At 39.7% G+C, this 1,153,433-nt stretch overlaps 25 protein-coding genes and 8 long non-coding RNA genes across 45 annotated transcripts; 11 read left to right on the top strand and 22 right to left on the bottom strand.

The window, feature by feature from the left end:
- Window positions 1-41,218: 41,218 nt before the first annotated feature.
- On the top strand, window positions 41,219-48,626 carry LOC311081962 (uncharacterized protein; the record flags this gene model as incomplete). The annotated part of the gene is made up of 10 exons (XM_084112691.1): window positions 41,219-41,234; window positions 41,474-41,563; window positions 41,903-41,959; window positions 44,369-44,458; window positions 44,883-44,954; window positions 46,157-46,219; window positions 46,646-46,732; window positions 46,963-46,991; window positions 48,271-48,339; window positions 48,513-48,626. 10 exons carry the CDS (start codon window positions 41,219-41,221, stop codon window positions 48,624-48,626), a joined length of 687 nt encoding a protein of 228 aa, XP_083968817.1.
- A 586-nt stretch (window positions 48,627-49,212) lies between these two features.
- LOC311081957 (piggyBac transposable element-derived protein 4-like) lies at window positions 49,213-50,625 on the bottom strand (the record flags this gene model as incomplete). Its single annotated transcript, XM_084112683.1, has 1 exon — window positions 49,213-50,625. The coding sequence occupies one exon, from the start codon at window positions 50,623-50,625 to the stop codon at window positions 49,213-49,215; it is 1,413 nt and encodes a 470-aa protein (XP_083968809.1).
- A 15,347-nt stretch (window positions 50,626-65,972) lies between these two features.
- Window positions 65,973-73,359, top strand: LOC311081954 (uncharacterized protein; the record flags this gene model as incomplete). Its single annotated transcript, XM_084112673.1, has 3 exons — window positions 65,973-66,067; window positions 68,854-69,594; window positions 73,226-73,359. Exons 1-3 carry the CDS (start codon window positions 66,010-66,012, stop codon window positions 73,357-73,359), a joined length of 933 nt encoding a protein of 310 aa, XP_083968799.1. The 5' UTR covers window positions 65,973-66,009.
- A 6,089-nt stretch (window positions 73,360-79,448) lies between these two features.
- LOC311078308 (uncharacterized protein) lies at window positions 79,449-111,281 on the bottom strand. 2 transcript variants are annotated; one of them, XR_014605126.1, is made up of 5 exons: window positions 111,219-111,281; window positions 109,871-110,077; window positions 94,224-95,430; window positions 81,384-81,568; window positions 79,449-81,249 (listed from the first exon to the last, which is right to left on the bottom strand). XR_014605126.1 is itself a non-coding variant. In XM_084107048.1 (4 exons), exons 2-4 carry the CDS (start codon window positions 109,926-109,928, stop codon window positions 81,556-81,558), a joined length of 1,278 nt encoding a protein of 425 aa, XP_083963174.1. In that variant the 5' UTR covers window positions 109,929-110,077; window positions 111,219-111,281; the 3' UTR covers window positions 79,449-81,555. The 2 variants fall into 2 exon arrangements, 1 of the variants encoding a protein (XP_083963174.1); XM_084107048.1 differs by having other exon boundaries at window positions 79,449-81,568.
- An 8,350-nt stretch (window positions 111,282-119,631) lies between these two features.
- LOC311077907 (uncharacterized protein) lies at window positions 119,632-142,616 on the top strand. Its single transcript, XM_084106555.1, has 4 exons — window positions 119,632-120,147; window positions 122,341-122,537; window positions 130,826-131,740; window positions 137,795-142,616. Exons 2-4 carry the CDS (start codon window positions 122,480-122,482, stop codon window positions 138,613-138,615), a joined length of 1,794 nt encoding a protein of 597 aa, XP_083962681.1. The 5' UTR covers window positions 119,632-120,147; window positions 122,341-122,479; the 3' UTR covers window positions 138,616-142,616.
- Window positions 142,617-142,980: 364 nt separating this feature from the next.
- Window positions 142,981-148,001, top strand: LOC311098288 (E3 SUMO-protein ligase ZBED1-like). The gene is made up of 3 exons (XM_084138420.1): window positions 142,981-146,051; window positions 146,375-146,735; window positions 147,032-148,001. The coding sequence occupies exons 1-3, from the start codon at window positions 144,847-144,849 to the stop codon at window positions 147,356-147,358; spliced, it is 1,893 nt and encodes a 630-aa protein (XP_083994546.1). The 5' UTR covers window positions 142,981-144,846; the 3' UTR covers window positions 147,359-148,001.
- Window positions 148,002-153,017: 5,016 nt separating this feature from the next.
- Window positions 153,018-207,521, bottom strand: LOC311078116 (uncharacterized protein). Of its 5 annotated transcripts, XM_084106801.1 has the most exons (11): window positions 160,417-160,555; window positions 159,862-159,923; window positions 159,336-159,462; window positions 158,603-158,929; window positions 158,169-158,510; window positions 158,030-158,071; window positions 157,872-157,946; window positions 154,659-154,687; window positions 154,493-154,567; window positions 154,272-154,340; window positions 153,018-154,083 (listed from the first exon to the last, which is right to left on the bottom strand). In XM_084106801.1, the coding sequence occupies exons 3-11, from the start codon at window positions 159,394-159,396 to the stop codon at window positions 154,027-154,029; spliced, it is 1,077 nt and encodes a 358-aa protein (XP_083962927.1). In that variant the 5' UTR covers window positions 159,397-159,462; window positions 159,862-159,923; window positions 160,417-160,555; the 3' UTR covers window positions 153,018-154,026. The 5 variants fall into 5 exon arrangements, with proteins under 5 accessions (XP_083962927.1, XP_083962926.1, XP_083962925.1 ...); XM_084106800.1 differs by having other exon boundaries at window positions 159,862-160,559; XM_084106799.1 differs by having other exon boundaries at window positions 159,336-159,923; window positions 160,417-160,554.
- On the top strand, window positions 167,871-180,411 carry LOC311097622 (uncharacterized protein; the record flags this gene model as incomplete). Its single annotated transcript, XM_084137445.1, has 2 exons — window positions 167,871-167,915; window positions 179,417-180,411. The coding sequence occupies exon 2, from the start codon at window positions 179,422-179,424 to the stop codon at window positions 180,409-180,411; it is 990 nt and encodes a 329-aa protein (XP_083993571.1). The 5' UTR covers window positions 167,871-167,915; window positions 179,417-179,421.
- On the bottom strand, window positions 191,738-194,491 carry LOC311096898. The gene is made up of 3 exons (XR_014609159.1): window positions 194,416-194,491; window positions 194,195-194,263; window positions 191,738-194,079 (listed from the first exon to the last, which is right to left on the bottom strand). It is a non-coding gene; the product is annotated as an uncharacterized lncRNA (long non-coding RNA).
- Window positions 207,522-216,950: 9,429 nt separating the features above from the next.
- LOC311067913 (uncharacterized protein) lies at window positions 216,951-233,683 on the bottom strand. The gene is made up of 7 exons (XM_084090056.1): window positions 233,618-233,683; window positions 226,494-226,808; window positions 226,036-226,404; window positions 225,643-225,729; window positions 217,707-217,754; window positions 217,481-217,561; window positions 216,951-217,369 (listed from the first exon to the last, which is right to left on the bottom strand). The coding sequence occupies exons 1-7, from the start codon at window positions 233,676-233,678 to the stop codon at window positions 217,314-217,316; spliced, it is 1,017 nt and encodes a 338-aa protein (XP_083946182.1). The 5' UTR covers window positions 233,679-233,683; the 3' UTR covers window positions 216,951-217,313.
- Window positions 233,684-243,045: 9,362 nt separating this feature from the next.
- LOC311081946 (uncharacterized protein) lies at window positions 243,046-256,859 on the bottom strand (the record flags this gene model as incomplete). The annotated part of the gene is made up of 4 exons (XM_084112654.1): window positions 243,046-243,203; window positions 255,663-255,749; window positions 256,056-256,418; window positions 256,508-256,859. The coding sequence occupies 4 exons, from the start codon at window positions 256,857-256,859 to the stop codon at window positions 243,160-243,162; spliced, it is 846 nt and encodes a 281-aa protein (XP_083968780.1). The 3' UTR covers window positions 243,046-243,159.
- A 5,556-nt stretch (window positions 256,860-262,415) lies between these two features.
- LOC311078292 lies at window positions 262,416-265,069 on the bottom strand. Its single transcript, XR_014605117.1, has 3 exons — window positions 264,625-265,069; window positions 263,726-263,853; window positions 262,416-263,605 (listed from the first exon to the last, which is right to left on the bottom strand). It is a non-coding gene; the product is annotated as an uncharacterized lncRNA (long non-coding RNA).
- Window positions 265,070-268,066: 2,997 nt separating this feature from the next.
- LOC311078296 lies at window positions 268,067-270,720 on the top strand. Its single transcript, XR_014605121.1, has 3 exons — window positions 268,067-268,511; window positions 269,283-269,410; window positions 269,531-270,720. It is a non-coding gene; the product is annotated as an uncharacterized lncRNA (long non-coding RNA).
- A 7,123-nt stretch (window positions 270,721-277,843) lies between these two features.
- LOC311078305 lies at window positions 277,844-278,793 on the top strand. The gene is made up of 3 exons (XR_014605123.1): window positions 277,844-277,903; window positions 278,086-278,549; window positions 278,666-278,793. It is a non-coding gene; the product is annotated as an uncharacterized lncRNA (long non-coding RNA).
- A 5,431-nt stretch (window positions 278,794-284,224) lies between these two features.
- On the bottom strand, window positions 284,225-301,718 carry LOC311078080 (uncharacterized protein). 2 transcript variants are annotated; one of them, XM_084106760.1, is made up of 10 exons: window positions 300,897-301,718; window positions 300,057-300,780; window positions 298,947-299,273; window positions 298,525-298,869; window positions 285,752-285,784; window positions 285,589-285,663; window positions 285,244-285,272; window positions 285,078-285,152; window positions 284,860-284,928; window positions 284,225-284,744 (listed from the first exon to the last, which is right to left on the bottom strand). In XM_084106760.1, exons 2-10 carry the CDS (start codon window positions 300,115-300,117, stop codon window positions 284,634-284,636), a joined length of 1,125 nt encoding a protein of 374 aa, XP_083962886.1. In that variant the 5' UTR covers window positions 300,118-300,780; window positions 300,897-301,718; the 3' UTR covers window positions 284,225-284,633. The 2 variants fall into 2 exon arrangements, with proteins under 2 accessions (XP_083962886.1, XP_083962885.1); XM_084106759.1 differs by having other exon boundaries at window positions 300,057-301,718.
- Window positions 301,719-333,378: 31,660 nt separating this feature from the next.
- Window positions 333,379-335,723, top strand: LOC311094029 (uncharacterized protein). 3 transcript variants are annotated; one of them, XM_084131760.1, is made up of 2 exons: window positions 333,379-335,171; window positions 335,538-335,723. In XM_084131760.1, the coding sequence occupies exon 1, from the start codon at window positions 333,380-333,382 to the stop codon at window positions 334,388-334,390; it is 1,011 nt and encodes a 336-aa protein (XP_083987886.1). In that variant the 5' UTR covers window position 333,379; the 3' UTR covers window positions 334,391-335,171; window positions 335,538-335,723. The 3 variants fall into 3 exon arrangements, with proteins under 3 accessions (XP_083987886.1, XP_083987888.1, XP_083987887.1); XM_084131762.1 differs by having other exon boundaries at window positions 335,640-335,691; XM_084131761.1 differs by lacking the exon at window positions 335,538-335,723 and having other exon boundaries at window positions 333,379-334,917; window positions 335,114-335,521.
- Window positions 335,724-363,088: 27,365 nt separating this feature from the next.
- Window positions 363,089-393,701, bottom strand: LOC311078161 (uncharacterized protein). The gene is made up of 7 exons (XM_084106869.1): window positions 393,177-393,701; window positions 380,149-380,472; window positions 379,707-380,051; window positions 379,314-379,400; window positions 363,840-363,887; window positions 363,614-363,694; window positions 363,089-363,502 (listed from the first exon to the last, which is right to left on the bottom strand). The coding sequence occupies exons 1-7, from the start codon at window positions 393,235-393,237 to the stop codon at window positions 363,447-363,449; spliced, it is 1,002 nt and encodes a 333-aa protein (XP_083962995.1). The 5' UTR covers window positions 393,238-393,701; the 3' UTR covers window positions 363,089-363,446.
- A 62,268-nt stretch (window positions 393,702-455,969) lies between these two features.
- LOC311081940 (uncharacterized protein) lies at window positions 455,970-464,249 on the bottom strand (the record flags this gene model as incomplete). Its single annotated transcript, XM_084112640.1, has 3 exons — window positions 464,055-464,249; window positions 458,599-458,953; window positions 455,970-456,282 (listed from the first exon to the last, which is right to left on the bottom strand). The coding sequence occupies exons 1-3, from the start codon at window positions 464,110-464,112 to the stop codon at window positions 455,970-455,972; spliced, it is 726 nt and encodes a 241-aa protein (XP_083968766.1). The 5' UTR covers window positions 464,113-464,249.
- A 10,174-nt stretch (window positions 464,250-474,423) lies between these two features.
- On the bottom strand, window positions 474,424-846,703 carry LOC311077845 (uncharacterized protein). Of its 2 annotated transcripts, none has more exons than XM_084106487.1 (15): window positions 846,593-846,703; window positions 844,648-844,977; window positions 563,703-564,047; window positions 563,310-563,396; window positions 557,354-557,413; window positions 490,724-490,990; window positions 490,296-490,640; window positions 489,903-489,989; window positions 480,495-480,818; window positions 480,060-480,404; window positions 478,329-478,415; window positions 475,185-475,232; window positions 474,959-475,039; window positions 474,786-474,847; window positions 474,424-474,700 (listed from the first exon to the last, which is right to left on the bottom strand). In XM_084106487.1, exons 1-14 carry the CDS (start codon window positions 846,651-846,653, stop codon window positions 474,792-474,794), a joined length of 2,523 nt encoding a protein of 840 aa, XP_083962613.1. In that variant the 5' UTR covers window positions 846,654-846,703; the 3' UTR covers window positions 474,424-474,700; window positions 474,786-474,791. The 2 variants fall into 2 exon arrangements, with proteins under 2 accessions (XP_083962613.1, XP_083962614.1); XM_084106488.1 differs by lacking the exons at window positions 844,648-844,977; window positions 846,593-846,703 and adding exons at window positions 564,138-564,461; window positions 570,669-570,807.
- Window positions 509,068-515,742, bottom strand: LOC311078287. Its single transcript, XR_014605115.1, has 3 exons — window positions 514,882-515,742; window positions 511,367-511,457; window positions 509,068-509,531 (listed from the first exon to the last, which is right to left on the bottom strand). It is a non-coding gene; the product is annotated as an uncharacterized lncRNA (long non-coding RNA).
- Window positions 517,361-534,117, bottom strand: LOC311078103 (uncharacterized protein). 2 transcript variants are annotated; one of them, XM_084106793.1, is made up of 7 exons: window positions 533,891-534,117; window positions 524,945-525,274; window positions 524,514-524,855; window positions 518,675-518,737; window positions 518,507-518,548; window positions 517,995-518,036; window positions 517,361-517,906 (listed from the first exon to the last, which is right to left on the bottom strand). In XM_084106793.1, exons 1-7 carry the CDS (start codon window positions 533,949-533,951, stop codon window positions 517,797-517,799), a joined length of 990 nt encoding a protein of 329 aa, XP_083962919.1. In that variant the 5' UTR covers window positions 533,952-534,117; the 3' UTR covers window positions 517,361-517,796. The 2 variants fall into 2 exon arrangements, with proteins under 2 accessions (XP_083962919.1, XP_083962918.1); XM_084106792.1 differs by lacking the exon at window positions 533,891-534,117 and adding an exon at window positions 525,867-526,133.
- On the bottom strand, window positions 588,770-590,041 carry LOC311066347. The gene is made up of 2 exons (XR_014603061.1): window positions 589,903-590,041; window positions 588,770-589,128 (listed from the first exon to the last, which is right to left on the bottom strand). It is a non-coding gene; the product is annotated as an uncharacterized lncRNA (long non-coding RNA).
- Window positions 593,799-1,025,814, bottom strand: LOC311077892 (uncharacterized protein). Of its 3 annotated transcripts, XM_084106524.1 has the most exons (13): window positions 1,025,687-1,025,814; window positions 1,020,361-1,020,684; window positions 1,019,933-1,020,277; window positions 1,019,540-1,019,626; window positions 1,010,134-1,010,457; window positions 1,009,699-1,010,043; window positions 838,662-838,724; window positions 837,985-838,017; window positions 837,822-837,896; window positions 594,614-594,642; window positions 594,448-594,522; window positions 594,230-594,298; window positions 593,799-594,097 (listed from the first exon to the last, which is right to left on the bottom strand). In XM_084106524.1, exons 1-13 carry the CDS (start codon window positions 1,025,745-1,025,747, stop codon window positions 593,987-593,989), a joined length of 1,941 nt encoding a protein of 646 aa, XP_083962650.1. In that variant the 5' UTR covers window positions 1,025,748-1,025,814; the 3' UTR covers window positions 593,799-593,986. The 3 variants fall into 3 exon arrangements, with proteins under 3 accessions (XP_083962650.1, XP_083962652.1, XP_083962651.1); XM_084106525.1 differs by lacking the exons at window positions 593,799-594,097; window positions 594,230-594,298; window positions 594,448-594,522; ... (2 more) ...; window positions 837,985-838,017; window positions 838,662-838,724 and adding exons at window positions 1,004,038-1,004,314; window positions 1,004,400-1,004,461; window positions 1,004,573-1,004,653; window positions 1,004,799-1,004,846; window positions 1,007,968-1,008,054; XM_084106526.1 differs by lacking the exons at window positions 593,799-594,097; window positions 594,230-594,298; window positions 594,448-594,522; ... (1 more) ...; window positions 837,822-837,896; window positions 837,985-838,017 and adding an exon at window positions 838,027-838,535.
- LOC311097614 (uncharacterized protein) lies at window positions 622,881-627,720 on the bottom strand (the record flags this gene model as incomplete). Its single annotated transcript, XM_084137434.1, has 3 exons — window positions 627,533-627,720; window positions 625,188-625,517; window positions 622,881-622,885 (listed from the first exon to the last, which is right to left on the bottom strand). The coding sequence occupies exons 1-3, from the start codon at window positions 627,588-627,590 to the stop codon at window positions 622,881-622,883; spliced, it is 393 nt and encodes a 130-aa protein (XP_083993560.1). The 5' UTR covers window positions 627,591-627,720.
- Window positions 639,330-657,323, top strand: LOC311097608 (uncharacterized protein; the record flags this gene model as incomplete). The annotated part of the gene is made up of 4 exons (XM_084137422.1): window positions 639,330-639,691; window positions 643,606-643,832; window positions 649,930-650,778; window positions 657,226-657,323. 4 exons carry the CDS (start codon window positions 639,330-639,332, stop codon window positions 657,321-657,323), a joined length of 1,536 nt encoding a protein of 511 aa, XP_083993548.1.
- LOC311078073 (uncharacterized protein) lies at window positions 786,316-792,741 on the top strand. The gene has a single exon (XM_084106746.1). It carries the CDS (start codon window positions 788,062-788,064, stop codon window positions 789,229-789,231), a length of 1,170 nt encoding a protein of 389 aa, XP_083962872.1. The 5' UTR covers window positions 786,316-788,061; the 3' UTR covers window positions 789,232-792,741.
- LOC311078150 (uncharacterized protein) lies at window positions 812,484-822,634 on the bottom strand. Its single transcript, XM_084106838.1, has 7 exons — window positions 822,297-822,634; window positions 816,405-816,731; window positions 815,943-816,308; window positions 815,550-815,636; window positions 813,088-813,135; window positions 812,862-812,942; window positions 812,484-812,750 (listed from the first exon to the last, which is right to left on the bottom strand). The coding sequence occupies exons 1-7, from the start codon at window positions 822,355-822,357 to the stop codon at window positions 812,695-812,697; spliced, it is 1,026 nt and encodes a 341-aa protein (XP_083962964.1). The 5' UTR covers window positions 822,358-822,634; the 3' UTR covers window positions 812,484-812,694.
- Window positions 898,025-900,547, bottom strand: LOC311097598 (uncharacterized protein; the record flags this gene model as incomplete). The annotated part of the gene is made up of 2 exons (XM_084137408.1): window positions 898,025-898,114; window positions 898,264-900,547. One exon carries the CDS (start codon window positions 900,545-900,547, stop codon window positions 898,577-898,579), a length of 1,971 nt encoding a protein of 656 aa, XP_083993534.1. The 3' UTR covers window positions 898,025-898,114; window positions 898,264-898,576.
- LOC311097591 (uncharacterized protein) lies at window positions 981,367-993,860 on the bottom strand (the record flags this gene model as incomplete). The annotated part of the gene is made up of 3 exons (XM_084137396.1): window positions 993,635-993,860; window positions 984,081-984,405; window positions 981,367-981,679 (listed from the first exon to the last, which is right to left on the bottom strand). The coding sequence occupies exons 1-3, from the start codon at window positions 993,690-993,692 to the stop codon at window positions 981,367-981,369; spliced, it is 696 nt and encodes a 231-aa protein (XP_083993522.1). The 5' UTR covers window positions 993,693-993,860.
- A 7,777-nt stretch (window positions 1,025,815-1,033,591) lies between the features above and the next one.
- Window positions 1,033,592-1,062,506, bottom strand: LOC311081937 (uncharacterized protein; the record flags this gene model as incomplete). Its single annotated transcript, XM_084112625.1, has 11 exons — window positions 1,062,216-1,062,506; window positions 1,061,366-1,061,563; window positions 1,060,735-1,061,046; window positions 1,060,305-1,060,655; window positions 1,040,844-1,040,930; window positions 1,035,073-1,035,114; window positions 1,034,708-1,034,767; window positions 1,034,543-1,034,553; window positions 1,034,037-1,034,111; window positions 1,033,823-1,033,891; window positions 1,033,592-1,033,702 (listed from the first exon to the last, which is right to left on the bottom strand). The coding sequence occupies exons 2-11, from the start codon at window positions 1,061,424-1,061,426 to the stop codon at window positions 1,033,592-1,033,594; spliced, it is 1,179 nt and encodes a 392-aa protein (XP_083968751.1). The 5' UTR covers window positions 1,061,427-1,061,563; window positions 1,062,216-1,062,506.
- Window positions 1,046,179-1,047,254, top strand: LOC311068204. The gene is made up of 3 exons (XR_014603349.1): window positions 1,046,179-1,046,246; window positions 1,046,429-1,046,910; window positions 1,047,010-1,047,254. It is a non-coding gene; the product is annotated as an uncharacterized lncRNA (long non-coding RNA).
- On the bottom strand, window positions 1,055,504-1,056,431 carry LOC311078301. The gene is made up of 2 exons (XR_014605122.1): window positions 1,056,363-1,056,431; window positions 1,055,504-1,056,168 (listed from the first exon to the last, which is right to left on the bottom strand). It is a non-coding gene; the product is annotated as an uncharacterized lncRNA (long non-coding RNA).
- A 49,580-nt stretch (window positions 1,062,507-1,112,086) lies between the features above and the next one.
- LOC311081926 (uncharacterized protein) lies at window positions 1,112,087-1,116,062 on the bottom strand (the record flags this gene model as incomplete). Its single annotated transcript, XM_084112617.1, has 4 exons — window positions 1,115,934-1,116,062; window positions 1,114,524-1,114,824; window positions 1,113,675-1,113,740; window positions 1,112,087-1,112,129 (listed from the first exon to the last, which is right to left on the bottom strand). The coding sequence occupies exons 1-4, from the start codon at window positions 1,115,989-1,115,991 to the stop codon at window positions 1,112,087-1,112,089; spliced, it is 468 nt and encodes a 155-aa protein (XP_083968743.1). The 5' UTR covers window positions 1,115,992-1,116,062.
- Between the last annotated feature and the right edge of the window lie 37,371 nt (window positions 1,116,063-1,153,433).

The following is a 1,153,433-nucleotide window of genomic DNA, read 5'->3' as shown; positions in this document are numbered from 1 at the left end:
GGGTTTAATTCAGTTGTTCTGATGGTATTTAAGAAAAAAAGTCACACTCAAGACCTTTGAAATGAAAATAGTTTTTTATTGATCATTTGTCAACAAAAAAAAAATCTAGAATAAATATGAAAATTTCAATACCTCAATGTCCTAGAGCACAAATGCAATGTGGAGCGAACGTGATCACTTACACACACACGTGCGTGCTGTGATAGAAATATTTTATGTAATGGGTATTTTCAACATTAAATGTACAGAGAAACGCAGACTAAGGATGCTCAGGTCAAAGGACATACTTAACCAAGAAGTGCTTAACACAGTAGAACTAACAGTCATATGACTAGCTCAGATCATTATAAACCAATCACCAGAACAAATCACAGTGAAGAAGACTTGAGTGACATTGATTTTTACTCGACTGTATGATATAAATGTACATGTATCTTTCTATTCAGGAGACTCACTTGGTTGTTGTGGCCAGTGATCTCCCGGCCATGAATAAAACTTCATTTCTACAAAGAGCAGCTTGGGAGTCGTGTCAGGTATTTGCTGCGCAGCTGAGAAACAGATTCTACGCTCAAAAGAAAACAAAAGAACATCTACGTGTGATTGAGGTAGTAGTAGAAGTACTAAAGATTCTATGCTCAATGGTGTTTACTTTTATGTTCTAATAATGTGTTTCTTATTCTTTTAAGTTAATGTTCTTATTCTTATTCTTTTAAGTTAATATTCTATTAAGTTAATGATTTTATACATTTGGATTATTGAAATAAATAATATGTAACTGCATTCAAGTCTTTTCTTTTAGTGTCTTACTGCAAATTCATGTGGCATTATTGAAAAAAAAGGACACTTCAAAAGACACAAAAAAATACTGATTTAATGTATTTTAAAATGTTTAAATATATATATTCATAACAAAAGCTGTTATAAGAGCAGTCAGTCACAAACAAAAAAATTAATGGATCTCTATGGCGCCTCTGCTGGAAGTGTGTGGTAATTACACTTTTTGGCAAAACTATTATCTGCAAAAAAATTCTAACTAGTAAATGGCATAATTATGCATCTCACACCTAGATCAATATCCAGAAACAACTCATATTTCATTTCGATCATCATAAATGTGCCTCTTATTTTTTCATAAAAAGGTAATGTTTCATTTGCATGCTAATGGTGTAGCTGAGGTATTTTGCAGTAAATAGGTACAAAAGTACTTCAAATCTCCCAAAACACAGCATTAATGTATAGATGAGAAGTAAACCAAAAAAATTATATAATATGTGTATTATTAAAAATGTTTTTTTTTTTTTTAAATACAATCACTCTATACATTTTTGGGGTCATATTGCCCTTAGTAAGAGATTATGTATGTATGTGTGCATGAGAGCATATGTGCATGTATGTGTATATGTGTATGTATGTATGTTGTATGTAGGTATGTATGCATGTATGCATGCATGCATGAGCTCATATTGTCAAGTCAAGTCACCTTCATTTCTATAGCGCTTTTAACAATATTGATATCGAGATCATAGTATGAGCACACAGTGAATGCGCTGTGAGTAAAAGAACTACAAATAACCTTTATCTTTTGTTTTGTTTGTTTGTTTTGTTGTACTGGTGGTGTAAAGTAATACAAATATTCTCTTAGCATGTTTAATCAAATTGTATTAAATGATTTGTTAATGCATTATTTTGTCATGACTTTTACTTGAGAGGGCCCTAATCATGATAAAATTCACTGTTAACTACTTCCCAAACTCAGCTCATGACTGATCATAAACTTACTATCAAACACACAACGAGTGTTCAGCTCAGTGAAGTGATGTTGTGTGGTCAGAGAACAGAAGTACAGTATCATCACGACTGTGTCTGGATGGAGACCCAGACAGCAACACAGTGTCGGCTCAGATCCGGGCCGCATCTGGGCTGTGTGAAATCCATGTGTACCGGATGTGGGCCGGATCTGGGCCGACACTATGTTGCTGTTTGGGGAGTGAACTACTGATCCCAGCAAACCTTCCCTGAGTTTTGCTCCTTCCTTTGGGAACTGTTCCACAAATATTCTTTGTCGGTTTTGAATTGTTATTTTGTATTTAGCTGTGCATAAGTCACAGTAGGGTGAGTTTGAAGGAGAGAGAGAAACACAGAACAGATAAAGAGCTTTTAAGGTCAGTTATTAGTGTATTTTCTACGCTTGAAGAGGAGGATCAACTAATCCTGTGCCGTCCAGTAATGTTTATGACAAAGCTGAAATCAAGAGTTCAAGCTATGATGATATTAAATTATTTACATTAGTTTCAAAGTCAGGGTATTTCTTATTCCTTCTTAAAGAGGCGTTTGATTTGGTTTATCCATAAATGTTAATTAATGCATTAACTATCAAACACCGGAAAAAGACTGTATGAGTTAAATCTTCTGCTTTGTATAATGGTATGGTTTATGGTTTCATTAATTAATATCATAATGATCACTGAGATATACTGTGTTTCAGGTATCAGTGGAGTGGATGATCATGTGTTCATCAGTTCTGGTGAAAATGTGCGTCTGTCCTGTAATAATGCTCTTTCTGACTGCAAATCAACTACATGGACCTACTATAACAGATTCAGACATTCAGCAGCAGTTGAACTGATTAAATTAGGGATAAAGAAGAAAGACACAGAGAGACATGAGAGACTGAGTCTGGAGTCTGACTGCTCTCTGAACATCAAGAACATCACAGAAGAAGATTATGGATCTTACAGCTGCAGACAATATGTGAATGGACAGAAACAAGGAACTGATGCAAATGTTTATCTGCATGTTCTTCATGGTAAGTTTATGATTATGTGGTCAATTTAAAAAGATTCTTTATTAAACTCAGATGATGATTGAAGAGTCTGTGATTTGTCTTGTGTTCAGTTTCAGTGTCTCCATCATCATCATCATCTTCATCATCTTCATCCTCACAGACTGAGATCAGTCCAGGCCGCTCTGTGACTCTCTCCTGTCAGTTGTATTTATATTATACTAGATTCCCCTGTGATTATTGGGTTCGTTCTGAGGGATTTGAGCTGTTGTGGGTGAATCAGGCTGGTGTTGATCTGAAGACAGACTCCAGATATCAGATATCATCATCATCAGATCAATATCGCTGTATCATCATCACTCTGACTACAACACTCCTGAATGAAGATGACAACAGAGAGTGGAGATGTCTTCTTGCTCACAGTAATCAACTCAAGACCTCAGTCAGATACACTGTCAAGTATTCAGGTGAGAAAACACTCTTTTCAGACAGATTTGGGAAAACTTTCACACACTGGCTCTACTCTTTCTGATGGCTTCATACGTTTGGCAATTGTAAAATATTAGTGGTCATCAGTAAGTCAAAAACTGCATAAAAATCCTTATAATTCCCAATATTGACCTCCTACATGGGTCATACATGAAATATTGCATAAATCTATTAAAGCCTGGTATGACCCATGTAGGAGGTCAGTTTTAGGAATTCTAAGGCTTAATAATGTCATTGATTCAGGAAAGCTGAAGGTTTATGGGAAGCAGCTCACTGTGTTTCACTCTCATATAAACCAGGAATAAATGATACAGTAACATCTCTCTTCTCAACTACTGCCACTGTAAGCTGTGATGATTGAACACAAACTGCATGTCATGATCAATATGAAAATATGATGTTAATGTCCTGATGCGTCTGAACATTCATCTTCTGCAGCTCCAGTCGCTTCAACAACACTGACTCCAGTCAGAAGCTCAAACTCTGAGAAGACATCAAGCCGAACTACAGCAGCAGCTTCTACACAAGGTTCATGATCACATGATCACTGTCACACATCATCAGTCTCTCGCTTCAGTGGTTTGCACTGGCTCTCACAGACTGCTTTATCATCACACATATTATCATCAAAAAAAGCTCTTTAGTCAGATTTGTCAGTGAGTTTTGATACATATGACCGGTCTTGTACAGTCTGTTGTCTGACGCAAAATAATCATAATATACAACTAGTGTAACTCACGCCACTGCTATGATAAATTAATTAAATCATAGTGAGGGGGCGGAGTTTACAGATAGGGACCAATCGGGCTGCAGCCTCAATAAGGGGGGAATATTGTAGTGAAGTGACCTCAGAGGACCTCAGTATTAAAGGTGCAGTATGTAACTTTTTATACTCTACTAAAGCATAAAATACCATAATATGTTTGCAGATATTTAGGAAACATGCTGAGTTCACATCCTTGTTTCTCTGAAAAACACTTCTACTGCCAGTTATTTTACTTATTATTTATAGTCAGTCTGTTTTTGTTTTGGTCTGTGTGACTCCGCCCACTGCCAGTTCAGCCAATAGTATTTCCACACCCCGGGATGCCAGATAGCAAGAAAACACAGCGTATCGCAGCCATCAAACAAACAGGGTCAGAGATTGCATATTCCACACAACCTAAAAAGCTTCAGTATCCATCTAAACATCTCCATGAACGAGAGCGTATTAAAACACGGATAAATCAACTCATCCTTACTTATGTAAGTCTCCTCAGCTGTCATTGTCATTGCGCTCGTTCGGTTGCGATTTCTCAAACTAGCGACCCGTGTAAGCGTCGAGTCTCCGGCGGGGAAACAACGATCTCTGATATTATGAATTTGGACTGCAGTGCCTATTCCCACCACTAGTTGTCGTTCTTACAGACTGCAACTTTAATATTATTCTGAAATTGTTGCAGTGTTTGTCTTGTTGCTCTGCCAATTGTTTTGTACATTGTAACGGAGTATTTTTAGTGGAAGCTTTAAGATAATAAACACTTTATAGCTGCTGAACTTCTGAATGACAACAGTATCTCAGAGGACCATCACTGTAATAATCTCAGACTGAATTTACTATAAATTCACCACAAGCATCAATTTACTTCATGATAAATAAGGATAATTATGCTATTAAATGTGCCATTCTTATGTATTTGGTTAAACACAGTAATATAGTCCTGCTGAACTTGTCTCTCTATATAGGCTCTCTCTCAGTGACTGAGATTGTGATTGTTGTTGCCGCTTCATTGGCTCTTCTCCTTCTGGCTCTTATTCTCTGGGTGATTCGTAAAAAAAGAGCAGGTGAGTTTTTCATATTTTGTAACAACAGACAAAAACATCTGATGAAATAAATATGTAATTTAGACAAATTTCTTCCTCTAAAAGTGAAGAGAAATCAATGAGTTAAAAATAATGTTTCTATTCTACAGCACTAGATTCTTCTAGACTCTTTTAAAAACTGATTATCATCTGCATTAGAGACTGTGTGTGTGTTTGATCATAAACTTTCCCGTGACATTATGTTTCAGGCAACAGAAGAGGGACTGGTGACTCTGTGGTAAGTATTGCAGGTTGATCCATGAGTTATTAATGTTCATAAGGACTGACCCTGAAATATGACACTCTTATTACTCAGATTATAAAATGTCAGGGTTCTCAGCAGACAGTTCTGTCAGTCTCGTCTTAGTTTAATCTGTCTTTGTGTGTGTTGTGTTTAAGCACATGGCTCTGTCTTTATTTGTGTTGGCCATGTGTTCCTCTTGTCCCGCCTCCTAGTTTCCAGTGACCACGCCCTCTTGTTTAGTCGTTGATGAGTAGATTGGTCTCTAAAGACGTTGATGTAACGTCTCCCGTTCAGGAATGAGGGTTACATACGTAACCGAGACGTTCTTTGTCTGAGTATGCAATACTGCCGAATGCAATGTTAGTTTCACTTCTGTCTGCTGAGATTCCTTCATCTGATTGAGTTTTGAAGGCAACACAGATCTATCCTTCACTGCCTTTGATATCCCACAATCCTGTGCTTTCCACTCTGAGACAGTTGAGCTAGAAAAATAAAGATGGCGTCTGAAAGTTGCGGCTGTTTGCGTGTAAATGTCTATTTTTGATCAACGTTTTCCACTTGTGATGTCATTTATAGCGAGAAATTACGATTGGTGTCATTAAATTTTCTCTTAGTTTTCACCAAAGCTCGCTCTCTTTTCCCTCATGTTTTGCCAGTTCGTTGTAATTGAGGGGCTGTTCACACGACACCGTTTTCAAACAAAAACGTAAAACCTTTTATGCGTTTTGGCCGTTCATTTACACAACGGTGTTTTGGGTCCCTGAAAACGCAAAGTTTTGAAAACGGGTTTAAAAGTGCATGTTTTTGAAAACTCTCTCCGTGTAAATGACAAAAATGTGAATCTGTGAAGACGATGAGGTCATGCACATGCGTATTACGTGTTCAGTCTATAGTGTTTCATCGCCATCTAGTGGCCTGGCAGCAGAATACAGCGTTTTTAGTCATTTTCGTGGATCTGTGTGAATGGGGATCGTTTTGACAATGGTGTCGTCTGTACGCGGGAAACTCAAAGGAAACATTTTTAAGCACAGTTTTCGTGTAAACGTACCCTGAGTGTGTTGTGCTACTGTTACTAATTGCCCATTATTCTGCCTTAACTAGTGTGTGTGTGAACTAGCTTTACAGATAGCTAACAATCTCCAATAAAGAACCAGGAAGCATCTTGCTCTGTTGGTGTGTTTTACTGGAAGTACTGTAAAACCAGGGCTCTCAAGTTTTACCAAAAGCTTGGAGTGAGATCACATGCGGTTAGGGGAGGAGCCCTAATGAAGCCACGCCCCCATATGTCCCCACCCCCCAATTTTACCCATTGTTCATAATTAACCAGCCCAAATTGAAATTATAACAATTGGTAAATCTGATAAATGACAGAGCAATTCATCACATCAAATATACTCTTTAATGTTATATTTCAAAATTACAAATAAGTTACAAAAATTACAAAAATATAACAAATTGCTCCAAACTGTTTGGAAAAACAAATCTTTTTGCATTTTGAATGTCTAGTCAAAATGGTATAATTATTTATTGTGTGGTGCATGGGACATTGTGAACAAATGACATATTAGAGTATTATTAAGGTGTGTGTGTGTGTGTGTGTGTGTGTGTGTGTGTGTGTGTGTGTGTGTGTGTGTGTGTGTGTGTGTGTGTGTGTACACAAGAGTACACACTCCAGCTTATGAAATGTGTTTTGTGTTTGAAAAATACAAATGCAATGGCAATGATTAATGTATGTTTTGACAGGATATAAAATATTACCCAGATCACTCTGCTTTACATAGCCTTAATGTAACTAGAAAGACTATTAATACAGTATAATATAGAATTTAAAATAAAATAAACAAATTTAAATGTATTTAAAATAAAATGAAGAAATACATCTTCATTCCTTCCCATACCCACTAACATTCCCTTAGTTTAAGAAAACGTATGCTAGCCAAACTGAGCCAAAGCTTCTGGCCTGGTTGCAGAGTAGTTGTAGAGTTTTTGACTGCATCAATAATAATGTATACGATGGGTTATATATTAAATGTTCTAGCCTAAAAATGTTAGACGAGCTTTCTTCCAACTTACCTTCTCCATCACGACGTGTGTTCACGCGATGTTGTTGGTTACCTAGTAACGAACGTACGGTGGCCGAGAATGTTCCGTCAACTTCCGTGTGTTCGCGCATCTATGTTGCCTTGTAACGAACGCAATCTGGCCGAGATACGTGCTGGCGGCAGGAAACTTCACTTTGTGTGCCTGCGCCTCGTATACAACGTTATATATAAAGCTCGCAGGACAACTTGGTTGGCATTGCCTTTTCAGCGTGAGAAATACACGGTGTGGCGTGTGAGCGTGTGAACTGGTTGAATTGCGTGTGTCTCACGCCCAATGCGTGAGACTTGAGAGCCCTGGTAAAACTGTAACATACAGAAACAAAGAAAATGCATATTACAATCTCAATAGGGTGAATATACAATGAAAATATAAAATAAGTAGCTTAGAATAAACTAAAACCCTCAAAAACGATCGCATTAGCGAGCGATTAGCACAATGCCAATATACATGGAAATTGCCATAGGGAAGCTAACAGTACTAGCGCCACATATTTCCTTACAAATTACGAATATAAAACATGTTAAAATGACTAAATTCGGTATCTAAAGGAAGCTAAGATCACTATCAAACAAATACTTACAGACAGATCTTTTTTAGGGACCAAAATAATAATTTACAGACTTACATTTACACTCTTAGGAGAATCACTGAACTACGGAAGCTCTGCGTGGACAAAACGCAAGAAACTCAAAACACAAATAACTCTTCCCACAAGGGGGCAGTACACCCATTGTTCTAGTTGTGGATTTCATCATGTGTTGTTCCTGTTGTGTGGGTCAAGTCAAGTCAATCATCCTGTCATGTTACAATAGGATCTGTCATCATAACGTCATGTCTGTATAATAGATTTTCACAAAACATTTATGTGAAATTGCCTGGACACACGTTTTACACATATATTACCTGAACATTTGCAGAACCTGAGGATAATATTATTGATGGATGGCATTTAATAGCTTGATTTGTCCATATTTCCATTGATGTTTAGGAGCAGACAGATGATGTGACTTATACTGAAGTCGCTGCGCACAGTAAAAAACAAGGCAAAAAGAACAAGGTGAGCGAACACTTCCTCAATGTTGTCCAGCTTCTCTCAACATGATTTTTGTATATTTTCCTCTTATAAGCAGTTCTTCATGATTTGTGTGATTATATGCAGTTCTTGATGATTTGTGTGATGATATGCAGTTCTTCATGAATTGAACTCAAACAACATGCTGTAATAATCGAGGGTTGAAACAACTGTGATGTTCATTCAGGTTCGCTGTGATGATAAAGTGACTTATGCTTCCATCAGAGGAGCAAAAGCTGGAGCTCAGGAGAACTGCAGTCAACTTTATGCCTCTGTGAACAAGAACAAATCAGTCAAATAATGATACAAAACCCACATGAGCAGAGGAATATCAATCTAATATAACTCAATCCTAATGGGTTCATTCATTGTTAATACTTTCAATGTCTTTTACATGTTAACAAACAAATTGTAACAGATTGTTGTCTTTTGTCCTCTTTGTGTTCTAGCTTTGAGTTCTAGCGCTTCCAGAACTATTTTAATAACCTTTGGTCTAGTTTTAATTTAGCAATGTTAAACTAGTGTGACTACATACTTTAGGAGTATTTTGAGAGCGGTGAACTCACTGTTGAGGTTTAGGAACATGTTTCTGCTGAGTGTGAGAACTCAGTTAGTTTAACCACACATGTTTTTAGAGAAACATTTAAAGAAAGAAGAGGAACTGACATCTTAACCCACACAGAACTGATCATCTCTGAACCCAGTTTGGACTGAACCTGCTAAAACAAAAATAACGTATTTAATGGATTAATACACGTATTTGTCTGGTACCTTTTATTGGATGCTGAATAATACAAACCATTTTAAAATGTACTTATTTTTCAGTCCCATACGTACATAAAAACTGTTATTTGTACATTATGGCATTAATAACCTTATTAATATTGCAACAGTTGTCATTGCAAGAGTAAGTTGTCATTCCTTAAAGTCATGTTAAGGAATACATAAAGGATCTGCAAAATATCTTCTCTTGTTTTGTATTATTCAGCATCCAATAAAATGTACCAGACAAATACTTGTATTAATCCATTAAATAAGTTATTTTTGTTTCACCAGGTTCAGTCCAAACTGGGTTCAGAGATGACCAGTTCTGTGTGGGTTAAGATGTCAGTTCCTCTTCTTTCTTTCTTCTTCAACCACAAGAGTTTCTCTAATAAATTAATAAACTCTTCCAAACCTCAACAGTGAGTTCATCGCGCTGAAAATACTTCTGGAAATATGTAGTCACACTTTCACATTGCTAAATTAACACTAAAGACCAAAGGTTATTAAAATAGTTCTGGAAGCGCTAGAACCCAAAGCCAGAACACAAGGAGGACAAAAGACAACAATTAGGCAGAAACGCAAGTGTATTATGTTGGAATTCTGTGCACTCCCCTTATGGTCCGGGTCAGATTGACCCGCATTGGATTCAATACAATTCCTCAAAAATCACACTATGAAAAACAACAAAGATTCGGGTACAAACTGTAAACTTTTAATATCAACATTTGTCAAATATTCCCAAAAATATATATCTGAAGATATGATTTAATGAAAATGTTTTTTAACCATTTTTTAAAACTGTTTTGCTTTGACAAAATTTGAATATACATTATATTTATATATATTTGAATATACATTTTTTTTTTACTTTTTTTTTTTTTTTTTTTTGCTTAGAACATCATAACTGAACAATTAATCAATTAATCTGAGCTAAGCTGTCGAAGTCTCAAGATATTTCAGATATCTTGAATATATAAATGAGAGCTTATTTTACTCTCTGCGTCTGTCAAAGATTTTCATTTGTAATTTGAAATTAACTCTGAACACCATGATTTAGCTTTTTCTAGTGTGTTTGGTTTGGGTTAGAGCACTTTTAGATACACTTACACTTTAGAACTGGAGTTGATGCCCTGACATACATAAAATAAATGTTTTTATGTTGTGTCTGTACAGTTGCTTTTGAATACCCTATGGGGGTCAAATTGACCTGCGAACATCACAAACGTAATAGTAATTTTGTTTGTATATGTCCAAAAAAAAAAAAAACAACAGCATGTTGAAACTTTGCATGCATGTTCATGAAGATAAATGCAAAAAAGTCACAAAATATCAAGAAAAAAAAAAGATTTAATATTATTTCAGGTAGCTTGAAAAAAAAAATGATAGGTAATTTTTACCATCTGTGGCTGACAAAATATTTTTATGTATTGAAATAAGTGTGGAAAACCTATTTTTTTTTTGCTTCATAAGGTAGTAAAAAAAAAATATCAAAGTATAACCAAGAAATGTTATTATTTTGGGTCTGTACAGTTGCCTTAGAGCGTTAAAATATGCGGGTCAAATTGACCCGCGAACATTACGAAAGGAACAGTAATTTTGTTTGTATATGTCAAAAAACACCAGCATGTTGAAACTTTGCATGCATGTTCATGATGATAAATGCAAAAAAGTCACAAAATATCAAGAAAAAAAACATAGGTTAACCAGTATTTCCAGCAACTATAAAATCTAAACGGGTCAAATTGACCCGCAACATAACACAAGGGTTAACCATACTGGTTTTAGATCTTCTTTTCGAAGTTTAGAAAATCCCATTTTTAAATTTAGGCTATCTTGTATATCCAGGTTTCCAAGATGGTTTCCAAAACAATTTAAAAAATCGTTGAATTTTGTTGTTTTAGCTTATTTTAATGTTAGTTTTTTTTCTTCATACATAACATTTTGTACCGTTTTGATGCTGGCAATATATGTTTTACATGTCAACGTCTGTGCTTTTGTAATTTGGAAGCCCTAAAGAACCACTGAAAAAGACAATTGAAATGTAAAATATCTATTGAAATGTACAGTAGGTGTAATAACAAAGCCTCTGCCTACTCCTTTTGGGTCACTGCGAGTTGTTTTGATCACATAGATTATATGATTATACATAAGGACACAAAAGTTGATACTGGCAATTGAGTTAGAGCGTAACGTATCATATTACTCTGAGACTATCACACCCGTGGGAGGGGAATGTAATCGGCGACCGGTATAGCTTAGCTTACAGAAATATAATATATAAAACTGATATTTTTTTATTTTATTGATAAGTAACAAAATGTTTACTGCACACATAGTGTATCTTTAGCACATACTGAGTGTCAGGATCCCACAATTAACCCATTCTTCCAGCGGATGCTTCACGTCTTATTGCCAGTATTCACTCTGGCATCATGAGAGGTAGAGGATCACTAAAGTGATTCCAAGTCACTGGTTTCTTTTTAATACAAAACTCCAACACTTTTTAACCAAAACACTTTCCCAGCTTCTCTTTATGCTCTCTATAAAAAAAAACAAAAAAAAAACACAGCCAGTCTCTCTGTCCTCAGCTCATTAACAGCTTTTCTCCTTCACTCACAACAGATGTGTCCCTGGTAACTGTAGTCCGGGACCAGGTGGCCATCTTGGTTTGTAGCCCCCATTGCTGCAACCACCTAGATGGCGCATACCTTGTCTCTATGACATACCCTCTCACGATGCCACACCACCTTTGTCTCCTTAAACGCTCGTTTTTTTGGGCGACACCTTATAAAAACTTATTTCTGTGTTCTTTAGCTTGTTTGCTGTAGACCCTTCAGGGAAAATTAAGGTTATGTCCCTATCAACACATGACCAACATCACCTGACTGTATTTTCTTTCAGCTTTTCTTGACAAATGTGTGTTAAAAATCTAGATCTATTAATAAATAAAGATCTATTACAAATGTACACATAGAGAGTATTTGGGTGACTCCATTCACACAACACATCCAGAACTTTTCTGAGGATTACACCGATCGGCTCTTTGGTGTTAAAAGACATGGGCGTAACATCAGTCCATGAATTTGTCAGGCCTCTTACGACATCCATTTCATTTTTGAGATTTGTTACATGTTTGGTATCCCGAGCACAATCGTTTTTCATATCACATGCAACATCGATGATCCTGTGCATCAAGCCAACCATCTGGCCTCTGAAATGATCTTTAAACATACAATCTATCGTAGCTCTGAAACTACACTCATTGCCCGTGGCGCACTCACACACCTCCGGCTGCTTGTGCCCAGCATCGCCAGAACTCAACGGGCAGTCGCTCTCCATCAGGTTTTGTGTGAATTGTTCGCAATAAGTTCTGTAACAAACATTTAGAAGGGATGGGATGTATTTAATTTTGCGCATGCTTTAAGTTAATTTTACTAAATATTAAGATGTTAAAGTTCAGTTATAGACCTTCAGTGCATTCAAATGTATTGAGTTAAAATTAAAACGTGATATCAATATTGTGTAAAACACGTCATTACCGAATTCAGGAATTCAGGTCAACCCAAGGGCAGGGGGAGGAGCAAGGTCAATACGTCAAACTCATCAATCATCATTCATTAAAATCATAATACTACTGAGGCTCATACGTGCAGTCATCCGTTGCAATCCTAAGAACGTTCTTCAGACCGACATCTTCCACAATACTAATCGGCCTGCAGTTTGTAGCTACCCACTTCGCTATGGCATTTGTTAGCTTGTCTTTCTTTTGTTTATCTATAGTTCTCCCACACGCTGCATCCAGCGTAGTCTGCCGAAGCCTCCCTCCACTGCTTGTTTGGGTGGGTGATTTGCTGGCATCAACGGTGTGCATTGCATTTAAGTGATACTTCAGACTCGAAGTACTCCGGTGAAAATTCAGCTTTGCAGTGATTTACAAATAACTTTGGTTCTATCAACTCTGTTGTGTGGAAGAGATTTAAAATGAAAATGTCCATTTAAGAGTTCGGTAACTTTTTCCATTTTTCTGTCCGCACCAGGTATTTTCTGTTCCGCGCTGCGGCTCACCCCAAATGGTCGGTCGGGAAAATTAACCTAAATGAGCATCCCTAATTGTTTTCTATGGTACATTACTGTTTTAATGGAAAATGGTATGTTACTGTTAGAATTTGGCAGTTTTTTACATCACAGTTTTACAGTGTAGGTCTGAGAATTAAAGATTGATAATTTACTGAGTGAGTTCAACAGTTCAATCACGAGCGTCACTCTTGCACAAACAACAGCTTCTTCTTTGCTGCTTTTTAAGCTAAGTTGAACTGCATTAGACTGTCAAATATTCACATCAACTTTTAAATCTTACTCTACAACAGTTCCTAACACAAATCATCACATCCCGAAGATTTGGATTACAGCACATGAATAAAATATTGTATAATTCATGAAAGCCTATTAATAAAATTATGCCCCATGATAATTTTTTTTTAATGAATTATTGCCTGATTATGGTTAAATCATATAATCAATTCAATATTTTAATCAATATTTTTTAACTAATCTTTGAAATGGCAAGTCATAACAGATAAAACTATCATTTCAAATGAAGTAAATTGTAAATCAGTCAAGTCAACTGCATTATAGTGCAATTGTCCTGATTTGGATCAGATGATCACTGGATTGATCTGAGACACACTCCTCACACCAGCAACCGGCCCTCATGTTGTTTGCCGTGATCATGCTGTGCCATCACTGCCACACACGGCTCAGCTCCGGCTGACAGGAGACCAGCAGAGAGTATTAAACTGGACAAGCTCTCTGTCACACCTGACGAAATTAATCTGACGTTTTTATTAACGTCGACTGTCATTGAGGTTTGAGTAAGTTGCTCAATTTGACCTCTAGATGCCAAAAGAGCCGCTCTGAAGTCTCACTGCTTACAGGGACTGAGGACTGACTTTACATTAGCAAGTGAAGTGTTTTCTTACATACCAATTTGTTACTTTATTTTTAGACTGAAGAATAAATGTGGTCCACACAGGTTTCTACCTTCTTCCACTCTATGACACAACGCTTCAACTGTAGAAACGACAGTAATAATGGCGCATCAGTCCACAGTAAGCAGTTTTTAAACACTATTGCAACTCTAACCAAACCAAACATTTAGTGTTTAACGGCATGAACTACAAACATTAAATGTGTGATTCAGACATTTGTGTTCTATCAATAAAAATAACAATAAATCCATTAGATCTGTTGAGATTTATGCTGTAGATGAAAAACTGTAAGTGTGTGTCTGATCGTCAGCAGCATCTGATCATTTCATTGCCTCTTATAGTCTGTGTATCGGTTTAAAACAGTTTACTCTTACTGTCTGTTTTGTTTGACTTACTAACTACGTTGGCTTGATAAATAATAATAATAATAATAATAATAATAATTATTATTATTATTATTATCTCCACTGTTTTAAGCGTATGAAAGGGTTAGTTCACCCAAAAAATGAAAATTAGCCCATGATTTACTCACCCTCAAATCATCTTAGGTGTGTATGACATTCGTCTTTCAGACGAATACAATCAGAGTTATATTTAAAAAAGGACCTGGCTCTTCCAAGCTTTATAAACATATTATGCTTTTTGTATGCTTTAGTAGAGTAAAAAAGTTACATACAGCACCTTTACACTCAGATCTTGAAGAATTTGCAGTCCTGTGGCTCCCTCTAGTGCACAACATTAGTGAGTTATGAATCGCATTGATATATATGGCTGATTTTTTTAATGATTACGATTTTTTAAATTTTTTTTTTTTTTATTGATTACTTTTTACTGATAATATACCCACATTAAGCTCAAATTCACTAATTAGTGGTACCTTATTTCATGCTTTAACAGTTGAATTATAAACTTGCTATGAACTCTAAACAACCAAGTTTAAAAAAATAAAAAATAAAAAAAACTTTTTGTGTGATCATGTTGATGTTCATAAATGTTTGTCTTTTTTGTACATTTATTATTGCAGACAAAATATGTTTAGAACACAGGCATTTGGTTGTAGATAGTAAAACATTTCTGCAACCTTTATCAAGTTCATGGATTATAGTGCTTGCACGTGTTAACCATTTTGATAGTATATTCATCGCATATATTTCTCACTACAGAAACATGGGATTTGTCTATAATGCATAAAAAAAATATGAATTAATTAAATCACAGTGTGAATTAAATCACAACTGTGAGTGTAAATGCAATTAAGAAAAATAACATTTAAATGATCATTTTGCTACAGTTTTTGCTTGAACAAGTTAAAATATCTTATAATTTCTGTAATACATTTAGTAACACTTTATAATAACTGTACGCTATTAATCATAATACGTTATTAGATAGAACTGTTGTATATAAAAGGAGACAAAAGTAGACAGTAATGAAAAGTTATTAGAAAAGTTATTAGAAAAGTATAAAGAAAAGAAAAGTTATTTTGCAACTTATAAAGTGTTAAAAAAGATTCAATTTACATATTAAAACTAGTGTATGAAATGGCAAATATAAATTATATAATTGAATTATAATTTTTATTTTGCACCAACATTGCACAAATGTAATGGAAAATGTAAATTTAAATACAGAAATGCATTGTCCTTTTACATATTACATTTCAAATTGAAAATTGCTACCCATATGCTATAGTACGCATGCCATCAATGTGGGAAGAGTTTCACAAACAAACAATGTCTTGAGCGTCACATGAGAGTTCACACTGGAGAGAAGCCGTTCTGGTGTGATCAGTGCGCGAAGAGTTTCACATACAAAGGTAATCTTAATGTTCACATGAGGATCCACACTGGAGAGAAGCCGTTCATGTGTGATCAATGCGGCAAAACATTTATCTGTGCATCACACCTGAAGACAAACCTGACAGTTCATACGAAGGAGAAGCCATATTCATGTTCTGTGTGTGGAAAGAGTGTTTCACTTCGGCAAACTTTAAAAGTACATCAGAAAATTCACACTGGTGTAAGAGCTCACATGTGCTTTAAATGTGTGAAGACTTTTACTAGAGCGGACAGTTTAAAACTGCACCAGAGAATTCACACTGGAGAAAAACCTTACAAGTGTTCACACTGTGACAAGAGATTCAGTCAGTCAGGACATCTGAAAACACATGAGAGGATCCACAGCGGAGAGAAACTGCACACGTGTGATCAGTGTGGAACCAGTTTCTATTTTAAAACTCACCTGAAGCGACACATGAAGATCCATACAGTGGAGAAACCACATCACCGCAGTCTGAGATCACGGTAAGTAGTTCATCTTTATGTGCTGAGAAACAAAAGTCTCTTCTGTGTAAGTTAGTTTCCCAACAGCCACGATGAGTGAGAGGACATTATCTACTAACTCATGTTCACACCAACACGAAAGTTCAGTCCGACTTTCACATGTTCAGACCAATACATAAAATAGCAGTAGATGCAAATTCACTCTCTCACTGTAGGTGGCGCTCCTGGAAAAGCAGAAATAAAGCACTATACAACTTTCTGTTTCTGACACCGACTTGTTAAGAAGAAGAATATCAAACAGTATTTGCATGTTTTCAAACAGCCGTTCAGAATTTTGTTTTTGCTATGGTTATTTTTAAGATTGTTATGGTATTAAGAATACAGAGATGAGAGAGACGCTTCCAGATTATTTCTCTGTTAATCAAGTATATATATATTTTTTTTTTATGTGTATGCAAGGCTCCTCATACAGTGGATGTGATACAGATCATCACCAGAATAGTATGTGCACCACCTGATTTAACCTTGCCACGCAGGTCGCACCTGTGCTTTGAATTGCATTGTTTTGCAGTAATCGGTTGTTCCACAAGGTGGCAGCACTGGCCCGGGCTGTTGATTCCCAGTATAAAACCAAGCTAAAGGGACAGAACAAGAGATGCCTGCATTGACAAGCAATTGTGTGAGGGGGTCAAGAGATAGCCGTAACTTTAGTAGATTGTTAGTAGAGTGTTAGTAGAGTATTAGTAGAGTCAGGAGAATGTCTAGAACGTCACTTTGAACTACATGAGTAAGCCATGATTAGCTGGTTGTTTGCATAAAATAGTCCATAGAAACTCACTTGATTTAATTTGTCTTTTAATTTTTAATTTATCTCCTATGACCACTTGCTTCTGACAGCCTTGTTATATTAGGTGATTTTAATATTCATATCTGCTGCCCGGATAGGCCCCTAGTACAATATGTCGTAACTGTTTTTATTTTAACCTTACTCAGTCTGTAGTGGGATCTACTCACTTACAAGGCCACACTTTAGATTTGGTTTTGTCCTGGGGTGTTCCGGTGTGTGAGTTTGTTATAGAAAACATTGAGCTATTAAATCATTATATTATTCATTTGAATGTTTTTTACTAGGCCCACTCGAGGCTGTGAGTCAGTTGGTCGTCGTGTTAGGCCCATTAATAGGGATGGGAACCGAGAACCGGTTCTTCTTCAGAACCGGTGCCCAGTGAATCGATTCCTTGGAACCGTTAGCATGCCTGCTTAACGATTCCGCTTATCGGTCCCGCTCGTTCAAATGTGACACGACGTCACACACGTGCTGCGTTGTTTTGGTTCAGAACGTAGCAAACACTATGAGCAAACATGGCATCGAGGCAGAAGCGCTCCGACCGCGTCCTAACGTTACATGGGACGCGACGGCGCGACACGCGATAAAAAGTATCATTTTCCATGTTAATCAAAGTTTAACCAGCCGCGACACGCGACGATTCTATTTGAAACGAATCCTATTTTACTGCGACGTCGCGCTGGAACAACAATCTCAAAGTGTGGCAATGATAATATCAGGTACTATTTTTGTGCTTTATTTAATGTTAAAAGCGTGTATAATGTGACTGAATATCATTTAGTGCTCCCAGCTTTGTAGCTGTAAAAACAACAATGGATAAGTCACATCAGATCTTGAAATTAAACAAATGGAAACAAAAACGTGAAGAAAACCCGTGTATTATTTGACAAAGATTGTTTTAGTAACTCAATAGCCTAATCCAAATGAGCACTGTTAATATTCCAAAAGACACAAGCTCTTCCTAAACTGTTTTCAGTCTGTGTTTTTAGTTTTTATGGCACATAAATGGCAGTTTTATTTTATTTTTTTGTCCGGACCAATGAATGTGAAAATTGTCAATTTCCTAATCCTAAGGCACTCTTGATAATCTTTCAAGGCACACAGGTTGAGAAACACTGCCCTAGGCTATAGGTCCCTGGACTTTACTTTGAGAAGTAGCTCACCTACTTTTAGGTTTGTTCTGAGGTTGCTACACATAATTTGTGTATACTCTGTGCTGTGTCTTCTGATCAGATATTAAAGCGAGTTAATACAAACAAATTTGTACTTATTCCCTCACCCAATAAGAATCGATAAGAGAATCGATAAGGAATCGGATCGATAAGCAATATCGATAATGGAATCGGAATCGTTAAATTCTTATCAATTCCCATCCCTACCCATTAATGCTTTGACTGCCTCTGAGTTCTCTGAGGCGTTTAAGTCTCATACGCAGCTGTGTGTCATGGATTTGTATCCATCTTGTCAGGGGTCAGATATGTTAGTGGCTAGTTTTAATTCAAAATGCAATGGTATTCTGGATTCCATAGTCCCCTTTAAAAAGGTAAAATCTAAAAAGGTAGCTCAGTCCTGGCTTAATGCGGAGAGTCGATTACTTAGGCAAAAATGGAGACAGGCTGAATGGAGATGAAAAAAAGATAAGCTCCAAGTGTCATATGAGATACTCAGAGACTGTATGAATACTTACCAACAGTTTGTTGAATCTGCTAAGGCACGATATTTTTCAGTTTTAATTCACAGAATCATCATTGTCCAAGAGTGTTATTTCTAGCAATAAATACGGTCCCGAACATTGTAGGCCCAGCTGTTGTTGATAATACTGAGAGAGCCTGTGAAAGTTTTTTAAAATTTTTTGATGATCTGTTGCTGTCTGTAGACTCTGGGTATTGTGCGGTTTTAGTGCTTCTTGACCTTAGCGCGGCTTTTGACACTGTGGATCATGGGGTCCTTCTTGACCGTTTGAAGGAGTGGGGTGGGATTATGGGGCTTGCTTTTAAGTGGTTCTCCTCCTATTTCTATGGAAGATCTTTTGAAGTGGAGCTTGGAAGCTCTATTTCGCAGAGATGGGGGACTTCAGTCACATGACTTGACTCGAGTCAGATTCGAGTCGCAAATTTAAGGACTTGAGACTTGCTTGACTAAATTAAGAAAATGACTCGACTTGACTTTGACTTGAGATCCAATGACTCGAGACTTGACTTGACTTGAACTGTATGACTCGAGAATGACTAGGCCTACATTTTTATATAAATCATCGCAACATCAATTAATGAACAAAATGAAAGCAACGGAACCATTGACGCCAGTCATCAGATTCTGCGCGATTGCGTGACGCTGCACAAGCTCAGAAAAAACACATTGCGGTGAGCGCGGCAGCGCGCTAAATACAAAAACATCTCCCAGCATCGTTTCTTTTTGGATATAAAGACTAAAATTGACCATATTCATACAAGAAGATTTGCTGTACGCATAATAACAGGCAAGGGATATCGGACGACCATCACAACCTCGAACAGTCGAACTTCATTCACCACGTCTAAAAGTAAGCTATGGCTTGTTTAACCTGTTTGTTAATTTGACTTTTTTTAAAACTAAATCTTTAAATCTAGAGAGAATATTGATCAAAACAGCATGCCTCTTTGTACACAATTATTTTTTCAAATGTAGCTTAAAGTTGTCAATATTCAAATGATAATTAATGATGGCATATATTTTGTATAACATTTGCCACATTTATTTCCAATCATGCTTTAAAGCCAAATATGTCGTCCTTTCCAATGACAAAAAACAACATCGGGGTTAGATGTTATCAGGGGGTCGGGGGCAAAATGGCAGCAGAATTAATATGCACCCAAAATTCAAAATGTGGTGGAAAAATTGCCCTAGTATGAGTTATTTTTATAATTAGCCTAGGCGGATCTAACTTCATATTTAAAAATATATAACTTATATAAAGGGGATGCCAGTTTGAAGAATACCATTTGGTGGCATAGGAACCATTATACTTTTTGTTAATTGTTTTAATACCTTTTAATGGTCTTCTGCAATGTTTGAGGCATATTTATTTTTTCATGATTTAATGTTGGCCTAATTTCAGTTACATTTACATTTTAGGCTATGTAGTTTGAAATTTTATTTATTTTTTATTTTTTAGATTTTTATTGTAGTAACCACTCAGCTGTATGTGGAAATGCATATTTAAAAAAAAATGTTGCAAATAAAACCATCGTCCACAACTTCTGTAGTTTTAACTTATTTTAATATATAAATTCAGTGAAATCATCAAACGTTTGTATGACTTGCCAGTGACTTGTGACCCAAGCTACGACTTGACTTGACTTGCTTGACATAAAGCAGTGACTTGACTTGACTTGCTTTTCTCAAAATTTACTTGGACTTGCTTGGGACTTGAAGGTTAAAGACTTGAGACTTGCTTGTGACTTGCACATGTGTGACTTACTCCCACCTCTGCTATTTCGTCTTCTCAGCCTATTTCCTCAGGGGTTCCTCAAGGTCCATGTCTTGGTCCTGTTTTATTTTCCCTATATATGCTCCCTCTGGGATTAATCTGCCAAAAATATAATGTATCTTACCATTGTTATGCTGATGATATCCAGCTATATGTGCCCATGAGATGTAATGATGACTCCAATATTATAACTTTGTTTGAGTGTTTGGATGAAATAAGTGCGTGGTTGGCTGCTAATTTTTTGCAGCTCAATGAGTCAAAAACTGAAGTGGTGATTTTTGGTTCCCCAATGTTAGCCAAACAGCTTTCTGTACATCTTGACCCCTTAGCCACTAATGTCAAAACCTAAGCGAGGAACCTTGGTGTAATTTTTGATTTGGAGCTGACATTTGACAAACAAGTCAATGCCGTGGTTAAAAGTAGTTTCTATCAATTGCGGAGCATCGCCAAATTGAAGAGAATTCTGTCTTTTAAGGACATGGAAACTGTCATTCATGCTTTTATTTCATCCAGATTGGATTATTGCAACTCGTTATATTTGGGATTGTCTAGAAAGTAGCTATCAAGGTTGCAGCTGGTGCAAAATGCAGCAGCCAGACTGTTGACAGGCACAGGGAAATGGTCTAGAATTTCTCCAGTGCTGGCATATTTACTCTGGCTTCCTGTTGATTTTAGAGTCCAATATAAAGTATTGACCATGGTTTTTAAAGGTTTGCATGGTCTTGCTCCAGAGTATTTAGCATGTCTGTTACAGCATCATTATTCCGCTCAACCCCTAAGATCATCCCAGAGTTTGCTCTTACATGTTCCCAAATCACGGTTGAAAACCAAAGGAGATTGTGCATTTTCTGTAGCAGCCCCATGTCTTCCACCGGATATATCAGATCCTGTGACTCGTTAGAATGTTTTAAATCTATGCTGAAAACACGCCTCTACGCTGTGGCCATAGGCAGAATTTGCAGGTGGGACGGGTGGGACATGTCCCCGCCACTTTTTGCTAAGGTCGATATTGTCCCCACCACTCTTGAAACATCTTGTGGCACGAATGTACCAATACAAATAAATAAAACATCTCCAGTTAGCTAGCAGAGCATTAATTTAGTTTGTTTGTTAAATATAAGGCGCTCTAGCGCTGAAATGTGTTGTTTTTGAAATCAAGTGATCAAAGTGCTTGTTGCGATCAGTGGCGCGGATAAATCGATCATGGGCACAGCCCTGGCAAGTGCTCAACCACTGGCTAAAGATGCTCTTCAGAGAGTGATATGCTCAATAATTGTCCCGGATAGCCACAGGGGAGAGACATCTTTTTCAGTTGCAGACCCTTAAGCACTGTGATTGCTCCAGCAGGAGAGTGAGACACGCGGGACATAGGCTGGCATGGGCTCACTTAGCCCCTAGTGGTCTGCGAATGCAGTTAGGCGGAGCTCACGCGCTCCCAGCGAGAGGGCTAGTTGTTGATGAATGTGGCTTGCATGAGCGCAACCCTAGCAATTGACACACACAGAGGTGCGCCACTTTAAGAATAAACAGCGGCAAAAGACGTTCTAACGAGTCTCAACTGATAATCACAGCGAGGAACATCACACTTAGCACTGTGCTCAGCTGAGCGTAGTCAGCGTTGTACTCGCTCTCACTGTTTTTGGAATTTTCCTGTTACAGAGATAGTGAGACGCACGGGAAATAGACCGATGTGAGCTCACTTAGTCCCATTTATTCAGCCCTGTTTCAGTACTGAAGAATGAGGGGAAGAGTTGCTTTCTTTAAAGAAAGTGGTCTGTGAATGCAGCAAGGCGAGACTCACGCTCTCGTAGTGAGATCGTCTGTCTACAATGAATTTGCTTGTGGGGGCGGGCCCAGCAAGCGACTCAATATTGTACTTTATTTGTCTCACCTGAGTCACAGGGGAGAGAGCATCATTGTCAGTGCTGTATACATCTGAGAGTAGTCAGCTCTGTGTTCGCTCTAACTGCAGCCACGTAGTGAGAGCGTCAGTCTATATTGCAGGTGTCTTGCGGGGGCGGGCCCGGCAAGCGACACGATAATATGCTTTATGAGTCTCAGTATCAGCGCTGTCTACATCTGAGAGTAATCACTCAACTGTGCGTTCAGTGCTGGGGAGTCCCTGCGTGGGGAATCCCTAGCCGCTCTCCTAGTGAGAGTGGCAATCTTCATTGAACGGGTCTTGCGGGGGCAGGCCCGGCAAGTGACACGATAATATGCTTATGAGTTTTGCCTGAGTCACAGGGGAGAGTGTCAATGTTAATGCTGTATCCGAGAGTAGACAGCGATGAGCGAGAGTGTCTGTCTCAAATGAACGCAGCTTGCGGGGGCATGCCCAGCAAGGGGCGCACTCAGAGGTGCGGCATTTTGAAAAACTAATGTCGGCGAAAATATGCTCTTTTAGTGAATCCGCTCTTGTTATACTCACCTGATAGTAGCAGGAGAGGAGCATCATTCTCAGTCTCATGAGTCAGGGGAGAACACAGAAAATTGGCATAGTAGTCGCCCGGACTGGCCGCAGGTGAGACGATGCAGTCAGCTGGCCGGAGTCAGCTGTTCTGCTGAATAGATACTCGTTCCGCTGCCTGCTGTTTTCGTCGGCGAGAAGGCTTCTTCGAGGAAATCAGCAGTGTTTTTGTCGCTGAAGGAGATCAAATCTTAATCCTACTGCGAAATGAGCATCTTTTATAGGCAGATGCCCTGCCCCTTCTGGTGGGCATTCCAAAAGGGAACTAGGCCTACACTATTGTCTTCTGCTTATCTGAGTTCAACTCATTTCATAATTAATGAACCTCACAGAGTTATTGAAGCAAATCACCACTAAACTGAATTGATCTGAATAATGACTCTATTGTCTTTACAGGAGTCAGGAGAATCTGTTTGCATCATTGTTTTTCTGTTTATCCCAGTGAAGCTGCTCTGAATCAGTCTGTACTGCATAAAGTACTATTTAAAGTCTCTCTAACACAATTAAACACTCTTAATGAAAGATTTTTTTTATTATTTTTTTATCAGAACAACTTTAAGATATCCTTAGAATTATATTAAAAATGTTGATTAGACTATAAATTAGTTCAGTCATTCAGGTCAATTGATGATTATGTCAAAACATAACCAACACCACCTGATCACATTTTCTCTCGTCTGGTTGTTACAACCCAGTTATGCTTAAAACGGGGAAGTCTTTGAGTTTTCCGCGTACAGACGACACTGTTGTCAAAACAATCCCCATTCACACAGATCCGCGAAAATGACTAAAAACCCTGTATTCTGCTGCCAGGCCATCAGATGGTGATGAAACACTATAGACTGAACACGTAATACGCATGTCGATGACCTCATCATCTTCAGAGATTCACACTTTGATTGTTTACAAGGAGACTTGCACTTTGAAACCCGTTTTCAAACATTTGCGTTATCAGGCACCCAAAACACCATGGTCATGTAAATGTACGTAAAAAGTGTAACGTTGAAAACGGTGTTGTGTAAACAGCCCCTAAGAGAGTTAAAATAACAGTGAAGCAGTGTTAAAGTTATAACTAAGATATAATTAAGTTATAATTAATTATTCAGTGATTAACTGAGTGATAATTGACAATTATTGAAGACACCTGATGTTAACAAGCAGAATCACTGAAGGAGAAAATCATGCCGTTATGGTGACCATTGTTTTCTTTAGTTGGGCCCTTGACTTTTTAATGTACCCTTATTTGAACACTTCTGAGTGTGATCTAAAATAAAGAGTTAGAGTTAATTTAACTCTGGAGTTTTTTCTGTGTATATATAGATGAAGTGTGATCTTGACGCATCTGTCAATGCAACACTTCTGGAGGTTGTGAATTTGTGGTTTCACAAGCACAAACTTAGTAGCCTAATAAAAGCTTCATGGTACACACACATATAGCAAGCGATCTTGGCCCGAATGTGGCCTCACGCAGGCCTGATGTCAGCAATGGCATGAATCCTGTCAGACAGTTATGGCCCATGTGTGGCCCTTGTCTTTAAACCAGATCTAGGCCACTCCAGGACCGTCATTCTTTGCGGCATGAGGACCGAGGGAAAATGGGCTCTGTGGACCGGAGCTGGGCCAGACAAACATTGATATGTGGGAAGGTGTGATGAAGTAAACTTCAGAGCCGATTCTTTCTTTTGGGAGACAATAACTTTATTTATAGTGCACTTTCAAATTTAAAACTTTGCAGAACGTTTACATTCACAAACAGCTACATTACACGCTGCATGAAAGGGAATATTCGAAAAAAACATAAAAGGGGAACTTTAACTCTTTGGGCCCTATTTTAACAGAGGCCAGCTAGTAGTCGCTGGGCAAGTAAACCTCACTCCTCTGATCATTAGCCTCCCTGTTAGAGTGCCTGACGATCTGAAACGCAAGTATCAAACGCGAAATGCAAGTGACTTTGTGGGCGGGTCTTGGGTGCTGTTGCTATTATACCGGTGGGATAAATGACTCTTGCGCCTGACGCAAATCTAAAATGGGTTGGTCTGAAGTAGCTTCATTATTCATAGGTGTGGTTTGGGCGTAACGTGAAATAAACCAATCAGAGCGTCATCTCAAATTCCCTTTAAGAGCAGGCGCGCTTGTTCAATGGGGGATTGCTATTATAACGGTGGATTTGCCAGATGCACGCCAGGAGCGGTTCACAGCCGAGGAGACCGACGTTCTCGTCAGGGCCGTAAAACACAGAGAAGTGACATTGGGAATGGAGAAACACACCCAAATTAGCTTCGGTTAAACAGGCGTATAATAATTTGGGTAAATGTGTAAGCTAGATTTATGCCTATTTTTTCACATCTTCATGGACACCACAATGATTTCCCTCATGTGGAGTATTTTTCCTCGCAATTATGTATGGTTTGCAAAAATGGCAACTGCTGCGTCTGTGTAGATGAGAAAAGCAAAGTGTATGTGCGTTGTGCACACGCTACATTATGGCCGAGCATGCGCCCTTAAAATAGCATCTGAACGTGCCACTGAAAACGCGCCACTGTCTTTAGACTAGGTTTTTCCTGGTCTGTGGCAGAATTGTTTTCTAGAACTGCAAAATAACACCAGAGAAAGTTTGCGCCGGAACACGCCTCCTCTTTGCGCTGAACCGCCCCCGGGAGCACAAGTTCATTTCGTAGTTTACCAACGTGCGTCTGTGGAGGGAAAAGTCTGGTGTGTGTCGGGTGCAAAATAGGAATGATACATGCATCGGTGTACAAAGTCAATTGCGCTGGGTGCAAGATAGGGCCCTCTGACTCATAAGTCAAAAACCACCTCAAGCGAGCGTGAAAACTTTTTTGCAAATTAAGGGATTTTTATTCGAAATTTGACATTTCCATCACTCGTTTCTAATGCGATACTTCAAAATGCACATAAAAACAGGTTGATGGAAACATAGCTAATGAGAGGATCAATATTTCTGGATGCCACTGTACAGTTCAGCTCACTTTCTGATCCAGAGCTTTTCAAAGTCAGCACAGTTTTACACCAGAGATCTTTCTGATCGCTTCTTCAGCTGTGTCATAGAGTCAGGACTAAACACTCAGTTGAAGAGATCAGAGGAAGTTACCAACCAGAGGAGGAGCTGATGATGTTTAAAGGAAGAGCTGTAACTATATATAATGAAGAGAAAGACTGACAGAAACACAAAATGGCTGATAAGTGTGATCTGTGTCTGCTGGGACTGATCATTCTCTCTTCACTTCTCACAGGTAAAGAAATCTGTATTTTCTCTAAAGACATTTAGTGGAATTAGTCTGGAAAGAGTTCATTTGAACATGCTCAGTTTATTCTTGCACACATTCATGTTGTGATCTCAGAGTTGTGTATTGATCCACACATATCATACTGTATTATTCCTGATACTGGACATAGTGTCACTCAAACATCTGAAGATGAAGAATTATCTTCATATTAAGAGTGTAACGCCCGTGTCACACATACTCCGTTTGCAGTGCGTATGCGGTTTGTATTTTTTTTTCTGCAGGTTAGAGCTTTAACAGGTTAGAGCTTTAACAGGTTAGAGCTTTCACACTGCACGCGGATCCGTTCCAGCTGCGGTGCGTATACAGCAGTGCAGCGATCGTTTTTATGAGTCTATTTTTGCTGTGCTGTACGCGCTGAAATAAAGTGACAGCGCATGTTTCGTGGTCAAAATGTACACAGATTGACATGAAAATATAATAATCTCTCCATAAATGCATTTAATTTAATACTACTATTATACACAAGAGTGTATATGTGTACAAAGAGAATCACAATGCTGACAAAACTTTTTTTAAATAAAAGTTGCTGATAACTTCTGGATTTGAAATACAAATAGTGAGTAAGTGTGTTTGTGATTCAGCCGCGGATCAGTTACTGCAAACGCAGCATATGTGAAAGCACTGCGCACTGCAAACGGAGTATGTGTGAAACGGGCGTAAGGGTGGATTTCCTGCAGAGGTTCAAGCTGCAAGACTGCTGAATGACTAAAGAAACATTGTCAGTAAGATGGTAGAAAACTGTACATTTCTTGTCTATTCCACCCACTGCTACTAATACCAACGGCGGAAATAAGCACAGTTACAATAGATTAATATGTGGGAGAGCGTTGCTATAGAGAGTGACGGTATTGTATTGCAATATGAAGCACTTCAAAGTCAATACCAAATCAAAACTATTTAGCACATTATTTGTAATTGAAAAGGTTTAATGACAAAATATGGTTATAGTTATACTTAAAATAGTTACAAAATAGATGAATGAGATAATGATAACTTATACCATTAATCTTAGCCATGTAAATGTTTCTGGAGCGATAGATGGGGAGGGGGGGGGGTAAGAGACAAATAAAAGAGGAAGTAAAGAGAGAGAGAGGGGGGGGGGGCAGAGAGAGAGAGTAAAAGACCAAGAAAAGAGGAAGTAAAGAGAGAGAGAGAGAGAGAGAGAGAGAGAGAGAGTAAGAAACAAAGAAAAGAGTAAGTAAAGAGAGAGAGCCCCAAGAAAGGGACCCAGAGAATCAGAAAGAAAGAGAGCCAGAGCATAAAAAGAGACAGAGCAACAGTTTCAATCTTCTTTTATCCTTTCCTGACCATGTGACTTTAACCCAACTGTGAGACGTTTAAACTGACCAATCAGATAATTCGAACTTCCCCCACCATACTAAAGGTGTGACAATTCATCGACCCCCAAAATACACACATTTTGGCCTACAGGCCTTGATCACTATTTGTGTCTTTGGGAACTCAAAATGGTCCTTGTGGTGGAAAGAAGGGGTAGAAAAACAGTCAAGATTATTTCAATTCTACAAGAGTGTGTCAGTGATTGAACAGCTCTCTGATAAAGACTAATAGTTTATTCTGGAGAGTGTGTTGTTTGCATTAAGTGAGGAAAAAACGGTAACACTTTACAAATATAGCTGCAATTATCGGGGCCAAGCGAAGAAGACGACAAGACATGCCAACATGGCTGAAAGTGTCAGGCCAACTGCAACAATGAGCAATTAAAGACATTTAAAGAGGTTTTTGGGCAAATGCTGAAAAATCATATATACAGTAACTTATAAGATGATTTAATGGACTATCACTTTCGACCAATAGATGGCGCAGTTACTAAATCGATGTGATGTGGCCAGAGTGAAATGACAATGACACATACAAAGTTTGGTGTCAATATGTCAAGGCATTGCAGAAATAAAGCCTGAAAAGTCATTTTGGCATCATGCCTAAAATTTGCTGCTGTGCTATACGAAAACGGTTTTGTCTATCAACATGAAATCCGTAACTTTTAGTCGGCACAGTCTGGAGATGATAGGATTCAATTTTGGTGAAAATTTGATAAACGGTCTAGGTCGGAGGAGTTTGAAAAAGTAGGTTTTGAATGAAAATCAAGATGGCGGACAGGAAGTTTGGACAAATAAGGTAAACTTGGTATCTATGTTCTCGGCGTGACCCAAGGAATTGTTTAAGACCAGTGACATTACGATAGGCAGATTTATTCAAAAGTTATTAGCATTTTGTGAAATTTTGTTATAACTTTTTTTACCACATGGTGGCGCTGCCCTGAAACTTTTTGAGGACCTTCAAGGCATGGTGCCGATGACTCATACCAAGTTTCTTAACGATACGCTAATGCGTTCATAAAGCATAGCATTTTTTTTTTTTTTTTTTTTTTTTTAAATAATAACATTGCAAATGTTGGATGACAGCATGAATACCAATAAAAGAAAAAGACACAAAACACACAAAGGACACACGCAAGGGTAACTTAAAGGGAACATACAAAAAAACCCGACAGCCAATTACAGCACAGAATAATGCATCATCAATTTAAAACAATTCTTTTAGAGCTTGGGCTGTACTACTCCAATAAGTGACCGTTTGTATTCTAGCCCCATTAATCCTTGCAGTGCTGCGTTCTAAACAAGCAATATAATGAAAAGACAGCAGCCAGAATCTTCTAAGATCCATGCCAGGAGTGAACCATTGATGTATAATTGTTTTTTTAGCAGCAGTGAAACCAGACATTAGCAATCTTCTCTGAACTAACCTAAAGTTGTATGAAGAATCATCATTCAACAACATAAGACAAGGGTCGAGGTCAAACTGCAACTTTGTGATATGTTTTAGTACTTGAACTACATGTTTCCAAAAAATTGGATATAACTGAACAGTCCCAAAACATATGCAAAAAAGTACCTTTAGAGTTATTGTTACGCAGACTGCAATTAGGATTTAATGAGAGTTTCATCAAGTATCGCTTGTATGGGGTACAATACATTTTGTGTACAGTTTTGAAATGAATAAGAATGTGCGAGGAGTTTTTGGAGATAAGACAGAGATTTGACCAAACTGTATTCCAGTCAGGACTATAGCCCAACCATGAGAGTTCTCTCTCCCACACAGCTAATACCTTCAGGGTCTTATATGAACATTCAAGTGGTTGTTTATAAATCAAGGAAACTGTGCCCTGAATTTTCCCAGTATTTTTGAACCACTTTAACAATGGGTGATCATCTAGGCTAGAATTCCAAGGTACCCCGTATGCTTTCATTGCAGACCTCAACTTCAAGTACATAAAAAAGGAGGTACCTGGCAAAGAATAATCCGCTTGAATATCTTGGAATGCGCGCAGTCCACTGGCATTCAATATATCACCAAATGTGAACACACCTTTTAAGGACCAGGAAGGGTAAATGTTGATTACCAGATAATAGGCGGGCATTGTTCCAGAGAGGAGACTGACGTGAGATTTTTTAGCATGACCTGTAATCTTTTCTGCATTGAACCAAGCTTTTAAAGTAACTGAAATAATATTTCCGAACTTCTGATGTAAACTTCTTGAGCCTACACCAGTAAAAGGCAGATCTTGAAGTCTAAGGGGAAGAACACGTTCAGACTCAATGCTTCTCCAGGGTACTTTGGAGTGAGTGTCCACCCAGACACGCATGGCCCTAATTTGGAAAGCAAAGTAGTAAAGCATTAAATTAGGAAGTGCAAGACCGCCATGCAGTTTTGCACGCTGTAATACTGAAAGGCTGACTCTAGGACGCTTACCACCCCAGATGAATTTAGAGATTAATGAATTCATTTCTTTGAAAAAATTTGGGGGAGGAAACCACGGGAGCATGAAAAATAAAAAGTTAACTCTGGGTAAAATTTTCATTTTAACCGTGCTAATTCTAGCTTGCATTGGCATTTTTACGTTGTCCCACCTCTGTATGTCCTGCTTAATTTTCTGACTGATTTCAGAAAAATTTGTCTGAGCAATCCTAGACAAAGAATCAGCTATTTTAATACCAAGATAGGTGCATGAATTAGCTAAGACAAGGCCACTAGGTAGAGATGCTGCTTTAGTAATGCTATTAAGTGCCATTAAGGATGACTTATCCCAATTTATTTTATAACTAGACATAGTGCTAAAGGAGTTGAACAAACGCAAAACTTCTGGTAGAGAGGTATTTAAATCTGAAAGATAAAGCATAATGTCATCGGCATATAATGAGATGTGGTGATGTGAGTTGTTAATAGTTATAGGTGCTACTGTTTGGCTTTGTCTAAGAGCTTGTGCGAGAGGTTCTAGTGAGAGTGCAAATAAAATTGGTGACAAGGGACAACCTTGCCGACAACCTCTTTGAAGTAAGAAAGGTTGTGATTGACAGAAACCTGTTGATACGGAAGCAGAAGGACATTTATATAACAATCGTATAATATTTAGGAACTTGGAGCCAAATCCAAAACGCTCCAGAACAGCCCACAGATAATCCCATTCAAGCCTATCAAATGCTTTGAGAGCGTCCAAAGAAAAAATGGCAGAAGTAGCATTAGTGGTCTGAGCGTAATCAATAATGCCAATCTTAAAACCAATGCCTTGGCTAGGATCTTGACCAGAGATTTTCACCAGAGTCAGTTTTAATAACATCAATGCTGGCTTTAGATTCGCACTCTTTGAGTTTCAGTGCAAGCAATCTGCTAGGCCTATCTGCATTAAAATAGTATTTTTGCTTTGTTCTATGAATGATAAACTCAGCTTTGGATATAGATAAAGCTTTCTGCTTTCAATAAAAATAGCTCCTGATTAAGCTTACCGGAAAAAGCACAAGCCTGTTGACGATCTAGAATCTAGATCATTAATCTTTTTTTCTAGCTCCTCAAACCGATTATTCCTAGAGGCAGAATATGAAATGCAATTACCCCTTAAAAAGCATTTTGTAACTTCCCACAACATCTGTGGATTATGGCAGTGGGAATTAATTTCCAAAAAAATAATTAATTCTTGTCTAAGTTGATCTAGGAAGGAGATGTCGTATAATAATGTAGTATTAAAGCGCCATCTATTGACTTTAGAGACTTTTGCACCTATAGTGATATTACAGATAACCGGTGAATGATCCAAAATCAAAATAGGCAAAATATCAATAGTACTGATGTATTGGACTAGAGAAGGATCAACCAGAATATAATCGATCCTAGAAAACGACTTGTGACGGGCAGAATAGAATGTTTAAACTTTAGAATTACCATTTTTAATACGCCATGGGTCTACAAGATTAAGCTCTGCAATTAAGCTATTAAGAGCTACTGACGAGAGTGTTGCAACAGAGTCAGTGGAGGAGCGGTCTTACTCAGGCTGGACACAAGCATTGAAATCCGCGCCTAAAATAATCTGATAATCATTGAAATTAATCAAAGTTCCAGAAATATTATCCATAAATTGGTGGTCACATACGTTCGGTGCATATATAGATGTTAAAAGGACTTTAGTATGATTAATTCTAATGGCTGCATATACGAACCGCCCACAATCATCTTTCCCCATTGAATCCACAGATAAACTTAGTGATCTCTTATATAGGATTAAGACACCTTTAGATTTGTTAAGCGCACATGAACATGCCAACATCTTATAATATTTATTTTGAAAGCGATGAACATCTCCGTCTTTTAAATGGGTTTCTTGGAGTAGCGCAATGGATACATCTTTCCGTCGCAAAAATTCCAAACAATGAGTGCCATTTTTGTTGGTGAGTTTAAACCCCTCACATTCCAACTTAGAATATTAAAAGCAGACATATTGTGTGGAGGTAAAATGACAAGTGAAGTGTAGAAAAGCCCAGGCCTCGAAAACCATTTGGAAAAAATTGTATGTTAAAATTAGTTGTTGCCGTGAACAAAACACAGATGAACATAAACGCAACTATGTACATACACTTTGCAAGCCGCGAGGATATAACGAATCCCCTGGCTAGCATACGGCTACAGTTTACAAGAGCCGTGACTGCACAATTGCGGTGTGATCCCAACCACTACTAAGGAAATATTTTTATAGCTAGAATAGGGAAGGATTCAAGATTGTAATACAAATTGTTTAAAAATAAATCACAAAATAAATTCCTATATGAAATCTCAACCTGCTCAGAGATTTAGAAGCCTAGAAAAATAAAATAAAGGGGGACCTACCTCAGTAACCAATAATGTCCATAACCTATTCTGTGGTGAAAAAAAAAAAACAATAAAAAAAAAATATATATATATATATATATATATATATATATATATATATATATATATATATATATAAATATACATATAAACCAATTAGCAAATAAGAAATGTAAGATAAACGGCTTACAAAAGCATATACAGTATACTCGCTATGTAGTTTTATCTCTACTGAGTTACGGATTGCTCCATATCCATGTCAGCACAGCGGTCCAGTTGAGGCGGCAATCCCGCGGATGCTATAGCGATGTCATTCCCAGGCTGTGAAAACAGAAGATACTGCTCGGCCTCCAACGGCGAACGGAAGAGGTTTTGTCTCCCTGCATGAATGACCTTAAGTGTAGCAGGGAAGAGGAGAAATGATTGAATTCCGAATGTATCCATCTTCTTCCGCACCTCAGTGAAAGCCTTCCTTTTCTTTGTAGTGTCTGCGCTATAATCCGGGAAGAAATGAAGGGGTTCGCTGCCGAACTTGACTGGGTATGCGGCCCTCGCCCCGTTGAGAATGGCTTGTCTATCGGTGTAGTCCAACAGTTAAACAAACAGAATATAACCGTGCGTGGGCGTTTAGACTGCTTGTCTGAGTAGATGCGATGTGCACGTTCGATTTTAATTTCTCTGTTCGCGATGGAAGGTATCCATTTGGGCAGGTTCGCCTTTAAAAAGGCGATGCAGTCATCTCCCTCAGCACCTTCTTTGAGGCCGACTAACCGTACACTGGATCTTCTACTGCGGTCTTCTATGTCAGCGATCTTTATTGTGATGTCATCAAATTTAGATTTCAGATCGCTGATCTGATCCCTGTCTTTACGAACAGCCGCCTGTATAGTGTCGTATTTGGATTGGAGCAGAGATACTGATTTTCCAACTTGCTCGATCTTCCCGGTTACGGTGGTGACTGCTTTATTGGTATTTTCAATTTCACGTTTCAGATCTAGAATCTGAGGCGTCAGCACATCATCTATAGCAGATTTGATAGCGACAGTGACAATTCTGTCTAAATCAGTCTTTTGTTCGCTCAAGGTTTGTTTCACTCCGGCCAAAATGGCGCCATCCTGAACAGCTCGGGAGATAGTGTTGGACGACTCCCTAAATTTCTTCTTAATGGGAGAGGTAGCGTCCACCCGAGTATGAACAAATGTGGCCTGAGTCGACATTTTCGATGGTTTTCCTTCAAAGACCTGAAAAAATGTGAGTGGTGTGGAGAGCGTCTTTTCAAAGCTGCACCGCCATTAACGCGTCACGTGCTTCCGCATAGCATTTTATGTCACAGTACTGTATTGATGTCAATGGGAATTTCATGTTTTGTTCAATTATAGTGCCAGCAAGAGGCTCAGTCCCACCATTTTTTTATGTGTCCTCAGAGTGAGCCCATACATCTGTGTGTCAATTTTGGTGAAAATATCTCAATTCGCTTCAGAGTTATAGACATTTATGTAGCGTCTGGACCAATCAGACACAACCAAATTATTAATTTATTTAATGAATAATCCAGCAAACTCACTCTCCCAAATAAGGCCTGTGAAACTACCCCCAAAAACTAACATACCAAATTAAGTTTTACGACCCAAAGGAATGTCCACTTAAACTCTTGCTGAGGAAGAGAAATAAAAACCCTGTTAATCCTATATATTCTATATATATAACCACTTTATAAATGTGTAAACATGTATCTAATTTTCCCACCTCATGATTTTCCTTTTATGTAGTTGTCTTTTGTATTCTTGTAAACTCTATTGGGTTAATGTTTCAGACTTTGCATATTATGGTTAAACAAATCATTTGTGTGGCATGTTTGGTATCTATAAAATCCAATCTTCGTCTCCGATTTGTAAATGTACATTACATTTTGCTAACTTTGTGACGCATTAGTATTATAAGCATCTTAAAGATTCTAGTGTGAAACATCCAATCAAATTACATGTTCAAAGGAACAATAGGTCGTAAAAATTTCCCTCCAAAGGAAAATCCTCTCATTGGCTCTTGCACCTCCAGAAGGTGTTACTTCTTCACACTTTAAAAACCCAAGATCAGCTTTTAGCTCTCTCTTACTCCTGTACTGGAATGCTGACGTGAAGATGATGCTGAACTAGAAGTTTCTAAGGACCACCAAGCTTGTGCCAGGCTGCGGCCTTGTCTTTCCATTCATCAAAGATACTCTGACTACCACTGGTTCTCTCTCATCAAGACCACATCAGCAGAGATCAACTGGAGCCTCAACAAATTGCATCAGGACAGTTTAATTCAAATGGGCGAGACATGCAAGTATCAAACTTAGTCTCATTATTTGATACATTAACTATCCTTACCCTTTTAAAGAAGGGTGTGTTAGAACTAAACTGATGGTTTGCTCAAGGCTGTTGATCTGCTGAATTTCAAACAATGCTATAACTTCTTGCTTTCCTGTATTCTGCTTCAGCTCTCTTTCCCTTGGTAAACTGTATGCATGTATGTGTGTGTATGTTAGAGTAGTTTAAGTGTTTAGACTAGTTAAAATCTTGTTCATGTCACATGTAAAGTTGTCCATGTCTCAAGCTCATAACTGGAGTCACTAATCATTTAGATTTGTGCTACTGCTCTTAGTAGTACTGTAAATTAAGAAAGACATTTCCCATGCCCCGGAAATGTACATTTCTTAGAGTTAATAAACAATTAATTCTGAGTGTCCACGGGACAAACAGGCTAATTGATTGTAATATTAATTTACGACAGTAAGTTAATTATATTAACTGATCCAAATATTTATAATCAATTATAACCAGTTATTATTGATTATTAATATTTCATAGAGCTAATTTGCTACATTTATATGAAAAAAAAAAACATGTAAAAAATGACTGACACCTGACTTTGATTGAATTTTACTACCCCTTACTATCAATATTTTTGCATTTGGGCATAAACATGTAACAAGGGTAACACGTTACAATAAGGGTATATGAATAATCATGTACTAATACCTGGATTAATACTTAATTCAACATGAACTAATCATGAACGACTGAAGAGTTATCCTGAACTACGACTGGAGTCATTATGGATTCACGCATGAATAACGGCAGCCTGAACTACATGTTAGTACATGTTTGATAGTTGATGCATTCATTAACATTTATGGATAAACCAAATCAAAGTGCAACTCCATATGATCATCAATGTCACAGTGAGCTAAAAGTGTAACTCCACAGTCCACTCACTGTGTGCTCAAACTATGATCACAATATGAGGTCACCCCAGATAGAAATGTTATTGAACATGGACTCCAAAACAGACATCAAATTTTGGCTGAAAATGAAAACTGTGTTGACGTCTAAACATTTTTTTTGATGTCAGGCTCCAACTTCATTAAACAACTCCACAAACAGCATTACCAGCTTCACTTATTACTAAAAAAGATTTACTTCTGTCATATGTGTACAAAAGGCCTTATTGAGATTAACAGAGGTTTAGATGTTGATGATTTATTAATAATAATAGTTTGGTTTGATGTCACCATTATGGTGATCGGTGTTTGTTTTAGTTGGTCAGTTTGACTCTTGATGTTTTAATGTTAGTTTTTCTCTGGCTGCTGGAACTGTGTGTTATGGCAAGAACAGTAAGAGAAAATGTGTTAGTGATGGGTCGGTCATGGAACGATTTGTTTATTTTGAACAAATCTTTAATATGACTCAGGACTACTGAGTTGTCTCAGAGAGTGATTTGTTCATCTTGTGTCGACCGCGCATACGCAAAATCCTATGGGTTCTGTACCGGAAAGAGAAATGATTAGTTCATCTCTTGAGTCTTCGGGTCTGATTCTTCTGAGTCTTTCGTTCTTTTGACACCTGACGTGATGATGACAGCGCTGGACACATAAATGAGTTAATAATTCCCAATCTCAATAACGGTGACGTGCTTCATAAAGAAAACCAGGGATGGGTAAACTCTGTCCTGGAGGGCCACTGTCCTGCAGAATTTATCTCCAACCCTGATAGACTCTCCTGCCTGTAGCTTTCTAGTAATCCTGGAGACATTGATTAGCTGTGTTTGATGAGGGTCCCAGATAGCAAGCAACCATCCAAACAATGTTAAATCAGTGTTAATGTGTCAGTGTTATCTGCATTGAATCAACATCACTTTTACACCCATATTTTTTTTTTTTTTTTGATTTCATCCAAAAATCAATGATAATGGCATTGAATTTATGTTACAATGTGATGATGATGATGATGATTCAACATCATGCTTGCACTCTCAGAAAATAAAACACAACAAATATAACAGTATAACAGTGGCCCTCCAGGACCGAACCCTAATTTGTCCTTTGGGGATTTTGTAACTTTTTTATTAAATTATCTATCTATACACAAACAAAAACTGGGCTTGATTCGGTTGTTCTGAAGGTATTTTTTTTTTTTTTTTTAAAAAGTCACACTCAAGACCTTTGAAATGAACATTGTTTTTTTATTTTTCATTTGTCAAAAAACAAACAAACAATAAATCCAGAATAAATCTGAACATTTCCATACCGCAATGTACTAGAGCACAAATGCAATGTGGAACGAACGTGATCACTTACACACACACATATTTACTTTTATGTACTAAAAATGTCATTCTTATTCTAAAGTTAATAATTTTATACATTTGGATTATTGAAATAAATAATATGTAACTGCATTTAAGTCTTTTCTTTTAGTGTCATTACTGCAAATTTATGTGGCATTATTGCAAAAACAAGACACTTCAAAAGACCTCAAATAACAAAAATAAATAAATAAATAAATACTGATTTAATGTATTTTAAAATGTTTAAATATATATATATATTCATAACAAAAGCTGTTATAAGAGCAGTCAGTCACATCCAAAAAAATGAAAGGATCTCTATGGGGCCTCTGCTGGAAGTGTATGGTAATTACACTTTTTGGCAAAACTATATTATCTGCAAAATAAATTCTAACCAGCAGATGAATAATTATGCATCGCACACCTAGATCAATATCCAGAAACAACTCATATTTCATTTTGATCATCATTAATGTGTTTTTTTTTTCATAAAAAGGTAATATTTCATATGCTAATGGTGTAGCTGAGGTATTTTACAGTAAATAGGTACAAAAGTACTTCAAATCTCCCAAAACATAGCCTTAATGTATTGATGAGAAGTAAACCAAAAAAAATATATATTATGTGTATTATTAAAATGTAAAAAAAAAAAATTAAAAAAAAAAATACAATCACTCTATACATTTTTGTGGTCATATTGAGCCTAAATGCACTGAGTGTAAACAGGGAACTAGAGACATATGAGGAAAAGAGGGTTCAGTCCTGTGTCTGCTGAAACTTCCCGCTAAAACTGTATAGGAATGTTTAGAGAGTGTTATCCTTCCTTTTAGGAGAACATTCTGGTAACAAAAATAAAATTATCTACAGAAAACATTACAAGAACAACATAATGCTCTCAAAACATTCATAGAATAACAACATTTCTATCTGGGATGAGCTCATATTGTTAAGTCAAGTCACCTTCATTTCTATAGCGCTTTTAACAATATTGATATCGAGATCATAGTATGAGCACACAGTGAATGCGCTGTGAGTAAAAGAACTACAAATAACCTTTATCTTTTGTTTTGTTTGTTTGTTTTGTTGTACTGGTGGTGTAAAGGAATACAAATATTCTCCTAGTGCATGTTTAAAGGGGTCATATAATGGTACATGCACTTTTACAAGTTGATTGTACTGAAATGTGTGTTGGCAGTGCCTGTACACAACCATCATAAAATGATAAAAATCCATCCAGTGTTTTTTTTTAAATCTTCATATATGTTTCCCCCTCTCCTGAATCAAGCTGTTCGATTTTGTGAGGTCACAAAATCGACGCCCCTCCCACAATGGTTGATTGACAGCAGCGTTTCAACACAGACCCGCCCTCGTGAGCGAGCTGTCAATCATAGCCCGCGCCAACCGGTGCGTTCATCGCTGATAGCTGGAGCACTGAGTAGAATGGCGTCTAAGCGATTGTGGTGTTCTTGGGTGTAATAACGAACACAGCAGTCATTTTGATGTTCCTAAATCCGAACCGCTGAAGACGCAGCGGCTGAGTTTGTTTTCAAAGAGAATATTCCCCACGATCAACATCAATGCTTTCATGTTTGCGCGAATCATTTCACTAGACTGCTTTACAAACGAGGGTCAGTATAAAGCTGTTTTTGCTAAGAAGCTGCTCCTGAAAAAAGGATCGGTACCAACTATTCGTGTTCCTGCTGCACCTCCAGAAGAACAAGTGAGTGTAACGTTTTAATAACCTTTATATTAATCTTTGCAAATCGCTTGCTGCACGCTTCACAATGAATGCGGCTAAGTTTTACACTCAGGGTACATTACGGCATGTTTTCTATGTACGATGTTATCAATATAATTCATAATCCCACGTTTATAATGAACAACGCGTTATGGTTATTGTGTTATTGTGTTACGGCGTACGCACAGAACAGAGGGGCGGGGTGAGCAAAGCTCATTATCATTTAAAGACGTATGCACTGAAACGGCGTGCTGAAAACAGAGCTGTTTTTGACCAGGTAAAATTAGTGTTTTCTTACAATACTAATGAGAATTTTTAATTAAAGTATATTACAAACTTTTAATTTAGACCCTAAAGAATCATATTAGCTTGTACAAAAATGACATTATATGACTCCTTTAATCATATTTTAATAAATGATTTGTTAATGCATTATGACTTTTACTTGAGAGGGCCCTAATCATGTTTAAATTCACTGTTAATTAACTACTTCCCAAACTCAGCTCATGATTGATCATAAACTTACTATCAAACACACAACGAGTGTTCAGCTCAGTGAAGTGATGTTGTGTGGTCAGAGAACAGAAGTACAGTATCATCACGACTGTGTCTGGATGGAGAGTGAACTACTGATCCCAGCAAACCTTCCCTGAGTTTTGCTCCTTCCTTTGGGAACTGTTCCACAAATATTCTTTGTGGGTTTTGAATTGTTATTTTGTATTTAGCTGTGCATAAGTCACAGTAGGGTGAGTTTGAAGGAAAGAGAGAAACACAGAACAGATAAAGAGCTTTTAAGGTCAGTTATTAGTGTATTTTCTACGGTTGAAGAGGAGGATCAACTAATCCTGTGCCGTCCAGTAATGTTTATGACAAAGCTGAAATCAAGAGTTCAAGATATGATGATATTACATTATTTACATTTGTTTCAAAGTCAGGGTATTTCTTATTCCTTCTTAAAGAGGCGTTTGAATAATTAATGCATTAACTATCAAACACCGGAAAAAGACTGTATGATTTGATTCTTCTGCTTGTTATGCTGGTATGGTTTATGTTTTTTCATTTATTAATATCATAATGATCACTGAGATATACTGTGTTTCAGGTATCAGAGGAGAAGAAGTGACTCATGAGTTCATCAGTTCTGGTGAAAATGTGCGTCTGTCCTGTAATAATGCTCTTTCTGACTGCAAATCAACTACATGGATCTACTATAACAGATTCAGACATTCAGCAGCAGTTGAACTGATTACTGGAGGGAAAAATAATAAAGACACAGAGAGACATGAGAGACTGAGTCTGGAGTCTGACTGCTCTCTGAACATCAAGAACATCACAGAAGAAGATTATGGATTTTACACCTGCAGACAATATGTGAATGGACAGAAACATGGACCTGATGAACGTGTTTTTCTGCATGTTCTTCATGGTAAGTTTATGATTATGTGGTCAATTTAAAAATGATTCTTTATTAAACTCAGATGATGATTGAAGAGTCTGTGATTTGTGTCTTGTGTTCAGTTTCAGTGTCTCCATCATCATCATCATCATCCTCATCATCTTCATCCTCACAGACTGAGATCAGTCCAGGCCGCTCTGTGACTCTCTCCTGTCAGTTGTATTCATATACTGGATCTCCCTGTGATTATTGGGTCAGTTCTGAGGGATTTGAGCTGTTGTGGGTGAATCAGACTGGTGTTGATCTGAAGTCAGACTCCAGATATCAGATATCATCATCAGATCAATATCGCTGTATCATCACTCTGACTACAACACTCCTGAATGAAGATGACAACAGAGAGTGGAGATGTCGGCTTACTCACAGAAATCAAGTCAAGACCTCAGTCAGATACACTGTCAAGTATTCAGGTGAGAAAACAGTGTTAGAAGACAGATTTGTGAAAACTTACACACACTGACTCTTTCTGATGGCTTCATACGTTTGGCCATTGTAAAATATTAGTGGTCAAATGCATAAACTGCATAACAATCCTTATAATTCCCAATATTGACCTCCTACATGGGTCATACATGAAATATTGCATAAATCTATTAAAGCCTAGTATGACCCATGTAGGAGGTCAGTTTTAGGAATTCTAAGGCTTAATAATGTCATTGATTCAGGAAAGCTGAAGGTTTATGGGAAGCAGCTCACTGTGTTTCACTCTCATATAAACCAGGAATAAATGATACAGTAACATCTCTCTTCTCAACTACTGCCACTGTAAGCTGTGATGATTGAACACAAACTGCATGTCATGATCAATATGAAAATATGATGTTAATGTCCTGATGCGTCTGAACATTCATCTTCTGCAGCTCCAGTCGCTTCAACAACACTGACTCCAGTCAGAAGCTCAAACTCTGAGAAGACATCAAGCCGAACTACAGCAGCAGCTTCTACACAAGGTTCATGATCACATGATCACTGTCACACATCATCAGTCTCTCGCTTCAGTGGTTTGCACTGGCTCTCACAGACTGCTTTATCATCACACATATTATCATCAAAAAAAGCTCTTTAGTCAGATTTGTCAGTGAGTCTATGACATTTTGATACATACATATGACTTGTACTTTCTGTTGTCTGATGCAAAATAATTATAAATATTATACAGCTAGTCTCACACCATCCCATGATGAATTAATAAAATCATAGTGAGGATTTATTTTTGTAAAAGAAATGCCTTGACATTGTGTTCATGCATTAAAAATGAAATATTTTTATTTCCATTTTGATTTTAACAGTTGTAACGTCAACTACATCAACTACAGCAAATAACACACCAAACTCTCTGAAAAAAGGTGTGTATGAACATCATCCTCATTTGATCGACTCATGGAGTTTTATAGACTCAGTATCTGAATCCTCTCTGGAGTTGTTCCAACAGCTGATCACAAATTTTGATTGTCACAAGACACTTATCTCACGGGACAAGACACGAGTGTAGCATCTGGACCAATCAGACACACACAAATTATTCATTAAATTTAATGAATAATCCAGCAAACTCACTCTCCCAACAAAGGCCTATGAAACTTCCCCCAAAACTAACATCCCAAATGAAGCTAACACAATGGCAGAACCCGGTGTCCTGTTACAGGACACATTGAGACTGATAAGAGTTGTACGACCCCAAAAGGAATTTCCAGAGAGCTGTGCCTCTCACTTAATTCTTGCTGAGAAGGAGAAATAAACCCTGTTAATCCTATATATTCTATATATAACCACTTGAGAAATGCATAAACATGTTTCTAATTTTCCCATCTCATGATTTTCCTTTGATGTGGTTTGGCCTATGTATTCTTGTAAACTCTATTGGGGTTAATGTTTTGCATACTATGGTTTACCAAAATCATATGTGTGGCATGTTTGGTCTCTATAAACTCCAATCTTCATCCCCCATTTGATAATTTACATTCCATTTTGCTAACTTTGTGACGCATTAGTATAATAAGAATCTGGAAGATTCTTTTCTTAAACACCCAATGGAATTACATATTCAAAGTCTTGCTAGAACAATAGGTCATAAAGAAATTCCCTCTAAAGGGAAATCTTCTTATTGGCTCACACACCTCCAGAGGGTGTGACATCTTCACGCATTAATAATCACTGATCACAAGATCAGCTCTCTTAGCCTCTTACTCTCTTAGTCCTTTCTGAAATGCTGACGTGAAGATGATGCTGAACTAGAAGTTTTCTAAGGACCCCCGAGCTTGTGCCAGGCTGCGGCCTTGTCTTTCCATTTACCAAAGATCTTCTGACTCCATTTTGGCTCTCCTTTATGAGTATGAATTATCATATGCATTGAAAGCCAACAAGCACTGTAAAATGTTTTGTCACAAACTCAACTGACTGGCTTTTCTCCTGTATGATTTAACATAAGTCTCTTCAGACCATACTGTACATTTATGAGCTTCCAGAACTTCTGATTGAGGCTATGTGTGACCTCCTAACTGAACTCCTTTACACAAATTGAACATAGAAATAAAAACAGTATAAATAACAAAAATAAATAACAGTTTTTTCTTAAGTCTTATTAAGTGCAAACAATAGAGCCACAACTACACAGTCCAGAGATAGGTTTGATAGCTCTGTTGCACAACAAATCCTCCGCCATCGTCACGCGATCAGTGAACTGGGATTCCTACTCTGGCCACTCGTGCTGGATGAGCAGAACAGACGTTTACAATAGTCTACAATGGTTTTTATTTTTATAAAAACAGCAAAACGACCTTGGAGGCGGTGGGCACCGTAATGTAATGTGAATGTAGCGGTGGCATTTTCTATGCTAATTCCACCCTCACGCTCCATCATGGCGATATCACGAGACCGCTTCACTCGATGAGAGATCTCGTCACATTTTAGTCTCGCGAGATCTCATCACACCTCTACTAGTGAACATATTTGGTACAGTCTGTTAGTGTGCAGATGGCTTTCAGCATAAATAAATAATCTGCAATACTAGTATTAGTATCAGTATTAATATTTCTCTTATATTGAGTATATATACTCTTAATATATACTCTTATTTACGGATTTTGTTTGTATCGTTGCTGTATTTTTAGTGAAGCTTTAAGATAATAAACACTTTATAGCTGCTGAACTTCTGAGGTGACAACATTATCTCAGATCACTGTAATAATCTCTGACAGAAACTTACTGAACTTTATATAAAATCATCACAGGCATCAATTTACTTCATGATAAATAAGAATAATTATGCTATTAAATGTGCCATTTATCATTTTATTTGTAGTTGCTGTTTTTATGTATTTGGTTAAACACAGTATATGCATGAAAGTGTTAGCTGTCATGAAATCAGTAACACTTTACAATAGGTTTCATTAGTTAAATTTGTTAACATGAACTAATAATGAACTGCACTTCTACAGCATTTATTAATCTTAGTTAATATTAATTTCAGCATTTACAAAAAAAAATATTAAAATCAAAAGTTGATGACTGTAGGAGGTCAGTTTTAGGAATTCTAAGGCTTAATAATGTCATTGATTCAGGAAAGCTGAAGGTTTATGGGAAGCAGCTCACTGTGTTTCACTCTCATATAAACCAGGAATAAATGATACAGTAACATCTCTCTTCTCAACTACTGCCACTGTAAGCTGTGATGATTGAACACAAACTGCATGTCATGATCAATATGAAAATATGATGTTAATGTCCTGATGCGTCTGAACATTCATCTTCTGCAGCTCCAGTCGCTTCAACAACACTGACTCCAGTCAGAAGCTCAAACTCTGAGAAGACATCAAGCCGAACTACAGCAGCAGCTTCTACACAAGGTTCATGATCACATGATCACTGTCACACATCATCAGTCTCTCGCTTCAGTGGTTTGCACTGGCTCTCACAGACTGCTTTATCATCACACATATTATCATCAAAAAAGCTCTTTAGTCAGATTTGTCAGTGAGTTTTGATACATATGACCGGTCTTATACAGTCTGTTGTCTGATGCAAAATAATCATAATATACAGCTAGTGTAACTCACGCCATCCCATACTAAATTAATAAAATCATAGTGAGGATTCATTAAACACAACTCATCCCATGTTAATGTGAGCAGCTCCAGCACCAGAACTGAGCGTCACACTGATGAGCTTCTCTAGACTATAGCAGTTTGTAAGAAATGCCTTGACATTGTGTTCATTCATTAAAATATGAAATAAAATATGAAAAATAACATTTATATTTCCATCTTGTAGTGGCAATAGTTGCAACATCAACTACAGCAACAACACTGATTCCAGATACCACAACAATCTCTCTGAATCCAGGTGTGTATGAACATCATCCTCATTTGACCGACTCATGGAGTTTTCTAGAATCCTCTCTGGATTACACTTTCCATGTTGTCAGTCGGTTTTTGTTTTGGTCTGTGTGACTCCGCCCACTGCCAGTTCAGCCAATAGTATTCCCACACCCCGGGATGCCAGATAGCAGGAAAACACAGCGTATCGCAGCCATCACACAAACTGGGTCAGAGATCGCAGATTCCACACAACCTATAAAGCCTCTGTATCCATCTAAACATCTATGAACAATTGCGCTCATTCTGTTGCGTGTCCTCAAACTGGCAACCCGTGTGAGCGTCGAGTCTGAGGAGGCGGGGAAACAACGATCTCTGATATTTTGAACATAATGCTGGGTACACACCAAAAGATAATCAGGCTGATTTTGGGCCGATTTCCCCCTTCCGACAATCCTAGCTGTGTCCTGATTATCTTGATGGTTCAACAGATTATCTTATCAGATTTTCCCTTGGTGTGAGGTGTGTTAAGAGTGTCTGAACCTGATAGGAAGAACGTCGGAGCCCCGATCTCGAATCGTAAATATTCAACATGTTGAATATATTCGATCAGAAATCCTGATGTGTGGGGGGAACCCCGAGGACAAACGCGTGAATGCTCTGGAGATTATCACGTGAAAGAAACAATATCCAATCAGCAGTCATGGCGCAGCACAAAGTGAAACTGATGTGGACAGCAAAAATGGAGGATCAGCTTGTTGATTTGTGGTAACAGCACAAATGTTTATACACATGTAAACGTGTCGTGTAAAACCTTTCCAAACACTATCAGCGCAATTTCATCCTGCATATCGTCCACCATGCTTATTCTTAAGTCTCGTGAGATTTTGCGAGATTTCCTGTGTTCACAGTCGAGATTCTGGTTGAAAATCTGTTAGTGTGTGGTGTGCTGTCTTTGTCTCATCATGGCACACCACACAATATAGGAGCAAAACGGTTAAATCTAGGATTATTGTCCTCATGTTTGTGGTCTATCACATTTTGAAAATCTTATAAGATGTAAAAAGTCTTTTGGTGTGTACCCAGCATAACTCATCCCATGTTAGTGTGAGCAGCTTTCAGCACTGATACTGTAGCTCTGGACTACAACAGTTTGTAAAATAAATGCCTTGATATTGTGTTCATGCATTCAAATATTATATATTTCTATTTCCATTTTGTTTTTAACAGTTGTAATGTCAACTACAACAAAAGCACTGATTCCAGATATCACAGCAAACTCTCTGAATCCAGGTGTGTGTGAACATCATCCTCATTTGACCGACTCGTTGTTCGAACAGCTGATCACAAATTTTGACTCAAGCCATGTTTAATTTGTAATCTTCATCACTTTCTAATTCCATTCTCTTGTACATCACCAACAATCATAAACATGAAAACTAATATTGTTATTAACTGTCATTAAATGTCAGACACATCATTCTCATCCAGACAATCCTAAACAATCATGTCACATTCATTTAGTGAACATATGAGGTACAGTCTGTTAGTGTACAGATGGCTTTAATACATATCAATTTCTATAAAATCATCATCACAAGCATCAATTTACATGATAAATAAGGATAACTATGCTATTAAATGTGCCATTTTTATGTATTTGGTTAAACACAGTAATATAGTCCTGCTGAATGTGTCTCTCTATACTCTCTCTCTCAGTGACTGTGACTGTGATTGTTGTTGCCGCTTCATTCGCTCTTCTCCTTCTGGCTCTTATTCTCTGGGTGATTCGTAAAAAAAGAGCGGGTGAGTTTTTCATATTTTGTAACAACAGGCAAAAACATCTGATAAAATAAATATGTAATTTAGACAAATTTCTTTCTCTAAAAGTGAAGAGAAATCAATGAGTTAACAAAAATAATGTTTCTATTCTACAGCACTAGATTCTTCTAGACTCTTTTAAAAACTGATTGTCATCTGCATTAGAGACTGTGTGTGTGTTTGATCATAAACTTTCCCGTGACTTTATGTTTCAGGCAACAGAAGAGGGACTGGTGACTCTGTGGTAAGTATTGCAGGTTGATCCATGAGTTATTAATGTTCATAAGGACTGACCCTGAAATATGACACTCTTATTACTCAGATTATAAAATGTCAGGGTTCTCAGCAGACAGTTCTGTCAGTCTTGTCTTAGTTTAATCTGTCTCTGTTTGTGTTGTGTTTGAGCACATGGCTCTGTCTCTATTTGTGTTGGTCATGTGTTCCTCTTGTCCTGCCTCCTAGTGTCCAGTGACCACGCCCTCTCGTTTAGTTGTTAATGAGTTCTCACGACACAGTAAAAAAATGTATGCGTTTTGCCCGTTCGTTTAGACGACAACTGTGTTTTGGGTGCCTGAAAACGCAAAGTTTTGAAAAACACGTCTGAATGCAATGTTAGTTTCACTTCTGTCTCCTGAGAGTCCTTCATCTGATCGAGTTTTAAAGGCAACACAGATCTTTCCTTCACTGCCTTTGATATCCCACAATCCTGTGCTTTCCATTCTGTGACAGTTGAGCTAGAAAAATAAAGATGGCGTCTGCAAGTTGCGGCTGTTTGCGTGTAAATGTACATTTTTTATCAACGTTTTCCACTTGTGATGTCATTTATTTAGTTTTCACCAAAGCTCGCTCTATTTTCCCTCATGTTTTGCCATTTCGTTGTAATTGAGGGGCTGTTCACACCACACCGTTTTCAACCAAAAAACATAAAACCTTTTATGTGTTTTGGCCGTTCATTTACACGACAACGGTGTTTTGGGTGCAAGTTTTTGAAAACGCTCTCCGTGTAAACGACAAAAACGTGAATCTGTAAAGACGATGAGGTCATGCACATGCGTATTACGTGTTCAGTCTATAGTGTTTCATCACCATCTAGTGGCCTGGCAGCAGAATACAGCGTTTTTAGTCGTTTTCGTGGATCTGTGTGAATGGGGATTGTTCTTACAATGGTGTCGTCTGTACGCAGAAAACTTAAAGGAAACATTTTTAAGCATATCGTTTTCGTGTAAACGTGCCCTGAGTGTGTTGTGCTATCTGTGACTAATTGCCCATTGTTCTAGTTGTGGATTTCATCATGTGTTGTTCCTGTTGTGTGTTCAAGTCAAGTCAATCATCCTGTCATGTTACAATAGGATCTGTCATCATAACGTCATGTCTGTATAATAGATTTTCACAAAACATTTATGTGAAATTGACAGGACACGTTTTACACATATATTACCAGAACATTTGCAGAACCTGAGGAAAATATTATTGATGGATGGCATTTAATAGCTTGATTTGTCCATATTTCCATTGATGTTTAGGAGCAGACAGATGATGTGACTTATACTGAAGTCGCTGCGTTCAGTAAAAAACGAGGCAAAAAGAACAAGGTGAGCGAACACTTCCTCGATGTTGTCCAGCTTCTCTCAACATGATTTTTGTATATTTTCCTCTTATATGCAGTTCTTCTTGATTTGTGTGATTATATGCAGTTCTTCATGAATTGAGCTCAAACAACATGCTGTAATAATTGTGGGTTGAAACAACTGTGATGTTCATTCAGGTTCGCTGTGATGATAAAGTGACTTATGCTTCCATCAGAGGAGCAAAAGCTGGAGCTCAGGAGAACTGCAGTCAACTTTATGCCTCTGTGAACAAGAACAAATCAGTCAAATAATTATACAAAACCCACATGAGCAGAGGAATATCAATCTAATATAACTCAATCCGAATGGGTTCATTCATTGTTAATACTTTCAATGTCTTTTACATGTTAACAAACAAATTGTGTAATGAATTGTTGTCTTTTGTCCTCTTTGTGTTCTGGCTTTGAGTTCTAGCGCTTCCAGAACAGTTTTAACCCTTTAGAACCTGAAGCTAAAAAAGGGCGTTTTCACATATTTTGTTTTTTTGACTGTAGAATTATAAGACAATGTGCTATCCTCAAATGCAAGGTGTCCTTTTTTTCAGAAAACATCTGGCTTTCAATAAATTACAGTTATTGCCCCTTACTGTGTGTGGTGAGTTTGAAAATAGAGTTTAAATACACAATTTTTTTAAAAAACGGGAATACATTTTACTGTTTTTTATTTAGGAAAAATCAGAAGAACCCTGAACGAAAGAATCTAACATGTTAAACTTGAAGAATAAACTATAATACATATGTACAAGTTTTTTTGTGACACTGGGTTGCAGAGTTTTCACTCAGGAGCCTTTTTCGTTACCCCAGTTCTCCAGGCGTTTTTGATCCTTCACTCAGGCATTCAAATGTGGTGCTCTCTAAAGCAGTTCCTTTCAAGCTGCAAGCATAGGCCCACATCACACTCCTGGCACTTCCATGGGGTGCTCTTTCTGCATCGTATGCAACGACGCCGACCCATGCTGGCCCTCTGTGATTGGTCCTGAATGTCACGCACAGGAACAGGCAGATGATCGCATCTCTCTTTGGGGCTGCCATCTAGGGGAACGCCTATGAGCTGAGCAGCCAGAAGCTCCTGAAAGTTTTGCCGTGTCATGGGCTTGTCCTGGGAAATGGCACACAGCTCCTTGTGTAAAATGAAGCTGTTGGTCGCTGCAATATCCAGGAAGTGCTGAAAAATTGTCATGTACCACTTCCGTGTTTTACGGTGCACAGACTGTGTTCCCAGCATCTGGTCAGAGGTGTCAACTCCCCCCATGTACTTATTGTACTGTTGAACTGCTGTTGGCCTGGGAACAGGGACCCTCTGTTTTTGCCCATCCTCTGTTGTCTGCCACCTCAGCACTGTCTCCCCACTGTACACTGTGTGGACAGTTGTGCACATGGACACCTCTCTTGTGTCCATCCACTTCACAAACAAAAGGTCATCATCTCTGATCCAGCGAATGCAGCCTTTTGGTGACCTTTTGTTCAAGGCATTTTGTTTGGTGAAAGGAACACCAACTCTTCCTTCTCGATATGTCCCACATGCACCTAATCCCTGCTGGTGCAGGTGTCGAAAGAGGAGAGGGCTTGTGTAGAAATTGTCGCAGTAAACGATATAGCCTGATCCCAGGTAGTCTCGGTTTACCAGTGATGCAACAACATCAAAAGACAGGCCTTTCCCAGATGAAAATTTCGACTTACCGGTGTAAATTTTGAAGTCAATGGTGTAACCGTTGACATCTGCCATCACAAAAAGTTTTATACCCCACTTTGTTGGCTTTGCCTTCATATATTGTTTGAAGGATATCCTGGCTTTAGTGGCAACCATCCTTTCATCAACAGAAATGTGCTGTTTAGGGTGGTAAACAGACATGCACCTGTTCCTCATAATGTCCAAGAGTGGTTGCACTCTGTGGAGACAGTCATACGCCTCTGTGCCCCATTTCTTGTCATTCTCTGCATCTTCCATTGGATCGCTGATATGCAGATTGCAGGAGATTGTTAGAAAACGATCTCTAGACATCACAGTAGCGGGAAAGGGAACATGAAACAAAGTCTTCTTCCTCCAGAAGTCCCTCACTTTGGGCAGATCCAGTACACCCATGTAGAGAAGCAGACCTATGTACTTGTTCATTTCTTCAGGGCATATATCAGTCCATGTGAATTTCCTACCCCTCTCCAGATTTCTCACTGCATTCTTGTTAGTGTTTTCACACAAAATCTTCATGACCTCTTCATCAAAATATTGACTGAAAATGTCAAGTGGAGACATTTTTCCAAATATGAGTGGAGGCTGCACTCCAGGTGTTCTTCTGGGAGTAAACCTTGGGATATTGGGCACTATATCAAGGTCTGCCTCTGTCTTCCATCTTTCACCTTGCATCACTGGTGAGAGGCTACGCGATACCTCACGGCCACGACTGCAACCGCGGCCACGGCTACGACCGCTGCCACGACCACTGCCACGACTACGACCGCTGCCACGAGTACGACCGCTGCCACGACCACTGCCACGACTACGACCGCTGCCACGAGTACGACCGCTGCCACGACCACTGCCACGACTACGACCGCTGCCACAACTACGACCGCTGCCACGACTACAACCACTGCCACGACTACAACCACTGCCACGACTACGACTGCGGCCACGACTACGACTGCGACTGCGACCACGACTACGACTGAGACCACGGCCCCTCTGAGGTGGTGTTGTGAATGGCCCATTTGCTTCCTCAGAAGTAGAAGCCACACTGAAAAAAAAATATACAAATGTAACGAGGTTAGATGTTGTGGGAAGAAGGAGGCGGGAACTGGTGAAGGTTAACACACATTTTAATTCCAAAAATAAAACAAATACGAAACGAAAGTAAAAGACAGCAGCCCCTTATGGATGACTGCTGTCACATATTATAAAACAAAACACAACATAAATCCAGGCGATCTCCACTGTTGTCGATCCTCCTTTTATGCTTTTGCTCGTCCGTGAGAGATACGAGACCGGTCCGTCGTGCAGGTGTCGCTCATCAGTAATCACGCCACCTGCCTAGCGCCGGTCTCTCACGGCCCTCTGCCTCGTCCTGCTCACCACAACAAGCTTGTGTTACAAACTTAGGGTATTTATAAATGTGTTTTCCATTATGAAACGAACATTAGTAAAAGCAAAATTGTAAAAAATAAATAAAAAATAACAATAAATGTTATAAATACAACAACACAATAACAATGAAATAATAATAAAAATAAAACCTGCAGTTACTTACACACAGGTATGCCAGCACATTTATACACATATCACACACATGCATGCAGCCTTCACACATGCATGCATGAATACACATGAATGCACACACACACACACACACACATTCATGCATACATACACAAAGGCATGCAAAAAATTTAACGAACAAGCTTGAGAACACAAACGCAGGCACGCGCGCGCACACACACGCGCAAACACTTGAAAGCACGCACGCGTACACACACACACACACACACACAAACACTTGAAAGCACGCACGCGCGCGCACACACACACACACACACACACACACAAAAACATGAACGCACACACACATGCATGCAAACACATGAACACACACACATACACATGCAACGCACACATATACACACGCACATACCACACACATTCTAAGATGTGTGAAACAGTGGTATTTTGAACTGAAACACTGAATCTATGCCTATTTTACTGACATTTCTCACAGCTTCATCAGAAAAAAGACAAGCTTCACTTACCAATCCATGTCTGGATCAATACCAGCAGCATATGCCTCCTCAGCATCTGAATATGCAGACTCCGGGTCTGAAGAGTCCTGCTCAGCCTCCCGATCGTCATCAAAAATAAACTCAATCGCCTCCTCTCTTGTATACTCTGTCTTCGCCATATTTTTGTCCGTTTTTAATTATGTTTTGTAATCTAAAAATCGTCTAAAACTCCAACTCTCTAAAACTCTCTAACCTGCCGCGCTCCGTATAACCGTTCAAATCCTTCCTTCCCGCTCTCCCCGAAAGCCGCTGTCAGCCTGTCATTTGCTGACGGAAAGCATGACATTACCGTAATAAGCCGTATATTGGCGAAAAGCGCACGATGTCTACTTTCATGAACTATTTTAATTATTTTGATAGTGCAAACAGTTGAAGAGTTACAGTGACATGAATACAGCTTGGTTGGCTGTGTCGTCGACGACACATCCGGTTTTAAAGGGTTAATAACCTTTGGTCTAGTTTTAATTTAGCAATGTGGAACTAGTGTGACTACATATTTTCATTAGTGGCTTTCACAACGGAGGAACCGTGTTCGCACCGCAGGAACTAGTAGGAATGATTTTATTTCTAGGAACTCCTTTTGGAGGAACTAATTTACTCCTACTTCAGAGTCGGTCTAAACCAGCACTATAGGAACTATCATTGACGTTAGTGTTCGCTGACTGGCCGAACGCACTGAAACACCAGGACCAGACATTTTTAAAAAAGCTATGTAAACACAAAGATTATAGCCTAAATATTTACTCCAGAAACTAACTCAACGAATATGGAAAACAGTGATAGATGGACCTCTCAACCTTTACGCTGAGGAGAAAATCCAACGCAACTTTGAGGGGATCAAGCGAAACATGATTATGTATTTCTGCTCAGCAACACTGGACATCAACCACATGGCATACGCTAATAACTTTTCATATACTGTCTACTTTTGTCTCCTTTTATATATAACAGTTCTATCTAATTCTGTATTAGACTAATGATTAATAGCGTGCAGTTATTAAAAAGTGTTACCTATTATGTTTATTAACTGTGTCCAGTCACTCACTGTCAGTCTGTTTGTACTGTGGAAGCTTCTGTCACCAAAACAAATTCCTCGTATGTGCAAACATACGTGGCAATAAATCTCTTTCTGATTCTGAAATATTAGATATAATGGCAGTTTAATTGAGTTTAATGGGCTTCTGTCTGTTTAAATGTGAATTATTGTCATTTGGAGTTTGATCAGTTTTGGCTCATTTGAACATTCCATCAATGACAGTCTGTGGGATTTTTCAGAGTTTTTGATCTTCATTTTTTGGAAAAACGTAAGTCTGATCAGTTATGAAAGATTAAGCAGAAAGAGAGAAGAGAAAGTCCATTGCTCACTGCCTCTGAATACACATACAGACAAATCACAGGAGGGGTGGGATGTTGATCAGTACTGGCTTGGGATGGGCGTCATTAGGCGTCTCAACCAATGAGAGCATTTGGGGTGAGTCGCAGCGCGGAACAGAAAATACCTGGTGCGGACAGAAAAATGGAAAAAGGTACCGAACTCTTAAATGGACATTTTCATTTTAAATCTCTTTCACACGGCGGAGTTGATAGAACCAAAGTTATTTGTAACCACTGCAAAGCTGAATTTTCTTATCACCGGAGTACTTCGAGTCTGAAGTATCACTTAAATGCAATGCACACCGTTGATACCAGCAAATCACCCACCCAAACAAACAGTGGAGGGAGGCTTCGGCAGACTACGCTGGATGCAGCGTGTGGGAGAACTATAGATAAACAAAAGAAAGACAAGCTAACAAATGCCATAGCAAAGTGGGTAGCTACAAACTGCAGGCCGATTAGTATTGTGGAAGATGTCGGTCTGAATAACGTTCTTAGGATCGCAACAGATGACTGCATGTATGAGCCTCAGTAGTATTATGATTCACCTTGAGTTAAAATTATTGATGGCTTTTTAATTAATGATGATTGACGGGTTTGACCTTTTGACCTTGCCCCTCCCCCCTGCCCTTGGGTTGACCTTGACCTGCCCTAGCGGTGACCTTGCCCTAGCAGTGACCTTGCCCTAGCGGTGACCTTGTGTGTAATTGAATAATAGGATAATTGAATAATAGGATAATTGGATAATATGTCTATGACCTCGTGAGTATAAGGGGATTCATTGTTTAATATTTAAACTTTGATATAATGGAAGTTATGAGGGTTATTTTTTAGCTCTGACATCAGGATGTGTGTGATATAATGGAAGTTATGAGGGTTATAGATATCAGTGTGTCGCATGCAAGCATCAGCATCGAGCTCCCTCCCGCCCTCCACATTCCAGAGCGCAGGGGGATTGCTGGGGACAGTGGAAGTGAGAAAAAGAGGTTTTCTAATAATGCTGTTTATATCACACTAACTAAAGATGAAAAACATGCTGTTCTTTAAAAGTATATAAATGAAATGGTTATAAAATAAATATCTTACTAAAAATCTACCGAACCAATTATTTTAGATTTAGATAAACAAAAATAAAAATAAAATCATCTTACATTTTTAGAGAGTTGAAGAAGTAGCTCCTAACATACCATGTATGAATGGGCTCAGAAAAATGCAATGAGTTTAAAGTTGTAAAACAAAAGATCCCAGAGCGTTTACTGAAGCGCCCCTCACACCAGCGTTTGACAGTCTCTGAGCCAGAGGGGTGCATTCAGTGATCAGAATGAGACATTTTGAATGTTGTGGTAGTGCTAAATTTATTTCAGAGTATAATCTTAAAAGTTTAAATTATATCTTTTAAAAATAAAAAAGTCTTAATAAAAACAAATATTCTACAACGATGGTCTGTGGAAAAACTTGACTTGAACTTAAAGTATATTTTTTATTTATCAGGGATATGTAAAGTAATTTGAAATTTGAAGTGTCACAAGTCATCTCACACATGTGGAATGTTCAATGATTCCTTAAAGGGTTAGTTCACCCAAAAATGAAAATTATGTCATTAATGACTCACCCTCATGTCGTTCCAAGCCCGTAAGACCTCCGCTCATCTTCGGAACACAGTTTAAGATATTTTAGATTTAGTCCGAGAGCTTTCTGTTCCTCCATTGAAAGACGGCATACTGTCCATGTCCAGAAAGGCAATACAGACATCATCAAAGTAGTCCAAGTGACATCAGTGGCTCAATCTTAAGTTTATCAAGCGACGAGAATACTTTTTGTGCGCAAAATGTAAACAAAAATAACGACTTTATTCCACTATTCATTTCCTTCTCCCTGGGCCTCAAGTGAGTTCACATAGTGTTTTTGCGTAGCGCGTCTGTGTTGTTCGTCACACGCATCACACATGACCAGCATCGGCCAATAGTGAGCCTACGTGTGACGTACAACACAGACGCGCTGTGCAAAAACACTACGTGAAATAGCTTTTTCAATTACACAAAAACGTCTTTTTTTATTTTTTTACAAAAACATTTATCGCAAAAAGTAAACAAAAATAACAACTTTAATTATATTTAATTAAATATTTAAATTATTTATATTATATAATTTATAATTTATATTTATATTTATATTTATATTTAAGTAATTTATTATTGTAATTATTAACAAAAATAACGACTTTATAAAACAGTTTTTGTGTAATTGCTCTTACACAATATCAATACAAAAATATATCTGTGTATATCATACACAATAAAGTATTGTATATTGTATTGTATACATATATTTATACAAATTATTGTATTATGTATACAGTACTTTTTCAGGTCAGGAACATTTTCCCAAAGTAGAGAAAAATCCTTATCACTGTTCTCAATAACAAATCGGGAAAAAGTCTTTCCATAATAATTTAGAGTAATGGCAAAGCCAAAATAAATGCACTATAGTGTCTGGTGCTGTTTACAAAAAGAACAGTTTGCGTTAAAGGGATAGTTCACTTTGAAATTAAATTTTGGTATGTTTTAGCTTACCTGAAGGGCATCCAAGATGTAGGTGTCTTTTTTTCCGCAGTAGTTTCAATTTTGATATTTTTAGGTCAAACCGTTCTTGTCTGTCAGTCATATAATGCAGGTCTATGGTCACTGTCTCAAAGAGCATGCACAAGTCCAAATTAAAACAATTCCCCATCGTCCAAATGAAACAATTCCCCATCGTAAGTACACTTTGATGGCCTAAGACACGAAACGAGCGGTTTGTGTGAGAAAACGAACCGTATTTATATAGTTTTTGCCTCTTGAACAAAGCCGCGTCCAACTGATCTGACGGCGCGGGCGGGTATAGATATATACACTGATGTCGCCTTGGCTAATGAACTGCAATAGCGAAGGCGACATCTAGTGCTAGTGTTTCTATACCCGCACGCGGGCGGATATAGATATAGAAACACTAGATGTCTGTTCCATATCAAGCAATCTACTCTCTTATAAAAGCCAGACCAACTTTCCAATCCCCGCCGGTAGTGATGGCAAAATGAGGCTTCCTGAACCACTGAGACCTCACAGCCCATTGCTTCAGCCAAAGGTTCATTACTCAAAGCTTCATTCAGCATTGCTCACTAGTGACACCTAGCTACTGTGCAAAGAAATAGCAGACAAATTAATTCATTCTGAACCAGTGTCGCGCCCCACCCTCCCAATGCATATTTTATAAAAATACTTTTATAAATAAAAATATTTAATTGTAATGTAAATATACAAATAAATATTTATATTTATTTGTATATTTATATTTAAATTTATATTTTATAAAAATATTTTTATAAATAAAAATATTTATTTATTTATTTTGTACTCACTGTTGATGTCTGTAACCTTTCATTTGCAATAATAAAAAGACATGATCAGACATTTGTCCATTACTGTGTATAATATAAAATATGTATCTTTCTCTGTCTGAATTTACTTGTGCAGAGTCACACACACAGTTAATTAATTATTCATAAATTGTTTGGATAGTGACAGTATGAACAACAATAGTGACACTGTGTTGAGTGCAGTGCTTATGTTAGAGGGAGTGTAATAAAGTACATTTATTCATTTAGCAGATTATAGATAACAGATTAAAGTAAACTGCATCAGAATAGTCTGGAAGGAAGGATTACAATAGATTTTTTATTGAGAAACAGAATTATTTCAAGTGTGTTGGGGTTTAGACGATTCCTCTTCTTGGACAAAATCTCTCTAGCCTTGGAAAAGATCCTTTCACAAGGAACAGAGGATGCAGGGGAACGTAAAAATGGCAGTGGTACAAATGAGGAAACTGATGCTTCTGTTGAGCCCAGACAGGGCAGGATTCCCTCTTTCTTGCTGGCTCCATTACCAGGAAAAATAAATAGTCACAAAAAGCAAACAATTCCAAAAGGCCAATCCAAATCAAAAAGCAGTCCAGTCCAGATGCAAAAATCCAGAGCAATCCAAATAATCTTATCTAATTAATATAACAAGACTATAATATAGTGAGGCCTACTATAATAATAATATACTACGACTATTCTAACCTGATAATGTAATAATATACAGCCCTCACATATGACACAATAACGACACTGACAATGACAATGATAGTTATCTAACTCTCTGACACTACTACAACTGCTTCTACTACTCCTGACAACACCCACAAGGTGGCGCGAGTTTCGAACCGCCTTTTATCCGGAAGCGACACTCAGACCGAACCGATGACGTATTTACACAAACCGAGGCCTCGTTTGTCATTAGTCACGTGATTTTCACGTTAACAACACAAGCCTCGAATCGCGGCTTCATCTGGCACGCCACTTTTTCTCGACACAAGCTTCGACGCCTCGCTTCAAATGTCACATCACTACCATTCAGTACGAGTACACGTCAGCCGACCTATTTTCTGAAATGTCTGTTTTTGTCATTTGTTGGGGGATTGAGAGCTAATTCGTTTTTCCCTATCTTGATTGCAGAGTTCAAGCCTGAACCTCAGACTCAGATCTCTCACCAGTAGCTCAGGACACCGATCACTGATACTGGACCACCAACCCTCTGTCCTACGAGAACATTCACCTCTCAGCTTACATTACTGTTTACAATTGTGGTTAATAAATTCACCTTTAATTAAACTGACACTCTGGTCTGCATTTGAGTTCTGGTCCCCGGTCCTGACAGATATACACGATGGACAGTTCGAAAGGAAACTTCTCTTATCTTATTGGTAATTAAGTATCTATTCGGAATCAGCCAAACTTTTCTCCAGACTATATCGGGAAGAAAAGCTTTCCAATAAACGGTGACATTTGGAATTGATACTCATTCATTAAGAAATATTAGACGTATCAATCTATTAGAAGAAGTGGATGAAAAGCAATATTTCCCCACCAGTGTAACATTAGGATCTAAAGGAGGTAAAGAAGAGGGATAGGGGATATGTTGAAACAATCCAGTAACTCCAGATGGTATGGCATCAAAAACAATAGCAAATTCTTCAGGGGTAATGGGAATGTTAAAAGGATTAAGAACTTCTTCATAGTTTAATAAATGGCCATTTGCATTAAACAACTGAAGCAAAACATCAGCCTCAAACCAGCGCTGGAAGAAAAGAGATTTGTTTTTATACAGAATATCACGGTTATTCCATATAAAATATTCATGAGGAGAAAAGTTGTGCTTGTATATCCGAGACCAGGCGAGAAGGGTCTGCTTATGAAGTTTAGATAATTTAGCTGGTATGTTTTCAACATTATAATTACAAAGCAATAAAAAAATTTAAACCACCAAATTTGGAGAAAACATAATGTGGAATGAAGTTCCAAACATAAGTTGGATTTGTGAGAAAGTGTTTGGCCCAATTCATTTTAAGAGTATTATTAAATGTACAAATGTCTAACATGTTGAGGGCACCATCTAAATAAGAATTTAAAACAACAGATTTCTTGATATAATGTATGCCATTTTTCCATATGAAATTAAATAACATTTTGTCAATACTTTTGATAGTGTTGTTATCCACATGGAGCGACTGAGCAGCAAATGACAGTCTGGAGATCCTTCCCCTTTGGCAAGTAATATTCTTCCCCTCAGAGATAAGTCTCTCTGCAGCCATAAATAGGGTGGCCATTTCCATAACACCCAAAAGGAGGACATTTAGTGACTCTGGTGTAATCGCAACTACAATACAGTTTTGTCCATCATATCGATGGTATCATGATACAGTGATTCTGAAATAGCCTACTCTCTTCATTGCCAGACAATTTGATCTACGATATATCTTGATGTACAGGTGAAACTCGAAAAATTTGAATATTGTGCAAAAGTTAATTTATTTCAGTAATTCAACTTAAAAGGTGAAACTAATATAGTATATAGACTCATTACACGCAAAGTGAGATATTTCAATCATTTATTTGTTATAATTTTGATGATTATGGCTTACAGCTTATGAAAAGCTCTTCACAATATTCTAATTTTGAATTTGGGGTTTTCATAAGCCATAAACAAAAGCTTGAAATATTTCACTTTGCATCTAATAAGTCTATATAATATAATATAGTTTCACCTTTTAAGTTGAATTACTGAAATAAATTATCTTTTGCACAATATTCAAATTTTTCACCTGTAGACCTATGTGTAACAGGAGAGGCAAAACAGTGTTTGTTCACAGTATTTGTATTTATTCAAGACATTGTGATGTCTTTTTCAAAAACTGACCACTGAGATGAGCCTGTCTTGAACAGTGCACAATACCTGAAAACATAACATTTCTGGACTTCTGGAAATAACAGAAATACATAAATAAACAAATAATGACTGCGAAAAATAAATAAATTCACATTTCAGTTCTTAACAAAGAAGTTCACTCTCTGCTCAGGCGACACAAGCAACTCTAGGGTCATCATGGCCAAATTCAGGCCAAATTCAAATCTTACGGCATTAGACTGGACGATGTGCTGCTGCATCACAATAAAGATTCTAGAGCGGGTTTTTTTTTAGGCCGATTCAGCACAAATCCAAAAAGGAGGACAAATGAGTGTCCGTCTTGAGGCTGTGCCAGACGCCGGACAGGGGGCTTAAAATCCGGACTGTCCGGCCAAAATCCAGATGTATGGCCACCTAAATTTTCTTTGCGTTTTCTCCATAATAGGGGAAAATTACATGCACATCTATCAATTAGATTTTTACATATAGAGATACCTAGATAACATATCTTATCTTTAGTTGGAATATTATTAATTATAGTTAGGTTACAATATTTAATTGAAAGTAGTTCACATTTAGACAATTAAAAAAAAAAAAAAGACCAGAAGCTTTCGAAATTAAATCAACATTTTCCTATTAATCAGATGTCCCTCACACTAATTCAGTAATTGTAAATGCAAAATTTGCATATAATTTTACACTTATGTAAAATTATATTACAATTATATGTTGGGGATATTTTGGGGATATTTAATTTTATTCTATCAATCAATAAATTACACTAGAAACAAACTTTGTTGTATTATTTTATTTTAATTTAATACTGTGAAGCTGCTTTGATACAATCTGTATTGTGAAAAGCGCTATACAAATATACTTGACTTGATTTGATTTGATTATGCTATACTAAAGTCTGAAATGGGCACTTTTTGTGACAGCAACCTCATCATTTTTGGTCAGTATCAGTATTATTATGATTGCTCTGTACATTTCAGACTAAGTTCAACAAACATTACATTACTTCTAAGTGCTGCGTTCGATACTATAGATCATACAATACTCTTAGATCGACTACAAAATTATACTGGTGTTCAAGGACAAGCATTAAGCTGGTTTAGATCATACTTATCTGACCGCTACCATTTTGTCTATTTAAATGGAGAAAAATCGATCATAATTCCAGTAAACTATGGAGTGCCGCAGGGATCTGTGTTAGGCCCTCTGTTATTCTCAATATATATGCTGCCACTTGGAAATATTATAAGGAAACATGGAATTAGTTTCCATTGTTATGCTGATGACACTCAAATATATATTTCATCACGGCCGGATGAAAACGCTAAATTATCCAAATTGACAGAGTGTGTTAAAGATATAAAAGATTGGATGACGCGTAATTTTCTTTTATTAAATCCAGACAAGACAGAGGTAATACTTATCGGTTCAAAAAAACGCCCACAGAACCTCTCACAATACAACTTTGACATCGTAGGATGTCCTGTTACTTTATCCTCTACAGTAAAAGACCTGGGTGTTATACTCGATTGTAACCTGTCTTTTGAAAATCATATTTCGTATATTACAAAAACAGCCTTTTTCCACCTTAGAAACATTGCTAAGCTACGTAATATGCTATCTGTTTCTGATGCAGAAAAGTTAGTTCATGCATTCATGACCTCGAGACTAGATTACTGTAATGCTTTATTAGCCGGTTGTCCTGCATCCTCAATAAACAAGCTACAGTTAGTCCAAAATGCAGCTGCTAGAGTTCTTACTAGATCAAGAAAATATGATCATATAACACCGATTTTATCATCACTACATTGGCTACCTATAAAGTTCCGTATTAATTATAAGGTATTGCTACTGACTTATAAAGCCCTAAACGGCTTAGCTCCCGTCTATTTAACGGATCTTCTATCACCCTATAATCCATCGCGCTCTTTAAGATCAATAAATTCAAGGCTTTTGGTCATACCTAGGATATCCAGATCCACCAAAGGAGGGAGAGCATTTTCATATTTAGCTCCAAAACTCTGGAATAGCCTTCCTGATACTGTTCGTTGCTCGGACTCGCTCTCCCAGTTTAAAACTAGATTAAAGACGCATCTTTTCGGCCAGGCATTCATATAATATTGTTAATCTCACAGTTCAAACTACAATCCGGCCTCTAGTTCATAAATGCCAGAGGAGAACTGGCCCCCGACTGAGCCTGGGTTCTCCCAAGGTTTTTTTTTTCTCCATTAGGTCACCTGATGGAGTTTTATGACACCATTAGGTCACTTGATGGAGTTTTTCGGTTCCTTGCCACTGTTGCCTTTGGCTTGCTCAGTTGGGGATATTTTGGGGATATTTAATTTTATTCTATCAATCAATAAATTCCACTAGAAACAAACTTTGTTGTATTATTTTATTTTAATACTGTGAAGCTGCTTTGATACAATCTGTATTGTGAAAAGCGCTATACAAATATACTTGATTTGATTTGATTTGATTACTTATTCATAAACTTAAAAAAATATTAATAAAAATGTAGGTGTGACGGTGTTGAGACTAGGGTAAAAGGGTTGTAGAGACAAATACAGTTTAACATATAAATAGTTATTTTTTACCCAAATTCACTGTAAGATTTTCTATAAGCACTGTATTTCATTATGTAACCAAGAAAAACAACAGATATAAATTGCAATTGCAACTCAGTTTTATTAACCCGACTGCAGGAAAAACAACAATAACGTAGTAGGCTATACATTGGAACACTATATAAACTGACTGAATAGGTCATCAAAATAAAACATATTACTTTTGTGCTCTTTTTATGTGTGTGAGCATGTGTTTGTGTGTTTCTTTGCATGTTTGCGCGCTTCGTGGCAAAAAAGTAATGGGGTTGAGTGTGACGGGGTTGAGATTTTGTGCTCGAAAATGGCCACTGCTCTACATGTAGTGAATAACAGAAGAGCATGGCATGCATGGTATTAAGAAATCATGTATATTGTTGAAATAACAAAGATCATTTTCACAAGTAATAGAATTCTATCTTTATTTGATGTAACGGGGTTGAGTCGTTGAGCTTGACAACCACAATATCACAATTCTAAATAAGTTATAGTTATAAAAGAAGGTGGTAAGTTGCCTGTGTCTACACACAATGTTGTTCAGAAGACTTGTATGATGTCACTTCCTGTTACTGATGTCACATAAGGATCTGTTCATTATTTTTATGGGGGAGAATGATTTGTGTAACGGGGTTGAGGGATTACTGAGGGACGGAACTAAATAATGTGATTTTGATGAATAATCATGAACTTAATTAGAAAAACAAACCTTACCAGCAAAAAAGCACAGGTAGATATTCATGGGAATGGCAAAATGTATGGACTTTTTTCTATTTTTATCATTCATATCCCAAGTACACTTTCATATAAGGCCATGGCGGACATGACAAACTAGGTGGTGTCAACTGAAAAAAACTAGATCATTTCTAATATAAAGATAATATGTCATTATTTTAAAATTGTATTAAAGGAGACAAAATTGATACAAAAAGCTTTTAAAAATAGATTTTGGTGACCCAATAGGTAAAATACACTTAAAAAGGTCAGAGGGACTCAAATCATACCGGTTTCAAATTTGTTAGTTACTTAAAATGAATTAAACCCCTATTCTTTTTGCAAAGGAACACATATTGATTTGTGCTGCTGTTTATTTCTAAAGGTTTTATGATTATTGTCCATTTTGGTTTAATTTAGTTACAGCAATGAATGTAGTTATTAGAAAATTAAACTGTATTTCAATTCATATGCATATTATGATTGTAAAACATTGAAGGAGAATGAGCAGAATTTAGTTATTTTTCTGACTCCATTAAAATTATTGCTAATCTTTAACCTCTTATTCTTTAAAGGTACAAGTCTTTCTTGGAACTAAAACATAGGATTCAGCCAGAATAATGTAAGTTATACTTTAGCTTTTAACATTATCATTACAGTTTTTCTCGATTGCTTAAACACTATAACCAGGCTTTTGAACTAAAATTTCAAAACCATAATGCCATTTATCAAAAAGCACACCCATTTCCCTAAACTATAAACACTATTCCCTGTTTTGACACATGAGTCAGATTTGTTGAACTGTCACTGCAGAACTCTACACACAAATCCCTTCATTTCTCATTGCCTAGACCATGTTGTCATTTAGAAAGCACTAGCATTCAATATTGTTCACTCAAGTCAGCACAGCTTCAGTTCAGTTAGCACACAATTACTCAAGTGGAAACACTAGGAGTCAAAATTGAACACACATTAATCAGATCCTTCAATAGATAGATAAAAGGGCCCGAATTAGTTCATTGGGTTTTGGAACAATGGATCCAGAAAGACATGAAGGAAGAGATCGAGGAGGGATAAGAAGGAGGAGGAGGAAGGGCAAGGACAAGAAGACAAGCAGTCTCAGATGAAATTCAAGCCACTCTAGTTGCCCATGTCTTTGTCAATGGTATGACTATGAGGGAGGCTGGGCTACGAGTAAGGCCAAATTTGAGTCGCTTTACCGTCGCCTCGAGAACCTTCAGGGAGGTGTGGTGGCAAACAATATTCTATCACTGAATAAGAGACAAACATTTCCAATAGTCTTTGATGAGGTTTATTTTCTTGCAAGAAAAGGCCAGCAGTCGTGCAGTCACACAGAGTGGCTACAGAGTGTGACAGTGAAGGGAGGGCATCCTTTCTCCTTTATAGTCTTGACTCCCAGAATGTTATCGACATAACATTACAAGCGACATAACTGACCAGTTTTGGAAATGTTGTTTTGAATTTATTGCACCAGTGTGTTAGACTATGTTGTCGTGTGTGTGATTTTGAGGGCTTGTGTGTCCTGTCTGAGGGCAAAGTTTGTTTTTTCAGCAAGAGTGAATGGTTTTGAGTGTAGAGCTTCATTTTGACCTGAAAATAGGATGTTTGGGGAATTGGGTAAGACGTTATGGATTTGTGTTTATAGTTTTGAGAATACGAGGCATAGTTTCAAGAAATGTGTTTAAGCAGTCGAGAAAAACTGTAATAAGAGGAAAGATTCTCAAAGCCTTTATAGTAGGCTAAGTTGTTTATTACGACACGTTTAAATATACTGACAGTAGAATGAAACAACATACTGTATAGAAAAACTTTCCTTTTCTTATTATACCCAGAGCAAGGCATTGATAAACATGATTGCAAAATCAACATTGAAACCTAAAGACCATAAACCTGAAGACAAATGATCAAGAGAAGAAGTACATTATCATATTCTCCTCAGTGCATGTTTCAGCAGCAGTGCCTAGACTGTACATTACGACACTTTAATATCTCTATAAGTTCAACACAATTATGTTCAGTTTATAAGCTGTCAGATGAGACCAAACATGTTAGGACACACTAGTAGATCAATAGTTTGTAGTGGGAAGAAGTGTGTTTGTCCTGTGAAGCAAACAGCACAGATGTGTGTTAGAGGTGTAAGAGACACATCAGTCCTCAATCTGCATAACGACGATTCCCTCGCATCTGATTCACAGCATTAGCATATGGTGATGATGAGGCCATTGTCCCTCATTTAATTCACATGAATATTTTTAAAGTGGCAACGGCTGTACTAGGGCAGTAAATAGGCTAGTTATACCCATATTTCACATCAGTTCCTGTTTTCACCTCATTTATTATGCTGATGTCTTCAGATCTCCTGTAAATGGCCACTTAAAGCTCATTTCATTGGTGTCAGCAGACTGAGGGTAATTGTTGGCTACAAATATGTACATTTATTTCTGTTCATGCTTTCAACTATTCTCACCATTGTTATTTATTTTCGAATTGACTTTACATTATTTTTGTTCTTTTCTGGATATCTGCCTATATTTTAATGAAGAAGCAGGATAATGTTCATGTTAGCAATAAAACAAGTTATGTATTAGAATCAGTTACTTTACCATAGACAGAAAAACAAAACTAAAACAAACAATAAAAACAAACTCAGTAACTGATATATTTTTGATTTTGGCAGATCAGCTCCTCCCACATCACAGCAATTACATCATCATTGAAGCTCCTCCCACATCAATTACATCATCAGTGAAGCTCCTCCCACAGTAATTTCCCAATAAATGCTGGTAAATTCCCATCAGCTGCAAGTGAAGACAAGCATCAGAGCATCAGGAAGAGCTGAAATCTGCAAAGACTGAGTTTATTAAAGAGGACAGTGAGAACATGAGTGATCCAGAACCCTGCAGAATGAAACACACTGAAGATCCTGAAGAACAAAGAGGTTGGTGTTTATTCTTCATTCATTCATGATGCTGAAGAACATTCATGTTAGAAACATTCAAGCACTTCATCACATTTAGATATGCAGTTAAACTATGAAATGGGTAAGAATGTTCTTGATTGTTAGTTTTCAACAAATGGTCAGTAATGGGAGGGTTATTAACTTTTATACTGTTTGTCAACATCAGGTCAAACTAAATACTCTAGGTATGTAACATCAATTTATATCTCGTTCACAAATTATTTGCAAATTTATTTGCAATTTTTGACATTTTTCAATATAGTTATAATTATAATTAGCCTATATTAGCAATTAACAGAGTAAACGACAAACTATATCAAGTAAATTAACTTTCCAGAATGGCTGACAGGGTTGTAAGCTTAACTTTCCAGATAAGGTTGTATTTCTTATAAATAATATAAGTTATTCATATTTATTGAGATTATTCTTCATATAATAACTTTGGTAACAGGGTTTATGAATACAGTCAATGCTACAGTTTGTGTAAAAACTGAGACAATGGATTGAGATTATTTTCTTGTCTTCCCATCATGCGATAACTATTCGTGTCTTGGAATAAACACGATGGTATGCCCTTGCCCTAATCCTCCTCCTCATCTTGGGAATTGACTCAGCCATGTTCAATTTCTCTTTTTCGTTGATAGACGCTGGCTAATTCTTCAGCTCAGACTTCGCGTGCAGCTCCGACTTCGCACCCTGCTTATGGGGCGGGCAGCTAGCAGATCGTTAGGAAAGATTAGATGAATGTGATCATTTATGTTTGGGCCTGAAATCGCTGATACAACCTTTAAATTAGGGGCCGCTAAGACGACACCATTCTCTGTACACAGACTTTAAACACGAACGTGTGAGAAACGCTGATGGCGGTCACATGCGCATTAAGAATTGGTTCTATAGTTATGTGCGTTTGAATATGTGTGCGCAGGTTTGTAATTCCCTACAAACCAAGCCTAAACAAAGTACTGGTCTTTTCTTATAAAGAAACAAATTTTCCCGACAATGCTTTATCTGTAGAGTGGGAAAGGGATCCTCCATAGGGAGAGAGTAGACTGGCCGACACAACTGAAACTGGGAAGTTCACTTGAGCTTGTGTTTCTTGTTTTCCACATTCACATGCGTATGAATGGAAGTCGGTGGAACAAAAAAAGTATCTGTGACCGGCCCTCTGTAATTAAAAAGTCTTAAGTAAAATAAATTAAATATCTTAAAGTTGGTGTGAAAATACGGAAGTATTGTATATTTTAATTGTTTCATTGATCAAATGTAATTACAGTTTTTCTCAGTTGCTAAAACACTAAAACCCATTGGCTGAACAAAGTTCTCAGTTGCCTGAACTCATTTAGCTAATTGTGCAGTCTGTTGTCAATACCTTAAACCATTTCACATAGTAAAACACAATTTGCAGATCTCACTTAGACTTTTCAGCAATACTCTAAACACATTGTCATTCTGAAAACACATTCTGCACTCTAATGCACATGTCATCCACACTGGTAAACACAAGAGGCAACAATCAAATTCAAATAGAGAACACACGTCATTGATTGAACACAACCACTCAAAACTGATTTAACCTGTTTCAAAAGATGACACAACCAATATAAGCCAGTTCAGAGAGAAAACAGGTTGTTGAAGGTGGGAAGGAGAAAGTCTGAGAATGGATAGAAGAAACAATGTGAGAGGACGAGGACGAGTGTGTATGCGAGGTGGGCGACGAGGAGGAAGAGGAGGGCAAGAAAGAGGAAGAGGGGGAGGAGAGGAAGAGGGGGAGGAGGGACAATATTGCTTGTGATGTCGATGAAGTGCTCTGGCCTGGCCTGACCCAGCCCAAAGACAAGAAGCACATTGATCACATCTTTACTCCTTTGATTTTTGTCCCTTTTAGTATTGTATACTGTAGTACAGTGCATTGTAAGCTGTATACTGTACAATGAACAAATTGTATGGCCTGAACATTGTGCTTTCCATTTGTTAACAGCACTGACTGCTCAATAGATTTTGACTGGTTGCAGGTTCATATCAACAAAGAACAAGAATTACAGTATCACAGAGACAAAGGACAAGTTTGTGAGATGCAGGGTACAGTACTGTAGAAATAGGAGTACAAGGAGGAGGAAGAACAAAAAAAAATGCAAAGAGCAAAGCAGAGTAGTAATTTCTGATCAATTTTGAGCTACTATGATAGAACATGTTTTCGTTCATCAAAAGACGGAAAAATATGAAATTTGTTTTTAGATTAAAAAAGTACTTCTCTCTGAGAACTATATGTTTTCAATGTGTTTTCTATTTTTTGGTGTATTGTTTACTGACTGCTTAATAGTGTATATCATTTTGATCACTTTGTTTATGATTTGAGAGCAGTGTTTGATTTTGAACACAGGTAAAACTGTTTTGAGGCGAAAGTTTCATTTTGCAAGAGGAGTCAGAGGTTTTGTAAATAGTGCTTGAAGATGAGGTTTTGTGTTTAATGTTTTCAGAAAATGGAGCAAGGTTTTGAAATTGTGTTTTAGCAATTGAGAAAAACTCAATTGCTCAGTAATAGTTCTTCTCACTACAGAAATATGGGATTTGTCTATAATATCTTTTAAATTCTTTTAAAAATCGAAATATTCAAGATCGGTGTACCTCATTCATGATAATATTATGTAGCAGTTGTCTTACACAATTTTTATGTCCTTTTGATGTATTGAAAATAAAATTGTATTTTTTCTCTTTCATTTTAGACCTGATGGAAGTGAAGGAGGAGAGTGAAGAACTGATGGAAGTGAAGGAGGAGAGTGAAGAACTGAGTGAAGTGAAGGAGGAGAGTGAAGAACTGAGTGAAGTGAAGGAGGAGAGAGAAGAACTGAGTGAAGTGAAGGAGAAGAGAGAAGAACTGAGTGAAGTGAAGGAGGAGAGTGAAGAACTGAGTGAAGTGAAGGAGAGTGAAGAACTGAGTGAAGTGAAGGAGGAGAGTGAAGAACTGAGTGAAGTGAAGGAGGAGAGTGAAGAACTGAGTGAAGTGGAGGAGGAGAGTGAAGAACTGATGGAAGTGGAGGAGGAGAGTGAAGAACTGAGTGAAGTGAAGGAGGAGAGTGAAGAACTGAGTGAAGTGAAGGAGGAGAGTGAAGAACTGAGTGAAGTGAAGGAGGAGAGTGAAGAACTGAGTGAAGTGAAGGAGGAGAGTGAAGAACTGAGTGAAGTGAAGGAGGAGAGTGAAGAACTGAGTGAAGTGAAGGAGGAGAGTGAAGAACTGATGGAAGTGAAGGAGGAGAGTGAAGAACTGAGTGAAGTGAAGGAGGAGAGAGAAGAACTGAGTGAAGTGAAGGAGGAGAGTGAAGAACTGAGTGAAGTGGAGGAGGAGAGTGAAGAACTGAGTGAAGTGAAGGAGGAGAGTGAAGAACTGAGTGAAGAACTGAGTGAAGTGAAGGAGGAGAGTGAAGAACTGAGTGAAGTGAAGGAGGAGAGTGAAGAACTGAGTGAAGTGGAGGAGGAACATCATTTCAAACCTGGAGAAAAACCTTTGAGTCGCTCAAAGACTATAAAGACATTTTTAAAGAAAAGAAGAGCCAAGAAATCTTTCACCTGCACTCAGTGTGGAAAGAGTTACACAACCAAACAAAATCTTGATGTTCACATGAGAGTTCACACTGGAGTGAAGCCGTACGCATGTACTCAGTGCGGGAAGTGTTTCACACAATCAGGACACCTTAAAGAACACATGAAGACTCACACTGGAGAGAAGCCGTTCTCCTGCACGCAGTGCGGAAAGAGTGTCATAAACAAACAATGTCTTGAGCGCCACATGAGAGTTCACACTGGAGAGAAGCCGTTCTCGTGTGATCAGTGCGGGACGAGTTTCACATACAAAAGTAATCTTAATGTTCACATGAGGATCCACACCGGAGTGAAGCCGTACACATGTGATCAATGCGGCAAAACCTTTCCTAGGGCATCACACCTGAAGACACACATGACAGTTCATACGAAGGAGAAGCCGCATTCATGTTCTGTGTGTGGAAAGAGTTTTTCACTGCTGCCATATTTACAGAATCATGAGAAAATTCACACAGTTGTGAGAGAGTACATGTGCTTTGAGTGTGAGAAGACTTTTTTTACAGCGGACAAGTTAAAACGGCACCAGAGAATTCACACTGGAGAAAAACCTTACAAGTGTTCACACTGTGACAAGAGATTCAGTCAGTCAACAGATCTGAAAACACACGAGAGGATCCACACTGGAGAGAAACCATACAAGTGTTCACACCAGGGACATGCACAGACATTTTGAGGGGCAGGGGCTCAAGTGAAATAAAGGGCACTTCTCATAATTACGTATTTTTTTTCTTTTTTTAAACAAAAAAGTATATATATTAACACAACTCTGACTTCCTTTTTAAAAAAATAATTTAAAAAGTTAATTAATTTGATCTTCCTCAAACAACTCAAAAGATGTCGAAAAAATAATCAGTTCACACAGAAACCATGGTCTCCTTAGTATTCACTAGGTTTATAGAGCAGCAAATGAAACCATTCCACAATGTGCATGTTTTGAAAACATTTTCTATGCTACTAGTTTCAAGTATATATTTAGAATAACCTAAATAACTGCATCAAGCAGAGGGGCGTGTTTTACTAATAATTTGTTTATTTTTGCACAAGGCACTACATCATTTTAATTATTTTGGTGTTATCAGAATACATAACACTTTAAAATCAACACAAATATTCACTCTAAACTGAAGAGGGCTGTTGCTGCTATTTTGTTAACTTTACTGAAAAAATCACTGCAAAAATGATTGACAAAATACAAAAATACAGCAATTTAATAAAATTATTACAAAAAAAAGGTCTTCTACTTCAAAATAAAATCTGTTACTTCCATTCCCTGGTTGTCTCTCCTTCCTCCCTTACAGCGGCAACCTTCCGGGGGCCCCATCCCTGTAGATGTTTATGCATGTACACACACACACACACACACATACACGATAACTGATGGTGACTGACATGGACTTAGTTTCACATTTGAGGGAGGACTGTATCATCATCATCAAATAAAACCTTCAAAATCCACATTTAGATGGAGTTTGTTTTAAACCTACTACACTTTAAAAAAATATTCTGTGGCTTAGTAAATATTACAGAAATATTTAACTTTATTAATTAAAATCTCTGAAAATCTTACTTGATTGTTTTGAATTAAACTTACCAAAATAATTGAGTAAAAATTCAATAAAAGCCAATGTCATGTATGTGGTTGTATGGAATACTATTTTATAAAGTTTTAGAGGAAATAAAAAAAGTTAAATTACTCATAGATAAAAAGTTAATTTATAATTATTGTTATTTTTAATGTTCAATGTTAACTTATTTCTACTCAGTTTTATGTATTAATGTACCAGATGCAGTTACTCAGATTTACTACATTTTTTAGAGTGTATCCTCCATCTGTTTGCATCTGTAGATTTCTTCTAAATTCACCAATTTAGATTTCTAAATTTCAGGGGGAAAGACTCTTGAAGTCATTAACTGGGGACGTTCTGTATGCAAATTAGGTGTCAACTAGTTAAAGGGATAGTTCACTTTGAAATTAAATTTTGGTATGTTTTAGCTTACCTCAAGGGCATTCAAGATGTAGGTGTATTTTTTTCCGCAGTAGTTTCAATTTTAATATTTTTAGGTCAAACCGTTCTTGTCTGTCAGTCATACAGTATAATGCAGGTCTGTGGTCACGGTCTCAAAGAGCATGCACAGAGTCCAAATTAAAAAAATTCCCCATCGTCCAAATTAAACAATTCCCCATCGTAAGTACACATTGATGGCCTAAGACACGAAACGAGCGGTTTGTGTGAGAAAACGAACAGTATTTATATAGTTTTTAGCTCTTATACACAGCCACGTCCAAGTGATCTGAGGGCGCGTGCGCATCCTGGTGTGTGACGTGTGCGCAGACTGGTGCATAGATATATACACTAGATGTCGCTTTAAAGACATTCGTTCCAATGAACTGCCGTAGACAAGGCGACATCTAGTGTATATATCTATGCACCAGTCTGCGTACACATCACACACCAGGATACGCGCGCGCTCTCAGATCACTTGGACGGACCTTATATTTAGATGTACTATTCTTCAATAAATATATTTGTTTAACAGGGAAGCTGTGCGCAAACAGGAATATATATTATTTTTCAAAAATAGAAAAAAAGCACCCCAGAAAAAAGGGCACTTTCTCTCCAGGAATAAAAAGGGCAGGTGCTCAAGCCCCCTTTGATGTCTACTGTATGTGTGCACGTGCTTGGTTCACACTGTGACAAGAGATTCAGTCAGTCAACAGATCTGAAAACACACGAGAGAATCCACACTGGAGAAAAACCTTACAAGTGTTCACACTGTGACAAGAGATTCAGTCAGTCATCAAATCTGAAAACACATGAGAGGATCCACACTGGAGAGAAGCTGCACACGTGTTTTTCAAACAGCCGTTAATCAAGTATATTTTGGTTTTTATGTGTACGCAAGGCTCCGCAAACAGTGCATGTGATACAGTTCATCACCAGAATAGTATGCGCACCACACGATTTAACCTAGAATGTCTATATAGTAGGGTTCAATATGTAGGGAATAAAGAGGACAGGGTCGGCTTGGGAGACTGTGGGGTTTATTCCAAAAACGAAATAAAAATACAAAGAAAAGGTGCGCACACAACACTGCAACAAAAAAACCTCTCTTCCAGTCCATAAAGGGTTAACTCCCTCAAGCGGTCTCGCACTCTCGCTCTTGCGCTCCCGCTCTCAGCACGCTCTCTCTTTATCTTTCTCTTTCGCTCGCTCTCGTCAGCAGTTCAAAGTCCACGGTCCGTGCTGCGCGCTCACCCACAGGTCTCCCATTTCTCTCACGAACAATGTTTCCCCGTCATTTATATGCAGTCTCTCCACGCCAATAACTGAAACAAGACACAGGTGTTTGTCATTTGCATTTAACCCACTTACGCCGCACCTGTCTCCCGATCCTCTCTCCTGTCACAGACCTCGCTAGACCACGCCCCCCTTGCCACAGTCTAGAACGTCACTTTGAACAACACAAGCAAGCCAAGATCAGCTGGTTGTTTGCATAAAATAGTCCATAGAAACTCACTTGATTTAATGTGTCTTTTAGACCTGATGGACGTGATCAAGAAAGGAAAAACAGAAGCCAATAAATCTGTCTCCTGCCCTAAATCAAGGCTGAAGATTCACATGAGGATCCACAGCGGAGAGAAAGTTTACACATGTGTTCAATGCAGGAGCTGAAGAAGAGGCCATAACACTTTTAAGAGAGACATGAATCATCTAATATTGATTTTGAACTTGTTCCTCATTGTTTTTCATCTAGTTTCTCTTCCACTTTTACTCTCCCATGCAAACGCAATACTTTCCGCCAGTGTTTAATAAGGTACAAAGAGTCGCTGACACGAGAGACTGGTTTAGTCATGCCTTTAAGTGGTAACATTTGTGTAAAGAAGAGGGATTTAAGTTAGTCTTACTTAAAACAGATAAACTAGATTAACATATTTTTAATAAGTTTGGAGAAATAAAACATTTGAGTCAAAAATACTTCATAGATTTAAGTTATATTAACTGAATGGAATTAGTGCTATTAACTTACCCAAGTTATCTTAACAATAAGTTATTAAGTTACATGGACACAAATCAAACATAGTTTTTTATGCTTAAATTGTTTGAGTTAATATACTTAAATGATTTAAGGCAATCGGTTTCATCAAACGGTTTGAGTTGAACTAACTCATCAGGTTTCACAGTGCAGCAAACACTCAGAATAAAGTGAGATGATCTGCTGATGATCCTGAATGGCTTGTTGAATGAGTGTTGATAGTCTGAGGCTCATCAATATTAACAGATCTGCTGAAAACACTCTTTATTTTGTAAGTCTTGGAGGTTTATGGTGCTATCAGAACAAAACGTTTTAGGAAAATGAGCAGAATTTAGTTATTTATCTGACTCCATTAAAATTATTGCAACTCTTTAACCTCTTATTCTTTAAAGGAACAAGTCTTTCTTGGAACTAAAACTTAGGATTCAGCCAGAATAATTTAAGTTATAATTACTTTAGCTTTTAACATTCTCAAAGCCTTCATAGCAGGCTAAGTTGTTTATTACGACACGTTTAAATATACTGACAGTAGAATGAAAAAACATACTGTATAGAAAATCTTTACTTTTCTTCTTATACCCAGAGCAAGGCATTGATAAACATGAGTGCAAGATCAACACCGAAACCTAAAGACCATCAACCTGAAGGCAAATGATCAAGAGAAGAAGTACATTAACATATTCTCCTCAGTGCATGTTTCAGCAGCAGTGCCTAGACTGTACATTACGACACTTTAATATCTCTATAAGTTCAACACAATTCTGTTCAGTTTATAAGCTGTCAGATGAGACAAAACATGTGGACACACACTAGTAGATCAATAGTATGTAGTGGGAAGAAGTGTGTTTGTCCTGTGAAGCAAACAGCACAGATGCGTGTTAGAGGTGTAAGAGACACATCAGTCCTCAATCTGCATAACGACGATTCCCTCGCATCTGATTCACAGCATTAGCATACGGTGATGATGAGGCCATTGTCCCTCATTTAATTCACATGAATACTTTTAAAGTGGCAACGGCTGTACTAGGGCAGTAAATAGGATAGTTATACCCATATTTCACATCAATAGTTCCTGTTTTCACCTCATTTATTATGCTGATGTCTTCAGATCTCCTGTAAATTGACACTTAAAGCTCATTTCATTGGTGTCAACAGTGTTGTTGTTGGCTACAAATATGTACATTTATTTATCAGTTACTTTACCATAGACAAAAAAAAACAAAAATACATGCTTATGTGTGATATTAAGTATAGAAATAACATGTATAGATTCTAAGTAACTGATATATTTTTGTATATTTGTGAAGCTTCTTCTTCTTCTTTTTCGTTTTTATTGGCAGCTCGCTTCTCAGATAGAGCATTACCGCCATCTACTGTGGGCAATGAATCAGAGACTTGTATTTTCCCTCATCCCATACTATTCAGAACCTGGCCTTTCGATGTTGCTGCGTGTTCAGCTCCTCCATCTACAGCCCAGGATCTTCCAGACTAGGGACGAGGGATAATATTTGTGAAGCTCCTCCCACAGCAATTACATCATCAGTGAAACTCCTCCCACAGCAATTACATCATCAGTGAAGCTCCTCCCACTGTAATTCTCCAATAAATGCTGTAAATTCCCATCAGCTGCAAGTGAAGACGAGCATCAGAGCATCAGGAAGAGCTGAAATCTGCAAAGACTGAGTTTATTAAAGAGGACAGTGAGAACATGAGTGATCCAGAACCCTGCAAAATGAAACACACTGAAGATCCTGAAGAACAAAGAGGTTGGTGTTTATTCTTCATTCATTCATGATGCTGAAGAACATTCATGTTAGAAACATTCAAGCACTTCATCACATTTAGATATGCAGTTAAACTATGAAATGGGTAAGAATGTTCTTGATTGTTAGTTTTCAACAAATGGTCAGTAATGGGAGGGTTATTAACTTTTATACTGTTTGTCAACATCAGGTCAAACTAAATACTCTAGGTATGTAACATCAATTTATATCTCGTTCACAAATTATTTGCAACAATGTTGCCAAAATGTTTGACATTTTTCAATAAAGATATCATTATAATTATATTAGCAATTAACAGAGTAAACGACAAACTATATCAAGTAAATTAACTTTCCAGAATGGCTGACAGGGTTGTAAGCATAACATTCCAGATAAGGTTGTATTTCTTATAAATAATATAAGTTATTCATATTTATTGAGATTATTCTTCATATAATAACTTTGGTAACAGGGTTGATGAACACAGTCAATGCTACAGTTTGTGTAAAAACTGGGACAATGGATTGAGATTATTTTCTTGTCTTCCCATCATGCAGTAGAAAGAGCCCAGATGATGTAATTTCCTGTGTGTCACAGGTTTAAGAAATGCTGTTTTAAAAGGAGGAAAATCATGTCAGGAGTAACAGGGTTGAGTGAAACATGTAGGACACAGATAATGCTAATAAAAATAGCTAATTTAAAACTAGTTAAAGCCGCGGCCAGATTTTCTGCATGTGAAATTTCAATGGACACTGTCAACTTAAACTGAAACTGGTTTCCCACATTCACATGCGTATGAATGGAAGTCAGTGGAACAAAAAAGTATCTGTGACCGGCCCTCAGTAATTAAAACTTATTAAGTAAAATAAATTAAATATCTAAAAGTTGGTGTGAAAATATGGAAGTATTGTATATTTTAATTGTTTCATTGATCAAATGTAATTAATAATTCTCACTACAGAAATATGGGATTTGTCTATAATGTTTTAAAAAATAAAATATTCAAGATCGGTGCATCTCATTCATGATAATATTATGTAGCAGATGTCTAACATAATTTTATGTCCTTTTGATGTACTGAAAATAAAAATTCAATTTTTATCTTTCATTTCAGACCTTAGTGAAGTGAAGGAGGAGAGTGAAGAACTGAGTGAAGTGAAGGAGGAGAGTGAAGAACTGATGGAAGTGAAGGAGGAGAGTGAAGAACTGAGTGAAGTGAAGGAGGAGAGTGAAGAACTGAGAGAAGTGAAGGAGGAGAGTGAAGAACTGATGGAAGTGAAGGAGGAGAGTGAAGAACTGAGTGAAGTGAAGGAGGAGAGTGAAGAACTGAGTGAAGTGAAGGAGGAGAGAGAAGAACTGAGTGAAGTGAAGGAGGAGAGTGAAGAACTGAGTGAAGTGAAGGAGGAGAGTGAAGAACTGAGTGAAGTGAAGGAGGAGAGTGAAGAACTGAGTGAAGTGAAGGAGGAGAGAGAAGAACCGAGTGAAGTGAAGGAGGAGAGTGAAGAACCGAGTGAAGTGAAGGAGGAGAGTGAAGAACCGAGTGAAGTGAAGGAGGAGAGAGAAGAACCGAGTGAAGTGAAGGAGGAGAGAGAAGAACCGAGTGAAGTGAAGGAGGAGAGTGAAGAACCGAGTGAAGTGAAGGAGGAACATCATGTCAAACCTGGAGAAAAACCTTTGAGTCACTCAAAGACTAAAAATACATTTATAAAGAAAAGAAGAGCCAAGAAATCTACAACCTGCACTCAGTGTGGAAAGAGTTTATCAAGCAAACAAAGTCTTGATGTTCACATGAGAGTTCACACTGGAGTGAAGCCGTTCACATGTGATCAGTGCGGGACGAGTTTCACACAATCAGGACACCTTAAAGAACACATGAAGACTCACACTGGAGAGAAGTCGTTCACCTGCACTCAGTGCGGGAAGAGTTTCATAAACAAACAAAGTCTTGAGCGTCACATGAGAATTCACACCGGAGAGAAGCCGTTCTCGTGTGATCAATGCGGCAAAACATTTCTCTCTGCATCAGAGCTGAAGAAACACCTGACAGTTCATACGAAGGAGAAGCCACATTCATGTTCTGTGTGTGGAAAGAGTTTTTCACGGCTGCATACTTTACATAAACATCAGAAAATGCATAATGATGTAAGAGAGTACATGTGCTTTGAGTGTGAGAAGACTTTTATTACAGCGTACAGTTTAAAAGAGCACCAGAGAATTCACACTGGAGAAAAACCTTACAAGTGTTCACACTGTGACAAGAGATTCAAATATTTAATAAGTCTGAAAATACATGAGTTGATCCACACTGGAGAGAAGCCGCACACGTGTGATCAGTGTGGAAAGAGTTTCTCCATTAAAAGTCACCTGAAGCAACACATGAAGATCCACACAGTGGAGAAACCTGAGATCATGGTGAGTAGTTCCTCTTTATGTGCTGAGAAACAACACAATGAGCGAGAGGAAACTCTTGTTGGTTGATTGGTATCTACTAACTCATGTTCACACCAACACGAAAGCTCAGTCTGATTTTCACATGCAATTTGTCTGTTCAGACCAATGCATAAAATAGCAGTAGATGCAAATTCACTCTCTCACTGTAGGTGGCGCTCCTGGAAAAGCAGAAATAAAGCACTATAAAGGGCAGCTCAGCACAACTTCAATATCACTTTGAGCTCTCTCTGACGCGCGCTGTCTCTGCTAGACGCACACACATGCACACGCTACTAGGTAACATTTTATTATAGGCCTCAAACATAACTACCACCACCGACAATCATGCCCACAGATATTAATACAGACTGTCCATTACAGAGAAGCATAGGCATGCAGTAGAGAATATTATATAGCCAAATGTGATCCAGCATTAAATAAATATTTATGGCTTACCTGTTTTGATGTTAAGTAACTTTACTGAAGAACAACGTTTCAAAGAACTCTTCGCCAACTGGCTAACATGAAATAATAATGAAAATATAATAAAGAAAATAAAATCCGTTGAACTGAGTATATAGGCGCATTCACTGTTTATTCGCGAGTGTTGTGAAGAAAAAGAATAGCATCCACTGTGGAAGGCTTCAGGCTCATTGTTTGTTGTGGTAATCAAATCAAAACCCTTTCAAAATGCAGCTTTTCCTGAAGTATTGGGAACTTTTAGTAATTCCCCACGCTCCAACTTCTCCCTGATGCTCTGCATGGTCAACGGTCACCTAATGCACTGCACTCGCGTAATCGCATATTGCGTTGCATATTTATAATATTATCAATATAATAATATTTCATACAGTAGCCTGCGCTCTTTACGTATATTATGGTCACAATGAAAGGAGAAAAGCTAAATGAGCCCGAGTCCGACCAAAGCCTGATCTGTAAAAAAAAAAAAAAAGACCCAACTGCTCCCAATAAGTGACAAAATAACGCCAACATTTTCCTATTTAAATGTTGTGACTTGTATAGTCTCAGCGTGTACAAATAACATGGTCACATGAGACAGACATTTTCTAACCGTAGGCCATATTTGCTCTCAGCGCCTGAGAAGCCCCGTGGTGAGGAGCAGAGTTCGCTCAGAGTTGGAGTAAATCACTCTGCAGAAGTAGCTTCGCCTTCTGAGAATATAGTTCCCAGTATGTATACGGTTAGAAGATGGCTATGTCTCATGTGACCTTGTTATTCGTACACGCTGTGACTATACAAATCACAACATGTAAATAGGAAAATGTTGGCGTTATTTTGTCACTTACTGGGAGCAGTATGCTAGCTGGAGCCGTTTACCTCCAGTCTTTGTGCTAAGCTAGGCTAGTGGTGGGTGCGTCAGACAGAGTTACAGCACGCACGGAGATGAGAAGGGTATGTATGGACTTATCTAACTCTGGGTGATACGGTGAATAAGCTAAAGTCCCAAAAAGTCGGCATGTTCCTTTAAAAGATTACAACATCAAATCAAATCAAACTTTATTTCAATAGCACTTTACAGCAGCCACAAGGTGTCCAAAGTGCTTCACATCAGGTACAAATAAACAAACACCACATTAAAAAGATGAAACATGACAGCAATAAATTATATATGATTACTTAAAACCATCAGCAGAAAGAGTAAACACGGTTTCACTTTATTTTGATGGTCCCTTTAACACATTCTGTTGAGTATAAGTAATGTTGCACCTACATGTCTTTATATCTATCTCTATCTTTACTATCTCTCATTAGAGTATTAGTAGAGTATTAGCAGAGTCAGGAGAATGTCTAGAACATCACTTTGAAGTGCATGAGCAAACTATGATCAGCTGGTTGTTTGCATAAAATAGTCCATAGAAACTCACTTGATTTAATGTGTCTTTTAGACCTGATGGACGTGATAATGAAAGGAAAAACGGAAGCCAAAAAATCTGTCTCCTGCCCTAAATCAAGGCTGAAGATTCACATGAGGATCCACAGCAGAGAGAAAGCTTACACGTGTTCAATGCAGGAGCTGAAGAAGAGGCCATAACACTTTTAAGAGAGACATGAAACACCTAATATTAATTTTGAACTTTTAATCAGAACATCTAGTTTCTCTTCCACTTTTACTCTCCCATGCAAACACAATATATACTTTCATGTATCTTTTAAACTGGACACTTCTCTTCTTCTCTTGAGATGCTTTGGCTCTTGTAAGTCAGTAAAGAGAGAGATCTGTCTCATTAGTTTTCACTTTTACTTAATGTCAGTAGCGGCTCATCAGGGGACGCAAAGGAGGCACAGCCTACCCCAAATTTTGAGTTAATAAAATGAATGTTCATAAAATTCTCAGTTATTCATTTTATGTCTCAGAATGTGTTTCTTGTTTGTAATTTCACCGCTGTAATTGAACCACCGTGCGCCTCTTTACTGAATGAGAGTCTGAGGGCATAGAGAAGGAAAGGTGGAAACAAATCTATCGCCGGAGACTTGTGCCTCCATTTTGTAAAAGAATTAGCCAATCACCATTGAGTATTTCACTTTCAGCAATTAGGAGCATTGAGAAAAGTAACATGGCAGAGGAGGCTAGTCTCCACGTCATTTACTAGCATCATGTTAGTTCACAGTGCAGTTAAAAAAAAATGTGTGCAAATAATAGATACAGAGATGTATTTTACAGCTGTAAATTACTTGATTTATTTCTGAATATTCAGCTTCTCTGTCTCAGTCTTTATTCACCTGCTTATCAGGGTTTCTCAATAGAATTGCCCAGTGTTTATATAGTGCTGATAAGACAGCTAGTAAATACATGAACACACTTTAAACTGTGTGTGTGACAACGATTAAGATGTTTACATGAAGGATTTACAGGATTTACAGTCCGATTGAGCCGTCGTCACAGTTGTTGAGTTACTGGATTTAACAGGGGAAACTGAAAACACCGGTAAAAAAACAATTATCAGTTTAAACTAAAGGTTTGACTCAATGTAGTGTTCTTTACAACTTACCAAAGATCCAGTGATTCATGGATATTGACATGGCAGGAATCATGTTTGCTGACATTTAAATGAGCCTGATCCATTTATGATTTATTTGCACTTTATTAAAAATATATTTTAACTGTGTGCTGGAAATGATCATTGTAACGATGCATTGAAAGTATACTTTCAAAATACATTATAGTATACAATAGTATTTTGTACAAAGTATAGCTAAGTATTATTTGTCTGTTAATGTGCATTTAGCCACGATAGCCTCTTGGACAAGTGCAAGTACATGTAGCGCCGCTGTGCTTTAGGAGACCTGAGTTCGAGTCCTGGTTTGAGTCCCATCCTAATAAAAGGCAAAAACGGCAGAAAAAAATATTTTAAACATGTATATATATATATATATATATATATAAATACACTCATAGTATTATAATAAGGTTTGTGTGTGCTCTTTTATTGTCACATGATGACACACACATCTTAAAGATACGTCATCCACAAAAGCAATGCCATCCACAAAAGCAATGCATCAGATCGTGTATGATATTGAGTTTGTTGATGGTGTTCGCTGTAGAATCTGAAGTTCAGCTGGATTCAGTAAAACTGGAGGTAGAATAGCAGAAGAGACGAGAGCAGAGGGAAGCTTTCCTTATACACTCCATCTAAAGAAAAAAAAAAAACAGTAAGGAAATTAGCATTAATTAGTACTACTAAAAAAGTGCATGTTCATTGTTGATAAATTTTATCACACATTTTTAAAAACAAAAACTCTCTGAAAGCATCACATATGAGGTGGTGATCCCAAGATGCATGTACAGAAAGTACAATAGAAATACTTGAATGTTAATCACAGAAAATACTCTCAAGGGAATAAAGTAATGGCTACGCAGAGAAGTTACTATTTTGTACTCTTTGTTTGCATTAAAACCATGTCAATCTGCAAAACAAAGCACGGTTTCTGCATAAAATCCATTTTCAGTTAATTAGGGATGTTTTTAAGGAATAACTACATCCACTTTTAAATCCAATATGGGTTTATATTTTTGTAAAAAAATTATATTGTCTGAGTTGTAAGGTGTCAGGTCTGATGATAAAAGGCAATGCACAGGTGAATTGAAATGTTATGGAAATGTCAGATGAGGGATGAAATAGGGACGTTCGCAAACTGGCACGGACCAACGTTACAAAATGTTAGTGGACGAAAAGAACGAACAACTCAAACCCGAAGTTGAATTAATTATTTGTGTTTCCTGTACAGGCTGGATAGCTCCAGCTCATGGGGATTTGATGTGTTGAACTAACAACTCAGATCTAGAGGTTAAAATGACAACTCAGCAAACAAAAATAAGAGTTACTAATGTTACTAATGGTTGAGGATACGTTAGGATATGTACCAAAAACTTTTAAGCTGGCTATGATTAAGCAGCTTGTTAAAAAACACAACTTGATCCTACAGAATTTGTCAATTACAGGCTGATCTTGAATCTACCTTTTCTGTCAAAGATACTAGAAAAAGCAGTATCTTCACAACTATGTTCCTTTCTAGAAAGAAATGGCATCTGTGAGGATTTTCAGTCAGGATTTAGACCGTACCATAGTACAGAGACAGCTCTCATTAGAGTCACAAATGAATTGCTCTTATTATCCGATCATGGTTGTATCTCTCTATTGGTATTAAATCAAATCAAATCAAGTATATTTGTATAGCGCTTTTCACAATACAGATTGTATCAAAGCAGCTTCACAGTATTAAATTAAAATAAAATAATACAACAAAGTTTGTTTCTAGTGGAATTTATTGATTGATAGAATAAAATTAAATATCCCCAAAATATCCCCAACTGAGCCAAAGGCAACAGTGGCAAGGAACCGAAAAAACTCCATCAAGTGACCTAATGGTGTCCTAAAACTCCATCAGGTGACCTAATGGAGAAAAAAAAAAACTTGGGAGAACCCAGGCTCAGTCGGGGGCCAGTTCTCCTCTGGCATTTATGAACTAGAGGCCGGATTGTAGTTTGAACTGTGAGATTAAACAATATTATATGAATGCCTGGCCGAAAAGATGCGTCTTTAATCTAGTTTTAAACTGGGAGAGCGAGTCCGAGCAACGAACAGTATCAGGAAGACTATTCCAGAGTTTCGGAGCCAAATGTGAAAATGCTCTCCCTCCTTTGGTTGATCTGGATATCCTAGGTATGACCAAAAGCCTCGAATTTATTGATCTTAAAGAGCGCGATGGATTATAGGGTGATAGAAGATCCGTTAAATAGACTGGAGCTAAGCCGTTTAGGGCTTTATAAGTCAGTAGCAATACCTTATAATTAATACGGAACTTTATAGGTAGCCAATGTAGTGATGATAAAATCGGTGTTATATGATCATATTTTCTTGATCTAGTAAGAACTCTAGCAGCTGCATTTTGGACTAACTGTAGCTTGTTTATTGAGGATGCAGGACAACCGGCTAATAAAGCATTACAGTAATCTAGTCTCGAGGTCATGAATGCATGAACTAACTTTTCTGCATCAGAAACTGATAGCATATTACGTAGCTTAGCAATGTTTCTAAGGTGGAAAAAGGCTGTTTTTGTAACATACGAAATATGATTTTCAAAAGACAGGTTACAATCGAGTATAACACCCAGGTCTTTTACTGTAGAGGATAAAGTAACAGGACATCCTACGACGTCAAAGTTGTATTGTGAGAGGTTCTGTGGGCGGTTTTTTGAACCGATAAGTATTACCTCTGTCTTGTCTGGATTTAATAAAAGAAAATTACGTGTCATCCAATCTTTTATATCTTTAACACACTCTGTCAATTTGGATAATTTAGCGTTTTCATCCTGCCGTGATGAAATATATATTTGAGTGTCATCAGCATAACAATGGAAACTAATTCCATGTTTCCTTATAATATTTCCAAGTGGCATCATATATATTGAGAATAATAGAGGGCCTAACACAGATCCCTGCGGCACTCCATAGTTTACTGGAATTATGATCGATTTTTCTCCATTTAAATAGACAAAATGGTAGCGGTCAGATAAGTATGATCTAAACCAGCTTAATGCTTGTCCTTGAACACCAGTATAATTTTGTAGTCGATCTAAGAGTATTGTATGATCTATAGTATCGAACGCAGCACTTAGATCAAGTAAAACTAGTATTGAGATACAGCCTTGGTCAGAAGCTAAAAGTAAATCATTTGTGATTTTAACGAGCGCAGTTTCAGTGCTGTGATGCGGTCTGAATCCTGACTGAAACTTTTCATAGATGTCATTTTCTTGCAAGAAAGAGCCCAGTTGAGCGGACAACTTTTTCTAGTATTTTAGACATAAAAGGTAGATTTGAAATGGGTCTATAATTTGCTAGATTATTATGATCTAATTGTGGTTTCTTAATGAGAGGTTTTATAACTGCCAGTTTAAATGTTCTTGGAACATGACCTAAAGATAAAGATGAGTTAATAATATTGAGGAGAGGCTCTTCCACTACAGGTAACACTTCCTTCAGTAGTTTAGTTGGTATAGGATCTAATAAACATGTTGTTGTTTTAGATGAAGTGATAAGTTTATTTAACTCTTTTTGTTCTATAGTTGTAAAGCACTGTAATTGTTCTTGCGGGGGGATAATTGAGGCTGAATTATAAGGTGCGATTGAGGATTGAACGTTTACAATTGTGGTTCTGATGTTTTCTATTTTCTCAGTGAAGAAGTTAATGAAATCATTACTACTAAACTGTAACAGGATATTTTGTTCGGGTGACGTCTGTTTATTTGTTAGTCTAGCCACGGTGTTAAATAAAAACCTAGGATTGTTTTGGTTGTTTTCTATAAGTTTGCGGAGGTGCTCAGCCCTGGCCGCTTTTAGGGCCTTTTTATAACGTGACATACTGTCTTTCCACGCGATTCTAAAGACCTCTAAATTAGTTTGTTTCCATTTACGCTCTAAATTACGGGTTTCTCTCTTTAGAACATGCGTAGTATTATTGTACCACGGTGCTTTAATTTTCTCTCTGACCTTTTTTAATTTAACGGGTGCAACAACATCCAATGTTCTAGAGAGAATGGTGCTCACAGTGCTAGTTAGTTCTTCTAGTTCATCTGTTTGTTTGGGTTCAGGCAGCAGCTGAGACAGATTAGATAAGCAATTTGAGAAATTATCTATGGTGGATGGAAGGATTGTTCTGCCTGGTCGATAACGCGGCGCCGCATGACATATTACAGCAGTACGTAATATGCAAGTTACCAAGTAATGGTCAGTGACATCATCACTTTGTGGAATGATATCTATATCGGTTGGATCGGTTCCATATGATATAATTAAATCGAGTGTGTTATTAAGACGATGAGTTGGTCTGGTGACGTTTTGCTTGACCCCAAAGGAATTTAATAAATCTATAAACGCAGCCCCTAACGCATCATTTGAATTATCTACGTGTATGTTAAAATCTCCAACAATTAATGCTTTATCTACGTTGACCAATAGATCTGAGAGAAAATCTGCAAACTCTTTTAGGAAATCAGCGTAAGGCCCAGGCGGTCTATATACGGTAGCCAAGGCTAGAGATAATATGGATTTTTTTCTAACATCTAAGAGCGTAACATTTAGTACAAGTACTTCAAACGAAATAAACTTATAACCCGTTTTCTGAGTAACATTGAGAATATCTCTATAGATTGTGGCAACACCGCCGCCACGACCAATCAGACGGGGTTCGTGCTTATAGGAGTATCCAGATGGAGTAGACTCATTTAGACCGAAATAATCATTTGGTTTAAGCCAAGTTTCAGTAAGGCAAAGTACATCGAAGCTATTATCTGTGACTATTTCATTTACAATAACTGCCTTAGGTGTGAGTGATCTAATGTTTAGAAGACCTAGCTTTAAAAATTGTTTTTGTTTACTAATAGCAACATTTTCTGTTTTAATAACAATTAGATTTTTCCTAGATCCTGCAGTAGAATTATTATTTGATCTCACTAAACGAGGAATAGACACAGTTTCTATGCAATGTTCTACACTAGTATTTATATCATTTAAATTGGTGCAGGAGAGACTATGATTTGGACTTTTGGTTACTAGTCATTTAATGGTATTTAACATTTTGGAGATGTTATCCGACAGAAGATCCACTCCGAATCTGCTTGGGTGTAAGCCATCGGCACGGAAAAGCCTAGGACGCTCCCAAAACAGATTCCAATTATTTACAAATAGCAGTTTCTGCTCATTGCACCATGACATTAACCATTCATTTAGCGCGAATAGTCTACTAAACTTTTCATGTCCTAGTCGGTACGTGGGAAGTGGTCCTGACACTATGATCGTTGTTTCAGGCGATGTGCTGCGTACCGTATCGATCAGATTCCTGAAGTCTTTCTTCAGAACCTCTGTCTGGCGCAGCCTGATGTCGTTCACTCCCGCGTGCAAGACCACAGTTCCGACGCGCTCGTCATCGTTCAGAATCTCGGGAACGCGAGCAGCAATTTCAGAAACACGAGCACCAGGAAAGCAGTGACTATGCACCTTACTTTTACCTAACGTAGCGTGTATGTGCCGAACGATGGAATCGCCGATGATCACAGCATCGCGTTCGGTTTCGCGAAGAGGGGAGAAGCGGTTTTGTGTGGATAACTCGAAAACCGGGAGGGGCGGAGAGAGTCTTGGTCTAGACCTGACTCGCGTCTTCCACTGCGGAACCATCCAGGCTTCGTGGTGGCGTGTTGGAGCCGGAGTGAACGAGACCATGGCTGATCGCGACCTCGGCGCTCGGGCTCGGGACCGATGCTGAGTAACGCACGGAGTAGACGAGGTCGGAGTCAGCGGGTTAGTAACGTTAATCACTGATTTGTGTGCATCGGCGCGTGATGTTTCAAGAGCTAACCGCCGGTCTATCAGCTCGGCCTGTCTCACTAAAAGGTCGTGGATCTGTTTCTCAACAGCTTCCAGCTCAGACTGCAACGCGTGCAGCTCAAATGTATCTTCACCTGCACCAAGAGGTAGACTACTTGCATCTGATATATTCGCCATGTTTGTTGAGTGTGGAGAAGACGCGTTCAGCCGTGATCCACGGACGTAACCTATAAGAGTATGCAGCATTGGATCACTAATAGGCTTGAGACGCGTCTGCTCAACAGTCCGCGTTGTAACTATGAGGTTTGAGCAGTAGTGCTTCTCAGTGAGGAAAAGTAGAAAATGTTCGTTGTAAGTGAGTTTAAAGGGAAAAATCAAGAATTATAAATCAAATCGATAGAGCTCCAAAGACAACAATGCGTTCAGACGCAACGCATGCGCATTCGAAATTACTCAATCTTAGTGCTGCATTTGACACTATTGACCACAAAATTCTTTTAAATAGACTCAAAAATTATGTTGGCATTAGTGGAATTGCATTAGCATGGTTTAAATCATAATTATATGACCGTTATCAGTTTGTAGCAGTAAATGAAGAGATATCTTATCGATCACAAGTTCAGTATGGCGTACCACAAGGCTCAGTACAAGGACCGCTGCTGTTCACTCTGTACATGCTACCCTTAGGAGATATCATTAGGAAACATGGCATTAGTTTTCACTGTTATGCTGATGATACTCAGCTCTATATTTCTTCACGCCCTGACGAAACTTACCAATTCACAAAATTAACAGAATGCATAGATGATATAAAAAAACTGTATGACTAGCAATTTCCTACTACTTAACTCTGAAAAATCAGAGATTCTAATTATTGGACAAAAAAAACTTCCTCACGTAATAACCTAGAATACTGTCTAACACTTGATGGCTGCTCTGTTAAGTCTTCGTAGTCGGTTAGGATCCTGGATGTGCTCTTTGATACCAATCTTTCAATTGAAAGTCACGTGTCTGGCATCTGTAAAACGGCATTCTTTCATCTTAAAATATATATCTAAATTACATCATATGCTCTCAATGAAAAATGCAGAACAATTAGTCCATGCGTTCATGACCTCAAGGCTAGATTATTGTAATGCTCTACTGGGTGGTTGCCCTGCACGCTTAATAAACAAACTACAGCTGGTCCAAAACGCAGCAGCTCGAGTTCTTAACAGAACCAGGAAGTATGACCATATTAGCCCTGTTCTGTCGACACTGCATTGGCTCCCTATTGAACATTGTATACATTTTTAAATATTGCTAATTACTTGAAAAGGACTAAATGGTTTAGCTCCGCAGTACTTGAGCGAGCTCTTAACGCATTATAGTCCTTCACAATCTCAAAATTCCAGCCAGTTGATAATACCTAGAATATCAAAATCGTGTGATTTATCACCAAAACTTTGGAACAATCTTCCTAACATTGTCCGGGAAGCAGACACACTCTGTCAGTTCAAATCTAGACTAAAAACACATCTCTTTGGCCTAGCATACACAATACATTATAGACTTCTATAATTCAATGTTAGGCTGCATAGATTAGGCCAGCCAGAACCAGGAACACTTCCCATAAATCCTGATGTACTTGGTACATCATAAGAAGGATGGCGTCTACGCTAATTTTAGTGTCTCTGTTTATCCGAGGTTTACCGCAGTCCGCTGGATCCAGGCCGTATCCAGATCTGATGAAGGACCTGCGCCTGGACACGATGACAATGCAGTCCTGAAGTGTCAACCAGTCCCTCCCTGTTTACTGAATTCAGCGGGATTCCAGACGTAACCAGATCAGACGGTGGACCTGCACCTGGACCCATCCCATGACGCATCCCTGAAGTGCCAGCCTCAACAATATTATTGATCTGCCTTACTTAGGGTGGACGATGATGCAGTTTTCTTCTAGAAACAAACTTTGTTGTATTATTTTCATGTTATCACTGTGGAGCTGCTTTGATGCAATCTGTATTGTAAAAAGCGCTACATAAATAAAGGTGACTTGACTTGAGGAGATTTCCCCCTTCTTTGTAAAGCGCTTTGAGTGCAGAGCAAATTATAGGTATAAATGTAATGAATTATTATTATTATTATTATTATTATTATTATTATTATTATTATTAATGTAGACAAACAGCCATCTCATTCTATTTCAGTCATGTGTGGAGTAAAGTATAGTTTATCATACCATCATGATATTACTGTCATAATATCTGAAAACCATGTAGTATTATGTTTGCTTTTTGGGTTCTCTGTTTTAAATTTCCCAATGCTTTTAATTGCCTAATATTATATTTTGCATCTGGGTTTTCTAAATAAATCATAAATGGAAGAACAATTATCATTTTAAAAACAACAATGAAAAACAAAATAAAAAGTCTCTTACAGTCTCTTCTTCAGCTCCCTGAACAAGAACGCTTAAGCTTTTACTTTCCTTCATGAAAGAGTAAGCAAAATACTGAGATGCATTTGGAATATAAGACAAGTGACCATAATATGAAACTCATAAGCATGCACAATGAAATAATTTATATCATGAAGCAAAATGATATACAAGATTAAACTTTTTGACATTGTTCTTTGGGAAGGAACTTTGAGTTGATCTGAATCCCACAGTTGAATCTGCTGGTTTTAAATATTAACTTTATTCACTGGGAAAACTTCAGATAAAGTTTATTAGTCATATTGGTCGTTTTGGCTGGTTAGGAAAGATTTATCCAGATTGTATTTTATTGCTTGATGCATTATTGTGTCACATTTGGCGAAGACACAGCATCAAACCTGAAAGATCTGGATCTGAAGAAGATCTACTTACAGTGAATGTGTTTTGTATGTTTGAATAGAAAAGATGGATGATTGAAATGCTTCCCACATAGGGGGAAAAAAGGTGGACCTGCACCTGGACCCATCCCATGACGCATCCCTGAAGTGCCAGCCTCATCAGCCATGTGAAGGCCTCATTGACACAATCAATCTGACTTCTGACCTGTAATGCTGCCTGGATCATAATCATACACTGTTCGCTCGTTGACCAGAGGAGAACTGGCCCCCGACTGAGCCTGGGTTCTCCCAAGGTTTTTTTTTTTTTCATTCTGTCACCTGATGACTGTCCCTAATGATTGGCGAAAGGGTGTCATTGTCAAGCATCAACTGGAGAAGCATTACCTTGCTTTCAGTGCCTGGCAAAGTCTTCTGCAGCATCATGCTGCGACGCCTGCGGATGGCTGTTGATCGATAGCTGCGTGACAACCAGGCTGGATTTCATGGAGGACGGTCGTGCAGTGAACAGATATTCACCCTCCGTAATATCATTGAGCAGTCCATCAAGTTCAAGCGGTCCCTTTCCATCAATTTTATTGACTTCAAGAAAGCCTTTGATAGTGTCCATCGGGATTCGCTGTGGCGTATTCTTCACATGTATGGTGTCCCGCCACAATTCATCAGCATTTTCAAGAACCTGTATTTGAAGTCCAATTGCGCGATCAAGACCGAAACTGGGACCATCGACTTCTTTAATATCGTGACCGGCATCCAGCAGGGATGCATTTTATCGCCATTCCTCTTCTTGATCGTGGTCAACTTTGTCATGGCGAAGGCGATGGATGGACCCAGTTATGGGATTCCATGGACTGACCAATCACATCTGACCGACCTGGATTTTGCTGACGATATTTCACTGTTTGCGGAGACAAGGAAATCCCTTGTATGCATGACCTCCTCTTTGGAGAGGGAATCGGGCAAAGTTGGGTTGAGGATCAGCGGAGAAAAGACCAAGGTCATTCAGGTTCACTTACTACCAACACCCGCCTTGATCCCGATCCATCTAGGGCAGCAGCAGCTGGAAGACGTCACCCAGTTCACTTACCTTGGGAGCCTAATTAAAAATGATGGTGACTCGGAGGCGGATGTGCTCTGTTGCATTGGCAAGGCATCAGCAGTGTTCTACCGCCTGCGGTCCATCTGGACAGAGTACCATCAGCATGACCATCAAACTGCGTCTGTACGCAACCATCGTCCTGCCTACTGTCACCTATGGCAGCGAGACGTGGAAGGTCACAGTGGCCGTCACCCATAAGGTTGACGTATTTCATCAGCGGTGTCTACGATCACCAATGTAGAAGTCCTCCGATGGAGTAAAATGAGCAGACCGAGTATCATCATCATCGACGAACAGAGACTACGATTGGCTGGCCATGTTCTGCGAATAGACCGGCACCGGATTACGAGGCGTGCCATGTACTGGGAACCGCAAGATGCGAAGCTTGGACGTGGACGACCCACGTTCAAAGACAACTTGAAGCGACTCAGCATCAGCTGGATGGAAGCCGAGGACCGAGCGTCCGATCTTACGCAGTGGAGACAACTCGTTGCGCTATATGCTAGACAGCATGGGAAGGACTAAGGTCTAAGGTCTGTCACCTGATGGAGTTTTGGTTCCTTACCACTGTTGCCTTGGCTTTTGGCTTGCTTAGTTGGGGGCATTTAATATTCAACAATATTATTGATCTGCCTTACTTAGGGTGGACGATGATGCAGTTTTCTTCTAGAAACAAACTTTGTTGTATTATTTTCATGTTATCACTGTGAAGCTGCTTTGATGCTTTACTTGACTTGAGGAGATTTTCCCCTTCTTTGTAAAGCGCTTTGAGTGCAGAGAGAATTATAATGAAATGAACTGTTATTATTATTATTATTATTAATGTAGACAAACAGCCATCTCATTCTATTTCAGTCATGTGTGGAGTAAAGTATAGTGTATCATACCATCATGATATTACTGTCATAATATCTGAAAACCATGTAGTATTGCTTTTTGGGTTCTCTGTTTTAAATTTCCCAATGCTTTTAATTGCCTAATATTATATTTTGCATCTGGGTTTTCTAAATAAATCATAAATGGAAGAACAATTATCATTTTAAAAACAACAATGAAAAACAAAATAAAAATAAATTATGTGTTACAGCCTCCTCTTCAGCTTCCTGAACAAGAACACTTAAGCTTTTACTTTCCTTCATGAAAGAGTAAGCAAAATACTGAGATGCATTTGGAATATAAGACAAGTGACCATAATATGAAACAATACAAATAATTTATATCATGAAGCAAAATTATATACAAGATTAAACTTTTTGACATTGTTCTTTAGGAAGGAACTTTGAGTTGATCTGAATCCCACAGTTGAATCTGCTGGTTTTAAATATTAACTTTGTTCACTGGGAAAATTTCAGATAAAGTTTCTTAGTCGTGTTGGTTGTTTTGGCTGGTTAGGAAAGATTTATCCAGATTATATTTTATTGCTTGATGCATTATTGTGTCACATTTGGTGAAGACACAGCATCAAACCTGATAGTGCTGGATCCTTGAAAGTCCTTGATTAGTGCTTGAATTTTTACTCTCAAAAGGATGTATGAACCCTGAAATGAATAATGTAAAAACATTTGACTATTTCTGCCACAATACCATGGTTACAGTTAGCATTACTACATTAAATCCACAGGGAATATTGGTGATTTGTGGACTTAAAAGCCTTATTGAAAACGGTTTCAATAAAAACTGCAAACTGCAGTTGTCAAGCCCCTCCTGAAAAAGAGCAATCTGGATAAGACCATATTAAGCAACTATAGGCCGATCTCAAATCTTCCTTTCATAGGCAAGATCATTGAAAAAGTTGTCTTCAATCAGCTGAACAAATTCTTATGCTCGAATGGATACTTTGACAATTTTCAATCTGGTTTCCGACCGCACCACAGCATAGAGACAGCGCTCATAAAGATAATAAACGATATTCGCTTAAATACTGATTCAGGCAAATTATCAGTGCTGGTACTACTCGACCTCGAGCTGCATTTGACACTGTCGATCATAACATACTTTTTGACAGGCTGGAAAACTGGGTGGGGCTTTATGGGATAGTCCTAAAATGGTTCAGGTCATACTTAGATGGGAGAGGTTATTATGTGAGTATAGGAGACCATAAGTCTGAGTGGACATCCATGACATGCAGAGTCCCTCAAGGCTCAATTCTTGCGCCACTCCTGTTCAACCTGTATATGCTCCCAATGAGCCAAATAATGAGAAAGAACCAAATTGCTTACCACAGCTATGCAGACGACACACAGATCTACTTAGCCCTATCGCCTAACGATTACAGCCCTATTGACTCCCTGTGCCAATGCATCGATTAAGTCAACAGTTGGATGTGTCAAAACTTTCTTCAGTTAAACAAAGACAAAACTGAAGTCATTGCGTTTGGAAACAAAGATGAAGTTCTCAAGGTGAATGCATACCTTCAGCAATAACTAAATCAGCATACTATCATCTGAAAAATATTGCAAGAATAAGATGCTTTGTTTCCAGACAAGACTTAGAGAAACTTGTGCATGCTTTCATCACCAGCAGGGTGGATTATTGTAATGCACTCCTCACTGGCCTTCCCTAAAAGACCATAAGACAGTTGCAGCTCATACAGTACGCTGCCGCCAGGATTCTGAGCAGAACCAGAAAATATGAACATATCATACCAGTCCTCAGGTCTTTACACTGGCTCCCAGTTAAATTTAGGATTGATTTTAAAGTATTATTACAGGTATATAAATCATTCAATGGCCTAAGACCTCAATACATTGCAGATATGCTCACTGAATATAAACCCAACAGATCACTCAGATCACTAGGATCATATCAGCTAGAAATACCAAGGGTTCACTCTAAGCATGGCGAGTCCGCTTTTAGCTATTATGCCAGCCGCAGCTGGAACCAGCTTCCAGAGGAGATCAGACGTGCTCCTACTGTAGTCACTTTCAAATCCAGACTCAAAACACATCTGTTTAGCTATGCATTTAATGAATGAGCACTGTGCCAATGTTCGTCCGACTGTTTGTACTGTACTTTATTTTTCTAAACTGTTTTAATTATTCTTATTTCTTTTTATTATTTTAATTTCTTCTATGTAAAGCACTTTGAATTGCCATTGTGTATGAAATGTGCTATATAAATAAACTTGCCTTGCCTTGCCTTGCCTTATAACTTAAAACTTCATGAACTTGTTAGTTCAAGGCATAATGTTTCTCTCCTGGTTTCCAAGTCAGTGCCCATGATTTACTCACCCTCAAGTCATCCTAGGTGTGTATGACATTCTTCTTTTAGACAAATACTATCAGTTCTATAAAAAAAATGTCCTGGCTATTCCAAGCTTTATAATGGATTATAATTAATTTGTGTTGTTTTTTTCTTTGCATTAATCTGAACTGACAAATTAGATATTCCTGTTGGTTGAACACAAGTTAATAGATACCAATAAATCAACAAAATGTCCTGTGCTCACCACACACCGGCTATAGGTGGAGAGGAGAGATTTGGCTATAGGGCGATGTGTGTCTAACTTACAGAGAAGAGACTTTGTTGCTCAGCACATGAAAATAAACTACTTACTGTGATCTCAGACTGTGTTGATGTGGTTTCTCCACTGCATGGATCTTCATGTGTCGCTTCAGGTGAGTTTTAATAGAGAAACTTGTTCCACACTGATCACACTTGTAAGGTTTCTCTCCAGTGTGGACCCTCTCATGTGTTTTCAGATGTTCTGACCGATTTAATCTCTTGTCACAGTGTGAACACTTGTAAAGTTTTTCTCCAGTGTGAATTCTCTGGTGCGGTTTTAACTTGTTTGCTGTTGTTAAAGTCTTCCCACACTCAAAACAAACATACTCTCGTACACCAGTATGACTTTTCTGATGCTCGTGTAAAGTCTGCAGCCGTGAAAAACTCTTTCCACACACAGAACATGAATGCGGCTTCTCCTTCGTATGAACTGTAAGGTGTTTCTTCAGGTTTGATGCACAGAGAAATGTTTTGCTGCATTGATCACATGTGAATGGCTTCTCTCCAGTGTGGGTCCTCTCATGTGTTTTCAGAGATGATGAGTGACTGAATCTCTTGTCACAGTGTGAACACTTGTGAGGTTTTTCTCCAGTGTGAATTCTCTGGTGCAGTTTTAAACTGTCCACTGTAGTAAAAGTCTTCCCACACTCAAAGCACATGTACTCTCTTACACCAGTGTGAGTTTTCTCATGTCTATGTAAAGTGTGCAGCAGTGAAAAACTCTTTCCACACACAGAACATGAATGCGGCTTCTCATTTGTATGAACTATCAGGTGTTTCTTCAGTTGTGAAGCCCTAAGAAATGTTTTGCAGCATTGATCACATGTGAACGGCTTCTCTCCAGTGTGGATCCTCATGTGAATTTTAAGATTTTTTTTGTTTGAGAATCTCTTTTCACACTGATCACACATGAATAGCTTATCTCCGGTGTGGATGCTCATGAGTACTTTAAGGTGGTCTGGTTGACTGAAACTCTTCCAACACTGATGGCATACATGCAGCTTCTCTCCAGTGTGTACTCTAATGTGAATCTCAAGACTACATTTGTTTGTGATACTCTTTCCACACTGAGTGCAGGTATAAGATTTATTGGCTCTTCTTGTCTTTGAGCAACTCAGAGGTTTTTCTCCAGGTTTGACATGATGTTCCTCCTTCACTTCACTCAGTTCTTCACTCTCCTCCTTCACTTCTCTCAGTTCTTCACTCTCCTCCTTCACTTCACTCAGTTCTTCACTCTCCTCCTTCACTTCCATCAGGCCTGACATGAAAGAAAATTATTAAATGTAATTTTCAGTACATCAAAATAATTCAAAGAGAGAAATATAAAGTGAAAGGACATGAAATTGAGCCCTGATGTAATAGTAGAAAGAAGACAACCATTATAAAATATGATAATTTGATGCCTTTTTATAAATTGATTATATGTCCTTGAAACTTTCCATGAATGAGGTAAATGTATCTCCCAATTATTATTTTTAAAACATTATAGGCAAAAATCCCATGTTTCTTTAACCCTCTGGGGTCTAGGGTGTTTTTGGGGCCCTTGGGATGTTCTGACATGCCCTGACATTTGTGCTTTTTTCAGTTATTTATAAACATGTTAATGGCAAAGGTGTAAATTCACTCTATATAGCACAAACAGGCCTACCATAATATGTGATCAACATGCATGTATATGTTTGTATTTTTAAGAGAATAATGTTTATGCGTGGTTATTGAAAAAAATAAAAATGAAAGTTGTTGAAATAAGACCACAAAACTCATACTAAATATGTGTTCACAAGACTTTTGACTAATGGATGTTGTCGCTTCGAGTTCTGGCTTCAAAATTATGTGAAAATAGTCTTGCTTTATCGTTCACAAAAAACAATACATTGATTTAAACTGTGTAAGACAGGTTTTGCTTGGAAAGCCAATATGCGAGGGGGGCGTGAACGAGGAGTGGTTTACACCTGAGAATACAATGTCCCACCCACTCTGAATAATGAGCCATTCATTCAGGTGTGACACTGACTGAGCCACAATGCAAGGACAAAAGATATATTTAGAAGAAGACTTATATTGACCATTTAAGATTTTGCTTACATCTATCTTGTAAATATGTTTTGCTATTTTATTAAAAAGGTTACAATTACAACAATAATTACAATTTCAACAATATTTCAAGTGTACTCTTTCTTTGTAAACAAATGATTATAGGCCTACATTTTATCATATGTATTCATTAGTTTGAATATAGCCAACATTGGAACATCTAACATCTTAGTTTATGACTTTATTTTTGACAAAAATAGTATATATGTATATGTATATATATAACATATGAGCAGAAATTGCTAAACAAAAGCTTATTTGATGTGGCAGTATATTCTACAGTAAAAACTGTACCCAAATCTAGTCAACAAAATGTTGTCTTTCATATTTCGCCTGACTGTAACGTTGTTTTTATGAAATATTAGGGCATATAAATGTTAATTTGCAGTTTAATACGTTGCTTATACAAAGACATTTTATTTCAACATATTTCAGTCGATTTTTTTTACTCATCTCAGTATAGCAAAGCATTTTAGTTGATTAAAGCGGTTTATTCTTTCACACACAGACGCGCGATTCATATTTAGGCTAAACAGTCTTTACAAATGTACCCTTCATTCATCTCACAGAAACGCGATTCATATTATAGAAACGCGATTCATCTTTTTGCGGTTTACATAGGCCTACACTAACGTTATTCCATAACGTTATTCCATTAACACTTGAGAAAAGATAACTTAGCCTACCTCACTCCTCAGCGGGATCTATTGCTCCTCATATCAGCACTGTTCTGAGGAAACTTTTCTCCAGGATTATTAGGTAGGCTATATGCCTCACTCGCGGCACGCTGTGTTTACAGCTGATGTGGGCGTTTCACAGGACTGAAATGGCTCTCAGAATTTGCGTTCACAGGTTTGCGTGGACTGCCTCATTCATTTGCGTTTGAATAGCGCGCGCTCTCCGGGGCGTGGTCACATTACATTTGAATGAGCTCTAATGAGCTCGACTGGAATCGCTCTCTTTTAATACAGATTTCACAAGATGAGAATATTTGTTTTTTATATAAATTACTTAATTTAAAAGAAGAGAATTCAAGCTTCATGCCTGTGTGTCTGTATGCCTGTTTGACTGAGTATTCGCTGAGTTATTGTTCATTTTCGGACACGTTTCAGAATGGACTACACTGACAGAGAGAAGGCAGAACTCGCATCACGTTTATTTTTCTTTATTTGGCAAAAAGCACAACACTTTGTTTTTATTGTGAGTATACACAAAAATAATACACACTTAACAGGATCGATTGATGTATGAAACTTGTTTGTAATAAAGTCAACAGAGCAAAATTAATTTCTTTTGAACTGATAAGAAAAAAAACGAGCTGGTATCGCCGGCGATACCGCCGACCCCAGGGGGTTAACAAGAAATATTAAATATATTTGATCAATGTCACAATTATCTAACATGATATTAACACTAAAATATTCAATACAGCCATTTTTTGACACCAACTTTGAGATTGATATTTATTTTACTAAAAACGTTAAGTAAAAGGTTAATGGCCGTTCACACTAGACTTTTCCTTCCACTGACTTCCATTCATGCGCATGTGAAAGTGGAACACCAGAAACACAAGCTCAAGTGAATTACCCTGTGAAAAATAACACAAACGTTTTGAATTCAAGTCAAGTTAGTGTTGAAGATTTTGTTATTTAGAAAATAAGTAATTTAGCTATAGATTTGTACACTATTATTTCCTTTCTGTGTGTGTGTCTTTGGTTTGACTTTGGAAGCCTGAAAGCCGGGAATGTGATGCAGTAGATAATTCTATTTCAATAATTTCACATGGTACAAACTATTTCTCAGAATATCTATAGAATGTATTCCCATACACAAAATAAATATATTTGAAATATATTTTCAGTATATATTTTGGAATATATGCAAATATTTGAAATTGGCCCAATAAATATATTTCACACTTAACATCATATATTTTTGTTATATTTCAGAATATATTTCAATGTATCTGGAATATATGCAACATATATTTTGACACTTTTGGGGACCCATACAGAAAAAAATACATTGAAATATATTCTGAAATATAACAAAAATATATGATGTTAAGTGTGAAATATATTTATTGGGCCAATTTCAAATATTTGCATATATTCCAAAATATATACAGAAAATATATTTCAAATATATTTATTTTGTGTATGGGCCATCTTTGGAAGGGATGTAGGTATATATGTGAGAAGCTGCCACTGTTTTAGAGCGTCTTTCTGCAGAAGGGCGTTCAGACTTTGGTTCTCTGAGAAGTGATTTCCCAAAAGATTGATGCCACAACATTAGGGCTGTGACGGTGGCAGTTTTTTACCACCACGGTGGTAATGGACCAACTACTGCTGGTGGTGCGATGGTTGGGGGGTTGTTTTGAAATAAAAACAAAAACAAAGAAACAACACAATAAAGCCTATAAGCATTGAAATAAATATAAGTAAATACTGGTAACAAAGTAACAAAATATTACTGTATAATAAAGTTAAATCTATTTAAAAAAAAAAAAAAACTTTTGTGAAACAGGGGTGCTCTGAAAACACCCCATTAGCAATTAGTGCTTTCCACCTGATGAAATGAACGCGGCAAAAATCGACCAATCAGAATTTTGGTCGAGCCAGAACATATCGACCAATAAATCGACTGGGAGATTACAGCCCAAGAAATGGTACAGAATGTTCTGTTTTTTTTTTTTTTTTTTTTTTTTTTCAACAAATGGTCAGTAAAGGGAGGTTTGAGACATTTTTATATTGATTGTCAACATCAGATAAAGCTTAATACTATTTTAACTATTTTTTTTTTTTTACATTTATTTTATATCTGGTTCCCAATTTGCAACAACTTTACCAGAATTTTAGTCATTTTCAACATAGTGTACAATTCTTTTTTTTTTTTTTTTTTTTTTTAGGAATTGTCATTAAACACCAAGTTACTGATAAAGTTGTATTTGTCAAATATCATACAAGTTATTCATAGTTATAGAGATTCTTCTTACAGTAACTTTGGTAACAGGGTTGATGAATGTGATCAACACTGTACAACTCTACAAGTGAGACAATGGATTGAGATTATTTTCTTGTCCTCCCATTATGCTGCAGAAAGAGCCCAGATGATGTCACTTCCTGAGTGTTATAGTTTTAAGAAATGCTCTGTTTTCACTTCTTTTGGATTAGCCCAACCCACTGAAGAAGAGAGAGACAGATTGAAGAAAGTAGGCTACTAGAAGGTTTGCTGAATATTATTTATTTATTTGTGAGAGAGTTTAATTCATAGTCAGTCCTCTTCTACAATTGTTCTTCTATTCTGCTACAAAAAAACAATTGTCTAAATTATGTTGCATATTCCTCAAAAGTTCTTGTGATGATATCACTAGTTGACAACATAGTACTATTTTCATAAATCATAGGCTCTGATATTGCGCAGGTGCACGTGATGCAACGCTGCAGAGCCGACAGACTTGTGTGTCAGACTCATTTCAGTGCAAAATAATTAGGTCAAAAACGATTTAAAATACTGCAAATAGCCTACTATTTTTTATGTTTATTTATAATTTATTTAGGCAGACAACAAGGCTACCAAGTACTGTGCACAGTGCGCAGCTAATACAGTGTATTAACCAACCTGGCCAGATCGGTTGGCAACGATTCTGGTAAAACAATTTTTCCTTTGGATTACTTAATATACGATCACTCTCCAATAAAGGACCTCTGGTGTACGATCTACTGTCTGACCGTGAGTTTGACTTTCTCTGTCTTACTGAGACATGGCAGAAACCAGATGACTTTTTTAATCTAAATCAGTCTGTTCCCCCAGGATATAGTTATGTTTGTAAATCACGTGATACGGGACGGGGAGGGGGGCTAGCAATACTTCATAAAGAGAAATTGAAAGTATCTCAGTTAACTTTGTCTACATATTCGAATGCGAATGCTGCGCCAGACAGAGGTTCTGAAGAAAGACTTCAGGAATCTGATCGATACGGTACGCAGCACATCGCCTGAAACAACGATCATAGTGTCAGGACCGCTTCCCACGTACCGACTAGGACATGAAAAGTTTAGTAGACTATTCGCGCTAAATGAATGGTTAATGTCATGTTGCAACGAGCACAAACTGCTCTTTGTAAATAATTGGAATCTGTTTTACGTTTTTCACGTTATAAAAAGGCCCTAAAAGTGGCCAGGGCTGAGCACCTCCGCAAACTAATAGAAAACAACCAAAACAATCCTAGGTTTTTATTTAACACCGTGGCTAGACTAACAAATAAACAGACGTCACCCGAACAAAATATCCCGTTACAGTTTAGTAGTAATGATTTCATGAACTTCTTCACTGAGAAAATAGAAAACATCAGAACCACAATTGTAAACGTTCAATCCTCAATCGCACCTTATAATTCAGCCTCAATTATCCCCCCGCAAGATCAATTAAAGTGCTTTACAACTATAGAACAAAAAGAGTTAAATAAACTTATCACTTCATCTAAAACAACAACATGTTTATTAGATCCTATACCAACTAAACTACTGAAGGAAGTGTTACCTGTAGTGGAAGAGCCTCTCCTCAATATTATTAACTCATCTTTATCTTTAGGTCATGTTCCAAGAACATTTAAACTGGCAGTGATAAAACCTCTTATTAAGAAACCACAATTAGATCATAATAATCTAGCAAATTATAGACCCATTTCAAATCTACCTTTTATGTCTAAAATACTAGAAAAAGTTGTGTCCGCTCAACTGGGCTCTTTCTTGCAAGAAAATGATATCTATGAAAAGTTTCAGTCAGGATTCAGACCGCATCACAGCACTGAAACTGCGCTCGTTAAAATCACAAATGATTTACTCTTAGCTTCTGACCAAGGCTGTATCTCAATACTAGTTTTACTTGATCTAAGTGCTGCGTTCGATACTATAGATCATACAATACTCTTAGATCGACTACAAAATTATACTGGTGTTCAAGGACAAGCATTAAGCTGGTTTAGATCATACTTATCAGACCGCTACCATTTTGTCTATTTAAATGGAGAAAAATCGATCATAATTCCAGTAAACTATGGAGTGCCGCAGGGATCTGTGTTGGGCCCTCTGTTATTCTCAATATATATGATACCACTTGGAAATATTATAAGGAAACATGGAATTAGTTTCCATTGTTATGCTGATGACACTCAAATATATATTTCATCACGGCCGGATGAAAACGCTAAATTATCCAAATAGACAGAGTGTGTTAAAGATATAAAAGATTGGATGACGCGTAATTTTCTTTTATTAAATCCAGACAAGACAGAGGTAATACTTATCGGTTCAAAAAACCACCCACAAAACCTCTCACAATACAACTTTGACATCGTAGGATGTCCTGTTACTTTATCCTCTACAGTAAAAGACCTGGGTGTTATACTCGACTGTAACCTGTCTTTTGAAAATCATATTTCGTATGTTACAAAAACAGCCTTTTTCCACCTTAGAAACATTGCTAAGCTACGTAATATCCTATCAGTTTCTGATGCAGAAAAGTTAGTTCATGCATTCATGACCTCGAGACTAGATTACTGTAATGCTTTATTAGCCGGTTGTCCTGCATCCTCAATAAACAAGCTACAGTTAGTCCAAAATGCAGCCGCTAGAGTTCTTACTAGATCAAGAAAATATGATCATATAACACCGATTTTATCATCACTACATTGGCTACCTATAAAGTTCCGTATTAATTATAAGGTATTGCTACTGACTTATAAAGCCCTAAACGGCTTAGCTCCAGTCTATTTAATGGATCTTCTATCACCCTATAATCCATCGCGCTCTTTAAGATCAATAAATTCAAGGCTTTTGGTCATACCTAGGATATCCAGATCAACCAAAGGAGGGAGAGCATTTTCACATTTGGCTCCAAAACTCTGGAATAGCCTTGCTGATACTGTTCGTTGCTCGGACTCACTCTCCCAGTTTAAAACTAGATTAAAGACGCATCTTTTCAGCCAGGCATTCATATTATATTTTTAATCTCACAGTTTCAAACTACAATCCGGCCTCTAGTTCATAAATGCCAGAGGAGAACTGGCCCCCGACTGAGCCTGGGTTCTCCCAAGGTTTTTTTTTCTCCATTAGGTCACCTGATGGAGTTTTAGGACACCATTAGGTCACTTGATGGAGTTTTTCGGTTCCTTGCCACTGTTGCCTTTGGCTTGCTCAGTTGGGGATATTTTGGGGATATTTAATTTTATTCTATCAATCAATAAATTCCACTAGAAACAAACTTTGTTGTATTATTTTATTTTAATACTGTGAAGCTGCTTTGATACAATCTGTATTGTGAAAAGCGCTATACAAATATACTTGATTTGATTTGATTTGATTTGTTTTGGGAGCGTCCTAGGCTTTTCCGTGCCGATGGCTTACACCCAAGCAGATTCGGAGTGGATCTTCTGTCGGATAACATCTCCAAAATGTTAAATACCATTAAATGACTAGTAACCAAAAGTCCAAATCATAGTCTCTCCTGCACCAATTTAAATTTAAATGATATAAATACTAGTGTAAAACATTGCATAGAAACTGTGTCTATTCCTCGTTTAGTGAGATCAAATAATAAATCTACTGCAGGATCTAGGAAAAATCTAATTGTTATTAAAACAGAAAATGTTGCTATTAGTAAACAAAAACAATTTTTAAAGCTAGGTCTTCTAAACATTAGATCACTCACACCTAAGGCAGTTATTGTAAATGAAATAGTCACAGATAATAGCTTCGATGTACTTTGCCTTACTGAAACTTGGCTTAAACCAAATGATTATTTCGGTCTAAATGAGTCTACTCCTCCTGGATACTCCTATAAGCACGAACCCCGTCTGATTGGTCGTGGCGGCGGTGTTGCAACAATCTATAGAGATATTCTCAATGTTACTCAGAAAACGGGTTATACGTTTATTTCGTTTGAAATACTTGTACTAAATGTTACACTCTTAGATGTTAGAAAAAAATCCATATTATCTCTAGCCTTGGCTACCGTATATAGACCGCCTGGGCCTTACGCTGATTTCCTAAAAGAGTTTGCAGATTTTCTCTCAGATCTATTGGTCAATGTAGATAAAGCATTAATTGTTGGAGATTTTAACATACACGTAGATAATTCAAATGATGCGTTAGGGGCTGCGTTTATAGATTTATTGAATTCCTTTGGGGTCAAACAAAACGTCACCGGACCAACTCATCGTCTTAATCACACACTCGATTTAATTATATCATATGGAACCGATCCAACCGATATAGATATCATTCCACAAAGTGATGATGTCACTGACCATTACTTGGTAACTTGCATATTACGTACTGCTGTAATATGTCATGCGGCGCCGCGTTATCGACCAGGCAGAACAATCCTTCCATCCACCATAGATAATTTCTCAAATTGCTTATCTAATCTGTCTCAGCTGCTGCCTGAACCCAAACAAACAGATGAACTAGAAGAACTAACTAGCACTATGAGCACCATTCTCTCTAGAACATTGGATGTTGTTGCACCCGTTAAATTAAAGCACCATGGTACAACAATACTACGCGTGTTCTAAAGAGAGAAACCCGTAATTTAGAGCGTAAATGGAAACAAACTAATTTAGAGGTCTTTAGAATCGCGTGGAAAGACAGTATGTCACGTTATAAAAAGGCCCTAAAAGTGGCCAGGACTGAGCACCTCCGCAAACTAATAGAAAACAACCAAAACAATCCTAGGTTTTTATTTAACACCGTGGCTAGACTAACAAATAAACAGACGTCACCCGAACAAAATATCCCGTTACAGTTTAGTAGTAATGATTTCATGAACTTCATCACTGAGAAAATAGAAAGCATCAGAACCACAATTGTAAAGGTTCAATCTTCAATCGCGCCTTATAATTCAGCCTCAATTTTCCCCCCGCAAGAACAATTACAGTGCTTTACAACTATAGAACAAAAAGAGTTAAATAAACTTATCACTTCATCTAAAACAACAACATGTTTATTAGATCCTATACCAACTAAACTACTGAAGGAAGTGTTACCTGTAGTGGAAGAGCCTCTCCTCAATATTATTAACTCGTCTTTATCTTTAGGTCATGTTCCAAGAAGCTGGCAGTTATAAAACCTCTTATTAAGAAACCACAATTAGATCATAATAATCTAGCAAATTATAGACCCATTTCAAATCTACCTTTTATGTCTAAAATACTAGAAAAAGTTGTGTCCGCTCAACTGGGCTCTTTCTTGCAAGAAAATGATATCTATGAAAAGTTTCAGTCAGGATTCAGGCCGCATCATAGCACTGAAACTGCGCTCGTTAAAATCACAAATGATTTACTCTTAGCTTCTGACCAAGGCTGCATCTCAATACTAGTTTTACTCGATCTTAGTGCTGCGTTTGATACTATAGATCATACAATACTCTTAGATCGACTACAAAATTATACTGGTGTTCAAGGACAAGCATTAAGCTGGTTTAGATCATACTTATCTGACCGCTACCATTTTGTCTATTTAAATGGAGAAAAATCGATCATAACTCCAGTAAACTATGGAGTGCCGCAGGGATCTGTGTTAGGCCCTCTATTATTCTCAATATATATGATGCCACTTGGAAATATTATAAGGAAACATGGAATTAGTTTCCATTGTTATGCTGATGACACTCAAATATATATTTCATCACGGCCGGATGAAAACGCTAAATTATCCAAATTGACAGAGTGTGTTAAAGATATAAAAGATTGGATGACGCGTAATTTTCTTTTATTAAATCCAGACAAGACAGAGGTAATACTTATCGGTTCGAAAAACCGCCCACAGAACCTCTCACAATACAACTTTGACGTCGTAGGATGTCCTGTTACTTTATTCTCTACAGTAAAAGACCTGGGTGTTATACTCGATTGTAACCTGTCTTTTGAAAATCATATTTCGTATGTTACAAAAACAGCCTTTTTCCACCTTAGAAACATTGCTAAGCTACGTAATATGCTATCAGTTTCTGATGCAGAAAAGTTAGTTCATGCATTCATGACCTCGAGACTAGATTACTGTAATGCTTTATTAGCCGGTTGTCCTGCATCCTCAATAAACAAGCTACAGTTAGTCCAAAATGCAGCTGCTAGAGTTCTTACTAGATCAAGAAAATATGATCATATAACACCGATTTTATCATCACTACATTGGCTACCTATAAAGTTCCGTATTAATTATAAGGTATTGCTACTGACTTATAAAGCCCTAAACGGCTTAGCTCCAGTCTATTTAATGGATCTTCTATCACCCTATAATCCATCGCGCTCTTTAAGATCAATAAATTCAAGGCTTTTGGTCATACCTAGGATATCCAGATCAACCATAGGAGGGAGAGCATTTTCGCATTTGGCTCCGAAACTCTGGAATAGTCTTCCTGATACTGTTCGTTGCTCGGACTCGCTCTCCCAGTTTAAAACTAGATTAAAGACGCATCTTTTCGGCCAGGCATTCATATAATATTGTTAATCTCACAGTTCAAACTACAATCCGGCCTCTAGTTCATAAATGCCAGAGGAGAACTGGCCCCCGACTGAGCCTGGGTTCTCCCAAGGTTTTTTTTTTCTCCATTAGGTCACCTGATGGAGTTTTAGGACACCATTAGGTCACTTGATGGAGTTTTTTCGGTTCCTTGCCACTGTTGCCTTTGGCTTGCTCAGTTGGGGATATTTTGGGGATATTTAATTTTATTCTATCAATCAATAAATTCCACTAGAAACAAACTTTGTTGTATTATTTTATTTTAATTTAATACTGTGAAGCTGCTTTGATACAACCTGTATTGTGAAAAGCGCTATACAAATATACTTGATTTGATTTGATATTCTTCTTTTGAAACAATTGCCTTAAAAATCAATGGAGCAATTCCTACCATCCTCACAACTATTTACCGTCCTCCCAAGAGCAATAATGCCTTTTTTAACTGAACTATCTGAACTTTTGACTTATCTATCTTCCATGTCTCCAAATGTAATCATTCTGGGAGATTTTAACATTCATATAGATAATGTCAGTAATGCATTTACATGTGAATTTTTATCATGTTTGGATTGCTTTGGTATGCAACAATTTAACACACTGCCCACTCATACTAAGGGGCATACTCTTGATCTTGTTTGTTGTTTTGGTATAACACCTTATAATTGTACCGTATTTTCCGGACTATAAGTCGCTCCGGAGTATAAGTCGCATCAGTCAAAAAATGCGTCATGAAGAGGAAAAAAACATATATAAGTCGCACTGGAGTATAAGTCGCATTTATTTAGAAATTTATTTCACAAAATCCAAGACCAAGAACATACATTTAATCTGGAAAGGCAAGTTATTTAACTACACAGTAGCACACAAAACAACAGGCTGAGTAGGTATCCGGTATGTTAACGCAACACATTAACAGCAGGGCTGCCAACTCTCACGCATTGAGCGTGAGACTCACGCAATTGACACTTTTCACACGCTCTCACGCCACACATCCATTTTCTCACGCACAGAAAAATTGTGGAGCAAAGAGGTACTTTTAATATTAAACTAATTCTCAGCTCTTAGATTCCGTCAATTTCATTACGAAATTCAGACAAAAATACGTTTGGCGCTTGTAAATGTGACGTGACAGATTGCTGAGCGCCTCAGTTCAAGTGCACGTGAACCGATCACCTGTTACTTTTTTTTTTAAAGATGCAGTACAACTTACCGAAAGTATACTTTTTTTTAAAAAGATGCAGTACAACTTACCGAAAGTATACATAATATCGACCAATTAGTGTTTTTCAACCACGGAAAGAGGTCAATATAACAGCAGGAGAACAATTATGTCACATAATGTTACATTTACCTCAGGAAAGCCATTTAACGACCATAGCATGTTAATTGAATAGAGAGCTAGAGAGGAGATTTTGCTGAGCACTATATTATATATTTATTATATTTTTACTTATGTCATTAAATAATTGTTATTATAACAAAAACTGAATTATATTTAATTTAATGTTATTTTTAATAATACCAGCAGATTGGGCCCTCTATGTTTACAGCATTAGGTGAGATTATTTTTTTAAATAAAATTTAAAATAAACATGTATCCAAATGAATCAATATTGAATCAAAATCGTAATCAAATCACAAGAATGGAATTGAAATCTTGAAATTTTTGTCAAGCAATAATAAAAACTGTATCCTATACCAGTCATTGTACAATGTAAACATTGTAACATGTTGTCACTAAACTTCATAAAATTCTATTTAGTTACCAAATGTTTTGACAATTACACTTATTGTGATGCAATATTTGTTTTTACATCCCCCCCCCCCCCCGCCCGCCAAAAAAAATAAAAAAAATCTCACTCCAAGCTAAACTCAAAAGTTGGCAGCCCTGTAACAGTTATTCAGCTACACAATAGCATAAAGAACATATACCTGGGAGGCTGAATAGGCTAAATTAACATAAGCCAGGGAGTCCAACAAGCAAGTTACCAGTAAACAAGTTCACCAAGCTCCCGCGATCTCATTCCACATCACTGAATCCATTGAATTTTCTTCATATGGTGTCGCTTCTGAATAACTCCGCCAACTAGAGCGCCCTCTCGCGGCTGTAGACGGTAATGTTTTATCTTGGTTCATCTCAGTCTGAATTAATTTTGATATATAAGTCGCACCTGAATATAAGTCGCAGGACCAGCCAAACTATGAAAAAAGTGCAACTTATAGTCCGGAAAATACGGTACTGTTTCTGATCTGTCCATATCAGATCACCTGCTGGTGTCTTTTTGTGCCAAGCTGGCAGTTTCTAAAGTAAACCTGTGTCGTCCGATCACATTTCGGAATATTAAGAACATTGATGTGCCTACTCTTGCTGATGAACTTGCCATCTTCTCCAGTAAATCTGATTTCTCTACTGTTGATGAACTGGTTACATATTACAATGATGGACTAAACATGATTTTAGATGAATTTGCACCTGTGAAAACTCGAACTGTTTCATTTGTACATTCAGCTCCTTGGTTTACACCTGAACTGCGTGAACTTAAAACTAAAGGCCGTAGGTTAGAGCGGTTGTACGTCAGGTCTGGCCTTACTGTTCATAAAGAAATGTATGCTGAACATATTCAAAATTATAAGAATGCACTGTCCAAGGCTAAATCTGATTACTACTCCAACATAATTGGAGTTAGCAATGGGAATTCCAGGTCCCTTTTCTTGGTGGTAAACAATATTCTGCAACCACCTGATTCTTTGCCATCTGATATGTATTCCACTGACTTATGTGATCGCTTTTTGACTTTTTTTGCATCTAAGGTTGAAAATGTACATCAGCAATTACGTACTGGTACTCTTCACAATGACTCCTGTCAGTCTATCACTCACACACCTCCCCACTCTGTTTTCTCTAACTTTACAATACCAACTACTTCAGAGATAGTGGGTCTGATAGGTAAATCTAAATCTTCGACTTGTCAGTTAGACCCTCTACCAACTCCTTTAGTGAAAGCTTGTTTACCAGCCCTGTCGCCATTGATTACTAAAATTGTTCATGCTCCACTTGTTTCTGGTTCTGTACCTCCATATCTCAAATCTGCTATTATTACTCCCATACTTAAGAAACCAGGGGGTGATCCATCTAATTTTGATAATTTTCGTCCAATTTCAAATTTACCATTTATCTCTAAGGTAGTGGAAAAGTGTATTGCAATTCAAATTCATGAACATCTTTCCAATAATAACTTGTATGAACAATTTCAATCTGGCTTTCGTCCCCACCATAGCACTGAGACTGCTCTTGTCAGAATAACCAATGATCTACTGTTGGCAGCTGACTCTGGGCTTTTAACCATACTTGTCCTTCTAGACTTGAGCGCTGCCTTTGATACTGTCTCACATAAGATACTTCTTGACAGGTTAGCTTCTATTGGTATTACTGGCACTGCTCTGTCTTGGTTTAGGTCATATCTATCTGGACGCAGTCAGCGTATTCAATTAAAGGGTTTTCGATCAAGAACATCTACAGTCACCACTGGTGTTCCCCAGGGTTCTGTCTTGGGCCCGCTTCTTTTCATTATTTATATGCTCCCTCTTGGTTGTATTTTGAGGAAATATGGTGTTAATTTCCACTGTTATGCGGATGACACCCAACTTTACCTGTCTGCCAAACCCACTGTTTTTTTTCCACCACCATCTTTGTCCAGCTGTTTAGCTGAAATTAAAGATTGGCTTTCAGCTAACTTCTTGAAGGTAAATGGCAACAAAACTGAGGCTTTGCTTGTTGGCACTAGATCTGTTTTGTCTAAATCTAATTGTCTGTCTTTGTACATTGACAATACTGCAATCTGTCCTTCTTCACAGGTTAAAAGTTTAGGTGTCATCATGGATAGCACACTATCCTTTGAAGCTCAAATTAATAATATCACGCGGATTGCATACTTCCACTTGCGTAATATTAGATTTTCTTTGGTTGATTACAGCCCTAACCATTTCAAAGTTTAACTGATTATCTAAATGTGATGAAGTGCTTGAATGTTTCTAACATGAATGTTCTTCAGCATCATGAATGAATGAAGAATAAACACCAACCTCTTTGTTCTTCAGGATCTTCAGTGTGTTTCATTCTGCAGGGTTCTGGATCACTCATGTTCTCACTGTCCTCTTTAATAAACTCAGTCTTTGCAGATTTCAGCTCTTCCTGATGCTCGTCTTCACTTGTAGCCGATGGGAATATTCCAGGATTTATTGGAGAATTGCTGTGGGAGGAGCTTCACTGATGATGAATTCCAGTGTGATCTGCCAAAATCAAAAATTTCAATCTAATTTCAGTCTATCTAATCATATTACAGTAACTGATGCCATTCATTAATTATTTGTATTACTAATCCTAACATTATTCTGCTTCTTCATTAAAATACAGTTATCTAGAACTAAAAGAATGCATATAAATTATTTAAATTATTCCAAGTATAAATAATGGTAAGAAAAACAGTTAAACATCATAAACACAGAAATAGAGTAACCAACAAATCCCCTCAGTCTGCTGACACCAATGAAATGAGCTTTAGTGTCAATTTACAGGAGATTGGAAGACATCAGCATAATAAATGAGGTGAAAACAGGAACTACTGTCATGAAATAAAGAGTGTTTTCAGCAGATCTGTTAATATTGATGAGCTTCAGACTATCAACACTCATTCAACAAGCCATTCAGGATCATCAGCAGATTATCTCACTTTATTCCGAGTGTTTGCTGTTAAAAACACATTATTTGAGTCAGGATAGATGATAAAATCCTGTAAAACTGCCCTATTGAAAAAAAAATACTGTTATTTCTCACCATCTGACAAGGATAAATCATAAAAAATATATAAAAACAAACACAAATGGAATTCATCTTAATAAACCACCTCATAACTACAACAGTATAATGTCAATATCTAAAATATATTTCGATTTTCTAGTAACTAGATTCATTGCACTAATGTTATTCAAAATGATCCTAAAAAAAAAAAACTCATTATAAACTCAATGTGAAGTATTTAGCTGTATCTGTTCCAGTATTTTAACAATGTGAAGTAAGTAAAACATTTGATTTTTTAAAGATAAAATAAAACAGCAGCAGCATCAATTCCCATCACGGATCTCAACCTTTAACTCTTGACTTGACATTCAGTAACAGTTCTCACTCCAAACATCGAGACAATCACACAAACGAACACAAAATCGCTCAGGTCTGAATGAACTCAACATATTCTCCTCATGCTCGCAGCTGCTGCACTAAATGTTTATTTCAGAAGGAAGACGCCAGAAAAGACGCACAAGTATCGCTGTGATCGATGAAAACAATACAGAAATGAGTCTGTCGCTTAATCAAACTGTAAGTGTGTGTGATGTTTGTGTGAATATGAGAAATACCGCGAACTGCTCTCCTCACCTCAGAAGACTCTCCTTCTTCTTCTTCTTCTTCTTCTTCTTCTTCTTCTTCTTCTTCTTCTTCTTCTTCTTCTTCTTCTTCTTCTTTAGCGGCTCGAATTAGCGCCATCTGTTGTGGGTTTTGGATCAGAGACTCATTTTACTCCTTTTATTCATGTGATGCATGATAATGAGGAAGGAAGCAGGTTTTTATTTCAAAAGGTACAGAAATGACATATTTATGATATACAACTTTGTGTACAAAATGTATTAACAATGTGTTCAATGTCATCAGAATACAAATGAGAAAATAAGCGTTAACGGTGATTAGCTGAAAACTGAAAGATAAAAGACAAAAAAAAGAAGATGGAGAGAAAGAACAGAAGAATAAGATATAACTATACATCAATTACATTGTAGGCTACTTCAAGATCGTCCGAAACAACAGTCAACTATGAAATGTAAATATTAAACTTCTGGTATGTCTGAAATAAAAGGCAAAACAAAAGATGAACTTTAATCTTACTGATAATGTCCTCATAGCAATATCAATGACTGAAGCATCAGATCTGCTCTACAATACTTGATTTACACATGCAGCTGTAAACGCACAGACTTTATTATTTTATTTTAGTAGAAGCAACTGTTTCCAGTTCAACTCCTGTTTTAGTTCCAAGAAACACTTTTACTTTTTATTACTTTTATGGTGTCAGATTAATTATTTATTCTGAGTGTTTGCTGTTAGAAACACACCATTTGAGTCAGGATAGATGATAAAAGACTGATAAAAAACTGCTCTACTAAAAAAAGATTATGCTGTTATTTCTCAAATAATATGCATTGATAGGCTAATATGAATTGAAAATAAACAGCAGCACAACACAAAATTTATGTTTTCCTGTGTGAAACTATTCATATCTATAAATATGTTACTTTGCAAAAAGAATGGGGATGTAATTATGGCATCCTGTCCAAATTTACCCACTGGCTTCTGTCCATTATCATGGCCTTCAATATTTGCTGTAGTATATTTTAATAATGTAAAGTTACTAACTCATTTGATCTGGCAAAGATGTGTAAAGAGCAGACATAACATGGCAACAGCAACACTTGAAATCTATTCCCATCAATTCCACTCACAGATCTCAAACTTTGACTTTTGACTTGACATTCAGTAACAGTTCTCACTCCAAACATCAAGACAATCACACAAACGAACCCAAAAATCGGAGAAGCACGGTCACGCCATCTACGCTTGAAAATATATTGCACGTCTTCACAAGGTTGCGTGGTAGGCTAAAGGTGTAGGCGCTTGGTGTCGGCAGACAAAAAATATATAATAAAATAAATTTAAAAAAATTGTTTTCTGCAAACTCCACCAGATTCTTGTTCAGCGTCTCCCCGAGTACCGCTTAGGTGATTTTCATGTTGCTTTACTGTTGTATTCTTTGATAATTGCCTGCCAAAATCATGACCAATACTATTTACATATTTACTATTATACACAAAAACTATCCTGGTTGATTCGTCCACAAGCACCCCATTTTGACATAAGAAAGCCTGCCGTACAAATGCAGCTGTCATCGAGCAGTTGCAGATTTTTTGCATTGGCTTTTGCAACTGTATTATGCGATGGCGTCAAACCAGAGCAGTGCCAGCTTCAAGAAAGAAATATGAGACAAACACTGTACAGAGCTTTGCAGAACAAAAAGGTTCCAGTATTTACTTACAACCAAACACAAGCAAAACCTGAAAGGGCCACGCTTCAAGTGGAGGATCACTGTATCTGCAGGACCTCACACAACAAAGAGGTGAAGGTGCAGTGCAGCAACACAAAGCGTTGGACACCACCGCAGAAGAGTGAAACTGTGAAATCTGCACTAATTATGTGTGAGCTGACATAAATGTTCATAGTACTTTGGAGTATGTTGCAAAATACATACAATGTACAATGAGTAGATTTGCCAGTCATTGAGTCCATTGAGAGATGTGCAGTTACTTTTCCAAGTTGTTATTTTGAGTTGTGTGTTGTATATATAAACATTTTCACAACAACAGAAGGAGAAGACTCATAGTCTAGACCGTGCGCTCATGAGTGAGCTCCGCACCGCAACAGACTTGGCGCTCTGGAGCACAAGCATTGTGGCCTGCGCGATCGGTCTAGCGATGTCCACGTTGGTGGTTCAGGAACGCCACAGTTGGCTCAGCCTGGTTGATATGGCGGAAGCGAACAAGGTTCGACTCCTGGACTCCCCAATTTTCCAGTTTAGGTTGTTTGGCGACGCAGCAGAGAACTGCACCCAACAGTTCTCTGCAGCTCAGTCGCAGTTGGAGGAGGTCCGACACATCCTGCCCTGGGGCCTGCTGAAACTAGCTCCCCGCTGCTGCTGGCAGTTCCTCCACCTGCATGTCGCCGAGGGCGCCCCCCTGCAACTGCTCAGCCCGCTAGGCCTCTGCCGCAGCCCAGGCCTCAGCGAAGAGCAGGCCGCCCAGCCTGTATCAGACACTGTCAAAAAAAGTGGCAAAAAGCGTCCCTGATACAGGCCACCCAGGGTTGGGGGAGGTAGTTCTTCAGATGGGTTCTGTTCCACCGCTGGCTCCCCGGAGTCCAGTGGTTCCCGAATTGTTAGAAGAACAAATTCCTCTAGTCCTGTGTTCCAAGAGAGTCAGATTGATGGGCGACCCTGTAAAGCCTCACATCCGTCAATCCTCTCGTTTCGCTAGCCGGCAGACGGGTACGGTTCAAGGACCCGATTACGCCTTCTCCCGTACCCAATGCCGCCCAGTGGAAACAGGTCAGTGTTGCATTGCACACTCAGACCCCGCTCCGGACCGCCCCCTGGGCCCTCTGAGTACGCTGCCCCACCCTGGGTGCGTCTGTGGTGCCCCTGGTTCCCCTGGCACGGATCTTGGAAGCCTGGAAAGTGCTTTCCAACCCGTCCAGTTGGTTTCTCCGCACCATCAGACTCGAAACAGACTCTGTCTCGGGCCGCCTTCGGGCCCCTCGAGCTGGGTCCCTGTTTTGTTGCCTGAAATCTGTGGTATCCGCGGTTCCGCTGCTTCGTCCGGTTGTAGCACTACACAACCGGACGAAGTGCTCCTGGCTGATCCAGCGTTTCCCCCGTAACTACAGACTTGGCTTCATTAGCTGGCATTGAGTGCATTTGAGGACCTGTTCACGCCTTCTCACGCATTCACTGCCGCTACCTAGAGACAGGTGTTTACAACACAGACCCTGCCTCGGGCCGCCTTCAGGCCTTCCGAGCTGGGTCCCTGTCTCTAACCCGTTGCCTCACTCTGAGTACGTCTCTGATACATTGAGCCCCCTGTGTTGGCCTGCTGTTGCAACGAAAAGTGCTCCCGACTGACTCAGCCGGTTCTTGTGTCATCAGACTCGGCTAAGACGATTCAGTTCGTCCGGCACCCGCCCGTGTGCAGTACTGTTTGCTACACATCTGTGTGCAGATCGTTCTGCCATGTGTGTGGTCATCGCTTCCTACTGGTGAGGGTTGCGATAGAGCCGTTCCTCCAGCCGATATGAAAATAGGCTTCAAAGTGAGGCCTGTTTCTCATTGTACTCAAACTAGTGAGTTATACCATTAGGGATCTGTGTGCTTGATTTGGGCCCTGTTTCTAAGCCCCCGTTCAGGTTACTACACAGTACACATTACTAATAAAGGAGGGAACGGAGACGTAATCCCCTTGCCACTACTACTGGACCAATGCTGACCGGGTTATGCTCAGCTCCTCAGTGAAAAACAACTGATGCGTGCATCCACTTCCTTATTTATACCCGCGCTGTGGGGCGGGTGTGTTATGCAATTTCACGCATGTCCATTGTCTCGTTTGTATACTACTTGAAGATAACTGGTGTGGTGTGATCCCATTCAGTCAACACGTCGACTATGTCTCCATTCCCTCCTTCAGGGAACGAAGGTTACACTAGTAAAGGCCCTTGCACACTGAGTCTGAAATTCGCGTCCGAAATTTTTGCACGTTAAAAAATAAATACGACCTCACGTTATGTCAATCACGCTTGTACACTGCCTCCAAAACTTTCGTCCGTCAAAAAAAAATCGAATCAGGTTCGATTTTCTGCATTTTTCGCATCCGTAGCAAGCTTTTTGAATGGTGTTTTGACAATTCAGAGCCACCGAATCACGAAAGCGAAAAAACGCATGCGATAATTTCGGACTCAGTGTGCAAGGGCCTTAACCGAGACGTTCTCAGAGTAATATGACACATTGCGCTCTGACGCAATTGCCTGTATCCACATTTGTGTCAAAAAACACTTGTTTTTGTGGGCCGACAGCTTTTATGAAAACTTATTTCTGGGTTTTTTAGCTTGTCTGCTGTACACCTTGTCGCATAGCATCTTTTAGACATTGTTTTGTTTTTTGTTATAAGTCATAAACGACAATGAGGCAGTCATTCTCGCAATGCAAAGTCAATGGAGACGGTTGGATTGTCTGCAATTGCAGTTATTTGGGGAATTATCTTTACATGCGTTGTGCATCAGCACGGTGTCACGGTTCATCGATCCGTGTGTTCATTTTGTGTATTTGTTGGTGTGTTTGTAGGTGTGGGGTCTGTGTGTGTAGTGCTTGTTTGTTGCCTAGTAACCAGCTGATCACTTAATCAGCCCTCAGCTGCAGCTAGTTACTACTGCTTGTTAGCTGCCTATATCTAGCGGGAGTGAAGTATGCTTGGTGTTGGTTTATCACTCTTGTTTGTGTTCTCTCACCTTGTTCCTGTGTCTGAGTTTCCTAGCGGAGTTATTTCCTCGATCTCGTCTGTGTATCCAGGCTACTGGAGATCGTCTGGAGTTCTCGTCTACCAGTCATCAGTCTGCATCCGCGCTGTGTTTATTCCTGTCACTCTTTACTCTCCTGTGATTGTGGCATTCAGGTCTCCTGCCTGCTAAACGTGGTGTTTTGAGTGTTGTACCTGTTCTGCCTGTCGCCAATAAACTGCTTACTTGCATTTGGATCTACGACTCTCATTCTGACGCACGGCTCCTCAGCACGGATGAATCATGTCTTAAGGTGTATGTGTGGGCTGTCAGTCAATGCACCAGTGTGGATATTCACTGTACTTCAGAATTACAGATACGACCTCCAGGAATTATTTCCAAAATAAGAAGGAAAATGTCATCTGAACGTAGTAACTTATCAGCCACTTTGTTCTGTTCAACTGGTGATTAAATCTTACGATCTTAAAGTAAGCTCAGATCATGTCAAACCGTGCAAATTATTATAGTTATACTTTGTTCTCAAATTGTTAATGTTATCAACACTACTTGACTATTGCTGAGTCCCAATTCGCCTACTTATACTACGACCTAAAAGTATGTACTTTTTTTGTGAGGAAAAAGTACATACTTTTGAGTGTGTAGCAAAAGAGTATGCACGTTCTGGGACATACTTCGATGACGTCATGCAACGTGAACTTGAACGTGGTTGCCTAGTTACGCACACCTCGACTGTTAACAAAACATTTTACATTTCAGTCATTCTTATATGTCCAATATAATTTTATTTACTATTCCCATCTTTTTTTCCACAATACATTTACAATGTGTTTTACCAAATTGAGGAGTGAAGCAGGGCGTCGTCGTAGATCAACCAGACGCAGGTCGTTTGTGAGGCGGCTGGTTCTGACGTTCATGTGCAAATGTGTGTAACGAAAGCTACTTATTTTCTGAGTTAAAATATTTAAAGTTTAAAATGTAACTATTGTTTAACGTATTTCATACTTAACCTTATACTTGTGTATAATACTTAAAAATACCCCGATGAAAATGAACCATGCTTTTACTATAGTAAAAGTGTAGTTTCTTTGGTTGGACTGATAAAGTTAACATTTGTACAGCCACAGTATTACTACAAAGTCAGACAGAAACATCAAAATAAATACATAAAAAAGACACTTGCATGACACTTTACTAGAGCCTTTTTATTTATTGTTTTGTAGCCTGCAATGAGGCGCTCAGTATCTTCATCGGACCCTACAAGATAAACACGGTACTTTTTTGGCACAACATAAACCCATTAATATTACGAGACAATAAAATATAACTTTTATTAGGGTTAAACATTTGAATTCTTACACTTCAAAACTGAGGGCACATCTCCGCTGCTGCACCCGACTGCCAGGTTTACATCACCACCATCACCGCAAAGCTCCTGCCTCCCGCACGCAATGGGTTGTGGGCAATATTAGCCGTTAGAGTGTGCATTGATCTGCACTTCGAATTCTAACCGGAAATAGTAGACCATCCGGGTATCTTTGGAACACTCATTTCAACATACTACGATTTGGGACGTACTAATTCTAGTTTCGCATACTATTTAGGACGGATAGTATGCGAATTGGGACTCAGCATATATGTATTTAAGGCTATAAATGATCTGCCACCTGCAGCAACTTCACACGCAAAATAGCCTACTAGCCGAGACTTCTTCTTTATGTATACAGACGTGACGTAATGACGCAGAGACGAACCGCGGCAATCTCATATTTCATATAGAACCTATTAAAAGCTTACCGCTGTGAATCAGGCTACGATACGGAGATGAAAATGTTGTAGAGGTGGGTCTAAAAGACAATTTTCACCTGAGATTCAGACCCAGACAGCAACCTAGTGGTACCAGATGTGGGCCGGATCTGGGCCGACACTATGTTGCTGTCTGGGGAGCCAAATTACAAGGGGGACAAAATGATTTTAGAAAGATGGCAGCATCATTATTTATTTTTACACAGAGATTGGTAGGTCTGTTAGTAAAATTTGTTGACTTTAGCGATCTTTGTTGCATAATAAACAAATGGAGACAGTTGTTTCCAAAAAATGGGGAGAAGCACTTTTCATGTTTGTTTTTTTATGTAAGACCGACAAAACGATGAATAAAAATACATTTACAATGTGTAACAGACTTTGTTGGATTATGTTATGATGCATTAATTCTAGATTATGTCGTTGTATGTGTGTATGCAATGTATTTTTTCTCTCGAGCAACAAATGATTTTTCCTCAGCATCCGTCTGTCTGCTAGAGAGTGTTAAATTTGGCAAGTTTAAAAACTACAATATGAAATTAGAAACCATGTGCTTGAGCACTACCTATAAAAACAAAAGGTTAGATTAGGTAACCTAGATCAAACTTTATTACATTCATTAATCAAATATGATCGAGGTGAATTCACCAATCTTAATGCGGTGGGAAACAGAAGTCATGGCTGTTCAGATAGTAGCAAGATCTCACATAGTACACAAAGCCACATGATTTAACACTAGGTTAGGAAATAACTAGGAGTGTGCACGAAGAGTCCAATATTGACTGAGGAGCCAACTTTCACCCGAGCATGTGAATTTTTTTTTTTTTTTCTGAACATAAATATGTGAAACAATATAAACATGATAACCATAGGCTGACTCTAATGAATATACGTTCTGCACAATGACTGGCGCATCTGATTTATTAGTGTGTTACGAAGCTATGGTTTGTGTTTTGTTATTTCTCTGTTGTTTTGTGAGTGTCTGTGTGTGTCTATGTGTGTAAGTCATCTGATTGGTTCCAGCAGGCTGATTGATGCTATGTCCTGATTGGTGCACAATACTTTAAAAAGGCACGTCATAACTTAACAAAGTGTTCATTGCATTCGTTCTGCTTCAGCTTAATTTTTTTGTTTATACACATTTTTTATAGTTTTCAACTAAAAGAAATCTCAAGATATACAGTGTAAGTGTAAGTTTGTTGTGTAGTCTATATTTGCTTATCATTAGCTTGTTCAGAAATGGTGACACAAGTGCAATGACTAAAAATAATGTCTTTCTCGTTAAACTTCATTTAAATAAACGAATATTCGAATACAATATTTTTTTGAAAAATGCCCATCCCTAAAAAATAACCAGAGCAGAAGTGAAATGTAGAAAATAACATTTATCTTGGAAAGTGCCTTGTTTTGTAAGGTTGTGTAGTGATTGCAGAGTCTTCAACTGCTTAACTTGCATTACTTATTTGAAAAAGTAACAAAATGATATTTTGTTGTACATTACAAGTAATGCGTTACTTGTTGTACAAGTAATGCGTTACTTTACAAGTTACTTGAAAAAGTAATCTGATTACATTACTTGTAATAAGTTACCCCGTGTAACTCATATATGTATGAATAGGTATAAGGTAATGTATTTTACATATATCCTGTTGCTTCAGAGAGATGAAACTTATAAAACTGCAGTTAGCTGTTAGTGCATGTAGGTCAAGGGACATATGGAGCAACCAAGACACGTATAACTTCTGCTTTGCCATGACATATTGAAGTAAGTGTGAAGGTATAAACCGTTGCTATGAGACTTGCAGAAGGAAGAGGTCAGCAGAAAAAGTTTAGTTATGGGGAAGCGAGAATTGCAAAAGATCTGTGAAGGGTTCCAGGAAGCCGAGGGGCATAAACTGACTGTTTGCTGTATAACTGTCTTGTCAAATGCTGTATTTCTTTTTATAAATGTATGCAAATGCTTTGTGCTCAGGGGAAAACCCTGTGATCTCTGAAGGGTATAAATTGTGAGACTTTCAACAGTTCGAGTACGAACCTTGTGGTGAAAACTACTCGTATATTTTTTATGTTGATTTTTATTCTGTACTTTGTTATTGACTATGAGACATGCAGAAGGAAGAGCTCAGCAGAAAAAGTTCAGTTATGGGGAAGCGAGAACTGCAAAAGATCTGCGAAGGTTTCCAGGAAGCAGCGGGGCATAAACAATTGAATGTGGGGATTCGTAAACTTCTCTATAACAAGTCTCAGAGTAATTTTCTCCAACAACAACAAAAAAAAAACTATTATCTGAACCTGGACAATAATCCCATCGAGCCTCAAGAGCACCCGAATCCAGACTGAGTTTGGCACGGACTCCACCTGAAATTTCTAGCCAGCGAACAGCACTCAAAACCTGAAGGTAATGCCAAATCTTTTTGATTTGTACAGGTTATGGAGATGTGTGATGGAAATCTTAGTCATTTAGGGGGAATATAAATACAACACTATGAATAAATGTCATTTTTTAAACACCATAGATGGTTTCAAAGTTGTTATTTGGAGCTGAAGAAATGTAAAATCTGGGTACCCCATGAAATCTAGTAAATCTTACATTTAAGATAGAGAAAATGAAGATAGAGGGTTAAGATAGAGAAAATGAAGATACTGGAACAACATATACTTAAGTCAAACTTTCAAGGCAATGATGATTCATCTTTCACAGATAATGAAATAAATTCATTTCTCTTAAAGAATAGTTTGGAAGAAAGAGGAAAGGGAGCTTTGATTAGAGCCAGATACACTCATTAAAATTAAATTGATGCCCTTAAAGCTTTTTTTGAATATATATTTATTTTGAATTAGAAAAAAAAGTTCAGTACTTTTTATTATTTAAAACTTTCCAATGATCAAGAAATAACTGATCAAGAGGAAATTAATGCTGTTGCTTTGTTATTTTATGAAAAAATGTATGTATGAGACAGAGTCATGTGAAGAATCAGCTGTAAATGAGTTGTGTCAGAAAGACTGGTGAACGTTTGCATGGTATTTATTCTGTGAAGTATTAAATGGTACTGGGCTACAATGATTTGTGTTTAGTTGTATAGAAAAGTTCTTTGGCATAGGCCTTTCGTACGAATCCTGTGGGATGCAGATTTGGCTGATCCTGCCTAAAGACGAAAGGTGGAACTAGTGACTAACTTCCAGAAACAATAACATAAACCAAAGTGGTGTGTTCGTTTAATTCACTGGGTTTCTGAAGCAGCTCCGCTATAGTTTTTTCATTCAGTCGTGGTCGCCCCTCGAGGAAACATTATAAAGGCTGGTTATTGTTGCCACAGCTCCACAAACCTTTCCTCCATTGCATAATTCCACCTAGAGGCACCAATAGCATTGTCTCTCTTTTGTTTTTGCATGTTTGAAAGCTATTTGCGGAAGAGCTTCTGCTACTGGTCAATCGGGCTGAAGCCGGCATTCGTCATCTCCCCTTGCCCTGTATTGCTGTTGCCTTTCTGCTGCTACAGCTTCAATATCCTTAACTTGGAATGGTATACAACAAATGTATCATTTACAGTAAAATGTCCTAGAATCCTTAATAAATGTAAAATAATGCAAAATGTTTAAATTGGGAACATAGAGTTGACATTTTTCACCATGTTGTGCTTTAGCTCAAAATGCTAACCTCAAACCACATACAACTTTTTTTCTTTTAAATGGAGTGGGAGATTCACTGCAATATCCTAACCCTAGCATGCAGATAAAGATGTTTTGGAGACAATAAACATGATTGCAACGACATATGATTTATCTGTGTTCTTCGAGCCATGTCAGGTATTTTCATAATAATAGATTATATTTATAATGCAATGCTAATCGATATAGACTTTATCATTATGCAGAATACTGTAATATAATATACTTTCTGTATGTTTTTTTATCCAAAGCCAAATCAAATCACAGAAGATTATTTAAAACACTCAACATGCGTTATAAAGTAAGTTTGGAGCAAACACATGGTTTTAATCTCACAAATTGTCATGTATTGATGGTGTGCTAAGCTAACATGCTAGCGAGCCCTAAGATACACCTGCCACCTAGCTGTTATTTTTATGAAAATTTTTAAATAGGAATGCTTACTGAAATGCTTATTTTTTCAAGAAGGCCATTTGATACAGTTTCAAATGTGAAGTGGAACTTTGATAAAAGAAATAAGGGATTTTAGAGTGGCCTTTTATTGTGGCCAGCCTAAGGCACACCTGTGCAATAATCACGCTGTCTAATCAGCATCTTGATATGCCACACTAGTGAGGTGAATGGATTATCTCGGCAAAGGAGAAGTGCTCACTAACACAGACTTGTGAAGAATATTTGAGAGAAATATGCCTTTTGTGTACATAGAAAAAGTCTTTGCATTTATAATTTTGTTAAGTGTATATTTCTAGATATCTACCTGTATTTTAATGAAGAAGCAGAATAACGTTAGGATTAGCATTAAAAATAATTAATGAATTAGCATCGGTTACTGTACGATAAATAGATAGACAGTCATAAATGCTTAAGCGTCAATTATTATAAAAACAACTCAGTAATTGATATATTTTTTTTATTTTGGCAGATCAGCTCCTCCACACTGAAATTCATCATCAGTGAAGCTCCTCCCACTGTAATCACATCATCAGTGAAGACGAGCATCAAAGCATCAGGAAGAGCTGAAATCTGCAAAGACTGAGTTTATTAAAGAGGACAGTGAGAACATGAGTGATCCAGAACCCTGCAGAATGAAACACACTGAAGATCCTGAAGAACAAAGAGGTTGGTGTTTATTCATGTTAGAAACAGTCAAGCACTATACAGTATATTTTATATCTGGTTCCCAATTTGCAGCAAGTTACCAGAATTTTGTTCATTTTCAATATAGTTTACAATTTTTTTTTTAGGAATAATCAGTAAACACCAAGTTACTGATAAAGTTAGAGATTCTTCTTACAGTAACTTTGGTAACAGGGTTGATGAATACAGTCAATGCTACAGTTTGTGTAAAAACTGAGACAATGGATTGAGATTATTTTCTTGTCTTCCCATCATGCTGCAGACAGACCCCAGATGATGTCACTTCCTGGGTGTCACAGTTTTAAGAAATGCTCTGTTTTTAAAAGGAGGAAAATCATGTCAGGAGTAACAGGGTTGAGTGAAACATGTAGGACACAGATAATGCTAATAAAAATGATTAATTTAAATCTAGTTTAAGCCACGGCAACTCTACACTTTGAACATGTGAAATTTCTACAGACACTGCAACGGTCGTGAAATGACGTCAAACTCTGCAGCAGCTTTTATACACATACATTTAACATGGTGGGCTGTCAGGGCCTTCTTCTCTGCTGGCCCTGTCAAAATCAAAAATATATATTTTTTTAATGTTTAAATTAAATGAATGTGTGTCTGAACATATCTAAATTAAGTTACTGTCTATTTCAGTATGTTACAGTTATTTTTTTGTGAGGCTGAGCTGGATTTTCCATATGTAGCTCCGTGGACAAACACTAGTAGTGTAGTGACAGAACGCCCCTTGGGCCCAGCGATGTGTCGACGCTAGCCCGCGCTGATGTCATCCACAAGGGGGAGGAGGTTGCCATATAATGCTAAATCAGATATGTACAATACATGTGTACAATAACAATGTTCTGGGGAAAAAACAACATTACGATGTCCAGAAATCAATTTAAATTTTTCAAAATCTGTACTCGTATCTGCACTTTTTTTTTTTTTTCTCAATCAAAACCAAATATGTTCATCAGTGGTTGTATATCAAGCAGGGACTAGGGCTGTCACGATTATGAAATTTGGCTGATGATTAATTGTCTAATAAATAATTGCGATTGTCTGTTTTAGGGCTTTGGCGATTAATTGTCATACAAATTTTTGTGATTATTTAATTTAATCCTTTGCAAATTGTCACTTGCAATAACAAATTAATACACTTAACGCCTTTAAATATTAAAGTAATTTATTCAATGAAAAATATGTGTCTTTCAGAAATGTGTACATTTAAAGAACAAATGTAAATACAATTTTGAAAATATAAATAATAGAAACAATCACCATAGTTACCAAGTTACCACAACACAAAAAAAGATATTTCAATATCTCATTCAGATAAAATTTCGAAACACGGACAAGCCCATTTTCCCCCTAAATTACATTTATTGGTCTAAATCCTTAGGCTGGGGCCGTGCAAAATAATTAAAGGGTTTCTCTTGAACAGTACCCTCGCTTCCCTTTTCCTTCTCTTCATTTTCACTAATAGCTCTCTGTCTCTCCCTTCCACCAGGATCATCAGCCTCATACAGTAAGTAAAGTGGAGTACTAGTGTTATTGGAAATTTAAACTAAAACAAGACAAATATATGTGTATTGTGGTAGATTTTTCCCTAAACCTAACTATCTGGGGTGTCTCCAAATTGACACCAATACCTTTATTTGGGGCGTCTACAAATCGACACCCAATTCCTTAAACTGGGGCGTCTACTAATCGACACCCAATACCTTTATACTCTAGCTCTTGCGTCTTCAGTCGACAACTGGCCAAGTCTTACTCTAACTAACTTGCTTCCCTAAACTATCTTACTTCCTGCTCAGGAATAATCGACTAACAGACTTCAGCAAATGTCCTTTAAATGCTTTAATCACGGCCAGGAGATCTTCCCGAGCAGTTCTCAGGGAATCTCTCCCAAGAAGCAAGGCCGGAGGATCTCAGACAAATTCCATTGAGAATCCCACCAGAAAACACGGATACAACAGTTTTTATAGAATCAAGAAAACAAATAAGACTAACATGTCACCTTCAATATGATTGTTTCAATTGGTTCAAAAGCCCCAAACTTTTCCCTCATTCACTGGCACAAGCAAACTCTGATTTTGTGATTACTTATCACAAGGTTTGAGAACTAGTCATCTGTCTAGTTTCACTTCCCCTTTCTGTTATTTATACACACACACACACACACACACACACACACGCACACACACACACACACACACACACACACACACACACACGAAACTCAGTCACAAGTTTTCCCCCAAAGAGTTTGGAAACATTTAAAAGCATATGAATGTCGTTCCTGCAGGAAAAACAAATGTTAGTTGATTAATTAAAGTTGATTAATTAAAAAATCCATCACAGTATGTATGTATAAAGTGTATGTATGTTTCTTGTAACCTGTCTCTTCTTCACCTTCTTCACCTGTCTCTTCTTCACCTGCCACTTCTTCATCTGTCACTTCTGGTCTCATGTTACAAACAGAACTGTCTCCACCTTGGTGCAAAACAACCACCTTATTGTAATTTGTTTGCCCAGAATCTACATTTATTTTAGTAAAAATCAAAGTATTACATTTATGACAAAATGTTGCTGTTTTTATCTTAAAATGACTTGAATAGCCAACATTTAACAGCACTATATTTCATACAATATGTAAAAAAAAAAAAAAAAATGTTTTTCCTATTTTGTTTCTACATGTCATCTCACTCCCTGGCTGAATCTGATGTGTGATAATTGCACCACAGCCAGTGTTGGTTGACTGTCTCCACCTTCATTTGATTAAACATTTTTAAAAAAGGAAAAAAGTTTTAAACCTCACAAATGGGCAGACATAATTTTCTAAATTGTCTAATAAAATGTTATTGTATTATTTTTTGTTGATGTCTGCACTATCACTCCTGTCTCCCTGCTCCCAGTACCTACCAGATGAGACCTGGAGTCCTCCTAAGAATATAAGGAATGTAGCATCACAAAAATTGATTTGCTTACCTGTCTATCAATACACTCGCGAGAGCAGAGTCTCTGTCAAGTCCAAGATTGTCGCGCAGCTCTCTCCATCTCGAAAACGCCTGGCCGATATTTATCCGGGTTTTATTCCTCCGTTTGTCACACAGTCTGCGTGTATGGATGGACGCTTTCGTTTTGCTGGCACTTCAATACTCGCCAAAGAGTAATCGTGATCCATAACAGCTATAACCATACAGTCTATAACGCTATAACCACCACTTCTACATTTGACCATGTGATATTCCGGTGTGGTGGAATATCACATGGTCCACACCGGAAAAAAAAGGATAGTGCGGACATTGCGTCACTGAGAGGCGACATTTCTTTTCCGGGACGGACAGTTATTTAAAATCGGAATTTCTCTGAAATAAAAAATCTTTGGAGACTTTTGAGATATTGTAAGTACACAACTGGAGGAACTATATCACACTGTGCAAGTTATTTTTGGGAAATTTTATTACAAAATTGTTACATATTGGAGCTTTAATATCATGTTAGATAATTGTGTTATTGATCAAATATATTGGTAACACTTTACAATACGGGTGCACTAATATGCATTAATTCATGCTTAACTAATGCACAGATAATCATGTGTTAATGTATGACTCATGAAGAACTAAACCATTATTTAATGATTACTGCATCAGTAACTAATAAAGATTCTATATGGTTAATATATTAAATAATATATGAATTGTTATTAATTAAATGTTTCATAATGTATTCATTTCTTAATAACATATTTTATTAACTAATAGTGTAAATTAATGTGTTAACACAATTGGTCAAAGCAATGTACTTCAACTTCCAGTTGTCTGCTTTAATTAATCATTAACTAATGATTTGCAAATATATCATGTTATGACTTTACTTGTTGAGGCACACGACTATTAAGTAATTGTTAAGTAATATGCCATTTATGGGTTTTGACAGTTTTCACATGCAGTGAATGTAATGTCAGAGAATGTGTTTGAAGGATGGGCTGCACACAAATATCAGCACACCAGAATCTGAACTCCTGACCGCTGTTACACTGTGTTTACACTGGACGAGACCAGCTCTACACTGGATTTGAAACCATTGCAAGTCCATTAGTCCTTCGTAACAGAACTAACACAAGAGCTCTGAGTACGTCAGAAATAGAGTGTGGCATCAGTTTACTGTCCGGGTTTTGTCGTGTAGCGTCGCGCCACATCCAGTGTAGTATCACTGACTATAATGGACGCTCTATTGTCTTTGTCCAGTCCAGACACAGTGTTATGAAATAGCAGAGCTCGACCGCCTGTTTTCAGTGTACCACGACCTCAAGCTTAACCTGACATAGTCCTGTGCATGAACAACATGGTTCATCGGACTCAGTGAAATCTTGATTGTAGTTGGTTGGAAATTGAAATCTATGGCTTAGTGTGGATGTCAAAACCAAAATGGCATATTACTTAACAATTAGTTAATAGTCGTGTGCCTCAACAAGTAAAGTCATAACCTAGTGATACATTTGCAAATCATTAGCTAATGATTAATTAAAGCAGACAATTCAAAGTTGAAGTACATGACTTCAACCCATTGTGATAATTAACGCATTAATTTACACTATTAGTAGGAATGAATACATTATTGTCACCGGGTGAAAACCTGGCAAAACCAAAAAGATTCCTCATTGGTCCTAAATCTGGCTCTGTTGAGTGTTGGCCATAACGAGCGCCAGCTGAAGCAAATCAGCTGCGCTTCATTGAAGCACGTGCTCAGGAAAAGGAGCATAAAAGAAGAGTGTTTGAGCAGTGTGGGAGCATGGGCAGGCAGCAGTGTGTGTTCTGACAGCGGCGGTGAAATAAAAAGGCTGAAGGTTTGATGCCGGATCGGAGTTCTACTGTGAGATTCCCCGAGGCATGCTCATTTAGTGAGTTTTCTGAAGAAACCACGAACAGCAACGCGATGAAGTAAGTGAGAGAGGAAACCACTGCAGGATATTGAGTGACTCACCGATAGTGATGGCAAAATGAGGCTTCCTGAACCACTGAGACCTCGCAGGCCATTGCTTCAGCTAAAGGTTCATTACTCGAAGCTTCATTCAGCATTGCTCACTAGTGACACCTAGCTACTGTGCAAAGAAATAGCAGACAAATTAATTCATTCTGAACCAGTGTCGCGCCCTCCCTCCCTAATTTTATAAAAAATAATGTTTTTTATAAAAAAAAATATATTTTATAAAAATACTTTTATAAATAAAAATATTTATTTGTAATGTAAATATACAAATAAATATTTAAATTTATTTGTATATTTATATTTAAATGTATATATTATAAAAATATTTTTATAAATAAAAATATTTATTTATTTATTTTGTACTCACTGTTGATGTCTGTAACCTTTCATTTGCAATAATAAAAAGACATGATCAGACATTTGTCCATTACTGTGTATAATATAAAAAATTTATCTTTCTCTGTCTGAATTTATTTGTCCAGAGTCTCACACACAGTTAATTAATTATTCATAAATTTTGTTTGGATAGGGACAGTATGAACAACAACAGTAACACTGTTGAGTGCAGTGCTTATGTTAGAGGGAGTGTAATAAAGTACATTTATTAATTTAACAGATTATAGATAACAGATTAAAGTAAACTGCAACAGAATAGTCCGGAAGGAAGGAAAATAAAAATAGATTTTTTATTGAGAAACAGAATTATTTCAAGTGTGTTGGGGTTTAGACGATTCCTCTTCTTGGACAAAATCTCTCTAGCCTGGGAAAAGATCCTTTCACAAGGAACAGAGGGATGAAGGGGAACGTAAAAATGGCAGTGGTACAAATGAGGACACTGATGCTTCTGTTGAGGCCAGACAGGGGAGGATTCCCTCTTTCTTGCCGTCTCCATTACCAGGAAAAAGGAAGAGTCACAAAAAGCAAACAAATCCAAAAGGGCAATCCAAATCAAAAAGCAGTCCAGTCCAGATCCAAAAATCCAGAGCAATCCAAATAATCTTATCTAATTAATATAACAAGACTATAATATAGGCCTACTATGATAATAATATACTATAACTATTCTAACCTGATAATGTAATAATATACAGCCCTCACATATGACACAATAACGACAGTGACAATGATAGTTTTCTAACTCTCTGACTCTCTGACACACACAACAACTGCTTCTACTTCTCCTGCAACACCCACAAGGTGGCGCGAGTTTCGAACCGCCTTTTATCCGGAAGCGACACTCAGACCGAACCGATGACGTATTTACACAAACCGAGGCCTCGTTTGTCATTAGTCACGTGATTTTCACGTTAACAACACAAGCCTCGAATCGCGGCTTCATCTGGCACGCCCACTTTTTCTCGACACACGCTCCGACGCCTCGGTTCAAATGTCACATCACTACTCACCGAGGAAAAGTTAAGTGCACCCTTCATTTGATTACCCGTTGAGAAAACCACATTTGAAGATTGACCATCACCAGTGTGCAACTTTGTTTGCGGGCAGTGTGTGTGATCTTGTTGACAGAACGAAGCGTAGTAACTGGAACAGCTGGGAGGATCGCTGATGTGTTCATGCTGATCTTCTGAAAACATTATTCCTCGAGTCATCCACCCTACAGAGAGAAGAGAAACGAGTCGATTAATCACTGTGGAGATGAAGTGAGTTTTGCAGTGTCTGAAAGAGTGAAGTGCACACGTGTGAAGATTTACAAGAGTGATTTATGCACAAGTGTGGTGAGATCAAACGACTGCGATTCCTCTGAAACTTTGATGGATGAATATTGACTTATGACTGTGAAGATTCCTTCAAATTGATCTGTCTAAAGCTGTGTCCAGGTTCCTACTCGAGTGTACGGTGTGGAGGGAAAGAGCTCAACGCACCCCGAGTACCACACTCCACGAGCACTGTCTCTCACGTCCACGAAAGTCCAGTCTCACGAATTCTCCCAACGACGCCGCTCTGTTACGCACGGAACGAGAGCAAAGGCGGGTAAATTACCACAGTCCTGTCTCACTTGTTATTGCCTGATCCACCGTCAATGTCTGTCCCTCAGAAGAGGTGAGGAAGCTGCTGTCATTCGATCGGCTGTTCCATGAACACGTCCACAAGCCGAGTCTGAGCACCGTCACTGTCTGTCCCTCAGAAGAGAAGAGAGGTGAGGAAGCTGCTGTCATTCGATCGGCTGTTCCATGAACACGTCCACAAGCCGAGTCTGAGCACCGTTACTGTCTGTCCCTCAGAAGAGGTGAGGAAGCTGCTGTCATTCGATCGGCTGTTCCATGAACACGTTCACAAGCCGAGTCTGAGCACCGTCACTGTCTGTCCCTCAGAAGAGGTGAGGAAGCTGCTGTCATTCGATCGGCTGTTCCATGAACACGTTCACAAGCCGAGTCTGAGCACCGTCACCGTCTGTCCCTCAGAAGAGAAGAGGTGGGGAAGCTGATGTTCATTCGATCGGCTGTCCTAAGAACATCTCCACGAGCCGAATACTTACCTGCTCTGTCTGTGGGGGAAAGCTGAAGGCGAGAGGAAGCCTCTGTCCGTCCTACAAGCACATTCTGACGAGTTGAAAAGACGAGAAGAAGCCATTGTCCCACCCACGAGCCAGTAGAGAAGAGGAATATCCCCCCCCCAGCTCCTCTTCCCAAACCGGGTTCCAGCCCCGAACATTCTCAGCACTGTTTTTATTGTTTTAAATTAATAAAAAGAAAAACCTACCTTTAAAAGTCATTCTGTTGTCCGCCTCTTGGTGTCCGCTGGTGTCTGCTCCTCCGGAGTGTGGTAATTGTCCCTCGGCCCTAACATCGGTTACATTATGACACATTTAATTCACATATTATTTAATATATTAACCATATAGAATCTTTATTAGTTACTGATGCATTAATCATTAATTAATGGTTTAGTTCTTCATGAGTCATACACTAACACATGATTATCTGTGCAATAGTTAAGCATGAATTAATGCATATTAGTGCACCCGTATTGTAAAGTGTTACTGATATATTTAATAGTTCTTGCTAAAGAAACATGGGATTTGTGCCTATAATGTTTTTTTTTTTTTTTATAATTGGAAGATACATTTTCATCATTCATGGAAAGTTTCAAGAACATATAATCAATTTTATTAAAAGGCATCAAATTAGCATAATATTTTATAACAGTTCTACTTTCTACATTACATCAGGGCTCAATTTCATGTCCTTTCACTTTATATTTCTCTCTTTGAATTATTTTGATGTACTGAAAATTAAATGTAATAACTTTTTCTTTCATGTCAGACCTGATGGAAGAGAGCGAGGAGAGTGAAGAACTGAGTGAAGTGGAGGAGGAACATCATGTCAAACCTGGAGAAAAACCTTTGAGTCGCTCAAAGACTAAAAATACATTTTTTAAGAAAAGAAGAGTCAAGAAACCTTTCACATGCACTCAGTGTGGAAAGAGCTTTACAGGCAAATGTAGTCTTGAGATTCACATGAGAGTTCATACTGGAGAAAAGCCATTCACCTGCACTCAGTGTGGAACGAGTTTCACATGCAAACAAAATCTTGAGCGACACATGAGGATCCACACTGGAGAGAAGCCGCATGTATGCCATCAATGTGGGAAGAGTTTCACCCAATCAGAAACTATTAAATTACACATGAGGACCCACACTGGAGAGAAACCGTACACATGTGATCAATGTGGCAAAACATTTCTTTGGCCATCAGCCCTGAAGACACACCTGGCAGTTCATACGAAGGAGAAGCCACATTCATGTTCTGTTTGTGGAAAGAGTTTTTCACTGCTGCAAACTTTACATGCACATCAGAGAATTCATACTGGTGTGAGAGAGTACATGTGCTTTGAGTGTGAGAAGACTTTTATTACAGCGGACAAGTTAAAACAGCACCAGAGAATTCACACTGGAGAAAAACCTTACAAGTGTTCACACTGTGACAAGAGATTCAGTCGATCAGAAAGTCTGAAAAAACATGAGAAGATCCACACTGGAGAAAAACCTTACAAGTGTTCACACTGTGACAAGAGATTCAGTCAGTCATCACATCTGAAAACACATGAGAGAATTCACACTGGAGAAAAACCTTACAAGTGTTCACACTGTGACAAGAGATTCAGTCAATCAGGAGATCTGAAAAGACATGAGAGGATCCACACTGGAGAGAAGCCGCACACGTACCCTCGGCAAGCAGGTACAGTAGATTCCGCCAGTCGTTGCCTGGGTTACGGTCGCTTAAGTAAGTGTGGGGCGGAGCTATCAAATTAGGGGCGAGATCATTTTGGGGTGGGGCGTGTTTGTTTTGGTGATTTCAAATATCAACATTGGCCAAAAGTGTTTTTCAAAAACTACTGATCCCACCTTTAATTCAAATGAGTGCTCAATAATTTCTTGAACAAGAACATGTGCACATAAAAACATGCAAACTTAGTGCAAGGGTTTAAAGTTTTGTTTATTTTGAAATCGCGATGAAAAACAATGTGTAACGGTCACCAGCTGGAGTGCCCTTGAGAGCCACCAGAGGGCACTCCACATCAGACACTCACGTTCACTCTCAGACTACAATTCCCATACTCACTGACCGGACTCATTATCTCTGAACACTCATCACATTCACCTGTACCTCATTATCACTGATTGCATTCACCTGTGTCCCATCACCCTGTTAGTCTCAGTCTATTTATACCTTGTTCATTCATTCACTCACCGCGAAGTCTTGTTAAGTGTTACACTGCATTTCTGAGCGTTTCCCTGGTTTTCTTGTTTCTTGGTTTTTGATATCTTGCCCTGTTCCCTGGATTACTCTCTTGCCTCTGGTCCCTGGATTACTCTCTTGCCTCTGGTCCCTGCCTGTTTTGTTTGTTTTGTTTGTTTCTTTGTTTTGACTACCTGCCTGTGTATGACCCTAGCCTGTACTTTGGATTACGCCTCTGGATTGCCCCAGCCAATAAAGCTGCATTTGGATCTCCTACTTTGTGTCTCTGAGCAGTTCGTAACAGAAGACTTCGCCACACAAGGATCCAGCAGCCATGCCAACCATGGACACAGGTGCACAGATCCTGCGTCTCCGTCAGGGGAATCGTTCGATTGAGAGGCATGTCGAAGAGTTTATTGAACTGGCACATCTTACCTCAATGACCACAGAGTGCCTAATGATATTTTTTCGTGGAGGACTATCTGAACCGCTCAGTTCATTCATGCCCTGGCATGATCCTCACGGGACTTTAGAGCAGTATATCAACCTGGCCCTTTTGTTGAGTGGCTCATCGTTTACTGTGGGCGGGGTAGAGGAAGAGCTCCGTGAACCCACAGTATCTCCTGAGCCAGAGCTTCACGTCGCTTCTGCCGATCCAGAGACTGTTCACGTCGCTTCTGCCGATTCAGAGACTGTTCACGTCCCTTCTGCTGATCCAGAGACTGTTCACGTCGCTTCTGCTGATCCAGAGACTGTTCACGTCACTTCTGCTGATCCAGAGACTGTTCACGTCACTTCTGCCGATCCAGAGACGGTTCACGCCGCTTCTGCTGATCCAGAGACTGTTCACGTCGCTTCTGCTGATCCAGAGACTGTTCACATCGCTTCTGCTGATCCAGAGACTGTACACGTCACTTCTGCCGATCCAGAGACTGAGCTTCACGTCACGTCAGCCGATCCAGAGACTGAGCTTCACGTCACGTCAGCCCGTCAAGAGTCTCGTCCCGCCGAGACTGAATCTGTTCCTGAGCCTGAATCTGATCCTGATACTGAGCCTGAATCTGTTCCTCTTCCTCTTTCTGCGCCTGTGTCTTCGGACAAGATGGCCGACTCTACGCCTGTGTCTTCGGACAAGATGGCCGAATCCTCGCCTGTGTCTTCGGACAAGATGGCCGACTCTACGCCTGTGTCTTCGGACAAGATGGCCGACTCTACGCCTGTGTCTTCGGACAAGATGGCCGACTCCACGCCTGTGTCTTCGGACAAGATGGCCGACTCCACGCCTGTGTCTTCGGACAAGATGGCCGACTCCATGCCTGTGTCTTCGGACAGGATGGCCGACTCCACGCCTGTGTCTTCGGACAAGATGGCCGACTCCACGCCTGTGTCTTCGGACAAGATGGCTGAAACCACGCCTGTGTCTTCGGACAAGATGGCCACCGCCGAGCCAGTGTCTCGGGACAAGATGGTCTCCACCGAGCCAGTGTCTTCGGAAAAGATGGCCGCCGCTGAGCCGGTGTCTGTTTCTGTTCCTGAGCCGGTGTCTGTTCCTGAGCCGGTGTCTGTTCCTGTCCCTGAGCCGGTGTCTGTTCCTGTCCCTGAGCCGGTGTCTGTTCCTGTTCTAGAGCCCGTTCATGTTCCTGAACCGTTGGATCCGCCTGAAGGGTCGTCTCCGCCCCGGCCGCCTGAAGGGTCGTCTCCGCCCCGGCCGCCTGCACAGCCTGCTCCGCCCCGGCCGCCTGCTCAACCTGCTCCGCCCCGGCCGCCTGCACTGCCTGCTCCGCCCAGGCCGCCTGCACTGCCTGCTCCGCCCTGGCCGCCTGCACAGCCTGCTCCGCCCTGGCCGCCTGCACAGCCTGCTCCGCCCTGGCCGCCTGCACAGCCTGATCCGCCCTGGTCGCCTGCACAGACTGCTCCGCCCTGGCCTTCCGCCCTGCCGGAGTCTTCAGGTCCTCTTCCGCTGCACGGGCCTGGCCCTCCATCCCGCCCCCGGGTCCGCCTCCGCTCCACCACCCTCCTGGACAATTTAGGAGCGTCTGGAATCCGCTCCTTAAAGGGGGGGCTATGTAACGGTCACCAGCTGGAGTGCCCTTGAGAGCCACCAGAGGGCACTCCACATCAGACACTCACGTTCACTCTCAGACTACAATTCCCATACTCACTGACCGGACTCATTATCTCTGAACACTCATCACATTCACCTGTACCTCATTATCACTGATTGCATTCACCTGTGTCCCATCACCCTGTTAGTCTCAGTCTATTTATACCTTGTTCATTCATTCACTCACCGCGAAGTCTTGTTAAGTGTTACACTGCATTTCTGAGCGTTTCCCTGGTTTTCTTGTTTCTTGGTTTTTGATATCTTGCCCTGTTCCCTGGATTACTCTCTTGCCTCTGGTCCCTGGATTACTCTCTTGCCTCTGGTCCCTGCCTGTTTTGTTTGTTTTGTTTGTTTCTTTGTTTTGACTACCTGCCTGTGTATGACCCTAGCCTGTACTTTGGATTACGCCTCTGGATTGCCCCAGCCAATAAAGCTGCATTTGGATCTCCTACTTTGTGTCTCTGAGCAGTTCGTAACACAATGCATATTTAGAAACATATTTATGCATTCTCGTGTTGGTGTAGATTCACAAATGAGTTGCGTTACAAATCTTGTTAAATGGCGCACACTGTATTCCCAGATGAACAAATAAGCAACCCAAACTCACAGCATGCAGAGATGGAGTTTTAGAAACTTGAGACCTTCACGCATATAAAATGATAACAGTGCAACCAGGCCTGGATTGGCTAATCGGGAGCACAGAGAGAATTCCCGGTGGCCCGTCTGTTTAATTGGCCACGAGGGCCAGTGTTGTCATGGCACCGGGTTGAATGCATTCCCTATAGACTACAGTCACAGCTTATCCCCACTATTTTTTTTTATTGTTTATTTTTAGTCTAAGCAGTCTAAGCGAAGACGCCCAGATTTCCCACTCCTTAGACACTTCCTCCAGCTCTTCCGGAGGGATACCGAGGCATTCCCAAGCCAGCCGGGAGACATAATCCCTCCAGCCTGTCCTAGGTCTTCCCCGGGGTCTCCTCCCGGTGGGACGTGCCCGGAACACCTCCCCGGGATGCTGTCCAGGAGGCATCCGGAACAGATGCCCGAGCCACCTCAGCTGACCCCTCTCGATGTGGTGGAGCAGCGGCTCTACTCTGAGCTCCTCTCGAGTGACTGAGCTCTTCACCCTATCTCTAAGGGAGCGAGATTGACCGGTAAATTACAGTAATTAAAATACTCCTTTACCACGACTGACCGCTACATCTGCCGAAGCTGTCTGTCAATTTCCTGTTCCATCCTTCCCAGTTTGCCAGAATCTCTTCGAGGCCAACCGATAGTCCTTCTCCATGGCCTCACTGAACTCCTCCCGGGCCCGATTTTTTGCCTCCACAACCATCCAGGCTGCAGTCCGCTTGGCCCGTCGGTACCCGTCAGCTGCCTCAGGAGTCCCACAAGCCAGCCAGGCCCGATAGGACTCCTCCTTCAGCTTGACGGCATCCCTTACTTCCGGTGTCCGCCACCGGGTTCGGGGTTTGCTGCCTTGACAGGCACCGGAGACCTTACGGCCACAGCTCCGAGTGGCCACGTTGACAATGGAGGTGGAGAACATGGTCCACTCGGACTCAATATCTCCAGACTCCCTCGGGATCCGGTCGAAGCTCCGCCAGAGGTGGGAGTTGAAGATCTCTCTGACTGGGGACTCGGCCAAACGTTCCCAACAGACCCTCACAGTACATTTGGGTGTGCCGAGTCTGTCCAGCTTCCTCCACCAGGTGGTGATCAGTTGACAGCTCCGCCCCTCTCTTCACCCGAGTGTCTAAGACATTTATCTGAAAAGGCCAGAATAATAAAAAAGTTCTAGAAACTCATGCGGCAAAATGAAGACTATGAAATGGTCAGTAAGCTATTATACTGTTATTAACTGTACAAATAAATCTTCACTGTGTAGTGGTCGTCAACCCGTCGATTGCGATCTTTATCACTGTCTACAGTGCCTACAGAAAAATAAGTAGGCCTTAGACACGTGCCAGTATTCGGTAATGTGATAAATCGTAGTAATGAATATGCACAATATTGTTATCGCGGGCACTTAAAAATACCGTGAAAAATAATAGATCCGAATAAATTTTTTTAGAACGCACATTAGCTTACTTTCCATGAACCGCTTAAAAAAACACTGCGTATGCTGCGCGAAACACGTGCGCACTCTGATGTATGAGCACTGTGTTCATGCAGTGCACACTCTAGTCTAATGTACACAATCCTCACATGGAGAAGAAGCATGGCGGAAGGAGGAACACTGCTGACAATTTATCCCCCTTCTAAAAGCAGGGCTGCCAAGCAAGGTGCATCGTCTTAGGTCGCTGTTGACAAATAATCCTCAGCACCTGTCACTCAACTCCACCCTGCAATCTCTCTCACACACACACACACACACACACACACACACACACACGACTAAACGAAACAGGAACAGTAGGAACCCGGGTCGGAACAATAGCTGTGTTTCCACTGTCGGGCCAGGGCAGTTTCCTACTCAAACCAATCCATTCTCAAACCGTATACGCTAGTTTGCCAATAGTGCTAAGCGGATCATAATCCGCGGGTCGGGCGGGCCAAGTAATAAAAATGTAACATTCAAATTAATCGAGGGTGGACAACAGCATATCCAACAGTGACGTAATGAAACATTGACAATTGTAGTTTGAAGGGAGTAAAGCCTCTGTTTAGGCTATTAAAAAAAAAACGTAATTTTGCCAAAAGAAGAACTTTTATTTTAAATAAATGTTATTTTTAGTGAAGCGCTGTGGAGCTTCCGGCCCGACCGTGGAAACGCAGCAGGTTTTGGGCCCGGTGCTCCAGACCCAAAGCTTTTAGCCCGGCATGGCCCGTTTAAAGCCCTGGCTCGCACTGGTCCAACAGTGGAGACGTGGCTAATGGTATTATTGCAATTGGTAGACGCATTTAAAGGAGCTGTATGTAAGATTGTGGCCAAAACTGGTACTGCAATCACTTTCAAATGACTGTAGAGCGGTGTATCCCCTCCCCCTCCCCCCTGACTCGAGGTTGCCAGATCCAGCAGGAACGTAGGCTGCTACGTAGCTGTGGTAACTAGAGCAGAGCTGGCAACCCGGATGCTGAAACACTACTGACTTCGTGATTGGTAGATAGGTGGAGGGTGGGGCTTCAGGCCAAAACACAACATGACAACATCAACATCAGTTGAGGGCTGCAACTATCACTTTTAAATGACAATATCCTGGCCGGACTACTGTTGTCAGTGATATAAGTATTTGAAATGAACATGATTTCTTAATGTCTAGTGACATATCAGGGCCATTTTATGATTAATTGAAATACATTTCTTACATACAGCTCCTTTAATTTATAAAAAGGCATGAAAGTGACTGTAATATTTATAGCAGCTCACTTTAATTTACTTTCACTTCGTCTTTGAATTATTTTGATGTACTGAAAATGTAATTAATTATTTTTTCCTTTCATGTCAGACCTGATGGAAGTGAAGGAGGAGAGTGAAGAACTGAGTGAAGTGGAGGAGGAACATCATGTCAAACCTGGAGGAAAATCTTTGAGTCACTCAAAGACTAAAAATATTTTTTTAGAGAAAAGAAGAGCCAAGAAAACTTTCACCTGCACTCAGTGTGGAAAGAGTTACACAAGCAAACAAAATCTTGAGATTCACATGAGATTTCATACTGGAGAAAAGCCGTTCACTTGCATTCACTGTGGAAACAGTTTCACAAGAAAATGCAATCTTAATAATCACATGATGTTCCACGCTGGAGAGAAGCCGTTTAATTGTGATCAGTGTGGGAAAGGTTTCCCTTTCTCATCATCCCTTAAATTACACATGATAATCCACACCGGAGAGAAGCCACATGTATGCCATCAATGTGGGAAGAGATTCATTCAATCAACACAACTTAAGGAACACATTAGGATCCACACCGGAGAGAAGCCATTCACATGTGATCACTGCGGCAGAACATTTATTCGCCAAAATTCCCATAAGAGACACCAGAGAGTTCATACAAAGGAGAAACCACATTCATGTTCTGTGTGTGGAAAGAGTTTTTCACTGCGGCAATCTTTACGTGAACATGAGAGAATTCATACTGGTGTGAGAGCTTATATGTGCTTTGAGTGTGAGAAGACTTTTACTACAGCGAGCAGTTTGAAACAGCACGAGAGAATTCACAATGGAGAAAAACCTTACAAGTGTTCACACTGTGACAAGAGATTCAATGCGTCAACAAATCTGAAAACACATGAGAGGATCCACACTGGAGAAAAAGTAGAAAAGAAGTAAAGTAATTTTACCACAGAATGTCTGTAATATTAATAGCCAATTGGCAGAGGATAAGAAATCTCAGTAAAACTAGCAGAAGTGGGAGGGGTAACTCGATTTACGCATTGCCGTCACCTTCCTGTCACCATATGCGTATTACGTTGCTTCCTGATTTAATGTGCGCAAACACATATAACCTATATATATATATATATATATATATATATATATATATATATACAGTGCTGTGCATAAGTTTAAACACCCATGCTAAAGTTGACTAAAAAGAGGAATAAAAAATCATCTTTTGGAAATTGAACTTAAAGGGGGGGGTGAAACACTCATTTTCAGTCAATCTCATGTTAATCTTGAGTACCTATAGAGTAGTATTGCATCCTTCAAATCTTCAAAAAGTCTTTAGTTTTATTATATTTATAAAAGAAAGATAGGCTGTACCGAGTCTTTCTGGAAAAAAAACGAGCGGTGTGGGCGAAGCTAAAGCTGTGCTGACGCGCCGAGCTAACAACACACAGACATTTGAAGCAGTTTTACTCACCGCCTGCGGTTCCAACGTACAACCGCGAACCTTTATCATTGTGACTGCTCGATCCTTAAGCATTAGACGATCTGCAAATCCGTCGATCTGGGCTTTGTTTATAAAACAATCATCGTCGAAATGCAGGGAACAAACAGTCTTACACAACGTTGATGCTCTGGAAAAACAAACTCCATCCACTGGTCCCTTAACGCTGGGTTCTTTGGGAATCTGTGCAGGGTTGTCTTGCCCTGGAAACCAAAAACCCACTTCTTTGGTGAAATTGACTTCCCTAAAGCCGAGCAGAGCGCTTTGATGGGCGAACTGCTTTGGCTCTCTTCTCTCTCTGGTCTACGGATGCGCGCGCGCCCGCGCCTTTCCGGGAGAAGTGCCCTTAGGACCCATATAAGGAAATTCCGCCCCATCTGACGTTACACAGACCCATACTCGAAAAAAACTTTCCGAAACTTGTGACAAACCGGAAGGACAATTTTTGGCACAGAAATACTTCTTCAAACGTACAATTTAATTTTTTAAACTTTGTCCATGTTTAGCATGGGAATCCAACTCTTTAACAGTGTAAAAAAACTCAGTATGCATGAAATAGCATTTCACCCCCCCTTTAATGCCTTAATTAAAAAAATTAGGAAAAATCCAACCTTTAAGGACACTAATTTTCTTTGTGAATGAATAATGTATCGTAAATAAATAAATGTTCTTCCTTAAAATACAGTGCATAAGTTTGGACACCCCTATGTTAAATTCCCATAGAGGCAGGCAGATTTTTATTTTTAAAGGCCAGTTACTTCATGGATCCAGGATACTATGCATCCTGATAAAGTTCCCTTGGCCTTTGGAATTAAAATAGCCCCACATCATCACATAGCCTTCACCATACCTAGAGATTGGCATGGTTTTATTTCAGTTAGCCTAATAGCTGGTTTGATTTGCATTGAGAGATGATCTTATGGAAAGTACTCCATTACACATTGAATGAAGTATCAGTAAAACTTAATTTTGTTTGTACTAGTGACTACTTTGTCTTTACTTTATGCCGGAAGGGAGGGGAGGAGGGAGGAGATGGGATGAGGAGGAGGGAGGGTCTAGCTAGCCTCCGTTTTGTTTGAAAACAATTTGAATGTCAACAAGAAGTTACGACTCCCGGCATCGCTTATAGCACCTTTAAGGAAGAACATTTATTTATTTATGATACATTATTCATTCACAAAGAAAATTGGTGTCCTTAAAGGTTGGATTTTTAAAGTTTAAATTTTTTTAATTAAGGCATTAAGTTCAATTTCCAAAAGATGATTTTTTATTCCTCTTTTTAGTCAACTTTAGCATGGGTGTCTAAACTTATGCATAGCACTGTATATATAAACATTTAGGTCTTGTCGAACGATGTATTAATTAAATGTGCCCCTTGTCTTATGTTGGTAATAGGCACTTACCTAAGGCTAAAAGAAGTTTCATGCCTCTAACAAGTGCTTTCAACCTTCTTTTTGATCTGAATGGTATGCAGAAAACACTTGAGTTTTGCCACAGACTTGACGTCCCACCGCCTAGAACACAACTGAATGCTTTTACAAGCACCTCCATAGTTGAAAAAAATGTGGAAAAACACTTTTAAACAGGAAATTATGGAATATTTATGTACATATTTACAGCGGGTCTATTCGCATGGGATTAGTGCCACCGTAATCTTTAATGAAATTGTGCGTAATGACTGCTGAGATGGCACATTTGGACGGGACTAAAATCACTGAGAAGCTCTGGTAATAATTACTTTACCCCATCTCTCCATGTTAAACTAATCCTGTCCGAATAGAGCTTTAATGTGCTGAGAAACAAAGTCTCTTCTGTGTCAATTAGTTTCTTAACAAACACAATGAGCGGCAGGACAGTTTGTTGGTTGCTATGTATCTGCTTGGAAAGTTTCTCATTATTATTAGAAAGTATCTGTTTATAACGAGAAAGTATCTCATTGTGAGATCTAAGTCATTATATTGAGAAAGTCATTCTCATTATAAAAAGATAGTCATAATTATGGTAAAGTTTCTTATTATTTTCACTTACATATTTACATTTTTGTAACTGCTATGGAAACAGGCTTCCAAATTGTGTCCCGCTGACGTCACATGACTGAAACAGATGAATACAAAACATCGCGTTCACATCATTGTATTTGCTCTGGTGCTTTCCAAGAATACAGAGACGAGAGAGACTCTTCCTCTGTTATTTGCTGTTAGTTAATAACACAGTCTGTTCATGAGCCACCGAGTCATAGTTATATCTAACAGCAGCGGCTCTGGACATGTGACCAAAAAGCACACTTCTGATTGGTTGGTCAGCTTTTTTCACGGTGCAATGAAAAAGAGATTAGAAAACCTCTCTGTAAAAAAAAAAAAAAAAAAAAAAATCATCACATTAGTTACAGTTGCTGTTTTCATAGAAGTATATTTACTTGTTTTACATGTCAAATTTGAAACCTACATTTAAAGCAGGGCTCAGTAGTTTTGGGATTTTTTCGCTGTATTCTCGCTTTTTGCTCGCAGGTTTCTCTCTAGAGCTCCCCCCACAGCTTCGGAATAGATATTTGACAACACTGATTCTCAGACACCAGAGGCTAGTAGATCAACGACATCAAAGCAGATGGGACATTCTTTACAACGTCTTCTTCATTCGGGTTCGATCAGCGTGAGGGAGCGCAATAATGACAGCATATTAGCAGATTTCTTTTGGCCGTAAAGCAATTGTTTACATCGCGAGACCTGATATCACGCGATACTTCCTGACGCGGCGGCCGGCGGCCCGCCGGCTCAAAGTTGCAAGTGCGTATTTTCCGCTCACGGGCACCAGGGGGGTGCGAAACAACCACCATTCAACCCGAAATAAGTAATATAACCATTCCAATGACTCCGAAGCTGTTCAGTTAAGGTAAAAAAGTTACTTAGATCACCTTTAAGGTCAGAATCATTGTGCTTTGCCTGCTTGATGTGCTGGAGCCCGTTCTGTAAAGTTGATGTCACAGTTTTTGGTTTTGAGTTAGTTCATGTCGTGTTTCTGTGCCTTGTCATGTGATTCCCTGTTTGTCATGTGATCCTGCCATGTGTCTTGTTATTGGTTAATTGTCTGATCATTGTTCACAAGTGTCCCTTGTCTTGTCATTAGTCTTGTATATATTTAAGCCCTTATGTTTGACATTAGTTTTGTCTTGTATTTTGCTTGTTGGGTAACCGTTGTCGGTGATTTTTGTTTCTTGTTTAGCCAAGTCATGCCAAGTCTGTATTTTGTTTTGTTTTGGATATTTTGTAGTGGTGGGCAGATCGAGGCCTCGTGAAGCAATGAAACAGTTGAGCCAAATGGGCCATATTGTTTCGAGGCTTCAAATCAATCCGACACCCGTCTCAACGGTGACACCTAGTGGTCAATTGCAGGTGTTGATCTGAAACAACCTTGATGAGCCATTAAAAATGTGTTGTTTTTTTATTATTGTATTTTTCTAATATGTGAAGCTTGTAACCTAAAGGCTCCTCACTGTGCATAATGTTATTTTGGTCCTGCAAAATGAATATTAATAATAAAAGAAATCAAGCCACAATGTCTCACTTTTTTAGAGATTTTTATTTAAAAATATTATTTTTTCTGCTGTGGAAGGACTTAGCCTACTTCTTTTTTTTACAGATAATTAAAAGCCTCTAGCCTTTGAAAAAAATCCTCTCACAAGGGACTGTTAGGGGTTAACAGTTTAGGACCCATGGACCAGATGTTTGAAAGAAGACCCAGAGTCAGAATTATAATAAATTGAAGAAAAGTTTTACTGAAGATAGTTTGCAGTTTCATCAGCAGAAGTTCAGCTTCAAGACTCACACAGGAGTTCGTAGGACGCCCCGCTTACAGTTACACAGATCACAGCAGTTACACACACACACACACACAGCAGATATACCATTTCCAAGGTCTAAGCTACGTCATTGCTTACAGGTTAAATGATTCTCATTGTCTAAGAAATAGATAAACATAGTAATTTTCCACACATATACAGATAGACAGAAGCATATCTCCATCGATTATGCCGCTGACACTCAGACCCTGAAGTTAGGCACGTCGTGACCTTCCAGTTCTCAGATTCGGGTTGCTGGGCGTCTTCTGGTCTCGAACAACAACTCAGTCAATCTCCAACAATGCCAGTGGTTCCTTAACCTGTAAGCAAGAAGACTAACACACACACCCGACACACATCTTTTCCAAGGTTGGATTTGGCCAGGCTCTAACTATAAACAGGAGTCTCCTCTCAAAACATCAAGATAACAAGTTCTTTCTCTCAGGATAGGACACTTTAGGCTAAATGGAAAGTATAGGCTTTAACTGACAAATTGTCCCTTAAACTATAGACTTCAATGACCCCTATATGTTTTAACACGTTAAAGACCTTTCTCAAACACAAAACCAGTCCCTATTTAATTTCTGTAAGATGGGATAAATACGCAAGCACTGTTACTGCATTCAAATATCAAATACTGACATTAAAGAATATATGAAAATAACATTTCAGTAATCACACTGGTAACTTCTATGACAAAGTAAAATCCTCACAGAAGTCATTCAACTCATTAGATATATTTAGAACAAAAAACAAAATATTAATACCTTAATTATAATCACTCATTACATATATAGTACATTAAAGCAGCAGTGGATTCCAATCCACCCCCTTCAGGACACTTGTTGCTGGCAAATATATTTTTTAGCTAGGACATACAAATGAGGAAAGATTATGAATCTATCTATGTATCTATAATCTATGTATCTAGACATGTACCTAGATATGTATCTAGATATAATCTATGTATCTATCTATAATATATCTATGTTATTTATATATGCATCTATAATATATCTATATATGCATCTATATATTAATCTAGCTGTCTATATATATTTATATCTATGTATCTATTAATGTGTCACTATATGTATGCTCTGTCTGTCTCTAGCCTATCAGTCAATGTGTTGTGTAAATTTAAAAGTAAGCCTAAATAGCCATAACTAATCAAATCGCACTATGTCACTATATCACCAAAAATCCACGATCTCAAAATCAAACTCCTCTCACAAAAACCCACGAGGTCAATATGCGTTGATTTCACTTTTATACAGATGTGTGATAGTCTGTTCCCGACCGTGTCAATCAAACGCTGACCACACCTGATGAAACACTTAGTGAAACACTTCGAGGCTTCGTTTGGCCATAGAGTTGTGACGTTCGCGAACGAACCGATTCTTTTGAACGGCTCATAAACATGAACGATGGGAGCCGAGTCGCGGCTGGAGGGGAGCTGTTCTTTCTGTCGTTCTTTTTTCCTATGCGTGTTTCACACAGATGCACACAAATTAGCTCCTCCGCGAGACAGAACAGATATAGGGGGAGGGGCGCACCCAGCGCAGGGGTGCTACTGCCTAACAGCGTGATGATATTAGTTGTGCACGCATCCTTCACGTGAGTACTCCAGTGGAAAAAAACCCTGCGTGCCTCTGTCATTGGGTAGGAGCGGAGCCATGACGTGTGCACGCTGCCGTCACATGCTTACTCCAGTTAAAAAAAACAAAACAAAAAAAAAACACGTGCGAGTGCCTCTCTGTCTCAGTGCCAACGTCAGTAATAGCGGGTCGTTCGAACTTCGAAGGAAGAAGACACACACGTGACACATCTGAAAATGAGCCAGAGGAAAAGGAGCAGCATTTGGGTGCACTTTTCTCGCGAAGAAAACAGTAAGGCTAAATGCAGCATTTGTCAAAAAGTAATTTCATTTAAGTCTGGGTCAACAAATAATTTACACAGGCATTTGAAGACTCAACACCCAACACTGCAGGTCACAGGTTTGAGAGCAGAGCCAGACTCAGACAACAACAGTGACACTGATGTGTCCATTGCCTCCTCTGCCTCCACATCAAGTGCAGCTGCAGCCACAGCAGCCTCTGACCCCACTGGGCCCACATTGCCTGGCCAGGCACGACCAAAAAGAAAGCAGACATCCATCAGTCAATATTTACCTCCTGTCTTGACCCCATTAAGACAGGAGAAGATAGACGAAGAGCTGGCAAAGATGATAGCCACTGTCTTCCAGCCTTTCTCAATAGTGGAGGGCACAGGATTCAAAAAATATTCACAGGCGCTCAACCCCTCCTACATTCCTCCAAGTAGGAAGGCACTAGCCCAGAAGGTCACGGATATGTATGACAGGGAGACAGCATCTTTGAAGAGAAGGGTGTCAAAAGTACCAGCTGTCTGTTTAACCACAGACTGTTGGACTTCAAGAACGACAGCATCATATATGTCTGTAACCTGCCATTTTATCGAGGATTTCCGTGTGGCCTCCTGCCTCCTGGACTGTTTTGAATTCAGTGAGCGGCACACAGCAGACAACCTTGCACAACAGCTGCTTAGTGTTGCAGCAGAGTGGGGGGTGGACAAGAAAGTAGTGTGCTGCCTAACCGATAATGCGGCAAATGTTACTAAGGCTATACAAACCATTGGATGGATGCACCTACCATGCCTGGCCCATACTATTAACCTGGTGGTAAGAGATGCCCTGCAAGCTTCAAAGCCCATCATTGATAAGGTGAAAGAGGCAGTGGAATACTTTCACAGAAGCACCGTGGGAGCACAAAAACTGAAGGAGACTCAACTACAAATGAAGATGGAGGAGCTCCGACCGAAACAGGATTGTCCTACAAGGTGGAATTCCACCTACTACATGTTGAAAAGCTTTATTGCCAGTAAAAATGCCATAATCTCCACCCTGGCCGTCACCAATGCACCTGTCCGCCACCTGTCCCAGGAGGAATGGACCACAGTGCAAGAAATGTGCACAATCTTGCAACCATTTGAGGAAGTCACTGTGGAACTCAGTGCAGAAAGGTATGTAGCTCAGTTGCACAGCAGTATATTTCTTTAGCATGCATGCATAGTACTTGATAGTAAATTATGAATATTTTATACCATATTAGAAATCTGTGTAATACACTGGAGTATATATCATTGTCAGTAGATTTCTGTAGCCTGCATGCCAATTTCCTGATAAAAAATTATGGATATTTGATACCACAATAGATATCTGTTTAATTGTAATTGTAATTACATTGTATATTGTAATATTTTACATATTTTACGATTGTAATATTTATCATTGTTTCAGCTTTAAAATTGTAACATTAAAGTTTTTTTTTCTTTTTTTTCACCAGCTACTTGACAGCCTCGAAGGTCATAGTGCTGGCCAGGGGACCTCAAAGAGCCACAGCTGATTTCCGGCGAAACACTACAACAGCGGTAGCGCAAGGTGTGAGTATGTGTGCGAGTATGTCATCGCGATTCCACAGGATTCATGCCAACCACATACTAGCAGAGGCTGCTGCACTTGACCCGCGTTTTAAGAGGATGGCCTTCCCTGATGGCAGAACAGCAGATGAGACGTTTCAAAGGCTGTCAACTGCAGCAGCAAGAATTAGCAGTGGCACACCCATCCAACAGCAACCAGCTGTGGAAGGACTGGAAGGAGCAGGCAGTGGTGCTGGATCAATAGTTTGGAGCTATTTCCATGAGGAAGTAAGGGTGGCAACAATAAGTCACATTTTTTTCTCAAAAAATCTCTAGAATGAAATCAGTCTGATATCTCAGTCTAAAACTTGCACTAGCTGTAAATCACTGCATTTAATCTGTACATACTGCACATACTGTACATATGCAAATCTACTATTGTCACTTCTAATTAAATGCTAAACTGCATTTCATTACTCTGTTCTCTCACACTGTGTAATGACAAAAGTTGAATCTAATTTAATCTAATCTAATCACATAAAAATGGTATCTCCCATTGTTATATCTCCCACCCCTATGAGCAGGTAGCTGGAACAGTGGAAGCCAGGAATCCAACCGCCGATGCTGTCATGGAGGTGCGAGCCTACCTGGAGGAGCCTCTTCTTCCAACACATGAGGATCCCCTCAAGTGGTGGGAGAGTCGAGCCCCTGTTTACCCCAGGCTTAGCAAGCTGATGGCCAAGAAGCTTTGTGTTGTGGCGACATCAGTTCCCTCTGAGAGAATATTCTCGAAAACTGGACAGATAATCTCAGAGAGGAGAAGTCGCCTTAAGCCCAAAAAGGTCAGAGCTCTTGTCTTCCTTAATGCAAATTCGCCCAAGGACAAAAAAGAGAGGCAGAAAAAGCCATAAAGTAAGGAACTGCTTTGTATTTATTTACATTGCATTTTGTGTTCATTTAAAACTTGTTCTTTTAAAAACATTAAAAATGTTCTTTTGTGATACTGTTCTTGTATATAAATTTTTCACTAAAAGCTGTTTTGCACAGACATTCATTGCAGCCCACTTTGTTATTGTTCATTGACTTGAAGGGGCTGATGTCCTATTTGCAAAGTTTACAGTAGTAATAGTATGTAGTATGTAGTATGTAGACATTTCCATTTTATTTATTCTAATTTTATCTACTTGAAATATTTTTTGTTTTCTATCAAAATGTTCTTGTGTGATAACAATGTTCTTGTGTGGAAGTGTTTGTAGTAAAAGCTGTTTTGCACCGAAATTCATTGCAGCCGGCTTTGTTTTTGATGTTTATTTGTGAGTAGGTATTGTATGATTAACATAAGTCAACGTAGCTTTACACATACACACACTTTGTACTAAAGGTAAATCCAAAATAGTGATGTCACTGTCTAAGCAGAGGGATGTTGTGCAACCCTATGTAATATAATCCACACATGACAAATGAGGTAATAATCAATATTTCTGAATAATTCAAACTCAGATATTGGTGTGTGATATCGGAGTTTTAATTATTTGACTACAAATCTCACCTCATCATTCCTCCCAGTGATTATTTCCAGGATAAACTGAAATGCACCCAAGCTGGCTTCTTAAAACTGACTAAATATTTAAAAAGAGCCAAAAGAGTTCTTTTGAACGGCTCTTTGAAAGGAACGGATCGCGAAGATCCGGATCCCCTCAAAGAGCCATAAATCCCATCACTAATAGTCACGTGACATGGGTGTTTTGAATCACGCTTCGGATCAGTGTTTTGAAACATCTGCGCTTCGGGATCTCGCAAAGCTTCGGAACGACTGTTTCGCGTCAGCCATCCTTAATATTTTAAATAAACTGCACTTGGGTTCAACAAACCTGCGTTCAATGGATCTTTATGTTACAGTTGAACAGAGACTCACTCACTCTCAGGACATGGATTTAAGCACAATGGTAAAACTCGCATGACGTTTAAGATAAGGATTGTGGAAGAAATTTTTAAGATGTGTGACCATGACAGTAAAAGAAAGCTCTCGGAATAAATCTAAAATATCTTAAGATGTCTTCAGAAGAGAAACGGAGGTCTTACGGGTTTGGAGTGACATGAGGGTGAGTCATTTTTGGGTGAACTAACCCTTTAACATGGGTACGGAAAAAAACAAGCACCACAAACGGAGTATGTGTGAAACAGGTGTAACATTAAAACGACAGTAATTTGAACAATACAATCTGGTGCATTTTTTTCTGTGTTTAAATGACTATTGTTAACCCTAACCCTTCAGTGTCGACTAGTACAGACTCTTGCACATCCCTATTGGAAAAACAAAACTGTTGAAAATGTATACCTCATGTATACCCGGTTCTCCCCTATACCTCAGTCTGTTGACACCAGTAAAATGAGCTTTAAGTGTAAAGAGTGTTTTCAGCAGATCTGTTAATATTGATGAGCCTCAGACTATCAACACACATTCAGGATCATCAGCAGATCATCTCACTTTATTCTGAGTGTTTGCTGTTAGAAACACATTATTTGAGTCAGGATACATGATAAAAGCCTGTTAAACTGCTCTATTGAAAGATAATACTGTTATTTCTCACAATATGATGTAAAACATCAATAATACAAAATCATTAATGACACTCAATAAACAACACAATAATATGTCCATATGAATCTAAATATAGTTCTATTTTCTAATAACCATCATTACAATGAAGTAATTAGATCATTAAATATGTTTATCATTAAAAACTTTTAAAAATACAGAGCACCACAAAGTAATATTGTTTAGCATAAAAGGCAATTCTACATTTCTTTATATTAATATAGATTTAAAATGTCTCACGTGGCTTATTATAGGCCGAATGTAAATCTGTTTCAATACATTTTAATAATGTAACTTAACTAACAAATGCGATGTGTCAAAGATAAAAAGGATAGATATAAAGTGGCAGCAGCAATTCCCCTCACAGATCTCAAACTTTGACTCTTGACATGACACTCAGTAACAGTTCTCACACAAACATCGAGACAATCACACAAACGAACACAAAATCGCTCAGGTCTGAATGAACTCAACATATTCTCCTCATGCTCGCTGCTGCACTAAATGTTCATGTATTATTAATCAAACTGTACTAAGTGTGTGTGATGTATGTGTAAATATGAGAAATACCGTGAACTGCTCTCTCCTCTCCTCAGAAGACTCGACGCTGACTCTGAAATGAACACAAGTTCAGGTCGCGCTGCCGCTCAGAGTAATAATGGGCGTGTCGAAGGTTTCTCATTGCTAAAAGTAGTTTCATTCTAGCAACTGCATTGGCCAATCAGAATCAGTTCAATGATAAAATACGATAGCGATGTCACGTGTCAGGAAAAATGACAGGAGCTGCAGAAATGACCAAAACCATTTAAAGAAACTTGTAAGCACAGGGTTTCACTTATTTCAGGTGCTTTGAGGGATGTGCAGCTGTTGAATGAACTTGACCTGTTTTCCCAAGCGTAACACAAAAGCAGGACAATAATTTGGATTAACATTTTTATTAAAATGAAATATTTAGTACGGTGGCCCAGTAGTGCACAATACAACGAAATTTAAAAAGCAAACATAAGTTCACAACACAACGAAATTACACCACAACACAATGAACTGAATCCACAAAACAGAAATTAGACACAACACAACGAAAAATGTACAACACAACGAAATAAACCCGCAACACAACAGAAATGCTCCCGACCACTAGAGGGCTCTCGGAGCGTGATAAAGTTAGTTTTCTCGGTCTATAGAGTCAGCCATTCAGTAAACAATTATTTTTTAGGAAATTTCTGTAATATAATAAAAGTTTTTTTTTCTTTTATCATGTTTCAAAGGTTGTAGTTCCTATTAACCAGACTGACTTACAACAGGTGAAATTGTACTAATGCCTTCCTGTAATTCTGCAATTCACCAAATGGTTTTTATTTTTATTTACCGAATTATATTATAATAATTTATACATTTTAACCACTTGGTAGACTTGCCAAACGTTCCCTTAGGGATCATGCGCTGTGGTAGCGCGTCAAAGCATTCTCCAGTATAAATATGCAGCGATAATTAATGTAGGTGATTTGAAGTATATTTTATGTCGATATACAATGGCTACATAGTCTACTGTTAACATTAACTGTGGTACTGATATATTAAGACTAGTGATGGGTCGTTCGCGAATGAGCCGGATCTAAGAGCCGGCTCTTGTAGGTGAACGACGGGAGCCGGCTCGCATATCTGAAGAGCCGACTCTATTTTTAAAAATATAGCCTATAGAAATTAAATCATTGTGTAGGCTAATAATGAAATAATGAATGATTTTAATTGCATTTAAAATAATTGACTAATTCAAAAACCAACAAAAACATAATTATATAGGCCTAAAGGCGCACACACATTTGTTTCGACTGTCTGATCAGCCTCACATTCTGTTCCTGTCAATCATACACGCGATGTTAACCAATTAAACTGCATGAGGGAGGGCCGAGCAAACTCACACACACACACTAGAGATGCGGATAAACCGCGGATCAGGCGGATGACGTGACGAAAAATAATATTTTAATTAAATTCGGGCGGGTGGCGGTTGAACCAATCAAATGAAAAAAGTTTGCCACTAAGCAAACCTGCAAGCTATGCCCAGCTGTCAGTACTATTGGAGGAGGCCTAAATGTCTCTTAGATGAGACCGCCTGGGCTATTTTGTTATTTTGTTTCGATATTAATTATATTTTAAAACAGCCAATCGTAGCCTACTGTGGAACATGCATTTAAAAGAGAGACAGATTATGGTCTGATATGACTCAGAAATGACATCGGGCAATTGCAGCGCAAGATGTTCAGAAGAACGCAAGAGCTAAACTTCTACAAGCTCAATAATATCCACATCAAAAAGTAAAAAAAGAAGGTAAGAAAAATAGTCAGTCATAACTTTGCCCATTAATTAGATGTGCAAGGCAAGCAGGCTAGTTTTTGGGTTGTGATGGACAATTAAAAATGTGAATATTCACGTTGCACAGTTGTGTGGTGGACTTTCAGCGAGTTAAAACATATATTTTTTAAAGAGCCGTTTGTGAGTCAAAAAGAGCCGGCTCTTTTCAGTGAGCCGAGTCAAACGAGCCGGCTCACGAAAAAGAGCCGGAATGCCCATCACTAATTAAGACTGCCAACTCTATAGAACAATGGCGAGGAAAACTAACTTTATCGCGCTCAGAGAGCCCTCTAGTGGTCGGGAGCATTTCCGTTGTGTTGCGGCTTTATTTCGTTGTGTTGTACATTTTTGGTTGTGTTGTGGCTCATTTCTGTTGTGTTGTGGATTAATTTCATTGTGTTGTGAACTTATGTTTGCTTTTTAAATTTTGTTGTGTTGTGCACTACTGGGCCACCGTAATTTAGGCTATTGTAGGACATCAAATATGAAATATGAATATTGAAATCCTGCTTGTAATACAAATAAGATTTTATGAGAACAGAAATTTAAGAAGTCACATTTCTTGAGGAGACTAAAATGTTGATGAAGAAATAACAGTATTTCCAATAGCATTATACAGTATATATATATATATATATATATATAATTTTTGTGATTAACAACTCACATATGTGTTCTCTTAGTATCATGTGTTATTCGGAACAAATCTAGAATGATTTTAGTAAAATTTGACTTTGAACGGTAGTTGTGCTTTGTTTCACAGGAGTCTTTGCAACACAGGAGTGGGATGGATGAAACATAATGGTTTAAACGGCAACTATTCATCTAATGGTTGTTTTTGTGAACAATACCTGACAAGTAACTTATCTACATATTGTTACAAACATATTTTGTAAATTTATTAAATATAAAACATATTAACCATTTTTGTCACCCAATAAACAATAGGCGATAAGTCTATGCGCATTTTGGAATCTTTCTAATAGGCTATTTTGACGAAGACGGACAAATCCGTTTACAATTAATTATCTTACATTTCTTCCTTGAGTCATATTTAGTGAAGGTAGTTGAATAGCCTGTTATTATAAAGAAAAAGAGGTCAACCAGAAGACGATAAATTAAATTTATTGAAGATTGAAGATTGGACAATTGATGATTATTACAGAGATAACTGGACAACATTGAGGAAGTGTTCGCTCACCTTGTTCTTTTTGCCTCGTTTTTTACTGTACGCAGCGACTTCAGTTTCAGTGTTTCAATCGTCCCGGCTCTCGCCTACTAAATGTCTTGCAGATGGGCCTTGCTGATCATACATTAAATTAATTAAATGTTTTTTGTGAGTTATTCTGAGTTTTTCCTGTTTTTTGTTTTGTTTGTTTTTTGTCACTTCCTGTTGATCTGTTAGCCAATCCATTTGTTAAGTGTTTCCGTAAGGAATGCCGTTTCTGGGTAAAAAGTATTCACTTCAGAATACTATCTCAACAACGCTATTTATTCATTACTTTTGATATATTGATATATATATATATTACTTTTGATATTTAATTTTGTATTAACTAAAAAAAAAAAAATGCCTTTAATAATGGTGAGGCTGAAATGGAGAAACAACCAGTGTCTTTATACGTTTTTATTCTTGCAAGAATGCCGTTTTTGACACACAGAGAGTGTTTTGCAGTCAGAGAAGGAAGTCAAACTCAGACAGTTAACGGTCACACATTTCCCTTCAGTGGATGTGTGAGGACTAACTGTTGATCAGATAACACTAGTACTCCTTACATGCACTCAGATATCTGCAGCTGTCTGAACTTACACACAAAGAAAAGCTGCAGATAGATTGTTCAAGCTGAGCCCCAAATATGTTCCACAAGAAACCAGACAACTAGTTTCATTTCCTTTATGTTGGACAGAAATGGCTTACACAACATATGTTAAAATTAGCCATCACAGCACTTAAAAACTTGTGATGTACACTACAGTCTTTGTGCTCACAGACACGACTATTTTAACAATTTATAAAAGATGAAGCACTATCTGGCCATCTGGGATTTTGGTATGGAGATAAAGATTAGGATTATAATTTTTTGCTAGTATTACATTATACCGTTTGTTGTTTTCTTGGGGTGTCTGGTAGAGAGTTTAGATCCATAAGCAGTGACACGCGACACACGCGGATAGCACTTAAACTTTTATGTAGAACAGGCAGCTTTCGCATCCAATCTTAAAGACCTTTTGATATGTCTATTTCTCTGACCACATTTTTAATTTAAACTGTGGTGAATTTTGAATGTTGTGTTAGAAATTATAATGTTTATGTCTACACAACAGCACGTAATATTTGTAATAAAAACTGAAGTGCAAATGTAGCCCTCAGTGTTTATCGACAGTTTAAAAGATACAGATAAAGATTTCTGTGCTCTGACCAGATGATGATTCACAATAAATCTCATTCATATTCACAGTACATTCAACAAATATCTGCTCGTTCACACACAAATATATAATTCCTCCAAACACCAGAGAGATGAAATCTTCCCGTCTGCTCCTGATATGATGAGCTCATGATCTGTATCATTAATGTTTATTTGTGAAGGTCTTGTTCTTGTTCACAGAGGTGTAAAGTTCATCCTACGGTTGATCTTCTCTTCCTCTGACGGCAGCATAAGTCACTGTATCATCATGATCCTGAAAGAACAGATTCTGTCCATCAATGTTTGAACCCCAGCGATTATTATTATTATTATTAGAGCATGAGCTTCATTTATCTGAAAGTCAAACTTATATAGATGAGAGAAGCTGATGTGATTGTCTCTGAATAGGACTGGTTAGTGGACAGTGATGAAGAACAAGGAAATGTGCTGGTATCTACTCACATTCAATGATTTTACTGGCTTTGTATTGAAAGAAGTGACCTCAGAATAAGTCACATCATCTGTCTGCTCCTAAACATCAATGCAAACGTGCAGAGAGTCAAGTTTAACACACAGAACAGACATATCTCTCACTATCATATGTAGAATAACACAAAAGCCTTTAATAAGTCACATTATTGAACAGACAGTGAACGTAATGTTTGGTGATTTAGTGGACTCACATTGGCTCTTGCAGCGGGAGGAATGGACATGTTGATCGTCTCATTCGTCCTTTTATGATCATTCTCATCTTTGACCTTCAGAACAAACAGTTAAACTGCATGAATGACACTTTATTGAGCTTTAAAGACAGTAATCAAATCTAAATCACTGTATTACTGAACTCACCACAGTGTCGCCAGTCCCTCTTTTATTATCTGAAAACAAGTGCCTCATGAAATATGAGTATTTATGATAAAACACACATGTGCAAAAGACAGAATCTTATCATTAAAGTGAGTGATAAAAACGTCTCAAGTAAAAGAAGAACGGGAACAAGTATTGCGTCTTTGCTAGACGCTGAGGGGGAAACTCCTTTTCTCAGAAATTTGAAGCCTTTAATTCAAAAGCGCAGTGTCACTGCACAGTCATAACAGTGCAGCGATCTGAGCGTGTCTACTGGCTGGTCAGTGGGAACTGCATGAACCTATGGTGAAGCACCGTGTCTCCGCAAGCCAATTGTGGCAGGGGCAGGGCATCCGCTTTTAAAACCAGCTCATTTCGCCAAAGGAATCATATTTAAAGGGTTAGTTCACCCAAAAAGGGAAATTCTGTCAGTAATTACTAACCCTCATGTTGTTCCAACCCCGTAAGACTTTTGTTCATCTTCAGCCATCGTCAGCCAATCGTGAGCCTCCATTCTGACATACAACCCAGAAGCGCTGTGCTGTTATACTACATGAACTCACTCAGAGGCCCACACAGAAGAAAATGAATAGTTGTGTCATGTTTCGCAGGTTTGTCTGTTCTTCTTCTTCTTGCTTTTTTGCCTATCAGCGTCAGCTGCGCTGACAAGCAATCACATCAGCGGCAGGTGCGTCTCGTTTATGAATCCTATATGTAGTCTTGTGTTTGTCATGTTCATTGTCAGATCGTTGTTACTGGTTCTCTGTCTCGCTGTCTACGCAGTTCATCTATCCAGTTCCTGTTCTATCGTACTATCCTGCCTTCAGTGCCTGAGCACAGGACGATTTGCCCGGGTTTGCTTCTTGCCGTTGTTTCCTTCAGTGGTTCCTGTCTTCTAGGATTGTTATCAGCCCACTGCAGTCTCTGCGCTGCCAAGGACCTAACTGCCAACCTGAGACTTCACTCCAACCTGCCTTGTCTTGTTCTCTTGCTGTTTCTAAATAAACCTTATTCTCATTTGGAACCAGTGTTTTTGTGACCTGTTGAATAAAGTTGTTATTTTTGTTTGTTTTTTGGGCACAAAAAGTATTCTTGTCGCTTGATAAACTTATGGTTGAGCCACTGTAGTCACTTGGACTATTTTAAACATTGTCTTTACTAACTTTCTGGGCCGGCAAGTTTCAATAACATAGAAGCCTATGAAGGAGTGAGCCAGCTCTCAGATTTAATCAAAAATATCTTAATTTGTGTTCCAAAGATGAACGAAAATCTTATGGGGTTGGAACAGCATGTGGGCGAGTAATTACTGACAGAATTTAAATTTTTGGGTGAGCTAACCCTTTAATTCGACAAACGGCAGTCGTGCAGTGACATAGCACGGCTGTCTACGCAATACTCGTTCCCGTTATCTCAAGCGGCCACCGCACAGATGTTGCCAATAGACAAACCACTGGACCACGCCCAGGAAGACGCCACACCTCTGGTGGAGTGTGCGCTGACTCCTATGGGGCATTGAAGGCCCACCGAAGCATAAGCCAACGTGATAGTGTCCACTATCTAGCGGGATCACTGATTCGTGACCGGAAACCCACCGAAGCATACAAAGAGCTGCTCTGACTATCTGAAATAGACAGAGCGCTGTATATATACTCCTGCAGAGTAAGAGAAGTTGGTGCTCGTCTTCCGAATCGGGAAAAGTGGACAGCGTAAGAACTTGAGCTCTGAACAGAGTAGAGAGCACTTTGGGCAAGTAGCCATGCCTTGGCTTGAGGATGACCTTCGAGTCGATAGGCCCAAACTCGAGGCAGGAAGCGCTGACGGAGAGAGCTTGCAGGTCACCCACTTACTTGACCAATGCTAATGCTAGCAATAGTGCGGTCTTAAGCGAAAGTGGCCAGAGCTTAGCCGACTGTAGCGGCTTGAACGGGGGGCCTTTGAGGGCCTTTTGGATGAGCCACCTTGGTTTGGTATTCTTCAAGGGGGGGTGGGTGGCTTTCGTATCCTTTTTCCATGGCACCGTCAATGGTAATGAGAATGGTGGATGTAGAAGTGCTTAGGCGCGCCAAGACTTAGTGACTTGCCGTGAACCTCAGGGAAGAACTGTGCTCTTCGCTGGCGAGGGGCCTGCTGGTGCTCCGGCAGGAACCAATCACCCAGGCGGCCGCGAGTGGGCTCCTCAGGAGCTCCTCACCACTCCAGTCCGGTCATCCACTGAGCTCAATCAATCCTCTGCGTTAGAAGCCGCCAATGAGAGACTTTCATCACAAAGATCCAAAGAGACGAGGCCGCTTGCTTCACACGAGGGGCGCTGGTCTGCGTGGATGAAGAGCACTGGCCAAATCTCTCTGGGCGGGGAGAGTGAGGCACGGAGGGGCGGGGCAATCGCTCAGTCCCCTGACCTTGCTGTTTCTTTCTCCGAGGTTCCTGGGAGAAAGGAAACAGGAGAATGCGAGGGGCGGAGCCTCTCTCTGAAAAGAAAGCATTCTGCGAGCGGAGAGAGGAGAGAGACATACTCTAGCTGAGCGAGGCTTCTGTGTGGGTTTTCTCCAGACAGGCAACCACTCACTGTGCTCGTTAGTGGGGTGCTGAGGGGCCGCAATCACTGCGCGCAGTTTGCAATTTTAGGGAAAATTGCAGCAGCAGGGGAGACGGTGAAGTCAACTGACCGTAGCAAGCGCTTATCAAAGTCTGCTGGTCTGCTTGACTGCACCCGTTCCGCTGCTTGGCTTCTTCGATGGCGAGAAGGCTTCTTCGAGAATCAACCAGGTAAGTTTGTCACTGAAGGAGAATACATCTGATTCCTATGGTGAATATGAGCTGCTTTTATAGGAAGATGCCCTACCCCTTTCGGCAAGCTCTGTGCTCTCTCTGCGGGATGCGCTGCGATTGGCTGCCGCAGACATGCTGCTTCGCCTGCACCGTTATAGGTGTGCAGTGGAACTGCGTTTTTTAATTAAAGGCTTCAAAATTCGGAGAAAATAAGTTCTCCCCATAGCGACTAGCAAAGATACAATACGAGTAAACGCTTTGATAGGGATCGATTGTTGTTTGCCTTGAGATCTCTTTGAGATTGACGTTACAGGAATTCTTAGCAGGAATAAACTTCTGTTTGAGAATTTCATATAATCCACGTTTCTATGATACTGAACATGATGTGTTTGTTTGCTCATCTGAACTGTTTTTAATTGCTATAAAGAAGTAAATCTGAAAACTCACCAGCTCTTTTTCTGCAGATCAGCCAGAGAAGAGCAAGAAGGAGAACAGCGACTGCAGCGACAGAAATCACTATGACTGAAGAAGAGATCGAGCACAGAGTCAGAGACGGACAGGGCAGATTGGGGACAATTATAGACAGAGACAAAAGCCATCAGCACCTTGTGTAGAAGAATTCACTGCTGTCGTTGAATCAGCTTGAGCTGTAAAGGATGAATGTTTGTTCACAATATTATCATATTTTAACTAGTTAACACACAGAATAACTTCTAAGACTGGTTCATGAGACTGTTTTCTCACCTGAATACTTGACAGTGTATCTGACTGAGGTCTCGAGTTGATTTCTGTGAGTAAGCTGACATCTCCACTCTCTGTTGTTATCTTCATTCAGGAGTGTTGTAGTCAGAGTGACGATGAAACAGCGATATTGATCTGATGATGATGATATCTGATATCTGGAGTCTGTCTTCAGATCAACACCAGTCTGATTCACCCACAACAGCTCAACTCCCTCAGAACTGACCAAATAATCACAGGGAGATCCAGTATATGAATACAACTGACAGGAGAGAGTCACAGAGCGGCCTGGACTGATCTCAGTCTGTGAGGATGAAGATGATGATGATGATGGAGACACTGAAACTGAACACAAGACACAAATCACAGACTCTTCAATCATCATCTGAGTTTAAAGGGAGAATCTTTTAAAATTGACCACATAATCTTAAACTTACCATGAAGAACATGCAGATAAACACGTGCATCAGATCCTTGTTGTCTGTCATCCACATATTGTTGGCAAGTGTAAAATCCATAATCTTCTTCTGTGATGTTCTTGATGTTCAGAGAGCAGTCAGACTCCAGACTCAGTCTCTCATGTCTCTCTGTGTCGTTCTTCTTTATCCCTAAAGTAATCAGTTCAACTGCTGCTGAATGTCTGAAGCTGTTATAGTAGGTCCATGTAGTTTTAGATTTGCAGTCAGAAAGAGCATTATTACAGGACAGACGCACATTTTCACCAGAACTGATGAACACATGATCATCATCCACTCCACTGATACCTGAAACACAAGTAAAAATCAAAAGATTCAAATACTGTCTTTTCCCTCACTTACTTAAAAACAATGAAACATAAAACATACCAGCATAAAAAGCAGAAGTTTTAAATCATAGTCTTTTTCCTCACTTAAAGCAAACAACACACTCTCCAGAATAAACTATTAGTCTTTATCAGAGAGCTGTTCAAATCACTGACACACTCTTAATATGAAGATAATTCTTCATCATCAGATGTTTGAGTGACACTATGTCCAGTATCAGGAATAATACAGTATGATCTGTGTGTATCAATACACAACTCTGAGATCACAACGTGAATGTGTGCAAGAATAAACTGAGCATGTTCAAATGAACTCTTTCCAGACTAATTCCACTAAATGTCTTTAGAGAAAATACAGATTTCTTTACCTGTGAGAAGTGAAGAGAGAATGATCAGTCCCAGCAGACACAGATCACACTTATCAGCCATTTTGTGTTTCTGTCAGTCTTTCTCTTAGCTCCTCCTCTGGTTGTGAACTTCCTCTCATCTGACAGACTGAGTGATGAAACTCTGAGAAGTGTTGCTTCACTTGAATTTAAGTGGATTTCAGTACAAATGTATTTTTCATTATTGCTTACGGAGCAAGTGGCTCTATTCTTAGCGATATTTTCCACTTAGAAAAGGGAAAGAGGCGTGAGTTCCCGTACAAACAAAATATATTTTATTAAAGTTAAAATAGTTGGCCAACAATCATTTAAAACTGGAAGTGAACAATCAAATCTGTCATTGGTTGACTAAAATGGAAAATGGAAAATTAACAATCGTTGCAGGGTTTGAGGCTTCTTATGTGAGAGTGGGCGAGTTCAACAGCACCAGATACACAAAAAGACCCTGACAATCACAATCACACCCACAAAGTTCACTGCAAATAATGACACAGCAATAATGCCAAACCTTGGTGAAGTAAAGCCCAATGTGCAGCAAAGAACCAGCCAGCTTCAAGAAGTGCTCAGCGCCTACTCACAAAAAAATTTTTTTTTGAAAGAAAATAAATCAAACTAAATAATCAATCAAATGTAACAAAACAAAAACACAAATTACAATATACTCAACATACAAAATAACAAAAAGCATAAAGATCACACCAAACTCTTTTTTTAATATTGCACAATGGCCGAAACACACAGCATGGCATTAATCGATGCAATTGATGGAGACTGTTGCAAAACAGTAAGAATCACTACACAGGGATAGGCGACAGTAGTACAAAACATAAATACACAAACATAAACACACAACAAAATAATATCAACCCGACCAAAGAAAGAAACTTCAAGTCCACGTGGGCATTAGACTGAGACGGGACACAAAGCAGCAGCGTGACTCAAAGAGCGAAGGTTTGGGCGAGAGCTGCTCTCACTCAGCCTGTCTAAACACATGCAAAGAGGACCTTAAAACACAACAGACATCTATTAAAATATATTAAAACACAGAGACCAAACAACGCACCACACACTGCCAGCCTTGGTAGCCCAACATCACACTAAACACGTAAAATCACATAATGTCACTGAATAACACTGAGATCAAACAGCTAGGCATGCTAAAAACAAACACCTCCATAGTACGCAGCCACAAAAGGAAGTGCCACAGCCACCGCCCCCCCCCTGCATTTCCTGCATGCAGTTCAATTCTATAAATAAAATAATTAAATTGTTAGTAATAAAATTGGTTTACTACTGAATTATCCACTATCCATGACTCCTCAATTCTTAAACAGTTTTTAAAGTATTTTAAAGTAATTATTAGCATCAGCTCCAGTTTGGTGAAACAGAAAGTATTTGCACATGAGCGTCACTAGAGCAGATTTCATGTCTTCTGGAAGAGTTTCTACATGGATTATAATGTTCTGCTTTACTCTCTCCAGTCATGAGAAAATATATCAGATCCAGACTCCTTCATTAAAGGTGCTCTAAGTGGAGGCTAGCTAGACCCTCCATCCTCCTCATCCGCACACTAACCCCCCAAATCCTTCTTGTCGGTTATTGGCTGGAACTGTTTGTTGTGTTTCGTGGAGTGGGTCAGCCCAGTTTGTTTTTGTTTTTTACAGTGTGTTCAGGGGACAGTGGCTAGCGGATAGTGAGGAGATGACTGCTGTCAAAAATGTTTGGCCTAAAAAACTTGTGACATCGCTTAGAGCACATTTAACACACAAACACCAGTTCATTACTTGCACTGAGCTTCTTGATACATTTCACATTCAAATAATGTGGCTTGCTAATTTCAATGTGCTGACGTTGTCTATAGTTCCCTAAACTGCACTTAAAATGAGTGTCAGCAAGAAGATCCAGTCCAAGCTGATCTGAGAAAGCACAAGCAACTAAATATATATATATATATATATATATATATATATATATATATATCACAAATAAAACAATGGTCAAACACATATTGTCACACACCTCAGCGACACTACACTTCCAAGCATCCCTCATGTTTCCCACCTGCACACTATCAGCCATCACCTATCACCCTCATGTCATCAATCACTGTGGACACTATTATCATCACAACACTGTCTGTCATTGTCTCGTTATCATCTGTGTATTTAGTTCCTGCTTGTTCCACGCCAATACCTGTTCCTGTTCCCAGGTTCCCCAGAACCTGAGTCTGTTTCTGAACTCCCAGCCAGCCTCCCTCTCCCACCTCCTCCTATCATCCATCTCTCATCCCTGCCTCCACTGCTTCCTGTCAGCCCCTCAGCTCACCCTCAGTCCATCTTCGGTTATGTGGGTTCGCCGCAGGTCTGCCAGTCGCCCACTCCATTAGGGTCGGTGGATCCCCTGGTCTCCAACAAGGACTCCATGTCTCAGGGGAATATGAGGGTGGAAAGCACGGTAATTCGAAAATACTACAGGTTTTCTACTGATACAAAGCTTAATGCTAAATCCTGAAGTATTCCTTTAAAGAAGGACACTGTTCAAGGTAAGTTTATTTCTTTGCTGTTATTCTATTTTGTTGCTCCCAACCTGTAAAATCGCCCTATTCCTTAGCGCCTGTCTCACCAGTACTGCTGTGAAAGACAGGGGTAGGCAGGACGGATCAGTGCTATGTGAGAAAGTCCATCTGAGGATGTAATGGGTGACAAGTGAGATGAACCGAAGGTGTGAGAGGTGTGAAAGGCAGAGGAGGTGCCTTGTCCCGGTGGTGTGGGGATAAGGTGCAGTTGTGTGGGGGGAGGGGTGACTGGCTGATCAAACCTGTTGAAGTGATGGTTCAGATCATTCAGCCACTTAAGGCCCCCCTCGACCTGTGTGGGGGGTGATTTAAAACCTGAGATGGTCTTCAAGCTACTCCACACCCCCCTAATGTCTCTCTGTTCCAGCTGTCTATTTAGCTTCCTCTTGAAGGCCTTCCCCTCTCTGACCTTCCTCCTCCGCCTCTTCTGTACAACCTTCAGCTCAGCTTTGTCCCCCAATCTAAAAACTCTCTTCTTCTCCTTTAAGAGAGCTTTAATATCAGGGGTAATCCACGGCTTGTTGTTTGAGAAACACTGTACCGTCCTAATGGGCACAGTGTTCATGTAATTCCTGCAACATGTGAAAACTCACGTGGCAGATAATATGGCCGCATGCTAACAGCAAACAATTCAATGTCCCGACTACAGAATCGCTCCTTAATCGTGCAATGTTCAGGTTTACACCATCTTTCATTCACATACACAGCCAGACCTCCTCCGCGCTTCTTACCGCTGTCGGCCGTTCTGTCCGCTCGTAGGAGATGAAAATTATCCATGATAACAGCTGAATCCGGGATGTTTGGTGTCAGCCAGCTCTCAGAGAAGATAAGTAAGCAGCTGTCCTTATACTCTCGCTAGTATCGTGTTAGCGCTGAGAGCTCATCTGTTTTATTAGAAATGGACCTGAGGTTACCCATAGTGACAGAGGGTACTGCAGGTCTAAAGCGCCTTTTCTTCTCTCAAATTTTCTTTACAGCACGACATCCTCGGCGAGTCTTGTATAACACCTCTGGGGGTATCACATATCTGTCTCTGAGGATCTTTGATGCGCTCCGCCACGCTACCAGCTGATCCCGTGTGTAAACAATGCATGTCCCAAATCCGACAGTCATAGTTCCATAAACGGGTAAAAAGTGCTATAATCCTAAGAGGGTATGTAAGTCCAGAGAAAATCTCTACGAAAGAATTTACAAAAGAAAACATAAAAGAAAAGAAACGAGAGAAGAGAGGAGGAAGTGTTGCAACCAGCTGCTACTTCCTGCAGCGCCGGACAAAAATCACCCCTGAAATCAAAACTACATCCTGCCTCTGGCCTCCTCACGGGCTGTGAAGACCTCTTTCTTTCTTAAACCATGATAATGGTCAGAGAAGCAGGCATGTTTCTAACACCTGTTGAACCGTTGAGCTTATTCAGAGAGATCAAAGGAAACCACAAACACCCTAGTTGCAAAGCAAGCGTGCATCATTCTTCTAGCGATTCAAGCCTCACAATTAAGACATTTAAAGTGACTCTCTGACATAAACCCCCTCAAATTACTAAGTAATATTTTATGTAATTTGCCTGATGATTCTTATCATCTGCTTGCCCCACCAGATCAGCTCGTCCTGGGGAAGATGGGTCCTTGCCTGTCTTCTTCCTCTTCTCCGTTTTCTACGCTTTATGAAGTTCTCTGGCGTGGTCTTTCATTCAACTAAAAGATCCTCATAAATATTTGTATTTTATCAGTTACCTTTGAGACATGTAAATCATTTAGAAGAGGTTCCAGTTTGAGGGATTTAACAGAAGAATTCTTATTTGGGCCTTCTGGCAACACAACTAGATGTAGGGTGGGCCAAGTGAAATTCCTAGTTTTAATATTATTTTATTTCTTACCTGTAACAAAACTTTATTATATAACAAAAGAGGCAGGTCTTGGTATTTGCAGGGCTCAACACCAATGAGCTTTTCTACACGTTCATTCTGGTTCAGATTTTTACTTGCCCTGCAAAAATCGTCACTGGCCCATCACAAAAAAATATTGTAAGTATTTTAATAAATATAAAGACAAGTAAACAGTGCAAGTAAAAAGAACAAAGATGAGGCCCCCTTTTATTAAAATATAGCCTATCTGATGTTCCTAGAACAATTAATATGCAACATGCCAAGCCTAGTCAAAGTTTAGAGGTAATATTAAATAGTCATTAAAATACAATACATGATGTGATCTATCAGCATAATTGCGTAATCAGTGTTGGGTGCAATGCAGTACTAACTAATTAATTAATTAATTACTGTAATTTAATTACTTTTTATTCTAAAAGTAAAAAAGGAATTACTCTTTAAAAATAGTACAGTAATCTTATTACACTGTTGAAGATGTAATTAGTAGCTTTTAGTAGAATAAAGCAGAAGTTATGAGAATACAGTCTTCTAGTATTTTTATTTCAGTGTTTTTTCTTTAGTAAGGAAATGTCGAACTGCCTCATGGATCTAAACATAATAGTAGTTTTCTACTTTTATCTGGGGTTTCAACAAATGGAAATTCTACAATTGCTAATCTACCAACATGCCTTTACTATTTGTCTTAGGACGCTACAGAATATACTGAGCCGGACTTTACAGGCCAAAACACTTTTCAGACTGGATGTAAAGAGTTTCACAAAAAAAATATAAAATTCACAAATAAAAAGATTAAGATCCACAAATAAATGTAAAGAGTTTCACAAAAAAATATAAAATTCACAAATAAAAAGATTAAGATCCACAAATAAATGTAAAGAGTTTTACAAAAAATGATAAAATTCACAAATAAAAAAAAGATTAAGATCCACAAATAAATGTAAAGAGTTTCACAAAAAATGATAAAATTCACATATAAAAAGATTAAGATCCACAAATAAATGTAAAGAGTTTCACAAAAATGTATAAAATTCACAAATAAAAAGATTAATATCCACAAATAAATGTAAAGAGTTTAATTTTTTTTATAAAATTCACATATAAAAAGATTAATATCCACAAATAAATATAAAGAGTTTCACAAAAAATTATAAAATTCACAAATAAAAAGATTAAGATCCACAAATAAATGTAAAGAGTTCACATTCATTTAATTCTGAATTTTGCACACACAAGTTGAAAGGCATTTGTTCAAATCAAGTTCACAGATAATTGTGCGTGCATTTATTAATCATTATGATACTAAAATCCTAACAAATAGGCTATGCTATGTACAAAAAATCAGATGAGCCCATAATATGAACGCATTTACACGTTAAGCATTTTCCTCCCATAGAAAACCATTATAAGAATGCTTAATGTGGCTTAATGCAGATTAGAATGTCCCCTTATTATGTCGAAATAACTTGATATTATGTCGATACTAGGCTACTGTGTCCACCGTGGTCTCCTTTTTGATCAGCGGAAATGATTTTTGCTTGTTTGGGATCTGACTGTCCAGCGTATTTGAAAAAGTTAAGCAAACTTTCCTGTCTTTTTGACATTTTTCCCCTGAGTGAAACGATCGAGGCTAACAGCAATCTCAACTCGTACAACAAGCGCGCAAGTCATGTGTCACAAACATTGAACACTACACAAACAGTAATTTTATTTTTTTCATTTAGGCAATTCATTTTAGTGACACAGGACGTGCCGGATCCAATAAAAAAGGTTCCGGATCCAATGTCGGAGGTGACGGAACATGTTCTGGCGTGTTCCGGCTCAAATTAAGCCCTGGTCGGGACATATGTCAACTAGGAAACAACCTCAACAACATCGTTCTCAGCCACTCCCTCTGTTCGCTGATTGGACCGCTTAAAAATCGACCGGAGAAAACGCAAAAATACACTGCAATGCCAGCAGAGTTAGTCAAGGAAAATGAAAATTGAGCGGAAGTACGTAGGAGGGCGGAGCCAGGCTAGCGTCGACGTGAAGAGTAGTGGACTCCACCCACCGTTTACTCAAGCCAATCAGATAATGGCCACATTGAGCTGGCCAATCGTAGCACGTTCTCGCTACAACCAATCACGTTTGGCTTTACACTTGGGGCGGGAACTGATTCTTGCACCCTTCAAAGGAGCAGTATTTAATCTTCAAATTGAGCTGAACTGTTTGTGTGGTTAAAAAAACACTCTGTTTTCAAAAGATTGTTGGAGTCTTTATATTTCCATCAGGATAAACTCAGGGAATTATGATCTTTACAGATTCTGAGCATCATGATCCTCTCTACACCGTCACGAGGCGTCACTGCCCCATTACCTTTTCACTGCTGCCGTAGCAGTTTCAAATAATGTAAAACTAGCATGTTTGAAATGTTAACACATTTTGTGACGACTGTTTTCTTAGCTACAGATATGAACTGTCTGCATAATTGTACTTATATTGAAAATGCATATTTCGTGATACTGTCTACACTGGACGCGGCGCAGGCAGCGCGACACGATGATTCACTGATAGTAAACGGATGCCCATTCTTCTTCTGAAGTAGCGGCTACTACACGCAATTACACGAGGACAAACCTTCGCTTTGCCCAGAGACACGATGCAAGAAATTACAGAACATATGCTTTTGCCTTTTAAAGCACAATTGTGGTGACAAATAGCTACAGGACATAAATAAATGTCATGTAGAAAACCAAATATGAGCCCAAATGACCACCCGCGATGTAACAGTATAGCCTCAGCAACAGCGTGTACTGGTTGGATGCTGCAAATAAAAATCTTGCAGTGCTGAAAAATACGTCTGTGCATTTAGCCTACTTTAGATGCTGTAAGTTACTTTTACCATAAAAAATGATTTAGTCTGATTCAACATTTCACTTTTAAATGCATGATATCTCTTGAAATGCAACAACCTGTCACATGTTTAAAAATAATTATCTTCTCTGCAAATAAAGGGAATCGTAATACAGGTATTTAATATTTAAAATTCTATTTATAATGCTGTTATAGATTGTTAGATCCACAGAGCTGATCATATGCAACATTAAAACTCCTTGACTGAAGAAGTGGGAAAAGCTGTTGGCTGTTGTGTGACAGTAATTTCACCTATTACACAAACTCATGTATCACGAGATTGAACCGTTATTCACTTGTCAGCTACTTATTGATGCTTTTCTGTTCTATCTTGAATAACGCGCTTCAATAACGCGTTGTTTCCCATAACAGAGATGTAAAACGCTGTTTCTCTGGCTTTTTCCAAGGCTCATAAATATTGTGGCTTGACTCGATACACAGTCTAATGGTCTAATTCTAACAAAATCCAAATTTTAAACATCTTTTTGCTGTAGCAATTGTATGGGCCAATTGTATTCCTATTTGAGCCAGTGCAGATGGATGATGAATGAGCAAAGTTATTTCAGAGCAAGATCACCCAGAGTGTAAAGCCAGACGTGATTGGTTGTAGCAAGAACGTGCTACAATTGGCCAGCTCAATGTGGCCGTTATCTGATTGGCTTGAGTAAACAGTGGGTGGAGTCCACTTTGTGGATTTCTCTGCATGTCAACGCTAGAAGTGTTTCAAAATCCACAAATGCGTGAGGGGATTTACAAATGCACAGAAAGCAGTTCACAAATAAATGCCAGGCAGAGTTGTGTTTGTTAAATAATAAAACATTTGCAAATATTTTTTTTATTTGCAAATCTCATTTTATTTATTTGTGAATTAGATTTTTTTTTTTGTGAATCTCTTTACATTTATTTGTGAATATTAATCTATTTATCTGGAATAATGCAACAATTCTAACCCCATAATTCTCCTCTGCCTATTCTGCCTATTTTGGGCTTCACTTGATAAAGTTCCTTTCACCTTTAGTAACTGGAGTCACTTCAGTTCTAAAATAATAATAATAATGGAAGGCTACTAGTATCTGCGTGGCCCTGATTGGCTGCGGGGGTGTCCCGTACGCGCGTGCGTTGGAGGCCGATGACGTCACCGCTCGCTCGCGCCGTCTCTTTCGTCATTGAGTTTCAGCGTCGAGTCTTCTGAGGAGAGGAGAGCAGTTCACGGTATTTCTCATATTTACTCAACCATCACACACACTTTATACAGTTTGATTAAGCGACAGACTCATTTCTGTATTGTTTTCATCGATCACAGCGATACTTGTGCGTCTTTTCTGGTGTCTTCCTACTGAAATAAACATTTAGTGCAGCAGCAGCGAGCATGAGGAGAATATGTTGAGTTCATTCAGACCTGAGCGATTTTGTGTTCGTTTGTGCGATTGTTTTACATTATTTTACTTTATTTTTACTTAGCCTAATGAGCAACTTGAGACATTAAATCAATAGCCTACTTATGAATAGCGTTTTACTCTTGGAACAATAGTGCTCTGTGGTGCTCTTTATTTTCAAAAGTTTTATGATAATTTTCATTTTCTGCGCTTATAAAATGTTATTATTATGATCTAACTTATAGTGATTAATGAATCATAAGATCAAACTATATTTTAGAATAGATTAAATTTTAGATTAATTTGGAAATATTATGCCACTGTAGTTCTTTATCTGTAGTAGGGCTGGCTGAAAACTGTATTACGATGTGAGTGTTTCATATCGGTCGATATCGATATGATATTATTTATGACCTATTTAAAGGACCAGGAGAGCAATATATTACATTTAAACTTTTTTTATTTTAAACTGAACCCTCCTCTGATTATAATCCCCTCGGTTATAAAGGCAGAAATGTCAACACAACCATGGAAAACACTCAAATAATTATAATGTAAACATAAGTCTAAAATCACAATGAACACTTATCAATTATCTCTTAACATAAGGTGCAAAATTAATGAATACATAAGAAATGCTTAATAAAGAGTAATAAAATAGTGCAAAGTGTTAAATAAACATAGAGAAATCGACGACGGTCTTGTATAATTTGCAGACGACATTGGTCTAACTACGGTCAGGGGGTCGCACACTGGACGAGAAGCGCAGCGTAGATTGTAGTACAATCAAATACAATCGTTGCTAAGTCTGCAGTCTGAACACTTTACCTCAGAGCGTCCGTTAACTGAATGAATTGAGAATATCACCTGAAAATCCAATAACATCAGCAGTTTTCATCCACGCAAGCTGATTTCTGTAAATTAATGTAAATCTAAATGTATATTGCAGCACAGGGTGAAGTCAGTATACATTAACGACGATTTGAGACAAATAAATGTACATTTAATATAAAACTATGTAAATGGCGCTCTGTGGCGTGGCAGGATTTTGAACAAGGTCCTGAGCCGTTGCAGGGCCCTGCGGACACGGACAGATTCAGAATGTGTACACTCATAAAGAATAATGTGTTTGAATTTTAAAGACGCGGCGCCAGGGCTCCAGACTAACTTTTTTCGACTCCGTCCTGGAACCGTCCTGAAAAACAATTTGAACCATCTTAAAGTGAATGTCAACTGTCCCAAAATAAACATGGTGTTTCTGTACTTTGTTATTATCATAGTTGTTAGTCACATAATAAAAACCATTAAAATGTTTGATATATATTATATTTATTTAGCTCCATTCAAAGTAGTTATCTGTAAACAGGTAAAAAAACAGACTTCTCTTTTTCTTTTGTTGCTTGATCAATATTAAGAACACAGACCGCATTAGGTTTATTACCTACAGTCACTTTAAGACATCGGATCATGTCCAATGACATGCGGATCCAATAGCACTGATGCAATCCGATACACTCAGTCAAAACTGTTTAAGACATAACCAACATAGTTTACATGAATACTCTCCAAAAACGGACATTTCGACATAATGTTGTGTGTATTTGTTCATTCAGACACGAAAGAGAGCTCAATTCCGTACTCGCGCGCTGTATGGGTGTCTGTGCATGGCTGCACGCTTCGGGTCGGGTGTGTGCGCACAGAAAACCATACCGAATAGAGCTCTTTTTTTGCGTCGTCACTCTTATTCAGATCTTCATGTCTGCTCTACTCATTCTCCCAGACGTTTACATTTTTTAACGTTTTATGAGACATGCAGCGCATGCTAACCCGTGTGCCGCTGGGTAGATCAGCACGTTACAGTACAAATGTGCGCATCTACCACAAACGCAGGACATCAGACTGGATCGCCTCCCAAATCGTCACTATCTAACATTTTTGTCTAGTTTTTATTCATTGATGGAAATGTCAATAGATTTTCATCATAGTTTTTGTCATTCAGAACTAGTTTTTATTTAGTTATCGTCTCGTTTTCGTCTGTGAAAATAAGCTATGTGATGTACCGCGAAACAAGTCTCCGGGTGAGAAGTCGGCCAGTGATAGTAACTATAGTAACAGCATGAGAAGACGCGCTCCGTTGTAGTCAGCGCTTGGTCGGTTAATTTTGGCATTTTCTAAGTTACCCTAATAGGCTAGTAATAAATGAACACACATAAAAAAATGTCTTTCGTCCTGTAGGCGTCCTGGAGAATATTTCTGTTCGTCCTAAACACATTTTCTATCGCCCTGCACGGCGCTGAGCTTCATGTAGCATGTCACCCAGTACGTTGCTAGGTTACCAGAGAGTGAGTACATTTGTTCATGCAACCAAACTTGCTTCGCAACCTCTGGTTTCTTCCGGCGAAGGAAAAAAATATTATCGAACGTTTTATCGAACGCATTTTTTATTGATATTGATTACGTGTCTATCGCGATACACATCGTTATCGTTTTATCGCCCAGCCCTTAATCTGTAGTGGTTGATGAAGATGAGTGTCATTTAGGGATGTCAATTTTCATAAATTCCCATTGATAGATTGTCGTTTAAATTAACGATCAATTAATCGATTAATCGTTAGCCTTAAAACTGCAATATGAGTCTGCTGCAGTGGCATATGGCCAACAGCATGACAGGTTGTGCAAATACACAAAACGCTTCCTCACCAAATGAATCAGAGGGTTTTAAATCTAAAGGGCTTGTAGGATTGTAAAATGTTTCGATGAGGTTGATCATTTAAATTTAATTAAATTAATTATTTAATAATCAAATATAATGACTAATGAAAAGTAAGAATATGTGACTGTTGTGGATGTGCTCTTCCTGGAAGAACGTGCTGAAAATGGCAACTAAACCCAATTAATTCACAACGATTTAATACAATAGTGTTCTCATGTAATGTAATATGACAGTCCTAATCATAGTTGTTATTAACCGTGCATTGCTGTTTGAGCTACGTGCTGAAAGGTAAACTGGAGCACATTTGCTAGCGCGTTAACTCAAAGAAACGCATCCTATATGAGATTAATCAGACATATACCAAATAAACATAATATTGCAAATTATAGATCTGCACAAAATGAAGCAAATGCACAAGTGAACTTGAACTAAGTTACGTGCAGTGTTGGGTAAGTTACTTTAAAAAAGTAATTAGTAGGGCTGGGCGATATGGCCTAAAAAAAAAAAATCCCAGATTTTTTCACAAAAAATCCGATTTACGATTTAAATTGATTTTTTTTTTTCCTACTTAAAATCAATCTGCAGATGACAAAGAAATTGTTCAAAACAAGTTTTAACTTTATTTTGTTTTGATTTTCCCTTCTGGGATTTGAGCTGGATTTCCCCCTTGGGGTTAAATTGCAATCAGAAACAACAAGCCAAAAAGACAAGATGGCAGGCTCTGCCTGGGGCGTGAGGGGGGCGTGAGATGCAAGAGTAGTTTGATTTCTAACATTATTCTCTCAACAGACATTTACATCGATAGTCTGGCGTTATTTGATTTTGGTGTACTGTGGAGTGGGTAAAACTATTTTTAATGGCAGGCTAGCAGTTACCGTTGACTCGCACTAGCCTAGCACCACCGAACTATGCAACTGGAAAGACAGTCACTGGATGAAAATTTTTGAAAACTGTCTCCACTGATAAATAACACCCAGGCTAACTTGGAAATGAGGTCCGATGTCCAAAATCCTGAACCACCCCTTTAAGTTTTGATTTGTAGAAAGCCTTTTGTTAAAGTGAATTTCGTTTTGTATAAATTGTAACATAATTTAATCAATGTTTCATCTGGATTTAATAAATAAGAAGCAAATATAGCAGACAATATAATCAGGACGCAGAGGCGCCGGCGCGTGAACTGGAGCTCGCCTATAGAAACTCAGAGTATAGGCTATACTTGCCTCACAGACCTGAGAAATATAGAAAGCTTGAAATGTCTACTTTTAAACAAAACAATTCAAAACGAAAAGAACTGGGCTACTCTCTGCTTATGTAGGCTAGTAATTCGTATGAAGTGTGCATTTCTCTCTATAGGCCCGTTCACTAAGTACTACGAGGATGGCGAGTCAGCATCACCAACTTTGTTTGCAGCCAACACTGACAGAAATCACTAGTTTATTAATAAACAATTAAAATGTCTCATGCATAATCATTACTTTTGCCAGTTCTTTGTGGCAAGCGTTATGCCTGTGCTTGAGATGTGGAATAGGCAATATATTATTTGTGGTTTACAGTAGACAGTAAGCCTCAGTTACCTCAGTATAAAACAGTAGCCATTTAATTTACTTTGTAAATAAGACAACTTGATTGAAGTAGAATTTTCAACATGCTCAATAGGGGTGGGGGAAAAAATCAATTCTTAGATGCATTGCGATGTTGACGATTCTGAATCGAATCACAAATGTCAAAAATCGATTTTCTGAATGTTTAATGATAACGAAATATTGACGGAACTCAAAAGGCAGAGACGCATGATGGTTGAGCGAGAAATCCGACTGGCACCCTCTGCATTACAATCTTCTGTTACATACGAGAAACATCAAATGAAACAGAACAGGTTTATTCATGGGCCGATCTCAATCACACAATACTGTTATTACACAGCGCTGGGAGATCCAGTGAGAAAGCGTTTGAATTCACCGCATAATTAATAACATCGCAGCGAGATCTAATTGGAAGCATTCAAATTCTGTGCATAATTCTTTTATAAACCACAAGTCAGATCAGAAACCAGGACAACCTTAAAAGCTTCCACCCAACTCGGAAAAAGAAAAGCGAAATACAAACTCTATCGCTACATTTATTGCCAAATCACTTCCATTTGTTTAATTAATAAAATATATTGGAAGTAAATTCATTATGGATCATTATACTTTGCTTTAAAAGTACCAAGTAATCACACAGTGGAAAAAAATTAAAACTATATAGAAAAAAGATACATCGATAACTGTTTTATCATCGCATCGCAGCCCTCTGAATCGTAATCAAATCATGAGGTGCCTAGAGATTCCTACCCCTAATGCTCGAATCATCTGCACAATGTAGTTTCTGTTTGTTTTTCAGCAGTATTTTGTTACAAAGAAAACGTCTCAGGTTACGACGTAACCCTAGTTCCCTGAGAAGGGAACGAGATGCTGCGTCGATGATGCTTTGGGAACGCCCCTGCGTGATTACGTCTGAAGCACGTATGTCAAGTAGTCCATTGGAAAGAAGGAACGCCACGGATAAAAGCACATCCTGTGAAACTGGTGCTAGCATCGAGAGCCGAAGCAAAGTCGATCACAGGGATGCAGGAAGTATGTGCAGGGCGACGCATTGTCTCGTTCCATTTTCAGGGAACTTGGGTTACAGTCGTAACCTAAAATTTTCTCTTTCGAGGGAAGTCACGCTGCGTCAATGACGCTTTGGGAACAAGAATACCCAATACGCCATACTTACAATTGCCTGTATGTAAAACTGTCGGCAAGCTACGTCCAGCTTCCAGGTTCAGGCTATAATATCTAGTGGTGGGGGAAAAAATCGATTCTGTTCAGTATCGCGATATTTTGCGCACGCAATTATATCGATACAGTAGCGCAAAGTATCGCAATATTTAATTATAAAATTATCTGTTTTACTTTCGGGTTTTCTCCATTGGTTTTCTGGGAGTTTACTCTGATAATTTGCATTTGCGTATTACATCCACAATGAAGCGCTTGTTGCGGTGCTTTGTTGTCGTGCATTCAACAGGAAATTCAAATGAAAATGTAAAAAATGAGAGCGAAAATGAGAGCGAGAAAGAGTCTTACATTATACCACGCAAAATTGACGTGCTACATGTAAATGATATTCTTGTTTGTATTTTCCTGTCAAAATAACTGAGTTCATCTGGGATTATTCAGCTTTTAAGAACAAGCAGAAGAGATGCCGGTTTCTCCGGTAGTGGGCGAACTAATGCGCAAACGGCAATCTTACTGGATGGCACTCATCCATCCCTGTTTTCAATTTCAGCAAATCAGAGCGAACGAACGCTGTCAAGGTGATTAACATTCATGAACCCAGCAGCTCATGTGTTGTAGGCCTATACTATATATTTGTTTTTATAGACTATGGTTGTATATTGTCATTATTAGTAGTAGAATTAGTAATATGATTATCTTTTAATAATAATTACTATTATTTTTATTGTTTTACAGAAACACTGAATGACCAACAATATCTTAAGCAAGTTCAGTTAAAATGACAAATATGCATTCATGCATGATTATCAAGTTTTAGTTCTAATTACTGAAGTTATATCATTAAATAGGCTAATGCTTGATTATCATAATATAATGCTTGATTTACTGATTTTAAGAGTGCCCATTTAGATATATAAAAACACTTCAGTTAATGTGTAGAAGATAATGTTCACAGAATTAAATGTGACATTTGAAGTGAGTTGAGCAGGATCTGATTTTCTCCACGGGGCAGCCCTGTGGACATAAGTAGCCTATGTCTAGGGACGTATCCCTGCTTAGGGTATAAGAATGCCTTGACCATCCTGGGTGAAAACTCAAGGCAGGTGGGAGAAACAGATAGGGCCTGAAGGTCTCTGACTCTTTTGAGGGACGAAATAGCTAGAAGAAAGATGGTCTTGAAAGTCAGAATTTTTTCTGAGACCGAATCTAGGGGCTTGAATGGAGTCCCTGACAGGCCTTCCAAATCTATTGCCAGGTCCCAAGCCGGCACCCTAGGGCGAGTTGCTGGCCTCAGCCTTAAGGTGCCACGAAGGAAACGTATGAACAGGGGGTCTCTACCCAAAGATGTACCATCCACCGGGGCGTGGAAAGCTGTAATAGCCGTCACGTAGACCTTTAAGGTGGAAGGACATAAACCTGATGCGAAGCGATCTTGCAGAAACTCAAGTACTGTTATAGAACAGTTAACTGGATCCCGCTGATGCTGGTGGCACCAGGAAGTAAAAACGCTCCACTTTAGTGCATATAATTTCCTCGCAGCTGGAGCTCTGGAGCTTAGGATGGTCTCAACAACCTCAGTTGAGAGACAAATCCACTTCTGCTTGGCCGTAAAAATTCCCATATTTGCTCCACCGCCTCGGGGTGAAGTCTCCAGTCCCCTGGCCTCAGCCCCTGCCTCAACAGGGTGTCTGCTCCTATATTCTGCCCCCCTGGGATATACACTGCCCTCAGAGAGAGTATTTTCCCTAATGACCACAGGAGGATCTGGTGCACCAGTTTGCAGAGTGAACGCGAACGCAGACCCCACTGACGATTTATGTAAGAGACCACCAATGTGTTGTCTTTACGGACAAGCACATGATGGCCTCTCAGGTCTGGGAGAAAATGTCTTAACGCATTGAAGACTGCCGTCATTTCCAGGCAGTTTATGTGCCAAAAGAGATGATGACTCCTCCACAGACCCTGAGCTGAGCGGACTTCCATTACCGCTCTCCAGCCGGTGAGGGAAACATCTGTCGAGATAGCAACTCAATGGCAAAGAGCTCCCAACACTGGGCCCTAGGATAGGAACTAATGTTTCCTCCATATAACCAAGGAGCGGAGACACCGCCATGTGATCTTGATCGTACGAAGTGGGTTTCCCCTCAGGGAGAACCCTCTGGTCCTGAGCCACCACTGCAAGGGTCTCATGTACAGTAGGCCCAACAGTCACTCAAACTGTTTCACAGTGCGTGACTGGCCTAGTTAGCAACTTTGTGGCTGTGAGAATAGCAGCTACACGAACGGGCAATAGTGTGGCTCGCATCGTGACTGAATCCCATACCACACCAAGGAAAGTGGTTCTCTGTAGTGGAGAAAGCACACTCTTCTTGAGTCTCAACCCCAATTTCTTCATGTGAGCGCGGACGACATCTCGATGCCATACCGTTAACTGCTCTCTTCTTCTGAGTTAAGCGAGTGTCAGAAGCGTAAAGTTGCGCAGCGCCACCTTGTGTACCGGGGTATTTCTGTTTTACATTAAGCGCCATCTAATGTCAGGGAATGAATTTGCATGTTCACTCGGCTCATCGTCAGCGAAAACCGCTTGGGTGTGAACACAAAAAACGCGTTGAAAAACACTGGCGAATAACGCGCGCTGATATTCGTCCCGGTGTGTACGGCTCTTAAAGGAACGCTCCACCCATTTGCATTAAGCTTTGCAATGTTAGAAACCCAGTCATACTATTGAATGGCCGTGCAACATTTTCTCATTTTCCCCTGAGACGAGAGAAATCTGTATTTACCTCTTTACACTTCCTCCTACAATGACGCAAAAATCGTCATTTTGCGTCATTGTAGGAGGAAGTGTAAGAGGGGGGTATTTCTGTTAAGACTACAAGCACTAGTTCCCACCCTTTCAAACCCGCCCATAGGGTGTTGGACCTAATGCGCTAGCAGACCTATCACAGATCAGTGCCAGTGCGTTTGACTTCACCGGCAGAAATCTGCATGTCCGGCCGCCGGCTGGACGCCACCGGCTTTTGCGTTCTACAGTCGCCATTCATCATGTTTACTGTGGCGAGCAGGACGAGGCTAGGGCCGCGGGAGAAAGACGCGAGGCCGGTGGCGTGATCGGTTGATGTGCGTTTTACCATTGCTAAGAAAATACCTGCTCCTCTGTGAGAGATACAAGACCAGTGGCTCACAGGTGTCGGTCATCAGTAATCACGCCACCGGCCTCACGTCGTTCCCCCACGGCCCTAGTCTCGTCCTGCTCGCCACAGTAAACACAATGAATGGCGACTGTAGAACGCAAAAGCCGAATCCCGGACATTTTGTGCGATGCGATCTCAAAAACCCGGGCAGACTCACGGAGACCAGTAACTTTGCTTAGCTTTGTTTACAACTGCTCTCTAACCGGTAGGCGTGGCTTGGGAGTGGCCTCCTAGAGCAGCGAAGCAAGTGCATTCTGGGAGTTGTTGTCTTTCATCCACATGAGCCAAAAATACATTTTCTGGCTTTTCTCAGTCTAGAAAGCTCAAAATTCTAAAATAATTTCACATTTCTTCTACATAAATGACCCAATTTAAATACACATTCATCTTTCCAGAGGTGGAGTATCCCTTTAACACTAATAGAGAGATACAACCATGATCAGATGATAAGAGCAAATCATTTGTGACTCTAATGAGAGCAGTCTCGGTACTATGGTATCCTAATGACAAAGAGGAATTAATGATATTAAGAAGAGGATCTATGACCTTTGGAAGCATATCTTTCATTAGCTTAGTTGGTATTGGGGACCCAACAATGTACAGTGTTCACTAAGCTAGTCGCATCCAAAGCTGTATCTAAAGCCCTTGCACTCTTACTATCCTCAATTAAAGTTTGGATGCGTGTGTAACGACTGAGACAAGTCAGACACAAGTATTTGTTATAGTTTACTATATAAAGTTATAGTTTACTATCCTTTGATAGATAACTATGTATTTTATTATAGAACCAACAGTCAACGTAACCTCACACACCATGTTTGGTCTCTATAAATTGGTACTTTGAAGATTGAAATGATTGCTTTAAAGCAGTGGTTCCCAACCTTTTATTGTCTGAGACCCCCTTTTTCCCAAGAAAATATTTTAGGGCCCCCCTTCACATTTAATGATATTATCGCTCTTGTTGGCTAGCAGCAAGGATGACAAAATATGTTGTTTTCAAGCAAACGGTAGGCTGTTTATTACTATAACCAGATATGTTTATGCACAAATAATAGCCTATAGCCTAATATTGAAAATACAATAACAAAAACATCAGTGGGCCATTTGTAATTTAAAAACGTAAGCCTAAGAGTAGCCTATAAATTGGCCCTATTTGAATCACAATAAAAAAAATGTCAGTATTCACACTGGTGTGTAGGTTAAAAAAAAAGAATGAATATATAGGCTATTACAAAATTACTGCTGTCTGGGACCTCAATACTTGCATGTTATTTGTGAGGCTTTATCAATAAGTGTGAGGATCTGCTGGTCGTGAGTAATTTGGTCAATGCGTGGAGAGATCTTTAACAGGGTAAGACATCTTTATCATCCTCAAGGGTCAGTCTGGCCCATATGTATTTGGTTTTTAAGGCTGTCCTGGTTAAAATCCCATTTTTGGTCAGCCAGGCCAGGGAATGGATAAAATTAGCTAATGTAATATGATCGTTCTCCTTAAAGCATGCATTCCTTTTTTTGCGCTATAGCGATCGTTAATAAACATGCGTTTGTTAACAGAATAATGTGTCTTTTGGAGCCGAATTTCCTTTCTCTGTGTTTGGCTATGACGAGTCACGCAGGTCCAGTACCACTACTCCGCAGTGGCAGCGATCCGAACCAGTGTTAAATAGTCCCAATATAAACACTTATTATAGGTGTACCATAGTGATTCAGAATAAGAAAAAAACACGGTTTGGAAGATGGATTCATGATGAACTCGCTCATTATATACATTTTGTAAATTTTTAACATAGAAAAAGTTACGGACGACTTTAATGCTTATTACTCAAAACTTTTCAAAATATGACACGACCCCCCAGAGAGCTCGCCGAGACCCCCTTGTGGGCCGCGACCCCCCTGTTGGGAACCACTGCTTTAAAGGGCCTCTTCGCTAGCCCTTCTCTCTCTTCTCTGCTGGCCTCAACTGCTGCTCCTTCAAGTTGATACTGTGGGGGACCATCACTGAATGGGCAACGATCAACTCTTGGCCTTCTTGATACGTTCAGGATGCTGTGCTGTCCAGCGTGGCCTCAGCAGGCCCCCGGGCTGCAGGCTTCAACTCACAACATAAATTTAACATATAACAAATAATAATAATTACAAATTTTAAAATAAACAATCCACTTTACTTGAATGCTAAGTTGGGTAATTCACTCACAGGGTAATTCACTTGAGCTTGTTTCTGGTGTCCCACTTTCATATGCGCATGAATGGAAGTCAGTGCAAGGAAAAGTCTAGTGTGAACGGCCATTAATAATTAACGGTTTTAGTCAAATAAATATCATTCTCAAAGTTGTTGTCAAAACATGGCAGTATTGTATATTTTAATGTTAATATAATGTTAGATAATTGTCATTGATCAAATTAATAGTTCTTACTAAAGAAATATGGGATTTGTGCCTATAATGTTTTAAAGATAATAATTGGAAGATAAATTTACCTCATTCATGGAAAGTTTCAAGGACATATAATCATTTATAAAAAGGCATCAAATTATCATACTATTTTATAACAGTTGTCTACTTTCTACTATTACGTCAGGGCTCACTTTCATGTCCTTTCACTTTATATTTCTCTCTTTGAATTATTTTGATGTACTGAAAATTAAATGTAACATTTGTTTCTTTCCTGTCAGACCTGATGGAAGAGAGCAAGGAGAGTGAAGAACTGAGTGAAGTGAAGGAGGAGAGAGAAGAACTGAGTGAAGTGAAGGAGGAGAGTGAAGAAATGAGTGAAGTGAAGGAGGAGAGTGAAGAAATGAGTGAAGTGAAGGAGGAGAGTGAAGAAATGAGTGAAGTGAAGGAGGAGAGTGAAGAACTGAGTGAAGTGGAGGAGGAGAGAGAAGAACTGAGTGAAGTGGAGGAGAAACATCATGTCCAACCTGGAGGAAAACCTCTGAGTCGATCGAAGACTAAAAAGACATTTTTAAAGAAAAGAAGAGCCAAGAAATCTTTCATCTGCACTCAGTGTGGAAAGAGTTACACAACCAAACAAAGTCTTGAGATTCACATGAGAATCCACACCGGAGAGAAGCCGTTCTCATGTGATCAATGTGGGAAGAGTTTCAGTCAATCATCATCCCTTAAGATTCACATGAGGATCCATAACGGAGAGAAGCCGTTCACATGTGATCAATGTGGCAAAACATTTCTTAGGTCAACAGACCTAAAGAGACACCTGAGAGTTCATATGAAGGAGAAGCCGCATTCATGTTCTGTGTGTAGAAAGAGTTTTTCACTCCTGCAATTTTTACATATACATGACAAAATTCACACTGGTGTGAGAGAGTACATGTGCTTTGAGTGTGAGAAGACTTTTACTACAGCAGAAAATTTAAAACAGCACCAGAGGATTCACACTGGAGAAAAACCTTACAAGTGTTCACACTGTGACAAGAGATTCAGTCACCCATCAAATCTGAAAACACATGAGATGATCCACACTGGAGAAAAACCTTACAAGTGTTCACACTGTGACAAGAGATTCAGTCGATCAGAACATCTGAAAAAACATGAGAAGATCCACACTGGAGAAAAACCTTACAAGTGTGATCAGTGTGCACTGCAAAAAATGCTTTTCTTACTTAGTATTTTTGTGTTGTTTCCAGTCCAAAAATCTAAAAATTCTTAAATCAAGAAGCATTTACTAGAGAAGTAAAACTACATAAGAAATTCTATTTTGTTTTCAGATAAACAGAAAGTATCTTAAGTGATTTTTGCTTAAAACAAGCTAAATTATCTGCCAGTGCAGTAAGGAAAATAATCTTGTTTTAAGATTATGTTTTTATTAAGTTTTTTTGAATTAAGTTTTTTTTTCTTACTGCACTGGCAGATAATTTAGCTTGTTTTAAGCAAAAATTACTTAAGTTACTTACTGTTTATCTGAAAACAAAAAAGAATTTCTTATATAGTTTTACTTCTCTAGTAAATGCTTCTTGATTTAAGAATTTTTAGATTTTTGGACTGGAAACAACACAAAAATACTAAGTAAGAACAGCATTTTTTGCAGTGCAATAAATTAAGTGAACTTCACTTTAGTGCTGAAAAGACAAACACGCATTATTCCTATAGATAGATAGATAGATAGATAGATAGATAAATAGATAGTGGTGGATCTGATCTATTTTCTCTGGGCTGGAGAGAGTAAAGCAGAACATTATAATCCATGTGTAGAAACTCTTCCTGAAGACATTTAATATCTGCTTTACAGACGCGATTCAATCAGTCAGCAAATCTGAGATCACATGAGAGGATCCACACTGGAGAGAAGCCGCACACGTGTGATCAGTGTGGAAAGAATTTTGCTTTTAAAAGTAACCTGAAGCTACACATGAGAGTTCACACCGGAGAGAAGCCATGCTCATGTAATTACTGCGGGAAGAGTTTCAGTCAATCATCATCTCTTAATGTTCACATGATGATCCACACTGGAGAGAAGCCGTTCACATGTGATCAATGCGGCAAAACATTTCTTAGTGCATCAGAGCTGAAGACACACTTGAGAGTTCATACGAAGGAGAAGCCGCATTCATGTCCTGTGTGTGGAAAGAGTTTTTCACTGCTGCAACATTTACACACACATCAGAAAATACACACTGGTGTAAGAGAGTACATGTGCTTTGAGTGTGAGAAGACTTTTACTACAGCGGACGGTTTAAAACAGCACCAGAGAATTCACACTGGAGAAAAACCTTACAAGTGTTCACACTGTGACAAGAGATTCAGTGACTCATCACATCTGCGATCACATGAGAGGATCCACAGCAGAGAGAAGCTGCAGTGTGGGAAGAGTTTTGCTTTTAAAAGTGAAGTGAAGATACACATGAAGATCCATGCAGTGGAGAAACCACTTAAACACAGTCTGAGATCACGGTAAGTAGTTTATTTTCATGTGCTGAGAAACAAAGTCTGTTCTTTGTAAGTTAGACACACATCACCCTAGGCCTAAAAAAAAATTTGTTTGGTTCCGGTTTCCAACCGACCCTGTCAATTTATGTGCGACCCAAATTTATTTTATGAGCTTGGGGAAGAAATTATACAAATTAAATAAATGCACAAATAAAAAACTTTGAGGTGACCTATAATTTAAGTTTTTGTACAGCACAGTTTTTGTATAGCACTCTTGCAATGCAAGATGCCTGTTGTCCTCCAGCAATGAGTCAGCTTACAAAGGCGACACTTTCCGCATCTGCGTGGAGTGTGACGGCCATTTCACAAATACTCCGTTTGCAGTGCATATGCGTTGCAAATTTTTTCCATACCCATGTTAACAGGTTAGAGCTTTCACACTGTAGTACAGGTAGGCTATGTTATGAAAAAATAGAGTATCCATCGGTACTGTAAAGTACAATTAAAAAAATATATATATATTTTCCTACCTAGGGGTGGGCTAACCGTGAGACGTTATAGTTGAACACCGTCATTAGAACTCTATAACTGCCAAAACCGTGTTATTAAAATATTTTTTACAAACATTTTTTATCTTAGAGAATGTTTAAATACTAATTAAAAATAATTAACAGTCTGTGTTATTAATGGTCTACGTCGTTTCCAACTGTATTTGATTCTTTGCCAAGTACCCCCTGACCGACCGCCAATCATTTGAGATAGAAATAAAAGCTATGACTATGATATATTGATGTGCCATCATTGTATATGTATAGATTGTATATCAATACAATAATTACCGATAACTGACCGTTCAGTTTAATTACCCCTTGACTGGCCCCAAACATGTTTGATAAAAGAAACATATACAGTGTGTGTATATAGCCTATATGATGTGTATTACATTTTAGCTCAAAAACAATTGTAATAAAAGATAGGATCATAAGATGTACAATATATCGGGAGACATGTGTACATTTGTAAATCCTCAGACATGATTTTTACCACTTCATTAAGTTTTGCTTTTCAGAAAGCCTTTCTTTAAAGCTAATTTCGTTTTGTACAAATTGTATCTTAATTTTAATAAATGTTTTATCAACCAATTGCATGTATTTAATAAATAAAAAGCAAATATAGCAGACAATATAATAACCGTGACATGGAGGCGCCGGCGCGCCGCGTTCACTTGCATTGTGAACTAGAGCGCATCTCATCGTAAATGAATGAAACTCAGCGTAGGCCTATGCCTCATACATTAGCATTAAACATCTTTGCTGCATCCTTTCTAGAACAGACAAGGGTTTTCTTGCGGCTCGCATCAGCAGAGCATTGCATCATCCATAGACCGCAAAACAATCAGCGGATGGCGGGCGGGTGTGGCTTTGAAATCTGGTCAAAAAACGTTGGTGCGGATGATGAGTTTTGTGATGCGGTTGCGGATGAAATTATACCCCATCCGTGTATCTCTATCAATAACAACATTGAACATGAATAAATTCCCTACCGACCCATGACCTCAACTGACAACCAATCTCTCCTTTCCACCTATAGCCAGTGTGTGGTGAGCACAGGACACTTTGTTGATTGATTGATATCTATTAACTCGTGTTCAACCAACAGGAATGTCTAATTTGTCAGTTCAGACCAATGCAAAAACAAACAAATTCACTCTCTGACAGTAGGTGGCGCTCATGTAAAGCAGAAATACAGCACTATACAGGGCTCTAGACTGCGAGTAAATGGTCACATTTTGCAACCTTTTTTAAGAGAGAGCTGCCATTTCTGCCGCATATGAGAAACATCACACGGCAAACGAAAACAGAGTGAACCCACGCTACTCTTTTGAGCTGTGCAGCGCAAACAGTTTATCAGCTCGGAGCAATACTAGACAGCGGTTTACTCGTGGGACGATCTCGATCATGCAACAACATTACTACACAGAGCTGGCAGATCCATTGAGAAAGGCTTTACAATAAGGTTTCATTAATGTTCCTGGCACCAAGTTTACTCCACAAAAGAAAGTAGTCCTGGAAATATTTGAAAATGAGGATGTTATTTTTTCAATATCCAAAACTGAAGCCTGCAGTTAAAATAGATTTTACATTTTTTTTATGACTATCAGTGTGCATTGAAACAAATCTTTATGTATTTAATTTGCAGGAAGACCTACACTTCGGGTATTTAAGGAGGAACTGGCAGATATTTGACCAGGCGACCCATGGCCTTGGGCCTGGTTTAATGGGAAGCACATTCAAGTTCAATGTCTCCTGTTTAAAAGAAAAAAAATTAAAGCACCTAAAAAACCTCTGAGAATGATTAAATTAACTAGTTAAAAGTACAGCAGTTTAATGATACATCTTTGCTCTGTATTTTTTGTGATATGTTGCTGTTTTATAAATTTAATTCACTGGAAATGTTTTGTAATGGTATAAAAAAGGAAAGTCATAATTACACTTGAATTGATTATTTTATTGTAATATTGGATTAATATTAAAAGATCGTTCAATAAAAGATATATTGTTTGTGAACTGATTATTTAATCAACGTTTGTTCTTTCATGTTCTTTAATACAAAGAATCTCCACAACAGTTATTGAATGAAAAGACCGTAACAGCAAGGTAAAGGTAAGGTTTCATTTCAAAATGCCATACTGTTGTAAGTGTGGATTAGGGTTCAGGATGTAGGACTGCTGAATGACTAAAGAAACACTTCTGTCAGGACCACTGATGCTACGCTTGATTATCAGTAAGATAGTAGTAAACTGTATATTTCTTGTCTATTACCACCCACTTCTACCAAAGACTGAAATAAGCGCAGTTACAGTAGACCCCTTCAATGTTTGTAAACATTCGAATGCTAGGTTAGGTGCGCGCTCAGCATGGGGTCAGAAAATGGCACTCTTAATATACCGGCATATTGTGTCAAGTTATGCACTGTCTTTGCCACCACAGGAACGGGAACAGTACCATAACAAACTTGTTTTAGTTAATGGGAATTGTCTGCCTGATCCCGAGCTCATAACAGAATGGGTAACGTCAGCAAGTGGCCAGATATTCACTGGCCCGCCATATACAGCTATCTGGTGGACAAGCCGAGTGTTTACATGCGAGAAAAACTAAGAGCCTACAAATCGCTAGACGCTTATAATTACGTAGTCTGTGGGCATGTCCAGACGGTTTTATATAGCGATATAGGCGATGACTTTTGCGTGTTGAAAGCAGAGGTTTTACCGAGCCAGCGCCAAGGGAAAAACACCTCTACACTGCAAAAATTAACTGTCTAAATATAAGAAATAAATGCATGATTTAAGAACATACAGACTAAAAACAAGTCAAATTATCTGCCAGTGCAGTAAGATAATTACACTTGGTAAGATTTCTTGAAATAAGAAAGAATATCTAGGCTTCAGGAAAGTGTAAAATCTCTTGAAAGAAGTAGTAAAATACTTATTCAAAGCAGTGCATTTAGTCAAAAATAACTTAAAACTAGCTTGCAAATTATTTTTTTTAAGAAGTGCATTTAGTAAAAAATAACTTAAAACTAGCTTGCAAATTCTTTAAGCGTTTTCTTCTTTCTTAATTTGTGAGAAAAGATCTTAAAACCAGAGCCACTAAACAAGAGAATTCTTCTTAATTTAAGAATTGTCAAAATTAGCTTTTCAGTCTTAAAATGAGAAAGCATTTAAACTTAAAACAAGATTACTTAAGACAACAAAAACTGAAATCAAGACCATGCAGAATTAGTACAGCCAACAATTATGTATTCAATATTTCAAGTTTGTCTTTTAACACCATAGATATCAAAGGAAATACATTACTTGCTCCTTCTCAAAACAGTGATTGCTTAAACTTCACTTAAGTATTGCAAAAATAATAATAATAATAACGTTTTGTTACAATATTTACTGTGTGTTCATTAAACACCGTGGGATAGTTACCCCAAAAATGTAAATGTTGGCATCATTTACTCACCCTAAAGTTGTTCCAAACCTGTGTTTCATTCTTCTGTTAAACACAAAAGAAGATGAATGAAGAATGTTGGCAATCAGAGTTGATGGCACCCATTGTATTTACTATGGAAGTCAATGGGTGCCATCAACTCTATGATCCAGGTTTGGAACAACTTGAGGGTGAGTAAATGATGCCAACATTTTCATTTTTTGGGGGAACTGTCAATTGAAAGAGATTACCTGACACTCAGGAAAAAAGATGATGGTACAGTAGTGCATTGCATTCATGTTTAAGCATAAGGAACTGTCACTGGAACTGAAATAGAACTCCAGAACAATTTGTTGCAAAGAAGGTTGAGAAAAAAAAATACATCAGTAAGTACTTTGTGTTACAGTAGACCCCCCCAAGAAAAAGAAAATAAATAAATAATTAAACTTACGTCTCCATTTGTTTCTTACATTCCATGAACACAGAACTATTATTCACCTTAGATGTTACTGGCAGTGTGAAAATGTTATTCTTAGAACCTCTACTGCCCAATAAAATCCTTCCACTCTGCCATGGCTTTTTTGAATGACGCTGTGGCGTCTTGCTCATGGAGTGTGTCCTGCAATATTTCGGTCTGAATGACAGAAAGGAGGGTCGCCACGCATTTGGGATAGGTAAGATGAAGGGTGTCGTAGTAAGCCATCAGATAAAGGAGAGCTTCACTGAGGTCTTCCTTTGCAAATGTGGTGATGGGAGTGGTTCCAATAGCGAGAAGACAGTTGGAACCATCAAAGATTAAAACAGGGCTGGAGAGTGATCTCTTCTGAAGGTAGATGGTGGGGTCTTCTGTTGGCTGAGGAAAAAAAGAGAAATAAAAAACCTCTAAAGACTAATTTCTTTAGTGAAAGAAAAAAAAAAGTGTTGGATGTGACAAAATGTGATCAAACTCTCACCTGAAGGACATGAAGCAATGCCTCACTGGCATGTCCCATCTTCTTAGGTGGTGCAGCTGGAGAAGGAAAGATTGTGGGGAGTGCCCTGAATAGCGCATATTCCACTGCAACAGAACAAATAAACTTTTACTTAATTATTTTTCTTAAACATTTTCCGATTTACATTTTTTGTAAAATTTTGATTCTCAAAATTTCTTTGATTGTAAAAATTTACTTTTGATTCATGATTCTCCCCCAATTCTGAATAGAAAATAAATACATTTACTAGAGGTTCTGACAAAATAAAAAATGCTGCAGTCTAATTTTTAAATATTCAATTAATTTTAATAGAAATAAATAAAAAATCTGTTTGAATGAACGATTCAATGATTCACTCATAAAGACTTTAGGTGTGTTGGACATCGGCTGCAGCTGGATGTAACCGATCGGCGAGAGTAGCCGCATGCAGGCGGGGAGGAGCTGCAAACGGAGACGTGAAGTCGGACACTTTCTGGTTCCCGTAGTGACTGCTTACGTGGTGTTTGCATACTTTACCACAGCTGAAGTGAAATTAATGCAATATTTGCCAAATAATACACAGATGTTTCAGAGACATTTTCTTTCAATACTTTAACTACTGCTTCATACAGCGTCTGTTTGTACAAGAATAAAGTTCAGCATAAGCTACTATCAATGAAGTGGAGTCTACGTTTTTTAATCAGTTTTAATTTGATAAACATGACACAATATACCATCGCAACTACATGAAAGAGTGTTTACTGTTATAAAAAACTGATTTGTGAGCTTTAGAGGAACTAAAGGTGTTCGATTAAACATGAAACTCACGTGATCGTTGTCATGCGGTGAATCCAGCCAATCATGGAACAGCAGTGTCGTCATCAGCCCACGTGCAGCCGCTCTTGAGAATCTCTTGAGATTTCTCCGGCTACTCTCGAATCGCTCTCAAGTCAAGTCGGCGCTGTATCAAGTCGGACAAAATTTCTAACCGGCATGCACTGCTTCAAATCAGCCGCAGATCGGTCTGCGCAGAGCTGCATGAAGTCGAACAAGCCTATTATCAGTGAAGCTCCTCCCCCTGCAGTCACATCATCAGTGAAGATCCTCCCCCTGCAGTCACATCATCAGTGAAGCTCCTCCCACATCAGTCACATCATCAGTGAAGCTCCCCACTGTAATTCCCCAATAAATGCTGTAAATTCCCATCAGCTACAAGTGAAGACGAGCATCAGAGCATCAGGAAGGGCTGAAATCTGCAAAGACTGAGTTTATTAAAGAGGACAGTGAGAACATGAGTGATCCAGAACCCTGCAGAATGAAACACACTGAAGATCCTGAAGAACAAAGAGGTTGGTGTTTATTCCTCATTCATTCATGATGCTTAAGAACATTCATGTTAGAAACATCACATTAAGATAATCTCAGGAGCTGTGAGAGTTTTATTTACTATAATAAATACAACGTTTTGGTTTATGAAAAATAATATAGCTCTTTTATTTCAAATTTATATCACTATTTTCTGCCACCATGTTACCAAAATGTCAGAGATTTCTCAATATAGTTTATAATATTGTGTTTTTTGATATACATATATATATATGTGTGTATATATATATATATATGTACAGTACTGTGCAAAAGTCATGTTAATACCCCCCCCCCCCCCCCCCCCAAAAAGAAAAAGAAAAATTGGTTTTAAGTCAGTTATTTATATCTTTTGCTGTAGTGTGTCAGTAGGAAATATCAGTTTACATTTCCAAACATTATTTTTTAGATTTACATTTTTTTTATAACTCATCTGTTTACATTAAATTATATTAAGTCTTAAATTTCTGCATAATTAAGGGTGTCCACTTTGAGTGACAGGTGGATTCCCGCTGCTGTGGTCATTAGTAATCATTAGCCGTTTGTTTGCTGTCTGTTACCTGTCACATTACCTCAGCTCATTGCCTGACTGTAAAAATAAATAAATTCGGGAGTGACGCGCTGCCAAGATGGCGACGATCAGCTGCGCCCACTTTAGGCTTCAAAAACGGTCTTCAAAAACCTACGGGTGACGTCACAGACACTACATCCATATTTTTTTACAGTCTGTGGTTTTACTACAGATTTTTAAGGACAGTCGATCACTGTTTCCCCTCTCCCCTCTCCCCTGCTGTGCCACAGCTTTGGGACATACTACTTCGTCATCTTTATTGGACGGATCTGTCGCGTGCATCCTGTCACGTAAACTGCCCTGTCAATCATCTTGTCACAGTTAAAATCCTCTATTAAATCTAATTTAATTTCATCGATCACTCTTAGGGTCATGTGTCGTGAAGTTCAGGGATTAGTGCGATTTCTCTCTACTAGTGATCTTTTAATGATCCCTTGTACATTAAACAGTCTGTATACAAACACATTTTGGTGATATATATATATATATATATATATATATATATATATATATATATATATATATATATATATATATATAAACATATATATATATATATATATATATGTATATGACCAGAGTCCAAAAGTATAGCCGGGAATTTGTCTTTTTAAAAGAGTGCCTGATCCTCACGGTTTTCCTCTGGGATTGGGTCAGGAATTGACTGAATAATCTCATCAACCCTCTGCTGGTAGATGCTGGAACAACACCATCATGGCAGTAACATCATTTATTCATCGACAGCAAATGTGATAAAGGCAATGCTTCATGTAAAATGTTAGTGTTTATGTGTGTTTAAAATCTGCAAAATAAAGAGAATTATATATATATAATCACATATGCAAAACCTCAGATGATCTCTTATAGATCATTTAAAGGGATAGTTCACTTTGAAATTAATTTTTGATATGTTTTAGCTTACCTCAAGGGCATCCAAGATGTAGGTGTCTTTGTTTCCGCAGTAGTTTCAATTTTGATATTTTTAGGTCAAACCGTTCTTGTCTGTCAGTCATATAATGCAGGTCGATGGTCACTGTCTCAAAACACAAGCACAGAGTCCAAATTAAAACAATTCCCCATCGTCCAAATGAAACAATTCCCCATCATAAGTACACATTGATGGCCTAAGACACGAAACGAGCGGTTTGTGTGAGAAAACGAACAGTATTTATATCGTTGTTATCTCTTGAAAACAGCACACGTCCAAATGATCTGACGGCGCGGGCGGGTATAGATATATACATAGATGTCGCCTTGGCTACTGCAGTTCATTGGAACGAAACCGTAGCCAAGCGACATCTAGTGTATATATCTATACCCGCCCGCGTTTCATTTGGACGATGGGGAATTGTTTTAATTTGGACTCTGTGCTTGTGTTTTGAGACAGTGACCATCGACCTGCATTATATGACTGACAGACAAGAACGGTTTGACCTAAAAATATCAAAATTGAAACTACTGCGGAAACAAAGACACCTACATCTTGGATGCCCTTGAGGTAAGCTAAAACATATCAAAAATTAATTTCAAAGTGAACTATCCCTTTAACTGAGAGAGTTACTCAGGAGAATAGAGAAAGCTCAGATATGCAAGACTCTGAAATGGACTTCAAGTGCAGCATTCAGTGTGATTTCCAGATGATGGTGATTTTGCGGGATGCATTTGAACACGTTCAGAGAATAGCTCTGTTCTCAGAACAGGTTAAAGCGCTGATAAAGCTGTGAAGCAGATTTGAGGAAGTGAAACATGGTGTCCAAATGTTCAGCATTTCCTTGTAGCTCAGAGTGTGGTAATGGACTCTCTTGTCTAGTGTTTGCTTATCATCCTAGGTTTTTCTTTTTCTTTCTTTTTTTAAAAATTTAAAATCAATAATATATATTTTTTCTTTTCTTAAAATAGCAGTTACTGCCAAACATACTCCTGTTTTCTGTAATATTGACCAAGACATAGTCCTGTTCTGAATCGTCTGTTTCCACATTGTCTGGTTCAGAGTCATCCTGATAGAAATCACTCTCCGATAAAAAGATATGTACCTTTAAGGCGGCAACCTTCCGGTCTCTCTTGTGAAGCCGATACAGAAGTAACTTAAACTGCAATTCATCGACTGGCCACTAGAGACAGGCTGCAAAAGAGAGTCAATTCCACATTGAGGAAGTGTCTAGAGACTGTGAAACATGGTGTCCAAATGTTCAGCGTTTCCTTGTAGCTCAGAGTGTGATAATGGACTCTCTTGTCTAGTGTTTAGTGCTGTTATCATTCAGAACGTCCTTGGTCAGTCCTTTTTTGTCTTTATTTTTTTAAAATTGAAAATAAGTAATATTTTTTTCCTCAAATAGCTTTGTAGTTACTGCTAAACGTACTTCTGTTTTCCAGTGACGGCTGGTGGGTTTTTAAAATAGAGGAGGCAAACACAATTTTACCATTCGGATGTTTTAACTACTTTAAAATGGCTTTTTTGGTCACTTATATCTGAATATTTATAGAAAACGACACAGACACTCAGCTAGTCCTAAAACTTGAAGCAGAAAATCCATCCTTCTGTCCTTTTAAATGTCCGTGTTAAAAGAGCACTTTCTGTCATTTAGTGAAGCTGATTGCTGTAGCTTATATCCGATGAGGATGAGGAACGATCCCACGGTACACTGTTTCAGGGTAAAAAGCCTTCTCTTCAGAATACTATCTCAACAGCCGTTTATGAGCACTAATTATTCATATTACACATTTAATTTTGTAGAAACAAAAAAAAAAATATGACTTTAATAATGGTGAGGCTGAAATGGAGAAACAACCAGTGTCTTTATACGTTTTTGTTCTTGCAAGAATGTCGTTCTGACACACAGAGTGTTTTGCAGTCAGAGAAGGAAGTCACACTCAGACAGTTAACGGTCACACATCTCCTTCAGTGGATGTGTGAGGAGGACTTACTGGTGATCAGATAAAACTACTCCTTACATGCACTCAGATATCTGCAGCTGTCTGAACTTACACACAAAGAAAAGCTGCAGATAGATTGTTCAAGCTGAGCCCCAAATATGTTCCACAACCAAAACCAGACAACTAGTTTAATTTCCTTTATGTTAGACAAAAAAACGGCTAACACAACTTAGGCATTTAAAAGCTCTATTGAGAAATGAACAACATGGAAAGCTCAAAAAGCAAACATAATGCTTCATGGCTTTCAGAACTAAAATTATTCCTGATTCAAGCAGAATCAGCAGAAAATAAAAATGGGCAAAAACAATGAGATCGATAAAATGAGAAATGAGTTTAATCAATCATTACATGAAGCAAATGGCCTACAAACATTAAGTAAAAGTGAATGAGACAGAACTCTCTCTTTACTGACTTTAATTAACACTGAAATATTTTAATCAATTAAAGACAATCCAAGCCAGCAGAAAATAAAAATGAACAATATTAATAAGCTGTTGATAAAATGTGTAATGAGATCAAAATCATGTCCTGTGAGATGTGAGAGGCTTTCAGTCTACCTGTGGTTGTACAGTGAAACTGAAGTGCAAATGTAGCCCTCAGTAGCTATGTTTCCATCCACACGTTTTTATCCGAATTAAGTGATATCGAATGAAAAATGCCTTATGGAAACAGTAAAATTCGATTGAATTTCATGAATATCGACTCAAATGAAATGCGTTCGGTCTCATCGGATTTTATCTTGATCGATATACGGCTTATGCGATAAACGCTGATGGAAACGTTATTTGCCGAATAAATAATGAATTGCGATTAAGTTTTAGGTCATTTTATGGTTGCAACCCGCCACAAAACATAGAAGAAGAAGTTTTAGTTAATTTTCGCCCAGGCCATCCTTAAAAATATTCTTGTTTGGCGTAACCCGACCGACCCTGTCAATTTAGGACCGATTTAGGACTTTTTTTTTTTTTTCCTTTTAGTCCTACCGACCGATTTTATATTTTATTTTTACTCTTAAAACAACTAATACAAATGCAATAAAATGATATTAATTATCTTCGACATAAAATTTATCTGTAGGCTACTGTAGGCTAATAGGCCTATGTGTTGTGGCCCAGTCATTAAAAAACGATTTAGTTTCATATTCATGTGTAAATAAATTAATATATATTTTTTAAATTTCATGTTGATTATATGAAAAGTGAAAAGCATGAATAAGATAAGATGATCCCGAAAATATCGGGAGACAAATGGAGTGGGCAGACATGATTTTGACCACTTCATTAAGTTTGTTTTTGTAGAAAGCCTACGGCTTCAGGACACGGAGTCGCCGGCGCGTGAACTGGAGCTGGCCTCTTAAATGAACCGAAACTCAGCGTATAAGCTACTTGTCTCACAGACCTGAGACATATAGCCTATATATACTGTATATAGAAAGCATGAAATGTAAACTTTTAAACAAAACCATTCAAAACGAAAGAAAACAGACTGCTCTCTGCTTATGTAATGAAATGTGCATTTCTCTTTGGCGCGTTCACTACTGCGAAGATAGCGAGTCAGCATCGTCAACCTCATCTTTGACACAGAAAACACTTGTTTATTAATAAACAATTGAAATGTGTCCTTGATATATTCGACATACTAATAATCATTACTTTTCCCAGTTCTGACAGCTTTTAGGTGCGTTATTGGCAGCGCACTCTTACATGTTAGGCTACATGAACATGTCACCACCTCTTAAATATTATTCTTATATAGCCTACTGTCTATAGTTTGCACACATGACGGACCCGTGTCAACAAAGACGTAAGTGGACAAACGAGGAGACGAGATACTTTCTGAATTTAATTTACCAGAAAAATATAACGGCTATTTTTAGATAGCAAAAAAATAAGAAATGCCATAATTTATCAGGAACTCGCGAAGGAAATGGCCAACAAAGGTTACGACAAGCCGTGGGACGTCCTCCGGAGTAAATGGAAGGCGCTCAAACAGCGATACATAGCTTGATATGTCGCTATCAGCTGGCACATAAGCACTATTACAACTTGTGCAACAGGACTATGGATCATTTGTTGGTAGATGGTGCGATCCATTTTGTCTAGCAAAACTTTGTTCGCAAATGTTTGCTTGAATGTTGTGCGATTCAGTGCAAAAAATGAATGGAAACACCTAAAATGTCTCAAATCAATTCAATATACCAATTTGTTCGCAAAACAGCATGTGACGTCATTACGCACAGGTTTTTATTCGCTTTAAAGCCGTTGGATGGAAACACACTTTCACCAGCTTTATTCACACAAGTTTTTAAACTGAACTTCAGATAATTCGATTGACAAGTGGATGGAAACTTAGCTAGTGTTAATCGACAGTTTAATACAGATAAATATTGTATTTTTTAAATATTCACAATAAATCTCATTCATATTCACAGGACATTCAACAAATATCTGCTCGTTCACACACAAATATATAATTCCTCCAAACCCCAGAGAGATGAAATCTTCCCGTCTGCTCCTGATATGATGAGCTCATGATCTGTATCATTAATGTTTATGTGTGAAGGTCTTGTTCTTGTTCACAGAGGCGTAAAGTTCATCCTTCGGTTGATCTTCTCTTCCTCTGACGGCAGCATAAGTCACTGTATCATCATGATCCTGAAAGAACAGATTCTGTCCATCAATGTTTGAACCCCAGCGATTATTATTATTATTATTAGAGCATGAGCTTCATTTATCTGAGAGTCAAACTCATGTGCTGGTATCTACTCACATTGAGTGATTTTACTGGCTTTGTATTGGAAGAAGTGACCTCAGAATAAGTCACATCATCTGTCTGCTCCTAAACATCAATGCAAACGTGCAGAGAGTCAAGTTTAACACACAGAACAGACATATCTCTCACTATAATATGTAGAATAACACAAAAGCTTTTAATAAGTCACATTATTGAACAGACAGTGAACGTAATGTTTGGTGATTTAGTGGACTCACATTGGCTCTTGCAGCGGGAGGAATGGACATGTTGATCGTCTCATACGTCCCTTTATGATCATTCTCATCTTTGACCTTCAGAACAAACAGTTAAACTGCATGAATGACACTTTATTGAGCTTTAAAGACAGTAATCAAATCTAAATCACTGCATTACTGAACTCACCGCAGAGTCGCCAGTCCCTCTTTTATTATCTGAAAACAAGTGCATTATCAATTTTTTATGGGTTTTTATGATAAAACACACATGAAAAAAACAATGTTAAGCATTAAGACTTTTCAACAATCAGGTTTTGTTGAAGCATTAAAATGAATAATAAAAATGATTGTTGACTTGATAACTCTGTGATATTGACATTACAGGATTTCTCAGCAGGAATAAACTTCTGTTTGAGAATTTAATATAATTCACATGTTTCTATGATACTTACAGTCTGAACATGATGTGTTTGTTTGCTCATCTGAACTGTTTTTAATTGTTGTAAAGGAGTAAATCTGAAAACTCACCAGCTCTTTTTCTGCAGATCAGCCAGAGAAGAGCAAGAAGGAGAACAGCGACTGCAGCGACAGAAATCACTATGACTGAAGAAGAGATCGAGCACAGAGTCAGAGACGGACAGGGCAGATTGGGGACAATTATAGACAAAGACAAAAGCCATCGGCACCAAATGAGACTTCAAACGATTCTGATCTTCCTCTGACTTTTGATTAATGCCCTGTGATTTATTTTAGGGGTCGACCGATTATCGGCGCCGATATTAAGCATTTTTATTGTTATCGGTATCGGCCATTTTCAAAACCGATTTGCCGATAAAACAATTTTATTTTGAAATGCTCGATCTGGCACTGATCCAGCCACCTCAGTCAGAGCGCACCGCTCTGTGGCCTTGACTAATCCCCGCCCATCGACCATCTGATTTGTTGGGAGTCACGAGTCCGGCCAATCAATACGGCTGACGCGGGTGGAAAATGTTCCGCTCTCACACGGAAAGCACTTGCTAACAGGAGCTGCTTCAGTGATCATCACACATCAGTTATCTCTCGAAGGTAAGAAAGCAGTAAACGTTCCTGAAGTTGCATTAAATCACTACACTGAAGTTGCAAAACACCTAAATATAATCGATTTATGATGACAAGCCCCGTTCACAGTTAATATACTGTGAATTCCTGGTCAATGTCCGTCATTGCAGTGATATGCTTTAAAGTTGCATTATGCAGCTTTGCCGATTTCTTCGCTGTTTTCTCGCTTTTTGCTCGCGGGTTTCTCTATAGAGCTCCCCCTACAGCTTCGGAATAGATATTTGACAACACTGTCGTCAAAACTCTTTGGCTCGTCCCATCTTCTCCCGCTGGTCATGTGCATTTGTTTTCAAAGAACCCGGCAAACGCACGGAGCCATGTCCACTGAGGTATGTATAATACACAGAAGGCTAGCATATAAATGTTTAGATAGTATATGTGTGCAGTGCCGTAAAGCAGTTTGTTACATAGCGAGACCTGATATCACACGATACTTCCTGATGCTGCGTTGCATCCAAAGTTGCAAGGGTGGTTTTTCGTCTCACAGGCGCTCGAGGGGTGCGAGAAGACCACCATTCAACCCGAAAACAGTCATATAACCATTCCAATGACTCCGAAGCTGTTCGGTTAAGATAAAAAAGTGACTTAGTTCACCTTTAACGGAGCTTCACATCAGTGCTAGTGAAACTAAAACCTACTTCTCTCACCATTCGGCCAACTTAACGTTATATTGTGAATAGATTATCAACACGAATGAATTCACTCACGTCTGCTGCGGTTTTTGTGTTGTTCACATAGCTTCACTGAACAGCGTCCGTTCCGTTTTCCGTCATACAGATTCAGAATTACCATTATGCAATTTTGAAGAGCTGAAAGGGCATCAAGCTCTGACAACCTGACACGACGCAAGCTCCCTATTCCTGATTTAGTTATCTCCGACTCCGCGCTCTCTCATTTGACGAATAACGTTAGTTGTCAATCATCTCACATTGCACGTTTCTGGATGACGCTGTCCTGTATACTTCCTAGTTTGTATCGCGGTGATAAACAGTCAAATAAACATTTCACACATCAAAAAAATAAAAAAATAAACACACTATTACAATATGGTTTATGTGTGATTTTAATGCAATTCTGTGTATACTCGTATGAATAATGTTCACATTATGCATGCAAAAGCAGGTGTAGCGATTAGCTGCAAATAAAATGCTAAATATAACATACATACACATATACATACATATATATATACATATATATACACATACATACGTACATATATGTATATGTGTGTGTGTGTGTATGTATAAATGTGTGTGTGCTTTTTTAGTTAATCCATTGATGTGCATTAGACTATTAAAGGGAGACTTCACCCATTTGCATTAAGCTTTGTATTGTTAGAAACCCAGTCATATATTATAATAAAGGTGGATTTTTCATTCATTTTTCCCTGAGATGGGAGAAATAAGGATTTAAGTGTTTTACTTCCTGCTTATTATGACGTAAAAATCATCATTTTGCGTCATAATAAGCAGGAAGTCACATTTCATTGAAAAGTGTAGAGACTACAATAGCTCCTCATTATTCCAGGGGGCGGGACCCGCTCACGCTACAGACCTATTACAGATCAGTGGGTGGGACTTCACTTTCTGAAACTGAAAGCAATATCCTCCATCTTGTGTGAAGCTAAGCTAACAGGCGCTGTGGAGACAGATATAAAGTTATGACAATAGCGGAGGAGAGTGCTCAATATGATATAGAAGAAGAGGATTTCGGAAGTCTGATGCTTGAATCAGGTGTTTGTGGCTACCTTTACAAGCCGCATTATAGCGAAGAGCAGCCGAGGCAGAAGACCTGCCGCGGACGAGGAGCCCGGACTGGCTCGAGTTAGGGCAGACTGGTGGCGCCGGTGATCTCACTATGCAACTACGAACCGCTACGAACACAGAGATAGAGTCCGTCTGCGGCAAAGAATTTCAACGATGACAATTTCTCCTGGACGAAATCTCTGAATCAGACGAGGACACGGACATTTGTGTTGTGAACCATCCTAGTTTCGCACCGCATCTGACTGAACATCCCGGTAACGTTACCATGCAATAATTCACCACTTCGAAAGAAATACAAATGAGGAGTAATTCACTAATGAGTTCGCCAACTAACTAACGTTAGACATTGTGTGTGAAATGAATTTCAAGCTCCGGTGGTAGCTAGGCTTATGGACGGATGAGTGATTCATATGCTGTTCTGGATTAGTGGGAGTGGCTTGCGGAGCTGTGCAATGTGGTGCATTGTGGGAGTTGTTGTCTTTCATACAAATGCGTCCTGAAGTTACTTTCTTTCTTTCCTCGGTCAAGAAGGCACCAAATTCAAAATTTATTTTACATTTCGACTACATATATGACCCACTTTCAATAAAGATCAATGTTCCCATGGGTGAAATGCTCCTTTAATTGAATAGTCACCTCTATTATTTGGATGTTCCCAGCACTTTTTATGTTTTTGTTATTATTAATATTAATGTAGTTATTATGAACAGTTCTCAGAATTAAAGATATGTTAAAATAATTTAAAGAGAGTCTTTGTCAGAGGCAAACTTTTTATTCTTAATTTTGACATTAATTTTCATTTTTACACTAGACATATCGGTTCAAAATATCGGTTATCGGTCTACTTGATCTGTAATAATCGGTATCGGCATCGGCCCTGAAAAATGCATATCGGTCGATCCCTAATTTATTTATTGTTCTTCTTTCAAGAAACAAAAGGAAAAAGTCAACTCAGCTCTAACATACTGATTATTTATAGAAGTGGTAGAGTGTCTATATGGTAATTCATTCATATTTTCTATATAATTATGTTAGACAAAGCTGTTCTTTGAATAACATCATCAATGGCGTAAAAGCATCAGCATCATCATGTACCTTGTGTAGAAGGACTCACTGTTGTTGTTGAAACAGCTGGAGCTGTAATGGATTAATGTTTGTTCAGATTATTCATACTGTACAATATTACCATTATATTTTAACTAGAGATGGACAGAGCAGATTGGGGACAATTGTAGACAAAGACAAAACACTGTGATTATGTACCTTGTGTGTGTGTAATTGAATGATCCTGAGAGTCTGTGCCTGGTGTTGTCGTATCAGCTTGAGCTGAAAAGGATGAATGTTAGTTGAGATGCATCATAATAATATCCAGAATGAGGAGAAGAAGAGGTGAGGCATAGCAAACCTAGCAGCTTAAACTTTATTTTACCAAATTAAAGAGAGCAATCCAACATGAGAACACACACAGCAAAATCCCCAGATTTAATTTAACTCTGCTCAGAGTACATATGGTCCCACTTTTTTAAAGAGTGTTAAAGTAACTCTGGATCAGTGTTAAAGTTAATGAGATGATAAAGTGATTAATTAAGTGATGATTGAGCATTAGTGATGAACACCTGCTGTTAACAAGCAGAATGACTGAAGAAAAGAGTAACACAAGAACTTATGCCGAGTTCACACTGAACGATTTTAGCCCCGATTTTCGCTCGCCGACAAATGCCTGGAATCATAGGAAAACGTGAGTGACAATCACGCAGTGTAAATTATCAAAGACGCGATCTGAGAGAATCATTGAGATGGTAAATATGCTAAATATCTGAACCTGTCGGCGATTCACAATCCTGCTGTGTGAATGTGTTCTGATTGAAAACTACATCGGCGATGACCGACAGCCAATGAGAGAGCAAGATACAGGACAGCGGGATGTTCGGGGAGGAGTTATAGACCAGAATATCAGCATTTTAAGAGACATATTTACAATCATATCAAACAGAAATAAAGCACAAACATTTGCTTGAGCAGCAGCAACAGCAGCACATTGCAGAATTATTTATTTACCCCCAACACTCTTTGCAGAAACACAATCCTTGCTCTCCTCGTCTCCCCGAACATTTCCTCCTGCATAATCTGTTTTCCTTTTTCTCCTTTTCGCTGCAAATCAGCGCACAGACAATTTGGATCGCAATCTTCTTGCAGGCTTAAATTTTTAATAACAATTTCAGTCTCACGCACGCGTGATCTTGCGTTATTTCCTCATTACTTCTCGCGTGTGTTTGGTTGTGAAATGTAGTTTGGGGACCAGACAGAAGTTGTCGGCGATTCTTTGTTCTGTAAAGTCATGCAGTGTGAACACACCAGCAACTGATGTTTACCCCGGATAGTCGTGCAGTGTGAAGAGTGACCCGACTACTGTGTGAACTCTGCATAATGCCAACATCTATGGTTTAGATGTTGATGTTTTATTGAAAATGTTTGGCCACCATTATGGTGACGGTAAAACGGGATGTTTGTTATTAATAACTGGTGGTGGTTGAGGAGATTCCCCCTTCTATGTAAAGCGCTTTGAGTGCTGAGAAAAGCGCTATATACTGTAAATGTAATGAATTATTATTATTATTATATTAATAGACTATATTCACCAACAACACTTTCTTGCAACAGATCAGACATTCTGAATTTAGGTTTTTAAATACATTATGGGATTTTTAGACACACACACAGACATCAAGAATCAACATATGAATCCCAACAATGGTGACAACAATGCTCCAACAGCCCAAGCATACATACAGACCTGCATATGCTAAACTTGTTGCTGAGCATTACAAATGTACGGCTACATGTATGTGTTTTGATAATTTTGTGAGTGGATCCCATATGGAAAAGGTTTGCTAAAAACATCTGTGATTCTTATATGTTCCAACAGAATATTGTAAGGGACATATATGCTGCAAAAACCACATATATAAATTGCATAATATTAATGTATTTTTAATCATATATGTCCTACATACAACTAAAGCCATATAGATTTTCATGATGTAAAAACATAGGAAAATAATGCTAATTTAATATGAATGTCCAGCATGGATGTGTATAAAACACAGTGCACTTTACCAATCAGTATAAGGCTGTACTTCACTCATGCTTGCTCTTATCTTGTCCTAAGTCGAGCCCTATGCCTGTAGTCAATCATACTGTATAATCAGCCTTAGATGAAACGCATTTAAACTACACAAGCACACATTTTAATTACAAAATTATTTATTAGAGTATATTCTAAAAGATACATTTGCATATTTCACATATCAATAGTTTTCATTTTAAATCCTGCATCACCAGATTTCATTTTCATTTGTGACAATTTCTCTAAACTTTATCACAGAACAACTATGGTATACAACAGTTCTATTCTTAACCTACAAACACAAAACTTTCCTAAATGTCGAAGTGATTCTTATGCGTATCACTCTAAAAAATAATTCAGTGGCTTAGTAAATATCACAGTAATAATTAACTTTATTAACTTAATAAAATCTCAGAATATCATTTACTTGATAGTTTGAGTTGAACATACCGAAATAATTGACTAAAACTCCAACAATTAATTTTGTCTGAAATTTACAGTTTGAAGTTTTTCACTAAAATAATTTAGTATTTGACTAAGCAATTATTTATTTAAAATACGCTTAGAGCTAAGAAATTATGGAAATTTCACAAATATATTAGCTCTAATATATTTGTGAAATTTCCATCACATTATTTGCTAATGGATAATTAAACTGATCTGTTTCAAGAACCACAAATAGCCTATTACTTAAAATCAATATTATTAATTTTTAACACGCATAAAATTAAATCAATTAAAACAATGCACCCCTCCCCCACCCTCTGACGACACTCAGCGGTTGAGTGAGCGCGCGCTGTTTGAGCTCTCTCCACTCTTCAGAGAGTTCTCCTCTTCTCTTTGCAGCGTCGTTGAACTGGTGCATTTCCTCTGTGAAATTCAGGTGTGTGTATGTTTTTATTTATCTGTATAATCATTAATGTGCTTTAAATCATTTTATTTAATGCGAAATAACATACAGAGACGCAATGTTACTCACGAGTTAAACGAGTGTCGACTCGCGCATGCCTTTTCCCGTGATTGTAACGCCTTGCATAAAAAACACACGACTATATTCCTAAAGATAATGAATATAACTAATTTGGATGATAAAATGTCCTCAGAACTGTGCACTGTTTGTTTATTGGCAGGTTATGGTGTCAGTCGCGTCGCAGCGTATTTCGGCTGTGAGTGACGCAGGACGGCGGTGTAAAGTTAGAGGTTCCCCCGCAGAGGCGAGTCCGTCTCCGGCACGGCAACCAGCACTGATCCGGTGGATATTGGATAACAGACCGGTTGATTACACTTGAATTACTTGAATGTTTAGGCCTAAATGTTTAATTTTTACTTCGAAAATGTTTGTTACATGAGTTTAAATGTAGGCAATATTGTATACGTGTTAAAAAGATTATAAAATATGCTGTATTGCTGTAGGCTACGCATCGACAATAAAGGCCAATGTCATGTAGTTATACCGGTGGTTGTATGGAATATTTTTACAAAGGTTTAGAGGAAATAAAGTTAATATTACTGGCATATAAACACAGTTAATAGTACTCATAAATATTTGTTTCTAAATGATTATTTGTTAATGTACCAAATGCAGTTACTCTGATCTATTTAATTTGTTTTACTTATATTTACTCAGTTAATACAGTGTATGTAATTGATTTCACTGCTTAATCTAGGCTAATCAGTATTCTAAGTGTAAAAATGTTTCACCAAAAAAATTAGTAAATCATATTAAAAGTTTTTAGAGTGCATAACCACCAGAGTTCATGTCACATATACAAAAACATATTCCAGCCAATTTTCAACATTTTAATCACTGTTCTAGAAACATGTTTGACTCAACTTTGTTCATTTGCAGTAATATGTTATGATTTGTTTTGTTCACAAACAACAGGCCCAGACAGTTCACAATTAATGTAAATACACAGTGTTACAATGTCATTGCTTTTCAACTGCTCTTTCAAATCCTTTAGGAAAATTAACAGTCTTCCTAAAGGTCAGTGATACTCTGACAGTAATCCTCGAACCGGCTTCTGCACTGTACAATTTAAAATTTTTGCCAACTGCATATAAGTGAATCATCAAAAGATGTTGGTCATCAAAACATGAAATCTGTATGAAACACATAAACAAATGACACAAAATGTGTATAAATTTTATATGACTTTAATTTGACTAGCATATGATTCAATATAAGAACTTTAAATGATTTATATATGATTTTTATATGAGTTTTATATATTTCTACTAATACCATACACATTTGCATACTTTTGTCATGTAAAACTCATATAAGTCTTTTAACAGTAGTCATATATAACGCAAAAATCCCCTACAAGTTGTATGTGTGCTATTTAGTATGAAAGTGGCCATAATCGGTCTGATTTTGTATAAGACATGTATGGGCCTTACATGAAACACAGAAGGTAATTCTGGTCGATTTATGTAAGGAAGATATATGGTTGCTGTATATGAACCATGCAGGTTTTTTTCATATGGGATGAGCAGTATTTTATGTCTGTTTGGTGTTTTTCATGGATCTACAGTGAATGCGCTGCATGGATGAGCTCAACATATCGTCTTCATGTGACGCTTTCTGGGAGAATCGAGTGAGAGAACCGGAGTGTTATATGAACACACTACTCTCACTGTTTATACTAAACATGTCCTAGAATATGCATAAGTACACTAATTGGGACACAACATAAAAGTCCATGAAATGAAACTAAAACAGCAACTCAATGTGACAATCATACTGTAGAATATGACAGTCATATTTTGATGAGTTAACACTGAAGATAACTCTAGCATTATGCACTGGAAAGCACTGATGTGAGAAAGACAGTGATGATGTACCTTTAGAAACGTGTGTGTTATAAAATGGCGTGTAAAACTCATTTATAATTTATAATCAGTTCTATATCAGATTACATGTGATCAAGATCTTAGAGCATTTCATTCAAACACATTTCAAGAGTTCACCAGTAGTGGGTACTTATGCAACATAAGCGAGTTATTTATTTTATTGATTATCATCAATAAAAAAAGTGGATGTAAACACAGCCTTAGAGTAAAAAATAAGTGAAGTCGGCCATTTTCTCTTCAGTTTCATCTGAGCTGTTGAGGTGAATGGCAGGACAAACTTTCTCTGGTCAGACAGAAACAAAATGTAGGCAGAGATAACTATTTTTCTTTAAGGTCAAAAATATTCTTTTTAAAAAGATATTTAAATCAGTTTATTTCATATTGGGGTCATAAGACACCCAGACTTGATGAATAACTGAAGTTTAAACTTGTTGCCGAGCATTACGAGTGTACGGCTTATTTTGTGTTTCTCTCTTTCTTTGTATATTTGATTTGTTCACTTTTACATGTATGTTTTTTGATAATTTTGTGAGTGGATGAGCAGTATTTTATGTCTGTTTGGTGGGACATGTTGGTGACGGAAACTAATCGGTACGCCGAACAGACGTGCGGTCAGACCCCCACCAACTCGAAGTGGAACCCTGTCTCCAAAACGGAGATGAAGACATTTGTCGGGCTGTGTCTCGCCTTCGGTATTTTGAAGCAGGGATTTCTGGAGGCAGACAAAATGGTTGTACCAGACCAACGTCCCCAAGGCCATGGCAAGGGACCGCTTCGACATGATCTGGAGGTAATGATTTGTGTTTTTTTTTTTTTTTTTTATAATGAATAAATAGCATAACTAGTTATACAATAATGGCATAATTAATAAATAGCATAATAACTAGTAATATAATAATGGGATAATTAATAAATTGCATAATAAATTATATAATTATGGTGATGATGGTTGATAATGATAATAATAAATACAATAATGTTAATATACTCCGCTCTCTACGCAATAATTGGTATTTATAAAAAACAAACTTGACGGGAAAATGTGCGGTCCTTCACGCAAACTCTGACCCAGGCGTACACACAAAAACGGGTGAAATGAGAAATGGCGACACCGTGGGCAGATGGAAGAAACACGTGAAAGTGTGTGAAACTGTAGACCGTTGTGTAAAAGAAATGGCAATACTGCCTCTCATAAATAACATGAAGACTTCACAAAGCAAGTCTTACAATTAACAGCCTACACGAACACCCGTTTGATCGATCTGCAGTGTAAAACAAACAAAAGCAAACGAAGATTACAACAGAAATGCAAATTAACACATATTTACAAAAAGAAAAGTGAAATATGTTCTGCAATAATATTGGCATGTTATGCAATTCATCCTCATAACACATCTGTAGCTTGTCAGATGCAATCAAATGGATGGTAATAAAATGCCATGATGCCGTCACAATGCGTAATGACGCATAATGGCTGATCTCGCGTTCTTGGTTTTCCTCTCTGTTGTTTGCCATGATTTCGCAATCGATGAATATTAACTTGTGGGCGTTTCACAGACTATTAATGGGCAACTATGGGCGTGACATGAAGCCGCAAAAGCTGCGCTACATTTAGAATTGATTGTGATTTATTAAGGGAAAACTGCGTAGGATGTGCATGCGCACGGTTTTATAAATCCGAATATTTTTGTGCGTACGCACGTCCTATGTTTCATCTGTACGCCACTTATGACGCAAATCCTACACAAAGTTTTATAAATGAGGCCCCTGGTGACCCCTTATTATGGGTCCAACCTGTCCGTATACATGGACAACTTTTACGCCAGTGTGAAGTTGATGGAGGACCTCAAGGTCAGGGGGTGCAAGCTTGTGGAACGGTGCGTGCCAAAAGGAAGGACCTCCCCAAGAATAAGCAGCTCACAAAGAAGGCTGAGATGAACAAGCATGAGTTCAATGTGGCACAGCGGGATGACTTGACCTTCTGTGTCTGGCAAGACACCAAGGCTGTGATGGTCCTCTCCAACTACCATGACCCGACAGCCCATGGGTTAGTGAGGAGGAAGGCCAGTGGTCAACGCCAGACGGAGGATCGGGTGCCAGCATGCCTTGCTGACTATTAGCAACATATGAAAGGAGTCGATCTTCTGGACCAGATGGTGGGCTACTACCAGATCCATCATCGGTCTACGAAGTGGTGGAGGAGGCTGTTCTTTTACTTTGTTACGGTGGCGTGCTGCAAGGCCTTTGTGGCTGCCAAGTCTGCGGGAGGAGCGGAGTGGAAGTACAGGAGGGGCGGCTACAAGGACTGGCTGGAGGATCTGACCCAGGAGCTGATCGTCCCCGTCACTGCGAGAAGTGCTCCTAATGTGCTCCCCACCAGTCCAACTGGAGCTTCTGCTGAGCATGACCTGGTCCAGATCAACAACAAGAGGAAGACCTGCAGGGAGTGTTCTCTGAAGCACTGCGGCGCCGACGTGTCCTGGGTCAACTCTGATGGGGTGCAGGCAGTGTAACCTTCCTCTGCACTGCGAGTGCTTCATGTGCCACGTCGTTCGCCACAAATGATTTGATCTGACTCTGTCTGTCTCTCTTTGTGTGTGTATGTGTGTGTGTGTGTCAGTCAGTGTGTCTGTCTGTCTGTCTGTGTGAGGATAATGCTGTTCAAAAGCCAAAGAGGAGAGATGTGAGCCATGGATCTCAGAGACTGAGACTGTTCCCAGTTCCACCTCAGGACTTTCCCCACCTCTCTCTCATAACAAGATGCCTTGTTCAGTGTGTTGGCATGTTTAAAATGTTATTTGTTATATTTTATATAATTAATTTATATATTTTTTTCTTCCCCATATGATTTTGAGAATTTTTAGAAAAATGTGTTATGTTAGTGCTAAGGGAGCATGTTTTAATAAAACCTGTGATTCTTACCTTTAAAATATATTTTATTTCATGTTTCTAAGTGCTACAGAGGCTTAGATATTAAGGTTTTGGTAGACGTTGACAATTCTTAGTATTTTTCCAGAAAACCCTCAGGAGATAAGGGTATTTATCCTAGAATAACAGGTTTTGATAGGCGTTTTTAGCAGGCGTTTTAGGAGTAAATGGGTTAGTTAACACTGAAGATAACTCTAGCATTATGCACTGAAAAGCACTGATGTGAGAAAGACAGTGATGATGTACCTTTAGAAACGTGTGTGTTTATAGTTGAGGGATCCTGAGAGTGTGTGATGTGGACTGGATTCACTGCTGTCGTTGAATCAGCTTGAGCTGTGAAGATGAATGTTAGTTCAGATCATTAATACTGTACAATATGACCATGATGATGATGATGGAAACTGAACACAAGACACAAATCACAGACTCTTCGATCATCATCTGAGTTTAAAGGGAGAATCTGCCCTTTTCAAACCACATAATCATAAACTTACCATGAAGAACATGCAGATGAACATAAGTATCATTTCCTTGTTTTTGGTCTGTTACATTCACTTTTATCCATTGTTGGCAGATGTATAATCCATAATCTTCTTCTGTGACGTTCTTGATGTTCAGAGAGCAGTCAGACTCCAGACTCAGTCTCTCATGTCTCTTTGTGTCGTTCTTCTTTATCCCTTTAGTAATCAGTTCAACTGCTGAATGTCTGTTAGAGTAGATCCATGTAGTTTTAGATTTGCAGTCAGAAAGAGTTTTATTACAGGGCAGACGCACATTTCCACCAGAACTGATGAACACATGATCATGATCCACTCCACTGATTCCTGAAACACAGTATATCTCAGAGATCATTATGATATATATTAATAAATGAAACATAAAACATACCAGCATAAAAAGTAGAAGTTTTAAATCATAGTCTTTATTCTGACTTAAAGCAAACAACACACTCTCCAGAATAAACTATTAGTCTTTATCAGAGAGCTGTTCAAATCACTGACACACTCTTAATATGAAGATAATTCTTCATCATCAGATGTTTGAGTGACACTATGTCCAGTATCAGGAATAATACAGTATGATCTGTGTGTATCAATACACAACTCTGAGATCACAACATGAATGTGTGCAAGAATAAACTGAGCATGTTCAAATGAAATGTCTTTAGAGAAAATACAGATTTCTTTACCTGTGAGAAGTGAAGAGAGAATGATCAGTCCCAGCAGACACAGATCACACTTATCAGCCATTTTGTGTTTCTGTCAGTCTTTCTCTTCATTATATATAGTTACAGCTCTTCCTTTAAACATCATCAGCTCCTCCTCTGGTTGTGTAATTTACTCTCATCAAATGAGTGTTTAAATTCTGCTAGAGTTGCTGTTTAGTGACACGATGCCACAGTGAAGTGTTGCTTTAAGTGTGTGTGAAACGTGTGAGAAGTGCATATACTGTGAACACACTGTCTCAACACACATCTGCTCTGAACAGTTTATTGGCTACTTTTGCACACGAGAGAATGACTGTTAGTCTCACTTCTTTCTTTTAGCAGTTTCCAGCATGACATTAAAATCTAGAAATAAAATAATTGCATTATTAGTAATAAAATTAGTTTGCTACTGAAAAGGTTTCCACTATCCATGACTAACTTGTAGAAAATTAATTCTAAAACAGTTTTTAAAGTATATTGAAATGATTAACATCAGCTCCAGTTTGGAGAAACAGAAAGTATTTGCACACACTTCATTGTCCGTATCATCGCAGTTCAGAGTTGAAAAGATAATATCTTTTATTTTTTCCTTTTGTAATGAAACGGGCTTGACAGATTTCTTGAGTCACACCGAGAACAATGACACCAATCATGCCGTAGTCGGACCGAACTTGCTGTCCACAGTAATGGTGTCTTTTGTGTCGGTCACAGTCAGGTTTGTTTGGACTCGTTGTGTTTCATCATCGTCTGCCTTAATCACTCTTTTGTTGTCATGGACACTAATGATTTTCAGCTTTACACTCATCAATCACCATCATCATCATCACCTGTATTTGTGTTCAGTTCTGGTTCAGTCAGTGTCTGGTGTCGTCTTCAGTGACGTCTTGCATGTTATTGGCCTTCTTCTTCTTCTTCTTCGCATGTGTTTCTACACCTGCGTGACAGTCTCTTTGTGTTGTGGCTTTGAGCTCTAGTGTTTCCAGAAGCATGTCATCGCTGGCTGTGAGAACTCAGTTAGTTTGACCGCACTGGTTTAACCCACACACAACTGTGATCATCTCTGAACCCAGTTTAGGCGGATGGGTGTGAATTCACACATTCAGAAAACTGTTCCTCTTCTTTCTTGAGAATTTCTTGAGAGCAAGAAACCTCTATATGATATAGCTGACTACGCCACCCTGTTAAACAGGGAAATATAAATATTAATGAATTTAACCCCCTACAAAGGACACACAGGAACGTGGTTATCGAAAGGAGGGCCTGAGACGTGGATACCAAAAGATACAAAAGTTTTATTTCAATCATCAAGCAGTAATCTTAAAACATTAAAAGACTGAAGGAGCAGGTTACACATACACACATTAAAGAAACCACACATGAAGAGGAGGCCGAGGCTTACCAATGGCAGGGAAACTAGTTTAATGAGCACAAGACTCCTATACCACCCTGTGTACAGGTCTCACCACAACACACACACACGCACACCAATAAGAGCATGAACACACAGCACTCCGTGACAGAGGGCCGGTCCACACAGAGACGCGTTTCGCTGTATACGTATAATTTTTTTATCGTATTGGCGTTTCGTCCACACGGATCCGGCGTTTTGGGAGACTGAAACCACTATTTTTTGAAACCGGGTCCCAAAGCGGATAAATCTGAAAACAACACCCTTGCGGTTTCGTGTGTACAGCCAATCCGTATATTTTGTGAAACGATGATGTCATCACATCACGTGTCGGCTGCGTCACACGTAACAGCAACAACAATAATGGCGGACTACATGATTGTGTTCGTGCTGCAGAAGCTACTAAGCCTACTAGCTTTATTACAGCAAAATCTATTGCTTCTATGCAACTGTGGTGAGCAGCAAGCGATAATGGACAACACCATACGCCACATGCTCTTAGATCCACCGCGGAAGACAACCAGGAGAGCAACCAGGAGAACATTTTGGATAAGACCAGGTAGAACTAGCAGTTGGTGGGACAACTTTGTCAATGGCGTTGTTGTGGAAGATGAATGGAGGGAGAATTTCCGCATGTCCAAAGCATCTCTCGTCGCCCTGAGCGAGGAACTCAGTCCGTATATTGAAGGGCAAACAACAAACATGAGGGCACCAATTACTACACTCAAAAGGGTTGCGTTAACTCTGTATTATTTGAGCGACGAGGGACGGCTAAGGAAGACTGCTAACGCCTTCGGCCTTCTGTTGTTGTCAGGCAAACGTGCAAAGCGATCGCTGTCCACCTGAGTCCAAATTACATCAAGCTGCCTTTTACGGAGTCTGAGGCCGAGGATCTGGTTTTGCGTTTCCATCGTGCTCATGGCATGCCTCAGTGTTTGGGAGCGGTCGACGGCACACACATAGAAATCAAGCAGCCGTCTACCAACTCGATGGACTACATCAACAGGAAAGGCAAACATTCTCTCAATGTACAGGCGGTCTGTGATTATAAGTACAGATTCATGGATGTTGTGATAAAGTGGCCCGGGAGTGTACACGATGCCTGCTTTGTTCTCCACAATTTTTGTGAAAACTGTAAGGAGACTTTGGCTGAACACACTGTGTTGGGAACGATGCAAGGTGATAAAGACTTACAGCCTCCTACACAATGCAACAACTACCTCACAGACTGTAATGAAGGAGAGGGAAAGAGAGTGAGGAGAGTACTCAAAAAGTACCTTGACCCTTAAAAATGCTGGCCATCAAGTTTTTTTTCCTATTTTGTTCAGGTTTTTTAAAAGTATTTACACTATTTACCTTTGGAAAATGTTCTACTGATTATTTTGAATGTGTTGTGTTGAATATGTCTAGTAAAAATAAATGACTGCAAAAATTCCGGAACTTTTTTTATTGGAAAATAAATATTTAGATCAAATAACCATTTAAAAAAAAACAGGTAATATTGAACATGTATAAAGTTCAACAGTGCACAAAACACAATAACTATATACAACATATGAACTACAACAGGTAAAATAATTACACAAAACAGGTCAAACTGTATAAAGTGCAACCGTGCACAGAACTGAAGCAGTGCAAACAATATAAAATCAAGAATTATATATACAACAGGACAGTCACTCTGTGTCATCTTGCAGCAGTGCACGTCTGTATGAAAATGATGATTGCCGTTGGAATAACAATTCCCTCATGAAGGAAAAACCCTCCTGAATGGTGCTGGTAATGTTAGCAATGTTTGTATTTATCTGCAGCATGTTGTCGGAGTTGCGTCTAGAAGAGTCCTCCATCAACTCCAACATCCTCCTCTTTATTTTAAGGTCCTCCTCTGCCGGATCGATGGGAACCTTCCTCTTCAGCCTGTCTCCTCTATGGCTGTTCAACTTTGCCTTAAATATAGCAGAGAAAATTTGCATTATTACTACGCAAAATAAGTTCAGAAAGCTATGTGAATAATGCACTAAACCAACACACCTACATAAAGAACATGCATCCATCCTAACTACACTGAAAAAAAAATTAATTCATTGAATTTACTAAATGTTATGGTAAGTGGTTCCACACAAATTATTTTAGCTACATTTAAACAAATGCATTAAACTGAAATAAAATTAAAGGAATAGTTCACCTCAAAGTTGAAAATTGTGTCATCATTTACTCACCCTCAAGTTGTTTCAAACCTGTATGAATTTCTTTCTTCTGCTGAACACAAAGAAAGATATTTTGAAGAATGTCGGTAACCAGACAGTTGTTGGTACCCAATGACTTCCATAACTGTCTGGTTATGTACATGACACCTGCTGGTCAATGCTAATATTGTGCAGAACAAAAATCCTCAGGAGTCTTGACAGCACCAAAATGTGTTACATGGTTCATGATATATTAACATATACATGCATAAACACATGTATAAATAAATAAACAAATTAGTTCTTTGAAGTTTTGTTGTTTCATAATTTTGTAACTGGGCAGTGCTTTTGTTGAACAGAGGGGAATGATGGAGTCATTTAGACTGGATAAAAGAGGGTGAAAGTGATTAATATGGACGGGAAAGAGAGAAGTGGAAGAGGACATTTAAAAACAATATTTCTTCCAGTGTCTTCAGGCCGAGTCCAAACCCTTCTCGAGGCACTGCAATCAAACAAGGCTTTGAATGTCCCTTCACTAAAACAACACAAGCCTGGATACGGAGATCCGACTGGAAGAACCTGACGTTCTCGACTCAAGCTTCAAAGCCTCAGTATCAGGCGCAAACGCACTGAGGAACATACACAATAAATCAACATAATCCATGCGTGAGCCCTTTAATTGTGACACACTGAGCATATTTTAGAAATCATTTGCTATAGTTAGTTTGCTATATTTTCCTGACTTAAAGAATCACAAGGTAAAATGAAGCAACATAGCACAACAACAACTTAAACGTTCCTTCAATGTCTGGCAAATTAATTAAACATGAATTACTGTGTTTATGTGATGTTGGTAATCATTTTGTCCTTTTCTTCTTTTTCACCCTCCATGAAGAACAAAATCGTCTGCAAGGCACACAAATTTCACAAATTTGTTAAAAAATGATTGGTGTTCCTTTAAGTATTCTTACATTTCTCTGAACAGCAAGTGTTGAGGGCGGCACATAAAATAATAGCGGGCGACACACATCCTTTGCACTATGTACCTTTGTGCCTGAAGCTATTTGTTTATGTAATAAATATGAGTGGGTTTTTTACCCTCTTTTATTTTAGTATTTAAATGTATTGTGTTGTCTATGAATGTGATCCACCAATGTAGCTGAAACTAATTTAAATTTAAATAAATAAAACTTTAAACTTGAAGTGAATGGAGAGTTAGATGCAGAAACTCACAGAAGGGACTATGAGCAGAAATGGACAGAGATCTCCACACCTGATCTTGAGGGATGAAACATCCTCATATACCCATACGCTCATGTAATATATGTACATATTATTACATTTCCATGCATGAGAAATAGGAACAATTTCATTTTGTAAATATTTCACATAATGTGAGGGAGAAAAACATGCAGAAAACCCTTTCGCGCCCGACAGAAATCTGCCAGTGAGATATTTAATCCTTTAAAACTATTGTCTGTATCTTTCCACATGTGCAATTCTTCTTCTGTAATTCCTGGAGCAAATATGTGATTCTCTCCATAGGATGACAAGGACTCTTGTGCTCCTGAAAATTATGAAAGAAGAGGAAACATGTGAAACTAATGCCATTCACATCAATTCTGCAGGGATCAGATAAATTCAAAAGTGTTTTCTTACTGATAAATGAGTATTCATGATTACATTATTTACAAAAGGATGTTTGTGCAAAAGTAACCATTCAAAATACACCACATATAAAGTATAACTATACAGGCTTCTGTCTAATATTGTTCACACTGCTCAGTTCACAAACAGGACAGAATGTAATTGACACATTTATGGTATATTTTGTGGGTATATTATCAGTAATAAAATAATCATTAAACAATGTGTAATCATTAAAAATAAAAATCAGCCATTTTAACCGATGCGATTCAGAGATGAAGGCTATAATACTAATGTTGTCCAATAGAGGGAGACACAGGATAAAACATCCTTTAAGATCTCAGTTTAAAGAATGTGGAAATTGCTCAATAAATTGACTTGTAGTAAAAATTTGCATATAAGTTCATTATCGTTTCATGAACTTTAATAACGACCAATATAATAAGTTTGCAAAAACTGTGATCTTCAAAATACTTGCAGACCATTAATTTGTCTTAATTTTAATGATATTGACGACATATTTGTCAAGTTGCCATGACTGAATGAATGTCCAATTGAAGAAGAGACACTATATTATTTGTCTATTTTAATATAATATAATGCATATAATACAATTTAAACTTAAGGACTGTAATAAATGTTGGAAAACAATTGATTATGAATTTTTCTGATAAATCTTCTTCTTCTTCTGAAAATGCTTCTCCTGAAAACTCCCCAGAAATTGAACATGTTGAAGACTGGTTGAATGCATTGAGTGTAACAAATGATGATGAAACAGAAAACAGAAATGTTAATGTGACAAAGTTGAGATTTTTATGGACGATCTTGTAGTTGAACACCTCCAGAGGAACCATGCAAAGAGAGCTCTCAAGACAGAGAAGAAGGAGAGAAAGACGCTGGCGAAGGTCTTCCACTAAGACTCAACCCCCTCGAGAAACTGATTCATCGTGCACAGCAGTTAATAAAGATTATCAGACAAGTTGAAAGATTAAATAAGAAAATACTAGACATTGCATACAGTTTTATGGTTGAAAATAAAATAAAATGTTCAAATGAGGATGTGTTGAATTTGCAGGGCGAGCTCAAACTAAAGCCTAGTTTGAGCTTGGCCTGCGAACTTTAGGGTCATAGGAAGGGAGTGTATGTGTGTAGCTATAGGTACATGACATGTTTAAGGGTGTTAACACCACATGTGTTTTTGAAGAGAACTTGGAGCATCTCTTGAAGCATCTCTTTTGAAGCCTTGTAAGGGGTTTTTTTCGGGTCCGCAATCCGGGTGAAGACACTCACGTGTTTATGTTATTTTTGCCTTTGGAATTTTTGTATTTTTCTGAATCTTTTTAATAAAACAAGGTCATGTTGTGGTGATTCGTAAAACTTGTTAAACAAGTCTCAGAGTATTTTTTCCTATTATTATTTCATGAATTTAGTAATGAAATATTAATGCTAGCGAACGCCCAGTGCATTCAAACTCAAGATTGATCTGGTTAGAGGCTCCGCCGAGGACCCTGAATCGACATCAGACATCCCTAATATGATAGACACTTGCACTTGTAATGACACATCAAGGATGTTAAGAGGCTAAAAGCAGGTTTAAAATGTGTTCACATATTAGATGGGAAAAACTTTACAGAGAGATTTATGGATATCTACTTTTTTTATGCTGTAAATCAGAATATGCTGTCAATAGCCTTAAAAAAAATTATTTTCGCCATGTTTTTTTGGAATAAAATGTAATATAAATCAGGCTGGGAATAATATATTTACAAATCCCTCTGTAAATGTCTTCATAATATAACTAGGTACAAGACTGGGAAGTTTGGTGTATATAATGGTGCTACTGAAGTGGAGATTCCAGACTTGGAGTATGAGAGAAAAGTAATTTAGAGAAAACGGGCTTTAAAGATTTATCATCAGCCAATGAGATTGCGCATTCAGCCCTTTTACTTTCACGATTGGTGGCTGATAAAAAGGAAATGACCATATTTGGATCCGACAGCATTGTACAGGAGAGAGAAAGCTTTCCAGCGGTGTGTGTGATGACAGGGAGCAGAGCGATCGCGGAGCAGCATGTTGACTAAGAACGCCAACTTTTGTTGAATTTATGAGAAATCTACAGACGCTAACAGACAAAGTTTAGTAAAATAAAGACCTAAATGTGTATTTCTGACTTTTTTTTCACCACAAGTCTGAAAGAAGACATGTTATTGAAGACAAATATCCAAAAATCTCAAAATTGACCAGTAAAAAAAAAAAACATTTTTGCCTGCTGTGTCTCGCCTTAATTGCAACAGATTATGATTATGTGATTATCTGACAGATTATGATTATTATATGATTATGACTACCCACAACGCTTCCCTGACAGGGCTTTGCAATAGCAAACAGAGAAAACAAAAGGCATGACTTATATCGCATCCAGCTAATCAACTCCGTTCAGCTCCATGATCCTTGTTTTTTCTTCATTTGAGCGCCTTGAAAAAGGATTTTTTGTAAAGCGACTGTGGTGAAGCAAAGACGGTGAGTCATGTCTTCTCCTGTTATTGTCACTTGCACTGCCTGCTACATGTACAGTATAGACTTCTCTGTCGGCGAAGAAAGCTTCACATGTGATAAATGCAGGGAGATAGTCAGGCTGACAGAGAAGATTTCAGAACTAGAGACACACATCCAAGCTTTAATCGAGGATAGTAAGAGTGCAAGAGCTTTAGATACTGCTTTGGATGCGACTAACTTAGTGAACTCTGTACGTTGTTCGGTTCTGGCTGTAGAGCCCGTGCAGCAGGGCAACTGGGTGACCGTGAGGCGCTGTAGTCGCGGGACAAAACACCGCTCTTCCGTTCCAATCACAACATTAAACAGGTTCTCCCCACTGAGAATCATGCTGAAAGTGCCCTAGTTATTGGCAATTCTATTACACTGAACGTGAAAATAGAGACACAGCCATCAAATTAAAATTAATGTTATAGAGGTGTGTGAACTCGCAAGTACGATGTCAGGCACTGTAATTTGCTCTGGCCCCCTTCCTGTTCACAGGAGTGATGAGACACTTAGTAGACTGTCCTCACTCAACGGCTGGCTGTCTAAGTGGTGTCCGCAAAATAATATAGAATTCATTGACAACTGGAAAAGTTTTTGGGGCAGACCTGTTGACCTATTGAAAGAGATGCTTCCAGAGGTCATAAATCCTCTTCTTAATATCATTAAGGGTGTATTCACACCTGTCTTGTTTGGTTCGATTGAATTGAACTCAAGTTCATTTCGCTCCTTGGTGCGGATCTTTTGGGCAGGTGTGAATACAGCAATCGCACTCGGGTGCGGACCGAACAACCGTACCGAGACCCAGCCGAAGAGGTAGTCTCGGTCCGGATCCAAACAAACTCTGGTACGGTTCGTTTAAGGTGTGAACATGACCCGACCCAATTGCAGAGAGCACTACACCTTTTTGGACAGGCTCAGATTTTTACTATGTAATTTGGGGTGATGAAATGCCTATATATTAGGGGTGCAACAGATCGCAGTTGATCCGTGATCTGTACGGACCAGCTGGCCCACAGTTCAGCACGCATGTGATTCGCGGATTAACTGCTGAATTTAACCATCATAGAGTGAAAGTTTACAATTTGGACATGTTTTGTCTTGCCAATTTACATATTCAAACAATTTTAAACGCAGAAGAAGAGGCGAAGATCGGGACTCGCACCCGAGGCACACGCATATAGAGAGAGAGTGAGAAAGGTGGGTTTCAGATAGCGCTCGAACACCGAAATTGATTCCTCTTTTGCGTTTCCTAAAGCTGATTTATCTAATGTTTGGACCATTATTCATCAGCACAGCCTGTATGTCATTATAACACAAGACAAAGTGGACAGAGCATTAAACATGAAACAAAAACGGATTGTGAAAGTTAACAAACCAGGCACTATGAAAAACAGATGATTCTGATTTGACACAGACTGTGTTTTTGCAAACAGCTGTTAAACATGAAGAATGCCTATTTTCCACATTCCCGACTGGAGGACTCGGGATGACAGACAAAGACTTTGCTGTGAACAGTGTATCTAGCAGGTCAAGACGACTCTGGTTTCAGTCTTCTAGTGTCCGACTGTTGAAGATATATGCATTTCAGGAGTAGCATTTCAGTAACAAACCAATTTTCTCAAACTGCAGAGACTTAAGCCACTTTCAAGAAACGACTGAAACGCTTCTTTTACATCAACACTCGACCCATTAATACTCACACTTACTATTCTATATTACAATACATTACCATCTCATGAGGGGGAATCACCAAATTTGTAACAAACATCTCAGGAAAGGAGACATATTAAACACAATTGCAGAGGTTTTATTAAGAAAATTAGCATTAATCATTCAAAATTTTAAAAAAAGATGCTAAAAACAGGAATGAACAGACAAGATACAAGAATCACCAAATCAGCTCCATCACACAGAACAGAGAGAGAGATTATACAGTCTGAGTCTGTCCATTACTGTATTAATATTATATTTAAAGCAGTTTACATATGAAGCACAAGAAAATTTAATCTAAACTTGGTGTCACTATTTCTTCATTGTGATCAGAGTTTTTTCTCTGTTTTCTGAGAAGAAAATAAAACAATGAACAATCCTCTGTAAGTTTTTGCTAATGTAAATATTGCTGCAGATTTGCTCAAAACTCATCAGTATTTTATTGTAATATTGTCGGCATCTCTATTTCCTCTGGGTGCTTCGAGTCCTTCCTCCCTGCAAAATAAAAGCATTGACTGACCTCTCGTATGTGTTTTTATCATGATTGCAGATTGTTCCAGATCAGATGAGTGTGAATCATCAGATTGTGTGCGGCTCAAAACTCACCAGCTCTTCTTGCACAGATGATCTGAAGAAGAATCACAGTAGGAGCAGCAAACACTGCGATCTCAACAATAATCACAATCACTGCAGGAAACATAAGAGGAAGAAGAGAAACTGTACATGACTGAAGTCAAGGGTATTCAACTATCAACAGTTATTGATGAAGCTTTTACAGACTGACTGATAGTTTAATGTTATAAAGCTGTCAGTATAAATGAACGTGTCGTACCTCTGTATAATGATACAGCATTCACACTGACTTCAGTTTCTCCTGGATCTGTGGATCACGTCTGTTAGTTCAGTTCAACACATAATGCCACATATACACAACACCATCATCACATAATACTCGAGCTTCACACAGGATTTTCATTTTAGCGGGGCTCAGCTCCCAATGAGTGTATGTAGCATGCGCTCTCATAATAGAAACGGCGCCGCTGATGTTGGTCTCGGGTCGGGTCGGGTTCGGTCTAAAAAATTGCAGCCGTTGTCGGGCTGGGGCCGGGTAGGGCTTGAGTTTTTGGCTCTAGACTGAAGCGATCAAGAATTAGTGTACAGTTAATCACATATTTTAGGGGGCTAGGCAGAAGTTTGCCCATACAGAAATGTCATATATTCACATATATGTGGTACACTGATAAATATATTTAAATATATTTTGAAAATATATTTTAAAAATGCTTATAACATAAGCTTAAATTGTTCTTTGTGTAAATATGTGTACATATGTGAAAATATGTTTGTGCCTTATATCATGTCAAGTTTTTAATCAGTGTGTTTTGCAATATTTGTTTCTACTTTTTGTAACCGGGTGTAATGGAGGAAATACACACCTGAAGCAAACTAATCGGGGTTTTATTCTGACTGCTGTTTTAAATAAGTAGGCCAACAGCGGTCGATGGGAGCACAATTAGACAGATAAAAGTCTAATAAAAAGACTTTTCTTGTTTGAAGAGATTTCACAAATTTTTTTTTTTTTTTTTTTTGATTTCACTAGTTAAAAATAAAATAAAAAATACTTAGCAATTGTGGAAAACAATTTACAGTAAATTTGGAGATGCAGTAGAATAAAATGTCACAAAAAGTTTAAAACGTGGATAAATGCCAAATCCACAAAAATACAAGTTTAGACCGTGGATAAATGCCAAATCCACAAAAATACAAGTCATACAGAATGAAATGTGTAAATCACACTGAAATACAGTGGAATGCACCACAATATGTCAGATTTAAATCTATTAGCCTACTCCATAACAAACCAAAATATGGTACAACTAATTGGAATACCTTTACCAATCACCACGAGGTTCACTCGTCACACGTGTGATCCAAATACATCAAGAAAGACGATAGTGTAAAGCAGTGAATCAGATCGATGCACGCACAGCAACATGGAGCTCTTCTGTACAGTGAAAATAGGCTTGTTTGAGATGAGCAAAATCTGCACAGAACCGATCACCGGTGATCAGCGCGAGATGCATGCCGGTTAGAAATGTGTCCGAGTGCGGTCCGCCTTGCTCTGATGTCATGCTGACGTATGTCAAAAGTCTCTCGCGAGGGCAAGGCGCCCGTGTCAGATTCTGCAGTCGAGCGCAGTTGCTCTCCACCGACTGCGCTGATCAAAAGCACGATGGGAAACGACTTGCTGACGACACAGCTTAATGCTCATTGGTTTAAACAACCGTGATGTATTGTTCTCTTTTAAAATGTTTTGATTTTAAAACTCTAATATCATGTTTTATGTGTATATGTTATATGTGAATATTCCCAAACTATCTGACAGTGCGATCTCTTTGGGTTATGCAATTTAATTTTTATAAAATAAATAAAAACACATATGTCTGTAAAGATAAAAAATATTGATAAACATGTATTTGGAATGGAATTAAATAACAAGTACTATGGGTGTCTTGTTCATTTTATTTATTTTCATATAAAAGCAACAGAACTTAAATTACATCCAGTTTATTAGCAACACTGTGCACGAGCGTGAATCCCGCGATATCCATCTTTGATCTCACAGGTGTCAGATCCACTATGAGAAGAGAGAACTGTCCGGCTTGCCTGCGCTTTTTTCACTCCTCCTCTCACTGCAGCCGCTCCTACTCTTGCATACATTTCAGGCGAGGCAAGGCGCATCTCAAACAAGCCTATTGCTTCTCTGGTCGCGCGCACGCATCCAAAACCAGTGAATAGTATCGCGAGAAGAGAGAGATTTTTTAAAGGGGCCACGAACATTTTTAATACAAAATAGAAACAATGTATACTACTTGGCCACATTTTGTTTCTACACCATGTTTAGTCTATTGCAGGGGTCGGCAACCTTTTTGTCATAAAGTGCCATTTTTAAATTTCCGAGTTCATCACTGTGCCACAACACACACATAGCCTATATATATATATATATACATGGGCGTCGGAACCATTGTATATGGGTGGGACAGGACCCACCCACTTTTTAAGATCAATGATATTATACCCACTCACTTTTACCGTCATCTTTTACAGTAGATGGCGGTAATACTCCCAAGGAGTGAGCAGCCAGTAACAAGTAGTAGTAGAAGAAGAACGCCGTAATCTCAGTTCTTGCGCATGCGTCCTGGTGCTCCCGTGAACTCTCGTCAGAGGCCCACATTGAAGAACAATAATAGTTGGATAAAGTCATTATTTTTGTTGTTTTTCCGCACAAAAAGTATTGTCGTCGCATGATAAACTTAAAGGGATACTTCACCTCTGGAAAGATGAATGTGTATTTAAAATAGGTCATTTATGTAGAAGAAATGTGAAGAAATTTTTGAATTTGGAGCTTTCTAGCCTGAGAAAAGCCAGAAAATGTATTTTTGGCTTATGTGGATGAAAGACAACAACTCCCAGAATGCACTTGCTTCACTGCCCTAGGAGGCCACGCCTACCGGTAAGACAGCGCAGTTGAAAACAATGTTAGGCTACCCTATGAGGCTACCAGTGAGTCTCCGTGACGAGTCTGCCTGGGATTTCGGGATCGCTACTCCCAAGCCACGCCTACCGGTTAGAGAGCGCAGTTGAAAACAACAAGAAGGTTAGGCTACTAACTTAGTGAGTCTCCGTGACGAGTTTGCCCGTGATTTCGAGATCGCCCAAAATGTCCGGGATTCGGCTTTTGCGTTCTACAGTCGCCATTCATTATGTTTACTGTGGCGAGCAGGACGAGGCTGACGGCCGCAGGAGAACGGCGCGAGGCCAGTGGCGTCATTACTGAGACGCGCAGGTCTCGCATCTCTCATGGAGGAGTGGGAATTTTCTTAGCAATGGTAAAACGCACATCAACCAATCACTTGTTTAGCGTTCATGTAAACACTACATTCAGATTCACCGATCGGAATGAATTCAGCTAGATTGAAACAAAAGGTGTGCATGTAAACAATGAATGGCGACCGCAGAACGCAAAAGCTGAATCCCGGACATTTTGAACGATCTCGCCCGCCGGACAAGTCCGGGAAAAGGAGGATGGTAACCCCTACTTACTCAGCTTTCTCCTACTATTCAGCTTTCTCCACAGAACAAGAGCCTGCTAGCTTAGCTTCCAAAGAAAGACGGCTGACACTGTGTACATTCTGTGAGTGAGATCCCTCCTCCTATGGGTGGGTTGAGAACATGCGGGACAGCTCCTTCACTGGCTGTCGTCTCTAGCCTCTGGCCAGAAAATCCTCGGATGAAGCAAAATGACGATTTTTGCGTCATCGGAGGATTTTTTCCAGACAAAAAATACATAAATCTCTCGTCTCAGGGGGATATGAGGGTGGAAAGCATGGTAATTCGAAAATACTACAGGTTTTCTACTAATACAAAGCTTAATGCTAAATCCTGAAGTATCCCTTTAATGTAGAGCCACTGTAGTCACTTGGACTATTTTAACGATGTTTTTAATAACTATTCTGGGCCGGCGAGTTTGGGTCCCTCTGAAAGTCTATGGAGGAGTGATAAAGCTGTCAGATTTCATCAAAAATATCTTAATTTGTGATCCAAAGATGAACGAAAGACTTACATGGTTGGAACAACATGAGGGTGAGTAATTACTGACAGAATTTTCATTTTTGGGTGAACTAACCCTTTAAATGGCTTTCCTGAGGTAAATTTGACATAATTGTTCTCCAGCTGTGTTATTGACCTCTTCACGCTGATAAAAAAACACTTATTGATTGATATGAGGAATATACATTTCGGTAAGTTGTAGCCTACTACTGTATCTTTCAACAGTGTTCATGTTTTTTACTATTAGCTAGTAGAGATGATGGGTTCACGTGCGCTAGGGATCTGTCACGTCACATTTACAAGCGCCAAAATGGTATTTATTGTTTGAATTTCGTAATAAAATTGAGAGAATCTGAGAGCTGAGATTTTTTTATATCATAACTAACCTGCTCTGTCTAGTCTGTCGGTCTCCGTGTCCTCTTTGCTTCGCGTTTTTTCTGTGCGTGAGAAAATGGATGTGTGGCGTGAGAGCGTGTGAAAAGTGTCAATTGCGTGAATCTCACGGTGAATGCGTGAGAGTTGACAGCCCTGTACGACTCTTTGTACTTCTGTCCTACTTCCGACTTTTCGGCTATTTTTTGTAGCTGGATATATATCATTTGGTGTGTCTAAATATGAATGAGGATACGGTTATTGATAAATCGAATTGTTATTGTTGTTCTTATTATCATTTAGGAACATTTTGGGGTTGCTTCAGCCCCCCTAAAATAGGCCTAACGACGTCCCTGAGGCCTACTATCCACTTAAAAAAAAAATAAGTTTCAAGTTTTTATCTTTTTTTCTTCTTATAATTCACTTCATCAGTATTTTTTATGTGTTAATTCTAGATGTATATTCATGTAAATTCGGCATAACTTTGACGTGTTTTAATGGGTGAGCGCGCTGAACATTCAAGTAGCCCCCATTTAGCATTTAACCCCCTGGGGTCGGCTATCGCGCCGGCGCGATAGGCTCGTTTTTTTCCTTACGAGTGCAAAAAAAAATAAAATAAAAAATAATTAATTTTTATCTTATATGCTTGTGTTATACATCAATCCATCCTGTTTAGTGTGCATTTTTTTTGTGTATGCTCATAATAAAAACAAAGTGTTGTGCTTTTCGCCAAATAAAGAAAAATAAACATGATGCTACTCTCCGTCAGTGAAGTCAATTCTGAAACGCGTCCGAAAATGAACTGTAACTCAGCGAATACTGAGTCAAACAGGCATACAGACACACAGGCATGAAGCTTGAATTATCTTCTTTTAAATGAAGTAATTTATATAAAAAACAAATATTCTCAGTTCATGTAATCTGTAAGAAAAGAGCGAGATGTCAGTCGTTCTCATCTCATCTAATTACTTGTAATGTGACCCCGCCCACGGAGAGCGCGCGCTATTCAAACGCAAATGACTGAGGCAATCTGTGCAAACTGTGAACGCCCCCATCAGCTCGAGAAAACAAGTTGAATCAGATCATTGTAGCCTACTTGTTTACACCGTCTCGCAGCGCTGTGAGGAATAATAATAATGGAAAATGTACCTCAGAAGTGCGGGTATATCGAGGAGCAAGCTGAGGAATGCTGTAGTAAGTTTTTTTCCTTCTCACGTGAATCGGGTTTCTGTTTGTGAATGAATGAACGGCAGAGATGCGCTGTTTACCACAGCTCGCAAAAAGACAGTTTAAATTTAAATGGCGTGTGTGAATGAATGATGATGTTTTAGCAAACTGTATTGCTATACTGAGATGAGTAAAAATCGACTGAAATATGTTGAAATAAAGTGTCTAGGTTTTGACATAAATGCAAATATAAATGTAATTTGACAAAATATCGATTTTCAAATACTGCTGTATTGAATGAACAGCTTTTAGCAAACTCTATTGCTATACTGAGATGAGGAAAAATATCAAAAATTATCAAAAATAAAGTCATCAAATAATACGTTTTGTATACTTTAGTTTTTAAAAAGAAAGATTGAATTGTTGTTGTAATTGTAACCTTTTTAATAAAAATATATATATTTATAAGGTAGATGTAAACAAGTAAATATAATTTTTTTCTTTAAATAATTTGTATTGTGTTTTATTAGTGACAAATTAATTAACTCACAAAAATGTGTGTATATATATGAAGAGTTCAGCAAAAGCCTCTAAATGCCATCTGAAATTTTCTTCTAGAATGATCATTTTTATGAAGCTTGTATATTTAAGTTAGCTATAGGTGACAAACCTGAATGAATGGCTCATTAAGTATGCAGGGGCATTGTCTCATCAGATGTGAACTACTAAATATGCATGATCGTTTACGCCCCATCCGCATATTGGCTTTCCAAACTAAAAGTGTTTCACAAAACTTAAATCAATGTATCGTTTTATGTGAATGATTAGGCAGGATGATTTTCACATCATTTTGAAGAAAAAACTCTTCACGCGACGACATCCATTAGTCAAAAGTCTTATTGACATATATTTAGTATGTGTTTTGTGGCCTTATTTCAGAAACTTTCATTTTTAGTTTTTTCAATAACCATGCATAAACATTATTCTCTCAAAAATGAAAACATGTACATACATGTGGCTCAAATATTATGGTAGTCCTGTTTGTGCTAAATAGAGTGTAATTTTTTTTTTGCCATTGATATGTTTATAAGCAACTGAAAAAAGCACAAATGTCAGGGCATGTCAGAACATCTCAAGGACCCCAAAAACACCCCAGACCCCAGAGGGTTAAACAGGAGCGGAGGGAGTTACCATGGAAACGGGGCGGAAACTCAACTGACAAGCTGCAAAAACTCTGTCTCACTGTTGTTTTCACGGCTTCCAGGCAAGTTTATTCCCTAGAGTAACACAAATAATACACACAATTGTTCACTTCTGCATGATCTGGCCCACATGCAGTGTGGAATGACAGCCCTTGGGCGGACCGCTCCTGTTTGCCAGATCCGCTCCTGTTTGCCAGATCTGGGCCACAAGCAGGCCATAGAAATGCCACATGTCAGCCAAGAGCAAAGAAATAAACCAGAACTGGACCTTATCTGAGCCACAAAACCTGTGTATATTAAATATGGAGTCACCTCAGCCTTAATAAGCCTGTTAACAAGCAGAATCACTGAAGGAAAGAAGAGAACAGAAAAAGAGACGAGCAGAAACACAAGAACTACAACTGACTTCAGACACAGTCTTAGATGAAATCCAGTGAAGAGAAAAGAAGACATTAAATCTGTGAAGATCTCAGCAGAGGAGGATTAAACAACTCCACAAACAGCATTACCAGCTTCACTTATTACTATTTTGCAAACAGGAGCGGATCTGGCAAACAGGAGCGGTCCGCCCAAAGGCCGTCATTCCTCGCTGCATGAGGGCCAGATCATCTTTCCACATGTGGGCCGGATCTGGGCCGAAACAATGTTGCTATCTACTTTTTCCTCACAAAAAGAGTACATACTTTTAGGGCGTAGTATAAGTAGGCGAACTGAGCATTAGAGTAAAAATAGGTGAAGTCGGCCATTTTCTCTTCAGTTTCATCTGAGCTGTTGAGGTGAATGGCAGGACAAACTTTCTCCGGTCAGACGAAACAAAATGTAGGCAGAGATAACTATTTTTCTTTAGGGTCAAAAATATTCTTTTAAAAAAGATATTTGAATCAGTTTATTTCATATTGGGGTCATAAGACACCCAGACTTGATGAATAACTGAAGTTTTATATGTTAAACTTGTTGCCGAGCATTACGAGTGTACGGCTTATTTTGTGTTTCTCTTTTTTTGTATATTTGTTTTGTTTACTTTTACATGTATGATTTTTGATAATTTTGTGAGTGGATGAGCAGTATTTTATGTCTGTTTGGTGTTTTTCATGGATCTACAGTGAATGCGCTGCATGGATGAGCTCAACATATCGTCTTCATGTGACGCTTTCTGGGAGAATCGAGTGTAAGAACCGGAGTGTTATATGAACACACTACTCTCACTGTTTATACTAAACATGTCCTAGAATATGCATAAGTACGCTAATTGGGACACACCATAAAAGTCCATGAAATGAAACTAAAACAACAACTCAATGTGACAATCATACTGTAGAATATGACAGTCATATTTTGATGAGTTAACACTGAAGATAACTCTAGCATTATGCTCTGAAAAGCACTGATGTGAGAAAGACAGTGATGATGTACCTTTAGAAACGTGTGTGTTTATAGTTGAGGGATCCTGAGAGTGTGTGATGTGGACTGGATTCACTGCTGTCGTTGAATCAGCTTGAGCTGTGAAGATGAATGTTAGTTCAGATCATTAATACTGTACAATATGACCATCATATTTTAACTTTGATCATCACATTACATAAAAAGTTAATATTTTTGCTGTCAAGTTTCAATTCCTTTATTATTTCCAGCATCACGTTTTGGACTGTTACTTCACTGCAGTTCATTAGTTTGAAGCAATGCTTTGAGTTACTCTTCTGTGAGAGTCAAAGAAGCTTTTGTTCCCTCAGTTTGTTCTGGTTCAGTGATACTGATAGACCTTAGTGTTACTGACATTATGAGGGTCTTCTAACACTGTTTTCTCACCTGAATACTTGACAGTGTATCTGACTGAGGTCTTGAGTTGATTTCTCTGAGTAAGCTGACATCTCCACTCTCTGTTGTTATCTTCATTCAGGAGTGTTGTAGTCAGAGTGATGTTACAGGGATATTGATCTGATGATGATAATATCTGATATCTGGAGTCTGTCTTCAGATCAACACCAGTCTGATTCACCCACAACAGCTCAAATCCCTCAGAACTGACCAGATTATCACAGGAGAATCCAGTATATAAATACAACTGACAGGAGAGAGTCACAGAGCGGCCTGGACTGATCTCAGTCTGTGAGGATGAAGATGAGGATGAAGATGATGATGATGATGATGATGATGATGGTGATGGAGACACTGAAACTGAACACAAGACACAAATCACAGACTCTTCAACCATCATCTGAGTTTAAAGGTAGAATTTTAAATTTACCACATAATCATAAACTTACCTTGAAGAACATGCAGAAAAACAGGTGCATCAGGGTCTTGTTGTCTGTCATTCACATATTGTCTGCAGGTGTATAATCCATTATCTTCTTCTGTGACGTTCTTGATGTTCAGAGAGCAGTCAGACTCCAGACTCAGTCTCTCATGTTTCTCTGTGTCTTTCTTCTTTATCCCTAAACCAATCAGTTCAACTGTTGCTGAATGGTTGTTAGAGTAAATCCATGTAGTTGATTTGCAGTCAGAAAGAGCATTATTACAGGACAGATGAGCATTTTCACCAGAACTGATGAACACATGATCCTCCACTCCACTGATACCTGAAACACAGTATATCTCAGTGATCATTATGATATATTTACTTTACTTTACTTTATACTTTATTAGTCCCATCACTGGGAAATTTGTCTTGGACAACGTGCAAAGTCCATGCATACAACAACATACATTAAAAACGAATATAAATAAGTTAAATACATAAAACATAATGGCAATCAATATGTACAATACAACATACATTAAAATAAATAGAAAGTAAGTGAAGTTAGATACATAGAAGACACAGTGGCAATTCATAATATTTTATCTGTTTAACACTTTGATTGCAGTAGGAACAAAGGAATTTTTCAGTCGATTAGACCTGCACATCAAGACCCTATACCTCCTTCCTGATGGTAATAATTTAAAGTTGGCATTCAGGATATGAGTATCGTCTCCAACAATGTTCCTGGCATGGTTTAAAATTGAAGCATCGAACAACTCTTGTGGTGATCGTCTCTCCTCACCCCCTATAATTTTAAAGGCGGTGTGCACCAAACATCCTAATCTTGATTTTAATTGGACAGAGAGATTACCATACCATGCAGTAATACCATATCTAATCAAGCTCTCGAAAATAGACTGGTAAAACAAATACATGATTCTCTGATTCACTCCAAACGCTTTTAACCTGTGTAGAAAGTATAGTCTCTGCTGTAGCCTGGAACAAAGATTGTTGACATGAAAAGACCAGCATAGTGAATTATCTATAAAGACTCCCAAGTACTTATATGAAGGGACCTGTGCAATGATATTACCGTGTATCATTACCGGACTATGGTCCCCTACACTTCTAGGATCGAAAATCATCTCAACCGTCTTAGTTCCATTTAGTATTAAGGAGTTATTGTCACACCAACCTACAAATCTCTTCACCTCAGAGAAATAATGAGAAACATTATCTTTCCTATTTAATAAGCTTAAAATTGCTGTATCATCAGAAAATTTGATAAAAAAAAGTATTGTCTTGACGTGCTACGCAATCATTGGTGTATAGTGTAAATAAAATTGGTGAGCAGACACATCCCTGCGGGGCTCCCGTGTTCGTAATTTTAACCTCAGAATACGAGTTGTTGACTCTCACCTGTTGTGTACGGTTGTTCAGAAAGGAATAGAGCCACTTAATACAGTATGGATTTACCTTAAACTGCACAGCAAAAACTCCAGTGTTAAATGAACTCTCCTGGGAGTTTATATGGCTCCGGACTCAAGAGTGTTAACCCTCTGGGGACCAAGGTGTTTTTGGGGCCCTTGAGATGTTCTGACATGCCTTGACATTTGTGCTTTTTTCAGTTATTTATAAACATGTTAATGGCAAAGGTGTAAATTCACTCTATATAGCACAAACAGGGCTACCATAATATGCGAGCAACTTGTATGTAGATGTTTGTATTTTTAAGAGAATAATGTTTATGCGTGGTTATTGGAAAAAATTAAAATGAAAGTTGCTGAATTAAGACCACAAAACACATATTAAATATGTGTCCACAATACTTTTGACTAATGGATGTTGTCCCTTTGAGTTCTAGCTTCAAAATTATGTGAAAATAGTCTTGCTTTATCGTTCACAAAAAAAAATACATTGATTTAAATGGTGTAAAACAGGTTTTGCTTGGAAAGCCAATATGCGAGGGGGAGGAGTAGTTTACACCCACTCTGCATAATGACTCTGCCTAATGAGCCATTCTTTCAGGTGTGACACTGACTGAGCCACAATGCAAGGACAAAAGATGTATTTAGAAGAAGACTTATATTGACCATTTAAGATTTCGCTTACATCTCTCTTGTAAATATGTTTTGCTATTTTATTAAAAAGGTTACAATTACAACAATAATTACAATTTCAACAATATTTCAAGTGTACTCTTTCTTTGTAAAAAAGAAAAAGAAAAAAGATTATAGGCCTACATTTTATCATATGTATTCATTAGTTTGAATATAGCCAACATTGGAACATCTAACATCTTAGTCTATGACTTTATTTTTGACAAATATATATATATATATATATATATATATATATATATATATATATAACGTTAGATATGAGCAGAAATTGCTAAACAAAAGCTTATTTGATGTGGCAGTATATTCTACAGTAGCCTAAAAACTGTACCCAAATCTAGTCAACAAGTGACTGACTGTAACGTTGTTTTTATGAAATATGAGGGCATATAAATGCTAATTTGCAGTTTAATACGTTGCTTATACAAATACATTTTATTTCAACATATTCCTCATCTCAGTAGGCTATAGCAAAGCAGTTTATTCTTTCACACACAGACGCGCGATTTATATTTAGGCTAAACAGTCTTTACAAATATGTCCCCTTCATTCATCTCACAGAAAGGCGAGTCATATTATAGAAATGCGATTCATCTTTTTGCGGTTTGCATAGGCCTACACTAACGTTATTCCATAACGTTATTCCACACTTGAGAAAAGAAAACAGCCTACCTCACTCCTCAGCGGGATCTGCTCCTCATATCAGGAGATATTGCTCCTCATATCAGCACTGTTCTGAGGAATCTTTTCTCCATAAGGTAGGCTATATTATGCCTCACTCGATCGCGACGCGCTTTGTTTACAGCTGATGTGGGCGTTTAACAGATCTTCAATAGTTCTCAGAATTTGCGTTTGAATAGCACGCGCTCTCCGGGGAGTGGTCACATTACTGTGAATGAGCTCGTAATGAGCTCGACTGGAGTCGCTCTCTTTTTATACAGATTACAGAAGCTGAGAATATTTGTTTTTTATATAAGTTACTTCATTTAACAGATGCGATCTCAAGCTTTATGCCCGTGGGTCTGTTTGCCTGTTTGACTGAATTTTCGCGGAGTTATAGATCATTTTCGAACGCGTTTCAAATGGGAGTTAATTTTTCTTTATTTGTCAAAAAGCAAAACACTTTTTTTTTATTGTGAGTATACAGAAAAAAAATAGAAACTGAACAGGATCGATTGATGTATTACACGAAAATGAAAGATCAAAATTAACAGAGCATTTAGTGTTTATTTTCATTGCTAAAAAAAAAAAAAACGAGCAAAACCCGCGGGCGCGTTTTTGGTCCCCAGAGGGTTAAAGTGTTAAAATACGAGTGTTAAATTAACACTCAAGAGTGTTAAAGTTAATGAGATAATTAAGTGATTAATTGAGTGATGATTGACCATTATTGAAGATACATGATGTTAACAAGCAGAATCACTGAATGAGAAAAAAAGCACAATTTAAGTCACCATTATGGGGATCAGTGTTTGCTTTAGTTGGGCTTGTGACCCTTACATGTTTAACATTAGATTTTGTTTGGCTGTTGTATCTGAGTTATAACATCCAGATGAACAAAGAGGAAAGTTGATCAGGTGGTGTTGGTTATGTTTTGACATCATCATCATTTGACCTGAATCACTGAACTCATTTAGAGTCTAATCTCTGGCTTAAATGTATATTGTTAATTACAGCATCACTGTGATTCTACAGCATAAGATCGAGAATTTTCTAAATAATCCAAAGGATGTTTTAAAAGTTGTTCTGATGAAGATAAAAATCTTTCTTTTAGGCACACACAGACATCAAGAATCAGTGTATGAATCTCAACAATGGTGACAAACAGAATATTCAATTAGGAAAAGGAAATTACTAAGACAATTCAGATCATAATTTATTCATACCGCAACGCATGATGGGAGCCATGAATGAGTTTTGATTGGTGGCACCCAGAATGCACTGCAACATGCTTTATTATTGTCACCATTGTTGAGATTCACAGGCTGATTATTGATGTCAGTGTTTCTACATAAAGTAATTTTCAAAGTCTTTTGATCAGAACAACTTTTGAGGAATATTTTGGATTATATTGAAAATGCTGAAAATTGTTTGTTATAGAATCATAGGGCTGCTGTAATCAACAAGGTAGTCATAACTCTCGAAATGAGATTTGTGATTCAGGTCAATTTATGATTATGTCAAAACATAAACTGATCACCATTTCTCTTTGTTCATCTGGCAGTTATAACTCAGATACAACAGCCAAACAAAATCTAAATTTAATGATTTAAGGGTCAAGAGCCCAACTAAAGCAAACACTGATCTCCATAACGGTGTCTTAAAAAAATGATTTTCTCCTTCAGTGATTCTGCTTGTTAACATCAGGTGTCTTCAATAATGGTCAATCATCACTCAATGAATCACTTAATTAGCTCATTAACTTCAACACTCTTGAGTGTTAATTTAACACTCATGTTTTAACACTTTAACACTCTTGAGCCTGGAGCCATATAAACTCCCAGGAGAGTTCATTTAACACGGGAGTTTTTGCTGTGCTCTTTTAACTTTGTTGTTAGCAACATGGGATTTAAGGTATTAAACGCTGAACTAAAATCAATAAAAAGTAAACGGGCATATGCTTGAATGTCTTCTAAGTGACTGCTGACCAAATGAGAGATGTAGTTAATGGCGTCTTCAGTACCTCACCTCTCCCTATATGTGAATTGAAGCGGGTCGAGTAATGGTTTGACTTGATCCTTTAACCCCATTAAAACAAATCGCTCAAAACACTTCATAACATGAGATGTGAGGGCCACTGGTCTAAAATCACAATTCTCCACTGAGTTCTGTTTCTTAGGAACTGGTATAACAATGGATTTCTTCCATAGAGATGGAATAGTATGTGAGTCCAAAGATTTTTGAAAAATGGGGCAGAATGCCGTGGATAGCTCCATTGCACAAGTTTTTAACAAAAAGGCAGAAATTCTATCCGGACCCATAGATTTTTAAGAGCATACACCTCTAAATAAAGTGCTGACCACCTGTGGGTCAACCACTAACCTCTGACCCGGTTCACATATTACATTGTCCAGAACACGTATAATCAGCTGGTGACTCAAACCTAAGAAAAAAGTCATTTAAATCATTTGCCCTTTGTTCATCATCATTAGTTATAAAAGTTTTGTGAGGTGGTGCCATATTTGTTACAACTTTCATTGCTTCCCAAAGTTTTTTTGAATTCCCTGTAGCAAAATGATCTTCTATTGTATTATATTTTTTCCTTGCCCCCTTCAGTAATATATTCAATTCCTTTTGGACTATTTTTAATTTAATTTTGTCATGATTTATAAATGCCAACTTCTTCCTATTCAAACATTCCTTAACTTCCTTTGTTATAAAACTTTTGTTATTTGGAAATACCGTTACAGTTTTCTTCTCCACAATTGAGTCCACACAAAAATGTATATAGTCCGTTATGGATTCTGTGGCCGTCTCAATGTCCATCTCGTGAAAAAGATCCCAATCCGTGGAATCAAAGCAGCCTTTTAAGGTCTCAATACTATCCTCCGACCAAACCGAGATTGTCTTTGTGTGTGGCTTAGCACTTTTTAATAGAGTTTTATAAGTTGGAATCAAATGAACAGTGTTATGATCACAGTTAGATAGAGGAGGTTTGGCCTTAGCAACATATGCATCCTTAACGTTTCCGTAACATTTGTCCAAAATCTTATTACCTCTAGTGAAGCACTTAATATATTGTTCATATCCCGGTAGCATAAGCTCCAGTCTACACTGATTAAAGTCTCCAAGGATAAAAATTGGAGCCGCTGGAGTGCGCCTTAATTGTTCGTTGACACAGTCACACACCTGGCCGCGTTAGCGGCATTCCCGCTTGGTGGAACGTACACCGCACAAATAATGATGTTTCCAAATTCACGCGGTAGATAAAAAGGCCTTAATGATAAACATAATAATTCCACATCGGGATTGCACACAGTTTCTCTCACCGTATGCTGGCAGCACCATTTGTCCTTGATGTATATACAGACACCGCCGCCTCTTGATTTGCCCGAGTTTCCATCCCTGTCTGCACGAACAAGCGAAAACCCATCCAGTTCGACCAAAGAGCAAGGGATGTCCCGATGAAGCCATGTCTCCGTGAACACCATCAAGCAGGACTCGCAATACTCGTGCCATGTCCTTGTGATCGCGCGTAGCTCCTCAATTTTGTTCTTTAAGGACCGCACATTGCTTAAAATCACAGACGGAAGAGGAGGTTTATTACCACGGTTCCGAAGACGGACTTCTCCTCTCTTCCCTCTTTTCCTGGGTTGCGCCGAAAATGCGCTCTTCCTCCTGAAATCAACAGGTAAATCCGTGGGAGGCAATGTTCTTTCAGGCCTCAGAAGGAGCAATTCTGCTCTGGTATAGCACACAGATGGTACAGCGACAAAGTGTGCAGATGATACACGATTCAGTGCAAGGATCCTTCCTCCAATCAAAGTCAGTAATAGGAATTGTACCAAAAACGTCTTCATTATGATCAATCACTTTAACACATTAAAACCATTTAAAACGTTAAACAATTCAAATCAAACTCGACACGAACAACAAACAGACAGTGCACGTGTCCGTGTCGCCAGCTGAGCAGCGCCACCGGAAGTTCTTTCCCTTTTTCCCTTCTTTTCTTATATATTAATAAATGAACACAATAAAACATACCAGCATAAAAAGCAGAAGTTTTCAATCATATTATTTTTCCTCACTTAAAGCAAACAACACACTGTCCAGAATAAACTATTAGTCTTCATCAGAGAGCTGTTCAAATCACTGACATACTCTTAATATGAAGATAATTCTTCATCATCAGATGTTTGAGTAACACTATGTCCAGTATCAGGAATAATACAGTATGATCTGTGTGTATCAATACACAACTCTGAGATCACAACGTGAATGTGTGCAAGAATAAACTGAGCATGTTCAAATGAACTCTTTCCAGACTAATTCCACTAAATGTCTTTAGAGAAAATACAGATTTCTTTACCTGTGAGAAGTGAAGAGAGAATGATCAGTCCCAGCAGACACAGATCACACTTATCAGCCATTTTGTGTTTCTGACAGTCTTTCTCTTCATTATATATAGTTACAGCTCTTCCTTTAAACATCATCAGCTCCTCCTCTTGTTGTGTAACTTCCTCTCATCTGATCTGATCAAATGAGTGTTGAAAACCTGCTAGAGTTGCTATAGTGACACTAAAGTGTTGCTTTAAGTGTGTGTCTGTTTTGTGTGCTGTGACACAGACGGAGCTGTTTAAAGCGATTCAGAGATGCTTTTAATGCTATTTTGCATTTAATTTGCTGTAAAAATCAATGTTGCAACCCTGGCTCATGTGAAAAACATTCCTGTGGCAACATTTTTGCAAGACAATAAAATACGTTGCGTTGTGCACGTTTCACAACAGTTTCAAAGTGAAATGTCCAGTGAGTGGCGCTAAAAGATTAACCATCACGCTTTAAAATAACGTACACCTACACTATACCCTTAACCAGGGGTCGGCAAGTAACTTTGGCCGCGGGCCAATATTTTTTTAGCCAGTAGATGGCGGGCCAGCTACACGGAGTAAGCCTAAGGTTCCTTTATTAAACATTAGTTAATGTATTAACTAACATGATCTAACAATGAGCAATACATTTATTACTGTTTGTGTTAATCTTTGTTAATTTTAGTTAATAAAAATAAAGCTGTTCATTGTTTGTTCATGTTAGTTCACAGTGCATTAACTAATGTTAACAAGATTTTAATAAAGTATTAGTAAATGTTGAAATTAACATTAACAAAGATGAACAAATGCTGTATAAGTGCAGTTCAATATTAGTTAATGTTAACTAATGTAGTTAACTAATGAACCTTATTGTAAGTGTTACCAATACATTTGTAGCTTACAATATTTTGGCAGTGATCGGCTTCTTTTCAACACGGGGCCTTTAATTCCATGTCACCCACCTCATCACATGATACAATGTTACAATAATATGTGTTGTTACGTAGGCCTACAAATAATTTGCGTGCAGAGTGAATTTAGCTAAGAGGTAGCTGGGATAAAATGTCTTTGTCCAAAGGTCTTAAGAGGAAAGTTGACGACGAAAATAGAGTCTTTAGAGAGGAATGGAAAGAGAGTTTTGCGTTCATTTTACCGGATTTCAAAAATGCAAAGCCGGTGTGTCTGATTTGCAAAGAAGTTGTCGCTGTTTGCAAAGAATATAACATAAGACGGCACCAAGAGACAAAGCATGGCAGCTTATCCATTTCAAACAGAGGCACGAAAGCGCAAAATTGAAGCGCTGGCACAAGGCTATGCTCAGGGTAGCATGATCCTATTGTGAGGTTTCACCTCGCAACAAAAAGCGACAAGTGCGTCTCTAAAAGCGTCTTGGTTGCTCGCACGAAACAACAGGCCTTTCACCGACGCAGAGCTTTTTAAAGAAGTCATGGTTGCAGTGTTGGAGGAATTGGCTGTTGACAAGTCCATGGATGGAATCATTGCCTCTGTCAAACAGGTGCCCCTTTCTGCAAGGTCCGCTACTCGCCGCATAGAGGCGTTGTCTGATGCTGTGCAGGGAGTCGTTATCAGTGATCTCAATAAGGCTAATTACTTCTCCTTAGCGGTAGACGAGAGCACTGACAACACAGATGTTGCCCAGATGTGTGTCTTTGTCAGGTATTTTGATGGGAAGCAGTTTAGGGAAGATTTGCTGTCTCTTATTCCTTTGGAGGGGAACACCACTGGAGATATTATATTCATTGAACTGTCAAAAGTGTTTGAGCGGCATTCATTGTCATTTGAGAAAGTCAACCTACTCGTGACAGATGGGGCCCCTGCAATGGTGGGTAAACACAGAGGTTTGGTGAGCAGGTTGAAGGAGATCGCCCCATCAATTTTGTCAGGGGTACATCAAGCACCCAGCATCGGCTTTTCCGACAGCTTGTGGCAGATTCAGAGGAGGCCACCCACGACGACCTGCTGCTGCACAATGACGTGCGCTGGCTGAGCAAGGGCAAAGCGTTGGACTGCTTCTGTGTGCTACTGGGTGAGGTGAAGGCATTCCTTATATCTAGCAAGAGTAAGGCAGCAGCAGATCACCTTGTCTTTCTGGAGGACGAGAAGTTCATGTCCAATGTTGCATTTTTAGCTGACATATTTGGCCATTTAAACAATCTTAACATGCAGCTACAGGGAAAAGACAAAACCATCGTGGACATGGTTGAAAAGCTCCAAGCATTCACTGTCAAGCTGGGGTTGTTAGAGTCCGACATATCGTTAGAGTCCCTGAGTGCCTTTTGGGTGGCATGCTCAGAGGAGTACAGCACAATCAAGAACCTTGCGTTTTATGTGTGTTGACAATGTCCCCTTCCACCTATACATGCGAGTCTGCCTTCTCATCAATGAATGCAATAAAGACATATGAGAAGAATCGACTGACGCACAAAAACCTTGAGAACTGCCTGCGGATTTCAGTGACAACTGTAACACCAGACGAAGCATTGTGGCGAATGAAAGATGCCACTTTTCACATTAAGTGAGTAGCCTAACCCTATCAATAGCAAATTATATTTAATTGTCAGCTTGCATTTTGAATGTCACTAAAATTGTTCTGAAATATTATTCTTCATGTCGTTTTCAGGTGGATAGACTTCTGCACCTCGACCTCCCGTTGTGTGTCCATAATCCATGTTCCGTTATTTTCCGCTTTTGTCCGAATAGTTTTGTTTCTGTTCATGTGTGTCGCGTTGTGGCCAAAATATCTGCTACTGTTAAGCTGCTGTTGCCACACTTACGTGTCTTATTCGTCCAATAATTACCCCCTCTTTTGAATTAGCCTTATATAGGCTATCCAATCTTTTGTCAAGCAACATTGTCTTTATTTCTGATTTAAAAGACGAAAGACGACAAAAATGGTTGTTCTGGTGTTTCTTTTTTTCTGTTTGCGCCCGCAGTAGGCCTATAATCGTAGAATATGATGGGTCCGTATATCATTCGTTCAATAGTTTTTTTCAAATTTATACCAAAAATAAAAAAATGAAAAACGACTTGTTTTTCCATTATTTATTTCCTGAACTAAAATGAAAAAAACAAATAACGACTCGTTTTACGATTTGCTGATTGTGTGCTCAGATCAAAAATAGAAAAAATGAATATGGGTTTTGACATATTTTAATTTTGAATTTTGATTTAACACCTTAGCAGACATATAGCCTACCAATGAAATCATTTTAAACAGATGAAGTACTATTGTGGTAACACATTACAGCCATTTTAATAAAGAAAATAAGAAAACACGTCGTTATTCGTTTTTTCATTTTAGTTCAGGAAATAAATAATGGAAAAACAAGTCGTTTTTAATTTTTTTATTTTTGGTTTCAATCTAAAAAAAAATTATTGAACGAATGATACACGGACCGAACTAAAATGAAAAAAACGAATAACGACGGGTTTATTTGGACTCATTGTGTTTCATCATCGTCTGCCTTAATCACTCTTTTGTTGTCATGGACACTAATGATTTTCAGCTTTACACTCATCAATCACCATCATCATCATCACCTGTATTTGTGTTCAGTTCTGGTTCAGTCAGTGTCTGGTGTCGTCTTTAGTGGATGTGTTGCATGTTACTCTGTTCCTGTTTGGTTTAATTAAATATTGCGTGACAGTCTCTTTGTGTTGTGGCTTTGAGCTCTAGTGTTTTCAGAAGCATGTCATCGCTGGCTGTGAGAACTCAGTTAGTTTGACCGCACTGGTTTAACCCACACACAACTGTGATCATCTCTGAACCCAGTTTAGGCGGGCCGGTGTGAATTCTCACACATTCAGAAAACTGTTCCTCTTCGTTCTTAAATCGGGTTTCTGAAGAAAAGAGAAACACAACAACAACTGACGTCAGACACAGCCATAGATGAAATCAGCAAGAAGACACTCTCAGTTCCCGCCTGAAGAAAAATACAGACATTGACATAGGTGTAATAATCTTTAAACAGAGCTAACCATTAGGCCGTTGCCTCTACCCCAGACCTAAACCTAACCATAACCGAACAAAGCTCTGTGCGTGTAAAGGGTGCCATGTGCGTTGGATGTAGACGAAATGTCAAAAGCGTCAGTATATGATGCCCTAGGATGAGAATGCGTTAGTAATGCCAAGTAAGAGGAGAAGACAGCTCGAGTTAGTGAGTTATTAGTGAGTTAGCCTCGATAGGCCGAATGGAAAAAGCTGGGTTGGCTAGGAAATAAATAAGTAAGGGAAACTGCCACCGCAACCAGAAGTTTGTAAAGATAGTATGCTTACCTCAGGAGATTTAATATGCAAAGTTTATGATATACTGTAGCTTTCCTGACGCTTGTTAGTAACAAAGTTATCTTTAGTGCAAAAGACGATGTGAGTAATGTGTAATGTGGTTAAGTTTTGAGGTTTGAAGAGAGTCACGTAAGTCTGATGTGCATTAATACTGTATGTGATGACCCTTAACTCATGGAGTTAGAAGAGTTGCTTAGGTACAGAATGGGGTAGAACTGGGAATGACAGTGATTGATTTTTAGAAGCGTAAACACTTTCATGTCGTAAAACACCGCCAGTAGTTTGAATTAAAAACGTACTTTTGAAGTTACTTGATGAAAAGCTTGCTGAGCGTTCCTGACGGTTTGCTAGATGGGAATGGAGAAATATGAAATGCAGAACTAAACTGAAAGGGATAGTTCACCCAAAAATGAAAATTAGCCCATGATTTACTCACCCTGAAGCCATCCTAGGTGTATATGACATTCTTCTTTCAGACGAATACAATAGGAGTTATATTAAAAAATATAATATAGCGTCTATATATTTAAGAAATATTTGCATGTATATACTGTATATACATTTAATTTATATTATATATAAATATAAATAATTTATATATAAATAAATAAAAATCTTAAATATATACATGCATATGTGTGTATTTATATATACAAAATAATTATACACAGTACACACACATATATTATGCAAACACAAACTTTTATTTTGGATGCGATTAACAGCACTAATATATATATACAAACCTAAGCACGGTTATGTTCCAAAATCCCTCAACACACCGTTTAGGGCGCAGGTCATCTCCCTGTCAGCCCTACCGGTCCCTGATGAGGAAAGAGACGCGGGCCTCCTTTGCCCAGTCAGGGCATTACGAGCTTATGTGTCTCGCTCGTCTGGGCATTACGAGCTTATGTATCTCGCTCTTTGTTTCGTTCAGCGGGCGTTCTAAGGGACTAGCCGCGTCGAAACAGAGCCTATCCAGGTGGATAGTTGATGCTATAGTGCTGGCGTACACTTCTAAGGGCCTGCAGTGCCCGTTGGGTGTCAGAGCGCACTCCACGAGAGGCATGGCCTCTTCGTGGGCCTGGTCGAGTGGGATTGCCTTGCAAGATATTTGTACGGCGGCAGGCTGGGCCTCCCCGTCTACATTTATAAGGTTTTACAACCTAGAGGTTCCCGCCCTGCAGGCCAGGCTGCTGTCGGTCTAGTTAACCAGTATTATCTGACCTGATGCTATCAGCTCAGAATGCTGCGTCTACTGAGCACAGCTCGATGATCGACAGTAAAAAGCAGTAGCACAAGATGTGCCTGGGCAAACTGTGTAAGACCCACATTTCCCCATCAGTTCAGGCCGTACCCCGCCCTGTCTGTATGATGACATTCGCGTCTAAGCGACGCTGCCATATGTGGAAGAGTGCGGCTTTGCCCCTCCCTCTTCCCGGACTCCCTGTGAGTTCCATGGGTGATTGTGCACTATATGAACTCCGGGCTTTCGCCCTTGGGTCTTTGGTGTCAGATCTCAGGCACGGCGTTTTGCATTGGGTCCCCTAGCTTAAGATAATCTTACGCAGTACGAGAGACCTCTCGTAAGAGAACGTACTCGGTTACTAACGTAACCTCGGTTCTCTCTAGAAGAGGGAACGAGTACTGCGTATCTTGCCGTGCATGCGCACGCTCTGGTTGCTTCTATGATGAAAAACCAGATAATAGCTGCCTGCGAGCGGTATTTATAGGCCTAGACCACGCCCGTTTCGGCGGGACGTGACGCAGCGGGCGCGAAGCACCCTCATTGGGTCTGGCGTCACGCCAGGCCTCGCTCGATAGGCTGCTGCAGTTGCCGCGGAACAGCCAATAGGCGCGCGAGCTGCCTCGCCTATGTCTGTATGCTGCTGCAACGCGTTTTGCATTATTACAAAATTAAGGATAATTTTTGGCTTCAATATCTCGCGGAAAAAGGATTTTCCCCTAGCGTAAGATAATCTTACGCAGTACTCGTTCCCTCTTCTAGAGAGAACCGAGGTTACGTTAGTAACCGAGTACGTTTTCCTCTGGGATTGGGTCAGGAATTGACTGAATAATCTCATCAACCCTCTGCTGGTAGATGCTGGAACAACACCATCATGGCAGTAACATCATTTATTCACCGACAGCAAATGTGATAAAGGCAATGCTTCATGTAAAATGTTAGTGTTTATGTGTGTTTAAAATCTGCAAAATAAAGAGAAATAGGACTATCACATATGCAAAACCTCAAATGATCTCTTATAGATCATTTATAGATCAGTTACTCAGGAGAATAGAGAAAGCTCAGATATGCAAGACTCTGAAATGGACTTCAAGTGCAGCATTCAGTGTGATTTCCAGATGATGGTGATTTTGCAGGATGATTTGAACACGTTCAGAGAATAGCTCTGTTCTCAGAACAGGTTAAAGCGCTGATAAAGCTGTGAAGCAGATTTGAGGAAGTGAAACATGGTGTTGAAATGTTCAGCATTTCCTTGTAGCTCAAAGGGTGGTAATGGACTCTCTTGTCTAGTGTTAGTGCTGTTATCATCCTAGGTCCCCTCAATTTATTATTTTTCTTTATTTTCTTTCTTTATTCAATAATATATATATTTTTTTTTCTTAAAATAGCAGTTACTGCCAAACATATTCCTGTTTTCTGTAATATTGACCAAGACATAGTCCTGTTCTGAATTGTCTGTTTCCACATTGTCTGGTTCAGAGTCATCCTGATAGAAATCACTCTCCGAAAAAAAGATATGTACCTTTAAGGCGGCAACCTTCCAGTCTCTCTTGTGAAGCCGATACAGAAGTAACTTAAACTGCAATTCATCGACTGGCCACTAGAGACAGGCTGCAAAAGAGAGTCAATCCCACATTGAGGAAGTGTCTAGAGACTGTGAAACATGGTGTCCAAATGTTCAGCGTTTCCTTGTAGATCAAAGGGTGGTAATGGCCTCTCTTTTCTAGTGTTTAGTGCTGTTATCATTAAGAACGTCCTTGGTCAGTCTTTTTTTGTCTTTTTTTTTTTTTTTTTTTGAAAATAAGTAGTATTTTTTTCCTCAAATAGCTTTGTAGTTCCTGCCAAACGTACTTCTGTTTTCCAGTGGTGGGTTTTAAAATAGAGGAGGCACACACAATTTTAACTGGGATGAAATCCCGACTCCAGAAGCTCATACCATCTTAAAGCTGTAGATGACCAGATCATTTCAACATCATTGGTGTGCATAAGGTACGAGGTCAGTGTAATGGTCATCATAATGAACCCTTCGCTCAACGTTTGGACTTAGTTGGTAACGTCTGACTAGTTTATTGTCTGTGTGAATCGAAACATTCAGATTTTCACATCAGAACTATGAGAGTAAGTTTCCGCTTAAAAATATGAATATTTTGTTCTCAAATTCAAATCTATAAGCTCTCGAATTTTGCCACTCTTTTCCCTTCAAACAAGTATTCATTTAAAACGTGAATTCTAACTTTGAAACTTTCCAGCTAACAAGAACAAGTTTAGTTACGTCTGTTTTTACAGGACAAAAACTTAAGAGACAAAAACTTTTCTTTTAACTCATGATTTTTCATGCTCTTTATTGTTACATGTGAAAAAAAGAAAGAAATAACTGACATTTAATTTCATGACATATACACACTGCAAAGTCAAATTTTAGAATATTTTATGACAATATAATGTGAGCAGACACTGATGTATTTCTCAGACGGACGTCTCTCTGCAGAAGAAACAGCTGATATACAAGCTGAAGCAAGAGGATCATTTCAGCATGAGCTTCTGCATGAAGATGAAGGTTTTCAGACAGAAATCCAGCGGATAAACAGACTCCAGTCATGGAAGAGGCTCGAGAGACACTAGATTGAGTCTGGCCTGTATGAAAACACATCAGGGCTTCAGTCTCTAACTTTACTGTAGCTGTGATGATATAGATGAGATTCTGTGCTCTGACCAGATGATGATTCACAATAAATCTCATTCATATTCACAGGACATTCAACAAATATCTGCTCGTTCACACACAAATATATAATTCCTCCAAACACCAGAGAGATGAAAACTTCCCGTCTGCTCCTGATATGATGAGCTCATGATCTGTATCATTAATGTTTATTTGTGAAGGTCTTGTTCTTGTTCACAGAGGCGTAAAGTTCATCCTGCGGTTGATCTTCTCTTCCTCTGATGGCAGCATAAGTCACTGTATCATCATGATCCTGAAAGAACAGCACAGATTCTGTCCATCAATGTTTGAACCCCAGCGATTATTATTATTATTATTATTAGAGCATGAGCTTCATTTATCTGAGAGTCAAACTGATGTGCTGGTCTCTACTCACATTGAGTGATTTTACTGGCTTTGTATTGGAAGAAGTGACCTCAGAATAAGTCACATCATCTGTCTGCTCCTAAACATCAATGCAAACGTGCAGAGAGTCAAGTTTAACACACAGAACACACATCTCACTATAATATGTAGGATAACACAAAAGCTTTTAAATCACATTATTGAACAGGCAGTGAACGTAATGTTTGATGATTTAGTGGACTCACATTGGCTCTTGCAGCGGGAGGAATGGACATGTTGATCGTCTCATACACCCCTTTATAATCATTCTCATCTTTGACCTTCAGAACAAACAGTTAAACTGCATGAATGACACTTTATTGAGCTTTAAAGACAGTAATCAGATCTAAATCACTGCATTACTGAACTCACCGCAGAGTCGCCAGTCCCTTTTTTATTATCTGAAAACAAGTGAAATATGAGTATTTATGATGAAAAACACGTGTGCAAAAGACACAATGTTAAGCATTAAGATTTTCAACAATAAGATTTTGTTGAAGCATTAAAATGAATAATAAAAATTATTGTTGACTTGATAACTCATTGATATTGACTTTCCAGGATTTCTCAGCAGGAATAAACTTCTGTTTGAGAATTTCATATAATCCACGTGTTTCTATGATACTTACAATATGAACATGATGTGTTTGTTTGCTCATCTGAAATGTTTTTAATTGTTGTAAAGGAGTAAATCTGAAAACTCACCAGCTCTTTTTCTGCAGATCAGCCAGAGAAGAGCAAGAAGGAGAACAGCGACTGCAGCGACAGAAATCACTATGACTGAAGAAGAGATCGAGCACAGAGTCAGAGACGGACAGGGCAGATTGGGGACAATTATAGACAAAGACAAAAGACTGTGAGTGTGTGTACCTTGTGTGTTTGAAATTTAATGATAAGAGTCTGTTCCTGGTGTTGTTGTATCAGCTTGAGCTGAAAATGATGATTGGGGACAATTATAGACAAAGACAAAAGCCATCGGCACTGAATGAGATTTCAAATGATTCTGATCTACCTCTGACTTTTGATTAATGTCCTGTGATTTATTTATTGTTTATTGCACTTCTTTCAAGAAACAAAAGGAAAAAGTCAACTCATCTCTTCCATACTGATTATTTATATATGTGGTAGAGTGTCTATATGGTAATTCATTCATATTATCTATACAATTATGTTAGACAAAGCTGTTCTGTGAATAACATCATCAATGTCTTAAAAGCATCAGCATCATCATGTACCTTGTGTAGAAGGATTCACTGCTGTCGTTGAACCAGCTGGAGCTGTAAAAGATGAATGCTTGTTCAGATGATTCATACTGTACAATATTACCATTATATTTTAACTAGAGATGGACAGAGCAGATTGGGGACAATTGTAGATAAAGACAAAAGACTGCATATGTCCCTTGTGTGTTTGTAATTGATGAGTCTGTGCCTGGTGTTGTCGTATCAGCTTGAGCTGAAAAGGATGAAAGTTAGTTGAGATGCATCATAATAATATCCAGAATGAGGAGAAGAAGAGGTGAGGTGTAGCAAACCTAGCAGCTTAAACTTTATTTTAAGTTGACTTCAGACACAGCCTTATGCCGAGATCACACTGAACGAGATTAAGCCTGACTGGCAAATCGGTGCTCGTTCACGCGATTGACAATCACACAGTGTGAATTATCAAAGACGCAATCTGAGAGAATCGCAGATGAGTCGCAGACGCCCGTGAGATATTTGGCATGGTAACTATCTGGACCTGTCAGCGATTCACAATCCTGCTGTGTGAATGTGTTCTGACTGAAAACTACATCGGCGATGACTGACAGCCAATGAGAGAGCAAGATACAGGACAGCGGGATGTTCAGGGAGGAGTTATAGACCAGAATATCAGCATTTTAATAGATATATTTACAATAATATCAAACAGAAACAAAGGACAAACATTTGCTTAACCAGCAGCAACACATTGCAAGATGACTGACAGGTCAGTTTGCGTGACCAGATGCATGTAACTAATCGACAGAGAGCAACCATTAAAGACGCAATTGTATGATGTAATAATTTGTCCCAAAACAAGTCTACTCTTCTGCTATGTCAGAACTCAGGTGACAGTGATCTGGTGGGCGGAGTGCAGTGATCAGATGACAGTACCCCCTCCTCCACGGGCGGCTCCAGATGGCCGGAAACTGCGACGACCTCGACCTCCGGGTGCAGGGTCATCTCGAGCTACCCAGGAACATTCCTCTGGACCGTACCCCTCCCAATCGACCAGATATTCTAGCTGGTTGCCCCGTCATCACGAGTTGAGGATGGATTGGACTCTGTAAATGAGCTCTTCTTCAATGACTTCGGGAGGAGGAGGTACTTCAGCTTCACCGGGTACTGTGTGAGGAGTAGACAAAGATTCAGAATACATGAGCTGAGTCCCTCACCCTCTCGCTCTGCTCGAACCAGTGTTAACAGCTGGAACCTCAGATGGCTCCCCAGACCAGGAAAACAGGGGAGGTTGATATCCGAGGATACACTGAAATGGAGTAAGCCCGGTGGTAGACTGGCGAAGAGAATTCTGGGCATACTCCGCCCAGGGAAGGAACCGGCTCCAGCTGTTCTGGTTCTGGTGGCAGTATGACCTCAAGTACTTCCCGATCTCTTGGATCTTACGCTCAGTCTGGCTGTTGGTCTGAGGATGATAACTGGAAGATAAACTGATGGAGACTCCGGGGAGTTTGAAGGCTTTCCAGACACGGGAGATAAGCTGAGGACCTCGGTCAGATGCAATATCTTCTGGAAGGCCGAAATGACGGAAGACATTGTAGAAAAGTGCTTTGGCTGCCTCGAAGGCTGTAGGCAGACTCTTTAGAGGGGTCAATTTCCAGGCTTTGGAAAAATCGGTCGACAATGACGAAATGGAGGTATTGGCTTAAGAGAGTGGATGGTCAGTCATGAAGTCGATTCCCAGATGGGACCATGGGTAATGAGGAATGGGTAGTGGAACCAGTTTGCCTGCTGGCAGTTGATGGGGAGTGTTGGTGATGGCACAGACTGAGCAGCCCTTGAGATATTGGGAGATGTCTTGGGTCATAGAGGGCCACCAATAAAAAGCGAGAGTGAGGAGCGAGAGGGTTTGCTTGCTACCTGGGTGTCCAGAGCCCGGAGAGGTGTGAGCTGAGTCCAGAAGGGGTAGATGACAGGATGTTGGTACATAGATACACCCTTCTTGACCTCCCAGCGGAGAAGGTTCCGTTTGCGTGGCTAAGCGTAAATAGACCAGAGGATGGGACTGACGATCATGGCTGGAGGGAGGATGGGTTCAGGAGTAGTGGATTCCAGATCAGGTTGATGAAGAAGAGAGAGCATCGGCTTTGGAATTCTTGTGTCCAGGTCAGTAAGTAACTAGGAAGTTGAATCTTGTGAAGAAGAGGGACCATCTGGCTTGACGAGGATTGAGACGACAAGCTTCTCTGAGATATTCAAGGTTTCTATGGTCAGTGATTACTTCGAATTTGTGTTTGGCTCCCTCCAGCCAATGTCTTCATTTCTCTAATGCAAGCTTGATGGCGAGGAGTTCCCTGTTGCCGATGTCATAATTCTGCTCCGCCGGGGACAGCATTTTGGAGTAGAAGGCACATGGATGGAATAGTGGGGGGTTCCCCTGCCACTGCGAAAGTACCGCTCCCACTCCTGTAGATGTGAACGGTAGCTCAGGATCAAGATGGATGAGGATGGGAGTGGTGGCAAAAGCTTCTTTGAGGATGGCAAAGGCAGTGGTGGCTTCTGGGTTCCAGGATAGAGACTTGGGCCATGTTTTGAGGAGTGAAGTCAGAGGAGAGCTGAGAAGACTGTAGTTGTGAATGAATCTACGGTAAAAGTTTGTGAAACCACCTTCCACCTTCCTCAGGTCCATCTGGATGCCTTGTTGATTGATGTAACTGAGAATGTGGACAGTGGAGGTGTGGAACTCATATTTCTCTAACTTCTGGTAGAGATGTTGTTCTCTGAGGCGCTGGAGGACCTGCTTCACGTGTTGATGATGCTCAGTAAGGTTCTTGGAGAATATCAGGATATCGTCGATATAGACAATGACAAATCGATGAAGGAAATCTCGGAATATCTCGTTCATGTAACCTTGGAAGACTGAAGGAGCATTGGACAGACCATAGGGCATGACCCTGTATTCGTAGTGCCCAGAGGGTGTCACGAAGGCCGTCTTTCATTTGTCACCCTTGTGGATGCAAATTAAATTGTAGGCACTTCGCAGATCCAACTTGGAGAATATGCAGGCACCATGTAGTTGTTCCAGGGCAGAGGGGACCAGAGGAAGGGGATAACTGAACTTGATGGTTTGTGAGTTGAGAGTCCGGTAATCAATACATGGCCCCATGCCTCCATCCTTCTTCGCCACAAAAAAGAAACTGAAAGCGGCAGGGGACATTGAAGGACGAATGAAATTCTGTCGAAGTGCTTCCTTGATGTACTCCTCCATGGCCTTCTGTTCCGGGATGGACAAAGGATAGATTCGACCCTTGGGTAGAGTCACCCCAGGCAGCAGGTCGATGGCACAGTCCCATGGCCGATGAGGTGGTAATTGCATTGCCAACCGCTTGCTGAACACATCCTGGAATGCCCGGTACTCAGGAGGAATCTTCATCTTCTTATCGGAATCTGGACTCTCAGTGGTGGTGGAATTCAAGGCGACAGATGAAGTTTCTGAACAGGACTGAGAGGGAGGACGAGGAACTTTGATCACGGGCATGCATGTTAGATGACAAGATTTGCTCACCAGAGGTTCGATCTGAGGTTCATGTTGGAGGATCCACGGGCGTCCCAGGCTGATGTCCGCGGTGGATCCTTCCAACACCAAGAACGAGATCCCCTCTGAATGCAGGCAGCCGATGCGGAGCGTCATGGTGGGGGAGAAGTGACAGATGCGACCACGACCCAGCGGCTTACCCAGGATGGTGTGAATCTCTAGGTTCTGGGGACAGCTTTTTCTCTTGACACTGAGACTCTGTAGAAGGTTGTGGGAGATGAAGTTGCTCGCTGAGCCGGAATCAATGAGAGCTTGTGCTGGAACAGTTGAACGGGACGTTACCAGGATTACTGTGGTACAAGTCAGAGCTGCAAATTTAGGAGAGAGTTGAATGGTACTCACCGCTGGGTGTGGAGGTCGAACGGGACAGATGGAGATGATGTGTCCTTCTCTCCCACAGTACAAACATAAATGATTTAACCACCGCCTTTGACGCTCCGCCAGTGTGAGATGGTCAGTATCTACCTGCATAGGTTCTGGTATTGGAAGGGCGGCAGATGGTTCCAGAGGCAGAGGATGCAAAGCGGGTTGAAATGATGAGCAAGCAGTAAGTCGTTGGGAAACTCGGATTGATTTCTGGATGAAGTTCTCTAATCCCATATTATCATCGTGAATAACCATCAGTTGACGAATCTCAGGGTCTAAACCTTGACAATAGGTTGTGAGAAGAGCTGCTTCATTCCATCCACTCGCCACGGCAAGTGTACAAAACTGCAAGGCGTAGGAACCCACCGATCGTTTACCTTGTCGAAGGTGAAAAAGATGATCATGGACGGATAGTGTGGACGTGGTTTGACTGAAGACTACTTTTTTTGAAATGCTGAAGAAATGCAGACAATGACTTCGTAACGGGAACTTCGGCTTGCCATAGTGCTTGAGCCCACTGAAGAGCACGACCGGAGAGGAGTGAGATCACAAACGCAATTCACGCTCAATTGGTAGTGTAAAGATGAGGTTGCATCTCGAAGTGTAGGTTGCACTGAAGAATAAACCCGCTGCAATCCTCCGCCTCGCCACTGTATGTCGCTGGTCGGGCCATGGGACTGGCTGAGGCAGCAGGTGAAGAAGTGGTGGGTGGTGGAGGAAGTGACTGACGAACTGCGTTCACCAATTCGACGAAGGAATCCGTGGCAACAGTGCTAGTGCTCTGCATGTTGTTGGTCTGGTCTTCTGTCACATCCATAAATAAGCAGATAAGGTAGAGTGTACAAACAAACAAACTTTATTAAAGTGAAGAGTGAGCGATGTAGGATGAGATGAACGATGATTACAAAGCTGATATGGTGAACACTTAGCTGAACTTGAATAATGTCTTTGCAGATGAAGATGATGACTTTGATGATGAAACACAGGACGATCAACGATGGACAGGGACGAAGGGAAACAATTGGACATCAGGTAAGCAGATCCACTGGTAGGTAAGAAGTCTGAACCATGTAGAGACAAGACCAGACACTGAGGTGCAGGAAACAGTGACTTATAAAGGGAGTACAATCATGACTTGCAGGTGCCGGTGATCAGAACTCAGGTGACAGTGATCTGGTGGGCGGAGTGCAGTGATCAGGTGCAGTTGGCGGAAGTGATGGCTCTTTTGACTTAAAGTAAAAAATAAGTGAAGTCGGCCATTTTCTCTTCAGTTTCATCTGAGCTGTTGAGGTGAATGGCAGGACAAACTTTCTCCAGTCAGACAGAAATAAAATGTTGGCAGAGATAACTATTTTTCTTTAAAGTCAAAAATATCGTTTTTTAAAAAGGTATTTAAATCAGTTTATTTCATATTGGGGTCATAAGACACCCAGACTTGATAGATAACGTACTCGGTTACTAACGTAACCTCGGTTCTCTCTAGAAGAGGGAACGAGTACTGCGTTTTATCAAAACGCTACGGGAAAAGTCTCTTTTCACGAAACACTGAAGCAAAAAATTATCCTTTAATTTTCATATATGTAAAACGCGTTGCGGCAGCAGCAGTCAGCTGAAGCGAGACGGCTTGTTCGCTCATTGGCTGCTCTGCGGCAACTGCATAAGCCTATCAAGCGAGGCCTGAGGTGACGTCAGGCCAATGAGGGCGCTTCGCGCCCTCCTCGCCACTTCCCGCCGAGACGGGCGTGGCTTACCTCTATAAAAGGAGCTCGAGAAGGCTGATTTACTTGAATTTGATCGCCGAAGCGAACCAGAGTGAACCAAACGCACGGCAGGGAACGCAGTACTCGTTCCCTCTTCTAGAGAGAACCGAGGTTACGTTAGTAACCGAGTACGTTCTCTTACGAGAGTTCTCTCGTACTGCGTTTTATCAAAACGCTACGGGAACCCCTTGCAAAACGCTGTGCGTGCTGGGATAAAAACACTGATCACCGGAAGCTATTTCAGGCATACAGTGCATAATCACCAGATAGACTCACACAGAGTCAGGGAATAAGGGGGGGGGACCTTAATTCCCTATACTGTAGCGTCCGCAGACTTAACGTGACCTCACAGGGAGAGTCTAAAGACAGGAGGGGTTTTCCTCCGTCCTTATATAGACATGTCCACAGACGCGAATATGACATCACATAGACAGGGTAGGGAGCCTGCACTAATGTGGGAAACGTGGGTCTTACACAGTTCTGCCCAATATAGTCGGTAGCGCATTGCGCCTGTAAATAGATTACACCGACAAAAGCTTAGCCTGTAAGGCGGGAACCTCTAGGTTATAAAACCATACAGTGCATAATCACCAGATAGACTCACACAGAGTCAGGGAATAAGGGGGGGGGACCTTAATTCCCTATACTGTAGCGTCCGCAGACTTAACGTGACCTCACAGGGAGAGTCTAAAGACAGGAGGGGTTTTCCTCCGTCCTTATATAGACATGTCCACAGACGCGAATATGACATCACATAGACAGGGTAGGGAGCCTGCACTAATGTGGGAAACGTGGGTCTTACACAGTTCTGCCCAATATAGTCGGTAGCGCATTGCGCCTGTAAATAGATTACACCGACAAAAGCTTAGCCTGTAAGGCGGGAACCTCTAGGTTATAAAACCTGATAAATGTAGACGGAGAGGCCCAGCCTGCCGCCGTACATATATCCTGTAAGGAAATCCCGCTGGACCAAGCCCACGAGGAGGCAACGCCTCTCGTAGAGTGCGCTCTGACTCCCAACGGGCATAGAATGCCCTTGGCAGTATAAGCCAGCGCTATGGCGTCAACTATCCATCTGGATAGACTCTGTTTCGAAACAGCCATTCCTTTGGAACGTCCGCTGAACGAGACAAAGAGCTGCTCTGTCTGTCTGAAGGCAGCAGAGCGGGACATATAAGTTCTTAAAGCCCTAACAGGGCAAAGAAAACTCGAGTCCCCCTCCTCACTCGACGCCGGCAGGGCAGCCAGGGAAATAACCTGAGCCCGAAAAGGCGTGTTGAGGGATTTCGGCACATAGCCGTGCTTAGGTTTGAGTATGACCTTAGAGTCATTAGGACCAAACTCCAAGCACGTCGGGCTCACAGAGAGCGCGTGCAGATCGCCTATGCGCAGATCGCCTATGCGCACTGAAGCGAGAGCCATCAAAAACACTGTTTTGAAAGACAAATGTTTGAGGCTGATAGACTGGATAGACTCGAAAGGGGCACCTTTCATGGCCGCCAGGACCGTAGAAAGGTCCCACATAGGGACTGAAGGAGGTCTGGGTGGATTCAGTCTCCTAGCTCCCCTGAGGAAGCGGATGACTAAATCATTCCTTCCCAGTGACTGACCCAGCGTTGAACCGGAGAACGCTGAAATAGCCGCTAAATACACCTTGAGCGTGGAAGGGGATCTGCCCTTATCCAACAGCTCTTGTAGGAAGGAGAGAACCTCCGTTACCTCACATTCGAGGGGTGAAAGGCTCCGAGCTGTACACCAGCCGGAAAAAACCGACCACTTTAAAGCATAGAGCCGCCGGGTCGACAGCGCTCTAGCCTCAGTGATGGTATTCATGACTCCCTCTGCGAGACCAATGGGTATCCGTTGAGCGCCCACACATGAAGGGACCACAGTTCCGGGTGTGGGTGCCAAATCGAGCCCCTGGCCTGCGAGAGGAGATCTCTCCTCAACGGCACTGGCCATGGAGCGATGTCTGCTAACTGCATCAGAACTGGGAACCATGCCTGGTTCTTCCAGAACGGTGCTACAAGCAGCACTGGGCATTTTGTTTTCCTGACCCGTTCCAACACCTGTGGCAGGAGGGAGACGGGGGGAAAAGCGTATAGCGGGCAGCGCGGCCACCTTTGGGACAGCGCGCTGTCGGTCTTTGAAAAGAACGCGGGGCAGTGAGCGTTTTCGTGGGACGCGAATGGGTCCACCTCCGCTTTGCCGAATCTCTCCCACAACAGCCGGACTGTTTGTGGGTGTAGAGACCATTCGCCTGGGGGAACGTTGTTCCTGGACAGTCTGTCTGGGCCCACATTCTGAAGCCCAGGTACATGCACTGCTCTCAGCGAGCGTAAGTTGTGCTGAGCCCATAGTAGGAGGCGATTCGCCAGACTGTACAGGGATATGGAATTCAGACCGCCCTGGCGATTTATGTAGGACACCACAGCCATGTTGTCCAAACGGACTATGATGTGCTGGTCCTTGATGTGGGGACAAAAACGCGTCAGCGCATTGTGCACTGTCAGTATTTCTAGGCAGTTTATGTGTTGGAGCTTTTCTCGTTCCGACCATAGGCCGAAGAACGGTCTGCCCTCGAGCAGCGCTCCCCATCCCGAGGTGGATGCGTCTGTCGACACCATCCTCACCCTCGAGGAAGTCCCCAGGCTTACACCTGATCGGTACCAGTCGTCCGCCATCCAAGGCACCAGGGCTGTGACACAGTCCTGATCGACCTTGAGGCGTAATCGACCGGACACCCGCGCTTTCAACCAGAACTGCAGCGGGCGCATGCGGAGCAAGCCCAGCCGGAGAACTGACGATGCTGAGGCCATGAGACCCAGCATCCTTTGAAACTTCCTGAGCGGGGTGAAAGCGCCGTGGCGGAAGACTTCGCCGCGCGCTGAATGCTCAGCACGCGCTGTGGCGACAGCCGCGCTGTCATAGACTGTGAGTCCAGAACTATACCCAGAAACGAAATCGTTTGACTGGGGTTCAGTGAACTCTTCGCCCAATTGACCGTGATACCAAGATTCTCGAGGTGATCGAGTAAAATGGCTCTGTGCTCTACGAGCTGAGATCGTGATTGGGCTAGGATCAACCAGTCGTCCAAATAGTTCAGCACTCGCATGCCTCTGAGTCTGAGAGGAGCGAGCGCTGCGTCCATGCATTTCGTAAATGTACGAGGTGCCAGGGACAAGCCGAAAGGCAGGACTGTATACTGGTATGTCTGACCCTCGAAGGCGAATCTCAAGTATCGCCTGTGATGTGACGCTATCTGTATTTGAAAATACGTGTCCTTCAGATCTATCGACATGAACCAGTCTTCTCGGCGAACATGCGCGAGAATTTTGCTGGTCGTGAGCATTTTGAAACGGCGTTTCACTAACACTCTGTTCAGCCGTCTTAGATCCAGAATGGGTCTGATACCGCTGTCCTTTTTGGGGACTAGAAAGTATCTGCTGTATATCCCCTGTTCGCTTTGAGCTCGGGGAACACGCTCTATCGCCCCTTTGCTTATCAGTTTTGATATTTCGGCGCGAAGTAGGTGTGCTACTTTCAACGGTACCGAAGTTTCGACGCGCGCTGTGAAGCGTGGAGGGCGTCGATAAAACTGTAGCGAGAAGCCTCTCTTTATAATGCCTAAGACCCAGTCCGAAACCCCTGGAAGCGCTGCCCATGCATCTGCATGGTTGGCTAAGGGCCGGATACAGAGCGCGCTCTGTTCGCCGTGCGACAGAGGTGCTACGGGGCTCACAAACGTAGGCGTTATGCCTGTGGCATTTGAGGCGGGGGGCGCGCTTAATACAGCGGGCGGAACGCTCGTCCTCGACCTTACAACAGTGCTTGGCTGAGTGAGGGAGGGCTGCGAGAGTCCCGTGGGACTCATGTGTGCGAGTAGATGTGGGCTCGGAGCGGGCACATTTACTGCTTTGGGCGCGCTGCCTGTGTGAGCAGCGCGCGCGCTCACAGGTCTCGTTTTTACAGAGAGCCTGTGATCTGATAGACATAGTGTTCGTGGGCACTGGGTAGCGGGCACTTTTACTATGTTGGAAGCGCAATCGACCTGATTCGAATTTATGTGCGCGAGCCCTAAGGGCTGTGCTTGTGTGTAGAGATGGGCACTGAGGAGTGGGCATCAACACTACACTTATAGCACCATCGGCCGTGGCCGGGACACCAGAAAATACCGTGAGTAAGTGTGGGCGCGGGAGAGCGGGCACAGTTACTGCAATGAGTGCACTGTCTGTCTGAGCAGAGTGAATGCACACAGGTTTCGTCTTTACAGAAACCACAAGGCATGCAGAACATAGTGTTTGTGGGCACTAGGCAGTGGGCACGTTCACTATGTTGCGTGCGTGATCGACCCGAGTCGAATATATGAGCGCGGGCCCTGTGTGAAGGGCTGTGCTAGTGTGTAGGGATGGGCACTAGCAGTGGGCATCTTCTCTACACATATAGCATCATCGGCCGTGGCCGGGACTTCGGTAGAAGCCCGGCCATGTACCACGTGCTCGTGGGCTGCAAAAAACACGTCTGCAGTTGCCTCTCGGGGAACAAACAGAGTGATTTGCATTCGGCGGCATAAATATTTTCTGCCGGCCGGCCTGGGGTTCAAACCTCCGATCCCCCGCGCGCAAGTCTAAGAATCTACCACTGGACCACAGTGAAGATACATAGATAAAGTCAGCGCGAGTATTATCCACACTGGCGTTTGCTTGCAGGCATGTACCACGTGCTCGTGGGCAGCAAAAAACACGTCTGCAGTTGCCTCTCGGGGAACAGACAGAGTGATTTGCATTTTCAGACGCCTGCAAAATGCCAGAATGTGAGAAGAGTGGAAATCGCCCAGTTTCAGCGGGGCTGAAAACACTCCATTCTCCTTTCGCCAGTGACGCACGGGAACCGTAGAAACGGTGTTCGGTTGCAGGCAAGCGGGTACTACGCGCTCGCTGGCTGCAAAATGCATCTCTGCAGTCGCCTTCAGGGGACTGACAGAGCAAGCATTGGCGGCATAAATATATATGCCGCTAGACCGGGATCCGAACCTCGGTCTCCCGCGTGGAAAACCTATAATTCCACCACTGAGCCACAGGGGGATACAGGCTTTTGAAAGCGGCGTCAACATGTATTCTTCGGCGTTTGCTGGCAGGCAAGCGTGTAACAGACTCACTTGCTGCGATAATATTTCCAGTCGCCGAACAGGGAACTGAGAAATGTGAGAGAAAAGAGGTCAGACCGACCAACGGTGGGACTAAGAACACTCTTTTCTCCTTCGCCGGTGAATGACGCGTGCAGAGGCAGGGTAGCTTTTCTTGTAACGTAAAGAAAAACTAATCCCGCCATCCGCTTCCAGGAAGGGCAGCCTCGGAAAGGATGCCCGGCGAGTCCTCAGAGTCACCGTAGGCAATTGGCTCGGAGTGAAGGCGTTCGCCGTCAGCGAGCGCGAGCGCTGCATGAGAAGGCATCTTGAAAAAGACGCAGCTCTTTTAGGGGTGTGTGTTGCAAAGCGAACACACACACACACACATACACAAGAACAAGAATGTAAAGGATATGGCGTCGGAAAGCGCAGCAGGTACGGCGGTAGAAGGCGGCGTTGGCCAGCGGCTTCAAGGGCTCGTCCCGCTGAAGTGCTTGCATCAGACGACGCGTGCTTCCTCGTGATCCAGCGATGCGTGCGCTTCGCTGAAGAGATTAAAATCAAGTGAATCAGCCTTCTCGAGCTCCTTTTATAGAGGTAAGCCACGCCCGTCTCGGCGGAAGCGCCCTCATTGGCCTGACGTCACCTCAGGCCTCGCTCGATAGGCTTATGCAGTTGCCGCAGAGCAGCTAATGAGCGAACAAGCCGTCTCGCTTCAGCTGACTGCTGCTGCCGCAACGCGTTTTACATATATGAAAATTAAAGGATAATTTTTTGCTTCAGTGTTTTGTGAAAAGAGACTTTTCCCGTAGCGTTTTGATAAAACGCAGTACGAGAGAACTCTCGTAAGAGAACTGAAGTTTTATATGTTAAACTTGTTGCCGAGCATTACGAGTGTATGGCTTATTTTGTGTCTCTCTCTTTTTTTGTATATTTGTTTTTTGTTCACTTTTACATGTATGTTTTTTGATAATTTTGGGAGTGGATGAGCAGTATTTTATGTCTGTTTGGTGTTTTTCATGTATCTACAATGAATGCGCTGCATGGATGAGCTCAACATATCGTCTTCATGTGACGCTTTCTGGGAGAATCGAGTGAAAGAACCGGAGTGTTATATGAACACACTACTCTCACTGTTTATACTAAACATGTCCTAGAATATGCATAAGTACGCTAATTGGGACACACCATAAAAGTCCATGAAATGAAACTAAAACAGCAACTCAATGTGACAATCATACTGTAGAATATGACAGTCATATTTTGATGAGTTAACACTGAAGATAACTCTAGCATTATGCTCTGAAAAGCACTGATGTGAGAAAGACAGTGATGATGTACCTTTAGAAACGTGTGTGTTTATAGTTGAGGGATCCTGAGAGTGTGTGATGTGGACTGGATTCACTGCTGTCGTTGAATCAGCTTGAGCTGTGAAGATGAATGTTAGTTCAGATCATTAATACTGTACAATATGACATTCATATTTTAACTATGATCATCACATTACATAAAAAGTTAATATTTTTGCTATCAAGTTTCAACTCCTTTATCATTTCCAGCATCACGTTTTGGACTGTTACTTCACTGCAGTTCATTAGTTTGAAGCAATGCTTTGATTTACTCTTCTGTGAGAGTCAAAGAAGCTTTTGTTCCCTCAGTTTGTTCTGGTTCAGTGATACTGATAGACCTTAGTGTTACTGACATTATGAGGGTCTTCTAACACTGTTTTCTCACCTGAATACTTGACAGTGTATCTGACTGAGGTCTTGAGTTGATTTCTGAGAGTAAGCTGACATCTCCACTCTCTGTTGTTATCTTCATTCAGGAGTGTTGTAGTCAGATTGATGATGATACAGTGATATTGATCTGGTGATAATATCTGATATCTGGAGTCTGTCTTCAGATCAACACCAGCCTGATTCACCCACAACAGCTCAACTCCCTCAGAACGAACCAAATCATCACAGGAGAGTCCAGTATATAAATACAACTGACAGGAGAGAGTCACAGAGCGGCCTGGACTGATCTCAGTCTGTGAGGATGAAGATGAAGATGATGATGATGATGATGATGATGATGATGATGGAGACACTGAAACTGAACACAAGACACAAATCACAGACTCTTCAATCATCATCTGATTTTAAAGGGAGAATTTTAAATTGACCTCATAATCATAAACTTACCATGAAGAACATGCAGAAAAACACGTGCATCAGGGTCTTGTCCGTTATTTACATATTGTCTGCAGATGTATAATCCATAATCTTCTTCTGTGACGTTCTTGATGTTCAGAGAGCAGTCAGACTCCAGACTCAGTCTCTCATGTCTCTCTGGGTTGTTCTTCTTTATCCCTCCAGTAATCAGTTCAACTACTACTGATTCTGAATGTCTGAATCTGTTATAGTAGAACCATGTAGTTGATTTGCAGTCAGAAAGAGCATTATTACAGGGCAGACGCACATTTTCACCAGAACTGATGAACACATTAGCATCCACTCCACTGGTTCCTGAAATACAGTATATCTCAGTGATCATTATGATATATATTAATACATGAAAACATAAAACATACCAACATAAAAATCAGAAGACTAAAATACATATGTAAAAAAAACTGCGCTGATAAATACATTAGACAATAAATGAGATATGTGCCACTAGATGATGATTGTGACCATTAACAAACAGACATTGTCATCTGATCCTGGTTTCTTTCAGCTTTTTTGCAATAGCAAATGTATTTAAAGACAAAGCTACCGCAGCCAAATAAAAACTAATGTTCAAAAGTCAAGGGTCCAGAGCCCAACTAAATCAAACACTGATCACCATCATGGTACCATCACATGATCTAAACCCCTGTCACCTTTTAATAAGAGCTTCTGTAGACGTCTGACAGGAATAAAGTCAGTCTATGGTCGCAAGTTCCGTCGTTACCAATAGAGTTCAATGGACATTGCGATGAACTTGCGACCATAGTTGGCCAACGATGCTTTCGGGAAACGCACCCCTGGTTAGTAATAAGTGAAGCTGGTAATGCTGTTTGTGGAGTTGTTTAATCCTCTTCTGCTGAGATCTTCACAGATTTAATGTCTTTATCTTCAGTTGATTTCATATTTTTTCTGTTCTTCTTGTTCCTCTTTCCTTCAGTGATTCTGCTTGTTAACAGCAGGTGTTCATCAGTGTCTGAATTAACTAAGTTTTTATTCACTCTGTCAAGTGGACTATATTAGTGAACTAATGTAGGGAATAGTGAATGAGGGTATAGGGTGTGTTTTAAAAAAGACAAATATCTCCCAGAATGCATTTGTTTCTATGTTATATTGCTGTTTTAATGGAAAACAGCATGTTACTGTCAAAATGTGGCCATTTGTTACAGTGCACACTGTAAAAAATTGCTGTAAAAAAATGCCAAATTTTGACAGTAACAAAATCGGGGCTAAAATCGGGCAGTGTGAACTCAGCATTAGATTAAATCACCTGAAGATAAAAGACATTAAGTCTCTGAGGATCTCAGGAGGATAACACAACTCCTTAAACAGCTTTACCCTCACTTAAAGCAAACAACACACTCTCCAGAATAAACTATTAGTCTTTATCTGAGAGCTGTTCAAATCACTGACACACTCTTAATATGAAGATAATTCTTCATCATCAGATGTTTGAGTGACACTATGTCCAGTATCAGGAATAATACAGTATGATCTGTGTGTATCAATACACAACTCTGAGATCACAACGTGAATGAGTGCAAGAATAAACTGAGCATGTTCAAATGAACTCTTTCCAGACTAATTCCACTAAATGTTGTAAGGGTGGATTTCCTGCAAGACTGACGAATGACTAAAGAAACATTGTCAGCAAGATGGTAGAAAACTGTACATTTCTTGTCTATTCCACCCACTGTCACAACGCGCACACAAAAGGGTAGATCCCATAGCAGTTTAATGGGGTAATCCGTAATTTACATTTTACATTTATTCATTTAGCTGACGCTTTTATCCAAAGCGACTTACAATTGCTATACATGTCAGTAGTTATAACCCTATACCATGTGTCAAAATGATTGATGACTTCCGGTCCCGCCCACAGATAAGACATCTGGTCCCCGCCCTTCCGGTTGACCGTTGAGCTGTCCCGCCCTTTCTGTCGTGTATAGATATGGATATGGATTGTGATATTGACCGTTCGATCATGTGTTTTGACAGTTTTATCTACCGGTGTCTTTCCGGCATATGTTGTTGTTATGGTTTGCCCTATTGTCCTAGCTAGTCGTAGATCATGTGGTTTTAACAGAAAGTTTGAAGACTGTGTCACACACCCATTATCTCTTGTGCACACAAGCTGGGTGTATTTTCTGTGTTTGTGATAGACATCTGTTTTTGACAGAAAGTTTGAATTTGTTGTCCGGTTCAGTTATGTGTTTGTGTGTATGTGTGTGTGTATGTCTGGGTATATGGCATCACAAGTGCTGTTAGGAAATGTGTCAGCATCTGATATGATCCCCTCCACATTCCTGAGGTAACAGCAAAAGTGAAAAAAAAGAGAGTTGTCCCTAATCATGTTTTATATTTCACACAAATGATATACAATAATATCTTAGCAAAAATCTACTGAAACCATTTAATTCAGTTTTAGAGAAACAAAAGAATAAAATGAATAAGGATTTTACTAAATACTAAAGCCTATCACAAAAAAAAGAGTTGAAAACATACTGTTCTTTAAAAAGTATAAATGAAAAGATTATAAAATAATTTAACCAAGGTTGAAAAAACATACCGTTCGTTTAAAGTATAAATGAAAAGATTATAAAATAATATAACATAAATGTCAGTGTTTCTCTCTCTCTCCTGCTAGGTTTATTCAGCGATCAGAATGAGACAATAGGGCTAAATTTATTTCAAAGTTTAAATGATATCTTTATAAAATGTTGTTTTTATTTTATTTTATTTTTTTTAATTAAATTTAATACATTTATTAAAAGTCGTAATAATGTTTTTAAATTCAATACATTATTAAAAGTTGTAAAACAAAAACACTGTTTTTTCTGAATGCCTCTCCAGCCAGAGTAGTGTGTGTGTGTGTGTGTGTGTGTGTGTGTGTGTGTGTGTGTGTGTGTGTGTGTGTGCGTCCTCTGACATGACCCCCTCCACATTCCTGAGGTAACAGTGAAAGTGAGAAAAAGAGAGTTACCCTAATCATGTTTTATATTTCACACAAATAATATGCAATAATATCTTACTAAAAATCTACTGAAACCATTTAATTCAGTTTTAGATAAACAAAAGAATAAAAAAAAATCATATTACATAAACATTCCGTTCTTTAGGCCTATAAGTGTATAAAATAAAATAGCCATCTTGCTAATTTAACTAAAGTTGAAAACCATTCAGTTCTTTATAAAAGTATATAATTAAATGCTTATAAAATAAATATCTTATTGATCCAATTGTTTTTGATAAACAAAAGAATAAAAATCATATTACATAAAAAAGGGTATACATTAAAATGGTTATCTTGCTAATTTAACTAAAGTTGAAAAACATTCTGTTCTTTAAAAGTATATAAAAAAATAAAAAATAAAAATCTACTGAAATTTCAGTTTTAGATAAAAATAAAATTCATCTAAGTCTGCTGACTGAAGATTTCATGAAGCACCAGACAAATGGTATGTTTGTGTGTGTGTGTGTGTGTGTGTGTGTGTGTGTGTGTGTGTGTGTGTCTGTGACAGGTTCTGGTAAATTAGCGTGCCGTCATCTTTCTGAATTTATTTCAAAACATAATCGTAAAAGTTTAAATATGATCTTTTAAAATTAAAAGACTGTTTAAATAAAATCTTTAAAGTTTGAATACATTCATATCTTCTATTTATCTTTTAGAAGATTACTTTAATGATTTTGTTTAATGGTGACCTAAAGTATAATTGTTATTAAACAATGTCTGTCTGTTCAAAAACTTTAGATTGTAGAAAAACTGTACTTTTTAGTCGTTTTAAATCTCATTTATATGAAAAGATTCAATCAGCATTTTTTTTGTCCATGCGGGGTTTCAATTTTTATGGTGGGGGCTTTCCATAGCTATAATGAATTTTGTACCGTACACCTAAACACAGAAAACTACATTTGTACATTTTCAAAATGAAATAAACAAATAAATAAATCATTTAATATCATTTTGTGCACACACACGGTTCTAAAAAATAAACTAATCTCTATTTTAAATTAAATTATTATTATTAATAACATATGTTACTAAAATGTAAACAAAGTTTTAGCTAAATAAATATATAAACAAAAACACCTTACAGCCCCAGATCCTTCAGAGATAAACCACAGTGTGATCTGAAGCTTCAGGAAACAGGGTATCAGACCAGATGAGTCTCGGGGGACAATGTCACAGTAAATCTAGTCTGCTAACGCCTTTTACAGAATACATCCAGAGTTTATACTAAATTCATTTAAAAGCATAATCATACAAGTTTAAATAAGGTATTTTAAAATTAAAAGAAATCTTTAAATTTTTATTAAAATCATATCTTCTATTTATTTTCTTAGAAGATTACTGTAATGATTTTGTTTAACGGTAACCTAAAGTAGAATTTTTACTAAACAGCGTTTAGTTGTTGATTGTTGAAAAACTGTGCTTGGTCATCTTAGATCTTTTGTCCATACAACATGTTGTCAAAGTTTGTCACAATGTTTTGTTGTTGTGTTGTTTTTAAGAAATCCGAGGACTCCACATTGCTCTTATTTAGACTAAGTTGTATCATCTGCAAAATCACTGACCCGGCATAAGTAAAGTTGGTCTTGAGCGAATATTTAATTTTATCAGTCATAATTCAAAGTATAAGTATACGATCGTTTAAGATCATTTTAACTTGTATTCCCCGAACTATCCTTAATCAGTGTGGAATCACACAGGGTGAAACCCTTTACTGAGAATATACTATCGGTTATCTACTCAAAATATATGTAGAAGTGTAAAATCGGTGTTTAAAATCTGTCTGCTGGCCGCATGAATAGACTTTGGGGAGAGCTGATGATACAGGAAGCATGCCCTTTGACCTCCTCGATTGTGGAGGCTTTTTTTTTTTTTTTTTTTTTTTGTTAAAGACCCAACTACAAGTTAGTTCTCCCAAAAGAATTTCTCCCATCTAGTGGTTCTCCCATCTACTCGCTTTTTCAAATGCGTGTTGCAACTGCGGTAGCCTAATGTGTCAAAAGCTATGACAACATGGCTTCCAATAGCGCTTCATTGAGTTTAACGATACATGTTTTTGTACTGTTATGCCAGCTATATAATGATTTACACAACCAAGCAATGAAAAAAGCTTGTAATTTAGACCATACCTTTGACTTGCCTGTCGAGAAGAAATCAGGCAACTTCCCTTTCAAAGTCTTTCTCCTTCATTAGATCTTTCCACATGGGGAAAAGCTATCCTGATATTTATTTACATACCGATAAATTAAATGTTAGCTTTTAGGCGTTAACGATTGCTTCTCCCGTGGCTCGGCATAAGTATGATCCTACATTATAATGTACTGTGCAGTGCAACCTTTCAAATTTGCCGGGGCAGTATCATTGCCTCCCATATGGTCTAGCGGTTAGGATTCCTGGCTTTCATCCAGGCTGCCCGGGTTCGACTCCCGGTATGAGAAGACATTTTTTTTTTTTTTTTTTTTACATTGTCAACAAAATTCAAGTTATTCAATAATCATTTTTAGTTATCCATAGTCTTAGAGGCCTACAAGTCTTAGAGGCCTACACGAACTGCAGAAACAAGCAGAAGATACGTAAAAACTCATAAATGCTGTTTCAGTAGGCTACTGAATCATTTTCACAAATACAATTATATAGAATTCAGAAAATTTCACTATGGAATATTTACTTTATCTATCATAATTTCAATTTAGTACATCATCATTTAAACTTTTCATCTCATAATTATGACGCATAGTCATAATTGTAATTTCAACTTTTTGTTATAATTATTACTTAATTCAGAATTACAATTTTTGTCAATTACACCTTTTTAATGTAATACTTAAAACGTTTTTAAGGCATAATTTGGTTGTTGACTATAGTAGTGTTGATGATGAAACGTGTTGAGTTAGGCTAGCGCTTTTTGCCCCTCTCTGGTATTATAGTGTTTCAAGATGGCGGAACGACACGGAAGCCTCCTTGGACTTACCCGCCCCGTGTAAATAAAGATAAGAAATGTTTCGCTTACGAGGATAAGTCAGATCATTGGCAGAGGTCATTTTACACCCATGAGGACATATTTTATGAATACAGACAATGATTTTAGCTAATAAAATAAAACATTTTCAACGAGCGAATCTACACATGAGAGGCCTTCAGAAGTCATAACTCCAGGGGTCAACGGCTTAGGCCCATTGGTTTCGGTATTTGTAAAAATCAAATACTGTATTACACTTTTCAAAGTTACAATAAAAAGACCTGTTGTGTTCTGACACAAGGCCATTAACTTGTTTTTATAAATGTATTTTGCTTATTTCTACAAATATCGACCTGAAAAATGAAAATCAGAAAAAACAGAAAAAACATTGTTTTAAAATACAACTAAACCATGATAATGTTTAGTTTAGATGTTGATGACTAAGCTTCTGGCATATAGTGCAACCACGCAACAAGAAATCTAATATTGGTGTAATCTTTGCGAGGTCTCACTCACGACACACAACTTTGTAAATAAAATAAAAAATATTATGGAAGTCATTGTACTGTAATTTAACCATATTTTATTTATTAATATTATGGCTTCATGTTGATTTAAAGTGTTTAATTGTTATTAACAAATACCTTTTAACATCCGGCACAAAATGAAAGAGATGTATTATTTGAAAAAAAAAGAAGAAAAAAAAAATAAAAAAAAAATGGAGTGTTCACAATCACTATGTGTCAAAAACAGTATGTGTGTAAATAGTTGTGCAAAGTTCCACACCCTATGGACTAACACATAAATAAATATATATAACATACACAAAACATTTCTTAACTAAGCAACTGTTTCTTAAATTATCAGACACTCACCGCACTGATGTTAACATCACCATATATTGTGTTTTCTACCATGAGTGTAGTAACTATTGTCCCACCATTCTTCTGGGCAACTGTTAAGTTAAGCTGATTAGGGTTCTGAATTAATGGCTGTCCGAATGTTGTAGAAATATTACGCTGTCGTCGTTGTGGAAGGTTGTTAGGCTGTTGATTTGTCATGTTTCCAGAATGTGTTTGAACGCACAGCGTTTGAACGTCACCATCTGTTAAAAAATGAACAATTAAATACACAACCAAAAACCATGTAAACATTATAGTAAAGCTTATTGAAGATTGAGAAACATATTGACTACTAACAAAGTAAATTATACATCTTTTCCTACGTTTGATATTCTTTTTTCTGATTTTTTTCACTATGGACTTGATCCTTTTTAATGCTGTTTTCTCTCCATATTTATTCTGTAGTTCCTCTACTGTGTCTTCCAACCTCCCTGTTGTTGTTCTTCTCCTGCTGTGTTAACCAAAGACAAACAGTTAGAAGAATAAAATGTATGTACAATAGCAAAAATAAAAGTTGGTCATTAGTTGTTAGGGTTAGATACACCTGTAGACACATTCACACACCCGTTCGCCTGTTTTCATTTAGCATACACCAGAGTTCAAACATTCACTTTTTCAAAGGGTCGAATGATTACGCGGTCAAAATTTCTCTTTTTAACATGAGAGTTAAAAAATGTACACGAGTCACGACGCATTGCATTATGCACCTGACCTGCCGGCTGATGAAGTATTTATTACATCAAGAAAACATGAATACAACACACTGCACTTGGATGAATACATTTATTAGATTTATTTAATAATATTACCAGTTCCATATTATCTTTATATAAGACATATAAAGACATCTTAAAAATAAGACAAAAAATGATTTTATTTTTTAAATTTGACTGCATTCTTTACTTTTTGATTTATGAATTATAACAGACTGATGGGAAAAACATTATTTTGCAGTTACTTTTTTAAAATTTGTTTTATTATTCAACTATCTCTTTCTTTTTGTTAGATTTTTATTAGTTGTAATTTTATATATAAACATTTAACTTTTAAAATAAAGGTTTTACAACAACATCACCATCTTCCGCTATATTTTGGCCTCCATGCTCATCTATTTACAGTATATGATATTGGTGAAGGGGGCCAGCATGAATATATATTTTTAGGGGGCCCCCCGAATTCTCTACGGCCCCGTTCACATCGCATCGTAAGCGCATAATATCACCTGCTCAAGTACGTCTTGACGAGTTTCTTCTGTATTAAACAGCGAATCTTCTCAGTCAGATCGTCGCAAGATCTCAGGAATCCTCTCACACTGCTTGTGTTCACGAGCTCCATCGCTGCACTTTTGTGCGGCTGTGTGTGACTCTTAACAATTCAAACAGCAGCGCGGAGATGTGACGTCATGTGTCGAGCACATCTTTGCATTTCTTCTGAAACAACAATTTTTAACATCACTATCGCAACACTTATCGTATTGCCGGCTGGGATTGTAATGTTTTGTATGCCGTTTTCTTTACACTCACCCCGGATATCTGTTTCCTGCAGTTAGCTGTAATGTTAGTGAACTCTAGGTCTTCTCTTTGTTCATATACGACAGTATTCGCATGAATTGGCTTGATTTGATAAAATTATGTTTTAAACCATCATCTTCACTTGAGACATTTACATTATACCGTCCTAGTTTTTAAATAGCGCTAAAATGTATATTTTAACCCTTTATGCGGATATGCCGTACAAGGTTCTCTGTTCTCTGGTTCTGTGTTTTTAAAAATAAAGACAAGGATACCTCTTTCTATAAGCGACCCTTAAAATCTGTGCATACAACAAAACACGTGTAGGTGTACGATGATTTATCAACAAATTACTTTTGTTTGAAGAAAAACTTAAATCAGCTGGTGCTTGATAACTATTGAAGTTATGATGCGATATTTATCACGTTTTAATTTTAACTCAATACTCTATGAACTTTAACATCTTGTTGGTCAAATTAACTTAAAGCCTACGCATCCTAGCTACTTTCTAAATGTGTGTAACAGAACTTATGGTGAACAATTTAGCCATATGTTTTAAACGTGTAATGTTTAAACAAATTTTGTTACTGGACTGAGTGAAAATAATAAACTTCTCTTTTGTTTTTATGCATCAAGTTAAATGCAAATGATAGGAAAACTTTATGATAGGAAAGTACGGACGGCGCCTTTGACCAAGCCTCTACATATGGGGCACTTGCTCAGAGAAGGCGCACATTCTTTGCACACAACTAGGTGACCACAGGGGATGAAGACAATGTTCACTTCCTTATCCATGCAAACTTTGCATGTGCGCTCCTCTTGAAGTCTTTTTAACTGTTCCTCCATAGGCAAGTCTGAAAGATCTTGACTAGGGGATGCAGCTTCATTTGTCTCGACCGTCAGGCCACACTCAAATTCCATCTCTAAAGCAGGATTGTTCTCTTGTTCTCTCACAAATTCTATCGATTCGCTGTCTCGCAATCTTGCTTGAATCTGATGAACAAACTCTTGGCCCTTTTCTTGCAGCAGGTATTCACATCTTGGAAACCACTTAGCATGTTCTACCCATGGATCATCACCAGACTCCCAACATCTGAGTCCACCATCGCAACAAAAGCACTTCACGTCATCATTACGACCAACATAGTAAAAACCAGCCTTTGCCAATTGTTCTGGTCGAACAATTATTCTTGAGGGCCAGTAGACAAATGTGAGCAACCTTTCTTCACACTGTTGCATTGCCGATACATTGGAAAGGTCGCCACCAGATAAAGGTACATTATCTGCACGGTCATCTCGAACGAAGCGGCAGTGGGGGTAATGCCTCTGGTGTTCTGATACTGCACGATCTCCCGGTTCCCAGTTGCTAAGCTGGCCTCCACAACTGAAGCAAGCCACTCTGTCGCCCTGGCCAAGGTAGTAGAAACCACTTTTGGCAAGCTCGGCTGGAGTTACTGGTGCAAGAGGCCAATTCTGAAAGGTGTCAAGGCGTTCCTGTTCCCGACGCATGCCAGGATTGTGACAAGCCGGAGGTCGCTGGTGAGACATATCCATGTTTAAGTAAACTTCTCCATTTGGCCTGAAACGGGTGTCGCAGGGGCGGAAAGCTGTAGCATGGCTACTCGGGGAAAAGGCACTTTTGATGAAGACAAAAAAAAAAAAAGGGGCCACAGGGCGTGTCCACTCAAGCCCTTCTCTCTGCTGGACATCCCATGCGACACCCGTTTCAGGCCAAATGGAGAAGTTTACTTAAACATGGATATGTCTCACCAGCGACCTCCGGCTTGTCACAATCCTGGCATGCGTCGGGAACAGGAACGCCTTGACACCTTTCAGAATTGGCCTCTTGCACCAGTAACTCCAGCCGAGCTTGCCAAAAGTGGTTTCTACTACCTTGGCCAGGGCGACAGAGTGGCTTGCTTCAGTTGTGGAGGCCAGCTTAGCAACTGGGAACCGGGAGATCGTGCAGTATCAGAACACCAGAGGCATTACCCCCACTGCCGCTTCGTTCGAGATGACCGTGCAGATAATGTACCTTTATCTGGTGGCGACCTTTCCAATGTATCGGCAATGCAACAGTGTGAAGAAAGGTTGCTCACATTTGTCTACTGGCCCTCAAGAATAATTGTTCGACCAGAACAATTGGCAAAGGCTGGTTTTTACTATGTTGGTCGTAATGATGACGTGAAGTGCTTTTGTTGCGATGGTGGACTCAGATGTTGGGAGTCTGGTGATGATCCATGGGTAGAACATGCTAAGTGGTTTCCAAGATGTGAATACCTGCTGCAAGAAAAGGGCCAAGAGTTTGTTCATCAGATTCAAGCAAGATTGCGAGACAGCGAATCGATAGAATTTGTGAGAGAACAAGAGAACAATCCTGCTTTAGAGATGGAATTTGAGTGTGGCCTGACGGTCGAGACAAATGAAGCTGCATCCCCTAGTCAAGATCTTTCAGACTTGCCTATGGAGGAACAGTTAAAAAGACTTCAAGAGGAGCGCACATGCAAAGTTTGCATGGATAAGGAAGTGAACATTGTCTTCATCCCCTGTGGTCACCTAGTTGTGTGCAAAGAATGTGCGCCTTCTCTGAGCAAGTGCCCCATATGTAGAGGCTTGGTCAAAGGCGCCGTCCGTACTTTCCTATCATAAAGTTTTCCTATCATTTGCATTTAACTTGATGCATAAAAACAAAAGAGAAGTTTATTATTTTCACTCAGTCCAGTAACAAAATTTGTTTAAACATTACACGTTTAAAACATATGGCTAAATTGTTCACCATAAGTTCTGTTACACACATTTAGAAAGTAGCTAGGATGCGTAGGCTTTAAGTTAATTTGACCAACAAGATGTTAAAGTTCATAGAGTATTGAGTTAAAATTAAAACGTGATAAATATCGCATCATAACTTCAATAGTTATCAAGCACCAGCTGATTTAAGTTTTTCTTCAAACAAAAGTAATTTGTTGATAAATCATCGTACACCTACACGTGTTTTGTTGTATGCACAGATTTTAAGGGTCGCTTATAGAAAGAGGTATCCTTGTCTTTATTTTTAAAAACACAGAACCAGAGAACAGAGAACCTTGTACGGCATATCCGCATAAAGGGTTAAAATATACATTTTAGCGCTATTTAAAAACTAGGACGGTATAATGTAAATGTCTCAAGTGAAGATGATGGTTTAAAACATAATTTTATCAAATCAAGCCAATTCATGCGAATACTGTCGTATATGAACAAAGAGAAGACCTAGAGTTCACTAACATTACAGCTAACTGCAGGAAACAGATATCCGGGGTGAGTGTAAAGAAAACGGCATACAAAACATTACAATCCCAGCCGGCAATACGATAAGTGTTGCGATAGTGATGTTAAAAATTGTTGTTTCAGAAGAAATGCAAAGATGTGCTCGACACATGACGTCACATCTCCGCGCTGCTGTTTGAATTGTTAAGAGTCACACACAGCCGCACAAAAGTGCAGCGATGGAGCTCGTGAACACAAGCAGTGTGAGAGGATTCCTGAGATCTTGCGACGATCTGACTGAGAAGATTCGCTGTTTAATACAGAAGAAACTCGTCAAGACGTACTTGAGCAGGTGATATTATGCGCTTACGATGCGATGTGAACGGGGCCGTAGAGAATTCGGGGGGCCCCCTAAAAATATATATTCATGCTGGCCCCCTTCACCAATATCATATACTGTAAATAGATGAGCATGGAGGCCAAAATATAGCGGAAGATGGTGATGTTGTTGTAAAACCTTTATTTTAAAAGTTAAATGTTTATATATAAAATTACAACTAATAAAAATCTAACAAAAAGAAAGAGATAGTTGAATAATAAAACAAATTTTAAAAAAGTAACTGCAAAATAATGTTTTTCCCATCAGTCTGTTATAATTCATAAATCAAAAAGTAAAGAATGCAGTCAAATTTAAAAAATAAAATCATTTTTTGTCTTATTTTTAAGATGTCTTTATATGTCTTATATAAAGATAATATGGAACTGGTAATATTATTAAATAAATCTAATAAATGTATTCATCCAAGTGCAGTGTGTTGTATTCATGTTTTCTTGATGTAATAAATACTTCATCAGCCGGCAGGTCAGGTGCATAATGCAATGCGTCGTGACTCGTGTACATTTTTTAACTCTCATGTTAAAAAGAGAAATTTTGACCGCGTAATCATTCGACCCTTTGAAAAAGTGAATGTTTGAACTCTGGTGTATGCTAAATGAAAACAGGCGAACGGGTGTGTGAATGTGTCTACAGGTGTATCTAACCCTAACAACTAATGACCAACTTTTATTTTTGCTATTGTACATACATTTTATTCTTCTAACTGTTTGTCTTTGGTTAACACAGCAGGAGAAGAACAACAACAGGGAGGTTGGAAGACACAGTAGAGGAACTACAGAATAAATATGGAGAGAAAACAGCATTAAAAAGGATCAAGTCCATAGTGAAAAAAATCAGAAAAAAGAATATCAAACGTAGGAAAAGATGTATAATTTACTTTGTTAGTAGTCAATATGTTTCTCAATCTTCAATAAGCTTTACTATAATGTTTACATGGTTTTTGGTTGTGTATTTAATTGTTCATTTTTTAACAGATGGTGACGTTCAAACGCTGTGCGTTCAAACACATTCTGGAAACATGACAAATCAACAGCCTAACAACCTTCCACAACGACGACAGCGTAATATTTCTACAACATTCGGACAGCCATTAATTCAGAACCCTAATCAGCTTAACTTAACAGTTGCCCAGAAGAATGGTGGGACAATAGTTACTACACTCATGGTAGAAAACACAATATATGGTGATGTTAACATCAGTGCGGTGAGTGTCTGATAATTTAAGAAACAGTTGCTTAGTTAAGAAATGTTTTGTGTATGTTATATATATTTATTTATGTGTTAGTCCATAGGGTGTGGAACTTTGCACAACTATTTACACACATACTGTTTTTGACACATAGTGATTGTGAACACTCCATTTTTTTATTATTTTTTTTTTCTTCTTTTTTTTTCAAATAATACATCTCTTTCATTTTGTGCCGGATGTTAAAAGGTATTTGTTAATAACAATTAAACACTTTAAATCAACATGAAGCCATAATATTAATAAATAAAATATGGTTAAATTACAGTACAATGACTTCCATAATATTTTTTATTTTATTTACAAAGTTGTGTGTCGTGAGTGAGACCTCGCAAAGATTACACCAATATTAGATTTCTTGTTGCGTGGTTGCACTATATGCCAGAAGCTTAGTCATCAACATCTAAACTAAACATTATCATGGTTTAGTTGTATTTTAAAACAATGTTTTTTCTGTTTTTTCTGATTTTCATTTTTCAGGTCGATATTTGTAGAAATAAGCAAAATACATTTATAAAAACAAGTTAATGGCCTTGTGTCAGAACACAACAGGTCTTTTTATTGTAACTTTGAAAAGTGTAATACAGTATTTGATTTTTACAAATACCGAAACCAATGGGCCTAAGCCGTTGACCCCTGGAGTTATGACTTCTGAAGGCCTCTCATGTGTAGATTCGCTCGTTGAAAATGTTTTATTTTATTAGCTAAAATCATTGTCTGTATTCATAAAATATGTCCTCATGGGTGTAAAATGACCTCTGCCAATGATCTGACTTATCCTCGTAAGCGAAACATTTCTTATCTTTATTTACACGGGGCGGGTAAGTCCAAGGAGGCTTCCGTGTCGTTCCGCCATCTTGAAACACTATAATACCAGAGAGGGGCAAAAAGCGCTAGCCTAACTCAACACGTTTCATCATCAACACTACTATAGTCAACAACCAAATTATGCCTTAAAAACGTTTTAAGTATTACATTAAAAAGGTGTAATTGACAAAAATTGTAATTCTGAATTAAGTAATAATTATAACAAAAAGTTGAAATTACAATTATGACTATGCGTCATAATTATGAGATGAAAAGTTTAAATGATGATGTACTAAATTGAAATTATGATAGATAAAGTAAATATTCCATAGTGAAATTTTCTGAATTCTATATAATTGTATTTGTGAAAATGATTCAGTAGCCTACTGAAACAGCATTTATGAGTTTTTACGTATCTTCTGCTTGTTTCTGCAGTTCGTGTAGGCCTCTAAGACTTGTAGGCCTCTAAGACTATGGATAACTAAAAATGATTATTGAATAACTTGAATTTTGTTGACAATGTAAAAAAAAAAAAAAAAAAAATGTCTTCTCATACCGGGAGTCGAACCCGGGCAGCCTGGATGAAAGCCAGGAATCCTAACCGCTAGACCATATGGGAGGCAATGATACTGCCCCGGCAAATTTGAAAGGTTGCACTGCACAGTACATTATAATGTAGGATCATACTTATGCCGAGCCACGGGAGAAGCAATCGTTAACGCCTAAAAGCTAACATTTAATTTATCGGTATGTAAATAAATATCAGGATAGCTTTTCCCCATGTGGAAAGATCTAATGAAGGAGAAAGACTTTGAAAGGGAAGTTGCCTGATTTCTTCTCGACAGGCAAGTCAAAGGTATGGTCTAAATTACAAGCTTTTTTCATTGCTTGGTTGTGTAAATCATTATATAGCTGGCATAACAGTACAAAAACATGTATCGTTAAACTCAATGAAGCGCTATTGGAAGCCATGTTGTCATAGCTTTTGACACATTAGGCTACCGCAGTTGCAACACGCATTTGAAAAAGCGAGTAGATGGGAGAACCACTAGATGGGAGAAATTCTTTTGGGAGAACTAACTTGTAGTTGGGTCTTTAACAAAAAAAAAAAAAAAAAAAAAAAGCCTCCACAATCGAGGAGGTCAAAGGGCATGCTTCCTGTATCATCAGCTCTCCCCAAAGTCTATTCATGCGGCCAGCAGACAGATTTTAAACACCGATTTTACACTTCTACATATATTTTGAGTAGATAACCGATAGTATATTCTCAGTAAAGGGTTTCACCCTGTGTGATTCCACACTGATTAAGGATAGTTCGGGGAATACAAGTTAAAATGATCTTAAACGATCGTATACTTATACTTTGAATTATGACTGATAAAATTAAATATTCGCTCAAGACCAACTTTACTTATGCCGGGTCAGTGATTTTGCAGATGATACAACTTAGTCTAAATAAGAGCAATGTGGAGTCCTCGGATTTCTTAAAAACAACACAACAACAAAACATTGTGACAAACTTTGACAACATGTTGTATGGACAAAAGATCTAAGATGACCAAGCACAGTTTTTCAACAATCAACAACTAAACGCTGTTTAGTAAAAATTCTACTTTAGGTTACCGTTAAACAAAATCATTACAGTAATCTTCTAAGAAAATAAATAGAAGATATGATTTTAATAAAAATTTAAAGATTTCTTTTAATTTTAAAATACCTTATTTAAACTTGTATGATTATGCTTTTAAATGAATTTAGTATAAACTCTGGATGTATTCTGTAAAAGGCGTTAGCAGACTAGATTTACTGTGACATTGTCCCCCGAGACTCATCTGGTCTGATACCCTGTTTCCTGAAGCTTCAGATCACACTGTGGTTTATCTCTGAAGGATCTGGGGCTGTAAGGTGTTTTTGTTTATATATTTATTTAGCTAAAACTTTGTTTACATTTTAGTAACATATGTTATTAATAATAATAATTTAATTTAAAATAGAGATTAGTTTATTTTTTAGAACCGTGTGTGTGCACAAAATGATATTAAATGATTTATTTATTTGTTTATTTCATTTTGAAAATGTACAAATGTAGTTTTCTGTGTTTAGGTGTACGGTACAAAATTCATTATAGCTATGGAAAGCCCCCACCATAAAAATTGAAACCCCGCATGGACAAAAAAAATGCTGATTGAATCTTTTCATATAAATGAGATTTAAAACGACTAAAAAGTACAGTTTTTCTACAATCTAAAGTTTTTGAACAGACAGACATTGTTTAATAACAATTATACTTTAGGTCACCATTAAACAAAATCATTAAAGTAATCTTCTAAAAGATAAATAGAAGATATGAATGTATTCAAACTTTAAAGATTTTATTTAAACAGTCTTTTAATTTTAAAAGATCATATTTAAACTTTTACGATTATGTTTTGAAATAAATTCAGAAAGATGACGGCACGCTAATTTACCAGAACCTGTCACAGACACACACACACACACACACACACACACACACACACACACACACACAACATACCATTTGTCTGGTGCTTCATGAAATCTTCAGTCAGCAGACTTAGATGAATTTTATTTTTATCTAAAACTGAAATTTCAGTAGATTTTTATTTTTTATTTTTTTATATACTTTTAAAGAACAGAATGTTTTTCAACTTTAGTTAAATTAGCAAGATAACCATTTTAATGTATACCCTTTTTTATGTAATATGATTTTTATTCTTTTGTTTATCAAAAACAATTGGATCAATAAGATATTTATTTTATAAGCATTTAATTATATACTTTTATAAAGAACTGAATGGTTTTCAACTTTAGTTAAATTAGCAAGATGGCTATTTTATTTTATACACTTATAGGCCTAAAGAACGGAATGTTTATGTAATATGATTTTTTTTTATTCTTTTGTTTATCTAAAACTGAATTAAATGGTTTCAGTAGATTTTTAGTAAGATATTATTGCATATTATTTGTGTGAAATATAAAACATGATTAGGGTAACTCTCTTTTTCTCACTTTCACTGTTACCTCAGGAATGTGGAGGGGGTCATGTCAGAGGACGCACACACACACACACACACACACACACACACACACACACACACACTACTCTGGCTGGAGAGGCATTCAGAAAAAACAGTGTTTTTGTTTTACAACTTTTAATAATGTATTGAATTTAAAAACATTATTACGACTTTTAATAAATGTATTAAATTTAATTAAAAAAAATAAAATAAAATAAAAACAACATTTTATAAAGATATCATTTAAACTTTGAAATAAATTTAGCCCTATTGTCTCATTCTGATCGCTGAATAAACCTAGCAGGAGAGAGAGAGAAACACTGACATTTATGTTATATTATTTTATAATCTTTTCATTTATACTTTAAACGAACGGTATGTTTTTTCAACCTTGGTTAAATTATTTTATAATCTTTTCATTTATACTTTTTAAAGAACAGTATGTTTTCAACTCTTTTTTTTGTGATAGGCTTTAGTATTTAGTAAAATCCTTATTCATTTTATTCTTTTGTTTCTCTAAAACTGAATTAAATGGTTTCAGTAGATTTTTGCTAAGATATTATTGTATATCATTTGTGTGAAATATAAAACATGATTAGGGACAACTCTCTTTTTTTTCACTTTTGCTGTTACCTCAGGAATGTGGAGGGGATCATATCAGATGCTGACACATTTCCTAACAGCACTTGTGATGCCATATACCCAGACATACACACACACATACACACAAACACATAACTGAACCGGACAACAAATTCAAACTTTCTGTCAAAAACAGATGTCTATCACAAACACAGAAAATACACCCAGCTTGTGTGCACAAGAGATAATGGGTGTGTGACACAGTCTTCAAACTTTCTGTTAAAACCACATGATCTACGACTAGCTAGGACAATAGGGCAAACCATAACAACAACATATGCCGGAAAGACACCGGTAGATAAAACTGTCAAAACACATGATCGAACGGTCAATATCACAATCCATATCCATATCTATACACGACAGAAAGGGCGGGACAGCTCAACGGTCAACCGGAAGGGCGGGGACCAGATGTCTTATCTGTGGGCGGGACCGGAAGTCATCAATCATTTTGACACATGGTATAGGGTTATAACTACTCATGTCAGAGGTCGCAGGCCTCCGGAGCAACTAGGGGTTAAGTGTCTTGCTCAGGGACACATTGGTGTCTCACAGTGGATTCGAACCCGGGTCTCTCACACCAAAGGCATGTGTCTTATCCACTGCGCCATCACCACCCATCAAAGTAATCACAAACTAGGCCAGGCAAAGGGTCAAAATCCATACAAAGACAGTCCAAAAACAAGAAACAAACAGGCAACACAGAGGTGCAATCTGACATCAAACAAGGACTCCATGACAAACACTGAAACAGACAGGGTATAAATAGACAGATACAAACAATGTGAGTGGGAACAGCTGAGTGCAATGAACAGTGATGAGTACAGACAAAGGATTATGGGAAATGCAGTTCATGATGTGGTGGTGACGGTATGGGGAAGAGACCTCTAGTGGACACCCAAGGAACACCAACCAGACACTGTGACACCCACTGCCACTGTAACGCAAAGTTGAGATGTTGCCCAGAAAGATAAAAACAGTAGGTGTCGGAGGAAAAGATACACAAGAGATGGCGTATTTCCCCCGTGTTTAATAAAATTACTCAAACGTCACACTCGTCCGCATACATGGGGATCGAGTGAGAAAAAGTATACAAACAAACATCCAACTCTGGTCACAAATATAAAAGGAAATAAAAGAAAGAGTACAAAGGTCAGTAGAGAGGTTATCTCTTCTCCTCACCTGTCAAATCTATTACTGACACTCTACACACAGTTCTCATTTTACCTCAGATTAACACAAAAGCACAAAGTGACCGTTACCACTTATGACCAACGACGGAAATAAGCGCAGTTACAATAGATTAATATGTGGGAGAGCGTTGCTTAGAGAGTGACAATATTGTATTGCAATAGATAGCACTATTATACTATATAGCAAGTCAACACAAAATCAAAACTAGTTAGCACATTATTTGCAATTGAAAATAATGACAAGATGGTTATAATTATACTTAAAATAGTTACAAAATAGATGAGATGATAATAAATTATACCATTAATTGTACCCAGCATATATAAAATGTGACCTGAGAGAGAGAGAGAGAGAGAGAGAGAGAGAGAGAGATACAAAGAAAAGAGGAAGTAAAGAGAGAGAGTCCCAATAAAGAGACCCAGAGAATAAAAGAGACAGAGCAACAGTTTCAATCTTCTTTTATCCTTTCCCTGACCATGTGACTAAAACCCAAATGTGAGACGTTCAAACTGACCAATCAGATAATTACAACTTCCCCTACTGTACTAAATGTGTGACAATTCATCGACCCCTGAAGTACACACATCTTGGCCTACAGTGATCACTATCAGCCCCTCTGTGCCTTTAGGAACTACAAATGGTCATTGTGGTGGAAAGAGGGGGTGGAAAACAGTAAAGCAAACGTCTTTGTTCATTTCAAATATCTTGGATTATATTCAATCCTACAATGTCTTTAGAGAGAATACAGATTTCTTTACCTGTGAGAAGTGAAGAGAGAATGATCAGTCCCAGCAGACACAGATCACACTTATCAGCCATTTTGTGTTTCTGTCAGTGTTTCTCTTCATTATATATAGTTACAGCTCTTCCTTTAAACATCATCAGCTCCTCCTCTGGTTGGTTACTTCCTCTCATCAAATGAGTGTTTAAAATCCTGCTAGAGTTGCTGTTTAGTGACACAATGCCACAGTGAAGTGTTGCTTTAAGTGTGTGTGAAACGTGTGAGAAGTGCATATATTGTGAACACACTGTCTCAACACACACATCTGCCCTGAACAGTTTATTGGCTACTTTTACACACGAGAGAATTACTGTTAGTCTCACTTCTTTATTTTAGCAGTTTCCCGCATGACGTTAAAATCTAGAAATACGATTATTACATTATTAGTGAAAAAATTGTTTTGTTACTGAAAAGGTAATCTATCTATCTAGGCTATCTATCTATTGTTTTATGGTGTATAATTTTAAACACCTTCTACCTTATTTTGTTTATTCTCAGGTTAGGTAAAGTAAGTCGAATTCGTTCTAAACAATAAGTATATAAATTTCCATACTTACAGTTCAATCGAAAGACTGCTCCGTGGTTTAGTTCAGCTCAATTCTTTATACAGCAGAGACTCACGGCAGGCTGCTTCTTTTTGTATTGATTATTATAATCATTAGTTATTAATTACTCATCATTGATTAGTAATTTTATTATTTCAAAATTAATTGGTTTACATACTAAATAACAAAACGTAATAAAAATAAATTAAAAAAAAGCATAAAATGAGCACTTCACAAGCCTCAACTGCAGGTGGCAGGCTAGGACAATTGAACTGAGGAGAGGCTGTCCGGGTTTACAGCGGCTGACGTTGACATATTACACTGTACTTTTTATACTTCATATCACACCCCCTTATCACATATTCAACCACTTATAGACAATTTATCCAATCCAAAATCTTGATCTATTGTTAACTCCTTCAGTCCTTCCAAGACCTTCTTATAAAAAGCCCTCCTCTCCTTTGTTCTTCTTTTCCTGGCTCGGATCCTTTGTTGTCTTCTACGCTTAGTCTGTAAAGGAACAGGTAATACTTCCATTTCTACTTTGCTAAGATATATGCTTTCTACTACCTAATGTTATTACTATCTACTGTAGGTTATTCTTGCATTTGATTAAATGCTTAAACATCGAATACAGTATAGTCACTTCTTTCATGCATTATCATAATAAAAACCTTTATAAAACAAGTTGCAGTGTTTTTCTTATACAACACTCTCTCTTACAAAGTTACAATTGTGGTTAATATCATATAAGCCTATACATATAAGGCATTCGTTATTACAGAATAAATTGCATATATTCCACTTACAAGGTTACAATTGTGGTTAATATCATATCAGCCTATACATATGAGGCATTATAATAGAATAAATTGCATATTCACTTAACACTATCTATCTATCTATCTATCTATCTATCTATCTATCTATCTATCTATCTATCTGCAAGGTAAAAGTGACATGGCCCCTTTAAGAGCGTTTCTTTGTGGGCGGAGTTGTGCACGCGATTAGATTTCCATGCGCTTTTTAAGACAGGAAGAGCTGTGGTTCGTGTGGGCTACTGGCTTTGTTTTCCGTTTGAGACTTCAAAGAAGGTAATCGCTGTTGCTACTTTCACTCCATATTCTGTATTTATTGTTGCCCCTTAGTAGTGATGGGGAAATGAAGCCCTTAGTAGTGATGGCACTGGTGCTTTCCCCCTCAACTGTATCATAAAATGTTTCATTACTCAAAACTTTTCAACACATTGCACACTAACGACATCTTGTGGTCAAAGGGTGGAGACGTCTCTGTCAGCTGAGAGAGCCAGTGGGGTAAAGACTGACGTCACCCCTCCTACAGCCCTGGAGTATGAGGCAGTCCAGGATGCTTTAGATGTTCTTGCCCCTTTCCGCCAGGATACAGTAGAGCTTTCGGGAGAGAAAAGGATGTCTGAAGATGCTTAAATCACGCTGTAATGAGCAAGCTAGAAGGCCTCGATTCAAATTTAACATCAGCTGGGGGACAGCCTTGTGCGGAGGGTCAGGGAACATGCAGCACATTTAGAATTAATACATGTGATGACCATACCCACGTTATTGGATCCCAGATTCAAAACAGTGGCATTCTTAAGTCAAGGGAAACTGCAAGAAGCGGTATCAAGATTAAAATCTGAATGCGCTTCTGTAATCAGAAGTTCTGGTCTCCATTCTGCTTCCACCAACACACCCCCAGCTCAGCTGCCAGCCTCTTCAGAAGCAGGTCAATCTTCAACAGCAAGTAGTATATGCCTTTGTTGTGTGAATGTTCACATTAGTGATTAGTACTGTGAACCATTGTTAATGGATTTTTTTTTAACTTTGTACCTTTATTATTAGGGTGACCTTTGGCCTCTGCTGGATAGCACGGTTGATCACAGTAGAAGGAGCTCAAGAGCAACAGCAGATGCTACTCTAGAAGTGGACCGATATTTATCAGAAGTGAATCTCACAAGATCTGAGGATCCACTAGTATATTCAGCCCGTTCTCATCCCAAGGCATCATATACTGACGCTTTTGACATTTCGTCTACATCGAACGCACATGGCACCCTTTAGCGTCAATATGAGACGCAGATAGATATGGGCCAGAAGGCGCCTCCTAGCGGGCTAACCCTAAACCTACCCCAGACCTAAATCTACCCATAACCGAACAAAGCTCTGTGCGTCTCATACTGACGCTAAAGGGTGCCATGTGCGTTCGATGTAGACGAAATATCAAAAGCGTCAGTATATGACGCCCTAGGATGAGAATGCGTTGGTATATTGGGCTCAACATAAGCATCAGTCTCCTCATTTATATCAGCTGGCACTGGCGTTTTTATGTTCTCCTGCATCCTCTGTTCCATGCGAAAGGATCTTTTCCAAGGCTGGAGAGGTTTTGTCCAAGAAGAGGAATCGTCTACACCCCAACACACTTCAAACAATTCTGTTCCTCAATAAAAATAATTTGTAATCCTTCCTTCACCGACCCCAACCTGCAGTGTTTCAGTTTGCTCCTCTATATCCCCAGTCCCATTTTATACCTAGGCAATGGACAAATGTCTGCTCAGGTCATTGGTTCAGTATTGATTTATTAGTCTGCTGTTTCTTTGCACAGTCGCTGAATGAATCAATGCTGAATGAAGCTTCGAGTAATGACCCTTTGAGTGAAGCAATGGGCTGCGAGGTCTCAGTGGTTCAGGAAGCCTCATTTCGCCATCACTAGGGAAGTGTCTCTTTACAGTGTGAGTCGGTGATGATGTGCAGGAGCGGTGAACCAGACTTCCGGGGAGAGGGAACGAGTGAGCGGAGCGAGCGGATCTGGTGACTCCGTGACACACTTATTACTGACCAGATTTACTTTATTTTTGGACTCATAGAAACAGTGAGCAGTGTTCATTTAACACTGGTAAATTTGCTGTGTAGAGTTTTATTGCACCTGCGTATAATGACAATAAAGACTATTCTATTCTATTCTATTATATTCTATTCTACTCTATTCTATTCTATCCTTTCCTACTTTATTCTACTCTATTCTTTATGGATGTATGAAACATTCACAATAAGATGAATATCATTCATTTAGAAACATGAATTTTCATTTAATGCTAATTTTAAGCATCATTAGTAGAGATATCTGCAATATGATATATACAAATAATAATGCAAATATCCTCTTATTTTAATGTTCATAAACTGTTAATAGTTTCACATTACAGCATGTTTTAATATTTTCCCCTGTCTAATCAAACCCAAACAGACATATATGACTGATGTTTTAAACCTCATGTTATTAAGTTACAATGTAATCACTTATATTATTTTACCATGGCTTGGAAGATATATTTTTTTTAACCTCAACATAGCATAGGCTAACCCCATCGCTGCTAGCTTACCTCTTCTCTGCTCTGCGTCAATAACAAGCTCTGTTCTCAGAATAGGTTAAACCAGATTTGAGGAAGTGAAACATGGTGTCGAAATGTTCAGCGTTTCCTTGTAGCTCAGAGTGAGGTAATGGACTCTCTTGTCTAGTGTTTAGTGCTGTTAGCATCCTAGGTCCCCTTTATTTTTTATTTTTCTTTCTTTTAAAAAAAAATTGAAAATCAGTAATATCCTTTCTTTCTGACCAAGACATAGTCCTGTTCTGAATCGTCTGGTTCCACATTGTCTGGTTCAGAGTCATCCTGATAGAAATCACTCTCCGAAAAAAAGACATGTACCTTTAAAGGAACACGCCGACTTTTTGGGACTTTGGCTTATTCACCGTATCCCTCAGATATACATACCATTATCATTAAGAACATCCTAGGTCAGTCTTTTTTTGTCTTTATTTATTTTATTTTTTTAAAATAAGTAATATTTTTTATTACTCAAATACTCCTTTGTAGTTTCTGCCAAACGTACTTCTGTTTTCCAGTGGCGGGTTTTAAAATAGAGGAGGCACGCACAATTTTACCGGTCGGATGTTTTAACTACTTTAAAATGGCTTTTTTGGTCACTTATATCTGAATATATAGAAAACGAGACAGACATCAAGACAATATAAATATAAGTTCACTCAGCTAGTCCTATCACTTGAAGCAGAAAATCCATCCTTCTGTCCTTTTAAATGTCCGTGTTAAAAGAGCACTTTCAGTCGTTTAGTGAAGCTGATTGCTGTAGCTTATATCCGACTTAGGCATGGGGTCAGAGATGAGGAACGATCCCAGCTTTTTCCCTCTCAACTTCCAGCACTGCACCTTTCAGAGTTGAGAAGCAACATCCAACCAAATCATGGAAACCTAAGGCCTTCTTCTCAGTCACCAGAACAGAGATCGAAATTCCTATAACTGGGATGAAATCCCGACTCCAGAAGCTCATACCATCTTAAAGCTGTAGATGACCAGATCGTTTCAACATCATTGGTGTGCATAAGGTACGAGCAGGGACGTGCACAGACATTTTGAGGGGCAGGGGCTCAAGTGAAATAAAGGGCACTTCTCATAATTACGTTTTTTTTTGTTTTTTTTTTAAACAAAAAAGTATATATATTAACGCAACTCTGACTTCCTTTTTAAAAAATTAATTAAAAAAAGTTAATTAATTTTATCTTCCTCAAACTCACGCAATTGTTTCATTTTCAAAAGATGTCTACAAAATAATCCGTTCTCACAGAAACCATGGTCTCCCTAGTATTCACTAGGTTTATAGAGCAGCAAAGGAAACCATTCCACAATGTGCATGTTTTGAAAACATTTTCTATGCTACTAGTTTCAAGTATATATGAAGAGTTCAGATGCAAAAGCCTCTAAGTGCCATCTGAAATTTTCTTCTAAAATGAGCATTTTTTTTCAAGTTCAGTAATTTAACTTAAATGACAATTAATAGGTAATTTTCATTGCCAGTAATGTGAAATAAGTGAACATAAACATACAAGCTTGATAAAAATGATCATTATAAGGAAATTTCAGATGGCACTTAGAGGCTTTTTCATCTGAACTCTTCATTATTTAGAATAACCTAAATAACTGCATCAAGCAGAGGGGCGTGTTTTACTAATAATTTATTTATTTTTGCACAAGGCACTACATCGTTTTAATTATTTTGGAATACATAACACTTTAAAATTAAACTTCCCAAAATAATTGAGTAAAAATTCAATAAAAGCCAATGTCAAGTATGTATTTGTGGTTGTATGGAATACTATTTTATAAAGGTTTAGAGGAAATAAAAAAAGTTAAATTACTCATAAATAAAAAGTGAATTTATAAATATTGTTATTTTTGAATGTTTAATGTTTACTTATTTCTACTCAGTTTTATTTATTAATGTACCAGATGCAGTTACTCAGATTTACTACATTTTTTAGAGTGTCCTCCATCTGTTTGCATCTGTAGATTTCTTCTAAATTCACCAATTTAGATTTCTAAATTTCAGGGGGAAAGACTCTTGATGTAAGTCATTAACTGGGGACGTTCTGTATGCAAATTAGGCGTCAACTAGTTAAAATGCGCACATTTGCATCTAATTAACAGGGCAATGCAGGTAAATAGGATAAACAAAATAACTAAAGCATATCACCTGGTGGTGATATATGCTTATTTTATTAGCTTATTTTATTACATGGCTTGGTTGAATTCCAATGTAGAATGCGGTCTGTTATTTCTTGATAACAGAATGCTGTGCGGAGTATAACAGACCGTTGCCATGAAAAACAGAGCGTTGCTATGGACTCACAGGATTCTAACCGTAGAGACAGAGCGTACTATTTTCTTTAGCGGAAGCAATACAAGTAAGGAATAATTGACGACAGGCCGTTGAATTATTAGAAAAATAATGCACACCCGAGGTGGTAATGCGGTCACGACGCGAAGCGGAGTGGCCGTTACACCTCGGTGTGCATTATTTTTCTAATAATTCAACGGCCTGAAGTCAATTATTCCGCTTATACTACAGTTACCACACCTCGAAACATTGTTCAGATTATGTATTTCAAGACGTTTGTAAAGTTTTGTCATTAAAACGCTCTTGTATGTAGGACTAATTTCTTACGCATCTAGTCCAATGCCTCCGTTGCTAATTCCAAAACGTCATTTTAGAGTTAGTAACGGAGGTTTGAGCCACTGATAGCAGACTAATGCTGGGACACACGACTAGCTGACACATTCTCTGACTGTTTTCATCGCAGCAGCAGATTTTAAACACGACTTTGAACACAGACTGAACGCGCTGAACACGCGTTTGGACATGATCAGTCATAAGTATCAAATTACATAACCGGCCTTAGTGTGTCCCCGGCTTTATGCAGTTATTAATGCAGCAGTTATAGAGAGAGATGTTGCAATAATGAGACAGAAAAGCATTTGCGTCAATATTATTATTTATTTATTAATTTAATTCGTTTTAATTAATTCGTTCATTCTTCTTTTTTTTTCATTGACAGATGGCAGTAGACTATAGCCAAATAAATGAAACACAAAGCCCAAGTGGGCCTATCAATAATTATTTATTTGTTATTATCTGCAATAAAAATCCGTACTGCAGGACTATCCATTTATTTAGCCTATATTCAGTTTAATTTTCTATTGATTATAATATAGATAGGACTATATACTTTATTTATTAAAATTAAACTGCATGTTTCTATTGATTGTGAAGCTAGACATTGAAAATTGCAGATCAAGCGCATGGGGCTGCATGTTTTTTTCTTGTTATGAATTGTATCCTATTTTCCGTTATTACAGTTAACTACGCGAAGTGATATGGAACTGTAATGCGGTCAAGACCTGCCTGGAACTACTTTAGCCGTGCGTTTCCCTGAAAATAATGCACACCTTAGAACGTTCGTCAACCAATCAGATTCAAGCATTCAACGGCCCTGTAGTATAATCGGGTTTAACAATCGGGGGAGAGGGAGCGCTTCAGAACTCCTGACCTGATATTTAGATATACTATTCTTCAAAAAATATATTTGTTTGACAGGGAAGCTGTGCGCAAACAGAAATATATATTATTTTTCAAAAATAAAAAAAAAGCACCCCAGAAAAAAGGGCACTTTCTCTCCAGGAATAAAAATGGCAGGTGCTCCAGCGCCCTTTTGATGTCTATGTGTGCACGTGCCTGGGTACGAGGTCAGTGTAATGGTCATCATAATGAACCCTTCGCTCGACGTTTGGACTTTAGCTGATAACTGACTAGTTTATTGTCTGTGTGAATCGAAACATTCAGACTTTCACATCAAAACTATGAGGGTTAATTTCAGCTTATAAATATTAATATTTTGTTCTCAAATTCAAATCTACAAGCTCTCAAATTTTGCTACTTTTACCTTCATACAAGTATTAATTTAAAACGTGAATTCTAACTTTGAAACTTTCCAGCAAGAGCAAGTTTAGTTACGTCTGTTTTTACAGGAATGGAAGAGACAAAAACTTTTCTTTTAACTCATGATTTTTCGTGCTCTTTATTGTAACGTGAAAAAAGAAAGAAATAACTGACACTTAATTTCGTGACATATACACACTGCAAAGTCAAATTTTAGAATATTTTATGACAATATAATGTGAGCAGACACTGATGTAATTCTCAGACGGACGTCTCTCTGTAGAAGAAACAGCTGATATACAAGCTGAAGCAAGAGGATCATTTCAGCATGAGCTTCTGCATGAAGATGAAGGTTTTCAGACAGAAATCCAGCAGATAAACAGACTCCAGTCATCCCATACACAAAAGAAGAGGCTTGAACAAATATCTGCTCGTTCACACACAAATATATAATTCCTCCAAAAACCAGAGAGATGAAATCTTCCCGTCTGCTCCTGATATGATGAGCTCATGATCTGTATCATTAATGTTTATTTGTGAAGGTCTTGTTCTTGTTCACAGAGGCGTAAAGTTGATCCTTCGGTTGATCTTCTCTTCCTCTGATGGCAGCATAAGTCACTGTATCATCATGATCCTGAAAGAACAGATTCTGTCCATCAATGTTTGAACTCCAGCGATTATTATTATTATTATTAGAGCATGAGCTTCATTTATCTGAGAGTCAAACTCATGTGCTGGTATCTACTCACATTGAGTGATTTTACAGGCTTTGTATTGGATAAAGTGACCTCAGAATAAGTCACATCATCTGTCTGCTCCTAAACATCAATGCAAACGTGCAGAGAGTCAAGTTTAACACACAGAACAGACATATCTCTCACTATAATATGTAGAATAACACAAAAGCTTTTAAATCACATTATTGAACAGACAGTGAACGTAATGTTTGATGATTTAGTGGACTCACATTGGCTCTTGCAGCGGGAGGAATGGACATGTTGATCGTCTCATACGTCCCTTTATGTTCATTCTCATCTTTGACCTTCAGAACAAACAGTTAAACTGCATGAATGACACTTTATTGAGCTTTAAAGACAGTAATCAAATCTAAATCACTGCATTACTGAACTTACCGCAGAGTCGCCAGTCCCTCTTTTATTATCTGAAAACAAGTGCATTATCAATTTTTTATTGGTTTTTATGATAAAACACACATGAAAAAAACAATGTTAAGTATTAAGATTTTCAACAATCAGATTTTGTTGAAGCATTAAAATGAATAATAAAAATGATTGTTGACTTGATTACTTGTTGATATTGACATTACAGGATTTCTCAGCAGGAATAAACTTCTGTTTCTGTAACTTCTTTCATATAATCCACATGTTTCTATGATACTTACAGTCTGAACATGATGTGTTTGTTTGCTCATCTGAACTGTTTTTAATTGTTGTAAAGGAGTAAATCTGAAAACTCACCAGCTCTTTTTCTGCAGATCAGCCAGAGAAGAGCAAGAAGGAGAACAGCGACTGCAGCGACAGAAATCACTATGACTGAAGAAGAGATCGAGCACAGAGTCAGAGACGGACAGGGCAGATTGGAGACAATTATAGACAAAGACAAAACACTGTGATTATGTACCTGGTGTGTTTGTAGTCGAATGATCCTGAGAGTCTGTGAAAAGGAATTGGGACAATTAAAGACAAAAGCCATCGACAATGGTGACATGCTTCATGCCGCAATGCATGCTGGGAGCCAACCATAGTATAAAACGCATGGCTCCCAGCATGCATTGCGGCATGAAGCATGTCACACCACACAACTCTATATAGTATGATATAGCACAGATATGTGTGGATACGTTTATAACGCACAAAGCACTCGTGGCGCTCGTGGTGTATGACAACATGAACACACAAACTTCATCTCCAGAGCTGCTTTGAGAGTCACTTAATGAACATTTTACTGTTTAATTTGAGAAAGACTATTTTCATATCATAAACACAGAGAAACTTCAAGATCTTCACGGCAACCTGTCAAAATAAAAGTTCAGTTTAACTTGTGACAGAAATATATTACTATTATATATTACTATGTACTATTGTATTACTATTGTACAGTATAATGTATGTCTTAATGAAATACTACTTTATTTTAAAAGGAATAATCACTATTTTTCTTCCATGTTTTAAACCTCTGTTGTGCAGCACTTTGCCAAAAAAACGGAAGGGTTTATTTAAATTTCATCAGCAAAAATCTTTATCGGCAGGTCACACTTACCAAAAAAACGGAAATCGGAATCGGCCAAGACAATTGCATTCGGTGCATCTCTAGTATAGACAGAGTATTAGTTAAACTGAAACATTAAAAATATAAACAGCTTACCAAATTTAGTGTGACAATTAGCTGGGAGAATAGTCAAATTGCCCCCCTCTAGTTGATGACTAAATATTTGCAAGTAAAATCTCACAATTGCAGCTGTTTGACTCAAATATATGGGTTGAAAACCCCTGCTCTAACTGAACTTAATTATATTTACTACTAAAAAAAAAGGTAACACTTTATAATAACGTTCAGTTGTAAGTCATTTATAAGTGGTTAGTTAATGATGAACTAATCATTTACAAAACAATTATAAATGATTAGCAAGTGATATACTAACATTTTATATATGTTTTGTTAATTCCGTTACAAGTCATTTACAAGTGATTAGTAAATGATTAACTAATTATTTATGAAACATGAATATGTGGTTCATTAATGTTTAATAAATTCTGTTATTCTTTTTGTATGTATGTAGCAATTAGAGGGTGCAGAAAGTGTTGTAAATGCCTTGTATACACATACAGATCATTTGTAACAGTGTTCAACACAATGATGTGTAAACGCATGAATAAATCATTTACAACACTTTCTGCGTCCCCTAATCTAGTGTCTCCTAACGAATGATGTGTGACACATTTACAAGTGATGAATAGTTTACACTTTAGATTAGGGGATGCAGAAAGTGTTGTAAATGATTTATTCATGTGTTTACACATCACTGTGTTCAACACTGTAGTGTGTAGTGTAGTGTGTAGTGTGAGTGCTGACTGGTGAGGGTATAGACAGCTGTCTTCTGTAGTGTGTAGTGTAGTGTGTAGTGCAGTGTAAGTGCTGACTGGTGAGGGTATAGACAGCTGTCTTCTGTACTGTGTAGTGTAGTGTAGTGTAGTGTGTAGTGTAGTGTGTAGTGCAGTGTAAGTGCTGACTGGTGAGGGTATAGACAGCTGTCTTCTGTACTGTGTAGTGTAGTGTGTAGTGCAGTGTAAGTGCTGACTGGTGAGGGTATAGACAGCTGTCTTCTGTAGTGTAGTGTGTAGTGTGCACTGCAGTGTAAGTGCTGCCTGGTGAGGGTATAGACAGCTGTCTTCTGTAGTGTGTAGTGTAGTGTGTAGTGCAGTGTAAGTGCTGACTGGTGAGGGTATAGACAGCTGTCTTCTGTACTGTGTAGTGTAGTGTGTAGTGTAGTGTGTACTGCAGTGTAAGTGCTGACTGGTGAGGGTATAGACAGCTGTCTTCTGTTGTGTGTAGTGTAGTGTGTAGTGTGGTGTGTAGTGTAGTGTAAGTGTTGACTGGTGAGGGTATAGACAGCTGTCTTCTCTGAAACACATGGAGTCTAACCACTGTGCACCTGATGTGAGCAAAACATACAAAAAATGTAACATAATTTATTAAACATTTATGAACCGCATATTCATGTTTCATAAATAATTAGTTAATCATTTACTAATCACTTGTAAATGACTTGTAACGGAATTTACAAAACATACATAAAATGTTAGTATGTCACTTGCTAATCATTTATGAATGTTTTGTAAATGATTAGTTCATCATTAACTAACCACTTATAAATGACTTACAACTGAACGTTATGAATCTAAATGATGGTGGGGGGCGGGGCCGCAGTGGGCAAGTGATGTAACCTGTGTTGCGGCTGGACATCAGTAACACCTGTAACAATGCAGGAAGCCTAGTTTTGGGGTAAATCTCTTTCACCCCACTCCCCAATACACACACATGCTGGCTGCGTGGGGCACTAAATCTGTTGCCAGCAGGCTAATCTGCTGAAAGCTTAGACTTGTTCACTGAGTCTGGAATATAATTAGGTATCATAATGAACTAGCCTAATTTATGGTACTAATGACTTGCTTTTATATTTGTTGATCAGGTAGACAACCATCTTCCAAAATGACCTTTAAAAATTCCAGTTAGTGAATGCTTGTGCATATACACAGGCTTTATGTCTCACTCGTTTAACATTCACTATCAATATTTCTATTCATAGCTGTAACTCATATACAATTATAAAGATGTCTTTGACAACAAAGACATCTGTTAGTTTGTATAAAGGCTTTGGGAGGGTCAATGGTTGACCATTGTTTGTCAATCATCAGTCGTTTAAACAGAAGTTTAGTAACCGACTAGTCTAAAATCCAATATGCAATATACAAATATGACATTAAATATTTAGAGATTTTTCTACATGTTCAAATCCTTACTGACCTTTGGAATCAACAGCAGGCCAACAGTAGAAGCAGTGTGACATCAAGATATGATAAACCTACTAAACTATAACAACCGCTTCATAATGTGTTGTATATAATTAATTATTTGGACATTTAAATCCTCTTTCTTTTGTATCCACAGGTTGATGACAAATGAGCTTTCCTGTAGCTCAAACAGTAGAGCGTTGGCGCTTGCAATGCCAAGGTCATGGGTTTGATTCCCAGGGAAAACAAGAACTGATAAGAATGTAAATGTGTACCTTGAAATGCAATGCAAGTGCTTTGGATAAAAGCGTCTGCCAAATGCGTAAATGTAAATGAGGTAATTGCCAGTTTCAATATGAAGTGTGGGAAGGTGAAGCTTACCTTCACCAAGCTCCATCTTTACAATGTTGTCACAGGTAAAAAAAAACAGTAACCTCATTGTACCTTTCCGTTTGATATCTTTAATTTTTCAGAACTCTAACGTAGGGGTACCATCTGACGATCAGATTGCCATCTGACGATTTTATATTGTGATCGATCTTGAAGACGTCCACGTTCTACTTTTCAAGCAAATCTTAGAGATCGCAAACTTTTATGTCCTCGTAACAGCAGGACTTTTATTTTGACATGTGTCCCCAGTGAAGCTGACTTTTATTTTTACGGGCGACCCTGAGCACACAGCGCTCCTATTCTTCGTCTTCATTAGTTTATGGTCTCTGTTTAACAGTTTTGTCTAAAACGTTACTGGATAGAAACTGTTTGTTGGATAGAACAAAGAAAGTAAACTGTATATGAAAAAGTATTATAGTGTTTGCTTTTATATTATTTGTAACAAAGCGCAAATTAAATATTATTTTAACAGAAAGGCAAACACTATTAATACTTTCACATTTACCATGAGCATTCAGCAAATATACGCATTTATATAATTTAAACAAATCTTTGAATATTTAAAAAACATTTAATTTCACAATCCTTGCAGACTTAGTCGAATCCAGCTGTCAGATATTCTGAAGTGTGCATAGACGGTCAGTCCCGGTCAGTCCGTGTGAATTAGTTCAGCTTCACTGGGGACACATGATCGACAAACTTTAAATTAATTAAATTAATTTTTTTAAATTAATTTTCAGATTATTTATTTACATTCTTACATTCTTATCAGTTCTTGCTTTCCCTATCACCTGTCCATCTGAGGAAATGTCGCCACATAGATTCCCACATTCTTCCGGAATTCGAATGCGCTTGAACGCATCTGAAGCCTATTAGTGATCCAACGCCGGATACTCTTATAGGTTACATCCGTGGATCACGGCTGAACGCGTCTTCTCCACACTCACTTACAAACAAACATGGCGAATATATCAGATGTAAGTAGTGTACCTCTTGGTGCAGGTGAGGACACATTTGAGCTGCACGCGGTGCAGTCTGAGCTGGAAGCTGTTGAGAAACAGATCCACGACCTTTTAGTGAGACAGGCCGAGCTGAGAGACAGGTGTTTAGCTCTTGAAACATCACGCGCCGATGCACACAAATCAGTGATTAACGTTACTAACGTTACCCGCTGACTCCGACCTCGTCTACTCCGTGCGTTACTCAGCATCGGTCCCGAGCGCCGAGGTCGCGATCAGCCATGGTCTCGTTCACTCCGGCTCCAACACGCCACCACGAAGCCTGGGTGGTTCCGCAGCGGAAGACGCGAGTCAGGTCTAGACCAAGAAGATTCTCTCCGCCCCTCCCGGTTTTCGAGTTATCCACACAAAACCGCTTCTCCCCTCTTCGCGAAACCGAACGCGATGCTGTGATCATCGGTGATTCCATCGTTCGGCACGTACACGCTACGTTAAGTAAAAGTAAGGTGCACAGTCACTGCTTTCCTGGTGCTCGTGTTTCTGAAATCGCTGCTCGCGTTCCCGAGATTCTGAACGGTGACGAGCGCGTCGGAACTGTGGTCTTGCACGCGGGAGTGAACAACATCAGGCTGCGCCAGACGGAGGTTCTGAAGAAAGACTTCAGGAATCTGATCGATACGGAAATAACGATCATTGTGTCAGGACCGCTTCCCACGTACCGACTAGGTCATGAAAAGTTTAGTAGATTATTCGCGCTAAATGAATGGTTAATGTCATGGTGCAATGAGCAGAAACTGCTCTTTGTAAATAATTGGAATCTGTTTTGGGAGCGTCCTAGGCTTTTCCGTGCCGATGGCTTACACCCAAGCAGATTCGGAGCAGATCATCTGTCGGATAACATCTCCAAAATGTTAAATACCATTAGATGACTAGTAACCAAAAGTCCAAATCATAGTCTCTCCTGCACCAATTTAAATTTAAATGATATAAATACTAGTGTAGAACATTGCATAGAAACTGTGTCTATTCCTCGTTTAGTGAGACCAAATAATAATTCTACTGCAGGATCTAGGAAAAATCTAATTGTTATTAAAACAGAAAATGTTGCTATTAGTAAACAAAAACAATTTTTAAAGCTAGGTCTTCTAAACATTAGATCACTCACACCTAAGGCAATTATTGTAAATGAAATAGTCACAGATAATAGCTTCGATGTACTTTGCCTTACTGAAACCTGGCTTAAACCAAATGATTATTTCGGTCTAAATGAGTCTACTCCATCTGGATACTCCTATAAGCATGAACCCCGTCTGATTGGTCGTGGCGGCGGTGTTGCAACAATCTATAGAGATATTCTCAGTGTTACTCAGAAAACGGGTTATAAGTTTATTTCCTTTGAAGTACTTGTACTAAATGTTACGCTCTTAGATGTTAGAAAAAAATCCATATTATCTCTAGCCTTGGCTTTAATACTGTTATAGACCTCCAGGGCCCTATGCTGATTTCCTAAAAGAGTTTGCAGATTTTCTCTCAGATCTATTGGTCAATGTAGATAAAGCATTAATTGTTGGAGATTTTAACATACACGTAGATAATCCAAATGATGCGTTAGGGGCTGCGTTTATAGATTTATTAAATTCCTTTGGGGTCAAGCAAAACGTCACTGGTCCCACTCATCGTCTTGTTTATTAGATCCTATACCAACTAAACTACTGAAGGAAGTGTTACCTGTAGTGGAAGAGCCTCTCCTCAATATTATTAACTCATCTTTATCTTTAGGTCATGTTCCAAGAATATTTAAACTGGCAGTTATAAAACCTCTCATTACGAAACCACAATTAGATCATAATAATCTAGCAAATTATAGACCCATTTCAAATCTTCCATTTATGTCTAAAATACTAGAAAAAGTTGTGTCCACTCAACTGGGCTCTTTCTTGCAAGAAAATTATATCTATGAAAAGTTTCAGTCAGGATTCAGGCCGCATCATAGCACTGAAACCGCGCTCGTTAAAATCACAAATGATTTACTTTTAGCTTCTGACCAAGGCTGTATCTCAATACTAGTTTTACTTGATCTAAGTGCTGCGTTCGATACTATAGATCACACAATACTCTTAGATCGACTACAAAATTAAAAAATCCTGTTACTTTATCCTCTACAGTAAAAGACCTGGGTGTTATACTCGATTGTAACCTGTCTTTTGAAAATCATATTTCATATGTTACAAGAACAGCCTTTTTCCACCTTAGAAACATTGCTAAGCTACGTAATATGCTATCAGTTTCTGATGCAGAAAAGTTAGTTCATGCATTCATGACCTCGAGACTAGATTACTGTAATGCTTTATTAGCTGGTTGTCCTGCATCCTCAATAAACAAGCTACAGTTAGTCCAAAATGCCGCCGCTAGAGTTCTTACTAGATCAAGAAAATTTGATCATATAACACCGATTTTAACATCACTACATTGGTTACCTATAAAGTTCCGTATTAATTACAAGGTATTGCTACTGACTTATAAAGCCCTAAACGGCTTAGCTCCAGTCTATTTAACGGATCTTCTATCACCCTATAATCCATCGCGCTCTTTAAGATCAATAAATTCGAGGCTTTTGGTCATACCTAGGATATCCAGATCAACCAAAGGAGGGAGAGCATTTTCACATTTGGCTCCAAAACTCTGGAATAGTCTTCCTGATACTGTTCGTTGCTCGGACTCGCTCTCCCAGTTTAAAGGAGAAGTTCACTTTCAAAAAAACTTTTGCTGATAATTTACTCACCCCCATGTCATCCAAGATGTCCATGTCTTTCTTTCTTCAGTCGCAAAGAAATTAAGGTTTTTGATGAAAACATTCCAGGATTTCCCCCCATGTAATGGATTCTATTGGGACCCAAACGGTAGAAGGTCCAAATGACAGTTTAAGTGTAGCTTCAAAGGGCTTTAAACGATACCAGATGATGAATAAGGGTCTTATCTAGCGAAACGATCGGTCATTTCCAAAATAAATAAAAAAGTTTAAGTTTTATAAGCACAAACGCTCGCCTTGCTCTGTTCTGTGATGCGCGTTCGTGACGTCACGTAATACGCAATTACGTTGAAAAGGTCACACTTGACGTGTTTACAAATGTGCGGAAGGAGGACCATATACACATTTTCAAATGTATTTGTGTCAGTTTATCGTTTAAAATGCCCATTTCGTGTGCGTATCCTGGGTGTTTTAATATTAAAAAGCCAAAAAGAACATTTTCTTCAGGACAGAAATTTTTCAAGCGTGACCTTTTCAACGTAATTGCGTATTACGTGACGTCACGAACGCGCATCACAGAACAGAGCAAGGCGAACATTTGTGCTTATAAAACTTAAACTTTTTTATTTATTTTGGAAATGACCGATCGTTTCGCTAGATAAGACCCTTATTCATCGTCTGGTATCGTTTAAAGCCCTTTGAAGCTGCACTTAAACTGTCATTTGGACCTTCTACCGTTTGGGTCCCAATAGAATCCATTACATGGGGGGAAATCCTGGAATGTTTTCATCAAAAACCTTAATTTCTTTGCGACTGAAGAAAGAAAGACATGGACATCTTGGATGACATGGGGGTGAGTAAATTATCAGCAAAAGTTTTTTTGAAAGTGAACTTCTCCTTTAAGACTAGATTAAAGACGCATCTTTTCGGCCAGGCATTCATATAATATTTTTAATCTTACAGTTCAAACTACAATCCGGCCTCTAGTTCATAAATGCCAGAGGAGAACTGGCCCCCGACTGAGCCTGGGTTCTCCCAAGGTTTTTTTTTCTCCATTAGGTCACCTGATGGAGTTTTAGGACACCATTAGGTCACTTGATGGAGTTTTTTCGGTTCCTTGCCACTGTTGCCTTTGGCTTGCTCAGTTGGGGATATTTTGGGGATATTTAATTTTATTTTATCAATCAATAAATTCCACTAGAAACAAACCTTGTTGTATTATTTTATTTTAATTTAATACTGTGAAGCTGCTTTGATACAATCTGTATTGTGAAAAGCGCTATACAAATATACTTGATTTGATTTGATTTGAAATATCAGATTGGTATCGCTCGATGCCAGTCTGAATTTTCTTGATGAGAGTTCATCTCAAATTTGGGAAGATCACGATTATGATCATGGATCGTGATTGTTTCTTATAAGATCGTGATATGAAATTTTTGTAAGATCCCCCACCCCTACTCTAACTGTTGTTTTTACATTCATTCTGATGTCTTTTAAATGTTCATTTAGCTTAAGACACTCTGCAAAAACACTTAGGTGTTGCATCTGTGCATTCACATTTTTCTGCTTAGAATGTCTGATCACTATTTGTGAACAGCGTCAAAAGTTGAAATTTCTCTCTTTTGATGAGTTACAGCATGTACATGCAAAGATGATACATGTGTATGGCCCGTAAAGCTAGGGTAGAATTTTTTTCCAGAAACTGGTTGAAAGTGTGTTCCTATCTTGGTAGCTATATATATATATATGACGTGCAACAGAGACGTGAAAAGACTCGAGGCCCAGAGAGAAGGAAATGAAAAGTGGAATAAAGTCGTTATTTTTGTTTGTTTTAGCACACAAAAAGTATTCTCGTCGCTTGATAAACTTAAGATTAAGCCACTGTAGTCACTTGGACTATATTAACGATCTCTTTAATAACTTCTCTGGGCCAGCAAGTTTCAGTCCCTTAGAAGCCTATGGAGGAGTGAGACAGCACTCAGATTTCATCAAAAATATCTTAATTTATGTTCCGAAGATGAACGAAGGTCTTACGGGGTTGGGACAACATGAGGGTGAGTAATTACTGACAGAATTTTCATTTTTGGGTGAACTATCCCTGGTCATTATGGGATGAATGTATGTTTTCATTTTCAATCAAAATGCAACGTCTTTCCAACGTTTGGGTCCAACGTCAATCTAACGTCATATTGACGTCCGGTGCCTGCTGGGTAGACTTTTATTTAGATTTTTAAAAAAATATATTTTCTCCAACAGCCCAAGCACACACACAGGCCTATATAATGGCGTGTAAATCAAATGTATAATTTATAATCAGATCATATCAGATAACATGTGATCAAGGGCTTAGAGCAGGGGTCGGCAAGTAACTTTGGCCGCGGGCCAATATTTTTTTTAGCCAGTAGATGGCAGGCCAGCTACACAGAGTAGGCCTATGGATACAAATTAAATACTCTTATATAGGCCTATAATCACGGAATATGATGGGTCCGTCGCCATCTGTGGATTCGTTCAATCGTTTTTTTCAAATTAAAACCAAAAATAAAAAGATGAAAAACGACTTGTTTATCCATTATTTATTTCCTGAACTAAAATGAAAAAACAAATAACGACGGGTTTTCTGATTTTCTGATTGTGCTCAGATCAAAAATAGAAAAAATTAATTACTGGATTAGACAAATTTTAATTTTGATTTAGAATTTTGAATTTAACACCTTAGGCATATATCAAGGAAATCGTTTTAAACAGATCAAGTACTATTGTGGTAACAGATTACAGCCATTTTAATAAAGGTGTGAATAGCAGTCATGCCTCATTCGCTTACAGTCCGACTTTTGAACTTTATTCCTGTTTTTATTATTATTTATTCGGGACACACACATACACACCTAAGGTTTAAGGAGGTCTGCGCGGGTCAGGGGATCTCTGGATAATCCGTAATTCGTTTGTAATTATAAAACGAAAATACCGTTTTTCTGTTTTTTGTTTCAAAACGAAAAACCAAATATCCGTTTTTGGTGTCAGAATCAAAAAACGAAAAACCATTTTAATAACGGCCCGTTTTTCGTTTTTGGCGATCATTTTATCGTTATTCCTTTTTGAACAAAGAAGGAAGAGAGTCTTTGAACTTCAGTCAATTAGTTTTTCGTTTATAAACCAAAAACGGAAGTCACGTGGTCTATTCCTTTTTTGAAGCGAAAGTAACCGGTAACACTTTCAAAATTTAGATCTCGTTTCCATAATCTCACATTCAAATGTCTCTAACGGAAAGAAGGAGATTAAGTTGCCTATAATAATTCTAAATGCTATACAAAAATTGTGTTCATGTCAATAAATATTAGGCTATTTTAACATTGTACTGTCAGCAGAGAAAAAAAATGCCACAGAAAAAAAATTATGAAATATAAAAAACATAGCCTAAATTAAATAGGACAAAGCCTATCACTCAAATTTCTAAGCAACATAAACGAAAATCATATTGCCCTACTGACAAATGAAGTAGGCTATTTTCTGCCGAACTATTTCAAACATCCTTGCAAAAAAAGAATGTTGTTGACTGACAATGGTTTCAGTACCAAAACAGCTCCTCAGAGCTAGGTGTACAGGTGGTCAGAATGAAGTGCGGATACGCTGTCAAAAGATGTCGGGAGTGGGCTATTGTCAGTCAGACCGCCCGCTCCGTCCAAAGTACACCAGAGTTCTGACCGCTACCGTCTTTTGACACGCGAATGGACACAAGTGGTCAAGCGTAACTAGACGCGGCAGGCGCGAATTTGACGCGCTATTCGCATCCGGTGTGAACGCACAGTTATACTTTAAAATGTAATCCCGCGCCGCATGATTCCCTATGGGTGTTTCACACAGTATGCGGCGGTGAAATCGCCGCGCGACTACGGCTTTTCTCAAGTAGTGGAAGAGTTTTGTGCAGCATTTAGGACTTCCAAAATAATCCGTTTTGGCCCGCGGGCCGCCAGTTGTCATTCCCTGGCTTAGAGCATTTCATTCAAACTTAGTTCAAGAGTTCACCAGTAGAGGACACTTGTGCAACATTGGCGAGGGATGAGCATAAACAGTGGACGTAAACACAGCCTAACCCTGCGTCTCAATGTCCATACTATCCTTCCTAAACAGTGTGTGAGATTAAAATACGTGTCCCAAAGCACAGTATGTTGAAGAGTGTGCCAGAAGTCTCTGGATGGTCTACTATTTCTGGTGGATTTTCGAAGTGTGGATCCGTGCTCACTATAACAACTAGAAGTATACGTCCACAACATACATCCGATTTGGTATCATTTCGGATGTATACGGATATATACAGACCCATGGAATTTGAGCTATCCGGCCAGTATACTCCTGGATTCTTCCGAATTTCAGCAGTGTATACAGGAGTATACTGGTCCGGATACACCTCTTTTCATGCAGTGTGAAATTCAGCGACCTATGTGGCATTTCCTGATGGATCGAGGGAAAAATAGGGCGTTATTAGAGGAGACAGCCATTTTTAGTGGTGTCCGAAACCATAGTGGATGTTATTCAGTGCACTTATTCAATCCCACATTGCACTGCATTAACGAGAGTACATCTTATGTACGATCAACAGCTGTCCGAATTATTCTGATTTTGAATAACTTAAGCCTGGTTCACACGGCAGGATAATTAGGCCGATTTTAGCCCTGATTCACCCCTTCCGACAATCTTAAGGATGCTCCGATTATCGTAAAATAATCTGATCAGATATTCCTGCCGTGTGTGGTGTGTTAAGACTGCTCTCGTCTGCTCGGAAGGATGTTGGGACCGCTCCGATCTCAAATCGGGGATATCCAACATGTTGGATTTTTTTGGCCCGATTTCTCCTCGTGTGTGGTGTCCCCCGGGGACAAACGAGCACGCAGCCTGTGGACTGTGGCGTGTAGCCAATCAGAAAGCGAGGTGACGAGGTGGCGAGGAAACACTGGGGAACAAAATCAAAACAGCCGGCGGCATGGCGCACCAGAAAGTCCGGTGGACGTCGGAGATGGAGGACCAACTCGCCAAACTACAAACTATTGCCACTGCATCCTCTTCGTCCGCCATGATTGTTTACTCTGAAGTCACGTTTGATCTCGAGGGATTTTGCGAGATTTCCCGTCTGACCTGGGAATGTGTGATCGTGTGTGATGTGTTGATTTTGCCGTGTGGCTGCGCACCACACACTGTACGACCAAAACTGTTAGACCCGTGATTTTTTATCTCCGTGTGTGGGGTCTCTCAGGTTTGGAAAATCGGCCGACAATTTTAAAATCGTCCCGTGTGAACCAGGCTTTAGTGAATGAGGGTTTAGGGGGCGCTTTCGGATTCATCCCATGTTCTCAAGCAGTGAAAAATAGAGGACACTGACAACGCACTGACAGACAGGACCGAGCACGTAATATTTAATATGAAACAAAGTCTCAACTTTCAAATTTGGTCAGTCAAAGAAAATTAAATAATAAATAGTCCTACCGTTTTGTGGCTCTTTAATGTGTCGTGACAGATTGCCTCAGTTAAAGCCAAGTTCAAATCCACCGACGTTAATCTACTAACTCTCCTGACTGCTTTGTCGGACAAAAATGGTGGATTTTGATTGGTCAGACTCAGATCGCATGTCAATCAAACTCCCTGCTAAGGATGAATTGATGCTAATTTAAAAGTGAAAGTGAAGTGCACTTCAGCTTTTGTTCCCTCAGTTTGTTCTGGTTCAGTGATACTGATAGACCTTAGTGTTACTGACATTATGAGGGTCTTCTAACACTGTTTTCTCACCTGAATACTTGACAGTGTATCTGACTGAGGTCTCGACTTGATTTCTGTGAGTAAGCTGACATCTCCACTCTCTGTTGTCATCTTCATTCAGGAGTGTTGTAGTCAGAGTGATGTTACAGTGATATTGATCTGATGATGATGATATCTGATATCTGGAGTCTGTCTTCAGATCAACACCAGCCTGATTCACCCACAACAGCTCAAATCCCTCAGAACGAACCCAATAATCACAGGAGAATCCAGTATATAAATACAACTGACAGGAGAGAGTCACAGAGCGGCCTGGACTGATCTCAGTCTGTGAGGATGAAGATGATGATGATGATGATGATGGAGACACTGAAACTGAACACAAGACACAAATCACAGACTCTTCAATCATCATCTGAGTTTAAAGGGAGAATTTTTAATCGTAAACTTACCATGAAGAACATGTAGATAAACATAAGTATGATTTCCTTGTTGTTGGTCATGTCCATTCACATCTATCCATTGTTGGCAGCTGTAAGATCCATAATCTTCTTTTGTGACGTTCTTGATGTTCAGAGAGCAGTCAGACTCCAGACTCAGTCTCTCATGTCTCTCTGTGTCGTTCTTCTTTATCCCTTTAGTAATCAATTCAACTGTTGCTGTATCTCTGCTGTGGGTCCATGTAGTTTTAGATTTGCAGCCAGAAAGACTTTTATTACAGGACAGTCGCACATTTTCACCAGAACTGATGAACACTTTCTCAGCCACTCCACTGATACCTGAAACACAGTATATCTCAGTGATCATTATGATATATATTAATAAATGAAACATAAAACATACCAGCATAAAAAGCAGAGGTTTTAAATCATAGTCTTTATTCTGACTTAAAGCAAATAACACACTCTCCAGAATAAACTATGTAAGGGAAAATGTAGAGCGAGGCGGTTGTTATAGCGAATACAACCCCGACATGCTGATCGGGACCCCGACGCGAAGCGGAGCTTGAATCAGCCTGTTGGGGCTGTATTTGCTATAACAACCGCCTCGCTCTACATTTTCCCGCTTATTACATGGCTACCCACCAAATAAATCAATAATTTGACACAAAATATTGATTTAAAAAGGAGTTTATTTATTTAAAAACGATTTTATTGCTTCTGCTAAAGAAAATAGTCCGTTCCGTCTCTACGGTTAGAATCCTGCGTCCATAGCAACGCTCTGTTTTTCATGGTAACGGTGTGAAATTGTATTTCAGTGTATTTTCTTATATCAAGCATTCTACATTGGAATTCAACCCAATGTAATATTAGTATTAGTCTTTATCAGAGAGCTGTTCAAATCACTGACACACTCTTAATATGAAGATAATTCTTCATCATCAGATGTTTGAGTGACACTATGTCCAGTATCAGGAATAATACAGTATGATCTGTGTGTATCAATACACAACTCTGAGATCACAACGTGAATGTGTGCAAGAATAAACTGAGCATGTTCAAATGAACTCTTTCCAGACTAATTCCACTAAATGTCTTTAGAGAAAATACAGATTTCTTTACCTGTGAGAAGTGAAGAGAGAATGATCAGTCCCAGCAGACACAGATCACACTTATCAGCCATTTTGTGTTTCTGTCAGTCTTTCTCTTCATTATATATAGTTACAGCTCTTCCTTTAAACATCATCAGCTCCTCCTCTGGTTGTTTAAATTCTGCTAGAGTTGCTATAGTGACACTAAAGTGTTGCTTTAAGTGTGTGGAACGTGTGAGAAGTGCATATACTGTAAACCACACTGCCTCACACACATCTGCTCTGAAAAGTTTATTGGCTACTTTTGCACACAAGAGAATTACTGTTAGTCTCACTTCTTTATTTTAGCAGTTTCCAGCATGACATTAAAATCTAGAAATAAAATAATTGCATTATTGGTAATAAAATTAGTTTGCTACTGAAAAGGTTTCCAATATCCATGACTAACTTGTAGAAAATTAATTCTAAAACAGTTTTAAGGTATTTTGAGATGATTAACGTCAGCTCCAGTTTGGTGAAACAGAAAGTATTTGCACACACTTCATGAGCGTCTGTAAAGCAGAGATTAAATGTCTTCAGGAAGAGTTTCTACACATGGATTATAATGTTCTGCTTTACTCTCTCCAGCCCTGAGAAATAGATCAGATCCAGACTCCTTTATTAACACGACAAACACCAAACGCCAGTCATTTTCCCTTTGGCCGGTGGATTTGGCAGTGGCACAAGCCGCTCTGACGGGGATAATTCTCGGTCAGCTGGTTTTGACACACAGACACAGACGGAGATGTTTAAAGCAGGGGATAATTTTGACGTATTTTGCGTTTTGCAACGTATTTCCAATGAGCCAGTGTTGGCTATATTTTATGAATACCTTGGTGTGTCATTATGAGAGTCAGTATGTGTCATCGCCACCATGCTCTGAAGATACTCAAGATATTTCTTCCTTGTAAAAATATAATGGAAAAAAAAAAAATATTTATTATCTTTTATTTTTTCCTTTTGTAATGAAACGGGTCTTGACGGATTTCTTGAGTCACACTGAGAACAATGACACCAATCATGCCGTAGTCGGACCGAACTTGCTGTCCACAGTAATGGTTGTCTTCTGTGTCGGTCACAGTCAGGTTTGTTTGGACTCGTTGTGTTTCATCATCGTCTGCCTTAATCACTCTTTTGTTGTCATGGACACTAATGATTTTCAGGTTTACACTCATCAATCACCATCATCATCATCTCCTGTATTTGTGTTCAGTTCTGGTTCAGTCAGTGTCTGGTGTCGTCTTTAGTGGGTGTGTTGCATGTTACTCTGTTCCTGTTTGGATTACCGGTTGGATTTATTAAATATTCATCTTGGTGTGTGTTTCTACACCTGCGTGACAGTCTCTTTGTGTTGTGGCTTTGAGCTCTAGTGTTTTCAGAAGCATGTCATCGCTGGCTGTGAGAACTCAGTTAGTTTGACCGCACTGGTTTAACCCACACACAACTGTGATCATCTCTGAACCCAGTTTAGGCGGGCCGGTGTGAATTCACACATTCAGAAAACAGTTCCTCTTCTTTCTTGAGAGCAAGAAACCTCTATACGATATAGCTGACTACGCCACCCTGTTAAACAGGGAAATATAAATATTAATGAATTTAACCCCCTACAAAGGACACACAGGAACGTGGTTATCGAAAGGAGGGCCTGAGACTTGGATACCAAAAGATACAAAAAGTTTTATTTCAACACATTCCAATCCCTTTTTATACGCTCCATCATGGAATATAATCGGACACTACATTACATTAATTAAATTAAAACATTACATTAAACATTAAATTAAAAGATTAAATTAAAAGATTAAATTAATTAAAAACGAAACTCGGTACGTCCCACCACATGAAGAAAAGAGAAACACAAGAACTGCAACTGACTCCCAGCCTTAGATGAAATCAACTGAAGATAAAAGAAGACATTAAATCTCTGAAGGTCTTGTCAGATGGGGATCATGTAAAGTGGGTTGAGGGATAGTATGGTTCCTTTGTAATTTGTGTGTTTGATTTCGATTGCAGTGAGATCCTGCGTGCAGTGTCTGTGTGTAAAGATATTGAGCACGTGTGATGTGTGTTTATAATGAGCACGTGTGTTTGTTGACATTGTCTTGTCGGAAGCCTACTGTGGGTGTTTGTATTGACTGAATAGCTGCCACACCTCCCGATCATCATAATCATGAACTCACAGCTCTATAAAAGGTGACTGAAACTGAAACTCACCATGGGTGCGCTGTCCGGACGCTGATCTCTCTTCCCTACGCGCGCGCTCCTCGGCGGGTGAACGGCACGATCGATCGAAGACACGAGTATACAACGCGCGCAAGTATCCCTAGAAAGGGACGTTCTTTTCTTCCTCTCGTAATCCATTGCTTGACGCTGATGGTCTAGCGCTCGCTGTAGCCGCTTTTGCTGAGGACTTTTTGCTGATTCCTTCTAGGGCGGAAAGCCGCCAAGCCTGCCAGACAACTCGAGAGAGTGGGAGAGAAAGGCGTCATCCCCATCCTGGACAGGAAAGTAGTTTTTCTGCACTGGTCCATGAATGAGAGTTTAAGCTCTGCTGCTGTTTTGTCTTGCATTGATTGCCACATTCTTTCTTGTTTGGGTCGGAGGAGTTACGCTGCCGGTGGCGAAGACGTTACTTCCGGGATCCCCCGCTCTGACACGTCTGCACTCGGCCACGCCTCCAGGGAACCCCTGTGCCTCGCGATCGCCTCGGCCTGGTTTGACTTAAACGACCAGCTTAAAGAGCAATTTGGACAGCTGTTGTTTTGTTGTTTGGGAACAGATTTTATTCTATTGTAAAAATCGTGTATTTATTCATTGTGGGAAGATCTGCCCTAGTTTTTACTGAGTGAATTATAAATAAATAAATAAATAAATTGGTTTTAAGGTTTCTAAAATATCTGTCTGGCTCTAGTTCCTGGGCTTCTGTTAGTGTGTAGAGGGGTGTGTAGAAATCAAACTTGCCTGGGGGCATCAGCGACGGCACCAGATGCCGCATAATTGCTGCTTCATCATCCATTGTCTCCTCCTTTTATTTTTCCTGCTGTATCTCACCAGCTCATCTGTCCTCTTTTCTCCGTCTCACTCACGGCTTCTCCGATCTCCGCTTTAATCTTCGTTTCTGTCCGCGCACACACTCTCTCTCTTGAGCATTTATGGTGGCATCGCAACTAACAGTTAACTTTGGTATTGGAGTCTCGACCGTAACACAGAGATGATCATCTTCCCGCAGTGAGAACATCACTGAACGACCTCTACCTCAGTGAGCTTAATGCCCAAACACACGAGGCAACGATCGTGACCATCAGCCGGCACCGCAGGACCTGACCATCCTGACCATCAGGAAACGACCGCATCCAGAAACACACGGGTGGAACGACATCTTGAAAAAGACGCAGTGTCACACGTGTATAACGCTCTTTCAGGGGAACTGTATCTCTCTTTATAGTGCTGAAGCGCACAGGGGAAATGGCAGCAGCACTCACTCTTTCAAGCTGAATAAACAGCAGAATCTCTCAGGCCAGATCCCAATTCATCGGTGCGTTCTGATGTGACGTCGAACTTTACAGTCTGAAAGCTTCAGCCTGATGTGTGTGAAAGTGGTTGATTTCTCAAGGCTTTGAATGCACACAGCGACACCTGCTGGTCAATGCTAATATTGTGCAGAACAAAAATCCTGACAGCACCAAAATGTGTTACATGGTTCATGATATATTAACATATACATGCATAAACACATGTATAAATAAATGAGTTCTTTGAAGTTTTGTTGTTTCATAATTTTGTAACTGGGCAGTGCTTTTGTTGAACAGAGGGAAAGTTTTAAGACTAAAGTTTCTCCTGGATCACGTCTGTTAGTTCAGTTCAACATGTAGCAACAATGGGTTGTACATTAATATTAATATTAGCTCAAATGATCTATAGGGAATTTTAATAATTAATCATGAATATGATTAATATTTTGTATGTTACAGTTACATTAATTTATCGCAGCTGAACTAGATTGATATATGAATGATTACCATAACGGGTTATGGTTCGTCATTAATACATCAATAGTCTTATTTTAGCTCGAAGTTATGGGATAACTTTAATGGAATTAATTCAGTTATCAAACAATCTGTTTGTCCCGCAAACATTGAACGTAAGATTAACTTAACTCTCAAGGAAAATTATCCTTCTTACAAACACGAGAAAGAGTATCTTTTCCAGGCCTTGAAAAGACAACTTTCTGTGTTTGTAAAATTAGCTTACTTAAATCGTACCAAGATAAAGCATATAGCTAAGATCGAACATTTCAGGGACTTAGTAACATGGGCAATTAAAACAGAGTCAGTCAAGGACATATGGAATTTAATAATTGGACTAATACATCGAACTAAGGAATATATCAAACTACACAATACACACGGATTATATGTCTATGTACATAAAATACAGTTAAACAATACAAGATAACGAATAACAGTGAGAGAGAGAATAAAATGATCAGAATTAGAGAAAGATAGAATGACATAAAAGGATGAGAGAGCGGATGAGAGAGAGAGAGAGAAGGATGGGAGATGAGATCGGAAGTGAAAGCAAAAATCTGCGATCAGAGATCGCAGTAGGCTATGGCAAAAATCACAGACAGTAACCCTCGAGAGACCACAAAGAAATTACATTAAAAGTTCAATTCAATAATCGATACTTGCATTGCATATGGTTCTCTTTGTATGAGGAAGGAAGGCAGGGTCCTGCGTGTCGTCTGAGGGGAGGCGTGCGCGTGCGCGTGCTGTGTCTTCCATGCGAGCGCGAGCGCGGGAGGTTCAAAGAGTCTCTTCCTTTGAGGTGAAGTTGCCGGGAATGATTCAGGCTAAGTTCATTCAGCGCGTGAATGAACAGAGGCGAATAGGAAAACGAAACTAGACTATAGAAAAACATAAAAAGAAATAAAAGAGAAGAAAAGAGAAGCAGGCCGAAGCCGGTCCGGACTTGGGTTTCCAAAGTTTTTGAGGAGGGAGAAGAGAGAGAGGAAACTGAAGGTTTAGGCTTTTATCAGTGTCCCGTGTACCATCCCCTTTTTTCGTGGTGGACGAATCCTCTTCGAGCATTCTGAGCAGAAGATTTTCTTTGTGTGTTAATGCAGCCCGACCCTCAATCAGAAGTATGATATTATGCTCAGGGAATTAAAAACGCATGGAACCATAACGTTTATCACAGTCTCTTATCAAAAATCTTCTTCGTCGTGCAAAGGGGATCAAAACAATACTAAGGACGTATATTGACAAAGATAGCAACATAGAGATACATTCTTTTGTTGAACAAAGGCACTTAAAGATTACATTACTGTAATTCAAAAACACAACTATTCTAATATCACACTGGTGAACATGCAAATCACCTGGAACACTCTTTGTACATTTTAATAGTTAGTAAAATGAAATTTTACTAGTGGAAGTCCATATATGTCAATGTGTGTGTGTGTATCTGTGAGGTCGGCATCTGTTGCATCTCGTGGTGCATACCACGTGAGGGGTTGGGGGCTATTTGAGAATGTGTTACTCGGCAAAAACAAAGGTAGTTCTGTGGGCAGACTAACTTGACAGCCTGAGGCGTCATATAATTTTGCTGAGAGAAGCAAGATAGTCCTAGTTGTCCCAAAACAACTGAATGGGGTAAGTCTTGCAATTTTCCTTCAGTACACAAAGAACAAACGTTAGACACAGTAAGGGAATTGTGGTCGCAGCACGTGATAGTATGAGAAAAACAAACAGGGGCCTGTTCGTTGATTTCATTAGGTCGGGTAAAACATTAACCAGGGCCTGCTTGTAGAGACTTGTGTCAGAAAGCTAGTCAATTAGGGCTTTCTGAATATGAACGTGTAGTGTTCATATTTAGTCAGCATGAGAAGAACAATCATGATTCGCTACTTCAGAACATCTGACCGGACAGACGGTCAGTGTCGTTACAAACACATAATGCCACATATACACAACATCATCGTCACATAATACTTGAGCTTCACACAGGATTTTCATTTTAGCGGGGCTCAGCTCCCAATGAGTGTATGTAGTGTTGTCAAAAGATCCACTGAATCCACTCGTTGACAAGAAAGGAGGAAAGAGCCACATATGAAAATATTTTGGATTAGGCTAATGTCACGTTGCTATAAGGGGCCGTTCACATAGCGTGTGCAAATTCGTTATTTCAAATGTAGGTGCGTGACATGCGCGCTCAGAAATGGCTGTGAGGGCAATTGCAGTTGCAAGGCTCAGGGTGGGATACAGCTCAGAGGATTCTGGAGATACAAGCCACAGAAGCACCTCCTCCAGGGATTTGGTCTGAAGTAGAGCAAAGTGAGAAAAATAAAAAATAAAATAAAACCGTTTTGGTGTTGGTGGTGCAGTTAGGAATTAGTATAGTACCTTCAGATCAGGACTTCTCACTCTCAGTCTGTAGGAGTCCCACTCTGACATAAGATCAGACTCCCTCAGTCTTGGGAACTGCTCTGCCATTGTCCTCATCTCAACATCCCCATAGTCTGCAGAGCTTGTCAGAATCTGTCTGGGAGAGAACACACTGAATGCAGATGTGGCATTCAAAACAAGAACAGACAAAACACTGACTACGCCACCCTGGGAATTTCACCCAGGGAATGATTTTACTCCCTTATTGCAATGATATTAATACAATTAAGGACACACAGGTACACGTACAATACAGCCAAAGACGACGTTCAATTTTGAAGAAACACCTTTTATTTCAATAATTTAACAGTCATCTCTCGGGGAAGAGAAAAAAAAAGAAAAAAAGAAAAAAGAAAAAAACACACAAAATAATTTATTTATAATTGCTGAGGCTTACCGATGGAGGAGAAAGGAGTCAAAGGCAGTTAGAAATCCCAGGGAAAGTCCCAGTAAAAAAACACACCACAGCGAACACAAAGGAAAACAAGAAAATCAACAGCACACCGGAAGGGGACACTACCACCCAGACACCAACACCACCATCGGCTCTCGGTCACTGTAATGAAAAGAGAACGAGACACGCACACACACACACCATTAACAAAGATTCACCAAAAAGAATAGAAAAATACAGCAAATCAATATCTTTAAGTGAAAAATAACTAACAACTTGTCACAAAATATAAACAATAACTGCCAGAACCAGCAATGGTTATAAAGAGGCAGTAGAAAAACAAAAAAAATAAAGAAAAATAAATAAATGTATATAAATTCAATAATCAGAGAAATCAACCAAGGAATAAACAAGATACAGACAATAACTGCCAAAACCAGCAATGGTTATAAAAAAGGCAGTATAAAGAAAACATTATATAGATGTATAAATCCAGTAATCAAAAAAAAAAAGATAAAAAGATATATAGATATATATATATATATATATATATATATATATATATATATATATATATATATATATATATCAAACAAGGAATACATACCATTTTAACTAAATTGGAATCAAAACAAAGAAAAAAAAAAAGAAGAAAAAAACCCCCTCCTTAATCAGCAAAATTATAATATAAAGCCCCAACCCCTTGAGCTATATTCAGACATCATAAAAACAATAGCCCACATAAAACAAATGGCAGACTATTGGCCATGCAGCCGTAATTGCCCCGCAGTTATAATGGCAAGACGAGCACACAGCGATCTGCTCCCGTTGCTGTTACAAGGTTCAATACATACACACAAGGCAAACAGTAGTTCAGGAAAACCAACGGTCCAGAAAGACAGCCGTACAGGCCAAAACAGCGTAGACCACACTGCCGTACAGGCAAAACAGCAGCTAGCAAACCAATACTATCTATGAGCGTCCAACACACAGTAACCATCACTGCAGGTAATAACAATAATATTCGCGTAGAGACAACGAAGCCGCTACCCTACCTGTTAGTACAGCAGAGCACACGGAGAGAGCGACCCGGAAGCACAACACAACTTCCGTCACTGACGAGCAGGAGAGGGCGTTAGAAGGACTACTCGCTACATTTATAGGAGGCTAGCTTGTTGGTTGGTAGCACCTTGTCATCTCTGATGACTCTTACTATAGTGTCATACAAAGCTGCAGCATCCCCAGCAGACACTTCAACCAAATGCAGAACTTTGGTTTTTACTACAGTGTTTCCCACTTTGTCCGGTCCCAAAAAACTATATGAAAAATATATTTTCAGTCCAAGTCATTTTAATTAGAATATACTTCTAAAAATTTTAATTGCTTAAATCACCTTTCTTTCCCATTCTGACATTCAGTTTGGAGTTCAGGAGATTGTCTTGACCAGGACCACACCCCTAAATGCATTGAAGCAAATGCCATGTGATTGGTTGATTAGATAATTGCATTAATGAGAAATTGGACAGGTGTTCCTAATAATCCTTTAGGTGAGTGTACACATCAGTTTTATTTAATTGTATGAAGTAATCTCACCTCACAACAAGACCCAATTGCTTAGTGACAGAGATGTCAGTGGTCTCATCAACCATTAATCCCCACACTGGAGATTTGGACAACTCTGCCACCAGCTGTTCATCTCAAATCTGGCCGATGATTTCCACCATTTCGTCAATTATATGGCTGCTCGTATATTTGGTGTTTAAACTGACCTAGGGACAGAAAAGTAATAAAGCTGATCTACTTGGTAGTGTGATTATGCGGAAATGTTCAATTTACAATCATAAGTAAGTGGCTGCAATATTTACATTCAAACCATCAAAATAAGCACAGCCCAATCGCTTGCACAAGGAAATAATGGGCTCATAACTGGTGTGGTGAGGCCACTTTTGCTTGAGGCATTCATATATTATTTTGAAGCAGCCTTCAAGAGCCCTGTGGTCCATGTCCATTTGTGCAGCTATGGCACGCTGCAGTGTTTTCCCTAAAGACACAAAATATATATATTTTTTAAAATAACTTTTATATATGAATTTTTGTAATTAAAGGCTTTTGTAAAAGTGTTACCTTCTCTAATGCATTTTTCCTTTTCTTCTGCTGCTTTATGGATAGCTGTGATCTCGTGCCGTTTTTAACGTATCCAGCCTGCAGTTTGTAGATGGCTGTCTCACAAAGCCAGTAGCAAGCTGCATCGTGGGGGCACAATGCTTTTGACATAGATAACATGTCATGCCCTCCTTACTATATCTCAGCCAGGTAAAATTGTTAAGCCACTGAGAGTCAAAGCCACTGGCTCTGTGTTTTTTAGAAAATCTGAGATGGTAAAAAGTCATGTTAAACGTCAATTTTGCGTTAATGTACTCCTGTAATCTGATAACTGAATACCCTCTCCTTACTTGTGTAGTGCACTCTGACACTGATCCTCTTCCTCGCTGGTCATTTTCACTACTTGTGGTTGTGCATTACTTTCAGACCTGATAAATTTACTGCATTTCATCAGTAACATGAATTATTACTTTGTAACTGCTTGTAATTCTCAGATTGTGTCTGCACTTTCACCTGCACTCATTGTTATCCTCCTCGCGAACTCGCTTAAAGTAATCACTGATTCTACCAGAAGCCATATCTGCAAAGCTGAAAACATTAAACTAATGGGTTGTAGCATTAATTTAGGGAACCTTTTTTAAGAAATTGAACATACTTGGATGGAAAATAAACAATTTACCTGAATGTTCCCCAATCCACAAAAAGACAATGCTCTTTAACATTGACTTTTTTTTTTTTTTTTTTACTGCCTCTACTATCAGTAATAATTTTATAATTATAAAATTATAATAATTATAACAGTATAATTTTTAAATTTTCATTAATGAAATAAAGCAAAAATAGTCTAAATTGACTATTGTGCCTAAAAATTCCACAAAAGTGGGTCTCGGAGTGTGCAGTCAAAGAAACAACAACAACAAATTCTGTTTTCCTGACGCCGAGACTTTTATTTTGAAAGATGTGCGTAAAAAAGCGGTTAACTTTTCTGTTTGGAGTCGACTCCCCATCACTCTGAGTGCCTGAGAAAAAACACTTAACGTTACCTGATTCAGTATCTGCTGTCAGATGAGATGTGGTCAATGTCAGTGTCATATTCTAATGTTATTTTCGTAACTTATTTCGAAATAAAGTTTCCTCACCTCAGAAAAACGAACTTTCCTGTCCTGTCAGATGTTACTGAGCTGGTAACATCTGACAAGCCCTGTAAATCACTTAAATGTAAATAAAGCGAAAAAAAAAAAAAAAAAAAACTACGATTACACAACGTAAATTAGTAAGCCATGAAATTACAAAACAGTAGCCTACTAGTAAATTACGTGACTGCTGCTTGTGATAGCTTATTTTATAAAAACGGCAGAAGAATTTTGGGCTATTGCCTATTTGGGCTATAAGTCAGGCTGGCTCTATGGATATTTTAAGTAACTAAGTGGTTTAATTTCACAACAAAGCCGAAGCTTAAGAAAAACACTATCGGTACCTGGCTGTGACAAGTGAAGGCACTTCGATGTTGCAGAGCAGGTGCTTCTTTACTTGCGTGCGTCTGTGGTGGTTGTGATAACTGACATGTTGAAAAGGGGGAGGGGCAGGGGCTCGTGCGCTTTCGCAGAAATTTACCTTGCTCCGTTCGAGACAAGCACGTTCACAAGTGCTTAAAGCCCTGCATTTCAGCCCGAGCCCGACGGGCCCCGACTTATTTACTCCCCTAGGGCCGGGCTTCGGGCCAATTTTCACGTTATAGTTCACATGCGGGCCGGGCCTCGGGCTTTTTTTGGGTTATCCTTCTTTTTATATTTTTAGACATTAATTAAAAAAAATATGAGAAGTTGACGTCGACGATAGAAAAACAAACATAGAAAGACATTTCATAACCTCACAATCTTATAATTGCACTGATATATGACTGACATGACAGTCTCACGCACGCACGCACACACACAGAAGGTTTCCCGTCAGCTCGACCCACGATTCACCTCATGTGCAAATAATGGAGAATAGCCTATTAAGAGAAAAATCGCAGATGGCCAACTTAAAACGCAGCGGGAAGAGTGATAGAAGAGAGGACTGGGTTAAAATCTTCCACTTGTGGATGCTATTCTTTTACTCCACGATGCTCTGACTGTAAGAGACTGTTCTAACTTTTCGTTTGATTGGACTTTATTTTCGTTTAACTGTTGGAAACTACTGGAAAAAAGAATGGCCATGTTCTGTGGTGCATTTTTGAGGTAAGATAACCTGCTAGTTTGTTTTTAATTTATTTAATTTAAGTTGTTTAGATTGTAGGCTATTGCTCATTTCGTTTGCGAGCGCTGTTGCGAGCAGCCTGAGCCTGCCTCAGTATTTCAAAAAATGTTGTTTTACTCACTGTGATTTAATAAATAAACATTTATTAAACTAACTGTCTGTGTGATATGCTTGAAGTGTTTTATATCTATGGATTTTATTGTAGCCAAGTAAAGTATTAGCGTTGATTTGATAGGCTAAATTGATCAAACATGTTTTACTGGCTGTCGGCTCGGCTGCTTGGTCGTCATTTTTTTTTAAAATGCTCCAAACATTTGTCTAAATTAACTTAATAAAGAAATGAAAAGAAACATAACTAACAAAACTGACCTATTTTAATGGCTGCAAATAGGGCAGGCTGCCGCTAATGAAAAAAAAAAAAAAAAAAAAAAAACGGGCTCGGGTCGCACTCGGGCTGGTAATTCTGATGAGCTGTCGGACACGGGTCGGGCTAGTGCCTGAGCGTCTCGGGCCAGGGCCGGGCTCGTGCTTATTCTGATGCAGTCGAAATGCGCAGAACGGTTTGAGAATGGACACAGGCTGTGAACCCGCTGCGGAACCGTGTCGGTGGAAAAGAGGCATCTAATCATGTGATTCCCTGTCTTGAGTTTTGTCGACAGACGGAGGCGGCACGAAATTTGACGGAGGCGGCCGCCTCGTAATTCTCTATGCAGGAAAAACCCTGATAATGAACCCTTCGCTCGACGTTTGGACTTAGTTGGTAATGTCTGACTAGTTTATTGTCTGTGTGAATAGAAACATTCAGACTTTCACATCAGAACTATGAGGGTAAATTTCAGCTTATAAATATGAATATTTTGTTCTCAAATTCAAATCTACAAGCTCTCGAATTTTGCCACTCTTTTACCTTCACACAAGTATTCATTTAAAATGTGAATTCTAACTTTGAAACTTTCCAGCTAACAAGAGCAAGTTTAGTTACGTCTGTTTTTACAGGAATGGAAGAGACAAAAACTTTTCTTTTAACCCATAATTTTTCGTGCTCTTTATTGATCACATGTAAAAAGAAAGAAATAACTTGCATTTAATTGCGTTACATATAGTGTCAAAATGTATATAAACATATACAAAGTCAAATTTTAGAATATTTTATGACAATATAATGTGAGCAGACACTGATGTAATTCTCAGACGGACGTCTCTCTGTAGAAGAAACAGCTGATATACACAGAGATGGGCATAAATACATGGAAATGTATTTAAAATACAAATACAAAATACTGTGTGAAAAAATGTATTTAAATACAAATACAGTATTTTGTATTTTGAAAATACACAAAATACATGTGAAATTGGCCATCCAGTGCAGGTATAGGTCACAGTGAATGAAGAAACTACATAGGCCTACTGACTTTTCATTCCTAACCTCATCTCTGCCCTCTCTTTCTTTCTTTCTTTCTTTCTTTCTTTCTTTCTTTCTTTCTTTCTTTCTTTCTGGCAATTACAAATAAATGCATGCAAAATAGCAGCCATTTATATACTTATTTCTGGTTACAATGTAGTCTATTACTTGTGGTGAACACTATTAAAAAATTCATACTGTATGTAAAACTGTGGGAACCTTTTCTGCTATAGCAAAGAATATGGATGGGCGATATGACCAAAATCTCAATTTTACTTCACAGTAACAGTATCATGGTTTCACAATTCTCAATATCAGTTTTGATTCCACAGCATAAACTGAATTTCAAACTCTTTTGAGTATTTTTGTTTAGTTTTTTGCAGGTAGTCCAATGCTTTTTAAAGGGGTCATATAATGGCATTTTTGTACAAGCTAATATGATTCTTTAGGGTCTAAATGAAAAGTTTGTAATATACTTTAATTAAAAATTCTCATTAGTATTGTAAGAAAACACTCATTTTACCTGGTCAAAAACAGCTCTGTTTTCAACACGCCATTTAAGTGCATGCGTCTTTAAATGATAATGAGCTTTGCTCACCCCGCCTGTTCTATGCGTACTGCGTACACAGTTTTAATAACACAATAACCATAACGTGTTGTTCATTATAAACGTGGGATTATTAATTATATTGAGAACATTGTACATAGAAAACATGCCGTAATGTACCCTGAGTGTAAACCTTAGCCGCATTCATCGTGAAGCGTGCAGCAAGCGATTTGCAAAGATTAATATAAATATTAATATAAAGGTTAATAAAACATTACACTCACTTCAGTTCTTCTGGAGGTGCAGCAGGAACACGAATAGTTGGTACTGATCCTTTTTTCAGGAGCAGCTTCTTAGCAAAACCAGCTTTATAATGACCTTGTTTGTAAAGCAGTCTGGTGTGTGAAATGATTCGCGCAAACATGAAAGCATTGACGTTGATCGTGGGGAATATTCCCTTTGAAAACAAAACTCAGCCACTGCGTCTTCAGCGGTTCAGATTTAGGAACATCAAAATGACTGCTGTGTTCCTTATTACACCCAAGAACAGAACACCACAATCGCTTAGACGCCATTCTGCTCATAGACAGTGCTCCAGCGTATCAACAATGACCGCGCCGGTCCGCGCAGACTATGATTGACACTGTCAACGCTGCTGTCAATCAACAATCGTGGGAGGGGCGTCGATTTTGTGACGTCACAAAATCGAACGGCTTGATTTGAGAGAGGGGAAAACATAAGAACATTTAAAAAAAGGCACTGCCAACACACATTTCAGTACAATCAACTTGTAAAAGTGCATGTACCATTATATGACCCCTTTAAGTAATTTTATATTTATTTTATGTAAAGTTTATGTTTCTATAAGTTTATTAAAATTAGAAAGTGTATCTACAATTTAAAATTAGAATTAATTTAGATTCATTTGACACTATTTACCCCCTTTTTTATTATTATTTTTTATGTACAATAAAACTAAAAGCTGAAGATTTTTGTGGTGTATCATTCATCAGTGCTTGTTTTTCCACTCCAACGTTCCAATAATCCCTTCCCACTAGTGATGATATAGATGAGATTCTGTGCTCTGACCAGATGATGATTCACAATAAATCTCATTCATATTCACAGGACATTCAACAAATATCTGCTCGTTCACACACAAATATATAATTCCTCCAAACCCCAGAGAGATGAAATCTTCCCGTCTGCTCCTGATATGATGAGCTCATGATCTGTATCAGGGGCGGTTCTAAGGTCAGTGGATATTTGGGGATTTAGCCCAAACTAAAATTGGGTATTTTTATATAAAGGAATTAATTAATTATTTATAAAAGCGATTTACGGGAATAAAGAAAAATAAAGGCTTACTGTATTAGTTAAATAATTGTAACTATTTGCAAATAATATTTTATTTTTAATTATGCATGCATTCTCTCTAAATGAATCAAGAAAATAATAGCATATTGTAAATTCAAAAAGGCAAAATTTAATAAAAAAAAAAAAAAAGTTGACTAATTTGCGTCCCCGGATTCTGTCGGTAGTTAAACATTTTTATTGTAAAACAGTCAAATTTTAAATGTTTATCTACTTACATTTTACCAGGCATTCGTTCACTTCTTTAATCATTTTGACACTGATGAGCTGAACTTTTAGTCATAACAAACAGAGCGGTGCGTAATGGAGCGCATCAGAGAAGAATATAAAATACATTGCAGTGAATCTCTTATTTGCATCTTAAGTTTATTGCCAATAATAATGACAGGTTTGCGAAAGTGTAGAACTCTGTGAGCTCGCGCAAAATACATCTTCAGCACAGCGACTCATTTAAACGCCTCTGATTGGCCGATGCGTTCAACAGACATGTCTGTGATTGGCTACAATGCTCAATACTGCAAACGCACGTCGTAAGTACCTCTAATCATTAGAGTCTAATGCAAAGGGAAAAATATAAATAAAACTGTAATATGCACTTGCGGCTGCATCGCGGCTGCTGTAGGCTAATCTTATTCACATTTGTTTTTCTGATTAATTGTTTTGCTCTATGAGAAAGAAAGGTAACAAATTATTCGGGGCTTTACTGAAAACATTCTAGCGCCGCCCCTGATCTGTATCATTAATGTTTATGTGTGAAGGTCTTGTTCTTGTTCACAGAGGCGTAAAGTTCATCCTACGGTTGATCTTCTCTTCCTCTGACAGCAGCATCCCAGCCAACACGTTTATGTGGGGCCCATATGGGTTACAAATGGGCTACAGGGGTACAGAGTGGACATGGGCTCAAAAGGGGCTTCTTATCTGGGGCCCATATGGGTTACAAATGGGCTACAGGGGTACAGATGGACATGGGCTCAAAAGGGGCTTCTTATCTGGGGCCCATATGGGTTACAAATGGGCTACAGGGGTACAGATGGACATGGGCTCAAAAGGGGCTTCTTATCTGGGGCCCATATGGGTTACAAATGGGCTACAGGGGTACAGAAGGACATGGGCTCAAAAGGGGCTTCTTATCTGGGGCCCATATGGGTTACAAATGGGCTACAGGGGTACAGAGTGGACATGGGCTCAAAAGGGGCTTCTTATCTGGGGCCCATATGGGTTACAAATGGGCTACAGGGGTACAGATGGACATGGGCTCAAAAGGGGCTTCTTATCTGGGGCCCATATGGGTTACAAATGGGCTACAGGGGTACAGATGGACATGGGCTCAAAAGGGGCTTCTTATCTGGGGCCCATATGGGTTACAAATGGGCTACAGGGGTACAGATGGACATGGGCTCAAAAGGGGCTTCTTATCTGGGGCCCATATGGGTTACAAATGGGCTACAGGGGTACAGAGTGGACATGGGCTCAAAAGGGGCTTCTTATCTGGGGCCCATATGGGTTACAAATGGGCTACAGGGGTACAGATGGACATGGGCTCAAAAGGGGCTTCTTATCTGGGGCCCATATGGGTTACAAATGGGCTACAGGGGTACAGATGGACATGGGCTCAAAAGGGGCTTCTTATCTGGGGCCCATATGGGTTACAAATGGGCTACAGGGGTACAGAGTGGACATGGGCTCAAAAGGGGCTTCTTATCTGGGGCCCATATGGGTTACAAATGGGCTACAGGGGTACAGATGGACATGGGCTCAAAAGGGGCTTCTTATCTGGGGCCCATATGGGTTACAAATGGGCTACAGGGGTACAGAGTGGACATGGGCATCTTATCTGGGGCCCACTTGGGTCAACTGAGTAAGTCTAACATGGGCAAACCCAGTTGGGCTCCCTTTGTGGGGCCTAGGTGGTTCACTAATGGGAAATGAGTGCATGGGTTGAAAATGGGCTACACTTGAGGACTAATTCATTTTACAGAGGAAGTGCAAACAGTCAAACCCAAAGGTTTTTTTTTATAGATAGTACACACATATGCACCTTTGAAATACCTTTTATCTATACAAATGCCAGCACAATTGCCATTTTAACCAATTTTCTGCCAATTAAAAGGATCAAGACCCTGCAGATACTGTCATAGTGGTGCAGTCAAAAGTATGCACACTTTTACTCACAATATCCACCTTATTCTGCTCAGTCTAAACAATGCGCGCTGCCATGACGACGACTCCGGTTGCCTACTTCCGGCTCGTAGCGCTTGACCTGTACTAGCAGCGAGAGAATGAGTTCAAGCTCCTCATGTGCTGTTGTTGGTTGTTTTAACAATTCAAAGAAGATTTCAAACTTTTTAGAAACTGAGTGTTTCGAGCATAAGAAGGAGATAATGCCCATGTCCGGTTCCGTATCAGATACATTCAATAAAGTAAACTTTTAGAGTGGTTAGCGTTAAAACTGAACTCATTCTCTCGCTGCTAGTACAGGTCAAGCGCTACGAACCGGAAGTAGGCAACCGGAGTCGTCGTTATGGCAGCGCGCATTGTTTAGAGCAGAATAAGGTGGATAATTTAAACAGTTACAAAAAGACACCTACAGGTACAGACACTTAACCCTTATGGTGTTCGGGTCTGTTGGACCCGTTTTCATTTTGTATCAAAAGAAAAATGATACAATTAATTATTTTTTCAAACTGAGACTCATTGGCCTTGGCTCATTTTCTGTGAGGAATATATATCAGAACACATTTTCAATGAAAACACACTGTACACCCCCCCTACACAATTATATTACACACAGGATGTTCGGGTCCACTGGACCCAGGGCTAATAAAAGTGTGGAAATTGAAGGTTCTGTGTACCTTTACTCTGTCCTCCTCCTGTCAGGGCCTGCTGTTAGTGTGTTTATGTTCTTGTATATGGTTTATGAGGACACAAATGTGTATAATGACATGGGTATTACAAAGTAAACATATGACGACATCTGTGTCCTCATACTAAAACAAACTAAATGGTGTTTTTTGAAATTCAAAACATGCCAAAAGTTTTCTGTGATTAGTAGGTTTAGGGGTAGGGTTAGGCCAGGGGGATAGATTATACAGTTTGCACATTAGAAAAACCATTATACCTATAAAGAGTGACCGTACACCACATAAGTGAGTGTGTGTGTGTTCGTGTGTGTGTGTGTGTGTGTGTGTGTGTGTGTGGGGGGGGGGGGGGGGTGTTTTGTGTATGCGTGTGTGTGTGTGTGCGTGTGAGTGTGTGTAAGTGTGAAAGAGTGCAAGAGTGAGTTTTGTGTTTCTACTCCTGCCATTCCCACACAAGGTTGCAATTCTTAAATGTGATCTAGAAAAGGTAAAGAGAAAATATCAACCATATATGCTGTTTATATATAAGTCACTGTATCATCATGATCCTGAAAGAACAGATTCTGTCCATCAATGTTTGAACCCCAGCGATTATTATTATTATTATTAGAGCATGAGCTTCATTTATCTGAGAGTCAAACTCATGTGCTGGTATCTACTCACATTGAGTGATTTTACTGGCTTTGTATTGGAAGAAGTGACCTCAGAATAAGTCACATCATCTGTCTGCTCCTAAACATCAATGCAAACGTGCAGAGAGTCAAGTTTAACACACAGAACAGACATATGACTCACTATAATATGTAGAATAACACAAAAGCTTTTAAATCACATTATTGAACAGGCAGTGAACGTAATGTTTGATGATTTAGTGGACTCACATTGGCTCTTGCAGCGGGAGGAATGGACATGTTGATCGTCTCATTCGTCCCTTCATGATCATTCTCATCTTTGACCTTCAGAACAAACAGTTAAACTGCATGAATGACACTTTATTGAGCTTTAAAGATATTAATCAAATCTAAATCACTGCATTACTGAACTCACCGCAGAGTCGCCAGTCCCTCTTTTATTATCTGAAAACAAGTGCCTCATGAAATATGAAGTATTTATGATACAACACAATGTTAAGCATTGAGATTTTCAAAAAAAAAAAAAAAACTGTTGAAGCATTAAAATGAATAATAAAATTGATCATTGACTTGATAACTCGTTGATATTGACATTACAGGATTTCTCAGCAGGAATAAACTTCTGTTTGAGAATTTCATATAATCCACATGTTTCTATGATACTTACAGTCTGAACATGATGTGTTTGTTTGCTCATCTGAACTGTTTTTAATTGTTGTAAAGGAGTAAATCTGAAAACTCACCAGCTCTTTTTCTGCAGATCAGCCAGAGAAGAGCAAGAAGGAGAACAGCGACTGCAGCGACAGAAATCACTATGACTGAAGAAGAGATCGAGCACAGAGTCAGAGACGGACAGGGCAGATTGGGGACAATTATAGACAAAGACAAAACACTGTGATTATGTACCTGGTGTGTATGAATGACCCTCAGAATCTGTGACTGGTGTTGTTGAAAAGGAATTAGGACAATTATATACAAAGACAAAAGCCATCAACAATGGTGACATGCTTCATGCTGCAATGCATGCTGGGAGCCACCCATAGTATAAACCTCATGGCTCCCAGCATGCATTGCGGCATGAACATGTCACACCACACAACTCTATAGAGTATGATATTAGACTTTTATTTAGATTTTTTTTAAAATATATTTTCTCCAACAGCCCAAGCACACACACAGGCCTATATAATGTAAAACAAATGTATAATTTATAATCAGCTCCATATTGGATTCCAAGTGATCAAGGGCTTAGAGCATTTCATTCAAACTCATTTCAAGAGTTCACCAGTAGAGGACACTCGTGCAGCATTAGCGAGGGATGAGCATAAAAAGTGGACGTAAACACAGCCTTTCCCTGCGTCTCAATGTCCATACTATCCTTCCTAAACAGTGTGTGAGATTAAAATAAGTGTCCCAAAGCATAGTATGTTGAAGAGTGTGTCAGAAGTCTCCGGATGGTCTACTATTTCCAGTGGATTTTCGAAGTCTGGATCCATGCTCATTATAACGGCTAATATTACCCACAACCCATTGCGCTTTGGAGGAGGAACTACAAACACGAGTAAAAAGCAGGCGGTCAGGGTTTCATATTATTTTGAAGGTACCCCCGGGAGCCGCCATTGGCTAACAAGCCTTCACCTGCTGTTAGCATCCCATTGACTCCCATTCATTTTCGCGTCACTTTGACAGCGAATAACTTTACATCTGAGGCGTTTAAAGACTCCATTTGTCCATTGTTTATTTCTAAAGAAACACGACAATGTATAAAAGGCTCTATTACCTTGTATCTTACGTTATGGCCCCGTAGAAGCAGTTTTTGTAAAAGTAGGCTAACGATTGCGTCATAACCACGCGACTCTCTGGAAATTACCGTAGAGACAGGAAGAGAAGCTCGCAATCAATCGGGGGGACGTGGAGGCATAAAGTCCGATAAAGTAAAGGGAGAAGCCCATAGAGAGTCATGACGTTGCTCCTGCTCCTAGCTCATGGACAGCTCCTACTCACACTCTCCGTCTCTGCGAGATTCGGAAGGGAATGGTTCCGATTTCGCTTGGCACGGCTACTAGAAAACTTACAACTGTCAGGCAGGCTGCTCACGTCACATCCACGTCGTCAAGCTCAGTTTGAGTCTGCGCAGTACGCTCGGCAATCAGGAAGTGACTGCTTCTAATGTGCTTCAACTTCTCTCCGTTGAAACCTATGGGGTCGCTGTGTCCAGTTTATATACTGTCTATGGTAAAAAGTGTTAAAAAAATAACAAAACATGGCGGATATGCGCGACCGACGGTAAGAGGTTTAGATAAAGGTTTGAGTGACTAATCAAAGTTTAACCTGATAGAAACATATTTATTCAATGTTATCCGTGTTATATTTCTTCTGCAATAACCATGTGGACTTTTATAAAGATCCGTTTGGCCATTTACTTTTAAATGCATCATATTTCATTAATATGAGAAGAGTCTCATCATGAAAGACCCGCGACTGCAGATCAACGTGATTCTGCATTTCTCTCCGATACAGTAGGAAATAAAATGAAATTAAATGTGGAGGATTTTATCTGACAGGATGCGTGTAACTAATCGACAGAGAGCAACCGTTAAAGACAATTGTATGATGTGATAGTTTGCCCCAAAGCTTGTCTACTCTTCTGCTACACACTCAAAAGTATGCACCTTTTCTTCCCAAAAAGAGTACATACTTTTAGGGCATAGTATAAGTAGGTGAATTGAGCATGTGACGGCCCCTGTGATTGTTAATCATCTTTGTTCTGTTGAGGTGATTACCTGGAACCTGTGAGCCAGTAAAGCTAAAGCTCCACTTGGTCAAACTACTCGGGCGTTCCCTTCTCTGCAATCCAGACGTCAACCATGGCCTGATCACTCCGACTGCCATATCTTGTTTTGGGTTTACTTATTGTGACAGGATTGGTTAAGTGATTGACAGTTGTGGTGTCCTATCAGGGGAGAGTATGGTCTATTTAATGCGGGTTGGCTGTATCCTGAGATACGTCACGTCTTTGTTCCGCCCCCTCGTGCGTCATTCACTGGAATCTCAGGTATGTGTTGGTAGCGGCTGGTTTAAATCCTGTTTAGAACGCTACTGATGTGTCATCTTTTTAAATTGTAGTTTTCCATAGCACTTTTCCGACGGTGCACTTATCAGTTCAGAGTGAGTGTCTGCTCACCCTTCAGGTACGTGCTGTCTCTGTATTCAGCGATTGGGTGCGGTATAGTGGGTCGCTGTTACTATTAACGTGTTGCTTCCTGTACCTCAGCTAATCGGCGGCTTTGATGAATGCTCTAAACAGTAGCCTGTGGGAATTATATGTGAGGGATATCCTCTTGTGGTAAGTGTTGTGTAAGATGGCTGGAAAATTGTAGTAAAACGAGCATTAGTAACATCTCGCTTCCTTTAAGGCTTTCGTGAGGCGTGGGTCTCCTCTCTCGTCCTTCGGACCGTTCTTTTTGCTCGTCCTTCGGACCATTTCTCTGATCTTCAGCACGATCTCCCTCTCGTTACCACAGTAACTTCGTATAAACCTGAGTCCATTTTAAGAACCACAGTGTTTGCGCTGTGATCGCGCCGTGGGCCAGCAAACATGTCAACAGGATTTGTATTGTCTACTTCCTTCCTTTTAGAGTGACAGCAAGAGTTACAATTTCTTTCGAGAGTGACAAAGTTATAACGTTAATCTGACTGACTGTTAGTGTATGAAAATCAGTGTATGTGTGTTGCACCAGCTTTATTCTTTTGTCATTCGTTTCTTTAGTTCAGCCTTGTGTATTTTGTTTAGATTTATTTTATCTAAGTGTGTGTCGTTGTAAATCTTGATTATTGTATGTGTATTTAATTTGGCTGTGATATTTTCTTTGTTTATTATTTTGGGGTTTTACTAAACTCAATTGTTTAGTGGTTTATTTATTTTGCTTATTTTATTCCTCCCAGGAACTGAGGTGACCAGGCGGAAGGACCTTCTCTTGCAGTGTTGTAGTGGTGGTGTTGCAGTGGGTGACACTTTTGAAGTGCCTGCATGTGTGATCCAAGTGCACGGTGATGTGTGAGTAGGATTGCGCTTTTGGAAAAGCCATTAAGTGGTCCTTCCGCCGGTCGACTCAGCCTGGTTGGTTGGTACATTTATTGTTTTGTTTGAACCTTCCTTTCTTGAGACTCCTCCTACCCTTGTGGGTAGAGGACTGTGTTGGTGCTGCCATTTCATACTGCTCTCTGTTATTTCTCTTGTTACGTGTCATTAAATGTAGCGCTGGGCGCCTTTTTTAAAGCAGAACATTTTAACTTTTTGTATATTAATAAAGACTGCTTATTATATTATTTGCATTTGTGTCTCTGACCTCCCTGGCACACACGAACCTGTGTGACCTAGTGTTTGTTACTGGGTTATTTAGATATTCCCTGATTGATTCAGGGTGGCGTAGTCGACAATTATCACCATAAGTTAGATTATTTATTGAGAGCCCTTACCGCTTCATGCCACATTATGTTAGAGACCTACCATCTGCATTTAAATAGTTATGTTTGGTGACTCTTTTGTTAAATACATCACTCATTCCCTCTTTTGTCATGACCCTCAAGCATTAGAAGTAAAAATAAGTGAAGTCGGCCATTTTCTCTTCAGTTTCATCTGAGCTGTTGAGGTGAATGGCAGGACAAACTTTCTCTGGTCAGACAGAAACAAAATGTAGGCAGAGATAACTATTTTTCTTTAAGGTCATATATATATATATATATATATATATATATATATATATATATATATATATATATATATATATATATTAGGCTTGCTACGATAGTCTGTGTTACACAGTGTTCAGTCGCAACATGGGTTTCATCACTTGCCCACCACAGCACATCAAAAAAAAAAAAAGTTTATAGCGTTAAAAATATTTAACGCAATTACGCAGTATCTGTTTTTTTCTGTCACGCGTTGACTAGCATTGTAAGATCACGCTCTTATTAATGTGAATGCTTTTAAATCATTCAAGCGCGACAAGACTAAAGAGACCGCGCTGTAAGTCCTGCCTATTACACACACGAACGACCCACAGAAAAGACGCGCGTCAGTATCGAGTTCTCTTTCGAGTTTGAACAAACCATAACACACACAAATTATGCCAAAATGTCAGTTTTGTTGAGTGTCATCATAAGAGCAGTCTTAAATTATTTAAATAAAGTCTTAAATGAACGTAGAGATTTGTGAGAAAATGGGACGCGTGTCAGATCGAGTCTCTGTCAGCAGCGGCTGGTCTTAAAGTGTCATTAATGTTAATCAAAGAACAAAGGTAAGAGAGTAAATTACTCACTCAGACCCGGCGCCAGGAGGATTATTATACCGGTAGACTAATAATCATGAATGCCCTCCACTATCTTTAACACATCGCCGGCGAATGGCTTCTTCACACAAAAGAAAAACTCTTCAACTCTTCGCAGTGAAATTCAGCGACCATGTGGCGTTTCCTGATGGATCGAGGTTGTTCGTTAACTTCATTTTATACGTGCAATTCACACGAGTTCTAAGCGCATGCAAATAGGGCATTATTTGAGGAGACAGACATTTTTAGTGGTGTCCGAAACCATAGTGGACTTTATTGAGTGCACTTATTCAATCCCACATTGCACTGCATTAACGAGTGTACAGCTTATGTACGCTCAACGGCTGTCCGAATTCGCTCACTCGTTTTCATTCACTCCTTCAAGTGAACGGTCTGTAATGTGTCGTGACAGATTGCCTCAGTTAAAGCCAAGTTCAAATCCACCGACGTTAATCTATAACTCTCCTTTGTCAGACAAAAATGGTGGATTTTGATTGGTCAGACTCAGATCACATGTCAGTCAAACTCCTTGCGAAGGATGAATTGACGCTAATTTAAAAGTGAAAGTGAAGTGCACAATCCGGCACCAGCTTTTTATAAGTGATGTAATAAAAAAAATACATTTACATTTATGGATGAGCTTACTACAGTGAATGATAATTGTGTGAGTGGATGAGCAGTATTTTATGTCTGTTTGGTGTTTTTCATGGATCTACAGTGAATGCGCTGCATGGATGAGCTCAACATATCGTCTTCATGTGACGCTTTCTGGGAGAATCGAGTGAAAGAACCGTGTTATATGAACACACTACTCTCACTGTTTATACTAAACACGTCCTAGAATATGCATAAGTACACTAATTGGGACATACCATAAAAGTCATGAAATGAAACTAAAACAACAACTCAATGTGACAATCATACTGTAGAATATGACAGTCATATTTTGATGAGTTAACACTGAAGATAACTCTAGCATTATGCACTTGTGACCCCTAGGGGAGCTCCGACCCACACAATTTGGATATCTAAACTAGAAAACCCAAACCGCGCTCCCCTTTAAACTATTTAAGCAGGTTGTATCCAATAAAGGAACAGGAATGGGACTGATGTAATCAAATATAATTTTATTAACCACTAGACAATGTACTGATTGGCAATCAGAGCAGACAAATGTTCCCTGTAGGTAACAGTGAACAATTCTACAATAAATAAATCACAGTGAATAAAAATCTCATAGTAAATGAGGTACAGGATTTAAAGTCTAACAATATCAAGACTACAGTGAATAAAGTCGAATAAATAGACACTGTTCACATACACACACTCCAACACTGCAAGAGACACTTCAAACCAAATCGGCCGTGCATACACTAACACAGCATTTCACACTTCACACTAGTGAACATTGCAAAATAGACACTGTCCCCAAAGGAGATATTGCACAATGCCCATAGGCCGAATATTGGAGTATGATGATTGCCAAACAGAGAAACAAAAACACAAAACATTTAGATTAACAAGCTACAGCAAGACTCTATCCTAGGCCCACCTAAGTCCAGGTCATCACAGAACGGTGGTAGCAGATCCCCAAGACACACACACAAACATCCAAAGAAATAAAAAGTAAAACAGAATGATTAAACCCAGGAAAAACAGTGGCTAGTGACAGACGAAGGCAATCCTCATTTTTCTTTGGACACCAGCCTAAATTAATTAGAGCTATATGCCCCGTAACAATAAAGTTAAACGGTGTGAATGACTAATAGCTGTGCACTCTCCCCAGTGTTGCTTATTGCTGCAAACCCGTGTAGAATCACTACTCGCTATAATGTGAGCAAGTTTCTGTAGACTCGCAGACGCCAGACCGAGGTTCTCCCGTTTACACAGCCGATACACCAAGAGGCTCACTCTTCAACTCACACCGCATTAATGTTTTTCTGTTCATGTCTCACAACACATTTAAAGGGACCCACTTACAGTAAGTGTTCCCACTTACACCACCTGATCCAAATAATCAGTGCCAATGAGCCTTAAAGGTACACTTCCCATCTCAACCACCCTACCCGCTACACACTGAAAAGCACTGATGTGAGAATGACAGTGATGATGTACCTTTAGAAACGTGTGTGTTTATAGTTGAGGGATCCTGAGAGTGTGTGATGTGGACTGGATTCACTGCTGTCGTTGAATCAGCTTGAGCTGTGAAGATGAATGTTAGTTCAGATCATTAATACTGTACAATATGACCATCATATTTTAACTTTGATCATTACATAAAAAGTGAATATTTTTGCTGTCAAGTTTCAATTCCTTTATTATTTCCAGCATCACGTTTTGGACTGTTACTTCACTGCAGTTCATTAGTTTGAAGCAATGCTTTGAGTTACTCTTCTGTGAGAGTCAAAGAAGCTTTTGTTCCCTCAGTTTGTTCTGGTTCAGTGATACTGATAGACCTTAGTGTTACTGACATTATGAGGCTCTTCTAACACTGTTTTCTCACCTGAATACTTGACAGTGTATCTGACTGAGGTCTCGAGTTGATTTCTGCGAGTAAGCTGACATCTCCACTCTCTGTTGTTATCTTCATTCAGGAGTGTTGTAGTCAGAGTGATGTTACAGTGATATTGATCTGATGATGATAATATCTGATATCTGGAGTCTGTCTTCAGATCAACACCAGCCTGATTCACCCACAACAGCTCAACTCCCTCAGAACTGACCAAATAATCACACGAGAATCCAGTATATAAATACAACTGACAGGAGAGAGTCACAGAGCGGCCTGGACTGATCTCAGTCTGTGAGGATGAAGATGAAGATGATGATGATGATGATGATGATGATGATGATGATGGAGACACTGAAACTGAACACAAGACACAAATCACAGACTCTTCAATCATCATCTGAGTTTAAAGGGAGAATCTGCCCTTTTTAAATTTACCACATAATCATAAACTCACCATGAAGAACATGCAGATAAACAGATGAATCAGTTCCTTGTTTATGTCCATTCACATATTGTCTGCAGATGTATAATCCATAATCTTCTTCTGTGACGTTCTTGATGTTCAGAGAGCAGTCAGACTCCAGACTCAGTCTCTCATGTCTCTCTGTGTCGTTCTTCTTTATCCCTTTAGTAATCAGTTCAACTACTGCTGGATCTCTGACTCTGTTAGAGTAGGTCCATGTAGTTTTAGATTTGCAGCCAGAAAGAGCATTATTACAGGACAGACGAGCATTTTCACCAGAACTGATGAACACATTCTCTTCCACTCCACTGATATCTGAAACACAGTATATCTCAGTGATCATTATGATATATATTAATAAATTAAACATAAAACATACCAGCATAAAAAGCAGAAGTTTTAAAATCATAGTATTTTCCTCACTTAAAGCAAACAACACACTCTCCAGAATAAACTATTAGTCTTTATCAGAGAGCTGTTCAAATCACTGACACACTCTTAATATGAAGATAATTCTTCATCATCAGATGTTTGAGTGACACTATGTCCAGTATCAGGAATAATACAGTATGATCTGTGTGTATCAATGTAGCCGGTCAATTTAGGCATTTGAGTTTATTTTTTTTTTATTTTTTTTATGTGTAATAAGAAATGTAGTATATACTGTTAACTTCAGCAAAACTTGTTTTCAATGTACTATTTTCAATGGTTCCGATCGAGAGTTCCTATCAATTGTTGTATGTGGGGTCTTAATTAGTGGGACACCTACGGAAACTATATCGCTTCTCCTTTAAGCGTTCGCGCTCAGACGCATGGTGTATGCAGACGGGGAAGCGGAGGTAGTTTTTTTCTCTCTTCTATTTGTCTTGTATTGACTGATTTTCGGTAATGAAATCACTTTATTTATGATGTCAAAACACTGTTAAGAGGTTATGTCATAATGTGTATCAGTGTGATTCGATTATTTTCTTTGTAAGTTGCTCTTTTAACCGTGTTAAAGTTAGAGCCTCATTTTCACGTGCGTCTTTCAATGCAGGAATGAGAGAGTAGGCCTTCTCGAATGTCCCTAATTGTGCCTCACTACTCTGTTTAAGGTATGTTTTTCCAATTTGTGATCTTTCATTTGACTGTTTACTATGTAAAGTGAGTTAAACTTGATAGTTGTGTAACGTTACCTCCAGTATATACTAGGGCTAATTTCATACTAAAATGCCTTGTGTATATCTTCATGCAATGAGACTGTTTGTGTAAAAAAGGAACCTTATTATACACACAGTAGGTCAACAATCAGTTTAAAGTACATTCATATGTGCATTTAAGTGAATTTATAACATGTTTGTATGTTAACTTTCTCAAATCTGTTATTTAATTTCCATTTATTTTTCCTTTGAGTGCTGTCCTGTTATGTGGGGTAATTCAGCACCATGCATGTTAAATGCTATATAATGCCTTTGTTTAAGCGTTCGCGCTCAGACGCATGGTGTATGCAGACGGGGAAGCGGAGGAATGAGAGAGTAGGCCTTCTCGAATGTCCCTAATTGTGCCTCACTACTCTGTTTAAGGTGAATAAATATCCCAGAGTATCATCACTTCAGTCGTTGTGTGGTCGTGTTTCCATGGTGTCCTGTGGTTACCACTTGAAGTCTGCTACATAAAACTGGTGCCGTGACCCGGATCCACTTGGTCAGCTGCAGCCGATCGCCGGGGTCTAGCAGTGTGCTGTGACGTGTTCTGCGTGGCCAGAGGATCTACGCAGCAGATATTCAAGTGACGTTATTCGGACATTTGCACACACTCACCTGCTCACCAAGTCTCACTTAATTCCAGACTGTGTCGTACACTTTACACGCGTGTGCATTTCAGACATTTGCACATACTGGACGTTGAACATTCATATTTACGTTCCTTTGAAGACTGTGAGTTCTTCTTAAGTCCTATATTTTCATTGAGTGTTTTGCATATCTGTAACCACTGCATATTTACTTAATTCACAAATTTGTGTTAATTCATTTGGGTTTCAATTTTGTCTTACCATTCAAAATGGCTGGAAGAGGTCGAGACACTTCTGATATATTCACTCCATTAGCTGGGAGGGGTAGAGGTCTGTATAGTGTAAGAGAGAATACAGGGGCCATACCAAAACTGTTATTTCCAAGTACCTTGTCAGAGCCAAAAGTTAATCCCCATCCAGAGTTAGCACAGCCAACGTGTTCCACTCCATCTGACCCCAGCCCCAACGTCACACAGCAGCTACGAGAGTTAATAGGAGAGCTGGGTAGTCAGATTGGTGAGTCCATAATCAGCCATTTGCTAGCCAGTCAGAGTGTAGTCAACCCGTTACCTACAAGTCCACCAGAGCTAACCAAGAATGTGCTCCAACCTGAATCCCCCAAAGTCAACTTTATAGTGAGGTCTGACATCAAAGAGCCACCCATGTTCAAGGGAGACCAGAGTGACAAGTACACAGTACAAGAGTGGATAGATGTTATGGAACTGTACTTGCAGAAAAGCAGTTGCCCCGAAGCAGAGAAAGCCGATACCGTCATGAGTCACCTCCTAGGAAGGGCTAAAAATATAATCAAAGTGGGACTAAAAAGCACAGCCTCTTCTAGTCCAGCTAGTGTTGAGAAAATTTATGACATGTTGAGACACTACTTTAGCGATCACCCAGTGTCACTGTTGCCATTGGCAGATTTCTACGCAACACAGCCTAAAGCTAAGGAAAGCCCCGTCGACTTTTGGGTGAGATTGAACTCCGCAGCTGAACGAGCCAATGGTCACTTAGAACGCAGTGGGAGTAACATGGAGAACATGAGTGCTGAAGTGGCCATGATGTTCATACGAAACTGCCCTGACCCAGAACTGTCCAGTGTGTTTAAATGTAAGCCTATGAGCAAATGGTCAGTCGAAGAGATACAGGAGGCTATTGATGAACATCAGAGGGAAAGTCAGTTTTGCAGAGCACCCAGTACAGTCATGCCTCGCACCCTTCAAGTATCGACAGCTACAGCAATTCCTAACGTTGAAGTCGTGGAAAGTGAAATAACTGCTATCAATGCCACAGCATGCACCCCAAGTAGCCATCCTAAGACAGGTGATGCAGTCAATCCTGATGCATTAGAACGTGTCCTCAGCATGTTAGAGAGAGTGCTTGAACGGACTAGTCGGCCAGCGCATGGTCCTTCAAGGCCTGTCCAAACGCATGGAGCTCGCATTCTGTCTTGCCGCATCTGTGGGGACACAGCACACTCCACTCGCTCACACTGCATGCGAGAGAGACGGTGTCTTGTCTGCATGAGGGTTGGACACCAGCGCAAAGACTGTCCTAGTGTTACGGAACCAGCCTCCCAGCCCAACATGGTGCCCCACACTCAGGAAAACTATCCTGCTCGCATTGGGGAGGGGACTATGTGAGCAGGAAAAGTGAAACCCTCAACAGCAAAGATGACCTTCGGATGTATGAAGAAAGCTGCAAAGCAATTCCTGATAAAAGTGTTCTATATCAAAATGTAATGAAGTTGGAAAGAGCTGACAGCCTGTTTTACACTGATGTTGTCGTTTCAGGGGCCCAAGTTACATTACGTGCTCTGCTTGATAGTGGGTCCATGGCCTGTACTATGAATGTGGAGGCTGAACGCAAATTGAAGAGTGCAGGAGTTGCGCTCGCCCCCAGTGAAATGCGCCCCGATATCATCCTTGTTGGTTGCGGTGGTGTCAGCATTCAACCAGAGAGTGTTTACCAGCTTGAAATGGAAGTGTATGGACATGAGGTTAGTGTTCCCACTCTTGTCGTACCTGGTCAGCGAGACGAAATGATCTTGGGCACCAATGTTATCAAGTACATCATCAGCCAGATGAAGAGTACACATGGCTACTGGCGTGTCCTAAATCGACCTGAAAGTTCAGGAAATGAAGATATTATGCAGTTTCTGGACATGTTGTCTGGCCTCCACAGGTGGAAAGGCACTGAAATGCCCAACAAGATAGGAACGGCCAAACTCACCCAGGCCGTAGTGCTGTGTCCTCAGCAAGAACACCTCGTCTGGGGACGCCTACCTGCTACCACACCTGTTTCTGAGGGAAGTGCTGTCCTTGTGGAACCTGCAAAGTCTCAGTCACATAAGAACATTGTCATTGGGCGGGTGGTAGCCTCCATGAGTGGTGACAGATGGGTGCCAGTCAAGGTGCTAAATGCTACAGAAAAGCCCATAACATTGCGGAGGAACACCAAGTTGGCTGATGTATATCCTTGTGTAGCTTTGGAGGACTTGGATATCAGTCCCCAGAATCTAGCCAGTAATGAGCTGAAAGTCATGAACCAAACTGCAGGTGTTTCAGTCTCTGACAGTAGATCCGCTGATCCAAGTTTCTGCGATAGACTGAGCAAACTCGGTCTAAGCGACCTTGATGTTGAGTCTTGTGAGGTGTCATCGCATTGGAAGGAACAACTTGTACAGCTAGTATGTAAATATGAGGACGTGTTCTCAAAGAGTAAATTAGACTGTGGCAAAGCGAAGGGTTTCTCTCACCGAATACATCTTGCAGATAGTCGCCCCTTTAGACTGCCTTACCGACGTGTGCCACCTGCCCATTACCACAAGCTCAGACATGTTCTTTCAGAAATGGAGGAGCTTGAGATAATTCGTAAATCCTCAAGTGAGTGGGCCTCCCCGCTGGTGCTCGTCTGGAAGAAAAGCGGAGATTTACGCATCTGTGTCGACTATCGATGGCTGAATGCCCGCACTACTAAAGACGCCCATCCTTTACCACACCAGGCAGATTGTCTAGCTGCGCTTGGCGGCAATGCCATATTCAGCGCCATGGATCTTACCTCAGGATTCTACAATATAGAGATGGCAGAGGAAGATAAAACATTCACTGCGTTCACAACACCAATGGGACTCTATGAGTTCAACCGACTCCCTCAAGGTTTGTGCAACAGTCCTGCAAGTTTTATGCGTCTAATGATGGGCATATTCGGGGACCAGAACTTTCTTACCATTCTCTGTTACCTAGACGACCTTCTAGTATTTGCACCAAATGAGAGTATGATGATGGAAAGGCTCGAGCTGGTGTTCAGCCGCCTGAGAACCCATGGTCTAAAACTTGCCCCGAAAAAGTGCCACCTGCTACGTCGGAGTGTACGGTTCCTAGGTCATGTGATTGATGAGAGAGGGGTAACGGCCGACCCCGACAAAGTTCAAGCCATTACAGCGATAACCGAAACAGACCTTATGATGGAAGATGGGGTTACGCCGTCTCAAAAAAAAATAAAGTCGTTCCTGGGCATGGTTATGTTTTATCAGCGATTCATACAGAACTGCTCTAGCATAGCTAAACCCTTGTTCGCACTGACCGCTGCACCGAGGGGACAAAAGAATAGCGGAACAAAGCCATCTGCCTTCAGGAAGCTGAACCCAAACGATTGGAAGAGGGAACAGCGTGACTCCTTTAATCATCTGAAGTCAGCCCTTTTGGAGTCAGTAGTGCTTGCACACCCAGATTTCAACCGCCCTTTCATCCTGTCAACAGACGCCTCTCTGGATGGATTGGGCGCTGTACTTTCTCAAGTCTCGGAAGGCGAAACTAGAGCACGTCCTGTCGCTTTCGCTAGTAAGGCCCTCTCACGTGCACAAAGCAATTACCCTGCCCACCGCTTGGAGTTCCTGGCTTTAAAGTGGTCTGTCTGCGACAAATTCAGCCACTGGCTGAAAGGCCATTCCTTCACCGTCTGGACGGATAATAATCCGCTAACCTACATCCTGACGAAGCCAAAGCTCGATGCGTGTGAGCAGAGGTGGGTCGCCAAGTTGGCACCATATGACTTTAGTATCCAGTACATCCCCGGGAGCAAGAACGTGGTGGCAGATGCCATGAGTCGACAACCTTTTGTCCAAGGACGTGCAAGTCGGAGGTTGGTAACAGAGCCTTACGCGAGACTGCTGGAGGAGGCTAATCACTTCAAAGAGGACGTAGTACAGCACGCTTTCAGAATCAGTGCTAAGTGTCAAAGTGTTGAACCCCCTGTCTCTGACCAAGAGCCAAATGGTTTCTCGTTCTCCTCAGATGAAGTGTCGGCCATACTGATGAACCAGGCTGAGTGGAATGCAGGGCCAAAGGGAGAGGTGCATTATTGGCTAACTCAGGATGTGCACAACTTAATTCCAGCTGGGCAAAGTGTGCTGCCAGTATTTACACTGAAAGAGCTTCAGGATAAACAGTCAGAAGATCCTGTTTTGGCTCGAGTTCTTTCTTATGTCTCCCGTGGCAGGAGGCCATCAAGACGTGAGAGGACAAAAGATTCGTTAAAAATCCTGAAGACTCTCAAACAGTGGGAGAGGTTGAAAATGTTGGATGGAGTTTTGTATCGTGTGTGCAAAGACCAGCTAACAGGAAAGAAACGTTGGCAATATATCGTCCCAGCTTCACTCACCGAACAAGTCCTGCAGGGAGTACATGACGATGCTGGTCACCAGGGCCAGGCCAGAACACTTCATTTGACCAGAGAAAGGTTCTTTTGGGTAGGCATGGAGCGGGATGTCAGAGAACATGTTAGATGCTGTAAGCGCTGCGTGGTGAGCAAGACACCTGAGCCAGAAGCAAGAGCCCCACTCGAGAGTGTTAAGACAACCAGGCCTCTAGAGCTGGTGTGCATAGACTTTTGGTCTGCAGAAGATCGCAGAGGTGGAAGTGTTGATGTGTTGGTGATTACAGACCATTTCACCAAAATGGCACATGCCTTTGCATGCAAAAACCAAACAGCCAAGCAAGTAGCTCGCCAACTGTGGGACAGATATTTCTGCATCTATGGATTCCCAGAGAGGATCCATTCAGATCAGGGTGCAAACTTCGAGAGTGAACTGATCCAGGAGTTGCTGCAGATTGCAGGTGTCAAGAGGTCGAGAACGACGGCTTATCATCCTATGGGGAATGGTCACACTGAGCGGTTTAATCGCACACTAGGCAGTATGATACGAGCCTTACCCCCAAGAGTTAGGCAAAAGTGGCCTCAGATGTTACAAACACTGACGTTCACCTATAACTGCACCGCTCATGAATCAACAGGTTATGCACCATTCTATCTGATGTATGGGAGGATCCCTCGTCTGCCAATAGATGTTATGTTCCATAGTGTTGGAAGAGATGACGACATCACAGACTATGGCAGCTACGTTGCAAAAATGAGAGATGATCTCAAGGAGGCTCTTAACCTTGCTCAGGCTAATGCTAGTGCAAGTCAGCAACGACAGACCGAATACTACAATAAGAGAGTAAAGGGATGCGACATTGAGGAAGGAGACAGAGTACTGTTAGCCAACAAGGGTGAGAGAGGACGGAGAAAACTGGCTGATAAGTGGGAATCAGTGCCCTATGTGGTGGTTTCTAAAGACCCCAGATGCCACACTTATCGCGTTAAGAATATCAGTACGGGTCAAGAGAAGGTAGTACACCGTAACCTTATGTTGCAAGCCAACTTTCTGCCTCTTGAGGAAGGAGAACATGAAGATGAGTCTTTCCACGATGACTCATTAGCCAGCCAGGAGCAGTCAGGTGAAGCTTTGACGCATAATTCTGCACTGGGGAGTGACCTTCCTGAAACAGAGCGTACTGCTGAGTGGGTTGCTTCCTTACCTGACACAGATAGTTCGGTGGAAGGGCGATTAGATGCAGGAGAACAGGAGAGTGTAATGGATCCTGGAAAGCCTGAGAGTAAATCAGACGATTCTGACCCAGGGTCTGAAATTAATTTCCCTCAGTCCGACTCCCAAATCATCCCATCAAATCTTACAGACTCTCAAGACCAAGTGCGTGCAGTTGACGCAATGCCCAGTGCTAGAGAGCAGTTGAGATCCACCAGCACCCTATCCATCTCTAGCACACCCCCTAATGTATCTGAAATAGTGACCCAGGTACGAACACGGGTTGGTAGGTTAGTTAGACCGGTAAACAGACTGATTCAAAATATGACTCAGAGAACAACTCACAACGCAGTTAAAGATGTTTCTAAGTCTCTTTTACTTTAAGAGGATTTAAGTTCTGTGGGCCTAGTAATAAGAATGTGAGGCAACAAAAAAAAGTGTAAATTAAGTCACATTGAGTGGTGTATAAGGCACCTCTTGAGCAAAAGAATATCTGAGGGCCTGATCAACTTTCTTATGTTCTTTTTCCCGTGAGTGTCGGGAAACTTGAATGTTGTATGACAGAATGATGTTGTCAAGTAACAATCTAATTGCCCTATTTGCTCCTTTATTCAACACAAAGGTGTAAGCTCAAGTTTTGTGAAGTTAAGGGGGAAGTATGTAGCCGGTCAATTTAGGCATTTGAGTTTATTTTTTTTTTATTTTTTTTATGTGTAATAAGAAATGTAGTATATACTGTTAACTTCAGCAAAACTTGTTTTCAATGTACTATTTTCAATGGTTCCGATCGAGAGTTCCTATCAATTGTTGTATGTGGGGTCTTAATTAGTGGGACACCTACGGAAACTATATCGCTTCTCCTTTAAGCGTTCGCGCTCAGACGCATGGTGTATGCAGACGGGGAAGCGGAGGTAGTTTTTTCTCTCTTCTATTTGTCTTGTATTGACTGATTTTCGGTAATGAAATCACTTTATTTATGATGTCAAAACACTGTTAAGAGGTTATGTCATAATGTGTATCAGTGTGATTCGATTATTTTCTTTGTAAGTTGCTCTTTTAACCGTGTTAAAGTTAGAGCCTCATTTTCACGTGCGTCTTTCAATGCAGGAATGAGAGAGTAGGCCTTCTCGAATGTCCCTAATTGTGCCTCACTACTCTGTTTAAGGTATGTTTTTCCAATTTGTGATCTTTCATTTGACTGTTTACTATGTAAAGTGAGTTAAACTTGATAGTTGTGTAACGTTACCTCCAGTATATACTAGGGCTAATTTCATACTAAAATGCCTTGTGTATATCTTCATGCAATGAGACTGTTTGTGTAAAAAAGGAACCTTATTATACACACAGTAGGTCAACAATCAGTTTAAAGTACATTCATATGTGCATTTAAGTGAATTTATAACATGTTTGTATGTTAACTTTCTCAAATCTGTTATTTAATTTCCATTTATTTTTCCTTTGAGTGCTGTCCTGTTATGTGGGGTAATTCAGCACCATGCATGTTAAATGCTATATAATGCCTTTGTTTAAGCGTTCGCGCTCAGACGCATGGTGTATGCAGACGGGGAAGCGGAGGAATGAGAGAGTAGGCCTTCTCGAATGTCCCTAATTGTGCCTCACTACTCTGTTTAAGGTGAATAAATATCCCAGAGTATCATCACTTCAGTCGTTGTGTGGTCGTGTTTCCATGGTGTCCTGTGGTTACCACTTGAAGTCTGCTACATCAATACACAACTCTGAGATCACAACGTGAATGTGTGCAAGAATAAACTGAGCATGTTCAAATGAACTCTTTCCAGACTAATTCCACTAAATGTCTTTAGAGAAAATACAGATTTCTTTACCTGTGAGAAGTGAAGAGAGAATGATCAGTCCCAGCAGACACAGATCACACTTATCAGCCATTTTGTGTTTCTGTCAGTCTTTCTCTTCATTATATATAGTTACAGCTCTTCCTCCAACATCATCAGCTCCTCCTCTGGTTGTGAACTTCCTGCTGTTTAGTGACACGATGCCACATTTTTAAGCTATTTTGAAATGATTAACGTCAGCTCCAGTTTGGTGAAACAGAAAGTATTTGCACACACTTCATGAGCGTCTGTAAAGCAGATATTAAATTTCTTCAGGAAGAGTTTCTACACATGGATTATAATGTTCTGCTTTTAACATTTTTGCAAGACGTAAAATACGTTGCGTTGTGTCAGTTCTGGTTCAGTCAGTGTCCGGTGTCATCTTTAGTGGGTGTGTTGCATGTTACTCTGTTCCTGTTTGGATTACCTGTTGGATTTATTAAATATTCATCTTCATCTTCGTGTGTGTTTCTACACCTGCGTGACAGTCTCTTTGTGTTGTGGCTTTGAGCTCTAGTGTTTTCAGAAGCATGTCATCGCTGGCTGTGAGAACTCAGTTAGTTTGACCGCACTGGTTTAACCCACACACAACTGTGATCATCTCTGAACCCAGTTTAGGCGGACCGGTGTGAATTCACACATTCAGAAAACTGTTCCTCTTCTTTCTTGAGAGTTTCTTGAGAGCAAGCAACCTATATACGATATAGCTGACTACGCCACCCTGTTAAACAGGGAAATATTAATGAATTTAACCACCTTCAAAGGACACACAGGAACGTGGTTATCGAAAGGAGGGCCTGAGACGTGGATACCAAAAGATACAAAAGTTTTATGTCAATCATCAAGCAGTAATCTTAAAACATTAAAAGACTGAAGGAGCAGGTTACACATACAGACATTAAAGAAACCACACATGAAGAGGAGGCCGAGGCTTACCAATGGCAGGGAAACTAGTTTAATGAGCACAAGACTCCTATACCACCCTGTGCACAGGTCTCACACACACACACACACACCAATAAGGTAAAGCATGAACACACAGCACTCCGTGACAGAATCCCTCCACTGCAGACGAGGGCCTATGAGCGGCCGGTCCTGAAGCCTCGGCTCCTGTAACGAGATACAAAATGAACAAAATGGTCTCCAAATAAACAAAACAAATAAAAACAACAACTGAAACTTAAATAAAAGTTACAGAAGAAAAACATTTAATTAATAAACCAGAGATTCATGCATCAAACCACGCTGAGGTTAAGAATTGGCCACCAAAACTGGGTGGATATTCACTCCGCTTTCATACTTCACCAGCAACCCAGCGATCACATAAACAATATATGCTGGAAAGCAGGAGTCACAAACACATGAACCGAGCGCACACATGCTGACGAGCGAGTTCGTCACAGGAGAAATCAGGGTAGATGAAACAAACAAAAGAGATACAGCAATGGCGCTGAAGAACAATAAAGTAAATGTACAAAAAGCGAAGAAAGCAAAACACAAACACATGAACCGAGCACACACACGCTGAAGACCGAGTTGTCCAGAAGAAACCAGGATCGACAGAGCAGCAGCATCAAATAGTGTTGCCCCGCAGGCCTCACTGAACACACGGTATCCGAGAACAGATTATTCCGGTTAGAATTTAAACAAATTCATTTCAATTCAACCTTCATTTCATAGCGGGTCGCAAGTCCAAGTCACGCACACAGAAGACTATCGCCATGCCAACAGAAGCACGGGAATGCAGGAGGGGCATATGAATACGCCAACAACCTCCAGCAACCATGGTTCGAATTACATAGAGAGAGGATGAGCTCCCATGAAAGCAGTAAAATCATACACCTGTGGGGGTCTCTAAAAATCATCAGCACCATTATTTTAAATTACAAATAAAGCACTTTTTCCTTCAGACTACTGTAGCATGACTTAAAAGATAGGACAAGATGCCAAACACATGGATCTCGCGGGATCTCGGATCGTCATCACACTACGGTACATCCTTATGCTTAAATCAAGTGATAAAAGTGCTGCTGCGATCATTGGCGCGGATACTGTGTTTGTTTGTGGCTCGCGCACAGTCTTCACTCGGGCGCGCTTCAATCCGTTGTGGAGACTCTCTATTCGTTAAATTACAAAACAAAATGCACACAAACGTGTCTCTGCCTGATATAGAACCACTTATAAACATAATTGGATTTGATGAAAAAAAAAAAAAAACTTATATGAGTGCGGATTCGAACCTAGGACCTCTGACGCGTTTGGCAAATGTTCTACCACTGAACCACTTAAGTACACGGTCAAATCTATCTATTTACTCACGTGAAAATTCTTACAACTAACAGCATATTAGACCTCATTAAACGACAAATTAAACCAAATGTACTATTTAAATTGAATTGTGTTACCAATGCTTTTTTATTAAATTTGTATTATATTTACAAATTTTTTTATTTTTATATTACATTATTAATCTACCGCGCCTGCTCATAGGCTACCTTTTTTCTTCTTTTTTTAAAAGAGACCCCCACAAAGATGAAATCATAATTCGAACCCTGCCAGCAACGAACCATCCGCCATAATGCTATAAACCAAATGACTGTTACATAAAGTCACAAATCTATGTGCTAACTAGTTCGCCAAACACATACCTCAGGGATTAAACAAACCGGAATGGGCGGTCCCCGGCAATGGTGACCACACACACTCTCAGTTCCCGCCTGAAGATGAAGCCCACCAGTTGGAGGATTCCCTGTATGAAGATCCTAAGATATTTAGGCAAAGAAAACAGATTATATTATTGAAAAATACAGACATTGACATAGGTGTAATAATCTTTAAACAGAGCTAACCGTTAGGTCGTTGCCTAGAGTGTTGTGAGTAATGCCAAGTAAGCCGTGAAAGACCGGCACATTAGGCCGTGGTGAGGAGAAGACAGCTCGAGTTAGTGAGTTATTAGTGAGTTAGCCTCGATAGGCCGAATGAAAAAGCTGGGTTGGCTAGGAAATAAATAAGTAAGGGAAACTGCCTCCACAACCAGAAGTTTGTATAGATAGTATGCTTACCTCAGGCGATTTAATATGCAAGGTTTATGATATACTGTAGCTTTCCTGACGCTTGTTAGTAACAAAGTTATCTTTAGTGTTAGCAAAAGAGGATGTTAGTAATGTGTAATGGGGTTAAGTTTTGGAGAGAGTCACGTAAGTCTGATATGCATTAATACTGTACGTCCGGGCTATTCAATTGGCGGCCTGTGGGCCACATGCGGCCCGCCAATCATCTCCATCCGGCCCCCAACCTCCCTCCTCCTCTTATTCTGGTGGTGCGGTTAAATTTGTTTAGATATGCGCGTGGCCGCAGTGGCGCCTGCAGCTGTACGGATATATGTATTCTGCGTTCCATGAGCGCTCAGACTGAACTGAGAAACGTTTTCAGTTTCACAAGATTACTTTGAACTTCGCAGCAAAGTGGATAACGGAACGCAAGCTTACGATTCCTCTTATCGATTCCTGACTTTGGGACAGTTCGTTATTCGGACAGTTCAAATTCGTTATTTCAAATGTAGGCATGCGGCAAGCACGTTCATAATAGAAGCGATGTGTGCGCGACGAGCATGCGGTGCATGACGCTCGTTTTTGCAGGCGCGCCTATGCCTCAGCGAGATAAAAACATCTCAACATTTCAGAATGCCGCAAGCGGTGCGCAGGTCATGTGACAAAAAACAACCGACCTTTCTAATACATCGAAAGCTCGGCCGAACAGCTGATCATAGCTGAACAGGGCGGGTTTTTATTTCTCATCGCCATAAATATATCTAGTAGCCTAGTAAAGCTACTGCAAGGGCTATAAATCAATTCATCCTTTGTTGATAGTTCATGGTTGCATAGCAACGACAGATGCCACGGGAGGGCAAGCACTTGAGGAAAGAAGGAGAAAGTGGCCGGCCGTGCTTTTCCATGCATTTGTAGACGCGATATGTGAACGGTCCCTAATTCAGGAATCTATATGGCTTAAAATCATTTTTGTTTTGTTTAAAATGGAGATCACGATTACATACATCAGACAGCTACTCAGAATAACATGTTTAGTCTAATAGTCTATTTTTAAAAAAACTTGTTTTAATCATTAATTCAAACACTAATTAATTCAGTGTCTCATAAATACTTGTTTAATTAATGAATGATTCACCGTTTTTGAACGAATCTCTCGAGTGATGCTGAGTGAAGTGAAGGTAGTTATGGTGAGATTAAGCTTCAGCCTGATGTGTGTGAAAGTGGTTGATTTCTCAAGGCTTCGAATGCACACAGCGACACCTGCTGGTCAATGCTAATATTGTGCAGAACAAAAATCCTCAGGAGTCTTGACAGCACCAAAATGTGTTACATGGTTCATGATATATTAACATATACAAGCATAAACATGTATAAATAAACAAATGAGTTCTTTGAAGTTTTGTTGTTTCATAATTTTGTAACTGGGCAGTGCTTTTGTTGAACAGAGGGGAATGATGGAGTTATTTAGACTGGATAAAAGAGGGTGAAAGTGATTAATATGGACTGGAAAGAGAGAAGTGGAAGAGGACATTTAAAAACAATATTTCTTCCAGTGTCTTCAGGCCGAGTCCAAACCCTTCTCGAGGCACTGCAATCAAACAAGGCTTTGAATGTCCCTTCACTAAAACAACACAAGCCTGGATACGGAGATCCGACTGGAAGAACCTGACGTTCTCGACTCAAGCTTCAAAGCCTCAGTATCAGGCGCAAACGCACTAAGGAACATACACAATAAATCAACATAATCCATGTCGTGAGCCCTTTAATTGTGACACACTGAGCATATTTTAGAAATCATTTGCTATAGTTAGTTTGCTATATTTTCCTGACTTAAAGAAACACAAGGTAAAATGAAGCAACATAGCACAACAACAACTTAAACGTTCCTTCAATGTCTGGCAAATGAATTAATGCAGGAAACATTAATTAGTGTTTATGTGATGTTGGTAATCATTTTGTCCTTTTCTTCTTTTTCACTCTCCATGAAGAACAATATCGTCTGCAAGGTATAGTTAAAAAATTTTTTTTTTCCAAAATTAATAATAGGGGGCGGCACACATCCTTTGCACTATGTACCTTTGTGCCTGAAGCTATTTGTTTATGTAATAAATATGAGTGGGGTTTTTTACCCTCTTTTATTTTAGTATTTAAATGTATTGTGTTGTCATGTGAACCACCAATGTAGCCGAAACTAATTAAAATTTAAATAAATAAAACTTTAAACTTGAAGTGAATGGAGAGTCAGATGCAGAAACTCACAGAAGGGACTATGAGCAGAAATGGACAGAGATCTCCACACCTGATCTTGAGGGATGAAACATCTCATATACCCATACGCTCATATAATATATGTACATATTATTACATTTCCATGCATGAGAAATAGGAACAATTTCATTTTGTAAATATTTCACATAATGTGAGGGGGAAAACATGCAGAAAACCCTTTCGCGCCCGACATAAATCTGCCAGTGAGATATTTAAGCCTTTAAAACTATTGTCTGTGTCTTTCCACATGTGCAATTCTTCTCCTGTAATTCCTAGAGCAAATATGTGATTCTCTCCATAGGATGACAAGGACTCTTGTGCTCCTGAAAATGATGAAAGAAGAGGAAACATGTGAAACTAATGCCATTCACATCAATTCTGCAGGGATCAGATAAATTCAGAAGTGTTTTCTTACTGATAAATGAGTATTCATGATTACATTATTTACAAAAGGATGTTTGTGCAAAAGTAACCATTCAAAATACACCACATATAAAGTATAACTATACAGGCTTCTGTCTAATATTGTTCACACTGCTCAGTTCACAAACAGGACAGAATGTAATGATACATTTATGGTATATTTTGTGGGTATATTATCAGTAATAAAATACTCATTAAACAATGTGTAAACATTAAAAATAAAAATCAGCCATTTTAACCGATGTGATTCAGAGATGAAGGTTATAATACTAATGTTGTCCAATAGAGGCAGACACAGGATCACAAATCCTTTAAGATCTCAGTTTAAAGACTGAAAATTGCTCAGTAAATTGACTTGTTGTAAAAATTTGCAAATAAGTTCATCATCGTTTCATAAAGTTTAATAAAGCCCAATATAATAAGTTTGCAAAAACTGTGATCTCCAAAATACTATTATAGACTATTAATTTATCTTAATTTTAATGTTATTGACAACATATTTGTCAAGTTGCCATGACTGAATGAATGTCCAATTGAAGAAGAGACACTATATTATTTGTCTATTTTAATATAGTATAATGCATATAATAAAACTGAAACTTAAGGACTATAATATATGTTGGAGAACAATTGATTATGAATTTTTCTGATAAATCTTCTTCTTCTTCTGAAAATGCTTCTCCAGAAAACTCCCAGAAATTGAACATGTTGAAGACTGGTTGAATGCATTGAGTGAAACGAATGATGATGAAACAGAAAACGTACTCGGTTACTAACGTAACCTCGGTTCTCTCTAGAAGAGGGAACGAGTACTGCGTTTTTATCAAAACGCTACGGGAAAAGTCTCTTTTCATGAAATACTGAAGCAAAAAATTATCCTTAATTTTCATACATGTAAAGCGCGTTGCAGCAGTAGTCAACTATGGCGAGACGGCTTGCTCGCTCATTGGCTGCTCTGTGGCAACTGCATAAGCCTATCGAGCGAGGCCTGAGGCTTCGCGCCCTCCTTGCCATTTCCCGCCGAGACGGGTGTGGCTAACCTCTATAAAAGGAGCTCGAAAAGGCTGATTCACTTGATTTTCATAGCCGAAGCGAACCAGAGTGAACCGTACGCACGGCAGAGAACGCAGTACTCGTTCCCTCTTCTAGAGAGAACCGAGGTTACGTTAGTAACCGAGTACGTTCTCTTACGAGAGTCCTCTCGTACTGCGTTTTTATCAAAACGCTACGGGAACCCCTTGTAAAATGCCGTGCGTGCTGGGATAAAAACACCGATCACTGGAAGCTAAGCCAGATGTACAGTGCATAATCACCAGATAGACTCACAAAGAATCCGGGATTAAGGGATGGGGGACCTTAATTCCCTAAACTGTAACGTCCGCAGACGTAAACATGACCTCACAGAGAGAGTCTAGAGACAAGAGGGGATTCCCTCCGTCCTTATATGGTCGCGCCAGCAGACGCGAATATGACATCACATAGACAGGGTGGGGAACCTGAACTGAATGTGGGAAATGTGGGTCTTACACAATTCTGCCCATAAGACAGTCGGTAGTGCGTTGCGCATGCGATTTCAGTGTTCTAGTTAGACAGCTGAATCGACTACACCGATAGTAGCTTAGCCTGCAAGGCGGGAACTTCTAGGTTGTAAAACCTGATAAATGTAGACGGCGAGGCCCAGCCTGCCGCCGTACATATATCCTGTAAGGAAATCCCGCTGGACCAAGCCCACGAGGAGGCAACGCCCCTCGTGGAGTGCGCTCTGACTCCCAACGGGCACTGAATGCCCTTGACAGTATAAGCCAGCGCTATGGCGTCAACTATCCATCTGGATAAGCTCTGTTTCGAAACAGCCATTCCCTTGGAACGTCCACTGAACGAGACAAAAAGCTGCTCAGTCTGTCTGAAGACAGCGGAGCGGGACACGTAAGCTCTTAAAGCCCTAACAGGGCAAAGAAAACTTGAGTCCCCTTCCTCACTTGACCCCGGCAGGGCAGACAGGGAGATAACCTGAGCCCGAAACGGCGTGTTGAGGGACTTTGGCACATAGCCATGCTTAGGTTTGAGTATGACTTTAGAGTCATTAGGCCCAAACTCTAAGCACGCTGGGCTCACGGAGAGCGCGTGCAGGTCGCCTATGCGCTTCACCGAAGCGAGAGCCATCAAAAACACTGTTTTGAAAGACAAATGTTTGAGGCTAATAGATTGGATAGGCTGGAAAGGGGCACCTTTCATGGCCGTCAATACTGTAGAAAGGTCCCACATAGGAACTGAAGGAGGTCTGGGTGGATTCAGCCTCCTAGCTCCTCTGAGGAAGCGGATGACTAAATCGTTCCTTCCTAGTGACTGACCCAGCTTTGTTCCGGAGAACGCTGTAATAGCCGCCACGTAAACTTTGAGCATGGAAGGGGATCTGCCCTTATCCAACAGCTCCTGTAGGAAGGAGAGAACCTCCATCACCTCACAATCGAGAGGTGATAGGCTCCGAGCTGTACACCAGCCGGAGAAAACCGACCACTTTGAAGCATAAAGCCGCAGAGTCGACGGCGCTCTGGCCTGAGTGATGGTATTTATCACTCCCTCTGCGAGGTCAACGGATATCCGTTGAGCGCCCACGCATGAAGGGACCACAGCTCTGGGTGTGGGTGCCAAATCGAGCCCCCGGCCTGCGAGAGGAGATCTCTCCTCAATGGCACTGGCCATGGAGCGAAGTCTGCTAGCTGCATCAGGACTGGAAACCATGTTTGGTTCCTCCAGAACGGTGCTACAAGCAGCACTGGGCATTCTGTTTCCCTGACCCGCTCTAACACCTGTGGCAGGAGGGAGACGGGGGGGAAAGCGTATAACGGGCAGCGCGGCCACATCTGGGACAGCGCGCTGTCGTTCTTGGAAAAGAACACGGGGCAATGAGCGTTTTCGCGGGACGCGAATAGGTCCACCTCCGCTCTGCCGAATCTCTCCCACAACAGCCGGACTGTTTGTGGGTGTAGAGACCATTCGCCCAGGGGAATGTTGTTCCTGGACAGTCTGTCTGGGCCCACATTCTGGAGCCCAGGCACATGCACTGCTCTCAGCGAGCGCAAATTGTGCTGAGCCCATATTAGGAGGCGTTTCGCCAGCCTGTACAGGGATGTGGATTTCAGACCGCCCTGGCGATTTATATAGGACACCACGGCCGAACGGACTACGACGTGTTGGTCCTTGATATGGGGACAAAAACGCGTCAGCGCATTGTGCACTGCCAGCATTTCCAGGCAGTTGATGTGTTGGAGCTTTTCTCGTTCCGACCACAGGCCGAAGAACGGTCTGCCCTCGAGCAGCGCTCCCCATCCCGAGGTGGATGCATCTGTCGACACCATCCTCACTCTCGAGGAAGTCCCCAGGCTTACACCTGATTGGTACCAGCCGTCCGCCAACCAAGGTATCAGGGCTGTCACACAGCTTTGATTGATCTTGAGGCGTAACCGGCCGGACACCCACGCTCCGCGCGGTACTCGCGCTTTCAACCAGAACTGCAGTGGGCGCATGCGGAGCAAGCCCAGCTGGAGAACTGATGATGCTGAGGCCATGAGACCCAGCATCCTTTGAAACTTCCTGAGCGGGGTGAAAGCGCCGCGGCGGAAAGACTTCGCCGCGCGCTGAATGTGCAGCGCGCGCTGTGGCGACAGCCGCGCCGTCATAGACTGCGAGTCCAGAACGATACCCAGAAACGAAATCGTTTGACTGGGGTTCAGTGAACTCTTCGCCCAATTGACCGTGATACCAAGATTCTCGAGGTGATCGAGTAAAATGGCTCTGTGCTCTACGAGCTGAGATCGTGATTGGGCTAGGATCAACCAGTCGTCCAAATAGTTCAGCACTCGCATGCCTCTGAGTCTGAGAGGAGCGAGCGCTGCGTCCATGCATTTCGTAAATGTACGAGGTGCCAGGGACAAGCCGAAAGGCAGGACTGTATACTGGTATGTCTGACCCTCGAAGGCGAATCTCAAGTATCGCCTGTGATGTGACGCTATCTGTATTTGAAAATACGCGTCCTTCAGATCTATCGACATGAACCAGTCTTCTCGGCGAACATGCGCGAGAATTTTGCTGGTCGTGAGCATTTTGAAACTGCGTTTCACTAATACTCTGTTTAGCCGTCTTAGATCCAGAATGGGTCTGATACCGCCGTCCTTTTTGGGGACTAGAAAGTATCTGCTGTATAGCCCCCCTTCGCTTTGAGCTCGGGGAACACGCTCTATCGCCCCTTTGCTTATCAGTTTTGATATTTCGGCGCGAAGTAGGTGTGCTACTTCTGAAACCACCGTAGTCTGGACGCGCGCTGTGAAGCGGGGAGGGCGTCGACAAAACTGTAGCGAGAAGCCTCTCTCTATAATGCCTAGCACCCAGTCCGAAACCCCTGGAAGCGCTGCCCATGCTTCTGCATGGCTGGCTAAGGGCTGGATGCGAAGCGCGCTCTGCTCGCCGTGCGACAGAGGCGCTTCGGGGCGCAATAACGTAGGCATTATGCCTGTGGCATTCGAGGCGGGGGGCGCGCTTATTACAGCGGGCAGAGCGCTCGTCCTCGACCTTACTACAGCGCTTGACTGAGTGAGGGAGGGCTGAGCGGGTCCCGTGGGACTCATGTCTGCGAGTAAATGTGGGCGGGAAGCGGGCACATTCACTGCTTTGGGCGCACTGTCTGACTGAGCAGAGCGAGCGCGCACAGGTCTCGTTTTTACAGAGAGCCTGTGGCCTGTGAGACATAGTGTTTGTGCGGGCACTTTCACTATGTTGGAAGCGCAATCGACCTGAGTCGATTTTATGTGCGCGAGCCCTAAGTGTAGGGCTGTGCTTGTGTGTAGAGATGGGCACTGAGGAGTGGGCATCGACACTACACTTATAGCACCATCGGCCGTGGCCGGGACACCAGAAAATACACTCTTTTCGGGATATATCTGGGTAGCAGTAAAAACGGCTTTTGTGTGCAGGCAAGCGGGCGGCTGAGCAGGCTTGCATCTTGCAGAAAACGCTGGAACAGTCGCAAGTCTTGGGAATGAAACAGCGGCGCGCTTGGGTGAGAGACCGGCCGCAGCGGGACTCACACACCTGCGCTTTCCTAGGCGAGCTAGGACTTCTTCGGGGCTTCCGGCTTCACCACAATCCTCGATCGCGGCCCGCGCGGAGCGGGGCGTCGGCTGGTAGAGCGAGAGCGGGGCCCGGAGCTGCGCTGCTGTCGCTGCTGTGAGGATGCGGCCGAAGGCGCGGGCTGAGGCTGAGAGCTCCGCGGAGTCTGTTTTTCACGACCTGCTGCAGAACCAGAGCGCTTCGGGAGGAAGTGCTTGAAGGCTTGAGACGCTTTCTGGGCTTCAGTAAATCTCTCCACGAACTCGGAGAGAGAAGAACCGAAAAGGCCAGCGGAAGACAGCGGGGCGTCGAGAAACGCGTTGCGCTCGGAATCAGCCATCTCCGTGAGCGTCAGCCATAGATGCCTCTCAGCAACAGTGGCGGAAGCCATACACTTTCCCATGGCTTGTGCAGCAGACTTGGTAGCGCGGAGTGTTAGATCTGAAGCGCTCCTCAAATCCGCGATGCAGATAGCCTCAGGTCCCATCTCGTCCAACTTACGGAGGAGATCACCCTGAAATATCTGCAGTGTAGCCATGGTGTGTAGCGCTGACGCGGCCTGCCCAGCGGCGGAGAAAATTCGCGCGAGCAGCGTCGACGTCATGCGGCAGGCTTTTGAAGGCAACACCGGTTTAGTCCGCCGTCCAGCAGAGGGCGGGCAAAGGTGGGTTGCTATCGCCTGTTCCACCGGCGGAAGTGAAAGGTAGCCTCGGTCTTTCACATTATCCAGGGAGGAAAATGCTGGTGACACAGACGAGCGCGTTCGCGCAGAGAAGGGCGCGTTCCAGGCCTTCGCAACTTCTTCATGCAGCTCAGGAAGAAAAGGAGCGGGCTTTGAATCCGGAGAAGTGCGCTCACCAGGGAGGAAGCTACCATCCAGCCGGGTGCGAGAGGGGAGCTCCGGAGCAGACCACTCGAGGCCGAGGCTCGCCGCGGCCAGCGCGAGTACTCGCATGAGCTCTCTCTCAATGTTGGCTCTCGTAGTGGGCTTGCGGGCAGCAGGCGCGAGATCCTCGGAGCTCGCCCAGTCCTCGCTGCCTGAAGCTAGCAGAGAGCAGGAATCCTTTTCCCCCGACGCGGCCTCGGAACCGACTTCCTGTGATGAAGCTGCGGCAGACTGCGGGCGCTGAGCATCAGGAAGTGATTCGGGAGAAGCCGGTGAAGCAGGCGGGCGAACCGGCGAGCTTAGTCGGGCTGGAGCGGGTTCCGGGACCCGCTGCGAGCGGCGCTTCTTACGGCGCGGCAGCGCGGCGGGGAATGCAGGCTCTGAGAAGAATGCCAGGCGAGTCCGCAGAGTCACCATAGGCAAAAGCTCGCAGTGAGGGCAGCCGCCGTCAGCGAGCGCGAGCGCTGCATGGTCCTCACCCAAACAGGAGACGCAGATGACATGGCGGTCTCCCTCGGTGAGTGGGGCTCGGCACGAGCCGCATGAAGGCATCTTTAAAAAGACGCAGCTCTTTTAGGGGGTGAGTGTCGCAAGGCGAACACACACACACACACAAGAACAGTAAAAGGATAATGAAAGGATATGCGTCGGAAAGCGCAGCAGGTACGGCTGTAGAAGGCGGCGTAGGCCAGCGGCTTCAAGTGGCTCGTCCCGCTGAAGTGCTTGCCTCAGACGACGCTTGCTTCCTCGTGATCCAGCGATGCGTGCGCTTCGCTGAAGAGATGAAAATCAAGTGAATCAGCCTTTTCGAGCTCCTTTTATAGAGGTTAGCCACACCCGTCTCGGCGGGAAATGGCAAGGAGGGCGCGAAGCGCCCTCATTGGCCTGACGTCACCTCAGGCCTCGCTCGATAGGCTTATGCAGTTGCCGCAGAGCAGCCAATGAGCGAGCAAGCCGTCTCGCCATAGTTGACTACTGCTGCAACGCGCTTTACATGTATGAAAATTAAGGATAATTTTTGGCTTCAGTATTTCGTGAAAAGAGACTTTTCCCGTAGCGTTTTGATAAAAACGCAGTACGAGAGGACTCTCGTAAGAGAACAGAAATGTTAATGTGACAAAGTTGAGATTGTTATGGACGATCTTGTTGTTGAACACCTCCAGAGGAACCATGCAAAGAGAGTTCTCAAGACGGAGAAGAAGGAGAGAAAGACGCTGGCGAAGGTCTTCCACTAAGACTCAACCCCCTCGAGACGAACTGATTCATTGTGCACAGCAGTTAATAAAGATTATCAGACAAGCTGAAAGATTAAATAAGAAAATAATAGACATTGCATACAGTTTTATGGTCGAAAATGAAATAAAATGTTCAAATGAGGATGTGTTGAATTTGCAGGGTGAGCTCAAACTAAAGCCTAGTTTGAGCTTGGCCTGCGAACTTTAGGGTCATAGGAAGGGAGTGTATGTGTGTAGCTATAGGTACATGACATGTTTAAGGGTGTTAAAACCACATGTGTTTTTGAAGAGAACTTGGAGCATCTCTTGCTTCACAGACAGAAAAGGTGTGAAGCCGAAGAGAGGTCAAAGGGGCTGGAACAGGGGAACTTTCCATATGGAGCTTTTGGTGTGTGTGCTGCATAAGATAAGGGTGATGAGATCTGTAGATAATCTGAATATGTGCTTTCACAAGCTTACATTAATGAAGGGACTAGGATAAGTCCCAAGCATTACCTTATAAGGGAATTGACTGTACTAAGATGACAGCCCATAGATAGAAGGCGGCCCAAAAAAGAGTTAGTATAAAAAGCCTTGTAAGGGTTTTTTTCGGGTCCGCGATTCGGGTGAAGACACTCACGTGTTTGTGTTATTTTTGCCTTTAGAATTTTTGTCTTTGTATTTTTCTGAATCTTTTTAGTAAAACAAGGTCATGTTGTGGTGATTCGTAAAACTTGTTAAACAAGTCTCAGAGTAATTTTTCCTATTATTATTTCATGAATTTAGTAATGAAATATTAATGCTAGCGAACGCCCAGTGCATTCGAACTCAAGACTGATCTGGTTAGAGGCTCCGCCGAGGACCCTGAATCGACATCAGACATCCCTAATCTGAAAGGTAAGGGTTTAATTGCAACAGATTATGATTATGTCTGAGAACGATTTATATGTTACAGCGGAATAAAAATACAACAGGACTCATATTGTATTTGAAAAGAGACATGTCCATTGTGTAACTAGGCTATATCATCTACAGGGTTGCCAGATTGGGCGATTTACCGCCCAATTGGGTGGTTTTGCAATCTATTTTGCGGGGAAAATGGGTTTGGGCGGGTGGATAAAAATTGGGCTGGTTTCGGATCAGTTCGGCGGGTTTTTGTTGCCGAAACACCGGCACTTCAGATCCTTCTTCCTGCGACCCAGTGTTCAGCAGGCAGCAGTCTCACTCACTCACTCACACACACACACACACACACACACACACTACGTGCCCCCTAACCTCCCACTCCCTCCCACTACCTTCAGTGATTACCTTCCCGCCCCTCAAACAACAACACACTAGATCGCGGGGTTTTCAAACTTAGCTAGCTGACTGATATTGCGGTTCTCTTACGAGAGTTCTCTCGTACTGCGTCTTAGCTAAGACGCTGCGGGAAAAGTCTCTTTTCACGAAATACTGAAGCAAAAAATTATCCTTAATTTTGTAATATTGTAAAGCGCATTTGCAGCAGCATACAGCCATAGGCGAGACGGCTCGCTCGCTCATTGGCTGCTCTGCGGCAACTGCATAAGCCTATCGAGCGAGGGCTGATGCAACATCAGACCAATGAGGGCGCTTCGCGCCCTCCTTGCCACTTCCCGCCGAAACGGGCGTGGCCTAGCCTTATAAAGGTAGCTCGAAAAGGCTGACTCACTTGATTTTTCATCTCTTCAGCGAAGCTCACGCATCGTTGGATCACGAGAGAAGCAACGCGTCGTCTGAGAAGCAATTCAGCGGGACCCACATAGCAAAATTTGTCTGGCCCACCTCTGGGCCTCATCCTTGCTTCAATTCTGGCCCAGTTCTGGCTGGGTCCCCGGCCCAAAACTGGCGCTATACACTGAAAACGGACTCAAACAACTTCCTCTGGCCCAGATGTGGCCCAGGCACTGTAAAATGACTCTCATTTATTGATATGGCCCAGATCTGGCCCAGGCACTGTAAGACAGAACTGGCTGAGAGTCGGCTGGGTCCCCGGGCCAGATGTGGCCCACACCCTGTAAAATGAGATTTATTTATTGATATGGCCCAGGTCTGGCCCAGGCACTGTAAGACAGATCTGGCTGAGAGTCGGCTGGGTCCCCGGGCCAGATGTGGCCCAGAAACTGGCAGTGAAACACAAATTCAACCATTTAAAAAGATTAAGGGTTTTTATTATAAAATTAACAAATACACTTTAATATAAGCATGTATTAACAATGAACAAATACACTATCAACATTTATTTACAACAATTTTTAAACTACAAAATAATAAGTAAATTATATTTACTGTGATTAAAAGAAAAACATCACTCTTTCACACACAAACTATCTTTCACTCTCTTTAACACTAAATAAATTCATTTTGCAAATGTCAAGTCACCATTAAATATATAGCGCTATATACAGTAAATACAGGAAAATGATCAATGATGCAAACAGAGTTCAATTTGGCTGTAAAGCTGCTCTAAAAGAAAATAGTGTCATTGTTCAGCTGAATTCAGTTCAGTGTTGATTCAGTTCTGTTCAATATCTGTATAAAGTATATCAATTATAAAAAGAGTTCATTTTCATTATTAAGCAGCTCTGCAGAAAACATTGATGTCATCGTCCAGCTCAGTTCAGTTCTCATATAATGGTGTCAATGCAGGCAGATCAATATTATTAAGAATAAGTGTCCCCAACTAAACAAGCCAGAGTCCATCAGTGACAGAATGGAGAAAGAAAAACAGGCTCAGTCGAAGGGCCAGTTCTCCTCTGATCAAACAACAAACATGGTGTATGTGTTAGGAGTCCAGGCCACTTCACAAGTCAGATTGTGGATTGATATCATTCAGAGTATTTTATTCAGCTCCTTTTGCTTGAAGGTTGGAAAAGATTACATCAGGGTAAAAGAGTAGCAAAACTCGAGAGCATGTAGATGTGAATTTGAGAACTTGTACAATAGATATTTGTACTTGTACAATAAAATTTACACTCGCAGCTCCAATGTGAAAAGTTGAAGTTGGAGTTGAAGCTGGCCGTTGGGTCTGTGCGGAAGACTGGTCTGGCTCTCGTGGATCTGATCCAATGACTGTGTCGAGGACTGTTGTGTCAAAGGGGTCTTCACGGTGTTTGTGTCTAGGTCTCGTCTAGTTGTGATGTTCTCGTCTGGCATTCAGGGCTGTTGTGGTCATCTGAGGGTGCAGGTTCATCATCTGGTCTGGATATGGACTAGATCCGGCTGACAACAGTAACCTTGGGATAAGACTGAGACAGAGAGACCAACATTAGCGTAGATGCCATTCTTCTTACGATGTAACAAGTACATTCGGTGTTATGGGAAGTGTTTCCGGTTCTGGTTCACCTAATTTATGCAGCCTAACAATCCTTTAACAAATGTGAATTTTAGAAATGTGAGAGTGTGTTATGTTTATGCTAGGTTAAAGAGGTGTGTGTTTTTAAATAGATTTAAACTTATCTTGTGTCTGCCCCTCGATCTGCTGCCAGTCCATGATCCCTCGACCTCCATCTCAGCAGCATTAGCTGTGAGGGTTTCTCTGAACTGCATCTTTTAAATGAATAGATATTTTGAGGTCAATATTACATCTTAAGCATTAGTTTAAGCACATAGGTTTAACAAATGTTGTTGCCAGAGTTCACACAGCAGTTTAAAATATCGGTAACACATTACAATAACGTCTCAGTTGTTAAAATTAGGCTAGTTAATGTGTTAACTAACATTACCAATGAACAATACATTTGTTACAGTATTTATTAATCTTTGTTAACATTAGTTAATAAAAATACAATCAAAATTTATAATAAAATTAGTTCACAGTGCATTAACTAATCTTAACAAATACAACTTTTGATTTTAATAATGCATTAGCAAATGTCAAAATGAAAATGAACTAAGATTAATAAATGCTTAAGTATTGTGCATTCTTAGTCCATCTTAACTAATATAATAGTTAAACCTACATTAAATGAAACCTTATTGTAGTGTTACCAAAATATCTGTAAAAAGTGTTGGTGTCAGATTCCAAACAGTGCGTTCAGATGTTCGTTCATAATCATTGTTAACATCCCCTCTGCAGTAAAATGTTAAGAACTACCATTTTAATAACATTACAGTGATATATACGCTTTCAAATTTTTTAAGCAGATTACGCAATAAATAAATAAATAAATAAATAAAATAAAGCAGATTACGCTACATTCAAGAACACAAGACGTGCCAAAGACAATGAATTAAGAAGCTGCACTTATTTTGCAGCTTCTCTTATAGCCTACATATAACGCTTTTCCGTTTCGGAGTTCCCCACAGGAGTGTTAAAACCAAATAAATCTTATTTTTTATTTCAGATTGTAGCCTACACGTTGTCTCCGCGGGTGTAGTACACTGTGGTCAATGTAGTTCGATTCACAAATAAATGACTCTGTTGAGAGGTTAGTGAATCAAATCAGAAAGAGTCGCCTGTATAGAGAACTATGGCGCCGAAAGCGTAGTCCGACTCCTATGATTCGACTCCTATGAACTAATCACTCGTTGAAAAAGACGAATTGACTGACTAAATTTGAGCACAGGAATATAACTCAATATCATTTCATTAGCCAAAATCCAGTGCACTGGATAGGCCTACAGCACAGCAGTTTTTCTAATAAAAATAAAAAACACTCAAATTTATCCTAAAAAGAGACCGTAGCTCATCAACACTCTCTCCGGGACCGAATGGATATTATGAAGTAACGTTAACGTATTATCATCGTAAACATCTGATCTAACGTTAGATATAAAACAACACTATATTTATCTTGACAATTAATACATAAAACAGCACTATAACAACAAATTAATTAAATTACTTACTCGTTTTTTCAGATGAATGATTCCTCTCGAAAACGTTGGTCTGCGTCTGCAGCCTGCAGGATCTTCCTCAGGATTTAAATTAACCGCCAAAACCTTTTTTCAAGTGGCCCGCTTGTGACAAAACGAACTCGGGCCGATGGTAAATACACACAGCTATACCGAGTTATAGCGCGAGTACAACTGCTTTCAGCCGACATTGGCCCTTCATAAAAAGCCGTATATGAGCCAGCGCGAGTACAACTGCTTTTAGCCGACACTGGCCCATTCATAAAACGGCGTATATGAGCCAGCGCGAGTACATCCGCTTTTAGCCGACACTGGCCCTTCATAAAAAGTCGTATATGAGCCAGCGCGAGTACATCCGCTTTTAGCCGACACTGGCCCTTCATAAAAAGTCGTATATGAGCCAGCGCGAGTACAACTGCTTTCAGCCGACATTGGCCCATTCATAAAACGGCGTATATGAGCCAGCGCGAGTACCACCGCTTTTAGCCGACACTGGCCCATTCATAAAACGCCGTATATGAGCCAGCGCGAGTACAACCGCTTTTAGCCGACATTGGCCCATTCATAAAACGGCGTATATGAGCCAGCGCGAGTACCACCGCTTTTAGCCGACACTGGCCCATTCATAAAACGCCGTATATGAGCCAGCGCGAGTACAACCGCTTTTAGCCGACATTGGCCCATTCATAAAACGGCGTATATGAGCCAGCGCGAGTACAACTGCTTTTAGCCGACATTGGCCCATTCATAAAACGGCGTATATGAGCCAGCGCGAGTACCACCGCTTTTAGCCGACACTGGCCCATTCATAAAACGGCGTATATGAGCCAGCGCGAGTACAACCGCTTTTAGCCGACACTGGCCCATTCATAAAACGGCGTATATGAGCCAGCGCGAGTACAACCGCTTTTAGCCGACACTGGCCCATTCATAAAACGCCGTATATGAGCCAGCGCGAGTACAACTGCTTTTAGCCGACACTGGCCCATTCATAAAACGCCGTATATGAGCCAGCGCGAGTACAACCGCTTTTAGCCGACACTGGCCCTTCATAAAAAGTCGTATATGAGCCAGCGCGAGTACCACTGCTTTTAGCCGACACTGGCCCTTCATAAAAAGCCGTATGTCAGCCAGAAGTGTTGTGTACACAGTCGGCACGACTCTGGCCCATTATCTTTTCACCGATGCCGACACTGAGCCGACAGTAACGCATTTCAGCCGGAATCGGCCCAAATGTGCTTGCTATCTGGGGACGAGCCACTTGAAGCCGCTGGCCAGCGCCGCCTTCCACTGCCGTACCTGCTGCGCATTCCGGCGCCTATATCCTTCTATATATTTTCTGTGTATAATGTGTATTATGTATGTACATTTTACACTAAAAGAGCCGGGCGTCTTTTTCAAGACGCCCCCCTTTCCTAGAGGATCTCGCAGCTCTCGCGCTCGCTGACGGCGACCGCCCTCACTCCGAGCCGATTGCCTATGGTGACTCTGAGGACTCACCTGGCATCCTTCTCCGAGGCTGCTCCTCCTGGAAGCGGACGGTCGGGGTTAGTTTTTCTTTACGTTACAAGAAAAACTACCCTGCCTCTGCGCGTCATTCACCGGCGAAAGGAGAAAAGTGTGTTCGTAGTTACTGGCCCCTTTTCTCTTACATTTCCCAGTTCCCTGTCGGCGACTGGAAATGTCATTTGCAGCAAGCGCACGCCTGCCAGCAAACGCCGAAGAATACATGTTGACGTTCAACGCATATCAAAAGCCTGTATTCCCCTGTGGCTCAGTGGTGGAATGATAGGTTTTAACGCATGGGAGACCGGAGTTCGTTTCCCGGTCTTGCGGCATATATTTATGCCGCCAATGCTCCGCTCTGTCAGTCCCCCGGGGGCGACTGCAGAGGTGTATTTTTGCAGCCAGCAAGCGCGTAGTACCCGCTTGCCTGCAACCGAACACCGTTTCTACGGTTCCCGTGCGTCACTGGCGAAAAGAGAATGGAGTGTTTTAGCCCCGCTGAAACCGGGCGATATCCACTCTTCTCACATTCTGACACTTTTCAGGCGTCTGAAAATGTCAGTATTGCATGTTGTATTACACACATGCCTGCAACAAACGCTAGTGTGGTTAATACTCGCGGTAACTGAAAGCCTATGTGTCTTCCTCTGTGGTCCAGTGGTAGATTCATAGCCTTTCGCGCAGTCGACCCGGGTTCGATTCCCAGGTCCGACGGCAGAAAAATTTATGCCGTCACATACAATTCGCTCTATCAGTCCCCTGAAAGGCGACTGCAGATGTGAATTTTTGCAGCCGACGAGCACGTGGTACAACCCGTGCCCGCTTGTCTGCACACGAAAGCCGTTCTACGGCTACCTAGAAAAATTCCATTGGGTGCCCACAAACACTATGTTTTTGCATGCCTCATGGTTTTTCTATAAAAGAATCCCATTCGCTCTGCTCAGGCAGACAGTGCGCTCAATGCAGTAAATGTGTCCGCTCTTCCGAGCCCACATTCACTCACAGACATTACATGTCCTACGGGACTCGCCCAGCCCTCCCTCACTCGGTTAAACACCGTGGCGAAGTCGAGTGCGTCTGAAAATGTCGATATTGCATGTTATGCTACCCGCATGCTTGCAAACAAATACTCGCGTTTAACTGAAAGTCAATGTGTCTTCCACTGTGGTCCAGTGGTAGATTCTAAATCTTTCGCGCGGGCGACCCGGGTTCGATTCCCAGGTCTGACGGCAAAAAGTTTTTATGCCGCCAAATACAAATCGCTCTGCCAGTGCCCTGAGAGGCGACTGCAGATATGTATTTTGCAGCCGACGACCACGTGGTACAACCCGTGCCTGTTTGCCTGCACACAAAAGCTGTTTTACGGCTACCCAGAAATATCCCATATGGATGTATTTTCTGGTGTCCCGGCCACGGCCGATGGTGCTATAAATGTAGTGCTGATGCCCACTGCCCAGTGCCCATCGCTACACACAAGCACAGCCCCTCACACGGGGCTTGCGCCCATAAATTCGACTCAGGTCGATCGCGCACCCAACATAGTAAATGTGCACATTCCCCAGTGCCACAAACACTATGTCACACGTGTCACGTGGTTTCTGTAAAACGAAACCTGTGCACGCTCGCTCTGCTCAGGCAGACAGCGCGTCAAAAGCAGTAAATGTGCCCGCTTCCCGCCCACACTTACTCGCAGACAACGAGTCCCACGAGACTCGCTCAGCCCTCCCTCTCTCGGTTAAGCACCGTAGTGGGGTCGAGGACGAGCGCTCTGCCCGCTGTGATCAGCGCGCTCCCCGCCTCGAATGTCACAGGCATAACGCCTACGTTACAGCACGCCCAAAGCACCTCTGTCGCCCAGAGGTTTCGGAATGGGTGCTAGACATTATAAGAGAGGCTACTCGCTACAGTTTTGTCGACGCCCTCCCCGCTTCACAGCGCGCGTCGAAACTACGGTGAATTCAGAAGTAGCACACCTACTTCGTGCCGAAATATCAAAACTGATGAGCAAAGGGGCTATAGAGCCTGTATCTCAAGCTCAAAGCGAAGGGGGGCTATACAGCAGATACTGTCTGGCAAGAAAGACGGGGGTTTCAGACCCATACTGGATCTAAGACAGCTGAACGAAGCATTAGCGAAACGCAGTTTCAGAATGCTTACAACCAGGAAAATCCTCGCGCATATTCGCAGAGGAGGCTGGTTCATGTCAATAGATCTGAAGGACGCGTATTTTCAAATACAGATAGCGTCATGTCACAGGCAATACTTGAGATTCGCCTTCGAGGGCCAGACATACCAGTATAACAGTCCTGCCGTTCGGCCTGTCCCTGGCGCCTCGTACATTTACGAGGTGCATGGACGCAGCGCTCGCTCCTCTCAGACTCAGAGGCATGCGAGTGCTGAACTATTTGGACGACTGGCTGATTCTGGCTCAATCACGATCAGAGCTCGTGGAGCACAGGGCCATTTTACTCGATCACCTCGAGAAACTTGGTCTCAGAGTCAACTGGACGAAGAGTTCACTGAACCCCAGTCAAACGATCCCGTTTTTGGGTATAGTTCTGGACTCACAGTCTATGATGGCGCGGCTGTTGCCACAGCGCGCGCTGGACATTCAGCGCGCAGCGAGCTCTCTCCGCTGCGGCGCGACCTTCCCGCTCAGGGAATTTCAGAAGATGCTAGGTCTCATGGCCTCAGCATCACCAGTTCTTCAGTTGGGCCTGCTCCGCATGCGCCCCTTGCAGTTCTGGCTGAAAGCGCGGGTACCGTGCAGAGCGTGGGTATCCGGTCGGCTGCGTCTCAAGGTCAATCAGAGCTGTGTTACAGCTCTAAAACCTTGGACAGCGAACGACTGGTACCAATCAGGTGTAAGCCTGGGGACTTCCTCGAGAGTGAAAGTGGTGTCGACGGACGCCTCCACCTCGGGATGGGGAGCGCTGCTCGAGGGCAGACCGTTCTTTGGCCTGTGGTCAGAACGAGAAAAGCTCCGACATATCAACTGTCTGGAAATGCTGGCAGTGGAAAACGCGCTGACGCGCTTTCGTCCCCGAATCAAGGACCATCACGTCTTAGTCCGTTCGGACAACATGTCTGTGGTGTCCTACATAAATCACCAGGGCGGTCTCAGATCCCGAGACCTGTACAGGTTGGCGGAACGCCTCCTGGTTTGGGCTCAGCACAACTTGCGCTCGCTGAGAGCAGTTCATGTGCCTGGGCTACAGAATCTGGGTCCAGACAGACTGTCCAGAGACAACATTCCCACGAGCGAATGGTCTTTACACCCACAAACAGTCCAGCTGCTGTGGGAGAGATTTGGCAGAGCGGAAGTGGACCTCTTCGCGTCCCACGAAAACGCTCACTGCCCCGTGTTCTTTTCCAAAAACGAAAGCGCGCTGTCCCAAAGGTGGCCTCGCTGTCCGCTCTATGCTTTTCCCCCCGTCTCCCTCCTTCCTCAGGTGATAGAACGGGTGAGGGAAACGAAATGCTCAGTGCTGCTTGTAGCACCACTTTGGAAGAACCAACCATGGTTTCCAGATTTGATGCAGTTAGCAGACACTGCCCCGTGGCCAGTGCCGTTGAGGAGGGACCCCCTCTCGCAGGCCAGGGGCTCGATTTGGCACCCTCGACCAGAGTTGTGGTCCCTCCACGTGTGGGCGCTCAACGGTTACCCGCTGATCTCTCAGTGGGAGTGCTAAATACTATCACTCAGGCTAGAGCTCCGTCGACTCGACGGCTCTATGCTTCAAAGTGGTCGGTATTCTCCAGCTGGTGCACAGCTCGGGGATGTTCACCCCTCGATTGTGAGGTGACGGAGGTTCTCTCCTTCCTACAGGAGCTGTTGGATAAGGGCAGAGCCCCCTCCACGCTCAAAGTTTATGTGGCGGCTATCGCAGCGTTCTCTGAAACAACGCATGGTCAGTCAATAGGAAGGAACGATTTGGTCATCCGCTTCTTCAGGGGAGCTAGGAGGCTGAATCCTCCCAGACCTCCCTCAGTCCCTGTATGGGACCTCTCTACGGTTTTGGAGGCCATGAAAGGTTCCCCTTTCGAGCCCATCCAGACGATTAGCCTCAAACATCTGTCATTTAAGACAGTGTTCTTGCTGGCTCTCGCTTCAGTGAAGCGCATAGGTGACCTGCACGCGCTCTCGGTGAGCCCGACGTGCTTGGAGTTTGGGCCTAATGACTCAGGAGTCATACTCAAACCTCAACACACCGTTTCGGGCTCAGGTTATTTCCCTGTCTGCCCTGCCGGTGTCGGAAGAGGAAGGAGACTTAAGTTCTCTTTGCCCTGTTAGGGCTTTAAGAGCTTATGTGTCTCGCTCTGCTGTCTTCAGACAGACTGAGCAGCTGTTTGTCTCGTTCAGTGGACGTTCCAAGGGAATGGCTGTTTCGAAACAAAGCCTATCCAGATGGACGAAGCCTATCCACTGGGAAACAAAGCCTATCCACTGGGTGTCAGAGCGCACTCCACGAGAGGCGTTGCCTCGTCGTGGGCCTGGTCTAGTGGGATATCCTTACAGGATATATGTATGGCGGCAGGTTGGGCCTCGCCGTCTACATTTATCAGGTTTTATAACCTAGAGGTTCCCGCCTTACAGGCTAAGCTGTTGTCGGTGTAGCTGAATCAGTAGTCTGATTGGAACACTGAGATCGCAAGCGCAGCGCGCTGCCGACTGTCATATGGGCAGTATTGCGTAAGACCCACATTCCCACATTAGTCAGGCTCTTGCCTTGACTATGTGATGTCATATTATCGCGTCTGCGGACGCTGCTATATATGGGGACGGAGGGTTCCCCCTCCTGTTCTAGGACTCTCTGTGAGTCCCTCTAGTGATTGTGCACTGTAAATCCTGGGCTTCGCTTCCAGGTTTATTGGTGTTTCATCCCTGCACGCACGGCGTTTTACATTGGGTTCCCGCAGCGTCTTAGCTAAGACGCAGTACGAGAGAACTCTCGTAAGAGAACGTACTCGGTTACTAACGTAACCTCGGTTCTCTCTAGAAGAGGGAACGAGTACTGCGTTCCCCGCCGTGCGTACGATTCACTCTGGTTCGCTTCGGCGATGAAATAAATCAAGTGAGTCAGCCTTTTCGAGCTACCTTTATAAGGCTAGGCCACGCCCGTTTCGGCGGGAAGTGGCAAGGAGGGCGCGAAGCGCCCTCATTGGTCTGATGTTGCATCAGCCCTCGCTCGATAGGCTTATGCAGTTGCCGCAGAGCAGCCAATGAGCGAGCGAGCCGTCTCGCCTATGGCTGTATGCTGCTGCAAATGCGCTTTACAATATTACAAAATTAAGGATAATTTTTTGCTTCAGTATTTCGTGAAAAGAGACTTTTCCCGCAGCGTCTTAGCTAAGACGCAGTACTCGTTCCCTCTTCTAGAGAGAACCGAGGTTACGTTAGTAACCGAGTACGTTTCATGACACTCTCTCTGGGTCAGCGGCAGCGACAACACAGATTTGAATGTTGCGAACTTGCGATATGATTTTGTCAAAGGTTTAATAGACAGACGAAATGGAATAGGATCGCGTGGGTGTTTGAATCGAGATCACAGTTTTTTAAAGATGAATTGAGCAGCTCTATAACGACACATTTCATCCTGAAACGTTTTTGAAACGAAAGTGGCTTCTGTCAACCTCATCTATAAGCAAGGGCAAAAATAAAGCAATTTAATTTGAATTAATATCTGTAACATTAATATTCTGTAATAAAAAATAAATAAAAAATAATTTTTAAAATCGTAAAAATAAATAAAAATGTGATAGGCTACCTGGGTGAATCGATTTTTTTCTCCCAGCCCTTATATGCATGTTTCATGTTGCCATTTGAAATAATTGAAATGTTAAACTGGGTTATTTTTTATGTCCATATATCCACTCAATGTTTTTGTGTTACTGAATGCTTCCAAGCGACTTTTATTGACAATAAACAGACTCATTGATAGCCTAAGTTGATCACATTATTTTCCGTAACATAAGCTTATAGTGTATATTAATAGTCTGACTGAGGTACAGCCTACTTTTGCGTTCATTTGATTGAATATTGTTTCTAAAATCGGATAGGCTAAGTCGAAAAATGGGTAATTTTACAGCTTGTTAATGATTTCAATGTGTTTAAACGAGAAACAAGAAAAAAAAAAAAAATTGGGCGGTTCTTTGTGCATTCTCGCGGTTTTTGACGAGGTTTTGGGCTGGAAAACCTTGCTGGCATCTGGCAACCCTGATCATCTACACAAGCCATTGTTTGGATCTCTATGATCGGATCAAGTTAAACTGCATCATCTCATTTACCCTCTGAGTCGTTGCCCACAACGCTTCCCTGACAGGGCTTTGAAATAGCAAACAGAGAAAACAAAAGGCATGACTTATATTCGCATCCAGCTAGCCAACTCCATTGAGCTCCATGATCCTTGTTTTTTTTTCATTTGAGCGCCTTGAAAAATTATTTTCCTAACCCTAATCCTCTTCTTAATATCAGTGTATTAGCGATTCTGAACGTGAAAATAGAGACACCAGCCATCAAATTAAAATTAATGTTATAGAGGTGTGTGAACTCGCCAGTACGATGTCAGGCACTGTAATTTGCTCTGGCCCCCTTCCTGTTCGCAGGAGTGATGAGACACTTAGTAGATTGTCCTCACTCAACGGCTGGCTGTCTAAGTGGTGTCCGCAAAATAATATAGAATTCATTGACAATTGGAAAAGTTTTTGGGGCAGACCTGTTGACCTATTGATAGAGATGCTTCCAGAGGTCATAAATCCTCTTCTTGATATCATTAAGGGTGTATTCACACCTGTCTTGTTTGGTTCGATTGAATTGAACTCAAGTTCGTTTCGCCCCTTGGTGCGGATCTTTTGGGCAGGTGTGAATACAGCAATCGCACTCGGGTGCGGACCGAACAACCGTACTGAGACCCGGCTGAAGAGGTAGTCTCGGTCCGGATCCAAACAAACTGTGGTACGGTTCGTTTACGGTGTGAACACGACCAGACCCAATTGCAGAGAGCACTACACCTTTTTGGACAGGCTCAGATTTTTACTATGTAATTTGGGGTGATGAAATGCCTATACATTAGGGGTGCAACAGATCGCAGTTGATCCGTGATCCGTACGGACCAGCTGGCCCACGGTTCGGCACGCATGTGATTCGCGGATTAACTGCTGAATTTAACCATCATAGAGTGAAAGTTTACAATTTGGACATGTTTTGTCTTGCAAATTTACATATTCAAACAATTTTAAACGCAGAAGAAGAGGCGAAGATCGGGACTCGCACCCGAGGCACACGCATATAGAGAGAGAGTGAGAAAGGTGGGTTTCAGATAGCGCTCGAACACCGAAATTGATTCCTCTTTTGCGTTTCCTAAAGATGATTTATCTAATGGCTTGGACCATTATTCATCAGCAAAGCCTGTATATCATTATAACACAAGACAACGTGGACAGAGCATTAAACATGAAACAAAAAACGGATTGTGAAAGTTAACAAACCAGGCACTATGAAAAACAGATGATTCTGATTTGACACAGACTGTGTTTTTGCAAACAGCTGTTAAACATGAAGAATGCCTATTTTCCACATTCCCGACTGGAGGACTCGGGATGACAGACAAAGACTTTGCTGTGAAAAGTGTATCTAGCAGGTCAAGACGACTCTGGTTTCAGTCTCCTAGTGTCCGACTGTTGAAGATATATGCATTTCAGGAGTAGCATTTCAGTAACAAACCAATTTTCTCAAACTGCAGAGACTTAAGCCACTTTCAAGAAACGACTGAAACGCTTCTTTTACATCAACACTCGACCCATTAATACTCACACTTACTATTCTATATTACAATACATTACGAGCTCATGAGGGGGAATCACCATATTTGTAACAAACATCTCAGGAAAGGAGACATATTAAACACAATTGCAGAGGTTTTATTAAGAAAATGAGCATTAATCATTCAAAATTTTAAAAAAGATGCTAAAAACAGGAATGAACAGACAAGATACAAGAATCACCAAATCAGCTCCATCACACAGAACAGAGAGAGATTATACAGTCTGAGTCTGTCCATTACTGTATTTAATATTATACTTAAAGCAGTTTACATATGAAGCTCAAGAAAATTTAATCTAAACTTGGTGTCACTATTTCTTCATTGTGATCAGAGTTTTTCTTTGTTTTCTGAGAAGAAAATAAAACAATGAACAATCCTCTGTAAGTTTTTGCTATTGTAAATATTGCTGCAGATTCACTCAAAACTCATCAGTATTTTATTCTAATATTGTGGGCATCTCTATTTCCTCTGGGTGCTTCGAGTCCTTCCTCCCTGCAAAATAAAAGCATTGACTGACCTCTCGTATGTGTTTTTATCATGATTGCAGATTGTTCCAGATCAGATGAGTGTGAATCATCAGATTGTGTGCGGCTCAAAACTCACCAGCTCTTCTTGCACAGATGATCTGAAGAAGAATCACAGTAGGAGCAGCAAACACTGCGATCTCAACAATAATCACAATCACTGCAGGAAACATGAGAGGAAGAAGAGAAACTGTACATGACTGAAGTCAAGGGTATTCAACTATCAACAGTTATTGATGAAGCTTTTACAGACTGACTGATAGTTTAATGTTATAAAGCTGTCAGTATAAATGAACGTGTCGTACCTCTGTATAATGATACAGCATTCACACAGACTTCAGTTTCTCCTGGATCTGTGGATCACGTCTGTTAGTTCAGTTCAACATAATAATGCCACATATACACAACATCATCATCACATAATACTCAAGCTTCACCAGTGGCGGCGCCAGGGGGGAGCTAGGTGGTGCTGCAGCTCCCCCTATAATAGCCATAGCACCTGCCCAGCACCCCCAAGAAATGTCTGTAATTTATTATTTTTATATTTTAATTTCATGTTTGAATAGTCTTTTTCATGTTGTTAAAAATAGGAATTAAATACTAATTTAAAAATCGCAAGCGGACGCGCGCGGGCGGGGGCGGGCGGGGGCGGGCGCCATGAGCGCTGAGCGAGCAGGAACGCAGGAACGAGTAACGTTAGTGAGTTGTCGTCAAAAAAGATGGATAAAGCAAAAAAGCTGTCGGGGACTAAAAATAGAAAAATAAAGAGGGAAAAGGAGATGGCATGTCAATTGTTGCGACAGCAGCTACTGTAAATAAGTGGATGGTGAAAGGCAACAGGTAGGATTTAAAGTGTGACGTCCAGGCATAGACTACTGGCTATCAGGACTACCGGGAGATTCCCGGTGGGCCGACGTGCTTTTTGGTCCGATACATCTCATACTTTTTTTTTTGTCTTAACGGCCCATAAAACTCGTACATCGGCGGCCCATTCGTTTTGTTTTGCTTAATTGTGTAAAGTGCCGGTGTAATGCATTGATCAAAAAAAGTCAGCGTTCTTTTTTTTCTGACACCCCATGAAACACGTAGATCAGCGGCCCATTGGTTCTTTTCTTGATTGACACTGGGCTGGCCCAATCACATCTTAAATATGAAGTATAGAAATATATACTCTTTCAAGTATAGAAATTAGTACAAAACTAATAATGAAAGTTTCTTTTATTTTTCAGTGCATTTGTTTTACAATATATGGCTATTAGGCTAGTATCATGGGATTAATATTATAACTATTATTATGTAGTAGTGTAATGTAGACTGACACTAACTTAAAGAGGTTTGAATTTTTCTTGTTTAATTTGCACACTGAATATGGGTTGGGGCTTTTTATTTAACTCTCAAAGTGCACCAGATTGATGATGGCCAAAATTGTTGCTGCATACCCCTCTGACACTGGGGAGTTGCGCCCCTGTCTATAGCCCTTTCATTATATATATACAGTATATGCTTATAGTTGTGGAACGAGTATAGTTAATGCGGGCGTGTATGCATGTGTATACCAAGGGTGGTCCGATGCGACCTTCATAATGAAACGCCCCAAAATTAAAAGCACCTTCTCTTAAGTGTTGAGCATCCCCATAGCACCTGCAACAGAAAATCTCTGGAGCCGCCACTGAGCTTCACACAGGATTTTCATTTTAGCGGGGCTCAGCTCCCAATGAGTGTATGTAGTGTTGTCAAAAGATCCGGTACTTCGGTGCTAAAAAAATTAAACCGTTACGATACCAGCTTTTCTTAAGTACCGGTGGTACCGAAGTACCGGATTAATCCGGTTCTTGATGCGCAGTCCAAAAGGTACACAGTTGTGTCCTCTTCATAAAAACACTGAGACATGGCGACCGGCGGCGCTACTGATGCGGTGGCTCTGAATCCACTCGTTGACAAGAAAGGAGGAAAGAGCCACATATGGAAATATTTTGGATTAGGCTAATGTCACGTTGCTATAAGGGGCCGTTCACATAGCGTGTGCAAATTCGTTATTTCAAATGTAGGTGCGCGACATGCTCGCTCATAATAGAAATGGCGCCGCTGCGGCGCGCTCGTTTTTCCAGGCGCGCCTTTGTTCATGGTTGCACAGCAATGACAGACGCCACGGGAGAGCAAGCGCTTGTGGGAAGAAAAAGAAAGCGGTGCGAACTGCGCTCTCCATGATGACGAGGAAGTATCAGCAAATAATTAATTTATTTCTAGCCCTTTGCATTAGCTTTACTACTAGATATATTTATGGAGATGAGAAATAAAAAGCCGCCCTGTACAGCTATGATCAGCTACTCGGCCAAGCTTTCGATGTTGTTACGGAAAGGCCGAAGCTGATCGGTTGGTTTTTGTCACATGACCTGTTGAGACGTTTTCATCTCGCCGCGGCATAGCCTACATTTGAAATAAAGATTTTGCACACGCAAATAATGCAATATGTGAACGGCCCCTAAAGTGGTATCGGGTGTGGTTGTATCGGGGTAGTTTTACGAGCACAGTATCGGGCCGACACTCAAATACTGGTATCAGTATCGGTGCATCCCTATTTATGTCATTCATATCAGTCCGTCAGAAAATCAGTTCTAGGCTTATTCTTGGCTGGATAACTCTTAGCACGTTTAACCCCCTGAGATCGGCGCGATAGGCTCGTTTTTTTCCTTATCAGTGCAAAAAAGAATCAAAATACTAATATTAATTTTTATCTTATATGCTTGTGTTATACATCAATCGATCCTGTTAAGTGTGTATTTTTTGTGTGAATACTCACAATAAAAACAAAGTGTTGTACTTTTTGCCAAATAAAGAAAAATAAACACGAAGCGAGTTCTGCCTTCTCTCTGTCAGTTAAGTCCATTCTGAAACGCGTCCGAAAATGAACCATAACTCAGCGAATACTCAGTCAAACAGTCACACAGGCACACAGGCATGAAGCTTGAATTCTCTTCTTTTAAATGATGTAATTTTTATAAAAAACAAATATTCTCAGTTTATGCAATCTGTATGAAAAGAGAGAGATGTCAGTCGTTCTCAGCTCATTATTTTTAATTTGACCCCGCCCACGGAGAGCGCGCGCTATTCAAACGCAAATGACTGAGGCGATCCATGCAAACCTGTGAACGCCCCCATATCAGCTCGAGAAAACACATCAAGCTTATTCAGATCATTGTACTTGTTTACACCGTCTCGAGGCGCTGTGAGGAATAATACTATCGTAATAATAATAATGGAAAATGTACCTCAGAAGTGCTGGTATTTCGAGGACAACGGATCCTGAGCTATGGAAACTTACTGTAGTAAGTTTTTTTTTCATTCTCAAGTGAATCGCGTTCCTGAGTGTGAATGAATGAACGGTAGAGATGAGCGCTGTTTACAACAACTGGCAAATCACATCTTAAATATGAAGTATAGAAAAATATACTCTTTCAAGTATAGAAATTAGTACAAAACTAATAATGAAAGTTTCTTTTATTTTTCAGTGCATTTGTTTTACAATATATGGCTATTAGGCTAGTATCATGGGATTAATATTATAACTATTATGTAGTAGTAGTGTAATGTAGACTGACACTAACTAAAAGAGGTTTGAATTTTTCTTGTTTAATTTGCACACTGAATATGGGTTGGGGCTTTTAATTTAACTCTCAAAGTGCACCAGATTGATGATGGCCAAAATTGGCTAAAATAGGTGTGAAAAGAAAATAGATATGTGCTTCTGCAAGCGTATGTTAATGAAGGACTAGGATAAGGATCACATGTTGTGGTGATTTGTAAAATGTTTTAAGCAAGTCTAATAGCAATTTTTCCCTATCAATAATTCATGATTTATGTAATTAAATATTAATATTGGCAAACGCCCAGTGCATCCAAATTCAAGATTGAGCTGGTTAGAGGCTCCGCCGAGGACCCTGAATCGACATCTTACATCTTTAATCTACAGGTCAGGGCAATGTTTGATTGCTGCAGATTATGGGAATGTTTTAGAAGGATCTAGAGGTTACAGCGGGATAAAAATACAACACCTCCTGAAGCTGAGCTTTGACTGATATAGGCCTTTCATGTTTGTCTGTGTCAGAGAAGAAAGTAAACACAGGGTCTCAGACACGTTCATTTACTGAAGGCTACCAGGAAAGATAGGTAACTAAGTTCATTAAATTCATTCACAATATATACACATTCATTATTGATCTTATGCCTAATACAGGGCCAGAGGCAGGGCTTTATAATCACTGAGGTCCTAAATTTGAGGTTGTTAAAGGTGCCGTAGAATGGATTATTTTATGATTTTATAATGTTTCCTGGGGTGCCCTTATAATGTTAGTATGTTTTTTAGATCAAAATTTGTTATAATTTAGAAATAAAAGGCATATGTCCTAGCCTGATTTCATCCTCTGATTTGAACACTCAGTTTGAAGGGGCGTGTCTGCTGTGAGACTTCAGTGTTGTTGCCCACTGCTGTGATTGGCTGACATGCTTGCATATGAAATATCTGGCATTACATGTAGAGCTATCAGGAAAACTTTTACTATTACAGATTTTATATGTTTTTACTATTACAGCTATCGGGATTAACGAATCATGAGAAGTTTTTTACGTATTTAGATCTATTCCCATCACATAAAAGGTTGCAGTGATGAGCATTGAGCAGATGACAGCCTGTTGATCGCGTGAATGAAGATCTTATCACTGCAACGCGATTTACTGATGCATAAACAGTGTTGAACGACTTTGAGAGAAAGATTATCTGTCTGAACTTGAACAATTACACATCAGAAATTCACATAACCCACTGGTTCTCCAGAGGCTCGGATGAGTTGGGTGTTCATTTGTACATCCAAACACTGAGCGACTGCCATGCTTCGTTCGCTCGTTTGCAAGCCACAATGTCTCTCGAGGAAAAAACAATATCGCACTGGATCTAGATAACACAGTGTAAATTATCGTTAATAAAATCACTACTTACCGCTTGCGGGAATATAACGTTAGTTGAAATTGCCCCCTTCGTCAGTATGAGACGCCGAGAGAAGCCTGGCTGCTTGATATTGTTCCAGGTTAGAAAAATGGGCAGAGCAACTAACAACTTCGAATTAAACTGTAGCGGTATCCGATTATAGATAGATAGATAGATTATAGATAGATCTGCCATTTTCCCTATAATCCTCCTCCTGCTTGTTTCTTCACCTGCAGAACTTCCGATGATTCGGCTGCGCAGTTTCGCCTGGCACTGAGCATGGGCTGGCATATGCAAATTTTTGGAGGCGTACATATTAATGATCCCGACTGTTGCGTCACAGTCGGTGTTATGTGGAGATTCGCCTGTTTTTCAGGGGTGTTTTTCAAAAACGAGATTTAAATAAGAAAGAGAAAACTATGGTGTTTGAGACTCACTGTATGTCATGTCCATGTACTGAACTCTTGTTATTTAACTATGCCAAGATAAATTCAATTTCACATTCTAGGGCACCTTTAAGGTTTTTTTATTATTATTATTTCTCTGATCTATATATGTGCAATATAAGACTTTTGAAGGCCAAAAAAGGATAAAAAATAGCTTTAAAACCATGTTAGATTATTTGTCAATACCTGCTCTCTCCTCTTCCTAAAGCTGGGCTTTTTTAATTTACTGAAGGCTACAAATGTACTAATATAATATTAATTCTTAATATGTACACATTCATATTTACCTTGTGCCTAATTAGATAAAAGTTTATTAGTTGATTACCTGATTATTTCTGTAATTCGTCTAACAATTATGACCTAAAACAGCTGTCACATATAAAATGTTTAGTTACTTGCATCTTATTTCGCACTTGAGCACAAACTACTGAGTGAAGCGTCGCGTTGCGCTGCTAAACTTCGCGCTCTGCAGCGTCTGTGAACATAAAGCTACTGAGATCCCAGACACTTTGATTCAGTGTTCGAATTGAGGGGGGGCTGGGGGGGTCCGGGACCTCCCATAAGCATCAAGGGACCCCCCATAAGGCCCAAAAAAATTACCTCGGGGGGTCCCCTGGTTTTTCATTAAAACAAAAATAATAGAAACATAATTTATTAGGTTATATATATATTTTTTTTAATCAAAGTATTGCGCTGCCGCTCCCATTAGAAAGTAATTCAAATTAGATTTGCATCTGAAAAGACGCTCAAGTGCGCCACATTTTCCATTTTTTTTTGTTGTTGTTTTTTTGCGTGTAAATGATACGCACTGCAAACCCCTTGGGTAGGATTAGGGGTGTGGAGTACGTACGTATTACACCATAAAGTGCGTATCATATGCACACAAAAAATGTGATGATCAGATGCAGATATCTAAATCAGAGAATATCATATAGGTTCGGGAGGTTGGCGGGTGGATTATTTATTTTTAACAGCAGATTCGGGGGACTCAAAGTGCACCAGATTAATGAATTTATCTTTAAAATGTACAAAATTTTCTTGCGGGGGGGCATGCCCCCGGACCCCCCTAGAGGTACCGAGCTCAACCCACAAAAATACTGTGGGAAACACAGTAGGCTATATGATGGCCTACGAAAAATAGGCTACACATTTAATTATCTTATTAACATACATGATCGGGGTTTTAGCACCTACGCCTCATTTTGAGCCAGGAAAAACCCGGATTATTACATAGATTTTGGGTGGAGAAAAGTCTTTGTTCATCAATTATGCACAGAGTTAATGCTCAGCTGCAAAAACATGTTCTGAAACACTAAAAGTTAAGTAAATGAAATTATAGTATTATATGAAATAAATAAATGAAAATATGTATATTACGTTTTTTTTTTGGGGGGGGGGCTTTGACACAATTCGAACACTGCTTTGATTTGATTGGTCATTTCAAATATTCTGACATTGACGGGCAGTGACAGACCAATGAGGCTCAGATGAACACACACACACACACACACACTCCTGTTTCTGACGTGAGCTCGGTGTGAAGCCGAAGCCTGCTGCCGGTTTCATGTTTTAAAGGGGACTGAAGCGATCACGAATTAGTGTACAGTTAATCACACATATTTTAGGGGGGCTAGGCAGAAGTTTACCCATACAGAAATGTCATATATTCACATTTATGTGGTACACTGATAAATGAAATATATTGAAATATATGTTAAATATATATTTTAAAAATGCTTATAACATAAGCTTAAATTGTTCTTCGTGTAAATATGTGAAAATAGTTTTTAATCAGTGTGTTTTGTATTTGTTTCTACTTTTTGTAACTGGGTGTAATGGCGGAAATACACACCTGAAGCAAACTAATCGGGGTTTTATTCTGACTGCTGTTTTAAATAAGTAGGCCAACAGCGGTCGATGGGAATTTATTTTTTTATTTTTTTTGAATATTTGACTTATTTGAATAGATTTCACAAAAAAAAAAAAAAAAAAAAGATTTCACTAGCAATTGTGGAAAACAATTTACAGTAAATTTGGAGATGCAGTTGAATAAAATGTCATAAAAATACAAGTTTAGACCGTGGATAAATGCCAAATCCACAAAAATACAAGTCATACAGAATGAAATGTGTAATTCACACTGAAATACAGTGCACCGCAATATGTCAGATTTAATCTATTAGCCTACTCCATAACAAACCAAAATATGGTAGGCCTACAACTAATTGGAATACCTTTACCAATCACCACGAGGTTCACTCGTCACACGTGTGATCCAAATACATCAAGAAAGACGATAGCATAAAGCAGTGAATCAGATCGATGCACGCACAACAACATGGAGCTCTTCTGCAGTGTTGCCAGATTGGACTAAAGATTTCCAGCCCAACTACAGCTTAAACCCCGCCCATTTCAAAAATTACCAGCCCAAAATACATACTGTTATTAAAACTGTTATACAATAAAACACACAGAATTTATTTTCTTATTAAACAACCAGACTAACAAATCGCAGAGCACCATGCTCGCGCCATATTTCCAGCGCATCTTTTTTAAAATTTAAATAATCATTTTAATAAAACACAAGGTCTACATCGGAAACCTCAGAAGGGGATAACATTTTTTATTGTTCTTGTGCTACTATTGTCAGAACTACAGTTCTTCTCTAATAGGCCAATTCTCAAATCATTTCATTACACTTTACTTTTTGTATTAGTGCTTAAAAATGTGTGCTTTATTTAAAACTAATTTAATTTTTTATATTATTATTAATATTATTATTATTATTATTGTGAACTTATAGACCACTGGGCGAATCAAGATTAATTTCTTTTAATTTTAAATAAAATAACGACTGAATGATACACTGAATCGACACTAGACACAACATCAGCTACCTGTAGCCTACATGTTATTAGGTTTAAGAAATGATCAGACATCAGAATTGTACAGCAAAATAAAAGTGTGCTATAATGGCATAAACACGCTTACCTTTTAATATGGAGTTAACGTAGAGAATCTCCGCAGATGAAAACATCTCTATTATAGAACAATTATAGAACTATGAAATTATAGAACCAACTTTGTACAGTCACAACCAGATAGATTAATAGATTGTTGAGTCAAATCTCTCCAGCAACTGCCTGGGAGGTTTGAACATTGCCGAGGTAAAGCCATTTCTGACCAGGCCAGTGCGCACATCCATGATGCTGGAGAGTAGCGGTAGTCCCATACGATTCCTAGTGTCATCTTTTAAAAGCGAGACGAGGGAAAATGCTCGCTCAACATGGGCATTGGAAATAGGCAGAACAAGAAGTCTTATGGCACCTTGCGCCAATTCCTGGAAACACTTGTGCCCCCCTGCATCTTTAAACGCTTCGACTTCGAGCCAAAACTTGTCAATGTCCTGATCATCAGAGAAGCTTGCGGTTGTCACATTCCTCCACTGCGATTCTAATGTACCAATGGGGCACGAGAAAAGATCAGCTGGCAAGTCCTTTACTCCAGGCCTATTTATAGTGGACATAACAGATTTCGGGCAGATGAGCTCCAGTTTGCGCAGGAATTCCATTGAAGCAGGTAAACGCAATTGGTACTGCTTTACAAGTTCTTTCAGAAAATCCATACAACGCGAAGCAATTCTCTCCTTCATGTCTGGGGCTAACCTACTTTCCTCCAGTTTGTCCATAAATGTGGTACCGAGGTCCGCATCCAGAGGGGATAGGAATATGCCAGACTGTGTGAGGTCAAGTTCACAGAGCTGCTTGTGATTACGCAAGACGCTCGGTTTGAGAATGCGTCTAACAGTTGTCATGTACAGCCTTTCCAAGTCTCTAAACACACTGAGAGTGTTTCCTGTTTCTAATTGAAAGCATTTATTTACAGCTTTGATTTCCACCCAGAACAGGTTGAAGAAAGTACATGTAAAGGAGATTACTTTTGTCATTGTACATTTCCTTTAAAAGCCGAGCAGTGTAACAGTGTTCTGTACTTGAAGCCATGTTAAAGTGCAATTTGAGGGCATCTTTTTGATCCACAATGCGGTTAATGCAGTCAGCCATCACAAGCCAACGGGTACAGCTTGGACTTATTAATTTCAAGGGGCAGCCCCCGTTATTAATAGTCTCGTATATATTCTTGTATTCATACTGCCGCTTTGCTGAATGAGCGAACCAGTTGTAGGTTTCTCTAACCATGTATTCTGTGTTGCTCGGAAGAACCTGCATTGCTTTATTTGCAACAATGTCAAGTGAATGGCAAACACAGCGAATAAGCTGCAGGTTTGGCTGTATTTGTTTAAATAGGGTGAAAACCGAGTGTTTTTTTCCAACCATTACGCTGGCACCATCTGTGTCAATGCCCATCATGTTTTTAATCTGCAGGCCGTTCTTTAATAGAAAATCAACAACAGTGTCTGATATGGCTTTAGCATCAGCATTGGTCAGCTCCACAAGTCCAAGATATGTACTGACAAATTTGTTGTGTTTTTTTGAGTGGTACAGTATTTCACACAAATGCAAAGAAGTTTGTTGACGGATATATCAGTGCTTTCATCGAGATACAGGGAATATGGAGACTCACCATTATCCTCCACAAGTTCTTCTCTGAAGTGTGGCGCGAGGACAGATTTGATAATAGCTGTGCACTTTGTCCGGTGCATTTGGAATGTACCCATCTCATCTTTCAAAATGTCTGACAAATCGTCCACCGCATTTATTGAACTGTGACAAGAAATGTAGGCAGCGATTCTAATTTCACAGCGCTTTTGGTCATCTTTGATCGGACACTGCCCTGCTGCTCCCGCTGGCACAGTAAAAGTTTTTACACTTGGTGCACAGCGTGATTTGTGTTTTTTTGTGTTAGCATGCTCTTTCAAATCGTTTAACTGTGCTCTGATTTCTGATTGACAGTATTTACAAAATGCCTTTGACTCATCGCCTACCACGGGTGCAATCCATGTTTTCAGAGACGGGTCGCTCTCCCATTCCTTTCTGTAGGACTTTCTATATTTACCCCACTTTGGCATGATGATGATGAATGATGATGATAAATGCAGTTTTGGCCTACAACAACCTGCCAATCAAGCTTGAAGTCCGATTGGACAGGATTCCCCTGAACCTTATTGGCTAACCTGAACCATACCTAATTTAAACGTCATCCTACATTATATAATTTATTTTATAGTTTGTTTTCATGAAAAATATAAAAAACTACTGTTTATAGTTAAAAATAAAACCCCGCCCGTTGCATCAAAAACCAGCCCAAATTTTAAAGACCCGCCCAATGCATTTTTTTCCGGCCGGACGTGACCAAAAGGAGCCCAATTGGGCGGGAACCTGCCCAATCTGGCAACACTGCTCTTCTGTACAGTGAAAATGCTTCTCTGGTCGCGCGCACGCATCCAAAACCAGTGAATAGTATCGCGAGAAGCGAGAGTTTCTTAAAGGGGCCACGAACATTTTTAATACAAAATAGAAACAATTTATATTTATACTACTTGGCCACATTTTGTTTCTACACCATGTTTAGGCTATTGTATTATGGCCTATACTGCTTTCATATTCTCATTCCATTCATATAAGGCCTACTATCCACTTTAAAAAAAAAAAGTTTCAGGACATTTTAACTTTTTTTTTCTTATAATTCACTCCATCAGTATTTTTAATGTTTTAATTCTAGATGTATATTCATGTAAATTCAACATAACTTTGACGTGTTTTAATGGGCGCGTGCGCTGAACATGCGAGTAGCATTTAAACAGGAGCAGAGGGAGTTACCATGGAAACGGGGCGGAAACTCAACTGACAAGCTCCAAAAACTCTGTTGCTGAGTCCCAATTCGCATACTATCCGTCCTAAATAGTATGCGAAACTAGAATTAGTACGTCCCAAATCGTAGTATGTTGAAATGAGTATTCCCAAGATACCCGGATGGTCTACTATTTCCGGTTAGAATTCGAAGTGCAGATCAATGCACACTCTAACGGCTAATATTGCCCACAACCCATTGCGTGCGGGAGGGAGGAGCTTTGTGGTGATGGTGGTGATGATGTAAACATGACAGTCGGACGCAGCAGCGGAGATGGGCCCTCAGTTTTTAAGTGTAAGAATTCAAATGTTTAACCCTAATTAAAGCTATATTTAACCACACTGACTTATTTGTTGTAATACTGTGGCTGTACAAATGTTAACTTTATCAGTCCAACTAAAATACACATGGTTACTACACTTTTACTATAGTAAAAGCATGGTTCATTTTCATCGGGGTATTTTTGAGTATTATACATAATGATGAAATTAAGTTTAAAATATGTTAAACAATAGTTATACTATAAACTTTAAATATTTTAACTCAGAAAATAAGTAGCTTTCGTTACACACATTGCACACGATTGCACATGAACGTCAGAACCAGCCGCCTCACAAACGACCTGCGTTTGGTTAATCTACGACGACGCCCTGCTTCACTCCTCAATTTGGTAGAACACATTGTAAATGTATTGTGGAAAAAACGATGAGGAAAAAAAGATAAAAAGATGGGAATAGTAAATAAAATTATATTGGATATGAATGAATGAAATGTAAAATGTTCTGTTAACAGTCGCGGTGTGCGTAACTAGGCAACCACGTTCAAGTTCACGTTGCATGACGTCATCGAAGTAAGTCCCAGAACGTGCATACTCTTTTGCTACACACTCAAAAGTATGTACTTTTTCCTCACAAAAAAAGTACATACTTTTAGGTCGTAGTATAAGTAGGCGAATTGGGACTCAGCATGTCTCACTGTTGTTTTCACGGCTTTCAGGCAAGTTTATTCCCTAAAGTTACACAAATAATACACACAACTGTTCCTGACACTTTCTTAACGCTTCTGTTGAATATTTCGTTTACAGAAATGCTTTTGTAACCCAGGTTATCAACAGCATTAACACGTGATTAAATGAGGTGAACATTTATTATATTAAGTATTTAGTGTTTATTATATTAAATGAACATGTATTGTCACTTATACGTTTTCGCTTATAGTGGTACACTTATTTTCATGAGTATCAAAATAGCCAAATAAAATAATTTTTGTTTGGAAGACTGACCAATGAGGATTGAGAATGTTGAAAAGCGCATTTTTTCAGTTTCCGGATTTCGCACGCGGTTGGAGATTGCGCTCTCTCTAATCGGCAAGCGCAGATGAGAGCAGGCGTGATTTGGATCTCTCCAGAAAGAATTTTTGTATATAGAAATACAGAAAGAGTATTTGTTTGATATAGTTAGAAAAAATTGATTAAGATTGAAGTTATATGTATCCGGAGATGATGTGGCAGGAGGAGAAGTGAAGTTTGATGTGAAAGACTAAGAAGAAGTGATTGTCGTGTCGATTTATAATGTGTGACGCAGTTGCAGAGAAGCAGCTTTGCGCGCTCACATATCAAATAGTTGTTTGAGGAAACTTAATAACGATCAAAAAGATCTATAATTAGAATTTATTTTTACGAGAGAGTTGAGCAAAGGAATGAGTTGTAAAAGAGTTCTTGACCTAAAAGGATTATATGTTCAAGTTCATCGGGTCTTGGTGAGTTACTTTTATTTCATGTAAGTTAATAACATGTGAAATGTTGTTGAAATGCTCATATAAGTGATGAAGTATAAATGAAAAAACTGTTTAAGTTCTTTTATTAGTAATGTATTTTTCTTTACGACCACAATTGGTGAACGAATGCTTGCACGTTGCATGTAAAAAGTGATCGCCATTTTTTTATGTTGTGTTCAACGATGGTAAATGAGTATGTTATGGAGAATTCTATGTATGTTATGGAGAAAATACTAACAAGGATTTCTTTGTGACCTTGTATTCAAGGTCAGGTTTTTTTTGTTGTTTCTTTTTCTTCTTTTTTTTCTCTTTTTTTTTTCCTGATCTTATTTCTTGTGCTCACTGTGAATCATTGAGTCGATGCTGCATTAAAAGCGATGCCTTCTGGTTTGGAGTTCCTGGATTCCTGGATTTCGTTCTGACTCTCGATTTCGCGGAGGGAGTCGGGACTGGCGAGCCGCACGGACCTAACAGCGAGTCGTGATTGCATGAAACTGACATTATCATTGCCGATGGATAATGGATGGTAGGAAATTGAACTAACAGCACTTACATTTTTTTTCACCGTTCAATTGGAAGGATTCAATCACAGAGGAGAGACCGAGTAACGAACAATACCATTGTCGTATAATAATTCACATTCACAAGGTTGTGAATATAACCTGAGAGACTCATTTTTTGGAAACTGCGGGGAATTAAATGTGAATTTATTGGGTTTATTTTGATTTTATTTATTTTTGTTTGTTTATTAACGATGTTGCTTGATCAAATGTGATTTGCTTTCATTTTATTTTCCTTTTTATATTGTTTGAAAACTAAAAACAAGAAGCAACCTATCCAACATAAATTTTCAAAAGGGATCAAACAAGGAGTTTAACTTTAATTGATTATATCCTAAAGCTTTTCAGCTATAAGGTGACTTCAGTGTGGTGACTAGCCTAATTTGAATTTATTTATATATATATATATTTTTTTTTTCAAAGAAACTGAGTGAAACGAGTGAAACCTAGAGTGTATTAATTTACATAAACAGTGTGACAAGTGATTATACTTACCTTTTGAGTCTTTGAAACCCATAAGAAAAAAAAAGAGGTGTTTGAAGAATTTTTTTTTTTAAAGTATACATTGTATTTTATTTTTATTTATTTCTTTTATGCATTAGTTATTTGTTTATAATTCAAGTTTTGAATTCCAAACAAAACAATATATTCAGTTACACCTTATACCTTGTGTGAGTGGCTCATTATTGTTGTGACATCCTTATTCTCTGCAGGCGAATTTAGTCTTCTGATCTGACTGGTCCATACTCAGACATTGCGTCTGTACCAAATTGAGTGAAGGGTTACACTTTAGTGTCTTCGAAAAAGTCTGTTAGCATCTTAGCCGTTAGGCTAGCTATAACCCACATAGCAACATTGTGACGTCCCAGATCCGGCCCACATCTGGCACATGGAAAGATGATCTGGCCCTCATGCAGCGTGGAATGACGGCCCTTGGGCGGACCGCTCCTGTTTGCCAGATCTGGGCCACAAGCAGGCCATAGCAATGCCACATGTCAGCCAAGAGCAAAGAAATAAACCAGAACTGGACCTTATCTGAGCCACAAAACCTGTGTATATTAAATATGGAGTCACCTCAGCCTTAATAAGCCTGTTATCAAGCAGAATCACTGAAGGAAAGAAGAGAACAGAAAAAGAGACGAGCAGAAACACAAGAACTACAACTGACTTCAGACACAGTCTTAGATGAAATCAACTGAAGAGAAAAGAAGACATTAAATCTGTGAAGATCTCAGCAGAGGAGGATTAAACAACTCCACAAACAGCATTACCAGCTTCACTTATTACTATTTTGCAAACAGGAGCGGATCTGGCAAACAGGAGCGGATCTGGCAAACAGGAGCGGTCCGCCCAAAGGCCGTCCATACGTTCATTATGACGTCACAATGTTGCTATCTGGGATATGACGTGATAGTTTGTCCCAAAGCTTGTCTACTCTTCTGCTACACACTCAAAAGTATCTACTTTTTCCTCACAAAAAGAGCACATACTTTTAGGGCGTAGTATAAGTAGGTGAATTGAGCATTAGAGTAAAAGTGAAGTGAAGTCGGCCATTTTCTCTTCAGTTTCATCTGAGCTGTTGAGGTGAATGGCAGGACAAACTTTCTCCGGTCAGACAGAAACAAAATGTAGGCAGAGATAACTGTTTTTCTTTAAGGTCAAAAATATATTTGAATCAGTTTATTTCATATTGGGGTCATGAGACACCCAGACTTGATGAATAACTGAAGTTTTATATGTTAAACTTGTTGCCGAGCATTATGAGTGTACGGCTTATTTTGTGTTTCTCTCTGTTTTTGTATATTTGTTTTGTTCACTTTTACATGTATGTTTTTTGATAATGTTGTGAGTGGATGAGCAGTATTTTATGTCTGTTTGGTGTTTTTCATGGATCTACAGTGAATGCGCTGCATGGATGAGCTCAACATATCGTCTTCATGTGACGCTTTCTGGGAGAATCGAGTGAAAGAACCGGAGTGTTATATGAACACACTACTCTCACTGTTTATACTAAACATGTCCTAGAATATGCATAAGTACGCTAATTGGGACACACCATAAAAGTCCATGAAATGAAACTAAAACAACAACTCGTGTGACAATCATACTGTAGAATATGACAGTCATATTTTGATGAGTTAACGCTGAAGATAACTCTAGCATTATGCACTGGAAAGCACTGATGTGAGAAAGACAGTGATGATGTACCTTTAGAAACGTGTGTGTTTATAGTTGAGGGATCCTGAGAGTGTGTGATGTGGACTGGATTCACTGCTGTCGTTGAATCAGCTTGAGCTGTGAAGATGAATGTTAGTTCAGATCATTAATACTGTACAATATGACATTCATATTTTAACTTTGATCATCATATTACATAAAAAGTTGATATTTTTGCTGTCAAGTTTCAATTCCTTTATTATTTCCAGCATCACGTTTTGGACTGTTACTTCACTGCAGTTCATTAGTTTGAAGCAATGCTTTGAGTTACTCTTCTGTGAGAGTCAAAGAAGCTTTTGTTCCCTCAGTTTGTTCTGGTTCAGTGATACTGATAGACCTTAGTGTTACTGACATTATGAGGCTCTTCTAACACTGTTTTCTCACCTGAATACTTGACAGTGTATCTGACTGAGGTCTTGAGTTGATTTCTGTGAGTAAGCTGACATCTCCACTCTCTGTTGTCATCTTCATTCAGGAGTGTTGTAGTCAGAGTGATGATACAGTGATATTGATCTGATGATGATAATATCTGATATCTGGAGTCTGTCTTCAGATCAACACCAGTCTGATTCACCCACAACAGCTCAACTCCCTCAGAACGAACCAGATCATCACAGGAGAGTCCAGTATATAAATACAACTGACAGGAGAGAGTCACAGAGCGGCCTGGACTGATCTCAGTCTGTGAGGATGAAGATGATGATGATGATGATGATGGAGACACTGAAACTGAACACAAGACACAAATCACAGACTCTTCAATCATCATCTGAGTTTAAAGGGAGAATCTGCCCTTTTTAAATTTACCACATAATCATAAACTTACCATGAAGAACATGCAGAAAAACACGTGCATCAGTTCCTTGTTGTCTGTCATCCACATATTGTTGGCAGGTGTAAAATCCATAATCCTCTTCTGTGATGTTCTTGATGTTCAGAGAGCAGTCAGACTCCAGACTCAGACTCTCATGTCTCTCTGTGTCTTTATTCTTTATCCCTAGATGAATCAGTTCAACTGCTGCTGAATGTCTGAATCTGTTATAGTAGGTCCATACAGTTTTAGATTTGCAGTCAGAAAGAGCATTAATACAGGACAGACGAGCATTTTCACCAGAACTGATGAACACATGATCATCCACTCCAGTGATACCTGAAACACAGTATATCTCAGTGATCATTATGTTATATGTTAATAAATGAAAACTTATAAAACGGTTAGTTCCAATCCTTGATTCTGATTGGTCAGTTGCTGTGCTTTATTCACGATAAAACACGGCTATGACCGCGTCACCCAACGGTTCTATTTATCACTGCGCCCTTAGCAACACCCTTAGCAACTACATGTATCAACATAAACATAGAAGTAATACATTTTCTTTTTACTTTAATCAGGGCCGTCGCTAGTGGGGTGAAAGGTGGTGACAATTATAGGGGCCCCCACTGCCCAGGGGGCCCCACAAAATCCAGCAGTTATACTATATAGGCCCCTGTTGTGTGAATAATTCAAATATTTATATTAGTTGTATGCCTGAGATTTAAATAAAAACCACGAAAACATGCAATTTGGTTAAATATTTTTTCAAAATATTCTCTTACCTCCCTATAAATGGTTTAGTCCGATCTAAAGCATTTATTAATTATTCAGTCAGTGACAAACATCAGATCAACCCAATAAAATTGTAAGTCTCGCCCCAGCTCGTGAACAGAACCAATCAGAGTTGAGGCGGCAGGTCCTGAAGTTAACAATGAACTTTGTGGAAGAGCAGGAGATTGACTGACAAAATGTCGGGGAAAAGAAAACATAACTTAGGGCACCAGAAATGCTATGAAAAGAATGAGAGGGAGGCCAGGAGAGTTGTTGTATCTCAGTCGATCAAGACGTTCTTTGAAGACAGGTTGTATTGTTATTTCGCTGGAAATAAGAAAACTACTGTCTACACAGCCTGTCGGGTAGGCTACTCACTCTTCATTATCGATGCGCACCACAATTGACCGAATGATTACGTGTTCAAAAGTTTACACTATTGTAAATAGAGTTAAAAAATTGACACGAGTCACGACGCATTGCATTATGCACCTAACCTGCCGGCTGATGATGTATTTATTAGCCTATATCAATAAAACACGAATGCACTTGAATGAATAAATTTTAGCTTTATTTAATAATATTATCTTTATTAAAAAATAAAACAATAAATGAGGTTATTTTTTAAATTTGACTGCATTCTTGTCATTCTTGTATAAATGTTTACTTTTTGATTTATGAATTATAACAGACTGTTTCCCTGATGGGGGAAAAAAACATTATTTTGCTGTTACTTTTTTTAAATTGGTTTTATTATTATTTAACAATTTCTTTTTATTAGTTGTAATTTTTATATAAATTTAACTTTTAAAATAAAGGTTTTACAACAACATCACCTTCTTCTGTTATACTGTATGTGGGCCTCCATGCTCATCTGTTGTACAGTAGCCTATATGATATTGGTGGAGGGTGGTGGGGGCCCACATCAATATTTTTTTCAGGGGGCCCCGAATCCTCTAGCTACAGCCCTGCTTTTAATATTGTGTGGTAACTAGAGTTCTCAACGGGCCTGAAAATTACAACCCGATCCGACCCGGCCCGTGGCTTTTAAAGCCCGGACCCGATGTAACCCAACACATCAACATGAATTATCTGCCTGAACCCGGCCCGTAGCCCGACGCCGCGTCGGATTTTTATTTTTTTTTCTCATACACGTATTATCATGACCAGCAGACGGGAATTCAAATCAACCTTTAATGTTCACGCCTTTTAACAATACAAACAACTGAAACAATAAACTTTAAATATATAAATAGGCTGTAGTAGCGACGGTGAATTCACCTGCGGAAAGTTTACTTTTCACCAACTCCATCTTCTTCTCTCCAGGCTAAAGGCGTGCACGCAGCGGCGTCAGGTCTGCCCCCGCCCCTCTCCATGTTGCACATTGCACCATGCGTTGCACGCAGCAGTCAGACTTTTTTTTACGGTGAACAGCAGCGATGATTAATAAATGTTTTTTTTTTTCACTGAGCGGAAAAGATTAAGCCCGAGGTCCGACCCGAGTCATTTGCTTATATTTTCGACCCGAACCCGCGGGTCCCGTCGGGTTTGTCGGGCCGACCCGACCCGTTGAGAACTCTAGTGGTAACCATTTTATAAAAGCAATAAGGCACGAGAGGCTGTGCTGTATCGTGAATAAGTAATGGCTGAAGGGCGTTGTTAGGCACGACGCGAAGCTTTCTACTTTCACAATACAGCACTTGCCTCGAGTACCTTATTGCTTTTATAAAACGGTTACCACACAATATTAAAGTAAAAAAATAAAATGTATTAGTGCAACTTTCATGAAGTTAAATCAATAAAAGCATTCCTTCCGCTAGAAAAAAATAGTCTACTTGTTAAAATTAATTGGACTATTTGTAAAGCAGCAGCACCTCCAAGGTTTACACAAATCACTGCCTTCGCAGCACCATGGTGCAGAGATTGTCCGATGCTGGTCTTGAGTCGAGGGAAATTATGTCTGTGAGTGGACATAAGTGTGAAAGTTCACTACAGAGCTACTGGAGGCCAAACTTAAAACAAAGAAAGCACTGGAGCGACATTCTTGCTGCAACAGAAAACACTGCTGACACTAAAGAGAACCGCGGTAAATATCACCGATTGAAATGAGACAAATATTTAATGCGTGCACAATAAACGGAGATGTTCAAATAAATTAAAATAAACAACAATAAAAAAAAGTATATCTTGTTAGGCAGCATTTTAGCAACTAAATTAATAACATTAATAAAATAGATTAAAGACCTAACTGTTATCTATCAAAATATGTGCCCTTGTGTTTTTATTTAGGCTATGTAAATATTTAGTTTAGTGCAGAGAGAAAATAACGGAATAAACAAAAAAAATAAACGTTTTCTCATGCTGAGTGATAAGCTATGCCTATGTAACAGGATTAGGTGATTGACAGCAGCATTAGCCTATCAGCAAGTAATATCTTCCATTTAAAGACTTTGGATTGGCTGTTATTAGTGATGGCCAAATGAAGCGTTTCAAAGCATTATTGCTTTCTGATACAATTGTGTCGAAAATGGTTCATTACTCGAAGCTTCATTCAGATAGAAATTACAGCACCATCTCCTGGTGAAGTAAATGTAATGCAACAAAGCTGACAACCATAAAATGCAAAGGCTTATATGTTAACGCCCCGTTTATGACGTGTTTACCGGGGCGTTCAAAGCTGAACCAGTGTTAGTGCTGTGAAACTCATTTATGTAGGTGAATTTTACAGATACTGATGAATTTCATGTGTTCACCTTGATAATAAAACATTAAGCATGATGTGTATGTGTAATTATTTCTTTAGACAAGGACAGAAGATCAGACCCGCTTAAAAAAAGTTGGAAACCATCACAGAAATTCTAATGGTTTCTATTAAAATACCAGTAGGAACCATTGGCTTTTACCATTTAAACCACTAAAGAATTATTTTTTGTAGTGTATTTGGGATATATTCCATTAGGATTTAATGCCCCCACCAATAGAACCCAAATCAGTAGAGACCCACAGAGACCACTATAAATCCCATTACAACCAATAAAATTCCCATGAAAACCATTAAATCCATTAGAATTTCTATAATGGTTTCTATAGTTTTTTTTTTTTTTTTAGCAGGGCAGTATCATGTGTGAAAGCTTTATCTTGTTTAGCTGTGGGAAGCAGTACTCTATAACTTGTTAACTGGTGGGACTGATATTTTTATATGTTGAAAAGGATGTGCTTGTGTTGTACTTGTATAATGTAGCAGAGGGTTTTTGAAGTTTCTGTCTTTGATGCATGTTTTTATGTAACAATGTTCATATGTTCTCTAATTAATAATAATAAAAAAATGTGTCAGAGGCTGTGCTTTGGGTACATGCAGAAGGCTTAGACAAAGTGTTCATTAAATGGTATGGTTTTTATTCAGAAATATTATTTATTTTTATTTTCTTTCTCGCTGGCACAACACTGAAATAAACTCAATCCACTCTCCTCAACAATAACGCCAATCCAAACACCGACTACAACCCACGGTGTTGCCATGGTTTGGCTTCACTTTTATAAGAAATACATCCGCCAGGTTTCAAACCTGTCAACACTGGATTGGGCAAATCAAAGCAGTCAGGTGGTTCACTACAAGAATGAAGCAGTGTGTTTGCTTCAGAAGTCATTTTCACGTGACTAGTGACGTAATGATACAAGCTCCGAAGCAGTGGTTCATTGCAAGGACCGTTCGAGTTTGAAGCAAGCTTCGGAGCGTCGGTGTCAGGCGTAACATCACTAGCTGTTATGCGTCACGTCCGATTTCCCCGTTTGTTTTGCTCGTGTTGACGGTGGTTGTAGGTAAGGGTGCTATGTTTTAATAGCTGATAATTGTGGGAATTTTTGGTATGCATAACTTGAAATAGTTTTTATTAATCAGTGCAGCTTTGGTGCTGGTGCCCCATCGTACTGCTTAGTGGATTGGATGACTGTTCACTAGTGGTGGGCAGATTGAGGCTTTGTGAAGCAATGAAACAGTTGAACCAAATGGGCCATATTGTTTCGAGGCTTCGAATCAATCCGACACCCGTCTCAACGGTGACACATAGTGGTCACTTGCAGGTGTTGATCTGAAACAACCTTGACGAGCCATTAAAAAAATGTGTTGTTTTTTAGGGGTTCAAGCATGAAATGCTGAAACCCTATTGTAATTGTAAGGATTCGTAAAACGCATCGTGCAGGACAAACCGTAAGGCCTAGAGACTTGAAACCTGGCCAGATGGTAGGCCTCAATGTGGGGACAACCTATCAGAGTATGACCCCGATTGGCCCATAGGTGGCGCTACAGCAACCAAAAGTTCAAAATCGCTCATAACTCTTAGACCGTTTGTCCCAGGATCAAGTGTCTTATATCGTTGGAATCCTTGGCTCGAGGCGGACAAAATGGCTATCTCCGATTTGGATGTAGGCAGGGAAACATTTCTGCTATGTCGAATTTTGTCCAAAACCTACTTTTGCGAACTAGTCCCTGGTTTTTCGCCCGATCGGAACCAAACCAGTCTAGGACAATTCTCTGGACTCTCTAGATCAATAATTATCAAAAAAAAGTTGAACTTTGGCATTTGGGTGGCTGTAACAGGGTCATTTAGAAAAGGGGCGTGGCAAAATACACTCAAAAGCCTATAAATCCCAAAGGAAAACTCAGAACTTGACCAAAATTGATGAGCATATGTGTCAGAACACGGTGAGGAAGCATGCAGAGTTTCATGGAGATCGGACCATAGGTGGCGCTATAACTGGCAAAAAGCCTTCATTCTTATTAGGGGTTCAAGCATGAAATGCTGAAACCCTATTGTAATTGTAAGGATTCGTAAAACGCATCGTGCAGGACAAACCGTAAGGCCTAGAGACTTGAAACCTGGCCAGATGGTAGGCCTCAATGTGGGGACAACCTATCAGAGTATGACCCCGATTGGCCCATAGGTGGCGCTACAGCAACCAAAAGTTCAAAATCGCTCATAACTCTTAGACCGTTTGTCCCAGGATCAAGTGTCTTATATCGTTGGAATCCTTGGCTCGAGGCGGACAAAATGGCTATCTCCGATTTGGATGTAGGCAGGGAAACATTTCTGCTATGTCGAATTTTGTCCAAAACCTACTTTTGCGAACTAGTCCCTGGTTTTTCGCCCGATCGGAACCAAACCAGTCTAGGACAATTCTCTGGACTCTCTAGATCAATAGTTATCAAAAAAAAGTTGAACTTTGGCATTTGGGTGGCTGTAACAGGGTCATTTAGAAAAGGGGCGTGGCAAAATACACTCAAAAGCCTATAAATCCCAAAGGAAAACTCAGAACTTGACCAAAATTGATGAGCATATGTGTCAGAACACGGTGAGGAAGCATGCAGAGTTTCATGGAGATCGGACCATAGGTGGCGCTATAACTGGCAAAAAGCCTTCATTCTTATTAGGGGTTCAAGCATGAAATGCTGAAACCCTATTGTAATTGTAAGGATTCGTAAAACGCATCGTGCAGGACAAACCGTAAGGCCTAGAGACTTGAAACCTGGCCAGATGGTAGGCCTCAATGTGGGGACAACCTATCAGAGTATGACCCCGATTGGCCCATAGGTGGCGCTACAGCAACCAAAAGTTCAAAATCGCTCATAACTCTTAGACCGTTTGTCCCAGGATCAAGTGTCTTATATCGTTGGAATCCTTGGCTCGAGGCGGACAAAATGGCTATCTCCGATTTGCTCGCCCTTCCATTTCGAGTAAATTGCATTTTTTTGAAAAACCTATTTTTGCAAACTTCTCCTAGGTTTTTCGCCTGATCGGAACCAAACCACTGCATGAGTATTCTCTGGAGTCTGTCAATCAATAATCATCCAAAAAATTCAAAATTTCAATTAACGGTCGATAAGGGGAACCAAAATATTTGATGGCACCAGGGCCACTTTTACTAAAACGGTTATAAATTGTAAACAGAAAGAGATTTTTTTGCTAAACTTGGGATACATCTTCCTGAGCTCAACCTGAGATCACTTGAGAAAAATCGCAACAATTGGCCACTTGGTGGCACTATTTTAATGGTTATAACTTGTGAACGGAATGAGATATTTTCGCAAAACTTGGGACACATGTTCATGAGCTCATTCTGAGGTCACGTGAAAAAAAGTCATGACAATTGGCCACTTGGTGGCACTATAAAATGGTTATAACTTGTGAGCGGAAAGAGATATTTTCGCTAAACTTGGCACACATGTTCATAAGCTCAATCTGAGTTGACATGAAAAAAATCGTGACAATTGGCCACTTGGTGGCGCTATAACAGTGAAAAAAATCATGAAAATAGCTATAAGCGCACCCAACTGTTAGTCTACTGAAAATTGGCACGCAGTGTCTTTGTCCAGGGTGCCATGATAGTCTATGAGAACATTGGTGTATCTCAAAAAACTCAGTATACGTCATTGGCACAATGCCTTGAAGGAGCCTTAGAAGTTTCAAGCCAGTGTTTTTTTACAGGAGTGACCTCCTAAGACTCCTGAAACCTTGCAGAGTCCAACAATACCAAACATGCCAGGTTTCGCCTTATGGTTTTTGTAAGTGTCATTTAGAGCTTTAAAAAATTGTGTTTATCTTCAAAGCCGTTAGTCCGATCGAGACAACAACAAAAAAACACAGGAAATTTGAAAACATAGGTAAATAGCTAAACAATAACGCCAAAATGTTAAAATTATGATAGGAACTGACAAAAAAATGAATTAAATCCAATCAATTTCACCCATGGATCATTTTGATGCTCTCACATGTTTGAAACAAACAATGATGGATTGTCATGAAATTTGTTTTGAATTGGGACTGGCGAATCCCCGTCCATACTGTCAATGACCATTCGCAAAGACCCGCCCACTTTAGTTACTGTTGCTATGTCTGTCAAGCGACGCCACTCTCACACCACACCAAGTTCTCACGCAGTGAAAAATACATTGCGGATCAGAGAGGAGACTGCGCGCTGACAGACAAGTACTTTTGATATGAAACAAATGGCGCTTTTCCACTACAGCCAGCTCGGCTCGGCTCGGCTCGACTTGACTCGGCTTTGTTTGGTTTTCCACTGTGTAAAAGTTGTACCTGTACCTGCTTCCAGGTACTTTTTTTCGTACCACCTCCGGCGAGGTTCTAAGTGAGCTGGGGCAAGCTGAGGCGATACTAAAATGTGACGTGAAAACACGGCAGACTGCTGATTGGTCAGAGAGAATTGTCACTATTCACTGCGTCATCATTGCACGCGCCAGACGGAGTATCCTGAATAAAAAACAGCAAAAACAAAAACATCCAAAAACAGCATACACTCGATTTCCTCCATTGTCCATTGTGTGTGGCAGCGGATGTATCTCGCGTAGAAGATTAAGTCACGGCAGTTTCCTGCGGCGTCGCTATGACAACCAGGTACTATTGTGGAGGTACTATCTGCAATGGAAAACGGAGCGAAAAGCGAGCCGAGTCGAGTCGAGTCGAGTCGAGTCGAGTCGAGTCGAGACAAGTTGAGTTGAGCTGGTACTGGTAATGGAAAAGCGCCAAAAGTCTCACCTTTCAAATGTAGTCATTTTTAGAGACATTTAAACAATAAATACCGTTTTGTGACTCTTTAATGTGTCTGACAGATCGCTGTAGACTCAAGGCTCAGTTAAAGCTGCTCGTGAACCGATCATCTCTTCCTTCTAGTTCATTTATAGCATTAAAATAAACATGAATGAACATAAAAGGAATGTTGTTTTAAAGTGCTAAGACGTCAGTACACTTTGTTTTTCAAATTTAAATCCTCCAAAGTTAATCTACTAACTCTCCTGACTGCTTTGTGGGACAAAATGGCGGATTATGATTAGTCAGATCACCTGTAAATCAAACTCCCTGCGAAGGGTCAATTGAGAATGCTCGTGCGCACAATCCTGATCTAATCGACAACTTTGCAGTTGCACATAGGAAAGCCCGGAAAATCCCGCTATAATGTAAGAGAGCATCTTTTTTTATGTATTTGGACCTAGGCCTAACAATGTGTTATGGTGCGCTGTTTTTTTTTGGTGAGCGTAGGCTCCTCCTGATTTTGTTAGTCATCTCATCTCTTATATGCTGTGTATGATCATATCCTGCCCTATTCATGGTAGCCTACTCGCGGACATTGCGTCATCAATGTCATCAATTGCGTCATCAAGGGGCCCGCCTTGATAATCCTACTTAAGGGCCCGGTGTTGGCTCGTTACACCACTGAATATAATTGTCTAAACTCCTTATCAAAATTACATATTTACAACAAATTTGACACATATATATGGGCACACTTTGAGTACTACTAATAAAAGTGGTGGAGATCAGGCAAGACTGTAAGAAGACTCAGGCAAAAAGGTGCTATAACTGTGAAAAACGCTTTAAAACCATATATTTCCTATGGTAAACTGCCTGTATTGGCTGTAAATTGACTTTTTCATCTATGATGGCAGTTGTTAAATGCTTGCTAAATAAAACGTAATGTCTTTTGATGCTTGTGTGCTTAAAGGCCTTAACTGCTTGAACCCCGATAAATGCTGCTTGCAGCTTTAATTTATTATTGTATTTTTCTAATATGTGAAGCTTGTAACCTGTAGGCTCTTCACTGTGCATAATGTTATTTTGGTCCTGCAAAATGAATATTAATAAAATAAATCAAGCCACAATGTCTCACTTTTTTAGAGATTTTTATTCAAAAATATTAATTTCTCTGCTGTGGAAGGACTTAGCCTACTATGTCACTATATCACCAAAAATCCACTATCTCAAAATCAAACTCTTATCACAAAAACCCATGCGTTAATTTCACTTTTATACAGATGCGCGATTGTGTGTTCTGTTCCCGACCGTGTCAATCAAACGCTGATTCGGCGGACCACACCTGATGAAACACTTAGTGAAACACTTCGAGGCTTCGTTTGGCCATAGTCACGTGACATGGGTGTTTTGAATCACGCTTCGGATCAGTGAAACATCTGCGCTTCGGGATCTCGCAAAGCTTCGGAACGACTGTTTCGCGTCAGCCATCCCTAGTATTAATGTGTTTGCTAGCTTGTTTTTCATCTTTTGTTTGGAATTAGTACCAGTAATTTTAGGATAAAATTGATATTAAGAGAGACTTTTCAGTACGATGTTTCATGCATCTGGATTATTATTTGTGTGTATTATGTCCAGTTATACCTTAATAAATCCATGCTTCAGTTCAACTTTCTTGTGGAAGGAGTTTTCTGTCTGCCTAGTTGAAGAAGGGGAACTCTTTTACGAGGGCAGAATAGTCTTTATCAGAGAGCTGTTCAAATCACTGACACACTCTTAATATGAAGATAATTCTTCATCATCAGATGTTTGAGTGACACTATGTCCAGGAATAATACAGTATGATCTGTGTGTATCAATACACAACTCTGAGATCACAACGTGAATGTGTGCAAGAATAAACTGAGCATGTTCAAATGAACTCTTTCCAGACTAATTCCACTAAATGTTGTTGATATCTTTAACACATTCTGTCAATTTGGATAATTTAGCGTTTTCATCCGGCCGTGATGAAATATATATTTGAGTGTCATCAGCATAACAATGGAAACTAATTCCATGTTTCCTTATAATATTTCCAAGTGGCAGCATATATATTGAGAATAATAGAGGGCCTAACACAGATCCCTGCGGCACTCCATAGTTTACTGGAGTTATGATCGATTTTTCTCCATTCAAATAGACAAAATGGTAGCGGTCAGATAAGTATGATCTAAACCAGCTTAATGCTTGTCCTTGAACACCAGTATAATTTTGTAGTCGATCTAAGAGTATTGTGTGATCTATAGTATCGAACGCAGCACTTAGATCAAGTAAAACTAGTATTGAGATGCAGCCTTGGTCAGAAGCTAAGAGTAAATCATTTGTGATTTTAACGAGCGCAGTTTCAGTGCTATGATGCGGTCTGAATCCTGACTGAAACTTTTCATAGATATCATTTTCTTGTAAGAAAGAGCCCAGTTGAGCGGACACAACTTTTTCTAATATTTTAGACATAAATGGAAGATTTGAAATGGGTCTATAATTTGCTAGATTATTAAGATCTAATTGTGGTTTCTTAATGAGAGGTTTTATAACTGCTAGTTTAAATGTTCTAGGAACATGACCTAAAGATAAAGATGAGTTAATAATATTGAGGAGAGGCTCTTCCACTACAGGTAACACTTCTTTCAGTAATTTAGTTGGTATAGGATCTAATAAACATGTTGTTGTTTTAGATGAAGTGATACGTTTATTTAACTCTTTTTGTTCTATAGTTGTAAAGCACTGTAATTGTTCTTGCGGGGGGATAATTGAGGCTGAATTATAAGGCGTGATTGAAGATTGAACGTTTACAATTGTGGTTCTGATGCTTTCTATTTTCTCAGTGAAGAAGTTCATGAAATCATTACTACTGAACTGTAACGGGATATTTTGTTCGGGTGACTTCTGTTTATTTGTTAGTCTAGCCACGGTGTTAAATAAAAACCTAGGATTATTTTGATTATTTTCTATTAGTTTGCGGAGATGCTCAGCCCTGGCCGCTTTTAGGGCCTTTTTATAACGTGACATACTGTCTTTCCACGCGATTCTAAAGACCTCTAAATTAGTTTTTTTCCATTTACGCTCTAAATTACGGGTTTCTCTCTTTAGAACATGCGTAGTATTGTTATACCATGGTGCTTTAATTTTCTCTCTGACCTTTTTTAATTTAATAGGTGCAACAACATCCAGTGTTCTAGAGAGAATGGTGCTCATAGTGCTAGTTAGTTCTTCTAGTTCATCTGTTTGTTTGGGTTCAGGCAGCAGATGAGACAGATTAGATAAGCAATTTGAAAAATTATCTATGGTGGATGGAAGGATTGTTCTGCCTGGTCGATAACGCGGCGCCGCATGACATATTACAGCAGTACGTAATATGCAAGTTACCATGTAATGGTCAGTGACATCATCACTTTGTGGAATGATATCTATATCGGTTGGATCGGTTCCATATGATATAATTAAATCGAGTGTATGATTAAGACGATGAGTTGGTCCGGTGACGTTTTGCTTGACCCCAAAGGAGTTTAATAACTCCTTTGGGGTCAATACACAACTCTGAGATCACAACGTGAATGTGTGCAAGAATAAACTGAGCATGTTCAAATGAACTCTTTCCAGACTAATTCCACTAAATGTTGTAAGGGTGGATTTCCTGCAAGACTGCCGAATGACTAAAGAAACATTGTCAGCAAGATGGTAGAAAACTGTACATTTCTTGTCTATTCCACCCACTGCCACTGTAACGCAAAGTTGAGATGTTGACCAGAAAGAAAAAAACAGTAGGTGTCGGAGAGACGAGAGATGCCGTATGTTCCCCCATATTTAATAAAATTAATCAAATGTCACACTCGTCCGCAAACATGGGGATCGAGTGAGAAAAAGTATACAAACAAACATCCAACTCTGGTCACAAATATAAAAGGAAAGAAAAGAAAGAGTACAAAGGTCGGTAGAGCGGTTATCTCTTCTCCTCACCTGTCAAATCTGTTACTGACACTCTACACACAGTTCTCATTTTACCTCAGATTAACATAAAAGCACAAAGTGACCGTTACACCACTTATACCAACGACGGAAATAAGCGCAGTTACAATAGATTAATATGTGGGAGAGCGTTAATATAGAGAGTGACAATATTGTATTGCAATAGAAAGCACTATTATACTATATAGCAAGTCAATACCAAATCAAAACTAGTTAGCACATTATTTGTAATTGAAATTAATGACAACATGGTTATAGTTATACTTAAAATACTATGATAATAACTTATACCATTAATTGTACCCAGCATATATGTAAAATGTGACCTGAGAAGATAGATAGAGAGAGAGAGAGAGAGAGAGAGAGAGAGAGAGAGAAATACAAAGAAAAGATGAAGTAAAGAGAGAGAGAGCCCCAAGAAAGGGACCTAGAGAATAAAAGAGACAGAGCAACTGTTACAATCTTCTTTTATCCTTTCCTGACCATGTGACTAAAACCCAAATGTGAGACGTTCAAACTGACCAATCAGATAATTACAACTTCCCCCACGGTACTACATGTGTGACAATTCATCGACCCCTGATGTACACACATCTTGGCCTACAGTGATCACTATCAGCCCCTCTGTGCCTTTAAGAACTACAAATGGTCATTGTGGTAGAAAGAGGGGGTGGAAAACAGTAAAGCAAACGTCTTTAGAGAAAATACAGATTTCTTTACCTGTGAGAAGTGAAGAGAGAATGATCAGTCCCAGCAGACACAGATCACACTTATCAGCCATTTTGTGTTTCTGTCAGTCTTTCTCTTCATTATATATAGTTACAGCTCTTCCTCATCTGCTCCTCCTCTGGTTATTCACTTCCTCTATTCTCATCAAATGAGTGTTGAAATTCTGCTAGAGTTGCTGTTTAGTGACACGATGCCACAGTGAAGTGTTGCTTTAAGTTAGGGCTGTAGTCAAGACCACCTTTGTCGAGTCCAAGACAAGACCGAGTCCAAAAAGGTTCGAGTCCGAGTCATGACCGAGTCCAGGACAGGAAAAAAAAGTCTGCTAAAAAATATAGCCTATAGAAATTAAATCATTATGTAATAATGAAATAATGAATGATTTTAATTTTATTTAAAATAATTGACTAATTCAAAGAACAACAAAAAAAGAATTATATAGGCCTAAAGGAGCACACACATTCGTTTCGACTGTCTGATCAGCCTCACATTCTGTTCCTGTCAATCATAAACGCGATGTCAACCAATTAAACTGCATGAGGGAGGGCCGAGCCAACTCACACACACACACACACACACACTAGAGATGCAGATAAACCGCGGATCGGGCGGATGACACGACGAAAAATAATATTTTAATTAAATTCGGGCGGGTGACGGTTGAACCAATCAAATGAAAAAAGTTTGCCACTAAGCAAACCTGCAAGCTATGAGCCCAGCTGTCAGTATTGGAGGAGGCCTAAACGTCTCGTAGATGAGACTGCCTGGGTTATTTTGTTTCGATATTAGCTATATTTTAAAACAGCCAGTCATTGGAGTCTACCACCCGTGGAATAGGCATTTAAAAGAGAGGCAGATTATGGAGTGATATGACTCAGAAATTACATCGGGCAATGTTCAGATGTCATTCAGTGAGATGTTCAGAAGAACGCAAGAGCTAAACTTCTACAAGCTCCATAACATCCACACACACACACACAAAAAAAAAGGTAAGAAAAAAAAAGTTGGAAAACTTTGCCCATTAATTAGATGTGCAAGGCAAGCAGGCTAGTTTTCGGGTTGTTATGGACAATTAAAAATGTGAATATTCACGTTGCTCTAGCGGTGGACTTTCAGCAAGTTTATTTAAACATTTATTTTTTAAAGAGCCGTTTGTGAGTCAAAAGAGCCGGCTCTTTTCAGTGAGCTGAGTCGAACGAGCCGGCTCACGAAAAAGAGCCGAAATGCCCATCGCTAGTTATTAGGTCGGTGGCCAGTGTTTCACTTTCCCTCCAATAATATTTTGTTTTAATATCGCGGCGACGTATGTGTGCTTACTGGGAACATAATAAAGACACCTGGACTCAGTCGAGACCAAAAGCCGTATTTGGCAAGACCAGTGTCCTCCAGTCCGGACTCGAGTACTACAGCCCTACTTTAAGTGTGTGTGAAACGTATGAGAAGTGCATATACTGTGAACAACACTGTCTCAACACACATCTGCTCTGAACAGTGTATTGGCTACTTTTGCGCATGAGAGAATTACTGTTAGTCTCACTTCTTTCTTTTAGCAGTTTCCCACATCTATCTATCTATCTATCTATCTATCTATCTATCTATCTATCTATCTATCTGTAGCAAGGTAAAAGTGACATGGCCCCTTTAAGAGCGTTTCTCTGTGGGCGGAGTTGTGCACGCGATTAGATTTCCGTGCGCTGTTTAAGACCTGAAGAGCAGTTGTTTGCGTGGGCTACTGGCTTTGTTTTCTGTTTGAGACTTCAAAGAAGGTAGGCTAATCATTGTTGCTACTTTCACTCCACATTCTGTATTTATTGCTGCCCCTTAGTAGTGATGGTGAAATGAATCTTTGTGAAGCACTGGGGCTTTCCCCCTTGAATGTATCATAAAATGGTTCATTACTTGAAGCTTTTCAACACATTGCACACTAACAACATCTTGTGGTCAAAAGGTGGAAACGTCTCTGTCAGCTGAGAGAGCCAGTGGGGGCAGCCCTGGCCTCTCTAAAGACTGACGTCACCCCTCCTACAGCCCTGGAGTATGAGGCAGTCCAGGATGCTTTAGATGTTCTTGCCCCTTTCCGCCAGGATACAGTAGAGCTTTTGGGAGAGAAAAGGGTGTCTGCCTCCAAAGTGATACCTCTGATGAAGATGCTTAATCACGCTGTAACGAGCAAGCTAGAAGGCCTCAATTCAAATTTAACATCAGCTGGGTGACAGCCTTGTGCGGAGGGTCAGGGAACATGCAGTACATTTAGAATTAATAAGTGTGATGACCATACCCACGTCATTGGATCCCAGATTCAAAACACTGGGATTCTTAAGTCAAGGGAAACTGCAAGAAGCGGTATCAAGATTAAAATCTGAATGTGCTTCTGTAATCAGAAGTTCTGGTCTCCATTCTGCTTCCACCAACACACCCCCAGCTCAGCTGCCAGCCTCTTCAGAAGCAGGTCAATCTTCACACAACAGCAAGTAGTATATGCCTTTGTTGTGTGAATGTTCACATTAGTGATTAGTACTGTGAACCATTGTTAATGGATTTTTACTTTGTATCTTTATTATTAGGTGACCTTTGGCCTCTGCTGGACAGCACGGTTGATAACAGTAGAAGGAGCTCAAGTGCAACAGCAGATGCTACTCTAGAAGTGGACCGATATTTATCAGAAGTGAATCTCACAAGATCTGAGGATCCACTAGTATATTCAGCCCGTTCTCATCCCAAGGCATCATATACTGACGCTTTTGACATTTCGTCTACATCGAACGCACATGGCACCCTTTAGCGTCAATATGAGACGCAGATAGATATGGGCCAGAAGGCGCCTCCTAGCGGTCTAACCCTAAACCTACCCCAGACCTAAACCTACCCATAACCGAACAAAGCTCTGTGCGTCTCATACTGACGCTAAAGGGTGCCATGTGCGTTCGATGTAGACGAAATGTCAAAAGCGTCAGTATATGACGCCCTAGGATAAGAATGCGTTGGTATATTGGGCTCAACATAAGCATCAGTCTCCTCATTTATATCAGCTGGCACTGGCGTTTTTATGTTCTCCTGCATCCTCTGTTCCATGCGAAAAGATCTTTTCCAAGGCTGGAGAGGTTTTGTCCAAGAAGAGGAATCGTCTAAACCCCAACACACTTGAAACAATTCTGTTCCTCAATAAAAATCATTTGTAATCCTTCCTTCACCCACCCTAACCTGCAGTGTTGCAGTTTGCTCCTCTATATCCCCAGTCCCATTTTATACCCAGGCAATGGACAAATGTCTGCTCAGGTCATTGGTTCAGTATTGATTTATTTGTCTGCTGTTTCTTTGCACAGTCGCTAGGTGTCACTAGTGAGCAATGCTGAATGAAGCTTCGAGTAATGACCCTTTGAGTGAAGCAATGGGCTGCGAGGTCTCAGTGGTTCAGGAAGCCTCATTTTGCCATCACTAGGGAAGTGTCTCTTTATAGTGTGAGTCGGTGATGATGTGCAGGAGCGGTGAATCAGACTTCCGGGGAGAGGGAACGAGTGAGCGGAGCGAGCTGATCTGGTGACTCCGTGACACACTTATTACTGACCAGGGGCCTGTACCATGAAGCCGGATTAGGTGGCTAGCCAGCTATGTTTCAGCTTAGTTTCCGCCAACCCTGGGTTTTAGGTACTATGAAAGTAGCTCGGCTTTAATCGGTGTTCGTTGCCATGGTATCTTACGCTGCACGGCTAACCTGCTCCGGGGTAGGTTATGTTCTGGATTCAAGATCTCAGACCGAAGTTTGACCAATCAGCTGAGAGCAAAGAAACATACAGGTGACGTAACTTATTCCCAGTGTCTGTTGCAATGACTTCACCTTTTCTTCCAAATCCGGTGAACATCTCAGCGCAAATTGTTTGACGAGCACTTCGTAGAGAAAGAGTTTTTAGCCAGACAAAATCCCCTTGCCTTAACTGATAGTTACTTGTATGAAAGATACAGATTTTCCGCGGAAGGAATGTCTTATCTTTGCGAACTTCTTGAGCCGCACATAAAGAATTTAACACGTCAAATTCATGCACTTACTGTACCGCAAATTGTATTGCGTTGCATTTTTTTTTTTTTTTGCAAGTGGTACATTCTTGCACGGTGGGTGACGCACAGAAGCTAGGGGAAAACATATGTTTGTCGAACCATTCGCAAGCTGGTCCTCGCTCTGCAGGAGTACATGAAAAGTTTAATTAATAATGTTCCCCCGGACATTTATTGACCATGTCCATAAAAGAGGGCTTTTATAAAATTGCCGGTAAGATATATTGATAGGGTGACATCACATGAACACTTTTTTTTTCTCAAAAAGCAAATTTCACAAATGTACTATACAATATAATACATATTAAGAATTATTTTGAATCTTTTTTATTATTCTTCTGATAATCTTATGATAGGATTCCCAAGTCATTGCAACATGTATGCAGTCTATTGCTCCAATCTCCACTGCTCTAGGGAACATGAGGCAGATTATGTTAATAGGAAATCCTATCACAGCCTTAATGTTCAGGTAGAGATGATGTGAATATGTGAGATGATTATTTTCTGTGAGATGAATCTTTAAATTAATAGTAACTTTAACAGATATAACAATGATCTACTAAACATTTCATCTGCAGACGACTTGTGGTCATGAACATATGATCAAGTTTGGATGCCAAATGGCCTGGCTCCAGTGCTTGTCTTACAAATTTTCCATGAGTCTGTGTTGTGTCAGCGCTTTGAGGAAAGCAAGTTAAATTTGGTACAGTACAAAACACTGTTCATTTAAACTGAGCTAGAAAAACCTACACAATAACCCCCTATCATGACCCTCAGACAGGGCCACAGCACCGCTTCAATGTGGCCCTCAGTAAAACCAGAGTGAAGATAGAGATGACCTTTGGCATCCTAAAGGCACATTTCAACTGTGTTCGGCGCTTCAGAGTCACCAGAGCGGGCATCACAGATAGTGGCTGCATGTGCCATTCTGCACAATATAGCCACCAGTAGAACGGAGCGAGAAACACCACAAAACCAGCTTCTCCCCGATGAAACTGACCCAATCACACTTGACCACCCAGCTGGTGCAGATGTAGATGCAATCACCATACAATATTACACTTAATAAAAGCACATTGAAACTGCAGATAGGTCTCAAACTGTTTTATTGGTTTTGTGGGATGGGAGGGAGAAAGAGAGCAAGAGAAAGTTGCATTAATAAATATTCATACTAAAGTGTTACTTGGTTAAATAATAATATATATATACTATATAACTATATACATACTGAGATCAGTTTTATCCAGCTGTTTGATTTTGTTTGGAGCCTCCTCAGCTCACAGTCAGCTCCTTTAGTGTGCAGTCTAGTTCAAGACTCCTTTAGTGTGCAGTCTAGTTCAAGACTCCTTTAGTGTGCAGTCTAGTTCAAGACTCCTTTAGTGTGCAGTCTAGTTCAAGACTCCTTTAGTGTGCAGTCTAGTTCAAGACTCCTTTAGTGTGCAGTCTAGTTCAAGACTCCTTTAGTGTGCAGTCTAGTTCAAGACTCCTTTAGTGTGCAGTCTAGTTCGAGACTCCTTTAGTGTGCAGTCTAGTTCGAGACTCCTTTAGTGTGCAGTCTAGTTAGAGTCTCTTTTAGTGTGCAGTCTAGTTCAAGACTCCTTTAGTGTGCAGTCTAGTTCAAGTCTCCTTTAGTGTGCAGTCTAGTTCAAGTCTCCTTTAGTGTGCAGTCTAGTTCGAGTCTCCTTTAGTGTGCAGTCTAGTTCAAGACTCCTTTAGTGTGCAGTCTAGTTCAAGACTCCTTTAGTGTGCAGTCTAGTTCAAGACTCCTTTTGTACAGGGCCCTGACTGAGTCTGTTTCCACCTGAAACATAATTCCACCACAAACATGATCATTACAAGTTTTCTGGAGGCTCATCAAAATCACAAAAAGTTCCTTGACTTCCTACAAACACAGGACTGACTGTAATTTATGTCAAGGGTTTTAAATCCTTACACATTTCTTCTGAAGCCCATTGAGGTAGAGGCCTCAGTTTCTGGGGCAGGTTGTGAAAAATCCTACAAAAGAGATGTGTAAGGGCCAGTCCCTTTTTTATGCCACACATTCAAATGTTTGCCATAATAAAAAGCCCAGTGCATTCACATCAGCAACTGTCTGAGAACACACAGACAGAGTGTCTTCATCATTTGCTTCACCCTAATAAATAAATATAGGCCAATGTAAAGCATAACTGTTTTAAAGCAGGTTATGTTTGGTGTTCTGTCTGCTGCATACTGATCTCTGTGTGGGAGACTGTGTGTGTGTGTGTGTGTGTGTGTGTGTGTGTGTGTGCTAGCTTCAACAGGGACACTGTATTTCCCTGCAGAACATACAGTCAGCCATATTTAAAACTTAAAAAAAAGTAGTAATGTATTGCACACGTACCCAGTGTTACTTGCTTAGAGGAGCCAGCACCAGGGTCAGATTGTACAGCACCTGTAATCACATCCATAATCGGCCATCCCTTATTGCTACTCAGAGCCCACTCCTCCACCAGTGTATTCTGGTTTTCTGAATTTAATTCTTTATTTCTGTTTGCTGCAAACAAGTGTGATAAAATGTTCACAAAAGTAATAAAAGGTTGTGGTAAATACTCTTTGAATTAACTCCTTGAAATAACCACTTTGAATTATATTTTTATATTTTGTCTTTATCTGCTGCCAAGAACATTTGGAGTTGGGGTTGCATCTAAAAATCAATGAATATTAATCTTTCTTAGTACATACATGCACATTTTTTATATATTATAAAAATAGCTATAGGCTATAGTACACATATAGGCATACATATATACATACATAATTTTACATAAATATAGAACGTATTTGTTTAACTTACACATTAACAATCAGCAATCTTTCTCCAACAGTCTTCTCTTGCTTTGGCAGCAGAGAACGTATTGTTTCGAGCTTGACATACATATTTAAATTAATCGTAATTATGAATGATTATCTCTTGCTCCTCCGCGGAAAAATATATCGCTCTCGCTCTACCTGCGATTGGTTGTTCAGTGTCGTCACTCTTTTATGTGCACGCGCGCGTGGAGTAATCATAGCTTAAGGATCAAAGCCTGAGTTGACAAAGAAAGTTGATGAGCTGCATCATGGTACCAATAAAGCCTGATTGCATCGGTTTGGTTTTGTCAACTCAAAACTAATCCTGTAACCCCGAGTTTGTTCAGCTACCTTCATGGTACAGGCCCCAGATTTACTTTATTTCTGGACTCATAAACACTGAGCAGTGTTCATTTAACACTGGTACATTTGCTGTGTAGAGTTTTATTGCACCTGCGTATAATGACAATAATTACTATTCTATTATATCCTATTCTATCCTTTCCTACTTTATTCTATTCTATTCTGCTCTATTCTACTCTACTCTATTCTTTATGGATGTATGAAACATTCACAATAAGATGAATATCATTCATTTAGAAACATGAATTTTCATTTAATGCTAATTTTAAGCATCATTAGTAGAGATATCTGCAATATGATATATACAAATAATAATGCAAATATCCTCTTATTTTAATGTTTATAAACTGTTAATAGTTTCACATTACAGCATGTTTTAATATTTTCCCGTGTCTAATCAAACCCAAACAGACATATATGACTGATGTTTTAAACCTCATTTTATTAAGTTACAATGTAACCACTTATAGTATTTTACCACTATTTTTTTTTTAACCTCAACATAGAATAGGTTAAAGCGCTGATAAAGCTGTGAAGCAGATTTGAGGAAGTAAATATGGTGTCGAAATGTTCAGCGTTTCCTTGTAGCTCAGAGGGTGGTAATGGAATTTTTTTTCCCCTTAAAATAGCAGTTACTGCCAAACGTACTTCTGTTTTCTGTAATATTGACCAAGTCATAGTCCTGTTCTGAATCGTCTGTTTCCACATCGACAGTCTTGTTCAGAGTCATCCTGATAGAAATCACTCTTAGTAAAAACGATACTAAAGCTGTCACTGGGCCAAAACCTTTTCAAAAGGTACCTTTGTACACAGGTATTAATATGTACCTTTAAGGTGCCAATCAAGCGGCAACCTTCCGGTCTCTCTTGTGAAGCCGATACAGAAGTAACTTAAACTGCAGTTCATCGACTGGCCACTAGAGACAGGCTGCAAAAGAGAGTCAATTCCATATATCCTCCATGTTAAAATGCCCAACTTTACAGCAGAAAAAAAATATGTTTACAGCCTGGAACAAAAATTGGTTTTGGTCTAAATAACTAATCTTGCCCTTCATGAAAACTGTGAGGGGGGTGAATTTATTTATAACTCAAACGTTTAAATGATATTAAGCCTTAAAATTCTGCTTAATTAAGGGGCCACTTGAGTGACAGGTGAATTGTCGCTGATGTCAGCCTGTTACTATCAGCAGTTTGTCTGCTGTACGGATGGACGATATTATGATACTGATCCTTTCAAGGCCAGTATACCCACTTAACATTATATTTGAAAGGCATTTTAACATTCAATACGCCTTAATTTGAATTTATTAGATTTTATTTTGATTTACATATGGTTAAATGTTTACTTGTAGTGGTAACCATGGAAATCTACAAAATATTATAGGCCTATTTGAACTATGGTCACTGTAATGTTCATTTTCATAAGGGACTGCCAGTGACAGGCTGTTGCACCCATAAAATGCAACCTTTTTATTCTGACAGTGTATGTTTATATTAAAATTAGTTACAGAATAGAACATCAGTATGAACTTTTAACATTTAATTAAAAAAAAAAAATGTAATTGCACAAACTATCTAGGCTAAAATTTGTTTATTGTGAAATAGCTCAAACATAGTTTTTCAGTCTTCTGTTAAGCATTGTTCTGGGAAACGCAGCCCTGTTTGAATGCATTATCGGCAGTGTGTGAACGCTCTCTGTGATTGATTGGTTCTGACTTGCAGCATTTGCGTGTGTTCAGTTCAGATGAGCAGGGAAGTGGTTCTACTACACAATTATTCACTAACATAGGTTATTCATCCAGTTCAATGCATATTGTACGCGTTAGCTTTATTGTCAAATAAACAAAATCACTTGCAGAAAATAAACAAAAAAACATTGTAGTATCGATATATATATATTTGAGTATCGATACTTTTGATACTCAACGTCAGTATCGATATATTGATGCTTCATATATCGATACGCCATTCCTAGTCTGCTGTCGGTTAGCGTCACGTCACCTCAGCTAATTCCAGCCGCTGAACTCAGCATCTCTGCCGTGTTTGTGCTTTTTTCGGGATTATTTCATACAATTTAATACACCCATTAATTTGCTCACGCCTTTGGACTCCGTCGTGGTCGAGTATCGAGAGAATAACCAGCACTGTTTTCCAGTTGTAATATATTTGGAGAAGGCATTCGGCTGTGTCCCTCGCGGCGTCCTGTGGAGGGTGCTCTGGGAGTATGGGGTCCGGGGCCCTTTGCTAAGGGCTGTCCGGTCCCTGTACGACTGGAGCAGGAGCTTGGTTCGCATTGCCAGCAGTAAGTCAGACTTGTTCCCGGTGCATGTTGGACTCCGGCAGGACTGCCCTTTGTCGCCGATTCTGTTCATAATTTTTATGGACATAATTTCTAGGCGCAGCCAGGGGCCGGAGGGTGTCAGGTTTGGGGACCACACGATTTTTTCTCTGCTCTTTGCGGATGATGTTGTCGTGCTGGCCCCTTCAGACCAGGACCTTCAGCATGCACTGGGACGGTTTGCAGCCGAGTGTGAAGCGGCTGGGATGAGAATCAGCGCCTCCAAATCCGAGGGCATGGTTCTCAGTCGGAAAAGGGTGGCTTGCCTACGTCAGGTTGGTGGAGTAGTTCAAGTATCTTGGGGTTTTGTTCACGAGTGAGGGAAAGATGGAACGGGAGATTGACAGACGGATCTGTGCAGCTTCTGCAGTAATGCGGTCTATGTACCAGTCAATCTACGTTCCTACTCTCACCTATGGTCATGAGCTGTGGGCCATGACCCAAAGGACAAGATCCCGGATACAGGCGGCCGAAATGAGCTTTCTCCGCAGGATGGCTGGGCGATCCCTTAGAGATAGGGTGAGGAGCTTGACCATTCGGGAGGAGCTCAGAGTAGAGCCACTGCTCCTCCACATCGAGAGGGGTCAGCTGAGGTGGCTCGGGCATCTGTTCCGGATGCCTCCTGGACGCCTTCCCGCTGGAGGGATTATGTCTCCCGGCTGGCCTGGGAATGCCCCGGTATTCCCCCGGAAGAGCTGGAGGAAGTGTCTAGGGAGAGAGAAGTCTGGACATCTTTGCTTAGACTGCTGCCCCTGCGACCCGGCCCCGGATAAGCGGAAGAAGATGGATGGATGGATGGGTTTTCCAGTTGTTTTCCTCTGTGAATATGCACTCATGGATGTCTGACAATGTTGTTGCTTTTTGGAGTTCAGATTTGAAAGTGTCTATAGATATAGAGGCTACACTCGTTCTGCGGTACCGTTGCCCTCACGGGACAGATAGACTACATATGCTTATTTAACTTTTTAGTGTTAATAAAAAGTACCGTCAGATGAAATCCTGCAGGTGTCAGTTCATCCATGCAGTAGATGCACATTCTTGAATGAGTGCAGATTTCTAGCGTATTTACTTGAACTCCTGAGGTTATATCTATGGTTTGGCCCATTAGAGAGACGGCCAAAATCAGAATTAAAAGTGGACTGAATAATAAAGCTCTCTACGAACTTGACGAGCGATGCCGAGCTGACGGACCATAGACTGTAAAAAAAGAGTGACTGACATGTACGCACATAAATCACTGTCACACACACACAAGCTCAGAGTAATATTGTAAGTCACTGTATAATACTTTTTCAACAAGCAGAATAGTACAGAATCACGATACACAGTCTCACTTGTAGCTATGTCTTTTAACTATTATAATATTTCAAAGGGCAAAAACAGGAACTTTAACTATTGGCTTTACATCATCAGCTGTCACTTTAGCGCGAGGCCTTTAGCATATAGCATTAGCTCCTTAGCCTGAGCTAACTCGTTCACGTCGAGCTAGGCAGGCGTGGTTTCAGCAACAGGTCAATACCAATAGCCTCAGCTCACCCACGTCCCGCCTCTTTGCCCATTTTCTGTTATCCGGGAGTGACGCGCTGCCAAGATGGCGACGGCCGGCTCCGCCCACTTTAGGCTTCAAAAACGCTCTTCAGAAACCAATGGGTGACGTCACACACACTACACACATATTTTTTTACAGTCTGTGGTGCCAATATGCATGCTTTAGGCATAAAGATGTACCTTTTGAAAAAAGTACTTTTTTCTGAGATTGATTAACATTGTCTTGATCAGAGTCAGAGTTGATATATTCATGATCTCCATCATCCATGTAGATCTCATCATTATGGTCATTATGGAGACTATAACAGAAGTAAGTGCTGTTCCTCATCCAGAGGTGGACAGTAACGATTTACTTAAGTACTGTACTTAAGTACACTTTTTGAGTATCTGTACTTTACTTGAGTATTATTTTTTCTGGAAACTTGTTACTTTAACTTCACTACATTTGAAAGACAAATATCACACTTTTTATTCCACTACATTTCTGTCAAGGTCCTTGAATATAAAGTAGTTATGTTAGTCAGGGCATGATTTTTTCATCTCTAAAACATGATTGGATTTTTGCGGGTGACAGACAGCCTATCAGTGATCACTCTTAGGGTCATGTGTCGTGAAGTTCAGGGATTGGTAAGATTTCCCTCTACTAGTGATCTTTTAATGATCCCTTGTACATTAAACAGTCTGTATACAAGCAACTTTTTGTGATATATATATATATATATATATATATATATATATATATATATATATATATATATGAATAGAGTCCAGAAGTATAGCCTGAAATTTGTCTTTTTAAAAGAGTGCCTGATCCTCACTGTTTTCATCTGGGATTGGGTCAGGAATTGACTGAATAATCTCATCAACCCTCTGCTGGTAGATGCTGGAACAACACCATCATGGCAGTAACATGATTAATTCATCGACAGCAAATGCGATAAAGGCAATGCTTCATGTACAATTTTAGTGTTTGTGTGTTTAAAATCTGCAAAATAAAGAGAAATAGGACTATCACATATGCAAAACCTCAAACGATCTCTTATAGATCATTTAACTGAGAGAGTTACTCAGGAGAATAGAGAAAGCTCAGATATGCAAGACTCTGAAATGGACTTCAAGTGCAGCATTCAGTGTGATTTCCAGATGATGGTGATTTTGCAGGATGATTTGAACACGTTCAGAGAATAGCTCTGTTCTCAGAACAGGTTAAAGCGCTGATAAAGCTGTGAAGCAGATTTGAGGAAGTGAAACATGGTGTCCAAATGTTCAGCGTTTCCTTGTAGCTCAGAGTGTGGTAATGGACTCTCTTGTCTAGATGACAAGACTCTCTTGTCATCATAGGTCCCCCCTATTTTTTTTTTTTTTTTTTTTTTTTAAATATAAAATCAATAATATTCTTTTTTTTCTTTCTTAAAATAGCTGTGACTGCCAAACATACTCCTGTTTTCTGTAATATTGACCAAGACATAGTCCTGTTCTGAATCGTCTGTTTCCACATTGTCTGGTTCAGAGTCATCCTGATAGAAATCACTCTCCGAAAAAAAGATATGTACCTTTAAGGCGGCAACCTTCCGGTCTCTCTTGTGAAGCCGATACAGAAGTAACTTAAACTGCAATTCATCGACTGGCCACTAGAGACAGACTGCAAAAGAGAGTCAATTCCACATTGAGGAAGTGTCTAGAGCAGAGGTCTTCAATCCTGCTCCTGGAGGGCCACTGTCCTGCAAAGTTTAGTTCCAACCCTAATCAAACACACCTGAATCTCTTCAGAATCGCTTGAATATTCAAAGAAAGGATGAATCAAATCAAATCAAATCAAGTATATTTGTATAGCGCTTTTCACAATACAGATTGTATCAAAGCAGCTTCACAGTATTAAAATAAAATAATACAACAAAGTTTGTTTCTAGTGGAATTTATTGATTGATAGAATAAAATTAAATATCCCCAAAATATCCCCAACTGAGCAAGCCAAAGGCAACAGTGGCAAGGAACCGAAAAAACTCCATCAAGTGGCCTAATGGTGTCCTAAAACTCCATCAGGTGACCTAATGGAGAAAAAAAAACCTTGGGAGAACCCAGGCTCAGTTGGGGGCCAGTTCTCCTCTGGCATTTATGAACTAGAGGCCGGATTGTAGTTTGAAACTGTGAGATTAAAAATGTTATATGAATGCCTGGCTGAAAAGATGCGTCTTTAATCTAGTTTTAAACTGGGAGAGCGAGTCCGAGCAACGAACAGTATCAGGAAGGCTATTCCAGAGTTTTGGAGCCAAATGTGAAAATGCTCTCCCTCCTTTGGTTGATCTGGATATCCTAGGTATGACCAAAAGCCTTGAATTTATTGATCTTAAAGAGCGCGATGGATTATAGGGTGATAGAAGATCCGTTAAATAGACTGGAGCTAAGCCGTTTAGGGCTTTATAAGTCAGTAGCAATACCTTATACAGTGAGGAAAATAAGTATTTGAACACCCTGCTATTTTGCAAGTTCTCCCACTTGGAAATCATGGAGGGGTCTGAAATTGTCATCGTAGGTGCATGTCCACTGTGAGAGACATAATCTAAAAAAAAAAATCCAGAAATCACAATATATTATTTTTTAAATATTTGTATGATAAATTTATTTGTATGATACAGCTGCAAATAAGTATTTGAACACCTGTCTATCAGCTAGAATTCTGACCCTCAAAGACCTGTTAGTCTGCCTTTAAAATGTCCACCTCCACTCCATTTATTATCCTAAATTAGATGCACCTGTTTGAGGTCGTTAGCTGCATAAAGACACCTGTCCACCCCATACAATCAGTAAGAATCCAACTACTAACATGGCCAAGACCAAAGAGCTGTCCAAAGACACTAGAGACAAAATTGTACACCTCCACAAGGCTGGAAAGGGCTACGGGGAAATTGCCAAGCAGCTTGGTGAAAAAAGGTCCACTGTTGGAGCAATCATTAGAAAATGGAAGAAGCTAAACATGACTGTCAATCTCCCTCGGACTGGGGCTCCATGCAAGATCTCACCTCGTGGGGTCTCAATGATCCTAAGAAAGGTGAGAAATCAGCCCAGAACTACACGGGAGGAGCTGGTCAATGACCTGAAAAGAGCTGGGACCACCGTTTCCAAGGTTACTGTTGGTAATACACTAAGACGTCATGGTTTGAAATCATGCATGGCACGGAAGGTTCCCCTGCTTAAACCAGCACATGTCAAGGCCCGTCTTAAGTTTGCCAATGACCATTTGGATGATCCAGAGGAGTCATGGGAGAAAGTCATGTGGTCAGATGAGACCAAAATAGAACTTTTTGGTCATAATTCCACTAAACGTGTTTGGAGGAAGAAGAATGATGAGTACCATCCCAAGAACACCATCCCTACTGTGAAGCATGGGGGTGGTAGCATCATGCTTTGGGGGTGTTTTTCTGCACATGGGACGGGCGACTGCACTGTATTAAGGAGAGGATGACCGGGGCCATGTATTGCGAGATTTTGGGGAACAACCTCCTTCCCTCAGTCAAAGCATTGAAGATGGGTCGAGGCTGGGTCTTCCAACATGACAATGACCCGAAGCACACAGCCAGGATAACCAAGGAGTGGCTCTGTAAGAAGCATATCAAGGTTCTGGCGTGGCCTAGCCAGTCTCCAGACCTAAACCCAATAGAGAATCTTTGGAGGGAGCTCAAACTCCGTGTTTCTCAGCGACAGCCCAGAAACCTGACTGATCTAGAGAAGATCTGTGTGGAGGAGTGGGCCAAAATCCCTCCTGCAGTGTGTGCAAACCTGGTGAAAAACTACAGGAAACGTTTGACCTCTGTAATTGCAAACAAAGGCTGCTGTACCAAATATTAACATTGATTTTATCAGGTGTTCAAATACTTATTTGCAGCTGTATCATACAAATAAATAGTTAAAAAATCATACATTGTGATTTCTGGATTTTTTTTTTTAGATTATGTCTCTCACAGTGGACATGCACCTACGATGACAATTTCAGACCCCTCCATGATTTCTAAGTGGGAGAACTGGCAAAATAGCAGGGTGTTCAAATACTTATTTTCCTCACTGTAATTAATACGGAACTTTATAGGTAGCCAATGTAGTGATGATAAAATCGGTGTTATATGATCATATTTTCTTGATCTAGTAAGAACTCTAGCAGCGGCATTTTGGACTAACTGTAGCTTGTTTATAGAGGATGCAGGACAACCGGCTAATAAAGCATTACAGTAATCTAATCTCGAGGTCATGAATGCATGAACTAACTTTTCTGCATCAGAAACTGATAGCATATTACGTAGCTTAGCAATGTTTCTAAGGTGGAAAAAGGCTGTTCTTGTAACATATGAAATATGATTTTCAAAAGACAGGTTGCAATCGAGTATAACACCCAGGGCCCGTATTCATAAAGAATCTTAATGCAAAGAGTAGCTCCTAGTGACAAAATTCTAAGAAAATTCTTAGAAATGTGGGCGTTTACTCTTAAATTAAAGAAAAAAATCCTAGTAAAGAAAAAAGTAATTCAGAAAATTGCGTAAGGCAAAACTCCTTTTCTCGAGAATATTGAAGCCACATTTTTAAATAACGCAGTGAAGCTGCACAGCAACTGTGTCTAGCGCGGTCATTGGCTGTTGCGCAGCAACTGCATGGACCTTTGGCGAGGCGGCTCAGACGCTTGAACCAATCAGGACAGCTGCCCGCCAAAATGGGTAGCTGCCCAACCGGAAGCCCTGCCAAATTAGGAGGGACCTGCTATTTTGTGGCATCCAATCAGTATCGTCCAACGTAGCAGCAACCAATCACATGTAACTGGAAGTCAAGCGACATTTTAATAAATATACAATATGATTACGCCATACTAGGCATTTCTTTCTGTACATATATTTCATTATTTAACAAACATGTACACTCATTCATAAATTATATTTATAAATGTACAAATTTATAATTTCAAGTTTAGCTTAATGTTTTTTTTTTTTGTATTATGTCTATGATCTTCGTTACTTGATTTATATTTGATAAAGCTTTTTTAATCAAATAATATAAAATAATTACTAATAGAAGAAGTCCTATTTTATTTAAATATGTGCTAAAATTGTATATAAATTGATATAATAACTTATTTGCCTGGCTAAAAGCGGCATCCACTGGACACTTGTGCATGCTTTAGTCCATGTTATTCTTTTTTTGATGATTAATAAATACCCCTTTTCTTTCTTTCTACATTAAGGATGCCTTTTCATCTAATTGAATTTCAAGCGAGCGGTACATTGCTGTTGTGCCAATTGACTGGTACGACGACGGGATGGTGTACTGGCCCAGCTTTAAGAGCACTGAACGTGTGAAAAGGGCAGCTGCTAACAAGAAGAAGCATGAGCCAAACTGGCCAAGATATGATGTAAAGGTCGTCAGAACTTGTGGTATGCCAATTCATAAAATTCTTGTTTAAAAATAATTTCATGGTTGCTTCTCCTTCTGCTTGGAATAACGTATTATTTCTATGTTCTGAAAATGCACATGAAATTGTCTTTGCCTTGTAGTGTTTAAAATTTTCCATTTATATCTACTGATGATATTCTTGGCCAGGTCTCTTTTGTAAGATATATTTTGTGTTCTCAATGATACCAACCTGGTTAAATAAGATGACAATAACAATAATTATTAAAATCATCATCATCAATAATAATAATATTATGTGCAGCTCTACAGCTAATTTGAAACTCATGTTCATTTTAACATTTTCAATTTTAGACAACTACAAAGACGCCATTAGGCTTATGACTCAATATCAGACCGGCTGCAACACCTCTGAGCTACAGTCTGATGCAGAGCAGGACGGTGCGCTGCCAGAGAAAAGAGCCAGGAAGCCAGTGTAAGGGTGTTCTGTCTTGTTTTTGTTTTGTTTCTACAGTAATAGGAAGGTTATTTCCCGTAGCATTCAAAAATAGGCCAGAGATGCTTGTACTATATGTATATTTGGCAATTTTGGGATTGCAATAACCATAATGGTTACTTAACAGCCATCGTTTTGGGGACTCTGATGAGAGTGAAAAAGAGCCAGAAAATGGTGACTTTGCATCTCTGAGGATGCCACAACCTTCCAACTTGCCTGGTGTATCAGTTGAAGCCTCAAACCCAAGCCAATTGCACTGGCAGAGTAAGGAATAATCTCTTAACATTGAAATAACAAATCATAATATTAATATTATGGTTACCATTCTTAGTGCTAAAGATATTCCCCTCTCCTTGTATCCATTCCTTCAGCGCCACCATCTCGCCGAGTGCCAAGCATAGCATTTCTCCCATAGCACCTGACCATGGGGCAGGACAGCAACACCCTTCACCACCTCAACTCCCTGCACCGGCATTTAACATGCGGAGAGTTACTCAAGGTAGGGACTGATTTCGGAAATATTAGTGAATAGAAAATAACCCATGTGTATTATCAGTCATGGTTAACAGATGACTACCATTTAATAAAAAAAATCCAGGATGTGAAGAGGGTGACCTGGAACATCTTGGGCAGGCTCTTCACAGATGAGGTGTCCCATCAGATAAACTGGAAGGGTGTTCATAACAAAAAGCCCTTCAGTAGAATGGCAACAAAGACCTTGCTTTTCAGTAAGTATATAATTCAAAGTAATATTAAATACAAAGTAAATAGTTTGTAAATTTTAGGGCGGCCTCGCAGCAACGGTCTTGCCAATATGACCGTGTAGCCTTTTTTAGACTGGCTACTATACCATAGACTTTTTTGATGTTTGATGTCCTTTTTTGGTAACACTTTAAATATACCACGCTGATTTATCCACATACAACATGTGCTCTGATCAAGGAACCATTGAATACCACTGATATTGTTTGAACATTTTGGATGTCTTTTTTAAACATCCGATAGCGAAAGGCGCGGCACACCTTACCCTGATCACGAATTCATAGTTTACCCACCTCTTATTTTAACCACCACAGCCCTGTTTATAACTTTTTTAAGTCATGTTTCTTTTTAAATTTAATCTCCTTAATACCTATCTCATATATTGTATTGTGTAAGCATACTTGGCTTTGGACGCTACATAAACATAAACATATCTGTCTGTTTGATTACAGGTGCTGTGAGAAAAAATACTGTGACCCGCTCAGCTACAGATGCGGAGGTCACCAAGCATGCAATCAGGTGGTTCAACCTGGCGACAGATCGGGCTACGAGAAGACGTGTCCCGCCTCCATCCAGACAAACTGATTAATAGGAGTAATAAACCATGTTTTTATTGAACTTCTTGTCGTTCACCAGTTATTCATTTTCTGATATTTTAGCTGTTTATAGTGCAGCATTTCATTGAAGTTGTAGCTTAATAGATAAAATATTTTATGTTTGCACAGACCTAGGCATATAAAGCACTAAATTAGGTTTTGACCACAAAATTAATGTAGATTAGCCTAGCCAACATAGGCTACTTGAAAACAGAATAGGCTATAACCTATAACTTTCCATAAATGTAAATGTCAATTTTATATTTCCATTGAGTAGTGATTATTTGTGTACAGTAAATTGATGTCTTGTATTGAAACTTTTCTGTTAAGCCTATTTACAATATTGTTAGGTTAAAAATACAAGGCAATGCAGATTTAAGCTTAATATAGGTCTATATTGCTGTAGTAGCCTAGGCTATAGACCCATTGATAGTTCGGGTTTTATCCTATTGTTTAGTTAATCCTACAGCAAGAAAAGAAGGGATTTTGAAAATGAGATAAACGGGTCCAAAACGGACCCGGGCCAGATGAGCCAGAATTTTTATGAGTCCGTTTCGGGTCCCAAAAGGACCCGCCGCGGATGCAAGGTTTTAATCGCGGATGCAGCGCGGAGCCACAGCGGATCCGCGATCCGCCTTCGTTGCGGATCCGTCACTGCGCGCAAGTGGACGCCGATACGGGTCCGTTTCACGGGTCCGTTCCGGAAGCCGCGATACCTCCGCGGCCGATCCGCTGCGGAGTCCTTTTGCTGTGTGGGTAACGTTAGCTGTCTAATAATAGGTGGAAATTTGCCTAATCTGCACGCAAACTTACCTTCGTGGCTCACGGGCTTCCTTCTGCACCGAAGCATTACAGCTATCGATTTTTAACAAAACAAGCCTACTCAAATGTATCTAACCTAACTATTTTCACTCGTTATTGTCTAAAAAACAGACAGAGCTATGCAATGATAGGCTTACTGGCGCCAGTAGACAGACCCTTTTTCTCCCATAAATAAAACCTGCTACTTGGGGTATTTTACATGCACAGTGCCAACTTCGAGTCAGTAAAATAATAATAAAAACAATAATTTAATGCTGGTATCCAAAACATTTATTTCAATTCAAGTATTATATTAGATACATTTTAAAACAATGCACACGTATAATAAGCCTAGTAATAATAAGCCTATAATACGTAGACATTTAAAATACATCAATAACTGATATCATAGTTTAACACAGATAAAATAGAGTTAAGGCTTGCTTTACGTGTTGCTCGACGAGGATTTCTTATCGTTGCGACGTTCAATCCTGAGGAGACAAAATGCCGGATTATGCCGCGTAAGCTCCCGCCGCGGAGTGAAGAAGAGGTGGAGTTACGAGGAAGTGTCCAATGGAGTTACGAGATTTGCTCTCAAGCTATTTTCAACACTTTAGATTGGTTTAAATTTGAAAAAATAACAGAACCACGTGGGGACTGACCAATAGCATCGATTTGTGAAAAAATATGAAATTGACCAAATTTGGACATACGAGGTTTCCGCCCGACAGCGACGATATGCAAGCATGTCAGCCAATCACAGCAGTGGGCAACAACACTGAAGTCTCACTGCAGACACGCCCCTTCAAACAGAGCGTTCAAATCAGAGGATGAAATCAGGCTAGGAAATATGCCTTTTATTTCTAAATTATAACAAATTTTGATCTAAAAAACATACTAACATTATAAGGGCACCCCAGGATTTTCCCGTATTATGCCCCTTTTCACAAGATGTAAAATAAGTCTCTGATGTCCCCAGAGTGTGTATGTGAAGTTTCAGCTCAAAATACCCAACAGATAATTTTTGACAGCATGTTGAAATTGTCATTTTTGGGGGCTCAGAAAAACGAGCTGTTTTAGTGTGTGCCCTTTAAATGCAAATAAGCTGCTGCTGGACGACCCAGGGGGCGGAGCTTCACGAGCTCGCGCTCAGTCTGTCAGGACAAATTCATCTCACGGAATGATGATAATATCAGAAACTCTCAGTAACGGCGTTCAGTTCGAGTTGGACAATAATGCCTACAGAGTCAGAGTGCTGTATAGAGATGAAACGGGTATAGTTTAGGAGTTTAATTACGGTTATTATAACGTATTTGTCATCTGCTTGTATGTATCCATTATTTATTAATAGCCTACAAGTCTGCTGTTTCGGACCAGGTCCGAATGATGATCAAACATGTACTGATGAGTTTAATAAAGTTTATTGTACATCACACAAAAGATGAAGCGTCAGTTTTACTTCAGAAAATCACCGTAAGAGCTGAGTAAACACAGTAGGCTAAGTTATAAGAAGTGTGCAAGTAGCCAGTAGGGAGGTGAGGGAGCATTCCTGTGGGCGGAGGTTAGTCAAAAAACGGTTCTAGTGACGTCATTAAAGAAGGAAGTAGAGGAATGTAGTCCAAACGAGCCGTTCACTGTAGTCGACTTCTGTTAAATAAAATATCTCGCTTGGCATTGAACTTTGAGCTTTATAATTTTACAGATATTATTTATGCTCTAACAGCAACATTACACACTAACTAAAGTTTGAAACATGGGATCACGAAGAACGGGACCTTTAAGACAGAATGCACGAACCGGAAAAAAACGACAAACATCAGGGCCCGTATTCATTAAGAATCTTAATGCAAAGAGTAGCTCCTAGAGACAAAATTCTAAGAAAATTCTTAGAAATGTGGGCGTTTACTCTTAAAATTAAAGAAAAAAATCCTAGTAAAGAAAAAAGTCCTTTGCTGAGTCCCAATTCGCCTACTTATATTACGACCTAAAAGTATGTACTTTTTTTGTGAGGAAAAAGTACATACTTTTGAGTGTGTAGCAAAAGAGTATGCACGTTCTGGGACATACTTCGATGACGTCATGCAACGTGAACTTGAACGTGGTTGCCTAGTTACGCACACCTCGACTGTTAACAAAACATTTTACATTTCATTCATTCTTATATGTCCAATATAATTTTATTTACTATTCCCATTTTTTTCCACAATACATTTACAATGTGTTCTACCACATTGAGGAGTGAAGCAGGGCGTCGTCGTTTGTGAGGCGGCTGGTTCTGATGTTCATGTGCAATGTGTGTAACGAAAGCTACTTATTTTAAATATTTAAAATATTTAAAGTTTAAAGTGTAACTATTGTTTAACGTATTTTATACTTAATCTTATACTTATGTATAATACTTAAAAATACCCCGATGAAAATGAACCATGCTTTTACTATAGTAAAAGTGTAGTAACCATGTTTCTTTGGTTGGACTGATAAAGTTAACATTTGTACAGCCACAGTATTACTACAAATCAGTCAGACAGAAACATCAAAATAAATACATAAAAAAGACACTTGCATGACACTGTACTAGAGCCTTTTTATTTATTGTTTTGTAGCTTGCAATGACGCTCAGTATCTTCATCGGACCCTACAAGATAAACACGGTACTTTTTTGGCACAACATAAACCCATTAATATTACGAGACAATAAAATATAACTTTTATTAGGGTTAAACATTTGAATTCTTACACTTAAAAACTGTGGCGCATCTCCGCTGCTGCATCTGACTGCCAGGTTTACATCACCGCAAAGCTCCGCTCCGCCCTCCCGCACGCAATGGGTTGTGGGCAATATTAGCCGTTAGAGTGTGCATTGATCTGCACTTCGAATTCTAACCGGAAATAGTAGACCATCCGGGTATCTTTGGAACACTCATTTCAACATACTACGATTTGGGACGTACTAATTCTAGTTTCGCATACTATTTAGGATGGATAGTATGCGAATTGGGACTCAGCAATTCAGAAAGCATCTTAACCCTTAAAAGAGGTCTTAAGGTCAAAATTGTTAGGAGCACGGACGAGGACTTTTAAGAGGCTTAAGAGTTTTTTTAGCAGAGGAGAAAATGGCAGAAAGACGAAGAGGGAGAAGAAATGTGTTGCAGACAATGAATAACAGTGAGTTAATAAGACGCTATAGATTAGATCGTGCAGGGACCATGTTTGAGACTGATCTTATTAGAGACACGCTAACATCTCCAACACAGCACAGAAATGCCATAGCGCCAGAAATGAAAGTAATCACTACATTACGATATTTTGCAACTGGGAAAATTCCATGTTTGATACATTAAAACCAACATTCAAACCACCACTTAAATAGACACGCCAGCAATCAGTGTAATTGTGGAAAAAATTGTATCATTCTAAGCCAATCAAATACCTTATAGGAAATTAACAGCATGGTAAAAAAAAAAAAAAAAAGGATTTATATACACATATATAATGTGTGTGTGTGTGTGTGAGAACGGTCAAATAGGAAAAATTACGCATGTAAGTTCAAAGTGAAGGCTTAGAATAGACCCTATACTTAAAATCACTTTTTTCTTCCTTCTTGGACAACCAAACAATCATAGTCTTCAAAAGATTGTGTCATACATAGCAACGGGGTCAACCCCGCCTCCTCACTAAGATGAAAGTTTTTGTCTTTTCCTTACTCAGAGTTGCTCTCAGATCGGTCCTGAATCGCTTTTAAGTTAAGACTCCTACGTAAAAGTTTTTAAGCTAAATTAAGAGTTTTCTTAGAGGATTCTTAGAATCTTTATGAATACGGGCCCAGGTCTTTTACTGTAGAGGATAAAGTAACAGGACATCCTACGATGTCAAAGTTGTATTGTGAGAGGTTCTGTGGACGGTTTTTTGAACCGATAAGTATTACCTCTGTCTTGTCTGGATTTAATAAAAGAAAATTACGCGTCATCCAATCTTTTATATCTTTAACACACTCTGTCAATTTGGATAATTTAGCGTTTTCATCTGGCCGTGATGAAATATATATTTGAGTGTCATCAGCATAACAATGGAAACTAATTCCATGTTTCCTTATAATATTTCCAAGTGGCAGCATATATATTGAGAATAACAGAGGGCCCAACACAGATCCCTGCGGTACTCCATAGTTTACTGGAGTTATGATCGATTTTTCTCCATTTAAATAGACAAAATGGTAGCGGTCAGATAAGTATGATCTAAACCAGCTTAATGCTTGTCCTTGAACACCAGTATAATTTTGTAGTCGATCTAAGAGTATTGTGTGATCTATAGTATCGAACGCAGCACTTAGATCAAGTAAAACTAGTATTGAGATACAGCCTTGGTCAGAAGCTAAAAGTAAATCATTTGTGATTTTAACAAGCGCAGTTTCAGTGCTATGATGCGGTCTGAATCCAGACTGAAACTTTTCATAGATGTCATTTTCTTGCAAGAAAGAGCCCAGTTGAGTGGACACCACTTTTTCTAGTATTTTAGACATAAAAGGTAGATTTGAAATGGGTCTATAATTTGCTAGATTATGTGGGTCTAATTGTGGTTTCTTAATGAGAGGTTTTATAACTGCCAGTTTAAATGTTCTTGGAACATGACCCAAAGATAAAGACGAGTTAATAATATTGAGGAGAGGCTCTTCCACTACAGGTAACACTTCCTTCAGTAGTTTAGTTGGTATAGGATCTAATAAACATGTTGTTGTTTTAGATGAAGTGATAAGATTATTTAACTCTTTTTGTTCTATAGTTGTAAAGCACTGAAGCAGGTTGGAACTAAACTCTGCAGGACAGTGGCCCTCCAGTAGCAGGATTGAAGACCTCTGGTCTAGTGACTGTGAAACATGGTGTCCAAATGTTCAGCGTTTCCTTGTAGCCCAGAGTGTGGTAATGGCCTCTCTTGTCTAGTGTTTAGTGCTGTTATCATTAAGAACGTGCTAGGTCAGTCTTTTTTTGTCTTTATTTTTTTTTAAATTGAAAATAAGTAATATTTTTTTTCCTCAAATAGCTTTGTAGTTACTGCTAAACATACTTCTGTTATCCAGTGGCGGCTGGTGGGTTTTAAAATAGAGGAGGCAAACACAATTTTACCGCTTGGATGTTTTAACTACTTTAAAATGGCTTTTTTGGTCACTTATATCTGAATATTTATAGGAAACGACACATCAAGACAATATAAATATAAGTTCACTCAGCTAGTCCTATCACTTGAAGCAGAAAATCCATCCTTCTGTCCTTTTAAATGTCCGTGTTAAAAGAGCACTTTCAGTGGTTTAGTGAAGCTGATTGCTGTAGCTTATATCCGACTTAGGCATGGGGTCAGAGATGAGGAACGATCCCAGCTTTTTCCCCTCTCTACTTCCAGCACTGTACCTTTCAGAGCTGAGAAGCAACATCCAACCAAATCATGGAAACCTAAGGCCTTCTTCTCAGTCACCAGAACAGAGGTAGAAATTCCTATAACTGGGATGAAATCCCGACTCCAGAAGCTCATACCATCTTAAAGCTGTAGATGACCAGATCGTTTCAACATTATTGGTGTGCATAAGGTACGAGGTCAGTGTAATGGTCATCATAATGAACCCTTCGCTCGACGTTTGGACTTAGTTGGTAACGTCTGACTAGTTTATTGTGTGTGTGAATCGAAACATTCAGACTTTCACATCAGAACTATGAGGGTAAATTTCAGCTTATAAATATGAATATTTTGTTCTCAAATTCAAATCTACAAGCTCTCGAATTTTGCCACTCTTTTACCTTCATACAAGTATTCATTTAAAACGTGAATTCTAACTTTGAAACTTTCCAACAAGAGCAAGTTTAGTTACGTCTGTTTTTACAGGAATGGAAGAGACAAAAACTTTTCTTTTAACTCTCTATTGTGCTCTTTATTGTCACATGTGAAAAAAAGAAAGAAATAACTGACATTTAATTGCGTGACATATACACATATACTACACACTGCAAAGTCAAATTTTAGGATATTTTATGACAGTATAATGTGAGCAGACACTGATGTAATTCTCAGACGGACGTCTCTCTGTAGAAGAAACAGCTGATATACAAGCTGAAGCAAGAGGATCATTTCAGCATGAGCTTCTGCATGAAGATGAAGGTTTTCAGACAGAAATCCAGCGGATAAACAGACTCCAGTCATGGAAGAGGCTTGAGAGACACTAGATTGAGTCTGGCCTGTATGAAAACACATCAGGGCTTCAGTCTCTAACTTTACTGTAGCTGTGATGATATAGATGAGATTCTGTGCTCTGACCAGATGATGATTCACAATAAATCTCATTCATATTCACAGGACATTCAACAAATATCTGCTCGTTCACACACAAATATATAATTCCTCCAAACACCAGAGAGATGAAATCTTCCCGTCTGCTCCTGATATGATGAGCTCATGATCTGTATCATTAATGTTTATTTGTGAAGGTCTTGTTCTTGTTCACAGAGGCGTAAAGTTCATCTACGGTTGATCTTCTCTTCCTCTGATGGCAGCATAAGTCACTGTATCATCATGATCCTGAAAGAACAGATTCTGTCCATCAATGTTTGAACCCCAGCGATTATTATTATTATTATTATTATTATTATTATTATTATTATTATTATTATTAGAGCATGAGCTTCATTTATCTGAGAGTCAAACTCATGTGCTGGTATCTACTCACATTAAGTGATTTTACTGGCTTTGTATTGGAAGAAGTGACCTCAGAATAAGTCACATCATCTGTCTGCTCCTAAACATCAATGCAAACGTGCAGAGAGTCAAGTTTAACACACAGAACAGACATATCTCTCACTATAATATGTAGAATAACACAAAAGCTTTTAAATCACAGTATTGAACAGACAGTGAATGTAATGTTTGATGATTTAGTGGACTCACATTGGCTCTTGCAGCGGGAGGAATGGACATGTTGATCGTCTCATACGTCCCTTTATGATCATTCTCATCTTTGACCTTCAGAACAAACAGTTAAACTGCATGAATGACACTTTATTGAGCTTTAAAGACAGTAATCAAATCTAAATCACTGCATTACTGAACTCACCGCAGAGTCGCCAGTCCCTCTTTTATTATCTGAAAACAAGTGCCTCATGAAATATGAGTATGATAAAACACACATGTACAAACACACAGAATGTTAACAATAATTTGTTATTCAATCATTAAAGTGAGTGATAAAAACATCTCAGTTCTTTACGTAACCTCGTTCGCTGAGATAACAGGAACGACTATTGCATCTTTGCTAGACGCTATGGGGGAAACTCCTTTTCTCCGAATTTTGAAGCCTTTAATTCAAAAACGCAGTGCCACTGCACATCTATAACAGTGCAGCGATCTGAGCGTGTCTATTGGCTGGTCAGTGGGAACTGCAGTAACCTATGGCAAAGCAGCGTGTCTGTGCGAGCCAATCACGGCACATCCCACAGAGAGAGCACAGAGCCTGCCGAAAGAGATGGGGCATCTGCCTATAAAAGCAGCTCATATTCACCATAGGAATCAGATTTAATTTGACTGAAGCGAGGAACGCCAGTCGTGTAGCGACATAGCATGGCTGTCTACGTAATACTCGTTCCTGTTATCTCAGGGAACTGAGGTTACGTAAGTAACCGAGACGTTCCCTTTCGAAATGTTTAACCGTATTGCATCTTTTATTAGACACTATGGGGATCCAATGGTTCAATCTACCACTGTCACAGAGCGCAGGTTGTGTTGTGCCCATAATAGAAGGGCTAGTCTGTACAGAGGCCGTGACCTGAGTCCACCTTGGTGGTTTATGTAGGATATTGCCGTCATGTTGTCTGACGGGACTAAGACGTGGTGTCCTATTAGGTCTGGTAGGAAGGTTTTGAGGGCCAGAAAAAACGCATAATTTTCAGGCAGTTGATATTTGTTAGAAATTAATTGTTCCTCTGACTGGGCCGAGATGAGCCAGTCATTGAGGTAATTCAGGATGCGTATCCCCTTTTGTCCCGGGGGAAAAACGGTCTGTGATTGGGGCTATCTGGATATGAAAGTATGCTGAGAAAAACCAATCCCCTGGGAGTACTTGGGAGGGGATATGTTTTAAAGTTAGCAACTCGAACAGCCGTCCTTGGCATTTAGGAGGGAAACACTTAGGCTGGGGGGGTGCTGTCGATGCTCAGGCGATACTTGGAGGACCGCCATGGTATGAAGAGCTGAGCTCACTTTGCCAGAGTACGTGTAAGCCCGCTCGGTGAGGGCTGAAGGGGCCTCTGGGCCGGCGTGAGCTTGCTTGTGTCCGATCGTCCAGTCCTCTGACCCTGCCGTTTCTTTCTCCAAGTTTCCTGGAAACAGGAGAGCGCGAGGGTCGAGCGGAGAGACACACTCTCGCAGTGAGAGCAGCTCGTCTCGGTGAGCTTGGGATTTCCCCAGACTGGCAACGCACTCACTGTGCTTGTCAGTGGGGTGCAGAAGGGCTCTACACGTGCCGCAACCTCCACGCGGCATTTGCAACAACATCGCAGGAAATTTATAAATTTGTTCTTTTAATATGCTCGCCGGATAGCCGCATGGGAGACGGTGAAGTCGCTGAAGGAGTATAAATCTGATTCCTTTGGCGAATATGAGCTGCTTTTATAGGCAGATGCCCCACCCCTTTTGGCAGGCTCTGTGCTCTCGCATTAAAATGACACGCTGCTTCGCCATAGATTCATGCAGTTCCCACTGACCAGCCAATAGACTACATTTTCAGTCTATACCATCTTCCTAAATATTCCTAAAAATATATATTTTGTTATATGTTATGGCTGTGCAGTGGCACTGCGTTTTTGAATTAAAGACTTAAAGGGGTCATATAATGGTACATGCACTTTTACAAGTTGGTTGTACTGAAAATGTGTGTTGGCAGTGCCTGTACACAACCATCATAAAATTATAAAAATCCATCCAGTGTTATTTTTTTTTATCATACGGTCGGACGCCCCTCCCACGATTGTTGATTGACAGCAGCGTTTCAACACAGACCCGCCCTTGCTCGTGAGCGAGCTGTCAATCATAGTCCGCGCGGTCATTGTTGATACGCTGGAGCACTGTCTATGAGCAGAATGGCGTCTAAGCGATTGTGTTGTTCTGTTCTTGGGTGTAATAACGAACACAGCAGTCATGCTGATTTTCCTAAATCCGAACCGCTGAAGACGCAGTGGCTGAGGTTTTTTTTTCTAAAGGAATATTCCCCACGATCAACGTCAATGCTTTAATGTTTGCGCGAATTATTTCACCAGACTGCTTTATAAACGAGAACAATGTGCCTAATGACAGTCATAGTCTTACAGTCTTACAGACTGGTTATTTTTTAAACAGATCAGTAAAATTTTTGTGCTTCAGCCCTGACAGTTGTACGTAACACTGCATAGATAACGTTACGCATCACTGACAAGCCTACATTTACCGAAAAAAAGTTTTTCATGACCATTAGCTGTAACATCAATCTGTCAATGAACTAACGTATACATCAGTAAACACATAGCGTTCGTATCTCACTACTCTACCCTGCCAGTACACACAAAGATAGATCAAAGTGACATTACGTTAACCAACCATTCAGAAACGTCTTGTTTTCCAACTCCGGTTCAAACTGATACGGTTGCACAGTGTCCTCAGAGATTCCCGCTGCCATTCTTCAAAATATACCCTCAACTGTTGTCAAGGAAACACTCCGCGTGTGTTGTTGTGTCAAAACGCCCCACAGAGCAGAGGGGCGGGGTGAGCAAAGCTCATTATCATTTAAAGACGTATGCACAAACGGCGTGCTGAAAACAGAGCTGTTTTTGACCAGGTAAAATTAGTGTTTTCTTACAATACTAATGAGAATTTTTAATTAAAGTATATTACAAACTTTTAATTTAGACCCTAAAGAATCGTATTAGCTTGTACAACAATGACATTATATGACCCCTTTAAAAATTCGGATTAAAGGAGTTTCCTCCATAGCGTCTAGAAAAGGTTTCGAAAGGGAACAATTGTTGTTTCACTTGATAACTCTGTGATATTGACATTTCAGGATTTCTCAGCTGGAATAAACTTCTGTTTGAGAATTTAATATAATTCACATGTTTCTATGATACTTACAGTCTGAACATGATGTGTTTGTTTGCTCATCTGAACTGTTTTTAATTGTTGTAAAGGAGTAAATCTGAAAACTCACCAGCTCTTTTTCTGCAGATCAGCCAGAGAAGAGCAAGAAGGAGAACAGCGACTGCAGCGACAGAAATCACTATGACTGAAGAAGAGATCGAGCACAGAGTCAGAGACGGACAGGGCAGATTGGGGACAATTATAGACAAAGAAAAAAGACATTGGCACAGATGACGACAGGAATGTGATTTCAATCAACTCTTACATACAGTGCAATGCATAAGTGAATACACCCATGCTAAAGTTGACTAAAAAGAGGAATAAAAAATCATATTTTGGAAATTGAACTTAATGCCTTAATTTAAAAAATTAGGAAAAATCCAACCTTTAAGGACACCAATTTTCTTTGTGAATGAATAATGTATCGTAAATAAATAAATGTTCTTCCTTAAAATACATGGTGCATAAGTGAGTACACCCCTATGTTAAATTCCCATAGAGGCAGGCAGATTTTTATTTTTAAGTATTTTTTTAAATTTTTTTTTAGGATACTATGCATCCTGATAAAGTTCAGTAAAATCTGACTAGTTTATTGTTTGTGTGAATCGAAACATTAAGACTTTCACATCAGAACTATGAGGGTACATTGTTTCCGGGTAAAAAGCCTTCACTAGTTTCACTTCAGAATACTATCAACATCCATTTATGAGAACTAATTATTTATATTACACTTTGTATAAATAAATAAAAAACATGACTTTAATAATGGTGAGGCTGAAATGGAGAAACAACCAGTGTCTTTATACGTTTTTATTCTTGCAAGAAGGTCGTTCTGACACACAGAGAGTGTTTTGGAGTCAAAGACAGAAAGGAAGTCACACTCAGACAGTTAACGGTCACACATTTCCCTTCAGTGGATGTGTGAGGAGGACTTACTGTTGATCAGATAAAACTACTCCTTACATGCACTCAGATATCTGCAGCTGTCTGAACTTACACACAAAGAAAAGCTGCAGATAGATTGTTCAAGCTGAGCCCCAAATATGTTTCACAAGAAAACCAGACAACTAGTTTCATTTCCTTTATGTGAGACAAAAAAACAGCTAACACAACTTAGGCATTCAAAAGCTCTATTGAGAATTGAACAACATGGAAAGCTCAAAAAGCAAAAATAATGCTTCATGGCTTTCAGAACTAAAATTATTCCTGATTCAAGCAGAATCACCAGAAAATAAAAATGGGCAATAACAATGAGATTGATAAAATGAGAAATGAGTTTAATCAATCATTACATGAAGCAAATGGCCTACAAACATTAAGTAAAAGTGAATGAGACAGATCTCTCTCTTTACTGACTTTAATTAACACTGAAATATTTTAATCAATTAAAGACAATCCAAGCCAGCAGAAAATAAAAATGAACAATATTAATAAGCTGTTGATAAAATGTGTAATGAGATAAAAATCATGTCCTGTGAGATGTGAGAGGCTTTCAGTGTCTACCTGTGGTTGTACAGTGAAACTGAAGTGCAAATGTAGCCCTCAGTGTTTATCAGTGATGCGCGGGTCAATGTATAAACAACCCGCACCCGACCGACGCAACTCGGACCGCAAAAAAAGAGAAGAAAATATTGTACCCGCTTCCTGACCCGCATTTTTTAAAAGTAGTAAATACTCATCGCAGCGTCATTGGGCCATAGACGTAGGAACTAGGGGTGCGTGGGGGTGTGCCCCCCCCCCCCCCCCCCCCCCCCTCCCTCCCTCCCTCCCATACGCCCCCCATCAGCCTCCGTGGCCTATAATATCCATTAATCCAGCCTGTGGAGGAGAGAAATGTTTCAGGCCCTGACGTGGTGCGCTCAAGAGGTGCGGCGACAGTTCTTGAGGCGGCCCATCATTTTCCATTTCAGCTGTCTGGATGCATATTATTGATGAATGCAATGTTTATGTTTCGACCCTGCTTGAAGAATTCATCAGCAGGTCAACTGAGAGAAGGCCCACTTTTGGAAAAGTGTCAAAGCCCTTAGGAGCGCAAACTGTTCTTTTTCTGAATGCTGTATGATATAGCCTAGTGTTATGTAATAAAGGCTTGATTTACTCATTTATTTCGTTTCATTTTCTTAACAATTAAGATGCTGCATGACGTGTTTATCCAGTCTAATCGAAGTGTGCGTCTCTCCCCCGACTTTCCCAACAAAAATCCCGCACCCTCTCAGAAAATACATAAAACTGACATTACTGAGCTATATGCGTTTAAAAGTAGCCTATTAAAATGGTACAGTGGCATTGCTCAGTTCAACATGTTGGGAAATCAGGCATTTTGTCCCGCGTCAGCATTTATTCAAAAGTTAATAACGCTCAACATTCAAAAGGTAAATAAGGATTTCCCACTTGTATTAGTAGGCTTAGGCTATTTCGCCACGTGGATGCCCAATTGAAGCTCTCACAAGCACAAAATGCAGGCATAGAATATGTTAATAAAGTCTTTATAACACATTCTAGACAAACAAAAACAGGTAGGCTAGTACTATATAAATTACAAAGGTTTAATTGGCATCTTTATTTCAAACGACCCGACCGACCGCGACCCGAATATCATTAAAAAATTGTTTGGATGACTCGTAACCGCGGGTAACCGCTCATTTTTGGATCAACCCGTGCATCACTGGTGTTTATCAACAGTTTAAAATATACAGATAAATATTGTATTTTTTAAATATTCACAATAAATCTCATTCATATTCACAGGATATTCAACAAATATCTGCTCGTTCACACACAAATATATAATTCCTCCAAACACCAGAGAGATGAAAACTTCCCGTCTGCTCCTGATATGATGAGCTCATGATCTGTATCATTAATGTTCATTTGTGAAGGTCTTGTTCTTGTTCACAGAGGCGTAAAGTTCATCTACGGTTGATCTTCTCTTCCTCTGATGGCAGCATAAGTCACTTTATCATCATGATCCTGAAAGAACAGATTCTGTCCATCAATGTTTGAACCCCAGCGATTATTATTATTATTATTATTATTAGAGCATGAGCTTCATTTATCTGAGAGTCAAACTCATGTGCTGGTATCTACTCACATTGAGTGATTTTACTGGCTTTGTATTGGAAGAAGTGACCTCAGAATAAGTCACATCATCTGTCTGCTCCTAAACATCAATGCAAACGTGCAGAGAGTCAAGTTTAACACACAGAACAGACATATCTCTCACTATAATATGTAGAATAACACAAAAGCCTTTAATAAGTCACACTTTTGAACGTAATGTTTGATGATTTAGTGGACTCACATTGGCTCTTGCAGCGGGAGGAATGGACATGTTGATCGTCTCATACGTCCCTTTATGATCATTCTCATCTTTGACCTTCAGAACAAACAGTTAAACTGCATGAATGACACTTTATTGAGCTTTAAAGACAGTAATCAAATCTAAATCACTGCATTACTGAACTCACCGCAGAGTCGCCAGTCCCTCTTTTATTATCTGAAAACAAGAGCCTCATGAAATATGAGTATTTATGATCAAACACACATGTGCAAAACACAATGTTAAGCATTGAGATTTTCAACAAAAAATGTTTGTTGAAGCATTAAAATGAATAATAAAAATGATTGTTGAAAAAAACTTTGATAACTCTTTGAGATTGACATTACAGGATTTCTCAGCAGGAATAAACTTCTGTTTGAGAATTTCATATAATCCACATGTTTCTATGATACTTACAATCTGAACATGATGTGTTTGTTTGCTCATCTGAACTGTTTTTAATTGTTGTAAAGGAGTAAATCTGAAAACTCACCAGCTCTTTTTCTGCAGATCAGCCAGAGAAGAGCAAGAAGGAGAACAGCGACTGCAGCGACAGAAATCACTATGACTGAAGAAGAGATCGAGCACAGAGTCAGAGACAGACAGGGCAGATTGGGGACAATTATAGACAAAGACAAAACACTGTGATTATGTACCTGTGTTTTTATTCCAATGAGCCTGAGAGTCTGTGACTGGTGTTGTTGAAAAGGAATTAGGACAATTATATACAAAGACAAAAGCCATCGACAATGGTGACATGCTTCATGCTGCAATGCATGCTGGGAGCCACCCATAGTATAAAACTCATGGCTCCCAGCATGCATTGCGGCATGAAGCATGTCACACCACACAACTCTATAGAGTATGATATTAGACTTTTATTTAGATTTTTTAAAATATATTTTCTCCAACAGCCCAAGCATACACACAGGCCTATATAATGGTGTGTAAAACAAATGTAGTGGATGTAATCACAGCCTCGCCCTGCGTCTCAATGTCCATACTATCCTTCCTAAACAGTGTGTGAGATTAAAATAAGTGTCCCAAAGCATAATACGTTGAAGAGTGTGCCAGAAGTCTCCGGATGGTCTACTATTTCCAAGGGATTTTCGAAGTGTGGATCCGTGCTCATTAGAACAGCTAATATGCTATGCGCAGCAGCGCAACTGACGGTGAGAGGTTTAGATAAAGGTTTGAGTGACTAATCAAAGTTTAACCTGATAGAAAAATATTTATTCAATGTTATCCGAGTTATATTTCTTCTGCAATAACAATGTGGACTTTTATAAAGATCCATTTGGCCATGAACATTTAAATGCATCATATTTCATTAATAGGAGAGTCTCTGCATGAAAGACCCGCGACTGCAGATCAACGTGATTCTGCATTTCTCTCTGATACGGTAGGAAATGAAATAATGTGGAGGATTTTATCTTTGACGAGATGATTGACAGGTCAGTTTGAGTGTCAGGATGTGTGTAACTAATCGACAGAGAGCAACCGGTAAAGACAATTGTATGACGTGATAGTTTGTCCCAAAGCTTGTCTACTCTTCTGCTACACACTCAAAAGTATGCACCTTTTCTTCCCAAAAAGAGTACATACTTTTATGGCATAGTATAAGTAGGTGAATTGAGCATTAGAAGAAAAAATAAGTGAAGTCGGCCATTTTCTCTTCAGTTTCATCTGAGCTGTTGAGGTGAATAGCAGGACAAACTTTCTCCAGTCAGACAGAAACAAAATGTAGGCAGAGATAACTTTTTCTTTAAAGGGATACTCCACATTTTTTGGAAATAGGCTCATTTTACAACCCCCCCAGAGTTAAACAGTTGAGTTTTGCCGTTTTTGAATCCATTCAGCCGTTCGGGTGATGCACCGCCTAACATAGGTCTAGTTTGGTTAGACAAACTTAGTCCTGGTCACGTTGGAAGTTACAGAGCTTTTAAAGTTTTAAATAGGAAAAATATCGAAACTCTTTGGTCATTTTTTTGAGAGAGATGCTAATGGTCTTGTCCGATTCAATGAAATATATGCTAAGCTATGCTAAAAGTGGTACCGCCAGACCCGGAGATCGGCTGAATGGATTCGAAAACGATAAAACTCAACTGTTTAACTCTGGGGGAGTTGTAAAATGAGCCTATTTCCAAAAAAAGTGGAGTATCCCTTTAAGGTTAAATATATATATATATATATTAGGGGTTGCACAGACTAGTCGAGTAGTGAAGAGATCGACTACTTCAACCAATACTCGGAGCTGTCGGAAACAATCGACTACTCGAGCGTGCAATAACCATAAATTAATTGAAAATAGCGAACGTCACAAACAGACACCACACATCAGATGTGTGGAAGTATTTCAACAAGGATGACAAAAATATTGTAATTTGCCAACTCTGTAAGGGGTCGTTCACATATCGCGTCTAAAAACGAGTGGAAAGCGCGGCTGTGCCAATAGGTGTTTCTCAATGTCAAGGATACTTCCTTGGCAGGACTGGTCCTTCCAAGTCACTTCCTTCAGAGGCTAGGCGAGGCTCCTCTTTAGCATTCTACTGTCTATGGTTTTTCAACGGCTCTGGAACAGGCTAGCAAGTGCACGTCATTGCGTTATTACGTCAGTGAAAATGAAAAACAGAGTGTTGCTATGGACGCAGTTCTGTTCACTCAGGCAATATAATCGTTTTTAAATCAATAAACTCCTTTTTAATCATATTGATTCTTTGACTGTCAAGTGTGTTTAAACAGTGAGGGTCAATTTGACTCATAACATAGCCTAATGGATGTAATTATTTTTTAAAACAAATGTTTGGTAACATAAATATACTTATCGTCGCTGTCGGGCGGAAACCTCATATGTCCAAATTTTGTCAATTTCATCTTTTTTCACAAATCGATGCTATTGGTCAGTCCCCACGTGGTTCTGTTATTTTTACAAATTATTAACCAATCATAAGTGTTGAAAATAGCTTGAGAGCAAATCTCGTAACTCCATTGGACACTTAAACTGTCTGAGAATCCTCGTAACTCCACCTCTTCTTCACTCCCCGGCGGGAGCTTCCGCAGCATAATCCGGCATTTTGTCTCCTCAGGATTGAACGTCGCAACGATAAGAAATCCTCGTCGAGCAACACGTAAAGCAAGCCTTAACTCTGATTTTATCTGTGTTAAACTATGATATCAGTTATTGATGTATTTTAAATGTCTACGTATTACTAGGCTTATTATTACTAGGCTTATTATACGTGTGCATTGAAGTTTTAAAATGTATCTAATATAATACTTGAATTGAATTAAATGTTTTGGATACCAGCATTAAATTATTGTTTTTATTATTATTTTACTGACTCGAAGTTGGCACTGTGCATGTAAAATACCCCAAGTAGCAGGTTTTATTTATGGGAGAAAAAGGGTCTGTCTACTGGCGCCAGTAAGCCTATCATTGCATAACTTTGTCTGTTTTTTAGACAATAACGAGTGAAAATAGTTAGGTTAGATACATTTGAGTAGGCTTGTTTTGTTAAAAATCGATAGCTGTAATGCTTCGGTGCAGAAGGAAGCCCGTGAGCCACGAAGGTAAGTTTGCGTGCAGATTAGGCAAATTTCCACCTATTATTAGACAGCTAACGTTAGTCAGCTCATCATTTTTTGTTCTGCTTCACTTATAGCTCTTAAACCTTTAAAATGGAGTTTAGGAAGGTGTATGTAACCACAGTCGTTAGCTTTGGTTAACTATTGAAGCCTTTTCTCTTGTCAAAAGGCTCAACGCGACCGCCGACTTTGTTTGTGTGCAGATTAATTTCCGCCTATTTTAAACAGCCTAATATTTTGGTATTGCATCACTTATATCTCTTAAACGTTTAAAATGGAGTTTAGGAAGATGTATGTAACCACAATCATTAGATTTGAATAGCTCTTAAAGCCTTATCTCTTGTCAAAAGGCTCAACGCGACCGCCGACTTTGTTTGTGTGCAGATTAATTTCCGCCTATTTTAGACAGCCTAGTATTTTGGTATTGCATCACTTATATCTCTTAAACGTTTAAAATGGAGTTTAGGAAGATGTATGTAACCACAATCATTAGATTTGAATAGCTCTTAAAGCCTTATCTCTTGTCAAAAGGCTCAACGCGACCGCAGACTTTGATGAACACTGCCGGCAGCAGCGACGTCTGTGTCGATACCATTCTAATCAATGACAGCGTAACCTCGTATCTCCCTGCTCCCATAAAGCTCGTATCTCCGATTAAACATGATTTTGGGGAAATGTTGTGTTAATGTTGGTATACAACAGTATATGATAGCAATATAAGTTATAATACCAACTTTAACGACACAATGTTTAATAACTCAAAAAATATGCAGTTTTTTTAATTTCCTGAAAAATAATGGTTTTGGAGATACGAGGATTCCGCCCGACAGCGACGTTATATTTGAAAGCACATTGCCCCGTTAACGTCCGACATTTAGAATTTTTTGAACAAGATAGCAAAGCTGCGCGCATAGGATTGTGGGTGATTTTAAAAGCGCGAAGGCTACATATATGCATCCTTTCCTGTATATGGGATATTTTTCGAACGGAGGACTCAGTCCTTGGTGGAAATTCCAAGGATCCTCGACATTGGAACAGTCCTTCGACGGATGTCGATGATGTAGCATCCTCGAAATTCTGGCTTCCGAGGATCCTTCCTTGACATTGAGAAACGGCTAATGTCTCCTTCTTTCCACAAGTGCTTGCGTCAGATGTGTATTTCATCAAGAATGAGAAAAATATAGTAATTTGCCAACTCTGTAACACTACTTTAAAATACAACAGCAGTACGACAGCTATGCACAACTAATGTTTTAATTTGTTTTATCAATACAGTTTAGAATTTTTTGAATGACGCAAATTTATTGCGTGTAGCCGTTACTTTCTATGAATTTTTCTGTTACACGTAAATTTCTCTGTTACAAGTCATAATTATAATGTTTTTGCATTACTTTATAGTTGCATTAGGCTATGAAATAAATCAACATTTATTGCTAAGAATTATTTCATGTCTTTTCATTTACAGTAGCATGAACCACGAGTAGTCGAGTAACTCGAGTATTGTTTTGATAAGAAACCGACTAGCAGAAATCAGTAGTCGTGAAACCTCTAATATACAGTATATATTGACTAGCGTTGTATGATCACGCTCTTATTAATGTGAATGCTTTAAAACCATTCAAGCGCGACAAGACTAAAGAGACCTGTAAGTCCTGCCTATTACACACACACACACACACACACAAACACACACACACACTCACAGCAAAGACGCGTGTCAGTATCGAGTTCTCTTTCGGGCTTGAACAAACCATAACACACAAATTATGCCAAAATGTATGTTTTGTCGAGTGTCCTCATAAGAGCAGTCTTAAATTATTTAAATAAAGTCTTAAATGAACATAGAGATTTGTGAGGAAATGGGACGCATGTCAGATCGCGTCTCTGTCAGCAGCGGCTGGTCTTAAAGTGTCATTAATGTTAATCAAAGAACAAAGGTAAGAGAGTAAATGACTCACTCAGACCCGGCGCCGGGAGGATTGTTATACCGGTAGCCTAATAATCATGAATGCACTCCGCCATCTTTTAACACATCTCCGGCGAACGGCTTCTTCATGAAAAAGAAAAACTCTTCAACTCTTCGCAGTGAAATTCAGCGACCTATGTGGCGTTTCCTGATGGATCGAGGTTGTTCGTTAACTTCATTTTATACGTGCAATTCAGACGAGCTCTAAGCGCATGCAAATAGGGCGTTATTTGAGGAGACAGACATTTTTAGTCTGAAACCATAGTGGACGTTATTGAGTGCACTTATTCAATCCCACATTGCACTGCATTAACGAGTGGCTTATGTACGCTCAACGGCTGTCCGAATTCGCTCACTCGTTTTCATTCTCTCCTTCAAGTGAACGGTGTTAGTGGACTTACGTAGGGAATAGGCCTAACTTAGTGAATGAGGGTTTATGGGGCGATTTCGGATTCAATCTATGTTCTCAAGCAGTGAAAAATAGAGGACACTGACAACGCGCTGACAGACAGGACCGAGCAGGAAATATTTAATATGAAACAAAGTCTCAACTTTCAAATTTGGTCAGTCAAAGAAAATTAAACAGTAAATAGGCCTACCGTTTTGTGGCTCTGTAATGTGTCGTGACAGATTGCCTCAGTTAAAGTTTTCTCACCTGAATACTTGACAGTGTATCTGACTGAGGTCTTGACTTGATTTCTGTGAGTAAGCTGACATCTCCACTCTCTGTTGTCATCTTCATTCAGGAGTGTTGTAGTCAGAGTGATGTTGAAACAGTGATCTTGATCTGATGATGATGATATCTGATATCTGGAGTCTGTCTTCAGATCAACACCAGCCTGATTAACCCACAACAGCTCAATTCTCTCAGAACTGACCCAATAATCACAGGTGAATCCAGTGTATGAATACAACTGACAGGAGAGAGTCACAGAGCGGCCTGGACTGATCTCAGTCTGTGATGATGATGATGATGATAGAGACACTGAAACTGAACACAAGACACAAATCACAGACTCTTGAATCATCATCTGAGTTTAAAGGGAGAATCTGCCCTTTTTAAATTGACCACATAATCATAAACTTACCATGAAGAACATGCAGATAAACATCAGCATCAGATCCTTGTCGTTGGTGTTTTATCCGTTGTTGGCATCTGTATAATCCATAATCTTCTCCTGTGACGTTCTTGATGTTCAGAGAGCAGTCAGACTCCAGACTCAGTCTCTCATGTCTCTCTGTGTCTTTATTCTTTATCCCTTTAGAAATCAGTGCAACTGCTGCTGTTGCTGAATAGTTGTTATAGTAGATCCATCCAGTTGATTTGCAGTCAGAAAGAGCATTATTACAGGACAGACGCACATTTTCACCAGAACTGATGAACACATTCTCAATCACTCCACTGATACCTGAAACACAGTATATCTCAGTGATCATTATGATATACAGCATATTAATAAATTAAACCATAAAACATACCAGCATAAAAAGCAGAAGACTTCAATAGTATTGTTTCCTGGTTTCCTCAAACACACTCTCCAGAATAAACTATTAGTCTTCATCAGAGAGCTGTTCAAATCACTGACACACTCTTAATATGAAGATAATTCTTCATCATCAGATGTTTGAGTGACACTATGTCCAGTATCAGGAATAATACAGTATGATCTGTGTGTATCAATACACAACTCTGAGATCACAACGTGAATGTGTGCAAGAATAAACTGAGCATGTTCAAATGAACTCTTTCCAGACTAATTCCACTAAATGTCTTTAGAGAAAATACAGATTTCTTTACCTGTGAGAAGTGAAGAGAGAATGATCAGTCCCAGCAGACACAGATCACACTTATCAGCCATTTTGTGTTTCTGTCAGTCTTTCTCTTCATTATATATAGTTACAGCTCTTCCTTTAAACATCATCAGCCCCTCCTCTGGTTGGTCACTTCCTCTCATCAAATGAGTGATTAAATTCTGCTAGAGTTGCTGTTTAGTGACACGATGCCAGAACAGTGAAGTGTTGCTTTAAGTGTGTGTGAAATGTGTGATAAGTGCATATACTGTGAACCACACTGTCTCAACAAACATCTGCTCTGAATGCTGTAATGGCGACAGGTGGAGAGTGTCTTGTCGCGTGTTAAGTTTGTCTAGTTATTGAGGTGTGTTCCCGAGTGCAAGTGTTTAAATTAGTAATATCACGGTTTCTATGAATGTCTGCCATTCTGGACATTATTATAGTGAGATCAAATCAAAGCTTGTAAAGTACACTTTTCATGGTGAGGAAGTGCAAGCTGGCGTTGCTGCTGCTCTGGGCAGTCGAACTGTTAATGGCATTATCTGGGAGTCATGTGGGCGAAATTATGCGGTATAACCGGGACGACCTGCTGCTTCTTCGAAACATGGATTATCCAGCACTGAACTTGGACAACTGGGGAGAGTTGATACCGAGACAACTCGGGCTGGGGTGCGTTTCCCGAAAGCATCGTTAGCCAACTATGGTCGCAAGTTCCCTCGTTACCAATAGAGTTCAATGGACATTGCGATGAACTTGCGACCATAGTTGGCCAACGATGCTTTCGGGAAACGCACCCCTGGGCCGTGACTACCGGCGGAAAACTCCGATGAGGAAGCGGGGAAGGAGAGGTGGAGTGAAGCAGAGGCTGAAAAGGCTCACCGGTACACAGAAGAGTCCGCCGCTACCTTCCATTATACTCACCAATGTTCGCTCCCTACGTAACAAACTAGATGAACTACAGGCAAACATATTATGCCAGTGGGAATATAAGGAGGCTAGTCTGGTCTGCCTCACGGAAACCTGGCTGGATAAAACGATCATGGACTCCGAGCTCTCTCTGGACGGATTCGGCTCTCCGCTCAGACTGGACCGGGACACTGTGAGTAGCATGAAAAAACACGGGGTGGGTTGTGCGTGTATTTTAATAAAGACTGGAGCAGAACTGCTGATGTTAAAGACTCCTGCTGTACACCTGATCTAGAGCTGCTTGCTGTGTCATTCAGACCCAAATATCTCCCCCGGGAGTTTGGTCAGCTGGCTCTAGTACTTGTTTACATTCCCCCCTCTGGCAACGTCACACGTGCGGCAGAGGCCATAACGACGCGTGTCCATCAGATTGAATGTACATCCCCAGATTCCCCCATTCTCATTTTAAGGGATTTTAATGGCTGCAGGCTAAACAAGCGCACAGGGGAAATGGCAGCAGCACTCACTCTTTCAAGCTGAATAAACAGCAGAATCTCTCAGGCCAGATCCCAATTCATCGGTGCGTTCTGATGAAGTCGAACTTTACAGTCTGAAAGGGAAATCATTTTTAGTGGATGCTATGATAGCATTTTCAGAATATTAATGAGCAAGCCTAATGTGACAGTGGCAAGAAACCAAAACTCATTTTTTTTTTTTTTTTTTTTGCAAGTGTTTTACCTGTAATTGCGAATATACCTGTAATTGTGACACACTGAGCATTGTTCACATTGTTCAGTTTACAAACTGTTAAAGGGCATACACTGTGTGATTTCAGCAAAGTTACCTACCCACACTGAACGAGTAGATCTCATGTGATGTAAAGCCAAAGCTCGCCTTTTATGTGCTCACACTATACGGTCCGAACATCGAGCTGCGACTTGACTGCTCACACAGCATCAGCTATCAATAACAAGAGGATTTAGCATTTCCAATGTATTATTAGTACTGTATTATTGTATTATTATTATTATTAGGGAAGGCCTATGCCTACTTTGATTTGTAAATTTATAGGCTATTAGAATTCATTTGCCACACAATAATTTTATAGCGCATGCTGTGAAGATTAGATGGAAGCTTACTCCTCCTCATTGAAAATTGTCTAAAAACATGCAGGTCGATTACAATGAATTATAGGCCAATAATAAAAATCCTTAACAGTCTATGTCCATACACTGTAATAATCAGTCATCAATGAAAATGAAAAACAGATTTATTTAAAAAACAGCTTGTTTAAAGGTACACTGTGTAGGAATTTCTCCCATCTAGGGGTGAAATTGCATTTTGCCTTTAAATGAATAGTGCTCTCTAGCGCCTCACTTTTTCAAATGCGTGTTACAACTACGGTAGCCGTTATGTAAGGGTTAATGCCCGACGAGGTGTCCATTATCAGGTTTTAATGGACGACGGCGAGGCGTGAACCGTCCGACGCGCAGCGGAGTCCGAAGTCCATTAATACCTGACAATGGACACCTCGAAGGGCATTAACCCACTTATACCATGGTCACTTACGAAAGAAAGAAATATTTAATCAATTAATAATACTTTAATGTGTTTTAGAGTAAAAATCGTGAGGGTTTTTATTTATTAAGTCGAGCGCACTATTTAATATCTCCCGTATACAGGCGTTGCCAAGCAACGTGGCCACAGGAACCCGACCGCAGCAGTTGATCAGTGAGTTTGAACCAGCGCAATCATTTAGAACTGTCATCAGGCAAATTGATGGGACGCCTTTCCTAGGTGTACATTATCACTTTTTAATGGACACCCTGCAGCCAATCAGAATCGAGTATTCACCCAGACCATGGTATAAGTACCAAGAAGCTATGACAACATGTCTTCCAATAGCATTTCAGCGAGTTTAACTATACATGTTCTACTGTTATGCTGCCTATATAATGAATTACACAACCAAGCATTGGAAAAAAGCTTACAATAAAAAAGCTTAAGTAACTTTGACTTACCTGTCAAGAAGAAAGCAGGCAACTTCAGCATCCCTTTCAAAGTCTTTCTCATTCATTAGCTCTTTCCACCTGGGAAAAGCTATCCCGATATTTACCCTGGGTTTTGGAATTCGCCAGTCATGTTTCCTTTTAAGTTCAATTTTTTGCTTTTTTGGTGATGAGGATTCCTTCTCCTGTGGCTCTGCATAAGTATGATTATATTGATTATATGATTATATTGATTTATGATTATAGCATTATATTGTACCGTGCAGTGCAGCCTTTCAAATGTGCCGGGGCAGTGACACGCGCTTCTCACTGATCTCCTTGTCCGCTTCAGCTGGTTTCAGTCACGTGACGCTGACTCTTTGTTAAAACACTTTGTAGAAACGCGTTGAGGTAGCTAGTGCTTTTTGTCCCTCTCTGCTATTATTTTTTTTTTTCAAAATGGCGGAACGACATAGAAGCCTCCATGGACTTACCGTCCCATGTAAATAAAAATAAAGAAGAAATTCTTCGCTTACGAGGATAAGTCAGATCATTGGCAGAGGTCATTTTACACCAATGAGGACATATTTATGAATAAAGACATTGATTTTAGCTAATAAAATACTTAAAAAACTACACAGTGTACCTTTAACATGAGCATTTAACAAATGAATAAAGAGGCACGGTAGCTACAGCGCAGGTACGGCTCGATATATATATATATATATATATATATAATTTTAACCAGAAAAATCTAAAATGTGTTCCCAAAATCGTGCAGCCCTATAGTTTATCGTGCTATCAGCATGTTCACAATTGACCCTTCGCAGGGAGCTTGATTGACAGGCGATCTAACCAATCATAATCCGCCATCCGCCATTTTGTCCGACAAAGCAGTCAGGAGAGATGGCAGAAACGGAGTGTACTGACGCCTTTCCGCGGTTAAAACAACAATCCTTCCCATGTTCATTCATGTTTATTTGATGCTTTAAATGAACTAGAAGGAAGGGATGATTGGTTCACGAGCAGCTTTAACTGATGCTCTACAGCAGGGGTGTCAAACTCAGTTCCTGGAGGGCCACAACCCTGCAGAGTTTAGCTTCAACCCTAATTAAACACACCTGATCAGCTAATCAAGGTCTTCAGGATTACTAGAAACTTCCAGGCAGGTGTTTTTGGAGCTGGTTGGAGCTAAACTCTGCAGGACAGTGGCCCTCCAGGAATTGAGTTTGACACCCCTGCTCTACAGCGATCTGTCAGACACATTAAAGAGCCACAAAACGGTATGTATCGTTTAAATTTCTTTTAAAAAATGACCACATTTGAAAGGTGAGACTTTGTTTAATATGTTTAATATCAAAAGTAACCGAAAAGTGTCTGTCAGCGTGTTGTCAGTCTCCTCTCTGCTCCGCAATGTATTTTTCACTGCATGAGAACATGGTGTGTGCGTGAGAGCAGCGTAGCTTGTCAGGCATAGCGACAGTAACTAAGGGGGGCGGGTCTTTGCGAAGGGTCAATTGTTTTTTTTTTGTTTGTTTTTTTACAAGAACCAGATGACACTGATGAGTCACTGATGAGTCCTGCTGACTTAAACATTCACATGAGTCTCTGTACATGAACATGGTATACAGAAAAATCAAACACCTTGGAAATGGTGTTTCTCCTCGTTTCCTTCTTCGCTTTGTCCACGATCTGTTTCAGAATTAAACAAGGCACTTTACAGCACACATTGTTGTATTGTGTTTGAGTGTGTTATTAAAACAAATAATGTTTATTATTTTTTAATTTATACTATTTTTGCGGCTACAATTTTGTTGATAGTGTTCCTGAGCTGTGGAAGAACATTCATGCTGCCCTTGTACATTAAACAGTCTGGATACAAGCACCTTTTTGTGATATATATATATAAATATAGTGTCCAAAAGTATATCCGGAAATTTGTCTTTTTCAAATTTTCACAAAAACCAAAGAGTGCCTGATCCTCACTGTTTTCCTCTGGGATTGGGTCAGGAATTGACTGAATAATCTCATCAACCCTCTGCTGGTAGATGCTGGAACAACACCATCATGGCAGTAACATCATTTATTCATCGACAGCAAATGCGATAAAGGCTATGCTTCATGTAAAATGTTAGTGTTTATGTTTGTTTAAAATCTGCAAAATAAAGAGAAATAGGACTATCACATATGCAAAACCTCAAACGATCTCTTATAGATCATTTAACTGAGAGAGTTAGAGAATAGAGAAAGCTCAGATGCAAGACTCTGAAATGGACTTCAAGTGCAGCATTCAGTGTGATTTCCAGATGATGGTGATTTTGCAGGATGATTTGAACACGTTCAGAGAATAGCTCTGTTCTCAGAATAGGTTAAAGCGCTGTTAAAGCTGTGAAGCAGATTTGAGGAAGTGAAACATGGTGTCGAAATGTTCAGCGTTTCCTTGTAGCTCAGAGGGTGTTAATGGACTCGCTTGTCTAGTGTTTAGTGCTGTTATCATCCTAGGTCCCCTCTATATATTTTTTTCTTCCTTCCGGTCTCTCTTGTGAAGCCGATACAGAAGTAACTTAAACTGCAATTCATCGACTGGCCACTAGAGACAGGCTGCAAAAGAGAGTCAATTCCACATTGAGGAAGTGTCTAGAGACTGTGAAACACAGTAGGGGTGGAACTTACCCTGCGTCCCAATGTGCTATCCACCCTATCTGCCCTAAATAGTATTGACAATTACTAATGTCACATACTATTTAGGGTGGATAGTATGCACATTGGGACGCAGGCATGGTGTCCAAATGTTCAGCGTTTCCTTGTAGCTCAGAGTGTGGTAATGGACTCTCTTGTCTAGTGTTTAGTGCTGTTATCATTAAGAACATCCTAGGTCAGTCTTTTTTTGTCTTTATTTTATTTTTTAATTTTTTATTGAAAATAAGTAATATTTTTTTCCTCAAATAGCTTTGTAGTTACTGCTAAACATACAGGTTTTAAAACAGAGGAGGCACACAAAAGTTTACTGGACGGATGTTTTAACTACTTTAAAATGGCTTTTTTGGTCACTTATATACCTGAATATTTATATAAAACGACACAAACATCAAGACAATATAAATATAAGTTCACTCCGCTAGTCCTATCACTTGAAGCAGAAAATCCATCCTTCTGTCCTTTTAAATGTCCGTGTTAAAAGAGCACTTTCAGTCGTTTAGTGAAGCTGATTGCTGTAGCTTATATCCGACTTAGGCATGGGGTCAGAGATGAGGAACGATCCCAGCTTTTTCCCTCTCAACTTCCAGCACTGTACCTTTCAGAGTTGAGAAGCAACATCCAACCAAATCATGGAAACCTAAGGCCTTCTTCTCAGTCACCAGAACAGAGATCGACATTCCTATAACTAGGATGAAATCCCGACTCCAGAAGCTCATACCATCTTAAAGCTGTAGATGACCAGATCGTTTCAACATCATTGGTGTGCATAAGGTACGAGGTCAGTGTAATGGTCATCATAATGAACCCTTCGCTAGTTTCACTTCAGATTACTCTCTCAACAGCCGTTTATGAGCACTAATTATTCATATTACACATTTAATTTTGTATAAACTAAAAAAAATATATGACTTTAATAATGGTGAGGCTGAAATGGAGAAACAACCAGTGTCTTTATACGTTTTTATTCTTGCAAGAAGGTCATTCTGACACACAGAGTGTTTTGCAGTCAGAGAAGTCAAACTCAGACAGTTAACGGTCACACATTTCCCTTCAGTGGATGTGTGAGGACTAACGGTACGTTCACACGGGGCGTCAGCGTCAACGCTTCCCATTGACTTTGAATGGGTGACGTCAAGCGTTGCCGAAAAGAATTGTGGATCCGTCGGCGGCGCTTCACTGGCGTTGCTCGCGGCAGAAGTTGAGAATTTTTCAACTTCTGCCGCGAGCAACGCCAGTGAAGCGCCGCCGATGGAAGCGTCAGCCAATCAGATCGCTCTATGCAAATACAGTAGCCAGGCGGCAGCCAATCACGTTCATCCTGTTCAAGAGCAGCAAACTGAGGATAAATTTTAAAATGGAGGAGAAACTAATTATTGCGGTGGGCAATCACCCGGTCCTTTATGACCATTGAATGACAATGAAGCTTGTTGTTGAGTTCCTGTCTAATTTCATTGGCTGACGCTGCTATGACCATGGCGTCAGTGCCAAACTTCAGCCACGCCTTCCGTCAAGCGTTGACGCTGACGACCCGTGTGAACGTACCGTGACTGTTGATCAGATAAAACTACTCCTTACATGCACTCAGATATCTGCAGCTGTGTGAACTTACACACAAAGAAAAGCTGCAGATAGATTGTTCAATGAGCCCAAAATATGTTCCACTAGAAAACCAGACAACTAGTTTAATTTCCTTTATGTGAGACAAAAAACAGCTAACACAACTTAGGCATTTAAAAGCTCTGTTGAGAAATGAACAACATGGAAAGCTCAAAAAGCAAACATAATGCTTCATGGCTTTCAGAGCTAAAATTATTCCTGATTCAAGCAGAATCACCAGAAAAAAAAAGGGCAATAACAATGAGATTGATAAAATGAGAAATGAGTTTAATCAATCATTACATTAAGCAAATAGCCTACAAACATTAAGTAAAAGTGAATGAGACAGATCTCTCTCTTTACTGACTTTAATTAACACTGAAATATTTTAATCAAAGACAATCCAAGCCGGCAGAAAATAAAAATGAACAATATCAATAAGATGTTGATAAAATGTGTAATGAGATATGCATTACATATCCGCTAATGCAAATCTAGCCCTCAGTGTTTATTCAGGCCCCCCGCCCGCAACTCGGACCACAAAAAAAGAAAAGAAAATATTGTACCAACTCGCTTCCTGACCCGCATTTTTTAAAAGTAGTAAATGCTCATCGTAGCGTCATTGGGCCATAGACGTAGGAACTAGGGGTGCGGGGGGGTGTTACTCCCATACGCCCCCCATACACCCCCCATCAGCCTCCGTTGCCTATAATATCCATTAACCCATTTGTGCCCAAATTTTTCTGAATGGTTTCATGCATATAATCCTGTTAGTGACCTATGTGAACATGTTCTGCATTTATTTTCTCCAGGTTTTTTTTTTCTTTCTTGAAAATCATATTTGAATGTGCGGCAACTATAGTTGCCGGTGGGCAAATATGTTGTATGCACCCCTTCAATGTAAAATATAAATAGGAGGAGAACATTTGGCATTTATCTCAAAATAACTGCTTTCAACAGATCAATCTTTATTCATAAACAAATTTATTATGTATAAAAGTCGAAGAACATTTGATGCAGACCCAAAAAAACTGCATCTAGTTTATAATCTCTTGAATATGAAAACACAACAAACAACAAATCCATTTGCCTTAACCATTGTGCGCTGTTCAGGGTCTTTTTGACCCACATTTCTGACTTTCATTCATGGGGATAACATGGATAATTTGACATGGTTTAGTGTAAGATTTTTGCCCATCTTTTGGAAAATTCTGTTTTAAAAGTAACAAATTATCACTTTAACCAGTAGATGGCTGCAGAGCACCACTATTTGCTATTTGCTTTTTGACTAACTGAAAGACATCTTTTCACAAGTTTTTCCAGTTATACTCATATCTACATATAATGAAATCACAATTAGGTATTACATAGACTTCACTACTCTAAAACTAAGCTTAGTAAATTCTATTCTTCTGTCTCTCCTACATGTGATAAGTGTAAAGCTGCTGAGGGTACCCTGGCACATCTTTTTTGTTTCTGTGCACAAATTCAGAGTCTTTGGATATACATTTTTCAGTTTTTTTCCAAAGTCTACAATTGTGCTTTACTTCCTGGCCCATTCATAGCAATTCTTGGTTGGTCAGACTCACTGCAGGCTCTTAGGCCAAAAGTACGGTTACCAGTTCAATATGGTGTGATTGTAGCTAAGAAAGTTATCTTGCTTTTGTGGAAGAAAAATACTAGAAAAATAAAAATACCTCTTCTCTGACTGGCCTCACTTCTACGTTACATCTTGAAAGAATTTTTAATTTTTTGTCAAACCAGAAGGACTAAATATTTATTTATGTTTTCCTGATCTGTAATAATCACTTTCTGTAATTATTGTGATTACACTTTGTAACAGAGGTTGGCTTTGTGTACGTCTTCCTTTTCTATAGTACTTTTGTTTCATTTCACACATTGCACAGATTTCTGTTTTATGAAGGGTCTTTTTGTCTGTTATTTTTTGTTTTTGATGTTTGAAAACCCCAATAAAAATAATATACATAATGAAATCACAATTATAATAATAAAAGTTACTTTTTGTCAAAGTTTAGGCACTTTTTGTATTGAAAAAAAAATCAGTTTTTCAGTAATGTTATATTGATCAATGGACAAAATTCATCCTCAAAATCAGAAACAACACAGAACACACATAGACAGAAATGAAGTGGCACACTTTAAATTTGTAGAATTATATGAAAAACAGATGTTTGAAATAAATGATAAACTCTAAAAACTCCAACTTTTCTCTTTGTAACATCCTGATCAGGTTTGATTCTAATCATAATATAACATTATTGAAAAACTGATTTTTTTTTTCAGTATAAAACTGCCAAACTTTGACAAAAAGTAACTTTTATTGTTATAATTGTGATTTCATTATATGTAGATATGAATCTAACTGGAAAAACTTGTGAAAAGATGTCTTTTAGTTTGAAACTTTTAGTACTTTTAGAGCTCTGCAGCCATCTACTGGTTAAAGTGATTTTTTTTTTTTTTTTTTTTTTTACTTTTAAAACTGCATTTTCCAAGATATGTCAAATTATCCATGTTATCCCCATGAATGAAAGTTAGAAATGTGGGTATTTTATAAGGCAATTTATTTTTTTATTTATTTTTGAGAATTTTTTTTTTTTTTTTTTTTTAAACATTTTATGGAGTAAAAATGTCCAAATATAGAGTAAAAACATTAATAAACTGAGTAAAATTACATTTGTTTAATATATATATATTGTTACAAAATTACATTTTGTTGCCTGGGGTCTCTCAGACCCTAAACAGCCTGACTGTAAACCGCAAACGAACAGCGCGCAAGGGTTAAAGTTGTGGAATATAGTGCAGAACAAAGTGCAGCCATAACAGGGCATTGTGTATCAAAAAGTTAAATGAAAATAAATAAATACAAATAAATAGAATGAAGAAAAAAATATATCTATATAGAGATGTAATTTAAAGGGTTAAGTTATGTTTATGCACTAAACAAGACCAATAAACTTGATTTATTAACCTATTAACACAGTATACCCCATTTTCCCATGATATATGTACTTACAAGGCATTTGCCCACCGGCAACTATAGTTGCCGCTTGGACTTTTGACTAAGTATACAAAAAACTATAGATCTCTTGTAAGATTTGTTTTGTTTGGATGATTCTAGAGACCTTCATGATTATGTAGATATATATATATGTCAACAAAAAATACTTATTAGTAACATGAAAATGACCTTTCTTTGGGAGGGTTTGCCTTCGCCATGCTTCCTGGAAGTAGGGGTAGGAAGTTGACAGCCTCATGTGACAGGGAGGAAGTGAATACCTTTTTTTTTTCTTGAAATCCTTTATTTGGTTGTTTGCTTGCATGTCATTGAGAAATAAAACATGGACAACATCTAGAAAAATATTTACAAAAGGAAAATGACAACTATGCACTGCGGCAACTATAGTTGCCGGTGGGCTTAAATGGGTTAATGGAGGAGAGAAATGTTTCAGGCCCTGACTTGGTGCGCTCAGAGGTGCGGCGGCGACAGTTCTTGAGGCGGCCCATCATTTTCCATTTCAGCTGTCTTGATGCATATTATTGATGAATGCGATGCTTATGTTTCGACCCTGCTTGAAGAATTCATCAGCAGGTCAACTGAGAGAAGGCCCACTTTTGGAAAAGTGTCAAAGCCCTTAGGAGTCAAGTCAAGTCAAGTCAAGTTTATTTATATAGCGCTTTTCACAACATAGATTGTATCAAAGCAGCTTCACAGTATTAAATTAAAACAATACATCAATGTTTGTTTCTAGTGGAACGTCCACGTTTGGTAATGCTGATCAATAGTATTGTTGATTGATTAATTACATTAAATATCCCCAAATATCCCCAACTGAGCAAGCCAAAGGCAACAGTGGCAAGGAACCAAAAAACTCCATCAGGTGACCTAATGGAGAAAAAAAAAAAAAAAACTTGGGAGAACCCAGGCTCAGTCGGGGGCCAGTTCTCCTCTGGCGTTTATGAACTAGAGGTCGGATTTAACTATAAGATTAAAAGTATTATATGAATGCCTGGCTGAAGAGATGCGTCTTTAATCTAGTTTTAAACTGGGAGAGCGAGTCTGAGCAATGAACAGTATCAGGAAGAATATTCCAGAGTTTTGGAGCTAAATGTGAAAATGCTCTCCATACTTTGGTGGATCTGGATATCCTAGGTTTGACCAAAAGCCTCGAATTTAGTGATCTTAAAGAGCGCGATGGATTATAGGGTGGTTAAAGATCGGTTAAATAGACTGGAGCTAAGCCGTTTAGGGCTTTATAAGTCAGTAGCAATACCTTGTAATTAATACGAAACTTTATAGGTAACCAATGTAGTGATGATAAAATTGGTGTTATATGATCATATTTTCTTTATCTAGTTAGAACTCTAGCGGCGGCATTTTGGACTAACTGTAGCTTGTTTATTGAGGATGCAGGACAACCGGCTAATAAAGCATTACAGTAATCTAGCCTCGAGGTCATGAATGCATGAACTAACTTTTCTGCGTCAGAAACTGATAGCATGTTACGTAGCTTAGCAATGTTTCTAAGGTGGAAAAAGGCTGTTCTTGTAACATATGAAATATGATTTTCAAAAGACAGGTTGCAGTCTAATATAACACCCAGGTCTTTTACTGTAGAGGATAAAGTTGTATTGTGAGAGGTTTTGTGGGTGGTTTTTTGAACCGATGATTAGTACCTCTGTCTTGTCTGGATTTAATAAAAGAAAATTGCGCGTCATCCAATCTTTTATATCTTTAACACACTCTGTCAATTTGGATAATTTAGCGTTTTCATCTGGCCGTGATGAAATATAGATTTGAGTGTCATCAGCATAACAATGGAAACTAATTCCATGTTTCCTTATAATATTTCCAAGTGGCAGCATATATATTGAAAATAACAGAGGGCCTAACACAGATCCCTGCGGCACTCCATAGTTTACTGGAGTTATGATCGATTTTTCTCCATTTAAATAGACAAAATGGTAGCGGTCAGATAAATACGATCTAAACCAGTTTAATGCGTGTCCTTGAACACCAGTATAATTTTGTAGTCAATCTAAGAGTATTGTGTGATCTATAGTATCGAACGCAGCACTAAGATCAAGTAAAACTAATATTGAGATACAGCCTTGGTCAGAAGCTAAAAGTAAATCATTTGTGATTTTAACGAGCACAGTTTCAGTGCTATGATGCGGCCTGAATCCTGACTGAAACTTTTCATAGATGTCATTTTCATGCAAGAAAGAGCCTAGCTGGGCGGACACAACTTTTTCTAGTATTTTAGACATAAAAGGTAGATTTGAAATGGGTCTATAATTTGCTAGATTATGTGGGTCTAATTGTGGTTTCTTAATGAGAGGTTTTATAACTGCCAGTTTAAATGTTCTTGGAACATGACCTAAAGATAAAGATGAGTTAATAATATTGAGGAGAGGCTCTTCCACTACAGGTAACACTTCTTTCAGTAGTTTAGTTGGTATAGGATCTAATAAACATGTTGTTGTTTTAGATGAAGTGATAAGTTTATTTAACTCTTTTTGTTCTATAGTTGTAAAGCACTTTAATTGATCTTGCGGGGTGATAATTGAGGCTGAATTATAAGGAGCGATTGAGGATTGAACGTTTACAATTGTGGTTCTGATGTTTTCTATTTTATCAGTGAAGAACTTCATAAAATCATTACTACTAAACTGTAACGGAATATTTTGTTCAGGTGACATCTGTTTATTTGTTAGTCTAGCCACGGTGTTAAATAAGAACATAGGATTGTTTTGGTTGTTTTCTATTAGTTTGCGGAGGTGCTCAGCCCTGGCCGCTTTTAGGGCCTTTTTATAACGTGACATACTGTCTTTCCACGCGATTCTAAAGACCTCTAAATTAGTTTGTTTCCATTTACGCTCTAAATTACGGGTTTCTCTCTTTAGAACATGCGTAGTATTGTTGTACCATGGTGCTTTACTTTTCTCTCTGACCTTTTTTAATCTAATGGGTGCAACAATATCCAATGTTCCAGAGAGAATGGTGCTCATAGTGCTAGTTAATTCCTCAAGTTCATCTGTTTGTTTGGGTTCACTGAGCAGCTGAGACAGATCAGATAAGCAATTTGAAAAATTATCTATGGTGGATGGAAGGATTGTTCTGCCTAATCGATAATGCGGCGCAGCATGATATATTACAGGAGTACGTAATATGCAAGTTACCATGTAATGGTCAGTGACATTGTCACTTTGTGGAATGATATCTATATCGGTTGGATCGGTTCCATGTGATATAATTAAATCGAGTGTATGATTAAAACGATGAGTTGGTCCGGTAACGTTTTGCTTGACCCCAAAGGAGTTTAATAAATCTGTAAACGCAGCCCCTAACGCATCATTTGAATTATCTACGTGGATATTAAAGTCTCCAACAATTAATGCTTTATCGACATTAACTAATAGGTCTGAGAGAAAATCTGCAAACTCTTTTAGGAAGTCAGCGTAAGGCCCAGGCGGTCTATATACGGAAGCCAAGGCTAGAGATAATAGGGATGTTTTTCGAACATCTAAGAGCGTAACATTTAGTACAAGTACTTCAAACGAAATAAACTTATAGCCCGTTTTCTGAGTAACATTGAGAATATCTCTATAGATTGTTGCAACAACGCCGCCACGACCAATCAGACGGGGCTCATGTTTATAACAGTATCCTGACGGAGTAGACTCATTTAGACCAAAATAATCATTTGGTTTAAGCCAGGTTTCAGTAAGACAAAGTACATCGAAACTATTATCTGTGACTATTTCATTTACAATAACTGCCTTAGGTGTGAGTGATCTAATGTTTAGAAGACCTAGCTTTAGAAATTGTTTTTGATTACTAATAGCAACATTTTCTGGTTTAATAACAATTAGATTTTTTCTAGATCCTGCAGTAGATTTATTATTTGATCTCACTAAATGAGGAATAGACTCAGTTTCTATGCAATGTTCAACACTAGTATTTATATCAGTTAAATTGGTGCAGCAGAGACTATGATTTGGACTTTTGGTTACTAGTCAAAAGGAGTGCAAACTGTTCTTTTTCTGAATGCTGTATGATATAGCCTAGTGTTATGTAATAAAGGCTTGATTTATTCATTTATTTCGTTTCATTTTCTTAACATTAAGATGTTGCATGTGTTTATCCAGTCTAATCGAAGTGTGAGTCTCTCCCCCGACTTTTCTCAACAAAAATCCAGCCCCTTCTCAGAAAATACATAAAACTGACATTACTGAGCTATATGCGTTTAAAAGTAGCCTATTAAAATGGTACAGTGGCATTGCTCAGGTCAACGTGTTGGGAAATCAGGCATTTTGTCCCGTGTCAGCATTTATTCAAAAGTTAATAACACTCAACATTGTAACGGAAGGCAGATCACCAGGCCTGCGTGTTGATTAAATTACTGAAATTACCCCGTGATCAAACCCCCTCTAGTCTGGGACCTAATCAACTTACTGGAATCCTCATTTACAAACCCCTCTATTGTCTTAAGACTCCGACGCGCAGGACGTGCAGACCGATTGGCGCCTACTATCTGCATAAATCATTGATCCCTGATCCAAAAGACCCTAATCTATTCCTGAGTAAACACACAACCTTCTGTTCGACTGTTTCGGCTAAGATTTGCTGACCAGCAAAAGGCCAGTCGGACTGGAGATTCTAAACCCCCCCCCCCCCGGGACTTCTTAACACTGATTAACACTTCAAAACAATAAGACAGTGTCCGACCAGATGTCAAAACATGTGGTCACTGTTAATTTCATCAATTCGAGAAGATTTGAAGATTTCACACACTGAGGGGGGAAGAACGCAGTTCACACGGCGGACACGGCCTCGTGAACTGGAAATGACTTTACGCTCACACACAAAACACAGACACCCTATCATACCTGACCATGTGTGGTTAAAATTACCCTGTAAACTATATAAAATGTATTTCTTGTTGTGTTTCATGATCGCTTTACCCAAACTACTATATCTATAAGCTTTATTGGTATGTAATCAATTTGATGTGCCTGTAATCACGAAAAATCATGTATCTTTGTGTTATTAGCTCACAGAATTATCATTTGCGGTATTGTTTTGTTCCAAAGAACCCAACGGTGTTGAATCTTTAACACAAAATATCAGAGGATGCATTATTTCATTAATACCAGTTTTATAAATGTTATGAACGAGTTTATTCCTCAGTACATAGTCGGAAGAGGCGTGTACCTTTGCAAAATGAAAGGAGGTGACCACAAAACGTCCTTCCAGACGATTGGGTCACGCACGGGAGAAGGCGTGACTTTAGCTCCTTCAAAAACACGGCGCCATCTCTCGATCAGGGCAGTTCGCCAGAGAGAGAGAGACCCGCCTCCTTCCTTCCTCCAATAAACCTTCGTTTGCTTTTTATTTCGTTTTTATTCTAAGTCTTTCTTTTCTTGATAGTTTACCTCAGTTTGATAATTTTCTTAAAAACCACCGAAACCAACTTAAGACTAAATCATCTTTGGCTAAGTTGACTAAGACGCTTTGGCTAAGACGCTCTGAGTTACCATCGCAACAACCCCGCCTTGACGACACATCTGACCACATGTTTCCAGGCTCCTTTTGTCCACACAGACGCACAAATGAGGGCCAATAGGCAAACAAGTAAAGTAGAAGAGGGATAGTTGACCTGGAGGGGTGCGGCCACGAGGGGCACTGTTCTCTCTCTGTGTGAACTATCAGTGTTTTTGGAGTGAGAAATTTTATAATTTTAAATTTTCTATTCCCCTTCTGCTCAAATTCACTCTACTCTGCTTTGTTTCCATTTCTAATCTGCCTCGATGATTCTGTTTTGTTTTGTTTTGTTTTCATTTAGTAATCATTTAATAACAACTTCAATGTTATGGTGATTATTTTATTTTGTTTTTAGAAATCTTTCTATTTCTCTGAAAAAGAGAAGTACTTTACATTTTGATTGATAGATTAGTTAGAAAGAAAAGAATAGTTAGAAAGAAAAAGATTAGTTAGAAAGATAAGTTAAAAAGAAAGATAGTTAGAAAGAAAGATTAGTTTGAAAGAAAGAAAGAAAGAAAGAAAGAAAGAAAAATAAAGAAATATAGATAGATAGAAAGAAAGAAAGAGAAAGAAAGATTAGTTAGAAAGAAAGAATGAAAGAAAAATTAGTTAGAAAGAAAGATAGAAAAAAGAAAAAAAGAAAAGATAGTAAGAAAGAAAAAAGAAACAACTAGAAAGTAAGAAAGAAAGAAAAAAGTGTAGTTTGAAAAAGAAAAAGAAAGATAGAAAGAAAGAAAGAAAGAAAGAGAGAGAAAGATAGAAAGAGAGAGAAAGAAAGATTAGTTATTAAAAATAATGAAAGAAAGATTAGTTAGAAAGATAGTAAGAAAGAAAGATAAGTTAGAAAGAAAGAAAGATTAGGTAGTAAGAAAGAAATAAAGAAAGAAAGAAAGAAAGAAAGAACGAAGGAAGGAAAGATTAGTTAGAAAGATAGATTAGTTATGCTGCGTTCACACCAAACGCGAATGTGCGTCTAAATTCGCGCCTGCCGCGTCTAGTTATACGCGTGACCACTTTGTGTGCATTCGCGCGTCAAGAGCGAAATTGACGCGCGTAAAATCAAAAGTTTGAAGCGAAATTTACACGCGTCAAAGGCGAAGTCCAGGGGCGAGAGTTTCGAAACCTGTTGGCGGCCATCTTTTTTAGATGTTTATCGAGCATTAGCAATAGCATTAATCGAGAGAGTCACCGCTCGTATATGCTCTGGAGAGCAGAAACAGCTGCGTAGGGGACATCGTCGCAGTACTCGGGTCCACCAAACCCTCCGGAGGGTTTCAGGAGTTTCACAATTTGCTTCAGGAGGTAGGTTTGGTGGACCTAACGGTGAGGACGCTGACGAGGACAGCGTAGGCCGTATAAAGCCTCGGCCTCGAGTGGTCTCTGCATGACGAGCCCACGCTGTACAGCCCGGCGCGAGGTTCACCCTCTCCCGCACCTAATCTGTCATTTATTTTTGTTTTGATAATAAATGGAGCCAGCCTCCAAAAGTGAAACCTGTCCTGTGATTTTTTTAAAAGTTGTTATATTGTGTTTGTTGTCTTTACATTAGATTAATAAAGTTTCATATAATCTAGAATAGATATGGAATAAATAGCATTCAATACAAAATGAGTATCTCTCATATATTGAAATCGAGTTTTTATGTGAAAGATTATTTGCTTTGTTGTGCATTTTAGTCATATTACAAAATAATTTATTGAGGCCAAACATAAAATAACAATATAAACTGTCAGTTCACCACGTGACAGCAGCAAGCAGGCTCCTGATTGGTTAACGCGGCGCGAATTGACGCAGAAGTTCAGATTTTTCAACTCAGGCGGCAGACGCGAATTCGCGTCAAACGCGTGAATGCACAAAAAGCACAATTCGCGCTTAATGCGCGTAACGCGCCAAACGCTCAATTCGCGTCATTTGCGCGAACTAAATGCGCGAATGAGGCGAATTTGCGTCTACCGCGCCGCGCTAAACGCCTCATTCGCGCCGCAAGATCTCCAGACGCGCGTAAACGCATCTTACCATTGACTTAACATTGAAATCACTTGCGCCAGACGCATATTCGCGTTTGGTGTGAACGCAGCAAAAAAGATAGAAAAGTATTGAAGATAGATGATAGATAGATAATTAGATAGATAGAAACAGTTTGAAGATAGATAGATAGATAGAAAGATAGATAGATACAGTTTGAAGATAGATATATTCGTGCATAGAATAGTAGTTTAATTGAGTCTAGGGCTTCAGGGAGTTTAGATTTGAGTTTTTGTGTTTGTGCACAATTGGGCCACCGTAGCCTTGGCTCAATTTGAACAGTCTGCAATGAAAGTCAATGGGATTTATGTTTAATATACATTTTTAGGAAAACTGAAAATCAAAACAGTTAGAAAAGATATAGCACACTAAGTCAGAACAGTGTGAAGGTCTGACCCGAGTTTGGAAAGTTAAAGCTATAGGAGGAGTTAGAGTCAGAAAATTTTGGGTCAGAAAAAGAATAATAAGTTTAAATAGGATTTCAGTAAGTTGACTTTCTCAAGCCAACTTGAATATCTGTTTTCTATGTGTATATATAGTAAAGTGTAATTTATTCCTGTGATTAAAGCTGAATTTTCAGCATCATTACTCCAGTCTTCAGTGTCACATGATCCTTCAGAAATCATTCTAATATGTAACCATACACAAAACCACTCAATGGGTCAGTGTCATGGGTCAATTTTTTTAAATTGAGATTTATACATCATATGAAAGCTGAATAAATAAGCTTTCTATTGATGTATGATTTAAGATAGAACAATATTTGGCCGACACAACTGTAAATCTGGAATCTGAGGGTGCTACAAAATCAAAACATTGAGAAAAAAAAAAAAAAAAAGCCTTTAAAGTTGTCCATTTATGTTTGCAATATTTCTATATTTGTTATGATGGTGCAAGGAGATGAACCCAAATGCAGACAGTACGCAAGTGAACTACGTTTATTACAGAAAAACAGGGAAAACAAAATCCACGAGGGGGCAAAACAAGACAGGATCGACAATATTAGACTAACAAGACTAGACTAAGACTCAGACAGAAAACTGAACAATAAACTAACAGCAAAGACAGGATCAAACTCTTCACAAGACTTTCAACAGGTTACTCACGGTTGGTTTCACATAATAAATGGCAATGAACCGGCACAGGACAGCAAACACAAGGGGATTAAATAGGGAGAAACTAATGATAACAACAGGTGACACAGATTAATTAATGACTAAACAAGGGTAACAAGGGGGTGGGGTTACGTGACGAGACAACGCAAGCACACAGCCCAAACAAATGGCCATGTGCTTACACATAAAACATGGGTCTGTCATGATCCTGCCTCAAGACCAGGGAAAATTAAAGACTAGATGGCAGGATCATGACAGAACCCCCACCTTAAGGAGCGGCTACCAGACGTTCCCCAAGGGGACACTAAACACGGGACATGACGGACTGAGACAAGGACACAAACCAACAAAACATGACAAATAACAATAAAGGCAGACACAAATACACAATGACAGGATTAGGGTGACATAATAAAAATAATAAACAAGGAAGAGGAGGAGGAGGAAACAGAGTTCATGGGGGATGGTCCAGGGTGAATAGGAGGACTTGGGTTTACGGGGCGAGGGCTTAGGACGAGGGATCTGGGCGGGTTTGGATGGTGTAGAGTGGGAAGTGGGTTTGGGAGAAACAGTCCGAGGTTGAGCCATGACAGGGGTGACCGGGGAAACAGACAGAGGTCGGGTGACAGTGGAGACCGGTGCAGCCGGCAGCGGGTCGAAGACAAGGGGTGTGGCAGGTGGCAAGAGAGCGGAGAAAGGCGCTGCGGCTGACTGTGAAGCTGGGACACGACCCGTGTTTTCAAAAACAGACTTGGAACCTTCACTCTCCGAAGCAGACTCGGAACCAGCAATCTCCATTGCCGACTCGGAAACAAAGTTCTCTGCAGTAGTCATGGAGACTACCTTCTCTGCAACAGACTTGGGTACAGCAGACTTGTGTACAGTGCTCTCTGCAGCAGACCTGGGTACAGCGCTCTCTGCAGCTGGCCTGGAATCAGCACTCTCTGCAGCTGGCCTGGGATCATGACTCTCTGCAGTAGACTTGAGATCGGTGCTCTCTGGAGCATTAGGAACAGAGACTGGGGACAAGACAGGACTGACTGGGACATCAAGAATTCTGGCAAGACGGGATAAATATTCGGACAGGGTTCTGGCAGCGATGATGACTGGCATCTCCTGGCGAGCTGATATGGACTCTATCACAGCCTTTGCAGCGGAATCGGCCGCTGCCTTCTCTTCAGCAGACATGACTGAAGACTCAGAGACGACATTCACGGTACAAGTCTCTGGAATGGATCTCCCCAACACCGACTGGGAAACAGCGCATTCTGCAGCAGGCTCGGGAACCGTGCCTTCAGTAGCTGGTTCAGTAACAGTACCCTGAGTCGAAGCGTGCTCTGGGACAGCGCTTGCAGTTGGAGCGTGCTCTGGGACAGCGCTTGCAGTGGGAGTGTGCTCTGGGACAGCGCTTGCAGTGGGAGCGTGCTCTGGGACAGCGCTTTTGACTTCAGCGGCGGGTTGGAGAGCCATCGCAGACTCAAGAGGAGGTAGAGACGAAGAACCAGAAGCTCCCCTCCTCCTCCTCCTGGGTCGCGGAGCGGGTAGCCAGACTGGTGACAGGAGAGGGAGGTGAAGCAGGAACCGTTACAGGAACTGGGGAGCTCAGCGCAGGCGAGGAGGACTCCGGGCAGGAAGACTCCGATGCTGACTCCCACGACGGGTGCCTTCCACACTTACCATGAAGATTGATGGACGAGGAAGGTGTCTCAAGAGTCGCGGGACTGGGTTGGTCCCTATGTGTAGCGACGGCTAGCAGACGACCCTCAGGGATCACAGGAAGTGAAGCGGGAGAAGACCCTGAAGTACTCTGCAGCTCCCTCCGAGACAGACTCTCCACCATACTGTGGAACGGGCGGCTGACCAGTCCTTCTCGTTCGGAGAGAGGGGGAGGGACGTTGAGACCCGCAATGAGGTAGCTATTGACCAGGACGTCCGGCAAGAAAAAACTCCTCTCTTCTACGACCTGGGCGTACTTCCTCAGGGTCAGCTTACCCTGAGGAGGGAAAGGAAGCTTGCCCTCCCGGGCGTCGGCGATAACTGACTGCCACCATCGTTCGGGGTCATATGGCTGCAGAGTAGGGAAAACAGGCAAGTCAGCTGGGTTGCTTGTTCGGTGGTGCTCCGACTGACATGGAAACGGGGAAGACATTCTGTCTGCTGGGCTCCTTGTTGGCCAGTTCATTCTGTTATGATGGTGCAAGGAGATGAACCCAAATGCAGACAGTATGCAAGTGAACTACGTTTATTACAGAAAAACAGGGAAAACAAAATCCACGAGGGAGCAAAACAAGACAGAGTCGACAATATTAGACTAACAAGACTAGACTAAGACTCAGACAGAAAACTGAACAATAAACTAACAGCAAAGACAGGATCAAACTCTTCACAAGACTTTCAACAGGTTACTCACGGTTGGTTTCACATAATAAATGGCAATGAACCGGCACAAGACAGCAAACACAAGGGGATTAAATAGGGATAAACTAATGATAACAACAGGTGACACAGATTAATTAATAATGACTAAACAAGGGTAACAAGGGGGCGGGGTTACGTGACGAGACAACGCAAGCACACAGTCCAAACAAATGGCCATGTGCTTACACATAAAACATGGGTCTGTCATGATCCTGCCTCAAGACCAGGGAAAATTAAAGACTAGATGGCAGGATCATGACAATATTCACTCACAAAAATAAATGTTTATAAATTTATGGTAGGACATTTACAAAATATAAAACATCTTTATTTAATATCCTAATGATTTTTGGAATAAATGAAAAATCTATAATTTTGACCCATACAATGTATTGTTGGCTATTGCCACAAATACCCTGTGCGACTTGTGACTGGTTTTGTGATCCAGAGTCACTAATGATTTGCTGCTCAAGAAACATTTCTGATTATTATCAATGTTCATATTTTTGTGGAAACTGTGATACATTTTATATGTCAGAATTATTTGATGAATAGAAAGTTCAAAAGAACAGCATTTATTTGAAATAGAATCTTTCGTAACATTATAGCCTGCGCCTGAATGTGACACTGAATGTGTCCTTGATTAATAATATTAATTACTTTAAAAAAAAACTACTGACCCCAAATGTTAACTGTATACAATACTTTTATGAAATAATTTATATCTTTAACATTATTATTTGTTAGAAAGAAATTCTAAGTCAAGTTAAATTAAATGGTGCACTTGTGTTTGTGATGTGATTTTTATAAAAAAAAGTTTATTAAATGTTTATGTTCAGGAAAATTCTGTGAAATTTGTATAAAATCTGGTTTAAATCTATTTTTTGTATAAAATGTATTGTTCATTGATCTCTTTAAATAGATTTTTAACTATATAAGGTCTTCGTGTCATTTGGAGCAACCACATCATGTGGTGCGACCAATAAAAGCAATCACTGTATTAAATTTAAAATAAAATATCTTATTTCTGTGGCTGAAATATGAATCACTGATTCAGTATGCTTTAGTAAATTATATTTTTAAAACATTTCTATCAGTTTTATGTGATTTACAGGAAAAACAAGTCTGTTAACTAGATTTAAGAAGGCAACTCGGAAATTATAGAACAAAAAATTAGATCATTATTTACAAAAACTCATAAGGAATGCAAATACTTGGTTTCTAAACACTTTAATTACCAAGAACTTGTAAAAAAAGGTTTAAGCATGTTAAGGAAATTAATTAATTTTAAGATAAATCATGGTCGCACCACATGACATTTTTTAAGGCTAAGGACAATTCATCTAGATGAAAAAACACTAAAATCACTTAAATTAAATTTTTTAAATGAATTTAGGTGTACACAACATCCTTAATGTTTGAACAATTGCAACAGGTATTATTTTTTTTTTGTATTTTAAAATTGGCCAGTTGAAAATCCTTATACGTCATTGACCCATATACATATATGTCTAAAAGTGTGGACTCATCGAGTGGACCTTACTGTCCTTAAGGACGGGACAGGATACTCTCATGTGACCTGGCTGGCCATAGTACAGGCAAAGGCAGTTCTGCTGGCGGCGTTCTCGTTCCTCAGGATGGAGGTGAGTGTAGCCCAACTGCATGGGTTCGTGAGCGGTGGTGGTTTCGTGAGTGTAGCGAAGTAGGGTTCTGTTCTCCCGGACTTCCTCTTGCGGTGGATCGTTCAAAGACTTTACGAAATTGCTGAAGAAATGCTGCGTAAGATGGGAAGGAGGAACCCTCGGGTCTCCAAACTGCCGTAGCCTAACATTGATAGAAGTAGAAGAGAAACTAGATGTTCTAATTAAAAATTATAAAGAATGTTTACAAAATAATATCAGATTCATGTCTCTCTTAAAAGTGTTATGGCCTCTTCTTCAGCTCATGAATTTTGCCTTCAAATGTTTATTTTCCAGTGTGAATTTTTTGGCACTCTTTCAGTTCATCTTCCCACATAGCAACATTGTTTCGGCTCAGATCCGGCCCACATCTGGCACTTGTGGAATGCGGATCTGGCCCACATGCAGCGTGGAATGATGGACCTTGGGCGGACCGCTCCTGTTTGCCAGATCTGGGCCACAAGCAGGCCATAGCAATGCCACATGTCAGCCAAGAGCAAAGAAATAAACCAAAACTGGACCTTATCTGAGCCACAAAGTCTGTGTATATTAAATATGGAGTCACCTCAGCCTTAATAAGCCTGTTAACAAGCAGAATCACTGAAGGAAAGAAGAGAACAGAAAAAGAGATGAGCAGAAACACAAGAGCTACAACTGACTTCAGACACAGTCTTAGATGAAATCAACTGAAGATAAAAGAAGACATTAAATCTGTGAAGATCTCAGCAGAGGAGGATTAAACAACTCCACAAACAGCATTACCAGCTTCACTTATTACTACCCAGACTGACTTTATTTCTGTCAGACGTCTACAAAAGTTTTATTGAGAATTAACAGAGGTTTAATGTGTTTCATTTGAAGTCACCATAACAGTGGTTAGAGTTTCCATTAGTTGGGCTCTTAACTCTTATTGTATCTTTTGTCTTTTTTTGGCTGCTGTGACAGTGTGTTTGTCAAACACATTTGCAGCAGCAAAGAAAGCTAAAGTGAAATGAGATCAGGTGATGATGGTTATCTGTTGATGATTTTATAATCATCATGAAATAAATTGTTTCACTGATGTCTTTGTAATCTAACAATTGTCTTGATCCATTAATATTTTCACATCACAAACCCTGTGTTACTGAAGCATGAGATCCAGAAATATTATAACAATCAGTTAGAAGACTTTATCAAACATGAGCATGAAAAAGTCAGTCTATGATGACACACACAGACATCAACAATCAGCGTATGAATCCCAACAATGGGATTGGATTAGTTTTCATTCATACTTCAGAGCCGCTACGCTAAGGGAGCGTCCCCAAAGTGTCATTGACGCAGTCTCGTTCCCTCTAAGGGAACATGGACTACATACGTAACCCGAGACATTTTCCCAATACTTTTGACCGTAATTGAAAAACTGAAATCCAATAATTACGAATATTAGGACACTTCCAAAACATATGTCCTAGTAATGTTGGCGTTTGACTGTATCTATCGCATAATGGGTCCACAGTGCTTCAGGTGACTTTTAATAGTGAAATGTTTCCCACACTGATCACACGTGTCTGGTTTCTCTCCAGTGTGGATCCTCTTATGTCTTTTCAGATCTCCTGATTGAATGAATCTCTTGTCACAGCATGAACACTTGTAAGGTTTCTCTCCAGTGTGGATCTTCTCATGTCTTTTCAGAGATGATGGGTGATTGAATCTCTTGTCACAGTGTGAACACTTGTAAGGTTTTTCTCCAGTGTGAATAATCTCGTGTCGTTTTAAATTGGCCACTGTAGTAAAAGTCTTCTCACACTCAAAGCACATGTACTCTCTCACACCAGTGTGTGTTTTCTGATGTTTATGTAAACTATCCAGCAGTGAAAAACTCTTTCCACACTCAGAACATGAATGTGGCTTCTCCTTCGTATGAACTGTCAGGTGTCTCTTCAGCTCTGATGCCTTAATAAATGTTTTGCTGCATTGATCACATGTGAACGGCTTCTCTCCAGTGTGGATCCTCATGTGAATCTCAAGGCTTGATGATTTTGTGAAACTGTTCCCGCACTGATCACATGTGAACGGCTTCTCTCCGGTATGGATCATCATGTGAACATCAAGGTTTGATAATGTTATGAAACTCTTCCCACATTGATCACATGTGAACGGCTTCTCTCCGGTGTGGATCCTCATGTGAACATCAAGGTTTGATGATGTTATGAAACTCTTCCCACACTGATCACATGTGAATGGCTTCTCTCCGGTGTGGATTCTCATGTGAGTCTTAAGGCTTGATGATTTTGTGAAACTCTTCCCGCACTGATCACATGTGAATGGCTTCTCTCCGGTATGGATCATCATGTGAACATCAAGGTTTGATAATGTTATGAAACTCTTCCCACACTGATCACATGTGAATGGCTTCTCTCCGGTGTGGATCCTCATGTGAACATCAAGGTTTGATGATTGTGTGAATCTCTTCCCACACTGATCACATGTGAATGGCTTCTCTCCAGTGTGAACTCTCATGTGAACCTCAAGACTTTGTTTGGTTGTGAAACTCTTTCCACACTGAGTGCAGGTGAAAGATTTCTTGGCTCTTCTTTTCTTTAAAAATGTCTTTTTAGTCTTTGAGCGACTCAAAGGTTTTTCTCCAGGTTTGACATGATGTTCGTCCTCCACTTCACTCAGTTCTTCTCTCTCCTCCTTCACTTCACTCAGTTCTTCTCTCTCCTCCTTCACTTCACTCAGTTCTTCACTCTCCTCCTTCACTTCACTCAGTTCTTCACTCTCCTTCTCCTTCACTTCACTCAGTTCTTCACTCTCCTTCACTTCCATCAGGTCTGAAATCAAAGAGAAAAGGTGATTTCATTTTCAGTTCAACAAAAATAATTCAAAGAGAGGAATATGAAGTGAAAGGACATAAAAGATCTTATATTTGTGTTAGATATTAGTTTGTGTTAGAATAATTAATAAAGTTTTGTTTGTATTTTAAAGAGAAGTGGAATGGAATTTATTGATTGATAAAATTAAAATTAAATATCCCCAAAATATCCCCAACTGAGCAAGCCAAATACACATTTGATTATTCTATTAAACTCTTTACATTACATTTTACTGGTTCATTTGGATTCCAGTGTCACTTAGAGTTTCACCCCGGCCAATAATGCTGATCTCACAGTCACAAACTTATAAGTCTGATTATTAGTCGGAGGTTACAACTAATATCAGGGTTTTTCCTGCATAGAGAATTATGAGGCAGCCGCCTCCGGCTCTCGATAATACTCGGACAGACAGTCACTTGCTCAGATACACTTTTTCCACCGTGAAGTCACGGTTCTACTGCGGTTACCGCTCCACTTGTGTCCATTCTCAAACCGTTTAGTGCTGCGCGGATCGCGGATAATCCGTGGGTCGGGCGGGCCAAGTAATACAAATATTCCATTCCAATTAATCGAGGGTGGATGACAGATAAATCATTATAATGTGTTGAGTTTAATAAAGACACGGAACTCTCATCACGGTAAAACGCAGTGAACGTGTGTCACAAAACCAATCAAGGAAAACATATCAGGACTCGCTTGTCAGGGACCATAGACTGTGTCCGGGTGTGTTTTTTTCTTCTTTTTTTTGAAGGGAAAAGTGAGAGAGAATTGTAGGCCTACTACTTGCCCAACCTGACAAATGTCCTGATTAAAACAATTTTTAATATAAAAATAACTAGGGAATCACCGAAAACGTGAGGATGATTCTGTTTTATTTAATTTCATGTAAGTGGCGATTGATAGCCTAATATAGGCCTACCTATATGTACTGACGGTAACGAAGTTGCGCTGTTGAGGCTTGCACAGTTATTTATAACATATTATAGTTAACAAACATTATATAGCCTAGCCTAGGCTACACACGACCAGAGAGCTGTTTTCCTGAGTGCCATCAAGATTGAAATCGAGACTGATTTCATAACAAACAAATAGTTCAATAGCTCAGTCACTTACATTTTAGACGCAATGACTGTTTTTGTTCTGTTTCAGCAGCGAAAATAGTTCCAAACAAAAATCACAGAAGAACCATAGCGCATCTCACAGCAACACTTGTTGCACTACTGAATGATTCAGTGTTTTGAACGAATTGGTTGAATCAAAGATTCAATTACCCATTCATAAACTGCATCATTCTGAATAAATCAGCCGTTTGAACGAATCGTTTGAATGAATGACTCAATGACTCGCTTATTAAGACGGTCGCCTGCCGCCTCCTACTGGTGGTTTAGTTTTATAAAGTATCATTCTTTTCAACATTCCTATTTTTGTATATTCAAAAATATTTAAAATAATCTAATTTAATACAGTTATAAAATTTCTTATTATTTTTATAATCAAATTATTTAATTTGATTGGTAACAGCCTAGTGTCTTATTATTTTAATTGAATATTGATCAAATTTAAGAATTTGAAATGAAAGATGGAACATACATTTAATAAAATTAGGGGGAAAATGCCCTTTATAAAGGTAAAAAAGTGTTTTCAAACAGTGAAGTAATGAAACATTGCCAAAAGAAGAACTTTTATTTTAAATAAGTAATAAATAATAAATAATATTTTAAAGAGGTACCAAGCTCCAACCACAAAAATAATGTGGGAAACACATTAGGCTATATGATGATCTACAAAAAAATACAAATTTAATTATCTTATTATTAAAATACTTTACCACCTCCGTCTCATTTTGAGCCAGGAAAAACCCTGTAATAATAAAACTTAATACAAATAATCAGATATTGCTTAATTTACACTTACAACCCTGTTAGCCATTCTAGAAATGTAATTTACTTGATACAGTTTACTGTTTGTTGCTTAAAAAAAGTGTATATAATAAAATTATTTTTATTATAATGTATAATAAAATTAAAAAATATATATATAATAAAAAAAAGTGCAAACTATATTGAGAAATGTCCAAAATTTATGCAATGGTCGCAAAAACTTGCAAACCAAATATAAACCAGAGCTAAAATTATACTTGGTTTGATGTTGACAATCAATATTAAAGTTTCTCAAACCTCCCTCTACTGAACATTTGTTGAAACATTAGGGGTGCGCGATATTGACAATGTCTAGATATTTTCAAAGTTTTGTTGATAATAAATTAAATGATATTTTACTGATTGTGTTTTTGTACTGGTATACTGGCTGGCTTAGGCCTGTTGTTGACAGCAGACCCACGAAGATATTCATATTTTTTTATATTCTATGCACTGGTCAGTTCACAATAGTGACCGAAATTAAAGGGGGGGTGAAATGCTATTTCATGCATTCTGAGTTTTTTACACTGTTAAAGAGTTGGATTCCCATGCTAAACATGGACAAAGTTTCAAAAATTAAATTGTACGTTTGAAGGAGTATTTCTGTGCCAAAAATACTCCTTCCGGTTTGTCACAAGTTTCGGAAAGTTTTTTTCGAGTATGGGTCTGTGTGACGTCAGATGGGGCGGAATTTCCTTACATGGGACCTAAGGGCACTTCTCCCAGAAGGGCGCGCGCCCAGAGCGAGAGAGCGAAGCGAAAGCAGTACGCCCATCAAAGCGCTGTGCTCGGCTTTAGGGAAGTCATCGGCTGCACAGATTCCCAAAGAACCCAGCGTTAAGGGACCAGTGGTTGGAGCTTGTTTTTCCAGAGCATCAACGGAGTTGTGCAAGTGTTCTTGTTTGTGCCCTGCATTTCGACGATGATTGTTTTATAAACAAGGCCCAGTTCGACGCCGGATTTGCAGATCGTCTAATGCATAAGGATAAGGATGGAGCAGTCCCAACGATAAAGGTTCGCCGTCGTGCGTTGGAACCGCAGGCGGTGAGTAAAACTGCTTCAAATGTCTGGGTGTTGTTAGCTATAAGCACAGCAAGTAAACTGAACAGCGCTCGTTATTCTTTAGCTCCGGCCACACGGCACGCCTCCCGCCACTCGTTTTTTTTTCTCGGTACTCGGTATCTTTCTTTTATAAATATAATAAAACTAAAGACTTTTTGGAGATATGAAGGATGCAATACTACTCTATAGGTACTCAAGATTAACATGAGATTGTCTGAAACGGAGTGTTTCACCCCCCACTTTAACATTTTTATTAAGGGCCAATATTTACCACCTTAAATTGATTTCCAGGGGCATTTTCACCTATGAACATTGTTTCTAAACGTATGCATCACCTTTTATGTCAAATTCTAACATTCAAATTAAATTATATTAAAAAAAACACAGTACCAATCTCAAAATAAATCATTAAATTAAAATCCATCCTTGCAGTGCATGAGGTGACACAGAAGCGGCATCAAAACTGGCATTACTATATTTACACTTAATTTACAATTGCATAAATAAAGCTATTCAATATTTAAATTAAACGTTTTATAATTTTAACGTTTTAATTAAAGGATACTTTAAATATGAAACTAAAACCACCAGTAGGTGGCGGCAAGTCACTCTCTTAATAAGCGAGTTGTTGGAGTCATTTATTCAACCGATTTGTTCAAACGGCTGATTAATTAAAAAAAAACTGATTGTTCATTGAATCGTTAAAATGATTTGTTCAAAACGCGGATTTCAAAAAAAATAAATAAATAAATAGAATAAATAATAATAATCATCGCTGTCTGTTGGACTACGGCTTCATTATGAAATTCTCGTCGGCGAAATAAAGTGACAAATTCTGACAATTGACAATATTGTGTCCAAGAAGTAACTCACAATGTTAACTTTGTTAATTTAACTGTCGTATAAAATAAATAGCACATTTGCAATTGTGCACAGGAAAACGGCACTCTTGCTCATGTGATATTCTAATATGACAACATAATATGATATAAATATAAGACAAAAACTCATTTGGGGACATCTATAACTGCTCTGACACATCACAGTGACAGCAAGCATGAGAGACAAACGCAATGTCAGCTCGCACTCGCAGTGCCTCGTACATAGTTAAAACAATGATTACAATATCATCATAGTTCATAGACAATATCGCACACTCCTAAGCACATAAAGAATGAACTTACAACTGAACTGACATTTACTCGTTTTCTTCTCTGCAGGAGACAGACGTAGGCTAATATGCTGCCGTAAGTGACACAAATTGTCACGTGAACAAGCAAATCCACCAAGATAGAATTAAAAAAAATAATATGTGACCCTGGATCAGTCTTATGTTGCACGGGTAAATTTGTGGCAATAGCCAACAAAACATTGAATGGGTCAAAATGATAGATTTTACTTGTATGCCAAAAATCATTAGGATATTAAGTAAAGATCATGTTCCATGAAGATATTTTGTAAATTTCCCACCTTAAATATATAAAACATTTATTTGTGTGAATGGATGCAGCACAATCGCCAATAGAAATGGACAACTTTAAAAGCGATTTTCTCAATATTTCTCAATATTTTTCTGTACCCTCAGATTCCAGATTTTAAAATAGTTGTATCTCGGCCAAATATTGTCCTATCATAACAAACCACACATCAATGGAAAGATTATGTATTCAGCTTTCAGGTGATATATAAATCTAATTTTTTTTAAATTACACGTAAGACTGGTTTTGTGGTCCAGGGTCACATATGTAGGCCTAACGTTACGCTAATGAGATAGTTTTAATTTCGAAAGCATTTAGATAAGTCTAAGTCAAAGTGTCATCTAAAATTTAAGACCTTTCATAAGTAAAAATAAGACTTTTTTTTGTAAGCTATTTTTAAGACTTTTTATGGCCTTAAATGTTAAAAAATCTAATTTAAGACCTTTTTATGAAATTCTCAAACCTCCCTCTACTGAACATTTGTTGAAAATCTGTACCCATTTCACAGTTTAACTGTTTATCTAAAAGTGATGAAGTGCTTGAATGTTTCTAACATGAATGTTCTTCAGCATCATGAATGAATGAAGAATAAACACCAACCTCTTTGTTCTTCAGGATCTTCAGTGTGTTTCATTCTGCAGGGTTCTGGATCACTCATGTTCTCACTGTCCTCTTTAATAAACTCAGTCTTTGCAGATTTCAGCTCTTCCTGATGCTCGTCTTCACTTGTAGCTGATGGGAATTTACAGCATTTATTGGAGAATTACTGTGGGAGGAGCTTCACTGATGATGTAATTGCTGTGGGAGGAGTTTCACTGATGATGAATTACAGGTGTGTGAGCTGATCTAGCAAAATCAAAAATATATCAGTTACTGAGTTTGTTTTTATGCTCATGGACAACAGAATATAATTAGTGTAAAATTGTCCATGTATAAACAATGGTAAGAAAAACAGTTATAAGCATAAACAGAAGTAAATCTACAGATTTGTCTCCAACAACTACCATCAGTCTGTTGACACCAATGAAATGAGCTTTAAGTGTCAATTTACAGGAGAACTGAAGACATCAGCATAATAAATGAGGTGAAAACAGGAACTATCAACACTCATTCAACAAGCCATTCAGGATCATCAGCAGATCATCTCACTTTATTCTGAGTGTTTGCTGTTAGAAACACATTATTTGAGTCAGGATGCATGATAAAAGCCTGTTAAACTGCTCTAGTGAAAGACAATACTGTAATTTTTCACAATATGACATGGATAAAACATCAATAATACAAAAACACAGTTGACACTAAATAACTACCCTACTAAACCATAAAATGTCCAAATGAATCTAAATATAGTTAAACATTCTAATAACTACATTCATTGCAATAATGTAATTAGCATACAGTTTTGTATGTTCAGAAACTGACAACCCTTGTGAAAAAAAATGCACTTTAGTGTACTTTTATAAAGTGTACTTATTATACATATAATATACTTTAAATGTATACACTTAAGTGTAACTCAAATGCAATGTTTTCACCGGTCCTGAATGCACATTAAGTATAATTGATTTGAAATATATCACATATTAAGTTGAAATAAAATGCATTAAGTTGTCATTAAGTGATTTTTTGGTACCACTTAAGTGGGACTTTAATACAACTTTATATTTACTTTCATAATTGCTTCTAGTGTCTTTAAAATTGATTTAAAGTGCACTGCTCAATGCACTGACAAGCAATTAATGTGAACTAAAATGTACTTTAATGTCAGTTAACAATACACTTAAGTGTGAATTAAATGTAATGTTTTCACCGCTTAAGTGCATTTTATTTGTATTTCATTTTAAATATATCACAAATTAAGTTCATATAAAATGCAATAAGTTGAACTTTTGAATGCTTTTTTTAAACATAAATGGGACTTTAATACATATTTAATAAGTACATTCAGTGTATTTAAAATATAGTTAAAGTGTAGTTTAATGAACTGACAAGCAATTCATGTGAACTAAAATATACTTTAATGTCAGTTAACAATACACTTAAATGTGAATTAAGTGTAATGTTTTCAACAAACGTATTGCATGTAATTGATTTCAAATGTATCACAGATTAAGCTCAAATTAAATGAAATTAGTTGAAATTAAGAGTGCTTTTTTGGAACAACTTAAGTGGGACTTTAATACATTTTTATTTGAACTTTGAAATATGATAAAAGTGTACTTTCAAATATACTGACAAGCAATTAATGTGGACTAAAATATACTTACATGTAATATACATGTACACTATTATATAATTAAATACATTTGTAATAAAAAAAAATAAAATAAATTTAATAAATCCGCTTTGGTGCGAAGCTGGCCTTTAGCAGCCAAGGGCGCCCGGCGGGCAAGAAAGAGCAGCGTTCCTGATGTGCGTGTCGGGGGGAAGAGAGCGCGGGACGTGTTCGTCGGACCCGCTGCGAAGAGGGCGTGTTCCCGCCCAGAGTTCGGCGTGAATGTTTTGATGTTGAAACCGCTGTGTTCTGTTTCAATAAACAAAGTGCATTACACGTCTCAGCAAAAGAGCTTTCGTCCTCCCTACACTATTACCCGCGTCATAAGCGAAACCTCTCCCCCGGGGGACGTTTCACAGAACGGAAGCTCGGGGAAACCCGAGGAGGTGGCTATTTATGTCCCCGTGCGAAAAGCCGCGGACGAGTCACCTGTCATTCATGTAGCGGTCAATGCTTCCCCGGTGGCTGGCGCTCAGCCCCCGCCGCAGCATGCGTTAAAGCCCCCCTTATCGAGCCACCTGAGCGCGTGGTCGACGCTCCCAACGGCATCATATTGGGTGTTAAACACAATAAAACATGGCTATACGCTCCAATTCGCTTGCAGACCACCCCGCTTCGGCGGTGTGATAATGACAGAGGTGTCAGAACAGAGCGCCCCACTACTTCGGGCAGAAATCTCCTCTCTCCTGGCCAAACAAGCAGTAGAGATAGTACCCGAAAAGCAGAGAAATTCCGGTTTCTACAGCCGTTATTTTCTAGTACAGAAGAAGGACGGAGGTATGACGATTACTTCATTGCAGTGGATCTGAAGGATGCATACTTCCACATTCAGATAGCCCCGCATCACAGGCGCTTCCTCCGTTTTGCATTCGAAGGTGTGGCATACCAGTTCAAAGTGTTGCCGTTCTGGCTGGCTCTGGCCCCCCGTGTATTTACGATGTGCATGAATGCAGCGCTTGCTCCCCTGAAGCTCAGTGGAATGCGCATTCTGAACTATCTCGACGACTGGTTAGTCATCGCGCGGTCGGAGTGTGTTCTCGAGGAACACAAACGCAGACTCCTCGCCCACCTGACAGGTTTGGGACTGTCTGTGAACATGCAGAAGAGCGCGCTTCAACCGTGCCAGTCTATCACATTCCTCGGCATGGTGCTGGACTCGCGCGCTATGATCGCGAAGCTGTCAGAGTCGAGAATCCAGTCGATTCACAATACATTAGCCCTATTCGTTCAAGGCAGAGCCATCCCCTTAAAAACGTTTCAGAGGCTACTCGGTCTGATGGCAGCTGCAGCCTCCGTCTGCAGACTGGGCTTATTGCACATGAGACCGCTTCAACACTGGTTACAGAGCCGAGTACAGCCTTTAGCAGGAGAGCAGGAACGGAACGCCTTATTATAACGCGTTCATGTCTGGAGACTCTAGCGCCTTGTTCGACTCGACCATGTTCGAGCAGGTGTTTTGGCACACCACGACGAGTGGCGCCGCTATGCATTGTTCTAAAGCCAGGTTTTATTCTGGCATGTTGAATTAGTGTTCGACAAACGCGGCGGCGCGTTCATTTGGATTTATTTTACTCTTAACAGCTAAAATAACTTAATAGGCTACTCTGTAATTTTTCGGTCATACAGATAAGAGTAGAGTATAGCCTACATCGTTTAAAACTGTAAACTTTTATTCATATTAGGCTAACGACAAAAGTTTGTTTGTCGTCTCTGTCTCCGGGAACTGCGCGTCACAAAAATGAACCGAACGCCACTTGCCTCAGCTCAGTCACGATACTCTCTACTCAAACATGTTTAGCTATCATGTGAGCGCTTCCCAATGAGGAAAGGACAAGGAAAGGGCGAAAATCTCGCTCTAATTAAATCTAGGCTAAATTGCCCTGAATTAAATTGTAAAAACAGATCAAATAAATGTATTTGTCAATGTTGCGATATTGTTTCATTTAAGTTCATAATTATTCTAATGTTATTTAGTTTAACAGCAGCACGAAGCACTGTGGTCCGAGATTTATTTGAATAAAAAAAAATAAAAAATAAAAACTTTATTCACAAATCGCACCCTGGTTGTAAGGATTCAAAGATCCATGTGGAATTTAATATTGAGTTGAACATTTTGTTCATGACAACAAATGAACATGCGTTTGAAGATTGTACTTAGTTTTGCTTGGAAAAAGCTGGCCCAAACTGAAGTAGCGTTTTAATTCTTCAATTATTGAAATAATTAAATATTTAGTAATAAACATATGACAGAAATATTACTAAATAGCCTAAATTATTTAATTCCTTCATTATCAACACTTTAATAGCCTATTGCAAATTCTTTGTTTTGTTTTGCAAACTCAGATAGCCTGTGGGGGGTTTGGAGAAGGCAGCTGCTTTATCTTGGGGGTGCAGGACCAACCCGAATAGGTGTTAATGTTCCGTCTTTCATATGGAGAATGTCGGATAGCCAGCCTGATGAGGCAAAGGCAAAGGCAAAATTCTTTAAAGGATAAATATCAAAATCTCCAAAAGTCCATATGTAGGCCCAATATCTTATTAAATTATAAATATTGTAGTTTTATTGATTGTATTTAAAGGTTTTCCACACACAATTTCACTTTAGCAGATACAGAGCTCTTTAATTCGCGATCAACCTCGTTTTATTGTAAGGTGAATTCAGCAAGGCATGCACGTGTCTTTGAAGGAACAAAGGTATTTTTCTTACAGTTTTTTCTTTCGTGATTTGTGTGGATGACACGCAGCGGCATATACAGTATTATCAGCTGTATGGTGTGTTTGACAGAGTGAGGGAGACAAAAGAAACGTACTAAAAAGAGATCCAGCGCGAGAGAGGGGCAAAGAAAAACGCCTGTTCTTAATTTATGTTGCTTTGAACTTTTCGTTTTGTACCGTTTTAATTGTTTAACTTAGCTGCAATTTCGTTGGCAGTAGGCCTACATATTTAAAATGTCGCAAGAATAAGATTCTGTGTTTCTTGTTTTGCATTGCAAAGGGAATAAACTTTAAACTCGATGCAACCCTGTTTTAAATAAATAAACTGATAAACTAATAAACCAATACAAATAAATAAAACATCTTCAGTTAACTAGCAGAGCATTAATTTAGTTTGTTTGTTAAAAAAGGGCGATCTAGCGCTGAAATGTGTTGTTTTTAAATTAAGTGATCAAAGAGCTTGTTGCCACTGCGATCAGTGGCGCGAATACTGTGTTTGTTTGTGGCTCGCGCACAGTCTTCAGCCTTCACTCGGACGCGCGCTTCAATCCGTTGTGTTGACTCTCTATTCGTTCTCGTGAAATTACAAAACAAAATGCACACAAACGTGTCCCTGTCTGATATACAACCACTGATAAACATAATCAGTTTTGATGAGAAAAAAAACAAAAAAACTATACGACGGTGGATTAGAACCCAGAACCTCTAACACGCTTGGCAAAAGTTCTGCCACTGGACCATTTAAATAAAGGTTTAAAATTGTCGGATCTATTTATTTATTCACGTGAAAATTCTCACCACTAACAACATATATTAGACCTCATTAAACGACAAATTAACCCTTATGTGCTGTTGGGGATGTTTTCATCCACTATGGGGTATTTTTGAGTCTAAATTTGGCCATAACTTTCTCTGTGTTTCAGCAAATGGAATGATTTTTGGTGACAAATCTTATTTTGACACATATTTTGGGAAAATGCTTTGAAATTTTTAAAAAACTCAACAGTACACTGTGGGCAAATTTAATACCCTTTCGTTATGTTCGTGGCTGAAAACAGCCACTACTTTAAACTGCTGTAAAAATGTATCAGATAAATATTTTTTTACAAATTTTTTGCATAAATCTATTAATCAACCTCAGTCCTGCTCAAAAATACTAAATGTTTAAAAAAAAAATCAGGATTTTAACTCTTTAATTGCCAAATTCGTAAATGATGTCACTGATTTGGGAAAAAACACACACAAAAGGACTCATTTTCAATATAAAATGTGATTGTGATTGTGGACTGGATTTTTTTTTTACCTTTTATCACAGTCTTGGACAAGTCAAAGATTAGAAACAACATTGGTTTTGATGCATTGTTAGTTTTTGTGCAGCATCAGATTTGAACTTTTTCTCCCTCATTTACTGTTTGTGGCTGTTTTTGCCCCATTGACTTCCATTATAACTACATTTTTTGATTGCAATATAGGTGATGATGATGTAAATAGGTAAAGTTTGTAATTTTTACTGTTGATAACTAGGTGGCACCATTAACCCTTTAGATAGGCCTGTGCAAAAAAAAGCTTAGTTTCTGGCTTTTACATGGAGTTATATGGAGTTTATACGAAGTATAATAGCATAATAAAGTGTGTGTTTGTGTGTGTGTTTGTTTGTGTGTGTGTGTGTGTGTGTGTGTGTGTGTGTGTGTGTGTGTGTGTGTGTGTGTGTGTGTGTGTGTGTGTGTGTGTGTGTGTGAACTCACCTTGATGCGTCTGAGAAAATCAAAATATGCACCTCAGCTCTCAGAACTACATGGAGTAAACAAAAACAAAGCAAGTGGATTTAAACGCGTTCATGCAAGCCTGCTGGTCATTTGATGGTGAGAAGAGCAGCAAGCAACATGAGAAAGGGCTTGACTTGTAGTGAAGTTTTGGAGATGATTATGCAGCCTGACCCCTCCAGCGAGCTGCATGATGTATCGTCTTCTCCCTCTGACACAACAGACTCAGGAGAGTCAGATCCTGATTTGGATGTGGCACCCTCATCATCCTCTCTAGCTTCCACTGAAGGCGAGGAGGATTCGGAGGATCCTGGATCTGGGTGGATTGGGAGAAACAGCGAAGTGTGGTTTTCCACCAACGCGGAGACAACTCCTTTTCTTCAGCCTGCCAGAGGCGTGATTCCAGGGCCGACGCGCTATGCCTTCGCAAAGGTCCAGAACATGGATTCCGTGTTCAATCTGTTTTTTACGGAGGAGATGATTGACCTCATTGTCAGCATGACTTGCGTCAACACATACATGTTTGTACAGTCATACAAACATGTATGACTATGCCTTGTGATGGCATAGCGCGTCGGCCCTGGAGTCACGCCTCTGGCAGGCTGAAGAAAGGGAGTTGTCTCCGCGTTGGTGGAAAGTGGTTGTGCAAAGCAACAATAGAAACCTGCTAATTCACTGGCTTGTCATGTTGCTGAAATAATGTACTAGCAAACCTTATTTAGCATTACACATCGCTAGAATAATTACTTACATACTGTAACGTTACCATTATCAGTGTCCCTGCATGTTTACTAGCCTGCGCGTTCACGGCAGGCTCCGTTGTGGGGGAGGAGCTGTGGATGGAGGGCTGTAGCGCAGCAAGAGTGAGGGGGAGTGACCTGTAAGCTGTGCTTGTTCAAATTTTCAGGCTAAGTCAACGTTTTCTAAAAGTTCCCTACTGCAGCTTTAAATAAACACAAGGTAAAATGAAGCAACATAGCACAACAACACAATAAACGTTCCTTCAATGTCTGGCAAATAAATGAATGCAGGAAACATTAATTAAGTGTTTATGTGATATTGGTAATCATTTTGTCTTTTTCTTCTTTTTCACTCTCCATGAAGAACAAAATCATCTGCAAGGTATAGTTAAAAAAATTTTTTTTTTCCAAAATTAATAATAGGGGGCGGCAGACATCCTTTGCACTATGTACCTTTGTGCCTGAAGCTATTTGTTTATGTAATAAACATGAGTGGGTTTTTTACCCTCTTTTATTTTAGTATTTAAATGTATTGTATTGTCTATGTATGTGAACCACCAATGTAGCCGAAACTAATTTAAATTTAAATGAATACAACTTTACACTTGAAGTGAATGGAGAGTCAGATGCAGAAACTCAAGGAAGGGACTATGAGCAGAAATGGACAGAGATCACCACACCTGATCTTGAGTGATGAAACATCCTCATATACCCATACGCTCATGTAATATATGTACATATTATTACATTTCCATGCATGAGAAATAGGAACAATTTCATTTTGTAAATATTTCACATAATGTGAGGGGGAAAACTTGCAGAAAACCCTTTCGCGCCCGACAGAAATCTGCCAGTGAGATATTTAAGCCTTTAAAACTATTGTCTGTATCTTTCCACATGTACAAGGACTCTTGTGCTCCTGAAAATTATGAAAGAAGAGGAAACATATGAAACTAATGCCATTCACATCAATTCTGCAGAGATCAGATACATTCAGAAGTGTTTTCTTACTGATAAATGAGTATTCATGATTATATTATTTAAGGATTTTTGTGCAAAAGTAATAATTCAAAATACACCACATATAAAGTATAACTATACAGGCTTCTGTCTAATATTGTTCACTGCTCAGTTCACAAACAGGACAGAATGTAATGATACATTTATGGTATATTATGTGGGTATATTATCAGTAATAAAATACTCATTAAACAATGTGTAATCCTTAAAAAAAGTCGCCATTTAAATCAATGTGATTCAGAGATGAAGGCCATAATACTAATGTTGTCCAATAGAGGGAGACACAGGATCACAAATCCTTTAAAATCTCAGTTTAAGGACTGTGAAAATTGCTCAGTAAATTGACTTGTAGTAAAAATTTGCATATAAGTTAATTATCGTTTCATAAAGTTTAATAAAGCCCAATATAATAAGTTAGCAAAAACTGTTATATCCAAAATACTTGCAGACTATTAATTGATCTTAATTTTAATGATATTGACAACATACCAAAGACTGAATGAATGTCCAATTGAAGAAGAGACACTATATTATTTGTCTATTCTAATACAGTATAATGCATATAATAAAACTGACACTTAAGGACTCATATTGTATTTGAAAAGATCCATTGTATAACTATATCATCTACACAAGTCATTGTTTGGATCTCGATGATCAGATCAAGTTAAACTGCATCATCTCATTTACCCTCTGTGTCGTTGCCCACAACGCTTCCCTGACAGGGCTTTGAAATAGCAAACAAAGAAAACAAAAGGCATGACTTGTATCGCATCCAGCTAACCAGCTCCGTTCAGCTCCATGATCCTTGTTTTTTATTCATTTGAGCGCCTTGAAAAAGGATTTGTTGTAAAGCGACTGTGGTGAAACAAAGACGGTGAGTCATGTCTTCTGTTATTGTCACTTGCACTGCCTGCTACATGTACAGTATAGACTTCTCTGTCGGCGAAGAAAGCTTCACATGTCATAAATGCAGGGAGATAGTCAGGCTGACGGAGAAGATTTCAGAACTAGAGACACACATCCAAGCTTTAATCAAGGATAGTAAGAGTGCAAGAGCTTTAGATACTGCTTTGGATGCGACTAGCTTAGTGAACTCTGTACATTGTTCGGTTCCGGCTGAAGTAGAGCCCGTGCAGCAGGGCAACTGGGTGACCGTGAGGCGCTGTAGTCGCAAGTACGATGTCAGGCACTGTAATTTGCTCTGGCCCCCTTCCTGTTCGCAGGAGTGATGAGACACTTAGTAGATTGTCCTCACTCAACGGCTGGCTGTCTAAGTGGTGTCCTCAAAATAATATAGAATTCATTGACAATTGGAAAAGTTTTTGGGGCAGACCTGTTGACCTATTGAAAGAGATGCTTCCAGAGGTCATAGATCCTCTTCTTAATATCATTAAGGGTGTATTCACACCTGTCTTGTTTGGTTCGATTGAATTGAACTCAAGTTCGTTTCACCCCTTGGTGCGGATCTTTTGGGCAGGTGTGAATACAGCAATCGCACTCGGGTCTGGATCCAAAAAAACTCTGTGACGGTTAACTTAAGATGTGAACATGACCCGACCCAATTGCAGAAAGCACTACACCTTTTTTGACAGGGTCAGATTTTTACTATGTAATTTGGGCTGATGAATTGCCAGTACATCAGGGGTGCAACGGATCGCACTTGATGCGTGATTCGTACAGACCAGCTGACCCACAGTTCAGCACGCATTCGTGGATTAACTGCTGAATTTAACCATCATAGAGTGAAAGTTTACAATTTGGACATGTTTTGTCTTGCCAATTTACATACTCAAACAATTTTAAACGCAGAAGAAGAGGCAAAGATCGGGACTTGCACCTGAAGCGCGAGCATGCAGAGAGAGAGTGAGAAAGGCAGGTTTCAGATAGCGCTCGAACAACGAAATTGATTCCTCTTTTGCGTTTCCTAAAGCTGATTTATCTAATGGCTTGGACCATTATTCCTTGTATATCATTATAACACAAGACAAAGTGGACAGAGCATGAAACAAAAAACGGATTGTGAAAGTTAACAAACCAGGCACTATGAAAAACAAATGATTCTGATTTGACACAGACTGTGTTTTTGCAAACAGCTGTTAAACATGAAGAATGCCTATTTTCCACATTCCCGACTGGAGGACTCGGGATGACAGACAAAGACTTTGCTGTGAACAGTGTATCTAGCAGGTCAAGATGACACTAGTTTCAGTCTTCTAGTGTCCGACTGTTGAAGATATATGCATTTCAGGAGTAGCATTTCAGTAACAAACCAATTTTCTCAGAACTGCAGAGACTTAAGCCACTTTCAAGAAACGACTGAAACGCTTCTTTTACATCAACATCAACACTCGACCCATTAATACTCACACTTACTATTCTATATTACAATACATTACGAGCTCATGAGGGGGAATCAGCATATTTGTAACAAACATCTCAGGAAAGGAGACACATTAAACACAATTGCAGAGGTTTTATTAAGAAAAATTAGCATTAATCATTCAAAATGAAAATAAAAAGATGCTAAAAACAGGAATGAACAGACAAGATACAAGAATCACCAAATCAGCTCCATCACACAGAACAGAGAGAGATTATACAGTCTGAGTCTGTCCATTACTGTATTTAATATTATATTTAAAGCAGTTTACATATGAAGCACAAGAAAACATAAATCTAAACTTGGTGTCACTATTTCTTCATTGTGATCAGAGTTTTTCCTCTGTTTTCTGAGAAGAAGAAAATAAAACAATGAACAATCCTCTGTAAGTTTTTGCTAATGTAAATATTGCTGTAGATTTGCTCTAAACTCATCAGTATTTTATTCTAATATTGTCGGCATCTCTATTTCCTCTGGGTGCTTCGAGTCCTTCCTCCCTGCAAAATAAAAGCATTGACTGACCTCTCGTATGTGTTTTTATCATGATTGCAGATTGTTCCAGATCAGATGAGTGTGAATCATCAGATTGTGTGCGGCTCAAAACTCACCAGCTCTTCTTGCACAGATGATCTGAAGAAGAATCACAGTAGGAGCAGCAAACACTGCGATCTCAACAATAATCACAATCACTGCAGGAAACATGAGAGGAAGAAGAGAAACTGTACATGACTGAAGTCAAGGGTATTCAACTATCAACAGTTATTGATGAAGCTTTTACAGACTGACTGATAGTTTAATGTTATAAAGCTGTCAGTATAAATGAACGTGTCGTACCTCTGTATAATGATCCAGCAGTCACACTGACTTCAGTTTCTCCTGGATCTGTGGATCACGTCTGTTAGTTCAGTTCAACACATAATGCCACATATACACAACATCATCATCACATAATACTCGAGCTTCACACAGGATTTTCATTTTAGCGGGGCTCAGCTCCCAATGAGTGTATGTAGCATGCGCGCTCATAATAGAAACGGCGCCGCTGATGTTGGTCTCGGGTCGGGTCGGGTTCGGTCTGAAAAATTGCAGCCGTTGTTGGGCTGGGGCCGGGTAGGGCTTGAGTTTTTGGCTCTAGACTGAAGCGATCAAGAATTAGTGTACAGTTAATCACATATTTTAGCAGTGGCGTGGCGTGGGGAAAATTTCTGAGGAAGCCAATTAAGACACAACCTCTAAGTGTGTTTTAAGGGGTGGGGGCAGAAAATCATACGTTACCATTTATATGTTGCTATTTGGATGAACTATTAGAGCGCCCAGCATCATCTTACCAGGACTTACGCTTGTTACAATCCAACACTTTGAGCACGGACGCTCTCTCTCTCTCTCTCTCTCTCTCTCTCTCTCTCTCTCTCTCACACACACACACACACACACACACACACACACAGTCAGTCCTCTTAAACATCTTTCATGGTGTTTTTTATTAAAACATTCGCAGATAGGAAACGCCAACGGTAAGCAACAAGAAGATAACCTTTTTCATTTAATACACCCTTAAATCGGTGTGACGCTCATGTAAGGACAATAGCGGTTATTCACAAACAATCACAACAATAAACAACAAAGTGCACTCACATGCTGCTTAATCAAAGCACGCAAGAAACAGTAAGAAGAACTATAATCACATTAAAAAAATAACACATCGCTAAATGGGCAGTTCAGACCAGACGCGCTCTCTCTCTCCTGCTCTCTCTCACACACTGCTGCTGTAGAGGCAGTTTAGTAAAAGATTTTTTTATCAAATACTCCAAATCTCCACCCTCCATAATTACAATTAATAATTTTAGCTAACTAGCTAAACAAGATGTCAACACAAATCCACAAATCTTCCGCTATTTCATTCATTGACGATGATAACGTGATGTGATTGGCCTGATGCCAACAAGTTCATGGCTTCCCTTGACACTGTCCTGACCAATCACAGGGGAGCAGTGTCGTGACAATAGCGTCACCTGATTGGTTAATCATTCTTTTTTTTTTCTATCAAGGGATGCCAACTCAGCCTGGCCTCCTCACAGACACAGTGTGCAGTACCATGTTTTCAACGCTCATTCACCATGTCACTTTTATAGGGGCGCTGTTTTACACATCATAAAACGCTCAGTAATGAATGAAGAGAGACGATGAGGAGATGACAGAAGGATTACGTAAACTGTGAAAACAAAAGTGTTTATTAAATGACGATTATATACTGAAAAAGCGAGGAAGCCTGGCTTCCCTTGGCCTCCGCAAGAAAACGCCACTGTATTTTAGGGGGCTAGGCAGAAGTTTGCCCATACAGAAATGTAATATATTCACATTTATGTGGTACACTGATAAATATATTTAAATATATTTTGAAAATATATTCATAAGCTTAAATTGTTCTTTGTGTAAATATGTACATATGTGAAAATATGTTTGTGCCTTATATCATGTCAAGTTTTTAATCAGTGTGTTTTGCAATATTTGTTTCTACTTTTTGTAACCGGGTGTAATGGAGGAAATACACACCTGAAGCAAACTAATCGGGGTTTTATTCTGGCTGCTGTTTTAAATAAGTAGGCCAACAGCGGTCGATGGGAGCGCAATTAGACAGATAAAAGTCTAATAAAAAAACTTGACTTGTTTGAAGAGATTTCACTTTTTTTTTTTCTTTTTTTATTTCACTAGTTAAAAAAATAAAATAAAATAAAACAAAATACTTAGCAATTGTGGAAAACAATTTACAGTAAATTTGGAGATGCAGTTGAATAAAATGTCACAAAACGTTTAGACCGTGGATAAATGCCAAATCCACAAATATACAAGTCATACAGAATGAAATGTGTAAATCACACTGAAATACAGTGGAATGCACCGCAATATGTCAGATTTAAATCTATTAGCCTACTCCATAACAAACCCATTTTTAATACAAAATAGAAACAATGTATATTTATACTACTTGGCCACATTTTGTTTCTACACCATGTTTAGTCTATTGCAGGGGTCGGCAACCTTTTTGTCATAAAGTGCCATTTTTAAGTTTCCGGGTTCATCACTGTGCCACAACACACACATAGCCTATATATATATATATACACACTCATATAAATACACAAACATTTTACATTTTCATAATGGCTTACACAGAAAATACAGAAATTTAAATATTTCTCCAGAAATTTGTTTTAGATTTAGATAGACAATTTAATAGTATTATAACTCCTAAGTAGAGATGCACCGATTACAATTTTCTAGGCCGATTCTGATTTCCGATTTTTCATTGAGTTTGACCTGCCGATACCGATTTTTATTTTCTATATATATATTTTTTTTATTAAATACCATATCCTTTTACCCAAACTGAATAATAAAAACAAGTTTAAATGGGTAGATTTTATATAAATATTTTTGAGTCTTAATTTTCTTTTATAACATAACCTAATGCAGTTCTCGTTAAAACACACTAGACATTTTGGGCACTTTTATTTGGAATCATATTTATTTTGTCCATCAAAAGTGTGCTTTCACTTTAGCCCCTTTCACACAGCGCTTTGAACCCGGGAAATTGCCGGCAAATTGCCAGAGTGCCTTCTGTGTGAACGCAAACACGACCCGGGATCGATGCCGGATTGGGGACCTTGTAGCATTGCCGTGTTCAGTCCCGGAACGCGCGCTGTGTGAACAAAACTTTCTGGGAGAATCGAGTGAAAGAACCGGAGTGTTATATGAACACACTACTCTCACTGTTTATACTAAACATGTCCTAGAATATGCATAAGTACGCTAATTGGGACACACCATAAAAGTCCATGAAATGAAACTAAAACAACAACTCAATGTGAGAATCATACTGTAGAATATGACAGTCATATTTTGATGAGTTAACACTGAAGATAACTCTAGCATTATGCACTGAAAAGCACTGATGTGAGAAAGACAGTGATGATGTACCTTTAGAAACGTGTGTGTGTATAGTTGAGGGATCCTGAGAGTGTGTGATGTGGACTGGATTCACTGCTGTCGTTGAATCAGCTTGAGCTGTGAAGACGAATGTTAGTTCAGATCATTAATACTGTACAATATGACCATCATATTTTAACTTTGATCATCACATTACATAAAAAGTTAATATTTTTGCTGTCAAGTTTCAATTCCTTTATTATTTCCAGCATCACGTTTTGGACTGTTACTTCACTGCAGTTCATTAGTTTGAAGCAATGCTTTGAGTTACTCTTCTGTGAGAGTCAAAGAAGCTTTTGTTCCCTCAGTTTGTTCTGGTTCAGTGATACTGATAGACCTTAGTGTTACTGACATTATGAGGCTCTTCTAACACTGTTTTCTAGGGATGTCCCGATCCGATCACGTGATCGGAAATCGGGCCCGATCACGTGTTTTCAGACTCGATCGGAATCGGACGTTACCTCCCGATCAGGACTCGGATATATATGTATATATATTCTCATTATTTTTTAACACATCTATAGTTATGCGGTGGCACAGAGTTACGCCGGTTTCACACTGCACGCGTTAGCAGAGCGTAAGCAGTGCAGGAGCAGTGCGTATGGTGAGCAGGAGCAGGACACGCGCGTTTTTCTTTCACACTGGCAGCGTTTGTCACGCGCGGCTGAACCGTGGGTTGTGTACAGACAGAGTCTTGGATAAGTTGGCATTGCTTTTTTTCGTTTTCAAATACATTTAAGAGAAAAGACTTGTCAAGAAGCTTATTTTATTAATAATTTCATTTATATAACTTTTGGTTCATCTTTGTTTTTATTGTTATGGCAACAAGTTTGTTTTTGGACATTTGTTTTCTTTTTAAATTGCTGTTGGTCATTTGATTGACTGTTTAAAACACAATAGATATCATCAATGCACTTTTTGGATAAAACTGCGGTGTATTTTGGCCATGATCAATGTATTGTCACTTTAATTCAGCAAAAGCGGCGCAGCAAAAATAGACTCGGCGCCGAAACGATCGCGGCACTGCTCTGGGGTGCGTTTCCCGAAAGCATCGTTGGCCAACTATGGTCGCAAGTTCATCGCAATGTCCATTGAACTCTATTAGTAACGAGGGAACTTGCGACCATAGTTGGCTAACGATGCTTTCGGGAAACGCACCCCTGCTCTGCTACGCACTGCCGCGCCACCTCTGCGTGCGGTGTGAATGCTCTAATCTGTTAACATGGTCGGCGAAAAAAATACACGCTGCACGCTCTGCTAACAGTGCAGTGTGAAACCGGCGTAAGAGTTAGGAGTGCAGTTCCTAAAAGCACATTACTGTCTTTGCAAACACTGTGGCACTTTTATTTTTTATTTGTTTACATGCCTGCCGGGTATTTTAAGTTGAGGTGCTATTTGTTTATATAGGCTATTAGACTTTTTTTATATTTACTGTTGCACTAAAGTCCAAAAGTGAAGAATTTATTTATTACTTGATTGTTCAAGCTACCTCACGGAAGTGCTCTGTTTGTTAACAGAGTTGTTGAATGTTAAAATAAGGTGAATTAAATAAAAAATAAGGAACATCCTGGATCTGTTTTTTCGCTCTTCTTTATTCTTTTTTTATGTATTATAGAAGTATCGGATCGGGACTCGGTATCGGCAGATACTCAAAATCAAATGACTCGGACTCGGACTCAAGGGCAAAAAAACCTGATCGGGACATCCCTACTGTTTTCTCACCTGAATACTTGACAGTGTATCTGACTGAGGTCTTGAGTTGATTTCTGTGAGTAAGCTGACATCTCCACTCTCTGTTGTCATCTTCATTCAGGAGTGTTGTAGACAGAGTGATGATGATACAGTGATATTGATCTGATGATGATAATATCTGATATCTGGAGTCTGTCTTCAGATCAACACCAGCCTGATTCACCCACAACAGCTCAACTCCCTCAGAACGAACCCAATTATCACAGGAGTATATATATAAATACAACTGACAGGAGAGAGTCACAGAGCGGCCTGGACTGATCTCAGTCTGTGAGGATGAAGATGATGATGATGATGATGATGGAGACACTGAAACTGATCACAAGACACAAATCACAGACTCTTCAATCATCATCTGAGTTTAAAGGGAGAATTTTTAAATTGACCACATAATCATAAACTCACCATGAAGAACATGCAGAAAAACATAAGCATCAGGTCTTTGTTTCTGTCCGTTCACATATTGTTGGCAGATGTATAATCCATAATCTTCTCCTGTGACGTTCTTGATGTTCAGAGAGCAGTCAGACTCCAGACTCAGTCTCTCATGTCTCTCTGTGTCTTTATTCTTTATCCCTAAAGTAATCAGTTCAACTGCTGCTGGATGACTGAAGCTGTTAGAGTAGAACCATGTAGTTGATTTGCAGTCAGAAAGAGCATTATTACAGGGCAGACGAGCATTTTCACCAGAACTGATGAACTCATGATCATGATCCACTCCACTGATACCTGAAACACAGTATATCTCAGTGATCATTATGATATATGTTAATAAATTAAAACAGTTAGTTCCAATCCTTGATTCTGATTGGTCAATAGCTGTGCACGACCCGGGATCGATGCCGGATTGGGGACCTTGTAGCATTGCCGTGTTCAGTCCCGGAACGCGCGCTGTGTGAACAAAAGCCGTAATAATGCCGTGTCTTAATGATGACGCTGAAGCGCGGGATCGTTCGCCAGCTGCAAGTTTATGATTGAATCAGAGAAAAAAATGCACAAGCGTGGTTTCTTGAGAGAGAGAGGCAAAGTTTGTCATAAGCAAACTTAAGACGCTGCTGAGACATTTTAAGTTACATCGATGTCACGTGTCTTTACGGGATTTGTGCGGCTTGTGTGTGAACGCACTCTCTGATTCAGGAAAATCACTGGCAGTGTGAATGAACCAAAATCAAACGAACCCGGGTCAATTCTCGGGTCACTTTATCCGTGTATTTTCCGGCATCTCTGTGTGAAAGGGGCTTTAAATTGAGCGTGAGCAGCGCAGACAAAATAGACTCGGCGGCGAAACCCCCGCTTCACAGCTGCTCCTGCTCCCAGTGTGAATGCACTCATAGATTAACATGCACGCCGTACCACGTTTCCTACATGTGCGTTCCGTGTGCACGTGTGATGCTGATGATGCGTGATGATAATCATGGGGAGCCCGAGTGTATTTGACCGGCATAAAACTAGACTACTTTATCTGAATGAAATACATACACTTCTCTCGCATTTGCTTGTGTGCCAGCGATTAACCCGCCTTAGGTTGCCAACCCCTGGTCTATTGTATTATGGCCTATACTGCTTTCAAATTCTCATTTCATTTATATTATTTGCGATTAACCCACACTGAACATGCGGGTAGCATTTAAACAGGAGCGGAGGGAGTTACCATGGGAACGGGGCGGAAACTCAACTGACAAGCTGCAAAAACTCTGCCTCACTGTTGTTTTCATGGCTTTCAGGCACGTTTATTCCCTAAAGTTACACAAATAATACACACAACTGTTCCTGACACTTCTGCATGATCTGGCCCACATGCAGCGAGGAATGACGGCACTTGGGCGGACCGCTCCTGTTTGCCAGATCTGGGCCACAAGCAGGCCATAGCAATGCCACATGTCAGCCAAGAGCAAAGAAATAAACCAGAACTGGACCTTATCTGAGCCACAAAACCAGGGTATATTAAATATGGAGTCACCTCAGCCTTAATAAGCCTGTTATCAAGCAGAATCACTGAAGGAAAGAAGAGAACAGAAAAAGAGACGAGCAGAAACACAAGAACTACAACTGACTTCAGCCACAGCCTTGGATGAAATCCACTGAAGAGTAAAGAAGACATTAAACCTGTGAAGATCTCAGCAGAGGAGGATTAAACAACTCCACAAACAGCATTACCAGCTTCACTTATTACTATTTTGCAAACAGGAGCGGATCTGGCAAACAGGAGCGGATCTGGCAAACAGGAGCCATCCATACGTTCACAATGTTGCTATCTGGGTTATAGCCTAACGGCTAAGATGCTAGTCATCTGGGAGATGACGTGATAGTTTGTCCCAAAGCTTGTCTACTCTTCTGCTAAACACTCAAAAGTATCTATTTTTTCCTCAGAAAAAGAGTACATACTTTTAGGGCGTAGTATAAGTAGGTGAATTGAGCATTAGAGTAAAAAATAGGTGAAGTCGGCCATTTTCTCTTCAGTTTCATCTGAGCTGTTGAGGTGAATGGCAGGACAAACTTTCTCCAGTCAGACAGAAACAAAATGTTGGCAGAGATAACTATTTTTCTTTAAGGTCAAAAATATAGTTTTTTAAAAAGGTTATTAAATCGTCTCGGTTACTGATGTAACCCTCGTTCCCTGAAGGAGGGAACGGGAGACGTAACGTCGACGTGACGACGTAATTGGGATCACTTCAGGGAGCCCTATCAACTTCGAGTGTCTACAGAACGAGCCAATGAAAGTTGGCGTGCGTGAATCGCGTCACGCGCCCCCGCCCCGCCGCGCGGGTATAAACAGGAAGCGGGCGCACGCACACATTGTTTTTCGCTGAGGAGCCGAGATTTGTGGCGGCCATGCAGCGATGGTCAGCAACGGTGGCGACGGGACGTTACGTCTCCCGTTCCCTCCTTCAGGGAACGAGGGTTACATCAGTAACCGAGACGTTCCCTTTCAGTCGCTCACGTTCGACGTAACGTCGACGTGACGACGTAATTGGGATCCCATGGAAAACGCCACGGTTGCTGCCCCATCCAGCGCCCTACGCAAGACTCTCAGACCCCCAACTGTTGGGGCGGAAGACCTGCGTAGAGGGAGTTCAACTGCTGTTCCATTATACCCCACACAGCGGAACTCTTGGATAACACTGGGAAAGCGTACCTTTCCAGGGGAAAGAACGCTGCGGAGCCACATCCTGCCCGAAGGGAGGTGACATGTGGAGAATACACATATGGACTGGCCGACGGGGCAGTGCGACATATGGAATGTCACTGGGGTGGCTCCAACCGAAGGGGGAGACACACCGGACAGTGACGGCAGAGCAGATTCTGCCGAGGGAAGACACGGGCTCACCGCAGGGAGCTGGTCGTGGAAGAATACACATATGGGATCGCCGCAGGGATCGCACATATGGAACCCAGCCTAGCACAAGTTACACAAGCATACGAACACTAGGCCTGGCGTCGGACGCTCCGCAACGGAGGAACTCACAGGGTTCGCCAATGGGGAACTCGACTGGAGTAAAAAGCGCACGTATCCGTTCCTAGGAAGGGAGTGGCGCAGCAAGCCGACAGTAGAGCGGGAACTTCGGTGTTACCGGCTAGTAGAAGCGAGCACACAGGAAGAAACCGGCTCAACACGTAAGCTATAAAACCTAGCGAACGTGTTAGGTGTCGCCCAGTTCACAGCTCTACAGATGTCTGTCAGCGAGGCGCCGTGTGCCAGCGCCCAGGAAGAAGCGGCACTCCTAGTGGAGTGGGCTTTCAACCCAGGGGGGCAGGGCACGCCTTGGGCTTCGTAAGCCAAGGCGATGGCATCCACTATCCAGTGGGCCATCCTCTGCTTGGAGACAGCCTTCCCTTTCTGCTGGCCTCCGTAACAGACGAAGAGCTGATCTGAGGTCCTGAGGCTTTGCGTTCTGTCCACGTACAGACGCAGAGCGCGAACGGGACAGAGAAAAGCCAGGGCTGGGTCTGCCTCCTCCGAAGGCAGCGCTTGCAGGTTCACTACCTGGTCCCGGAAGGGAGTGGTAGGAACCTTGGGCACGTATCCGGGCCGGGGTCTCAGGATGACGTGAGAGTTATCCGGGCCGAATTCTAGGCACGATTCGTCGACCGAAAATGCATGCAGGTCCCCTACCCTCTTGATAGAGGCCAATGCAACCAGGAGTACTGTCTTACAGGACAGAATTTTTAACTCAGCTGATTGCAGAGGCTCAAAGGGTGGTCTCTGAAGTGCCGAAAGGACCAGAGACAAATCCCAAGAGGGTATAGAGAGTGGGCGAGGAGGATTCAGTCTCCTCGCTCCCCTCAGGAACCTGACGATCAGGTCATGCCTTCCCAAAGACTTACCATCAACAGCATCGTGATGTGCAGCAATAGCGGCAACATACACTTTAAGGGTGGAGGGAGACAGCCTTCGCTCCAGCCCTTCTTGCAGGAAGGAAAGCACGGCTCTGATCGAGCAAGATCGGGGGTTCTCCTCGTGAGAGGAGCACCAGTCAACGAACAGGTTCCACTTCAACGCATAGAGGCGCCTCGTAGAGGGGGCTCTAGCGGAAGTGATGGTGTCAACTACCGCAGGGGGTAGGTCACCTAGAACCTCCGCGTCCCGTCCAGGGACCAGACATGGAGTTTCCAGAGGTCTGGACGCGGGTGCCATAAGGTGCCCCGTCTCTGAGAGAGCAGGTCTTCTCTCAGAGGAATGGGCCAGGGAGGGGCTGTCACGAGGAGCACTAGTTCCGGGAACCAGGTCCGGTTGGGCCAATACGGCGCAACTAACAAGACCTGCTCCTCGTCCTCCCTGACTTTGCACAAGGTCTGTGCAAGAAGGCTCACTGGGGGAAACGCATACTTGCGTAGGCCCCGGGGCCAGCTGTGTGCCAGAGCATCCGTGCCGAGGGTCCCCTCGGTCAGAGAATAGAACAACTGGCAATGAGACGTGTCCGGGGCGGCAAACAGATCTACCTGTGCGGTCCCGAAGCGCCTGAAAATCAGCTGGACCACCTGGGGATGGAGTCGCCATTCTCCCGGTAGCACCTGCTGCCGTGAGAGCTCGTCGGCTGCACGGTTGAGCAGGCCCGGAATGTAAACGGCACGAAGCGACCTCAGACGCTTCTGACTCCAGAGGAGGAGATGGCGGGCGAGTTGTGACATGCGGCGGGAACGTAGACCACCTTGGCGGTTGATGTACGCAACGGTCGCAGTGCTGTCCGTACGGACCAGTACGTGCTTGCCTAGAAGCAGCGTTTTGAAACGGCTCAGTGCAAGACGTACTGCTAACAACTCGAGGCAGTTGATGTGCCAATGCAGTTGAGGCCCCGTCCACAGACCTGAAGCTGCATGCCCGTTGTACGTGGCCCCCCAGCCGGTGGTAGAGGCATCCGTGGAGACCACAGAGTGCCTGGACACTTGTTCCAGGGGAACACCTGCCCGCAGGAACGAAGGGTCCGACCACAAGCTGAGAGTTTGGCGACAGTGCGGAGTCACTTGGACCCGGCACGAGCCGCTCTGCCACGCCCATCTCGGGACTCGATCGTGGAGCCAGTGTTGGAGCGGCCTCATATGAAGCAATCCGAGCGGCGTAACCGTGGCTGCAGATGCCATATGCCCCAGGAGCCTCTGAAACAGTTTCAGTGGTGCCGCTGTTCTGCGTCTGAGCGTGCTCACGCAGTTCAACACTGACTGGACACGGGCCTCGGTGAGGCGCGCTGTCATGCTGATCGAGTCTAACTCCATACCGAGAAAAGAGATCCTCTGCCCGGGGGTGAGTTTGCTCTTTTCCCAGTTGACCCGAAGCCCTAGGTGGCTGAGGTGACTGAGCACCATGTCCCTGTGTTCGCACAACTGCTCTCTCGACTGGGCCAGAATAAGCCAGTCGTCGAGGTAGTTGAGGATGCGAACACCACGCTCGCACATGGGAGCAATGGCCGCCTCCGCGACTTTCGTGAAGACGCGGGGCGACAGGGCCAGCCCGAAGGGTAAGACCTTATACTGATATGCCCGTCCCTCGAACGCAAAGCGGAGAAACGGTCTGTGTCGAGGGAGAATCGAGACATGAAAGTACGCGTCCTTCAGGTCGATCGCTGCAAACCAATCTTGGGGACGGATGCATTTGAAAATGCGTTTCTGCGTAAGCATCTTGAACGGTAGCCTGTGAAGGGACCGGTTCAGGACGTGCAGGTCCAAGATTAGTCGTAACCCACCACCTTTCTTGGGTACAATGAAGTACGGGCTGTAGAAGCCGGTCTTCATATCGGCTGGAGGGACCGGCTCGATCGCGTCCTTCGCCAGTAGGACTGCGATCTCCGCCCTGAGCACGGGGGCATTGTCCGCCAGAACACGGGTGAACAGGATGCCCTTGAAAGCAGGGGGGCGCCGGGCGAACTGAATCGCATAGCCGAGTCTGATGGTACGGATGAGCCAGCGAGACGGGCTAGGAAGCGTTAACCAGGCTCCCAGAGACCGAGCAAGCGGGACCAAGGGCACCACAGACGTACCCGTGGTGGGGCAGCGCGGCGGAATGCAGGGACCCGACTCGGACGGCACAGCGGCCCGAAGTGGGGTCTGAGTGTGTGGTGCAACACATACAGTGCAATGCATAAGTGAATACACCCATGCTAAAGTTGACTAAAAAGAGGAATAAAAAATCATATTTTGGAAATTTAACTTAATGCCTTAATTTAAAAAATTAGGAAAAATCCAACCTTTAAGGACACCAATTTTCTTTGTGAATGAATAATGTATCGTAAATAAATAAATGTTCTTCCTTAAAATACATGGTGCATAAGTGAGTACACCCCATGTTAAATTCCCATAGAGGCAGGCAGATTTTTATTTTTAAGTATTTTTAAAAAAAAAATTTTAGGATACTATGCATCCTGATAAAGTTCCCTTGGCCTTTGGAATTAAAATAGCCCCACATCATCACATAGCCTTCACTATACCTAGAGATTGGCATGGGGTACTTTCCATAAGATCATCTCTCAATGCAAATCAAACTAGCTTTTAGGCTAAATGAAATAAAATCATGCCAATCTCTAGGTATGGTGAAGGCTATGTGATGATGTGGGGCTATTTTAATTCCAAAGGCCAAGGGAACTTTATCAGGATGCATAGTATCCTAAAAAAAATAAAAAAAATACTTAAAAATAAAAATCTGCCTGCCTCTATGGGAATTTAACATAGGGGTGTACTCACTTATGCAGTAAGGAAGGAGGAAGGGGAAGGAGTGGCGCCATCGCCATCTCCTGAAGAGCAACTTGATCCACCTCCGGGCCGCCCGTCTCAGGGTCGTTTGCACCGTCGCTTGCCTCCTGGTTTGGCAGCGGCCTGGACGGGCGGGGTCGGCTTCCTACGGCTTGCTCCGCGCTGAGGCCTGGATGGTTGCTGCTGCTGCTGGGGCTTAGCGGGAGCGGAGGACACCGCAGAAGGCCGACCTCGGCGACGAGTAGACGGAGGGTCTGCGGCGGGCGGACGGGTGGGAGCAGCAGCGGTCCGCCGGGGCAGGATGTGCCGGATGGCCTCCGTCTGCTTCTGTGTGGCCGAGAACTGTTGGGCAAAGCTCTCGACCGCGTCGCCGAACAACCCAACCTGGGAAAGAGGGGCATCCAGGAACCGATATTTATCGGTGTCCCTCATATCCGCCAGGTTGAGGCAAAGGTGGCGCTCCTGGACCACCAAGGTGGACATCGCCTGACCAACTGAACGTGCGGTTTCCTTCGTCGCCCGGAGGGCGAGGTCGGTTGCCACACGGAGCTCCCGGAGGAGCTCTGGGTCAGAACCACCCTCGTTCATGTCCATGAGCGCCTGGGCCTGGTGGACCTGCAAGAGCGCCATGGCATGGAGGGCGGAAGCAGCCTGTCCACAGGCCTTGTAAGCCTTCGCCGTTAGACCGGACGAAAACTTACAGGCCTTGGACGGGAGGCGTGGATTACCCCGCCAAGAGGAAGCGGACGCCGGACACAGCTGCATCGCGACGGCCCGCTCAACTGGGGGGATATCCACATACCCCTTAGCTGCCCCGCCGTCGAGGGTGGCGAGGGGTGAGGAGCCACTAGAACGGCTTCGGGCACTATACGGTGCCTTCCACGTCCTAGAAAGCTCCTCATGCACTTCCGGAAAGAAAGGTACCGGGGCGGCGCACTGAGAACCAGCACGGCCCGCCCCGAGAAACCAATCGTCCAACCGAGAAGGTTCGGGACGTGGTGGAGGATTCCACGCAAGCCCGACCTTCTCGGCGGCCCGGGAAAGCATAGCAGTCCATTCTGGATCTGGCTCGGACAACGCTACACGCCCCGAGGGGGGCAACGCAGCCGAGTCGTCATTTCCAGAGGACAGCTCCCCCTCCGATGCTGCGATCGACATCTGATCGTCAGCTGGAGCCCCAAAGGAAACGGTTGGCCGTTCCGGAGAAGGACCAAGACGTTCACTAAGGAGCCCCAATGGCGACAGCGCTTGTGAGGCGTGAGGGGCCCGCGGAGGATGACTCGACGGGGAAGCCCTCACGGTAATCCTCAGATCACCCTGGTCATGCACTGAAGTAGGTCTATTCTGCGGGGCAGAATAGACACTAGATCGGGGCATAGGCGAGGGGACTGCACCTCCCTTGAGGTAAGCAAGTCTCGATCTAAGCGCTGCGATAGTCATATTCCCGCAATGGGAACATGAACTATCCACAAAAGCTGCCTCAGCGTGTTGAATGCCCAAACACGAGAGGCAACTGCTGTGGCCATCTGCTGGCGCCAGGGAACGACGGCATCCAGAAACGCACAAGCGGAATGACATCTTGAAAAAGACGCAGGGTCATGCTTGTGTTGCTCTTTTAGTAAAAACAAAAAAAGGTTGAAAAAATACTCTCTCAGTGCTGAGGCACCCAGGGGTAGCCGCGGTGTGAATAACACACAAGGAAACGCCCACCGAACCGACACACACACACACAAACACAGAACAATAGTGCTGTGAAAACAGCAGTTTGTGAGCTGCAATACTCGCGGCCACCGCTGATCGCGCCGTCACACCAACACTGTAGGCAGAGAGTAGATCTCTTTGAAGTCTTCAAGGGCTGAATCTCTTTGTAGACAGAAGTCTCACGAAAGCTCGGCTCCGAAGTGAAAGACAATGTGTGCGTGCGCCCGCTTCCTGTTTATACCCGCGCGGCGGGGCGGGGGCGCGTGACGCGATTCACGCACGCCAACTTTCGTTCTGGCTCGTTCTGTAGACACTCGAAGTTGATAGGGCTCCCTGAAGTGATCCCAATTACGTCGTCACGTCGACGTTACGTTGAACGTGAGCGACTGAAAGGGAACAGTTTATTTCATATTGGGGTCATGAGACACCCAGACTTGATGAATAACTGAAGTTTTATATGTTAAACTTGTTGCTGAGCATTACGAGTGTACGGCTTATTTTGTGTTTCTCTCTTTTTTTGTATATTTGTTTTGTTCACTTTTACATGTATGTTTTTTGATAATTGTGTGACTGGATGAGCAGTATTTTATGTCTGTTTGGTGTTTTTCATGGATCTACAGTGAATGCGCTGCATGGATGAGCTCAACATATCGTCTTCATGTGACGCTTTCTGGGAGAATCGAGTGAAAGAACCGGAGTGTTATATGAACACACTTCTCTCACTGTTTATACTAAACATGTCCTAGAATATGCATAAGTACACTAATTGGGACACACCATAAAAGTCCACGAAATGAAACTAAAACAAGAACTCAATGTGACAATCATACTGTACAATATGACAGTCATATTTTGATGAGTTAAAACTGAAGATAACTCTAGCATTATGCTCTGAAAAGCACTGATGTGAGAAAGACAGTGATGATGTACCTTTAGAAACGTGTGTGTTTATAGTTGAGGGATCCTGAGAGTGTGTGATGTGGACTGGATTCACTGCTGTCGTTGAATCAGCTTGAGCTGTGAAGATGAATGTTAGTTCAGATCATTAATACTGTACAATATGACCATCATATTTTAACTCTGATCATCATATTACATAAAAAGTTAATATTTTTGCTGTCAAGTTTCAATTCCTTTATTATTTCCAGCATCACGTTTTGGACTGTTACTTCACTGCAGTTCATTAGTTTGAAGCAATGCTTTGAGTTACTCTTCTGTGAGAGTCAAAGAAGCTTTTGTTCCCTCAGTTTGTTCTGGTTCAGTGATACTGATAGACCTTAGTGTTACTGACATTATGAGGGTCTTCTAACACTGTTTTCTCACCTGAATACTTGACAGTGTATCTGACTGAGGTCTCGAGTTGATTTCTGCGAGTAAGCTGACATCTCCACTCTCTGTTGTCATCTTCATTCAGGAGTGTTGTAGTCAGAGTGATGATACAGTGATATCGATCTGATGATGATGATATCTGATATCTGGAGTCTGTCTTCAGATCAACACCAGCCTGATTCACCCACAACAGCCCAAGACCCTCAGAACGAACCAAATAATCAAAGGGAGATCCAGCATATAAATATAACTGACAGGAGAGAGTCACAGAGCGGCCTGGACTGATCTCAGTCTGTGAGGATGAAGATGATGATGACGATGATGATGGAGACACTGAAACTGAACACAAATCACAGACTCTTCAATCATCATCTGAGTTTAAAGGGAGAATTTTTAAATTTACCACATAATCATAAACTTACCATGAAGAACATGCAGAGAAACATCAGCATCAGGTCTTTGTTTCTGTCCATTCACATATTGTTGGCAGATGTATAATCCATAATCTTCTTCTGTGACGTTCTTGATGTTCAGAGAGCAGTCAGACTCCAGACTCAGTCTCTCATGTTTCTCTGTGTCTTTCTTCTTTATCCCTAAAGTAATCAGTTCAACTGCTTCTGAATGTCTGAATCTGTTATAGTAGGTCCATGCAGTTTTAGATTTGCAGTCAGAAAGAGCATTATTACAGGACAGACGCACATTTTCACCAGAACTGATGAACACATTATCATCCACTCCACTGATACCTGAAACACAGTATATCTCAGTGATCATTATGATATATGTTAATAAATTAAAACGGTTAGTTCCAATCCTTGATTCTGATTGGTCAATAGCTGTGCTTTATTCACGATAAAACACGGCTATGACCGCTTCACCCGACGGTTCTATTTATCACTGCGCCCTTAAAGAGACACCAGGCAAGTCTGAGTGTTTTTTCTCTACGAAGCTCCCCCTAGTGTCTGGTAGTAAATGCTTTCAAACACTCTGTCGTAAAAACGAACTGTTGTCCCTCGCCACGAGCAACCCAGCTGATCAGCTGTCAGCCCAGCTGAGCAGAGGAACCGGCTATTTCAAAACCGAGGCAAGTAAAGCAATATTTTCTTTCCAACTGATGGCGATTTTTTTTTTATTGTGTTGTCATGCATACTAGTATTTTTACCGGGAACGAACTATATGAACGAGGCGAACTACTGCTTTCGTGTTTGTTTGTTTTTGGGAGAGTGGACATGAGCATAAAAAAGTACCGTTTACCTTTGCTTGTCTAAGAAAACATCATCGTTTTTTCTAGCTCGATCATGATATGTGCAACATGTTTATTGCCTATTATCAGACGCGTTGACTTAGTGACAAAATAAAAGTGTAAGTTACACAAATAAAACCGACAGAGGAACGGCCAAACAACTACAGAAATCAAACGTGTTTGCTAATGACAATGCTAACATCAAAATTATAGTAACGTTATCTAGCGTACTAGTAAGCCCGTAACAGACAGCGATCATAATAAAAAACCTTTACAGACAATAGATAACATCCTGAGGTCACAATTACTTGAAATTTAAATATTAAACACAGTTTATTCCAAAGATACTTACAAGTGCAACAGCAGCCAGGTCAGCATCCGTTTTGCTGGCTTCTGTTTCTCTCAGTTCTCACCATACTGAAAAAGCCGGTCTGATATTTACTCGAGTCTGACTTCTTGCTTGGTCAAACCTCCCGTTTCCTCTTTCATTGGTCCTCCGAAAAAGATTTCCTAGCTTTCTGCTTCTTTTTTACAGGCTCAGCCATAACTCAGTCTATCGTTGCCCTTTGCTTATAGTAGACATTCTCTGCTTATAGCCCGCCGGTGCTTGAATGAGGGCGTGTACGTGTGCAGTGCCGTCAAGCAATTCGTTACATCGCGAGACCTGATATCACGCGATACTTCCTGACGCCGACCCGCCGGCCCAAAGTTGCAAGTGAGTTTTTTCCGCTCTCGGGCACCAGGGGGGTGCGAAACCACCACCATTCAACTCGAAATAAGTAATATAACCATTCCACTGACTCTGAAGCTGTTCAGTTAAGGTTAAAAAGTTACCTGGTGTCCCTTTAAGAAACACCCTTAGCAACCACACGTATCAACATAAACATAGAAGTAATACATTTTTTTTTACTTTAATATTGTGTGGTAACTGTTTTATAAAAGCAATAAGGCACGAGAATAATGTATCGTGAATAAATAATGGCTGAAGGGCATTGTTAGGCACGACGCGAAGCACTTAAAGCAAACAACACACTCTCCAGAATAAACTATTAGTCTTTGTACTGTTCTTAGTGTAGTTTAATTTTAGAGCCACTAGGTGGTGCTAGTCCATGTATGTTTCTGATGTTGTCAGAGAGAGTAACCTCTGACCTTAATTGCAGCCATCTTGTTTTACTCAGTTGATGCTGTCACACGGTTAAAGCAGCTCAATCTCTTCATCATCTTTGCATTCATTTATAGAAGCTTTGTCTGTAAGTATTAATGTGTTTGCTAGAAGCTTGTTTTTCATCTTTTTTCTGGATTTAGTACCAGTAATTTTAGGATAAAATTGATATTAAGAGAGACTTTTCAGTACGATGTTTCATGCATCTGGATTATTATTTGTGTATATTATGTCCAGTTATACCTTAATAAATCCATGCTTCAGTTCAACTTTCTTGTGGAAGGAGTTATCTGTCTGCCTAGTTGAAGAAGGGGAACTCTTTTACGAGGGCAGAATAGTCTCTATTAGAGAGCTGTTCAAATCACTGACACACTCTTAATATGAAGATCATTCTTCATCATCAGATGTTTGAGTGACACTATGTCCAGTATCAGGAATAATACAGTATGATCTGTGTGTATCAATACACAACTCTGAGATCACAACGTGAATGTGTGCAAGAATAAACTGAGCATGTTCAAATGATCTCTTTCCAGACTAATTCCACTAAATGTTGTAAGGGTGGATTTCCTGCAAGACTGCCGAATGACTAAAGAAACATTGTCAGCAAGATGGTAGAAAACTGTACATTTCTTGTCTATTCCACCCACTGCCACTGTAACGCAAAGTTGAGATGTTGACCAGAAAGAAAAAAACAGTAGGTGTCGGAGAGACGAGAGATGGCATATTTTCCTAGCCTGGTTCTACCAGACTCTCGTACATTTCATTTGTACAGAGAGTCTGGCCTCTCTCCATTGAGAAACGTTTACTTCCTTGTAGGCGGGTTCTCTGTTAAAGTTCAAAACTATTGGATCTGCCCAGAGTCACTCAGGATCTGCCATAGCCAATCGCTAACGTGTGGTCGTGACGTATGTCATGCGCCGAAACCGGCCGGAAACAACAAGTCCGAATGATCAGAGGATTATGTTTAGAATAAGATGTCTGTCAACGAGAGCTGCAGGTTTTGTTCATCGAATTTAAGAGTTCAAGGAACAATTGTAAATTCTAAATGTATATTTGACACTAAGGACAGTGATGTATTCAGTCAACTGTCGAAGCTGGGTCTAATCATTAACAATACGCCACTGCGGTCGTTTCGGATCTGCCACAAATGCTGTACAGTGATCACCAGGCTACTGCGCGATATGGAAACAACTTTTCTGCCTCCTTCACTTGGTCCTCCATTAGTGCAACAAGAGGGGAGACGACAACAACTATCGGCTTTGCATCCCTATCGTTCGCCTTAGCTAACTCATTCACCACTAGAACTGCCATGGCAGTCATTTTGACCGTTTTGAATTTTATATCTGCAATAACTTTGTTGAAAAAATAAATACAATCCTGCTGGTACCTGACTTTTCCTAAAAGTGTCTGTATTTTCATTTAAAATGTTTTTTTTTAATTTTGCGGTATTATTATACCAATATACGCAACAATAAAATGTGGTAAAAAATACACTAAACATATTCAACAACAAATCATTTAAATGTAATGATATTCAGAACAGAACAAGAATGAAAAAATAACTAAAGCCAAAATGAAATGCTTTGGCTACAAGCGAAAGTGAAAGTAAGCGGCGTTGGGCTCACGTAACTCTCTAATTAGAATCAAAATGTTTCAACATTTGCGATGTGTTTGGATGCTAAACTATTCTTTATTATAGGCTTTGAACTTCACTCACGTTCCAATATCGACGGAAAAAATCATCCTCTTCACACGCGTAAAATGGTACGAATTGTAGCCTACTAGTACTGAGAAACAGAGCAGTGGAATTTTTATGTTAGCTTGACTATTTTATTATATTTTATTATGGCTATAATGAACAGGCTGCAATGCTGGAATATGGTGTGTGTGTGTGTGTGTGTGTGGGTGCGATCAAACAGTGGAAACATGAAAACATAGGCTACTATTTTGTTCAGGGCATCTACGAATATTATTTATTTATAAATTATAATTAAACTTGTTTAAATGTACAGTTTGGTGTTGTTTTGTTTTTTAAAGACATCCTAGTACAATAAATGCATTAATCTCTCAATTGGGGATTCTGGCACTTCTAGTGCTAGCGGAGTGAGCTGGAAATCAAACTTTTCCCGAACCCGGTGGGGAGGAGGGTCACAACATCATGGCCACCAACAAAACTTAGCAAACATTGTTCTTGCTCCGGCTTTAACTTCTGTATATTCGGCAGTTTTGCAACAACGGACCGAATAGCTTTTCTCACATCTTTCTCTGCTGCCATTACTGAACTCAAACTGACGCACTACATCAACGTCATCGTTCTCAGCCACTCCCTCTGTTCGCTGATTGGTCCTACAAAAAATTGGTTTCTGGAAACCTAAGAATATACAGCAGTCCCAGACGTAGTACTGAAGGAAAATGAAATTGAGCGGAAGTACGTAGGAGGGCGCAGCCAGGCTAATATTTTCCCCCATGTTTAATAAAATTACTCAAACGTCACACTCGTCCGCATACATGGGGATCGAGTGAGAAAAAGTATCCAAACATCCAACTCTGGTCACAAATATAAAAGGAAATAAAAGAAAGAGTACAAAGGTCGGTAGAGCGGTTATCTCTTCTCCTCACCTGTCAAATCTATTACTGACACTCTACACACAGTTCTCATTTTACCTCAGATTAACATAAAAGCACAAAGTGACCGTTACCACTTATGACCACTTATACCAACGATGGAAATAAACACAGTTATAATAGCTTAATATGTGGGAGAGCGTTGCTATAGAGAGTGACAATATTGTATTGCAATAGATTATATTGCACTATTATACTATATATCAAGTCAATACCAAATCAAAACTAGTTAGCACATTATTTGTAATTGAAATTAATGCAACATGGTTATAGTAATACTTAAAATGGTTACAAAATAGATGAGATGATAATAACTTATACCATTAATTGTACCCAGCATATATGTAAAATGTGACGAGAGAGAGAGAGAGAGAGATACAAAGAAAAGAGGAAGTAAAGAGAGAGAGAGCTCCAATAAAGAGACCCAGAGAATAAAAGAGACAGAGCAACAGTTACAATCTTCTTTTATCCTTTCCCTGACCATGTGACTAAAACCCAAATGTGAGACGCTCAAACTGACCAATCAGATAATTACAACTTCCCCCACGGTATTAAATGTGTGACAATTCATCGACCCCTGAAGTACACACATCTTGGGCTACAGTGATCACTATCAGCCCCTCTGTGCCTTTAGGAACTACAGATGGTCATAGAGGAGGTGGAAAACAGTAAAGCAAACGTCTTTAGAGAAAATACAGATTTCTTTACCTGTGAGAAGTGAAGAGAGAATGATCAGTCCCAGCAGACACAGATCACACTTATCAGCCATTTTGTGTTTCTGTCAGTCTTTCTCTTCAGTATATATATATATTACAGCTCGTCCTTTACACATCATCAGCTCCTTCTCTGGTTGGTAACTTCCTCTGTCCTCATCAAATGAGTGTTGAAATTCTGCTAGAGTTGCTGTTTAGTGACACGATGCCACAGTGAAGTGTTGCTTTAACAAGCCATGGTTCATTTGCTCTGCCTTTAGGATTTCAAGTGTCCTGGCACAGGTGAGGGTGTGAGTGGGAAACCCACTGCTGCAACTTGGCCCTGGTTTGTCCTCATGGATGAGGTGTTGGGACAGAGGCATTGCACCAACCCCCCTGTCCTCATTGCCTCAATCCCTGAGGACACACCAGGGCCGAGTTCAGCAGTGTGTGCCCAGGGTGAGGAGGAGCCAGCACCAGCACCAGCACGAAGGCAGAGGCGAGGAGAGCACAGGAGAGTAGGGAGAGGATGGACAGGCTGTTTTCTCTTCTTGAGAGAATGATTGAAAAATATATTTTTTTTCTACATATTCTTGTTTAACTTTTTTCACTTTTATTTTTTAAAGGGGTGGTTGATTGTGATTTCACTTTTTTCATTTTAAATAGTGTGTAATGTTGCTGTTGGTGCATGAACAGTATCTGCAAAGTTGCTGCGCTGAAAGTTCAACGTAAGCAGAGATATCGACTTTTAAAAATCAGGAAGTTTAATGCCTACAAAAACGACTCGAATGGGACTACAACGAAATACTTCCCGGGTTTTATACGTAACTAACCCATGCAAAAAAAGGGGGCATGGCCATATTTCTGCGGCTTTGTCGAAGAGGAAGAGTTATAGTGGAGAGCTGTAGCCATGCCGTCGAAAGTGTGTTATTTTCACCCAGCTGCCAGGTCTTCTGTGTTCGGGCTTCATACGGACGCTGTAGTTCGTCAACAATGGCTAAAATTTATGTTTGATTATGTTCCTGAAAATTATAATCGTAATTTAGCTCTCTGTGCTGCGCATTTTACGGAAGACAGCTTCCAGAATCTCCACGAATTCAATGCCGGATTCAACAAGAAACTGTTACTAAAACATGAAGCAGTTCCAAGTTTACAACCAGAGGCAGCAGTTGTTGGGCCACAACCTGTAAGTAAGACTTAATAATTTGAAATGTATTTGCATGTATAATTTCAGACGTAATGTTTTAGTTTTATCAAGGACGTAAACAAATGCCAGCGCTGGCTTTAGTAGCCACTTACACACGTACAAACGCGTACAAACATTTTGAACCTGAATTTGTAATTATGTACTAATTTTGTAAATGTATTTTCCATGTATAGCCTACTTTATGACGTAATTTTTCGATTTGATCAAGAACGTAAACCAATGCCAAAGCTGTTTGTTTATAGCCAGTTAGTTCAATGCTATTTTGTGTGTATAAGACAAACGTGTATAAAGTTAAAAAAATTATATGTAATCGCAACAGCAAACTTCAGCTGCTGAAGTTAAAACAATAACTTTAAAAAACAGTATTACTCAGTCATTTATTCAGTTATATTAAATGTTTATTCAGGTGAAAACCGTATCTCAAAAGCTAACAAGCAGCAGTAGTATTTTCAAGTAACAGCGTATCGAAATTCTTATATAATAATAGTAGAATAGAATAGAATAGAATAATAATAATAAAAAATGTACCATTCAGAAACGTTTTGTAAGAGCCGTGTTTGCGGAGGTTGCTTGACTCTCTTCATTGCCGCTTTCTGGGTCTGATTCTGGCTCAAACTGATACGGCAGTATTGACACCATTATTTACATTTGACCGGAGCACATGCAACTTTCGCCCGTAAAGGTAATGGGCGTGAAGTTTCCGGACAACGTGCACTACGCAGTTAAGCCAATTACAAGACACCGGCCCAACTAACCAATCTGAGCCCATTGCCTGTTTCTGAGGGAGTGGTTTCATAGAATCAGGAAGTCAACCGGTCGTTCAAATGACAGAGGAGAAAGCGGCTTACAATAAAGGTGAAATTTATGAAAAATAAGACTTAAAAAAACAAACAAAAAAAATATATTTTTTATATTCCACCCCATAAACACAATCATGCAAAGAAAAAAAGCAGTAAACCACCCCTTTAAAAGGAAACAAAAAATCTGTACATTATTTTTATGCAACTTTAAATGTGTAAATAAAAGAGAATGAATTGTTCTGGACATTGTTTATTTTTTGACAGTCATAATTTCTACTTGAAACAAACTCTTGTATACCTTTTTTTTTTCAAATAAAATTGGTAAATGAAAATCATTTGTTCCACAGGCTACATTAAAGTACTTTTTCCAACTATTAACAACATATGTTAAACATATCAAAATCAACAAACATTTACAGTATATAAAATAAGAAAAAAATGATGTAGACTTGTATTGAGCTGAGCAGGGAGACCCTGGAGCTGCTGGACTGGGATGGGCTGCCCCTGGTAAGGCCTCCTGCTGGTGGGACATCATCTGGGATGCTCTCCAGAGTGTTTGAGTGCATATTTCCACTATCCACTAAGTTGTCTACCAACAGGTTTGCAGGGCTGACTCAATCGACGGCTGCCACGTCACTGAGGTTTTTTTTTTTTTTTCAGAAAGAGTAATTTCTGAAAAAAGTACTTTTAATAACAAGTTTTTAGTATCAATAGTAAAACTAGAGGTATGTATTCTGCAGGGGAAAAAACTCCTTGTCAGGGTTTTTATGATAGTTTTGCATTTATATTATGCTACTACTGCATTTTACTTCTCAATATTTTCAAGGTTGTTACATTATATACTTTTGTGTAGTTTAATGTAAAATCATATGTGAGGGAAAAAAGGTATTTCAGTAGGTTACTTCACATTTGTACGTGAATATTTAACGAAATATGCAGTTCCGAAAATTAAAGTAACAAAATGTAGGTCTATTGTCACAATATTAACAAATTGTTGCTAACTACAGCGTCCCATATCAAAGGGCGCATCTGAAGCGCTCGGACCGGTCTAGCCTACAGAGGTTTGTTCTTGTCGCCTAGCAACTGTGACAGCTGCCGATGACGAGCGAGAGAAATACTGGACTCTTTTTTTATATTCAGTTGGGTTTTATATTCAAACAGGGCTAAACCGAAAATACATGATCCGGCAGCGGCGGGGCTGAAACATCCTCAACATGTCCTCCAGTATAATATAAAACAAAAATGACAATAGCCAATTCTGGCTCCATAGCTGTTTACTCAATTAGGCTATATCAAATGAATTATCAGGATGGCAGCTGTCCTCTCGCACCGTTGAGGAGCGGTGATCAGAAACACCTGGTTGCGCAATTAGGAAATCCTATGAAGGCTACATGGTGCATCCTTCGAAGGATGCAGCCTTCACATTGGGACACAGCTGTTTCCGTTTGAGACTTCAAAGAAGGTAATCGTTGTTGCTACTTTCACTCCACATTCTGTATTTATTGTTGCCCCTTAGTAGTGATGGTGAAATGAATCTTTGTTAAGCAATGGGGCTTTCCCCCTTGAATGTATAGTAAAATGGTTCATTACTTGAAGCTTTTCAACACATTGCACACTAACGACATCTTGTGGTCAAAAGGTGGAACTGTCTCTGTCAGCTGAGAGAGCCAGTGGGGGCAGCCCTGACCTCTCTAAAGACTGACGTCACCCCTCCTACAGCCCTGGAGTATGAGGCAGTCCAGGGTGCTTTAGATGTTCTTGCCCCTTTCCGCCAGGATACAGTAGAGCTTTCGGGAGAGAAAAGGGTGTCTGCCAAAGAAATACCTCTGATGAAGATGCTTAATCATGCTGTAATGAGCAAGCTAGAAGGCCTCAATTCAAATTTAACATCAGCTGGGTGACAGCCTTGTGCGGAGGGTCAGGGAACATGCAGCACATTTAGAATCAATAAGTGTGATGACCATACCCACGTTATTGGATCCCAGATTCAAAACACTGGGATTCTTAAGTCAAGGGAAACTGCAAGAAGCGGTATCAAGATTAAAATCTGAATGCGCTTCTGTAATCAGAAGTTCTGGTCTCCATTCTGCTTCCACCAACACACCCCCAGCTCAGCTGCCAGCCTCTTCAGAAGCAGCTCAATCTTCAACAGCAAGTAGTATATGCCTTTGTTGTGTGAATGTTCACATTAGTGATTAGCACTGTGAAACATTGTTAATGGATTTCTTTTTTACTTTGTACCTTTATTATTAGGTGACCTTTGGCCTCTGCTGGACAGCACGGTTGATCACAGTAGAAGGAGCTCAAGTGCAACAGCAGATGCTACTCTAGAAGTGGACTGATATTTATCAGAAGTGAATCTCACAAGATCTGAGGATCCACTAGTATATTGGGCTCAACATAAGCATCAGTATCCTCATTTATATCAGCTGGCACTGGCGTTTTTATGTTCCCCTGCATCCTCCGTTCCATGAGAAAGGATCTTTTCCAAGGCTGGAGAGGTTTTGCCCAAGAAGAGGAATCGTCTAAACCCCAACACACTTGAAAAGATTCTGTTCCTCAATAAAAATCATTTGTAATCCTTCCTTCACCCACCCCAACCTGCAGTGTTGCAGTTTGCTCCTCTATATCCCCAGTCCCATAAGCACAACACTGCACTAAAACTAGTAACAGTTCTAAACAACCCAGAAACAATTCTTAACCTTTCCCACCCCACACTTTTCTGTTGCAGTTTGCTTTATTACATTCCCTCCACCATAAGCACTGCACTCAACACAGTCTCACTTTTGTTGTTCATACTGTCACTATCCAAACAATTTATGAATAATTAATGAACTGTGTGTGACAGTTGTCTCTGCACAAGTAAATTCAGACAGAGAAAGAAACATATTTTATTTTATACTGCGAGGTCTCAGTGGTTCAGGAAGCCTCATTTTGCCATCACTAGGGAAGTGTCTCTTTATAGTGTGAGTCGGTGATGATGTGCAGGAGCGGTGAATCAGACTTCCGGGGAGAGGGAACGAGTGAGCGGAGCGTGCGGATCTGGTGACTCCGTGACACACTTATTACTGACCAGATTTACTTTATTTCTGGACTCATATAAACACTGAGCAGTGTTCATTTAACACTGGTAAATTTGCTGTGTAGAGTTTTATTGCACCTGCGTATAATGACAATAAAGACTATTCTATTCTATTCTACTTTATTCTATTCTATTCTACTCTATTCTATTCTATCCTTTCCTACTTTATTCTACTCTATTCTTTATGGATGTATGAAACATTCACAATAAGATGAATATCATTCATTTAGAAACATGAATTTTCATTTAATGCTAATTTTAAGCATCATTAGTAGAGATATCTGCAGTATGATATATACAAATAATAATGCAAATAACCTCTTATTTTAAAGTTCATAAACTCTTAATAGTTTCACATTACAGCATGTTTTAATATTTTCCCCTGTCTAATCAAACCCAAACAGACATATATGATTGATGTTTTAAACCTCATTTTATTAAGTTACAATGTAACCACTTATATTATTTTACCATGGCTTGGAATATATATATATATATATATTTTTAACCTCAACATAGCGTAGCCTAACCCCATCGCTGCTAGCTTACCTCTTCTCTGCTCTCAATAAATGTTCTCAGAATAGGTTAAAGCGCTGATAAAGCTGTGAAGCAGATTTGAGGAAGTAAAACATGGTGTCAAAATGTTCAGCGTTTCCTTGTAGCTCAGAGGGTGGTAATGGAATTTTTTCCCCATTAAAATAGCAGTTACTGCCAAACGTACTTCTGTTTTCTGTAATATTGACCAAGACATAGTCCTGTTCTGAATCGCCTGTTTCCACATCGACAGTCTTGTTCAGAGTCATCCTGATAGAAATCACTCTTAGTAAAAACGGTACTAAAGCTGTCACTGGGTCAGAACTTTTACAAAAGGTACCTATGTACACAGGTACTAATATGTACCTTTAAGGTGCCAATCAAGCGGCAACCTTCCGGTCTCTCTTGTGAAGCCGATACAGAAGTAACTTAAACTGCAGTTCAACGACTGGCCACTAGAGACAGGCTGCAAAAGAGAGTCAGTTCCATATATCCCCCATGTTAAAATGCCCAACTTTACAGCAGAAAAAAAAATATTTATAACTCATCCGTTTAATTGACATTAAGCCTTAAAGTTCTGCATAATTAAGGGTGTGGCCACTTGAGTGACAGGTGGATTGCCGCTGATGTCAGCCTATCAGCAGTTTGTCTGCTGTACGGATGGACGATACCACTTATTTTGTTTTCGATACGATACCGATACTTTCAAGGCCAGTATCGCTGATACCGATACTAATACGATACCTCTAAAACTGAACTTTTAAATTAAAAAATTTCTTACATTATTGTATAACTGAGATTAAAATGGGTAATGATACCCACTTAAAATTATATTTGAAAGGCATTTTAACATTCAATACGCCTTAATTGGAATTTATTAGATTTTATTTTGATTTACACACGGTTAAATGTTTACTTGTAGTGGTAACCATGGAAATCTACAAAATATTATAGGCCTATTTGAACTACGGTCACTGTAATGTTCATTTTCATAAGGGACTGCCAGTGACAGGCTGTTGCACCCATAAAATGCAACCTTTTTATTCTGACAGTGTATGTTTATATTAAAATAAGTTACAGAATAAAACATCAGTATGAACTTTTAACATTTAATTTAAAAAAAATGTAATTGCACAAACTATGTAGGCTACAATTTGTTTATTGTGAAATAGCTCAAACATAGTTTTTCAGTCTTCTGTTAAGCATTGTTCTGGGAAACGCAGCCCTGTTTGAATGCATTATCGTCAGTGTGTGAACGCTCTCTGTGATTGATTGGTTCTGACTTGCAGCATTTGCGTGTGTTCAGTTCAGATGAGCAGGGAAGAGGGTCTACTACACAATTATTCACTAACATAGGTTATTCATCCAGTTCAATGCATATTGTACGCATTAGCTTTATTGTCAAATAAACAAAATCACTGGCAAAAAATAAACAAAAAAACATTGTAGTATCGATATATATATATTTGAGTATCGATACTTTTGATACTCGACGTCAGTATCGATATATTGATACTTCATATATCGATACGCCATTCCTAGTCTGCTGTCTGTTAGCGTCACGTCACCTCAGCTAATTCCAGCCGCTGAACTCAGCATCTCTGCCGTGTTTGTGCTTTATTCGGGATTATTTCATACAATTTAATACACACATTACTTTGCCCGCGCCTTTGGACTCCGTCGTGGTCGAGTATTGAGAGAATAACCAGCACTGTTTTCCAGTTGTAATATATTTGGAGAAGGCATTCGACTGTGTCCCTCGCGGCGTCCTGTGGAGGTGTGCTCTGGGAGTATGGGGTCCGGGGCCCTTTGCCAAGGACTGTCCGGTCCCTGTATGACTGGAGCAGGAGCTTGGTTCGCATTGCCGGCAGTAAGTCACTTGTTCCCAGTGCATGTTGGACTCTGGCAGGGCTGCCCTTTGTCGCCGATTCTGTTCATAATTTTTATAGGATTCAAATTCTATAAATTTTATAGGGGCCGGAGGGTGTCAGGTTTGGGGACTACACGTTTTTTTCTCTGCTCTTTGCGGATGATGTTGTCATGCTGGCCCCTTCAGACCAGGAACTTCAGCATGCACTGGGACGGTATGCAGCCGAGTGTGAAGCGTCTGGGATGAGAATCAGCGCCTCCAAATCCGAGGCCATGGTTCTCAGTAGGAAAAGGGTGGCTTGCCCACTTCAGGTTGGTGGAGAGTTCCTGCCTCAAGTGGAGGAGTTCAAGTATCTTGGGGTTTTGTTCACGAGTGAGGGAAGGACGGAACGGGAGATCGACAGACGGATCGGTGCAGCTTCTGCAGTAACTGCCAAACGTACTCCTGTTTTCTGTAATATTGACCAAGACATAGTCCTGGTCTGAATCGTCTGGTTCCACATTGTCTGGTTCAGAGTCATCCTGATAGAAATCACTCTCCGAAAAAAAGATATGTACCTTTAAGGCGGCAACCTTCCGGTCTCTCTTGTGAAGCCGATACAGAAGTAACTTAAACTGCAGTTCATCGACTGGCCACTAGAGACAGGCTGCAAAAGAGAGTCAATTCCACATTGAGGAAGTGTCTAGAGACTGTGAAACACGGTGTCCAAATGTTCAGCGTTTCCCTGTAGCTCAGAGTGTGGTAATGGACTCTCTTGTCTAGTGTTTAGTGCTGTTATCATTAAGAACGTCCTTGATCAGTCTTTTTTTGTCTTTATTTATTTTTTATTGAAAATAAGTCATATATTTTTCCTCAAATAGCTTTGTAGTTACTGCTAAACATACAGGTTTTAAAATAGAGGAGGCACACACAATTTTACCAGTCGGATGTTTTAACTACTTTTGGTAACACTAGAATACTGTTCCTTCATTAATGAATAACTACACAGGAACAAATGAGTAATGCACTATTAACATTGTAGTAACTACTATTAACTAACAAGAAACTCTGATTAATGAATTAGTAAGTCATAGCGTTCAGTCGAATGTGGTAGTTCACTATTAGCTAATCAGTAACTACTATTTTTCATACCTCACTGAAGACTACTAAGAACTACTATATACAGGTTCATAATTAATATTAATAATGCATAATATATAATAAGGTAATGGTAACTCATTAGTAATTAATCAAGTGTAACTACATCCTTCTAAAGGAACTAATAATAATTTGGATCAGTAGTATAAAGTGAAAAACATGATAAATACCTAATATTGACTGAAGTCATTGTAAGTTTTAAGGCTTTTGTAAGGTTTTGGATAGTAATGACTCAAGTGTTACTACATCTTTCTAAAGGAACTACTAATTATTTGGATCAGTATTCTAAAGTGAAGATCATGGGAACACACTAGTAATGACTAAAGTGTTACCAAATCCATTGGAAGGAATTACTATTCAAAATCTTACAAAAATCTCAAAAGCTTACAATGACTTTCCAAATAATTAGTAGTTCCTTTAGAAAGATGTAGTAATACTTGAGTCATTACTAGTGGGTTACCATTACCTTTTATTATAAATTATGCATTATTCATGTTAATTATGGACCTGTAGGTAGTAGTTCTCTGGGAGGTATGAAAAAAAATAGTAGTTATTGATTAGCTAATAATGAACTACCACATTCATCTGAGCGCGATTACTTACTAATTTGTTAATCAGAGTTTCTTGTTAGTTAATAGTAGTTCTAGAATGTTAATAATGTTAATCGTTTGTTCCTGTGTGATTAATCGTTAATGAAGGAACAGTATTCTAAAGTGTTACACTACTTTAAAATGGCTTTTTTAGTCACTTATATCTGAATATTTATAGAAAACGACACAGACATCAAGACAATATACATATAAGTTCACTCAGCTAGTCCTATCACTTGAAGCAGAAAATCCATCCTTCTGTCCTTTTAAATGTCTGTGTTAAAAGAGCACTTTCAGTGGTTTAGTGAAGCTGATTGCTGTAGCTTATATCCGACTTAGGCATGGGGTCAGAGATGAGGAACGATCCCAGCTTTTTCCCTCTCAACTTCCAGCACTGTACCTTTCAGAGCTGAGAAGCAACATCCAACCAAATCATGGAAACCTAAGGCCTTCTTCTCAGTCACCAGAACAGAGATCGAAATTCCTATAACTGGGATGAAATCCTGACTCCAGAAGCTCATACCATCTTAAAGCTGTAGATGACCAGATCGTTTCAACATCATTGGTGTGCATAAGGTACGAGGTCAGTGTAATCAGGGTTCCTGCAGGTTTCAGTTAGTCAAATTTAAGACCTTTTTAAGACATTTTAAGACCATAAAGATTGAAATTTAAGACCTACACGACGCATTGCCAAAAAATATTCAAATCAAAGAATTCATTTTATTTCAATGAATTCAGTAATTGAAAAAGCATTAACTTAATTTACAGATAAAGCAATCACATTAGTAACCTTCCAGACCCAACAACGTGTGTCAGAGAAAAGAACAGAATCAGATATAAAAAAAATTATAGAAAATTGTACTTTGCATATTATAGGCCTACTGTAAAAAACACATAATTAGTTGATTTTAGTTGATCATAGTTGATCATAATTAGAGATGAAATGGCATGAACATTTCATTTAATTATTATAGTGCCAAAAATTATCACTTATCACAGAATCCTGTTCAAAAAGTACTAATACTACACAATGAAATCAATTCACCAAGTTTTATGTCGAAAAACAGCAAATAACAAATAAAATTAGCATCAATACGCACTAACATAAACATTAAAATAATACGATTAAAAATGATAGCCAGATTTTAAAAGTGTCTTGCAACATGTTATATACTAACATGCAGGGCCTGAAGTTAACTTTTTTGACCACCAGCCACTGTGGCAGGTGGATTTAAAAATCCACCCGCCACAGTGACTTTTTACCAGCCAGTTTTTTTTTTTTTTTTGGCCTCATAAAAGGTGAAAAAAAAAGGGAATTGCACAAACATTTGTTCTTTAACTTGTAAGAATACACATTTAAGTGCTGTCAAGTTATTAACGAGATACAAGTAATAATGACTCTTAGAATACAGATATAGACCTAGTGCAGCTCGTAAACAAATCACACACGGCTGTGTTGATGGCTGGGCAGCTGTTAGTTAACAGTTAACTTACAGCGTTCAGGAACCGTTAAGCCTAACTAAATTAATATTGTTATTACTGGTAAAGTTACCGGGTAGGCATTTTCTCACCGGTTCCCAACTCCCAACATCTGTGCAACTGTCATTGTAATGTAGCTTATGTCAGCGTTGCATTATCTCATCTCATCTCACCAACAGTTTAATACTTAACTCACATATTATTCAAACGTAGTCAGAGAAGGGCCTCATCGTTCTCTCCGATCACATATACGTTCCGAAACACTCAAACTGCGCTGCTTTCACAGATGCTTTCTGTACTCCAGTAATGTGCCGCCACATTTTTAGCTAAAATCCAACGAAATGGCTGACTTCGTTTAAATGTCAAAGAACAACAGTTGCAAAAAAACAAAAAACCGCAAAGACCCGGCCCCTTTAGTTACTGTTGCTATGTCCGTCAAGCTAACGTTACACCGCGCTCACGCCAAACCATGATCTCATGCAATGAAAAACACAATCACGCAGCAGAGACACTGACAACACGCTGACAGACAAGACAGTCCAGGTTACTTTTGATATTAAACAAAGTCTCAACGTTAAAATTTGGTCATTTTTAAAGAAATTTAGACAATATCGTTTTTTGGCTCTGTAATGTGTCTTGACAGATCGCTGTGGTGCCTCAGTTAAAGCTGCTCGTGAACCGATCATCTCTTCCTTCTAGTTAATTTATAGCATCAAATAAACATGAATGAACATAAGAAGGAATGTAGTTTTAACTGCGGAAAGATGTCAGTAGCCTAGGTCTACTCTACACTCCGTTTTTTCAAGTTCAAATCATCCAACGTTGAACTCTCCTGACTGCTTTGTCGGACAAAAAAAGGCGGATTCGGCGGATTATGATTGGCCAGATCGCCGTCAATCAAACTCCCCGCGAAGGGTCGATTCTCATTGGCTACCTGCCAATGTGGCAGGTAGATTGACAGTGTTACCCGCCAATTGCAGAATTCACCCGCATTTGGCGTGTGGTCGGGTGTTAATTTCAGGCCCTGCTAACATGTACAAGTTCAAATAAAGTTGACAAAAAAGGTTTTTATAAAAAGATAAACCTCACATATTTCAGACTTTAATTTATCTTTTTTGACTCATTCTTTTTATAAAAAATGATTTAGTGACATTTACAATACACTTTAGCTTATCTTTTATTATTAATAGTAAAATTCGGTCCGATTTTCCCGTGGCGTCTGTCGTTGCTATGCAACTCCACAATGACAAAAAAGTTTTAGTGGCTAATGGATTTCCACCGCCGAAAAACGCTTGCTGTAGCTCTGTTACAAGATTTATTTACGGAGGAGAGAAAAACACCCGTAGTGTTTGGGTGCACCCGCATCCTTCATGTCTTTTTTCATGTCGCTGCGCCTGGAAAAAAACGAGCGCGCGCGCCTACATTTGAATGAACTTGAGCGCGAAAAAGACGCGATATGTGAACTGCCTCTTGGCGAGCGACTTCGATACTTTTTTGCTACTTTGTAATAACTTAATGCGCCAGCGTTTCTGGAAATGAACGAGGGTAAAATCTTTTTTAAGACCTGACTAAATTAAATTTAAGACCGCGGATGAAAATCTGGCTGTTTTTAAGACGTTTTAAGGCCTTAAATTTAAAGTTCAGAATTTAAGACATTTTAAGACTTTTTAAGACCCCGCGGGAACCCTGTGTAATGGTCATCATAATGAACCCTTCGCTCGACGTTTGGACTTAGTTGGTAACGTCTGACTAGTTTATTGTCTGTGTGAATCGAAACATTCAGACTTTCACATCAGAACTATGAGGGTGAATTTCAGCTTACACTGTAAAAAATTATTTTGTTGACTTAACTCATTATTTTTTGTTATCTTTTTGCATGGATATTTTTAAGTTAAACTAACTTATTTATAAAAGTGTACTTGACAAATTTGGAAAAGTTTACTTGACAAGTTATGAAGTTCAATGAACTGATTTAATTTAGTTAAGTTAACTTCGAATTCAAGTTAAGTCAACTAAAGTTAAGTTTTCTAAACTACATCCAATAAGTTCAGCAAACTAAAGTTAAGTTTTCTAAACTACATCCAATAAGTTCAGCCAACTAAAGTAGTGTTTTGAAACCTGCAGCAGTACCAAATAATTAATTACTACTAGAACATTAATTTGTAAAATACATTTGATTAAAAAATATATATATATGGAAAATTAACGATCACTGATACAATTTACAATAGTTAAGTCACCTTTATTTATATAGCACTTTTTACAATAGATTGTATCAAAGCAGCTTTACAGTGATAACATACATAATACAACAAAGTTTGTTTCTAGAAGAAAATTGCGTCATCTTCCACCTTAAGTAAGGCAGATCAATAATATTGTTGAATATTAAATGTCCGCAACTAAGCAAGCCAAAAGCCAAGGCAACAGTGCCAAGGAACCAAAACTCCATCAGGTGACATGTCAGAGAATGGAGAAAAAAACCTTGGGAGAACCCAGGCTCAGTCGCTCAGTTCTCCTCTGGGCAAAGAACGAACAGTGTATGATAATGATTCAGGCAGCATTACAGATCAGAAGTCAGATTGGATCAGAACATTCAGAATGTTTATCCAGTTCCATCTGATTGGAAGTTGGAGTCACGCCGGTATGTAGACGAGTTTGTTGAGGATCAGTGCTGATGGCTGTAGTGTCGATGAGGCCTTCACAGGGCTGATGAGGCTGGCACTTCAGGGATGCGTTGTGGATGGGTCCAGGCGCAAGTCCATCACCTGATCTGGATCCGGCCCGGATCCGGCTGACTTCAGTAAACCTTGGAATAAACAGAAAGACTAACATTAGCATAGATGCTAATGTCAGTAGCATCATACATCATTCTTCTTATGATGTAACGAGTACATCAGGTATTATATACAATACAATTTTTTTTTGCAATGAACTGCAATGAAATTGCAGAAAACAACCTCATGGAAAGGTGTTTTACACCGGTCTCAATGCATGTCTTGTGGATTAATTTGTTAAATAACATTAAACAAGATCAACCCACAGCATTCAGTATAGAAACATCCTTTGTTCCAAAAGAAACCGTTTAAACATTGTTAAACACATTAAAGACCTATGAATTGGCTTAAATGCCATTTTAATATCAACTAAGTTACCAATTATTTATGCTCTCAAGCTTCAACAAATTCATCAATTAAACTAAACACTCTAAAATGCCACTCCCACAACATACCAACACATGAAACATCCTGTTCACAACATTCCTTTCAAAAAGAAACTCTGAAAAGCATTAAAGGTGTTGTTCCAACCCCGTAAGACTTTCGTTCATCTTCGGAACACAAATTAAGATATTTTTGATGAAATCTGAGAGCTGGCTCACTCCTTCATAGACTGCTGGGTAATCGATGTCTGCCAGCCCAGAAAAGTTATTAAAAAAATTGTTACAATAGTCCAAGTGACTACAGTGGCTCAACCTTAAGTTTATCAAGCGACGAGAATACTTTTTGTAAAAAAAAAAACCCAGACTATTTTCAACTATTCATTTTATTTTGTGTGGGCCTCTGAATGAGCTCACGAGAGCGCCACAACACATGTGCGAGAACTGAGAAGATGACGCTCGCGATCATTTGATGGGAAAGTGTGAAAGGTAAGCCATTAATTTTGCGGCACTGGTAAGGCACTTTTACGTTTTCTTCTTGGTTTCTCACGATTCGGACATCCAGGAAATGCACACTTTAGAACCATTTAAAACACTACATTGAGACCCATCTGCGTCATCTTCTCAGTTCTCGTGCATGCATCGTGGCGCTCTCGTGAACTCACGTCAGAGGCCCACATGGAAGAAAATGAAGAGTTGAATAAAGTCATTATTTTTGTTTGTTTTTTGCGCACAAAAAGTATTCTCGTCGCTTGATAAACTTAAGGTTGAGCCACTGTAGTCACTTGGACTATTTTAACAATGTTTGTACTAACTTTTCTGGACCGGCAGAATGAAATTGCCTAGAAGCCTATGGAGAAGTGAGACAGCTCACAGATTTAATCAAAAACATCTTAATTTGTGCTCCAAAGATGAATGAAAGTCTTAACCCGGATTTTCACCAACTGCGGAACGGCTGCGGATCGGCTCCGCTGCGTGTCGGCTCTGTGCTCCATCATCCTTCAATACCCACCAGGTCCGGATTTGTTGCGGAATGGCTGCGGCCATGACTGACAGCTGAGGTCACAAGGACCCACGAGATTCACGTATATGATCGCGCGATATAAGTGCTGAATTGTTGCGGAGCTCTCCGGCATCCGGCAAAAATAGAAGCTCTGCGTATCTGCTCCGGAGGGCTGCGGATCGCCGGAGTTGGAACGCAGCCGTTCCGCATTCAGTGAAAATACACACATTGACTTTAATGGAAACCTATTGACTCCACCGCCGTTCCGGAGCGGATCCGCAGCCATTCCGCAGTTGGTGGAAATTAGGGGTTATGGGGTTGGAACAACATGAGGATGAGTAATTACTGAATTATTTTACAAGAAATGATTAATGCATGACAGAATTTTCATTTTTGGGTGAACTAACCCTTTAATATTTTTGCTTTCAAATGCCTAAAACTTCATTAATTTTAAGAATTCCCAAAGATTACAGTGAAAACTCACCTGTATCTGGTGCTCTGCAACTGTTATGTAAGTTAGTGACTGAAGTAAAAAATCCGGTTGGTGAACAAGCTTTTAGTCAACTTGACGGAACCTGTGAGTCAACACGAGGAAATACAATGAGATAATCTTCTATGTGCAAAACACTCTGATTCGAAATACACTCAATAATCTTAAATTCGTGACAACATCGTTACTAATTCACCCTATTATCAAGATTCCTTAAAAAATGAACATGCGCGACGACATGGCACAAGATCCAAACTCCGAAGAATAGTAATAATGAAAACATCCAAACCACAGACGTATAGAGCTCGGGCGTAGACGCTATGGAATGATGCATTGTGGGTAACGGCGGCCATTTTAGAGGCAACGCAGAAGCGTTCGGAATAAAGTAATAGCGTAGCCGACCGTCTCCACCGGCACCGAGAAAGAAAGAGAAAAAGTTATGGGCCGTGACAAAAAAAGTTGGCTATACCGTATACTTACAAACTTAATAATGAAGCCAAACAACGCTACTTAAAAAACAAATTAGATTATAGGCGAATCGATCCCTATGAATAAAGTCTGGAGTAGGCTAATACCAAGCCTCAGTTTCCCTGATATTTTCCTACCTGGTCTGTGGAGTGAGCGCTTACACCTCCGATCCAGAGCCGGATTTACAATTTCCTGTGCCCTCGGCAACAACATTCACACACACATTTTAATTGTTTAACCCTCTGAGGTCTGAGCTGTTTTCTGGGCCCTGGAGGTGTTCTGACATGCTCTGACATTTCTGGTTATTTCTGTTACTTGTGACATTTTCATGGCTAAAGTCTAATTACACTGTATTCAGCACAAACTCTGCTACAATAATATATCAGCAGCATGTATGTAAAAGTTTGTAGTTTTGAGATAATGACATTTATGCGTGTTTTTTGAAAATACAAAAAAAAATTCTCACTGAAATAAGGCCATGAAACCCATACTGATTATTTCTTCACAAGACTTTTGAAAATTGTATGACGTAGCCTAGAATATTTGCTGCAAAACTATGTGAAAATCACCCTGACTGCTCATTCAGATAAGACAATATATTGATTTAAAAATTTTACGACGTGTTTTGTGTGAAAAAGCCTTATGCGAGAGCTCATTAATATGTAAGCTTTTCTCACCTGAGAAAGACAAAGAACCTCCCCTAACGGCCCTATTAGGAGCTATCAGGCCCCTATCATTCTGAGCAACCTTGCACAATACTGTAAATGAGGAGATTTAAAAAATAATGGCTTTTAAATTGTTTGGATTTATTTACAACACAACATAATCCAAAGATACACAACAAATGCCAAAAAAGCACTTCAAAGACAGACCTTTGTGCCATTCCTAAAAACATTGTACATACCTTTCATTTCCAAGATTTTCACTTTACCATGTTCACGTACTGAGACTCATGTGAATGTTGAAGTCCTCAGTGGCATCTGGGACCTGAAAAAAAAAAAAGTGAACATACTGATATCAAGAGAAAGGCCTGCACGATTTTGGAAATAAATATTAGATTTTTCTGGTTAAAATTGCTTTTTAAAATTCCTTTTTAAAATTCACAGAATACACACACACACACACGTTTCCAACGATATATAATATAATGAACACCAGGTTTGTTGTGCCTTGTAGGCATAAGGTATATGCGCAGTGCGGATAAAATAATAATAACAATAAATAACCTATAGCAGCCTATAAATCTTCCAAAAGAAGCTAGAGAAAAATATATTGATTATCATGTTACTTCAAATGTTTCCATCCGTTATGATGATATGAAATGAGATAATAATAAAAACATGAAGCCGTTTGGTGCGTTTTGCTTTCATCCAAAATATGATACATTCAAACGCGATCGCTTGCAAAATATGATACATTCAAACGCGATCGCTTGCAAAATATGATACATTCAAACGCGATCACTCTCAAATATAAAACATTATGGTTACCATAAACATATCTATGTTTGAGCAGATATCCACAAACACAGTAAACACGGGTCTAAATATTATAATATTCCCCATATATCTAGCAACAGTTCAGCTGCAACGTGACATTTATGCAACAATAACAAACTAGGCTATGTAAGAATTTCTTACCTTATCTTTCTTGTCTTCAAATCGCGTTCTTCTTCTTCTGAGGTAGCCTAAATCCAATGTAAGCTCAGGCACGTCTTTCAAACTCGACGAAAAGTGAAGTGAAGTGGTTTGTTGTTGAGGTAACGAGCGCGTTCGCGTTCCATGTGGAGATTTGCATGTGAATATCTTTTGCGCGAGTAGGCGTGGCCAAATTAACTGTAATGAGCAAGCGTTTGAGAAGCTGGACATCTTGTTGGTTTTATACAAATTACTTAAACAGAGAATATTTGTTTTCGTTTTGAATCCGATCATTTAAAAGTACACACTTAAATGTTTATAAAGGTATATGGCTCATAAATGTGTGACAAGTATTCGCTGAGTTTTGTTTCAGTTTATAGACGTGCTCAAGAAAAAAAAGTTCACCGCGACGGAGAGGCAGAAAGCACACCCTGTTTATTTTCTTTATTTTACAAAAGCACAATGTTTTGATTTGATTGTAAGTGGACACATACAAAAGGAGAAATATCACAGATTCTTTTTTTATATTTCTTTTTTCTGTATGACCATAAATGATGGAGTAATTTAAGTTTATAGTGCTACAATGTGGAGAAAATCCGGCAAAACGCGTCGGCGCGTTTGTCGACCTCAGAGGGTTAATAAACAAATGGGGTTTTTTTTGTCACAGTCGGCTGCAAAGATGAGGTTGACGATGCTGATTGGCGATCTTCGCTGTAAGTTAAGTGAACGCGCCAGAGAGAAATGCAAATTGCATACGGATTTACTTACATAAGCAGAGAGCTGTCTGTTTTCTTTCGTTTTGATTTGTTTGTTTAAAAGTAGACACTTTTAGAAAAGTAGAACCTGTCACTGGAGGCTCACTTGCAGTTCACAAATGGATGAGTGCAAGATCTGCAGATCTACAAAGTAAACGCGGAGAAAACAATCGTTCGCACCGTGAACCAAGCATCAGTGGTGACACACACACACACACACACTTGTCAGATTCTGTGAGCTACGAAGCTTGTCTAAGTGGGTTTGTTACACTTCAGGAGTTATTTATTATACGTGCAATAATCCACTGATTTCGTCCGGTTGACGACCAGCGGCGACCCAAGCCATATAGGGAAAACTAATATGATTTATGAGGCGTTTGCCCTGTCGATCATGAGACCGATTACAGCAGTTCACAATACAGCAATACTGAACCATTTTCCAAAAAATAACCTAAATTAATGACCAAATGATCAACGTTACCTACTGCCTACTATACGCTACTATACAGTACATCTACTTCCGTACCGTGATTCCCACAATGCATTGCGGCGTGACGCAACGATCCCGAGCTCTATTAATTGTACATCACCCATATCGATTCAATTTGACATTTACTTTTGTAATTCAAAGATTGTGGTCAAAACTTACCTATATCTGGCGCTCTGCAACTGAGTTGAATTGAAGTGACTGAGGTAAAAAAATTCCAGTTGATGAACAAGCTTTTAGTCAAAGTACTTGACTGAACCTGTGAGTCAACACGAGAAAGTACAATGAGCGAATCTTCTATGTGCAGAAATACACTCAATAATCTTAAATTCGTGACAACATCGTGAGTAATTCACCCTATTATCAATATTTCTTAAAACATGAACGAAATGGCGCGAGGCCGGCAAAATCCAAACACTGAATAACTTAGTAGCCTAATAATGAAAACCGTGACATTTCAAACCACAGGCGTATTACTTGATATTTATATCACCCATATCGATTCAATTTGACAGTTACTTCTTTTAATTCAAATATTTTGGTGAAAACTTACCTATATCTGGCGCTCTGCAACTGAGAAACTGAGGTAAAAAAAAAAAAAAAAAATCCGGTTTGGTCCGGTTGGTGAACGAGCAGCTTTTAACTTGACTGAAGCTTGAACACAAGGAAGTAAAAAAGAAAAATCAGCGATGTGCAAAAACACTCTGACTTGAAATGGATAATATAATTCTAAAACGAACTAAAAACTTGCATCCACTTTCACTTACTCTGTATCACTCCTTCTGAAGACACGTATGGTCCAACAGGGAAAATCATCCGGTTTCCGCGGGCTTCTCGAAAATTCTCAGAGAGAAAAAAATGATTCACCGAATCATCTTGAGAGGTTCATTTTCATGAATCGCTCAAATCCGCTCGAGTCTGACCATGAATAAAAACTGAAACAGCTAGACAATTTTTTTTGTGTAATTTAATTAATTTGTGCTCATAATTTTAAATAACAGTAATGTTTTTAATGTAGGCTATCGTTACACACTAAAATAAAATTGAAGTTTAGGTTTTAATGCAGTCTACCAGACAGCAAGATATATAGATAAATTAAGTTTAGTTTACTAAGTTTAGTTTACAAAGTAAATTTACTTCTATTAAAGTCATTTATACTTCATTAGAGTATAATTGAAGTAAAACCAGCAGAAAATTTAGTGCAGTTGTTTTAACTTACATTTATAAGTTAAAATAACAATTATACTTGTTAATTCAACAGAAAATCTAGTGCAGTTGTTTAAACATACATTTTTAAGTTAAAATAACAATTTAATTTGTTCATTCAACTTTCAGTCTAGTTGAGGACAAGAAAACTTAAAATTTCTTGTTGTCTGGACAATCTAGTTATCTCTACTCACAAAAATAAGTTGAAATAACTAAATTGCAAAAATATTTTTTACAGTGTATAAATATGAATATTTTGTTCTCAAATTCAAATCTACAAGCTCTCGAATTTTGCTACTCTTTTACCTTCATACAAGTATTCATTTAAAACGTGAATTCTAACTTTGAAACTTTCCAACAAGAGCAAGTTTAGTTACATTTGTTTTTACAGGAATGGAAGAGACAAAAACTTTTCTTTTAACTCATGATTTTTCATGGTCTTTATTGTAACATGAAAAAAATAACTTACATTTAATTGCGTGACATACACACTGCAAAGTCAAATTTTAGAATATTTTATGACAATATAATGTGAGCAGACACTGATGTAATTACAGACGGACGTCTCTCTGTAGAAGAAACAGCTGATATACAAGCTGAAGCAAGAGGATCATTTCAGCATGAGCTTCTGCATGAAGATGAAGGTTTTCAGACAGAAATCCAGCAGATAAACAGACTCCAGTCATGGAAGAGGCTTGTGAGACACTAGATTGAGTCTGGCCTGTATGAAAACACATCAGGGCTTCAGTCTCTAACTTTACTGTAGCTGTGATGATATAGATGAGATTCTGTGCTCTGACCAGATGATGATTCACAATAAATCTCACTCATATTCACAGGACATTCAACAAATATCTGCTCGTTCACACACAAATATATAATTCCTCCAAACACCAGAGAGATGAAAACTTCCCGTCTGCTCCTGATATGATGAGCTCATGATCTGTATCATTAATGTTTATTTGTGAAGGTCTTGTTCTTGTTCACAGAGGCGTAAAGTTCATCCTGCGGTTGATCTTCTCTTCCTCTGATGGCAGCATAAGTCACTGTATCATCATGATCCTGAAAGAACAGATTCTGTCCATCAATGTTTGAACCCCAGCGATTATTATTATTATTATTATTAGAGCATGAGCTTCATTTATCTGAGAGTCAAACTCATGTGCTGGTATCTACTCACATTGAGTGATTTTACTGGCTTTGTATTGGAAGAAGTGACCTCAGAATAAGTCACATCATCTGTCTGCTCCTAAACATCAATGCAAACGTGCAGAGAGTCAAGTTTAACACACAGAACAGACATATCTCTCACTATAATATGTAGGATAACACAAAAGCCTTTAATAAGTCACATTATTGAACAGACAGTGAACGTAATGTTTGATGATTTAGTGGACTCACATTGGCTCTTGCAGCGGGAGGAATGGACATGTTGATCGTCTCATTCGTCCCTTTATGATCATTCTCATCTTTGACCTTCAGAACAAACAGTTAAACTGCATGAATGACACTTTATTGAGCTTTAAAGACAGTAATCAAATCTAAATCACTGCATTACTGAACTCACCGCAGAGTCGCCAGTCCCTCTTTTATTATCTGAAAACAAGTGCCTCATGAAATATGACTTTTTATGATCAAACACACGTGCAAAAGACACAATATTAAGCATTAAGATTTTTCAACAATCAGATTTTGTTGAGGCATTAAAATGAATAATGAAAATGATTGTAGACTTGATAACTCTGTGAGATTGACATTTCAGGATTTCTCAGCAGGAATAAACTTCTATTTGAGAATTTCATATAATCCACATGTTTCTATGATACTTACAGTCTGAACATGATGTGTTTGTTTGCTCATCTGAACTGTTTTTAATTGTTGTAAAGGAGTAAATCTGAAAACTCACCAGCTCTTTTTCTGCAGATCAGCCAGAGAAGAGCAAGAAGGAGAACAGCGACTGCAGCGACAGAAATCACTATGACTGAAGAAGAGATCGAGCACAGAGTCAGAGACGGACAGGGCAGATTGGGGACAATTATAGACAAAGACAAAACACTGTGATTATGTACCTTGTGTGTATGAATGACCCTCAGAGTCTGTGACTGGTGTTGCTGAAAAGGAATTGGGACAATTATATACAAAGACAAAAGCCATCGACAATGGTGACATGCTTCATGCGGCAATGCATGCTGGGAGCCACCCATAGTATAAACCTCATGGCTCCCAGCATGCATTGCGGCACGAAGCATGTCACACCACACAACTCTATATAGTATGATATTGGACTTATTTTGATACTTTCAGAGATGGACAGGGCAGATTGGCACTGAATGGCATTTCAAATGATTCTGATCTACCTCTGACTTTTGATTAATGTCCTGTGATTAATTTATTGTTTATTGCTCTTCTTTCAAGAAACATAAGGAAAAAGTCAACTCAGCTCTTACATACTGATTATTTATATATGTGGTAGAGTGTCTATATGGAAAATTCATTCATTTTATCTATATAATTATGTTAGACAAAGCTGTTCTGTGAATAACATCATCAATGTCTTAAAAGCATCAGCATCATCATGTACCTTGTGTAGAAGGATTCACTGCTGTCGCTGAACCAGCTTGAGCTGTAAAAGATGAATGCTTGTTCAGATGATTCATACTGTACAATATTACCATTATATTTTAACTATAGATGGACAGAGCAGATTGGGGACAATTGTAGACAAAGACAAAACACTGTGATTATGTACCTTGTGTGTTTGTAGTCGAATGATCCTGAGAGACTGTGACTGGTGTTGTCGTATCAGCTTGAGCTGAAAAGGATGAATGTTAGTTGAGATGCATCATAATAATATCCAGAATGAGGAGAAGAAGAGGTGAGGCGTAGCAAACCTAGCATCTTAAACTTTATTTTACCAAACTAAAGAGAGAAATCCAACATGAGAACACACACAGCAAAATCCCCCGATTTCATTTAACTCTGCTGAGTACATATGGTCCCACTCTGAAGAGTGTTAAAGTTAAGCCGGGTTCACACTGTGCGATTTGGCCGTCTGAGACAAATTTTGCAAATCCTAAAAGATTCCTCTGATCCTAGACTAAAATCTGAAGTCTTTGAACGTTAGTTTGACATGTTCACCGACAGCCGATTAATGACTGTTGCAATCAAATTTTACCTCAGACGAAATTCTGTCAGTGTCAGAAGATTTGACTCTTAGTCCTGCAGTGACTTCTAATACGACGACCGTCAAATTGTCTTCGTTTTTCAAGACGAGCCGTGACCAAAATTAACGTTAGAGATTTCTTTGAAGCCACCATTTCAATCATGAGTGTAACGCAGCTCACGGCCACGGAACAAAGTCATTCATGATGTAAAACTCCAGACGAGTTTTCTTGTGTCGTCCGTTTTTAATGCATCTTCACTGTCGTACACACTGACATTAATGACAGCTGAGATCTTACAGTGTGACATGACTTACAGCGAGGATCATGTTCGTACAGTCTGACAAGCAACAATCGTAAAGGACTATTATAAATCACACAGTGTGCATCCAGCTTAATGAGGGTTATGAGAAGTTAATGAGATAATAATGGGATTAATTAAGTGATGATTGAGCATTACTGATGAACACCTGCTGTTAACAAGCAGAATCACTGAAGGAAAGAGAAACACAAGAACTACAACTGTCTTCAGACACAGCTTTAGATGAAATCAACTGAAGATAAAAAAAGACATTAAGGCCCTGTCCACAAGAACACGTGTGATTTTTCTATGCCGTTCGTCCACACGCAAACGCAGCATCAGGACACTGAAACCGAACCTTTTTTAAAACTCCTGCCAGGGTGAAGATTTTAGAAACTGTAGATTCTGGTTTGTGATGTTGGAACCGGAAATAACTTTTTTCCAGGCTTCTGATTGGACAACAGGGCAATAAGGCTGGGTTATATCGCCACCTGTTGGTTTGGCATGCTCTTGACAGCTAATGTTTTTGTTTTTTCATGTGGACGAAATTTTTCTTTTAAACGAAGGAGGAAACTCTGCGTATAAAAATACCCAGTGTACGTATGGACTAGGCCTAAATCTCTGAAGATCAGCAATTGGAATTTGGGATCATTTTACTGACTCTCTCGTTGAATCTCGTTTAGCAAAATGAACAAATCTTTAATCGAGTCATTTTGTTAATTTAAGTGGCTTTAAATGTTATACTTTTAACAGCTAAATACCCTGAAAACATCCACCTATGCAATCTTGATCATATTTTGAATTAAGAAATCATTATAATGCAGCCAAAGAAAATTTACAGGGAACATAAATATTTAATTTACCTTCCGAGTCTTTGGTTCATTTGTCACGTGACAGACGCAATGAACGGATCGTTCATGAATGACCCATCACTACAGCAGAGGAGGATTAAACAACTCCACAAACATCATTACCAGCTTCACTTATTACTAACCAGACTGACTTTATTTCTGTCATCCATTTACAGAAGCTCTTATTGAGAATTAACCGAGGTTTAGATGTTGATCTTTTATTTGAAAATGTTTATTGAAAATAGAATAATACACTAATCTTATCCCTGACCAAAAGTGATTATTTGTTATTAATAGATTATATTCACCAACAATACTTTCTTGCCACAGATCAGAGATTCTGAATTTTGATTTTTAAATACATTAAAGGATTTTTAGACACACACAGACATCAAGATTCAACATATGAATCTCAACAATGGTGACATGCTTCATGACGCAATGCATGCTGGGAGCCACCCATAGTATAAAACTCATGGCTCCCAGCATGCATTGGGGCATGAAGCATGTCACACCACATAACTCTATATAGTATGATATTGGAATTATTTTGATATTTTTTTAATATATTTTCTCCAATAGCCCAAACATACACACAGGCCTATATAATGCTGTGTAAAACAAGTGTAAAACAAATTTATAATCAGCTCCATATTGGATTCCAAGTGATCAAGAGCTTAGAGCATTTCATTCAAACACATTTCAAGAGTTCACCAGTAGAGGACACTCGTGCAACTATGCTTTGGGACACACTTACTTTAATCTCATACACTGTTTAGGAAGGATAGTATGGATATTGAGACGCAGGGCGAGGCTGTATTTACATCCACTTTTTATGTATGTTAAAGAGTATGCCAGAAGTCTCCGGATGGTCTACTATTTCTGGCATTAGAGGAATTGAGCATTAGAGGAAAAAATAAGTGAAGTCGGCCATTTTCTCTTCAGTTTCATCTGAGCTGTTGAGGTGAATGGCAGGACAAACTTTCTCCGGTCAAACAGAAAAAAAAAATGTAGGCAGAGATAACTATTTATCTTTAAGGTAAAAAATATTCTTTTAAAAAGATATTTAAATCAGTTTATTTCATATTAGGGTCATAAAACACCCAGACTTGTTGAATAACTGAAGTTTTATATGTTAAACTTGTAGCCGAGCATTTTATTTTGTGTTTCTCTCTTTTTTTTGTATATTTGTTTTGTTTACTTTTACATGTATGTTTTTTGATAGTTTTGTGAGTGGATGAGCAGTATTTTATGTCTGTTTGGTGTTTTTCATGGATCTACAGTGAATGCGCTGCATGGATGAGCTCAACATATTGTCTTCATGTGACGCTTTCTGGGAGAATCGAGTGAAAGAACCGGAGTGTTATATGAACACACTACTCTCACTGTTTATAATAAACATGTCATAGAATATGCATAACAGTGGCGGCTGCTGGTCTTTCAAAGAGGGGAAGCTCATTTTCGGCCTACATCATAAAAATTATTAATTTATTTATACGTAAATTCTACGCTCTGTGAAAAATGAATGTAATAATATAATAAAGGTATAAATAATAATATAATAATGTATAATAATAATGCTACTAATAATAAGATGTTTTTTAACTATTTTAATAATTATTTTTGAATTATTACTACTAATAATATAGAAATATCAATATAAAAATATCAAAATAAAAATATAATAAGTAATAATATAATAAAGGTATAAATGTATAATTGTGTGAAATTGGATAGCAATTTCGACAAGCAAATACCAAGAAATAGGTTGCAGCAGTTTGTCTTTGAAAAATCCGCGATGGGACTGAGCTGGAACAGCTTCAACATCAGCGACTTTTTATTGTATGAAATCACTGTCAATCAAAAGGAGATGCAACCTTTCGACAGACCCTCCAATCATCACGCAGAAGCCCGGAGTCCAGGCCAGCCCACTCCTCTATTCACCCCCAGAGACGCTGAGCTTCCGCGGGCGGGACATAATCGCAGCATTTATCCAATGACCATCTAGTTTCGAAGCACTGAAAAAAACTGTTCAAAGCAGACCCATTGAAGTCAATGGAAGCTGGGCTTCAACAGGGAAATGCACTGTGAGGCTACGGGAATGTATGAGAAGGAAATCGAGTCAGCCGACCTGCTATATGTAACTGATTCTGAACGAACTCGTCTTTGAGATGAACGTTTTCTAACGCATTTTTAGTCAATAAAATGTTAATACAATAGTACACATTTGACCATTCATTTTTTGACATTATAGGGGAGGCCGAGCTTTCCTTGCAGTCTTAAAGAAAAAGCCACTGATGCATATGTACGCTAACTGGGACACACCATAAAAGTCCATGAAATGAAACTAAAACAACAACTCAATGTGACAATCATACTGTAGAATATGACAGTCATATTTTGATGAGTTAACACTGAAGTCAAAGAAGCTTTTGTTCCCTCAGTTTGTTCTGGTTCAGTGATACTGATAGACCTTAGTGTTACTGACATTATGAGGGTCTTCTAACCAGTGGTGTAGTCTAGTTTTTTGTAGTGAGTATACTCTAATACCCCCCCCCCCCCCCCCCCCCCGCCGCATACTCACCCATCCCAGAGCGTCACCCCATAAGCACTACCACTCACTAATGCATACAGTATGCATCGACATGTAATTGAGAGCATTATGAAATACTAAGTGTTATCAATTTATTATAAGCAACACAAGACTTTAACAGCCAATGACATTTACAGATGGGGAGACTGGACTGATTTTCTACTGTTTAGTGTTAATCACCATCTAACTTAGTCAGATAAAGGTGAACTAAGTAACTTTTTTTACCTTAACTGAACAGCTTCGGAGTCATTGGAATGGTTATATTACTTATTTCGGGTTGAATGGTGGTCGTTTCGCACCCCCCTGGTGCCCGTGAGCGGAAAATACGCACTTGCAACTTTGAGCCGGCGGGCCGCCGCGTCAGGAAGTCTCACGTGATATCAGGTCTCGCGATGTAAACAATTGCTTTACGGCCAAAAGAAATCTGCTAAAATGCGGTCATTATTGCGCTCCCTCACGCTGTTTGAACCCGAATGAAGAAGACGTTTTAAAGAATGTCCCATCTGCTTTGATGTCGTGATCTACTAGCCTCTGGTGTCTGAGAATCGCCAACGAGTTTTTTCAACAGTGTTGTCAAATATCTATTCCGAAGCTGTAGGGGGAGCTCTAGAGAGAAACCTGCGAGCAAAAAGCGAGAATACAGCGAAGAAATCCCGAACTTACTGAATGCAGCTTTAAGAGCTACCTTTAGCCTTAGATGTTATATGAATATGGTCCCTGAAGCACAGGTTTTATCAGCTGACAATTTTCAAAAAAAATTTTTTTAAAACATTATAGGCACAAATACAAATTTACTTTTAGAAATGGTGTTTTTGAAAAAAAAAAAGTGTTATTTTAAAATACATTTTACTGTGCAATTTCTTTCTAATTAATTTGAGTTAGACCAAACTTTTATTTTGGTGGGTTGTAGATATTTGAGTTTCTGTGTGTTTTAACTATTATTATTATTATTATTATTATTATTAGGCCTGAAGTATACTCTACTGTGCAATAGTAATATATTTCTGTTATAATTTCTTCAAGTTATACCGAACTTTTATTTTGACAGGTTGTCGTAAAGACATAACAGTTTCTGTGTGTATATGAAACGAATGAATGACGATAGTTTTATCAAATGAAATGGTGAAATTCTCGTCAAGTGACTCTCATAGCTCTCTGCGATGAAATGCACATGTGTAGCTGTAGCCTACATCATGTCTCAATACAGTGAAACGCTGAAAACACCACGAGCGTGAGTCACCCGTGCTTCTCTGTGTGTGTGTGTGTGTGTGTGTGTGTAGTGGAGCACACGTTGAGCGCTCATTCCCAGAGACGCGTAGAACAATTGCAGTCTCTTTTTGCTTTAATATTCATAGACACTAGTCCATATCGAGATTTGATTCATTGTACAGCAGCTACTTTTGATTTATTTATTCAAAAATAGCCAAAATCCGTGACGTTCTGCATTATAGCAAGTTCCATTTGTGACTGGATTCCGCGATTCGATCCGTCGCTTCGCAAACACGGACGGGGTAAATTTATGAATGAAAGTGTGAAAGTTCTGACACAAAACGAAGTTGATACGTATCCTCACGCTTTTTTTAAGTGGGTATACGCAAATCCTTGGCCTTTTCTAGTGGGTATACGGCGTATACCTGCGTATCACGTAGACTACACCACTGCTTCTAACACTGTTTTCTCACCTGAATACTTGACAGTGTATCTGACTGAGGTCTTGACTTGATTTCTGCGAGTAAGCTGACATCTCCACTCTCTGTTGTTATCTTCATTCAGGAGTGTTGTAGTCAGAGTGATGATGATACAGCGATATTGATCTGATGATGATAATATCTGATATCTGGAGTCTGTCTTCAGATCAACACCAGCCTGATTCACCCACAACAGCTTAAGTTGTTCAGAACGAACCCAATAATCACAGGAGAGTCCAGTATATAAATACAACTGACAGGAGAGAGTCACAGAGCGGCCTGGACTGATCTCAGTCTGTGAGGATGAAGATGATGATGATGATGGAGACACTGAAACTGAACACAAGACACAAATCACAGACTCTTCAATCATCATCTGAGTTTAAAGGAAGAATTTTAAACTGACCACAAAATCATAAACTTACCGTGAAGAACATGCAGATAAACACGTTCATCAGTTCCTTTTTTTTGTTGTTTTCCATTCTCATCTATCCATTGTTGGCAGGTGTATAATCCAGAATCTTCTTTTGTGACGTTCTTGATGTTCAGAGAGCAGTCAGACTCCAGACTCAGTCTCTCATGTCTCTCTGTGTCTTTATTCTTTATCCCTCCAGCAATCAGTTCAACTGCTGCTACTGAATGTCTGAATCTGTTCCATGTAGTTGATTTGCAGCCAGAAAGAGCATTATTACAGGACAGACGCACATTTTCACCAGAACTGATGAATACATGAGTCTCATTCACTCCACTGGTTCCTGAAACACAGTATATCTCAGTGATCATTATGATATATATTAATAAATGAAAACATATACCAACATAAAAAGCAGAAGAATCAAATAGTCTTTTTTCCTGGTTTCCTCAAACACACTCTCCAGAATAAACTATTAGTCTTTATCAGAGAGCTGTTCAAATCACTGACAATTCTTCATCATCAGATGTTTGAGTGACACTATGTCCAGTATCAGGAATAATACAGTATGATCTGTGTGTATCAATACACAACTCTGAGATCACAACGTGAATGTGTGCAAGAATAAAGCATGTTCAAATTAACTCTTTCCAGACTAATTCCACTAAATGTTGTAAGGGTGGATTTCCTGCAAGACTGCCGAATGACTAAAGAAACATTGTCAGCAAGATGGTAGAAAACCTAGCCTGGAAATCCAGATCTAAAAGATTAATGGTCTGGCGTCGACTAATGAAGATCGGCTCGAGGGGCGGCACCAAGCATGCATTTGAAAATCTCGCTGCACGCAATTGGATAACATTACGACCAATCACAACAATAAACCCCAGCTACCAGCGGAGCTAACCTTATTAGACATTCTCTGATTATACTCTTACCGTATCTGGTCGGCGAAACAGCAAAAACGTCCTTCTTGCAAAGGAACGATTCGAGCGGTGTCTTCTGTTCCTCTTTTAGATAAAAAGCCAAGTCTAACTCGTTCATTGTAGTGGCCAAAGCCGTTTCAAACAACTGGTGTTCATCCATAGCCATCTTGCACTGCTTACTAATGACTTCGACGTCACATCGCTGTCGTCATCTCGCCTCTGGCCCGCCTATATCAGATAACCTGCTGTGATTGGTGCAGCTCAGATCGAGGGGCATATTTAATGAGCATCATTACTCGACGCCAGAGTAACTCGCTGAGCAAATTCAACTTGTTCTCTCGCGATAACTCTGGATTACCAGGGTAAGAAAAGGTACTCGGTTACCTAATGTAACCTCGGTTCTCTCTAGAAGAGGGAACGAGTATTGCGTAAGTTGCTTACGCATCGGGAAAGTCTTCTTTCTTCGAGATCTGAAGCCAAAAATTATCCTTAATTTTGTATTCATTGTCAACGCAGTGCGGCAGCCGGCAGGCTGTATGAGCGTGCTCATTGGCTGCTCAGCGGCAACTGCTTAAGCCTACCAGTGAGCCCTGTGGGACGTCACATCCAATGAGGGCGCTTCACGCCCTCCACACCCCTCTAACCGTCAAGATGGGTGTGGCCAGTGTGTATATAAGGAGGGCTCACAGGCTGAAATATCTGGTTTTCATAGTCTGAAGCGCAAAAGCTTGTGGCGCGTCACGGCAGGTTACGCAATACTCGTTCCCTCTTCTAGAGAGAACCGAGGTTACATTAGGTAACCGAGTACGTTCTCTTACGAGAGGTTCTCTCGTATTGCGTAAGTTGCTTACGCATCGGGAACCCCTTGTCAACGCCGTGCGCGCCGAGCATCCAGCACATGAATCCCAGGGAGACCGGGGAAAACATAACGCTGAAAACAGTTGGCCGGTCGGAGAAACGGACCAACACATGTACAAAGCACTTCACTTCGTATATAGATAGAGCGGCACAGCCAGTCTATACATATCAATGTAAACAGTGCGGCCGGCAGCGCGGGCCCACACAGTACATAAGCACATATTAGGGAAAGAAATAGAGCGGCTTTACCAGTCTATTTGTGGGGAGAATAATCCCCGGCGCGACAGAGTGTAAGACGGGCGGCCAGCAGCGCGGGCCAGCACTGGTAAACAAGCGCGTAACGGGGAATAAGGAACTGAGCGGCACAGCCGGTCTGAGTGCAAAATACTCCTTCCCTTGGTGCCATACCAGAAATATCACCAGTATATGAACGTAGTCTGCGCATGAGCGACTGGGCAGAGCATACATGCCACTTATACTGATAACAGTTTAGCCTGCAAGGCAGGAACTTCCAGGTTATAAAACCTCACGAATGTCGATGGGGAGGCCCAGCCCGCCGCCATACAAATATCATGAATAGAAATTCCGCTGGACAAGGCCCACGAAGAGGCCATACCTCTAGTGGAGTGGGCTCTGATACCCAAAGGGCACTGCAGGTGTTTGGAGGCGTAAACTGCTGCAATCACGTCCACTATCCACCTGGACAGGCTCTGCTTCGAGGCGGCGAGATAGCGCAGATAGCGCGTGCAGATCCCCCACGCGTTTTACTGAAGACAGAGCTATCAGAAAAACGGTTTTGAGCGAAAGGTACTTTGGATCCACGGATTCAAGCGGTTCAAAGGGATAAGCCTTCAGGGCCTCCAGGACCAAGGACAGATCCCAAATAGGAACCGAGGGGGGCCGCGGGGGATTCATCCGTCTTGCTCCTCTGAGGAAACGGATAATAAGCTTGTTCCTTCCTATTGCTCGGCTGCGCGTCGTCTCAGCGAACGCTGCAATAGCCGCCACATATACTTTGAGCGTGGAAGGGGACCTGCCCTTATCCAACAGCTCCTGTAGGAAGGAGAGCACTCGCGGAACCCCACATGTACGTGGATCCAAGCTCTTAGAAGCGCACCATTTAAAGAACACAGACCATTTAGGCGCATAGAGCCGCCTCGTGGAGGGGGCTCTAGACTGCGTGATCGTGTCCATGACCCCTTCTGGCAGGTCAACGGGTATCCGTTGATTACCCATGCATGCAGAGACCATCGTTCCGGATGGGGATGCCAGATCGATCCACCGGCTTGAGAGAGGAGATCCTTCCTCACCGGGATCGGCCATGGGGGTGAGTGCGACAGCCTCACTAGCTCTGGGTACCAGATTTGGTTCTCCCAACACGGGGCTATAAGAAGCACTGGGTGGTGCGTTTCCCTGATCCTAGTGATGACCTGTGGTAACAGGGAGATCGGAGGGAAAGCGTACAGCGGGAGGCTGGGCCAGATTTGGGACAGCGTGTCCACGCTTTTTGAGAAAAATTTCGGGCAATGAGCGTTGTCTTTCGACGCAAAGAGGTCGACCTCCGCTCTGCCGAATAGGCGCCAGAGGAACTGGACTGTCTGAGGGTGCAGGGACCATTCTCCCGGGGGAATGTTGTCTCTGGACAGTCTGTCTGGGCCGACATTCAGGTGGCCCGGCATGTGCGCGGCTCTCAGCGAGCGCAACGAGCGGTGAGCCCACACGAGAAGGCGTTCTGTCAGTTTGTACAGGTTCCTGGACCTGACACCGCCCTGTCGGTTCACATAGGACACCACGGACATGTTGTCCGAGCGGACTAGCACATGGTGATCCCGTATGAATGGGAGAAAACGCTTGAGCGCGTTCTCGACCGCTGTCATCTCCAAACAGTTTATGTGGAGGCATTTCTCCTGGTCTGACCACAGGCCAAAGACCGGTTTGCCCTCGAAAAGAGAGCCCCAACCTGAGGTGGAAGCGTCCGTCGAGATAACTTTGCGGTGTGAGATGGCTCCCATTGTCACTCCCCACTGGTACCAGTCGGCCGCTAACCAGGGCTTCAGTGCTGAAACGCAGCTCTGAGTCACTCTGATTCGAATGCCGCCAGAAGCCCAGGCTCGATACGCGATAGACCCAGCTGAAGCACTGCTGCAGCTGAAGCCATACAACCCAGGATCCTCTGAAATGTCTTGAGAGGTGCGGTGCTGCCCGGCTGGAAGGACGCGGCCAGGAGTCGAATGCAGCGCGCGCGCCGAGTCGACAGGCGGGCCGTCATTGCCACAGTGTCCAGATCCAAACCCAGAAAAGAGGTTGACTGACTAATGAGCTCTTGGTCCAGTTGACCGTGTGAAACCTATGATTTTGCCACTGAACCACAGGGGAGAACACATTACCTTTCGGTTAGCACGAGCATATAAGAGAGCGACCTCATGTTTGTTTGCAGGCGTGCGTGTATTAAAACAGGCTCGTTTACTGCAATAGTAATATTTCCAGCCGCCTGAACTTAAGAGGGGACTGAGAAATGTGTGAGAATTGGCGGTTTGTCCGGCTACAGCGGGACTAAAACATTCTCTCTCCTCTTTTCGCCGGTGAGTGAGGCGCGCGCGGTGAACGTTGCTCGTGACCGTCCACTCTGTCATCCCTTGTGAACGGCGCAATCTGCGCGGCCCAACAAGGGGGAGAGCGGGTTCGCTTTCTGTATGTAAGAAAAGCTGGCCGCAAGCTTGGAGAAGCGAACAGCATAAATTTTTAACTGCCGCGAGAGCCGGGATCGAACACGGGTCTCTGGCGCAAAAGCCAACCACAGGGGAGAATACATTAGCTTTCGGTTACAGCGAGCATATAAGAGAGCGTCATCATGTCTTGTGACGGCGTTTACTTGCAGGCGTGCGTGTATTTATAACAGGCTCGTATACTGCGATATGAACAATTCCAGTCGCCTGAACTTAAGAGGGGACTGAGAAATGTGTGAGAAATGGAGGTAGGTCCGGCCACGGCGGGACGAAAACACTCTGTTCTCCTTTTCGCCGGTGAGTGACGCGCGAGGACGGAGTAGCTTTCTTGTAACGTAAAGAGAGCTCCAAGACCGTCCGCTTCTGCCATCCCTTGTGAGCGGCGCAGGTTGCGCGGCTCGAACAGAGGGAGGGTGTCTATCTCATTCGCCTCATACCCTGACGCGGCGGCGCGGGCGAGAGCCGGCGGTTGAGCGGCCGGGAGGGAGAAGCTCGAGGGAGAGGTTCCGGCGAGCTCCTCAGTCACATCAGTCTCCGGTGGTCTCTGCGAGCAGCGCTTCTTCTTGCGCGGCCCGGCAGGGACAGGCGGAGCGACAGCTTGGTTGAAAACTTCAAGTCGAGCCCGCAGGGTCGACATTGAAAGTTCTTCGCACTCGGGGCAGCCGCCCGTAGAGAGTGCGGTGGTGGCGTGCTCGCGGCCCAGGCAGAGAGCGCAGATGAGGTGGCGGTCTCCGTTGCTGGGCGGGGCACAGCACGAGCCGCAGGAAAAACGAGGCATTTTGACAAAAACGCCTCGTGCTCTTTTAGAACAGTGAGAGAAACTGTGTGTCGCAGGGCGAACACACACAGCAGTAATAAAAGGATATGTCGCCGGATAGCGTAGCAGGCACGGATGGCTGAAGGCGGCGAAGGCGGCCGGCTTCCTCAGGCACTGTCCTAAGGTCGCTGGTTTCAACGGCGGTGGCTCTCAAGATCCAGCGATGCGTAGAGCTTCGCTGAAGACTAGAAAATCAGATATTTCAGCCTGTGAGCCCTCCTTATATACACACTGGCCACACCCATCTTGACGGTTAGAGGGGTGTGGAGGGCGCGAAGCGTCACACAGGGCTCACTGGTAGGCTTAAGCAGTTGCCGCTGAGCAGCCAATGAGCACGCTTATACAGCCTGCCATGGTCTGCCGGCTGCCGCACTGCGTTGACAATGAATACAAAATTAAGGATAATTTTTGGCTTCAGATCTCGAAGAAAGAAGACTTTCCCGATGCGTAAGCAACTTACGCAATACGAGAGAACCTCTCGTAAGAGAACTGTACATTTCTTGTCTATTCTACCCACTGCCACTTATACCAACGACGGAAATAAGCGCAGTTACAATAGATTAAAGGCAGGGTAGGTAGGAATGGTCTAAAAAACTTCTTTTTCAAATTTGTTTAAACTTTATGTACATATCAATACATAATTAAAATGTAAGTACTCTGAAAAAGAAAGTATAAAAATCGAGTGTCTGTAGACCTCTCACGACTGTTTTAAAGACAGTTCATTATTTCCATTCACTCCACCCCCTCCCTTCTGGGCTCCTTCCAAAGCCACGCCCCCAAAACACATGAACGCGCGACTCCAACCGCTGAGCTGAAGACGCATTATTTACCTGAGACAAGCAGAGAGGAAGGAGCACAGTGCATGTAGTGACATCATGTCAGAATCACATGTAATAAAAAAATCTAACGCTAATTGCTTATGAATATAAACAAATAAGATGTATTTTAGTACTCACTATCAAGCTTGCATATTGATATTGGTAAATTTAAAATATATATTTTTTGATTCGCTAACGAGCTAGTTATATAAGCTAAAAACAGGTTGCATTGATACACTTTTTTACATTACCATCAGTTATATTGTGATGAAGATGAATTTCGTGTAAGATTCATAACATATATGGTGTTCTGCATGTAGGGGTGGGAGATATTGACAAAAATGAATATCTCGATATTTTTTTCCAATATCTAGATATCGATATTCAGGCGATATTTTTGCCATCCTTCAAAGAAATGTGAGCAAACTGGCAAAGAAGGTCCAGTTGGTCTTTTGACTTGCTGCATTTGACCTATATTATTCTAGGCTATAGAAAAAAACAATAAAGGAGCTAACTAAACATAATCTGTGGCAGCCCCTACTTTTTCCACTTAAAAAAAAAAAAAAAAAAAAAAACTTAACTAGGCACTTCTTGCAACAGTGATTATTAAATCAAACAACAATATTGTTGATGATCAATTCAAAGTAAAAAAAATATAACATTTTCAAAACGGTATAAATCCATTCATTTTTCCCCCAAAACGCTATAAATCCATCTTTTTTTTCTTTTTTTTTTCTAAATTTATGGTTTGTCTTTTAAAAAAAGTTTTTGTCTTTTATTTTTCGTGTTTGCATTTATGAGGAAAAAACAATATTACTTGACAGTTCTCCATTATGGACGCGAGCGCTCTGAAAGCTGCACTAAGACTTTCAAACTTTCACAGAGACCTCAAAACAGAAAGCACAAAGCCTTTCTTTAAAACGAATTTCGTTTTGTATTAATTGTATCTTAATTTTAATATATTTTTTTTTCATTAATTCATTAATATTTTCATTCCTGGATTAAATACATAAAGTAAATATAGGCTATCAATCACAACATAAGGTGCTTGAACTGGAGATTATATCATCGTGAACCGAACCGTAGCCTCGCCTCACAGGCCTAAAAAATGTGGAATATATTTACAGAAATCTGGTTCTAAACAAAACCATCCAAAACAAAATAAAACTATGTAGCCTAAATGTGCATTTCTCCGGTGCATGCGTTCACTAGCCTACTGCGAAGATCGCGAGTCAAATATCGTCAACTTCATCTTTGCAGCCGACACAGAAATTAATAAACAATTAAAATGTCTTATTGCAATATTTTACACATTCTTAATCATTACTTTTGCTGGTTCTTTGAGGCAGCTTTTTAGGTTTATGGCGTTTTGGAAAAGAGCTCTTCACGTACGTACAAACACCGTTTCACCAAGGCACAGCAGCCCTTCAGCACATAAGAACAAAAAGAGAAAAAGCACGGACTTACTAATTACGAAACTTTGATGTGGTTGAACAGCTGAAACAGTCACAAATTCCTCTGCAACTCAAACCTTCTCAGTACGAGTTATGAAGGAAGAGAACAGCATTACAGTTTTCAGCGCGTCCTCCTTTGATTGCTGTGTTGTGACTGGAAAAGTGCATGCAGGAGCACATGCGCAAAATGTAGGTTTGTAAAATGTCCTTTTGTAAAATAAAAATAATTTTAGGGCGAAGCAGAGGAGGTCGTGCAAGAGGCCGTGGCGTGCAACTAGGGTCCGAGGAAGTAGAGGCTGAGGACGGGGTGGTCGCTGGAAAGCCACGATGATATTGACACGCGTTTTATTTCTTTGTTTATCCAAAGACTTTTTGTTCATTACCTTTTCTTGTACTGTCTTCTTTTTTTGCCTTGTTTGCCTTCACTAACTGCATGCCGGTAATGTGAATTTTGATTGCTCTTTCTCTGCCATTGTTTTGCTATTCCTAGGTTCCGTGCCTCTCGAATTCCTCAAATCAAACGTGCGCGCGCAAGTGGGCAGATCCCGTGGCAAAAGGGTGGTTGCCATGGTTGCGAGAGAGAGTGACAGTCGCCTAAGCCAATCCTTTGATTCGTCCCGAATCGAAATAATGAGCTGTGTTTAATACAGATTAAACGGTCTAGAGTCACTTGATTTTTATACTCTTTTTTTCAGAGTACTTACATTTTAATTATGTATTGATATATATAGAAAGTTTTAACAAATTTGGATCTTTTATTTTTATATAGTCCTACCTACCCTGCCTTTAATATGTGGTAGAGCGTTGCTATAGAGAGTGACGATATTGTATTGCAATAGATAGCACTATTATACTATATATCAAGTCAGTACCAAATCAAAACTAGTTAGCACATTATTTGTAATTGAAAGGGTTTATTGACAACATGGTTAAAATTATACTTAAAATAGTTACAAAATAGATGTATGAGATGATAATAACTTATACCATTACTTGTACCAGCATATATGTAAAATGTTACCACAGAGAGAGAGAGAGAGAGAGAGAGAGAGAGCCCCAAGAAAGGGACCCAGAGAATAAAAGAGACAGAGCAACAGTTTCAATCTTCTTTTATCCTTTCCCTGACCATGTGACTAAAACCCAAATGTGAGACGTTCAAACTGACCAATCAGATAATTACAACTTCCCCCATGGTACTAAATGTGTGACAATTCATCGAACCCTGATGTACACACATCTTGGCCTACAGTGATCACTATCAGCCCCTCTGTGCCTTTAGGAACTACAAATGGTCATTGTGGTGGAAAGAGGAGGTGGAAAACAGTAAAGCAAACGTCTTTAGAGAAAATACAGATTTCTTTACCTGTGAGAAGTGAAGAGAGAATGATCAGTCCCAGCAGACACAGATCACACTTATCAGCCATTTTGTGTTTCTGTCAGTCTTTCTCTTCATTATATATAGTTACAGCTCTTCCTTTAAACATCATCCGCTCCTCCTCTGGCTGGTAACTTCCTCTGTTCTGATCAAATGAGTGTTGAAATCCTGCTAGAGTTGCTGTTTAGTGACACAACGCCACAGTGAAGTGTTGCTTTAAGTGTGTGTGAAACGTGTGAGAAGTGCATACTGTATACTGTGAACACACTGTCTCAACACACATCTGCTCTGAACAGTTTATTGGCTACTTTTGCACACAAGAGAATGACTGTTAGTCTCACTTCTTTATTTTAGCAGTTTCCCGCATGGCATTAAAATCCAGAAATAAAATAATTGCATTATTAGTAATAAAATTAGTTTGCTACTAAAAAGGTTTCCACTATCCATGACTAACTTGTAGAAAATGAATTCTAAAACAGTTTTTAAGGTATTTTGAAATGATTAACGTCAGCTCCAGTTTGGTGAAACAGAAAGTATTTGCACAAACTTCATGAGCGTCTGTAAAGCAGATATTAAATGTCTTCAGGAAGAGTTTCTACACATGGATTGTAATGTTCTGCTTTACTCTGGCAACATTTTTGCAAGACGGTAAAATACATTGCATTGTGCACGTTTCACAACAGTTTCAAAGTGAAATGTCCAGTGAGTGGCGCTAAAAAGCGCGTTTAGTCTTTTTTCTGGAACAGATGAACCTGAATATGGCAACGTTTTATTACGTCGAAGTTTGTCCCTGTTGCAGTTGAAATGTCCGGTGAGTGGCGCTAAAAGATTAAAGGGGGGGTGAGTTTTTTACACTGTTAAAGAGTTGGATTCCCATGCTAAACATGGACAAAGTTTCAAAAATTAAGTTGTAAGTTTGAAGGAGTATTTTTGTTCCAAAAATACTCCTTCCGGTTTGTCACAAGTTTCGGAAAGTTTTTTTCAAGTATGGGCATGTGTGACGTCAGATGTGGCGGAATTTCCTTATATGGGTCCTAAGGGCACTTCTCACGGAAGGTCACGGGCGCGCGCACTCGTAGACCAGAGAGAGAAGAGAGCAAAAGCAGTACCTCATCAAAGCACTCTGCTCGGCTTTTGGGAAGTCAATGTCACCAAAGAAGTGGGTTTTTGGTTGCCAGGGCAAGACAACCCTGCACAGATTCCCAAAGAACCCAGCGTTAAGGGACCAACGGATGGAGTTTGTTTTTTCTGAGCATCAACGGAGTTGTGCAAGACTGTTTGTTTACTGCATTTCGACGATGATTGTTTTATAAACAAAGCCCAGATCGACGGATTTGCAGATCGTCTAATGCTTAAGGATCGAGCAGTCACAATGATAAAGGTTCACGGCTGTGCGTTGGAACCGGGCGGTGAGTAAAACTGCTTCAAATGTCTCTGTGTGTTGTTAGCTCAGCGCGTTAGCACACAGCTTTAGCTCCGCCCACACGGCACGCCTCCAGCCGCTCGTTTTTTTCCGGAAAGACTCAGTAAAGCCTATCTTTCTTTTATAAATATAATAAAACTAAAGACTTTTTGGAGATATGAAGGATGCAATACTACTCTATAGGTACTCAAGATTAACAGGAGATTGAGTGAAAATGAGCATTTCACCCCCCCTTTAACCATCACGTTTTAAAATAACGTACACCTACACTATACCCTAAACCTACCAGATAGTGTTAACAAAAGCTAATGCGACATGGAAACGTAATCGTAGCCATGGTATTTAAGATTATTTATGAACTTTGAGCTCTTATATCATGACTCGTCTTTCACAGCATTCGAACCCAAGGTCTTCCAGCTGAGCTACTGAGCAAGCTTAAAGGTGAACTAAGTAACTTTTTTTACCTTAACTGAACAGCTTCGGAGTCATTGGAATGGTTATATTACTTATTTCGGGTTGAATGGTGGTCGTTTCGCACCCCCCTGGTGCCCGTGAGCGGAAAATCCGCACTTGCAACTTTGAGCCGGCGGGCCGCCGGCCGCCGCGTCAGGAAGTATCGCGTGATATCAGGTCTCGCGATGTAAACAATTGCCTTACGGCCAAAAGAAATCTGCTAAAATGCTGTCATTATTGCGCTCCCTCACGCTGTTCGAATCCGAATGAAGAAGACGTTTTAAAGAATGTCCCATCTGCTTTGATGTCGTTGATCTACTAGCCTCTGGTGTCTGAGAATCGCCAAAGAGTTTTTACAACAGTGTTGTCAAATATCTATTCCGAAGCTGTGGGGGGAGCTCTAGAGAGAAACCTGCGAGCAAAAAGCGAGAATACAGCAAAGAAATCCCGAAACTACTGAGCCCTGCTTTAATAAGTTATCATAAATGTGTGTGAAAACGATTAAAAGTGCTTGCTGTTTTACTGCCTCTAGTCACAATGCCTCTAATGTTGCCACTGGAACGTTTTTCCAACGAGTCAGTGTTGGCTATATTTTATGAATACCTTGGTGTGTCATTATGAGAGTCAGTTTGTGTCATCGGCACCATGCTCTGAAGATACTTGATATTTCTTCCTTGTAAAAATATAATGATAATATCATTATATAATATAATAAGATAATATCTTTTTATTTTTTCCTTTTGTAATGAAACAGGTCTTGACATATTTCTTGAGTCACACCGAGAACAATCATGCCGTAGTCGGACTGAACTTGCTGTCTGCAGTAATGGTTGTCTTTTGTGTCGATCACAGTCAGGTTTGTTTGGACTCGTTGTGTTTCATCATCGTCTGCCTTAATCACTCTTTTGTTGTCATGGACACTAATGATTTTCAGCTTTACACTCATCATCATCATCATCACCTGTATTTGTGTTCAGTTCTGGTTCAGTCAGTGTCCGGTGTCGTCTTTAGTGGGTGTGTTGCATGTTACTCTGTTCCTGTTTGGATTACCTGTTGATTTAATTAAATATTCATCTTCATCTTCATGTGTGTTTCTACACACGCGTGACAGTCTCTTTGTGTTGTGGCTTTGAGCTCTAGTGTTTTCAGAAGCATTTCATCACTGGCTGTGAGAACTCAGTTAGTTTGACTGCACTGGTTTAACCCACACACAACTGTGATCATCTCTGAACCCAGTTTAGGCGGATGGGTGTGAATTCACACATTCAGAAAACTGTTCCTCTTCTTTCTTGAGAGTTTCTTGAGAGCAAGCAACCTCTATACGATATAGCTGACTACGCCACCCTGTTAAACAGGGAAATATAAATATTAATGAATTGAACCTACAAAGGACACACAGGAACGTGGTTATCGAAAGGAGGGCCTGAGACGTGGATACCAAAAGATACAAAATTTTATTTCAATCATGTAGCAGTAATCTTAAAACATTAAAAGACTGAAGGAGCAGGTTACACATACAAACATTAAAGAAACATAATGTTTGAAAAGGAGGCCTTTTCAAACATGAAAAGGAGGCCTTTTCAAACATGAAGAGGAGGCCGAGGCTTACCAATGGCAGGTAAACTAGTTTAATGAGCACAAGACTCCTATACCACCCTGTGCACAGGTCTCACCACAACACACACACACACCAACAAGGTCAAGCATGAACACACAGCACTCCGTGACAGAATCCCACCACCACACACGAGGGCCTATGAGCGGCTGGCCCTGAAGCCTCGGCTCCTATAACGAGATACAAAATTAACAAAATGGTCTCCAAATAAACAAAGCAAATAACAATATATGCTGGAAAACAGGTGTCACAATACACATGAACCGAGCGCACACGCGCTGACGAGCGAGTTCGTCACAGGAGAAATCAGGCTAGACGAAACAAACAAAAGAGATACAGCAATGGCACTGAAGAACAATAAAGTAAATGTACAAAAAGCAACCAGGATCGACAAAGCAGCAGCATCAAATAGTGTCGCCCCACAGGCCTCACTGAACACACGGTACCCGAGAACAGATTATTCCTGTTAGAATTTAAACAGAAAATTACTCCCAACATAACTATGAATGAACGTTGCGCAGTAGCGGTAGTTACACGTACCTTTATTTCATAGCGGGTCGCAAGTCCAAGTCCCGCACACAGAAGACTATCGCCATGCCAACAGAAGCACGGGAATGCAGGAGGGGCGTATGAATAGCCGCCGCCAACAACCCCAGCAACAAACCATCCACCATAATGCTATAAACCAAATGACTGTTACATAAAGTCAAATCTATGTGCTAACTAGTTAACCAAACAACGCACAGGGCCGGCGTGTGCACTTCTGCCGCTCTAGGCGAAAAACAATTGTGCAGCCCCTAGGGCTGGTCCGAATACCATTTTTTGAGCTTCGAAGCTTCGGTAGTAATGAACATCGAATATATGAAGCTTCAGGGAGAGGGGGCTGAACATATTCTTCTCTCTAATAAAGGCAGGAATCTCTATATGTCTGTCTGTTTGCATTTTGATTATTTCGAGAACCGTTCATCCAATCGACTTCACAAGGGAGTGCAGTGTCGCATTTGGTGCATTATAGATGGACACGCGAGACGCGACAAGTTCAGAATTTATAAACTTTTAGTAGCCTAGCCTATATAGAACAGCGCGAGCGGGAAGCGGCGCGCCTCACGCGGGCAGGGCTTATTTGCTTATTTATTAAACGCACACACACAGGTCTGTTAACTTAAGCAAGGCTACTTTTAAGGTAGTCTAATATTTTTCTGACTAAAAAATTACTGACACAGTAAAGGGTAGATTTAAATAAAGAAAAACAAAATTTAAATAAAGAAAAAACGAAATTTAAATAAAGAAAAACGAAATTTAAATGTACACTATGGAATTTTTTCTCCACTAGGGGTCGCTAACATATTTACAATATCAAAGGCGTAGTTTGATGACGCAACATTTGCTAAGAATTATGGATCTTGTCGTCAACGTCAAGCCGACCGATCTAATAATGTTTATGGATGACTGAATACATCGATGTTTTTATCATGACTGTGATATGAAGCAGTTCGGGATTGCTAAGAGACAGCTATCAGCTCCAAACGCGACGCGAGTCCCACGGATATAAAAGGAATATGGACATTTCATTCTACCGAACTACACGCAGAATCACTACTCACAGGTCAGTTTATTAGACAAATTAAACTTGTGAGGTAACGCAGCGCTGTTTCACCTGGTCTAACATTACACCATCACACTAAACTGCATTTGAATGTGTTGAAATGTATGTGTTAGTTTGTCTGTATGAGACTAGCAGTAAACTAGATCAACATTAGAATAACATACAGATCATATTCTGACATTTTATCATTGTTGAACTATATAACATTGATTAGTTTTATGTAAATCTGCTCACCTGTTTAATAAAGTACATGTAGGAGCGGTCGAAGTCTCGGACGTGGAGCTCTCGTTTATATACTGTCTGTGGGAGCTCTCGGCATCTCGAAAACACAGCGCTGATATTGATTCTCAGTTTAGTTCTCCTTTTTTATCCAAAGTCTGCTTGCCATGGTCCATAATGTTTGAACGAAACAACAACAGCGTGCAGATAGACATTGCGAACTACAGTGGTCCACGTCTGTCGTCTTGGTTACTATCAGAGGGCTCTGGTTCATAGCTCTGGTTACCATGGCAGTACAAGCGGAAACCAGGGACAACGCGGATATGACGCCATTGACTGCGACAAAACGGAAATAAAGAAACGTGCCGTGTCTTCGAATTAAATTAAAATTTCTCCTGGTTTGAAAGTTGTTGGAAACAGTCGGGATAATGTAAGTACACAACTAAAAAAAATATGTAACATAGATATAGTGATTTTTGCTATTTTTAAAGCAAAAAAAATACATATTGTGCCTTTAAATAAAGAAAAAGCGAAATTTAAATAAAGAAAAAACGAAATTTGAAAAACGAAATTTAAATAAAGAAAAAACGAAATTTAAATAAAGAAAAACGAAATTTAAATAAAGAAAAACGAAATTAAGTTAAATTAAAAACGAGATTAATTTAGATTGATAATAACGGGTAAAAAGGCTAATACATTTTGTTTCTGTTATTCTATTTTCCACAATGTCAAAGCAACGCAGCTTAACCCAAAACACAAGCTCAGGCTGTCCACACACACTCCGCTGTCCTGCTCTAGCCAGAGAATACTCCCGTTGTATGAACACTTTAGTAGGCCAAGAGGAAGCAAATATATTAGTTTGGGTTCCTTCAACTGTCCATCCTATTAAAATGGCTATAGGTAAAAAAAAAAAAAAAAAAAAAAAAGAGTAGGCCTATTGTATTTCACCAGATTTTATAATGTTAAACATATTCAAGCGTGAATGAGAACCCTTTCGAGAGGGATGCCAGGTGTGCAACATTTTTTTTTAAATAGAAATTCCGGTAAGCTGTGCTAGCGGTCTCTTGGTTCTGTGGTGGACTTGACGGCGTGTCATCCTTGCAAATACTCCCTGGATCAATATATTTTAACAACGAACCCCTCTGTTGTTGGTGTGCTTTCTCCTTCAAAAGTCTCGATTCATGAACGATCCGTTCATTGTCAGGTGACAAATCATATAGCCTATTTTGTGAATTGTTCTTTCCCAGTTGGCTCACATTTTGCCGCCCTTACAAAAATGCCGCTCTAGGCAATTGCCTAGTTCGCCTATATGGACGCGCCGGCCCTGACAACGCATACCTCAAAGCGGACGGGATGAAACAAACCGGAATGGGCGGCAATGACGCACAGGCGGTGACCACACACACACACAAACAGTGCATTCGAATCCCTTTTTATACGCTCCCTCATGGAATATAATTGGACACTACATTACCCACGAGCATTAAATTAATTGAAAACGAAACTCGGTATGTCCCACCACATGAAGAAAAGAAAAACACAAGAACTACAACTGACTTCAGACACAGCCTTAGATGAAATCAACAAGAAGACACTCTCAGTTCCCGCCTGAAGATGAAGCCTACCAGTTGGAGGATTCCCTGTATGAAGATCCTAAGATGTTTAGGCAAAGAAAATAGATTATATATTATAGATTATAAAAATACAGACATTGACATAGGTGTAATAATCTTTAAACAGAGCTAACCGTTAGGCAGTTGCCTAGAGTGTTGTGAGTAATGCCAAGTAAGCCGTGAAAGACCGGCACATTAGGCCGTGGTGAGGAGAAGACAGCTTGAGTTAGTGAGTTATTAGTGAGTTAGCCTCGATAGGCCGAATGAAAAAGCTGGGTTGGCTAGGAAATAAATAAGTAAGGGAAACTGCCACCACAAACAGAAGTTTGTATAGATAGTATGCTTACCTCAGGAGATTTAATATGCAAGATTTATGATATTCTGTAGCTTTCCTGACGCTTCTTAGTAACAAAGATATATTTAGTGTTAGCAAAAGAGGATGTTAGTAACGTGTAATGTGGTTAGGTTTTGAGGTTTGGAGAGAGTCACGTAAGTCTGATATGCATTAATACTGTATGTGATGACCCTTAACTCATGAAGAGTTGCTTAGGTACAGAATGGGGTAGAATTGGGAATTAAAGTGATTGATTTTTAGAAGCGTAAACACTTTCATGTCGTAAAACACCGCCGCCAGTAGTTTGAATTAAAAACGTACTTTTGAAGTTACTTGATGAAAGCTTGCTGAGCATTCCTGCACTGTAAAAACTAACTTTTTGGTATAGTAATAGGCCTATATATTAAATTAACCATCATAATTTTTACTATAAAATTAAAATTCAATGAGAACTAGAATTTTCTAAGTAAAATTTTAAATATCTACACATTTAATTCATGTAATAAATTAACTGGTTGGAAAGAGTAAATCTTATTATATATTTGCTTGTAATATTTAAACATTTTATAGTCACTTCACATAAACATAGTAATTTTAAGTAAATTTTAATCGAAAAGTATAGCGCGTTTGAATCCGCACATGCGTGTTTGGACAAGACAGTCTAACTGCGCACTTTGAGTCAGACGGATTGGAGAGCTGCTGCGTGGCTGCTTTTTGTCGTGTTTGAGGTAAGTTTGTCTTTCTGTTTTACATTTAATAAAACATGGGTCTGTGTGGATTTTGATTGATGATTCTTGTTTACGTGACTCAATAAACATTAATGCTCATCTTATAACATGACCTCATATTAGTGTAACGCGTCTGGGTTATCCACAGTACATTAACGTTATAACCCTACATTTCACTTCCTAAGTTACATTAGTTAACGTATATTTAATCGGAAAAGTTTTCAATAGTTTTATAGATAAAACACTGTTTTTCGTGTAAAAATTTCAAACTGATTGGATACGTTGTAACTGCTAGTAGCTTGCTAACATGATTAGGCCTTAAAATTAACGTTAACCGCTTTCCTGCTGAAGTAGGCCTAACGTTACGTTAAGTTAACGTTATAAGTTACCGTTGACTGTTGTATGGAAAAGTTAGAATTTTCTTACTGAATACGGTGAAGTGGGAGAAAAAAAGAGAGTAAACTTTATAGTTACCTACACAATGTGTGTGGTAACTATACTTAGGTGTATTTAAATGCCTGAAATGCACTATATAATCACACCGGTTTAATCGTACGCATCAAAGGGTTAACATACTAAAAAAGACCCTATGGTTTCGATTATGTATGTGTTCATTCTGTTATGATAATGAAGTCACTTTATATTTTTGTTTCTCAAAATAATTATATTTTTTCTTTTTCTAAACTGTATGCAGGAGGACAGCTGCAGTGACATCACTCAGCACATCATTAAAATACTGGTTGTCCTATACTGGTGCTGATGGAGAAGATCCAATCGATGTATCCAGCCTTCTTAAAGGACAAGTTCGGTATTTTACACTTAAAGGGTTAGTTCACCCAAAAATGAAAATTCTGTCAGTAATTACTCACCCTCATGTTGTTCCAACCCCATAAGACCTTCGCTCATCTTCGGAACACAAATTAAGATATTTTTGATTAAATCTGAGTGCTGGATCACTTCTCCATAGGCTTCTAAGACACTATAACTTGCTGGCCCAGAAAATGTATTAAAGACATCGTTAATATAGTCCAAGTGACTACAGTGGCTCAATCTTAAGTTTATAAAGCGACAAGAATACTTTTTTCGTCACCATGTATCACACACATGACCAGCGTCGCCCATTAGTGAGCCTACGTGTGACGTACAACACAGACGCACTGCGCTTAAACACTACGTGAAAAGACCCAAGGCCCAGAGAGAAGGAAATGAAAAGTGGAATAAAGTCGTTATTTTTGTTTGTTTTTGCGCACAAAAAGTATTCTCGTTGCTTTATAAACTTAAGATTGAGCCACTGTAGTCACTTGGACTATATTAACGATGTCTTATACTATCTTACTATCTTATATATCTAATATTGTCTAATATTGTTCACACTGCTCAGTTCACAAACAGGACAGTATGTAATGATACATTTATGGTATATTATGTGGGTATATTATCAGTAATAAAATACTCATTAAACAATGTGTAAACATTAAAAATAAAAATCAGCCATTTAAATCGATGTGATTCAGAGATGAAGGCTATAATACTAATGTTGTCCAATAGAGGGAGACACAGGATAACAAATCCTTTAAGATCTCAGTTTAAAGACTGAAAATTGCTCAATAAATTGACTTGTAGTAAAAATTTGCATACAAGTTCATCATTGTTTCATAAAGTTTAATAAAGCCCAATATAATATGTTTGCAAAAACTGTGACCTCCAAAATACTATTATAGACTATTAATTTATCTTAGGGACTGTTCGTTTTTTATTTAAGGGGCCACCGGAGGAGTTTTGAGATCTGTTGTCAAAAAAGACATGACCCTCCCTTCGCCAGCAATAAATTTTTCTATGACCCTCCAAAATGATTGTGAAAAAAGGCATGACCCTCCCCGATAATTTATTGATTAGCCTACTTCTGTACTGGTTTGCGCTTGGCAAAGATGTTCAGATAGCCATTGTTTTGTTTTTTTTAAACCATAAACTCTTGCTTTCTCATCTTACTAGGGCTGTAACGATAGACCAAACCTACGATTCGGTTCGTATCACGATTTTTGATTTTAGATTTGAAAAAAATCATGTTTTCGGTGCTGATGCGGTGTGACTCGATCAACATGTGGCGCTGCCAACAAAGCATCTAAAAGCTGTCACAAAGAACCGGCAAAAGTAATGATTATTAATGTCAAATATAGCAAGGAGACATTTTAATTAATAAACAAGTGTTTTCTGTGTCGACTGCAAAGATGAAGTTGACGATACGTCGCGATCTTCTCAGAACGCGCCATGAGAGATGCACATTTCAGCAGAAAGTCTGTTTTCCTTTGTTTTGAATTGTTCTGTTTAAAAGTAGACATTTCAAGCTTTCTATATATTTCTCAGGTCTGTGAGGCAAGTAGCATACCTTACGCTGAGTTTCGGTTCATTTATGAGACAAGAGTCCGTTCACTCGCCCGCGCCTCCGTGTCATGATTATCTATTTTCTACTATATTTACTTCTTATTTATTAAATCCAGATGAAACATTGATTAAAATTAAGATACAATTAATAAAAAAACGAAATTCACTTTCAAGAAAGGCTTTGTGCTTTCTGTTTGAGGTCTCTGTGAAATTTTTAAAGTCGCTTTCAGAGCAGTCATGTCCATAATGGAGAACTGTCACGCCCGTAACATTGTTTTTTTTGTTGTTTTTTTTTTTCACATAAATGCGAACACGAAAAATAAAATAAAAATAATATTTTATGTTCTGTGGAGGCCGATCTTTATTCATCCGGTGGGTATATATCTTTTGGTTTGCACAGTGTAATTTATAGAATTACTAAAAAATATTTTGCCACCTAAAAGTTAAAAGATTTTTTGTGTCACGTCACGTGTATTTCCCTCATATTAAATATAAAACGCATGTGTAGACTGATATTTTTCTAATGTCTTGACTCCTTTCAGACGTTTCAAAATATTGGTATTAAATGCATTTTCTGAGAATTTATATTTCAAGTTTTGACTGCAAATTTGACGTCCATAACACTGGAATCGCCCAATTTTAACGAATTTATCCTCAACTAGTTTTTGTGGTGTAGGTCTACGTATTTTATTATGTTAACTTAAATAATACTAATAGTAATTTAAAGATGTGGCAGCCCTACATCTTACACATCACACTCCACTGTTATGGTGGCAATTTCAGTAGATTTACTCACTAACATTATTGTGGAAACACAATAAGAATGGAAACTAAAATATGGTAGTATCGCGCTACAGCGCACATTCTATCAGCTGCAGTTCTGGCGCCTCAGTCCCAATACTGTAAAACTCGACGTACATTCACATCACACATGTTAATGCAGTGGTAGAGTTACACTCACAGGACACTGTGCACTTATTCACAATCACAAAAGTTCATTATTTGCTCGTGCTTTAAAGCTTTGCCGGGTAAACATTTCTTTGGCATTCTGTTCTGACATGATAGCCTGGTTAAAAAACCAGACCCTTCTCAGTTGAAACTGAGTGAAGGGTCTGGGGAAGCTATGTAGACGAATCATTTCCAAAGGGGCGTCACCAACCGACGTAGCTCAGCTTGATTGACAGGTGATCTGACCAATCATACTTCGCCATCCGCCATTTTGTCCGACAAAGCAGTTAGGAGAGTAGATTAACATAGGAGGATTTGAACTTGAAAAACGGAGTGTACTGACGCCTTTCCGTGGTTAAAACAACATTCCTTCTTATGTTTGTTCATGTTTATTTGAGGCTATAAATTAACTAGAAGGAAGAGATGATCGGTTCACAAGAACAGCTTTAACTGATGCTCTACAGCGATCTGTCACGGCACATTAAAGAGCAACAAAACGGTATTTATTGTTTAAATTTCTTTTAAAAAAATTAACAAATTTGAAAGCTGAGACTTTGTTTAATATGTTTAATATCAAACGTAACCGAAAAGTAGCCTGCTCTGTCCTGTCTGCCAGCGTGTTGTCAGTCTCCTCTCTGCTCCGCAATGTATTTTTCACTGCGTGAGAACTCCTTCAGCGTCGCTGCGCTGTCGTCATCATGTAAATCCCTCCCCCAACGTTTCTGATTGGTGCCGCGATTTCGGCGGCACAGTAATGAGTTTGAATGGGCTCTTCTCCAGACTATCCTGAAGAGAGAATTGAAATTCGCCGGAAGTAGTCTGGGTTTTCCCAGGCTACTGACATGATGCACTTTTTCTAAGCGAACTGAAGTGCGCGCGCACTGTCAAACAGTGCCAAACTGGATTTTTGTTGGGTCAGACCCATCTGATATCGAAGGGGGGCTGATAACACGAGATCAACATGGAGCTAAATGGAAAAAAATAGCACCAAACAAGCCACTTTGAAATGTTGCTGTTTTCATGAATATAAAAGTTGGGTGACCCTCCCCCTAGACTAAAAAAAGTTGGATGACCCTCCCCTCAACATAGAATAAAAAGACATGACCCTCCCCTATTTTCCTCCGGTGGCCCCTTCCATAAATACCGAACGGTCCCTTAATTTTAATGATATTGACAACATATTTGTCAAGTTGCCATGACAGAATGAATGTCCAATTGAAGAAGAGACACTATATTATTTGTCTATTTTAATATAGTATAATGCATATAATAAAACTGAAACTTAAGGACTATAATAAATGTTGGAGAACAATTGATTATGAATTTTTCTGATAAATCTTCTTCTTCTTCTGAAAATACTTCTCCAGAAAACTCCCCAGAAATTGAACATGTTGAAGACGGATGGTTGAATGCATTGAGTGAAACGAATGATGATGAAACAGAAAACAGAAATGTTAATGTGACTAAGTTGAGATTGTTATGGACGATCTTGTTGTTGAACACCTCCAGAGGAACCATGCAAAGAGAGCTCTCAAGACAGAGAAGAAGGAGAGAAAGACGCTGGCGAAGGTCTTCCACTAAGACTCAACCCCCTCGAGACGAACTGATTCATCGTGCACAGCAGTTAATAAAGATTATCAGACAAGCTGAAAGATTAAATAAGAAAATAAGACATTGCATACAGTTTTATGGTTGAAAATGAAATAAAATGTTCAAATGAGGATGTGTTAAATTTGCAGGGTGAGCTCAAACTAAAGCCTAGTTTGAGCTTGGCCTGCGAACTTTAGGGTCATAGGAAGGGAGTGTATGTGTGTAGCTATAGGTACATGACATGTTTAAGGGTGTTAACACCACATGTGTTTTTGAAGAGAACTTGGAGCATCTCTTGCTTCACAGACAGAAAAGGTGTGAAGCCGAAGAGAGGTCAAAGGGGCTGGAACAGGGGAACTTTCCATACAGAGCTTTTGGTGTGTGTGCTGCATAAGATAAGGGTGATAAGATCTGTAGATAATCTGAATATGTGCTTTCACAAGCTCACGTTAATGAAGGGACTAGGATAAGTCCCAAGCATTACCTTATAAGGGAATTGACTGTACTAAGATGACAGCCCATAGATAGAAGGCGGCCCAAAAAAGAGTTAGTATAAAAAGCCTTGTAAGGTTTTTTTTTCGGGTCCGCGATTCGGGTGAAGACACTCACGTGTTTGTGTTATTTTTGCCTTTAGAATTTTTGTCTTTGTATTTTTCTGAATCTTTTTAGTAAAACAAGGTCATGTTGTGGTGATTCGTAAAACTTGTTAAACAAGTCTCAGAGTAATTTTTCCTATTATTATTTCATGAATTTATTAATGAAATATTAATGCTAGCGAACGCCCAGTGCATTCAAACTCAAGATTGATCTGGTTAGAGGCTCCGCCGAGGACCCTGAATCGACATCAGACATCCCTAATCTGAAAGGTAAGGGCAATGTTTAATTGCAACAGATTATGATTATGTCTGAGAACGATTTATATGTTACAGCGGAATAAAAATACAACAGGACTCATATTGTATTTGAAAAGAGACATGTCCATTGTGTAACTATATCATCTACAGGGTTGCCAGATTGGGCGGGTGGATAAAAATTGGGCTGGTTTCGGATCAGTTCGGCGGGTTTTTGTTGCCGAAACACCGGCACTTCAGATCCTTCTTCCTGCGACCCAGTGTTCAGCAGGCAGCAGTCTCACTCACTCACACACACACACACACTACGTGACCCCTAACCTTACACTTCCTCCCACTACCTTCAGTGATTACCTTCCCGCCCCTCAAACAACAACACACTAGATCACGGGGTTTTCAAACTTAGCTAGCTGACTGATATTGCGGTTTCATGACGGTTTTCTCTCTCTGGGTCAGCGGCAGCGACAACACAGATTTGAATGTTGCGAACTTGCGATATGATTTTGTCAAAGGTTTAATAGACAGACGAACTGGAATAGGATCGCGTGGGTGTTTGAATCGAGATCACAGTTTTTTAAAGATGAATTGTGCAGCTCTATAACGACACATTTCATCCTGAAACGTTTTTGAAACGAAAGTGGCTTCTGTCAACCTCATCTATAAGCAAGGGCAAAAATAAAGCAATTTAATTTGAATTAATATCTGTAACGTTAATATTCTGTAATAAAAAAATAAAAAAATCAATTTTAAAATCGTAAAAAAAAAAAAAAATTGTGATAGGCTACCTAGGTGAATCGATTTTTTTCTCCCAGCCCTTATATGCATGTTTCATGTTGCCATTTGAAATAATTGAAATGTTAAACTGGGTTATTTTTTATGTCCATATATCCACTCAATGTTTTTATGTTACTGAATGCTTCCAAGCGACTTTTATTGACAATAAACAGACTCATTGATAGCCTAAGTTGATCACATTATTTTCCGTAACATAAGCTTATAGTGTATATTAATAGTCTGACTGTCAGTGTAGCCTACTTTTGCGTTCATTTGATTGAATATTGTTTCTAAAATCGGATAGGCTAAGTCGAAAAATGGGTAATTTTAAAGCTTGTTAATGATTTCAATGTGTTTAAACGAGAAAAAAAAAAAAAAAAAATTGGGCGGTTCTTTGTGCATTCTCGCGTTTTTTGATGAGGTTTTGGGCTGGAAAACCTTGCTGGCATCTGGCAACCCTGATCATCTACACAAGCCATTGTTTGGATCTCGATGATCGGATCAAGTTAAACTGCATCATCTCATTTACCCTCTGAGTCGTTGCCCACAACGCTTCCCTGACAGGGCTTTGAAATAGCAAACAGAGAAAACAAAAGGCATGACTTGTATTGCATCCAGCAAACCAACTCCGTTCAGCTCCATGATCCTTGTTTTCTCTTCATTTGAGTGCCTTGAAAATTTTTTTTCCTAACCCTAATCCTCTTCTTAATATCATTAAGGGTGTATTAGCGATTCTATTACACGGAACGTGAAAATAGAGACACCAGCCATCAAATTAAAATGAATGTTATAGAGGTGTGTGAACTCACCAGTATGATGTCAGACACTGTAATTTGCTCTGGCCCCCTTCCTGTTCGCAGGAGTGATGAGACACTTAGTAGATTGTCCTCACTCAACGGCTGGCTGTCTAAGTGGTGTCCGCAAAATAATATAGAATTCATTGACAATTGGAAAAGTTTTTGGGGCAGACCTGTTGACCTATTGAAAGAGATGCTTCCAGAGGTCATAAATCCTCTTCTTAATATCATTAAGGGTGTATTCACACCTGTCTTGTTTGGTTCGATTGAACGGAACTCAAGTTCGTTTCGCCCCTTGGTGCGGATCTTTTGGGCAGGTGTGAATACAGCAATCACACTCGGGTGCGGACCGAACAACCGTACTGAGACCCGGCTGAAGAGGTAGTCTCGGTCCGGATCCTAACAAACTCTGGTACGGTTTGTTTAAGGTGTGAACATGACCCGACCCAATTGCAGAGAGCACTACACCTTTTTGGACAGGCTCAGATTTTTACTATGTAATTTGGGGTGATGAAATGCCTATATATTAGGGGTGCAACAGATCGCAGTTGATCCGTGATCCGTACGGACCAGCTGGCCCACGGTTCGGCACGCATGTGATTCGCGGATTAACTGCTGAATTTAACCATCATAGAGTGAAAGTTTACAATTTGGACATGTTTTGTCTTGCCAATTTACATATTCAAACAATTTTAAACGCAGAAGAAGAGGCAAAGATCGGGACTCGCACCCGAAGCGCGCGCATGCAGAGAGAGAGAGTGAGAAAGGTTTCAGATAGGGCTCGAACATCGAAATTGATTCCTCTTTTGCGTTTCCTAAAGCTGATTTATCTAATGGCTTGGACCATTATTCATCAGCACAGCCTGTATATAATTATAACACAAGACAAAGTGGACAGAGCATTAAACATGAAACAAAAACGGATTGTGAAAGTTAACAAACCAGGCACTATGAAAAACAGATGATTCTGATTTGACACAGACTGTGTTTTTGCAAACAGCTGTTAAACATGAAGAATGCCTATTTTCCACATTCCCGACTGGAGGACTCGGGATGACAGACAAAGACTTTGCTGTGAACAGTGTATCTAGCAGGTCAAGATGACACTGGTTTCAGTCTTCTAGTGTCCGACTGTTGAAGATATATGCATTTCAGGAGTAGCATTTCAGTAGCAAACCCATTTTCTCAAACTGCAGAGACTTAAGCCACTTTCAAGAAACGACTGAAACGCTTCTTTTACATCAACACTTGACCCATTAATACTCACACTTACTATTCTATATTACAATACATTACGAGCTCATGAGGGGGAATCACCAAATTTGTAACAAACATCTCAGGAAAGGAGACATATTAAACACAATTGCAGAGGTTTTATTAAGAAAATTAGCATTAATCATTCAAAATTAATAAATAAAAAAAAGATGCTAAAAACAGGAATGAACAGAAAAGATACAAGAATCACCAAATCAGCTCCATCACACAGAACAGAGAGAGAGATTATACAGTCTGAGTCTGTCCATTACTGTATTTAATATTATATTTAAAGCAGTTTACATATGAAGCACAAGAAAATTGAATCTAAACTTGGTGTCACTATTCCACCATAGTTTTTTCTCTGTTTTCGGAGAAGAAAATAAAACGATGAACAATCCTCTGTAAGTTTTTGCTATTGCTAATATTGTTGCAGATTTGCTCAAAACTCGCCAGTATTTTATTCTAATATTGTCGGCATCTCTATTTCCTCTGGGTGCTTCGAGTCCTTCCTCCCTGCAAAATAAAAGCATTGACTGACCTCTCGTATGTGTTTTTATCATGATTGCAGATTGTTCCAGATCAGATGAGTGTGAATCATCAGATTGTGTGCGGCTCAAAACTCACCAGCTCTTCTTGCACAGATGATCTGAAGAAGAATCACAGTAGGAGCAGCAAACACTGCGATCTCAACAATAATCACAATCACTGCAGGAAACATGAGAGGAAGAAGAGAAACTGTACATGACTGAAGTCAAGGGTATTCAACTATCAACAGTTATTGATGAAGCTTTTACAGATTGACTGATAGTTTAATGTTATAAAGCTGTCAGTATAAATGAACGTGTCGTACCTCTGTATAATGATACAGCAGTCACACAGACTTCAGTTTCTCCTGGATCTGTGGATCACGTCTGTTAGTTCAGTTCAACACATAATGCCACATATACACAACATCATCATCACATAATACTCGAGCTTCACACAGGATTTTCATTTTAGCGGGGCTCAGCTCCCAATGAGTGCATGTAGTGTTGTCAAAAGACCCAGTACTTCGGTACCAAGTCGGTACTAAAAAAATTAAACCGTTATGATACCAGCTTTTCTTAAGTACCGGTGGTACCGAAGTACCGGATTAATCCAGTTCTTGATGCGCAGTCCAAAAGGTACACAGTTGTGTCCTCTTCATAAAAACACTGAGACATGGCGACCGGCGGCGCTACTGATGCGGTGGCTCTGAATCCACTCGTTGACAAGAAAAAAATATGGAAATATTTTGGATGAGGCTAATGTCACGTTGCTATAAAGAGCCGTTGCCGTTCACATAGCGCATTTACAGTAAATTGGAGATGCAGTAGAATAAAATGTCACACAAATACAAGTTTAGACCGTGGATAAATGCCAAATCCACAAAAATACAAGTCATACAGAATGAAATGTGTAAATCACACTGAAATACAGTGGAATGCACCGCAATATGCCAGATTTAAATCTATTAGCCTACTCCAAAACAAACCAAAATATGGTACAACTAATTGGAATACCTTTACCAATCACCACGAGGTTCACTCGTCACACGTGTGATCCAAATACATCAACAAAGACGATAGTGTAAAGCAGTGAATCAGATCGATGCACACACAGCAACATGGAGCTCTTCTGTACAGTGAAAATGCTTCTCTGGTCGCGCGCACGCATCCAAAACCAGTGAATAGTATCGCGAGAAGAGAGAGATTTCTTAAAGGGGCGACGAACATTTTTAATACAAAATAGAAACAATGTATATTTATACACTACTTGGTCACATTTTGTTTCAACACCACGTTTAGTCTATTGTATTATGGCCTATACTGCTTTCATATTCTCATTCCATTAAGCCTACTATAATAGTTTCAGGACATTTTATATTTTTTTCTTATAATTCACTTAATCAGTATTTTTAATGTTTTAATTCTAGATGTATATTCATGTAAATTCGACATAACTTTGACATGTTTTAATGGGCGCGCGCGCTGAACATTTGAGTAGCATTTAAACAGGAGGAGGGAGTTACCATGGAAACAGGGCAACTCAACTGACAAGCTGCAAAAACTCTGTCTCACTGTTGTTTTCACGGCTTTCAGGCAAGTTTATTCCCTAAAGTTACACAAATAATACACACAACTGTTCCTGACACTTTCTTACATGTAATTGATACGCTTCTGTTGATTATTTCATTTACAGAAATGGTTTAGTGTCTTTGAAAAAGTCTGTTAGCATCTTAGCCGTTAGGCTAGCTATAACCCACATAGCAACATTGTTTCGGCCCAGATCCGGCCCACGTCTGGCACATGTGTAAAGATGATCTGGACCACATGAAGCGTGGAATGACGGACCGCTCCTGTTTGTCAGATCTGGGCCACAAGCAGGCCATAGCAATGCCACATGTCAGCCAAGAGCAAAGAAATAAACCAGAATTGGACCTTATCTGAGCCACAAAACCTGTGTATATTAAATATGGAGTCACCTCAGCCTTAAAGGGGTGGTTCGGGATTTTTGACATCGGACCTCATTTTTAAGTCAGCCTGGTTGTTATTCATCAGTGGAGACATTTTTTTTTAAAAATTATCCAGTCCTTATATTTGGATAGTTAGCCGATGCTAGGCTAGCGCGAGTCAATGGTATATGTTAGCCAGCCATTAAAAACCGTTTTACCCACTCCACAGTGCACCAAACGCAAATCAATTATAACACTAGACTATCGATGCAAATGTCCGTTGAGAGAATAATGTTAGAAATCAAACTTACCTTTCATCTCAATGATCCCAAAGGAACTAGTTTCTCAGCAGCTGCGGAATTTTACTTTGCTCCGGTTAGTAATGCGGCAAAAAGTAAACACAGTGTGCCAGCGGCAGGTAAATACACTTGTGTCATGTGTGGACCGGCTCACTCGGTTGCCTAGGTAATCAATATCACTCCGCTGCTGCTGTAGACAAGGCTTATGATTACAGGGAATAAATTATAACTAATGCAATGTGATGAAAGGTAAGTTTGATTTCTAACATTATTCTCTCAACGGACATATACATCGATGGTCTAGTGTTATAATTGATTTGCGTTTGGTGCACTGTGGAGTGGGTAAAATGGTTTTTAATGGCTGGCTAACATATACCATTGACTCGCGCTAGCCTAGCATCGGCTAACTATCCAAATATATGGACTGGATAATTTAAAAAAAAAAAATGTCTCCACTGATGAATAACAACCAGGCTGACTTAAAAATGAGGTCCAATGTCAAAAATCCCGAACCACCCCTTTAATAAGCCTGTTAACAAGCAGAATCACTGAAGGAAAGAAGAGAACAGAAAAAAGAGACGAGCAGAAACACAAGAACTACAACTTACTTCAGACACAGTCTTAGATGAAATCAACTGAAGAGAAAAGAAGACATTAAATCTGTGAAGATCTCAGCAGAGGAGGATTAAACAACTCCACAAACAGCATTATCAGCTTCAGTTATTACTATTTTGCAAACAGGAGCGGATCTGGCAAACAGGAGCGGATCTGGCAAACAGGAGCGGTCCGCCCAAGGGCTGTCATTCCACACTGCATGTGGTCCAGATCATCTTTCCACATGTGCCAGACATGGGCCGGATCTGGGCCGAAACAATGTTGCTATGTGGGTTATAGCTAGCCTAACGGCTAAGATGCTAGTCATCTGGGAGATGACGTGATAGTTTGTCCCAAAGCTTGTCTACTCTTCTGCTACACACTCAAAAGTATCTACTTTTTCCTCACAAAAAGAGTACATACTTTTAGGGCGTAGTATAAGAAGGTGAATTGAGCATTAGAGTAAAAATAGGTGAAATCGGCCATTTTCTCTTCAGTTTCATCTGAGCTGTTGAGGTGAATGGCAGGACAAACTTTCTCTGGTCAGACAGAAACAAAATGTAGGCAGAGATAACTATTTTTCTTTAAGGACAAAAATATAGTTTTTTAAAAAGGTTATTAAATCAGTTTATTTCATATTGGTGTCATAAGACACTGAAGAATAACATATTTTAAGAATCTATTTCAGGGGCCGTATTCACAAAGCATTTTAAGGCTAAAAGTAGCTCCTAACTGGCGAATTTAGGAGCAACTCCTAAAAATAAAAGTCACTCGTAACTTTAGGACTCCTAATTTTTTTGACTAAGAGTAATTCATGAAGCATTTTAGCCCTAAAAGTAGCACCTAAGCCTGGGACAGCTTAAAAGAAGCCGAGAGGACTCCTAACTCCTAAGACCTTTTCACAAACCGCTTTTTGTGGCATTTCACGTCGCGATGTTTTGAAATGCGTATTCGGCGGCGGCAACAGGAGCTTCCAATCGCGAGGGAACAATTTTGCATTGTAGGCATTACTAGGGATGCAATAACGTCACCAACAACAACCAAAACTAGGCTACTCATTGCATGTAAACTAATTGTAACATTTCATTGTGAATCAAATTAAAATGTTCTTCTCTTTGCAAACGTAGGCAGAGGCATATAGTGACAGATTAATTCAATAATGTTGCAAAGATATTGCATCAATCCATATGTTTAATTAGGCTACTAGGCTATTTGTTTTGCCTTACTCTTTATTCATTTAGGCTATTTATTCAGTTATTCATCATCTTCCGTCCTTCGCACTACACTACACTAGCGCACGCATTCTCAGACCTGTCACTCATTATCGTAGGGGAGGTGTTTGGAATCATCCCCGCGTTACAATCATCAGCCAATCAAGGTGGTCACTTCAGTCAAGCTCGTGCATGAGTAATGACATCATCCATAGCAACGAAGACTCACTCTTAGTTTAGGAGTTGTCATTTTTCTTCACTAAGAGTAGGTCTGAAAGTCGTTGTGAATAACTTTTAAGAGAAAACTCCTAGCTAAAATCTTTTAGTGCGATTTAGGAGTACTCCTAGTGGTAAGATAAAATGCTTTGTGAATAGATATGCTTCCTTACATAAACCTCATGGTGAAGAATTCTGATTTTAGCATTTGAGGTTTTAATTTAGATTCCAATATAAACTGAGAAAGTTTAGCAGCTGTTATGATGATTATATCAAGAGATTCCTGCCAGTCCTGTTCTCTAAATGAGTCAGATCACAGAGACTCTAACCTATTGTCTTTAATGGCTCTTGGAGCCAAAGTCCCAGCTCCAGACGTTGAATCGTTAGGCTGATTAGATTAGCACATAAGCGTTTGAATGGTTATGCTGATTGGATTGAGACTGGTAACATGCTGGAGTGTGGGGCGGGTTCCTTAACCTGTATACTCATTTACATGCTTTGTCTGAATTTGTCTCCACCTTCAAAAGTCCCTCCTCCTAAAATGCCTATAAGACACCATGTAAAGTTATGTACTTTAGATTGTCGGATGCAGCCACGTACAGCGAAGTTCTCAATAAAGAATAACTTCTGTTTGAACGCGATCCCAACGTCTCCTGGTCTGCTTTGAAGAAGGAAAAAGTTCCCTACAACACCCAGACTTGAATAACTGAAGTTTTATATGTTAAACTTGTTGCCGAGCATTACGAGTGTACGGCTTATTTTGTGTTTCTCTCTTTTTTTGTATATTTGTTTTGTTCACTTTTACATGTATGTTTTTTGATAGTTTTGTGAGTGGATGAGCAGTATTTTATGTCTGTTTGGTGTTTTTCATGGATCTACAGTGAATGCGCTCCATGGATGAGCTCAACATATCGTCTTCATGTGACGCTTTCTGGGAGAATCGAGTGAAAGAACCGGAGTGTTATATGAACACACTACTCTCACTGTTTATGCTAAACATGTCCTAGAATATGCATAAGTACGCTAATTGGGACACACCATAAAAGTCCATGAAATGAAACTAAAACAACAACTCAATGTAGAATCTCAATCATACTGTACAATATGACCATCATATTTTAACTTTGATCATCATATTACATAAAAAGTTAATATTTTTGCTGTCAAGTTTCAATTCCTTTATTATTTCCAGCATCACGTTTTGGACTGTTACTTCACTGCAGTTCATTAGTTTGAAGCAATGCTTTGAGTTACTCTTCTGTGAGAGTCAAAGAAGCTTTTGTTCCCTCAGTTTGTTCTGGTTCAGTGATACTGATAGACCTTAGTGTTACTGACATTATGAGGGTCTTCTAACACTGTTTTCTCACCTGAATACTTGACAGTGTATCTGACTGAGGTCTTGACTTGATTTCTGCGAGTAAGCTGACATCTCCACTCTCTGTTGTCATCTTCATTCAGGAGTGTTGTAGTCAGATTGATGATGATACAGTGATATAGATCTGATGATGATAATATCTGATATCTGGAGTCTGTCTTCAGATCAACACCAGCCTGATTCACCCACAACAGCTCAAATCTCTCAGAACGAACCCAATAATCACAGGGAGATCCAGTATATAAATACAACTGACAGGAGAGAGTCACAGAGCGGCCTGGACTGATCTCAGTCTGTGAGGATGAAGATGATGATGATGATGATGATGGAGACACTGAAACTGAACACAAGACACAAATCACAGACTCTTCAATCATCATCTGAGTTTAAAGGGAGAATTTTAAATTTACCACATAATCATAAACTTACCATGAAGAACATGCAGATAAACATCAGCATCAGGTCTTTGTTTCTGTCCATTCACATATTGTCTGCAGATGTATAATCCATAATCTTCTTCTGTGACGTTCTTGATGTTCAGAGAGCAGTCAGACTCCAGACTCAGTCTCTCATGTCTCTCTGTGTCTTTCTTCTTTATCCCTAATTTAATCAGTTCAACTACTACTGAATGTCTGATGCTGTTATAGTAGAACCATGTAGTTGATTTGCAGTCAGAAAGAGCATTATTACAGGGCAGACGCACATTTTCACCAGAACTGATGAACACATGATCATCATCCACTCCACTGATACCTGAAACACAGTATATCTCAGTGATCATTATGTCAAATGTTAATAAATGAAAACGTATAAAACGGTTAGTTCCAATCCTTGATTCTGACTGGTCAATAGCTGTGCTTTATTCACGATAAAACACGGCTATGACCGCTTCACACAACGGTTCTATTTATTACTGCGCCCTTAGCAACACCCTTAGCAACCACACGTATCAACATAAACATAGAAGTAATACATTTTTTTTTTTTACTTTAATATTGTGTGGTGTATATATTTAATATTACCATGGTGCAGAGATTGTCCGATGCTGGTCTCAAATCGAGGGAAATTATGTCTGTGAGTGGACATAAGTGTGAAAGTTCACTACAGAGCTACTGGAGGCCAAACTTAAAACAAAGAAAGCACTGGAGCGACAGCATTCTCTCTGCAACAGAAAACACTGCTGACAGTGCCGAGCCCCAACTAAAGAGAGCCGCGGTAAATATCACCACAGTGGAGCCGACTGAAATGAGACAAATATTTAATGCGTGCACAATAAACGGAGATGTTCAAATAAATTTAAATAAACAACAATAAAAAAAGTATCTCCTGTTAGGCAGCATTTTAGCAACTAAATTAATAACATTAATAAAATAGATTAAAGACCTAACTGTTATCTATCAAAATATGTGCCCTTGTGTTTTTATTTAGGCTATGTAAATATTTAGAGAATATAATGGAACAAACAAAAAAATAAACGTTTTCTCATGCTGAGTGATAAGCTATGCCTATGTAACAGGATTAGGTGATTGACAGCAGCGTTAGCCTATCAGCAAGTAGTATATGTTCATCAGTGTCTGAATTAACTCACTTGTTTTTATCCACTCTGTCTGTCTATATTAGTGAACTAATGTAGGGAATAGTGAATGAGGGTATAGGGTGTGTGTTTGAACACAGCCTCTGAGTGTCGACTTTGAGCGCTGTTAATTCACAGTATATTACTGTAGACTACTTTCTAGAAAAAGACAAATATCTCCCAGAATGCATTTGTTTCTACGTTATATTGCTGTTTTAATAGCATGTTACTGTCAACATGTGGCCATTTGTTACAGTGCACACTGTAAAAATTTGCTGTAAAAAAACTGCCACATTTTGACAGTAACAAAATCTGGGCTAAAATCGTGCAGTGTGAACTCAGCATTAGATTAAATCAACTGAAGATAAAGACATTAAGTCTCTGAGGATCTCAGCAGAGGAGGATTAAACAGCTTTACCCACACTTAAAGCAAACAACACACTCTCCAGAATAAACTATTAGTCTTTGTACTGTTCTTAGTGTAGTTTAATTTTAGAGCCACTAGGTGGTGCTAGTCCATGTATGTTTTTGATGTTGTCAGAGAGAGTAACCTCTGACCTTAATTGCAGCCATCTTGTTTTACTCAGTTGATGCTGTCCAGGGGGGCAGGGTTTTCTATTATTTTGAAGGTACCCCCGGGCGCCGCCATTGGCTAACAGACCATCACCTGCTGTTAGCATCCCATTGACTCCCATTCATTTTGGCGTCACTTTGACAGCGAATAACTTTACATCTGAGGCGTTTAAAGACTCCATTTGTCCATTATTTATTTCTAAAGAAACACGAAAATGTATAAAAGGCTCCATTACCTTGTAGCTTACGTTATGGCCCCGTAGAAGCAATTTTTGTAAAAAATAGGCTAACGATTGCGTCATAGCCACGCGACTCTCTGTCGCACAGTAGAAAGATTACCGTATGGACAGGAGGAGAAGCGCGCGGGCAATCGGGGGGACGTGGAGGCAAAATGACAAAGTAATGAATCAGAATACCTACTAAAAGTTTCTCCTGCTCCTAGCTCATGGACAGCTCCTACTCACACTCTCCGTCTCTGCAAGTCTCGGAAGGGAATGATTCAGATTGATCTTGGCACAGCTACTAGAAGACAGACGGTTTGCTCACGTCACATCTACGTCGTCAAGCTCAGTTTGAGTCTGCGCAGTACGCTCGACCCCCAGGAAGTAAGAGTTTCTAATTGGCTTCACTTTGTCTCCGTTGAATCCAATGGGGTCGCTGTGTCCATTTCTTTTACTGTCTATGGCTGTCACACGGTTAAAGCAGCTCAATCTCTTCATCATCTTTGCAATCATTTATAGAAGCTTTGTCTGTAAGTATTAATGTGTTTGCTAGAAGCTTGTTTTTCATCTTTTGTCTGGATTTAGTTCCAGTAATTTTAGGATAAAATTGATATTAAGAGAGACTTTTCAGTACGATGTTTCATGCATCTGGATTATTATTTGTGTATATTATGTCCAGTTATACCTTAATAAATCCATGCTTCAGTTCAACTTTCTTGTGGAAGGAGTTTTCTGTCTGCCTAGTTGAAGAAGGGGAACTCTTTTACGAGGGCAGAATAGTCTTTATCAGAGAGCTGTTCAAATCACTGACACACTCTTAATATGAAGATAGTGTGATGCTGATGATGCGTGATGATAATCATGGGGAGCCCGAGTGCATTTGACCGGCATAAAACTAGACTACTTTATCTGAATGAAATACATACACTTCTCTCGCATTTGCTTGTGTGCCAGCGATTAACCCGCCTTAGGTTGCCGACCCCTGGTCTATTGTATTATGGCCTATACTGCTTTCAAATTCTCATTTCATTTATATTATTTGCGATTAACCGACACTGAACATGCAGGTAGCATTTAAACAGGAGCGGAGGGAGTTACCATGGGAACGGGGCGGAAACTCAACTGACAAGCTGCAAAAACTCTGCCTCACTGTTGTTTTCACGGCTTTCAGGCAAGTTTATTCCCTAAAGTTACACAAATAATACACACAACTGTTCCTGACACTTCTGCATGATCTGGCCCACATGCAGTGTGGAATGGCGGACCGCTCCTGTTTGCCAGATCTGGGCCACAAGCAGGCCATAGCAATGCCACATGTCAGCCAAGAGCAAAGAAATAAACCAGAACTGGACCTTATCTGAGCCACAAAACCAGGGTATATTAAATATGGAGTCACCTCAGCCTTAACCCTCTGGGGACCACAAACGCGCCCGCGCGTTTTGCTCGTTTTTTTTTTTTAGCAATGAAAATAAACACTAAATGCTCTGTTAATTTTGATCTTTCATTTTCGTGTAATACATCAATCGATCCTGTTCAGTTTCTATTTTTTTTCTGTATACTCACAATAAAAATAAAGTGTTTTGCTTTTTGACAAATAAAGAAAAATTAACATGATGCGATTTCTGCCTTCTCTCTGTCAGTAAACTCCCATTTGAAACGCGTTCGAAAATGATCTATAACTCCGCGAAAATTCAGTCAAACAGGCAAACAGACCCACGGGCATAAAGCTTGAGATCGCATCTTTTAAATGAAGTCATTTATATAAAAAACAAATATTCTCAGCTTCTGTAATCTGTATAAAAAGAGAGCGACTCCTGTCGAGCTCATTACGAGCTAATTCACAGTAATGTGACCACTCCCCGGAGAGCGCGTGCTATTCAAACGCAAATTCTGAGAACTATTTCAGAGCTGTGAAACGCCCACATCAGCTGTAAACAAAGCGCGTCGCGACTCCTCGCGAGTGAGACATTATAGCCTACCTTATGGAGAAAAGATTCCTCAGAACAGTGCTGATGAGGAGCAATATCTCCTGAAATGAGGAGCAGATTCCGCTGAGGAGTGAGGTAGGCTGTTTTCTTTTCTCACGTGTGGAATAACGTTATGGAATAACGTTAGTGTAGGCCTATGTAAACCGCAAAAAGATGAATCGCATTTCTATAATATGACTCGCCTTTCTGTGAGATGAATGAAGGGGACATATTTGTAAAGACTGTTTAGCCTAAATATGAATCGCGCGTCTGTGTGTGAAAGAATAAACTGCTTTGCTATAGCCTACTGAGATGAGTAAAAATCGACTGGAATATGTTGAAATAAAATGTATTTGTATAAGCAACGTATTAAACTGCAAAAAAAATACTATTTTTGTCAAAAATAAATTCATACACTAAGATGTTAGATGTTCCAATGTTGGCTATATTCAAACTAATGAATACATATGATAAAATGTAGGCCTATAATCTTTTTTTTTTTTTTTTTTTTTTTTTTTACAAAGAAAGAGTACACTTGAAATATTGTTGAAATTGTAATTATTGTTGTAATTGTAACCTTTTTAATAAAATAGCAAAACATATTTACAAGAGAGATGTAAGCGAAATCTTAAATGGTCAATATAAGTCTTCTTCTAAATACATCTTTTGTCCTTGCATTGTGGCTCAGTCAGTTTCACACCTGAGTGAATGGCTCATTATGCAGAGTGGGTGGGACATTCATAATCTAAGGTGTAAACTACTCCTCCCCCTCGCATATTGGCTTTCCAAGCAAAACCTGTTTTACACCATTTAAATCAATGTATTTTTTTTTTGTGAACGATAAAGCAAGACTATTTTTACATCATTTTGAAGCTAGAACTCAAAGGGACAACATCCATTAGTCAAAAGTCTTGTGGACACATATTTAATATGTGTTTTGTGGTCTTAATTTAGCAACTTTCATTTTAATTTTTTCCAATAACCACGCATAAACATTATTCTCTTAAAAATACAAACATCTACATACACGTTGCTCGCATATTATGGTAGCCCTGTTTGTGCTATATAGAGTGAATTTACACCTTTGCCATTAACATGTTTATAAATAACTGAAAAAAGCACAAATGTCAAGGCATGTCAGAACATCTCAAGGACCCCAAAAACAGCTTGGTCCCCAGAGGGTTAATAAGCCTGTTATCAAGCAGAATCACTGAAGGAAAGAAGAGAACAGAAAAAGAGACGAGCAGAAACACAAGAACTACAACTGACTTCAGACACAGCCTTAGATGAAATCCACTGAAGAGTAAAGAAGACATTAAATCTGTGAAGATCTCAGCAGAGGAGGATTAAACAACTCCACACACAGCATTACCAGCTTCACTTATTACTATTTTGCAAACAGGAGCGGATCTGGCAAACAGGAGCGGTCCATACGTTCACAATGTTGCTATCTGGGTTATAGCCTAACGGCTAAGATGCTAGTCATCTGGGAGATGACGTGATAGTTTGTCCCAAAGCTTGTCAACTCTTCTGCTAAACACTCAAAAGTATCTATTTTTTCCTCAGAAAAAGAGTACATACTTTTAGGGCGTAGTATAAGAAGCTGAATTGAGCATTAGAGTAAAAATAGCTGAAGTCGGCCATTTTCTCTTCAGTTTCATCTGAGCTGTTGAGGTGAATGGCAGGACAAACTTTCTCCGGTCAGACAGAAACAAAATGTTGGCAGAGATAACTATTTTTCTTTAAGGTCAAAAATATAGTTTTTTAAAAAGGTTATTAAATCAGTTTATTTCATATTGGGGTCATAAGACACCCAGACTTGATGAATAACTGAAGTTTTATATGTTAAACTTGTTGCCGAGCATTACGAGTGTACGGCTTATTTTGTGTTTCTCTCTTTTTTTGTATATTTGTTTTGTTCACTTTTACATGTATGTTTTTTGATAGTTTTGTGAGTGGATGAGCAGTATTTTATGTCTGTTTGGTGTTTTTCATGGATCTACAGTGAATGCGCTCCATGGATGAGCTCAACATATCGTCTTCATGTGACGCTTTCTGGGAGAATCGAGTGAAAGAACCGGAGTGTTATATGAACACACTACTCTCACTGTTTATACTAAACATGTCCTAGAATATGCATAAGTACGCTAGTTGGGACACACCATAAAAGTCCATGAAATGAAACTAAAACAGCAACTCAGTGTGACAATCATACTGTAGAATATGACAGTCATATTTTGATGAGTTAAAACTGAAGATAACTCTAGCATTATGCACTGGAAAGCACTGATGTGAGAAAGACAGTGATGATGTACCTTTAGAGACGTGTGTGTTTATAGTTGAGGGATCCTGAGAGTGTGTGATGTGGACTGGATTCACTGCTGTCGTTGAATCAGCTTGAGCTGTGAAGATGAATGTTAGTTCAGATCATTAATACTGTACAATATGACCATCATATTTTAACTTTGATCATCATATTACATAAAAAGTTAATATTTTTGCTGTCAAGTTTCAATTCCTTTATTATTTCCAGCATCACGTTTTGGACTGTTACTTCACTGCAGTTCATTAGTTTGAAGCAATGCTTTGAGTTACTCTTCTGTGAGAGTCAAAGAAGCTTTTGTTCCCTCAGTTTGTTCTGGTTCAGTGATACTGATAGACCTTAGTGTTACTGACATTATGAGGCTCTTCTAACACTGTTTTCTCACCTGAATACTTGACAGTGTATCTGACTGAGGTCTCGAGTTGATTTCTGCGAGTAAGCTGACATCTCCACTCTCTGTTGTCATCTTCATTCAGGAGTGTTGTAGTCAGAGTGATGATACAGTGATATCGATCTGATGATGATAATATCTGATATCTGGAGTCTGTCTTCAGATCAACACCAGCCTGATTCACCCACAACAGCCCAAGACCCTCAGAACGAATCAAATAATCACAGGGATATCCAGCATATAAATACAACTGACAGGAGAGAGTCACAGAGCGGCCTGGACTGATCTCAGTCTGTGAGGATGAAGATGATGATGACGATGATGATGGAGACACTGAAACTGAACACAAGACACAAATCACAGACTCTTCAATCATCATCTGAGTTTAAAGGGAGAATTTTTAAATTTACCACATAATCATAAACTTACCATGAAGAACATGCAGAGAAACATCAGCATCAGGTCTTTGTTTCTGTCCATTCACATATTGTTGGCAGATGTATAATCCATAATCTTCTTCTGTGACGTTCTTGATGTTCAGAGAGCAGTCAGACTCCAGACTCAGACTCTCATGTTTCTCTGTGTCTTTCTTCTTTATCCCTAATTTAATCAGTTCAACTGCTGCTGAATGTCTGAATCTGTTATAGTAGGTCCATACAGTTTTAGATTTGCAGTCAGAAAGAGCATTATTACAGGGCAGACGCACATTTTCACCAGAACTGATGAACACATTATCATCCACTCCACTGATACCTGAAACACAGTATATCTCAGTGATCATTATGATATATGTTAATAAATTAAAACAGTTAGTTCCAATCCTTGATTCTGATTGGTCAATAGCTGTGCTTTATTCACGATAAAACACGGCTATGACCGCTTCACCCGACGGTTCTATTTATCACTGCGCCCTTAAAGAGACACCAGGCAAGTCTGAGTGTTTTTTCTCTACGAAGCTCCCCCTAGTGTCTGGTAGTAAATGCTTTCAAACACTCTGTCGTAAAAACGAACTGTTGTCCCTCCCCCCTCGCCACGAGCAACCCAGCTGAGCAGAGGAACCGGCTATTTCAGAACCGAGGCAAGTAAAGCAAGATTTTCTTTCCAACTGATGGCGATTTTTTTTTTATTGTGTTGTCATGCATACTAGTATTTTTACCGGGAACGAACTATATGAACGAGGCGAACTACTGCTTTCGTGTTTGTTTGTTTTTGGGAGAGTGGACATGAGCATAAAAAAAGTACCGTTTACCTTTGCTTGTCTAAGAAAACATCAGAACGTTTTTTCTAGCTCGATCATGATATGTGCAACATGTTTATTGCCTATTATCAGACGCGTTGACTTAGTGACAAAATAAAAGTGTAAGTTACACAAATAAAACCGACAGAGGAACGGCCAAACAACTACAGAAATCAAACGTGTTTGCTAATGACAATGCTAACATCAAAATTATAGTATCTAGCGTACTAGTAAGCCCGTAACAGACAGCGATCATAATAAAAAACCTTTACAGACAATAGATAACATCCTGAGGTCACAATTACTTGAAATTTAAATATTAAACACAGTTTATTCCAAAGATACTTACAAGTGCAAAAGCAGCCAGGTCAGCATCCGTTTTGCTGGCTTCTGTTTCTCTCAGTTCTCACCATACTGAAAAAGCCGGTCTGATATTTACTCGAGTCTGACTTCTTGCTCGGTCAAACCTCCCGTTTCCTCTTTCGTTGGTCCTCCGAAAAAGATTTCCTAGCTTTCTGCTTCTTTTTTACAGGCTCAGCCATAACTCAGTCTATCGTTGCCCTTTGCTTATAGTAGACATTCTCTGCTTATAGCCCGCCGGTGCTTGAATGGGGGCGTGTACGTGTGCAGTGCCGTCAAGCAATTCGTTACATCGCGAGACCTGATATCACATGATACTTCCTGACGGCGAGGCCGCCGACCCAAAGTTGCAAGTGAGTTTTTTCCGCTCTCGGGCACCAGGGGGGTGCGAAACCACCACCATTCAACCCAAAATAAGTAATATAACCATTCCACTGACTCTGAAGCTGTTCAGTTAAGGTTAAAAAGTTACCTGGTGTCCCTTTAAGAAACACCCTTAGCAACCACACGTATCAACATAAACATAGAAGTAATACATTTTTTTTTACTTTAATATTGTGTGGTAACTGTTTTATAAAAGCAATAAGACAGGAGAGGCTGTGCTGTATCGTGAATAAGTAATGGCTGAAGGGCGTTGTTAGGCACGACGCGAAGCTTTCTACTTTCACGATACAACACTTGCCTTGAGTACCTTATTGCTTTTATAAAACGGTTACCACACAATATTAAAGTAAAAAAAAAAATTTATTAGTGCAACTTTCATGAAGTTAAATCAATAAAAGCATTCCTTCCGCAAAAAAAATAGTCTACTTGTTAAAATTAATTGTACTATTTGTAAAGCAGCAGCACCTCCAAGCTTTACACAAATCACTGCCTTCGCAGCACCATGGTGCAGAGATTGTCCGATGCTGGTCTCGAGTCGAGGGAAATTATGTCTGTGAGTGGACATAAGTGTGAAAGTTCACTACAGAGCTACTGGAGGCCAAACTTAAAACAAAGAAAGCACTGGAGCGACAGCATTCTCTCTGCAACAGAAAACACTGCTGACAGTGCTGAGCCCCAACTAAAGAGAGCCGCGGTAAATATCACCACAGTGGAGCCGACTGAAATGAGACAAATATTTAATGCGTGCACAATAAACGGAGATGTTCAAATAAATTTAAATAAACAACAATAAAAAAAGTATCTCTTGTTAGGCAGCATTTTAGCAACTAAATTAATAACATTAATAAAATAGATTAAAGACCTAACTGTTATCTATCAAAATATGTGCCCTTGTGTTTTTATTTAGGCTATGTAAATATTTAGTTTAGTGCAGAGAGAAAATAACGGAACAAACAAAAAAATAAACGTTTTCTCATGCTGAGTGATAAGCTATGCCTATGTAACAGGATTAGGTGATTGACAGCAGCGTTAGCCTATCAGCAAGTAGTATATGTTCATCAGTGTCTGAATTAACTCACTTGTTTTTATCCATTCTGTCTATATTAGTGAACTAATGTAGGGAATAGTGAGTGAGGGTATAGGGTGTGTGTTTGAACACAGCCTCTGAGTGTCGACTTTGAGCGCTGTTAATTCTCAGTATATTACTGTAGACTACTTTCTAGAAAAAGACAAATATCTCCCAGAATGCATTTGTTTCTACGTTATATTGCTGTTTTAATGGAAAACAACATGTTACTGTTAAAATGAGGCCATTTGTTACAGTGCACACTGTAAATATTTGCTGAAAAAAACTGCCACATTTTGACAGTAACAAAATTGGGGCTAAAATCGTGCAGTGTGAACTCAGCATTAGATTAAATCAACTGAAGATAAAGTACATTAAGTCTCTGAGGATCTCAGCAGAGGAGGATTAAACAGCATTACCCACACTTAAAGCAAACAACACACTCTCCAGAATAAACTATTAGTCTTTGTACTGTTCTTAGTGTAGTTTAATTTTAGAGCCACTAGGTGGTGCTAGTCCATGTATGTTTTTGATGTTGTCAGAGAGAGTAACCTCTGACCTTAATTGCAGCCATCTTGTTTTACTCAGTTGATGCTGTCACACGGTTAAAGCAGCTCAATCTCTTCATCATCTTTACAATCATTTATAGAAGCTTTGTCTGTAAGTATTAATGTGTTTGCTAGAAGCTTGTTTTTCATCTTTTGTCTGGATTTAGTACCAGTAATTTTAGGATAAAATTGATATTAAGAGAGACTTTTCAGTACGATGTTTCATGCATCTGGATTATTATTTGTGTATATTATGTCCAGTTATACCTTAATAAATCCATGCTTCAGTTCAACTTTCTTGTGGAAGGAGTTTTCTGTCTGCCTAGTTGAAGAAGGGGAACTCTTTTACGAGGGCAGAATAGTCTTTATCAGAGAGCTGTTCAAATCACTGACACACTCTTAATATGAAGATAATTCTTCATCATCAGATGTTTGAGTGACACTATGTCCAGTATCAGGAATAATACAGTATGATCTGTGTGTATCGTAACTGTGTGCATGATCTGTGTGTATCTGTGTGTGTGTAACGTGAATGAGTGCAAGAATAAACTGAGCATGTTCAAATGAACTCTTTCCAGACTAATTCCACTAAATGTTGTAAGGAGGATTTCCTGCAAGACTGCCGAATGACTAAAGAAACATTGTCAGCAAGATGGTAGAAAACTGTACATTTCTTGTCTATTCCACCCACTGCCACTGTAACGCAAAGTTGAGATGTTGACCAGAAAGAAAAAAACAGTAGGTGTCGGAGAGATGAGAGATGGCATATTTTCCTAGCCTGGTTCTACCAGACTCTCGTACATTTCATTTGTACAGAGAGTCTGGCCTCTCTCCATTGAGAAACGTTTACTTCCTTGTAGGCGGGTTCTCTGTTAAAGTTCAAAACTATTGGATCTGCCCAGAGTCACTCAGGATCTGCCATAGCCAATCGCCAACGTGTGGTCGTGACGTATGTCATGCGCCGAAACCGGCCGGAAACAACAAGTCCGAATGATCAGAGGATTATGTTTAGAATAAGATGTCTGTCAACGAGAGCTGCAGGTTTTGTTCATCGAATTTAAGAGTTCAAGGAACAATTGTAAATTCTAAATGTATATTTGACACTAAGGACAGTGATGTATTCAGTCAACTGTCGAAGCTGGGTCTAATCATTAACAATACGCCACTGCGGTCGTTTCGGATCTGCCACAAATGCTGTACAGTGATCACCAGGCTACTGCGCGATATGGAAACAACTTTTCTGCCTCCTTCACTTGGTCCTCCATTAGTGCAACAAGAGGGGAGACGACAACAACTATCGGCTTTGCATCCCTATCGTTCGCCTTAGCTAACTCATTCACCACTAGAACTGCCATGGCAGTCATTTTGACCGTTTTGAATTTTATATCTGCAATAACTTTGTTGAAAAAATAAATACAATCCTGCTGGTACCTGACTTTTCCTAAAAGTGTCTGTATTTTCATTTAAAATGTTTTTTTTGAATTTTGCGGTATTATTATACCAATATACGCAACAATAAAATGTGGTAAAAAATACACTAAACATATTCAACAACAAATCATTTAAATGTAATGATATTCAGAACAGAACAAGAATGAAAAAATAACTAAAGCCAAAATGAAATGCTTTATAAGCGAAAGTGAAAGTAAGCGGCGTTAGGCTCACGTAACTCTCTAATTAGAATCAAAATGTTTCAACATTTGCGATGTGTTTGGATGCTAAACTATTCTTTATTATAGGCTTTGAACTTCACTCACGTTCCAATATCGACGGAAAAAATCATCCTCTTTACACGCGTAAAATGGTACGAATTGTAGCCTACTAGTACTGAGAAACAGAGCAGTGGAATTTTTATGTTAGCTTGACTATTTTATTATATTTTATTATGGCTATAATGAACAGGCTGCAATGCTGGAATATGGTGTGTGTGTGTGTGTGTGGGCGCGATCAAACAGTGGAAACATGAAAACATAGGCTACTATTTTGTTCAGGGCATCTACGAATATTATTTATTTATAAATTATAATTAAACTTGTTTAAATGTACAGTTTGGTGTTGTTTTGTTTTTTAAAGACATCCTAGTACAATAAATGCATTAATCTCTCAATTGGGGATTCTGGCACTTCTAGTGCTAGCGGAGTGAGCTGGAAATCAAACTTTTCCCGAACCCGGTGGGGAGGAGGGTCACAACATCATGGCCACCAACAAAACTTAGCAAACATTGTTCTTGCTCCGGCTTTAACTTCTGTATATTCGGCAGTTTTGCAACAACGGACCGAATAGCTTTTCTCACATCTTTCTCTGCTGCCATTACTGAACTCAAACTGACGCACTACATCAACGTCATCGTTCTCAGCCACTCCCTCTGTTCGCTGATTGGTCCTACAAAAAATTGGTTTCTGGAAACCTAAGAATATACAGCAGTCCCAGACGTAGTACTGAAGGAAAATGAAATTGAGCGGAAGTACGTAGGAGGGCGCAGCCAGGCTAATATTTTCCCCCATGTTTAATAAAATTACTCAAACGTCACACTCGTCCGCATACATGGGGATCGAGTGAGAAAAAGTATCCAAACATCCAACTCTGGTCACAAATATAAAAGGAAATAAAAGAAAGAGTACAAAGGTCGGTAGAGCGGTTATCTCTTCTCCTCACCTGTCAAATCTATTACTGACACTCTACACACAGTTCTCATTTTACCTCAGATTAACATAAAAGCACAAAGTGACCGTTACCACTTATGACCACTTATACCAACGATGGAAATAAACACAGTTATAATAGCTTAATATGTGGGAGAGCGTTGCTATAGAGAGTGACAATATTGTATTGCAATAGATTATATTGCACTATTATACTATATATCAAGTCAATACCAAATCAAAACTAGTTAGCACATTATTTGTAATTGAAATTAATGCAACATGGTTATAGTAATACTTAAAATGGTTACAAAATAGATGAGATGATAATAACTTATACCATTAATTGTACCCAGCATATATGTAAAATGTGACGAGAGAGAGAGAGAGATACAAAGAAAAGAGGAAGTAAAGAGAGAGAGAGCTCCAATAAAGAGACCCAGAGAATAAAAGAGACAGAGCAACAGTTACAATCTTCTTTTATCCTTTCCCTGACCATGTGACTAAAACCCAAATGTGAGACGCTCAAACTGACCAATCAGATAATTACAACTTCCCCCACGGTATTAAATGTGTGACAATTCATCGACCCCTGAAGTACACACATCTTGGGCTACAGTGATCACTATCAGCCCCTCTGTGCCTTTAGGAACTACAGATGGTCATAGAGGAGGTGGAAAACAGTAAAGCAAACGTCTTTAGAGAAAATACAGATTTCTTTACCTGTGAGAAGTGAAGAGAGAATGATCAGTCCCAGCAGACACAGATCACACTTATCAGCCATTTTGTGTTTCTGTCAGTCTTTCTCTTCAGTATATATATATATTACAGCTCGTCCTTTACACATCATCAGCTCCTTCTCTGGTTGGTAACTTCCTCTGTCCTCATCAAATGAGTGTTGAAATTCTGCTAGAGTTGCTGTTTAGTGACACGATGCCACAGTGAAGTGTTGCTTTAACAAGCCATGGTTCATTTGCTCTGCCTTTAGGATTTCAAGTGTCCTGGCACAGGTGAGGGTGTGAGTGGGAAACCCACTGCTGCAACTTGGCCCTGGTTTGTCCTCATGGATGAGGTGTTGGGACAGAGGCATTGCACCAACCCCCCTGTCCTCATTGCCTCAATCCCTGAGGACACACCAGGGCCGAGTTCAGCAGTGTGTGCCCAGGGTGAGGAGGAGCCAGCACCAGCACCAGCACGAAGGCAGAGGCGAGGAGAGCACAGGAGAGTAGGGAGAGGATGGACAGGCTGTTTTCTCTTCTTGAGAGAATGATTGAAAAATATATATTTCTTCTACATATTCTTGTTTAACTTTTTTCACTTTTATTTTTTAAAGGGGTGGTTGATTGTGATTTCACTTTTTTCATTTTAAATAGTGTGTAATGTTGCTGTTGGTGCATGAACAGTATCTGCAAAGTTGCTGCGCTGAAAGTTCAACGTAAGCAGAGATATCGACTTTTAAAAATCAGGAAGTTTAATGCCTACAAAAACGACTCGAATGGGACTACAACGAAATACTTCCCGGGTTTTATACGTAACTAACCCATGCAAAAAAGGGGGCATGGCCATATTTCTGCGGCTTTGTCGAAGAGGAGGAGTTATAGTGGAGAGCTGTAGCCATGCTGTCGAAAGTGTGTTATTTTCACCCAGCTGCCAGGTCTTCTGTGTTCGGGCTTCATACGGACGCTGTAGTTCGTCAACAATGGCTAAAATTTATGTTTGATTATGTTCCTGAAAATTTCAATCGTAATTTAGCTCTCTGTGCTGCGCATTTTACGGAAGACAGCTTCCAGAATCTCCACGAATTCAATGCCGGATTCAACAAGAAACTGTTACTAAAACATGAAGCAGTTCCAAGTTTACAACCAGAGGCAGCAGTTGTTGGGCCACAACCTGTAAGTAAGACTTAATAATTTTAAATGTATTTGCATGTATAATTTCAGACGTAATGTTTTAGTTTTATCAAGGACGTAAACAAATGCCAGCGCTGGCTTTAGTAGCCACTTACACACGTACAAACGCGTACAAACATTTTGAACCTGAATTTGTAATTATGTACTAATTTTGTAAATGTATTTTCCATGTATAGCCTACTTTATGACGTAATTTTTCGATTTGATCAAGAACGTAAACCAATGCCAAAGCTGTTTGTTTATAGCCAGTTAGTTCAATGCTATTTTGTGTGTATAAGACAAACGTGTATAAAGTTAAAAAAATTATATGTAATCGCAACAGCAAACTTCAGCTGCTGAAGTTAAAACAATAACTTTAAAAAACAGTATTACTCAGTCATTTATTCAGTTATATTAAATGTTTATTCAGGTGAAAACCGTATCTCAAAAGCTAACAAGCAGCAGTAGTATTTTCAAGTAACAGCGTATCGAAATTCTTATATAATAATAGTAGAATAGAATAGAATAGAATAATAATAATAAAAAATGTACCATTCAGAAACGTTTTGTAAGAGCCGTGTTTGCGGAGGTTGCTTGACTCTCTTCATTGCCGCTTTCTGGGTCTGATTCTGGCTCAAACTGATACGGCAGTATTGACACCATTATTTACATTTGACCGGAGCACATGCAACTTTCGCCCGTAAAGGTAATGGGCGTGAAGTTTCCGGACAACGTGCACTACGCAGTTTAGCCAATTACAAGACACCGGCCCAACTAACCAATCTGAGCCCATTGCCTGTTTCTGAGGGAGTGGTTTCATAGAATCAGGAAGTCAACCGGTCGTTCAAATGACAGAGGAGAAAGCGGCTTACAATAAAGGTGAAATTTATGAAAAATAAGACTTAAAAAAACAAACAAAAAAAATATATTTTTTATATTCCACCCCATAAACACAATCATGCAAAGAAAAAAAGCAGTAAACCACCCCTTTAAAAGGAAACAAAAAATCTGTACATTATTTTTATGCAACTTTAAATGTGTAAATAAAAGAGAATGAATTGTTCTGGACATTGTTTATTTTTTGACAGTCATAATTTCTACTTGAAACAAACTCTTGTATACCTTTTTTTTTTCAAATAAAATTGGTAAATGAAAATCATTTGTTCCACAGGCTACATTAAAGTACTTTTTCCAACTATTAACAACATATGTTAAACATATCAAAATCAACAAACATTTACAGTATATAAAATAAGAAAAAAATGATGTAGACTTGTATTGAGCTGAGCAGGGAGACCCTGGAGCTGCTGCACTGGGATGGGCTGCCCCTGGTAAGGCCTCCTGCTGGTGGGACATCATCTGGGATGCTCTCCAGAGTGTTTGAGTGCATATTTCCACTATCCACTAAGTTGTCTACCAACAGGTTTGCAGGGCTGACTCAATCGACGGCTGCCACGTCACTGAGGTTTTTTTTTTTTTTTCAGAAAGAGTAATTTCTGAAAAAAGTACTTTTAATAACAAGTTTTTAGTATCAATAGTAAAACTAGAGGTATGTATTCTGCAGGGGAAAAAACTCCTTGTCAGGGTTTTTATGATAGTTTTGCATTTATATTATGCTACTACTGCATTTTACTTCTCAATATTTTCAAGGTTGTTACATTATATACTTCTGTGTAGTTTAATGTAAAATCATATGTGAGGGAAAAAAGGTATTTCAGTAGGTTACTTCACATTTGTACGTGAATATTTAATGAAATATGCAGTTCCGAAAATTAAAGTAACAAAATGTAGGTCTATTGTCACAGTATTAACAAATTGTTGCTAACTACAGCGTCCCATATCAAAGGGAGCATCTGAAGCGCTCGGACCGGTCTAGCCTACGGAGGATTGTTCTTGTCGCCTGGCAACTGTGACAGCTGCCGATGACGAGCGAGAGAAATACTGGACTCTTTTTTTATATTCAGTTGGGTTTTATATTCAAACAGGGCTAAACCGAAAATACATGATCCGGCAGCGGCGGGGCTGAAACATCCTCAACATGTCCTCCAGTATAATATAAAACAAAAATGACAATAGCCAATTCTGGCTCCATAGCTGTTTACTCAATTAGGCTATATCAAATGAATTATCAGGATGGCAGCTGTCCTCTCGCACCGTTGAGGAGCGGTGATCAGAAACACCTGGTTGCGCAATTAGGAAATCCTATGAAGGCTACATGGTGCGTCCTTCGAAGGATGCAGCCTTCACATTGGGACACAGCTTTTGTTTTCCGTTTGAGACTTCAAAGAAGGTAATCGTTGTTGCTACTTTCACTCCACATTCTGTATTTATTGTTGCCCCATAGTAGTGATGGTGAAATGAAGCTTTGTGAAGCACTGGGGCTTTCCCCCTTGAATGTGTAGTAAAATGGTTCATTACTTGAAGCTTTTCAACACATTGCACACTAACGACATCTTGTGGTCAAAAGGTGGAGACGTCTCTGTCAGCTGAGAGAGCCAGTGGGGGCAGCCCTGACCTCTCTAAAGACTGACGTCACCCCTCCTACAGCCCTGGAGTATGAGGCAGTCCAGGATGCTTTAGATGTTCTTGCCCCTTTCCGCCAGGATACAGTAGAGCTTTCGGGAGAGAAAAGGGTGTCTGCCTCCAAAGAAATACCTCTGATGAAGATGCTTAATCACGCTGTAACGAGCAAGCTAGAAGGCCTCAATTCAAATTTAACATCAGCTGGGTGACAGCCTTGTGCGGAGGGTCAGGGAACATGCAGCACATTTAGAATCAATAAGTGTGATGACCATACCCACGTTATTGGATCCCAGATTCAAAACACTGGGATTCTTAAGTCAAGGGAAACTGCAAGAAGCGGTATCAAGATTAAAATCTGAATGTGCTTCTGTAATCAGAAGTTCTGGTCTCCATTCTGCTTCCACCAACACACCCCCAGCTCAGCTGCCAGCCTCTTCAGAAGCAGCTCAATCTTCAACAGCAAGTAGTGTATGCCTTTGTTGTGTGAATGTTCACATTAGTGATTAGCACTGTGAAACATTGTTAATGGATTTCTTTTTTACTTTGTACCTTTATTATTAGGTGACCTTTGGCCTCTGCTGGATAGCACGGTTGATCACAGTAGAAGGAGCTCAAGTGCAACAGCAGATGCTACTGTAGAAGTGGAGCGATATTTATCAGAAGTGAATCTCGCAAGATCTGAGGATCCACTAGTATATTGGGCTCAACATAAGCATCGGTATCCTCATTTATATCAGCTGGCACTGGCGTTTTTATGTTCTCCTGCATCCTCTGTTCCATGTGAAAGGATCTTTTCCAAGGCTGGAGAGGTTTTGTCCAAGAAGAGGAATCGTCTAAACCCCAACACACTTTAAACAATTCTGTTCCTCAATAAAAATCATTTGTAATCCTTTCTTCACCGACGCCAACCTGCAGTGTTGCTGTTTGCTCCTCTATATCCCCAGTCACATTTTATACCCAGGCAATGGACAAATGTCTGCTCAGGTCATTGGTTCAGTATTGATTTATGTGTCTGCTGTTTCTCTGCACAGTCGCTAGGTGTCACTAGTGAGCAATGCTGAATGAAGCTTCGAGTAATGACCCTTTGAGTGAAGCAATGGGCTGCGAGGTCTCAGTGGTTCAGGAAGCCTCATTTTACCATCACTAGGGAAGTGTCTCTTTATAGTGTGAGCCGGTGATGATGTGCAGGAGCGGTGAATCAGACTTCCGGGGAGAGGGAACGAGTGAGTGGAGCGTGCGGATCTGGTGACTCCGTGACACACTTATTACTGACCAGATTTACTTTATTTCTGGACTCATAGAAACACTGAGCAGTGTTCATTTAACACTGGTAAATTTGCTGTGTAGAGTTTTATTGCACCTGCGTATAATGACAATAAAGACTATTCTATTCTATTCTATTCTATTCTATTCTATCCTACTTTATTCTGCTCTATTCTATTCTTTATGGATGTATGAAACATTCACAATAAGATGAATATTATTCATTTAGAAACATGAATTTACATGAATAACCATGAATATGAATAATATATACAAATAATAATGCAAATATCCTCTTATTTTAATGTTCATAAACAGTTAATAGTTTAACATTACAGCATGTTTTAATATTTTCCCCTGTCTAATCAAACCCAAACATACATGTATGACTGATGTTTTAAACCTCATGTTATTAAGTTACAATGTAATCACTTATATTATTTTACCATATTTGGAAGATTTTTTTTAACATCAACATAGCATAGCCTAACCCCATCGCTGCTAGCTTACCTCTTCTCTGTTCTGCATCATAACAAGCTCTGTTTTTAGAATAGGTTAAACCAGATTTGAGGAAGTGAAACATGGTGTCGAAATGTTCAGCATTTCCTTGTAGCTCAGAGTGAGGTAATGGACTCTCTTGTCTAGTGTTTAGTGCTGTTATCATCCTAGGTCCCCCCTATTTTTTTTTTCTTTCTTTTTCTTTTTATTTTTTTAACTTGAATATTAGTAATATTTTGTTTGTTTTTTCCTTAAAATAGCACTTACTGCCAAACGTATTTCTGTTTTCTGTAATATTCTGTTTTCTGTAATATTGACCAAGATAGAAATCACTCTTAGTAAAAATGGTACTAAAGCTGTCACTGGGCCAGAACCTTTTCAAAAGGTACCTATGTACACAGGTACTAATACATACCTTTAAGGTGCCAATCAAGCGGCAACCTTCCGGTCTCTCTTGTGAAGCCGATACAGAAGTAACTTAAACTGCAATTCATCGACTGGCCACTAGAGACAGGCTGCAAAAAAGAGTAAATTCGATATTGAGGAAGTGTCTAGAGACTGTGAAACATGGGGTGTTTCTCAAAACCAAGAATGCAAAGAACGGACTTGTGTTCTTGGGGAGAACGCTCTTGCTAGTTGTTCTTGGAAGAATGAACTCACAAGGTGACGAGCACACAGAACGCTGCTGACAGTTTGAGACGATGTTTTCTTGCTGGTATTGCGCAATAATACCCGCGCACAGACACCGTCTGCAGTAGCCTACCCAAACTTAACGAGAATTATTGATGATAACAGCCAGGCTTTAATGCCCAAGCCTACCCTCAGCTCAAGGGATTACTCTACAACTGTACACTACAATGTAATGTATATTCATAACAATAAAGCAACGCTTATGGAGATTCTCACTTCCGAAAACGTTTGAGCACATTTTCGATTCGCCATAAATTGTCGTAAAAATGCCAATATTTGAAATCTACACAGTTGATTTCTCGCATCAAAATGTTCTCAGAAATTGAATTTAGTGATGAAATAGCGTTTGAAATTGTAGAAAAACGAATTGCTGTATTGACCTGCCTCTCTTTCCTCAAATACCGAAATGAATGCTGGGATATTTCTGCCGTCAAGTTCACACAAGTTACCAACCGATGCATCCTCGGTAAAATGGGCGTCAAGAACACTTCCGGGATTTTTAACCGTTCTTGCCAAAATGCAAACTTGTGTATTGGGACAGTACTTTGGCAGTCCACAAGAACACAAGTACAGACAAGAACGCATATTGAGAAACGGCCATGGTGTCCAAATGTTCAGTTTCCTTGTAGCCCAGAGTGTGGTAATGGCCTCTATTGTCTAGTGTTTAGTGCTGTTATCATTAAGAACGTCCTAGGTCAGTCTTTTTTTGTCTTTATTTTTTTTTTTTTTTTGAATATAAGTAACATTTTTTTTCTTCAAATAGCTTTGTAGTTACTGCTAAACATACAGGTTTTAAAATAGAGGAGGCACACACAATTTTACCAGTCGGATGTTTTAACTACTTTAAAATGGCTTTTTTGGTCACTTATATCTGAATATGTATATAAAACGACACAGACATCAAGACAATATAAATATAAGTTCACTCAGCTAGTCCTATCACTTGAAGCAGAAAATCCATCCTTCTGTCCTTTTAAATGTCCGTGTTAAAAGAGCACTTTCAGTGGTTTAGTGAAACCTAAGGCCTTCTTCTCAGTCACCAGAACAGAGATCGAAATTCCTATAACTGGGATGAAATCCCGACTCCAGAAGCTCATACCATCTTAAAGCTGTAGATGACCAGATCGTTTCAACATCATTGGTGTGCATAAGGTACAAGGTCAGTGTAATGGTCATCATAATGAACCCTTCGCTCGACGTTTGGACTTAGTTGGTAACGTCTGACTAGTTTATTGTCTGTGTGAATCGAAACATTCAGACTTTCACATCAGAACTATGAGGGTAAATTTCAGCTTCTAAATATGAATATTTTGTTCTCAAATTCAAATCTACAAGCTCTCGAATTTTGCTACTTTTACCTTCATACAAGTATTCATTTAAAACGTGAATTCTAACTTTGAAACTTTCCAGCTAACGAGCAAGTTTAGTTACGTCTGTTTTTACAGGAATGGAAGAGACAAAAACTTTTCTTTTAACTAAAAAGAAAGAAATAACTGACATGTAATTTTGTGACATATACACATATACACACTGCAAAGTCAAATTTTAGGATATTTTATGACTATATAATGTGAGCAGACACTGATGTAATTCTCAGACGGACGCCTCTCTGTAGAAGAAACAGCTGATATACAAGCTGAAGCAAGAGGATCATTTCAGCATGAGCTTCTGCATGAAGATGAAGGTTTTCAGACAGAAATCCAGCAGATAAACAGACTCCAGTCATGGAAGAGGCTTGAGAGACACTAGATTGAGTCTGGCCTGTATGAAAACACATCAGGGCTTCAGTCTCTAACTTTACTGTAGCTGTGATGATATAGATGAGATTCTGTGCTCTGACCAGATGATGATTCACAATAAATCTCATTCATATTCACAGGACATTCAACAAATATCTGCTCGTTCACACACAAATATATAATTCCTCCAAACACCAGAGAGATGAAAACTTCCCGTCTGCTCCTGATATGATGAGCTCATGATCTGTATCATTAATGTTTATTTGTGAAGGTCTTGTTCTTGTTCACAGAGGCGTAAAGTTCATCTACGGTTGATCTTCTCTTCCTCTGACGGCAGCATAAGTCACTGTATCATCATGATCCTGAAAGAACAGATTCTGGACATGTTGATCGTCTCATACGTCCCTTTATGATCATTCTCATCTTTGACCTTCAGAACAAACAGTTAAACTGCATGAATGACACTTTATTGAGCTTTAAAGACAGTAATCAAATCTAAATCACTGCATTACTGAACTCACCGCAGAGTCGCCAGTCCCTCTTTTATTATCTGAAAACAAGTGCCTCATGAAATGAGTATTTATGATCAAACACACATGAAAAACACAATGTTAAGCATTAAGATTTTCAACAATCAGATTTTGTTGAAGCATTAAAATGAATAATAAAAATGATTGTTGACTTGATAACTCTATGAGATTGACATTATCATATATTTCATATAATGTTTCTATGATACTTGCAGTCTGAACATGATGTGTTTGTTTGCTCATCTGAACTGTTTTTAATTGTTGTAAAGGAGTAAATCTGAAAACTCACCAGCTCTTTTCCTGCAGATCAGCCAGAGAAGAGCAAGAAGGAGAACAGCGACTGCAGCGACAGAAATCACTATGACTGAAGAAGAGATCGAGCACAGAGTCAGAGACGGACAGGGCAGATTGGGGACAATTATAGACAAAGACAAAACACTGTGATTATGTACCTTGTGTGTTTGTAGTCGAATGATGAGAGTCTGTGCCTGGTGAAAAGGATGAATGGGGACAATTATATACAAAGACAAAATCCATCGACAATGGTGACATGCTTCATGCCGCAACGCATGCTGGGAGCCACCCATAGTATAAAACTCATGGCTCCCAGCATGCATTGCGGCATGAACAAGACACACCACACAACTCTATATAGTATGATATTAGGCTTTTATTTAGATTTTTTTTTTAATATATTTTCTCCAAAAGCCCAAGCACACACAGGCCTATATAATGTAAAACAAATGTATAATTTATAATCAGCTCCATATTGGATTCCAAGTGATCAAGGGCTTAGAGCATTTCATTCAAACACATTTCAAGAGTTCACCAGTAGTGGACACTCGTGCAACATTAGCGAAAACTTGTCTACTCTTCTGCTACACACTCAAAAGTATGCACCTTTTCTTCCCAAAAAGAGTACATACTTTTAGGGCATAGTATAAGTAGGTGAATTGAGCATTAGAAGTAAAAAAAAAGTGAAGTCGGCCATTTTCTCAGTGCGTTTCTGTATTTGGTTGTGTTGTGAGTATTTGGAGCACACATGTGTTGTGAAACTGATGAAGATGTTTTCTTAATTTGCCGGTGTTTTTTCTATTTGCATGTGTTTTCTTCAGTTGCAGCGCATTGAGCTCTCTCGGCCACCGTAATTAGGGGTTGCACAGACTAGTCAAGAGATCGACTACTTCAACCACTACTCGGAGCTGTCGGAAACAATCGACTACTCGAGCGTGCAATAACCATAAATTAATTGAAAATAGCAAACGTCACCAACAGACACCACACATCAGATGTGTGGAAGTATTTCATCAAGGATGACAAAAATATTGTAATTTGCCAACTCTGTAAGGGGCCGTTCACATATCGCGTCTAAAAACGAGTGGAAAGCGCGGCTGTGCCACTGTCTCCTTCTTTCCACAAGTGCTTGCGCTCCCGTGGCGTCTTTCGTTGCTATGCAACCACCATGAACCGCGTTCTCTATGAAACATACATTAATTTGAAATGGCGAACGTCACCAACAGACATCACACATCAGATGTGTAAGTATTTCATCAAGAATGACAAAAATATAGTAATTTGCCAACTCTGTAACACTACTTTAAAATACAACAGCAGTACGACAGCTATGCACAACTAATGTTTTAATTTGTTTTATCAATACAGTTTTGAATTTTTTGAATGATGCGAATTTATTGCGTGTAGCCGTTACTTTCTATGAATTTTTCTGTTACACCTAAATTTCTCTGTTACAAGTCATAATTATAATGTTTTTGCATTACTTTATAGTTGCATTAGGCTATGAAATAAATAAACATTTATTGATAAGAATTATTTCATGTCTTTTCATTTACAGTAGCATGAACCACGAGTAGTCGAGTAACTCGAGTATTGTTTTGATAAGAAACCGACTAGCAGAAATCAGTAGTCGTAACCTCTAATATATATATATATATATATATATATATATTGACTAGCGTTGTATGATGCTTTTAAACCATTCAAGTGCGACAAGACTAAAGAGACCTGTAAGTCCTGCCTATTACACACACACACACACACACACAGAAAAGACACGCGTCAGTATCGAGTTCTCTTTCGGGCTTGAACAAACCATAACACACAAATTATGCCAAAATGTCTGTTTTGTCGAGTGTCCTCATAAGAGCAGTCTTAAATGATTTAAATAAAGTCTTAAATGAACGTAGAGATTTGTGAGGAAATGGGACGGGTGTCAGATCGCGTCTCTGTCAGCAGCGGCTGGTCTTAAAGTTAATTAATGTTAATCAAAGAACAAAGGTAAGAGAGTAAATTACTCACTCAGACCCGGCGCCAGGAGGATTATTATACCATTTATTCCACTAAATGTCATTATTAATAATCATGAATGCACTCCGCTATCTTTTAACACATCTCCGGCGAACGGCTTCTTCATGCAAAAGAAAAACTCTTCAACTCTTCGCAGTGAAATTCAGCGACCTATGTGGCGTTTCCTGATGGATCGAGGTTGTTCGTTAACTTCATTTTATACGTGCAATTCACACGAGCTCTAAGCGCATGCAAATAGGGCGTTATTTGAGGAGACAGCCATTTTTAGTCTGAAACCATAGTGGACGTTATTGAGTGCACTTATTCAATCCCACATTGCGCTGCATTAACGAGTGGCTTATGTACGCTCAACGGCTGTCCGAATTCGCTCACTCGTTTTCATTCACTCCTTCAAGTGAACGGTATTAGTGGACTAACGTAGGGAATAGGCCTAACTTAGTGAACAAGGGTTTAGGGGTGGGCGATTTCGGATTCAACCCATGTTCTCAAGAAGTGAAAAATAGAGGACACTGACAACGCGCTGACAGACAGGACCGAGCAGGGAATATTTAATATGAAACAAAGTCTCAACTTTCAAATTTGGTCAGTCAAAGAAAATTAAACAATAAATAGGCCTACCGTTTTGTGGCTCTGTAATGTGTCGTGACAGATTGTCTCAGTTGTCTCAGGTTCAAATTCACCGACGTTAATCTACTAACTCTCCTGACTGCTTTGTCGGACAAAAATGGTGGATTTTGATTGGTCAGACTCAGATTGCATGTCAATCAAACTCCCTCCGAAGGATGAATTGACGCTAATTCACTGCTGCACCAGCTTTTTATAAGCGATGTCTTTTTTTTTTTTACATCGCTCCTACAACTGACAGGAGAGAGTCACAGAGCGGCCTGAACTGATCTCAGTCTGTGAGGATGAAGAGGATGATGATGATGACACTGAAACTGAACACAAGACACAAATCACAGTGACATGGCCCATTTAAGAGCATTTCTTTGTGGGCAGAGTTGTGCATGTGATTAGATTTCCGTGCACTTTTTAAGACCGGAAGAGCAGTTGTTTGCTGGGCTACTGGCTTTGTTTTCCGTTTGAGACTTCAAAGAAGGTAATCTGTGTTGCTACTTTCACTCCACATTCTGTATTTATTGTTGCCCCTTAGTAGTGATGGTGAAATGAAGCTTTGTGAAGCACTGAGGCTTCCCCCTTGAATGTATTGTACAATGGTTCATTACTCGAAGCTTGTCAACACGTTGCACACTAACGACATCTTGTGGTCAAAAGGTGGAAAAGCTGCCTTTCTGTCCCAGAAGACACATCCATTTTTTTTATTGTTTCATTTAAGTAGTAGTTGTATAGATAAACAATACAAATAAATGCAACAATAATGTGGTACATTGAGAGTTAAGTTATATATATTCAGGCTATTGTTTTTGTCTTCATGATTTTATTGCATTACATGACGCAACATGACACTTCTGAACCCAGAAGAGATATACTGGTTTCTGGACCAATTTTGATTCCAGTTCCCAGGACTTTTACCTCCACACCTCCTAGACCAACAGATGCACCTGTGTCAACTCCAAGTCCCACTTTCACACCTACTGGACCGGCTTTAGCTGATGCACTGGCGAGTTCAGCTCGAGCCATTGCTCCGGCTCCAACCACAGAGGCTTCAGCACCAGCTGAGGCATTGGGCCCTTTGGCTTCTGCCTCAAATACACTGAATTCAGCACGAGCTCGACCAACTCCTGCTCCTGCAAAAGCTCCAGCCTTGGGGATTCTCTTTCCAGGTTCATCTTCAAAAGCTACTGCATATGTTCCAGTTCCAGCATAGGTGCCGTCTGCACAGGCATCTCCTGGTCTGTCAAATGTGTCAATTATGTTTATTGTGTCGAATACATTAACATTGGCACCTGAAAATAAAACAAATTAGCATAAATGCAGTGCATGTAGACATATAGGCATTTTTTTTTTACATAAATTTTCCTCACCATAGCTGCCAGAACATCATTAAGATAAAAACATATTTTTACTGCACCTTGCAAGCTGTTAGTTCTGTATTTGGTTAAGTCTTGATCTAGGGTTTGTTTTGCCTTCTGAAAACTCTAAACAGAGTGGCTCTTATTGTTCAAAAGGCTTTTAAAAATAAAAGCCAACGTGATATTCTGCATCTTTATAATCTGTATTTTTTTCTGAAATATGACAACAGTCACCTATACTATACAGAGATTGCACTTTCAGAGAGTGCTTGGGAATATTTTAGAAGTAAATAAATACACAAAATACATATATTAACAAATAACACAAAAATGTAGAGTATTAACTATTAAAATAAATATGCGATAAAGGAAATGCTTCATGTAAAATGTTAGTGTTTATGTGTGTTTAAAATCTGCAAAATAAAGAGAAATAGGACTATCACATATGCAAAACCTCAAATGATCTCTTATAGATCATTTAACTGAGAGTTACTCAGGAGAATAGAGAAAGCTCAGATATGCAAGACTCTGAAATGGACTTCAAGTGCAGCATTCAGTGTGATTTCCAGATGATGGTGATTTTGCAGGATGATTTGAACACGTTAAGAGAATAGCTCTGTTCTCAGAACAGGTTAAAGCGCTGATAAAGCTGTGAAGCAGATTTGAGGAAGTGAAACATGGTGTCGAAATGTTCAGCGTTTCCTTGTAGCTCAGAGTGTGGTAATGGACTCTCTTGTCTAGTGTTTAATGATGTTATCATCCTAGGTCCCCCCTATTTTTTATTTTTCTTTCTTTTTTAAAAAATTGAAAATCAGTAATATTCTTCTTTTTTTTTTTTTCTTAAAATAGCAGTTACTGCCAAACGTACTCCTGTTTTCTGTAATATTGACCAAGACATAGTCCTGTTCTGAATCGTCTGTTCCCACATTGTCTGGTTCAGAGTCATCCTGATAGAAATTACTCTCCGAAAAAAAGATATGTACCTTTAAGGCGGCAACCTTCCGGTCTCTCTTGTGAAGCCGATACAGAAGTAACTTAAACTGCAGTTCATCGTCTGGCCACTAGAGACAGGCTGCAAAAGAGAGTCAATTCCACATTGAGGAAGTGTCTAGAGACTGTGAAACATGGTGTCCAAATGTTCAGCGTTTCCTTGTAGCTCAGAGTGTGGTAATGGTAGTATCTAATAAATAAGAACTAGTATCTAATGAATAAGTACTAGTATCTTTAAAAGGGTACTAGTACCTAAAGAATAAGCACTAGTATCTAAAGAATAGGCACTATTACCTAATGAATAAGTACTAGTACTTAATGGAATAGATACTAGTATCTAAAAAACAAGTACTAGTAGCATGAAAATAGATACTAGTCGGTTGAAATGATTAAATGTTAAAACGGCTTGCCATATCCGGTCTCTCTTGTGAAGCCGATACAGAAGTAACTTAAACTGCAGTTCATCGACTGGCCACTAGAGACAGGCTGCAAAAGAGAGTCAATTCCACATTGAGGAAGTGTATAGTAGGGGTGGAACTTACCCTGCGTCCCAATGTGCATACTGTCCACCCTATCTGCCCTAAATAGTATTGACAATTACTAATGTCACATACTATTTAGGGTGGATAGTATGCACATTGGGACACAGGCATGGTGTCCAAATGTTCAGTTTCCTTGTAGCCCAGAGTGTGATAATGGACTCTCTTGTCTAGTGTTTAGTGCTGTTATCATTAAGAACATCCTAGGTCAGTCTTTTTTTGTCTTTATTTTTTTTATTTTTTTTTATTTTTTGAAAATAAGTCATATTTTTTTTTCCCCTCAAATAGCTTTGTAGTTACTGCTAAACATACAGGTTTTAAAATAGAGGAGGCACACAAAAGTTTAGCGGACGGATGTTTTAACTACTTTAAAATGGCTTTTTTGGTCACTTATATCTGAATATTTATAGAAAACGACAGACATCAAGACAATATAAATATAAGTTCACTCAGCTAGTCCTATCACTTGAAGCAGAAAATCCATCCTTCTGTCCTTTTAAATGTCCGTGTTAAAAGAGCACTTTCAGTGGTTTAGTGAAGCTGATTGCTGTAGCTTATATCCAACTTAGGCATGGGGTCAGAGATGAGGAACGATCCCAGCTTTTTCCCTCTCAACTTCCAGCACTGTACCTTTCAGAGCTGAGAAGCAACATCCAACCAAATCATGGAAACCTAAGGCCTTCTTCTCAGTCACCAGAACAGAGATCGAAATTCCTATAACTGGGATGAAATCCCGACTCCAGAAGCTCATACCATCTTAAAGCTGTAGATGACCAGATCGTGTCAACATCATTGGTGTGCATAAGGTACAAGGTCAGTGTAATGGTCATCATAATGAACCCTTCGCTCGACGTTTGGACTTAGTTGGTAACGTCTGACTAGTTTATTGTCTGTGTAAATCGAAACATTCAGACTTTCACATCAGAACTATGAGGGTACATTGTTTTTTTGGGTAAAAAGCCTTCACTAGTTTCACTTCAGAATACTATCTCAACAGTGTTGGGGGTAACAAGTTACAAAGTAACAGATTACAGTAACGATATTACTTTTTTGGGTAATGAAGTAAAGTAACGCATTACACTAAAAATATCGGTAAATAAGCGTACCACCCTGAGGAGCAAGACCGTATTCCCACAAAGTCAGAACAGGACACAGAATAGCTTCAAAAGGTTTTTATATTTATTAACTGATTAAAAGAGTCTTTGAAGTGAGCAATAACTCCCAGGAGGAATCGACCAGCAGTTCCTCATCCTCTACTCAGACAGACTCAGCTTTGGCAGGTTCTTCAAGCTTTAGCAGGTTCTTCACTGGACTCAGACAGAGAGTGGAAGTTACGTATAACTCACAGCATTAGCAGGTTCTTCACTGGACTCAGACAGAGAGTGGAAGTTACGTATAACTCACAGCATTAGCAGGTTCTTCACTGGACTCAGACAGAGTGGAGGTTACGTATAACTCACAGCATCAGCAGGTTCTTCACTGGACTCAGACAGAGAGTGGAAGTTACGTATAACTCACAGCATTAGCAGGTTCTTCACTGGACTCAGACAGAGAGTGGAAGTTACGTATAACTCACAGCTTCAGCAGGTTCTTCACTGGACTCAGACAGAGTGGAAGTTACGTATAACTCACAGCATTAGCAGGTTCTTCACTGGACTCAGACAGAGAGTGGAAGTTACGTATAACTCACAGCATTAGCAGGTTCTTCACTGGACTCAGACAGAGAATGGAAGTTACATATAACTCACAGCTTCAGCAGGCTCTTCACTGGACTCAGACAGAGAGTGGTAGTTACGTATAACTCACAGCATTAGCAGGTTCTTCACTGGACTCAGACAGAGAATGGAAGTTACGTATAACTCACAGCATTAGCAGGTTCTTCACTGGACTCAGACAGAGAGTGGAAGTTACGTATAACTCACAGCTTCAGCAGGTTCTTCACTAGGTCACAGGAGGCTGTTTATCTGGAACTGTAGATGCAGACCAAACAATCCAAAACCGTCAAAGCACTCGTGCACACACATCAACCTTCCCAATGTGAACACTTTAAGAACAGGACACTTCAAATCAGTAAACTCACTGTGACCAAGGCAATTGAACAGTGTCCAAGCAAACATCTCCTTGAAGTTGGGCTGGGCTGGTTAGCTGCTGTGTTGAGAGAATAAAAGCAGTAGGGTAGTAGAGCGGCAGAACAGTAGAGCAGTAAGGCAGACGGGCCGAGGGAATCCCTTAGGGAGCCTTTGTTTCAACTGGCAGAGAAAACAGGATATGAGCAAAGCTCACCATACCATACAGGTCAGGGGAGTCACAGGCAGACGCACATCCCATCACTTTGAACCACGAAGCAGGCGGACACGCCTCTCAACCCGACAATCGGGGCCGTGTCCACGTGACGACGGCAGCCATAGTGATCGCGTCGGTTTCGCGTTACAAACGCGCTCGATCAAATCGTCGGCCGAGCGCACCTTCCTGGGCGCCGGTCTCTCCCTTGCCTCCGCCGCGTTCTCTCCCCGCCTCTGCTCCCCCTTGAACTGTCGGCAACAATGAACATATAAAGCACTCCCGCCAAACATGCGGGCCAATCGCCAGCATAGATTATTCCCGCCGAACACCTGAAGCTGATTTATCTATTAGATCGCTAGATTGTCACTGGCTGCGTTCGAAACCGCATACTCAATGAGTAGGTACTTAATTTCAATAAGTACTTACTTAACGAGCGCTAAAAGAGTAGGTACTTTATAGCCAGATCTCGTTGAGTATGAATGAGAACCGGACATCTGCCATGTTGACGTTATCATGTGACCTACGACGCGTTATCACAAGCGCAACAACTTAAAAGATTTTGACTTAAAAGACTTAAACGACACGTTTAATTAATCTGTCTGTAAATATCATGATATTGATTAAACTTGCTCCTTTTGTGGACTTTTTGAAGAAACTGCTGCCCATTTATTTTGTGAGTACATTTAGGGTTGATTTAAGTTCTTATACCCTACTAATGTGACCCACCGTTTTATCCTTAACGATATTTATTTTTATTACGAAATCCCAAAATTGTCATCTCTTAAATGTTGTTAATTTCTTTATTTTATATCCAAATATTTTCATCCATAAGCAAAAGTGGCTTACTGCTTTATGTTTTCCTCTTTTTCTTGTTAAATTTAACTCTCGTTTCATCCCTCAGGCCTATAAATAACAGAAAATGCATTTTTTAAATGTATTATATAATTAATTATTTAAGAAAATATATATTTAGATATTCAACCTTATAGGTTTTTTCCTGTGTATAAAATCTCATGTTTGCAAACCCATGAATGATATATATATATATATATATATATACATATATATAGGCCTATAGATAGATAGATATATATACACATATACCTCATAACATCAGTAACTCGACAGCCCTACCTAGAACGGTTTTCCTCAGCGTTTGTAATGTCTGCACAAAGGGCTGCTGTGCGAAGATTGGAGAAAACTGTTGATTTTATACTCGAAAAATTTAAGTATCATTATTAAAAATTAATATTACCCCAGAACGAATTGCATTGCTATCCCACCCCAAAACATACAATAATAACAACGATAAATGCTGACCAATTAATTATATTACTTTTTACTGAAAATGATATAATTCAATAAAACAAACAAAATGTAATGTATTTCATTTGAAATAGCTATGCATGAATACACTCTAGATGTGTATATAGCGAACATACCTACATTTTCATTCAAACAATAAATAAAGCATGAATTAATTGTATTTTATTTACTGACAACAATGAGAAATATTAATAAATTAGTTAAAGAATGAATCAAAGTCACCATCACACAATAAACAAATGCATATACAAGTCAACACATGAAACAAAGCTTTATTCAAACTACAATCATGTATGTAGACTACAGGCGCTGAACCCCACATCCTTCTGCCGTCTCAACACAGCGGTTCCTATTCTGCGGCTTTATTCTGATGAATCAGCTGACCGCCAGAGGTGAGCCGTGCCTTCGTGCCGGAGGTTGTTGCGTGATGTGTTGTGCTTCACAATCTGAGGCAATAAGGGCAGGTGGAGTGATGGAGGGTCTCATGAGGGCAGGTGGAGGGTCTCATGAGGGCAGGTGGAGTGATGGAGGGTCTCATCCATGGCACCATCTCCAGGATTCAGCTCTGGGCTCCTCATCCTCAGTACTCACACCAGTCTGCTGACATTTCAGATGCTGCAAAAATGCACAAACATAACACAAAAGCAGTCATTATTTTTAGAAGACAAAAATGCATTTTTTCCACAAATGCCGCCATCATCTTTCCTTGCAGGTCCTGCTCCACCACAACAGCTGTGCAGCAAATGCACAGAAATCAAGAATCAGAAAAGTGCTGTAGTAGCTCAGTTTGAAATTACAATAATTTAAATAAACTACAACTTAATATTTAAATAGTTGTTGTTATTCATTTCTGTAATGTCACAAAGCCTTTGATGGCAGCATTCAGCTTCATGAGACTCACATACCTCTGTGATTTATGAGCTCAACACTACATTTACATGTTGAGGTTGTTTTAACTTTTTATCCTACATAAATGTTCCTTAATTTATCAACAGTACTAATGGACAAATAAAATAGATAACTTATGTTTAGTTACTTTATAGATTGGTTCTACATAATAGCACACATCACTCAGATGCCTATTTCATGTCTATTAGACGTAGTAATCTGCAATTCTTATAGAAGAGTTTCTTGCCAGATATTAAATAGACATTTAGTAATTGTATTTAAGATGTATACGGTTTAAAATGTATGCAAATCCACTTTGGAGACGTATGTGTCCTTACTGGAGCTTCTCTGTTAGCTATATGTAAGCTGCTCATCCTATCCCATAATAAAATGTGATTTACAGCAAAATCACAAATATATAGCGTCTTTACACCTTCAACAATTCAACAGTTTACTGTACAGTAGTTCAACACATGCGATCATTTGATTTGTAAAACTCACATTTGAAAACAGTCTCGTCCGTCATCCTTTCCGTCACGTTCGAGTATGACCTATCCTTCTTCTTCTTTTTTATGACGTATCCTCTCGCGTGGCCTCCTGGGATAGAAGAGTATCCATCGGTTGAGCACTCAAAAATCTGTCCAGAATCAGTAAGCCATCCGGGAACTTCTCGCCTACTCTTTTATGAATATCGATGTTTCGAACGTACTGCTTCCTTCACGTACTGTTTTCGCCTACTATATAGTAGGAAAGTAGGCATATTCGAACGCACTTAAGTCCGAATCTCGCGATAATTAGTACGTCGCCCAGGTAATTCTCGCCTACTCTTTTGGATTCGTACATACTTTTTCGCTCGCCTACTCTTTTTCCCATACTAAATAGTAGGGAAGTATGCGGTTTCGAACGCAGCCACTGTTTACATCCAGGCACAGGAAACAGCCATTTTGCTGGGTGTTACATTAAAAACACTCCCCGAGGGAAACCCTTTCCCTGGCGTGTGCGTTCCTCCCCCACTGAACATAGTCACCCCGTGACAACTACACTACTTTACTAGACTATAGGAAAGCGCTTTCCTGCGTTACCCAAGCCGTGTTTGCCTGCGTGTAAAGCTCTGATCTGTTTAAGTGGTGCGTGCATGCCTGTGTGTGTGTGTGTGTGTGCTTGCACCGTTGTCATAGAGATCGATTTGAGTGATGTAGCTGCTGGTGCGAAGGGGAGCGGGAAATGGAGACGGAGACAGGGGGTTTCGGCCAGTGGCGATATTCACATTACTTTCAGTTGATTGCTCGAAAGGACAAAACTATTCGCGTGAAATGCACTCTATGCCCAGGCAGCAAGTACTGGCCATCGGGATTACCGGGAGATTCCCAGTGGGCTGACGTGCCTTTTGGGCCAACATCTCATACTTTTTTTCTTTTTCATCTTAAAGGACCATAAAACTCGTACATCAGCGGCCCATTCGTTTTGCTTAATTGGCGGCGCTGGGTTAAGTGCGTGCCGGTGTAATGTAGTTAAAAAAAAGTCTGCGTCATTTTTTTTTTTCTGATAAGTTAGCTGACCGGCCCATGAAACACCTTGGCCCATTGGATCTTGATTGACACTGGGCTGGTCCAATCACATCTTTAAACACCTCCCCCTTTGGGCTTTGAGCAAGCGTGCAGTGTGTCAGTGTGTATCTGTCAAAATAGTCTGAGAGATGGAGAAGAAACGCAAGGAATGTGCAGAGAAATAGCGTGAAAAATAGACACGGGCCCTTCAAGCAGACGCTGTAAAAAGTGTCAAAATGTTTTCTTCATCAGCATGACCTTCATCAGCTCCAGTGGCTGATGATGAGGATAGTGAGGAGGATCAGGACAGAGATGAGAAAGTGTAGAGCCTGCGGTAAGCAGAACTAACAGTTACTTTCAAAACACTTAGGCTATGTCATGAGTGTAGGAACCCATTACCCAGTAACGCATTTCCACATCTGCATAGTTGACCATTACCGTAATTTAGTATAATTTTAATGAGACGCGTTTGTAAACCATGTTTTCCGCCAAAATAAAAGCTCGATGCAGTTTCCGTCAAAATAAAAGATCATGTGCTTATATATTTTTCAAGTATAGACATTAGTACAAAACTAATTCTGAAAGTTTCCTTTATTTTTCAGTGCATTTGTTTTACAATATATGTCTATTAGTGTGCTATTTGTCAGGGTTTACAGATGATGCAGACAAGATGGTAAGTTTAATGCTTTAATTGCAGAATGAATCGGAGATGAAGACAATAGGTGAGTAACAGTAACACAGATAATCAGAATATGCTTAGCTGAATGGTAAAGTCTCTTTCTTTCTTTCTTGCAGGTGACGAAGATGGAGGATCGATGAAGATGGCTGGCAGACAGATGGAAGGCGTTCGCGTCTCAGGTAAGGGACCAGGTAAGTGTTCAGGGAGTCTGTGAGTCTTGAATTGTCGTGTATAGACGAGACCAGACGAGGAGTGAAGGGAAAGTGCTGAATATAAAGGGTGAGACTGATGAGGGGGTGCAGGTGATGCTGATGATTAGTGATTGAGAGAGTGAGTGCAGGTGTGCGCCACGGAGGATTCTGGGGAATGTAGTGCACACAAACAGGTGAAGGCAGATGAAGGGAGAAGAACGTGAACGTGACCGTGACATAGCTCCCTCCTCCCGCAAGGCGCGTCCCGCGCCGCAAACGGCAGAGTACGGGGGGGGGGGGGGGTGGGCATCCTGGTGTCCGAGACTGGAGGATGAACAGGAAGACGGACTCCAGGATGGCTCAGGTGACCTAGGTGAAGCAGGCTGAGGCGGTGACCACGACAGTGCAGGCAGAGGAGGTGACCACGGCGGTGCAGGCCCTTCGGGTGGCCACGGCGGTGAGGACCCTTCGGCTGGCCACGGCGGTGAGCACCCTTCGGGTGGCCACGGTGGAGAGGACCCTTCGGGTGGCCATGGCGGAGAGGACCCTTCGGGCGGCCATGGCGGTGAGGACCCTTCGGGCGGCCATGGTGGTGAGGACCCTTCGGGCGGCCATGGCGGAAGAGGGCTCTGAGCTGGACGGAACCAGCGATAAGGGTTTTAAAAACTCTGGCTCTGGCTCGGGGAGAATGCTCATTTTCACTCAGTCTCCTGTTAATCTTGAGTACCTATAGAGTAGTATTGCATCCTTCATATTTATAAAAGAAAGATAGGCTGTACCGAGTCTTTCCGGAAAAAAAAACGAGCGGCTGGAGGCGTGCCGTGTGGGCGAAGCTAAAGCTGTGCTAACGCGCCGAGCTAACAACAACACACAGAGACATTTGAAGCAGTTTTACTCACCGCCCGGTTCCAACGCACGACCGCGAACCTTTATCATTGTGACTGCTCGATCCTTAAGCATTAGACGATCTGCAAATCCGTCGATCTGGGCTTTGTTTATAAAACAATCATCGTCGAAATGCAGGGAACAAACAGTCTTACACAACTCCGTTGATGCTCAGGAAAAACAAACTCCATCCACTGGTCCCTTAACGCTGGGTTCTTTGGGAATCTGTGCAGGGTTGTCTTGCCCTGGCAACCAAAAACACACTTCTTTGGTGACATTGACTTCCCAAAAGCCGAGCAGAGCACTTTGATGAGGTACTGCTTTCGCTCTCTTGCTCTGGTCTACGAGTGCGCGCGCGCCCTTCCGGGAGAAGTGCCCTTAGGACCCATATAAGGAAATTACGCCACAGCTGACGTCACACAGACCCATACTCGAAAAAAACTTTCCGAAACTTGTGACAAACCGGAAGGACAATTTTTGGCACAGAAATACTCCTTCAAACGTACAATTTAATTTTTTAAACTTTGTCCATGTTCAGCATGGGAATCCAACTCCTTAACTGTAAAAAACTCAGTATGCATGAAATAGCATTTCACCCCCCCCTTTAAGTAAAAGTGAGTGAGACAGATCTCTCTCTTTACTGACTTTAATTAACACTGAAATATTTTAATCAATTAAAGACAATCCAAGCCAGCAGAAAATAAAAATGAACAATATTAATAAGCTGTTGATAAAATGTGTAATGAGATAAAAATCGTGTCCTGTGAGAGGCTTTCAGTGTCTACCTGTGGTTGTACAGTGAAACTGAAGTGCAAATGTAGCCCTCAGTGTTTATCAGTGATGCGTTTTAAACTAACCCGCCCACAATTCTGACTGCAAAAAAAGAAAAGAAAATACTGTACCCGACTCGCTTCCTGACCCGCATTTTTTAAAAGTAGTAAATGCTCATCGTAGCGTCATTGGGCCATAGACGTAGGAACTAGGGGTGCGGGTATATAGAATATGTTAATAAAGTCTTTATAACACATTCTAGACAAACAAAAACAGGTAGGCTAGTATTATATAAATTACAAAGGTTTTTATTGGCATCTTTATTTCAAACGACCAGACCGACCGCGACCCGAATATCATTAAAAAATTGTTTGGATGACTCGTAACCGCGGGTAACCGCTCATTTTTGGATCAACCCACGCATCACTGGTGTTTATCAACAGTTTAAAATATACAGATATTTATTGTATTTTTTAAATATTCACAATAAATCTCATTCATATTCTGTATCATTAATGTTTATTTGTGAAGGTCTTGTTCTTGTTCACAGAGGCGTAAAGTTCATCCTGCGGTTGATCTTCTCTTCCTCTGATGGCAGCATAAGTCACTGTATCATCATGATCCTGAAAGAACAGCACAGATTCTGTCCATCAATGTTTGAACCCCAGCGATTATTATTATTATTATTATTATTATTATTAGAGCATGAACTTCATTTATCTGAGAGTCAAACTCATGTGCTGGTATCTACTCACATTGAGTGATTTTACTGGCTTTGTATTGGAAGAAGTGACCTCAGAATAAGTCACATCATCTGTCTGCTCCTAAACATCAATGCAAACGTGCAGAGAGTCAAGTTTAACACACAGAACAGACATATCTCTCACTATAATATGTAGAAGAACACAAAAGCTTTTAAATCACATTATTGAACAGACAGTGAACGTAATGTTTGATGATTTAGTGGACTCACATTGGCTCTTGCAGCGGGAGGAATGGACATGTTGATCGTCTCATACGTCCCTTTATGATCATTCTCATCTTTGACCTTCAGAACAAACAGTTAAACTGCATGAATGACACTTTATTGAGCTTTAAAGACAGTAATCAAATCTAAATCACTGCATTACTGAACTCACCGCAGAGTCGTCAGTCCCTCTTTTATTATCTGAAAACAAGAGCCTCATGAAATATGAGTATTTATGATCAAACACAATGTTAAGCAATCAGATTTTGTTGAAGCATTAAAATGAATAATAAAAATGATTGTTGACTTGTTGATATTGACATTACAGGATTTCTCAGCAGGAATAAACTTCTGTTTGAGAATTTCAAATAATCCACATGTTTCTATGATACTTACAGTCTGAACATGATGTGTTTGTTTGCTCATCTGAACTGTTTTTAATTGTTGTAAAGGAGTAAATCTGAAAACTCACCAGCTCTTTTTCTGCAGATCAGCCAGAGAAGAGCAAGAAGGAGAACAGCGACTGCAGCGACAGAAATCACTATGACTGAAGAAGAGATCGAGCACAGAGTCAGAGACGGACAGGGCAGATTGGGGACAGGCACGTGCACACATAGACATCAAAGGGGGCTTGAGCACCTGCCCTTTTTATTCCTGGAGAGAAAGTGCCCTTTTTTCTGGGGTGCTTTTTTTTTATTTTTGAAAAATAATATATATTTCTGTTTGCGCACAGCTTCCCTGTCAAACAAATATATTTTTTGAAGAATAGTATATCTAAATATCAGGTCAGGAGTTCTGAAGCGCTCCCTCTCCCCCGATTGTTAAACCCGATTGTATTGCTTCCGCTAAAGAAAATAGTACGCTCCGTCTCTACGGTTAGAATCCTGTGAGTCCATAGCAACGCTCTGTTTTTCATGGCAACGGTCTGTTATACTCCGCACAGCGGTCTGTTATCAAGAAATAACAGACCATGGAATTCAACCAAGCCATGTAATAAAATAAGTTAATAAAATAAGCATATATCACCACCAGGTGATATGCTTTAGTTATTTTGTTTATCCTATTTACCTGCATTGCCCTGTTAATTAGATGCAAATGTGCGCATTTTAACTAGTTGACGCCTAATTTGCATACAGAACGTCCCCAGTTAATGACTTACATCAAGAGTCTTTCCCCCTGAAATTTAGAAATCTAAATTGGTGAATTTAGAAGAAATCTACAGATGCAAACAGATGGAGGATACACTCTAAAAAATGTAGTAAATCTGAGTAACTGCATCTGGTACATTAATAAATAAAACTGAGTAGAAATAAGTAAACATTAAACATTCAAAATAACAATATTTATAAATTAACTTTTTATTTATGAGTAATTTAACTTTTTTTTATTTCCTCTAAACCTTTATAAAATAGTATTCCATACAACCACAAATACATACTTGACATGGGCTTTTATTGAATTTTTACTCAATTATTTTGGGAAGTTTAATTTGAAAGTGTTATGTATTCTGATAACACCAAAATAATTAAAACGATGTAGTGCCTTGTGCAAAAATAAATAAATTATTAGTAAAACACGCCCCTCTGCTTGATGCAGTTATTTAGGTTATTCTAAATATGAAGAGTTCAGATGAAAAAGCCTCTAAGTGCCATCTGAAATTTCCTTATAATGAACATTTTTTATCAAGCTTGTATGTTTATGTTCACTTATTTCACATTACTGGCAATGAAAATTACCTATTAATTGTCATTTAAGTTAAATTACTGAACTTGAAAAAAAATGCTCATTTTAGAAGAAAATTTCAGATGGCACTTAGAGGCTTTTGCATCTGAACTCTTCATATATACTTGAAACTAGTAGCATAGAAAATGTTTTCAAAACATGCACATTGTGGAATGGTTTCCTTTGCTGCTCTATAAACCTAGTGAATACTAAGGAGACCATGGTTTCTGTGTGAACTGATTATTTTGTAGACATCTTTTGAAAATGAAATAATTGCGTGAGTTTGAGGAAGATAAAATTAATTAACTTTTTTAATTAATTTTTTAAAAAGGAAGTCAGAGTTGCGTTAATATATATACTTTTTTGTTAAAAAAAAAAAAAAAAAAAAAAACGTAATTATGAGAAGTGCCCTTTATTTCACTTGAGCCCCTGCCCCTCAAAATGTCTGTGCACGTCCCTGATTGGGGACATTTATAGACAAAGACAAAACACTGTGATTATGTACCTGGTGTGTTTGTAGTCGAATGACCCTGAGAGTCTGTGAAAAGGATGAATGGGGACAATTATATACAAAGACAAAAGCCATTGACAATGGTGACATGCTTCATGCCGCAATGCATGCTGGGAGCCACCCATAGTATAAAACTCATGGCTCCCAGCATGCATTGCGGCATGAAGCGTGTCGCACAACACAACTCTATATAGTATGATATTAGACTTTTATTTAGATTTTTAAAAATATATATTTTCTCCAACAGCCCAAGCACACATACAGGCCTATATAATGCTGTGTAAAACAAACGTATAATTTATAATCAGCTCCATGTTGGATTCCAAGTGATCAAGGGCTTAGAGCATTTCATTCAAACTCATTTCAAGAGTTCACCAGTAGAGGACACTCGTGCAACATTAGCGAGGGGTGAGCATAAAAAGTGGACGTAAACACAGCCTCGCCCTGCGTCTCAATGTCCATACTATCCTTCCTAAACAGTGTGTGAGATTAAAATAAGTGTCCCAAAGCATAGTATGTTGAAGAGTGTGCCAGAAGTCTCTGGATGGTCTACTGTTTTATGGGGTGAGATTTCGGTCACAATTCTGCGCGCGCAAGATCACATTTTGAGCGTGGAAAAGGGCATTTCGCACGCGCGTGAACTGAGTTTTGCGGAGAAATGTTCGTCTCGCAGATAAGAAAATATTGCGAGCGAACGAAAATCAATTTTGCATTTAAAATAAGTATTTGGATGTGCGCGGACGTTCTCTTTCGCATGTGCAAAGTTTCACTTTCTTGCTCCTTTCATACCAGCCGTGAGCGCTCTCTAAGCGCAGACGGCTCGCTTGCTCAACACAACCCAGCGTTACAAAATGCCATAATTCCAGCCAATCAGAGATGAGACTGCTAAATTCTGATTGGCTGGCTTGAAAACCAATCACAAGACTCCCTGCATCACCTACTGCGGAAGAGAACTAGTTTTTTTATTTTTTATTTTATTTTTATTTAGTCAGTTCAAATACAAAAACATTTCAGTACAATGCAAAAAAAAAACCCAAAATGGTTACAAAGTATTGACAATACAGCTCAAAATATTTTACCAAAATAATAATAATAATAATTATTATTATTATAAAATAAACATAAACATAAGAACAAATACAAAAATATAAGTATAAAATATCAGGGCATTTATATGTATTTGAAAAGCTTTAATATTTGTATTGTTTTTATAAGCTTTTTATTTTGTGATCTCATGTTTGAAAGAGTTTCAAAATATATTGTTAGATCAGTGTTATAGAAGGCAATATAGGAGGGTTTCTTTTGAGTTATTCTTGTCTTATGAATATAAAATTTCGCCAAAATGATAAAAAGATTAATTATATAATTTTGTTTTTCAGAAAAAAAAGGGTTTTGGAAACAAAGTAAAATGTCATGAGGGTCTTAAGACATCTGTTTAATTTTTTTGTCATATCTATTTTAAAGTCAGTCCAAAAAGAAATAGAAAAAGGGCAATATAAAAATAAATGTTCAATGTCTTCAAGTGATGTGTTACAAAAAGTGCACTTATCACAAACAGCGTGAATATATCTACTAATGGTTGCATTTACAGGATAGCATCTATGAATAATTTTGTATATTACTTCTTTGACTTTATTAGAAATGATAAACTTATAGGGCATAGTCCAAATGTTGCGCCAAGATATACAATATGGTTTAAGCCACTTTGATTTACATGGAGGACTGGATCCAACATTAAAAGAGTTTCTTATAAAGTTGTTATTAAAACCTTTATCAAATAAAGAGAGACCATTTACAAAGAGTTGAGGATTTTGTAAAGATGTATTATTGATATCTACATCTGAAAATTTGTTTAATATTAGTATGCCATTAGGAATAGCCTTAATTACTTTGTTAAATTCTTTTTCATTTACAAATAAACCATATTTTGAAATAAAATTAGGGTAGGTGTAAAATTGCCCATTTTTGTCAATTAGTTGGCTAACAATTAAAATGTTGTGTTGGACCCAATTCTCCATGTACAAAGATTTTTTATTATGAATGATATTACTATTGTTCCATATAAAACACCTACTGGGAGAAAAATTGTGTTTGTACAAAAGGGACCAGAAAAGTAATGTTTGTTTATGATAGTTAGCTAAAGCAATTGGAAGTTTACCGGTCATATAAGGACACTGCAACAAAAAGTTTAATCCCCCAAGTCTCTTGAACAAAAAATAAGGGATTATATTAAATATACTTGTTTGATTTTTTAAAAAGTTTTTAAGCCAATTTATTTTTAGAATTTGGTTAAAAATAGTAAAATTAAGAACATTTAATCCACCATCAGATAGTTTATTAACAAGAACGCTTTTCTTAATTTTATGAGGTTTGTTTTTCCAGATGAAATTAAAGAGTAATTTATCCATTTGTGAGCATATATCCTTTGAGGCACTAAGTGAAGAGAAAAGGTATGCTGCTCTCGAAAGACCTTCTGCCTTACTCAATAGAATTCTCCCTTGAATAGAAAGATCTCTTGCTAACCATGAGTTATATTTCTTTTGTATTTTTTCAATAACAGGCAAAAAATTGGAGTTAACCATTACATCAGTGTTTTTAGAAATTTTAATTCCCAAATAGGTTACCATACTTTTAACAGGAATATTACACACAGTGGATAGGTTGTTGTTTTTAAGTTGTAAGATCTCACATTTAGATAAATTTAAATTCAATCCAGAGAATTTTGAGAAGCTATTAATCATGTTTAAAGCCAAAGGTACCTCAGAACTATCACCAAGAAAAATTGTTGTGTCATCAGCAAGTTGCGATATTTTAATTTGTCTTTCATGAATTTCAATTCCTTTAAAAGGGTGTTGGTTTATCATATTGCTTAACACTTGAGCTACAACTAAAAAAAGGAATGCAGAAATTGGGCAGCCTTGCCGAATGCCTCGGTTTATTTCAAATCTGGGAGATGTCCCATTAATAAGTTTAATAGAGCTATTACTACCATAGTACATCGTTTTTACACTTTTTATGAAATATTCCCCGAAACCAAAGAATTTTAAGGAATCAAATATAAATTTATGGCTAACTGTATCGAAAGCTTTTCTAAAATCTAAAAAGAGTATTAAAGGGTCACCATTTAGTAAATTGCTATATTCTACTAAATCAATAACTAAACGAATATTAGAGGAGATATGGCGTCCTTTCATGAAACCACATTGAGTTTCATCAATTATCTCATTTAAAGCATTTTTCATCCGTTTTGCAAAAACTGCTGCCATTATTTTATAATCATTATTTAATAATGATATAGGTCGCCAATTTTCTAATAATAGTCTATCTTTTTGAGGTTTAGGGATCAATGTGATGACGCTTTGTCTAAGTGATGTAGGTAAGGATCCTTTGTTGATGGCCTCTTCATATACTGCTAATAGGAATTTAGATATATCGTTTATAAAAGCTTTATAGAATTCTGATGAAAGGCCGTCATTTCCAGGGGATTTGTTGTTTTTAAGTGTTTTTATACAGAACTCAATTTCACTTAGAGAAAGGTTTTCAGAACATTCAACTCTACTTTCTAAAGATAGCAATTTTGGATTTCTAATGGTTTTAAGAAGAATTGAATTATCTTGTTCTTCTCCTAATGAATATATATCTGTATAATATTTAGAAATAAATTTAGAGATTGTGTCTAGGTCTTCAGTAACAAAGTCATTTATTTTTAATTTTCTAATTAGGCACATTTCTGCATTCCTTTTCTCGAGGCTAAAAAAATATTTACTATTTCTTTCACCTTCTTCCATCCATTTTCTTCTAGATCTTACAAAAGCACCTTTGGCTTTTTCTTGATAAATATGGTCTAATTCTTTCTGCAAATTATCTAAAACATCATTATTAGATGGGTGTGTAGATGTTTGAGTTAAATTGGAAATCTCTTTAATTATATCTTGAATACGTGTTCTTTTTTTCACGGCCAATTTTTTTCCAAATTGAATACTATATTTTCTTATCTCAAATTTTAATAGTTCCCATATCTTGCCATATTCCTTCTTAATATTTGCCTGTTGCCAGTATGTATTTATTAATAATTGGATTTGTTTCACATAATCTTCATGGTATAAAAGTGAATTGTTTAGTTTCCAATAGCCTACATTTCGAGAGTTACACTGGATATCTTCAAATTTAATACTTAAAGTTAAAACTTTGTGATCAGTAAGAATAGCTGGGGAAATTTCAGCTTGTAAAATTCTTTGTTCCAAGTCTAAGGAAATTAGCCAAAAGTCAATACGCGATTGCAGAGTCATTTGTTTATTGCTCCATGTGAATTGTCTAACAAGGGGGTGTCTATATCTCCAAATGTCCATAAGAGCTAAATTATTACAACAATTCTGGAGAATGTTATTTTTATTAAAGACTTTGGAGGGGAATCTATCTAGAACATTGTCATGAACCATATTAAAATCTCCGCCAATAATTATTTTTGCTGTTGGAAATTTAGTTGAGAAAATATTGAAATTTTCTTCTATTGTGTCTAACAATTCACAATTTAAAGAAGAAGAGTTGTAACCATAAATATTGCATAATATAAACAAATTACTGCTAGTTTCAACAACTATAATTACCCAATGCCCTTTAACATCACATTTGTTACAAATAATTTTTCCTCTAAAGTTGCCTTTCAAAGTGCTTACACCAGCTGAATGGTTGTTTCCATGAGCTAACCAGAGATCATCTCCCCACTGATTCTTCCAAAATAAAACATCTTCCACACTTGAGTGGGATTCTTGTAAAAAAATAAAATCTGCCTTCATTTCTTTGCAAAACAAAAATATTGCTTTTCTTTTAACAATATCTCGAATGCCCTTTACATTAAGTGAAATGAGTGATAACTCCGTTATAATATAACAAGTTACAACAGGAGAAAAAATAACAGAAGTATGAGGAGGGTTTGGTTTATCCTCAATTTCAAAAGCAGAACAAAATTAGTATAGTTCAATATACGAACATTATATATGAACTAAAAAACGTTGTTAAGTTTGAACAAAAAAAACAACAACCGTGCATGCGTTTGTGGCCATACATCTCAGATGTCTGAGGATCAGTTACCGTAGTAGGCTACTATTCAGCTTATCTTTTGGCCTTCTGCGTTCAGTTTAATCTCAATACCTTCAATGAACGCCTTGGACCCGACATAGTAGGCTTTCCTGTTATCTTCGCGTGCTTTCTTCACATGTGGCCATAAAAGCGATCGTCTGTCTTTTTCCTCTTTGGTCAGATCCTCCACGAAGCGAAGCTTGTGTTGTTTCAGGAACTCGTTGTTTTTGGCATTCTTCCAAATGGCATCACGCACAGACCGTAACGTGAATAAAGCAATGATGGCACGAATCCTACCCGATTGCGGTTTACCAAGCCTGTGAGCAATGTCAATGACTTCAAAACCTTTTTTGCAAGACTCAGGGGCAACAACGTTACAAATTTCTACAACTCTTGCCTTTACATCTTCGTTTGGTTGCTCAGAGAGGCCATGTAGACGTAGGCACCAACGTCTTTTGTAACGTTCGGCATCGGCGACTCTTTCTTCCAGACTGACGAGAGATTTTTGTTGTTGCGTGAATTTTTCACCCAGCTTGGTTTTGTCCTCCTTAAGATCTTGAATCTCCGAATAAAGATGATTTAAGGATGTTTTGAGTTCCTCGATCGTGTTGGAGTTGGTAATTATCATTTTCTCGAGTGAGTCTGCCCGTTGATTAATTTTCAGGGTGAGGGCCGTGATGATATTTTCCTGCAACTCGGATAGGGAAGGCTCACCTCGGTTTTTCTTCGGCATAGGGCTGCTCAGTGGAGTGTCAGGAGCGGGAGGAAGAAGTACTGGCAGGTCTCCTTTAGCTGAATCAGCTGAAGATGTGTGATCAGCTGCGTAGAAATGGTCTGAGATCACTTTCTTTCGTTTGTCTTTGGCGCTCATTTTAATCGCTTGTCGTGAGTCACGCGGTGACGGATCTAGATCAGCAACTTCTTAGTACTTTTTTCAAGCGAAAAAATAAAGTTTGCTATTACAGTATTATAGACTATAGTTTCAAGTTCGAAACTATAGTTTTTTGAAAGATTTAACACATGAAGAGTCTTCACAGAAAGAGGATAAAATCAAACCCTTCAGAGCGTTTCAACATACGTCTGTCTTGGTCGCCATCTTGTCTCGACCCCCTCTCGCGCCGTTTCTTCCTTTCTTATACTGTTTTTCTTCTCTCATTGAGTTTCAGCGTCGAGTCTTCTGAGGTGAGGAGAGCAGTTCACGGTATTTCTCATATTTACACAACCACCACACACACTTTATATACAGTTTGTTTAAGCGACAGACTCATTTCTGTATTGTTTTCATCGATCACAGCGATACTTGTGCGTCTTTTCTGGCGTCTTCCTTCTGAAATAAACATTTAGTGCAGCAGCAGCGAGCATGAGGAGAATATGTTGAGTTCATTCAGACCTGAGCGATTTTGTGTTCGTTTGTGTGATTGTCTCGAGAACTGTGTGAGAACTGTTACTAAATGTCAAGTCAAAGTTTGAGATCTGTGAGGGGAATTTATGGGAATCGATCCCAAGTGTTGCTGTTGCCGTTTTCATGTTTACCTTTATTTCTTTGTCGACATTTATCTTTGGCAGATTACATTTACTTATTAAAATTGATGTAGACACTTTATATTGCCCCTGTATGAGTAATGAACGTGGGAAATTCACAGGAAACGTTACATTTTCTTTATTTTTTTTTTATTTTTATGACCATTGTCAGTTTCTGTACAAACGAATATGTAGGCTAAAATGTTAATGATGGAATTACTTTATTGCAATTAATAGTTTATTATAAAGTCAAACTATATTTAGATTCACATAGTATGGTGTTGTAGTTATTTGCCTGAAGAGATTATTTCATTATTTTGTTTTATTATTGATGATTTATGTTACACTGTGAGATATCTTTCAATAGAGCAGTTTTACAGGCTTTTATCATGTATCCTGACTCAAATAATGTGTTTCTAACAGCAAACACTCAGAATAAAGTGAGATGATCTGCTGATGATCCTGAATGGCTTGTTGAATGAGTGTTGATAGTCGGAGGCTCATCAATATTAACAGATCTGCTGAAAACACTCTTTATTTCATGACAATAGTTCCTGTTTTCACCTCATTTATTATGCTGATGTCTTCAGATCTCCTGTAAATTGACACTTAAAGCTCATTTCATTGGTGTCAACAGACTGAGGGTATTTGTTGCCTACTATATGTAGCTTTAACGGTGTGTTCACACGGGGTGTCAGCGTCAACGCTTGACGGAAGGCGTGGCTGAAGTTTGGCACTGGTCATAGCAGCGTCAGCCAATGAAATTAGACAGGAACTCAACAACAAGCTTCATTGTCATTCAACATGGATGAATCCCGGTACATAAAAAGTGATTGGTCATAAAGGACCGGGTGATTGCCCACCGCAATAATTAGTTTCTCCTCCATTTTAAAATTTATCCTCAGTTTGCTGCTCTTGAACAGGATGAACGTGATTGGCTGCCGCCTGGCTACTGTATTTGCATAGAGCGATCATGATTGTCTGACGCTTCCGTCTGCGGCGCTTCACTGGCGTTGCTCGCGGCAGAAGTTGAAAAATTCTCAACTTCTGCCGCGAGCGACGCCAGTGAAGCGCCGCAGACGGATCCACAATTCTTTTCGGCAACGCTTGACGTCACCCATTCAAAGTCAATGGGAAGCGTTGACGCTGACGCCCCGTGTGAACACACTGTAAGAAATTCTAGTATGGTAGTCTCAGCAAAAGCGTATAACAGAGGGATTTCTTTGTTCTGTAAGAAGGCACTGTCTCCTATTCTCTCTATTATGAACACAGTATAAGGGTCCTCCAGGCTACAAGTGTACATGTGGTAGGATAGCCAGAAACTGACCATATGGCCTTGTTATTCAATGTATCATATTAATATATGATGTAAGGTATACACTATCTTATTGGTTAACTCACTGTAACTCCCCTCATATTTTTGCTATATCTTCTGAGACAAAGATGCTAATAAACTTTAGAGATACCTTTTCTCCCTCAGCACTGGGTTTGGCATTGTTAATTCAATCTAACAGTAGCCTATGTTTATTTCTGTTTTTGCTTTCAACTGTTTTTCTTACCATTATTTATATTTGGAAGAATTTAATTAAACCAACTCAGTAACTTATATATGTTTGATTTTGGCAGATCAACTCCTAACACTGTAATTCATCATCAGTGAAGCTCCTCCCACAGCAATCACATCATCAGTGAAGCTCCTCCCACATTAATTCCCCAATAAATGCTGTAAATTCCCATCAGCTACCAGTGAAGATGAGCATCAGAGCATCAGGAAGAGCTGAAATCTGCAAAGACTGAGTTTATTAAAGAGGACAGTGAGAACATGAGTGATCCAGAACCCTGCAGAATGAAACACACTGAAGATCCTGAAGAACAAAGAGGTTGGTGTTTATTCTTCATTCATTCAAATGATCTCCGGCTAGTTTGATATGATGCCAATACGGTCCTGAGCGCTAAACTAAAAAGAACACATCAGAGGTGAGCGTTCGTGGGCAGTTCGACACACTCTTCTACAGTTCATCGTCGAACCCACCTAGAAAGCTAAAATGCCACCTTGTTTTTAAATGGGTCGGATAAATATTTTTTGCTTTTAAACGGTGTGTGTGTTTGAGAGAGAGAGATTTTGGTTGGGTGACAGTTGAAGGTTACAGTTTGACAAGAGTTTACAGTTTGACAAAAGCACAATGTTGTGTTTTATTGCGAGTGTACACAAATATAAGCAAACACTTTGCAGTTCGAATGATGTCCTGTATGAACAAAATGACAGAGTATGTTTTTATGTTTCCACTGTCCGATCGCGCCCGCGCCTCTCTCTCTCGCACACACGACATATCCCAGCACTGCAATCTTGACGTCGCAGCCCGTTTATTATAGCCCTAAAGAACCCGCGTATCTAACAGTAGTTCCGCATTAGATTACATTAATTTGCACGCAAGTTTTATTTATTTTTATACGTGTATATTCATGCACTGAACCGTGACGCACGTACCGTTTCGGTTCAATACGAATACATGTACCGTTCCACCCCTAATAGCTACCTTACCCTGGACTGCTGCTGATATGAAGTGGAGTTCCTTACAGCAAACACTCTACCTTTCAGTAAGCATTGGTAAACAATTGCCACAGCCACACCAATGCATGTGCCCTACTCTCTCCTCCTTCTCCTCCTCCATTTTAATCTTCATTCACTCCATATTTCTCTCTTTGAACTATTTTGATTATTTAGAAAATTTGACAATAATAGTTTTTCTGTCATGTCAGACCCAATGGCAGAGAGCGAGGAGAGTGAAGAACTGAGTGAAGTGGAGGAGGAACATCATGTCAAACCTGGAGAGAAACCTTTGAGTCGCTCAAAGACTAAACAGACATTTTTAAAGAAAAGAAAAGACAAGAAATCTTTCACCTGCACTCAGTGTGGAAAGAGTTACACAACCAAACAAAATCGTGATGCTCACATGAGAGTTCACACTGGAGAGAAGCCGTTCACATGTGATCAGTGTGGGAAAAGTTTCAGTCATTCTTCACACCTTAATGTTCACATGAGGATCCACACCGGAGAGAAGCCATTTAGATGTGATCAATGTGGAAAAACATTTCTCTGTGCATCACACCTGAAGTCACACCTGACAGTTCATATGAAGGAGAAGCCAAATTCATGTTCTGTGTGTGGAAAGAGTTTTTCAGGGTTGCAAAATTTACATAAACATGAGAAAATACACACTGGTGTGAGAGAGTACATGTGCTTTGAGTGTGGGAAGACTTTTATTACAAGGATACATTTAAAACTGCACCAGAGAATTCACACTGGAGAAAAAACTTACATGTGTTCACACTGTGACAAGAGATTCAATCAGCCAGCGCATCTGAAAAGCCATGAGATGAACCACACTGGAGAAAAACCTTATAAGTGTTCACACTGTGATGAGAGATTCAATCAGCCAGCGCATCTGAAAACCCATGAGATGAACCACACTGGAGAAAAACCTTATAAGTGTTCACACTGTGACAAGAGATTCAGTGTGGCATCAGCTCTGAAAAGACATGAGAGGATCCACACAGGAGAAAAACCTTTCAAGTGTTCAGACTGTGACAAGAGATTCAGTCGGTCAGGAGATCTGAAAAAACATGAGATGATCCACACTGGAGAAAAATCTTATAAGTGTTCACACTGTGACAAGAGATTCAGTCTGTCAGCAAATCTGAAAAGACATGAGATGATCCACACTGGAGAAAAACCTTACAAGTGTTCACACTGTGACAAGAGATTCAGTCTGTCAGCAAATCTAAAAAGACATGAGAGGATCCACACCGGAGGGAAGTCGCACACGTGTGATCAGTGTGGAAACAGTTTCTCTTTTAAAACTCACCTGAACCTACACTTGAAGAGCCATTCAGCGGAGAAACCACATCACCGCAGTCTGAGATCACGGTAAGTAGTTCATCTTTATGTGTTTGTTAAAAGCTGCTTTTCCACTTTTGGAAAAGGTTCCAGTTGTGTTTCCACTTGAACCTGGTACGGCACAGCACAATTACAAACCCTGAACTCTCAGCACACTTGGCTAACTGTGCCGAACCGTGATGGTTGAATGTGTGTAGTAGTGGTGGAAATTTGGATTCTTTCCAGAGATTCGTTCATTTTCAGTTCGTTCACCAAAATGAATCATTCATTAATTTGTTCACTGACAATTTCTTCATATTACATAAATACACCAGCAGGGGGCGAAAAAGAGTGCCTTATGTGTTATGTCTTAAGTCAACAAACGTAAATTTGCTTGACAAAAAAAAAAATATTTGGCTAAATTAAAATGTTTCTCATTTACTTATTAAATTAATAAAATAAGTCAAAATCATCATAAATCTGGGATTATGTTAAACGTTGAGTTATGTTCTATGTTAAATATGAATATATAAACAATCTTATGTGCCTATGCATTTATACAGTTTTGCATCCGCTTTCTGCCGATTGCTGAATGAGATTGACTCGCATGCTAATGACCGACCTACCCGGTACTCTCCCGGTATTAAGTATTATCTCCTCAATATTATTAACTCATCTTTATCTTTAGGTCATGTTCCAAGAACATTTAAATTGGCAGTTATAAAACCACTCATTAAGAAACCACAATTAGATCATAATAACCTAGCAAATTATAGACCCATTTCAAATCTTCCATTTATGTATAAAATATTAGAAAAAGTTGTGTCCACTCAACTTGGCTCTTTCTTGCAAGAAAATGATATCTATGAAAAGTTTCAGTCTGGATTCAGGCCGCACCATAGCACTGAAACTGCGCTCGTTAAAATCACAAATGATTTACTCTTAGCTTCTGACCAAGGCTGTATCTCAATACTAGTTTTACTTGATCTTAGTGCTGCGTTCGATACTATAGATCACACAATACTCTTAGATCGACTACAAAATTATACTGGTGTTCAAGGACAAGCATTAAGCTGGTTTAGATCATACTTATCTGACCGCTACCATTTTGTCTATTTGAATGGAGAAAAATCGATCATAACTTCAGTAAACTATGGAGTGCCGCAAGGATCTGTGTTAGGCCCTCTATTATTCTCAATGTGTATGCTGGCAGTTGGAAATATTATAAGGAAACATGGAATTAGTTTCCATTGTTATGCTGATGACACTCAATTATATTTCATCACGGCCGGATGAAAACGCTAAATTATCCAAATTGACAGAGTGTGTTAAAGATATAAAAGATTGGATGACGCGTAATTTTCTTTTATTAAATCCAGACAAGACAGAGGTACTACTTATCGGTTCAAAAAACCGCCCACAAAACCTCTCACAATACAACTTTGACATCGTAGGATGTCCTGTTACTTTATCCTCTACAGTAAAAGACCTGGGTGTTATACTCGATTGTAACCTGTCTTTTGAAAATCATATTTCGTATGTTACAAAAACAGCCTTTTTCCACCTTAGAAACATTGCTAAGCTACGTAATATGCTATCAGTTTCTGATGCAGAAAAGTTAGTTCATGCATTCATGACCTCGAGACTAGATTACTGTAATGCTTTATTAGCCGGTTGTCCTGCATCCTCAATAAACAAGCTACAGTTAGTCCAAAATGCAGCCGCTAGAGTTCTTACTAGATCAAGAAAATATGATCATATAACACCGATTTTAACATCCCTACATTGGTTACCTATAAAGTCCCATATTAACTACAAGGTATTGCTACTGACTTATAAAGCCCTAAACAGCTTAGCTCCAGTCTATTTAACGGATCTTCTATCGCCCTATAATCCATCGCGCTCTTTAAGATCACTAAATTCGAGGCTTTTGGTCATACGTAGGATATCCAGATCCACCAAAGGATGGAGAGCATTTTCACATTTAGCTCCAAAACTCTGGAATAGCTCAGCCTTGCTCAGACTCGCTCTCCCAGTTTAAAACTAGATTAAAGACGCATCTCTTCAGCCAGGCATTCGTATAATACTTTTAATCTTACAGTTAAATCCGAACTCTAGTTTATAAACACCAGAGGAGAACTGGCCCCCGACTGAGCCTGGGTTCTCCCAAGGTTTTTTTTTTCTCCAGTAGGTCACCTAATGGAGTTTCAGGTCACCATTAGGTCACTTGATGGAGTTTTTCGGTTCCTTGCCACTGTTGCCTTTGGCTTGCTCAGTTGGGGATATTTTGGGGATATTTAATTTAAAGGGGGGGTGAAATGCTATTTCATGCATATTGAGTTTTTTACACTGTTAAAGAGTTGGATTCCCATGATAAACATGGACAAAGTTTCAAAATTAAATTGTACGTTTGAAGGAGTATTTCTGTGCCAAAAATCGTCCTTCCGGTTTGTCACAAGTTTCGGAAAGTTTTTTTCGAGTATGGGTCTTCGTGACGTCAGCTGGGGCGGAATTTCCTTATATGGGTCCTAAGGGCACTTCTCCGCGGGCGCGCGCACACTCGTAGACCAGACAGAGAGAGAAGAGAGCGAAAGCAGTACCTCATCAAAGCGCTCTGCTCGGCTCACCAAAGAAGTGGGTTTTTGGTTGCCAGGGCAAGACAACCCTGCACAGATTCCCAAAGAACCCAGCGTTAAGGGACCAGTGGATGTAGTTTGTTTTTTCAGAGACTGTTTGTTTTTGTGCAAGACTGTTTGTTCCCTGCATTTCGACGATGATTGTTTTATAAACAAAGCCCAGATCGACGGATTTGCAGATCATGTAATGCTTAAGGATCGAGCACTCACAATGATAAAGGTTTGCGGTCGCAGGCGTTGAGTAAGAAACTGCTTCAAATGTCTCTGTGTTGTTAGCTCGGTTAGCACTGCTTTAGCACACCACCCACACGGCCCGCCTCCAGCCGCTCGTTTTTTTCCGGAAAGACTCGGTACAGCCTATCTTTCTTTTATAAATATAATAAAACTAAAGACTTTTTGGAGATATGAAGGATGCAATACTACTCTATAGGTACTCAAGATTAACAGGAGATTGAGTGAAAATTAGCATTTCACCCCCCTTTAATTTTATCAATCAATAAATTCCACTAAAAACAAACCTTGTTGTATTATTTCAATTTAATACTGTGAAGCTGCTTTGATACAATCTGTATTGTGAAAAGTGCTATACAAATATACTTGACTTGACTTGACTATTACACGCCCCTTCACAGCCTGAACTGGAATGCTATTGGCTGACACTACACAAATGAGACCTAACCAATACTGCCATTTTTTTTTTTTTGTTTTACAGTTTTTAGAGAAGTGCATGACATGAATCAAACGTGATGAATTCATTTTTGATAAATAATACAAAATGAACACAAAACACCAGTGCTTACAGTCAGAGCCGATCCCGACTTCCCTGGGGCCCTAAGCAAAATTCTGTTAAGGGGCCGTCTTACTGTGAGCCAAAACCAGTTACATTTTAAATAGTGCAAATTTAATTATTCATATCAAAAATGTGAATGAATAAAAGCTAAAATGTCTTGCCATAGCATGTCACTGTGTTTAAATGATAAAAACAATACTTGATACTTGATGGTTAATTTTTTACTGAGGGTTGTGCATCCATATTGACCAGTATGTCCAGCCAATCAACATTTTAAATGCAATATAGCCTATAAATCAGTAGTCAGTGTCAATACATTGCTTTCCATCTTGCTTTATTGCAGAGTTGTAACTAAACTGACTCGGAGACTGGATAATCATTGTCTTGTTTTAAAAGTATGTGCACCCATAATGAGGAGTGCCATCATGCCCATATACTGTACTGGTCCCCACAGATGTGTTGCTGGAAAGGGCGCGTTTCATTTCGTGCACGCGCATATGAACACGTGGCGCGGATATTTTTTCCGAGCTGCAGTTTTATAAACACACCGTTGCCCTTTGTTGTATATCAAACGTATTAAATAGTTGTATTTCACTCTCACTTTTTTTCATCAGGTACAAAGTCAAAGAACACACCCCTGGAAGTGGCCGGCGTTAGCAAGCAGGACACAGAAAGACCAGAAGATACACTGCCCAGCTGGGTTAGACAGACAGAGACTAGAGAGAGATGCATATCAACATAACTATACTGTTCACTGCTGACATCAAACTTGGAGAGGAGAGAACACAAGTCTGCCTGATCGCTGTTCCCGCAATTCACTCTCATGGTGTTTTTTTTTCTCTCTTTTCGTGAACAGAAGGATACTGCTTCATTTTCTCAATGAAGTTTCTCAACGATTTTGAATTGAATATTCTGTTTTTCCACAAAAAAAAACTTATGGTGACTACAGCCACATAAATGTAAATTATTACAGGTGTTACTACCCACTTTTATTACAGGTGTTCTAAATCCTTTGAGGAATCAATATTTGATGTAAAATCCCTTATTCATTATGGTTCACTCTTTTTATATAATAAAAAAACAAAACATTCATACTTCCGTTTTTGTATTTTTTTTGGTGATATATCACATCAGAACACATACAAGTGTCTCAAGAAGTGTATTGTCACTGCATCCACCTTGTAGCTGAGAGTCTATAGAATCCAGAAATATGACTCTCTTCACTCTGCTATGAAAATTGACCCTTACAGAAGCCAAAATATCAACATCACCAGGCGGACTTAAAACCCCTTAGACCTTGAAGTGTTAAACCATGACTTCTGACAAGTTTTGTGGATAGAAATGGACATTTAGAGACATACAAATACGTTAATGCTGCACGCAATGCTGACACTACAAGGCCAGATGCTGTCCTTGTAGCCTATTTCTCAGGTCTGTCTTCAGAAATAAGTGTTGACAGTAAAATGTCCATCATTTAACGAATTTTAAAAACAGATGTATAATACAAATTTTCTTTCTGACATTTTGACAGAAAAAAAAACAAGCAAGAACAAAATTTAAACGTGTCAATTTTCATTTTACAATTATCTTCTCTCTCTGAGAGAGCTCGCGCAGCACTGATACAACGGTACTTTTAAAGGTGAACTAAGTAACTTTTTTTACCTTAACTGAACAGCTTCGGAGTCATTGAAATGGTTATATTACTTATTTCGGGTTGAATGGTGGTCGTTTCGCACCCCCCTGGTGCCCGTGAGCGGAAAATACGCACTTGCAACTTTGAGCCGGCGGACCGCCGGCCGCCGCGTCAGGAAGTATCGCGTGATATCAGGTCTCGCGATGTAAACAATTGCTTTACGGACAAAAGAAATCTGCTAAAATGCTGTCATTATTGCGCTCCCTCACGCTGTCCGAACCCGAATAAAGAAGACGTTTTAAAGAATGTCCCATCTGCTTTGATGTCGTTGATCTACTAGCCTCTGGTGTCTGAGAATCGCCACCGATTTTTTACTACAGTGTTGTCAAATATATATTCCGAAGCTGTGGGGGGAGCTCTAGAGAGAAACCTGCCAGCAAAAAGCGAGAATACAGCGAAGAAATCCCCAAGCTACTGAGTGCTGCTTTAAATCCATATGTAATTAACTCGCTAGTTTTAGTACAAAATAAACGTAACATAATTAGGTACTTTAGTTATTATTAACACAACAACATAACACGTAGGCTACGTTTCTCAAAACTGAGAATTAATAAGTTAATTAAATGCCTGTTCCTCCAGACTCGCGCTTATCAGTCATCCACAAATCACAGCACTTTCATAATCTCTTAGCCTTAGCGATTTCAATTTTATTTTAGATTTATTGTTCAGCAATACTTGAGAATTTTATAATTTGCATGGCTGAATGATGTCTTCCTCTTATCAAGTGACCATGAATGACGGAGTATTTTAAGTTAATCCATGCGATCAGTCGCGCGTGTTCATCGAATCCAGAGGATTTAACTCAATATAATATTTCAACTTTCCACATCCACCCCAGGCCGTTTAACTTCAGGAGTCAGAAGAACCGTGACTACTGTACTGTCCTCGCTTAAAGGTCTCATTGCATGGGTTATTTTTATTATTTTAGAATGTTTCCTGGTGTGCCCTTATAATGTAAGTATGATTTTTAGATCAAAATTCATTATAATTTAGAAATAAAAGGCATATTTCCTAGCCTGATTTTAGCCTCTGATTTGAACGCTCTGTTTGAAGGGGCGTGTCTGCTGAGAGACTTCAGTGTAAACGCCCACTGCTGTGATTGGCTGCTGTGAGACTTCAGTGTAAACGCCCACTGCTGTGATTGGCTGCTGAGAGACTTCAGTGTAAATGCCCACTGCTGTGATTGGCTGCTGTGAGACCTCAGTGTAAACGCCCACTGCTGTGATTGGCTGCTGTGAGACCTCAGTGTAAACGCCCACTGCTGTGAGACTTCAGTGTAAATGCCCACTGCTGTGATTGGCTGCTGAGAAACTTCAGTGTAAACGCCCACTGCTGTGATTGGCTGGCATGCTTGCATGTGAAATATCTTGCATTACATGTGGAACTCTCTCGAAAACTTTTACTATTACAGTTATTATACGTTTTTACTATTAAAGCTATCGGGATTAACAAATCGTGAGAAGTCTAAGTATTTAGATCTATTCCCATCACATAAAAGGTTGCAGTGATGAGCATTGAGCAGATGACAGCCTGTTGAACGCGTGAATGAAGATCTTATCATTGCAACGCAGTTTCTGCACTCTCACTAATGATTTCACCAATGCAAACATGAGGTAAGTTATGTAAGAGCTTTGTTATGCAGTGTAACAGCGTCATTGATTTAATAACGAGTTGTCCAGATAAACTCACGCTGTGTGATTGACAGCTTGGGCGATTGGAAAGGGATTGTTCTTTGATCGCTTTCTCTATATATATTAATCACAGTTTAAGTAAGATTATTTAGATAAGTTAAAGTTAAGATTAGTTATAAGATAAGAGAAACGACGTGAAGTTGATCGTTTAGTCACTGGCTTGATTTACTGATGCATAAACAGTATTGAACGACTTTGAGAGAAAGATTATCTGTCTGAACTTGAACAATTACACATCAGAAATTCACATAACCCACTGGTTCTTCAGAGGATTGGATGAAGGAACTAAAAAAATACCTTTGTGTTCATTTGTATATCCAAACACTGAGCAACTGCCATGCTTCACTCGTTTGCAAGCCATGAAGTCTCTCGAGGAAAAAACAATATCGCGCTCGCACAGTTCAAAATTATTTTTGTGGGCAAAGAAGAGAAAGGGGAGGTGACCTTTCTCCTTATGACGACATAAGGGAATATTTCTAGATTCGACCGTCTGAGCTTTCATTTTCTCAAAAATACCCAGGGCTTGGTTTCCACCAATCAAAACGTCTAGCCACTGGGGGACCATAGGCAGGCTAGGGAAACTCATATTAAAGGATTAGTTCACCTCAAAGTTGAAAATTGTGTCATCATTTACTCACCCTCAAGTTGTTTCATACCTGTATGAATTTCTTTCTTCTGCTGAACACAAAGAAAGATATTTTGAACCACGGCAGGAGAGGGGGGTGACACCACTTTATTTCCAGCAATATGAATGTTTAGGCCAGAAACTAAGTCCATGTTGTAGTGCTAGTACTGGCCACCGCATCTCCGTAATATACATGTGCATCAGGGTGCATCATAATATAATATACAAGCATCCAAGAACAGGCAGTGCTGCTTCAGAGTAAGTCACCAGTTTCACACGGGGGGGTCGTAAAGAAGATGTACTGAAATGACGCTTATAAAGGTGATGAGGGAGGATGGAAACAGCAGAACCCGTGTCGACTGTGAGCTCAAACGGGACAGGGCTCACTCCCTCAGTTCCAATGGCCACAGTGCATTTTATTTTCTCACACAGCGGTTTCCCTTCCACTTCAAGCACATGCACAATTTCGGGGACCTCGATTTCATGGGCATCAAGTACTTGCACTTTTTTTTTCTGAACGGCAAACCCTTGCAAAATGTCCCACTTTTCCGCAACTCTTACATTTAACTTTGGCAGCAGGGCAATTTGGAGCATTAGCCAAGTGAGAGCCAGACCCGCAACGAAAGCAACTGCGATTTGTCTGTGCAGTATACTGTGATCGTGTTTTACTCACATGATTTCCGTGGTATTTCTGGTTTCGTTGTGGCTTGCCACGCTGAGCAGATTTAATCTCGTGCACTGGTGCCGCATCGAACATTTGCGCATGTCCCACAGCAGTCTCCGTTTGGCCAGCTAACAGCAGTGCATTCTTCAGTGTTAACTGTGGCTGTAGCAAGAGACACTCCCGAATATGTGCAGAGGAAACTTTTTCCACTAATTGATCCCGGATCATCTCCTCCGTACGATCGCCGAAGTCACAGTGTACACTGAGTTCACGTAAAGCAGCTACAAAATACTTTACTGATTCATCCGGCCGTTGGGCGCGTTGTCTGAATTTGTGTCGTTCGACTACTACATTCGTAGCCGGCTGGAAATGTTCTTCTAAAGCTTTGAAAGCATCGGCAACAGTCCGACCTGTATCAGGCAGCGTGTAGAAAACTTTTAACCCCTCGGCTCCCAGGCATTGAAGTAAAACGGTGCGCTTCCTCTCCTCCGGCCACCGATCTCCTGTAGCATCGATGGCGATGAGAGTTTTCAAACATCTACCGCCAAGTCTGAATCGGTACCGAGGGATGACCCGGGCATGGCAAGAACAAAGCAGGCGTAGGTAAACTGAGAGCTGCCATCCTCGTCGCCAAAAATGTTTTATTTTATACTAGTACTAATAAAAGGAAAACGGAGCTGAACAAGCGTGCAGAAGCTCAACACTCCATCCTTTTATTCTGCTTCTTTTTTACATCAACACTCCAAGTTAATAACGACCCTTAGAGGCAGAGCATATTAACCCAGCATAACATTTTAAGCCAACACAACAGCTCTTAACTACAGACCCTTTCCAAAACATTAGAATATGATTGAAAAGTTTATTTATTTCCATAATTCCATTCAAAACGTTAAACTTCCATAGATTATAGATTCAGGGCCCACAACTTAAACGATTTCAAGTATTTAGTTGTTTATTTGTACATAATTTGGGCTTCCAGCTCATAAAACCCACGAAAACATGATTTCAAAAAAACTGAATACTGTAAGAAATCAGCCTAAATTTTACAGGGCATGAATGTTTTAAACTGAGTGTCACACACTATTCCTCTACTAAACTCAAAGCACCTGCACAGGTTTTCCCAGGTGTCATTAAATTGCTTCACTTTGGTTCAATTGTCTCAGTCGAACTAAAAGATTTGGTGATGCTGCTTTTAGCCACTACGCTCCTCGCCTCTGGAATTATCTTCCAGAAGAAATAAGACGTGCTAGAAATATAAATTGTCTAAATTAAAACTCTAAATTAAAGTCATATCTCTTTAGCCTGGCCTTTCTATAATATTTCTTCTTCCTCTTCTTCTTTTCTTTATTTTTATACATTTTCATACATTTTTATTTTATTCTTGCATTTCACTTGTACTTGTATTTTTTATTTTATTTTATTTTTGTGCCTTTAAAGCACTTTGAACTAAATTGACTTGTTTGGAAAAGTGCTATATAAATAAAATTTGCTTGCTTGCTTGCAAGAGCCAAAGCATCTCAAGAGAAGAAGTGAAGAAAAGTGTCCAGTTTCAAAGATACATGAAAGTTGTTACGAACTGCTCCGAGACGAGGGTTGAGATCCAAACGCAGCTTTATTTGAGGGCAATCCAGAGGTGTAATCCAGTGTACAGGCAAGGGTCATACACAGATAGGCAGTCCAAACAAAACAGACAGGGACCAGAGGCAAAAAAGTAATCCAGGGAACAGGGCAAGAAATCCAAAAACCAAAATACATGAAACTAGGGAAAACGCTCAGAGATGCAGTGTAACACTTAAACAAGACTTTGCGGTGAGTGAATGAATGAACATGGTATAAATAGACTGAGACTAACAGGATGATGAGACACAGGTGAATGCAATCAGTGAATGAGGTACAGGTGAATGTGATCAGTGATAAGTGATGATGAGTCTGGGCAGTGAGTTATGGGAAATGTAGTTTGTGAGTGATAATAGTCTTATGTGGAGTGCCCTCTGGTGGCTCTCAAGGGCACTCCAGCTGGTGACCATTACAAAAGTATATTTTGCATTTCCATGGAAGAGTAGAAGTGGAAGAGAAACTAGATGTTCTGATGAAAAACAATGAAGAACGAGTTAAACATTTATATCAGATTCATGTCTCTCTTTAAAGTGTTATTGCCTCTTCTTCAGCTCCTGAACTTTGCCTTCAAAAGGTTTTTTTTCCAGGGTGAATTTTCTGGCACTCTTTCAGTTCATCATCTGTAGTAAAGGACTTCAGCACTGAAACACACACCGCCGTGTCTTTTCTGCTGTAATATTACTAATGAATCTTCTCCTTTGAGTGAATCTTCAGGTGTTTCTTCAGGACTGATGCCCAATGAAACTGTTTACTGCACTGATCACAGTTAAATGGTCTTTCTTCAGAATGAGAAGATGTGATTTCAGAGCGAAAGCCTGAGCCACTTCTTCCCAGTGTGAACTCTCATGTGAATCTTCAGACTTGATTTACATTGAAGCGTTTTTTTACACTGAGGGCAGGAGACCTGAAGCAGTGACAGATTTTTTGCCTTCTGTTTTTCCTTTCTTGTTCGCGTCCATCAGGTCTAAAAGAAACATGTAGCGATAATGAGTATGAACCAAACACAGACTAATTTTCTTCCAGAAAATTAATTAAAACTCTCTGCTTCTCGCCGAATCAAAGGACAAGATTTGGTCGGAACATCTCATGATCATCATCAATCTTGTCATCAGCCAGGCATCACCGGTCTGACTAATTAAAAGAGCCCCCAGCACTAACGAAATAACTGGTCAATGCTAGCTTTGTTGCCAAAATACTGATTGGTTAAGAGAAAGACAGAGACCAAGGTCTCACACAAGAGTCCTCACATTCCAGATTCAAATCACCAATACCGAGCCATAAAATCAGGCTCCAGCTAGTCTACGCTAACCAACGAAAACCCCCAACTAAGAGCTTTTATGACCAGCTAAAGGAAGAACCTTGTCAATGTGAGGGGTTTTTTAAAATACAGATTGGTTCAGAGAAGTTGCTGGACCCCCACAACATTCCAGACCCCCTCCTCCTTAAGGACGTCTGAACGAACAAACAGAGTTCTTTTCTCTCTAAACCAGAAAACTGAGATTCTTCCTACAGTATACATAAAACTCATTCAAGAACAATTTTCAATGGACTTATAAACATCATACATCATTCTATGTGTTTCTACGATATATGTGTCCATTTAATATGTTTAATCCCATATAATTCATGTAATTGTTATAACCATTGGATGCTTGAATGAAAGCGTGTCGTGCTTCCTGTCAGCATGACCGTATGTTTTTAATTCAAAAGATGGTTTGAATGAAATCTGTGTAAAATGTTTTGTATTCTTATAATAGTAATAATGTCTAAACTGTGGCCTCTGTCCTCTCTGCTAGAGCTTAGAGAGTAAGGAGATCCCAGATAATGCATGATTTACAATGAGACAAACAAAGCCAGTGTCTAATTGGTCCGATTCCTTCAGGAGGGGGGACAAACTTTGAGGTTAGAAAATCTTAGACACGAAACTGTGCTCTCTCTCTCTCTGTGCTCCCTCTCAAGACTAGCAACCATGTAACAAACGTGCGGACGAAGGAACCCAAATTAAGATCAGAAGAACGGGTTCAACAGCTTTATTAAAGCCATCTCACTAGCCTACTCTCTTCTCAATTTTCTTTTCTTTTGTAAGTTTTCCTTTATTTTCCGTTGTGAGTCTCGGTTATAAGTTAAGTTTTGTGGCAAAGTTTCGGTCCACGTTTCTTCTGCAAAGCCAGCTTCAAACAAAGACTTTCATTCCGCCAGCACACCACGTGACTGGCCGCCCCAGACATCAGGCACGAGGAGACCAGCCAGCTAACGAACTCGGGAAACCCCTTTTACGCAACGAAGGGAATTCCCAACAAGGAACGTAAAGACAAGCAAGTACCTCCAGACTAAAATCTGAACTGGTGTATTGATGTCTAAGAAACGATAGAAGGGTTAAATTAATGATTGATGGTTCGTTCCAGGTCATGTCTCATAAGTGCATAGAATCTTGAGATTTCATCATCTCACTCTTAAACTCATTCTTTCCAAACTCTTTCTAATTTTCTTTCTTTCTTTCTTTCTTTCTTTCTTTCTTTCTTTCTTTCTTTCTTTCTTTCTTTCTTTCTTTCTTTCTTTCTTTCTTTCTTTCGGCAACCTGTATTACTTGTGTTGTGCTTACAAATTTATTGTCTTGAACTTCGATCTAAGTTAAAGATGCTGTTACCCGTGATTATTTCTTAATTTATTGTTAGCTGGGGATTATTCTTTCTTGGCCAGGAAGATATTATATTTCCTAGAGTTAATAATTGTTTATGCTTTCTGTTCATTGGATGAACTGATAAAATGATCATACTATTGATTCTGCTACAGTAAATTCTGAAAATAATTAAAATATTAATTATTGATCATAATCTGTTATGAATAATAATTAATTATATTTATACGTGGGCGTATAAACGCTACAAACATTAAATCAAGTGAGATTTCAAATGAAGCTCAAAGTCAAGATCACTGATGAGTTCAACAGTCATTTTAATCTCATCAAATCTTGTCAACAACTGCTGTGCACGATTATGATCTATTTTAATGTCATGAAGATGATTTGTGTTATAAAACACTAGTTTGGTCATGAAACAATGTAAATCTGGTGAGCATCAGCATGTTAAAATTATAATATACGTGATGAGAGATGATCAATACTAAGTACTAAGTACTAAGTTCTAATAAATAACAATAATAATTATGACATTGATCCTGTGTCAACAACGGTTGCAAGGAACACACGATGAAGATGAAGATCAGGTATAACGTCTTTAATAATCCACTCAGAAGGTAATACAAACAAGATAGGCAAATGAAACCAACCGCTCTGCGGAAAAGTGACTTGACAAATGAGAACTGAAAAGACTGCCACTTAAATACAAGGCAAATGAGGGTAAAATGACAAACACCTGTGCAGAACAAATGAATGACCACGACGACAGATAAGTGGCGGGAAAACTAAGACAACGGTGAACATGTGACTGAGAAAACAAACTAAAAGTCCATGAAAATGAAACTAACTGAACAGAACTATGACATCTGTAACTCAAGATCTTAAAATCACGCAGTATAACATGATAATCAGGTTTTGTCGAAGCCACAGCAAAAATTTGAATGATAAAAAACAACTTAAATGAACTAGGGCTGCAACTAATTCATGAAATTAATAATAACAAGCAGATGTCAGAAACAGAAAGCTGTTTATATATATCTGTTTAATCACATGATGTCCGGGGGACAAAGTATGGATGTATGGTTTCCATCACAGTTGCACAAATAATATAAATATGAAAGTCACAATAATGAGAAATGTTGTTCAATAATTATGACTTAGTATCTAATAATAATCAGAAACTTTCTCGTAATAACTTAACATTGCATAATAACGAGATGCTTTCTCATATTAAGGACTAAACATCTCATAATGAAAATTGTATGTAATAATGAGATAATTTCTTATAATTATAACTCAGTATCTCATAATAATGTGAAAAAAGTGAAGCAGATAGCAAGCAACCACCAAGATGTCCTGTTGCTCATCATGGCTGTTAGGAAACTAACTTACACAGGAGAGACTTTAATGCTCAGCACATAAAGATGAACTACTTACTGTGATCTCAGACTGTGATTGTTTTCCATTTGAGTGAGTCACTGAAGATAACTGAAGGAACCTCTCTCCACATGGATCATGGTGATCCGGTTTCTCCACTGTATGGATCTTCATGTGTCGCTTCAGTTCACTTTTAAAAGAGAAAATCTCTCCACACTGATCACACCTGTGCGGCTTCTCTCTGCTGTGGATCATCTCATGTTTTTTCAGATGTGATGACCGACTGAATCTCTTGTCACAGTGTGAACACATGTAAGGTTTTTCTCCAGTGTGAATCCTCTGGTGCTCTTTTAAATGTTCAGCTGTAATAAAAGTCTTCTCACACTCAAAGCACACGTACTCTCTTACACCAGTGTGAATTTTCTGATGTGCATGTAAATATGACAGCTGTGAAAAACTCTTTCCACACACAGAACATGAATGTGGCTTCTCCTTCGTATGAACTGTCAGGTGTGACTTCAGGTGTGATGCCCTAAGAAATGTTTTGCCGCATTGATCACATGTGTACGGCTTCTCTCCGGTGTGGATCCTCATGTGACTATTAAGTGATGATGATTGTGTGAAACACTTCCCACACTGATTACACGTGAATGGTTTCTCGCCTGTGTGAATTCTCATGTGAATCTCAAGATTTGCTTTGCCTGAGAAACTCTTTCCACACTGAGTGCAGGTGAAAGATTTCTTGGCTCTTCTTTTCTTTGAAAATGTCTTTTTAGTCGTTGAGCGACTCAAAGGTTTTTCTCCAGGTTTGACATGATGTTCCTCCTTCCCTTCACTCAGTTCTTCTCTCTCCTCCTTCACTTCACTCAGTTCTTCACTCTCCTCCTTCACTTCACTCAGTTCTTCTCTCTCCTCCTTCACTTCACTCAGTTCTTCACTCTTCTCCTTCACTTCACTCAGTTCTTCACTCTCCTCCTTCACTTCCATCAGGGCTGAAATCAAAGAGAAAAAGTTATTTCATTTTCAGTACAACAAAAATAATTCAAAGAGAGGAATATGAAGTGAAAGGACATAAAAAGAGCTCTGATGAAATAACAAAAACTACTTTCCATAAATGAGGTACATTGATCTTCTAATAATATTTTTTAAAAACATTATAGACACAAATCCCATGTTTCTGTAGAAAGAACTATTAAATATATTTGATCAATGTCACAATTATTTATTGTAAAATGTAATTTATTTTACTTAAAACTTTTTAATTATTACAGTCCAGTCACACTAGACTTTTAATTCCAATGACTCCCATTCATTTGCATGTGAACGTGGGTTCAAGTTGGAACGGCAATTCATTATTGGTAATTTATATCAGTTTAAATAGACTCTTGATTATTCTATTAAACTCTTTACATTATATTTTACTGGTTCATTTGGATTCCAGTGTCACTTAGAGTTTCACCCTGGCCAATAATGCTGATCTCACGGTCACAAACTCATAAGTCTGATTATTAGTCGGAGGTTATGACTAATACTGGGCGGTAAACCGGTTTCAGTTTTGAGACGATATGTATTTTTCATAAACTGATACCGGTGCGTTGCTGAAACAGCTGCTGTCTCTATTCAATGGCCATGAAGAGCGCTATGTAGAGTGTGTAGAGAGCGGACCACTATTAAATACATACCCTTCTTACACTAATATTAACAACTTTATAACACAACAATAAATAACACAAAAACTAACTCTCTTTAATACTGCAAATACCATGTAGAGCATTTGATTCCCGAGATGCAGAATCACAGAATCCAGTCACTAATGGAACTTACTGTATAAAACAGAACGTCACAGAATTGTGGGATGAATAAATCAAAAGTAGGTCTGTACAAATAATCAGATATAGATACAGACTAGTGACTGTGAATATTAAAGACATTTGCCGTATCATATAAAGACAGGAACTCAAAAGTCTTTACGACACCCTGTCAAAATAAAAGTTTGGTTTAACCTGAAATAACAGAATAGAGGCTTACTTTTGTACATTAGAGTGTACTTCGATTAATAGTGATGATGATAATAATAATACAAACTCAAAGGTCTTCATTGAAATTACAGAAATTGCACACATTAAAAACATACTTTATAATTATTATTAGCCTAATACAACTTTCCTTTTAACATTTAACATTTTAAATTATACTGTGAGCTTTATGAACTGATTTGATATATATATATATATATATATATATATATATATATATATATATTATAATTACAACACTGACTACGTAGGGCTGGCTGATATGGCCAAAAAAATGTATCACGATAATTGTTTTATATCAGTCGATATCGATAATTATCACAATAAATGTCAAATCTTTATTTCTTTCAAGTTTAAAGGCAGATTTTTGCTCCTAAGTGAAAGTTGTAGAAACCAGAGCGTTAATTGTGGTTTTAAACTACTCTGTCAGAACATATCATGACAAACACTTGCCAAACAGGTTTCTCCATGTGCTAATGGGGGATATTGTTTAAAGTCTTTGATGGCACGTTTCTTCAGCACAGTTTGCAGTGCAGGCTGCAATATTAATATTACATGTTCTGTCTAGAAACACATATTTGACAGTGAGTTGACAGTATTAGCTTGAGTTAGGATGCAGATTTACTATGTTAAATTTATGTTCATTAACAAAAACAGTAACATCTGTTAAAAACAAATTTAACGACCTCATTTTTATTTGGTAAAATGTAATATTCTGATTGAGTTTTTTTTTAATTAACCATTGGTCATCCAGTATCATTCATTTAGATCATGGTAACCACAGATAGTACACAAGACAGTAAATCATTCACACAGTTTCTGGGATGCATGTTCATTTATAGATCAGTTAGTCTATGATTAATACAGCAAATACTGTATTAAAGATTGTTTCTGTCTTCCCATTGTCTCTCTCTTGCGCATGTGGCCACATTCCTTTGCCCCATAAAACCAACTTATCTGATCATGGTAGGACCTTCTTGCCCTGTTTGGGGGATGGGACCACAGATCCCAGAGTGAAGTTTAAAGATTCTTTTGTACGTATACCAAATAATTGTGTCTGATTTGTCTCAGTCGTTACAGTTTCCTTTATCCATGAAGCTCTTCCCGAATTGATCACATGTGTAAGGTTTCTTTCTGGTTCTTCCATCAGGTCTAAAATAATCATGTGACATTTCAAATGAGAGAAAAAATGTGAAATAAAAAGTGAAGCCACAAGTCAAGACCACTAACTAGTTCAATAGTCATTTTAAACCAGTCAAATCTGGTTTGAAGATGGTTCCAAACATGAATGTTTCAGGAACATCATGCTAACCTTTATATAACACTATATTAACATTCAGCAAACTGGACATTTGTATGTTCTTGGAATTTTACAAATCAACGTTCCTGGAATGTTGAATTTTAAATTAAGTTGAAAGGAACATGTTTGAGGAACATTTCACCTTTTAAAACACATTCCTCTAACATTAACAAACTGGCCATTTTTTACGTTCCCAGAACCAACATTTGGTTCTGAATATTTGGAGAATGTTCTTATAAAAAAACGTTTGTTAGCTGGGGGACTACTTACCATGACTGCAGTGATGTGGTTTCTCCACTGTATGGATCTTCATGTGTAGCTTCAGGTGACTTTTAATAGTGAAACTCTTCCCACACTGATCACACGTGTGCGGTTTTTCTCCAGTGTGGATCCTCTCATGTGTTTTCAGATCTCCTGACCGACTGAATCTCTTGTCACAGTGTGAACACTTGTAAGGTTTCTCTCCAGTGTGGATGCTCTTATGTATTTTCAGATCTCCTGATTGCCTGAATCTCTTGTCACAGTGTGAACACTTGTAAGGTTTTTCTCCAGTGTGAATTCTCTTGTGTCGTTTTAAACTGTCCGCTGTAGTAAAAGTCTTCTCACACTCAAAGCAAATGTACTCTCTCACACCAGTGTGAATTTTCTGATGTGCATGTAAATTACACCACTGTGAAAAACTCTTTCCACACACAGAACATGAATGCGGCTTCTCCTTCGTATGAACTGTCAGGTGTTTTTTCAGGTCTGATGACCTAATAAATGTTTTGCTGCATTGATCACATGTGAACGGTCTCTCTCCGGTGTGGATCCTCATGTGAATCTCAAGGCTTGATGATTGTGTGAAACTCTTCTCACACTGATCACATGTGAACGGTCTCTCTCCCGTGTGGATCATCATGTGACACTTAAGATATTGTTTGCTTGTGAAACTCTTTTCACACTGATCACAAATGAATGGTTTCTCGCCTGTGTGAACTCTCATGTGAACATCAAGACTTTGTTTGCTTGATAAACTCTTTCCACACTGAGTGCAGGTGAAAGATTTCTTGGCTCTTCTTTTCTTTAAAAATTTATTTTTAGTCTTTGAGCGACTCAAAGGTTTTCCTCCTGGTTTGACATGATGTTCCTCCTCCACTTCACTCAGTTCTTCACTCTCCTCCTTCACTTCACTCAGTTCTTCTCTTTCCTCCTTCACTTCACTCAGTTCTTCTCTTTCCTCCTTCACTTCACTCAGTTCTTCACTCTCCTCCTTCACTTCACTCAGTTCTTCTCTTTCCTCCTTCACTTCCATCAGGTCTGAAATCAAAGAGAAAAAGTTATTTCATTTTCAGTACAACAGAAATAATTCAAAGAGAGGAATATGAAGTGAAAGTCTTGATGTTCATATAAGAGTTCACACAGGCGAGAAACCATTCATTTGTGTGAAAAGAGTTTCACAAGCAAACAATATCTTACAGTGTCACATGATGATCCACACTACTACTTGGCTCCTCAGCCCACCTCTGGGTGGGGGTGAGTTTTTCTCAATTCCCCAAAACTTCAATGATGCAGGGGAACTATGATTGGCCTGCTTATAGTGCCTCGCCATGGCATATGTTAAGTTCTGAGTACGAATTGCTGTTTTGTATTCAGCTATCCTTAGTTTAAGTTGACGTTTTGACCTATGTAAACCAGTCCACAGGGACACTTTAGAAGGTATACTACGTGTGTACTGTTACAATTGATAAATGAAGAAATAGAATATTTCTTACCGGTGCGGGGATGTGAAAAATCGTTCACATTGGTCGAATTGGAGCATTGCGCACAGTTGCCACATTTATAGAAACCCAGGGGTGGGCTGAGGAGCCAAGTAGTCGAGGGTGGGGTAGTCATATCTGAGTGGACCAATCGGTCATGAATGTTACGAGAGCGTCTGAATATGAACCTGGGCGGCTCAGCGCAGATGTCTTTAAGTGTCGGGTCACTGTTAAGAACATGCCAATGCTTGCGAATGTTTTTTATTATTCCTGCTGCTGGAGTGTAGCTAGTGGAAAAAAATTATTTTGATGTTGTGTGTGGCTTAGGTTTTTTCTTTAACAATGAAGCGCGGCCTGTATTTAGAGCCCTATCCCATGCTTTAGTAATGTAAGAGTTATCATAACCTCGTTGTTCAAAAAGACACGCTAGATGGGCTGCCCTATTCGGACGGGACTAGTTTTCCAAACGACGTTTGAGTTACAATTCTTATCATCCTACGTCTGTGATTTCATGTACAGATTCAGACGGGACTAACATCTCCGTGTTTATTACCGAGGTAGGAGTGTCTGTGTTTTACATGTGGGCAATGCAGAAGATCACGTGTTCAGAATCCGTGGATTGCGTATGGTCATATGACCGATCAATGGCAAAATGGCGGCGAAAAAGAAAGTGACGTGACACTGGAGTAGGGAGGAAACATTATCTTTAATTTCTGTTTTATTTATTAAAATCTCAAAGTACGTCTGTGAAACAGAAATTTCTCTAACATCCCCCTGTGAAACTAGTCCCGTCCGAATAGGGCTTATAAATTCACTTGTGGTACTACAATTTCTTCTGTCACACAGGAACTGGCCCACTGGTATATTGCAAACCAGATGAGGCGAGTGATTAATGTCTGCTCTTAACAGGGTGTTCCTGCTGAGAGGTTTGCAGAGAGATTGTAGGATATTATTTGCATCCTTAGAAATGGTAAGGTCTAAGAAATCAATGGACTGCCTGTTAAATTCCATAGTAAAAGACAAATAATCTGTAGTGGAATGTACATGAGTCAAAAAATGATTTAACTCACTAGGTGTGCCCTTCCATATTAAAAGAACATCGTCTATGTATCTGCGCCAGAGTGATATTTTGGAATGGAACGGGTATATATATATATATATATATATATATATATATATTCTGTATATATTTTTCTTCCCATAGACCCATCACCAAACAGGCATATGAGGGTGCAAACGAGGACCCCATTGCAGTCCCCTGAAGTTGTAAATAGACTAATTTGTCATAGTATTTAAAAAAAAAATAAAAATTAAATAGAATAACCTCTACAATATTTACAAGAAATTACTGAATTATATTAAATTAAATATTAAATTATAATATTAAATTATACTTGGTTTGATGTTGACAATCAATATTAAAGTTTCTCAAACCTCCCTCTACTGAACATTTGTTGAAATGTTCCCTGTACCCATTTCAAATTTTAACTGTTTATCTAAATGTGATGAAGTGCTAGAATGTTTCTAACATGAATGTTCTTCAGCATCATGAATGAATGAAGAATAAACACCAACCTCTTTGTTCTTCAGGATCTTCAGTGTGTTTCATTCTGCAGGGTTCTGGATCACTCATGTTCTCACTGTCCTCTTTAATAAACTCAGTCTTTGCAGATTTCAGCTCTTCCTGATGCTCTGATGCTCGTCTTCACTTGTAGCTGATGGGAATATACAGCATTAATTTGGGAATTGCTGTGGGAGGAGCTTCACTGATGATGTGACTGCAGGGGGAGGAGCTTCACTGATGATGTGACTGATATGGGAGGAGCTTCACTGATGATGAATTACAGTGTGTGAGCTGTTCTAGCAAAATCAAAAATATATCAGTTTGTTTTTTTGCTCATGGACAACAGAATATAAATAGTGTAGAATCATCCATGTATAAACAATGGTTAGAAAAACAGCTATAAGCATAAACAGAGGTAAATCTACAGATGTGTCTCCAACAAATCCCCTCAGTCTGTTGACACCAATGAAATGAGCTTTAAGTGTCAATTCACAGGAGATCTGAAGACATCAGCATAATAAATGAGGTGAAAACAGGAACTATTGTCATGAAATAAAGAGTGTTTTCAGCAGATCTGTTAATATTGATGAGCCTCAGACTATCAACACTCATTCAAGCCATTCAGGATCATCAGCAGATCATCTCACTTTATTCTGAGTGTTTGCTGTTAGAAACACATTATTTGAGTCAGGATACATAATAAAAGTCTGTAAAACAACTCTATTGAAAGACAATACTGTTATTTTTCACAATATGACATGGATAATACATAAATAATACAAAACAAACACTGTTGATACTCATAGTTAGGTAAAGTTAGGCTTTTTTTTTTTGTTGCCAATCTGCAAAAAAATGTCTTACCAATAGCTTTTTTTACCATGTGTTCCTATAGGTGTCTAGTAGCACCTCCCAATTTATCCACGGCCAAATCCTCGGGGAAACGCCTGGAGAGGCAATCAAAGTCGGGGTGCCCAGACGGCTTGGAAAAAATAATTACCGTACTTTTTTTTTTCAATATTACCTTTTGAGATGTCTAACTAGGGGTTTTTAGGGGTGCTGAATCTATCCCAGCCATTAGTTTTGAGTAAAAATGACTCCAAGTCCATACAAAAACCACATAAAAAATGGTTTTATTGAACAATTACAAAACAAAACTTACTAAATCAGTTTAAAATTTAAAAAAACCTCATCCAACTCCCCTAAATGGGTGGGCTTTTGATAAATGGCATTATGGTTTTGAAATTTTAGTTCAAAATCCTGGTTATAGTGTTTCAGCAATCGAGAAAAACTGTAAAAAGACTGTTTTAATTAAAACACAGTACCTTGACTTCTTCAGTAGGGGAAGTATGTTTGCAATATACTTTTGGTCCATTTCACACCGGTCAGTATACTTTTGGTCCATTTCACATTCTCCTTTAATACAATTGCACTCTAGCTTATACTGGGAGTCCACCCGACTTTTTCAGTCTTTTACAATTAGAATGAGATTGAGCAGGCCAAATCTCCCTCATTGTGGTTAGACGGAGTTAGTTTTCAGCACAAACGATTGAGTTGTCAGGGTTTTAATGTCATAATTGGTATCATACAGGGCTGTGCAGTGTAACATATTTGTCGCACATGCTTCAAAAGAAATCAGTCTGTGCTGACAACTTTCAGGCTACTGGTGCTACAAATCTTTTAACCTCTGTAGCACCAGTGCTACGTGCAAAAAAAGTTAACGTACAACCCTGTCATAGCGACCCGGACCTGTTAAGGTAATATCAAACATGTTTGATTCAGTCTGACGCAGACGTAATTGTACATACCTCATCTAAACTATGTAAAATCCTGCCAGTCCTTTCCTTTGTCACGCCACCCTTATTCCGTATTATCTGTACAATGCCTGTCCAGCTGCTGTAAGAATTTTGTCTCCAAGGGCACTGTCGTGATTCTCATGAACTCAGCACTGATTTAAAAAATGAAAACGGCAGAAAATACTAAGTTTGGGATTAATAATTGACAAAACTATTTAAATTGGAGACAAAAGCTGTAATCAAATTACAGTTATGAATACCAAATGAATAAGAATCAACATAGTTTTGCACCAAAACTGACCTCTTCCATTTGAAAAAGTGCTGGCCACCTCTCCACAACATTTGCAATTCTCGCCTGCTCATGCACTATTTCTTGCCTCCGGTACCCAAACGTCTTGGCCATCTTCTCTTTAACAGTTTGCCTGTTATTTATTATCTGAAGTTCAGACAAAAGAGAAACTCTTTCCAGTTCCAGGCTTTTCTGGTGTCTCACCATTTGGTAAGGGTGGGAAATAGTTCAACTCTGCTCTTCTAGGCCTCTTCAAATTCTTTGCAGGGTAGGAGTCCTCCCAAGATTTGGATTTAAAAGAATTCAGGAAGAGCTCAGCTGATGTACCATGTGCCTTAGGTAGAGTGCGGTAGTTTGCCATCTTAACCCTGATTCTTTGTTACCAGTCACAACCCTCCCCAAAGTGCCCTTTTTTAGTTAAGGAGGGGTGTTTTCTAATCAATGCATCTGCAACATCTTTGCAGTCGGAACCGGCTTTGTAGCTTTAAATTGCCTCAGCTAGCTTTTCTAAAATGTCTGAAAGCATTTTGGTGCCAATTGTAAGTGTAGTTTGGCTGTTTGCAAACTCAATGTTTGCCCTCTGCAATTGACACTCAGTGTCGTACGAAAAGAGTGGGATTTGGAAGGGATTTTTTTTTTTTTTTGTATTATTAAGGTTTTATCATGTTATATCGTGAGAAATGACAGTTTTGTCTTTCAATGGAGCAGTTTTACAGGCTTTTATCATGTATCCTGACTCAAATAATGTGTTTCTAACAGCAAACACTCAGAATAAAGTGAGATGATCTGCTGATGATCCTGAATGGCTTGTTGAATGAGTGTTGATAGTCTGAGGCTCATCAATACTAACAGATCTGCTGAAAACACTCTTTATTTCATGACAATAGTTCCTGTTTTCACCTCATTTATTATGCTGATGTCTTCAGATCTCCTGTGAATTGACACTTAAAGCGACACTTAAATTGACACTTGGTGTCAGCAGACTGAGGGTATTTGTTGGCTACTATATACATTTATTTCTGTATTTATGTTTTCATGTTTTCCTTGCAGTTGTTTTACCACTTTTCTAGAGACCGTTATTTTAATGAAGAAAGAGAATAATGCTAGAATTAGAAATACAAAATTGTGAATTAGCATCAGTTGCTTTACAATAGACAGACAGATTTATATAAATGCTTAAATGTGTGCTTACATGGGTCAAAGGCAAATATTGCTTTGATTGCTTTGCTTTAATTTTTAATAATTTAAAATATAAAAAAAAATTTGTATGATCACTTAATATTTTATATATTTCAAAATATAACTTTCAGAATAACTATGTTGTTTCATGTTTACATAAATATATCTCTAAATTAAATGATGATAAAACATTATTTCACCCATTAGTTTTGAAATTTGAAACATTACAGTTTTTCACAATTGCTAAGACGCAAATGCATCACAGTGTCAAATGTGTTTTAGCGAGTGAGAATGTGTTTAGAGTTTTGCAAAAAGAGTGCAGGATATCTGCAAACAGCGTCGAACTGCCTGAAGTTGTTTAAGGTTTTGCAGAAAGAGTGATTTATTCAACATATTGGTTTAGGCTATTGAGAATGTGGTTATCATAGAACTTAGCAATTGTGAAAAACTGTAAAATAGACACTTTACTTGCATTTAAAGGGTTTTATGTGTTTATAAAAAAACCTATTTGATTTAAAAATTGTATTAGATACAGACACTAAAACTTGACATCAGGTATTTGATCTTATTAAAAAAAAACTCCATTTACCATAATTGAAGCCCCTCCCATTTCAATCACGTCATCAATGAAGCTCCTCCCACATCGGTCACATCATCAGTGAAGCTCCTCCCACAGTAATTCTCCAATAAATGCTGTAAATTCCCATCAGCTACAAGTGAAGACGAGCATCAGAGCATCAGGAAGAGCTGAAATCTGCAAAGACTGAGTTTAATAAAGAGGACAGTGAGAACATGAGTGATCCAGAACCCTGCAGAATGAAACACACTGAAGATCCTGAAGAACAAAGAGGTTGGTGTTTATTCTTCATTCATTCATGATGCTGAAGAACATTCATGTTAGAAACTTTCAAGCACTTCATCACATTTAGATCATCTCAGGAGCTGTGAGAGTTTTATTTACTATAATAAAGAAACTTTTTTGTTTTCAACAAATGGTCAGTAAAGCGAGGTTTGAGAAATGTTCATATTTAGTGTCAACATCAGGTCAAACTGAATAATATTATAGCATTTTTATTTCACATTTATTTCACTATTTTCTGCAGCCATGTTACCAAAATGTCAGAGATTTCTCATTATAGTTTATAACATTGTGTTTTTTGATCTGTATGTATGTATGTAAGTGTAATGAACTGTAAACAACAAATTATATCAAGTAAATTAATTGGAATTATCTGGAAGAATGGCTGACAGTGTTGCAAATTAAACATAAATTAATAAAAATAAAATAAAATCTCATTGATAATTACTGATGAAGTTGTATTTCTCATAAATTAGAGAAATTATACATACATTCTTCTCACAATAACTTTGGTAACAGGGTTGATGATTATGACCAACAAGACATTTTCTGTAAAAACTGAGGGTGCTGTTATGCTTTTGCCAATCCAAAGGGAGATTTTATTTAACAGAATTCAGAGAACTACAACAAACTGTTCATTTGGACTGCAACACGTTTTTTTTTAAGTCATAATGTTACTCATGTAAATAATCTCTGCCCACGGAATATGAAAAAAGAGGACAAGGCATAGTTGAGCTGCGCTAGAGACAATTAAGAGTGTTGTCGCTATTCTTTTCCTTTTATAACCTCGACGTTTGTCTGTGCGCTGCACATTTCATAAAGGATGAGAGTAAAATGCAGACTACACACAAAAGCTTCTCCCGAAATAGAGAAGTTCCCACTTTGTCATGACAATCTGTTATTTATCGAACACAACTTGTAAGTATGTCTTATTATTTGGTGTTGTGTTTTCTATTAACTGTTCCAGTTATAAGTTTTATGTAGTTGTTATGCTGTAAGCAAAGCTTTGCCTCTGCTAGCCTAACTAACTTTACAATATTGATGTAGTGTTTACTGGAGCTTTTGTAAGACTTTATTGAAATTACATGAAATTATCTGTGATTTTGTGATCGATTAGAGCAAATTTAGACAAATATCGCAGGGGTAGGACATTTCCCGAACATGGTATAAGTGGTGCTAATCACAACACAGTGGGCCAGCTGACCAATCACAGCACATTTCATTTTTCAGAAAGAGGGGCTTCATCGAATACAGAAATAAACTTCTCATTACAGACAGTTTGGGGAGAAGAGGAGCTGCAAGAATGTAAAATATGTGTTTTTTGAGCAAACAAGCATACAAACTTATTTTTGTACACCCCAAAAAACGAAATCTGGACTCCCAAGATGTATTTTTGTTTGTTTTTGGAAAATTGAGTGACGTCCTCTATAATGTCTGCTCACACATCGTTAAAACAACAGTTATGATATTATGGTAAATATTCTACACCCTATATGTGAATTAACTTCTATTTGTCACACTTCTTAAAGGGATACTTCAGGATTTAGCATTAAGCTTTGTATTAGTAGAAAACCTGTAGTATTTTCGAATTACCATGCTTTCTACCCTCATATCCCCCTGAGACAAGAGATTTATGTAATTTTTGTCTGGAAAAAATCCTCCGATGACACAAAATGACGTTTTTTGCGTCATCGGAGGATTTTTTCCAGACAAAAAATACATAAATCTCTTGTCTGATTTAGGTGTTGCCACCTTTATACTTTATTTTTTTACATTTCTTCTACATAAATGACCTATTTTAAATACACATTCATCTTTCCAGAGGTGAAGAATCCCTTTAACTTGATAAGAATTTGCAGGTCAAACTTTCCTGGCACCAGAAATCAATGGAATGAAACGCTGTGTGACCGCCCACTAATAATTACAAAGTTTTTAGTAAAATTAAGTAAATATCAATCTAAAAGCTGGTGCCAAATTTATGGCAATGCTGCATAATTGTTAAAGGGCACCTATTATGCAAAATTCACCTTTACATGGTGTTTGAACATAAATGTGTGTTGGCAGTGTGTGTACACAACCACCCTATATTGATAGAAATCCACCCAGTGCTTTATTTTTAAAATTCCCATAAATCATAAGCAATGTCTCAGAACAAGCCGTTCTCAGATTCAGGGCAAGGTGACATAGATTTGCACAAGCTCCTCCCACGACTTTTGACGGACACTGCAGTTTTAGCATAGACCCGCCCTGAGTGAGCTGTACACGGTTTAACGCTGTTTCAAAGCCGGAGAGTATGTCTCCTATAAGTGATTGAGGTGTTTTGTTACTCAGGGTATAGTGTCATATAGTATAGTATCATATATCATATCATATAGGGTATAGGATAGTGTCATGTGTAGATTCCGCCATCGCGTCTGTTATTGACAGCGCATTCATTTTAAAAGAGGAACAGAGAACCGCGATCAAGGCATTTGTCGATCGGAAACATGAATAAAATAGTACTATGTTGCTCTGATTGGTTGTAGATCTATCCAATTGAGTGCAGAGGCATTTTCTTTCCTGGTTCGGTTAAAACACACCCCATAATCAAACCTCAATGGACCAGTATCAGACTCACATTCTGACTAGAATCTGAGTATGACGACGTCAGGCTAGTGGTTTTGCTCACACACTGCCAACACACATTTATGTTCAAACACCATGTAAAAGTGAATTTTGCATAATAGGTGTCCTTTAATAACGTTCAACCAAGGGGAAAAAGGCTTCTGGGGGGCGTTTGGCTCAAGGTCATGGAGCAAAGGACCCTAGGTTGATTTTACTCCAAACCATCCCTTTAAGGGGGACGTTTTCCCCCACTCTATCCTATTGTAGACAGAGATGGGAGATTATAATTAACATTCTGCAACAATAAAACATAGACCATTAAAAATGTCATGGCAGTAGGTTTGAGCAGCTCTTCATTTAGATCTCATTACTGATTTACACCGGCATTGCTGACGATGACCTCATTAAGATAATGTTGCACAATTGAAATGTAAGATGATAACGCATAAGAAAGATAACGCAGCCTCGGTTGTTTTTGATTCTTTCGGAAGTCTACCGGAAGTTAAGTTGTTTTTTTTATCTCTTTTTGAATTATTTTGATGAACTGAAAATGCAATTAACTTGTTTTTCCCTTTCATGTCAGACCCGATGGAAGAGAGCGAGGAGAGTGAAGAACTGAGTGAAGTGGAGGAGGAACATCATGTCAAACTTGGAGAAAAACCTTTGAGTCGCTCAAAGACTAAAAAGACATTTTTAAAGAAAAGAAGAGTCAAGAAATCTTTCACCTGCACTCAGTGTGGAAAGAGTTACACACGCAAAGATGGTCTTGATGTTCATATGAGAATCCACACGGGAGAAAAGCCACATAAGTGTGTTCAGTGTGGAAAGAGTTTCACAACCAAAACAAATCTTAATGAACACAAGAGGATCCACACTGGAGAGAAACCATACACATGTGATCAGTGTGGGAAGTGTTTCAGTCAATCAGGATCCCTTAATAGTCACATGAGAATCCACACTGGAGAAAAGCCACATATGTGTGTTCAGTGTGGAAACAGTTTCCCATTTAAACAAAATCTTGATGTTCACATGAGAGTTCACACTGGAGAGAAGCCGTACGCATGTGATCAATGCGGCAAAACGTTTATCTGTGCATCACACCTGAAGAAACACCTGACAGTTCATACGAAGGAGAAGCCACATTCATGTTCTGTGTGTGGAAAGAGTTTTTCACGGCTGCCATATTTACATGCACATGAGAAAATTCACACTGGTGTGAGAGAGTACATGTGCTTTGAGTGTGAGAAGACTTTTATTAAAGCAAACAGTTTAAAACTGCACCAGAGAATTCACACTGGAGAAAAACCTTTCAAGTGTTCACACTGTGACAAGAGATTCAGTCAGTCAACAAATCTGAAAAAACATGAGAGGATCCACACTGGAGAAAAACCTTACAAGTGTTCACACTGTGACAAGAGATTCAGTCTGTCATCAAATCTGAAAACGCATGAGAGGATCCACACTGGAGAGAAGCCACACACGTGTGATCAGTGCGGGAAGAGATTCACACTAAAAACAAATCTCAGCGAACACATGAGGATCCACACAGGAGATAAACCTTACAAGTGTTCACACTGTGACAAGAGATTCAGTCGATCAGCAGATCTGAAAACACATGAGAGGATCCACACTGGAGAGAAGCCGTTCTCATGTGATCAATGTGGCAAAACATTTCTTAGGGCATCAGACCTGAAGAAACACCTGAGAGTTCATACGAAGGAGAAGCCGCATTCATGTTCTGTGTGTGGAAAGAGTTTTTCAGTGCTGCTATATTTACATGCACATCAGAAAATTCACACTGGTGTGAGAGAGTACATGTGCTTTGAGTGTGAGAAGACTTTTACTACAGCGAACTGTTTAAAACGACACGAGATTATTCACACAGGAGAAAAACCTTACAAGTGTTCACACTGTGACAAGAGATTCAGTCACTCATCATCTCTGAAAAGACATGAGAGGATCCACACTGGAGAGAAACCGCACACGTGTGGTTGATGGTGAGATCAGATCATCCTGGCTGTTGTCAGACTCTTTGTGCATACAGAAATCTCACTGGATTATTACAATTAATGGCAAAAAGAATGTTTGGAAATGTAAACTGATATTTCCTACTGACACACTACAGCAAAAGATATAAATAACTGACTTAAAACCTTTGGTGGTATTAACATGCCTAAGACTTTTGCACAGTACTATATATATACACATTTCCTAAGTTTGCCACCTGAACATAAACACAAAAATTGACTCGATTCTACAATGTTAAGTGGGTGAAAAAAAAACCTCCTTAATCTCGCCTTCGTGGACAAAAATGGGCACCCATAGGAATGAATCGGAAAAATTGTAATTCAGAGTTTTTTTTTTTTTTTTTTTGTCAAATAAAAAATCACAATGCATATCATACATACGCACAAATTAAGGGGTGATCCTGTACAATATTCTCAATGTGGCAAACTCACACACAAATGCACAGACACACACACAAACAAAGCATTCAATGAGCCTATAGCTGTTTTTCTTTCAAATAAAAAGTCACTCACATACAAAAACAAAGAATTGAATGAGCTAATGACTGACCTTTTTTTTAATGTTCCAATCAACCACCAGTGCACACGCGCACACATAGCGCGCGCACAAGTGCATGTAAACATTATAACTATGATTATTGTTTGTTCTTACCTGTTTATTCTTACCTAACACTTACTTTTTTTGAGTTATTGTTATGTTTATTCTTACCTGTTTGGTACCAATTAGTTTTTTGAGTTATTGAAATTTGATGTTTTTTGTTTGAAATAAATGGTAAATGATCTACTACTTTGTCTTTTCCTTATAGCATGGTCATATTTGTCTAAGCATATTTTGGCATCTTTGTATATTCTCACCTAACACAGATTATTATTATTTTTTTTTTTAAATTACAATTTTAACTTGTGATAAAGTAAAAAACTTACGAGGTTAAATTAGGTATAACAGTGTTTTATAGAGTTCAGCCTATATGCAGCCATTGAGTGCTACAGCCATCTAGTGGCTATTGATATTATACCAACATAAGACACCAGATGTCACCAAAGTCACCACATTTTTAGGTTTTAGCTATCTGAATTTACTGGAATGATTTTTTGTTTATATACTGAAGTTAAAGAAATATTAAATATAATATCAAAATAAGCATACTTTACAAAGAAAAATGTGGTACTTTTATAGGTTAATAAATTAAAAAATCCCCCCCCCCAAAAAAAACACCATAAATTTATCATTTTTATTTTATCGAAGATAGAGATATAACCTTTATTTTAAAAAAAAGTGTGGATCACACCTGATACTTCTGTGCCCACATTTGTCTACAAACACGGATTTAAGGGCTGTAATGTGAAGAGCATTCATGTCTAGTTCCCTTTCAAGGGGACTCGCGATGCGTCAATGACGCTTTGGGAACGCTTCTGCGTGATTGCGTCTGAAGCACTTGTATCAACTAGTCCAGTGGCGAGAGTGGGCGTCACGGGCGGGTGACATGACGACCAGGAAAGGATAAAGGACATCCGGTTTAAAACCGCGCTAGCTTCTGTGCCTCAGCAAGCGCTCTGTGTTATACTGTCTGTGTTATTGTTGTCTGTCACAAGCATAGATATTATGGCGAACAAAAAAACCTTAGATTGTGTGTTCCTCCCTGCCCTCTGTCTTTACGGGTGGAGATACACACGATGTATGTGTTGTTTGTTTGGAACGGAGCATGTTCTGTCAGCGCTCAAGGGTGCTGACTACGAGCATTGCGAGTTACTATCGTACTCGCTCCGTCACTTGTCACTCTTTGAGGAGGGTGTTCAGGGTGTTCAGGTTCCTCGCAGTACCGACCCCGTGTTGCAGAGGCAGCACGGAAGTTGGTCTTGTGGGTTCGCAAACGGATCTTGCTGAGAGGTTAGAGACGGGCTCCACCTTTTCTCTGCTTTTTATCCGGGGGATCCAGCGTTCTCTCTCTGGGATGGAATCCCGTGTCGCGGCTTCTTCCGTCCTGGTTAGAGAGCCCAGTGTTTCAGCAGTCTATCTCTGAGGAGGTAGAGTGCTGAGCATCGATGCATGTCCACAACCACAAGCATATAATATATATCTAGACAGGAGTATGGGGAGCAAACAGCTTTGGATTGTGTGTTCCTCCCTGCCCTCGCTTCATTACGAGTGGGGACACACGCGATTCATGTGTTGTTTGTTTGGGAGTGGAGCATGCACAGTCAGCTCTAGTAAAATAAGGGGACTGACAGTGTTCATTCATAAATTCCCGACGTGTAACATTTGCCCTATCGAGAGTTTAGCTCTGCTCCCGATGGCTTTCTTCTCGAGGGAAGAAAGTCAATAAAGATTATTTGGCTCGGATCTCGCGTTTGCTGAGGCAGCGCGTAGATTACGGGTCTGCAATAAAGATTCTGTTACTCGATCTCGGATCTCGCTTGTGCTGAGGCAGCGCGTAGATTACGGGTCTGCAATAAAGATTCTGTTACTCGATCTCGGATCTCGCTTGTGCTGAGGCAGCGCGTAGATTACGGGTCTGCAATAAAGATTCTGTTACTCGATTTCGCGTGTGCTGAGGCAGCGCGTAGATTACGGGGTCTGCAATAACAATAATAGTGGACTGGCTACGTTAATTCATGAACATTACCGACGTGTGTTCACTATCAAGAGTTTCCCCATGCTACTGTTTATTTAAAAAAGACTGCAATAAGAATCCAGTGGTTATACAAATGCAATGCATTGATTAAAGAGATACATAGTGTATTGCAAGCTACGAATTTAGGATTATTTTATTGTATGTTGAAACTATTTTTATATATAAGCTTATATATAAATATATATTCAGCCACAGACTATATTAACTTGTCTGTTTGATCCTTTGCTGTTTGATTCTGAGTAATTACATAAGTGGGCTGCATTTAAATTAGCTTATCTGACTTTCATTAGTTAGATTCATGTATAAGTTCAGCATTTCATCCAGACAATGGTAAAATTATGTGCTGAGCATCGAGTTAAGGGAATTGAAGATTCTCCATCTCAATCTACTGTGTACAATGAGTTTGGAGTTTATAACTTCGTAAATGGGGCTGCTGGGCGGAGCAGCACTAGCCATTAACAAACTCCTTGTACAGGCAGAGTGTCATTTCCTGTGCTCCTCCTCAGAAAGATTGGGGACCAAAATGGCATTCTCAACAGAAGCCTTTAAAGCAGAAGATGGATCTGAGGACTGTTTTTCTGTAAAAAAGGCTTTGGCCAAGGTCCTGATGCCACTGGTGTCAGACATCTGGGGGCAACCCCGACCGGGGTGGAGTGGTGTACACCTCAGTATACGGTGCCTGCCACCCTTGGTGCCTTGGGGCGCAGCGGTCTCCAGCGAGCACATGGCTCAGTGTCACCACGACACCGTGTCAAACTCGCACCCTCTTAGGGGGGTTCAAAAACAGTAAGTTTGGTTGTTTCCTGCCAGGATGCTTCAGGTCACCGAAGTTGCTGTTACAATAACATCAGAGGGCACCCACTGATGTATAAACCCACTTCGTACGATCAAGATCACGCGGCGGTGTCTCCGCGCCTTGGTTATATGGAGGAAATACTGGTTCCTATCTCACATGAGCAGTCATGCACTGTGAAACAGTTCGAGAAACTGTTGGGCCTCATGGTAGCAGGTCCATTGTGATACCCTTTGGCCTACGGTACATGAGACCCTTGCAGTGGTGGCTCAGAACCAGAGGGTTCTCCCCGAGGGGGAAACCCACTTAGTACGATCAAGATCACGCAGCGGTGTCTCCGCGCCTTGGTTATATGGAGGAAAAACTGGTTCATTTCCCAGGTTCCGGTGTTGGGAGCTCTTTGCCATCGAGTTGCTATCTCGACAGATGTTTATCTCACCGGCTGGGAAGCGGTAATGGGAGGCCGCTCATCCCAGGACCTGTGGAGGAGTCATCTTTTTTGGCACATAAATTGCCTGGAGATGATGGCAGTCTTCAATGCGTTGAGACATTCCTCCCAGACCTGAGGGACCTTAATGTGCTTCTCCATACAGACAACACATTGGTGGTCTCTTACATAAATATGTTGGAGCAGATATCCTGTTGAGGTAGGGGCTGAGGCCCGGGGAATGGAGGCTCCACACCGAGGTGGTGGAGCACATTTGGGGGGTTTATGGTCAGGCACAAGTGGATCTCTTCGCGTCTCAGCATACGACGCACGGTCCACTTTGGTTCTCCCTCACACACCCAGCTCCCTTGGGGCTGGACGTTGTGGTATGGACATGGCCGAGGCTACGTCTGTACATCTTTCCCCGATTACTCTGCTCCCAGGAGTTCTGGAGAAGGTCCGCCGGGGTGGATAATTATACTACTAGTAGAACCGTACTGGCCGAGCCTACTGGTTCTCGGACCCGGTGTCTATCCTCGACGGCTCTCCCTTGGAGATTCCAGTCAGGAGGGACCTTCAGGTTCTCAAATGCTCTTGTCTTAGTTGTGCAGTATTCACACAGACAGGTTCTGTTTCGTATGGCGTATTGGGCATTCTCGTTCCCAAAGCGTCATTGATGCATCGCGAGTTCCTTCGAAAGGGAACGTCTCAGGTTACGACTGTAACCCTAGTTCCCTGAAAAGGGAACGAGACAATGCGTCACTTTGCCATACTTCCTACATCCCTGTGATCGACTTGCTTCGGCCCTTTTCGAAGCTAGCGTGGTTCTAAACCGGATGTCCTTTATCCTTTCCTGGTTGTCACGTCACCCGCCCGTGATGCCCACTCTCGTCATTGGACTAGTTGATACAAGTGCTTCAGACGCAATCACGCAGAAGCGTTCCCAAAGCGCCATTGACGCATTGTCTCGTTCCCTTCTCAGGGAACTAGGGTTACAGTCGTAACCTGAGACGTTCACTCAATATAATAAACACACTCTTCCCTAATAATCTTTGTTCAAGACAGTTTTAAGGCCTGTTCACACCGGGAAGAATTTCACGCGCGATATTCACCGATGTTTAACGCCTCGTGACTAAACAAAGGGCGCCAATGTGAGTGTGTACACCGATGCGAAAAACGCCACGCGTAAAAGCGCCATTTTTTAAAAAACGCCTCGGGTTTGTTTTTTTGGTTTGACGCGCCGTGTCAAAAACTATCCAACCAATGAGATTGCCGCTTTTGCTCACGTGTCTGGAGCTTCTGAAGTTACAATAAAACACAACTTGGGGGCGCTCAAACACAAAACGGTCTTGCCGAGCACACATACGTAACGGTGAAGAAGATATACGCCAATAAATACGCCTACACTGCCAGGAAGAAATAAGACGAGGAAGATGCAAGGCAAGATGATTGTAGAGCTGCTGGTCTTGATGGTGTTGGAACATAAAGAACTATATGACAAACGCGACAGCGACTACAAAAATCTTGATAAAAGAGAACTATTATGGAGTGGTATTGCAGAGCAAATGGGCCTTGATGGCGAGTTTTATTTCACTTAATTGTCTTTCATGTACCTAGGCTTTACATTAAGCACCATCTAATGTCAGGGAATGAATTTGCATGTTCACTCAGCTCATCGTCAGCGAAAATCGCTTGGGTGTGAACACAAAAAACGTGTTGAAAAACGCTGGCGAATAACGCGTGCCAATATTCGTCCCGGTGTGTACAGCCCTTTACGTTCAAATAAATTGCATCATACTGTTTTCACTTTACTTTACTTTACTTTGGACAAACAGACTAAATAATTGTAACTGTTACAGTTGATGCTGAAAGCTGATTTAAATATATTTAATTAATTATACATATTGCCCTATGTTGATCTATACATAAATGTTAACACAGATACATATGAATGCAGTTTGCCACTGGAAACATAATTGCCACTGATCATTGTCAGTTTCTGCACATAAAAACTGTTACATGTTAAAGATCTGATTACTTTATGACAATGAGTTATCATAAAACCAAACCATGTTTCAATTCAGTTACTTATCTGCAGTGGTTGATGAAGATGAGTGTCAATAGTTTGATTTTGTATTATTGAGGTTTTATCCGGTTATATTGTGAGAAATGACAGTTTTGTCTTTCAATAGGGCAGTTTAACAGGCTTTTATCATGTATCCTGATTCAAATAATGTGTTTCTAATAGCAAACACTCAGAATAAAGTGAGATGATCTACTGATGATCCTGAATGGCTTGTTGAATGAGTGTTGATAGTCTGAGGCTCATCAATATTAACAGATCTGCTGAAAACACTCTTTATTTCATGACAATAGTTCCTGTTTTCACCTCATTTATTATGCTGATGTCTTCAGATCTCCTGTAAATTGACACTTAAAGCTCATTTCATTGGTGTCAGCAGACTGAGGGGATTTGATGATTGTGAATATGTACATTTATTTCTGACTTTATGTTTTCATTGGTTTTCCTTGCAGGTTTTTTTTTTTTTTTTTTTTACCACTTTTAGATATCTACCGTTATTTTAATGAAGAAAGAAAATAATTGTTAAAATTAGAGATAAAGAATTGTGAATTAGCATCAGTTGCTTTACAATAGACAGACAGATTGATATAAATGATTAAATGTGTAAAACAGTACATGGGTCAAAGACAAATATTGCTATAAACCTTTTCAGGCATATTTAAGAGAATAATAATTTGATGACATATTCAAAGACTGTATTTAAGGATCATAGTGCAGCCCCAAAATACTCATTCATTGTAAATTTAAATCTTTATACTTTCATTCAAACCATTAGGTTTTACTGCAAGAAGTTATTAATAATTTAAAATCTAAAAAAAATAGTATGATCACTTAATCTTTTATTTATTTCAATATATAAAAGTAAAGGTCAGAATAACTATGTTGTTTAATTTTTACATAAATATATCTCTAAATTGAATGATGATAAAACATTATTTCACCCACATTTTTACATTTTGTTTTCACAAAAGCTTTTTGAAACATTACAGTTTACGACACAAATGCGTCACAGTGTCAAATGTGTTTTAGCGAGTGAGAATGTGTTTAGAGGTTTGCAAAAAGAGTGCAGGAGATTTGCAAACAGCGTCGAACTGTCTGAAGTTGTTTAAGGTCTTGCAGAAAGAGTGATTTATTCAACAAATTGGTTTAGGCTATTGAGAATGTGGTTCTCTTAGAACTTAGCAATTGTGAAAAACTGTAAAATAGACACTTTACTTGCATTTAATGGGTTTTCTATGTTTATAAAAAACAATTTGATTTAAAATTTTCTTAGATACAGACACTAAAACTTGACATCAGGTATTTGATCTGAAACTCAGTAACTGATTTATTTTAGATTTTGGCAGATCAGCTCCTCCCACTCAAATTTACTTAAATTGAAGCCCCTCCCACATCAGTCACATCATCAGTGAAGCTCCTCCCACATCAGTCACATCATCAGGGAAGCTCCTCCCACAGCAATTATCCAATAAATGCTGTAAATTCCCATCAGCTACAAGTGAAGACGAGCATCAGGAAGAGCTGAAATCTGCAAAGACTGAGTTTATTAAAGAGGACAGTGAGAACATGAGTGATCCAGAACCCTGCAGAATGAAACACACTGAAGATCCTGAAGAACAAAGAGGTTGGTGTTTATTCTTCATTCATTCATGATGCTGAAGAACATTCATGTTAGAAACATCACATTTAGATAATCTCAGGAGCTGTGAGAGTTTTATTTACTATAATAAAGAAACTTTTTTGTTTTCAACAAATGTTCAGTAAAGCGAGGTTTGAGAAATGTTCATATTGAGTGTCAACATCAGGTCGAACTGAATAATATTATAGCCTTTTTATTTCACATTTATTTCACTATTTTCTGCAACCATGTTACCAAAATGTCAGAGATTTCTCATTATAGTTTATAACATTGTGTTTTTTGATATGTACTGTATGTATGTATGTATCTAGCAGTGTGTTGTGCATGCCATGTTCCTCCGGGCCTCTGAAAGGTCGTGTAAGGGTCAGTCTGCTGTATATCATGTTGAGATGTGCTGTTCTCTCCAGTCTCTAGTTCTCTGCATCTGTTATTAGACACACAATGCTTTGTACAGTCTCACAACATCTACTCTCTTAGATGAAGGTCTTACCGAACGTAAGTCAATGTCATAGGCTTTATTCACACCCCATTTACATTTATTTAATAATTTACATATTCCAGGAAAAAAAAAATCTGAAAATCCTTCCTAAACCAGACAACTCAAGAATAATCAAAACACTATTGTGACTATATTTAATTTTATTCGAATATTATTTACCACTCACTTCAGTGTCCCATATGTGTTTTTTCTTTAATTATAACGATTGATATCATTCCTTCTAATATTACTGTCCAATGTCTGATTCAAACATGCCCATCCTGCATATATGCTTGGACTCATTCCTTCAAAATACTTTACAGTCCAGAACTTACTCAAATTGAACAATTCTTCATCCTCTTCCAAATTATCAATAAAATCTCATGTTATTTTATAAGCTTGTTATGGCAGATCTTTTGTCTTATAAAATACTCTGGAATTTCTTTAGGAATCTCCCAGGTAATTATTACTTCATCGTTTTTTTTTTTCATCTTATCAAGACTAAAGGTATAGGATAATATTTTACCCATTCTGTGTCATTTACTGTACTCTTACTATAACGCCCTAATTATGAGCCTTTTATCAGACCCTTGATTTTACATCTTCCAGCACACCACACAGTCTAAACTGTATTATCGTCTGATCAGTTACTGTATTTTTCTCCGTTATCTCTCAATATTTGAGTCATAATTTCATTTCATCTGAAAATTTTAGCCTTAAACATTCATCTTTGTATTTGTTTTTTCATCATAGTTATTTTCACATTTCCAATTTCCTACACGTTCAGCCTCTCCAGTTCATCTCTCCAGCTTTTCAAGTCTGATTTCGAACTTGATTAAACTTGATTGCTTAATTCTCTTAATATCTTACTACATATTATATGTAATTTCCAGTTGTATTTCATTTAGCACTCTCATTACGAGTGTCATCTAGACATTCTTCCCAAAACTTATCTGTTTTAGTTCTAACTTAATAAAACTTATTTTTTCTTTACTGAATACTTTTCACCTCCTAAAGTTACTTCAGCTTTGTATTGGATTCACTATACCATTTTAAACTAGGAATTGGATTTCTTAATTTCTGCAAAGTTTCATATAACGAATACTTTTCTTTTGTATACTACTCCTTGCAATCTTCATTAAATGTCTTACATTTGCATTTTTTCCACCTATCATAATGATTTATTAGGTTGTAAATCAATTGTTTTTTTTTTCTTTTAGATCCTCCATATTAATATCTTTGTCTATCACAAAAGTTGCATCCATTTTCTAGTAACACTGTAAAAAATGAATCATTGAGGTGATCATTAAAAATTTTATGTATATTTTATTAAGAAAATTGTGGTAAGGGTTTTATTGAAAATATTGAGAAAATTTCACTAATAACACCAAGAGATGCATTTTCCTATTTTTTTTTTAAGGAAACATACACAATTTTAAGGCTTGAATTGAGGAACTGATAAACCTCATAAAATTAAGGAAAAGGGGCTACCTATTTTTAAGAGAATTAGCTCATTTATGCGGTTTTATTTAGAGACACCATTGTTTGTTCCCAGCATGCTTTGCACATGGCTGGAAATGGAGAGTAAATCTTGAAATTAAGTGTTATTTCATGTGTTTTTGAGTAAAGGGAAACATCTGTTAATGTTTAATGTTCAGGTATGTTTGACATTTGAAAGAGTTTCTATTATGTTAAAGTTTTGATCGTTACCATTGTGCAGAAGAGTAGGGCTTATGGTTAGGTTGTGAATAACTGCTTTATTAAAATATTCTGAAGCAAATTGTTACATACATGTAGCAATAACTCTGCTAATGATAGTGCAGTAACACGTTTGATTCTGTGCGGTTCTAGCAGTATACAGTCTTTTTATAAAACAATATTTCTCAAAGTTAAATATAAACAGGTCATATCCATTCACTTGACTTCACACAATTTTGAGAATAAAAAATACTTCAAATAAAAAAGCACATTTTCACTAAAAAATTGTGTGTCATAGACTAAATAAATTAGGGTGTTTTACATGATTTATTCAGGTAGATTCCATGAATGAAATCAAGCTTTAACTACTCAAAAATATTATGTGTAATATTGTTACCATAATATAGTAAATAGAAGTAACATTTTTTTACAGTGCAGGATCTATATTTCTCACCTTTTTTCCACAGTGTCTTGATTTTTTATAGTCAAATTCTTATTAAAATTTTGACTACAACCCAGAGCACCACCATGACTACTTCTATGTTTATCAATGTTACCACAATAATTGACTCAAACAAGCCTTCCTCTTGTCACTGTGTTATTCTGGGACACCTCTGTTAGCCCAACATCTCGATTCAGACTCTATCTCCTGAAAGATATAACAAAGTTGAGCTCTCCGTAAGACATCTCTTAGTCATTAATCATTCGGCTCCTTCTTAAACACTCTTCAGTATTTCTCTTCTGAAGCTCCAAGTTCTTGTTTTCTGTGTTAGAAGTTTTTTCTCTCTTTAAACTGGGCTTTATTCCCCTTCTAAAACTCCACTAACACATATTCCCCTTCTGTTAAGGGTTTTCTTAACTCGTATACTTACAGTGTTAGATATCCAAGCCATTGCCAACAAATTTACATTATTTGTTTACAGCCTCATTTACTTGCTCTGCCATGCCCAGTCTCATTTCATATTTAGCTTTGTATGAGTGTTATTGAACACTTTTACTCACGTTCAACTTTGCTTATTTTATTCTCTTTAACTTTGCTCCATCCAGAGACACACTATCAGTAGATTTATTACCCCATAAGTCTGCATTCCTGCTGTCACACACACACACACACACACACACACACACACACACACACACACACACACACACACACACACGCTAGAATGAGTTTGTTCTGCTCCATTCTAGGATCTTTAACGCAGTTATCACAAATATAGGTAAGAGATTTCTTTATATCGTTTTACTTTTTTTAATTAAAAGAGCATGTTAGAAGTATTTTATACTCTTTAATTAGTTATTTTACACTGTTTGTAAGATGCAATGTTTTTTTCCCCCAAAGGTAATTCTACCTTCCTTCCTTTCTTATTCCACTAATATAAAATTCTTCTTACTCCAAAGCTCATTTTCTAATAACCACTGTATGTTTATCAACTCTTTTTTATATATACTTTATCTTTCTTAGTAATTAAATCCTTAAAAGGTTTAGTTGATAATAATAATATGTCTTATTAACATTGTGCCTTTCCCAAGCTCAAGGACGCTTCACAATAACAGTAAAGAACAAACAATCAGTTCATACTTAGATGAACAATATACATTTGACCAGAAATGAGCGATTGCAGTTGCATATCATATTACAATTAAAATACAAACAGAAATAATTACAAAATAATAACAGAAACAAAAACAACACTATTTACAGTTATATTAGTAATACTATTAGTAACACTATTTAGTAGTTAACTTCTTATCTTTCTCTTTTTGATTTACATTAGTTATCTCAATCTTTTCATCCCATCTTATGTCCTTATGATTTGCTCTAAAGAAACTTTTTAAAGTTCCTACTGCACATTTTCCAGTTACATTACTTTCTGGTACATATACCGCAAATCTTTGTGCAAAACAGTTTGTTTTCCAGATAACCTCTAACTTTCCTCTAACAAAGTCTGTTATATTATCAAGTCTAATATTCACGGGTCTAACCCATTCTGTCAGTAACTCCTGTAAGGGGGGTACAGTTGCCAGATATGATGAAAGAAGACCAGGAGTCGTGAAGTTCAATCAAATAAGTAAAAATTTACTTAAAAATAGTTTGCAGTTAAATTGGTAGAGCCAGCGTCAAAGTCTCACGAGGAGGTCGCAAGCTAACTCTACCTTACACAAAAATCATACACCAATTATACCTTTTCCAAAGATATGCATTCCATAAACATTCACTTCTGATTGGCTAAGAGAACATTAAGTCTAAACAATAATCTGTAGCAGATAGAGAAGTGGGCATATCGTCATTAATCAGCACAGTTGTCGCCCAACTCCAAGATACAAGTCCACAGTGACCTCTCCAGGGGCCTCAATCTATCAATCCAGCTTTCACGCTCACGGTCGGATGTACTAACAGTGAAATTAACTTGAGAATGTGCGTTCCTCCACGCCAATTTCATGTCTGGCATACGTACATTTCTCATTGTTTTTGTCCGTTGGCGACTCTTACAGGCAATGAAGTGAAGTTGCAATCATTACACAACGAATTGTTCTACAAGTCTATCGCACCACCACCTGTGGGAAGCATTGCTATTAATTTGCAATTTATAAAATAATTGACATATAATGTCACACGAGCTTTATGGGAATATTCTATCAATTACGCAATTAAGTAAGAACATATAAAAGCATATGCTTTATCGCATAATCATAATTAATGATTGCAACTTTACTTCATTGCCTGTAAGAGTCGCCAACGGACAAAAACAATGAGAAATGTACGTATGCCAGACATGAAATTGGCGTGGAGGAACGCACATTCTCACGTTAATTTCACTGTTAGTACATCCGACCGTGAAAGCTGGTGTACGCAAAGTTTTTGTGCATACGCAAGATTGATACAGGAGGCCCCTGGAGAGATTATACAACCCTTAGTCTATGGCAATGTCAGCTTTGGTTTAAAGGGTCGGTAAACCCCCCTCTTTCAGCTCAAGTCTAGCTCACAATCTTTTTGAAAAATGCAACTTAAATGGGCGTGGTGGCTGTGAGAAGAAGGGAGGGGAGTGGGTGTGGTCAAAGCCCAAAGTGGCCCATGCATATTGACTGTCACTAAAAATCAGTGTAAAATGTGAGGAAATGCTAGATTTTTTATAGCTGGCAAAGTTAAAGTCTAATGAAATACACTGACACCTTATTTTTGTCCTTTCAAAAGTAACTGAATGCCCTGCTACACATAATAACCTACTACAGTAATCATAATTCTATTTAAAACATATAAATGTACATTAATATGTATAATTATGCCATTATAAAATATATATTTGTTTATATACACACTATAAATGCATATATTTGAAATAATAAATTTTCCGCTTAAAAAAAAAACAAACAAAAAACGTTCCGTAGCCTACAGATCTACGCGCCCCCTAAACCCACATAATAAAGATGGACAGTGTCATAGAAATTTGCACAAACTAAGCATACGTTCCATACAATTGAGGTATTATCTAAATATCTAAATTTTAATAACAAGTGATTATTTAACAAAAGGCAAGTAAAACGGTCAGGGTTACATTTTAGACACACACACACACACACCTCTGAAGCGATAGGAAAAGTCCTCGGAACCGCATCACTCGCAAGACCGAAACCTGCATTGGTGTAGACAAGGTCGAAGTCCACCTTCACTATTTTTTAGCAAGATAACTTAGATCAGCAGTTTAAGACGTTAAATTGCTAAGCACATAACACAAGTAACACTTCCCTTTAAAATACAAACAAGACTTTATTGATTATTCTAACACATAAAACTAATATCTAACACAAATATCAGCTCTTTTTATGTCCTTTCACTTCATATTCCTCTCTTTGAATTATTTCTGTTGTACTGAAAATGAAATAACTTTTTCTCTTTGATTTCAGACCTGATGGAAGTGAAGGAGGAGAGTGAAGAACTGAGTGAAGTGAAGGAGGAGAGAGAAGAACTGAGTGAAGTGAAGGAGGAGAGTGAAGAACTGAGTGAAGTGGAGGAGGAGAGTGAAGAACTGAGTGAAGTGAAGGAGGAGAGTGAAGAACTGAGTGAAGTGAAGGAGGAGAGAGAAGAACTGAGAGAAGTGAAGGAGGAGAGTGAAGAACTAAGTGAAGTGAAGGAGGAGAGTGAAGAACTGAGAGAAGTGAAGGAGGAGAGTGAAGAACTGAGTGAAGTGAAGGAGGAGAGTGAAGAACTGAGAGAAGTGATGGAGGAGAGTGAAGAACTGAGTGAAGTGAAGGAGGAGAGTGAAAAACTGAGTGAAGTGAAGGAGGAGAGTGAAGAACTGAGTGAAGTGAAGGAGGAGAGTGAAGAACTGAGTGAAGTGAAGGAGGAGAGTGAAGAACTGAGTGAAGTGAAGGAGGAGAGTGAAGAACTGAGTGAAGTGAAGAAGGAGAGAGAAGAACTGAGTGAAGTGAAGGAGGAACATCATGTCAAACCTGGAGAAAAACCTTTGAGTCGCTCAAAGACATTTTTAAAGAAAAGAAGAGCCAAGAAATCTTTCACGTGCACTCAGTGTGGAAAGAGTTTCACAACCAAACAGCGTCTTCATGTTCACTTGAGAGTTCATACAGGCGAGAAGCCGCACACGTGTGATCAGTGTGGGAAGAGTTTCACACAAAAACAACACTTTCAAAGACACATGAGGATCCACACCGGAGAAAAGCCATATGCATGTAATCAGTGTGGAAAGAGATTTACACACAAAGACAGTCTTGAGATTCACAAGAGAGTTCATACAGGCGAGAAACCATTCATGTGTGATCAGTGTGAAAAGAGATTCTCAGACAAACAAAATCTTAAGTGTCACATGAGAATTCATACCGGAGAGAGACCGTTCACATGTGATCAGTGTGGAAAAAGCTTCATAAAATCATCAAACCTTGATGTTCACATGAGGATCCACACCGGAGAGAAGCCATTCACATGTGATCAATGCGCCAAAACATTTCTTAGGGCATCAGACCTGAAGACACACCTGACAGTTCATACGAAGGAGAATCCGCATTCATGTTCTGTGTGTGGAAAGAGTTTTTCACAGCGGTGTCATTTACATGCACATCAGAAAATTCACACTGGTGTGAGAGAGTACATGTGCTTTGAGTGTGAGAAGACTTTTATTACAGCTGAACATTTAAAACTGCACCAGAGAATTCACACTGGAGAAAAACCTTATAAGTGTTCACACTGTGACAAGAGATTCAGTCAATCAGGACATCTGAAAAGACATGAGAGGATCCACAGCAGAGAGTTCCCTAGCTAACATACGTTTTTTATAAGAACTTTCTCCATATATTCAGAACAAAAAATATTATCCAAATATTCAGAACCAAATGTTCGTTCTGGGAACGTAAGAGGAATGTGTTTTAACCCTCTGGGGTCTGAGGTGTTTTTGGGGCCCTTGGGATGTTTTGACATGCCCTGACATTTGTGCTTTTTTCAGTTATTTATAAACATGATAATGGCAAAGGTGTAAATTCACTCTATAAAGCACAAACAGGGCTACCATAATATGTGAGCAATAAGAATGTAGATGTTTGTATTTTTAAGAGAATAATGTTTATGCGTGGTTATTGAAAAAAATAAAAATGAAAGTTGCTGAAATAAGACCACAAAACTCATACTAAATATGTGTCCACAAGACTTTTGACTAATGGATGTTGTCGCTTCGAGTTCTGGCTTCAAAATTATGTGAAAATAGTCTTGCTTTATCGTTCACATAAAACAATACATTGATTTAAATTGTGTAAGACAGGTTTTGCTTGGAAAGCCAATATGCGAGGGGTGTGTGAAGGAGGAGTGGTTTACACCTGAGAATACAATGTCCCACCCACTCTGCATAATGAGCCATTCATTCAGGTGTGACACTGACTGAGCCACAATGCAAGGACAAAAGATATATTTAGAAGAAGACTTATATTGACCATTTAAGATTTTGCTTACATCTATCTTGTAAATATGTTTTGCTATTTTATTAAAAAGGTTACAATTACAACAATAATTACAATTTCAACAATATTTCAAGTGTACTCTAGACCCACGCACCTCATTTATGCAAAGTTTAAATTAATTCATAGACGGTTTCATCGAACGCTTGCGCGTTGGCTCGTTGGCTCGAGGTCATGGTGCAAAGGACCCTAGGTTGATTTTTACTCCGAACCTTTAAGGGGGACGTTTTCCCCCACTCTATCCTATTGTAGACAGAGATAGGAGATTATAATTAGCATTCTGCAACAATAAAACATAGACCATTAACCCTTGTGCATCGTTTAAATTTACAACCTTTCGTTATGTTTGTGGCTGAAAACAGCCACTACTTTAAACTGCTGTAAAAATGTATCAGATAAATATTTTTTTCAAATTTTTTTGCATAAATCTATTAATCAGCCTCAGTCCTGCTCAAAAATACTAAATGTTTTAAAAAAATTCAGGATTTTAACTCTTTAATTGCCAAATTCGTAAATGATGTCACTGATTTGGGAAAAAAAAAACACAAAATGACTAATTTTCAATATAAAATGTGATTGTGGACTGGATTTTTTTTTACCTTTTATCACAGTCTTGGACATGTCAAAGATTAGAAACAACATTAGTTTTGATGCATTGTTAGTTTTTGTGCAGCATCAGATTTGAACTTTTTCTCCCTCATTTACTGTTTGTGGCTGTTTTTGCCCCATTGACTTCCATTATAACCACATTTTTTGATTGCAAAGCCATGACACCATATAATCATGCATTTTTGATTGTTGGTGGTTTTCCCTGTTGGGAAGAGGTAAAATTTGTAATTTTTACTGTTGATAACCGGGTGGAACCATTAACCCTTTAGATAGGCCTGTGCAAAAAAAAAGCTTAGTTTCTGGCTTTTACATGGAGTGTATATGGAGTATAATAGCATAATAAAGTGTGTGTGTGTGTGTGTGTGTGTGTGTGTGTGTGTGTGTGTGTGTGTGTGTGTGTGTGTGTACTCACCTTGATGCGTCTGAGAAAATCAAAATATGCACCTCAGCTCTCAGAACTACATGGAGTAAACAAAAACAAAGTAAGTGTATTTATGCATCTGCTGCCTTTTGATGGTGAGAAATGCAGACTAAACAAATACAAAGCAAGTGGATTTAAACACTTGCATGCAAGCCTGCTGGTCATTTGATGGTGAGAAGAGCAGCAAGCAACATGAGAAAGGGCTTGACTTGTAGTGAAGTTTCAGAGATGATTATGCAGCCTGACCCCTCCAGCGAGCTGCACGATGTATCGTCTTCTCCCTCTGACACCACAGACTCTGGAGAGTCAGATCCTGATTTGGATGTGGCACCCTCATCATCCTCTCTAGCTTCCACTGAAGGCGAGGAGGATTCGGAGGATCCTGGATCTGGGTGGATTGGGAGAAATGGCGAAGTGTGGTTTTCAGTCAACTCCCTTTCTTCAGCCTGTCAGAGGCGTGACTCCAGGGCCGACGCGCTATGCCATCGCAAGGATCTAGAACATGAATTCTGTGTTCAACGGATTCGTTTTTTTACTGAGGAGATGATTGACCTCATTGTCAGCATGACCAACCTCCATGGGCGCCGCACAATGAGAAACGGGGTGGACTCCACAGATCTCCGTGCCTACATGGGGGCTACTGATTTTGGCCGGCGTCTACAGGTCCAGAGGGGAGTCCACACGTTGCCTGTGGGATCATCGCCTTCCCCTCCTATTTTTACTCCGTAAAAGACAGATTGAACACAGAATCCATGTTCTGGACGCTTGCGATGGCATAGCACGTCGGCCCTGGAGTCACGGGAGTTGGCAGGCTGAAGAAAGGGAGTTGTCTCCGCGTTGGTGGAAAACCACACTTCGCCATTTCTCCCAATCCACCCAGATCCAGGATCCTCCGAATCCTCCTCGCCTTCAGTGGAAGCTAGAGAGGATGATGAGGGTGCCACATCCAAATCAGGATCTGACTCACCTGAGTCTGTGGTGTCAGAGGGAGAAGACGATACATCGTGCAGCTCGCTGGAGGGGTCAGGCTGCATAATCATCTCTGAAACTTCACTACAAGTCAAGCCCTTTCTCATGTTGCTTGCTGCTCTTCTCACCATCAAATGACCAGTAGGCTTGCATGTAAGTGTTTAAATCCACTTGCTTTGTATTTGTTTAGTCTGCATTTCTCACCATCAAAAGGCAGCAGATGCATAAATACACTTACTTTGTTTTTGTTTACTCCATGTAGTTCTGAGAGCTGAGGTGCATATTTTGATTTTCTCAGACGCATCAAGGTGAGTACACACACACACACACACACACACACACACACACACACACACACACACACACACACACACACACTTTATTATGCTATTATACTCCATATACACTTCATATAACTCCATGTAAAAGCCAGAAACTAAGCTTTTTTTTGCACAGGCCTATCTAAAGGGTTAATGGTGCCACCTGGTTATCAACAGTAAAAATTACAAATTGTACCTCTTCCCAACAGGGAAAACCACCAACAATCAAAAATGCATGATTATATGGTGTCATGGCTTTGCAATCAAAAAATGTGGTTATAATGGAAGTCAATGGGGCAAAAACAGCCACAAACAGTAAATGAGGGAGAAAAAGTTAAAATCTGATGCTGCACAAAAACTAACAATGCATCAAAACTAATGTTGTTTCTGATCTTTGACATGTCCAAGACTGTGATAAAAGGTTAAAAAAAATCCAGTCCACAATCACATTTTATATTGAAAATTAGTCATTTTGTGTGTGTTTTTTCCCAAATCAGTGACATCATTTACGAATTTGGCAATTAAAGAGTTAAAATCCTGAATTTTTTTTACACATTTAGTATTTTTGAGCAGGACGGAGGTTGATTAATAGATTTATGCAAAAAAAATTGAAAAAAATATTTATCTGATATATTTTTACAGCAGTTTAAAGTAGTGGCTGTTTTCAGCCACAAACATAACGAAAGGGTAGTAAATTTGCCCACAGTGTACTGTTGAGTTTTTGAAAAATTTCAAAGCATTTTCCCAAAATATGTGTCAAAATAAGATTTGTCACCAAAAATCATTCCATTTGCTGAAACACAGAGAAAGTTATGGCCAAATTTAGACTAAAAAATACCCCATAGTGGATGAAAACATCCCCAACAGCACATAAGGGTTAAACATTTCATGGCAGTAGGTCTGAGCAGCTCTTCATTTAGATCTCACTACTGATTTACACCAGCATTGCTGACAATGACCTCATTAAGATAATGTTGTAATTGAAATGTAAGATGATAACGCATAAGAAAGATAACACAGCCTCTGTTGTTATTGATTCTTCCGAAAGTCTACCGAAAGTTAAGGTTTTTTTCTCTCTTTGAATTGCTTTGATGTACTGAAAATGCAATTAACTTTTTTTTCCCTTTCATGTCAGACCTGATGGAAGAGAGCGAGGAGAGTGAAGAACTGAGTGAAGTGGAGGAGGAACATCATGTCAAACCTGGAGAAAAACCTTTGAGTCGCTCAAAGACTAAAAAGACATTTTTAAAGAAAAGAGCCAAGAAATCATTCACCTGCTCTCAGTGTGGACAGAGTTTCACAACCAAACAGCGTCTTCATGTTCACATGAGAATCCACACTGGTGAGTAGCCGTTCACATGTGATCAATGCGGGACGGGTTTCACAATCAAACAACATCTTAAGTATCACATGAGAGTTCACACAGGAGAGAAGCCGTTCACATGTGATCAGTGCGGTAAGAGTTTCACAATCAAAAAAAATCTTAACGAACACCAGAGGATCCACACTGGTGAGAAGCCGTTCACATGTGATCAGTGTGAGAAGAGTTTCACAATAAAAAAAAAATCTTAACGAACACAAAAGGATCCACACTGGAGAGAAACCATTCACGTGTGATCAGTGTGGGAAGTGTTTCAGGCAATCAAGATCCCTTAAGATACACATGAGAATCCACACAGGAGAAAAGCCACATATGTGTGTTCAGTGTGGAAACAGTTTCCCATACAAAGCAAGTCTTAATGTTCACATGAGAGTTCACACTGGAGTGAAGCCGTACGCATGTGATCAGTGCGGCAAAACATTTCTTAGTGCATCAAACCTGAAGTCACACCTGACAATTCATATGAAGGAGAAGCCGCATTCATGTTCTGTGTGTGGAAAGAGTTTTTCACAGTCTCAAACTTTACATGCACATCAGAAAATATTAACATGCCTAAGACTTTAGCACAGTACTATATATATATACACAAATCTTTTTGAATGATTTATTATCAAGTTATTAATCAATAAATAGCTTTTCCTCTACACATTACACTATAACGAAGTAAAATCTCACTTGAAGAAGACAATTTGCCAGTGTGATTACTGAAATGTTCTTTTCATGTACTCTCTGTATCATGGTTCCTTGTTGTGGACTCTTATTTTGAAATGTAATTTCTGTTCTCCTTAAATCATTACTTCCCTTTTCCTGTTTAGTTCCTGTTTGTCTTGTTTGTTACCATAGTGATTAATCATTTCCAGGTGTGCCTTGTTAACCGCTTGTTATCCTGTGTATATATTCTCCAGTGTTTCAGTCCCGGGGCCTATACCATGAAGCCGGTTTAGGTGGCTAGCCAGCTGTGTTTCAGTTTAGTTTCCGCCAACCCTGGGTTTTAGGTACTATGAAAGTAGTGATGGCCAGATCGAGGCCTCGTGAAGCAATGAAACAGTAGAACCAAATGTGCCATATTGTTTCGAGGCTTCGAATCAATCCGACACCCGTCTCAACGGTGACACCTAGTGGTCACTTGCAGGTGTTGATCTGAAACAACCTTGACGAGCCATTAAAAAAAAGTGTTGTTTTTTTATTATTATAATTTTCTAATATGTGAAGCTTGTAACCTACAGGCTCCTCACTGTGCATAATGTTATTTTGGTCCTGCAAAATGAATATTAATAAAAGAAATCAAGCCACAATGTCTCACTTTTTTAGAGATTTTTATTCAAAAATATTAATTTCTCTGCTGTGGAAGGACTTAGACTACTTCTTTTTTTACAGATAATTTCTCCAGCCTTTGAAAAAATCCTCTCACAAGGGACACTTGTTGCTGGCATGCAAAGATATATATATATATATATATATATATATATATATATATATATATATATATATATATATATTTTAATATATTGTTTTTGGTGATTTTCCTTTTATTGTGACAGGACAGAGAGATGACAAAAAACGAGGCGGGAAAGGTCCACGAGCCGGGACTCGAACTCGGGATGCCCGAGTGCAAAGGCGCTACATGTCAGCGCACTGACCACGAGGCCATTGGTGCCGACTGCAAAGATATTTTTTAGCTAGGACATACAAATGAGGAAAGATTACTGCTATCTCTTTCCAGTTTCATTTAAATTCCAGTTAAATTTAAATGTAAGCCTAAATAGCCTATAGGCTAACTAATCAAATCGCATATCACCAAAAATCCGCTATCTCAAAATCAAACTCCTCTCACAAAAACCCACGAGGTCAATATGCGTTGATTTCACTTTTATACAGATGTGCGACTGTGTGGTCTGTTCCCGACCGTGTCAATAAAACGCTGATTCGGCGGACCACACCTGATGAAATACTTAGTGAAACACTTCGAGGCTTCGTTTGGCCATAGTCACGTGACATCGGTGTTTTGAATCACGCTTCGGATCAGTGTTTCGAAACATCTGCGCTTCGGGATCTCGCAAAGCTTCGGAACGACTGTTTCGTGTCAGCCATCCTTATATGAAAGTAGCTTGACTTTAATCGGTGTTCGTCGCCATGGTATCTTACGCTGCACGGCTAACCTACTCCGGGGCAGGTTATGTTCTGGATTCAAGATCTCAGACTGAAGTTTGACCAATCAGCTGAGAGCAAAGAAACATATAGGTGACGTAACTTATTCCCAGTGTCCTGGGATCCTGTGGACATCTCAGCGCAAATTGTTAGACGAGCACTTCGTAGAGAGAGTTTTTAGCCAGACAAAATCCCCTTGCCTTTCCTGATAGTTACTTGTATGAAAGATACAGATTTTCCGCGGAAGGAATGTCTTATCTTTGCGAACTTCTTGAGCCGCACATAAAGAATTTAACACGTCGAATTCATGCACTTACTGTACCGCAAATGGTATTGCGTCGCGTGTTTTTGCAAGTGGTACATAGCCTACTTGCACGGTGGGTGACGCACAGAAGCTAGGGGAAAACACGGTTTGTCGAACCATTCGCAGTGGTCCTCGCTCTGCAGGAGTACATGAATAGTTTAATTAATAGTGTTCCCCGGACATTTATTGACCATGTCCATAAAAGAGGGCTTTTATAAAATTGCCGGTAAGATATATTGATAGGGTGACATCACATGAACAATTTTTATTTATTTTTTCAAAAAGCTAATTTCACAAATGTACTATACAATATCATACATGTTAAGAATTATTTTAAATCTTTTTTTATTATTATTCTGTTAATCTTATGATTAACAGAGTCATTGCAACATGTATGCAGTCTATTGCTCCAATCTCCACTGCTCTAGGGGAACATGAGGCAGATTATGTTAATAGGAAGTCCTATCACAGCCTTAATGTTCAGGTAGAGACGATGTGAATATGTGAGATGATTATTTTCTGTGAGATGAATCTTTAAATTAATAGTAACATTAACATATATAACAATGATCTACTAAACATTTCATCTGCGGACGACTTCACAAGTTTGGATGCCAAATGGCCTGGCTCCAGTGCTTGTCTCACAAATTTTCCCGTGAGTCTGTGTTGTCAGCGCTTTGAGGAAAGCAAGTTAAATTTGGTATAATACAAAACTGTTAATTTGAATTGAAATAGAAAAACCTACACAATAACCCCCTATCATGACCCTCAGACCGGGCCACAGCACCGCTTCAATGTGGCCCTCAGTAAAACCAGAGTGAAGATAGAGATGACCTTTGGCATCCTAACGGCACGTTTCAACTGTGTTCGGCGCTTAAGAGTCACCAGAGCGGGCATCACAGATAGTGGCTGCATGTGCCATTCTGCACAATATAGCCACCAGTAGAAAGGAGTGAAGGAAATATGTAGATGCAATCACTATACAATATTACACTTAATAAAAGCACATTGAAACTGCAGATATGTCTCAAACTGTTTTATTGGTTTTGTGGGATGGGAGGGAGAAAGAAAGAGAGCAAGAGAAAGTTGCATTAATAAATATTCATACTAAAGTGTTACTTGGTTAAATAAGTTCACATACTGAGATCAGTTTTATCCAGCTGTTTGATCTCTATTTTTTTTTTTTTTTTGAGCCTCATCTCACAGTCCAGCTCCTTTAGTGAACAGTCTAGTTCAAGACTCCTTTAGTGTGCAGTCTAGTTCAAGTCTCCTTTAGTGAACAGTCTAGTTAGAGTCTCCTTTAGTGAACTGTCTAGTTCAAGACTCCTTTATTGTGCAGTCTAGTTCAAGTCTCCTTTAGTGAACAGTCTAGTTAGAGTCTCCTTTAGTGAACAGTCTAGTTCAAGACTCCTTTAGTGTGCAGTCTAGTTCAAGTCTCCTTTAGTGTGCAGTCTAGTTCAAGACCCCTTTAGTGAACAGTCTAGTTCAAGTCTCCTTTAGTGTGCAGTCTAGTTCAAGACCCCTTTAGTGTGCAGTCTAGTTCAAGACTCCTTTTGTACAGGGCCCTGACTGAGTCTGTTTCCACCTGAAACATAATTCCACCACAAACATGATCATTACAAGTTTTCTGGAGGCTCATCAAATCACAAAAAGTTCCTTGACTTCCTACAAACACAGGACTGACTGTAATTTATGTCAAGGGTTTAAAGCACTACCTTGTTCACATTTCTTCTGAAGCTCATTGAGGTAGAGGCCTCAGTTTCTGGGGCAGGTTGTGAAAAATCCTACAATAAAAGAGATGTGTAAGGGCCAGTCCCTTTTTTATGCCACACATTCAAATGTTTGACATAATAAAAAGCCCAGTTCATTCACATCAGCAACTGTCTGAGAACACACAGACAGAGTGTCTTCATTTCCTCCACCCTAATAAATAAAGATAGGCCAATGTAAAGCATAACTGTTGTAAACTCATCGTCTTAATCATACACTCGATTTAATTCTATCATATGGAACTGATCCAACCGATATAGATATCATTCCACAAAGTGATGATGTTACTGACCATTACATGGTAACTTGCATATTACGTACTGCTGTAATATGTCATGCTGCGCCGCGTTATCGACCAGGCAGAACAATCCTTCCATCCACCATAGATAATTTCTCAAATTGCTTATCTGATCTATCTCAGCTGCTGCCTGAACCCAAACAAACAGATGAACTAGAAGAACTAACTAACACTATGAGCACCATTCTCTCCAGAACATTGGATATTGTCGCACCCATTAAATTAAAAAAGGTCAGAGAGAAAATTAAAGCACCATGGTACAACAATACTACTCATGTTCTAAAGAGAGAAACCCGTAATTTAGAGCGTAAATGGAAACAAACTAATTTAGAGGTCTTTAGAATCGCGTGGAAAGACAGTATGTCACGTTATAAAAAGGCACTAAAAGCGGCCAGGGCTGAGCATCTCCGCAAACTAATAGAAAACAACCCAAGGTTTTTATTTAACACCGTGGCTAGACTAACAAATAAACAAGCGTCACCTGAACAAAATATCCCGTTACAGTTTAGTAGTAATGATTTCATGAACTTCTTCACCGAGAAAATAGAAAGCATCAGAACCACAATTGTAAAGGTTCAATCTTCAATCGCGCCTTATAATTCAGCCTCAATTATCACCCCGCAAGAACAATTACAGTGCTTTACAACTATAAAACAAAAAAAGTTAAATAAACTTATCACTTCATCTAAAACAACAACATGTTTACTAGATCCTATACCAACTAAACTACTGAAAGAAGTGTTACCTGTAGTGGAAGAGCTTCTCCTCAATATTATTAACTCATCTCTATCTTTAGGTCATGTTCCAAAAACATTTAAATTGGCAGTTCTAAAACCACTCATTAAGAAATCACAATTAGATCATAATAACCTAGCAAATTATAGACCCATTTCAAATCTTCCATTTATGTCTAAAATATTAGAAAAAGTTGTGTCCGCTCAACTGGGCTATTTCAGTCAGGTTTCAGTCAGGATTCAGGCCGCACCATAGCACTGAAACTGCGCTCGTTAAAATCACAAATGATTTACTTTTAGCTTCTGACCAAGGCTGTATCTCAATATTAGTTTTACTTGATCTTAGTGCTGCGTTCAATACTATAGATCACACAATACTCTTAGATCGACTACAAAATTATACTGGTGTTCAAGGACAAGCATTAAGCTGGTTCAGATCATACTTATCTGACCGATACCATTTTGTCTGTTTAAACGGAGAAAAATCTATCATAACTTCAGTAAACTATGGAGTGCCGCAGGGATCTGTGTTAGGCCCACTATTATTCTCAATATATATGCTGCCACTTGGAAATATTATAAGGAAACATGGAATTAGTTTCCATTGTTATGCTGATGACACTCAAATATATATATCATCACGGCCGGATGAAAACGCTAAATTATCCAAATTGACAGAGTGTGTTAAAGATATAAAAGACTGGATGACGCGTAATTTTCTTTTATTAAATCCAGACAAGACAGAGGTACTACTTATCGGTTCAAAAAACCGCCCACAAAACCTCTCACAATATAATTTTAACATAGTAGGATGCCCTGTTACTATATCCTCTGCAGTAAAAGACCTGGGTGTTATACTAGATTGCAACCTGTCTTTTGAAAATCATATTTCATATGTTACAAAAACAGCCTTTTTCCACCTTAGAAACATTGCTAAGCTACGTAATATGCTATCAGTCTCTGATGCAGAAAAGTTAGTTCATGCATTCATTACCTCGAGACTAGATTACTGTAATGCTTTATTAGCTGGTTGTCCTGCATCCTCAATAAACAAGCTACAGTTAGTCCAAAATGCAGCCGCTAGAGTTCTTACTAGATCAAGAAAATATGATCATATAACACAGATTTTAACATCACTACATTGGTTACCTATAAAGTCCCGTATTAATTACAAGGTATTGCTACTGACTTATAAAGCCCTAAACGGCTTAGCTCCAGTCTATTTAACGGATCTTCTATCGCCCTATAATCCATCGCGCTCTTTAAGATCCCTAAATTTGAGGCTTTTGGTCACACCTAGATTCCAGATCCACCAAAGGAGGGAGAGCATTTTCATATTTAGCTCCAAAACTCTGGAATAGTCTTTCTGATACTGTTCGTTGCTCAGACTCGCTCTACCAGTTTAAAACTAGATTAAAGATGCATCTCTTCAGCCAGGCATTCATATAATTTTAATCTTATAGTTAAATCCGGTCACTAGTTCATAAACGCCAGAGGAGAACTGGCCCCCGACTGAGCCTGGGTTCTCCCAAGGTTTTTTTTTTCTCCATTAGGTCACTTGATGGAGTTTTTTGGTTCCTTGTCACTGTTGCCTTTGGCTTGCTCAGTTGGGGATATTTTGAGGATATTTAATTAAATTTTATCAATCAATAAATTCCACTAGAAACAAACCTTGTATTATTTTAATTTAATACTGTGAAGCTGCTTTGATACAATCTGTATTGTGAAAAGCGCTATACAAATATAGTTGACTTGACTTGACTTGTAAAGCAGGTTATGTTTGGTGTTCTGTCTGCAGCATACTAACCTCTGTGTGGGAGACTGTGTGTATGTGTGCTGGCTTCAACAGGGACACTGTATTTCCCTCTACTGCAGAACATACAGTCAGTCATATTTAAAACTTAAAAGTAGTAATGTATTGCACACGTACCCAGTGTTACTTGCTTAGAGGAGCCAGCACCAGGGTCAGATTGTACAGCACCAGTAATCCCATCCATAATCGGCCGTCCCTTATTGCCTATATTAAGAGCAAACTCCTCCGCCAGTGTATTCTGGTTTTCTGAATTTAACTCTTTATTTCTGTTTGCTGCAAACAAGTGTTTGTGATAAAATGTTCACAAAAGTAATAAAAGGTTGTGGTAAATACTCACCACTTTGAATTATATTTTTATATTTTGTTTTTTATATCTGTTGCCAAGAACATTTGGAGTTGGGGTTGCATCTAAAAATCAATGAATATTAATCTTAGTACATACATGCACATTTTTTATATATTATAAAAATAGGCTATAGGCTATATATTACACATATAGGCTACACATACACATACATAATTTTACATAAATATAGAACGTATTTGTTTAACTTACACATTAACAATCAGCAATCTTTCTCCAACAGTCTTCTCTTGCTTTGGCAGCAGAGACCGTTTTGTTTCGAGCTTGAAATACATATTTAAATTCATCGTAATTCTGAATGATTATCTCTTGCTCCTCCACGGAAAAATATCGCTCTCGCTCTACTACCCGCGATTGGTTGTTCAGTGTCGACGTCACTCTTTTATGTGCACGCGCGCGTGGAGTAATCATAGCTTAAGGATCAAAGCCTGAGTTGACAGAGAAAGTTGATGAGCTGCGTCATGGTACCAATAAAGCCTGATTGCATCGGTTTGGTTTTTTTCAACTCAAAACTAATCCTGTAACCCCGAGTTTGTTCAACTACCATCATGGTACAGGCCCCTGACCTATTCCTCAGCTGGATCTGTTGCTCCTCGAAATTAAACTTCCAGAATTTCTGAGGTAAATTTTCCAGGATTATTATCATCAAGTAGGGCTGGGGTGCGTTTCCCGAAAGCATCGTTAGCCAACTATGGTCGCAAGTTCATCGCAATGTCCATTGAACTCTATTGGTAACGACGGAACTTGCGACCATAGTTGGCCAACGATGCTTTCGGGAAACGCACCCCTGAACGATTAATCGCACTTTCCATGTAATCGCACTTAAATCGAGATGGCTTATCGCGATTTTAAAATCACAAAGGCTGCAATTATTTTTTATGCGCAGTTTGTCATTGATGTACGCTGCCCTGCAAAGCCAAAAGACCTTAACTCGCTAGAGTGTGAAACTGAGAAATATGACTTTAAAGTTTCTGTTTTGTCCAGACAAAAGTATTATAGGTAGGACTCCCAAAATTTGACAACTAGTTGCTATAATGAAGAAATGTTTGTATGCAAAAAATCTTGAGCTCAAAATTGACCTTTGACCCTTGTTTGGCAGTTACTGTATTCTGCCTTTGTATCATGTGCCAAAAATAAGGAGTCGTGCAAAGGCAAAAGGCAGTAACTGACATATAATCAATATTTGCTTGCTGTCCCCCATACTTACATCCATTATAAGAAGACTTAACCAAGGTCTAGTCATCATGGTATGTGTTTTAAATTATATAGAAGACCTCTGGTTGTTCCTATTTAGTGCTATAATGATCAGGATAGTGCGGCAACACTAAAAAAGTTAAACAGTATGACAGATAAGTTACTTTGCAGTACAGAATGAATAAATACAAGAAATATTTTCACAATAAAGATAATTTAAGTATAATAAAAATACAGATGTTTTTAAAATAAATTACAGAGGAGCAGTAATTTATCAATTTGCAACAAGAATATTTCATATTCATTAGGCATGTTTAGGCCTTTATTTTGAAATAGCAATAAACATGAAAAACCATGAAAGATTGTTAGAAAACTCAGTTTGTTTTCATACCAAGAGTTAAAAAAATAACACCAATTCAATTTTATTTAAAAAAAAAGTCTGATTTTTTTTATATAAACAAAAATATTATGGATGGGGGGTGGCAGTTAAAGGGTTAAGAGACACAAAACTGCTCAAGATGCACAGTCAACGAACTCGACTTGGATTACTGCTTTTTAATTCAGAGATAATATAGACAGAGTCAACCGAAAAAAAGTTGGAATTACTTTTACCATTTAGGTTAGTCTACTTTGTACGTTAGCGATAACTAGCTTAGTGCTATTTGAATTTGTGTAAGATCTGACATGAACACCTGCAAGAAGGAAATATGGCTCAAATGGATTGTTGTGGATACAGCAGATGACGTGCATTGCTATGGATTATGGATTATATCGGATTGCATGGAAAGGATGCCTGTGTATTTAATTGGTTTTCGGCGTCTGATGTGAGGCGAGTGTCAGCGTCAACATTAGCGCTAACTTACGTGACACAGATTAAATTTAGCTAGCTCCGGGTTGTCACTGACATTGACAGATCTGAACCATCGCCCTGAACGAAAATAACAACATTTATGACAACCTATTAGCTTGCATACCATCTATGTATGGCTTGTTCACCTTGCTTTGTTTCTGTAATAATACAAACAAGCACTCGGCAGTCCACACTTTATTTCAAAGATGTGTCGTCTGTATGTTACGTGGTTTGGTGACAGTTATAGAGCGGCAAACTTTGAAAGTATGACAAAGCCAGAGTACAGTAACATCACAGCGGCACCGTAACATCTCTCTTGATGCCGGGCTAAACAAAGTCAGAACACCTTAACTCAACTTCAGCGTGCTGGAACAAAGGCAAAGAGCCGTAACAGCTGTTACGGCGTTCTGCTGTGGTTTCTCGTATGGTTTTGGAAGTTACGGTTGTCATAGCCCTTTATTTTCTCGCTAAAACAATCAAATTGACTCACGATATTTATTCACATGATAAAGGAGGTCTCAAATACCACAAAAATGACACTAACTCATTTTTGACCAAACATGATGTTACGGCGTTTTGCCTTTGTAGGGCAGAACGGTAGTGATGCGCGGTTTGGCTTTTTTTCCAACCCGCGGGTCCCGCTTTTATGAAATTATTTGGCCCGCCCCAACCTGCCCCGCACCACTGTATCTATTTTTACAACCCGCCCCACAACCATTAAATAGACATACTAGGCATTGTAATGTAAATGAAAACAGCCTTTATTTCAGCCTGAAAGTGCTTGGAAACATCGCCATGTAAACTGGCAATAACAGACGATTCTGAATATGAACCATAAATCAGGTCATATTAATAAGATAATGATTTAAACATTTTCAATATTTACAAAGCAGCGTTTGTATTCATCTAATTCATCATTCACCTTTTTTTCTTTTAATTATGTAAAATCCCAACCTCAATTTCTCCCGCACCTCATCTTCCATCTTCACATTTATTTCTCCGTCTTTGTTGTTGTGGCTGGCGGCGGGAGCTGCTTGGCGCGAGCTGTGTCACGTGACGCCAAAGGTTTGGAGAAATCACGCAAGTTGCATTGCTACGGCCTTAGCAAAGAACCTAAAATTATTTAATATAGGCTGGACATTGCATGCAACATACTGTATATGGATTTTTATTTTATTTTGTTTTTAATGACCCGCCCCAACCCGCCCTGCAAATAAAGTGACAATTTCTTTACCCGCCCCAACCCGACCCGCGGGCTACCCGCGGGGTCCGCGGGTTATGAGACGACCCGCGCATCACTAATGTACGGCTCTGTAAACGCTGCTCCATCACTGTGAGTTTGAGTCACTTATAATGTGCATTTGAAAAAAAAAAAAAACACGCATCAAACATCTTTCCAAAACATGAGAATCATTTATGAACCTCTTGTCCAACAACAGACAACATTTAATAACATGCATTTACTCCAAACTCACTTCATAACGACAGCTGAGCTCCTCCTTCTGTGAGATGATGTGCCTTCTTACACAGAATAAGGCAGTCGTGTATTTATAAGTCATGTTTAATCAAAGTGTTTGAATCTTCTGTTTATTCAGCTACAGTGATAGGGATTTCCTGGAATGATGCGCATTATTGTACTTCTGTGGCAGGGCATATTTAGCGTGTTTGCGTGAGAGCGCCCTCTGGCATTCAAATGGGGCAATATTTCCTACCAATCAGCCGCACTCCACTGACAAGCTGCGCATAAAATAATTGCAAATCGCGTGTGATTTTGTTGCAATTAATCGTTCAGCCCTATCATCAAGATAGTATTATTACTCACAGCATCTTAAAGTACACAAGTCTGAAAGTGAACACGGTGTGTGTTAACTGATGAGGGCGTTTCACAGGTTCGCATGGATCGCCTCAGATCATCATGTGTTTGAATAGCGCGCACTCTCCGTGGGCGGGGTCACATTAAAACATAATGAGCTGAGATGAGAACGACTGACATCTCTCTCTTTTCGTACATATTACATAAACTGAGAATATTTGTTTTTTATAAAAAATACTTTATTAAAAGAAGAGAATTCAAGCTTCATGCCTGCGTGTCTGTATGCCTGTTTGACTGAGTATTCGCTGAGTTACAGTTCATTTTCAGACGCGTTTCAGAATGGACTTCACTGACAGAGAGAAAGCAGAACTCGCTTCATGTTTATTTTTCTTTATTTGGCAAAAAGCACACCACTTTGTTTTTATTGTGAGTATACACAAAAAAATACACACTTAACAGGATTGATTGATGTATAACACAAGTATGTCAAAATCAAAATCAGAGTCTCTTTTGCACTAAGGAAAGAAGTGAGCAGATCACACCAGCGTGACTGCCGACCTCAGGGGATTTAAAATCAATCCTAAATCTAACTGGGAGCCAGTGTAAAGACTTAAGGACTGGTGTGATATGTTCATATTTTATGGATCTGCTCAGAATCCTGGCGGCAGCGTTCTGTATGAGCTGCAACAGTCTTGTGGTCTTTTTGGGAAGGCCAGTGAGGAGTCCATTACAATAATCCACCCTGCTGGTGATGAAAGCATGAACAAGTTTCTCTAAGTCTTGTCTGGAAACAAAGCATCTAATTCTTGCAATATTTTTCAGATGATAGTATGCTGATTTAGTTATTGATTTGACATGACTATTGAAACTAAGGTCTAACTCTAATGTCACACCAAGATTCCTTGATTTTTAGTTGTTTGACCCCTAGAGTGAAGGTATGCGTTCACCTTGAGAACTTCATCTTTGTTTCCAAACACAATGACTTCAGTTTTGTCTTTGTTGAAACTTCCACTCTTCTTCCTGACTTTCACAGGAGCAATATCAATTACACTTTTAACTTTTGAGTTAAAAGAATCAAGGAGAAAATCAACAGAGTCTGCAGATATGCTTGGTGTTAAGGACATAGCCTTCATAAATAGTACACTAGTGTTCTCATTTAAGCATCTCTTCTTGACAGACACAGATCTAGCTTCAGTGGCAGGAGAGATCAATATATCAAAGAAAATACAGAAATGATCAGACAATGCTACATCCTTAATAACAATCAATGAAATGTTTAGACCCTTACTGATAAGTAAATCTATAGTGTGTCCACGATTGTGTGTCGGTTCATGTACATGCTGAGTCAGATAAAAAGTTTTTAAAACCGTTTTGATTTCTTTTGCCATATTGTTTTTAAAAGGTATCTATGTGAATGTTAAAATCTCCAGCAATGGCAAAACAGTCAAACTCTGAGGTAATTGTTGATAACAGTTCTGTAAAGTCCTCAGCAAAGGCTGGAGAGTATTTTGGAGGCCTGTAAATAATTTTGGAGGCCTGTAATTAAGTAAAATGTGTGGAGCACCTTTTAACACAGTACCCAGATATTCGAAAGACGGATAATTCCCAAATGATGGGGGCAAAAGAGTGGGATAGTTTGGTTCCAGCATACACCAGTTCTTCCATTCTCCATGAGAAGCACAGAAGTGGAGATGCTGGAGAGAGGGATAAAGTGTCTGGTGAGAGGGGCTGTTGCTCTGGTGTTATCAGAGGCTGTGATATGCTGTCCTGGCTTCCCTGGCTGTTTTCCAGGAAGTCGTCCTTGGGTTCTGAATCTTGGAGCATTTCTAATATGTCTGTCTGTGGTGAGCTCTGTGGGCAGAGTTCAGCTGAGATTGTGTCCGTGAGCAGAAGTTGTTGTTGCTGAGTGGTGTTATCGTTGTCCTTCTGTGATATGTCAACCGCATGTCCATTTTGTTGCTGAAGTGAAGTCCTGTGGTCATTCATACTGTGAAGGTATGAACACAGGTGTGTGTGTGCGCCAGTCAGATTGAGTGGATTGGCACACACTGCAGAAGGATGATTGAGGGAGAAGTAGATATTGTCCTTTAGCACTCTTGAACCAACTTTGTTTGGGTGGTGGCCATCTTGATTAAACAGTTGTCTCTGACTCCAGAAAAGATTTAAGTTTTCAATGAAGTTCACTCCTTTTATATTGTAGGTTTTTTGCAGCCATATATTAAGCCCAAGCAACCGTGAAAACCTGTTTGTTCCTCTTGCTGGGAGTGGTCCACTGATGAATGTTTGAACTTTCGGTCTTTAAAATGTTTCAAAAAGTTCATTGGAATCCTTCTGACTGCTCTTTATGAATATTATTCTTCCCCACATGAATGATGAGTCGATTTGCAGTCTTATGTTTCATCAGAATGTTCTGAAGTTCCCTGTTTACATCAGAAGTTGTTGCTTGTGGAAGTAAAATGAAACCATTCTTTGTTGATTCGAAAAAACTTTCAAAACCAAGAAATATCTTTATTTTATTGTAGTTTAGATGTTTATACTTGCAAACGCCCAGTGAAACGGATCCAGGACTGAGCTGGTTTAAGGACACCGCCGAGGACCCTGAATTAACGTCTAGCATCTTTAACCTGTAGGTAAGGGCAATTTATAATTGTAACAGGTTATGGGAATGTTTTAGAATGATTTATAAGGTTACAGCGGTATACAAATACAACAATCCTCATAAGATTCCTAAGTTTGAGTTTACTTGTGAAACTGTTCCCACACTCACCACATGTGTATGGTCTTTCTCCAGTGTGGATCATCATGTGTCTCTTAAGGTTTCCTTTATCCGTGAAGCTCTTCCCGAATTGATCACATGTATAAGGTTTCTCTCTGGTTCTCCCATCAGGTCTAAAAGAATCATTAAATCATGTGACATTTCAAATGAGAGAAAAAATGTGAAATAAAAAGTGAAGCCACAAGTCAAGATCAATGATGAGTTCAATAGTCATTTTAAACCAGTCGAATCTGGTTTGAGGATGGTTCCAAACATGACAGAATGTTTCAGGAACATCATGCTAACCTTTAAATAACATTCTATTAACATTCAGGAAACTGGACATTTGTATGTTCTTGGAATGTTACAAATCAACGTTCCTGGAATGTTAAATTTTAAATCGAAAGAACGTTTGAGGAACATTTTACCTTTTAAAACACATTCCTCTAGCTTCAAGAAAACTGGACATTTGTATGTTCCCAGAACCAACATTTGGGTCTGAATATTTGGAGAATATTTGTTCTGAATATATGGAGAACGTTCTTATAAAAAGCGTCTGTTAGCTGGGGAACTACTTACCGTGACTGTGGTGATGTGGTTTCTCCACTGTATGGATCTTCATGTGTCGCTTCAGGCGAGTTTTAATAGTGAAACTCTTCCCACACTGATCACACATGTGTGGCTTCTCTCCAGTGTGGATCCTCTCATGTATTTTCAGATGTCCTGACTGACTGAATCTCTTGTCACAGTGTGAACACTTGTAAGGTTTTTCTCCAGTGTGAATTCTCTGGTGCTGTTTTAAATTGCCCGCTGTAATAAAAGTCTTCCCACACTCAAAGCACATGTACTCTCTCACACCAGTGTGGATTTTCTCATGTGTGTATAAATGTTGCAGCTGGGAAAAACTCTTTCCACACACAGAACATGAATGTGGCTTCTCCTTCGTATGAACTGCCAGGTGTGTCTTCAGGTCTGATGCCCTAAGAAATGTTTTGGCGCATTGATCACATGTGAATGGCTTCTCTCCGGTGTGGATCCTCATGTGTATCTCAAGGCTTGATGATCGTGTGAAACTCTTCCCACATTGATCACATGTGAACGGCTTCTCTCCGGTGTGGATTATCATGTGAACATCAAGGTTAGATGATTGTGTGAAACTCTTCCCACACTGATCACATGTGTGTGGTTTTTCTCCAGTGTGGATCATCTCATGTGTTTTCAGATTTGAAGAGTGACTGAATCCTTTGTCACAGTGTGAACACTTGTAAGGTTTCTCTCCAGTGTGGATCCTCTCATGTCTTTTCAAATCTGCTGACTGACTGAATCTCTTGTCACAGTGTGAACACTTGTAAGGTTTTTCTCCAGTGTGAATAATCTGGTAGAGTTTTAAACTGTCTGCTGTAGTACAAGTCTTCTCACACTCAAAGCACATGTACTCTCTCACACCAGTGTGGATTTTCTGATGTCTATGTAAAGTTTGCAGCAGTGAAAAACTCTTTCCACACACAGAACATGAATGTGGCCTCTCCTTCGTATGAACTGTCAGGTGTGTCTTCAGATTTGATGCACTAAGAAATGTTTTGCCGCATTGATCACATGTGAACGGCTTCTCTCCAGTATGAACTCTCATGTGAACATCAAGACTTTCTTTGTATGTGAAACTGTTTCCACACTGAACACACATTTGCGGCTTTTCACCAGTGTGGATTCTCATGTGTCTCTTAAGGGATCTTGATTGACTGAAACTCTTCCCACATTGATCACATGTGAACGGCTTCTCAACAGTATGAACTCTCATGTGAACAACAAGATTTCGTTTTGATGTGAAACCTTTTCCACACTGATCACATGTGAACAGCTCTCTGGTGTGGATTCTCAGGTGACGCTCAAGACTTTGTTTGGTTGTGTAACTCTTTCCACACTGAGTGCAGGTGAAAGATTTATTGGCTCTTCTTTTCTTTAATAATGTCTGTTTAGTCTTTGAGCAACTCAAAGGTTTTTCTCCAGGTTTGACATGATGTTCCTCCTCCACTTCACTCAGTTCTTCACTCTCCTCCTTCACTTCACTCAGTTCTTCTCTCTCCTCCTTCACTTCACTCAGTTCTTCTCTCTCCTCCTTCACTTCACTCAGTTCTTCACTCTCCTCCTTCACTTCACTCTCCTCCTTCACTTCACTCTCCTCCTTCACTTCACTCTCCTCCTTCACTTCACTCAGTTCTTCACTCTCCTCCTTCACTTCACTCAGTTCTTCACTCTCCTCCTTCACTTCATTCAGTTCTTCATTCTCCTCCTCCACTTCACTCAGTTCTTCTCTCTCCTCCTTCACTTCACTCAGTTCTTCACTCTCCTCCTCCACTTCACTCAGTTCTTCACTCTCCTCCTTCACTTCACTCAGTTCTTCACTCTCCTCCTTCACTTCACTCAGTTCTTCTCTCTCCTCCTTCACTTCACTCAGTTCTTCACTCTCCTCCTCCACTTCTCTCAGTTCTTCACTCTCCTCCTTCACTTCACTCAGTTCTTCTCTCTCCTCCTTCACTTCACTCAGTTCTTCACTCTCCTCCTTCACTTCACTCAGTTCTTCACTCTCCTCCTTCACTTCACTCAGTTCTTCTCTCTCCTCCTTCACGTCACTCAGTTCTTCACTCTCCTCCTCCACTTCTCTCAGTTCTTCACTCTCCTCCTTCACTTCACTCAGTTCTTCACTCTCCTCCTCCACTTCTCTCAGTTCTTCACTCTCCTCCTTCACTTCACTCAGTTCTTCTCTCTCCTCCTTCACTTCACTCAGTTCTTCACTCTCCTCCTTCACTTCACTCAGTTCTTCTCTCTCCTCCTTCACGTCACTCAGTTCTTCTCTCTCCTCCTTCACTTCCATCAGGTCTGACATGAAAGAGAAAATGTGATTTTTTTTTTAATTAGCATGACAGAGGTTGCCTATAAAACATGGAATGAACCAAGAAAAGCTTAAAATTGAATGGAACTGAGAAGCAAATCCAAGGAAACAATGAAATCAGAGAAAGACTGCAATAAAAAAAAATGTACTAAACAAGAGCAAACTGCACACACCAGCTATGGAATAAAATAACATACACACATACCCGTTCAAAAGGTTTGTGGTTTTTTAATGTTTTTAAAAGTAGTATCTTCTGCTTGACAAGGCTGCATTTATTTGATAAAAAAAGTAATATTGTGAAATATTATGACGATTTAAAATGACTGTTTTCTTTTTTAATATATTTTAAACTAATTTATTCCAGTGATCAAAGCTGAATTGTCAGCATCATTACTCCAGTCTTCAGTCACATGATCCTTCAGAAATCATTCTAATATGATGATTTTATGCTCAAGAAACATTCATTATTATTATCAGTTGAATTACAACAGTTAGTTATGTTTACATTTTTTTTCAAAATTATTTGATAAATAGAAAGTTCAAAGAACAGCATTTATTTAAAATAGAATATTTTCTAACATTATAAATGTCTTTACTGTCACTTTTGATCAGTTTAACTCATCCTTGATGAATAAAAGTATTGATTTATTTTATTTCTTTCCCCCAAAAATAAAACTTTTGAACGGTAGTGTTTAATGTTACAAAAGCTTTAGATTTCAGATAAATGCTGTTCTTTTGAACTTTCTATTTAATCAAAGAATTTTGAAAAAAAAAAAAAAAAAAAAAACTGTTTTCAACATTGATAATTAATATATGTTTCTTGAGCATCAAATCATCATATTCGCATGATTTCTGAAGGATCATGTGACACTGAAGACTGGAGTAATGATGTCCAGGAAGCAGACACACTCTGTCAGTTCAAAGCTAGATTAAAGACGCATCTCTTTGACATAGCATTCACATAATACATTATAGACTTCTATAATTTAATGTTATGCTGCATAGATTAGGTCAGCCGGAACCGGGAACACTTCCCATAAATCCTGATGTACTCGTTACATCATGAGAAGAATGGCATCTACGCTAATTTTAGTGTCTTTGTTTATCCCGAGGTTTTCCCGCAGCCTGTCGGATCCAGGCCGTATCCAGATCTGATGAAGGACCTTCGCCTGGACCCGATGACAACGCAGTGCTGAAGTGCCAACTAGTCTCTCCCTATGGAGGATCCCTTTACTACTCTACAGATAAAGCGTTGTCGGGAAAATTCAATTTGCATACCTACCCCGAAGTGACAAAATAAAATAAAATTCTGAATCAAAGTTTATAAGGAAACACCAGTACTTTGTTTAGGCTTGGCTTGTAGGGAATTCCAAACCTGCATATATTCAAACGCACATAACTATAGAACCCATTCTAAATGCGCATGTGAACGCCATCAGCGTTTCTCACAGGTTTGCGTTTAAAGTCTGTGTAGAGAGAATGGTGTCGTCTTAGCGGCCCCTAATTTAATAACAAATGATCGTTGCGACAGAAGCGAATCAATCAAAACTAAATTTAGCTGGAAAATAACTTTATTAAAGAACCAGTATAAAGCCAAAACAATCTCAATCCATTGTCTCAGTTTTTACTGAAAAATAGTGTTTACCACATTCATCAACCCTGTTACCAAAGTTATTTTTAAGAAATATAATTAGAATAACGTCTATAATTTTTCAGATTAGTTAAAAAGTTAATTTACTTGATACTTGTTAATTTACTCTCACTATACTGAGAAATATCCAACATTCTGGTAATTCATTTGATTTTTGGAATTCATAAAACATTTGGTATATTCCAACATGGTTGCAAAAAAAACATGTGAACCATAAACCAGGGCTAAAATTATACTTAGTTTGACCTCATGTTGATAATCAATATGAAAGTTTCGCAAACCTCCCTCTACTGAACATTTCTTGAAAATTCAGTACATATTCAATAGTTAAACTGCATATCTAAAAGTGATGAAGTGCTTGAATGTTTCTAACATGAATGTTCTTCAGCATAATGAATGAATGAAGAATAAACACCAACCTCTTTGTTCTTCAGGTTCTTCAGTGCGTTTCATTCTGCAGGGTTCTGGATCACTCATGTTCTCACTGTCCTCTTTAATAAACTCAGTCTTTGCACCTTTCAGCTCTTCCTGATGCTCTGATGCTCGTCTTCACTTGTAGCTGATGGGAATTTACTAGCCTGGTTAAAACCAGACAATTCTCAGTAGTAACTGAGTTATGGTCTGGCAAAGCTTCTTTAATAACTCATTTCCAAAGGGGCGTCACCAACGGACGTCGCTCAAATGCCTCTGGGCACAATTGGATAGACCTAAAACTCCTAAAACCAATCAGAGATCGTCATGTGTAAAGCCATATGCTGCGTCCCAATTCACCTATGTTACACTACGCCATAAAAGTATGTACTCTTTTTGTGAAGAAAATGTATTTACTTTTGAATGTGTAGCAAAAAAGTAGGCAACTTTGGGACATACTAATTAGTCACCTTTATTGGACGGATCTGTCGCGTGCATCCCGTCATGTAAACTGCCCTGTCAATCATCTTGTCACAGTTCAAATCCTCTATTAAATCTAATTTAATTTCCTACCGTTTCGGAGAGAAATGTAGTAGCACGTTCATCTGCCAGTGGGTCTTTCATGGAGACTGTCGTCATGTGTTTGCAATTTGAATATAATAATGCATTTAAAAGTTGGTGCGCTTCACCATCAGACGTCGGAGTGGACGTCGCTCAAATGCCTCTGGGCGCAATTGGATAGGCTAGACCTAAAACCAATCAGAGCGATCGTCATGTGTAAAGCCCGCCTCAACGTTTCTCGGCATGGGGAAATGGACTTGAATGAGCTCTTTGCCAGACTACTTGCAGAGCAAATCTAAATTTGCCAGAAGTTGTCAGGGTTTTCCCAGGCTAGGAATTTACAGCATTTTTTGGAGAAATGCTGTGGGAGGAGCTTCACTGACCGTGTGACTGATGTGGGAGGAGCTTCACTGATGATGTAATTGCTGTGGGAGGAGCTTCACTGTCCATGTGACTGCTGTGGGTGGAGCTTCACTGACTGAACTGCAGATTGGTTCCAGGAGATGATCTGCAAAAATCTAAAATATATCAGTAACTAAGTTTGTTTTTATAAGGTCAAAGAGCAGATGTCAAATGCTGTGATTTGAAAATACCAAAAGATTTAGCTTGCCTAATCTCAACCGGTAGAGAAATCCAAAGTTTTGGAGCTAATGAAGAAAAAGCCCTGTCTCCCATTAATTTTAAACGAGTTGAGGGAACAGTTAAAAGACCAGATTCCGAAGAACGAAGGTCACGTTTTGGAGTATATGGAGTTAAAAGCTCGGTCAAGTATTGAGGTGCTAAACCATGCAGTGCCTTGTAAGTAAGCATCAAAATTTTGAAGTCCACCCTAAACCTAATGGGAAGCCAGTGCAGAGACTCCAAAACGGGAGTAATATGGTCTCGTATATTAGTTCTAGTAAGGATTCTGGCAGCCGAATTTTGTAAAACCTGCATTCTGTTTAAGGTAGCTTTTGACACGCCAGCTAACAAGGCATTACAGTAAATCAATACGGGAGAACACAAAAGTTCTCATCAATCTCTCAGCAACAGTAAACGACAGCATTGGACTGTACGCAATCTGGCAATATTTCTAAGATGGAAGAATGAAATTTTAACAGTATTCAGAACATGTGGCTCAAACGTTAGATTGGCATCAAAAATTACTCCTAGATTCCTCAATTTTGTTTGCAACTCCACATTTGAGCCATCAAGAGCTAGAGCGACCGACTCTGCTTTGCGTAGATGGTAGGGTGAACCAACAAGCATAATCTCATTCTTTTCACTGTTAAGACAAAGAAATTTATCCGTCATCCATTCCTTCATCTTATAAATACACTCAGAAAGAAAATTAACAGGCACAATTTCATTTGGTCTAAAATGAATATAGATCTGGGTATCATCTGCATAAAAGTGAAATTTTAGACCAAGTGATCTCAAAAGCTGGCCAAGAGGATAAACATAAATTAAAAAGAAGAGGGCCCAAAATTGACCCCTGGGGGACGCCAGACTGCACAACGTTAACCTCAGATCTAAATCCACCCATGGCAACGAACTGCTTCCGATCAAAAAGGTAAGACTTAAACCAATTAAGAACAGCATTTGAAACCCCAAAAACAGTTTCAAGACGAGTAATTAAAATTGAGTGATCAACAGTGTCAAAAGCGGCACTGAGATCATCAAGTAGGATCAAAACTGAAAGACAGACAGAATCTGAGGCGATTAACGGGTCATTGGTGACCCTAACCAAAGCTGTTTCAGTACTATGTAATTTACGAAAGCCTGATTGCAGAGGCTCAAAGAGATTGTTCTCAGTTAAATGAGAAATCATATCCCATGGGATAAGTCACATTTGGGAAAGAGAAAAAAAAAATAAACAAATAAATTAAACTCAAATATCCTCAATTCGCACCTTCATGCAAATTTATAACCAAATATCACAATCCACACAATAAACAAACAAAAGTGGATTAAATAAATCCTCCCAATCCCAGCAGTTTATAGCCCATGGTTGTAAAGGAATTGACAGTAGATAAGAGTGGTGGCAATAACCACCCACAGTACTCAAGAACACAATTAACTAGCCTAAAAAAAATACAATTAAAGAAAATACAATTAAATCAACCAATATAACAAATAAACAATTCAATACCCAATCATCTCAGCACACGCACACACTTCCATACACACAAACACGCGTTCACAAAGAGCTCACTCAAACACGCGCTCGATCGCCTCAACACACACTCATATGACTCGTTCCCATAAAACGTGCTCACACAAACATGCGCTCACATCATCAACGCACACTCATATAAAGACTCGTTCACATAAAACCTGCTCACACAAACACGCGCTCGCATAAAGCCCCGCTCACACTACCGTGCGCGTCTAAATCACGGTAGTCCGTGGGACTTGAGCGCGCACCCTCGCCAGTCTCCACAGCACAGCACCACCGGTCGCAGTAACGAGCCGCTACACAGCAGCAAAACAACAGCGGGCAGATTTCTATAAAATAATTACTCAATTTGGTCATTAACCACGCATACACTATATCTAAAATTACATCTCTGGTTTGCAAACAACTTACAAAATACCATATAAACTTACCTGCAGCACAACAGGCCCTCAGTTAAAACGGTGAACAAACCACCAATGCCTTGATCACACTATGTAAACGGGTCATCATTAAAAACGGCACTATTAAAGAATGATTGCAGCAACATATCAATGCGGTAACATACCTTGAAATATGTTAATGCAGTTGAACATCCACAGAACCACGGCAAAAGTTAAAAGGAGATTTCCAACTTATGCAGGTCTACGACACTTCATACGCTTGATGCATAATAGATTGCTCTTGCGATACAAAAGAATGCAGTCTGCATACCATGCCGGAGGGAAAACGGAAGTAAAAGGAAATCTCCGTGTTTTTAAAGGGGCCGTGAGCTTAACTTCCGCCCAGCTCCATCAACTCACACAGAATGGTAAAACCCTAAGAGAGAGTCACCCCATTACATTCACATAACATATATACTTGTGTAAAAATGAAGCAACATATTTATTCTGACCTGTGCTTATATAACATATACAAGATTAAGAGTTCATACTAAAATTATTTAAATTATTAAAAACTTCTAGCCGACAAGTGGGTGTTTTGAAGGATAGTGGGAAAGTATAAAGATTTAAAATGACAATGAGTATTTTTGGGTCTCCATGATCCTTACAATGTTTGAATATGTCATCAAGTGTCAATTTACAGGAGATCCAGGGCCGCTGTAAGTAATTTTGAACAGGGGGTGCTGTGAATTTTTTTATTTATTTATTGACAAAAAAAAACTATGAGCCTATAGGCCTATTTAAAATACATTTTAAAAATAAATACATTGAGATTTACTACTTTATTGTCATATACACTTCAGTGCACACAGCCAGGGTCTGAAACACACAGACATCAGTTCTCAGGTGAATATATGCGCTATTAATCTGAAGCAGAAGCAGAATCAGAATCAGAAATAATACTTTAATAATCGAAAGAAATAATCAAAATAATCAAAAGAAAACTAAATAATTACTTTCGTTACAACTCCAGATAGCCTATACATAAATGCAACATATTTAGATACAACAAATAATATTACAACAACATATAATATTAATCAAACTTAACAATAACACTATAACAATGCAATCGATTTGGTCAGCGGGCATGAGTCCTGCACGTTTATGTCACACGCAACTCTATTAACTCCAAAATCCTTTTACGCACACCACAAGGAAATAATCTCTGAGTATTTAAGCAATGTATTTATTGAACAGTTCTCCACATCCATTACGCAAAGAACACACGTACAAAATAACACTTTCTGTCTCCATCTCCAACCTTTTTACACAAACCACAAGGAAATAATCTCAGACTATTTAAACGTTATTTAACAGTTCTCCACAACCATTACGCAAAGAACACACGATCGAAATAATACTCTCCATCTCCATCCCCACCACCTTACAAAAATACTATAGTGTACTACTTACAATTGCTTGGCTAGTCAAAGCTGATCCCACTTGTTGTCAAAAAAATAAATGCTACAAGCGCGGCGGCACCATGCTCTTACCTGAGCTACAGATCTATTTAGTTACAGATCTATCACAGGCTCAGCTCCCTCCTACTTTCAATCACTCCTACGAGTCTACATCCCTACCAGAAGCCTACGATCGGTCAAAGAGCGACGTCTCGTGGTTCCATCACAGAAAGCCACAAAATCTCTTTCCAGAACATTCTCATTCACAGTTCCATGCTGGTGGAACGCTCTCCCCACCCTCATCCGGAATACAGAATCCCTGACAACATTGTAATGGGCTGTAATGTGAAGAGCATTCATGTCTAGTTCACTCAAGATAATAAACATACTCATCCCTAATAATCTTTGTTCAAGATAGTTTTAAGGCCTGTTCACACCGGGACGAATTTCGCCAACGTTTAACGCCTCGTGACTAAACAAAGGGCGCCAGTGTGAGTGTGTAGACCAATGCGAAAAATGCCACGCGTAAAAGCGTAATTTTTAAAAAAAACGCCTTGGGTTAATTTTTTTGGTTTGACGCGCCGCGTCAAAAACTATCCGACCAATGAGATTGGCGCTTTTGCTCACGTGTCTGGAGCTTCTGAAGTTACAATAAAACACAACTTGGGGGCGCTCAAACACAAAACGGTCTTGCCGAGCACACATACGTAACGGTGAAGAAGATATACGCCAATAAATACGCCTACACTGCCAGGAAGAAATAAGACGAGGAAGATGCAAGGCAAGATGATTGTAGAGCTGCTGGTCTCGTTGGTGTCGGAACATAAAGAACTATATGACAAACGCGACAGCGACTACAAAAATCTTGATAAAAGAGAACTATTATGGAGTGGTATTGCAGAGCAAATGGGCCTTGATGGCGAGTTTTATTTCACTTAATTGTCTTTCATGTACCTAGGCTTTACATTAAGCACCATCTAATGTCAGGGAATGAATTTGCATGTTCACTCAGCTCATCGTCAGCGAAAATCGCTTGGGTGTGAACACAAAAAACACGTTGAAAAACGCTGGCGAATAACGCGTGCCAATATTCGTCCCGGTGTGTACAGCCCTTTACGTTCAAATAAATTGCATCATACTGTTTTCACTTTACTTTACTTTACTTTGGACAAACAGACTAAATAATTGTAACTGTTACAGTTGATGCTGAAAGCTGATTTAAATATATTTAATTAATTATACATATTGCCCTATGTTGATCTATACATAAATGTTAACACAGATACATATGAATGCAGTTTGCCACTGGAAACATAATTGCCACTGATCATTGTCAGTTTCTGCACATAAAAACTGTTACATGTTAAAGATCTGATTACTTTATGACAATGAGTTATCATAAAACCAAACCATGTTTCAATTCAGTTACTTATCTGCAGTGGTTGATGAAGATGAGTGTCAATAGATTTATTTTGTATTATTGAGGTTTTATCTGGGTATATTGTGAGAAATGACAATATTGTATTTCAATAGGGCAGTTTAATAGTCGTTTTATCACGTATCCAGACTCAAATAATGTGTTTCTAACAGCAAACACTCAGAATAAAGTGAGATGATCTGCTGATGATCCTGAATGGCTTGTTGAATGAGTGTTGATAGTCTGAGGCTCATCAATATTAACAGATCTGCTGAAAACACTCTTTATTTCATGACAATAGTTCCTGTTTTCACCTCATTTATTATGCTGATGTCTTCAGATCTCCTGTAAATTGACACTTAAAGCTCATTTCATTGCTGTCAGCAGACTGAGGGGATTTGATGATTGTGAATATGTACATTTATTTCTGTCTTTATGTTTTCATAGTTTTCACAAAAGCTATTTGAAACATTACAGTTTTTCACAATTGCTACGACACAAATGCGTCACAGTGTCAAATGTGTTTTAGCGAGTGAGAATGTGTTTAGAGGTTTGCAAAAAGAGTGCAGGAGATTTGCAAACAGTGTCGAACTGCCTGAAGTTGTTTAAGGTTTTGCAGAAAGAGTGATTTATTCAACAAATTGGTTTAGGCTATTGAGAATGTGGTTCTCTTAGAACTTAGCAATTGTGAAAAACTGTAAAATAGACACTTTACTTGCATTTAATGGGTTTTCTGTGTTTATAAAAAAAACTATTTGATTTAAAAATTGTATTAGATACAGACACTAAAACTTGACATCAGGTATTTGATCTTATTAAAACAAACTCAGTTACTGATTTATTTTAGATTTTGGGCAGATCAGCTCCTCCCACTCAAATTTACCATAATTGAAGCCCTTCCCATGTCAATCACGTCATCAGTGAAGCTCCTCCCACATCGGTCACATCATCAGTGAAGCTCCTCCCACAGTAATTCTCCAATAAATGCTGTAATTTCCCATCAGCTACAAGTGAAGACGAGCATCAGAGCATCAGGAAGAGCTGAAATCTGCAAAGACTGAGTTTATTAAAGAGGACAGTGAGAACATGAGTGATCCAGAACCCTGCAGAATGAAACACACTGAAGATCCTGAAGAACAAAGAGGTTGGTGTTTATTCTTCATTCATTCATGATGCTGAAGAACATTCATGTTAGAAACATCACATTTAGATAATCTCAGGAGCTGTGAGAGTTTTATTTACTATAATAAAGAAACTTTTTGGTTTTCAACAAATGTTCAGTAAAGCGAGGTTTGAGAAATGTTCATATTGAGTGTCAACATCAGGTCGAACTGAATAATATTATAGCCTTTTTATTTCACATTTATATCACTACTTTCTGCAACCATGTTACCAAAATGTCGGAGATTTCTCAATATAGTTTATAATATTGTGCTTTTTTATATGTATGTACTGTATGTATGTATGTATCTAGCAGTGTGTTGTGCATGCCATGTTCCTCCGGGCCTCTGAAAGGCCGTGTAAGGGTCAGTCTGCTGTATATCATGTTGAGATGTGCTGGTCTCTCAAGTCTCTAGTTCTCTGCATCTGTTATTAGACACACAATGCTTTGTACAGTCTCACAACATCTACTCTCTTAGATGAAGGTCTTACTGGACGTAAGTCAATGTCATAGGCTTTATTCACACCCCATTTTACATTTCTTTAATAATTTACATATTCCAGGAAAAAAAAATCTATTGTGAGTATATTTAATTTTATTCGAATATTATTTACCACTCACTTCAGTGTCCCATATGTGTTTTTTCTTTAATTATAACGATTGATATCATTCCTTCTAATATTACTGTCCAATGTCTGATTCAAACATGCCCATCCTGCATATATGCTTGGACTCATTCCTCCAAAATACTTTACAGTCCAGAACTTACTCAAATTGAACAATTCTTCATCCTCTTCCAAATTATCAATAAAATCTCATGTTATTTTATAAGCTTGTTATGGCAGATCTTTTGTCTTATAAAATACTCTGGAATTTCTTTAGGAATCTCCCAGGTAATTATTACTTCATCGTTTTTTTTTTTCATCTTATCAAGACTAAAGGTATAGGATAATATTTTACCCATTCTGTGTCATTTACTGTACTCTTACTATAACGCCCTAATTATGAGCCTTTTATCAGACCCTTGATTTTACATCTTCCAGCACACCACACACTCTAAACTGTATTATCATCTGATCAGTTATTGTATTATTCTCTATTATCTCTCAATATTTGAGTCTTAATTTCATTCTCATCTGAAAATTTTAGCCTTAAACATTCATCTTTGTATTTGTTTTTTCATTATAGTTATTTTCACATTTCCAATTTCCTACACGTTCAGCCTCTCCAGTTCATCTCTCCAGCTTTTCAAGTCTGATTCCGAACTTGATTGCTTAATTCTCTTAATATCTTACTACTACATATTATATGTAATTTCCAATTGTATTTCATTTAGCACTCTCATTACGAGTGTCATCTAGACATTCGTCCCAAAACTTATCTGTTTTAATACTAACTTGATACAACTTTTTTTTTCTTTACTGAATACTTTTCACCTCCTAAAGTTACTTCAGCTTTGTATTGGATTCACTATACCATTTTAAACTAGGAATTGGATTCATTTCGGCAAAGTTTCATATAACGTATACTTTTCTTTTGTATACTACTCCTTGCAATCTTCATTAAATGTCTTACATTTACATATTTTCCACCTATCATAATGATTTATTAGGTACTAAATCAATTGTTTTTTCTTTTAGATCCTCCATATCAATCTCTTTGTCTATCACAAAAGTTGCATCCATTTTCTAGTCAGGATCTATATTTCTCACCTTTTTTCCACAGTGTCTTGATTTTTTTATAGTCAAATTCTTATTAAAATTTTGACTACAACCCAGAACACATGACTACTTCTATGTTCATCAGTGTTACCACAATAATTGACTCAAACAAGCCTTCCTCTTGTCACTGTGTTATTCTGGGACACTCTGTTAGCCCAACATCTCGATTCAGACTCTATCTCCTGAAAGATATAACATAAAGTTGAGCTCTCCGTAAGACATCTCTTAGTTATTAATCATCCGACTCCTTCTTAAACACTCTTCAGTATTTCTCTTCTGAAGCTCCAAGTTCTTGTTTTCTGTGTTAGAAGTTTTTTCTCTCTTTAAATTGGGCTTTATTCCCCTTCTAAAACTCCACTAACACATATTCCCCTTCTGTTAAGGGTTTTCTTAACTCGTATACTTACAGTGTTAGATATCCAAGCCATTGCCAACAAATTTACATTATTTGTTTACAGCCTCATTTGCTTGCTCTGCCATGTCCAGTCTCATTTCATATTTAGCTTTTTATCATATATGAGTGTTATTGAACACTTTTACTCACGTTCAACTTTGCTTATTTTATTCTCTTTAAATTTGCTCCATCCAGAGACACACTATCAGTAGATTTATTACCCCATAAATCTGCATTCCTGCTGTCACAGACACACACACACACACACACACACACACACACACACACACACACACACACACACACACACACACACACACAAACACACGCTAGAATGAGTTTGCTCCATTCTAGGATCTTTAACGCAGTTATCACAAATATAGGTAAGAGACCTATTTCTTTATATCGTTTCACTCTTTTTAATTATAAGAGCATGTTAGAAGTATTTTATACTCTTTCTTTTTTTCTTTTCTTTGGTCTTTAATTAGTTATTTTACACTGTTTGTAAGATACCGTAAGATACCCCCCCCCCCCCCAAAAAAAAGGTAAAACTAACCCACTTTCTTCCTTTCCTTCCTTTCTTATTCCACTAATATCAAATTCTTCTTACTCCAAAGCTCATTTTCTAATAACCACTGTATGTTTATCAACTCTTTTTTTATATACTTTATCTTTCTTAGTAATTAAATCCTTAAAAGGTTTAGTTGATAATAATAATATGTCTAATTAACATTGTGCCTTTCCCAAGCTCAAGGACGCTTCACAATAACAGTAAAGAGCAAACAATCAGTTCATACTTAGATGAACAATATACATTTGACCAGAAATGAGCGATTGCAGTTGCATATCATATTACAATTAAAATACAAACAGAAATAATTACAAAATAATAACAGAAACAAAAACAACACTATTAACAATTATATTAGTAATACTGTTACTATTTAGTAGTTAACTTCTTATCATCTTTAACTTTTTGATTTACATTAGTTATCTCCTCAACCTTTTCATCCCATCTTATGTCCTTATGATTTGCTCTAAAGAAACTTTTTAAAGTTCCTACTGCACATTTTCCAATTACATTACTTTCTGGTGCATATACCGCAAATCTTTGTGCAAAACAGTTTGTTTTCCATTTGCAATTTGCAATTTATAAAATAATTGACATATAATGTCACACGAGCCTTATGGGAATATTCTATAAATTACGCAATTAAGTAGGAACATATAAAAGCATATGCAGATTGATACAACCATTAGTCTATGGCAATGGCAGCTTTGGTTTAACGTCCGAACACTACCGAACAACAGTCCTCTTCAAGGCTAAAGAAGGCCTGAGTTCATTATCAGAAAAGCAGCAAACCATAACAAACTGATAACACATTTCACTCCTTAGGAAAGCAGGAACGACATCCCTTTTACTCCCTCGAGAAATGCACATGAGGAAATGCACTTAACAGACATGCTGAGTTCCTGACTCTTCACACTATCTTCTCCCCTCCAGGTCTCATTCAGTCATGCAAAACACACACACCTACTGTCTCCAGCTGTTTTATGAGAGGTCAAAGAAAATACTTCTGGTGCGAATGGTAAAGGAGTTTCATTCCCGCAGCAGTGGAACAGTCAGAACAAAGAAAACAATCCCATTTCTTCTGATGTGGGAGATGCCCCAATAAAGAGCGTTGATAACATTTATCTTTATCCCCCAAACTCAGGCGTGACCACTTGGGGCACCAAAAAGGGTCCAGCAAAAGCTGAATAAATATTTGGGTGCTAGATGTTTCTTGTTCTTTTGTTCCACTTGGGTGTTTAATTCTGCCTGGCAAAAATAAATGTTAACCTTGACTTATTCTGCATTCTTCTGAAATCATTATTTCTAGTAGATTAAAAGTGTAGTTTGGTGTTTCCGCAAATCTTTGTCCAGGATAGATCAAACTGAAGGCACTTTGAATGGACCATGGGGCACATCTTAAGACCTTCCGATTTCTGACTATTCCCTGCTGATTTAGCATGTTGTACGCTGCAAATATTATAAAAGGTTACACCTATGAGTCTGCAGTGAGTGGCCGCATAGAGTAAAATAGTTGCACTGCACCCTCTGACTCCGACGTGACGTCTCAAAGTGACACTAGGTCCGTAATGAACGAATATTTGAAATTATGAGATGCCCAGAATAATCATTGGTCTAAATTAAATCACAACTAATCCGAGGATCAGCTGTTAAGATAGAAAATTTGAAAAACAAAACAAAGAGTCAACTGGGAAATTTTCAAAATAGGAAATCAACTGTTTAATAAATTAAAGTGATTTTTCCAGAAGCGCCCGAAAAGACATACACGCTGAATTCCCTTCGAACCAAGACACTGGACACCGTCTTTGGGCCGGTGATTGGAGCTTACACATTTTACGCTCTTTATTTAATATCCTCACATTTGGATATAAGAGTGTATTATCCTATTGTTGCTCAAATAAGTTTGGGTTTTTGCATTTTATACTTATCTTTAGTTTAATGCCCCTTTATTGTTTTATCAGTATTAATTAGTCTATTCCTTTATTTATTTATCTAATTTATTTTCTCTTGCAAGACCTGGTAATTCTGCATATTTTTTACTAATATCTGCCAGTTTCTTCTCTACAGAAATTTATTTTCTGGATTTTCCCAGCTTTAACACTTTATACGTATTGGTATATTGCTCTTCTTATAACCAGTTAAATCTATATCTATAGCTCAACCTCAAGAGCCTTCTCCTCATCTCTTCCTTCTAAGAGCTTAAAATTGCTTTTTTCACTCTTAAAGTGTTTCTTTCTGCCAATTCACTACAACACAATGTATTGCCTTTTATTGTAGCATGCATTAGTCTATCTTTCTGACTAAATTCAGGAATTATATCTCTCATATCATTCATAAGCCCCTTTACTTTTTGTATCTTTCTATCTCTCTGTGGTTTTAGATCTGCTATCCACTCTTTCATGGATTGCTTAATTCTTTTGTTTTCTACAGATATCTTGTCTGTTTTCTGTCCGCATCTGTTAACTACGGCTCCAATAATTTTTCTCCTTCACTTTTCTTTGGGTTTTTAAATTGTCTGACTGGATTCCTCTCCTAACAGAAGTCAAAGGTCTCCTTCTATCATCCTTTCTCTGCTTTGCTCCTACACTCTCCTGGTTCTCAGATATCTCTGAGTTTAAGAGCTTTATTGCTTGCTGACCTTTTTATAGTTTCCAGCATTCTCTTTAGTCTCTTTATTTCTAATGTTTAATGGTTTTATTTGTATTTTTCCTCACTATTCTTCTCTTAAATTTATAACCTACTTAAAATATGATTGTTTCATATTATTCAGTTTTCCTGACTTTAACCATCCCTCTTTTCTTTAGCTATTTTTGAAGCAGGAGTGATCGGCTGTTTTCACTTGCCCATAAGTCTAATAGTCTCTATCAGGAACTTTCTCCCTATCCCAGTGTCTTATCAGCGCTCTTCTCACCGCTAGGATTCCTATGTAGTTCCTTTAACTTCTACTTTTGAATTTTCTAGTTATTCTTTTCAACTGCAATTTTCCCCTTTTTCATATCCCTAACTTTATTTTCACTTTCTGTATTTATTATAGATGAATATAACTCATAATTTTCCTGCTCTCCGTCTGAGCTGTTTTCAGAAGTCCTAGACCGGTGTCTGTCTCTCTATAACTTAGAGACTGCTGTTACAGCAGTCTTTGTTGTTACATTTATTTTATTATACGTTTGCTTAAACTCCTCTCTATTTCTATTATTCAACAAGTTTATTTTAAAAGATTCCTCTTCTGAATTCTCTATTATTCCTGTTATTATGTTATTATTCCATTAATCACAGCTGTTACTGAATGTTCAAACTGTCCTGTCCCCATTAAGGTTAAATTCATTATTATAACCTTTCTACTAATTTCATTTTGAATTGAGGAGGACATTATTAATTCAGCTTTTGACCCAGAGCATTTAGTAGTACATACTTTTGTTCTACAATCTGCCATCACAGCTTATACACAATTCCAGTGGGGAATTACACCAGAATTATTCTTACTGGGATTTCACTTTTAATTTCCCTTTTTCATTTTCTATCTCTTTTAACGCCTGTGCTCCTAACAGGTTAAAACTGCCCTGCAGTCACTTTAATTAAAACCTTATTTTAATTATTCTCAGGTTAGGTTAAGTAAGTCAAATCTGTCCTAAATAATAAGCATTTTGAATTTCCATACTTACAATATTTAGATCACAGAAGACTTCTCCGTGGTCAGTTCAGCTCAATCTTTTGTAAAACAGAGACTTATGGCAGGCGAGCTTCTTAATTGTATTCATCGAATACAGAAATAAACTGTACGTTAAAGACAGATTGGGGAGAAGAGGAGCTGTAAGAATGTAAAATATGTGTTTTTTGAGTAAACAAGCATGAAAACTTATTTTAGTACACCCCAAAAACTAAATCAAGACTTCATTTGGACTCCCAAGATGTATTTGTGTTTGTTTTTGGCAAAGTGAGTGACGTCCTCGATAATGTCTGCTCACACATCGTTAAAACAATAGTTACGATATTATGGTAAATATTCTACACCCTGTATGTGAATTAACTTCTATTGGTCACACTTCTTAACTTGATAAGAATTTGCAAGTCGAACTTTCCTGGCACCAGAAATCAATGGAATGAAACGCTGTGTGACCGCCCACTAATAATTACAAAGTTTTTAGTAAAATTAAGTAAATATCAATCTAAAAGCTGGTGCCAAATTTATGGCAATGCTGCATAATTGTTAAAGGGCACCTATTATGCAAAATTCACCTTTACATGGTGTTTGAACATAAATGTGTGTTGGCAGTGTGTGTACACAACAACCCTATATTGATAGAAATCCACCCAGTGCTTTATTTTTAAAATTCCCATAAATCATAAGCAATGTCTCAGAACAAGCCGTTCTCAGATTCTCAGATTAGCATAGACCCTCCCTGAGTGAGCTGTACACAGTTTAAAGGGATACTTCAGGATTTAGCATTAAGCTTTTTTTTTATCAGTAGAAAACCTGTAGTATTTTCGAATTACCATGCTTTCCCCCCTCATATCCCCCTGAGATGAGAGATTTATGTATTTTTTGTCTGGAAAAAATCCTCCGATGACGCAAAAATCGTCATTTTGCGTCATCGGAAGATTTTTTGTCCAGAGGCTAGAGACTCCAGCCAGTAGGAGGAGCTGTTCCGCATGTTCTCAACCCGACCATAGAGGGATCTCACTCACAGAATGTACAAGCAGTGTCAGCCATCTTTATTTGGAAGCTAAGCAATCGGGTTCTTATTCTGTGGAGAAAGCTGAGTAGTAGGGTTTACCATACATCCTCTTTTTCCCGGACATGTCCGGCCGTCGAGATCGTCCAAAATGTCCGGGATTCAGCTTTTGCTTTCTGTGGTCGCCATTCATTGTTTACATGCACACCTTTTGTTTCAATCTAACTGAATTCATTCCGATTGGTGAATCTGAATGTAGTGTTTACATGAACGCTAAACAAGTGATCGGTTGATGTGCGTTTTACCATTGCTAAGAAAATTCCCGCTCCTCCGTGAGAGACCGGTGCGTCTCACAGGTGTCGCTCATCAGTAATGACGCCACCAGGCTTGCGTTGTTCTCCTGCGGCCCTCAGCCTCGTCCTGCTCGCCACAGTAAACATGAGGAATGGCGACTGTAGAGCGCAAAAGTCGAATCTCGGAAATTTTGGGCGATCTCAAAAACCTGAGCAGACTCACGGAGATTAGTAGCTTAGCTTTGTTGTTTACAACTGCTCTGTAACCGGTAGGCGTGGCTTGAGAGTGGCCTTCTAGGGCAGCGAAGCAAGTGCATTCTGGGAGTTGTTGTCTTTCATCCACATGAGCCAAAAATACATTTTCTGGGTTTTCTCAGTCTAGAACGCTCCAAATTCATCATTCCAGAGGTGAAGTATCCCTTTAACGTTGTTTCAATGCCGGAGAGAATGTCTCCTATAAGTGACTGAGGCGTTTTTTTATAAGATGTAGGAATGAACATAGCTACTCGAGGATGGTTACTGATCACAGCAGTAATGCAAGGGAGAGCAAGCACTTTATTACAGTTCATCTGAGTCGTTTAACGGATACAAAGTTTCAAAGTTTATTAAACAACATTAAATGTGTGAATATATTTGTTTACTGTTAGTTGTAACGAGTGTTTTTGTGTAATTCTCCATGCAGCAAATATTCTCTGGCTCTGTGGGCATTATTGTCCGTCTCCAGGTCGAAATGAACACCGCTATTATCATTCCATGAGATGAGATTGTCCTGGCTCTGAGCGTGAGCTCGTGAGGCTCCGCCTCTCTGTGCCGGCAGCAGCAGCTCATTTGCATTTAAAGGGATACACACTAAAATAGCATGTTCATGTATCATGGCAGTAGGTCTGAGCAGCTCTTCAATTAGATCTCACTACTGATTTACACCAGCATTGCTGACGATGACCTCATTAAGATAATGTTGCACAATTGAAATGTAAGATGATAACGCATAAGAAAGATAACGCAGCCTCGGTTGTAATTGATTCTTCCGGAAGTTAAGTTTTTTTTCTCTCTTTGAATTGTTTTGATGAACTGAAAATGCAATTAACTTTTTTTTATCCTTTTCATGTCAGACCTGATGGAAGAGAGCGAGGAGGGTGAAGAACTGAGTGAAGAGAGTGAGGAGAGTGAAGAACTGAGTGAAGTGGAGGAGGAACATCATGTCAAACCTGGAGAAAAACCTTTGAGTCGCTCAGAGAGTAAAAATAAATTTTTAAAGAAAAGAAGAGCCAAGAAATCTACAACCTGCACTCAGTGTGGAAAGAGTTTCACACTCAAACAAAGTCTTAAGCGTCACATGAGAATCCACACCAGAGAGCAGTTCACATGTGATCAGTGTGGAAAGAGTTTCACAACCAAACAGCGTCTTGATGTTCATATAAGAATCCACACTGGAGAAAAGGCACATACGTGTGTTCAGTGTGGAAACGGTTTCACATCAAAACGAAATCTTGTTGTTCACATGAGAGTTCATACTGGAGAGAAACCGTTCACATGTGATCAGTGTGAGAGGAGTTTCACAATCAAAAAAAATCTTAACGAACACAAGAGGATCCACACTGGAGAGAAGCCATTCACATGTGATCAGTGTGGGAAGTGTTTCGGGCTATCAAGATCCCTTAAGAAACACATGAGAATCCACACTGGAGAAAAGCCACATATCTGTGTTCAGTGTGGAAACAGTTTCCCATACAAAGCAAGTCTTGATGTTCACATGAGAGTTCACACTGGAGTGAAGCCGTACGCATGTGATCAGTGCAGCAAAACATTTGTTAGTGCATCAAACCTGAAGACACACTTGAAAACTCATACGAAGGAGAAGCCGCATTCATGTTCTGTGTGTGGAAAGAGTTTTTCAGTGCTGCTATATTTACATGCACATCAGAAAATTCATGGTGTAAGAGAGTACATGTGCTTTGAGTGTGAGAAGACTTTTACTACAGCGGGCAGTTTAAAAATGCACCAGAGGAACCACACTGGAGAAAAACCTTACATGTGTTCACACTGTGACAAGAGATTCAGTCACTCAGAACATCTGAAAATACATGAGAGGCTCCACACTGGAGAGAAGCCGTTTAAGTGTTCACACTGTGACAAGAGATTCAGTCGGTCAGGAAGTCTGAAAAGACATGAGAGGATCCACACTGGATAGAAACCGCACACGTGTGGTTGATGGTGAGATCAGATCATCCTGGCTGTTGTCAGATTCCTTGTGCATACAGAAATCTCACTGGATTATTACAATTAATGGCAAAAAAAAATGTTTGGAAATGTAAACTGATATTGTATAACATAAAGTAATGTTCTTCTTAAATCATTACTTCCCTTTTCCTGTTTAGTTCCTGTTAGTCTTGTTTGTTACCATAGTGATTAATCAGTTTCAGGTGTGCCTTGTTAAACTCTTGTTATCCTGTGTATATATTCTCCAGTGTTTCAGTCCTGGTTTGTCGGTTGTTGTCTTTGCAAGCTGTTGTGTTCCTGCTCTTTTAATTATGTTTCATGCGTCTGCGCCTGCATTTTACCCTCTATTTGGATTGGCTTTGTTTTTGTTTTCAATAAATACTGCTGCAACAGGATCACCTCCCCACTGCGCATAGACACGTCGAAACAACGTCTTTTCCACGTCGTTTTTGCACGTCCAATTTTGCTCCCCTGAAAGTGCAGATTGTGACGCCAGATGCAGTCTTTTTTCCGACGTCTTCTGCACGTCTATTGTTGACGTCCGTCCACATGTTTCTTTGTAGGAAGAAGGAAGGAGACGGGGTCGGCTTGCTGTGGATTGTGTGTTTTATTAGATACGTCTTTTAATCGCACTCAAAACAGCGGCTTCTTTAGGCTTCTCCTCATGAGACCACACACACACTTCTTGTTCTTGCTTTCCTTGGGAATCAAACTCGTTATCTTAGCGTTACAAGCGCCAACGCTCTACTGTTTGAGCTACAGTATCACACCTTTGTACGCGTCTCCAGTTATCACCTGATGCTGAGACAATCAAATGGAGTTTTTGGAAAATGATCTTAAATAATTATCAATAATCTGTAGGCCTATTCATATGTATTAATCATGTTGATAATAACAATGTTGATATTTGAGGAGCACTTTTCCAAAATGCTATAAATCCATTTAAATAGTTTTCAGGAAAATTACATTTTTTACCTAGAGCCACACATTTTGTGAATATTCAATTTATCCTGATAAAATGTTTTTAGGCTCAGTCTAAACATGTTGAACAATGATTATTAAATCAAACAACAAAATTGTTGATGATAAATTCAAAGGTTTTTTTTTTTCAAAACACTATAAATCCATAATTTTTTTCCAAAAATGTATGGTTTGTCTTAAAAAATCATCTGGAGGTCCTGCGGTGCGAATGAGGTGTTTAGCACGGCGCAGACAAGCGAATGAGGCGAAATGAGCGTTTGGTGGATATGCGCAAGTGATTTGAGGGTGAGAGAGAGTGAGGTAATTCTGTTTAGTCCAGAGGATATATCGCGTTTAGGCTAAAAATAGGTTCGGCGCTTATCGCGGTTTGGAAAGAAACTGCATCTTGCAGTACATTTTAAACAAGGAAATAGCGATTTGGCATGAAACGTGGATAGAGCGAATAGGTTCAGTTCACAGCAAAATGACATGACAAACTCTTTTTTTTTTAATGCCGTTTATCGTGTATATCACGTTAAAAAAAATAGTACATAGTAATAATCATGTAAATTTCCTGCACCTGTCATAGACATCCAAAAAAATCACCGAGTTCAAAGGTCCAATGTTGAACGTCAATATGACGTCCAAGTTGGGTCATGGTTGGACGTCCAAATAGTGGACCTAGTTTGGACATCGAAAAGATGTCCAGAATTGGTCATGGACCGACGGACCCAATATAGACATGATCTGCAGGTCTATCCGACGTCCAATGTTTAGTGGGTCTCTTCGTCCCTGCCTAAACCTAACATCTGTATTTGATATCTGAGAGGCGACTGAAGGGTCTGGCTCATGCCAGGAATGCAGTAACAGTGCTTGCTCATTTAGCCCGGCCTCCAGAGATGACAACGTTATCTCATGACAATACGTGTGTATTTTTATGTAAAGTGTAGTTCTACCACACGTACATTTACTTATGTTTTATACACACAGAAACGTATAATACTGACGTATTTACAGCACTAAAACGTAAAATATTTACGCATTGATAGCACAGAAATGTAAATTATTATATGAACAACTCCAGACGTACAAATTTGTACGTATTCCTTTTTATGCATATTCAAATCGTGGCATTAATGTTTTGACTCGATTGAAGTCAATTGTCTTATCAATTACGTTTTCAGTCGCATTTATTAAATGCATGGTGTTAAACAAGAATACACTTTAAAACCTTAAAAATACCTTCTTTAATCGTTTAACCTTTTTGTAATATTTCGTTTATTTACCGTGAGAGACAAAAGGCGTTTTCTCCTATAGAAACATAATACACCAAACCACAACATAAATTCATAAAAGACATACATTTTATTATTATACATTATTTTATTAGCTTGATGTAATCCAAATCTTTAAAATACATTTGTTTACAAGAAACAGATCCAAATTCAGGCCAAATTCAAAAATTGTGCCCTCAAGAAGCGTTACGACATGTTTTACAGTGATATCGACCGCTCATTGGTTCTCGCCTGCTTCGTCACAGATTGCGACATGCCGCATTTCAGTCGGTGAACTACATTTGAAATGGAGAAGCATGCGCGCCTTCACACAGAGCGAAGCAGGATTAACATTTGGAATTAATTAATTTAAATTCTGCTCTCATACAAAACTATTATATTCTGCCAGAGAGGACTGCGACTGCAGCACATCGTCATGTGAACAACTTTTTGTACCGGTTCTGACATTTTCGCAGTAAATAAATGACTGTGATTACACGCCTGTTGTTTTTCCTCATAATTGTAGCCTACGTAGTTTTAAGAAATGGTTATGGGTAGGAGTAGTGGCTCAAAATATATTTTAATGCTATATTGTTAATAAAGCTCCATTTCCCTACATGTCTTTGTCCATTACATTTTATCCTTTTCATATTCTGTACAAAATGGGTAGGCCTATGTTTAGGTTTGGGAGTAGAGTTGTTCTTCAAAATGTAAAAGGTGCGGCAGCATGCGAGTTATGATTAACTAAAATATAAGTATACCTCGATTTCAGACGCATTCTGAGTCTGAGAATTTCACTCGGTTAATTTGTTTATTATTCATGTATTAACTAACATGAACTAACCATGAAAAACACATTTGTTACTGTATTTGTTAATAATAATACACCTGTTAATTATTTGTTCATGTTATGTCACAGTCAGTGCATTAACTAATGTTAACAAATACAACTTTTGATTTTAATAAGTTTTTAGTAAATGCTGAAATTAATATTAGCCTAACTAAGATTAATAAATGCTGAAGAAGTGCAGTTCATTATTAGTTTTAAACAAATTTAACTAATGAAACCTTATTGTAAAGTTTCATGATGGCTAACACTTTAATGCATACATACAATTTACAACATCAACATAACTAAACATGAATTCCTCATAATTACCTTCTTGATTCTCACTGTTTTGTTTGGTAAAGTAAATAATATTTAGTAATATTATATCATAATTTCCCTATTTTTGATTGATGTGTTATGCATTCTAATTGTATCAAAGGAAATAAAGGATAGAAAACAAACAAAAAAAAACAACAACAATGAACTCTTCTTCTTTTTTTGTGTGTGTTTGTGTGTGTGCCCTTTTTGGTCCTTCTGCCCTGAGGAGGTGTGTGCACGCCACTGTTCATTGGTGAATAATGTGAAGAGGACTGTGGTCTCCATAGACTTGGGATTAAACACCATCTCCACTGTTTTCTTCATATTAATGCTAAGAAAATGGGTGTCACACCACTGGACAAAATTCTGAACCTCACATTTATATTTAACTACATCTGATGTATCTAATATGAGCAGGGCCGGAGTGGGGCCACTTTTCAGCCCGGGAGTTTCAGGCCCAAGACCGGCCCACTTTTTCCATGGTGGAATTCCAAATTAGCACTTTTTCTAAATTGGATAAATGAAGCAACAGTTCAGCTCTTACTATTGTGTAGTTTGTATTAATAACAAATAATGTAAAGGTTAAATAATAATTCACTTAGACTTTATAAGAAGCAATTGCGACTTTGTTTCACACAATTCTGACTCTATATCTTGCAGTTCTGACTTTATAAGCAATTGCGACTTTATATCACACAATTCTGACTATCTCGCAATTCTGACTTTATATTTCACAATTCTGACTTTATATGTCGCAATTCTGACTTTATAACACGCAATTGAGACTTTATTTCACGCAATTCTGACTTTATAACACGCAATTGCGACTTTATTTCACGCAATTCTGACTTTATATCTCGCAATTCTGAGAAAGAATTGCGAGATGTAAACTCGCAATTGTGAGATAAAAAGTCGCAATTATCTTTTAAAATGTTTTATTCTGTGGCGGAAACAAGCTTCCATACCTCCTAGCCTCTTCCTCCCATCCATCCTCCCTGACGCGTACCGTTACTGTAGGGCCGGCCCAGCTTATCGGTAGGCGCCGGCGGTGCCGCGGTAGCCCAATATTTACCTGAGAAAACATTTTGGAAAAGACGGGCTATATGGACCCAACCAACTCTATAGGAGGGGAGGGGAGAACTCACTCACATGGTAGAGTTCTCAACGGGTGGGGTCGGCCCGACAAACCCGATGGGACCCGTGGGTTCAGGCCGGGTTCGGGTCGAAAATATAATCAAATGACTCGGGTCGGGTCGGACCTCGGGCTTAATCTTTTCCGCTCAGTATTTATTAATCATCGCTGCTGTTCACCGTAAAGAAAGTCTGGCTGCTGTGTGTAACGTGCATCATGGAGAGGGGCGGGGGCAGACCTGACACCGCTGCGTGCACGCCTTTAGCCTGGAGAAGAAGATGGAGTTGGTGAGAAGTAAACTTGCCGCAGGTGAATTCACCGTCGCAACTACAGCCTATTTATATATTTAAAGTTTATTGTTTCAGTTGTTTGTATTGTTAAAAGGCGTGAACATTGAAGGTTGATTTGAATTCCCATCTGCTGGTCATACGTGTATGAGAGAAAAAAAAAATCCGACGCGGCGTCGGGCCGCGGGCCGGGTTCGGGCGGATAATTCATGTTTATGTGTCGGGTTACATCGGGTCCGGGCTTTAAAAGCCACGGGCCGGGTCGGGTCGGGTTGTAATTTTCAGGCCCGTTGAGAACTCTATCACATGGTACAAACCATGCAGAGGCTGCGCGCTGCGGTGTCAGAATGCGAAACGTGTAATGTAGCCTAGCTAACGTGACATTGAAATGTGAAAAAAAAAAAATCCCTCGACCGGCCCAAAAGTGAAGCAGCCCACCGGGATTTCTCCCGATTACCCACTCCGGGCCTGAATATGAGACACAGGATAGCTGTATCATCAGAGAACTGAATCATATAATTATCAACAGTACTGCATGTACAGTCATTGGTGAATAATGTGAAGAGGACTGGAGAACTGACTCACCAGTACTGATGGTTAAAGGTTCAGACAACGTTCTGTTCACCCTAACCGGCTGACTTAAGACTGGTCAGAAATGAGTGAATGAATCTCTTAATAACAATGGGGTTGACATTCATCTGGTGCAGCGTTTCCAAACGAATGTGAGGCTGCAGAGTGATAAAGGCCCAACTAAAATATACAACAGTCTAGCATAGACCCTCGAATTCTCAAGATGTTTAGTAGCTAGGTGAACTAAACTGTTGATTGCATCATCAGTGCCTCTCCGATGTTTGTATGCGAACTGATAAGGATCTAACTGTGGGCCTACATCTAGCTTTACTTTGCTCATAATGACCTTTTCCATGCACTTCATCAAAAAATGGTAAGTGGGTCATATTTGTAATTGAAATGTAACATACATTTTGAATTTGGTGCTTTCTTGACCGAGGAAAGACAGAAAGTAACTTTAGGGTGCATTTGTATGGAAGACAACAACTCCCACAATGCACCACATTGCACATCTCCGCAAGCCACTCCCACTAATCCAGAATATGTCTTTAGGTGTCCATGTGCGGTGCGAAACTAGGATGGTTCCCAACACAAACGTCTGTGTCCTTGTCTGATTTCGTCCAGGCTCGTTAAAGTAGACACGAACACCTGATTCGAGCATCAGACTTTCGAAATCCTCTTCTTCCATATCATATTGAGTACCCTCTGCCAGGGCCGTTTGAAGGAATTTGGGGGCCCCAAGCAAAATGGACATGGAGGGCCCCCCCCCCCCCCCAAAAAAAACAAACATATTATTATATGTAACCATATTCCGTCCGTTCGAAAAAAAAGTTGCACTAATGTTTGTTACAAGCAGCATTTGCCGTCAGTCAGGTAGCTAACATAAACATATTTTTTCTAGCCTACCTGCTGCAAAATTACACCATTTGTACAAGACAAGTGGAGCTATTTTATCCAGTGTAATTTATCACTTACCACTATCTTTAGGGGTGTAACAAAATTCACGGTTCGGTTCAATACGATACTCATGTGTTACAGTTTGGTATGTTTTCGATACAGCAAAAAGAAAGAAATGCCAATTTCCTTGATTTATTTATTTTTCTTCTTTTTTTTAATTAAAACTAGCATCATAAAATATGATTTCTTTTTACTTTGAGCAATTCTGGAGCTATAATTGACTCTTCTTAGGAGCATATAAAACAAATCAGCTCCTTGGAAAAAAATAAATGTAATTGTATTTATGTAGCCTATTGTAGTAGTTATAAACAAATGTTTATTTTAGTTAAGATTAACATTTGCATTGTATTCATAATGTCAAAATAAAACCGACGTAATGTTACTTGAAGGCATTATAGCCTACTATTCCTGCCAAACTATGTGAATGTTTCTCACTAGATCTCGCAGCGATGTTATTACTTCAGTGGCGATTTGAAATGCTTTATTTATTGGATCTCTTGTTAGCGCCGTGTAGTAACAGTGTCGCATGATCACGATCGGCTCGCACTGCACTGGTCCAAACTGATAAACAACGGTCCGTCAACCACACAATAATAACGAGTAGCTCAGTTTCGTTCCGCTTACATTACGTTTGCCATTTGATGTTGGGCAATGTTGTGGTCGCGCCGGCGTCTCTACATTATGAGCGCGCTTGCCACGCGCAACGCGCCTACATTTGAAATAACTAAATTTTGGTCGGCAGGAAAAATGATCCAACGAACCGTTCGGTTTGAAAACGCGTACCGAACACCGAACCGAAAGCCTCGTACCGAACGGTTCAATACGAATACGTGTATCGTTACACCCCTACTTACCACTATCTTGTTTTTTCTTATCCTCCTCTTCCTTTCTCTTCATTATTTTCTGGCTTCCTGAAGCATAATTCCGCTTCATGATGACTGCCGAGGAGTTTTTGTATTTTGCCGGCAGCACAGATCGCGTGATTGGCTGGCTGCTGTCAGCAACTGCTGAGGGGGGCCCCCTTGAGGGGGATCCCGATAACAGTGTCATTGCACTTTACTGCATTGACTATCAAAGGGGCGCTCACACAGTTTGTCATTGCATTTTATTCTTAACCAGTCGTTGTCTTGGGGCCCCAAGCAATTGCTTGGTTTGCCTGCCTTGTCGCGACGGGCCTGCCCTCTGCCATTGTCTTAACTTCACATCTGGCTCCATAAAAGCAATATCCGCCATCTTGTTTGGAAGCTAAGCTAACAGGCGCTATGGAGCCAGATGTGAAGTTACGACAATGGCGGAGGGTACTCAATATGATATGGAAGAACATTATAAGCAGGAACTGCAACACTGAAATCCGTATTTCTCCCGTCTCAGGGTAAAATGAGGGAATAATCCACGACCATTCAAAAATATGACTGGGTTTCTAACGATACAAAGCTTAATGCAAATGAGTGAAGTGTCCCTTTAAGTTTTAAGTGGCCAATAATCCTAAATGCCTGATTGTTTTTTGCTCTTAATACAATCCTTTACCTCCTTTGTAATATAAGGCTTATTATTGGGAAGACTTTTAGATTCCGTTTTGGGATCACAGCGTCAGAACAGAATTGTATGTAACATGTGGGAACTTCTGAGGAAAAACAAAAGAAATGTCCCAGTCTGTGCATAGTCTTTCAGTGCTTCTACACTGTCTTCTGACCATACATTGATAGATTTAACCAGGGGTTTGCAGCTCTTTAGGGCTGTCTTCGAAATAGGGATCAAGTGAACAGTATTGTGGGCAGAATTTGACAGAGGTGATAATATTATGTCATTTTGTGAGAAATTACACTATTGCCTTTCAATATAGCAGTTTTACAGGCTTTTATCATGTATCCTGACTCAAATAATGTGTTTCTAACAGCAAACACTCAGAATAAAGTGAGACGATCTGCTGATGACCCTGAATGGCTTGTTGAATGAGTGTTGATAGTCTGAGGCTCATCAATATTAACAGATCTGCTGAAAACACTCTTTATTTCATGACAATAGTTCCTGTTTTCACCTCATTTATTATGCTGATGTCTTCAGATCTCCTGTACATTGACACTTAATGCTCATTTCATTGGTGTCAGCAGACTGAGGGGATTTGTTGGCTACAAATATTACTTTTATTTATGTTTAAATGCTTTTCTTGCAGTTATTTACTACTTTCTAGATGTTTGCCATTGCCATTTGATGACATATTCAAACATTGTATTTAAGGACCATAGTGCAGACCCCAAAATACTCATTGTCGTTTTAAATCTTTATACTTTCCCACTATCCTTCAAAACACCCACTTGTCGGCTAGAAGTTTTTAATAATTTAAATAATTTTAGTATGAACTCTTAATCTTGTATATATATATTTTATATAAGCACAGGTCAGAATACATATGTTGCTTGATTTTTACACAAGTATATCTGTTATGCGAATGTAATGGGGTGACTCTCTTAGGGTTTTACCGTTCTGTGTGAGTGGATGGAGCTGGGCGGAAGTTAAGCTCACGGCCCCTTTAAAAACGCGGAGATTTCCTTTTACTTCCGTTTTCCCTCCGGCATGGTATGCAGACTGTATTCTACTGTGTCGCAAGAGCAATCTATTATGCATCAAGCATTGAGCGCGTATTAAGTGTCGTAGACCTGCATAAGTTGGAAATCCCCTTTAACTTTTGCCGTGGGCGTGTGGATGTTCAACTGTAGGCTATTAACATATTTCAAGGTATGTTACCGCATTGATATGTTGCTGAAATCATTCTTTATTAGTGCACTGATTCTTAAGAGTTGGGACAAAACATGTCCCACATAGAAAAGTCTAATTTATAGCTAAAAATTAAGAAATTCATCATGATTGACATACTTACAAAGTTAAATCTAAAGGAATTGTATATACCTATCTGATTTTTAGAATAAACTTTTTTATCTTTTTGGGGAAAATTTGTTTAAATGTAGGCCTATGGTCTGTGGTTAGAAGGTCCATGTTATTGCACTTGTCCTCAGCAAGAGGTCACAATATTAACCATCCCAAAAAACTTTAAAAAAGCTCTACAATTGTGAAAACATATATATCAAATAAAAAAATAAGGGGTATAAATATAAAAAACAATGCATTATGTGAACATCAAACAATATTTTCCATTAAAATCTGCCTATTAAAGTTGTGTCCTCAGTTTCTGTCAACTCCGTCAGATTTTTTCATAAAGCTCTTTAAATCAGGAAATAGCATGGTCAGCTATATCCCTGGGACCCCTTTTCATCTCCCTGCCTGTGGTGAATGCAGCACTACCACATATGCTCTGGTACATTTGACATTTTTTTATATTTTAGACAAACAATGTCGATATTCCTATGGTCACAGCTGCACCATGTCAATACCATCTTTCTGTTAAGATACTTTTTTTAAACCATAGTGGATTGAATTTAAGCATTTTAGTGAGGTTATTGGGACAGCTAGCAACTGAGGAAAAACTACCTAGCTGCAGTGTACAATACAGATTTTGGCAGGAAAATACATGCCCTTACGTCAACTCCGTCAGACGTCAACTCCATCAGGTTCTATGTCTGACGGAGTTGACCTGTAAGCTGACGGAGTTGACAAATCCACCAATAACCTCTTAATGTGCGAATATAATATTATTTGTGAATATAGTTAAGGGTTAAACTGTTATTTCAGGGTTTTATTTACACATAAATGCTCATACATAGCATGCATTACATTATTTAACCATTCGTATCTGACTTGTCGATAATGGGCAGGCAGTGGTCTGCTTATTATTGTGTAACGTGTAACTTTGCCAGCACTTTAATATATTTATTTGTATATGTAGAGACCGAGATAGAGATATGAGAAGCCAGTGTAGGGCTGAGCGATATGGCCAAAAAAATTATCATTATACATTTTTTTATATCAGTCGATATCGATAATTATCATGATAAATGTCAAATCTTTATTTCAAGTTTAAAGGCAGATTTTTGCTCCTAAGTGAAAGTTGTAGAAAACAGAGCATTAGTTGTGGTTTTAAACTACTCTTTATTGTCAGAACATATCATGACAAACAGGTGAACATTTCACAAATCTGAGGTAAAACATTCAAACATTTTAATAAAAAAAAAAAAAACATTCAAACATTTTCCGTCAACACCATCAGTTTTTCCGTCAACACCGTCAGTTTTTCCGTCAACATCCTCAGATCTTCGTCAACAGCGTTGGATGTATGAATGTTTTTGTTAATTTTTTTGGGGAAAAAAATATTCTTACTTCAGTTTATGTTGTTTTTGTAATAAAGGACCATCTGATCTACATCCTCTTATGTTTTATCTATTTAAAGAATTTGTTTTTACAATATTGAAATTAAAATCAAAGTTTGAAAATGCTAATATTTAGAAATCTGAGTTTTCAGAATAGTGTGAAATCACAACTTAAGTTTATATATTGGATTTTTTTTACATATCAGAGTAAATAAACACTATTACAATATACTTTAGAACTTTAGATTCTTGTTGGATTTGAAGAATTTAAATTGTATACTTTTTAGTGTGTCTGACGGAGTTGACACAAATCCAGTTCTGAAGGGAAACATGTTTATTTGTTAAAAATGTGTTTTTATTTAGAACCTGTTCCTTTACATGGTTAAATAGCTAAGACCTTTCTCTGCAGAAACATATAACTCTAATTGATATAGTGTGTATTTTTTTAAAAAGTTTTTTAAAACGTGTTTTGTCCCGACTCTCAAGAATCAGTGAGTGCCGTTTTTTAATGATGACTCGTTTACATAGTGTGATCAAGGTTTGTTCACCGTTTTTACCGAGGGCCAGTCAATTGTGCTGCAGGTAAGTTTATATGCTATTTTGTAAGTTGTTTGCAAACCAGAGATGTAATTTTAGATATTGTGAATGTGTGGTTAATGACCAAATTGAGTAGTTATTTTACAGACATCTGCCCGCTGTTGTTTTGCTGTTGTGTAGCGGCTCGTTACTGCGACCGGTGGTGCTGTGCTTTGGAGACTGGAGAGGGTGCGCGCTCAAGTCACACGGACTACCGTGATTTAGACGCGCACGGTAGTGTGAGTTTGGTGAGCTTTAGGTGAGTGTGTGTGTTGATGCGAGCACGTGTTTGTGTGAGCAGGTTTTATGTGAACGAGTCTTTATATGAGTGTGTGTTGAGGCGAGCATGTGTCGGTGTGAACGCGTGTTTGTGGTGGTGTTTGTGTGTATGAAAGTGTGTGCTGATCATGATCGGGTATTGAATTATTTATTTGTTATATTAGTTGATTTAATTGTATTTTTTTGGCTATTAATCGTGTTCTTGAGTACTGTGGGTGGTTATTGCCACCGCTCTTGGACAGTTTACTTGCATTTAATGTGTTTTCAAACTGTATTTGATGCAAACTAACATTTGACATCTGGTCTTTGACCCTATAAAAATAAACTTAGTTACTGATATATTTTTGATTTTGGCAGATCATCTCCTCCAACCAATCTGCAGTTCAGTCAGTGAAGCTCCGCCCACAGCAGTCATATGGACAGTGAAGCTCCTCCCATAGCAATTACATCATCAATGAAGCTCCTCCCACTGCAATTCCCCAATAAATGCTGTAAATTCCCATCAGCTGCAAGTGAAGACGAGCATCAGAGCATCAGGAAGAGCTGAAATCTGCAAAGACTGAGTTTATTAAAGAGGACAGTGAGAACATGAGTGATCCAGAACCCTGCAGAATGAAACACACTGAAGATCCTGAAGAACAAAGAGGTTGGTGTTTATTCTTCATTCATTCATGATGCTGAACATTCATGTTAGAAACATTCAAGCACTTCATCACATTTAGATATGCAATTCAACTATCCGATATGTACTGAATTTCCAAGAAATGTTCAGTAAAGGGAGGTTTGAAAAACTTTCATATTGATAGTCAACATGAGGTCAAGCTAAGTATAATTTTAGCTCTGGTTAATGGTTAATGGCATTTTGGAATATACCAAATGTTTTATGAATTATGAATTCCAAAAAACAAATGTATTACCCAAATGTTGGATATTTCTCAGTAAAGTTTACTTCTTTTTTTTTTTAGCAATAAACGGTAAACTTTTTCAAGTAAATGACCTTTCCAGAATGGCTGACAGGGTTGTAAGTGTAACTTAAGCAAAATATGATTCATAGTTACTGATAAAGTTCTATGTCCCATAAATCATAGACGTTATTCTAATTATATATGAAGAGTTCAGATGCAAAAGCCTCTAAGTGCCATCTGAAATTTTGTTCTAGAATGATCATTTTTATCAAGCTTGTATATTATAAGTTCAATAATTTCACTTAAATGGCAATGCAAATTACCTATTAATTGTCATTTAAGTGAAATTACTTAAATATACGAGGTTGATAAAAATGATCATTCTAGAAGAAAATTTCAGATTGTACTTAGAGGATTTTGCATCTGAACTCTTAATTTCTTAAAAATATCTTTGGTAACAACGTTGATGAATGTGGTAAACACACTAGATTTTCTGTTAAAACTGAGACAATGGACTGAAATTATTTTCTTGTCCTCCCGTCATGCAGCAGAAAAAGTCCAGATGTTGTCACTTCCTGAGTGTGTCACAGGTTTAAGAAATACTATAGAATTATAAAAAAAAAAATTTCACCAGGATATAGTCCCATGAGATATTAAATCTCTTCCAGGGAGTCCTGGCCAAAATGTTGCACAAAAAGTTTAAATTGGCAACGCTTTAGATTACAGCCCACAAAGTACACGTATTTATGACAAATTTACAAATGAATTCTGTAATTATAGAGTACATATAAAGTCCTTACTTGTAAGTAAGCGAACAATATGTAAAGTTTTGGTAATAAAGGGGGAACAACCAGGAGAATTGATAAATTATATAAGTATATTAGAACATTTTAGAATCTAAAACGCTCCCAATAATTATAATAAAACATTTCAATTCAACACTAGTTAAAGTCAGTCTAGACTTTCAGTATGTGAAGTTTTTACGGACACTTTAAACTTGAACTATAACAGAGAAATTCACTTGATCTTGAGTTTCTGGTGTCCCACATTCACATTAAAAAAGTCTTCAGTTAAATAAATACAGAAGAATGAAATATATTTATGTTTTAAAAGTACATTTTTTACATTTACATTTAGCAGACGCTTTTATCCAAAGCGACTTACAAATTAGGACTAGATTAAGCGAGTCGTCATGAAGAGGCAAAAACAAAAACAACGCAAGAAGTGCTCAAGATACGAAGTTCAGGCATTATTCAGAGTAGCATAAGCCCGATAAGTGAGGTTTTAGAGGGAAAGGGGAGGGGTTTTTTTTCTTTTTTTTTCCATGCGGTTAAATGCTCACGGAAGAGATGGGTTTTCAGCTGTCTTTTGAAGGTTGTCAGGGATTCTGCATTCCGGATGAGGGTGGGGAGAGCGTTCCACCAGCATGGAACTGTGAATGAGAATGTTCTGGAAAGAGATTTTGTGGCTCTCTGTGATGGAACCACGAGACGTCGCTCGTTGACCGATCGTAGGCTTCTGGTATGGATGTAGGCTTGTAGTAGTGAGTGAAAGTAGGAGGGAGCTGAGCCTGTGATAGATCTGTAAGCGAGCGTCAATGCCTTGAACTTGATGCGAGCAGCGAGAGGTAGCCAGTGCAGAGAGATGAACAGAGGAGTGACGTGGGCCCTCTTGGGTTCGTTGAAGACAAGACGATCTGTGAAAGTCAGCTGGTCATCAAGCGTTACTCCAAGATTTCTGACCGATCTTGATGGGGTGATTGATGATGATTCTAGCTGGATAGTGAAGTCGTGCTGTAGAGACGGATTGGCGGGGAGGACGAGAAGCTCATTCTTTGCCAGGTTGAGCTGCAGGTGATGCTCCTTCATCCATGTGGAGATGTCCGCCAGACAGCTTGAGACCCGTGCAGCTACTGTGGGATCATCTGGTTGAAATGAGAGGAAGAGCTGTGTGTCATCAGCATAGCAGTGGTAGGAGAAACCGTGTGCCTGTATGATGTGTCCCAGTGATGTGGTGTAGATGGAGAAGAGGAGGGGACCAAGAACTGAACCCTGGGGAACACCTGTGGTCAGCTAATGTGCTCTGGATACCTTGCCTCTCCATGCGACCCTGAAGGATCTACCTGTGATATAGGACTCAAACCAGTGGAGTGAAGTTCCTGTGATGCCCAGTGATGAGAGGCTGGACATAAGGATTTGATGATTCACAGTGTTGAAGGCAGCAGACAGATCCAGTAGAATGAGGACTGAAGATTTGGAAGCAGCTTTTGCGATCCGTAGGGCTTCTGTGACTGACAGTAGTGCAGTCTCGGTTGAATGCCCTTTCTTGAAGCCAGATTGGTTGACATCCAGCTGGTTGTTTAGAGACAAAAAGGATGTTACTTGGTTGAAAACAGCTCTTTCAAGTGTTTTCACAATGAATGGTAGGAGAGAGATAGGTCTGTAACACTCTACAAATGATGTTTTTAGTGTTGGTTTTTTAAGCAGGGGAGTAACCCGAGCCTGATTGAATGCTGTAGGGAAAGTGCCAGTATGGAGGGATGAGTTGATGATGTGTGTGAGTGCTGGGAGAAGTATGGGAGAGATGGCTTGTAGAAGGTGTAGGGGATGGGGTCAAGAGGGCAGGTGGTAGGATTACTGGAGAGGAGAAGTGTAGATACTTCTTCCTCGGTTAGCGGAGAAAAGGAGGACAGAGGGTTATTGGCTGTGGAAGGGGTCAGTCTGGGTTCCTGTGTGTGTGGAGCTGAGAACTGACTGCTGATAGTTGTTGTTGTGTGGGTGAAGAAGTTCGCAAAGTCGTCAGCAGTTAAAGAGGAGGTGGGTGGTGGTGGAGGTGGACAAAGGAGAGAGTTGAATGTCTTGAAGAGTGATCGTGTGTTAGAGGAGTTGTTGATCTTGTTGTGGAAGTAGGAAGATTTTGCAGCATGAACATCACCAGAAAAGGAAGAGAGGAGAGATTGATACGTACTCAGGTCAGATGTGTCTTTTGATTTGTTCCATTTCCTCTCCGCTGCCCTGAGTTCGGTCCGGTGTTCACAAAGAACCTCAGACAACCAGGGGTTAGAGAGAGTAGCGCGTGCTGGCCTGGAGAAGAGAGGGCAGATATTGTCTTGAGAAGAGGTTAGAGTGTAGCATAAGGTATCCGTTGCGGTATTCACATCCAGAGATGAGAATTGTGAGGGTGGGGGAAGAGAAGATGACACGGCAGAGGAAAGATGGGAGGGAGAAAGTAAGCGCAGATTTCGCCTGAGAGTGACTGGTGGGGAGGTTGGTGGTGCAGGGGTAGAGAGATGTAGACTGCAAGTAATGAGGAAATGATCTGAGACATGGAAAGGTCTCACCAAGATGTTGTCTGTGATGCACTTGCGTGTGTAAACCAGGTCCAGTTGGTTGCCTGATTTGTGTGTAGGGGTGTAACGGTTCACAAAATTCACGGTTCGGTTCGATACGATACACTTGTGTCACGGTTCGGTACGGTTCGGTTCGGTACGTTTTCCATACAGCATTGCCAGAGAAATTTCCTTGAATTATTTTTTTATTATTAATATTTTATTTAATGAAACTAACATCATAAAGTATGATTTTTTATATTTATATTTATATACTCTTCTTATGAGCAGAGGTGGGTAGAGTATCCAAAAACTGTACTCAAGTAAAAGTACAAGTATTTATAGAAATATTTACTCAAAGTAAAAGTAAAATTAATAATCTTAATAGTTACTTGAGTAAGAGTAAAAAAGTATCCAATGAAAAAACTACTCAAGTAGCGAGTAACTAGTTACTTCGGATCATATATATATATATATATATATATATATATATATATATATATATATATATATATATATATATGAAGACTTCATGATGCAAAAGCCTCTGAGTGCCATCTGAAATTTTCTTCTAAAACAATAATTTTTATCAAGCTTGTATATTTAAGGTCAGTAATTTCACTTTAATTACAATTAGGTAGGCTACTTTTCATTGCCATTTAAGTGTGAACATAAACATACAAGCTTGATAAAAATGCTCTTTTAGAAGAAAATTTCAGATGGTACTTAGAGGCTTTTGCCTCTGAAGTCGTCATATATATAAAATGATATTATTTAGATTTTGTTTATTTAAATGACTATTATCAGCTATCTTTGCAACAAAAACAGAAGAGAGACGTAAACATTATTTCTGCCATCTGTATAGCTCGAAAATCATTGCCTGTCCTCTAATAGTAACTTATACAACTACATTTGGATTATTAGACAATATCAAAATAAAGTGAATCTGCAGAGTGTTGCATTCAAAGGCATGTATTGACAGAGAAGAGTTAAAAACTCTTCACATGTGCTCGCGCTCATGACTGCTACTGAACATCTCAACACACACACACACACAAAAAAAAAAAAATACATCGACGGATCTTCTTCTGACTGTTCTCCAAAATATAATCAAATGTATATTTCTGCAAGCATGTTTAAACTGGTTTACTCTGTCTACGGCAGGCAAAGGCAAGATCGTTTTCAAGTCGAGTTCGCACGCCACTGCGCAACAATACACACAAAGTACCGCGGGATGGCGGGTGTTCATAAACTGTGAACAATGGTAGCTTATTTAATGTATCAATTAATGTATATGTCCAAAAAACGGGTAATGTCATACTTTCTAGTATCGTGGCATAATAATCTGTTTGGTTGTAAAATGTATTACCTGAGTGAAATGAAATCAAATATATCGTCATCCTGTGGAATCATTCATTCACAGACAGCTTACGAAGATATTCAACTAATAAAGATCTTCATCGCTGGCAAAAATATGATGCATTTGAAGATTTGCTCTCACTTGACTGTACTGTAGGTCCACAGCCACTTCATCTAACGCTCTTGATGTGCTTAAATCTTCCTGTTACGACTCCGAGTCCAGTGTGAATTGAAATCGCTTCAGACGATTCAGTGCGTGCAGGGAACTGAATAGAATCAGGAACTGAATCATTCAAACTGATTCGCGAACCGACAGATCTGCCAACTTGTTTGATGAATTATTTGAACAGAATCGACTCAAAAGAGTGATTCATTTGTGAATCGAGCATCGCTCAAGCCCAGAAAAAAAGATACAGCGCACTTGGAATAAACTACGCATTTAACAACACATATTGCATTAAAAAGTAACGAGAGGAACGTCGCCCAATGTAACGAAGTAAAAGTACAGTTTTTTCATTAGAAATGTACTCGAGTTAAAGTAAAAAGTACCCACATTCAAATCTACTCTTAAAAGTACAATTTTTCTAAAAAAGTACTCAAGTAAATGTAACGAAGTAAATGTACTTCGTTACTACCCACCTCTGCTTATGAGCATATAAAACAAAACAGCTCCTTGGGCAAAATGAAATGTAATATTGTAGTAGGCTAGTAGACTAGTTATAAACAAAGGTTTATTTTAGTTCAGATTAACATTTGAGGGCAGCAATGTATTCATAATGTCAAAATAAAACCGACATAATGTTACTTGAAAGCATTATAGCCCTAGCCTGGCAAACCAGACCTACATCAAGATGTTAGGTCTGGAAACTCACCATAGATATGCTCACTCCGAGGGGCGGGATTAACGGCTGTCTTGCAAATTCCCTCTGCACTCAATAGGACAGCGCTTCAACCAACCAGAGCGTTTTCCCAACAGCGGAGCTTAGTTGATAGATTCAACTTTTGCCATATCTGGCCGGCAAAACGACGAACACATCTCCTTTTTTTTAAGAATTACTTAAGTGCCGTTCTTTGCTCTTTTCTCAAAGAAAAGCTTAACTCCAAGTCCTCCAGAGTCAAGAGTCCAGAGTCGCGGCTGATTCAAAAGACCGTTGTTCCCCATCAGCAGCCGTCATTCTTTGTTTTCAAGTGGCAGGTAACCGTCGCAACTCTGTCGTCATATGTTAAGCCCGTCCCCGCCTACTCTATACACGACGTGACTGGCCTGACCCAATTTAGGTTTTTGCAGCTAGAAGGTCTATTGAGAGTTTCTAGACCCACCTGGCTGCGAAATACATTTTGCTGCCGCTAGGGTGCGTCTAGATTTCTAGGCTATTATAGCCCACTATTCCTGACAAACTTCCATACCTTGCAGTTAGTGTTACTACAGTAAATCCACGGTGAATGTTGCTGATCTTTGGACACCGGCCAGTTCATTCATGGCACGATGTTTCTTCCTGTTTTCCACATCAACGCTGTTTGATCCGTTAATAACAGAGAAATGTGCATGTTTCTCACTAGATCTCGCAGCGATGTTATTACTTAAGTGGCGAATTCAAAAAGCATTTGAAATTCAAATGCTTTCTTTACTGGTCTGGATCTCTTAGCGCTGTGTGGTAGTGTTGCTTGATCAAGCTCGCGCAAAGGGCTCGCGAGTCCCGCTTCACAGGTCAAAACTGATAAACGGTCCACACAAACACAATAAGAGTAGCTCAGTTTCGTTCATTACATTGCATTTGTCAGTTGATGATGTGGTCGCGGCAGCCTCTATGAGCGCTTGCCACCTGCGACGCGCCTTCATTTGAAATAACGTCATTTTGGTTGTTAGAAAAAATTGTCCACGAACCGTTCGGTACGTAGTGCGTACCGAAAACCGAACCGAAAGCCTCGTACCGAACGGTTCGATATGAATACGCGTTTCGTTACACCCCTATTTGTGAGTACTTGATGAGTCGTTTGAGATCAAAAGAGGCTAGGAGAGAGATGAAGTCAGTTGCATGCGGCTTTTTCGAGATGGATGTTGAAGTCACCGAGGACTAGAAGTGTCGTCCTCAGGGAAAGAGGACAGCAGCACATCCAGCTCCTCTACGAAGTTACCTCTGCAAATCGCAGCAGCCCATAACCTCAAAGAACTGCTCATCTGCACAGACTCGAACTATGCCAGACTCAGTTTTGTATGCCATCTTCCAACCTGGAAACGAAATGGTTTCACAACTGCTAACAACAAACCTGTCAAGCATCAACACCTGTTCCAAGAATGTATCAACATCACAACAACACACGACATTACCGTGTACTGGAAGAAGGTGAAAGGACATTCTAAACTCCCAGGCCAAGACAAAGACCTCAACGACCACACTGACGCCCTCGCAAAAGCGGGCGCCCTACACTGGGAACCGTGGGTTTCCCCAAAAGCCCCACCCACCCCAGAAGTAGCAGTGCTAACCCGCAGCAAGCAAACCACACCTGCAACAGCACCTGCGTCAGAACTTCTGTCAATTACACCACAAATTTCCAACAACGACCTTGCAGATATGCAAACATCAGACACTGCCATACAGGCGATTAAAACGCACCTCCTCGACCCCACCACCTCCCCTCTCACACCTTCAAATCTCACTGATGATTCCGATCTCAGACATCTATACAACTCCAGACACATGTTACGTGTGCGGGACGACATTCTTTGGTTTGTCAACGATGACACCACTTCGCTCAAACTCGTGGTACCCCGCTGTCAAAGGGGGGAAATGATGAATCACGCCCACAACGCACCATATGCTGGGCACCACGGTACCAGAGCCACGTATGAGACACTTAGACAGGTGGCATACTGGCCATGTATGCAACAGGATGTGGCAGAATATGTCAGAGAATGCCTGGTCTGCTGTCAGTTTCACCCAACAAACCTGACTCACAGAGCCCCTTTGCAACGCAGAGGAATCACGTTCCCCTGGTCAGACCTTCAAATCGACTGGGTAGGACCCCTCCCCTGGTCATCAAGAGGCAATAAGTACTTTCTCACGGTAGTGTGCCAGTTTACCAAATGGGTAGAGTGTCTACCAGCACCCAACGACACTGCTCAAACAACGGCATATCTCCTGATGAACCACATCTTCTCCCGATTCGGCCTACCGCTCAGAGTCAACTCAGATCGAGGAACTCACTTCACCGCAGAAATCATGCAAAAGATCTGGAGAATCCTAGGGGTACAAGCCAAACTTCACATCAGCCACCATCCGATCTCATCCGGACAGGTAGAAAGGTCTAACCGAACGGTGGTCGCCATGTTGAGAAAATATGTGGCAACTTACCAGAAAGACTGGGATGTGAAACTTCCCCTGGTGCTGATGGCCCTCAGAGCCACCCCCCAGGAATCAACACGAGTATCCCCATTTGAACTCATGACCGGGAGGCAGATGACCCTGCCATTACACCTGTTGTACCAATCAGGAGACCACAACCTCGTCACCGCCTATACCACGTCTCAGTACCTGGACGAGCTCCATAAACACTTGAGAACAACTTTCGCTTTCGCCCAGCAACACCTGAAAACCAGCGCTGACGGCCAAAAAGCATATTACGACCGAAAGGCATCACACCAAGAACTCAGCGTGGGCGACAAAGTCCTGTACTACAGTTTCGCCTTGCCACCCAAGCAACTGTCAAAAAAGTTTCTGCCTCACTGGACTGGCCCTCATGAAATTGTGAACAAACTCTCCTCCGTAGCGTACCAAATCCAGCTAAAACGGGGACCAAGAGAACCCGTTCTCAAATGGGTCCACCGCAATCAGATTAAAAGATATGTGGCTACTAGCAGGAACAGACAGGAAGGGCCCAATGCAAGCTAACCTCAACCGCCGTCGTTACAGGGAAAGAAGACTGGACCCTCCAACGGGACAACCCTCGCTGACCTGTGCCTTTTCTCTTTCCCTTTTGCTTTTCCGCACCTCTCTCTCTCTTGCCTGTAATAGGATGCTGCTGTGGATTGTCATCATGTGCCTTCAGACGACTAGAGGCCAGCCACCATCCGACCTCATCTCACCAGGGCCAGCCTCGGGAATTGTGTTGAGAGAGCAGCCCGGACTGCTTGTCACGAATTGCCGAACACACACACAGAAGGTGTACGTGCGACTCGACCCTCGAAACGTCTACCGAGCACATTACCCGAAGGCAATCGCCCAGTACAGTTGGGCGGGTGCCAGATGGACCGAAGCCGCCCTCAACCACGCTGAAGCCGACATCAGCTACATGATGAGCCAACTCGAAAAGATGACCGTCACTCAAGCGGAACTTAGCGGCCATAACAAACGTTCCAAAAGGTTCCTAGGAGCGCTTCTCGGAGCCGCTGCTGCCGTAGGCACGCTGTTCAACCTTGGCATGTCCAGCGTCAACGCCGTGAACATAGCCACTGTACGAAGGCATGTGGCAGAAATCCAGACGGAACTTCCACTGTTGAAATATCAACTCACCGTACAGAGCGCATCCCTGACCACCATAGGTAAGACACTGAGAGGAACGATAACCGTCCTCAACACCCACAGTGTCATGTTGAACCGTACTGTAACCTCCATCAAACAGATGTTCACAGTTTTCCAAAATGACTTTGCCCAAACACAGTTAGTCACCGCATTAATGACCGACATGCTCAGAGAAGTGAGCTCATCCCTGGACAGCTTAGCCATGGGTAGAATTCCACCGTACCTGATACCCCTAAGCTTGGTACAAGACGTGCTGGCTTCCGCCGTCACGACTCCCACTGATCCGATACAGATCCACCTGGCCTACTCCTTGGGTAGCGTCATTCCACTTTACATTGACCCGACACAGCTAGAGATCGGTTTCCTCCTCAATCTGCCCATCATAGAATCAAGCCGAATCTACAGACTTAAAGACGTGGTCAACCTGGGATTCTGGCAGCAAAACACTCAATTTAGGGTACGGACTCCAGAAGTGGTAGCTTACCACGACAGCGACCCACAACTGTATCTCGCCCCTAATTTGCACATGTGCACTCTCACCAAAGATATCCACTACCTCTGCCCGAGCAAGCCTTTCCTCAGGGACAACACAGATGGAATCTGCGGCCTGCAACAACTAGCTAACGACGCACGCTGTCCAGCTGATGCTAAGCCTCGCGGCCAAGTCACCGAGACACAAGCCGAGATCGTAGGAAATCGATGGCTCGTGAACACTCCAGTGCGGTCAGCAACGCTGACCTACGACCAACACGACACTGCGACCCGCGTCAATCTACTCAACCAAAGCATGTGGATTCAAGTCCCACGAGGAGCCATCCTCCACCTGGATGACCTGGCCTTGTATCACCTGCCAAGCGAAGAGTACCAAGCCGAGCTAGAAATTCCCTCCTTCTTTAGGAATCAGAACTTCACTCTGGACCCAGAACTTGAAAAGCTAATTGCAGAAGGGGGGTCACAAATCGTCGACATAGCTCCCTTGGACTCAGCCCTTCAAGCCTTGTCTCGATTGCCCATCCTGAATACTTCACCTGTCATTCAAGCTTGGACCGCAGCTGATACTGCACTATGTGTTTCCACCATCATCGGACACACCCTCACCTTGGGCTTGGCCTATGTCCTGTACCGAAGAGTCAACGCAATCCGAACCTCTACAACCAAGCTCACAGAGGCAGTCTCCGTAGGCTTCAGGAGAAACCCTCGGAAGGACGACGTCTCACCAGAGAATGCTGAGGACCTCATCGAACTCAACCTGCAACCTTAACAACCCCTTTCTAGCCGCCTCATCTCCCTGACCTGCCATCTGACCATTGCTACCGTGATGAGTCGCCTAAGCCTATACACGCCCGTCAACTCATCAAGGGGGGAATGTAACACACAGCAGATGGTCAGATCACCAGCTCTATCTCTCTATATGTTAATGTACTGAAATTAGCCTGTCTTCTGCTCTGAGACCTAATTAAATCACTGGTGTCCTAATCCACAAACACCTCTATTGCCTCAAGATTCTGCCTTCCTGGACACCAGACCCAACGGCGCCGATAAATGGCGCAAATCATTAACTGCCTAATCTGAAAACAGAGATTCCTTACTGCTGACCTCGGAATTATGGCTTGGCGAACATCCGCTGACCAATAAGAGCAATCTCGAGAGAACCCCAAGGATCCTCTCTCTGACATTCATTTACATTTAGACACTCAGTCAACACGTAAGAAAACAACCAGACTCTGTTTGACCGCTAATCTAATCAAAACTAGTAACACATAGACTCTCATCCCGTGCTCGGGGACAAAAGTTCAACGCATCAGGATGAACCTTCAGTGACTCTTCCAGCACACACACACAAGGAAACACACACAGAGGAGCTCAAATGCCCGGACATTGTGATCAAAAATCACCCTTTTCCAAATGTATTCTTGAAATGTATTTGTGTTATATGTCACGGTCCCTATAAATCAGACCGATATAATCTAGTTTTATGATATACTCAAAGAATGAAATGCTTGTTATAGTGAAAAATCTTACATTTTCATGACTTTAGACCATAGCATGGTCGTTCGCGGTATTGTTCTCTTCCAAAAATCTCAACGTGTTGAATCTTTGACCCAAAATCTCCGAAGACGCATTCTTTTATTAATTCCAGTGTTATTAACGTTAGGAACAAATTTAGCTTCTCCATAACTATTAGGAAGGGGCGTGAGCCTCCGCAAAACGTCAGGAGGTAGTCACAATCGCCCTTCCAGGCGATTGGGTCATGCACCTAAAGAGGCTGGGCTTAACCCCTTCAAAATGCCGCGCTTCTCTGATCTCAGGGCACATCGCCAGAGAGAGAGAAACGACACGCCTTCTTCCATCCTTGGAAGCTTCGTTCGCGTTTATTTTCATTTTTCTTCCAAGTTTTATTTTCTTGAAACTACTTTTACTTCAGTTGATAGTCTCCTTCAACCAACCAACGAAATCAACTTAAAGCTAAAGTCATCTTGCTAAGTTTTCGCTCGTTTCCAGTCGCCATAGCAACCAGACGCTGTGACCTCTGTTTCGGTGACCACGTGACCAGACGCTTTGTCTACTCCGACTCGACGCACGGACACACAAAGGCCGAGCTTCACCCCGAGTAACGTAGATTTTAAATTTACAATCTGAAGTGCTGTTTAAAGTGTCTAACATTACTATGTCTATTGGGGTTTCGTGTGAATGACTGAACTGTTCTACCTATCTCTAATTTCTCTTCACTCACACTTACACACTCTTTGACGCACACATCTGCACATACACACATACACGCCCACCTATTTACGTGGTCCTAGACAGCAACACACGGCCACGTGCTGCTAAAGGCGTGCTCCTACACACACACACACACACACCTCTCCTTACCACGCTCTCAGTGTACACACACAAAACCCACTCTTAAAATTCTCTCTCTCTCTCTCTCTCTCTCTCTCTCTCTCTCTTATATTCTCTCTTTTTCTTCCCCTGCTCTAACCTTTGATCTTACGTTTATTTTGTTATATTCCTTATTTGCGATCGTATATTGTTTTGTTTATGCATATTTACTCCTGTGTGATTTAAAATTAGTATATGTAACCAGTAGCTCGTTTGAATAAACTTTGTTAAATCATTTGAATTAAGTTTGCCTGTTTGTTTCAATACTGAGTCCCTGAGTAGTGCAGATCTTTACCTCTTAACGCTCTACGATAAATTTTACTATTGAAAGAAATCTGAAATGATCTAAAACACTAAGATAAGTTATTTTCTTGTGGCCACAGAAAAGGAATTGTCTATCAGTGTTAAAGACGTGAGATTTCCGTTCAGATATTGTACCTTTTGTGTGCTGGACATACAGTTCGTACAATAAATGAACATTCTCCAACTTATACCTACAATTTCCCCAAATTGAACCTATTCTACCCGTCTATATCAGGGAGTACTACAAGTAATTGTGTAATCGCTGATATAAGCCGAGGTTTTGACCAATTCCCTATTTGGTAATTCTTTAATTCATGTAAGCAACATATGCATATTCACATTAAGGCTAATTTGAGCTAATTAATTCCCTAACATAAGTCATTGTTGTTACAAGCGTTTAGGTTTGGATTTTGGAATAGTGGCATCCACTGCTGCTATAATGCTTGACCTTATTTCTCTAGTTAACACTTCAATACTTTCACTACCATCAACACATGATAGCCATTCCTCGCTTAGCTCTTCAAACTTATTCCAATCAGCTTTCTCCACAAACCACTTCTCTACTTTCACTTCTTTCTCTTTCTCCATCTCCACACCTATGTGTACCTTTATAGGGTAGTGATCGCTACCCACTGTATTTCCTCTTAACACCTCCCATTCCCATTTGTCTGCCACATTTCTCGTGGCCAAGGTTAAATCTATTGCTGACTCTTTTCCCCTAGATACATCTATCCTTGTCCAAGTTCCATCATTAAGACATACTAGTTCCTTCTCTTCTATAAATTTTTCCTACACATTCCCATTTACATCATCTTTATCACCCCATAAAGTGCTATGTGCATTAAAATCCCCACACCAAATAATTCTGCCCTCCAAATCTTTCCAAATTTCCTCAAGCTGGCTGCTTTTTAACTGATTACATGGGTTGTAAAAATTTATAATTTTAATATTACCCTCTTTTGCCCACACTTCCACAGTGACATATTCCAATTCCTCTCCTTTTCCTTATTTCCTTGTACTGCAGCCCTTTCTGTATAAAATTCATGATCCCTCCACCTATCCCATTCTCTCTATCCCTTCTTACTGCATTATACCCTTTTATGATAAAATCTAGCCTGGGAACTAACCACGTTTCTTGGACACATATAACATTGGGTTTTTCCTTAACATCTTCCACATACTTCTTAAACTCCTGGCCATTCGCAATTAAGCTCCTGGCATTCCATTGGAGTATTATTAACACCATTAAGAGGATCCAACCCATGACTGTGATTGTTGAGTTTCCTCAAGGGTTTCTCTAATATTTTCCCACTGTAACCCTTTTACATCCAAATTCTTCTCAGCAGTTTTTACTATAATCTTAATCCTTTCAGTCCTGCTAGTCGTCTGGGCTGTGCAGTTAATGATTTCTGCCATAAAAAAAAGCACAAAGCCTATTTTGCTCACTATCAATGTTTCTTCCTGAATCCTGTTACACTTTTCACATCCGTCATTGTGTTTACTCTTGTTCACTGCATTTTGTGGTATCTTTGGTACTCTTCTAGCTGCTAAAGCATACGTGATTTCCTGATTCACTTTAACCTTCTGAACTTCTTGCATTCGCTTGTACACTTCACACCCACCATATGCAGCACTGTGCTCTCCACCACAATTGCAACATTTTTTCCTTGCCCCTTCCTCACATTCATCATATTTGTGTTCACCGCCACATTTACTGCATCTTATTTTTCCTTTACATGCTGCTGCCACATGCCCATATCGTTGGCAGTTGAAACACATCAAAGGGGTGGTATGTACATCCTAACATCGTAGCTCATGTACCCTATAAAAACTTTCTCTGGAAGTCTTTCTTCTTCAAAGGTAAGCAGTACTGAGAGACTATCACATACTACACCATCTCTTTTTGTTTTTAATCTTTTTGCCTCACTCACCTTTACATTCTTTATATTTGTACACATTCCTTCCATTGATTCCTTCTCAGGGATTCCTGTTATTACTCCTCTGATTCGGCTTTGAACTTTCTCCCCTTTTACTTTCTGTCCATTTAATGCATTTGCCCTTACTGCCTTCTTTTGTTGCACCTCATCCTTAGACTTTACCAATAATGATCCATTCCTTAATTTTTTCACACTATTTACATCCCCTATTTCCTTATGTAGCCTATAGCTTTCGAAAGTTGTATTGGACTCCATCCATCAAAATTCACTCCCTCCTGCACCAGTGTGATAAACACATTAAACTCTTTTACTTTTTCCCTATCTTTTACCTCAGAATAATCATCTGATATTTCCAATGATTTCTTTTTCTTCCGCTTATTTCCACTCACACCCGCACCCTCTACCTCCATCATTTCCTACTCCGTCCTTCCTCCAGTCCCACGTGGCGCCCTAGCCCTTCCGATCGTGTGACTCTCGGTTCACCAAAACGCTGTTCTGACAAAAGACTGAACACAAATGGATCTAAAATAGGGGAGATTAATGAGAGTTTAATTGGAAACAGGTGTGACGTGAAATCAATAGATAATTAAGGAAAACGAGTGGGAGGGGGGAACGCCACAATGACAGCGGAGCACATGGCGAGCTGTCAAAACAAAGCACATGTACTCAAAGACAAAAAGGCACACAGACACAGAGAAAAGACAAAAACACAGCAGATCAGACTCAAGTCATGACACTTAAGACCGTAAACAAGCAGGTTAGAGATAAGGACGTCAGTTGCAGGATCAGTTTCAATGGCATCAAAAACAGGAGGAACAAGGAATTTACCAGACATCCTAACAGACAACTAAATGCAGAAATAGCTTTTGATGATGAATGTTATAATAAACTGAAAGATAAACTAAATGACATAGTGATTAAGGGAAAAATATTCAGGAAATATTGAGGGCCCAGACCCAGGTACAGAAATGATTAGTTCCCCTCTCTGGTCTTTGATACCTCACAGATATTTTTATATAACATGTTAAACGTCACTTTTTGAGGGTGAGCAAAAACACAGAGTTTTTGTGTCTGACCCTTTGAATGCAAATGAGCTGCTGCTCCCGGCACAGGGGGCGGAGCTTCAACAGCTTGTGTCCTTTTACCTTTTAAAATTTACATGCACTGAAAATTTTTAAAACTTTCAGCCTTATATGTTCAAACCGCAGTCAGACAGAGATGGAGAGACTCAAGAAGAAGTGACAACATGAAGAAGCAACAGGTGTGGGTGAAATATTGTTGATTAGGCAAAAGCTATTTTGAGAAAATTAATGGAAAAACATGGAAAGCTCAAAAAGCAATCATATCAGGCTACTTCGCGGCTTTCAGAACTAAAATTATTCCCAATTCAAGCAGAATCAGCAGAAAATAAAAGTGAACAATAACAATACGCAGTTGATAAAATGAGTAATGAGTCTCTGATGTTTGTATGTGAACTGATGAGGATCTAACTGTGGGCCTATATCTAGATTTACTTTGCTCATAATGAGCTTTTCCATGCACTCATCCCAACAGAAGTGAAGGCAATAGGCCTAAGATCATTATTCTCCTGTGGGCAGGGCTTCTAAGGGACAGGTATAATAATGGCCTTTCTCCATTGTGTTGGTACAGTGTGAGACTGTAGGGACCTCTGGATAATGGGGCATCAGTTCATCTGCACATGTTTTAGTAGAAAAGCAGGGATGCCGTCTGGACCTGTGGCCTTGTTTACACTGATTTGCTTGAAGACCTTGTTGATGGATTTAGGGTCAATCTCAAACCTATCAGCATCATCAGTAACAATACTGTCAAGCACCATATCACATTCAACCGAGAGAAATCACGATTGTCAAACCTCTCGTAAAAATAATTCAACTCATTTGCTTTTGTCAGTTCATGTATGACATGCATGTTGACATGTTTCATATGTGTTGCTATCCTCATTGAGTCCCAAAGTTTTTTAGAGTTCATAGTTTTGAAGTTTTTCTCTATCAACTCCCTATGATGTTCCTTTGCTTCTTTGAGCTTTTGGGTCAACTCCTTTTGTACAGTTTTAAAGGAGTATTTCACCCGTGGGAACATTAAACTTTATCTGATAGTGGGTCATATTTGTAGTTGAAATGTAAAATAAATTTCGTAACATAAATAAACGAGTGTATGTTCCTCCATGTACAAAGATATGGGATTTTTACATCATTATAAGCAGGATCTGCAACACTGAAATCCATATTTCTCCCGTCTCAGGGTAAAATGAGGGAATAATGCACGACCATTCAAAAATATGACTGGGTTTCTATCGATACAAAGCTTAATGCAAATGAGTGAAGTGTCCCTTTAAGTTTTAAGTGGTCAATAATCCTAAATGCCCGATTGTTTTTTGTTTTTTGCTCCTTTACCTCCTTTGTAATGCAGTATAAGGCTTATTATTGGGAAGACTTTTATATTCCGTTTTGGGGTCACAGTGTCAGGACATAATTGTAGGGAACTTCTGAGGCAAGGTCCAGGATTTGCTCACTAGAGAAATGTCTCAGTCTGTGCATAAAAACAGTCTTTCAGTGCTTCTACACTGTCTTCTGACCATACATTGATAGATTTAACCAGGGGTTTGCAGCTCTTTAGGGCTGTCTTTGAAATAGGGATCAAGTGAACAGTATTATGGGCAGAATTTGACAGAGGTGATAATATGCTGCTGTAGTTATTTAGCTATAGTAGATGATGAAGATGAGTGTCATTAGTGGTTTTTGATGTGTTTTTTTTTACAAGAAATTACAGTATTTTCTTTCATTAGAGCAGTTGTACAGGCTTTTATCATGTATCCTGCCTCAAATAATGTGTTTCTAACAGCAAACACTCAGAATAAAGTGAGACGATCTGCTGATGACCCTGAATGGCTTGTTGAATGAGTGTTGATAGTCTGAGGCTCATCAATATTAACAGATCTGCTGAAAACACTCTTTATTTCATGACAATAGTTCCTGTTTTCACCTCATTTATTATGCTGATGTCTTCAGATCTCCTGTACATTGACACTTAAAGCTCATTTCATTGGTGTCAGCAGACTGAGTGGATTTGATGATTACAAATACAAATGTATTTTTTTCGTCAAATGCTTTTCTTACAGTTATTTACTACTTTCTAGATATTTGCCCTTAGAAACAGAACAATATTATAAATAGAAATAAAAATGTATGAAATTGCATATATTGTTTAACGAGAGACAGACAGATACATTATGAATTGTGCCAATTAGCATATGGATAAAAGACAAAAAAAAAGAGTACAGCCAAAAAAAAAAAAAGTATATATATATATATATATATATATATATATATATATATATATATATATATATATATATATATATATATATATATATATATCATTTTCAGCTGCTGCCATGTTCTTTTAATGTCTGCTGGATTGCATCTAAATGAAAATTAAAATTAGGTTGAATAACTGTTCTTCTAGTTTCACCTCTGATATTATAACAGTTGGGTAAGTTACTTGTATTACTAACTACAAATGACACATTCATCACTGTAATTAGATTAATGTAATAATGACTATCTTTATAAGGCATTGGTCTACTTATTACTAATTACTAAATCCCATATCAACCTTAAACACTTGAACAATACAAGGAGAGACAAGAAACTGCACTATTAATGCTTTCAAATAAACAATATACAATTGCATGAATTATTCTCGAACTGGCCAAAGTGTGTAGAGGGAGAAGGTTACATTAAAAATATACCTTTTAAAAATGTATGTTAAATATACAGAATTGTTCTATAGTCTAATGCAATTACATCAGATTTTACTTTAAATTACATCAGAATTAAGAGTAATCCCTTTAATTAAATTACAGTATTTAGATTACTTGGTAATTAATTACACCCAACACTGTATAACTAATTAAAATGTAAACATACGCATTGACACAAGCAACTATTTTCTCCCTAGCTAACTGTCTGCCCTTCGCTGCTGGAGCTGATATGTAAAAAATAATAATAATGTTCGTAGTCTCCATATGCTTGCAGAAGCTCATCCAGTTCTGCTGGTGAGAAATATGAAGACCTCTTTTTGTCTGGCGCTGTTGCCATGGTGACTCAATATCTGCGCTCCATTGATAATGGCTTTTTATAGTTGAAAATATATTTTAAACATTAAAATAGACAGTTTACTTGCATTTAATGCGTTTTTTTTTTTTTTTTTTTTTACATAAAAATAAACTTATTTACTGATATATTTTTGCTTTTGGCAGATCATCTCCTCCAACCAAACTGCAGGTCAGTCAGTGAAGCTCCTCCCACAGCAATTGCATCATCAGTGAAGCTCCTCCCACTGTAATTCTCCAATAAATGTTGTAAATTCCCATCAGCTGCAAGTGAAGACGAGCATCAGAGCATCAGGAAGAGCTGAAATCTGCAAAGACTGAGTTTATTAAAGAGGACAGTGAGAACATGAGTGATCCAGAACCCTGCAGAATGAAACACACTGAAGATCCTGAAGAACAAAGAGGTTGGTGTTTATTCTTCATTCATTCATGATGCTGAAGAACATCACTTTTAGATAAACAGTTCAACTATGAAATGGTACAGATTTTCAACAAATGTTCAGTAGAGGGAGGTTGATATTGTCAAATGTTCTAAGTTGCACGGGTCCCGCACTTGAAAGCTGTTCCTACTTCTGAATTGAACACTGGGTTCCACTCACAAGAATGAGACTTAAGTTGCCTTTTCTCAATTTATTGTAGAATTTTCAGTAGGTGAAAAACCTTTAAAACCACACACAACAAAGCAGTGTAAATATTTACAGCAATGCACATGAATTGAACCACCACAATTTCACAATGTACATAATTTATACAGGTTTAATTTAGTAAGCGTTAGCATAATACAATTTCTTTTTATTAATACTATTTTACACCATAGCAAATAAGTTTTCAAAGAGCTAGCTTTTATCACCAGATTTGTATTTCATTTGAAGGGAATTTAACCATGTTTACCATACTAAATATTCTAACAAATGAATTGATTTCACATTAAGACAGTGAATTTTAGAGAGAGCATTAATTTTAGCAAAAAGCCAATATATTAATCATTTCTTGATAATATACTTTTTAAAATGATTGTTAACAATACTAGGCGTTTAGGTTCAGCAATTTAAACACTAACCTAATCACAGATACCAAAATAACAATGATAAATACCCAAGTCCATAACATGAACATTTACACGAAGCCACCAAACACAGTTATTAGTGCTTAGATAGCGCAACGCAAACATTTCCTCTTACCGGCAGTCTCTTCAGAATCAAAACCATCCCGTTGTCATTATCTGTTTTATATTTGGTTTGTGTGACGTTCTGTTTTATACAGTAAGTTCCATTAGTGACTGGATTCTGTGATTCTGCATCTCGGGAATCAAATGCTCTACATGGTATTTGCAGTATTAAAGAGAGTTAGTTTTTGTGTTATTTATTGTTGTGTTATAAAGTTGTTAATGTTAGTGTAAGAAGGGTTAGTATTTAATAGTGGTCCGCTCTCTACACACTCTACATAGCGCTCTTCATGACCATTGAATAGATAAAGCCGCTGTACATTAGATAATTGTGTCATTAATCAAATATATTTAATAGTTATTTCTACAGCAACATGGGATATGTGTCTATAATGTTTTTAAAAATAATTATCAATGTACCTCATTTATGGAAAGTACTTTTTTGATATTACATCAGAGCTCTTTTGTATGTTCTTTCACTTCATATTCCTCTCTTTGAATTATTTTTGTTGTACTGAAAAGAAAATAACTCTTTCTCTTTCATGTCAGACCTGATGGAGAGTGAAGAACTGAGTGAAGTGAAGGAGGAGAGTGAAGAACTGAGTGAAGTGAAGGAGGAGAGTGAAGAACTGAGTGAAGTGAAGGAGGAGAGTGAAGAACTGAGTGAAGTGAAGACGGAGAGTGAAGAACTGAGTGAAGTGAAGGAGGTGAGTGAAGAACTGATTGAAGTGAAGGAGGAGAGTGAAGAACTGAGTGAAGTGAAGGAGGTGAGTGAAGAACTGAGTGAAGTGGAGGAGGAGAGTGAAGAACTGAGTGAAGTGAAGACGGAGAGTGAAGAACTGAGTGAAGTGAAGGAGGTGAGTGAAGAACTGATTGAAGTGAAGGAGGAGAGTGAAGAACTGAGTGAAGTGAAGACGGAGAGTGAAGAACTGAGTGAAGTGAAGGAGGAGAGTGAAGAACTGATTGAAGTGAAGGAGGAGAGTGAAGAACTGAGTGAAGTGAAGGAGGAGAGTGAACAACTGAGTGAAGTGAAGGAGGAGAGTGAAGAACTGAGTAAAGTGAAGGAGGAGAGTGAAGAACTGAGTGAAGGGAAGGAGGAACATCATGTCAGACCTGGAGAAAAACCTTTGAGTCGCTCAAAGACTAAACAGACATTTTTAAAGAAAAGAAGAGCCAAGAAACCTTTCACCTGCACTCAGTGTGGAAAGAGTTACACAACCAAACAAAGTCTTGAGATTCACATGAGAGTTCACACTGGAGACAAGCCGTTCACATGTGATCAATGCGGGACGAGCTTTACACAAAAACAACATCTTAATACTCACACGAGAATCCACTCTGGAGAGAAGCCGTTTAAGTGTGATCAGTGTGGGAAGAGATTCACGACCAAACCAAGTCTTCAGATCCACATGAGTGTTCATGCAGGCGAGAAGCCGCACACCTGTGATCAGTGTGGAAAGAGATTCACACAAAAAACTAACCTTGAGAGACACATGAGGATCCACACTGGAGAGAAGCCGTACACATGTGATCAGTGTGAAAAGAGATTCTCAGACAAACAAACACTTCAGATTCACACGAGAGTTCACACTGGAGAGAAGCCGTTCTCATGTGTTCAATGCGCCAAAACATTTCTTTGTGCATCACACCTGAAGAGACACCTGACAGTTCATATGAAGGAGAAGCCACATTCATGTTCTGTGTGTGGAAATAGTTTTTCACTGCTGTCATATTTACATAAACATAAAAAAATTCACACTGGTGTGAGAGAGTACATGTGCTTTGAATGTGAAAAGATTTTTATTACAGCGGACAGTTTAAAACTGCACCAGAGAATTCACACTGGAGAAAAACCTTACAAGTGTTCACACTGTGACATGAGATTCAGTCGGTCAACAGATTTGAAAAGACATGAGATGATCCACACTGGAGAAAAACCTTACAAGTGTTCACACTGTGACAAGAGATTCAGTCGGTCAGCAGATTTGAAAAGACATGAGAGGATCCACACTAGAGAGAATGCGTCTCTCCTGTGTAAGTTAGTTTCCTAACAGCCATGATGAGCAACAGGACATCTTGGTGGTTGCTTGCTATTGGATTCACATTTTTTACATTATTATGAGATACTGAGTTATAATTATAAGAAAGTATCTCATTATTATTATTAGAACATTTCTTATTATGAGATGTTTAGTCCTTATTAATATAAAGCATCTCGTTATTATGCAATGTTTCTAATTATTTTTAGGTATTAAGTCATCATTTTGAGAAGCTATCTAATTATTACAAAAACAGTCATTACTAGAAAGTTTCTCATTACGAGATGTTCATCATTATGAGAAAGTATCAAGAAAGTATTTGATTATGAGAAATTATCTTTTATTATGAGTTGTAAGTCATTAATATGATGTAGCTGATTATTATGGGATTTACTGTATGTTTTGATAATGAGAAGGTATCTTATTGCAGGAAAGTGTCCCATTATCAGGGCTTAATTTCAGCCGGAACACGCCGGAACATGTTCCGTCACCTCAAACATTGGATCCGGAACCTTTTTTATTGGATCCGGCACCTCCTGTGTCACTAAAATTAATTGCCTAAATGAAAAAAATAAAATTACTGTTTGTGTAGTGTTCAATGTTTGTGACACATGACTTGCACGCTTGTTGTACAAGTTGAGATTGCTGTTAGCCTCGATCGTTTCACTCGGGAAAAATGTAAAAAAGACAGAAAAGTTTGCTTAACTTTTTCAAATACACTGGCCAGTCAGATCCCAAACAAGCAAAAATCGTTTCTGCTGATCAAGAAGGAGACCACGGTGGACACAGTAGCCTAGTATCGACATAATATCTCGTTATTTCGACATAATAAGGGGACATTCTAATCTGCATTAAGCCACATTAAGCGTTCTTATAATGGTTTTCTATGGGAGGAAAATGCTTAACGTGTAATTGCGTTCATATTATGGGCTCATCTGATTTTTTGTACATAGCATAGCCTACTTCTGTTATGATTTTAGTATCATAATGATTAATAAGTGCACGCACAATTATCCGTGAACTTGATTTGAACAAATGCCTTTCAACTTGTGTGCGCAAAATTCAGAATTAAACGAATGTGCAGCAATTTGTACAAATAGAGAGTATTGTAGCCATTAAAAAAAGCGCATTTAGTTTCATATTTGTTAAAATTTTCGAATGTTATTTTTTTCCATTTATTGTTGATTTATGAAAAGTGAACAGCACGACCGAGTGATAGGATGTGCAAAAGTGGTTCAGACATGATTTTGACCACTTCATCAATTTGTTTTGTAGAAAGCCTTTCTTTAAAGTGAATTTCGTTTTGTATAAATTGTATCTTAATTTTAATACATTTTTCATCAACCAATTGCCCAGATTTAATGAATAAGAAGAACAAATATAACAGACAATAATCGAGGCACCTGCGCGGTCACTTGCATTGCACGTCAGCTGGAGCGCATCTCATCCTAACTTGATGAAACTCAGTGTATGCCTCACACAGACATGAAAAATACATCAAATACACAAAGCTTAAAATGTCTTTAAACAAAATAATTCAAAAAGAAAAAGGCTACTCTCTGATTATGTAATCCATTAGGCCTATTTATGTGCATTTCTCTCTATAGGCGCGTTCACACGGAGATGGCGATCGTCAACTTCATCTTTGCAGCCAAGTCGACACTGTCAGAGAAAACACTTGTTTATTAATACAAATCAATACACGCGTCACCGGATTTACAAATGCACATCTTGCATGTTGCACACACACATATTATGTCGAAATAACAAGATATTATGTTGAAATAACATTATTATTAATAATAGCCTACATCATCGCTTTGTTCAATTTAATAAAATTAAAACTTTAATTGTGATCATTAACATAACTGAATATTAAATATTTAGTGGCCAAGTTTTGCGCAGCTCCCCCCGTCAATGATCTAGCACCTCCTCAGCACATGCGTTAAAAATTCTCTGGTGCCGCCCCTGCAGAGAAGCTACGTAGGCAGTGTAATATTTTTTTTTTTTGTTCCGTTACCTCCAACCCCCGTTTTGAGTCGCCGGATCCACCCCCCCTCTGCGCTCCGGGATCTCCCACTTTACAAATTAAGCACTGCTCATTATTTTGTGAAAGTTTATTATAAGATACTAAGTCTTAATTATGACAACATTTATTATTATTGTGACTTGCATATTTAGGGCCCAAGCACCGATGGTGAGAGGACCCTCTTGGAATTGCTCTGTTTATTATTATTAGGGCCCAAGCCCTGAAAGGGCGAATGCCCTATTGTTTTCGTTAGGATTATTTGTTATTATTATTATTTTTTTCTACTTCTCGGGCACTTTTGGGGCTCTTAAAGGGGGGGGGGGGGTGAAATTCTATTTCATGCATACTGAGTTTTTTACACTGGTAATGAGTTGGATTCCCTTGCTAAACATGGACAAAGTTTCAAAAATTAAATTGTACGTTTGAAGGAGTATTTCTGTGCCAAAAATTGTCCTTCCGGTTTGTCACAAGTTTTGGAAAGTTTTTTTCGAGTATGGCTCTGTCTCACGTAAGAGAGGGCGGAATTTCCTTATATGGGTCCTAAGGGCACTTCTCGGCGTGCGCGCACACTCGTAGACCAGAGAGAGAGAAGAGAGCGAAAGCAGTAGCAGCGTGTAAAATGGAAAACTATATTGTATGGCGGAATACCATAGCAAGTGCTTGTAAGCACTTCGTCTTGGCGCAGTAAGATCTTCACTCGTGAAAAATCCTCTCACCGGCCCCCGCTCCCTCTAGTGAAGATATTACTGCGCCAAGACGAAGTGCTCATAAGCACTTGCTATGGTATTCCGCCATACAATATAGTTATCCATTTTACACGCTTAGAAAAGCAATGGGTACAGGGAACATATATGTATCTAGCAGTGTGTTGTGCATGTCATGTTCCTCCAGGTCTATGAAAGGTTGTGTAAGGGTCAGTCTGCTGTATATCATGTTGAGATGTGCTGGTATCTCCAGTCTCTAGTTCTCTGCGTCTGTTATTAGACACATGTTGCTTTATACAGTCTCACAACACCTGCTCTCTTAGATTAAGGTCTTACTGGACGTAAGTCAATGTCATAGGCTTTATTCACACCCCTTTCACATTTCTTTAATAATTTACATATTATTCTGAAAATCCGTCCTAAACCAGACAACTCAAGAATAATCAAAACACTATTGTGACTATATTTAATTCCATTCGAATATTATTTACTAACCACTTCAGTGTCTCATGTGTGTGTTTTTTTTTTTTTCTCCAATTAGCAAAAAGCTTTTTCTTGCTTGATCAATAAACACATGACCACTTTCTTTTGATTTTCTCTGGCTCTCCATTCTTTCCATTCATTCTTGATGTTTTCTAAGAATGGAAATGGTGGCATACATTCACAATAGGGTCAGACAATAATCTGCTTATCCTTTGATTTATATCATTCCTTCTAATATTACTGTCTAATGTCTGATTCAAACGTGCCCATCCTGCATATATGCTTGGACTCATTCCTTCAAAATACTTCACAGTCCAGAACTTACTCAAATTGAACAATTCTTCATCCTCTGCCAAATTATCAATAAAATCTCATGTTATTTTATATGCTTGTTATGGCAGATCTTTTGTCTTATATAATACTCTGGAATTTCTTTAGGAATCTCCCAGGTAATTATTACTTCATCGTTTTTACTTCATCTTATCAAGACTAAAGGTACAGGATAATATTTGACCCATTCTGTATTATTTACTGTACTCTTACTATAATGCCCTAATTATGAGCCTTTTATCAGACCCTTGATTTTACATCTACCAGCACATCACACACTCTAAACTGTATTATCATCTGATCAGTTACTGTATTATTATCCGTTATCTCTCTATCTTTGAGTTTTAATTTAATTTTCATCTGAAAATTTTAGCCTTAAACTGTCACAGTTCTGTCACCCTTGTTCTGGGTTTTCTCTTGGTTTGTGACAGAGTTGTGACACTCCCGGTTTGTCATGTGTTTGTGTTGTTTGGTCTGTTGTGAGCACATGGCTGTCATGTTGTTTCCTTGTGCCATGTGCTCTCCTGTCTATTGTCTAGCCCCTCCCATCTTGTTATCCGATTATTGGTTAATTTGTCCCACCTGTCCATCTCGTTACCCTCCTTTGTTTGCTTCTCTATTTAGTCTCCCTGTGTTTGCAGTCCTGGGGGCTGTTCCATAAAACAAGATTAGAGTATAAGCCAGGCTTATTTTGGTTAGTCAGACTTATTGTCGGTGGATTCTGTTTCATAAAGCAAACTTAAAATAGTTCAAACTCAGTTACCCTGGCAACTTATGCTGGGAAACTAGCCTGGTCCAGGGCAGGCTAACTGTCAGGCTAAGCCTCAGTTGTTACACAGATCCTCTAACACTGACCGACAAGAACACAATGATATTACCACTGACACTCTCTCATACCATTATTGGACTTTATTAACTACTATTAGTCCAAAAATAAATACAGAGTATTAAAATCAACTTAAATAAGGCTACAATGATAAATTAGACAAGATAGATAGATAGATAGATAGATAGGCCTAAATACAATATATATATATATTACAGGTTTTCTTTTTTTATGGCTGAATGTTTTGTGCCCAAGATTTAATTAGATTGTTTTAAAGATTTATGAATACATTTCTCTCTGTTTTGTTTGGCAGCTGTAGTACATGTTTATGATTAGAAGAACATTAGAACACAATCTGAAAAAAGCTTTTAAGTTAAAATCACAAAATTAAAAATAAATAATTACAAAAGCAGAGTATAAATTTTAACTGGTAAGATGAATCTGAGCTTAGTAATTGACAGTATTAGCCTACATTTGATTTACCCCATTACAATAGTCCCTTTACAGATATTGCTATCATAAAAATAGACACACAGGTTTAAAATTCTAAATAAGGCACATCTAATGTCCAAATAACAAATATTTTAGTATATTATATATATATATATATATATATATATATATATATATATATATATATATATATATATATATATATATATATATATATATACTTTATTATGTCTTTCAATTCAAACACATTTAACACAATTATACAAATTGACAGTTCCTTTAAAGACATAATATTTCCCCCCAATAAATATTCCTTATTTTTCCTTCTACTTTTTTCTTTTGTGATAATACCCACCAACACATAGCCTAAAAACACACATGATTAGAACAATATTAAGTACATAGACACTTTTACATATGATTTAAGGGGGAAAAGACAAAAAACAATAAATAAATAGTATGAAATTCAATATTAAATAAGTAAATAAATAAAATAACAAATAGCCTAACTAGAAATAAAAGGGAGGGAGGGTTATATAAAAATGTAGTTAATGTAGGCCAGGGATGGGCAACTTCGGTCCTGGAGGGCCAATGTCCTACAGAGTTTAGTTCCAACCCTAATCAAACACACCTGAACAAGCTAATCAAGGTCCTCAGGATTACTAGAAAGTTACAGGCAGGTGATTTTTTCAGGGTTGGAGCTAAACTCTGTAGGACAGTGGCCCTCCAGGACCGAAGTTGCCCATCCCTGATGTAGGCTAATATATATTCCTTTATTTTATGGAATATTCTTTGATTTTCTAGTTGCACATATCTTTTCAAAATGTATACATTTGCTCTTAATTTCATGTTATCCTCTCCATAATGTACTTTAAAACTGGGGATTCTTGCTTTCTCCAAAAAAATATTGCATTAAAAGCTGTAATTCTCAGCATTCTAAATAAGTATACATCATCTTTCTTAAGTAGCATAGGTCCTATACCCAAAACTATATTTTGTATCTCTATATTTAGTTTCTTAAAAACAGAGCTGTCAAGTAACGAAGTACAAATACTTCGTTACATTACTTAAGTAGAAATTTTGGGTATCTATACTTTACTGGAGTAATTATTTTTCAGACGACTTTTTACTTCTACTCCTTACATTTTCACGCAATTATCTGTACTTTCTACTCCTTACATTTTAAAAATAGCCTCGTTACTCCTAGTTCATTTCGGCTCGTTTTCGTTCCGGCTTGTCGTCGTTGAAAAAAAAATTGGCCAATTACACAAACGGTTAATAGATCCGAGTCCCGCCTCTTGAACACACATCGCTAAACTGATTGGCTTTGTGTTCTCTTACGAGAGAAAGTCTCTTTTCACGAAACACTGAAGCAAAAATTATCCTTTAATTTTTCATATATGTAAAACGTGTTGCGGCAGCAGCAGACAGCTGAAGCAAGACGGCTTGTCTGCTCATTGGCTGCTCTGCGGCAACTGCATAAATCTATCGAGCGCAGGCTGATGCAACATCAGACCAATGAGGGCACTTCGCGCCCTCCTCGCCACTTCCCGCCGAGACGGGCGTGGCTTATCTCTATAAAACGAGCTCGAGAAGGCTGACTCACTTGATTTTAATCTCTTCAGCGAAGCGCACGCATCGCTGGATCACGAGGAAGCACGCGTCGTCTGATGCAAGCACTTCAGCGGGACGAGCCCTTGAAGCCGCTGGCCAACGCCGCCTTCTACCGCCGTACCTGCTGCGCTTTCCGACGCCATATCCTTTACATTCTTGTTCTTGTGTTTGTGTGAGTGTGTTTGCTTTGCAACACACACCCCTAAAAGAGCTGCGTCTTTTTCAAGATGCCTTCTCATGCAGTGCTCGCGCTCGCTGACGGCGAACGCCTTCACTCCGAGCCATTTGCCTACGGTGACTCTGAGGACTCACCGGGCATCCTTCCGAGGCTGCCCTTCCTGGAAGCGGAGGGCGGGATTAGTTTTTCTTTACGTTACAAGAAAAGCTACCCTGCCTCTGCACGCGTCATTCACCGGCGAAGGAGAAAAGAGTGTTCTTAGTCCCACCGTTGGTCGGTCTGACCTCTTTTCTCTCACATTTCTCAGTTCCCTGTTCGGCGACTGGAAATATTATTGCAGCAAGTGAGTCTGTTACACGCTTGCCTGCCAGCAAACGCCGAAGAATACATCTTGACGCCGCTTTCAAAGCCTGTATCCCCCTGTGGCTCAGTGGTGGAATTATAGGTTCTTCATGCGGGAGACCAGGGTTCGAATCCCGGTCTAGCGGCATATATATTTATGCCGCCAGTGCTTTGCTCTGTAAGTCCCCTGAAGGCGACTGCAGAGATGCATTTTGCAGCCTGCGAGCGCGTAGTACCCGCTTGCCTGCAACCGAACACCGTTTCTATGGTTCCCGCGCGTCACTGGCGAAAGGAGAATGGAGTGTTTTCAGCCCCGCTGAAACTGGGCGATTTCCACTCTTCTCACATTCTGGCATTTTGCAGGCGTCTGAAAATGCAAATCACTCTGTCTGTTCCCCGAGAGGCAACTGCAGACGTGTTTTTTGCTGCCCACGAGCACGTGGCACAGACCTGCAAGCAAACGCCAGTATGGATAATACTCGCGCTGCCTTTATCTATGTATCTTCACTGTGGTCCAGTGGTAGATTCTTAGACTTGCGCGCGGGAGATTGGAGGTTCGATCCCCAGGCCGGTCGGCAGAAAATATTTATGCCGCCGAATGCAAATCACTCTGTTTGTTCCCCGAGAGGCAACTGCAGACGTGTTTTTTGCTGCCCACGAGCACGTGGTACACGCCTGCAAGCAAACGCCAGTGTTGATAATACTCGCGCTGATTTTGTCTATGTATCTTCACTGTGGTCCAGTGGTAGATTCTTAAACTTGCACGCGGGCGATCGGAGGTTCGAACCTCAGGCCGGCCGGCAGAAAATATTTATGCCGCCGAATGCAAATCACTCTGTTTGTTCCCCGAGAGGCAACTGCAGACGTGTTTTTTGCTGCCCACGAGCACGGCCAATGATGCTATATGTGTAGAGAAGATGCCCACTGCTAGTGCCCATTCCTACACACTAGCACAGCCCTTCACACAGGGCCCGCGCTCATATATTCGACTCGGGTCGATCACGCACGCAACATAGTGAACGTGCCCACTGCCTAGTGCCCACAAACACTATGTTCTGCATGCCTTGTGGTTTCTGTGAAGACGAAACCTGTGTGCATTCAATCTGCTCAGACAGACAGTGCACTCATTGCAGTAACTGTGCCCGCTCTCCCGCGCCCACACTTACTCACGGTATTTCTGGTGTCCCGGCCACGGCCGATGGTGCTATAAATGTAGTGTCGATGCCCACTTCTCACTGCACATCCCTACACATAAGCACAGCCCTGCACTTAGGGCTCGCGCAAATAAAATCGACTCAGGTCGATTGCGCTCCCCACATAGTAAAAGTGCCCACTACTCAGTGCCCACGAACACTATGTCTATCAGATCACAGGCTCTCTGTAAAAACGAGACCTGTGAGCGCGCGCGCTGCTTACACAAGCAGCGCGCCCCAAGCAGTAAATGTGCCCGCTCACAGCCCACATCTACTCGCACACATGAGTCCCACGGGACTCGCGCAGCCCCCCCTCACTCAGCCAAACACTGTTGTAAGGTCGAGGGCGAGCGCTCCGCCCGCTGTATTAAGCGCGCCCCCCGCCTCAAATGCCGCAGGCATAACGCCTATGTTTGTGAGCCCCATAGCACCTCTGTCGCACGGCGAACAGAGCGTGCTCTGTATCCGGCCCTTAGCCAACCATGCAGATGCATGGGCAGCGCTTCCAGGGGTTTCGGACTGGGTCTTTAGGCATTATAAAGAGAGGCTTCTCGCTACAGTTTTGTCGACGCCCTCCGCGCTTCACAGCGCGCGTCGAAACTTCGGTTCCGCTGAATGTAGCACACCTACTTCGCGCCGAAATATCAAAACTGATAAGCAAAGGGGCGATAGAGCTTGTTCCCCGAGTTCAAAGCGAACAGGGGATATACAGCAGATACTTTCTAGTCCCCAAAAAGGACGGCGGTATCAGACCCATTCTGGATCTAAGACGACTGAACAGAGTATTAGTGAAACGCCGTTTCAAAATGCTCACAACCAGCAAAATTCTCGCGCATGTTCGCCGAGAAGACTGGTTCATGTCGATAGATCTGAAGGACGCGTATTTTCAAATACAGATAGCGTCACATCACAGGCGATTCTTGAGATTCGCCTTCGAGGGTCAGACATACCAGTATACAGTCCTGCCTTTCGGCTTGTCCCTGGCACCTCGTACATTTACGAAATGCATGGACGCAGCGCTCGCTCCTCTCAGACTCAGAGGCATGCGAGTGCTGAACTATTTGGACGACTGGTTGATCCTAGCCCAATCACGATCTCAGCTCATGGAGCACAGAGCCATTTTACTCGATCACCTCGAGAATCTTGGTATCACGGTCAATTGGGCGAAGAGTTCACTGAACCCCAGCCAAACGATTCCGTTTCTGGGTATAGTTCTGGACTCACAGTCTATGACAGCGCGGCTGTCGCCACAGCGCGTGCTGAACATTCAGCGCGCGGCGATGTCTTTCCGCCGCGGCGCTTTCACCCCGCTCAGAAAATTTCAAAGGATGCTGGGTCTCATGGCCTCAGCATCGTCAGTTCTCCGGCTGGGCTTGCTCCGCATGTGCCCGCTGCAGTTCTGGTTGAAAGCGGGTTCCGCGCAGAGCGTGGGTGTCCGATCATTACACCTCAAGGTCGATCAGGACTGTGTCACAGCCCTGGTGCCTTGGATGGCGAACGACTGGTACCAATCAGGTGTAAGCCTGGGGACTTCCTCGAGGGTGAGGATGGTGTCTACGGACGCATCCATCTCGGGATGGGGAGCACTGCTCGAGGGCAGACCGTCCTTCGGCCTATGGTCGGAACGGGAAAAGCTCCAACACATAAACTGCCTAGAAATGCTGGCAGTGCACAACGCGCTGACGCGTTTTTGTCCCCACATCAAGGACCAACACGTCATAGTCCGTTCGGACAACATGGCAGTGGTGTCCTACATAAATCGCCAGGGCGGTCTGAATTCCATACCCCTGTACAGGCTGGCGAAACGCCTCCTGCTATGGGCTCAGCACAACCTGCGCTCGCTGAGAGCAGTACATGTGCCCGGGCTGCTGAATGTGGGCCCGGACAGACTGTCCAGGAACAACGTTCCTACGGGCGAATGGTCTCTACACCCACAAACAGTCTGGCTGTTGTGGGAGAGATTCGGCATAGCGGAGGTGGACCTATTCGCGTCCCGCGAAAAACGCACACTGCCCCGCATTCTTTTCAAAGACCGACAGCGTGCTGTCCCAAAAGTGGCCGCGCTGCCCGCTATACGCTTTTCCCCCCGTCTCCCTCCTGCCTCAGGTGTTGGAACGGGTCAGGAAAACGAAATGCCCAGTGCTGCTTGTAGCACCGTTCTGGAAGAACCAGGCATGGTTCCCAGTTCTGATGCAGTTAGCAGACATCGCTCCATGGCCAGTGCCGTTGAGGAGAGATCTCCTCTCGCAGGCCAGGGGCTCGATCTGGCACCCACACCCGGAACTATGGTCCCTTCATGTGTGGGCGCTCAACGGACACCCGTTGGTCTCGCAGAGGGAGTCATGAATACCATCACGGAGGCTAGAGCGCCGTCGACCAGGCGACTCTATGCTTCAAAGTGGTCGGTTTTCTCCGGCTGGTGTACAGCTCGGAGCCTTTCACCCCTCGAATGTGAGGTAACGGAGGTTCTCTCCTTCCTACAAGAGCTGTTGGATAAGGGCAGATCTCCTTCCACGCTCAAAGTGTATGTGGCGGCTATTTCAGCGTTCTCCGGTTCAACGCTGGGTCAGTCACTAGGAAAGAATGATTTAGTCATCCGCTTCCTCAGGGGAGCTAGGAGACTGAATCCACCCAGGCCTCCGTCAGTCCCTATGTGGGACCTTTCTACGGTCCTGACGGCCATGAAAGGTGCCCCTTTCGAGCCTATCCAGTCAATCAGCCTCAAACATTTGTCTTTCAAAACAGTGTTTTTGATGGCTCTCGCTTCAGTGAAGCGCATAGGCGATCTGCACGCGCTCTCCGTGAGCCCGACGTGCTTGGAGTTTGGTCCTAATGACTCTAAAGTCATACTCAAACCTAAGCACGGCTATGTGCCGAAATCCCTCAACACGCCTTTTCGGGCTCAGGTCATTTCCCTGGCTGCCCTGCCGGCATCGAGTGAGGAAGGGGACTCGAGTTTTCTTTGCCCTGTTAGGGCTTTAAGAACTTATATGTCCCGCTCTGCTGCCTTTAGACAGACAGAGCAGCTCTTTGTCTCGTTCAGCGGACGTTCCAAAGGAACGGCTGTTTCGAAACAAAGTCTATCCAGATGGATAGTTGACGCCATAGCGCTGGCTTATACTGCCAAGGGCATTCAATGCCCGTTGGGAGTCAGAGCGCACTCTACGAGAGGCGTTGCCTCCTCGTGGGCTTGGTCCAGCGGGATTTCCTTACAGGATATATGTACGGCGGCAGGCTGGGCCTCTCCGTCTACATTTATCAGGTTTTATAACCTAGAGGTTCCCGCCTTACAGGCTAAGCTTTTGTCGGTGTAATACTATACCGACTATACTGGGCTGAACTGTGTAAGACCCACGTTTTCCCACATTAGTGCAGGCTCCCTACCCTGGCTATGTGATGTCATATTCGCGTCTGTGGACATGTCTATATAAGGACGGAGGAGACCCCTCCTGTCCTGTAGACTCTCCCTGTGAGGTCATGTTAAGCCTGCGGACGCTACAGTATAGGGAATTAAGGCTTCCCCCCCTTATTCCCTGACTCTGTGTGAGTCTATCTGGTGATTATGCACTGTATGCCTGAAATAGCTTCCGGTGATCAGTGTTTTTATCCCAGCACGCACGGCGTTTTGCAAGGGGTTCCCGTAGCGTTTTGATAAAACGCAGTACGAGAGAACTCTCGTAAGAGAACGTACTCGGTTACTAACGTAACCTCGGTTCTCTCTAGAAGAGGGATTGTCTCATATTTGGTTGTGCGAACCGCCCAAACTCCTCCGAGTCCTAAGGAAACCTAGATGCGGTAAGCGAGGGAGAAATCAACAGTTCTGTGCTCAAGAATACGGGGCAAATCGCATCAAATATTGATTTGGCAATCGTAACATAACACTAACAATCGTTTGTGTGCGTGAGAGATAGAGTGAGAGAGAGAGAGAGAGAGAGAGAGAGAGAGAGAGAGAGAGAGAGAGAGAGAGAGAGAAACTCTACATTATAGGGTCAAAATATCCCCACAAAGATGTCAATATCCGAAATCCTTGTCCTTTTGGGGATTTTTTTCTTCTTCAGAAAACAGCTTATAAATCAGACTTTTGTTTGTTGAAAATGTAAAAATGCAGACAGTTTTTTGTGATAAGTAAGGTTAGTCTATGGGGGGTAGAATACACAGTTTGTTTGTACAGTATAAAAATCATTATGTCTATGGAAAGTCCCCATAAAACATGAAAAAATAACATTGCTTGGTCTGTTGAAGGCTGGTCTTGTTGAAATGAGAGGCCTGTTGATCAAATCATCCCAGTCTCATCAGCTGGACTGAAAGAAGTTTCAGTGCTCTTAGGACACTGAACACATGGCTCAGAGCAATGGTCACAAGTGACACTTGACAGTATTGCTGTGTGTCGTGTCCAACAGGACAACCTGGACAGTATTGATGTTAAACATATGCCAACAGTTCATTTCTGTTAAATGATTAGTTCACTTAGTTAAAAATGAAAATTCTGTCATCATTTACTCACTCTTGAGTTGTTTCAAACCAGTTTCTTTCTTCTGCTGAACACAAAATAAGATATTTTGAAGAATGTCGATAACCAGACAGTTGATGGTAGCTATTGACTTCCATAGTATTTTTTTTTCTACTATGGAAGTCAATGGGGTCCATCCACTGTCTGGTTATCGACATTCTTCAAAATATACTCTTTTGTGTTCAGCAGAAGAAAGAAATTCATACAGGACTGAAACAGTTTGAGGGTTAGTAAATGATTTTCATTTTTGGGTGAACTATATCCCTTTAATGAAAGATGCAGACATGTGTTTGGCTTCTTCAAAAAGCAAGGAACAAGACAGTATTGCACTATTGCATTGCACTATGAGCGGAGTAAAGTTAAGTCTCTGTTAAACTGCCACCATGTCTTTATTAGTTATTTGTAACATTACAGAATTAAATAATTTATGTATTGTTAAGGTCAATATAGACTAAAAACCTTAATACATTATCCTATTAATTTCCTGATTCCTCAGCTTATTTAGCTTATTTATTTAGAAAATTAATTTTCTATGGGCATATATACGGCTGAAACAGGTAGCCTAGTGCATCATCCCAAATTTTTCAACATCAACATTTTAATATAATTATAGTCAAATACGGCCTTTAGAAAATGTGTTTTTTTTGAGGAGCTGGGGTAGTGCACTATATAGGCCCCTGTGGCACGTCCTAAGCTTTTGTCCTTAATGGCATTTTTTTCCTTACATTACTTTTACTTTTATACTTTAAGTAGTTTTGAAACCAGTACTTTTATACTTTTACTTGAGTAAAAAGCTTGAGTTGATACTTCAACTTCTACAGAAGTCTTTTTAAACCCTAGTATCTATACTTCTACTTGAGTAATGAATGTGAATACTTTTGACACCTCTGATTAAATGTTTAATAAAAGACAAATATGCTTAGTTCCTTGAGTTTTATTTCAATTGTTCTTTGTAAAGAAAAGCCAGTGGTCAAGTGCCTGCAACAAGAGATATGACACATGCCTCATGCAACAAATAAAAAGGAAAAGTTGGCTATACACTGGCCACCTGTAGGCCTGTCTCCTCTGTCTGTGCAGACTCTTCTGTAGACCTTTCTGTAGATGTGGAATCCTGCAACTTATATTGCAGCCATAAAGCATCAGAGCTGTCAAGTAACGAAGTACAAATACTTCGTTACATTACTTAAGTAGAAATTTTGGGTATCTATACTTTACTGGAGTAATTATTTTTCAGACGACTTTTTACTTCTACTCCTTACATTTTCACGCAATTATCTGTACTTTCTACTCCTTACATTTTAAAAATAGCCTCGTTACTCCTAGTTCATTTCGGCTCGTTTTCGTTCCGGCTTGTCGTCGTTAAAAAAAAAATTTGGCCAATTACACAAACGGTTAATAGATCCGAGTCCCGCCTCTTGAACACACATCGCTAAACTGATTGGCTTTGTGTTTTCTTTCTAACTTGTGATCGGGCTGTCGTCATATTTGGTTGTGCGAACCGCCCAACCTCCTCCGAGACCTAAGGAAACCTAGATGCGGTAAGCGAGGGGGAAATCAACAGTTCTGTGCTCAAGAATACGGGGCAAAGCGCATCAAATATTGATTTGGCAATCGTAACATAACACTAACAATCGTTTGTGTGCGTGAGAGATAGAGTGAGTGAGTGAGTGAGTGACTGACTGAGAGAGAGAGAGGAGCAACTCTACATTATAGGGTCAAAATATCCCCACAAAGATGTCAATATCCGAAATCCTTGTCCTTTTGGGGATTTTTTTCTTCTTCAGAAAACAGCTTATAAATCAGACTTTTGTTTGTTGAAAATGTAAAAATGCAGACAGTTTTCTGTGATAAGTAAGGTTAGTCTATGGGGGGGTAGAATACACAGTTTGTTTGTACAGTATAAAAATCATTATGTCTATGGAAAGTCCCCATAAAACATGAAAAAATAACATTGCTTGGTCTGTTGAAGGCTGGTCTTGTTGAAATGAGAGGCCTGTTGATCAAATCATCCCAGTCTCATCAGCTGGACTGAAAGAAGTTTCAGTGCTCTTAGGACACTGAAAACATGGCTCAGAGCAATGGTCACAAGTGACTCTTGACAGTATTGCTGTGTGTCGTGTCCAACAGGACAAACTGGACAATATTGATGTTAAACATATGCCAACAGTTCATTTCTGTTAAATGATTAGTTCACTTAGTTAAAAATGAAAATTCTGTCATCATTTACTCACTCTTGAGTTGTTTCAAACCAGTTTCTTTCTTCTGCTGAACACAAAATAAGATATTTTGAAGAATGTTGATAACCAGACAGTTGATGGTAGCTATTGACTTCCATAGTATTTTTTTTTCTACTATGGAAGTCAATGGGGTCCATCCACTGTCTGGTTATCGACATTCTTCAAAATATACTCTTTTGTGTTCAGCAGAAGAAAGAAATTCATACAGGACTGAAACAGTTTGAGGGTTAGTAAATGATTTTCATTTTTGGGTGAACTATATCCCTTTAATGAAAGATGCCGACATGTGTTTGGCTTCTTCAAAAAGCAAGGAACAAGACAGTATTGCACTATTGCATTGCACTATGAGCGGAGTAAAGTTAAGTCTCTGTTAAACTGCCACCATGTCTTTATTAGTTATTTGTAACATTACAGAATTAAATAATTTATGTATTGTTAAGGTCAATATAGACTAAAAACCTTAATACATTATCCTATTAATTTCCTGATTCCTCAGCTTATTTAGCTTATTTATTTAGAAAATTAATTTTCTATGGGCATATATACGGCTGAAACAGGTAGCCTAGTGCATCATCCCAAATTTTTCAACATCAACATTTTAATATAATTATAGTCAAATACGGCCTTTAGAAAATGTGTTTTTTTGAGGAGCTGGGGTAGTGCACTATATAGGCCCCTGTGGCGCGTCCTAAGCTTTTGTCCTTAATGGCATTTTTTTCCTTACATTACTTTTACTTTTATACTTTAAGTAGTTTTGAAACCAGAACTTTTATACTTTTACTTGAGTAAAAAGCTTGAGTTGATACTTCAACTTCTACAAAAGTCTTTTTAAACCCTAGTATCTATACTTCTACTTGAGTAATGAATGTGAATACTTTTGACACCTCTGCTTAAAAAAAAAATCTTCCCTGAATTATAGGCTACTTCACTGAAGTACTTCTGTTCGCTAGAAGTTCAGTGCAACTTATCCAACATCCTAAAGATAAATTATTATAATTAGAAGATATTTCTAGTGTTATAAAATATCGCATATTAATTTTCCAAGCAAAATGTATATTTTAGTCAGAATTATTGCCCTCCTATTTGCAGCGCTCGTTCAATATGAAGATTAGCAGCAAAATGGATACATTTGCATGACTTTCGAACATTTACAGATGGAGAATATAACTATAAAATGTAAGTTTTGAACTGAGGGGGGGGGAAAAACATGTCACAAACGCATAAAACAGCACAAAATATACGCTGTTTGATGGGTGGATCGATTTGATCCACGATCGACCTAGGGCTGCTTAAAAAACGCGTGCACACGCAATTATCTTGACTAGATAAACCTGGATCAAATTAGTGAGATTGCGTGAGCTTCAATTACCTTTTATGGAACCACTTTAGCCCCAACTCATTTGTTAGGCTCATTCAAGTCCGGTTTTGGAGTTTAATCCCCGCTTTTCTAAGCGTCTTTTATGGAACATACCCCTGGGCTGGTTCGTTCTGTCACGTTATGTTAAATAGAACCCAAGCGCAGACAGTAACTTTCACAAAACACGGTTTATTTACAACCGGAAACAAAGACCCACGATGGGGCAAACAAACAATAACTAGACTTGACAATAAAACGGAACTGGAACATTCACAGACAGACCACAATACTCACAGAACCGAATGTTAACAAGACGAACCAGCACTGAGGAACAAACACCAGGAGCTTACATAGAATACATAATTACAAAGGTACAGGTGACACTAATGAACATCAATACTAACAAGGGAACAAGGGACGTGGTAAGGACACATAATCACAATCACAGGTGACACTAATACAACATTAACAACATGGAAATGAGGCAAAACACAAGACAATGCAAGCACATAGTCAAAATAACCGGCCATGTGTTTGCACACAAAACAAGAGACAAATACATGACATAAACATTCATCTTTGTACTTGTTTTTTCATTATAGTTATTTTCACATTTCCAATATCATACACACATGTACAGCCTATCCAGTTCATCTCTCCAGCTTTTCAAGTTTGATCTTTAACTTGATTGCTTAATTCTCTTAATATCTTACTACTACATATTATATGCAATTTCCAGTTGTATTTCATTTAGCACTCTCATACGATTGTCATCTAGACATTCTTCCCAAAACTTATCTGTTTTAATACTAACTTATTAAAAAAAAGTATTTACTGAGTACTTTTCACCTCCTAAAGTTACTTCAGCATTGTATTGGATTCTCTATACCATTTTAAACTAGGAATTGGATTTCTTAATTTCTGCAAAGTTTCATATAACGTATACTTTTCTCTTGTACCTTGAAATCTTCATTAAATGTCTTACATTTACATTTTCCCACCTATCATAATGATTCATTAGGTTCTAAATCAATTGTTTTTTCTTTTAGATCCTCCTCAATCTCTTTGTCTATTGTCACCGGTGCAGACTCGGGATGACCAGCCGCCCCTGACTCCAGACACCACCGTGAGGAGCCGACACCACAGGCACGCAACAGATAGACAAAGGAGGAGGCAAGTAATTGAGTTCAAAAGTAACAATCTTTATTGAATGATAATCAACTTGAGGAAAGAATGAGCAACTCCTGTCTTCTCGGGCTATTGGACCGGAGTAGCCGCTGGAACGATTTTCCACTGTCTTCGGGACACAATGGAGCGATAGTGACTAGGGAGGCTTACTCCACGGCGTTGCTGCACATCTGCAGGACTCAAACGGTAAGTGACAGGTAATGTTCACTTTCTCAACAGCAGATTCTCTTATCAGGACGTGGGAGGGGAATTGTGACTTTAAAACTCACTTCACAGCGTTGCTGCACATCTGCAGGACTCAGACGGTAGATAACAGGTAAGGTTTCTTCTCTTAACAGCAGATTCTCTTAACAGGACGTGAGAGGGGAATTGTGACTTTAAAACTCACTTCACAGCGTTGCTGAACATCTGCAGGACTCAGACAGTAGATAACAGGTAAGGTTTCTCAAACTCAATAGGCAGCTTTACCAGCGATGTTGTACATCTTCAGCGCTCCATCACTAAGTATAACGGTTCAGACTTTTCCACAGTCATACGGTTCTTCACGGGACTTGTACTTTCAGAGAGAGGGAGAGGATTAACAGAAGCCTTCAATGAGGAATTACTTCACGACAATATTCAGTGGAAGAGAGGACAATACAAAGCATTACTTCACCAGTTCAGATGTATCGTTCTGGGATTTAGATGGAGACCACTAGATCATCTCACAAGAATGAAAGCAGGCGTTGGAAGACTCTTCTCAGCATAGCACACAGCACTCGTGTTCGCTACAAATCCACAGCATTAATTCAACGTGCATCAGGTAAGGCAAACAACTGCAAATCACTCACACAGTAGGGCTGATCAGAAGCCTCGCTTCATCCATGCATTTCAACAGGAATATTCAACTCTCAATTCCTCTCCAATGTATCTGAAACAGATGTCCTCCCCAACAGTAAATTTCACATCCACAGTCTTTTCTTCAAGCTTTACATTTGATTCAATGATGAAATTAATTCACTTATCTTTCTTCCTTCCTCTTCCAGCGCAGATCCAAGCAGCAGTTCAATCCAGTAGTATTCCACAAGCAGTTCTAAACGATAGACTCCAATGGCAGTTCTTCACTTACACAAATTTCCAGGATCACAACATCAAATGTAAGCACTCAAACAGGAGATCTTCTACCCCAAAACACAACGACAGAGACCCAGCCAAACCACTGATCAACTGAACACCGATTGACTTTTACCAGTTCCAACCTCGACCTCAACTCGACTTCGAATGGCTCTTTTATCCTCCTCTTGTGAAGTGGAAAGCCTGTGCAAACACCGCTCCTCTCTCTCCCTCACACCTGCCGTGCATCGGCGGTAATTAGTTTGAACCATAGACATCATATATAGCTAGACGCCCTATTGGCCGCTGGGCGCAAGAAATGCGGCCGCCATCTTAAACCGGTCATACTCCTATTTGCGTTGCATAGCAGCAGTAGACGCCAGAGCACTGTGCAACATATTCCTGCTCAAATCGGCGGACCATCGCTCTGGGATTACTTTTCACAAGTTAGATTTAACATTTAACATTACCGTACTATTGATTGTATTTTGTGAATAAAATATTCAATGTGTCCTGTATCATAGCTACATGTATGACGTTTGCAGCAAAAAAACCCGCGTGAAAATCGGTTCGGTATTCAGTGAGATATGATTAATTAAATGTGCTGACACCTGGCAAACAGATTACACTGACCGGTTTGACCGGTTGACCGGTTTAAGATGGCGGCCCCACGGCTCGTCCGTGCCAATAGGCAGTAGCGGTCGATAGGGCGTCTACCTATATGATGTCTATGGTTTGAACAATATCTCCGCTACACCCGGAACCGGAGTGAGGTGTTACATCAAAATAATTCCCCTCGGGTAACATGGAAAGAAAACAAAGGTTCCGCTTTTCCCAGCATTTTGTCACCCGTGACACTATCACAAAGGTTGCATCCATTTTGTAGCCAGGATCTATATGTCTCACCTTTTTTCCACAGTGTCTTGATTTTTTTATAGCCAAATTGTTATTAAATTTTTGACTACAACCCAGAACACCACCATGACTACTTATATATTTGTCAATGTTACAACAATTGACTTAAACAAGCCTTTCTCCTGTCATTGTGTTATTCTGGAGCACTCTGTTAGCCCAACATCTCGATTCAGACTCTATCTCCTGAAAGATATAACTCTAAGAACTCTAAGATTTAACTTTAAGAATAACATCTTAGTCATTAATCATTCGGCTCCTTCTTAAACACTCTTCAGTATTTGCTTCTGAAGTTGCAAGTTCTTGTTTTCTGTGTTAGAAGATTTTTCTCTTTAAATTGGGCTTTATTCCCCTTCTAAAACTCCACTAACACATATTCCCCTTCTGTTAAGGGTTTTCTTAATTCGTATACTTACGGTGTTAGATATCCAAGCCATTGCCAACAAATTTACATTATTTGTTTACAGCCTCATTTACTTGCTCTGCCATGTCCAGTCTCGTTTCATATTTATCTTTGTATCATATATGACGGATGTTATTGAACACTTTTACTCACGTTCAACTTTGCTTATTTTATTCTCTTTAAATTTGCTCCATCCAGAGACACGCTATCAGTAGTTTTATTACCCCATAAATCTGCATTCTTGCTCGCTCTCTCTCTCTCTCTCACACACAAACACACACACACATGCGCTAGAATGAGTTTGCTCTGCTCCAAGGACGCTTCACAATAACAGTAAAGAACAAACAATCAGTTCATACTTAGATGGACAATATACATTTGCCCAGTCTAAGAAATGAGCGATTGCAGTTGCATATCATATTACAATTACAAAATAATAACAGAAACGAAAACACTATTTACAGTTATATTAGTAATACTATTAGTAACACTATTTAGTAGTTAACTACTTATTATCTTTTTGATTTACATTAGTTATCTCCTCAATCTTTTCATCCCATCTTATGTCCTTATGATTTGCTCTAAAGAAACTTTTTAAAGTTCCTACTGCACATTTTCCAGTTACATTACTTTCTGGTGCATATACCGCAAAGCTTTGTTTTCCAGATAACCTCTATCTTTCCTCTGACAAAGTCTGTTATATTATCAAGTCTAATATTCACGGGTCTAACCCGTGCTGTCAGTAACTCCGGGTAAGGGGGGTACAGTTGCCAGACCCAGGACCAGATATGATGAAAGAAGACCAGGAGTCGTGAAGTTCAATCAAATAAGTAAAAATTTACTGAAGAATAGTTTGCAGTTAAATTGGTAGAGCCAGCGTCAAAGTCTCACGAGGAGGTCGCAAGCCAACTCTACTTTACATAAAAATCATACACCAATTATACCTTTTCCAAGGACACGCGTTCCGTATCGTGAACATGAGGCTCCGCCTCTCTGTGCCGACAGCAGCAGCTCATTTGCATTTAAAGAGATACACACTAAAATAGCATGTTCATGTATCATGGCAGTAGGTCTGAGCAGCTCTTCAATTAGATCTCACTACTGATTTACACCAGCATTGCTGACAATGTCCTCATTAAGATAATGTTGCTAAGATGATAACGCATAAGAAAGATAACGCAGCCTCGGTTGTTTTTGATTCTTCCGAAAGTCTACCGGAAGTTACGTTTTTTTTCTCTCTTTGAATTGTTTTGATGTACTGAAAATGCAATTAACTTTTTTTTATCCCTTTCATGTCAGACCTGATGGAAGTGAGTGAGGAAAGTGAAGAACTGAATGAAGTGGAGGAGGAACATCATGTCAAACCTGGAGAAAAAACTTTGAGTCGCTCAAAGATTAAAAAGACAATTTTAAAGAAAAGAAGAGCCAAGAAATCTACAACCTGCACTCAGTGTGGAAAGAGTTACACAACCAATCAAATTCTTAAGCGTCACATGAGAATCCACACCAGAGAGCAGTTCACATGTGATCAATGTGGAAAGAGTTTCACAACCAAACAGCGTCTTGATGTTCATACGAGAATCCACACTGGAGAAAAGGCATATACGTGTGTTCAGTGTGGAAACGGTTTCACATCAAAACAAAATCTTGTTGTTCACATGAGAGTTCATACTGGAGAGAAGCCGTTCGCATGTGATCAGTGTGGCAAAACATTTGTTAGTGCATCAAACCTGAATACACACTTGACAACTCATACGAAGGAGAAGCCGCATTCATGTTCTGTGTGTGGAAAGAGTTTTTCACTGCTGCTATATGTACATGCACATCAGAAAATTCATGGTGTAAGAGCTTATATGTGCTTTGAGTGTGAGAAGACTTTTACTTCAGTGAGCAGTTTAAAACTGCACCAGAGGAACCACACTGGAGAAAAACCTTACATATGCTCACACTGTGATAAGAGATTCAGTCAGTCAGAAAGTCTGAAAAAACATGAGAGGATCCACACTGGAGAGAAACCTTACAAGTGTTCACACTGCGACAAGAGATTCAGTCGGTCAGAACATCTGAAAAGACATGAGAGGATCCACACTGGATAGAAACCGCACACGTGTGGTTGATGGTGAGATCAGATCATACCGTTGTCAGATTCCTTGTGCATACAGAAATCTCACTGGATTATTACAATTAATGGCAAAAAGAATGTTTGGAAATGTAAACTGGTATTTAATTAAAAAATTATAAATAACTGACTTAAAACCATTTTTTGTGGGGTGGGGGGGGCTATATATATAAAAAAAAAATTGAGTGATTTATTATCGAGTTATTAATCAATAATAAATAGTAGGGCTGTGACATTAACGCATTAATTTCGATTAAAGGTCCCATGACATGCTACTTTTTGTAGGCTTTAATATAGGCCTTAGTGGTCCCTAGTACTGTATCTGAAATCTCTTTCCAAAAATTCAGCCTCGGTGCAGAATTATAGCCACTATAAGCCAGTCCCAGAATGAGCTTCCTTCAGACAGGCCGTTTCGGTGTCTGTAGCTTTAAATGTTAATGAGGAGGAGAAAGGCGGCATAAGGTGGAGGGTGGTAGTGGCCTTGACCATCTGCGGCAACAGTAGACCATGGATGTTTACATTGGATATATTGCAATGGCACGGAGACACGCAATCGTTCAAGCATTTCAGTTTGACCCAGAATCTGATCCAGATGGAGAAGCAACGGATAAAGAAGTTGCAACTCAGCAGCTCCAGCAGGACGTTTCCGAATGGTTAGTTTAAAATATTATGTCTGGATACGGTACTTTATTCGGATGGTTTACAGTTATTATCATGTAGCTAACGCTAACCTACTGTTGCCTTTTCACGGGAGATCTGTACGTCTGTAATTTATCTTATTACAATTACATCAAGCTCTGCGATCTTGAAATGCGGATATCGCGCATGCCGTATAACCAACAGGAAAACGCTATCCAAATAACAAAGAAGTGTGTTACAGCCACATTCTACGTGTAACAAGCTAGGTAACCATAAACAGTAAAGCAACAACTTGTATCATTAGTTGACTTACTTGTCCGAGTTGTGTAACGTTAGCTGAGCCAAAGAGAGTTGGTACTGATCCAGACTTTAGTTTCAGACGTTCAGCAAGCCCAGCTCTGTATTAACCCCTCGGTGTTCATTTGTACATCCAATTATTGAGCAATTATTATGCTTCGCACGCTCAAAAGCCATTATATCTCTCGTGGACAAACTAAAATCGCGCGCGTGCGTTCCTACTTCCTAGCTCATTTTCTCATGGGCGGAAATATTCTCTGGGCGGGCAAAGCAGAGACAGGGGAGGTAACATTCCTCCTTATAACGTCATAAGGAGGAGATTCAAGATCAGCGCGATTGAGCGTCCATTTTCTCAAAGGCAGAGAAAGATAGCAAAAGCTTGATTTACACCGATCAAAATTTCTAGAAACTTGGGGACCATATACAGGCTAGGGGAACTCATATTAATGTTAAAAAACCTCAGAAAGTGAAAATTTCATGTCATGGGACCTTTAATTAATCTGAGAAAAAATAATGCGTTAAAAAAAAAAACACAGATTAATCCATTCCGCATTGACCTTTGAACCTGGAGCCGTTCTAGCCACCATTCGACGGTAAAATGAAGGAGGGAGACGAGAACGCGCTGGCGCTGCCTGGATCATTGATTTGAACATTTACTTATAAAAAAACAGCCGGCATTTCAACGTTGATTCACCAGCAGTGAACATAAGGGACCAAGGTCAAATCAATTTTCGATTATATTTTGATTGTGCAAAACGAATCAACGTTGAAATCGTGACGTTGTTTCACCGTTGATGTCGTGACGTTGTTTTATTGTTGATTATGTGACGTTGTTTCACCGTCTCTTCTTTCAATATGGGTGAATAAAGATTGTAGCCTAAGTCGACGTTGAACCAATGTTGAATTATGCTTCGGTTTTGCAAATTGAATCAACGTTGATATTGTGATGTTGTTTCACCGAGATTGTAAAACAAGTTTTATTCTGAAAAAACAAAAGTCTAAAAACAAATGAAAAACATCTCAAATTTTAAATTGCAAAAAACATAAATTATTATATGAACAACTCCCGACGTACAAATTTGTACGTATTCCTATTTATGCATATTCAAATCGTGGCATTAATGTTTTGACTCGATTGCAGTCAATTGTCTTATCAATTACGTTTTCAGTCGCATTTATTAAATGCAGTTTACTCAAGAAATAATAACATTTCGTGCCTTCTGCTGCAAACTCGTTTCGGAGGATTAGCCTACATGGTGTTAAACAAGAATACACTTTAAAACCTTAAAAATACCTTCTTCAATCATTTAACCTTTTTGTAATATTTAGTTTATTTACCGTGAGAGACAAAAGCCGTTTTTTTTCCCTATGGAACCATAATACACCAAACCACAACATAAATTCATAAAAGACATACATTTAATTAGCTTGATGTAATCCAAATCTACGACATGTTTTATGGCAGTGATATCGACTGCTCATTGGCTCTCGCCTGCTTCGTCACAGATTGCGACATGCCGCGTTTCAATCGGTGAACTACATTTGAAATGGAGAAGCGTGCGCGCCTTCACACAGAGCAAAGCAGCATTTACATTTGAAATTAATTCATTTAAATTCTGCTCTCATACAAAACTATTATATTCTGCCAGAGAGGACTGCGACTGCAGCACATCGTCATGTGAACAACTTCTGGTACCGGTTTTGACGTTTTCGCAATAAATAAATGACTGTGATTACACGCCTGTTGTTTTTCTTAGCCTACGTACTTTTAAGAAATGGTTATATGTAGGTTTAGGGGTAGGAGTAGTGGCTCAAAATATATTTTAATGCTATATTGTTAATAAAGCTCCATTTCCCTACATGTCTTTGTCCATTACGTTTTATCCTTTTTATATTCTGTACAAAATGGGTAGGCCTATGTTTAGGTTTGGGAGTAGAGTTGTTCTTCAAAATGTAAAAGGTGCGGCAGCATGCGAGTTATGATTAACTAAAATATAAGTATAACTCGATTTCAGACGCATTCTGAGTCTGAGAATTTCACTCGGTTAATTTGTTTATTATTCATGTATTAACTTACATGAACTAACCATGAGCAACACATTTGTTACTGTATTTGTTAATAATAATGCACCTGTTAATTATTTGTTCATGTTATGTCACAGTCAGTGCATTAACTAAAGTTAACAAATACAACTTTTGATTTTAATAAGTTTTTAGTAAATGCTGAAATTAATATTAGCCTAACTAAGATTAATAAATACTGATGAAGTGCAGTTCATTATTAGTTCATGTTAACAAATTTAACTAATGAAACCTTATTGTAAAGTTTCATGATGGCTAACACTTTAATGCATACATACAATTTACAACATCAACACAACTAAACATGAATTCCTCATAATTACCTTCTTGATTCTCATTGTTTTGTTTGGAAAAGTAAATAATATTTAGTAATGTATTATAATTGTATCAAAGGAAATAAAGGATAAAAAAACAAACAATGTGTGTGTGCACGCCACTGTTCATTGGTGAATAATGTGAAGAGGACTGTGGTCTCCATAGACTTGGGATTAAACACCGTCTCCACTGTTTTCTTCATTTTAATGGTAAGAAAATGGGTGTCACACCACTGGACAAAATTCTGAACCTCACATTTATAATTAACTACATCTGATGTATCTAATATGAGACACATGATAGCTGTATCATCAGAGAGCTGAATCATATAATTATCAACAGTACTGCATGTACATTCATTGGTGAATAATTTGAAGAAGACTGGAGAACTGACGCACCAGTACTGATGGTTAAAGGTTCAGACAACGTTCTGTTCACCCTAACCGGCTGACTAAAGACTGGGCAGAAATGAGTGAATGAATCTCTTAATAACAAAGGGGTTGACATTCATCTGGTGCAGCGTTTCCAAACGAATGTGAGGCTGCAGAGTGTTAAAGACCCAACTAAAATCTTCAAACACCAGTCCCTAGACCCTCGAATTCCCAAGATGTTTAGTAACTAGGTGAACTAAACTGTTGATTGCAACATCAGTGCCTCTCCGATGTTTGTATGCGAACTGATAAGGATCTAACTGTGGGCCTACATCTAGCTTTACTTTGCTCATAATGAGCTTTTCCATGCACTTCATCAAAAAAATGGTAAGTGGGTCATATATGTAGTCGAAATGTAACATAAATTTCGTATTTTGGTGCCTTCTTGACCGAGGAAAGACAGAAAGTAAATTTAGGGTGCATTTGTATGGAAGACAACAACTCCCACAATGCACCACATTGCACATCTCCGCAAGCCACTCCCACTAATCCAGAATATGTCTCCAGGACGCCTGGTGTCCATGATTTAGAGATTTCGTCCAGGAGAAATAGGCATCGTTGAAATTCTTTGCAGCAGAGGGACTCTATCTCTGTGAGAGCACAGGCACCACCAGTCCGCCAGCTCGATCCAGTCCGGGCTCCTCATCCGCGACAGGTCTTCTGCCTCCTGTTCCTCCATCAGCATCCACTGCTCTTCGCTATATCGCAGCTCGTAAAATAAGCCACGAACATCTGATTCGAGCATCAGACTTTCGAAATCCTCTTCTTCCATATCATATTGAGTACCCTCCACCATTGTCGTAACTTCACATCTGGCTCCATAAAAGCAATATCCGCCATCTTGTTTGGAAGCTAAGCTAACAGGCGAGCTTAGCTTCCAAACAAGATGGCGGATATTGCTTTTAGTTTCTGCAAGTTAAGTCCCACCCACTGATCTATAATAGGTCTGTAGTGTGAGCGGTTCCCACCCCCTGGGAAAGATGAGGAACGAGTGTACAGTATGTTACTCTACAAAGATATGAGATTTTTACATCATTATAAGCAGGAACTGCAACACTGAAATCCGTATTTCTCCCGTCTCAGGGTAAAATGAGGGAATAATGCATTTTTTTTTTTTTTTTGCTCTTAATACAACCCTTTACCTCCTTTGTAATATAAGGCTTATTATTGGGGCAGACTTTTATATTCCGTTTTGGGATCACAGTGTCAGGACATAATTGTATGTAATCTGTGGTATCTTCTGAGGCAAGGTCCAGGCTTCGCTCACTAGAGAAATGTCCCAGTCTGTGCATAAAAAACAGTCTTTCAGTGCTTCTACACTGGCTTCTGACCATACATTGATAGATTTAACCAGAGGTTTGCAGCTCTTTAGGGCTGTCTTGGAAATAGGGATCAAGTGAACAGTATTGTGGTCAGAATTTGACAGAGGTGATAATATTCCGCTGTAGTTATTTAGCTGTAGTGGAATGTGTTTTTGACGTTTTATCTATGTCATTTTGTGAGAAATTACACTATTTTCTTTCACCAGAGCAGTTTTACAGGCTTTTATCCTGACTCAAATAATGTGTTTCTAACAGCAAACACTCAGAATAAAGTGAGATGATCTGCTGATGATCCTGAATGGCTTGTTGAATGAGTGTTGATAGTCTGAGGCTCATCAATATTAACAGATCTGCTGAAAACACTCTTTATTTCATGACAATAGTTCCTGTTTTCACCTCATTTATTATGCTGATGTCTTCAGATCTCCTGTAAATTGACACTTAAAGCTCATTTCATTGGTGTCAGCAGACTGAGTGTAATTGTTGGTTACAAATATTACTTTTATTTATTTGTTCAAATGCTTTTCTTACAGTTCTTTACTACTTCCTATTTGCCCTTATATAAATAAAGACACGGAATAATGTTAGAAATAGATAAATAAAAAAATAGTTAGGACTATTTAGAACAAAAATCATTTGATGACATATTCAAACATTGTATTTAAGGATCATAGTGCAGACCCAAAAATACTTTTGTCATTTTAAATCTTAACACTTTCTCACTATCCTTCAAAACACTAGGTTTTACCCATTTGTCAGCTAGAAGTTTTTAATCATTGAAATCATTTTAGTATGAACTCTTAATCTTTTATATATTTTATATAAGCACAGGTCAGAATAAATATGTTGCTTAATTTTTACATAAGTATATCTGTTATGCTAACATTATTTAACCTATGTTTTGACTTTTTTTACAAAATATATTTTAAACATTAAAATGGACAGTTTACTTGCATTTAATGTGTTTTCCTATGTGTCCTAACATATTTAGTGTTTTGTAAACATTTTATAAAAATTGTAGTATAAAAAACTATACATTTATCATCATGATTTTATAGAACTGGGTTCTTATAATAAACCAACTGGAATAAAAAGTTTTAACTTATATAATTTACCCGTTATGTAATGAAGTGCAGAAATGAAAGTAATCTTACCTGAAACTGATATTACAGTAGCCAGTCTTAACAGTTTACGTGATTTGGCTCTTCTTGTTGATTTCATTTTTTTATTTCTTCGCAGTGTACCGAACACATCTACATCTATTATCGGTGTGCAAAAAGCTGAAACTTGAATACCGACGCGATAGCGAGAGATTGTACGGTAGTTCACGTTGACCAAAACACACAAGAAAAATCACAGACATTCGCAGACGGGATTAGATTTCTCTGAGGACCGCAGAGTTTGACGAAAAACAGTAGGTCATTTGCTCTGGAATATTTACAGAGGTCGTGTGAGAAAAAGACAGACATGGCAGATTCGGACAGGAATAAAATCTCAAAGTACGTCTGTGAAACAGAAATTTCTCTAACATCCCCCTGTGAAACTAGTCCCGTCCGAATAGGGCTTTAGTTACTGATATATTTTTGATTTTGGCAGATCATCTCCTCCAACCAATCTGCAGTTCAGTCAGTGAAGCTCCACCCACAACAGTCATATGGACAGTGAAGCTCCTCCCACAGCAATTACATCATCAATGAAGCTCCTCCCACTGCAATTCCCCAATAAATGCTGTAAATTCCCATCAGCTACAAGTGAAGACGAGCATCAGAGCATCAGGAAGAGCTGAAATCTGCAAAGACTGAGTTTATTAAAGAGGACAGTGAGAACATGAGTGATCCAGAACCCTGCAGAATGAAACACACTGAAGATCCTGAAGAACAAAGAGGTTGGTGTTTATTCTTCATTCATTCATGATGCTGAAGAACATTCATGTTAGAAACATTCAAGCACTTCAGCACTTTTAGATAAATAGTTAAACTATAAAATAGATACTGAATTTTCAACAAATGTTCAGTAGAGGGAGGTTTGAGAAACTTTCATATTGATTATCAACATGAGGTCAAACTAAGTATAATTTTAGCTCTGGTTTATGGTTCACATTTTTTATTTATTTTTTTGCAACCTTGTTGGAATATACCAAATGTTATTATGAAATCCAAAAACCAAATGAATTACCAAAATGTTGGATATTTCTCAGTATAGTGAGAGTAAACTGTATCAAGTAAATTAACTTTCCATGGCTGACAGGGTTGTAAGTGTAACTTAAGCAAGATATGATTCATAGTTACTGATAAAGTTGTATTTTACATATAGACGTTATTCTAATTATATTTCTTAATAATAACTTTGATAACAGGGTTGATGAATGTGGTCAACACGCTACATTTTCTGTCAAAACTGAGACAATGGATTTAGATTATTTTCTTGTCGTGTCATCATGCAGCAGAAAGAGTCCAGATGATGTCACTTCCTGAATGTCACAGTTTTAAGAAATGCTCTGTTTTTAAAAGAGGAAAATCATTTTTTTAAATCATTTTTTATTTATCCTTTATTTCACCAGGATAGTCCCATTGAGATATTAAATCTCTTCCAGGGAGTCCTGGCCAAAATGTTGCACAAAAAGTTTATTTTGGTAACGCTTTAGATTACAGCCCGCAAAGTACACGTATTTATGACAAATTTACAAATGAATTCTGTAAGTACCTATAAAGTCCTTACTTGTAAGTATAAGCAAACAATATGTAACGTTTTGGGAATAAAGGGGGAACAACCAGGAGATTTGATAAATTATTTATACTGTAAGTATTTTACAACTTTTTAGAATCTAAATCCCGATAATTCTAATAAAACATTTCAATTCAACACTAGTTAAAGTCAGTCTAGACTTTCAGTATGTGAAGTTTCTACGGACACTTTAAACTTGAACTATAACAGAGAAATTCACTTGATCTTGAGTTTCTGGTGTCCCACATTCACATTAAAAAAGTCTTTAGTAAAATAAATACGGAAGCATGAAATATATTTACGTTTTAAAAGTAATAATTGGAGGATCAATGTACATCTTTCATGGAAGGTTTCAGGGACAATAATTTATAAAAATGCATCAACATGATCATAATATTTAATAGCAATTGTCTATTACTGAATTATTTTTGATGTACTGAAATATATATATATTTTTTTTATTTCATGTCAGACCTGATTGAAGAAAGCGAGGAGAGAGAAGAACTGGGTGAAGTGGAGGAGGAACATCATGTCAAACCTGGAGAAAAACCTTTGAGTCGCTCAAAGACTAAAAAGACATTTTTAAAGAAAAGAAGAGCCAAGAAATCTTTCACCTGCACTCAGTGTGGAAAGAGTTTATCAAGCAAACAGCGTCTTCATGTTCACATGAGAGTTCATTCAGGAGAGAAGCCGTTCACATGCGATCAGTGTGGAAAGAGTTTCACACAAAAAGAACATCTTAATGTTCACATGAGAGTTCACACTGGAGAGAAGTCGTTCACATGCGATCAGTGTGGAAAGAGCTTCACACAAAAAGAACATCTTAATGTTCACATGAGGATCCACACCGGAGAGAAGCCGTTCACATGTGATCAGTGTGGAAAAACCTTTCTTAGGACATCAGACCTGAAGACACACCTGAGAGTTCATACAAAGGAGAAACCACATTCATGTTCTGTGTGTGGAAAGAGTTTTTCACAGCGGTGTAATTTACATACACATCAGAAAACACACACTGGTGTGAGAGAGTACATGTGCTTTGAGTGTGAGAAGACTTTTACTACAGCTGAACATTTAAAACTGCACCAGAGAATTCACACTGGAGAAAAACCTTACAAGTGTTCACACTGTGACATGAGATTCAGTCAGTCATCAACTCTGAAAACACACGAGAGAATTCACACTGGAGAAAAACCTTACAAGTGTTCACACTGTGACAAGAGATTCAGTCAGTCTGGACATCTGAAAACACATGAGATGATCCACACTGGAGAAAAACCGTACAAGTGTTCACACTGTGACAAGAGATTCAGTCAGTCAACAGAACTGAAAAGACATGAGAGGATCCACACTGGAGAAAAACCTTACAAGTGTTCACACTGTGACAAGAGATTCAGTCAGTCTGGACATCTGAAAACACATGAGAGGATCCACACTGGAGAATAAACCTTACAAGTGTTCACAATGTGACAAGAGATTCAGTCAGTCAACAGAACTGAAAAGACATGAGATGATCCACACTGGAGAGAAGCCGTACACATGTGATCAGTGTGGAAAGAGTTTTGCTTTAAAACACTACCTGGAGAAACACATGAAGATCCATGCAGTGGAGAAACCACTTAGGCTGCGTTTACACTGCAAGTCTTAATGCACAGATCAGATGTTCTGATCATATCTTTTTTTTGCCCACCTTTTTACATGCACTATGTTTGTAATTTAGTCAGGGGGCCAATTCTGAAAAGGGCTTCCGTTAAGACTTTTGCGGACATGTTTTGGTACAAGCTGTCACCCTATTTTTTTAGTTAGAAGACACCCATAGGTAAGATATTAGGGTGGTTGTCAAGCTGATTTTTTTTTTTTTTTTTGTGACTTGTACTAGCAATTTCAGGCAATTTTTTTGGATTCCTGCTCAACACGACATGCCAACAGTAAATGTTGAATATCTCCACAACCACAAGGACCATATTCATAAAAATGGTATCAAATGAAAGCCAACACTCATGGGATATCTGCTGATGTGTCAGAATGAACATTTATTGTACAGTGTAAGAGTCAACAGAACTAGAATATGAAAAAAACAATCTCCGCCTAAAGAGAACCAGTTTTCAAAGTGAATATCAGCTTGGAAACATAACCTAGTATCCCAAAACCTCTATCAATCAGTACCCATATCTATGGGAATGAGTCAAGCCAAGTTTAAAGCTTGTAGGGAGAGACAGTGCAATGCTGCACAAGTTATAATACTTTAATGTCAAGGTGGAAATTTAGAACTGTAGATGATGGTCTATGGTGCTATTTGACTTAATTAGTGTACCAGGTTGTAACACAAATTATATTTAATTCACATATCACTATAGTTATTAATTCCATCCTAACAAAACTGCTCTCTCACTACTTTAGGGTTAGGGGTTAGTAACTAGTTAGTAGTAATAACTATGTAATAGTCGTATGGCAAAGGTATGTTTTTCCCCATCAAAGCAGTGGCTCTCAGGTTGGCAGAGGTTGGCTCTCTGGTTGTCAGTCTCATCCCTTTGAGACGGAATGGATTGAATAAGCAAGGTCAAGCTAAGCGCAATGCAAATAATGGTGTGTGTCTATTATATTGCAAAAATATTGCACAATATTATACTACAATAATCTCCCGAAAGAGCACAAAGACACCACTTCCTGAAAAATCACTTCAATCAAAGGGCTTTATCTTGGCTGTATTTTCCATATTTGTCTTGACAAATGAAACATTTTTCCCAATCAATATCTCTTCCTATTTGTTTTTCTTTGGACGCTAGGCTTACAGCTCCCTCTGGATCCATGTTATCTCATCTGAAGGCAAATACATTTTTCACTACACTAGTCTGATTGGTTTCTGAGTGGATCACTACAATGTCCTCTGACATAAGCTGAGGGCTTTGCTATCTAACAAACTTATTAACACTTTTAGCTATAGCAGACTGTAAAATAGGCTGTTGTGCAGCAAATAAATTAAAAACATAATATTTCCATTATACATCTGCACAAAACTTAATTTACCTATTAGTAAGTAAGCTAGTAATTATAAAAGTAAATTAGCCTAGCTATACACTCACCTAAAGGATTATTAGGAACACCTGTTCAATTACTCATTAACGCAATTATCTAATCAACCAATCACATGGCAGTTGCTTAAATGCATTCAGGGGTGTGGTCCTGGTCAAGACAATCTCCTGAACTCCAAACTGAATGTCAGAATGGGAAAGAAAGGTGATTTAAGCCATTTTGAGCGTGGCATGTTTGTTGGTGCCAGACGGGCCGGTCTGAGTATTTCACAATCTGCTCAGTTACTGGGACTTTCACGCACAACCATTTCTAGGGTTTACAAAGAATGGTGTGAAAAGGGAAAAACATCCAGTATGCGGCAGTCCTGTGGGCGAAAATGCCTTGTTGATGCTAGAGGTCAGAGGAGAATGGACCGACTGATTCAAGCTGATAGAAGAGCAACTTTGACTGAAATAACCACTCGTTACAACCGAGGTATGCAGCAAAGCATTTGTGAAGCCACAACACACACAACCTTGAGGCGGATGGGCTACAACAGCAGAAGACCCCACCGGGTACCACTCATCTCCACTACAAATAGGAAAAAGAGGCTACAATTTGCACGAGCTCACCAAAATTGGACAGTTGAAGACTGGAAAAATGTTGCCTGGTCTGATGAGTCTCGATTTCTGTTGAGACATTCAGATGGTAGAGTCAGAATTTGGCGTAAACAGAATGAGAACATGGATCCATCATGCCTTGTTACCACTGTGCAGGCTGGTGGTGGTGGTGTAATGGTGTGGGGGATGTTTTCTTGGCACACTTTAGGCCCCTTAGTGCCAATTGGGCATCGTTTAAATGCCACGGCCTACCTGAGCATTGTTTATGACCATGTCCATCTCTTTATGACCACCATGTACCCATCCTCTGATGGCTACTTCCAGCAGGATAATGCACCATGTCACAAAGCTCAAATCATTTCAAATTGGTTTCTTGAACATGACAATGAGTTCACTGTACTAAAATGGCCCCCACAGTCACCAGATCTCAACCCAATAGAGCATCTTTGGGATGTGGTGGAACGGGAGCTTCGTGCCCTGGATGTGCATCCCGCAAATCTCCATCAACTGCAAGATGCTATCCTATCAATATGGGCCAACATTTCTAAAGAATGCTTTCAGCACCTTGTTGAATCAATGCCACATAGAATTAATGCAGTTCTGAAGGCTAAAGGGCGTCAAACACAGTATTAGTATGGTGTTCCTAATAATCCTTTAGGTGAGTGTATGTCTGGTAAGTATATAGCTAGTTGGAAAACAGTTTAGCTTACCTGTTTCTGGCAACATTTGATGGTAGAACGGTAGAATCTTGAGGTAAATGTTTGTGTAGACAAATAGATCAAGTTAATCTGTTGTGTGATTCACTCCTTTATAAAGTTTTGTTCAGACTGTACTGTTGACACCTGCTGTGATCATCTTCTCTGGATCTGCTGCCTCAGTCTGCTGCCAAATCACAGCTGTGCTGTCACAACAGTGCCCCTTGTGGTGTGATACTCTTGTGGTATTTATTGATTATTATTTTTTAATGATCATGCTTGCACATAAGTTGGATTATATTAGACATTTGCCCAAAATTACAATAGGTAACATGGAAGAAAATGGAAGCACTTTGGGGAAAAAATCCGCTTTTTCCACTTTTAAGAATATAGTGTTTAAAATGGACAAAAAAACATTTTCTAAGCTGACAACCTGGCTAGAACACATGTTGAGGGGTTAAATATTAATACTGGATAGGTTGTATACTTGTACCAAAAAGTGTCCAACAAAGTTTTAATATCAGTTTTGGCCCCCTGACTAATTCACAAAATTTGCAATAAGGTTTCATTTGTTAAAATTAGTTGAAATATTAACACACAATTAACAATATATTTCTTACATAATTGTATCTTTGGTAAAGTTATTTAATACAAATACAGTTTTGTTCATTGTTTGTTAATACACAGTTTTTCATGTATCATCAGTATTTCAGAGAGTTTTACTGTCCTCTAGTGGAAAACGCCAGCACAAACACACACTTCATTCATTCTTTTTATAACTCTTAATTCATTTTTTTTTTTCCGACAGAAATATCAAAGTGAATAAAGTGTATTGAACGAATACTCTAATGATTCTAGCCATGTGTATCTAAGCTTCTCTGTTGGACAGTTGGACAGAACATTTCTCTGTGGTCTGATTTTTGTTATAAAAATAGAAGTCAATTTATTGATTATAAAGCCTTTGACACAAAACGACCAATTATTGGAAAATAATATCTCATTCTCGTGTACTCTCTTCCACTCAGCACTGCTCTGACGATTTTATCAGTAAAATATTTTAGCAGCTTAAAAAGCCATGACGTTTCTCACTAGTGAGGTGAAGATAAACATAGTTTTGTTATTAGTTGACGCTGCTGCCGAACATGAAGAAAGTCCAGTGTGGCTGTTTGCTTCTGTTAGGAGAAAGTCAGCAGTTCTTTGTAAAAGACACTCAGAGTTGAAATGTTTGGGCCGAGGCCAGAAGATAGTGTTCAGATCCAGCTGTAAAGGGCTGCAAAATGGCAACAAGGAGGAAAAAAATATGATAATATGCATGAGACTGAAAATCAGAGAAATTAAAAAGGTTTGTTTAAAAGGTACAGTTGCGCTTAACCCTTTCACATGTACGATCACACCGGTGTGATCAGTCTAGGCTGCTCCCTGGAGCGTACGATCACACCAATGTGCTTTCGTGCGTTGGCTGGCACTGAGCCAGAGACAGGCGCGCTCAGAACTGTCATAAATCACAACTTTTCAGTGTTTTCATCCACATAATGTTTGTTTTAGGTTTCAGACATATAAGTAGTAAAAAAACAATACATTTAGAGTTTGTAAAATACACACTGATGTCAAAGGAAGAGGCAATGATAATCCTTTCCATTATAATTAGTTTTACTTTAAAGTTTACTCTATTCTTCTCCCAGTTCACCAGCCACTTACTTTTATGTATTTCGGGAGAAGTGGATGAATTCACTTGTTGTAAATCCAACAGATCCGATTCTCTGAACTGCGTCTGCGGCACAAACTAAGATGGCGGCGCCCATCGCGCATACAGCTCAACTAACGCGATCGTTATAATGGTGTTCAAAAAACAAAACACTTCCACTTGCATATATTTGACAATCGGAATATCAGATATTTTGTGCCATATCTAACAAATTTGTGAATATGTTGAATAAAAAAGGAAAAATGACATAAAAGCAGATCATCATTCTTTCAACTCTGTTGTTGTTGCGGTGTGTCACGTGACAAGCAATGACGTGTCACCATGGAAACCATAAAGTGACACATTCTAAATAACGGTCGCCTTGAAAAACTCACGCTGGGGGGTCAGCCAGAATATTTTAAACTTACGTGTGAAAGGGGTAATGTCAGGGAGAGATACAGATTCAGTTGCAGGAAACAGAAAAGTTTATTTTGCTCTCAATGAGCCCAGAAAAAAATAACAGGAACACAAAAGAAAAGAGGAAGTCCAAATAAATGTCCACTGGGCCAGGAGAGAACTTCTCAAAAAGGACCAATTAAAGCGTCACCAGTGACGCAGTGGCCAAGTCAAACTGAGATCCCTGGTGAGAGTGATGAGCGTACAGAGAGGTTCTGGGGTGGTACATCCGAGTCCCAAAAGAACAGAGAACGCCTGGGCAGGCAGTCGAGGAAACCAGGCCTGGCAGGACAAGAGAGAGAGAGTGGAAGCAGGACAAAAAAAAAGATGCAAACAAACAAAACAAAACTGCACTTGGAGTTAGGCAAGGAAGGCAATTGCAGTACACACAACAACAGTCTGACAAAATCATAGACAGTATATAAACTGGACACAGCGACCCCATTGGATTCAACGGAGACAAGTGAAGTCAATTAGAAGCACTCACTTCCTGATGGTCGAGCGACTGCGCAGACTCAAACTGAGCTTGACGACGTAGATGTGACGTGAGCAAGCCGTCTGTCTTCTAGTAGCTGTGCCAAGAGAAATCTGAATCATTCCCTTCCGAATCTTGCAGAGATGGAGAGTGTGAGTAGGAGCTGTCCATGAGCTAGGAGCAGGAAAAACTTTTGCTAAGTATTCTGATTAACCCCCTGAGGTCGGCTATCGCGCCGGCGCGATAGGCTCGTTTTTTTCCGTATGAGTGAAAAAAATAAATTAAAAAAAAATATTAATTTTTATCTTATATGCTTTTGTTGTACATTAATCAATCCTGTTTAGTGTGTATTTTTTTGTGTATGCTCATAATAAAAACAAAGTGTTGTGCTTTTCGCCAAATAAAGAAAAATAAACATGATGCGAGTTCTGCCTACTCTCCGTCAGTGAAGTCAATTCTGAAACGCGTCCGAAAATGAACTGTAACTCAGCGAATACTCAGTCAAACAGGCATACAGTCACACAGGCATGAAGCTTGAATTCTCTTCTTTTAAATGAAGTAATTTTTATAAAAAACAAATATTCACAGTTTATGTAATATGTATGCAAAGAGAGAGATGTCAGTCGTTCTCATCTCAGCTAATTAAGTTTTAATGTGCTCCGCCCACGGAGAGCGCGCGCTATTCAAACGCAAATGTGAGGCGATCCAAACAAACCTGTGAAACGCCCACATCAGCTGGATAACACGCGCGAGCAGGGGCGTAGTTTATGGGGGGGATGGGGGGGAGGTAACCCCCCCAATATTCAAATCCATCAGTTACAACCCCCCCAATATTTCAACATTAAAATCACAGTAGATCAAATGAAAAATGTGTAAAATTCATTTATTTTGTAACAATAATTTTGTTCTTAATCAAATATGAGTTTGTCATAATAAATCAGACAAAAATACTCCCCCTCCATTGAACCGATTGGTAACGCCCAACCAATGAGTCGCACTTTCACCAAAACAACGCGACGCGAGTGGTGTTTGAATGGGAGAGCACACGGGTAACGTTAGCGCCAAAAATGAAGAGAAGCGCTGCACAGCGGACTATATTTAACTGCTGGTCAGAGAGGGATGCAAAAAAAAATAAAGCATGTACTGAGAATGAGGTATGAGAATATTGTGTAATAGCTAAGTACACACCACATATATTTTAGCTAGCTAATCCATTGCAATGTATTTAGCTATAACTATCAGTATAACAAGTTACCAAAGCAGCTGTCTGTTTTGCTAGTTTATTTTTCAATAGTGTCTGTAATTATCAATGACAAAAGTATTCACATCGGTGTTTGTTTTCTTCCTAAATTAATCTGACTTTTGAACGAATTGGATGAATGAACGATTTAAGTGGCTCACTCATTAAAACAGTGAAACGCTGCCGCCTACTGGCGGTTTCAATACTTAATTTCTTTCTTTTGATAATCTCTACTATGTTAGAATTTTATGAATGATCATTATACATAAATTTCATAACGTTATGAGGTGTATAATCTCTTAACATGTTTTTATAACAGATTCAAGGTAAATATAGCAGCAGGGTAGAAAAGTCAGCAGAGGGAGAGGAGGAGCAGGTGATCAGGTAAAGAAGATGCCATTCAATCAATAAAATAAAATAGGAAACAGTATAGAAAAACATCAGCTTTGTAAAGATAGGCTATACATTAATGCCTTTAATGTTTTAAAGACTCCAGTAAACAGCTTTATACTAAGTCAAGTTCCTAAGGCTGTCAAGAAACTGTTTTACATTCCGGCTTGTCTCTATCACAGTGAGCAACAGGGAGAAGACAACAGACAGGCAGCTCTTTCAGACAAACGGGTAAGAAAACAGGGAGGGGTACAGAAATGTTCAAAAATGTTTGATCATCAGATTATTATACATCTTTAAAAGTATGCTGTGATTTTTATGAGTTTTTTTTTAATGAGGATTGGTCAATTAAAAATAGTCAAATGTTTTTTTTTTTTTTTAAATAGATATTAAGAATAGATTGTATACAGTGTGGTTTAATAATCAGTTAGTTTTTGGTGTTTTAGTTGTATGTCTTAGTGGTTTTGTTCTTATATCAGATCCAATGTGAAAGTAGCAGCAGATTAAACCAATCAAAAGAAGGACAGGAAGAACATCTGATCAGGTAATGACATAAAAACACTAATGAAAAGTTCATTCTGTCAATAAAACTGGCTAAAACTGTAATATGTGTACATTACAGTGAGGGACAGAGTGAGGGACAGGGTGAGGACAATAGTCAAACAGCAATTTCAGATGAGCAGGTAAGAATAAAACATTTCTGATAGGGAAGAATTTTTGATATGACAAACTAAATGTACAATTTTCTATACTGTACACAATATACTTGGGAGCTATTTGGTGTGTAACAGTGTTGTAATGTCAGTTTCAGAATGAACCTAATGTTAGAGACCAGCTGAGCACAGACAACAGGGACAGAGAAGATTCAGAAATCGTCACTTGCTTAAAGCCTGTACATCCTGATCCCAAGTTTATAGAAGTACAGACTAGAGCAAACTATGTGCTACACTTTCAGCAAAAATGGTTTCAGATGTTCCCATGGCTGCATTACAGTACCACATTAAAAGGGGTTTTATACTTTTATTGTGCAAAAGTCCTCTCAAAGAAGACAATGCTTGCCTCTAAGATGGATCCTGCCTTTGTGAGTACTGGTTTTAGGAACTGGAAAAAGGCAGTTGAAAAGTTTACAGCCCATGCTAAAAGCCAATCCCACTGCCATGCAACAACTGTGTATGCTCAGGAAACAAACAGCATAGCATCACAGCTTTCCTCAGTTGTTTCTAGACAACAGGAGGAAGCAAGAAATGCATTGCTAAAGATTGTAGGGTGTATTCAGTATTTGGCTCGACAAGGTATTGCATTGAGAGGCCATGCTGAAGAGAGAGGGAATTTTTCCCAACTTCTAAAATGCATGGGAGCAGATGATCCAGCCCTTGACAAGTGGCTAGCACAAAAGCATAATTACACAAATCCTCAAATTCAGAATGAACTACTTGGCATAATGAGCAATGACATCATCAGGGGAATAGCTAATAACATTCAGTCCCTTACTGTTACTCAGTTTGCCTTAATTGTTGATGGAACACAAGATGTCTCAGGTACAGAGCAAGAGTCTATTTGTCTTCGTTATGTTGACCATGATTTGATTCCTCATGAGGAATTCATTGGTTTTTATGCAGTGACAGAAACTACAGGAGAGAGTCTTGCAAAAATGGCAATGGATGTACTCTCTCGATTACATTTGCCATTATCTGGATTGCGTGGCCAGACATATGATGGTGCAGCCAATATGTCTGGCAAATACTCAGGAGCACAGGCTGTAATTAAAAAGAAACAGCCTTTATCTTTATATGTGCACTGTGGAGCACATTGTGTAAACCTAGTTACCCAAAAGGCATGCACAGCTTCAAAACTGCTGCGAAATTCTCTTGACTGGGTGCATCAGCTAGGAAATCTGTATAGCCTGTCTGGTAAATTCAAAGAAAAGTTTAACCAGATTGCTAGGGCAGATCATGGTATCGCAAGCCCTCTAAAGCCTCTCTGTCAAACACGATGGACAGTACGACACCAAGCTGTAACATCTGTTCTCAAGCAGTATGATTCTGTGCTTACTTCCTTAGAGGAAATGTCAAACAGTAATGCTCCTAGTGCAGCCACCGCCAATGGCTTGCACCAACAATTTCTCAAAGGCCAGACCTTACTGGGTCTTGTGTTGGCAGGAGCTGTGATTGGAGAATTGGAGTGTTTGAATGCTTCTCTCCAAAGAAAGACACAGACTATATCTGGCATGAAAGCTGCCATTTCTTGTGTTCAGTCTGTCTTGAAAGACAAAAGAAATGAAGATGCCTTTCAAAGTCTTTTTGAGCAAGCAAATGTGATTGTGGATTCTCTAAATCTAGAGCCTATCAAAGTTCCAGAACCAAGGGGACTTCCTAAGCGTTTTAGTACAGATGCAAGCACATACAAGCCAAAAACTGCAACAGAGTATTACAGAGTTGAGTTTTATCAGGTGCTTGATGTTGTTGAGTCAGAGCTCAATGAACGTTTTCATCAGAAAGATCTGCTGACCTTGCAGAAACTAGAGGACACTCTGCTCAGTGGACAAATTGATTCAGTGTGTTGTGAGTATCCTGAGATCAACAGCCAGTTGCTTGCCGTTCAGTTACCAATGTTTAGGCATAACTACCAATTTGGATCCAGTATGGAGGCAGCAAACATTCTTAAAGGTTTGTCAGTGGAAGTCCGTGGCCTTTTCAGTGAAGTGGAAACTCTGGTCAGGTTGCTTCTGGTTGTACCAGTGTCATCTTCTGAAGCAGAAAGGAGCTTTAGCGCCCTTAGAAGGTTAAAAACTTGGCTACGCTCAAGTATGTCACAAAAGAGACAGAATCATGTGGCAGTTTGTCATGTCCACCAAGACAAGTTGGACCTCTTAGACAACAAGTTGGTGTGCCAAGAATTTGTTGTTGGTTGTGAGAGACGCAAGCAGATATTTGGAGCTTTCATTTAAACTATGTAATCATAATCACTGTTCTGTGCCTTTGACTAAGTGGTGTATCTAAATTTCATGTTTACAGTTGTCAAGAGCCGATGTGTTTCCCTTTTTAAAAAATTGAAATGCATTAAGTTGGAATGTAAAAATCTTAAAATAAATATCTAAATGTTGTCTATTTCATATTTGTATATGTTGAATTTGTAATCAGTTAAAGCATGTAGATAGATAGATAGAAAGAAATAAATTATCCAATAACAATACACATTAAAAAAAATTTTTTTGAAATAATTAACAGGCAGCATACAACGTTCAACCCCCCCAATGTTCAAACCAAATCTACGCCCTTGCGCGCGAGTTCACTTTCAGACTTATGTACTTTACGATGCTGTGAGGAATAATACTATCTTGATAATAATCCTGCAAAAATTTACCTCAGAAGTTCTGGAAGTATCATTTCGAGGAGCAAACGGATCCCGCTGAGGAATTAGGTCAGTTCTGTTTGCTTTGTTCTAATCAGAATGAATGAACGCAAAGATGCGTGCTGTTGTGGAGCTACTACAGCTGGCAAAAATACTGTTTAAATATGAATCGAGTTTCTGGCAAAAATACTGTTTAAATATGAATCGCGTTTCTATGAATGAATGAACGCACAGATGCGCGCTGTTGTGGAGCTACTACAGCTGGCAAAAATACTGTTTTAATATGAATCGCGAATACAAAGAAAGATTACACTGGAAATATTGTTACAATTTTAAATGTTGTTGTAATTGTATAACCTTAAAAAAAATATATATATATATATATATATATATATATATATATATAAGGATAGATGTAAACAAAATCTTAAAAGGACATTATGAGCCTTCTCTTTAAATAATTTTATTATGCTTTATTAGTGACACATTTGGGAAGAGAATATATTCCAAATCTGAAAATACAGTATGAGAACAATTAACTGCACAATTACTAGAAATGTTTACCTTGGATATTGTACAATTTGCAAGCAAAATTTGTGGAAAAAACAACAAACCAGTTATATATTGTCCTTGCATTCTTGTGGCTCAGTCACACACCTGAATGAAAGGCTCATTACGTATGCAGCCTCATTATGCGGGCCCCATTGACTCCGCAGGTGTGAATCACGCCCACCCGCATATGGCCTTTCCAAACAAAAAGTGTTTTACAAGATTTAAATCAATGTATTGTGTTATGTGAATGATTAGGCAGGATGATTTTCACATAATTTTGAAGAAAAAATTCTAGGCAACGTCATCCATTAGTCAAAAGTCTTATTTACATATATTTAGAATGTGTTTTATGGCCTTATTTCAGAAACTTTAGTTTTTTGTTTTTGAAAAAAACATGCATAAACATTATTCTATCAAAAATACAAACATGTACATGCAAGTTGTTCACATATGTGACCTGATCCAGCAAAATGAGTCACAGTGACCCAAATTTCAAAATTGAGATTTTGGTATTAATGGAAAGAGGAGACCATAAGCTTTCAAATGATATCCAAGTCAAAGTCATACCTTGAATGGTTGTAAAGATATACACATTTGAATTATGGTCGTCTGTCCTCTTTTTCCAATTGAAAACCTGAGAAAATCGCTTTTAAAGTTTTTTGCCCGTTTTTTGTTGATATCTTTCAAAATCCATTGCATTTAAAGGGATAAACTATTTATTGTACGGCTTAATTTGACCAAAGACATTAATATATGCTATTAAACCAGACTGAAGCTCAAATTATTTTAAAGTTTTTATTTTAATAAATAATTTAAAAGGCACTTTTACAAACATTTACTAAAATCAGAAAGATTGAACAGAGGTGCTACAGTTTTCCTTGAGAGGGTGTGTGTGTCTCTCTCTCTCTCTCTCTGTGTGTGTGTGTGTGTGTGTCTGTGTGTGTGTGTTTGTGTCTGTGTGTGTGTGTGTCTGTGTGTGTGAGAGAGAGAGAGAGAGAGAGAGAGAGAGAGAGAGAGAGAGAGAGAGAGAGAGAGAGAGAAAGTGAGAGAGGCAGAGAGACAAGGAAACAGAGAACAAAATAATGTTAGCCTATGCAATATCTTTGTGTAGGCTAGTTGACAATAACAGTGTAACACATTCATAACGGAGATACCAACAGTTAAATATTGGGTTAAAATAAATCAAACACATTGTAATGGATTCTCCTTGCAGATAAATACACTCACAGAATAATTGCACTCACTCACATCCATACACGATAAATACCACAGGGCTGTCACTGCTGTCATCAGAGGATGACCATCTCCAGATCCAAAACAATCACTGACTAGCCTTAGATACTCTTGATGACCCGCAGCAGAGCTTAGGTTAGAAGCCTCTAGTGAGTTCAACGCTTTTGGCGACTTTGCTCTCTTTTGACAGCGACATTTCTCAAATTAATAATATTTAATCTTTCTGAGGAGATCAGCTAGCTTGTTTACACAGCGCTACGAGTCTGACAGGAGGATGGCTGGACCAATCGCGTGCCGGTCAGTCGAAACGGGGCTTCCCATTGACAAATGATCAGCGTTTGTGTACATTTCTAAGCTTTTTGATTGGTTCTATACAACGTGAAACACCATATTTGGAGAGCAGAGACATTTGAGGGGATTCCCGGGGAATGCTCAGACGTGACGAGAGGAGTTGAGAAAAGCAATATTCATTTTCAGCGAATTTAGTAAAACTTTGTAAACTTTATTAGTCATTTAAATGCCTTTACTCAATTATCTGGACCACGAAACTTTAGGAGATTATTTTTGAATGTCTGTTCTTTGAAATTTAGCAAAAAAAAAAAAAAAAATTCAAATTATTATTTCATTGTTTTTCCACATAATCGGCCCATATCTTAAAATGGAACGTTGCGACTTCCGACTCATTTCGCCAGATCGGGTCACATATTATGGTAGCCCTGTTTGTGCTAAATAGAGTGAATTTACACCGTTGCCATTAATATGTTTATAAGCAACTGAAAAAAGCACAAATGTCAGGGCATGTCAGAACATCTCAAGGACCCCAAAAACCCCTCAGACCCCAGAGGGTTAATTACTTCGTCATTTTGCCTCCACGTCCCCCCGATTGCCCGCGAGCTTCTCCTCCTGTCCATGCGGTAATCTCTACTGTGCGTCAGAGAGTCGCGTGGGTATGACGCAATCGTTAGCCTACTTTTACAAAAACTGCTTCTACGGGGCCATAATGTAAGATACAAGGTAATGGAGCCTTTTATACATTTTTGTGTTTCTTTAGAAATAAACAATGGACAAATGGATTCTTTAAACGCCTCAGATGTAAAGTTATTCGCTGTCAAAGTGACGCCAAAATGAATGGGAGTCAATGGGATGCTAACAGCAGGTGATGGTCTGCTAGCCAATGGCGGCGCCCGGGGAAGCTTCAACATAATATGAAACGCTGCCCCCCTGGACAAAATACTTATTTTCTTCTTCTTTCAGAGTTTTATGGCGGTAGGGAAACCAGCTAAAAGGTGCATTTACCGCCACCAACTGGACAGGAGTGTGAAGCATTAACCGAGTGAAGCAAATAATCAAATAATTCTGATTAAAAAATAAAATAAAATAAAATGATATGTTAAACTATATTCTGTTAACCAATCCCGTTTCCCTTAGATACCTCACTAAGGCACTATAAACCATTGTCTCTTTGTGTCCTTTTACCGCACACAGACATGCACAGAAAATGTAAAAAAAACTTTCAGCCTTATATGTTCAAACCGCAGTCAGACAGAGATGAAGAAGCAACAGGTGTGGGTGAAATATTATTTATTAGGCAAAAGCTATTTTGAGAAAATTAATGGAAAAACATGGAAAGCTCAAAAAGCAATCATATCAGGCTACTTCACGGCTTTCAGAACTAAAATTATTCCTGATTCAAGTAGAATCAGCAGAAAATAAAAGTGAACTATAACAATACGCAGTTGATAAAATGAGTAATGAGTCTCTGATGTTTGTATGCGAACTGATGAGGATCTAACTGTGGGCCTACATCTAGATTTACTTTGCTCATGATGAGCTTTTCCATGCACTTCATCCCAACAGAAGTGAAGGCAATAGGCCTAAGGTCTGGATAGGTCTGGATAATGGGGCATCAGTTCATCTGCACATGTTTTAGTAGAAAAGCAGGGATGCCGTCTGGACCTGTGGCCTTGTTTACACTGATTTGCTTGAAGACCTTGTTGATGGATTTAGGGTCAATCTCAAACCTATCAGCATCATCCATGGCATTTGCCCGGTGGGCCGACGTGCTTTTTGGGCCGATATATCTCATACTCATACTTTTTTTTTTTTTTTTTTTTACGGCCCATAAAATTTGTACATCGGCGGCCCATTCGTTTTGTTTTGTTTTGCTTAATTGGCGGCGCTGGGTTTGTGCCGGTGTAATGCATTGGTCAAAGTCAGTGTTAGTTTTTTTTTCTGACAGACCAGCCCATGAAACACGTAGATCAGCGGCCCATTGGCTCTTTTCTTGATTGACACTGGGCTGGCCCAATCACAACTTTAAACGAGTGAGCGAGCATGCAGCAGTGTCAGTGTGTATCTGTCAAAATAGTCTGTGAGATGGAGAAGAAACGCAAGGAATGTGCAGAGAAATAGCGTGAAAAAATAGAGCCAGGCCCTTAAAGCAGACACTGTAAACTGTGTCAAAATATATGTTTTCTGCCCTTCATCAGCTCCAGTGGCAGATGATGATAGTGAGGAGGAACAGGAGAGAGATGAGAGAGTGTAGAGCCTGCGGTAAGCAGAACTACTTTCAAAACACTTAGGCTATGCCATGAGTGTAGATTATTTCCACATCTGCATAGTTGACGATTACCGCAATTCACTAGAAATTTAATAAGAGGCGTTTGTAAACCATGTTTTCCGCCAAAATAAAAGCTTGATGCAGTTTGCGTCAAAATAAAAGATCATGTGCTTATCTCTTTCAAGTATAGAAATTGGTACAAAACTAATTATGAAAGTTTCCTTTATTTTTTAGTGCACTTGTTTTACAAAATATGGCTATTACTGTCATTGGATTCATATTATAACTATTATTATTTAGTGGGTGTAATGTAGACACTGTAACTAAAAGAGGTTTGAATTTTTCTTTGTTTAATTTGCACACTGAATATGGGTTGGAGCTTTTAATTTTGAACTCTCAAACCGCACCAGATTGATGAATTTAACATTAAAATGCAGAAAATTTTCTCACGGAGTGGGGGGGGGGGGGCAATGCCCCCGAACCCCCCCATAAGGACCGAGGTCACACCACCATAGTTTTAACAAAAATCCTGTAAGTAACACTTGTATTGCCATGCTAGAGCTGCTTATAGCTTGTTTTAGGATTCACCACTGTGTAGTATAGTTCAACTGTATTAATAAATGTCAAATTTTGACTTATTTCATCTGTTAACTCTCACTCGTTCCTACAGTATACTCACTCATTACATGGCATTAGTGGTTTTAATGAATAGGAGTTGGTATGCATATAATTAAGGGCGTGCAAAGATGGGTGGTGTTTATGATCATATAGTGGGCCGGTCTGGGCAAAAATGCTCGGGCCGATTTTTTGTCCCAGTCCAGCCCTGGCATCATCTATAACAATGCTGTCAAGCACCATATCACATTCAACCGAGAAATCACGATTGTCAAACCTCTTGTACAAATAATTCAACTCATTTGCTTTTGTCAGTTCATCTATGACATGCAATGTTTCATATTTGTTGCTATCCTCATTGAGTCCCAAAGTTTTTTAGAGTTCATAGTTTTGAAGTTTTTCTCTATCAACTCCCTATGATGTTCCTTTGCTTCTTTGAGCTTTTGGGTCAACTCCTTTTGTACAGTTTTAAAGGAGTATTTCACCCGTGGGAACATTAATCTTTATTGATAGTGGGTCATATATATAGTTGAAATGTAACATAAATTTGGAATTTGGTGCCTTCTTGACCGAGGAAAGACAGAAAGTAACTTTAGGGTGCATTTGTATGGAAGACAACAACTCCCACAATGCACCACATTGCACAGCTCCGCAAGCCACTCCCACTAATCCAGAACATGTCTCCAGGACGCCGCTGTCCATATGCGGTGCGAAACTAGGATGGTTCCCAACACAAACGTCCGTGTCCTTGTCTGATTCAGAGATTTCGTCCAGGAGAAATAGGCATCGTTGAAACTCTTTGCAGCAGACGGACTCTATCTCTGTGAGAGCACAGGCACCACCAGTCCGCCCCAGCTCGAGCCAGTCCGGGTTCCTCGTCCGCGACAGGTCTTCTGCCTCCTGTTCCTCCATCAGCATCCGCTGCTCTTCGCTATATCGCGGCTCGTTAAAGTAGACACGAACACCTGATTCGAATATCAGACTTTCGAAATCCTCTTCTTCCATATCATATTGAGTACCCTCCGCCGTTGTCGTAACTTCACATCTGGCTCCATAAAAGCAATATCCGCCATCTTGTTTGGAAGCTAAGCTAACAGGCGCTATGGAGCCAGATGTGAAGTTACGACAATGGCGGAGGGTACTCAATATGATATGGAAGAACATTATAAGCAGGAACTGCAACACTGAAATCCATATTTCTCCCGTCTCAGGGTAAAATGAGGGAATAATGCACGACCATTCAAAAATATGACTGGGTTTCTAACGATACAAAGCTTAATGCAAATGAGTGAAGTGTCCCTTTAAGTTTTAAGTGGTCAATAATCCTAAATGCCTGATTGTTTTTTGCTCTTAATATAATCCTTTACCTCCTTTGTAATATAAGGCTTATTATTGGGAAGACTTTTAGATTCCGTTTTGGGATCACAGCGTCAGGACAGAATTATATGTAACATGTGGTATCTTCTGAGGAAAGGTCCAGGCTTCGCTCACTAGAGAAATGTCCCAGTCTGTGCATAAAAAACAGTCTTTCAGTGCTTCTACACTGTCTTCTGACCATACATTGATAGATTTAACCAGAGGTTTGCAGCTCTTTAGGGCGGTCTTCGAAATAGAGATCAAGTGAACAGTATTGTGGTCAGAATTTGACAGAGGTGATAATATGCCACTGTAGTTATTTTGCTGTAGTGGAGGATAAAGATGAGTGTCATTAGTGTGTTTTTGACAAGAAATTACAGTATTTTCTTTCATTAGAGCAGTTTAACAGGCTTTTATCATCTATCCTGACTCAAATAATGTGTTTCTAACAGCAAACACTCAGAATAAAGTGAGATGATCTGCTGATGATCCTGAATGGCTTGTTGAATGAGTGTTGATAGTCTGAGGCTCATCAATATTAACAGATCTGCTGAAAACACTCTTTATTTCATGACAATAGTTCCTGTTTTCACCTCATTTATTATGCTGATGTCTTCAGATCTCCTGTAAATTGACACTTAAAGCTCATTTCATTGGTGTCAACAGACTGGGGGGATTTGTTGGTTACAAATATTACTTTTATTTATTTGTTCAAATGCTTTTCTTACAGTTCTTTACTACTTTCTATATATATTTGCCCTTATTTAAATAAAGAAACAGAATAATGTTAGAAATAGATAAATAAAAATATAGGAATATTTAGAACAAAAATCATTTGATGACATATTCAAACATTGTATTTAAGGATCATAGTGCAGACCCAAAAATACTCATTGTCATTTTAAATCTTTACACTTTCCCACTATCCTTAAAAACACTAGGTTTTACCCATTTGTCAGCTAGAAGCTTTTAATACTTTAAATAATTTTAGTATGAACTCTTAATCTTTTATATATTTTATATAAGCACAGGTCAGAATAAATATGAACTCTTAATCTTTTATATATTTTATATAAACACAGGTCAGAATAAATATGTTGCTTAATTTTTACATAAGTATATCTGTTATGCTAACATTATTTAACCAATGTTTTGACTTTTTTTACAAAAGATATTTTAAACATTAAAATGGACAGTTTACTTGCATTTAATGTGTTTTCCTATGTGTCCTAACATATTTAGTGTTTTGTAAACATTTAATAAAAATTGTAGTATAAAAAACTATACATACATTTATCATCATGATTTTATAGAACTGGGTTCTTATAATAAACCCACTGGAATAAAAAAGTTTTAACTTATATAATTTACACGTTATGTAATTAAGTGCAGAAATGAAAGTAATCTTACCTGAAAGAAACTGATATCACAGTAGCCAATCTTAACAGTTTACGTCATTTAGCTCTTCTTGTTGATTTCATTTTTTTATTTCTTCGCAGTGTACCGAACACATCTACATCTATTATCGGTGTGCAAAAAGCTGAAACTTGAATACCGACGCGATAGCGAGAGATTGTACGGTAGTTCATGTTGACCAAAACACACAAGAAAAATCACAGACATTCGCATTCAGACGGGATTAGATTTCTCTGAGGACCGCAGAGTTTGATGAAAAACAGTAGGTCATTTGCTCTGGAATATTTACAGAGGTCGTGTGAGAAAAAGACAGACATGGCAGATTCGGACAGGATTAAAATCTCAAAGTACGTCTGTGAAACAGAAATTTCTGTAACGTCCCCCTGTGAAACTAGTCCCGTCCGAATAGGGCTTTAGTTACCGATATATTTTTGATTTTGGCAGATCATCTCCTCCAACCAATCTGCAGTTCAGTCAGAGAAGCTCCACCCACAGCAGTCATATGGACAGTGAAGCTCCTCCCACAGCAATTACATCATCAATGAAGCTCCTCCCACTGTAATTCTCCAATAAATGCTGTAAATTCCCATCAGCTACAAGTGAAGACGAGCATCAGAGCATCAGGAAGAGCTGAAATCTGCAAAGACTGAGTTTATTAAAGAGGACAGTGAGAACATGAGTGATCCAGAACCCTGCAGAATGAAACACACTGAAGATCCTGAAGAACAAAGAGGTTGGTGTTTATTCTTCATTCATTCATGATGCTGAAGAACATTCATGTTAGAAACATTCAAGCACTTCATCACATTTAGATATGCAGTTTAGCTATGAAATAGGTACTGAATTTTCAACAAATGTTCAGTAAAGGGAGGTTTGAGAAACTTTCATATTGATTATCAACATGAGGTCAAACTAAGTATAATTTTAGCTCTGGTTCACATTTTTTATTTATTTTTTTGCAACCATGTTGGAATATACCAAATGTTATTATGAATTCCAAAAACCAAATGAATTACCAAAATGTTGGATATTTCTATAGTATACTTCAGTATAGTGAGAGTAAACAGTATCAAGTAAATGAACTTTCCATGGGTTGTAAGTGTAACCCATTGATGAATGTGGTCAACACGCTACATTTTCTGTCAAAACTGAGACAATGGATTGAGATTATTTTCTTGCCGTGTCATCATGCAGCAGAAAGAGTCCAGATGATGTCACTTCCTGAGTGTCACAGTTTTAAAAAATACTCTGTTTTTAAAAGAAGAAAATATTTTTTTAATAATTTTTTTATTTATCCTTTATTTCACCAGGATAGTCCCATTGAGATATTAAATCTCTTCCAGGGAGTCCTGGCCAAAATGTTGCACAAAAAGTTCAATTTGGTAACGCTTTAGATTACAGCCCGCAAAGTACACGCATTTATGACAAATTTACAAACGAATTCTGTAATTATAGAGTACCTATAAAGTCCTTACTTGTAAGTATAAGCAAACATTATGTAAAGTTTTGGGAATAAAGGGGGAACAACCAGGAGATTTGATAAATTATATAAGTATATTAGAACATTTCAGAATCTAAAACGCTCCCGATAATTCTAATAAAACATTTCAATTCAACACTAGTTAAAGTCAGTCTAGACTTTCAGTATGTGAAGTTTCTACGGACACTTTAAACTTGAACTATAACACAGAGAAATTCACTTGATCTTGAGTTTCTGGTGTCCCACATTCACATTAAAAAAATCTTTAGTAAAATAAACACAGACGCATGAAATATATTTATGTTTTAAAAGTAATAATTGGAAGATCAATGTACCTCTTTCATGGAAGGTTTCAGGGATAATAATTTATAAAAATGCATCAAAATGATCATAATATTTAATAGCAGTGGTCTATTACTGAATTATTTTGATGTACTGAAAATAAAAATGTATTTATTTCATGTCAGACCCTATGGAAGAGAGTGCTGAGAGTGAAGAACTGAGTGAAGTGAAGGAGGAGAGTGAAGAACTGAGTGAAGTGAAGGAGGAGAGAGAAGAACTGAGTGAAGTGAAGGAGGAGAGTGAAGAACTGAGTGAAGTGAAGGAGGAGAGTGAAGATCTGAGTGAAGTGAAGGAGGAGAGTGAAGAACTGAGTGAAGTGAAGGAGGAGAGTGAAGAACTGAGTGAAGTGAAGGAGGAGAGTGAAGAACTGAGTGAAGTGAAGGAGGAGAGTGAAGAACTGAGTGAAGTGAAGGAGGAGAGTGAAGAACTGAGTGAAGTGAAGGAGGAGAGTGAAGAACTGAGAGAAGTGAAGGAGGAGAGTGAAGAACTGAGTGAAGTGAAGGAGGAGAGAGAAGAACTGAGTGAAGTGGAGGAGGAACATCATGTCCAACCTGGAGAAAAACCCTTGAGTCGCTCAAAGACTAAAACGATATTTTTAAAGAAAAGAAGAGCCAAGAAATATTTCACCTGCACTCAGTGTGGAAAGAGTCTATCAAGCAAACAAAGTCTTGATGTTCACATGAGAGTTCACACTGGAGAGAAGTCGTTCACATGTGATCAATGCGGGACGAGTTTCACACAAAAAGAACATCTTAATGTTCACATGAGGATCCACACCGGAGAGAAGCCGTTCACATGTGATCAGTGTGGAAAAACATTTCTTAGAACATCAGACCTGAAGACACACCTGAGAGTTCATACAAAGGAGAAGCCGCATTCATGTTCTGTGTGTGGAAAGAGTTTTTCACAGCGGTGTAATTTACATACACATCAGAAAACACACACTGGTGTGAGAGAGTACGTGTGCTTTGAGTGTGAGAAGACTTTTATTACAGCGGGCAGTTTAAAACTGCACCAGAGAATTCACACTGGAGAAAAACCTTACAAGTGTTCACACTGTGACAAGAGATTCAGTCAGTCAGGAGATCTGAAAACACATGAGATGATCCACACCGGAGAGAAACCTTATAAGTGTTCACACTGTGACAAGAGATTCAATCAGTTAGCAAATCTGAAAACACATGAGAGGATCCACACTGGAGAAAAGCATTACAAGTGTTCACACTGTGACAAGAGATTCAGTCGGTCATCATCTCTGAAAAGTCATGAGAGGATCCACACTGGAGAGAAGCCGCACACGTGTGATCAGTGTGGAAAGAGTTTTGCTTTAAAACACTACCTGGAGAAACACATGAAGATCCATGCAGTGGAGAAACCACTTAGGCTGCGTTTACACTGCAAGTCTTAAAGCTGCCGTCGGCAACATTTTTTTGATCATATTCAGTGAAATCGACACTATAATCCGACAGAACAACATAAATAAAGTGGTTTATTAAAAAACCTGAGCTTCTAACTCCACCTGGAGCGTGTTATTTGTTTTACAAAAATCCACCGCTCCCGTCTCATCGGGTCCAATCAGCGCTGGGGGGTGTGAGATCTGACTGTCAATCACATGTCGTGCACACGCCACAGATCCCCTCTCCCTCGCGCAGACGCGCACATTACAATATCACATGCACACACCACGCCTGAAGTTCGCCTGAAGATTGTACGAAGCGTCTAAAATCTACTAACAAGCTTCCAATTCCTCGGTTATTGCTATCTATGGATAGATTAGCCAAGCCAGCCTACCTCCGAGTCCATGGTGTTGATCGATGCTAAAGAGTCGGACGCGTTCACAGAAAATCAGGTACACACGCACTGACGATGGGCGGGTGCTCGTTGGTAGTGGGGGAGGGGGATGAGAGTTGTAAACATTCAAAATTGTGGCTAAGTCCACTCAATCTGCCAGACTTGCCGACTGCAGCTTTAATGCACAGATCAGATGTTCTGACCATATTTTTTTTTTGCCCACCTTTTTACATGCAGTATGTTTGTAATTCACAAAATTTGCAATAAGGTTTCATTTGTTAAAATTAGTTGAAATATTAACACACAATTAACAATATATTTCTTACATAATTGTATCTTTGGTAAAGTTATTTAATACAAATACAGTTTTGTTCATTGTTTGTTAATACACAGTTTTTCATGTATCATCAGTTTTTCAGAGAGTTTTACTGTCCTCTAGTGGAAAACGCCAGCACAAACACACACTTCATTCATTCTTTTTATAACTCTTAATTCATTTTTTTTTTCTGACAGAAATATCAAAGTGAATAAAGTGTATTGAACGAACACTCTAATGATTCTAGCCATGTGTATCTAAGCTTCTCTGTTGGACAATTGGACAGAACATTTCTCTTCCATATCATTGAGTCCACTGGGCCAGGAGAGAACTTCTCAAAAAGGACCAATTAAAGCGTCACCAGTGACGCAGTGGCCAAGTCAAACTGAGATCCCTGATGAAAGTGATGAGCGTACAGAGAGGTTCTGGGTGGTACATCCGAGTCCCAAAAGAACAGAGAACGCCTGGGCAGGCAGTCGAGGAAACCAGGCCTGGCAGGACAAGAGAGAGAGAGTGGAAGCAGGACAAAAATAAAGATGCAAACAAACAAAACAAAACTGCACTTGGAGTCAGGCCAGGAAGGCAATTGCAGTACACACAACAACAGTCTGACAAAATCATAGACAGTATATAAACTGGACACAGCGACCCCATTGGATTCAACGGAGACAAGTGAAGTCAATTAGAAGCGCTCACTTCCTGATGGTCGAGCGACTGCGCAGACTCAAACTGAGCTTGACGACGTAGATGTGACGTGAGCAAGCCGTCTGTCTTCTAGTAGCTGTGCCAAGAGAAATCTGAATCATTCCCTTCCGAATCTTGCAGAGACGGAGAGCGCGAGTAGGAGCTGTCCATGAGCTAGGAGCAGGAGAAACTTTTGCTAAGTATTCTGATTAATTACTTCGTCATTTTGCCTCCACGCCCCCCGATTGCCCGCGAGCTTCTCTCCTGTCCATACGGTAATTTCTCTACTGTGCGACAGAGAGTCGCGTGGCTGTGACGCAATCGTTAGCCTATTTTTACAAAAACTGCATCTATGGGGCCATAACGTAAGATACAAGGTAATGGAGCCTTTTATACATTTTTGTGTTTCTTTAGAAATAAACAATGGACAAATGGAGTCTTTAAATGCCTCAGATGTAAAGTTATTCGCTGTCAAAGTGATGCCAAAATGAATGGGAGTCAATGGGATGCTAACAGCAGGTGATGGTCTGATAGCCAATGGCGGCGCCCGGGGAAACTTCAAAATAATATGAAACGCTGCCCCCCTGGACAAAATACTTATTTTCTTCTTCTTTCAGAGTTTTATGGCGGTTGGGAAACCAGCTAAGGTGCATTTACGTCACCAACTGGACAGGAGTGTGAAGCGTTAACCGAGTGAATAATCAAATAATTCTGATTAAAAAAATAAAATAAAATAAATTATATGTTAAACTTTATTCTGTTAACCAATCCCGTTTCCCTTAGATACCTCATTAAGGCACTATAAACCCTTGTCTCTTTCTGTGCGTTTTGAAATATGCTATTTACTGACAATGTATTCTGACAAAAGACTGAACACATGTGGATCTAAAATAGGGGAGATTAATGAGGGTTTAATTGGCAACAGGTGTGACTTAAAATCAATAGATAATTAAGTAAAAACAAGTGGGAGGGGAAAACGCCACAATGACAGCGAGCTGTCAAAAGAAAGCACATGTACTCAAAGGCAACAAGGCACACAGACACAGAGGAAAGACAAAAACACAGCAGATCAGACTCAAGTCATGACACTTAAGACAGAGGCGCATTTTGATGCAAGAGAAACAAGCAGGTTAGAGATAAGGACATCAGTTGCAGGATCAGTTTCAATGGCATCAAAAACAGGAGGAACAAGGAATTTACCAGACATCCTAACAGACAACTAAATGCAGAAACAGCTTTTGATAATGAATGTTATAATGAACTGAAAGATAAACTAAATGACATAGTGATTAAGGGAAAAATATTCAGGAAATATTGAGGGCCCAGACTGTCCCAGGTACAGACATGATTAGTTCCCCTCTCGGGTCTTTGGGTCTGAGTCGTTTGATCATCACGTCAAAATCATCAACGAAGAGTCAACCGAAGACTCGAGAGGTGAACTTATCATTTCTGAACCTATAGGATGTGCAGTCAACATAAAAAGAACAAATCGCTCGTGGTCGAGCCATCACTATTCACAACGACAAAACATCTATAAACCAACATAATTACACAAAAATAACAACAAGGATTACACGCCGCTTCTCTTTATTCCAGCTGCTCTCTTTCTAAGCTATGGTGAGATGGGGACACTAATAATTTCAGTTTATTTTGTAAAGACTGTGTGTTGTTTAAAGTGGAGGTATAATGCCCTTTCCACAAGATGTAAAATAAGTATTTGTATGTGAAGTTTTAGCTCAAAATACCTCACAGATATGTTTATATAACATGTTAAAATTGTCACTTTTTAAGAGTGAGCAAAAACACAGTTTTTGTGTCTGTCCCTTTAAATGCAAATGAGCTGCTGCTCCCGGCACAGGGGGCGGAGCTTCAACAGCTCGTGTCCTTGTACCTCACACAGACATGCACAGAAAATGTAAAAAACTTTTAGCCTTATATGTTCAATCCGCAGTCAGACAGAGATGGAGAGACTCAAGAAGAAGTGACAACATGAAGAAGCAACAGGTGTGGGTGAAATATTATTTATTAGGCAAAAGCTATTTTGAGAAAATTAATGGAAAAACATGCACTGTAAAAAGTTTAACTATTATTTACTCAATTTTATTGGTGAAACATTTTTACACTCAAAAAAATTGAGTAAATTTTAAAGCTGTGAAATCAATGAAATATACTGTATGAATTGAGTAAATGCAAGTAAAAAAATTCAGTAAATCCAGGGCCGGCCCGAGGCATAAGCGAACTAAGCGGCTGCTTGGGGCCCCCTCGCCACCAGGGGGCCCCCAAGCGAGTTTTTTTTTTTTTTTTTTTTTTTTACATATTAGGCCTAATTAAATTAAACAAGTGACATAAATTAATGAATGGATTAATAATTCAAGACAAGAAAATTCTGATTTCATGATCAATATACCTGCCTACAACTGCTGCTGTGTCTGCCAGTGTTTGAGTCATATGCGCATAACCTCGCGTGCATAGAAAATTCGTGCGCAAAGTCACGGTAGCCTAATGTTAAGCCATTTCACACAAATTTGATTTGATCAATGATTTATCCTTTAAATTTAATGATATTCAGAACAGAACAAGAATAAAAAAATAACTATAAACAAGCCAAAACGAAATAATTTAAAGCGAAAGTGAAAGCGGATCTCTCTCATTAGAATCAAAATGTTTCAACATTCGCGATGGATTTGGATGGTAAACTATTATTTATTATAGGCTTCTTTGTACTTCACCCACGTTCCAATATCGAGGGAAAAAATCATTCTCTTCACATGCGCAAAAATGTGCTTGGAAACATCACAGTGGAGCGGTGCTTATATACGCAGCACTGAATGGTACGAATTGTAGGCTACTACTGACTATTTAAAAAGAGCAGTGTAATTTTTATATGTTAGTTTGACTATTTTATTATTATTTTTTATTACGGCTATAACGAACAGGCTGCGATGTCAAGATTGCAGTGCTGGAATAGCCTATGTTGTGTGTGTGTGTGTGTGTGTGTGTGTGTGTGTGTGTGTGTGTGTGTGTGAGGCGCGGACGCGATCGAACAGTGGAATCATGTTCATATAAGACATCATTCAAACTGCAAAGGGTTGCAAAACGTTGGAGGATATTTTGCAAATAATTTTTTTTTAATATGTTTTTTGACAGTTTGTTTTCAGAAGTTTCAAAGAGTTAGTAAAAGAGTAAAGAAAAAGTTAAAACATTTTTATTTAAGTATCTATTTTTTATTAAGTAGGCTATTTATTTTGTATTAATACATAACCTCATTGTATTAATTTATAATGTAACATTATAGAGTGACATTGTGTCAATAATCGTCAAGCACAGGTGACTCCGCGTGGTGGGAGGGGGCCCCCAAATCAAATTCTGCTTAGGGCCCCCAAAAGGCTCGGGCCGGCACTGAGTAAATCTGAGTAACTGCATCTGGTACATTAACAAATAAAATTGAGTAGAAATAATTTAACATTTAAACATTAAAAAAACAATATTTATGAGTAATATTAACTGTTTTTATTAATGAGTAATATTAACTTTTTTATTTTCTCTAAACCTTTGTAAAATAGTACTCCAGACAACCACCATTATACATTACATTGGCCTTTATTTTCAATGAGTACAGCAATACAGCACATTTTAGACTGTTTTTTCATGTATACAATATTGCCTGCATTTAAACTTATTTAACAAGTAAAAATGAAATATTTAAACATTCAGGTAGCCTAATTCAAGTGTAATCAACCACTCTGTTATCCAATATCCACCGAATCTGCGCTGGTCCTCGTGCCGGAGACAGACTCGCGCTCTGCGGGTGAACTTTGAACTTCATACCGCCGTCCTGCGTTTCACTCACAGTCACTGTCTGAGGCACAGCCAAAATATACTGCGAGCGACTGACATAACCTGCCAATAAACATAAACAAAATTGTTTTAATTGAGTAAACTTACTCAATTTTAAGAGCGTGTTAAATATATTAATAATATTGATTTGAATTAAGTAATTTTTTTGTTTCTTGAAACAGATCAGTTTAATTAAACATTCTCAAATATTTTGATAGAAATTTCACATATATATTAAGTATATTATAAAGAAATAATTGGTTAGTCAAATACTTAATTATTTTATTGAAAAAAACTTAAATATATCTGTAAATTTTAGATAAAATTAACTGTTGGATTTTTACTCAATTATTTTGGTATGTTTAACTCAAACAATCAAGTAAATGATATACAGAGATTTTATTAAGTTAATAAAGTAAAACATTTCTGTAATATTTACTAAGCCACAGAATTATTTTTTACAGTGTGGAAAGCTCAAAAAGCAATCATATCAGGCTACTTCACGGCTTTCAGAACTAAAATTATTCCTGATTGAAGCAGAATCAGCAGAAAATAAAAGTGAACAATAACAATACGCAGTTGATAAAATGAGTAATGAGTCTCTGATGTTTGTATGCGAACTGATGAGGATCTAACTGTGGGCCTACATCTAGATTTAGTTTGCTCATAATGAGCTTTTCTATGCACTTCATCCCAACAGAAGTGAAGGCAATAGGCCTAAGATCATTATTCTCCTGTGGGCAGGGCTTCTAAGGGACAGGTATAATATTGGCCTTTCTCCATTGTGTTGGTACAGTGTGAGACTGTAGGGACCTCTGGATAATGGGGCATCAGTTCATCTGCACATGTTTTAGTAGAAAAGCAGGGATGCCGTCTGGACCTGTGGCCTTGTTTACACTGATTTGCTTGAAGACCTTGTTGATGGATTTAGGGTCAATCTCAAACCTATCAGCATCATCAGTAACAATACTGTCAAGCACCATATCACATTCAACCGAGAAATCACGATTGTCAAACCTCTTGTAAAAATAATTCAACTCATTTGCTTTTGTCAGTTCATCTATGACATGCAAGGGTTTCCCTGTTGGTTTCATATTTGTTGCTATCCTCAATGAGTCCCAAAGTTTTTTAGAGTTCATAGTTTTGAAGTTTTTCTCTATTAACTCCCTATGATGTTCCTTTGCTTCTTTGAGCTTTTGGGTCAACTCCTTTTGTACAGTTTTAAAGGAGTATTTCACCCGTGGGAACATTAAACTTTATTGAAAGTGGGTCATATTTGTAGTCGAAATGTAACATAAATTTGGAATTTGGTGCCTTCTTGACCGAGGAAAGACAGAAAGTAACTTTAGGGTGCATTTGTATGGAAGACAACAACTCCCACAATGCACCACATTGCACAGCTCCGCAAGCCACTCCCACTAATCCAGAACATGTCTCCAGGACGCCGCTGTCCATATGCGGTGCGAAACTAGGATGGTTCCCAACACAAACGTCCGTGTCCTCGTCTGATTCAGAGATTTCGTCCAGGAGAAATAGGCATCGTTGAAACTCTTTGTAGCAGACGGACTCTATCTCTGTGAGAGCACAGGCACCACCAGTCCGCCCCAGCTCGAGCCAGTCCGGGCTCCTCATCCGCGACAGGTCTTCTGCCTCCTGTTCCTCCATCAGCCTCCGCTGCTCTTCGCTATATCGCGGCTCGTGAAAGTAGACACGAACACCTGATTCGAGCATCAGACTTTCGAAATCCTCTTCTTCCATATCATATTGTGTCATTAGTGTGTTTTTGACTTTTTTTGACAAGAAATTACAGTATTTTCTTTCATTAGAGCAGTTTAACAGGCTTTTATCATGTATTCTGACTCAAATAAAGTGTTTCTAACAGCAAACACTCAGAATAAAGTGAGATGATCTGCTGATGGTCCTGAATGGCTTGTTGAATGAGTGTTGATAGTCTGAGGCTCATCAATATTAACAGATCTGCTGAAAACACTCTTTATTTCATGACAATAGTTCCTGTTTTCACCTCATTTATTATGCTGATGTCTTCAGATCTCCTGTAAATTGACACTTAAAGCTCATTGCATTGGTGTCAGCAGACTGAGGGGATTTGTTGGTTACTAATATTACTTTTATTTATTTGTTCAAATGCTTTTCTTACAGTTCTTTACTACTTTCTATATACTTGCCCTTATTTAAATAAAGAAACATAATAATGTTAGAAATAGATAAATAAAAAAATATAGGAATATTTAGAACAAAAATCATTTGATGACATATTCAAACACTGTATTTAAGGATCATAGTGCAGACCCAAAAATACTCATTGTCATTTTAAATCTTTACACTTTCTCACTATCCTTCAAAACACTAGGTTTTACCCATTTGTCAGCTAGAAGTTTTTAATCATTTAAATAATTTTAGTATGAACTCTTAATCTTTTATATATTTTATATAAGCACAGGTCAGAATAAATATGTTGCTTAATTTTTACATAAGTATATCTTCTAACATTATTTAACCTATGTTTTGATTTTTTTTACAAAAGATATTCTATACAATAAAATGGACAGTATACTTGCATTTAATGTGTTTTCATATGTGTCCTAACATATTTAGTGTTTTGTAAACATTTAATAAAAATTGTAGTATAAAAAAACTATACATACATTTATCATCATGATTTTATAGAACTGGGTTCTTATAATAAACCCACTGGAATAAAAAGTTTTAACTTATATAATTTACACGTTATGTAATTAAGTGCAGAAATGAAAGTAATCTTACCTGAAACTGATATTACAGTAGCCAGTCTTAACAGTTTACGTGATTTGGCTCTTCTTGTTGATTTCATTTTTTTATTTCTTCGCATTGTACCGAACACATCTACATCTATTATCGGTGCGCAAAAAGCTGAAACTTGAATACCGGCGCGATAGCGAGAGATTGTACGGTAGTTCATGTTGACCAAAACACACAAGAAAAATCACAGACATTCGCATTTGGACTGGATTAGATTTCTCTGAGGACCGCCGAGTTTGAGAAGCTCCACCCACAGCAATTACATCATCAGTGAAGCTCCTCCCACTGTAATTCCTCAATAAATGCTGTATATTTCCATCAGCTACAAGTGAAGACGAGCATCAGAGCATCAGGAAGAGCTGAAATCTGCAAAGACTGAGTTTATTAAAGAGGACAGTGAGAACATGAGTGATCCAGAACCCTGCAGAATGAAACACACTGAAGATCCTGAAGAACAAAGAGGTTGGTGTTTATTCTTCATTCATTCATGATGCTGAAGAACATTCATGTTAGAAACATTCAAGCACTTCATCACATTTAGATAAACAGTTAAACGATGAAATAGGTACTGAATTTTAAACAAATGTTCAGTAGAGGGAGGTTTGAGAAACTTTCATATTTATTATCAACATGAGGTCAAACTAAGTATAATTTTAGCTCTGGTTCACATTTTTTTTTTTTTTTTTGCAACCATGTTGGAATATACCAAATGTTATTATGAATTCCAAAAACCAAATGAATTACCAAAATGTTGGATATTTCTATAGTATACTTCAGTATAGTGAGAGTAAACAGTATCAAGTAAATGAACTTTCCATGGGTTGTAAGTGTAACCCATTGATGAATGTGGTCAACACGCTACATTTTCTGTCAAAACTGAGACAATGGATTTAGATTATTTTCTTGTCGTGTCATCATGCAGCAGAAAGAGTCCAGATGATGTCACTTCCTGAGTGTCACAGTTTTAAGAAATGCTCTGTTTTTAAAAGAAGAAAATAATTTTTTAAATAATTTTTTTATTTATCCTTTATTTCACCAGGATAGTCCCATTGAGATATTAAATCTCTTCCAGGGAGTCCTGGCCAAAATGTTGCACAAAAAGTTTAATTTGGTAACGCTTTAGATTACAGCCCGCAAAGTACACGCATTTATGACAAATTTACAAATGAATTCTGTAATTATAGAGTACCTATAAAGTCCTTACTTGTAAGTATAAGCAAACATTATGTAAAGTTTTGGGAATAAAGGGGGAACAACCAGGAGATTTGATAAATTATATAAGTATATTAGAACATTTCAGAATCTAAAACGCTCCCGATAATTCAAATAAAACATTTCAATTCAACACTAGTTAAAGTCAGTCTAGACTTTCAGTATGTGAAGTTTCTACGGACACTTTAAACTTGAACTATAACAGAGAAATTCACTTGATCTTGAGTTTCTGGTGTCCCACATTCACATTAAAAAAGTCTTCAGTAAAATAAACACAGACGCATGAAATATATTTACGTTTTAAAAGTAATAATTGGAAGATCAATGTACATCTTTCATGGAAGGTTTCAGGGATAATAAATTATAAAAATGCATCAAAATGATCATAATATTTAATAGCAGTGGTCTGTTACTGAATTATTTTGATGTACTGAAAATAAACATTTATTTCTTTCATGTCAGACCTGATTGAAGAAAGCGGGGAGAGTGAAGAACTGAGTGAAGTGAAGGAGGAGAGTGAAGAACTGAGTGAAGTGAAGGAGGAGAGTGAAGAACTGAGTGAAGTGAAGGAGGAGAGAGAAGAACTGAGTGAAGTGAAGGAGGAGAGTGAAGAACTGAGTGAAGTGAAGGAGGAGAGTGAAGAACTGAGTGAAGTGAAGGAGGAGAGTGAAGAACTGAGAGAAGTGAAGGAGGAGAGTGAAGAACTGAGTGAAGTGAAGGAGGAGAGTGAAGAACTGAGAGAAGTGAAGGAGGAACATCATGTCCAACCTGGAGAAAAACCCTTGAGTCGCTCAAAGACTAAAACGATATTTTTAAAGAAAAGAAGAGCCAAGAAATATTTCACCTGCACTCAGTGTGGAAAGAGTCTATCAAGCAAACAAAGTCTTGATGTTCACATGAGAGTTCACACTGGAGAGAAGTCGTTCACATGTGATCAATGCGGGACGAGTTTCACACAAAAAGAACATCTTAATGTTCACATGAGGATCCACACCGGAGAGAAGCCGTTCACATGTGATCAGTGTGGAAAAACATTTCTTAGAACATCAGACCTGAAGACACACCTGAGAGTTCATACAAAGGAGAAGCCGCATTCATGTTCTGTGTGTGGAAAGAGTTTTTCACAGCGGTGTAATTTACATACACATCAGAAAACACACACTGGTGTGAGAGAGTACGTGTGCTTTGAGTGTGAGAAGACTTTTATTACAGCGGGCAGTTTAAAACTGCACCAGAGAATTCACACTGGAGAAAAACCTTACAAGTGTTCACACTGTGACAAGAGATTCAGTCTGTCAGGAGATCTGAAAACACATGAGATGATCCACACCGGAGAGAAACCTTATAAGTGTTCACACTGTGACAAGAGATTCAATCAGTTAGCAAATCTGAAAACACATGAGAGGATTCACACTGGAGAAAAACCTTACAAGTGTTCACACTGTGACAAGAGATTCAGTCGGTCATCATCTCTGAAAAGTCATGAGAGGATCCACAGTGGAGAGAAGCCGCACACGTGTGATCAGTGTGGAAAGAGTTTTGCTTTAAAACACTACCTGGAGAAACACATGAAGATCCATGCAGTGGAGAAACCACTTAGGCTGCGCTTACACTGCAAGTCTTAAAGCTGCCGTCGGCAACATTTTTTTGATCATATTCAGTGAAATCGACACTATAATCCGACAGAACAACATAAATAAAGTGGTTTATTAAAAAACCTGAGCTTCTAACTCCACCTGGAGCGTGTTATTTGTTTTGCAAAAATCCACCGCTCCCGGATCATCGGGTCCAATCAGCGCTGGGGGGTGTGAGATCTGACTGTCAATCACATGTCGTGCACACGCCACAGATCCCCCCCTCCCTCGCGCAGACGCGCACATTACAATATCACATGCACACACCACGCCTGAAGTTCGCCTGAAGATTGTACGAAGCGTCTAAAATCTACTAACAAGCTTCCAATTCCTCGGTTATTGCTATCTATGGATAGATTAGCCAAGCCAGCCTACCTCCGAGTCCATGGTGTTGATCGATGCTAAAGAGTCGGACGCGTTCACAGAAAATCAGGTAACGTTACACACGCACTGACGATGGGCGGGTGCTTGTTGGTAGTGGGGGAGGGGCATGAGAGTTGTAAACATTCAAAATTGTGGCTAAGTCCACTCAATCTGCCAGACTTGCCGACTGCAGCTTTAATGCACAGATCAGATGTTCTGACCATATCTTTTTTTTGCCCACCTTTTTACATGCAGTATGTTTGTAATTCACAAAATTTGCAATAAGGTTTCATTTGTTAAAATTAGTTGAAATATTAACACACAATTAACAATATATTTCTTACATAATTGTATCTTTGGTAAAGTTATTTAATACAAATACAGTTTTGTTCATTGTTTGTTAATACACAGTTTTTCATGTATCATCAGTTTTTCAGAGAGTTTTACTGTCCTCCAGTGGAAAACGCCAGCACAAACACACACTTCATTCATTCTTTTTATAACTCTTAATTCATTTTTTTTTCTGACAGAAATATCAAAGTGAATAAAGTGTATTGAACGAACACTCTAATGATTCTAGCCATGTGTATCTAAGCTTCTCTGTTGGACAATTGTACAGAACATTTCTCTGTGGTCTGATTTTGTTATAAAAATAGAAGTCAATTTATTGATTATAAAGCCTTTGACACAAAACGACCAATTATTGAAAAAGAATATCTCATTCTTGTGTACTCTCTTCCACTCAGCGCTGCTCTGACGATTTTATCAGTAAAATATTTTAGCTGCTTAAAGGTCCCGTATTATGCCCCTTTTCACAAGATGTAAAATAAGTCTCTGATGTCCCCAGAGTGTGTATGTGAAGTTTCAGCTCAAAATACCCAACAGATCATTTTTTACAGCATGTTTAAATTGTCATTTTTTGGGGCTCAGAAAAACGCGCTGTTTTAGTGTGTGCCCTTTAAATGCAAATGAGCTGCTGCTGGACGACCCAGGGGGCGGAGCCTCATGAGCTCGCACTCAGTCTGTCAGGACAATTTCATCTCACGGAATGATGATAATATCAGAAACTCTCAGTAACGGCGTTCCTTTCGAGTCGGACAATAGTGCCTACAGAGTCAGAGTGCTGTATAGAGATGAAACAGGTATAGTTTAGTAGTTTAATTACGGTTATTATAACATATTTGTCATCTGCTTGTATGTATCCATTATTTATTAATAGCCTACAAGTCTGCTGTCTGAATGATGATCAAACATATACTGATGAGTTTAATAAAGTTTATTGTACATCACACAAAAGATGAAGCGTCAGTTTTACTTCAGAAAATCACCGTAAGAGCTGAGTAAACACAGTAGGCTAAGTTATTAGAAGTGCGCAAGTAGCCAGTAGAGTTGAAGGAGCATTCCTGTGGGCGGAGGTTAGTCAAAAAACGGTTCTAGTGACGTCATTAAAGAAGGAAGTAGAGGGATGTAGTCCAAACGGTTTTCAGACATAGGTTTCAGACATATAAGTAGTAAAAAAACAATACATTTAGAATTTGTAAAATACACACTGATGTCAAAGGAAGAGCCAATAATAATCCTCTCCATTATAATTAGTTTTATGCATAATTAACTTTAAAGTTTACTCTATTCTTCTCCCAGTTCACCAGCCACTTACTTTTATGTATTTCGGGAGAAGTGGAGGAATTCACTTGTAAATTCACTTGTTGTAAATCCAACAGATGCGATTCTCTGAACTGCATCTGCGGCACAAACTAAGATGGCGGCGCCCATCGCACATACAGCTCAAATAACGCGATCGTTATAATGGTTTTCAAAAAACAAAACACTTCCACTTGCATATATTTGACAATCGGAATATCAGATATTTTGTGTCATATCTAACAAATTTGTGAATATGTTGAATAAAAATGGAAAAATGACATAAAAGCAGATCATCATTCATTCAGCTCTGTTGTTGTTGCGGTGTGTCACATGACACACAATGATGCGTCACCATGGAAACCATAAAGTGACACATTCTAAATAACGGTCACCTTGAAAAACTCACGCTGGGGGGTCAGCCAGATAATTTTAAACTTGTGAAAGTGTTAATGTCAGGGAGAGATACAGATTCAGTTACAGGAACACAAAAGAAAAGAGGAAGTCCAAATAAATGTCCACTGGGCCAGGAGAGAACTTCTCAAAAAGGACCAATTAAAGCGTCACCAGTGACGCAGTGGCCAAGTCAAACTGAGATCCCTGGTGAGAGTGATGAGCGTACAGAGAGGTTCTGGGGTGGTACATCCGAGTCCCAAAAGAACAGAGAACGCCTGGGCAGGCAGTCGAGGAAACCAGGCCTGGCAGGACAAGAGGGAGAGAGTGGAAGCAGGACAAAAATAAAGATGCAAACAAACAAAACAAAACAAAACTGCACTTGGAGTCAGGCAAGGAAGGCAATTGCAGTACATACAACAACAGTCTGACAAAATCATAGACGGTATATAAACTGGACACAGCGACCCCATTGGATTCAACGGAGACAAGGGAAGTCAATTAGAAGCGCTCACTTCCTGATGGCTGAGCGACTGCGCAGACTCAAACTGTCTTCTAGTAGCTGTGTCAAGAGAAATCAGAATCATTCCCTTCCGAATCTTGCAGACATGGAGAGTGTGAGTAGGAGCTGTCCATGAGCTAGGAGCAGGAGAAACTTTTGCTAAGTATTCTGATTAATGATTTTGTCATTTTGCCTCCGCGTCCCCCCGATTGCGCGCGAGCTTCTCCTCCTGTCCATACGGTAATCTCTCTACTGTGTGACAGAGAGTCGCGTGGTTATGATGCAATCGTTAGCCTATTTTTACAAAAATTGCTTCTACGGGGCCATAACGTAAGATACAAGGTAATGGAGCCTTTTATACATTTTCGTGTTTCTTTAGAAATAAACAATGGACAAATGGAGTCTTTAAATGCCTCAGATGTAAATTTATTCGCTGTCAAAGTGACGCCAAAATGAATGGGAGTCAATGGGATGCTAACAGCAGGTGATGGCCTGCTAATCAATGGCGGCGCCCGGGGAAACTTCAAAATAATATGAAACGCTGCCCCTTTTGGACAAAATACTTATTTTCTTCTTCTTTCAGAGTTTTATGGCGGTTGGGAAACCAGCTAAGGTGCATTTACCGCCACCAACTGGACAGGAGTGTGAAGCGTTAACCGAGTGAAATAATCAAATAATCAAATAATTCTGATAAAAAAAAAAATATGTTAAACTATATTCTGTTAACCAATCCCGTTTCCCTTAGATACCTCATTAAGGCACTATAAACCCTTGTCTCTTTGTGTCCTTTTACCTCACACAGACAAGCACAGAAAATGTAAAAAACTTTCAGCCTTATATGTTCAAACCGCAGTCAGACAGAGATGGAGAAACTCAAGAAGAAGTGACAACATGAAGAAGGAACAGGTGTGGGTGAAATATTGTTGATTAGGCAAAAGCTATTTTGAGAAAATTAATAGAAAAACATGGAAAGCTCAAAAAGCAATCATATCAGGCTACTTCACGGCTTTCAGAACGTCTCAGTTACGTATGGTAACCCTCGTTCCCTGAGTCCAGGGAACGGAGACGCCTCGTCGGGGGAGTTCCCCTGACCAATTGGGATCACGCCAGAGATCCAACCGCCTTCGAGAGAGTTAACAACGAGCCAATGAAAGAGAAACTGAATTGGCATGCAATATTTGCATTCCACGGCCCGCCTACCAGCGTGGGTATAAAAGGCGGAAGTAACCATTGCGCAATGCTTTTCGCTGAGGAGCCGAACAGTATCCAGTCCTCCGCGAAGGTGCAGCAACATGGCGACGGGACGAGGCGTCTCTGTTCCCTGGACTCAGGGAACGAGGGTTACCATACGTAACCGAGACGTTCCCTTTCGTCAGCAGGGAACTCCAACGCCTCGTCGGGGGAGTTCCCCTGACGAATTGGGATCCCTACCAAAACGCCATGATGCTGGCCCCTTTCAGCGCCCAGCTAAGCTACCCTGCATCAGTTTCCAGAAAATTTTGCGGGAGCTAGCTAGGGAATCACACTGCTGTTCTGCAAGACCCAATCAGTGGATATTGGATAACACTGGGAAAGCGTGCCCATCCCCAAGGATTGACAATAAGGGGGGGAACGCTGCGGAAGCTGAGGCAGCCTAGAGGAAGGCCCTCAAATACACACATGTACTAACCACGTAGGGTAGTGAAACATATGACAATCCTTGAAGGTAGTCCCAGTCCAGAGGAGTGAGGAGCGTACTCAACAGGGACGACAGAATGAGTCTGTCAAGGGGAAGACACGGCTGAAGTGCACGTGCCAGTCATGGGTCACCGCAGGGACCACTGGAAAAACACCCAGTCTACTAGCAACTCCTTACTGAAGGTAGCAGACCTGGTGCCGGGCGGTCCACAACGCCTGGCACCGGAGGGGGTGATGGAGGAACTCACGAGGTTAGCCGTTTGTTGGGTAACCAACGGAGCAAAAAGACACACGTATCCGCTCACGGAATGGCGTCGCAAGCCGACACACCTATTCCCTCTAATTACTGGCCGTAGCAAGTACTCGGGAGGAAACAGGTTCCACACGTAGGCTATAAAACCTAGCGAACGTGTTCGGTGTCGCCCAGCCCGCAGCTCTACAAATGTCTGTTAGCGAGGCGCCTTGTGCCAGAACCCAAGAAGCGGCAATACTCCTAGTGGAGTGAGCCCGCAACCTGGGTGGGCAGGGCTCACCCTGGGACTCATAAGCCCTGGTGATAGCATCCACTAGCCAGTGGGCTAACCTCTGCTTGGAGACAGCCTTCCCCTTCTGCTGGCCTCCATAACAAACAAAGAGCTGATCTGAGGTCCTAAAGCTTTGCGTTCTGTCTATATAAACCCGGAGGGCCCGGACGGGACAGAGAAAAGCTAGGGCTGGGTCTGCCTCCTCCTGGGGCAGCGCTTGCAGGTTCACTACCTGGTCCGCAAAGGGAGTGGTAGGAACCTTGGGCACATATCCGAGCCGGGGTCTCAACACAACATGAGAAAGGCCGGGCCCGAACTCTAGGCACGATTCGTCGACCGAAAAAGCCTGCAGATCCCCCACCCTCTTGAAAGAAGCCAATGCCAACAGGAGTGCTGTCTTAATGGACAGGATATTAAGCTCGACTGTCAGCAAAGGCTCAAAAGGAGGACTTTGGAGCGCTTTAAGCACTAAAGTTAAGTCCCAAGAGGGTACAGGGTGCAAGTCGCGAGGTGGATTTAGCCTCCTAGCACCCTTGAGGAATCTGATGACCAGGTCGTGCTTCCCCACCGACTTACCTTCAACTACATCGTGATGTGCGGCTATTGCGGCAACATACACTTTGAGGGTGGAGGGAGACAGCCTTCGCTCCAACCCCTGTTGTAGGAAGGAGAGCACGACTCTGATTGGGCAAGTTCGTGGGTTCTCCCCGTGGGAAGAACACAAGCCGACGAATAGGTTCCACTTCAGAGCGTAGAGGCGCCTCGTAGAGGGGGCTCTAGCTGAAGAGATGGTATCTACCACTGCCTGTGGCAGGCCATCTAGAACCTCCGCGTCCTGTCCAGGGACCAGACATGGAGTTTCCAGAGGTCTGGACGCGGGTGCCATAGAGTGCCCCGTCTCTGAGAAAGAAGGTCGTTCCTCAGAGGAATCGGCCAAGGAGGGGCTGTCGCGAGGAGCATGAGTTCTGGGAACCAAGTCCGGGTTGGCCAATACGGGGCTACCAAAAGGACCTGCTCCTCGTCCTCCCTGACCTTGCACAGTGTCTGTGCAAGAAGGCTCACTGGGGGGGAACGTATATTTGCGTAAGTCCCGGGGCCAGCTGTGTGCCAGGGCATCCGTGCCGAGAGTTCCTTCGGTCAGGGAGTAATACCACTGGCAATGGGTCGTGTCCGGAGCGGCAAACAGGTCTACCTGTGCGGCTCCGAAGATTCGCCAAATCAGCTGGACCACCTGGGGATGGAGTCGCCATTCTCCCGGAAGGGGAGGCTGACGTGAAAGCTCGTTGGCCACACAATTGAATTCCCCTAGGACATGAATGGCACGAAGCAACCTCAGATGCTTCTGACTCCATAGGAGGAGTTGGGAGGCGAGTCGCGACATACGACGGGAGCGCAGACCACCTTGTCGGTTGATGTACGCAACGGTCGCAGTGCTGTCCGTAGACTTGTAGTCAAGACCGCCTAAACCGAGACCAAGAAACTACCAAGACCAGAGGGTATCGAGACCAAGACAAGACCAAGACCAAGACCAAGACAGACCAAGTCAAGACCAAGACCAAGTCTAGACCAAGACCGAGACCACGTCGAGACCGGAGGAAAAAAAAAACAGACTAGTGTTGAAGCTAAGCTATAACTTGTATGAATTCAAGAACAGCAGCATAGGGTTCAGCCGCAGTTGGCAGAACAATACAGAGACAGACCATGTCATGTGTGTGACTGTGAGCTCACTGTAAATGTTTTTGCAGACTGGGTGAGATCAACTATGTGAGCAATTATTGCATGACGGCTGTTAGTGCACTATTAGAGGATTGAGACTCCCTTAACTTTTGTGTATGTTGAGGACTGACATGACTGGTACTGACTGGTTCATCTGACAAAACATCAAACACCTCCAACACCATCTTGCTCCTCCAACAACTGTCTAAAGAATGAGAAATATGTAACCAATTGAAATTATATGTAGATGAAATCGTAATATCAAATTAAAGATGCACAATTATAAACTTGGATTAGGCCTAATGTTTAGTCAACACAACATAGATATGCAGATGATATTTAAAAGACCATTTATTTAGTCTAACACCATCTTAAATACAATACTGTAATCAAACAACACACACACACACACACACACACACACACACAGATATCACAGACACAAATTCATCTAAGCAAATGCCTGTCTATCTCTGCCGATTTCGGAGTCTCAGACTCCAAATTAATCCATTCTGCAACTTTTAAATACATAATTAATTTTAAAAAAATGAAATTATAGGCTTAAGTGCAGGATCTGAAAGTTGGTCGTTTTGTCGCTATGGTTACACACACAACACACACACACCGTTTGGCGGTGCGCTCAAAGTCATCTGTCAGTTGTGCAGTTACCCAAAATCTCCTGAATAAAGATAAAACCCATCATGTCACTGATATGTGTTTTTTTAAACCAAGTGATCAAAGTGCTTGTTGCCGCTGCGATCAGTGGCGCGGATACAGTGTTTTTTCGTGTGGCTCGCGCACACACCGCACTGTCATCAATCCGGCGCGTGCTTCAATCCGTTCCGTTGCGGATAATAATGTTGCATTATCGAACGTTGTGTCGTCGTGGATATTGTAGTATTGTATTGCTAAATCCCCCGACCACTATGTCGGTCTGAGACAGCGAGACCTAGACAAGACCGAGAGGTCCGAGACCAAGACAAGACCAAGACCAAAGACCGTCAAGGCCGTGACAAGACCGAGACCACGTAAAAGTAGTCTCGAGACATACATCACTAGCTGTCCGTACAGACCAGTATGTGCTTGTGTCTGAGAAACCCCTTGAGGCGACACAAGGCCAAGCGTACTGCTTGCAACTCTAGGCAGTTGATGTGCCAATGCAGCTGGGGCCCCGTCCACAGACCCGAGACTACATGCCCTTTGTACGTGGCCCCCCAACCCTTGGCAGAAGTATCTGTGAATACCACAGCATGTGTCGCATACCACGAATCCCGCATATCCGCGAGGGTAAGCCAAAGGTGGCGCTCCTGGACCACCAAAGTGGACATCGCCTGTCCCAGAGAACGTGCGGTGACTTTCGTCGCCCAGAGGGCGAAGTCCGTCGCCACACGCAGCTCCTGCAGCACCCCTGGGTCGGGACCACCCTGCTGCATGTCATGAAGCGCTTTGGCCTGGTAGACCTGAAGCAACGCCATGGCATGCAGGGCGGAAGCGGCTTCTCCACACGCCGTGTAAGCCTTCTCGGTCAGACCGGAGGAGAACCTACAGGCGCGGGAGGGGAGTGAAGGGGCACCCCACCAAGTGGAAGCGGTCTTCGGACACAACTGCATCGCTACTGCCGCTCCACTGGGGGGATTCCCTCGTATCCCTTAACCGCCCCACCATCCAGGGTCGGTCGGGTGAGTCGGTCTATGTCTGGCAGTCAGGGGTGCCATCCATGACTTCGTCAACTCCTCATGCACCTCCGGAAAGAACGGGACCGGAGCGGGACGCTGAGAACCAGCGCGACCCGCCCCGATACACCAATCATCAAGCCGCGAAGGTTCGGGACACGGTGGAGGGTTCCACACGAGCCCGACATTCACGGCCGCCCGGGCAAGCATAGCGGCCAACTCAGGATCCGGCTCGGCCGCAGCCACCGCACCCGAAGGGGGTAGACCCACCGAGTCGTCACCCGAGGATGACCGCTCTCCCTCCGATGCAGCGATAGACATCGCATCGTCAGGTGGCGCCCCGAAGGAGACTACCGGAACCGCACGGGGCGGCTCCAGCGGCTCCAACGGGGGCACTGATGGCAACGGCGCTACTGAGGAGTGGGAACCTCGTAAGGATCTTTCACCTGGTGAGATATTCCGCACTGTAACCCTCATACGCTCACCAACAGCCACAGCCGAAGTAGTCGCCCGCTGGACTGAACCAGCAGACAAACTAGAACGGGTGTAGACTGAAGGGACACCTTCAGCAACTTTCTGCTGAAGGATTTTAAGTCTCGAGCGGAGCGCCGCCAGAGTCATGTTCCCACAATGAGAACATGACTCGTTCACAAATGCTGCCTCTGCGTGCCCTAAGCCCAAACACGAGACGCAGTATCTGTGACCATCACCCTGAGACAGAAGTCTACCGCATCCAGAAACGCACGGGCGAGATGACATCTTTGTCACGTAGAAAAAGGCGCAGGTCGCCCGAAAAAGCTCTTTCAGGAAAGAGAGAGAACCTCTCTTTCACGTGCCGAAGCACACAGGGACCCACCGCGGCCACACACGGGGAAACTGCAAGCCCGTGTGGGCACTAAATACCAGCCGTGAAAACGGCTTTTGATTTAATCAAAGAAGCACGGCTGGCGGCAGGAAGCGGCGATTGCTGACAGGCTGTAACACCGGCAGATAGAGAGGACTCTTTCCTGAAGAGGACTCGATGAAAAACTCTTTTTCTTTATTTTCTCTCAGGCGAAGGAAACAGCAGCAGACAGTGTTGAATCCTGTTCGGCTCCAAGGCGATAAGCATTGCGCAATGGTTACTTCCGCCTTTTATACCCGCGCTGGTAGGCGGGCCGAAGAATGCAAATATTGCATGCCAATTCAGTTTCTCTTTCATTGGCTCGTTGTTAACTCTCTCGAAGGCGGTTGGATCCCTGGCGTGATCCCAATTCGTCAGGGGAACTCCCCCGACGAGGCATTGGAGTTCCCTGCTGACGAAAGGGAACTAAAATTATTCCTGATTCAAGCAGAATCAGCAGAAAATAAAAGTGAACAATAACAATACGCAGTTGATAAAATGAGTAATGAGTCGGATGTTTGTATGCAAACTTATGAGGATCTAACTGTGGGCCTACATCTAGATTTCCCTGGTGAAAAAAGTATACTTTATTATATTTGAAATATATTCCCTTTTTCAATAGTACATTGCAAATATATTTAAAAAAATATACTATCTTTAAATATATTAAAAGTATATTAGCATCATGCTTTTTATCTATTTTTATAATACAACTTTTAACACACTTTAAAATAATAGTACTTTAGTATATTTTCTAAAAATATATTTAAAAGCAAGCATACTTTTAACATATTTCTAACAAGTGCACTATAAGTACATTGGTAATAAATATATGCTTAATTACACTTTTAAGAAATATGCTAAAAACAAGCATACTTTTAACATATTTCTAACAAGTGCACTATAAGTACATTGGTTATAAATATATGCTTAATTACACTTTTAAGAAATATGCTTAAAATCAAGCATACTTTCAATATATTTCTAACAAGTGCACTATAAGTACATTGGTAATAAATATATGCTTAATTACATTTTTAAGAAATATGCTAAAATCAAGCATACTTTCAATATATTTCTAACAAGTGCACTATAAGTACATTGGTAATAAATATATGCTTAATTACATTTTTAAGAAATATGCTAAAATCAAGCATACTTTCAATATATTTCTAACAAGTGCACTATAAGTACATTGGTAATAAATATATGCTTAATTACATTTTTAAGAAATATGCTAAAATCAAGCATACTTTCAATATATTTCTAACAAGTGCACTATAAGTACATTGGTAATAAATATATGCTTAATTACATTTTTAAGAAATATGCTAAAATCAAGCATACTTTCAATATATTTCTAACAAGTGCACTATAAGTACATTGGTAATAAATATATGCTTAATTACACTTTTAAGAAATATGCTTAAAACAAGCATACTTTTAATATATTTCTAACTAGTGCACTATAAGTACATTGGTAATAAATATATGCTTAATTACATTTTTAAGAAATATGCTAAAAACAAGCATACTTTCAATATATTTCTAACAAGTGCACTATAAGTACATTGATAATAAATGTATGCTTAAATACACTTTAAAAAAAATGCTAAAAACAAGCATACCTTTAATATATTTCTAACAAGTGCACTATAAGTACATTGGTAATAAATATATGATTAATTACACTCTTAAGAAATATGCTAAAAACAAGCACACTTTTAACATATTTCTAAAAAGTACACTACAAGTCCTTTTAAGTTTTTGTGTATTTAAAGAAAACATACTTATGTTGATCTACTTAAAATAGATTTGAGTATGCAGTGTACAAATGGCTACTTTTGTAATTGTGATTTAAGTATTTTTAATTTAAGTTTATACAATGTTAAAGATAGGCACAATGTACAATAAACACAAATCCATTACAAATTTTACATCAACAATCACACCATTGGAACACACAAGAAAATGTGTTTTCTACTGTACAGAAAGTGGCAGCTACTGGATTGTGATGTCACAAGTGGCCGTTTAACAAGCAGCCAAGTAAACACTGGCTATATTGCATGGCCAAAAATGGAAGTTCACTCACTAGGGTAGGTAATCCTGTTCAGAAACACTTTTTTTATACTGGGTGAAATGGTCCTTCCATCCTGAGAGTAGTCAATACATTATGTGTTCAGAAAAAGGAATGAAAAAAATCAGACCTCTGTAGCAGCTGCAGGACAGTAAAAACTCTGACCAATCACTGCCACTCGGTCCGAGTGTAAAGAACCAATCAGATGCCTTCATGTCTCGTGCCCGAGCCCCACTGCGTGCGCTGCCTGTGTGCACTCATCACATGTCACCGTTCCGGAAACATTCAGCTCACTACACCGAGTAAGCAGGAGTTTGCGGCACAATGGAAGAGAAAATGCAGCAAAATCTAACAATTACAGCTTTGCTGGTAACTGCTCGCCCTGATAAAAAGCCTAAAAAAAAGAAAATCGGAGGCAGAAAAGGCTGCAACGAAACAGGCACTGGATAAAGCCAGAGAACAAACTTGCGTCAACATTGCAGCATTTGAATGGTGGAGACAACTGAGGGAGCAAAAGTGATGAAAAGCGATGCCGAGGTTGCGTTCTTTCTGCTGAACAGGTAATTATTTGTTTTGCTTCGGGGGGATTTGTTATTTCCATGATATATGTTACGTTAGGCAACGTAGCTACTTTTGTAGCTAGTATTAGCCAAATGCTAACATTAGCTTCTCTGTCGGTGTAAGCCAGTTGCGTTACAGGTCTGCTTATCTGACTTTTAGGACATGCCATTTTGAACTTATTGCACAGCCATAGTCGCAAGTGTCTGCATTATAATTGTGATAAAATGACGTTAATATTGCTTATAAACGGGACAACTGTGGTGATGTGGCATATGTGTTTTGTTAGCTACGAGAAGAAATGTTTGTTACTGTGTGAAATGGAAACAAAGTTTTGTTGTCATTCTTTGTGTGTCTTTGAGATGCAGTAATTATTGTCAGATGTGTAATTGTGATATTCTTCCTAAAGGTAAATCACTGCCAAATGAGTAGATCACCACAGCAGACGACGCCTCATGCAAAGCCTGACCTGTCAGCCATCCCTGGACACTCCTTTTCTTATATATATTTATTTCTTATTTATTATATGTAAATACAGATTGTTTATGACAATCAAAAGCAGCGAAAGTACAGATACTTGTGTAAAAAAGTATTTCTCTTAGGTCTCTCTTGTTCGTTTTTTAAAAAAATAAAACAAAAAGTGTTATATCACATTCATTGTCATTATTCATTTAGCATGTAAGGAGGTAAGAAAAGTAATAGCTTGTTTATGCTGAAATGGTAAAGGAAAGGCATTTATCGTTTCAAAATATTTATTCCAACATGACAAAAATACTCTGCTTTCCTGTGACCTGCAGCTGACTCCGACTGTGGATGCGCATTCATGTTTGTGGGGGCGTAGCTTTGGACGGAGTACTGACGGGAGGGGGTGGAGCTTAGAAGAGGTGCCGCTTTCAAATCTTGCTAGCTCTCCAACATTACCTACTATAGCTTTAAAATATATTGTACAAAGTATAGCTAAGTAATATTTGTTTATTAATGTGCATTTGTTATTGAAGACAAAGTGTGCTATTTGTAGTATTTGGATTAAGCCAAAGGTATTACGGAGAATATCATTTTTACTCAAAAATAATAGACTTGTATATTGCTCGTAATGATTTTGTAATGTACTTGTAACACAGATAAAGTACACTTTATTATCACTTATCAAGTATGTAAATAGTCCCTACACAGGCATATACTTAAAGTATACTAAGTATACTTGAAGTTGTTCCAATTTAGTACACAAAAGTACACTAAATAGACTTAAAGTTATGCTTTACTACAATTTAAATACAACTAAAATATACTTAGTACAAAATTAGTTGTTTCAAAATAGCACACTTAAAGTTAACTAATCCTTAACACACTTGAAGTATACTTATAATTAGTGTGGCTGCAAGGATACTTAGTATATATTTTTAATAAATTTAAGGTATATTTCTTGTATGTTTCGAAGACACTTGTATTTAATTTGTAATGTACTTGTAACACAAATAAAGTACACTTTAATACACTAATCAAGTATGTAACTAGTCCCTACACAGGCATATACTTAAAATATACTAAATATACTTAAAGTTGTTCCAATTTAGTACACAAAAGTACACTAAATACATTTAAAGTTATGCTTTACTACAACTTCATTACTACTAAAATATACTTAGTACAAAATTAGTTGTTTCAAAATAGCACACTTTAAGTTAACTAATCATTAACACACTTGAAGTATACTAATAATTAGTCTGGCTTCAAGTATACTTAACATATTTTTTTTTCACCAGGGCATACTGTCCTGTGACGACAAATAAACAGAAACAGACGCAACTGAATAAATATTCTCCTCTTTCTTTTGTGAAATAACGGTAAATACCACTTTATTTCTGTGTGAGTAATGTGACATGACAAATTTATTCATTATGATCAATGTGTCACTTTCTTATTGTAAAACTGTGGTAAAACATTTTAAATCTTTAAGTAAGCAACAAAAATCCCAACAAACAGCCGCTTTTATCATGTTGGTTTTGCAAACTCTCTAGTTTCCAGTGATTTCTTGACGGGTGAAATGACCTGTCAGGAAATCAACTCATGAAGCACACATGTGTATTTTAAAGCGCAATGAAAGAGCCAGAGACGTCTTGTTCTGGCCAGAGATGGCAAAGCAAATTGAAGTAAATTTGACATCTGCAATATTAAAGCACAGAAATAGCAATTCCAGAGAAGCAATTCCTTGTGTCACATCCTATCCAAGAAAGAGCTCGGTCGAAGGCTGAAATGGATTTGTTTCACTTCAGAGATGCTGATTATCTCCTCTGTGTCGACTACTTTTCCAAGTGCACTGAAATTGCTAAGTTAAATGATATGACAAGTAAGTAAATCATTGCGGTTCTCAAATCCCCGTTCGCCAGACATGAAGTTCCAGATGAACTCTTTCAGATACTGGTAGAGAGTTTGTAAGTGCTAAAAGGCGAGCGTTTGCAGCCAGCTGGGAGTTCATTCATACTACCTCAAGTCCTGGATTTCCACAGTCAAACGGTCAGAGACATTGCTCTTCTGGAGTATAGAAACACGTTGTTGGATGGGATAGGCCTTTTCCCTGCACAGTTACTCATGGGAAGAAGCCTGAAATCAAAGATTCCAGTGTCAAAGAAACTGCTGATGCCCAAGGTTTTCCGGCAGGTGCGTAATCGACTGAGAAACAGGCAAGTCAGACAAAAGCAGTACTTTGATTGTGAGACAAAAAAACTACATGAAATGAAGAAAGGTGAAAGAGTGAGTATTAGACAGGATAGCACCTGCTCTCGACTAACTTGAACAGCCACAGTCTTAGGCGACGTTCACATATCGCGCCTAAAAACGCATAGAAAACGCTAGGCGCGACGCGTTCTCCTTTTTCCAAAGCGCTCGGGTGGTTGCGCTCCGGAGGCGTCTGTCGTTGCTAAGCTTGGTTCTTGTCACGTGACCTGCGGTGCGCTTGCGGCATTCTGAAAAGTTGAGATGTTTTTATCTCGATGCGGCGCGGACGCGCTTGGAAAAAACGAGCGCGTCACACCGCGACCGCGTCGCTTCCATTATGAGCGCACATACCGCGCGCCTACATTTGAAATAACGAACTTGCGCGCGCAAAAGACGCGATATGTGAACAGGCCCTTACACTGTTCAAACACCAGACAGTCGCATCTTCAGACGGAACAGAAGAGACTTGTTGAAAGCAAAGGAGACAGTGTGTCCTTCAACTCAAACTGAAGCTGTGGAAGACTTACCTGTTGTTTCACCAGATTTAGAGCTGAATTCAGAACAGGAACACAACGTGGACAATAATGCCAGTGGCAAGTTGTTCATCTTCTGTGAATGCCATGAATTCACCAGTGAGAAATAGTAAATTTCATTCAATGTATAATGAGAGACTGCCAATTTGGTGTAGATATCAGAGTGCCTAGTAGGTACCGGGTGAAATACAGTGACTGTATAGTTCTAACCCTGGTGAAAAAAAAGAATATGCTAAGTATACTTGCAGCCAGACTAATTTAGTATACTTCAAGTGTGTTAATTATTAGTTAACTTGAAGTGTGCTTTTTGAAACAACTAATTTTGTACTAAGTATATTTTAGTTGTAATTAAATTGTAGTAAAGCATATCTTTAAGTGTATTTAGTGTACTTTGGTGTACTAAACTGAAACAACTTCAAGTATACTTTAAAAAAAGGTTTACGCATTTTATACAATATAAAATGTGTAAATGTAAATATTAAAGTGTACTTTATTTGTGTTACAAGTACAATACAAATTCATAACTAAATTATTATTCTTATTCTTATTCTTATTGCCTAGGATAGGATAGCTAGACAGGAAGTGAGGTGGGAGAGAGGGGGGGGGGGGGGGGGGGGTTGTCTTCAATAACAAATGCACATTAATAGACAAATAACAGGCTATACTTTGTACAAAATACTATTGTATACTATAATGTATTTTGAAAGTATACTTTCAATGCCTTGTTACAATGATCATTTCCAGCACACAGTTAAAATATACCTAAAATATATTTTTAATAAAGTGCAAAAAATAAACTGAATTTTCACTTCAAGTATATTTTTCTAAAATGTCTATTAAAAATGTCTACTAAAGTACAATTATTTTAAAGTGTGTCAAAAGTTGTATTGTGAAAATGGGTAAAAGCATGATGCTAATATACTTTTAATATATGTAAAGATAGCACAAAGATTATTGTACAAAAGTATTGTACTGATTGTACTATTTAAAGATAGTACAATCAGTACAATAAAGATACTAATGTACAATAGTACAAGATAGTATATTTGCAATGTACTATTGAAAAGGGGAAACTATTTCAAATACAATAAAGTATACTTTTAAGTTTATTGTTATATACAAGTTTTGTTAACGTTTAAAAAGAAAAAAATGGGAGATGTCTTCACATGTATGATGTGTAGCCTCCATGTTGTAATGTAATGTAGTGAACACTGTGAGGCGCTATTGCATCACCATCTTCATTATAGGTAAACACTCCTGTCATCAATACATTACAGTGGCATTTATTATTATGAAATTATATTTAATTATTAAATGATCATGCAACTGTTGTAAATTGAATCTTTAACTCAACGTTGTCATATAAAAAAGTCATACTTCTAGATTAAGTTCCATGACCCTCAAATACACAAGATCGCCTCGAGATCAGTCTCCGATTCACAAACAAGTGTAAAAACGAAACCGAAACCAAAACACAATTTGTCTCAATGAGGACTAGATTAGTTCGTATTTCAAGTTGTTTAATTCGCGTAATTTCTTAGTTTCACAGTATATTCTCAAAAGGCTCTGATGGTGAACAGACGAGGACAATAATATGGTTAAGCCATGCGACGCGATTATAGAGACTACGTTAAACATGCCTTCAAAGACATAGGCTATAGTTCGGCAATCCATGAAAGCATACGTAGAAATAAATTAAACGAACTTTTATGAATAAACTAAAGATGCGATCTATGCAGTACAAGCAATGTGCGGATTACCAATAATACACTTGGAAGAGTTTGTAAGTGTTCATTGATCAGACAAATGAAATCGAGTTATGAAACAGTTATGAAATAGAACTGATTAAATTAGATTCCAGCGACACATGGTCCATTTAAAATATCAAACGAAGCAATGCTAACAATTTGGACTTAATATTAATTACCTGCCATGCACCTCTACAGCAACTTAGGGGTACCAAAACTGTACAGGAAACTCCACCAGAGTCTCTGCAGCGCTTGTTCTTCTTCTTGCTTGTTTATGGCGGTTGGCATTCAACTTTTAGCTGCTTTACCGCCATCTGCTAGTTAGGAGTGTGGGTCAAGAAGATGGCAAACATATTCAAATATTAGGCATAAAAAATATTGAGTTGTGTTGAATGACTCTTGAATTTCCAAAAATATATGTGGTCTTTTAGATTTTGTATTGGAAATTGGATTTATTCACCAATTTGTTGCATTCGTGCCTAAAATTTATGAAAAAAAGCAAACACTCTCCTACAGAGACAACAGCAAGTGATGAGAGAGAGACAACAGCAAGTGATGAGAGAGAGACAACAGCAAGTGATGAGAGAGAGAGAGAGACAACAGCAAGTGATGAGAGAGAGAGAGAGACAACAGCAAGTGATGAGAGAGAGAGACAACAGCAAGTGATGAGAGAGAGAGAGACAACAGCAAGTGATGAGAGAGAGACAACAGCAAGTGATGAGAGAGAGAGAGACAACAGCAAGTGATGAGAGAGAAAGACAACAGCAAGTGATGAGAGAGAGACAACAGCAAGTGATGAGAGAGAGAGAGAGAGAGAGAGAGAGAGTTTTTTTTTTTTTTTAGCCCACACTTTTATTAAGTCAGTGACAAAGACCCATCATTGCATCATCACAAAAACAATCAACACAGCAAAAAGCTCAAAGTTAAATCCCCCTCAAACACAGCACAACAAACCTCATTGAAACACCACTGTAATATAAAGGTTCCCAAATCTTGCATCTCCTTATAATACTTAAACTCAACTGAGATCTAATGAATGCCTTAAACAACAGTACTCTCTCCTGACAATGCATATTTTGAATCATGTTTTTCCTTGAAATATATATTGCCATTTTTGCTTGGCCAACTATAAAGTTTATCAACTGCCATTTGAATCTCTGCTTGCGGTTGTATCCTGCCCCATAGATGAAAACCTTTGGTGTGAAACTTTCCTTAAAACCCAAAAACAATTTCCCTAGTAAATCAAAAAGTGGTTTCAGCCTGTTACATTCCAGAAAACAATGATAAATTGTTTCTCTGAGCCCACAAAAACCACAACCTTCATTGACATTTGGGTTAATGATCGAGACAAAAGCATTCACAGCAACAGCCCCCTTCAGGATTCTACATTGTAGATCTCCTGATTTTTTCATTAATGGTGGTTTATATAAGGCCCTCCAATGTGGTTTAACTTCATTTCCCACATCAAATTTCTCTCTCCAGACATTATCCATTTTCTCACACAGTGTTGACTTGTACAATATTTTAACAAAACATTTATACATCACTTTTCCACTTATTTCATCTAATAGTAAGTCCTGAAGTCCATTCAAATTTAACAAAATACCAGACATCTCCTTTAAATCTGGTGTAATCCAGTGTTTGGGAAAAGGGTCTCTCATATCAGGAAGCAAAAGTCCTTCCTTATATCTTTCAAGAAGTAACAACTCCTCTGCTGTCAGTTTCTTTCTCCATAACTCCATGATTGTTGAGGTTTGTCGCATAGATTTTTGTCCTAATAACGATGCCACAGCCGTAACGTCTTTTAATTCAGATCCGGCCACTTTAATTATATGACCCATCTTTACCGTCTGGGTGTCACACAGTCTCTGAGAAAGATTCGGCACTTGATCTGTTATGTCCAAACGGGCCCCCTTAACTAGAGGCTCCTCCAACAACCAGAACAGAGAGTTTACATTCTCTGGTCTTTTAATGATGAAAGATCCCCAAACTTTGAACAAACCAAGATAAAAAGAAGATAGTCCACTCAAATGTAGCTTTTTGGTATCCGTGAGGAACAAAGCAGAATCAAGTCCAAGTCCATCCACTCTATGAAGAATGTTTTTTGCAACTTCTCTCCATACCACATCCACTGAGCCTGTTAGAAACTTCTGGATGAACTGTAATCGTAATGTTGCATACCTGCTTGATAGAGACACCAACCCTTGTCTTCCCTCCTCCAATGGCAAGAAGAGCACACTTTGAGGGACCCAGTGCAACCTGTCCCAGAAGAAGTCCACCAATATCCTTTGCAGCCTTGCTAATAGTCCGGTGGGAGGTTCAACACAAGAGAGCTTATGCCACATAGTTGAGGCTATTAAATTGTTCAATATTAGTACTCTCCCTCTAAAAGACAGCTGGGAATGAATTCATCTCCATTTCTTTAGTCTGCCTTCCATTTTTTCTATAATCCCATCCCAGTTTTTCTGTTGCACAGATACTTCTTCAAGATGCACTCCCAAATACTTAAGACCCCCTTTCTTCCAATTCAACCCACCAGGTAAAATTGGTAAGCCATTCTTCCATTTACCTCTAATCAGTGCATCACTTTTCTCCCAGTTCACTCTTGCAGCAGGGATTATTATATTTATACCTGAGAATGCTTTGACGCGTTTCCACAGCGCATGATGCCTAAGGGAACGTCTGCCAATTACACCAACTGCGTTAAACGTAGACTATAATTTGTCTTATTTAAAATTACTTTTAACATTTAAAAACAGACTTTTTCAAATTCCAAAGCTTGTAGAAAGTTCCTATTGGCAATACTGACTTAGGCTATAGCTTTCCTGGTAACCTTGAGTAAATTAACTTGTCTAAGAAAATGATTCATAAAACATAAATATCAGTTGAGCCTGTTTACTTTCTTCACTGACACAGACGAAAATGAAAAGACTATCAGTCAAAGTTCAGCTTTAGAAGGGGAAGAATTAGGGCAGAATAAGGAGACAGAGAAAAAGAAAGATGAAGATGAGGACCAAGCAGGTATTGACAAATAATCTAATGACAAGGTTTAAAAAAAAAAAAAAAAAAAAAATTGGCCCTCAAAAGCCATAAATTGCACATAATTGTGTCAGAGAAATCCAAATTTTCTCGGGGGAGCATGTACTACCCCCGAACCCCCCTAACTACCTCACATTTCAGTCAGTTTTGGACTATTTTTTTGGTTTAAATTTACATTGTGAAAACAAGGTTGTGTTACATATTGTGGTGGTCAGCTATTTTAACATAGTATCGTCATCATATCAGTGTAGATGTAGATGGACCAAAATAATACCATTAAAATATCAAGTAAATAAGTATTGTGATACTTCTACACAACACTCTTACAGTGTGCAGTGACACTCTTGTCCCAAAAAGTATTGCTATACCACGATATGTACCACTCAATATGTTGTCCCACGGTAAGTTATTTTTCCCTGTTGCACCTACACAAAATTTGAGCCAAATCCCACTTTAACCACTGGTTACAGCGGTATAAAAATACAACAGGACAGGATATTGTATTTGAAAAGAGACATGTCCATTGTATAACTATATCATCTACACAAGCCATTGTTTGGATCTCGATGATCGGATCAAGTTAAACTGCATCATCTCATTTACCCTCTGTGTCGTTGCCCACAACGCTTCCCTGACAGGGCTTTGAAATAGCAAACAGACAAAACAAAAGGCATGACTTATATCGCATCCAGCTAACCAGCTCCGTTCAGCTCCATGATCCTTGTTTTTTCTTCATTTGAGCGCCTTGAAATATGATTTTTTTTAAAGCGACTGTGGTGAAACAAAGACAGTGAGTCATGTCTTCTCCTGTTATTGTCACTTGCACTGCCTGCTACATGTACAGTATAGACTTCTCTGTCAGCAAAGAAAGCTTCACATGTGATAAATGCAGGGAGATAGTCAGGCTGACGGAGAAGATTTCAGAACTAGAGACACACATCCAAGCTTTAATCGAGGATAGTAAAGGCCCTTTCACACTGGATGCGTAACGAAAAAGCGAATAGTTCGTGTGCGAATAGTTCGCGTCAAAACCCATCACATGAGCCGCGTAAACACGGTCTCTATCTCTGTCTTTGATGATTAGCTTTCTATCCCAAATGTAGTTTAGCCTGCTAGCCTACACAGCACAGGACTATACAACAACTAAAACTATCACACAACATACTCACAGTCGTGATAACCGAGTTGGTTGGCAATGCTACGCCACACAATCATTGTCCTTGTAGTATATGATTGGCTGAAGTCTTTTCTGTCGCCGCAAAAGGAAAAAAAAATCGACATCGAAACGAAAAAAAAAAAAAATCGTTTTTTCGCCGCAGCACATTCGCGTTCGGTGTGAAAGCACTCATTACACAAACAGCTGATCAAAAAATAAAACCATCGCGCGAATTATTCGTGCGTAAAAATCGCGTCCAGTGTGAAAGGGCCTTAAGAGTGCAAGAGCTTTAGATACTGCTTTGGATGCGACTAGCTTAGTGAACTCTTTACATTATTTGGTTCTGGCTGTAGTAGAGCCCGTGCTGCAGGGCAACTGGGTGACCGTGAGGCGCTGTAGTCGCGGGACAAAACACCGCTCTTCCCTTCCGATCACAACATTAAACAGGTTCTCCTCACTCAGTGAAACACCCACTGAGAATCATGCTGAAAGTGCCCTAGTTATTGGCGATTCTATTACACGGAACGTGAAAATAGAGACACCAGCCATCAAATTAAAATTAATGTTATAGAGGTGTGTGAACTCGCAAGTACGATGTCAGGCATTGTAATTTGCTCTGGCCCCCTTCCTGTTCGCAGGAGTGATGAGACACTTAGTAGATTGTCCTCACTCAATGGCTGGCTGTCTAAGTGGTGTCCGCAAAATAATCTAGAATTCATTGACAATTGGAAATGTTTTTGGGGCAGACCTGTTGACCTATTGAAAGAGATGCTTCCAGAGGTCATAGATCCTCTTCTTAATACCATTAAGGGTGTATTCACACCTGTCTTGTTTGGTTCAATTGAATTGAACTCAAGTTCGTTTCGCCCCTTGGTGCGGATCTTTTGGGCAGGTGTGAATACAGCAATCGCACTCGGGTGCGGACCGAACAACAGTACCGAGACTCAGCTGAAGAGGTGGTCTGGGTCCGGATCCAAACAAACTCTGTGACGGTTCGTTTAAGATGTGAACATGACCCGACCCAATTGCAGAGAGCACTACACCTCTTTGGACAGGCTCAGATTTTTACTATGTAATTTGGGGTGATGAAATGCCTATATATTAGGGGTGCAAAGGATCGCAGTTGATCCGTGATCCGTACGGACCAGCTGGCCCACGGTTCGCCACGCATGTGATTCGCGGATTAACTGCTGAATTTAACCATCACTGAGTAAAAGTTTACAATTTGGACATGTTTTGTCTTGCCAATTTACATATTCAAGCAATTATAAACGCAGAAGAAGAGGCGAAGATCGGGACTCGCACCCGAAGCACGCACATGCAGAGAGAGAGAGTTAGAAAGGCGGGTTTCAGATAGCGCTCGAACACCGAAATTGATTCCTCTTTTGCGTTTCCTAAAGCTGATTTTTCTAATGGCTTGGACCATTATTCATCAGCACAGCCTGTATATCATTATAAGACAACACAAAGTGAACAGAGCATTAAACATGAACCAAAAAAAACGGATTGTGAAAGTTAACAAATCAGGCACTATGAAAAACAAATGATTCTGATTTGACACAGACTGTGTTTTTGCAAACAGCTGTTAAACATGAAGAATGCCTATTTTCCACATTCCCGACTGGAGGACTCGGGATGACAGTCAAAGACTTTGCTGTGAACAGTGTATCTAGCAGGTCAAGATGACACTGGTTTCAGTCTTCTAGTGTCCGACTGTAGAAGATATATGCATTTCAGGAGTAGCATTTCAGTAACAAACCCATTTTCTCAAACTGCAGAGACTTAAGCCACTTTCAAGAAACGACTGAAACGCTTCTTTTTAAGGGTGTCGATCGAAATTAATGCTCAATCTCGATTATCGAATCATAAAATGGAATCGTCGATGCTGCCACGCCCCCATGTCACGTCAGCTCGGCTTAAGAAAATTAGCATTAATCATTCGAAATTTTAAAAAAAGATGCTAAAAACAGGAATGAACAGACAAGATACAAGATTCACCAAATCAGCTCCATCACACAGAACAGAGAGAGATTATACAGTCTGAGTCTGTCCATTACTGTATTTAATATTATATTTAAAGCAGTTTACATATGAAGCACAAGAAAATTTCATCTAAACTTGGTGTCACTATTTCTTCATTGTGATCAGAGTTTTTCTCTGTTTTCTGAGAAGAAGAAAATAAAACAATGAACAATCCTCTGTAAGTTTTTGCTATTTTAAATATTGCTGTAGATTTGCTCTAAACTCATCAGTATTTTATTGTAATATTGTCGGCATCTCTATTTCCTCTGGGTGCTTCGAGTCCTTCCTCCCTGCAAAATAAAAGCATTGACTGACCTCTCGTATGTGTTTTTATCATGATTGCAGATTGTTCCAGATCAGATGAGTGTGAATCATCAGATTGTGTGCGGCTCAAAACTCACCAGCTCTTCTTGCACAGATGATCTGAAGAAGAATCACAGTAGGAGCAGCAAACACTGCGATCTCAACAATAATCACAATCACTGCAGGAAACATAAGAGGAAGAAGAGAAACTGTACATGACTGAAGTCAAGGCTATTCAACTATCAGCAGTTATTGATGAAGCTTTTGCAGACTGACTGATAGTTTAATGTTATAAAGCTGTCAGTATAAATGAACGTGTCGTACCTCTGTATAATGATACAGCATTCACACTGACTTCAGTTTCTCCTGGATCTGTGGATCACGTCTGTTAGTTCAGTTCAACACATAATGCCACATATACACAACATCATCATCACATAATACTGGAGCTTCACACAGGATTTTCATTTTAGCGGGGCTCAGCTCCCAATGAGTGTATGATTTAAAAACGGTAACACTTTAGTTTAGGATCTAATTCTCACTATTAACTAGTTGCTTATTAACATGCATATTACTGGGATATCAGCTGTTTATTAGTATAAAGGCAGAGTCTTATAATCACTGAGGACCCAAATGTGAGGCAGAAATGTTGGAACTGGAGAACAAATGATTATGAATTCTTCTGATAAATCTCCAGAAATGGTATATATTAAACACTATCTGCATGCTTTGAATGTAACGGATGGAGATGACCCAGAAATAAGAAATGTTAATGTAACAAACAAGGTTGAGATTTTTATGGACGATCTTATAGTTGAACACCTCCGGAGGGACAACGTAAGGAGAGCTCTCGAGACGGAGAAGAAGGAGAGAAAGACGCTGGAGAAGATCTTCCACTAACACTCAACTCCCTAAGAACGGACTGATTCATCGTGCACAGCAGTTAATAACAATTATCAGACGAGTCGGACGATTAAATAAGAAAATAATCCACGTTGAGAACAGTTTTATGGTTGAAAATGAAATAGATGGCTCAAAAGCGGATGTGTTGAATTTGCAGGACAAGCTCAAATTACTTAAAGCATAATTTGAGCTTGACCTGCAAACTTAAGGGTCATTGTTAGAGGTGTTATGTGTGTGTGTGTGTGTGTGTGTGTGTGTGTGTGTGTGTGTGTGTGTGTGTGGTCGCAACATGTTTAGGTTGTTAGGGCCACATGTATTTTTAAAGGGTAACGGTGAACATCATTTGCCTCAGACATAGAAAATGTCTGAAACTAGAGAAAGGTCAAAAGGGCTGTGATAGAAAAACAAATAAAGCTTTTGTGTGTGTGCGGCATAAAATAGGTATTTTGAATATGTGCTTCCGCAAGCCTATGTTAATGAAGGACTAGGATAAGTCCAAAGTTTGACCTTATAAGGGAAGTGGCTGTACTATAATGCAGAAGTGGGGGACTCGAGTCACATGACTTGACTTGAGTCGGACTTAAGTCACAAATTTTAGGACTTGAGACTTGCTTGACAAATATTTATAAAAGACTTGACTTGACTTTGACTTTATATTCATGACTTGAGACTTGACTCGGACTTGAGGTAAATTACTCGAAATAACTTGTATTCTGTTTACTAAATATCTGTTTTTGAACGCTCCGCAACCTAACCACGTGACGCAGCAGGCAAGCAGAGAGTACTAACAGGCTTGTTCGACTTGAACTGGCACTGCACAGACTAGGGGGGAAACGGTACATGTATTCATATTGAACTGAAACGGTACGGGCGTCACGGTTGGTGCATGAATTTACACGGTATAAAAATAAATAACACTCACGTGCAAATGAATGAATGTAATGTGGAACTACTGTTAGATACGCGGGTTCTTAACGGTCACCTAATCTGTCCCGTCTTAGCTCTGTGGCTATAATGAACAGGCTGCGAGTGCGATGTCAAGATTGCAATGCTGAAATATGTTGCGTGTGTGTGTGTGTGTGTGGGGGTGTGGGTGTGGGTGTGTGTGAGAGAGAGGCATGGGCGCGATCGAACAGTGGAAACATTAAAACATACTCTGTCATTTAGTTCATAGTACAGGACATCATTCAAACTGCAAAGCGTTTACTTATATTTGTGTACACTCGCAATAAAACACAACATTGTGCTTTTGTCAAACTGTTAACTTTTTTTTTGCAATCGTACACTGTCTAATAATTAGTCATCAGACTTTGAGTGAAAAGCCTATGGATAGTTTTTGGGGATGCACATAAAATATTGTATACTACGGTGGCTGAGAAGGGTCACAACACAAACAAACGCCACAACAACTACATATTCAGAAAACACCTCCAAATTCAGAAAACACATGCAAATGCCGCCACAACAACTACATATTCAGAAAACACATACAAACGCCACAACAACTACATATTCAGAAAACAACTGCAAATATTCACAGCACGAGCAAATAGGGAAACGAACTGCAAACTGCAAAGACACAACGGAAATGTTTCCAGGGGGCCATAATCAGTGACGGAGTGAAAGAACCGGAGTGTTATATGAACACACTACTCTCACTGTTTATACTAAACATGTCCTAGAATATGCATAAGTACGCTAATCGGGACACACCATAAAAGTCCATGAAATGAAACTAAAACAACAACTCGAATGTGACAATCAAACAATGTGACAATCATACTGTAGAATATGACAGTCATATTTTGATGAGTTAACACTGAAGATAACTCTAGCATTATGCACTGAAAAGCACTGATGTGAGAAAGACAGTGATGATGTACCTTTAGAAACGTGTGTGTTTATAGTTGAGGGATCCTGAGAGTGTGTGATGTGGACTGGATTCACTGCTGTCGTTGAATCAGCTTGAGCTGTGAAGATGAATGTTAGTTCAGATCATTAATACTGTACAATATGACCATCATATTTTAACTTTGATCATCACATTACATAAAAAGTTAATATTTTTGCTGTCAAGTTTCAATTCCTTTATTATTTCCAGCATCACGTGTTGGACTGTTACTTCACTGCAGTTCATTAGTTTGAAGCAATGCTTTGAGTTACTCTTCTGTGAGAGTCAAAGAAGCTTTTGTTCCCTCAGTTTGTTCTGGTTCAGTGATACTGATAGACCTTAGTGTTACTGACATTATGAGGCTCTTCTAACACTGTTTTCTCACCTGAATACTTGACAGTGTATCTGACTGAGATCTTGAGTTGATATCTGTAAGTAAGCTGACATCTCCACTCTCTGTTGTTATCTTCATTCAGGAGTGTTGTAGTCAGAGTGATGATGATACAGCGATCTTGATCTGATGATGATGATAATATCTGATATCTGGAGTCTGTCTTCAGATCAACACCAGCCTGATTCACCCACAACAGCTCAACTCCCTCAGAACTGACCCAATCATCACAGGAGTATCTAGTATCTGAATACAACTGACAGGAGAGAGTCACAGAGCGACCTGGACTGATCTCAGTCTGTGAGGATGAAGAAGATGATGATGATGAAGATGAAGATGAAGATGATGGAGACACTGAAACTGAACACAAGACACAAATCACAGACTTTCAATCATCATCTGAGTTTAAAAGGAGAATCTGCCTTTTTTAAATTGACCACATAATCATAAACTTACCATGAAGAACATACAGATAAACATTTACATCAGGTCCTTGTTGTTTGTCATTCACATCTTGTCTGCAGGTGTAAGATCCATAATCTTCTTCTGTGACGTTCTTGATGTTCAGAGAGCAGTCAGACTCCAGACTCAGTCTCTCATGTCTCTCTGTGTCTTTCTTCTTTATCCCTTTAGTAATCAGTTCAAATGCTGCTGAATGTCTGAATCTGTTATAGTAGGTCCATGTAGTTTTAGATTTGCAGTCAGAAAGAGCATTATTACAGGACAGACGCACATTTTCACCAGAACTGATGAACACATGATCATCATACACTCCACTGGTTCCTGAAACACAGTATATCTCAGTGATCATTATGTTATATGTTAATAAATGAAAACTTATAAAACGGTTTATTCCTTGATTCTGATTGGTCAATAGCTGTGCTTTATGCACAATAAAACACGGCTATGACCGCTTCACCCAACGGTTCTATTTATCACTGCGCCCTTAGCAACACCCTTAGCAACCACATGTATCAACATAAACATAGAAGTAAGCAATAAGGCAGGAGAGGCTGTGCTGTATCGTGAATAAGTAATGGCTGAGGGCGTTGTTAGGCACGACGCGAAGCTTTCTACTTTCACGATACAACACTTGCCTCGAGTACCTTATTGCTTTTATAAAACGGTTACCACACAATATTACAGTAAAAAAAAAATGTATTAGTGCAACTTTCATGAAGTTAAATCAATAAAAGCATTCCTTCCGCTAGAAAAAAAAAATAGTCTACTTGTTAAAATTAATTGTACTATTTGTAAAGCAGCAGCAGCACCTCCAAGGTTTACACAAATCACTGCCTTCGCGGCACCATGGTGCAGAGATTGTCCGATGCTGGTCTCGAGTCGAGGGAAATTATGTCTTTGAGTGGACATAAGTGTGAAAGTTCACTACAGAGCTACTGGAGGCCAAACTTAAAACAAAGAAAGCACTGGAGCGACAGCATTCTCTCTGCAACAGAAAACACTGCTGACAGTGCTGAGCCCCAACTAAAGAGAGCCGCGGTAAATATCACCACAGTGGAGCCGACTGAAATGAGACAAATATTTAATGCGTGCACAATAAACGGAGATGTTCAAATCAGTTTAAATAAACAACAATAAAAAAGTATCTCTTGTTAGGCAGCATTTTAGCAACTAAATTAATAACATTAATAAAATAGATTAAAGACCTAACTGTTCAAAATATGTGCCCTTGTGTTTTTATTTAGGCTATGTAAATATTTAGTTTAGTGCAGAGAGAAAATAACGGAATAAACAAAAAAATAAACGTTTTCTCATGCTGAGAGATAAGCTATGCCTATGTAACAGGATTAGGTGATTGACAGCAGCGTTAGCCTATCAGCAAGTAGTATATATACTACTTAATATACTGTACATATATTAATACAATATTAATATACATGTATGTTCATCAGTGTCTGAATTAACTCACTTGTTTTTATCCACTCAGTCAAGTGAACTATATTAGTGAACTAATGTAGGGAATAGTGAATGAGGGAGTAGGGTGTGTGTTTGAACACAGCCTCTGAGTGTCGACTTTGAAGCGTTGTTAATTCACAGTATATTACTGTAGACTACTTTCTAGAAAAAGACAAATATCTCCCAGAATGCATTTGTTTCTATGTTATATTGCTTTTTTAATGGAAAACAACATGTTACTGTTAAAATAAGGCCATATGTTACAGTGCACACTCTAAAAATTTGCTGTAAAGAAAATGCCAAATTTTGACAGTAACAAAATCGGGGCTAAAATCGTGCAGTGTGAACTCAGCATTAGATTAAATCAACTGAAGATAAAAGACATTAAGTCTCTGAAGATCTCAGCAGAGGAGGATTACACAACTCCACAAACAGCATTACCCTCACTTAAAGCAAACAACACACTCTCCAGAATAAACTATTAGTCTTTGTACTGTTCTTAGTGTAGTTTAATTTTAGAGCCACTAGGTGGTGCTAGTCCATGTATGTTTTTGATGCTGTCAGAGAGAGTAACCTCTGACCTTAATTGCAGCCATCTTGTTTTACTCAGTTGATGCTGTCACACGGTTAAAGCAGCTCAATCTCTTCATCATCTTTGCAATCATTTATAGAAGCTTTGTCTGTAAGTATTAATGTGTTTGCTAGAAGCTTGTTTTTCATCTTTTGTCTGGATTTAGTTCCAGTAATTTTAGGATAAAATTGATATTAAGAGAGACTTTTCAGTACGATGTTTCGTGCATCTGGATTATTATTAGTGTATATTATGTCCAGTTATACCTTAACTCTATCAGAGAGCTGTTCAGATCACTGACACACTCTTAATATGAAGATAATTCTTCATCATCAGATGTTTGAGTGACACTATGTCCAGTATCAGGAATAATACAGTATGATCTGTGTGTATCAATACACAACTCTGAGATCACAACATGAATGTGTGCAAGAATAAACTGAGCATGTTCAAATGAACTCTTTCCAGACTAATTCCACTAAATGTTGTGAGGGTGGATTTCCTGCAAGACTGACGAATGACTAAAGAAACATTGTCAGCAAGATGGTAGAAAACTGCACATTTCTTGTCTATTCCACCCACTGCCACTGTAACGCAAAGTTGAGATGTTGCTCAACTTTGGTTGCTGAGGTGGTGCTAGTCCATGTATGTTTTTGATGTTGTCAGAAAGAGTAACCTCTGACCTTAATTGCAGCCATCTTGTTTTACTCAGTTGATGCTGTCCAGGGGGGCATGGATTTATATTATTTTGAAGGTACCCCCGGGCGCCGCCATTGGCTAACAGACCATCACCTGCTGTTAGCATCCCATTGACTCCCATTCATTTTGGCGTCACTTTGACAGCGAATAACTTCACATCTGAGGCGTTTGAAGACTCCATTTGTCCATTATTTATTTCTAAAGAAACACGAAAATGTATAAAAGGCTTCATTACCTTGTAGCTTACGTTATGGCCCCGTAGAAGCAATTTTTGTAAAAATAGGCTAACGATTGCGTCATAGCCACGCGACTCTCTGTCGCACAGTAGAGAGATTACCGTATGGACAGGAGGAGAAGCGCGCGGGCAATCGGGGGGACGTGGAGGCAAAATGACAAAGTAATGAATCAGAACACCTACTAAAAGTTTCTCCTGCTTCTAGCTCATGGACAGCTCCTACTCACACTCTCCGTCTCTGCAAGTCTCGGAAGGGAATGATTCAGATTGATCTTGGCACAGCTACTAGAAGACAGACGGTTTGCTCACGTCACATCTACGTCGTCAAGCTCAGTTTGAGTCTGCGCAGTACGCTCGACCCCCAGGAAGTAAGAGTTTCTAATTGGCTTCACTTTGTCTCCGTTGAATCCAATGGGGTCGCTGTGTCCATTTCTTTTACTGTCTATGGCTGTCACACGGTTAAAGCAGCTCAATCTCTTCATCATCTTTGCAATCATTTATAGAAGCTTTGTCTGTAAGTATTAATGTGTTTGCTAGAAGCTTGTTTTTCATCTTTTGTCTGGATTTAGTTCCAGTAATTTTAGGATAAAATTGATATTAAGAGAGACTTTTCAGTACGATGTTTCATGCATCTGGATTATTATTTGTGTATATTATGTCCAGTTATACCTTAATAAATCCATGCTTCAGTTCAACTTTCTTGTGGAAGGAGTTTTCTGTCTGCCTAGTTGAAGAAGGGGAACTCTTTTATGAGGGCAGAATAGTCTTTATCAGAGAGCTGTTCAAATCACTGACACACTCTTAATATGAAGATCATTCTTCATCATCAGATGTTTGAGTGACACTATGTCCAGTATCAGGAATAATACAGTATGATCTGTGTGTATCAATACACAACTCTGAGATCACAACGTGAATGTGTGCAAGAATAAACTGAGCATGTTCAAATGAACTCTTTCCAGACTAATTCCACTAAATGTTGTAAGGGAGGATTTCCTGCAAGACTGCCGAATGACTAAAGAAACATTGTCAGCAAGATGGTAGAAAAAAAGTCAAGTCAATGATCAGCCAAATTTCCAAGTCCATCATCAAAAGCGTTTATGAAAAAAAAGTGCTGAGCTGAATTTGTGCCATTGAGTGGTATAAAAGAGAATTAAGTCAAATGCGCATTTTACCCCCGTGTGACTTAACTGTTGTAACCTGTATATCATTTCAATTTATACTTTAAGTGTATAATATTAAACGTACAGTATGTGATTTTTTCTCCACTAGGGGTCGCTAACCTCTTTACAATAACAAAGGCGTAGTTTGATGACGCAACACATGCTAAGAATTATGGATGTTGTCGTCAACGTCAAGTCGACTGATCTAATAATGTTTATGGTTGACTGAATACATAGATGCTTTTATCATGACTGTGATATGAAGCAGTTCGGGATTGCTAAGAGACAGCTATCAGCTCCAAACGCGACGCGAGTCCCGCGGATATAAAGGAATATGGACATTTCATTCTACCGAACTACACGCAGAATTACTACTCACAGGTCAGTTTATTAGACAAATTAAACTTGTGAGGTAACGCAGCGCTGTTTCACCTGGTCTAACATTACACTAGCCCACTAAACTGCATTTGAATGTGTTGAAATGTATGTGTTAGTTTGTCTGTATGAGACTAGCAGTAAACTAGATCAACATTAGAATAACATACAGATCATATTCTGACATTTTATCATTGTTGAACTATAAAACATTGATTAGTTTTATGTAAATGTGCTCACCTGTTTAATAAAGTACATGTAGGAGCGGTCGAAGTCTTGGACGTGGAGCTCTCGTTTATATACTGTCTATGGGAGCTCTCGGCATCTCGAAAACACAGCGCTGATATTGATTCTCGTTTTAGTTCTCCTTTTTTAACCAAAGTCTGCTTGCCATGGTCCATAATGTTTGAACAAAACAACAACAGCGTGCAAATAGACATTGCGAACTCCACAGTGGTCCACATCTGTCGTCTTGGTTACTATCAGAGGGCTCTGGTTCATAGCTCTGGTTACCATGGCAGTACGAGCGGAAACCAGGGACAACGCGGATATGACGCCATTGACTGCGACAAAACGGAAATAAAGAAACGTGCCGTGTCTAAAAATTAAATTAAAATTTCTCCTGGTTTGAAAGTTGTTGGAAACAGTCGGGATAATGTAAGTACACAACTAAAAAAAATATATAACATAGATATAGTGATTTTTGCTAATTTTAAAGCAAAAAAGTTACATATTGTGCCTTTAAAATAAAAGCACAAAGTGACCGTTACACCACTTATACCAACGACGGAAATAAGCGCAGTTACAATAGATTAATATGTGGGAGAGCGTTGCTTAGAGAGTGACAATATTGTATTGCAATAGATAGCACTATTATATTACATAGCAAGTCAACCAAATCAAAACTAGTTAGCACATTATTTGTAATTGAAATTTATGACAACATGGTTATAGTTATACTTAAAATAGTTACAAAATAGATGAGATGATAATACCATTAATTGTACCCAGCATATATGTAAAATGTTACCAGAGAGAGAGAGAGAAAATACAAAGAAAAGAGGAAGTAAAGAGAGAGAACCCCAAGGAAGGGACCCAGAGAATAAAAGAGACAGAGCAACAGTTACAATCTTCTTTTATCCTTTCCTGACCATGTGACTAAAACCCAAATGTGAGACGTTCAAACTGACCAATCAGATAATTACAACTTCCCCCACGGTACTAAATGTGTGACAATTCATCGACCCCTGAAGTACACACATCTTGGCCTACAGTGATCACTATCAGCCCCTCTGTGCCTTTAGGAACTACAAATGGTCATTGAGGTAGAAAGAGGGGGTGGAAAACAGTAAAGCAAATGTCTTTAGAGAAAATACAGATTTCTTTACCTGTGAGAAGTGAAGAGAGAATGATCAGTCCCAGCAGACACAGATCACACTTATCAGCCATTTTGTGTTTCTGTCAGTCTTTCTCTTCATTATATATAGTTACAGCTCTTCCTTTAAACATCATCATATCCTCCTGTGGTTATTCACTTCCTCTGTCCTCATCAAATGAGTGTTGAAATTCTGCTAGAGTTGCTGTTTAGTGACACAATGCCACAGTGAAGTGTTGCTTTAAGTTAGGGCTGTAGTCAAGACCACCTTTGTCGAGTCCAAGACAAGTCCAAGACCAAAGAGGTTCGAGACCAAGACAAGACCGAGTCCAAAAAGGTTCAAGTCCAAGTCAAGACCGAGTCCAGGACTAGGGCTGGACCTGAATATTCGAATGTTTGAATATTCGTTCGGTGGGTTGCCAGATAGCAATTACGTTTGGGCCACATGTGGGTATTATCTGGCACATATGGCCTAGATGTGGCATGGCTGAACAGATATGGGCCAAATTGTAGCCATATTTGTTTTGCCATAACTTTAAAATCTGCGGGAAATGCTCTCTTGGTTCACAACTGATTTTGAGGTATATGGCCCAGATAACAACGAACACATGAGAACCATATGTGGTTGAGCTATGGCACACAGTGAGAAACACCGACTTGTGGTAAACATTTGGCTTATACGTGGAAAAACACAGGAATCCTGAAATCAAGTGTGGCAAACATCCGCCGTTCCACACCTCAGGTTGCTCTGCATCTTCCCTCCTATTGGTGGAGAGACTACGGCGCGAGTTTGACTGCGACGCTGGGCAGCTGATGCCATTTACTCCGCTTCCCTCACGACTGTGTACATTCAGGTAAGTGATGTTTTTGCATTTTAAAGTCATATAATTGAAATATGCAGCATTATGTGTCAATATTGCATGTTATTATGCGTTTAGTTATTCGTTTCATCGAGGAAGGGGTTGAACTAGCTAATATTTTCCTCCTATAACTTACAATAAAGTTTAATGTAGGCTATAGCAGGTCGCTGGTTTGCCGTTTTAAATTAAGATGTTTTTGTTTATAAATCAGCAGCACACTGTCGTACACATATAAAATAGTATAGTTTGTAGCCTATTTGTGAATTAAGGCGACGTGGTCCAATGTCGGTGTTACTGTTTGTCAAAAAACCTAAATCCTAATTTGTGTTCACAATCATTCAACTAATCATAATAATATAAAAATGCCAAGAATAAACACATTAATGCGTGTGCATTATTGTATGCATCTTTTTAGTTAACTCCGAAATGATATTCAACCAAGACTTTTTCCCATGACTTTTCCCTCTTTAAAATTAAAGTTGTAACGTTAGGCTATTAGTGTCAAGTCACAATACCAAAATTATGACTTTCGATACAATACCTGATTAAAATACCTTGTTAACATGAACTAATAATGAACTGCACTTCTACAGCATATATTAATGTGTTAATGTTAATTTCAACATTTACTATTCAAATCAAAAATTGTACTTGTTAACTTTAGTATGCACTGTGAACTAACATGAACAAACAATGAATTGCTGTATTTCTGTTAACTATCAATTAATTGAACGCCCATTCACTGCCATTATAAAGCTTGGAAGAGGCAGGAAATTTTTATAATTACTCTGATAATACTTCTAACAATAGAGATTATATACCATGCTATGGTATTCTGTCATACCACCCAGCCCTAATGTGCGGTATGGGTGGGGCAATGACAATAATTTCCATATTAAAAACCTAAGATAAAGATTCAGTAAGTAATAGTTTATAGTTCATTTTTAAATATAAAAGCACTTTCATTTTAGGGTGGTCTATTTAAATGCATATTTCAACCACTTACACAATGTTTTTTTTTTTCCTATCAGATCTATCTGGGTTTGGTTGGTGGGTTTGACTTGAATAACACCGTGTGGAGAGTGCTGAAAGGCACTTTTACAACTGCTGTGGCACGTTATGAATTGGAGAGAAGTCAATGGGAAGATTGGTGCCCAACGCCTGGTCGTAAAGGAAGTTGTCATTGGTGAGACCTTTTTTTAAAAGTTTGAGTCACTTTTATTTGTATAGCACTTTGCACAATACACAACTTTTCAAAACCGCTTTACAGAACATTGTATTTTATTTCTGTTATCTCAGTAATAGTAATAGTCACAAATTCATGGTTCAGAGCTTAAAGGGATGGTTCGGAGTAAAATCAACCTATAGGGTCATTTGCACCATGAGATCGAGCCAAACACATTTACATTACATTATCACAATTTACATTAGAGTGTGCATGTCTTGAAATGTGAAATGACCCAGAAGTGACCCGCATGCACAGAAGAGTACTCAACGGTCAACGACGTCACTTGTTGTTTGCGAAAGTAGCTAAACTTCAACTAACTGTGATTCACTCACACACACACACAACACACGAGCACGCGCAGCGACCGTTACACAAGAGCCAGACAGCAGCCGCTGACCTATCTAATATCAGCACAAATAAGTTAACATAACGTTAGTCTACTCTTAAGGTGATGATACACAGGGCAGCTTTTTGAGCAATGTTGCTGGGCAATCTTGCCGAGCGATTGTTGCTTGGGCACTTTCCCATTGAAAATGGGCAATACATTTCTATCTGGATAATTTAGATCGGTTGTGGGCCCTGTGTCTCATCTGGTTGCCCGTTGATGGCAACATTGCCCAGCAACATTGCTCAAAAAGTTGCTCTGTGTACCATCACCTTTATTCACATTGGCCGTGAGCTTTTATTTTTTTTTTTAATTAACGGGCTCGTCGAGGTCGACCCGTATACACTAGATGTCGCCTTGGCTACGGCAGTTCATTGGAACGAATGTCTTTAATGCGACATCTAGTGTATATATCTATGCACCAGTCTGCGTACACGTCACACAGCAGGAAGCGCCCGCACCCTCAGATCACTTGGACGTGGCTGTGTTATAAGAGGTAAAAACTCTATAAATACTGTTCGTTTTCTCACACAAACCGCTCGTTTCATGTCTTAGGCCATCAGTGTGTACTTACGATGGGGAATTGTTTAATTTGGACGATGGGGAATTGTTTTAATTTGGACTCTGTGCATGCTCTTTGAGGTGGTGACCACAGACCTGCATTATAGGACTGACAGACAAGAACGGTTTGACCTAAAAAATGTCAAAATTGAAACTACTGCGGAAAATAAGACACCTACATCTTGGATGCCCTTGAGGTAAGCTAAAACATACCAAAATTTAATTTCAAAGTGAACTATCCCTTTAAGACCGGAAGAGCAGTTGTTTGGCTACTGGCTTTGTTTTCCGTTTGAGACTTCAAAGAAGGTAATCGTTGTTGCTACTTTCACTCCATATTCTGTATTTATTGTTGCCCCTTAGTAGTGATGGGGAAATGAAGCTGTGAAGCACTGGTGCTTTCCCCCTCAACTGTATCATAAAATGTTTCATTACTCAAAACTTTTCAACACATTGCACACTAACGACATCTTGTGGTCAAAAGGTGGAACTGTCTCTGTCAGCTGAGAGAGCCAGTGGGGGCAGCCCTGACCTCTCTAAAGACTGACGTCACCCCTCCTACAGCCCTGGAGTATGAGGCAGTCCAGGATGCTTTAGATGTTCTTGCCCCTTTCCGCCAGGATACAGTAGAGCTTTCGGGAGAGAAAAGGGTGTCTGCCTCCAAAGTGATACCTCTGATGAAGATGCTTAATCACGCTGTAACGAGCAAGCTAGAAGGCCTCAATTCAAAGTTAACATCAGCTGGGTGACAGCCTTGTGCGGAGGGTCAGGGAACATGCAGTACATTTAGAATCAATAAGTGTGATGACCATACCCACGTTATTGGATCCCAGATTCAAAACACTGGGATTCTTAAGTCAAGGGAAACTGCAAGAAGCGGTATCAAGATTAAAATCTGAATGCGCTTCTGTAATCAGAAGTTCTGGTCTCCATTCTGCTTCCACACACCCCCCCAGCTCAGCTGCCAGCCTCTTCAGAAGCAGGTCAATCTTCACACAACAGTAAGTAGTATTTGTCTTTGTGTGAATGTTCACATTAGTGATTAGTACTGTGAACCATTGTTAATGGATTTTTACTTTGTATCTTTATTATTAGGTGACCTTTGGCCTCTGCTGGATAGCACGTTTGATCACAGTAGAAGGAGCTCAAGTGCAACAGCAGATGCTACTGTAGAAGTGGACCGATATTTATCAGAAGTGAATCTCACAAGATCTGAGGATCCACTAGTATATTGGGCTCAACATAAGCATCAGTATCCTCATTTATATCAGCTGGCACTGGCGTTTTTATGTTCTCCTGCATCCTCTGTTCCATGAGAAAGGATCTTTTCCAAAGCTGGAGAGGTTTTGTCCGAGAAGAGGAATCGTCTAAACCCCAACACACTTTAAACAATTCTGTTCCTCAATAAAAATCATTTGTAATCCTTCCTTAACCCACCCCAACCTGCAGTGTTGCAGTTTGCTCCTCTATATCCCCAGTCCCATAAGCACAACACTGCACTAAAACTAGTAACAGTTCAATGCACTAAACAACCCAGAAACAATTCTTAACCTTTCCCACCCCACACTTTTCTGTTGCAGTTTGCTTTATTACACTCCCTCCACCATAAGCACTGCACTCAACACAGTCTCACTTTTGTTGTTCATACTGTCACTATCCAAACAATTTATGAATAATTAATTAACTGTGTGTGTGACAGTTGTCTCTGCACAAGTAAATTCAGACAGAGAAAGAAACATATTTTATTTTATACCCAGGCAATGGACAAATGTCTGCTCAGGTCATTGGTTCAGTATTGATTTATTTGTCTGCTGTTTCTTTGCACAGTCGCTAGGTGTCACTAGTGAGCAATGCTGAATGAAGCTTCGAGTGATGACCCTTTGAGTGAAGCAATGGGCTGCGAGGTCTCAGTGGTTCAGGAAGCCTCATTTCGCCATCACTAGGGAAGTGTCTCTTTATAGTGTGAGCCGGTGATGATGTGCAGGAGCGGTGAATCAGACTTCCGGGGAGAGGGAACGAGTGAGCGGAGCGAGCGGATCTGGTGACTCCGTGACACACTTATTACTGACCAGATTTACTTTATTTCTGGACTCATAGAAACACTGAGCAGTGTTCATTTAACACTGGTAAATTTGCTGTGTAGAGTTTTATTGCACCTGCGTATAATGACAATAAAGACTATTCTATTCTATTCTATTCTATTCTATTCTATTCTATTCTATCATTTCCTACTTTATTCTGCTCTATTCTACTCTATTCTACTCTACTATATTCTTTATGGATGTATGAAACATTCACAATAAGATGAATATCATTCATTTAGAAACATTTATTTTCATTTAATGCTAACTTTAAGCATCATTAGTAGAGATATCTGCAGTATGATATATACAAATAATAATGCAAATAACCTCTTATTTTAAAGTTCATAAACTCTTAATAGTTTAACATTACAGCATGTTTTAATATTTTCCCCTGTCTAATCAAACCCAAACAGACATATATGATTGATGTTTTAAACCTCATTTTATTAAGTTACAATGTAACCACTTATATTATTTTACCATGGCTTGGAATATATATATATATATTTTTTTAACCTCAACATAGCATAGCCTAACCCCATCGCTGCTAGCTTACCTCTTCTCTGCTCTCAATAAATGTTCTCAGAACAGGTTAAAGCGCTGATAAAGCTGTGAAGCAGATTTGAGGAAGTAAAACATGGTGTCAAAATGTTCAGCGTTTCCTTGTAGCTCAGAGGGTGGTAATGGAATTTTTTTCCCCTTAAAATAGCAGTTACTGCCAAACGTACTTCTGTTTTCTGTAATATTGACCAAGACATAGTCCTGTTCTGAATCGCCTGTTTCCACATCGACAGTCTTGTTCAGAGTCATCCTGATAGAAATCACTCTTAGTAAAAACGGTACTAAAGCTGTCACTGGGTCAGAACCTTTACAAAAGGTACCTTTGTACACAGGTACTAATATGTACCTTTAAGGTGCCAATCATGCGGCAACCTTCTGGTCTCTTGTGAAGCCGATACAGAAGTAACTTAAACTGCAGTTCAACGACTGGCCACTAGAGACAGGCTGCAAAAGAGAGTCAGTTCCATATATCCCCCATGTTAAAATGCCCAACTTTACAGCAGAAAAAAAAAATATTTATAACTCATCCGTTTAATTGACATTAAGCCTTAAAGTTCTGCATAATTAAGGGTGTGGCCACTTGAGTGACAGGTGGATTGCCGCTGATGTCAGCCTATCAGCAGTTTGTCTGCTGTACGGATGGACGATACCACTTATTTTGTTTTCGATACGATACCGATACTTTCAAGGCCAGTATCGCTGATACCGATACCAATACGATACCTCTAAACTGAACTTTTAAATTTAAAAATTTCTTACATTATTGTATAACTGAGATTAAAATGGGTAATGATACCCACTTAAAATTATATTTGAAAGGCATTTTAACATTCAATACGCCTTAATTGGAATTTATTAGATTTTATTTTGATTTACACACGGTTAAATGTTTACTTGTACTGGTAACCATGGAAATCTACAAAATATTATAGGCCTATCTGAACTATGGTCACTGTAATGTTCATTTTCATAAGGGACTGCCAGTGACAGGCTGTTGCACCCATAAAATGCAACCTTTTTATTCTGACAGTGTATGTTTATATTAAAATAAGTTACAGAATAAAACATCAGTATGAACTTTTAACATTTAATAAAATAAAAATGTAATTGCACAAACTGTGTAGGCTACAATTTGTTTATTGTGAAACAGCTCAAACATAGTTTTTCAGTCTTCTGTTAAGCATTGTTCTGGGAAACACAGCCCTGTTTGAATGCATTATCGTCAGTGTGTGAACGCTCTCTGTGATTGATTGGTTCTGACTTGCAGCATTTGCGTGTGTTCAGTTCAGATGAGCAGGGAAGTGGTTCTACTACACAATTATTCACTAACATAGGTTATTCATCCAGTTCAATGCATATTGTACGCGTTAGCTTTATTGTCAAATAAACAAAATCACTGGCAAAAAATAAACAAAAAAACATTGTAGTATCGATATATATATATTTGAGTATCGATACTTTTGATACTCGACGTCAGTATCGATATATTGATACTTCATATATCGATACACCATTCCTAGTCTGCTGTCTGTTAGCGTCACGTCACCTCAGCTAATTCCAGCCGCTGAACTCAGCATCTCTGCTGTGTTTGTGCTTTATTCGGGATTATTTCATACAATTTAATACACCCATTACTTTGCCCGCGCCTTTGGACTCCGTCATGGTCGAGTATCGAGAGAATAACCAGCACTGTTTTCCAGCTGTAATATATTTGGAGAAGGCATTCGACTGTGTCCCTCGCAGTGTCCTGTGGAGGTGTGCTCTGGGAGTATGGGGTCCGGGGCCCTTTGCCAAGGACTGTTCGGTCCCTGTACGACTGGAGCAGGAGCTTGGTTCGCATTGCCGGCAGTAAGTCACTTGTTCCCAGTGCATGTTGGACTCTGGCAGGGCTGCCCTTTGTCGCCGATTCTGTTCATAATTTTTATAGGATTCAAATTCTATAAATTTTATAGGGGCCGGAGGGTGTCAGGTTTGGGGACTACACGTTTTTTTCTCTGCTCTTTGCGGATGATGTTGTCGTGCTGGCCCCTTCAGACCAGGACCTTCAGCATGCACTGGGACGGTATGCAGCCGAGTGTGAAGCGTCTGGGATGAGAATCAGCGCCTCCAAATCCGAGGCCATGGTTCTCAGTCGGAAAAGGGTGGCTTGCCCACTTCAGGTTGGTGGAGAGTTCCTGCCTCAAGTGGAGGAGTTCAAGTATCTTGGGGTTTTGTTCACGAGTGAGGGAAGGACGGAACGGGAGATCGACAGACGGATCGGTGCAGCTTCTGCAGTAACTGCCATACGTACTCCTGTTTTCTGTAATATTGACCAAGACATAGTCCTGGTCTGAATCGTCTGGTTCCACATTGTCTGGTTCAGAGTCATCCTGATAGAAATCACTCTCCGAAAAAAAGATATGTACCTTTAAGGCGGCAACCTTCCGGTCTCTCTTGTGAAGCCGATACAGAAGTAACTTAAACTGCAGTTCATCGACTGGCCACTAGAGACAGGCTGCAAAAGAGAGTCAATTCCACATTGAGGAAGTGTCTAGAGACTGTGAAACACGGTGTCCAAATGTTCAGCGTTTCCCTGTAGCTCAGAGTGTGGTAATGGACTCTCTTGTCTAGTGTTTAGTGCTGTTATCATTAAGAACGTCCTTGATCAGTCTTTTTTTGTCTTTATTTATTTTTTATTGAAAATAAGTCATATATTTTTCCTCAAATAGCTTTGTAGTTACTGCTAAACATACAGGTTTTAAAATAGAGGAGGCACACACAATTTTACCAGTCGGATGTTTTAACTACTTTTGGTAACACTAGAATACTGTTCCTTCATTAATGAATAACTACACAGGAACAAATGAGTAATGCACTATTAACATTGTAGTAACTACTATTAACTAACAAGAAACTCTGATTAATGAATTAGTAAGTCATAGCGTTCAGTCGAATGTGGTAGTTCACTATTAGCTAATCAGTAACTACTATTTTTCATACCTCACTGAAGACTACTAAGAACTACTATATACAGGTTCATAATTAATATTAATAATGCATAATATATAATAAGGTAATGGTAACTCATTAGTAATTAATCAAGTGTAACTACATCCTTCTAAAGGAACTAATAATAATTTGGATCAGTATTATAAAGTGAAAAACATGATAAATACCTAATATTGACTGAAGTCATTGTAAGTTTTAAGGCTTTTGTAAGGTTTTGGATAGTAATGACTCAAGTGTTACTACATCTTTCTAAAGGAACTACTAATTATTTGGATCAGTATTCTAAAGTGAAGATCATGGGAACACACTAGTAATGACTAAAGTGTTACCAAATCCATTGGAAGGAATTACTATTCAAAATCTTACAAAAATCTCAAAAGCTTACAATGACTTCAGTCAATATTAGGTTGTTATCATGTTTTTCACTTTAGAATACTGATCCAAATAATTAGTAGTTCCTTTAGAAAGATGTAGTAATACTTGAGTCATTACTAGTGGGTTACCATTACCTTTTATTATAAATTATGCATTATTCATGTTAATTATGGACCTGTAGGTAGTAGTTCTCTGGGAGGTATGAAAAAAAATAGTAGTTATTGATTAGCTAATAATGAACTACCACATTCATCTGAGCGCGATTACTTACTAATTTGTTAATCAGAGTTTCTTGTTAGTTAATAGTAGTTCTAGAATGTTAATAATGTTAATCGTTTGTTCCTGTGTGATTAATCGTTAATGAAGGAACAGTATTCTAAAGTGTTACCCTACTTTAAAATGGCTTTTTTAGTCACTTATATCTGAATATTTATAGAAAACGACACAGACATCAAGACAATATACATATAAGTTCACTCAGCTAGTCCTATCACTTGAAGCAGAAAATCCATCCTTCTGTCCTTTTAAATGTCTGTGTTAAAAGAGCACTTTCAGTGGTTTAGTGAAGCTGATTGCTGTAGCTTATATCCGACTTAGGCATGGGGTCAGAGATGAGGAACGATCCCAGCTTTTTCCCTCTCAACTTCCAGCACTGTACCTTTCAGAGTTGAGAAGCAACATCCAACCAAATCATGGAAACCTAAGGCCTTCTTCTCAGTCACCAGAACAGAGATCGAAATTCCTATAACTGGGATGAAATCCTGACTCCAGAAGCTCATACCATCTTAAAGCTGTAGATGACCAGATCGTTTCAACATCATTGGTGTGCATAAGGTACAAGGTCAGTGTAATGGTCATCATAATGAACCCTTCGCTCGACGTTTGGACTTAGTTGGTAACGTCTGACTAGTTTATTGTCTGTGTGAATCGAAACATTCAGACTTTCACATCAGAACTATGAGGGTGAATTTCAGCTTACACTGTAAAAAATTATTTTGTTGACTTAACTCATTATTTTTTGTTATCTTTTTGCATGGATATTTTTAAGTTAAACTAACTTATTTATAAAAGTGTACTTGACAAATTTGGAAAAGTTTACTTGACAAGTTATGAAGTTCAATGAACTGATTTAATTTAGTTAAGTTAACTTCGAATTCAAGTTAAGTCAACTAAAGTTAAGTTTTCTAAACTACATCCAATAAGTTCAGCAAACTAAAGTTAAGTTTTCTAAACTACATCCAATAAGTTCAGCCAACTAAAGTAGTGTTTTGAAACCTGCAGCAGTACCAAATAATTAATTACTACTAGAACATTAATTTGTAAAATACATTTGATTAAAAAATATATATATATGGAAAATTAACGATCACTGATACAATTTACAATAGTTAAGTCACCTTTATTTATATAGCACTTTTTACAATACAGATTGTATCAAAGCAGCTTTACAGTGATAACATAAATAATACAACAAAGTTTGTTTCTAGAAGAAAATTGCGTCATCTTCCACCTTAAGTAAGGCAGATCAATAATATTGTTGAATATTAAATGTCCGCAACTAAGCAAGCCAAAAGCCAAGGCAACAGTGGCAAGGAACCAAAACTCCATCAGGTGACATGTCAGAGAATGGAGAAAAAAACCTTGGGAGAACCCAGGCTCAGTCGCTCAGTTCTCCTCTGGGCAAAGAACGAACAGTGTATGATAATGATTCAGGCAGCATTACAGATCAGAAGTCAGATTGGATCAGAACATTCAGAATGTTTATCCAGTTCCATCTGATTGGAAGTTGGAGTCACGCCGGTATGTAGACGAGTTTGTTGAGGATCAGTGCTGATGGCTGTAGTGTCGATGAGGCCTTCACAGGGCTGATGAGGCTGGCACTTCAGGGATGGGTCCAGGCGCAAGTCCATCACCTGATCTGGATCCGGCCCGGATCCGGCTGACTTCAGTAAACCTTGGAATAAACAGAAAGACTAACATTAGCATAGATGCTAATGTCAGTAGCATCATACATCATTCTTCTTATGATGTAACGAGTACATCAGGTATTATATACAATACAATTTTTTTTTGCAATGAACTGCAATGAAATTGCAGAAAACAACCTCATGGAAAGGTGTTTTACACCGGTCTCAATGCATGTCTTGTGGATTAATTTGTTAAATAACATTAAACAAGATCAACCCACAGCATTCAATATAGAAACATCCTTTGTTCCAAAAGAAACCGTTTAAACATTGTTAAACACATTAAAGACCTATGAATTGGCTTAAATGCCATTTTAATATCAACTAAGTTACCAATTATTTATGCTCTCAAGCTTCAACAAATTCATCAATTAAACTAAACACTCTAAAATGCCACTCCCACAACATACAAACACATGAAACATCCTGTTCACAACATTCCTTTCAAAAAGAAACTCTGAAAAGCATTAAAGGTGTTGTTCCAACCCCGTAAGACTTTCGTTCATCTTCGGAACACAAATTGTGAAAGGCACCGAGAAAGAAAGAGAAAAAGTTATGGGCCGTGACAAAAAAAGTTGGCTATACCGTATACTTACAAACTTAATAATGAAGCCAAACAACGCTACTTAAAAAACAAATTAGATTATAGGCGAATCGATCCCTATGAATAAAGTCTGGAGTAGGCTAATACCAAGCCTCAGTTTCCCTGATATTTTCCTACCTGGTCTGTGGAGTGAGCGCTTACACCTCCGATCCAGAGCCGGATTTACAATTTCCTGTGCCCTCGGCAACAACATTCACACACACATTTTAATTGTTTAATAAACAAATGGGTTTTTTTTGTCACAGTCGGCTGCAAAGATGAGGTTGACGATGCTGATTGGCGATCTTCGCTGTAAGTTAAGTGAACGCGCCAGAGAGAAATGCAAATTGCATACGGATTTACTTACATAAGCAGAGAGCTGTCTGTTTTCTTTCGTTTTGATTTGTTTGTTTAAAAGTAGACACTTTTAGAAAAGTAGAACCTGTCACTGGAGGCTCACTTGCAGTTCACAAATGGATGAGTGCAAGATCTGCAGATCTACAAAGTAAACGCGGAGAAAACAATCGTTCGCACCGTGAACCAAGCATCAGTGGTGACACACACACACACACACTTGTCAGATTCTGTGAGCTACGAAGCTTGTCTAAGTGGGTTTGTTACACTTCAGGAGTTATTTATTATACGTGCAATAATCCACTGTTTTCGTCCGGTTGACGACCAGCGGCGACCCAAGCCATATAGGGAAAACTAATATGATTTATGAGGCGTTTGCCCTGTCGATCATGAGACCGATTACCGCAGTTCACAATACAGCAATACTGAACCATTTTCCAAAAAATAACCTAAATTAATGACCAAATGATCAATGTTACCTACTGCCTACTATACGCTACTATACAGTACATCTACTTCCGTACCGTGATTCCCACAATGCATTGCGGCGTGACGCAACGATCCCGAGCTCTATTAATTGTACATCACCCATATTGATTCAATTTGACATTTACTTTTGTAATTCAAAGATTGTGGTCAAAACTTACCTATATCTGGCGCTCTGCAACTGAGTTGAATTGAAGTGACTGAGGTAAAAAAATTCCGGTTGATGAACAAGCTTTTAGTCAAAGTACTTGACTGAACCTGTGAGTCAACACGAGAAAGTACAATGAGCGAATCTTCTATGTGCAGAAATACACTCAATAATCATAAATTCGTGACAACATCGTGAGTAATTCACCCTATTATCAATATTTCTTAAAACATGAACGAAATGGCGCGAGGCCGGCAAAATCCAAACACTGAATAACTTAGTAGCCTAATAATGAAAACCGTGACATTTCAAACCACAGGCGTATTACTTGATATTTATATCACCCATATCGATTCAATTTGACAGTTACTTCTTTTAATTCAAATATTTTGGTGAAAACTTACCTATATCTGGCGCTCTGCAACTGAGAAACTGAGGTAAAAAAAAAAAAAAAAATCCGGTTTGGTCCGGTTGGTGAACGAGCAGCTTTTAACTTGACTGAAGCTTGAACACAAGGAAGTAAAAAAGAAAAATCAGCGATGTGCAAAAACACTCTGACTTGAAATGGATAATATAATTCTAAAACGAACTAAAAACTTGCATCCACTTTCACTTACTCTGTATCACTCCTTCTGAAGACACGTATGGTCCAACAGGGAAAATCATCCGGTTTCCGCGGGCTTCTCGAAAATTCTCAGAGAGAAAAAAATGATTCACCGAATCATCTTGAGAGGTTCATTTTCATGAATCGCTCAAATCCGCTCGAGTCTGACCATGAATAAAAACTGAAACAGCTAGACAATTTTTTTTGTGTAATTTAATTAATTTGTGCTCATAATTTTAAATAACAGTAATGTTTTTAATGTAGGCTATCGTTACACACTAAAATAAAATTGAAGTTTAGGTTTTAATGCAGTCTACCAGACAGCAAGATATATAGATAAATTAAGTTTAGTTTACTAAGTTTAGTTTACAAAGTAAATTTACTTCTATTAAAGTCATTTATACTTCATTAGAGTATAATTGAAGTAAAACCAGCAGAAAATTTAGTGCAGTTGTTTTAACTTACATATAAGTTAAAATAACAATTATACTTGTTAATTCAACAGAAAATCTAGTGCAGTTGTTTAAACATACATTTTTAAGTTAAAATAACAATTTAATTTGTTCATTCAACTTTCAGTCTAGTTGAGGACAAGAAAACTTAAAACTTCTTGTTGTCTGGACAATCTAGTTATCTCTACTCACAAAAATAAGTTGAAATAACTAAATTGCAAAAATATTTTTTACAGTGTATAAATATGAATATTTTGTTCTCAAATTCAAATCTACAAGCTCTCGAATTTTGCTACTCTTTTACCTTCATACAAGTATTCATTTAAAACGTGAATTCTAACTTTGAAACTTTCCAACAAGAGCAAGTTTAGTTACATTTGTTTTTACAGGAATGGAAGAGACAAAAACTTTTCTTTTAACTCATGATTTTTCATGCTCTTTATTGTAACATGAAAAAAATAACTTACATTTAATTGCGTGACATACACACTGCAAAGTCAAATTTTAGAATATTTTATGACAATATAATGTGAGCAGACACTGATGTAATTACAGACGGACGTCTCTCTGTAGAAGAAACAGCTGATATACAAGCTGAAGCAAGAGGATCATTTCAGCATGAGCTTCTGCATGAAGATGAAGGTTTTCAGACAGAAATCCAGCAGATAAACAGACTCCAGTCATGGAAGAGGCTTGTGAGACACTAGATTGAGTCTGGCCTGTATGAAAACACATCAGGGCTTCAGTCTCTAACTTTACTGTAGCTGTGATGATATAGATGAGATTCTGTGCTCTGACCAGATGATGATTCACAATAAATCTCACTCATATTCACAGGACATTCAACAAATATCTGCTCGTTCACACACAAATATATAATTCCTCCAAACACCAGAGAGATGAAAACTTCCCGTCTGCTCCTGATATGATGAGCTCATGATCTGTATCATTAATGTTTATTTGTGAAGGTCTTGTTCTTGTTCACAGAGGCGTAAAGTTCATCCTGCGGTTGATCTTCTCTTCCTCTGATGGCAGCATAAGTCACTGTATCATCATGATCCTGAAAGAACAGATTCTGTCCATCAATGTTTGAACCCCAGCGATTATTATTATTATTATTATTAGAGCATGAGCTTCATTTATCTGAGAGTCAAACTCATGTGCTGGTATCTACTCACATTGAGTGATTTTACTGGCTTTGTATTGGATAAAGTGACCTCAGAATAAGTCACATCATCTGTCTGCTCATAAACATCAATGCAAACGTGCAGAGAGTCAAGTTTAACACACAGAACAGACATATCTCTCACTATAATATGTAGGATAACACAAAAGCCTTTAATAAGTCACATTATTGAACAGACAGTGAACGTAATGTTTGATGATTTAGTGGACTCACATTGGCTCTTGCAGCGGGAGGAATGGACATGTTGATCGTCTCATTCGTCCCTTTATGTTCATTCTCATCTTTGACCTTCAGAACAAACAGTTAAACTGCATGAATGACACTTTATTGAGCTTTAAAGACAGTAATCAAATCTAAATCACTGCATTACTGAACTCACCTCAGAGTCGCCAGTCCCTCTTTTATTATCTGAAAACAAGTGCCTCATGAAATATGAGTATTTATGATGAAAAACACGTGTGCAAAAGACACAATGTTAAGCATTAAGATTTTCAACAATAAGATTTTGTTGAAGCATTAAAATGAATAATAAAAATTATTGTTGACTTAATAACTCTATGAGATTGACTTTCCAGGATTTCTCAGCAGGAATAAACTTCTGTTTGAGAATTTCATATAATCCACGTGTTTCTATGATACTTACAATATGAACATGATGTGTTTGTTTGCTCATCTGAAATGTTTTTAATTGTTGTAAAGGAGTAAATCTGAAAACTCACCAGCTCTTTTTCTGCAGATCAGCCAGAGAAGAGCAAGAAGGAGAACAGCGACTGCAGCGACAGAAATCACTATGACTGAAGAAGAGATCGAGCACAGAGTCAGAGACGGACAGGGCAGATTGGGGACAATTATAGACAAAGACAAAACACTGTGATTATGTACCTGGTGTGTATGAATGACCCTGAGAGTCTGTGCCTGGTGAAAAGGATGAATGGGGACAATTATATACAAAGACAAAAGCCATCAACAATGGTGACATGCTTCATGCTGCAATGCATGCTGGGAGCCACCCATAGTATAAAACTCATGGCTCCCAGCATGCATTGCGGCACGAAGCATGTCACACCACACAACTGTATATAGTATGATATTGGACTTATTTTGATAATTTCAGAGATGGACAGGGCAGATTGGCACTGAATGGCATTTCAAATGATTCTGATCTTCCTCTGACTTTTGATTAATGCCCTGTGATTAATTTATTGTTTATTGCTCTTCTTTCAAGAAACATAAGGAAAAAGTCAACTCAGCTCTTACATACTGATTATTTATATATGTGGTAGAGTGTCTATATGGAAAATTCATTCATATTTTCTATAAAATTATGTTAGACAAAGCTGTTCTGTGAATAACATCATCAATGTCTTAAAAGCATCAGCATCATCATGTACCTTGTGTAGAAGGATTCACTGCTGTCGCTGAACCAGCTTGAGCTGTAATGGATTAATGTTTGTTCAGATGATTCATACTGTACAATATTACCATTATATTTTAACTAGAGATGGACAGAGCAGATTGGGGACAATTGTAGACAAAGACAAAAGACTGTGATTATGTACCTTGTGTGTTTGTAGTCGAATGATCCTGAGAGTCTGTGCCTGGTGTTGTTGTATCAGCTTGAGCTGAAAAGGATGAATGTTAGTTGAGATGCATCATAATAATATCCAGAATGAGGAGAAGAAGAGGTGAGGCGTAGCAAACCTAGCATCTTAAACTTTATTTTACCAAACTAAAGAGAGAAATCCAACATGAGAACACACACAGCAAAATCCCCCGATTTCATTTAACTCTGCTGAGAGTACATATGGTCCCACTCTGAAGAGTGTTAAAGTTAAGCCGGGTTCACACTGTGCGATTTGGCCGTCTGAGACAAATTTTGCAAATCCTAAAAGATTCCTCTGATCCTAGACTAAAATCTGAAGTCTTTGAACGTTAGTTTGACATGTTCACCAACAGCCGATTAATGACTGTTGCAATAAAATTTTACCTCAGACGAAATTCTGGCAGTGTCAGAAGATTTCACTCTCACTCCTACAGTGACTTCTAATACGACGACCGTCAAATTGTCTTCGTTTTTCAAGACGAGCCGTGACCAAAATTAACGTTAGAGATTTCTTTGAAGCCACCATTTCAATCATGAGTGTAACGCAGCTCACGGCCACGGAACAAAGTCATTCATGATGTAAAACTCCAGACGAGTTTTCTTGTGTCGTCCGTTTTTAATGCATCTTCACTGTCGTACACACTGACATTAATGACAGCTGAGATCTTACAGTGTGACATGGCTTACAGCGAGGATCATGTTCGTACAGTCTGACAAGCAACAATCGTAAAGGACTATTATAAATCACACAGTGTGCATCCAGCTTAATGAGGGTTATGAGAAGTTAATGAGATAACAATGGGATTAATTAAGTGATGATTGAGCATTAGTGATGAACACCTGCTGTTAACAAGCAGAATCACTGAAGGAAAGAGAAACACAAGAACTACAACTGTCTTCAGACACAGCTTTAGATGAAATCAACTGAAGATAAAAAAAAGACATTAAGGCCCTGTCCACAAGACGTGTGATTTTTCTATGCCGTTCGTCCACACGCAAACGCAGCATCAGGACACTAAAACCGAACCTTTTTTAAAACTCCTGCCAGGGTGAAGATTTTAGAAACTGTAGATTCTGGTTTGTGACGTTGGAACCGGAAATAACTTTTTTCCAGGCTTATGATTGGACAACAGGGCAATAAGGCTGGGTTATATCGCCACCTGTTGGTTTGGCATGCTCTTGACAGCTAATGTTTTTGTTTTTTCATGTGGACGAAATTTTTCTTTTAAACGAAGGAGGAAACTCTGTGTATAAAAATACCCAGTGTACGTGTGGACTAGGCCTAAATCTCTGAAGATCAGCAATTGGAATTTGGGATCATTTTACTGACTCTCTCGTTGAATCTCGTTTAGCAAAATGAACGAATCTTTAATCGAGTCATTTTGTTAATTTAAGTGGCTTTAAATGTTATACTTTTAACAGCTAAATACCCTGAAAACATCCACCTATGCAATCTTATCATATTTTGAATTAAGAAATCATTATAATGCAGCCAAAGAAAATTTACAGGGAACATAAATATTTAATTTACCTTCCGAGCCTTTGGTTCATTTGTCACGTGACAGACGCAATGAACGGATCGTTCATGAATGACCCATCACTACAGCAGAGGAGGATTATACAACTCCACAAACATCATTACCAGCTTCACTTATTACTAACCAGACTGACTTTATTTCTGTCATCCATTTACAGAAGCTCTTATTGAGAATTAACCGAGGTTTAGATGTTGATGTTTTATTGAAAATGTTTAGTGAAAATAGAATAATACACTAATCTTATCCCTGACCAAAAGTGATTATTTGTTATTAATTTCGATTTTTAAATACATTAAAGGATTTTTAGACACACACAGACATCAAGAATCAACATATGAATCTCAACAATGGTGACATGCTTCATGACGCAATGCATGCTGGGAGCCACCCATAGTATAAAACTCATGGCTCCCAGCATGCATTGGGGCATGAAGCATGTCACACCACACAACTCTATATAGTATGATATTGGAATTATTTTGATATTTTTTTAATATATTTTCTCCAACAGCCCAAACATACACACAGGCCTATATAATGCTGTGTAAAACAAGTGTAAAACAAATTTATAATCAGCTCCATACTGGATTCCAAGTGATCAAGAGCTTAGAGCATTTCATTCAAACACATTTCAAGAGTTCACCAGTAGAGGACACTTGTGCAACTGCTTTGGGACACACTTACTTTAATCTCATACACTGTTTAGGAAGGATAGTATGGACATTGAGACGCAGGGCGAGGCTGTGTTACATCCACTTTTTATGTATGTTAAAGAGTATGCCAGAAGTCTCTGGATGGTCTACTATTTCCGGAGGATTTTCGATCCGTACTCACTATAAGGCTAATATTACCCACAACCCATTGCGCTTTGGAGGAGGATTCGGTTCAGAACTATGAACACGAGTAAAAAGAATTTTAAAAAAAACTACAAAACATGGCGGATATGCTCGACCGATCGTGTGAGGTTTCGATAAAGGTTTGAGTGATTAATCAAAGTTTAACCTGATAGAAAAATATTTATTTCATGTTATCCGTGTTATAGTTCATCTGCAATAACCATGTGGACTTTTATAAAGAACCGTTTGGCCATTTACTTTTAAATGCATCATATTTCATTAATATGAGGAGAGTCTCTGCATGAAAGACCCGCGACTGCAGATCAACGTGATTCTGCATTTCTCTCCGATACGGTAGGAAATGAAATTAAATTAAATGTTGAGGATTTTATCTTTGACAAGATGATTGACAGGTCAGTTTGAGTGACAGGATGCGTGTAACTAATCGACAGAGAGCAACCGTTAAAGACAATTGTATGATGTGATAGTTTGCCCCAAAGCTTGTCTACTCTTCTGCTACACACTCAAAAGTATGCACCTTTTCTTCCCAAAAAGAGTACATACTTTTAGGGCGTAGTATAAGTAGGTGAATTGAGCATTAGAGGAAAAAATAAGTGAAGTCGGCCATTTTCTCTTCAGTTTCATCTGAGCTGTTGAGGTGAATAGCAGGACAAACTTTCTCCGGTCAGACAGAAACAAAATGTAGGCAGAGATAACTATTTATCTTTAAGGTAAAAAATATTCTTTTAAAAAGATATTTAAATCAGTTTATTTCATATTAGGGTTATAAGACACCCAGACTTGATGAATAACTGAAGTTTTATATGTTAAACTTGTTGCCGAGCGACAACGGCTTATTTTGTGTTTCTCTCTTTTTTTGTATATTTGTTTTGTTTACTTTTACATGTACTGTATGTTTTTTGATAATTTTGTGAGTGGATGAGCAGTATTTTATGTCTGTTTGGTGTTTTTCATGGATCTACAGTGAATGCGCTGCATGGATGAGCTCAACATATCGTCTTCATGTGACGCTTTCTGGGAGAATCGAGTGAAAGAACTGGAGTGTTATATGAACACACTACTCTCACTGTTTATACTAAACATGTCATAGAATATGCATAACAGTGGCGGCTGCTGGTCTTTCAAAGAGGGGAAGCTCATTTTAGGCCTACATCATAAAAATTATTCATTTATTCTACGTTCTGTGAAAAATGAATGTAATGATATAATAAAGGTATAAATAATAATATAATAAAGTATAATAATAACACTACTAATAATAAGATGTTTTTTAATTATTTTAATAATTATTTTTGAATTATTACTAATAATAATCTAAAAATATCTAAATAAAAATATAATAAGTAATAATATAATAAAGGTATAAATGTATAATTGTGTGAAATTGGCTAGCAATTTCGACAAGCAAATACCAAGAAATAGGTTGCAGCAGTTTGTCTTTGAAAAATCCGCGATGGGACTGAGCTCGAACAGCTTCAACATCAGCGACTTTTTATTGTATGAAATCACTGTCAATCAAAAGGAGACGCAGCCTTTCGACAGACCCTCCAATCATCACGCAGAAGCCCGGAGTCCAGGCCAGCCCAATCCTCCATTCACTGAGCGTCCGTGGGCGGGACATAATCGCAGCATTTATCCAATCACCGTCTAGTTTCGAAGCACTAAAAAAAATTGTTCAAAGCAGTCCCACTGCAGTCACTGGACACTGGGCTTCAACAGGGAAATGCACTGTGACGCTACGGGAATGTATGAGAAGGAAATCGAGTCAGCCGACCTGCTATAGGTAACTGATTCTGAACCAATTAGTCTTTGAGATGAACGTTTTCTAACGCATTTTTAGTCAATAAAATGTTAACACAATAGTACATATCTGACCATTAATTTTTTGACATTATAGGGGAGGCCGAGCTTTCCTTGCAGTCTTAAAGAAATCGCCACTGATGCATATGTACGCTAACTGGGACACACCATAAAAGTCCATGAAATGAAACTAAAACAACAACTCAATGTGACAATCATACTGTAGAATATGACAGTCATATTTTGATGAGTTAACACTGAAGTCAAAGAAGCTTTTGTTCCCTCAGTTTGTTCTGGTTCAGTGATACTGATAGTGTTGAAGAATTTCATACATGAGTCTATGTTGGAGAATTATATCTGTCTCATACATGAGTCCAAATGCATGATGCAAACATTGAAGAAACTAGGCCTAGGATAAGGGAGGCCTACAACTAAGGGAGAAAGAGAAAACAAGGCCTACAACTAAGGGAGAAAGAGAAAACAAAGTATGATGGGAAACACAGGACATGTCAAAAGTGCATGTGAGGATAAGAGTCATGTGAGGACAAGACAGAAAACTGGGTAAAAGGTAAAATAAGACTAAAGAGTGGAAAAGTACCCAAAAAACCATATGCAAAGTCATCATCAGAAAAGCGCATGCGCCAGTATGGCCACCAATAGAAATTGGGCATTAATGCAGGTGTTTCTAATCGTGGTGAAGTGATAAGGAGGAGCAAAGAGAAAAAGATAACTATATGAATGCTAATTGGATACCAAAGTGGACAATAAATGATGTAAAATGAGGTATAATACCCAAATACAGACCATTTTAAGATCAGATGCTTAGCTACCATCTCACTTTATTGAACTGCTCAATAAAGTTATTTCTACTGAGACCTGAAAACTTTGACTCTGAAAGATTTCTTCTGAGACCTGAACCAGACTTTGAAGACTTGAACCAAAGATCAAGAATTGGCCACAGCATAATTGGCGAGCCAGCCAGGAGGAAGGAAGGAGAGCAGCCGTGGTGGGGGCCCCTGGCGGAGAGCACACAAAACAAAGGCCGGCCAAAATAAAAAGGTAAGCAGTTTTTGCTTATATTTTGTTTTGTGTGGTCACTTATTGGGACACACCATAAAACTCCATGAAATTAAACTAAAACAACAACTCAATGTGACAATCATACTGTAGAATATGACAGTCATATTTTGATGAGTTAACACTGAAGTCAAAGAAGCTTTTGTTCCCTCAGTTTGTTCTGGTTCAGTGATACTGATAGACCTTAGTGTTACTGACATTATGAGGGTCTTCTAACACTGTTTTCTCACCTGAATACTTGACAGTGTATCTGACTGAGGTCTTGACTTGATTTCTGCGAGTAAGCTGACATCTCCACTCTCTGTTGTTATCTTCATTCAGGAGTGTTGTAGTCAGAGTGATGATGATACAGCGATATTGATCTGATGATGATAATATCTGATATCTGGAGTCTGTCTTCAGATCAACACCAGCCTGATTCACCCACAACAGCTTAAATCCCTCAGAACGAACCCAATAATCACAGGAGAGTCCAGTATATAAATACAACTGACAGGAGAGAGTCACAGAGCGGCCTGGACTGATCTCAGTCTGTGAGGATGAAGATGATGATGAGGATGATGATGATGGAGACACTGAAACTGAACACAAGACACAAACCACAGACTCTTCAATCATCATCTGAGTTTAAAGGAAGAATTTTAAATTGACCACATAATCACAAACTTACCATGAAGAACATGCAGATAAACACGTTCATCAGGTCCTTGTTTTTGTTGTATTCCATTCACATCTATCCATTGTTGACAGGTGTATAATCCAGAATCTTCTTCTGTGACGTTCTTGATGTTCAGAGAGCAGTCAGACTCCAGACTCAGTCTCTCATGTCTCTCTGTGTCGTTCTTCTTTATCCCTCCAGCAATCAGTTCAACTGCTGCTACTGAATGTCTGAATATGTTCCATGTAGTTGATTTGCAGCCAGAAAGAGCATTATTACAGGACAGACGCACATTTTCACCAGAACTGATGAACACATGATCATCATCCACTCCACTGGTACCTGAAACACAGTATATCTCAGTGATCATTATGATATATATTAATAAATGAAAACATACCAACATACATAAAAAGCAGAACAATCAAATAGTCTTTTTTCCTGGTTTCCTCAAACACACTCTCCAGAATAAACTATTAGTCTTTACCAGAGAGCTGTTCAAATCACTGACACACTCTTAATATGAAGATAATTCTTCATCATCAGATGTTTGAGTGACACTATGTCCAGTATCAGGAATAATACAGTATGATCTGTGTGTATCAATACACAACTCTGAGATCACAACGTGAATGTGTGCAAGAATAAACTGAGCATGTTCAAATGAACTCTTTCCAGACTAATTCCACTAAATGTTGTAAGGGTGGATTTCCTGCAAGACTGCCGAATGACTAAAGAAACATTGTCAGCAAGATGGTAGAAAACCTAGCCTGGAAATCCAGATCTAAAAGATTAATGGTCTGGCGTCGACTAATGAAGATCGGCTTGAGGGGCGGCACCAAGCATGCATTTGAAAATCTCGCTGCACGCAATTGGATAACATTACGACCAATCACAACAATAAACCCCAGCTACCAGCGGAGCTAACCTTATTAGACATTCTCTGATTATACTCTTACCGTATCCGGTCGGCGAAACAGCAAAAACGTCCTTCTTGCAAAGGAACGATTCGAGCGGCGTCTTCTGTTCCTCTTTTAGATAAAAAGCCAAGTCTAACTCGTTCATTGTAGCGGCCAAAGCCGTTTCAAACAACTGGTGTTCATCCATAGCCATCTTTCACTGCTTACTAATGACTTCGACGTCACAGCGCTGTCGTCATCTTGCCTCTGGCCCGCCTATATCAGATAACCTGCTGTGATTGGTGCAGCTCAGATCGAGGGGCATATTTAATGAGCATCATTACTCGACGCCAGAGTAACTCGCTGAGCAAATTCAACTTGTGCTCTCGCGAGAACTCTGGATTACCAGGGTAAGAAAACTGTACATTTCTTGTCTATTCCACCCACTGCCACTTATACCAACGACGGAAATAAGCGCAGTTACAATAGATTAATATGTGGGAGAGCATTGCTCTGACGATATTGTATTGCAATAGATAGCACTATTATACTATATATCAAGTCAATACCAAATCAAAACTAGTTAGCACATTATTTGTAATTGAAAGGGTTTATTGACAACATGGTTAAAATTATACTTAAAATAGTTACAAAATAAATGTATGAGATGACAATAACTTATACCATTACTTGTACCAGCATATATGTAAAATGTTACCAGAGAGAGAGAGAGAGAGAGAGAGAGAGAGACCCAAGAAAGGGACCCAGAGAATAAAAGAGACAGAGCAACAGTTGCTATCTTCTTTTATCCTTTCCCTGACCATGTGACCAAAACCAAAATGTGAGACGTTCAAACTGACCAATCAGATAATTACAACTTCCCCCACGGTACTAAATGTGTGACAATTCATCGACCCCTGAAGTACACACATCTTGGCCTACAGTGATCACTATCAGCCCCTCTGTGCCTTTAGGAACTACAAATGGTCATTGTGGTAGGAAGAGGGGCTGGAAAACAGTAAAGCAAACGTCTTTAGAGAAAATACAGATTTCTTTACCTGTGAGAAGTGAAGAGAGAATGATCAGTCCCAGCAGACACAGATCACACTTATCAGCCATTTTGTGTTTCTGTCAGTCTTTCTTTTCATTATATATAGTTACAGCTCTTCCTTTAAACATCATCAGCTCCTCCTCTGGTTATTCACTTCCTCTGTCCTCATCAAATGAGTGTTGAAATCCTGCTAGAGTTGCTGTTCAGTGACACGATGCCACAGTGAAGTGTTGCTTTACAGTTTATTGAACTTCTGAACAGTTTATTGGCTACTTTTGCACACGAGAGAATTACTGTTAGTCTCACTTCTTTATTTTAGCAGAAAGTTAGCATTATTAGTAATAAAATTAGTTTGCTACTGAAAAGGTTTCCAATATCCATGACTAACTTGTAGAAAATGAATTCTAAAACAGTTTTTAAGGTATTTTGAAATGATTAACGTCAGCTCCAGTTTGGTGAAACAAAGTATTTGCACACACTTCATGAGCGTCTGTAAAGCAGAGATTAAATGTCTTCAGGAAGAGTTTCTACACATGGATTATAATGTTCTGCTTTACTCTGGCAACATTTTTGCACTAAATATGTTGCGTTGTGTGCAGGGCAGGACTTAGGGTGGTGGGGGCCCCTGGGCTTGAGTCACTTTCAGGCCCTACCTTCTATACATTACTTTAAATAGAACAAAATGATACATAGCCTACACAAGCTATGTATTAGAGCTACACAATTCTGGATAAACTGAGAATAAAAATAGAGATCACGATTCTGAACAAACAACTAAACAAAATAACATAATTTATGTTAATTACTGAAGTCTATTAAAAATGTTTAATTAATCTGAATTATAAAAAAAAAAAAAAAAAAAGAAACTTGGGTTTGAATGAATGATTCAATTCCTCAATCAAATGCACTTGTTTCAATAGATGAATCAGCATTTTTGAACGAATCTCCTGAATGAACGATTCAATGACAAATGTTTTTTAAAAGTCATTTGTCGTCATCTGGTGGCATAACAATATAATCGATCCAATCGTTATTTGAAGTGCAAAGCTACTTTCAAAAGGTGACTGGTACCATAGACAGTGTTACATGTTAAAAAACGTAATAATTTATTTATATGACCACCGATTGAAGCTTGAAAAAGTTATTTTCCAATAAATAAATAATGATTAAAAAAGTTCAAAGTGATCATAAGTTTATTGCAATGCAGAAATGTCTTGGTCAGAATGAGAATAAAACACTTATTTACCTGGAAAACATATGTTTTGATCGTGGCATTTCTTTGAGATTTAGAATCCAGTATTCCTATAGGCTAATTATTGTTTCTTTTATGAATTTAATAAAGAACTCTGTCTCGTATTCTGTCCAAATGATCCATGTAGGCTACTTTTGTGTCCATTCGTTTTTCCTTTTTTAACCCGTAATTGAAAAACGAAAAATGAACGGTTGTTGTCTTTTTAAAACGCAAAGTTGAACACCAACATTTTAATTTGAACTGGCTACACCAACTGCTGCGCAAAAAAGTAAATATCGAACAGATTTTTGTTTATGACTTTTTGCCCCTTTATTAAACATTTAAAATATTCACAAATTAATATGGAAAACATGTCGATTTTACTGGTTTTCAAAGGCCAAATTAGAACCTGGAATTGATGTTTTTCCCGCAGTGCTGAATGAGAAGAGCCATAATATTATTAATAAACTATTGCTTTGGCTAAAATCACATCTCCATCTCCGCTAAGCAGATGCGCTTTTAGAGAGAAATGCACATTTCATACGGATTAATCAGAAGGTATTAGCTTTCGATTCGAATTCGTTCGTTTTAAAGTGGACATTTCAAGCTTTAGCCTACATAGGCTATATTTTGTTTCAGTTCTCGCGCTCCAGTTTACGGAGATCATGAAAGTGCGTCTGATTGTTTTCTTTTATTTTACAAAAGCACAACGTTTTCTTGTTATTGTGAGTTTACACAAATAAAAGTAGTTGGGAATAATGTATTATTATTTTCTGTATGACCAGAAATGATAGAGTATTTTAAGTTGTTTCCACTGTTGATAGGAAAATGCAAGTGTTCGCGGCCGCGCCTCCGTGCCATGCAGTGCGCGCTCCACACTCAGCTTTGTTCCTTTCTTGCATAAAAGCGTCTTCTAAATATAGCCTATTAAATGTTATAATTAAATAATATAAAATTATTATTATTTGCGTAGCTATACATGGACCTCAAACACACCGCGTCTTCTAACTGTGGTGACTGTAAATGCGCAAAAACTGTTTCCATTGCAGTTTTGCGAAATATTCCTTTTACGAATTGCCTGAAAAACCACCTCATGTGAGCGTAAAACCTCAAGATGACTGACATTTAATTTAGCTAATTAAATTACATTTTTCATTGCAGGGCAGGGCCAGGTAACAATGCTAGACCAATCAACAAACTTTAAATGAAAAATTAAATGACTTGCATATTATTGAAAAAATCAAACGTAAACGGGCGGGGCCCCCTATTGGGCGGGGCCCATGGGCTTGAGCCCAGTCAAGCCCAATGGTAAGTCCGGCCTTGGTTGTGTCAGTTCTGGTTCAGTCAGTGTCCGGTGTCGTCTTTTAGTGGGTGTGTTGCATGTTACTCTGTTCGTGTTTGAATTACCTGTTGGTTTAATTCAATATTCATCTTCATCTTCATCTTCGTGTGTGTTTCTACACCTGCGTGACAGTCTCTTTGTGTTGTGGCTTTGAGCTCTAGTGTTTTCAGAAGCATGTCATCGCTGGCTGTGAGAACTCAGTTAGTTTGACCGCACTGGTTTAACACACACACACAACTGTGATCATCTCTGAACCCAGTTTAGGCGGGCCGGTGTGAATTCTCACACATTCAGAAAACAGTTCCTCTTCTTTCTTGAGAGTTGCTTGAGAGCAAGAAACCTCTATCCGATATAGCGGACTAACGCCACCCTGTTAAACAGGGAAATATAAATATTAATGAATTTAACCACCTACAAAGGACACACAGGAACGTGGTTATCGAAAGGAGGGCCTGAGACGTGGATACTAAAATATACAAAAGTTTTATTTCAATCATCAAGCAGTAATCTTAAAACATTAAAAGACTGAAGGAGCAGGTTACACATACAGACATTAAAGAAACCACACAGGAAAAGGAGGCAGAGGCTTACCAATGGCAGGGAAACTACCCAGCTAACAGGGAACGTTCTCAGAACATTGGCTAACGTTCTCTGAAAGTTCTCTCAAAGTTATCAAAAAACGTTCTTGCTGTAACGTTATTATAACGTTGTGCCAACGTTATATGTCGTTGATAAACGTTCTAAAGACGTTAGCTTTAAAACGTTATTCTTACGTTGTTTGTGGAACGTTTTAAAAACGTTATTATGTAAAAATATATATATATTAGTCATTACAAATTAGTTATACAGCTTTTTTATTCTGCAAACCAACTTCAGAAACATAATTTGTAAATCCAGTGACACAACTAATGACACAATGCACTGACATTATTTAACTATTTTATTATAATATTTTTTATGGTCAGAAAAAAAATCCCAGAATATAAAAGAATTATGTAGGCTATTCAACAGGAAATAGCAGTATTCATTTAAGTTGAGTGCATTTTGCTTGTTGTATGAATTAGACACTTTGATCACAATGCTGATTAACTTAGATAAAAGTTCTCTCAAAGTTACCAAAGTAAAGGCCCTTGCACACTGAGTGCGAAATTCGCATCCGAAATTTTCGCACGTTAAAAAATAAATACAACCTCACGTTGTGTCAATCACACTTGCACACTGCCTCCGAAACTTTCGTCCGTCAAAAAAAAAAATTGGATCGGGTTCGATTTTCTGCGTTTTTCGCATCCGTAACAAGCATTTGAATGGTGTTTTGACAGTTTGGAGCCACAGAATGACGGATATGAAAAAACACATGCGAAAATTTCGGATTCAGTGTGCAAGGACCTTTATGTTGTGCCAACATGTCATTGATAAACATTCTAAAAACGTTTGAATAACATTCTTATAACCAAGGAAGAACGTTAATACAACGTTTATATAACAAGATAATTGAACGTTCTAATAAGGTTTTGAATAACGTTCTCATAACCAAGCAATAACGTTAATACAACGTTTTATAACGAGAATAAAATGTTCAAATAACGTTTGAATAACGTTCTTATAACCAAGCAAGAACGTTAATACAACGTTTATATAACGAGATAATTGAACGTTCTTATAACCAATAAATAATGTTAATACAACGTCTAAAAAACTGGACGTTTTGAACGTTCCTAGAACATATATATATGTTCCTAGTTACCTAAAGGCACCTAAAGGCACCTAAAGTTACCTAAAGGCACCGGGGATGGCGGTGCCGCCGGCTTTGGCCCTCCATCGCTGCTCGCAGCTATATTTAGGGCCCAAGCCCTGAAAGGGCGAAGGCCCTATTGTTTTCGTAAGGATTTTTTTTTTTTTTTTTTTTTTTTTTTTTTTTCTTCATTATTTTTTTTTTTGCCTTTTTGCCACTTTTGGGGCCCTTAACATGCTCAAAAACTCTTGAAACTTTGCACACAGGTCAGAACCCGCGGCCATCAGGGCCGGACTGAAGCTGGTACCCGGGCGTGGCAGGGGGGCTCGACAGCGCCCCCTGGAATGGGGTCCGAAATCTTGGTCCATATATCAAACACGCTTGCATGTAATAATATGAAACTCAGTACACATATAGATCTCATCGGGCCGCACAACTTTCGTGCTCTAAGTTTTACAAAAGCCCAACAGGAAGTCGGTTATTATACGTTGTTTGGAAAACGCATACAATGGAATGTGAAATACTCCTCCTAGGGAATTCATCTGATCGCCGCCAAACTCGGTGTGAATGAAGTCAAGACATTGAGGATGAATTCTTACGAACAGATTTTTGATATCTCGAACGGTTTGGCCGTGGCGAGGAAACGAATTTATGGTGAATAATGGGACACAGGAAGTGTGTTATAACTTCTGCATACATTATCTGATCTTGCTGAAACTTCAGCAGTATGTTCGTTGTAAGAGGCCGATCACATGGATGTGACCTTTGTGAGTCAAAGTTATAGCACCACCAACTGGCAACAGGAAGTGTGTCACTTTCAAAATGCTTTGAAATCACTTTCTTATTTTTACCCGATTTGCTTAAAACTTTATGTGTATAATGTAGACACACGGCAGATGTAGACCTGTGAAAGGATTATTGATATCTTAGATACTGTTGCCGTGGCAACGCATCAAACTTTAATATTCTTTTCGGATGCTTTTGAGACTCTTCACATGCTTGAAAATGCATGAAACTCGACAGACACATCACATTTATTATACAGTAGACATGTGCAAAGTTTCAGAAATGGGCGTGGTGGAATGGCTCAGTAGCGCCACCTTTAGTCAAAAATGGGGGCTTAGTTTTTCCTAGAATCACAAATTATTGTAGAATCACATGTATTGTTCTCATCAAGCAGGACACCTTTCTTATTTACAGTCATTACCTCAGACCCACAGGAAGTCAGATATTTTGGTTTGAATGTGGATTTTCTGGAGAATTTTCTCTCTCTCTCTGTGTGTGTGTGTGTGTGTGGGGTGGGGGGGGGGGGGGGGGGTTGGGGGGATTTGTCTATTCCATTTAATCTTTGTTCTTCAAGGTTTCAGGGGCTTTTGGGGCCCTTAACGTGCTCAAAAACTCTTGAAACTTTCCACACAGGTCAGAACCCACGGTCATCAGGGCCGGGCTGAAGCTGGTACCCGGGCGTGGCAGGGGGGCTCAACAGCGCCCCCTTGGACACGCTCTAAAAACTTGGTCCATATATCAAACACGCTTGCAGGAATTAATATGAAACTCGGTACACATATAGATCTCATCGGGCCGAACAACTTCCGCACTCTAAGTTATTAGCTCCGCCCAACAGGAAGTCGGCTATTATGGGTTGTTTGAAAAACGCATGCTGTGGAATTTGATGTACTCATCCTAGAGAATTCATCCAATCGCCTCCAAACTCGGTCAGCATTAAGTCAAGACATTGAGGATGATAAATTCCGGACGGATTTTTGATATCTCGAACGGTTTGGCCGTGGCGAGGAAACAATGGCGAGAAAAGAGAAACACGAAGTAATATAACTTCTGCATACGTTAACTGATCTTGATGAAACTTCAGCAGTGTGTTCGTGGTAAGAGGCCGATCAGATGGATGTAACTATTGGGAGTCAAAGTTATAGCGCCACCAACTGGCATATATATATATATATATATATATATATATATATATATATATATATAAATATAGCTGCGAGCAGCGATGGAGGGCCCAAGCCGGTGATACCGCCACCCCGGTGGCTTTAGTGTAACTAAAGGCACCAGGGTGGCGGTGCCACCCTCTTGGGCCCGCAATCGCTGCTCGCAGCTATATTGTTAATTTTGTTTCTCGTTATAGGAGCCGAGGCTTCAGGGTATAGACGTATATATATACGCACACACACACACACACACATACATATATATATATATATATATATATATATATATACAGAAAGTATATAAGACAGAAATTATTACTTGTCTTACCTTATTCTGATTTTATGATACACTCAAAATATTCCACAACAAATCCTTTAAATTTAATGTAAAAATAAAAACGAAAGTAAGCAGTGTTGGTCTCACGTAACCCTCTCATTAGAATCAAAATGTTTCAATATTTGCGATGTCTTTGGATGCTAAACTATTAACCCCCTCGCTTTTGTCAAAAGCATTTTGAAAGTGACACACTTCCTGCTACCAGTTGGTGGCGCTATAACTTTGACTCACAATAGTTACATCCATCTGATCGGCCTCTTACCACGAACACACTGCTGAAGTTTAATCAAGATCAGTTAATGTGTGCAGAAGTTATACCACTTCGTGTTTCTCTTTTCTCGCCATAAATTCGTTTCCTCGCCACGACCAAACCATTCGAGATATCAAAAATCAGTCCGCAATTTAGCATCCTCAATGTCTTGAATTCATGCGGACCAAGTTTGGAGGCGATTGGATGAATTCTCTAGGAAGAGGACATCAAATTCCACAGCATGCGTTTTTCAAACAACCCATAATAGCTGACTTCCTGTTGGGCTGGCGTAAAACTTGACCAGGGAAAGTTGTCCAGCCCGATGAGATCTATATGTGTACCGAGTTTCATATTAATTCATGCAAGCGTGTTTGATATATGGACCAAATTTTCAGACCCTGTTCAAGGTGGCGCTGTTGAGCCCCCCTGCCACGCCTGTTTCTAAAACTTTTCACATGTCTACTGGCTAATGAGTGTTATGTGTCTGTCGAGTTTCATCCAATTTGAAGCATGCTAAGAGTCTCAAAAACATCCGAAAAGAATATTAAAGTTTCATGCGTTGCCACGGCAACAGTATCTAAGATATCAATAATCCTTCCACAGGTCTACATCTGCCGTGTGTTTACATTATACACATAAAATTTGAAGCAAATCGGGTAAAAATAAGAAAGTGACTTCAAAGCATTTTGAAAGTGACAAACTTCCTGCAGCCAGTTGGTGGCGCTATAACTTTGACTCACAATAGTCACATCCATGTGATCGGCCTCTTACAACGAACACACTGCGGAAGTTTCATCAAGATCAGTTAATGTATGCAGAAGTTATAACACACTTCCTGTGTCCCATTATTCGCCATAAATTCGTTTCCTCGTCACGGCCAAACCGTTCGAGATATCAAAAATCTGTTCGCAAGAATTCATCCTCAATGTCTTGACTTCATTCACACCGAGTTTGGTGGCGATCGGATGAATTCCCTAGGAGGAGTATTTCACATTCCATTGTATGCGTTTTCCAAACAACGTATAATAACCGACTTCCTGTTGGGCTTTTGTAAAACTTAGAGCACGAAAGTTGTTCGGCCCGATGAGATCTATATGTGTTCTGAGTTTCATATTATTACATGCAAGCGTGTTTGATATATGGACCAAGATTTCGGACCCCATTCCAGGGGGCGCTGTCGAGCCCCCCTGCCACGCCCGGGTACCAGCTTCAGCCCGGCCCTGATGGCCGCGGGTTCTGACCTGTGTGCAAAGTTTCAAGAGTTTTTGAGCATGTTAAGGGCCCTAAAAGTGGCAAAAAGTCACACAAAAAAAATCCTTACGAAAACAATAGGGCCTTCGCCCTTTCAGGGCTTGGGCCCTAAAAATGCACTCAAAAAAATGAACTAGGAAGGTTGTGCACTTTACATAATATATTTATATTTAGTTTACTTATAATAATTGTGTTTGTTGACTTGAAATGTTTTTTTCTATTAAGGTCCACGTAATTATGTCTAAACTTAACAGTACAAAATCCTAACGTGTTGTCTAAACACAAACCATTTATGTTAAGTAAAAAATTCTTACATCCAGAGGGTGGCAGTATAGTGCGACGCCAACTGCCATTTTGCCCTAACTTAATTTGATTGTGTTCAATCTGCTTAATATGTAAAATTTAAGTTTACTTAATCCGTTTGTGTTTAACAGTGCTTGTTAGTTCCCAGCATGCTTTGCATATGGTTGAATTAGGAGAGAATAAATGTTAAAATTAAGTGTTATTTTATGTTTTTTTGAGAAAATGAGAAAAGGGGAAGACTTGATCGTGTGTAATTGTGTTTAATGTTCAATTACATTGGAATTATTAGAACCATTTAAATTACAGTGGGTTACCATTGTAGCGACAATGAGAAGGAACCAACCACAAACTAATCTTCTTCCAGAATATTAATTCAAACAGAATATTAATTCAAGATTTGGTCAGGACTTCGTATCCTCATCCATCTTGTCACGGGATCCAGGCGCCGACCAGTCTGACTAATTACAAGTTAATTACAAGCCCCCAGCACTAACACATAACTGGTCAATGCTAGTAGGGTTGGGCGATATGCCCCATTTTCATATCGTCCTATCGTCAGCCTGTGAGATCGGCGATACACGATATTATCGTGAGGGGGGCGGGGCTTACTTATTTGATTATTAACTTGCTTATTTACTCATCAATTTGCTTGTTTTATTACTTCGTTTTAAATGAGAATCTTTTTCTATTTTGCTAGCAAAGGTGGAGTGTTTATTAATAGGCTAAATCAGGTTATTTCCTTCCTGGTATAGTGAGGTAAAAAAAGATCCTAATCATTCTTGTATCTGACCATTCTTGTATATTTCAACATGTCAGCGGGAAATTTACGGACACACATTATCCTCTCATGCCGTTACAGATGCAGCATTTTGACTGTAGTCTGCTTCTGCACGAGATGAGAACACGTTTTAATTTATTGGGTCAAGAAAGAGTCAGAGTCTGCGATATGTCCTCCTACCAGTGCTCTCTCTGTCTGGATGCACTTCACTTATGCGCACCGCACTTCAATAAGCCCAAATAACGCGGGTTTTAGATGCCGGGAGAAATCAGAGGCAAAAATCTAAAAGTCGATCGGTTATACGCTACGCCTACTTAAACTTATGACTTGACTCTGATAAAGGAAAATGGGTTAATCCGTTTACATGACCACATGCATTGTCAGTTTATTCAGCATTATCGAGTTTATAACGTGCATGTAAACGCGATCATTCCCTGAAAACGAAAGCAGAAACGGACTGCGCTTTCTCTGCATTAACGGCGCGTTCTCTCAGAGACGACGGTGTAGCCTATATAAAGGTAGGCTACAGCAACTATCTTAATTTACTGGCTTAATATTTCTCTTGTGGACTTACATTTATTGACAGTGAAAAAATTAGAAGAATATTTCTTGTTAAACAAGTTTGAAGTTGCTTGTGATTTTCACAGATGGCAGAGTTTCACAGATGCTTCGTGAACTAAAGACTTTATTAGGCCTAGGCGGCCTATATAATTTTATTGATATTATTATTATAATTAATATTTTGTAATTGTACTGTTTTTAGTATTAGTGTCATTAAATATTTTGTTAATGTGCTATGGAAACAAAATACTGACGAACAACGATGCCGCGTCTTCATCTTGGCTCTGTATAAGAATGATGCGTCTGTTAAAACAAGCACTCTTGACAATTTGTGAATGGATCACCTTGCAATTAAATTTCGTTGTGGGATGTAGTTTTTTTTAGTCTGTTTTAAAAAGTATTTTCTTTGAGGAGTCCTCATACGCGCGCGTCGGTGATGTCGCAAGTGTGGTGATGTCGCAAGTGTGGTTATGTGGCGATGTCGTTATGAATTTAGGCAAGGCAAATATAATTGTAGTTCCTAATTAATTTAATAACTATACTAGCTTCGTAATAATAATAATGATTTAATACATTAATGGGAAAACGAGCCAATTATCGTATTGATATCGTCAAAGGCATCTGCCATCGGCGATATCTCTGCCTATCGTCGATACACGATACTATCGTCTATCGGCACAACCCTAAATTGCTAGCTTTGTTGCCAAATTACTGATTGGTTAAGAGAAAGACAGAGACCAAGGCATCACACAAGAGTCCTCACATTCCAGTACACATATCAAAATACATAAATCACCCAGGCTCCAGAGAGTCTGTAACCAAAGACTTTTATTGGTTAACTGAAGGAAGAACTGGTCAACTTTGATAGTTTGCAAGACGGATCGATACCAGCAGATGTTGTTAAACCCCCACAACATTCCAGACCCCCTCCTCCTTAAGGACCTCTGAATGACCAAACCAGATTTATCTTCTCTTCAAACCAGAGAACTGAGATTTTACCTATAACTATACATAAAATCATTCAAGAACAATTTTCAATGGACTTACAATCAAACATCATGCAACTACATAACTCTATTTTGTGTCTGCAACTTATATGTGTGTTTAATATGCTTAGATACCATATAACTCATGTAATGTTATAACTGTTAGATGTTTGAATGAAAGTGTGTTGTGTTTCATATCAGTATGATCGTATGCTCTTGATTCAAAAGATGGCTGGAATTAAATCTGTGTAAAATGTTTCATATTCTGATAATTAGAAATCATGCCTAAACTGTTGCATCTGGTCTTTAAATAGAGGACCCCCAGGGAAGACATGATTTATGACTTTGCAAACAAAGCCAGTGTCTAATTGGTCCGCTCTCTTCAGGAGGGGGGGCAAACTTTGAGTTTAAAATCTTGGATTCTCTGTTCGCTCACTCTCTAAGTTCGTTAAAAAAATGTTCTGATACAGAAGAGCAGAACCAAAAATGCAGCGGGAGATGAAGATCTAGACAGACTAGTAACCATGTAAATGTGCAGACGAAGAACCCAAATCAAGATCTGAAGAACATAGGTTAAACAACTTCATTCAAGCCATCATCTTACTAGCCTACTCTCTTCTCAATTTTCTTTCTTTTCTGAGTTATCATTTTCTTTTCCGTTGTGAGTCTCGGTTCTAAGTTAAGTTTTGCGACAAGACTTCGATCCACGTTTCTTCTGCAAAGCCAGCTTCAAACAAAGACTTTCATTCCGCCAGCACACATGTGACTGGCCGCCCCAGACATCAGGCACGAGGAGACCATAACCAACGAACGAACCCCTTTGACGCTGACCAAAAGGAATTCCCAAAAGGAATCCCCAAAGCAAAAACGAGCGAGTACCTCCAGACTTTTAAGCTTAACTGGTGTATTGATATTAATTTAATAACCTATCTAAGAAACGGCCAGAGTTAAATTAATGATTGATGGTTCGTTCAGGTCATGTCTTGAGTGCATATAGAAATTCGGAATTTTCTTCCTCTTACCCTTAAACTCATTCTTTCCAAACTCATTCTTCTTTTTGTATTTCTTTCTTTCTTTCTTTCTTTTCTTTCTGTAACTAGTATGAATGTGTGCGTATGCGTGTGTTTGTGTTAGATATTAGTTGTTAGAATAATCAATCAAGTCTTGTTTGTGTTAGTTATGCGTTAGTAGAATAATCAATAAAGTATTGTTTGTATTTGAAAAGAGATTACTGTGTATGTGCTTATCAAATTTATTGTCTTAAACTTCGATCTAAGTTACCGATGCTTTTACCCGTGATTATTTCTTAATTTATTGTTAGCTGGGGATTAATTCTTTCTTGGCCAGGAAGATATTATATTTCCTAGACTTAATAATTGTTTATGCTTTCTGTTCATTGGATGAACTGATAAAATGATCATACTATTGATTCTGCTACAGTAAATTCTGAAAATAATTAAAATATTAATTATTGATCATAATCCGTTATGAATAATAATTAATTATATTTATACGTGGGCGTATAAACGCTGCACCATTGTGGAGAAGTGTGGAGCATTTTGTTTGGCTGTGGACTGATTTGGTTACTTTTAACTGCTTTGGTTGAAGGAGCATGTAAATTTTAGCATTTAAGATGCTAATATGTGCTACTGCTAGCAAATAGCTAGCTGTAGTCTGTCAAATTAATTATGTGTCACTAAAATAAATAAAATATTGATGGATGAATGAAAATAACAACCACATAAGTTGGATGCAAATTAAGTAAATTAGTTGGGCAGACAATATTAAATTAAGCTGTGTCCAACCATAGTAAATAAGTTGAATCAACCTTAATAAATTAAGTTGACCCAACGTAAGTACATTAAATTGGAATAACATAATTGCATAATGCTGAAATAAAGCAAGTTAATCATGTGGAAATCATTTCCATGATTTTTTTACGTTCATTCAAAGAGTTATTTTTTTGAGTGTGGTCTCCAAATAAACAAAACAAATAACAACAACAACTGAAACTTAAGAAGAAAAACATTTACTTAGACGCACAGGCGGTGACCACACACACACAAAGTGCATTCAAATCCCTTTTTATACGCTCAATCATGGAATATAATTGGACACTACACTACCCACGAGCACTACATTAATTAAAAACGAAACTCGGTACGTCCCACCACATGAAGAAAAGAGAAACACAAGAACTGCAACTGACTTCCAGCCTTAGCCTAAGATGAAATCAACTGAAGAGAAAAGAAGACATTAAATCTCTGAAGATCTTGTCAGATGGGGATCATGTAAAGTGGGTTGAGGGATAGTATGGCTCTTTTGTAATTTGTGTGTGTTTGATTTCGATTGCAGTGAGATCCTGCGTGCAGTGTCTGTGTGTAAAGATATTGAGCACGTGTGATGTGTGTTTATAATGAGCACGTGTGTTTGTTGACATTGTCTTGTCGGAAGCCTACTGTGAGTGTTTGCATTGACTGAATAGCTGCCACACCTCCCGATCATCATAATCATGAACTCACAGCTCTATAAAAGGTGACTGAAACTTACCATGGGTGCGCTGTCCGGACGCTGATCTCTCTTCCCTACACGGGCGCTCCTCGGCTGGTGAACGGCACGATCGATCGAAGACACGAGTATACAACGCACGCAAGTATCCCTAGAAAGGGACGTTCTTTTCTTCCTCTCGTAATCCATTGCTTGACGCTGATGGTCTAGCGCTCGCTGTAGTCGCTTTTGCTGAGGACTTTTTGCTGATTCCTTCTAAGGCGGAAAGCCTGCCAGACAACTCGAGAGAGTGGGAGAGAAAGGCGTCATCCCCATCCTGGACAGGAAAGTAGTTTTTCTGCACTGGTCCATAAACGAGAGTTTAAGCTGTTTTGTCTTGCATTGATTGCCACAATCGTTCTTGTTTGGGTCTGAGGAGTTACGCTGCCGGTGGCGAAGACGTTACTTCCGGGATCCCCCGCTCTGACACGTCTGCACTCGGCCACGCCTCCAGGGAACCCCTGTGCCTCGCGATCGCCACTCCTGGTTTGACTTAAAGGGATAGTTCACTTTGAAATTAAATTGTGGTATGTTTTAGCTTACCTCAAGGGCATCCAAGATGTAGGTGTCTTTGTTTCCACAGTAGTTTTAAATTTTGATATTTTTAGGTCAAACCGTTCTTGTCTGTCAGTCATATAATGCAGGTCTATGGTCACTATCTCAAAGAGCATGCACAGAGAAGTCCAAATTAAACAATTCCCCATCGTAAGTACACATTGATGGCCTAAGACACGAAACGAGCGGTTTGTGTGAGAAAACGAACAGTATTCGTTTTTACCTCTTGTACACACCACATGAGTGACGTAGGGGAGCGCGGGGCACAACGTAACACGGGGCTAGTTGTAACACACTTGTTTTAAAGGGTCATTTCACCCGTGGAGACATGAATGTGTATTGAAAGTGGGTCATTTATGTAGAAGAAATGTGAAATTATTTTTGAATTTGGAGCTTTCTAGACTGAGAAAAGCCAGAAAATGTATTTTTGGCTTATGTGGATGAAAGACAACAACTCCCAGAATGCACTTGCTTCGCTGCCCTACAAGGCCACTCCCAAGCCACGCCTACCGGTAAGAGAGCGCAGTTGAAAACAAAAACATCAAGGCAAGGCTAGGCTACGAGTGAGTCTCCGTGACGAGTTTGCCCAAAATGTCCGGGATTCGGCTTTTGCGTTCTACAGTCGCCATTCATCATGTTTACTGTGGCGAGCAGGACGAGGCTGAGGGGCGCGGGAGAACGGCGCGAGGCCGGTGGCGTGATTACTGACGACCGACACCTGTGAGCCACTGTTCTCGTATCTCGCACGGAGGAGCAGGTATTTTCTTAGCAATGGTAAAACACACATCAACCGATCACGCCACCGGCCTCGCGTCTTTCAACCGATCACGCCACCGGCCTCGCGTCTTTCTCCCGCGGCGCTAGCCTCGTCCTGCTCCCTGTATTACTGTGATTACTGATGAGCGCGCCTGTGAGATGCACCGGTCTCATGGGCTATCTCTCACGGAGGTGCGGGTATTTTCTTAGCAATGTTAAAACGCAAATCAACCGATCACTTGTTAAGCATTCATGTAAACATTACATTCAGATTCACCAATCGGGGTGAATTCAGTTAGATTGAAACAAAAGGTGAGCATGTAAACAATGGATGGCGACCGCAGAAAGCAAAAGCTGAATCCCGGACATTTATGTCGATCTCGACGGCCGGACATGTCCGGGAAATAGAGTAACCCCTACTACTCAGCTTTCTTCGTCCCTGTTTTCTGCAGGTTTCTGCCGTTGAAATCAAACGCACTCGCACTGATCTGTGATAGGTCTGTTAGCGCATTAGGTCCAACCCCCTATGGGCGGGTTTGAAAGGGTGGATCTAGTGCTTGTAGTCTTAACAGAAATCCCCCCCTCTTACACTTCCTCCTACAATGACGCAAAATGACGATTTTTGCGTCATTGTAGGAGGAAGTGTAAAGAGGTAAATACAGATTTCTCTCGTCTCGGGGGAAAATGAAAAAATGTTGCATGACCATTCAATAGTATGACTGGGTTTCTAACAATGCAAAGCTTAATGCAAATGGGTGAAGTGTCCCTTTAAATACTTCCACACATGCTAGGATGACGAAACTTGGTGTATTTACTAGTTGCCATATCAACACTATATAGACAAAAAAATGCGCCAAAATATATTTTTTTTTGGAAGATATCCATAGACATTTATTAAACCATAGCAAAAGTACATTTCTTACTTAAGTTAATTTTTCATCTCTATTTTTTGTGTTTATTTAAAATTAAACAAATCTGATATTATTTTAATCTCCAATATGTTATTTAACAGTTGAGATAGTTATTTAATGCTTCGCTAACTAGCAGAAGACACTAGCAGGGTTTAAATCCCAGTTGTGCAGGCGGGGGCATGTTGTAACACTGCGTTACAATGTGCCCCGTTTTAGAAATATGCTATTATATTCTATACTTTAATTAATTTTATTGAGAAAACATGAGAAAAAGGTGAATAAAGACTGGGAGTCAATGTTCAGAAATGACTAATTATTTATTTGTTTTGAACTATGTTGTATAGCTGCGTTTTCCTGTGTTCGTAGTCAAAACTTAAAAATGAGTTTATATTTAATTATTAAAAATTGCCATTATTTTATATGAAAAAGTTTTTTTAATTGTATTTTATTTAGAAAATATTTTAGTTTGTCTTGTATATTTTTTTTATTAGATCAGATAACATTTTAAGCTGTCATATGTCATGTTACAATGTGCCCCACACATTACAATGTACCCCACCTATGGGGCATGTTGTCACATTTCACTTCCATTCTTTCGGGGTATATCAAGAAAAAAGTATATACTGTATTAATAAAACAAAACCACATAGGCTAATTGTACTAGACATGTGGGAAATTAATGTGGGAAAAAATAAATACTCTGAACCATAAGTAGATTTACACAAACTGAGAAAGTCAAAAAGCGTTACTTTGTGCCCCGTGCTCCCCTACACGCACGAGAGATCACTTCCGGCGCTTGCGCAGACTAAGCCAGAACGCGCACACACGTGACACACCAGGAAGCGCGCGCGCCCTTGGATGTGGTTGTCTCGAACACACTCTCTCCCGAGTATTTATGGTGGCATCGCAACTTACAGTTAACTGTTTTTTCCTAAACTTCTGACACCATGTTATGTGAGCGGAAAGCATGAGACGGACACAGGGAGTAACCATAGACAGTATAAGAAGTGGACAGAGCCATCTCAGTGGAACTCAATTGAGACAAGTGAAGCCCATTTTTAGCAATTTTTTTTTTTTTTTTTTTTTAGGACTTCCGTTCCTGACGCGCAGACTCAAACCGACTCAAACAGAGCTTGACGACGTAGATGTGACGTGAGCAACCCGTCTGTCTTCTAGTGGCTGTGGCATGAGAAATTTGAATCATTCCCTTCCGAATCTTGCAGAGACGGAGAGTGTGAGTAGGAGCTGTACATGAGCTAGGAGCAGGAGAAACTTTTGCTAGGTATTCTGATTAATTATTTTGTCATTTTGCCTCCACGTCCCCCCGATTGCCTGCGAGCTTCTCCTCCCGTCCATACGGTAATTCTCTACTGTGCGACTGAGAGTCGCTTGGTTATGACGCAATCGTTAGCCTACTTTTACAAAAACTGCTTCTACGGGGCCATAACATAAGCTACAAGGTAATGGAGCATTTTATACATTGTCGTGTTTCTTTAGAAATAAATAATGGACAAATGGAGTCTTTAAACGCCTCAGATGTAAAGTTATTCGCTGTCAAAGTGACGCCAAAATGAATGGGAGTCAATGGGATGCTAACAGCAGGTGAAGTTCTGCTACAAGATGGTGGCACGCGGCCGGCTTCAACTTCCGGTCGACTTCCTTCCCGCTTGGGAGTAACACATCATTAACAAGCTTTACTTCATGTCGGTTCACCATTTAAATGTGTCCGGGTGACACCAGAGCTTAAACAATTATTTCCTTTTCCGAACACTCCTGAGGTATTGGAGTCTCGACCGTAACACAGAGATGATCATCTTCCCGCAGTGAGAACATCACTGAACCACGAACTCTACCTCAGTGTGCTTAATGCCCAAACACACGAGGCAACGATCGTGACCATCAGCCGGCGCCAGGAAACACACGGGTGGAACGACATCTTGAAAAAGACGCAGTGTCACACGTGTATAACGCTCTTTCAGGGAACTGTATCTCTCTTTATAGTGCTGAAGCGCACAGGGGGAATGGCAGCAGCACTCACTCTTTCAAGCTGAATAAACAGCAGAATCTCTCAGGCCAGATCCCAGTTCATCGGTGCGTTCTGATGTGACGTTGAACTTTACAGTCTGAAAGAGACTCATTCTTTAGCGGATGCTCTCATGTGAAGTGTCACTATACAGCAAACTGAAGATGTACTGTAAACTTCACCTCTATTGAAGACAATAGTGTCATTATCCAGCTCAATTCAGTTCAATTATTCTGTGTCCTCATATAAAAGGGTCTAGTACAGTTTGATTGATAGTATTTTCAGAATATTAATTAACTGAGCAAGCCGAATGTGACAGTGGCAAGAAACCAAAACTCATATTTGTTTAAATTTTTGGACATTGTTCAAAAAATGTTGCAAGTGATTTACCACAGTAGATACATATATATCACTGATTCTTGAGAGTCGGGACAAAACATGTCCCACATAGAAAAGTCTAATTTATAGCAAAAATTAAGAAATTCATCATGATTGACATACTTACAAAGTTAAATCTAAAGGAATTGTATACACCTATCTGTTTTTTAAAATAAACGTTTTTATCTTTTTGGGGAAAATTTGTTTAAATGTATGGTCTGTGGTTAGAAGGTCCATGTTATTGCACTTGTCCTCAGCAAGAGGTCACAATATTAACCATCCCAAAAAACTTTAAAAAAGCTCTACAATTGTGAAAACATATATATCAAATAAAAAATAAGGGGTATAAATATAAAAAATAATGCATAAAGTGAACATCAAACAATATTTTCCATAAAAATCTGCCTATTAAAGTTGTGTCCTCCGTTTCTGTCAACTCCGTCAGATTTGTTCATAAAGCTCTTTAAATCAGGAAATAGCATGGTCAGCTATATCCCTGAGGACCCCTTTTCATCTCCTTGTCTGTGGTGAATGCAGCACTACCACACATGCTCTGGTGCGTTTTACATTTTTTTTATATTTTAGACAAACAATGTCAATATTCCTATGGTCACAGCTGCACCATGTCAATACAATCTTTCTGTTAAGATACTTTTTTTAAACCATAGTGGATTGAATTTAAGCATTTTAGTGAGGTTATTGGGACAGCTAGCAACTGAGGAAAAACTACCTAGCTGCAGTGTACAATACATGTTTTGGTGGGAAAATACATGCCCTTACGTCAACTCCGTCAGACGTCAACTCCGTCAGGTTCTATGTCTGACGGAGTTGACCTGTAAGCTGACGGAGTTGACAAATCCACCAATAACCTCTTAATGGCCCTCATTTATCAATCTTGCGTAGAAACGGGCGTATATATTGGCGTAAGATTATGCTTACACTCCTCTCATCGCCTGATTTATGAAGCTGTGCGTACCTTTGAAATTCTGGTGTACGCAATACCTGCCCTTGATAAATGCCGCGGCTGAAATCGATCGTCATTAGAATAACACGCCCCTATATATTCAAGTCTCCGCTTCCCCCACGCCCTCATTTTACGCCATGGACACACGGAAGACGGCAAAGAAGAGAAACTTCTTTGAGAAAGAGAAAGCGAAACCAGGGAAGTGGAAAGAAACAAAATTGATTTCTAGATTTTTATTATTAATGACACTTATTGTTATTTAGAAGAAGAATGTCGTTATTATTATTTGTATTATTATTATTATTATTATTTAAAAGAAGAAGAATGGCATTTTTATTATTTTGTCAGTCTGAATTATTTTTTTGGTCATTGAAAGCCTTTCATTACTAAACCCAGTCTGTGCATACCTGCCGGGCCTAACCCTGGCCTAACCATCGTTTCAAAGAATAGTACAACGGCGAGCGCGTCGAGTATAAACGCCTCGTCCGTTTGGGGAGGCGCGCGCGCAGTCTGCGGAGACTCGCGCTGCGGAGCCAGGCGAAAGTATAAACAAGGCTTGAAACGTCAGGTAAAGCGCACAGGCTCGCAACTGAAGGAATACATATGCCTACAATTCAAATGCTTTGGTAAAGTCACACAAATTAAACATTGAAGTCCATGTTGCACAAAAATAAACACTGAAGTTTATAATTACTATGATGTTGTTTTTTTACAGTGGGTCATAATATATTATATCTTTTAGTTTGTCAGTGCGTTTTGTGGTGTTAGGAATTGTTTTTTTGCGCATTCCCGCACTCAAAACGTGCGTACACCACCTCCTGAGCTGGCGTAGGATTTGTGCCGTACGCCAACGTCCATATTGATAAATCTCAAAGTCAACGTGGTTTTGGGTGTACGCCAGGTGTACGCTGGAAATTTGGTGTATGCACTTTTGATAAATGAGTGCCAATGTGCGAATATAATATTATTTGTGAATATAGTGAAGGGTTAAACTGTTATTTCAGGGTTTTATTTACACATAAATGCTCATACATAGCATGCATTACATTATTTAACCATACGCATCTGACTTGTAGATAATGGGCAGGCAGTGGTCTGCTTATTATTGTGTAACGTGTAACTTTGCCAGCACTTTAATATATATATTTATTATGTAGAGACAGAGATAGAGAAATGAGAAGCCAGTGTAGGGCTGGGCGATATGGCCAAAAAAAATGATCACGATATTTTTTTTTTTATATCAGTTGATATCGATAATTATCACGATAAATGTCAAATCTTTAAGTTTAAAGTTTAAATCAAGTTTAAAGGCAGATTTTTGCTCCTAAGTGAAAGTTGTAGAAAACAGAGTGTTAATTGTGGTTTTAAACTACTCTTTATTGTCAGAACATATCATGACAAACAGGTGAACATTTCACAAATCTGAGGTAAAACATTCAAACATTTTTGGTCAACACCGTCAGTTTTTCGTCAACAGCGTTGGATGTATGTATGTTTTGGTTAATATTTTGGGGGAAAAAAATATTCTTCCTTCAGTTTATGTTGTTTTTGTAATAAAGGACTGCATCCTCTTATGTTTTATTTATTTAAGGAATTTGCTTTTACAATATTGAAATTAAAATCAAAGTTTGAAAATGCAAATATTTAGAGATCTGAATTTTCAGAATAGTGTGAAATCACAACTTAAGTTTATATATTGGATTTTTTTTTACATATCAGAGTAACTAAACACTATTACAATATACTTCAGAACTTTAGATTCTTGTTGGATTTGAAGAATTAAAATTGTATACTTTTTAGTGTGTCTGACGGAGTTGACACAAATCCAGTTCTGAAGGGAAACATGTTTATTTGTTAAAAATGTGTTTTTATTTAGAACCTGTTCCTTTACATGGTTAAATAGCTAAGACCTTTCTCTGCAGAAACATATAACTCTAATTGATATAGTGTGTGTTTTTAAAAAAAGTTTTTTAAAACGTGTTTTGTCCCGACTCTCAAGAATCAGTGATATATGTTTGCGAATATACTGTATAACTGTTGAGCTAAGTGAACCTGAAGGTAGTTATGGTGAGAGGAAGCTTCAGCCTGATGTGTGTAAAAGTGGTTGATTTCTCGAGGTTTTGAATGCACACAGCGACACCTGCTGGTCAATGCTAATATTGTGCAGAACAAAAATCCTCAGGAGTCTTGACAGCACCAAAATGTGTTACATGGTTCATGATATATTAACATATACACGCATAAACACATGTATAAAAAAAAAAATAAGTTCTTTGAAGTTGTGTTGTTTCATAATTTTGTAACTGGGCAGTGCTTTTGTTGAACAGAGGGGAATGATGGAGTCATTTAGACTGGATAAAAGAGAGTGAAAGTGATTAATATGGACTGACAGAGAGAAGTGGAAGAGGAAATTTAAAAACAATATTTCTTCAGGCCGAGTCCAAATCCTTCTCGAGGCACTGCAATCAAACAAGGCTTTGAATGTCCCTTCACTAAAACAACACAAGCCTGGATACGGAGATCCGACTGGAAGATCCTGACGTTCTCCACACAAGCTTCAAAGCCTCGGTATCAGGCGCAAACGCACTGAGGAACATACACAATAAATCAACATAATCCATGTCGTGAGCCCTTTAATTGTGACACTGAGCATATTTTAGAAATCATTTGCTATAGTTAGTTTGCTATATTTTCCTGACTTAAAGGTCCCGTTCTTCGTGATCCCATGTTTCAAACTTTAGTTAGTGTGTAATGTTGCTGTTAGAGCATAAATAATATCTGTAAAATTATAAAGCTCAAAGTTCAATGCCAAGCGAGATATTTTATTTAACAGAAGTCGACTACAGTGAACGGCTCGTTTTGGACTACATCCCTCTACTTCCTTCTTTAATGATGTCACTAGAACCGTTTTTTGACTAACCTCCGCCCACAGGAATGCTCCCTCAACTCTACTGGCTACTTGCGCACTTCTTATAACTTACTGTTTACTCAGCTCTTACGGTGATTTTCTGAAGTAAAACTGACGCTTCATCTTTTGTGTGATGTACAATAAACTTTATTAAACTCATCAGTATATGTTTGATCATCATTCAGACAGCAGACTGTCTTGTAGGCTATTAATAAATAATGGATACATAGCCTACAAGCAGATGACAAATACGTTATAATAACCGTAATTAAACTACTAAACTATACCTGTTTCATCTCTATACAGCACTCTGACTCTGTAGGCATTATTGTCCGACTCGAAATGAACGCCTTTACTGAGAGTTTCTGATATTATCATCATTCTGTGAGATGAATCTGTCCTGAGAGACTGAGCGCGAGCTCATGAAGCTCCGCCCCCTGGGTCGTCCAGCAGCACCTCATTTGCATTTAAAGGGCACACACTAAAACAGTGCGTTTTTCTGTGCCCCCAAAAATGACAATTTAAACATGCTGTAAAAAAATGATCTGTTGGGTATTTTGAGCTGAATCTTCACATACACACTCTGGGGACATCAGAGACTTATTTTACATCTTGTGAAAAGGGGCATATTATGGGACCTTTAAAGGGGTGGTTGAGTGTGATTTCACTTTTCTAACTTTAGTTAGTGTGTAATGTTGCTGTTTGAGCATAAACAACATCTGCAAAGTTACAACGCTCAAAGTTCAAAGCAAAGGGAGATATTTGCTTTTAAAGAAAAGGACTACAACAAATGGCTGGTTGGGACTACACGACATTCCTCTCGGGTTAGTGACATCACTAACCCTAGAATTTACATAAACCCCGCCCCCGGGAACACGCAGTCCATGTTGAGAAGAGGAAAAGTTGTTGTATAAGAGTACATTTGTGAGTCAGCTCAAACTTTAGCATCCATCTTTTCACATGCAATAGAAAGTCACTCTGTGTGCATCTCTCAACAGTTCATATATGAGCAATTTATAGATTTATCATGACAGAATATCCTAATTGAAGATAGTTAACTCCACTTCAGCAACATAAATTCATCAACTAACCATTCAGAGACGTCCTGTTGCATTCTACATGTTGTCACTTCTTCTTGAGTCTCCCCATCCTTATCTGACTCCGTTTAACATTAAAGACAGAACAGTTTCTGTCATTTTAGTGTGTCTGCGTGAGGTAACAGCAGCTGCTAACAGACACGAGCTCTTGAAACCCCGCCCTCTGCAGCATCTCATTTGCATTTAAAGGGCCAGACACAAAACGGTGCGTTTTTGCAAACCCTCAAAAAGTGACAACTTTAACTTGCTATATAAAAATATCTGTGGGGTATTTTGTGCTAAAACTTCACACACACACTCTGGGGACATCATAGATATATTTTACATCTTGTGAAAGGGGCATTATACCACCCCTTTAAAGAAACACAAGGTAAAATGAAGCAACATAGCACAACAACAACATAAACATTCCTTCAATGTCTGGCAAATGAATTAATGCAGGAAACATTAATTAGTGTTTATGTGATGTTGGTAATCATTTTGTCCTTTTCTTCTTTTTCACTCTCCATGAAGAACAAAATCGTCTGCAAGTTATTGTTCACAAATTTGTTAAAAAAGTATTGGTGTTCCTTTAAGTATTCTTACATTTCTCTGAACAGCAAGTGTTGAGGGCGGCACATAAAATAATAGGGGGCGGCACACATCCTTTGCACTATGTACCTTTGTGCCTGAAGCTATTTGTTTATGTAATAAACATGAGTGGGTTTTTTACCCTCTTTTATTTTAGTATTTAAATGTTTTGTATTGTCTATGTATGTGAACCACAAATGTAGCCGAAACTAATTTAAATTTAAATGAATAAAACTTTAAACTTGAAGTGAATGGAGAGTTAGATGTAGAAACTCACAGAAGGGACTATGAGCAGAAATGGACAGAGATCACCACACCTGATCTTGAGTGATGTAACATCCTCATATACCCATATGATAGTATAAAGTGTTTTCTTACTGATTAATGAGTATTCATGTTTACATGATTTACAAAAGGATGTTTGTGCAAAAGTGACCATTCAAAATACACCACATATAAAGTATAACTATACAGGCTTCTGTCTAATATTGTTCACACTGCTCAGTTCACAAACAGGACAGAATGTAATGATACATTTATGGTATATTATGTGGGTATATTATCAGTAATAAAATACTCATTAAACAATGTGTAATCATTAAAGGGATACTTCACCTCCGGAAAGATGAATGTGTATTTAAAATAGGTAATTTATGTAGAAGAAATGTGAAGAAATTTTTGAATTTGGAGCTTTCTAGACTGAGAAAAGCCAGAAAATGTATTTTTGGCTTATGTGGATGAAAGACAACAACTCCCAGAATGCACTTGCTTCGCTGCCCTAGGAGGCCACGCCTACCGGTAAGAGAGCACAGTTTTTGTGACTCCGTGATGAGTTTGCCAGGGATTTCGAGATCGCCCAAAATGTCCGGGATTCGGCTTTTGCGTTCTACAGTCACCATTCATCATGTTTACTGTGGCGAGCAGGACGAGGCTGACGGCCGCGGGAGAACGGCGCGAGGTCGATGGCATCATTACTGAGACGCGCCGGTCTCGTATCTCTCACGGAGGAGCAGGAATTTTCTTAGCAATGTTAAAACGCATATCAACCGATCACTTAGCGTTCATGTAAACACTACATTCAGACTCACCAATCGGAATGAATTCAGTTAGATTGAAACAAAAGGTGTGCATGTAAACAATGAATGGCGACCGTAGAAAGCAAAGCCGAATCCCGGACATTTTGAACGATCTCGCCCGCCGGACTAGAAAGACGAGAAGTCCGGGAAAAAGATGATGGTAACCCCTACTAAGCTTTCTCCTACTACTCAGCTTTCTCCACAGAATAAGAACTCGATAGCTTAGCTTCCAAATAAAGAATGATGGCTAACACTGTGTGTACATTCTGTGAGTGAGATCCCACCCTCTATGGGCGGGTTGAAAACATGCGGGACAGCTCCTCCTACTGGCTGGCCAAAAAAGCCTCTGGCCAAAAAAATCCTCAGATGACGCAAAATGACAATTTTTGTGTCATCGGAGGATTTTTTCCAAACAAAGAATACATAAATCTCTTGTCTCAGGGTGATATGAGGGTGGAAAGTGAAATGGTAATTCGAAAATACTACAGGTTTTCTACTAATACATATAACATATAATAGCTTAATGCTGAATCCTGGAAGAATCCCTTTAAAAATAAAAATCAGCCATTTAAATCAATGCGATTCAGAGAAGGCCATAATACTAATGTTGTCCAATAGAGGGAGACACAGGATAACAAATCCTTTAAGATCTCAGTTTAAAGACTGAAAATTGCTCAATAAATTGACTTGTAGTAAAAATGTGCATATAAGTTCATTATCATTTCATAAAGTTTAATAACGCCCAACATAATAAGTTTGCAAAAACTGTGATCTCCAAAATACTATTATAGACTATTAATTTATCTTAATTTTAATGATATTGACAACACATTTGTCAAGTTGCCACGGCTTAATGGATGTCCAATTGAAGAAGAGACACTATATTATTTGTCTATTTTAATATAGTATAATGCATATAATAAAACTGAAACTTAAGGACTGTAATAAATGTTGGAGAACAATTGATTATGAATTTTTCTGCTAAATCTTCTTCTTCTTCTGAAAATGCTTCTTCTGAAAACTCCCCAGAAATTGAACATGTTGAAGACTGGTTGAATGCATTGAGTGTAACGAATGATGATGAAACAGAAAACAGAAATGTTAATGTGACAGACAAAGTTGAGATTTTTATGGACGATCTTGTTGAACACCTCCAGAGGAACCATGCAAAGAGAGCTCGCAAGACGGATATGAAGGAGAGAAAGACGCTAGCGAAGGTCTTCCACTAAGACTCAACCCCCTCGAGAGGAACTGATTCATCGTGCACAGCAGTTAATAACAATTATCAGACAAGTTGAAAGATTAAATAAGAAAATAATAGACATTGCATATGGTTGAAAATGAAATAAAATGTTTAAATGAGGATGTGTTGAATTTGCAGGGCGAGCTCAAACTAAAGCCTAGTTTGAGCTTGGCCTGTGAACTTTAGGGTCATAGGAAGGGAGTGTATGTGTGTAGCTATAGGTACATGACATGTTTAAGGGTGTTAAAACCACATGTGTTTTTGAAGAGAACTTGGAGCATCTCTTGCTTCACAGATAGAAAAGGTGTGAAGCCGAAGAGGGTCAAAGGGGCAGGAACAGGGGAACTTTCCATACAGAGCTTTTGGTGTGTGTGCTGCATATGATAAGGGTGATAAGATCTGTAGATAATCTGAATATGTGCTTTCACAAGCTTACGTTAATGTAGGGACTAGGATAAGTCCCAAGCATTACCTTATAAGGGAATTAACTGTACTAAGATGACAGCCCATAGATAGAAGGCGGCCCAAAAAAGAGTTAGTATAAAAAGCTTTGTAAGGGTTTTTTTCGGATCCGCAATTCGGGTGAAGACACTCACGTGTTTGTCATTTTTGCCTTTAGAATTTTTGTTGCCTTTAGAATTTTTGTCTTTGTATTTTTCTGAATCTTTTTAATAAAACAAGGTCATGTTGTGGTGATTCGTAAAACTTGTTAAACAAATATTTTCCTATTATTATTTCATGAATTTATTAATGAAATATTATGCTATTATGATTATGTCTGAGAATGATTTATATGTTACAGCGGTATAAAAATACAACAGGACTCATACTGTATTTGAAAAGAGACATGTCCATTGTATAACTATATCATCTACACAAGCCATTGTTTGGATCTCGATGATCGGATCAAGTTAAACTGCATCATCTCATTTACCCTCTGTGTCGTTGCCCACAACGCTTCCCTGACAGGGCTTTGAAATAGCAAACAGAGAAAACAAAAGGCATGATTTATATCGCATCCAGCAAACCAACTCTGTTCAGCTCCATGATCCTTGTTTTTTCTTCATTTGAGCGCTTTGAAAAATTATTTTCCTAACCCTAATCCTCTTCTTAATATCATTAAGGGTTTATTAGCGATTCTATTACACTGAACGTGAAAATAGAGACACCAGCCATCAAATTAAAATTAATATTAAAGAGGTGTGTGAATTCGCAAGTACGATGTCAGACACTGTAATTTCTCTGGCCCCCTTCCTGTTCACAGGAGTGATGAGACACTTAGTAGATTGTCCTCACTCAACGGCTGGCTGTCTAAGTGGTGTCCGCAAAATAATATAGAATTCATTGACAATTGGAAAAGTTTTTGGGGAAGACCTGTTGACCTATTGAAAGAGATGCTACCAGAGGTCATAAATCCTCCTCTTAATATCATTAAGGGTGTATTCACACCTGTCTTGTTTGGTTCGATTGAATTGAACTCAAGTTCGTTTCGCCCCTTGGTGCGGATCTTTTGGGCAGGTGTGAATACAGCAATCGCACTCGGGTGCGGACCGAACAACCGTACCGAGACCCGGCTGAAGAGATAGTCTCGGTCCAGATCCAAACAAACTCTGTGACGGTTTGTTTAAGGTATGAACATGACCCGACCCAATTGCAGAGAGCACTACACCTTTTTTTGACAGGGTCAGATTTTTACTATGTAATTTGGGGTGATGAAATGCCTATACATTAGGGGTGCAACAGATCGCAGTTGATCCGTGATCCGTACGGACCAGCTGGCCCACGGTTCGGCACGCATGTGATTCGCGGATTAACTGCTGAATTTAACCATCATAGAGTCAAAGTTTATAATTTGGACATGTTTTGTCTTGCCAATTTACATATTCAAACAATTTTAAACGCATAAGAAAAGGGGAAGATCGAGACTCACACCCGAAGCGTGCGCATGCAGAGAGAGAGAGTGAGAAAGGCGGGTGTCAGATAGCGCTCGAACACCGAAATTGATTCCTCTTTTGCATTTCCTAAAGATGATTTATCTAATGGCTTGGACCATTATTCATCAGCACAGCCTGTATATCATTATAACACAAGACAATGTGGACGGAGCATTAAACATGAAACAAAAAATGATTGTGAAAGTTAACAAACCAGGCACTATGAAAAACAGATGATTCTGATTTGACACAGACTGTGTTTTTGCAAACAGCTGTTAAACATGAAGAATGCCTATTTTCCACATTGCCGACTGGAGGACTCGGGATGACAGACAAAGACTTTGCTGTGAAAAGTGTATCTAGCAGGTCAAGATGACTCTGGTTTCAGTCTTCTAGTGTCCGACTGTTGAAGATATATGCATTTCAGGAGTAGCATTTCAGTAACAAACCAATTTTCTCAAACTGCAGAGACTTAAGCCACTTTCAAGAAACGACTGAAACGCTTCTTTTACATCAACACTCGACCCATTAATACTCACACTTACTATTCTATATTACAATACATTACGAGCTCATGAGGGGGAAACACCATATTTGTAACAAACATCTCAGGAAAGGAGACACATTAAACACAATTGCAGAGGTTTTATTAAGAAAATTAGCATTAATCCTTCAAAATTAAAAAAATATATGCTAAAAACAGGAATGAACAGACAAGATACAAGAATCACCAAATCAGCTCCATCACACAGAACAGAGAGAGATTATACAGTCTGAGTCTGTCCATTACTGTATTAATATTATATTTAAAGCAGTTTATATATGAAGCACAAGAAAATTTAATCTAAATTTGGTGTCACTATTTCTTCAGGGTGATCAGAGTTTTTCTCTGTTTTCTGAGAAGAAGAAAATAAAACGATGAACAATCCTCTGTAAGTTTTTGCTATTGTAAATATTGCTGCAGATTTGCTCTAAACTCATCAGTATTTTATTCTAATATTGTCGGCATCTCTATTTCCTCTGGGTGCTTCGAGTCCTTCCTCCCTGCAAAATAAAAGCATTGACTGACCTCTCGTATGTGTTTTTATCATGATTGCAGATTGTTCCAGATCAGATGAGTGTGAATCATCAGATTGTGTGCGGCTCAAAACTCACCAGCTCTTCTTGCACAGATGATCTGAAGAAGAATCACAGTAGGAGCAGCAAACACTGCGATCTCAACAATAATCACAATCACTGCAGGAAACATGAGAGGAAGAAGAGAAACTGTACATGACTGAAGTCAAGGGTATTCAACTATCAACAGTTATTGATGAAGCTTTTACAGACTGACTGATAGTTTAATGTTATAAAGCTGTCAGTATAAATGAATGTGTCGTACCTCTGTATAATAATCCAGCAGTCACACAGACTAAAGTTTCTCCTGGATCTGTGGATCACGTCTGTTAGTTCAGTTCAACACATAATGCCACATATACACAACATCATCATCACATAATACTCGAGCTTCACATGGGAGATTCTTGGATTTTCATTTTAGCGGGGCTCAGCTCCCAATGAGTGTATGTAGCATGTACGCTCATAATAGAAACGGCGCCGCTGATGTTGGTCTCGGGTCGGGTCGGGTCGGGTTCGGTCTGAAAAATTGCAGCCGTTGTCGGGCCAGGGCCGGGTAGGGCTTGAGTTTTTGGCTCTAGACTGAAGTGATCACGAATTAGTGTACAGTTAATCACACATATTTTAGGGGGGCTAGGCAGAAGTTTACCCATACAGAAATGTAATATATTCACATTTATGTGGTACACTGTTAAATACATTGAAATATATTCTGAAATATAACAAAAATATATGAAATATAAGTATGAAATATATTTATTGGGCCAATTTCAAATATTTGCATATATTCCAAAATATATCCTGAAAATGTATTTCAAATCTATTTATTTTGTGTATGGGTCGATCCATACCGTGTGGGACGCAATGATGGCATAAGAGGATGAGTCGCTTTGTTGGCCTTGGGATTAAAACTACGCTGGCGGATGCATTCAGCTGTTGGTGAAAGGAAGCTATGAGCCTAAAGCCGGCTGTCGGGCAGCGGATCACTGGAGCATCTAAAGGCGCCCAACGCGAGAGGTATGTGTAGCGCTACACTTTTGGCCATTTAAATTGTGTGCACACATAAAAGGGCATAAACCCAATGCATGCACTGGTTGCCAAAAAAGGTGGATAATTATAGACCTTTCACTGACTGTTACGGCGAATTTTGAGTGACTGACTCTTTATCATGGAGACCTGCGATGCAGCATCGGACATTAGCGGGACTGGTGTGCTTAAAGTTACAGCTGGTAAACCCAGTAGTGTGACTAGTGTAAGGACCATCCATTGGCCCAACGACGGAATCCAACGGCCTGGCGAAGGTTTAAAGCGTGTATGCCTTTTCAGCGCTCCAGTGAAGTTCACTTAATTTATTGGAACTTAGTTTTAGTATTACTTTAGCTCTATGCGTAATCTGACTCCAATTTCAAATGATAATCAAATTTAGATCGTATTTCTGATTAGAAAATAATCATAAACATTGATTATGAATTAATTTAGATCTTTGATAATTCTGATTATCCCATACTTTCAATTATTCGTTCATTACGGACCTAGTGTCGCTTTGAGACGTCACGTCGCGACTGCGCGCTCACGATCACAAACTAGCCAGTCCTGAAATAGTCAGAGGGTGCAGTACAAATATTTTACCCGATGCAGTCGCGCACTACAGACCCATAGGCGTAATTTTTTATAATATTTGCAGCGTACAACATGCTAAGTCAGGGAACAGTCAGAAATCAGGAGGTCTTTCTAAGATGTGCCCCATGGTCCATTCAAAGTGCCTCCAGTTTGATCTATTCTGGACAAAGTTTTGCGGAAACACCAGACTACACATTAATCTACTGGAAATAATGATTTCAGAAGAATGCAGAATAAATCAAGATGTAACATTTATTTGTCAGGTAAAAATATATCATGCCAATTACAGAAGTAAATTATTAAAAGCCGATTCAAAAAATATATGACATCATTTACTCAAAGATGACTCTAAAAGTAAGTAATGTTTTCCTGACAGAGACACACAGTAATGTGTCAGGGCTTTCCAACAGGAAAATACTGACATGCATTACTGTGTGGGAGATTCTCCTGGTAAAAGATTCCCAAAGGTTTCTCTGTTCCCTCACCTTAAATACCAGATCAGAACAGAAGGGGGTTAAACAAATGTTGTTTAGAGTTGTTTGGGCCAATCCATGTACCCCAGGGGGGTAGCACCTGGTTTCAGGAGATGTAAAGAGATATCAGCCAGAGAGGAGATACAGGATTCTCCTAAGTTCCCAATCTTTCTCATTAAACCAATGACTGCAATGAAATTAAGACCATTTTACCAATCGAACTGTGCCCTTTAAAATGGCACCAAACATGAAAAGGAAAACCAACATATTCACAAGATACATCATATGTGATATATAGACATTCTTAATGTACTTTCAGTGCCTTGAGGAGGGAGAGGGGGAGGGAGAGGGGGAGGGAGAGGGGGAGGGAGAAGAGGAGGGAGAGGGGGAGGGAGAGGGGGAGGGAGAGGGGGATGCAGAGATAAGGAAGAAGGACAGTTTGGACAGGCGATGTCCTGTGCTCTGTCTTTGCTATCTTCTGTCCAGGGTGCATTTTACTGCTTTATTGCAGTATTTTGTTTTAACAGGAAAATCAGTTCTTACACTAGCGGTGGCTCAAGCACAAGCTGGAAAACGGGTAGTGAAGCTCACTGCAAAGGCGCTTGCTGATAAACTGGACAGGTTGCAAAATGTTAGAAAGGCTAAGCTTAATAAAGCCAGTGTGTTAAGAAAATCAATGCAAGCTTTGATATTAAAGGGTGATAAAAAACAGATACTGAATGCTCTTGGAGAATTGATTGAGGTATGTGATGAATCAAAATGCATGCATGAATCTTTGTTGGGGTTATTTCCACATGAGGAAATTGAAAAACATGAAATATGGTTTAAAGCCAAAATGCTGTTTAATGATGAATGTATTGCTGATACAAAAAGGTGGTTTTCAAAAATGAAGGTTATGACTTGGCAAGTGTTAATGTTGAAGGTAATGATGACGTGAATCCTAATGACAGCGTTTCCCAGGTTGGTAGTAAACACTCAAATCAAAGGAGTGTTAACAGTGGATCAAGTACCACGTCCTCTGCACGGATTAAAGCGGAGGCAAATAGAGCTGCACTGGAAGCTCGTGTGTCAGCTTTAACGGGGCAACATGCTTTAGAGGAACAGGAGCAGCAGCTGAGGAGGAAAGAGAGCAGCTTGGTTTGGAAGCTGAACTGGCTGCATCCAATGCTATGCTGGCAGTATTACAGGCCGCGGATCTGAAAGGTTCTTCTCAGGCATTGTCAAATGGTATGAATTCCTACCTACAAAAGGAAACTGTTAATGTTTTAAACCCTATGGCAAGGGAATATCAGCCTGGAGCAGAGAAATTAAAACACCAAAATGACATGACAAATTTGTCATTTCCACCGCATAAACAACTATCAAAGGATGTGCGACGAAAGGAAACTGATCAATGGGTTGAAAGCAATATGTTGGGAACAATGCATTATTCCCAATACCAACCGCCTGGAGACATATTTAATATCATGCGCAGGCAAAATGAAATATCAGCCACTTAGTGCATCAGCAGCGTTCATTGTCTCTGCCACCACGAGACATTCCCATCTTTGAAGGTGACCCCCTACAATACAGAACATTTATTAAGGCTTTTGAGCAAGGAGTGGAGGGAAAAACAGGAAATGGAGATTATTTGTACTATTTGGAACAGTTTACAGGAGGACAACCAAAAGAACTGGTGCGTAGCTGCCAACATATGGATCCTGGGCGTGGCTATAAAGTAGCAAAGGATCTTCTACAGGAGCACTTTGGCAATCAGTATAAAATTGCGACAGCCTATATTGAAAGGGCTTTGGCCTGGCGACCAATACGAGCTGAGGATGTAAAGGCACTTCAAGCCTACTCTTTATTTTTGCGTGGCTGCAGTAATATGATGGAGGAGCTCCAGTACATGCAGGAACTGGATATGCCTGTTAACATGAGAGCCATTATTGCAAAGCTGCCATTCAGAATGAGAGAGCAATGGAGGACCAGGGCTCATGACATAATGGAAAGAACAAAACATAGAGCTCATTTCGAGGATTTGGTTACATTCATTGAGTATTATGTTAGTATTCTTTCTTTTTGGCAACATACAGGATTCACCACCCGATGTAGCTGGTATGAAGACTCTCACCAGGGGTAAATTCCAGCCCAGGAACAGAGTAACTGGAAATATTGTTGCCACCACAGTAACATCTAGGCATTTGTCGGAGGGAGAAAAGGAGCAAATATTGCCTCCAGGGAAGGAAAAGAAAGCTGGATGCCTTTGCTGTGCTCGTAGTCACCTGTTGGAAGAGTGCAAACAGTTCAGTGCAAACAGTTGTTCCAGCCTTCTCGTTGACTGGTTTGGAGGTATCTGATCTGGACAGCAATGACTTCTATATGCTCCCGGAGGTTCTCACGCAAAAGAAAATGGCAGTTACTTTGGATAACAGGGTAACGCCTGAAGACCTGGCTAGCTGGCCATACTTGTCAAAGGTACACATCCCAAGCATAAAAGCAAACGTTGATCTCTTAATTGGAACCAATGCTCCCAAGGTATTAGAACCTTGGGAGGTCGTCAACAGCTGCGGGAATGGCCCGTATGCTGTTAGGACGGTGCTGGGATGGGTCGTTAGTGGTCCACTGAATGGTAACAGCGAGGAGGGGTTTCCCGCTGCTATGGTGAACAGGATATCTGTGGGCAAACTGGAAGAGATGCTGACCATTCAATACAATCACGATTTCAATGAAAAGACTATGGAAAATAAGGAAATGTCCAGAGAAGATCGTAAGTTTCTTGAAATTGCGGAGCACTCTGCAATATTTCAAGATGGAAAATATTGTTTGAAATTGCCCTTCAGGAACAAGGAAATCTATCTCCCCAACAATTTTGCAGTGGCTAAGCAGAGGATTGAGGGTTTGAAGAAAAGATTCCTTAAAGATAAACACTTGCACCAGGAGTATACAGGATATATGAACAATCTCATTGATAAGACCTATGCGGAGCAAGTACCTAAACAGCAACAGCATTGTGAGAGCGGAAAGGTGTGGTATATCCCTCACCATGGTGTCCACGATTCAAAAAAAGGTTCCCTTCGTGTGGTGTTCGACTGTGGAGCCACTTGTAAAGGGGTCTCACTAAACAGTGAGCTCTTGCAGGGTCCTAACCTCACTAGCTCGATGCTAGGAGTTCTAACTCGCTTTAGACGGGAACCCGTGGCTTTCATGGGTGATATTCAAGCCATGTTCCACCAGGTGAGGGTTGCCGAGGGAGACCGAGACTTTCTGCGCTTTCTCTGGTGGCCAGATGGAGACATCAGTAAGGATTTTGTGATAGAGTAAGAGATCTAATTGCTTTGTGTCGAAAGGGAGGCTTCATCTTAGAGAAATGGATAAGCAACAGTCGCATCGTCTTGCAAGCCATAGCAGAGGATCAGAGGGCTAAAGACCTTAAGGAGCTGGATCTAGACCGAGATACACTTCCAGTAGAAAGAGCTTTGGGTCTACAATGGTGCGTGGAGACTGACTCTTTTAGGTTCAAATTGGAGATAAAACAACAGCCTCTAACCAGACGGGGTATGTTGTCAGTTAACAGCTCAGTGTACGATCCGCTTGGGTTACTGGCACCTGTCACTTTGCTTGCTAAATTGATGCAGCAAGAACTCTGTCGGAGACATTGTTCATGGGATGATGCTCTGCCACAGGACATCTTGCGCAAATGGGAAAGGTGGTTGAAAGACCTGGAGCTGCTGACTACATTTAAGGTGGATAGGTGCATTAACCCTCTGGAGTCTGAACGGTTTTCTGGGCCCTTGAGATGTTCTGACATGCCCTGACATTTGTGCTTTTTTCAGTTGTTTATAAACATATTAATGGCAAAGGTGTAAATTCACTCTATAAAGCACAAACAGGGCTACCATAATATGTGAGCCACGTGTATGTACATGTTTTCATTTTTGAGAGAATAATGTTTATGCATGGTTATTGAAAAAACTAAAAACTAAAATTTCTGAAATAAGGCCACAAAACATATAGTAAATATGTGTCAATAAGACTTTTGACTAATGGATGTCCTCGCCTAGAGTTTTTTCTTCAAAATTATGTGAAAATAGTCTTGCTTTATCGTTCACATAAAACCATACATTGATTTAAATTGATGTAAATCAGGTTTTGCATGGAAAGCCAATATGCGAGGGGGGCGTGAACGAGGAGTGGTTTACACCTTAGAATACAATGTCCCACCCTCTCTGCATAATGATGAGCCATTCACTCAGGTGTGAAACTGACTGAGCCACAATGCAAGGACAAAAGATATATTTAGAAGAAGACTTATATTGACCATTTAAGATTTTGCTTACATCTATCTTGTAAATATGTTTTGCTATTTTATTAAAAAGGTTACAATTACAACAATAATTACAATTTCAACAATATTTCAAGTGTACTCTTTCTTTGTAAAAAAAAATGATTATAGGCCTACATTTTATCTATGTATTCATTAGTTTGAATTTAGTCAACATTGGAACAGCTAACATCTTAGTTGATGACTTTATTTCTGACAAAAATAGTATTTTATAGGCTATATTGAAATTGCTAAACAAAAGCTTATTTGACGTGGCAGTATATTCTACAGTAAAAACTGTACCCAAATCTAGTCAACAAGATGTTGTCTTTCATATTTCGCCTGACTGTAACGTTGTTTTCATGAAATATTAGGGCATATTGTTAATTTGCAGTTTAATACGTTGCTTATACAAATAGCCTACATTTTATTTCAACATATTTCAGTCGATCGACTCGCGATCTTCGCAGTAGGCTAGTGAACGCACCGGAGAAATGCACATTTATTAGGCTACATAGTTTTTTATTTTGGATGGTTTTGTTTAGAACCAGCTTTCTGTAAATATATTTCACATTTTTTAGACATGTGAGGCGAGTAGGCTACGGTCTGGTTCATGATGATCTCCAGTTCAAGCACCTTATGTTGTGATTGCTAGCCTATATTTACTTTAAATCCAGGAAATTTGTTAATGAAAAAATTATTAAAATTAACATACAATTGATACAAAACGAAATTCGTTTTAAAGAAAGGATTTGTACTTTCTGTTTTGAGGTCTCTGTGAAAGTTTGAAAGTCTTTTAGTGCTTTTTTTTAGAGCGCTCGCGTCCATAATGGAGAACTGTCACGTAATATTGTTTTTTCCTCATAAATGCGAACACGAAAAATAAAAGACAAAAGACTTTTAAGTAAAACTTACTCCGAAATTGTGTCCTCGGCGGGATTCGCTCTTCAAAATGCTCCCGTTCGTCGTCTGAGTTACAATCTTTCTCTGAGGAAAAGGTGCATTCTTCCTCGCTGTCCAGAATCATCTGAAGGGCGTCTTTGGAGAAGCGTGCCATACTCAAAACGTGATGAACTATCAGTAAGTCTGATGAAGAAACTGTGTTTTTATGGCATTGATCGGGGGGCGTATGCGATGCATACTAGATCACCTAAACTATTTACATGTGAATTGCGCCGGGGGGCGGGGCGGCCTCAGCTCATTTAGAGATAATGAGGCAGAAGGAAAAACGGTACCTCTCCTTGCTTTCAAACGGATTACATGAGTTGAAAACATTTGTTTTTTATATAAATTACTTCATTTAAAAGAAGAGATTTCAAGCTTCATAAAGACATAACTCACGTGCCTGTGTGAGAAGTATTCGCTGAGTTATGATTCATTTTCGGACACGTTTCAGAATGGACTACACTGGCAGAGAGAAGGCAGAACTCGCTTCGTGTTTATTTTTCTTTATTTGGCAAAAAACACAACACTTTGTTTTTATTGTGAGTATACACAAAAATAATACACATTTAACAGAATCAATTGATGTATGAAACTTGTTTTTAAAATCAAAGTCAAAAGAGTATTTTCGGGTCTCAATTCAACTCATAAGGAAAAAAGCGAGCAGATCACGCCGGCGTGATTGTCGACCTCTGAGGGTTAAGCCAGTGTATTTTGGAGAGGTTAGGCATGCGCAACTACATCACTTTGCCGATGCCAGTGAAGACGGATATGGGACGGTAACCTACATCCGGATGTTAAATCATGAAAACAACATCCAGGTCACATTTCTGCTTGGTAAAGCCAGAGTGACACCTCTGAAGGTTGTAACTATTCCCCGACTGGAATTGACAGCGGCTGTCCTTGCTGTCAGAGTGGACTCAATGTTAAAGGAGGAATTGGATTTCCATTTGGAGGAGACAATATTCAGCTCTTCAGTGTTAAAGTACCTTAGTAACGAGGACAGGAGCTTCCACACATTTGTGGCCAACAGAGACTCGACCATCAGAGAAATATCTGAACCCTCACAGTGGAGACATATTGGTTCTAAAGACAAAGGTTGAATGGTCATTGGACATGAATGACCCAGAGGTGAGGAAAAGGACTACAGCAAATGCCATCAATGTGTGTGCCGTGTCTAGTCCTACTGACCAGCTCATTGCTTACTTTTCTGACTGGAGGAGGCTGAAGACAGCAGTTGTTTGGTTTCTCAGGTTAAAGGTCATGTTGTTATCAAAGGGGCACCTGAAGAGGCAGTTGGAGGCTGCTGTAGCTGATTATCCAAAGGAAACCAGTCAGGACGGATTGAATAATGCTGAAGGACAACGGGGCACAGTGACATCTAGGAGTGGAATCCTGACACTGGAAGATTAATTAGAAGCAGAGATTGCCATCATTCGGTATTGCCAGCAACAGAGATTCAAGGAGGAGATTTCCGTTCTGTTATCGAAAGCAGCAGTGAGTAGACAGAGTTCCATATATAGACTGGATCCAATGGTGGAGGAAGGACTCTTAAGAGTTGGAGGAAGGTTGAACAGAGGAGCGATGCCTGAGGAAGTTAAACATCCTCTCATTCTCGCCAAGGATCAGCATATATTCCATTCTTATTCTTAAGCACGTACATCAGACTCTGGGCCATGGTGGACGGACTCATATGCTGTCTAAAGTGAGGAAGAGGTTTTGGATTACCAAGGCCAATTCAGCAGTTAGGAAGGTTATTGCTGAATGCAGCTTTTGTAGACGGTACAACGGAAGAGCCGTGGAACAAAAAATGGCAGACCTCCCAAACGTGAGAATCCTTCCAGATCTACCACCATTTACGAACACGGGAGTAGATTAGTTTGGACCAGTTGAAGTAAGGAGGGGACGATTGACCTGTAAGCGATACGGAGTTATATTTACCTGTATGGCAAGCAGGGCCATCCATCTGGAAGTGGCAGAATCCCTGGAAACGGATGCATGCATCAATGCTTTGCGGCGTTTTATTAGCAGGAGAGGACAAGTGGAACATCTGAGGTCAGACAACGGTACCAATTTCATTGGGGAGGAAAGGGAACTTAAGAATGCTCTTGTTGCTTTGAACCAGGATACGATTCAAGGAACCATGTCGCAGGTTGGAATCCGTTGGAGTTTTAATCCACCAGCTGGTTCACACCATGGTGGCGTGTGGGAAAGGATGATCCGCCTGGTGCGAAGGGTTTTGACTTCTTTCCTACTGCAGCAGACATTGGATGATGATGGACTTCATACGGTGTTCTGTGAAGTGGAGGCCATTTTGAATGATCGGCCTATTACTAAGCTCTCGGATGATCCCAGCGACCTGGAACCTCTTACTCCTAACCATCTTCTTCTTCTGAAGGGTAAACCAGCTTTGCCACCTGGAATGTTCAATCCTCACGACCAATATGAGAGAAGACGTTGGAGACAGGTACAATATCTCTCAGATCTTTTTTGGAAGAGATGGATGCGAGAGTATTTGCCTTTGCTTCAAGAGAGGCAAAAGTGGAATCAAAAGAAGAGGAGTTTGATTGCTGGGGACATTGTGGTAATAATGGATTCTTCAGCTCTTCGTGGCTCTTGGCCACTTGACAAGGTTCTGGAGGTTTTTCCCGACAAACATGGGCTTGTGCGGTCTGTAAGATTACAGACTATAACTAACATCATGGAAAGTATAAATATGTTTGTTAATGCTGGGCTTGACTGTATTTTGATGGATCGTAACATTTTGGCTCTTTTTTTTTGTTTGTTTTTTTTGTTTAAATTGTAATGACTGCTGGTCATTAACAATTAGGTGCCGGTGTATAGAAGCAAAATGTGTTGTTTGTGTATTTAGATATTGGGTGTTGTTTCTTGTTTGTACAGTCTGTGTCGCTCTAATGTTACCTGAGGTCAAAGTTATAAAGGAAGTATCAAAGTGCCAAAGGGGAAGGGGTTTGACCCGGAAGGGCAAAAGGTTTTTGACCGCTGTGGCGCATAGGCGCTAGAAACTGATTGTTGACAAGTCTATTGTACCGTAAATCCTCTAATATAGGCCCGGGCCTTTATTTTACTCAAGCGCATCGCAGCCCAGGCCTTTATTGGAAGGAGGCCAGAATTAGAGACAGGCCTTTATTTCTATTTGATCAAAACGGACTACCAGTAGAATTAATAAAAACGAGATTTTGTGTCTATTTGAACCTATAAAATACTAGGTTAATTTATTGAAAACGTACAGTTACCATATAACATTATGGTATGCATACAGAACATTAACAACAAATAAATATAATATAAATGATATTTTTTGTGAAAAGCAATGATTCATTTTGAAACAGTATTTGTTCCAGCTGTAGTAGCTCCACAACAGCGTGCATCTGTGCATTCATTCATTCATTCACACACTAGAAACGCGATTCATATTTAAAAAGTATTTTTGCATGTAACTTACAGACACTATTGTGATTAGAACAAAGCAAATAGAACTGATCTATTTCTCAGATGGATCCGTTGCTCCTCGAAATAATACTTCCAAGCACTTCTGAGGTAAATTTTCCAGGATTATTATTACTTAGATAGATGTGTATTATCCAGCTAATTGTGGGCGTTCAGGTTTGCGTGGATCGCCTCAGATTATTTGCGTTTGAATAGCGCGCGCTCTCCGTAATTAAGATCAAAGTCAACAGAGTATTTTGAATCTCTTTTGCACTTAAGAAAAAAAAAAACGAGCCTATCGCGCCAGCGCGATTGTCGATCCCAGGGGGTTAAAAAATAGATTTTCGCCAAAAATCCTCTTTGGCTCCACAGCTGCCATGGTAAACAACATTAGCTTACCGGTGACTGAAGTCTCACGTGCGAGTCAAGAGCGAAGTGACTGACATGACCAGGCTACCGTAGCTATGGCTTGGATTTATTAGCAAACATTGCCCCCCTGTGGTATTTGCATGTTACTATCACAAGCATATGTTGTGGCCTGCCCAGAAAAACGTTGGTTCTAATAATAGCCCCGGCCACTATTAGAGACCGGCCTTTATTTACCTCAGCCGACAGCGAGACCGGCCAATGTTAGAGACTCGCCGCTAATGGAATACAGGCCAATATTAGAGGATTTACGGTATATGTATACGGATATGGTTTGCCGTTGAAACTGGATAAATGGACATTTACCTCTGCACGGTAAAACAAATAAACAAAATACTCAGCAACACAACAAAGCCTGCATATTCTTAAGACCAAATCAGTATGGTAACAGAACAACAAGGACACAGCGCGTCAGCCAGGGCATTCCTGGGATAAACCACCTCAGTAGCTGTCAGTATTAGACTGAGCGGCTACAATGTGTACATATGTGAAAATATGTTTGTGCCTTACATCATGTCAAGTTTTTAATCAGTGTGTTTTGTAATATTTGTTTCTACTTTTTGTAAACTGGTGTAATGGAGAAAATACACACCTGAAGCAAACTAATTGGGGTTTTATTCTGACTGCTGTTTTAAATAAGTAGGCCAACAGCAGTCGATGGGAGCACAATTAGACAGATAAAAGTCTAATTAAAAAAACTTGACTTGTTTGAAGAGATTTCACAACATTTTTTTACTAGTTAAAAAAATAAAATAAAATAAAAAAAATACTTAGCAATTGTGGAAAACAATTTACAGTAAATTTGGAGATGCAGTTGAATAAAATGTCACAAAAAGTTTAGAACGTGGATAAATGCCAAATCCACAAAAATACAAGTCATACAGAATGAAATGTGTAAATCACACTGAAATACAGTGGAATGCACTGCAATATGTCAGATTTAAATCTATTAGCCTACTCCATAACAAACCAAAATATGGTACAACTAACCTTTACCAATCACCACGAGGTTCACTCGTCACACGTGTGATCCAAATACATCAAGAAAGACGATAGCATAAAGCAGTGAATCAGATCGATGCATGCACAAAAACTTGGAGCTCTTCTGTACAGTGAAAATGCTTCTCTGGTCGCACGCACGCATCCAAAACCAGTGAATAGTATCGCGAGAAGAGAAAGATTTCTTAAAGGGATACTCTACCGTTTTTTCATATTAAACTATGTTATTCCCTTAACTAAGACGAGTTGATACATACCTCTCTCATCTCAGTGCGTGTACACTCGCTCTGGCACGCGGTGACACTCTGATAGTACTTACCCCAGTATATTCAATGGTATCTAACAGCAATGAATTTAGAAGTGACCAAACACATCAACTTTTCCCCTATTTAAAAACAGTTACACGAGTAGTTATACGACCAAGTATGGTTACACAAAATAAAACGTGGCGCTTTTCTAAGCGGGTTAAAAAGGATAACTATAATGTATGGCGGAATAGCACTTTTGGAAGTACTTTGACTGGCGCAGTAAAAAGTCACGCCTGGTCCTCTTCCTCTCACTTCTGTCAATAGTGGAAAGAGGATCAGGCGTGACTTTTTACTGCGCCAGTCAAAGTGCTATTCTTCTATACTTCTCTTGCATTTGCTTGTGTGCCAGCGATTAACCCGCCTTAGGTTGCCGACCCCTGGTCTACTGTATTATGGCCTATACTGCTTTCAAATTCTCATTCCATTTATATTAGGCCTACCAGGGACGTCACTAGGATTGGAAGACGTGGGGCTTAGCCCCCAGGGTATTTGTAACTTGCGTTTATTATAGAAAAAACAACTATGTATGTTTAGCTGTATTTGTCTCTTCAACCCTGTTACCATCTTCAACCTGTTACCCTAGTCTCAACCCCGTCACACCTAGATTTTTATTATTTTATTTTTTTTAGGTTTATGAATAAGTAATTTAATGTTTGTTGAACTTAGTCAGAAATGTTCAGAGCAATCATAAGAATACTGAAGTTAAGCCACATCTTTGATAAAAAAATGATAGGGTTGCTGTCACAAAAAAGTGCCTATTTCAGGCTTTAGTATAGCATAAGAGTAAAATTATATGTAAATGTTATGGTGCATGGTACAATTTCTGGTAAGCTATGCTTTTTTATTTCAATTCAATTATTGTGATTTGATTTAATATTGACTCATTTGGATAAATATTAGGTACTCAAGATAGGCGTTAATTTTTCTTAAGAAAAAAACAACTCACCTAATGCTGTAAACATAGACCCCTATCAGCTGTTAGTATTATTTAAGGTTAAAATAACTCATATATGCATATATATATATCATATATCAAATAATGCATTTTTTTATTATAATAACAATTTTATTTAATGATATAAGTAAAAATATAATAAATATGTAATATAGAACACATATTTAGCAAAATACTCTCTATAACTCTTTTTTTCTTGCCAACTATGTGCTATTAGTCTGGTAGGAAGGGGAGGTCCACCTGCACCCGAAAGGTATATTTTTTTAACCTAGTTTTTTGTAATCCTTAAGGTGTCTAGTAAAGGAATTTTGATGTTCCCCACGCAAATTATTGTCCCATATGTGATTTTTTGTATCATCTTTTGTGTTCGTGCTTGATTTTCGGCTGTGAAAAATGAAAACTTTAAATCTACATAGAATCTGAACAATACACCCTACAGACACAATCCACCCCATTTTCTCTTCGTCTTTGCATGAGGAATTGATAGATATGAGGATTGTCATGATTAGATGATGTATGGTGCATTAAAACTCAAATAAACGCAAAAAATGTAAAAAATCAGTGACATTGGATCACTGGAACTCCTCCCCTATGGACCCTATTGATATATGTTTTCTATCTTTTGTATTTTTATAGTCTTTATGATGTCTAATAAGCAAATGTTGATGATCCATACTTGAAATATTGTCACATGTTGGTCCAGATGAACATCTCCCATAATAAGGAGTTACTATTCAAACCATTATATTGAAACAAAACAGAAAACCACTCATTGTCACATGCCTGTCTTGTCTTGTGCTGCACATGGGTGTTTTGTTATTTTGAGCCATGTGCTCGTGTCTATTGTCTAGCCCCTCCCATCTTGTTATCTGATTATTGGTTTATTTGTCCCACCTGTCTGTCTCGTTACCCTCCTTTGTTTGTTCCCCTATTTAGCCTCCTTGTGTTTGTAGTCTTGTGCTGGTTCGTTGTCCGAGTTTCTTGTTCCTGGAGTCTCTGTATTTTGAGTTTTTGTACCTTGTCTGAATGTCACTAATAAATTTCCTCTGCATCTGTATCCTCGTCTCATGATCATCTATTCCGTGACAGAACGAACCAGCCAAAATGTGGATACAGCGGAGTGAGATTTTTCCTCAGGGAGAGGAGAAAGGATCCTCTGTTTCCTTGCTGGAGTACTTCGCCAGGTGCGCTCAAAGGACTATGGAGGAGGAGAGGACCACGGCAGACGGCAGTCAGCGGAAAAGAAAGCCTTCACCCCTGGTCACCAAATGGAGGAGAGGGAAGAACCCCTCCGTGACTGTTCCGGTGGTCCCAGTTCCGGTGGTCCCGAGTCCGGTGGTCCCGAGTCCGGTGGTCCTGGTTCCGGTGGTCCCGAGTCCGGTGGTCCCAGTTCCGGTGGTCCCAGTTCCGGTGGTCCCGAGTCCGGTGGTCCCGAGTCCAGCGGTCCCAGTTCCAGTGGTCCCGAGAACGGTGGTCCCAGTTCGGGTGGTCCCGAGTCCGGTGGTCCCAGTTCCAGTGGTCCCGAGTCCGGTGGTCCCAGTTCCGGTGAACCCGAGTCCGGTGGTCCCAGTTCCAGTGGTCCCAGTCTCGGAGGTCCCCGTGCAGTCTGAGGTAGACAGAGCAGCTGAGACTCTGTTGAATTACTTTGAAAGACTATACAAGATCCTAGAGTTTCCCAGAACTGTTCACGTCACATTTGCCGAGCCTGTGTCTTCGGACAGGATGGCCGCCGTCGAGCCTGTGTCTCCAGACAAGATGGCCGCTGCCGAGCCGGATCCAGTGTCTGCGGACAAGATGGTTGCCGCCGAGCCTGTTCACGTCACGTCTGCCGAGCCGGTGGTGCCAGTTCCAGTGCCTGAGCCGGTGGTGCCTGTTCCAGTGCCTGAGCCATTGGTGCCAGTTCCAGTGCCTGACCCTGAGCCGGTGGTCCCTGTTCCTGAACCGGTGGTGTCTTTTCCTGAGCCGGTGGTATCTGTTCCTGAGCCGGTGGTGTCTGAGCCGGTGGCGTCTGTTCCTGGGCCGGTGGTGTCTGTTCCTGAGCCGGTGCCTGTTCCTTGGCCGCCCGAGGGGTCGTCTCCGCCGTGGCCGCCTGAGGGGTCGTCTCCACCCTGGCCGCCAGAGGGAAAGTCTCCGCCCTGGCCGCCCGATGGACTGTCGTCTCCGCCCTGGCCATCCGATGGACTGTCGTCTCCGCCCTGGCCGCCAGATGGACTGTCTGCTCCGCCCTGGACTCCCGAACTTTGTGTGTCTCCCTGGCCTTCTGAACTGTCCATTCCCCTTGTCCCGCCCTGGTCTGTCCCTCCCGTCCCGCCCCTCCCGTCCCGCCCTGGTCTGTCCCTCCCGTCCCGCCCTAGTCTATGGAGCGTCTGGTAGCCACTCCGTAGGGAGGGGGTAATGTCACATGCCTGTCTTGTCTTGTGCTGCACATGGGTGTTTTGTTATTTTGAGCCATGTGCTCGTGTCTATTGTCTAGCCCCTCCCATCTTGTTATCTGATTATTGGTTTATTTGTCCCACCTGTCTGTCTCGTTACCCTCCTTTGTTTGTTCCCCTATTTAGCCTCCTTGTATTTGTAGTCTTGTGCTGGTTCGTTGTCCGAGTTTCTTGTTCCTGGAGTCTCTGTATTTTGAGTTTTTGTACCTTGTCTGAATGTCACTAAAAAATTTCCTCTGCATCTCTATCCTCGTCTCATGATCATCTATTCCGTGACACTCATATAGTCAAATGTGTGTATATATAGGGTATAACAAATCCTCATTACAGTAGAATAAACTGAAATAGAAAAAAGTAATTCTAATCAAAGGTCAAAAGGTCAAGGGCAATAATGTCTATTCATCATACAGCAGGTCTTCATAATCGGTCTCTTGCTGCTCGTTTTCCTCACCATCTCCATCCATCTCCTCGACTGTTTCCTCCAGCAAGTCAGTGAGTAAAGTGGGGAGGATAGGTCCACAAGACCACACTGGTTCCAGGGTACCCTCTTCAGTCTTTTCCCAGCCTTGGCCAGGATCATGGGGTTTGGGACACCAGAATATCGGTGTGGCTGCTCTCTTGTAGTTGGCCAGAAGGTGGTCGACACAGTTGATGTGTGGGACCAGGTTGTCTCTGCAGGGTGGGAGCCGGGACAGATCCACCTCTCCAATCATTTTTTTCAACATGATGAATTCAGCATTTTTTCACACTTTGTTCACAGATTTTTCGCGGGCCTGGCCATACATTACACATGTAAATACCTTGATGTCCTCCACCACATCTGGCTCCACAGAGCACTGATCACCAAGTTTTCTGAGGACATAAATAATTAGTATGTCGACATTGGGACCGGAAAGCACAGGCGGATCCTAAATATAATAATAAACATTTCAGACCAAAACAGCTGCAACCTAAACATGCAGCGAGGTGTTACCAAACGAACACAGATTAATTCGTCCTGAGCGGACATAACATTTTCCCCTCTCTGGGGGTTCAACTATGAAAAGTAGACACAAAGTCCTTCAGGTAATCGGGCCGTGCCCTGGTGCGCACTGGCCGTGGATAACACACAGCTGAAGGTGAGGCGAACAGTGGTAGGGAGGCTGGGGGAAAGGGGCAGCGACAATGATGATGGGGGCACTGGGTGTAACAACGAGGGAGTATCTTCAGGTTGTGCGGCTGCTTGTGGTATGGAGTCCTCCTGCTCCGCTCTGGGTGGCATTATGTCCCAGCTGTTCTGAGTTAACATTGCAGGAGGTGCTGGCACCTTCTGAAGGCAGCTGGCGTGTCAGCGGGTGCCATCATCTAGGACGTATGTGGCTGGTCCCAGTCAGCGGACACTTGCTGTGGAGTGGACCAAAATGATGCCTTCTTGTTTTCCCTGTGCGGTCGGCGAGCTCTCACCCAGTCTGCCACAGCGATATCTGGTATCCTGACCCTTGTCAAACCACTGTTTCATCCACTTCTGACAGCGGGTGACTTAGGCTTTGACTGGTGTGAGTGTGTTCTGGACTGCGGTGGGATGGAGCCTGTCCAGTGGTAGGTGTAACTCCCTACCCAGCATGAGCGAGGCTGGGGAAACCTCTGTGGATGAATGCTGGGTAGCACGGTAGTGTAGCAGTGTTAGACGTATGGCTTGTTTAAAGGAACAGCCCTGGGCCTGATGTGCTCTGATGCCATTTTTTAGGGATTGATGTAAGCGTTCCCCCCTGCCATTTACTTGTGGGTGATACAGGGCTGTATGGATGTGTCGAATCCCCCTGTTCTCCAGGTATGAAGTAAACTCCACAGATAAAAACTGTGGACCATTGTCGGTGGTAATGGTCTGTGAAAGGCCCCAGCGGGAGAAAGTCCACAATGACCTGGGAGGTGACGGAGCCGGTAGTGGTCAGCTCAGGCCATTTGGAGTGTAAACCATACACTACGACCAAGAACCGCTGATAGTGGAGGGCACCGTGGATCTCGCCACATATGTCTAATTGCAGATGCTCCCATGGTTTTGAGGGCCAGGCAAGGGGTTGCAGGGGTGGCGGGTGTCAACGACCAGTCTTTCCACTTACAAGACATGCTGGGCATTCTTTAACAAGGGCCTCAATGTCTTTGTCTATGCCTGGCCACCACACCAGGTCGCGGCATCTCTGTTTAAGTTTCACTATTCCCAGGTGGCCCTCATGTGCCATGGCCAGCACACGGGCGCGAAGGGCCCCTGGAATCACGGTGCAAAACCCACGCGCCACACATGTCTCATTCCAACAAGAGAGCTCCTGCTTGACCAGAGAAAATGCTAACAGCTCCTCTGGTAATTCCCGTGGCCATCCCTGACAACTGTAGATGCAGAGTTGGGAGATGACTGGATCCTGTTTTGAGGCTGCCTTCAGTTCCTGTAGAGTGACCGTGGACTCGAGCAGAGTGTGTAGCGTGAGAATAATCTCACTTTCGATGTGATTGACACTGGTAGGCAGGGCCTGGGCAGGAACTGAGAAGGTCTGCAACGACATTATCCCGGCCCGGGGTAAACTGTAGAGTATAGTTGTATTGGCGGAGGCGGTCATACCAACGATGCAGTCTCAGCGGCCTGTGCCCGGTGCCAGTAGAGGAAAGCAGAGCTGTCAAGGCCTGGTGGTCTGTTCTCAGCGTAAAATGGTGGCCATAAAGGTAGAGGTGCCATCTCTCGCAAGCCCATATACAAGCGAGTGCCTCCCGCTCCCCAACTGAGTATCTTTGTTCGGTTTGGTTCAGAGCTCGGGAGGCGAATGCAACAGGCCTCTCCACGCCATTCTGTACTTGTGACAGTACAGCCCCTATCGCCATGGCCGAGGCGTCACAGGTGACCAGGGTGTGACTGGATATGTCAAAATGTGCCAACACTGGAGGTGAGGTAAGTTGAGCTTTAAGAGTTTGTACTGCCTTGGTGCATTCTAGCGACCAGACCCACGGCTCATCTCTCCGAAGCAGCTGGCGCAGTGGGGCTGTAATGGCTGAATACTGAGACATGAACTTCATGTAATAGCCCGTCATGCCCAGGAATGAAGCGAGCTGGGCAGCCGAGGTCGGTTCGGGAACGGAGAGGATGGCCTCCACATTAGATTGAAGGGGAGAGATGCCCTCAGTGGAAAGTCAGAAGCCTACATATTCAATAGCCGGCACAGCAAAAACACATTTGCTGTCATTGAGGGTTAAACTGTGCTTGGCGAGGGCTTCGAACACACTCTGCAGGCGACTGTCATGGATAGCCGTAGTAGTAGCACCATGTACCACCACATCATCAAGGTAAATAACAACACCTGGTATACCTGCCAGTACTGAGGTCATGACCTTTTGAAAGCAGGAGGGGGTGGAGCTAAGGCCAAACGGCATCCTCGTGTAGTGGAAAACACAGAGGTGTGTAACGAAGGCCGTCAGGTTTCTGCTTTTAGGGTTGAGGGGCATCTGGAGATAGTCCTCTCTGAGATCCAGTTTTCGAAAAGACAGTGGAGCAGTGAAATTGTGCCGTGAGCTCCTCCAACGTGGGCAATGGGTATCTGTCTGGGATGACTGCTTTATTTACTGCCCGGAGGTCCACACAGACTCGCAGAGCCCCTGTTTTCTTTCTTACCGCAGCCAAATTTGAAATCCATGGTGAAGCATCAACCGGCTCAATGATACCGACATCCAGCAGCCGCTGCAGCTCAACAGACACTCCATCCCTTCAGGGCCAGTGGAATACGGCGCAGTGGCTGGACAACTGGCGTCACGGAGGAGTCAATGAGGGGTTGATGGGCAAAATAGTAATAATAATAATATATAGCCTATATTATGTTCATTAAATGGCTTTCCTGAGGTAAATGTGACATAATTGTTCTCCAGCTGTGTTATTGACCTCTTCACGCTGATAAAAAACACTGATTGATTGATATGAGGAATATACATTTCGGTAAGTTGTAGCCTACTACTGTATCTTTCAACAGTGTTCGTGTTTATTTACTATTAGCTAGTAGAGATGATCGGTTCACGTGCGCTAGGGATCTGTCACGTCACATTTACAAGCGCCAAAACGGTATTTATTGTTTGAATTTCATAATAAAATTGAGAGAATCTGAGAGCTGAGATTTTTTTATATCATAAGTAACCTGCTCTGTGTAGTCTGTCGGTCTCCGTGTCCTCTTTGCTTGGCGATTTTTCTGTGCGTGAGAAAATGGATGTGTGGTGTGAGAGCGTGTGAAAAGTGTCAATTGCGTGTGTCTCACAGTGAATGCGTGAGAATTGGTAGCTCTGTACGGCTCTTTGTACTTCTGTCCTACTTCCGACTTTTCGGCTATTTTTTGTAGCTGGATATATATCATTTGTTGCGTCTAAATATGAATGAGGATACGGTTATTGATAAATTGAATTGTTATTGTTGTTCTTATTATCATTTAGGAACATTATGGGGTTGCTTCAGCCCCCCTAAAATAGGCCTAACGACGTCCCTGAGGCCTACTATCCACTATCCAAAAAATAAGTTTCATCTTTTTTTCTTTTTTTTCTTTTTTTTCTTCTTTTAATTCACTTCATCAGTATTTTTAATGTGTTAATTCTAGATGTATATATTCATGTAAATTCGGCATAACTTTGACGTGTTTTAATGGGCGCGCGCGCTGAACATTCGAGTAGCATTTAAACAGGAGTGGAGGGAGTTACCATGGAAACCTGGCGGCAACTCAACTGACAAGCTGCAAAAACTCTGTCTCACTGTTGTTTTCACGGCTTTCAGGCAAGTCTATTCCCTAAAGTTACACAAATAATGCACACAACTGTTCCTGACACTTCTGCATGATCTGGCCCACATGCAGTGTGGAATGACGGCACTTGGGCGGGCCGCTCCTGTTTGCCAGATCTGGGCCACAAGCAGGCCATAGCAATGCCACATGTCAGCCAAGAGCAAAGAAATAAACCAGAACTGGACCTTATCTGAGCCACAAAACCTGTGTATATTAAATATGGAGTCATTTCAGCCTTAATAAGCCTGTTAACAAGCAGAATCACTGAAGGAAAGAAGAGAACAGAAAAAGAGATGAGCAGAAACACAAGAACTACAACTGACTTCAGACACAGCCTTAGATTAAATCCACTGAAGATAAAAGAAGACATTAAATCTCTGAAGATCTCAGCAGAGGAGGATTAAACAACTCCACAAACAGCATTACCAGCTTCCCTTATTACTATTTTGCAAACAGGAGCGGATCTGGCAAACAGGAGCGGATCTGGCAAACAGGAGCGGTCCGCCCAAGGGCCGTCATTCCACACTGCATGAGGGACAGATCATCTTTCCACATGTGGGCCGGATCTGGGCCGAAACAATGTTGCTATCTACTTTTTCCTCACAAAAATAGTACATACCTTTAGGGCGTAGTATAAGTAGGCGAATTGAGCATTAGAGTAAAAATAAGTGAAGTCGGCCATTTTCTCTTCAGTTTCATCTGAGCTGTTGAGGTGAATGGCAGGACAAACTTTCTCCGGTCAGACAGAAACAAAATGTAGGCAGAGATAACTATTTTTCTTTAGGGTCAAAAATATTCTTTTAAAAAAGATATTTGAATCAGTTTATTTCATATTGGGGTCGTAAGATACCCAGACTTGATGAATAACTGAAGTTTTATAACTTGTTGCCGAGCGACAACGGCTTATTTTGTGTTTCTCTTTTTTTGTATATTTGTTTTGTTTACTTTACATGTATGTTTTTTGATAATTTTGTGAGTGGATGAGCAGTATTTTATGTCTGTTTGGTGTTTTTCATGTATCTACAGTGAATGCGCTGCATGGATGAGCTCAACATATCGTCTTCATGTGACGCTTTCTGGGAGAATCGAGTGAAAGAACCGGAGTGTTATATGAACACACTACTCTCACTGTTTATACTAAACATGTCCTAGAATATGCATAAGTATGCTAATTGGGACACACAGCATAAAAGTCCATGAAATGAAACTAAAACAACGACTCAATGTGACAATCATACTGTAGAATATGACAGTCATATTTTGATGAGTTAACACTGAAGATAATTCTAGCATTATGCACTGAAAAGCACTTATGTGAGAAAGACAGTGATGATGTACCTTTAGAAACGTGTGTGTTTCTAGTTGAGGGATCCTGAGAGTGTGTGATGTGGACTGGATTCACTGCTGTCGTTGAATCAGCTTGAGCTGTGAAGATGAATGTTAGTTCAGATCATTAATACTGTACAATATGACATTCATATTTTAACTTTGATCATCACATTACATAAAAAGTAAATATTTTTGCTGTCAAGTTTCAATTAAAGTTCCTTCCCTGGAAGAGCTTGCCAACTCACGCTGCCTCAACCGGACCAGATCCATTGTTAAAGACATTACACACCCCGCTCACCTCCTGTTCAACCTGCTTCCCTCTGGCAGACGCTATAGGTCAATGAAAGCTCGCACTGCTAGACTAACAAATAGTTTTTTCCCCTGGGCAATACGTTCACTGAACATACAATTAACCCTGTGAAACATTATATTACTTCTAGGAATGATCTCATTGGCAAATAATCTATTTGTATTTTTATTTTGCCGAAACTTGCTGCTATGCTGAAAATTGCTGCTATTTTACACATGTGTGTGGGAGGGTGTGTGTGAGTGTGTGGGGAGAGAAAAAGTGAGAGTGCAATGTATGAAAGGGATGGGGGATGCTTGTTTGTTTAATATTATTATGTTGCCAAATGAACACGTAGATAAACCACTGAAGAAGACCAGGACCACAAGGGACGTTTTTGCATTTTAATTTCTTCTCCAGATGGTGAAAACTGAAAGCATACACAACATGCTCTTAGAAAAACTGAGCTCTATACAGACGAAACTAAAGTCATACATCGGCGCTTTAAAGTGCATTTCCCAATCAGACAATACAAAAATACATTACTTAAGATCCTTATAAACACATATATAAACTTACGGCATTGCCTTGTCAGAGCTTTAGAGAGAATGGCGACAGATCGCTGACCGTGTAATGCTGGATTCCGCCTGCTCTGTTTACCATGAAACCGAAACCGGAAGTTAGCGCGGCAGAAGCGGAAATTAAATTGTCCGCTAATATTTTTAAATAAAACTTACAAATAAACATGAAATACTACAAGAAACTTTTAGAAATGCTTTTTAAACATTTTAACCCATTTAACTAATTTATTAAATTACAGACTGCCATAAGGCAGCACATTCCCCGCCTGACCTCAGGGAGGTCACTATCAACAACAAAAACTTAGAGGGAATCAGTCCTTTGGCAAAAGAAGAATGACTTCAGTAACTGGTCGCAAAAAAGTCTTTCTAGTGCTTTGGTCATTTACTGTGACCTCAACCTTCCTTACTCGATTGTCCTTCCCAGGGAAAGTTGCCGTGACTCTACTCATGAGCCAGCTGTTCCGTGGAACCTGCTTGTCCTTGAGCAAAACAAGGTCACCAACTTGTAGGTTTCGACAAGGTACAGTCCATTTCTGTCTCTGCTGCAATAAAGGCAGATACTCTCGCCTCCAGCGTGTCCAGAACTGGTTAGCAAGAACCTGAACTTGTCTCCATTGTTTGGTGTAAAGGTCCTTGTCCAAGAAATCTCCAGCAGGAGGTATAAGGCACGATTTCTGGGTTAGCAGCATAGAGGGAGAGAGAATGAAAGGATTGTCTGGATCGGACGAAACTGGAAGGAGTGGCCTGGCGTTTATGATGGCAGACACTTCAGCCATAAGTGTGCACAATACGTCGTGAGTGAGTTGCACCTTACTTTGAAGCAGTATTGAATCCAGTATTCTTCGTGCAATGCCGATCATGCGCTCCCAGGCGCCTCCCATGTGGGACGCATGAGGCGGGTTGAATTCCCAACTGCAACCTTGATCATTCAGGTACAGTTGCAGAGCCTTGTCCATTCCTAACTCCTTGGAAGCCCCAATGAAATTAGTGCCACGATCCGATATAAGTTTTTTGGCAGGGCCTCTCAGGGCAAAGAAACGTCTCAGGGCATTTACACAACTGCTGGTGTCTAAGGACTCAATCACCTCAATGTGCACGGCTCTAGAGCTCATGCAGGTAAACAGGATAGCCCAACGCTTACTTTGTGCATGTCCACCTCTGGTACGTCTGGTGGTTACTGACCAAGGCCCGAAAACATCAAGGCCTACGTAGCTAAAGGACGGACATGTTTTCAACCGTTCCGGGGGAAGATCTGCCATGAGTTGCTCTTCCTGCTTTCCCCGCAGTTTGCGACAGATAACACACTTGTGGATTACTGAATTAACTAGTCTCTTTCCACCGATTATCCACAGACCTCCAGCCCTTATCGCACCTTCTGTAAGGTGACGACCCTGGTGCTTGACCTGTTCATGGTAGTGGCGAGTGAGCAGGATAGAGACATGACTGTCTTTTGGGAGAATTATCGGGTATTTTTCAGAGTTCTCGAGCTCTGAGTGTTTGAGTCGACCTCCAACTGAAATGATGCCGTTGTCCAGGACTGGGCTGAGCTTTTCCAAAGGGCTTTGCTTGGCGATGGATTTGCCAACGTTGAGGGCAGACAGCTCCTTTGCGAAGGTGGCCTGTTGCACTTGTTGGAGGATGACACGTTTTGCTTGATCCATTTCATCTGGTGTACGAGGAAGCTGACATATGTGCCACCCTTTACATCCATGGTTTGAATTGGAGCCATTGAAAGATTTTGCCATGTGAATGAGGAAGGCGACTGCACGGACCAAAGACTTGAAGGTGGAAAAGCGCTCAAAGCGCTTACAGGAGACTACTTGAAGGTGAGTAGCACAAGTGCTCACTTGTGGCCTGATTTCACAGTCTTTGTCAGGCTCAACTAACTCAAACTGGTCGTTTTCATTTTTTGCTTCTGGGGGTGAACGACGGATGAAAGAGGGTCCCGTGAACCAAGTTGTTTTTGCTAGTTGAGATGCTGTGAGCGAGCGTGATGCGTGATCCGCTGGGTTCTCCTCTGTGCGCACATAGTGCCACTGCTCCGGCTTTGAAGACTGGCGAATACGCTGCACTCTGTTGTGAACATATGTGTAGAATCTTTTAGATTCGTTGCAGATGTAGCCCAAGACCACCTTGCTGTCTGTGTGAAAGTGAACTGCATCAAACTCTATGTCCAACTCATTCTTGACAAGATCAGCTATCTCTACAGCCAAGACAGCGGCGCACAGTTCCAGTCTTGGTATTGTGGGCTCTGACTGAGGAGTTAGTTTTGATTTACCCATGACAAACCCTACTTCAACTTTGTCATTTGTATACAGAGCTCTCAAGTAGACTACTGCACCTATTGCTTTTGTCGAGTTCTTTGCGCTTTGCCTGACTGAGAGAGGTAGATGTGTACGTTCTCGGGACATGGAGTTCCCTTAAGTCCTGCAGCGAATCCCTCCAAGCTTCCCATTTGCTCTGCTTATCTTCTGGAAGTGGTGTGTCCCAATCAGAGTTTTCTGAGGTGAGTTCTCTGAGTAAAGCTCTTCCTTGAATGGTGACTGGTGCTAATAAGCCTAGTGGATCGAAGACACTATTAACAGATGACAAGACACCTCGACGAGTAAATGGCTTGTTTGTTGTGGCCACTAAAAACGTGAATGTGTCTGTCATGGTTTCCCAAATTAGGCCTAGACTGCGCTGTGATTGTGTTTCCTCACCACTCAGATCCAGATCTTTCAAGACTGCTGCGCAATCTTCAGGAGAGAAGGCTTGCATGACTGATGGTGAGTTAGAAGCAAACTTATGCAGGCGCAGATTGGACTCAGCAAGTGAAGCTTGCGTTCTTTGGAGCAAGTCGATAGCTTCGGCTGCAGAAGGCACAGAAATCAGTCCATCATCGACGTAGAAGTGTCTCTCCACAAACTTGACTGTGTCAGCTCCATAGTCTTTCGCTCCAGCTTCAATGGCCTTGCGCAATCCGTAAACAGCCACAGCGGGAGATGGAGAGTTCCCGAACACATGGACCTTCATCCTATAGTCAATGACCTCCTTTTCAACATCATTGTCCATGTGCCACAGAAAGCGAAGATAGTTCCGGTGATCCTCACGCACCATGAAACAGTGAAACATTTGCTGTATGTCGGCCATGACAGCAATGCTTTCTTTACGGAAGCGGAGGAGTACTCCAATGAGACTATTGTTTAAGTCGGGGCCAGTGAGGAGTACACTATTGAGTGAGACACCGTCCTCTTGGGCACTGGAATCAAAAACTACCCTGATCTTGTTGGGTTTTTGAGGGTGGTAGACCCCAAACGTGGGGAGATACCAGCATTCTTCTCCTTGCTTAAGAGCGGGCGCTATCTCAGCGTGACCGTTGGAGAAAATCCCTCCCATAAACTCCACGTATTGCTGCTGCATGTGGGGTTTCTTTTGCATGCTCCGTTTGAGAGACAAAAAACGTCTGACTGCTAGCTCTCTATTGTTAGGCATTTTCCGGCGAGGCTCTTTGAAAGGAAGTGGGGCGACCCAGCTATTGTCATCGTCTCTGTACATGCTTTCGCCCATGATCTCTAAAAAGAGTGTGTCATCTATGGAGGGAGCTGGCTCATTGTCGTTTTTGCTGCGGTTGAAAACTGACTGTCCCAGACTTTGCTCTGGAGCCTTAGAGTGCCTGTTAATGCATGGCGTTTCCCTGAGCTGACGGAAGTTATCACACTGTCCAAAAACTGTGGGGCGGCCATTTTCAAGAATAATTGTCTTGAATGAGTTGACTGTGGGCTTGTGGACCTTACCTACACACACCTCCCCAACTACGACCCACCCTAAATCTAGGCGCTGGGCGAAGGGCGCATGATGAGGGCCATTAACTTGTTCCCTTACTTTGTGTGCACGTAGAACATCTCGCCCAAGCAGTAGAAGTATTTCTGCCTTATGGTCTAGCTCTGGAATGTACTTTGCTATGGACCGAAGGTGTGGCTGGTGCCGTGCAGCGTTTGGTGTAGGGATCTCGCTTCTTTCATTAGGAATGTCCTGACATTCAATGAGAGGAGGGAGTGGGATTACCACAGACCCATCTAAAGACTCAATGTGAAAGCCTTCAGCCCTTTTCCCCCATGTTTCAACGAGGCCTGAACATGTTCTTAGATCATAACTGACTAGCTTATCTTTGATCTTGAACAGATCAAAGAACTCTGGCCTGGCTAAGGAACGATTGCTCTGATCATCAAGTATGACATAAGCCTTAACCGCACTGTCCTTGTGACCCTCTGGATACACCTTTGTGAGACATATTTTTGAACAAGAACGACCCCACTGACCTGGACCGCACACTTTGGTGCATGTTGTGGTTACTGCGATGCTATCTGAGATATCTTTTCCCTCCCCGCCATCCTCTTGTGCGGGAGCAGGAGCCTTGAAGGTTTGTGGTGGAGGGCCAGGATGCATTACTGTTTCGTGGCTCGTACTTTCACATTCGGAGCACTTTACTGTGGATTTGCAGTCCTTAGCGAGATGAGTGTCCGAGGCACAGCACTTGAAACAGATTCCTTTCTCTTTGAGGAAGGCCTTTCTTTCATCGAGCAGTTTGTACCTGAATGTCCTGCATTTATTGAGTGGGTGGGGCTTATTGTGCAGCGGGCAGTTGCTTTTAAAGTCCTTGTTGGGGGGTGTAATATTAGTTTTATTTACGGAGATGGGTTTGGCGGAGCTAAAGTTTCTCAGGTTGGGTCTTTCTAATTTTAATTGTGTTTGGCTGCTCTGTTGGTTAAAGCTTGGATCGTTACGTCTCTTAGCTTCTTTGCATATGAACTTGCAAAAGTAACTGAAAGGTGGAAAGCAGTCATGATGATCCTCCTTATATTGTGAACCTAGTGACATCCACTTCTCCTGAATTCCATATGGGAGTTTATCCACAATTGGCCTGATTCCGCGTGACGTGTCAAGATAAAGAAGACCGGGCAGATACCCATCCTCTTTTGCTCCTTGAATCTCCTGTAACAGATCCCCAAGTTCCCTCAGTTTCACATTATCCTTTGCTGTAATTTTAGGAAAACTGTCCAATCTCTGGAAGAGCGATTTTTCGATGATTTCAGGAGCCGCATAACACTCTTGGAGTCTGTCCCATGCTTTCTGTAAAGCTACTGCAGGGTTATTGACATACACAGAGCGAATGCGTTTAATTTGACTGCTTGACTCCTTTCCTAACCATTTTGTCATCAAATCGAGCTCTTGTGTTGGCGTGAGGTGAACGTCTGCTGTAGCCCCGGTAAATGAGGAGAGCCACGCTCTAAAGTTCTCTGGTTTGTCATCATATTGGTATAGACCTGAAGTGATGAGGTCACGGCGTGCCATATATTGTGCAAGTGGCTCTGCTTGGTGTGACGTGCTACCAGGTGAGTTGTAAAGAGGCACGAAAGGGCTGGAGAATGGGTTGAGTGCGTTCTTTGTTTGTTTACTTTTTGGTTTAGTCTCACCTTTAGGAGAGGAGGGTTTGGTTTGGATAGTCACGGATGTGTGTTGGTTGTGGCGCTTGGGCCGAGTGTTAACAGGTGAAGTCTCTGCGTCTGAAACGTCGTTTTCAGAAGGATTCCATGTGATGAATGTGCCCTCTATTTCAACACTTCGGTTGCAGGTGACTGGAGCGGGGTCATTATGTTTATTCACATTCATTTGAGATTTCACATATTCACATGTTCTTTCTTTTTTAACTCTATCTGATTCTGATCTTCGGCTCTCATGCCCATCTCGTATTGCCTCTGCTTCTTCTAGCACCTCTGCCTCAGCTACTGCGGCATCTGCTTCTCTTTGTAATTCTAGCACCTGTAGCTCTGTGTCGATTTTCACCTTTTCCACTTTTAACTGTGCTTCCTTGCTTGCATATGAGGCTCTTACCCTAGCGGCTTCTGCTTTGGCTCGAGCACGAGCGGCACTGCTTGCAGATGAGGATGAAAGACTTGAAGCATTTGTAGCAGATCTGTTGCTAGCTGCCATTTTGACCACGATGAAGCTCTTAATGCTGCCTTTTCACTATTATGTTGCCAAATGAACACGTAGATAAACCACTGAAGAAGACCAGGACCACAAGGGACGTTTTTGCATTTTAATTTCTTCTCCAGATGGTGAAAACTGAAAGCATACACAACATGCTCTTAGAAAAACTGAGCTCTATACAGACGAAACTAAAGTCATACATCGGCGCTTTAAAGTGCATTTCCCAATCAGACAATACAAAAATACATTACTTAAGATCCTTATAAACACATATATAAACTTACGGCATTGCCTTGTCAGAGCTTTAGAGAGAATGGCGACAGATCGCTGACCGTGTAATGCTGGATTCCGCCTGCTCTGTTTACCATGAAACCGAAACCGGAAGTTAGCGCGGCAGAAGCGGAAATTAAATTGTCCGCTAATATTTTTAAATAAAACTTACAAATAAACATGAAATACTACAAGAAACTTTTAGAAATGCTTTTTAAACATTTTAACCCATTTAACTAATTTATTAAATTACAGACTGCCATAAGGCAGCACAAATATATATATATATATTAATTAGCGCATTTTATGTTATTTATTTTATTAATTATTTATCTTTTAAAAGCACTGATCTAGAGTAGCACTTGTAATTTCGTTGTGTCAATACACTGTATTTATGCAATGACAAATAAAGCTTGAATTGAATTGAATTGAATTACTTTATTATTTCCAGCATCACGTTTTGGACTGTTACTTCACTGCAGTTCGTTAGTTTGAAGCAATGCTTTGAGTTACTCTTCTGTGAGAGTCAAAGAAGCTTTTGTTCCCTCAGTTTGTTCTGGTTCAGTGATACTGATAGACCTTAGTGTTACTGACATTATGAGGGTCTTCTAACACTGTTTTCTCACCTGAATACTTGACAGTGTATCTGACTGAGGTCTTGAGTTGATTTCTCTGAGTAAGCTGACATCTCCACTCTCTGTTGTCATCTTCATTCAGGAGTGTTGTAGTCAGAGTGATGATACAGTGATATAGATCTGATGATGATAATATCTGATATCTGGAGTCTGTCTTCAGATCAACACCAGCCTGATTCACCCACAACAGCTCAATTCTCCCAGAACGAACCCGATCAGCACAGGGAGATCCAGTATATGAATACAACTGACAGGAGAGAGTCACAGAGCGGCCTGGACTGATCTCAGTCTGTGAGGATGAAGATGATGATGATGATGGAGACAGAGACACTGAAACTGAACACAAGACACAAATCACAGACTCTTCAATCATCATCTGAGTTTAAAGGGAGAATTTTAAATTGACCACATAATCATAAACTTACCATGAAGAACATGCAGATAAACACGTGCATCAGATCCTTGTCGTCTGTCTTTCACATATTGTAGGCAGGTGTATAATCCATGATCTTCTTCTGTGACGTTCTTGATGTTCAGAGAGCAGTCAGACTCCAGACTCAGTCTCTCATGTCTCTCTGGGTTGTTCTTCTTTATCCCTAAACCAATCAGTTCAACTGCTACTGAATGTCTGTTATAGTTCCATGTAGTTGATTTGCAGTCAGAAAGAGCATTATTACAGGACAGACGAACATTTTCACCAGAACTGATGAGCACATGATCATCCACTCCACTGATACCTGAAACAGTATATTTCAGTGATCATTTTGATACATATTAATAAATGAACACAATAAAACATACCAGCATAAACAGTATAAGTTTTCAATCATATTATTTTTCCTCACTTAAGCAAACTCACACTCTCTAGTATAAGCTATTAGTCTTTATCAGAGAGCTGTTCAAATCACTGACACACTCTTAATATGAAGATAATTCTTCATCATCAGATGTTTGAGTGACACTATGTCCAGTATCAGGAATAATACAGTATGATCTGTGTGTATCAATACACAACTCTGAGATCACAACGTGAATGTGTGCAAGAATAAACTGAGCATGTTCAAATTAACTCTTTCCAGACTAATTCCACTAAATGTCTTTAGAGAAAATACAGATGTCTTTACCTGTGAGAAGTGAAGAGAGAATGATCAGTCCCAGCAGACACAGATCACACTTATCAGCCATTTTGTGTTTCTGTCAGTCTTTCTCTTTATTATATATAATTACAGCTCCTCCTTTAAACATCATCAGCTCCTCCTCTGATTGTGTTACTTCCTCTGATCTGATCTGATCAAACGAGTGTTGAAATCCTGCTAGAGTTGCTATAGTGACACTAAAGTGTTGCTTTAAGTGTGTGTCTGTTTTTTGTGCTGTGACTCAGACGGAGCTGTTTAAAGCGATTCAGAGATGCTTTAAAGTCTATTTTGAATTTAATTTGCTGTAAAATGCGATGTTGCAACCCTGGCTCATGTGAAAAACGTTCCTGTGGCAACATTTTTGCAAGACGATAACATACACTGCCTTGTGCACGTTTCACAACAGTTTCAAAGTGAAATGTCCAGTGAGTGGCGCTAAAAGTGTGTTTAGTCTTTTTTTCCGGAACAGATGAACGTGAATATGGCAACTTTTTATTGCGTCGAAGTTTGTACGTATCATCGCAGTTCCGAGTTGAAATGTCCGGTGAGTGGCGCTAAAAGATTAACCATCACACTTTAAAATAACGTACACCTACACTATACCCTAAACCAGGGGTCGGCAAGTATATTTTTTTTTAGCCAGTAGATGGCGGGCCAGCTACACGGAGTAAGCCTAAGGTTCCTTTATTATTCATTAGTTAATGTATTAACTAACATGAACTAACAATGAGCAATACATTTATTACTGTTTGTGTTAATCTTTGTTAATGTTAGTTAATAAAAATAAAGCTGTTCATTGTTTGTTCATGTTAGTTCACAGTGCATTAACTAATGTTAACAAGATTTTAATAAAGTTTTAGTAAATGTTGAAATTAACATTAACAAAGATGAACAAATGCTGTATAAGTGCAGTTCAATATTAGTTAATGTTAACTAATGTAGTTAACTAATGAACCTTATTTTAAGTGTTACACTGTAAAAAATTAAACTGATTTTTACAGTAAAAAAACGACAGCTGTGGTTGCCAGTACTTTACCGTCAAAAACACGGTAGTGGTTTTACAGACTTAACTGAAAATTTACAGTAATAAACCGTAATTCATTATCTGATATAATGTGAATTTAACGTCCTATTGAAGTATTAATATCTGTACTATTGTAAAACACTGATAACCAACAATCATAGCAGTGATGAGAGTCACATGATCAATCAAAGCTCATCACAAGCAGCTCTTCCACAAGAAATGTAATACTAATATAATAGAAGCTGCACAGTGTCATTTACACAAACATTTAACACCATCATGGTAACGCACATGACATTTTAAAAATGCAATAAACATTAATTTAACAACATTAAATGTAACATAAAACGTACTCGGTTACTAACGTAACCTCGGGTCTCTCTAGAAGAGGGAACGAGTACTGCGTTTGTTTCAAACGCTACGGGAAAAGTCCTCTTTTCACGAAATACTGAAGCATAAAAATTATCCTTATAATTTTGCATAATGTAAAGCGCGTTGTAGCAGCACACAGCCATAGGCGAGACGGCTCACTCGCCATTGGCTGCATCTGCGGCAACTGCATCAGCCTATCGAGCGAGGCCTGAGGTGACGACAGGCCAATGAGGACGCTTCGCGCCCTCTGCGTCACGTCCCGCCGAAACGGGCGTGGCCTAGCTCTATAAAGGAAGCGCGAGAAGGCTGATTCTCTGGTTTTTCACCGCCGAAGCGAACCAGAGTGAGTTGCATGCACGGCCGTAGAACGCAGTACTCGTTCCCTCTTCTAGAGTACGTTCTCTTACGAGAGGTCTCTCGTACTACGTTTGTTTCAAACGCTACGGGAACCCACTGTAAGACGCCGTGCGTGCTGGGATCGAACACCAATAATCCTGGAGGCAAAGCCCAGGAGTTACAGTGCATAATCATCAAAAGGGATTCGCAGAAAGTCCTGGAAACAGGAGGGGATACCTCCGTCCGTATACATCAGCGTCCTTAGACGCAATATCAGAATAACATCGCATAGATAAGGCGAAGTAAGCCTGTACTAATGCGGGTCTTACGCAATGCTGCCCATGCCATAAACAGTAATCTTGGCGTCCACTTCAGACAGCACTGATTCTATACCGACAGCAGCTTAGCCTGCAAGGCGGGAACCTCTAGGTTATAAAACCTAATAAATGTAGACGGCGAGGCCCAGCCTGCCGCCATACATATGTCTTGCAAGGAAATCCCGCTAGACCAGGCCCACGAGGAGGCGACGCCTCTCGTGGAGTGCGCTCTGACACCCAACGGGCACTGTAGGCCCTTGGCAGTGTAAGCTAGTGCTATTGCATCAACTATCCATCAGGATAGGCTCTGTTTTGAAACAGCCAGTCCCTTGGAACGTCCGCTGAATGAGACAAATAGCTGCTAAGTCAGCCGAAAAACAGATGAGCGAGACACATAAGCTCTTAGCGCCCTTACGGGACAAAGAAAACTTGCATCTCCTTCCTCGCCCGACACCGGCAGGGCAGACAAGGAAATGACCTGTGCCCGAAACGGTGTGTTGAGGGATTTTGGAACATATCCATGCCTAGGTTTGAGTATGACTCTTGAGTCGTTTGGTCCAAACTCTAAGCACGTTGCGCTCACGGAGAGCGCGTGCAGGTCACCTACGTGCTTCACTGAAGCGAGAGCCAACAAAAATACTGTCTTGAAAGACAAATGTTTGAGGCTAATCGTTTGGATAGGCTCAAAAGGATCACCTTTCATGGCCTCCAAAACCGTAGAGAGGTCCCACATAGGGACAGAAAGAGGTCTGGGAGGATTCAGCCTCCTAGCCCCCCTGAGAAAGCGGATGACTAAATCGTTCCTTCCCATCAACTGACCGAGCGTTGACTTAGAAAACACTGCGATAGCCGCCACATAGACTTTGAGCGTGGATGGGGCTCTGCCCTTATCCAGCAGCTCCTGCAAGAAGGAGAGAACCTCCGTCACCCTACAGTTGAAGGGTGAGAAACCCCGAGCTCTGCACCAGTCGGAGAATACTGACCACTTTGAAGCATAGAGCTCTAGCCTGAGTGATAGTATTTAGTAAGGGAAACTAGGCTGTTCGTGGAAATCTTCCCATTCATTTAAGTTGCCATTGGACGCGTAAGCACTCGGTGGGATCTCTGCTCCAAATGGACTCCCATTTGCCGCTTAAGTTAATGACGAAATGGACACTTTGCGTTTTTGAGGGGTAATGCGTAGTAATGCGTGTCATTGCCCATAGGGCCCTTGATGGACACCTTTAGGGGGCGATCTCGCTCCACGGTGGTGACCACAGATGGCTTACGAAGTCCACGGGGCCACTATGTCCACGAACTGCCTATACCATCCACCTAACAGCCTATTCTTCATCCCTTTGTACACGAAGTGCGTTAGGTGTCCCCTGACAGCCTATCCCTACCGTAGTCTTCCTCTTGTCCACGAAGTGCCTAGGGTGTCCCCTGACAGCCTATTCTTCATCCTTTTGTCCACGAAGCGCCTATGGTGTCCCCTGACAGCCTATCCCTACCGTAGTCTTCCTCTTGTCCACGAAGTGCCTAGGGTGTCCCCTGGCAGCCTATATGAAGCCAGGGGGCGGGAATTGATCCCGGACACGCCCCCTGTCCACGGACAGCCTAAACGTCCCCCTTACAGCCTATCTCCTGCCTACCCGCACCACGCCATTGGCCGAAGTCGCGGGGTGGGTGGGGCTGTCCACAGAGAGCCTATTTGTCCCCTTCCAGCCTAAATGTAACCAGAGGGCGGGGATTGATCCCAGAAACGCCCCCTGTCCACGGACAGCCTAAACGTCCCCCTTACAGCCTATCTCCTGCCTACCCGCACCACGCCATTGGCCGAAGTCGCGGGGTGGGTGGGGCTGTCCACAGAGAGCCTATTTGTCCCCTTCCAGCCTAAATGTAACCAGAGGGCGGGGATTGATCCCGGAAACGCCCCCTGTCCACGGACAGCCTAAATGTCCCCCTTACAGCCTATCTCCTGCCTACCCGCAACACGCCATTGGCCGAAGTCGCAGGGTGGGTGGGGCTGTCCACGGAAAGCCTATTTGTCCCCTTCCAGCCTATAATTCATCCCTTTGTCCACAAAGTGCTCATGGTGTCCCCTGACAGCCTATATGTGCGGAAGTCGTCCACGAAGTGCCTATAGTGTCCCCTGGCAGCCTATATGTGCGGAAGTCGTCCACGAAGTGCCTAGGGTGTCCTCTAACAGCCTTTATGTGCGGAAGTCATCCATGAAGTGCCTATAGTGTCCCCTGACAGCCTATCTGTGCGGAAGTCGTCCACAAAGTGCTTAGGGTGTCCCCTAATAGCCTATATGTGCGGATGTCGTCCACGAAGTGCCTAGGGTGTCCCCTAACAGCCTTTATGTGCGGAAGTTGTCCAAGAAGTGCCTCTGGTGTCCCCTAACAGCCTATATGAGTGGAATTCGTCCACGAAGGGCCTACGGTGTCCTCAAACAGCTTACATGTGCTGAAGTCGTCCACAAAGTGCCTATGGTGTCCCCCATAACCCTGAGTAACTTATTTGACAGGGCCCCTGAGAGCTGTCCGTGGACAGTGTGATTTTATGCAAATTTTGCACAATTAATGGGTGAAATGTACATCATTGTGTTGCATTGCGTCCCCTGAGTGGTGTACAGTAGGTTTGACCACATAAAAGCACTGTAGTTAGTTACAGGTGGCCAATCACCCTAAAACTCACACGTATCTTCCCTAAAACTCACATGCTGAAAATGTCTAAGTCAAAAACAGCATCCCACCTGCAACCTATTTGACAGGGCCCCTGTGAGCTGTCCGTGGACAGTGTGATTTTATGCAAATTTTGCACAATTAATGGGTGAAATGTACATCAGTGTGTTGTACAGTGTCCCCTGAGTGGTGTACAGTAGGTTTGACCACATAAAAGCACTGTAGTTAGTTAGAGGTGGCCAATCACCCTAAAACTCACACGTATCTTCCCTAAAACTCACATGCTGAAAATGTCTAAGTCAAAAACAGCATCCCACCTGCAACCTATTTGACAGGGCCCCTGTGAGCTGTCCGTGGACAGTGTGATTTTATGCAAATTTTGCACAATAAATGGGTGAAATGTACATCAGTGTGTTGTACAGTGTCCCCTGAGTGGTGTACAGTAGGTTTGACCACATAAAAGCACTGTAGTTAGTTACAGGTGGCCAATCACCCTAAAACTCACACGTATCTTTCTTAAACCTCACATGCTGAAAATGTCTAAGTCAAAAACGGCATCCCACCTGCAACCTATTTGACAGGGCCCCTGTGAGCTGTCCGTGGACAGTGTGATTTTATACAAATTTTGCACAATCAATGGGTGAAATGTACATCAGTGTGTTGTACAGTGTCCCCTGAGTGGTGTACAGTAGGTTTGACCACAAGTAACCACTTTATTTATGAAATATGACATTTTAATGCAATGTCCACGGGGAGCCTACAGGTGCCCTGTCGAATAAGTTACAGATGGGACTTCAAAACATCCCACCGGCAACTTATTTGACAGGGCCCCTTTAGGCTGTCCGTGGACAGTGTGTTTTTATGCAAATTTTGCACAATTAATGGGTGAAATGTACATCAGTGTGTTGTACAGTGTCCCCTGAGTGGTGTACAGTAGGTTTGACCACAAGAAACCACTTTATTTCTGAAATATGACCTTTTAATGCAATGTCCACGGACAGCGTACAGGGGCTCCGTCGAATAAGTTGCAGGTGGGCTCCAAACTTTGAACGGCCGTAACTCGGGGACCCGACCGCCTAGCGACACCAAACTCGGGTCAAAGTAGGTTCCCGAGGGGCCCTCTCCAACGGGCCCTAGCCCGAGGCTCTAGCGCCCCCACGGTCCGAGATACGGGGCCCAACAGGAAAGGGTGCACTTCAGAAGGATGGGTCCCAGCGGCTCGGGACTCTGGGGTCTGAGAGGGCCCCTAGGGGCCCCTCACCATCCCAAAGGACGATCCGCTGGGACACGTCCTTTTCGAGATATCGACCATTTTGTCTAAAAGTCCCTTATGTATGACCGGGTGTATCTTGGGAGTTAAGCCGAGTTGGAGCTCCAAACTCCGGGCGTGAGGAGGGCCCTTAGGGCCCCTTCTGACCCCACCGTCCCCAGCTCCTGGGACCTTCCAGTTCCGAGATACGGCCACTTCCGGTCCAGCTTTGACTGGGTGTATCTCGGAAAGCACGCCGACTTTGAGCTCCAAACTCCGGGTGTGGGGAGGTACCCATGTGCCCCCCTCAAGCCGGGAGTATGGAGCCCCAAGTTGGCTTGGTTTTGGAGTTATGCCCGGTCAAAAATGGGACTTTGACCGGGTGTATCTTGGGAACCAAGCCGAATTAGAGGTCCACACTCTGGGCATGGGGAGGCACCAGTGGGCCCCCCATGACCCCAGAGTATGGGGCCCCAAGTCGGCTCCGTTCCCGAGATATGGCAACTTCCTGTGGAACTTTGACCGGGTGTATCTCAGAAAGCACGCCGACTTTGAGCTCCAAACTCCGGGTGTGGGGAGGTACCCATGTGCCCCCCATGACCCCAGAGTATGGAGCCCCAAGTCGGCTTGGTTTTGGAGTTAGGCCCGGACAAAAACAGCATCCCACCTGCAACCTATTTGACAGGGCCCCTGTGAGCTGTCCGTGGACAGTGTGATTTTATGCAAATTTTGCACAATTAATGGGTGAAATGTACATCAGTGTGTTGTACAGTGTCCCCTGAGTGGTGTACAGTAGGTTTGACCACATAAAAGCACTGTAGTTAGTTACAGGTGGCCAATCACCCTAAAACTCACACGTATCTTCCCTAAAACTCACATGCTGAAAATGTCTAAGTCAAAAATAGCATCCCACCTGCAACCTATTTGACAGGGCCCCTGTGAGCTGTCCGTGGACAGTGTGTTTTTATTCAAATTTTGCACAATTAATGGGTGAAATGTACATCAGTGTGTTGTACAGTGTCCCCTGAGTGGTGTACAGTAGGTTTGACCACAAGTAAGCACTTTATTTCTGAAATATGACCCTTTTAATGCAATGTCCACGGACAGCGCACAGGGCCTCCGTCGAATAAGTTACAGGTGGGCTCCGAACTTTGAACGGCCATAACTCTGGGACCCGGCCGCCTAGCGACACCAATCTCCGGGTGTGGGGAGGTACCCATGTGCCCCCCTCAAGCCGGGAGTATGGAGCCCCAAGTCGGCTTGGTTTTGGAGTTATGCCCGGTCAAAGATGAGACTTTGACCGGGTGTATCTTGAGAACCAAGCCGAATTAGAGGTCCACACTCTGGGCATGGGGAGGTACCAGTGGGCCCCCCATGACCCCAGAGTATGGAGCCCCAAGTCGGCTCCGTTCCAGAGATATGGCAACTTCCTTTGGAACTTTGACCGGGTGTATCTCGAAAAGCACGCCGACTTTGAGCTCCAAACTCCGGGTGTGGGGAGGTACCCATGTGCCCCCCTCAAGCCGGGAGTATGGAGCCCCAAGTCGGCTTGGTTTTGGAGTTATGCCCGGTCAAAAACGGCATCCAACCTGCAACCTATTTGACAGGGCCCCTGTGAGCTGTCCGTGGACAGTGTGATTTTATGCAAATTTTGCACAATTAATGGGTTAAATGTACATCAGTGTGTTGTACAGTGTCCCCTGAGTGGTGTACAGTAGGTTTGACAACATAAAAGCACTGTAGTTAGTTGCAGGTGGCCAATCACCCTAAAACTCACACGTATCTTTCTTAAAACTCACATGCTGAAAATGTCTAAGTCAAAAATGGCATCCCACCTGCAACCTATTTGACAGGGCCCCTGTGAGCTGTCCGTGGACAGTGTGATTTTATGCAAATTTTGCACAATTAATGGGTGAAATGTACATCAGTGTGTTGTACAGTGTCCCCTGAGTGGTGTACAGTAGGTTTGACCACATAAAAGTACTGTAGTTAGTTACAGGTGGCCAATCACCCTAAAACTCACACGTATCTTTCTTAAAACTCACATGCTGAAAATGTCTAAGTCAAAAACGGCATCCCACCTGCAACCTATTTGACAGGGCCCCTGTGAGCTGTCCGTGGACAGTGTGATTTTATGCAAATTTTGCACAATTAATGGGTGAAATGTACATCAGTGTGTTGTACAGTGTCCCCTGAGTGGTGTACAGTAGGTTTGACCACAAATAATAATAATAATAATAATAACCGATGAAGAATAGGCTCTCAGGGGACACCATAAGCACTTCGTGGACAAATCGATGAAGAATAGGCTGTCAGGGGACACCATAGGCACTTCGTGGACAAACCGATGAAGAATAGGCTGTCAGGGGACACCATAGGCACTTCGTGGACAAACCGATGAAGAATAGGCTGTCAGGGGACACCATAGGCACTTCGTGGACAAACCGATGAAGAATAGGCTGTCAGGGGACACCATAGGCACTTCGTGGACGAAAGGAATTAATTATAGGCTGTCAGGGGACACCATAGGCACTTCGTGGACAAATCGATGAATAATAGGCTGTCAGGGGACACCATAGGCACTTCGTGGACAAAGGGATGAAGAATAGGCTGTCAGGGGACACCATAGGCACTTCGTGGACAAATCGATGAAGAATAGGCTGTCAGGGGACACCATAGGCACTGCGTGGACAAATCGATGAAGAATAGGCTGTCAGGGGACACCATAGGCACTTCGTGGACAAATCGATGAAGAATAGGCTGTCAGGGGACACCATAGGCACTTCGTGGACAAAGGGATGAAGAATAGGCTGTCAGGGGACACCATAGGCACTTCGTGGACAAACCGATGAAGAATAGGCTGTCAGGGGACACCATAGGCACTTCGTGGACAAAAGGAATGAATTATAGGCTGGAAGGGAACAAATAGGCTCTCCGTGGACGGCACCGCCCACCCTGCGACTTCGGCCAATGGCGTGGGGCGGGTGGGCGGGAAATAGGCTGTAAGGGGGACGTCTAGGCTGTCCGTGGACAGGGGGCGTTTCCGGGATCGATCCCCGCCCCCTGGCTTCATTTAGGCTAGAAGGGGACAAATAGGCTCTCCGTGGACGTCCCCGCCCACCCCGCGACTTCGGCCAATGGCGTGGGGCGCGGAGGCGGGGAATAGGCTGCAAGGGGGACGTTTAGGCTGTCCGTGGACAGAGGGCGTTTCCGGGATCGATCCCCGCCCCCTGGCTTCATTTAGGCTGTAAGGGGACAAATAGGCTCTCCGTGGACGGCCCCGCCCACCCCGTGACTTCGGCCAATGGCGCGGAGGCTGTAAGGGTGAATAGGCTGTAAGGGGGACGTTTAGGCACTCCGTGGACGCCCACCCCCAACTTATTCGACGCCCGTCGAATAGGTTGCGGGTGGGACGTCGGTGAGCCACCTGGTGGCGGATGCCCGAACTGCGGTTTTGGGGAGGTAACTTCTGGCCCCTCCCATATGGCCCCTGGGGGGTCTAGAGTCTTGGGTCCGCCTCTCAGGGGACCTTGGGGACGGCCCCTTTCGGGAAGGGGCGTCACGGGGCCCCCCAAAAATCGTCTAGGGGGCGCTGCGCAGCGTCCACGAAGTGCGTCCCACTTCGTGTCATTTGAGTGGCGCCCTGGACCCTGTTCGAAATGACTTCCCTAATGAGAGCACTTCCACTGAGAGATCAGCAGGTACCCGTTGAGCGCCCACACGTGGATGGACCATAGCTCCGGGTGAGGATGCCAAATCGAACCCCTGGCCTGAGAGAGGAGGTCCCTCCTCAAGGGTACTGGCCAAGGAGCAGTGTCTGCTAACTTCATCAGATCCGGGAACCATGGTTGGTTCTTCCAGAGTGGTGCTACAAGCAGCACTGAGCATTTCATTTCCCTGATCCGTTCTATCACCTGAGGTAGGAGAGAGACGGGAGGTAAAGCATAGAGCGGGCAGCGCGGCCACGTTCGGGACAACGCGCTCTCGCTCTTTGAAAAGAACACGGGGCAGTGAGCGTTTTCGTGGGACGCGAAGAGGTCCACCTCCGCTCTGCCGAATTTTTCCCACAACAGTTGGACTGTTTGCGGGTGTAGAGACCATTCGCCCGTCGGAACGTTGTTCCTGGACAGTCTGTCTGGCCCCAAATTCTGCAGCCCAGGCACGTGCACCGCTCTCAGCGAGCGCAGGTTGTGCTGAGCCCATTCCAGAAGGCGTTTCGCCAGTCTGAATAATTTTCGGGATTTGAGGCCGCCTTGGCGATTTATATAGGACACCACCGACACGTTGTCCGAGCGGACTAAGACGTGGTGTCCTTTTAATTGGGGAAGAAAACGCGTCAGCGCGTTGTCCACTGCCAGCATTTCCAGGCAGTTGATGTGTTGAAGCTTCTCCCGTTCTGACCACTGGCCGAAGAACGGTCTGCCCTCGAGCAGCGCTCCCCATCCCGAGGTGGAGGCATCTGTCGACACCACTTTCACTCTCGAGGAAGTCCCCAGGCTTACACCTGATTGGTATCAGTCGCTTGCCTTCCAAGGCTTCAGAGCTGCGAAGCAACTCTGATTGACCTTGAGACGAAGCTGACCGGATGTCCGCACTTTCAATCAGAACTGCAGAGGGCGCATGTGAAGCAAGCCCAGCTGAAGAACTGACGATGCCGAGGCCATAATACCAAGCATCCTCTGAAAATTCCTGAGCGGGACGGTCACGCCGCAGCGGAAAAAGCTCGCTGCGCGCTGAATGTCTAGCACGCGCTGTGGTGACATCCGCGCTATCATAGACTGAGAGTTCAGAATTATGCCCAGAAACGATATCGTTTGACTGGGGTTCAGAGAGCTCTTCGCCCAATTGACTCCGAGACCTAGATTCTCGAGGTGATCGAGTAAAATGGTCCTGTGCTCCACGAGTTCTGATCGGGATTGAGCTAGAATCAGCCAGTCGTCCAAATAGTTTAGCACTCGCATGCCTCGGAGTCTGAGCGGTGCGAGCGCTGCATCCATACACCTCGTAAATGTATGCGGTGCCAGGGACAGACCGAATGGCAGGACTGTGAACTGATATGCCTGGCCCCCGAAGGCCCCGAGGATTTTTGTGATCGTGAGCATTTTGAAACTGCGTTTCTCCAATGCTTTGTTCAGCTGTCTTAGATCCAGTATGGGTCTGAGACCCCTCGTTCTTTTTTTTTTTTTTTGGTACCAGGAAGTATCTGCTGTACAGCCCCCCTTCGCTTTGAACCTGAGATAAAGGCTCTATAGCCCCTTTGCTCAACAGTTTTGATATTTCGGCTCAAAGTAGGTGTGCTACTTCTGAATTTACCGTGGTTTCGACACGCGCTGTGAAGCGGCGAGGACGTCGATAAAACTGTAGCGAGTAGCCTCTCTTTATAATGTCTAGCACCCATTCCGAAACCCCTGGAAGTGCAGCCCATGCGTCCGCATGGCTGGCCAGGGGCCGAATGCGAAGCGTGCTCTGCTCGCTGGGCGGCAGGAGCGCTTCAGCGTGCTGTAGTATAGGCGTTTTGCCCGTGACATTCGAGGCGGGGGGTGCGCTGAGCGCAGCGGGCCGAGCGCTCGCTCTCGACCCCGCTACAGCACCTAACCGAGTGAGGGAGGGCTGAGCGAGTCCCAAAGGACTCATAATGTCTGTGAGTAAGTGTGGGCACGATGGAGCGGGCACATTTACTGCTTCAGACGTGCTGTCTGCCTGAGCAGAACGAGCGCGCACAGGTTTTGTTTTTACAGAAACCGTGCGACATTCATAACATAGTGATTGTGGGCACATTTGCTATGTTGAGTGTGCAATCGACCTGAGTGGAGCCCTGTGTACCTGAGAACACTCTTTTCTCCTTTCGCCAGTGACGCACGGGGACCGTAGAAATGGTGTTTAGGTGCATGCGAGCGGTTACTACGCGCTCGCTGATTGCACAAATGCACACCTGCAGTTGCCCTCAGGGAACTGGCAGAGCGAAGCATTTGGCAGCATAAATATATATGCCGCTAGACCGGGATTCGAACCCCGGTCTCCCGTGCGAAAAGCCTATGATTCCACCACTGAGCCACAGGGGAAAACACAGTCTCTTGGATGCGCTGAGCATATAAGAGAGCGTCAACATGTATTCTTCGGCGTTTGCTGGCAGGCGTGCATGTTGAAAAACACACTCGCTTGCTGCAATAAGACATTCCCAGTTGCCTGTTCAGGGAACTGAGAAATGTGAGAGAAAAGAGGGCAGTCCAGCCGAGGCGGTTACTACGCGCTCGCTGATTGCACAAATGCACACCTGCAGTTGCCCTCAGGGAACTGGCAGAGCGAAGCATTTGGCGGCATAAATATATGCCGCCAGACCGGGATTCGAACCCCGGTCTCCCGTGCCAAAAGCCTATGATTCCGCCACTGAGCCACAGGGAGAAACACAGTCTTTTGGATGCGCTGAGCATATAAGAGAGCGTCAACATGTATTCTTCGGCATTTGCTGGCAGGCGTGCGTGTTGAAAAACACACTCGCTTGCTGCAATAAGACATTCCCAGTTGCCTGTTCAGGGAACTGAGAAATGTGAGAGAAAGAGGGCAGTCCAGCCGAAGCGAGACTTGAGAACACTCTTTTCTCCTTTCGCCGGTGTGCGCGAGCCCTGTGTGAAGGGCTGTGCATGTGTGTAGGGATGGGCACTGGATAGTGGGCATCTGCTCTACACTTATAGCACCATCGGCCGTGGCCGGGAGTGACGCGCGCAGGGGGCAGGGTAGCTTTTCTTGTAACGTAAAGAAAAAACTAACCCTGACCGTGCGCTTCCAGGAGGAGCAGCCTCGGAGAAGGATGCCAGGTGAGTCCTCAGAGTCACCATAGGCAATTGGCTCGCAGTGAGGGCAGTCGCTGTCAGTGAGCGCGAGAGCTGCGTGATCCTCTGGAAAGGGGCCGTACACACACATACACAAAACACATAGAACAGTAAGAGAAAAAGAAAGGATACTTATGCACCGGATAGCACAGCAGGAACGGCAGCATGGAAAGCGGCATTGGCCAGCAGCTTCAGAGATGGCTCGTCTCGCTGAAATGCTTCTTCAAACAGCGCGCAGCTTCTCTCGTGAGCCAGCGATGCGTGAGCTTCGCTGAAGAGGTGAAAAATCAGAGAATCAGCCTTCTCGCGCTTCCTTTATAGAGCTAGGCCACGCCCGTTTCGGCGGGACGTGACGCAGAGGGCGCGAAGCATCCTCATTGGCCTGTCGTCACCTCAGGCCTCGCTCGATAGGCTGATGCAGTTGCCGCAGAAGCAGCCAATGGCGAGCGAGCCGTCTCGCCTATGGCTGTGTGCTGCTGCAACGCGCTTTACATTATGCAAAATTATAAGGATCATTTTTATGCTTCAGTATTTCGTGAAAAGAGGACTTTTGCCGTAGCGTTTGAAACAAACGCAGTACGAGAGACCTATCGTAAGAGAACCCTAATGTACATAACTGATTAGAACAAACTAAGAAAACTATGAAGAAACATAGTTATTTAAACAAAAATAGATCAAATGTGAAGTGTCACACAGGGAATTGTGGGCATGTCAATTTATGTTTTTTTCACTGTAAATTATACAATGAGTTGTTCTTTTTCACTTTCAAAAACTGTAAATTTAACGGTATTTTACAGTAAAATTACATTAAATGTACCATTAGATCTATCACAGTTATTTACCGTATATAGTACGGAAACTTTCTGTTAACCAATTAACAGTTTTTCACTGTATCATTTTTACCGTCTTTTACCATTAAAATCACGATAATTTTTTACAGTGTACCAATAAATTTGTAGCTTACAATATTTTGGCAGTGATCGGCTTCTTTTCAACACGGGCCTTTAATTCCATGTCACCCACCTCATCACATGATACAATGGTACAATAATATGTGTTGTTACGTAGGCCTACAAATAATTTGCGTGCAGAGTGAAGTTAGCTAAGAGGTAGCTGGGATAAAATGTCTTTGTCCAAAGGTCTTAAGAGGAAAGTTGACGACGAAAATAGAGTCTTTAGAGAGGAATGGAAAGAGAGTTTTGCGTTCATTTTACCGGATTTCAAAAATGCAAAGCCGGTGTGTCTGATTTGCAAAGAAGTTGTCGCTGTTTGCAAAGAATATAACATAATACGGCACCATGAGACAAAGCATGGCAGCTTATCCATTTCAAACAGAGGCACGAAAGAGCAAAATTGAAGCGCTGGCACAAGGCTATGCTCAGGGTAGCAGGATCCTATTGTGAGGTTTCACCTCGCAACAAAACGCGACAAGTGCGTCTCTAAAAGCGTTGTGGTTGCTCACACGAAACAACAGGCCTATCTCCGATGCAGAGCTTTTTAAAGAAGTCATGGTTGCAGTGTTAGAGGAATTGGCTGTTGACAAGTCCATGGATGGAATCATTGCCTCTGTCAGACAGGTGCCCCTTTCTGCAAGGTCCGCTACTCGCCGCATAGAGGCGTTGTCTGATGCTGTGCAGGGAGTCGTTATCAGTGATCTCAATAAGGCTAATTACTTCTCCTTAGTGGTAGACGAGAGCACTGACAACACAGATGTTGCCCAGATGTGTGTCTTTGTCAGGTATTTTGATGGGAAGCAGTTTAGGGAAGATTTGATGTCTCTTATTCCTTTGGAGGGGAACACCACTGGAGATATTATATTCATTGAACTGTCAAAAGTGTTTGAGCGGCATTCATTGTCATTTGAGAAAGTCAACCTACTCGTGACAGATGGGGCCCCTGCAATGGTGGGTAAACACAGAGGTTTGGTGAGCAGGTTGAAGGAGATCGCCCCCCAAATGCATGGGCTGCATTGTCTTATCCACCAGAGTGTACTTTGTGCAAAGCTCAGTGGTGAGCTGAAGTTAGTTATGGATAAAGTGATGCGTGTCATCAATTTTGTCAGGGGTAGGCTACATCAAGCACCCAGCATCGGCTTTTCCGCAGCTTGTGGCAGATTCAGAGGAGGCCACCCACGACGACCTGCTGCTGCACAATGACGTGCGCTGGCTAAGCAAGGGCAAAGCGTTGGACCGCCTGTCCGCCTCTGTGTGCTACTGGGTGAGGTGAAGGCATTCCTTATATCTAGCAAGAGTAAGGCAGCAGCGGATCTGTCTCGATCTGTCCATAATCCATGTTCCGTTTTTTTGTGCTTTTGTCTGAATAGTTTTGTATCTGTTCATGTGTGTCGCGTCGTGGCCAAAATATCTGCTACTGTTAAGCTGCTGTTGCCACACTTACGTGTCTTATTCGTCCAATAATTACCCCCTCTTTTGAATTAGCCTAGTATAGGCTATCCAATCTTTTGTCAAGCAACATTGTCTTTATTTCTGATTTAAAAGACGAAAGACGACAAAAATGGTTGTTCTGGTGTTTCTTTGTCTGTTTGCGCCCGCAGTAGGCCTATAATCGTGGATTATGATGGGTCCGTATATCATTCGTTCAATCGTTTTTTTTTCTTCAAATTAATACCAAAAATAAAAAAATGAAAAACGACTTGTTTTTCCATTATTTATTTCCTGAACTAAAATGAAAAAAACGAAAAACGACGGGTTCTCTGATTTTCTTTATTAAAATGGCTGTAATCTGTTACCACAATAGTACTTCATCTGTTTAAAATGATTTCATTGGTAGGCTATATGTCTGCTAAGGTGTTAAATTAAAATTCAAAATTAAAATTTGTCAAAACCCGTTATTCATTTTTTCTATTTTTCTATACAATCAGAAAATCGGAAAACGAGTTGTTATTCATTTTTCATTTTAGTTCAGGAAATAAATAATGGAAAAACAAGTAATTTAGCCGCCGCCTATTGCCGACCCCTGCCCTAAACCTAATTGATAGTGTTAACAATAGCAAATGCAACATAAAAACGTAATCGTAGCCCTGGTATTTAAGATTATTAATGAACTTTGAGCTCTTATATTGTGACTCGTCTTTCATGGGATTCGAAAAAAAAATTTGTGTCAGTCACAGTCAGGTTTGTTTGGACTCATTGTGTTTCATCATCGTCTGCCTTAATCACTCTTTTGTTGTCATGAACACTAATGATTTTCAGCTTTACACTCATCAATCACCATCATCATCACCTGTATTTGTGTTCAGTTCTGGTTCAGTCAGTGTCCGGTGTCATCTTTAGTGGGTGTGTTGCATGTTACTCTGTTCCTGGGGTGCGTGTCCCGAAAGCATCGTTAGCCAACTATGGTCGCAAGTTCCCTCGTTACCAATAGAGTTCAATGGACATTGCGATGAACTTGCGACCATAGTTGGCCAACGATGCTTTCGGGAAACGCACCCCTGTTTGGTTTAATTAAATATTGCGTGACAGTCACTTTGTGTTGTGGCTTTGAGCTCTAGTGTTTTCAGAAGCATGTCATCGTTGGCTGTGAGAACTCAGTTAGTTTGACCGCACTGGTTTAACACACACACAACTGTGATCATCTCTCAACCCAGTTTAGGCGGGCCGGTGTGAATTCTCACACATTCAGAAAACTGTTCCTCTTCTTTCTTAAATCGGGTTTCTGAAGAAAAGAGAAACACAAGAACAACAACTGACTTCAGACACAGCCATAGATGAAATCAACAAGAAGACACTCTCAGTTCCCGCCTGAAGAAAAATACAGACATTGACATAGGCATAATAATCTTTAAACAGAGCTAACCATTAGGCCGTTGCCTCTACCCCAGACCTAAATCTAACCATAACCTAACAAAGCTCTGTGCGTGTCATATTGACGCTAAAGGGTGCCATGTGCGTTGGATGTAGACGAAATGTCAAAAGCGTCAGTATATGATGCCCTAGGATGAGAATGCGTTAGTAATGCCAAGTAAGAGGAGAAGACAGCTTGAGTTAGTGAGTTATTAGTGAGTTAGCCTTGATAGGCCGAATGGAAAAAGCTGGGTTGGCTAGGAAATAAATAAGTAAGGGAAACTGCAAAGTTTATGATATACTGTAGCTTTCCTGATGCTTGTTAGTAACAAAGTTATCTTTAGTGTTAGCAAAAGAGGATGTTAGTAATGTGGTTAAGTTTTGAGGTTTGAAGAGAGTCACGTAGGCCTAAGTCTGATATACATTACAGTTTTTCTCGATTGCTTAAACGCTATAACCAGGCTTTTGAACTAAAATTTCAAAACCATAATGCCATTTATCAAAAAGCACACCCATTTCACTAAACTATAAACACTATTCCCTGTTTTGACACATGAGTCAGATTTGTTGAACTGTCACTGCAAAACTCTACACACAAATCCCTTCATTTCTCATTGCTTAGACCATGTTGTCATGTATAAAGCACTAGCATTCAATATTGTTCACTCAAGTTAGCACAGCTTCAGCTCAGTTAGCACACAATTACCCAGGTGGAAACACTAGGAGTCAAAATTTAACACACATCAATCAGAACCTTCAGTAGATATATAAAAGGGCCCAAATCAGTTTATTGCGTTTTGGAACAATGGATCCAGAAAGACATGAAGGAAGAGGGATAAGAATGAGGAGGAGGAAGGGCAAGGACAAGAAGACAAGCAGTCTCAGATAAAAAAATTCAAGCCACTCTAGTTGCCCATGTGTTAGTCAATGGTATGACTATGACGGAGGCTCGGCTACGAGTAAGGCCAAATTTGAGTCACTTTACCGTCGCCTCGAGAACCTTCAGGGAGGTGTGGTGGCAAACAAAATTCTATCACTGAATAAGAGACAAACATTTCCAATAGTCTTTGATGAGGTTTATTTTCTTGCAAGAAAAGGCCAGCAGTCGTACAGTCACACAGAGTGGCTGCAGAGTGTGACAGTGAAGAGAGGGCATCCTTTCTCCTTTATAGTCTTGACTCCCAGAATGTTATCTTTCTAGGCAAATGATGGTATTTCAACCATATGTGGAACATTCTTAGACGTATCCATCATATTTTATCCTTGAGTGGAGACCTTCCTGTCACGTCCCAACACTCTTTACCATTCCAATACAATTCGAATTCCATATTAGAATATGGTTTGTGTGTGCTCTTTTACTGTCATATGTTGGTCACACACATCTTACTGTAAGTAAATATATATAAAAAAAAATACTAACAGGAGAGAGTAAAAAAAAAGAAGAGTAAAACAGGAAAAAAAAATATTTTTGTGTGTGTGTGTTTTCTGTGTATGAATAAAAATGTGCCAATGTATCCACTGGTTGTGTCTTTTGTGTTCATCATGTGAAAAGGTTTGTGATGGGGGGAACCACAAGCAACATAACTTACCAGTTTTGGAAATGTTGTTTTGAATTTATTGCACCAGTGTCTTAGACTATGTTGTAGTGTGTGTGATTTTGAGGGCTTGTGTGTCCTGTCTGAGGGCAAAGTTTGGTTTTTCAGCAAGAGTGAGTGGTTTTGAGTGTAGAGCTTCATTTTGACCTGAAAATAGGAAGTTTGGAGAATTGGGTGAGACGTTATGGATTTGTGTTTATAGTTTTGAGAATACGAGGCATAGTTTCAAGAAATGTGTTTAAGCAATCGAGAAAAACTGTAATACTGTATGTGATGACCCTTAACTCATGGAGTTAGAAGAGTTGTTTAGGTACAGAATGGAGTAGAATTGGGAATTAAAGTGATTGATTTTTAGAAGCGTAAACACTTTCCTGTCGTAAAACACCGCCACCAGTAGTTTGAATTAAGAACGTACTTTTGAAGTTACTTGATGAAAGCTTGCTGAGCATTCCTGACGGTTTGCTAGATGGGAATGGAGAAATATGAAATGCAAATCTAAACTGAAAGGGATAGTTCACCCAAAAATGAACATTAGCCCATGATTTAAGCCATCCTAGGTGTATATGCCATTCTTCTTTCAGACGAATACAATAGGAGTTATATAAAAAAAATGTCCTGGTTCTTCCAAGCTTGATAATGGCAGTGAATGGCCGTTTGTTTTGGAAGTCCATCAAAGTGCATCCATCCATCATTAAAGAGCTCCACGCATCTCCGGGGGTTAATAAAGGCTTTCTGAAGTGAAGTGATGCGTTCGTGTAAGAAAAATATCAATATTTAAAACTTTATCAACTAAAATAACTAGTTTCCGGCGGACAGTCGTACGCATCGATTTACGCCAAAAGACTAACACTTGAACTTGATGCACAACGTAATGACGGCAATTGACGCCTCTCGCGGTTCAAACAAGCAGGGCTAGGCAACCGCGTTCGTCATTACGTTGTGTGTGAATAGTCCCTGAACATCGAGGGTCTGGTTACCGGGCCCATACAGGGCTTTCCAGCTGACCAACACTGCTTTGCAAAATGTCCCTTTTTGTGGCATGTAGGGCATTCCCCTTCACATGCAGGACACTCTCTCCAATTGTGTCTCTTTATATTTCCGCATTTCCCACACCCAGCCGATCTACTGTCTTTATCCACTTTACTAGGCCTCTTTTGTTTTGGTCAGGTCACTTTATTTTTTGACTGTTTTGGTTTTGAACTTAAAGCATGAACGTCCCCTGCTATTTGCACCTCACGTGAACTTCCACCCAGGATAGGCTGCTGTCTCTTCACGGCCTCACTTTGCCTCACTTTAATCACAGCTTTTTCCAGTGTGAGCTCAGGATCAAGTTGCAAACTTTCACACAACCTGCACACATTGTTGTATTGTGTTTGAGCGTGTGATTAAAACAAACAATGTTTATTATTTTTTTAATTGATACTATTTTTGCGGGTACAAATTTGTTGATAGTGTTCCTGAGCTGTGGAAGAATATTCATGCTGCCCTTGTACATTAAACAGTCTGGATACAAGCACCTTTTTGTGATGTATATATGAGCAGAGTCCAAAAGTATAGCCTGAAATTTGTCTTTTTAAAAGAGTGCCTGATCCTCACTGTTTTCCTCTGGGATTGGGTCAGGAATTGACTGAATAATCTCATCAACCCTCTGCTGGTAGATGCTGGAACAACACCATCATGGCAGTAACATGATTTATTCATTGACAGCAAATGCAATAAAGCCAATGTTTCATGTACAATTTTAGTGTTTATGTGTAAATCTTGAAAATAAAGAGAAATAGGACTATCACATATGCAAAACCTCAGATGATCTCTTATAGATCATTTATAGATCAGTTACTCAGGAGAATAGAGAAAGCTCAGATATGCAAGACTCTGAAATGGACTTCAAGTGCAGCATTCAGTGTGATTTCCAGATGATGGTGATTTTGCGGGATGCATTTGAACACGTTCAGAGAATAGCTCTGTTGTCAGAATAGGTTAAAGCGCTGATAAAGCTGTGAAGCAGATTTGAGGAAGTGAAACATGGTGTCGAAATGTTCTGCGTTTCCTTGTAGCTCAGAGTGTGGTAATGGACTCTCTTGTCTAGTGTTTAGTGCTGTTATCATCCTAGGTCCCCCCTATGTTTTATTTTTCTTTCTTTTTTTAAAGATTAAAAATCAGTAATATTCTTTTTTTTCTTCTTAAAATAGCAGTTACTGCCAAACATACTCCTGTTTTCTGTAATACTGACCAAGACATAGTCCTGTTCTGAATCGTCTGTTTCCACATTGTCTGGGTCAGAGTCATCCTGATAGAAATCACTCTCCGAAAAAAAGATATGTACCTTTAAGGCGGCAACCTTCCGATCTCTCTTGTGATGCCGATACAGAAGTAACTTAAACTGCAGTTCATCGACTGGCCACTAGAGACCGGCTGCAAAAGAGAGTCAATTCCACATTGAGGAAGTGTCTAGAGCAGGGGTGCCCAATCCTGCTTCTGGCGATCGACTGTCCTGCACAGTTCATCTCCAACCCTAATCAAATTATTAGGGTTGGAGATGAACTGTGCAGGACAGTCGATCGCCAGGAGCAGGATTTGGCACCCCTGGTCTAGAGACTGTGAAACATGGTGTCGAAATGTTCAGCGTTTCCTTAATGGACTCTCTTGTCTAGTGTTTAGTGCTGTTATCATTAAGAACGTCCTAGATCAGTCTTTTTTTGTCTTTATTATTATTATTTTTTATTGAAAATAAGTAATTTTTTTCCCTCAAATAGCTTTGTAGTTACTGCTAAACGTACTTCTGTTTTCCAGTGGTGGGTTTTAAAATAGAGGAGGCACACACAATTTTACCAGTCGGATGTTTTAACTACTTTAAAATGGCTTTTTTGGTCACTTATATCTGAATATTTATAGAAACGACACAGACATCAAGACAATATAAATATAAGTTCACTCAGCTAGTCCTATCACTTGAATCAGAAAATCCATCCTTCTGTCCTTTTAAATGTCTGTGTTAAAAGAGCACTTTCAGTCGTTTAGTGAAGCTGATTGCTGTAGCTTATATCCGACTTAGGCATGGGGTCAGAGATGAAGAACGATCCCAGCTTTTTCCCTCTCAACTTCCAGCACTGTACCTTTCAGAGTTGAGAAGCAACATCCAACCAAATCATGGAAACCTAAGGCCTTCTTCTCAGTCAACAGAACAGAGATCGACATTCCTATAACTGGGATGAAATCCCGACTCCAGAAGCTCATACCATCTTAAAGCTGTAGATGACCAGATCGTTTCAACATCATTGGTGTGCATAAGGTACGAGGTCAGTGTAATGGTCATCACAATGAACCCTTCGCTCGACGTTTGGACTTAGTTGGTAACGTCTGACTAGTTTATTGTGTGTGTGAATCGAAACATTCAGACTTTCACATCAGAACTATGAGGGTAAATTTCAGCTTACAAATATGAATATTTTGTTCTCAAATTCAAATCTACAAGCTCTCGAATTTTGCTACTCTTTTACCTTCATACAAGTATTCATTTAAAACGTGAATTCTAACTTTGAAACTTTCCAGCTAACAAGAGCAAGTTTAGTTACGTCTGTTTTTACAAGAATGGAAGAGACTAAACTTTTCTTTTAACCCATGATTGTTCATGCTATTTATTGTCACATGTGAAAAGAAGAAAGAAATAACTGACGTTTAATTTTGTCACATATACACACTGCAAAGTCAAATTTTAGAATATTTTATGACAATATAATGTGAGCAGACACTGATGTAATTCTCAGACGGACGTCTCTCTGTAGAAGAAACGGCTGATATACAAGAAGCAAGTTGAAGCAAGAGGATCATTTCAGCATGAGCTTCTGCATGAAGATGAAGGTTTTCAGACAGAAATCCAGCAGATAAACAGACTCCAGTCATGGAAGAGGCTTGAGAGACACTAGATTGAGTCTGGCCTGTATGAAAACAGGGCTTCAGTCTCTAACTTTACTATAGCTGTGATGATATAGATGAGATTCTGTGCTCTGACCAGATGATGATTCACAATAAATCTCATTCATATTCACAGGACATTCAACAAATATCTGCTCATTCACACACAAATATATAATTCCTCCAAACCCCAGAGAGATGAAAACTTCCCGTCTGCTCCAGATATGATGAGCTCATGATCTGTATCATTAATGTTTATGTGTGAAGGTCTTGTTCTTGTTCACAGGGGCGTAAAGTTCATCTACGGTTGATCTTCTCTTCCTCTGATGGCAGCATAAGTCACTGTATCATCATGATCCTGAAAGAACAGATTCTGTCCATCAATGTTTGAACCCCAGCGATTATTATTATTATTATTAGAGCATGAGCTTCATTTATCTGAGAGTCAAACTCATGTGCTGGTATCTACTCACATTGAGTGGTTTTACAGGCTTTGTATTGGAAGAAGTGACCTCAGAATAAGTCACATCATCTGTCTGCTCCTAAACATCAATGTAAATGTGCAGAGAGTCAAGTTTAACACACAGAACAGACATATCTCTCACTATAATATGCAGAATAACATAAACGCTTTTAAATCACATTATTGAACAGACAGTGAACGTAATGTTTGATGATTTAGTGGACTCACATTGGCTCTTGCAGCGGGAGGAATGGACATGTTGATCGTCTCATTCGTCCCTTTATGATCATTCTCATCTTTGACCTTCAGAACAAACAGTTAAACTGCATGAATGACACTTTATTGAGCTTTAAAGACAGTAATCAAATCTAAATCACTGCATTACTGAACTTACCGCAGAGTCGCCAGTCCCTCTTTTATTATCTGAAAACAAGTGCCTCATGAAATATGAGTATGATATAACACACACGTGCAAAACACAGAATGTTAACAATTATTTTTTGTTCAATCATTAAAGTAAATGTGATAAAAACGTCTCAGTTCTTTACGTAACCTCGGTTCGCTGAGATAACAGGAACGACTATTGCATCTTTGCTAGACACTATGGGGGAAACTCCTTTTCTCTGAATTTTGAAGCCTTTAATTCAGAAACGAAGTGCCACTGCACAGCCATAACAGTGCGTCTATTGGCTGGTCAGTGGTAACTGCAGTAACCTATGGCAAAGCAGCGTGTCTGTGCGAGCCAAGGGTGGGGCATCTGCCTATAAAAGCAGCTCATATTCACCATAGGAATCAGGTTTAATTCAACTGAAGCGAGGAACGCCAGTTGTATAGCGACATAGCACGGCTGTCTACGTAATACTCGTTCCCGTTATCTCAGGAAACTGAGGTTACATAAGTAACTGAGACATTCCCTCTCAAAATGTTTAACCGTATTGCATCTTTTATTAGACACTATGGGGATTCAATGGTTCAGTCTACCACTCCCACAGAGCGCAGGTTGCGTTGTGCCCATAATAGAAGGCGTCGTGCTAATCTGTACAGAGGCCGTGACCTGAGTCCACCTTGGTGGTTTATGTAGGATATTGCCGTCATGTTGTCTGACGGGACTAAGACCTGGTGTCCTATTAGATCTGGTAGGAAGGTTTTGAGGGCCAGAAAAAAATGCATCATTTTCAGGCAGTTGATATTTGTGAGAAATGAATTCTTCCTCCGACTGGGCCGAGATGAGCCAGTCATCGAGATAATTCAGGATGTCTATCTCCTTTTGTCCCGGGGGGAAAAAGGTCTGTGATGGGGGCTATCTGGATATGAAAGTGTGCTGAGAAAAACCAATCCCCTGTGAGTACTTGGGAGGGGATTTGTTTTAAAGGTAGCAACTCGAACGGCCGTCCTTGGCATTTAGGAGGGAAACACTTAGGCTGGTGGGGGTGCTGTTGATGCTCAGGTGATACTTGGAGGACCGCCATGGTATGAAGAGCTGAACTTAGCCAGAGTACGTGTAAGTCCGCCCAGCGAGGGCTGAAGGGGCTTCTGGGCCAGTGTGAGCTCGCTTGTGTCAGATCGTCCAGTCCTCTGACTCTGCTGTTTCTTTCTCCGAGTTTCCTAGAAACAGGGTCGGTTTCAGAGAGCGGAGAGACACACTCTTGCAGTGAGAGCAGCTCATCTCGGTGAGTGTGGGATTTCCCCAGACTGGCAACACACTCACTGTGCTCGTCAGTGGGGTGCAGAAGGGCTCTGCAAGTGCCGCAACCTCCACATGACATTTGCAACAACATCGCAGGAAATTTCTAAATTTGTTCTTTTAATATGCTCGATGGATAGCCACATGGGAGACGGTTAAGTCGCTGAAGGAATATAAATCTGATTCCTTATGCGAATATGAGCTGTTCCCTTTCGTTGTCACTCCGAGTTACGTCGGATGACGACGAATGGGGTTTCGCTTAGAAATCCTATCACCTTCGAGTATATAAAACTAGCCAATGGCAAAGAAATGCCATGGGTCTGCGGAATTTGCATAGCGTAACTCCGCCCCACCGCGTGGGCATATAAGGAAGTACGCCGGCAACATGCAGATATGTTTTCGCTTCGGAGCCAAGTTGATGTACTTCACTCCACAGCCAAATCCTGAGTTTCATCTCTTTACTCTTCGAGACGAGCTTCTCTCCAGGTGTTGGTGTGACAGCGAGTTCCAGCGAGTGCACATTCCCTGCTTATTTGTGCAGTGATTTGCCAGTGTTTGTGTGTTCATCTCCCTGGTTGCTTCGACACTTGTAGAGCTTCTCCTTTCACAAAAGACCTTGCGCGTGGCACATCTTTTTAAAGATGTCTCGCCCGTGCACTTCTGGTTGCGGTCGTATTTTGTTTAACTCTGATGGGCACAATCGCTGTCTTGCATGTCTGGGTGTTGACCACGCTAAGGCAGCGTTTGTGGATGATTCATGTTCCCATTGCGGGAACATGACCATCGCACAGTTGCGATCAAGACTCAATGACCGTAATGACTGAATCGTAAGAGGTAGAGTCCCCTAATCCGCACCCCGATCTAGCAGCTCTACGAGAGCTGGTACTTCGGCTGGCGGCCAGGCTGATCTGAGGGTTACGGTGTGGAACAAAGCGCCGACTATTCCACGCTCCACACCTCCCTCTAGCACTGTGCAACCCGTGAGTGTTCCGCATGAGCCCGCGATGCCGTCAGAGGCCGGGGGAGAATCCTTGGTTGTCCCACTCCCGCTGCTCGTCTCCGGACGGGCAGCACCCTTATGTGGTTAAAGAAAGAACTAACACCCCCATCTCTGAGCACACAGAGTTCTCGGACGACGGTGCGCGCCGCTCTCGAGCCTCGCCACTCTCGTCCCCCTCTGTCGCCAGTCCTCTGCCAGAGCACGCCCCCGTGGGACGCTGGTCCTCCCCTGGCCTCCTCTGGCAGGACGCGGCTAATGATCGTGCCCCCGTACCGGGCCGCTATGCCACCCACGCCTGGGCCGGTCATTCCGCTTCGCTGCACCACCGAGGGTACATCTGTGGTCCACATGACCCCGCTGGTACAGTTCCTGGAGGCCTGGTTAGAGCTTCCCAAACTGTCCCGCTGGGTCGTGAGGACCATCAGGCTCGGCTACGCGATTCAGTTCGCACAATCTCCTCCTCCTCCGCAATGCCCCTGTCATGAGAGCGGAGGTCGCCACCCTACTGGCGAAGGGTGCGATCGAGATTGTCCCTCCAGCCGAAATGAAGTCCGGTTTCTACAGCCCTTACTTCATTGTACCGAAGAAATCCGGTGGGTTACGACCGATCCTGGATCTGCGCGTCTTGAACCGCTCCCTCTACAGGATGCTGTTCAAGATGCTCACAGCCACACGCCTTTTCGAATGCGTACGGCCACAGGATTGGTTTGCAGCGATCGACCTGAAGGACGCCTACTTCCATGTCTCCATTCTTCCTCGACACAGGCCGTTCTTGCGGTTTGCTTTCGAGGGGCAGGCATACCAGTACACGGTTCTCCCTTTCGGGCTAGCCCTGTCTCCTCGTGTCTTCACGAAGGTCGTCGAGGCAGCCCTTGTTCCCCTTTGGGAACACGGGGTTCGCATCCTGAACTTTCTCGACGACTGGCTGATTTTAGCTCACTCTCGAGATCAGGTTTGCGAGCACAGGGATCTAGTGCTCCGGCACCTAGCTCGTCTGGGCCTTCAGGTCAACTGGGAGAAGAGCAAACTCTGCCCCGTGCAGAGGATCTCTTTTCTCGGTATGGAAATCGACTCGGTCGCCATGTGTCACTGCTGACTTGTCGTCGCCAGTTCGAAGTCAAGAGCTCGGTTCCACTGAAACTTTTTCAGAGGCTCCTGGGGCATATGGCATCCGCAGCCGCAGTAACGCCACTCGGGTTGCTTCATATGAGACCGCTTCAGCTCTGGCTTTGCGATCGAGTCCTGAGGTGGGCATGGCATCACGGCACACTCCGGTTTCTACAGCCCTTACTTCATTGTACCGAAGAAATCCGGTGGGTTACGACCGATCCTGGATCTGCGCGTCTTGAACCGCTCCCTCTACAGGATGCTGTTCAAGATGCTCACAGCCACATGCCTTTTCGAATGCGTACGGCCACAGGATTGGTTTGCAGCGATCGACCTGAAGGACGCCTACTTCCATGTCTCCATTCTTCCTCGACACAGGCCGTTCTTGCGGTTTGCTTTCGAGGGGCAGGCATACCAGTACACGGTTCTCCCTTTCGGGCTAGCCCTGTCTCCTCGTGTCTTCACGAAGGTCGTCGAGGCAGCCCTTGTTCCCCTTTGGGAACACGGGGTTCGCATCCTGAACTTTCTCGACGACTGGCTGATTTTAGCTCACTCTCGAGATCAGGTTTGCGAGCACAGGGATCTAGTGCTCCGGCACCTAGCTCGTCTGGGCCTTCAGGTCAACTGGGAGAAGAGCAAACTCTGCCCCGTGCAGAGGATCTCTTTTCTCGGTATGGAAATCGACTCGGTCGCCATGTGTCACTGCTGACTTGTCGTCGCCAGTTCGAAGTCAAGAGCTCGGTTCCACTGAAACTTTTTCAGAGGCTCCTGGGGCATATGGCATCCGCAGCCGCAGTAACGCCACTCGGGTTGCTTCATATGAGACCGCTTCAGCTCTGGCTTTGCGATCGAGTCCTGAGGTGGGCATGGCATCACGGCACACTCCGGTTTCTACAGCCCTTACTTCATTGTACCGAAGAAATCCGGTGGGTTACGACCGATCCTGGATCTGCGCGTCTTGAACCGCTCCCTCTACAGGATGCTGTTCAAGATGCTCACAGCCACACGCCTTTTCGAATGCGTACGGCCACAGGATTGGTTTGCAGCGATCGACCTGAAGGACGCCTACTTCCATGTCTCCATTCTTCCTCGACACAGGCCGTTCTTGCGGTTTGCTTTCGAGGGGCAGGCATACCAGTACACGGTTCTCCCTTTCGGGCTAGCCCTGTCTCCTCGTGTCTTCACGAAGGTCGTCGAAGCAGCCCTTGTTCCCCTTTGGGAACACGGGGTTCGCATCCTGAACTTTCTCGACGACTGGCTGATTTTAGCTCACTCTCGAGATCAGGTTTGCGAGCACAGGGATCTAGTGCTCCGGCACCTAGCTCGTCTGGGCCTTCAGGTCAACTGGGAGAAGAGCAAACTCTGCCCCGTGCAGAGGATCTCTTTTCTCGGTATGGAAATCGACTCGGTCGCCATGTGTCACTGCTGACTTGTCGTCGCCAGTTCGAAGTCAAGAGCTCGGTTCCACTGAAACTTTTTCAGAGGCTCCTGGGGCATATGGCATCCGCAGCCGCAGTAACGCCACTCGGGTTGCTTCATATGAGACCGCTTCAGCTCTGGCTTTGCGATCGAGTCCTGAGGTGGGCATGGCATCACGGCACACTCCGGGTTCCAGTAACTCCGGCCTGCCGTCGTACCTTCACCCCGTGGACGAACCTCAGTTTCCTTCGGGCAGGAGTGCCCTTGGAATGAGTTTCCCGGCATGTTGTTGTCTCAACAGATGCCTCCACCACGGGCTGGGGCGCCATGTGCAATGGACATGCTGCTGCGGGCTCCTGGACAGGACCCCAGCGCCTTTGGCATGTCAATTGCCTCGAGTTGCTGGCTGTACGTCTCGCCCTGCACCGCTTCCGTGCGTTGCTCAGGGGCCAGCATATACTAGTCCGATTGGACAATACCGCGACAGTAGCGTACATCAACCATCACGGTGGTCTGCGCTGCCGCCGTATGTCGCAACTCTCCCGCCACCTCCTCATATGGTGTCAGAAGCATCTGAAGTTGCTTCGAGCCATTTACATTCCAGACCTGAACCTTGCAGCCGACGAGCTGTCTCGGATTCGGCCTCTCGCTGGAGAATGGACACTCCATCCCCAGACGGTACAGCTGATTTGGGGTCAGTTCGGGGACGCTCAGTTAGACCTGTTTGCCTCTCACGACTCATCCCACTACGACCTGTTTTACTCCCTGACCGAGGGCACGCTCGGCACGGATGCACTGGCGCACAGCTGGCCGCGGGGCCTCCGCAAGTATGCGTTTCCCCCATTGAGCCTTCTTGCGCAGACTTTGTGCAAGATCAGGGAGGACGAGGAGCAGGTAATGTTGGTTGCCCCGTATTGGCACAATCGCACTTGGTTTTCGGAACTAGTTCTCCTCGCGACAGCACCTCCCTGGCCTATCCCTCTGAGGAAGGACCTGATCTTTGGAACCTCCACGTGTGGCTCCTGGACGGGACGAGGCAGGTTTGAGTACCCTACCACCAGCGGTGATGGCTACCATCACTTCCGCTAGAGCGTCGTCCACGAGACACGCCTATGCGTTGAAGTGGAACCTCTTCGTCAACTGGTGTTCTTCTAAACGTCAAGAACCCACGAAATGCCCGATCAGTGTCGTGCTTTCCTTCCTGCAAGAAGGGTTGGAGCGAAGGCTGTCTCCCTCCACCCTGAAAGTGTATGTTGCCGCCATTGCCGCACATCACGACACAGTTGAAGGTAAGTCCATTGGAAAGCACGACCTGATCATCAGTTTCCTGAGAGGAGCGAGGAGACCGAATCCTCCTCGCCCTCCTCTCGTTCCCTCTTGGGACCTCGCAGTGGTACTAACTGCCCTGCAGAGTGCTCCCTTTGAGCCTCTGCAATCAGTGGAGCTTAAGTTCCTGTCCATGAAGACAGCGCTCCTGGTTGCATTGGCCTCTATCAAGAGGGTAGGGGACCTGCAGGCATTTTCGGTTGACGAAGCGCGCCTGGAATTCGGGCCGGCTAACTCTCACGTGATCCTGAGACCCCGGCCTGGATATGTGCCCAAGGTTCCCACCACACCCTTTCGAGACCAGGTGGTGAACCTGCAAGCGCTGCCCTCGGAGGAGACAGACCCAGCCTTGGCACTGCTCTGTCCGGTACGCGCCCTCCGTGCTTACATAGACAGAACGCAGTGTTTCAGGACTTCAGACCAGCTCTTTGTCTGTTATGGTGGGAAGCTGAAGGGAAAGGCTCTCTCCAAACAAAGGTTGTCTCACTGGTTAGTGGACGCCATTGCTTTGGCATACCAGCAGCAAGGTCGACCATGCCCCCTTGGTGTGACGGCCCACTCCACCCGGAGTGTGGCATCCTCTTAGGCTCTAGCGCATGGCGCCTTGCTAACAGACATCTGCAGAGCTGCAGGCTGGGCGTACTTCCCCCTCTGGGTGACCCCCACGTGTGTATTTCCACTGTAAGCCTTTCTGAGCATGTGTCTTTCCCTTGGCAAGCCACCTTGCCACCCCTGGGGTTGAAATATTCCACCTGCGGCTGGATACCCCAGTGATACTCCATATGTAGCCCCCCGGGGTCATATGTGTATCCCAAGTCCCCCCCCTTCGGGCTGGGCATGATTGCATATTCCACTGAGATATGCTTCCCAGTGTACCTTGGTATTCCTGTGTTAAGTAGGAGTCCTTCGTCCGTGCCAGTCTCATGACAGGGAGCTCAGACTTACGCAGGGCACTGGAAGACAGCCGAGAGGTGGCGTGATTTCACTGGGAACCCCATTCGTCGTCATCCGACGTAACTCGGAGTGACAACAAAAGGGAACGTCTCGGTTACCTATGTAACCCTCGTTCCCTGAGTAGGGAACGGAGACGTTACGTCTCCCTGCCACTTCCGCTGTACCGCTGGAACACCTGAGTTCAGTCTCGGATCCTCAGCGAAGACATATCTGCATGTTGCCGGCGTACTTCCTTATATACCTATGCAGTGGGGCAGAGTTACGCTATGCAAATTCCGCAGACCCATGGCATTTCTTTGCCATTGGCTCGTTTTATATACTCGAAGGTGATAGGATTTCTAAGCGAAACCCCATTCGTCGTCATCCGACGTAACGTCTCCGTTCCCTACTCAGGGAACGAGGGTTACATACGTAACCGAGACGTTTTATAGGCAGATTATGGGCCCCACCCCTTTTGGCAGGCTCTGTGCTCTCGCATTAAAATGACACGCCGACTTCGCCATAGATTCATGATGTTCCCACTGACCAGCCAATAGGCACACTCAGATCGCTTCACTGATATAGCTAATAATCACCTGGCGTATGTTGTTACCATGCATACAACAGACGTGTGTGCATAGTTTACACTAAATACATGCTGAAAACAGTAGATGACAAGTACTGATGAGAAAACATGTCAAACCAGAAGTGTCATGTGTCAAAAACAGTAATAAGAATAATTTAACATTTTAAAAGTTACAAGTTAAAGTAAATGATGCATTTTCAGACTATACCATCTTCCTAAATATTCCTAAAAATAAATATATTTTGTTATATGTTATGGCTGTGCAGTGGCGCTGTGTTTTTGAATTAAAGACTTACAAATTCAGAGAAAAGGAGTTTCCTCCATAGCGTCTAGCAAATGTTTCAAAAGGGAACGATTGTTGTTTCACTTTATAACTCTTTGAAATTGACATTACAGGAATTCTCAGCAGGAATAAACTTCTGTTTGAGAATTTCATATAATCCACATGTTTCTATGATACTTACAATCTGAACATGATGTGTTTCATGACAGTTCATCTGAACTGTTTTTAATTGTTGTAAAGGAGTAAATCTGAAAACTCACCAGCTCTTTTTCTGCAGATCAGCCAGAGAAGAGCAAGAAGGAGAACAGCGACTGCAGCGACAGAAATTACTATGACTGAAGAAGAGATCGAGCACAGAGTCAGAGACGGACAGGGCAGATTGGGGACAATTATAGACAAAGACAAAACGACAGGAATGTGATTTCAAATGATTCTGACTTTAGATTTGTGCCCTATGATTGATTTGTTTATTCTGCCGTGCAAAGGCAAAAGACCGTAACTTCGTTTTTGGTCGAAAATGAGTTATTTATATTTTTGGCACATTCAAGACCTCCTTTATCATGTGGATAAGTATCTTAAATCAATTCCGTTGTTTTTTCGAGAAAATAATGAATTGTCTTAACATCAGTTACGGCTCTTTGGCTTTGTTTTGGAACGCTCGAAATGGAGTTACGGTGCTCTGCCTTTGTTTAGCCGCGCGTCAATATGAAGTTACTGTGCCGGTGTTCTATCAAATAATGCTACCTACCAGATTGTACTGTTATCTGCCTTTGTTTTAATGTTAAAATTACGGTGTAGCCTGTGTACTTTGTACAGCTGCCATCAGTCCCTCTAACTTCTAATGTCCTCAGAGCTTTGTCCTGCACAGTTGCGGTCAGAACATTTAGTATGGTCTGAACCCGCCGTCGACAAACGTGCGATAACGCTTGCGAAAGATTATGCAGAGTTGACAGAAAAATGTTACGCATTGCCGTATCAGATGAATACAACCAAGAATTAAAGCCCCGCCTCACTCAGTTCGGGTACAGGACCTGGTTGAAACACTCATGCATCTAGCTGGCAGAGTGCCAAAACTTCGCCGGCGCCTTCAGCCCCGCCCTAAACGCGGTCGAGCCAATGCTGGACTAATATATCTATGGAGGTATTTTGTCATGTCAAATGTATTAATAATGCCATCAGAATGCAACCAAAGCACAGGATAGCAATAAGTAGATGGCTATAAATAATTGTAAATCATACAAAATAAATGCCATGGTGACTAGATTTTATACAGGTGTATATATAATGATTTTGTTAATGGTGATCAGCAACCAAATCTTGATAATGTGGAAGTTACTGCCTTTTGCCTTGGCATGACTTCTCACTTTTTGCTGACAATACAAAGGCAGAGTACAGTAACTTTAAAATAGTGGTCAAAAGTCAAGTTTGAGCTCAAAATTTTTTATGTATATAATTTCCATTACTAAAACAACTATTTGCCAGATTTCCAGTGTCCTACCTATAATTAATTTGACGGGACAACTAAAAATCTTTAAAGACATTTTTCTCAGTTCCACACTCTAGCGACTTAAGGTCTTTTGCCTTTGTAGGGCAGTATTGCTCTACATTTACATTTATGCATTTGACAGACGCTTGTATCTAAAGCGATTTAGATTGCATTTCATAGTACACATTTTTACATTCCTATCAGTTCTTGCTTTCCCTGGGAATCAAACCCATGACCTTGGTGTCGCAAGCACCAGCGCTCTACAATTTGAGCTACAAGAAAGCTAGGAGAGCTAGGAGTGCTCTACTTTCAAGAAACAAAAGGAAAAAGTCTGACATATTTCATAAATTCTTACATATTTCATTATATATATATATTGTGGTAGAGTGTCTATATGGTAACATTCACATTTTCTATAGAATTATGTTAGACAAAGCTGCTCTGTGAATAACATCATCAATGGCTTAAAAGCATCAGCATCATTCTACCTTTTGTAGAAGTTTCTGATGTGTTTATTGTTGAGGGATCCTGAGAGTTTGTGCTGTGAACTGGAATGAATGACAATGTGAACGATTAATGTTTATTCATATTGTACAATATTACCATTATATTTTAACTAGTTAACACACAGGATAACTTCTGACACTGCTTCATGAGACTGTTTTCTCACCTGAATACTTGACAGTGTATCTGACTGAGGTCTCGAGTTGATTTCTGTGAGTAAGCTGACATCTCCACTCTCTGTTGTCATCTTCATTCAGGAGTGTTGTAGTCAGAGTGATGATGATACAGTGATATTGATCTGATGATGATAATATCTGATATCTGGAGTCTGTCTTCAGATCAACACCAGCCTGATTCACCCACAACAGCTCAATTCCCTCAGAATGAACCAAATAATAACAGGAGAGTCCAGCATCTGAATACAACTGACAGGAGAGAGTCACAGAGCGGCCTGGACTGATCTCAGTCTGTGAGGATGAAGATGATGATGATGATGATGGAGACACTGAAATTGAACACAAGACACAAATCACAGACTCTTCAATCATCATCTGAGTTTAAAGGGAGAATCTGCCCTTTTTAAATTGACCACATAATCATAAACTTACCATGAAGAACATGCAGATATACAGACAAATCAGGTCCTTGTTTCTGTCCATTCACATATTGTAGGCAGGTGTATAATTCATAATCTTCTTTTGTGACATTCTTGATGTTCAGAGAGCAGTCAGACTCCAGACTCAGTCTCTCATGTTTCTCTGTGTCGTTCTTCTTTATCCCTAAAGTAATCAGTTCAACTGCTGAATGTCTGAATCTGTTATAGTAGGTCCATGTAGTTGATTTGCAGTCAGAAAGAGCATTATTACAGAACAGACGCACATTTTCACCAGAACTGATGAACTCATGAATATTGCTCACTCCACTGATATCTGAAACACAAGTAAAAAGCAGAAGACTATTCAGAGCAAACTGTCTTTATCAGAGAGCTGTTCAAATCACGGACACACTCTTAATATGACGATAATTCTTCATCATCAGATGTTTGAGTGACACTATGTCCAGTATCCGGAATAATACAGTATGATCTGTGTGTATCAATACACAACTCTGAGATCACAACGTGAATGTGTGCATGAATAAACTGAGCATGTTCAAATGAACTCTTTCCAGACTAATCCACTAAATGTCTTTAGAGAAAATACAGATTTCTTTACCTGTGAGAAGTGAAAAGAGAATGATCAGTCCCAGCAGACACAGATCACACTTATCAGCCATTTTGTGTTTCTGTCAGTCTTTCTCTTCATTATATATAGTTACAGCTCTTCCTTTAAACATCATCAGCTCCTCCTCTGGTTGGTAACTTCCTCTCATCTGACAGACTAAGTGATGAAACTCTGAGAAGTGTTGCTTCACTAGAATTGAAGTGGATTTCAGTACAAATGTATTTTTCATTATTGCTTATGTAGCAATGATCATGTAGCAAGTGGCTCGATTCTTAGACACCAGCTCAAAATAACGAGGAAAAACAATCCAAATAAAGACACACAAGTAAGTTCCCGTTCAAAAAAATAATCTTTTATGAAAGCTAAAATAGTTGGCCAACAATCATTTAAAACTGGAAGTGAACAATCAAATCGGTCATTGGTTTAATGAAACAGAAAAAAGGAAAATTAACAATCGTTGCGGGGTCTGAGGCTTCTTATGTGAGATTGGGCGAGTTCGACAGCACCAGATACACAAAAAGACCCTGCCTATCACAATCACACCCACAAAGTTCACTGCAAATAATGACACAGCAATAATGCCAACTCTTGGTGAAGTAAAGCCCAATGTGCAGCAAAGTACCAGCTCACTTCAGGAAGTGCTCAGTCCATACAAAATAGAAGAAACAAAGAGAGAGCACATTAGAAAGAGAATAGATAATACAATAATAACAAACTAAATAATCAAAATGTAACAAAACAAAAACCAATAACACAAATTACAATATACTCAATAAACAAAATAAACATAAACTTTAAAGACAGAAACAAAAAATGATACTGACACAAAAGTATAAAGATCACACCAAACTCTTTTTTAATATTGCACAATGGCCGAAAACACTGCATGGCGGTAATCGATGCAATTGATGGAGACTGTTGCCAAACAGTAAGAATCACTACACAGGGATTGGCGACAGTAGTACAAAACATAAATACACAAACATAAACACACAACAAAATAATATCAACCTGACCAAAGAAAGAAACTTCCAAGTCAAGTCCACGTGGGCATTAGACTGTGACGGGACACAAAGCAGCAGCGTGACTCAAAGAGCGAAGGTTTGGGCGAGAGCTGCTCTCACTCAGCCTGTCTAAACACATGCAAACAGGACCTTAAAACACAACAGACATCTATTAAAATATATTAAAACACAGATACCAAACTACGCACTACACACTGCCAGCCTTGGTAGCCCAACATCTCTCATCCCTGCCTCCACTGCTTCCTGTCAGCCGCTCAGCTCACCCTCAGTCCATCTTCGGTTATGTGGGTTCACCGCAGGTCTGCCAGTCGCCAGAGCCGTCGGCATCGCCATGTCCCTCCAGATCCTCAGCATCGCCTTTGCTCGTCGGCTCTGCGGCTCCATCCGGGTGTCCTCTTTCACCTGCTCCGCCTCCGTCAGTCGGCCCCCTGGAGTTGCCAGCCCTGCCTCCTCCATGGCTCCTCCCTCCGTCTGCTCCGCCCTGGTCCCTCCTGCCTTCTGTCTGTCCTTCACCTGCTCTTCGTCCTCCTGAGCCCAGTCGCGCCTTCCGGGAGGGGGAGGCACTGTCACACCTCAACGGCACTACACTTCCCAGCATCCCTCATGTTTCCCACCTGCACACTATCCGCCATCACCTGATCAACTATCACCTGCATGTCATCAATCACCATGGACACTGTTATCATCACAGTTGTCTGTCATTGTCTCGTTATCATCTGTGTATTTAGTTCCTGCTTGTGTTCAGTTCAGTGTCCGGTATTGTTTATGCACACTGTTTCGTGCTGTTGCCTCTTTTTGTTAGTTGTTTGATAAGCCTTGAAATGATCTTCATCTTCAGTGAATTTCAGCGTTACACACATGAGCAGTGTGCCGAAGCTAAACTCCAGAATCACAGGAGCTGATGATACACAACCAACAGATGATTTTATTCTGATCGTCATATAATGATCAAGAGTGAACCCAACACAGATTATGAATTATGACACTCGTCCTGTTGGTCAAACACATCAGACATATTTTTTTGAAATATTTAAATGTTTATGAATATATTTCATACTAAACAGAATTATGGGCCGCTGGTGCTTGAGTCATTATTGGTGTTTCTGTATAAAAGACAGGCAGTAATAAGGTTGGAGTATTTGGTTGTGTTGTCAAGGACACAGTGAGCTTCCCCCCTCCCATCTTTCACTGTAAACCACTTTAAATCACAGGTCTGGTGTCTATAAGTCTACAGATGCCATTGGCTATCAGAGTGTTGTCTCCTCTGTTGTCTCTACACACACACACACACACACACACACCAGCGGCTGCGATCTCTTCTCCAGCTTCAGACTCTTTCAGGGACACAGGAGAGGACACTGGCTCCATTAACCCACAGTCACACTGTCCCAGACTCTATATAGTGTCCTCTGTGTGGGATAATGTCCCTATGTCACATTAGCTCAGATATGCCTCTATAGTTGTGTTAGTTTTAACTTAAAACTTCTTGTCAAGACAACCAAAGTATGTATAGCGATGCAAGCAGCAACAATCCTTGTTTTTTCATCTCCATGTTTGATTTTCAAAGTTAATTACTAACATTTGACTCTTTAAACTAGAGACACACCGTTTCACCCGGGCAAATAAATGGCAAAAGTTGCAATGAGAAGAACATAAATCTCAACATACTAATATCAAACATGGTGATGATCAACAATTGTAATTCAGTAATGCTTGAGAACCTATTATTAACCTCTAACCGTATTCAGGACAAATGTGGGCAAACACTCACACACACACAAATGCACAGACACACACACAAAGTATTCAATGAGCCTATAACAGAGTTTGTTTTTTGTTTTTTTTAAAATAAAAAGTCACTCACACATACAAAAACAAAGAATTGAATGAGCCAATGACTGACCTTTTTTTGTTGTTGTTGAATGTTCTAATCAGCCATCTGTGCATGCCCACACACACACAATTTTTTTTTTTAAATTACAATTTTAACGTGTGATAAAGTCAAAAACTTACGAGGTTAAATTAGGTATAACAGTGGTTTATAGAGTTTTAAACTGCAGTTCATCGACTGGCCACTAGAGACAGGCTGCAAAAGAGTGTCAATTCCACATTGAGGAAGTGTCTAGAGACTGTGAAACATGAGCTGTGTCCCAATGTAAAGGCTACATCCTTCGAAGGACTGAAGACTTCAAGGATGCAGCCTATGCGTCCTCCGAAGGACGTACCGTGTAGCCTCCGTAGGATTTCCTAATTGCGCAGCCAGGTGTTCCCGATTACCGCTCCAGGTGCCAAGCAACGGTGCGAGAGTATGCTGCCATCCTGACAATTCATTTGATATGCTATGGAGCCAGAACTGGCTATTGTCATTTTTATGTTTTATATTTTACTGGAGGACATGGTATTAAGGATGTTTCAGGTCATACTTTCGGCTTAGCCAAAGATTCAAATGTTCATTTAGCCTATATCTTACCTTGATGCGATTTTGTAAGCTAGTGTATTCTTTTTATTATGCACATAAATGGACCATGGTAAATATATTTACACAGGTTTTTAACCCCATTTGAATATAAAACCCAGTTGAATATAAAAAGTCCAGTGCGAATGTTACTCCCGCTCGTCATCGGCAGCTGTCAGTCACTGTTGCTAGGCGACAAGAACAATCCTCTGTAGGCTAGACCGGTCAGAGCGGTTCAGATGCGCCCTTTGAAATGGGACGGAGCTGTAGTTAGCAACAATTTGTTAATATTGTGACAATAGGCCTACATTTTGTTACTTTAATTTTCAAAATAACCAGTGGTGGTATGTAAGGAACTACATACTTCGTTAATACTCGAAGTAATTTTCCCACACGGGACAGCAACACTACAAAACTGTTATTTTACAACATGATGCACTGTTTTACATTAAACTACACAAAAGTATATAGTTTAAATGTATCAACCTTGAAAATATTCTGAAGCAAAATGCAACATGCAGTAATAGAAATGCAGAATTCCTTTACTTTTACTCTTGATACCTTAAGTACATTAGAGTATGCAAGATAATGAAAAAAAAAATGCTTAAAGGTAGTGTAGGTAGGATTGTTATAAAAAACTTTTTTCCAAATTTGTTTAAACTTTTTATATATATCAATGCATAATTAAAATGTAAGTACTCTGATAAAAAGAGTATAAAAATCGAGTGACTCTAGACCGTTTAATCTGTATTAAACACAGCTCATTATTTCCATTCGGGACGAAACAAAGGATTGGCTTAGGCGACTGTCACTCTCTCGCAACCATGGCAACCACCCTTTTGCCACACAGGATCTGCCCATATGCGCGCGCACCCGTTTGATTGAAGGAATTCAAGAGGCACGGAACCTAGGAATAGCAAAACAATGGCAGAGAAAGAGCAATCAAAAATTCACATTACCGGCATATGCAGTTAGCGAAGGCAAACAAGGCAAAACAGGAAGACAGTACTAGAAAAGGTAATGAACAAAAAGTCTTTGAATAAAACGCGTGTCAATATCCTCGGACCCTAGTTGCACGGCCTCTTGAACGACCTCCTCTGCTTCGCCCTCGACCCCGGACCTGTCCTCGAGCTGACGATGAGGTACTTGTCTCTGGAGTGTAGTCCTCATCAGAGTCAACAGTGCTTTCATCATTGCGTTACAATGCGTTAGCGAATCAAAAAATATATATTTTAAACTTTACCAATATCAATATGCTAGCTTGATAGTGAGTACTAAAATACATCTTATTTGTTTATCTTCATAATGATAAAGTTAGATTTTTTTTTATTACATGTGATTCTGACATGATGTCACTACATGCACTGCGCTCCTTCCTCTCCGCTCGTCTCAGGTAAATAATGCGTCTTCAGCTCAGCGGTCGGCGTCACGCGTTCATGTGTTTTGGGGGCGTGGCTTTGGAAGGAGCCCAGAAGGGAGGGGGTGGAGTGAATGGAAATAATGAGCTGTCTTTAAAACAGTCGTGAGAGGTCTACAGACACTCGATTTTTATACTTTCTTTTTCAGAGTACTTACATTTTAATTATGTTTTGATATATAAATAAAGTTTAAACAAATTTGGAAAAGAAGTTTTTTTATGAAAATCCTACCTACAATACCTTTAAAGGAGCCGTATGTAAGATTGTGGCCAAAACTGGTACTGCAATCACTTTCAAATTACTGTAGAACAGTGTATCCCCTCCCCCTCCCCCCTGACTCGAGGTTGCCAGATAGGCTGCAGAATCCAGCACGAACGTTTGTAGCTGCAGCTGTGGTAACTAGAGCTGAGCTGGCAACCCGGATGCAGAAACACTACTGACTTTGTGATTGGTAGATAGGTGGAGGGTGGCGCTTCAGGCCAAAACACAACATGACAACATCAACATCAGTTGAGGGCTGCAACTTCACTTTTTAAATGACAATATCCTGGCCGGACTACTGTTGTCAGTGATATAAGTATTTGAAATGAACATGATTTCTTAATGTCTAGTGACATATCAGGGCCATTTTATGATTAATTGAAATACATTTCTTACATACAGCTCCTTTAACTAAGGTTTAAAATATATGACTAGTAGCTTTTCGCCAATGTGGTATTAGTGGTTATTAAAAGTACTTTAGTGTAATAAAGTATCTAAATATTTATTCCACGAGTCAGCCCTGCAGACCTGTTGGTAGACAACTTAGTGGATAGTGAAAATATGCACTCAAACACTCTGGAGAGCATCCCAGATGATGTCCCACCAGCAGGAGGCCTAACCAGGGTCTCTATTGTGGAGCCCATCCCGGTCCAGCAGCACACCAGGGTCTCCCACTCAGCTGAATAAAAGTCTATCATTTTTCTTATTTTATGTACTGTAAATTTAAATGTTTATGTTGAATTTGATATGTTTAACGTATGTTGTAAATAGTTGGGGGGAAAAAAGGTATAGAAGAATTTGTTTCATGTAGAAATTATGACTGTCATTACAAAAATAAACAATGTCCAGAGCAATGAATTCTCTTTTATTTACACATTTAAAGTTGCATAAAAATAAATAAATGTACAGATTTTTTTTCCTTTTAAAAAATATAGGTGAAAAAAAAAAAGTTAAACAAGAATATATATATATATTTCTCAATAATTATTTAAAGAAGAGAAAACAGCCTGTCCATCCTCTCCCTACTCTCCAGTGCTCTCCTCGCCTCTGCAGTCCCATGTCTTCTCTAATCAAGTCCAAAAACTCGTCCTCTCTGTCTCGCCTTCTTCGTGGTGCTGGTGCGGGTGCTGGTGCTGGTGCTGGTGCTGGTGCTGGTGCTGGTGCTGGTGCTGGTCCTGCCTCCTCCTCTTCTTGGTCACACACTGCTGAACTCGGCCCTGGTCTGTCCTCAGGGATTGAGGCAATGAGGACAGGGGGGTGGTGCAATGCCTCTGTCCCAACAACTCATCCATGAGGACAAACCAGGGCCGAGTTCAGCAGTGGGTTTCCCACTCACACCCTCTCCTGTCCCAGGACACGTGCAATCCTAAGGCAGAGCAAATTAACCATGGCTTGTTAACAACAACAGCACAATACAACAGCACAATACATTTCAGCAAATATGTGTGTATTCATTTTCTTATTTATATAAAATTATATACCCATATAAAAATGGGTCTGGGGAATGTAACTCCCATACAGGCACAAAATAATATATAAAATATATATTATTTTGTGCCTGTATGGGAGTTACATACCCCAGACCCATTTTTCCCTGAATTGTTCTAAAAAAGCAGAAAAGGGTACTTAACACAGGGGTGCAATCTTAAGTGCATTGTTAACACTGCAAAATATGACACATCAAGACCAATTTAGACCAACATTAAAAACCAAATTTGGGGGTTGGTTGTTTTAGGCTTTAGGGTGAGTGATATTTCTTATAATACACAATTAAGTGAGATAGACAAGTGCAAATATTACAAATAGGTCGTTAAACTAATAACTTTATTACCACAAGTTTTGCCTAAAACTACCTGACAAATGAAGCCATGCAATGATGACGAAGGAGTTAAGATGAAGTTTATAATAAACTTTAACTGTGGTTTCGCTAGCTATTTGAGTAAATGAAAACATAATAGGCTACTTACATTTAAATGTGAATTTGCTGTCCACCACCGATCTCTAGTCTCGGCCGCCGGCCTGTCGTCAACGGCGCGCAATGACTTATGGGGTAGGATAGGCCGCTAAGTGTCCATTTATGTATCCTTCTTTTCACGGGGAAACGAAGGGCGCATTTGGCGTCGCTTTTGAATCAGGGTAGCCTTCGTCGCGGCGCGATGACGCAACCGTCCTTCGAACACGGCCTTCGGAGGATGCAGAATTGAATTGGGACGTCCTTCATCGCGCCGCGGTGACGCAATCGGCCTTCAAACACGGCCTTCGAAGGACGCAGCCTTCACTTTGGGACACAGCTATGGTGTCGAAATGTTCAGTGTTTCCTTGTAGCTCAGAGTGTGGTAATGGACTCTCTTGTCTAGTGTTTAGTGCTGTTATCATTAAGAACGTCCTTGGTCAGTCTTTTTTTGTCTTTATTTTTTAAATTGAAAATAAGCCATATTTGTTTCCTCAAACAGCTTTTGTAGTTACTGCTAAACATACAGGTTTTAAAATAGAGGAGGCACACACAATCTTACCAGTCGGATATTTTAACTACTTTAAAATGGCTTTTTTGGTCACTTATATCTGAATATTTATAGAAAACGACACAGACATCAAGACAATATAAATATAAGTTCACTCAGCTAGTCCTATCACTTGAAGCAGAAAATCCATCCTTCTGTCCTTTTAAATGTCCGTGTTAAAAGAGCACTTTCAGTCGTTTAGTGAAGCTGATTGCTGTAGCTTATATCGACTTAGGCATGGGGTCAGAGATGAGGAACGATCCCAGCTTTTTCCCTCTCAACTTCCAGCACTGTACCTTTCAGAGTTGAGAAGCAACATTCAACCAAATCATGGAAACCTAAGGCCTTCTTCTCAGTCACCAGAACAGAGATCGAAATTCCTATAACTGGGATGAAATCCCGACTCCAGAAGCTCATACCATCTTAAAGCTGTAGATGACCAGATCGTTTCAACATCATTGGTGTGCATAAGGTACGAGGTCAGTGTAATGGTCATCATAATGAACCCTTCGCTAGTTTCACTTCAGATTACTATCTCAACAGCCGTTTATGAGCACTAATTATTCATATTACACAATAATGGTGAGGCTGAAATGGAGAAACAACCAGTGTCTTTATACGTTTTTATTCTTGCAAGAGGGTCGATCTGACACACAGAGAGTGTTTTGCAGTCAGAGAAGACAGAAAGGAAGTCACACTCAGACAGTTAATGGTCACACATTTCCCTTCAGTGGATGTGTGAGGAGGACTTACTGTTGATCAGATAAAACTACTCCTTACATGCACTCAGAGATAGATTGTTCAAGCTGAGCCCCAAATATGTTCCACAAGAAAACCAGACAACTAGTTTAATTTCCTTTATGTGAGACAAAAAACAGCCAACACAACTTAGGCATTTAAAAGCTCTATTGAGAATTGAACAACATGGAAAGCTCAAAAAGCAAACATAATGCTTCATGGCTTTCAGAACTAAAATTATTCCTGATTCAAGCAGAATCAGCAGAAAATAAAAATGGCCAATAACAATGAGATTGATAAAATGAGAAATGAGTTTAATCAATCATTACATGAAGCAAATAGCCTACAAACATTAAGTAAAAGTGAATGAGACATATCTCTCTCTTTACTGACTTTAATTAACACTGAAATATTTTAATCAATTAAAGACAATCCAAGCCGGCAGAAAATAAAAATGAACAATATTAATAAGCTGTTGATAAAATGTGTAATGAGATAAAAATCATGTCCTGTGAGATGTGAGAGGCTTTCAGTGTCTACCTGTGGTTGTACAGTGAAACTGAAGTGCAAATGTAGCCCTCAGTGTTTATCAGTGATGCGCGGGTCAATGTATAAACAACCCACACCCGACCGACGTTTTCAACTAACCCGCCCACAACTCGGACCCCAAAAAAAGAAAAGAAAATACTGTACCCGACTCGCTTCCTGACCCGCATTTTTTAAAAGTAGTAAATGCTCATCATAGCGTCATTGGGCCTTAGACGTAGGAACTAGGGGTGCGGGGGGTGTGGCCGCCCTCCCCCCTCCCATACGCCCCCCATCAGCCTCCGTGGCCTATAATATCCATTAATCCAGCCTGTGGAGGAGAGAAATGTTTCAGGCCCTGACGTGGTGCGCTCAAGAGGTGCGGCGACAGTTCTTGAGGCGGCCCATCATTTTCCATTTCAGCTGTCTGGATGCATATTATTGATGAATGCGATGTTTATGTTTCGACCCTGCTTGAAGAATTCATCAGCAGGTCAACTGAGAGAAGGCCCACTTTTGGAAAAGTGTGAAAGCCCTTAGGAGCGCAAACTGTTATTTTTCTGAATGCTGTATGATATAGCCTAGTGTTATGTAATAAAGGCTTGATTTACTCATTTATTTTGTTTCATTTTCTTAACAATTAAGATGCTGCATGTGTTTATCCAGTCTAATCGAAGTGTGCGTCTCTCCCCCGACTTTCCCAACAAAAATCCCGCCCCCTCTCAGAAAATACATAAAACTGACATTACTGAGCTATATGCGTTTAAAAGTAGCCTATTAAAATGGTACAGTGGCATTGCTCAGTTCAACGTGTTGGGAAATCAGGCATTTTGTCCCGCGTCAGCATTTATTCAAAAGTTAATAACGCTCAACATTCAAAAGGTAAATAAGGATTTCCCACTTGTATTAGTAGGCTTAGGCTATTTCGCCATGTGGATGCCCAATTGAAGCTCTCACAAGCACAAAATGCAGGCATAGAATATGTTAATAAAGTCTTTATAACACATTCTAGACAAACAAAAACAGGTAGGCTAGTAATATATAAATTACAAAGGTTTAATTGGCATCTTTATTTCAAACGACCCGACCGACCACGACCCGAATATCATTAAAAAATAGTTTGGATGACTCGTAACCGCGGGTAACCGATCATTTTTGGATCAACCCGCCCATCACTGGTGTTTATCAACAGTTTAAAATATACAGATAAATATTGTATTTTTTAAATATTCACAATAAATCTCATTCATATTCACAGGATATTCAACAAATATCTGCTCGTTCACACACAAATATATAATTCCTCCAAACACCAGAGAGATGAAAACTTCCCGTCTGCTCCTGATATGATGAGCTCATGATCTGTATCATTAATGTTTATTTGTGAAGGTCTTGTTCTTGTTCACAGAGGCGTAAAGTTCATCTACGGTTGATCTTCTCTTCCTCTGATGGCAGCATAAGTCACTTTATCATCATGATCCTGAAAGAACAGCACAGATTCTGTCCATCAATGTTTGAACCCCAGCGATTATTATTATTATTATTATTATTATTACTAGAGCATGAGCTTCATTTGTCTGAGAGTCAAACTCATGTGCTGGTATCTACTCACATTGAGTGATTTTACTGGCTTTGTATTGGAAGAAGTGACCTCAGAATAAGTCACATCATCTGTCTGCTCCTAAACATCAATGCAAACGTGCAGAGAGTCAAGTTTAACACACAGAACAGACATATCTCTCACTATAATATGTAGAATAACACAAAAGCTTTTAAATCACATTATTGAACAGACAGTGAACGTAATGTTTGATGATTTAGTGGACTCACATTGGCTCTTGCAGCGGGAGGAATGGACATGTTGATCGTCTCATACGTCCCTTTATGATCATTCCCATCTTTGACCTTCAGAACAAACAGTTAAACTGCATGAATGACACTTTATTGAGCTTTAAAGACAGTAATCAAATCTAAATCACTGCATTACTGAACTCACCTCAGAGTCGCCAGTCCCTCTTTTATTATCTGAAAACAAGAGCCTCATGAAATATGAGTATTTATGATCAAACACACATGTGCAAAACACAATGTTAAGCATTGAGATTTTCAACAAAAAATGTTTGTTGAAGCATTAAAATGAATAATAAAAATGATTGTTGAAAAAAACTTTGATAACTCTTTGAGATTGACATTACAGGATTTCTCAGCAGGAATAAACTTCTGTTTGAGAATTTTCTATGATACTTACAGTCTGAACATGATGTGTTTGTTTGCTCATCTGAACTGTTTTTAATTGTTGTAAAGGAGTAAATCTGAAAACTCACCAGCTCTTTTTCTGCAGATCAGCCAGAGAAGAGCAAGAAGGAGAACAGCGACTGCAGCGACAGAAATCACTATGACTGAAGAAGAGATCGAGCACAGAGTCAGAGACGGACAGGGCAGATTGGGGACAATTATAGACAAAGACAAAAGACTGTGATTATGTACCTGTGTTTTTATTCCAATGAGCCTGAGAGTCTGTGACTGGTGTTGTTGAAAAGGAATTAGGACAATTATATACAAAGACAAAAGCCATCGACAATGGTGACATGCTTCATGCTGCAATGCATGCTGGGAGCCACCCATAGTATAAACCTCATGGCTCCCAGCATGCATTGCGGCATGAAGCATGTCACACCACACAACTCTATAGAGTATGATATTATACTTTTATTTAGATTTTTTAAAATATATTTTCTCCAACAACACACAGGCCTATATAATGGTGTGTAAAACAAATGTAGTGGATGTAATCACAGCCTCGCCCTGCGTCTCAATGTCCATACTATCCTTCCTAAACAGTGTGTGAGATAAAAATAAGTGTCCCAAAGCATAATACGTTGAAGAGTGTGCCAGAAGTCTCCGGATGGTCTGCTATTTCCAAGGGATTTTCGAAGTGTGGATCCGTGCTCATTAGAACAGCTAATATGCTATGCGCAGCAGCGCAACCGACGGTGAGAGGTTTAGATAAAGGTTTGAGTGACTAATCAAAGTTTAACCTGATAGAAAAATATTTATTCAATGTTATCCGAGTTATATTTCTTCTGCAATAACAATGTGGACTTTTATAAAGATCCATTTGGCCATGAACATTTAAATGCATCATATTTCATTAATAGGAGAGTCTCTGCATGAAAGACCCGTGACTGTAGATCAACGTGATTCTGCATTTCTCTCCGATACGGTAGGAAATGAAATAATGTGGAGGATTTTATCTTTGACGAGATGATTGACAGGTCAGTTTGAGTGTCAGGATGTGTGTAACTAATCGACAGAGAGCAACCGGTAAAGACAATTGTATGACGTGATAGTTTGTCCCAAAGCTTGTCTACTCTTCTGCTACACACTCAAAAGTATGCACCTTTTCTTCCCAAAAAGAGTACATACTTTTATGGCATAGTATAAGTAGGTGAATTGAGCATTAGAAGAAAAAATAAGTGAAGTCGGCCATTTTCTCTTCAGTTTCATCTGAGCTGTTGAGGTGAATAGCAGGACAAACTTTCTCCAGTCAGACAGAAACAAAATGTAGGCAGAGATAACTTTTTCTTTAAAGGGATACTCCACATTTTTTGGAAATAGGCTCATTTTACAACCCCCCCAGAGTTAAACAGTTGAGTTTTACCGTTTTTGAATCCATTCAGCCGTTCGGGTGATGCACCGCCTAAAATAGGTCTAGTTTGGTTAGACAAACTTAGTCCTGGTCACGTTGGAAGTTACAGAGCTTTTAAAGTTTTAAATAGGAAAAATATCGAAACTCTTTGGTCATTTTTTTGAGAGAGATGCTAATGGTCTTGTCCGATTCAATGAAATATATGCTAAGCTATGCTAAAAGTGGTACCGCCAGACCCGGAGATCGGCTGAATGGATTCGAAAACGATAAAACTCAACTGTTTAACTCTGGGGGAGTTGTAAAATGAGCCTATTTCCAAAAAAAGTGGAGTATCCCTTTAAGGTTAAATATATATATATATATATTAGGGGTTGCACAGACTAGTCGAGTAGTGGAGAGATCGACTACTTCAACCAATACTCGGAGCTGTCGGAAACAATCGACTACTCGAGCGTGCAATAACCATAAATTAATTGAAAATAGCGAACGTCACAAACAGACACCACACATCAGATGTGTGGAAGTATTTCAACAAGGATGACAAAAATATTGTAATTTGCCAACTCTGTAAGGGGTCGTTCACATATCGCGTCTAAAAACGAGTGGAAAGCGCGGCTGTGCCAATAGGTGTTTCTCAATGTCAAGGATACTTCCTTGGCAGGACTGGTCCTTCCAAGTCACTTCCTTCAGAGGCTAGGCGAGGCTCCTCTTTAGCATTCTACTGTCTATGGTTTTTCAACGGCTCTGGAACAGGCTAGCAAGTGCACGTCATTGCGTTATTACGTCAGTGAAAATGAAAAACAGAGTGTTGCTATGGACGCAGTTCTGTTCACTCAGGCAATATAATCGTTTTTAAATCAATAAACTCCTTTTTAATCATATTGATTCTTTGACTGTCAAGTGTGTTTAAACAGTGAGGGTCAATTTGACTCATAACATAGCCTAATGGATGTAATTATTTTTTAAAACAAATGTTTGGTAACATAAATATACTTATCGTCGCTGTCGGGCGGAAACCTCATATGTCCAAATTTTGTCAATTTCATCTTTTTTCACAAATCGATGCTATTGGTCAGTCCCCACGTGGTTCTGTTATTTTTACAAATTATTAACCAATCATAAGTGTTGAAAATAGCTTGAGAGCAAATCTCGTAACTCCATTGGACACTTAAACTGTCTGAGAATCCTCGTAACTCCACCTCTTCTTCACTCCCCGGCGGGAGCTTCCGCAGCATAATCCGGCATTTTGTCTCCTCAGGATTGAACGTCGCAACGATAAGAAATCCTCGTCGAGCAACACGTAAAGCAAGCCTTAACTCTGATTTTATCTGTGTTAAACTATGATATCAGTTATTGATGTATTTTAAATGTCTACGTATTACTAGGCTTATTATTACTAGGCTTATTATACGTGTGCATTGAAGTTTTAAAATGTATCTAATATAATACTTGAATTGAATTAAATGTTTTGGATACCAGCATTAAATTATTGTTTTTATTATTATTTTACTGACTCGAAGTTGGCACTGTGCATGTAAAATACCCCAAGTAGCAGGTTTTATTTATGGGAGAAAAAGGGTCTGTCTACTGGCGCCAGTAAGCCTATCATTGCATAACTTTGTCTGTTTTTTAGACAATAACGAGTGAAAATAGTTAGGTTAGATACATTTGAGTAGGCTTGTTTTGTTAAAAATCGATAGCTGTAATGCTTCGGTGCAGAAGGAAGCCCGTGAGCCACGAAGGTAAGTTTGCGTGCAGATTAGGCAAATTTCCACCTATTATTAGACAGCTAACGTTAGTCAGCTCATCATTTTTTGTTCTGCTTCACTTATAGCTCTTAAACCTTTAAAATGGAGTTTAGGAAGGTGTATGTAACCACAGTCGTTAGCTTTGGTTAACTATTGAAGCCTTTTCTCTTGTCAAAAGGCTCAACGCGACCGCCGACTTTGTTTGTGTGCAGATTAATTTCCGCCTATTTTAGACAGCCTAGTATTTTGGTATTGCATCACTTATATCTCTTAAACGTTTAAAATGGAGTTTAGGAAGATGTATGTAACCACAATCATTAGATTTGAATAGCTCTTAAAGCCTTATCTCTTGTCAAAAGGCTCAACGCGACCGCCGACTTTGTTTGTGTGCAGATTAATTTCCGCCTATTTTAGACAGCCTAGTATTTTGGTATTGCATCACTTATATCTCTTAAACGTTTAAAATGGAGTTTAGGAAGATGTATGTAACCACAATCATTAGATTTGAATAGCTCTTAAAGCCTTATCTCTTGTCAAAAGGCTCAACGCGACCGCAGACTTTGATGAACACTGCTGGCAGCAGCGACGTCTGTGTCCATACCATTCTAATCAATGACAGCGTAACCTCGTATCTCCCTGCTCCCATAAAGCTCGTATCTCCGATTAAACATGATTTTGGGGAAATGTTGTGTTAATGTTGGTATACAACAGTATATGATAGCAATATAAGTTATAATACCAACTTTAACGACACAATGTTTAATAACTCAAAAAATATGCAGTTTTTTTAATTTCCTGAAAAATAATGGTTTTGGAGATACGAGGATTCCGCCCGACAGCGACGTTATATTTGAAAGCACATTGCCCCGTTAACGTCCGACATTTAGAATTTTTTGAACAAGATAGCAAAGCTGCGCGCATAGGATTGTGGGTGATTTTAAAAGCGCGAAGGCTACATATATGCATCCTTTCCTGTATATGGGATATTTTTCGAACGGAGGACTCAGTCCTTGGTGGAAATTCCAAGGATCCTCGACATTGGAACAGTCCTTCGACGGATGTCGATGACGTAGCATCCTCGAAATTCTGGCTTCCGAGGATCCTTCCTTGACATTGAGAAACGGCTAATGTCTCCTTCTTTCCACAAGTGCTTGCGTCAGATGTGTATTTCATCAAGAATGAGAAAAATATAGTAATTTGCCAACTCTGTAACACTACTTTAAAATACAACAGCAGTACGACAGCTATGCACAACTAATGTTTTAATTTGTTTTATCAATACAGTTTAGAATTTTTTGAATGACGCAAATTTATTGCGTGTAGCCGTTACTTTCTATGAATTTTTCTGTTACACGTAAATTTCTCTGTTACAAGTCATAATTATAATGTTTTTGCATTACTTTATAGTTGCATTAGGCTATGAAATAAATCAACATTTATTGCTAAGAATTATTTCATGTCTTTTCATTTACAGTAGCATGAACCACGAGTAGTCGAGTAACTCGAGTATTGTTTTGATAAGAAACCGACTAGCAGAAATCAGTAGTCGTGAAACCTCTAATATACAGTATATATTGACTAGCGTTGTATGATCACGCTCTTATTAATGTGAATGCTTTAAAACCATTCAAGCGCGACAAGACTAAAGAGACCTGTAAGTCCTGCCTATTACACACACACACACACACACACACAAACACACACACACACTCACAGCAAAGACGCGTGTCAGTATCGAGTTCTCTTTCGGGCTTGAACAAACCATAACACACAAATTATGCCAAAATGTATGTTTTGTCGAGTGTCCTCATAAGAGCAGTCTTAAATTATTTAAATAAAGTCTTAAATGAACATAGAGATTTGTGAGGAAATGAGACGCATGTCAGATCGCGTCTCTGTCAGCAGCGGCTGGTCTTAAAGTGTCATTAATGTTAATCAAAGAACAAAGGTAAGAGAGTAAATGACTCACTCAGACCCGGCGCCGGGAGGATTGTTATACCGGTAGCCTAATAATCATGAATGCACTCCGCCATCTGTTAACACATCTCCGGCGAACGGCTTCTTCATGAAAAAGAAAAACTCTTCAACTCTTCGCAGTGAAATTCAGCGACCTATGTGGCGTTTCCTGATGGATCGAGGTTGTTCGTTAACTTCATTTTATACGTGCAATTCAGACGAGCTCTAAGCGCATGCAAATAGGGCGTTATTTGAGGAGACAGACATTTTTAGTCTGAAACCATAGTGGACGTTATTGAGTGCACTTATTCAATCCCACATTGCACTGCATTAACGAGTGGCTTATGTACGCTCAACGGCTGTCCGAATTCGCTCACTCGTTTTCATTCTCTCCTTCAAGTGAACGGTGTTAGTGGACTTACGTAGGGAATAGGCCTAACTTAGTGAATGAGGGTTTATGGGGCGATTTCGGATTCAATCTATGTTCTCAAGCAGTGAAAAATAGAGGACACTGACAACGCGCTGACAGACAGGACCGAGCAGGAAATATTTAATATGAAACAAAGTCTCAACTTTCAAATTTGGTCAGTCAAAGAAAATTAAACAGTAAATAGGCGTACCGTTTTGTGGCTCTGTAATGTGTCGTGACAGATTGCCTCAGTTAAAGTTTTCTCACCTGAATACTTGACAGTGTATCTGACTGAGGTCTTGACTTGATTTCTGTGAGTAAGCTGACATCTCCACTCTCTGTTGTCATCTTCATTCAGGAGTGTTGTAGTCAGAGTGATGTTGAAACAGTGATCTTGATCTGATGATGATGATATCTGATATCTGGAGTCTGTCTTCAGATCAACACCAGCCTGATTCACCCACAACAGCTCAATTCTCTCAGAACTGACCCAATAATCACAGGTGAATCCAGTGTATGAATACAACTGACAGGAGAGAGTCACAGAGCGGCCTGGACTGATGTCTGTGTGAGACATCAGTCTGTGATGATGATGATGATGATAGAGACACTGAAACTGAACACAAGACACAAATCACAGACTCTTGAATCATCATCTGAGTTTAAAGGGAGAATCTGCCCTTTTTAAATTGACCACATAATCATAAACTTACCATGAAGAACATGCAGATAAACATCAGCATCAGATCCTTGTCGTTGGTGTTTTATCCGTTGTTGGCATCTGTATAATCCATAATCTTCTCCTGTGACGTTCTTGATGTTCAGAGAGCAGTCAGACTCCAGACTCAGTCTCTCATGTCTCTCTGTGTCTTTATTCTTTATCCCTTTAGAAATCAGTGCAACTGCTGCTGTTGCTGAATAGTTGTTATAGTAGATCCATCCAGTTGATTTGCAGTCAGAAAGAGCATTATTACAGGACAGACGCACATTTTCACCAGAACTGATGAACACATTCTCAATCACTCCACTGATACCTGAAACACAGTATATCTCAGTGATCATTATGATATACAGCATATTAATAAATTAAACCATAAAACATACCAGCATAAAAAGCAGAAGACTTCAATAGTATTGTTTCCTGGTTTCCTCAAACACACTCTCCAGAATAAACTATTAGTCTTCATCAGAGAGCTGTTCAAATCACTGACACACTCTTAATATGAAGATAATTCTTCATCATCAGATGTTTGAGTGACACTATGTCCAGTATCAGGAATAATACAGTATGATCTGTGTGTATCAATACACAACTCTGAGATCACAACGTGAATGTGTGCAAGAATAAACTGAGCATGTTCAAATGAACTCTTTCCAGACTAATTCCACTAAATGTCTTTAGAGAAAATACAGATTTCTTTACCTGTGAGAAGTGAAGAGAGAATGATCAGTCCCAGCAGACACAGATCACACTTATCAGCCATTTTGTGTTTCTGTCAGTCTTTCTCTTCATTATATATAGTTACAGCTCTTCCTTTAAACATCATCAGCCCCTCCTCTGGTTGGTCACTTCCTCTCATCAAATGAGTGATTAAATTCTGCTAGAGTTGCTGTTTAGTGACACGATGCCAGAACAGTGAAGTGTTGCTTTAAGTGTGTGTGAAATGTGTGATAAGTGCATATACTGTGAACCACACTGTCTCAACAAACATCTGCTCTGAATGCTGTAATGGCGACAGGTGGAGAGTGTCTTGTCGCGTGTTAAGTTTGTCTAGTTATTGAGGTGTGTTCCCGAGTGCAAGTGTTTAAATTAGTAATATCACGGTTTCTATGAATGTCTGCCATTCTGGACATTATTATAGTGAGATCAAATCAAAGCTTGTAAAGTACACTTTTCATGGTGAGGAAGTGCAAGCTGGCGTTGCTGCTGCTCTGGGCAGTCGAACTGTTAATGGCATTATCTGGGAGTCATGTGGGCGAAATTATGCGGTATAACCGGGACGACCTGCTGCTTCTTCGAAACATGGATTATCCAGCACTGAACTTGGACAACTGGGGAGAGTTGATACCGAGACAACTCGGGCTGGGGTGCGTTTCCCGAAAGCATCGTTAGCCAACTATGGTCGCAAGTTCCCTCGTTACCAATAGAGTTCAATGGACATTGCGATGAACTTGCGACCATAGTTGGCCAACGATGCTTTCGGGAAACGCACCCCTGGGCCGTGACTACCGGCGGAAAACTCCGATGAGGAAGCGGGGAAGGAGAGGTGGAGTGAAGCAGAGGCTGAAAAGGCTCACCGGTACACAGAAGAGTCCGCCGCTACCTTCCATTATACTCACCAATGTTCGCTCCCTACGTAACAAACTAGATGAACTACAGGCAAACATATTATGCCAGTGGGAATATAAGGAGGCTAGTCTGGTCTGCCTCACGGAAACCTGGCTGGATAAAACGATCATGGACTCCGAGCTCTCTCTGGACGGATTCGGCTCTCCGCTCAGACTGGACCGGGACACTGTGAGTAGCATGAAAAAACACGGGGTGGGTTGTGCGTGTATTTTAATAAAGACTGGAGCAGAACTGCTGATGTTAAAGACTCCTGCTGTACACCTGATCTAGAGCTGCTTGCTGTGTCATTCAGACCCAAATATCTCCCCCGGGAGTTTGGTCAGCTGGCTCTAGTACTTGTTTACATTCCCCCCTCTGGCAACGTCACACGTGCGGCAGAGGCCATAACGACGCGTGTCCATCAGATTGAATGTACATCCCCAGATTCCCCCATTCTCATTTTAAGGGATTTTAATGGCTGCAGGCTAAACAAGCGCACAGGGGAAATGGCAGCAGCACTCACTCTTTCAAGCTGAATAAACAGCAGAATCTCTCAGGCCAGATCCCAATTCATCGGTGCGTTCTGATGAAGTCGAACTTTACAGTCTGAAAGGGAAATCATTTTTAGTGGATGCTATGATAGCATTTTCAGAATATTAATGAGCAAGCCTAATGTGACAGTGGCAAGAAACCAAAACTCATTTTTTTTTTTTTTTTTTTTGCAAGTGTTTTACCTGTAATTGCGAATATACCTGTAATTGTGACACACTGAGCATTGTTCACATTGTTCAGTTTACAAACTGTTAAAGGGCATACACTGTGTGATTTCAGCAAAGTTACCTACCCACACTGAACGAGTAGATCTCATGTGATGTAAAGCCAAAGCTCGCCTTTTATGTGCTCACACTATACGGTCCGAACATCGAGCTGCGACTTGACTGCTCACACAGCATCAGCTATCAATAACAAGAGGATTTAGCATTTCCAATGTATTATTAGTACTGTATTATTGTATTATTATTATTATTAGGGAAGGCCTATGCCTACTTTGATTTGTAAATTTATAGGCTATTAGAATTCATTTGCCACACAATAATTTTATAGCGCATGCTGTGAAGATTAGATGGAAGCTTACTCCTCCTCATTGAAAATTGTCTAAAAACATGCAGGTCGATTACAATGAATTATAGGCCAATAATAAAAATCCTTAACAGTCTATGTCCATACACTGTAATAATCAGTCATCAATGAAAATGAAAAACAGATTTATTTAAAAAACAGCTTGTTTAAAGGTACACTGTGTAGGAATTTCTCCCATCTAGGGGTGAAATTGCATTTTGCCTTTAAATGAATAGTGCTCTCTAGCGCCTCACTTTTTCAAATGCGTGTTACAACTACGGTAGCCGTTATGTAAGGGTTAATGCCCGACGAGGTGTCCATTATCAGGTTTTAATGGACGACGGCGAGGCGTGAACCGTCCGACGCGCAGCGGAGTCCGAAGTCCATTAATACCTGACAATGGACACCTCGAAGGGCATTAACCCACTTATACCATGGTCACTTACGAAAGAAAGAAATATTTAATCAATTAATAATACTTTAATGTGTTTTAGAGTAAAAATCGTGAGGGTTTTTATTTATTAAGTCGAGCGCACTATTTAATATCTCCCGTATACAGGCGTTGCCAAGCAACGTGGCCACAGGAACCCGACCGCAGCAGTTGATCAGTGAGTTTGAACCAGCGCAATCATTTAGAACTGTCATCAGGCAAATTGATGGGACGCCTTTCCTAGGTGTACATTATCACTTTTTAATGGACACCCTGCAGCCAATCAGAATCGAGTATTCACCCAGACCATGGTATAAGTACCAAGAAGCTATGACAACATGTCTTCCAATAGCATTTCAGCGAGTTTAACTATACATGTTCTACTGTTATGCTGCCTATATAATGAATTACACAACCAAGCATTGGAAAAAAGCTTACAATAAAAAAGCTTAAGTAACTTTGACTTACCTGTCAAGAAGAAAGCAGGCAACTTCAGCATCCCTTTCAAAGTCTTTCTCATTCATTAGCTCTTTCCACCTGGGAAAAGCTATCCCGATATTTACCCTGGGTTTTGGAATTCGCCAGTCATGTTTCCTTTTAAGTTCAATTTTTTGCTTTTTTGGTGATGAGGATTCCTTCTCCTGTGGCTCTGCATAAGTATGATTATATTGATTATATGATTATATTGATTTATGATTATAGCATTATATTGTACCGTGCAGTGCAGCCTTTCAAATGTGCCGGGGCAGTGACACGCGCTTCTCACTGATCTCCTTGTCCGCTTCAGCTGGTTTCAGTCACGTGACGCTGACTCTTTGTTAAAACACTTTGTAGAAACGCGTTGAGGTAGCTAGTGCTTTTTGTCCCTCTCTGCTATTATTATTTTTTTTCAAAATGGCGGAACGACATAGAAGCCTCCATGGACTTACCGTCCCATGTAAATAAAAATAAAGAAGAAATTCTTCGCTTACGAGGATAAGTCAGATCATTGGCAGAGGTCATTTTACACCAATGAGGACATATTTATGAATAAAGACATTGATTTTAGCTAATAAAATACTTAAAAAACTACACAGTGTACCTTTAACATGAGCATTTAACAAATGAATAAAGAGGCACGGTAGCTACAGCGCAGGTACGGCTCGATATATATATATATATATATATACATAATTTTAACCAGAAAAATCTAAAATGTGTTCCCAAAATCGTGCAGCCCTATAGTTTATCGTGCTATCAGCATGTTCACAATTGACCCTTCGCAGGGAGCTTGATTGACAGGCGATCTAACCAATCATAATCCGCCATCCGCCATTTTGTCCGACAAAGCAGTCAGGAGAGATGGCAGAAACGGAGTGTACTGACGCCTTTCCGCGGTTAAAACAACAATCCTTCCCATGTTCATTCATGTTTATTTGATGCTTTAAATGAACTAGAAGGAAGGGATGATTGGTTCACGAGCAGCTTTAACTGATGCTCTACAGCAGGGGTGTCAAACTCAGTTCCTGGAGGGCCACAACCCTGCAGAGTTTAGCTTCAACCCTAATTAAACACACCTGATCAGCTAATCAAGGTCTTCAGGATTACTAGAAACTTCCAGGCAGGTGTTTTTGGAGCTGGTTGGAGCTAAACTCTGCAGGACAGTGGCCCTCCAGGAATTGAGTTTGACACCCCTGCTCTACAGCGATCTGTCAGACACATTAAAGAGCCACAAAACGGTATGTATCGTTTAAATTTCTTTTAAAAAATGACCACATTTGAAAGGTGAGACTTTGTTTAATATGTTTAATATCAAAAGTAACCGAAAAGTGTCTGTCAGCGTGTTGTCAGTCTCCTCTCTGCTCCGCAATGTATTTTTCACTGCATGAGAACATGGTGTGTGCGTGAGAGCAGCGTAGCTTGTCAGGCATAGCGACAGTAACTAAGGGGGGCGGGTCTTTGCGAAGGGTCAATTGTTTTTTTTTTTTGTTTTTTTTTACAAGAACCAGATGACACTGATGAGTCACTGATGAGTCCTGCTGACTTAAACATTCACATGAGTCTCTGTACATGAACATGGTATACAGAAAAATCAAACACCTTGGAAATGGTGTTTCTCCTCGTTTCCTTCTTCGCTTTGTCCACGATCTGTTTCAGAATTAAACAAGGCACTTTACAGCACACATTGTTGTATTGTGTTTGAGTGTGTTATTAAAACAAATAATGTTTATTATTTTTTAATTTATACTATTTTTGCGGCTACAATTTTGTTGATAGTGTTCCTGAGCTGTGGAAGAACATTCATGCTGCCCTTGTACATTAAACAGTCTGGATACAAGCACCTTTTTGTGATATATATATATATAAATATAGTGTCCAAAAGTATATCCGGAAATTTGTCTTTTTCAAATTTTCACAAAAACCAAAGAGTGCCTGATCCTCACTGTTTTCCTCTGGGATTGGGTCAGGAATTGACTGAATAATCTCATCAACCCTCTGCTGGTAGATGCTGGAACAACACCATCATGGCAGTAACATCATTTATTCATCGACAGCAAATGTGATAAAGCCAATGCTTCATGTAAAATGTTAGTGTTTATGTTTGTTTAAAATCTGCAAAATAAAGAGAAATAGGACTATCACATATGCAAAACCTCAAACGATCTCTTATAGATCATTTAACTGAGAGAGTTAGAGAATAGAGAAAGCTCAGATGCAAGACTCTGAAATGGACTTCAAGTGCAGCATTCAGTGTGATTTCCAGATGATGGTGATTTTGCAGGATGATTTGAACACGTTCAGAGAATAGCTCTGTTCTCAGAATAGGTTAAAGCGCTGTTAAAGCTGTGAAGCAGATTTGAGGAAGTGAAACATGGTGTCGAAATGTTCAGCGTTTCCTTGTAGCTCAGAGGGTGTTAATGGACTCGCTTGTCTAGTGTTTAGTGCTGTTATCATCCTAGGTCCCCTCTATATATTTTTTTCTTCCTTCCGGTCTCTCTTGTGAAGCCGATACAGAAGTAACTTAAACTGCAATTCATCGACTGGCCACTAGAGACAGGCTGCAAAAGAGAGTCAATTCCACATTGAGGAAGTGTCTAGTAGGGGTGGAACTTACCCTGCGTCCCAATGTGCTATCCACCCTATCTGCCCTAAATAGTATTGACAATTACTAATGTCACATACTATTTAGGGTGGATAGTATGCACATTGGGACGCAGGCATGGTGTCCAAATGTTCAGCGTTTCCTTGTAGCTCAGAGTGTGGTAATGGACTCTCTTGTCTAGTGTTTAGTGCTGTTATCATTAAGAACATCCTAGGTCAGTCTTTTTTTGTCTTTATTTTATTTTTTAATTTTTTATTGAAAATAAGTAATATTTTTTTCCTCAAATAGCTTTGTAGTTACTGCTAAACATACAGGTTTTAAAACAGAGGAGGCACACAAAAGTTTACTGGACGGATGTTTTAACTACTTTAAAATGGCTTTTTTGGTCACTTATATACCTGAATATTTATATAAAACGACACAAACATCAAGACAATATAAATATAAGTTCACTCCGCTAGTCCTATCACTTGAAGCAGAAAATCCATCCTTCTGTCCTTTTAAATGTCCGTGTTAAAAGAGCACTTTCAGTCGTTTAGTGAAGCTGATTGCTGTAGCTTATATCCGACTTAGGCATGGGGTCAGAGATGAGGAACGATCCCAGCTTTTTCCCTCTCAACTTCCAGCACTGTACCTTTCAGAGTTGAGAAGCAACATCCAACCAAATCATGGAAACCTAAGGCCTTCTTCTCAGTCACCAGAACACAGATCGAAATTCCTATAACTGGGATGAAATCCCGACTCCAGAAGCTCATACCATCTTAAAGCTGTAGATGACCAGATCGTTTCAACATCATTGGTGTGCATAAGGTACGAGGTCAGTGTAATGGTCATCATAATGAACCCTTCGCTAGTTTCACTTCAGATTACTCTCTCAACAGCCGTTTATGAGCACTAATTATTCATATTACACATTTAATTTTGTATAAACTAAAAAAAATATATGACTTTAATAATGGTGAGGCTGAAATGGAGAAACAACCAGTGTCTTTATACGTTTTTATTCTTGCAAGAAGGTCATTCTGACACACAGAGTGTTTTGCAGTCAGAGAAGTCAAACTCAGACAGTTAACGGTCACACATTTCCCTTCAGTGGATGTGTGAGGACTAACGGTACGTTCACACGGGGCGTCAGCGTCAACGCTTCCCATTGACTTTGAATGGGTGACGTCAAGCGTTGCCGAAAAGAATTGTGGATCCGTCGGCGGCGCTTCACTGGCGTTGCTCGCGGCAGAAGTTGAGAATTTTTCAACTTCTGCCGCGAGCAACGCCAGTGAAGCGCCGCCGATGGAAGCGTCAGCCAATCAGATCGCTCTATGCAAATACAGTAGCCAGGCGGCAGCCAATCACGTTCATCCTGTTCAAGAGCAGCAAACTGAGGATAAATTTTAAAATGGAGGAGAAACTAATTATTGCGGTGGGCAATCACCCGGTCCTTTATGACCATTGAATGACAATGAAGCTTGTTGTTGAGTTCCTGTCTAATTTCATTGGCTGACGCTGCTATGACCATGGCGTCAGTGCCAAACTTCAGCCACGCCTTCCGTCAAGCGTTGACGCTGACGACCCGTGTGAACGCACCGTGACTGTTGATCAGATAAAACTACTCCTTACATGCACTCAGATATCTGCAGCTGTGTGAACTTACACACAAAGAAAAGCTGCAGATAGATTGTTCAATGAGCCCAAAATATGTTCCACTAGAAAACCAGACAACTAGTTTAATTTCCTTTATGTGAGACAAAAAACAGCTAACACAACTTAGGCATTTAAAAGCTCTGTTGAGAAATGAACAACATGGAAAGCTCAAAAAGCAAACATAATGCTTCATGGCTTTCAGAACTAAAATTATTCCTGATTCAAGCAGAATCACCAGAAAAAAAAAGGGCAATAACAATGAGATTGATAAAATGAGAAATTAGTTTAATCAATCATTACATGAAGCAAATAGCCTACAAACATTAAGTAAAAGTGAATGAGACAGATCTCTCTCTTTACTGACTTTAATTAACACTGAAATATTTTAATCAAAGACAATCCAAGCCGGCAGAAAATAAAAATGAACAATATCAATAAGATGTTGATAAAATGTGTAATGAGATATGCATTACATATCCGCTAATGCAAATCTAGCCCTCAGTGTTTATTCAGGCCCCCCGCCCGCAACTCGGACCACAAAAAAAGAAAAGAAAATATTGTACCAACTCGCTTCCTGACCCGCATTTTTTAAAAGTAGTAAATGCTCATCGTAGCGTCATTGGGCCATAGACGTAGGAACTAGGGGTGCGGGGGGGTGTTACTCCCATACGCCCCCCATACACCCCCCATCAGCCTCCGTTGCCTATAATATCCATTAACCCATTTGTGCCCAAATTTTTCTGAATGGTTTCATGCATATAATCCTGTTAGTGACCTATGTGAACATGTTCTGCATTTATTTTCTCCAGGTTTTTTTTTTCTTTCTTGAAAATCATATTTGAATGTGCGGCAACTATAGTTGCCGGTGGGCAAATATGTTGTATGCACCCCTTCAATGTAAAATATAAATAGGAGGAGAACATTTGGCATTTATCTCAAAATAACTGCTTTCAACAGATCAATCTTTATTCATAAACAAATTTATTATGTATAAAAGTCGAAGAACATTTGATGCAGACCCAAAAAAACTGCATCTAGTTTATAATCTCTTGAATATGAAAACACAACAAACAACAAATCCATTTGCCTTAACCATTGTGCGCTGTTCAGGGTCTTTTTGACCCACATTTCTGACTTTCATTCATGGGGATAACATGGATAATTTGACATGGTTTAGTGTAAGATTTTTGCCCATCTTTTGGAAAATTCTGTTTTAAAAGTAACAAATTATCACTTTAACCAGTAGATGGCTGCAGAGCACCACTATTTGCTATTTGCTTTTTGACTAACTGAAAGACATCTTTTCACAAGTTTTTCCAGTTATACTCATATCTACATATAATGAAATCACAATTAGGTATTACATAGACTTCACTACTCTAAAACTAAGCTTAGTAAATTCTATTCTTCTGTCTCTCCTACATGTGATAAGTGTAAAGCTGCTGAGGGTACCCTGGCACATCTTTTTTGTTTCTGTGCACAAATTCAGAGTTTTTGGATATACATTTTTCAGTTTTTTTCCAAAGTCTACAATTGTGCTTTACTTCCTGGCCCATTCATAGCAATTCTTGGTTGGTCAGACTCACTGCAGGCTCTTAGGCCAAAAGTACGGTTACCAGTTCAATATGGTGTGATTGTAGCTAAGAAAGTTATCTTGCTTTTGTGGAAGAAAAATACTAGAAAAATAAAAATACCTCTTCTCTGACTGGCCTCACTTCTACGTTACATCTTGAAAGAATTTTTAATTTTTTGTCAAACCAGAAGGACTAAATATTTATTTATGTTTTCCTGATCTGTAATAATCACTTTCTGTAATTATTGTGATTACACTTTGTAACAGAGGTTGGCTTTGTGTACGTCTTCCTTTTCTATAGTACTTTTGTTTCATTTCACACATTGCACAGATTTCTGTTTTATGAAGGGTCTTTTTGTCTGTTATTTTTTGTTTTTGATGTTTGAAAACCCCAATAAAAATAATATACATAATGAAATCACAATTATAATAATAAAAGTTACTTTTTGTCAAAGTTTAGGCACTTTTTGTATTGAAAAAAAAATCAGTTTTTCAGTAATGTTATATTGATCAATGGACAAAATTCATCCTCAAAATCAGAAACAACACAGAACACACATAGACAGAAATGAAGTGGCACACTTTAAATTTGTAGAATTATATGAAAAACAGATGTTTGAAATAAATGATAAACTCTAAAAACTCCAACTTTTCTCTTTGTAACATCCTGATCAGGTTTGATTCTAATCATAATATAACATTATTGAAAAACTGATTTTTTTTTTCAGTACAAAACTGCCAAACTTTGACAAAAAGTAACTTTTATTGTTATAATTGTGATTTCATTATATGTAGATATGAATCTAACTGGAAAAACTTGTGAAAAGATGTCTTTTAGTTTGAAACTTTTAGTACTTTTAGAGCTCTGCAGCCATCTACTGGTTAAAGTGATTTTTTTTTTTTTTTTTTTTTTTACTTTTAAAACTGCATTTTCCAAGATATGTCAAATTATCCATGTTATCCCCATGAATGAAAGTTAGAAATGTGGGTATTTTATAAGGCAATTTATTTTTTTATTTATTTTTGAGAATTTTTTTTTTTTTTTTTAAACATTTTATGGAGTAAAAATGTCCAAATATAGAGTAAAAACATTAATAAACTGAGTAAAATTACATTTGTTTAATATATATATATTGTTACAAAATTACATTTTGTTGCCTGGGGTCTCTCAGACCCTAAACAGCCTGACTGTAAACCGCAAACGAACAGCGCGCAAGGGTTAAAGTTGTGGAATATAGTGCAGAACAAAGTGCAGCCATAACAGGGCATTGTGTATCAAAAAGTTAAATGAAAATAAATAAATACAAATAAATAGAATGAAGAAAAAAATATATCTATATAGAGATGTAATTTAAAGGGTTAAGTTATGTTTATGCACTAAACAAGACCAATAAACTTGATTTATTAACCTATTAACACAGTATACCCCATTTTCCCATGATATATGTACTTACAAGGCATTTGCCCACCGGCAACTATAGTTGCCGCTTGGACTTTTGACTAAGTATACAAAAAACTATAGATCTCTTGTAAGATTTGTTTTGTTTGGATGATTCTAGAGACCTTCATGATTATGTAGATATATATATATGTCAACAAAAAATACTTATTAGTAACATGAAAATGACCTTTCTTTGGGAGGGTTTGCCTTCGCCATGCTTCCTGGAAGTAGGGGTAGGAAGTTGACAGCCTCATGTGACAGGGAGGAAGTGAATACCTTTTTTTTTTCTTGAAATCCTTTATTTGGTTGTTTGCTTGCATGTCATTGAGAAATAAAACATGGACAACATCTAGAAAAATATTTACAAAAGGAAAATGACAACTATGCACTGCGGCAACTATAGTTGCCGGTGGGCTTAAATGGGTTAATGGAGGAGAGAAATGTTTCAGGCCCTGACTTGGTGCGCTCAGAGGTGCGGCGGCGACAGTTCTTGAGGCGGCCCATCATTTTCCATTTCAGCTGTCTTGATGCATATTATTGATGAATGCGATGCTTATGTTTCGACCCTGCTTGAAGAATTCATCAGCAGGTCAACTGAGAGAAGGCCCACTTTTGGAAAAGTGTCAAAGCCCTTAGGAGTCAAGTCAAGTCAAGTCAAGTTTATTTATATAGCGCTTTTCACAACATAGATTGTATCAAAGCAGCTTCACAGTATTAAATTAAAACAATACATCAATGTTTGTTTCTAGTGGAACGTCCACGTTTGGTAATGCTGATCAATAGTATTGTTGATTGATTAATTACATTAAATATCCCCAAATATCCCCAACTGAGCAAGCCAAAGGCAACAGTGGCAAGGAACCAAAAAACTCCATCAGGTGACCTAATGGAGAAAAAAAAAAAAAAAACTTGGGAGAACCCAGGCTCAGTCGGGGGCCAGTTCTCCTCTGGCGTTTATGAACTAGAGGTCGGATTTAACTATAAGATTAAAAGTATTATATGAATGCCTGGCTGAAGAGATGCGTCTTTAATCTAGTTTTAAACTGGGAGAGCGAGTCTGAGCAATGAACAGTATCAGGAAGAATATTCCAGAGTTTTGGAGCTAAATGTGAAAATGCTCTCCATACTTTGGTGGATCTGGATATCCTAGGTTTGACCAAAAGCCTCGAATTTAGTGATCTTAAAGAGCGCGATGGATTATAGGGTGGTTAAAGATCGGTTAAATAGACTGGAGCTAAGCCGTTTAGGGCTTTATAAGTCAGTAGCAATACCTTGTAATTAATACGAAACTTTATAGGTAACCAATGTAGTGATGATAAAATTGGTGTTATATGATCATATTTTCTTTATCTAGTTAGAACTCTAGCGGCGGCATTTTGGACTAACTGTAGCTTGTTTATTGAGGATGCAGGACAACCGGCTAATAAAGCATTACAGTAATCTAGCCTCGAGGTCATGAATGCATGAACTAACTTTTCTGCGTCAGAAACTGATAGCATGTTACGTAGCTTAGCAATGTTTCTAAGGTGGAAAAAGGCTGTTCTTGTAACATATGAAATATGATTTTCAAAAGACAGGTTGCAGTCTAATATAACACCCAGGTCTTTTACTGTAGAGGATAAAGTTGTATTGTGAGAGGTTTTGTGGGTGGTTTTTTGAACCGATGATTAGTACCTCTGTCTTGTCTGGATTTAATAAAAGAAAATTGCGCGTCATCCAATCTTTTATATCTTTAACACACTCTGTCAATTTGGATAATTTAGCGTTTTCATCTGGCCGTGATGAAATATAGATTTGAGTGTCATCAGCATAACAATGGAAACTAATTCCATGTTTCCTTATAATATTTCCAAGTGGCAGCATATATATTGAAAATAACAGAGGGCCTAACACAGATCCCTGCGGCACTCCATAGTTTACTGGAGTTATGATCGATTTTTCTCCATTTAAATAGACAAAATGGTAGCGGTCAGATAAATACGATCTAAACCAGTTTAATGCGTGTCCTTGAACACCAGTATAATTTTGTAGTCAATCTAAGAGTATTGTGTGATCTATAGTATCGAACGCAGCACTAAGATCAAGTAAAACTAATATTGAGATACAGCCTTGGTCAGAAGCTAAAAGTAAATCATTTGTGATTTTAACGAGCACAGTTTCAGTGCTATGATGCGGCCTGAATCCTGACTGAAACTTTTCATAGATGTCATTTTCATGCAAGAAAGAGCCTAGCTGGGCGGACACAACTTTTTCTAGTATTTTAGACATAAAAGGTAGATTTGAAATGGGTCTATAATTTGCTAGATTATGTGGGTCTAATTGTGGTTTCTTAATGAGAGGTTTTATAACTGCCAGTTTAAATGTTCTTGGAACATGACCTAAAGATAAAGATGAGTTAATAATATTGAGGAGAGGCTCTTCCACTACAGGTAACACTTCTTTCAGTAGTTTAGTTGGTATAGGATCTAATAAACATGTTGTTGTTTTAGATGAAGTGATAAGTTTATTTAACTCTTTTTGTTCTATAGTTGTAAAGCACTTTAATTGATCTTGCGGGGTGATAATTGAGGCTGAATTATAAGGAGCGATTGAGGATTGAACGTTTACAATTGTGGTTCTGATGTTTTCTATTTTATCAGTGAAGAACTTCATAAAATCATTACTACTAAACTGTAACGGAATATTTTGTTCAGGTGACATCTGTTTATTTGTTAGTCTAGCCACGGTGTTAAATAAGAACATAGGATTGTTTTGGTTGTTTTCTATTAGTTTGCGGAGGTGCTCAGCCCTGGCCGCTTTTAGGGCCTTTTTATAACGTGACATACTGTCTTTCCACGCGATTCTAAAGACCTCTAAATTAGTTTGTTTCCATTTACGCTCTAAATTACGGGTTTCTCTCTTTAGAACATGCGTAGTATTGTTGTACCATGGTGCTTTACTTTTCTCTCTGACCTTTTTTAATCTAATGGGTGCAACAATATCCAATGTTCCAGAGAGAATGGTGCTCATAGTGCTAGTTAATTCCTCAAGTTCATCTGTTTGTTTGGGTTCACTGAGCAGCTGAGACAGATCAGATAAGCAATTTGAAAAATTATCTATGGTGGATGGAAGGATTGTTCTGCCTAATCGATAATGCGGCGCAGCATGATATATTACAGGAGTACGTAATATGCAAGTTACCATGTAATGGTCAGTGACATTGTCACTTTGTGGAATGATATCTATATCGGTTGGATCGGTTCCATGTGATATAATTAAATCGAGTGTATGATTAAAACGATGAGTTGGTCCGGTAACGTTTTGCTTGACCCCAAAGGAGTTTAATAAATCTGTAAACGCAGCCCCTAACGCATCATTTGAATTATCTACGTGGATATTAAAGTCTCCAACAATTAATGCTTTATCGACATTAACTAATAGGTCTGAGAGAAAATCTGCAAACTCTTTTAGGAAGTCAGCGTAAGGCCCAAGCGGTCTATATACGGAAGCCAAGGCTAGAGATAATAGGGATGTTTTTCGAACATCTAAGAGCGTAACATTTAGTACAAGTACTTCAAACGAAATAAACTTATAGCCCGTTTTCTGAGTAACATTGAGAATATCTCTATAGATTGTTGCAACAACGCCGCCACGACCAATCAGACGGGGCTCATGTTTATAACAGTATCCTGACGGAGTAGACTCATTTAGACCAAAATAATCATTTGGTTTAAGCCAGGTTTCAGTAAGACAAAGTACATCGAAACTATTATCTGTGACTATTTCATTTACAATAACTGCCTTAGGTGTGAGTGATCTAATGTTTAGAAGACCTAGCTTTAGAAATTGTTTTTGATTACTAATAGCAACATTTTCTGGTTTAATAACAATTAGATTTTTTCTAGATCCTGCAGTAGATTTATTATTTGATCTCACTAAATGAGGAATAGACTCAGTTTCTATGCAATGTTCAACACTAGTATTTATATCAGTTAAATTGGTGCAGCAGAGACTATGATTTGGACTTTTGGTTACTAGTCAAAAGGAGTGCAAACTGTTCTTTTTCTGAATGCTGTATGATATAGCCTAGTGTTATGTAATAAAGGCTTGATTTATTCATTTATTTCGTTTCATTTTCTTAACATTAAGATGTTGCATGTGTTTATCCAGTCTAATCGAAGTGTGAGTCTCTCCCCCGACTTTTCTCAACAAAAATCCAGCCCCTTCTCAGAAAATACATAAAACTGACATTACTGAGCTATATGCGTTTAAAAGTAGCCTATTAAAATGGTACAGTGGCATTGCTCAGGTCAACGTGTTGGGAAATCAGGCATTTTGTCCCGTGTCAGCATTTATTCAAAAGTTAATAACACTCAACATTGTAACGGAAGGCAGATCACCAGGCCTGCGTGTTGATTAAATTACTGAAATTACCCCGTGATCAAACCCCCTCTAGTCTGGGACCTAATCAACTTACTGGAATCCTCATTTACAAACCCCTCTATTGTCTTAAGACTCCGACGCGCAGGACGTGCAGACCGATTGGCGCCTACTATCTGCATAAATCATTGATCCCTGATCCAAAAGACCCTAATCTATTCCTGAGTAAACACACAACCTTCTGTTCGACTGTTTCGGCTAAGATTTGCTGACCAGCAAAAGGCCAGTCGGACTGGAGATTCTAAACCCCCCCCTTCTTAACACTGATTAACACTTCAAAACAATAAGACAGTGTCCGACCAGATGTCAAAACATGTGGTCACTGTTAATTTCATCAATTCGAGAAGATTTGAAGATTTCACACACTGAGGGGGGAAGAACGCAGTTCACACGGCGGACACGGCCTCGTGAACTGGAAATGACTTTACGCTCACACACAAAACACAGACACCCTATCATACCTGACCATGTGTGGTTAAAATTACCCTGTAAACTATATAAAATGTATTTCTTGTTGTGTTTCATGATCCCTTTACCCAAACTACTATATCTATAAGCTTTATTGGTATGTAATCAATTTGATGTACCTGTAATCACGAAAAATCATGTATCTTTGTGTTATTAGCTCACAGAATTATCATTTGCGGTATTGTTTTGTTCCAAAGAACCCAACGGTGTTGAATCTTTAACACAAAATATCAGAGGATGCATTCTTTCATTAATACCAGTTTTATAAATGTTATGAACGAGTTTATTCCTCAGTACATAGTCGGAAGAGGCGTGTACCTTTGCAAAATGAAAGGAGGTGACCACAAAACGTCCTTCCAGACGATTGGGTCACGCACGTGAGAAGGCGTGACTTTAGCTCCTTCAAAAACACGGCGCCATCTCTCGATCAGGGCAGTTCGCCAGAGAGAGAGAGACCCGCCTCCTTCCTTCCTCCAATAAACCTTTGTTTGCTTTTTATTTCGTTTTTATTCTAAGTCTTTCTTTTCTTGATAGTTTACCTCAGTTTGATAATTTTCTTAAAAACCACCGAAACCAACTTAAGACTAAATCATCTTTGGCTAAGTTGACTAAGACGCTTTGGCTAAGACGCTCTGAGTTACCATCGCAACAACCCCGCCTTGACGACACATCTGACCACATGTTTCCAGGCTCCTTTTGTCCACACAGACGCACAAATGAGGGCCAATAGGCAAACAAGTAAAGTAGAAGAGGGATAGTTGACCTGGAGGGGTGCGGCCACGAGGGGCACTGTTCTCTCTCTGTGTGAACTATCAGTGTTTTTGGAGTGAGAAATTTTATAATTTTAAATTTTCTATTCCCCTTCTGCTCAAATTCACTCTACTCTGCTTTGTTTCCATTTCTAATCTGCCTCGATGATTCTGTTTTGTTTTGTTTTGTTTTCATTTAGTAATCATTTAATAACAACTTCAATGTTATGGTGATTATTTTATTTTGTTTTTAGAAATCTTTCTATTTCTCTGAAAAAGAGAAGTACTTTACATTTTGATTGATAGATTAGTTAGAAAGAAAAGAATAGTTAGAAAGAAAGAAAGATTAGTTAGATAGATAAGTTAAAAAGAAAGATAGTTAGAAAGAAAGATTAGTTTGAAATAAAGAAAGAAAGAAAGAAAGAAAGAAAGAAAGAAAGAAAGAAAGAAAGAAAAATAAAGAAATATAGATAGATAGAAAGAAAGAAAGAGAAAGAAAGATTAGTTAGAAAGAAAGAATGAAAGAAAAATTAGTTAGAAAGAAAGATAGAAAAAAGAAAAAAAGAAAAGATAGTAAGAAAGAAAAAAGAAACAACTAGAAAGTAAGAAAGAAAGAAAAAAGTGTAGTTTGAAAAAGAAAAAGAAAGATAGAAAGAAAGAAAGAAAGAAAGAAAGAAAGAAAGAAAGAAAGAAAGAGAGAGAAAGATAGAAAGAGAGAGAAAGAAAGATTAGTTATTAAAAATAATGAAAGAAAGATTAGTTAGAAAGATAGTAAGAAAGAAAGATAAGTTAGAAAGAAAGAAAGATTAGGTAGTAAGAAAGAAAGAAAGAAAGAAAGAAAGAAAGAAAGAAAGAACGAAGGAAGGAAAGATTAGTTAGAAAGATAGATTAGTTATGCTGCGTTCACACCAAACGCGAATGTGCGTCTAAATTCGTGCCTGCCGCGTCTAGTTATACGCGTGACCACTTTGTGTGCATTCGCGCGTCAAGAGCGAAATTGACGCGCGTAAAATCAAAAGTTTGAAGCGAAATTTACACGCGTCAAAGGCGAAGTCCGGGGGCGAGAGTTTCGAAACCTGTTGGCGGCCATCTTTTTTAGATGTTTATCGAGCATTAGCAATAGCATTAATCGAGAGAGTCACCGCTCGTATATGCTCTGGAGAGCAGAAACAGCTGCGTAGGGGACATCGTCGCAGTACTCGGGTCCACCAAACCCTCCGGAGGGTTTCAGGAGTTTCACAATTTGCTTCAGGAGGTAGGTTTGGTGGACCTAACGGTGAGGACGCTGACGAGGACAGCGTAGGCCGTATAAAGCCTCGGCCTCGAGTGGTCTCTGCATGACGAGCCCACGCTGTACAGCCCGGCGCGAGGTTCACCCTCTCCCGCACCTAATCTGTCATTTATTTTTGTTTTGATAATAAATGGAGCCAGCCTCCAAAAGTGAAACCTGTCCTGTGATTTTTTTAAAAGTTGTTATATTGTGTTTGTTGTCTTTACATTAGATTAATAAAGTTTCATATAATCTAGAATAGATATGGAATAAATAGCATTCAATACAAAATGAGTATCTCTCATATATTGAAATCGAGTTTTTATGTGAAAGATTATTTGCTTTGTTGTGCATTTTAGTCATATTACAAAATAATTTATTGAGGCCAAACATAAAATAACATTATAAACTGTCAGTTCACCACGTGACAGCAGCAAGCAGGCTCCTGATTGGTTAACGCGGCGCGAATTGACGCAGAAGTTCAGATTTTTCAACTCAGGCGGCAGACGCGAATTCGCGTCAAACGCGTGAATGCACAAAAAGCACAATTCGCGCTTAATGCGCGTAACGCGCCAAACGCTCAATTCGCGTCATTTGCGCGAACTAAATGCGCGAATGAGGCGAATTTGCGTCTACCGCGCCGCGCTAAACGCCTCATTCGCGCCGCAAGATCTCCAGACGCGCGTAAACGCGTCTTACCATTGACTTAACATTGAAATCACTTGCGCCAGACGCATATTCGCGTTTGGTGTGAACGCAGCAAAAAAGATAGAAAAGTATTGAAGATAGATGATAGATAGATAATTAGATAGATAGAAACAGTTTGAAGATAGATAGATAGAAAGATAGATAGATACAGTTTGAAGATAGATATATTCGTGCATAGAATAGTAGTTTAATTGAGTCTAGGGCTTCAGGGAGTTTAGATTTGAGTTTTCGTGTTTGTGCACAATTGGGCCACCGTAGCCTTGGCTCAATTTGAACAGTCTGCAATGAAAGTCAATGGGATTTATGTTTAATATACATTTTTAGGAAAACTGAAAATCAAAACAGTTAGAAAAGATATAGCACACTAAGTCAGAACAGTATGAAGGTCTGACCCGAGTTTGGAAAGTTAAAGCTGTAGGAGGAGTTAGAGTCAGAAAATTTTGGGTCAGAAAAAGAATAATAAGTTTAAATAGGATTTCAGTAAGTTGACTTTCTCAAGCCAACTTGAATATCTGTTTTCTATGTGTATATATAGTAAAGTATAATTTATTCCTGTGATTAAAGCTGAATTTTCAGCATCATTACTCCAGTCTTCAGTGTCACATGATCCTTCAGAAATCATTCTAATATGTAACCATACACAAAACCACTCAATGGGTCAGTGTCATGGGTCAATTTTTTTAAATTGAGATTTATACATCATATGAAAGCTGAATAAATAAGCTTTCTATTGATGTATGATTTAAGATAGAACAACATTTGGCCGACACAACTGTAAATCTGGAATCTGAGGGTGCTACAAAATCAAAACATTGAGAAAAAAAAAAAAAAAAAAAAAAAAAAAAAAAGCCTTTAAAGTTGTCCATTTATGTTTGCAATATTGCTATATTTGTTATGATGGTGCAAGGAGATTAACCCAAATGCAGACAGTACGCAAGTGAACTACGTTTATTACAGAAAAACAGGGAAAACAAAATCCACGAGGGGGCAAAACAAGACAGGATCGACAATATTAGACTAACAAGACTAGACTAAGACTCAGACAGAAAACTGAACAATAAACTAACAGCAAAGACAGGATCAAACTCTTCACAAGACTTTCAACAGGTTACTCACGGTTGGTTTCACATAATAAATGGCAATGAACCGGCACAGGACAGCAAACACAAGGGGATTAAATAGGGAGAAATTAATGATAACAACAGGTGACACAGATTAATTAATGACTAAACAAGGGTAACAAGGGGGTGGGGTTACGTGACGAGACAACGCAAGCACACAGCCCAAACAAATGGCCATGTGCTTACACATAAAACATGGGTCTGTCATGATCCTGCCTCAAGACCAGGGAAAATTAAAGACTAGATGGCAGGATCATGACAGAACCCCCACCTTAAGGAGCGGCTACCAGACGTTCCCCAAGGGGACACTAAACACGGGACATGACGGACTGAGACAAGGACACAAACCAACAAAACATGACAAATAACAATAAAGGCAGACACAAATACACAATGACAGGATTAGGGTGACATAATAAAAATAATAAACAAGGAAGAGGAGGAGGAGGAAACAGAGTTTATGGGGGATGGTCCAGGGTGAATAGGAGGACTTGGGTTTACGGGGCGAGGGCTTAGGACGAGGGATCTGGGCGGGTTTGGATGGTGTAGAGTGGGAAGTGGGTTTGGGAGAAACAGTCCGAGGTTGAGCCATGACAGGGGTGACCGGGGAAACAGACAGAGGTCGGGTGACAGTGGAGACCGGTGCAGCCGGCAGCGGGTCGAAGACAAGGGGTGTGGCAGGTGGCAAGAGAGCGGAGAAAGGCGCTGCGGCTGACTGTGAAGCTGGGACACGACCCGTGTTTTCAAAAACAGACTTGGAACCTTCACTCTCCGAAGCAGACTCGGAACCAGCAATCTCCATTGCCGACTCGGAAACAAAGTTCTCTGCAGTAGTCATGGAGACTACCTTCTCTGCAACAGACTTGGGTACAGCAGACTTGGGTACAGTGCTCTCTGCAGCAGACCTGGGTACAGCGCTCTCTGCAGCTGGCCTGGAATCAGCACTCTCTGCAGCTGGCCTGGGATCATGACTCTCTGCAGTAGACTTGAGATCGGTGCTCTCTGGAGCATTAGGAACAGAGACTGGGGACAAGACAGGACTGACTGGGACATCAAGAATTCTGGCAAGACGGGATAAATATTCGGACAGGGTTCTGGCAGCGATGATGACTGGCATCTCCTGGCGAGCTGATATGGACTCTATCACAGCCTTTGCAGCGGAATCGGCCGCTGCCTTCTCTTCAGCAGACATGACTGAAGACTCAGAGACGACATTCACGGTACAAGTCTCTGGAATGGATCTCCCCAACACCGACTGGGAAACAGCGCATTCTGCAGCAGGCTCGGGAACCGTGCCTTCAGTAGCTGGTTCAGTAACAGTACCCTGAGTCGAAGCGTGCTCTGGGACAGCGCTTGCAGTTGGAGCGTGCTCTGGGACAGCGCTTGCAGTGGGAGTGTGCTCTGGGACAGCGCTTGCAGTGGGAGCGTGCTCTGGGACAGCGCTTTTGACTTCAGCGGCGGGTTGGAGAGCCATCGCAGACTCAAGAGGAGGTAGAGACGGAGAACCAGAAGCTCCCCTCCTCCTCCTCCTGGGTCGCGGAGCGGGTAGCCAGACTGGTGACAGGAGAGGGAGGTGAAGCAGGAACCGTTACAGGAACTGGGGAGCTCAGCGCAGGCGAGGAGGACTCCGGGCAGGAAGACTCCGATGCTGACTCCCACGGCGGGTGCCTTCCACACTTACCATGAAGATTGATGGACGAGGAAGGTGTCTCAAGAGTCGCGGGACTGGGTTGGTCCCTATGTGTAGCGACGGCTAGCAGACGACCCTCAGGGATCACAGGAAGTGAAGCGGGAGAAGACCCTGAAGTACTCTGCAGCTCCCTCCGAGACAGACTCTCCACCATACTGTGGAACGGGCGGCTGACCAGTCCTTCTCGTTCGGAGAGAGGGGGAGGGACGTTGAGACCCGCAATGAGGTAGCTATTGACCAGGACGTCCGGCAAGAAAAAACTCCTCTCTTCTACGACCTGGGCGTACTTCCTCAGGGTCAGCTTACCCTGAGGAGGGAAAGGAAGCTTGCCCTCCCGGGCGTCAGCGATAACTGACTGCCACCATCGTTCGGGGTCATATGGCTGCAGAGTAGGGAAAACAGGCAAGTCAGCTGGGTTGCTTGTTCGGTGGTGCTCCGACTGACATGGAAACGGGGAAGACATTCTGTCTGCTGGGCTCCTTGTTGGCCAGTTCATTCTGTTATGATGGTGCAAGGAGATGAACCCAAATGCAGACAGTATGCAAGTGAACTACGTTTATTACAGAAAAACAGGGAAAACAAAATCCACGAGGGAGCAAAACAAGACAGAGTCGACAATATTAGACTAACAAGACTAGACTAAGACTCAGACAGAAAACTGAACAATAAACTAACAGCAAAGACAGGATCAAACTCTTCACAAGACTTTCAACAGGTTACTCACGGTTGGTTTCACATAATAAATGGCAATGAACCGGCACACGACAGCAAACACAAGGTGATTAAATAGGGAGAAACTAATGATAACAACAGGTGACACAGATTAATTAATAATGACTAAACAAGGGTAACAAGGGGGCGGGGTTACGTGACGAGACAACGCAAGCACACAGTCCAAACAAATGGCCATGTGCTTACACATAAAACATGGGTCTGTCATGATCCTGCCTCAAGACCAGGGAAAATTAAAGACTAGATGGCAGGATCATGACAATATTCACTCACAAAAATAAATGTTTATAAATTTATGGTAGGACATTTACAAAATATAAAACATCTTTATTTAATATCCTAATGATTTTTGGAATAAATGAAAAATCTATAATTTTGACCCATACAATGTATTGTTGGCTATTGCCACAAATACCCTGTGCGACTTGTGACTGGTTTTGTGATCCAGAGTCACTAATGATTTGCTGCTCAAGAAACATTTCTGATTATTATCAATGTTCATATTTTTGTGGAAACTGTGATACATTTTATATGTCAGAATTATTTGATGAATAGAAAGTTCAAAAGAACAGCATTTATTTGAAATAGAATCTTTCGTAACATTATAGCCTGCGCCTGAATGTGACACTGAATGTGTCCTTGATTAATAATATTAATTACTTTAAAAAAAAAACTACTGACCCCAAATGTTAACTGTATACAATACTTTTATGAAATAATTTATATCTTTAACATTATTATTTGTTAGAAAGAAATTCTAAGTCAAGTTAAATTAAATGGTGCACTTTTGTTTGTGATGTGATTTTTATAAAAAAAAGTTTATTAAATGTTTATGTTCAGGAAAATTCTGTGAAATTTGTATAAAATCTGGTTTAAATCTATTTTTTGTATAAAATGTATTGTTCATTGATCTCTTTAAATAGATTTTTAACTATATAAGGTCTTCGTGTCATTTGGAGCAACCACATCATGTGGTGCGACCAATAAAAGCAATCACTGTATTAAATTTAAAATAAAATATCTTATTTCTGTGGCTGAAATATGAATCACTGATTCAGTATGCTTTAGTAAATTATATTTTTAAAACATTTCTATCAGTTTTATGTGATTTACAGGAAAAACAAGTCTGTTAACTAGATTTAAGAAGGCAACTCGGAAATTATAGAACAAAAAATTAGATCATTATTTACAAAAACTCATAAGGAATGCAAATACTTGGTTTCTAAACACTTTAATTACCAAGAACTTGTAAAAAAAGGTTTAAGCATGTTAAGGAAATTAATTAATTTTAAGATAAATCATGGTCGCACCACATGACATTTTTTAAGGCTAAGGACAATTCATCTAGATGAAAAAACACTAAAATCACTTAAATTAAATTTTTTAAATGAATTTAGGTGTACACAACATCCTTAATGTTTGAACAATTGCAACAGGTATTATTTTTTTTTTGTATTTTAAAATTGGCCAGTTGAAAATCCTTATACGTCATTGACCCATATACATATATGTCTAAAAGTGTGGACTCATCGAGTGGACCTTACTGTCCTTAAGGACGGGACAGGATACTCTCATGTGACCTGGCTGGCCATAGTACAGGCAAAGGCAGTTCTGCTGGCGGCGTTCTCGTTCCTCAGGATGGAGGTGAGTGTAGCCCAACTGCATGGGTTCGTGAGCGGTGGTGGTTTCGTGAGTGTAGCGAAGTAGGGTTCTGTTCTCCCGGACTTCCTCTTGCGGTGGATCGTTCAAAGACTTTACGAAATTGCTGAAGAAATGCTGCGTAAGATGGGAAGGAGGAACCCTCGGGTCTCCAAACTGCCGTAGCCTAACATTGATAGAAGTAGAAGAGAAACTAGATGTTCTAATTAAAAATTATAAAGAATGTTTACAAAATAATATCAGATTCATGTCTCTCTTAAAAGTGTTATGGCCTCTTCTTCAGCTCATGAATTTTGCCTTCAAATGTTTATTTTCCAGTGTGAATTTTTTGGCACTCTTTCAGTTCATCTTCCCACATAGCAACATTGTTTCGGCTCAGATCCGGCCCACATCTGGCACTTGTGGAATGCGGATCTGGCCCACATGCAGCGTGGAATGATGGACCTTGGGCGGACCGCTCCTGTTTGCCAGATCTGGGCCACAAGCAGGCCATAGCAATGCCACATGTCAGCCAAGAGCAAAGAAATAAACCAAAACTGGACCTTATCTGAGCCACAAAGTCTGTGTATATTAAATATGGAGTCACCTCAGCCTTAATAAGCCTGTTAACAAGCAGAATCACTGAAGGAAAGAAGAGAACAGAAAAAGAGATGAGCAGAAACACAAGAGCTACAACTGACTTCAGACACAGTCTTAGATGAAATCAACTGAAGATAAAAGAAGACATTAAATCTGTGAAGATCTCAGCAGAGGAGGATTAAACAACTCCACAAACAGCATTACCAGCTTCACTTATTACTACCCAGACTGACTTTATTTCTGTCAGACGTCTACAAAAGTTTTATTGAGAATTAACAGAGGTTTAATGTGTTTCATTTGAAGTCACCATAACAGTGGTTAGAGTTTCCATTAGTTGGGCTCTTAACTCTTATTGTATCTTTTGTCTTTTTTTTGGCTGCTGTGACAGTGTGTTTGTCAAACACATTTGCAGCAGCAAAGAAAGCTAAAGTGAAATGAGATCAGGTGATGATGGTTATCTGTTGATGATTTTATAATCATCATGAAATAAATTGTTTCACTGATGTCTTTGTAATCTAACAATTGTCTTGATCCATTAATATTTTCACATCACAAACCCTGTGTTACTGAAGCATGAGATCCAGAAATATTATAACAATCAGTTAGAAGACTTTATCAAACATGAGCATGAAAAAGTCAGTCTATGATGACACACACAGACATCAACAATCAGCGTATGAATCCCAACAATGGGATTGGATTAGTTTTCATTCATACTTCAGAGCCGCTACGCTAAGGGAGCGTCCCCAAAGTGTCATTGACGCAGTCTCGTTCCCTCTAAGGGAACATGGACTACATACGTAACCCGAGACATTTTCCCAATACTTTTGACCGTAATTGAAAAACTGAAATCCAATAATTACGAATATTAGGACACTTCCAAAACATATGTCCTAGTAATGTTGGCGTTTGACTGTATCTATCGCATAATGGGTCCACAGTGCTTCAGGTGACTTTTAATAGTGAAATGTTTCCCACACTGATCACACGTGTCTGGTTTCTCTCCAGTGTGGATCCTCTTATGTCTTTTCAGATCTCCTGATTGAATGAATCTCTTGTCACAGCATGAACACTTGTAAGGTTTCTCTCCAGTGTGGATCTTCTCATGTCTTTTCAGAGATGATGGGTGATTGAATCTCTTGTCACAGTGTGAACACTTGTAAGGTTTTTCTCCAGTGTGAATAATCTCGTGTCGTTTTAAATTGGCCACTGTAGTAAAAGTCTTCTCACACTCAAAGCACATGTACTCTCTCACACCAGTGTGTGTTTTCTGATGTTTATGTAAACTATCCAGCAGTGAAAAACTCTTTCCACACTCAGAACATGAATGTGGCTTCTCCTTCGTATGAACTGTCAGGTGTCTCTTCAGCTCTGATGCCTTAATAAATGTTTTGCTGCATTGATCACATGTGAACGGCTTCTCTCCAGTGTGGATCCTCATGTGAATCTCAAGGCTTGATGATTTTGTGAAACTGTTCCCGCACTGATCACATGTGAACGGCTTCTCTCCGGTATGGATCATCATGTGAACATCAAGGTTTGATAATGTTATGAAACTCTTCCCACATTGATCACATGTGAACGGCTTCTCTCCGGTGTGGATCATCATGTGAACATCAAGGCTTGATGATGTTATGAAACTCTTCCCACACTGGTCACATGTGAACGGCTTCTCTCCGGTGTGGATCCTCATGTGAGTCTTAAGGCTTGATGATTTTGTGAAACTCTTCCCGCACTGATCACATGTGAACGGCTTCTCTCCGGTATGGATCATCATGTGAACATCAAGGTTTGATAATGTTATGAAACTCTTCCCACACTGGTCACATGTGAACGGCTTCTCTCCGGTGTGGATCCTCATGTGAACATCAAGGTTTGATGATGTTATGAAACTCTTCCCACACTGATCACATGTGAATGGCTTCTCTCCGGTGTGGATCCTCATGTGAACATCAAGGTTTGATGATTGTGTGAATCTCTTCCCACACTGATCACATGTGAATGGCTTCTCTCCAGTGTGAACTCTCATGTGAACCTCAAGACTTTGTTTGGTTGTGAAACTCTTTCCACACTGAGTGCAGGTGAAAGATTTCTTGGCTCTTCTTTTCTTTAAAAATGTCTTTTTAGTCTTTGAGCGACTCAAAGGTTTTTCTCCAGGTTTGACATGATGTTCGTCCTCCACTTCACTCAGTTCTTCTCTCTCCTCCTTCACTTCACTCAGTTCTTCTCTCTCCTCCTTCACTTCACTCAGTTCTTCACTCTCCTCCTTCACTTCACTCAGTTCTTCACTCTCCTCCTTCACTTCCATCAGGTCTGAAATCAAAGAGAAAAGGTGATTTCATTTTCAGTTCAACAAAAATAATTCAAAGAGAGGAATATGAAGTGAAAGGACATAAAAGATCTTATATTTGTGTTAGATATTAGTTTGTGTTAGAATAATTAATAAAGTTTTGTTTGTATTTTAAAGAGAAGTGGAATGGAATTTATTGATTGATAAAATTAAAATTAAATATCCCCAAAATATCCCCAACTGAGCAAGCCAAATACACATTTGATTATTCTATTAAACTCTTTACATTACATTTTACTGGTTCATTTGGATTCCAGTGTCACTTAGAGTTTCACCCCGGCCAATAATGCTGATCTCACAGTCACAAACTTATAAGTCTGATTATTAGTCGGAGGTTACAACTAATATCAGGGTTTTTCCTGCATAGAGAATTATGAGGCAGCCGCCTCCGGCTCTCGATAATACTCGGACAGACAGTCACTTGCTCAGATACACTTTTTCCACCGTGAAGTCACGGTTCTACTGCGGTTACCGCTCCACTTGTGTCCATTCTCAAACCGTTTAGTGCTGCGCGGATCGCGGATAATCCGTGGGTCGGGCGGGCCAAGTAATACAAATATTCCATTCCAATTAATCGAGGGTGGATGACAGATAAATCATTATAATGTGTTGAGTTTAATAAAGACACGGAACTCTCATCACGGTAAAACGCAGTGAACGTGTGTCACAAAACCAATCAAGGAAAACATATCAGGACTCGCTTGTCAGGGACCATAGACTGTGTCCGGGTGTGTTTTTTTCTTCTTTTTTTTGAAGGGAAAAGTGAGAGAGAATTGTAGGCCTACTACTTGCCCAACCTGACAAATGTCCTGATTAAAACAATTTTTAATATAAAAATAACTAGGGAATCACCGAAAACGTGAGGATGATTCTGTTTTATTTAATTTCATGTAAGTGGCGATTGATAGCCTAATATAGGCCTACCTATATGTACTGACGGTAACGAAGTTGCGCTGTTGAGGCTTGCACAGTTATTTATAACATATTATAGTTAACAAACATTATATAGCCTAGCCTAGGCTACACACGACCAGAGAGCTGTTTTCCTGAGTGCCATCAAGATTGAAATCGAGACTGATTTCATAACAAACAAATAGTTCAATAGCTCAGTCACTTACATTTTAGACGCAATGACTGTTTTTGTTCTGTTTCAGCAGCGAAAATAGTTCCAAACAAAAATCACAGAAGAACCATAGCGCATCTCACAGCAACACTTGTTGCACTACTGAATGATTCAGTGTTTTGAACGAATTGGTTGAATCAAAGATTCAATTACCCATTCATAAACTGCATCATTCTGAATAAATCAGCCGTTTGAACGAATCGTTTGAATGAATGACTCAATGACTCGCTTATTAAGACGGTCGCCTGCCGCCTCCTACTGGTGGTTTAGTTTTATAAAGTATCATTCTTTTCAACATTCCTATTTTTGTATATTCAAAAATATTTAAAATAATCTAATTTAATACAGTTATAAAATTTCTTATTATTTTTATAATCAAATTATTTAATTTGATTGGTAACAGCCTAGTGTCTTATTATTTTAATTGAATATTGATCAAATTTAAGAATTTGAAATGAAAGATGGAACATACATTTAATAAAATTAGGGGGAAAATGCCCTTTATAAAGGTAAAAAAGTGTTTTCAAACAGTGAAGTAATGAAACATTGCCAAAAGAAGAACTTTTATTTTAAATAAGTAATAAATAATAAATAATATTTTAAAGAGGTACCAAGCTCCAACCACAAAAATAATGTGGGAAACACATTAGGCTATATGATGATCTACAAAAAAATACAAATTTAATTATCTTATTATTAAAATACTTTACCACCTCCGTCTCATTTTGAGCCAGGAAAAACCCTGTAATAATAAAACTTAATACAAATAATCAGATATTGCTTAATTTACACTTACAACCCTGTTAGCCATTCTAGAAATGTAATTTACTTGATACAGTTTACTGTTTGTTGCTTAAAAAAAGTGTATATAATAAAATTATTTTTATTATAATGTATAATAAAATTAAAAAATATATATAATAAAAAAAAGTGCAAACTATATTGAGAAATGTCCAAAATTTATGCAATGGTCGCAAAAACTTGCAAACCAAATATAAACCAGAGCTAAAATTATACTTGGTTTGATGTTGACAATCAATATTAAAGTTTCTCAAACCTCCCTCTACTGAACATTTGTTGAAACATTAGGGGTGCGCGATATTGACAATGTCTAGATATTTTCAAAGTTTTGTTGATAATAAATTAAATGATATTTTACTGATTGTGTTTTTGTACTGGTATACTGGCTGGCTTAGGCCTGTTGTTGACAGCAGACCCACGAAGATATTCATATTTTTTTATATTCTATGCACTGGTCAGTTCACAATAGTGACCGAAATTAAAGGGGGGGTGAAATGCTATTTCATGCATTCTGAGTTTTTTACACTGTTAAAGAGTTGGATTCCCATGCTAAACATGGACAAAGTTTCAAAAATTAAATTGTACGTTTGAAGGAGTATTTCTGTGCCAAAAATACTCCTTCCGGTTTGTCACAAGTTTCGGAAAGTTTTTTTCGAGTATGGGTCTGTGTGACGTCAGATGGGGCGGAATTTCCTTACATGGGACCTAAGGGCACTTCTCCCAGAAGGGCGCGCGCCCAGAGCGAGAGAGCGAAGCGAAAGCAGTACGCCCATCAAAGCGCTGTGCTCGGCTTTAGGGAAGTCATCGGCTGCACAGATTCCCAAAGAACCCAGCGTTAAGGGACCAGTGGTTGGAGCTTGTTTTTCCAGAGCATCAACGGAGTTGTGCAAGTGTTCTTGTTTGTGCCCTGCATTTCGACGATGATTGTTTTATAAACAAGGCCCAGTTCGACGCCGGATTTGCAGATCGTCTAATGCATAAGGATAAGGATGGAGCAGTCCCAACGATAAAGGTTCGCCGTCGTGCGTTGGAACCGCAGGCGGTGAGTAAAACTGCTTCAAATGTCTGGGTGTTGTTAGCTATAAGCACAGCAAGTAAACAGTGAACAGCGCTCGTTATTCTTTAGCTCCGGCCACACGGCACGCCTCCCGCCACTCGTTTTTTTTTCTCGGTACTCGGTATCTTTCTTTTATAAATATAATAAAACTAAAGACTTTTTGGAGATATGAAGGATGCAATACTACTCTATAGGTACTCAAGATTAACATGAGATTGACTGAAACGGAGTGTTTCACCCCCCACTTTAACATTTTTATTAAGGGCCAATATTTACCACCTTAAATTGATTTCCAGGGGCATTTTCACCTATGAACATTGTTTCTAAACGTATGCATCACCTTTTATGTCAAATTCTAACATTCAAATTAAATTATATAAAAAAAAACACAGTACCAATCTCAAAATAAATCATTAAATTAAAATCCATCCTTGCAGTGCATGAGGTGACACAGAAGCGGCATCAAAACTGGCATTACTATATTTACACTTAATTTACAATTGCATAAATAAAGCTATTCAATATTTAAATTAAACGTTTTATAATTTTAACGTTTTAATTAAAGGATACTTTAAATATGAAACTAAAACCACCAGTAGGTGGCGGCAAGTCACTCTCTTAATAAGCGAGTTGTTGGAGTCATTTATTCAACCGATTTGTTCAAACGGCTGATTAATTAAAAAAAACTGATTGTTCATTGAATCGTTAAAATGATTTGTTCAAAACGCGGATTTCAAAAAAATAAAATAAAAAAATAGAATAAATAATAATAATCATCGCTGTCTGTTGGACTACGGCTTCATTATGAAATTCTCGTCGGCGAAATAAAGTGACAAATTCTGACAATTGACAATATTGTGTCCAAGAAGTAACTCACAATGTTAACTTTGTTAATTTAACTGTCGTATAAAATAAATAGCACATTTGCAATTGTGCACAGGAAAACGGCACTCTTGCTCATGTGATATTCTAATATGACAACATAATATGATATAAATATAAGACAAAAACTCATTTGGGGACATCTATAACTGCTCTGACACATCACAGTGACAGCAAGCATGAGAGACAAACGCAATGTCAGCTCGCACTCGCAGTGCCTCGTACATAGTTAAAACAATGATTACAATATCATCATAGTTCATAGACAATATCGCACACTCCTAAGCACATAAAGAATGAACTTACAACTGAACTGACATTTACTCGTTTTCTTCTCTGCAGGAGACAGACGTAGGCTAATATGCTGCCGTAAGTGACACAAATTCAGGGCCGTGCACAGGGGGGTGGCCCGGTGGCCAGAGCCACTGCCCCTCTGCCCTCATCGATTGAGGTGCCCCTCTTCCCCACCCCCACCGCTCCGCTCAAAGCATTCCACTGATTCCGCTAATCCGCTCCAGGTTTTCCCGCTCGCTCCGCACTCTGCAGCATCACTCACTGTATGTGTCTCTGCGGCGCTCTTTTGAAACTATGAGTGAACACGACAGTTCACGAAAGCTGTCGCATTAACAGGTAGGCTATGTATGTGAGAAGACAGTGGTTGAATCTGCGAAATTAGTCACTTGTTTTTTTTGTTTTGTTTTTATTTATGTCGGAAATGTTTTGCTCTTGGTCTTCTACTAGTGCTAACAACTTGTACAACAAATCCACGTTCTTAGAATTAATGTTAGCTGCTTGTCTAATCAAATTATTGTACTCTCGATCAGATCTAATACAAATAACTAAATTTTCTGTTGTTGGCACACTTTGTAGACAAAAACACACACAAAACAAGACAATGCCTTCACAAAAAAGAAGACAGAGACAGAGAGAGAAAGAGCGAAGGGAAGCTGCTAAAGGCAGTTCAACTCTGCAAACATGGATTCAAAGCTCCAGCAAGCCAGCAGGTAAATCATCATATAGAACAGTTAGCAGACAGTTTGTCTTTTTAATTCTTGTAAGTATATTTCCCATTATAATCACTTATCTTAGTTGAGACTAACACATCGTAGGCTTAGGCTCTAAGTGAGTTGTATATTAGCATAGTATATAGATTTATGCTGTATGCTAATATGAAATTAAATGTCTATTACTTATTACTCCATTAAAGATGAGGAAGAGGCAGGCTTAGAGAGTGAGGGAGAGCCCATTGAGCATCAGCCAAATCAGACACTTACAGGTAAGTGTTGTTAAATTGACTGACAGTAAAGGATTCTGAATATGCTGGAATTTGATACAAAGAAAGATAGACATTAAATTATTTGAAGAGTAATTATATTACAAGAACATAAATTGAATTAGCACTAAAGCCTAACAATTGTATTTAAAATATGATTGTAACAGGTTTGTTATTCATTTTATATATTAAGATGAAACTGCCTCAGAATCAACTCAACAGAGTAAAAGTGAAGGTCTAGGAACTGAGCCAGAGACAGAAAAAGTTCAGAATGAGAAAGAAAGGCAACACAATGAGACAGAGAGGGAAGAGACAGCCGCAGAACAGGAAGAAATGGAGAGTGAGGCAGCCACAGCCATGTACACAAGGGAGAAAAAGCCTGAAGACTTTGAGTTCTTGCTTCAGTTACAAAATCCATCAGATCCTGCTCATGTGAAGAAATACAATATAACATACAATGTGGCCTTCACAAAATTTTCAAATTCAGTAGGACCCTGTCGTCCAATTTTGCCGTTCCCAAAAAATGAACAAGGACGTTCGTTTCAGGGACAGTGGTATGAAGAACACCCCTGGTTAGAGTATTCTCCTGAGAATGATGCAATGTACTGTTTTAGCTGCAGGCTTTTCATGAATGATGAAAAGTATAAGAGCAGGACAGGTTGGAAGTCAGTGGGGTTAAGTCTGTGGAAGCAAGCTAAAGGAAAAATGAAGGAGCATAGCAGGACAGAGTCACACATGTTAGGCATGATTCGGTGGAATGCCTTTAAAAAAAAAGCATTGGATACAGCATTGGAAAAGGCCGACTTTGAGATGCAAGCAGCCAAAGAAAGAGAAAGGCAAAAAAACAGGGAGATTATCTACAGGCTGATTGATATTATATTGTACTTAGCGAAACAAGGCATGGCATTCAGAGGTGACAATGAAAGCCTCTCAAGTTCAAACAAAGGAAATTTCTTGGAGCTTGTAGAGTTGGTTGGCCAATATGACAGTGTCCTTAAGCTTCATCTTGACAACATCAAAGAAAAACAAGCATCATGTCAAAAACCTCAGGTGTCTCTCCTCTCAAACCGAATACAAAATGACCTAATTAGAGCAATGGCTATTTATGTGAAACAGGAAATACTGAAGGAAGTAAGGGAAGCGTCAATATTTTCAATTTTACTTGATGAGACTACTGATGTATCACACATCGAACAGGTGTGCTTTGTGGTGCGTTATGTACATGACATGACCATAAAGGAGCGCTTCATTCAGCTCTGTGATGTTCAGTCAACAACAGGAGAACAGCTTGAAAACCTAGTAATGAACTTGCTGAAGGAGAACCAGCTGAAAGTTGAGGACATCCATGGTCAGGGTTATGATGGAGCAGCCAACATGAGTGGGCCTTACAAAGGACTACAGTCCAGAATACAAAAGCAAAATGAAAAGGCATTATATGTTCATTGCCATGCTCATTGTTTGAATCTTGTATTAGTGGAGAGTGCAAAGTCAAGCATTCACTTTGTCAGTTTTTTTACAGTAGTGGAAAAACTTTACACCTTCATTGCCAACTCCACAAAACGACATGCAGCTTTTGTTCAAACACAGGAAGCCATGAATCCTGGCCAGCGTGCCCTTGAGCTACAGAAGCTCTCAGACACCCGATGGACCTGCAGGGAAACAGCCCTCAGAACTCTCAGAAAATGCCTCCCTGCAGTTGTGCAATTCCTGGAAGATCTGACCAAGTCTGAGCCACCTGATCTAGCTGCAGGGGACGCACACATGCTGTTGCACAGCATTAACTTTGAATTTATTCTTTGCTTGGAGATAACAACTCCAATATTCATGGAAACAGCAGTTGCTTCAAATGCTCTTCAGCGGCAAGACTTGGACTTGGCAGCAGCATACACTGTTGTAAATGGTGTCATTAGCAGAATGAACACACTGAGGACTGAAGACCAATTCAAAGAAATATTTCACAATGCTACCATCCAAGCAGAGACAAGAGGGATCAATGTGCCTGAAGAGATTCCAGGACAAGCAAGGCGGCGGAAAGTACCAACAAAGTTTAAGTACTGCTCCACATCAGCAACAGAGGACCACCAGCCACAGACTTTAGAGGAGTACTACAGAGGAAGGATGTACTTCACTTTTTTGGATTCCCTGATTCAGGAACTCCACAGGCGATTTCAAGGGAAGGGGAGCACTGACAAAATTGTGATGTCACTGCATTGTTTGATTGAACCATCAAAGTGGAAAGACACAGCAGATGCTGAAGCACTTAATGCTGCCCATACTCTCTGTGAGTTTTACGGATTTCAAGAGGAGGAGGAACAGCTGCGAACTGAGCTTAGAGTTTTCCACTCTTCATTCACATGCTCACAAAAAAGTGCCCATGCAGTTTTGGAAACATTTAAGGAGTTTGATGCTCATGTTGTGTTTCCAACACTTTTTAAACTGCTGAAAATCTTTGCAACACTGCCTGTCTCAACAGCCACTGTTGAACGCTCATTCTCAAAGTTGAAGCTGGTGAAAACTAAACTTCGTAATGCGTGTGGACAAGAACGACTCTCTGATATTCTGCTTCTGGCCATTGAAAAAGACATCCCAATCATAAAAGATGAGGTTATTAAGATCTTTCAAGACATGGTACCAAATAGAAAGGTTCTGCTGTAAAAGGAAAAGATAAAAACCAAAATGTAAATCTGTAAATAGTTTCTTCTGTTATCACCAATGTGTAATTATGATGTTCTATCAAAACATCTACAATAAAGTCTAAAATGTATTTGAGCGTGTGCTGTCTTTTCTTTTAATTGTACATTTTGTAATAACTGGAAAATTTGTGTTAAAGGGATAGTTCACCCAAAAATGAAAATGCTGTCATCATTTACTCTTCCTCAAGTTGTTCCAAACCTGCATGACTTTCTTTCTTCTGCTGTCCACAAAATAAGATATTTTGAACAAAGTCGGTAACCAAACGACTGATGGACCCCATTGACTTCCATAGTAGAAAAAAATATATACTATGGAAGTCAATGGGGACCAGCAACTGTTTAATTACCAACCTTCTTTAAAATATTTTGTGTTCAGCAGAAGAAAGAAAGTCATACAGGTTTGGAACAACTTGAGGAAGAGTAAATGATGACAGCATTTTCATTTTTGGGTGAACTATCCCTTTAACAAGCAACCACCCCCTTAGTGCCCTTTTTTTGGTTTAGGCCACTGCCCCTCAAAATGTCTGTGCACGGCCCTGCACAAATTGTCACGTGAACAAGCAAATCCACCAAGATAGAATTAAAAAAAATAATATGTGACCCTGGATCAGTCTTATGTTGCACGGGTAAATTTGTGGCAATAGCCAACAAAACATTGAATGGGTCAAAATGATAGATTTTACTTTTATGCCAAAAATCATTAGGATATTAAGTAAAGATCATGTTCCATGAAGATATTTTGTAAATTTCCCACCTTAAATATATAAAACATTTATTTGTGTGAATGGATGCAGCACAATCGCCAATAGAAATGGACAACTTTAAAAGCGATTTTCTCAATATTTCTCAATATTTTTCTGTACCCTCAGATTCCAGATTTTAAAATAGTTGTATCTCGGCCAAATATTGTCCTATCATAACAAACCACACATCAATGGAAAGATTATGTATTCAGCTTTCAGGTGATATATAAATCTAATTTTTTTTTAAATTACACGTAAGACTGGTTTTGTGGTCCAGGGTCACATATGTAGGCCTAACGTTACGCTAATGAGATAGTTTTAATTTCGAAAGCATTTAGATAAGTCTAAGTCAAAGTGTCATCTAAAATTTAAGACCTTTCATAAGTAAAAATAAGACTTTTTTTTGTAAGCTATTTTTAAGACTTTTTATGGCCTTAAATGTTAAAAAATCTAATTTAAGACCTTTTTATGAAATTCTCAAACCTCCCTCTACTGAACATTTGTTGAAAATCTGTACCCATTTCACAGTTTAACTGTTTATCTAAAAGTGATGAAGTGCTTGAATGTTTCTAACATGAATGTTCTTCAGCATCATGAATGAATGAAGAATAAACACCAACCTCTTTGTTCTTCAGGATCTTCAGTGTGTTTCATTCTGCAGGGTTCTGGATCACTCATGTTCTCACTGTCCTCTTTAATAAACTCAGTCTTTGCAGATTTCAGCTCTTCCTGATGCTCGTCTTCACTTGTAGCTGATGGGAATTTACAGCATTTATTGGAGAATTACTGTGGGAGGAGCTTCACTGATGATGTAATTGCTGTGGGAGGAGTTTCACTGATGATGAATTACAGGTGTGTGAGCTGATCTAGCAAAATCAAAAATATATCAGTTACTGAGTTTGTTTTTATGCTCATGGACAACAGAATATAATTAGTGTAAAATTGTCCATGTATAAACAATGGTAAGAAAAACAGTTATAAGCATAAACAGAAGTAAATCTACAGATTTGTCTCCAACAACTACCATCAGTCTGTTGACACCAATGAAATGAGCTTTAAGTGTCAATTTACAGGAGAACTGAAGACATCAGCATAATAAATGAGGTGAAAACAGGAACTATTGTCATGAAATAAAGAGTGTTTTCAGCAGATCTGTTAATATTGATGAGCCTCAGACTATCAACACTCATTCAACAAGCCATTCAGGATCATCAGCAGATTATCTCACTTTATTATGAGTGTTTGCTGTTAGAAACACATTATTTGAGTCAGGATGCATGATAAAAGCCTGTTAAACTGCTCTATTGAAAGACAATACTGTAATTTTTCACAATATGACATGGATAAAACATCAATAATACAAAAACACAGTTGACACTAAATAACTACCCTACTAAACCATAAAATGTCCAAATGAATCTAAATATAGTTAAACATTCTAATAACTACATTCATTGCAATAATGTAATTAGCATACAGTTTTGTATGTTCAGAAACTGACAACCCTTGTGAAAAAAAATGCACTTTAGTGTACTTTTATAAAGTGTACTTATTATACATATAATATACTTTAAATGTATACACTTAAGTGTAACTCAAATGCAATGTTTTCACCGGTCCTGAATGCACATTAAGTATAATTGATTTGAAATATATCACATATTAAGTTGAAATAAAATGCATTAAGTTGTCATTAAGTGATTTTTTGGTACCATTTAAGTGGGACTTTAATACAACTTTATATTTACTTTCATAATTGCTTCTAGTGTCTTTAAAATTGATTTAAAGTGCACTGCTCAATGCACTGACAAGCAATTAATGTGAACTAAAATGTACTTTAATGTCAGTTAACAATACACTTAAGTGTGAATTAAATGTAATGTTTTCACCGCTTAAGTGCATTTTATTTGTATTTCATTTTAAATGTATCACAAATTAAGTTCATATAAAATGCAATAAGTTGAACTTTTGAATGCTTTTTTTAAACATAAATGGGACTTTAATACATATTTAATAAGTACATTCAGTGTATTTAAAATATAGTTAAAGTGTAGTTTAATGAACTGACAAGCAATTCATGTGAACTAAAATATACTTTAATGTCAGTTAACAATACACTTAAATGTGAATTAAGTGTAATGTTTTCAACAAACGTATTGCATGTAATTGATTTCAAATGTATCACAGATTAAGCTCAAATTAAATGAAATTAGTTGAAATTAAGAGTGCTTTTTTGGAACAACTTAAGTGGGACTTTAATACATTTTTATTTGAACTTTGAAATATGATAAAAGTGTACTTTCAAATATACTGACAAGCAATTAATGTGGACTAAAATATACTTTAATGTAATATACATGTACACTATTATATAATTAAATACATTTGTAATAAAAAAAATAAAATAAATTTAATAAATCCGCTTTGGTGCGAAGCTGGCCTTTAGCAGCCAAGGGCGCCCGGCGGGCAAGAAAGAGCAGCGTTCCTGATGTGCGTGTCGGGGGGAAGAGAGCGCGGGACGTGTTCGTCGGACCCGCTGCGAAGAGGGCGTGTTCCCGCCCAGAGTTCGGCGTGAATGTTTTGATGTTGAAACCGCTGTGTTCTGTTTCAATAAACAAAGTGCATTACATGTCTCAGCAAAAGAGCTTTCGTCCTCCCTACACTATTACCCGCGTCATAAGCGAAACCTCTCCCCCGGGGGACGTTTCACAGAGCGGAAGCTCGGGGAAACCCGAGGAGGTGGCTATTTATGTCCCCGTGCGAAAAGCCGCGGACGAGTCACCTGTCATTCATGTAGCGGTCAATGCTTCCCCGGTGGCTGGCGCTCAGCCCCCGCCGCAGCATGCGTTAAAGCCCCCCTTATCGAGCCACCTGAGCGCGTGGTCGACGCTCCCAACGGCATCATATTGGGTGTTAAACACAATAAAACATGGCTATACGCTCCAATTCGCTTGCAGACCACCCCGCTTCGGCGGTGTGATAATGACAGAGGTGTCAGAACAGAGCGCCCCACTACTTCGGGCAGAAATCTCCTCTCTCCTGGCCAAACAAGCAGTAGAGATAGTACCCGAAAAGCAGAGAAATTCCGGTTTCTACAGCCGTTATTTTCTAGTACAGAAGAAGGACGGAGGTATGACGATTACTTCATTGCAGTGGATCTGAAGGATGCATACTTCCACATTCAGATAGCCCCGCATCACAGGCGCTTCCTCCGTTTTGCATTCGAAGGTGTGGCATACCAGTTCAAAGTGTTGCCGTTCGGGCTGGCTCTGGCCCCCCGTGTATTTACGATGTGCATGAATGCAGCGCTTGCTCCCCTGAAGCTCAGTGGAATGCGCATTCTGAACTATCTCGACGACTGGTTAGTCATCGCGCGGTCGGAGTGTGTTCTCGAGGAACACAAACGCAGACTCCTCGCCCACCTGACAGGTTTGGGACTGTCTGTGAACATGCAGAAGAGCGCGCTTCAACCGTGCCAGTCTATCACATTCCTCGGCATGGTGCTGGACTCGCGCGCTATGATCGCGAAGCTGTCAGAGTCGAGAATCCAGTCGATTCACAATACATTAGCCCTATTCGTTCAAGGCAGAGCCATCCCCTTAAAAACGTTTCAGAGGCTACTCGGTCTGATGGCAGCTGCAGCCTCCGTCTGCAGACTGGGCTTATTGCACATGAGACCGCTTCAACACTGGTTACAGAGCGGAGTACAGCCTTTAGCAGGAGAGCAGGAACGGAACGCCTTATTATAACGCGTTTATGTCTGGAGACTCTAGCGCCTTGTTCGACTCGACCATGTTCGAGCAGGTGTTTTGGCACACCACGACGAGTGGCGCCGCTATGCATTGTTCTAAAGCCAGGTTTTATTCTGGCATGTTGAATTAGTGTTCGACAAACGCGGCGGCGCGTTCATTTGGATTTATTTTACTCTTAACAGCTAAAATAACTTAATAGGCTACTCTGTAATTTTTCGGTCATACAGATAAGAGTAGAGTATAGCCTACATCGTTTAAAACTGTAAACTTTTATTCATATTAGGCTAACGACAAAAGTTTGTCTGTCGTCTCTGTCTCCGGGAACTGCGCGTCACAAAAATGAACCGAACGCCACTTGCCTCAGCTCAGTCACGATACTCTCTACTCAAACATGTTTAGCTATCATGTGAGCGCTTCCCAACGAGGAAAGGACAAGGAAAGGGCGAAAATCTCGCTCTAATTAAATCTAGGCTAAATTGCCCTGAATTAAATTGTAAAAACAGATCAAATAAATGTATTTGTCAATGTTGCGATATTGTTTCATTTAAGTTCATAATTATTCTAATGTTATTTAGTTTAACAGCAGCACGAAGCACTGTGGTCCGAGATTTATTTGAATAAAAAAAAATAAAAAATAAAAACTTTATTCACAAATCGCACCCTGGTTGTAAGGATTCAAAGATCCATGTGGAATTTAATATTGAGTTGAACATTTTGTTCATGACAACAAATGAACATGCGTTTGAAGATTGTACTTAGTTTTGCTTGGAAAAAGCTGGCCCAAACTGAAGTAGCGTTTTAATTCTTCAATTATTGAAATAATTAAATATTTAGTAATAAACATATGACAGAAATATTACTACATAGCCTAAATTATTTAATTCCTTCATTATCAACACTTTAATAGCCTATTGCAAATTCTTTGTTTTGTTTTGCAAACTCAGATAGCCTGTGGGGGGTTTGGAGAAGGCAGCTGCTTTATCTTGGGGGTGCAGGACCAACCCGAATAGGTGTTAATGTTCCGTCTTTCATATGGAGAGTGTCGGATAGCCAGCCTGATGAGGCAAAGGCAAAGGCAAAATTCTTTAAAGGATAAATATCAAAATCTCCAAAAGTCCATATGTAGGCCCAATATCTTATTAAATTATAAATATTGTAGTTTTATTGATTGTATTTAAAGGTTTTCCACACACAATTTCACTTTAGCAGATACAGAGCTCTTTAATTCGCGATCAACCTCGTTTTATTGTAAGGTGAATTCAGCAAGGCATGCACGTGTCTTTGAAGGAACAAAGGTATTTTTCTTACAGTTTTTTCTTTCGTGATTTGTGTGGATGACACGCAGCGGCATATACAGTATTATCAGCTGTATGGTGTGTTTGACAGAGTGAGGGAGACAAAAGAAACGTACTAAAAAGAGATCCAGCGCGAGAGAGGGGCAAAGAAAAACGCCTGTTCTTAATTTATGTTGCTTTGAACTTTTCGTTTTGTACCGTTTTAATTGTTTAACTTAGCTGCAATTTCGTTGGCAGTAGGCCTACATATTTAAAATGTCGCAAGAATAAGATTCTGTGTTTCTTGTTTTGCATTGCAAAGGGAATAAACTTTAAACTCGATGCAACCCTGTTTTAAATAAATAAACTGATAAACTAATAAACCAATACAAATAAATAAAACATCTTCAGTTAACTAGCAGAGCATTAATTTAGTTTGTTTGTTAAAAAAGGGCGATCTAGCGCTGAAATGTGTTGTTTTTAAATTAAGTGATCAAAGAGCTTGTTGCCACTGCGATCAGTGGCGCGAATACTGTGTTTGTTTGTGGCTCGCGCACAGTCTTCAGCCTTCACTCGGACGCGCGCTTCAATCCGTTGTGTTGACTCTCTATTCGTTCTCGTGAAATTACAAAACAAAATGCACACAAACGTGTCCCTGTCTGATATACAACCACTGATAAACATAATAAGTTTTGATGAGAAAAAAAACAAAAAAACTATACGACGGTGGATTAGAACCCAGAACCTCTAACACGCTTGGCAAAAGTTCTGCCACTGGACCATTTAAATAAAGGTTTAAAATTGTCGGATCTATTTATTTATTCACGTGAAAATTCTCACCACTAACAACATATATTAGACCTCATTAAACGACAAATTAACCCTTATGTGCTGTTGGGGATGTTTTCATCCACTATGGGGTATTTTTGAGTCTAAATTTGGCCATAACTTTCTCTGTGTTTCAGCAAATGGAATGATTTTTGGTGACAAATCTTATTTTGACACATATTTTGGGAAAATGCTTTGAAATTTTTAAAAAACTCAACAGTACACTGTGGGCAAATTTACTACCCTTTCGTTATGTTCGTGGCTGAAAACAGCCACTACTTTAAACTGCTGTAAAAATGTATCAGATAAATATTTTTTTACAAATTTTTTGCATAAATCTATTAATCAACCTCAGTCCTGCTCAAAAATACTAAATGTTTAAAAAAAAATCAGGATTTTAACTCTTTAATTGCCAAATTCGTAAATGATGTCACTGATTTGGGAAAAAACACACACAAAAGGACTCATTTTCAATATAAAATGTGATTGTGATTGTGGACTGGATTTTTTTTTTACCTTTTATCACAGTCTTGGACAAGTCAAAGATTAGAAACAACATTGGTTTTGATGCATTGTTAGTTTTTGTGCAGCATCAGATTTGAACTTTTTCTCCCTCATTTACTGTTTGTGGCTGTTTTTGCCCCATTGACTTCCATTATAACTACATTTTTTGATTGCAATATAGGTGATGATGATGTAAATAGGTAAAGTTTGTAATTTTTACTGTTGATAACTAGGTGGCACCATTAACCCTTTAGATAGGCCTGTGCAAAAAAAAGCTTAGTTTCTGGCTTTTACATGGAGTTATATGGAGTTTATACGAAGTATAATAGCATAATAAAGTGTGTGTTTGTGTGTGTGTTTGTTTGTGTGTGTGTGTGTGTGTGTGTGTGTGTGTGTGTGTGTGTGTGTGTGTGTGTGTGTGTGAACTCACCTTGATGCGTCTGAGAAAATCAAAATATGCACCTCAGCTCTCAGAACTACATGGAGTAAACAAAAACAAAGCAAGTGGATTTAAACGCGTTCATGCAAGCCTGCTGGTCATTTGATGGTGAGAAGAGCAGCAAGCAACATGAGAAAGGGCTTGACTTGTAGTGAAGTTTTAGAGATGATTATGCAGCCTGACCCCTCCAGCGAGCTGCATGATGTATCGTCTTCTCCCTCTGACACAACAGACTCAGGAGAGTCAGATCCTGATTTGGATGTGGCACCCTCATCATCCTCTCTAGCTTCCACTGAAGGCGAGGAGGATTCGGAGGATCCTGGATCTGGGTGGATTGGGAGAAACAGCGAAGTGTGGTTTTCCACCAACGCGGAGACAACTCCTTTTCTTCAGCCTGCCAGAGGCGTGATTCCAGGGCCGACGCGCTATGCCTTCGCAAAGGTCCAGAACATGGATTCCGTGTTCAATCTGTTTTTTACGGAGGAGATGATTGACCTCATTGTCAGCATGACTTGCGTCAACACATACATGTTTGTACAGTCATACAAACATGTATGACTATGCCTTGTGATGGCATAGCGCGTCGGCCCTGGAGTCACGCCTCTGGCAGGCTGAAGAAAGGGAGTTGTCTCCGCGTTGGTGGAAAGTGGTTGTGCAAAGCAACAATAGAAACCTGCTAATTCACTGGCTTGTCATGTTGCTGAAATAATGTACTAGCAAACCTTATTTAGCATTACACATCGCTAGAATAATTACTTACATACTGTAACGTTACCATTATCAGTGTCCCTGCATGTTTACTAGCCTGCGCGTTCACGGCAGGCTCCGTTGTGGGGGAGGAGCTGTGGATGGAGGGCTGTAGCGCAGCAAGAGTGAGGGGGAGTGACCTGTAAGCTGTGCTTGTTCAAATTTTCAGGCTAAGTCAACGTTTTCTAAAAGTTCCCTACTGCAGCTTTAAATAAACACAAGGTAAAATGAAGCAACATAGCACAACAACACAATAAACGTTCCTTCAATGTCTGGCAAATAAATGAATGCAGGAAACATTAATTAAGTGTTTATGTGATATTGGTAATCATTTTGTCTTTTTCTTCTTTTTCACTCTCCATGAAGAACAAAATCATCTGCAAGGTATAGTTAAAAAAAATTTTTTTTTCCAAAATTAATAATAGGGGGCGGCAGACATCCTTTGCACTATGTACCTTTGTGCCTGAAGCTATTTGTTTATGTAATAAACATGAGTGGGTTTTTTACCCTCTTTTATTTTAGTATTTAAATGTATTGTATTGTCTATGTATGTGAACCACCAATGTAGCCGAAACTAATTTAAATTTAAATGAATACAACTTTACACTTGAAGTGAATGGAGAGTCAGATGCAGAAACTCAAGGAAGGGACTATGAGCAGAAATGGACAGAGATCACCACACCTGATCTTGAGTGATGAAACATCCTCATATACCCATACGCTCATGTAATATATGTACATATTATTACATTTCCATGCATGAGAAATAGGAACAATTTCATTTTGTAAATATTTCACATAATGTGAGGGGGAAAACTTGCAGAAAACCCTTTCGCGCCCGACAGAAATCTGCCAGTGAGATATTTAAGCCTTTAAAACTATTGTCTGTATCTTTCCACATGTACAAGGACTCTTGTGCTCCTGAAAATTATGAAAGAAGAGGAAACATATGAAACTAATGCCATTCACATCAATTCTGCAGAGATCAGATACATTCAGAAGTGTTTTCTTACTGATAAATGAGTATTCATGATTATATTATTTAAGGATTTTTGTGCAAAAGTAATCATTCAAAATACACCACATATAAAGTATAACTATACAGGCTTCTGTCTAATATTGTTCACTGCTCAGTTCACAAACAGGACAGAATGTAATGATACATTTATGGTATATTATGTGGGTATATTATCAGTAATAAAATACTCATTAAACAATGTGTAATCCTTAAAAAAAGTCCGCCATTTAAATCAATGTGATTCAGAGATGAAGGCCATAATACTAATGTTGTCCAATAGAGGGAGACACAGGATCACAAATCCTTTAAAATCTCAGTTTAAGGACTGTGAAAATTGCTCAGTAAATTGACTTGTAGTAAAAATTTGCATATAAGTTAATTATCGTTTCATAAAGTTTAATAAAGCCCAATATAATAAGTTAGCAAAAACTGTTATATCCAAAATACTTGCAGACTATTAATTGATCTTAATTTTAATGATATTGACAACATGCCAAAGACTGAATGAATGTCCAATTGAAGAAGAGACACTATATTATTTGTCTATTCTAATACAGTATAATGCATATAATAAAACTGACACTTAAGGACTCATATTGTATTTGAAAAGATCCATTGTATAACTATATCATCTACACAAGTCATTGTTTGGATCTCGATGATCAGATCAAGTTAAACTGCATCATCTCATTTACCCTCTGTGTCGTTGCCCACAACGCTTCCCTGACAGGGCTTTGAAATAGCAAACAAAGAAAACAAAAGGCATGACTTGTATCGCATCCAGCTAACCAGCTCCGTTCAGCTCCATGATCCTTGTTTTTTATTCATTTGAGCGCCTTGAAAAAGGATTTGTTGTAAAGCGACTGTGGTGAAACAAAGACGGTGAGTCATGTCTTCTGTTATTGTCACTTGCACTGCCTGCTACATGTACAGTATAGACTTCTCTGTCGGCGAAGAAAGCTTCACATGTCATAAATGCAGGGAGATAGTCAGGCTGACAGAGAAGATTTCAGAACTAGAGACACACATCCAAGCTTTAATCAAGGATAGTAAGAGTGCAAGAGCTTTAGATACTGCTTTGGATGTGACTAGCTTAGTGAACTCTGTACATTGTTCGGTTCCGGCTGAAGTAGAGCCCGTGCAGCAGGGCAACTGGGTGACCGTGAGGCGCTGTAGTCGCAAGTACGATGTCAGGCACTGTAATTTGCTCTGGCCCCCTTCCTGTTCGCAGGAGTGATGAGACACTTAGTAGATTGTCCTCACTCAACGGCTGGCTGTCTAAGTGGTGTCCTCAAAATAATATAGAATTCATTGACAATTGGAAAAGTTTTTGGGGCAGACCTGTTGACCTATTGAAAGAGATGCTTCCAGAGGTCATAGATCCTCTTCTTAATATCATTAAGGGTGTATTCACACCTGTCTTGTTTGGTTCGATTGAATTGAACTCAAGTTCGTTTCACCCCTTGGTGCGGATCTTTTGGGCAGGTGTGAATACAGCAATCGCACTCGGGTCTGGATCCAAAAAAACTCTGTGACGGTTAACTTAAGATGTGAACATGACCCGACCCAATTGCAGAAAGCACTACACCTTTTTTGACAGGGTCAGATTTTTACTATGTAATTTGGGCTGATGAATTGCCAGTACATCAGGGGTGCAACGGATCGCACTTGATGCGTGATTCGTACAGACCAGCTGACCCACAGTTCAGCACGCATTCGTGGATTAACTGCTGAATTTAACCATCATAGAGTGAAAGTTTACAATTTGGACATGTTTTGTCTTGCCAATTTACATACTCAAACAATTTTAAACGCAGAAGAAGAGGCAAAGATCGGGACTTGCACCTGAAGCGCGAGCATGCAGAGAGAGAGTGAGAAAGGCAGGTTTCAGATAGCGCTCGAACAACGAAATTGATTCCTCTTTTGCGTTTCCTAAAGCTGATTTATCTAATGGCTTGGACCATTATTCCTTGTATATCATTATAACACAAGACAAAGTGGACAGAGCATGAAACAAAAAACGGATTGTGAAAGTTAACAAACCAGGCACTATGAAAAACAGATGATTCTGATTTGACACAGACTGTGTTTTTGCAAACAGCTGTTAAACATGAAGAATGCCTATTTTCCACATTCCCGACTGGAGGACTCGGGATGACAGACAAAGACTTTGCTGTGAACAGTGTATCTAGCAGGTCAAGATGACACTAGTTTCAGTCTTCTAGTGTCCGACTGTTGAAGATATATGCATTTCAGGAGTAGCATTTCAGTAACAAACCAATTTTCTCAGAACTGCAGAGACTTAAGCCACTTTCAAGAAACGACTGAAACGCTTCTTTTACATCAACATCAACACTCGACCCATTAATACTCACACTTACTATTCTATATTACAATACATTACGAGCTCATGAGGGGGAATCAGCATATTTGTAACAAACATCTCAGGAAAGGAGACACATTAAACACAATTGCAGAGGTTTTATTAAGAAAAATTAGCATTAATCATTCAAAATGAAAATAAAAAGATGCTAAAAACAGGAATGAACAGACAAGATACAAGAATCACCAAATCAGCTCCATCACACAGAACAGAGAGAGATTATACAGTCTGAGTCTGTCCATTACTGTATTTAATATTATATTTAAAGCAGTTTACATATGAAGCACAAGAAAACGTAAATCTAAACTTGGTGTCACTATTTCTTCATTGTGATCAGAGTTTTTCCTCTGTTTTCTGAGAAGAAGAAAATAAAACAATGAACAATCCTCTGTAAGTTTTTGCTAATGTAAATATTGCTGTAGATTTGCTCTAAACTCATCAGTATTTTATTCTAATATTGTCGGCATCTCTATTTCCTCTGGGTGCTTCGAGTCCTTCCTCCCTGCAAAATAAAAGCATTGACTGACCTCTCGTATGTGTTTTTATCATGATTGCAGATTGTTCCAGATCAGATGAGTGTGAATCATCAGATTGTGTGCGGCTCAAAACTCACCAGCTCTTCTTGCACAGATGATCTGAAGAAGAATCACAGTAGGAGCAGCAAACACTGCGATCTCAACAATAATCACAATCACTGCAGGAAACATGAGAGGAAGAAGAGAAACTGTACATGACTGAAGTCAAGGGTATTCAACTATCAACAGTTATTGATGAAGCTTTTACAGACTGACTGATAGTTTAATGTTATAAAGCTGTCAGTATAAATGAACGTGTCGTACCTCTGTATAATGATCCAGCAGTCACACTGACTTCAGTTTCTCCTGGATCTGTGGATCACGTCTGTTAGTTCAGTTCAACACATAATGCCACATATACACAACATCATCATCACATAATACTCGAGCTTCACACAGGATTTTCATTTTAGCGGGGCTCAGCTCCCAATGAGTGTATGTAGCATGCGCGCTCATAATAGAAACGGCGCCGCTGATGTTGGTCTCGGGTCGGGTCGGGTTCTGTCTGAAAAATTGCAGCCGTTGTCGGGCTGGGGCCGGGTAGGGCTTGAGTTTTTGGCTCTAGACTGAAGCGATCAAGAATTAGTGTACAGTTAATCACATATTTTAGCAGTGGCGTGGCGTGGGGAAAATTTCTGAGGAAGCCAATTAAGACACAACCTCTAAGTGTGTTTTAAGGGGTGGGGGCAGAAAATCATACGTTACCATTTATATGTTGCTATTTGGATGAACTATTAGAGCGCCCAGCATCATCTTACCAGGACTTACGCTTGTTACAATCCAACACTTTGAGCACGGACGCTCTCTCTCTCTCTCTCTCTCTCTCTCTCTCTCTCTCTCTCTCTCTCTCTCTCTCTCTCTCTCTCACACAAACACACACACACACACACACACACACAGTCAGTCCTCTTAAACATCTTTCATGGTGTTTTTTATTAAAACATTCGCAGATAGGAAACGCCAACGGTAAGCAACAAGAAGATAACCTTTTTCATTTAATACACCCTTAAATCGGTGTGACGCTCATGTAAGGACAATAGCGGTTATTCACAAACAATCACAACAATAAACAACAAAGTGCACTCACATGCTGCTTAATCAAAGCACGCAAGAAACAGTAAGAAGAACTATAATCACATAAAAAAAATAACACATCGCTAAATGGGCAGTTCAGACCAGACGCGCTCTCTCTCTCCTGCTCTCTCTCACACACTGCTGCTGTAGAGGCAGTTTAGTAAAAGATTTTTTTATCAAATACTCCAAATCTCCACCCTCCATAATTACAATTAATAATTTTAGCTAACTAGCTAAACAAGATGTCAACACAAATCCACAAATCTTCCGCTATTTCATTCATTGACGATGATAACGTGATGTGATTGGCCTGATGCCAACAAGTTCATGGCTTCCCTTGACACTGTCCTGACCAATCACAGGGGAGCAGTGTCGTGACAATAGCGTCACCTGATTGGTTAATCATTCTTTTTTTTTTCTATCAAGGGATGCCAACTCAGCCTGGCCTCCTCACAGACACAGTGTGCAGTACCATGTTTTCAACGCTCATTCACCATGTCACTTTTATAGGGGCGCTGTTTTACACATCATAAAACGCTCAGTAATGAATGAAGAGAGACGATGAGGAGATGACAGAAGGATTACGTAAACTGTGAAAACAAAAGTGTTTATTAAATGACGATTATATACTGAAAAAGCGAGGAAGCCTGGCTTCCCTTGGCCTCCGCAAGAAAACGCCACTGTATTTTAGGGGGCTAGGCAGAAGTTTGCCCATACAGAAATGTAATATATTCACATTTATGTGGTACACTGATAAATATATTTAAATATATTTTGAAAATATATTCATAAGCTTAAATTGTTCTTTGTGTAAATATGTACATATGTGAAAATATGTTTGTGCCTTATATCATGTCAAGTTTTTAATCAGTGTGTTTTGCAATATTTGTTTCTACTTTTTGTAACCGGGTGTAATGGAGGAAATACACACCTGAAGCAAACTAATCGGGGTTTTATTCTGACTGCTGTTTTAAATAAGTAGGCCAACAGCGGTCGATGGGAGCGCAATTAGACAGATAAAAGTCTAATAAAAAAACTTGACTTGTTTGAAGAGATTTCACTTTTTTTTTTATTTTTTTTTATTTCACTAGTTAAAAAAATAAAATAAAATAAAACAAAATACTTAGCAATTGTGGAAAACAATTTACAGTAAATTTGGAGATGCAGTTGAATAAAATGTCACAAAACGTTTAGACCGTGGATAAATGCCAAATCCACAAAAATACAAGTCATACAGAATGAAATGTGTAAATCACACTGAAATACAGTGGAATGCACCGCAATATGTCAGATTTAAATCTATTAGCCTACTCCATAACAAACCCATTTTTAATACAAAATAGAAACAATGTATATTTATACTACTTGGCCACATTTTGTTTCTACACCATGTTTAGTCTATTGCAGGGGTCGGCAACCTTTTTGTCATAAAGTGCCATTTTTAAGTTTCCGGGTTCATCACTGTGCCACAACACACACATAGCCTATATATATATATATATACACACTCATATAAATACACAAACATTTTACATTTTCATAATGGCTTACACAGAAAATACAGAAATTTAAATATTTCTCCAGAAATTTGTTTTAGATTTAGATAGACAATTTAATAGTATTATAACTCCTAAGTAGAGATGCACCGATTACAATTTTCTAGGCCGATTCTGATTTCCGATTTTTCATTGAGTTTGACCTGCCGATACCGATTTTTATTTTCTATATATATTTTTTTTTTATTAAATACCATATCCTTTTACCCAAACTGAATAATAAAAACAAGTTTAAATGGGTAGATTTTATATAAATATTTTTGAGTCTTAATTTTCTTTTATAACATAACCTAATGCAGTTCTCGTTAAAACACACTAGACATTTTGGGCACTTTTATTTGGAATCATATTTATTTTGTCCATCAAAAGTGTGCTTTCACTTTAGCCCCTTTCACACAGCGCTTTGAACCCGGGAAATTGCCGGCAAATTGCCAGAGTGCCTTCTGTGTGAACGCAAACACGACCCGGGATCGATGCCGGATTGGGGACCTTGTAGCATTGCCGTGTTCAGTCCCGGAACGCGCGCTGTGTGAACAAAACTTTCTGGGAGAATCGAGTGAAAGAACCGGAGTGTTATATGAACACACTACTCTCACTGTTTATACTAAACATGTCCTAGAATATGCATAAGTACGCTAATTGGGACACACCATAAAAGTCCATGAAATGAAACTAAAACAACAACTCAATGTGAGAATCATACTGTAGAATATGACAGTCATATTTTGATGAGTTAACACTGAAGATAACTCTAGCATTATGCACTGAAAAGCACTGATGTGAGAAAGACAGTGATGATGTACCTTTAGAAACGTGTGTGTGTATAGTTGAGGGATCCTGAGAGTGTGTGATGTGGACTGGATTCACTGCTGTCGTTGAATCAGCTTGAGCTGTGAAGACGAATGTTAGTTCAGATCATTAATACTGTACAATATGACCATCATATTTTAACTTTGATCATCACATTACATAAAAAGTTAATATTTTTGCTGTCAAGTTTCAATTCCTTTATTATTTCCAGCATCACGTTTTGGACTGTTACTTCACTGCAGTTCATTAGTTTGAAGCAATGCTTTGAGTTACTCTTCTGTGAGAGTCAAAGAAGCTTTTGTTCCCTCAGTTTGTTCTGGTTCAGTGATACTGATAGACCTTAGTGTTACTGACATTATGAGGCTCTTCTAACACTGTTTTCTAGGGATGTCCCGATCCGATCACGTGATCGGAAATCGGGCCCGATCACGTGTTTTCAGACTCGATCGGAATCGGACGTTACCTCCCGATCAGGACTCGGATATATATGTATATATATTCTCATTATTTTTTAACACATCTATAGTTATGCGGTGGCACAGAGTTACGCCGGTTTCACACTGCACGCGTTAGCAGAGCGTAAGCAGTGCAGGAGCAGTGCGTATGGTGAGCAGGAGCAGGACACGCGCGTTTTTCTTTCACACTGGCAGCGTTTGTCACGCGCAGCTGAACCGCGGGTTGTGTACAGACAGAGTCTTGGATAAGTTGGCATTGCTTTTTTTCGTTTTCAAATACATTTAAGAGAAAAGACTTGTCAAGAAGCTTATTTTATTAATAATTTCATTTATATAACTTTTGGTTCATCTTTGTTTTTATTGTTATGGCAACAAGTTTGTTTTTGGACATTTGTTTTCTTTTTAAATTGCTGTTGGTCATTTGATTGACTGTTTAAAACACAATAGATATCATCAATGCACTTTTTGGATAAAACTGCGGTGTATTTTGGCCATGATCAATGTATTGTCACTTTAATTCAGCAAAAGCGGCGCAGCAAAAATAGACTCGGCGCCGAAACGATCGCGGCACTGCTCTGGGGTGCGTTTCCCGAAAGCATCGTTGGCCAACTATGGTCGCAAGTTCATCGCAATGTCCATTGAACTCTATTAGTAACGAGGGAACTTGCGACCATAGTTGGCTAACGATGCTTTCGGGAAACGCACCCCTGCTCTGCTACGCACTGCCGCGCCACCTCTGCGTGCGGTGTGAATGCTCTAATCTGTTAACATGGTCGGCGAAAAAAATACACGCTGCACGCTCTGCTAACAGTGCAGTGTGAAACCGGCGTAAGAGTTAGGAGTGCAGTTCCTAAAAGCACATTACTGTCTTTGCAAACACTGTGGCACTTTTATTTTTTATTTGTTTACATGCCTGCCGGGTATTTTAAGTTGAGGTGCTATTTGTTTATATAGGCTATTAGACTTTTTTTATATTTACTGTTGCACTAAAGTCCAAAAGTGAAGAATTTATTTATTACTTGATTGTTCAAGCTACCTCACGGAAGTGCTCTGTTTGTTAACAGAGTTGTTGAATGTTAAAATAAGGTGAATTAAATAAAAAATAAGGAACATCCTGGATCTGTTTTTTCGCTCTTCTTTATTCTTTTTTTATGTATTATAGAAGTATCGGATCGGGACTCGGTATCGGCAGATACTCAAAATCAAATGACTCGGACTCGGACTCGAGGGCAAAAAAACCTGATCGGGACATCCCTACTGTTTTCTCACCTGAATACTTGACAGTGTATCTGACTGAGGTCTTGAGTTGATTTCTGTGAGTAAGCTGACATCTCCACTCTCTGTTGTCATCTTCATTCAGGAGTGTTGTAGACAGAGTGATGATGATACAGTGATATTGATCTGATGATGATAATATCTGATATCTGGAGTCTGTCTTCAGATCAACACCAGCCTGATTCACCCACAACAGCTCAACTCCCTCAGAACGAACCCAATTATCACAGGAGTATATATATAAATACAACTGACAGGAGAGAGTCACAGAGCGGCCTGGACTGATCTCAGTCTGTGAGGATGAAGATGATGATGATGATGATGATGGAGACACTGAAACTGATCACAAGACACAAATCACAGACTCTTCAATCATCATCTGAGTTTAAAGGGAGAATTTTTAAATTGACCACATAATCATAAACTCACCATGAAGAACATGCAGAAAAACATAAGCATCAGGTCTTTGTTTCTGTCCGTTCACATATTGTTGGCAGATGTATAATCCATAATCTTCTCCTGTGACGTTCTTGATGTTCAGAGAGCAGTCAGACTCCAGACTCAGTCTCTCATGTCTCTCTGTGTCTTTATTCTTTATCCCTAAAGTAATCAGTTCAACTGCTGCTGGATGACTGAAGCTGTTAGAGTAGAACCATGTAGTTGATTTGCAGTCAGAAAGAGCATTATTACAGGGCAGACGAGCATTTTCACCAGAACTGATGAACTCATGATCATGATCCACTCCACTGATACCTGAAACACAGTATATCTCAGTGATCATTATGATATATGTTAATAAATTAAAACAGTTAGTTCCAATCCTTGATTCTGATTGGTCAATAGCTGTGCACGACCCGGGATCGATGCCGGATTGGGGACCTTGTAGCATTGCCGTGTTCAGTCCCGGAACGCGCGCTGTGTGAACAAAAGCCGTAATAATGCCGTGTCTTAATGATGACGCTGAAGCGCGGGATCATTCGCCAGCTGCAAGTTTATGATTGAATCAGAGAAAAAAATGCACAAGCGTGGTTTCTTGAGAGAGAGAGGCAAAGTTTGTCATAAGCAAACTTAAGACGCTGCTGAGACATTTTAAGTTACATCGATGTCACGTGTCTTTACGGGATTTGTGCGGCTTGTGTGTGAACGCACTCTCTGATTCAGGAAAATCACTGGCAGTGTGAATGAACCAAAATCAAACGAACCCGGGTCAATTCTCGGGTCACTTTATCCGTGTATTTTCCGGCATCTCTGTGTGAAAGGGGCTTTAAATTGAGCGTGAGCAGCGCAGACAAAATAGACTCGGCGGCGAAACCCCCGCTTCACAGCTGCTCCTGCTCCCAGTGTGAATGCACTCATAGATTAACATGCACGCCGTACCATGTTTCCTACATGTGCGTTCCGTGTGCACGTGTGATGCTGATGATGCGTGATGATAATCATGGGGAGCCCGAGTGTATTTGACCGGCATAAAACTAGACTACTTTATCTGAATGAAATACATACACTTCTCTCGCATTTGCTTGTGTGCCAGCGATTAACCCGCCTTAGGTTGCCAACCCCTGGTCTATTGTATTATGGCCTATACTGCTTTCAAATTCTCATTTCATTTATATTATTTGCGATTAACCCACACTGAACATGCGGGTAGCATTTAAACAGGAGCGGAGGGAGTTACCATGGGAACGGGGCGGAAACTCAACTGACAAGCTGCAAAAACTCTGCCTCACTGTTGTTTTCATGGCTTTCAGGCACGTTTATTCCCTAAAGTTACACAAATAATACACACAACTGTTCCTGACACTTCTGCATGATCTGGCCCACATGCAGCGAGGAATGACGGCACTTGGGCGGACCGCTCCTGTTTGCCAGATCTGGGCCACAAGCAGGCCATAGCAATGCCACATGTCAGCCAAGAGCAAAGAAATAAACCAGAACTGGACCTTATCTGAGCCACAAAACCAGGGTATATTAAATATGGAGTCACCTCAGCCTTAATAAGCCTGTTATCAAGCAGAATCACTGAAGGAAAGAAGAGAACAGAAAAAGAGACGAGCAGAAACACAAGAACTACAACTGACTTCAGCCACAGCCTTGGATGAAATCCACTGAAGAGTAAAGAAGACATTAAACCTGTGAAGATCTCAGCAGAGGAGGATTAAACAACTCCACAAACAGCATTACCAGCTTCACTTATTACTATTTTGCAAACAGGAGCGGATCTGGCAAACAGGAGCGGATCTGGCAAACAGGAGCCATCCATACGTTCACAATGTTGCTATCTGGGTTATAGCCTAACGGCTAAGATGCTAGTCATCTGGGAGATGACGTGATAGTTTGTCCCAAAGCTTGTCTACTCTTCTGCTAAACACTCAAAAGTATCTATTTTTTCCTCAGAAAAAGAGTACATACTTTTAGGGCGTAGTATAAGTAGGTGAATTGAGCATTAGAGTAAAAAATAGGTGAAGTCGGCCATTTTCTCTTCAGTTTCATCTGAGCTGTTGAGGTGAATGGCAGGACAAACTTTCTCCGGTCAGACAGAAACAAAATGTTGGCAGAGATAACTATTTTTCTTTAAGGTCAAAAATATAGTTTTTTAAAAAGGTTATTAAATCGTCTCGGTTACTGATGTAACCCTCGTTCCCTGAAGGAGGGAACGGGAGACGTAACGTCGACGTGACGACGTAATTGGGATCACTTCAGGGAGCCCTATCAACTTCGAGTGTCTACAGAACGAGCCAATGAAAGTTGGCGTGCGTGAATCGCGTCACGCGCCCCCGCCCCGCCGCGCGGGTATAAACAGGAAGCGGGCGCACGCACACATTGTTTTTCGCTGAGGAGCCGAGATTTGTGGCGGCCATGCAGCGATGGTCAGCAACGGTGGCGACGGGACGTTACGTCTCCCGTTCCCTCCTTCAGGGAACGAGGGTTACATCAGTAACCGAGACGTTCCCTTTCAGTCGCTCACGTTCGACGTAACGTCGACGTGACGACGTAATTGGGATCCCATGGAAAACGCCACGGTTGCTGCCCCATCCAGCGCCCTACGCAAGACTCTCAGACCCCCAACTGTTGGGGCGGAAGACCTGCGTAGAGGGAGTTCAACTGCTGTTCCATTATACCCCACACAGCGGAACTCTTGGATAACACTGGGAAAGCGTACCTTTCCAGGGGAAAGAACGCTGCGGAGCCACATCCTGCCCGAAGGGAGGTGACATGTGGAGAATACACATATGGACTGGCCGACGGGGCAGTGCGACATATGGAATGTCACTGGGGTGGCTCCAACCGAAGGGGGAGACACACCGGACAGTGACGGCAGAGCAGATTCTGCCGAGGGAAGACACGGGCTCACCGCAGGGAGCTGGTCGTGGAAGAATACACATATGGGATCGCCGCAGGGATCGCACATATGGAACCCAGCCTAGCACAAGTTACACAAGCATACGAACACTAGGCCTGGCGTCGGACGCTCCGCAACGGAGGAACTCACAGGGTTCGCCAATGGGGAACTCGACTGGAGTAAAAAGCGCACGTATCCGTTCCTAGGAAGGGAGTGGCGCAGCAAGCCGACAGTAGAGCGGGAACTTCGGTGTTACCGGCTAGTAGAAGCGAGCACACAGGAAGAAACCGGCTCAACACGTAAGCTATAAAACCTAGCGAACGTGTTAGGTGTCGCCCAGTTCACAGCTCTACAGATGTCTGTCAGCGAGGCGCCGTGTGCCAGCGCCCAGGAAGAAGCGGCACTCCTAGTGGAGTGGGCTTTCAACCCAGGGGGGCAGGGCACGCCTTGGGCTTCGTAAGCCAAGGCGATGGCATCCACTATCCAGTGGGCCATCCTCTGCTTGGAGACAGCCTTCCCTTTCTGCTGGCCTCCGTAACAGACGAAGAGCTGATCTGAGGTCCTGAGGCTTTGCGTTCTGTCCACGTACAGACGCAGAGCGCGAACGGGACAGAGAAAAGCCAGGGCTGGGTCTGCCTCCTCCGAAGGCAGCGCTTGCAGGTTCACTACCTGGTCCCGGAAGGGAGTGGTAGGAACCTTGGGCACGTATCCGGGCCGGGGTCTCAGGATGACGTGAGAGTTATCCGGGCCGAATTCTAGGCACGATTCGTCGACCGAAAATGCATGCAGGTCCCCTACCCTCTTGATAGAGGCCAATGCAACCAGGAGTACTGTCTTACAGGACAGAATTTTTAACTCAGCTGATTGCAGAGGCTCAAAGGGTGGTCTCTGAAGTGCCGAAAGGACCAGAGACAAATCCCAAGAGGGTATAGAGAGTGGGCGAGGAGAATTCAGTCTCCTCGCTCCCCTCAGGAACCTGACGATCAGGTCATGCCTTCCCAAAGACTTACCATCAACAGCATCGTGATGTGCAGCAATAGCGGCAACATACACTTTAAGGGTGGAGGGAGACAGCCTTCGCTCCAGCCCTTCTTGCAGGAAGGAAAGCACGGCTCTGATCGAGCAAGATCGGGGGTTCTCCTCGTGAGAGGAGCACCAGTCAACGAACAGGTTCCACTTCAACGCATAGAGGCGCCTCGTAGAGGGGGCTCTAGCGGAAGTGATGGTGTCAACTACCGCAGGGGGTAGGTCACCTAGAACCTCCGCGTCCCGTCCAGGGACCAGACATGGAGTTTCCAGAGGTCTGGACGCGGGTGCCATAAGGTGCCCCGTCTCTGAGAGAGCAGGTCTTCTCTCAGAGGAATGGGCCAGGGAGGGGCTGTCACGAGGAGCACTAGTTCCGGGAACCAGGTCCGGTTGGGCCAATACGGCGCAACTAACAAGACCTGCTCCTCGTCCTCCCTGACTTTGCACAAGGTCTGTGCAAGAAGGCTCACTGGGGGAAACGCATACTTGCGTAGGCCCCGGGGCCAGCTGTGTGCCAGAGCATCCGTGCCGAGGGTCCCCTCGGTCAGAGAATAGAACAACTGGCAATGAGACGTGTCCGGGGCGGCAAACAGATCTACCTGTGCGGTCCCGAAGCGCCTGAAAATCAGCTGGACCACCTGGGGATGGAGTCGCCATTCTCCCGGTAGCACCTGCTGCCGTGAGAGCTCGTCGGCTGCACGGTTGAGCAGGCCCGGAATGTAAACGGCACGAAGCGACCTCAGACGCTTCTGACTCCAGAGGAGGAGATGGCGGGCGAGTTGTGACATGCGGCGGGAACGTAGACCACCTTGGCGGTTGATGTACGCAACGGTCGCAGTGCTGTCCGTACGGACCAGTACGTGCTTGCCTAGAAGCAGCGTTTTGAAACGGCTCAGTGCAAGACGTACTGCTAACAACTCGAGGCAGTTGATGTGCCAATGCAGTTGAGGCCCCGTCCACAGACCTGAAGCTGCATGCCCGTTGTACGTGGCCCCCCAGCCGGTGGTAGAGGCATCCGTGGAGACCACAGAGTGCCTGGACACTTGTTCCAGGGGAACACCTGCCCGCAGGAACGAAGGGTCCGACCACAAGCTGAGAGTTTGGCGACAGTGCGGAGTCACTTGGACCCGGCACGAGCCGCTCTGCCACGCCCATCTCGGGACTCGATCGTGGAGCCAGTGTTGGAGCGGCCTCATATGAAGCAATCCGAGCGGCGTAACCGTGGCTGCAGATGCCATATGCCCCAGGAGCCTCTGAAACAGTGTCAGTGGTGCCGCTGTTCTGCGTCTGAGCGTGCTCACGCAGTTCAACACTGACTGGACACGGGCCTCGGTGAGGCGCGCTGTCATGCTGATCGAGTCTAACTCCATACCGAGAAAAGAGATCCTCTGCCCGGGGGTGAGTTTGCTCTTTTCCCAGTTGACCCGAAGCCCTAGGTGGCTGAGGTGACTGAGCACCATGTCCCTGTGTTCGCACAACTGCTCTCTCGACTGGGCCAGAATAAGCCAGTCGTCGAGGTAGTTGAGGATGCGAACACCACGCTCGCACATGGGAGCAATGGCCGCCTCCGCGACTTTCGTGAAGACGCGGGGCGACAGGGCCAGCCCGAAGGGTAAGACCTTATACTGATATGCCCGTCCCTCGAACGCAAAGCGGAGAAACGGTCTGTGTCGAGGGAGAATCGAGACATGAAAGTACGCGTCCTTCAGGTCGATCGCTGCAAACCAATCTTGGGGACGGATGCATTTGAAAATGCGTTTCTGCGTAAGCATCTTGAACGGTAGCCTGTGAAGGGACCGGTTCAGGACGTGCAGGTCCAAGATTAGTCGTAACCCACCACCTTTCTTGGGTACAATGAAGTACGGGCTGTAGAAGCCGGTCTTCATATCGGCTGGAGGGACCGGCTCGATCGCGTCCTTCGCCAGTAGGACTGCGATCTCCGCCCTGAGCACGGGGGCATTGTCCGCCAGAACACGGGTGAACAGGATGCCCTTGAAAGCAGGGGGGCGCCGGGCGAACTGAATCGCATAGCCGAGTCTGATGGTACGGATGAGCCAGCGAGACGGGCTAGGAAGCGTTAACCAGGCTCCCAGAGACCGAGCAAGCGGGACCAAGGGCACCACAGACGTACCCGTGGTGGGGCAGCGCGGCGGAATGCAGGGACCCGACTCGGACGGCACAGCGGCCCGAAGTGGGGTCTGAGTGTGTGGTGCAACACATACAGTGCAATGCATAAGTGAATACACCCATGCTAAAGTTGACTAAAAAGAGGAATAAAAAATCATATTTTGGAAATTTAACTTAATGCCTTAATTTAAAAAATTAGGAAAAATCCAACCTTTAAGGACACCAATTTTCTTTGTGAATGAATAATGTATCGTAAATAAATAAATGTTCTTCCTTAAAATACATGGTGCATAAGTGAGTACACCCCATGTTAAATTCCCATAGAGGCAGGCAGATTTTTATTTTTAAGTATTTTTAAAAAAAAATTTTTAGGATACTATGCATCCTGATAAAGTTCCCTTGGCCTTTGGAATTAAAATAGCCCCACATCATCACATAGCCTTCACTATACCTAGAGATTGGCATGGGGTACTTTCCATAAGATCATCTCTCAATGCAAATCAAACTAGCTTTTAGGCTAAATGAAATAAAATCATGCCAATCTCTAGGTATGGTGAAGGCTATGTGATGATGTGGGGCTATTTTAATTCCAAAGGCCAAGGGAACTTTATCAGGATGCATAGTATCCTAAAAAAAATAAAAAAAATACTTAAAAATAAAAATCTGCCTGCCTCTATGGGAATTTAACATAGGGGTGTACTCACTTATGCAGTAAGGAAGGAGGAAGGGGAAGGAGTGGCGCCATCGCCATCTCCTGAAGAGCAACTTGATCCACCTCCGGGCCGCCCGTCTCAGGGTCGTTTGCACCGTCGCTTGCCTCCTGGTTTGGCAGCGGCCTGGACGGGCGGGGTCGGCTTCCTACGGCTTGCTCCGCGCTGAGGCCTGGATGGTTGCTGCTGCTGCTGGGGCTTAGCGGGAGCGGAGGACACCGCAGAAGGCCGACCTCGGCGACGAGTAGACGGAGGGTCTGCGGCGGGCGGACGGGTGGGAGCAGCAGCGGTCCGCCGGGGCAGGATGTGCCGGATGGCCTCCGTCTGCTTCTGTGTGGCCGAGAACTGTTGGGCAAAGCTCTCGACCGCGTCGCCGAACAACCCAACCTGGGAAAGAGGGGCATCCAGGAACCGATATTTATCGGTGTCCCTCATATCCGCCAGGTTGAGGCAAAGGTGGCGCTCCTGGACCACCAAGGTGGACATCGCCTGACCAACTGAACGTGCGGTTTTCTTCGTCGCCCGGAGGGCGAGGTCGGTTGCCACACGGAGCTCCCGGAGGAGCTCTGGGTCAGAACCACCCTCGTTCATGTCCATGAGCGCCTGGGCCTGGTGGACCTGCAAGAGCGCCATGGCATGGAGGGCGGAAGCAGCCTGTCCACAGGCCTTGTAAGCCTTCGCCGTTAGACCGGACGAAAACTTACAGGCCTTGGACGGGAGGCGTGGATTACCCCGCCAAGAGGAAGCGGACGCCGGACACAGCTGCATCGCGACGGCCCGCTCAACTGGGGGGATATCCACATACCCCTTAGCTGCCCCGCCGTCGAGGGTGGCGAGGGGTGAGGAGCCACTAGAACGGCTTCGGGCACTATACGGTGCCTTCCACGTCCTAGAAAGCTCCTCATGCACTTCCGGAAAGAAAGGTACCGGGGCGGCGCACTGAGAACCAGCACGGCCCGCCCCGAGAAACCAATCGTCCAACCGAGAAGGTTCGGGACGTGGTGGAGGATTCCACGCAAGCCCGACCTTCTCGGCGGCCCGGGAAAGCATAGCAGTCCATTCTGGATCTGGCTCGGACAACGCTACACGCCCCGAGGGGGGCAACGCAGCCGAGTCGTCATTTCCAGAGGACAGCTCCCCCTCCGATGCTGCGATCGACATCTGATCGTCAGCTGGAGCCCCAAAGGAAACGGTTGGCCGTTCCGGAGAAGGACCAAGACGTTCACTAAGGAGCCCCAATGGCGACAGCGCTTGTGAGGCGTGAGGGGCCCGCGGAGGATGACTCGACGGGGAAGCCCTCACGGTAATCCTCAGATCACCCTGGTCATGCACTGAAGTAGGTCTATTCTGCGGGGCAGAATAGACACTAGATCGGGGCATAGGCGAGGGGACTGCACCTCCCTTGAGGTAAGCAAGTCTCGATCTAAGCGCTGCGATAGTCATATTCCCGCAATGGGAACATGAACTATCCACAAAAGCTGCCTCAGCGTGTTGAATGCCCAAACACGAGAGGCAACTGCTGTGGCCATCTGCTGGCGCCAGGGAACGACGGCATCCAGAAACGCACAAGCGGAATGACATCTTGAAAAAGACGCAGGGTCATGCTTGTGTTGCTCTTTTAGTAAAAACAAAAAAAGGTTGAAAAAATACTCTCTCAGTGCTGAGGCACCCAGGGGTAGCCGCGGTGTGAATAACACACAAGGAAACGCCCACCGAACCGACACACACACACACAAACACAGAACAATAGTGCTGTGAAAACAGCAGTTTGTGAGCTGCAATACTCGCGGCCACCGCTGATCGCGCCGTCACACCAACACTGTAGGCAGAGAGTAGATCTCTTTGAAGTCTTCAAGGGCTGAATCTCTTTGTAGACAGAAGTCTCACGAAAGCTCGGCTCCGAAGTGAAAGACAATGTGTGCGTGCGCCCGCTTCCTGTTTATACCCGCGCGGCGGGGCGGGGGCGCGTGACGCGATTCACGCACGCCAACTTTCATTGGCTCGTTCTGTAGACACTCGAAGTTGATAGGGCTCCCTGAAGTGATCCCAATTACGTCGTCACGTCGACGTTACGTCGAACGTGAGCGACTGAAAGGGAACAGTTTATTTCATATTGGGGTCATGAGACACCCAGACTTGATGAATAACTGAAGTTTTATATGTTAAACTTGTTGCTGAGCATTACGAGTGTACGGCTTATTTTGTGTTTCTCTCTTTTTTTGTATATTTGTTTTGTTCACTTTTACATGTATGTTTTTTGATAATTGTGTGACTGGATGAGCAGTATTTTATGTCTGTTTGGTGTTTTTCATGGATCTACAGTGAATGCGCTGCATGGATGAGCTCAACATATCGTCTTCATGTGACGCTTTCTGGGAGAATCGAGTGAAAGAACCGGAGTGTTATATGAACACACTTCTCTCACTGTTTATACTAAACATGTCCTAGAATATGCATAAGTACACTAATTGGGACACACCATAAAAGTCCACGAAATGAAACTAAAACAAGAACTCAATGTGACAATCATACTGTACAATATGACAGTCATATTTTGATGAGTTAAAACTGAAGATAACTCTAGCATTATGCTCTGAAAAGCACTGATGTGAGAAAGACAGTGATGATGTACCTTTAGAAACGTGTGTGTTTATAGTTGAGGGATCCTGAGAGTGTGTGATGTGGACTGGATTCACTGCTGTCGTTGAATCAGCTTGAGCTGTGAAGATGAATGTTAGTTCAGATCATTAATACTGTACAATATGACCATCATATTTTAACTCTGATCATCATATTACATAAAAAGTTAATATTTTTGCTGTCAAGTTTCAATTCCTTTATTATTTCCAGCATCACGTTTTGGACTGTTACTTCACTGCAGTTCATTAGTTTGAAGCAATGCTTTGAGTTACTCTTCTGTGAGAGTCAAAGAAGCTTTTGTTCCCTCAGTTTGTTCTGGTTCAGTGATACTGATAGACCTTAGTGTTACTGACATTATGAGGGTCTTCTAACACTGTTTTCTCACCTGAATACTTGACAGTGTATCTGACTGAGGTCTCGAGTTGATTTCTGCGAGTAAGCTGACATCTCCACTCTCTGTTGTCATCTTCATTCAGGAGTGTTGTAGTCAGAGTGATGATACAGTGATATCGATCTGATGATGATGATATCTGATATCTGGAGTCTGTCTTCAGATCAACACCAGCCTGATTCACCCACAACAGCCCAAGACCCTCAGAACGAACCAAATAATCACAGGGAGATCCAGCATATAAATATAACTGACAGGAGAGAGTCACAGAGCGGCCTGGACTGATCTCAGTCTGTGAGGATGAAGATGATGATGACGATGATGATGGAGACACTGAAACTGAACACAAATCACAGACTCTTCAATCATCATCTGAGTTTAAAGGGAGAATTTTTAAATTTACCACATAATCATAAACTTACCATGAAGAACATGCAGAGAAACATCAGCATCAGGTCTTTGTTTCTGTCCATTCACATATTGTTGGCAGATGTATAATCCATAATCTTCTTCTGTGACGTTCTTGATGTTCAGAGAGCAGTCAGACTCCAGACTCAGTCTCTCATGTTTCTCTGTGTCTTTCTTCTTTATCCCTGAAGTAATCAGTTCAACTGCTTCTGAATGTCTGAATCTGTTATAGTAGGTCCATGCAGTTTTAGATTTGCAGTCAGAAAGAGCATTATTACAGGACAGACGCACATTTTCACCAGAACTGATGAACACATTATCATCCACTCCACTGATACCTGAAACACAGTATATCTCAGTGATCATTATGATATATGTTAATAAATTAAAACGGTTAGTTCCAATCCTTGATTCTGATTGGTCAATAGCTGTGCTTTATTCACGATAAAACACGGCTATGACCGCTTCACCCGACGGTTCTATTTATCACTGCGCCCTTAAAGAGACACCAGGCAAGTCTGAGTGTTTTTTCTCTACGAAGCTCCCCCTAGTGTCTGGTAGTAAATGCTTTCAAACACTCTGTCGTAAAAACGAACTGTTGTCCCTCGCCACGAGCAACCCAGCTGATCAGCTGTCAGCCCAGCTGAGCAGAGGAACCGGCTATTTCAAAACCGAGGCAAGTAAAGCAATATTTTCTTTCCAACTGATGGCGATTTTTTTTTTATTGTGTTGTCATGCATACTAGTATTTTTACCGGGAACGAACTATATGAACGAGGCGAACTACTGCTTTCGTGTTTGTTTGTTTTTGGGAGAGTGGACATGAGCATAAAAAAGTACCGTTTACCTTTGCTTGTCTAAGAAAACATCATCGTTTTTTCTAGCTCGATCATGATATGTGCAACATGTTTATTGCCTATTATCAGACGCGTTGACTTAGTGACAAAATAAAAGTGTAAGTTACACAAATAAAACCGACAGAGGAACGGCCAAACAACTACAGAAATCAAACGTGTTTGCTAATGACAATGCTAACATCAAAATTATAGTAACGTTATCTAGCGTACTAGTAAGCCCGTAACAGACAGCGATCATAATAAAAAACCTTTACAGACAATAGATAACATCCTGAGGTCACAATTACTTGAAATTTAAATATTAAACACAGTTTATTCCAAAGATACTTACAAGTGCAACAGCAGCCAGGTCAGCATCCGTTTTGCTGGCTTCTGTTTCTCTCAGTTCTCACCATACTGAAAAAGCCGGTCTGATATTTACTCGAGTCTGACTTCTTGCTTGGTCAAACCTCCCGTTTCCTCTTTCGTTGGTCCTCCGAAAAAGATTTCCTAGCTTTCTGCTTCTTTTTTACAGGCTCAGCCATAACTCAGTCTATCGTTGCCCTTTGCTTATAGTAGACATTCTCTGCTTATAGCCCGCCGGTGCTTGAATGGGGGCGTGTACGTGTGCAGTGCCGTCAAGCAATTCGTTACATCGCGAGACCTGATATCACGCGATACTTCCTGACGCCGACCCGCCGGCCCAAAGTTGCAAGTGAGTTTTTTCCGCTCTCGGGCACCAGGGGGGTGCGAAACCACCACCATTCAACTCGAAATAAGTAATATAACCATTCCACTGACTCTGAAGCTGTTCAGTTAAGGTTAAAAAGTTACCTGGTGTCCCTTTAAGAAACACCCTTAGCAACCACACGTATCAACATAAACATAGAAGTAATACATTTTTTTTTACTTTAATATTGTGTGGTAACTGTTTTATAAAAGCAATAAGGCACGAGAGGCTGTGCTGTATCGTGAATAAATAATGGCTGAAGGGCATTGTTAGGCACGACGCGAAGCACTTAAAGCAAACAACACACTCTCCAGAATAAACTATTAGTCTTTGTACTGTTCTTAGTGTAGTTTAATTTTAGAGCCACTAGGTGGTGCTAGTCCATGTATGTTTCTGATGTTGTCAGAGAGAGTAACCTCTGACCTTAATTGCAGCCATCTTGTTTTACTCAGTTGATGCTGTCACACGGTTAAAGCAGCTCAATCTCTTCATCATCTTTGCATTCATTTATAGAAGCTTTGTCTGTAAGTATTAATGTGTTTGCTAGAAGCTTGTTTTTCATCTTTTTTCTGGATTTAGTACCAGTAATTTTAGGATAAAATTGATATTAAGAGAGACTTTTCAGTACGATGTTTCATGCATCTGGATTATTATTTGTGTATATTATGTCCAGTTATACCTTAATAAATCCATGCTTCAGTTCAACTTTCTTGTGGAAGGAGTTTTCTGTCTGCCTAGTTGAAGAAGGGGAACTCTTTTACGAGGGCAGAATAGTCTCTATTAGAGAGCTGTTCAAATCACTGACACACTCTTAATATGAAGATCATTCTTCATCATCAGATGTTTGAGTGACACTATGTCCAGTATCAGGAATAATACAGTATGATCTGTGTGTATCAATACACAACTCTGAGATCACAACGTGAATGTGTGCAAGAATAAACTGAGCATGTTCAAATGATCTCTTTCCAGACTAATTCCACTAAATGTTGTAAGGGTGGATTTCCTGCAAGACTGCCGAATGACTAAAGAAACATTGTCAGCAAGATGGTAGAAAACTGTACATTTCTTGTCTATTCCACCCACTGCCACTGTAACGCAAAGTTGAGATGTTGACCAGAAAGAAAAAAACAGTAGGTGTCGGAGAGACGAGAGATGGCATATTTTCCTAGCCTGGTTCTACCAGACTCTCGTACATTTCATTTGTACAGAGAGTCTGGCCTCTCTCCATTGAGAAACGTTTACTTCCTTGTAGGCGGGTTCTCTGTTAAAGTTCAAAACTATTGGATCTGCCCAGAGTCACTCAGGATCTGCCATAGCCAATCGCTAACGTGTGGTCGTGACGTATGTCATGCGCCGAAACCGGCCGGAAACAACAAGTCCGAATGATCAGAGGATTATGTTTAGAATAAGATGTCTGTCAACGAGAGCTGCAGGTTTTGTTCATCGAATTTAAGAGTTCAAGGAACAATTGTAAATTCTAAATGTATATTTGACACTAAGGACAGTGATGTATTCAGTCAACTGTCGAAGCTGGGTCTAATCATTAACAATACGCCACTGCGGTCGTTTCGGATCTGCCACAAATGCTGTACAGTGATCACCAGGCTACTGCGCGATACGGAAACAACTTTTCTGCCTCCTTCACTTGGTCCTCCATTAGTGCAACAAGAGGGGAGACGACAACAACTATCGGCTTTGCATCCCTATCGTTCGCCTTAGCTAACTCATTCACCACTAGAACTGCCATGGCAGTCATTTTGACCGTTTTGAATTTTATATCTGCAATAACTTTGTTGAAAAAATAAATACAATCCTGCTGGTACCTGACTTTTCCTAAAAGTGTCTGTATTTTCATTTAAAATGTTTTTTTTTAATTTTGCGGTATTATTATACCAATATACGCAACAATAAAATGTGGTAAAAAATACACTAAACATATTCAACAACAAATCATTTAAATGTAATGATATTCAGAACAGAACAAGAATGAAAAAATAACTAAAGCCAAAATGGAATGCTTTGGCTACAAGCGAAAGTGAAAGTAAGCGGCGTTGGGCTCACGTAACTCTCTAATTAGAATCAAAATGTTTCAACATTTGCGATGTGTTTGGATGCTAAACTATTCTTTATTATAGGCTTTGAACTTCACTCACGTTCCAATATCGACGGAAAAAATCATCCTCTTCACACGCGTAAAATGGTACGAATTGTAGCCTACTAGTACTGAGAAACAGAGCAGTGGAATTTTTATGTTAGCTTGACTATTTTATTATATTTTATTATGGCTATAATGAACAGGCTGCAATGCTGGAATATGGTGTGTGTGTGTGTGTGTGTGGGTGCGATCAAACAGTGGAAACATGAAAACATAGGCTACTATTTTGTTCAGGGCATCTACGAATATTATTTATTTATAAATTATAATTAAACTTGTTTAAATGTACAGTTTGGTGTTGTTTTGTTTTTTAAAGACATCCTAGTACAATAAATGCATTAATCTCTCAATTGGGGATTCTGGCACTTCTAGTGCTAGCGGAGTGAGCTGGAAATCAAACTTTTCCCGAACCCGGTGGGGAGGAGGGCCACAACATCATGGCCACCAACAAAACTTAGCAAACATTGTTCTTGCTCCGGCTTTAACTTCTGTATATTCGGCAGTTTTGCAACAACGGACCGAATAGCTTTTCTCACATCTTTCTCCGCTGCCATTACTGAACTCAAACTGACGCACTACATCAACGTCATCGTTCTCAGCCACTCCCTCTGTTCGCTGATTGGTCCTACAAAAAATTGGTTTCTGGAAACCTAAGAATATACAGCAGTCCCAGACGTAGTACTGAAGGAAAATGAAATTGAGCGGAAGTACGTAGGAGGGCGCAGCCAGGCTAATATTTTCCCCCATGTTTAATAAAATTACTCAAACGTTACACTCGTCCGCATACATGGGATGAGAAAAAGTATCCAAACATCCAACTCTGGTCACAAATATAAAAGGAAATAAAAGAAAGAGTACAAAGGTCGGTAGAGCGGTTATCTCTTCTCCTCACCTGTCAAATCTATTACTGACACTCTACACACAGTTCTCATTTTACCTCAGATTAACATAAAAGCACAAAGTGACCGTTACCACTTATGACCACTTATACCAACGATGGAAATAAACACAGTTTTAATAGCTTAATATGTGGGAGAGCGTTGCTATAGAGAGTGACAATATTGTATTGCAATAGATTATATTGCACTATTATACTATATATCAAGTCAATACCAAATCAAAACTAGTTAGCACATTATTTGTAATTGAAATTAATGCAACATGGTTATAGTTATACTTAAAATGGTTACAAAATAGATGAGATGATAATAACTTATACCATTAATTGTACCCAGCATATATGTAAAATGTTGACGAGAGAGAGAGAGAGAGAGATACAAAGAAAAGAGGAAGTAAAGAGAGAGAGAGCTCCAATAAAGAGACCCAGAGAATAAAAGAGACAGAGCAACAGTTACAATCTTCTTTTATCCTTTCCCTGACCATGTGACTAAAACCCAAATGTGAGATGTTCAAACTGACCAATCAGATAATTACAACTTCCCCCACGGTATTAAATGTGTGACAATTCATCGACCCCTGAAGTACACACATCTTGGCCTACAGTGATCACTATCAGCCCCTCTGTGCCTTTAGGAACTACAAATGGTCATTGTGGTAGAAAGAGGGGGTGGAAAACAGTAAAGCAAACGTCTTTAGAGAAAATACAGATTTCTTTACCTGTGAGAAGTGAAGAGAGAATGATCAGTCCCAGCAGACACAGATCACACTTATCAGCCATTTTGTGTTTCTGTCAGTCTTTCTCTTCAGTATATATATATATTACAGCTCGTCCTTTACACATCATCAGCTCCTTCTCTGGTTGGTAACTTCCTCTGTCCTCATCAAATGAGTGTTGAAATTCTGCTAGAGTTGCTGTTTAGTGACACGATGCCACAGTGAAGTGTTGCTTTAACAAGCCATGGTTCATTTGCTCTGCCTTTAGGATTTCAAGTGTCCTGGCACAGGTGAGGGTGTGAGTGGGAAACTCACTGCTGCAACTTGGCCCTGGTTTGTCCTCATGGATGAGGTGTTGGGACAGAGGCATTGCACCAACCCCCCTGTCCTCATTGCCTCAATCCCTGAGGACACACCAGGGCCAAGTTCAGCAGTGTGTGCCCAGGGTGAGGAGGAGCCAGCACCAGCACGAAGGCAGAGGCGAGGAGAGCACAGGAGAGTAGGGAGAGGATGGACAGGCTGTTTTCTCTTCTTGAGAGAATGATTGAAAAATATATATTTTTTCTACATATTCTTGTTTAACTTTTTTCACTTTTATTTTTTAAAGGGGTGGTTGATTGTGATTTCACTTTTTTCATTTTAAATAGTGTGTAATGTTGCTGTTGGTGCATGAACAGTATCTGCAAAGTTGCTGCGCTGAAAGTTCAACGTAAGCAGAGATATCGACTTTTAAAAATCAGGAAGTTTAATGCCTACAAAAACGACTCGAATGGGACTACAACGAGATACTTCCCGGGTTTTATACGTAACTAACCCATGCAAAAAAAGGGGGCATGGCCATATTTCTGCGGCTTTGTCGAAGAGGAAGAGTTATAGTGGAGAGCTGTAGCCATGCCGTCGAAAGTGTGTTATTTTCACCCAGCTGCCAGGTCTTCTGTGTTCGGGCTTCATACGGACGCTGTAGTTCGTCAACAATGGCTAAAATTTATGTTTGATTATGTTCCTGAAAATTATAATCGTAATTTAGCTCTCTGTGCTGCGCATTTTACGGAAGACAGATTCCAGAATCTCCACGAATTCAATGCCGGATTCAACAAGAACTGTTACTAAAACATGAAGCAGTTCCAAGTTTACAACCAGAGGCAGCAGTTGTTGGGCCACAACCTGTAAGTAAGACTTAATAATTTTAAATGTATTTGCATGTATAATTTCAGACGTAATGTTTTAGTTCGTAAACAAATGCCAGCGCTGGCTTTAGTAGCCACTTACACGTACAAACACGTACAAACATTTTGGACCTGAATTTGTAATTATGTACTAATTTTGTAAATGTATTTTCCATGTATAGCCTACTTTATGACGTAATTTTTCGATTTGATCAAGAACGTAAACCAATGCCAAAGCTGTTTGTTTATAGCCAGTTAGTTCAATGCTATTTTGTGTGTATAAGACGAACGTGTATAAAGTTCAAAAAATTATATGTAATCGCAACAGCAAACTTCAGCTGCTGAAGTTAAAACAATAACTTTAAAAAACAGTATTACTCAGTCATTTATTCAGTTATATTAAATGTTTATTCAGGTGAAAACCGTATCTCAAAAGCTAACAAGCAGCATTTTCAAGTAACAGCGTATCAAAATTCTTATATAATAATAGTAGAATAGAATAGAATAGAATAATAATAATAAAAAATGTACCATTCAGAAACGTTTTGTAAGAGCCGTGTTTGCGGAGGTTGCTTGACTCTCTTCATTGCCGCTTTCTGGGTCTGATTCTGGCTCAAACTGATACGGCAGTATTGACACCATTATTTACATTTGACCGGAGCACATGCAACTTTCGCCCGTAAAGGTAATGGGCGTGAAGTTTCCGGACAACGTGCACTACGCAGTTTAGCCAATTACAAGACACCGGCCCAACTAACCAATCTGAGCCCATTGCCTGTTTCTGAGTGTTTTCATAGAATCAGGAAGTCAACCGGTCGTTCAAATGACAGAGGAGAAAGCGGCTTACAATACAGGTGAAATTTATGAAAAATAAGACTTAAAAAAACAAACAAAAAAAATATATTTTTTATATTCCACCCCATAAACACAATCATGCAAAGAAAAAAAGCAGTAAACCACCCCTTTAAAAGGAAACAAAAAATCTGTACATTATTTTTATGCAACTTTAAATGTGTAAATAAAAGAGAATGAATTGTTCTGGACATTGTTTATTTTTTGACAGTCATAATTTCTACTTGAAACAAACTCTTGTATACCTTTTTTTTTTCAAATAAAATTGGTAAATGAAAATCATTTGTTCCACAGGCTACATTAAAGTACTTTTTCCAACTATTAACAACATATGTTAAACATATCAAAATCAACAAACATTTACAGTATATAAAATAAGAAAAAAATGATGTAGACTTGTATTGAGCTGAGCAGGGAGACCCTGGAGCTGCTGGACTGGGATGGGCTGCCCCTGGTAAGGCCTCCTGCTGGTGGGACATCATCTGGGATGCTCTCCAGAGTGTTTGAGTGCATATTTCCACTATCCACTAAGTTGTCTACCAACAGGTTTGCAGGGCTGACTCAATCGACGGCTGCCACGTCACTGAGGTTTTTTTTTTTTTTTTCAGAAAGAGTAATTTCTGAAAAAAGTACTTTTAATAACAAGTTTTTAGTATCAATAGTAAAACTAGAGGTATGTATTCTGCAGGGGAAAAAACTCCTTGTCAGGGTTTTTATGATAGTTTTGCATTTATATTATGCTACTACTGCATTTTACTTCTCAATATTTTCAAGGTTGTTACATTATATACTTTTGTGTAGTTTAATGTAAAATCATATGTGAGGGAAAAAAGGTATTTCAGTAGGTTACTTCACATTTGTACGTGAATATTTAACGAAATATGCAGTTCCGAAAATTAAAGTAACAAAATGTAGGTCTATTGTCACAATATTAACAAATTGTTGCTAACTACAGCGTCCCATATCAAAGGGCGCATCTGAAGTGCTCGGACCGGTCTAGCCTACAGAGGTTTGTTCTTGTCGCCTAGCAACTGTGACAGCTGCCGATGACGAGCGAGAGAAATACTGGACTCTTTTTTTATATTCAGTTGGGTTTTATATTCAAACAGGGCTAAACCGAAAATACATGATCCGGCAGCGGCGGGGCTGAAACATCCTCAACATGTCCTCCAGTATAATATAAAACAAAAATGACAATAGCCAATTCTGGCTCCATAGCTGTTTACTCAATTAGGCTATATCAAATGAATTATCAGGATGGCAGCTGTCCTCTCGCACCGTTGAGGAGCGGTGATCAGAAACACCTGGTTGCGCAATTAGGAAATCCTATGAAGGCTACATGGTGCGTCCTTCGAAGGATGCAGCCTTCACATTGGGACACAGCTGTTTCCGTTTGAGACTTCAAAGAAGGTAATCGTTGTTGCTACTTTCACTCCACATTCTGTATTTATTGTTGCCCCTTAGTAGTGATGGTGAAATGAATCTTTGTTAAGCAATGGGGCTTTCCCCCTTGAATGTATAGTAAAATGGTTCATTACTTGAAGCTTTTCAACACATTGCACACTAACGACATCTTGTGGTCAAAAGGTGGAACTGTCTCTGTCAGCTGAGAGAGCCAGTGGGGGCAGCCCTGACCTCTCTAAAGACTGACGTCACCCCTCCTACAGCCCTGGAGTATGAGGCAGTCCAGGATGCTTTAGATGTTCTTGCCCCTTTCCGCCAGGATACAGTAGAGCTTTCGGGAGAGAAAAGGGTGTCTGCCAAAGAAATACCTCTGATGAAGATGCTTAATCACGCTGTAACGAGCAAGCTAGAAGGCCTCAATTCAAATTTAACATCAGCTGGGTGACAGCCTTGTGCGGAGGGTCAGGGAACATGCAGCACATTTAGAATCAATAAGTGTGATGACCATACCCACGTTATTGGATCCCAGATTCAAAACACTGGGATTCTTAAGTCAAGGGAAACTGCAAGAAGCGGTATCAAGATTAAAATCTGAATGCGCTTCTGTAATCAGAAGTTCTGGTCTCCATTCTGCTTCCACCAACACACCCCCAGCTCAGCTGCCAGCCTCTTCAGAAGCAGGGCAATCTTCAACAGCAAGTAGTATATGCCTTTGTTGTGTGAATGTTCACATTAGTGATTAGCACTGTGAAACATTGTTAATGGATTTCTTTTTTACTTTGTACCTTTATTATTAGGTGACCTTTGGCCTCTGCTGGATAGCACGGTTGATCACAGTAGAAGGAGCTCAAGTGCAACAGCAGATGCTACTGTAGAAGTGGACCGATATTTATCAGAAGTGAATCTCACAAGATCTGAGGATCCACTAGTATATTGGGCTCAACATAAGCATCAGTCTCCTCATTTATATCAGCTGGCACTGGCGTTTTTATGTTCCCCTGCATCCTCTGTTCCATGAGAAAGGATCTTTTCCAAGGCTGGAGAGGTTTTGCCCAAGAAGAGGAATCGTCTAAACCCCAATAAAAATCATTTGTAATCCTTCCTTCACCCACCCCAACCTGCAGTGTTGCAGTTTGCTCCTCTATATCCCCAGTCCCATAAGCACAACACTGCACTAAAACTAGTAACAGTTCTAAACAACCCAGAAACAATTCTTAACCTTTCCCACCCCACACTTTTCTGTTGCAGTTTGCTTTATTACATTCCCTCCACCATAAGCACTGCACTCAACACAGTCTCACTTTTGTTGTTCATACTGTCACTATCCAAACAATTTATGAATAATTAATGAACTGTGTGTGACAGTTGTCTCTGCACAAGTAAATTCAGACAGAGAAAGAAACATATTTTATTTTATACTGCGAGGTCTCAGTGGTTCAGGAAGCCTCATTTTGCCATCACTGGGGAAGTGTCTCTTTATAGTGTGAGTCGGTGATGATGTGCAGGAGCGGTGAATCAGACTTCCGGGGAGAGGGAACGAGTGAGCGGAGCGTGCGGATCTGGTGACTCCGTGACACACTTATTACTGACCAGATTTACTTTATTTCTGGACTTATAGAAACACTGAGCAGTGTTCATTTAACACTGGTAAATTTGCTGTGTAGAGTTTTATTGCACCTGCGTATAATGACAATAAAGACTATTCTATTCTATTCTATTCTATTCTATTCTATTCTACTCTATTCTATTCTATTCTATCCTTTCCTACTTTATTCTACTCTATTCTTTATGGATGTATGAAACATTCACAATAAGATGAATATCATTCATTTAGAAACATGAATTTTCATTTAATGCTAATTTTAAGCATCATTAGTAGAGATATCTGCAGTATGATATATACAAATAATAATGCAAATAACCTCTTATTTTAAAGTTCATAAACTCTTAATAGTTTCACATTACAGCATGTTTTAATATTTTCCCCTGTCTAATCAAACCCAAACAGACATATATGATTGATGTTTTAAACCTCATTTTATTAAGTTACAATGTAACCACTTATATTATTTTACCATGGCTTGGAATATATATATATATATATTTTTAACCTCAACATAGCATAGCCTAACCCCATCGCTGCTAGCTTACCTCTTCTCTGCTCTCAATAAATGTTCTCAGAACAGGTTAAAGCGCTGATAAAGCTGTGAAGCAGATTTGAGGAAGTAAAACATGGTGTCAAAATGTTCAGCGTTTCCTTGTAGCTCAGAGGGTGGTAATGGAATTTTTTTCCCCTTAAAATAGCAGTTACTGCCAAACGTACTTCTGTTTTCTGTAATATTGACCAAGACATAGTCCTGTTCTGAATCGCCTGTTTCCACATCGACAGTCTTGTTCAGAGTCATCCTGATAGAAATCACTCTTAGTAAAAACGGTACTAAAGCTGTCACTGGGTCAGAACTTTTACAAAAGGTACCTATGTACACAGGTACTAATATGTACCTTTAAGGTGCCAATCAAGCGGCAACCTTCCGGTCTCTCTTGTGAAGCCGATACAGAAGTAACTTAAACTGCAGTTCAACGACTGGCCACTAGAGACAGGCTGCAAAAGAGAGTCAGTTCCATATATCCCCCATGTTAAAATGCCCAACTTTACAGCAGAAAAAAAAATATTTATAACTCATCCATTTAATTGACATTAAGCCTTAAAGTTCTGCATAATTAAGGGTGTGGCCACTTGAGTGACAGGTGGATTGCCGCTGATGTCAGCCTATCAGCAGTTTGTCTGCTGTACGGATGGACGATACCACTTATTTTGTTTTCGATACGATACCGATACTTTCAAGGCCAGTATCGCTGATACCGATACCAATACGATACCTCTAAAACTGAACTTTTAAATTAAAAAATTTCTTACATTATTGTATAACTGAGATTAAAATGGGTAATGATACCCACTTAAAATTATATTTGAAAGGCATTTTAACATTCAATACGCCTTAATTGGAATTTATTAGATTTTATTTTGATTTACACACGGTTAAATGTTTACTTGTAGTGGTAACCATGGAAATCTACAAAATATTATAGGCCTATTTGAACTACGGTCACTGTAATGTTCATTTTCATAAGGGAATGCCAGTGACAGGCTGTTGCACCCATAAAATGCAACCTTTTTATTCTGACAGTGTATGTTTAAATTAAAATTAGTTACAGAATAGAACATCAGTATGAACTTTTAACATTTAATTTAAAAAAAATGTAATTGCACAAACTGTAGGCTACAATTTGTTTATTGTGAAATGCCTCAAACATAGTTTTTTCAGTCTTCTGTTAAGCGTTGTTCTGGGAAACACAGCCCTGTTTGAATGCATTATCGGCAGTGTGTGAACGCTCTCTGTGATTGATTGGTTCTGACTTGCAGCATTTGTGTGTGTTCAGTTCAGATGAGCAGGGAAGTGGTTCTACTACACAATTATTCACTAACATAGGTTATTCATCCAGTTCAATGCATATTGTACGCGTTAGCTTTATTGTCAAATAAACAAAATCACTGGCAAAAAATAAACAAAAAAACATTGTAGTATCGATATATATATATTTGAGTATCGATACTTTTGATACTCGACGTCAGTATCGATATATTGATACTTCATATATCGATACGCCATTCCTAGTCTGCTGTCTGTTAGCGTCACGTCACCTCAGCTAATTCCAGCCGCTGAACTCAGCATCTCTGCCGTGTTTGTGCTTTATTCGGGATTATTTCATACAATTTAATACACCCATTACTTTGCTCACGCCTTTGGACTCCGTCGTGGTCGAGTATCGAGAGAATAACCAGCACTGTTTTCCAGTTGTAATATATTTGGAGAAGGCATTCGACTGTGTCCCTCGCGGCGTCCTGTGGAGGTGTGCTCTGGGAGTATGGGGTCCGGGGCCCTTTGCCAAGGGCTGTTCGGTCCCTGTACGACTGGAGCAGGAGCTTGGTTCGCATTGCCGGCAGTAAGTCACTCGTTCCCACTGCATGTTGGACTCTGGCAGGGCTGCCCTTTGTTGCCGATTCTGTTCATAATTTTGATAGGATTCAAATTCTATAAATTTTATAGGGGCCGGAGGGTGTCAGGTTTGGGGACTACACGTTTTTTTCTCTGCTCTTTGCGGATGATGTTGTCATGCTGGCCCCCACAGAAATCCAGCGGATAAACAGACTCCAGTCATGGAAGAGGCTTGAGAGACACTAGATTGAGTCTGGCCTGTATGAAAACACATCAGGGCTTCAGTCTCTAACTTTACTGTAGCTGTGATGATATAGATGAGATTCTGTGCTCTGACCAGATGATGATTCACAATAAATCTCATTCATATTCACAGGACATTCAACAAATATCTGCTCGTTCACACACAAATATATAATTCCTCCAAACCCCAGAGAGATGAAAACTTCCCGTCTGCTCCTGATATGATGAGCTCATGATCTGTATCATTAATGTTTATTTGTGAAGGTCTTGTTCTTGTTCACAGAGGCGTAAAGTTCATCCTGAGGTTGATCTTCTCTTCCTCTGATGGCAGCATAAGTCACTGTATCATCATGATCCTGAAAGAACAGCACAGATTCTGTCCATCAATGTTTGAACCCCAGCGATTATTATTATTATTATTAGAGCATGAGCTTCATTTATCTGAGAGTCAAACTCATGTGCTGGTATCTACTCACATTGAGTGATTTTACTGGCTTTGTATTGGAAGAAGTGACCTCAGAATAAGTCACATCATCTGTCTGCTCCTAAACATCAATGCAAACGTGCAGAGAGTCAAGTTTAACACACAGAACACACATCTCACTATAATATGTAGAATAACACAAAAGCTTTTAAATCACATTATTGAACAGGCAGTGAACGTAATGTTTGATGATTTAGTGGACTCACATTGGCTCTTGCAGCGGGAGGAATGGACATGTTGATCGTCTCATTCGTCCCTTTATGATCATTCTCATCTTTGACCTTCAGAACAAACAGTTAAACTGCATGAATGACACTTTATTGAGCTTTAAAGACAGTAATCAGATCTAAATCACTGCATTACTGAACTCACCGCAGAGTCGCCAGTCCCTCTTTTATTATCTGAAAACAAGTGCCTCATGAAATATGAGTATTTATGATGAAAAACACGTGTGCAAAAGACACAATGTTAAGCATTAAGATTTTCAACAATAAGATTTTGTTGAAGCATTAAAATGAATAATAAAAATTATTGTTGACTTGATAACTCTATGAGATTGACTTTCCAGGATTTCTCAGCAGGAATAAACTTCTGTTTGAGAATTTCATATAATCCACGTGTTTCTATGATACTTACAATATGAACATGATGTGTTTGTTTGCTCATCTGAAATGTTTTTAATTGTTGTAAAGGAGTAAATCTGAAAACTCACCAGCTCTTTTTCTGCAGATCAGCCAGAGAAGAGCAAGAAGGAGAACAGCGACTGCAGCGACAGAAATCACTATGACTGAAGAAGAGATCGAGCACAGAGTCAGAGACGGACAGGGCAGATTGGGGACAATTATAGACAAAGACAAAAGACTGTGAGTGTGTGTACCTTGTGTGTTTGAAATTGAATGATAAGAGTCTGTTCCTGGTGTTGTTGTATCAGCTTGAGCTGAAAATGATGATTGGGGACAATTATAGACAAAGACAAAAGCCATCGGCACTGAATGAGATTTCAAATGATTCTGATCTACCTCTGACTTTTGATTAATGTCCTGTGATTTATTTATTGTTTATTGCACTTCTTTCAAGAAACAAAAGGAAAAAGTCAACTCATCTCTTCCATACTGATTATTTATATATGTGGTTGAGTGTCTATATGGTAATTCATTCATATTATCTATATAATTATGTTAGACAAAGCTGTTCTGTGAATAACATCATCAATGTCTTAAAAGCATCAGCATCATCATGTACCTTGTGTAGAAGGATTCACTGCTGTCGTTGAACCAGCTTGAGCTGTAAAAGATGAATGCTTGTTCAGATGATTCATACTGTACAATATTACCATTATATTTTAACTAGAGATGGACAGAGCAGATTGGGGACAATTGTAGATAAAGACAAAAGACTGCATATGTCCCTTGTGTGTTTGTAATTGATGAGTCTGTGCCTGGTGTTGTCGTATCAGCTTGAGCTGAAAAGGATGAAAGTTAGTTGAGATGCATCATAATAATATCCAGAATGAGGAGAAGAAGAGGTGAGGTGTAGCAAACCTAGCAGCTTAAACTTTATTTTAAGTTGACTTCAGACACAGCCTTATGCCGAGATCACACTGAACGATATTAAGCCTGACTGGCAAATCGGTGCTCGTTCACGCGATTGACAATCACACAGTGTGAATTATCAAAGACGCAATCTGAGAGAATCGCAGATGAGTCGCAGACGCCCGTGAGATATTTGGCATGGTAACTATCTGGACCTGTCAGCGATTCACAATCCTGCTGTGTGAATGTGTTCTGACTGAAAACTACATCGGCGATGACTGACAGCCAATGAGAGGGCAAGATACAGGACAGCGGGATGTTCAGGGAGGAGTTATAGACCAGAATATTAGCATTTTAATAGATATATTTACAATAATATCAAACAGAAACAAAGGACAAACATTTGCTTGACCAGCAGCAACACATTGCAAGATGATTGACAGGTCAGTTTGCGTGACCAGATGCATGTAACTAATCGACAGAGAGCAACCATTAAAGACGCAATTGTATGATGTAATAATTTGTCCCAAAACAAGTCTACTCTTCTGCTATGTCAGAACTCAGGTGACAGTGATCTGGTGTGCTGAGTGCAGTGATCAGGTGACAGTACCCCCTCCTCCACGGGCGGCTCCAGATGGCCGGAAACTGCGACGACCTCGACCTCCGGGTGCAGGGCGAGTAGGATGATCTTGGTGGAACTGGGTTAGAAGGGAGGGGTCAAGTATGTCATCTCGAGCTACCCAGGAACATTCCTCTGGACCGTACCCCTCCCAATCGACCAGATATTCTAGCTGGTTGCCCCGTCATCACGAGTTGAGGATGGATTGGACTCTGTAAATGAGCTCTTCTTCAATGACTTCGGGAGGAGGAGGTACTTCAGCTTCACCGGGTACTGTGTGAGGAGTAGACAAAGATTCAGAATTCATGAGCTGAGTCCCACACCCTCTCGCTCTGCTCGAACCAGTGTTAACAGCTGGAACCTCAGATGGCTCCCCAGACCAGGGAAACAGGGGAGGTTGATATCCGAGGATACACTGAAATGGAGTAAGCCCGGTGGTAGACTGGCGAAGAGAATTCTGGCAGTATGACCTCAAGTACTTCCCGATCTCTTGGATCTTACGCTCAGTCTGGCTGTTGGTCTGAGGATGATAACTGGAAGATAAACTGATGGAGACTCCGAGGAGTTTGAAGGCTTTCCAGACACGGGAGATAAGCTGAGGACCTCGGTCAGATGCAATATCTTCAGGAAGGCCGAAATGACGGAAGACATTGTAGAAAAGTGCTTTGGCTGCCTCGAAGGCTGTAGGCAGACTCTTTAGAGGGGTCAATTTCCAGGCTTTGGAAAAATCGGTCGACAATGACGAAATGGAGGTATTGGCTTAAGAGAGTGGATGGTCAGTCATGAAGTCGATTCCCAGATGGGACCATGGGTGATGAGGAATGGGTAGTGGAACCAGTTTGCCTGCTGGCAGTTGATGGGGAGTGTTGGTGATGGCACAGACTGAGCAGCCCTTGAGATATTGGGAGATGTCTTGGGTCATAGAGGGCCACCAATAAAAAGCGAGAGTGAGAAGCGAGAGGGTTTGCTGGCTACCTGGGTGTCCAGAGCCCGGAGAGGTGTGAGCTGAGTCCAGAAGGGGTAGATGACAGGATGTTGGTACATAGATACACCCTTCTTGACCTCCCAGCGGAGAAGGTTCCGTTTGCGTGGCTAAGCGTAAATAGACCAGAGGATGGGACTGACGATCATGGCTGGAGGGAGGATGGGTTCAGGAGTAGTGGATTCCAGATCAGGTTGATGAAGAAGAGAGAGCATCGGCTTTGTAATTCTTGTGTCCAGGTCAGTAAGTAACTAGGAAGTTGAATCTTGTGAAGAAGAGGGACCATCTGGCTTGACGAGGATTGAGACGACAAGCTTCTCTGAGATATTCAAGGTTTCTATGGTCAGTGATTACTTCGAATTTGTGTTTGGCTCCCTCCAGCCAATGTCTTCATTTCTCTAATGCAAGCTTGATGGCGAGGAGTTCCCTGTTGCCGATGTCATAATTCTGCTCCGCCGGGGACAGCATTTTGGAGTAGAAGGCACATGGATGGAATAGTGGGGGGTTCCCCTGCCACTGCGAAAGTACCGCTCCCACTCCTGTAGATGTGAACGGTAGCTCAGGATCAAGATGGATGAGGATGGGAGTGGTGGCAAAAGCTTCTTTGAGGATGGCAAAGGCAGTGGTGGCTTCTGGGTTCCAGGATAGAGACTTGGGCCATGTTTTGAGGAGTGAAGTCAGAGGAGAGCTGAGAAGACTGTAGTTGTGAATGAATCTACGGTAAAAGTTTGTGAAACCACCTTCCACCTTCCTCAGGTCCATCTGGATGCCTTGTTGATTGATGTAACTGAGAATGTGGACAGTGGAGGTGTGGAACTCATATTTCTCTAACTTCTGGTAGAGATGTTGTTCTCTGAGGCGCTGGAGGACCTGCTTCACGTGTTGATGATGCTCAGTAAGGTTCTTGGAGAATATCAGGATATCGTCGATATAGACAATGACAAATCGATGAAGGAAATCTCGGAATATCTCGTTCATGTAACCTTGGAAGACTGAAGGAGCATTGGACAGACCATAGGGCATGACCCTGTATTCGTAGTGCCCAGAGGGTGTCACGAAGGCCGTCTTTCATTTGTCACCCTTGCGGATGCAAATTAAATTGTAGGCACTTCGCAGATCCAACTTGGAGAATATGCAGGCACCATGTAGTTGTTCCAGGGCAGAGGGGACCAGAGGAAGGGGATAACTGAACTTGATGGTTTGTGAGTTGAGAGTCCGGTAATCAATACATGGCCCCATGCCTCCATCCTTCTTCGCCACAAAAAAGAAACTGAAAGCGGCAGGGGACATTGAAGGACGAATGAAATTCTGTCGAAGTGCTTCCTTGATGTACTCCTCCATGGCCTTCTGTTCCGGGATGGACAAAGGATAGATTCGACCCTTGGGTAGAGTCACCCCAGGCAGCAGGTCGATGGCACAGTCCCATGGCCGATGAGGTGGTAATTGCATTGCCAACCGCTTGCTGAACACATCCTGGAATGCCCGGTACTCAGGAGGAATCTTCATCTTCTTATCGGAATCTGGACTCTCAGTGGTGGTGGAATTCAAGGCGACAGATGAAGTTTCTGAACAGGACTGAGAGGGAGGACGAGGAACTTTGATCACGGGCATGCATGTTAGATGACAAGATTTGCTCACCAGAGGTTCGATCTGAGGTTCATGTTGGAGGATCCACGGGCGTCCCAGGCTGATGTCCGCGGTGGATCCTTCCAACACCAAGAACGAGATCCCCTCTGAATGCAGGCAGCCGATGCGGAGCGTCATGGTGGGGGAGAAGTGACAGATGCGACCACGACCCAGCGGCTTACCCAGGATGGTGTGAATCTCTAGGTTCTGGGGACAGCTTTTTCTCTTGACACTGAGACTCTGTAGAAGGTTGTGGGAGATGAAGTTGCTCGCTGAGCCGGAATCAATGAGAGCTTGTGCTGGAACAGTTGAACGGGACGTTACCAGGATTACTGTGGTACAAGTCAGAGCTGCAATTTTAGGAGAGAGTTGAATGGTACTCACCGCTGGGTGTGGAGGTCGAACGGGACAGATGGAGATGATGTGTCCTTCTCTCCCACAGTACAAACATAGATGATTTAACCACCGCCTTTGACGCTCCGCCAGTGTGAGATGGTCAGTATCTACCTGCATAGGTTCTGGTATTGGAAGGGCGGCAGATGGTTCCAGAGGCAGAGGATGCAAAGCGGGTTGAAATGATGAGCAAGCAGTAAGTCGTTGGGAAACTCGGATTGATTTCTGGATGAAGTTCTCTAATCCCATATTATCATCGTGAATAACCATCAGTTGACGAATCTCAGGGTCTAAACCTTGACAATAGGTTGTGAGAAGAGCTGCTTCATTCCATCCACTCGCCACGGCAAGTGTACAAAACTGCAAGGCGTAGGGACCCACCGATCGTTTACCTTGTCGAAGGTGAAAAAGATGATCATGGACGGATAGTGTGGACGTGGTTTGACTGAAGACTACTTTTTTTGAAATGCTGAAGAAATGCAGACAATGACTTCGTAAAGGGAACTTCGGCTTGCCATAGTGCTTGAGCCCACTGAAGAGCACGACCGGAGAGGAGTGAGATCACAAACGCAATGCACGCTCAATTGGTAGCGTAAAGATGAGGTTGCATCTCGAAGTGTAGGTTGCACTGAAGAATAAACCCGCTGCAATCCTCCGCCTCGCCACTGTATGTCGCTGGTCGGGCCATGGGACTGGCTGAGGCAGCAGGTGAAGAAGTGGTGGGTGGTGGAGGAAGTGACTGACGAACTGCGTTCACCAATTCGACGAAGGAATCCGTGGCAACAGTGCTAGTGCTCTGCATGTTGTTGGTCTGGTCTTCTGTCACATCCATAAATAAGCAGATAAGGTAGAGTGTACAAACAAACAAACTTTATTAAAGTGAAGAGTGAGCGATGTAGGATGAGATGAACGATGATTACAAAGCTGATATGGTGAACACTTAGCTGAACTTGAATAATGTCTTTGCAGATGAAGATGATGACTTTGATGATGAAACACAGGACGATCAACGATGGACAGGGACGAAGGGAAACAACTGGACATCAGGTAAGCAGATCCACAGGTAGGTAAGAAGTCTGAACCATGTAGAGACAAGACCAGACACTGAGGTGCAGGAAACAGTGACTTATAAAGGGAGTACAATCATGACTTGCAGGTGCCGGTGATCAGAACTCAGGTGACAGTGATCTGGTGGGCGGAGTGCAGTGATCAGGTGCAGTTGGCGGAAGTGATGGCTCTTTTGACTTAAAGTAAAAAATAAGTGAAGTCGGCCATTTTCTCTTCAGTTTCATCTGAGCTGTTGAGGTGAATGGCAGGACAAACTTTCTATCAATTTAAATCAGTTTATTTCATATTGGGGTCATAAGACACCCAGACTTGATGGATAACTGAAGTTTTATATGTTAAACTTGTTGCCGAGCATTACGAGTGTACGGCTTATTTTGTGTTTCTCTCTTTTTTTGTATATTTGTTTTGTTCACTTTTACATGTATGTTTTTTGATAATTCTGTGAGTGGATGAGCAGTGTTTTATGTCTGTTTGGTGTTTTTCATGGATCTACAGTGAATGCGCTGCATGGATGAGCTCAACATATCGTCTTCATGTGACGCTTTCTGGGAGAATCGAGTGAAAGAACCGGAGTGTTATATGAACACACTACTCTCACTGTTTATACTAAACATGTCCTAGAATATGCATAAGTACGCTAATCGGGACACACCATAAAAGTCCATGAAATGAAACTAAAACAGCAACTCATACTGTAGAATATGACAGTCATATTTTGATGAGTTAACACTGAAGATAACTCTAGCATTATGCTCTGAAAAGCACTGATGTGAGAAAGACAGTGATGATGTACCTTTAGAAACGTGTGTGTTTATAGTTGAGGGATCCTGAGAGTGTGTGATGTGGACTGGATTCACTGCTGTCGTTGAATCAGCTTGAGCTGTGAAGATGAATGTTAGTTCAGATCATTAATACTGTACAATATGACATTCATATTTTAACTATGATCATCACATTACATAAAAAGTTAATATTTTTGCTGTCAAGTTTCAACTCCTTTATCATTTCCAGCATCACGTTTTGGACTGTTACTTCACTGCAGTTCATTAGTTTGAAGCAATGCTTTGAGTTACTCTTCTGTGAGAGTCAAAGAAGCTTTTGTTCCCTCAGTTTGTTCTGGTTCAGTGATACTGATAGACCTTAGTGTTACTGACATTATGTGGCTCTTCTAACACTGTTTTCTCACCTGAATACTTGACAGTGTATCTGACTGAGGTCTTGAGTTGATTTCTGTGAGTAAGCTGACATCTCCACTCTCTGTTGTCATCTTCATTCAGGAGTGTTGTAGTCAGATTGATGATGATACAGTGATATTGATCTGGTGATAATATCTGATATCTGGAGTCTGTCTTCAGATCAACACCAGCCTGATTCACCCACAACAGCCCAAGACCCTCAGAACGAACCAAATCATCACAGGAGAGTCCAGTATATAAATACAACTGACAGGAGAGAGTCACAGAGCGGCCTGGACTGATCTCAGTCTGTGAGGATGAAGATGATGATGATGATGATGGAGACACTGAAACTGAACACAAGACACAAATCACAGACTCTTCAATCATCATCTGATTTTAAAGGGAGAATTTTAAATTGACCTCATAATCATAAACTTACCATGAAGAACATGCAGAAAAACACGTGCATCAGGGTCTTGTCCATTATTTACATATTGTCTGCAGATGTATAATCCATAATCTTCTTCTGTGACGTTCTTGATGTTCAGAGAGCAGTCAGACTCCAGACTCAGTCTCTCATGTCTCTCTGGGTCGTTCTTCTTTATCCCTCCAGTAATCAGTTCAACTACTACTGATTCTGAATGTCTGAATCTGTTATAGTAGAACCATGTAGTTGATTTGCAGTCAGAAAGAGCATTATTACAGGGCAGACGCACATTTTCACCAGAACTGATGAACACATGAGCATCCACTCCACTGGTTCCTGAAACACAGTATATCTCAGTGATCATTATGATATATATTAATACATGAAAACATAAAACATACCAACATAAAAATCAGAAGACTAAAATACATATGTAAAAAAAACTGCGCTGATAAATACATTAGACAATAAATGAGATATGTGCCACTAGATGATGATTGTGACCATTAACAAACAGCCATTGTCATCTGATCCTGTTTTCTTTCAGCTTTTTTGCAATAGCAAATGTATTTAAAGACAAAGCTACCGCAGCCAAATAAAAACTAATGTTCAAAAGTCAAGGGTCCAGAGCCCAACTAAAGCAAACACTGATCACCATCATGGTACCATCACATGATCTAAACCCCTGTCACCTTTTAATAAGAGCTTCTGTAGACGTCTGACAGGAATAAAGTCAGTCTATGGTCGCAAGTTCCGTCGTTACCAATAGAGTTCAATGGACATTGCGATGAACTTGCGACCATAGTTGGCCAACGATGCTTTCGGGAAACGCACCCCTGGTTAGTAATAAGTGAAGCTGGTAATGCTGTTTGTGGAGTTGTTTAATCCTCTTCTGCTGAGATCTTCACAGATTTAATGTCTTTATCTTCAGTTGATTTCATATTTTTTCTGTTCTTCTTGTTCCTCTTTCCTTCAGTGATTCTGCTTGTTAACAGCAGGTGTTCATCAGTGTCTGAATTAACTAAGTTTTTATTCACTCTGTCAAGTGGACTATATTAGTGAACTAATGTAGGGAATAGTGAATGAGGGTATAGGGTGTGTTTTAAAAAAGACAAATATCTCCCAGAATGCATTTGTTTCTATGTTATACTGCTGTTTTAATGGAAAACAGCATGTTACTGTCAAAATGTGGCCATTTGTTACAGTGCACACTGTAAAACATTGCTGTAAAAAAACTGCCACATTTTGACTAACAAAATCGGGGCTAAAATCGTGCAGTGTGAACTCAGCATTAGATTAAATCAACTGAAGATAAAAGACATTAAGTCTCTGAAGATCTCAGCAGAGGAGGATTAAACTGAGCATGTTCAAATGAACTCTTTCCAGACTAATTCCACTAAATGTTGTAAGGGTGGATTTCCTGCAAGACTGACGAATGACTAAAGAAACATTGTCAGCAAGATGGTAGAAAACTGTACATTTCTTGTCTATTCCACCCACTGTCACGACGCGCACACAAAAGGGTAGATCCCATAGCAGTTTAATGGGGTAATCCGTAATCACAAACTAGGCCAGGCAAAGGGTCAAAATCCATACAAAGACAGTCCAAAAACAAGAAACAAACAGGCATGGAACACAGAGGTGCAATCTGACATCAAACAAGGACTCCATGACAAACACTGAAACAGACAGGGTATAAATAGACAGATACAAACAATGTGAGTGGGAACAGCTGAGTGCAATGAACAGTGATGAGTTCAGACAAAGGATTATGGGAAATGCAGTTCATGATGTGGTGGTGACGGTATGGGGAAGAGACCTCTAGTGGACACCCAAGGAACACCAACCAGACACTGTGACACCCACTGCCACTGTAACGCAAAGTTGAGATGTTGCCCAGAAAGATAAAAACAGTAGGTGTCGGAGGAAAAGATACACAAGAGATGGCGTATTTCCCCCGTGTTTAATAAAATTACTCAAACGTCACACTCGTCCGCATACATGGGGATCGAGTGAGAAAAAGTATACAAACAAACATCCAACTCTGGTCACAAATATAAAAGGAAATAAAAGAAAGAGTACAAAGGTTGGTAGAGCGGTTATCTCTTCTCCTCACCTGTCAAATCTATTACTGACACTCTACACACAGTTCTCATTTTACCTCAGATTAACATAAAAGCACAAAGTGACCGTTACCACTTATGACCACTTATACCAACGACGGAAATAAGCGCAGTTACAATAGATTAATATGTGGGAGAGCGTTGCTTAGAGAGTGACAATATTGTATTGCAATAGAAAGCACTATTATACTATATAGCAAGTCAACACAAAATCAAAACTAGTTAGCACATTATTTGCAATTGAAAATAATGACAAGATGGTTATAATTATACTTAAAATAGTTACAAAATAGATGAGATGATAATAACTTATACCATTAATTGTACCCAGCATATATAAAATGTGACCTGAGAGAGAGAGAGAGAGAGAGAGAGAGAGAGAGAGAGAGAGATACAAAAGAAAAGAGGAGGCAAAGAGAGAGAGACCCAATAAAGAGACCCAGAGAATAAAAGAGACAGAGCAACAGTTTCAATCTTCTTTTATCCTTTCCCTGACCATGTAACTAAAACCCAAATGTGAGACGTTCAAACTGACCAATCAGATAATTACAACTTCCCTCACCGTACTAAATGTGTGACAATTCATCGACCCCTGAAGTACACACATCTTGGCCTACAGTGATCACTATCAGCCCCTCTGTGCCTTTAGGAACTACAAATGGTCATTGTGGTAGAAAGAGGGGGTGGAAAACAGTAAAGCAAACGTCTTTGTTCATTTCAAATATCTTGGATTATATTCAATCCTACAATGTCTTTAGAGAGAATACAGATTTCTTTACCTGTGAGAAGTGAAGAGAGAATGATCAGTCCCAGCAGACACAGATCACACTTATCAGCCATTTTGTGTTTCTGTCAGTGTTTCTCTTCATTATATATAGTTACAGCTCTTCCTTTACACATCATCAGCTCCTCCTCTGGTTGGTTACTTCCTCTCATCAAATGAGTGTTTAAAATCCTGCTAGAGTTGCTGTTTAGTGACACAATGCCACAGTGAAGTGTTGCTTTAAGTGTGTGTGAAACGTGTAAGAAGTGCATATATTGTGAACACACTGTCTCAACACACATCTGCCCTGAACAGTTTATTGGCTACTTTTACACACGAGAGAATTACTGTTAGTCTCTCTTCTTTATTTTAGCAGTTTCCCACATGACGTTAAAATCTAGAAATACGATTATTACATTATTAGTGAAAAAATTGTTTTGTTACTGAAAAGGTAATCTATCTATCTATCTATCTATCTATCTATCTATCTATCTATCTATCTATCTATCTATCTATCTATCTATCTATCTATCTATCTATTGTTTTATGGTGTATAATTTTAAACACCTTCTACCTTATTTTGTTTATTCTCAGGTTAGGTAAAGTAAGTCGAATTCGTTCTAAACAATAAGTATATAAATTTCCATATTTACAGTTCAATCGAAAGACTGCTCTGTGGTTTAGTTCAGCTCATTTCTTTATACAGCAGAGACTCACGGCAGGCTGCTTCTTTTTGTATTGATTATTATAATCATTAGTTATTAATTACTCATCATTGATTAGTAATTTTATTATTTCAAAATTAATTGGTTTACATACTAAATAACAAAACGTAATAAAAATAATTAAAAAAAGCATAAAATGAGCACTTCACAAGCCTCAACTGCAGGTGGCAGGCTAGGACAATTGAACTGAGGAGAGGCTGTCCGGGTTTACAGCGGCTGACGTTGACATATTACACTGTACTTTTTATACTTCATATCACACCCCCTTATCACATATTCAACCACTTATAGACAATTTATCCAATCCAAAATCTTGATCTATTGTTAACTCCTTCAGTCCTTCCAAGACCTTCTTATAAAAAGCCCTCCTCTCCTTTGTTCTTCTTTTCCTGGCTCGGATCCTTTGTTGTCTTCTACGCTTAGTCTGTAAAGGAACAGGTAATACTTCCATTTCTACTTTGCTAAGATACATGCTTTCTACTACCTAATGTTATTACTATCTACTGTAGGTTATTCTTGCATTTGATTAAATGCTTAAACATCGAATACAGTATAGTCACTTCTTTCATGCATTATCATAATAAAAACCTTTATAAAACAAGTTGCAGTGTTTTTCTTATACAACACTCTCTCTTACAAAGTTACAATTGTGGTTAATATCATATAAGCCTATACATATAAGGCATTCGTTATTACAGAATAAATTGCATATATTCCACTTACAAGGTTACAATTGTGGTTAATATCATATCAGCCTATACATATGAGGCATTATAATAGAATAAATTGCATATTCACTTAACACTATCTATCTATCTATCTATCTATCTGCAAGGTAAAAGTGACATGGCCCCTTTAAGAGCGTTTCTTTGTGGGCAGAGTTGTGCACACGATTAGATTTCCATGCGCTTTTTAAGACAGGAAGAGCTGTGGTTCGTGTGGGCTACTGGCTTTGTTTTCCGTTTGAGACTTCAAAGAAGGTAATCGCTGTTGCTACTTTCACTCCATATTCTGTATTTATTGTTGCCCCTTAGTAGTGATGGGGAAATGAAGCCCTTAGTAGTGATGGCACTGGTGCTTTCCCCCTCAACTGTATCATAAAATGTTTCATTACTCAAAACTTTTCAACACATTGCACACTAACGACATCTTGTGGTCAAAGGGTGGAGACGTCTCTGTCAGCTGAGAGAGCCAGTGGGGTAAAGACTGACGTCACCCCTCCTACAGCCCTGGAGTATGAGGCAGTCCAGGATGCTTTAGATGTTCTTGCCCCTTTCCGCCAGGATACAGTAGAGCTTTCGGGAGAGAAAAGGGTGTCTGAAGATGCTTAAATCATGCTGTAATGAGCAAGCTAGAAGGCCTCGATTCAAATTTAACATCAGCTGGGTGACAGCCTTGTGCGGAGGGTCAGGGAACATGCAGCACATTTAGAATCAATAAGTGTGATGACCATACCCACGTTATTGGATCCCAGATTCAAAACAGTGGCATTCTTATATCAAGGGAAACTGCAAGAAGCGGTATCAAGACTAAAATCTGAATGCGCTTCTGTAATCAGAAGTTCTGGTCTCCATTCTGCTTCCACCAACACACCCCCAGCTCAGCTGCCAGCCTCTTCAGAAGCAGGGCAATCTGCAAAGAACAGTAAGTAGTAGCCTTTGTTGTGTGAATGTTCACATTAGTGATTAGTACTGTGAACCATTGTTAATGGATTTTTTTTTAACTTTGTACCTTTATTATTAGGTGACCTTTGGCCTCTGCTGGATAGCACGGTTGATCACAGTAGAAGGAGCTCAAGTGCAACAGCAGATGCTACTCTAGAAGTGGACCGATATTTATCAGAAGTGAATCTCACAAGATCTGAGGATCCACTAGTATATTCAGCCCGTTCTCATCCCAAGGCATCATATACTGACGCTTTTGACATTTCGTCTACATCGAACGCACATGGCACCCTTTAGCGTCAATATGAGACGCAGATAGATATGGGCCAGAAGGCGCCTCCTAGCGGTCTAACCCTAAACCTACCCCAGACCTAAATCTACCCATAACCGAACAAAGCTCTGTGCGTCTCATACTGACGCTAAAGGGTGCCATGTGCGTTCGATGTAGACGAAATATCAAAAGCGTCAGTATATGACGCCCTAGGATGAGAATGTGTTGGTATATTGGGCTCAACATAAGCATCGGTCTCCTCATTTATATCAGCTGGCACTGGCGTTTTTATGTTCCCCTGCATCCTCTGTTCCATGCGAAAAGATCTTTTCCAAGGCTGGAGAGGTTTTGTCCAAGAAGAGGAATCGTCTACACCCCAACACACTTGAAACAATTCTGTTCCTCAATAAAAATAATTTGTAATCCTTAGTTAATTTGTAATCCGAGGTCTCAGTGGTTCAGGAAGCCTCATTTTGCCATCACTGGGGAAGTGTCTCTTTATAGTGTGAGTCGGTGATGATGTGCAGGAGCGGTGAATCAGACTTCCGGGGAGAGGGAACGAGTGTGCGGAGCGAGCGGATCTGGTGACTCCGTGACACACTTATTACTACCCAGATTTACTTTATTTCTGGACTCTTATAAACACTGAGCAGTGTTCATTTAACACTGGTAAATTTGCTGTGTAGAGTTTTATTGCACCTGCGTATAATGACAATAAAGACTATTCTATTCTATTCTATTCTATTCTATTCTATTCTATTCTATTCTATTCTATTCTATTCAATCCTTTCCTACTTTATTCTACTCTATTCTACTCTATTCTTTATGGATGGATGAAACATTCACAATAAGATGAATATCATTCATTTAGAAACATGAATTTTCATTTAATGCTAACTTTAAGCATAATTAGTAAAAAATGATCGTGATTTTAACAGTAAAAGACTGTAAAAATGCTACAGTGAAAAACTGTTAATTGGTTAACAGAAAGTTTCCGTACTATATACGGTAAATAACTGTGATAGATCTAATGGTACATTTAATGTCATTTTACTCTAAAATACCGTTAAATTGACAGTTTTTGGAAGTAAAAACGAACAAGTCATTGTATAATTTACAGTGAAAAAACGTAAATTGACATTCCCACAATTCCCTGCGTGACACTTCACATTTGATGTATTTTTGTTGAAATAACTATGTTTCGTCATAGTTTTCTTATTTTTTTTTATAATCAGTTATGTACATTAGGGGTTTATGTTACATTTAATGTTGTTAAATTAATGTTTATTGTATTTTTAAAATTTCATGTGTGTTACCATGATGGTGTTTAATGTTTGTGTGAATGACACTGTGCAGCTTCTGAATATATTATTAACTCTCTTGTAGAAGAACTACTTGTGATGAGCTTTGATCATTCATGTAACTCTCATTACTGCTGAGATTGTTGGTTTGTCAGTGTAATACTATGGTACAAAACAGATATTAATACTTCAATAGGTCATAACATTATATCATATTACTGAAATCCAATGTTAAATATACATGTTTAAAATGTTAAATTTACACGTAACTCCGTAAGTATGTTTACGGTTTGATGTGTTTTTTACAGTATTGTTCTGGTAACCACAGCTGCCAGTTTTTTTCCGTAAAAACAACGGGATTTTTTTTACAGTGTAGAGATATCTGCAGTATGATATATACAAATAATAATGCAAATATCCTCTTATTTTATTGTTCATAAACTGTTAATAGTTTCACATTACAGCATATTTTAATATTTTCCCGTGTCTAATCCGTTAGTGCTTAATCAGTCAGTGCTCAGTTGGGGATATTTTGGGGATATTTAATTTTATTTTATCAATCAATAAATTCCACTAGAAACAAATGTTGTATTATTTTATTTTAATTTAATACTGTGAAGCTGCTTTGATAAAATCTGTATTGTGAAAAGCGCTATACAAATATACTTGTATAAAAATATATTTAATCAAACCCAAACAGACATATATGACTGATGTTTTAAACCTCATGTTATTAAGTTACAATGTAATCACATATTATTTTACCATGGCTTGGAAGATAATTTTTTTTAACCTCAACATAGCATAGCCTAACCCCATCACTGCTAGCTTACCTCTTCTCTGCTCTGCGTCAATAACAAATACTGTTCTCAGAATAGGTTAAACCAGATTTGAGGAAGTGAAACATGGTGTCGAAATGTTCAGCATTTCCTTGTAGCTCAGAGTGTGGTAATGGACTCTCTTGTCCAGTGTTTAGTGATGTTATCATCCTATGTCCCCCCTATTTTTATATTTTTCTTTATTTAAAAATCATTAAAAAAAAATCCCTTAAAATAGCAATTACTGCCAAACGTACTTCTGTTTTCTGTAATACTGACCAAGACATAGTCCTGTTCTGAATCGTCTGTTTCCACTTCGACAGTCTTGTTCAGAGTCATCCTGATAGAAATCACTCTTAGTAAAAACGGTACTAAAGCTGTCACTGGGCCAGAACCTTTCCAAAAGGTACCTTTGTACACAGGTACTAATATGTACCTTTAAGGTGCCAATCAAGCGGCAACCTTCCGGTCTCTCTTGTGAAGCCGATACAGAAGTAACTAAAACTGCAGTTCATCGACTGGCCACTAGAGACAGGCTGCAAAAGAGAGTCAATTCCATATATCCCCCATGTTAACATGCCCAACTTTACAGCAGAAAAAAATATGTTTACAGCCTGGAACAAAAATTGGTTTTGGTCTAAATAACTAATCTTGCCCTTCATGAAAACTGTGAGGGGGTGAATTTATTTATAACTCAAACGTTTAAATGATATTAAGCCTTAAAGTTCTGCATAATTAAGGGGCCACTTGAGTGACAGGTGGATTGCCGCTGATGTCAGCCTATCAGCAGTTTGTCTGCTGTACGGATGGACGATACCACTTATTTTGTTTTCGATACGATACCGATACTTTCAAGGCCAGTATCGCTGATACCGATACCAATACGATACCTCTAAAACTGAACTTTTAAATTAAAAAATTTCTTACATTATTGTATAACTGAGATTAAAATGGGTAATGATACCCACTTAACATTATATTTGAAAGGCATTTTAACATTCAATACGCCTTAATTGGAATTAGATTTTATTTTGATTTACATATGGTTAAATGTTTACTTGTAGTGGTAACCATGGAAATCTACAAAATATTATAGGCCTATTTGAACTATGGTCACTGTAATGTTCATTTTCATAAGGGACTGCCAGTGACCCATAAAATGCAACCTTTTAATTCTGACAGTGTATGTTTATATTAAAATTAATTACAGAATAGAACATCAGTATGAACTTTTAACATTTAATACAAAAAAATGTAATTGCACAAACTATGTAGGCTACAATTTGTTTATTGTTAAATAGCTCAAACATAGTTTTTTCAGTCTTCTGTTAAGCGTTGTTCTGGGAAACACAGCCCTGTTTGAACACATTATCGGCAGTGTGTGAACGCTCTCTGTGATTGATTGGTTCTGACTTGCAGCATTTGCGTGTGTTCAGTTCAGATGAGCAGGGAAGTGGTTACTACACAATTATTCACTAACATAGGTTATTCATCCAGTTCAATGCATATTGTACACGTTAGCTTTATTGTCAAATAAACAAAATCACTGGCAAAAAATAAACAAAAAAACATTGTAGTATCGATATATATATATTTGAGTATCGATACTTTTGATACTCAACGTCAGTATCGATATATTGATACTTCATATATCGATACGCCCATCCCTAGTCTGCTGTCTGTTAGCGTCACGTCATCTCAGCTAATTCCAGCCGCTGAACTCAGCATCTCTGCCGTGTTTGTGCTTTTTTCGGGATTATTTCATACAATTTAATACACCCATTACTTCGCCCACGCCTTTGGACTCCGTCGTGGTCGAGTATCGAGAGAATAACCAGCACTGTTTTCCAGTTGTAATATATTTGGAGAAGGCATTTGACTGTGTCCCTTGCGGCGTCCTGTGGAGGTGTGCTCTGGGAGTATGGGGTCCAGGGCCCTTTGCCAAGGACTGTCCGGTCCCTGTACGACTGGAGCAGGAGCTTGGTTCGCATTGCCGGCAGTAAGTCAGACTTGTTCCCGGTGCATGTTGGACTCCAGCAGGGCTGCCCTTTGGCAGCCAGAGGCCGGAGGGTGTCAGGTTTGGGGACCACATGATTTCCTCTCTGCTCTTTGCGGATGATGTTGTCGTGTTGGCCCCTTCAGACCAGGACCTTCAGCATGCACTGGGACGGTTTGCAGCCGAGTGTGAAGTGGTTGGGATGAGAATCAGCGCCTCCAAAATCCGAGGGCATGGTTCTCAGTCGGAAAAGGGTGGCTTGCCCACTTCAGGTTGGTGGAGTAGTTCAAGTATCTTGGGGTTTTGTTCACGAGTGAGGGAAAGATGGAACGGGAGATTGACAGACGGATCTGTGCAGCTTCTGCAGTAATGCGGCGATGTACCGGTCAATCTACGTTCCTACTCTCACCTATGAGCTGTGGGTCATGACCGAAAGGACAAGATCCCGGATACAGGCGGCCGAAATGAGCTTTCTCCGCAGGGTGGCTGGGCGACTGACATAAATCACTGTCACACACACACAAGTTCAGAGTAATATTGTAAGTCACTGTATAATACTTTTTCAACAAGCAGAATAGTACAGAATCACGATACACAGTCTCACTTGTAGCTATGTCTTTTAACTATTATAATATTTCAAAGGGCAAAAACAGGAACTTTAACTATTGGCTTTACATCATCAGCTGTCACTTTAGCACGAGGCCTTTAGCATATAGCATTAGCTCCTTAGCCTGAGCTAACTCGATCACGTGGAGCTAGGCAGGCGTGGTTTCAGCAACAGGTCAATACCAATAGCCTCAGCTCACCCACGTCCCGCCTCTTTGCCCATTTTCTGTTATCCGGGAGTGATGCGCTGCCAAGATGGCGACGGCCGGCTCCGCCCACTTTAGGCTTCAAAAACGCTCTTCAGAAACCAATGGGTGACGTCACACACACTACACACATATTTTTGTACAGTCTGTGGTGCCAATATGCATGCTTTAGGCATAAAGATGTACCTTTTGAAAAAAGTACTTTTTTCTGAGATTGATTAACATTGTCTTGATCAGAGTCAGAGTTGATATCTTCATGATCTCCATCATCCATGTATATCTCATCATTATGGTGATTATGGAGACTATAACAGAAGTAAGTGCTGTTCCTCATCCAGAGGTGGACAGTAACAGTTTACTTGAGTACTGTACTTAAGTACACTTTTTGAGTATCTGTACTTTACTTGAGTATTATTTTTTCTGGAAACTTGTTACTTTAACTTCACTACATTTGAAAGACAAATATCACACTTTTTATTCCACTACATTTCTGTCAAGGTCCTTGAATATAAAGTAGTTATGTTAGTCAGGGCATGATTTTTTCATCTCTAAAACGTGATTGGATTTTTGCGGGTGACAGACAGCCTATCAGTGATCACTCTTAGGGTCATGTGTCGTGAAGTTCAGGGATTGGTACGATTTCCCTCTACTAGTGATCTTTTAAAGCAGGGCTCAGTAGTTTCGGGATTTCTTCGCTGTATTCTCGCTTTTTGCTGGCAGGTTTCTCTCTAGAGCTCCCCCCACAGCTTCGGAATAGATATTTGACAACACTGTTGTAAAAACTCGTTGGCGATTCTCAGACACCAGAGGCTAGTAGATCAACGACATCAAAGCAGATGGGACATTCTTTAAAACGTCTTCTTCATTCGGGTTCAAACAGCGTGAAGGGAGCGCAATAATGACAGCATTTTAGCAGATTTCTTTTGGCCGTAAAGCAATTGTTTACATCGCAAGACCTGATATCACGCGAGATTTCACAACGCGGCGGCCGGCTCAAAGTTGCAAGTGCGTATTTTCCGCTCACGGGCACCAGGGGGGTGCGAAACGACCACCATTCAACCCGAAATAAGTAAAATAACCATTCCAATGACTCCGAAGCTGTTCAGTTAAGGTAAAAAAGTTACTTAGTTCACCTTTAATGATCCCTTGTACATTAAACAGTCTGTATACAAGCAACTTTTTGTGATATATATATATATATATATATATATATATATATATATATATATATATATATATATATATGAATAGAGTCCAGAAGTATAGCCTGAAATTTGTCTTTTTAAAAGAGTGCCTGATCCTCACTGTTTTCCTCTGGGATTGGGTCAGGAATTGACTGAATAATCTCATCAACCCTCTGCTGGTAGAAGCTGGAACAACACCATCATGGCAGTAACATGATTTATTCATCGACAGCAAATGATAAAGGCAATGCTTCATGTACAATTTTAGTGTTTATGTGTGTTTAAAATCTGCAAAATAAAGAGAAATAGGACTATCACATATGCAAAACCTCAACTGATCTCTTATAGGTCATTTACTCAGGAGAATAGAGAAAGTTCAGATATGCAAGACTCTGAAATGGACTTCAAGTGCAGCATTCAGTGTGATTTCCAGATGATGGTGATTTTGCAGGATGATTTGAACACGTTCAGAGAATAGCTCTGTTCTCAGAACAGGTTAAAGCGCTGATAAAGCTGTGAAGCAGATTTGAGGAAGTGAAACATGGTGTCCAAATGTTCAGCATTTCCTTGTAGCTCAGAGTGTGGTAATGGACTCTCTTGTCTAGTTTTTAGTGATGTTATCATCCTAGGTCCCCCCTATTTTTTATTTTTCTTTATTTTTAAAAAAGTTTAATATCAGTAATATATATATATATTTTTCTTAAAATAGCAGTTACTGCCAAACATACTCCTGTTTTCTGTAATATTGACCAAGACATAGTCCTGTTCTGAATCGTCTGTTTCCACATTGTCTGGTTCAGAGTCATCCTGATAGAAATCACTCTCCGAAAAAAAGATATGTACCTTTAAGGCGGCAACCTTCCGGTCTCTCTTGTGAAGCCGATACAGAAGTAACTTAAACTGCAATTCATCGACTGGCCACTAGAGACAGGCTGCAAAAGAGAGTCAATTCCACATTGAGGAAGTGTCTAGAGCAGAGGTCTTCAATCCTGCTCCTGGAGGGCCACTGTCCTGCAAAGTTTAGTTCCAACCCTAATCAAACACACCTGAATCTCTTCAGAATCGCTTGAATATTCAAAGAAAGGTGTGCTGAAGGAACTAAACTCTGCAGGACAGTGGCCCTCCAGTAGCAGGATTGAATACCTCTGGTCTAGAGACTGTGAAACATGGTGTCCAAATGTTCAGCGTTTCCTTGTAGCTCAGAGTGTGGTAATGGACTCTCTTGTCTAGTGTTTAGTGCTGTTATCATTAAGAACGTCATAGGTCAGTCTTTTTTAGTCTTTATTTTTTTTTTTTATTGAAAATAAGTAATATTTTTTTCCTCAAATAGCTTTGTAGTTTCTGCCAAACGTACTTCTGTTTTCCAGTGGCGGCTGGTGGGTTTTAAAATAGAGGAGGCACACACAATTTTACATCTCAGATGTTTTAACTACTTTAAAATGGCTTTTTTTGGTCACTTATATCTGAATATTCATATTAAACGACACAGACATCAAGACAATATAAATATAAGTTCACTCAGCTAGTCCTATCACTTGAAGCAGAAAATCCATCCTTCTGTCCTTTTAAATGTCCGTGTTAAAAGAGCACTTTCAGTGGTTTAGTGAAGCTGATTGCTGTAGCTTATATCCGACTTAGGCATGGGGTCAGAGATGAGGAACGATCCCAGCTTTTTCCCTCTCAACTTCCAGCACTGTACCTTTCAGAGTTGAGAAGCAACATCCAACCAAATCATGGAAACCTAAGGCCTTCTTCTCAGTCACCAGAACAGAGATCGAAATTCCTATAACTGGGATGAAATCCCGACTCCAGAAGCTCATACCATCTTAAAGCTGTAGATGACCAGATCGTTTCAACATCATTGGTGTGCATAAGGTACGAGGTCAGTGTAATGGTCATCATAATGAACCCTTCGCTCGACGTTTGGACTTAGTTGGTAATGTCTGACTAGTTTATTGTGTGTGTGAATCGAAACATTCAGACTTTCACATCAGAACTATGAGGGTACATTTCAGCTTATAAATATGAATATTTTGTTCTCAAATTCAAATCTACAAGCTCTCGAATTTTGCCACTCTTTTACCTTCAAACAAGTAGTCATTTAAAACGTGAATTCTAACTTTGAAACTTTCCAGCTAACAAGAGCAAGTTTAGTTACGTCTGTTTTTACAGGAATGGAAGAGACAAAAACTTTTCTTTTAACTCATGATTTTTCATGCTCTTTATTGTCACATGTGAAAAAAAGAAAGAAATAACTGACATTTAATTTTGTGACATATACACACTGCAAAGTCAAATTTTAGAATATTTTATGACAGTATAATGTGAGCAGACACTGATGTAATTCTCAGACGGACGTCTCTCTGTAGAAGAAACAGCTGATATACAAGCTGAAGCAAGAGGATCATTTCAGCATGAGCTTCTGCATGAAGATGAAGGTTTTCAGACAGAAATCCAGCGGATAAACAGACTCCAGTCATGGAAGAGGCTTGTGAGACACTAGATTGAGTCTGGCCTGTATGAAAACACATCAGGGCTTCAGTCTCTAACTTTACTGTAGCTGTGATGATATAGATGAGATTCTGTGCTCTGACCAGATGATGATTCACAATAAATCTCATTCATATTCACAGGACATTCAACAAATATCTGCTCGTTCACACACAAATATATAATTCCTCCAAACACCAGAGAGATGAAAACTTCCCGTCTGCTCCTGATATGATGAGCTCATGATCTGTATCATTAATGTTTATGTGTGAAGGTCTTGTTCTTGTTCACAGAGGTGTAAACTTCATCCTTCAGTTGATCTTCTGTTACTTTGATGGCAGCATAAGTCACTGTATCATCATGATCCTGAAAGAACAGCACAGATTCTGTCCATCAATGTTTGAACATTTGATTACTATTATTATAATTATTAGAGCATGAGATTAATTTATCTGAAAGTCAAACTCATATAGATGAGAGAAGCTGATGTGATTGTCTCTGAATAGGACTGGTCAGTGGACAGTGATGAAGAACAAGGAAATGTGCTGGTATCTACTCACATTGAGTGATTTTACTGGCTTTGTATTGGAAGAAGTGACCTCAGAATAAGTCACATCATCTGTCTGCTCCTAAACATCAATGCAAACGTGCAGAGAGTCAAGTTTAACACACAGAACAGACATATCTCTCACTATAATATGTAGAATAACACAAAAGCTTTTAAATCACATTATTGAACAGACAGTGAACGTAATGTTTGATGATTTAGTGGACTCACATTGGCTCTTGCAGCGGGAGGAATGGACATGTTGATCGTCTCATACGTCCCTTTATGTTCATTCTCATCTTTGACCTTCAGAACAAACAGTTAAACTGCATGAATGACACTTTATTGAGCTTTAAAGACAGTAATCAAATCTGCATTACTGAACTCACCGCAGAGTCGCCAGTCCCTCTTTTATTATCTGAAAACAAGTGTCTCATGAAATATGAGTATTTATGATAAAGGACACATGTGCAAAAGACAGAATCTTATCATTAAAGTGAGTGATAAAAACGCTTTAAGTAAAAGAAAAACGGGAACTGGTATTGCGTCTTTGCTAGACGCTGAGGGGGAAACTCCTTTTCTCATAAAATTGAAGCCTTTAATTCAAAAACGCAGTTCCACTGCACAGCCATAACAGTGCAGCGATCTGAGCGTGTCTATTGGCTGGTCAGTGGGAACTGCATGAACCTATGGTGAAGCAGCGTGTCTACGCAAGCCAATCGTGGCAGGGGTGGGGCATCTGCTTTTAAAACCAGCTCATTTCGCCAAAGGAATCATATTTAAAGGGTTAGTTCAACCAAAAAGCAACATTCTGTCAGTAATTACTCACCCTCATGTTGTCCCAACCCCGTAAGACTTTCGTTCATCTTCAGCCAGCATCACACGCATCACACACATGACCAGTGTCAGCCAATCGTGAGCCTACGTTCTGACGTACAACCCAGAAGCGCTGTGCTGTTACACTACATGAACTCACTCAGAGGCCCACACAGAAGAAAATGAATAGTTGAATAAAGTCGTTAATTTTGTTTATTTTTTGCGCACAAAAAAGTATTCTCGTTGCTTGATAAACTTAAGGTTGAGCCACTGTGGTCACTTGGACTATTTGAAACATTGTCTTTACTAACTTTCTGGGCCGGCAAGTTTCAAAAACATAGAAGCCTATGGAGGAGTGAGACAGCTCTCAGATTTAATCAAAAATATCTTCATTTGTGTTCCGAAGATGAACGAAAGTCTTACGGGGTTGGAACAACATGAGGGTGTGTAATTATTGACAGAATTTTCATTTTTGGGTGAGCTAACCCTTTAATTCTACAAACGGCAGTCGTGTAGTGACATAGCACGGCTGTCTACGCAATACTCGTTCCCGTTATCTCAAGGAACTGAGGTTACATAAGTAACCAAGTCGTTCCCTTTCAAAATGTTTACTCGTATTGCGTCTTTGCTAGACACTATGGGGAACCAATCCAATCACACCGTGCTATGTGAGCAGAACAACTTACTTGGGTAAGGGTCCCTAGGCGGTAGGGCTAGGGAAGGGAAAGTTATGCAGAGCGAAAAAGGGGCTCGGACTGAGGTCGGAGCCTCTGGAGAGGTTATAGCGGGTTGAGCTCCCTCTGAGGTGAACTCAAGCTAGACAGAGAGGATTTGTGCCTGCTGCGCAGTGATCTTCAATTTGTAAAATCTGGCGAAGGTGGAGGTGAGGACCAGCCGGCCGCTGCACAGATGTCGCCAATAGACAAACCACTGGACCACACCCAGGAAGACGCCACGCCTCTGATGAAGTGAGCTCTGATTCCTATGGGGCATTGAAGGCCCACCAAAGCATAAGCCAACGTGATAATGTCCACTATCCAGTGGGATAGTCTCTGATTCATGACCGGAAACCCACCGAAGCATACAAAGAGCTGCTCTGACTGTCTGAAATGGACAGAGCGCTGAATATATACTCCTAAGGCCCGAACAGGGCAGAGTAAGTGAGGTTGATGCTAATCTTCCGAATCGGGAAGAGCGGACAGCATAAGAACTTGAGCTCTGGACAGAGTAGAGAGCACTTTGGGCACATAGCCATGCTTTGGCTTGAGGATGACCTTTGAGTTGATAGGCCCAAACTCGATGCAGCAAGAGCGCTGACAGAGAGAGCTTGCAGGTCACCCACTTACTTGACCAATGCTAATACTAGTAATAGTCTTAAGCGAAAGTGGCCAGAGCTTGGCCGTCTGTAGTGGCTCAAATAGGGGGCCTTTGAGGGCGCTAAGGACCATAGATAGATCCCAAGAGGGTACGGTAAGAGGACGAGGTGGGTTGAGGCTCCATGCCCCTTTCAGGAAGCTGACGATCATATCGCCTCTACCCAGAAACTGGCCGGCCATGGGAGTGTGGTGAGCTCTTGTAAGAAAGAGAGTACCAGAGGTACTTCGCATTATAAAGGGTCCACCATGGTATAAAGAGCTGAGCCCTTCATCCTGCACGGCTTTATTGGATGAGCCACCTTGTTTTGGTATTCCTTGAGGGGGGGCGGGTGGCTCTCGTATCCTTTTTCCATGGCACCATTATTGGTAATGAGAATGGTGGATGTAGAAGTGCTTAGGCACGCCAAGACTTACTGAGTTTGTTGTGACCCTCAGGGAAGAACTGTGCTCTTTGCTGGCGAGGGGCTTGCTGGCGTTTCTTGCTGCTCGGACCCTGCCGTTTCTTTCTCTGAGGTTCCTGGGAGAAAGGAAACACGAGAATGCAAGGGGCGGAGACTGTCTCTGAAAAGAAAGCGTTCTGTGAGCGGAGAAAGGAGAGAGACATACTCTAGGTGAGCTCGGCTTCTGCGTGGGATTTCCCCAGACAGGCAACCACTCACTGTGCTTGTTAGTGGGGTGCAGAGGGGCCGCAATCACAGCGCGTAATTTGCAATTTTCGGGTTAGCCGCAGGGGAGACGGTGAAGTCAGCTGACCGTAGCACGCGCTGATCAAAGTCTGCTGGTCTGCACTCGTTCCGCTGCTTGGCTTCTTCGATGGCGAGAAGGCTTCTTCGAGAATCAACCAGGTAAGTTTGTCACTGAAGAAGAATACATCTGATTCCTATGGTGAATATGAGCTGCTTTTATAGGCAGATGCCCCGCCCCTTTCAGCAGGCTCTCTCTTTGCGGAATGAGCTGTGATTGGCTGCCGCAGACATGCTGCTTCGCCATAGATTCATGCAGTTCCCACTGACAAACCAACAGACTTCGATAACTTTTTGAGATTGACATTACAGGAATTCTCAACAGGAATAAACTTCTGTTTGAGAATTTAATATAATCCACATGTATCTATGATACTTACAATCTGAACATGATGTGTTTGTTTGCTCATCTGAACTGTTTTTAATTGTTGTAAATGAGTAAATCTGAAAACTCACCAGCTCTTTTTCTGCAGATCAGCCAGAGAAGAGCAAGAAGGAGAACAGCGACTGCAGCGACAGAAATCACTATGACTGAAGAAGAGATCGAGCACAGAGTCAGAGACGGACAGGGCAGATTGAGGACAATTATAGACAAAGACAAAAGCCATTGTCACCGAATGAGATTTCAAAATATTCTGATCTTCCTCTGACTTTTGATTAATGCCCTCTAATTTATTTATTGTTTATTGCTCTTCCTTCAAGAAATACAAAGGGGAAAGGTCAACTTAACTCTTACATACTTCATTGTTTATATAATGTGGTAGTGTCTATATGGTAATTTATTCATATTTTCTATATAATTATGTTAGACAAAGCTGTTCTGTGAATAACATCTATGGCGTAAAAGCATCAGCATCATCATGTACCTCGTGTAGAAGGATTCACTGCTGTCGTTGAATCAGCTGGAGCTGTAAAGAGGAATGTTTGTTGAGATGATTCATACTGTACAATATTATCATATTTTAACTAGTTAACACACAGGATAACTTCTAACAGTGATTCATGAGACTGTTTTCTCACCTGAATACTTGACAGTGTATCTGACTGAGGTCTTGAGTTGATTTCTGCGAGTAAGCTGACATCTCCACTCTCTGTTGTTATCTTCATTCAGGAGTGTTGTAGTCAGAGTGATGATGATACAGCGATATTGATCTGATGATGATAATATCTGATATCTGGAGTCTGTCTTCAGATCAACACCAGCCTGATTCACCCACAACAGCTCAACTCCCTCAGAACTGACCAAATCATCACAGGAGAATCCAGTATCTGAATACAACTGACAGGAGAGAGTCACAGAGCGGCCTGGACTGATCTCAGTCTGTGAGGATGAAGATGATGAAGATGATGATGATGATGAAGACACTAAAACTAAACACAAGACACAAATCACAGACTCTTCAATCATCATCTGAGTTTAAAGGGAGAATCTGCTTAATCATAAACTTACCATGAAGAACATGCAGATAAACACGTGCATCAGGTCCTTGGTGTTCTCCATTCACATATTGTAGGCAGGTGTAAGATCCATAATCTTCTTCTGTGACGTTCTTGATGTTCAGAGAGCAGTCAGACTCCAGACTCAGTCTCTCTGTGTCTTTATTATTTATCCCTAAAGTAATCAGTTCAACTGCTTCTGAATGTCTGAATCTGTTATAGTAGGTCCATGTAGTTGATGTGCAGTCAGAAAGAGCATTATTGCAGGACAGACGCACATTTTCACCAGAACTGATGAACTCATGAGCATTCACTCCACTGATACCTGAAACACAAGTAAAAATCAAAAGATTCAAATCTGTCTTTTTCCTCACTTAATAATAATAAATAAAAAAACACTCTCCAGAATAAACTATTAATATTTATCAGAGAGCTGTTCAAATCTCTGACACACTCTTAATATGAAGATAATTCTTCATCATCAGATGTTTGAGTGTATCAATACACAACTCTGAGATCACAACGTGAATGTGTGCAAGAATAAACTGAGCATGTTCAAATGTAACTCTTTCCTCTTTCCAGCATGTAACTCTTTCCAGACTAATTCCACTAAATGTCTTTAGAGAAAATACAGATTTCTTTACCTGTGAGAAGTGAAGAGAGAATGATCAGTCCCAGCAGACACAGATCACACTTATCAGCCATTTTGTGTTTTTGTCAGTCTTTCTCTTCATTATATATAGTTACAGCTCTTCCTTTACACATCATCAGCTCCTCCTGTGGTTGGTAACTTCCTCTCATCTGATAGACTGAGTGATGAAACTCTGAGAAGTGTTGCTTTACTAGAATACAAGTGGATTTCAGTGCAAATGTATTTTTAGTTATTGCTTATGTAGCAAGTGACTCGATTCTTAGCGATTACGCCACCCCTAAATAACAGGGAAAAACAATCCAGATAAAGACACACAAGTAAGTTCCACTTAGAAAAGGGAAATAGGCGTGAGTTCCTGTACAAACAAAAATATATTTTATTAAAGCTAAATTAGTTGGCCAACAATCTTTTAAAACTGGAAGTGAACAATCAAATCTGTCATTGGTTGAATAAAACAGAAAAAAAGGAAAATTAACAATCGTTGCGTGGTCTGAGGCTTCTTATGTGAGAGTGGGCAAGTTTGACAGCACCAGATACACAAAAAGACCTATCACAATCACACCCACAAAGTTCACTGCAAATAATGACACAGCAATAATGACAAGCCTTGGTGAAGTAAAGCCCAATGTGCAGCAAAGAACCAGCCAGCTTCAGGAAGTGCTCAGTGCTTAGACTGTGATGGGACCCAAAGCATCAGCGTGACTCAAAGAGTGAAGGTTTGGGCGAGAGCTGTGTTAATGAGACTGCTCTCACTCAGCCTGTCTAAACACATGCAAAGAGGACCTTAAAACACAACAGATATCTATTAAAATATATTAAAACACAGAGACCAAACAACGCACCACACACTGCCAGCCTTGGTAGCCCAACGTCACACTAAACATGTAAAATCACATAATGTCACAGAATAACACTGAGATCAAACAGCTAAGCTACATGCTAAAAACACACACCTCCATAGTACGCAGCCATGAAAGGAAGAGGTGGGCTTTCCAGTATTTTAAAGTAATTATTAACATCAGCTCCAGTTTGGTGAAACAGAATGTATTTGCACATGAGTGTCTCTAAAGCAGATTTCATGTCTTCTGGAAGAGTTTCTACACATGGATTATAATGTTCTGCTTTACTTTCTCCAGTCATGAGAAAATATATCAGATCCAGACTCCTTCACTGAAGGTGGTCTATAGTGATGTCCGGTTCGTGAACGAATCGTTCTTTTGAACCGGTTCTTTTTAGTGAACTGGTCGAACCAGTACACTAAATCGGACTGAATCGTTCGAAACAGTTCGCGTCTTGCATCAGCACTGATCCACAAGTTACTAAAGTTACTCACTTTCGGACATGCCTGAGTCCTGACAGTCCCTTCGACTCAAAATAAACCAATATGCCGGAGTAGACATGCGTTACTCCAGTAAATCCAACAGTTCACTGAACTGAGACATGTTGTGCTGAGAGAAGTGATGAGCACGAGCAGTTGATACTGAGCATGCGCGCACTTCCGAACGTACAGGTACAGCGGTTCTCGGACCACCAGTACAGAACCGAGAACTGTTTATTTCGGACACGTTCGATACGGAGAACCGATGAGCTGATGAGCTGAGCATGCGTGCAATTTTTTCAGAGGGACGAAATGCATGTTTCTTAAGTATTTTATTGAACATTAATAAGTGTAACAAAATGAAACATGTTAGAAACATGTTTATCACATAGGCTACTGCCTTTTCACTGTATTATTTTAAAGATTGGAAACACAATGAATGGATTGTAAAACTAAACATTTATTATTATACTAAAACATTATTTTCTGGAACAGATCATTTAATTTCTAAGTAAGTTGATATACATTTTTGACGTAAACTCTTGCCAAGGTTTTTAAGGGTGCAAAGTAAATGTTTATAATGTGTTAATCAAAACATAACGTATTAAACATACTGGAGACATGCATCGATCAGTTTTGTCGACTGTAGGCTATAGTAAGGTTTCAGCAGTTCTCAGCTCAGCACACACATGCCTATGCTACGGTTCTCGAGTCAAGAACTGGTTGTTGCAGCAGTTCTCAGATCACCAGTACAGAACCGAGAACTGTTTCTTTCGGACACGTTCGATACAGAACCGACGAGCTGGAGAGACTGCGCATGGGTGATCGCACCGTCTCTGAACCGAACTTTCTTTTGGCCAACTGATGCTGTGTTTATATACTGTCTATGTGCTGTGCTGATACATGAGCACGGGTGAACCAAGGACTTGAATGAGGGGCCAAATTCGGCGAAATGTAAGTTTATTTAATTACAAATAAAATAAAAATGATGAAGACCAGTTTATTCACTTTAAGACATGTAAAACATCCGCGTTTGCGCATGGCCTTATGCCTACTACAGGGTTCATTTTCAAAACGTAAATGTAAGAAATCCAAGATGATTATGACGATGAGTACTATTATTTAACTGAAGTTATGATTACAAATGCCTTTATTTGAATGTATATTTATCTGCCGGGATGATAGAATTGACGTCATTACGTGATGACGTAAAAGAACTGGTTGAACATTGAAACGAACTGTCCGTGTTTTGGTGATGGGAAAGGACTGTATAATTTGACTGGTCTTTAAAAGGTTGTGACCACCAAGGGGCATCGATTAGAATGCAGAACAAGATGTTCCGTTTACGAGTTTTATTGAAATAAAGATTTAAAGATGTGTGTGGTTCTGAAACAGAGATACAGACATAAATCAGTAAATGTAGACTCTCTATATAAATGTCAAATAGTTATATGTCTAGCAGGTAGCCTATATAATAAAACGAACACAATCAAGAAATTAAATTATAATTTTTGTTATGACTTAAATGCAATGTTATAATAAATGCTTATTACTAAGCAAATACAAACTTAGAAAAGCAGTAGTAGCCTACATCCCTGTTCAAAGATTAATTTACTGCACATTAACTGCAACAATATACAACATACTAAATTCAGCTGAACATATAATTATGAGCTGCAGAATTACTCCTTAAATAAACGTTACACATTGTGCAATAACAAAGAACATTATTTCAATTGAGACACATAAGGCTTACAGAGCAACACCTCCATTAATTAAAAACGTTCTCAATTAAACACACGAGCAGTGTGAAGCTCCGCCATTATACGACAACAAGCAGCAACATGTCACGACATTATTGTGAGGTAAAAACAACAACAAACTTCAGTATACTTACTGGTAGTTGCACGCACACAATACTTGGAACTCGTAAATAAGTACAGCAACACTATCTTAGATTATCTATATAAATATAAATATAAATATAAACTGCACAGTCTTTCGACGCCAGCGTTATCTTCCAAACGTTTCCGAAACTGAAACTGAAACTGTCTGCTCCCGCCAGCCGCATAGCTCAGTGACGCTCCTGATTGGCTGATTCTCAAACAGACAGTTTTATCTGCCTGAAAAAGGTCGTCCTTCGTCACAGCCGCCCCCAAATTTGTTACACTATATTTGCCACTCTAAGAAGGACTGACCGTATCAGTGTCTGGTATGGCAGGTAGAGCTACAAGGCGAGCAACAGGCCTCGTGTAGATTTTGTCCTTGACTTTGACTACTGCAGTCCTGACTCTCCCATCAGTTCCTGGAATAACCTCAGTGACATGACCTAAAGGCCACTGGGCTCTTGGCAGCTGTGGGTCCACTACCATCACTATGGTTCCAGTTTGCAGCTGTGCGGGGTCCTTGTGCCACTTGGAGCGAGTCTGAAGAGTCGGGAGGTAGTGTCGTATAAAGTGGGACCAAAACTGGTCAGCCAGCACCTGAGTATGTCTCCATCGGCGGCGACTCAGGAGCTCAGACTCAGCATACACAGCCTGTGGTAAAGAGGGGTCGAGCCGCCCCATGAGGAGCAAGTTGGGGGTCACTGGGTCAGCATCAGCCACGTCGGTTGACACATAACCCAGTGGTTTGGAGTTTAAAATCCCCTCCACTTCAATAAGTACTGTCCGCAGGACCTCTTCGGGGACAGTCTGTGATTGGATGGTGGCATACAGTGCAGCTTTAACAGACCTCACTTCCCTTTCCCAGACTCCTCCAAAGTGTGGTGCGCTTGGGGGGTTAAACTGAAACCTAATCTGGTGTTTAGCCAGATGAGCCTGGAGTGTGGGGTGCAATGACCTGAAGGCCTCCTGGAGTTCTCTTTCACCTCCCTTAAAATTAGTGCCCTGGTCGGACCCGAGCTCTGCTGGCTTACCCCTTCGTGCAATGAAACGGCGGAGGGCCATCAGAAAGGAATCCGAGTCCATACTGGACAGAACATCCACGTGCACAGCACGCGTCGTCAGGCATTTAAATAGTATGCCCCATCTCTTCTCATGGCGACGGCCAACCTTCACTGTGAAAGGACCGAAACAGTCCATGCCCGTAGAGAAGAACGGGGGCTTCAGCAGCCGTAGTCTGGACTGTGGGAGGTCTGCCATCTTGGGCACTACTGGAGAGGCTCTCCATCTCTGGCAGTCTGGACAGGAGTGCTGGTGGCGCTTAACAGCTTCACGGCCATGCAGAATCCAGTATTTTCGCCGCAGCTCTGCAAAAAGGCGCTCTGATCCTGGATGCCGAAGGCTATTGTCCATGTCCTGGATGATGAGCTGGGTCACTTTATGCCGATGGTCCAGAACCACTGGGTGAATAGAATCGGGCTCTAGCTGGTCACTGCGGCGGAGCCTTCCTCCAACCCGGATGAGTCTCACAGTCTTGTCATACTCTGGTGCTAGGGAGATCAGCCTACTGGTGGCAGCTACTGGCTTACCGGTACTCAAGAGGCTGAACTCCTCAGCAAAGCTGTCCTGCTGGGCTCGTCTCAATACTTCTCTCTCTGCTTCTCGGTAGTCATCAGCAGAAAGACTGACGGGGCTCCCTGATGACACAGGGCTGGATTGTGCAACCGCCTCTGTCAGTGCTCTGAACGAGGAAAACTGATCAACATTTGGTAGCAGAGAAGTCTGTATGCTTGTAGTGAGACAGCAGATAGTGGGTTTTCGTAGCTCAGCAGAATTCTCTGTCACCTCTGTGGCTGGCTGTGTAGGCCAGACTTCAGGCGACTGTTGTAGGAAAGCAGGGCCCTGACTCCATCTGTTCTTACCAGCCAGTTCCAGCAGTGTTTTTCCCCGCGTTATATCATCAGCTGGGTTGTTGACAGAATCCACATATCTCCAGGCCTGGACCTCGGTCAGCTCCTGGATTTCAGCTATCCGTGTTCCCACGAATACCTTGTACCGACAGGAGTCGGACTGAAGCCATGTAAGTACTGTTGTGGAGTCTGTCCAGCATATAACATTGCGGATATTCACAGTCAGCTCTCTTTGAAGTAGTGCAGCTAACTGTGCAGCTGTCAGGGCAGCACACAGTTCTAGTCTTGGTATTGATTGCTGCTTCTTCGGGGCCACTCTGGATCTAGCAGCCAGGAATGACACTTCCACACGGCCGTGTGAGCTCTGCGTCCGCAGATAGGCCACCGAGCCATATGCCTTCTCTGACGCATCAGCAAAGATGTGTAGGTCTCTCTGGAGGTTTGAAGTGTTCATCTCAGGGCTCACATAGCATCGAGGCAGTAGAATCTGGGAGAGATGCTGCAATTCTTCCTCCCAGGTCAGCCAGGGCTGCAGCACATCCTCAGGCAGTGACGGGTCATCCCAGTCTCTCTGTTTGTCCCACAAGTGCTGCACCAGGACCTTGGCCCGCGTAGTGAAGGGAACTATAAATCCCAGGGGGTCGAACAGGCGTGCCAGGACTCTGTATATGTTTCGCATGGTGGGTGTGGGTTGGTCCAGCATACGGTATTTATACCTTAAGGTGTCTGAATTGCAGAGCCACCGGAGTCCCAGGGCGAGCTCCTGTGGGTCAGTGCCTGACTCGTTGAGCCACAACTCACTGCTCTCAGATCTTGCTTCTTTGGGCAGGTGACTGATGACCTCAGGGTTGTTACTGGCCCACTGGCGTAACTCAAATCCACCTGTAGCCAACAGTGAGGTCAGTTTATCGACTAGGTGATGGGCTTCTTCAACAGATGGGAGGCTTTGCAGACAGTTGTCCACATAAAAGGATCGTTCTATCGACACTCGAACATCTTCACCTGGCTGACTGTGGTCAAACACATGTTTCTGCAGCGCAAAAGTTGCACAGCAGGGGCTACAAGTGGTGCCAAATGGAAGGACTTGCCATGTGTAGATGCTGGGTGGTTCCTCTGTATTCAGGTCTCGCCACAAGAAGCGCAGCAAGGGCTTGTCTTCTGGGAGCAGCCTCACTTGATGAAACATGCCTTTGATATCACTGCTGACAGCAATTGCATGTTCTCTGAAGCGCAGCAGTACACCCAGTAGACTGGAACTTAAGGTGGGCCCAGGCAACAGCAGCTCATTGATGTTTTTTCCCTTATACATGAAGGAACAGTTGAACACAATCCTGTTCTTTCCGTTATGGCTCACCATGTGATGTGGGATGAACCAGGACTCGGCTGCTTTGCTCAGCTCCTCTTCTGACACTTTAACTGCATAGCCCGCCTTTTCCAGCTTCCCAATCTCTGCACAGTATGCTTCTGCTCTTTGAGGGTCTCGCAGCAGGCGCCTCTCTGTACTGCGGAGATTAGCTAGCACAGCCTCCTTAGGTGCCTGAAGCTGTGGCATGTTCTTCACCCTGAGGAGGGGAGTAGCATAGCGCTGAATTCCATCAACCTCTACTCGTATTGTCTTCGCCTCCAGCAGGCGGACTGCTTCCTGATCCTGCCTGGAGCGTGTAACAAGCTTTTCACTCCTGTAGGGTAGAACATCCAGCTGCCACAATCTCTCTACACTCTGTAGAAGCTCGTTAGTGGGTGAAAGGGTGGAGACGTGCAGGCACTGTTGTGATGTTGCCTGTTGCCTACTGTACCTGGTCGGCCCCTGAAGTGTCCAGCCCAACTTTGTCTTCACTGCGGCTGGTCCTCCGTGGGGTCCCAAACGCACAGGCTCCACTGGAGTGATTAAGTGGGTATAATCTGACCCAATTAACAGCAGGGGTTGCACTCTGTTAATCGTCTGGAGAGGGAGTCCTCTTAAATGTTTGTGCTTCCTCTGAAGTGCCTCCATTGAGTAAGTGTGCTCAGCCAAACCCAGTTGATCAGCAGTGAATGCTCTGTATATCTTGAAGGACTTCTTTGGATGGTCTACTGGGGAGATGGAGAACGACACTGCAGTGCCATGCAGAACCCTGATGTCCTGCCGAACAGTTCTGAGGATCAGATTTTCCGGCTCACCGGTAAGTTTAAGGCTCTGCGCTGCTGCAGGGAGGAGAATTGTCCGTTCCGATCCATCTTCAAGGATGGCATATGTCTCCAAAGTGTGTTCCCCGTTACGCAGCAGCACTTTACTCACTTTCAGTAAGACCTGACTGCATCCAGCCCGCCTGTCCATGTACAAAACTTCATTAGTTGTGTTGATGAGGCAGGATGTATCCTCAGCTGCAGGTTTTATATTCACTGCAGGTTTTATATTCACTTCATGTAAAGCTTGCAGGTGTCTCCCCTTACACTTGTGACATGTAATTTTCAGGCGGCACTGTGCAGCCTGGTGTGTGCGACCGCATCGCCAGCACCTCTTGTTGGTCTTGATCCACGCTGTTATCTGTTCAACTGTAAGCTGTGCAAAGTTTCCACACTTATCTAGGAAGTGTTGCATGTTAGAGCAGTAAGGGCAGTATACTGTCCTCTCTGGCTGCTTAGTGCTAGATGAGGCCTTCTCTACTGTCGGTATGCTATCAGGTTGGTCTGTGATGTGCATGATGTTGGTATTCTCACCACTCTTAACATCGCGGCGGCGCTCTATCCTGGGTCCTGCTCTACTCTTGTTTTCACCGGTTAGAGGCTCATACACCGTCTCTTGCATCTTCAGCTCGTAGTCAAGCCAGTCAGAAAAGTGCAATAGGCTTGGGATTGTAACACGCATTGGGTACAGGAACCTCTTAAATTCAGCCCGTATATCATGAGGCAGTTTGGACATCAGCCGGGTCACATGTGAACCACAGTGAAGCTCAGTCTTTCCACTGTCACCAAGCTGGTCTAACATTGCCACGAGTGCTCTCACTTTCAAGGCGAATCGCTTAAACCCACTGGAGTCACCACGTGCAATATTTGGGGCCTCCATTAGATCAGCTATTTTCCTGAGAGCTAGCTGGTGAGGCTGTCTATAATGCTCAATTAGGCTTGTCATAGTGTCAGTGTAGGGCTGCAGTGAGTTAGTGTATGAGTCCGCTATTAGAATTGCCTCCTCATACTTCAGGTGGTCCACCAGGATCTGGTATTTAAAGCGCTCTGTAGCGTCCACAGGCAGTAGGTTCTCCAGAGCTACCTTAAGCCTGGCGAACTCTCTCGGATCCCCTTTGGTGAATGTAGGGATTGTGGGTTTAGGCCCACGGTACACTGTCTCATGGTGGTGCGAGGGTTTCAGCTCTTCGGGCAGCGACTCACATCTTTGTGGGGTGTAGGGTACACAGTACTCCGGTGTCTGTACCCCGGGCACTGGATAATGGGGCTCAGGGTGACTGTGCGACTCCTGTTGACGTGTCATCCTAAGGTCTCTCAGTGCTGTTATGAGCTCTGCCATAAGGTCCTGTGATGGTAGCTGGGGGTGGTGGCGGTGGCCAGTCGTCATCATCCGTAGGCAGAGTGTGACCACCAACGTGCACAGGTGGCGGGATTGGCGTGGTTTGGTATGCACCACCATCCTGCTCTAGGTTATGCTGCTGTTGGGCGGGGGCTGGTGTAGGGAAAGGAGAAAGGGCTGTCTGTCGCAGTGCTGGTAGGTCTGGAAGGGAAGTACGGGCGTCAAGTCGCCTGTGCATGTCCATTACCTGTTGCTGCAGCCTTTGATTATCTTCCCTCAGCTTATAAAGAGCTTCAAGGACCTCAGGCGCTGTTTCTGGGACAGGCCTCGATCGGGCAGAGGCAGGCGTACTCTGAAAGAGGGGTTCTGTATACTCAAACTGGCGTGGATAGACAGCCTCCGCTCCCCGCATGACACTCCCATCCTCATGCAGCAGTGGTGGTGTGAGAGGCGTCATCCTGGCGTGTCTCTCTGGGAATCTCACCATGCTGTCGTAGGGCTGCTGTTGCTCTGACAGGTTAGCCGATTGATGAGACAAACGAGAGGGCGGCTGCAATGCTTGGACGGGGATGTCATAGTCTTCCATCCAGGCTGGTCGCCGGGTCTCTCGGCGAGGTCGGGCATCTACTGGGTGTGTATACTGATCCGAGAACATCTCTAAACAATCCCACGGTGACCACGTGTATCCGGCTCGAAGGACCAAATGTTTTGGTGATGGGAAAGGACTGTATAATTTGACTGGTCTTAAAAAAAGGTTGTTTGTATGATTACAAATGCCTTTATTTGAATGTATATTTATCTGCCGGGATGATAGAATTGACGTCATTACGTGATGACGTAAAAGAACTGGTTGAACATTGAAACGAACTGTCCGTGTTTTGGTGATGGGAAAGGACTGTATAATTTGACTGGTCTTTAAAAGGTTGTGACCACCAAGGGGCATCGATTAGAATGCAGAACAAGATGTTCCGTTTACGAGTTTTATTGAAATAAAGATTTAAAGATGTGTGTGGTTCTGAAACAGAGATACAGACATAAATCAGTAAATGTAGACTCTCTATATAAATGTCAAATAGTTATATGTCTAGCAGGTAGCCTATATAATAAAACGAACACAATCAAGAAATTAAATTATAATTTTTGTTATGACTTAAATGCAATGTTATAATAAATGCTTATTACTAAGCAAATACAAACTTAGAAAAGCAGTAGTAGCCTACATCCCTGTTCAAAGATTAATTTACTGCACATTAACTGCAACAATATACAACATACTAAATTCAGCTGAACATATAATTATGAGCTGCAGAATTACTCCTTAAATAAACGTTACACATTGTGCAATAACAAAGAACATTATTTCAATTGAGACACATAAGGCTTACAGAGCAACACCTCCATTAATTAAAGGTGCACTAAGTAACTTTTTTACCTTAACCGAACAGCTTCGGAGTCATTGGAATAGTTATATGACTTGTTTCGGGTTGAATGGTGGTCGTCGCGCATCCCCCGAGCGCCTGTGAGCGGAAAAACCACCCTTGCAACTTTGGGCCGGCGGGTCGCGTCAGGAAGTATCGCGTGATATCAGGTCTCGCGATGTAACAAATTGCTTTACGGCACTGCACACAAAGCTAGGAAAGCTTTGTCGGAGGACGAAAGAAAGGAAACGGCAGACTGACCGAGCAAGGAGTCAGACTCGAGTAAATATCGTATGGACTAGTAGACATCTTCAGAGGTTATCTGTGCCTGTTCGATGTCCGACGCTTTGTAACACGTTCTGTCAGGAGGAGAAATAGGGATAGCTCACAGATGAAGTTATTACCGAGAGCCAGACAGACTCACGGAGGCGATTGGCATCTCACAACTTGCACTTTATTCCCCAGTCGAACTCGTGTAACTGTCTGTCACCCGTTCTAACGTCCACATCTTTACTTGATAAACAAAAGTAGGATAAGAATGAGCATCAAACTGAAATAACCCGCATACGGGTGTTCGAGGTGCACATGATACAACACAGACTGCCGACGACAGTTCAACAGGGCGCGCGCAGCTCTTAAAGGGGCCACACCTTATTTCCACTCGTTACAGCTTCCATCCTATTGAACAGGTACCGGTATAGAGGGCGGAAGGGATCAGGCCGTGAGTGCAGAGACAGCTCTGCGCGAGTGCTATTTATGACAGTAACGTTAAATACAAGTACTCCACAGCGACTCTAGGGGTCGCTGTTTGACAAAAACGGAAAGCTGCCTAGTGTGCCTTTAAAAACGTTCTCAATTAAACACACGAGCAGTGCGAAGCTCTGCCATTATACGACAACAAGCAGCAACATGTCACGACATTATTGTGAGGTAAAAACAACAACAAACTTCAGTATACTTACTGGTAGTTGCACGCACACAATACTTGGAACTCGTAAATAAGTACAGCAACACTATCTTAGATTATCTATATAAATATAAATATAAATATAAACTGCACAGTCTTTCGACGCCAGCGTTATCTTCCAAACGTTTCCGAAACTGAAACTGAAACTGTCTGCTCCCGCCAGCCGCATAGCGCATTGACGCTCCTGATTGGCTGATTCTCAAACAGACAGTTTTATCTGCCTGAAAAAGGTCGTCCTTCGTCACAGTCCGAAAGAACCGGTTCGCGGAAAAGAACCGGACTTCCCATCACTAGTGGTCTAAGTGGAGGCTAGCTAGACCCTCCCTCCTCCTCATCCGCACACTAACCCCCCAAACCCCACCCCAAATCCTTCTTGTTGGTTATTGGCCGGAACAGTTTGTTATGTTTCGTGGTGTGGGTGAGCCCAGTTTGTTTTTGTTGCCGTTTGTGGCGCCTGTGGTGTCTACAGAGACCGCATTTTTTTTGACAGTGTGTTCAGGGGACAGGCAGCTAGCGGATGGTGAGGAGATGACTGCTGTATGTGAAAAAAAATGTTTTGGCCTAAAAAACGCATGACATCGCTTAGAGCACCTTTAACACACAAACACTGTTCATTACTTGCACTGAGCTTCTTGACACATTTCACATTCAAATAATGTGGCTTGCTAATTTCAATGTGCTGACGCTGCCTATAGTTTCCTAAACAGCACTTAAAATGAGTGTCAGCAAGAAGATCCAGTCCAAGTGTAACGAGTTATAAGTACAATCCAAGCTTAATGTATTGTTGTTTTTCACTAAAATCCTTATTATTTTATTACTGATTTATTTCTGTTTTTCTTTGAGCAATATATGTTGATTCTGTGATTCACTCTCTAAAGACTTTTATTTTGACATATTTTTCTGCCGCTGTCCTGGTGCCATTTTGAGTGTGCGCCCGCGCCTCTCTCCATTTCGCATTGCACATGCTGGGGAGAGGTAAGCGTTTTTCAGAGCTCTTCAATTTATGAGCAAATTAAGTTTGCAAAGTGTGTAAATTGATTTAATAACCCCTTGTAAACAGTACGGAGACTGTATAGTGTGTTTCGTTGTTTGTTCTATGCGCGAGTGGATCAATAATTTGGAGATGTATCGTGTGGGCTGTATATGTATTAGCGAGGTTTTGAGTCATTAATTAACTAACTAGTGTTGTATCATACAGGTGATGCAATAATGAGATGCTCACACGTCATTTATCAACTTTATTGATGTTGATCCACAAGTATTTCACTTTTATTGTTTTTTACATTCTATATTGTGTTAATGTTATGTGTATTATTTTGCATAATTGTTACACGCCAGTTCGCATTGCACATGCTGGGGAGAGGTGATGCAATAATGAGATGCTCACACGTCATTTATCAACTTTATTGATGTTGATCCACAGATGGTGAGAAGTCCATGTTGGGCGTGACTGTTAATAAACATACCCATTTTGATGAACCACAGTAACGTGTCCTGGTCCTTCTTATACACAACGCAGAGAGAGTATCGTAACAGCGGTCAGCTGCAGACCGGTTACACAAGCTGATCTGAGAAAGCAGAGGCAGCTAAAAAAAAAATATATATATGTATATGTATATGTGTATATATATATATATATATATATATATATATATATATATATATATATATATCACAAATAAAACAATGGTCAAACACACAGGGGTGGTCAGGGGCCCCTAGGCTGCTCTTTGTGTAAGGCCCCTACTAAAACTTTATTTAGTGCCATACATGGTCCACACGCAACTACGGTGAACTGGCATACACACATTGAGAGAGCCAACACTACAGTGTTTCCTTACATTCCTTCAAGTGGTGGACAATTCACATCTACCCAATCACCTCCTTGTTTTTTTTTTTTTTTTTAATATTTCTTATGGGCCAATTGGGGTCTTTTTTTTTGTTCGCGCCAGGCACGGCGTTATGGGTGCCACAACTTTTCTTCAAAAACAACAAAAAACTTTTAATATATTCTAATTTTGTCAAGAATTATAAAAAATCGGCAATAAGCTCATCAGTTGTGCTAAAATAGTCCAAATTTTTAGTTTTAAAAACAATTTTAAAAAGCTGGTTTTGTCTATTTTGATGTTTCTGCGCAAGTTCAGCAGACAGTGGTTCGGGTTTGTTCCGATCAGAGCTTGTGAGCGGAGAGAGAGCGCATCTCTGAATATCTCTCCGCTCGCTCTCCGCAGGGTCGCTCGCCCAACCCAGAATGGCCTGCTGCTTCGAAAATATGTGGAATAAGGGCTGCCTCCGACTAAATTTTTTTGTAGTCGACTAGTAGTTGTTCATTTAAGCCATTCGTGGACAAATCGCCCATTTATTAATATAAATATTAATTACTTAGGCTATAGGATAATGAGCGTTTACGTAAGCGCACGACCGCACGCATAAAGCTTGCCACAAAGAACCGGTAAAAGTAATGATTATGAATGTGTCTAAAATAGCAAGGAGACATTTAATTGTTTATTAATAAATTGGTGTTTTCTGTGTCGCTGCAAAGATGAAGTTGGCAATGCGGACTCGCCATGAATGCCAGAGAGAAATGCACATTTCGGATTACATATTCAGAGAGTAGCCTATTTCTTTTGGTTTTGAATATTTTCGTTTAAAAGGAGACATTTCAAGCTTTCTATATAGATAGCCTATATTTCTCAAATCTGTGAGGCTTGAAAACAAGCTGAGTTTCGGCGAACTCCAGTTCACGTGCAATGCAAGTGATTCTGCCGGCACCTTAGTAAGTAAAGTTTATTTCTAAAGCGCTTTTCACAGATAAAATCACAAAGGGCTGTACACGAGAAAGGTAAAACAAAACAATATAAAAAATGTATATACATATGTAAAATCAAAGTGACACTAGTGAAAACCCATCAACCAAAAGCTTTATTAAATAAACAATTTATTTGTTGCTTATTGCATTGTCTGCTATATATTTGCTTCTTATTATTAAATACAGGCAATTGGTTAATAAAACATTGATCAAAATTGAGATACAATATACAAAACGAAAATCTTTTAAAAAGAGACTTTCTACAAAACAAAACTCAGATCCAGACATTGCACATCTCATGATGTATCATATCTTTATCATGCTGCATCCTCACTTTCATAATCAACACTGATTAAATTAAAAAACAAAATGACGTCACATTTTTTCCAACCCAGCCCTCATCCCTGTTGCAACCGCCGTTGTTTAGGTCCCTTAAACGTGCACGTATAGTCTCAGAGTCATCGCTGCAACAAGGAGATGAAGAGAGCTGAGATCCACATCACCAAGCACATCTTTGTCTCTGCCACCCCAGGGTGCTAGCGCGGCTAGTGCAGTTAGCGCGACCAGCGCCTCTGCCTTGCGAGTGGATGATAGCCCTGAAGACGGCTAGCAATGGTATACCTTTAGTGGTAGTATACCTTTAGTTAAGTTATATCTTAAGAGTCTTCGTAGCGCGCTAAGAGACAACGTTATCAGGAAACGCAGCCCAGGTAAGATGCGTATGATGTGTAATGGAGATTCCAAAGCGCTTGTCTTTGGTCAGAACCATGGAGAGCGATCACAGATAGGTCCGTCCTATGCACCTAAACTTTTTACAGTGCAACAATATATTTAAAGAGCATCAGGCTATTAAAATCTATATTATGTATATGCACAGATAATATAACAGTATATATTAGTCAGTAATTTTTATTAGGTTAAACAGTGAGTGGATAAGGTTTTTAATTTAAGGCCCACCCACAATTGGTCTGGCCCAAAACTGGAATCCTGGCACCGTGCCGTCGCACTTAAGTAAATTTAAAAAAAAAAAAAAAATCTTCTGGCCAATCCGAGGCCGCACACGTGGGGCCCCTAGACTGCAGCCTATGCAAGCCTGTGCATTAATCCGCGCCAGCAAACACATATTGTCACACACCTCAACGGCACTACACTTCCCAGCATCCCTCATGTTTCCCACCTGCACACTATCAGCCATCACCTATCATCAATCACCATGTCATCAATCACCATGGACACTATTATCATCACAGCTGTCTGTCATTGTTTCGTTATTTTCGGTGTATTTAGTTCCTGCTTGTCTTCAGTTCAGTGTCCGAAAAAAGTTGGATGTTATTCAAAGTCAGGCGTATGGCGTTATTTTCCTGTCAAATGTCGAGAGCGCATTATTGTAGAGCGAAAGTACATTAATATAATGTACCGAGCGCGAATCTCTCTGCTCGCGCGCGGAATATAATGTGCCGAGCGCGAATCTCTCTGTGCGCGCTCTCAGATACACGCTGCTCTTGTAAGAATTTTCTCTGGGCTCGCTCAGAGAATATGCCTGCACTTAAAACGTGTTCAGTGCAATCGTTGTTTGCTATTGTTTGCTCTTTGTTGGATTTTGACCTTTTGCCTGACTTGGATTATGATTTCGGATTACCCTAATAAATTGCTATTGGATCTTACCTTCCTGTATGTGCGTCATGACACAGTGTGCCGATGCAGTGTCCCCTGTGATGCCATACCACATCCACTCCCCTCCTTCTTCTCACAGCCATCCACACCCTTTTAAGTTGCATTTTTTAAAAAGATTGTGAGCTAGACTTGAGCTGAAAGAGGGGGGTTTCATGACCCTTTAATTGGAATTTATTACATTTTATTTTTATTTACACATGGTTAAATGTTTACTTGTTACCACAACCATGGAAATCTACAAAATATTATAGACCTATTTGAACTATGGTCACTGTAATGTTCATTTTCATAAGGGGCTGCCAGTGACAGGCTGTTGCACCCATAAAATGCAACCTTTTTATTCTGACAGAATAAACTTTAAACATTCAATTTAAAACGATGTAATTGCACAAACTATGTAGGCTACAATTGGTTTATTGTGAAATAGCTCAAACATAGTTTTTTCAGTCTTCTGTTAAGCATTGTTCTGGGAAACACAGCCCGGTTTTAATGCATTATCATCAGTGTGTGAACGCTCTCTGTGATTGATTGGTTCTGACTTGCAGTATTTGCGTGCGTTCAGTTCAGATGAGCAGGGAAGTGGTTCTACTACACAATTCAATGCATATTGTACGCATTAGATTTCTTGTCAAATAAACAAAATCACTGGTAAAAAAAAAAAAACAACAACATTGTAGTATCGATATATTTATTTGAGTATTGATACTCGACGTCAGTATCTATATATCGATACTTCATATTGATAAGCCATGCCTAGTCTGCTGTCTGTTAGCGTCACGTCACCTCAGCTAATTCCAGCCGCTGAACTCAGCATCTCTGCTGTGTTTGTGCTTTATTCGGGATTATTTCATACAATTTAATACACCCATTACTTCGCCCACGCCTTTGGACAACGTCGTGGTCGAGTATCAAGAGAATAACCAGCACTGTTTTCCAGTTGTTTTCCTCTGTGAATATGCACTCATGGATGTCTGACAATGTTGTTGCTTTTTGGAGTTCAGATTTAAAAGTGTCTATAGATATAGAGGCTACACTCGTTCTGCGGTACCGTTGCTCTCACGGGACAGATGGACTATATATGCTAATTTATCTTTTTAGTGTTAAATAAAAAGTACCGTCAGATGAAATCCTGCAGGTGTCTTTCTCTCCATCGATGCAGTAGATGCACATCCTTGAATGAGCGTGGATTTCTAGCGCATTTACTTGAACTTCTGAGGTTATATCTATGGTTTGACCCATTAGAGAGAAGGCCAAAATCAGAATTTAAAATGGACTGAATAATAAAGCTCTCTACGAACTTGCCGAGCGATGCAGAGCTGACGGACCATAGACTGTAAAAAAAAGAGTGACTGACATGCAAAACCTCAAGCGATCTCTTATAGATCATTTAACTGAGAGAGTTACTCAGGAGAATAGAGAAAGCTCAGATATGCAAGACTCTGAAATGGACTTCAAGTGCTCAGAGTGTGGTAATGGACTCTCTTGTCATCATAGGTCCCCCTATTTTTTTTTTCTATTTATTTTTTTTTTAAATATAAAATCAATAATATTCTTTTTTTTTTTTTTTTTTAAATAGCAGTTACTGCCAAACATACTCCTGTTTTCTGTAATATTGACCAAGACATAGTCCTGTTCTGAATCGTCTGTTTCCACATTGTCTGGTTCAGAGTCATCCTGATAGAAATCACTCTCCGAAAAAAAGATATGTACCTTTAAGGCGGCAACCTTCCGGTCTCTCTTGTGAAGCCGATACAGAAGTAACTTAAACTGCAGTTTATCGACTGGCCACTAGAGAGAGGCTGCAAAAGAGAGTCAATTCCACATTGAGGAAGTGTCTAGAGCAGAGGTCTTCAATCCTGCTCCTGGAGGGCCACTGTCCTGCAAAGTTTAGTTCCAACCCTAATCAAACACACCTGAATCAGCTTACCAATCTCTTTAGAATCGCTTGCATATTGAAAGAAAGGTGTGCTGAAGGAACTAAACTCTGCAGGACAGTGGCCCTCCAGTAGCAGGACGGAAGACCTCTGGTCTAGAGACTGTGAAACATGGTGTCCAAATGTTCAGCGTTTCCTTGTAGCTCAGAGTGTGGTAATGGACTCTCTTTACTAGTGTTTAGTGCTGTTATCATTAAGAACGTGTTAGGTCAGTCTTTTATTGTCTTTATTTTATTTTATTTTTTTAAACAAGTAATATATATATATTATATTTTTTTTCCTCAAATAGCTTTGTAGTTTCTGCCAAATGTACTTCTGTTTTCCAGTGGCGGCTGGTGGGTTTTAAAATAGAGGAGGCACACACAATTTTACCGCTCGGATATTTTAACTACTTTAAAATGGCTTTTTTGGTCACTTATATCTGAATATTTATAGAAAACGACACAGACATCAAGACAATATAAATATAAGTTCACTCAGCTAGTCCTATCACTTGAATCAGAAAATCCATCCTTCTGTCCTTTTAAATGTCCGTGTTAAAAGAGCACTTTCAGTGGTTTAGTGAAGCTGATTGCTGTAGCTTATATCCGACTTAGGCATGGGGTCAGAGATGAGGAACGATCCCAGCTTTTTCCCTCTCTACTTCCAGCACTGTACCTTTCAGAGTTGAGAAGCAACATCCAACCAAATCATGGAAACCTAAGGCCTTCTTCTCAGTCACCAGAACAGAGATCGAAATTCCTATAACTGGGATGAAATCCCGACTCCAGAAGCTCATACCATCTTAAAGCTGTAGATGACCAGATCGTTTCAACATCATTGGTGTGCATAAGGTACGAGGTCAGTGTAATGGTCATCATAATGAACCCTTCGCTCGACGTTTGGACTTAGTTGGTAACGTCTGACTAGTTTATTGTGTGTGTGAATCGAAACATTCAGACTTTCACATCAGAACTATGAGGGTAAATTTCAGCTTATAAATATGAATATTTTGTTCTCAAATTCAAATCTACAAGCTCTCGAATTTTACCACTCTTTTACCTTCATACAAGTATTCATTTTAAACGTGAATTCTAACTTTGAAACTTTCCAGCTAACAAGAGCAAGTTTAGTTACGTCTGTTTTTACAGGAATGGAAGAGACAAAAACTTTTCTTTTAACTCTCTATTGTGCTCTTTATTGTCACATGTGAAAAAAAGAAAGAAATAGAAACAGCTGATATACAAGCTGAAGCAAGAGGATCATTTCAGCATGAGCTTCTGCATGAAGATGAAGGTTTTCAGACAGAAATCCAGCAGATAAACAGACTCCAGTCATGGAAGAGGCTTGTGAGACACTAGATTGAGTCTGGCCTGTATGAAAACACATCAGGGCTTCAGTCTCTAACTTTACTGTAGCTGTGATGATATAGATGAGATTCTGTGCTCTGACCAGATGATGATTCACAATAAATCTCATTCATATTCACAGGACATTCAACAAATATCTGCTCGTTCACACACAAATATATAATTCCTCCAAACACCAGAGAGATGAAATCTTCCCGTCTGCTCCTGATATGATGAGCTCATGATCTGTATCATTAATGTTTATTTGTGAAGGTCTTGTTCTTGTTCACAGAGGCGTAAAGTTCATCTACGGTTGATCTTCTCTTCCTCTGACGGCAGCATAAGTCACTGTATCATCATGATCCTGAAAGAACAGATTCTGTCCATCAATGTTTGAACCCCAGCGATTATTATTATTATTATTATTATTATTAGAGCATGAGCTTCATTTATCTGAGAGTCAAACTCATGTGCTGGTATCTACTCACACTGAGTGATTTTACTGGCTTTGTATTGGAAGAAGTGACCTCAGAATAAGTCACATCATCTGTCTGCTCCTAAACATCAATGCAAACGTGCAGAGAGTCAAGTTTAACACACAGAACAGACATATCTCTCACTATAATATGTAGAATAACACAAACGCTTTTAAATCACATTATTGAACAGACAGTGAACGTTATGTTTGATGATTTAGTGGACTCACATTGGCTCTTGCAGCGGGAGGAATGGACATGTTGATCGTCTCATTCGTCCCTTTATGATCATTCTCATCTTTGACCTTCAGAACAAACAGTTAAACTGCATGAATGACACTTTATTGAGCTTTAAAGACAGTAATCAAATCTAAATCACTGCATTACTGAACTCACCGCAGAGTCACCAGTCCCTCTTTTATTATCTGAAAACAAGTGCCTCATGAAATATGAGTATTTATGATAAAACACAATGTTAAGCATTAAGATTTTTCAACAATCAGATTTTGTTGAAGCATTAAAATGAAATGTAAAAATAAAAATGATCGTTGACTTGATAACTCTGTGATATTGACATTACAGGATTTCTCAGCAGGAATAAACTTCTGTTTGAGAATTTCATATAATCCACATGTTTCTATGATACTTACAATCTGAACATGATGTGTTTGTTTGCTCATCTGAACTATTTTTAATTGTTGTAAAGGAGTAAATGTGAAAACTCACCAGCTCTTTTTCTGCAGATCAGCCAGAGAAGAGCAAGAAGGAGAACAGCGACTGCAGCGACAGAAATCACTATGACTGAAGAAGAGATCGAGCACAGAGTCAGAGACGGACAGGGCAGATTGGGGACAATTATAGACAAAGACAAACACTGTGATTATGTACCTGGTGTGTTTGTAGTCGAATGATCCTAGGAGTCTGTGAGACTTATTAAAAAATAAGTGAAGTCGGCCATTTTCTCTTCAGTTTCAGGTAACTATTTTTCTTTAAGGTCAAATATATTAGGCTTGCTACGATAGTCTGTGTTCAGTCGCAACATGGGTTTCATCACTTGCTCACCACGGCACCGCAAAAAAAAAAAAAAAAAGTTTAAAGCGTTAAAAATATTTAACGCAATTAAGCAGTATCTGTTTTTTTTCTGTCACACGTTGTCTAGCGTTGTATGATCACGCTCTTATTAATGTGAATGCTTTTAAACCATTCAAGCGCGACAAGACTAAAGAGACCTGTAAGTCCTGCCTATTACACACACACACACACAGAAAAGACGCGCGTCAGTATAGAGTTCTCTTTCGAGTTTGAACAAACCATAACACACACAAATTATGCCAAAATGTCTGTTTTGTCGAGTGTCCTCATAAGAGCAGTCTTAAATGATTTAAATAAAGTCTTAAATGATAGAGATTTGTGAGGAAATGGGACGCGTGTCAGATGCGTCTCTGTCAGCAGTTATTATGGGGAGACCGGGGACAGTTGCAACACTTTTTGCATTTCTCACTGCAAAAACTCAAAATCTTGCCAAGTATATTTTTCTAATTACTAGTCAAAATATCTCATCACACTTAATATAAGACAAAATTGCCTAAAGACCAAGATTTAAGTGAGATAAAGGAGCTTGTTTTTAGACAGTGCATCTTGAATATCTTGTTAAGTGAATCTGTCTTGAAAATATCTTGTTTTGAGCCATATCTCAGATGAAACAAGCTTTTTTGACATGTCATAAGGTTTTTAAGCTGCTGTGTTAATTGTAAAAGATGAATCGTCTTATTTCAAGAAATAGACTTGACTTGAATTGAGACAACAAATCTGCTTTATTGAAAACTGTAGGTCAACATGCCAAACTCACAACTCACAATGCAGTACAGTGAGTATGTATAATATTTACATATAGACAGCAAAAAAACTTAATTTATTTACGTATAAACAGCTTTACCGACGTACAAATTTGTACATATTCCTATTTAACTTAAAATCGTGGCATTAATGTTTTTACTCTATTGCATTCAATTGTCTTATTAATTAAATTTTCAGTCACATTTATTAATAGTTTAACGTTACTCATAAATAATAACAGCTCTGTTCGTGCTTCTGCTGCAATCTCGTTTAGGAGGATTAATAGCCTACATGGTGTTAAACAAGAATACACTTTAAAACCTTAAAAATACCTTTTTTATCGTTTAACCATTTTGTAATATTTGGTTTATTTACCGCGTGAGACACAAAAAAACACAACATAAATTCACAAAAGACATCCATTTTATTAGATTGGTGTAATCCAAATCTTTAGAATCCATGTGTTGTTTGCAAGAAACAGATCCAAATTCAGCCCTTTATCCAGCGATCTTCATCATTTCTCTCAGCAGAGACCGTTAACGTCAAATCCCAGCATCCCGCGCTCGATTGAATTCAAATTCAAAAATTGCGCCTGAAGCGTTACGACATGTTTTACGGCAGCGATATCAAACGCTCATTGGCTCTCGCATGCTTCGTCACAGATTGCAACATGCCGTGTTTAAGTTTGTGTTCTACATTTGAAACAGAGAAGCGCGCGCGCCTTTACAGAGCGAACAGCGAACCGAAACCGGATTAACATTTTCATGGATTAAGAATTTAAATTCTGCTCTATAACGTTACAAAACTATTATACTGCACTGCCAGAGAGGACTGCGACACATCGTCATGTGAACGACTTTTGGTACCGGTTTTGACATTTTCTCACTAAATAAATTATTGTGATTAAACTTGTAACGTTATGTCTGTTGTCTTTCTTTATAATTGTAGCCTAACCTTACGTACAGTAGTTTTAAGAAATGGTTAGGTTTAGGGGTAGGATTAGTGGCTCAAACTATCATTTAATGCTATATTGTTAATAAAACTGCCATTTCCCTAACGTTACACATGTCCATTACTTTTTATCCTTTTAATATTGTCTATAAAAATGGCTATGTTTAGGTGGAGTAGGGTTAAGGGATCTTACATTTATAATCTATAAAATGTTCTACTATGTTTTCATATTGCAGTTCCATACTGTGAGCCAAAATGTTGAGAAAAATGAAGCTGTTTCCCTTTTATGCAGTCCTCTGGGACTTTTTGCTGTTTAAATAAAAACAATGGTTAAATGCAAGTCTATTTTTCACTTTTTCTGTCTAGTAAACAGTAGTTAATGTCTTGAATCTAGTAGGTAAAATGTCTTGAATCTAGAACAGTATTATTTTTGTTGAGCTTACAATAAGGTAAATACACTTGAGATAATGACAGGATGGTAAATTATGGCTTATTATGGCAAAAGAGCACTGCCTAATACGAGTCAGGAATGCTAACTTCAAGACATTTTGTCTCAAAATGCCAGTTTCCAATCTTATTTCAAGTTGGTGGTGACTTAAATCTAGAACAGTGTAACAATTATAGAACTAAAAATTAGTTAAATACACTTGAAACAAACAGGATGACCGAAAAAAAAAAATGCTACTTTTGAGGGGAAAATACTATTTTTGAGCATGACAAGCTTATTATGAGACACAAAACATGACAAATACTAGTAAAATATAGCTAAAAATGAGTTTTCCCAGCTAATTTCAAGATCACTCATATCTTGTAAGGCTTAAATATAATGTCTTATTTCAAGAAATCTTACCAAGAGAATTTTCACTTGTTCCATTGGCAGATTTTTTTGCTTATTACAAGCAAAAATATCTTGTATTAATTTTTTTTTGCTTATTTTTGGAGAGGCCTTTTTTCCAGTGCTCTCAGTTACTCAGAGACTATTTGGACTAGACCAACCAAATTTGTATATATTAAACTTGCATCTGTCTGCTAATTACCCATACCATTTAAAGATGATTATATATGACATATCGTTCACAGAATTTATTTGAATGGAAGAAGTCAGATGTTGCAACTGAACCCAACCCAGGGGACGGTTGCAACACGTTAAAAATACCTTAAATTTCTCTAATTAATTTTAGCTTTTTGTCTCAATGAGCATATAATTCTGAAAATATTAACTGTTTTAGGCCTACTATAATATTATAGTATTAAACTTATTCAATCCCACATTGCGCTGCATTAACGAGTGTACAGCTTATGTACGCTCAACGGCTGTCCAAATTCGCTCACTCGTTTTCATTCACTCCTTCAAGTGAACGGTGTTAGTGGACTAACGTAGGGAATAGGCCTAACTTAGTGAATGAGGGTTTAGGGGGCGATTTCAGATTCAACCCATGTTCTCAAGCAGTGAAAACTAGAGGACACTAACAACGCACTGACAGACAGGACCGAGAAGGGAATATTTAATATGAAACAAAGTCTCAACTTTCAAATTTGGTCAGTCAAAGAAAATTAAACAATAAATAGGCCTACCGTTTTGTGGCTCTGTAATGTGTCGTGACAGATTGCCTCAGTTAAAGCCAAGTAATCTCCTGACTGCTTTGTCGGACAAAAATGGTGGATTTTGATTGGTCAGACTCAGATCGCATGTCAATCAAACTCCCTGCGAAGGATGAATTGACGCTAATTTAAAAGTGAAAGTGAAGTGCACAATCCCGCACCAGCTTTTTATAAGCGATGTAAAAAAAAATTGCAATGTAATTTCTGCTTTCTGGGAGAATCGAGTGAAAGAACTGGAGTGTTATATGAACACACTACTCTCACTGTTTATACTAAACATGTCCTAGAATATGCATAAGTACGCTAATTGGGACACACCATAAAAGTCCATGAAATAAAACTAAAACAACAACTCAATGTGACAATCATACTGTAGAATATGACAGTCATATTTTGATGAGTTAACACTGAAGATAACTCTAGCATTATGCTCTGAAAAGCACTGATGTGAGAAAGACAGTGATGATGTACCTTTAGAAACGTGTGTGTTTATAGTTGAGGGATCCTGAGAGTGTGTGATGTGGACTGGATTCACTGCTGTCGTTGAATCAGCTTGAGCTGTGAAGATGAATGTTAGTTCAGATCATTAATACTGTACAATATGACATTCATATTTTAACTTTGATCATCACATTACATAAAAAGTAAATATTTTTGCTGTCAAGTTTCAATTCCTTTATTATTTCCAGCATCACGTTTTGGACTGTTACTTCACTGCAGTTCATTAGTTTGAAGCAATGCTTTGAGTTACTCTTCTGTGAGAGTCAAAGAAGCTTTTGTTCCCTCAGTTTGTTCTGGTTCAGTGATACTGATAGACCTTAGTGTTACTGACATTATGAGGCTCTTCTAACACTGTTTTCTCACCTGAATACTTGACAGTGTATCTGACTGAGGTCTTGAGTTGAGTTCTCTGAGTAAGCTGACATCTCCACTCTCTGTTGTCATCTTCATTCAGGAGTGTTGTAGTCAGAGTGATGATACAGTGATATTGATCTGATGATGATAATATCTGATATCTGGAGTCTGTCTTCAGATCAACACCAGCCTGATTCACCCACAACAGCTCAACTCCCTCAGAACGGACCCAATAATCACAGGAGACTGAATACAACTGACAGGAGAGAGTCACAGAGCGGCCTGGACTGATCTCAGTCTGTGAGGATGATGATGATGATGATGATGATGATGATGATGATGATGATGATGATGATGGTGACACTGAAACTGAACACAAGACACAAATCACAGACCCTTCAATCATCATCTGAGTTTAGAGGGAGAATTTTAAATTGACCACATAATCATAAACTTACCATGAAGAACATGCAGAAAAACATGTGCATCAGTTCCTTGTTGTTGGTCTTTTCCATTCACATTTATCCATTGTTGGCAGGTGTATAATCCATAATCTTCTTTTGTGACGTTCTTGATGTTCAGAGAGCAGTCAGACTCCAGACTCAGTCTCTCATGTCTCTCGGTGTCTTTCTTCTTTATCCCTTTAGTAATCAGGTCAACTGTTGCTGAATGTCTGAATCTGTTAGCGTAGATCCATGTAGTTGATTTGCAGTCAGAAAGAGCTTTATTACAGGGCAGACGCACATTTTCACCAGAACTGATGAACACATTCTCTTCCACTCCACTGATACCTGAAACACAATATATCTCAGTGATCATTATGATATATGTTAATAAATGAAACATAAAACATACCAGCATAAAAAGCAGAAGTTTTAAAGCATAGTATTTTTCCTCATTTAAAGCAAAACAACACACTCTCCAGAATACACTATTAGTCTTTATCAGAGAGCTGTTCAAATCACTGACACACTGTTTGAGTGACACTGTGTCCAGTATCAGGAATAATACAGTATGATCTGTGTGTATCAATACACAACTCTGAGATCACAACGTGAATGTGTGCAAGAATAAACTGAGCATGTTCAAATGAACTCTTTCCAGACTAATTCCACTAATTGTCTTTAGAGAAAATACAGATTTCTTTACCTGTGAGAAGTGAAGAGAGAATGATCAGTCCCAGCAGACACAGATCACACTTATCAGCCATTTTGTGTTTCTGTCAGTCTTTCTCTTCATTATATATAGTTACAGCTCTTCCTTTAAACATCATCAGCTCCTCCTCTGGTTATTCACTTCCTCTGTTCTGATCAAATGAGTTTTTAAATCCTGCTAGAGTTGCTGTTTAGTGACACGATGCCACAGTGAAGTCTTGCTTTAAGTGTGTGTGAAATGTGTGAGAAGTGCATATACTGTGAACACACTGTCTCACACACATCTGCTCTGAACAGTTTATTGGCTACTTTTGCACACGAGAGAATTACTGTTAGTCTCACTTCTTTATTTTAGCAGTTTCCAGCATGACGTTAAAATCTAGAAATAAAACAATTGCATTATTAGTAATAAAATTAGTTTGCTACTGAAAAGGTTTCCACTATCCATGACTAACTTGTAGAAAATGAATTCTAAAGCAGTTTTTAAGGTATTTTGAGATGATTAACGTCAGCTCCAGTTTGGTGAAACAGAAAGTATTTGCACAAACTTCATGAGCGTCTGTAAAGCAGAGATTAAATGTCTTCAGGAAGAGTTTCTACACATGGATTATAATGTTCTGCTTTACTCTGGCAACATTTTAACAAGGCGATATGTTGAGTCAGTTCTGGTTCAGTCAGAGTCCGGTGTCGTCTTTAGTGGGTGTGTTGCATGTTACTCTGTTCCTGTTTGGATTACCTGTTGGATTTATTAAATATTCATCTTCATCTTCATCTTAGTGTGTGTTTCTACACCTGCGTGACAGTCTCTTTGTGTTGTGGCTTTGAGCTCTAGTGTTTTCAGAAGCATGTCATCGCTGGCTGTGAGAACTCAGTTAGTTTGACCGCACTGGTTAAACCCACACACAACTGTGATCATCTCTGAACCCAGTTTAGGCGGACCGGTGTGAATTCTCACACATTCAGAAAACACACATACAAATGCAAATGACACATTTCTGAGTGCTTTATTAAACAGAAATTTCATGTTTAATCCCATGCAACAAGAGATTAACACGTTTGCCAAATTGCTTTATGTTACACTTACTCTCGCATCAGCTGTTGTGTAAACAGTAGGGGTGTAACTTTTCACAAAATTCACGGTTCGATATGATACACTTGTGTCACGGTTCGGTTTGGTACATTTTTGATACAGCAAAAAGAAAGAAATACCAGAGAAATTTCCTGGATTTAATTTTTTTTTATCTTTTTTTTTTTTTTTTTTTTTAATTAAAACTAACATCATAAAGTATGACATTTTTTTACTTTGAGCAATTCTGGAGCTATAATTGACTCTTCTTAGGAGCATATAAAACAAAACAACTATTCCTGCCAAACTTACATGGTTGCAGTGAGTGTTACTACGGTAAATCCATGGTGAATGTTGCTGATCTGTGGACGCTGGATAGTTCATTCATGCCACAATGTTTATTCCTGGTTTCCACGTCAGCGCTGTTTGATCCGTTAATAACGGAGAAATCTGAATGTTTCTCACTAGATCTCGCAGGAGTCGCAGCGATGTTATTACTTCTGTGGCGAATTCAAACGCTTTCTTTACTGGATCTCTTATTAGCGCTGTGAAGTAACAGTGTCGCTTGATCAAGATCGGCTCGCGCTGCTTTGATTCAAACTGATAAACGGTCCAACCACACAATAACGAGCAGTTTCGTTCCGCTTGCCATTTGATGTTGGACAATGTTGTGGTCGCGCCGGCGGATTATGAGAGCGCCCACCACGCGCAACGCGCCTACATTTGAAAAAACGAAATTGTTACCCCCCCCCCCCCCCCCCCCCCCCCCCCCCCAAAAAAAAAAAAAACTCTCCGGTTCTACGCGATTCACGTAAATGACCCGATTGACCAAGAAAACGGCGATTGCCGCCGAAAAGCGACAAGTTTGCAGGTGTGTAAAAGACTGAAGGAGCAGGTTACACATACAAACATTAAAGAAACCACACATGAAAAGAGGCCGAGGCTTACCAATGGCAGGGAAACTAGTTTAATGAGCACAATACTCCTATACCACCCTGTGCACAGGTCTCACCACAACACACACACACACACACCAATAAGGTCAAGCATGAACACACAGCACTCCGTGACAGAATCCCTCCACCGCACACGAGGGCCTATGAGCGGCCGGCCCTGAAGCCTCGGCTCCTATAACGAGAAACAAAATTAACAAAATGGTCTCCAAATAAACAAAACAAATAAAAACAACAACAACCGAAACTTAAATAAAGTTACAGAAGAAAAACATTTACTTAGACGCACAGGCGGTGACCACACACACACAAACGGTGCATTCAAATCCCTTTTTATATGCTCCCTCATGGAATATAATTGGACACTACATTACATTAATTAAATTAAAACATTACATTAAACATTAAATTAAAAGATTAAATTAAAACATTAAGTTTATTAAAAACGAAACTCTGTACGTCCCACCACATGAAGAAAAGAGAAACACAAGAACTGCAACTGACTTCCAGCCTTAGATGAAATCAACTGAAGATAAAAGAAGACATTAAATCTCTGAAGATCTTGTCAGATGGGGACATGTAAAGTGGGTTGAGGGATAGTATGGCTCCTTTGTAATTTGTGTGTGTTTGATTTCGATTGCAGTGAGATCCTGCGTGCAGTGTCTGTGTGTAAAGATATTGAGCACGTGTGATGTGTGTTTATAATGAGCACGTGTGTTTGTTGACATTGTCTTGTCGGAAGCCTACTGTGGGTGTTTGTATTGACTGAATAGCTGCCACACCTCCCGATCATCATAATCTTGAACTCACAGCTCTATAAAAGGTGACTGAAACTGAAACTCACCATGGGTGCACCAAGCTCTGCTGCTGTTTTGTCTTGCATTGATTTCCGCAATCTTTCTTGTTTGGGTCAGAGGAGTTACGCTGCCGGTGGCGAAGACGTTACTTCCGGGATCCCCCGCTCTGACACGTCTGCACTCGGCCACGCCTCCAGGGAACCCCTGTGCCTCGCGATCGCCTCGGCCTGGTTTGACTTAAAGGTCCCATTCCATGGATTATTTTTATTATTTTATAATGTTTCCAGGGGTGCCCTTATAATGTTAGTATGTTTTTTAGATCAATTTTTTTTTTATAATTTAGGAATAAAAGGCATATTTCCTAGCCTGATTTCATTCCCTGGTTTGAACACTCTGTTTGAAGGGGCGTGTCTGCTGTGAGACTTCAGTGTAAACACCCTCTGCTGTGATTGGCTGACATGCTTGTGTAGCAGTATGAGTTTAACTCGTAACTACTCGGCATTTTATTGGCCAATCGCTGCCACAGCCCCCTATAAATACAGGTAGTTGCCCTTCTGACTGCCTCTTGCTCGTTGGTGACGGAAGTGCGTCATACTTCCGGGTCACTCGCTCCGTGTTTTGCTGCTGCGTTTCTACAGGTAAAGTAGCGGCTCTGCTGTCTTTGCCCTCATTCCATTTGGTATCGGCCGCTGTTATGTTTACTATGCATTGAACGTTCATAGATCTCCGGTTGGCGGGCCAGTCCTTCACTCCGTCGTTCAACGCATTCAAAAGCGGATGTTACTGAAAGCTGCCTGTACTGTTTGTACCCTTGAGCTGCCTCCTCCTGGGTGATACAAAACGCTGCTTGATCGGTGTGTAGGATATATAGTGTAGGATTTATTTGTTTGATTTGGGGTTAATTCATTTTTTTTTTAATAAATAACAGGAACCGGGCTGGTTCAACGGGAGATCGACTTCAGTTGCAGAGCATTCATTCACTAGCTGCTGTTTTGCCTGGATTGCTGTTTGTTTAACGCACATTTTGAATACTGTACAATCAACCTTAACGTCATCTGATTTCTGCACGTCCGTCCTGGAGTGTTGCTTGCTTAACGTGTATATTTTGAACATTGTATTAGCAACTTTACTCGATCGTGCTACCTGCTCGTCCTGGACGGCTGTTTCCTTGTGTGTTTTGAACATTACGTACCAGCAACTCTAACGTCACTTGACCACTGTACAGCTGTCTCTTTAATGCAGATTTTGAACATTGTATCATCAACTCTACTCGATCGCTGCATGCCTGCCCTGGACAGCTGTTAATGTGTACGTTTTGAACATTCATACCAGCAATTTTACTCGATTGCGCTACCTGCTCGTCCTGGACAACTGTTTCCTTTTGTGTTCTGAACATTATGTACCAGCAACTCTAACGTCACTCGATCACTGTACAGCTGTCTTTTAATGCAGATTTTGAATATTGCATCATCAACTTTACTCGATCTCTGCCCGCCCGTTCTGCCTTCACGGCCACTGGGCAATCACGGCCACTGGACACTCACGGCCGTACGTTTGACTGTGCGAGACTCTAGTTTGACGTGGGCAAATGTTTTAACTAGTTGAACGCAGTTGAAGGGGTTGGCTCTTTACAGTATAATTTGAGTTGAGTGTTTATATTTCTTTTCTTTTATTTTGTTTTCAATTGAGTTAAATTGTGCGTCTAGTTTGTTTCTTTATCAGTGATTTTGTTTCTTTATTAGTTATTCTAGTTTATCTCATTAGATAAACTAATCCAGTTAATAGATTTATTTATATTTTGTTTTCTTTTGTCTTCTTACTGAATTTGTTTTCCTTGGCCAAGGTTTCATTGTACTTTAATCCATGTTTATTTTGTCTTTCTTTGTTTGAGAAGAGTCTTAGAATTTATCTTCTATTTTTCTTTTGTGGACTGCCTTCTGGAACCATTGTTGGTTCTGGCAGTTTGGCTATTTCGTGATTAAGATTATTTCATTTTGTTCTTTATTTAAATAGTATATTGACTTTTCTTTTTTCTGTTGAGTGAATCCCCCTTGATCGTGTGTGTCTGTTTCAGTTGCTGAGAGCCGAAGGTGGTGGTGTTGGTGTCTGGGTGGTGGTATCCCCCTCCTGCGTGCTGTGTTGTCTACTCCATTTTCTTTGCTGTGTTCACTGTGTTTGTGTGTGTTCACGTGGTGACCTTTCTTGGGATTTCTTCGTGCCTTGTGACTCCTTTCTCCTCCACTGGTAAGCCTCAGCAGCAAGTATGAATGTGTTCTGAATTGTTTAAAATTATTGAATAAAATGTATCTCTTTTAAAAATTGAACTTCGTCTCTGGCTGAATTGTTTACTTACCTGTGTGTCCTTAAGCGAATCAATAGTATTGCAATTATGAAATAAAGAATCATTCTCTGGGTGAAATTCCCAGGGTGGCGTAGTCGGTGTTTTTGGGGCAGGTTCCACTTAGACTATAACCTCCTCAGTACTGTTTGGCTCTCTGTATCGCCACACTTGCATATGAAATATCTGGCATTACATGTGGAACTATCTGGAAAACTTTTACTATTCCAGCTATTATACGTTTTTACTATTACAGCTATCGGGATTAACGAATCGTGAGAAGTTTAAGTATTTAGATCTATTCCCATCACATAAAAGGTTGCAGTGAGTGATGAGCATTGAGCAGATGACAGTCTGTTAATCGCGTGAAAGATCTTATCATTGCAACGCAGTTTCTGCACTCTCACTAATGATTTCACCAATGCAAACATGAGGTATATAAATACAGTAAGAGCTTCGTTGTGCAGTGTAACAGAGAAACAATGTTAAGTTGATCGCTACTTCCATATTAAATCACTACTTACCGCTTGCTGGAATATAGTTGAAATTGCCCCCTTCGTCAGTATGAAACGCTGAGAGAAGCCTGCTTGGTATTATCCCAGGTTAGAAAAACAGTCCGTGGTGAAATGGACAGAGCACACTAACAACTTCGAATTAAACTTTTGCGGTATCCGATTATAGATAAACATCAACCACGTCTGTTGACATTTCGCCATCAATACGCCTGTGTTCCTGTGGGCGGAGGTTAGTCAAAAAAACGGTTCTAGTGACATCATTAAAGAAGGAAGTAGAGGGGTGTAGTCCAATCGAGCCGTTTTTTTGTAGTCAACTTCTGTTAAAGTCCGCGTGAACCGGAAGTTGCAAACGACTTTTCTCCAGTGTTGTGACGTGTTTCCCAGTGAAAAGGAATATTGAACAGAGGGCAGGGTTTTACTCTAGCGCTCCTCCTCTCCATCTCTCGCTCATTACAGACTAACGGTTTGAGGGGAGTGGTTAAGCGTTTCCCAACCCAAGTCCTCAAACCTACGTCATCAGGGAAGGTCCTCCAATGCAGAGGGGAGGGGCATTTTCAGATTTTGATTAAAGATTACGAAGCCAAAAATTTTTTTTGTGTGGATTGACTTGCATGGATGAATTGTTCACCACAAAACGATCAATTTAGGCAAACAAAGTAAATATGGTCAATTTTGATTTCATGTGGACTTTAAATAAAATATCTCGCTTGGCATTGAACTTTGAGCTTTATAATTTTACAGATATTATTTATACTCTAACAACAACATTACACTCTAACTAAAGTTTGAAACATGGGATCACGTAGAACGGGACCTTTAAACGACCAGCTTAAAGAGCAATTTGGACAGCTCAGCTGTTGTTTTGTTGTTTGGGAACAGATTTTATTCTATTGTAAAAATCGTGTATTTATTCATTGTGGGAAGATCTGCCCTAGTTTTTACTGAGTGAATTATAAATAAATAAATAAATTGGTTTTAAGGTTTCTAAAATATCTGTCTGGCTCTAGTTCCTGGGCTTCTGTTAGTGTGTAGAGGGGTACCTCTGACAATCTCAGCAGAGGAGGATTAATCAACTCCACAAACAGCATTATTCAGCTTCACTTATTACTAACCAGACTGACTTTATTTCTACCAGAAAGACTCAGGAGGCAAGATAACGTATGAATAAGATTTATTTAACAGTTGTATGCAAAATGCAATGTTAAAATTCTTTGGGTAGGCTCCGTCCATAATCCAGATCCGTAAAGACACTCTCAGTTCCCGCCTGAAGATGAAGGCAGGATCGGAGTCTAACCCCAAAAGAACTGAGAAAGGAAATCGATACCCACCAGTTGGAGGATTCCCTGGATGAAGAACCCAAGATATTTAGGCAAAGAAAATATATTATTGAAAAATACAGACATTGACATAGATGTAATAATGTTTAAACATAGCTAACCGTTAGGCCGTTGCCTAGAGTGTTGTGAGTAATGCCAAGTAAGAGGAGAAGACAGCTTGAGTTAGTGAGTTATTAGTGAGTTAGCCTCGATAGGCCGGATGGAAAAAGCTGGGTTGGCTAGGAAATAAATAAGTAAGGGAAACTGCCACCACTAACAGAAGTTTGTATAGATAGTATGCCTACCTCAGGAGATTTAATATTCAAGATTTATGATATGCTGAAGCTTTCCTGACGCTTGTTAGTAACAAAGTTTAGTGCAAAAGAGGATGTTAGTAATGTGTAATGTGGTTAAGTTTTGGAGAGAGTCACGTAAGTATGATGTGCATTAATACTGTACGTGATGACCCTTAACTCATGGAGTTAGAAGAGTTGTTTAGGTACAGAATGGGGTAGAATTGGGAATTAATGTGATTGATTTTTACAAGCGTAAACACTTTCATGTCGTAAAACACCGCCAGTAGTTTGAATTAAAAACGTACTTTTGAAGTTACTTGATGAAAGCTTGCTGAGCGTTCCTGACGGTTTGCTAGATGGGAATGGAGAAATATGAAATGCAAAACTAAACTGAAAGGGATAGTTCACCCAAAAATGAAAATTAGCCCATGATTTACTCACCCTGAAGCCATCCTAGGTGTATATGACATTCTTCTTTCAGACGAATACAATCGGAGTTATATTAAAACATGTCCTGGCTCTTCCAAGCTTCACAATGGCAGTGAATGGCCGTTTGTTTTTGGAAGTCCATCAAAGTGCATCCATCCATCATTAAAGTGCTCCACGCGTCTCTGGGGGTTAATAAAGGCCGAAGTGAAGCGATGCGTTTGTGTAAGAAAAATATCAATATTTAAAACTTTATTGACTAAAATAACTAGCTTCCGACGGACGGTCGTACGCATCGATTTACGCCAAAAGAGTAACACTTGAACTTGACGCACAACGTAATGACGGCAATTGACGCCTCTCGCGGTTCAAACAAACAGGGCTGGGCAACCGCGTTCGTCATTACGTTGTGTGTGAATAGTCCCTGAACATCGAAGGCCATTAACCGTTCCAGCTGACCAACACTGCTTTGCAAAATGTTCCTTTTTGTGGCATTTAGGATTTTCCCTTTCACATGCAGGACACTCTCTCCAATTGTGTCTCTTTATATTTCTGCATTTCCCACACCAAGCCGATCTACTGTCTTTATCCACTTTACTGGGCCTCTTTTGTTTTGGCCAGTTCACTTTCTTTTTTGACTGTTTTGGTTTTAGGCTGCTGTCTCTTCACGGCCTCACTTTAATCACGGCTTTTTCCAGTCTGAGCTCAGGATCAAGTTGCAAACTTTCAGACAGTCTTGCATGTTGTATACCAACGACAATTCTGTCCCTCATCAGTTTGTCTCTTAAAGCTCCAGACTCACAATGTTCTGCCAGAGCATGTACAGCAGTGATGAAAAGCGTTAAACGTCCACATTCAAAAATCACATGACGTTTGCTTACACAATTCCTTGTGAACGCCGTTTCCACTGTCTCGTATGACTTTTTCTCCTTCTCAGACAGGGGAAGAACATTCAGGATAACTTCAGCTTCGTCACCGATGGTATACATAAACGTATTAACCTGATATTCTCGTGACTGCTTGTCTCGGCCTGACGCAATTCTATAACGCTCAAAGCGTCGCATCCATTTGGGCCATTCACTAATATGGCTGAAATCAAACTTGCCTGAGGGCATCAGCGACGGCATCAGATGCCGCATACTTGCTGCTTCATCATCCATTGTCTCCTCCTTTTATTTTTCCTGCTGTATCTCACCAGCTCATCTGTCCTCTTTTCTCCGTCTCGCTCACTCGCGGCTTCTCCGATCTCCACTTTAATCTTCATTTCTGTCCGCGCACACACTCTCTCTCGAGTATTTATGGTGGCATCACAACTAACAGTTAACTGATTTTTCCTAAACTTCTGACACCTTGTTATGTTAAGCCTGGTTCACACGGCAGGATAATTAGGCCGATTTTAGCCCCGATTCACCCCTTCTGACAATCTTAAGGATGCTACGATTATCGTAAAATAATCTGATCAGATATTCCTGCTGTGTGTGGTGTGTTAAGACTGCTCTCGTCTGCTCGGAAGGACGTCGGGACTGCTCCGATCTCAAATCGGGGAAATCCAACATGTTGGATTTTTTTGGCCCGATTTGTCCTCGTGTGTGGTGTCCCCCGGGGACAAACGAGCACGCAGCCTGTGGACTGTGGCGTGTAGCCAATCAGAAAGCGAGGTGACGAGGCGGCGAGGAAGCACCGGGAAACAAAATCAAAACAGCCGGCGGCATGGCGCACCAGAAAGTCCGGTGGACATATGATAACGTTTTTTTTTTTTTCGTTTAAAAACAAACTACAAACTATCACCACTGCATCCTCTTCGTCCGCCATGATTGTTTACTCTGAAGTCACGTTTGATCTCAAAGGATTTTGTGAGATTTCCCGTCTGACCTGAGAATGCTCGGGTGAACCAGGCTTTAGCGGAAAGCATGAGACGGACACAGGGAGTAACATATCATAACAAGCTTTACTTCATGTCTGTTCAGCATTTAAATGTGTCTGGGTAACACCAGAGCTTAAACAATTATTTCCTTTCCAGAACACCCTGGTGAAAAAAAAGTATACTTTATTATATTTGAAATATATTCCCTTTTTCAATAGTACATTGCAAATATATTTTAAAAAAATATACTATCTTTAAATATATTAAAAGTATATTAGCATCATGCTTTTTATCTATTTTTATAATACAACTTTTAACACACTTTAAAATAATAGTACTTTAGTATATTTTCTAAAAATATATTTAAAAGCAAGCATACTTTTAACATATTTCTAACAAGTGCACTATAAGTTCATTGGTAATAAATATATGCTTAATTACACTTTTAAGAAATATGCTAAAAACAAGCATACTTTTAACATTTTTCTAACAAGTGCACTATAAGTACATTGGTAATAAATATATGCTTAATTACACTTTTAAGAAATATGCTAAAAACAAGCATACTTTTAACATATTTCTAACAAGTGCACTATAAGTACATTGGTAATAAATATATGCTTAATTACACTTTTAAGAAATATGCTAAAAACAAGCACACTTTTAACATATTTCTAAAAAGTACACTACAAGTCCTTTTAAGTTTTTGTGTATTTAAAGAAAACATACTTATGTTGATCTACTTAAAATAGATTTGAGTATGCAGTGTACAAATGGCTACTTTTGTAATTGTGATTTAAGTATTTTTAATTTAAGTTTATACAATGTTAAAGATAGGCACAATGTACAATAAACACAAATCCATTACAAATTTTACATCAACAATCACACCATTGGAACACACAAGAAAATGTGTTTTCTACTGTACAGAAAGTGGCAGCTACTGGATTGTGATGTCACAAGTGGCTGTTTAACATGCAGCCAAGTAAACCCTGGCTATATTGCATGGCCAAAAATGGAAGTTCACTCACTAGGGTAGGTAATCCTGTTCAGAAACACTTTTTTTTATACTGGGTGAAATGGTCCTTCCATCCTGAGAGTAGTCAATACATTATGTGTTCAGAAAAAGGAATGAAAAAAATCAGACCACCTCTGTAGCAGCTGCAGGACAGTAAAAACTCTGACCAATCACTGCCATTCGGTGCGAATGTAAAGAACCAATCAGATGCCTTCATGTCTCGTGCCCGAGCCCCACTGCGTGCGCTGCCCTGTGTGCACTAATCACATGTCACCGTTCCCGGAAACATTCAGCTCACTACACCGAGGCGAGTAAGCAGGAGTTTGCGGCACAATGGAAGAGAAAATGCAGCAAAATCTACCAATGCCAGCTTTGCTGGTAACTGCTCGCCCTGATAAAAAGCCTAAAAAAAAGAAAATCGGAGGCAGAAAAGGCTGCAACGAAACATACACTGGATAAAGCCAGAGAACAAACTTGCGTCAACATTGCAGCATTTGAATGGTGGAGACAACTGAGGGAGCAAAAGTGATGAAAAGCGATGCCGAGGTTGCGTTCTTTCTGCTGAACAGGTAATTATTTGTTTTGCTTCGGGGGGATTTGTTATTTCCATGATATATGTTACGTTAGGCCACGTAGCTACTTTTGTAGCTAGTATTAGCCAAATGCTAACATTAGCTTCTCTGTCGGTGTAAGCCAGTTGTGTTACAGGTCTGCTTATCTGACTTTTAGGACATGCCATTTTGAACATATTGCACAGCCATAGTCGCAAGTGTCTGCATTATAATTGTGATAAAATGACGTTAATATTGCTTATAAACGGGACAACTGTGGTGATGTGGCATATGTGTTTTGTTAGCTACGAGAAGAAATGTTTGTTACTGTGTGAAATGGAAACAAAGTTTTGTTTTCATTCTTTGTGTGTCTTTGAGATGCAGTAATTATTGTCAGATGTGTAATTGTGATATTCTTCCTAAAGGTAAATCACTGCCAAAGGAGTAGATCACCACAGCAGACGACGCCTCATGCAAAGCCTGACCTGTCAGCCATCCCTGGACACTCCTTTTCTTATATATATTTATTTCTTATTTATTATATGTAAATACAGATTGTTTATGACAATCAAAAGCAGCGAAAGTACAGGTACTTGTGTAAAAAAGTATTTCTCTTAGGTCTCTCTTGTTCGTTTTTAAAAAAAAATAAAACAAAAAGTGTTATACCACATTCATTGTCATTATTCATTTAGCATGTAAGGAGGTAAGAAAAGTAATCGCTTGTTTATGCTGAAATGGTAAAGGAAAGGCATTTATCGTTTCAAAATATTTATTCCAACATGACAAAAATACTCTGCTTTCCTGTGACCTGCAGCTGACTCCGACTGTGGATGCGCGTTCATGTTTGTGGGGGCGTAGCTTTGGACGGAGTACTGACGGGAGGGGGTGGAGCTTAGAAGAGGTGCCGCTTTCAAATCTTGCTAGCTCTCCAACATTACCTACTATAGCTTTAAAGTATATTGTACAAAGTATAGCTAAGTAATATTTGTTTATTAATGTGCATTTGTTATTGAAGACAAAGTGTGCTATTTGTAGTATTTGGATTAAGCCAAAGGTATTACGGAGAATGTCATTTTTACTCAAAAATAATAGACTTGTATATTGCTCGTAATGATTTTGTAATGTACTTGTAACACAGATAAAGTACACTTTATTATCACTTATCAAGTATGTAAATAGTCCCTACACAGGCATATACTTAAAGTATACTAAGTATACTTGAAGTTGTTCCAATTTAGCACACAAAAGTACACTAAATAGACTTAAAGTTATGCTTTACTACAATTTAAATACAACTAAAATATACTTAGTACAAAATTAGTTGTTTCAAAATAGCACACTTAAAGTTAACTAATCCTTAACACACTTGAAGTATACTTATAATTAGTGTGGCTGCAAGTATACTTAGTATATATTTTTAATAAATTTACGGTATATTTCTTGTATGTTTCGAAGACACTTGTAATTAATTTGTAATGTACTTGTAACACAAATAAAGTACACTTTAATACACTAATCAAGTATGTAACTAGTCCCTACACAGGCATATACTTAAAATATACTAAATATACTTAAAGTTGTTCCAATTTAGTACACAAAAGTACACTAAATACATTTAAAGTTATGCTTTACTACAACTTCATTACTACTAAAATATACTTAGTACAAAATTAGTTGTTTCAAAATAGCACACTTTAAGTTAACTAATCATTAACACACTTGAAGTATACTAATAATTAGTCTGGCTTCAAGTATACTTAACATATTTTTTTTTCACCAGGGTGTGCAGAACGTACATCTAATTTCGAGCCAGCCTATGGTTATCATGTTTATATTGTTTCACATGTTTATGTTCATGCTCGGGTGAAAGTTGGCTCCTCAGTCAATATTGGACTCTTTGTGCACACACCCCTAGTTATTTCCTAACCTAGTGTTAAATCCTGTGGCTTTGTGTACTATGTGAGATCTTGCTACTATCTGAACAGCCATGACTTCTGTTTCTCACCACATTAAGATGTAGGCTACTAGTGAATTCACCTCAATCATATTTGATTAATGAATGTAATAAAGTTTGATCTAGGTTACCTAATCTGCCTTTTGTTTTTATAGGTAGTGCTCCAGCACAGGGTTTCTAATTTCATATTGTAGTTTTTAAACCAAATTTAACACTCTCTAATGGTCATCTGCCAGCAGACAGAGGGACTCTGAGGAAAAAGCATTTGTTGCTCGAGAGGAAAAATACATTGCATACACACATATACACAACGACCGTCAGTACATCCAGAATTAATGCATCATAACATAAACATAGTCTGTTACACATTATAAATGTATTTGTATTCGTCGTTTTGTCGGTCTAACATATAAAACAAACATGAAAAGTGTGTTACCCATGTTCCCCATTTTTTGGAAACAACTGTCTCCATTTGTTTATTAAGCAACAAAGTCACTAAAGTCGCTAAAGTCAACAGATTTTACTAACAGACCAACATATCTCTGTGTAAAAACAAATAATGACGCTGCCATCTTTCTAAAGTCATTTTGTCCCCCCTTGTAATTTGGCTCCCCAGACAGCAACATAGTGTCGGCCCAGATCCGGCCCACATCTGGTAGCACTAGGTCGCTGTCTGGGTCTGAATCTCAGGTGAAAATTGTCTTTTAGACCCACCTCTACAACATTTTCATCCATTTCATCCATTTTCATCCAACTGCGACTGAGCTGCAGAGAACTGTTGGGTGCAGTTCTCTGCTGCGTCACCGAACAACCCAACCTGGGAAATTGGGGAGTCCAGGAGTCTAACCTTGTCCGCATCCGCCATATCGACCAGGCTGAGCCAACTGTGGCGTTCCTGAACCACCAAGGTGGACATCGCTAGACCGACCGCACAGGCCGCAATGCTTGTGCTCCAGAGAGCCAAGTCTGTTGCAGTGTGGAGCTCACTCATGAGCGCACGGTCTAGACTATGAGTCTTCTCCTTCTGTTGTTGTGAAAATGTTTATATATGAAGAGTTCAGATGCAAAAGCCTCTAAGTGCCATCTGAAATTTTCTTCTAGAATGATAATTTTTACCAGGATTTTTGTGTAGAATAGTAAATAGGTAAATAGTATTGGTCATGATTTTGGCAGGCAATTATCAAAGAATACAACAGTAAAGCAACTTGAAATTCCCCACAGTGGTACTCGGGGAGATGTAGAACAATAATCTGGTGGAGTTTGCAGAAAACTATTTTATTTTATTTCTTTTATTGTCTGTCGACACCAAGCGCCTACACCTTTAGCCTACCACGCAACCTTGTGTAGACGCGCAATATATTTTCAAGCGTAGATGGCGTGACCTCGCTTCTCCAATTTTGGGGTTCGTTTGTGTGATTGTTTGAGATCTGTGAGGGGAATTGATGGGAATAGATTTCAAGTGTTGCTGTTGTCATTTTATTTCTGCTCTTTTCTCATCTTTGCCAGATCAAATGAGTTAGTAACTTTACATTATTAAAATATGAGCAAATACTGAAGGCCAATGATGATGGAAAGAAGCCAGTGGGCAAATTTGGACAGGATGCCAAAATTACACCCCTATTCTTTTTGCAAAGTAACATATTTATAGATGTGAATAGTTTGACACAGGGAAACATAAATATTGCGTTGTGCTGCTGTTTATTTTTAGAGGTTTTATGATTATTGTCCATTTTGATTTAGTTTCGTTACTGCAATGAATGAAGTTTTTCAATTCATATTATCAATGCATATTATGATTGTGAGAAATAACAGCATTATCTTTTTTTAGCAGAGCAGTTTAATAGTCTGTTATCATCTATCCTGACACAAATAATGTGTTTCTAACAGCAAACACTCAGAATAAATTGATCATTAATCTGACTCCATAAAAGTAATAAAAAGTAAAAGTGCTAATCTTTAACCTCTTATTCTTTAAAGGTAAAAGTCTTTCTTGGAACTAAATCAGGAACTGAACTGGAAACAGTTGCTTCTACTAAAAAATAAAATAAATAATAAAGTCTGTGGTTTACAGCTGCATGTGTAAATCAAGTATCGTAGAGCAGATCTGATGCTTCAATCATTTTTGCTATGAGGACATTTTCAGTAAGATTAAAATAGTTCATCTTTTGTTTTGCCTTTTATTTCAGACATACCAGAGGTTTAATATTTACATTTCATATTTGACTGTTGTTTCGGATGATCTTGTGACTTCAGCTCAGAAATATTTGACTTGCTTTGTTATAAATTTAATTTATCTTCTTGGCAAATATTATATACATAAATGTAAGTTTACCATTAACAAACCATTTTTTTTCTGTGTTTTTGAAAGAATTTTAAATACATCTTACTACAATTAGGCCTACATCTTCATATGAAAGTAAGTATTTGTAAGAATATGTACAATGTAATTGATGTATAGTTTAACATCTTACTCTCGTGTTCTTTCTCTCTTCTATCTTCTTTTTTTGTCTTTTATTTTTCAGTTTTCAGCTAATCACCATTAACTCTTATTTTCTCATTTGTATTGTGATGACATTGAACACATTGTTAATACATTTTGTATTCAAAGTTGTATATCATAAATATGTAATTTCTGTACTTTTTGAAATAAAAAAGTGCTTGCTTCCTCGTTATCATGCATCACATGAAAAAAAGGAGTAAAATGAGTCTCTGATCCAAAACCCACAACAGATGGCGCTAATTCGAGCGGCTAAGAAAGAAGAAGAAGAAGAAGAAGTGTCTTCTGAGGTGAGGAGAGCAGTTCGCGGTATTTCTCATATTTACAACCAAAAAACACACTTTATACAGTTTGATTAAGCGACAGACTCATTTCTGTATTGTTTTCATCGATCACAGCGATACTTGTGCGTCTTTTCTGGCGTCTTCCTTCTGAAATAAACATTTAGTGCAGCAGCAGCGAGCATGAGGAGAATATGTTGAGTTCATTCAGACCTGAGCGATTTTGTGTTCGTTTGTGTGATTGTCTCGATGTTTGTGTGAGAACTGTTACTGAATGTCAAGTCAAGAGTTACAGTTTGAGGTCTGTGAGGGGAATTGATGCTGCTTCTGTTTTATTTTATCTTTAAAAAATCAAATGTGTTACTTGCTTCACATTGTTAAAATACACTAGAACAGATATAAATACTTCACATTGAGTTTATAATGAGTTTTTTTTAGGATCATTTTGAATAGTGCAATGAATCTAGTTACTAGAAAATCTAAATATATTTTAGATATTGACATTATGCTGCTGTAGTTATTTAGATGGGGTGGTTTATTAAGATGTATGCCATTAGTGTTTGTTTTTATATTTTTTTTATGTTTTATCCTTGTCAGATGGTGAGAAATAACAGTATTGTCTTTCAATAGAGCAGTTTTACAGGCTTTTATCATCTATCCTGACTCAAATAATGTGTTTCTAACAGCAAACACTCAGAATAAAGTGAGATGAGTTTATTAAAGAGGACAGTGAGAACACTCACACAGATCCAGAACCCTGCAGAATGAAACACACTGAAGATCCTGAAGAGTTGGTGGTTGGTGTTTATTCTTCATTCATTCATGATGCTGAAGGACATTCATGTTAGAAACATTCAAGCACTTCATCACTTTTAGATAAACCGTTAAACTATGAAATGGTACAGAATGTTCAGGGTTTTTTTTTTTTTTTTTTTTTTTTTTTTTCAACAAATGGGTAAAGGGAGGTTTGAGAATTTTTTATATTGATTGTTAACATCAGATCAAGCTAAATACTATTTTAACTATTTTATTTTACATTTATTTTATATATGGTTCCCAATTTGCAACAACTTACCAGAATTTTAGTCATTTTCAACATTGTGTACAATTCTTTTTATTTTTATATATATATATTTTTTTATATATATATTCAGTAAACACCAAGTTACTGATAAAGTTGTATTTGTCAAATATCATATAAGTTATTCATAGTTATAGAGATTCTTCTTACAGTAACTTTGGTAACAGGGTTGATGAGTGTGAATTGAGTGTGTTTAAAAACTGAGACAATGGATTGAGATTATTTTCTTGTCCTCCCATCATGCAGTAGAAAGAGTCCAGATGATGTCACTTCCTGAGTGTCACAGTTTTAAGAAATGCTCTTGTTTTTAAAAGGAGGAAAATCATGTCAGGAGTAACAGGGTTGAGTGAAACATGTAGGACACAGGTAAAGCTAATAAAAATGGTCAATTTAAATATAGTTAAAGCCACGGCCACTCTACACTTTGAGCATGTGAAGTTTCTACAGACACTGCAACGGTCGTGAAATGATGTCCCACTCTGCGGCAGCTTTTTTACAAACATAAATTAAACCTATAACTAATAATTAAAAATAAACAATCCACTCCACTTAGGGCTGTGCCGGTAAACTTGACAACCGCACCACCGCTGTTGTAAAGCGCCACTGCGGTGGCTGAGTAGCACCGGCGGTGGTTCTACAAAACAATTTTTTGTATGTGAATGCTGTTTTACATGAATATTATGACACGAGTGAAGCACAAAGCTTTGTTTACAAAAGAAATAATAGGTTAGCAATTAAATGTTACATCGCAGCCATGGAAAAGTTTGAGTTCATGACGACTGAGAGAGTTGTGCGTGAGCCCATACATTTAAACTTTGTCGGCTTTGAATTCTGGTTTGCAATCTGGTCACCCGATTATCAGCGAATTTAACAATATTCCATTAGTTATTCCATATAGAAAGCTTGAATTGACCTACTTTTAAACAAAACAATTCAAAACGAAAACAAACCGACTAGCATATGCTTATGTATTCCGTATGAAGTGTGCATTTCTTTCTATAGGCGCGTTCACTGCGAAGATGACGAGTCAGCATCGTCAACTTCATCTTTGCAGCCGACACTGACACAGAAAACACTTTATTAATAAACAATTAAAATGTCTCCTTGCTATATTTGACACATTCATAATCATTACTTTTGCTGGTTCTATGTGACAGCTGTTATGTGCGTTAATGGCAGTGTCACCCTCTGGTTACATGAACGCGTCACCGCATCAGCACCAGAACATGGAGATTTTATTTTAGAGAATAATCGCACAACCTATTAGATATTCTATAATTAAATCAACTAATCGAATATTCAAAAATCGTGACTCATCCCTGCATGGAATCTCTTGTTTCTTTTCCCAAATCTTCAATCGCATCTCACCCATTTCCGAAGGGGATTATAAACGTTTCTTCATTGGTTCGCTTTTAATTAGGCCTATTATTTTCGTATTCTTTACTGTGGTAAAGTAGGAATAGATAGCCTACATTTTTACTTGTACGTCATTCTTTTTAACACAGTTTGTGCTTGTTATTAGTCATGGTAATTGTTAAGGCGCGTCAAGTTAATTTGTAAAGCGCGTTTCACACACGCGGGTGATTTTAGTTTGGCTTTCTCTGGCAGCGCAAAAAAACCCAAAACATAGCCTATATGCCCTGCCCTTGTGGAAGATAAAATTCGCTCTTCAGACCTTTTACAAGAAGAAAACATGAAGATATCAGAAAAAAGATCGATGGCGTCTCTTTCCTGCTCGTGTCTCACATCCCTCTCAAAGCGCAGAGCGGTAGGCTATATCACGCATCTTAAGTGTGGAAATATTAAACTAAAGTGTTGTTTTTTTTGTTGTTGTTTTTTTATAGATTTAACTTTATTATATTATTTAAGTTACCAGTATTTACTTATATTTATTTCAATGCTTTATAGGCTTTATTGTGTTGTTTCTTTGTTTTTTTTATTTGAAAACAACCCCCCAACCATCGCACCACCGGCAGTAGTTGGTCCATTACCACCGCGGTGGTAAAAAACTGCCACCGTCACAGCCCTAATGTTGTGGTGTCAAGCTTTTGGGAAATCACTTCTCAGAGATCTTCGATGCCAGAAATATTAGACTTCATTGCACAACCAAAGTCTGAACGCCCTTCTGCAGAAAGACGCTCTAGAACAGTGGCAGCTTCTCACATTTATACCTACATCCCTTCCAAAGATGGTAATACATTCTATAGATATTTTGAGAAATAGTTTGTACCATGTGAAATTATTGAAATATAATTATCTACTGCATCACATTCCCGGCTTTCAGGCTTCCGAAGTCAAACCAAAGACACACACACAGAAAGGAAATAATAGTGTACAAATCTATAGCTAAATTACTTATTTTCTAAATAATAAAATCTTCAACACTAACTCCACTTGAATTCAAAGCGTTTGTGTTATTTCTCACATAAAATAAATATCAATCTCAAAGTTGGTGTCAAAAAATGGCTGTATTGAATATTTTAGTGTTAATATCATGTTCGATAATTGTGTCATTGATCAAATATATTCAATATTTCTTGCTAAAGAAACATGGGATTTTTGCCTATAATGTTTTAAAAATAATAACTAGAAGATAAATTTATCTCATTCATGGAAAGTTTCAAGGACATATAATCAACTTATAAAAACGCAACAAATTAATCATAATATTTTATAATGGTTGTCTTCTTTTTACTATTACATCAGGGCTCACTTCCATGTCCTTTCACTTTATATTTCTCTCTTTGAATTATTTTGATGTACTGAACATTTAATTTAATAATTTTCTTTCATGTCAGACCTGATGGAAGAGAGTGAGGAGAGTGAAGAACTGAGTGAAGTGAAGGAGGAGAGTGAAGAACTGAGTGAAGTGAAGGAGGAGAGAGAAGAACTGAGTGAAGTAAAGGAGGAGAGAGAAGAACTGAGTGAAGTGAAGGAGGAGAGAGAAGAACTGAGTGAAGTGAAGGAGGAGAGAGAAGAACTGAGTGAAGTGAAGGAGGAGAGTGAAGAACTGAGTGAAGTGAAGGAGGAGAGTGAAGATCTGAGTGAAGTGGAGGAGGAGAGTGAATAACTGAGTGAAGTGAAGGAGGAGAGAGAAGAACTGAGTGAAGTGAAGGAGGAGAGAGAAGAACTGAGTGAAGTGAAGGAGGAGAGTGAATAACTGAGTGAAGTGAAGGAGGAGAGAGAAGAACTGAGTGAAGTGAAGGAGGAGAGAGAAGAACTGAGTGAAGTGGAGGAGGAGAGTGAAGAACTGAGTGAAGTAAAGGAGGAGAGTGAAGAACTGAGTGAAGTGGAGGAGGAACATCATGTCAAACCTGGAGAAAAACCTTTGAGTCGCTCAAAGACTAAAAATACATTTTTAAAGAAAAGAAGAGCCAAGAAAACTTTCACCTGCACTCAGTGTGGAAAGAGTATCACAAACAAATGTAGTCTTGAGATTCACATTAGAGTTCACACTGGAGAGAAGCTGCATGTATGCCATCAGTGTTGGAAGAGTTTCAGTCAACCAGACCACCTTAAAGTACTCATGAGGATCCACACCGGAGAGAAGCCATTCATGTGTGATCAGTGTGAAAAGAGATTCTCAAACAAAAAAAATCTTAAAATTCACATGAGGATCCACACTGGAGAGAAGCTGTTCACATGTGATCAATGCCGCAAAACATTTCTTAGGGCTTCACACCTGAAGAAACACCTGATAGTTCATACAAATGAGAAGCCGCATTCATGTTCTGTGTGTGGAAAGAGTTTTTCACTGCTGCACACTTTACATAGACATGAGAAAATTCATACTGGTGTGAGAGAGTACATGTGCTTTGAGTGTGAGAAGACTTTTACTACAGTGGACAGTTTAAAACTGCACCAGAGAATTCACACTGGAGAAAAACCTTACAAGTGTTCACAGTGTGACAAGAGATTCAGTCACTCATCATCTCTGAAAACACATGAGAGGATCCACACCGGAGAGAAGCCGTTCTCATGTGATCAATGCGGCAAAACATTTCTCTGTGCATCAAACCTGAAGAAACACCTGACAGTTCATACGAAGGAGAAGCCACATTCATGTTCTGTGTGTGGAAAGAGTTTTTCACTGCAGCAAACTTTACATAGACATGAGAAAAGTCATACTGGTGTACGAGAGTATGTTTGTTTTGAGTGTGGGAAGACTTTAACAACAGCAAACAAGTTAAAACTGCACCAGAGAATTCACACTGGAGAAAAACTTTACAAGTGTTCACACTGTGACAAGAGATTCAATCGGTCAGAACATCTGAAAACACATGAGAGGATCCACACTGGAGAGAAGCCGCACACTTGTGATCAGTGTGGAACAAGATTCTCTATTAAAACTTACCTGAAGCGACACATGAAGATCCATGCAGTGGAGAAACCACATCACCTCAGTCTGAGATCATGGTGAGTAGTTAATTTTAATGTGCTGAGCAACAAAGTCTCTTCTAAGTTAGACACACATCACCCTATAGCCAGATCTCTCCTCTCTACCTATAGCCGGTGTGTGGTGAGCACAGGACATTTTGTTGATTGATTGGTATCTATTAACTTTTGTTCAGCCAACAGGAATATCTAATTTGTCAGTTCAGATTAATGCAAAAAAACGCAAATTCATTATAATCCATTATAAAGCTTGGGATAGCCAGGACATTTTTTTTTATATATATAACTGATAGTATTTGTCTAAAAGAAGAATGTTATACACACCTAGGATGACTTGAGGGTGAGTAAATCATGGGCAATGACTTGGAAACCAGGAGAGAAACATTGTGCCTTGAACTAACAAGTTCATGAAGTTTTAAGTTATAAGGCTTTTAAGTCCATGTGGGAAGCATTTCAATCATCCATCTTCTCTATGCAAACATACAAAACACATTCACTGTAAGTAGAACCTCTTCAGATCCAGCACTTTCAGGTTTGATACTGTGTCTTCGCCAAATGTCAAGTGAAGTTTATTTTTTATATAGCGCTTTTTTTTTCTTTTTTTTTTCACAGTACTGATTGTGACACAATAATGCATCAAGCAATAAAATATAATCTGGATAAATCTTTCACAACCAGCCATAACAACCAACATGACTAAGAAACTTTATCTGAAGTTTTCACAGTGAATAAAGTTCATCTTTAAAACCAGCAGATTCAACTGTGGGATTCAGATCAACTCAAAGTTCCTCCCCAAGGATCAATCTCAAAAAGTTTATTCTTGTATATCATTTTGCTTCATGATGTACATTTTTTTTTGTGTGTGTGCTTATGAGTTTCATATGGTCACTTGTCTTATAATCCAAATGTATCTCAGTATTTTGCTTACTCTTTCATGAAGGAAAGTAAAAGCTTAAGCTGAAGAAGAGGCTGTAACACACAATTTATTTTTATTTTGTTTTTCATTGTTGTTTTTAAAATGATAATTGTTCTTCCATTTATGATTTATTTAGAAAACCCTGATGCAAAATATAATATTAGGCAATTAAAAGCATTGGGAAATTTAAAACAGAGAACCCAAAAAGCAAACATAATACTTCATGGTTTTCAGATATTATGACAGTAATATCATGATGGTATGATAAACTATACTTTACTCCACACATGACTGAGATAGAATGAGACGGCTGTTTGTCTACATTAAATCATAATAATAATAATAATTCATTACATTTATACTTACAATTTTCTCTGCACTCAAAGCGCTTTACAAAGAAGGGGGAAATCTCAAGTCAAGTCAAGTTACCTTTATTTATATAGTGCTTTTTACAATACAGATTGTATCAAAGCAGCTTCACAGTGATAACATGAAAATAATACAACAAAGTTTGTTTCTAGAAGAAAACTGCATCATCGTCCACCCTAAGTAAGGCAGATCAATAATATTGTTGAATATTAAATGTCCCCAACTAAGCAAGCCAAAAGCCAAGGCAACAGTGGCAAGGAACCAAAACTCCATCAGGTGACAGACCTTAGACCTTAGTCCTTCCCATGCTGTCTAGCATATAGCGCAACGAGTTCTCTCCACTGCGTACGACCAGACGCTCGGTCCTCAGCTTCCATACAGCTGATGCTGAGTCGCTTCAAGTTGTCTTTGAACGTGGGTCGTCCACGTCCAAGCTTCGCATCTAGCGGTTCCCAGTACATGGCACGCCTCACGCATCAGGCCTTCACAGGGCTGATGAGGCTGGCACTTCAGGGATGCGTCATGGGATGGGTCCAGGTGCAGGTCCACCATCTGATCTGGATACGGCTGGGATCCCGCTGAATTCAGTAAACAGGGAGGGACTGGTTGACACTTCAGGACTGCTTTGTCATCGTGTCCAGGCGCAGGTCCTTCATCAGATCTGGATACGGCCTAGATCCGGCGGACTGCGGTAAACCTCGGATAAACAGAGATACTAATATTAGCGTAGACGCCATCCTTCTTATGATGTACCAAGTACATCAGGATTTATGGGAAGTGTTCCTGGTTCCGGCTGACCTAAACTATGCAGCCTAACATTGAATTATAGAAGTCTATAGTCAAGTATATTTGTATAGCGCTTTTCACAATACAGATTGTATCAAAGCAGCTTCACAGTATTAAATTAAAATAATACAACAAGGTTTGTTTCTAGTGGAATTTATTTATTGATAAAATCAAATTAAATATCCCCAAAATATCCCCAACTGAGCAAGCCAAAGGCAACAGGCTATAATGTGTTATGTGTATGCTAGGCCAAAGAGATGTGTTTTTAGTCTAGATTTGAACTGACAGAGTGTGTCTGCTTCCCGGACAATGTTAGGAAGATCGTTCCAAAGTTTTGGTGCTAAATAGAAGGATCTACCGCCAGCAGTCGATTTTGATATTCTAGGTATTATCAACTGGCTGGAATTTTGAGATCGGAATAGACGTGAAGGACTATAAAGCGTTAAGAGCTCACTCAAGTACTGGGGAGCTAAACCATTTAGTGCTTTTCAAGTAATCAGCAATATTTTAAAATGTATACAATGTTCAATAGGGAGCCAATGCAGTGTCGACAGAACAGGGATAATATGGTCAAACTTCCTGGTTCTGGTAAGAACTCGAGCTGCTGCGTTTTGAACTAGCTGTAGTTTGTTTATTAAGTGTGCAGGGCAACCACCCAGTAGAGCATTACAATAATCTAGCCTTGATGTCATGAACGCATGGACTAATTGTTCTGCATTTGTCATTGAGAGCATAGGATGTCATTTAGATATATATTTTAAGATGAAAGAATGCAGTTTTACAGATGCCAGACACGTGACTTTCAAATGAAAGATTTGTATCAAAGAGCACATCCAGGATCCTAACCGACGACAAAGACTTAACAGAGCAGCCATCAAGTGTTAGACAGTATTCTAGGTTATTATGTGAGGAAGTTTTTTTGTCCAATAATTAGAATCTCTGTTTTTTCAGAGTTAAGTAGTAGGAAATTGCTAGTCATACAGTTTTTTTATATCATCTATTCATTCTGTTAATTTTGTGAATTGGTAAGTTTCGTCAGGGCGTGAGGAAATATAGAGCTGAGTATCATCAGCATAACAGTGAAAACTAATTCCACGTTTCCTAATGATATCTCCTAAGGCTAGCATGTACAGAGTGAACAGCAGCAGTCCTAGTACTGAGCCTTGTGGTACGACATACTGAACTTGTGATCGATAAGACATCTCTTCATTTACTGCTACAAACTGATAACGGTCAGATAAGTATGATTTAAACCATGCTAATGCAATTCCACTAATGCCAACATAATTTTTGAGTCTATTTAAAAGAATTTTGTGGTCAATAGTGTCAAATGCAGCACTAAGATTGAGTAATACTAATAGAGAGATACAACCATGATCGGATAATAAGAGCAATTAATGTGTGACTCTAATGAGAGCTGTCTCTGTACTATGGTACGGTCTAAATCCTGACTGAAAATCCTCACAGATGCCATTTCTTTCTAAAAAGGAACATAGTTGTGAAGATACTGCTTTTTCTAGTATCTTTGACAGAAAAGGTAGATTCAAGGCTGTTTAATCATAGCCAGCTTAAAAGTTTTTGGTACATATCCTAACGTATCCTCAACCATTAGTAACATTAGTAACTCTTATTTTTGTTTGCTGTGTTGTCGTTTTAACCTCTAGATCTGAGTTGTTAGTTCAACATATCAAATCCCCATGAGCTGGAGCTATCCAGCCTGTACAGGAAACACAAATAATTAGTTAAACTTTTGAGTCTTCGGGTTTGAGTTGTTTATTCTTTTCGTCCACTAACATTTTGTAACGTTGGTCCGTGCCAGTTTGCGAACGTCCCTATTTCATCCCTCTTCTGACATTTCCATAACATTTCCATTCGCCTGTGCATTGGCTTTTATCATCAGACCTGACACCTTGCAACTCAGACAATAGAAATTTTTAACAAAAATATAAACCCATATTGGATTTTAAAGTGGATGTGGTTATTCCTTAAAAACATCCCTAATTAACTGTAAAAATGGATTTTATGCAGAAACCATGTTTTGTTTTGCAGATTGACATGGTTTTAATGCAATCAAAGAGTAAAAGATAGTAAAGATTTGTATTCATTGTAAAATTAAGTTTAGTTAGTAAAAAAATAGTAACTTCTCTGCGTAGCCGGTTACTTAACATCAAAACAGGTAGGCCATAAATATTTATTTACTGCTGGATCACATGTGGCTATATAATATTCTCTACTGCATGCCTATGCTTTTTCTGTAATGGACAGTCTGTATTAATATCTGTGGGCATGATTGTCGGTGGTGGTAGATATGTTTGAGGCCTATAATAAAATGTTACAGAGTAGCGTGTTTGTATGTGTGTGCGTCTAGCAGAGACAGCACACGTCAGAGAGAGCTTAAAGTGATATTGATGTTGGTCTCGGGTCGGGTTTGGGCTGAAAAATTGAAGACGTTTTGGGCTGGGGCCGGATTAGGGCTTGAACACCACGGGCCAGGTCTCGGTTTAGGGCTGGATGTTTTGCCCCGTGCAAGGCTCTAGGCAGTATGCTAGCTGGAGCCGTTTACCTCCAGTCTTTGTGCTAAGCTAGGCTAGCGGTGGGTGCGTCAGACAGAGTTACGGCATGCACGGAGATGAAAAAGCTATGTATGGACTTATCTAACTCTCGGGGATACAGTGAATAAGCTAAAGTCCCAAAAAGTCGGTGTGTTCCTTTAAACTAAAGTTACGGCTATCTCTTGACCCCCTCACACAATCGATTGTCAATGCAGGTGTCTCTTGTTCTGTCCCTTTAGTTTGGTTTCACCTTGTGGATCAACTGATTACTGCAAAGCAATACAATTCAAAGCACAGGTGCGAGTGGTGTGCATACTATTCTGGTAATGAACTGTATCACATGCACTGTATGAGGAGCCTTGCATACACATAAAAACCAAAATATACTTGATTAACGGCTGTTTGAAAACATGAAAATACAGTTTCACATTCTTCTCAAAGAAGACCTGACAAGTCGGTGTCAGAAACAGAAAGTTGTGCTGCGCTGCCTTTTATAGTGCTTTATTTCTGCTTTTCCAGGAGCGCCACCTACAGTGAGAGAGTGAATTTGCATCTACTGCTATTTTATGCATTTGTCTGAACAGACAATCGGAAAATCGGACTGAGCTTTTGTGTTGGTGTGAACATGAGTTAGTAGAAACCAATCAACCAACAAGAGTTTCCTCTCACTCATCGTGTTGTTTCTCAGCACATAAAGATGAACTACTCACCGTGATCTCAGACTGTGGTGATGTGGTTTCTCCACTGCATGGATCTTCATGTGTTGCTTCAGGTCACTTTTAATGGAGAAACTCTTCCCACACTGATCACACGTGTGCGGCTTCTCTCCAGTGTGGATCCTCTCATGTATTTTCAGACTTATTAAATATTTGAATCTCTTGTCACAGTGTAAACACTTGTAAGGTTTCGCTCCAGTGTGGATCCTCACATGTGTTTTCAGATTTTCTGACCGACTGAATCTCTTGTCACAATGTGAACACTTGTAAGGTTTTTCTCCAGTGTGGATCCTCTCATGTATTTTCAGATTTTCTGACCGACTGAATCTCTTGTCACAGTGTAAACACTTGTAAGGTTTTTCTCCAGTGTGAATCCTCTCATGTGTTTTCAGATTTTCTGATCGACTGAATCTCTTGTCACAGTGTGAACACTTGTAAGGTTTTTCTCCAGTGTGAATTCTCTGGTGCTGTTTTAAACTGTCCGCTCTTGTAAAAGTCTTCTCACACTCAAAGCACATGTACTCTCTCACACCAGTGTGTATTTTCTCATGTATATGTAAAGATTGCAGCCGTGAAAAACTCTTTCCACACACAGAACATGAATGCGGCTTCTCCTTCATATGAACTGTCAGGTGTGACTTCAGCTCTGATGCAGAGAGAAATGTTTTGCCGCATTGATCACATGAGAACGGCTTCTCTCCGGTGTGGATCCTCATGTGAACATTAATATAACTTTTGTATGTGAAACTCTTCCCGCACTGATCACACGAGAACGGCTTCTCTCCGGTGTGAATTCTCATGTGAAGCTCAAGACTTTGTTTGCTTGATAAACTCTTTCCACACTGAGTGCAGGTGAAAGATTTCTTGGCTCCTCTTTTCTTTATAAATGTCTTTTTAGTCTTTGAGAGACTCAAAGGTTTTTCTCCAGGTTTGACATGATGTTCCTCCTCCACTTCACTCAGTTCTTCACTCTCCTCCTTCACTTCACTCAGTTCTTCTCTCTCCTCCTCCACTTCACTCAGTTCTTCTCTCTCCTCCTCCACTTCACTCAGTTCTTCACTCTCCTCCTTCACTTCACTCAGTTCTTCACTCTCCTCCTTCACTTCACTCAGTTCTTCTCTCTCCTCCTCCACTTCACTCAGGTCTGAAATGAAAGATACAAATTGAATTTTTATTTTCAGTACATCAAATGGACATAAAATTATGTTAGACATCTGCTACATAATATTATCATGAATGAAGTACACCGATCTTGAATATTTAATTTTTTAAAACATTATAGACAAATCCCATATTTCTGTAGTGAGAATTATTAATTACATTTGATCAATGAAACAATTAAAATATACAATACTTCCCTATTTTCACACCAACTTTTAGATATTTAATTTATTTTACTTAAGACTTTTTTAATTACTGAGGGCCGGTCACACAGACATTTTTGTTCCACCGACTTCCATTCATTCACATGTGAAACCAGTTTCAGTTTAAGTTTACAGTGTCCGTAGAAATTTCACATGCAGAAAATCTAGACTGGCCGCGGCTTTAACTAGTTTTAAACTAGCTATTTTTATTAGCATTATATGTGTTCTACATGTTTCACTCAACCCTGTTACTCCTGACATGATTTTCCTCCTTTTAAAACAGCATTTCTTAAAACCTGTGACACACAGGAAATGACATCATCTGGGCTCTTTCTACTGCATGATGGGAAGACAGGAAAATAATCTCAATCCATTGTCTCAGTTTTTACACAAACTGTAGCATTGACTGTGTTCATCAACCCTGTTACCAAAGTTATTATAAGAAGAATAATCTCAATAAATAGTAATAACTTATATTATTTTTAAGAAATACAACCTTATCTGGAATGTTATGCTTACAACCTGTCAACCATTCTGGAAAGTTAATTTACTTGATATAGTTTGTCGTTTACTCTGTTAATTGCTAATATAATTATAATGATAACTATATTGAAAAATGTCAAACATTTTGGCAACATTGTTGCAAATAAATTGTGAACGGGATATAAATTGATGTTACATAGCTAGAATATTTAGTTTGACCTGATATTGACAAACAGTATAAAATTGTATAACCCTCCCATTACTGACCATTTGTTGAAAACTAACAAACAAGAACATTCTTACCCATTTCATAGTTTAACTGCATATCTAAATGTGATGAAGTGCTTGAATGTTTCTAACATGAATGTTCTTCAGCATCATGAATGAATGAAGAATAAACACCAACCTCTTTGTTCTTCAGGATCTTCAGTGTGTTTCATTCTGCAGGGTTCTGGATCACTCATGTTCTCACTGTCCTCTTTAATAAACTCAGTCTTTGCAGATTTCAGCTCTTCCTGATGCTCTGATGCTCGTCTTCACTTGAAGCTGATGGGAATTTACAGCATTTATTGGAGAATTACTGTGGGAGGAGCTTCAATGATGATGTGATTGCTGTGGGAGGAGTTTCAATGATGATGTAATTGCTGTGTGGGAGGAGCTGATCTGCCAAAATCAAAAATATATCAGTTACTGAGTTTGTTTTTATACTTAATATCACACATAAGCATGTATTTTTATTTGTCTGTCTATGGTAAAGTAACTGGTTCTAATACATAACTTGTTTTATTGCTAACCTGAACATTATCCTGCTTCTTCATTAAAATATAGGCAGATATCCAGAAATACAGAAAAGAACAAAAATAATGTAAAGTCAATTCGAAAATAAATAACAATGGTGAGAATAGTTGAAAGCATGAACAGAAATAAATTTACATATTTGTAGCCAACAAATACCTCAGTCTGTTGACACCAATGAAATGAGCTTTAAGTGTCAATTTACAGGAGATCTGAAGACATCAGTATAATAAATGAGGTGAAAACAGGAACTATTGACGTGGAATATGGGTATAACTAGCCCATTTACTGCCCTAGTACAGCCGTTGTCACTTTAAAAGCATTCATGCGAATTAAATGAGGGTCAATGGCCTCATCATCACAGTATGCTAATGCTGTGAATCTGATGCGAGGGAATCGTCATTATGCAGATTGAGGACTGATGTGTCTCTTACACCTCTAACACACATCTGTGCCATTTGCTTCACAGGACAAACACACTTCTTCCCACTACATACTATTGATCTACTAGTGTGTTTCCTAACATGTTTGGTCTCATCTGACAGCTTATAAACTGAACAGAATTGTGTTGAACTTAATAGAGATATTAAAGTATCGTAATGTACAGTCTAGGCACTGCTGCTTGAAACATGCACTGAGGAGAATATGTTAATGTACTTCTTCTCTTGATCATTTGCCTTCAGGTTTATAGTCTTTAGGTTTCGGTGTTGATATTGCAATCATGTTTAACAATCCCTTGCTCAGGGTATAATAAGAAAAGGAAAGTTTTTTCTATACAGTATGTTGTTTCATTCTACTGCCAATATATTTAAACATGCTGTAATAAACAACTTAGCCTGCTTTAAAGGCTTTTGAGAATCTTTCCTGTTATTAATGATAAAAGCTAAAGTAATTATAATTTAAATTATTCTGGCTGAATCCTGTTTTAGTTCCAAGAAAGACTTACCTTTACCTTTTATTACCTTACCTTTAAAGAATAAGAGGTTAAAGATTAGCAATCATTTTAATGGAGTCAGATAAATAACTAAATTCTGCTCATTCTCCTTCAATGTTTTACAATCATGCACATGAATTGAAATACAGTTTAATTTTCTAATAACTACATTCATTGCTGTAACTAAATTAAACCAAAATGGACAATAATTCTAAAACCTTTAAAAATAAACAGCAGCACAAATCAATATGTGTTCCTTTGCAAAAAAGAATAGGGGTGTAATTAATTTTAAGTAACTAACAAATTTGAAACCGGTATGATTTGAGTCCCTCTGACCTTTTTAAGTGTATTTTACCTATTGGGTCACCAAAATCTATTCTTAAAAGCTTGTTGTATCAATTTTAAATGTCTCCTTTAATAAAATTGAAAAATAATGACATACATATTATCTTTATATTAGAAATGATCTCGTTTTTTGTCAGTTGACACCACCTATTTTGTCATGTCCCCCATGGCCTTATATGAAAGTGTACTTGGGATATGAATGATAAAATTAGAAAAAAGTCCATACATTTTGCCATTCCCATGAATATCTATCTGTGCTTTTTTGCTGGTAAGGTTTGTTTTTCTAATTAAGTTCATGATTATTCATTAAAATCACATTATTTAGTTCCGTACCTCAGTAATCACTTAGTTACACAAATCATTCTCCCCCATAAAACTAATGAACAGATCCTTATGTGACACCAATAACAGGAAGTAACATCATATAAGTCTTCTGTACAACATTGTGTGTAGACAAAGGCAAGTTACCACCTTCTTTTATAACTATAACTTATTTAGAATTATGATATTGTGGTCGTCAAGCTCAACAACTCAACCCTGTTACATCAAATAAACATAGAATTCTATTACTTGTGAAAATGATCTTTGTTATTTCAACAATATATATGATTTCTTAATATCATACATGCCATGTGCTCTCCTGTTATTCACTACATGTAGAGCAGTGGCCATTTTCAAGCAAGAAATCACAACCCCGTCACACTCAACCCCGTCACACTCACACACACACACACACACACACACACACACACACACACACACACATCAAAAAAGCACACAAGTTATATGTTTTATTTTGATGACCTATTCAGTCAGTTTATAATATTCTAATGTATACTACTGTACGTTATTGTTGTTTTTCCTGCAGTCGGGTTAATAAAACTGAGTTGCAATTGCAATTTATATCTATTGTTTTTCTTGGTTACATAATGAAATACAGTGCTTATAGAAAATCTTACAGTTTATTTGAGTAAAAAATAACTATTTATATGTTAAACTCTTATTTGTCTCTTCAACCCCATTACCATCTTCAACCATGTTACCCTAGTCTCAACACCGTCACACCTACATTTTACAATCATAAGAATACTGATACTGATAAAAAATTATGAGGTTGCTGTCACAAAAAGACCCCATTTCAGACTTTAGTATAGCATAAGTGTAAAATTATTATGTAAACTTTACATTTACAATTACTGAATTAGTGTGAGGGACATCTGATTAATAGGAAAATGTTGCTTTCATTACAAATATAGTATGTTATTAAAGAGAAGTTTTATTCTGTTTTTAAGTGGCCTATGTCACAATAGGATGTTTAGAAATTAGCCTAGTCACTTTATTCTTATATGTTACATAGTTGACAGACAGCGCTATGTCAACAGGCATCTATTGTCAAAGCCTTTTTGCCTGAAATGATTTACAAATATCATATATTGTGTTGCTATGGTGCTCTAAATGGTTGCTAGGGCATAGCTTGATAGCTTCACAATGATCCTGAGAGACTGATTGGTCGTCTGAGTAAAATGAGCCCGCCCCCTTGTCTCTATAACACTGTGATCCAGAGTTATGTTCAATACAAAATCCCTATGCAATTGACCATAGTAGGAAAAACGCATGCTATGGTATTCCAGGGTGACAATATCTAAATAAACCTTAAATGAGTAATTTTGTATTGAATTTATCTTGCTTTCATATAGCATTACGATTGTGTCATATAGCATATAGCAAGTTGTGCCATGAGACCACTTTTTTCCCCAAAAGCTGTATTTCTGAAACAATTTATTTCAGATCCAGTAGGTTATTGTTCTCAGGGATGCAACACATCCTGAAATATATGTACATCCTTAAGTTGAAGGCATTACTGCCATGTCCTCACTTTAAAGTCACTTTGAGTAAAAACTGGCACAACTCACCCCACTTTCCCCTACCGGTTTCGTGGAATGACTCAGAAATAAAATAGCAGCAGCAGCACTTGAGATCAATTCCCCTCACAGACTTTACATTCAGTAACAGTTCTCACACAAACATCGAGACAATCACACAAACGAACACAAAATCGCTCAGGTCTGAATGAACTCAACATATTCTCCTCATGCTCGCTGCTGCTGCACTAAATGTTTATTTCAGTAGGAAGACGCCAGAAAAGACGCACAAGTATCGCTGAAAACAATACAGAAATGAGTCTGTCGCTTAATCAAACTGTATAAAGTGTGTGTGATGGTTGTGTAAACATGAGAAATACCGTGAACTGCTCTCCTCACCGCAGAAGACTTGACGCTGAAATGAGGAAGAGACGGCGCGAGTGAGCGGTGACGTCATCAGCAACAGTGGATGGTGAAAGACGTGCCAAAGGGTCCCGATTGCAATCAGCACTGTCGAGAGATTTTCTAAAGCTACTGGTCTTTTTTTTTTTTTTTTTTTTTTAATGTGAACTACTTTCAATTAAAGATTGTAACCTAACTATAATTAATAATATTCCAACTAAAGATAAGATATTGTATCTAGGTATCTCTATATGTAAAAATCAAATTGATAGATATGTATGTAATTTTTCCCTATAATTAATAATATTCCAACTAAACGTCAGACCTCGTTTAATCCGGAATGGACAAAAGAGCATGAATTTGGCCATGGTGACCCTAGAGGAGCTGGTGTCGCCTGAGCAGAGGGTGAACTTCTTTGTTAAGAACTGAAATGTGTATTTTTCGCATTCATTATGTTTATTTATGTATTTCTGTAATTTCCAGAAGTCCAGAAATGTTATGTTTTCAGGCACTGTGCACAAGACAGGTTCATCTCAGTGGTCAGTTTTTGAAACAGACATCACAATGTCTTGAATAAATACAAATACTGTGAACAAACACTTTTCCCTCTTCTGTTACACATTGGTCTACAGGTGAAACTCGAAAAATTAGAATATTGTGCAAAAGTTAATTTATTTCAGTAATTCAACTTAAAAGGTGAAACTAATATATTATATAGACTCATTAAATGCAAAGTGAGATATTTCAAGCCTTTGATTATGGCTTACAGCTTATGAAAACATAAAGTCAGAATTAGAATATTGTGAAAAGGTTTTCATAAGTTGTAAGCCATAAATTATATAAATTATCACCATAAATTATCAAAATTATAACAAATAAAGGCTTGAAATATCTCACTGTGCGTGTAATGAGTCTATATACTATATTAGTTTCCCCTTTTAAGTTGAATTACTTTAATACATTTTTGGAGTTTCACCTGTACATCAAGATACATCGTAGATCAAATTGTCTGGCGATGAAGAGAGTAGGCTATTTCAGAATCACTGTATCATGATACCATCGATATGATGGACAAAATTGTATTGTAGTTGCGAGTACACCAGAGTCACTAAATTTCCTCCTTTTGGGTGTTATGGAAATGGCCACCCTATTTATGGCTGCAGAGAGACTTATCTCTGAGGGGAAGAATATTACTTGCCAAAGGGGAAGGATCTCCTCTTTCATTTGTTGCTCAGTCGCTCCATGTGGATAACAACACTATCAAAAATATTGTCAAAATGTTATTTCATTTCATGTGGAAAAATGGCATACGTTACATCAAGAAATCTGTTGTTTTAAATTCTCATTTAGATGGTGTCCTCAACATGTTAGACTTTTGTACATTTAATAATACTCTTAAAATGAATTGGGCTTAACACTTTCTCACAAATCCAACCACTGTTTGGAACTTCATTCCACATTATGTTTTCTCCAAATTTGGTGGTTAATTTTTTTATTTTTTTATTGCTTTGTAATTATAATGTTGAAAAAATACCAGCTAAATTATCTAAACTTAATAAGAAGATTCTTCTCGCTGGTCTCAGATATACAAGCATATACAATTTTATATGGAATAACTGTGATATTGTGTATAAAAACAAATCTCTTTTCTTCCAGCGCTGGTTTGAGGCTGATATTTTGCTTCAGTTGTTAAATGCAAATGGCAATTTATTAAACTATGAAGACCTTTTTAATCGTTTTAACATTCCCATTACCCCTAAAGAATTTGCTATTGTTTTTGATGCCCATACCATCTGGAGTTATTGGATTGTTTCAACATATCCCCTATCCCTCTTCTTTACCTCCTTTAGATCCTAATTTTACACTGGTGGGGAAATATTGCTTTTCATCCACTTCTTCTAGATTGATACGTCTATTATTTCTTAATGAATGAGTATCAATTCCAAATGTCACCGTTTATTGGAAAGCTTTTTTTCCCGATATAGTCTGGAGAAAAGTTTGGCTGATTCCTAATAGATACTTAATTACTAATAAGATAAGAGAGGTTTCCTTTCGAACTGTCCATCGTGTATATCCCATTAATACCTTCTTAAAGAAATTCAAAAAAGATATTAACGCAAACTGTTCTTTTTGTAAACAGCACCCAGAGACTATAGTGCGTTTATTTTGGCTTTGCCATTACTCTAAATTATTGTGGAAAGACTTTTTCCCAATGTGTTATTGAGAACCGTGATAAGGATTTTTCTCTACTTTGGGAAAATGTTTTGTTTGGAATTGTTCATTGGAAAAAAGAGCAATTACACAAAAACAAAATATTCTTACTTAATCTTTTTTTGTTAACAAAATTGTATATACATAAATGTACTTTTTCAGGTCAGAAACCACTTTTCTATGTTACTGTAATAAGTTACTTTGTTACTGTAATACTTCGGGACTATCTCTGACTCGTGTATCAAGAAGGCTTTAAAAACAATTGAAAAATGTAAGTCTTTTAATATTTTCCTTTGATATGTAATCTTTTCTGATTAGTTATATACCCCTCTCTTGTGTCTTTTTTTCTTTTGTTTATTTGTTATACATTGTGACTGTTTCCTTCTTTGAATAATAATAAAAATAAAAAAATGACACACCAAATACTGTTCACAACTACAAAACATTTTTGCTTGGAATATCATTATTTAGTCTTTCAAATTGACTAATGATAAGAATGTTTTTATTTTTTATTACTTATTCATTTATTTATTTTTATCATCTCTTATAAAGTGTTCTTCAATTGCATTATAGTCTACATTTTAGCTCCATTTTAATTGTTAATATTGATTATTCTTCTGTTTTTATTTATTCAATTTTTATTGTTCTTATAGCCTAAATCGACACATTATTTTAACATACATGTGATGTCTACATGAGATTTTGAAATTATGTTTTCATGCCTGTGTGTTCTAAACATATTTTGTCTGCAATAATAAATGTACAAAAATCGACAAAACATCTATAAACATCAACATGATCACATAAAAAGTATATTGATTTTTTTACAACTAGGTTGTTGGAGTTCATCGCAAGTTTATAATTCAACTGTTAAAGCATGAAATAAGGTTCCACGAATTAGTGAATTTGAGCTTAATGTGGGTATATTATCAGTAAAAAGTAATCATTAAAAAAAAATCATCCATATCATTGCGATTCATAACCCACCAATGTTGTGCACTAGAGGGAGCCACAGGACTGCAAATTCTTCAAGATCTGAGTGTAAAGGTGCTGTATGTAACTTGTTTACTCTACTAAAGCATAAAAATAGAATAATATGTTTATAAAGCTGGGAAGAGCCAGGACATTTTTCAGTCTAGTTTAAATTAAGGTCTATTTTAAATTAAATAGACTATTTCACAGATCAAATCCGACCATCCGACACATTTAACTTTGAGTGTTCTGATCTGAATCTGTCTGACTTTACTATAAACTGCTCAAAGATCCTCTGTAGTGAACTAAATTTGGCTCTAGTTAATTAGTGTATGGTGATAAATAATGATTATGATTATTGTTCTTATGATGATAATGATGCCTGTTTTGATGTGCACTGTTGTTGGTGTCATTTCTGGTCTGATTCTCTCTGTCTCTCGCATTTGGTCCGTCTCCTGCAGTGCAAATCAGCTGGTGCGTGGTGAGCCTGATGTTTCCTACATCTGCTCGCGGTACTACAGAGCCCCTGAGCTCATTTCCGGAGCCACAGACTACACTTCCAGCATAGGTAAGGTATCCGACTGCTCTCTGTCTCCTAAAACTCTTTTTAAACTACACCATTGGCGTAGGTGTACTAAAAGAAATTTGAAAACAAAGATATTCAGTATCACACAAAATCCTGTATTGTTATATATCATAATATAAACTTGAGTTTTACATTGAGTAAATCATAGTGTCTTTTTGTTCCTTATTGTTGTTGAAAACAGTTGTGCTGCCTAATATTTTTGTGGAAACTTTGAAAAAAAAAACTTTTTTCAGTATTATTTGATGAATAGAAAGTTCAAAATAACAGCAGTTTTTAGAAATGTAAATGTTTGTTACATTATAAATGTCTTTACTGTCCCTTTTGATAAAAGTATTAATTTCTTTCAAAAATTTGACCATTTATTTCTTCAGATATATTCAGTGATGATTCAGAGATTAATTTAGATATTTGCATGGTTAAAATTGCATGCATCAACAAGCAATATTGTATCAGTTAAATCACACCTCCAACATAGTTTTTGTGTAATGTATAAAGAGCTCAAAAACACACTGAGACATGCTAAAGAAATGGGATCTAATATCTGTGATGTAATAAGAGTATTTGCTGTAATATTCAGTGATTACCTTTTTCTTTTTCTACACAGACATTTGGTCGTCTGGTTGCGTACTGGCCGAGCTGCTTCTTGGACAGCCGATTTTTCCTGGCGACAGCGGAGTCGATCAGCTCGTTGAAATCATCTTTAACATCTTAATATTTAGGAAAAATTAACTTGAAGCATGCGCAAAATGAAATAGATCCTAGCTACTTTCTTAATGTTTGTTACAGAACTTATTGCGAACAATTCACTCATTATTTTTTTTATTTTTTTTACCTCCTAAAGAATAAGTTTTGTAATACAATTATTAACTAGCTCAGACATTACCACAAAATAAATGTTTTTTTTTTTGTTTTTTTTTCAACATTATACTTTTGAGTATACATTCATACATTGAGGTAGTGAAGAAAATGGTAGACCGGCATTACATACATAAATGATATTTACAGATGGTCTTACCAGAATAGGAAATCTCTGCAGGCTATCATGTTTTGGTCTAGGGTAGCTGACCAGACTTTCAACTATTTCACCAATGTCAGTTATTGCATTTTTTGACAGCAGTGACACACAGAGATCAAATATATAAATACAAATATACAGATACATAGTATTTCGGTGACTCCTGGCTCGTCACTACATTCACAGAACACATCCAGAACTTTTCTGAGGATTACACCGATCGGCTCTTTGGTGTTAAAAAACATTGGGGTAACATCAGTCCATGAATTTGTCAGGCCTCTTACGACATCCATTTCATTTTTGAGATTTGTTACACGTTTGGTATCCCGAGCACAATTGTTTTTCATATCACACGCAGCATCGATGATCCTGTGCATCAAGCCAACCATCTGGCCTCTGAAATGATCTTTAAACAATCAGTCTATCGTAGCCCTTAAACGACACTCATTGCCCGTGGCGCACTCACACGCCAGATGATACTTGTGTCCAGGGCCGGAGTGGGACTCATTTTCAGCCCTGGAGTTTCATGCCTTAGACCGGCCCACTTTAGTTCCCGACTGACTAAAATAATGTAATTAAACCATACTGAGGGTATAAGGCCCAATCTTTCAAGGGCTATCTGGCCCTTCCCCCTACCCCTAGTGCTGCCCCTCCAACCAAAAGAGAATCGAGACAAGGGCCAAGGGCAAGGGGTGAACTGGGATTGAGCCTAAGTCTGCAATAGTGCACTGTTCTGTACAGCCTTGTAATTCATTGTATTTTTCAAAAATATAATTTTCTATTCAGTGCAATATCAGTACACAGGGTTTTATAAATGCAGAGGTCCCAAAAGTGATCTTGCTAGGGGGTTCGGGGGCATATTATTTTTCCACTGTCATTGGCAAAGAACATCTGTGTTAAATAGGAATCCATTGTAATAAAGTTATTCTCATTATGGGCACAGTATGTAATAGGCTATTGCTCTACCTGCTCTCCTCTCTCATCTCCATCTCCTTCTCTCGTTCTTCTTCTCTCAGTCTCTTTATCTTTACCTGTAAATCTCCCCTTCCTGAAGCTGAGCTTAGATTGATACAGTCTTTGCAAAGTGATTATTTATGTCGGTCGTTTAAAATTTCTATCGTAAAACAGCTGTTTAGTTTAACCACTTGCACCTTATCTCGTGAAGCGTCGCGTTGGGATTCGCTCGCGCTTCTGTGAACATAAATCCCGCTTGCTTTGATCGGTCATCTCAAACATTTTGCCATTGCCGATCGACGAGCGGTGTTTGAGTGCTGAAGCAGCTCAGATGATGAGGTCGGTTATCGTCGCGATATGCGAATCATTGCAGCACCAAATTAGAGTTAATATTAGGCAATTATTTCACAACGTTCATTTACTCAGGAAAAATTTCCGAGGTCCGGACCTCGGAGACCTCAATGGTCGGTACGGCCCTGACTCGTAGGCTATTTGGCCGCTTCAGTTTCTAGAGATGTTTTATTATTCTGGCCTTTTCAGCGCCGCCTTTGCGCCTAGGCTATTATCCTCGTTTTGTATCTCTTATTTTTTGTTAGCACATCTCTAACAAAGTGACTTTATTTTTTTTTGTGGGGCTGCGAGAAAATAATAATAATAAAAAAAATAGTGGGGCTGCGCTATGACTGGAGCCTATAGGGAAAGCATTCAACCCAGTGCCATGACAACACCGGCCCTCCTGGCCTATAAAACAGACCGGCCCACCGGGAATTCTCCCGGTGCTCCCGATTAGCCAATCCGGGCCTGCTTGTGCCCCGCATAGCCAGAACTCAACGGGCAGTCGCTCTCCATCAGGTTTTGTGTAGCCATTTCAGAAGTTTTTAGATTTTCGAATAGTCCCCTATTCGATGATGAAAGATACTGTTAGTTCCTGGAATCTCCTGAGTGAGTCCTTGCAGCACATTCAAATTCGATGAAGTGCTATTGGAAGACATGTTGTCATAGCTTCTTGGCACATAACGGCTACTGTAGTTGCAACACGCATTTGAAAAAGCGAGGCGCTAGAGAGCACTATTCGTTTAAATGCAAAATAGAATTTCACCGCTAGATGGGAGAAATCCCTACACAGCGTACTTTTAAGGACTAACTTGTAGCGTCTTTAACAAAAAAAAACTCCAAAATCGAGGAGCTCAGAGGTCATGCTTCCTGCTATAGTATCATCAGCTCTCCCCAAAGTCTATTCATGCACCTAACAGACAGACAGTCTGTCGCATCAACAAATGCTAACATTTTAAACTTCTACATATATTTTGAGTAGATAACCGATAGTATATTCCCAGTAAAGGGTTTCACCCTGTGATTTTCTAAAAGATACAACTTAATCTAAATAAGAGCAATGTAGAGCCCTCCGATTTCTTAAAACAACAACAACAACAACAAAACAAAACATTGTGACAAACTTTGACAACATGTTTCATGTTGTATGGACAAAAATACTGTTTTAAATATTTTTGTATATATAAGATCTAAGATTTAGATTTAAATGATAAATCTATCATTTCTAAGCATAGTTTTTGATTTTTTTTTTTAAATCTAAAGTTTTTGAACAGACGCTGTTTAGTAAAAATAAATTTAAGCAAAATCATTTATATCATACAGAAGTCTTCTAAGAAGATAAATAGAAGATATGATTTTAATAAAACTTTAAATATTTGATTTAAACCGTATTTTAATTTTAAAATATCTAATTTAAACTTATGCTTTTAAATGAATTTAGTATAAAACTCTGGATGTCGTGTGCTCTGGAGCGCAGACTAGCTTTACTGTGACATTGTCCCCCGAGACTCATCTGGTCTGTAACTCCGTCTCTGTGAGTGTCTGGAACATTCATTTCACACTGTGGTTTATCACTGGGAGGGTCTGGGATTGTTTTGTTTATGTCAACTTCTTCAGTGGTCTGAAAATGTATGGTGTATGATTTATAAATGAATATATATATATATATATATATATATATATATTCATTTAGCTAAAACCATGTTTGCATTTTTTAAATACATTTTAGTAACATATGTTATTATTAATTGGTTATATATTTTATTTATAATAATTTAAAAATAGAGATTAGTTCATTTTTTAGAACCAACAGAATAACTGTGTGTGTGCAAAACAGCTTACAAATTATATTAAATTATTTATTTATTTAATTTTTGAAAATGTAAAAATGCCCAAAAATCATTATGGCTCTTAGTACTATGGAAAGCCCCCACCATAAAAATTGAAACCCACATGGACAAAAATGCTGATTGAATCTTTTCATATAAATGAGATTTAAGAAGACTAAGTACAGTTTTTCTTTAAAATTTTCAACAATCTGAAGTTTTTGAACAGACATTATTTAATAACAATTATACTTTAGGTCACCGTTCATTATTCAATCATTACAGTAATCTTCTAAAAAATAAATAGAAGATACAAATGTATTAAAACTTTAAAGATTTAATTTAAACAATCTCTAATTTTAAAAGAGCATATTTAAACTTTTACGATTATGCTTTGAAATAAATTTAGTACGAACAAAACTTTGTCTCTGGAAAGGCGTTAGCAGACTAACATTACATACACTGTGACATGATGCACAGAGGCTCATCTGGTCTGTCACCCTATATCCTGAAGCTATCATTAATGATTGTCAAGGAACTTCTTTCTATCCTAAAAGGAGTAGGCAGAAGCTTTGTTATTACACACACTGTACATTTCAGTAGATATTTTACATTTCAATTGTCTTTTTCAGTGGTTCTTTAGGGCTTCCAAATTACAAAAGCACAGGCGTTGACATGTAAAACATATATTTCCAGCATCAAAACGGTACAAAATGTTATGAAGAAAAAAAAACTAACCTTAAAATAAGCTAAAACAAGCTTAATTTTTTTTGGAAACCATCTTGGAAACCTGGATATACAAGACAGCCTAAATTTAAAAATGGGATTTTCTAGACCTGGAAAAGATGATCTAAAACCAGTATGGTCAAACTAAAACACATGCGTTTCTGCCTAATTGCTGTCTTTTGTCCTCTTTGTGTTCTGGCTTTGAGTTCTAGCGCTTCCAGAACTATTTTAATAACCTTTGGTCTAGTTTTAATTTAGCAATGTGGAACTAGTGTGACTACGTATTTTCAGGAGTATTTTCAGCGCGATGAACTCACTGTTGAGGTTTGGAAGAGTTTATTAATTTATTAGAGAAACACGTGTGGTTAAAGAAGAAAGAAAGAAGAGGAACTGACATCTTAACCCACACAGAACTGGTCATCTCTGAACCCAGTTTGGACTGAACCTGCTAAAACAAAAATGACTTATTTAATGGATAAATACAAGTATTTGTCTGGTACCTTTTATTGGATGCTGAATAAGACAAAACAAGAGAAGATTAACTTCCATATATTGCAGATCCTTTATGTATTCCTTAACATGATTTTAAGGAATGACAACATGTCTTACTCTTGCAATGACAACCAATATTAATAAGGTTATTAATGCCATAATGTACAAATAACTGTTTTTATGTACTTATGGGACTGAATAATAAGTCCATTTTAAAATGTTTTGTCTTATTCAGCATCCAATAAAAGGTACCAGACAAATATTTGTATTTATCCATTAAATAAGTTATTTTTGTTTTAGCAGGTTCAGTCCAAACTGGGTTCAGAGATGATCAGTTCTGTGTGGGTTAAGATGTCAGTTCCTCTTCTTTCTTTAAATGTTTCTCTAAAAAAAAAACATGCAGAAACATGTTTCCAAACCTCAACAGTGAGTTCATCGCTCTGAAAATACTCCTGAAAATACGTAGTCACACTAGTTCCACATTGCTAAATTAAAACTAGACCAAAGGTTATTAAAAATAGTTCTGGAAGCGCTAGAACTCAAAGCCAGAACACAAAGAGGACAAAAGACAACAATTCAGAACAATTTGTTAGTTAACATGTAAAAGACATTGAAAGTATTAACAATGAATGAACCCATTAGGATTGAGTTATATTAGAGTGATATTCCTCTGCTCATGTGGGTTTTGTATAATTATTTGCCTGATTTGTTCTTGTTCACAGAGGCATAAAGTTGACTGCAGTTCTCCTGAGCTCCAGCTTTTGCTCCTCTGATGGAAGCATAAGTCACTTTATCATCACAGCGAACCTGAATGAACATCACAGTTGTTTCAACCCACAATTATTACAGCATGTTGTTTGAGCTCAATTCATGAAGAACTGCATATAATCACACAAATCAAGAAGATCTGCATATAAGAGGAAAATATACAAAAATCATGTTGAGAGAAGCTGGACAACATCAAGGAAGTGTTCGCTCACCTTGTTCTTTTTGCCTCGTTTTTTACTGAACGCAGCGACTTCAGTGTAAGTCACATCATCTGTCTGCTCCTAAACATCAATGGAAATATGGAAAAAATCAAGGTATTAAATGCCATTCATCAATGATATTTTCCTCAGGTTCTGCAAATGTTCAGGTAATATATGTGTAAAACGTGTGTCCTGGCAATTTCACATAAATGTTTTGTGAAAATCTATTATACAGACATGACGTTATGATGACAGATCCTATTGTAACATGACAGGAAGATTGACTTGACTTGACCCACACAACAGGAACAACACATGATGAAATCCACAACTAGAACAATGGGCAATTAGTCACAGTAGCACAACACACTCAGGGTACGTTTACACGAAAACGATATGCTTAAAAATGTTTCCTTTAAGTTTTCTGCATACAGACGACACCGTTGTCAAAACGATCCCCATTCACACGAATCCACAAAAACAACTAAAAACACTGTATTCTGCTGCCAGGACACTAGATGGATTCACTTAGTTTTCACCAAAGCTCGCTCTATTTTGCTGTAGATCATTAAACTGTAACACTGCCTCAGAAGTCCCAGGTGAAAAAAAAGTGCACTAAAATACATTTTATTTAAGTGCACTTAGTACACTTCCATAATACAATTTCATAATGTACTTAAAGTGCTCTATTTTCGACACACTTATTTTGCACTTAATATACTAAAAGCTTATCTTTAGTACTGCTTAATATAAACTTAAGATCATCTTAGTGTACTCAATTGTGCTTTTTTGAGACACACTGAAGATGAATTTAAGTGTATTTTTAATATACTATTTCATATTTTTTTAAATGTATTTTGTTACCACTTTAAGTATAATTGAAATCATCTTTAAATACAATAATAAACTATTTAAATGATAATAATAATAATATTAAATTATATACAAATTATACTTAGAATGTATTCCTAGATTAAAAAGTGCACTAAAATACATTTTATTACACTTCCATAATACACTTCCATAATGTACTTGAAGTGCTCTATTTTCGACACACTTATTTTGCACTTAATATACTAAAAGCTTAACTTTAGTACTGCTTAATATAAACTTAAGATCATCTTAGTGTACTCAATTGTGCTTTTTTGAGACACACTGAAGATAAACTAAAGTGTATTTTTAATATACTATTTCATATTTTCAACAAATGTATTTCGTTACCAGTTTTAGTATAATTGAAACCATCTTTAAATACAATAATAAACTATTTAAATTATAATAATAATATGTAATTATATACAAATTATACTTATAATGTATTCCTAGATTAAAAAAGTACACTAAAATGCATTTTATTTAAGTGCACTTAATACACTTCCATAATGTATTTAAAGTGCTCTATTTTCACGCACTTATTTTGTACTTAATATACTAAAAATTGTTCTTTAGTACTTCTTAATATAAACTTAAGATCATCTTAGTGTACTCAACTGTGCTATTTTGAGACACACTGAAGATGAACTTAAATATGCTTTTAACATACTATTTCAGCTTTAATTTTATCTTTAGATTAAATCTTTAATACATTTTTAAATACACTTATAAATTATTTAAAATATAAGAATATATCAACTGTGCTATTTTTATACAAACTTAAGATGAACTTAAACATGATTTTAAAATATTATTTCAGCTTTAATTTTTTCCCCCCTTAGAGCAATAGAACCCATCTTTAAAACATTTTTAAATACACCTTTAAATTCTTTAAAATATAAGAATATACAATCATATTATATTTATGGAAACTAATTTATTGTAAAAATGTATTTTAACTATGTCAAAAGTACTTTTATAAAACATTTAAATGTTAATGTTTTTTTTTTTAGTCAAGTACACTATTACTGTGTTATCAGTAGCATTTTCCGCCTCATTTATGCTGAAGTTATACTGCTAAAATGTAAATGTTAAAATTGTCCACCATTGATGAAGGCGTTTAATACAATATTCATTTTAAAGTTAGATGTAATGCATTTGATAAAAATAACCGGTAAATGTAATTCATGTAAATGAAAACACCTATAGTTTAAAAGGATACAGGAGGAATGGTATGTGTACAAACAAAAAGCATCTCTTTCTTAAAAAACACTTTATTTTTTTTAAACATTATTAAAGTCCAAACAGACTGTTGGGAAACAAAATAACACAAGTGGCAAGCTTAAACTAAAAGCATTAAAGGAGTTCACCCAAAAATCAAAATGATCTCAGTTTTTACACCTGCGTGTTGTTCTAACCCCGTATGGCTTCCATTTATAATTGCATAACAAAATATTATATTTATGATGTAATCTGAGCGCTGGATAAGTCTTCCATTGACTTCCAAGGGGCTTAAACTTGCTCGATCAGAAAACATATATACATTGTTTAAAATAGTCCAAGTGACTTCAGTTGCTCAACCATCGAGAATACTTTTTCTGCGCCAAAAACAAACAAAAATAACAAATTTATTCCAATATCCATTTACTCGTGTTGTGCTTGAAAGTTGTTTACGTAGTCTATCTGCGCAGCGCTTCTGGGTTCTACGTCACCACACAGGCTCACTATTGGCCAACGCAGGTCATGTGTGTGACGCCTGGTGACGTAGAACCCAGAAGCTCGCGCAGATACACTACGTAAACAACTTTCAAGCACAACACGAGTATGGATATTGGAATAAATTCGTTATTTTTGTTTGTTTTTGGCACAAAAAAACTATTCTCGTCGCTTAATAAATGGATGGTTGAGCCACTGGAGTCACTTAGACAATTTCAAACAATGTCTTATATGATTTCTGATCGAGCAAGTTTAAGCCCCTTGGAAGTCAATGGAAGACTTATCCAGCGCTCAGATTCCATCATAAATATAATATTTTGTGATGCGATGGTTAATGGAAGTCTTAAGGGTTTAGAACAACACGCGGGTGACTAAATACAAAGAACTTTTCGATTTTTGGGTGAACTAAACCTTTAATAAAATGATTAAACTACAGATTACTGTACGTATCTTATATGAACAAAACACAAATTTATATGCACTAAAAATACATTTAAAATATCAATGGTATTTAGTATACTTAAGTAATTTAGTGTAATTTAAATTACACTTAAGTACTACTTTAGTATTTTCACTAGGTGAAAATAAAGTGTACTTGAGTGCACTAAAAAAACACTTAATTACAAGAAAGTAATTTGTAGTACATTCTTATTTTTTGTGCTAAAAACAACTGTAAAAATAATACATTATAAATAAACTAATTAAAAGTATGTTTTAATTTAAATAGTAATTAAGTGTAATTAATAAAGTATACTAAAAGCCTTATTTTTTTAAAATGTATTTTTAGTGCATTAAAAAAATATATACTTTTGAAAAAATAGACAGAAGAGCTTTTTAGTGTATTTCTTACAAGTACATTTTAACACATTAAAAATAGTTCATTGCTAGTGTACTTTGATAGCTATGTAAAAGTACACTAACAATTAACTATTTTTAATGCGTTAAAAATGTACTTGTAAGAAATACACTAAAAAACTCTTCTGTCTATTTTTTTCAAAAGTATATATTTTTTTTATGCACTAAAAATACATTTAAAATATAAATGGTATTTAGTATACTTTATTAATTACACTTAAGTACTACTTAAGTAAAAATATACTTTTAATTAGTGTATTAATAGTGTATTATTTTTACAGTTGTTTTTAGCACAAAAAATATGAATGTACTACAAATGTACTTTCTTGTACTTAAGTGTATTTTTAGTGCACTAAAGTACACTTTTTTTTCACCTGGGGTGTGTCTGAAATCAGTTTTGTGAGGAACCTTTGTGTGCCAACGCTGCCTACAAAGTCATTGTCTACGTTTTCGGATGCAGCCTTTGTGTTTTCTTTCCCTCATGTTCTGCCAGTTCATAGTAATTGAGGGGCTGTTTACATGACACCATTTTCAACCAAAAAACGTAAAACTTTTTATGCGTTTTGGCCGTTCATTTACACGACAATGGCGTTTTAGGTGCCTGTAAACGCAAAGTTTTGAAAATGGTCTCTGTGTAAACAACAAAAACTTAAATCTGTGAAGACAATGAGGTCATGCACATGCGTATAACAGTTTCAGTGTTTCTATAGTGTTTCATTTAATGACTTCAATAGTAATTTCTCACTAGAAATGGCATCACAAGTGGAAACCGTTAACAGCCGCAACTTTCAGACACCATTTTTCTAGCTCAACTGTCACAGAATGGAAAGCACAGGATTGTGGGATATCAAAGGCAGTGAAGGATAGATCTGTGCTTCCTTCAAAACTCGATCAGATGAAGGAATCTCAGGAGACAGAAGTGAAACTAACATTGCATTCGGGAATATTGCATTCTAAGACAAACAACAGGTGAGCACACACTCAGACTGACGAGGACTCATCAGCGGCTGCTTTTACACCTGGCATTAACATGCGATCACCGTGATCTGATCAAGCAGATCGGATCATAAGCCAATCAGGACACGTTGCGTTTGCACCTGTCCACATCAAGTGGCTTCTGTATCTGGATAACAGATCAGATCTCGCATTAGAAAAGAAAAGAAAAGAAAGTATGGCTCTGGTGCAAAGTCGGCCTGAAGTGGGTTTTCTTTTAAAAACTGTTTTCAGTCGGGGGACATTCTACAAATCTTGCAAGATGAGAAGGATGAAGAAGCTTCAAGTACTAATAATGTGGATAGATGCCGTAACGGAGACGGTACAGAGAAACGTATGGGTCCGAGAACGTTGCCAGCTGTGGAGGGAAAAATGCGCGTTCTTCACGGAAAATGAATGGTTCTGCAACTTTCGGGTGATTATTACACTGTTATCCGATCAGAGGAGCGTTTACACTTGTCTTTTCAATGTGTATGTGGACAACATCCGGATTCAGGTCACATGTTAATGCCAAGTGTAAATGCAGCCAACAACTAAACAAGAGGGCGTGGTCACTGGAAACTAGGAGGCGGGACAAGAGGAACACATGGCCAACACAAATAAAGACTAAGACAAGACTGACAGAACTGTCTGCTGAGAACCCTGACATTTTATAATCTGAGAAATAAGAGTGTCATATTTCAGGGTCAGTCCTTATGAACATTAATAACTCATGGTTCCCTTTCGTCAGCAGGGAACTCCGACGCCTCGTCGGGGGAGTTCCCCTGACGAATTGGGATCACGCTAGGGAGCCAATTGCCTTCGAGAGAGTTAACAACGAGCCAATGAAAGAGAAACTGAATTGGCATGTAATATTTGCATTCCGCGGTCCGCCTACCAGCGTGGGTATAAAAGGCGGAAGTAAACATTGCGCAATGCTTATCGCCTCGGAGCCGAACAGGATTGCATTGTGTGCTGCTGTTTCCGCCTGAGAAGTTTTCTTTGAGTTTTCAACGAGTCTCTCTTCAGGAAGAGTCCTCTTTGGTGCCGGTGTTACAGCCTCTTCAGCGATCGCCGCTTTCTACCAGCTGTGCTTATATAAAAAAAAAAAGAAAAAAAAAAGCCATTTTCACGGCTGGTATTGAGTGCCCACACGGGCTTGCAGTTTCCCCGTGTGTGGCCGCGGTGGGTCCATGTGTGCTTCGGCACTTGAAAGAGAGGTTCTCTTTCAAGGGAATCCCCCCAGTGGAGCGGTGGGTTGCGATGCAATTGTGTCCGAAGACCGCTTCCACTTGGCGGGGTGCTCCTTCACTCCCCTCCCGCGCCTGTAGGTTCTCCTCTGGTCTGACCGAGAAGGCCTACACGGCGTGTGGAGAAGCCGCTTCCGCCCTGCATGCCATGGCGCTGCTTCAGGTTCACCAGGCCAAAGCACTTCATGACATGCAGCAGGGTGGTCCCGACCCAGGGGTGCTGCAGGAGCTGCGTGTGGCGACGGACTTCGCCCTCCGGGCGACGATGTCCACTTTGGTGGTCCAGGAGCGCCACCTTTGGCTTACCCTCGCGGATATGCGGGATTCAGAGAAAGCTAGATTTCTGAATGCCCCCATATCCCGAGGGGGCCTTTTCGGCGACGCGGTGGGGGACTTCGCCCAAGAGTTCTCCGCCGCCCAGAAGCAGTCTGGCCGAAGAACCTCAGACTACTCGTCGCCGAGGGCGCCCTCCTGCGGCCGCCTCCGCTCCTCCTCCTGGGCAGCAGTCCAACCCCAGGAGGCGGGGTTCAGGTCGCAAGAGGGCTCCCCCGCCCGCTCAGCCGCCTCCGACCCCCAAGAAAAAGACCAAAGGGAAGAGGCGTTCCTGAGACGGGCGACCCAGAGGACCGAAGAGCTGCTCTACAGGAGGGGGCCTCTGCTCCCCTCCTTCCCCCGGAGGAGGGCCGGGTGGAGAATCCTATGTTGGTTTTTTCTGTTCCGCCGCCGACCAGCCGGTCGGTGGTACCCAAAACTTCAATAAAAGAGCAATTTCTTCCTCCTCTGGGTCTTTCACGGTTGGGACTGCTGAACAAGCAGTCTCTCCCGTTAGAGAGTGGGACGGCATTGTACGCCACCCTCGGGTCTCGCCACTCTCAGTCCCCTCTCCCCAGCTCTCAGATAGCAGTGGCGCCACCACGGTCACGCCACTCCTGTCTGCCGCTGGGCGGGAAGGCGGCGAGACCAGCAGCCGCCCTCAGGCCTTGCTCCTTGTCTCCTCCCCTTCCCTCGCCAGACGACAGCCCGCAGCAGAACACTCTCGGGTCTTCTCTGCCGTCTGTCCCCCGGTGGAAGCAGGTAGGTGTTGTCCAACTACACACCCAGACCCCGCTCTCGGTCGCTACAATGCCTCCAGAGCTGTGTCCCTGCCTTCCACCTCGCTGCCCCTCCGTGGGTACGCCGCTGGTGCGGGTGGGCTCGTTGCGCCGGTTTCTCGGAGCCTGGTTAGCGCTCCCGAGTCCGTCGCGCTGGCTCGTCCGCACCATCCGGCTCGGCTATGCAATTCAGTTTGCACGCCGGCCTCCCAAGTTCAGGGGCATCCACTTCACCCGTGTGCGTCCAGTGGATGCTCCTGTCTTGCGGAAAGAGATCGACGCCCTGCTGGCGAAGGACGCGATCGAGCCGGTCCCTCCAGCCGATATGAGGTTTTACAGCCCTTACTTCATTGTACCCAAGAAAGGCGGTGGGTTACGGCCAATCCTGGATCTGCGAGTATTGAATCGGGCCCTGCACAAGCTCCCGTTCAAGATGCTCACGCAGAAACGCATTTTCGAATGCATCCGTCCCCGGGATTGGTTTGCAGCGATCGACCTGAAGGACGCGTACTTTCATGTCTCGATTCTTCCCCGACACAGACCATTTCTTCGGTTTGCTTTCGAGGGTCGAGCATATCAGTACAAGGTCCTACCCTTCGGGCTGGCCCTGTCGCCCCGTGTCTTCACGAAAGTCGCGGAGGCGGCCATTGTTCCCATGAGAGAGCAAGGCGTTCGCATTCTCAACTATCTCGACGACTGGCTCATTCTGGCACACTCGCGAGATGTGTTGTGCGAGCACAGGGACATGGTGCTCCGGCACCTCAGTCAGTTGGGGCTTCAGGTGAACTGGGAGAAGAGCAAACTCTGCCCCGTGCAGAGGATCTCTTATCTCGGTATGGAACTGGACTCGGTCGCTCAGACTGCGCGCCTCACGGAGGAACGCGTCCAGTCGGTGCTCAACTGCCTCAAGTCTTTTCGAGGCAAGTCAGCGGTTCCACTGAAACAGTTTCAGAGGCTCCTGGGGCATATGGCAGCCGCAGCCGCAGTAACGCCGCTCGGTCTGTTGCATATGAGACCGCTCCAGCACTGGCTTCGCGATCGAATCCCGAGGTGGGCGTGGCAGAGCGGCACATTCCGGGTCAAAGTCACCCCGCACTGTCGCCAAACCTTCACCCCTTGGTCGGATCCTGTGTTTCTACGGGCCGGAGTGCCCCTAGTCCAGGTTTCCAGGCATGCTGTGGTGTTCACAGATGCTTCTGCCAAGGGTTGGGGGGCCACGTACAAAGGGCATGCAGTCTCGGGTCTGTGGACGGGGCCCCAGCTGCATTGGCACATCAACTGCCTAGAGTTGCAAGCAGTACGCTTGGCCTTGTGTCACCTCAAGGGCCTTCTCAAACACAAGCATGTACTGGTCCGTATGGACAGCACTGCGACCGTTGCGTACATCAACCGACAAGGTGGTCTACGCTCCCGTCGTATGTTGCGACTCGCCTCCCACCTCCTCCTGTGGAGTCAGAAGCATCTGAGGTCGCTTCGTGCCGTTCATGTCCCCGGGGAGCTCAATCGTGTGGCCGACGAGCTTTCGCGTCAGCCCCCCCTTCCGGGAGAATGGCGACTCCATCCCCAGGTGGTCCAGCTGATTTGGCGAATCTTCGGAGCCGCACAGGTAGACCTGTTTGCCTCTCCGGACACGACCCATTGCCAGTGGTTTTACTCCCTGACCGAGGGAACTCTCGGCACGGATGCCCTGGCACACAGCTGGCCCCGGGACCTACGCAAATATGCGTTTCCCACAGTGAGCCTTCTCGCACAGACCCTGTGCAAGGTCAGGGAGGACGAGGAGCAGGTCCTTTTGGTGGCCCCGTATTGGCCAACCCGGACTTGGTTCCTAGAACTCATGCTCCTCGCGACAGCCCCTCCTTGGCCGATTCCTCTGAGGAAAGACCTACTTTCTCAGAGAAGGGGCACCCTAGTGCACCCGCGTCCAGACCTTTGGAAACTCCATGTCTGGTCCCTGGACGGGACGCGGAGGTTCTAGATGGCCTGCCACAGGCAGTGGTAGATACCATCTCTTCAGCTAGAGCCCCCTCTACGAGGCGCCTCTATGTTTTGAAGTGGAACCTGTTCGTCGGCTGGTGATCTTCCCACGGGGAGAACCCACGAACTTGCCCGATCAGAGTCGTGCTCTCCTTCCTACAGGACGGGTTGGAGCGAAGGCTGTCTCCCTCCACCCTCAAAGTGTATGTTGCCGCAATAGCCGCACATCATGATGTAGTTGAAGGTAAGTCCGTGGGAAAGCACGACCTGATCATCAGATTCCTCAAGGGTGCCAGGAGGCTAAATCCACCTCGCAATTTGCACCCTGTACCCTCTTGGGACTTAACTTTAGTGCTTAGAGCACTCCAAAGTCCTCCTTTTGAGCCTTTGATGACAGTTGAGCTTAATATCCTGTCCATTAAGACAGCGCTCCTGTTAGCATTGGCTTCCTTCAAGAGGGTAGGGGATCTGCAGGCTTTTTCGGTCGACGAATCGTGCCTAGAGTTCGGGCCTGGCCTGTCTCATGTTATATTGAGACCCCGGCTCGGATATGTGCCCAAGGTTCCTACCACTCCCTTCGCGGACCAGGTGGTGAACCTGCAAGCGCTGCCCCAGGAGGAGGCAGACCCAGCCCTAGCTTTTCTCTGTCCCGTCCGGGCCCTCCGGGTTTATATAGACAGAACGCAAAGCTTCAGGACCTCAGATCAGCTCTTTGTTTGTTATGGAGGCCAGCAGAAGGGGAAGGCTGTCTCCAAGCAGAGGTTAGCCAACTGGCTAGTGGATGCTATCACCAGGGCTTATGAGTCCCAGGGTGAGCCCTGCCCTCCCAGGTTGCGGGCTCACTCCACTAGGAGTGTTGCCGCTTCCTGGGCTCTGGCACAAGGCGCCTCGCTAACAGACATTTGTAGAGCTGCGGGCTGGGCGACACCGAACACGTTCGCTAGGTTTTATAGCCTACGTGTGGAACCTGTTTCCTCCCGAGTACTTGCTACGGCCAGTAATTAGAGGGAATAGGTGTGTCGGCTTGCGACGCCATTCCATGAGCGGATACGTGCGTCTTTTTGCTCCGTTGGTTACCCAACAAACGGCTAACCTCGTGAGTTCCTCCATCACCCCCTCCGGTGCCAGGCGTTGCGGACCGCCCGGCACCAGGTCTGCTACCTTCAGTAAGGAGTTGCTAGTAGACTGGGTGCCTTCCAGTGGTCCCTGCGGCGACCCATGATTCCCACGTGCAGTTCAGCCGTGTCTTCCCCTTGACAGACTCATTCTGTCGTCCCTGTTGAGTACGCTCCTCACTCCTCCGGACTGGGACTACCTTCAAGGACTGCCATATGTTTCACTACCCTACGTGGTTAGTACATATGTGTATTTGAGGGCCTTCCTCCAGGCTGCCTCAGCTTCCGCAGCGTTCCCCCCCCACCCATTATTATTTTCCTTGGGGTTGGGCACGCTTTCCCAGTGTTATCCAATATCCACTGATTGGGTCTTGCGGAACAGCAGTGTGATTCCCTAGCTAGCTCCCGCAAAATTTCTGGAAGGGGCCAGCACCATGGCGTTTTGGTAGGGATCCCAATTCGTCAGGGGAACTCCCCCGACGAGGCGTCGGAGTTCCCTGCTGACGAAAGGGAACGTCTCGGTTACGTATGGTAACCCTCGGAGACGCCTCGTCCCGTCGCCATGTTGCTGTACCTTCGCGGAGGACTGGACACTGTTCGGCTCCTCAGTGAAAAGCATTGCGCAATGTTTACTTCCGCCTTTTATACCCGCGCTGGTAGGCGGGCCGCGGAATGCAAATATTGCATGCCAATTCAGTTTCTCTTTCATTGGCTCGTTGTTAACTCTCTCGAAGGCAATTGGCTCCCTAGCGTGATCCCAATTCGTCAGGGGAACTCCCCCGACGAGGCGTCTCCGTTCCCTGGACTCAGGGAACGAGGGTTACCATACGTAACCGAGACGATCAACCTGCAATACTTACCACAGAGTCACCAGTCCCTCTTCTGTTGCCTGAAACATAATGTCACGGGAAAGTTTATGATCAAACACACACACAGTCTCTAATGCAGATGACAATCAGTTTTTAAAAGAGTCTAGAAGAATAGAAACATTATTTTTGTTAACTCGTTGATTTCTCTTCACTTTTAGAGAAAGACATTTGTCTAAATTACATATTTATTTTATCAGATGTTTTTGTCTGTTGTTACAAAATATGAAAAACTCACCTGCTCTTTTTTTATGAATCACCCAGAGAATAAGAGCCAGAAGGAGAAGAGCGAATGAAGCGGCAACAACAATCACAATCACAATCACAGTAACTGAGAGAGAGCCTATATAGAGAGACACCATGAGCAGGACTATATTACTGTGTTTAACCAAATACATAAAAATGGCACATTCAATAGCATAGTTATCCTTATTTATCATGTAAATTGATGCTTGTGATGATGATTTTATAGAAATTGATATGTATTAAAAGCCATCTGTACACTAACAGACTGTACCTCATATGTTCACTAAATGAATGTGACATGATTGTTTAGGATTGTCTGGATGAGAATGATGTGTCTGACATTTAATGACAGTTACTTTTTACATTACGGTATTAGTTTTCATGTTTATGGTTGTTGATGATGTACAAGAGAGTGGAATTTAGAAAGTGATGTAGATTACAAATTAAACATGGCTTGAGTCAAAATCTGTGATCAGCTGCTCGAACAACGAGTCGATCAAATGAGGATGATGAACATACACACCTGGATTTGGAGAGTTTGCTGTGTTTTCTGGATTCAGTGTTGTTGCTGTAGTTGATGTTACAACAGTTAAAAACAAAATGGAAAGAGAAATATATAATATTTGAATGCATGAACACAATATCAAGGCATTTATTTTACAAACTGCTGTAGTCCAGAGCTACAGTATCATCTGAAAGCTGCTCACACTAACATGGGATGAGTTATGCTGGGTACACACCAAAATATGACTTCAAAATGTGATAGACCACAAACATGAGGACAACAAATCCTAGATTTTAAGCATTTTGCTCATATAGTGTGTGGTGTGACACATGATGACAGCACACCACACACACACAGATTTTCAACCAGAGTCTCGACTGAACACAGGAAATCTCGCGAGACTTCAGAATAAGCATGGCGGATGATATGCAGGAAGAAATTGCGCTGATAGTGTTTGGAAAGGTTTTACACGACACGTTGTATAAACATCTGTGCTGTTGCCACAAATCAACAAGCTGATCCTCCATCTCTGCTGTCCACATCAGTTTCACTTTGTGCTGCACCATGACTGCGCTTGCTGTGCTTCCGTCTTCCATCATCTCACTTTCTGATTGGATATTGTTTCGTTTCACTGATAATCTCCAGAGCGTGCGTAATTTGAACATTATGTTCAAAATATCAGAGATCGTTGTTTCCCGCCTCCTCAGACTCGACGCTCACACGGGTTGCCAGTTTGAGGACAGGCAACAGAACGAGCGTAATTGACAATGAAAGCCGAGGAGACTTATATGGAATTATTCTTGTGCCAATAATAATGAACGTAACTTTTCAAGAAACTAATGGAAATATAAATTGAAACTGAATAAAATATCTTTGAAACTGAAAAAGAATAAATCGCAGGCAAATTTTTTTACTTCGTTTTTAATACACTGCATGTTATGCTAACTATTTCTCATATTTCAGTCGCTGATCTGAACTTACAAATGCGCTTCCAGAGTTTTCATTTGCGCTACTTAAAGCCCATGTTGCAGGTTTTTTTTATTTTTTTTTTATTAATATAACCTTGTATGAAAATACCATATGAAAAGTAAATGCAGGATTAAAAATTGTTTTGCAAGACATAAGGGCACAAATTTAATAGAAAACGTGACCGTTTCCTTGACCGTGTTGAAAAAGCGCTTTTTTTCACCATCGCGTCATATGACGTCACCAGAGGGAGTCGTTTGGCTCTGCGTTCGCGCTCAGTGCAGAGATAGGTTGGTAGTCAGTTGGAGCGGTCATGATTCAGTGTGTTTTCTGTGCTTATTGTATTTCAATTAATCATCGTCGTGGTAAATGATTGTGAATTATGGCCTGTCAGGACATCGAGTCCACAGGTTTCCGAAAAAGAAAAAGGACGGTGCAATCTTCCGTGCCAGTGTGCGTTTTGTGCCGGGTAAGAGACGGGACTTCACTTCTGCTTCTGCTTTGAAAAACGCGGTAGTGTGTAGCGTTCACTATAGACCGAATGATTATAATCCCGGCGATATGTGCACACTGTCCCAGCTCCTTCATCGGGTCGCCCGGTGACGGTCCGCCGTCAGCATGTGGTTCGGCCGCCAGCGGGAAACATGACGCTCACGGATCCGTCAGAGATCACTTATTGTACATCTGTTTTACAAAATGTGCCTTGTCTTAATTTAATTCATTAACATATCCTACATAAACTTGTAATGTAATGCATTTATGTGTTTGTTATTAGTCTGCAGCCGACACTATTATTATTATTATTATTATTATTATAAATATAATATATTATGTTCTATAATTCATTTTCAATCTGTACAAACCGACTTTAATGTTTGTGTTGGCTGTTTCTACATATAAATTTTTTATACAGTAAGACAGTTGTGATTGTGATCATTTTTTTTATTCATCGTCACCAAATGGGTCAATTCAAAGCCTTTATAAAGTCCCTCTTCCTCTGGAAACTGTCTCCTAATGGCTGACACACACAACACATGCAGGTAAGGGTCTAAGTACTAGCTTTGCTATTGCCTGATACATGATGATAATAATCTGTACAGTATTGTGATCTGAGCATAGTGTTATACATATCGTCGGCTAACGTGAATACATCTATAAGCTAACACTGTTCTCTCGCCCTGTTCTCCTCACACCACAACTCACCGTTGTTCTGTCTAACCCTGGCCTGTCCTGCTCACTTGGCTTCATATCAGGCTCATAGTTATATGATATCATCAATCATATATATCAATTATAAATGAATTATATATCATACGAGTAAACATTTAGGCTACAATTCCCTTTCTGAGCTGTCATCCATTGCTTTCCTATTCGCTAGTTGATTTACTTTGACCGCTCTACCTCATGTTACGTCACTTCAGGTTCGGCGGTTTAAGTGATTTTCAAATGCGGAAGTAAAAATTTCTCACAAAAACGACTCCAGAAGCCTAACTAGCGTTTTATAAGTATATGTTTATATTTAAATCTAGTTCCTACATTATTTTTCTATACATTGGCTTACTGGGTACTTTAACCTGCAACATGGGCTTTAAGTTTTCGTTTACGCTTCTGGAGTTTTCGTTCGCCGTTCTGACACATTTCTCTCGTGGGGGCGGGGCTAGTGGCAGTGTGTTCTCATTGGCTACTGAGGTTTCGACTGACAGCTTATTCACCTGGAAGTGAAGACATCAGTGTTGTGTTTACATCTTACAGTCTATGGTTTACATGTGTGGATTTAAGCGTCTGTAAACGCAGCTTTCTATTTCATTTGAGTGATATTAAGTTTATATCTGTATTTATTTGCTGCTACACTATATTGTTGAGATGATTTCTTATAGAAGGAATAGTACAGACGAATGATATCATTATCATTAGTCATCGTCGCTATCAGGATACTGAATAGCCTACTCGTGGTAAGTCTGATTTTTTTTAAATACTATACTAATACTATTTATAATACAGTACTGGCTTTTTTCAGGTGGAGAGGCATTTTAGAGCTCAGTGAGAGCCCATAACATTATACAGCTGTGTTGTCTTGATTTATCTTTGCCCAATCATTACATGACTTGTTTATCTAACGTTACATTCGGTTACAGTCTTCGATTAGATCATATTTCCCCCCAGCCACCCCAAACATCATTGGGCTAGAGTACTGTACAGTATCTGTACTGTAGCCTAAAGTACAAAAAGTACTGTATCAGTCAATGACCGATGCCATAGGACCAGAGCGCTGTCAATCACTGCCTGATTCAACTTTGGCAATGTAAAGCCTTTTTTTACCATGCCAATAAAGCTATTTAAACCTGAATTTCTCAATTGCTGATTAATTTGCAATGCAGAGTTTTGAAAGAGGAGAGACACGACTTGACCACAGAACACGTCTCTGTTCATAATATGTAAACACAATTATTTTGAAGTATCGCCCTGGTCGCAATATTTATTCTGATTACTTTTGTGTGATAAAGGTGACTGATAAAGCTATTATAGCTAGTATGAGTAACACAATGCTTTTTCTGTGTCCATATTTGACTAATAACAATAATGCAAAAAATTGCACTTCAAATGAACATTTCTGAGAATTTTTTTTATTTTTAACAGTCTTTAATAATAAATATGTCCAAATTAAAAACTTAAAACATGCAAGTAATTATGACTGAAAACATCCAGCAACTAGGGAATACACAGCCATGGATATATGTTTATATATAGGGCTATACAGCCATCTACTGGTTACACAACAGTATTACAGATGATAAATGCTGCATGACTCCGAGGTAAATATTTAGTACTGTAAAATCTCTTAAAACATTTATATAATTTGTTTGGAATAAATATTTTAAGTCTTCAACATGTTACTGTATGGGGAGTTCAAATCAGTTTGTATTGTTAGATTATAATACATTTCCTCTCTCATTTTCCAGGGAGTGGAGCAACTTTTCCATAAACAAAATTCTGATGCTGACACAGAGTGATGGAGTGATAGTACCAGAGATCCACTGTCCCTATCAGACAATAATCTTACTCTGTTCAGACACATCACCTTTGAATGACTGGGATCTTGATCTTCAGACACCTGATTTATTTTATTTTAATATTATAAACTAGCAAATGTTTCAATTTCCTCTAGATTAAAACAAACAGTTCACAAGTACACAAGAGGTTGCACTTTATTCTTATTAGTCTATGCTGATTTTGGATTATCTTACCAATAGCACATGAATGTTAAGGGGATAGTTCACCCAAAAATAAAATTCTCTCTTATTTTACTCACCCTCATGCTGTCCCAGATGCATTTTACTTTCTTTCTACAGATAAACACGAATTAAGATTGTAAGGAAAGTAATCCATCTCTGCGAGTCCTAAAGACGCTTTAAAAACCACACACAGTGAGCGTGACGGTAATCCATGCGACCTCAGTGGATGAATCAGTGCCTTCTGAAGTCAAACAACAGGCTAGATAAAAGAAATACTAATATTGTAAACTGTTTAAACTATTAAAAATCACTTCCGACCAACTGTTTTACGTACATGGGTTACAATCCACTTGTATTATGGACTCACAGAGATGGATTATTTCCTTAAAACTCTTTGTCTATGTTTATGTGAAGAAGAAAGTCATATACATCTGGGATGGCATGAAGGAGAGTAAATGATGAGAGAATGCTCATGTTTTGGGTGGACTATCCTTGCACTGCTTGTGTCCAGTCACTGCTTTGCTATTGTACTGCAACAGGAACTGCTCAAAGAATCATTGCATCATTTAAAATGTATATGAATTTTTTTAATGTATTCTGTATTTGTAATTGTGCACTTTGTATAGTAATGTATATCATGAGAATACTGTGCATTATATGTATAGTATGCAGTTAATGTTTTGTGGATTCTGGTCTTTCCGGTCACAACATAATTGCATCCAAGACTTTCACTTTGATACTTGTGTAAATGCTTTAGTGACAATAAAGAATGTAAATTTATTGGAATTCATATTTTCAATTACATTCATTTAACTGGTTGTAGACGTCACAACTGAAACGGTTGATGATTGTTAAAATATATTTACAATTTTAAATGTTAGAAGATAGTATTAATTAAATGAAATAACTAAATACAATTATCAATAAAAAAAAATGGCAACAAGAACATTCTTTGTGTGACATATGTAATGAAATGTATCAGGTCTGTATCATCTGACATGAGGCCACGATTGTAATTTTCATATTGTTTAAATTCCTCTTATTTAAGTGATCATTAATTTTGATGGTGTAAATGTATATCATGCTAACAATGAGTAGTGTGATGGCCATGGTTGCCAACCTTGATTACCTGAAGTGAAACTTTCTTGACGGCTGAATATATCACACGTTTGCTAGTATTCTCTTTAAATTGTAACAGCTCAACCTAATCAGAGCCTAACATGCAGAATAATCATCAGGAATAAACAAATATTCTCTAAAAAAATTGGACACTACAATATTTTAAGTATTATATACAGTACTTTAATGTACAATTACACCTGAATAGACTGAATAGATCTCTTGTGCTCCTAAACGCGTCTGTCGACAAAGTAGTAGCAGCAGGTAAATACAGATAAAATTAAAAAAACAAACATAACTTAATATCACTAAAATGAAATAGAAAGCTGCGATTACAGACGCTTAAATCCACACATGTAAACACAACACTGACGTCTTCACTTCCAGGTGAATAAGCTGTCAGTCAAAACCTCAGTAGCCAATGAGAACACACTGCCACTAGCCCCGCCCCCACGAGAGAAATGTGTCAGAACGGCGAACGAAAACTCCAGAAGCGTAAACGAAAACTTCAGAAGCGCAAATGAAAACTCTGGAAGCGCATTTGTAAGTTCAAATCAGCGATTGAAAGATGAGAAATAGTTAGCAAAACATGCAGTGTATTAAAAACGAAGTAAAAAAAATGTGCCTGCGACTTATTCTTTTTCAGTTTCAAAGATATTTTATTCAGTTTCAATTTATATTTCCATTAGTTTCTTGAAAAGCTACGTTCATTATTATTGGCACAAGAATAATTTCATAGACTTATGTGGATGAGTTTATTTATCCGTGTTTTAATAAGCTCTTGTTCATAGAGATTTTTAGATGGATATCAAGGCTTTTTAGGTTGGGTAGAATCTGCAATCTCTGACCCAGTTTGTTTGCCCGTTTCCAAGGCTACAATACACTGTGTTTCCTGCTATCTGGCATCCCTGGGTGTCAAAATACTATTGGCTGAACTGGCAGTGGGCCAGACTGACAACCAGACTGACAACATGGAAAGTGAGCGGATCAGAAAAACTCCATGAGTCGGTCAAATGAGGATGATGTTCATACACACCTGGATTCAGAGAGTTTGGTGTGGTGTCTGGAATCAGTGTTGTTGCTGTAGTTGATGTTGCAACTATTGCCACTACAAGATGGAAATATGAATATTATTTTTCATATTTTATTTCATATTTTAATGAATGAACACAATATCAAGGCATTTCTTACAAACTGCTATAGTCTAGAGAAGCTCATCAGTGTGACGCTCAGTTCTGGTGCTGGATGACATACTAACATGTGATGAGTTGTGTTTAATAAATCCTCACTATGATTTTATTAATTTATCATAGGAGTGGCATGAGTTACACTAGCTGTATATTATGATTATTTTGCATCAGACTGTACAAGACCGGTCATATGTATCAAAACTCACTGACAAATCTGACTAAAGAGCTTTTTTTGTAGATAATGTGTGTGATGATAAAGCAGTCTGTGAGAGCCAGTGCAAACCACTGAAGCGAGAGACTGATGATGTGTGACAGTGATCATGTGATCATGAACCTTGTGTAGAAGCTGCTGCTGTAGTTCGGCTTGATGTCTTCTCAGAGTTTGAGCTTCTGACTGGAGTCAGTGTTGTTGAAGCGACTGGAGCTGCAGAAGATGAATGTTCAGACGCATCAGGACATTAACATCATATTTTCATATTGATCATGACATGCAGTTTGTGTTCAATCATCACAGCTTACAGTGGCAGTAGTTGAGAAGAGAGATGTTACTGTATCATTTATTCCTGGTTTATATGAGAGTGAAACACAGTGAGCTGCTTCCCATAAACCTTCAGCTTTCCTGAATCAATGACATTATTAAGCCTTTAATTCCTAAAACTGACCTCCTACAGGGGTCATACTAGGCTTTAATAGATTTATGCAATATTTCATGTATGACCCATAGGAGGTCAATATTGGGAATTATAAGGATTTGTATGCAGTTTATGACTTTGACCACTAATATTTTACAATTGCCAAATGTATGAAGCCATCAGAAAGAGTAGAGCCAGTGTGTGAAAGTTTTCACAAATCTGTCTGAAAAGAGTGTTTTCTCACCTGAATACTTGACAGTGTATCTGACTGAGGTCTGGAGTTGATTTCTGTAAGTAAGAAGACATCTCCACTCTCTGTTGTTATCTTCATTCAGGAGTGTTGTAGTCAGAGTCCTGATACAGTGTCCTGGAGCAAATATATGATATCTGGAGTCTGTCTTCAGATCAACATCAGTCTGATTCTCCCACAACAGCTCAACTCCCTCAGAACGAACCCAATTATCACAGGAGACTGAATACAACTGACAGGAGAGAGTCACAGAGCGGCCTGGACTGATCTCAGTCTGTGAGGATGAAGATGATGATGATGATGATGATGATGATGATGATGATAGAGACACTGAAACTGAACACAAGACACAAATCACAGACTCTTCAATCATCATCTGAGTTTAAAAGGAGAATCTGCCCTTTTTAAATTTAACACATAATCATAAACTTACTATGAAGAACATGCAGATAAACACGTGCATCAGTTTCTGGTCGGTGGTGTTTCTGTCCGTTCACAAATTTTCTGCAGGTGTAAGATCCATAATCTTCTTCTGTGACGTTCTTGATGTTCAGAGAGCAGTCAGACTCCAGACTCAGTCTCTCATGTCTCCCTGTGTCTTCCTTCGTTATCCCTAATTCAATCAGTGCAACTGCTGCTGAATGTCTGTTGTAGATCCATGTAGTTTTAGATTTGCAGTCAGAAAGAACATTATTACAGGGCAGATGAGCATTTTTACCAGAACTGATGAACACATGATCCTCCACTCCACTGATACCTGAAACACAGTATATCTCAGTGATCATTGTATATATTAATAAATGATAAAACATAAACCATACCAGCATACAAAGCAGAAGATTCAAATCATACAGTCTTTTTCCGGTGTTTGATAGTTAATGCATTAATTAACATTCATGGATAAACCAAATCAAACGCCTCTTTAAGAAGGAATAAGAAATACTCTGACTCTGAAACAAATGTAAATAATGTAATATCATCATATCTTGAACTCTTGATTTCAGCTTTGTCATAAACATTACTGGACGGCACAGGATTAGTTGATCCTCCTCTTCAACCGTAGAAAATACACTAATAACTGACCTTGAAAGCTCTTTATCTGTTCTGTGTTTCTCTCTTTCCTTCAAACTCACCCTACTGTGACTTATGCACAGCTAAATACAAAATAACAATTCAAAACCCACAAAGAATATTTGTGGAACAGTTCCCAAAGGAAGGAGCAAAACTCAGGGAAGGTTTGCTGGGATCAGTAGTTCACTCTCCATCCAGACACAGTCGTGATGATACTGTACTTCTGTTCTCTGACCACACAACATCACTTCACTGAGCTGAACACTCGTTGTGTGTTTGATAGTAAGTTTATGATCAATCATGAGCTGAGTTTGGGAAGTAGTTAACAGTGAATTTGATCATGATTAGGGCCCTCTCAAGTAAAAGTCATGACAAAATAATGCATTTAATAAAATATGATTAAACATGCACTAGGAGAATATTTGTATTCCTTTACACCACCAGTACAACAAAACAAACAAACAAACAAACAAACAAACAAAAGATAAAGGTTATTTGTAGTTCTTTTACTGACAGCGCATTCACTGTGTGCTCATACTATGATCTCGATATCAATATTGTTAAAAGCGCTATATAAATGAAGGTGACTTGACTTGACAATATGAGCTCATCCCAGATAGAAATGTTGTTGTTCTATGAATGTTTTGGGAGCATTATGTTCTTGTAATGTTTTCTGTAGATAATTGTATTTTTGTTACCAGAATGTTCTCCTAAAAGGAAGGATAACACTCTCTAAACATTCTTATACAGTTTTAGCGGGAAGTTTCCCAGCAGACACAGGACTGAACCATCTTTTCCTCATATGTCTCTAGTTCCCTTTCGTTGTCACTCCGAGTTACGTCGGATGACGACGAATGGGGTTTCGCTTAGAAAGCCTATCATCTTCGAGTATATAAAAACGAGCCAATGGCAATGAAATGCCATGGGTCTGCGGAATTTGCATAGCGTAACTCCGCCCCACCCTGGGGGTATATAAGGAAGTGCGCTGGCAACATGCAGATATGTTTTCGCTTCGGAGCCAAGTTCATCACTTTACTCCACAGCCAATTCTGAGTTATCATCTCTTTCTCTTCGAGACGAGCCTCTCTCCAAGTGTTGGTGTGACAGCGAGTTCCAGCGAGTGCACATTCCCTGCTTATCTGTGCAGTGATTTGCCAGTGTGTGTGTGTTCTCTCCCTGGTCGCTTCAGCATTTGCGGAGAAATCTCCTTTCTAAAAGAGCTTACATGGTGCACGTCTTTTTAAAGATGCCTCGCCCGTGTACTTCTGGTTGCGGTCTATTTGTTTCTGATTCTGATGGGCACAATCTCTGCCTTGTGTGTCTGGGTGTTGAGCACGCTAAGGCAGCGTTTGTGGATGAGTCATGTTCCCACTGCGGGAACATGCCCATCGCACGGTTACGGTCGAGACTCAATGATCTGTATAGTAGAGTCCCCTCATCCGCACCCCGATCTACGAGCTCCGCGAGAGCTGGTACTTCGGCTGGCGGCCAGGGTGACCTGAGGGTGACGGTGTGGAACCAAGCGGCGGCAAATGACCGCGCCCCCGCACAGGGCCGCTATGCCACCCTCGCCTGGGCCGGTCATTTTGCCTCGCTGCACCACCGAGGGTACGTCTATGGTTCGAATGACCCCGCTAGCGCAGTTTCTGGGGGCCTGGCTAGAGCTCCCCAGACTGTCCCGCTGGGTCGCGAGAACCATCAGGCTCGGCTACGCGATTTAGTTCGCGCGGTCTCCTCCCCGCTTCAGGGGAGTCCGCTTTACTATGGTCGGTGGCAATGCCCCTGTCATGAGAGCGGAGGTCGCCACCCTACTGGCGAAGGGTGCGATCGAGACTGTCCCTCCAGCCGAATTGAGGTCCGGCTTCTACAGCCCCTACTTCATTGTACCGAAGAAATCCGGTGGGTTACGACCGATCCTGGACCTGCGCGTCTTGAACCGCTCCCTTCACAGGCTGCCGTTCAAGATGCTCACGGCCAAACGCCTTTTCAAATGCGTACGGCCACAGGATTGGTTTGCAGCGATCGACCTGAAGGACGCCTACTTCCATGTCTCCATTCTTCCTCGACACAGACCGTTTCTACGGTTTGCTTTCGAGGGGCAGGCATACCAGTACGCGGTTCTCCCTTTCGGGCTAGCCCTGTCTCCTCGCGTCTTCACGAAAGTCTTCGAGGCAGCCCTTGTTCCCCTACGAGAACACGGGGTTCGCATCCTGAACTCGACTGGCTGATCCTAGCTCACTCTCGAGACCAGGTTTGCGAACACAGGGACCTTGTGCTCCGGCACCTAGCTCGTCTGGGCCTTCGGGTCAACTGGGAGAAGAGCAAACTCTGCCCCGTGCCCCGTCGACTCGGTCGCCATGTGCGCGCAGCTTACGAGCGAGCGCGCGCAGTCACTGCTGACTTGTCTTCGTCAGTTCGAGGACAAGAGTGCGGTCCCACTGAAACTCTTTCAGAGGCTCCTGGGGCATATGGCATCCGTAGCCGCAGTAACGCCACTCGGATTGCTTCATATGAGACCGCTTCAGCTTTGGCTTCGCGATCGAGTCCCGAGGTGGGCATGGCAACACGGCACGCTTCGAGTCCCAGTGACTCCGGCCTGCCGTCAGACCTTCCCCCCGTGGTCGAACCTCAAATTTCTACGGGCCGGAGTTCCCTTAGAACGAGCTTCCAGGCATGTTGTTGTATCAACAGATGCCTCCACCACGGGTTGGGGTGCCATGTGCAATGGACATGCTGCCGCGGGCTCCTGGACAGGACCCCAGCGTCTTTGGCATGTCAATTGCCTCGAGTTGCTGGCTGTACGCCTTGCCCTGCACCGCTTCCGGGCGTTGCTCAGGGGTCAACACGTACTAGTCCGGTCAGACAATACCGCCACAGTAGCGTACATCAACCGTCAAGGTGGTCTACGCTCCCGCCGTATGTCGCAACTCGCCCGCCACCTCCTCATATGGAGTCAGAAGCATCTGAGGTCGCTTCGAGCCATTTATATCCTGGGACACCTGAACCAGGCGGCCGACGAGCTGTCTCGAGTTCGGCCTCTCGCTGGAGAATGGCGACTCCATCCCCAGTCGGTCCAGCTGATTTGGGATCAGTTCAGGGACGCACAGGTAGATCTGTTTGCCTCCCGCGACTCGTCCCACTGCGACCTGTTTTATTCCCTGTACGAGGGCACGCTCGGCACGGATGCACTGGCGCACAGCTGGCCGCGGGGCCTACGCAAGTATGCGTTTCCCCCAGTGAGCCTCCTTGCGCAGACTTTGCGCAAGATCAGGGAGGACGAGGAGCAGGTAATATTGGTTGCCCCGTATTGGCACAACCGCACCTGGTTCCCAGAACTAGTACTCCTCGCGACAGCACCTCCCTGGCCAATTCCTCTGAGGAAGGACCTGCTTTCTCAGGGACGGGGCACCCTTTGGCACCCTCGTCCCGATCTTTGGAACCTCCACGTGTGGCTCCTGGACGGGAGGAGGTAGGTTTGAGTACCCTACCACCAGCGGTGGTGGCTACCATCACTTCCGCTAGAGCAGCCTTTCTCAAACTTTTTTCAGTCAGGGCACC

The sequence above is a fragment of the Abramis brama genome, assembly GCF_963993115.1.
Source record: "Abramis brama genome assembly, chromosome: 1".
Classification (NCBI taxonomy): domain Eukaryota; kingdom Metazoa; phylum Chordata; class Actinopteri; order Cypriniformes; family Leuciscidae; genus Abramis; species Abramis brama.
The sequence above is the reverse complement of the archived record's forward strand: the minus strand, read 5'-3'. Positions and strand labels throughout refer to the sequence as shown.

Excerpts from the sequence above, each read along its gene's own strand:
- LOC311078308 (XM_084107048.1), bottom strand. The coding sequence starts at position 109,928 with ATGAGTGATCCAGAACCCTGCAGAATGAAACACACTGAAGATCCTGAA. Across the intron at positions 95,431-109,870 it reads AGATCCTGAAGAACAAAGAG|GCCTGATGGAAGTGAAGGAG; the intron begins GTTGGTGTTTAT and ends CTTTCATGTCAG.
- LOC311077907 (XM_084106555.1), top strand. The coding sequence starts at position 122,480 with ATGAGTGATCCAGAACCCTGCAGAATGAAACACACTGAAGATCCTGAA. Across the intron at positions 122,538-130,825 it reads AGATCCTGAAGAACAAAGAG|ACCTGATGGAAGAGAGCGAG; the intron begins GTTGGTGTTTAT and ends CTTTCATGTCAG. Across the intron at positions 131,741-137,794 it reads CACGTACCCTCGGCAAGCAG|ACCTGATGGAAGTGAAGGAG; the intron begins GTACAGTAGATT and ends CTTTCATGTCAG.
- LOC311098288 (XM_084138420.1), top strand. The coding sequence starts at position 144,847 with ATGAGCCAGAGGAAAAGGAGCAGCATTTGGGTGCACTTTTCTCGCGAA. Across the intron at positions 146,052-146,374 it reads GTGGAACTCAGTGCAGAAAG|CTACTTGACAGCCTCGAAGG; the intron begins GTATGTAGCTCA and ends TTTTTTCACCAG. Across the intron at positions 146,736-147,031 it reads GGAGCTATTTCCATGAGGAA|GTAGCTGGAACAGTGGAAGC; the intron begins GTAAGGGTGGCA and ends CCCTATGAGCAG.
- LOC311078116 (XM_084106802.1), bottom strand. The coding sequence starts at position 207,425 with ATGGCTGATAAGTGTGATCTGTGTCTGCTGGGACTGATCATTCTCTCT. Across the intron at positions 157,947-158,029 it reads AGTGAATTCTTCTACACAAG|TCATAGTGATTTCTGTCGCT; the intron begins GTGCTGATGGCT and ends TCTCTTCTTCAG. Across the intron at positions 154,568-154,658 it reads GAGGGACTGGCGACACTGTG|GTCAAAGATGAGAATGATCA; the intron begins GTGAGTTCAGTA and ends TTTGTTCTGAAG.
- LOC311067913 (XM_084090056.1), bottom strand. The coding sequence starts at position 233,678 with ATGGCTGATAAGTGTGATCTGTGTCTGCTGGGACTGATCATTCTCTCT. Across the intron at positions 226,809-233,617 it reads TCTCTCTTCACTTCTCACAG|GTATCAGTGGAGTGGAGGAT; the intron begins GTAAAGAAATCT and ends ACTGTGTTTCAG. Across the intron at positions 225,730-226,035 it reads ATACACTGTCAAGTATTCAG|CTCAAGCTGATTCAACGACA; the intron begins GTGAGAAAACAG and ends TCATCTTCACAG.
- LOC311078080 (XM_084106759.1), bottom strand. The coding sequence starts at position 300,117 with ATGGCTGATAAGTGTGATCTGTGTCTGCTGGGACTGATCATTCTCTCT. Across the intron at positions 285,785-298,524 it reads ATACACTGTCAAGTATTCAG|ACTCTCAGGATCATTCGACT; the intron begins GTGAGAAAACAG and ends TCCTTTTCACAG. Across the intron at positions 284,929-285,077 it reads CTCCCGCTGCAAGAGCCAAT|GAGCAGACAGATGATGTGAC; the intron begins GTGAGTCCACTA and ends ATTGATGTTTAG.
- LOC311094029 (XM_084131760.1), top strand. The coding sequence starts at position 333,380 with ATGTTACAAACACTGACGTTCACCTATAACTGCACCGCTCATGAATCA.
- LOC311078161 (XM_084106869.1), bottom strand. The coding sequence starts at position 393,237 with ATGGCTGATAAGTGTGATCTGTGTCTGCTGGGACTGATCATTCTCTCT. Across the intron at positions 380,473-393,176 it reads TCTCTCTTCACTTCTCACAG|GTATCACTGGAGTGGATGAT; the intron begins GTAAAGAAATCT and ends ACTGTGTTTCAG. Across the intron at positions 363,888-379,313 it reads AAACACACACGTTTCTAAAG|ATCCAGGAGAAACTGAAGTC; the intron begins GTACATCATCAC and ends CGTGATCCACAG.
- LOC311078103 (XM_084106792.1), bottom strand. The coding sequence starts at position 526,020 with ATGGCTATGGATGAACACCAGTTGTTTGAAACGGCTTTGGCCACTACA. Across the intron at positions 518,738-524,513 it reads ATACACTGTCAAGTATTCAG|CTCAAGCTGATACGACAACA; the intron begins GTGAGAAAACAG and ends CATCCTTTTCAG. Across the intron at positions 518,037-518,506 it reads AGTGAATCCTTCTACACAAG|CAACACCAGTCACAGACTCT; the intron begins GTACATGATGAT and ends ATTCCTTTTCAG.
- LOC311078073 (XM_084106746.1), top strand. The coding sequence starts at position 788,062 with ATGTCAGACCTGATTGAAGAAAGCGGGGAGAGTGAAGAACTGAGTGAA.
- LOC311078150 (XM_084106838.1), bottom strand. The coding sequence starts at position 822,357 with ATGGCTGATAAGTGTGATCTGTGTCTGCTGGGACTGATCATTCTCTCT. Across the intron at positions 813,136-815,549 it reads AAACACACACGTTTCTAAAG|ATCCAGGAGAAACTGAAGTC; the intron begins GTACATCATCAC and ends CGTGATCCACAG. Across the intron at positions 812,751-812,861 it reads CATCTGTGCAAGAAGAGCTG|GGAGGAAGGACTCGAAGCAC; the intron begins GTGAGTTTTGAG and ends TTTATTTTGCAG.
- LOC311077845 (XM_084106487.1), bottom strand. The coding sequence starts at position 846,653 with ATGGCTGATAAGTGTGATCTGTGTCTGCTGGGACTGATCATTCTCTCT. Across the intron at positions 844,978-846,592 it reads TCTCTCTTCACTTCTCACAG|GTACCAGTGGAGTGGATGAT; the intron begins GTAAAGAAATCT and ends ACTGTGTTTCAG. Across the intron at positions 475,040-475,184 it reads TGCTGGATCATTATACAGAG|TGATTGTGATTATTGTTGAG; the intron begins GTACGACACGTT and ends TGTTTCCTGCAG.
- LOC311077892 (XM_084106524.1), bottom strand. The coding sequence starts at position 1,025,747 with ATGGCTGATAAGTGTGATCTGTGTCTGCTGGGACTGATCATTCTCTCT. Across the intron at positions 1,010,458-1,019,539 it reads AAACACACACGTTTCTAAAG|GTATCAGTGGAGTGGATCAT; the intron begins GTACATCATCAC and ends ACTGTGTTTCAG. Across the intron at positions 838,725-1,009,698 it reads ATACACTGTCAAGTATTCAG|CTCAAGCTGATACAACAACA; the intron begins GTGAGAAAACAG and ends CATCCTTTTCAG.